We start from the raw sequence: 1,112,751 nt of genomic DNA, 5'->3' as shown, positions 1-1,112,751 counted from the left end.
GACGGATGAAAAAAATATTTCGCGAGGGCAGCGGGGGCCTACGGAGCTGGAATCCTTTGAATTTTTGATTGACAGAGCGTTGGGTTTTTTTCGAGATGAAGGAATTCAATTGAATGTGTTTTTCCTTTATCCTTGTACAAACCCACCTGTCTACCACTGGAGGAATTTCGTCGGAATCAGGAGGGCTGAGCTTTGCGGGGGGATTTCTACTGCGAAATAGCGCGGGGTATTACTACTGACGTAACATAATGATTACGGATTTCATGGGATTTTTTAAAATTCCACCCGATTCACGCGCCTTTCTTGAATATTTTTCAGACGTCTACTTCCCCATTGGATATAATTGCCGGAAAATTTCCGATTGAAGAAGACAAAATTTCCAGAAATATTCCCATTGAGAATTTATTTTACAACTCTGTCAGGGGAAAATTCTAAAGTTTAATGAGTATTCCTTATGTACATTCGTTAGCTGTGATCACTGACTTTTGCACCTCAGACAATTTCGAAACTAGAGTGAGTGTTGGCGGAAACGCAATAGACGTCTTTGATACAACAAGCAGATTCTCGTTAACGACGTCCAAACTTTGACGATCACAGTGGATGTATATAGCGAGCATTGAGAATAGAGATTCCGGAGGAAATTTGCCGCAGCTCGACTGGTAAATTTATCCGTCAATTTAATTAAGCCATTCTTGAAATTGTCAATTTGAGTCCCTGATTTTTGTCATTCTCTATGATCGATATTGGTGAATGGAACGTTCATATATTCAATGAAACCTGGCATTCTTTCTGACACAAAGGTACAATGCATATTGAATTTTCCACCTGCATTTGAAAAAAACTAACAGCATAAATAAAAAAAATCCAGAAAATATATTTCCAATTTACGACGATTTTTTTTTTATTTGGATCTCGCAGTGGAAGTCTCTGGCCATATTTTTGTCAGATAATTTTATGCTGACGATTATTTTTAGACGGGTTGTGATGAGATTATCTGTACGTCATTCACCCGATTAAAACATTATTATCGAGCAAGTTTCTAGTGGCTGCCAGAGCCCATTGGGGCCTCCCGTAGAGTTGAGAGTTTTTGACGACAAGCCCTCCTTGGAGTGTCCTAACGGAGTGAAGACTGGAGTCGAGGGGCTCGGCTAATCACAACTTTACCCGGTGCATCCCATTCTGCTTGGCGACATTCATTATAATGTGTTGTAACTTTGACGTTGGCCGGGCTGTGCAGCATTGATTTTTCTCCAGTTGCACTCGATCATCTCTTGAGAGGAATTTCCGATAATCGAGGAGAATAGTTTCATCGGCAATTTTTCAACGTACACGATCGCAATCATGGCAGGAGATAAAAAATGAAAGTGGGCAATTTTGGAATAGTGGGATCCCTTCCTCAGATTATGCGGGTTAATTTGATTTTTTACGAGGATCAAAATTTTTCTGCTCATCTGATAACTTTTGCGGGCCTGAAATGACCACAATTATTATATCTAGAGAATTCAGAAGCCTCTTGAATTTATTTGAATCCTTCTGCCGACAACTTAAGCTTCTATTTTCTATTTTATTTTCATCATTTGTGATGGAAATCGAAGGAAACTGTGATCACGAACATTCCATTTGTAAGCACAAAGGAAAGTTTCAAAGTTTTATACCATGTAAGGATAATTTGCCAGAGATAATCGAATCAGAAGAAGAAAAATTGGGAAATATTCTCATTCTTTCAGCTCTATATCCTTATTTATTCTCCTGTCCAGATTGCCATCAACATAATCCATCTCATATTCTGTTATTGCTCTCTCCCCTTCGAGTACCCTGTCCACTGATAGGGGAAATCAACTGAGCGCCCTCGAGGGGAGTCACTTGCAGACACTATTGTAACAAATCATGTCAGAAGGGAAATACAAATATGAGAGACGCAGATTTGATCCTGATACGAGTTTTATGATCTTTCAGTTTAGATGAGTGAACCATATTGGAGAATGTTTCTTACATTTTTACAACGGAAAAACGTTCGTAATATCCTGACTCCTACAACGCTAACTCAACGATATGACAACATTTTTTTACTAAAAAAAATGAAAAAATGTCTCGGAGTTTTCCTAAATTTTCTTTTCAGTTTCTAAACAAGTGCCTAATGTCTGAATGCATTTTTCCAATGTCGAAGCATTTTTATTTCAATCAGACCTTCTTCAGTGCCGCACCAATATTTTCCAACTATTAAAAATTGAGATATAAATTCAGACCCGCAATAAATAAATAATAAAATCCTTATGAAATACCCGGCTCCAATGGGGTTGAAATAAAAACTCTGATATTGGAGAATAAAAGTAGGAAAGGCTTTTGCAGGAGAAAAAAAGTATAAAGTGCTCGGATATCCATAAACTAAAAATTTAAAAAATTGAAGAACCAGAGAGCATGTTCATCTAAAAAACAGCTCTCGACACGTAAAAATGGGTAGCACCATATGACCAAAGAACTCCAACTCCCCCTAGAATACCATTCGTCGTTCGCAGACTGGCAAAACCTTCTCTCCAATAAATTTCATTGAATCTTTTTACTGCACTCGGAATAAAGACCCTCGCGTCATAGCACATCACTCAGCGAGAAATTTTACCATCATTATTCAATTTCGAAGCTTTTATTCGGGCCGAGTAAGAAAGAAGGGCGGGGGAGGGGGCGGGGGTGGAGAATCATGAAAAACATTGGGCTCCGTCTGCGGTCCGCACACGCTCAGTCTCTCTCAAGACGTGATGAACGTAAGGATGGTAGAGCGATGAACGGATGGGGTAGTGTACCGCGTCCAAGGGAGTGAAGAAGGAAAATAAATGTGCGTCCGTCCTAACGGATGTGAGAGATAGAGAGAGGGAGTGAGAGGAGCCGCGGAAGACCGGGTGTCGATGAGAAATCGCACTCCAACCTCTCCTTTTACTCCAGTGGAGCATACACGTACATGGGGAATAATATACGTAGAAATTCGAAAAGGAAATGGCTCGTCTCTCGGTGATGAAGTGAGGAGATAAATAAAGCACCGCGGCAACAACAAAGAATGAGGGGGATGGGAAAAACATAAGGAGTAAAAAAAAAATCTGGATATGTTTCTTTGAATTAACGAGGGCTCTCACCACTTTATCATAACCCGGCAGAACTGTTTTTTAATGTATTGCTCATGAATAATAATTTTTCGATGAACAATAGATAACTATTTTTTTCCCGTATGGAATACGCAATATCTATTTGAAATTCATGCACATTTTATTTCCCACTCATTGCGAATTCACTGTCCATTCGACAGAATTTTAACGGGTACAGAAAGTGAATGAAATTAATATGGAAACAATGGAATTCAATTATGTCGGTTGGATGAGCACTTCAAAAGACAGCTTTCATGTAGAATAAAACGAGCCTGTTGATTATTTTCATACATATGCTCCCCTGAAATGAATTTTCTCCTCTTTTTCTCCATTTGATTTACGATGTGTTCTATCGGCTACTTCGATGAAAGGGACTATCACCTATTGAATTCCCCCATTTTCTTTTTACCTAAGAGAATGATAAATAATTCGAAACGGGAATAATAAATCTGACAACCAGAAAATAGTATACGTGTGGTATTGCTCTCAGCCGGAGAGAGCGAATGAATACTGGGGAGAATTGTGAGTGTCGTGAGTGTTGTGTCTTCAGAGAATTTTTTTTTTCTACTCTTGTCGTGTACGGGTGAAGGGAGAAAGAACAAGGGATCTCCAGGGGAATGCCAGTGCCTAGGGGCTGGATTTACAATTTTTTATTATAATGTAATTGTATTTGTTGCCGCCGAGGTCTTTCACTGAATTTAATGGAATCAATGAATTTTATTATAGAAGAAATATTCTAACCTGGAGAATGCGGAAAAGGGAATCGATTTTGTCAGTCGAAAGTGACCGCGTGCGGAGAGTCTTCTTAGCACTAATGTCGTTTCCAACGATCTCAACGGTCCACCCAGACCTATGAGTTCGGCAACGTCGCGCCCCAAGTCAACCTACGGTCACCGCACGATGAGAATTCATTCACCTCGAGTGAACATAACCATTTATCCTCGATCAATCAATCAGTCTACCTGACCTTTCGCCATTCACTCCAATTAAAAAAATTAAATCCAATTGTATCACTATTTTTCGATAACAACTCGTTAAAAAAACCATCGAACGTATTTCTCCTAGCTCTTTTACCGCTCACTCGATCACAGCATCAATTTTTTGAAAATCAATGCTTTCAAATAAACTCACCTGTCGATAGTGATGTTCAAAACCAATGAAGAACGATATCGACGTTTACGCTGAACATAGTTTCGTTCAGAGAAAATATCGCAACCGAGAAGCCAGATGTACAACCCGTGATTACGGTACAATTATATTTATTGCCACTGAAGACTTTTACCCCTGGAATTCATTCAAATCAATGGAGTGTAATTCACATACCATAATGCCCTCCTGTGGATTGTTCCGAAGATTAAAACTTTCCCAACCAGAAACTCTATTTGCGCCGATAGAGTTCTCCCGGCGATGTTGTCAGTTTCACTAGCATCCGCCCTCCGTTTCCACCTGTAAATGTGACAACGTCGTGGCCGTCACTAAACGCGCGTTCACCGAACGATGAGAATTAATTCTCTCTGACTGAAAATAAAAGTTTATCCTCCATTAATCGATCAGTCCCATCCAATCACCCGTCGTTCACTCCAATTAAAAACTAAAATTCAATTGTATCACTGCTTTCCGATAACAACTCGTTAAAAAAAAACCTCCATCTCATCTACTTTCGCGCTTTTTCCGCTCACTCGGTGCTTCAATTTTTTGAAAATCAATGCTTTCAAATAAATTCACCGGTTGACACTGACAGTTGAAAATGTCGAAGAACGACATCGACGTTTGCTTCGAACATGGGCTCGTTTACATACGTGAAATACAACATGGAATATTTTCTGAATACCTGCCACTGTACACCTCCCATAAACCCGCCAAAAACAACCAATCGCGATTATATTTTTCCCCATAATTTTTTTTTCCTTCGTTCTATTTTCTCATTCAGCTGAATCCACGGGGGAAATAACAAGCCAATACGTGTTTACGCAAGTAATAATTCTTGGGTCGCATGAGCGGCTCTTTCGTTTGTTTTTTCGATGTCTCCTCGTTGAACACTCGAGCGATTGTTGTCTTCCAATCAGCAAGAGACACGAATTGCCGAGAATATTGGAAGAGAGATAACGGGGCTGGGGACGCGGAGAAAACGACCTCAAGTACATCAGAGAGGTTGGGTATTCCCTCCTCCCCGTCATCGCTTCCTCTTTGTCTTATTACCGATGTCTGAAAGACGCTAAATTGTCAGAAGTCAATTGGTGATTCGATGCCGAGGGGGCGCAGCGCGGATGGTCTTGAGGCGATCAATCGCCCTCATATTTTATCAGCTCATCGGCCTGTGAGTAAATACTGGGAAATAAGGGGATTTCGGAGAATTCGAGAGAGGAATATGTCTGACGGATTTAATAACTCATTGTTTGTTCTACTGCGGAAACCAAAATATTCGGCAATATTATGTTTATGTCATGCTATTATTTGTCGTGAGCCAAATGAAGGAGAAAATTTATATTTATCAAATGAACTATTAGACATTGGCCTCGGGATTTTAATTACTAAACCTTCAGTAGTATCACAATAGTATTGTAATACTTCCTCAGCTGTTCAAGACGTCTGTGCAGTCAAATTTAATATATTTCTCCGGATGTAAAAAGAGCTCTGGAGCTTTCATTCAATTTCCTTAACATAAAACACGGTGTTTTTCCAAGCGCATAAAAATTCTAAATAATGTTGAAAAGTCCGTGTAAAACTTGTGAATAGAAAAAAAACGTTTTACTCATTTGATTGAAATTCCTGCTGTCGATTTCTCACACTACCACTGAGTTCTACCGGGCAGAGGGAATAGACGGCAAGAGAAACAATGATAGAAACACAAAGTTTCGAAAAGCAATATAACGACGTCCGTCGAGCGTCCGGTGTGTAGTTGTACGCTCCTGAATTCAAGTGTCGGACACGATTTATTTCAAAACTTTGATACCCCTGTGTCTGGTACTCTGAAATCGCTACCTAACCAGTGTAATACGTACAATACCAAGATGCTCTACAGTTTTCCCGCCATATGCGTTGTTAGATACTGAAACCATCCCTGGTAGTGGTACAGAAGAAACGGTGGGATAAAAGTGTTTTTATAGGTTATTGAAGTTTGTATTTGCAGGAAACTCGAATAGCCGATGTATCGACAACGTTTTCAGCCCTAATGAAACAGATAGAATGAAGTCGAGGGATGTTTTACTGTCGTTGGAGGGAGGAGTGAAATGAAATTCCAAGTTCGATATGAAACTCGTATTTCGAGAGTGGATTGCCACTTGTGATAGCCAAGACACGCATCAAATATTTAGGAGGAAGATACGACACTTTTTTTAAGGAATCCATTTTCATTTCCCCTCGAACTCAGTGAGAATTATCTTCAAGTTAAATTATCATTCCAATATCCTCCTTTTACATTGACCATAAAATAAAAACCTCGAGACATCGAATACTCACCATAAATTACACACTCTAAAACTATGACTATCAAATAGCAACCCTCAGCAAAACAGAATTGAAGGTTAAATTTTTCAGTGCAATGCATCTTCAAATGACTCCACTCCGATGATAGTCATAATGCCGCCCTTTGTGAACCTCCTGAAAGATAAAACCTCTTCCCGCGGGCTGGGAGCAGTGGAAAAGGTTTCTACAGTCAGCAATTTCCTAATTGGTCGTAAGCGGTATGATTGCGTTGAATTCCCATCCCTTCTTTTATCCCGTACTTGATAGAATCATGGGTTGAAATGTCATGAAGTACCTTCATTATACCACCGCGAGGCTTTATGTACAATCATCAGACTGTTTCAGACTGAATTCGTAATCAATGGCGGATTTTGAGGGTGTCTTCGTGCGTGAAATTTACCAGGCGTCTTCACTCATCAGTCTTTGAATACAAATGCAACGATAATTAAACTTCCACACGTACTTTTTTTTATACTCATGTCAGACATCTTTTGTCATGATGACTTGCACACATGGCTGACTATATCATCAGCGTATCCCGGGCGGTTCCGAATCAGAAATTCCGAGTTCTTGACTTTTTCTTTTTGTTAATCATTCTCTGGCGGGAGGGCAAAGGGGGGGCAGGGGGGCGTGAGAGGAGATAGGGAACCCCTCTGGCGCGTACCTCGTTAGAAGGGAGAACAATATCTGCGTTAGTCTGGTATCCCCTCGTCTGCTGAAGTGACGGACAGCCTTTCCACGGAATTCGATGACTCCCTTTGTCGTTGAAATACGCGAAGACTCGTCAATCTCCGTTTCTATATTTCCTCCCTTATTCCCCGCCCGAGGAAGGACCATCTCTCCGTGGCTAACGAGTCCCTCGGATACTTGGGAGCTTCATTTCCGATCGACCTCTCCAATTCATCCTGCGGCCTCCTTCATGCTCGGCTTTAATCGCTAGAAATAGGAAGTAATTCTGATTCAATGGATTCACAGTTGAGGATACCATTTTCGTCTGGAGTGAAATAGACTGATTTCCGGATGAACTGAAAATAAAAATTCCAAAGACTGATGCTCTTGATAGAAAAATAAATTTTGAAAAGATGATTATCGTTTAATTATCAGTAATAATTGCCCGGATAGAGATTTATTTTTTCCGAGAAATTACTAATTTGATCAGTCGAGGGAGATTTTTTGTGTCTCATCGTATTTCTGAAAGAATCAAACTCTCATCGTAAATATATATCCCATCCGAGTCGTTTGGTATTCCGTCACTTCATCCGTAGCCCCGCCTATAACGACCATGTAATTGCTTTTCAAAATTGATTAAAAGCGATCGTCCCTTTTGCTTTTCTAGGGGAATGACGGTAACAGACGAGATAGCACACAGTGAGGTATACACCAGTGGACAGCCAACGCCCCGGTTCAGCCCAGTGTATTTTAGCGTCAACCCATCTCCACTGGCCATTCCAAAAACACCCCCCAGTGCTTTCGTTCCCTCGACTAATGCCCACCCCCTCTCCCCCTCACTGAGTAAATCCTGTCGAGAAGTATGTGACCCTTTGCCCTGGCTTTTTTTTTCACCTCTTTTCATTTTTGTCCGTCACTCCCTGGTTTTTCAACTTTTTCCCTCATGCAAACAGGAAATTGGTCGCAATCACCCTTGCTCTTCCCTGTTTTTTTTCCCGAGACTTGATTCACCACATGGCGCAGCCATCCATTGGAGTCTCTTTGTTTTCACAAATAGTGGAAGTGGAGAATTTCAGTGGAATTTTCGGGGCGAGGGATTAATTGAATTGTTTGATTATTGCCGAGAATCACGGGGCGGGGGACATCAGTCGGATAATCGATCCTGATTTTTTTCAGGATAATAAATGAATGAAAATTCATGAATAAAAATAATTTACATTGATAATAGTGTAATAGGAATTCCTCATGAATGTGGGAGATTGAAAACTGCGACTCGACTTGTACTGACGGCACACATGCCGCACATTACTCCCTATATGCCTTTGCAGTGCACCTCAGCGCTGAGGAAAATGCAGCAGATTTTGCAATAGATATTCAGCTTCATTGGAATTTCAAGTATAAAAGGAGACTGCGAGAAAGAAAATTGGAGGATAAAGGAAATGGAAGCACAAATTTCCACACAGGGAAATTTTTTTAAAATATTTAGTACCCTACCCTTTTGTAAAAGGGTATCATGAGTCATCGTTACCTCATTCTCATCCCCAAGCTAGTAAAAATTAATATATGATGATCAAATTTCTAGGTAGGTGGAAAAAATTGTATTCTGATAAAAATGGAAAGTCGGGTAAAATTTACCGAGTGTTCTACAATTTTTATTGTCATCTGCATCAAAATTACTGGACTGAATAAAAGGGAATCATCGTATATTGATTTGAGGCAATGATTTTCATGATATAAACAAATTTATAAACGAGTTGGAATAATTTCAATTACAAAATTTAACAACAAATAAATAAGTCTCACTTCAAGAGACAATTTTTGCCGTCCTCTCAATCCCCAAGAAAAATACGCTTGATATAAAGAAAAAAAACTCGAGTAAAGTGCTTTAGTTGATTGAAATGCGTCATTTCTGCGAGTGTAAATATTACTGGTAATGCTTCCGACTCATCCAATACCCCTGAGACACTTCCACCTACAATCAATGTTTGTTCTAGCCGCACTGAATTCCATCATTCATGCGGTCATCCTTCACATAACCCGGATAAATGCTCAGTCTCGTTGTCTGATCAAATATTGAATTTATCACTTGATCTTTTCGAGGGAATGAAGCAACCAGTGAATTGCATGGAACGTACACTTGCTAGTGCAAAGATAAACGCTGGTACAATGAAAAGCTGTTATTTCTTTCTTCACATTCATTCGCATACGGTTACCCAGGTAAAGAGTGTTATCATCACTTTTCAACCATTGAAATATGGCACGGAAATATTACATTTCACTGTGATCCTCTGGGATGGAAATTTTATTTCACGAGCGGAAGAAATCTGCATAGTATCAATAATAATGAATGATGGGGGAGTTGATTGGCCAACAGTATTTGGCGTCAGTGAAATGTAGATTATATTCACTGGCTGTGCTAATAATTTGCATAGACAATCACATTGTTCGTAATCAAATCCTCTTAAATGTTTCAATTTTATTTTTAATGTAGCACCGCCCACAATTTTTAATGCACCGGAAAGTTATTCGAGTAAATGTAATTTCCAATAATTAATCAAAACTCACAACAAACTTTGAGACACGATAATTGAAATGAACTTTATAACCATAAAAACGCAGAGTGACTTCGAGTGTATTTACTTCAAACTCACCCCCACGTGCTGCTTATCATCTTGATACAACAATATACGATATTTTCCTCGAATAAATGAGCTCACCATCCACTCGATTACTCAACCCATTTGATAATTTTTCCCCACCTTTTTTTCTCCCTACAGTCGTGAAGAATCGAAACACTTTTAGTGTCTCCCTAAAACATTCTCACCCCCATTGAGTCCTCCTCCCCGGTACGAGTACACCCCCCGAATAACACCTTTCCCCATATCCACACAGAGTCCCGTGAGTTATGTGCGGCAAGCATACCATAAATTTAATATGCCGGCTGAAAGGCTATCTGAATTGAACCAGCAGCGATGCCGGCTAAATTCTATTCGTTCTCGGCGCGCCTATTCCAACGGTTGCTCGTACCCCCTCACACCCCCGCCCCGTTCTTTACCCCGGCATTCCCACGAGCTTTAGCACCCCCTCGCCCCTCTCGACGAGGCTGCCCTTCTCCAGCCGTCAACAACGATGCATATGCGTTACCAAGGTGATGCATCGCAACCCATTTTCCCTAATACGAACACGGTACTGTGGCACAAGGTTATACGATGACGCTTTTCACCTCATATACCCCCTCATTGTGTCACAGCTCGGAACACCCTGGAGATACGGATCGCATGGCCTCCGGCAAATGATGCCTCGTGCGTATAAGAAAATACACATATGCGTTTTATCCCCGCAATTTTCCAAAGCATTGAGATAGTGTAGCATTGTTGTCGAGATATCGTTTATTCCTTCGTATTTTTCATGAATTTCCAACAGCTTTGTCACTCGTTCAGTCATATAAGTATATCCATACTTGTTAGGAGACTGAGGGGAGAGGATTTTTTTTCACAATTGAAATGATATAATGCACTGTGATGAATTTAAGGAATTTTCATGCAATAAACAAAAATATTTTCATTTATGGTAAACTTCTCGTTATTCAGAGAGAAAAATGGAAATTAATTTTTCATCCACTGAAGATGTAAATTTGATTTAATGAATGGGAAATACTGTGTCACCTGGTGGTTGACCTCGTTGTGAGAAGGCTCTGGCCACCCTGGAGATACGTATCACATGGCCCCTGGCAGATAATGCCTCGTGCGTATAAGAAAATACCCATATGCGTTTTTTCCCCGGGACCAATTTTCCAAGGCATTGAGATAGTGTAGCATTGTTGCCGAGATATTGTTCATTCCCCCGCATTTTGCCAGTGTCCCCAGCACTTGGATATCTCATATTTCTCAGCTGCGTATATAGAGTGAAATGAAAAGGATATAGGAATGAATATTTATCACCCAGTATCAACCTCCAACCGCCCATCCTCTCTCATGCAAATAAGAACTGTAAAAATGGTGAAAATTTTATTTCCAACGGGAATTTATTGCGTATTTTGTCGTTTGAATGAAGGGGTGGGAGGGTATTGAGAGGGTGAATTATTGAGATGCATATGGAGGAGGGTGGTGATTGGGTTGCTTCGGGGGTTCATGCTGTTGATTTGGATGGATGCGGAGATCGTGCAAATCTTGATTCTGGAGTGAAAGCGCCTGGGGGCGACTTTGAGACTCACCCGGAGCCTCTATAGGTGGCTCAAATGAATTTCAAATGGGCGAGCTGGACCTTTTGGGGGGATCTTCGACCTGGGGAAATCAGCATCTCATTTGTACTGATCAACACGGATATTTCCTGATTTATTTTCCTCTTTTATTGAAGCAGTTGCGTTAAATTATCTACGAATTTCCACGATAATTAGATTGGTTTAATAATTTGATTTATCGGGAGAGAGCAGGGAAATGTGAAAGTAACAGGCCAATAACAGGATAATTACTCAAAACTTCAATTGACAGAATAACTCGTAAAATTACAAGCGACACATTTCGTCAATTTATTACATTATATCAATATTTTTCAACGCAGAACATGTGGATCCATTCAACTCATTACCTATTCATTTGATGTATATTTCATTACAATAATGAAATGTCTCTCCCAATTGCCCAACAAATAATTGAAAAAAAAGTTATGAACTCGCTGGAATCCTCTCCAAAAACAGACTTTACCATTATATTTGTAATGAGTTCATCACGGTCCAGCAGTGGAATTAATACCACATTAAAATGATGAATCAGAATTTGAATGGTCTCTCCCATCATGCGCGATTCGATCGCGGGGTTTGATGCACGATAATGAATCAGTCCGGGACTTTAATTGAAAATTTTAATTGGACATTTAATGATCAACTGCGACGTCACCCATCATCGAACCATGATTATTGTTTCCCTTCCGGTCATGTCCAGAGTTGTCCATTATTTACATCAACCTCGGGGTGACACTTCCGGTGGATGAATACCAATGGGCACCGGAGTTCACATTGGCCTTTTCATTATTTTTTTGGTGAATGCATTCAATGAACATTTGTCAAATGTATTCCAAAAGAATTCCAATTAAATCGATAATCATTTAATTATCATTTTACAGTGTTTTCCATCCATCGTGGCACAGCGACCGCTCATTGAATGATTAAATTGCTTCATCCAATGGAGAGTCATTTTTTTTCGTCCACCAGACGTCAGAATAATTATCGCAATATTTCACGAAGCGATCCCGTTAATTAAATCATTAATTGAATATTCGAAGCCTTATCGGGGTTACGGGTGGAATCAGGTGGAGGTAAAAATAACAGATGTAGATAATACCGACACCAGATAGGAAATTCATTTCGACAGTTCATTTCATTTCGGTAGGGAAAGTTGGATCACTCGAAATGTGACAATTCAGTGGGCTTATTTCGAAATCCCCCATTTCTTTTGCTGCCCCCATTCACCCCTCTCCTCTCTCCCCCTGCCCGCACTGCTGTGCCGCCAGGGGAATCAGAGAAATGGCCGGTGGAGGGTGAAAAATCCGGTGAATGGAGCTGAGGGGATGTACATGCTGGACTACCTCTGTCCATTGCCATGATAAGTAATGGTTTTGTCATTTTATCTGTATAGAATTGAGTAAAAAACGAACATGTGTATTCCCATCGTCTCCCTTCGCCAATGTTCATTGTTATTTTATTCATTTTATTTGGGAGGGAGCCCGTGAATATCTGTACACAATGGCTATATGTTCTCATTATTGAAAGTTCGTCGTTGTAATTTCTCTTGTTTTCGTCAATATTCAGTTTGCATTTGTTCGATGGAGCGGATTTGCATTTAATAAAATTACCGGTTCGTTATTTCTTTATCCAATTAGAGCTGGAATTTTATTCGAGAAGAAATTCAATGAATTTTTTTGGTCCACAATCAGGCAAATGATTCATTTATATGAGATCCCTACGCTTTTATTCTTTTACATAAAATTAGCAAATGAAAGATAAATCGATAAAAAATACATGAGAATAATTTCTTGGAAAATAAATTGCAATAACTATTCTTCCAATTTAATTTACATTCCTTCTGTTTGCACTGCTGAGTCCATATTAAGTGAATAGATGTGCTCTCGCAACAGGCTCCACCATTCACCCCTCCCCGAGGTGCGTCGACCTCCACGCAAACATAAACAAACGTGTCCGCAAACTGTCGCGTTCCTCGACAAACAAACGTTACGCGCACGAAGTGCAATGAGCAGTCTCCGTTGTACACGTGTTAAAATTCACCCCGAAGTGTTAATTGAGTCCCAGTTGAAGACACGAGTGAGACAACCTATCTCCCAATTTGCCACCGCAATCCAATTACATTTCTGATTATTTTAAACATTCTCGGTACTACCACCCTGATATTAGGAAAATTGCAATAATTAAAGTTGAAACTAGTCCAATCAAGATCATCTCGGTAAGATGTGAAACTATCGCGAGGACTGGAATTCACTCTGATAATTGTTAGTGAAGTGAAATTTCATACTAATGCCGAGTAAATATGAACGATGTTCAAAGTTTTTGAGTGTCTGTGATTGTTAGAAATTTTCACTGGCAAGTTTCTTAATGAATTCGGAAACGATATTATGATTGAAGCTCATTGGCAGCAGTGATAATTGAATTCAAGTTGTTATAATGCATTAGACTCCATCAATTTCCTTCAATTCATAAAATTAAACTCTCAAAATTCGAAGGCAGATTCACTCGTGACGAACTCTGAAAAATCCTTTATTTGCCCATAACATAATGAGGGAAAATATCAAAGTTAAGTCAGCCAAAAAATAACAGTGTAAAGAAAATAAGTCTGCAAGTGGAAGTTGATCATTATAAACGTCTGGAAAATTATAAAAACTGAAGAATATAAAAATACTTCGTGATACAACTTTATAATGAACGGGGATGCACCGCGTGCACAAGCCACACCGAAGCAGCATCATACGCCCTTAGTTATCCTCTTTATTTTCTGTAGTCAGTACAATATTTTTTTATAATTTTTCATTGTGAAACTCTGCGAAAGACTCCCTCTACGAAAATTCATCTCTCTAAAAAAAAAATAAGGAACCAAATTGTTCCGAATAATTTAACGTTATCGTAATCTGCAGGAAACGTGTGTAAAAAATTTAATTCCCAATTTTCTTAATGAATGGAGGAAGAATATTATGATTGGCGCTCATTGGAACCGGTGTAATTGAGTTGAAACTGTTACAATGCATCAGACTCCAGCAATTTCCCTAAAATCCGAAAATTAAACTCTCTAATTTCGACGACAGATTCGTTCAGGGAGAACGTTAAAAAAACTAATTATCTCCCAATGAAGGGACGAGGAAAAACATTAAAGTTAAACCAACCAAGAAATAACACTGTAAAGAAAACAAGTCTGTAATTGGAAGTTGATAATTATAAACGTCTGGAAAAGTGTAAAAAATAAAAAATATAAAAATACTTCGTGATATAACTTTATAATGAACGGGTGTGCACCGCGTGCAGAAGGACTACGGAAGCACAATGTCCAACCCTCTCGAGTTACCCTTTTTTTTTATTTTCCGTTGTCACCTTCCTTTTTGCGGGTCCCCGGGCATTTTTCATCAGAATCCTGAAACAAGTTGAAACTGTATACAAGTTAAAAGTTCAATTTAACCATTTCGTGTGGAACAATTTACCGTCTCGATTTATCAAAATATCATAAGTACAATTTTCACAAAATAATTACCTGTCATTATTAATGCGTCCGGGGAAATTCATTTTGTGCTTGATAAATGGGGGAAAAATAAGAAGCAGAAAATGGTGAGCTGAAATAGAGGTTAACGTGAAACATCTCACCCAGAAACCCGAAATCCTTTCAAATACCCGTGGGAAAAGAAGCATACCACTGTTTTATACATGAATATCCTAGCTCATTTGCAACGACAAGAAAACTTTTCCATGGGATCATGGCCTAACCTCTGGCTCTCCAGAAAGTTGGCCATTGAACCCAGAGGCTTGTGAAAATGCCAAGCCATTGTTTCATAGACACGCCAGCGATATTCAACTCTATCTCGACCCATTCAAATCTCCGAAAAAGGAGACAAAAAAATCTCCAAAATGAAGATGAAAATTCAACCTCTAAAAATCATAACCCAGCCCTTATTTATATGTAAATTGAAATTACACTTTTACACATTTTTTTCTCTTACGTTTAATCTACGTTATCTGAAATTTTCATTCCATTCACCGCAGGAGTCTTAAAATTGCATTATACCTGCTCCCGTAGCGACAAAACCAATATTCGTCAGACGCGTTGTCTGGCTGAAGCCCCCCACATCGGTACGTGGCTTGAAACAATGTCATTATTTTGCAGCTGGAAAAAAAGAATGGTGTTGCTAATGGAAAAAATACACAGAAGTTGACAAGTTGGCTTGTACATACCTTGTAACCACTTTGCCGAGCGTATTCTTCACTGAATCTTCGTGGAAGAAATACTATAATTTACCTCTAACAACCAGTAGAGAATAAGAATATTTTTAAAAAGAATCACTTCATCGAAAGATAATGAGATGTCCTATCTTATTATTAAAATTGAAATTGTATGTGATTTCTTCGCGTGTAAATATCTAATTTTATTGATCGTTAAAATCAACACAAGTGACATTACTTATTCTCCCCAGAAGAATATTCCTCAGATGAAAAATAAGATTAAATTTTCATGTATTACAAATTGTTGGAAATCGACGTTTACCAAATGGAAGGGCGATTTTGACTAAAAAATTTTCCCCCAGTACAAACATATTGTTTCCAATCACTTTCAAACTTGTCGAACTTATCGCACGGAGCAACGAAATATAGCGGCTGCTTGATAAGTCACCCTCAATACTATCTAAAATCACAGTGGCACTGTTACGAAAGGAATGGAAAATGGCCACAGCTAGATAGAGCCTGACTTCACCCTCAGATGTGACTCTAATGCCAACGAGTTTCCTCCTGGCTGTTTCATTTTTCTGTTTTCCTTTGGCTTTCTCGGGTTTCACATGCATTCAAAGGGTATATATGCACCGTTTCACTTATCCCCGATGATAAGAAAGCCATCTACTTCCGACTCGCTTTGCACTTAGATTGTCAACCTCACTACGGAAAACCTCTTTCCAGGAGGTGCACCCTCTCCACCGCTGGGCCACCAGTTTCCTCATTCGTTGCCCCAGATTTGTTTGTTCTTTTGTGTGCGACTTTCCCCGGCCTTTCGATTCAAATTTTTCCAATCTCTGGGGATATTAGAGACACGTTAACGTACAAATTTTCTGATCCAATTATCATCTAATTTTCGTCAGAATGGAGTGGGAAAATAATTGAAATTAATACTGGCTTGGAGAGCTTGATAAACATCCAGAAGGTTTCCAATATCGATTCACCAGTAATTTTCTCCACCAGTCGACTTGTTATAGGATTGCAACAGCTGTGGGTATCTGCGGATTCTCCACCACTTGGTCCAGTGAATTCAAAAAATTGACATTCGTATCCACGCACTGGGCTTTTGTAATAGACTGGGAAAATTGTATGGATCAGCGAAAATTTTCACTGACGCTTGGAATTCAAAATACGGAGGAGCAGCCACATGTCCCGATTGGATTTGGTCTCGCTGACGACCCGATTGCGCAGGTTTTTCGCAAAAAAGGGAGTTTAGCTCGTATTAAATTTGCATTTTCAAACTTTCAACATGAACCTTTCTGCTTATCCAGTGGTCATGGGATGTTCCAAAGGTTGTGGAATGCCTACGGTGTATCGTAATGGCCGCCCCAGTTCTAAAACTTTTGACTATTTCTAGAGTCTCAAAACATGTGTGTAACTATTCAGTATTGCATCAGCCGGACTTCATTTCAATCTAAACTTTTAGCAAAGCAACCGGCCGAATTGCCAGGGCATTTGAAAATTGAAAAGCTCTGCATAGAGAAGTCTTTTGAAATATAAACGGAAACATTGCAGGAGTTGAAAACCCAGAGAGTGAAGAATGATGGTCAATGTTAAATGAATTGTGAAGACAATTATCAGCTGGACAACAATGCCATGAGGCAGAATGACCCTGGGGATCTTGGTGATAACCCAGTGGATATACTTTGAGGAACGCAAAGGAGGAAAGGCAGATATACATTTCCGACGAGTTTCAGTTCATTACGAGATAAGCCTTGGCTCCCCATGAGAGAGAGAGAGAGAGAGTCAAACGATACCCAGGAGATTGGAGATGTTGCCAGGAAGGGACACGAGGCTATCCTTCAAAGTGGGAGGAAATTGTAGAGTACAAAACTTGAAGAAGTAGATTACACGTGGTCCTTGAGAATTCTGATGGGACGAAGGCTAAACTGATCACGCAGCTTCATTTTATCTTGGTTTATCCTGGAGGGAGCGGGACTACATCCAACTGAGCTCTAAACTTTTTCAAAATAAAGAATTTTATACCATGTTTTTTTCATTTATAGATATCGATGTACTTGCCCTACATACGCGGATAATTCCAAGTGACAAGACGCAGGTTTAAAGTTCCCGATTGCACTGATTATAGACCAGCAACTGAGCAATTTCAGATAGTGGAAATCCAGGATGAAATCCTTGGTGCCGGTCGTTCTGGTAAACTTAATTACACCATCGGGCACTCTGACATTTGGCAATGTACCTCTAAATCTTTAGGATGGGATGAAACTCTTCGCTGCAATTGAGAAACTGTCGTCATTGTGTTGGTCTCTGCATTTCCGTCCATCGGTGGTGAACAATTGACGCGTTCCAATTTCTCTGATTTCAGGAGTACTATGTCTAGTGCCATTGTGAGGTCTGCAATAACTCGGGGGTTCACAAGCAGTTGGCAATAAATTTTTCAGAAATGTCAGTTTAATGTTTCACTGTAATCGATGGTGAAAACAATTTTTCCCATCAATTTCCCCCCGACTGCAAAATTTTGTTTGATGTATGCGACAAGAGGGCCCTGCAGCCCTAACCATGTGGTTGACTTTTCAACTTAAATTAAGTTTCAACACTATGGGCAGGGGCATTAAGGAGAAAGCCCACCCAGAGTTTAGCGAGAGAAAGGAAAAGACAAATTTCATACAAATTAGACATCCCCCCCTCCTCCCTCTCTCAAGGTACTTGCAAAATTTTCCCTCGTTTAGTTATTCTTGAATTGTTCTCTCTCATACCCAACAGTCACCCACTGCACAACGTACAAGTATAATCGCTTCCTCTTTGTTTTTCACACTGGTTACAATTTTACTTAGCATGTACCTCACTTTTCATTCACCCTCCACTTGAGTCTCTCCGTCTGTCTCTCTCGGCAAATTTATTCCGAATACTTCCATGAATTAAGTCCGTATTGAGGCTGAGTTAGACGAGTGGGGAGAGCCTGCGAGAGCCTCAAAGTTTAGACGTTCACTAAACGAGATGAAAGATTCAGCAGGAAATGTCCGCAGATGATTTATATTTTTCAGGTTTTTTTACCCGCTTACTTTTCCACCCCCATACTCCAGTGAGTTGCATCAATGTCGATGCCATTAGTTGGGTAATTCAATTTCTCTTTGACTCGTGTCATCACGAAGGTTTTGAGAATTAATTGATATTTAGTGATATAGCAGGAAAAGCTGGGTAATTTGAAAAAAAAAACGAGGGAATTCATTTAGGGGAAACCTACCCGGGGGTGATTCGACCTATCCCAACTCAAAGAAATTCTCAAAGTTCACTCATACATATACATAACATCCATGAGCGATATCAAGAATTTTAAGGGCGGGATTTCTACGGATTCGGAGTAATTTCCTTACAGATCAATTAGATCAACCGCTAATTTCCCATCGAATTCAGTCTTTGAATTGGTGAAGTGGTTCTCAATACGGAAACTCTCAGAGGGTGATTATTTTTTACGACAATGAATCATTACAGATCCGCACTCAAGTAGTCCTCATATTAGGGAAAAAAATCCTATGAATCGGAGTGAACTACATCAATTGTAGTTGATGAGAAATCCAAATAGGTCAAGCGCCTTAATTACGATCCAATTATTGAATGTCTACGTTGCAACTTTACCCACCGCCTCTCGTCTCATCCCGCTGCCACTCTCTTGTTGTCCCTTTCATACGATGTCTGCTATAATTATTCATCGACACAAATTGGAATTTGAACGGCACGCTAGAGAGAATCCAGAGGCATTGGTTACGTAGTAATTAAGCTGCGGAATGCTCAGTAGCCATGAATAATTCGTGATTGTTTTTTTACCGTGTGGTTAAAAAATTGGGTAATGATTTGCTTTTGAACCCCGAAGAATATAAAGTAACCACTTCAACGAAATATTACTATAGAGGATTCATTAATTAGCAATTTATTCATCGTTTAATTCTTTCAATTGATATCCCTACAAATAACGAATGATGATATTAATTTCATAATTAATTAATTCAGATGCTATAATTGGATTTTATTGAACAATTGATTAATGAGCGGTGACAGTACTGTTTAACGATTGAAATAATATCGAATTTTTCCCGGACTTAATGCGCATTTTTTAATTAAAAGCGTCAGTAACAGCCGCTTCAAAATTTAATAAATATTTATGGGCTCGTAAAAAAACCGTGTCAGTCTTGATATGTAGTTTCCAAATTTTATTAAGCCCTTAGGACAAATATCCCAACCCGTGGAAGAAGACCTTCTTCCATCTGATTAGGTACCGTCTGTTCTGGTTAACCCTCAGGTCCGTACCGTACCAAATATAATCCTCCTCAAGTGGTTTTCGCTTAATAAAGATCCCTTGTTTCACTCAGAATGTTTTCACCGATTAGCTGTTATTACATTTTTCCCCCCATCTCCATTACAGGGCTTAGAGGGCTTACAGAGCCTGTAATTTCAAGTCATCTGGAATACCGAGATCAATAGAGCGCCGATTTCGAAATAAAAGCATCTCAAATCATAATAAACGCCAAAATCTAGCTAAGAGACGGTTATTCTAATTAAAAGAATGGTGATGACGATTCGAAGTGCGTAAAATATTCCACTGAAACTACTTCGCTAAATTGGAGATAATTTAATGATGGCAATAATTAATTCCAATTACTTTAGGCTTCCGGCTATGAACGCGTATGCTAGGTGACCACAGAATTCCCATGATAATGTAAATCAACTGTCGATAATCAATTGATCGATAATGCAGATTTCCATTGCTAGAGTTGATATTGAATGCTTATCAGCACTAAAGACGACCCTCGTTACTCATTAAGATGATAACACTCTGGTTATTGCACAATCACTCTCGGAGCCATTCGATATCGATCACTCACAGATAATCACATCAGTATTTTCTTCCATCTCGATCCTCCAAAATATTAATTCTTCTAGAAGATATATCGGGCTCGATTCACGTCGTCTCGCATGAAAAAGCACGTCACAAATCTTTTGGCATGATTCTCCATACACACCTTTCTAGAGAGACCTATTCGATCTAAAAATACCGTCACGTGTTCTGACAAAGTGCAACTACCCCTACAGATCATGAATTACCCACCCGGAGAAACAAAAATTACGAAACATCAAAATAAAGAACGAAACGTTTCGTAAAAATTACGCAACTTACTGCGAATTATTCACGGAGCTTGCTGTGCTTTTTACTGGACCTTCTGTAATTTTTATTGAATTTATATTCTCATCTGCAAATTACGAACCTTCTGCGTAATTTCGCCTGAATATTTCCCTCTCTGCACATATTGAACGTGATCTGTGTGTAGAATAGGGTGAACTCACATACCAATAAATATATTATCATCGTAGAAACATGAAAATTTAATGGCATAATAAATTTATCCAACATTCTCTCGAGATGTTTGTTTTCTAATAATTTTTCTCTTATTTCTGTTCCAGGTGAGTTACGATGCCGTGAGTGAGAATGTAAATAGACTTGTTTCGGTGATTAAAGGTTCGTTGATCCATAAATAAGTTACGAGTCGTAAAAGAAAATAGGAAAAAGTATTTATGAGCGTTGAATTTTTATGGTATTTAGTAACTTCTCTTTACACCTCCCTGAACAAATTTTCCTGAAACAAAAACCCTCCAACTCGATATGTATATATTGTGTCCGAGGAAGAAATATTGTGTACAAGTTTCGTTGAAAAAAGGTATGGAGTGAAAACAAGATAAAGTCGAAGAATTCGTTTTACTGGTGTGAGACTCGGGAGAGGGTCGAGGAACCTTTGAACGTTATAGGGTGCTTAACGACTTAACGGTTCGCGGAACGTAAGTTTGTTCGAGCGAGGTAAACAAAGAGTATGGATTACTCCTGGCCTCTATTTCTTTCTACCATGGCTCGAGTACAATGAATGGCCCAGACGAATTTTCATGTCGTGTGAATCCTAAAGGATTACCTTGAATATAAAGTTCCTCAAAGTGACGATTATACTGCTGAGGTTCAAATTTTTCGTGGACTTCTGCAGATCCCAGAATAGATCATGAGAGATTCAGAGGCAAAGAGCAACTGCTGATGTGCTCGTCAAATATCCTTCAAACATCCTCGCTTAATTATGCTCCCAATGAAATGGGGAGTGCATAAAAACAAAGAATTATGGGGAGGGAGCTTGCGAGGATTTAAATTCAACGGAGGAATAAATTACCGTAGCCTGCGCTCCGATAAATTGAAGCTGATTTTTATTTTTTAGACGAACCGTCGGTGCTTGACGCACCGCTGACGCCTTTAGATGCGTCAGTCTCCCCTTTTACATATTATACATACGGGAACATGAGCCCACTCATTTCACGTCACCCTCATTTCCTCTCACCGTCTTTCTCCATTCACTTTATCACATATCGTACTATATCGTGAGTATACGTAAAACAGTGATGCCATTATCCGAAAGCATCTACGTTATGCAAGGTGGCGAGTACAATCTTCTGTCCTCAGGCACTAAACTGAATAATGTTGCTATAATCTGGAGAATTTGGATAGAGTTGGTATGTCGAGTGGATGTTGGTAATTGTGAAATCTCATCATTTGGATCTGTATCAAAATACAGCTCTTCTCTGTTGTCTTGTTTCAACTTGCTCCAATCTATGATGCAATAGTACGCATGTCTGAGGGAACGAGTTACGGTGTATACGCCCTTATTACACAAGGCCCATCAAATGGTGAATGCGTTGATGAAGTTTGCACTCAAAAAGCAATTCCCTTTTAATTGCCACACAAGTATGATAAAAATCCAATTAAATGGTCTTCTACTCATCAAAATCACTGATGCCTATTAATTTAATTTGACTAGAAACGCTCGCATCAGTTTTTTTTTCTCATCCCCCAGCACGAACACCAATTAAGTTGACTTATATTTCATGCGGATACTCTTCATCATGGTTCATATCGACCAGAATGCACCAGAATCACAACTGTCTCCATAATCTAAACATCAGTTGGAATTTTCTGGTAAGCTACATGTCGAGTCTCGTGACCCGTGAAATTCTACCAGCGAGGGGAGTCTGTATCGATTCGGTTGTACGGTGTAAGGAAACCATGAGGGCATACGAATCGAGTCCAAACTTGAGGGCAGAATCGCGTGAAATTGGTGAATTGCGCAACAGCATCATTAGGCGAAAACGTCAACGAGTTCTTCAACTATGGAATAGTAATTGACTCGTGGACTAGATGAGCCAAGAGGAGTTACACGTTGATGATGCGTATGTACCTAAACTATAAACCCAGAGAATTTCCATAGTTTTCCGCCGTTCGCAAGCACAACTTTGGCCATAAAACAAAGGCCAAATGGAGTTGGTGGAATCGACAGTGAGTGACCAATGGTTACCATGTGTAATCAGGCATCATTGAGTATCAGTGTGTGAGTAGGCATATATTCTATCGTTATACTCCATCCAATTCAGCATTTCTATGACCCATTCCCTCCATGACTATGAATGTATGCTTTACGCAGAGCGTGATGTTCACCATTGTTTGAATAGTCACTCGTTGGCAATGCTCGGTTTCCTGGTTTTCCGCTTGCTCGCAAGATACACCCGATAGCCAGGGACAAAACGCACTATACCACAAATATAGAATGGACCTTGATATGGCGAAAAAAGGAGCGTTCAGATAAAAATCGCAACCAGGGGCTTTTAATCGAACAACGAAAAAAAAAAACTTTTGTACAATTTTTTAGTTTACAACCGATAATTTTTTCGCCGTTTTTCCTCTGTTATCCGTAGAATTCGAAAACAACACAAAAGATTTCACATAGATATATTTTGATACCGAAAAAGGATGAGCAACTATTGGAGTCAGTGAGTTGTGTCAACATTTGGTATTGATTTTCAGTATCAGAATGAAACGGCTTGGATAGGTCAAATAACAGCTATTATTGTCTCACGTAACTCATGGTACGAAAGGCTAGAACTTCTGGAACAATAGTAGGGAAATCGTTGAGGCATCCAAGCCTGGAAGCTCCTGGACCCCCCCATATACATTTTACTGGAGTCGCCTTTCCGTCACCGCTGAAGGTTTCCGGCTTGTTAATGGACCAACTCAGTTCCTCTGTGTCTTGTTTTCCCAGTGTTTCGCATGTACCACCTATGACAATGCTAGCTGAACCAGGGGTGCATCAACATTGGTAAGTGGGGTTAGCAGAGTGCATCCGGTAATTGGGTCAGATGGACAGTATCCTTGAGTAGGCATGTAACGGGGATCGGTTACGATTGTTACTGCCCTGTCGTTCCCCGATCCCTCTATTCTACTTGATGTTCCCACCAGTCGAATGACTCTATCAAATATAGGATACTCATGAATGTGTCGATAGGTCGGCTACCACCTCATCGAAAATTGATTCATGGAGCCGTGCGTTCGTGATTAACCAGCGTCATTAGCGTGATGAATACTGATTAGGGGTATCACTGAATTAGTGATAAAGCTCGAGAAGAGGGCCAGGTCATCAAGAGGTTTCATTTGCTAATTTTTTATCTTGTTTTTCATCTCGTGGATGTTGATAAATCGAGGGAAGAAGCTCTTCACGAATAAATTCGGTGTCTTCGAGTACTCGATTTATAATTTGGAAATGAACGTGAGATAGCACTCGGATGTGGATGATGTTGAATACTCTAGTAATCACTCTCATATTTAATATGGATTTAATTTAATGAATAAGCTAAAAGGCGATAAATGTGTGATGAATAGAATTCATCCGGTCATTTTCCGTCTTGCTTCGCACATTTAGTCAGATTATTGGACGAATTAATCCCCCCTAATGAACATCAACCCGTGGAATGAGCTGTTCACGAGTAAATCCGGTATTTTCCAAAGTTCGACAAATATTTTGGAGATTAAAATCGACATGAAATTTCCCATTTCATCATTCTCAGATAATAGGACAAATCATGAATACAGAATGTGTTAAATACACTCACAACCGATCCTCAATTCATCTGCAAGCCTATTATTAACAAATTATTCAATGCATTAGCAGGATTCACGGATGTGTGTATAATCAATGATCGGATAATAATTCGGTGATTTGGAATTCGAGTTGTAAACGAACAGTGCTTAGGAGTAATAATCAAATGGAAATTCCCATTTGGATTTTTTGGTGCAGTTTCATCAACTAACTAACGGAACAAGTAATGCACACGTGACGCTATAACCCAATACATCTTTTTAAACCAATCACGTTACACGGAATGATATACACAAAGGCAGAGCCGTTACGCAGTCGAATTATCGCAGTGATCGGGAATTTCATTCCCCAGATTTTTTCCAACTGATCATTAAAAGCCGTTGATGGTGTGTAAAGGGTGAATGTTGAAAAGCGTATCAAAAAGCTCGGATTACACGAATCGCGACGAAAATTTATACAATAGGGAGTACGTGACTCTGAGAAAATCATCATAAATCGTACAATCACATTTAATAAACGTGATTATGGAATCTCAAGAATATTCAAATTATGTTTGCGATTCCCTGGGTACGATTGCACGGTTTGAATCATGAATTTTCATCTCTTCAAGCTGTTTGTTATCGTACTCCATGTAATTTCTCATACGGTATGTTATATCCCAGCTTAAACCTCCTTGATCATTACACGGTATTTACGGATTATCCTCTATTGCTAATGACGATATTATGATTTCCACACAGGAGGATTACTAATTCTGAACGTTCGCTTCAAATCGAATTCAATTATCCGTATGCTCAGACGTAAAATGACGGAGTGAATGGCATCTCAGTCACGTTGACAATTGAAAGATCCAGATGAATAATTAAATTGATTGATCCACTGTTGACTGATTAATCAAACTATGAAGTATGTGTTTATAACTCACGAATTATCTGAAAGGCCTCATCTGCGAGCACAACACAGTGTTGAATTAATTTATTCCGTTCTGAATGCTGTCCGAAATTTGATACACCGAAGGAGATTGTTATTATAGACATGATACTGGGCATCAGACCAATCAAGTTACGTCAGCTGGTGTTGGTGGGACGGGTGTATCAGACACTGGGTGGTGGTTAGTAGAATAACGTACTTGGGATAGCTAACCTATCCCTAGGAGGGTTAGTCGCTGTGCGATAACTCGGTAATTAATTAGTTCGCGAGATTAGTAGGCGCGTGAGTAGCTTTGTTCGTGAGGCATTCAAATTACTGAACTGTATATTATTCAGTGGTTGATTACCAATAATTTTCAATTTAAGGAGCCCTTAAAACTACCTTCAGAAGGTCTGTCGCAGACACACTCGCCATTCTCAGGCCTAATGATCCTGACTGCACATATCAGAGAGAATCAGGGCTCGCCCAAGGACATAACGACGCGGCCTGACTGAATTGGAGGTCATGAAAAATTCAGGAAGGGCTGTAAGGTCGCCAGAACACTAGCTGATACGTGACAGATGCCATCATAGATTCCTTGTAGCCTGAAACTGTTATTCAGGGGAAAAAGCTTGTAGCTGTCAGACGTCGCGATTAATCTTTCCAAATCCGCCACTGGAAATTCGTACTAGAGTGATTGAATAACCGCCAATTTTCGAGAAAGAAAAATTAATAGCTCTCATGCTTGAATAGGGCTGTATCATTGGTATTATACCTCCATCTGCATGAATAGCTCGAATCCTGATGGCTGTTAGTCTCGCTAACGAGCGTCAATTACCAGACAAACAATATTTTTTTATGAATGTTGACGGCGATGAACGGCAGTTTTTGTACTTGAATGACGAGACAGTTACGAGAATGTAGTGGTTCAACCGTTAACAATTCACGATGAAAACGTGCCAATTACCCGATAAGGGAACACCATACACTGATTCCAAATAATAGCCGACTTAATGCTCCAAGGGGAATGGCTGAACGAGGGGGATAAACATGGGAGTGTATTTTTCTCGGTGAAATATCCAACGCTTTTATCAGAATGAAATGTATAAAGTTGTCGAATCATTGTGCAACGCTGCGATGCTGGAGAGAGGAATGTTGAAGGATATCAGCCTTTTAGAGGTCGCAAATGGAGATCAACGCGGGGGTGAGAGTGGTACTTTGCCCGTGATTTTTCATTTTAGGTTGACGTACCAACATCGTTTGGCAATTTGAGAGTAAGCCGATGGAAAAGTCACACCTCCGAGAACATTCTGGGTTATGGTATTCTCAACATCACCACTGGCTTTTTAAGCATTAACTGCAAACGAAATGGGGATGAGTTAGCTCGCATGTAGCTAGTCTATCTGTCTGAATGATATATTTGACGTTGAGGGGAGGGCTGTGTTACGTAAGGCGACGAGTAGATGATGTAATGTCGCTTTGGTTGGAGAGTCGAATGAAATTGGTTGATTTAATCAGGAGACGCTGACATTGTTATTTCTCGGATGATGGATTATGTGATAGGTCGCACTGGGAGGCTCTGTCATTTTTTGCACTCCTATTTCATTGTCCATATTTTTTTCAACCCCATAAGGCCGTTGGCTGACATTTATTATTTCCCGATCCATCTTCACGAGCTTGTTTCGTCTTGCCATTGTTCGATTTGGAATTTTATCGGGTATGTATCGCCCGATTAGGGGAGGACTAAATCAAACAGCCGACGCACTAGAGCAAGATATTTAATCCGTTTAAACCATCGCAACTAAAATTCGCCTACCTCTCCCTCAAAAAAAAAAAGACAAACATGCCAGCATTAATGTCCCCCTGTCTCGTTGAGCAAAGGAGAGTCCCTCTGCTTTTCCCTGGATATTTTTTTTTTATACTCCCACGTCAGTGCTAGAAAAAACGTAGACCAGAACTTGTAAAGCTCTGGCCGCGTTTTCCAACGCAAGTAGTGCACGACGGTATTCCAAGATAGAGGCGGCAAAGTGACACGGGTGCAAGTTGTTTTGTCCCAACTGCCCTCCTCGCACTCTATATACCTTTTTCTCTACCTACCCCCTCTCACCCCTTCACTCCAGCCCCGGTAACCCCTCGTTTCACTGCTCTCGCATGTACACGTACATGTACATTTACACACGGACTCGTAGCCTTGTCATTGGACAAGAAACAAAAGCCCCAACACCACGCGACCCCCGACTCCCGATAAAATGGAAATGTACCTACACATAAAATTTCACATTTGCGGTATTTCTGTATCGTATTTGTGAGTTTCAAACTGGCTGGTATTGTTCAATTCATCCCCCCTCCCCTTCTCCACAATTCCATGTCCAATGCCAACGACAAAGCCCACAACTCTTTTCATTTCATCTCCAACTTGTTTGTGCTTCTTTTTCAATTTTTCAATTTTAAAAGATTTTTCAAGGAGTTTTACTCCAGTGGTTTATTTATTTAAACTTCATGGGGCCCCTGTGTTTCTTGTGGTTTCATGGTTATGGTGTGTGAACAACTCAATAGTAAGAGTAAACAAGATTTTCTCCAGTGAACCGCAGTGCAATTTGTGTAATAGTACGGAGTGAAACGACTGGTGGTCTATAAATCCCAGGTATCAAGACGTCCGATTGTATACAATGCATATTTCATTCGGTATAATGAATCACGACCCCTGCTTGTTTTAATTAAAATTCAACTGTAACGCAGTGAAATCAGAAAATGGCAGCATTTTCTTGTTTTTCATTCTACTTGGTCCGGTTGTTTTCATTTTCCAGACGGTGCTTTATTGTTTCTCGGTTGCAGGTGGTGAAGACAGTTCATAGAGTTTGTCGATGCGATGCTACTTTGCATCAACACATTTTCAGAGAAGCTAGAGGATAACTAGGGTGTTTAAGACGTTTCAGTTTAGGAGACACATATCGCACAATATATATTTACGTCACGATGTGCAATAAGGAGAGTTTATCGCACGCTATGCGCTGCACAATGTCCTTCAAACTCAGCTTCCCCACGATGTGACATAAAATATCCATCACTGGGGCGTAAACTTCGTTTAGAAAGAATGTGGACGTAGACTTTGTCCTCGGTACGGCCTGGAAACTTTACACAGAGAAAAAAATTTAATTAAACTTATCAGCCAAAAGCGTAAAAAATATGTTTACGAGGAATCCAGGAAATGTTGTGTCATTTTTCCCATCGCAATGGAGTCCATAAAAATTGGGGAATGTTCGAGATTGTGTCATTTCGAAGGTACAATGATTGAGGAATTTTTGGGTGAATTATAATTCTTCCAGAAAAATTGTAGTCTCGTACTACAGAGATGAAGTTATTTATCGATAACGGTATTCAATTCTCTCATCTCAATTCCCAAGTTTGCAAATTGACAAGAAAATTCTACCATCCTTTTACGCACCATTCAATTTTTCCACATAAGGATCATGGGATATAAGATGAAACAGGTCATCCAAAGGCAAATTTGATCCGCTGGAGGGCTTATACATACGTTGGATCGGGCTATCAAAGCATCCACAATATAACAGGTCACATATTCACAATAGCCTGTATCGCAAACTACCCCGTCAGTAAAAAAAAAGCATGGTGAAAGAAAATTGAAGAGGGGTGGGTCTTCGATATTGCCGAGTGGTGATCAATCATCCCGGAAAATTCCCAATGTGTATTTCATTAATTATTTTGCAATATTCTGCACCTGATTTCGCATCAATATTTCGGTCTGTTGCATGATAACCCGATCTTGCCCAGCTAGCAAACGAGAGTCTTCTAGGTCATACATGGAAAGGCATCAAGGGTTGATTCATTACCATGTTCTGCCCATAGTCCTGTCCATCAAGTTTCATAATTTGACGTTTATAAATCCAAAAGTCCCTTCATGCTAATAATAAAATTGCAAGAGAGTCTCCCGCACTGTTCAGCAAGGATCCATCATCCAGAAAAATTGCAAACATGTAGATCAATTATTTTCGGACGTTCCTCTTCAGGATTCCCTTAAAATATTTCCGTCTGCTGCATAGCAACAGGACCTCATCAAGACGCCAGACAAGACCATTACATGAACCTACTGATTTCGCTGGAATATTTCTGATCTGTTGCATGACAACAGGACCTTGCCAAGGTCGGCGACAAGTTTATTACATCAAACAAGGAACGGCACCACTGGTTGATCCATTGTCGTGTTCACTTACACAGTTCAGTCAATCATACCTGATAATACTGATTGCAGGTAACCATGGACACGAGAATCGTCAGAATGCGCTGATAATTCGACTGCTACAAAGCTAGAAACTCTGGAATACTGATATTCAACGTGCCTTGGCAATCGAGGAGCCATCACTTATGCAACACTGCATTATGCACTGCTCATCATTTCCCAGCGGACTCTCGTTGTAGTAAACCATCTGACTACCCCCCGCTCGCTCTTCACTATCCACAGTTGACTCTCTATATACTTCCACCCTCCGTTTAATACCACGTGCTGGATTACTGTGCTCGAGCCACTCACCAAGCAACTTGATGAAAATTCCATGGACTAAAACCCTTTACGAAAGGGATCACTGTTGTATAAGGGATGAGCAGTGGATCCCATCAGTTGTGTTAATGTCAGCTGTGCGCTAGCTATTTCTCATATGTTATTACAAATGGAAAATGTAATGCGTGTGTTGTTGCGCGGATTCCTAAATTTCATTTCCATTTCTTATTATGAATCTTGAATGCGGTAAACTCGTATGAAGCTATTTTCTAATTAGTTTAGTAGGGAATTCTTCATAGAAGATTCATATAGGAGTGGAACAACAGCACCATAAGGATAAGTCTTTGAGAAATTTTAGGGGGAATGTTTCAAAGATTATTCCCAAGAGCTTTTTCGGGAATCGAGAATATTTTCAGAAGACAAATCTTCTGAGAGAAAAATCCGGATAGTCCTGGAGTGTCCAGAAAAAATAAAAAAATTATTTTTCCACTCAAGAAAGTACGAGTCAATCAATTTACAATACTCTAAATACCATTGAGGATGAATCGATCAACTCTGACGATGATAGCAAAGTCAGAAAAAAAAAATTCGTTCGATTTTAAAAGTGACTACCACTCGCACGAGGTCGAATGTAACTCATGGTATTTGGTCGCGTCGTTTCTCGTTTATTCCGTCGTTTTCACAGGAACGTTGGGCGAGATCAGGGGGCCGAGAGGGGGTGAAGTGGGGAGGAGGGAGGAAGCTTATACCTCCGGTCTCACCGGATACACACGAGAAGGTAGAAAAGAGAAAGAAGCGAAATAGAAATAGAGTGAGGATATAACTCGGGGGATAGGGGAGTTCGGAAAAAAAAATTACGGAGGAAAAGGATTAGATTGGTATAAACTATACTGCTGTATGTCGAGGATATACATAGCTTATACTCAGAGCCATAGGTATATTTGGAATATTCTGCGCATAACCCAGCCACGGATACAGGGAATGGTAAAATCCTAGTTTCACGTGCAGTATTTGTGACGGTTAGTGAGGGGGTGAGGAGGAGGGTGAGCAGTGGATGAAAGCCCCGTGGGCTTTTTGTGAGTTCGATTTATTAATTTGCGTTTAAATTTTGATATATATAGGACTCTGCTACCCGTGTTTCACCAGTTTTTGTAGCTACACTGTTTGTCATCACCTACATCCTAAAAAGCTGTTCATTCGAACTGAATAAATTTTTTATTGCGTTTTTTGCCTTTTGGTAGAGAAAAATTTATAGGTACGATCGTGTGACATTTTCAGGAGGATAATGAATTATTATCATCGAATCAATTAATTGTATGTCTAATTGTACACATACAATTCACTTGAATAATATTCCTGTTCGTAAAATAACTCGAAAGTGTCCAAAAAAGGAGAAAAATACCTCATTTTCGAACACTACTTTCTCTGGTACTTAAATTCTCGAATACGAAAATTTCTACCCCTTCATCAGACTACAATAACGCCCAACCGAAAGATTACTCCATGTCCCCATTATTCTCGACCAAGGTTCTGTAAGTGTCTGAAGGGGATTGGCCTCCGGCTCAACGTTAAACTGAACATTCGTCGTTCGGGGATCACCGGGAGGATCTGAAATCCGGATTCTCAAGGATACTCTGGCTGTGACTACTTTAACTCGTATACCATCCGAATGATCCACAGTATTCTCCCGGCAGCATGCGCCTCCTGAAATTTCACACAACTCTGCATTTTTTCAAGATTCACATGTTCAAGGGTCGATCAACACACGCTGAATCCCAAATAAAAAAATACGTAATCGTAATAAAGGCCGTAATTTACATTGAGGTTTTTCAGTGGATTAAAAATTTAAGGTGATCTCCATAAAGAGCTGTTATATTTACACTCGACTACACGGCAATTTCGAATAATCCGCCAGCAACGAATAATTAATAATACCTGATGAATATTTTATCGCGATGCGTCTGCTATGAAAGCACCGTAAATATTCGAATGATGAACAACAGCTTCACGCAAGCAATTCCCCCTTAAATCCAATTTTTCATCCAAAAAAGACCTGGACGCCGATGAACTCGTACATCGTACTTTATTACACCCCCTTCCCTCCTCGCCATTCCATGTACAACATTGTATATATGTATCCCTCCGCTGGGCGTTTTGCTGAGACGAGAATCAATAATTCCCCGCACTCCAGACGTGACGTGAATTAACGAAGCCTGTAGCTGAAAGGTCAACGGGTTAAGCTTGTATCGAAATGTTGGGTAAATTCCTGTCATATTTTCCCTATTGAATTTACATAATGTTCACTTTCACAAGTCATAGAAGATAAATTAACGTGACATTAATTCTTGAAACATTGAATGATTGTTTGTTAATTATTGTAATCACTCGTGAAATGTGGATTAGCTATTGCACACTAATTAATGTTACGTGAATATGCATATTGACAGATGAAACTGACGTTTGTTGACTGTCGAGAATATTTGTATTTTTTCAAAATCCGAACTAATCGACTGACGCTGATAGCGATGATTGCCTATTTTGAATGTACAACAGACCCGACAGCCTTGATAATAATCAACCGATTAATTGTGACTACAAATTGGTAGAGCACCAGCAATTGCACTGCCATTCCTGCCAATAATATGACCTAAAATTACGACACAACGATTCTCTCAATGTTTGGAATATTACGCTAATATTGGGATACAACCATTACAGTTTGGCCAGTCTGATGTATTGACGAAAAATTTCAGTTGGCAGATATATAAATTTTGTGGTTATCGATTATTTATAGTTTCAATAATCGAGTAGATTCGGTTCATTTGAATAGCTGCAGTAATTAGTATGGGTTAATACCGATATTTGTGAATAAAAATGAATCGCAATGTAAAATATCCTATAAAATAAGAAGCACTTCGATGAAAAAATGCAGTTTCTTGTTAAAACATAGGGTCCGACAGCCTTCAGCCATTTTGTGGATTTTATTTTGAAATTAAAAGTAATTTTCCATTCATTTGATTGATTATAGTGGTTTAAATTCAGACATTACCAGTTTGCATTGGAGTTAATGTAATGGCGAAGCTACTCCGAACAATAAGAAAAAGAAGGGATGCAATAAACAAAATGGGAAAACATTTTCAACAAATGGATTGAGGTCCACTGCATTTTCAAATCAACGTTTATTCCCCAGGTTTACGGACCATTAGCCTCTCCTGGTTAGGTTTTTTCCCGGATTATAGGGGTAAAAGCCATGTGTCGATGGCCGGACCAGAGAGGGGGTATCTGTGGGGGGTTGCTGAAAAAAAATGGAAGCGAAATGAGAATATAAACGGAAATGGGAATGATTCCTGACAATCGAGGGAGTGAGACGCTGGTTTTGGTAAAAACCGCAGATGCATGAACCCTGGAATGGCATATTTTATTGTTCCAGTGTAATTCCATGGCCACGGAAATTTGCGAAATTACGAACGGATAATTAAAACCAGAATTTTTAACAGTGCATGATTGAAGAGGAAAAAAGCTTCCGCAATTTGTAATGGAGGGAAGCGGGATAGCTTAATGATGGTCCAACCATAATTAATGAAGATAATTTTTTAGGTGATAAAAATATGAATAGTTTTTATTTTAATTACCTAGAACACAGAATAATGATGTTACGGAGCGAGCTTTCTATTGAAAATTCAAAATGATTGCTATTCGATGCTCCGCCATATTAATTGAATATCTTCTGTTGTCGATACATATTGGTGAATTTAATTAAATTTTTCAATTGAATTTAATATCTGCTCTCGTGGGACTTTTAGTAACATGATATTGTTAATGAAGTAAGTCAAAGGCACCCTACGTACACCATAATTCCGATCCACTGATGTAAAATAATCTCCTCTGCTTTGTTGGCACTCAACATCCTGAATAAATACATCAGAAGCTGATGTGCAATTTCATTCTTGACATTCGTCACGTAATACCCATCATAATGACAGTATTCCGCCGGATCTGCATATTACAACCATCATTTTCCACGAAGTAGTTTGCATGAAATATCCTACATTGCACTTCCAGTTAATGCTCCTCAAATTGAAGCAATTACAATGATTTCAGTCCATTATTCACCTGTCGGGGAACTAATATCTGAATAGCATATTGCAAACAATTTGCAAATCAATGACATGTTAGTGATAAGGACTGGAGATGGGGGAAGCAAAGTCGTATTTTATCGGACGGAAATTTTTCCTCTTCTTCCTCATTCACTGATTCTTCTCGTCTGACCAATTGAAGCTTTCTACCACTGATTTATTCCAGTTCACGCCCATGATCAGATGATGCTTCATTAGCAGCATCGATCCCTCCATCGAACACTTCCGAAAACACGAAGATGAGCCGATAATCCAAATTTTCCAGGTGACAATCAGTGTCATCAACAATGATGATCCATGTAATCCATCCCAAATAAGTCATCCGTTTCCCAATACTTCAACAAATCACATCTGTTCTTCTTAATTCCTCCGATCTACAGCTACATGCTCGGGAATAGACTAATCCGTGAAGGATTGAGAAGCTTTGTCCATTAGTGTGAGGATTTACGTCCTATCGAGGATATTGAGAGGATATGATCCGTGGATTTCTTGGAAGAAGTCCGATATACGAGAATTGCCACACGTCTCTACAACATCTCTGGCATACAAAACTGGACGTTTGACTTTTTGAATATATCTTGAGGAAATTAAAATTCCATATCATCGACTTGGAAAGAAAGTACATCATTTCATCCGATAAGCCCTTGAAAGATCCGAATTCACCTCTTGTTGTCGGTAATCTACGATTTGTCCGCTGCAAACATAATCTCGTGGACATTCAGCTAATCCTGTCATAGAAGGATAGCATTCTGAAGACAAATCCTCTCTGGAAATCAACTGGGACGTCCTTGACGAGTGCTTCAGAATGACATTCGTGTAATTTCACTCATCCTTCCGCTGTTGGTCGTCCACTTCAACCCTTTTGATATCATTACGCCTGGTTCATTCATTCGGTCAGTTAACTAGATCACCGAAATTAAACAAGATATTTTATAACTCCGAGGACATACTTCACGCTGACAAATTTGCGTTAACCTGTACCCACGCGATACACCCAAAAACATTGTTACCATTTTCGTCGCACAACCTCTTTCCCAAAAAAAAAAAAATTTATATTTCCAACCCTCAACAATTTCCCAGCGTCATTGTGACCCGCATAGTTGTTCACCGATGATAAAGTGCCTTTAACCTCTAATTTACGATGAGAAAATTGACGTGCGGTAGACGGATGATCGGGTACGAGTAGTTGGATATAAATCTCCCCAGTGAATGAATACGAGATACAAACCTACGGTTAATCATCGCCGACGTGTGTGACACATGACCTGTTAGGTTGAACAGCATTTGAGAGTTTGAGTGATTTTTCCCGGGTAAACCAACGAGGGGAAAGGAAATTTCAAAGGGAAAAGCCAGTCTAGCTTTTAGAAGACGAACGTTTAATGAGGGAATACACTCAGTGCCGAGTGTCATGGGTTTGACGGTACAAATGAGGGGTCGAAGAGCAAGATTTATGGTGTCAGAGAGCTACGTATGGTCGCAGTTGACTGATCAAATTTCACCCTGAAATCTGACTAGGGGTAGTGGCAGAAAAAAAAAATCTCGTAAACTCATCGGGATGAATTTTGTCGAGGACATGGGTCGTGTGAGGGGTTGATATTTCAAAGGACTCTCAGTCACATTGTCAAGGAGTCCCGTCTGGTGGCAAAGGAAACGCGATGCAAATGAAAGAATAAAAAATCTCAATGGGGCCGGAGATCTTGTTCTCTAACCCTCCCACGACAAAATTAATGCCCAGAAAGCCCTGAAACAGGATACCCTCCCTCATTACTAGGCCACGGATGAGGAAAAACGATGTTCAACTTTTTCATTCTACCCGTGACAGTAAACTCTCGTGGCCCCTTGTCACTCAATCCTTTTTGGGATCGTCCTTCTTCCTACATTACATTTAATTTTTCTTCTCCTTTGTTTAAATTGTGAAAATGTCTACTCAAATAATGGGAATGAGGGCAATTTGTTTTTCGCTACGTGGGCGTCACAATTTTTTTTTCGGACCACGAAGAGGAAGGCATTCCTTCTGGGGTCGGCAAGAGCAAAAAATTCTGCTGTTAAAAGTGGGTGAGGTCAGAATATAATTTTCACGTACATTCGGCCTTAATTTCCTGCTGATATCCATTTGCAAATCGTTCTACGTGATGAGTGCCGCATTTACAAATCGCTGATTGATTTCCAATCAAGAACACATCCGTCAAATATATTTAAAATTGTGACCTCAATACCTCCAGACGTACTCGAGGCATTCTATCATCGGAGTGAGCATCACAATTGTCCAATGATTTCCAGATATTCGAATCCCGTTGAGGACACTCCACAATAAATTGTAGCAAGCTTATCCACTCATCCGCTCACTCGACAATCGAATTCCTCTTTCTGTTCAACTGACTGTTGCCAAGTTATTGGGACCGTCATAATTTTTATTTGAATCGAGCGACATAAATTTTCAATATTTGAAAATACCTCATTCAGTCAGGATCATCCCCGATGCCCATGTACCGTGACAAATCTGTAAAATCAGGATAAAAATGGAGAGATTTGATGTATTTTCTATTCTTTACGGATGATCCCGATCCAGTTAGATACCATTCGCTTCGGTTCCCATCGGATGTACGATGCATCCATTCGTCAAACATTCGTCATTTATTCTTCCCTCAATCTTCAATATTTACTGTTCCTGTTGATATTGGAGATATGCTCATGGATATTACGTGTGAGAGGATGAAAAACTATATCTTACTTCAATATTTACATTTTCTATGATTTGTTGGACTGCACTAGTCCATCAATAAATGTGTACCTCCACTATTATTTACAGCAATGCAAGGAGCGTATTCCGGGCGTCGCGTTCCGAGAAACACAGCTATGAATTCCCAACGCATAAACGTTATCCTCACAACGAAAGAAAAAAAAATTCACCGGTACACGCGGGGAAAACCTAGACGTAAATTACATTTTACTAAGCGTAACTTACGGCTGGCTAGACGGAATTTATACCCAATGCCCATATCATCCCTAACAACCGAGAAAAATATGTATGAGAAAGCATAAAAGACATCGCAACCGTAATTTGGGTTAAATTTTTGTGGTGTACACCATTTGACGGTCTAATGCCGGCACTCCATCAGCGAAGATCTCCTTCAATTAGACGTAATACACTGAACTATCATCAAGTCCAGAATGGAGTGCAATTACAGCTGACGCATGATTACAACATTTGTCACGACTCGTAGAGAAACTAAGAGAATGAGGGAAGAATAATGCCGGCATCTCGTGCTCTTTCCTCATCCATTCGCAACAGTGTCATTCATATTTTAATAATTCATCCGGGAAAATGACAGAGACATAATCTTTAGCTGAATGTGAAGAGTCATTGTTTTGATGTGTGCTTGCAGTATTCATACAGTACGATGATAATTACTTCATCGGTCATTATTGTTCATTGAACACATGCAAAGAATCACCAGTAATTATTCTAACGTCTGAGTGAATGAACATCTGCCGAAAGTGATAGATTCACTTGGTCATCAGTCATAATCAGAATAAAAGTAATGTTCAATAGTGAAAATCCATCCAACAACGCAACAATCCATCAGATTTTGATTGCTAAATTCTACCCCCCGAATAAAACAGTTACAGCCAGTCTTTTCCCCCTAGTTACCTCAGAATTGAATTCCAACCCCGGACGAGGAAGGGCCAACAATGAATTAGGAAGTTCCGATGGGCATACAGCTGCAACCACCAACGGGAAGTTCTCCGGCTTGTCAGGAGCAGGAAGGTTGGAGGCTTTCCTCGAATCGCAGTGTGTTCGTTGCATACTCCCTCGCAATTTACGTTTGTTGAGTTTCCCCCTTCCACGGGTCCATCCTGCTTCAAAGCCCCTCATTGAATACCGAATGCAGTCAAATCCGTACAAAATCACCTTCTGCACTTGTTTCAGGAACAACTTTGGAAAGAACATCTAATGGACCTTGTCTTTCGGTCCAATGCCCATTAATTTTACTGTAGTTCGTCAACACAGTTTGAAAACTATTAGCATTTGATATCGTGGGTCGTGGTACATTCAATCATTAAATAATGTAGTACATGAATTTCAATTGGATTAGAATACCTTCAGCACTTCTTTCACCAACAACTTACAAGAACTATCAAGATCAGGTACGTTCTGGAATATAAAATACCGTCAAATTCACCTGAAGTCACTTTTCGCTCTTGTTTCGCCGAAAACTTCTGGAAGAAAGTCTAATATACTTTATCCTTCACTCCAATTCCCATCTAAGTTGATCAAATTCATCAGCAAAGTTTGAAAATAGCAATTAATATTTGATACCTTAAACAGGGGTGCGTTCAATCGTAGAATAACAAAATGCATAATTCCCAGGAGTAACGGTACTCTTTGAAAGTCCCTTGCTGAATACAAAACGCCCTAAAATCCTCCCGAAATCACCCCCTGCTCATGTATCATGAAGAATTTCTGAAAGAAAGTCTAATGTACCTGATATTCCACTCGAATCCCCATCAACTTTGATCAAATTCATCAGCCAAGTTTGAAAACACCAATTAATATTTGATACGTCACGTAATGGCACGTTGAATTATTAAATAACGGTTGGGGGGTTGGCTGATAAAATTTTAATTAACATTGCGTGTACGTGAATCATTAACCCAACATTAAAGCGAATCGTAAACTGTATTTTCATTTCAGTCGTCATTACATAAAAGAAGGAAAAGAAAATACAAGAAAGAGAGAAGCCACCAGCTGAAAAAAACCAAAAAGGTTAACAAGGTAAAAAACTTATTCCCCTTGTCCTGTTTTGATGTTCTTATATTCCCGGTAAAAATGAGAGAAGAATAAAGAAGAGGGAAAAACTGTTGGAAATTGACGGTCTGAGAAACGAGGCGAAAAAAGCGTGGCCTCGCGTCAGCCTGCCGCATCGTCAGACAGACACGATGGTATTTTATTATTATTTTCTCTTCCCCCTACCCTCCCTTTCCACCTCAACCTCTTCCCCCGCCAGTTATTCTCTCTCCTCTCTCCGCCCTTTTTGTTTTTTCTCATTACCGAAACGAGGTACAAGAGAACGAGACACAGTCCCACCGCTCCCTAAAAGTTTGTCACTTTCGAAACTTTCACCCTCAGGATGAGACACAGTCAGACATAAAACGCAGCCTGTCGCTCGTGCCCATTGTCTAGAATCCAAGAACAGAAAGTCGTTTCGGGAGGTTAATTCACACCCAACTTGTATTATCATTAATTATTGAAAATTCTCACGATGATTGAATCCCTAACAAGAGAATTCCCTACGATCATACATTCTAATGAGCCACATCAGTCCACCAGACTGCTGATGAAGTACCGGAAAAGTTGAAAATTTTTCCGATCCCTCCGTTAATTGATTCGCAAAAAAAAGCAAAGACTCCGACAAGTTTGGGAGTTGGTGTGGTTCCATCATCAATTCGTATCACTTGGAAATCATAAAAGACCGGAAGATCCCCGTATCATCGTCACATCGGAAATATTCCTCGTCTCTCGATGACATCATAACCTCAAACTTCCTTCCACTTGCCGTCACCCTCTCATTTTTCACCCGGCATTCTCCCCGGTGCATTAATTCATCCCTTCTAGACGGAATTCGCCCTAAAAAACTGACTCTCCCATTTATATTCCCCTTTTCCGTGTCGCGCCTCAAAATGTAACCGCGAGAAAATTTACGCTCCCAGTAATAAACTCGAAAATAAGGCCAGTAATCCACTTCCTCCCAAACCATTTATGCAATAGAATTTCAAATGGTCTGGCTCTCCCCGAAGAGCACAAGTTACGAAAATTTTAATGTTACTCCTCGGTGGAAGTAGCAGGGATGCAACAGCACTAGTCGAAGGGACAAACCCACCACCGAAGTGGTTTAAATCATCCGACAGAGGGGCCCACCCTGCTAATCCCCACGTCCTTGCCCAACACTGACACAGCCAATCTGTTACCTTACTTGTGGCTACCAACGCCGACGTCCATAAATTATTACCACCCCCATCACCCCTCACCCCACCAGATTCTCTGTGGACACTGTGTCGTAGACCTCCAGCTTCGCTTGTCCACCTAACATCGCCTATTGCCAAGCCACTCCTGAATTAAACACCTGCAGGTGTACGTTACCATCTATTTTATGTTTCATCCTAATTCATGAGAATATACGACCCTAGTGTTTTATAAAAATAAAAAACGCAGAGGACATTAAATAATTTTACTCCATCCACGGCTATTCCCCGGATATGGTCTGCACATTGAAATATTCGGGTGAATACACACTAATGATTATTAATTTTAATGAAAACTATTGAATTAGCCCGGCTGAATATTTCATCTCTCTCGCATTTATACCAGAGAACCGCAAAGATCCATCGTGGTTAGCAGCGAAGCCCCGCACACCACCCGTATTAATGTCAACGACCGTACGCTAATTGATGACGTACCATAATTATTATGCACGATTATGTAGCACTGGGTTTGGCGAGGGGGCAAGGGGGGCACTCGTGAACATTCACGCACGCGAGGAACATCGAGTCACTTGACGATAAACTGCCCGGTGAGACCTCCTGTTATGCACAAACACGCTAGTTTCAAATTACGAACAACTCCACGGTATTATATTATTCGTAAATGGTAAATTTCTGTGTTAATTTGTCGTTCAAAAATCAACAGTTATTTGCAAGGCAAATTACTGTGAAATTCAATAAAGAGGGACTACTTCCGATGACGAGTGTCTATTTGAGAGGAAAACGAGGATAATAATTTCAAGCAGGTGCCCAACGCACCTGCATTTTCATCAGATTTCAATTGATAAACAAATAACGAAAATATAATCAAGACATTTTTTCTAAATCCACCCACGTGGATATTCCAGCCACTCGTAATATTTTTTTACAGCTTCACGATAAGAAGTGGCAATTGAATAGGTTCTCATTAACCCTTTATTCATTAATTATGCTTCCAACATTCGTGTCTCAAGGAACCCCCATTAAAGCTCATGAGTAAATTCATATCTGTGCCAGTCTCTGGAAGAAAATCTACTGAGATTACGGTGTAAAAGACTTTGAGTAAGAAACAACGATTCAGGTATACGATGAGCGCGTACACGACCAGCCGGAAAATTCGTCACGAAGTGCAATCTAGGTGAGCATGTCGTACGATCTTGTTACGGCAGGGAAAAGGGATTTATTCTGTCACGCTTCTGGTGTATACGATGTTGAAAGGATGGTGGGGATGAACAGGGATGGAAAATGAGTGAATTTCCCGGAGAATTGGTTCGCTTTTGTCCCAACAAAATATCACTCTAATGGTGAAAATGTTGTTATTAAATTCGGAGAATGAGAAAGCAGACGGAATGCTTTCCACCGAAGCTGTGCTTCTAAATGAGCTGGTTCTAGTGTATGAAAGTAAATATTTCAACAGCTCCAAATTAAATTCCCAGTGGAATTGAGAAGACATTGATGCGTGAATAATTTTAAAAAACTGTAATTAAACTGTTCGTTGTTTGGTCTCACGAAAAAAAGCTTCGAGCTTTCCATCACGATTAAAAACTCATCAACTCCCCATAATTACCTATCGATCTTCCCTCGTGAATGAACAAGAAAAAAAAAAAATAAAAATCGGGAGATTACGGAGCATAAGTATAACATTCAGTAACAATTCAAAATAATGTTAACATACCCTCATATCTCTTCATATTAATCCACGCACAACCACAGTTGAAGCGTCCTCCCACTGCTCAGCTGTACACACAAGTATAATGTTTGGGATAACACTCCTCGCTTGCCCTTTATTGCCAGTAGAGGTAAAAGGGCCTGTTGGCTGATCTCGTAGCTAGGTAGCCACCAACATCCGGCGCCCTGCCAGTGGTATACCCATTCATTCGGTCAGACAAAGTACTGACATCCTGCTAAATATACGAGGCCACAGAAACCCGCCTGTATACACATTCTCTGATGTATCTATATCCCCTATACCTATATATTTAACTTGCATTGAGGATACCTATGTATACCGTCCCTACGAAACGATAATTCCTTGAGAGGGTACGTACGGAGTGAGTGTAACATCCATAGACCGACTCATCCGGAGATGGTCAATAACTCGGTATTTACTGGTCTGCATGAAATTTCCCATGAAACTGATGTTAATATTTGCCTGGGGTTGGAATGCCACTTGGATTCTCTCATGTATCAAAGGACACTTTATTGAAGGGTTTTTTATTCTTATAAAAAACTCCTCGTCATTGTTGAGAGTATAAAGCAAAACAGTCCTCGTCGAGGAATGTCGAAAGGACCAAAGAGAAAGAAGCCAGACAATTGCTATTCATGAAAGGACCAGGTGAAGCGTTCAGGGAAGAATTTCAGGGAATAGATGGCCAAGAATCTAAAATATTTTATTCACACTCACCTACTTTCTGACTGAGCAACTACGATCCGGGTTCCATACAACTTCCATCGAGAAATATTTATCAACATTACAGTAACAGAATCACCCTGAAGCTCGTCAATCTTCGCGAGCCGAATACATTGAGAAATCAGGAGAATACTTTTCACTATCTCAGCGTTGGTTAAGAAGTCCACTTGGAAATCCTTTTCCCGTAATGACTCGAGACAGTCGATACATCACCCGGGTCCACTGGGAGAATTACATGTTACCCACGAGGCCCAAGGGTAATACGTGCGAAAGAGAGTGTGAAGAACAGAAAGAGACGAATGATCAGGACCATTGAACCCAGTTTTCCTCCATCTCGAGAGGGGGTGGATCTACTTTACCAGTTGTTACGCTACATTTTCGATGAGTGTGATACGTATGTTGCACACAGCGATAGAGACATTTCACAGTGTATGCAATGGATTCGTGGAAATGCAGGAGGACTAATCCATTAGTCGCAATGGGGTATGTACGTTACTCTAACAAGAACTCAATAGAAACTACTTTCTCATTCACTCCCATAGCTAGGTGTTTCAATAATTGAGTCATTGGTTAAGAGAATTTTCAATTCTAGTGAATGTACGATCAATATCTCGATAACGAAAGTATTAAATTTTCAGCTGAGTAAATTAATCCGGAAAAAAGTGGGCAAAGAGAAGGGCAGGGGGAGGGAGAGGGAGGGGTGACTCTTGCCGATGCTCTTTGGTAATGTCTGACACTTCGATACTTTTTCACCAGAGCGTGCACACCAATCCATTAGCCCCTTGGGCACTTTCCAGAAGTATTACCGAGTCAAATTGTGACTTAATTTGCCGGTATTGCTGGTCTTTTCAGGGAGCGAACTAATTGAATTGAACAGCTATAAAAAGGGATGAAAGAAACATTCATGATGGTATTGATCAGAATGCCATCTATTTTATAGCCGTATCATAAAGTGATGAATAGATCTTGTTGAAAGACACCAAGCTCGATAATTACCGACGATTCCCTTGGAGGATCGCTCTTTAATGATCCTCTTGACGAGTTAGGGATTCCCTCGAAGGGAGTTTGCTGTCAAGTTGACGCTAATAATTCTCAAATCTTCGATTCATCGGTGAGGGGATGGACGAATGAAAAGGATTTTGCTATCGAATCAGCTGTGTCCTCGTGCAGTTGTGTGGTAGGATTTTCATGGTGAAGCCATGACGTTGTCTAGCTAGTTCATCAGGTTCAGGGAGTGAATGAAATACCACAGAATAAGGTGTTGTTAATGCAAGTGGAGGGCTCCTCAAACCTATTGCACTTGTACTTCAACAGTGCTAAAGACCAACCCCACCCATTATGAGGTGTTTATCTCGGTTAACCATTGCCTCGAGGTGCCAACTACGCATCTTCTCGTTGTCAGGGGAGAAATACTACTTGCTTCAAGCATCCAACACTTGACTCGAGAATCCATACACATGTACGTGTCCAGTGTGGTACACGATGACGTGGGTTTGTTGGATTTCTTGCTTCTTTTGGCGGACTTATACTCCTACTGCATTAGGTTTTCGGTTCAGTGAGTCTGATGGTAGACATGCTCGGTCTATCGTCGAGGAAAAACTTGACGGTGGGGTAAAAACACTCCCGATGGACCAGTTTGCTATCTCTAAAACGGATTTCATGGTGCAGTTGGGTCTTGGGGGAACAAGATTTCACAATGGAACTATCCTTTCGGTTAATTGTTATTAATAGGAAGGAGGTTGAAGAGCGAAACCATTCGAATTCAGGCGGACGAATTGTGTAAAGTTTTCGAACAGATTTCCAGAAAATTGAAAAAAAATCCGTCTATCCTCATCGCTTATTCACGAGGCTGATAAGCAATTTCGTCGAGCAAATCTCTCGGAGTTGATAATTCTATTCGATACAATAACCCAATACCACGTCCCCTAACATTCAATCAACTCTGTGTCTCAGGAGACGACTGAATGGCATAACGCACGAGTTATATCCTTGTGAATCTCTAGAAGAGGGATTGCCGAGTATCGAGAAGTTCTTGAATTTAATTGGTTCACCTACAAACTCTGTTATATAAGCATATTGAAATTACCTTCAGTCTTCTTTACGTAAGCTGCTTGCAGTTTGCAAATTCTTGGCCTCTGCGAAAACATGAACTTCTGGTTTCTAATCTCTTTTCCTCGGGCTGCGATAAAAACCAATTGCCTCACTACCCAATTCCGGCGGAACAATTTGGTAATATTTCATCATCGACGATGCTAATTATGATAACTCAATGTTTACCGTCGCATCAACTCAATTATGTATCAGCACACCCAGGCAAATTGACTAACGAACTGAACTTCATCCCATCACCTTCATTTTCCACATGAGATGTGATATGCATTTTCTCGTACCTCAATAATTTTAGCCTCACTTGTCAGTCTCCTTCAGCTGTCGACTTAATAATAACACACCTGACCCACTTCTCATGTCCAGAAGAGAATCATTCAGGACACAGAACCGAGAAGGAGCTTCTCGAATTGCTTCCCTCACCACCACCATGACTCGAGGCTTTCTGGAAACATCATCTATGATTGCTCATCATGATCCTGACCCGCATCACAAGTAATCCGGAAAAAAAATGATGTTGCTCATTGATAGAAGCATCTCAACACTTCCATACAATTCTCCCCGAACAACGACACATCAAAGTCTATCAAGGGATCATCCAGGACGATAAGCAAACACGTATGCCATGGGATAGCAACATGAGTCGTGAGAGTGTTGGATGGATTGTGTCAAGCCTGGTTGGCATAGATCCTCTCGACATTGGCCTACCCTCAAATGCTTTCCCACCATCATCCCTCCCACCCCTGGTAGGATCGTCTCACTAGGCACAACGGGTACATCGTGCATGATTCACAAGCCGGCCATTCGGTACACGCACGATCGGGGGTATTAACGCCTGTTACGGTGGAGTACCAGCTTAATGCCTCACCCAGGTACATTGTAGTATGTATCAGAAACTGAGGACTATGGCTAACACAGCTGAGAACGATGTAAACTCTGAAATATGAAGAAGAATTTTTTAATTTTCGTGTAGAAAAAAATCAATGAACACTCCTATTGTTTTTTCTAATTACGTCAACTTGACACTATACATATTCTCTAATGGAAATGTTTAATCACATAGCTAAGCATAGTCCTCCCAATTCCTGGATCATTGAAACCAACCTCTTCATCCTTAAAATCCATGTGTACGAGTTGAAAAGGCCAGCAAGAAAGCCCCCGACAGCGTACGCTGAATGCGGATTAATTCGAAAACTTTCTAGAGTACCTCATCTCCGTGGGTTTCACGTGTCTGGGTTTTGCGGAGAGGGTAAAGGTAGTGGAGGTGGTGGAGGTAGATTGCGCACACACTTGCAATTATCGTGGCTAATTGAGGCGTCTCTAGTCAAGGATGAAATTGGCCGTGAAACGTGTTCGAGTTCATAGTGCTTGAAAATCCAACGGCCAAGTCAGACACTGTTCAATTTGTCCACAGTTGGAGGGGCAAGGCCATCTCGACTGGAGAAGGGTCTCAACATATACCGCAGGAGGTACGTGAATCCTAATCTCGAATAAACACAGCCCACAGTCAGACTGGAATATATTGTGACCAGGTGGATTTGTGATTAGAGCCCTCTGTCTTCCCTTAATGCTTCACTGAGTTTCTTCATCTTTTGATATGTGGTATTCTGGTTGGTTCCGTTCTTCAGCATCACCAGCACTGGAAAATCCAGTGACCTAATTGAAAGACACTAACCTCACCACTCGTTTTCTTTATCCATCAGTGAGATTCGAGTCACTGAGGGTAAAAACATTCCTCGTGATGGGTGAAAAAGAAAAATCTTCAGTGAAAAAAACAAGCCCTCTGCCAGAAGTGGAAATTCAATTTCACCGGCTACCTAGGGCTTCCTCGTCCTCCTGTTTCACTTCTTTTGACTCGACCTTTTATCACTCCTCTCATTGTACCGGGCTTTTTTTTACTTCAGCTTTGTACTTCCCCCTACCAACGTTCCCTTCACTTCGAAGCATCTTGTGAACGATTTCGTTAATTATTGGAAAAGTTCAACTGGGCAACAACTAGGTGGGTGCCTTTTAGCAGTGATCTCACGTAATTTTTTCAGCTATACTTTCTCGTTAAAGTTCGGGACTTAATCGATTCTACCGATGCATCTCGTTGCAATCTTCGGGCATTCAATTGCATAGAAAAAACATCGATGCTGTGAAGATGGTGGAGGTCTGCAGGTGATTGTAGCTCTGGTACTGCTGTAATTCTTGGAGCTGCGATCATTATTCTTCAGACAACAGGACAAACGAGAATTTTCTCAAATTTCCTTTTAACAAGCAGAAAAATTTGCTCATAGTTTCAGGACGCCGGATGAATGGCATCGACAAGAGAGCAGTTTTTCCTAAATTTTTGCGCAAAAATATGAAAAACACATCATTAAAAAAATTTGGACATGCATTCGGACGAATAAACAACGACGAAGTACTGAATGAGGAGGCGAAAAAGGTCACGAGAAATGAGGAAAGGGGAAGTGAAGTTTTATTTTCACTGGTGCTGGATGAAAAACCGTGAACCGCATGAAATTTTACACTCGTTCCCCATCTACTTCTCAGTGCTACCCTCCCTCTATTTCTGTCAACGTGTATATGTGCGAATGAACGAGCCCATTGTACGACGTCACGTTTGTTGGGTAGTGTTGTTGATGTAACAGTGGTGGAAGATGGAGGGATGAGAGCAAAAAGAGATGTAGATGCAAGAGAACATCTGACAGGGAGAGAGGCCACGAATGTTGAGGAATGGAAGGGACTGGGCATGTCAGTCCGAATTGCAAGTGCAATACCTTGATTGAGTGAAATCAAACATGTACTAGATAGAGGAAATGGAAAAAAATGCATACGTTTTCATGACGAACAAAAATCCAACGGTTTGATCATCTCTCATTTTAAAAAATTTAATTTTTTAATTTAAGACAGAATTAAGCATTCAAACAATTATATGGTGCGCCTCATTATTTGACAATAGTTAGTCTATTTCAAATTAAATAATCATTAGTGTATTTGCATATTAAACAGCTCCATGGAACGCGATTTCGTAGATAAAATGTATTCAGAATGACCGGAAGTAAAAATCCCCAGGATACCGGGGAGGTGGTAATCCCAGGAAAGCGCACACCTCTGAAGCCAGCTATAGATGAGCATATGTTGAATGCATGAGTTTTGGATGAAATCCATTATTTTCGCTAGCCAACAGGGAAACCCCGAGAAATTTCCTATTCAGACGAAACTCAAGGTTTCTCTTGCTCTCCTTGCAAGTGAAGACGCCAAATGAGAGGCTAAGTACGTTCAATATTCACTCGAAAGGTGAGGATTTTCTCCAGCTCTGGCTGGGAATCTGACGCCCGAGGATTGGCGGTTTTTCAAAGTCCCATTTTATCCTGGGGGTGTCGAGGCAATTCCAGATGGAGTCGAGTTTTCCTTGGGGTGCATCTACTTGAGATACCCTGCAAAAACAATGTGTTTCACGTTCATCTGAATTTTAGATGTCAGACAGCGAAAGATGTCTAGAGCTTAGTTGATTATTATTATTTATTACGGAATTGCAATGAGCATCCTGCTATTCTCATATTAAATATGATAATTCAATTATAGAACACGATTTAATTATAGCTAACAGTAGAATTAGAAACATGTGAGTCAAACACGACACCAATACAATACTCTCTAAAGCCAAGTCTTGTCTCGTCTCATACGCATCCCTATTCAGACCTCAGCAATTGTCCATTTATACCAATTAAAATGAATTTCCGGGTGAAACGAGCAGACATAAAAGTGCAATAGCAGTAATTCCCAGCAATTGCCTTGAAATTGTAAAATTTTCCTTCAAGAATTCTTCATTAGCCCCACAATATCTTCCCTGAAACAAGATGTAACCGTCTATCGTTCCTCGTTGAATTTGTTCCACTGTTATGAAATTACCAATCTGAATAATTTCACGCTTTCATCACTCCCAACGTCTGTTATAATTTTTAATCGTTGCAATTACTCGGGCAATTAAATTTTCCACTATCGTGATAATAAGAATTCGTCTAAGTGTCTGAATAGCAATATTTTCTACAATTCTTTTCATGGAGAATTTATTCGAACAAATTACCCAGACGTTGAGGAGCACAATCCACTAGGAATTTTACTTTTATTTATTCAAGAACTAGTTATTATCATCAAAGGAAAAATCATTCAATTGAACAATTATAAAGCTTCCATTCGACCATAAAAATTATCTCCATCTACCGCTGGGTGAAAACAGACAGTCCTGATATCGTCTTGACTCCAATCAATGACAGTGCAGAAAAGGCTAGAGATAATTTACGATAGGGATGATTACACATCCCATGTACCAATCTCAAATCTCCTCAATAGATCACAGATAATAGATGGAGTCATTGTATGCCAAGCAAAATCAATTCCATACGCTCTCACCAATAACGGTCAGACGTTATAGAGACCAGTGGAGAATCTTGAGAACCGATGGTTTCCAATTCCCTTTTCCGTCTGTGCACATTGGAATACCCGGAGGAGTCACTTCCGCTCCAACTTTTCAAGGAACACGACCATGATAAAAAAAAATGAAAAAGAAACCGAATCACCCGACATCTTCGATGGATTTCTTTTTCCTCATTTCTTTTTCCTCCTCCGCTTCTTCTTCCATCCGGTAATTATTCCCTCTCCTTTAAACCAGAATTTTCTCCACCCGCCTCCCTATTATCTCGTTCACCAAAAAGGGGACAAAAATGGGGGAAGAAAATACGATATTATATAATCCTTCGGAGAATGTGACTCAACCGGGTAAAACCATTCCACTGAATTAATCATATGATTGGACTTCCAATTCGGACGTTAATTAATTCGCTGGATTGAAAAATCCACTGACTCAGTGTTTTATTCACCTGCACTTTTTGCATCCAGAGGCTTTCGTTGATTAATTAATTAGGACAGGGGGGTGGTCTGCTTTTATTTGTTACGGCAAGTGCTAATGAGCTATCAATACCACTTAATTATGAATTCATTTCTAGACTATTAATTTTTTTTCCTTTAAAAATATTAAAACGACCACTTTCGACGTCTGAATATTGGAATTTTTTTACAATTCCATTTTTCCGCGGACAAATCCATTTATTGTGGATGTCCACTGAAATTCTTATGATCCTCTATCACTTGTCATCACTGACGGAGATTTTCCCACTGTTTATTACTTCAGTACATTTCACATCCTTTCCATAATAATATTCTCTCCAACAAATACTTTATTACGGTCGATTTCAGGAACATTGAATGCAATGTGAAGGCGGGATGAATAATGAATTTCAGATTTCATTGAAATTCAACTGAAAAATTAATGTGTCTCCTCGGAACCATAAAACGATGATGAGCGCTCCCGGGAGTGAAGCGTAAAATAGTTAAGTTAATGAGGTTATTTTCGAGAGAGACGAAACATCGAACATAACATTCACAGGATAGTGACAGACAACAAGCTAATTATTTTTGTCGTTCATTTATTCAACAGATTAAACGCTAAAGCAGGCGAGGCGTTGTACCCGTATTTTTGAGAGTTTAATATTGATAAATAACGGGGTAAAATGACGTTGATGACGCCCATGTGGAAAACGAAGTTTAAATGATTAATTGAAAGCGAACGAAGCGATTAAATCCCTCGGAATTTTTTTACAATTTTAAATTCTCATTTTACCTTTCTTGACTATTACATATGCAGCATATGTATTATACATGTGCAGCCATACTCTGGATCTTTATCGATGACCTCTTAAGGTAATCAGTCACGACTTCAGCAGCGAAATGATGAAACGGATGAAGTAATTAAACTATCGACCAGTTCTAGACGAATATCTCGGAATATACAGGAAAAATGCCATCAATATCTTTTTATAAAATGAATGGAGGAATATACAAGAGGTTTCAATTTCGAGATATTCAGCGTAAATCGGGGAAAGTCTGAATCGACTTGACCTGGGTTTTTGCCTCGCAACTGATTTCAGGTAATGAGTCTCAAAATAAAGCTGATTTTTAGAGGTACGTCAGCCTTTAGGCCATTGAGTTGGAGCGGTATTGGCTGTTGGAGCTTTTGAGAGGCATGTGAATCATTCGAAGTGGTACTCAATACGTGAAGGACCAATGGAAATTGTCAAAGTTGCAGCGGATCGCCGATGATGGCACAGGAGGGCGAACATTGAGCCGAGATTGGAGCTGCAGATGATTGACGTGAGGTTTTCGATGAACATTGATAGCCTCAGCTGGACACCCACCGCAACATCTGACTCCCATTTCGATTCATTTTTGAATAGCCAACCATTTGTTGGAATCCCATAACAAGATATGGAAACAAGAACAGGTTTCGGTTTCTCGCGTCTTCATGAAAACTTATTTGTAGTGGACGTCAAGTCCTGCGATTTTTATTCTCTTCAAGTAGGAATTTAGCAAGATAATTCATAAATATGTAGATGCCCGTCAATGGCGCCAAATTATCGATCCATCAACGACATCCTTCGTCAAATTTGCGTCCTGAATAAAAATAATGAAGAACCTTTTGTCAAAATTCAGCAAATATTTCCTCTGTGCGTGTGATCCTGCATATTCTATAAGCACCATAAATCCTGTCCCAAATGTCAAATCCTCCCATGACTTCCACTCCACAAACCATCCGGCCAATTACGATACATTCAAAGTGAAACTATATTAAAATCGGTCTCAGTAAATTATTATTTTCGCGATAAAAAAATTGACCGACAAATTACTATTTCAAGAGATTTAGCTCTCGATACTGAACCAGCAATTACCGGAGCTCAGGATATATTTTTGCTGGTACCTGTGATATCCAGGCGATTTCGCACGCGTCACAAATCGTTTCCCGAATGTGAAATCCTCTCGTCACTTCCTCCCCATAACGCACCCCTTAAATTTAATAACCTCCCTCAGCACATATACCTCGAAAGTCATACGAGTAAATTGAATCAATCACGCATTTCCCAAACTCGAATTAAGTGTCAATATTGCCGTTCTCCCTTTCCTTCAAGGCCATATACTCCCGTGGGTATCCGGTATATTCAAGCATAGGTGGTGATAAAATTTTATGATCTTACTCGACAAAATCCCTCCCTCCCTGTTCCATTCTCTCAACGCATGCGTTACGAAACGATAGATCGTAAAATAACGATAGCGTTAATACACGCAGTTGCATCATTAAATACGAAGACCCATAACTGAAATGCGTTCATAACAATAGAGGCTTACGCGTGTGTTGATCGAATCTAGGAGTATAAAAACATTTATGATTAATTTGGCTTTCGGAGGTGATGATGGATGACAACATAATTAGTCTAGGCACTAGTGAACGAGAATTTTCCCATTAAAGAAAACTTCACTCTAATATTTTTTAAAGTTCAAAATTTGGTAAATATAAAGATTTGGGAAAAATATTTGGCCGAAGAGCGAAAAGCATCGATAGGTATTTCAATTTTATGTTTTTTTTCAGATTGTGAAAAATAGTTGTTTCGATTTTTTCTCATTTCTCCTGTCAATGAAATAACAATGAGAGCGTGGGATGGGCCATAAATATCCGGCGTCCGAGCCACTACAGGAAGTTCCAGGAGCATCGTGTTGCGTGGGGAAACAACATAGCGGTAAAAAAGTGCATTAAATATTTCTTTTGTCGGGAGAAATAAAAATTGCGGCGAAGGGAAATTTCAATTCTAGGGCATTCGCAGTTTAACGGGGTTGTTAAAAGTAATGTTGGATTGATATTCAGCCTTTGGGAGATCTCATATTGAAAGTTCCAACAATCACACCCGGAAATTTTTTTTTATGAAAAAAAAAACTGACAGTTAATATTTACTTCAAAATTTCATTGGAAGTTAATATGAATTGAATGAGAAAGAAGATCTTGAAGATTAATTTAGGCTCCATCTATAATTTGGATGTGAAAATTCAATGAAGAATACATTTGTCCTTGTCTGACCTAACTGGCGTCTATTTCCCTTGTGAAAGAAGAAAAATTCTCCCTGAAAAGTGAAAGACTCTTCTATTTTTCTCCGCAACACTGGGGAATTGAACGAGGACAATTCTCAATGGTGGGAGTGGTTAGGATGGGCTCTAACCTAATTACTCTCATGGATAGTTCGAGCCACACCTCGAGGATTGAACCGGAAATAAATCTTAGATGGATTAAGTTGGTACAAATGCGAAAGCCTTACTTATCTATCAGTTGGATTGTTAACAATATTTGAAGCCCTAAGGATTCATTTCATGGGCTTTATTGCATTTTTCCACTACATCTGGCTACATGACAGGTGCGTAATACACCGTTTGCCGAGAAATTTCATTGACTGATGCTGCAAAATTGAGTAACTTCAATTATTCACATCCGTCAAACGCATAATATTTCAAGTTAATATTTAACCCAAATACCCCTTCCCATTAAATCACGAATCACAAATCCAGTCAATTGAATCAATCAGTATCAAACCGACCGTCCAAATTTTCGAAACTTACAGTTATTATTTTCCACGTTCATTAGTAAAATGCCATATATCAACTGCGTTACGACTGCAGTTGATTAAATTGTTAGCTGAATCCAACACTCGCATGATTTTAAAGCGAAATGTAAATGAAAATTATCTTTCGTTAGCAATGAATACTAATCACGTTACCGTTGCCGAATAATAATTATGGATTTTCCCCTGAAAAAAAGTGTACTCCAACCGCGGATACAAACACATGGACAAGAATTGCAAACAAATTAATTCCAGGTCGTTGAGCGTCAATGATGGGTAAATGGAATTGGACCTCTGGCTTTCCGGAAATCAAGCGCAAATTATAGTTCTGCCAATGTAATTTCATGTTTATAATTGAGAGAATAATTTTTAGACCCCCAATTTTTCAGAAGAACCTCATTAACCCTTTCATCAATCACCCGCAAACATTGTCAAGACGAGTCCGCCCTTTTCTCATGCCAATAGTGTACGTCAAGAACTTGAACATTTCTTTATCCCCGAAAAACCATTAGAAAAATTAAAAACTTTTTGATCCCGTCGTCCTCTCACGCTTAATGACAACATTATGTTAATCGAATCGAATACATGGCCGAGAGTTTCGAACAATTGAGTGTCACTGAGCGTTATCCATCGTGAAGAGCGTATTAGTTCAGTGAAACCTCTGGCTAACAGAATTGGGTTTACGTTTACCAGGATAATTTATTTAACGGTAAAGCCACCCCCCTCAACCCGCAACAGTGGCACGCACTGACGATTTCACGTTGGTCAGTGGTGAAATCGCACCGTAGTAATTCGGTAACAGCTTGTAGTGGTCCACCGGATTTCTAATGCCTAGGTTATGTTCCATGCATAGTAATATCTCGGTACCGTGTTACGCATTATCTGTTGGCTTTGCACAAATACCAAAAATCAATTATGCCGGAGAATTTTGCAGTAATCCGGTATTCGCGGATGTGATTCGATTGACTGCGGGGCTTTGGGATGCAGTAGTTTGATATTTGATTATTAATAGGAGGCCATGTATTATCGATTCCCCTGGGACGTGTGTGAATGAAGAATTCCAATGAATTCATCGATGTCATAAAAATAGAGGTCATTCCAAGGCTAGATTGGGGTCAGGAGTTCACATGAGGGTTGTATCGAGGTCATTCGTGTGATAATGGAGATCGAACGAGGGTCATGCGGGCGTCCGAAGGCCGTGGTAAGGTTAGGAAAAGACTACCGATGGATAACGTGAGGATTTTGAGATTCATGTAAAGGTCACATGAGGTTTCGCATGAGATCAAGATAAGGCCGAGGGATGTGTTCTGTTTATTTGTCAATATTTTTTCTACCACCATCAACTGGCCCAAATGCACTGACAATTGTTCATGAATATATATTGAAGATGAAGCTATCGGACTGATAATTTTCATTCTACTGGCTTCAAAGTAGTAAAATAGAGTTCAGTTCAGCCGCAATATCCCTGAAAAAAGTAGATAACTCGAGGTAATGGTCAGACTCAACTGCTCCCATCTTCTCATATTTTTCATGAAAAGATATCCGTATATTGCGATTCTTATCGGTATAGAGAGTGGGGCCTTTTGCATTACTCCCCTCTCCTCTCACCCAACTCTCCGCACCCCCCCGGGGGGGTTATACATATTCCCAAGTCGGTCTAGAATATGGAATCGTTTTTCCTTTGAGTATCAAGAGGAAGAGAGTGGAGGGACGGTGAATGGAGAGTATGTCTTTATCCCGTGCATCGTCACGTGAGAAATATTGAAATTCACGTATGGAACCGAGTGTGACGTGTTTTTGAAGTAGTAAGAAGATGCTTGAAAATGGCAACCCGAGGGCAATCCACCCGGCCTAGTAGTTTTATCCTTGCACATGGAAACTCTATTGTATATTTCTTTTTACATTTTATCTTATATTTTTCAACGCGCATGTTGAAAGGTGGAAGAACTATCGCCTCGAGCTCCTCGTCGACTTTTTAGCGACAAAGAAAACCCAAAAATTGCCAATTACATTTGATTATATCCCATTTCCATTATTTATTAGTTATAGAGTTATAGGATGAGAAACTGACGGAAAGGGCAGTCACTGAAGGATTTAACACATCAGGAATTATTAATTGGGCATTAAATTCATAATTCGGATTAACAAACCAGGGAAATGGTCGTAAATTGTGTAATATAAATATTAACTTGGCAGTTATATTAATTATTAAAGAAATGGATGGAAAGGATGGAAGAATGGAATGGAAGAAATGGATGGATATTTCACATTAATACGTAGCCCCCGGTTTTGAAGTCATTATTTTATAATTATCGTGTTACTCGTAAATAATAATTTTCAAAGTAAGCCTAGAAATACAAGAACAATTCAACATGAATAAGTGAAAAGAAAAACATTTTCATGGATTATCCCCACTGGTTTGCCCCCGGAACTCATCATTTCACAGCCTCACCCCAAAAACTTTTCACCATCTACAGAATTTATTTCGTAAAAACCACCATAAATCATGTATGATTCATTCTCACAGTACACGTGCGGAATAATTTACGTGTAACCTGACTGATAACGAAAAAATAACGCACGCAAAATATATAATGCATGGTGTGCGTGCATCTGGCTCCAACTCCACCCTCCCTCATCCCTCACCGCCACCACTTCCCTCACCCCTTCTCACCCCCTCGTCCATAGTTGCTCCACCCAGTCGCCGCTCATTTACCGAATGAGCCCCCTTCATTACAGTTTACTGAACTGACCATATTCCCCAGTGCCATTTTCGTACCACAGGAGTTTTCACGCGGTCTACTCCCCGGTATTTCCACCCCTACAATCCCCTCCCCTCGCTGGAGCCCATAGTAACCCTCAGTCCCTTCGTCAGCCCCTGCTCTTCTGCCGGTGGTACAGCACATAAGTGCATTCCATGAATAATGCATATTAATTTTTCTATATCGCAACACTGTGTGGTGGTTAGTCGGTGGACCCCAGCACGAAGTGGAGACATGGCAAGGGGCCAGGGGGGTTGGGGGTTGGAGAAGCAACGTCAGCCGCACTGTGGAATTTTAAGCGGCAATTATACAGCACAGGATAGGGTTATGGTAACAAAGAAGGGGGAATACAAAATCATTGAGGGGGGAATTGGTTTTGGGCAACTGGCCAAGATAAACAAGATAATTAAAAGATGATTAACAGATAAAAGGAAATACGTGACTGGGGTGATTCTGACGGCAGATAATTTGAAATTTTTTTTTTTGCGTCTTTGGAGACTATTGGGGGTTCGAGGGTATGACGAGGGGGTAGATTGGGGATGATGGTGGGAGGAGTGAGGATGTTGATGTCAGTTTCCAGGAGAATTGGGAATATAGTGTAGAGAAGGGTAGTCTAGAAGCTGTTGGAAAGTTAAGAGTGAATTTTTAGCAACTTTTTGAATAATTTGATTTTTAGAAATTTTAGCGTTTACAAGGGGTAATTATGATTTTAAATTATCAATCTATATTGTTGCAAGTCCGTTCGTCTTCTTCGGATTTTAGTTTTCCGTGGGAGAAAAGAAACAATCGCGACACTCTTCGGAACTAAAACTAAAACCAGTACAAAAATAGTGAAAATAAATCCGTAAAAAGAGCATTCGGAAATTGTTGATGTCGAGAATTTATCGCAGCCCGTACGTGTATGAAGAAAAACCCCAGTTGAATTCGATACAAGGGAAGATATATGTGCTTCATTTCGCTTCCGACACGCTAGAAATCAACTGGCACTGACGTTATACCTTTCATGCTTCTTCAGTTCTCTCCGAGCAGTTGGGAGTGCGAAGGGAGACCGCTGAAGGGATGAAACTTCGTGCTATTTGGAGATGAAGAAACATTGAAAAGTCGGGTGAAAAATGTCGCGGGCAGTGGTGAAGGGGTGGCACTGCACGCTCCAGTGGCCCATTGCCAGTGGTCGAACGCTCTTGTTGACCATCGGTTTTTATGTCCCAGAAACTCCTGAAATATTGATTCGATCGTATATTTATTTCAGTGGACTCCTGATTGCACTAGTCAATCACTGAGTTAGCAATTGTTTGGAGTTTCTACTACAAACACCGACTACAAAAATGTCTAGGAATATCCCTTATTCCTCAACTTCCATATTACCCAACGTTTGAACGCCTTAAAATCATTAAATAAATATTCTTTTGACTTCAAAGTCTTTGGATACATCGGCTGCCTCGCAATTCATTAAAATTCTTAATTTATTGAAAGCATATTATCATGAGGGCGTAAAACCTTAAAGGTTATTCTCGGAAAAATATGTTTCAGTACCTTGTGTAATGAAATTCACTTTATGACCCTTTTTTTACGGCTGCGAAAATTACTAGTGCATAAGTAATTAGATTTTTCCATTGCCTTAGACATAAGGCGTAAAGTATATAGTTGGAAAAGGGTTCAACACTTTTAATTTCAGTCACTAATTTGCCCAATGCGAGTGATTTAGCAAGGTACCTCACGATATACATGGGATTGCGATCAGAGTGGCATCTGAATTATACATTATTCCGGAATTTGCGGAATCGTGGAGTGAGTAAGATCACTGGATCGGGGGAATTTGAAGGAGTATGTAAACCACGAATTGTTGATGGAAATTTCGGGGCGTGGAAATGTTTTGGTGGTGGTGTTGTCATCATCCAGCCTCGGAATTTTGCACTGACGAGACGAATTTGTGTATTTTCCCATCAAAGCGCATGTCAATGTATCCTTCATCATCGATTATTGCTCGAAACGATCGTATCATATCCAACTTTATATTATAATTAATGTTAATAGCCTCGTATAAGAGTAATCGTCTCGTCTTCCCCCTTTTTACAGCCATAATAATTTTTCAATTGAAGATGAATCTATCATCATGAAACTTGCATTCTTCCCCGAGATTAATGACCTGACATTTTCATAAATTCCCCCCTCAGCCCATTCAACGTGGAACAATTAACGCTCTCTCGGCTGACATTATCCGTACGATGAATGAATGTTATCACCACAAGCAGGGACCAATACTAATTCATAATTACACCATTAAATGTTTGCCAAGTTTTGTTGTATCAGTTATTCGAAAAGAATATCCGATTAATCCGTTCAATTTCAAACGATACATGAAACATTAATGTGTTATTCCTCTGGCTTCTATTGGCCATTATCTCGAACAATTCAAAGGATGGAAAATCGTGGATATGAGGAATAATATAGCTGTTGCAATCAATGTAACTACGGTTGAAATTTCAATGTTACCACAATCAAATGTTGATTTCTGATGAATTAATTATTCTGAATTCAACATGCTTTCGTGCATGCTGAAATTCCCTTCACACCATTAAAATTAAAATGGCGCAGCGATAAATATAACCACAGGCATAAAAATTCTATGGCGCAGTGGAGTAACTATTTGGGAAAATTTATGAAGTGAATTATTTTTTCATTACATACTCTTTGACCTCCATATGCCAGTAGACCTGGCAGAACAGAATTTTAATATTATATCGGCATTTCTATTTCAACGGCAGAAGCTGGGAAAAAAATATTATTTAATATCATTCGAGGTTCGCTTGCTATCGTAGGTGAATAGAAAAAAATATATAAAAATCTCAGACCGTAATCAATCATCCATATTTCAACCCCCTCATGAACAAAATCATTTACCCGCGATTGCCAAGTACCTTCTGACTCCGCTAACGATGGGAATATACGTTTTATCAACATATGAGCCAATTCACTCATCCCTCGCTCCCCCCTCCCCCTCCCCGCCCCCCCCCCTTTATCTTCCAGTTGACTCGTCTCCAGAATTCGTAATGGCGTCTGCATTATTATTCATCCTTGGCTTTGACTGGGGAAACGCTTCCTGCCATTAAACTTCCTATGAAGATCCACACACGTGGGAAGCAAAAGCGCAGAGAGAAACCTTCGCACGGCAGGCTCCCCTTCGCCCCTTCCACCGGAGGGTGCAAGTGCCTCACGGCTGCTTGCGTCGAACCAACCACATTCCATCTTAGAATATTATATTAGGCCATACATTATATTCGTCTCACTTGCTCTGTGGCCTTTCACTATGCCCCTCTCTGTTCACCTCACCCCCAGGGAAAGGCCACGCGCACCTAACCTCTTCATCCCCCTACCACGTCCACCGCCAAACTCTCGCGTTATACTCGATGGGAGTATATCAGTGGAGCCGTTATCCAACGCGCTAGATGCACTTCTTCATACGCTTCCCTGATCCCGAATGTTGGAGATGAACGAGCTCCACTTCGATTTCCTTTTCAAGATATATCCGGAAAGCTAGCGTTCCTCGTCATTGATTTTGGCTGCTTCAGCGGTGGATGAGATTTCACTCAGCTAAAAACTTGAAAACCTGGGCATTTTTGAAAAAGTATTTTTTTTTATTTATGCGTGTCATGGGCACAAAGGGAAATTTGTCTGAGCGTTGACCCCTTCCCCTGACTGATGGTGACGTTAGAAAAAATTGGAAAACCCTCGTCCCCTTCTCGAACGCATTAGTTCTCGCATTTCATCACGAAGAATATTGCATTTCTCTCCCCTATGAAAGCGAGCCAAACATTTGAGTTTCCCTCACACATGAACTCGACAGTATTAATCCCCCCATTCACTGGGAAAGGAAAAATAACACTCTCTCGTTAGCCACTCTGACTAAAATATTCATTCACCCAGCTTAATTGTCTTTCTTCTCCCGACCACTTCCATTACCACCGATTACCCCCTGATCACCGTATATTTACAGAACTACTTCCACATTAAAACACTCGAAATTCGTAAAAAATGTTGGAGCGAGCGCCGGCGTTCACCAGTGACAATCGTCCACTGTCAAACCTTTTTCATCTTCACAGTCGGATAACAACGGTCCACCGTACTTATGGACCATGAACTAAATACTGGTAATCCAGAATGAGCACACAAACGAGTATTTTCAATGAATGCTTCTCTCCCGTTGCACATGCACTTTGTTCACTCCCACCGAATACAGGCGAAATTTTCTCATGTTCACCGGGATACACAAGCCCCCGGGAATGAGTGGTTGACGCGGTAATTCAGATTTTGTGGGTGCTGGGTACGAGAGGTGAAAAAAAAATGAGAGGGAAATTTCTGGGACAATGGAATTCCCATGTGGGATATAACTTGCTCGTTTTGTGGAAAAGGGATTGCCGGACAAACGTGACCAGGATGACAATCGTTTCCAGGGGTGGCACAGGGTAAACGGTTTGACGCATTCGCCGGAAAAGGTTTCGTGGGGATATAACCAAGAGATTTTTACCTCCTCCCCCTCCCCCGCACCTTTTTTCCCCCAGAAGAATGGAGGGAAGAATGAAGTGAAGGGAAAAAAACTGAAAATTGTGGAGAAAAGTTGGGATGGATTTCATGATGAAAATTCAAAAGTGAAAGAAAAAAATCAGACCAAGCCGTTAATTTTTTTATCACATCTCGTGGCGGTCCGAAGTCGTGAAAGTTTTACAATTCCACTATTCTTGAGCGCATTTCGGGTTATTGATTTCCCCACGTGAAAGTATTTTCAATCGTAAGTGAGACGAGAGGGTTCTATATCACTCTCAAAGAGTATCCAGTGGTTTAACCCATTCGATAAGTTTTCTCAAGTTCCAGTATAAATTCTTTAAATCCAAATTTTGAAGATTACCGAACCCCAGAAGAGATGAGGAATTTTTTTTTCACAGCCAGTGAAATGGTAGTTGCCTCAGTTGGCCGAGATGTGGAGGAGAAATTGAGTGTTTCATTATTTATTTTCAACTAGGGAAATAAACTTAAAAAGTCCCGAGAGGAGATCACCGGGGAGTCAGGAAAAAACATTTTCTTCTCCATGCATTTTAAAAAATGATGGATTAGCATGAAAAAATATTTTTAGATAATTTTGCAGCTTTAAAGCCCCCCAAGCTTACTATTCCCACCCCGCCCCTCTTGTCGCGGAAAATCGCAACGTTCTGGCTGCTTTGCCAAGCCATTAACGTTCCACATATTCTCCCGGGGGGCCAAAAAATTTCCTCCTGGCACTTCTCGTATTTCCCTGATGCACTTCATACTCGGATATCACCCTTATGCTGAAGCGGCACTAGACGACAGCGCAAGTCAAGTTTGAGAGACAAGACAACAGAATAGAACAGTCTGACGTTGTCCTCCGGTTATATGCCCTTTGCAACGAGACTAACACACCCCGTGTGGCAAAAGTTTTCCTACTCTGCATCGCCAACTTTGGTGCACTCTGTTGTGGAATAGATAATGCACAATAGAGGGTAAACCATGATGTGATAACTTCGAGTGATATGAGGCGTCGTAATTGAGGAATGTAAACGCTGACTTCGTCCGAGTGCTCGGGCGCTTTTCATCGAGGTTACGATAAAAATTAAGGGTTGTACAACGTCCTGAAGATATTGGGCTTTTAACATCTAGAAAACGATTTCCAATACGACTATAAATCCCAATAAAAATATAGGATATGCAAGAGCCAGTGCATAACCTCAGCATTGAACTCCTCCCCATTATCGATGCATAATATTCCCTGAAAACGAGAAATCGCCTTTCCACCCACCAAACTAATTCCCCGTTATCTCATATACGCATCTTCCTCTCCGGAAAACAACCCCAATACCCCGAAACGCGAGAGGAATAAAAAAGAGGGGGAAATAACGAGAATCATATTTTCCTGGTTTATATGTGGATGTGGTTGGCCAACATGGCCGAATATTCACCGCCCAGTTATTAATTTCAGAAGGTTAATTACCGGTAAATAAATCGGTCAAATGCTCCACATTATTTCCAACATGGAACGTTCTTTATCCCTAAGTACATCAAGTGTGGAGTAAAAGCGTCATAATTGGCACCCAGTATTCACGCCAACGCTCGTTGGCATGTGGAAAACTAATCACCACCAACGTATTTCCAATATGAATTAATAACTCCGAAATAAAGTATAGGAAGTTTGATCGCCAGTGCAAAACCTCAATATCGATAACTCCTCCCTATTATCGACGCATAATTCTCTTTGAAAATGGTTGACAGTTCCACATCCCCTCTCTACCCATCCAGATAAATTTATACTCTAAAAAAATCTATAAAATATACGATTAACCCAAACAATATATATTTTTTATAAATGCTTCCACCCGGACAACTACCAAACTAATTCCCTGTTATCTCATCTGCGCATCTTCCTCTCCAGAAAACAACCCCAATCCCCAGATACGCGAAAAGAATAAAAAACGAGGACGAAGGCCTCATGTGCCAGACCATGAGCCACATTCCCCTGTTTTATGTATCCATTGTTGGCCAACATAATCGCATCCCCTCCCCACACGTGAGAATTGGCCGCCGTTCGCCGATGAGCGACGAAAACCGTTGGTCTGACCGTTTTAATCTTTACTACTTGCCAACCTCGTCGATTTCCGCCTCTCAAAACATTTCATTTCTCCTCTTGTTTATTCTTGGATAATACTATTGTAAACTATCGATGCATCTCAAAAAACCATTTGAGCTTGACTCCCCTCATGTTTTATTTTTCCCTCTCTCCTCCTCACCCTCTTTCATCGTCCTGTTTACGTGGGGCTTCGGCGAATGCGACGAAATCGAGACATTGTTTTTTTTTTCGTAGAAAAAAAGGGACCGTTAGTCTTTCTAACGTGCCCGTTCTTTCCTCACACCCATTCTCACCCTCTACTTGTACGGCTTTCCCGAGGCAGATGGAGAGAGACAGAAATATAACTGAGGAAGCGGGAAGCCCTGAAGCTGTGCCCGGGGGTAATCTCAGTTGTCTTGGCTCCGACATCTTCTTATCTCCCCCATTTCGCCATGCAACATTTGTTGCTCCACATGTTCCAATAGATCCTCGCGGCAAATTACTATTCCAATGTTGTTTTCATGGGATCAGTAAGGACAATTATCGGAATATGAGATGTCAAGCCAATTATCTCGGCAGGAGTTGTAGAAACCATCACCCTCAATTTGGAATTATTCAACAATCATAATTGAACGTCAAAGGGAATTCATTTCGTACATGACAATAAGAATATGTATACATGGTATCATTTAATTACAGAATTTTCTTTTGACGGGGGAAAACATGAAAGGCCCTTTGATGCAGAATAACTTTCTCAACATTTTCATCTCAATTATTTTCCCGGAATTCGGGGGGAGGGCGGGGAAGTGGTTTTTTCATCTCAATGTTTGTTTTCATGGGTGGGCAGGGCCAGGGGCAGGGGGTGAGACCAGTCGAGGGCATGTATTTTCACAAACATTTATTTTCGCTCCATGTTCACCGGCATTTACAGAGCCAGGAATGTATTTAAAGCTCTCAGTTACGTGTGGTAGGTACGTAAGAGGTCTGAAAAGTACATAAGTAGAATCACGTATACAGTCGAGTGAGAGGAAATGGAATTCTACCCTCTGATTGCATTGACCTCAAAGTGCTGAGCCAGTACAGGCTGGCTCGAGCCTATATACCTTGATCGAATGCCATTCCCTTTTATGCCCGGATCATCCAGCGGTGAGACGGTAATTTCCGGATGATTTAATGGGTACATGAATTCCGGAGACTCAGACCGAGACACTTTGAGAATAATTCCCATTTTTTTCTCCCTTTTTCGTAGCTTTTCAAATGGTTTCATTATTTCATTGATTCCCTAGTGATATCCAAATATTTTTTGTCATTACGAATTAATTTCCCAATCAATTGCAACGACTGCTGATTTTCGCAGATTTTCGCAGATGCCGTCAATGCACTGAATAAAGAGGGAACACGCCTCTCCCACCTCCGACATTATGACACCGAAAGAAGGCGCTGTGAATAAAACTTCAGCCCCACCTGGCACCTCCTCCGCCCCCGGAAACAACCGACTCCCCGGATGTATAACCTCCCAATCCAAAACTTTCAAGACAATTAGTTGCCCCAACGCCAGGAATAGTTTAAACTTCATCTTGTCTATTGATAACCTTCATAAAGTCTGTAAACAGAATTCCGCTCTCCAAAGTACTTGAATTTCTGAAAGCATCGATGTTAATTACATCGATTCCAGAAATCGCGCAAGAGCTCGTGATTCCGAGGCTTCAAAAGACGATAAAACCGCGATACATATGCATTCATACGGGCTTTGTATAGCTCATTGCTTGCAACATCTCCTCAGACGTGTAACTCACCCCCTATTCTCCCCCATACCCCTTTGGAATTTAATAGGCTTCGCTTTGAAACTGCTCCAGTCAAATTGATCTCCCGCACCTTAGTCAATCTCCCTCTGTGTTCTGACAGTCTCCCCAGGGCACCTTGCGGCTTCCGGTCCCTCCCTCCACTGTTACCCGCACAATTTTATCCCCAAATCCCCTCCCGCATGTTTATCGATTCCCCCTGGGGATGAATATCATTTTATTTTATTTTTTTCGCTAATTGTGGTGTTAAAATCGCTGGGTAGATTTCCGAAAAACACTCGTCTGAAAAATGGGAGATTATCGGACTCGGGGTGACCTGTCCTAATTACATTTTCATTGGTGAATTTATGGTCCATCGGGCTGAAGGGGGAACGGTGTAATGGTTGAACGTGACAAATGTTTCAGGATTTAAGAATGAATTTGAATATATTATTGAAGTTGTTAACGCAGACGAGCGCTCGTGGATGAGTTTATGGAGACTTTGGCGCCGTAGACCATTGGTTCAAGTTGGAGAGACGGGATTATTGACTGAAATGAATGGAATTCGGAAGGGGGAGGGGTGCAGTAAAATGAATGATAAAAAAATTTTAAACATGAGGAAAAACATTTTTTTTTATGAAGGAGATTTTTTTTAACGATGGCTGGTGTTGCCCCTCAGTTCATTTTGCCCCCTCCCCTTTCCAACTATGTACGCCATGTATAAAGCAAACATTCAGTCCGATATTGTCATTAAAAGCTGATGATATATAAACCAAACTTTATTTGCGTTTCCGATTCATTTGGTACTGGTAACGATGCTAATTACGTGCTAATTGTGTTTTTCTCGTGAAAAAATTGTGAATCCCCGGGGCGATCCGGATTATTTATAAAGCGAATTCAACGAGGGATGAAAATTCGAAAGCCGAGAGGCGCCAGAATCGAACGATTGATGTCAAGAAATTTAGACTTTGCTATCGTATTCAATGGATTGAGCTGGACCATCGATTGATCTATTCAATATCTACTCCAATAAAGGATTTAGCCTTTTCCATGTTTCCCATTTATTTGATGAATCGTAAAAAAAATCTAAAAATTTCCAACTCGACATATTTTACCCCAATAAATCACCGAACCAACGAACACGTTGGATTATCATCCCAGTGATTGCCCCCGCAACGGGATCGAACCGAGACGACAGCCGAATCCCCTTAAGAACATCGCATCATTTGAAAAAAATTGCATCATTCACTGAATACGTTGAGACAAAAAAAAGTGTATTGTTGGCTACGAGGAAAGAAGGAACGAGCGAGAGTTTCACGGGTAATCGGGGTAATTTCCCAGAGGATAGGCCTGTACTCCAGCAACGAGTATAAAGAGTAAAGTGCACGGGGTAGGGACGCCAGGAGGGGTAGCGTTGGACTTACGCTAATTAAACCGAGGAGACAGACAGGGGTTAAAGTAGTGAGTGTAGAAAAATACACGTGGATTATGCAGGCGTGTGCTACTAAGGTAATCTAGAGAAGCCAGAAAAAGCTATGTTCGTGTCGGCGATCATGTGAACGGGTTGTTAACCATTCAATTTTTTTAATCATCCACGGAAAAAAACTCCTTATCCCTCGGTCTATTTTTACCCTCGTTACCCCGATACATTGAATTGGTTGGGATAAAAGTCACTGAGAGAAAATTAATGGAGGGAAAAAATTGAAGTGAAAAGCTACCGAAGATATGTACAAGCACCGAAAGTATCTCTTGTCATTCTGATATTTGTTTTTTGCCACCGGGAGTCAATGGAAATTCATTATTTTTTTTTTTGTTACTTGTTTTTTTTCCCCATCCAATTGTGGTAAAATTCCCAGCCGCGTGGATCATCCGGAGATTCGTATTTTTCATGTGCAATTGCCCGAAGTGACGAGTGTCGATTCAGTGAAAGAAGCGGTGAAAAACGTGAGGTTGAAATTCAAAATTGATTCGACTTGAGCTCCTATGTCGCCTGTGCACACATCAATTTTCAAAGCCATTCGTGCATTTGACGCAATTGCTTCCTCTATTCTCCCGTTAGTGTTTTTTTTTGTGTCAGGTGTCTAGGGAGAGTCAACATCACCTTTTCTCATTTCCATCCACTTCCTAATTAGGCTCTCCTGGAATTTCTCCAGCCTCAATCGGGGAAATGGGGGGGAACAATTATATTTCTTCTAATTTTGATTGAAAATAATTGATTTTGTTTTCATTTCCGGCTTCGACGGGTCTTCAACTTCAGCAGATGTCCAGATCGCTTTTCCCGTTGGAGTTGCTCGATTTTCACTTACTAAAATTTATTTATTCCTCGTAAAATACATGAATACATGGGCGAAAATCACCCCGGTACTCAATTTCCCGGTGTTAACGGCTTCGAAAGAACTAAAAACTTAATGGCAGATGAGATTTTATGTAGCTCAGCGTAAAAGAGATTAATCCAGTGTGTTGTAGTCAGTAACGTGGGCTGAGTATTTCTGGCTTGACGCACTGGGTATGTTCTAACATCAGCCTACTAAATTATTTAATTTGACACTCCCAAGAGAGAAATAAAGGTACATAATACCCAGTGTTTCCTGTGTTTCATGTGTCGTATACCGAGTACTGCTGTGTAGTAGAGTGAGCTGGAGATATACTCGACGGGGACTTAACAGGGTTGGACGTGTGGTACCTCCCTTGGCGTGTACCGTATTAAATTTATGCTACTGTACTATATTTCACCGCTCCATACTCAAGAATGAATCTCGTCGAGTGGCTGGTGCACTGCCACTGACAGCTTGATTCGTCTAATTCCCTTTCATGACGGGAGTCTGGTTGATTGAAAGACATCCACTTGAGATTGTCAAAGGGTTCTGATTGGGGAATTTGGTCCTTGGAATTTCACGTCTCATTCTCACCATGCAAATCAGCTTTCTTTATTCTTGCTGAGATTCAGTAGTGGGGGCTGGTAATTTTTTCTCTTCTGGAACGCCATTCGGAATGATGTCGCGAGAAGACAATTTATTTTCCGAAATTATTTACAAATTTGAGAGAGTCCATGTGATGAATGAATCGTCATCTCCATAAATCATTCGCCCGGTGGATTTACTACTCATTAAATTCCGTAAATTCGCTCAAATTCATTAATGGAAAATTTTGAGGACGTCCGATAGTACAGTTTCATTGACTTACTAAATCTAGATCCCCCAATAAATCCAAGCACAGAATTTTATTACTCGTCTCGTATTACATTCACGAATCGTCGCATCCACGCAGGGGTTAAACTGTTAATCCGTACGTTTCCGCCTGGTGGATCGCCCCTAAAACCGGACGCCGAGTAGAAATGGCCAGGGGGACTAAAGCACTTGCTTGTCGCCAACGTGTACTCGACGCAGCACTTCGTCCCTTTCCCTTGTCACCACCTCTGCCACCACCCGGTATTCACCCCCAGTCGCCACGCCGGTTTTGTCCCGGTGCCTCGTCGCGCGAGAATCAACAACCGGGTCGTTATCCACGTTAATGAGGTATCAGTTGTGATTCCCTCACTTCCATGTACGACACACGACAAATCTCACCATTTTACCCCAAATCGCCGGAAAAGCCCCTAACACGATTATTAAGTTGTTGTACATGTGTAACTACTACCATGAAACGATAGCAGTGAGGGTTGCTACCCCCGATTTTGGGGACTTGCGGATTTTTCTGATTTGTTGAGATTGAGTTCTGACTTGGAAACTAAAATGTGGCTCGAGACAAAACTTGATAGATTATTACAACGCTTTAAATTGTTTATAACTATTTTTACTATTTTGGGAGGGAAAAACAATTTCCAATGGACAACTCGTACTTTTTCAATCAACAACACCAGGAAATGATAATTTGGGAAATGAAATGAGTTCCACCAGAACATCTTTACGTCAGTCCCAGTTCAACATCAATGAGAAAACGAAATGGTGGATAATTGACATTGTTAGTTCGAGGGAGAGTTATCCCGACTAGGGAAGGGAAGACATAATCCAATATATCCAACGCTCGGAGATATAACTTCCAGCACTCAACGATACAGCCAATAACAAAATCTATATAGATGAGAATGAATTGCCAGCGTCTCCAGGGAAAATGCATGATCAATATTCTTGAAATAGCCTCGAGCGTTGGATATTCATCATGAAAATTATTCGAGTACTTCATTTCACGCGGAATGTTTCTCTTTAAGATCTGATGACGGAAAGATATGTCATAATTGTCGTTACTCATTGTTTTTTCATCTCTCCAGCGCTTGAAATTCAAAATATTTACTACTCGTCCTATAATTTTTCTAAATTTATCGCTCTGGTACTGGCGTAACATCAAAGAACTTGTTCATAAAAAAATACTGTTAACAAATAGAGAATATAAACCAGAACTTCGGCCTCATTTCCCCATTAAATTCAATCGGACCATACACCGTACACCGTAAAACAAAATTACGCTCGCCCCAATCTCAAAATTGCTCATTCCACGGGATTCTCGAAAGGGCTTCGTAAAACATGAGACAATAAAAATGTCAATAGCCAGAAGTTTGAGGTGATTAAGACGCCTTGAGGGGAGAAATCACCCTCGACACTTTCCCTCTCCGCTATAATAGTCCTCGAAGATGCTCGCACGTACTTGAGGGGGGGACAGTTACCTCCATCGCCAGCAAGTAGAGAAGGAAGGGCAGTGGGAAGACAAGTGAAACGATGAGCCCAATGTCTGACGCAGCATCGAACGCCCGTGGGGACTGGGCGAATGAGCTGCAAACCTTGTGGCCTGCACAAGTGGGCACTTGGAGTCGCCCTGCTTTGACTTTTACGATCATTATCTCAAATTTTAAACTTTCCTGGAACTTCCCTGAATGTCAATTTTCCCCCACTTTCGTCAGATTTTACGATTCACATTCATTCAATTATGCACGGAAAAGGTTCCTCTAATATCCTTAGAGCTCTCTATAAAATACTTCGTTAATTGGATTTTCATTTTCAACAACAATAATTAATTTGACGCTTTGAAAATGTTTCCATTCTATAAATTGCATAATTTATGAATTTCAAATGCTTTTTTTTATCTGTGAAACTGAGAAATGATATTATTTCTGACGGATAAAGTCTTTATTTCAGTGACGGAAACATTTGATTTTATTTCATGTGAATAAAAATGCAAATGTAAACTATTTTTAAGTACGAATAAAAGCTTTATTACGAGCTATTTCAATAAATCCATCCATTCGATTCAAATGAAGTCCATTTTATTCAAATAAACTGTTCGTCGGGGTGTGTCTTCCATTGTTCAAAATTTTCATTCATCTCTTGACTCCTTGTAACCGCGAAAAAATCCTCAATACAAGTACTGAAACTTGAAATACCTCGGGGGGAAAAAAAATGTGTTTGGTATATCCACACGCGGTAGGACATTGAGAAAGTTTCAACTCCTGGGCTGAAGTACCAAGGAATAAACCAGAGTATAAACTCTCGTGTGGAATATCACGAGTATAACAGGGTATACAATAGTGTTATGAAAGTCAACGGAAGAGTTTTATTCTTCCGGTTTTATATTTTTGCCTTTTCGCGGCGTGGGGCTTGGAATATTCAATGGAACGTGTATAGCTCTTCGAAACACACATTTTGAGAGGAAGGGAGGAGTCAAGTTCACTCTATTTTAGAGTGAATAGTGCATCGTGTTGAGTAATTAAAGGAGTAAAAGGGCTGAGGGAGCCTTTCTCCGAGGAGGAAAAAAATTGCGGTGAAAAAAATCCTATAATTCTCTCCAGGCACAACATGACGTTGTTACGAGAGCTTTAAGGGCCCACGTGGCACAGATATGATACCCTAGTAATGCATTTTTGACCCCACAACAGCGAACGTTGTGCGATCTAAAGCAATTCCTCCAAACTTTCATCTTTCACTGGTGGAACTTTCGTTTGGTAAATAATTCGAAAAATATCTAGACTAGCTATTTCTTGAATTCTTGCATTTCCGCTGGAGAAATTCCATCATTGGATTCGATTTCCCAAGGTACGAGAGGTCCTCCGGGAATGCTCTAAGATTAAATTGTCGGTAGTAAATTTTTTTACCTTCGTTTTCACGAGTTAAAAATAAATAAATTGAAACTCCATCATCGATCGGTGGTTACGCCAAGTGGACAAAGTTGAGAGCGCCGATCACTCGAGAAATGCAAATTCAGAGACAAGAGATTATGCGGGTATAGGGTATAGGTACAGTGAAAGAAGTATAAGCGCGTCAAATGTTCTTATTTCTCATACCTTCCTTTTTCTTTTCCTCAGCACTTTTTCCGTGCAGCAATCCGTAACTCTGAAGAGCGAAGGAATGCCGTCTCGCAACAGTTATGAAAAATTCTCGGATTCAATTTGAATGTTATCAAAGTTGCTTTACATTGCATCAATCGTTTCGATACTCCGGACGTCCGGATTTCAGGAAACTTGAATTCCATTTATTTCGCGAGGGCATTCCAATACGTGCTGTGGTATTGAACAAGTTGAGTGACTTTTCTCAGATTTATTTGATGTCGACACGGGGGAGGAAATGAGATGGATGATTTTGCATTTTTTAATTGGACGACTGAGAGGCCTCGACAACCTTCGCACGACCGGGATCTGACCCTAGACCACCTCCAGGCCCTCCACATGATTTTCATAGCTCCCTTAACTATACAGTGATGTTAAAAACATATAAACAAACGGAGGGGAAAATGGAAATAATATTTATCTGTGTAAGTAGATGTATTATCGTCTTTAGGTCTTCATGCCTTCAGAGGCCGTTATCAAAGTCGGAAAAACACACCATCCAGAATTTTTTGTATTGTTTCACCCTCACGACACTTAATCTCCCATAAAAATGAACATTTCGCCCGTATACCACGTAATCTTTGTAGTAAAACTATTCAAGACGAAGCGACAGGATTTCATTTCCCCCAAAACGCTTCATCCAAAAACCACTCAAACATCAATAAATCCCCATAAATTGAGAAATTATACTGCGTTCCCTATTCATCACCAACTTCAGGTGCTGGGTCAGCTTGTCGATAGCCACCGACACGTCGATATCGGCTTTGGCTCTCAACTTCTTGGATACAACAGGGGGTGTAACCCCATGAGCATTTCCCATCGACTGCTCGTACCAGCGCTTCTCCGATCAAACACATATTCCACGTTGTAGGAGAGACAGGGCTTACTGTGACGGAGTAGTTTGAGACTCTATGAATATGTAAACTTTCCCAAGCTTTTCCCAGATATCACTGTGTCGACTAAACACCAAACGCAGCACGTTGCTGTTTGAAGGGTTGTACCCCTTCAAATATTGACGGTGGGAGTATGATAATTTTGTCAGGGAAAATAATCGCTTGACAAAAATAGGTGGATAGACCATTCTATTCTGCTTACGAATGGAAGCACTCCGCACGGAAGCAGATGCCACGGTATTTTTTGCCTGCATTCACCCCTAAAAATTCGAGCTTTTTTCCCTGTGAATAAATCGTTTTGATATTGAAAAATCATGAGATCCACCGATTTCAATGATTCTATCTCGCGTAGAACAATATCTGTCTTCAGAATATCTTTGGAGAACCTTTGGAAGACTATTCTAAAGATTTCTGAACAAATAAAAAAATGTTTCACAGACTGATATTAAAACTACAATAAAAGTTCCGAAATCTTATCCATTTCAAGTATCAATAAACATTTTCGTTGATTATAAAAAATCATCGGGTAAGAAATATTAATAACAAAGAATAATTACAGCTTTACATTGTTCGACTTTAATATTCAGAAATTTTCCCAAAATTATCCCTCACATAGAAAGGCAGCTATCAGCCCCCGTAATTCATAATAATTAAAACCGTGCTGGAGCCCCTAGTTTGTCGAGTTACATCAATCGAGGCGCACTATGCTAATAAAGCCAGTCAAATGAGGGAGAGAGAAGAACATAATACGGCTGAACGAGCATGATGCTCATAACTCAGCGAATCACGCATCACCATTGCTGAACTGTGTGCGATATTCTCCGCTCCACAACGACCGCGGCCCATCTCCCTCTCTCTCTCTCCCTCTCTAATGTACCCACCCATTCTCCATGTAGTGACCAACGCGTGAAAACAAACCCACGACCAAAAAGCCCCCTTCCCACCCTTCTCACCCCTCCCAACAACTCGGCTACCCTGAAATGCCTGGTTTACGAGAGATTGCCAAGTGGCCCATGTACCCGTTGTACCTACTCACGTTGTACCTGGTATGACAGACGCAGGCATCACCCAAAACCGCCATTTCCCTCGTCGACTATATGCGCTTATGCATGTGTTTATATGTCAACATTTTCAACCTCACTTCGTTTCAATTCAATGGCACCACTTCGAAACTTCACTCACTGGTTTGTCACTGACAAATTGATCGTCAATGTCAAATTCTCTTTTCATTGTTTCAAGAGCATATATTATACCAGAATCGAGCATGTGTGGGGCGCCGATAGAATTCATTGTTCAAAAATAATGTCAATGTACAAATAATCATTATGATGAAAATATTTTCCTCGATAAAATCGTTTGTCAATCAGATAAATTTAATTTCGTACAAATTTTCATTGTCATACAATACGACAGAATTGACAGAATTACCTGCACCATTTACCCCTGAAATTCAATAATGCGAATGTATTTCATCGGATATTGTACATTAACTCGTCAATATTCATTATCATCGTCAGTTTAAATCTGATTTACCAAGAATAATGTTTAGCTTGTATGTGTTGAAATTAAATTCCGGCTGGGAGTATATATTTTCGCAATACAGAATTTGGATAATCACGCTGGATTAATAAACTCCATTACCCGGGGATGATGATTGCTTCAAATATTTGGTTAGACGTATTCCATTTGGCACGATTACGCCGTCCGCTCGGTGTTTGATTTTCCCTTGGAACTATTTTTTCAACTCTTAATATTTGTACAGACCATTCGGGGGAGAATGGTGGATTCAATTCTCTTAAAAAAACAATGCGGGCTATTTCATACCGCAGAATACTAGAAAGATAATTCAAATGAATTACGTTGATATTTAACAAGTACACGAAAGCCAGAATTGCGTCCTTTCCGATAGATTTATTTAAATGAATAGACTGAATAAATAAATTGTATTCCCTTTACTCAAGAAGGAAAATTAATTGCGGAACATCTGAAATTTATGGCTTGAATGAAGCAGCGGAAGCAGTTGAACAAAAAAATCCGGAAACAATTTGAAACTCAGTACTTCTTCCTTCAATCCGACAAAAAAATGACAATTGCTTTCCGCCCATTGAAATAGTAATAAACCTTCGGAGCCCCTTAATGAAGACGTTTTTTATTCAAAATTAACGCGCATAAACGCCAGTCATAAACCATCTTCCACTCTAAAACCGTTCAATCCACTTTTTTTTATTCCACTCTCCTCTTAAACCAGACACGATAGACCTGAGGAGCCATCAATCATACCGAAGGAACGACTATCATGGCGCATATTTCACCTGAAAACGTATCAGAGCCGACGACGATTCGACGGTGAATCGTTGTCGGGCGCAAAGTCTCCGGTAATCCTTTACCGAGGCGTCAAAAGTTTATGGGACGCCGTTGAAAAATGGCATTCTCCCTCTTCCCACCAACCCATCGTACCGTGTTACACGCCCGCGGGCCCCACACGGTACGAAAAAAAAAAAAATCCCCATCCCCGCGGAGCGTTGTCAGCGTTACCGATCGATCATCCATAATTTTTATCGATTTTCAGCTGGAGCTAGAGACGGCGCCAGCAGGAGGTATCCCGTGATGGTATTCGTTCATGGCGAGAGCTACGAGTGGAACAGCGGTAACCCATATGATGGCTCTGTTCTTGCCAGTTATGGGGGTGTCGTTGTGGTAACGATAAACTACAGGCTTGGGATCCTAGGTGAGTATTATATCAATTTTTATTTTCGGAGATCTAGGGGATGGGATTCATGGTGAAGTATTTTCCGCTTCCTTGGAATTTTATTCGGGAAGTGGAAGGGTCCTTTTGCTACCAAATGGAGGGGATGTGATGATTCGAATGGGAGTTCTCAATTTTTCGGGGCTGTGGTGTCGATGCCCTCTCACATGGAGAGGAAAACTCAGGGAAAATTACCTAACCAATGGAAAATTCTAGTCCTGTGAAAAAAATTGTCCAACAGTTATGGGATTTTTCCCGGGGAAGCTGTTAAAAAATTTTAATGAGCAATGTCTAACCAGTTTGGTAATTCTTGACTCCTGCATTGCACCCTTTTTTTCTATACAGATAGAAATATTTAATAAAAAAGAGGGAACTCCCTGACGATTATTTGCGGAGCCTTCTCAGTTTTTACTGGACCTTTTAGAATTTTTATTGAAATTTTCCCTTCGAGTAATACGTACATTTCAAGAATCGTTCGCAGAAGCTAGGTGACTTGAAAAGATTGTTTTACCACATCCTGCGGAAAACCGTCATTTTACGGGTCATTTTTTATTCGTGAAATAGTGGTTCACGGGGTGGTAACGCCCCCTCACCAATGAGAACACAGCATTTCACTCGGCTAGTTGTAACATATTCGGGTACCATCCACTGTACGTGAAATTTTTATTACATACAGCCGATGGTAACCGAATATTTTACGAATAGCCGATCGTAGCCGAATGACATATCGGGGCCGTATAAAGTCCACATGGCTAGGGGAAAATGGACGTTGCACATAGTTGATAGTGCCCTGAGAGGACTTTTTGGACGTTCACCAAACAGCTTGATAGTTCTCATATGCGGGTCATGGCCACTTAGATTAAAAGCTTTTTTTCCCTCCATTCAAGGAGAATAGTTCCATACTGTATGAGACATACAGTACTGTAATTGTTACCTCAATATTTCCCCCAAATTCTGCCATTTTTTTCCTCCCCGAAGTAAGACCTCTTGTCACCGTGTCACCGTAATTACCGCAGGGCTGAAGTTGGAGGGATGAAAATCAGCATCGAGTGCCCCTGGCATCCAAGGAAGCCAAATCCAATAGTAAACTCATTTCACTCAGCTCTTCCGTTTCGTCACCCCTAAACTTATAACATTTCTACTACCCCCTATTGCACGTGTCACCACGATTTGTTTTTTCCTTTTGCGCCCTCGAGTGATCCTCCACCGGTCCTCCAATTATTTTCCATCGAATGGCCGTCCCCCTGAACGATCAAATTAATGTCAATAAAGGAAACCAGTTCGCGATGTAAATAGAAAATATGCATCAAACGAATAGAAGGATATTTCATGAAAAAACAATGAAACCGAGGGAAAAATGTATTTTTTAAAATTCATGGAAACGAACAAACTATGGAATATTTTCCGGTAGACAAATAATTCACTGTATTTCACTTGAAACACCCTTCTGCCCTCCTCTGTACCCCTCACCCCTCCATGACGGTTTTACAGACCCACTGGGAAGTTTCCCACGACGCATGACAAATACAGCGGAAGCCTGCGTGTAGCCAACTGTGACAGCAACTGCCGGAAGTGAAATTTCAAACCTGACATGGAGACCAACTCTATTCTCTCATTGTTTCATTTTCCATTTATCTCGCATCGATGGCTAACAAAGAATGGAGAACAAAAAATAATGCAGATATGATTTTTTTTTCGAGTTTCGGGGATCGGGGGGGAGGAGGGAGGGATTGTCAATGTTGTGGAACGGTGGAAATAAATAAGTGAATTGAGCTTGCGGAAAGTCGTTGGAGGGGTCTTCTTTCATAGATTTTTATAACCCGTCGACGGTATCGCGGATCATTTGTCAGTGCATGTCGTAGTGGGTAAAATACACGGGGAGACATTCAATATATTTTTGTTAGAGGAAAATATACAGCTCTATTTATTTTTTTATTTGACTCACAGAGAGAAAGGCTGAAAAATAATTACCTCACGAGTGGGGAACGAGATGTGAGAACTGTCAGATAATTTTAGGGCATATTTACCAGAAAAGTCTGAGTACAATTACTAATAGTTCAAATATTGATTGCGATGTTTATGTACCATCTCGTCTTAAGTTCAGATAATTCTTTTTTGTCAGTGTGGGTCCGCATAGTCATGTATAAATGTTTCAGAAAAGCCCAAAATGGAAAAAAACTATTTTTTCCTGTGATACATTTCCATGCGGCGGAATTTTCTAATGAAGCTCACGTATCACGTGTTCGGTTGAGAATCAAAATCAACCGAGTCCCAATTGAAAATTTGCAAGTAAATGAAGTTATAAAAAACCCGAAATCTCCAAAAACCGAAATTCCAGCCAATTCGACGGATACTAGAGCAAAACGAAAAAAAAATACTCAGGATATTTCAACTCTCGTACGCTTTACGACAGCCGTAAACATTGGTTTGCTATCGATTGACCAACGAGATCTGGCCTTTTGTATGGACAAAAAACTACAAGTGAACCAGGATATCCACGCCGAGCCGTAAAGTAAATTCCCCCGGTTTATTTAAACTCATGTACATCCAAACTATCCACATTCATGATAACGTCCTCTGTCCATTGACCCCCCACCCTTTTTTAACAGTTTGTTGTTGGATTTTTTAATCTATTTATTCTCCCTGTTTTCACGTTCACGCAACACTGGAACGGCAAATAAAAAAGACAATTCTGTTTGACGTATTATTTGCAATGGAAAAAATGTTAAATTCATTTTTTGCCGTTTAAATTTTCCAATTGACCATCAAAAATTTCAGAAGCAAGTTTGCATTATGCATTGAAATTATTCGACAATATTTGTAAATACATTCCACACTAAGTTTATCGTTCTACATATGTCGAAATGAATTTCAACACCGAATGAAAGCTGTTGGCTCGGTGGGTTTTGCAGAAAAAAAATTCTGAATTCTGGTCGGCTTTGATGATATTGAAAAATAGAGAGAGTTAGTTGATTGAAGAGCGGTCGTATAGAATCTAGCTATTCCATTTTGGACAGGAAAAAAATCTATGGATTTTTTTATGGGATTATCCGAGGGACGAATTTGGTTTGAGAGAAACAGCGAAATTGTAATTAAGTTTTTGCATGAAACTTTCACATAGATATCATTTTCCCACACTAACTCTCTTTCCCATCATATCGGATATTCCTTTTCAAATAAATCATTCGTAATGGTAAAGTAATACGACCATGAAAATCCTATGGTCCCCTCTGTCAGCTGTTCAGCTTTTTCTCTCCAAAATTAGTTGGTTTGAATGTTCCAATTCCTAGGCTCATGCCCCGACGTTTTAATCAGAATTGCAATTCAGTTTCACCTAGAAAATACGCGAGGGTAGAAGGCAACTCAATGAATATGGAACAACTATGATTTCAGGTTTCCTGAATGCCAATACAGATTCTCACTTACGTTCGCCAGCGAACTACGGTCTTATGGATCAGATCGCCGCGTTGCACTGGGTCCAAGAGAACATCGCCTACTTCGGAGGTGATCCCGGAAACGTCACGCTCATTGGCCATGGGACTGGAGCTGCCTGTGTCAACTTCCTCATGACGAGTCAAGCAGTACCTGATGGTGAGTATCCTCCAAAAAAAATCTTTCGTATTCATAAAAGAATTTTCCAGTCATCAGTGACAAGGAAATATTGACGAGATTTTCCGCAAAACAAAATGGATGACGTAATTTGCGTGTCATTACTCTCAGAGAGAAATGAAGTGGATGAAATCGAGAGCACGAAGGGAAGATTACCCGATTCCATCTCATGTGCCTCATTTATCCGAGATTTCTCCACCAAAAGAGCCAAAAAACAATGGAGAAAAAAATCTCACGAGTTTCCCAGCGCTCGTGCATTTTTCCTATATTTATAAAGGTAACCCGAGGAATAATTAACGCCAGGTCACGTTGGCTCTCCTGGGTGGAATCAGGACGTTAGAAAGGCTGTGAAAAAAGTGGTAAAATGGTTGTAGGTGAAAGAAGGGGGTAAAATTGACCACGAGAATATCCGAGATTGGAGTACCTGATTTAGATGCTATGGTAGCGGGGCGAAAATGAGCTTGAAAATGGTGGAAGAAAAAACGGAGAAACCCGCAGGAAAAAAAAAGGAAAAGTGGTTGTCGAGGGAAATGGAGGTAAGGGAAAATAGAGAAATAAAAATATATGGAGGAGGAGAATGATGATAAAAAATTGTTGAATGGTGCACCACAAAAGCTGTCAACACTTGCGGGGTAAAAAACTATTTTTCGAAAGATACATTCTCAATACTTTTTTTTCCGAGCGGAAATTCTCACTGTCAAAGGCTTTTCAGGGTGGTGATGTTGAAAAATAAATGCAAAAACACAATTTCAAACAAAATTTGTGTCACCAATGAGACCACTCACTCCGTGAAAAACTCACCGTCCAAGTTTTATTGTTGTTCATCCCAGTGCGCAACTTCCGGTGTCTCTGCAGCGTGTCTCGGAAGTGAAGAAACAGGGGAGAACAATCTCGGAATCTCTCACTTCACCCTTTACTAACGACACACCTCTGTTTCCCCTTTTACAGTTCTCCCTTCTCGAAGGTTTTTCAGTCCTCAAGTTGTCGTTGGCCCGGGGGTTATCGTCGACCGGAGAAAATCGATGGACAAAAGTGCTAAAGCGTTTCCGTTGAATGTTGAATCAGACGGAGAAATAGAGAAATGAAAGAGCACGCGGAAATTGCTTTCGGTCTTTATTTTTCCTTCACCGTTGGTTTACGTTGGAAATAAGGTCATTGGGTGAGTGTGAAACTTCACTGGTCGATGGAAAAATGTGATGGTTGTGATATCATACAGCTGTCATCACGAACTATGAAATGACTCGACTAAGATTAACAACGTCTCTAGGTGACTCTACCATCTTGGAATATTCAACCGTCAACTTCAGACATCGACAATGCTCATCTCTCGAATCTCAGATACCGGGTAGTTTAAATGGGGTTAGTAGTTGAGATAGATCAAGAGTGTCAAGGGGTAGTTGAGACGATAATTCCTTCGGTAGTTCTCAAGGGAAACGTGACTAGATGTGGCTTCGGGTCAAGCGATTTCCTCGGATGTAATTTATAGTCCACCAACACTACCGTGAGACTATTATTCCTCCAGCTCCTATCACTCGCTTCACTGTATTTTCGGGTATAAACGTCCGAGGACCCGAGCTTCCCTCCTCATCCCTTAACTCCCTTTATTCCTCATCTTGCATTGCACCCAAACCCTAATATGTTGGTGGCCACCGACGGATATCCACGAGTGAGCACGAATACGAGGGCAAAATCATTTATCCTGTGTCGAACATAATTGTCTGTGGCTTAAGTCTAGAGTCCAGGGGAGGTCAGGGCTCCAGGACAAACTAAGTGAACCCACTCAGAGAAGATAAACGTAAGCATGAGAATATTATCGTCATTATAAATTCCTAGTTCATTTAGCGGGACAATTGCCTCTCCTCCGAAGACCTCGGTCTTCAACCCACGTCGAGGGGGCTGAGGGTGGAATTCCAGTGCCTGAAAAATACCTTCACAGCCAACGAGTCACGATTATAGACAACCTATAGATGATTGAACTCAACGAAGACGAAATGACTCGAAAAAATATGGTCATCTCATCAGTGGCATTACTGTTGGAGATCAGACGAGTTAATTGGGCCGGAGGTTCAACCCACCACAGGTCGACCCTCGACCAAACACTGGGAAATACCCTTCCACCACGTCCACAAGCCAAAAAGATTGGAATCTTCCGGCCAAATCACTAAACCCCCCCAACGAAAATGCAAATCCCTTCCAAATAGCCAGATTTACATGGCCCTTGGTTGAATTACACACTATTGTTGTGACAAAACCGGGCAAACGTTTCGGTTACTCGTTATATTCAACTTTGATGACCTCCGACTCTCCATCCGCCTGGCCATTGAACAACGATGAAATTGCCCGCAATGCAAATGCTAGCTGCGGTATAGATCGTTCCTAATACTGATTCTGTTTGGCTTTAGAGGAGGTTGAAGGGAGGGAGGAAGGCAGGGTCAATACCATCACGGTAACGCGGCGATGAGACAGGGGTGAGGTGGGGTGGAGGTACATCGTTCAGGTGGGTGTGTTACGAAAGGGGATTTCAGGCTGTTGATCGTCAGTTGGTGCTGTATCGGAAGGACGAGGTAGTCACGTCGAAACGTAATACTCGAATGGGGAATTAATCTCTATCGGACCATGACAAATATCCAATGTCTGAATGTGTTTGAATGCCTCCTTGATGACGAATGAAGACTGAGGATAATTGAAGGAGAGGGAATGAGCGTTTATATTGTTGGTAGTTGTGATTAATTGATTGAAGATCAGAAGCTGATTGTCGATACATGCGACAGTCCGAGAAATTTGGTTTTCCAGAGGTTGCTTCATGTCATGTCATGACAACAATGGCTGATGTGTCAATGTAAGGAGATTGTCGGAAATGTTCGATTGTAGTTAGCTTCGGAAAATTGCAGTCTCCAGGGATTTCTTGTCATGCCCAGAGAACAAAATGACTTCCTACTCACAACAGCATAATTGTCCAAAGGAAAATTAAGACTCCGTAAATGTGAGAATGAGGTCAGTGGAAGAATTGAATGAGTAATGTCGCTGTCAAAAAATTACGTCATTCCACCATTCTTTGCCAGCACAATGGGGTGACCCAAGAGGTATTCCACCAAAACTTGAGTTTATGTGAGCGATGGAGGAAACGTGTTGAGTGGCAACAAGAAAGAGGCGGTAATTGTACTGGTCTCTGTAAAATTTGCAGCCGTTGTTACCTCACATACACTACGATCCACCCCACAATTTCCAACAGCGTCGTCGTTTTCAACTGCTTGTCGTCTTAATTATTCCAAATGGCTGGGAGTTCAAGCCTGCTCATGGTACAACGGGGCGTTCAATCAACCGCGAAGAACTCCTCAGGCTTCGCACCTGTTTGTTGGATTTCAGTGCTGCCTGGGAGGCTGTGAACTGGATTTTTCATGTTTTCCAATGCATTTCCATCCCCTTTTGCAGACCTACTTCTTCATCAGGTGGTTCTCCTCTCTATCCTCTTCCAATTGTTCCAAAAAATCTGGTTCCTCGTGAGAATCAACTTGAGGTTATTTCTGGAACCCCAGAACAACCGTAAATTTTCTCAGGAATTCGATTCGACATTTTTCGGTCTTGGACCCACAAGAGCCCGACAAAATACAAATACTTTTAATGTTTTAACAGGGATTTTTTCTTGTCTTTTGCAGGTCTATTATTTCATCGGGGAATTCTCATGTCTGGAAGTGCACTCTCTCCGTGGGCACTCGTCAGAGGAGCTGCTGATTATGCTATGCAGGTTGCTAAGCATCTCAACTGCTCGTCGGTGAGTTATTGAAAGTCAAATAAATTTAATCAGCCGTAATTTACTTCATTACATTTGTTCAATCAACTCAATGGCGCGCAATAATTTTTCATCGTGAAACCACTGTAATCGGATCTGCATGGCCATGTAGTAATCGATTACCCCCTCATCACTTACTCAACCAGACGTGAGAATAGGAAATCACTTTCCCCATTTCATGTGAAAATTGCCCGACACCCCATCAAGTTCAAATTAAACGAAATTATCTCGAGATTTTACTCACCAAATCTCGCCGAACAGGCAATATTTCATCGCTCCAGGGGACGTAGGACCGCACCCTCGTAGGTGTGAAGTATCTAAATGCACGAAAATGAACTCGATTGAAACGCCGAAGAATCAATCTGGGATAACGATTGATTGACATGATTAGTTGAATGTCGAAACACGAAGGGCAGAACAGTCGAGAGAATTACTTTATTTTCAACGCAATCAGTCTGTTGTTTGAAATTTGCGAAGCCATTTCGTTTCAAAGCTCTCTGTCAGTACATGAAACGCAACAAGGGAACATAACGAATAGATGAACAAATGGGACTAACCGTTTTATCGCAGAATGGACCGGAAAAAAAGTCCTGATTTTGAAATTTTCAGAATTCTAAAAATATTGAGGGATATTTTAGGGACTGACTCTTGACTGTATCATCGATTCAAGTGTTTTCCATCATCAGGTCAATTAATTATTCTACGAATGCGGACAGAACCAGTTTTACGCACGTCAGGCGTAAAATTGACACTCCCCATGAATTCTTATTTTGTATTTTTTCTTAATCCGAATATCTGGTGAATAAAAAAAAATCACTAGCCAACAATGAATCTGGATATCTCACAACACCACGGGAGGCAGGTGGGTATGGGTGGAAGGCAATAATGAAGGGTTTGATCACGAATTTCACGGCATCGCGATAACGATAGAGATGTTTCTGGTATTCTACGGGAATACGCACAGATATTCAGAGGATTGATTCCCCCTCCCCCGTTTGCCATTCATCGGATTTTCGCGGTGCACATGAGGGACGAGGATGCAAAAGGGAATTGTGGTGGGCGAAGAAGCGAGTAGAGGGGAAAATGGAGAGGCAATAGGGAAAAAGGGTATGAGTTGAATTGCAGGGGTAGCAGCAAAATGCATACGAACGATCTCCAACTGGCGCTTAGCTTATTCAGTTCGCATTTTCGTGTTGCTGGTGAATTGGATGCTTCAATCGATATACATATATTTCAATCTGCATTCATAGTGAATTGAGAATCATATGTGATGGGTTACAATTTCACCAGAGGGGGATGAAAAAAAATTGTTTGGGGTCTCTTGAACTTACACTATCCCTGGTAATCTTCATTAATTCTGAAATTTCATGAAAACATAATCAACATCAATCATTTCCCCTCCATCAGCTTTGCAAATGTCGGGGCAAATGATTTTTTGATGAGTTGATTTTGATATTTAAAAAAATGTTTCAAGTTATTTTTGAATGGAAAAAAATAAATATGGATAATATTATTCAATTAAGACACTAAATTTGTTTTTTAATTATCAAAAAGCACGATTTTTTGCTTAACATTATCAATCTCATCAACTATAAAATGCATTACATTAATCATCTCGATATATCCCCTATAAATTCTCTTAATGCACTCACTTTATCGTGCCAGTGCATTTAAAAAGCTATTTGGGATGTTTTTCTCCCACCCCGTAAATTCTTCGCAGTGAATCCCCGGGTGGTTTAAAGCTAAATCCGATGCAAACTGCCGGAGTAATCTCATATCTCAGACGTTTTCATTCTCCATGGGATTTTATTTCTCTGCCCACAGGTTGTCCACGATCCCCAGGCACTGCTACGATGCCTGAGAGATGTATCGTTGGACAGTATAATGTCAGTGCCAGTCAAGGGCCTGGCATTTGCACCGGCATTTGGACCCAGTATTGATGGTGTTGTCATTGACCCTGGCGATCCAGAGGATCAGGACTACACACTGCAAGTCGATACTATTAATACACTCAACAATATATTGCTCAGGAAGGATGTCATAGCTAAATTATCGAGGTAAGGGCTCATTTAATTTTCCACTGCACGTGACAATAATTTATTTGAAGGAAAACTTCGTGTTATTCATGCAAATTTCGAATTCATTGAATTTATTACTCTGGGAAATTATCTCATGGGTTAATAGGGCCAGAGCCAATCACCATAGTTTAGCGGAATCTCTGGCACGCATTGATATAATTACTTCGACATCGTGTAAATGTGGTTATGAGGATGAAGATATTGATCAGGTCCTCTGGCAATGCGCTCTGTATGATAACTCCAGATAAGTTGAGTTTCGTAAACTTTCGAGACAAACATTTTTCCACCTTATCATACAACTGAATTTTTAATCAGATTAGATAAAAAGTTTCTTCCTATAAACAACGACTTTCTTCGGACACATCTCACACAAGTGAGCTGTAATTATTTCGAAATGCGTAATAACAAATAGGATACTATCATTTTTATTGAAAATATGACGGGATTAAAAATATAAAATTATGTGAGAACAAATCACATATTGAAATATTTATAAGGGATGTATTTTGATGTAATAACTTTTTATTAAATTCAAATATTTGTTGGTGGAGATTCTGTTAATTATTCCGTACTTTTATTGATTATGTTCTCCATCCAAATTTCAATCAACAAAATTACAGCATTCAACGGTCGTTTAAATAGCCCAGAGTATCGGGAAATATCCGATAATTTTGGAGCTCTTGTGGTGTTACATATGAATATTTTTCTTGGTGTGGGAAATTTTGAAATGAAGGTTCATATTCAACATTTCTATGGAATTGACTCAAGCCCTCGTGATTATTCTGTCAATACACACAGCAATGTATGAACAGACGGTACCAATTAAATCCGTTGACGAACATGTTGAAAATCATATATTATAATGGCAAACGAGTCGAATAGAGTCCTCCCGGGACCATTGTCTCGGCATTCCATGTGTTGATTGACGTGTAAATTACAGTACCTCGGTTTATAACAGCGTGATAGTTTATCCTCGTTAATTAAGTCGTTAAGATCGAGTGGTGCGGGGTCTGTTGATGGATAAACACGTGGGAGTTTACGGGAGAAGGAGATTGGAGAATTCAAGTGGTAGAGGTGGGTTTTAGTCAGACGAGCCGAGTAAAAAGGTGGTGAAATCACGGTGGAGTGTTGGAAGGAAATTGATGGAAGAAAAACAACGAGTGAATTGAAAATTAACTTACTATTCCCTATCGTTTACTTCTTCGTGATGGTTTTCAGTGAAATTGATAGTGAGAGGAAAAATTAGTTGGCTTGAAAAATTATGCCCCCCTGGAGAGATCTTTTGTCGGGCTCAATCAATTTTCCCGTCAATAAAACCGAAGGTTTCCATTAGATATTATCATTCTCGTAGTAGTAATTATTCTGATGGAATATTTAAGCCGTTGAAATGATTAGAAAAAGTTTGAGGGCAAATATCCTGCACTAAAAAAATATTGTTCATGAAATTTCGTATATGCGATATTCTTCATTGAGTAATTTCTTTGATTTTTATTATCTGCAGTATTTTTCCCTCGGATGACTGTCAAACCGGTCAAACCCTTTGGTTTTAAGCATTGGCCGATTTTCAATAAATATTTCCAAACGCAAACGAAGGCTACAAAAGGGGTTGTAACTAAAATGTCGCTATTTCCCTTAGATTCGTAGATATTCTCCGAAGACTCAGCTGTGCGAATCAACTAATTCACTTTACGTTGATGCAGTAAAACAACAAAATAAAAATGAGCTTAAAAATGAAATGACCACCGAAAACCTCATTTTGTCTCCTCAAATTTAAAAAATAATTCTTTCCCATAGAAAGATGAATTTTAAAAATTCGCCGTATTATTTTTTATCATTTACATGAAACCAATTTCGATGCACGACCCACAGATGAAACAAAAAGCAGAAACTGAAGGCAGCATGCAATGATAATAAATCAAAAGGAAGATAAAAAAAAAACCTACGAAAATAAAAATAATCCAAAAGCAAAAAATTGAAAAAAAGAAATATCCCCGGAACTGTTACGACCGAACGGCGGATGGAAACTAACAGCCATCATTTGCCGGGAAAAACAAAAACCGAAATATTGCCATAGGCCGTAACCATATCACCCGAGTGTTCTCTCCCCCATTATATATATATTTTTTTCCTCACCCGCATCGAGGGTTGTTCCGCCTTTAATGCCAAAGCCTCGACAAAAGTATCTGGAAGTATCTCGCGCTGGTTGTCGTAAAAGTTAATAAGCCCCATTACCAGAATGGTTGGAGTGCGGGTAGGGGTGAAGAGACACAGAAATGGAGAGAGTGGAAAATGTCTCTTGTGCAGCTAGAGTAAACGGAACTGAAATTAGCCGCACAGCGCACCGACGACTGAATATCCCTGGCTGTGTGGCCAAATACTCTCGAGTGGTGGTTGAAAGAAGAAAAAAAATGTTCTAAAGGGATAAAAATACTTGACTAGAATGAGTGGCTTTGATTTTTTGATGATGAATAGGAAATTCCTCAATGGAATTTCAGTGCGTGAATTTAATGACCATTTATTTTTGCCTGGGCGTCATCAATTTTTCTGCGACCCTCGGCAAACCCTTCTGGCCCTCATGCGATGTTCGACATTAATTTTGATTAAAAGCAAAGCGAGAATTTTTCGGGGGGTTTCTACTTTGAATAAATAGTACAACGAGATGATAATTGCATTCGTTTGAAAGAGAGGAATGAGTTGAAGAACATTCGATTAAAATTGAATTTTAATATTTGAATATCCAAATTAAACCGGGATATGGCAGGTGAAATGCAAATTTATTCATTCATTGAGAACGGAGACCGAAAAAATGAAGACTGGGGTTTTTGGTCAGCCCCGAGATGAAACTTTTTGGAGGTTCCACGCATCAGATTAAGACAGAAAATTGGATAAATTTCCATTTTTTCGTTGATACGGTGAAATTTCACGAGAGGTCTGGAAATTCATTGGCTATGCAGGTGTAACGAGTACATTAAACGTCTCATCTTAATTGGCATTACCATAAGAGCAGTATTTCTATACAATGCAGAGGAAGGAATTAAATAAACTGCATTAATTGAAATATAAAACAAAAAATTCCAGTGTAAAATAACCAACCAAGCGCAAACCGATCGAAGAATCTTTTCAATTTTAATTGTAATCGGATAAAATAACTGCACAAGTTGAAAAACAAATCCACAAAAAAACAATTGAATTATCAACAAAAAAAAATTGTCTATCCGCCCCCAGCCCTCCCCTCTTTCCTCATAATTCCCGTCCCAAAAATCGCCGAAATATTCCTCTTCGTGTTTTGATAAATAAACTGACTGTAAATATTAAAAATGGATGCTGAAGCCAGGGAATGAATTATTTCCCCCAGGAAAAAAAATGAAATAAAGGGCCTCAGCGAAATAACGAGATGTACGTCACACACTGGCTGGCGCGGCGACAGATGAGTTATTTTCAACGGTTTTGCGGTCAAAAAATTTAACGCCAACGTGAACATTTTTTCCCCTCCGGTCCCACACCATCCCCACATCCCCTCACCCTCCAGCCCCTCTGCTCCCCCGGGAGAATTCAACCAGGCGTACGGGCTAGAACCGAACTATGCAGACGAGAAAAAAAATATATTCAAAACTTCTCTTTCACATTTTTTTTTTTCACCTGTCGTTTGAGCGGCTCTAGCCTATTTCACGCAATACCGGAAACATGGTGCTGAATAGGTGAAAACCAAACGAGGATCTCGTTATGCGGCTAAACAGGGCGTATTAACTAACCACAGAGTTTTCAACGCAGTCTCGGAGTGAGAAAAAAAAATACTCGAGAGTGAAAAAAAATATATAACGCACAGAGGGCGAATGCACACGTGGAAAGAAGAGGGGAGGTAGACAGAGGTGGGAAGAGGGAGGGGATTGAGATGAAAAATGTAGAGGGAACCCTTGCTTTGTAAATGCTGTGATGCGAGAGTGAATGATAAATAAATAGAGAGAAACACTCCTGAATTTAATGTTGAGTATTCTCATGCTGTTTGAACGAGATAAAACCGTTTTTTCTAGGTGAAAGTGGCTCAACGTGTTTGTAAACTATGGGGGAAATAATTAGATAATTATTTTGTTTTTATCTGTGGTTATGATGTTCAGATTATGAGCAAATGTAGCGGAGGGAGAAATTCAATGGAAAAAGGCAGGAGACAATGGGGAAAAATCATCACGTGAACAAGCGGCATCGAATTGAAAACTGAATAATTTTTATTTCCAAAAAGGAGGCTTTAAATCATTTATTCATAAACAGAGGATGGAATATTTTCCTATTTATGAAATTTTAGTCATATTTCAGTTTTTAATTTCCTGTAAAAATCAGATACACGTGATGATAAGGACAATTCTATTTCCACTGACAATTCACTGTTGAATTTTCAGATCGTCATGAACTCAATAAAGTTTTCAATCGGCAATATTTAATATTTCCATCCAGGGGTTAATAAATTCCGCCTGCACGTACAAATGGAAAAACTGGAATATTTTACATCGTAATAAAAAAAACATCGACATGAGTCTGACAATGCAACAGTTATCAGTGAACCAATAAATTTCCATAGTTTATTTAGTAGGATATATTTTGACTGTTTAATTACGGGGAAAAAATGCAGTAAATAATATTCGTAATTACGCATAGTACACCCCGAGGACGTTTCCCCCTTCCTCCTCTCGGCACTTCACCCGTCCACATCCCCTCGGCTCGGGGCGGTAAACGCACGCGATTCATGAGTTTAGTAGCTGAGAGTAATTTTCCCGAAGTATGTGCACTCCACCACTCCTGTATTAATTTTGGCGTAAAAGTTTTTGAAGATTTTAATGGGATAATTGAATTCACTATGGGTTGAGAATTGAGGGATGCAATTAGGCACCCCGAGGGACTGCCTAATTTTGAATAATTGATCAACGGAATTAATTAACGTCATCTAAATATTGGATTTTCTGATTCCCCATATTTTCAACAAATCGGCCCATTCTTTCATGGATTATTCAAAAAAAAAATTAGGAATGCTGTAGAATTTTGACAATTTTCACTGGACATGTTTCCCTTCATTTATAAAATTTATTGAACAAATTCCAAAGGGACTGCATTTCACTGGACAAAATCCGTACTATTTAATCCTCGAATATTCATTGATTCCCGAAAAAATGAATATTTCGAATTTACCTGTTGAAAATGTCAATTAAAATAAATGCACTAGACCGGTTTTTATAATTCCCTCAAACTGCAGATACTGTCGCTTTATCCGAAATAAAGTATCAGTTGGATTTTACGTAGTCCATGTATTTACTTGGCAAGCAACGAGATGCCTGTTGTTTTAATGAAACCAAATGAAAGTCCAGGTTTTTTTTCTCATTTCCCCTCAGCTTTGGAATCAGTTTGTAATTTTTTTTCCCACATACACAGCATCGTAATGAATTTCGATTGTGCATCCTGAAAATACAAGCGTTGTTTGGCTCGTCAAGGCATCTCATGTCCCGACGGAATGAAACAACGAGACTATTTTAGTTTCTCCAGTGTTTTCTCAGCGTAAAAAAATCGCTCGATAAATACTATCCACCTGGTCTATTCAAGAACCTGACGCAGTCAATGGAATATCCCAGTCCGTAAAGAAACTAAATTAAAGTAATTTTACATTTACGTATATTTTAAAATATTAATTGAAAGGCTGGAAAAGCTCACGTGAAAAAGAGAAAAAAATTAAAGTTGTACTTAAATCGTAAAAAATAAATTCAAAGAGAAATCTCTAGTCCTTCAATTCTCCATTTTCAGGTACGACCTGATGGTCGGTGTAGTGCGATCAGAAGCCTACTTCTCCCTAACATCTGACGACGCCCAATATGGAATGGAAGCGGACAGAAGAACAAAAATTCTTCGTGAATTCGTCCGCAATACGTACACTTATCATCAGGCGGAAATTCTCGCCACGATAATAAACGAATACACCGACTGGGAGAGGCCGGTGCAGCATCCAGTGAACATAAGGTACAACCCCTTTCACTAATCAACTTTCAAAATATGTTCAATTTTAATTGCTCAGCGTAAACTTTTGGTACTTTATCCCAGCGGCGCTCATTTGCCAAAAGGATCCGTTTCCTGAACTTTTCTTCCCTCCTGACCTGCACCCCCCACCTCCTTCTGAGCCCTTTATCCTCATATTTTCACCTCCTCCCCAACTTCTTCGTATCCAACAATTAAAAGTCTAAAAAGTTGGGAACATTTTATTGGAGTTTATCGATCAACTTCTGAGATTTGTTCCTCTTTTTCAATTGTTCCACGAGCGTTAGTCAGTGATAGCAGAAAAATAGAAGATTGAATCGTTCATTTGTGAAAATAAAATAGGGACGAGACCCTGGAGGCACTTGGGGATGCCAATACCGTTGCACCAGCTACGAGGACTACTGATCTGCACAGCCAATCACATCGGAATTCCTATCTCTACGTTTTCGATTATCAGACGAAATTCGGGGATTACCCGCAGGTAAAGAAATCTCGTTTATTTGTTTAATGTGTTTAAGGTTTATTGACTCTTCATCCGGAGGGATATGACTATTTTATTGTTAACTATACTCTCAAAAAAAAATTGAATAATTGTTGCCATTCTTACCAACCATTTTTCTGAGTGTGCATCCCTCCTCCATTGATTTTCACTCGACTCCACCTCAAAATCCACGTACCCCTCATTTCCCGGCTAATTTCCTATGCTTCCTGTGCGATATGACCCCATTACAGTTGAGTTATAAGATTGCAATATGCCGGATGCCAGGAGTCCCCCACCGATTTCACGAGGATCTAATGCACTAAAACCGTTACTCACACTCTTATCTGATCACCAAAACTTATCCCTCGACTCCATTCCACTGTTACCTAAGCGCCAACGTCGTGATGTATCACATCACTTGGGTCTGATGCAAGCTTGGTATTTCCACTGGGGTTCGGCCATCTCGATGTACAAATTAATTAAACGTCCAGAACTCTTATCGGTGAACCGTGTTACTATCGGGCTATTTAATATCTTCATTTTTGGTACATTTATCGATACTTACCTTTGTTTACTTTTCGCCTTCAATTTATCACGAGTTTTTTTTCAATTAGTGATGGCGAGCGCTCCCTCATTGTGAATAATAATAGGGGATTTTTTAAGTCTTCATTATTTACGGGAAATTATGATTTAATTTGTAATGGAGCTGGACGCACCATTTTTTGTTATTCCGAATTAAAGGGTGGTATTCTTTAAACATTGCATTTCGATAATTTTCTCTTTTTTTTACTCGTTAAATTTGACCCGCCCCTATAACATTTCTACCAACGAATCTGTCGTGTATCAGCAACAATCCGCTCACACATTCCCCAATCCCCACAGCAGACGGATTCAATATCTCCGGAATGATCATTCGATAAAAAAGATAAATTGACCCAAAAAGAAGAGATGGAAATGAATCAATCGGTCGTGATATCGATTTTAGGTGTATTGAGTGCTTCTCAATTCGACTCGATGAACTATTCATTCGTATCATATTAATCCCCCAATTTTTTCTATTCAATTTTCTCGGTGGAAAGGGAACAAACATTCACTTCGGTAAATTGAAAAACTTACGAATTTTCCATCTCTGTTTATTTCCACTTGTCGCTTGTTTTTATTTTTCCCCCGGCGGTTCATACTCCTGTCATTTCATGGCAGGAGAGGAAGTGCCTTGGAAGAGACTTCTACCTCGTTGCCATTCGAGGATACACTGAACGGAAAACTCAGCGTGTTGGATCAAAGGAGAAGCTGAGTTTCGAGCTGCGTCGAAGGAAACTCCCGGAAATTTATCCGCGACGGGTGTTTGCGGGAATTTCTAGAAATGGCAATGGTGGTGTGGGGTTGACGGGCGGTTACATTTTGAGATATGACGTTGGCTTTGGATTATTGGCCTCGAGTGAATAACAAGCTCTTATTTTATACTGAAAGTAATAATTATTATTTTAATAAATCATGGAACTGTCGCGAAATTCCTCTGGGACCCTTTCCTTCGGGTATAAACACAAACTTAAACAGTTACAACACAATTAACCAGTAATTAAATCACAACATAACAGAATTTTTCAGTAAATTCACAATAGGTTGTCTCAAGAAATTTGTTCGGACGTATTTGAATCAACGAATACCTCCTGTCATAGGGCAACAAGATCAATGCTCCTTCGGATTAATATAAAATCACCCCCAGAGTGAAAATATTACGGAATATCATTAGCTGGAGGCATTCACACAGACACTCTCTTGATGAATTTTCTCGTAGAATGAAAAAAAGTAGTATTTTGCTCCTATTTTTTTTTGTTTAATATTCTGCATTTGATATTTAGCTTTATGAAACTCTTGAGCTCATACATATCTAATTCATGTACCAACCACGGTAGGAACCCAACGCCCCAGGGGCTGTGCCATCTACTGTCTCAACCCTGGCGCAACCCCTCCCCCAACAATCCCCAAGGTATTTCGATGTATTTACTTACTTCCTCGTGGGAGATGTGCAACATGCAACACCCGTTGAGTAATAATTTCGTCAGATATAGCTGTTCGTGGTTGGGGGAATCGGAAGACTCGACAAATATAAGTATTTTCGAATGTCAATAATTCAAGGAGAACCTTATTGCGTGATGTAGGTAATTTGGTAAATGAGACATTCTTCATCAAGTGTTCACTCAAATTTTGCGATGTCCCAAAAATCAGAAAAAAAATGATTTATTTATTATGAAAACCCGCAATAGAACAGGGACTTAATTTGACGTACGTTTTCACCAGCAAAAATTAATTAATTGAGATCAAATTTAGAAAATGCCAGGAAATCCTGCCTTCAATTTCAGGAATTATAGAGCTTTCGATAGGAAACGATATTATTTTCCGAACGACCATCACCAATTTCACAATTAAATATTTTAATTGCTCTCCTACAGAGACAAGGATGTATACATGGTGAAGAACTTCCCTATTTATTCGGTGCACCACTGATAGGTGGCCACTCCCACTGGCCAAAGAACTACACAAGAGCAGAAATAACACTCTCAGAAAGTGTTATCCTGTACTTCACAAACTTTGCTCGCACAGGGTAAGCTATTCCACGGAGTTAATTAGAAAGAAAGATATTATTCACATTTTTATTTCCTTCAGCTTACTTTATTCATTCCCATTTCATTTTCCAGAAATCCCAACGAGGGTACACCGGATCCAGGGCCCTCAGGATCACGTCCAGAGCGTACGAAACTTAAGAATACTCTCTGGACAGCTTACGAGGCAGTCCACAAGAATTATCTCAGTCTCGGTGAGTTTGAAAAAAATAAATAACAAGACAGAATTATTATTTTCCATTATCGATGCTCCATTAGTTTAAAAATAACTCCAACTTCTGAAAGAGAAGGCGAAGTTTTTCCCGAATTTAATTAAAACGATCCCAACAGTACTTTCTAATAGAATATGGCTCTGAAGTTTCTCAGAGATTGCTATCGACCTTAAGGGAAAGAATTTACTGAACTAGAATAAAAGAACCGAAAGATACACCAAATCTTTTTTCTAATCCCTAGACAGTATATCATTCTCCGTAAATTAAAAAAGAACATGATTATGGTTGAGAATAATTTTTTGTAATTCAATTGAAATCCAACCATCAGTTGGTAATATAATATAAGCCCAAGGTCTCTGCGAGACTTCTATTGGCATTGAAGAAAAAAGTCTATTGAACAAGAGTGAAAAGCCTAGAAAACTCACAAGTCCCATTCAATAATATCGTTGGAGTCTCAATAATTTGACTCCTTACGATCACTTTTTTATTCCACCTTGGTCCATTTTCTGCTCCCTATACCCTAACAATTCAATTTCTTTACTTTACTGTTCATTCAATTTACTGTACTCCATCGACAAGCGATCGAGCGACTGCCGGCTGTACCATTTCTCTCTCATTCTCTTGGATAGTCGAGACTGAGTTGCCTTACCAATACACCCACTCCTCCTTCTCTCTATTTCCATCACGAAGTCAACTTCAACACTACCTATCCCTCATTCCTTTTGGCATTTCAGCAAACGTGCCCGTCTTCTCACGCCCCAATTGCACCATTGAAATTTAATGCGAAACACCAGGATTCGTGCCACCCTCTTTCACTCTTCCTCCCAGTCCATTATCGTCTTTGCGTATTAAACTTTATCCACTCCTTCGGTAATAACATTATCATTAAATCAATATGATTCGATTTCAATCCTCGTGTTTTGTTATTTCCTAGATATTTTTTTCTATTTCGGGGAGCAATTGCTTTTGCCTGAATTTTTTTTTCATTAAGCGATAGATTTAAGTCCTCACTGGGCCCCAGAGGAAATCAATACCTAGAAAAACATAACCAGGGAAAATCCCCGACTACATTAATGCAATCATTGAATCCGTATTTTTCAGACACAAAATCAAAGCTGAAGAATCACTACCGAGCCCATCGGCTCTCTTTCTGGCTGAACTTAGTGCCGGACCTTCACAAGCCCGGCTCCGACGACGTGCCTCGTTCCCATCACCTCTTAGACGCCGAACAGGTGAGAAAAAAACCGAGACAAAGAGTTTCCCAGAAATGGAAGTTCACTTATCACAAGTTCGCACTTCTCAGGGTTTGCCATTGAATTATTTCCCTCGCGTTCCTCAAGATCTTAAATCGTTGATCATCTTCTCAAGTAATGTGATCCTCCTAATTGAAACCTAATGAAAATTATCTGAGGATAATTTGACTAACAGAAGGGTTGACTGTATCGAGTAAGTAAAAATGTATGTCAAACCTAAAATAAAAATATTTTCAGGTGCCTCCGCGCTTCATCCAACGTCTCCCAACAACAGCCAAACCGACGACCCTCGAGCTGACAACCGAGCGCATTCACAACACAACAACAGCATCCCCAAGCGAACTTGCCTTCGAAGAGACAACGAGTCAGCCCGAGGATGGTTTTGCAGCCTACTCAACAGCCCTAAGCGTGACAATAGCCATCGGCTGTAGTCTTTTAATTCTAAACGTCTTGATATTCGCCGGTGTCTACTACCAGCGAGACAAGAATCAGCATCACTGCCCGAAGAAGCGCCAGGAGAATGGCCAAATGCCAAACAACATATGCGGCGAACTAGAGACCAAAACCGCTGAACGCCATCACATACAGCACATGCCACCGCCCGATTTCTCTGATCTCCAGAATACCACGTGTCTTGTGCCAATGCCACCACCACCGCCGAAAAATACAAAACCATCGAAACCGGCTCAAGGACAAAATTTGATAATGAGCCCGAATCAGCTGCAGCAGGAGAGCATGCAGATGACGACAGTGGGTACCCTCAAGAAAGGCCACAATCACCAACAAATCATGGAAGAGCTGAGAGTCTGACTCTAGGAAAACGGCTCCTAGGGCTGTGCTCGGATTCAAGTATCGTCTATGATTATGGAAGAGACCAGTGATTTAACAGCTAGTGGACATGTTTTTCTACTGCCATAAAGCAAATCAATTTATCCCACACGGCCTTCAAAATTCATTCGCAACTGCTAGTAAGGTAGATGGGAGAGAGATGAAGTGGTCTGAGGGACGTGAAAAAAATTTTTGAGACGTGAAGACACAGACATTTCGTCAGGGGCCTGGAACTACTTGATTTAGCTTTTCTTTTTGCATTAAAAAAAATACCTATCTAATATTTTCCATCAAATTTGCGCCAATATTTTATCAAAAAAAATCGTGCGATCATGTTCTTCAACAATTACTATTTTCTAATCATGAAACTACTTCATTGACTCAGGGATCCAATAAATAAGTTGGTAAAGTGCTTTCATAGATAAAAATTAATAGTTGTGGGAGGGAATACAATTTTAAAAGTGTATATAGACACAGGGGTTCCGTTTTCTCCTGAGGACGTTTGTTGAAACGTTAAGGACGTTAACGTTGACGGACACGAAGTATCCATAAAACGTCTTTTTACGGACGGAGTGATAAAAAAGCTTCCCCCTCTCGAGGGACCGCCAATCAGATATCAGAGAGCCAACCAATGGCGGGTGCCGACCACTGGTCTCAATGAGAGCCCAGTGATCTCATTGGAGACCCCACGAACCACTATAAGTGCGGAGACCACTTTGTAGCTCCCACATCTACCCTGCGATGGCAAATCCACGTGACTCTCAATTTATGAGTGAGGAGTTCAGTGAGGTTAATCTGATGGGGAGAGGGAAATAAGTCCTACCAGGAAGAAATAACGAAACATTCACCCGGTACATTCATATTCATGGGGATAATGCAACATCTAATGACATGGGAAAAAGGATGTTGTCACTCCACTATTCAAATATATTCAAAGTCAATGAATTATTCATATGATTGATCGGAAATCGATGGTATTTTTTTCATCTGAAAACAACCGGAGAAATTTTACAAATGAAATCCCACGAGAAGTGGATTAAATGTTAATTTTTTTCCTGGAAAAAAAAATTTACTCTACTTCTCATTAACCAGCAGACTGTACATCTCCATAATTAGTATTTTTTCATTGTAAATTTTCCCCCTGACTTTCTGATGAAACAACTTCCATCCAACTCCCACGTGGAAATTCACGTGATAATCCAGCTTATTTAATCCCACATCTCGGGCCATAAAAATTCATCATCTCATTATCCCTCCCCAAGAATTTACCCACGAATTTCATTCTGCCACGATTTTAGTGGAGCGTCTAATCTCGTAATAAACAATGTATAGTGATTATCAGGATGTGTAACAATTGTGTAAAAAAAAATTGAGATGGTGGCTCTGAACGTTCAATGATAATTAGGTTACGCGTGATGGGGAGTGAATGCAATAGGGGAGTGGTGAAATGAGATAAGAAACACTTTGGGGAAGAGGAAGCATCTCCGAAGACAGAAGATGCCACCGGAGGCGTCCGAATACCCCTTCATAAACAGTTATTAACGGATTCCAGGAGAAGCTACGAAACTTGACGGTGTGACGGAAGTCAACGGTCACAAAATGCCAAGGGGTGGCGAAAATACTTCGTTGAGGATAGGTTACATATTCAAAATGAGAAATTGGGATTCCCCGGAATATTTCGGAGTGGAATGAAGATGAGAGCATTTTCATGCAGAACTTTTCTTGTAGCTTTCGTTTAGTTATTTCAGCAATTCTTATGGCAATTGTTCTACAGGGAGCTTTAATTAATTCCTGTCGTTTTTTCAAATTATTCCGGATGTCTCTTCTTCTTTAATGAAAATTTTAATTTCAAGAATTTTGAGAGATTCGTTAGCGTGCAAATACCCCATATGATTTTTAAAAATGAAAAAATTATTTTCGTTGATTCAATCCAGCGACTGAAAAATAATTTGCGGGCTCAATGTCTTCTTTAGACGTAAATATCTGAATCGATGTCTGAATAATAGACAGGCGTAATGCGGTGTACCATTGAGGTATCGATAAATCAATAAATATGGTGACCGGAATCACCAATTCGTGCTGATGTACCTCGTTTCATCACATCTCTATCGAGTGAGTCTCGGTGATTATGCGTGTGTGAGAGATGATTCAATTGTCCTATTGATTTCCACCGGTGTACATAGATATAAGTAATCAAAGAATTGAATAAATCGTAAATTCTATGGAGAACAAAAACTCGAAGAACTTTCGCTCCGCGCAACAAGGGTGAAACACGATGCTTTGTACAGTTATACGATAAATCTAGACAGTTGTTGAACTTCGTGAAGAAGTGGAGAAAAATAGGAGATTCTGTTACGATTGAATTACCACTGTTGCGCAGGGGCTATTTATCGAGTTTTTCTGGGAAATTATTGAAGGGAGAGTGCAGTGAAATTTGGAATTTCCAGGGGCCAGTCCCCCAACATCTGAAAGAAAAGGAGAAATTATTTCCACAATCTTTTTTGAACAATTAAGTGCAATAAAAAGTTCATAAAAACATTTCTGTACGTCACACTCTGTCAACAGAAAAATTTTATTATTGACTCTTTTGTATTTTTAAGAATAAAAAAATAGGTCATGTGTGTCTTTAATTTTTCATCATAATTTTCCAAATTTCACCGTGTTCTCCCTTTGAACTGAGAAAGTGATCCGAGAGCGATGAGAGAAAGTTGGAGAGAGAAGCATACATATACAAATCGAGATTTGTGAGTATTGATTTCGACGTGTTGTTTATTTTTGAGGTGTTATACTTGAATTTTTCAATGTACGGAATTGTATATATGGTCTTTGTTGATAATTGAATTAAAATTTTAATAATGGAGCTCGGGAATTGAATGTAAATGTCAAACGATTGACAGAATCTTCGAAATCATCGTGGGACGATTCGAGCATGGCGAGGGAAATGGAATTTTCATTCAATTAAAACAGCCTGAAATAATTTAAACAATTTTTGTCATCATTCTTATCAGTATATTTCCCTGTAAAACTATTCGTGCTCAATTATCAATTGTGCTTTTGTTCCGAGTAAGTTCAGCAATGAAATGAAATTAGAAAAGCTCATGGAGCAAAAAATGGAGCGCCTCGATTGTGGAGAGAAAATTCGTTTGTATTTTCAGCACTACGTGCCAATGCTCAATGCAAAGAGAGGAATTAAATGCCCTGAACAAATGCAAATACTATTCTTACGTATACCCTGTTCATCGCCCACACGAGACTTGCATTAATGCACTCGACACTGCCAATGAAATTTCAATGAATGAAAAAGAATTGAAGGAAAAAACGTAGATTCAGAAGATAAATCGAGGCGACATTGCACTTCAATATTTTTTGTCATTCAATTGCAATGGGAAGGGGATGAATTCATTGGGCTTAGACAAATGACACGGCTTCATCGAAAAAAAAATGACGAACTCATCTCCTATTTTTCGGGAAGCCACACGTCCACTTGACTGTTTTAATTCAATTTTTAGATAATTATTGTACATAGAGAGAAATGGTAAATAAATTGAAAATTGGTATAAAGATTGAACTGAACGATTCGCTAATGAACTGAGAGTGCACTTGACTAACGAGCGATGAGAATGAACGGTTGAAATATGATTAGGAGAAAATATAAAATCCAGTGTAATATACATTTAAGATCGAGGGAGGTGTGTTTAGGAAATTCAGTGAGGCAATTTTAAATTTGTATATAATTGATATTACAATAAAGTACATGAATGATTATTATCAAAATAATTTGGTTTTATTCGTCCGTATTGCGCTTCCTGAAATATTCGAAGAACAAAAAATCATTCCAAGTTTCCGTTGACGGAAAATAACAAAAGGAAATCCATTTTCCGACCGATAATTCGTTTCAGGCCCTTCATGATTTTTCTTTTTATAATATCGGATATATTGGAGGAACCGAGGTAGTGACATGATTTGTAAAATGACAATGATTTTATTTGGCAACCCTAGTGATTACAATTTGCTACAGTCCTTTACTCACGAACATCGGAAACTCATCGTTTGCGCCGCAGCTGAATCGGTGAGGTACCATCGTCCGAGATGAACACCGGGTTGTCATAGGTATGAGGATGCACCGAGGCTGTCGTGTGGTTCTGAATTTGTCCTCTGGCACCCTCTGGATCTTGGTAGATTCCGGTGGAGTTGGTGGGCTGTAACTGGGATTTCCGTTGTGCAAATATTGTCCTGCGGTGTTCGAAGGTCTTGAGGACGTGCTCTGAGACACCCATGGACGTCAGCCTGTGATTTGTCGCTGGCTCCCGCAGAGTCTGTCGGAATACAGTGTCGAAATCAGCAGCTAAAGTTGTCTTGTTTTCTTTTGCTATCAGCGCATGAACTGTATTTCGTTTGTTGGGTTGAGCAACTGGCTGAGACCCGGGAGGTGTTACCGGATGTGCGTTATTTTCAGCCAGTCGTTGAAGAGCCTTGACTATTTCATTGGCTTTGCTCTGAAGAGGTCCCTCGTCAGAATCTTTCGCCTGTGAAGAATGAAGAGATTGGTCATCGTCAAAACATTATTGATGATTTAAATAACCATAAGGCTGTACTTACTCTGCAGCAACTCTTGACTTCCAAATGAGTGTTCGCAAGCATATGACAAAAGGTGTCGAACCGATGCACCAGCATCGCCAGGAACTGAACGAACAGAATGCCCACAAAGGCAATGATGAAGAGACATCCAATGGGCTCGAGTTTGAGATACCCTTTGGCGATATGGACAGTCTGCTCGACCTCTGTAAACGTCACATTATACGTCTTACCCAGTGGCCACTCCAGATGCAGAAGATCCTTATTCAATTGCATAACAAAAACAGCTACTACAAACAGTCCATTGATCATGAAGAACTTGAAGAGAAATCCGTCACGAAGATTTTTGAGCGATTCTGCTGTTTTGGCAATCTGTGTCTTATCCTCTTCAATGGGAGAAAGATATTTCTTGATGAGTCTACCCCAGAAGACTTCCTCTTCATGTGTTAAAAATTCAACTCGACCTTTACTCAGATCCTTATCGCGAATCCACTGAGGGGAAACCAAGAAAGTACCTGATTTATCTCCAATCCCCTCTTCCTCATGACCCGAATGTCCCTTCGTCATCTCAACGTCTTTCGGCTTCTCAAAGCCCGTCTTTATCTCTTTCTCAAAGTGGATTTTTTTCTCTTCGTGTCTTCGACTGAGAGGATTCGCATTCTCACCACACTCCAGGGAGTCCAACCGCGACCCGATGTGGCGCAACGACTGGCTGATGATCTCCAGCTTCTTGTCCGTCGGGGATTTGTCGTCATGGGTGCAGAGGATACACCTGAATAATCCGGCGAACGAGAAGTCAATCATTCCACTTTCTTTAGGCTCCTCCTTCGCATCCTTTTGAGGCTTCTTCGGGTCCGTCTCACCGTCATTTTCAGCAGCCACTGGTTTCGACTCTCTCGTTCCCCAGCTGACGTTATTTAAATTGAATAATGAGTAGATTATCAGCAGCATGTACATAGAGGGCACTGTTATATAGTAGATAATTCCACAAACAAGACACATCAGCTCCTGAGGATGTAGCAGCCCAGCGACTATCAACTGCACCGCAACAATGAGGAATAGAAGTGTTGAGGGTGCAACCCACCCGTCCTCCGTGATCTGTATCATAATTCCTACGAGAACAATCACCATTACGAGACCGTAGACAGCGGAGATGATGCCGGCCACCAAGAGTTGAATTTTCTCTTTACAGAAGAAACATACAACGACAAAAATAGTTATGGGTATGAGATTGTACGAGAAGCTTGTCCAGTTATCGATATTGAACGCAGCTACAAAGGCCCCCACCAGCATCAGGAATATGGTGCCTGGACCGAGAATTGTCGACCCCATGAGAATCCACTCGTAAATAACAAACGGCAACGAGAAGTTCTCGTTGAGTTTTCTAGTTTGATTCGAGGTGCTGAGAAGGTCAAGAATATTAGCAATTGTTGAGGGAATCCATCGTCTTCTCTGATTGAAGAACTCGTTGAAGGTCTCCGGGGCGTGAGTATAAGAGTCTGACGCAGCGCAGTACTCGACTCTCCCGCCAGCCTGGAGGATGAGGGTGCAGAGCCAGCGATCCTCCCCCTGATCATATTGAACGTAGTGCCTCGCCTCGGTGGACATCGTCGCGTACTTCCTCATAACATTGTCCTGCATGAGCGTTTGAGCGCGAAAGAGGGAGAACGCTCCCGGGCTGCAAAGCACGCTACCAATGATGTGTTCTGTGGATTTCTGAAGCCAGTGGCCTATCGCGTACTCGAACATCTGATACCAGACCATTGGGCCCGAGCCCATTGGATGGATTCTCCCGCAAGCTGCTCCGAGTTCCTTGTCACGTTTCATCAAGTGAAGAAGAACGATAAGTGCGCAGGGATCGAAGTCTATGTCGCCATCCAAGGTCAGGAGGAAGGTGTTCTCAGCCATCGCGGCCTTCCGCTCGACGGAGTAGGTCGGACGATCCATCAGCCGATAGCCGAGGAGATAGTACATGTACATCACCTGACTCCATCGCTTCCTATGTCGAATTTTGTTCTTGTCCTTCAGATGAACGATCAGCGGAGTCTTACCTGGTAACATCCACTCCAGCCGGCCACCATAAGGTGCGGGATACTTTGTCGGAGGTAACGCTAGGTATCCCAACTTCGTGACAGAAGTCTCCATCGCTGCGATAAATTCCTTCACATACCAATTCACTTCAGTGTCGTTCTCACTGTGATTACATTGGCCCGATTTACATCCGTGCCTGCACTGGAAGGCGTCGTCGAAGAAGACGTGGGTCTCCAGCTCGTAATAGTCATCCATCTGTACTTTGTACCGGCTCTGGGTGAATTTGGTGGCCGATCTGTACAGATCGAGCTTAATAACACTGTTGATGAACTTCATCATCTCGTCAGCGAGCTCATGCCACATTGTCGCACAGACATATATCTTGGTCACACGGTCATTCACCTTGGTATCTTCCAACTCCAGGGGCTCCTCGCGCCTTCTGCTGAGCATGAGGGACTGATCAATCATCAGGGAATCATAGAGAGAGATTATGAATAAACGAGTTGTCTTGGCGAGCCTCTCAGATTGAGGTGTCCAGATGTGCATTGTCACCCAGGCTTGGGAGAACAACCAGGGGATCCACAACCACTGCTCCCAGTGCTCCAGCACATCTGACACTGCCCCAATGTGTTCAAATGGCAATTTGAAAAATATATAATCGGGAAGGAAGTTGTGCAATGCACATACGTCTCCTTCTCGGACCACTGACAAGACGAAGATACATACTATTGTTGAAGGAACTGTGAGACTCACTGGAATAGCCAGACCGAACTTCTGCATCAGCGATCGACTAGCGCATGTGCCTAGAACAGAGGATCCGTTGATCATTTCCTATCAGTTCAATTCATTCAATTCATTGGTATGGGTTCGTCTATTGGTACCTGCGAAATAAGTGCCGAAGGACGTAATCACATGAATAAAAAATATGAGCAGAGGTACGGAAGAGCTAACGGAAAGATATTGTACTTGTTCCGTTGGGATGTCTGATTCTTCCGAAATCACATTGCTGGATATGCGGACGAGGTAGTTTCCACTCCCAGGAAAGGTGCTGTAAAACCTGTCCAAATCAATCCCTTTGACGTGGATGATGATCATAGAGGTCACGCAAAAGACCGCTATTCTACAGAAGGCTGTTGCCCCCTGAACAATACTTCGCGATAATTCCAGACGATCTTTCATGTTCGAGAGGATTCTGATCACACCTGGAAGTGGATTAGAACGTAGCAGAATTAGAAGCGCAAAATCCAGAGGAGTTTGACTGGTGACGTACCTATTCTACTCCTCGGGGATACAAAGTTGGGCCACCACCTGCACGAAGCAAAAATTAAAACTGTGGGTAACCACCATCTTGCTGTCTCGTCGATGCTCTCAACAATGGGGAGGAGGCAGATTCCGGTCAATTGAGCGAGGACAGCGATTATGTCTCCAACTATCATCCAGACGTGGAATCGACCTGAGCTGTCACTCTTCGTTCTTGATAGGAGCCCTGAGGAACATACATTCATTGTGATGCATCTCGTATAGTGGGCGATATGAACAGAAATCGGTTACCAAGAAGAGCCGGAATGAAGCAAGTACAGCTGGTGACAGCAGCTGCCAACAATGAATTCATCCCCGGTATGACGAGCAGAAAGAGTAGAGCCATTGCTGCTGCATGAAAACTCTCAGAAACGCTGGCGAACAAGAGGTCGAGATAAGATGGGATTTTCCGCTTCTTGAATAGAAGGTGAAAGGTCGTTGTCAGGAGGGTCAGGACCTCCGGGACTAAAAATGCCAGGATCACACACCAGTACCAGTAAATCCTACCATCTTCACTTATAGTAGCGGTTTTATCCACGGTCAGAGATCCTTGGGCTGCAAGTTGAAGTTGATCATTACAGAATCGGTGTAAAATTATTTTTGGTTCAATTATTTGATACGCGCAGAGTGATTTGATTTTCTTCGAAGACTCGTGTTTTGAGTATGTCTTGGAATCCAGAGATACTCATCAAGAATTAATTTGGAGATTGACTCCTCTGCGGATAATGAAGCATTCCATAAGTAGTTCTTGGCAGAACCGACAATGAAGCCAAAGATAAAATTTGATATCAGAAATAATCTTCAAAAATGAATTCATCGATTACTTTTGATTGAAAATATCCTTTTGATAAAAATTGAATTAGATTGATTCTGTAAATAAATATTCATGAAAAATCTGGTATCTATCTAGAATATAGTTCAAACCTACTCTTAAAATCCCCTTTCGTCAACCGTTTCAATCCATAAATGTAAACCATAGATATTGAATAATTGAACATTACGTGACTTATAATCGCAGTATTTGGACGATGCTTGGTCCCCAATTTGAGCTGCTGCGAGCAATATAGCCGCTTTAGCAAGTACTCCTCCCCCAAGCACAAGTGCAAATAAAATCAAGTATGTCACCACTTTGAGTGCCTTAATAGCATTCTGGTAGAAGCTCATATCAGCATTGGATCCAGTTTTCGTTTTCGGTGGATAGTGCCTGAAGAGATCCCAGCCCCACACCTCATCCTGAGGTCTGCAAAAATTTACCGGTCAACATCACATTTCCAGCCATAAAATTATTGATAACCATCCAATTAGATATTACTCAGAGATTTTCTTCTCGGTCTCATCTTCACTCGAATCAAAATCGTCCAGCGACTCCAGGTAACTCAGCCGTCGGCCACCATTATGGGCGTTAACGCTCATGTTCTAATAACAAGAAGCTTAAGGATATTCGAGTGGTATGGGCTATAGCAAATCCCTTCAGGAATTACAGAATAGACTAAAAATATTTTGCACACCGGTACAAAAGCAGTGCTCGCACAGTAAAATGGGCTCAGATGGTTTTATCGCACCATAGAGAATCCATGGGGATTGTTGCACGTGGTCCAACATTAGTCCAATGTTAAATTACATAAAAATAAACTAATTTCGACAATATTCTAGCCAGAAATCCTCGAAACAAACAATTCAACACTGAGAGATCCGAACAAGCAAGGGACTGAGGCATTTCCAGGAAAATAGATGTACTTGAAAAACATTAACTTAAAAGAAGTTCAAGAATAAGTTTACCAGAATGTCGAGGCTGAAATGATGAAACCATTCACTCGTTGTGTTGTTTCAAATCAAACTGATAGTATGGACGACATTGATACCCCTGGTGACCATACGATCACTATCATTGCTGATAGCGGCATAGATAAGCTTTTGAGAAATTCTATTGAGACGACTGATCATCCAATTATTTCGATTGAATCTTAGATAAAGCAAGAAGAATTATATCGTGAATCACTTGCGCCAATCGCTCGATGACACCACAGCCCTGAAGACAATGGTAAATATATTCCAGTGAGCTACAAAATAATAACGATAGAAGGAATCTGTCATAACATCAATAGGTTTATTTCGATAACTTCATAGATCAGAGCTACAATCTCATCGTCAATATGTACAATCGTGCGACAGATGGGAATTTCCAGGATCATCTCATCAAGTGCCCTTTCTCGATGAGACTCACCTCGTCGATGAGGCCGATAGACAGTAGAAAGACCAGAGCAGCGCCTTGCTCGGCCCACTTCTTGTTCTTCTCCCTGTAGAAAAGACCCTTCATTAATATTCAATTCGTCAAGTTTAAATAAATTATCACAGCAGGGAGTGCACAACTCCACGTGTTTTCTCACCAAAAAGTTGAGCTATATTTCTGTCCATCGACAGTGACGATCGATCGGAACAGCTTATCTTCGCTCCACGTATCATAAACAGGCAAATCCTTCTTTTTATTATCCCTGAGCCACTTTAACAGCCTCGTCTTGGGTAATTGAGTATCGCTGCTGTAGCCATTCCTGAGAAATGCACAACGCTTAAGCGTCACATCGTCGTCTCCGTCCTCGTGCTTACGCTTAAGACAGTTATCAGTATTATCGGTATCTCTAACGGGTTCAACTTCAAATCGGCCCTGAAGCCCCTTGCTTCGTAACTCCCTCGATTTTTCCCTGCAGTAGGCGTCCATGTCGAAAACAGCGCAGATCTGCTCGAGTGATTGGGCCGCTAGGAACTGCTTGCCCATGAGGCTCTCCTGAAGTTCCCTCAGAATGTTTTGAACGCAGTATTTGGTGTTGGAGGGGGAATTGTCAAAGTCGATGGCGTACTTGAGGTAGGACTTGATGACGTCCTCTATGGGGAGGAGGCCCTCTTTCCTGAAAATTGAGCAGTTCCACTCGGCGCTTCTCGCTATCATCACACTACTGCAACCGGTTTCCTTTTTGAACTTTCCGATATCTGAGTGCTTTTCAATCTCCTTCGAACCACCATTCGCTATTACTAGGAGGAGAAGAAAGGTTGTAAAACGTTTTCAAATGAGATCTGGAGAATAAAGATTGAAAGCTTCGACGAAAGAGTGGGTCAAGGATATTCAAGTACTCGGGCTATTTTCTGTATGCGAATAGAAGCTTTGTCTATCTGTCCATCAACAACTATCGAGCTTTTTTTCAAATTTTGAACAATTGTTTTCTCATTCAGATGTTCTTCTATTGTTTGAAAAATATTTTCAAAAATGATCGGGAATATTTATGTTTATATTTTAGTAAAATTATTCTGTACTTGAATATCATTGATAGAAAAGTATTTAAAAAATTCTCTATCATACCAGGAATAGGAAGGCGCTCGGAAATAGCTCGAATCATCTCATTCCGATTGGAATGCTGAGGCCTCTCCTTGACGGTACGTCCATGCACAGCAATTGCGGAAATCCCCGTCGAGACGAGTTCGTTACACAGTTCCATGGTCTTGTCGAGGTCCTCAAAGACCCGTATCTTGCAGCTGACTGGAATGGTTAGACCCTTAACAAGGGTCTCCAGGATCTCCTTGGCTTTGTCTACTTGCGTGAGCAGGGCAGCGCCCATTCCTCCCATCAGAGAGAAGCTCTTCGGACAGCCCATGTTGATATCAATACCAGCTACATCTTGTTCAACTAGTTGGGCGACCTTCAGGGCGCGGGTGGCGTCACTGGTGCCTAGTTGAAAGACCACCCGGGAGGACTCCCGACGGGTTGTCCGGAATATTATGGTACCATCCGTGCGGTCGATGTAGTCGACTGTTCCGAGGACATCTGCGAAATATAGGAGAAAAAGTAAAATGAGATGGATTTAATTATACAGTAAATTAATTAGTTCAATAATAAAAAAATTAAAGTGAATACAATTTAATTTGTAATATCTAAATTATCATTTGTACAGACAATCTCAACATTTGTAAAAATTCTATATTTGATAAAAAATCAGTAGCTCACCATTTTCCCGCCGTATTGACCTCAACATTTTGAAATCTATCAACTCCTCCGTATACACAATATCGGCGCCGTAGTCGAGGGCAAGTAGTCGCATGGGTAACGTTCCAACCCGCACCATCGGCGCCAAAATAACTTTGTTCCCGTAGCACAATCTCTCTCGTGACTCCGTCATGACAATGTGATAATCGTCAACCTCTTCTTCGATGATAATTCGAAAAACGGAATGAATAATCGAAACTGTTCACCAGGAGCCCGTCGAAGACACATGTCACAGTGTGTCAGCTGAGCTTCGGTGAAAATTCAGTCATCCACGGAATTTAGTTCCGAGAACTTCCGCAAATGCGTGCGCAGTCTCGCGATTCATTGCGGGCTATTCAAACGTCCCTGGACCTTGCGTTCATTGGGAAATTGATAATGATCTCGAAATAAGAATATTTCTTATGTTTTTATCACGAACTATTGCATAATTTATCATTCCTTTCCATTAAAAAAATTATATGCTAAAAGCCCCACTAATTATTATTATAACACTGAGAATATACTAATTATAATAATCACAGTGGTTCTGCCACAAAAACTATGCACCCTATCCACCCCCATTCATTCAATTTTGCATGAAAAAACGTCTATTCCTCATCAATCAATAGCACCCATAAAAAATCTTTCTCCCCCTTTTAGAACCACCGAAAACAATTCCGAAACCCGCTCCTAAGTATCTAAGACCTTCCCCTCGGAAACAAAACGCCCGAGAAACTGGAGGGAGTTGGAATAAAGCCCCGAACTCCTCACAAAAAACCTCATGAAAGAACTTTTTGAGAGCCCTTTCAAAAAAAAAGCTATAGAAGCCGTAGCCAACGGTTGTCGCGGCTGTTCCGAGGTCTCTCGAACGCTTCCGAGACACTCCGAGGTCTCAGCCTCGGGGTAAAATGGCGGCTTTGGCAAAGTTTTCGCCGACAGAGTGAAGTGATCTCCGTTGTATTTATATTTACCCACGTCCCCCTGCATCTAACTACAATAAATAGCCAAATAATCTATGGACAACTGTATTTGGGACAATTTGTGATAATTTTCGTGTGAAAAGTGGTGAAACATACTCAACATTGTAAACAAGAGCGAAATTGGCAAGTTAGTGGTGTCATTGGTAATAAGGGCGGCCCGATGCACGTTTCAACGATTCCAAATGATGACTTCGATGCTGCCCAGCTTTAATCCGCCAATAGTTAAGCGGCTGCTGGGCTGGAAGAAGGCCGAGGGCGAGGACAAATGGAGTGAAAAAGCGGTTAAGAGTCTTGTCAAGAAGCTGAAGAAGTCGACCGGCCTCGAGGAATTGGAGAAGGCCATCACTACACAGAGCTGCAACACCAAGTGCATTACAATACCAAGGTAACGGATTCAATCGCCAGTCCCTCGAGAAGGGCTGAGTAAATTTTCATGATTTTTTGTCAACTTCAGGCTCTTTTTTCAAGGTTGAAAATGAGCCTTGACGTGTCAAAATCGCATCGTTGGTTTTCAGATATTTCAAGTTTGAGGGCAGAAATTTCGTGGAGCAAAATTTTCTCCCCAATTTCGCGAATTAACTTTGATCCTGAATAATTCTAAATTGGCAGAGTGAATTCCATTTCCTTTTTTCTGCATTTGAAGGCCTCTTATCAATCTTTTCAATGAGACGTGACTAGGCCCAATCGAATCATTCGGTTGGGTGATATTCACGATTGAAAAGAATTGGTTTTGCTTCACTCGTTTCGTCAGACAGATAGTGTCATCATGTCATCATGGGGTCGTTAACATCGGGCCTTTGATATCGGGGAAGTTATCCGGGGGGTGAGAACACATCACTGGTCGATGTCATTGCTTCATCAAGGATATCATCGATATCTACGTAACACATGCCAATTTTTGGCTCTGGCTTTTATTGGGTTTTGTTGAGTGTTGTTGATTTATCGATTGCACCAAGCAAAAGAAGAGGGGGATTTTCGAGGAATAACATTTGGATGGGTTTCATGCAGAATCTCTTTGTTGGGGAATGGGGGAGATGAGGTATATGGTGGGGTACATGCGCAGATGACGGCGGCGCGCAACCGAGGAACACTTGCCAAACTTCGATTAGAGATGATCATGAGTGTTGGGGGATGGGTTCTGACGTGATCAAGGGGGATGGTCGGGCAGGGGAGAGCCTGGGAGTGGGTTTGTTTGGGTTCATGTTGGGGAGGTCAAGGGATGAATAATGATGGAGTCATTTTATCGGCAATTTGGGAAATTTGTCTAAAACATTATGAGAATTCCTTCCAATACAAATCATGTGATAATAATTTTGAAATAGACTTTCCTCTGATTGTTTTGCATGTCGTGGGTGATTCATTGGTTATTTAATTTTAATTGCGGCATCTCACGTCCACAATTTGACATTTCAAGCAACTGATGTGAAAAAAGCTCTCAAAACTGAATAAAAAATCGCGGAAATTCTTCTGGCTCATCTCGAATCATTCACAATCTGCACACTGTTCATTGTATAAAGTATGTGAGCTAAAATTCCCCAGTTAACCGTACAGAATCTGAGGATTGCAAGCATCGGTAATGACACGTACAAACCATAGTATTAAATCTGGTTTGAGGGGAATACATGGAAGAGGTAGGCATTCGCGTCAGTTGCGAATAAAAAACAACAAAAAAAATAATACAACTCGACGATGCGATAATGATGGCTTTTAGATTTTATGGCCGTTGAAAATACGTCTGAAAAATATCGAGTGACTCCTGGATATTTTGCATTTAAATTTGACCGGATTTATCAAGTCTCTCCAATGAATTTATCGTCCACAGATTATTTACATTATTAAATGTTATTATTCTTACATCGTCCATGTCCTGGACATTCCGTCTGCACTCGTCTCCGGCCGTTTTAACGGTTAACTTGAATTTCTTGCGCATGTTGCATAGCAGTGAAACAACAGGAGTTGTCCAGTCAGACTGGTAGAGAACATCCCATTATTGTGCTTTGGAGAAATATGTGGGGTAACTGGCAGAGATTTGATGATGTGGTAAAGCAAAAAAGTAATTTCATTTGGAGGTAGATCAGGTCCTTGGAAAAATCTCCCGATTTAGAGGAAATGAAAAAAAAATCTTCAACCCCTTTTCATAGCTTAACTAGAGGCGTAAATGTGTCATATCACTCATCTATGACATTCACAAAACAGCGAGGAAAATAAATTAAAAAGTAATAAAGGTTGTGAAATTTTTATCAACCCCGTTTCGCTTTTTAAGTAAAAGTTGTTTCAGAATGTTTCTAAATCGAAAGGATCTCACTCCATTTTTTTTCTCTTTTCCTTCTCAAAAATGAATTTCCCTTGAAAATATTTAATTAAAAATCTTTTCAGATTTCAAAAGATCCTGTAACAACTTTTAAAGTCTCTTCAAATGCAAAATTTCTCAATCTCCACGTGAACACATAATGATTTTAACACAACACGAGGAATGAAATAGTTCCGGTTGAGATAAAGATAACGACGCATCAGGACAACCGAGGGATGACCTACCTCAACGAGTCACGCGTACAAACTCAAGTCCCGATTGATGGAATTTCCAGGGTGACGATAACTGCTCGTTTGAAAGCTCCTCGTTAATTTCATCATAAATAAATATATCATTTGAATTTCTCCAATGTGCTCACGATCACGAGGTGTTTCTTCAATGTTTCTCTTCTGTTACTCGTCTAATAGATTTGAATGTTGAATAAAGTTCTTCAGCGGCTTCTCTCACAAGTGAATGGGGCCACAGATCAGCACTCGTCGTCTCTAGTGATAAAAAAATTGAGAAATAATAATTTGAGAGTGCTCAGACGACCTCGATCAACGTCGCAATTCTGGCCCACCGCCGCTATCTCTCGTAGATTTTGCGTCTTGCGGAATAAAATCAGTTTGGTCGGGAGAAATGATATTACGTGGTTTCGGCAGGGTGAACAGGTCAATTGTTGGACGATTAAGAGGTTTCGTGTGTGGACACGTGGGAGCCGTAAAACGGAAGGGAACTTCTATTGTTACCGAGCACTGAGTCAATCGGCGAAATTTTCTAATTTTTAATTAAATCATCAATGCGAGTCGCGTTTGTAAACCTGTCGTGTGTTTTCCCGCAGGTCCATGGTCCAACCCGTACCTTTCCCATTATGTTCACTCTTATTCGAATCACGCGCTTGCGCGTGAAGGGGTAATTGCCCCGAAACTGATAATTTTCCGAATGATTTGTTTCAATAAATTATTTTATAGAGTCTCAATAAAATCGTAAAGTCATATTTGAGCAAACGTCTAGACGCCGTCTAGAAAATTCATTTTCGAGCTTATGAAATTATAATGGATCGATCGAACGCGTGAAGTAGAAACCTCAAATTTGACCGGTCACCGTGATTTTATTCTGATGCAAAAATTGTCAGAAATATCCCGACCTAATAATCCATAATTTCATATGTCATGCAAGAGTTTCATTTCCCAGCAGACAGTAATCGATTATGTTCTGTCTCGGTACGCACCTCTTCCCGGCAATAACGATTAATTGATACACTGTACAGAATATGTGCATGTGTGGCATTTGCATGCACATGGACTGAGAGTTTATGGATGCATTCATATGGTATTTAGGAATTTTTTTCATTTCGCCGTCTGTTTCAATATTCTCTGTGCAATTTTCGAGGTGTTGGGTGGAAATAGCATTCGAGTTGTACCGAGAAAGCGCGTGTAACGGCGCCCGTTACAGTATCCTCTCGCCCTCCTCTCGTCTCTGGAGGCCCTTGTACCCCCGGAGCTACTGAACGTGCCTGGGACACGGGTTTGGGTTCTCGTATTTATCGAGCACGAGATAACTGACCTACCGCGATTTTTAAACCGGTTTTTGTACATCCGATGGTCGTAGTGATCACAAAGGTTGTGGAAAGATTAATTGAGGGTTTTTCTTTTGTCAATTTATGAATTTATAAGTGGTGCACTTCTAATGAATGACGGTGATAATGACATTCAGCTACGTTGAAACCAAACAGAATTGCTTGATAAGAAATTTTAATCTTTGGAGAGGAATTGAATGTCAGTAGAATTATAGGGCACTTTGGAAAAATTCCTGAAGAAGAGGTCAGAATTACTAGAATTTTCAAAATAAATCGTTATATCATTCTCTTCCTTCCAACTTTTCTCAACTCAGCAATCTTCGGGCAATTCCAAAGTAATAATAAAATTATCGGAAATTTCACAATCATCAACTCGACCTTATCAATCCTCTCTCCCCACCCTTTCTGAAACACCCGCGTTTTCCTCAAAAAACTAAGATCGCAATAGAAAAAAAAACCTCCGCAGAGGTATTACATAACAGATATCGCATACTATCATGCGATTGCAATTGAAAGAGTATAACTCGTCTGGTTTAGCCTATGGTTTCACTCATTGTGGTACCGACTGCTCGATGTACACGGATAGACTCTAGTCCTCGTGAATTAATGGAAACGTTATATCAGTGGTTAACAACATGGAATTGAGGAAATCGAACCACAGTGCTACCCATACCGAGTAACAATTTCCTCGAGTCTTGTGTCTCGATTACAAAGTGACTGTGGATTCTCCTTGATAGTTTTTTCTCTATTTTTTTATTCAGGAGTGAGAGAACTCTGGACTGAGAAGACTCTCACTTTTATTCATTTCAATTCTCCGGCCTGTGCTCGTACAATGTTGTGAAAGAAATCTGTTGATGGATCATTAGGGCTGAATTGCAGTGGTGTGATACATCAATTGATTGTTGTGGGGGAATAAGAAAATAGTTTTTGATGAGGTGTGAGTCATCTTGGTGGGGAATAAATAATAATATCCCGTTGACGACAGTAAGTGGAGATTATTGTGATTCGAGAGTGGAATATTGAATGTGGGAAGAGTTGCGCTTTTTGAGTTGCGAATGGCCCTTGTGGCAGGAGAAATGCGGGAAAACTATGTGGGGAATTCCGCGGCCTGCGTCAAAAATTCTCTGAATTTTTTAAAGACAGCCAGTAGCGAAGAAGTGGAGAGATCTTTTCGATTTAAAATGTTAATTTGTGCAATGTTCAGTGTTCTTAAAAATCATTAATTCTCAAGGAAGGTGTGGGATTTTTTTACGAGAAAATGGTTTTTGATGACTCAATAAAAGTCTAAAAACAGAACCTATTGGTTTCCTTTTAGAAATCGTTCAAATATCTTCAAAACATGTTTCATCAGATTTTTAGATTTCTGTGAGAAATCCAGAGGATTATTCAACCCTTGACATGAGGTTCAGCAAATGTCTGTTCATCTCCAGATTTCCACTACTTTCTCTTTCTACTTTTTTACTAGAACTCTTCATTTCCCTCGCCACATTTCGATAAAAACCTTCAGGAACAAAAATCTCATGTCAGCGAAAACTCAATCGCGATAAACATCGCTCATTCGTTGATAAACACGAGTTCCTCCGAGATAAGCGGAGGAAGTCGAATATTTGCTGGAGCTAGAAGGGCTAATGCTCGATATATTTCTTTCAGGCCTAGTCCCGGTGGTGTTGGTGACAACGGTGTGCAGGGTGTGAGGGGCAAGGGATTGCCCCACGTTATTTACTGCCGTCTCTGGCGCTGGCCAGATCTGCAGTCTCACCACGAGCTGCGGGCTATCGAGCACTGCGAGTACTCGTTCACACAAAAGAGAGACGAGGTCTGCGTTAATCCTTATCATTATCAGAGAATTCAAACACCAGGTGAGGAAATGGAAAAATTGATTTAATAAGGGATCACTTCTCTCAGAATATTGTTACCTGCCGTAATTTTCGAGAATCTCATGAAAATGGGAGAATAATTACCAAAAATGACTCTCCGTCAGTATTCCCAACAAAAAAAATCATCACATTGCTCTTCCTCTTCGCGAAGAAACCTTGAACATCGGTTTTTCCAAGAGAATCCGCAACGAAGTCAGGTCCTTCCCAGATTACTCTTTTTCGTAAAAATATTCCCAAATACACCCTCAACATGTAAAAAAACTCGAATCTTACCAGTATTACCCCACATTGTACTTGTCACAAAGAATAAATAAAACCTGTTGATTAATCCTTCACGTCTTGATAATATTTTCCTCAAGTATTGCCGGCGATTCTCGTGCCCCGTCACAATTTATCGGGTGACGAGTCAGTTCTTTACAATACATCGTTGGAGGAGTTGAGTGTCAGTGTACCAGAGAACACCAGTTTCCACGCAACGCTGAATCACCGCCACAATAATCAGCAGAGTATATCACAATCACCTCAGCAACAGCAGCCAAATAATCCTTATCAGGGTATGCAGAGTATGCAAGCAACGAGTCCAGCCAGTGTAGGGAGTCTGGGCAGTGTCCAGGGCTCACCCCATCCAGCACCAGGCTCCATGGATCCACCAGCTGATACACCACCACCTGGTTACATCAGTGAGGATGGAGACAATATGGATCATAATGATAATATGTCGTTATCACGATTGTCACCTAGTCCTGTTGATGCTCAACCAGTTATGTACTGCGAACCTGCTTTCTGGTGAGCTTTCAGTGATATTTTTTAATGATTGTTGTCAACACATTGATGAAATTCTTTTTATCATCGATCTAACGAATAATTAGTGATATATATGTATGTATATCATGTATGTATGCTACAGTATGTATCAGTTCGATTAACAGCTCTCACTTTTTAGTTGCTTCTCAGACTGTCTCTCAGCTCTCACGCTCCTCGCATAGTAAAACAAAATAATGATTCATAAAGTGGGAAATAATTATTTTGATGAGGTCGATGGATAGTGTAGCTTTAATAACACAATTTCACAATCAATTGTTGGAGAACGTATCGAAAATTAAGTTGAGAAGTTAATCCATTTTCTTTGATCATTGTGTTGATTAAATCTCGACGTCTAATGAGCGGTTGTCATGCATGTGGTCTCATCGGGTACAAAGTGGACGATTCAATCCGAATGAGTCAGTAGATGTTTCGTAAGATCAAGGAAAGATCGGAAAAGTTTTGCTAGGTTTTGTTTGTATACATTTCTATATGAGATTTACCTATTTTTCTCTAGGTAAAAAATTTTCAACATTTTTCTTGGGATGTACTTAATTATTAGTTTTTCACTGAAAGTGCATGTTGAATTAATATATCTGAGTGATTTTCAGGTGTTCCATAAGTTATTACGAACTGAACACGAGGGTGGGCGAGACATTTCACGCCTCCCAGCCAAGCATAACGGTGGATGGTTTTACGGATCCAAGTAATTCCGAGCGCTTTTGTCTCGGCTTACTGTCAAACGTTAATCGAAACACCGTGGTAGAGCAGACAAGACGGCACATCGGTAAAGGTGTTAGACTGTACTACATTGGTGGTGAAGTTTTTGCCGAGTGTCAGTCAGACTCCAGCATCTTCGTACAGAGTCCAAACTGTAATCAGCGTTACGGTTGGCATCCCGCTACTGTTTGTAAAATACCACCAGGTGAGTTAATAGAGTGTTTCAGGTAATTGCCTGTTCAGGTAAGAACTCGATGGGGTATATAAAAACAATTGGGATATTGAAGTGAGAAAATGGCGAGGCTTTGTTGATTCAGTAATTACCAGCAAATTATCCCAGAGATGATTGCAGGAAAAATTTGATAATTTTTCTTGGAAGTTTGAAGATTTTCAACTTCATTTTTCATTATTTTGATACGATCAATTCTGATAAGTAACAATCTGAATGGGTAAACTATAAGATATATTCAATCATTATATATGACAAAGAGAAATATTTGCTTCAATGAAAAATGTCTCCCTAGGCTGCAATCTCAAGATCTTCAACAACCAAGAGTTTGCTGCCCTCCTCTCCCAGTCAGTCTCCCAGGGTTTCGAAGCTGTCTACCAGCTCACCAGAATGTGCACCATCAGGATGAGCTTTGTGAAGGGCTGGGGTGCTGAGTACCGCCGTCAGACAGTCACCTCAACTCCCTGTTGGATCGAGTTGCATTTAAATGGTCCCCTCCAGTGGCTCGATCGTGTCCTCACGCAAATGGGCTCACCACGTCTCCCCTGCTCCTCAATGTCCTAATCGGGAAAAAATAATTCAACTTCCCAGTCCCAAAAGAGAAGATAATGCGAATGAAAGTCAGCATTTTCGAATGCATGGAGCCACACGACGAGTGGTTCGCAATTATCCAAAAAAAAAAAATTAATAATCTCAGTTTTTCTCACAATGTGCAGCAGAGAATTTTCATTTTCCACCGGAAACATGAGAAAAGCAAGACATTTATGTACATAAAACACATCAAACTCATATATGCTTATGTATATATGTTCAACACTGGGACGATTCATGGATGAAACTCAGTCTTTTACATATTTTTATCGACGAGACGTATCATATACGCCCGAATTAACAGAACAGGTGCATAAAGGATTATTTAATCTACTTGTGAGGAGTCTTGAGTTCTCACATGTTTTATTATACATATAATATATGTGTGTGTCACCCAGGAAAATACTACATTCAGAACCTCTGTGTATTCAGTATAGTCGATGGGTAATGTTAATCAATGTAGGATCGTTTTTTTTATTGAGGAAATGAGACTCGTTACAGTGATTCGTGTAAATACAGCTCACTTTTTTAATTTTCTGACAATTGGGGTTTTGCATGCGAATTTTTTGGCATTGGATGGGAAAGTCGAATGAAAAATATCAGATACGTATTTTTTTTCAAATAAGAATATAAATATCGAATGTTTTTCATGACATTCTTGTTTTTTGATCAGGTTCTTTCATTTAACAAATCGTGCAGGAGCCCAATTGCATGTCGATGGGGCGAGGACGATGGAGATATTTGGGCAGAGGATTTTTCATGAGAAAGATTTTAGGAGAGAAGTGATAAGTCTGCTCTGCTTGATGGAATTGGGAAGTTTATACGTATTGATGGTGTCTTGTTCTTACAGGGGCTTTTTAGTGGGGTTTGGGAGGAGCTCGGTGACGTAGAGATGGGGCAGGAGTTTTTTGGGGAATATTTGGGGGCAAAGGGAGATTCTGAGATTTTTTGAGGGAGTAAATGCTGTACAGTACATGGAATCCACTGTTTCGGTTGTTGTGTGATTGAAGAGGATGCGAAAAATATCTTGATCGAGAGTATTCACTTCGAAAGATAAACAAATATTCTCCATCGAGATGATTTTTCCCTGTAATTTAATCCATTGTAGAAGGACGAACAAGAGAATAGTGAAAACTCAGAGGTAATCAGTGTCTCAATGGAATTTCATTGTTCTAGTATCTCTGAATAAACTGAGATGATCATGTGAAGCGATATCAAACCTTTACGATAAGCGATAATTTGTTACTGGAGGGAACATTTTCTCGCGCCCTCACAAGACGCAGAATTAATTGAGAGAATAGAGAACATGAGAAAGTGAGAGAGTTCTGTATACAGTGTGCGAAAAAAAATTATATTTTATTATATTTCTAAATTCACGTCGACGAGGAGCTTTTATAATTTTGTTGAAGAGGTGATACGATTATTATGCGGGAAAAATTATATGAGTCGAGCTTTGGATTTTATTGATGGGTTTGAGAGTTTTTTTCTTCTTTTATAGTGAAAATTGAGTAATAAATTGAATTATTAAAAAATATGAAAATCAGGGGGGCCAATCGCGGATTTTTAAATTATTCAAAGATTTTTTTTCATGTAATTGTCATTCATCCTCATTCATGTATATTAAAATCGACAGCTTTCAGACTTTTTGTACAATTTTTAAAATTCAGTTGTTATGTTTTATCTTTTCGCTACTGATTCCTCAAGATTTTTTCATTTCATTTTTAATTATTCTAGATCCATATACTATGAAGAAAGATTTTTCTTATTTATCGACAAATGAAAATACAAAAATTGCGCAATTCGTTTTTTCCAACACTGAAAATAATGTTTTTGTTTTTAAATTTTTAATCAGGGACTTTGAATTAATTTATTGGATGTTCATAGCTGTCACTCCCTACCAATTGATTCTGACGACGAAAGAAGTGCGAAATAGTGATAAGAGATTTTATCGACGAATTATCATGATGTTAAATGTTAGAAAATTACCTTGCTGGTCACACGGTGTTCTTTCCACGAGGAAGAGAGTCTTGCGTGTTTTTTTTCTCATCAATTTATTATTAGTTTGATTAAGCATTGAAACTATCGAGTGATGAGTTTGATCGATTTATTGATTAATTACGTTGAATTCTTTTGTAATCGACAAGTAGCTCGAATTAAGAGAACAACAAACACTTGACAGACGTTAACAATGCCATGCTGTGATAGCCACGTACTGCTTCGACGAAGATTTTTCTCGATAATTGTTGACAGATTCGAATGCTTCCGTGAATAAATGAAGGGTACTTACAGTGGAGAAGTGATAAGACTGTTCAGACTCACATATCACGTCTGAATAAGACATTAATTACCTCCTTTAGCTGTGAATCCGGAGGAAAATGTGAAGACCTACAACAACAAAGTTCTAAAGATATTTTTCTCTGAATCTATTTGTCGCAAAGATATTAGCGTATTAATATTGATTGAGTCAAATTCGGGTTTAATTTGCAATAATCTCATTAGCAAGTGCATTTAGAGAAAAATGTCGAGAGGCTTTATCACCTAAATACACTGGTTTCAGAGACATTTGCGAAATAAAGCCCCCAATCCTATTTTCTATACGAAATCCCCCAAGTTGAACTGTTTCACCTTTTCTCCACTGTATTAATCCACCATGCTTCAAGTACTTGCCAAAACTTCGTTGAAGTAGGGCAACATTTTCAAACATAACAAGAAGAATGAAGATATATCCATAAATATGTAAACCTTATATATAAATACATAAAAACAAAATATTGCAATTGTTACGATCTCTCCTTGATCTTACGAAACATCCACTGATTCATTCAGATTGAATCATCCACTTTGTACTCGATGAGACCATGTGTATTGCAAGTGCTCATTACATGTCAAGATTTAATTAAACCAATGATCGAAAAAAAAATTGATCAATTTTTAAAAATTAAGTTTCGATATATTTATCCACAAGTGATTGGGAAATTGTGTAACTAATGCGACACTATCCATCCACCTCATCAAAAATCATTATTTCTTATTCTATAAATAATCATTTTGTTTTGCTATGCGAAAGGTGTGAGAGCTGTGAGACAAATAGTCTGAGAAATAATTGAAAAGTGAGAGGAGAGCTACTAATCGAACAGATACGAAGGGAATCATGCGTGTGAGACTGTACTATAGTTACAAAATAAATGTATACGTTAAATAATCATCTTTCCCTTGGCATTATTAGCAAACAATTACAACTACCCCTGACAGGACGAGGAACTTGGTGGGTATGATTAATAAATAATGGAGAAAACCAAAAATGAAATTTATCCGTGTATATCTGCATGATGATGAAGACTTACGCTCTACCATAAAATATAATAACTATTTGATTAGAATTTGTTTTTCACGTTCAGTACAATATTATCATCATTTTGCCACTGTTGACGACTGCACGACGTTCTCTCTAGCCTCTTCAAGTCGTAGATAACGAGATAAATCATTCCCATGGGATGATTCCACTTTAATTTCAAAAATTAATAACTCACATTTGAATCAAATCGTCAGCGATATCGTGAATCACAACGAAAAATTTGACAAATAAAATTCCTACTATTGGAGACGATTCCTGGAACCTCTGAGCTCAACTCAAGAATATTCTTCAGTGTCCACGTGATTTTGGTGTAACTATCCCGCGACACGCGTCAAGTGCTGGTTTTGAATGATGAGTACAAATTGTGTTGATGGTAATGGAGATATTATGATTTCCACACGTGCTGGGGTCCTTGAATTCAGTGTGGCATCAACCGAAGATATTTCGGCACTTGTAACGCTCCATCTTCGGGGTTAGAACGAGGAAGTACGACGTACTTTGGTCTGAGGCACTTGGGATGACAGCATCTGCTTCAGGGAGAACATGCTCATGGAGAGGCCAACTGTAGCGAGCACCACTGCAGAACGAGCTGTACCGCGATCACCGATGCTTTTACGGTACACTTGAGCACTTCCACTCTGAAAGGTAATCAAGAAATATTAATTATGTTTCGGTGTCATTAGTCAATAATTTATCACAAACTCCAAAATTCACCTGATTTAACGAGAGCTTAAGAGCATAATTAGCAGTGCGAGTAAGATACATCTCGTTGTACCGAAGCTGTTGTGTTCGGTCTGTATCCTGCAAAAAAAACATGGATTAACTGTCGATTTATCGCGAATCAGTGTCAAATAAAAAAACACCGGGGCCCTAGCGACCGCTGCATCATTCTCACTGATAACGACTCAATCGAGTGTGCTTTCTCAATGAACTCATTAGATAATTAAATGTTAACAAACGCAATTCTGCTATCCCACGATTCTAATTCTAGCAGCACTTTTCCGTTCCGTGGCAGATTGCCACAGTTCACGTACGAATAACAGAAACCACCAAATCAATCCCTTCGTCAGATGATTAGCGCATTAATTAAAAATATGATCGAATGGTAATTTTTCGGAAATATCAGAATGTCGGCAATAAAAGCGGCATCTGAATAAATTAAAATTCATCAGTTTAACGTTTGGAAACGCAGTTATTTCGTTCCAACGATATAGAAAAATTAACATCACGAGTGTGCGATTGCAAAACTAGTGGCGCCGGATATTTTTACATTGATTATGTTTTTTTTAGTTTCATAATTTTGACTCGCAGCTTTCTATGCTCACATTGCATAGAAAAACAGAATATCATCAAGAGAATTCTATTCAGCGGCTAAGAAAGTGAAATGTATATAATTTTTCAAAGAATCTTTTCTATTTGTGGCGCATAAATAAAATGAGATTTAATAATTAAACAGTAAATGTGTCATGAATAGAGAAATGATATATTTGTAAAATTGAAGAGCTATGAGAGATCTTCATCATGACTTTGAGAGTCTATTTTTGGAGTGGAGCAATACACCCACAACAAAATGATCAAAACAATAACAATTCGTGGAGGGAACGTATCAATTTACTAATTAACGTAGTTGATTCTGGTAAAGTATCATTTTCAAACAACCTTGTTTTCGTCTAAATGATATTCTTCCTCTTGAAAAAAATTCTCAGTTGAACAACCATACTCGTGTGCTTAAAAATAAATCAACGTGCATAAAGAAAAATGTCAGACCGAGAGGAGAAAGTGCTTTCACTGGAAGTTCATTAAAGATGTTTGCAGAATAATAATTAATTCACAACGACATGAACAAATCGACAAATTATAGAAAATAGTTCTGAAATCTCAAATCTTCGAGTAATTTTCATAACTTCATGACTTAATACTCAGAGTAGAGGAGTAAATTCACGATTTCGGACACCCTCAACAGAATAATCAAAACAATAACAAGACGAGGGACAACTATTACCCCTTTCCTGGTCATCCGCCGAAATATGTTAATTCACAAATTAATTTACGTGATTCCATCGAGTTATCTCCTCTAGCTATTTTCCTCACGCAAGTCGGGAGTGGTGAAAATGTGACTGACAACCTAACCTCGACTACTCTCACCAAAAACAAAATTGTTTTTGTTGTAAAAAAAACCAGGCAACATCAATGAAGAAAGTTGCAGTGCAGAAGAAAAAAGTGCTTTCACTAGTAATTTATTGAAGACATTTGCTCACGAGTCCTGGAGCAATTTTCACAAATAAAAATCAGATCTTTGCTCGCGTCAGCTGCACTTGGAGATCGTTCACCGAGATTTTTTGGGAACAACGGGGGTATTTGCGTGGTGACGAGCTTTACAGTGACCGGGAGGGATTGAATTATGTAAAGATATTGAATGCAGGGGCATCCACTGACCTTTATCGCGTGAAACCTGCCGGACGAAGAGACCGCGAGTTGCGATGGAACTGTAGCCAACTGATGTTTCCCTTCCTTTCATGAGTACTTCAGTGATTATCGCTGAGGCGACACTATCGCAATTAATTTACCATTTATGCCATGGTCAATTAAATTTCTATTTTTTCTCATGAGTGATGATAACATAGACACCATCTTTTAAAGGTATGTCGGTAACACCTCTTGCAATCTTCTTCACCGACCCTGTCATCCATTTGACACCCTTTTGCCCTTTGAATGGTACGAAATTCGAAATGGTATATGTTTTGGAGAGATGCACACCACATCATCCATTTTTATGGATAAACAATCAATAATAATCCCTTGTGCTGTTATAGTCCTAATTTTTCGCGATCCTGATTCAATTTACGGGAAGTACTGCCCTAAGGTCTTACAACTCGGTGACTCAAATCAGCTCTAGTCGAGTCCGAAAATATTTTGCGTATAATAATCGCCTCCGATCTTCCACGCAAATAAATAAACTATTTTAAAAATTTCAATAAAATGTGGAGACGTGAATTTTATTGCAACAGTATCCGAAAAATGACATGAAGAAGTGAATATGACTGATTCTCGTCTAACTCCGGGTGTCTCCGTAGATCCTTCCAACAAACTGTCTCGTGATTGGATGATTGTTGAATTTAAACCTCCAAACGTCCGTTGCCAAAACACACAAGCTCTCGGTTGGAAAGTGTCGGAGCCACTCACCGGTGCATCTCGTTTGTCTCCAGCTCCGAATCTCCTCCATTCCCCAGTTTATTGCCCTAGTATTTATAATTGATTAGCTTTTATCCCTTCGTTTTGAAAACCCTCGGGGACAAGGTTTTCTACTATCTTTATTGGACTGAGAGAATATCGAGAGCACAATGTCGAAGGACGAGAAAGAGTCCATCATTCCGGACATCATCTACGACGACAAGTCCGGCAAGAGTTACATCAAGGGAAGATTCTTTGGCAAGGTATGTCTTAGGGTATTTATTAGGGTACTAAGTAACTTTTTTCATGTTGGGACTTGGATTTTTTCTGGTGAAAAATAAAGGGCTTTTTATGACTTGGAAATGTGGTTGGGGTGGAGGACAATTAGCATTTTTGAAGGGCAGCCAGCGTCTGAGGGGACAAAACGATTTACATGGATCTGAGCTCATTTTGAAGGTTATGAAATGCTCTTCAAAATGAAAAAAGAAAAAGAATTTTCACTCTGAGGATCTCGAGATATTGAGGCTTATGCATGAATAGGTTAATGATGCTCCTCTTGGAAGGAACTCCTTTTTATTTGGAGATGGAGATTAAGCTCGAGATTACGTGAATTTTCGAGTAAACGTATCTCGATGATTTATTTAGATTGTAAAATGCTCTATAAAAAATGCTTTAATATCTTCTGTAATTAGCAATTCATTTGTTTAATTCATTTCTACCCAGGGTGGATTCGCAAAATGCTACGAGATACGTGAATCCAAGAGTCAGGCAGTCTACGCTGGTAAAATTGTAAATAAAAATATAATGACTAAGAGCAGTCAACGTGAAAAGATGACTCAGGAGATTGCGATTCATCGTAGCTTAAATCACGTTAACGTCGTTGGATTTCATGGTTACTTCTACGATGTCCACAATATCTACATCATCCTTGAATTATGCAGAAAACGGGTGAGGACACAACCTGTGATATACGCTCATGATTGTCACTTCTTCCGCTGATTTATTTTTAAAAAATATTTTTCAATCAGAATGAACCATAATATCTCATATCTCATAATTTCTAAATTATGCTAATAAAATGTTCTCTTCATTTACAGTCGATGATGGAGCTCCACAAACGCAGAAAAGCCTTGACAGAATGTGAAACTCGTTACTTCATGAAGCAGATCCTCGATGGTGTCAACTACCTCCATAAAAATCGCATCATCCATCGTGACTTGAAGCTGGGCAATCTCTTCCTGAATGATGAATTACAAGTGAAAATTGGTGATTTTGGATTGGCCACTAAACTGGAGCACGATGGTGAAAGAAAAAAGTAAGTCAACTCTGCAGATTTTATAATCTTTAACAATTATTTTTCACTCAATTTAATGAACAATTGAATGAAAATTGACTGACTCATTCTCCTTCAAGTAATCCCCATAATATTTTGCATGATGCAACCTCAAGCTTCGCCATCCAAATAAACCACCTTTCCTCCATAAATTCCAGAACTCTTTGTGGCACCCCAAACTACATAGCCCCTGAGATCCTGACAAAAGTCGGTCACTCGTACGAAGTGGACGTCTGGAGTATCGGTTGCATAATGTATACCCTGCTCGTGGGTAAGCCCCCTTTTGAGACCTCTACTCTGCGCGAGACATACGCCCGAATAAAGCAGGTCCAGTACAAGACTCCCACAAATGTCAGTCCAACAGCCATCACGATGATCTCCGACACACTCCAGGGTGATCCCTCCAAGCGTCCCAGTGTGGCTAAGCTGCTGAAGGATCCCTTCATCACAACAGGCTTTCTCCCCCAGAGTCTTCCCCTGTCCTGTCTGACGATGGCCCCACGCCTGGACACCTTGGAGACGTACAACAGTCGCAAGCCCCTAACGGAGATGAATCAGAACGACGAGGTCCATGAGTCCCCCAAAATCAAAGTACCAAGCTTACCAACACGCAAACCCAAGACGGAGGTCCTGACTGAGGTACAGCAAACCAGTCGTAACATCAGACGAATGTTGTTGACCTTGAGGGAACAGGTGGGCGCTGTTCTGAGTTCGAAGCCAGCGCGCAGGGATGCATCATCAGCTGTTGAAATGACAGATCCAGCAGCCCAGCCCATAATGTGGGTGAGCAAGTGGGTGGATTATTCAGACAAGTATGGATTTGGATACCAACTCTGTGACGATGGGGTCGGGGTCATGTTCAACGATGGCACTAGGCTCATTGTCCTTGCCAATCAGTACAATATTCATTACATTAATAGAGAGGGTTACGAAGTGTACTACACCATCAAAGACTATCCACCCACCCTGGAGAAGAAGATGAAGCTTATAAATTTCTTTCTTCAGTATATGAATGAATATCTGATAAAGGCCGGAGGGTCTGTCACTGTTAAACAGAGCGACTCAATGTCCAGGATACCCTACATGCATCAGTGGTTCCGCACTCAGACTGCTGTGGTCATGCAACTAACTAACGGATCTGTTCAGGTAAGAGGGTTTTTTTAAATTTGTCGAGAGAGTATATGCATCTTGTATCTCGAAGTATACGCATATGTATCTTCCTCAATTGCAGATAAATTTCTTGGACCACACGAAGATAATCATGTGTCCCCTGATGGCAGCCGTAACTTACATCGACAACGACAGAAATTTCAGGACCTATCGCTTCGAGACGATTCAGCAGAATGGCTGCAGTGCTGGTCTAGCCGAAAATCTTGAGTATGCATATGAAAAACTCACTCTAATGATATCAAATCTTCAAGGACGATAATTCCAGGAGTTCTGTTATTCCTCTGTTTATGTCTACGTATTACAAATATTCGACCGTCCTCTCCCTAATGAGAATTAAATCGGACATGGAAAGTGAAAAAGCGGAAAGATTTTCATTCTGACTAGACCAGTGGTAAGCCAACAGCTGCGAGACTATTTAAATTTAATGTTAATTAATGCTTTCCATATCAATTACTCGTGAGAACGAGAATTTCTGCATTGCTACGTGTCTCAGTCTCACGAGCCTCAACCCCCCTCCTCCATAAATCAATGATTAATCATCGATGAGCAACTGTAAATATTAAACATGGATGATTAAATTATATTTTCGACTATGAACTATTTTTTATATGAAAATTCAAATAGATCATAGAATCAGTGGTAAGTTTGCATCATAAAAAATGGATGAATGGTGAGTATTGCATGATTGAATGATCGAAGTGGAATAGAAACTGCTGAAATGATGAAATTGTTAATGTGAATGTACTTCAGTTAATCATCATTTTTAATTTGTTCATTAATTCTCGACTGATATGTCATGTACTTGCTCTTTCTATCTTGAAGAAATAAAGATCCTTTTCGTACCTTTTAAACTACTTTCATCGTCGTCCTCTGGGAAAATACTTCAATAGAACATCTTTCTCGTTCAATAAACGATTGAAATTAATGTCCCTCTATCATAAAAATTTATCGGACACTTGAAACGGATAAGGACAACACTTTCACTCTGACTTGACGCGTATCGAGCGACAAATGCGAGACTATTCAATTTTAATGTTGATCACTACTTTCAATATCGATTACGAGCGTCATTCTCCCTGATTAAAGAGTTATAATCAACAATAAGTGATTATAACTATTAACCGTAGATCATTAACTCATATTTTTGACATAAAGCATCTTTACACAAAAAATCAAATGGATAATCGAATGTGTGAATAATCCGAAATTGAATGGAATGGAAACTTACGATAATGAACTTTATTATGCAAATGTCATTTAATCACTTATTTTAAATTTATTCATTAATTCTCGACGAAAATGTCCTGTATTTGTTCTTTTATCTGGCGAAAATAAAAATCCTTTTTGTACATTATAAAATTATTTTATCGTTGACATCGGTGACCGAAGTCTTCAGTGAACTATTTTTGCTACCCAATGTGTAATACCGATTCTACTTTTCATGGTTTACATGGTTTATGAGCGTCAGATTATCCCTTTCCTTGTAATAAATCAAATCCGACACGTGAAAAGGAAGAAGGAAAGGAATTTCGTTATCACCTGACAAATGTCGGGCAAATAGCTGTGAAATTATTCCATTTTAACCACAATCACTACTTTAATCTCAATTATGACCCTCATGCTTTTTAATTGATTTTGTGAATTCCCCACTAAATTTCAATTCACAATTTGCAGACTGACAGCACCGACTACCCACACTGAATTCTCCCCAGCTCCCCTCATCCTTTTCACCATTCGGTCTTCCTCATTGTAATCTCCCTGATCCACGCACTCGTCAGCCGTTATTTGCTGATAAAATCTTACAATCCAAGCATGATGGAGCAGATGTCCTCCACAAAATTTTCAAATATCAGCATCTCGCGTCTCGCGAAACATGCGCACGAGCACTCGCACCAGCTCGATTACTGTTCGAAAATAGCGTTGGAGGGGAGGAACGATATATCATGCTGCACGATTCAATGAGTTCAGTCCGCGAAGGTGTAGCTCATGCACTGTGTCGTCTGTCCCCTAATCTCCAGCCTATCCGTCCAATTCCAAGTGTCTTCATCAAATACCTATTAAAATAAAATTACTGGTTAATTGACAATCGACAGCCGAATGATATCGGTCGAGCGGAAACACATTCCACGCCTCCAACAAGTGACTCTGGGTGATAAATCAGTGAAGCGTTGACCAGACAAGAATTTGTTGAATAAGTGGATATCACCGGGAGGTGGACGGATCCGCGATACACGAAGTCGACGTACGTATAAATAAAAATGCCTCTCCAAGCCTGAATCCTTTTTTCTGCTGAAACTCGTGACGGTTAACTCGTGGCCTTGAACCGGCGAGTGTTATCCAATCGCTGTCAGACGTTTAACTAGCAATTAATCGGTGGTGATTAGCTCAGAGTGTGCAATGTCGGGAGTAGTGATTGCAAATGTTTTTGGGTTTTTTGTAGGTAATCCAGTTGAGGACTTGCGGAATATCCGACGAACGTGACTTACACCCTGTATTCGTCATCTTCTCGCTTGAATCATAATCATTAGACGGGAGATATTGCAAGTCATTTCGGTTGCTCCATGCAAAACGGGGTGTCTGGCTTTGGTGAAGACTGAGGTAAACATTGGGTGTTGCTGGAAGTAAATACGGAAGGTAAACCCGGTGATTACATATTAGACGTTCTTGATATTTTCGAATTTTTCAGTGTTGCGAAGATAATTAACGTTGAAAATTTTCTAAAATAATGCTACTGTTTTTCATACTCTCGGTTTGATTAACATTTTATTAGAACAATTGATAAATGACCATCGATGCTGGTGGAGAATCGTACAAGTCTTCGAGGCATTGAAATTAGAGGGATTCCCCCTAGATAGACAATAGAAAAAACGTTTAGTAGTCATTGAAATATGAGGAAATTTTCGAACAGAGCTATCATATACCGGTCAATGCCACAAAAGGTAATCGATATTTTCTTCCTCATAGTCGCATTCACAAGGAAACAATCTAATTATACCAACTCGTTCCGGTGTTTTTGGTAAACTATCGTGGTGACCTCTCACATTACTAACATATGAGATAATTTCTATCTTTGAGCGGTCGTAAAATTTTTTTCTCAATTCGATCGATTCAAATAACAATTATAAAACGCTCTGGAAAAATTATATGATCATTCCGTGAAATTCTGCACAGTCATATTTGGATGTTTCTCGTCGTGTGTTTCATTGCCTGTATGTTTGAAATTAATGAGCTATTTATAATGAAGAAACATTAGATAAGATTTAATAGGAATTGTTTCGAGCAAATATGCTTGATTTCCGATTCGATTTTTTCATGCATGAGACTTACGAGTGGAGGCACATAATGAAAACGATATGGTAACACTTGACTCTGTACTTGTGATGTAGTTTATCTTCAATTGACCCGTGTGAACTCTTTTATTACGTGGAGTTGCTGAGACAGCAATAAAAGTCATGAAGCCATACAATTGAAGAAATGGAATAGGTCACGCACGAAGAAATTTTATAGAAAAAATTCAAGCCCATTGACGGAAAATTCTGTTCGATTCCGAATGTCTGATGAAATTTAATGTCTTTCTGAACTGATATGCCCTCGTGTATTCCTCCATCATTCACCTTCGTAATCGGCTGACATACGTCAACAGTTTATTGTCAACTGTCACGGCTTGTTTCATATGTTGAAATTGGAGAGTATTTATCCAATACATGAAACTGACAATGGTAATGACAGCGGAAGATTCTTTGTTATTTATCACGTCAACATACTTCCTGATTTTTACAACTTTGTACAGATATCGAGATAAAAGTTTCATAAAAAATTTCGCGAATACGATTTTTTAAAATACCAACTCCCTAATGTTTAGAACATTTACAAAAATACAGGAAATGCATTCATCTGTTAACCGATAAAAGATACAGTTCTACTAAATTTGACAATAATAGAAGTATTATTTAACTTGCTTCGTCATGATCCCCGGTCATCATTGGCATTGGAAAACCTTGAAATTCTTATATCATCTTCCCCTCGTTTTTCCTACTAAAATCTGCGTGTCATTCTTCTTAAGAATCATGTGCATAAGAATGATTTGAATAGACTCCAGTTGCGTTGTTGATTGTAGCGGAGAAAAAAACCTCAATATCCTACGCATAATGATTTGTGCTCGGCACATTTTCCATGGATTTTAATGATTGGAATATTGATGCGTGCAAGAAATCTGTAAGTGAATGGTCAAGCGATATTTGTTTGAGTCGACTCGGTTTCCAACAGAATTTTCGAAACATATTTCCAAATCTACGAAAAAGGGGGTAATTTTTATAATCATAGTTTGAGGACCTCCTCCCCTATCATTTTAATGGAAAATCACAAATTTCAGATTCGATTTTTATGTGACCTTGTACCAAAATACTCAGCAATATAAAGACTTAATCAGTACATGCCACCATCAGATAGACGTATGCTCATATCAGTGATAAAAGTACGGAACCAATGTGACTGGCCATAAACGTGAATTCGCGATTCAAAGGGCGTGTTCTTGGTCGCCCTGATTTTTTTTTTCTGTCGGGACAAACAGAGACTTGATTTTTTTTAGTGAAAAACGCCCCGTCATGATTGTCTGCAGCGGATGACTTATGATCGTAACGCAATACACTTTTCTATGGTCCAAAGTGCGTCTACCCTTAGAAATTTATTTTTCAATAGAATTTTTCTGCTAAATGCCAAATCATGTTTAAGCACACAATCAAGTAGACTCGACTGGTGCTGGCCAGTTTGTCCGGGTTCAAGTGCCAGGTCCGGGTTTAGAGCTCCCTTCGGGTATCAACCCCGGAAATTTTATGTAGGAATTCTTCTATAATTACCATCACAAATTCTCACCAAAGCTTGATAATTACCGTTGTAGTAATTGTTCTTGTGACATATATGCCCTTCGGACAAATCCATTTGTTACATCGAGACGTATATAACATTCCTCATGTATTTATGAAGGAATTCTTGTTAACTCAATTCTTTCTTTAATACACTCTTTCTTATCTTTTCATTAAGGAAATCAAACAAAAAAAATCAAATATTGGAGCCGTAGAATTTCTACGGAAAATATATCACTAAATAGATTATAGAGGAAATTATTGTATCCTGAGAATCGGCCAAATACCAATAAATGCCTGAATTTCTGAATAACTTCGGTCACTCTCCACAACTTCCAAATTTAAAAAAATGCATCCGGAGTAAAACAAGAAATTTATCTCACTTCGAGTCTGAGATCAGATTCCAAGTAGATAACGACAGAGAAATTTTCATCACCTGCTCCAAAAATAAATATTGGATCGACAAATATTAACCCGAATCGCGACTGGAATTGTCGAATCAAAAAGAATGACGCAGCACTATTGTTATCAGATTCTCGATAAGCGTCAGCTGTTAAGCAATGAATTTCTATATTCAAAAGTACAAGAGTGGGATAACGGAATTGCCCCATTCATTAATACAACCAACTCATCAGAATTTTCTATTTCAGGGACACACGCAGTGGTGATCGCGGACAAACGTGATGCGCATAGCAGTCTCTGCCTCGTGTTAATAAACGATGGCGGCGATCACAATAATCGGATGAATTCAATGGAAGTGTGCGCATATTCTGGTGCCCCATGCGTGATAAGATACCTACATTGGACGAGAATATTATTCGAGAGTTATCAAGTGTTAATGCTATCAATAATTTAGCGGCAAATTGTGTTGAAGGGAGTTATTAGAATAATCGTTGCGCCTGAGTCTGTTAATCCGGTTGACTGGGTTTAATGAAGGAATTATTGAGATGGATGCCGGTAAACAATTCGTCCATGAAAATCCGAGAACCAAGGCGAATATATTCGCTATTTTACTCTGGACGTGAGTTGATATCAAATAAAATCATAAAACAACTCCTTGATCATCATTCTGTAATAAAAAAACCAGTGTAACATTTTTTGAAACAGACATGCATGAATATTCCCTCATAACGTGATAGACTGTGACTGATGGGATAAATTTTTTCAGATGGACCTTGAAATTCTTCAAAACGGGTTATAGAAAAGTACTGGAGCCCACGGATCTCTTCGATCCAATACAATCCGATAGATCGGGTATTCTTGGTGACAGATTGGAAAGGTATGCAATTTTTATGATTTTTTCAAAGAACCTGAGCGACTATGATTAATCGCTATTGTTATCGCAGGGAGTGGAACAAAGAACTAGAGAGATGCAAGACGCGCAAGAAGACCCCGAGCTTCCTCAGGACGATATTGCGGTGTTTTCTGTGGGAGTATTCCCTTCTCGGGATTCTCCAAATTTTCAATGAATTTTTTTTACGGTAAGTTATGGATCACTAGAGAGAGAGAAGTAGACAACTTTTAACTTAAGGAAATTCTTAATCAAACCTTCACTGCTTTCAGACTGGGCACCCCAATGCTCCTCGGAGGACTCCTCCGTTACTTCCGCGCCGATGACGCGAACCGCTCTTTCGATACAGCTCTGATGTTCGCCGCGGGAATTTGCGTGGCCACCGCCCTGAACGCAATAACAATAAACCAAGCGGTCTTCGGTGCTTTCCATATCGGTGGAAAAATCCGAATAGCTGTGTGTTCAGTAGTCTATAGAAAATCCCTCCGCCTGAGTATAACAGCCCTAGGAGAAACAGCCCCCGGAAAAGTAGTCAACCTCGTAGCCAACGACGTTAATCGCTTCGACATTGTCTCAGTATTCATTCACTACATGTGGTCAGCTCCACTATCTGCCATTATTATCGGATACTTCCTCTACGTGGAAGCCGGCTACGCTGGAGTCCTTGGGATTGCCGCCGTGTTCATAGTAGTTCCTATTCAATCCTATACCGGAAAACTTTCATCGATCTTTCGTCTCCAGACAGCCATAAAGACAGATGAACGAGTTCGTTTGATGGACGAAATAATCTCCGGAGTACAAGTGATTAAGATGTACGCCTGGGAGAAGCCGTTCTGCGCGATGATCGAATTGGCGAGACGCCTCGAGCTCCGAGTCGTCCGCAAAAGCTCATGGATTCGGGGTATCTTCATGACATTCAATCTCTTCACAACCCGAATGGCGATCTACTGCACGCTCGTTGGTATGCTCTTCTTCGGCCAGCCACTGACAGCGGAAAAGGTCTTCGTCTTCTCCTCGTACTTCGCCACTCTCTCCCAGACCATGTCCGCCATGTTTGTTCGAGGTGTTGCTGAGATTGCCGAGTGCATGGTTGCGGTCCGCCGTCTCCAGCACTTTCTCATGTACGACGAATTCCAGATCCTGGAGAATCGAACGGTTTCTTCGGACTCAGCTTCTCCTTCCAAATCGCCTAAGCCAGATGTGCCTTTTATCGATGAAGATATCGTCCAGGAGAGTCGTGAAGCCCCCGCCAAACGAAATGGTCTGGCATTGGTGGCCAGTGATCTGGTAAAGAACACCGCCAATTACGTTGCGAGCCAGAATCCAGGGCCAAAGATGAGTCATATCGCTGTCTCCCTGAAGAATCTGACAGCCAAGTGGGAGCCGGAAGTGCCTGAGAACATACTTGAAGAGTTAGATGTTGATATTGAAAGAGGGAAGTTGTACATTGTGATCGGTGCCGTTGGATCTGGCAAGTCCTCCCTCATATCAGCCATTTTGGGAGAAATGTACATAGCTGGAGGGCGCGTTGACATCAAAGGCGGTATCAGCTACGCGAGTCAAGAGGCCTGGGTGTTTGGGTCTACAGTCCGCCAGAATATTATTTTCGGACAGCCTTACGATCGTCAGAGGTACCAGAGGGTTATCAAGGCCTGCGCCCTGGTGAGTGATTTCAAACAATTCCCTCAAGGGGACCAGACAATAGTAGGGGAGCGAGGGAGTTCTCTGTCGGGAGGACAGAAAGCCAGGATAAATCTTGCCAGATCCGTCTATCGTCAGGCAGATGTCTATATTTTCGACGATCCTCTGAGTGCTGTTGATACTCACGTTGGGAAGCACCTGTTTGAGGAGTGCCTTCAGAGGTATCTAGCCGGCAAGACGAGAATTTTAGCGACTCACCAGCTGCAATTCATCAAAGGGGCTGACGCCATTCTCCTATTGGAGCACGGGAAGCTAGTCAGATTTAACAATTACATGGATCTCTTAGCTGAGAGGCCGGTGTACGCTAGTCTCCTGGCGTCTGACTCAACGTCAGAAACTGGGGATGACTCGTCTATCGAGAAATCAGGCATGAGGAGACAGGTATCGACGAGTTCCACCAGGAGTCGAACTCCGGATATGTCAGGGGGGGACACTGACGCCGAGGAAGAGGACGATGATGCAGAAGCCGAGAATGTTCTTGAAGGAACGTCCAAGGGGATCATAAAGGGTTCGATCTATGGGAAGTATTTCAGGGCCGGCGGTAACTGGTGTTTCATTGTCACCGTAGGATTTTTGTTCTTCCTGTCTCAGTTTGTAGTTACCATCAATGACCTCTTCTTCCCAAAAATGGTGGACTTTGAAGAAAATCGTCATCATGAATTCGAGTTAGCCAGGCGAAATTCCACAGGCAACTTCACTGACACCGAATATCCGATATCACCGGCTTATCCATACGTCTACATTTACACAGGACTAGTACTCTCAATTTTCGTAATCGGAATAACGAGGTCGTTCATGTTCTATGGGCTTGCGATTGGTGCGTCGCAGAAGTTACATGACAGAGCGTTTGGTGCGCTCATTAGAACCGGAATGAGGTTCTTCGATACAAATCCCAGTGGGCGAATTCTGAACAGATTTTCCAAGGACATGGGAGCAATCGATGAACTTCTACCAAAAGCTCAACTGGATGCCGGTCAGATCATCATGATGATGTTTGGAGCATTGGCCGTAGTGTGTTATGTCAACCCTATGTTCATAGCTCCCCTGGCTGTAATGGGCCTGATCTTCTACGGGATCCGCAAGATCTACCTGAAGACCAGTAAAAATATAAAGCGATTGGAGGGGATGCTTCGATCCCCGGTCTTCACGCATCTCAACGCCACTCTTCATGGCTTGTCAACAATCCGTGCGTACAATGCACAGGAAATCCTCAAGGTAGAGTTCGACAGGTTCCAGGACAGTCACAGTTCGGCTTGGTACATGTTCATCGTCACCAGCACCGCATTTGGCTTTTCCCTCGATGTCTTCTGTTTCCTCTTTACGACAATTGTGACGTTTACGTTGCTGTTAGTCAGTGGATATTCAGGATCACAGGTGGGTTTGGCTATCACGACGGTCATGTCAATGACGGGGATGATCCAATGGGGGATGCGCCAGTCTGCTGAGGTCGCCAACCAGATGATGTCGGTGGAGCGAGTCCTTGAGTATACGTTACTGCCGCCTGAGAGCAATATCTGTGACGGCGCTCCGACGAACCGAAAGAAGAAGAAGAAGGCAAAGACTGCTGAGGTTGAGGAGGCGAAGTTGCCAGTTCCGGCGCCGAAGAATTGGCCAAGTGAGGGCACCATCAGATTCAGGTATGTCTATATGAGATACGCTGACGAGGATCCGCCGGTATTAAAGGGCCTGGATATGGTGATCAAGTCCAAGGAGAAGGTGGGCATCGTGGGACGAACGGGGGCGGGAAAATCTTCCCTGATAGCCGCCCTCTTCAGACTGGCCAGGATCGACGGGATCATTGAGATCGATGGGGTAGACACTGGGAGCATATGTTTGGAGGACCTCAGACAGAGTATTTCCATTATCCCGCAGGATCCCGTACTCTTCTCCGGGACTTTGAGGAAGAATCTGGATCCCTTTAATGAGTTCAGTGATGATGCACTTTGGGCTGTTCTCGAGGAAGTGGAGCTGAAGGATGTGACTGGAGTTCATGGGCTAGATAGTAGGGTCTTTGACAGGGGAACCAATTTCAGCGCTGGACAGAGGCAACTAGTATGTCTTGCCAGGGCCATTTTGAGGAACAATAAAATACTTATGTTGGATGAGGCGACAGCTAACGTCGATCCACACACTGACGCCCTGATTCAGAGAACTATTAGGACTAAGTTCGCCGACTGCACGGTACTGACGGTGGCCCATCGGTTGAATACCATCATGGATAGTGATAAGGTCCTTGTCATGGATCATGGCCGCTTGGCGGAGTATGATCATCCACATATTTTACTCCAGAATGAACGAGGACAATTTACTTCTCTCGTTAGGGAAACGGGTCGGGCTATGTACGATCAGTTGTCCAGGGTCGCCAGGAGGGCGTATGAAGAGCGATATGGGGAGAGATTGTGAGAGCACCACGTGATTTGTCTAGGTAATTAAAATATTTATTCAGTAATGCGATAACAAATTTGTTGTTCGGGGGAAGATCGAAGACCCGATGAGAGGGCATGTTATATCGGAGACAACTTTAGTCTCTAGTCTGGCGAAATATTACTGGGAGATGTTCTTGAAGAGACATTACAGTGCTTAGAAATAATGAAGTACTTATGTTGGTCAAGACGACTGATGTCGATTGACATACTGCAGCACTCGTTCAGACGATCATTAGCACCAAGTTTGGTGAATGTATCGAGTCAACACGATCATGCATAGCATAAGGCCATTTAAATGATTTTGCTGTAAAATGAACGGAAATAGATTATTTGTCTCGTCGGAGAGACTGGCCGTGCTATGCAGGTCTCTCGAAAAGGTGCATGAAGAGCACTGGGGAGAGATTGTGAGAACTCCAGGCAGGGAATGTAGATAATTGAAATAATTGTCTGGTGATGAGGTGATAAAACACGATGATTTGGAAAAAAGTGTAAAAGACTCAATTGTATCATCGTTTTATCACGCCGTATCAGAATTATCTCAGGTGTACTTATATACCTAAGGCCTTACACTTGTCAATCAAGTATTACTTTAATGGTGCTTGAGATTAAATTTTTTATAATTAATGTACAAATAACTGAAGTGGTATAAATCAACTGCATTATTCCAATGCGCTCATGTGATTCATCAGTTTGAAATTTTTTGATATTAATTTTGTGAGCTTGGCGTACATCTTCACCAAAGCTCTCTCATAATCCGATACAGAAATACATTTCTTGGATATTTTTGTATTATAGGATGAATGTAGAGTAAGATAATTGATAGGATAGATACTGTGAGGGAGAAGAAAAAATCTTCAATTCAATGTGACTTAATTCATTTATCAACCTCATGAATATATTTTATATAATTACTTACAGGAATACTTAACTGATAGACTTGATAGTCATGTTTTGTCAATTATTGTAAATAAATACATTGAAAGAATAATTTATCCATCAGTTGATTGAAATATTAATGTGTTTAATGGCATTGAACCAATTTCTTGCTGTCCACGGGACTGAGTCAACAGATACCGTTGTGTTATCAGCTGCTTTTCATTCGTCATTTCTACTGAATACAATAAACGTTGGCGACAACTGGTCGCGGTTCGTGTAGATATTTTCCCTTCCGGGAAAATATCCGGTAGAAGGGGAAACGTTCATCAGACTCATGCACTTATTGCAGGCTAATTGGCAAACACTTATTGCAGTCTAATTGGCAATCTCGTGATGTTACGGAAATGTCAGGACTGACATTTTTTTATTCGAAATAAGAAGGTCTAGATGAAGTTTCCAAGTGGCCTCGGAATCAACAGAAGAAAATCTATCTAATGCGGATATTTTCATTACGAAGGACGAAAGGATCAAAATTTCATCGGATCTTGGAATAACATAGTCTTCTTTTTTATTTAGGATGAATGAGTCGCTGGGCTTAGCAGGTGTAGGTCATGTTTTTTGTTAAGGCTGCTACTACGATTGTTCCCACTCGCTACAGGTCTTCCCTCTCTTGTCCGCGTCATTCTGACGGAGTGGGCGACTAATCGTTATTCGAATTTCCTATAAAATTAGTTGAAGGACACATCCTGACTCGGTAAAATGAATGGAAGTCTACTGTGTGCCTTGTTTGCAGAGTATTTGAGCTGAATGCAAACATACCGAGAATTGTTTAGAAAAATTCTGGTGCTGATAGAAAAATAAATTCACCGGTTATGAATAAATGCTATGAGACGTTAAAGAATGGAGTTCCGAACCGGATAGAGACACCAATTTCTTGAATTTTTCCCCACGACTCGCGTCGTCGCGCACTTTCACAAACGAAGATTTTAAAAATTATAGAGATTCGATTGTCCAATTTTGTTGTTTTTTCCTACTTTATTTCGCAATTATTTTGCAAACTCATGACTGTGATAAAATAGTTAAGAAAAATTTAATGATTGGCTCCATGAATATAGTTAACATTGATAATCCTCAAATGTCAGATTATTTTGTCGTTAAAGGTATTGTTTTGCATAGTGATAATGAATGAATTTTTATTTTATATCACGTGGTAGGCTATCGTCCTATCGGAGACGTTGATTTTATCATTTTGCTAGTAATTCATGAACATGCAGAATTTCCTGGGGAAGATATTACTTACCATTCACGGAGGAGTCGTCTTCAAGTTGTGAGTGGCATAGCATGTTCAGTTATTGAAATCAATATATGTTATTTTCGACGTGGACACGTCTTGCGTCTCGGGTAAGGACCTTTTCCGGGGACCTACGACATGGCCCACGTGGCTTGTAAAACTGCTACTTCCTCGGTTAGATCCGACACTTGCGAGAAATCGAAATCAATCTCGGGAATTACAACAAATCAGTGTTTTTCTATAAAAATTGAACGATTAACGTTTTAAATAATATTGAAAACTACTATTTTATTGTACTAAAAAATTATCATTAGTATTATTATTTTTAATGCTTACCACTTTATAAAAATCTCTTCAAAGCCCAGTTTTCTGAAGATTCCTGCAATTGCTCGTGTACAAGATTTTCTGAGAAGAACTTTTTTTTTATAATTCAGTTTTAAGTTTCGATTTCGTCGGTCCGGATAAGAATTGTTTGAGAACTTAATTCTTTACCTGTCAGTGTTGGAAGCAGCCAGTTTCGAAAAAACTTATCAACTTCATTATCATAGAACGGATTACGACGAATAGGACCGAAATAAGTAAACACCCGGGTTTGAGCGGTGGGAAACAGAGATGTGAGTGCTAATTAGGTAAAGTGGGGATGTGTGATAAAGTGAACCCTTCTATCAGGAAGAAATAATGCAAACAGACGTGTCCACGGTAGAAACTCTACTTGATTACATCTTCGTTCAGTTTCTGTGATGATTTGTTCTGTTACAAGAGTCGATTAAAATGGCAATATCATCGAGGAGAAATCCTGTGGAGACGGCTAACTGCATCAGCAAACTCTTTTTTTGGTTTGTAACTACTTTTTCGTTCAACGTTGGGTCTAGAAGATAATGCCGTTGGATTTTTTTAATTTTAAAAGTTTCAGTAGCTACACTGAGAAACAAATATACGTCTGCTAATCAAATAGCTTTCTAACAATAATTTAAAGCGATTTTTTAATAGCAATTTCGCGCGTTTGGTTGCCCGAATGAATTTCATTAATTGCGTTTCACCAGAGCTGGGAAAATACCATTTGAATTACTGATTGAAGAATTAATGACTGATTGTTATTCAAAAGTCATCAAGTCCGAGGAACAAAACAGTATTTTAATACGCAGACCATTGAAAAAACTACTCCTAAATAATTTTGCCATCAGCTCAAAAATTTGTAGAGTTTCTTTAAACTTTCTTAAATTCTATATTCACGTGAAGAAATTTTAGTGAAAAAAAATAGCAATCCACCAGGTGTGGAAAACAATTCCCCCTTTCCCTCTATACGTGCTTCCCTTATTCCAAAAATATCTCATCCCCAATTTAATTTTTCATACCCATGTGCCATCCATTGCAGGTGGACGATTGATTTATTTAGAAGAGGTGCCAAATATGGCTTGCAACCAGAGGATATCTACGATCCACCGAGCAGCGACGAGTCCGAAAGACTAGCAAACCGTCTGGAGTCAGCATGGCTAATGGAGCTGGAAAAGCTGAAGCACATGGAGTACAAAATCGATGCCGATGGAAATAAAATAGCGACATCACCGCGACCGAGTTTGGCGAGAGCGATAATTCGAACATTCTGGCCGGGTCTGGTTCGCGACAGTTTCCTCCTGTTAATTTCCGTGGTGGTACTGAGATCCGTGCAGCCGATATTTCAGGGTCTAGTGATCAGTTATTTCGGGACTAATGCGGCGGGACCAACAAAGGATGAGACCCTCCTGTGGGCTTTAGGTCTGATCCTCACGACGGTCGGTGTGACATTCATCACTCATCACACCTCTCTCAGCACACAACGCGTTGGCATGCAGGTCAGGGTTGCCTGCTCATCCCTCATCTACCGAAAGAGCTTGAAGCTGAGTAAAGCATCGCTGAATAAAACAACACCGGGACAAGTAGTCAATATTCTAAGTAATGACGTCAGTCGCTTCGACATGCTCCCCATGTACCTTCCCCACCTGTTCATCATGCCAATACAGATTATCGTGATCGGCTCTATAATGTGGACCGGAATCGGATTATCCACGTTAGTTGGCATCGCTACCCTCCTAGTAATGACAATCCCCCTCCAAGTACTAATTTCCCAACAAGGTGGAAAATTGAGAGGAAAAATAGCCAGACTGACCGACAGACGAGTGCAACTGATGAATGAACTGATCTCCGGAATTCAAGTAATAAAAACATACGCCTGGGAAAAACCGTTCAACAAAATAGTCTCCCTCACCAGAAGGGCCGAAGTGAAGTCCATAATGTCTTCCGCATCTCTGAAAGCGTTGTACCTGGGCCTGATTGTGATAACAGAAAGAACTACTCTATTTACCTCGGTGGTGTCATTCATCCTCCTGAAGAATAGAATGTCAGCCCAAATCACGTTCCAGTTGGCGACTTATTTCAATGCCTTTCAGCTCGCCTGCGCCATATCATTTCCACAAGCCCTGATAATGGGAGACGAGGCGCTCATCTCCATACGGAGACTCGAGAAGTTCCTTCTACTGGACGAGATTGAATATCCCTCGGATGATTCTAAATCGAATCAGCAAACATTCCCCAAATCAATAAGTTCTCCAAAATCAGCAGTTACGGTTAACTTACAACACGTGTCCGCGAATTGGGAGATTGGCCAGTTGCCCCCAACGCTCTGTAACGTGTCCATGAAAATTGAGGGTGGAAAATTGTGCACATTAGTGGGACACGTCGGTTCCGGGAAATCATCTCTCTTGAATCTCCTGCTGAACGAGCTGCCAGTCGGCGCCGGGACTGTCCAATTGTCCCAGTTCGGCGAGTCTGTTGCCCCCACGAATGCCTCGTCTCGTGGATTCATCAAGGACCATTTGGATATGAAGATCTCGTTCGCCAGTCAGGACGCCTGGCTGTTCTTCGGCTCATTGAGAGAGAATATTCTCTTCGGGCAGCCGTACGATCCCCAGAGATATCAGGAAGTTACGCGAGTCTGTTCATTAGTCCGAGACTTTAAACAACTGCCAGAAGGGGACATGACAGTGGTGGGTGAGCGTGGAATGTCCCTGTCTGGTGGTCAAAGGGCCCGGATCAACCTGGCCCGAGCGATTTACCGCCAGGCTGATCTCTACCTCCTGGACGATCCCCTGAGTGCCGTTGACGCACGCGTAGCTCGCCGTCTCTTCAAAGACTGCATTGTTGGATATCTGAAGGGAAAAACTCGAATTCTTGTGACCCATCAACTGCACTTCCTCGAACAAGCGGACGTCATCGTTGTTCTGGAGAAGGGCACAGTCAAGTGTCAGGGGACGTTCGATGAACTGTCGAGTTCCAATGAAGACTTCCACGAGGTGCTGAATCAAATGCAAAAAAAAGAAGCCGAGGAGAATCCGGGAGAAGAAGAGCAGCTTGATGATCTCGATGAGGATTTTGTTGCAGCGCAAAGACTCGAGGTTCCCTTCATCAATCACATTCGGGAGGGTACCGCGGGACGGAGACGGAGAGTATCACAACTGAGTTCGGGAAAATCATCGATAAGATCCGTCGAGAGCTTCGCTTATGATAATGAGGCGGCAGCGGCGGAAGCAATGGACAAAAGAAAAGCTATAGCTGAAGTCATGGGCTCGGGTATATTGCCATGGAGTGTTTACAGTCGTTATTTTCGAGCTGGGAGTACCTTTTGTGCACTGATATTGCTCAGCCTGCTATTCATCCTGGGACAGGCCGCTACCACGAGTGTAGACTACTGGATCACCTACTGGACGAATGTAGAAATCATCAGGAATGCTCTGGAGGATGTGAATGGCGACTACTCAGCCCTCAGACCTGATTACTTGTCATATATCAATGTCTCGGTGTGGAGGGACCTATCCTGGTTGGACGATGATGGACTTCTTGTTACGGAGTACTCAATATATATCTACACCTTCTGCATTGTCTGCTGCATTGTATTCGTCATGTTGAGGAGCATTCTTTTCGTCAGAGTATGCATGAAGAGCAGCAGGCGCTTGCATGGGATGATGTTTGCTAATGTTCTTGGTGCCCCGATGGTGTTTTTCAATACAAATTCTACTGGACGTATTCTCAACCGATTTTCAAAGGACATCGGAGCCATCGACGAACTACTTCCTAAAGCTATGTTGGAATGCCTCCAAATATTTTTCGTGCTGATGAGCATCTTGATAATGATCATCATCGTCAATTACTGGATGATAATTCCAACTATTGTTGTGGCAGTACTGTTCTACTTCCTCCGGTATTATTTCATGGATTCAGCGCAAGATATCAAGAGAATTGAAGGCATCACCAAGAGCCCGGTGTTCTCTCATGTAGCTACAACCATGAACGGCCTGTCGACTATCAGAAGCCGTGGGGCAGAGGTTCAGGTGATGTTGCAGAAGGAGTTTGACAGGTATCAGGATAAACATACGGGCTCGTGGTACCTCATATTGGCAACGCAGTCTGCATTTGGACTTGTTCTTGATCTTGTATCCTGTGTATTCATCGCATGCGTGTGCTATTCACTAATTCTGATGGATCATGGGGATACCATGAGTGGATCAGTTGGTCTCGCCATTTCTCAGTCGCTAATCCTCACTGGGATGCTTCAGTATGGTGTGAGACAGAGCACGGAAGTCCAATCCCAGATGACAGCAGTCGAGCGAGTGCTAGAGTACAGTGATCTTCCTCAAGAGGAGGCCGAAGAATCCTCGAGCCCACCGCCCCCCAATTGGCCGTCCAGTGGGAGAATTCAATTCAGAAATGTTTTTATGAGTTACAAGAAGGACGATACACCTGTCCTGAAAAATCTCAACATTACAATCGAACCTGGATGGAAGGTGGGGGTCGTCGGTCGCACAGGAGCTGGAAAATCTTCACTCATTCAGGCACTCTTCCGGCTGACTGGAGAAGGTCTGCAGGGAGAGATTCTGATTGACGAGAGGGACACCAAAAACATCAGTCTCCCTCATCTTCGCTCTAATATTTCCATCATCCCACAGGAACCAGTTCTTTTCTCTGAAAGTTTGAGGTACAATCTCGATCCATTTGAGAAATACCCTGATGATGCCCTATGGCGGGTGCTCAATGAAGTTGAGCTTAATGGAGTGATGCTGGACCAGATGGTGACTGAGGGGGGCACCAATTTCAGTGTTGGACAGAGACAGCTCATCTGCTTGGCAAGGGCTATCCTCAGGAACACTCGGATTCTCGTGCTTGATGAAGCAACTGCTAATATTGATACTCGAACTGATGAAATGATTCAGCACACAATAAGAACGAAATTCTCCGAATGTACAGTGATCACGATCGCCCACCGCCTCAACACAATAATCGACAGTGATCGAGTGGTGGTGATGGAGGGAGGACGAATGGTGGAATGCTCAACTCCCTATGAGCTACTCACACAAAAGCCCCCGACTCAATTCGCAAAAATGGTAAATGAAACTGGTACCGAAATGGCGAATAAACTCCTGGGGGTGGCTTCCGCGTGCTACCACCAACGAGGCGCACTGTTCTCCCAGAGAAATCGACGTTCCAGCGATGCTGATACCATAGAGATTTAATTAGACCTGGAGAAGGAGAAGAGGAGATGGGAAAAATGGATACATGTTGTATGTAGTTATGGACACTCGTTACGAAGACTGAAAAGTCTACTTTACGATGGACACACAATCGTTTCAGTAACTGTTGAATGATTTTTGTTATCAGTAAGGAGAACTCAGTGAAAAATGCACCAATATTATATCATGAAAACGACCGGCGATCGTTAAAGTAGATAAATTTATTCATTTGGCAAACGGGGAAATTAAAATTAATGAAGACTGATTGCTCCGGTAAAAATAAATCTATTTATATTTCACTTCATGATTTAGATGCGATAATACAGTTGCTTGGGAACAGAATCCTTTGGACAAGAATAAATGTCTTTCAATTTTGATTGTTTTCATATAATTGGGAATTTATCTGTGCTACATGAATGCGTGATCATCATCTGGACTCAATGATCTATCTGGAGTCTGCTGCATCATGAAAACGCTCTGTGTCTTGTTTATGGTTGTCACCTAAAATTATAAATATGAAAGATAGTTATTTAGGACTTTAATAAAGAGATCACCAATAACTTCTAACAGGATATCAGCCCCAAATCCATTTACAATAGAATATTTGATAATCACCTGAGACATAGTTGTTGTACTAGTATGACTGCTGTTCTGCATGCAGACAACGACAAGTTTAGGTGGTGCAGTCTGTTGTGGTTTCTGTTGTATAGTGCTCTGAGTGATTTTAATCTGCTGTGGATTGGGCTGTCCCTGTGACTGAGGATTTGTCGGTGGCTGTTGCTGAGCACCCGTTGGTGTCTGTGACCTCGACTGTACAATAACGTATTTTGGACCAGTACTAACAGGACTAACGCCTGGATTCCTCGGTGCATTCACAACAATCGTACGTGGCTGGCTCGACTGGCTGGGTTGACTGGCCACTGAAATATTTTCTAATCAGAAAAATTTTAATTCGCGCCAATAAATATTATATCAATAAAAAATTTAGGGACCTCGATTTGAGTGGGAATAATTTTAGAAATCTAATGACTCAAAAATCATTTAAATGGAATCCATAAAAAGTACCATTTTGAACGATTGTCTTGGCAGTCGGTGGTTGTGTCGCTGCTAGTCCAGTCCCGCTGGTTGATGGTGAATGTGCAACAGCGGCAGGTTGAGTTCTCGCTTTAGCAACAGCAGCACAGAGTGCAGGGCCCAAATACCCATAATCCTGCTTATAATCGTCAACAAAATCGGGAGCAGATCTCATTGTCTTTAGGATAGGTGCCACTGACTTCACAAGTGTTGATTTAATATGCCCAGCAGCATTTTTGTCAACATTGGAGGGAGCTGTAGCATCTACACACCCCTCAATGCGTTCTGATACAGTTTTTATTTTTGGTATCACAATGGCCTTTATCACTTCTGCGCCTAATTCACAGAGGCCGCTAACTGCACCATAGAGTGTAGCCAACGGAGTCTGGGAACAGTTACATTAATTATTAATGACGACTCATTAATTTTGTTGATCATGGTAACAGCTCACCATTTTCAAAGTGCGGTTTTGAAGAAAATTGTAAAATAACAAATAATAAGGAGAAAATTAGGCCCACAGTTATTCTTCTTTTTCTTACTTGAGGATTCTTCGTTAACGCGTGACCGAACATCCTTGTCATACGTGTCTGGATGTTATTGGTAGATGTATTGAAGTTCCTGCAGATTTGTCCCATCAAACGCGACGCGAAGTCTCGGAGGGCCCAGTGATTGTCCATTTCTGGTCGCATACACAGTTGTTTCGAGACTATGCAGGTAGTTACTGATGGGATCAATTCGTGAAGCTGAAAAATGGAAGAATTAATTTAATTAATTAATTCATTTGCAAAGTTCGATTTTCCATTTCGCAATTCACTTACATATTTCTCCAGATAAAGACTGGGATTATCAAGTAGAGCCTTCACCATTCTCATGAGATAAATCAGCAATGCGAGATTGTTCTGGACTACGTTCACTCTCACTCCTTCGGCAATGAACGTGCACATTCTGGCAAGCATTTCATGAAGGCCAGGATCAGCTGAGAGTGACTGTAGAGCCTCAGCCCTACGAGCCTCGTCTGAGCCCACGCAGGCCTCTGTGATTTCCTTGTAATATAATTGCTGTTCAACACTCAATTCATGAGTGGCAAGTTGCTTCACATGCACTGTCTCTACATTTCGAAGTTTATGACCTTTGCCACCGCCCCCTGGCTTCCCAACATTCATGTTGGTGGATTTGTTGGTGAGTTTTGCCGTGGGATCGACACTCTCCAATTTCTGAATCTCTGCAACGAATTTCACACGATAGTAATCGAAACTCATTGTTAAAAAATATTTCCACGCATTTGCAAAAGAAAATAGGAGTTCTAGAAAAGGAATTACCTTTAGAAACTGGTGGTGGATTTTCAGGTATCGTTGGTTGGATGCCATCGATACACAGCCAGTGAGCCCTGAGGCTTATCTCTAGAGGTAATTTTGGCCATGTAGCCGTTCCAGCCATAGCTATAAGGTCACTGAGATCAACCTCCTTCTCCTCCACAAAATGTAATTCCCGCCCTCCCCCTGAGGCGAATCTGAAGGGCATGTGATCCTTGGCGAAAAAGCCATAAGTGGGCTCGATATTTTTTATTTTCAACGCGTGATCGACGTCGTGGCTTGTCAAACGCTGACGTTTCCCGTGTCTCATGAATTTAGCGGCATCCTGAACAATAGAATCGTCATAGTCGAAATAATTTGGTGTTAAAACCGAAGGCTAAAGATAACAGACAAGTGCTTTATCAAAGATCGTAAAACGCAGTCAAAGATAAAAAGAAAGAAGAAGGCTCTATGAAATTTTAATATCTCACGAGTCAATAATTCCATATATTCATTTACATCCTCATTTGAACGATCATAACAATATTCTCATCATGAACTCTGAGATATTTAATTTAATGGTCGCAACCTCGAGAAACACGATCGCGAAACGTCAATACAACTTCATTTTACCTGTATAATTTCTTTCAAACGATAACTAACATCCTCCGCAAGATCCTTGGCAGCCTCATCCGGTAAATTTCCTACACCAATGCTCTCGGCGATGACTTTCATGGATTCTTGGGATAGGGTGGTCCCATAAACAGAATCGTTTTCACTCATTTTGGAGGGCGTGTCACTGATTTTCACTCAATTCCCACTAAGCCACGTGCATTTAATGTTTCTAATTGATGCCGCAGGCAATAAAAACTCGGAAAACAATGGAATTATCAACAATTCAAACTGTCATTAACCTCATATTCTTGGGGACATCCATAGCAAGACAAATATAAACGTAAATACGGTTTATGATCGCTTTCGGCAACCTTCAGGTGGTTGAATGGCGACTCCATGCTACTAGATGATCATCTAGTAACATTGCCGCCATTTAACCTAGACATGTCGCAACATTGCAACGCCACCACAGCTAACTTCATTGATGACAACATAATCGTGTGTTCAACAATTCTGCCGAATTGGATTGTCAATAAATAAATTTAAATCGTAGATTTATCAGGAGAATTATGTCCACATACCAGGATGGGACGAATCTACATCATAATAATCGTGAGGCTTCTCTGAGGGGTAGCTCCCCAGCTGTAGCAAATAAGAAAAACCAAAAGTCTCGCTTTCTGACAGATATTGGGTCCCTTTGTTGTGAACCTGAGACCATTAGTCTGGAACCCCCAGTGCTATGGGATGGATACCATCACACGTCCGACGTGCTCCTCCAGGTGATTTTTTTTATACGATTCCGGGAATGCTAAAAGGAGAGTTGACAATCATTTGAAAATTTTTCAAAATCTGGTAACTCTTTTTTTTGATATTGTACTGATCCACGATATCCTCCAAGGTGAATGCCCCACATCACGTGGGTCTGGATCTGTCGGTCCACCCTTACAACGACTGCTTTCTCGACCAGAGAAAGCCAGTTGCTGAACAATCAAGCAAAAAACTCCCCTGGACTCCTATAACAATTCCGGCGGACTCAAACATTGGCAGCATCTTCAAGGACTTCGAATTTCTCAACTGGAACCACGAATACGATCCTCCAGCTCGTCTCCAGACGTGGACAGAGCGTTTGTTTTCCACTCATGAAAATTTATGGAATCGTTGAGAGGAAATGAAGAAGTTCCGAACCTTTCAGTGATCGGAAAAATACTATTTGACTGAATTATTATGCGCAGTGTTTATTATTATTTATACAAATAAAAAATGATTTTTTCCTAAGCCTTCAAAATGTGCCGATTGAAAAGGCCTCCTCTTACCGACGCAGTAATGACACGCACTCTAACGGTTGCTCTAGGAATCACAGTCCACCATATTGAATGTTTCAAAGCAGTTTGAATTTCCAACGTATTTGTCCATAGCGTTTTTTTTGCGACTAGGACGCTTATAGCTATTGTTTATACTTGTTTTGAGATCGGTATTTGATTTTAATTGTCATAAACAAAAATCACAAACGGATACATCGGATTTACATGTTTAATGGCAGACGACGTGAGTAATCATTTCAGTCAACTCATAATTGTGTAGTGAACAATTATCAGTGCTGTACTTCATGAAGGAGGTTGTGTTTAATATTTTTGAGTTTTCGATTATTCATCCAGGAAAGCAGCAGTGAACTTGTTGAAATTTCTGCCGAACGAGCTCGTGATATTCGTCAATTGGAGATTCTCAATAAAACACTTGGTGAATTAAAAAGCCTTCATAACCTCTTGCGTCTTCTCAGGGTTGATCTTGAAAAAATGGTGGAGAACTTTTCGTCCATAAATTGTGAGTATTTATTGCTTTATTATTATTATTGTTCGCCATTGGTACCGCTGATGATTCAGGTCGACAATCTACTATCTCAGAGAATTATTCAATTTGTTTAGAAGACCCCGGAAGTCTTCCCGCGTTTTTGGTTAGTTAATTGTCAAGGGCTCGTATTAATTGTTCCTGCGGATAGGGTTCTTCATTTTTTGCGAGGAATTTCCGAATTTATTTTTGAATGATCACTGATATCCCGGGGACGTGATGCTCCGGACCCTCTGGACTTATAAAAGAAAAATTCATTCCAAGATATCTCTCAAAAAATTATCGAAAAAGTAGAGTCATCTCCATCAGATCGATCACGTTCCTCCAAAATGACTGAGGAGCACTGGAAAATTCATTCAATGACTTTTATTCTTCTTCTCAGGATCGGAACATATTTTTGACAGACCCTGAACAAATCCCGAGAAATGGAGAAGAAATTGATTGGCCACGAGTTGGTGCAGGAGGGTCGGGAGACCCCAGGGGACATCCTTCGCCCTATTCGCCGTCGCTCCAGCATCCTACCTCGGCCTGATTCCTTGGAGCTGAACGATGACTCGGTGGAGCGTGGTCGCACTCGCCACGAATCCCCAGCAGCGTCCAGCAACGGCAGTCGTCGCTCCCTCAGCCTGGGCTCGGTCGCCCAGCTCTCGTCTCCCCAGATAGCAGCGGGTGTTGCTGAATGCATTAAACTCAACACGGAGAATAAAATCACCAAGAAAAATGCATTCAACCTAAAGATGATTGACTTCATGACATATATGATTAAAAATCGTGACGAAAATATGTTGAATCTCCAGGTGGCCAGCACTACTCTCGACGTGAGTGCTAAAATTTATGGTTTACGAGTGGATGTTCTCCATCAGGAGACGATGGACATGGTGGGTAATCTGGATCATGAGACGCAGAGTTCTGAGGCTAATGGGGAGAACCTCGATGATCACGGTGAGACGTCCGAGAAGAGTAATAAGCCACCTAAAGCGAAAAAGAAGAAACGAGCGACTCAACTTATCGCCGATGTCAAGTCTCTCTGTTGTGATCTTGAGATTATTAGCCTGGAACCTCCAATGTTGGGGGATGGAGATTATCAGACGTCAGATATGCTCCTTCAGGTGAATGCCCCCCGCCACGTGGGCCTTGGTCTGGCAATCCACGCTTACGATGACTGCTTCCTGGATCAAAGGAAGCCCGATCGAGAAGAGCCAAAAGAAAAAATCTCTTGGACTCCAATAGAGATCCCAGAGGACTCAACCATTGGTGCCATTTATAAGGACTTCGAGTTCCTCAATTGGGATGCCGAGTACAGCGACACAGCTCATATGGAGGATTGGAGTCAGCGCCTGTCCGCAGACAACGATGCACCTGTAGCCTTCGACCTGAACACCAGTCTTCCTGTGGATGAGGGGGAGGAAGACGATTCTTTTGTGCACGACGACGTCGTTGGCTTCGATGGCGATGAAAGTCGAGTAGAAGCAGCCCATGTTCAACGACAGAGGGAAAATCTTGTAGAGGTGAATGCCGATGACATAATGGCCCATGCCTCGACCGCCAGTGATTACTCTTTCTTTGATGAAAAACTTCTGGAGATTAGATGGAGGTCTGGAAGCAAGTGGACGATTAAAAAGCCCCCCAGGAACATGGCGATGAGTGTCCTGGAGGCTGAGCGTCGAGCCACTGCTAGGAAGAAGAAGGACTTCTTATACGATTTTAATGCGGAAATGGACGAACCCATAGATCAAAAATTCGTAGCGATGAAGAAAGTCAGGAGGAAGTTCAAGTCAATGGAGAATAAAATTGTTAAGCCTGAGGAGAACGAGGAGGACCAGTTGAATTTGTTCACGTTCAGTGATCGCCCCGATGACGTAAATTTGATGCCAAAAAAGGGGTTGGCACACGATGGAGAGCCATTGGGAGGTGAGGAGCGTCGACAATCAATCCACATGAACGATTATGAGAACGATGCCGACGGAGATTACAATCATGATAATTCGATGGATGACGACCATATGGATATGCCAGCGACTCAGAATGGAGCTGATCAATTTGAATATCCCAGTCAGGGAGGATTCACCGGATTAAATCTCGTCGAGGCACCGAAACTCACTGAAAAAATTAACATCCAATTCTCGCAGCGGGCGAAGAAGCTCGACATGAGGCATCTCAAGAAGTGCATTTGGAACAGTATCAACACTGGTAATGATGATAAAGAGAATGTTGCTGGGGAAGAAGACAATGACAATCAGAAAGAGGACACTCGCGAGCCAAAACCGTTCTCTGATATCTATGTTCATCTTCCTGACTTACTCAACAGGAATGATTCCAAGGAGTTGAGTTTCCCCATTGCTTTCGTGTCTCTACTGCATTTGGCGAATGAGAAGAGTCTCAAGTTGATGCCCAATGAGGATTTCTCAGACATTATTATTACCCAAGATACAGCTCTATGATTTTTCGATAATTCAATTGATACTTAGAATTATATTCTTAAAAATAATTTGAATAAACGTTGGCTATTATGATTTTTACTGAAGCTGATCGGATTGTGCTTGATAATTTATTTCGTAGTGTTCGAAGATGTATTATAGTAACACACCAGCCATCGGTAAGATCAACAACTTAAAGTCTCCATACTGACATAAAATGCGTAAGGATCTGTAGTTTCTACTATGTCGACGCTGTTCGGTGAATCCCCGCGGTTATCTCCATGCGCGGTGCCTATAGGTCCATTCAAGTTTTCATTCTAAATGTTCACCATTGGACATGTCCAATAAACATGTTCAACTATTAACTATCAATAATAACTCATTTTATTTCTTAACCGCGATTAAATGTCCCTGTGGACCCAGAAATGGAAAGAAAAAAAATCAAAGCTGATTTGCAATAAGAAACTAGAAATTTCAAAATAAAATTCAAAATCTGACTGTCTATGTACGATTAGAGAAATATTCCCTTCCTGAATGGATAGTGGTGGAGCTTCGTACCAGATTCCTATTGCCTCGATCATTTTTCAGCGGGAAAAGAGTGATTATACGGATCAATCGTACTTAAGAACCAAACGGGGATTCAGAAGTGATTATTCCCAAGTCCTACCAATAATCCTCCAGCATCTGCTGCCTGTCCATCATGCGGAGTTATGGAGAGAGAGAGAAAGGGGATGCGGGCAGTATAAATTCAAAACATTAAACTCCGATAGATCGATTAGCTCTGAATATCCATTCGATAAAATGAATATTGAATATGCTATTGGAGTGCAACGAGCGAGTCAGCTTATTTCAAACCGCTGATCCCCATTTTTCATCTCTATAGGCTCGCGTAGCCGGGGTTTACGGATTCGTGGAATTTCACCCCCTAATCTTCCTGAGGTATCTTATATAGCCTTGACTATACTATGTATAGAACCTGTAGAGGCACCGCAAAAACTGAGGCTTGAATTTCACACACATTCTCCAAATATTCGAAAAGTAATTTATACATATTTTTCTGCGATTCTTATTAAATTTTTCTGTTCGCAATTTTTTTTTCAACTTCTTTGGAAGAGTTTTAGTTCTGTTCTTATCCTGGTTTACTACTTCGCTACAGATTTTTTCTCCTCAATATAAAATCCCCAGTGAAAAGTACAAGTTACAAATTCAATTTTTACACCGAAGCGCAGAGGTTGTCATGTAAAACAATAAATCTTCAAAGAAATTCAAATAGTCAAATCTGGCACCTGGGAATTTCCGTATAAATGTCTCCAATGTAAATTTTCGCCGGTGTAAAATAGGAATTTCTGGCCGAGATATTTTTTCCACGGGTTACCCCTTGCACTTACAGTTGATCTTTTGGCATGTTAAACCAAAGGATTTTCGGGAGTAGATGGTGATAGCAGACGAATGCCGAATAAATTTCCATGTGGAATATCTGGCTGAATAAATCAATGCCAAATAGGTCCGCATAAGAGCTCACGTTGACTCCATCCGGGATTTGTGCAGCCGAACTTGTGCGCTACGAAGCCGAAGAGACGTTGTGCGACGAAGAAAAAAAAATATATATTCACCGGATGAACGAACCGGGACAATTTCGTTCGCTGGAAATCTGTTGGCCGAGAATATCCAGGGTGAAAATTATCCTCGAGGAGAATGTGCACTTCTGTGCATAAACGATTTGACCCATACGACAAGATGATATGAGGAGGATATATCATTTGGAGTGATACATCCGAGATGAGGGTGTATATTTCTCTCGTATTCCTAGACGAGACAAGACGAGGCAATAATTCTACATTAACGAGACAAGTCGAGAACGGCTTTTCTGCAGCAGAAAATTGCCATATGGAAACTGGAGGACAGACACTGAAGATTTACAATACATTATACATGCGTACAGCTTCCATACATTTCCTGTAATTTCGCTCCAGACATTTCTGATAAGAATATTGTTATGATGTTTGTTTTAGACGGATAACTATCAAGGTGAGGCTGACTGCGAGTGGCGAAGGGAGTCGAGAAAACGAGGGCATTTTGGAGAAATATTCTCGGGAGAAGATGAAATAATTTTAGAGGAATTTGAAATTAATTGGATGAGAATGGCTTGATATTATTTCACTGACAGTTGGTGGGGTGTGTTCGTTGTTTATTTGGACCCCCCGTTGGAGCCCTCACGGCCGACCTTTAATTGTTTTATCTTAATCACAGTCATATAGATTATCGCAGCCAGAAGTCGATGAGATTTTTATAATTACGCATTATAGCTAATTAAACATATATGATAATCTTAATTAAACTAGTGGCACGTTGTAAGCACTTTACAGCTGACCTGAAAAGCGAACGGTACTGGGGATCGTAAAATATCAACAAGAAAATTAAGTCGTGAGAAATTTTCCGTAGAAGTACTGAGAAAATGTTTATGTACTTTCTATTAGAATTTTAAATTTAAATGTTGATGTTTTGTTTGGTAACGAGACAACTACCCCTCGGAGAATAATTCACCACGAAGGATATTTCTGAGGCTTAGAAAAAATATGGGCGTCCAGGGGAAAACCGATGGAAGGGACTTTGCCAGTTCCAGTTTCCGAGATGTTCAATCTTTCGTCTGAGCAATTCCTGTTTGCAGAAATATTAAATGGATTGTTTTCTTCCTCTTCGGATACATAACTCCGTATCGACAAACTTCCTCTTTCCAGCCAACGGTAATAAATAGTTATTAACCAACGAGTTCAGCAGATTTTTTTTAGTCTATGTGACGATGGAGTTGGAAAATGTTTTGTTCTCAATTCTTCGCTTTCTCTCATCAGATGCGTCTTGAAACCGAGAACTTCTGTTTAATTGAGAAACCGATTGGATAAATACAATAAACAGATGAGGGAGAATTGAAGTCGAATTTCCCAGCGAATGTGTTAATTTTTTCATGAAATTCTGAGAAGTTGAGAAATTTTTCAAGATATTTTTGTACTTTGGAAAAGTCCGCCAAGTTTTTATAAAAATTCTCATGATATATTTCTTTGAAAATTTTAATGCTGCCAGGAACTATTTAATTATGAATTCTACGAATACAGAAAGGAATTTCAGTAGTATTTTCAGTTAAAACCCTAACTTCTTCATTAGCCGCTCACGTGCGAGGTCGATACATTGCATCGACCCATCCGAATGGGAATGTTTGCTTTCAGAATCGATTATTTAAAAACCAATCAAGGATAAATTGACCAGGCAAACAAAATTGGAAAAGGTAATACTGTTACTTTAATTAGATCTCAATTTTGTAATTTTCCACTCATTATAAATAATCGAATTCGATTGAGTTGCGCGTACACTGCGCTCGGTAATAAAAGGGCGCCTCGAGGGATTAAACCGTAAGTAATTTACTCATTTTTTACGATATATCTGAGTTGCAGAAATAATTATGAAATCAATTCAAAATTTCATCTAATTGTGTCCAGGTTTTTAAAAAGAGAGATTTAAAAAATGTTTTCCTTTTCCGTCAGTTGGACATCTGTTCCCTTTAGACTAGTCTCAAATCCAATAACAACTATTTAAGCCCAGATTCGAGCAAATCCAGCCAACATCCAGCGCGAAATTAAGTAGAATTAGTCAGGGAAAGCGCCAACCTCTTCATGAAATCTTGAGAAATTTCAAGCTGATGAAACACTGAGAAAATATTTATGTACCTTAAATTCTACATTGAAGTGGTGAACTACGATAATTGCAGAAATAGCAGTTTTTCCATTTTTGCAATTATCACAAGTCTCAAATATTTTTTGATTCAACGAATAAAAAAAACTCTAAAAAATTCCACTTGGCCCAGTTCACGCCTTCGCCTCGAAAAAAAAATAAAAAATGAATCGAATGGGCTTTTTTTCCCTTAATGGTTGAACACAACTTCCCCAAGAATATTCAATCCCGATCGTATAAAAAAAATAATTAATCAGAAGCCTCATGACACTTTGTCTTGACTTCCCCAAGTCGCCAGACAGTGCAAACGTTTTTTCTCCGGACTTGAGCAAAGAAACAAGGAATTAACAGTAATATCTCATCGAAAGCGTCATCAGTATCATGAAATCTCGTTTCCCCCAAGTCTGTTTTAAATATCTCCCCTCGCACATTCACGACAATCCTAGACGAGCGATGGGGATATCGCACGTCCTTCCAGGATCCTGCGCCGAACTATACGGGGAAAAAGAGGGAAGAGTAATGGGGGTTAGGTAGTGGTGATGCTCCTAGCGGCGGCGCGTCGACAGTACGGGGAACAGAGTTTCCTTGAGTACGAGAGGGGTTTGCCAATGGCGTCGCTTTTCAACCCCCTATCCTCATCATGCCCTCTCACTTCCACCTACTCACCGTTTTACCACTCACACACTCCACTACTACGAAATTCCACAGCAAAACACGACCAGACAGCCAGTCGCTTGCCGTACGTTAGCCGACGGATGCCAGAGCAACAAGGTGGGTGGTGACAGCTAAATGAATATGTGCAACCACCTTGATATCATTTCAATGATGAATTCAGTGATTCCATCTATTATTGATCGTCAAGAGCAAGTGTCGATGTTTAAGTACATGATAGTAGTGGAACAATGCAGTGTTGCTCAATAAATGTGTCAACTCGGTCTCATTGAAGACACCTGAATACACCAATTCCCCGATACGACAGTCGTATTGTAGATCAGGCCCATTCGCTCGAGATTGTCGTGTGAAAAAGCTCACCCTTTGGCAATCGATACCCAATGAATATCAGTGAGATCAGCAATGACAGCGTGGGAGCCGAAAAATCGACGTCTCATCGTGTCGCCCTGGCCTGGCATTGACAATTTTCATTCGACAAGATTTTTTTCACCAGAATTACCCTCAACCGATGATCATGAATGAACTCCCGGAAAATATGAATGAACATCACCAGCACCAGCATCACCAACGGCCGCTGGAAATTCTCCACGGGCGTTAAGTAGCTGCAATGCCGCGTGTGGAGGTGTGAGTGCATAACCGAGTCCTTGGGAGATATCATGATTCGCTATTGACCTTACAGTTGAAAAATTTCCGCTACAGGTTATGGAGACATATGACACAGGTGAGCATTTAAAATGGAGATGATTAAAGGTACGGGGACGGTAGACGGTAGCAGGTGATGGTGAAAAATCTTATCATCAACAATTCTGACTAATTTGGGGCTGTTTCCGTTGCTGGAGTAGCAAGTTGTGTGTTGGCAAGAAGTTGGTGATAATGTGAGAGGGCCGGGATTTATGATATCCCTTTGATTAATGTTGGAAGTTTACTTGGATAGAACGAAAAGATAATAGGGGCAAACAAGACTGAGGGGGAAGGCTGAAGTGATATTTGGATTTGGGGGGGGGGGTGGATTGAACTCAGGCCTAAGAGACATTTGTGATGGTGCGACAATTGTGAACATCGGGAAATTCCGCCTGATGGGTTATTATTTGGAGATACTGCGGGCTTTTGCTTAATGCATTGGTATACGGTAATTAAGGGGTTCTCAGGACTGTTCTTGAAACATAAAATGGATCGATTCTATAAGGGGCGGGTCGCGACCGCTAATGGAACATTGATCGAACCAAGGATTGCAGGAACTTACGTTAAGAATAACGGAGAACTATGATTGAGAATTGGATTTTATCGTGGCACATGGTAAGTGGTAACACTATCTGGGGATAGTGTCTATATTGTTTTACATTGTTTATTGAATGGGGAATGGGAAAGGCTTCGGGGGGATTTATAAATTAAATTGGTGATTTACATTATGCATGGGAGATTGAGAGGCCCGGGAAGCATGGCTCATCCTGTCGACTTTGTTATAACGTGCGGAGGGAAATTCTCTTTGGGAAGCGGGAAGAAATGTGGGTGAAAAATTGATGAACCTGTTGTCATCGGGGAAATACGCTGAGAGTTGGAGATGAGGTCTACTATTTTTTCAAGGGACTCGGCGCCGAAATTTTTTTGAGGATTTGGGTGGAATAATTTTTGGGGGAACACGCACTCTCCTGAGAGTATTTTTTGTACGGAATTTATCAATAAACATTTACTCGAAATCGGAGTGAATTTTTTCATACGTAGAAGTCGATCGAAAAGTTCATAATTGAAAAAAGTTGATGTAATTAGAACTTGAGGGGCTGCAGGAAACTTTGAAAGATATTTGGGCATCCGCATATGGTATTTTAATGAACAGCAAAATAATTAATTAAAATAATTCATCCAGAAAGATCAGGAATGATGAGGAAGTCGGGAAAATCCAACGAAATGTCTGAATGAGTGAAAAAGGTCGGTATAGTTTCAGACGAAAATGTTTCTGGAGAGAAAATTAATGCAGTGCGGTCATTAGGGACTTGAATAGCGAGAAGGAAGTGGAGTAGGCATTAATTTTTCAGGTGAGTCCCCGTGAAAATTAGTTAAGAACGGCAAAAAAATTTTTTAGAGAACATATTTTCCGTAAAAAATACGAGTTATTATTTTTTCCCACGTGATTGTTGAGAAACATTTGATAGAAGCAAATGATTAGGCACAATTCATTAAGAATATTATGACCAAGTCAGCAAAATTCAAAGAAATTTCCAAATCAGTGATAAAGGTCCGTATTGTTTCAGCCGCACATTCTACTTCTCGTAGGAACAAAAATAAATGTTCTTATGTCATTAGTGATTTGAATAGTGAGTAGAAAATGGAGTAGCCAGTAATTTCTCAGATGATTCAGGGTCAAAATTTATTAAGGACAGGGATGAATAAATTTTATCGACAGAACACGCGCCGTCTCTGCGAAACCGCAAGTAATAATTTTTATTCAGCCCGATGACTTTAATAGATATTTCACAGAAGAATGTTAGTGCATAGGTTAGTCCATATTTGTTCATGTGACATAAAACGTCACATAAACTCACCGAGATACACCAAAATTTCTAGATCAGTGAAAAGGGTCCGTAGTGGCTCAGACGAAAATTTCACTTCGTGTAAAACAGAATTAATGTTCTGTTGTCATTAGGGACTTGAGCAGTGAGTAGGAAACGGGGTAGCTACTAATTTCTCAGAGGATTCAGGGTCATAATTTATTAGGGACATGTATGAATAAATTTTATCGAGAGAACACGCACCTTTTCCGAGAAACACAGGGATTAATTTTTATTCCGCGGTGTGATTTAATGGACATTTGGTATAAAAATATCAGTAAATAATGCGCTTTACGCTTAACTTGAATTATTATTATTTATTAGTGAGCAGTACAATATTTAATGATAGCAACTCGTGGAGAAATTGGTAATTACGAAGAAGCCCGGAAGATCCGGTAAAATTTCTGAATCAGGGAAAACGGTCCGTGTCGTTTCAGACGAAAACTTTGCTTCGTGTAGAACATAATTAATCCGTCTTGCTATCATTGAGGACTTGAGTAGCGAGTGGGAAATGGAGGAGGCACTAATTCCTGAAATGATTCAGGGTCAAAATATATTAAGGAAGGGTATGAATAAATTTTATCGACAGAACACGCACCTTCCCCGAGAAATGCCGGCACTAATTTTTATTCCACCACGTGATTTTAATCGACATTTGATAGAAGGAAGTCAGTGGATATTGATTTTTCCATCTCACTTAAATGTTGCTATTTATCACTGAGACTTAAAATAATTAATTATGGTAATTTGTGCAGAAAGATTCGGAATCATGAGGAATCACTGAAAAAGTTTCGTCTACTATCAGGCGAAATTTCCTTTCCGGCTTGAAAAAATTAATGCCCCACTCTTAATCACGTCGCGTTCAATCATTCTCACATTTTTCCTTGATTATTACGATTACATTCCGGATGTTTCTACAGTATTTTAAGATCTAGACGGGTGCCGGACGCGGTAATGACTGAGTAGTGCCCAAATTGGAGCTTGAAAATCAATTCACCGAACGGTGAAAAAAAAATCTCTCCGCAGATGTTCCTTCCCTTCTACAATTGGATTCCCGGACTGCAATAAGAAAATACCACGAGATTAAATGAGTCAACACGAGGAAATTGTATTTTTTATCGGATGTCCAGAGATGGGGAAACTCCCGAGAAACAGCATTAGGTGTCGAGATGTTGCGCTAGCGATTTTTTGATATTTTGTTGGATGACCTGGACGAAATACCAGAGAAAAAAAATTTCAAATCTCTCTAACATATTCATGTTGGACAGATAATTTGTCAATAGATAAAAATAGTTATTAGAGATTCATTTGTATCCCCAGAATCTGAATAATGGAGGCATTAGACGATTAAACATGTTTTGGATTTTTTTTCAATGAAATAACCCCTAAATTAGCTCTGGAAAATTCAAAGGGGAGTGATCAGTCGTTAAATTTCCTCAACAAGTTGGTGAAATTATCCAAACAATCTTCGTTTAATATCCGCCCCTATTTTTGCCGATGTGAATGAAAGGGCATTTTTCATAATGCGCTCAGAGCATGTGCTTGCCCTAACCCTGGCCCATTCAGTTATATTTTTCGTTTATCAGTGCGATTATATTATACTACGGGGCTTTTTATGCCGGGGTTATACAGGGTTTCTTTATCGCAGTTTCCAGACGCGTGCCACACACATAACGACCCAATAGCGCCCGAATTGAAAGCTAGAAATCGATTCACGTAAGGGTGGGCAAAAAACCTACAGATGTTTCTCCCTTTTTAACATTGGATTCCCCAGATGCAACAAGAAGATGCCGCAGAATTGAATAAGTCAATAGAAGGAATATTGTATTTTTATTGGATGTGCATGGACGTGGGAATTTTCCGAGAAATACTCCGGAGTGTGTAAAAGTAATGCCCACAATATTTTTTTTTCTCCAGTTTTATGATTGTCGAAAAAGGTAAATATTGGACGCGAGGCCACATTTTCAGATAGTTATTCGTTGCGGTTCTTCCATCAACTCGATTTTGTGTATTCCGGACAGCGGAGTAAATACAGTTAGGAAAAAAATTGAAATTTCGCGGGCAATTGATTTGTATTTGCTCGAAAAGTGAGATTGAATTTGATTGGGATGGAAAAGGATAATAAAATTCCCGGTTTCGATCGCTGTTGAATGACCTTTTCAAAGTGCAATCGGCAAGGGCACGAGGGCTCCTTTAAATTATGTTGAATTTTGTTGGGATTTTTAGTGATAAAATTGTCTCGAATCTTCCTCTGGAAAATTTCCAATAAATTGAAAATTATAGAAAAATTTCAGACAACAGCAATTCCAGTAAAACTATCGCCTGTTATGGTGGTCCGAAAATATAATCCTAAAATTTGAAAGCCTCGATCCCCTGATCTTTGCACATTTGCATATTGGAACGTGTAACAAATAAATGAATACAATTTTCTCCCCCTCGGCATTCAATAATAATTCGCTGATTCATCACACACAAGCGTCACGCTGCTCGTTTCAGCCCCTAGTGTATTATTAATCATACAGGGAGCCTGGTGTAATGACCCAACGATAGAACGCGTGGATTGGAAAATTGCCTATTGGCAACATCCATACTTTGCTATAAATGCCTTTTCCGATGAATGTTTCTTCGAACGTTCCCCATGAAAAGCGATACGAGTCAACTTATGTGTCAACATATATTCCTGATAGTCCGGATATAGGACACATTTGACGTATAATCCAGATATTGCATATCATGTTTTCCACGTCGTATTGGTCAATCGTATTTTCTATAGGCTCAGAGGCTTGGGGAAACGTTTCCTGGGTGGTTGAATAGGCTTTAATGAAATTCCGGATTTTCTGCATTGAAGAAGAAATAAAATCTCTCTCACATCTCGACAAACCATGAAAGCTCTAAAAATTCGTTCCATAGAATACAAAAAAAAATCACACTGTATCTTTATTTAAAAACTGTATTTATTCTTCCGGATATCGATCCCGTCATTGCATTCTATTATACTCATATTATCATACGATTGATGCACCAATTTTTCATCATTTTTTCGAAGCAGCATCGAAAATTCCCTCGGAAAATTACCGGAAACGCATCGATACGTTTCCGTACGGATACGAAGACATTCGTCGATTAATACTTAACAGTTTGTCATAACATGGGTAATTCAACCGGATGTCGAACCAAATGGCTCCCGTCAAAATTTAAAACTTGTTCTCCGAAAGTCCTCTCCGATGATAAAGCGATGCGAGTGAAGTTATATTTCATAATATATTCAAAATATAGTTTGGTATATACGACACACTTGACGTATAATCCGGATATTGCATATGATGCTTTTCACGTGGAGTCGTCAACCGCACTTTCTATAGAGTCGCTTGGGAAAATATTTTCTGGATGGCTAACCAAGTTTTAATGAAATTCGGGCTTTTCTGCATTGAGAAGCAAACAAACGCTCGTTTGCAATTCTACAATGCTGGGAAACTCTGAAGAATTCAATCGTTAACATAAAAACGTTTCGTAAAATGGAACTTCAGCGATGAAAAAAACACAGAGAGCATAAAAGAAAATTTAAAATGTAAAAAGATGACCAGTGATGCATTTGCGAAATGGTAAAATGAGATAAATTGTGGGATTTTGACTAAAACATTTGTTGGAATACTTAATTCACGGCACGATAAAAGTGATAAAAAAAAGTCCTCTATCTTTCCTTGGATTTTTTTTTCAATTAACGTTAATGAGACATTTAGAAAAATCAGAGGTTCATTGATATCGATTGTTACGTTTTTTTTTGGGTAAATTATCAACCCTTCGCCTATAAAATGTCACCAGTTTGTCGTAATATGGGTAATTTCGTCAAACATCAGAACAAATGGTTTCCGTTAAAATTGTACCCATTAATTTTTTACCGTCTATGCTAAAAAGCCTTTCGCGATGGAAACGCGATACGAGTGAAATTACGTTTAACACTATAATATAGGTTAATATATTTAAATGATAGTCGGGATCTACGATACAATTAACGTATAATCTACATATTGCATATAATGCTATCCACATTAAATCGTCAACCGCATTTTCTATGGAGTCGTGAGCTTGGGGCAACTATTTTCAGAATGGTGGGATAAGCTTTAATGAAATCCGGGATTTTCTCCATTGAGATGGAAACAAAGGCTTGTTTACATGTCAACAATGCTGGAAAGCCCGGAAAAAATTAATTTTCGAAAGAAAAACGATCCGATGAACAGAACGTCAGGTATGAAATTAAAAAAAACGAGAGGCAGCGCGAAGGAATATTTAACGAATTTGCCAGAGAGTTATGCTGTGCAAATAACGTTAATGAGACATTTAAAATATTGAGGGCTTTGTTGACACTGGGGTTACAGGTTTTTTCAGGCAGATTGTGAAACTTCCGACTATAAAATACCTTGTAATTAGTCATAATATGAGTAATTCTGTGAAACATTGGAACGAATGGCGTTCGTTAAAATTTCAAAAATTAATTTTTCACTCTCTGTGATGGGAATAAAATTATATTCAGCCATATAATGAGGGTTATAATTTAATATATTTCAATTCCAGTTGGACGATGGGACACAATTGACGTATAATCCGGGTATTCCATATGATGCTTTCCACATTGAATCGTCAACCGCATTTTCTATGGAGCCGCGGGCTTGGGAAACTATTTCCTGGATGGCTGAATAAGCTTTAATGAAATTCAGGATTTTCTGCATTGAAAATGAAACAAAAGCTCGTTTACATGTCAATAATGCTGGGGAGTCGAGGGAAAATTAATTCTTGAAAAAAACCATTCGTTGAATAGAACGACAATTGGGAAAAAATAGAGGACAGGGAATGTCCATGAACTCAGGAGAGTTTTTTGCATGAACTAATGTTTGTAGAGCAAAAAAAAATTCGGGGATTTGTTGGTATTGAGGGCTCCATATTTTTCCTTGCGGACTGTAAAACATTCGTCAATAAAATAGTAGCTTGTCATAATATCGGCAATTTCACCAAATATCGGGCCAAATGGTTCCCGTCAAAAATTCAAACATCAATTTTTTATGTGACTTGCGGAATACTCATTAAAGGAGCCTGAGTGAGTGCTCGGTCAACCTGTAATTTCAATAATTGCGGACACGCATGAAAAATTTTATAGAAAAACCGTGCTATTTCGATAGAATTTTTCAATGAATTTCCAAGAATTTTTATAGAGAATATTTTAATAAACTCTATTATTTATTTAAATAGAGATAATGAGATAAAAACATTTAGTTTTCTGCTTCCATTGTCTCGTCAATGTCCTACACAATTTCTTTCCATGTATCATAAGCAGAGCAATCGTGAGGTGATGATCATATCATCGTCATTGTATATTTATTGGATTTACATATGAAGACAACATTTATCACCCACTGTACATGATTTTTTTCGCGTGAAAAATAAATCCCTCAAAGTTTCACATGCTAATTCCAGGCTCTTCCCCACCTTCCGCATCATTATTCATTTTTTCGTTGAAAGCTCGAGAAATTTCTGATTGAGATACATTTTTCAATTTCCTGCTATGAAGATTTCCCCCCTTGAATTAAATGAAATTCATCAATCTTATTCAATTGAGGAGGGGAATCTTTACAGCAGCAGATTGAGAAATGTATTCCGATGAGAAACTCCGCGGGCTATCCAATGAAAAAATGATTGAAAAGATGGGGAAAAGCTCGAAATCTGCATATGAGATCTCGAAATAATTATATTCCTAGATATTCAAAGGACAGAAATTCTAGTTGAATTATCATTTTTTAGTATTCTATTCTATGAAATTCTTAATATTTATTTTTTATGTGAAAGGTTTTCACCTAACATTTTTATCGAATAAAAGCCCAGATGAGTTGCGAAAGTTTTCAATAAAACCGGCCACGAACTAATGGAAAGTTCAATGAAAATCGTGTCATGTAAATGAAATCTTTTCGTACGTGGGGCGGAGGCAAGTAGTTAATCCATTGGGACAGGCCGCCGGGCCATCGTGTAATTGGAACGTGATTGTCTTAATAATTTTCAGATTATGCCGATACTACTGACAACTACCCCATCACCTGGGGTACGAACAAGTCAGTAGAATGTGATTAAATCAATTATCAGGTTAATCGATTTTTATCTCAACGCCTGATGACGGCCTAATTCTTTAATGTATCGGAATAACGTGCACTGTTAAATTGCTCGCGAAATTTCGAGTTAAAATTCAGACATAGTGTAATGCCTCTTGATTTATAGAATTCTCAAATTAAAAAAAAATATGAACAAAAGATATGGAAATTTATTAATCTCATGTTTTTGGCAAACGTCATAACCGTAATATTTAATTTTTCTAATGATATGAAACAGTCAAGTTACTATGGGAGTACAAATGATCGCGTGACATGAAAAATTTCTATTCTGTGAAACTCTCAATACGACTAGAGATTTAATCTTATAATTTAACCCGCAATTGAATTCAAATTTAAAACATTGAAAATTCAAATGAGACTTAACTCATTCTATATCATTTACATCTGACAAGATTGTCCTAGAGATTCACCCGAGGTTTTTTTCACTATTTCAAATACAACTATTAATAAAAACCGATTGGTTGCAAGCCCTCAGGCAATTTGTAAATGCCCTTCCAACGGACGTAGTTAAAAATAAAACTGAACAAAACCTCATGGGACTACTGTTTTTCCTCTATTTCCACCGGGATTTCTCGATATCGTGAAATTACATTCCGATATTAATAAATATCGGCTAAAATGTCCGGTAAACAACTACAAGATTGTAATCATCTGAAAGCTGACAGCTTTGGAATCACGATTAATCTTATCCTTAAAAACTAATAATTAATAATAATGTAAGTCAACCGAAGTTGTGAATTTTCACTGGTCTCCGGGAGTTTGGAAATCCGAGTTATCAGTGAAGTACAGATGATCGCTTGGCACTGAATATTTCCATTCCGTGAATCGCTCAATACGACTATAGAGACTCCGTGAACGGCTCAATCTTAAATTGAATTGAATTCAAATTCACAACATGAAAAATTCAAATCTCCCTTAAAACGCTCCATATCACGTGCATCAGACAAGATGTTCCCAGAGCTTCCACCGATGATTTTTTCCACTATTTGAGATGCGACTAATAATGAAACACGATTGGCTGAAAGCCCTCGGGCAATTAGCAAGTGTATTTCCACCCAATGCAGTTGAAAATAGAGCAGAATAAAAACTCATGGGATTATTGTATTTCGTCAATTTCCAGGGGGATTTCTCGATATCGGGAAGTTGTTTCCGCAACTCATTCAGTGGGTTACACCCACTCCAGTTCGCCCATACCAACGCACGTAAATTTGGGAGTGAGTGGAGCAGGCGGCCAACAGGACTACTATTCTCCTATCACGTTTGAGATACAGGACTCGCTGTATTGAACAACTAACGCGCTGGTAAGGTACATAACACTTTCCTAACTGATATCGGCGCATGCCATACCCCAGCACACACAGACGTTCCCTCTGATCATCGTATCCTGACATTTTAGCTGCGATAAGAAAGATGAAAAATCTCCACGACGAGCGAGTCCTCGTCCAGGATCATGACGGGGGGAAAAACAGTTTGATAGAAAAACTTTGTGTTTCTGACGGGATATTATAGTGTTTTTGGTCGATCATGCGGGGAGAAATATTCCGTGAAAATTATGGAAGTCAAGTTCACGGACCGATGACGAAGGTGACTCGGAAATTTAACATCACGAGATCGGAATTTTGTAGGGAAACTTGTGATAAAAATTATGGAACGTTGGGGGATGAGATAGGTAATTCTTATTTAATATTTCTCTGTGTATTTGTGAACATAATGTGGGGAAATTACTGGGGTGGGGGGCTTGGTAATAAGGGCCTATATATTCGGATGGATTCGGAAGAATTCACATGCCAACACTGGAATTTTTACGCTGGAAGGATTTTTCCCAGATTTACGACGAAGAATTTCGGAATTTCGCAATAAAAAATTCCAAGGGGTCATTCAGTTGTGAAATTCCTGTGTCACACAAGAATGAAATGGTATGGAGTTAGCTGAAAGTAAGGAAAATCGATGAAATCCGGAGATCATGAAATTAACGAGTCAGGGAACCCCTTTGAATCCTTTTTTGAATTATTTGATTTTTCTGGCTTCACCTGGACTCTCGCATCTGTTCGTTGTCTCTGTGGACTGTATCAGTCGATATTTTTTTGAAGGATGTATTCAGCAAAAGTGAGGTAAGTAGTAGAAGTAGAACAGAGGTGTATGAAATTTCTAATGAAATTCACCTCAAAAATGATACCTTATTTCAAAGTTCCAACTGTCCGTAAGTAGAATTTTTCAGCACCTTAATTTGAGATCGTAAAAAACCTAACGACTTCATTAAGAAATTCCAGTGATTTTTTTAGGATTTCCATAGAAAACCTCGCAGTTTCCTGAAGCGATTTTTCAGCGTTTTTCATTCTCTTGAAATTATTGCATTCCCTCTTTTTCTCATCATGCAAAAATAAAAGAGGAGAAATCACCCTCGCAAAATTCTCACTAAAAATGCAATAAAAAAACCTTCTCAAACAAATCAATATCCATAGCTGCCTTTCTCTGAACTCTTCCCCAAGACTTACGTAAAAATTGATTGTTTATCAACGGTTTACACCGTCGCCCCGAATTTTTAAAAATCACCTTGCCCCTCTCATCATTATAAAATGTTTAAAATGTTCACATGGAAATCTGTAAATATTCAGATCCCTAGTTAACATAATCTCCAGGGAAAGCCCCGGCTATAAATTAGGGGAGGATTTCCTGAATAAAAAATTGTCAAAGGTCTGGAGCATCCTAAAATCAAATTACAAAAGTAATTACTCAAAGCCCTAATCATGACTTTAACTGACTAATAGCAACCGTCTCCACGTCAGCGATCATCCCCAGTAAAGCCCGGAGTCTTTCGTGCCAGTGGACATAAACATCCGCCCAGAGATCCCAAAATTCATTCAATTTGAACTTGACCCAAGTCCAACAACTTCATTAATAATGCGCCCGGTGTCTTTATCCCCTCAAGTAATATCTCCCCCGGTCGTCCATTTGTGTTCCAGCGCTGTCTCCAGTGTCCAGGAAGGAATTGAAATATCCGGTGAAATTGTACAGTCGGACCTCCCGGTATCCACCGCACGTCTCCAAAATCCTCGTCTCTTCAGAGCCTCAAGTGAAATTACAAAATCAGGGTACACGAGACGAATTAATGTTTGACTCTTAGCGACTCCAAAAAGCCGACGAGAGCGTTGCGAGGTAAATTCTGGCGCAATGAGGACAAAGCCAAAGCTCAAACAATCCTAGACGCCGTAGTAACAGTGAATTAATATCTCGTAGATATGGAAAAGGAGATAATCAGCCGATATCCGGCTTTCGCTAATGAAAACATAACGCGAACGTACGAATTACCGTACCTAGACGAACCACCTGGTGGTGGAATCGTCGGTGGAAGGATAAGAGTTCTCTCGAGCACCGCCATCAACAACGTCACTTATCTATCCGATAACGAATTACTGAGTAATTCCAGCGTTGAATTTGAATGGTCCAACGATACCATAACAAATTCAACATTTGCAACAACAATAGCACGATTTGAATCGATAGGTAACACAACAGACGTCGACAACTACACTCTCATATCCAATCTATTTGTCTTCGATGACATCAACGAGTACATCAAAAGATTCAATTACAGTGTCTTTGTCAATCTCACAACTTACTACGACTCAGGAATAGGTCTGAATTCGACAAAAGTTAATGACACATGTGGCACTAGCAATGAAACAAGTGATGTTAATTCGGAGTGCAATGCGAGCCAAGAGAAATCATCGGTCAATAACTGGTGGGCCTTGATTCTTGTTATTGTACCGTGTTTAACGCTGTTTGGAAATGTACTTGTTATACTTGCTGTTGTGAGAGAAAGGGCCCTACAGACTGTCACTAATTATTTCATCGTCAGTTTGGCACTTGCTGATTTACTCGTTGCTGTGCTTGTCATGCCATTTGCTGTTTATGTCCTGGTGAGTAATTGTTATTTACTTTATTTTTACTCGACAGGGTTCGTGCGTTAATCTAAATGGAGGGAAAAGGTTCAATAAAAATTACGCGGAAGGCTGCTATTCGTGGGGGTGAATGAGGGGGCTATAAAAATTACGAAAGTACAGTAAAAAAATACGGATCGCTTCGTAAATAATACTCAGCCAGTTACGTAATTTTTACGTTGCATTCCGTATTTTTAACTGGACCGTACGTTATTTTTATCGGAGCTCTATTCTTACTTGCGAATTACGCAACTTTTACGTGGATTTTATCCAACTATTTTCCTCATTGCATACCGAGAAGATTATTTTTGAATATCAGCAACGTTGTAGAAATAGTAGAAAAATTATTTAATATTTTATCGGGGGTGATACTGGGACTCCATAAATTTGAAAATATTTCACAGCCGCCGAACATTTTCTTCTATTTCTTGAAGAACGCTGGAGTTTTCTTTTCTCACGAGTTCACCAAATTGTTTAGAAAACTCCCTACTCCCCCACTTGTGTGTGTTCTTAGTCCGTCCATTATTCGTCTATACCCCAAAAAATTCTGAAAGACGACAAGTTCATAGGGGGAAGAAAAATATAACCCCTACACCAATCACAATGAAGTAAATAACCGTGAAAGGATGGAATTCAGGCCTATCGATCGATGTCGGGTTTCTCGCATTAAATGCTCCCAATATCTCTCAAGAAATTGAATAAAAATGCTATTCAACACCCGGAAGAGTATTATAATTCTATTCGACCCTCGAAAAAGCATTATTATTCGCAGTGTCTCTTTTCTTTTTATGATCTTTTCCGGAGAGTGATGGAACGATTTTATAAACTTGAAAATTTCTCGGAATATCATGCAGTTATTAAATATTTTCAAAAATCTGTGTAGGAAAATTTATTTGAAAAATATCTCAGTTTGGACGATTTAAGAAAAATTATGGTAAATGTTCACCTACCCTTGTCCTCCTCCTCTTCCTCATTTTTTTTAATTCGTTCATTACCCCCAAAATTCGAAAGGAATGGTAATTCGTGGGGACAAAAAAAAATGTGACCCCTACACCAATTACACGGAAGATAACATCCGTGAAAGAATGGAATTTGGGCCTATCGATCGAGGCTGAGCTTCCGGGGGCATTAAATGTTCCCAGTCTCTCAATAAATTGAATGAAAAAGCTATTCAGCACCGGAAGTGTACCATAACTCTTTTTTTGTTGTTCCGGTCATGAAGAGTCATGAAGAGATTATTAATTGAGGTGTAATAAAATATCAAGGAGTGTAAAATATTTCGCTCATGTTGATAAACATTATCATTCCCGGTGTTTTTTTCTTTTACGAGATCAACCGCATCTTCCCATTTTTTTACGTTACACGCCGATAAAAAGTATTATCTGGCGTTTGTGATTACAATCCTCGCCTTCGGCGCGAATTATAAAGTCACATTCGTTAGATAAAACTTTTATCGCCCCATGGCATTATGTACACTTTTTCAGCCGTGACATTATACGGCATCACGGCAATTGACACCAACGATTATCGATAAAAAAGTCCTGCTAAAAAATATAGGATATTTTTTTCAACAGATACTGTTGTATAAAATGGGAGAGAACGATTTATTTAGTGAATCGTCGAGTGTAAAACAAAATGAAGAGTCCAATCATTTTTTTATTGCGTTCCATCTTCTTCTATAAAATACGCCAATATTATGTCAGCGTTGAAAATATATGGAGAGAAATTTCGGCATACGAGGCCACGTCAAGTCTTTGCCAAATCCCATTTTTCAGAATTTTTCTTAGACGAGAAGAAATATTGGATAAAAATTACGCGTCTTTTCCGGAATTCCGGGACAAAATGCGATTGTTGAAAATTGAACGGAACTGTCGCGGACTTTTTCCGGAGCATTTGGTGATTTTTATCAGAACCGACTGTGGCAAAATATCGATGCTGTCACGCAAATTTTTCGAGTCGATTTCGTAGTCAGCGAGCGAACCGCGAGTTTCATAATTTTGACTGTATATTTTTCTCGATATAGAAAATCAACAATTTGATATTTTACTCAAGCAACGCATGCCACCCGGGTGACGGAGGTGGCTGGAATATATTCTGCATCCACCTCCCTTCGCCGAGGGAAAATTCCAAGCCTCCGTATGCATAGCTCCCCCTTCCAACCCCTCGTGAAAAGCCATTTTTCGTAATTTTCGCTGTGTACGCGCCTTCTCATCTCCTCACATCGCGGCACACCGTGTTCAGTCTCACTTTTACGCTTATTCGAGATTTTCGAGATATATCGAGATCGATACCCTTTCTCGCTTTTACGATAGGATGATCCTTACCATAAACTGATGCAACGATTCCATAAACTTGCGCATATTCCGCAATCCTCAGATATTGTCCTCAATTTTTTCGATAAACCCTGTGTTTTGCGTTTACAAAAATAACCCAGATTTTCGGAAATACTCCCTTCGTTGCCCGTTCCACGTGTGCTTAATGCCTGGACACTCCAACAAATTCCACGAGTAAACAAGCTCATAAGGGGAGGAATTTAACCCCTGCAGCAATCACATTAAAGAAAACATTCCTGAAAGGATGGAATTTAGGACTATCGATCGATGTCGAGCTTCTCACAATAAATACTCTCGATAAATTGAGGAAAAATGCTGTTCGACTCCCGGAAGACTATTATAATTCTCTTCAACACTCAGAAAAGCAATACAATTCGCAGTATCTTTTTTTCTTTTTACGATCCTCATAAAATCGAAAATGTTCGACTTCTTAAACATTTTCTTAAATACCTGCCTATTAAACAAAAATCAATCAAGTAGCTTCGAACACAGGTTCATTTCCTCTATATCCCTAAAGGAATTGGTCACGTGGGGCTATAAAAAATACGATCACTGCGCCTTAACTATATTTATAACCCACACCTTATCAATTAGGAGAATATATGGAATGGGCAAAAATTACATATACTGTTTATAAATTTTTCCCCGGGGCTACATTAGGGGAAGAAGCAGTTCTACTAATTTTTTAACAGAAGAAATCCCCCAATTATCGAAAGCATCCCCCTCGTCTCCCCGTACCCTCTATTCGCACCCCAAAAAATCTGGAAAAAGCAACGTCACAAGGGAAACAAAGATAAGGTCTATTGTGCATCAGTCACGCGAGAGTCGAACAAATTCTGGCTGGGGTAAAAAAATATATACATTATTCCCCCCAAAAACCCCTCGATTCTCACCTCCAGTGAGAAATGGACATTTCGGCTAGACACAGAACATGCGTGGTAATTGCCTCAGGAGGGGGGAGGGAAAGGAGAAGCCTGCGAGGCAAAGATTGTGCAAGGGTCACCCTCTGACGTGGCATTCAGCCGCGAAAATCGGAGAATAGTTGGCCGATAGCCTCAGCCTACCGACAAGAAGCACCACAATGAGTCTTCCGGGGGTACCTGCTCCTTGACCCTAGGACATAAATTATGAACTGATTCATGATCAATTCATTTTCCAAAGGCCAGCTTCCCTACCTCTTTTGTTGGAAGAAGAATTCAGAACTTCCTTTTCATCAATATTAACCGACGTCTCCCTCATTCTTGGAAACCATCATTCTCTCAATAATGCTCACATTGTTCAGATGAGTAACCTAGTTCCATTACTAAATTACTTCTTCTGTTTATTGTAGGTGAATGGCACGTGGGCATTACCGAGCTTTGTCTGTGACTTCTATATTGCCATGGATGTTACGTGCAGCACGAGTTCAATCTTCAATTTAGTCGCTATATCAATTGACAGGTGAGAGCCGACTGTCATTCTATTATTGTTTAATGCCCCTCAGTTTTGGTGGGACTGTCGAACGGTCCTGGACAACTGGGTGTGGGTATTAATCACAGGAATTTGGGACAAATTCTTTGTGACTCTGAGCGGGAGGGATTCGCGGCCCCATGACATCGATGAGCTATTTATCTATTTTATCGGAATTTCAAATTTATGGAAAGAAAGTTTTTCAACATTACGTTCTATAAAAATAGTTTATTTGAATAAAATGAATGAGGTTATTTTAATATGTGGAGTCCAGCTTTTTCCAGCACCAGGAAGATGTAGAAAAAAAAATTACTTTTGGAGAAAGATCAGCATTGGGTGAAAATGGACAACAAATTTTCATTTTTTCAGATATATCGCAGTTACCCAACCAATAAAATATGCTAAACATAAGAACAATAGAAGAGTATGGTTAACAATTCTCGTCGTCTGGGCGATTTCCGCTGCAATCGGCAGTCCAATTGTTCTCGGCCTAAACAATACACCAAACCGGCTTCCAGATTTGTGTTTATTCTACAACTCTGACTTCATCATCTACTCAAGCCTGTCGAGTTTCTACATTCCCTGCATCATCATGGTCTTTCTGTATTGGAACATATTCAAGGTGCGTTAATCAAGTGCTCAGAGGTACTACAGGTATGATTAAGATGTTCGTTGAACTCTAGTGTTCCAAGTGCCACCGGGATAAGTTCAAGGCTCCAGTAGATAGTGCAGATTATCTCGTACAATTGATCATTAATTCACTAACATCACCGTATTTATCATGTTCACTCTGTTGAGCTAGATATTTTATTTGTGAATGATAGGCTCTGCGGAATCGGGCTGCCCGTGCGAGAGCCAATAAAAAATCCAACTTGAAGGATGTAAAACCGGGGAGTATCATGGAAAATATCGTCCACACTCAGAGGTGAGTGGACCAACATTTCTTGCTGATCCATACGTATGAAAAAATTATAGTAAAACACCGAACGGGCGCGAGAATTCCAGAAAAATATCTGGATTCTATGAATAATCCATTCTAATCGCACGAAAACATTACAGAAGGATCAAACAGATAAAACCATTCAGATTTCATTTTTCAATTCTCTTTACAAGAAAGTTCATGGAATTGTCCCAAAAAACAATAATTAATCAGGTTTTTCTATGAAAATTTTTCACACGTAAGTGTTTTGAACACATGATGTCCACGAGATTCCTCGAGAGCTTCAATTCCCTTAAAATCATATATAGTGCTTATTCTGTTGTAAGATTCGCCGAGACAGCTCTAGGTACAGCGACGCTCGTCGGTGCAGTTCATGAAGAACCAACGAATACAGCTTCAGGTAGCAACGAGGATGAGGACGAGACTCCCCTAGATCCCACCGCTTTCAGCGAGAAGGGCACGGAATGCTTTATGGCGACTGTTGTCGAAGAAGCGACGTAAGAATATGTTCCATATTTCTGAGTAAATACTATTAAGTTGCTAGGATACCCTAGATAAAAATCTACGTCGTCAGTTGATGGCGTGGGAGTTCATATCATAATCGGGGGGTCTATCGACATCTGCTGACAAATCCCCACGATTGAAGGATAGCTGATATTTTGTGGGGTTTCGTAAGTAGTTACGGTGCTTCAGAGTACGGCGAACAAAGCCGTATTTGCGGCGATTTCTCAGCGGCAGAGTTACGCATGAGAAAATTTACCAGAAAAGCCGAGCGCTTTCTCTAAGAAGTTCTATTCCATTTCTATTGGGAGTTTATGAGATTGCTTTTGAACAATTTCTCTTTACGGCTCATTTTATAGGAACTTTATCGCAGTAAAATATAGAAATATAAAAAAGTCAATCGATGATTATTTTAGAAAATGAAAAAAATTCCCCCGACGATTTTAAGGACTTTGCTGGCTTCAACGTTGCGTAACGGACAACATTTTTCGTTAATCATTTGTATTCAGTGTATTTCAGATAGCAATAGCATGAACAGCAATCAGTGAGCCAGTATTCGTACATAGTTTAACACCGTTGAGTTTGGAAAATGTGTCACGCTGATAAAGCGGCCCGTAACGAGACGTGAACTTCACGTCTTGCAATACTGGAATAAGATTTTGGCGTAAATTGTATTATCGCAGCAGTTGGTAAAATGTCGTGTCATTCTGCAATCTTCCTTAAATGAATCTGCTGCTATGCCTTTAACTGCGATTTCCGGAAAATAACGGAATGAATTTCAATGGCATTTTCACTGTTAATTAATTTAGCGGTAGTTTCCAAACACCGGTTATGAATTATTGCAGCAAACTGCATACAACAAACTGCACTGCTAAAATGCTTTTAGAATTCTTCAAATTCTAGAGATATTTTCTGAAGCTCCTGAAGCAAATTAACATTCTTTATTCGCCATATTTATTGTCTAATAAATTTGGTGAGCAGTTGGAGACATCGTAATTTCTTGGAAACTGGAATAAACATGCTTGTTCCCCTCGCTCTCTGTTTGTGAATATACACACATACAACTGTAAATAATAATATGCATAAATCATCGAGCAAATGATGTAACCCCTGTCAGTTTCTCGCTTGATGATATCGTCAAATTTTGAAATTTTCCAGAGTGGTGGCTCAGGCATTAGGAAAGAACACAGTTTACGATAACGAAACCGTTTCCGTACTTCCCCACGATTCTATAGACTTAAATTCAAGTCCAAGTCCGAATCCAAGAGTCACCTCAGCTCCGTCATCATCGACATCATCATCTCCGCCCCCTAAATGTGCCCACCAAGCAAAGAATAATGGCAATGGTCTTAACAAGCAGGAACTAAAGAGACTGAAAACGGTCAGCTCGTTTTTGCCATTGCAGTTGAAGAAAAGCCCGAGTATTCTCGCTGCGAGCAATTTGTGCAAAAAGGAAACTAAAATCGAAGGCAGTTGCTCGCGATTCACCATTTACAAAACCAACAAAGCGAGCAAGAAAAAGAGGGAAAAAAGTTCGGCAAAAAGGGAGCGCAAAGCTACTAAGACTCTAGCCATTGTACTCGGTAAGAGGATGATATAATAGCTCCATTATTATTTAATTATCCTTTCACCTGAAACTTCTCCGATAACTGAAGTATCACTCGTTCAATTTTGTTAATACAGGTGTCTTTCTCATATGCTGGGTGCCATTTTTTACCTGCAATATCATGGATGCCATTTGCACAAAATTACAAATGGATTGTTCACCAGGTGTAGCTGCCTTCATAGTGACATCTTGGTTAGGATATATGAACAGTTTCGTCAATCCTGTCATTTACACAGTGTTCAATCCTGAATTTCGGAAAGCATTTCGTAAGTTGATTAGGATCTAAGTTATTACCCCTATTACACGTATAACAGACTATCGATTAAAACGATGTATCAATCAAGTCAAATTGCGACGACAAGAATACGTATTACTGATAAAGCATATACTTGATTGAATCAATTAGCATCAAATACGTGTACAAGCATGATACGAATGGCGTATTGCCTCCAGCGTACCATCAATTGTTGATGCATTCACAGTTGATTGGAAGGACTCTCATTCTCATGTAGCCAGTTTAACAAATCTAATGCCGTCAAGATCATACTGACACTTTATCTGCGAGGAAGATAGCTTGTTATATCAAAATTATATCACTCATCTCAGAACTCTGTACAATTCCCTCTCCTCTGCAGCATTAATTTATCCATCCATGAATGCACTACTTACGCCATCAATCACAATTCACCATTCCTAGATCAATAATGACATAATTTTGATATTCTGCTATACGCATATTTGTAGATAGAAAGAAAATTGTAAATATACTATATTTAGTACTCATGCCGTAGCAGTATTACCTTATGCAATACTTAGATATATCTCCTCGAGTATAAGACATACCGTGTGATGAACGGACATATATATTCAATTTAAATTGATTCTCAACGCGACGAGATAGATGTTGTTACTGGTCAAGTCATCTATTGCAGGCCTTGGATATAGAATATGTGTTTTCTAACATGAAAATGATGGAATGTATTCTACATGTTCATTGTCATAAAGAAACGCGGACTGCGAGAAAAAAATTGTCTGCCGAGGAATAAATGGTTATGCGAAATGATGAAAATAAAAATTAAGTGACACGTCCGGAAAGTAGGACCAAAGGTAAAAGCGATGATGAGCGCTGCGCACATTCGCGCTCGCTGCACTCCACTGAAAAATTGATTAAGTCAAATTGTCGGTGGAGGACAACGTGGTTAATCTCGTCGGAACATATCATTGAAAAACTCGTAAATGAACGACGTAATTCATCATACTTTCGGAGATATCGTAGATGTAATAAAAAGGGCGGCGCTTAGATCATAGCGCAGTCACTGGAGGGTTAAGGTTCTAACGATATTGCTGCGTATTTCTTCTTCTGGACTACTTTAACGTATGACAGTCTCTTTCACAGCTCGTTATTCTTTCATGTTCCTTCTTTATATACCGAAGTGTCACTCATTTTTATATCTATTTTTTTTTCACTTCATTTCGACGTAAAAGCGTGATGAATACTCTTTTTTAATTCAAGCACTGGGGTGAAATTATCCTCCGGAAAATTTTGCGACGAAAAGGTTCGATTGGAAAAGGTTTCTTTGATGTCGAAGGAAAATTCTTCCCAAGAGTCTGAAAATTACAATTTTCTCCCAAGCCTCCAACAACATCGTCGTGTCTCCTTTTATTTCCCTTCCAACTCGCGGATATGTCACTTTTTCATATTCATTTTGCGATTTATTCAACATTAAAATCTTAATGGCACTCATTCTTAATCAAACGGCTGCCACGCAACATTAAACCCTTTACTGGAAAGTTGTCGCGCCTGTTAAAGATAATTGTAGTGCAATTTCAGTTAATAACGGAAATGATACTTCAATTATCTGTAGCCTTCAACCCAACTGCTCTCTAAAACCCCAGATGGAAATAAGCGAAAGAGAAAATTTCAAAACTATTCCTTTGAACTCGATGGAAAATTATTCTTCCTAATGACGTCCGAAACATACAATTGTCTTCTACGGCTCCAACAATATTGTTACCAATTTGTTCTATTCATCCCTCTCAGCTACCTTCATCCACGACTCTCTCATTCTCTCCCGTTTCTCTTTCACCGTCGTTTTTATTCCGCGGACGTGTCACTCGTTTTCACATTCGCTTCCATTATTTATATCGCCCTAAAAATCTATTGATGAACTATGAAGACTAACTGTTCGTCAAATGGCTTTTATTTAACACCATTTTTTCCGCGAGACTCTGACTTATTCGGCAGATTAAATTTTTCTTCCAATGCATGACCGTTGATTATGAGCGTTAAAAAGTCTATAACGGTTAATCAAAACATTTGGATCATGTAGAAATTCCTTTGTTGTATGCTTGTAATTAATGAAAAATGCACCTACAGGGTATGTGTGAATGCTGCTGATAAGTTATAAGAGAATATGATTAAGAAAAAAAAAAGTGTCATCAAGTGTAGTGAAAGTTATCGGGAGTACAAGTGACCGTTTTGGCCTAACGGTTATCAGCATGAAAACGATGGAATTGCAATTCGTAAACGTGTGGCCCTTGTTGAGGCTCCCTCGTGGGTCACAATCAATTCGATACAATCGGTAATAAATACAGATACGTCTACGATAACCGAAATAAATTCCAATCTATGTGTGTATCAAAATGGAATAACTTACAGTGATCACATTATTCTCGGAAATTGAGATGAATTGTTGATCCCTCACCGCGTCTCCTCCCTAATTGCTGTACTCGGATGAGGGAGGGATGAAGCGAGTGGGACCCTCTGGGGGTAGTAACATCAATTTCTTGATTAATCATTGTATCCAGCGTTGCCCAAAAAAAAATTGATTGCACTAGATGAAGAGTATTTTGACGCTCGGTAGTCTCCTGCATAGCACTAAATTTTGGTATGTCGTTTCTCTCGCATTCTCTTAAGGATGTTTGGGCATTATAATGAGAATCAGTGAAACACTTCCAGCATGACTGTTGTCTGTATGTATCGATATAAAATGAAATGATAAACAGTTGGAATTACAGGCTGTGTAGGAAACTTGGTTATTCCAAACTTAAATAATAACATTGTACCTAGTTTTGTAAGAAATGTTGAAAAATTGCGATATTTTGGTTGATGATGGTTGGAGATATATGAAAATTTATCAGTTGGTTAGACGTTATTGTTCGATGATCTGTATTCATGGCTTCATTAAAAAAAATTATTTCCCTGGGATCGCAAGAAATCCAGAAAAAATAATCCCACAGATATTGGTAACCTGAGACACCGGGGTATTGAAGTTTTGATTGGACTATGAATCCGAACGATGGCTAGATGGTAAATGTATGTACACAGCCCTTTTCATTGGTAGATGGGGGAGAAATACTGCCCAAACAGCCTTACACTTTAGCAGCTTCGACTTTCCGGTCCGACAATCTATTAGAATGTACAATCAGATATGAAAGTTATAACCACACCGTGATTTGGATGGGCTGTCTCTCACTGACCATTGAATATTTACTCAGATATAGCAGTTGTAATTATGGCATCTGAAAAGTGTACGTTCAACCCTCCTGAATTGGCCCGGAGCGGCGCGGGTTCTTTTCCAATTTGGCTTATTATGTACGATACTGATCATTAACCAAATGGAAACAACTACCACTGCTCAACTGAATACTCTAGAAGGGATTCAAGAAGTCATCATTCACAAAATATGCTAAAAGGCTCCGTCAGGTGATATTGCAGCGCGCCCCGCACCCGGAGAGAAGTTTTCTGGAAAAATTCGAGTCCAACTCCTGGAGAAATTGACCCAGAATTCGAGGAAAAATTCACGCTTAACCCAATACAATTTCCAGACCCAGCACTGGAAGTTTTTCCTGGCCATCACTTTGCCCCTATTCCTGTACTATCGCGAGAATTAATCTCAGAAATTTCTCTCTGCGTGCGGCAGAGCGCCGCCGCGCCGTACCACAGCGTGAATTTTCTACTGCGCGCCGACCGCATTTAGTTCCTTCCAAATTTGACTCCTTAGATTCACAAGATAATATTATCCTTCTAAGCCCATGAATGGTTCTCTCAGGGTTAACCAAGCGACAGACGAACAGTGTGCGTTGACCCCCAGTTCAGAAGAGTAAACGTACAAGACACACGAAACAAACCTCATTTTCGAACGAGAGAAAAATTAATCATTAATGATTGTGCTAGCGTGATGCCACAATGAACCTCCTGCGAAGCACACGCAATGCGTGATCATTCATATTTTTTTCCACAACTCTTGATACCGTAATGATTGTGTTTTTCTTGGTAAGGGTTTACCCCGGTAAAATGAAATGTCAAAAAATTATCGACTCACCGTCACTATCATCAAAGCTTTGAAATGACTCAAGCAGAAACTGGTTCCTGAGTTGTGGTACTTCTCTTGTTATTATTTTACGTCACCCTCCGTTAGTGTCAATGGAAAATCCGACGCTCATAGCCAAAGAGTGTTTCTGAATTTAACAAAGTAAGTTGATAAGCTGTTCAGCAACCCTATCCTTCGCTGAGGAAACTGCATACTGATGATATTAGTATATCCCCTATGATATAACATAAAAACAACATATTTTTCTAACCTGATACGTTCTCTCATTCTGTACATACATCTAGAACCATGTGAAAACTTTTGTTTCGACTAGGATTCAACCCATTGTAACGATAAATACCAATGAATAAAGATCCTTAATAATACGTACTGTCTACATATACTCTAGCTTATCGTCGTGAGTGGGTGCCCATGTAGAAATTTAAGTACCAAGTATTCCTACCAAGTTCTACTTATGTGTGTATTACCAACTAAGGAGAACTTAAAGCAACACAGTTTATACCGAAATTTCTAGAATATGATCCGTATTCTGTGAAAGATCTAGAGTTGGATTTGGGTCATATATTAATTACATGCAGATATATGTACCCTTCTATATGCAACTGATATTCATATATAGAATTTCTGATCAAATACATGTGTAAATACATATACATGTGAAATGAATCGTGCATAATGCATAGATTCGGAGTATAATTATGTATTTTTCTACGTGAGGGAGGGGGATTATTGGGGTTTTTTTTTTGCGGAGATACTTTCACACGCGAAAGCTGAGGTTTTATAGACCTCATGTGCATACTTCGATGTCCGCATCAGAGACTTCTGCTTCACATGTGGATTTTTTTTTGCCGATGAATGCCAATTTCACACATCGCTTCGCCCGTTGTCATGAAAACACAGTGGATAGTATATATCTTTGTGAATTAGTAATTCAACTTTTTATTGAACATATTGAACACTCTCAACCGCGAGAAATATTGGCAGGATGTGTTGAAATAATTTCTTGAGTGGAGAACATCGCATGCATATTCGATGGCTGGATAATCAGGCTCAGACAGGAAATCGATGCTCTTCGGGCTAAAGGAAGATGATACTGAAGGTAAAAAAATATATATTTCTCCTGGAAATTGAATGAGTTACTATCGTGAATTCTCAGTGAGGCAAGAAATCAGTTGGTGGTATTATGCCAATATTTCTTCCAGCGATACCAAGACCTTCCAGCATCGGATAGATCTTGCACTACGTCGCGATTCTGCAAGTTCTTCGGGCCGGGGTGGGCGACCCTTGACCAGAAGAAGTTACGGAGAAGAAACCCCCAAACTGTTTTCCCGCTTATCAACCAGCTTCAACTTTTGCTCCCGAAGCCCCAGGGAACTTGGAAATTGACTTTCAGGTGGAAGAACTTGAGGTGATCTACTGGAAACGTCTTTGGGGCTTCAAAAAAAATCTCCTATTTTTCTTTCCCCATTTCTTATTCTCCAGTTTCCATGTCACAGCACAGGGCAAATAAAAGTTGGCTCTCATGGTAAGTACAGAAGTCTCTTCGGGTCTGGCAATCTTATCGATTGGAATAATGGTACCCGGTGAAGTCGACGTAGGTCGCTGCAATAGCTTTATGATGGGATAAACTTGCCGAGGAATGATGCTGGCCGACAAAGTGGCACATGCGCATTATGAAATGGCCCAGTATCGAGCCAGGGCACCTAGCAGCTGGCTCGTTGATATTGCTGTGTGTAAGTTCACGGTAAACCTCACTGTACATCGTACATTTCGCGCTCTTACGTCTTAACTCGTGGTCCCACAGCGTGACATTTCATCGCGGCAGTTTGCCCATTTGGTGCAAAGCCTAACGACGTTAACGAGTCAACTCGTGCCGTCCCAACAGTGGACGAAACACGGGTGTGAGATGAGATCACGAATTGTGCTGTACAGCCGGTAATTCCGTAGTACCTGGTAAGACAGCTATAATCAATTCGCACCTCATGACCATCGTATTTTTATCATCACTTTTTAAATAGATGCTCATCTTGTGTTGATACCTGTCATTGTTGCCATTGGCGTCATTGTTGTTCATCAGCATGAGGCTGGGTTGCTAGTAGCTGCTACTAGCAGCTACTGGACAATAGCTAGTAGCTCTCAGTCACATATTCCTCACCCATTCCATCGGATTTCCAATTTTCGCCATATCCCTTTCTCTCCCACCTTTCATTGATCTCTTTCTGCTCATATCCTGCAAGCTGAAGAGGGTGGCCCAATGGGCCAGCATCGCGACCTCTTTCCACCAAAATTTTTTAAAGCGATGATTCAAGGATATTCCAGACCAAATCCCAGATCGACTGCAGGTTCTAGTTCCATTTCCAGTTGTTAAATTCAATTGAATCTGCTCCTGGACCATTCGATAAGTACATAACTATATTAATTCATGGACGAATTGCGATGCTTCGATTAAAATTTAATCTGAGTCAGGATCGGTGGGAAATAACAGATTACCAGAGTCAACAAACATTCATTTACACACTCACCTGCAACACATTGCTCTCTGTTTTTTTTACAATGTCCACAAAAAACAAAAGCAAAATATTCGTACAGCTGGAAATTTATACTCGACATCAGGGACACATCGGTCTGATGAAAATTAAATCGTTCAATGGATTCCAATCCGTAATATAATAATTGATGGACAAATGGGAGGGCCGCAATCAACGGTCAACTCCTACCGATTTTCAATCATTAAATTTCTCCATTAAATTATGAGTTAAAAATTGGAAAGAGAATCATGAATATTCATATTCATCCAAATTACATTTTACAGTGCATGAGTATTTTTTTTAACATTCATTGCTTATAAATAAATAACTGGATTGTTTAACCTTCTGGAAACCTTGTATTTCACGCATGAAATGGATTTCGGTTTAAATTTTCAATGTGAATAAATTTGTTACGATTCCAAACAAATGAATTTTATGGCAAATTGATTGCTTATAAATTATTCATTGAAAATTCTCGGAACTCTCCAATATTTCAATTTTCAAATTATGTTATCACCCTTGGTCCACAAGTTCTAAACTATTTTTAATGGGTCAGTATTAAAATTCAAATTCCGTCCTTTAAATTTACATGACAAAATCATTGTGAAATGTTGCAAACTTAAGGTCAAACAGGGCTCAAATGGACGCTGATGTTCGACTTTAAAGATAGAAAAGCACTTGTATTTGGAAGTCTTTCAAGCGTTCGACACAATAGGTTTATTCTGCTGTATCTGAGCGAGTTCCACATAAATCCTGATATCGTGAAAAGCTTCTTTCCTTATAAACCAGCATTAGTTCGGGTGAAAAATAAATTGATAATTTTTTACACTTCAGTGTTTATTGCCCTGAAGAAGACTGACATAATACAGAGAACACCTGCGCTCTTTCGTAGGTGTTCCATGTCAATTATTTCTTGACTTCCGGGTGTCCGGCGTTGTAGGCGTTGTCCCTCTTCATTTGTAGAGACATTTACCTCGGCTATATTTGTAAAGGGCTCTGTTTACCTGATTTTTTTTTATTCCGTCTAATTTGTCCGCACGCGGCAACTCCATCTGACCGATTAAACTTCTGAAATTGTTTATGTACGGGTGAACATGAATATTGTCCGTTGGAATAAATCGAATAATGGAGGGTGAACTTTCCGATGGGTACAATGAAGCACACGGATGAAGTGCCATTATGTCGCTGCCGATAATGAAGTTCAATGCTAGTCACTTCCTCAATCTACCTGAGTTATTAGCGAAACTATAATTCAGAATTAATCGTGGGCGACGAGGAAAGAGATACTGTAATTGGAGCGCGATGGGTATTTCCTCAAATTGATCCTGCTACTTCACAAATTACTGTCGCATCCTTGAACTCTGTGATTCAATAAAGACATGATAAATCGGAACTTCTCTGTAACTTACTCTCGATCAACACCAACTTCGAGTCGTTAGAATATATATTCCGATCTTCGAGAAAAATTTGAATTTCATGTCGCACCTCCAAGAAGTCTTCGATAGAATGACATTGAATTCAATTTAGGAGAGAAAGGCACAGCGATTTCAGGTGTTTTCAGGTTCAGGGGTATTCAGTTACGCAACTCCTTTGAATTTCCAATCAATTGGACGGCGTAAATATTTTTATTTCGAAATTCGGTCTGTCAAGAATAAATAGAACATATAAAAGCATTTTTATATGCTGAAGTCATCCCGGAAAAGATTTAGTGGGCACTCCTCGAAAAGTCCGCAATGTAACCTTCACCATAGAATTCTTCTCCTTGAGAATAATGATGATAATATTTATGGGAAACAATGCAATGAAAAGGAACGATCGGGGAACATTCGAATGATTCACGTCTTTTTCATTCTTCTCTTCCCTACTTTGACGTAGGAAGAAACTAAGTGCGCCTCACACGTCGGATTCGATTACACCAATTCGATAAAATCTACCTTATAGCTGTCGTCAATCAATAGGTCCATTATGTGCCGTATACCACATCAAGGGGTGTTCGACAGCCCCCGTTCTGTTGATAGTAGTTTTCGACACCCATCTGACGAAGAAACCCGAGCCCAATAGAACTCTTCTCTGTTATTAGCATTTTATTTTCAATTGATCCGGAAATTAAATACCTGACATGACAATTAGACTTTTAGTACTCCTTCAGACGACATCGAAAAATTTTATTTATTTATTCTGTCAGTCTCACAAACTTTCACGTCTCCTTAACGTGAGATGATCTCGTCGACGTCAATTCTCATCTCGTGACAGCCCTAGATTCTCATAAATCGAATCGTTCGCTACTTTCAGATCAATATAGAATCAGCTAAAACCAAATAGAAACTTCAATACCAAAGCAATCAATTTTTTTGGCTATAAAAAGGAGTTTCCAACACGTGCATGTACCACGCGCGTTCGGTTATATTCATTTCCGATCACTTTTGTTGATAGTAGTTTTCGATACCTTGTTAACGAAGAAGTGTGGGTGTTGTAGATACCCTTCCTGATACATCCCTCTCTTATTAAGGTGTTGCTGTGCTTCATCAGCAAATTGATGAACAGCTCATGCTGAAAAGATGGATGTGGGTCAAGAATTAATGTCTCTTGGTAATGATAAAATGTATGATTTTTTCGCTCACACATTTTCCCTCGATGTTGACGGAAATGGGACTGGATGTAATGAATAACGATGGCAGTGGATTAAATCAGTCAGATTGATGAACATCGAGCGAAAGCGTTCCCCATCTCCGTGTTTGGATTATAAATGGTTCAGGGTACCGAAAGCTCCAGTTCGGAGAGTGAGAGTTGTTCACGATTCAAAGAATAATATCAGAATGGAGGGAGATCTCTCACAAATGTCAAATTTATTATTTTTTCCAGACATAAATGCTAGTTTGCAACCTCAAAGTTTATTCGTCGTGAATAAATTTCTCTCACGAGTTTACCCATGTGTTTTCATTGTTTATATTTTCCAGGAATTGAAAAATACGAGACGATATATACATGTGTGTGATGAAAATATATATGTGTTCATTCAAATGCGGGTGGAGCTTCACTCGGAAAATTTAATTGTCATCATGAAGTTAGTTCGCACTGCAATATTCATCATCAAGAGCCATTCCATCGATTCCTGATTATACTCTTGTTATCGAGGCTGTCTGCTCCTCTCGTTGACATACATTCGATCATGACTGAATATCGATTTCGGAAAATATTGATATTTGATTCGGGTAGGCATATAACTGCGCAAAGTTTTCAGAACTTTGAAATTATTCCGGCATTTCAGCTCCTTTTAAAACATATGACGAAAGAAACTCTGAAGAGGATTTTTGCTGTGAAAGGAAAACTTTGGGATTGTTCAAATTTAAGTTGTAGATTTTTTTTAATGTTGCAAAATTCAATCTCCAGACTTTGTGTATGTAACAAAGTTTTTACTCAACTGTTCGCTAATGAATGGATGGAATTGAAGTTGTTCTGGCAATATCGCTATTGTTGATCCTCATCAATCGCCTTTAATTAAAAGTTAATGAATGGATTGGTTTTTTGTGTGTGATTTTTGCGCTTTTTCGATTGATTGATGACCTAAAAAATCATTGAGGTATTTGATTGAATATTTTGATCGAATTCTCGTGACCTGAAGAAAAAGTGGAAATTACATTTCGAATCATAATCCTTGAGCGAGGCAAAAATCAATAAAAACGGGAGTCGGAACTGAAATTATACAAATTGACACGTGAATTCTAGGGCTTGTTCCGTAAAAACTAACCACCTGTCGGATGATTCATCGCTGTGGGGACAACAAGTCGTTCCATAATTTTTCTTCAACGATTGAGAAATTTTACGGACGGGAACGTAGAAATATTTTACTAGCTCCATAAAAATTGTTGAACCCCTGGGAATTCTTGAATTTGGCGGCTGTAAGATTCTTCTTCTTCAGCAAGAATTACTCCCATTCATAAAAAAAATACTGACTACAGAATATGTCCATTGATCCCCCATTTTTGCGGAATATTTCGCTTTGTGAAGTTAAAAAATTGAAAAATTAAAAAAATGGACAAGGGTTGGGCGACCGGAGGGTCGGGCTCCTTTAAAATATTCCAACATCTCCTGCACTGGCTGTAATTAATTATTCAGGTGATTGATTATACGTGAATGACCAGGACCTACGGTGTAACCAACTGGGAATCAAACTCGGAGCGTTTCGCATGTCAGCCGAAAGCATGTCCCAGTGGACCAAAGCACTGATGTACCAGGGAGTTATGAAATATTCAGATGATTGGCGCCTGCTTATCGATTCCACCCAACCCATCCTATAGATTCTCATCTCCTCTTTCGTCATTCACTCATGACAACTGCATAATAATGACAATGAACATTTTTATGTTTAGCTCGGAATAAGAGGATGAATCAGCGGCCTTTTGACGTCACCAATGCTTGAAAAACCGGCATAACTCCAATAAAATTAAGAAATCTATTGAAACAAACATGACTAAAAGATTTGAATTCAATTGGCAAATGGAAGTGCCGGAGGCACTTCGCATTGGTTCTGTATGTGATCGCTGGACCGAGGAAAAGGACAACACTGAAATTGAGCTGAATTGCACGTTCAAGGTCGATGAATACGGTTTCTTCATCTATTGGCAGAGTGAGGGCAAGGTGAGATTGTCACTTGATTACTGGATACATCCACCCTTATCTCATTGTTCCGAATATTTCTCGATGTTGTTGGTCTCAAGAAGAGAAATTTTCACAGAACACATTTCTAACAAAAAATAAACGTAAATATTTACAAATAAAAAAAACATCAGATAAATTCCCCCATTCCAGACACTAGACTTCCAATACGATTATTTACTGACTCAGCAAAGTTAAAGTCAGTGTATGTCTTCCAGTTGTCGGACACACTTTAACTCAAGCTTATAATAAAACCGCAGGTTCAGTCATTACACGACTATTATCTTACTCCATTTGGTAACACCTGTCAATTTCACCTGTACACTCATCGAATTTCTTGACTTTGTACATTACCAGTCAATAGTACAATCATTCCGCTAAATCTACCGTTTGTTCCGCCCATTAGTAGGTAGTAATGAACCAATTTCAGCCACTTTTCTCCACCTGTGAATACTCAAGTCAATATCGTTGTTTGATCAATCTATTTATCACATTTTCTACTCGTTATTCACAGGATGGGGACGTTATCGAGTTATGCCAAGTGAGCGATGTGCGAGCTGGTGGTGTGCCTAAGGTGCGAAACAAATTTTATCATCTTTTGTTCATGTTTTATAACCGACATGTCAAGAAAAGCTTGATAGTATTTTTCAAAAAGAACATCTTGACTTGAATAATCTAATCGCCGGCTGGTAGTGAAGGTCGAGTCAGTTCGATATTTTTCCGCTTAAATTCAATATCGTCAATATTGCCCGCACCATTACATGTCATCTGGTGCGTACTCTATTGTATCATAAATGTTGGAGCAAATTGGAGGTGGAAAAATTGAAAAAAAAATTGAAGCCGCTCTGGTACTCTTTACAGATGCGATTATTAATTAATTATGGTTTTGTTATCACACCAATGTAGGACCCGAAGCTCTATGATAAGTTGGTCGTGAAGCATGGCGAACAGTTGGATGATAAAAGTCTGACCATATGCTCTGGAGTCGATTACACCAATATAAATTATCAGCACATTGTTTGTTCAGACGCTGCTACGGCGAAGGTAAATTACAGGTTTCCGTTTCCATTGTTAGGAGACTCAGCAGACCCCACTTATGAAGGTCAACATCAGGGTTCCTTGTACTTGAGGATATTCAAGTAACTTTGGAGACCAAATTTATCAGTCAAGTTGTATGACAAAATAAAAAATGAAGACATTTCGTGCATAATTATTGTTTTTGAACATTCGGGGTTCAAATGAGCGAATTTCCCATAATAAAACGGTTGTAAAATCGCCGAAAGCTTCGGATCCATGCGACTTACAAAATACCTGGCGCAAATTACGTGGATATCCTTAAGGGATAGCAGAAACCAGGGGCCCTGAAAATTGGCTCACGTGTCTCTCAAAAATGACTGTCAGTGGAACGTGTGATAACGTATGGCAAATGGCTCGACGAAAGCTCATAAGTTAAACTGCATGTGCCCAATCAGAAGTTGTGGAAGCGTTTCTGCCACCAAATTTTCCGTTATATCAGCGGTGGCCGGTGATTCCGCATAACTTATGAGAGGTTTCAAACTTGTGACAGAATAACTCATCGCACGTTCTACTGTATGAACTTCCCACATTTCATGGTGACTAACGGACGAATGACTAGAAAAAAACAGCCCGCAGGAACGACATACCTAAAATCACAGGCGCTGAGGCAAATATTCAGCAGAAATTCCGTAAAATTTTTATAATCACATTTCGCCTCGGAATTATGAAAAACCTGCGTAAATTCCATTGGATATTTTCCTCTATATGTGCTCCCCAAATCAAAACTTCCGGACAATCAACAATTGTCCGTAAAATTTCATTATTGGAATAATTATTATTATTTTCAGTCCTGACTCACAGCTTTTATTGAATTTTACTTTGCTGCCAGATGCTATTTCAAAACCGAATTATTAGGTTTTTTTTCCTGATGATTTTTATTGAATTTTTGTCTCGGCCCGTGACACTGCGTTTCCAAAATTAGTCAACTAATTGTTTGTTTTGACCCTTCAGGTGTGGCTGAGTGGGATTCGTCGAATTACACATAATGTAAAAGCTAATAACGTTTGCCCGTTGACATGTCTAAAAAAACAGTACGTTAAAACCTTAATAATTAAATGTGAGCAATAGTCAGTGCTTGCACAAGTTCACGATTGTTTTTCTCTTCAAAGTTGGATGAGATTGAGAATGCTAGTGGATCCCAACGGAAAAGTTCCGGTGAAGGTAGTTGCAAGGACCTTCGCATCAGGGAAAACAGAGAAGCTCGTTTATCACTGTCTCTCTGAACTTGGTTTGCCAAGCGGAAAAGTGAGTGTTAACCGTGAAATTCAGCGAGAAATGAAGAAAATCATTATCTCGAGTAGAACAACAGATTGTAAAAAGGGTTTCAAAAGCTCATGGAAACATTTTTATTTTCAGAATGATGTTATAGAGCCCGATGATTTCACCTTCGAAGCATTTTATGCACTTTACCATAAAATCTGCCCCAGAAATGATATTGAAGAATTGTTCCAATCCATGTTGGTATTTTTATCCCATCGGGATGCTTCAATTTACTTTGAATTCTGCCAATAAAATGCAGATTTTCGATTTTTTTCACTGCAATAAATTTTTCTTACTCTTCACAGCACTCAGGGTAAAGCCGATACAATCAATTTGGAACAGCTGATTACATTTTTGAACGAGAAACAGCGAGATCCAACTCTCAATGAGATACTGTATCCACTGTACGACGAGAAAAGAGCATCAGAGATTATCCATGACTACGAGCAGACTGAAGTAGCAAGAAATCAAAGTGAGATCTTGATGATATTTTTCTCCTAACATTGATTGATGTATATCAATAGACGTCTGTGATTTATGTTCTTTTACTGTCGAGCGAACTTTGAGTGGGAAAACGGTTTTTACGATGACCATTTTCGGTCGGCGGGCTGTTCCAATCCTAATCGAGTATAAGTTTGACCTCGTAAAAAAATTTAGCAACGAAACAAACTTGAACTTCGAAAGTTCGAAGGACTCGAAAAAACTGGAAGAAAATAATCCGCCGAGTACAGAAAATATGGCATTAATAACGCTCGAATGAATATCCGCGATTAAAAATAACAAAATGGGAGAAAATATAACCGAAGCAGAATGGAAAATCTGCAAACATAGTATCGAGAATAAACAACATCGAGTCGCAATAACAAGTGACTTGACACGAGTTTATAAGCATGAGGAAATTAATAACAGAACTATTCATATCAACGCCGGAACTAAATATAACAAGTGATCAGTCACTTGGAGCATAACATTCGAAGCAATCCTTCTCAAATGCTTCAGAGTAGTTCCCCTCTCCGGAAAATACCATTTCAGCGAAATAAATGAGAAACATCGATTATTCTTTTCACGAGGAAACAAAACAAAATAGATAGCAACGCTCAGAATCCCATTCACAAGCACAGATTTTCCTCATATTTCTGCAGAAGGCAGCATAACGAGGAAATTACATTGACGGACGTTTAATTTGATACGAGTTGAATCAACCGAAAGCTCATTTTTCCCAAGTTCATTTAACGGGTCTTTTTTGATGATGTTCTTCCGACCCATCTCATTCCCCGCAGCAGGCATTTCCATACCCCGAATCGGAATAATATTTTTCCACTCAAAGTTTCCTTCCCTTTTCTCTCGATCTCCTATAAAATCAATTTTATTGCTTTCCCAAAGTAGCACAGGCCGAAAATTTGATGTGCAATTCACTTGAAAAGTTTATGATACACATATTTCAGGTAGATTTATTCGAATATTGCATGATTCATCAGGGACCATCCCCCTTTCTTAATTCCCCCACCTTAAAAATTTAGTCGATCAGGTATGTATGAGCTATACATCTCCTACGAGCTTTTAGCTCTCCACCTTATTACAGAATGAGCACCAATAGTCGGTTAATGGCCTAAACATTACGGTCCTAAATCTTACGTTAGGGTTCCACGTTCGACACAAATGTGCATGCTGAAAGTCCTTATCATCCTATAGGGAGGGATAAATATACCACAATCCCGTGAGATATCCCTCTACAAATTGCGGTTCTACCCATTAACGAGGTGACATGACATGGCATCACGGAAACGTCCGCATCTGACATCATCACTTTTACGGAAGTGGGTGAACAAAAATGGCAAAGTTTATTTCATGAAATATTCCCATCGTTATCCTAATAGATTTTATTTTATTTTGATATTTCATTTATGTTCTCTATGTCTAACTCCTCCGAAAATGGTTGGAATGATCGATTGATGACAGAAGCACTTTAGAAAATTGGGACTGCATTTACTTTGTTCACATCGATCAAATATATTAAGTCAGTAAATATTAGATGTTCCTATTGTCTTCTGGGACCCTCCACTCACCAGTGACAATTTAAATTGATTAATCTCCTCCAATACAAAATTTTTAGTTCGTTCAATTAATAGGAGAACAAGGGATTGTATCGCGTATTATTTTTTTACCGTAATATTTAGGCCAAATACGCGAATTGAAAAAGGCGGATTCAAATAATTTCTCTCATTCATTGTTTGTAGAGACAATGACGAAGGACGGCTTCATAAGGTACCTTATGTCGGACGAGAATGCCCCAGTATTTCTGGATAGACTGGACGTCTACATGGACATGGATCAACCATTGTCCCATTATTACATAAATTCAAGTCATAATACCTATCTGAGTGGGCGTCAGTTCGGTGGCAAGAGTAGCGTGGAAATGTACAGACAAGTGTTGCTGGCAGGTTGCAGGTAATAAAATTGCTTTCCATTCCTACCTCGAAGATATTTGCCACAGATCATCAATTCCATTTCTCTGTCAACAGATGCGTTGAGTTGGACTGTTGGGACGGTAAAGGCGAAGACGAAGAGCCCATCATTACCCATGGGAAAGCAATGTGCACTGACATCTTATTCAAAGATGTCATTTACGCTGTCCGAGACACGGCTTTCGTCACCTCTGATTATCCAGTCATTTTGAGTTTCGAGAATCACTGTAGCAAGACTCAGCAGTACAAACTGGCGAAATATTGCGACGAGATTCTGGGTGATCTGCTGTTGAAGGAGCCCTTGAGAGATTATCCGGTCAGTTAACGATTAGTTTCATTTTTTTCATTAGGTTCATTATCAGCACTAGAATTTTTCTAAAAAAAACTTCTCTGCGTGCGACCACTGTTAATTGATCAACTGATGAATTCGTAAATTAATCAGCTGGAGCCCGGCGTCTCGCTGCCCCCACCAAGTATGCTGAAACGTAAGATTCTCATTAAGAATAAAAGACTAAAGCCAGAAGTCGAGAAGCAGGAATTGGAGCTTTTCAAGCAGGGACAATTTGTCATTGAAGACGAAGTGAAAGAAGATGCCAGTGCCCCACCAGGAGTGGCAGCAGTTGTCGAACAACAGCAGTCGGTAATCCAAATATACCTATGCAAAGAATTGTTGTAATGACAGAGCACAACACTCTTTAATCTCGTATTTATGGTACTCTAAAATACTTTTGAACCCTAGCAATCCCTTGTTACCAGGTAGACTCTGCAATTGTTGATGTCATCGTACAGCAACAGTCGCAGAATGCCAGCGGCGGCCCAGCCGGTCTAGGAGACAGCCTGGAACTGGCTGTTGTTCAGCAAGTACCTTACACTGGTAGCACCACCAATGTCCATCCCTGGCTGTCTTCTATGGTGAATTATGCTCAACCAATAAAGTTCCAAGGTTTCGACATCGCAGAACGTAAGTTTGTGCAATGGTGTCATTATAGTATGCGAAAAAGGCCCCGTTACACAAGGCAATGTTGTTCCGTTCCTTCAGAGAAGAATATCCACTACAACATGTCTTCCTTCGCCGAGAACACCGGTCTAAATCACTTGAAGACATCAGCTATTGAATTTGTCAATTATAACAAACGCCAAATGAGTCGGATCTACCCGAAAGGCACACGAGCCGACTCCTCTAATTACATGCCACAGGTAAAAATATTTCCATGCTAGAATAATCCGTTGGAAATATATTATGTCGTTGCACTTGTTTTTGTAGCCAACACATGTATTGATGAAAGACTAACGAATTTGCTTCAGGTCTTTTGGAACGCTGGGTGCCAAATGGTTTCATTGAATTTCCAAACGGCCGACCTGCCAATGCAACTCAACCAAGGTAAATTCGAATATAACGGCTCGTCGGGTTATTTATTGAAGCCAGATTTCATGAGACGTGCTGATCGAAGTTTCGATCCATTCGCTGAGAGCCCAGTTGATGGTGTGATTGCTACTCAATGCAGTGTCCAAGTAAATAGTTTGAAATTCATTGGCTCTTGTCTATACGACTTTATCCATGCAGAGTTTGTATATAAATACATTTCAGGTCATTGCTGGACAATTTTTATCAGACAAAAAAGTTGGTACATACGTGGAGGTTGAAATGTATGGCCTACCTACAGATACGATAAGGAAGGAATTTCGTACTAAAGTTATTCCGGCCAATGGCTTAAATCCAGTCTACAATGAGGAACCGTTCTTGTTCCGTAAAGTGGTGCTACCGGATTTGGCTGCACTGAGGTTTGCAGTTTACGATGAGAATGGTCGCTTACTGGGTCAGAGAATTGTTCCACTTGATGGCCTGCAGTCTGGATATCGACATATTGCTCTACGCACAGAAGCTAACTTTCCAATGTCCCTGCCAATGTTGTTCTGTAACATTGAGATTAAAATCTACGTGCCAGATGGATTTCAAGGTTCTCAGCCGAAGTTCTTCTATCAGACATTAAGAATATGCTATTATGAATTGACAATAATGGTTCATAATACTCCGATAAAAGTCTTAATATCCAGATCATAAATTCCGTCATTTATTCTGTTCATTACATCAAATGACAGGAATAGAAATGGAATTTATGGGTTTTTTAGATCATAAAATTCTACACTAATCACATCTCGACGACATTTAGAGGGAAAATAAAATACCAAGTTCTTATCGGAAGAAATGAAGAGAAATTTTCATTTTCCAATCGATTGCGCCTTCTTACAAATTTTAAGTGCTATTTGAAGTTCATGGTTATTCATGTAATTTTATCATTGCAGAGTTTATGGATGCACTGACAGCTCCTAGAGCTCCAAGAAAAACAGAAATAACATCCCAAGCGAGATTACGAGGTTTAGGAATGGATGAGGGGGACAGGTTTCCAGGTGATTCTTCGCAGTCGCGACAACTGGAAACTGCTAAACCCCGAGGTAACTACTGATCACATATATTTTTAATTCAGACAGACGAAAGAATACTAAGAATTTGATATTCTGCCAGAAATAATGGAATTCGAGCCAATCACCGTGGAGTCATTGCGCCAAGAAAAAGGATATCAGAAGCTCGTTCGTAAGCAGCAAAAAGACTTGGAATCGCTGAAGAAACGGCAGCAGAAGGAGCGAAATGCCGTGCAAAAACAGCAATGTGCAGCTATAGAAAAATTAATAAAAGGGAAAAAGTGAGTAAATAAATGGACAATATAGACATTGTACTGGAAGCGTGGTTTAATTTTGATCATTGGTTTCGGGGGGCTGAGAGAGTCTATTCTGGTGACAAAAAAATCAGTCTATTAATCCACACAACCGAGGCATTACCCATACAATTTTAATCAGTTGTCCGTTCCATTCTGTTCGTTTCATCTCACTAATCGGCTTAGTTGTGGGAAATTCTTGTGTAATCTGAAAAAAATTACAAGCTGATGTATGGCAAGGATTGATTATCAAAATTAAATCACGTGGAATTTTTAAACTCAGCAAAGCCGACTTATCGAGGGATCCAATCGTTCGTAGAGCTGTCTCTGAACAGACAGCCCAGTGGTCGCATCTTGCAGAACGCCAGAGGCGTGAGGAACGTGATTTAATACGCACTCATTTGGAGGAACGTCGTGTACAATTGCGAAAATTATGCATTGCAGCGCAATCGAGCCAAACAAAACAACTCGTTGCGAGGCACGAAAGAGAAATTAAAGAGATGAATGCTAAACAAGCTAGATCGTCCGTAGAGAGCACCCGGGAGGTGATGAATGATAAGTCACTGAAGACAAGACAGATCAAGGAGGGAAGACTTCGAGAGAAACAGCAGAACAATACCAAGAAATTTATGGAGGAACGTAAAATGGCACAAATTATCCAAAATCGGGAGAAAGAAAAATTGAAGATGATTCATAATGAGCAACTTGAGGAGTTACAAAAGGAGATGAATGGGGTAAGGCTTCCATTTACGAAAATGAAAGGGAAGACGTTGGAATTTTGCATGAGAATTCTTTAGGATCGGGTTGGAAAGCCCAAGAAAAAATATTACAGACGTATTTCTTTACCTAGAGAATTATTATGAAAAATAATTGGCTAGAACTTCTTCACTTTTGTAAAATTCTTGTCATCATGCAGTTATTTAATCGATTGTTTGAATTTTTCCAGGTGTTGGAGATGCACAAAAATGAGGAAATTGAGTATGAGCTGGGTCCAAAGAATGAGTTCTATGTGTGATTACTTGCGCCGATGCTTAGTCCATTCGCCGCATAGTCTATAGCTTAAAATATAAAAGTAATTTAAAAGAGAATCTTCAAATAATTAACTATTATCGTTGAATTATTGGAATTGGGAACAAGTAAGATCTTTGCGTTAGTACGGTCATCCTTAAGCTTGTGCTCGGTGGCCATATCACTCGGCGTCTTGAAGATTTAGAGAATGATATTGAAATAGAACCAAGAAATTTAACATTAGACATGAAACTTTAAAATGAAATGATACACGAAGGCACATATTATTACTATGAATATCTGTAAGTATTTCCTCAATATTTTTTTATAAAGGTCTCATCCCACGTGACAAACGTGTGTAGGTGAACGAGATCGAGCAGTCAATAATTGATGAAAAAAAGTGATCTAGTCGAAATCTTTTTAGTATAATTTTCGAGATATTGAAAAATGATGAATACTTGTAGACGAGTCGTCTGTATTGCGCCATCACCATCTCTTGGATTTTTAGATGCAAAAATATTGTTATTATATAATATTGAATTCTATTCATTAAAATAAATTGAAGTGAATGAAAAATAACTGGATTCTTGAATTTGTTTAGTAATCAGTGTAGTTATTGCTGCTACTAGATTAGCCATTTGCTTCTGCATGTGTTCTCTTCTCGAAATTCTTATTTCACTAGATATTTTTTTCTTCTATTTTTTCGTGTCGCGATTTAAAAGATAGTAAAATAATTGGTAATTTAAACTTTCTGTTGACAATGGAGATAATGATTCTGAATTTCAATCCTCTATTTACAAATGTTTTTTGAAGCCTTTTCTTACGGATACTATTATATATAGTATATATTCTGTTTGTACTATGCGTATATTATCTTTAAAAATATGAAAATTTACCAATGATAAGTTAATAAAAAATTCATACCAATAAAATAAATAAAAAACATCAGATCGTTATGAGTTATTTATAATTCTCAATTTCACAATCAAATTCCAATAAATGACATAATCTAGTTAATAAATCAATTAACAATTTGAAAAGTTAATTGACAGTTAATGTCATAACATCGAAGCTCGTGTATGCTATGAATTTATTTTTACAGAATTTACCTTCATATATAATTTATGATTCATAAATATGTCAACATTTTATTCATCACACGGCTGAAATGAACCTTCTGTGGTTCTCTTATACGCGAGAAAAGTTAATTTCGCTTCATGACAAAGTGTACTATCTATTCATTAAATATTAATCAACACAAAAAATAATTAATTATATGACTATGCACGAGTAATATATTTACAAGGTGGAATAATGAAAATAATTTTCATATTACGATTCCTGGAACATTTAATGGCACATAAAATCCTCCAAAAACAACACCGTCCAGAAATCGACCTGTTTACGTGACATCTCTGTTTTCAGTTTTACGGTTAATAAATTACGAATACCCCATTACGGCGAGTTGGGGCGTGTTTGAGGTTGGCTTGTCCCTTCATGCGGACGAAATTACGCGAGTGACAGGGGACACATTCATCGATATCGCTGTGCAAGTGAATCCCTTGGAAAAATTCCAACTTCGGAGTTGAATGTTTCAATGTCCTCGCTTCATAGCGATGCAGAATTGTAGCGAGTTCGTTGTTTCGTTGCTGTTCCCATCGGTTTTAATTACTTTTGTCCAGTAAAGGAAGGAACAATTGTTGATATATGTAATGACTTTCTCCTTAGGAACACCTAGTAAATGAACCCTAGGAATGGCGCAGAAAATCACCGTCCCAGGTCCAATTAATCTTAAATTAATCTCAAAGCCCACAATTACATTTAAACAACGTATTTTCGAACTCAACGACGATAGTTCTAATTAATTTTCTCACTTCCTGAATTGACATGGGATACCTCAAATTTGGATACCCTATATAAATCCGGAGGTCGAACGGCTTAGAGCTATCAGTACTACAGCGAACTCGGTATCATGAAGACCGTTTCATTGGTGATTTTTATTTGAATTCAATCAATAAATCTCCACATTTAATTTTATAAATAATTATTGTTGAAATTAAATTCGTTCATTTGTTCTTAACATTCTAGACCCAAATGGAAAATTTTAAAAATCATTATCGTTACCTGATTCATAAGGATAATTTTCCCCTGCAGGGACGAGGGGGATTCCCATTAACAGTTGTATTATTTACAGAATATTGTGCTTCTCATGTCAGCATACTTGACAGATGCTGCACGGGAAATTCAACCGGAGCAAAAGCAGAAACGCGGTGTCGATTTTTTCGGACCGCCAGGGTTCGACCACTTGGGTCTTCTCCCCGTGTACGATGCTCCCTGGGCACCGGGGAGTCCCTTCGGCCCATGGGCAGGATCACTAGCATCCGATCTTGAGTTGCGTCAAGTTCAAACACAGGCGACTCGCGATGTGGCACTCCAGGTATTTTTCCAAGTTAATAAATTTCTCTGAGTGTCGTATCTGATAACAATGAAATGCTCGTACTCAGGTTCTCCAGGACTCTGCTACGGGTACACCCAGTGTAGCGTACACACCCGAGATCGTACGAGCTATCCAGCAGGCCAAGACAGCAAATGAGAATGTTCTAGTGGCTCAACAACGAGTTGCCGAAATTAAACATGCCACTATCATACAGCAGAAGATAGCATTAGCCAAAGAAGCTGCGGCTCGTGTAGCAGCAGAAAGGTGAGAGTTCACCTGTTACATCGACATGATAGGGTACAGTGGGGTAAAATGGAACGATCCGTAGAGTAAAACTAAACTACATTTTCTAATCTTAAACTCCGTTTTTTCGCATTGAAATGAAAAAACCAAAATAATTCACGTCTTTCGTGTGGATTAGGATTTTATGACGTGTGAAGACGTGGCCCTATCTTGGTTCTTACCGAGGCCCTATTGACCTTTCATTTTGAATCTTAGTTTTTCGTCGGAACTATTACTAGATCGCACTCGTAATTCCCATAATCGTGACAAATTTGTTAACTTATTATTTCCCATCGCTGCAATTCCCTCGAATATATCGGGATAAGGACCCAGACTTGAAAAATGGCTGGACCTCACGATTCCATCCTACCGAGATTTGAACGCGGATCCTTCCGCACATGAGGCAATGACCTTATCCACTGCGCCAGGTCGTCGGGATACTGAATGATGACTCCGATTTTTCCGATTCACTGATAGGCAACTATTACACCTCATATGTTAGTCTCAAAATAAATCGGCATAATTTATGTGGGGCCTCGGCCTCTATAAATGCAATTTAACTTCCTAGATTTATCACAGGACTCAGTTACGCCGATGTTCCAGCACATCTACGAAAATTTTCCCATTTAACACTGTTCCTGGTAAAAGCAGCTTTTTTAATTTCACTTATGAGGTGTTCATATAATTCCAACGGTTAGTACAGCACTTATTTCCAAAGTATCAAGCCTCCCCAGCCTCAATTATGGGCCCGGTCCCTCCCTTCAAATTATTTACTCCACCGAGTCCAACGTAATCTTCTTGGTGATTTATATTCCCATTGTTGGTAAACGAGGAAATAATTCAGTTTCCTCGGAAAAATCTTCGCAGCAGTTAAACGTACCAATTACCGAGTTAAGTGAATTATCTTCTTGAGTAATAATGACAAGTATGGATTTTGGATGGTTGTTGAGGCTGACTGGGATGAAAGAGAGTGATTCCTTTTCTACCTTTTCTCGCATTGAACGATAATAATCGACCTCGTTTCCTTGTTAGCTCTGTTAAACGTTGCCCGATCTTTTCTATACGATTGTGGAAAATACCAGTACCACGTTCTCAATCGTAAATTTTCTTGTCATAATTGTTCATTCAGGGGCATTCAACTATTGTGTCACAGGCTCAAGGGGCCAGAGAGCCTGTAGTTTGTGACGCTTTGCGATAAGAGGAAGGGGGGTTGCTTAGGGTGTCATGTAACAGCATTTTCTTTTCACTTTTAACTTATGAAAACGTCAATTCAAGTTTTAAAACAACCCAGTGAGTGAAATAAAATATTGAAAATGTCCCAAGGGCATCACGGAAGTGTTCACTTAATTGTTGACATTTTTAAATTGGATTTTATGAAAATATGGAAGAATATGGCAACACGGGGTGAAGGGGTCGTTGAATTTGTGGTTTCTAAAAGGCGAAAAAAAATGGATGACGTAATATTTGAATGGCCCCATTCATCTGGGTGATCGATAGGTCCGAGGCCATTTCTGCCCATACACAAGCGGAAGCTAGAGCGAGTGCCCAGCAGCTCGTAGTTCTTCAACAAAAATTAGCAACGTCGAAGGACGCTGTTGCTGCAGCGCAGCGTCTTGCTGCTGCTCGGGAGGCCGCTGCAGCAGCTGCTATACAGCGAAATGCGTCGGAAACTGCTGCCCAGCTTCGCAAACAGGACGTGGATAAACAAATAAGCCAGAGCGAACGGGAAGCCAAGGTTTGTTTAAGGATGTTCGTGTTCTTAGAAGTACTAATAAATTATAAATTATTATTTTGATTGTTTCATTGTTTAGATTCGTGATATTGCTGCTGCCAAGCAACATGCAATCGCCAAAGCAGTGCACCATGCTGCCATCACAAAGCCCGTGATTAACCATCATCCCTGGGCTTAGTAAATCTAGACAAAAAAATCGGCGGAAAAAACCGCGTCGAGTTCTAACAAGTGATCGGTCCGTTTTTTTGTCAGCCGGATGTAACCCCTCAGGTACGGCGATTATACCACAGACAGCAGGAAATATTCAGTAACTATTAGCCCTTTTTTTATGGTTTGAGGTTCTCATTAGATCCTCTTTCATAATTATTTAATTATCAGTGTAATTTCCGCGTAATGTCGCCGGCCAATGAGAGCGCACAGCGCCATTTAGGCGCGGTACTTGAGGGGTTGATGGGGGTTTATTCAACTGCTATCTAGAATAAGGTGTTTAAAGCACACCTAAACATCAGGAAGTAATTATCATAACTGGTGAAGGTTTCCCATTACTATTCACGAGAATTCCCGTTCATTTTTTTCCACTTGTTGCAATAAATAATGGTGATGAAGCAGAAAGGGAAGATAAAGTAAGTCCATATTTCAACAAATTGGACTATCGTAACTAGATTTGTCATCTCCTTCATCCCCACCAACGTGTCCCGCATAAACTCCTGAGAGCAGGGCGCAACTCACTGCGCACAACACACTGGTGATCATGCCCTGTCCTCTTAATACTGTATTGACAAAAGGTCCTCTGAATAAAGAATTTTATGGAATAATATCAAGAGTTGTTTGAATGTCATTAGAAAGGAAGAAGGGATATGGCCAACGAATAAAGAAGTGCTATTGCTTTTCGAAATTGGGTTGGTAAAACCATCTGTGGTATCTCCAGTAAAAATCCAATCTCGGCATCGGCTCACTGCGGTTTTGCCGAGTGACATTAAACATTATGACGATAACCATTTTTTTATTTAACCATGTTTTTATTCAACGTTATGGCTCATATTTTACGATGGCACACGGAAAAGAAGATATATTTACACAACTCGGTGCTGTAAACAGTAATTTATGCACCTCGTGCGGAAAATGCTGCACGAAATACGTGCGGCGTAGATTTTCTGCACGGGGAGAAGTGGCTCAATGAGAAATAATTTAAAAGTGAAGGACAGGGTCGATAATAATTGTGGAACGCTCCGTAAAAAATCCCCAAATCCCGGCGAATTACCGAAATCCACGAAATTGTTTATTGAAGTTTTCCTCTCCGTATGGCTCGTATGATTATAAATCCAATCCTCACATTCGTCAAACAATTTCCGTCGCACTTGTTGCGTAATGTAGTATTTTGCCAAGGCTATGATATTTCTTATCTCTCTGATACTTTTGGCAAATGAAAATATTTCTTCGGACCGTATCCCTCCAGATTAGTCATTCCCCGTTGGTCCACAATTAATTCCAGGCTGGAGATTAATGTTTATCTACGAAATTATTTTTCAACACCTGGCTTGACCGAATTCCAACAGGGATTATTAATATGGAGAATTATTCCCCATTATTTTGCCTCAGAAAATCTGAAATTGGTCAATAGAAAAATTAATTAAAGTTGAAGAGGAGAGATACAACTATTTTGGCCCCCATGGAAGGCAACACTCGCACCACCTGCTCCAGCATTGTTTAAAGCTCAATATTTACATACTGTTGTGGAAATAATAGAAACCTCGGTGTCTGTGTAATTTAGCGGCTTCGATCAAATTGACGATGGATTTTTTTTTCACTGGGGCGATAGTGCACTCTGAATCGAGATAATTAGATGGTAATGGACTCGTTCGACAGAGAGAAGTCTGTAATTTGATTTCACATGAAAAATCAAACAATGATATTTCGAGCCCTCAATCGTAAAAGCGAAATACCACTGGAAATAAAACCGACAAGGGCTCTTTTCATGCGAACGCCCACAAATAAAAGTTCTACTCTACATCGTTTAGAGGCAGTAACTCTTCATATCACCGAATATAAATGAGTTTATAACCACTGAATCAATGCAAATGTACATATTCATAAGATAGGAATCATTCAAAGTAATGAGGGGCTGGTTATTACAAGCCATCAGAATGCTTTATGCCGTAGAACATGTGATAAGTCGCACGAAATAGCTTAACGAAATCTCATAATTTATATTGGTTTCGAGGATAATTTATGAGACGTGTTTCTGCATAACTTACGAAGGAATCATAACTTATTAGATGTTCAAGTACTTCCTCGGGATATCGGAACCAATTAATTCCCAAATTATAAGTCGATAATGTCGTGCCATGTAATTTAAATCTTATTTTTTATTGAACTATTGAATTACATGAAAAATGAGCATTTCCGGAAGAAACCGTAAAACGTGAGGCAACTAACGTTCTCGAAATCACAATCTGTGCATCGCCACAATTGATGTTTATGGGCCCAATTTAATGCCAGTCTTTACCACCAGAAGTATGACGGAATACATGTTTATGAATAGGTACATTAACTGGATATGGCTTCACTACGAGCACAGGAAATTTCTTATCCACATAAACGGAATATGGTTTCTCCCCAATGATGGGTACCTTGAATAAATCGATGGCAAGAGACTGGATCATCAAAACTGACAAACGATAAAATCATTCTTCTGGGGAAATCCAAAAAAAATTTAAATAAATTTTTCAATAAAATCATTCCTCTCGATAGCCTGGAGCACAGGAAATTTTTTCTCAAAATCACAAGTCAATACTGAATCGTCGAATACTTTCAAGAATCTTTTTTTATTAAACTATTAAATTACATAAAAAAACAAACAGTTCAGAGTGAAAACATAACAAATAAGGCGAGGCCTTCGAAATCACAATCTGCGAATTGTCACAATTGGTGGTAACGGGTAGAATTTAATGCCAGCCTTTACCACCTGAAGTGTGATGGAAAACATGTTTATAAATAGGCACATGAACTGCATATGGCTTTGCCACGGGCACAGGGAATTTCTTATCCACGTAAACAGGATATGGTTTCTCCACAATGAAAGGTACCTAAAATCGATCAATGAAAAAATAATTCGCTGAGTACAGTATCGATTATTAACATTGAAAAACTATTAAACTTACCTTCTTCTCCACAACGTAGGGCTCGTGCTTCTCTATCGGTATTTCAACATTTTTTACAACTTCGACTGGATAGGGATGAGGTATTCGGACTTGGACCTGATATGGCTTAGGAACCGGCACTTTAATCTCCTGATCCACCTTCACAGGCACTGGATGAGGTATTGGTATTGCTGGAATGTCATAAAACGAGTGAATGATAATTTCCAAAACGTCAGAATGTTCACTTTGACTCACCGTATTTTTTATAAATAGGAATTTCAACGGGTTTCGTTTTTTCTTCATACGTCGAGTGCTCGTGCTCATGGTAATCACTGGCTGTGGCTGTAGCGATGGCCGCTATCAAGCCCAAAACAATAATCTAAAAAAATGAAGAATAACAACATAAATGTCCGGGTGAACAGAGCGATTTAATCTTCTTACCAGGGAGCGCATGGTGAGATGGACTTGAGTGGATTCAGAATTCAATGATAAATGTCTCCTGGTGTATAAAACACGTGCTTATATAGTTACAACGAATCTTTCACCTTTCACTGATGAGCGAAAAATTTACTTTCACCCCTTCTCGAAGGGTATACAATTCACCACCCACACGGGAATGGACTATACTACTGTGTGCGGAAATAAAAGGGCTTCAGCCCAGGATTATCGTGATGATTTGACATCTTTTCATTACGTCAATTTTCGAAATTTGAATGCCTGGTCAATGAAATTATACCGGAATGATGTGTCTACATGAATCACTTTTCCTCGTCGTATAGGAAAGTTCTTGTGGTGAACTCCTATTTCACGGAATTAAGGCCCTGCATGTAAAGGATATCCCCTTCGATATCTTCTTATTTCCGATCAGACGGTGAAAAATGCAGCGGTGAAGGTGCTTTGGAAATTCTAATTCTTCCAATGCACCCGGAAATATTATGATTCCCGAGATTCCTCTCACATGATACATATGGGATATCAGACGCATTTCAACTACTCCCGGCGACTGAAAATAGTGAATGTTCGACGATTTATCAACAATCACTTGGATTCTTCTTATTCTTCTGTTCGGTTCTTGTAGTGATTGGAGAATGGGTGAAATAATCATAGCCCCGGAAACTTTCACCCGCAAATCCTTTTTCTTTATTAATGGGTTCCGCCTTTTTCCTCGCGACTTGTTAATAACAATGTCCTATTCGGAGCATCGCTCTCCGTATCTCAGAGTCTGATGATTTCATTGCATTTTCATGGAGCAATTGCAGTCTTGAATCGTGTTCAAGAGTTTGGAACACGCACACCTGTAATGGTTAATCCATCCAGTGATTTTGTGGGGATATGATTAATTGATGCAGATGATTAAATGGGAAGTTGATCGTTGGAAATAATTGGTTTCCAGTTTCAGGAATTTATCCACAAATAGACAGATTTTGATACGAGTGAATTTTTTTTGTTAATTCTAGGAATATTTTTCTTTTTTTTTCTCAGGGACAGTCAGCCATTCTAAATGTTTCGTCCATTTGAAATTACATATTCTTCATTTCTAACGAATGCGGAATAAATCTACGTACAAAAAAAATGACAGAAAAACCTCGTCAATTCGCGAGATATTCTTGTTGCATTTCTATTGAACTTTCTACTAGTTTTTGACTTTTCCACGAGTTTATCCCTGCCCCTTTTCTTTTCATTGAGAAAATCAAGCAACGAGATCTCAGAAAATTTCAGTCGACAACGTTCTGTCGAAATTATTTCAGTAGAATAAATCCACTTTAAAGATCGAATTCTACTGACTTTTTCGAGCGATTATTTTTATCCAAAAGTTCACTAGAAATTCATTACAGTTATCTACTTATTGATTCACCCAGTGGTTCTAGCAAATATTTCCCTGCGTGTCCCCAGGATTTCCCTTTCAGTTATTCTCATCCTCAAAGAAAGTAAAAGAGAAAATTCCCCCAGAAAAAAAAATAAAGATAAACTAGATCGTTTAGGCTGTTGGAGGAATGTCAGTGATCTCGCCGGAAATTCGAGCCAAAGGGGTTAGCCTGGCCGAGTCGAAGGCGAGGCTTCACCCATTAGTCAATATGATGTGACTGTGCCCTTCTCCCTAGAGAGCGGGCGCAGTATTTCGGTCGGCTGGGCAGAGAGGGAAAGCCAGCAGCTCGATGCAGGTGTGGCAAAAAGCTTTTTCATCAGCAAAAAAAAAATATTTTCCAACCATTCATATCTAAATTCACATGTTTATTTCAAAAAGTCGAGTATACAAAGTAATCAACAAAAATAATACTCCAACAAATAATAAAAACTTTAGTAACAAATAATAAAAACTTTAATATCACTCATTCGATGTAATCAGACTACGTTTGTAACAAGTCATCATCGTTTTCGTACATTCCATTGTACTAGGGAATTCGAATCAAATGTTACAATCTATTGCTCCTAATGGCCGTGGGATTTGGAGTGATGATGGATTGTTTTGTAAACTGGAATTCTAATGGGATATGGTTTTTCAACCGGAACCGGAATGTGTCGTTCAATTGTTATTGGCACTGGTTTTTCAATGGGAAAGGGAATGTGTTTCTCCACAGGATAGGGCACCTTCTTCTCCACCGGAACAGCTACAGTCTTGATTATCTCGATCGGCACGGGCTGCGATACTGGCATGATCACTGGATAAGGTTGAGGTACCTCCACAGCCACCGGATGAGGTATGTGAATTTTCACTGGGTGAGGCACTGGAACACCTGGAAATACACCCATAATGTTAATATTTTTAAGGGAACAAGAACAAATGATATAAATTACAATCTTCATCATGTGCCTCAAAAAAAAATTAACGAGTCCTGGAATCTCACCTATTTCTTTATAGACAGGTACCGTAATTGGTTTTGTAACTTCAACATGCTCAGATATCGGTACAGAATGTATGTGATTATCAACGTGAAAATCATGACCACCGATATCCTCGTGACCACCCGATGAAAAGTGATTAGAATCCTGCGTATCGTGGGTAAACTGTCCGTACTGGGAATAATCGTGCTGACTGTCTCCCAAGTGCCCGGTTGACGGTTCAAATCCACCTTGGGCTGATGTACCATAATCACTGCCACCGTAGTCTCCGCCTAGGGAGCTACGAGCGATTCTATTCCACTGTCCGGAGTACAAGGATGATCCATCTTGAGCATCCGAGTTACCAGTAAGAAACATTGTTACCGGTGTTGCTTCGGTGCACGATAACAAATAAATAAGGGCCACCTGACAACCAATTAATTAATTATGCACTAAAAAAAATATGCACTAAATAATTCCATCAAAAACTGTATCTCTACGACACTTTCGATTGACCTTCGCTCATTAGAGGAAAAATGCAGCCAAAAAATTAGGAAAATTTGCCAGAAAGAAATTCTATAATAAATATTCCAATGGAGTTGGTTGGATGGAAAAACAAAATTCTATTTTCCAAAATGAAAATTAATACAGAAGTCGGGAAAATTTTTTTCATATTTTTTCGTTCATATTTCTTGATACAAATGATGACGCACTCATGAAAAAATGTTTTTTTCTCAGTGTCATGTTTCTAGATTCTATAATGAATACTCTACTCACTAATCCACTGATGATATTCATTATGGGTTCGTTAGAATTAGAGGAAAGGTTGAGCTGAGCGTAGGAAGTCCTTGCTATGACTGATGTATCCATTGCCATTTCTCGAGCTGATATACTAACTCGCCTTTCACTGCCACCATGGTTTGTTTCGTTGTGTTGTTATCCGGATTGATTTGATATGTTAAGTTGTTATATTTTTCAGTCCATATTTAAGTAACTGTGGGCATTATTACACCGGTCATATACGAGGTATTGGGTGTGGGACATTTTTATTCTTGTGAAAATGGTGAATGTCTGAAAATCCTCTCTCTTTCTCGCTGAGGACCCTCTCGACTTGTTCCTAATGATCGTCACCGAACAGCACTATTGTTTGCAGTGTACATGCATTTTACTCAATCAGTTGAGAATGTAATTTTCCTCTTCCGCTAATGAAAGCCCCGGTTGTTGACAATAATAACTGTGTAACAATAACACTACGGTTTTGGGTAGTATAGTGATTCAGGGAAGGCAGAGTGTTATTACACTTTTGGAATTAAATCCTCGGAGGAATTACAGAGAGGATTACTCTCATTTTAACTCATCGTATTTCATGCGCGAATGAACTATAATTGTTTACCAATAATATCCACAGAGAGATCAAAATTTATTTTCAAAAATTTCAAAGACTTCAGCTTATAGATACTTTCATGCTGTTTTTATAAAAAAAAAACAATTAGAAAAAATGAAAAAAAAAACAAAGTCAGTTACAAAAGTGGTTTGAAAACAACGAGAATTAATAAAAATCCAATTTGTACAGTGCATTTCGTTTCATCCCTATTGGTTCAGTCCAAACAAGCTGAAAAAATCCCGCAATGTTCGAATTTCACGAGCTTTCTGGTAAAGTTTAATGACCGGAAATTGGCTGCTCACACTTTGATGCATTCCAATTTAGAATTTATCTGCACGCGTGTGTTAACCTCGACTTGAATGAACATAAAGTTTGGAAATGGCTTCTCTGCAAGGCAAACGGTCAATTCCTTCTATAAGCTGTCACTTTCAATTGTGGAAAAGTCGAGTTGCTGAAATAAAATTGGAAATAGAGAGATTCGAAAGGGAATTGGGGCTCAATTGAATCCTCCGATAGCCAGATATTATTTCTTGCACAAGAAAACTGTAACATTTCCCTCGGCTTCTGATGTATTTGAATATTGTTTGAAGCGTTATAAAACCTCTCCAATGTTAACACTTGCTTTTCCCCTAGCAGTTAGAAAAATATGGCCCTCGGGGGCTCCGTAAAATTTATTGCGCTCCTTCCCAAGGTCTTCATCAATTGCTCATCAATTATCCATCAATAGTTCTGTCCTTCAGAATCAGTGATACCGATCGATAATCACAATGCGTCAGAACTCGCAGCTCTGTAGTTTGGTTCCTTCGTCAGGGATCGGGCGAGAGTGCGGAAAGAACCTGTAGGCGAATAGTCCGACTTCCTGGGGCATTCGAGCGAGAGATGCGAAAGACGTTAGAGAAAGGACGAACGTCGAGGGGAATAATGTGATGGGGGAACTATTCCCCTCCTGTGGTAGCTCCTCTGCACTTACGAAGTTGAGCAGTTATGGAAGTTTAACTAGGTAAGGTAGGAACAAAGTCAATAACATGTTTTTCCCCCTGACTTTAATATGATACAATAGTCGGATGTTATTCCATATACATAAATAAATTAATAGCGATTCAGTCAGACGAAAGTCTCAGCAGGATCACTGTCGTTCTCCCTTACTTCAGTACGTCCTTCATGTCATGGAGAACCAATCTTCGGATAATAGAAGTTGATCTCCCTGTCGGCTAAGGGGGAAGAGGGGAGGGGGATGAGTTAATGAGAACTGTTCTTCTTGTTTGATGATGGTACAGGATTTTTTCGATTTTGTGAGTCTTTGGATTTTTGTGGAATTTCCACAGGCTCGGATTCGAGGGAAGTGAACCTTGTAGGTCGCCTCCGAGGCATTTTACGCCCGAAGGAAGGCGATTTTGGAGGTAATGCACTTTTCTTGCCGCTCTTTGAAGACTCGGTGTCGTCATCGTTCCTCACAAATGATGGAAATTCGAGACAGGACTCTGTTAATTGACCTTCCCTGTCGCGTGTCGATGGGTGATTGCGAGAAGCCTTCTTGGCCTTTGAAGATGATGCTCTCTTACGGCTTTTTGGTGAATCGTCTTCATCAAGGAGCTCCTCCGAGTGTTCAAAGTCTGGGGAGAACAAAAAAAGTTTATCAATTTTCTCTACTATTATTCTTCGGTAAATGGAAGGTAAAAATGAATAAATCGTTAAATTAAAGAGCTTTTGTTTCCCAGAGAGACAACAAAAGTATTATGTCAAATCGTTTGCAGCGACTTATCGATTCTCTTTCACTTTATTTACCAGCGCATCGATAAAACGATGGAAGGCGATTTCGACTATTCATTTTGTTTGTTAAAAATATTTGGTTAAACATTTTTGTAGCTATTGATGCGTCGTACAAAAAGGTACTGAAGAGAGCTTCGTCGTCCTTTGAAATTCGTCGATATTTCGCGAAAATCTAGCTGAAACCTAAATCGACTTGAACCATTTCACCGTTTCGCTCCTGTATTGACGTTCTGATTTACGAGGGTCGAAGGTGCGATGGGACGGGAGATGATATCGAATTCAGGCATAACACCTTTGCAAAATCAAAAAGGCGTAAAAATACTCCATCAGTATTTTTTAGCACCAATAATCTTGTAGTCTCATCTTCCTAAAATTCACCCAATTTCGCTGCATGGCCGCAACCCTCTAACGCCCGAAAAATTATGAGTCAGAGAAAGATGGACGCTATGAAAAAAACACCTCTGTATTTTTTAAAGAAAGGGAGAAAAAATCCTCGAGGCAAATTCCTAGAACGACTACAACTAATCTCTGCTTCAAGGCACATCTCTATAAAAAAATAAAAGGCGGAGTAAGAATTCCATTGAATTTTTTATGTTACTCCGTTCAAAGAGTTATTGTTGCTTTTGTCAATAGTGATAGAATGGGGAAATAACTCACGGGAATGTAATAAATTCACGAGTCTTTCAGAAATAATTTTCCCAAGCCCATAGACTAACTATACGGTGTTATTTTCTAGTGACAGTCTTGCGAATTAAAGTGATTAAAATGTCTCACTTTGAGACACTAATTTTTCTAGTTCGAGCCTCATTCCGATGTCAAATACATACCTTCGGTTGGAAGTTTTTGTTTGTACGATTCCTCGAATTCTCGTTCATAATCAAAGCCATCGTTTTTACCGTATTTATCTTCAGTATTATTTTCTTCTCTTTTTCTAGCATTTTTTCCGCGCCGTTCATTGCGCTGACTTTCACCTTCTCCCTCATCGTTATACTGTTCACGAGAAGTTGAGGTGGCTTCTTCGGATTGATACTCTGATTTTTCATCTTTCTCTTCTTTTTCTTCGTCTTTTCCGTGACTAGCGGGAGAATTCTCATACTCCTCCTCCACTGGCCCTTTTTCCCCTCCGGATGCCATCTTTGTTCCGTACTTACCGAAAGTTTTGTCATAATCATTGAATATGCTTGAAGTGGGTACTTCAAAAGAATATTCAATGTTTCTAAACGGGGGCATGGAAGGAGTGCTGGCAAAGTTACCAGCGTTGTACGGATTTGGCCTTCCGCCTGAAATAACGAAGGCCCAATGATAAATCCACGTGACCAATCACATTGTCAATACAATGAACATTTGTTATCATTAAATGACCGTGCCATGGTTTTCAAGGGGTTACCTGCCCGCATCAACTACTTTAATTAATAAATTTAATAGAATTTATTGAATTAAAGATCACCACTTCATCAAATGAGTTTCACCGCAAGCGAAATCAATGTTTATTTAATAATTTCTCGCGATTTGCTCCAGTGATGGTAATATTTATCAGATCGCAATCGAGACGAGACGCGTGAGAGCAGGAAAACATCAAGTTCTCGGGCTTTGAACCCGGGTGGATATCGAAGCCCACGACCTTTCACTAGCCGGATGAGTGGTCCTGAGCTACCTTCCCAATGCAGTCCCTCCCCACCACTACCACCACACGTCTTGTCCAGTCTTTTCCCCGTCGGAGAGTGCATGAATGGGATTCGCCTGTCACAGACGGCAATTTCACAACTCACCAGAATTTTTTTATTTTTCCGTTGTTTATTTACTTCATCCGTTATTAGGTGTTTTACGATTTTTACCGAGCCTATCGGCAGTAACATTCCGAATAGATCCGCGACAATTCAGTTCCGGAAATAAAACCTCGCAACTGCTATTGCACCTTCTGATTTTATTCGATATCCGATGGTATCATAAAGATTAAGACAATTCCGGGGGATACGATTGTTCTGTGTAACACATTTTATTGGAATATTTTATAGCGAAGGTTTTTGGATCAGATTCTCGGTTTTTTCCTGTTGCCGAAGTGGTTTTTTTTTCGAAAATTTCTGTTGTGGTGAAAGGAACCGTGGAAATTCCTCTCAGCGTGGCGCATGATAATGGTATTTTCTCTGCAAATCAATAATTGCGTAAATGAATGAATTCTCACCCTGCGTGGAGCTTCCGTGTCCCGACTGATTGATATCAAGTTCATTAGCGACGTCTCCATGACTTTTAATCCTTCCGAAGGTCTGCGAACCCGGGGGAGCTTGTTGCGTCAGATGATGATTGAAATGTAATTGCGGCTGTGCGGACAATGGTTGATACGGCTCAAGTGCTTTGCCAACTCCCTTTGTATAGAAAGTATTCATACCACTGCCACTGAAGAGTGGTACTTGACCCCTTTGATTAGGATTGGAATAGTAGGTCTGCGGCTTGAGCATGAAATTCGATGTTCCCAGGCCGAAATCCAAATTTGGACTTCGTGGTGCGCTCACCGGTGCAGTAAGTTCCGAAAACAGGGACTTGGTATGGCTGTATTTGAATGGTGGAAATGGCTCGAATTTTCCGAGATTCTGCTCCAAAGTCGGGGCGAATGTCGGGGGGATGTAATTTCCCAATGTGCTGGTGGGTGGATTGTAGGATTGGTAATGAAATTCCGGAATCATTGCTCGTGACTGTGCCTTTGTCTCTGTGATTTCGCTGTTAGCACTTGGATGCGTCACGTACGCGTCGTGATTTACGACGAGTGGATAGTTTGGATCCTGAAAGCCAGGGCTATGGGAGACCTTGAAAAATGTGGTTGCAGTGGGGTAGTGCTGATTGTCGACACCTGTTTCAGAGGACAAGTGGTGAATCTGAGACTTGGACAAGTGGTTTGCTGGTGTCGCGGTCACTGGAATACTGTGGGATGCGTAATGATGTTGGAGAGTCGGCTCGAAATACTCGTGAGGGCTGTGAACAACGGCATGACGATAGACCCCGATAGTACTTGTCGGTGATAATGTGGTGGAGAATGAAGCCAGCCGGGGAGGGCGGTCGTATTGTGGTGTCACTGTGGCATCACTGTTCGTTCCTTGCCAGCTATTTTTTTTTGTTGTGTTGAATTTTCTTGCTTGCGAGGTCTTTGAGGTTGTGGGGGAGGCGAGGGTTGTCACTTTTGACATCTGCTGCCTTGACGCTGATGATTGACTCTCCAGTATTGCTCCTATCAGAAGTGCCGCCCGCAAAATCTACAACATTACGCAGTTATAATTTCCGAGAAACAAATTATAAATTTCACGTTTGGATGGGAATACGTGTGGGAATATTTATTGTGAGTAAATGGGTCATATGTATGAATAGAACATATGTAAGTCATTGGTTTTTATTATTTTTCAGTATTTCTCCGCGGGGGCTGATGGCTATAACAAACGTAATTTTTATGAAAGATATTAAATTTTCTTTTATCATGTTGAGTAATTTCCCTCGAGTAAATCTGTTGCACTTTATCAAATATTCTCGACTGATATATATAGTTTTTCGAGCGAGTACATTTTTACTCGTAGCGCGGGATGAAAATGAGAGACAGAAAGAAATTGAAGTAAATTAAATATTCATGGTTTATTATTTTACTTTCGATGCGAAGTTTGCTCTAGTTCTATTCATATAAATAGATTCATAATAAATTTTTAATAATTCGTAGTCTATGTAGTATTGGTTTTAGATTCAAAATATCCAATGGAAAGTATTTTGCACGAAAAAGTAGTACAACTCAATTTTACTTCGCAAGTGCTTCATGGAAATTCGTCGGCACGAAATCGTGTTTTTCCACTCGTTTTTCGTATTGTTGTTAGTGGAAAAATCAACCAATAATGTTTGGAATATTTCACTCAAAGAATTTTAACCGCAGACACCTCAAGTTGAATAATGTATGTTCAGAAAAATGGAATGAATTTCAAGAGATTAATGTTGTACACCGATTAGTAATTTTTATTTCACTCTTCTCACAACTTTTCGGTAATATTCTTCTCCATCCAGACGTACCCATTTTGTCCCCATTTTCTCAGTTTGAATGATCGATTCTCACTAAGCCGACTAGAATAAAATTTTCGTCTTTTATATTGTGTTGTTCAGTGGCGCGAGTCACCGGAACGCTTGTCACTTTCATGAAAATTATCATTGAATTTTTTTTTTGTGTTATTCCATAAAATTGGTCATAGCAATGAACCGCGAAATACCTTGTTGGATCAATAGCAAGATGTATTCGATGATTTTCGCGGGAATTTATTGCCAGTGGTAGTGATTGCTTTGTCCTGCGCCTCGTATAATTATTTTTCAGACTATTATTTCTTCTTGTTCAGTCGAGACAGCCTTGGTGATGATGAGAATCGCGAGGAAAATGAAAAATTCAACGGTCCATGAAGTGTAATTTTGCAAACTTTTCATTATACTATCCGCAGAATTGGCTATTTCCGGTAAGGAAACGCTAATTAGTTCAGATAGTGAAAGGTGATTCTTACGAATCTGTCAAAGAAATAATTTTTTTGTTTAATTTCAATGCCTCCGCAGCCATACTTTCACTCCGAAAAAGTGATCTCATTTTCTTCTTTTTTTATGTGGTTAATTGTAGGTGAATAAAACATCATTCGAAGAAATCAGTTCAATAATTCTTTATAAATTACAGTGTATAGAATGTATTTACATGTTCTCCCGCAGTTATTTTGTGGAAATAACTGTGAACTCAGACAGGTAATCATCAGTCATAAAAATATCCGCTAAACTTAATATCATTAACTCAGCGAATTCACTCGATTTACCATTTGCTCAGTACTTTGGCAAGATAAAAAAAACTACCGATAAATTATTCTCCTATATCTATACCGTGCTATTATCAATCATTTCACCTTTCGAAAAAATTTATCATATTAAATTGACATCTCAGTAGCGCTTATCGATGAAGCATTACAAGCTGTGGTGAATTTAGTGTCTGAGATATATCTCCAAATGCATCTACTTTCTTCCCAAAATCTTCTGCATCATCATAAGACGGTATCTCTTCGTCTGATAAAGCCTCTCTTCCTCCGCGTTCCTTTGATCTCCTCATCTAAAAAATAATTAGCACCTCCATGGTGAGCTCGCTGTTGATTTTTCATCAGCAAATCCTTTTCGTGAGATTTATCCTAATCGCTAAACCCTTTCTATATCCTCTCAGCGAATTACTCCGACCACGAGACGGCCTTCAAAGAGAATATATCCCACGATTACTGGAAGAAGTATGTGAAGAGCGTGGCCTAGTATTTATCTTTGATTAATCAATTCGATCCCCAGGAATCCCACTAATAGCATGAATACTCGCAGAGACAAGTTGAGCGGCTGTGATGAAGCTCGTTAATTCAGCGAATTTATTCAATTTAGCAATCCCTCTATGCTTTGGCAAAATAAAAAAATTGAATATAAATTATTCTCATATATCTATAACGTGCTATTAGCAATCATTTTTCATTCGAAAAAAATTCACTGCGTTTAATCAAAACCGCGTCATTTATCGATGAAAGTTTTCAAGTTTTGGTGGATTTAGTGTGTGAGGAATATCTCCAAAGGAGTCTGACTTCTTCCGGAAATTGCCTGAATCATCATAAAACTGTCCCTCCGTCTGATAAGGCCTCTCGTCATCCGCGTACCGTTTATTCTCCTGCTCATCCAAAAAATAATTGGCACGTCCATTGCTGGGCAGCTGTTTATTCTTCATCAACAGACCAAGCAAGTTGTGCATCCTGGGATGATTGATGTCAAAATACTCCTTTCCCAGCGATTTATCATGATCACCCGAACCTCTGATTATATCGGGAAATGCCGTTGTAAGACTCGGGTAATCCTCAAGCTTCATACTTTTTTTATATCCCTTCGGCGAATTACTCCGATCATGAGATGGCCTTCGGTGAGAATATATCACATGATTACTGGCGGAAGTATCCGGAGAGACTGGCCTAGTGTTTGTCTTTGAGTGTGGTCTTGACTTAATACCCTCGTATCTTGGACCCTTGCCCGGACGCTTTTTGCTGATATTATCAACGAAGGGAGTTTTAGAAGTGTATGAACCGACTTTGGGAGGGGTCAAATAGTCACTTATCCTCGTTTTCTCCCGCCCTCGATTGTGCTTACCATCCTGGGAAGAACCTTCCAGTAGTCCGTTTATTTTAAAATCTGATTTGAACAGTTGCTCTATGACAGCTGTTGATAATCCAGAATTTTTACCCGGCTCTACTGCTCGGAACTTCGTCTCGGAGTGATGAGCCTCCAGCAAATCCTTTCCACCATTTCCACCAATCATAGCTGCCTTGAATCTACTCAAATCACTCTTCAATCTCTCCAGCTCTGCGATATCTGTATCTGTCAAATTTCTCACTCGTTTGTCTGTGTTCCACTTGTGAGTATTGTAAATTGTTCGTAAGGACTCTCTGAACATCTCCTCGGCGTACTTCTCAAGATCCGAACTGAGCTTCGGTTTGTTAATGAGGTCTACCTGGGCCACTGGCGAATGTTTGTCAAAATTGCCCCCTGGCACCACTGGAACCAGATTCAGCTGATGGGGTAGGGGCCGAGGTAGGTGTACCTTATTGTTGAGCATTGTTTGGCTCTTGATGAGGTCCCAATTTGGTATGAAATTCAGGGGATTGAAGACATTCGGTTGATTTCCCTGAGTATTCTGTGATCCGATCTGGGTCAGTGAATCAACGTAGCTCTGAATGCTGATCGATTCTGGTGTGCTTGTCATAATTGGCCGGGGGGTCAGAAAGCCAGCTGTTGTACTCAGTATGGGAATAGGAGTCGTCAGAACAGCTGTCGCATAATGATTGACGGTCTCCACTGGATTCACCATTGTCAAGTCGATAGGACTCGGTTTTATATTGATATTCGGATTTCTTATTTCCACCGTTTGGGTACCAACATTTGGTAGATGAGCTTGGTCCATGTAACCATTCCCATTTTTAACATTATTCGCTGTATTCACGTTGTTGTTAGTCGTACTGCCAAGGCTGTCAACCCCATAAACACTCTGGTACCGATTTTTATTCACATCGTTAACCTGCACCTGCTGAAGTCTCCAGTTGTTGTCAAAAATATTCGCATGCATCAGCTGATTGGAGGCTTTGGGAATCTGCGCGATGTACGCGGGTTGGACAATTGACGGCTGCGACTGATGTCCATGATTCTGAAGTAGGTCCACTCCGGAGATTCCATGGGCTGCGTGAATAATCGCCGGGACGACCTGAGCTCCCCTGATGACTGGATACAAATTTCCCTGGATCTGGGGCTTCTGGGAATTATTCGGATTCCCAACAGGTCCTCTATCCCCTACGTTACTTGACGTCTGTCGGTACCTGTCATTATCATTGTTATCATTCCTGATGTTGTTGATATTGTCGCGACTACCGCTGTCTGGGCTGACGGAGTAGCTCGCAGACGTCAGGATGTGAGCGTTTTCTCCCTGATATTGATTCCTCTTGTCGGAACTGTCGCTCCCGTACTTCAGACTGTTCGCCTGCGTCTGATCCTGACCCCGATTAACTACGAAATTATAGTTGCCGGAGTTCATGGGTGTCTGGAGCAAGGTCTGCATCGTTGATTGAGGCAGAAACACCTGCGGTCCATAGGCATTCCCCAGAGCTGTTATTTTTGGTGACTGAGTGCTGTGAACAGCACGAATAGTTGGGGAAAATTGCTGAGAGATCGTGAACATCGGTGCTACTGTGCTCCCCAGGTACTGGGGCTTCCCGTTTTGAGAGTATTTGTTCATCTGCGGTAGCAGAACCGCCTGGACTGGACTGTGGAGTGTGTTTTGTCCCACGATGACGTCCGGAACTGGAGTGGAATATCCGTAAGTCTTCACTGGATTGGGCGAGAGCTTCGGGAGGAGCATCGATGCACTTGTGCTGATCATAGGCGAAGCTGTACTACTGATGATCGGAGTGGCTGTTATCACACTTGATATACCGGCGTTAGAGACGGGGAAGTTCGAGATCGGGACTAGATTTACGTTTATCGGAACCAGGAGGTTCGGATTCTCCAGTTGATTGATTTCGTAACCGCTGGATTGAGACAGCTCTACGTTCGGGGCGACTTGATTCCAAACGTTTGGCTCATTTGTGCTCTGGGGATTTACGGGTGGGTCTGGGCTCGGCGGGTTTGGGTACGTCTTCTGGGATGTCTGATCATCTGGCAGATCGTCGCGGTGCTCGTTATCCTCGTCATGCCAATAATTGGTTTTCACACGTCCTCGGGATTTTGTCCGTCCGCTGATCTTTTTCGGTTCGTCAGTGTCGCGGTCCCTCGTGTCCACTGGTCGCCTCGAGTTCTCTGGTCTTCGTCGGCTCTTGTGGATCCGTTTAGGACGCTCGGTTATCTCCAGGTAGTCGCTGCTGTCCGAATAATCCTCTTTTCTGTCGTATCTGTCTTCGGAGGCACTCTTCTCGTACTTCGGGTGGACGTAAGGGTGTGGGGTGGATACTTCACCGATGGTCTGGTGATAGTCAGATGGTTCGGCTATCACCACTGGCTTCGAGGGCTGATGACGGTTCTTGGGGATTGTCATCTTCTTGTCATTTCTTATCATTGATGTATGAGAGTCGAAACTCAACATTCCAGGGTTCGATACTTTCGGAGGCACTGGAGGGTAACCGAACAGGCCATAGTTAGACGCTCCATATTGCGGATAATTACTCTGCACTTTCTCCGGTTCGAAGACTGACGGCTTGTTCATAACATCCACCTCCGGATTTTGCGGATAGCGACGATTGTGCGCTCTTCCGTATCGTGTGTCAAGGTCATTGTTGAAGTAGTCGTCGATGAGTCTTATGCGATCCCTCGTGCGCATGGCTGAGGGCTTGCTGATGAATTTGCTGGTGTCTTTGGTGATTGTCTGCAAATTCCGCTGAAGATTCTCGTAGAATTCGTGATAGTTCGCTATGGCGGGGGTGTCGTTGTTGACTTTCAGGATTTCGAAGTCGTTCTGGGCTTCCTGGAATGATCGTCTGTCGAGACGGGAATTGGGAAGAGTCAGGAGCAGACGAGCTTCTGGGGAGAAGACGGGATTGTTCGTCCATGGACTCTGTGATTCATTCTTCATTGGCGATTGATGAGCCGGGGATTCCATGGGGTTTGGGGAATCGTAATTGATCATCGGAATGAATCCGTTGGAGTTTTGGTAGTATACGGGGGTAAGATCGACTGATGAACTAGTTGACACTTGAATTTTTGATACGGTACCGCCGCGGGGAGGCGATCCGGACGATGTTTTCGAGGGTAATGCCAGTTGGTCAAGCATTTCCTCGGTTTTTTTCTGGAGGCCTAGCACACATGCCGGCCAACAGAGTAATATCGGAATCATCTGGAAAAAGGAAAGTTCCGTTAACAACGTTTCCGGCTTGTTTGTCCAATTAGAAGGGGAAAATTCTAATCAGAGAAAACATAATTCATGATTTAGATGTATTTGGTGAACGGATGTAGAACTGAATGCGCATGGAACCGAATCATCAGATGGATTTCTCAATAATTTTCCAGTATTAGATTCAATATTGTTTAATATTATTGATGTATGGATTGTTCTGGAATTATTCAACGATACAATATATCACTGAACATTTTTTTTCTACAAAACATTTTCTATTAATTATTTTTATTTGAAAAGCGCACGGAAAACGGCCGGAATTTCTCATGAAATCAGTGAGAAATCGATAATACTCGGAACACTCACTGATATTACACGTAAAAAATAAAAAGCCTGCTTACGTATTTCGCCAGCATCTTCGCCATAACCAATGAGTCGAAAAAAAAATCCCAACAGTCGTCAAAAATCAACGGCTCGCGCACAATTTATTGAACACATCTGATCCCAAGGAATTGTCCTCACCAGGGCACAATGTGAATTCCTGAGATCCTCCCAGCTTCAACTTTACACGAGAACTAAGCCACATAGTGGATATACGATTTTCTTTATACACTCTGGTAACCAAGTGAAAAATATCGTTCTAAATATTATCCTATAGTCCACCACCTTCGGATACTTTCATTCGTGACACGCGACTGCTGTTGTAAAAGTCTTGTCCATTATTGTTAAAAAATATTGAAGGATGTACTGGATCACTGTTATTATGGTAATCATCCACCAGAACACTTCCAACATCGATGGATAAATGCGGAGAATTGTTATGATGATTGGTTAATGGGGTTTCACTTGGTCAGATATTTTCTTTCTGCGGATGAAGGATTTATTGAAGAATTTTTTTTTATTTCTTGTTGAATTTTTATTAAAGTCCGGGAACAATGATCGAAGAAGTCAAGTGGCCGTGAAGATTTGGATTTGGACGAACGATTAATTTTTCGGGCCTGAACCTGAGGATAATTTGAAACCCACCTTGCAAACTGATCGAAATTCCTCTGACACAAACTGATCTAAATTCCTCTTGGAATTCCCCTTTCAGGTCTTTTTCACTTGCCAAGGAAACTATCCACAACTTCCATAAAACTCTACTCTACTTTATCCCACGTGTCCGTAAAAAAAATCAAACAATATTGCAAATGAAAAAATTCACGTCGAGTACTTTCCACACCCGTCAACAGCTGCTTTTTATCACACATATTTTAATAGACTGTTTTGTCGAGTGACAATTATCCTCCAGCATGGCTGTTCAGACAATAAGATATTCCACGATTTTCTACATAATTTTTATCCAACTTTTCTTTCTTGCTGGAGACTCAGCAACTCAGCAAAAACGATGAGCAAACAATCGTCGGTCATTACTTTTGCAATGGTTATATCTATTCGCTCTGAAACACACGTATTACTATTGAGCAGTGAGCACGTGGGATAGAATCTATCGTACCGTGCAACTGCAGCTATGTACTTTTCATACTAATACACATCAAACATTGGCTACACAAACATAAGTCTTTCCATTAAAATCTGGCTGGTAATTACTCGAGTGTTTTTGCGATATTCATCGGGATTTACAATGTGAAAACATAAAATTAACGCTCTAGCCGGCTATTAACTGCAGAGTTTATTTATAAAATTGTGTACGTTTTCCAATTATGAAGCAGGGAATGGATTACCCTGAGGATGTTTCGGATATTCCAATACGCGTTGTGGTTCCCTATCCGTACGAAAATATTCTGCAAAGCAGAATCATAAACTGCTCTTTTACTACGTATAGTAAAGTTATTTTAACTAATAAATTCGGAAAAACCTGAATTTTCCACCGGATTTCTGTGAGAATTTTCTTCAGCTGGTGTATTGTGATTTTTTCCAGTGATACAATTTTTTACAAAATTTCTCTCCGTTGAAGTAAATTGATTCAACACGACAAAAGATCTCTTCAAGAGACCATACAATTTTTGAACAGAAGCAATTTGTCTTTCAGTGCGTGACATCGAAATTTTTCAGAAGGAGAAAAAGAAGAAAAATAGAAGGTGGAGAAATATTCATGGAAATTCTCTACATAAAATAAAATTTTCCTATCGAATTCCCCGTGAGAAAGCGTTGAAATTTCACAGGAGTATTCATTTTTAATTTGAATCTTTCCGACTTTGATAAAAATTCACTTCGTCATTGACTGATTTTACTAGTGAAAATGAATTGCGTTGAAGATAACGTTGGGGTTATTAACTGTGAAAATGATACATTGTCGACTCGCTTCATCTTCAGAGCGTAGGAGGAGAAAATGCCTGGGTAATGAAGTAATTAAGGCACTTTAACGAATACACCATTACCAATGGAATTTATTAAAAGGAAGAAAACCGTTCGGTTTATATTGCACGTTCCCCTGTTACATTTATATACAATAATTGCATTCACATATGATTTTGATAATATTTTCATTTTATAAAAATAAAGGGTGGATCGAGGCAGCAAATAACCGCCCAGAATTCCACCCCCAAAAAACAGGTAAAAATTACTTTCCATCAGGTACACAAGAGTTTCATAAATAACTTCTTCGAAAAAAAATAGTTCTCAGCTCCAAGAATCATGAGTTCTCGATGATCTGAACACTCTTCACCTTCTGCTTCCCCCCGATTCTGACCCCATACTTGGGCTTCGAAAGCTGAGGCCTCTCCTGATTAATGGTATCATAACTGCTCTTATCATGATAGCGCGTTGACTCATAATCGAGCGGATGATTGGCGAGTTTCTGAGACGGAAAACTCGAGGAGTCGACTTCCGGCTTCTGCGAGTACCGACTGAGCACATGAGCAAGCCGAGTCAGGTCATTGACGGGGTTGTTGTAGTCAACCGATTTTCGATCTCCCGCGTACTCGTACTGAGAAGTTTGGCTCAGAGCAGCTTTGCTGGCCGCATACTGGCTCAGGTACTGCTGGAGAAGGGCCTTCAGGTTGATGCTCGGCGCGGCCTGTGGCTGCACGGGAGGCGCTCCATCCACCCTCAGAATAATGACGGGGATCAGGGAGTTTCCCGCCTGAATAAACGTCGGCTGAGCATTCAGAATCGACGACGGATCTCTGATGTACTGCGAGATCGATGGATTGTAGTTCAGGAGGTTCTCATAATTGTTGCTGGCATACTGCGCCGCCTGCGGACGTTCCTCCCTGACCTTCCCCTCCTGATTCCGCCCGAAAACCTTGGTCAGGTACTTCTGGGCCTGCGGAGTGTACTTGGACAGTAAATTCGGCGTCAGTTGTCCGCTGGGGGTCAGCAGATCTGTTGGAGTCGGCGTCGTTTCGGCGTTTGAGCTGTCAACCGCGTACTTGGGGATCGGCCTCATCTCGTACCTGGAGGCCTGGTGATTCTCCCGGGGTCTGAAGCCGTACTTCTGCTGATAGGAAAGGTCATACGGCTGTGGCTGAGATCCCCCAGGGTTGTAACTCGAGCCCGGATGCTGTTGATACCTGGAATCTTGGTCAACGGGAAACTGCGCGGGTCTCTGATTGTGAATATTGCTGATGGTCTCCTGACTATTCTGGTAGGGATTGAGGTGCTGGTACGGGAGACTCTGAGCTTCCTGGTATCGACCCTCTTGCCCTCGCTGATTCTCGAAGAAAGCCGCCTCCTGTCTGCCGTCCTGAGGCTGATGGCTCACGGGATTCCGCTGCTGATTCTGGTAATTCGCGTTCGCCTGAGGGGATGAGTACTCCGAGTAAGAGTTGACGAAGGACGACGGCGGTCCGTCGGCTATCCTTCCGTCCTGATACCTCCAGACGATCTTGTTCTCGTACTTGACTCCGTTCTCTATCGTGTACCGCGGGAGGTTGAACGCCGCCGGATCCACAGGAAGTGGTCTAGCTGTTGTCGTCTCATAGGGTCTCTCATTGTAAGCATTCTGATGGTCGTAGGATGGCGACGGTAACGGGGTCGACTGGTAGTTATCGTAAACTGATCTTGATGAGGTGTAGTCACTCAGCCCCGACGGGTACGTCTCCTGAGGCTTCGGCGTTGTGTGAGGATTCTGCAGGCTTTTGTACTCGGGACGAATGGTTGTGTAAGGGTAGCTGTTCTTCGTCGATGGGGTGAACCCCTGTGGATTATAATTGTCGGGGGGTGAGTACTTTTGCAGTCTCGTTCGCTGGCCGTAGATCGACTGGCGATTCGACATATAATTCGTGTTCTGCTGGTGCGGACGGACTTGCTTGACACTCGGCTCCTCCGTGATCGGTTTGAACGGCTCGATTATCGTTTTCGGCTCGAATGGGCTTATCGACTCCTCGATACTCACCGTTGTCCCGGTTTTACCGCCCGGAAAGTAGTAGTTGTATTTTCCATTCAACAAGTTGTTGCGGAGGTAACCGTAGCCCAGGCCGTTATCCACGGTGCGCTTGGATTTCTCATCGGAGGTGGTGGAATTGTCATCCGCGAAGTCGAGGAGAATTATTGGCGGCAATATCGGAAGATCGTTGTCTTTCGACCCTCGACCCGATTCCACGGTGGTTTCGGTGTCACCGACACCTGCCGGAGTCTTGACACTCTGGGCTCCTTTCACCCGGTCACTTGGTGTTGCTTTGGTTGCTACCGATTGATCGGCGGAGGCTACGATCACCAGCAGGGTCAGCGCAACCTGAAAATCAGCCAGGGGAATTAATAACCTCGATACATTTCATTTTTAAGATGTTTCTCAACTTTTTTTTCGTTTTCGAAGTAAAAGTTGTTGAGGCGACGCATAATTATGTGACATTCGTAATTAAATATATTTTAGTGTCTTCTACGGTCTGGTACGAACCACGCGGTAGATGCAATGATTATTAATTGTTTATAATTGACGGAGGGAGAGGGGACAGGTGGGGAATGCCTTTTAGGTAACATTTGGATTGAAAAATTGAATAACGAAGCACATGGATGTTTTTGCAGACGGCTTTCATCTCTTCGCATTCTCAATTTCACCGACTTTCTTTTTGAATTTACGCAGGAGTAATGATCCGGGAATTGAGCATCAATATTTCAGTCAGTCCCGACAACAAAATGGTAATGTCTAGGAATCTCGGAAATTCGGAATTGATTTTAATTATCCTTTAATTATAATAATTAGGATGAATATTTTTTCCGGAGGACTTTCTCCTGTCTGAGTGCATTACATTTTGGTCGTTATGATCTCAGCGGAGAATATAATAAATTTAACTCGTTATGGGGGAAAATTGCGTCGGTGAACATCACAAATGTTCTCGTTGGAATACTCTGGCATATGCTTGCACATCAAAGAGCTGATCGAATTGAAGAGCATTCCTTTGACTTTCACTACTGGTTCTTTTGAGAACACATCTGCTACGTGATGTTAAACATCTTCACGCGGCGAACTGAGGACACATTGACTCGAAGTGTTGAGAGAAATTATTATCTGACGACAGAACATATTGCAGGGGCTCTATACATATATAAAATCATAGTCAAATGCTTTATTTAATGTTTATTCGAGGGAGGGAATAATTGGTTTTCTCCAAATTATGGTAAAAATTATTCCTTCACTTTTTCATGCTAGAGAAAAATGAAATCGAAATGAAACAGTAAAATTTTGAAATTACATAAGATAAGTAATTGGCTCTTTCCGAAAAGAGAACGTCAAGATTTAAAAAATGGAAAAATTCTCGTAAAACGCCTCATAATGAACATAATTTGAGAGTTAAAAATCAACTGCCGACCGGATAATCATTGGAGGTGTCAAGAGAAATTACAGGCTGACCTCAGAAAATGTGGGGAGACTGTAATTATAATGATCGGGTACAAGACTAAATGACGCGTCTCAATTAAATACAACTCTTTATTCGACATTTCTATGATAGATAAATGGCTATATCTTCGCAATGCCATAAAATAATTAATTCATTCTTCTTAACTAAATTTCCATTTTCTGCTAATTGATGACCCTTTAAAGATATCATTTTTTCTTTCAAATTAAATTTAATCTTCCTCTTTCGTGTTAAGTTTTACGGCTATTTTTTTCAGCTGAGAATATTCTGTTAAAAATTTCCAATGAAATCAATCACATCCTTGTAATTTCCTAAAAAGCTGAGTTCAAATCAACTGCGAACGTGCTAATAGTGCTCCAATTTACCGGGCGACAACGGCACTATTCCTGATTTATTACCGCTCGAAATTGTCGAATAGTCAGACCTGCATATCCGTTATATAGCTTCTGACCGGAAATAGAAGCCGTGGGAAAGCGTTCAAATGCAGATGCCACTCCGGAATGTTTTCATGTCCGCCGAAACTTTTAATATAATTTTTTCAAGAAAATCCAACATTCCGAGTATTTCGTTATTCGCACTTCACCTCTGGGATTACAGGGCGCATTGGAATCATAATTGTTTCCAGGGACATGAAACTTTCCCCCAACAAATCACATATTCATCAGTTCTAATGGATTTCGCAGCTTTCTGTTTCAAATATTTAATGTACCTCTCCGTCAAACATGTAATAGGCCAAAATAGGCGTATAAAATACCGTATAATCTCAGCCCAGTGGTTTATACTACAATTCGTATCACAAACAATTCACATTTTTTTTGCTCAACTTCTCGCGGAGGTGCGGACAGAACGCGAAATTGCGGTGAAACTGTGAAATTTCTGTCCGGAAAACATTTAGAGTAAAAAGTAGAGGAAAAATTATCGTCGGGAAAGTATCAACTGATTTAATAAAGCTAATTGTACTTACGCAGTGCCTTAATATCTTCATATCGTTGTGATCCACGAAAACTAATGACACGGTAGACAGGTCGTGTGCGTTTGGTACTGAGAAAGTTGCCACTACAGCATCCCACCTTATATGCCCTCGCTCTTCGTTTCACTTTGGTCAGACGTTATATACTGCCTACACTGGAACTGGGAAGACATCTGCCAATAATGTGGGACCTTGCGTGGCCTCCAAAAATCCGTGTGCTACGGTCGAAACGCGACGGGATTCATTTATCGTTCATCCGCATTTTCGCACTTCACCTATTGCCATTCACAGTCACCGAGACGATTCGTTCGGTTGACGATTTGTGCACTTGATTCCACTTTCTGCTGTCAACTAAATCATTTGTGAAATATTGACAAATGTGCGGTTAATTATGCTGAACGCGACGGGAGCTCTCGCAATCACCTCATCTACTTGCGAGAAGATCCCTTTTCTTCATTCCAATTTCTCATGTATTAAATTTTATATACTCGTAAATGGGTTATAAACTTGGTTATGAAAGGAAATGACACGGAGATGAGAACTCAATCGATGATAAAATGAAGAAAAAGTTACACATTAAGAGAATGCTACAGAATACTGAATGATTTTTTTCATCTAGGAGCAAAACGACAAAATTATTCCAGTGGATTTTTACGATCGATCGGTTTTCAATGGGACATATCAACTCATTTTTGAAAAATTACTTCATGTTTAAAAAAAAAAATTTCTTTTCATTATAACATGAATATACTAACAACTGATAGCGTAGAAAAATTCACTTTGTTTTTATCAACAAGCGTAGGAGATCAATACGTCAAGTTCACATTTTTTCAAAGAATATTTTCCATGGTTTTTTTCAAAGGCTCTTTTCGGTTTTATGCTGGAAAGCATTCAACGATTCCAGAGAGATAGCTTTCAAAATCGTCCAATCTATTTTTTGCGATCAATAATTCGGCTCCTCTGGACCTCTCTGTAAATGCCAGAGGCATCATGTGAATATTTCGCTGCTTTCCGAGCGCCTGAATTGATTACATTGGGGATCGTGTGTGCATTATTCCTTTTGAGATTATTCGGAGATTGATACAATTCTATTGTGTAAAGATTATCCACTTCCAAGTTCTTCACCGAATAATAGAGATACGTACGTGAGTTCGTAAACGTACAAATCTTTCGTTTCGTTTCGACGTTGACGAATTGTTGACGTTTAAAATTTTTAGAGATATATTTTTCGAGAATTTCATCTGTCTGGTGTGTATATCAGTCTGAGCACTTGAAATGTTCTACTCGATATATCGTAGTTGAAACGTCGTCCCGTTGATGGCTGAGAACACTCAATGAATATCTTCAACTTTAAAAGAGATAGACATTTATGTGGTTACTCCTTTTTTTAAATGTCTCCATTAACTCAACAAAAAAGGGCTTTTTTGAAATTGCTGTTTTCCCTTTAAATGATGTATCAAAAAATTCGTGTTAAAAATAAATTAAAAGCATTAACTCCTTGATGAATATAATATTGCTTTCGTTTATTCGTAAATCTTCTCATCCAGTTCTGAACAAAACCCGCCCAGTTTGATCGTTGAATGTAATTCAGTTATTTAAAAATATTGTTTAATTCATGTGATACTGTGGTTCTCAACTCATGTAATTGTCAGCCCTCAGCATCGCCTCTGGCCACCAACTTCATTCTGGTGAAACTCCTGTCGCATTCGTACCGAAATATACAGTTTTTGGGTCATACAGCGCTGATATACCACATAAAATGGAAAAACGTGAATTTTAACAATTAGAAAGCTTCCATTCAGAGCCAAAAATAAAAGGCAATCATATTTTCCTTTTACAAATAAATTAGTTACCACTCCGCTGATCGCTCCATAACCGCGGCGCCCTGCGGGTACAAATCAGTACAAATCAGGCAATGAAAAAAAATTCATAAAACACCCGAAACTTACGCCTAATTTAGATCATATGCTTGAAAAAATCCCGTGATATTTTTTATGCTCTTTATGTTCATTGACAGGGGTTTTAAAGACTTAAAAATGACATATCAATTTCTTAAATATTTTTCTGAGGCTCTACTACAGTTTGTGAAGAAAAAAAAAACGTAAATTGGAGTACTCGATGGTCATAACGCGACCAGCAGAGTGGTAAACATTCGATCTATGCAGCGCAGCTATTTATTGGATTGTCCTGGTGCAGTCAAAACGTCTGCACCCCACCCCCACTGGATCCGATCAAATTTCGAGATTCAGGGGATCGTCAGTCATCTGAATGGAGCACCGAATCCGACGCGCCGGATAGAATGCTCATATTACTCACCATTCGGTACACCGTGGCAGGAGTTAATTACCGTGTTAATTTATCGCGAAATAAGATCTCTGCGCGAACGTGGGGAATTAGAAAAGTAAAAGCGTCCTCAATGGTTGGATTATTTTTTTACAAGCTCCGCTTAACCTAAGAGGGAGAAAAAATCCTTTGCCACGAATGATGATGTGGCCTGGGTAACGAGGGACTCGGAGTTTTCATTAACTCCCCAAAGTTATGAGTTTTTAAAGTCGGCAGCTGGGGGAATAAGGTTTCTCATACATTGAATACCAATTATACATGTCTAACCACTGATGATTCGTAGAAATTAAAATTCTATGGCCCTTGTCGACAATTTTTCATCTAGAGGATATTCTTAGAATGTTAAGAGTAAATTTGAGTATTTCACATCAATCGAGTTGAATTTCACATTTTTTTACGGTGAGACCGACTGAGGGATCGAAATATGGGGTAAAGGACAGGAATATAGAAAGAGACGGGGCCTTATCGATTGTTAAATATTAATTTTATTTTTACTGATTAATATATATAAAATCAAAATGGCATGAACGGCAAAAGCTATGGCTACTACATTCGGTGATTCGTCGCTGTGCTATCACTGTCAAATTAAATTATATTTTAATTAACGCAGAGTTATGTATGACTGACTCGATGGTGTTGAATATTACCTCCGGACTGGGCAACAGGATGTGCCTTAAAAAATTCATAATTGGAAGAAAATTATTGGAATGAATTCAATGAATTGTCTGAGTTATGTCGATAAATTGGTAATGATTCTCGTCGATTCCTCCGCCCTTTCCTATCAGCCCATAATCAATCACTATCAGATGCTCTGTATTGTCAAAAATAAATGCGATTCTCATAGAAATTCTCGGAGAAATAATTTTTCTATTAAATTAGTTCACGTGAGAAGTGTTTTCCACTCCACTTTTTCTCTCGTGTCATTAGAAAAAAAATAATGCCTGGAAAATTTAAACCGAGGGATTTCTATAGAAAGTATCTCAATCGAGTAAATATGTAATTCTATTGACTCTTTCCTCCGAATAGTATTTAGTATTAAAAATTAGTCTATGGAATAAAATGCTAAATAAGCTGCGAAACGCTCCATAAAATCGCCTAAAAACAAATAGAAACTTTTAAAAAAATCAATAAAATATTCTATCCAATTCTCCAGGTCATCCGTCAACTTCACTTCTCTTTTTTATTATTTGGTATATCTGCAATATATTCCTGCTGATAAAATATTGATACCGATGTTGAGATATATTGCAAGATCTAAAAGCCCTGCATCACCCGGTGTTCATACTTTCTAAATCGATAGTAGGATTGTACTTATGAATGGCCCATCGCGTTACGACGTCCTCTCATTACTCAAGATATTTTGTTTTCCGCTTTCCATAAACGTAGTAGAAATTCTTTGACGGGAGGAATCCACCCTCGAGTTTCAGGGGTCGCTCTCGATACCTCGCAGCGTCTTGCGCAGCAATTATGTGACTCGGAATGTATGAGCCTAATAATGACTTGGGTTCCGACACATGATCAATGTGCTGCTGCACATTGAGCTGATGGCCATCTCCACCGGAATGTAGATCACTCGACGAATCGGGCACTGGTGGAACTGCCAAATCCTGTCTCGGTGGATTCGATATCTGTGGAGAGACAAGATTAAGTTCAGCGAAACGGATGTGATTTGCCAAGATTATTCTGACCGTTCCTGTTCATCATCAATAAAACTCTCACTCCTCCGACGTTTACGGTCAACAGTCGCATCTTTATTGCTAAATTTTGGAGAGAAAGAGTTCAGAGAAAATAATTCTATTGATACGCTGTTAAAAAAAAATTGTCCAAATGTTTGCGAGGAACATTTGGACAAATGTTCCTCGTTAATACAAATTAAAATTCATTTGAGGGAAGAAAACTGATGGTCGTAATTATTTAACGGAACTGAGTATTTTTTGAAAATTATTTTGTGATTAAACGGAGATTGCAGAAGTTCAAGTGATGATTTAGCAATGGGAACCATTTTTTTTTCTTATACCGATTCTTCATTTTTGGTCGTATATAATCGATGTTCGATGCATAAGAAATCTCATTCCAGCCGGCTGTGACTTTTAAAACTCATAGTAATCCACCTTTAAAGATATCAAAGTTTTTCTCCAACGAAATGCTTTTCTACTTCTGCCGTCGAACATCAGAGCTTTCATCTGAACCGCGTTTGACCCGAAGTTTCCGGATATTTTACAATGATTTCACAAGTTCAACTTTTCACGTCTGAATTTCAATATGAAATAAATTTATGAATTTGCATAATTATCCAAGTTGATTTATATTGACCTTTAAATGTCGCTGCTCATCATTATGAACGCTTTGTGTCCGGTAAACTGGTTTAGTCACACGCATCCCGTACTGCAGTTTTTTCGGCTGATCGTAGTTGCTGAGGTGCCCCAATTGACCTTGTGAGTAGGAAACAGCCTGGCCTTGTCCATAGACAGGTGCACCACCATAACTTGTCGCATGATTGACTTCTGTCTGATCGCTGAACGAATTCGCTTGCTTGGAACTGATTTGTCGCAGATATTCAATTTGCGACTGAGTGAGTAATACCTGTAGGGAGAGAAATATTCAGTAAAAATTGCGGTAGAATTCACATAATCCGTAATGGAAAATCGCTTTGCCGGATTTCAGAGGGAGTGGGAGAAACTGCAGAAATTCCGTAGCGAATCGTGGAGTTTCAATTCCAACGCCCTTTCCATTGAATTTAAATTCATTCGCGGATTTCGTTTGAAATTTTATTTGAAATTTTTTTTCCTTGTAAATTTTGTTTGTAGTTTATTATTCCCATGGGGATGAGTGAGTAAGACGGATTAAAGTTTGAGTTTAGTTGTATAAATGATGATTCAGTTCGGGGGATTTTTGAATGGACAAGAACCTTCGATGGGAGAATCTCCTCTGGATGCGGGTCAATCGCTGATTGGTACCCTATGTACTTCGGCGCGCTGTGTGCAGATTGACCTGGTGCCGGTTTGTATACCGTAGCCGGGGATTTTTCAATAGCTTGTGTGCTGAAGTGCTGGAGCAAGCCTAAATTTTTTGGTAGAGCGACCTGGTTCAGCCAGAAATTTCGGGAATAGGCCAACAACTGACTCGCCGGAATATAAACGGCCTCTGAAAATTCAAGGTATTACCCAAACACATGAGAAAATTTCATAGAACTTTAACACTTCAATTATTAATTGAAGCAGAACTCAATTTTATTCCCAACGAAAGTTCCAACTACTCCAATTATTCAGCTGTAACCATAAAATGTTAAAAGATAATTCTGTGCAATGTTAGAATACTGTTCGTGACAGTGAATACACATAATTTTTAAATATTTTCCCCGCGCAATTAAACCTTCAGACTCGATGATTGAAAATCCTGGCATTTACAGCGTCACCGGTACCAAATTGTTAAAGATACTTGAATATCCTGAAATGAAATGGTCCGTCACACTGCCGAAAGCTCGTTAAACACACTCACACAGTATACATAGAGTAAATTTGAGAGCTCTAGCACGAGTCACCGAGGGTGACCGGACTAGAGTTACCGCGAAAAATTGGAATTTTAACGGGAATCGATGACAAAATTTCATTTCAGAAAAATGGAAAAAAAAATTATTACACTTCGGAAACCGATGGTTTCCACCCCTCGATGTGTTCAACCCTCATTTCCCGGGCTGTCGACCACCGAAATATTGGCTTTCGCTTGTATCTCAATCATTGAAAATATTTTTCAATTGCGTACCTCTGAGTGCCGGGACGGGATATCCACTTGTCGTGGTTTTTATCCCTCGATATTGGTCATCAGCAACAGCTCGAGACCAATCGTACAAATGATGCTGTTGATAATCAGCCTCCCCCGGCATCTTTGGCACAACTCCTATTTGCGGTGCAGAGTCACCATAGCCATCAGCCGGTTGTAATGTTGAGGGAGCAACATCCTCGGTATTCACCTGATATCTAATATCACTATCTCCATTATCTACGTTATTATAACCGTCGGTCTGGCCCTGTTCAGTTAATTTGAATACATTTAGGAATGTTTGTTATGCTCCGGTATAATAGTACCTACGTTATACTCCACGTGATTCGAGGCTATTATCGCGTATCGTCCCAATCCTGCATGATTGTTTGAATACTGGTGAGGGTATTGCACATCTCCGTTGTCAGATTCTGGTTTTAACAGCGATGAGTGAGAATGATTTTCAGTATGAAGATTATCTTTCTCGATGTCTTCCAAATTGTTTTTTTTTTCACCCAGTGACAATGGGACCAGCAAACACACGATTATTATCGCTTTCTGCAACAGTACGGGATTTATTCAACATTTTTGTGTACCACGTGGAGAAACATTTTCATTGAGAGTGAAAAAAATTCGGAAATCCAGCCAATCGAAAAAAATATGTGATTTTTCGTTAGGAAATTTCGCGATTTTTCTTGTCGCGATGTACCGTCTGGAAAATGTCACTATTTTTCAAGAATCGATATCTAATTTTGGGGAATCTATGGCCAAATGTCAGTGACATGTTCCTGAAAGAAAAAAAATCCCAAATCCCATTAAATCCCACTCAGCATTTGAATACATACCATATTTAGAGTATTCTGATTCTGATTTTTCTTCCCAATACGAAAGCCTGGTGGCTCTAGCTCTACTATAAAACTGAAATTGTTCGACTTAAGTTATAAAGCCTCTCCCCTACTCCAGAAACGTTCATATACGAAAGTACAAAAGGTCTGCTATGGTGAACGGCGTAATCCATTCTTTAGTCCTCAGCAAGCACGGGAATCTCACCCCATTAAAGAGCAATAGAGTTGTATACATTCACTTCAGCAAAAGCCGGTGTTAGACTGGGCCAATAAGAACTTTTTTGCCTGTTCCATATCGACCGGAAGGCAAAAAGGAGTGAAGGATAGCACAAGGCCACTTTCTTCGGGACGTTGAACTGTTGAGCGGCGCCTATTGAGAGAGGAAAGCATCAGGTATGTGCACAGTTTGGACAATTTAATTCAAACAGAGAAATGGAAACTGTTTATCCAAAAATTCAACCATTTCACAGAATTTTTTACATATTTATCAGGAAACGAGATTGGAAATGAGGGTTAATTTAGCTCGTCATCGTATATTAATTCGATTCTGAATTATTTTATATAATTTCATTTTATGTAAATAGGAGGTCTTTCTCACGATTTAATTATAAGGAGTTACATAGTTCATTCCTTTCGTGAGCTGAGGAATAAAATTATAGAGGAGTTATATAGAGAGCTATCAAACGGTCAGATTTAACGAATCCAGGACTTCATCTGCAATGACTCCTCTTTGTTGGAAGCGAATGAAAAATATTGACATAGTGCAGAGGGAATGCGGCAGGAAGAGTTCATTCCGTGTCAATTTGCATTTTCATTATATTTTTACGTGGAAGTGAGCAATACAATGCCTACAAAATGGATAACAATGTTGACAATGAATTGCACGGAAAGAATATAAAATTATTTTTGCTATGGGAACAGTAATTCTTAACGTGGGAAATAGAATGCAGGATCATATCCGCTATTGTGGAAAATTTACTTTACGTCATCAGGTTCAATGGTATAAAATATTGTGTGTCACACGGTGATAAAAGTATTACTCGGTTGATGCTTTATAATCATATGAGCCAGGAAATACTTTTATCGCCAGATGACATAACGTACTAATTTAATCCTTCAGTGACAGGAAAAAAATCCTTTGCCAAGAGCATTCCATTTAAATTGACCTTCACAAATGATTCTTAAGGTTTAGATCAAAATAGTTTTGTAGGGAATATCAATCATGTTATAGCAAGATAGCTTTGATTAGGAGAAACAAAGTTTAGGAGTAAAAGAGTAGAAATTTGCTGTGTCCAAGAATTAATTGATTTATGGGACATGAAAAAATACGACCTATAAAATAAAAATATGATGGAGTCCGCTGAAATAATGTAATTGAAGATAATAAAAATGGAGAGGCAGTGTAATAAAAAATGGTAGTATTAAAATTTCAATTGACACTAGCAATATTTGGAGAGTATACATGAATTTCTATTTTATTCATTAAAAAACATTGTCGAGCCCCATTTAATATCAATATTAGCAGAAGAGGACGAGGATGCCAGGTTTTCGTATGACAGCCCAAAAAACCGTATTTATTTAAACCTTTTCATACACTAACAATCCATGTGCTTTAGGTAATTGAAAACAGTTGGTAATTTATTTTTTCATCCATCCTATGTCTTCACCACACCATAAACGAATTGGACATTGCGAGCGTTCGGTCACAATAAATCAAATTTCCAGGGATTTACTTTTAGATGCCTCAAAGTAAGACTATTACTTGAACTCAATATAAAAGTTTTCATCCGCAGGCGCCCTGACAGTCTCAATTTGAAGTAATAAATTTCTAAATGCATCAACTCTTTTCGGTTGCACATAGAGACGCCAGCAATTTACCGATTGTTGTTCCTCCCCCTGTGATTTAATTTCAGATTCGTTTATGGAATTATTTGCGTGTTTCCAAGTGGTCTTCTTAATAAAACATAATACGTCTCCAGGAAATGAGAAAATTCTGATTGATGATCGCCCTACATTCTACGAATAACTACAGAATTCGTCCAACTCCTCCTACCTGATTTCAATTATTCGAATGTATCGCAACAAAGCCATGATTTCTGGGAGGGATCCATGGGGATTGTTGCGTAGACCATCGTTAGATGATTAATGATAACCAACAAGCATTGAATTTCAACTTTATATCTGCTGTCTTGATAAATCAAAACTAGTTCAACTTTCCTACCGGTGAGACGAGGATTCGCATCGAATGAGTGTGAGTACCTGTACGTTCTCTTTCAGTAGAAATCCGATGTTCTATTTTCTTGACATCTCGTCATAGTATAAAATTTTCATCATTACTCCTCATCAGCCTGATTTTTAGACACATCATAAAAGAGGGTTTCCCATTGTCACTGAGAAAATTGTGGAGATCATTTCTATTTAGGTCCACAACTCATTCGCGACTTTGCAAACGTGAACGTCTGCTCTAGTGTACAAAGAAACGGATTACTCTTCAGGGACCCCTTGCACGAAAGGTGCCGTGAGTTAAAATCACTTTCAATTTGAGAAAGGTTAAGTGGGCGAATTCTTGAAAAGATCCGATTCTGGCTAATAACATAATCCATTTAATTGGGTTCAAACTACATGGACTTCCGGCCGTAGGTCCATTCATTTTCTGGTCATTTTTTTTTCTTTTCAATTTCACTGGTAATGCGTCTCTTAGAGAGGATGCTTAATCGCTTCACTTTCTCTGGAGGTGCCGTTACTCCTCCAGACACCGTCATTTCATATCGCGCCACGCCTTTCGATAGTTCACGCTCGTTTCATGTTCACGGTCATTATCAATCGTGTCACGATGCAGAGAGAGAATTTTTTTTTTACGAATGCGTCGAAGGTTTTGTTGGGGAAAATCCTTCTGGGAAAAACGGTCTATCAGAAATCTGGACAATTGTTGCTAATTAATTGAGAGTTTACCGCGGAAGGGGTAAGATAATACTGAAAAAATTAAATGTAGAAAGATCGAACGATTTCACGGCGTCCATCTGCGAGCAAACATATTAATTTAATCAGCTCTGCTTGAAATCTTCGCCGATTGGTTATGCAAATAATTATCGAGAGAAAACTACAAGTTTTCTCTGGAACAACTGGGTGATAATTCCTGGAATTTTTTTTACTACTAACATAAAATTTTGTTAGCCAGTTTCATCTTTCGTAAGAAATCGTTATTTTCAGTTACGAGAGCAACGCTTCGTTCAGTAATAATATTGTTTCACCTCTGTTGTTGGCACATCCTTTTGTCTTTTTATCTCTGCCTCTTTGATTTAATAAACTTGTGTTTGTTTCAAGCCGCGGGCTTTTCAATATCAAAACCACATGGCAGTTTAAACGGGGAATGTATTGTAGATTCAACTACATAATGGCCTATAAACAGAATTATTCACTGTCGGAAACTAATTCAATTAATTAGTAGGTTTGGAAACTGGGGATTAGGGCAATTAGAGAAATGAGAGAATGAACAATTTCAAAGACCATAATATTTAATATATTTAGAGTCTTGTTTCGCCGCAATTTATTTATAAATCTTTCTGTTGATTTTTTATTCCGATGTAGGGGACGGATAAGGCCCAGATATTGTTTAAGGAGAGGAATGAGAAAATTTTATATGGAAAATATTTCAATGTCGTGTTTATGTACCAAGAAAGAATATTGTGTATACTATACTATCATACATTATCAGAAACTGTTGTAGGAATATATCGATGATAGAAAACGGTTACCTAAATTCCAAAGAGGATTTCACGTAAATTAACAATCACACGAACTATCCTCGGTGGAGCCATATCTGATCCCTTCGGTGGAAATAGATATAGACTGGATTTCCAATAGTTTGTAAAGTCAGGGGCTATAGGGGAATTCAATTCCACGAATTTCGCAACTTTCTGGAGGCTCCAGTCGTCCTTCGGTGCGGAGCCAACTTCTTGCAAAACTTGAAATAAAATTATTTGGCTCTCAGTGTTTACATTCAGAGGACAATAGAATGCGATAAGGTGGCCGAGGGTGGGAGCAGGGATGTCTGCAGAGGGGATTAGGGGAAGACTTCACAACTATCGAGAGTCTACTGTATCACAGAATAATCCCATTTCGTGCACGTCCTTAGATGAGATTAATCTGCACGATAATTTAGAGTATCTTTATCCTTTTTCATGGTATGTAACAGATGGTACTTTATTGGCGAGTAAACCTCAGAGACGATGACTCAGACATGTCTGGGAGGAAAATAAGAGAAAAATTATCTTGTAAATTTTGAATAATTCATGATTTCACATTGCGATAAAAATCCCCAAAGATATCCCAGCGTGAATTCCAAGTTCACTCGAATTTCCAGAGAATTTCTTCGCAGATTCCTGGGCCAAAAGTCTTAAAGATATTTTCTGAAAATTCAGGCACATTATTAAACTTGAAATATTATTTTATTTAAAGTTTTCGCTGTAAATGGACTTCAAGATTTCTTTCCGGAAAATTCAGTGGATTTTTTAAACGTCGTACCATGCTTGCATTGCAATTTTTTATTTTATATTCTGTTTCATGAATAAATCTCAAAATGAAGGTGATTTTTTCCACGCTTGAAAAAGGAAATAATCCCCCTCAGCACATCGTGTTGTCACATATTAATGTAATCAATTTATATAACAAGTTGTTGGGTGATAATTTCATAACTATATCATTATAAATGACTCAGCAATGTCCCAGCGTTTGGGCTTTTCATCGTGCCTGCCAGTGTCAGTTCCAATTTTGTTGATGAGCACTATCCATTCGTGGATAGCGACCCATAAAAACAAGAGATACCGCTTCCACCAACGAATCCAGGGACACCGGTGAGAGTGGTGACGACAAGGGGAGGGAAATAGCAGGCGCCGGTGGTAGAGCGGAAGAGAGGTGGATGGAGAAAGGAAATGGAGTGAGTAAGAACGATGGAATGAGATGGAGAGACAAACGGAAGGTGGTCAAGGGAGTGGGATATGTGGGGTAAGATGATGAAGTCGAAAATGAGAGTGAGGGGAAAAAAAACGAAAGAAGTTGAGAAAAGGGATCAACCACTCTCCCCCGCACAATCACCAGGACACGTTCGAGGTGTGGAATAATTGCAAATTGACATTGTAAGTCGGGATTTCTCGACCGGTCACTACTATATGACGTTCACTTGTCCGCAGCTTCCCCAGAAGAGGAGGAATTTAGAAAGGGGTTTGTCCGGAGTATCACTCTCTATACACTTTTAAGTAAAAGTGATGTTGTAATTTTTTTTATCATCCAGGACTCCGTTTCTCTATTTTTTTCATTGAGATAGATTCTGGTGATTATCACTGGAAGTTGCTCATGTGATTTATAATTTTCTCTTGACCAATGTGCATTGGGATTTACGTGTAGAACACGAGTCAACACAGGCCGGTCAGTAGATGTCCAATTAAGCTATTAGAAAAGCCCATCGATCTTGGAATTTCACCTTCTTTTTATTGAATATTATATTCAGAGCATGATTGGTATGAAAGTACAAACGTGAGTGGTGACAATGACAAGTAGCTTTGACTTAAATAAAATTATAAATAAAATAATATAGCAAGTGGATAAGACATTTGGTCTTTAATACTTTTCGCTAGGGCTGGAATAGGAGATGGTGTCGTATTTGGGAATTGAGTACTCATCATTATAGCCTTTCACTGGGGTGTGGCTACTCTGAACTGGACTTATATGTGAGTAAGAAGCTTGTTGTTCCGGGTGCCCGTAGGAAGATACCTGGGAGTGATTAGGATACTCGGATTGCGAATATGAAACGCTTGGTGAAGCGTAATTGATGCTAGAACTGGAGTCATCTGAGGCAGCAGTAGTGTAGGTCGAATGCAATGGCATGTAAGAACTCGGTGGTGAATAATGGACAGTTGGGGCCGATGAACTGGCGCCCGAATGGGATGTGATGATACTATTACTGGGTATCCCATAGCTGGTGCTGGGTAAGGAGTATGCTGCACTGCCTGGTGCAGCGTACGAACTGCCGGACGATGATAAAGGGGCCTGACGGTGCTTCGAGTACGATCCAAGGTCTGCGGAGTATGTGTGAGAAGAAATGGGCAATTGGTAGCTGGAGCTGTCTGATGATCCGCTGGACAATCCAATGTGATAGCTGGGTGATGAGTGACTGGAGGTGGAAGGGCTGAGGTGACTGTAGGATGAAGAACTCTGGGGATTTTCCAGGAAGACTAGTCCTCCTGAGACAGATTGCGATGATCCTGGCAAGTTGTAGGAATGACCACCAGTTGTGCTGGAGTGTTGAGAAATTCCCTGGAGTGCGGTGGTGGAGAGGTCTCCGTAGGAAGCCACTTCGACCGGTGAACTTGATCCGTGTGATCCAGAAGTATAACTCGAGAGGCCTTGGATACTGTTGGAATAGATTGGTCGAACGTAACTGGAGCCACTGTATCCTAATCCGTTTGGGTAAGCGAACATGACAGGGCCTGTCTTCGATGCTGACATTATCGAGGAAGCAGGAAGTGCGTAGACGGCTTGTCCACTGTGACCACCGAGACTGATGCTCATTGAATTCAATCCATGACCAGCCCCAACGCTTGCCGATCCTAGTAATGAGAGGGGTGAACCGTGACCTCCACTAGCCTGTTCGAAGCCATGTTGATAGCTCCCCACAGCTCGTGTCAACGAGTTACCAGCGATGGATGCCATTATAGGCTGGAAGAGGCCGGAGGGCGGACCGGACGATATATGACCCGGAACATAATCTGTACCTCTTTTATCCTTCATGGGAAATGGCCCGTATCGCCGGAATTTGTTCTCCGATCTTCTTTCTTTGGCGCAAATGGTGGAGAAGGTGAGGGCGACAAGCCCGAACAGTAACTGAAATTCGAAAAGTTGATGATTGATTCGACAGGCTTTTTTATTATCGATTATTGATGGATGAACTTACGAACGAGCGCATGTCGGGGTAATGCTTGTCGTGCTGTTTCTTCTAATCGTAATGACGGTGTGGTGAAATGCAGTATCTGATGCTATTTGTAACTCTGGGGACAGCTTTTATATCGAGATCCCCTCTTCTAGTTGTGGCGGTTGAAAGGAAGGTCTAGGTGAAGGTAAAATTCACACACGAGTGTGTATATTTTTTCTGTCTTTACCATGGAGTATTTTTATGATTTGCACATTTGCTTTGTTTTTCAGTGTCCGATCAGCTGTAACAAACGCGGAACTGCAGGGGATGCACGAGGTCGTTCTTGGCGTTGATAAGTCTTTCGGTATTTTTTTCTGCTGATTTTTTCTTGCTTTCTCGTCCATAAATGAATCCGATTAATCACTGCTTCTAACATCCATGATATGTAAACAAAATATCCTGCTATGATTTCTCACGCAGCCACGATGCCATTTTTACACACCAAAGAGTGACTCATTTGACTCGAACTCAATTAGGTACCGAAGGCAAAGGAAAATAATTGAAATAATTTTTCCATTTTTTTTAGTATTCTGCTTGAGAAGATAATCCGTGGGAATTTTTCAGGTGAAGGTAATATTCCCACTCGAGTTATGTAAAATTTTTTTCTGACTTGAGTTTTTTTGTAATTTGCATATTTGCAGCTGTAACAAGCTCGGGACTACATTTCGAGGGGATTCGCAGTGATCCCTGGCGTGGCTCAGTCTTTCGTTGTTTTGTCTGATAATTTCTCGCTTGCTTTCTCATCCGTAAATGGATTCAATTAATTTCTGCACCCTGCATCCATGATATGTAAACGAAATGTCTTGCTACAATTTTCCCGGAGGAATGATGCTATTTTTATGCATTCAAGCATTTCGTGAGACTTGGATATTAGATACTAAAAATAATTGGATAACCCAATGTGACATTTGAGCCATCGAATTAAATTTCCGGACAAATGTCATCGAACCGTTTCCGGCTGCCGTATCGACATCTATAATTATTCGCGGGAAGTTGATCGGTGGGAAGTTTTCAGGTGAACGTAAAATTCACACACTCGTAAATAGATTTTTTCTGACTTCTTTGTGAAGTTTTTTAATGATTTGCATAGCCGGATACGTTTGGCATATCCGCACACTTATAGCCGGCATTTATTTCGGGCATTGGTTATTTTGGCAGAAATGTGAGAAATATATTCGAGGTATATTTCCGGATACAAGCGGATAGATGATGTGATGTCTTCATCAATTCAATGACCAAAAGTGATGGATCAGAAGGCCATTACACTGCAGTCCAATATCCCAGCTGATCTCACCCCACAAATGTACCCCAACTCAAGAGTTATGAACATTATTAGCCAGTCCCTTGGGCCATTCTAACACAATGATCGTCACGTCAATCGACCACATCGGGAGTTTGGCGAAGTGGGAGAAAGTATGACGTCAAGAATAGAATTACAGTGACGGAAAGGGATATTCCATTCGAATGATTTTGCTCCTTTTTACGATCATTGATTTTACTTAAGGGGAAGTTCACCCCGGGAAGAATGCTGTGAAATATAGTATTTCCACTTTATTTTACCCCAGGAATCCCATTTTAGGTCGAATTAGCCTCTGAATCCTAAAAATGGAAAATTCCATTTTTTCGAATAGAAAAAACCACTTTAATAAATTCTTTAATAAATATAAGTCCAAGATTGATTTTTTAATGGAGAAATGGCTGTAAAAAAAATTTTCTTTATATCATTGGACAACCAGAACAAGTACATCTCCCTTGGACTCAAGTAAATGCATTTCCCATAATATAATTTTTTTTCTGAGCGACAGACATTTCTTATGGGGACTTACATCAACAAAGTCATCTAGAACATTTGAATCGCTCAAATATCAATTACCTCCCGAAGTTTCTCTTCCATCAGACAAAACCAGAAAGTGACAACCCAGACGAGTGTCAGGAATCCACTGCAAAGCTGTCCATGGCATCGTAGCGTTCCGCATTTATATCAATTCCCCGTAACTTTCCCTGAATTCAATGACGGGTGAATGATGAATAATGAGATCTTCATATAGCGCGAAATTTCCAAAGTATACATTAAATTCACTGCGACGCTAAATAATTATTCCATTACTCAATGTCCGGGGTTGAGGGAACTTCATTTGCATCGAGAAAAAAAATATACTCCAATCAAAAATCCAGCATGTGCCATTTTCAAACGGTAAAAGTTCTCGAACGAGTGCGTGGAAACGAAATAAAAGAAAACTGAATTAAGATCTGGGTTAGTAGCGGAAAGTGAATGGCCTCTGTCAAGATGTGGCTGATGTATATGTGGGGCCTTGAGCCTTGACTTTGTATCGCTATTGCCCCCGAGTGTCTACACGGCGTGCCACGGAGGAGACATTGACGAAGGAATTCGATGAGGGCAAATTTTAATTGATTTTTTAAAGTGAAAATTGTCGCTCCAAAATGGAAAAATGCAGTTTTTTTTAGCTTATTTATATAATTCATATATCCATTTATTAATACATATATTTATATTCTCTAATGTTCCTCTGAAATTCATTTCTATGTACAAGTTTCCGATTGTAACAAATTAGCAATCCACTTCCGAATTTTGCAATTACACATTTGCTCGCCATATCGAGACCCGCGTTCGAAGCACCTCAATTCGGCCGCTTTCACATAACTTGCCATTTCGGGGCACCAGCACGGAGAAAATTATTTCGTGAATTTTAACAACTGGTTGTTCAACAATATTAATAATATTCCAAATAATTTTTCAAAACCAATTTTCGAACTTCACAGAAGAATGTTCCCTCTGATAAAACCTGAATTTGATGGAATGACAGGAATGTAAAAATTTCCAGTGAAATTCAAACAGCATTACTATCATATCATATCGTAATTTTTTACATTTGGTTACAATTCAAAGGACAAATTGATTTGATCTCCTTGTGTGGGTCGAGAAATTCACGTGTCAGTAACAGAATTTTATTCACAATAATTTTTATGGAATTTATCCTCTCTCTCTCTCTCTCTCTCTCTCTCTCTCTCTCTCTGAAATTCTCCTTTTCTCATAACAGTCTGCTCGTTCACCACCTCTGAATTAATTAATCTAAGTCATACAGAATCCTTCTATTAATATTAACTTTCATTACTGGTTTCCTTCAGAGCTAAATTTTCAAAATGTGATTTATATTTATAGTACCTTAAGTGGTATCAGAGGAGTTGCGCACATAATGTATTTACACAAAGCGAATGAATGATATGAAAACACAATGAATGGAGCAATCATATGAACTCAATTTTCCAGTGTAAACTTCATTATTGTAACTCCATCTCGTTGCTTGCAAATAACGAAACGGTTGAACCATTTCACAGCAGTATTCCAATCACATAATTTGAACAATTGCATAACTAAATAATACCTCCATATCGTTATTCAAACAAAATATCACATTATTATTAATTATGAATTCAGCCTGACCTTAATTACATTACCAATTCAATTCGCGTCAATTTAAACATTTTGGCGTCATAATTATAGAAAAATATTTGATAATCGTGCATCAGGAGAGTTATAAAAGATGATTGCATGTCATAAATAATTACAATTTGAAAATAAATTAAATGACGAGGGAATATTGCATAGTTTCCGTTCATGAAATTCCACCAGCTATACAAATTGGAATCTTGGTAACAAAAAATCGTAACACATCTCAAATTGCCAGAAACTTCGTAAACTATTTGGAATAGATTTTTCCATATATACACAACGTATATTTTTTTCTAATTTCACCGAACTATTTCTATCTAGAAAGACACGAAGGAAAGCTGTGGAATTTTTCAATAAAACGTACGAGAAACAAATAGAAATCCAATAGAATTTCCCAGGGAATGGGATTTTCCATTAAATTTTTCTGCACGTGTCCATCTATTGACTTCCCCAGAATCCGGTGACACGCGACTCACGACGATAATCTTCAAATCGAGTAAATACCGAATATATTCATAACCCATTCACCCATCAAACAATTCACGCCAAGAAATTCACACTGTGCAAGCCCATGGTGTCTCAAGCGAAACGAAACTCCTTAATGAATTAATTCAATTTTACTTGTGATGAGAAATTGTTTTCGTCTTCAGCACAAGTACAAAGTTTCTTGACGAAAGTTTTATTTTCTCACTTCGAGAAAGTCTGCATTTGGTAAAAACTTTGTTCTTTTCACAGTGTGAACTGCACTAAGTCAATGGTATCATTCCCTACCTGCATTGTTGTTACTCATTACATCCTCTCAGTAATTTCTACCGATTGTCAAATCGATTATCCACCGGCTACCGACATTACTCCCCGAAATTGCACCGAAAATCCATAAATATTTACCTCCGTACCCATTTGATTATTACCACCGTTCGTCGTGCGCTTTCTGGGGCGGCCATTCGGCGTCGGACTCAACATTGAATTCATCACTGTATTTTAGAGAAAACAGATATCGATAGAATTAGCACACGCGAGGGCCCTCAAAAGCCTGAATTGAGGGAGGCCGTGTGTGCTCCATACCCCGGAAACGCCGAAATTCCGGAATCTTGTATCGGATTCACCGAAGGAATAATCGGGTAGACAGGTTGAATAGGTACAGGGGGTTGAATAGGAATCGACCCATGATAGTGCGACAGCCCGAAAGCTCCCGATACGCCCGTCGGAGCAGTAGGCGTTGGATGTCTTTCACTGGCAATCATTGGCAGCGGCAGTGGAAAATGCGTCGCCGGGGAATCCCCGATAGCTGCTGTTGCCGGCGAAATTCCAGAATTCACAGTCAGCCCGTAACTGGGTACATGAGTGATGAGAGGAACGAGTGCGCTGTACTGCGGATATGGAAATACAGTGGGATCTCCTTGTGACCGCAAATCAAACACGTGACTGGTCGAAATTGTTGATGTGGTAGGAATCAATGGCGAAGATATGTCACCCGGTGATGGATAATTTGTACCGGGGGTTCCCAGCTGGTGTTTCCAATCGTTCGGCGAAAATGCCGGTCCCCTGTGTGTCAATTTCACGGGTTTCAACCCATTCCGATGATCCTCACAGCATAATCTCGTCAGTTTATTTGAGTCCAATGAGCTGATGATGGCATTGGAAGTCTGGGAGGGGTTTTTCGCCCACTCTGGAGCACTTCGGAAGCTCTGGTGCGACTTGATTGCACTGACTCCAGTCGGACTTTGAAGATTCTGGAACGGCGGATGGGTCGGAGTCGCGGTGGGGGCTCCGTAGAAGCTGGACAGCACCTCCGCGTTCTTCGTCGAGAAGAACGCTCCGTCCGATGTCGGGAAATGATCATTTTTTATCTTTTCATTTCTAAACACATTGTTGCGAATGTTGTAGGGCTGATCAGACAAACGTGTCGCTCCCTGCTGCTTACTGGACTGCAATGTATTGATCAGCGATATGACGGTTGGAGTTGGGGAAGTTTTCTTCGCTTGCTCGGGGCCATTCCGGAAGCTCTGGGACGACTTGATCGCATCATTTCCATTCGGACTTTGGACATTGTCGAACGGCGGATAGTTCGTATTCGTCGCCGGAGCTCCGTAGAGTTTTGACAGGGCCTCCGCGTTCTTTATTAAGAAAAATGTCGCGTCCGATATCTGCGACTGGTAGTTTTTCATATTTTCATTCTTCAGGGCAGCATTGTGAATGGTGTAATGCTGGTTGTCTGGCAGATGCGTCGGTCCGGGACGTTGAAACACGTGGATTGACAAAGTCGGCAGTTTCTGATTTTTCGGGGGTAAGTAATTAGCGACGTTGGGCTGAAATGGCTCATTGTTCTGACTAGCAATGGGATCTTCGTCCCGGAAATCGACGTCTCGTATTGGACTTGGTACTTCCAGTTTCGCATTCCGATGTGGCTCATTATTCTTGCTCACAGGCGGCATTCTCTCGGGAGCAGGTGGATCATTAGGGTGTTTACGTGGCTGATGAGACCAGAAATTAAATTCGTTCGGGGATTGAGGCCTCGTGAATCCGGTGATAGTCGTGTGTCGCGGCGGTCCGTATCGAGTAAATGGCCTGATTTTCCGGGATTCATCGCTACCATCACGCAAATAGCCACCTTTGGCGGATCGTTTTTCGTATGTTCTCGGAATATCACTGTTTTCCGGACTGAGTTGATCAATCAAATCCACTTGGAAAGTGCTTTCAATCCCATACTGCGCTCCATCATCGGATCCACTCACGTGTAATGTTAAGCCCATTACCATCTGTAATAAAAATGCATTCACGGAGATTGGCTCTACGGATTCCACTGATATTGTACAGTTCTGTATCCGTATAGAGAGCAAAATTCAATGAAAATCACGTGTCTTTTCCGCAAATCCAGAATTAACGGTTCTGCTAATTTTTACTGAACATCTCTCACGACGGACAGGATACAATGATTTGTTTGGAATTCATTTGCAATGAGATAACGTTTATCAAGTTCTAATTGTCTCTATTTGATCTAAATATATTATTCATACATTGCAACTTGAATTCTGATTGAACAGAAATGTTTTTGGAAACGAGTAAAAGATTATAAATAAATATTTTTATTTGATACGAAAGAGTCCATTTTCCACGCGGCTGTTTGATTTCATTCCGAATAATACTACTATTTTTCAATAGGTATTGTGTCACGTATTTTATTTGTCCCTTCTCGATGAATAAATCGGCCAAACAAACAATATTAAAAAATCAGAATAAATGGGGAGAACTTTTATTCTAGTTTTCATGAAAACCAAAATTATAATACGCAACCCAATGAATTAATTGTCTTAATTGTTATTTTGGAACACAACAACAGCTTCCAATTAATTCCAATAGAAAAAATCGAATGTCGCGAATGGAATGACAATCCAATAATCAGGAAAAAGGAAAATCGTCTATTATTTTATATGAACAATGTTGAATCATATACTTTTGTTCCGGAGCGTGTGAATAGTGAGAAATTCGTAGTTTTTGAAATTTGATTCCCCTGCACTAGTTCGTATGAAGATTGGACTGTAATTGTAATTCATACCAGGGATAATCTCAGTATTTTCATTGCACTGGTGTTAATCACTGTTATTGAGGTGATGAATGTGACACTTTTCCCGGTTCTCACTTGACCACTTGAAATATTCGATATGCGATTGTTACACTCGGTGTACAGGTGTATCGTCAACTAAACCTATTGTCATGTCGTCACTAATATAAATACTCTTCGGTGAGTGACGATCCGTGCATTATAATAAACTTTCTTGTTGGCTTTCATCGAATATGCTTTGAGAAATAGTGTTACGGATCCGTCATATTTAACACGTTGACCCTTTGTACATTTTGGCTCTTGTACGTTGGAAAATTATCAAGTGGCCCGGAATGCACATCGCGATCGGAGGATTAAAGCAGCGTAACTAACGGAAATTTTACTTTAAACGAGAGAAAAAATTTACATTTTTTTTTTGCTGAATGGGCGTCATATCTTTTCGGGTAAAAATAGTGCATACGTCGATTTAAAACCTTTTATTGCTGATGATTCGGTAGAGATTCGACAAATAGTAGATTTTTTAGGGTTTTATCCGATTTCTCGCGGAAAAAAATTGATTAAAATATCGAACGTGAGTATCAGTGAATCCCTCACCTTTTTATTTTTACCCACCGATTTTTTACTAGAACGCATTAGTGATTCGCAGTCACGAAAATGTGGTAACGTCATGTTACACCGAGAAATTCAACAATGAAATTCATTCAAATGGTTACGCAATTCGAGGCACGTAGCCGTGAAAGTTTCCGAAAATATTTCAAAGCGGAAGAAGTACCTGAGTGAACTATTTGTGTTAATAAAATCTATTTATCCGTAAAAGCAAGCATATTTAAATTTTCTATAATTTTCAACATGTTCAGCGATCCTTTCCCGAATTGTTTACGAATTATTGGAAATTTCTCGGTAAATTTTCCCTGAAGGTATATATATTTCTCTGCGGATTAATCGGATTTCACGGGGAGGGGGCGGGGAAATGGAACGAGTACATCGAATGTGAATATCAGTAAAGCCCTCGCCTTTTTTCTCTTACTCACCGATTTTTCTCCTGAAGCGCATCAGTGATTTTCTGTCACGAAAATCTGGTAATGCGATGTTACACTTCGGGAGATTGAAGAATGGAATTCATTGGAATTGCGATGTTATTCGAAGCACGTAGTCGAAAAAGTTTTGGAAAATATTTGAATCCGAGGGTAGTACCTGGGTAAATTATTTGTGTTGACAGAAGTGGTTGCCTGGGAGTTGATCATGTACCATGGGAGACCTTTGGATAACTGAGGTCAGGAGGAATCAGAATGGACAGAGATCTTGAAATTTTTTGAGGGCGTAAAATTCACTCAGCTCATTCTCATTTATTTTCTTCTCAATGTTTTCCTATTGCCAGTAATAATCATCAGTGTCGATGATTTGCTATTTAATATCACGACTTAATTCTTTTTACATAAGCTATTTATCCATAAATTCAAACATATTTAGCTTTTATGTTATATTGTTCATGTTTAATGTCACTTTCAGTGTTTTCAAATTATTTTGAATTGTTCCACAAACTTCACACTGAGGATATGTACAAAATTATGAGCGATACCAAAAGACAGCTTGATGATAAAATAGGTCCTGCAGTTCCGGTTTGCATTGCTTCTGGTCGTTCACCTGCAAATGGAAAAATAATCATTGTTTCTATGTCAGGTAAATTGTAGTGAATGTGACAAGAGGAAGATTGCAGTATTCGATTACAAATTGTTGCTTCTGCTTTTATTTTTACGAGCTTCCGCAGAGTGCCCGACCGCTTAAACAAGGTCAGGCATCAATTTTACCAGAGCCCGGAGTCGCCGAAATACTGTTATGATGGCCTGACATGTGCATTTTTACCGGAGTGAAAGATTTCGAAAATGACAGGAAAATAGAGACGATTTTTCAGCCATCGGAGCTTTGAATATAAAGTTCCAACATGAGACGCCGAGTATGAAAAAAATCGAATAGAAAACTCAAGCGCATTCCCCAGGAAATTTCTCCGACATTCTGTTGAAAAATTCCCGACATTTTTTGTAGACAATTTCTTTCTTTTAACGCTAACTAATCAAATCATATTTTTTTAATTAAAATGTGAACCCTTTTTTTCAGTTCAGATATTTTTTTATTTCCGTTGCAAGTCTTGTAATTTTTTTCGGTAAAAAATTCCTCGGAAAATCGATATATTACTGAACATTCGAACTAGTAACAATTTTAAAAAATCGTAGACACAATTAGACAAGAGGATAATTGAATTTTTTATCCTCACAAAAAGTCCTGATGTTTCATTTCAAGGGACATTCCCATTCGTGAGGATAAAATCTTCTTTAATGCTTCTGGAATCCAATTAACTCAACATTGGCATTGCCAAATCAAATCATGTACGCAACACACACTCACCGTTGACAACGTGCACGCGTATGGATGCGATATTAGCGTTGCTCGGCTTACAGCTGTATTCTCCCGAGTCCGATAGCTGAGCTGACTGGATGAGCAGCCATGACGTAGTAACGTCTGTACCTTTTTCAGTTATCACCGAGACCCCGCCCCTAGGACTGTCATAACTCAGTACATTGTCAGCGTAGTACCAGAATATGAAGGCTGGAGGTTCCGAACTGAATCGAATGGCGCACGTCAGGTTGATGGTGCTACCAGTGCCGACGTATAACTCTGGCCCACCTAGTATAGTTGCTGTTGGCACTGAACGACAAAAATTTAATATTGAATCGTGATGATGGCGAAGTGATGGCTCAAAATAGCAGGAATAACTTCCAGCTCAGTCGTCGAGGGTAACGACGAGAATAAACCCAAAAAGTAGGAAAACAAAAAATTATGTGGCATTAATTTTTTTTTCCCTGAACCTTGAATTCCCTCAAAGAGATTCTAATTAATAATGTGGATAGAAAAATGATGGAAAATTATGAAACCATAGGGAAATAAACGTGAAGTTTAGTTGACATTTTGTAGGAATCGATTTCCTTTTCTGTCATACCTTTGACATTATGGAATATTAAGAATTTTATGTTTACTAACCAACGACATTCAGGTAAAATTGATGTGATTTGAGAGGTATAGTGGATATTTGGCAGTCGTAGATGCCCTCGTCGCGTTCTTGCGCCCACTTTATGCATAATGTCCATTCTGACCATTCATTATTGTGGCCATTGATTTGTCTGTGCAATGCTTGAAATCGTTGATCACTTGTATAGGTGTACGCTCCAGTTGTTAGAATATGAATGTCTCTGAGTCTTACCCACGACACCTGCGGAGTAATAAATAATAATCGGTAACAGATGCATTGAAATACTTTCTGAATGCACAGTGCATTCAGGCACCGTAAACAGGTGTTGTATGGCTTGGAAAAATCGTTACTTCCCTGTTTTCTTGTGCCGCACTTTCAAGGAAAAATTCGGATTTAGAGAGCCTTTGGGGGAGAGAGCCTGGGGAGATATTCGTCGGTTGAATCCTCTGGAGACGGGGATTATCGTATTCTTGGATAACCAGGCCAATATTTCGCGAATGGGAGGATCGGAAATGCTGTATAAAACCGTCGAATGCGCAGAATATCATCACGACTGTTGGGGGACAACTTCAGAGATACTCTACTAGGAAAAATAGTGTCTGACTCTGAAGCACCTTTTCCACTTTTCATGAGACCTGCACGACTATTGGAGTTATTCTTAGTCGCAAATGGAAACATTGGGACGTGCCACTCGTGTGAAGCGATTTATCTTCCAAGACTCATTATTATCATTAAATATTAATAATCATATTGGAATTTGCAGTAAATTTTAGGATAAAAATCAGGTCACAAGGACCAGTGATACACTTTTAGAAAACGAGAGAGGAATTTTGGCCGAAAATTTTTCTGGGTAAATGTGAGACAAAAATCTTTTGTTACTGTGAGTGCATTTCTGAATAAATATTCGATAAAAAAATACAGTCAATGTGCCCATGAAAAAATGTATATGCGGAAAATATATGCCAAATATAAGACATATGTGCAGGAGTAGGTGAAAATATGGTAAATTGGTTCATGGTTACGTATGAATTATAGATGAGAAATTACATAAGATTTCATATAAGGGGAGTACATGACTCATGCATCCAGTATATAATTTTCTATACATTTTACTGTATATAGGGATACGCGTGGAATCGTGTATAGCAATATATATTATGAGTGTATGCCATATATTCCGCTTTTGTATATGGGAAGATATTTGAGATATAGGACGTATATGAGTCATGTACTTCTACTCCTTTTCATGTATTTATTTCCATGGGGATAACCAAAGCTGGATATACGAAAATTTATCTATACTGTTTACTATATGCAAATTAAGCCTTTAAAGCCCGGCTCCTTTATCTGCCAAACGTTGCCTAGATTGCATTTTAGTCCCATTTCTATCTAGAAATTTTAGTCCGATGGCCCACACTCAGAGGCTACGAAAATTATGAATTTAGACGTAAAATAGTTTTTTTAATGTTGAACATTATGAGAGCGTGCGGCTAATTAGCAATCATTCATTCATGATTATTTCATCTAGAGTGCCTTTCAAGTGTGATTGTTATCTCGAAAGTTCAACTCGAAATTTAGAGCTGAAAAAAGTTTCTAATATTTTTTTGATGTTTTGAAAAATATTTTTCCGTCACACTTTGCGATTGAATACTATCCACTCACATCAATCTACTAAATTAGAAATTGTACTGTCCATCGCCTGTCACTTTCGTCAGACATTCCAAAAAGAGTTTCCCATTTTCAATTCTCGAAAAGAGCGACAGCTGATGGCCAATAGAGATTGACGTGAGAAATTAGATTCAATAATTAAAATGTATCGTAATGATTTTATCGCTAAATTATTATCACAAAAATGGCGCAGTAAAAAATTCAGAATCATTTTACTCTGACTCTTTACTCTTTTTTTTATGTGAATGCGCAATGTTAGTTCATTCCGGAGTGAAATCTAGCGAATGGGGCCACAATTGATGCCTCTTTGATGTCAAAGAAAACATATTGGTCTCCGTAATTGAGTACGAAAAATAAAAATTGATTCCGCACAAAAATTTGAGTCCGAACGAGAGTTAATTTTAGCACCGGAACGGGTAACTCCTCTCACAGGAGACTAACGCCGATTTTTTTTTACAATGTAGGCGATAAGCGACTTTTTTATGGCTAATATCTCAATTTGAGAGCCCACTGTTCCCAACACAAGTATTTATTTTTATGCATGGAGCGTACCGTTTTATTGCCGAGATGTCGTACTCTGCAAGTTAGATAAGCTGTTTTCCCGATGAGAGCCGTGACGTTTGTGGGCTGAGTGACGTCAAATGTCGGCTCCAGTATCGTCTTATGACTGATCGAATAATCGATCATCTGCTGTCGGGGTCTAACCTGACTTGGGTGGTGATCACCCTTCTCCATGACACCCTCACCCATGCTTAATGTATCTGTAATGGGAAATTTGAGACTCTAGAGTTGCATTGACACCGGCAGAATGGGGAGGCATACCACCGGATCATTAGACCAGTTAATTGGAGTCATTATAAATGGAAGTTCAGGGTAGTCGGGTTTTCCATGTCTGATTATCACAGAATTAAACAAGGGAAAATGAGAAATTGTTAGTGAACAGAAATCTGTAAAAAATATCTCAAATGGAATAAATTGCATTCGGAAGTTGCACATAAATTATTTTAAATCATAGCTTGAAATCTAGAAGAGATAGCCAAATTTCCGTCATCAACTTTTTTATAGCCCCAGCTTCACCCAACAAAAAAGGTTATCACCAAAATTTCGTTATCTCTCTCGAATTCGGAGGTATTTCCCGAGAACTCATCTAACGGCTGAATCGACTTGAACAGTTTCGGCTCCTCGCTGCCGAAATGAATCGATAAATTGTCGACTTCTTGTTGCTACGAAAACTCCAGTCTATTGGATTTTCAGTAAAATGTAATTTTTTTATTTTTTTCCAACACCGTAAGTGTCTCATTATAATGCAAATATATTGTTTCTTTTTATCTTATCGCACCTAGAATGAATCTGCTGCCCTTGTCGGCTGTTCACAGGAGAACTGATGAACGGATTTCAATGGGATTTTCAGGGCTACTTAGTTGGGCTCCCCGTCAGGACACGGACCGTGAATTATTGCACTTCGTTGTGTAGCGTAATATGCAAGGTTGAAAGTTTCAGAAAATTAAAGAACTTTCCCGAGATTTCCAAAAGTTCCGGAAAAATTATGGAGTGCGCTCAAGCCAACCTGAGGAAGTTATTTTTTTCTGACTAGAGAATTGACCAATAATTAAAATCAACGTGAACATTCAACCGTTTAACTAATGAATTATTACCTCATAATTATTGTATTGTTACGTGTTATTTATGAACGACTCCCTAAATCGTTCGTGTTAACAGCCTATCGTCGAATTGTACCTGGAAATCAAAACATTTTTCCCTGTGAAATTATATTATTTTCTTAGAGAAAGAAAGTGGCGGAAGGGCGAGAGTTGGAGAGCAATAATTCATGTTTCCATCCATCCACGAAATGAATGCAATACCCAGAACGTAAGACCTCCCACAGTGACCCTCCCTTTCGGTAGAAAATTTTTTTTCAGCCCTACGATCACGCGATCACAGGTGTTCGTCGCTATGAATTTAATGACTTTTCGTGAACAATGATGTAATTTCCATGATATCATATGCTGTCATCGCTCTTCAGGGAAATGAAAATTTGATCCTAGCCGCTTGTTCCACGCTTGCATGGCTTCTGGTGGCTTTCCCAGGGGTTTTCCCCGAGACGAGAAAAACTTCAACGACACGATCTCCGCCCTTGTTTTGATGGACACACACTGAAGACACGGGTATTACTGACGTCAATGCCGAAAAAGTGAGAAGCAGTCAGATCACCTTCAAAAATTTTTTTTGTACATGAAAAAATTCACCGCGTGCAGAAAAATTTTTTGGTGTTATAATTTTATAAATTCTGTAGTCGAATTAATACGAAGAGCTTTGTAAACTAAGAATAGTTTTCATGGTTTTATTGGGAACGTAAACATTAACAAAAATAAATTTTATACGCAAACGTTGCAGAACAATTTGTCCGTTAGACTGGGCTCCGACATAATTTTTCTTCAATTTTTTCCCTCGTTCACTATTCACTGTCAACTGCACTGACTCCATCGTATCATTCACGGGACGCAGTGTTAATAGTTCTCAAAAATGTCCATTTTACACTATTCAGTGTCAACTGCACTGAATGAGTATTATCATTCACTGCATGCAATTGTGCTCGTTACACTGCCTCTTTATTAACGTTAACAGCGAAGTTGTTCTACACATCAAATTTTTATTTTTCCAATCGACTCCATTATTTATTCATAAGAAAAAACCCCTTGACACAATATCAATACTGTCAAAGGTTAATTCAGTCAATACCCAGGGGATGAGATTTTTTTCCGGTTTTTTTTCGTTCCAGTTAGTTGGAAACTTGAAAAATTGAAAATATTCAAAAGGCGTGTGGTCTAGTCGGCAATGGGCTACTTTAATGTCGGAATGTGTCTTCGTTAGGCAAACTTTAACGGCCCAGGTGGTATAGAATCTCCACTAATTTAGTAATATGTATTTTTGACCCAATAAAAACTAATGTCGATTGAAAACAACTTTACGAAACTTTCCTCTTTCATAAACAGCTAAACTAGCGCTATTTATTCCAGGGTTAAGAACAATTTGTTAGACTGCCATTAGTCGAATGACATTTTGTTCAATATCAATTCGGCGATAATTTATTCACCGGCAAAAAGACTAAAAAAATCGTTAAAATATTATTGGAAATTATTTACTCGTTTGAGACTTTAAACTAAAAATAATCGCTAATGAAAGCTCTCATATTTCAACGCTCTCTATCGACGTTTTCTTTGAAGTTCTCAATTTCGGGTTCGACTTTTTCCAATTTGGATTTTTTCCCCTCGTGTCTTATTGATGAAAGAAAATTTCCGTCACTTCCGCACGGGGGATTAAATGACTCGGATGTATGAATGATTCATCATTCTTCCGGTGTGAATCACTCTCACCAGGGGATATTTTATATCAAAAGAAATAATAGAATGGAGCCTAGCGCTGACCCCACGAAATTCCATTGAATTTCTCCACGATTATTTCATCCCTCGAGCAGAAAAAAGTGAAACGCCATCGAAAAAGGTGGAAACACGCTAAACAAGGGTAAACTTTCCCTTACAATCTTTCGTGTGAGTGATCACCTCGGTTGCATGTATCACCAGTGATCAGGGGCTATTGTGATGACAATCCTCGTGGAAATAATATAAAATAACATTTTCATCATCGAAGCGATGTATTTTTAATATGAGAAATGAAAAAAAAACAGGATCCCCTGCACTCGAGATGGGATATTATGTCATCAGGACGATAAAAGTATTATCCGACGGATGTGACTTTATAATCCGTGTCTTTGGCCAGGATTAAAAAGTCCCATTCGTCAGATAATACTTTTATCGCCGTATGACGTACAATATTTTTCATCACGTGGTCGGATAAACCGCGATTCTAACCCAGATTCGCTCGGTTAGATCGCGGTTTTCGGCCCAGTGACAAAAAATTACGGTCATCATAGAAATGTGATTATTATGAAACCACATTCATCAGAGAATAAAAAAGTACCATTACGCCATTAGGCCGATAAACCCGGCATTTATCGATTAATTGATATTTAAATGAGTAAATGATATTGAAAAAAGCATTATCAATTTTACGGTAATTTTTAATTTCGTGCTATGAAGCACCGACGTACGGAAAGGGATATTAGTCTGGCGACTTAAAGCTCTCAGAGTATCAAGTGCTTATTGCATCGCGTCCAAGAATAGGGCGTCGGCTGTCGCGGAAATGATACCCATTGAGATATTGACAGGGGAACCGTGTAAACCGAGAAAATCCAAGGTGATGCAAACCGACAAGCGGCGGACGAACGAGAGGATCAAGAGCCTAGAGCACTGCCAGGGAAACTGGGGCATCTTCCTGAACGATCCCTTCTGAAGGGTCACGCAGCCAAGCACTCGTTATACATCTCGGTTGTTACTTACTAGGACTGTCGTAATCCGATAAATTGCGCTTCGGGTGAAACTGTCGAATGGGATTGAACGAGGAGTTCATTCTCGCTGGCCACCCTTAACTATTTTGACTCGTTCAATGAAATATCAAGGGAAAGCCAGTGAAACCGATCGCTTTACAGCTAATTATTGTGTGGAAATTTTGGGAATTGAACAAAATTTTCATGGAATTATTTTTTACTGAAATATAATTTATACAAATTGTATTTAAAATTTATTAGGAAAAAATTCATGAGGTGTTTCACAGTTTTTCAGTCAGTTTAATTATTTATTATTGAATGGGGAGGGTTTGAAAAATAATGATACTGTGCAGAATGTAATTTAAACAATCCTGAATATTCATGATTCCTATTCAAATTTTTCTCCCGCAATTTAATTGACAAATTTTATGATTGAAAATATTGGTTTTGTAGAAGCCAGGGAGATTAAAAAGGAACGTGCTGTATGAGCAATTGAACTTTCATTAAAACGTGTTCTCGCCTCGCGATCAGTAGAATTGAATAAAGCATGATGGAGTCACAAGAAATTCAAAGAGAGACGAATGGAAATTTTCTACAAAGATTCCACTAAAGCCATTGGAAAAAATCACAATTTCTCGCTTGTAAAAAATTCTCGTGCTGTTATGATAAAATTCCCCACTGTTTCTCCTTTAATTACATTTTTCATATTGTTTCTTCTTTAATCCAGGCTCTTTGCAATGAAATTTTCAGTGCCGGCACTGGATTTTTTTGCTGGCCAGCACTTTTCTCGTGTCAGCTCGAGAATGTGAAAAATCTGTGTACAGCAGAGCATGCGCCTGGGCCCTCGGTTAATCCTCGCAAGTTCAAGGGTTCGAATCTCTCCCGAACACCCTCCTCTTTCCCCTATCGTTCAAAAATTTTACATAATAGTGGTCCGAAGAATTATTCAACCCAATTGTTCACAGCGCCAGAATTCCCAGCGGATCGATAAATTACCATTAAAAAAATCACATTGCAATTTATATTCCATAAAATATTCTGGCTGGAGTGCATTAATCAATGGCCTAATTCAGACAGTCCTCTTCTACATGTTACATTCATAATTAAATTCATAATCTGCGTAACGCCCATAATTACAATTTGGTGTGCAGATACATCTTGAATAGGGGACGTCAATGCTGCTGATGCTGGCAAAAAAAATCTGTAAATTCTGAGATAAAATGCATATTCAGAATTTCGAAATTGCAGTCATGATCCCATTTATTCTCCAGTAATAAAAATAATAATAATACCCATGAAAAAATAAAATAAAAAGATAAGAACTGGAAGTATTAAAGTTAAAAAATATTTATACAAATATTTACCATAAAACTTAAGCAAAAGCTGACTAACATAAATGTAATTCATTTATAACATTTAGGTGCAATAATTGTATTTTACTTTGATTTCCTCGCAGTTGATATTTTTCGTTTTAGAAAAATAATAAACTGTTTAAATTATATTTACAGAGACAGATTAATAATGAACGAATTAAATATTGAACAAGATGAATACGTTACCGGAATAACAAATGAGAATTCAATTTATGATTTTAATGGAAACAGTGGTAATAATGTACCTAATTCCCAAGATTCATCTGTAATCATCACATCCCATTATGATTTCTTTCGGAGAAATAATAAATTGTTCGAATTCTATTATATCGCATAACGACTGGGCAACGATAACGAGGAGATTAAACGAAATTGAATGAAATAAATAGGTTCAATTGCTAGGGAATGGAAGCAAATTTACGTTGAAAATAGAGTTATAACAACATAACTAATTGATAAGATTTATTTGTAATAATGGTGTTCTGTGTTGGCTCGCCCTCGGAAAATGTTTTGTGTCTCAGAGAAATAATAAATTAGTCCAATTATACTGTATTTTGTAAGGGCAAAAAGAATAAACAATGGCAATGTATTCCCAGAATAGCGCTCTGGTGTAATAAAATTATGAAAATTACCTTCAGAGCACATGAAGAATATGGCGACAATGGACAACCTCGTTTGCCATCGCACAGCCATTTCCGTGTTATATTTCCCCGGTATAAGCACTAAATTTCAGGTAATCCATAAATTCCGTCCAAACGGCACATATCCCCCTTTCAAACTCGTTTTTTTTGGCCGCTAGTCGCCCCGAAAGCACAACATATAAACACCATAATTTTTCATGAACAACGACAAATCCACTAGCCATACATCACCGATGAGAAAATCAAAAGAGCCAGATAAAAATTGTAATTAATGTAATAACAAGCTCTGTCAATGTCAGTAAATGACTCCTGACACCGCCCCGCAGCCAGCATCAATATCAATTCCAGTAGATGCGCACTGATTGTTTCAGGGAATAATTCACCAGGGAGAATGTCAAGTCAACAACAAATAACAAAGCTCTCGAAGCACCGATATTCCCTATTCATTCACTTTTCAGATGCACCACCCACTCTCATCAGCCGAGCTCAATCGGGTAATCAATGTACGTCAGAAGTGATGAGAATTGGGGATTAGTGAGAGTACCCGGCGATCGTAGCCGGCAGAAATTATTAATCAATCTTCGAGTGGAATTTTTTAAAAATTCCCTCGTCTGCTTGACGACTGACGATTAACTGTTCTCCAGTTTCATTTGTATTTTCTCGTGTTCAACATTGTCCACATGGGGGAGAATCGATGGTGTTTCAAGTTGTGTGCGATGGTGACAACGCGGTGATACTGTCATGACGACACACATCAATCACTTGATTTCTGTTGCCAAGTTGTTATTTGGATGGAAATTTTATACTTATGATCTGGGCATTTTTATGAACTGTCTTGATGACACTTAATCGTGTTATTTCCATACTTCCACTTGTGACATTTCTCAGGTTATTCCGGGCTTTCTCCAGCTAATTTTGCCTTATTGGTGATCTGTCGGGTTGATCAGTTGGAAGAATTCCTTCACCGTTTGCCGCACATCCAACTGCTTCTGATGTGTATGATGGTGTCTCACATTTTGAATACCTCGGGTTGAATTTTTTCGAGAAAAAAATATTCGCGTCACGCTATATCGGAGAAACCATAACACAGAGTCTCGCCCCCGAGGCAGATTAACCCAGACTGGGGAGAATTCTGTTGGTCCGAGCATGCGCACCCGGTGCGAGGGGTGTCTTCAGAGGGGATGACTGGTATAAATTCAACCCGACCTACCACACAGACGGTTGAGACTGTGTGAAATGGCTTGCACGTTGGTGTGAGCTGGCAAGGGGGTGAAAAACCGAGACAATTCGGCATACCAAGCACGACGTGTGGACATTCGCGCAGAGGTCACGCATGTTTCTAGAGTAGCAACGACGGAAAGCTGAGGGGGTTGGAAAAAAATATGGGCGAGAGGGGTGGCGAGTGGGTAAACATAGTTGTTAATGCGATGAACGCGACTTCTGGACTGAAGCCTCTGATGTGATGGGAGACAATCGGAAACAGTGGGAGCTCGAGTTGTTGTGACTCAAAACACTGGAAATTTCCTAAATTTCCGGTATGAAAGGTGGTAACTGAGAGCTTCCGTCCGGTTGACATAGTATTTTTGAACTCGGGGGCGGATGGCTGTATTAATCATCTTTTACTCGCCGAAGCTGAAAAAATACTGGCTATCAGATTTCAAAATTTTAATTGAAACAGTAAAACGGGAGGTGCTGGATTGACAGGCTTTTTACGATCATTTTAATCACCGATATATGAAAACAGGGGTTAACTTACACGCTTCAAAATTTTGACAGAATTCCCGCTACGTGCTGGATTTTTTTTCATCAAATAAAAACATTTATTGAAATTTTTTGTCGGCTTCGTTGGAATTTTTTTCTTGCAAAAGAATAAAGTCGTTTACTTGTCTGACGCAATAGGGTTTAATTATACTGAACAATTAGCTTTATCAAGGCCTTTCTATTCAAGGAATATAATATTAATCAAGGAAATTATTTAATGAAAAACAATTATTCGGTAGCATTAAAATGGTAATTACCTTGATTTTAGTCCACTCCACTCTTGATTCAAATGAATCCCTTTCTTCCGGAGTTTTTTCCTTTATTTTACTGCCACTGAAGTGTGGAAGCGATGAGAACCATAACTTTCAGTTGAATTATTTCTGGAAAATTAGTGGTACTGAAGGGAATTCGGTGGTGAAGCGCTAATGCACTTTGAGTCCATTTTGACTATTGAATATTCATTCATTGAAAATTCAGTAACAGGTACGCAGAATTAGAAAATAGTGATGTTGGCGGAAGATTGAGTTCGCATTTGATTCTTTTCGATTTATTCAACATAAGCATGCACATTTACCTCAGCCTCTGTCTAGGCACAAGGGAAACCATTAGGGTCCCAGTTTGTGAATCTTTTATGCTCGATCCTCTTAATAAAAGAATAAAAAAAAGAAAATCCCCTCGAAGCGCCAGTTCTCTGGTTCTGTGTTCACATCATACAATTGTTTAGTGACTCTCATAGAAAAAGAAAGCTCCCCTTATGCCGGTTATTTCCCAATTATTTTTACGACTTGACAATCAATTTGGGGAACATTTTGTCATTTCAATGGAGAACAGGAATTTTAAGAGAACTATAAAATAATCATTTTGAGTTTTTCTTTACGAGAGGGTACATCGAAAATTCTGGAACAATTTAATATCTAGTGAAAGTCGTACTGAACCTCGACTCTGAGAAATTTCCATAATATCTTTCCATTTCATGGAATTCTACATCATTTTCAGGTAAAACCAGAAGATCGTCAAAATCAACGACTACAAAGCTGCCATTCCAAAGCACAAGCGGCTACATCTCATGAAAATTGTGGTGCAAAGAGTATTTCAACGTCAGGAACATGAGATACGACTGTAAGATATCAAATTCACATTTTTCTAAAGACTCCATCGTGTTGAAAAAATAATTCGATATTTAATATATCACACCTTTAATATACTTCAACCCATATTCACATGCATCATCAATACTTATTCTTCAAGCACCCAACATCGTTTGCCGAAAAAAAATTAGCCTCCTAATTAACATTTGCAATTCACAATAATTTTTCATTTCCCTCAGACGTTATTTAGCGTCGGAAAACTGTGGACAGGCCGGTATGAAATGTCGAGGTCATACCACCCCCTCATAATTACAGTTCCCCCTAATTAAAAAAATTAATCACCACAAGTCCCATAATGGCACCTCCACCAAAACAGTATTCATAAAATTGGTGAATGATACATCGATATAAATCCCCCGGAATAACTCATAAGTTACATGAGAGCTCCGACAATAAAGACGAATAGTTTTGTTTGTCAGTGAATTTCCACCGTCCCCCTTGACCCCCTCGTTTCCCACCCCATCACCCCTCACCCCTGACTAGTACTCCCAAGGAAAAGACCAAAAAGTAGATTGTGAGAGGGATAACCAAAAAGTATTCACTGCTGGCGCGCAAGTGCGAAAGATTCATGGGGTCGACTGTGGTGTATGGTCAACTTATCCCGGGGATTTTCGGCAAGAGATATATTTTCTGATACTCGTTTATGGGTCACAATCATTACATTCTTGAAAAGATAGCCCATTGAGATGTATCTAACAAGCGTATGAAATGAAGTACACTGAGGATTGATAAAATTGGGTGGATAAGTCTGCTCGGAATGTCAAGTAGTTACGGTAAAAATGAGTAAGCCCGGGTCATTCTGTGCATGTCCTCACCGAAAATACATCTCTCATTGAAGGGAGTAGGCCACCCACCCCTCCCGCCCTTTCTCTCACCCCCCCCCCCCTGAATGTGTACAGCCGTCGGTTACGGAATAGAACTGTGAGTTGGTCCGAACCGCATTGTAATTGCACTTTAATTAAGCTGTAATTTAAGGATGTACCTCACGGATGTTATGTGCGGTGAGGGGTAAAGGATCGGTGGGGTAGGGGGAGAGACATTGGAGGTGAGTACCGAATGGTATAGGAAGAGTAATTTCAACTATTTCAGGGGGAACTTCCGGCTACCTAGTCCGCTTTGGCTCTCCTTAATCGCACAAGTCTATCCTTTCGTAGAGTTGTGCCACACAACTGGGTATCTCCGTTACCCCACTCGCAGTTCTCGACATTTCCAACCTCCTTTCCGCAGGAGTCTCTGGGAGTCGGCCAATTCATATGCAAATGAAAAGCACCAACCTCGAGGCTCCTCCAGACAATGTTCGCACTGAATTTCCAGTGTCCCGACGGCTTAACTCAGTACCCCGAATTTCCGGAAAAACTCGAGTGTGGGTGGTAGCCGTGTAATTGATACTCATTCCTCTTCCCTGTGCTCGTCTTCCTTCAGTCGATGAGAATCACTAAGGGTTTTATGCTGAATGCAGGGGTCTGGGTGGAGAGTACGGTGGGCGGGGGGTGGAAGTAACTTGATTTATTTTAGACGATTTTAGTCAGCGGCAGATTTTCTTGTTGCAATCATTTCTGTAGCTCATATGCGCGTTGTTTTTTTTATGAAGATGGAATTTTTTGAGGGATCTGTCGTGATAAAAATAACTTTTTTTTACTGCGGTGCGCGCTGGTTGATGTTACATTGACTTTTTCTACTTAAATCAAACGATATTTTTTTTAATGGAATCAATGGATCAATGGAATTTTCAATTACTGTGTCTCATTAATTAGTCAACTGTCTTTCACTTCTTATAAATAACAAAATGAAGTAGATTTTGGTTTAATAGAACCGCGATATAGCTGAAAAGAAATTCACGTTGATGACGCAACAACATTTCGACATTCGCGGTCCTCATCAGAGTTTTTTTCAATTTTTCATAATAACATGATAAAAGTAAAGTAAAAATTCAGGAGAAAGAAGCCCTCATCAGTGAATGGCAGTACCCACGACTCTCCATGAATAGCAGATTGTTATTTCCCCGCGTTGAACCGATTTCAAATTAATTCCAAGAAACACCATATTAAATTTCATTGCTGAGAGAAAAAAAAACGCGTAATAAGGACGAAGGTGGCAGTCAGAGATCTGTCACTCAGGCGGCTATTAATAGGGCCACAGGGTGGAGTCTCGTAGTTACAATTTTATCGAATATATAATTCAAATACTCAATTGTAGGGAGTGCTTGTGTTGGTCTGTTTGTGAGAGGCCTCATCGCGGGAGAGCGAGGGAAGCACTCAGCTGCAATGAAATAAGGGTGTGCGAGGAGAAGAGGTGAAAAGCGCATGCCTCACCTCCACTCGTGCGAACTTCGAGCGGCTTTCTTGGGAGGTAGTGGGGAAGTGAAAAATCACAGGCTCATTCTCTGTTATTGATATGCCGGGTCCCAACTGTTATATTTATTTTGCCGTGATATGCCACGGAGATTCAACGGGAAAAAAAACGGCCGATAATTAATCACGGATGTTTTTACGATGGCCCACGCTAGAGGACATTGATGATCTTCGCTCGATCAGGTCGATAACGATTAATCAATTAATCCTATCCGGTGAGTAAGTTCGTCCAAGTTCTTTTGGCATCGAACTTCCGTTTGAGCAATCAAAACTTGGGTTAATCTTCTGTTCAACTGCAGTGCTACATGAGTTATTTCAACCGATAGTTTATCAAAGTCTCGGGTGTAGAGGGGAATGGTGGCACCGACGCCGGAGGGGTAAACCTCACCCTCGGTTCGGAGGAAGCGAGAGTAATGAGTATTGCTCATCGAAGTTGACTGAGGAGGAAAATTCACGTACGCTTGCGCAAGGGCTAACAAGAAGATGGAGCACTTCGGGGAAGGGACGAGAACGCCGCTCGAGATGGCACCACTGATTGCGGGGAGAGAACATAACTTGAGATATGTTGGACATCTGCGATAACGAAATCACCCCTCTTTTGTGTTGTTTTTTTCTGTCGGGATGAGGCGAAAAAATTGAATAGAAAAACCTAGTGAATTTGTCAGATTATTACACTGGATTTTTATTGAAATTCCTGGCAATTTGCGGCTGATTCTGGGGAAACGTTTGGAGATTTCAATTTTTTGAAATTTTAGTTTCGGGAGCAGAAAAATAGGAGAGTGAAATACTGCGCATAATGAATTGTACAGAAGAATTTCACTCTTTAGAGTCTTTCTATTCAATTTTTTCATGCGTGAGTGGATTCACATTGGAATACAATTGGATCGCGAATTCTCTACAAAATTCTATTGTATTTCGTTTGTAGGTTGCAGCAGTTTATCATCAATTTTATTGAAAAATTCGTAAATGAGTACCACCGAATATTCCGTAGAATCGACGAAAACTGGTAGAAAATTGCACGGGAATCCAATATAGAATTTAGGTCATCAAAGTCAGATGAAGAGTACTTGACTGTTTGTCATTTCATGTGCACATTTCCAACGAAGAGTTAGTTCGTTAAAACAATGTCATTTGATTTCAATACAAAAATCATACACCCAACACCGCATACTCCGCAAAAACAGCAATATTTTTCTCCGGGAATAAGCTTTTCCACTAAATTTTTTTTCGGACGTGATAAATTGAATTTTCCCTTGGATCATCATCGTGGAAGAACTCCCATCATTATCAGATAACAGCTGTAAGACTGAATGATCATCCAGAACAGCTGGTGCTATCAAATATCAAATAATAATGATAATGATCCGCTTTTGACGAACAAATCTTCTGTGTCATTGAGTTCTCGCCTCCAGCTCACAGCAATATATCAGCAATATATCAGTGAAAGAAGAGGCTGAGTGACTAGACTACCAGTGGGGCTTAGGCTGGAGATGGTTGTCCTCATTATTGGTTCTCTAGGGGGAACGAAGCAATCCTTCATAGCATCGCTCGAAATTATTTGAGTCTGGAAGCGTGATGCCTTGGTATCTGACCCGATGCACAAGCCACGCATTCCACACCCTGGGGTTAGAGCAAGCAAGGGTGGAGAGCGATTAGGAAAACTTTGTAACACTAAGTGATGACTAATTGAAAAGAACACGTGAAAAATTGTTCTCGTATCGCGCGATTTTTGGAGAGGAGTTAATTATATCTAACAAAAAATTTGTTTACTTAAATAAAAAGGTTTTTTTTTTGCGAGAACTACCATTTTCCTGGATTTTGTGAGGACAATTCGAAAGTACGTTTCAGCTGTGCATATGATATTCCCATGTGATACGCAGAAAAACATGGTTTCACTTCGCCTCAGTCTACCCTGATAATTATTGCACTTTTCTCTTGAAATATTTCTCTGTCAACTGCAATCCCATACACATAGTTTATGTTAATAATAATAAAAAAATATTTATTCAATATTTTTGGAGCCTCAAATCATCAACGGCTCAATAGAGCTTAATAAATCTAAGTTAAGCGGAAGCATTGGATGTAAATAAATATAATTTACTGGGAATAAATTATTTTTCTGGGTGTGGGGGGAAATAATGCAGTCAATGGATAATTAGAAAAATATTTTTTTTTCGTTTTCATTTTTCTCAGTCAACTTTAACAGAAGAATTTCAACCGACCACTAACTTCCTTCATCAATAATAAGTTAATTCTCATTTCTCGAGCGCAAGACTGGCGAACCCCTCTTCGATCATCAATCTCTAGAGATGAGATTCAATTTCAACAGTAGATCGTAATAGAATATGTTAATAGCCTTCATCACTGCGATCATTGCTGTTGAGAACTTGAGCGTGGAAGCCATCCTCGTCGGCTCGATATCTGACCCTTCGAATGTTGCCGTCTGGCTCCTTCACGGTGTATTCTCCAGTAACGGCTTTGCCTGCAGGAATGTCCATAATTACTTGCGACGTCAATTTTCAATTGTCGATGAAAAGTGGAGTCGAGGAATTTCCATAGAAATAACTTCATCGATTTTTTTCGATCGAACATTTCTCATTGAACATTTCTATTGGGGGAAAAAAACTCGCAGATAAACTAAGAGAAAGTTTTATAGAAATCCAATGGAATTCCCCAGCGAATGAACTAGGGTTTTTTCATAGAATTTATTCGCGTGTGGTTACAAAGGATTGGAAGAATGAAAGAATGCTCAAGATACGGTGAGAGAAAAAATTTGTTCTGTCGAAGAATTATTCGTTTCCCTGGAGAGATGTTCTGTCGTGTTTGATCCATTTATTTGGGAATCGAACGTAAACTTTTTACAAAAACAGAATAATTTTTGTTGTAGGAACTGATACCACGAGACATTTATGTGCGCAAATAAAGATGACTGGCTTGACAGAGGAATAAGTGAACAAATGTCAATAGTTTTTAAACTAAATTTTAGCTAGAAAATTAAATAAATAATGATATTCAAAATTGAAGAAATTCCCCATTCGTTAATTTCCCTCCAGGAGATGTGTTCCATTCCCTGAAATATTCTCACCCGAGACATAGAGTTGTTCAATAGAGTTAATATTTTTTCCCGGAATGTAACTAGAACCCATTACCATCATGATGCTCCTTCTGGCCATGGAGTTCTCCCGTATGAGGATCCTCAACCCCATATGCAAATTCATACTGCGGATCAGCCGTATAATCCTGATGTTGATAGCCATGTCTATCGGTCCAACTCACCTCTTTATCGTCCCCCGTAACTGGACCATGAAAATGTTGAAATGAATGGGCGTAGCCTTCTGCCCTTGCATAAACCACGCAGAGGGCGACAATACCAAGCACTTTCAGAATAATTCCCTTCATCTTTTTCACCCAACCCCCCAGTGAATTTGATACAGTAACTCTGTCAGACTCGATCGTACACTGGATCCATTGGTCACATGACAGACGTTTATATACCCGTTGACCAAATTTGTGGCCTGTCCTTTTTTGTCTCCTCGCATTGTTCCAATCGATTCCCAATTGATCCTGTTACAACACTCAATTATTCAGCTGGAAGTGAGGAAGTGAAGCAAAAAAGGGGACGCGGCTCGCTTGGGTGCGCGTTGGTCAATCGTATTATCCTCGTATTGATCTAACACTGCTTCTCGTGCTGGTTCCAATTTCTCTACATAAATGTTTAAAAAAGGAGAAATTTTTCCCAATTTCATTTGCTTTCTAATAAAAAGTCCAGGCCATGTTATTTCGTCAGGGTGCGGATTCCATCTGGAATTCTCTACGAATTTTTCCATCAGACAAGAGTGTGCATTGAAAAAAAAAACTTCTGCGAAGTGTATTTACTAGCTGCAAAAAAATTATTTGGCTTTACCATACCTTATGGAAATACTCACATACCTCAAATTGTGACGAGTAAATATAGTTTACACGAATCGTTTATTTCTGATCATGTTAAAAAATTAATTTAAATATTTTAATATTATTTTAGTGAGTACTCATCGGTCCCAGAGACAAGCGAATTTCAATTTTCAATGACATGTGAACGATTTTCAGATTTTATTCACAATTATTAATGACTCGAAAATGGGAAATTGAGTTATGCCAGCAAATTTCACTGACATTGTTGTAAATGGGAGAATTTATTGAAGGGGTGGATGGTTTTTAATGGCAGACAGAGAGAAACAAATTCATTCATGTCAAACAAAAGGCTGACTCCATCGTAATCGATACATCATTCAATTGTAACTCGATTCACACTTTGGGGGGAACGAAGGGGTCGTTCATTCATGCCAAGCAATTCAGAGCTATTATCATTAATTCCCCTAATTTCAGTGATAAAAGTCACTAACGGTCAAGGTCGTTCTATTAGGTGTCTAGTATCGCCGATGATTGATGGATTTAATATAAAGTAAATGTATAAAATGTTCATTTTTTAGAATTTTTGCGGCTTCGCTATGATTAATGGAGAAATCCGGAGAAACTATAACTCATGATGGTGCGGGTATGTCTGTTGTTTTCTTTATAATAAAAAGGAACCAATAGAAATATCTTTTACTGATCACCGGAGCCGTGTGAGCCGCGTCATTAACTTTTCCTCTCATTGCAAAAAGATATTTTTTAGTAACAATTCTAGTGCAAGTAATAAAAAATATTCCCCTGCCCCTTTTAATAAAAGTTGTTTCGAATTTCCTCTCATTCTCAAAAGTTACCAAAATATTATCATGTCTAATGTGCAAATTACATCATCATCACCATTATTCACTGAATGGAAATATTCATCAATATTGATAATATGGAAAGGACGAATATATATTCTATGAAGATGGAGAGTTTAGTTGCCTAGTACAGCTCGAAGGGTCATGAAGTACGAAAGGGTCGCCGACAAAAACTGAAACAGAAGAGAGGATATGAAAAAATCCGTAAAAACCGTATCTGTAGAATATTTTCCACTGAATATTTCACTAACACCAGCCAAAAAGTGATAGAAAGTCCACTAGAAATCCACCGGAATAGTCCAGAGGATTCGCTGGGTTTTTCTATTAATGTTTTTCGTTTGTGAAAAGTAATTAGGTATCCAAATGTCAGATCCATGCAAAAAAAACGTCTATCAAAATGCTACACTCAGTGGTTTGCAAAGATACTGTCATGCTGACTCACAGATGCATAAAACTTCAAAGTTAATGCAGGAAGAACTCCGTGAACCGCAATGACGAGTGGTCGGTGAGCTCGATGAACAACAATACTGATAGTCCTCTGCATCTCTCGTGAGCTTCCGATCCAGGGAGATGCATAACTTGACCACCCAATTCGTTCACTCTGCATGAATTTCGTCATGAGCTTTCTGATGCATCACATCGTACACGAAAATTTTTTTTCAAAGCCCTAATGACTTGATAAAAAAATTCTACTGATTTCTATCGACCTTTCGGTTAGTTTTGGGCGGATTCTGTTGACAAAAATCCTTAAATTCTAATTTTCGAAATACTAGGTTCTTGTCAGGTCTTTTGTAGCAAATTTCGTCGGTTCCACTTTTCGAAATTTTTGTAAATTCTATTTTTCTTCTCGTCTGATAAAAATCGAACAAGAACACCCAGACAATTTAAGCGGAGAACATTCTGTGGAAAATATCTCAGAAGGGTACATCCATTAATCACGCGGGAATTTTTAGAGAGAAGGGGTCTTAAACGTTATCAGCTGTATTCTTTCTGATAAAAAATTTTCCAAATGAATCATTTCATTAATGAGATTGCTCCATTGGAACCTACAAGTGATTAGATCAACTCCCTATTAGAGTCCAGTTATTAATACTTTTTTTAATAAATTATTTTTCGTTGGAAAAAATGGAGAACTAAAAAAATTCACCATTTGTTTATTTCAATTTTCGACCATTATTAAAATGCACGTAATAGCATGTAATGAAGAGAAGGAAAGGGAGAAAAAATAGGATGAAATTGGATCGCGTGATTAATGGGCGCCTCCCAGAATAAATCATACGGAAAAATCCATCTCTATTGACTTTTTTCATTGAATATGTTCTGTTGAACAGTTCAATAGAATCATCCCGGAAGTAATAGAAATGTCAATAGAAATCCAATTGAATTTGCTACCGACTTCGCTAAGTTTTTCTATTAAATCTCTTTATCTGTGATTACTATCACTGTTGGAAGGATTTCAGTGCCGGAATATAGGCTTTTTCACTATTGACATGCTTCGTGAATACTTAACGAATAGCATTAACAGGTAATACATCTTGTCAACAGTAAATAAACCAGTCCGCCTCTTCCATTTGTGCAGATATTTTCTTCATTAACATACCATCTCACGGACGTCATCCGCTGGCCAGGCACTGACGTAGAGTCGTAGACAACCCCCGATTACCATGAGGATAAATTGAGAAATAACGGGCAGAGGTTCATTCTAGAATTTTGGGGTAAATATGCGTAAAATTAAATGCCCATCTCTCTAAAAATATCTATTGATAAATTAATCTGTTATTCAGCTGTTGTTTCGTGCTTCGACTATCGTCGTCTCGTGTTTCAAATCCAAATTAAAAATAATGAAATTAAATTGAGACTGTTGCATCACATATTCATTTCATTTTCACCGAAATTGTTTATGTGAATATTAATATTATTTATTCACTGCAGCGGACACAGAGAGAAAATTGTATCCCAATAAATTTTATAAGTTTCCGAAAGACAAAGGCAAATGATAAATATCGAGAAAATTAGGCTGAGACTTTGGAGAACTAATTAATAAAATTTTTATTCCCTCCAGTAGTTCCTCTCCTAAGGATAACTACAAAATGTCATGATGAATGTTTGTTTTTTCAGCGCAAGATATTTTGCTGTATAATTTTGAACCCTCGAGTCCCTTAGCGAGTCCCCCAACGTAACGGGGATTCCCCTTATTGTCCCTAAGGTATCTTTTATAAAGCCTTGACCTTACTCCACTTAATAACTAATTCCCCATTGTCAATAAGAACTCCAATCAATCAATAGTCAATAGCTCACCTCAATGATGGGAAAAACCCCAAAAATGGCAGCCATGGCCATGGTGACAATCCCCTTAAGAATGATAAATCGAACGGCCAAGCGAAGTTCCCCTGTAAATCTATGAAATTATTATTACTCCCTCTGGTATAATTCCTACCTCGACGCAGAATATCCCACCTTATGAAATCCAGATGTTGTTTGATGCAGTCATGGAGATGTCTCCGATTTCCAACTCTTCGAAATTCAACATTCAGTGTTTGTAATCTGGCTGACAGATAGCTCAGCAGATATGCAACCATGAAATCCACGGTGATACACATACCCGTTTGTATAATAGCAACGACTTGTTGGATATAAACGAGAAAGTATACGATGGAAAATATTTCGATGGGAAATGGATACCAAGTATCGGCAGGGAGTATTGATGACATAACGAGGGGCCCGAAGGAAAATGCAATAGCAGTTTGGAGATATGATAGTCCAACGAATGTGCAAAATGGTAGGTACTGGTTGACACTTCGGTGAAATACTTCCTTTTCGTCTCCTTCAATTTTGTGGGCGTAGTTTTTCACTTCTACTAATAATTCCTGTACTCGGTCAACAGATATTCATCATTTAGGAGGGCTGATTATCCGAGCAATGAAATACTTTCGAAGGGGCTTTCTTCAAATATTTTTCAGGCTGTTCACACAGAAAAAATTGATTTTTCTTTCTCTCTTCTTTATGTCTTCTCCTCAAATAATCTTACCAACGCCCCTAGGCGAGGAGAAAAAATCAAATAATTCAATACATAAAATCAACTTAAAAAAAATATTCAGAAGCTCCCTTAATGGGTTATTACAAGCTCATAAAATTTCCTTCTCAACGATTGAATCGTATCTCGATAAAAATATAAATCGCCTTTTCTCCCCGATCGCACATAGACCTGAACTTTGAGCGATTACAAAGCTTCCATTCAGAACGAAAAGCGTCGAAAGATATATATAGACCCTGTACTTCCCCCTGAGCCCCATAAACCCCCAATACGATTTTCCTCCGATCCCCGTAACCCAATAATAATACCCACCCGTAAACGATCCCGTTGCACTCTGCACAGAATAAGATTGAACAAGACATCACCAAGAGCCGTTAACTCCGAAAGGGCCTTCATCGTGGTGGCGACGTGATGACGATTTTGATAAACACCGCACACCAGTGGCACCAGAAGTACGATGACATTTGTCATCATGAAGATAAATTGCAGATCATTTGCTAGCCTCCGCAATTTACTGTCATTATACTCCGGTGGCCACGTGCAGCTCAATCTACCGAAAAATTTCAAAATACGATAAATTCTTATCGGCGTCATGTCCCGATGTTTCGCATAACAAGATATGTTCTCCTCGCTCACTGATACGCTCGCTCCTCTCGATAGACGATAGCTTTCCACACATTTGACTCTCATCGTTAGGATGAGTAATTAAACGTGGAGGCAGTGACACGTGCTAGGAGCTGAGTTATTCCGGGAAATTGATCGTAAACGGTCTTTAATAGTGCTACCGTGTTTCACGGTGCCTTTCATCAACGCTAACAGCAATAGTGTGAATATTTTATCTGAGAATCGATAGTATTGGCTGGGACAAGTAATTGTTGGATGCCCTGGTGTTCTTCATCTATTGGATTTTTAAATACTCTCCTTTGTGAGGGCTGTTCACGTGTAATGAGGGGGAGGCTCTCTTTCACGGTGAACGCCACAATCAGGGATATTTAGCACTTTTTTTCCCCCTGGGAATGTGCAGCTGGGGATGATAGAGGGAAATATGAGGGACGAACTTTTAACACCTCCTTAACGAGAAATGAACTGCATAGTTGAGGAAATGGACTGCAATGATGGACTAAGTTTATTTTCCATTTAGCCTGGAGGAAAAGAGGATGAAGAACTGTAGAATACTCTTTTTAATTAATGAGGAAGAAATTCAGAAAAATCAAAGTCTTGTAAGTTTTTTAATTTTGTTTACAAAGAATAGATTTTTTTCAGTTCCATTATAACAAGAGATTTTTGGAGGGAATTAATAGCAATATGCGAAGTATTAGGGAAGGAATTATTGGTATCGATTTCCTTTCATTTAATTAATTTGTTAAGTACATTCAATAATGTCTGATACTAAAATCCTATGAATGTTGTGAGGCACCTAAAAATGTATAAAGAAGGTACGCTATGGTAAATAAAAATTTATACCAACAATAAGAACCCGCCCTGAACGATTTAAAAAAACAGCTCCGTCATTGGTCAGCAGTGGAACGCACGTGTTACAAGCTCATGACAACAACTGGAGAACAACAATGATATTTTGAGACATTTATTGAAGAATCGAAAGTGTAAGTACTTCACAATGATAATTTTTACGATATTTACTCTGCGAATATGATAATTTCCGCTCGAAATATCTGGGAATGGAATGAAGCTCATTAATCTGAGGTTATCCTGGTAATTCTGATTAGAGGTTAGCTTTCTACCTTGTGAAATGAGCATAACAATTGTCAAATTCCAACATTATTGCACTTGTAAGAAGATTAAAAGTTTATCTGGGTCTATTTTATTTTTCAGCACATCAAAATCATAGATTCAACAGAAAAACAATGGAAGATGGATGTAAAAGTGACTCATATTTTTCTGATGCTCTTCAAGAACTCAGGAGAATACAAAAACTCTACCCCCATGAAGTTATCAGTACGTTACAGGTGAGTAAGTATGGGTGAAATAAAAGTCTCATGACTAGGGTTCACAAGAATTACCCTGAAGAGTCTCGTGACTTTGCAAAAAGATCTCTTCGAATTTTTATTACCTTCGGGTGGATTTTATTGACGATTTTCGTTGCTGATTTTTTTTTTCACTGAAGATATTCAACGGGAGTTTATTACTGTTAAATCAGCTCTATAGGAAAATTTGTGTGAGCCACAGCACGTACTCATTGCCCTGAATTGGTATGCGCGTGTGCACAGTCCAATTACATCGAATCCTCCCTTCATTTTCAGAAAATTCTGGGCGTCTGTCAGAAACAAGCCCCAATGACCCCCTCAAACTGGCAACCGCTGGTTGTAGAGCTATTGACCCTCCTCGCATCGAAAACGTACCAAGATGAGGAGTCAATCCTATCAGGCCGGATTATCTTCTCAATTCTCACTAAAACCCAAACCTCTGAAGAGGTAACCCACCTCACCGGCCAATTACTGAAAGTAGTCCCTGATCACCTGGAGATATTTTCCCAGAAAATTCCCCTCCAGGATCCCGAAATCTTTAAACTCATGGTAATAAACAGTCACCTCTCCATCACCAAGAGTATCCACTCCCCCAGCATCTCCAACGATTTCTTCCGAATAATCCACTCGCATTGTTCCACTTACACCAAACACACATTCCTCGCATTCCGACTGTTGAAACTCTGGCTAGAATCTACCCTGGACAGTTGTTTCTGGGGGAAAGACACCAGTAAATTAGAGAAACAGCTAGAGAGCCTGATAATATCAAACTGGGACAATTGCATCGGCGACGTGGCAAAGTGGAACGCCACCGAGATATACCCCCTGTATCTCACAATAATGCAGAATGCTCACCCGAAATTCGTTGAAAAATCCTGGAGTCTGGTGGTGGATCGACTGTCGTGGCAGAACCCCACAAAATTCACAATTCTCTCGATAATATCATCAGTGAGGTCAGATGCCCCACCAATGCAGCCTGCGCACATCAAAGAGATCGTTAAAAGCCTCCCTAAAAGCCACCTGAAGCATCCCTCAACGAAGCTGTACCTCTCGCTATGGCACAAACTCCCTAAAGACGACTGGTTAAATATTTTTTACAAAACGGCCCATCCAATTGTCAAGACGTGGGAGGAGGGGAACAATTTGAATGCTCTCCAGCTGTTCTGGGACCTCTGGGTGAGGCCGACTCTCCTGAAATTCAGTCCTTCCCTCTTCTTCGAGCTCTGGGCTTATCTCTTCAAGGATGAAATGATCGTCAGCCAATCGTTCTTCGTCAAATTGGCAGCGGAGAAAAGCATCGGATTAACATCTTTGTTAGAATCTCCAATAATCGAGTCAGTTTCCGGTGCAAAAAACGTCTGGATCAACCACTCTGGATTTCCACCTGTTTTAACTGATGCACGGGAGTGTGTGAGGTTGAACGCCTTCGCAATATACTGCAGAGGAACTAAATCCAAGGAACGCGAAGTCAATGCCCAGGATTACGAAATATGCGAGAGATTTCTTTACTTCAACGCGAGAGCCGCTTCGATAGGATTCAGAAAAGGGTTGCTCGACAGTTTCAAGAAATTCATCGGGAGAATATCCAGCCGTCCTCCTAAAAAAGAAGACCTTGATTTCTCGGAACACCTTCACGACTTCATCCTGAACGGTTTCGAAGTGGGGTCTTGCTACCAGAGGAAGATCATAGCCCTGAACCTGTACTCCATTATCTCTGAAAATGCAAGGAAACACGACAAGAAGTTATGGTCGTGGACCCACAGCAGCAACAGGAGTTTCGAGGCGCTTGCGAAGTTGTGCCTAGACCCAGTGGAGGAAGTGCGAACGCAAGCCTGTGACATCCTCTGCACCTTCGACGCAAGGATTTTCACAGAAGCCGTGCAGCGCACTTTACACGAAGAGGGCATGAAGAATTGCAGGTCTTCCAAGTTCTACGAAATCTTTGGTGGCGCCAAACTTCTCAGACTAATTTCCACGAGAAAGGAAATGGACTTCTCGTGGGATCTTCTCGACGAAATGAAGAAGCAGTTGTCTGCCATGAGGGAGGACATCCTGAGAGCTACCACTGGAGCCTCCCCCTTCTACGGTGCTCTGACAGCTCTTCTGGAGACAACCGATCGCGATAGAATCGGTTTGGATGAAGAATTCCGTCACCAGCTCGTGGATATCCTGGAGGAGGCCTCGATCTTCTTCCTGGATTCCTTGTCTCCAACTCCTGGGAGCTCTGAATGTTCATCGTCCTTCGCAGAAATGGGAATAGCGATTGAAGCGATTATAACGAACAGTGGAATTATCGATGAATCAGACGAGTGGGTGTTGTCACCAGCGCATCAAACGATTCTCTCATGCATTTGGATGTCCCTCGCGACAATTTGCGAAGCGTCAGGGAGACTGACGTGCATTAATGCATTGGGGGAGGAAATCTACATGCGGCTGATAAACATAGTGGTGAGAATTCTGATGAAATGTCGACATAAGGGAGTTATCATGACCGCCGGGGGAGTCCTCGGAAGGCTGATGAATAATCAGAACCTCCGGGTGGAGTACTTCGTGGAGCATCTGGAGAAGCTTCTCAGTGTGGATTCGCGGGATGTCAATATGACGAGACAGGGGGCGGGACAGACCATCATGTTTCATAAGCTCGTATCCAATGGGAATAAACGGAGTCGGCCGCTTCTACAAGTGGCGCTGAGGAGGATGTTGAAGGGTTTGAGACAGTCGGGGAATTCCGGAGACTCGTCGATCGGGGGGAATTCTAAGGCTGACGATCCCACAGCTCGGCAGATTCATTTTCTCAGAAGCGCTGTCGCTGATAAGTCTCTTCATGAATATCTGCTTCCTTACCTGGAGGAGATCGCCTTGATTTGTCTGATGCATCTGCGATCTCCCGAGTGGCCGGTGCGTAATGCCAGTCTTCGGCTGCTGGGGGCCATCATCGCGAGACTCGTGGGACAAGCCGGTGAGGAGGCCGGCCACTCGATCGAACACTTCGTGACGCACTATCCGAAGCTCGCGGATGAACTCCTCCAGGAATTGAAGGGCACGAAGGAGAATGATGATGGGGTCATGCCTGTTCTCAGTCTCCTCTCCAAGATGACGGTTTCCGGGGAGGAGTGCCTCGATTATTCGTTGGATGGCTACAGGAGAGAAGTTATGGAGGAACTCTGGAGACTCTTTGGTCACAGAATTGCGGGGGTGAGAGGTCTCGTGGCCAAGACGTACGCAGCGATGGTACCTCCCAGGCACATCGCTAGAACGATCCTTCAGATGACCAGAGCAACTAATCGCGGCGATCGAAATCATCAGCACTGTCTTTTTGAGACTCTGGGGTACCTCCAGGTGAAGGCTGAGTATGAGTCCGTTTGTGATAATGAGGAGGACAGGGTGCAGGTGCTGGAGGCAACTGCTGAGGGGCTGGAGAGATTGGATGCTGTCCTGAGGGAATGGGCCCGGGGGCAGGGGAGAATCGATTATATCGTCGAGTCTACGTTTGTTAAGTACCTGTTGAGATCCCCGGAACTGAATAATTGTCGGTTCGAGGGCGATATCTGTTGGCGTTCGTCGATCTCGAGGGGAGTTCGAGAGGAACGGAATCGTCCTGGGTTCTGGGAGTTCCTCGACAGTTTAGCTGAAATTCATTGGACCTTTTGGGGGTTGGAAGGGTGGTTTATCGATGAGATGGACGAGGGGATTGATAGGTATAATATTTGTCTGATGAACCATGTGAAAATAGAACAAATAAAGACTCCGGACTTGGAAAAAAATCTTGTGGGGATTTTGACCTCTTTACTCAGGAAGATATCTATGATTATGGCGGGAGATAAGTCATATTTGGAGATGTACTATCCCCAGATCTTCGGATTCTTGATTAAAATGTTAGAGGACCAAAATTGCCGGAAAACCATTGAAGAAAATTGTGTAGAAATTGATGTTAAAAAAATTGTGGAGAACCTCGTTGAGAGTAAGAATGATAATCAGAAAAGATTGGGGCATATGTTGATAGCCCTCACTCTTTTCGATGATTACGATTTTCGGAGGATGACTCTGGATTTTGTTCTCCACATGATTGTCCGTGGCGACGAATCGGAAAAATTGTGGTCGTTGGATTGCCTGAGGAAGTGCCTCAGAAGCAAGGACTTTGCGGCTCTTGAAAGTGATCTCAAGTTGATGATCGTCGAGGCGCTGGTGATTCTGTTGAATGACGAAATCCCAGAGATCAGAGAGGCTGCCAACGAGACGATCACAGTCTCCCGAATACTGGCAACCTCCCGAGGGAATTTCGTGACGTCAAGTCATGCAGATGTTAATCTCCATGAGATCCTGCGACTGGCGGTTTCTTTGTGGTCATCTGATGAGGAAATAAATCGGAGTAGAAAGTTCAATTCTTTTCTCAGGAATATTCTGGGCAACAGATATTCGAGGAGGAATACTGGGGGTTTAGAGAGCCCTTTCAATTACGATGAAACTTATCGAGAAGATGGTAACCTTGTAAATATTATCACTGAACTTGTTCACGAGCATCTTCCCAGGCCTTTGCTCGAACCTTCAAGTGCTGATGAAGAACCTAGTATCATGAACAGTATCGACGTTGGTAGGGTCTATCGGGAGCAATACGTAGACTTGAACCATGTATGGCAGTCTCGCAGATTATATTTTCTGCTGAACATTCGATTTGAAGACTATGTGTCCTACAAGATAAATGTTCTGGATAAAATGGTGTCGATAAAAATATAATAAGACGTGATTAATTTTAATATATATTTTTTATTCACCTTGAATTTATCTAGATAACATACCTAGCTTATTGTAAACCGTTAATTATGATAACTCAGGAATTCTTAATGTCTAATATAATTTATCACTCTTAATCCTAAAATTTTCTACACTCAATCGTAAGTCAAATGCACCATAGCCGTCAACCAATGGTATAATTAATGCTTCTTCTCTGGCAAGTATCGTGAGAAATGTTGGCGACGTGAATGCATAGTGTGAACAAAAATAGGAAAATGTATGAAATGTGAACCAATTTTTCTCACAACTCACGCAGTGATGAAAGGATTTCCCGAATACTCGTATAATCAATGGTAATGTATGCTACCATATGCATTGATTTAATCTCTTGTCGCGTAGTTTATCGTAATATACAATAGTGCTTCAGATATTTACATTGACATTTTTTATATTCAATTTTAATATTCAAACAACTCAGTTACTGAGAAATAGTTAACCTACTCAGATGCTCAGCACACAATATCTTATCACTTATGCTAGATTTAATAACTAATTTCATTTTATCATTTTTATGCTTCTCTGGGGAAAAAAATCGATTTAATGGGAATCTTCCCTCTTAGGGGTCCATGGAAGGCTCGTAAAATAATTAAAATTATCATTGTCAATTGAATTTGGCCGAGTCTTCCAATAATGATTTGCTACAGAATAAATAATAACAACGAAAGAGGCATCTGATGCAAATAAAACTAGGTTTTCATGATTAAAATTCTGGATATTGCTACGCAATTAGTAATTTATGTCATAAGGCCTGGAAATAATTTTTCTGATGAATTTAATAATAATGCGCGCCGACGGCGAAATTGTCAGTAAAACGCTTCTCAGGGCATATGACATACATTATTTTCTGTCAGGAGGCTCAACTAATCAAGCTCTGAGCAGGCCGAAGCCTGTAAATAACACTTATCAGGCCTAGGACGGAAAAGAACGAGGTTAGGCCGAGCCAAATGACAAAAAGGGATTTTTCTCATTCACATAATTTCTTCAATGACGAAATATTCAATCTAGCAACGAATAGTGTGGGACAATCACAATATTTTTGCCAATACAAATATATATTCATATGTACAAACCGTTTGAATTGATTCATTCACATGTATTTTCTATTCTTATCAATATCTTCATGTATGACTGAATATCATCTTCCCACATGGCAAAATATATGGGTCAGCGAACGAGATTCCACTGCTGTGGAAATGTGAGTGCCAAGTGTGAAAAAAAATAGAGAAATCTATTTTTCTTTTTTATGTAATTTTACGGGAGTTTAGTTGGAAATCTATTAAACATTGTGTAATAATACAGGGCTATTTCAAATAAAGTTGCTCGTAAAAAAAATCAATGGATTTTAATTTCCTGTTCATAAATTTTTCCATTTGCTTCAGCAAAAAAAAATAATGGAAACTTCGTCCTCAGGAATTGTTATGGAGTTTGACTACAAACTTAATGAAATTTTAACCAAAAGATTTTTTCAAGCATAATTTTTTCGCGGGGATTGTCAGAAGAAGTTGCGACACGATGGTCATCGCGATTTCATTTTCATATTAAGATTCATCGAATAACATTTTTCTAAACGTGCAAATTTAAACTGCGAGGATACAATCCACGACTGTGTCACATTGCCAACGAAATTTACGGGAAAAACTTATTATCAATCTTCATTTCCCAAACCTTTAATTTGCAACTCTACGACATTGAAAATAGTTATAGTTGAGTTATAGTCAAAGAAGGAGACACATCATGAATCATATGTCTGTATTTCAGAGAGTTCGCAGGGGGTTCAGGGGGTTCTCGAATAATCTCCATGAAGTGTGTGATAAGACAGGCCATTAACATTTTCCATATTTTCTCGGATAATTCAAATGTAATTGGATCTGTACATATTGATTTTTCATTGATAAAAAGAATTGCTTTCAATTAAATTAATTTTATGAACGCGATACTCACGCTACGCTGTGTTATTTCACCGTTTGACTGACACTCACGGAAGTCTTGCTTTTTGAACTGTCGGTGGTCTCGTTACTCGTTGGCTGATCAACGTCCATCTGAAAATTGAAATGTGAAATGTAGAGCAACCGAATGAAAAATGGATCATGGGTACAAATGCCACGATAATACATAATGAAAATAAAATAAATTAATTAAATGAAGAGCTAATAAAAATAAAGTACACAATTATTAAAAATACTCTTTGGAAATCATTATAATTGAAATAAAAAAAGTGGATTAATTGTGGAGTGGAAATTTCCAGATAAAAATCAGACAAAAATCAATGTAGATAGCATACGATAGACTATGAAGCTGTCCCTGAAATGGGATTACATCTCTACTTAAGATAATTGTGTTATATTCTTGGTGAAAATTCCTTCAAGACAGCAATAGAATTTCCGGCGAGGAATTAGTCTTATCGATTGTAATTACCTTCTCCTCTTTTTCATCATCAATGAGAATAGGTCCATTTTCAGCTTCGTACTCTTTGAGCACAGCATCGAGATTGTATCTCCGTCGATAATTAACAAAGAACGAGCGCAAATGTGCTTCAGTTTTGGTTCCGATAACGTCGGCTATTGCTGAGAAATCCTTTCCGTACTTTCGCACCCCTTGAACAGCCAAAAGGAGCTCGTCGTTTGTCCAACGCGCGTTGATGCGACTGGAGACCTCCGGTGGACGCAATTCATCTATTCCATCGGCTGTTTTTCGTTTCAATGCACTCACTTGTTGCTTGTTCGTTTGAATCTGTAGATTTAACATGATTAATTTGAGGAAATTATCATGGAGGCCCCAATACAATAAAAGCATCGCAAATATAAATAAATATTCTTCTTTTCTCTCTTGATTTTTATTCCAGATAAAAGTAAGTAGCAAGTTTTTCCTTTTCTCGTATGAAGAAGACCACTTTTAGTGCAAATGATGCAAAATATGGGCCACACCTCTGTCTTAACTTTGTCACATGACGAAAAAAATGATAGTAATTTTTACACCCTTAGATGAAACCCGGAGAGCGAAATTTTAAGACGATTAAACAGCGAAAAATGTATCCACACGATTTTTTAAATTTTATTGATAACATACTTGTCGTTTGAGGCTAACAATTTCAGTGTCGATAGCTTGAAGGCTGTTGTTAGCCTGGTTGGGCTGACCAGCGAGAACAGCAAGATCGTCGTGATTAACTACCAGTCCACGCGGCGGTTTTCTTTTGTTAGAACGACCCGGCATGGAACTCAGGGGCCTCGCGACACCCGTTCGCCTAAACCATATCGAATAAATTCATAAATTTTTTTTCTTGCTTTCTGTTTTTTTGGTAAGGGCTTTTTCTTTTTTGTTTCATCCACTGACCTCCAGTGAAGATAGCAGCTATGACACGCGTGTCCCTTGGGCGTTGCACGAACACTATGACAAGCAACGCCGCAGTTGCTACATGACCCCTACAACATACAATGCCCATTTAAGTTGGAGAAACACTATTTCAAGGAAAAAATTAATCGAGGGAACTTTACTGTCGCTCGTAAATTTTTTCCTCGGAATTGTTCGAAAATACTTTATTGTTTCTTCAAATTTTTTTTTTATGAAAAGGATTGTGAGAGGTAGCTTTTGCCGAGAGTCAACTATGAATCAGAGATAGATAATACTCATTGAAGATAGGGAAAGAGAAATTTTAAGGAACAAACTCCTCTGGGACTCAAAGTCTTGTAGATTTTTTCCCTTTAGAATTACTTTAAATGATTTCGTTGTTTTTCATTTTTTTTATAAGAAAAATTATGAGAAGTAATTACTTGAATAAATGGGAGGGGGATAAAATGAGGGTTCCGAAGTTTTCGAAATCTCATTATATCTAGGGGATTTAATGAAGTTGTGGATTTAATGAAGGAGAATTTAGTGAGTGAAATTTAATGGAGAAAATTCAGCGAAGTTTTAAATTTAATGAGTGCGCAGTGAAAGATGTATTTAGAGCATATTTATGTTGTTGAAATAATTGGTTATTAGCAGATTTCACAAGTACAATGTGTCATTAAGAGTCGGGTATAAGTCATACAGAAGATCTTTCAAGATTTCGTGAAGAAACAATGTTTCCAAGGAACTTTACTATTCTTCGTGAATTAGGCCGTTTGAATTTTGAATATTATTCCAGTTTCCTCGGTTTTTGTATAAGAAGAATTATGAGGAGTAATCACTCGAATAATTGGGTGAAGATGAAATTGGAGTCTTGGAGTTCTCAAAGGCCCTTAATATCGAGGGGGTTTAACGAGATTTCAAGGGTGGCGTTCGTCGAAGTTCAATAGAATTACTTGCCTAACGTAAACTTATTTTTTCTTCCATGAATAAAATTACGTAGTCCTAAATTCTGGTATAAACTGTTTCAGAGTGATTACCCTCCAAGAAACACCAAAACATCAATAGACCCGAAAACAGTTCAGCCAGTAGTAGGTTCGCCTTAAAAGTAATGGAAGAGCCCAACGAATTCGTCAGAAAATTCTACTATATTTCTCTTGACCTTTCTATTAGTTCTCACGATTTTTTGTTCAACTTTTTCAATAAAAAACAAGAAGTGAAAGGACTGGGCAAATTTTGATGACTTTATGTATCCAAAAAGAGCACAGTGAAGTTGCTGATTTTTTTATACAATCAGTCAATGAATAACGGAATCTTTCATAGAAATACAACAGAACCCCAAAAGAAATTTCTATCCAACACTTCAGGTTCTTCTACTGATGAGAAAAAATAATTGAAACTAGCAATCTACATAGCAAGTTGTAATGTAAAATATTCTACATACGAAAAATATTTCGAAGAGTAACAGCAAAATCGCTAGAGAGTTCTATTGATCTTTCTCGTAGTTCTCGGTGGAAGAACTAATTCTATTGCAATTTTCGAAAAAGAAAATCATCGAAATTTTCGAAGTGTTTCTGCAGAAAATATTTCAATAGAGGACATTGTACGTAAACAATTCAGTCCAAAGTCACTAGACTTTTCGAGCGAATGTGCTAGACTTTCCATGAATTTTTTTCGTGCGTTTTTTATGGTGTAGCGGGCAACAATGAGAGAAAAAAGGCAAAGAACAAAAAAAGGCGGAGAAAATCTAATACAGTGTAAGCCTTCTAATATGCATGTGTCTTTCAAACGTTTGGGGTAAGGTTTAGGCTGATGTACCTGAACCTGGGGGATGTTTTCCGAGTCGGAGGTCACCTTGCCGTCGGCACCTTGGTTCCCTGGCACAGCTTGGTTTTTTCCACGTCGTATTCCGCGATGGATCGTCCATTTCTGGAACGTTCCACATTACTTTCTCTCGTCATTATACATTTTCATACACAGATAACGGCAATTTAGGGAATAAACTCTACGTTTTTATCACAAAATAGGGTGCGGTCACATCCGAATTCTGTCAATAAAGGCTTATCACGTACTGCCCCTTGTAGTGATTATCGTGACAATTTTACTCATAAAATGCCTCAAGTTGCCGTGTGGATACATTTTTTTTTCATTATTTAGAAATGATTTTTGATAGTCAATCCTGGAGACACGGGGAAGCATGCGATGGGATTTGAAGTGAAATATTTCTTACTTTTTCCTCGGATTCACTGTCGGTGTTGGAGCCAAGTTCACTTCCGTTTTCACTCCCATTCTCACCCTCTTTTCCACCGCTCGTCAGTTTACGCGCTTGCCGGTCCATCAGTGACGTCCTAGTTCGCGTTTTCTTCCAACTGTAGTAGTATTTCACTAGACTTGCAATGGATTTGTCCGGGAGCTAGATCGAGTAAGAGTACAGAATACTGTTATCGAGGGATTCAACACTCTTCTATGAGCATGTCATTTTTTAATAAAAGAAATTTGAAATTTTACCATTTGCCTGATGCGATGAAAGCTCTTTCCGTGGAACTGGAACGCCTGCTCGAAGAGGACCTTGTCCTCTACCGTCCATTCATCCGGGAATGGGGTGAAATTCGATAAATCAAGAACTGCTCTTTCCAAATTGTGCTTATGCCAGAAGAGCATACCCAGCGCTTGCTCTCCATTGTATCCATATTTCTCTTTAGCGAGGATTATATATTCATCCACTGAAATCAAGAGTCAGCATGAAAATATTTCCCTATTTAATGGGTGCGTCAACGTGTCCTGATTAGAAATATGTCTCTAAAGAAACTTCAGAAAGACTCTTCATGCTAGATTTTCAGGAGAATGTAGTAATCCCCGAAGTAATCCAGTGTCTACTGAGGTTTAATTCGCTCACAGAATAATAATATGACTAGATATTTATAGAGTCAAACCACAAGTCTATATTGGGATTATCTTGAGTGCTTGTCTGGCACCTCCAGTGTTTATAGTTTATTCATAATTGATATATCTCCATCAAAAGAGATAAATCAGGGTGTTCCTATTTCCTATCGACGAGAAAAATAATATCTGTGAAATAACTTCAGAGACAACTTTCTTCTATAGACGTTTGAATTCCCCGCGTTTATCCCTACTCCCTAGATAGATGTTGCGTTGTCAGTTCATTGGCGCGTGCGCAAAAACTCCGCTTTTTATTGGAATTTTTGTAAGTTTTGGCTGAAAATTACTCTGAATCGATATAATTGATTTGTGCAAAATTTGTATGTATCAATATGTTCCATGTGAACAAAGTTTTGTGACACTAGCTGTATTTTTACGCTCATAATATCGATTTTCTTATATTTGTCATCACAACTCGGTTTGCGTTCCTTTTCTTCTTTTCATTTTATTTGAACCATTCTCTGTTTAAAAGCTAGCTAATAAATCCATAAAATTAACATTTTTTACGTCGATTCAAACATCGTTATAAATACTAATTAAATGATGCATAATCTACTATAATAGTTTATGATAAAATATAATTTGTTTAAACGTACATTTTTGGTCTGGAATATCTGTCGTTGGTGACCACACTAGCAGAGCTCGATCCGGGCATTTATCCAGACGCCGTTCTAGAGATATAAAACGATAAGAAATCCAATATTCTTATAAAGGAAAATATATCAATGGAGACTCACCGTTGACTGGGATAAACTCCGGTACGATTACTTGATAGTCCCTGCCCACACGAATTTTTTCGGCTGGAACTATAAAATTCATAAATAATAATCGTCTCCACCTGCTAATGTAAACTATGAAGCTATCGACTATTGCAAATGTTTATTGACAAAGTTTTTTTTTGGCTAAATATGGACAATAATCGTGAAGAAGAGTTGTCTTCACTATCTCATCTATACCATGAGACTGTCCACTGCAAGAGCATGAAAAACGTCGTCAAAATTGAGGATATCCAAGAATTTCTATTATTTTAGCTTCAGCCAAATGACAGATGAAATTCAACGAAAAAATATTTTTGCAGCGATATACCATAGCGTTGCTTTCAACCCCATTCGAACTGAAGTCTCCAGGTACCTTAGCATAATTTTTGTATTCAAACTTTGTGCATTTTTTCAGAATTTCGATATTGAACCCTTAGAGATGATTTGAAATATCTTCAAACAAATGAGAACGTCGTATTTAGCACTGAAGAGATAATTGAAAGATAGTAACTTTAAAAAATTAGTTGATTTGCTATAATCAATTCATAAACATTTCCAGGAATAGATTTAATGCCAAAAAAGATTCTGAAAGTTCCACGAATTTCCATTATTGAATTACGAATAAAAAACAATTAGGAAAATGGTTCTGTACTCAATTTCATCTGAATAATGCTGAATATTCACGATTTTGTTCAAATGTTCCTCTCACAATCTAATTAACAAATTTGATGATTGAAAATGGTTGAATCTCTACTGCGGTCTGCAGCAACTCAAAAAAATCCTTGGAAATCCAGTAAACTGCATGAATCATATCAACCCCTGGAATTGCAATGCCCCCGAGTTATCAAGCACCCCAACACATTATGAAAAAATTACCTCCATCCTCCTCGCTCGAGGACTCGGTTTGACCATTGGGGCTGGGGCCCCTCGATCTCCGCCCGTTCCTAACATTCTCCGAATTTCTCTCCGCCAAAACCATCTTCAAGGAATCTCAAAATTCCGCCTTTACTCACACTCCCGTCAACTTAACTAGGTTTTTTCCGAATCAATAATTATACTTATTAACAATTTGAGAGATTAATTGGCCCTGCAGTTGAGGCGCTAGCGCAGCTTGTACACAACAGCGTATACGGGACTCTACTGAATGCTTCAAGCGAGAGACATCACAGGGACGCACAGTCGTTTCGAGTGCTTCGTGCGACCGTAGCGAAAGTAAAAATGGCGGCGCGTTAAACATTCGCTTTCGCCATTGGTCGAGGATTGACGAGTTATTCGGAAAGAGGGGCTATGCGCATTCCCTTCTGCCTCATGCCCTTTAATTTTCCGTCACAATTTCAATTCCCAAATCACGTCAGTCATTATTTCAATTATCAAAAAATCGTTGGAATTAAAATGTTTTTACATTTTTCCAGACATATATCAAGACTTGAGAATTGATGGAGTGTAGCTCGTCGGAACAGTAAATTGCTGTCATTTAGCGCAAAAAAATTAACGAGAGAATATGAAAAATTAATGTTGAACTGCTTCTAGTTATTTTTAAGCTCTCAATTCCCCTTTACGCGTGCATTTCCAAGAACAGGGAGAGCCCATGGGGAAGGACGGCTTCTCATTGGCTCATTGAAAGGGTCACGTGGGTGATATCACTCATATCCGTAATAATCTGAACATTTGGACCCTCTAAGCGACACATAAAGCTCTGCATAAGAAAATTTTATGGTAAAACAATCGAGTACAGGTAATTGGGTGGTTTTACATGGAAATTACGGTATATTCTCATGTGAATAACCAGCCGACAGTTTCTCTTGTCAGTAAACGTCACAAACAACGGTCGCACGAATAGTTGACCTGTGAGTCTCTCGCGATTTTCACTAACGCGAGATTTTTTCCTTTTCCGAGGACAGAAAATAATAATGATTGTTGATAATCATGTGAAAACATCGGGAATTTTGGGGGACGATGCGAGAATATCCCAGAAATTGGGGATAAAATCGGAGTTTTAAGGTAACCTCAATACAAACTAGTAAGTTTCACCGAGTAGTTCGGCCAATCGACACCAGGTGTCGCACATATCCGAGGCAAGTCGGCCGAATGTGTCCTCGTAGTGTGGCAGGGGTACTTTCGTCATCAATTTTAATGTAAATACCTAAAATAATTGATATACCGGCTTGTACATTCGCAGCATCGGGAAAAATAGTAAAAAAATTCAAGATTTTTACAATTTTGACATGACGAGAGTTCACGTTATCTCGGGCTTATCCGAGCAATATTAAATTAACCAATAAGTTTCAGGGAATACTGAAACCACCCTCAATGGAGACGGTTGCTCGCTTATCGATGTATTTTTATTTCGATAATTGACGGTGGGCACGAGTGATTATATCCACGTATATATTTTCAAACCGAGACATTTCGTCAAAGTGGGAAAAACATTTTAGTATCTGTGATCAAACGGTGAGACCTCTGGCATACGTGTTTCGTGATTCAGGGGCAGTAGTTTCTCGGCAACAATAAACTCGTGATCGGGTTGTACCATTTATCCTTTATATTTTTTAATTAATTTTTTGGTGAATTGTGGGAGGAAGGTGGTGGGACTTTTGTTCTGTTAATTAGCGGTTTGTATTTTTGAAGAGAATGAGTTATTTGGGATCGGATAATTTTCGGACGAACTGGGGGAAGATTTCTCGGATTCGATCATTTTTGTTGAGTTTTATTTTTACACAACAATAGGATCCAAATATATTTCGAGGAGAGTGATGTATTAATGGCCTTTGTGGTACTTGACGTTAACAATAGATTTCCTAAATCGTCGTTAATCACTTGAGTCTGGGCGAGGGAGAGGAAACGTTTTGAATTTTTTAGTCGATGTTGTGATGAAAAACCAACAGTTCAAATCCATTAAAAACTTGTGCCCTGCACTCAACTGTCAAGTCTAAAATCAAAATTACTGATTTATTTATGATTATTGGGTAGGCACTTCATGTTTAACATTGAAATGGCGTAAGATTTTCTACAGTTTTTCTACATTTTTGTAGTTCAATTACACCTCTGTTAATTGATGCCACTCCAGACGAACAACCACTATGCATTTATCAATTTTCTAAATGACAACATGCAGCCATGTTGCCATTTAAATAGAGTTCAATCAACTACTTCATTGAGCATCGATGAAAATTAAATGTCCATTTTATGCTCGTGACATTGATCGCACGATAACATTGTGTATGTCGCCAGGTACTTGTCCACCTGATAAAACCGTATTAATCCATGATGAGGGTTGTGGCACTCGTTAGTGGTGGTAAAGACTCGATATTCAACCTGATACAGTGTGTTGCTGCGGGTCATGATGTCGTGGCACTGGCTAATTTATATCCTATTGGAAAAGGTAATTAGTGCCCGAACATCTCCCTTACCTTTTTTATTTATTTGTTTGAAACATGCGATTCCGAGTGGAAAAATAAAAGGTTCCTCGAACATGCTGATAGTAAAAAAATTCATGGGAATAGCGATATGTTATCATTTTAATGATTTTTTTCTTCGATCTATCCAAAACCCTAGGCAATTATGTTGGATTCGTCTCGTTGTTTACTGTCAAGCGCGTTCCTATTTAAAAAATCAGTAAAATCCCCACCAATACGTTGATAGTAAATTTTCGAATTGATGATACATTCCAGATGAGCTGGACTCATATATGTATCAAACAGTTGGTCATCAGGGGGTTGAGTACATGGGTAAGGCCATGGGTCTGCCACTATACAGAGAGCCGACCTTCGGTAAATCATGCATGAGGGAAAAATATTATTCACCCACTCAGGACGACGAAGTGGAAGATCTGTACAGGCTTCTAGCTAAAGTCAAGGTAACACAGCTCGTGATTTATCGTTTATTCATACGTGATTATATTTATTTAAAGTATATTTTGCACTTAGGAGAAGGAAAACATCAATGCTGTTGCATCCGGTGCTATTTTGAGTGACTATCAACGAATTCGTGTTGAAAATGTGTAATTATTTGTTCATGAAGTGGATCACGTGACTCGTTAAATCGAAATAATTGTACATTTATATGTATTTCAGGTGCAGTAGATTGGGATTAGTATCACTAGCATATCTATGGCGCAGGAATCAGGACGAATTGTTGAAGGAGATGATCGCGTGCTCGCTCAATGCAGTCATTATTAAAGTCGCATGTCAAGGTCTTGAGCCCAAACATTTGGGGAAGAGCATTTCTGAGATGCAGCACAATCTCGGCATTCTTGTAAGTTTCACGACAAAAGATTTTTTTTCCTCTTAAGGGTTTAGGAACACTTGTTGGCTCTGAATTCACCGAAGAAACGTGAATTCAAAGTTGGAATATTTCCAATACTTTGAATATTCCCTTACTTCTTGCAAGTTTATTTTTGGTGATGCGCTATCAACGGCTTCTTTCTCTTGAAAAATATGTATCAGTCAAGGAATTTCTGATATTTATGCACTTCACATTGACATACAATTTTTAACCGAAGATATATCCTAGATCGTTGAAGGCAATTGAAAAACTGCCTTCGAAAAACTAAAAATCAGAATTAATAAACTTTTCCATATTCAATTAAAAAAATGCAACAACAAGTCGTAATTTACGCTGAACAATATCAAAAAAATAAATTGATACATGCAAACACGTAGAGTGGAAAACACGAAGCCTTAAATTATCATGGGTCACTCCTTTTATCTCCAGAACGATAGATACGGGGTTAACGTATGTGGAGAGGGCGGCGAGTACGAGACATTTACCCTAGACTGCCCGCTATTTATCAAAAGCATCGTCATGTGAGTCTTATCATTCCCAAGGCAAATAAAAGTACCATCTCACAGTTTGTGTGCAAGAGTGCAATTTTTTTTTTGTTATTTTTTGGCATGTTTCTTTTTGTTTTTAGTGACGAGTATGAAAGCGTGGTTCACTCTGACGATAAAATAGCACCAGTTGGATATCTCAATTTTAAGAAAATACATTTGCAAGATAAAGATGTGAGTTTATTTATCAATAATTTCGTGTTTACGCAATGCATCGATGATTATAATTTTGGGGAAATTATTTAAATAGGCAGGCTTGGAGAATCTCACACTCCACGAGAGACTCAAAAATATCCCAGTGAAGACACCCTATGATTATATTGCTGAGATTGTTGGTCCTGAAATGCAGGATGGCTGCAACTTGTCGGATAATGAGAATGATGAGACTGATGGGGATAGCAAGAGCCTCAAATCATCAAACTCTGGTGATTATTTAGACTGCTGGCCATAAGCGCTGTACTCATCGAAATATTTAGATACTATAATAATTTTTATAATTCAGGATCGTTTAGTCCGCCTAGTCCAATGGAATCGAAGTGCGATGACGAAGTTTATCCAGATATTCCAATGGCCAATAGAAGTAAGACTGGATGGCACTGGTTCGGTGGCATCATAGGAAAGAGCAGCGATACAAAAGTAGCTGTGGAAGAGGCACTCGATAAATTAAGCAGTAGGTAAACTTTACATGAATTATTATGTCTTTCTTGTCTCGCTGTGTGATAGCAAAGATCCATGACTCTTTGGGGCTAATGTTTGTCCTCAGACCTCGTGGAGGAAGAGGGCCTTGATATGACAAACCTTGTCGGTGTGACGATGTACGTCAAAGACTTGTCTCAGTTCACTACGATTAATGACATTTACACAACGAGATTACCACATATGAATCCCCCAGTTAGGGTGTGTATACAATGTCCCATTAATATACCTGTGATTATCGACGCACTGGCCTACAAGGGAATCCATCAGAATGACGATGAGAGCGTGTTGAAGAAACACACGATGCATGTACAGAGTATCAGCCATTGGTCACCTGCCAGCATCGGTCCTTATTCACAAGCTGTTCGGGTAAATTTTTTCATTGGAGGAATTCCTTTCATTTGATACGAGCTCAAGCCTCAAGTTAAAATCGTAATATTTTTTAAATTCCTCGTGGACTCTAGATTGGACATATAATAGCCGTAGCTGGACAAATACCCATGGTACCTGGTAATTTATCACTCCTTGATATGAATATCAAGAGACAGTGTCGCCTGACCCTCAGACACATAAATCGCATTGTCAATGCGATGGACTCGGCGACACAGTTGAGAGATATTGTTCAGGGGATTTGCTTCTTGACACATCACAGTTATATCGCAGATGCCAGGAAGGAGTGGGAGAAACGTACCAATAATGCCATTGTTGATTACATCGTTGTACCTCATCTGCCTCGTAATGCCCACGTCGAGTGGTGGGTATGGGCACACAGGGATAACAATAGATTTGAGTGTGAGTACTTTCTCATGTTTATTATCTCTACTCAATTATCTGGATTCACCACATTTATTCGTCTTAAAATAATACAAGGGTGCCAGTCCTGTGTGCTTTGTAAAAAGGACTGAAGTACTCATTCATGAGGATTTTTTGTTTAGATGAAGAAACTGGGAGGTGCGTTGGGAATTTCAAAGTGGCAATACGAAGACGGTGGAATTACGAGAATGATGTTTCAGCAATAGTTTGTTACTTGTCGACGAGTGAGTATTTTGGATGTATACATTGGTGGTGATGGATAAAGGAATCATGTTTCGGAATGTTAACGGACCAACGCAAGAAATAATCTTTGAATTTTGAAAGACACTGACAATGGGTATTGCCTTGTCAGAGATATTTTCATTCTCAAATGGCTTGGACCATGACGTTTAATTGAAATGCATACAAGTTCCTCCCTAACCACCAAAATAAATATTCCAAAACTTCCAATATACATCCGGAGAATGACGTAAACTAATGATAAATATCCTATGTCAACGTATTTTCCAGGGTCGTCCAATTCGACTGGAAACTTGGCAACCGAAACATCGTTAAATTCATCTGAATTAACGGATGACGAGCTGACTGAGGCCTTCGAGTATCTCCTCGCTAAATTAACTAAAGACTCGAAGAGTGAAAATCCAACCTGTAATTTACGTATTTTTTACAAAGCTGCAAACTCACCAGGGCCCAGCATGATACGAAGGGTTCTTGATAATTTTTCAAATCGCAACTTGGTTCCAACAATTATACCGACCACACATTTGCATAATTTCAGTACCTTCTTATCCGTGTGTGGGGTCAGACACGAGTAATATCGTTACTCTTTTGAGATTTTATTATTCGCGCAAAAAAAATAATAAACTGGTCAATTATTAATTATTTACACAGAGGAATTTAAATAGGAGAGATGAACCGAAAAATCGTATTCACTGTTTGTATTTTTGTTTTGTTAAAAATGCCAATTACTGCGATTATTTAGTTGTCTTGGGGTGGATTTAATCCAGTTTACACGTTCAGTCCAGGAGACTCGTCTCACCCAAGAAGATGGACAAAATTCCTCTTTCCTTCTCGACTAGTCAACAATAAAATCACGCGTGAATCAGTAAAATGTCATTTTGCTGGAACTTCGAATCGTTATTTTTGCTCAACATTTCACAATACTTTCTTCATTTTATTTTTTTATCCACGAGGACTTGAACACGAAATACTGCAAGTTCATTAATGCAAAATGGCATCCTTTGGAAATATATTTCAAGAGACGATATCAGAATCATTTATCCAGATATGATTAACTGATCGTTGTGATCATGCCATTGAAACTCACGATTAAATCGAAAGGCTTTTTTCAAGTTAAAAGATAAACATGGCAATGAACTCTCGGCAAAGAATGAATGATGAATATTCGAGTGGGATTCACGTTCGATTCAAGCTAAAAACACACCAATGCCAGAATTATAAGCATGTTGTGAGAGAAAACATTATGTGAAAATAAAACGAGATATATTTTGAAGTTGTCTGCATTATTGGCTTTCCAATTGTCAGAATTATTTATTAAATTCTTAATTCTAATGAAAAGGTATGCATGAAAGCTCTTATAAAGTAGAAAATAACTGATGTATGTTCAATGGAGGATTTGACTGATTGCAGGAAAGGTGTAAAAATGAAAGGATAAGTATAACTCAATGTGAAATCATTCGCTAGTCCGATAAATAACAATAATGGACGTCTTCAATACTAATCAAAATATCTTCAGACAGTGTGGAAAATAGATTCTAAACAATACAACAAGTAGTTGATCAACAGCCTTTGAGATACAGATAAAAACCAATCGTCGTTGCTTTTTCTGATCTTCATTTGAAAGCTTTGGATACCAAAGATTTTCCCATCTGCTGTCGGTTCAGTATGCAGTAATCACACTGGTAATTTTTCCGATTTATTATCAGATCCTTGCTCTCCAAACAGTCTGTGGAGAAATTAAATTTTTTTTCGTTTAATCTTATTTGAATAATCGCGTATAATTTCATTTACATAACAAACACAAATTTTCGGCTAGACCCTTGATAATGGTGAAAAATAGTGCACGATAACGCATACGAAAAAAATTTAATGGAATCACAATAGAATCTTTTTCGTGCGTGTTGCCTAAAAATTAAAGACAAAAATACCAATCACCTAAAATGAAAAATCATCGGGTGAGAAATAAAGCATGCATTCTAGATACACATTTGCAGTCTATTTCTGAATTCTAATGATGATGGATATAAGTATACCTAAGTGCAGATATTTGTCGCATGCACTGCAGTGCACAAGGTTTTCTTCCAGGTCGAGCCTTGGTGCAGTATGACATCGACTGCAATGAGGGCAATACCGACCCTTTCTCCACAGCCTTATTAACGTGATAAATGATTAATGAGTTAGTGAAAAGCCCTAATCATTATTATGAGCAAATCTTAGACTCCAATAAGTTTGCACATCATATTAATAAACCCAAGGAGACAACTGTCACATAATAAGGATATTCAAGTATTTTGGATATTTGTTCTCCAGTGATTTTCTTTTACTTTTGTAGTCAAAGCGCCTAATTTTTTTTATCATTCTCCTGTCCTTGATAATGGAAAAGGAATCGTTGAATTAATATTGTAATTGGTTAGGTATCGAAATATAAACGATACTTGGATATCCTTAATTTTTTAACTCCAGCATAACTCCAAAATTCTGTTAATCTCAAAAAGCAATGGAAAAAAAAGCCTTGATGACAGAATTTTTCACACCGTGATGATGATTTCACTAGTGAGGACCAACTCGCACATCAGATAATTACAAGGGATATTAATCATTAGCGATGAGGATTATTAATGTTTACTCACTTTGAGCAAGGAACACAGAGAGTAGAAACGTAAACTCTGGTATTTTTGTCTCCCTTTTTGTACTCGTGTTGCCACTGGGCCACACTGTTCCTGTCTGCACATACCATACCTCCAGGCTCTCGAGACCCACAACTCGCGCACATGGCACACTCTTGGCAGTGCCAGCGCCCTTGGGGCACTCTTCGCAGGCCCACACAGTATATATGATAGCTAGAATCCACAAAACATTGTAGATTATTACTAATGAGTCCAGAGGAGTTGCAACAATCACCCTTTGGGCACAAAAATTAAAAATACAATGAGAGAAAAAAATTATTTACCCTCTGTCACACATATCACAGAACAGCATCTTGTCCTCGTCAGCAGGATCATGGCATTGAGCGCAAGTTTTGCAGTCAGTGCACTGCCAAGCGTAGGCCTGAATATGCGGTACCATGTCAAGAGTCAGATCAATGCAGGAAGGATGAACATAACCATTGCATGTGCCACACTGTATCTGCACCTCTGCTTTGTTGAACTTGTTGAGATTTTTCAAGCACATTTTGCACTTGAGGGATTTGTCCTTCTGATTGGATAACTCAATGTCAACGTCATCCATGGTGGACTGGGATCCCTCAGTGTCCTGAGTGCCATCACTGCTGGATGAGCTTGAATCATCGGAGGAGGTGTCACTGTCGCTGTCACTCTGTGATCCCTCAGACTGGCTATCAAATTTCCTCTCGTTGGGCCTCATGGGACCATAGAGAACAGTATTGAGAGGATAGTACCTCAGCTCAGCTGGTGTATACTCCCTGTAATAATCCGTGTACTGTCCAGGAATCAATGCAACTGGGTAATGACTGATACTTGTGTTCTCCTCGACCTTCTGCTGTTTTTTGGGTACATGAATGGTGAATGTTTGGAGATCTAAACTGCACTTTCTGGACTCTTTTCTCGCCTTGTTGAAGCCAACATTCCAGGAGAGTGCTGATTGCACAGCCATCTCTGCCAGATCAATTCTATTTTTCTCAGCATTGGCAGCAGCTGTCAATTCCTTCTGCTTCTTCGAGTGCTCCTTTATCTGCTTTTCCCTCATATGCTTTCTGTACTCCTCGTACTGATCAGGAAAATCACTGCACATTATGTCAAGTACTTCGGAGCTACAGACAGCAGTCAGTCCCATATCGCACATTGACTCACTGACGAGACCGTTCTCACGCAGGTGATTTCTCTCCTCCATATCCACCATTCGTCTCTTCAAGTCTGGGTATTTTCGTTTGAAGGATTTAACTCCCAGGTACTGAGATATTTGCTCCTGAATCATGAAAGTGTCACCTTTACGATCAGTTGGCCACTCATACTCAGCTATTTTTTCAACTGTGAAGGGGCCCTCGTCTGGATCAAAACTAATCTCCATTCTTCGATTTTTCACCTTGACTTTTTCGGATTCAGTTGTTGCTGTACTCAAGACACTGCCCTGGGACTCCTCGTTGATTATTGGTTCGCCAGCTGTGAAAAATCAGGACTTTGTTTAGGGAAGTTCTGGGGGATTTAGGCTCTTAGGCTGAAGGGGACAGGTACACGAATGAGAGCCGCAGAGTAACGTGTATATCGCACGGATGAATGTTTATTTTTAGATGTCTCCGTTGGAGACCTACCAATAGGGATATGAGAGAGTCGGTGAAGTTTTAATGTCACTTGAATCGAGTTTTTCAATTATTATGGTAAGAGATGTTTCCGTGAATGAACTTATGTGATGATTACGTTTACTTTTTAGTTTTCTTATAAGAGACATGTATAGACAAATTTAGTTGGAACATGTGTGAAAAAATATTTTGTTTTGAAAAATTGTTTTCCCCATTGAAAGTTGTGGACTTTAATGGCAGCTGAACAGGGAAATCTAGTAATTTTTGTGAGAAATTCTATCGCATTGATAGAGGAGCTTTGTGTACTAGGAATTTGAGCGACGCTTCAAAAGAATTGGAAGAGATTAAATTTGAATAATAAATAGATTTAATTTAATTAAAATTTTTCAACTTTCTGATTTGGAGTTCGTCTTGTTGATGAATTATCCAGTGCAAGTCTCCAGTAACCCATTTGTCAAAACTACCCTAGATATTAAAATAAAAAGTCGTACCGTGCACCGAAATGCTCCGCGCAGGTGTCTGTGACCTCGAAAAGGACTCAGCACTCATCCTGGTCTCCTCATCGATGACTTGAACCGTAGAAATCTCGCTCCTCCCTTCCAGAATCTTCTTGGAGCTCGGTGTAAGCCAGTTTTGGCTGTCAGGAGCCCCAAAAGTCTCCTTCCCTTCCTTTCCGTCGTCCATCTTCCCCTTGCCCCCCAAACCAACCAGTCGACCTCCAGCATCCATCTCCAAACCCTCCACCTCGAGTGCCTGTCCCTTCAATGGATGACTCAAGACTTTGTAAAGTTCCGAAGAATTTTCAGAAGCTACCTCATCATCAAGATTGATCAAAGAAGTAGTTCTGCTCTCGATGAGGGTCAGATTCTGCTCGAGCCTCGGCTTCTTGGCGTTCAGATAATCCGTCCTATCGAGCTTTCTCTTCCCCCTTCCTCGTCCTCGTCCCCGCTTTGGGGGAGCGTAACTCTTCTGACGACTGCACGTCCTCTTGGGCCGCTCGTTCTCCTTCGGCTCAGCAGAACTCATTATTGGTTCGTCTAGAGCGAGAGGATCTTGAGGGACAACTTCCACCACAGGTAGACCGATTCTCCTCGGTCTCCCTCGCTTCTTCGGGACCTTGACCTCTGGAACCCTCAGCGGTGGCACCTCATCAATTATCATGACATCCTGACTCGAATTCGAATTCTCATTCACAATTATCAGTTCTGGATGTGGCTCAATAATTTCAACATCCTCAGGTTCATTTTCAACTTGATTGAAGCCCTGAGCCAGTGAGCGCACTTGAGTGATGCTAATCTCTCGTTTTATCACGTTCATCTGCTGTCTACTAATGACCGATGTTGCTAAAGACTGGGGCTTGTGCTCTCTGGGAACGACTGGCTGGATCGTCACATCTGGAAGAATGTGAGAGAGTTTGGCCTCCAATTTGAATTTTTTTACCTCAAGTGGAACCACAGCAGGTTCCTTTCGCTTGAAAGATTCGTGCTCTGGTGGTTTGTACACTACTGGTTCAATAGTCACTTCAGCAACTTCTTGGGATTCTTTGGATTTATGAGGCTCAGACTCACTGGTGATGATCGTGTGATGTCCTGTTCTTGATAATTTAATTTTCATGGATTCAATTGCTGAAGTGTCCGGTGATTTTAGCATCGACTTTCCCTCCTTTTCGAGTGGTGGCTGAATAATAGAGGCATCACCAGTCTTGGATAACTTGATCTTCACACCAATTGGGGAGTCGGTCTTGCGAGAATCCAGACCTACCTCTACGTCCTCTTTATGAATGATCGTAGCATCACCTGTCTTGGACAGCTTTATCTTCATTCCGATTGGAGAAGTGGTGGCTTCAGGGATTATAGAAGATTCCTGAGAGGCGTATGGCTTGCTCTTGTCCTGGTTGGACTCATCAACGACGTCAGGATGAATTATAGATGCGTCACCAGATTTTGAGAGCTTTATCTTCATCCCCAGTGGGGATTCTGTACGTCTTGGGGGTAGTTCTGGAATTTCCAGCTTGTCCTTAGGGTTCTCTGAAGCAGGAGGATCGAGGATTGAGGCCCCACACTTCTTAGATATCTTCATTTTCATGCCCAGGGGGGAGTCCGTACGCTTCAGCTCATCCTCGTGATCTGACGGAACTATCGAGGCATCTCCACCCTTGAGGAGCTTTATCTTAACCCCCAGAGGGGATTCCGTTCTTCTCTGAGCTTCTGGGGGTATCTCTCTGGAGTCTTCCTCTGATTTATCAACCTGTTGGATTATAGATGCGTCTCCTGTTCTCGAGAGCTTGAACTTCATCCCGAGAGGAGAGTCTGTTCGTTTTGGTGAATGTTGCATATCAATTTTATGCTTTTGCAGGTCTTTGAAGTCCGGTGGAACGATTGAAGGCGCTTCGCCTGATTTAGAGAGCTTTATTTTCATTCCTAAGGGGGAATCGAGCCTCCTTTCATCAACAGGTGCATCACCTGATTTAGAAAGTTTTATCTTCATTCCCAGTGGGGATTCAAGTCTCTTGTCCTCTGGGGGATCGAATTTTTCTGGTTGAACGATTGAAGCATCCCCGGATTTAGACAATTTAATCTTCATGCCGAGCGGTGAGAGAGAGGATCCAGCCAATGATGACTCGCCCTTCTGTACTTCATCACTTGCCTCGTTCGAGATAATCGAAGGATGTCCACTTCTTGATAATTTCATTCTGATTTTACCCAGTTTTTGCCCAGGACTGTCCTCTGGATTTGGGGAGTTTGCAGCTGAACGAATCTTTGGACTTTTGGGTGATCTGGGTTCAGCACAATCAGCTATTGCCGATTTAGCTATTTTTAGAATTATCCTGGGTGAGCCTATGTTCTCAATCTCATGTTTATCGTGGTCCTTTCTGGGTGCCTCGACCACTTTCGATTCATCACGGCACTTCGGGGAGTCCAGCATCTTACAGTTGGATTTCTGATCTCGTTGGATTAGTAAATTTGGCTTTGGGATTGTTGAGGTCTCGTTCATCCTGGGCTCTGCCATGGGAATCTCGATCTTCGGGGGCTCTCTTAAACGCTCCTCCAGGATTGATACTTTTGGAAGATTTCTTGTAGGTTTTAACAGTAACGGCTCCATTACTGGTTTTGACTCAATCTGTGGTTCCTTTCGGGGTTCATCCACCAGCTTTTCAACCTTCTCTATTTTTTCTTGTTCTTTTGGTGGAATCGCCGATGGTTTCGGGGAGATCGTTGCTTCTTCCTTCCGTTTTCTCTCACTCTCCAACTTGACAGCTTCTGATATGATCTCCGCCTCGGAAATATCTATCGAATCTGTTATTATTTCGTCCAATGCAGAGTCCATTTCCTCCGGTTCGCCCTCCGGGCGGAATGATTGCTGAGGTTCAACTGAGTTCTCGATATTATCCTTTAATGTGGGGGAGAGCACTAGAGGAGACATAGTCTCCTGCTCCTCAGACTCCTGGAGGAACTTCACAGCAGACTCTAGTTCTGATATCTCAGACTTCGATGGCGGAGAGCGGTTTCCAGGAAGACCTGCTAACAGCTCATAAGGAATATCCATTTTCTGCTGTTGGTCCAAGTTAAAGGATCTCTCCACGTGTTTCGTCGAGGATTCTATTGACCTCAGCGCTTGCTCCAGATCTTCCGCAGGCTCTGGGCTCCCTGTTATCTCAGCTGCTAGATTTTTTTCATTGATTTCCGCGGGGGCTTCCTCTGAGACGAGTTCGAGAGACTCTATAACTTCTTCGAACAAGTCTTCCTGGACCTCTGGCTCTGGAACAGGTGCCGACAACTGGATGTCTTCGTTCTTCTCGAGTTCAGGGGAGTTTACTGAGGGACTTGGAGCCTTTTGTGGTAGAGAAACATCCATAGAAGGTGACGCTGGCGAGGAATCAAGATTTTTGCCCGCCAGTTCAGGAGTTTCTTCGGTTTCTGGAGATGGCGGTGACTTCTCCGGTTGGAGCTCTTCTGGGGGTTCAGGTGGGGAGGTGGGGATGTTAGCAATATCTTCCGTAACTTCGGAAATTGCTTCGGAAATTTCTTTGGGGCTAGGAACAGCTTTGAATGTTTTTGAGATTAAGTCTTCGGTGTCAGCGGCTACAACTTCAGCTTTCTCTTCCAGAACCTCGGAATCCTTGGCCAGATCAACATCAGTAGTCGAATACTCAAGAGACTCGATTTCTAGGGCTGCTGAGAGGGATTCCTGAGGCTCTGGGAGAGATTCCTGAAGCTCTTGAAGAGCCTGATCTTTGAGAAGAGACACCTGCGTCTCTGGAAGAGACACCTGCGTCTCTGGAAGAAACTCCTGTGTCTCTGGAAGAGATTCCTGAGTCTCTGGAAGAGACTTCGGAGCTTCGGAAAGAATCTCCTGTGCTTCTGTAACTTCATTAAGATCCGGAATTTCTTTGGTGGGTTCATCTTCAAGAACTTTGGGCTCTAGGTCTTCATTCATAGACTGGATCTCAGTAGAGAGATTCTTCGAATCGTCTTTTACTTCTTCAATTACAAGAGATTCTTTCTCTTCTGCTGGCATTTCCTCTTCAATTAAGGATGGAATCGGTTCAGAGGGCGATTCATCCTCGACATTAGCTTCTTTGAGAATTACTGGACTCCTTGGGGACTCTTCATGCTGGGGATCCTCTTCAATTTCTTCTTCGTTTTTAGAAGTTGATAAAAGCAACTCCTCCACCATTCTTTCTTCCTCTTTAGGAGGTGATGGAATCGATTCCTCCGCAATTCCTTCTTCCTCTTTAGGAGGTGATGGAATCGATTCCTCCGCAACTCCTTCTTCCTCTTTAGGAGGTGATGGAATCGATTCCTGCGCAATTTCTTCTTCCTCTTTAGGAGGAGACGGAAGTAATTCCTCTCCAGTTTCCTCCTCGGCTTCGGTAGTCGATGGAACTAGTTCTTCAATTTTCTGAGGCCCTTCTTTAGGATCAGGAACCAATTCCTCTTTTTCTTCCTCAACTGACATCAGTTCTTCTGGAATTTCAGCCAGAATTTCAGCAGGCTCCTCTGTTGGCTCCTCCACCTCCATTGGTTCAGCTTCTAATTCAACACCTTGAGGTGATGTCTCTGTCTGATGCTCTCTCGACACATCGGCATTAGAATCAGTTTCCACTTCTGCCTCTACAGCTGGGATTATTTCCTGTTCAATGCTATCCTTGGAAATGCTCTCTGCTGAGGGGATGACTTCTTCGGACAACTGATCGACGAAATTCTCACTCTTGTTAGGCTCATCTTCCTCTGCAGGTCCACTAGGTGCCTCTTCTGTGATTTCCATTGGTTCAGACTCCGGTTCCGCTTCCTCGCTGTCGACATTTTCCTGAGGAGAATGTAGTTGTATGTCTTCGGTGCAGGTTTCTGGGACTTCAAGAGGAGAAGCTTCAACAAGTTCTTCTCCTTCCTCCACCTGATCATTTTCGATTGTAGTTACCTCTGTGGTGATTTCAGGCTCGATTGTTTCGAGTTCTTTAGAAGATTCGATTGGATTTTCTGATGGTATTGGGGGAGATTCTTCTTTGGATTCCTCTGCACAATTTTCATTGCTGGCTGGAAGCGGTTCAGAAGAATCTTTAGGAGACAATGCTTCTGATGCACTCTCCAGGTCCAGAGTTTCTGGTGGAATTTCATCTAGTGGGCATTCTGATATTTCTTTTGGCGAATCAGCACTGGGATTGATATCACCTCCTTGCACTACTCCTGATGAATCTACATTTTCAGGAAGAGCTTCTGTCGGTTCACCTGGCACTTCTGGTGTTGTTGGGGTGGGTTCAACGGTCTCTTCGAATTCAGTCTCATCAGACACCAATGGAGCTTGGATCAAATCCGTGGAGTCCTCCAGTGGTTGAATGCTCTGCTTGTCTACTAAAGGCTTGCAGGAGAACACGACCTTTGGCTTCTTATCCTTCTCTTCTTCGGAGACGATATCCTGAGAGTCATCAGAAATATATGCCTCTCCGATCAACTGAAGACTCTTATTGATCGTGGAGTCTTCTTTGATGTCACTGGATTGTTCATTTTTTTCTTTCGAATCACCAGAGTCCCCAAGTCGTCCCTCGACTCCCTGATCTCCTTCTTTCAAGGCATCCTTTTCTCCCTCATTTGCCCTCGACATTGTCCCCCCAGTCTCCTCCTTACCGTCTTCTCCTTCGCCCAATTCATCCTGTACTGCCACGTCCTCTTCACTCTTCGCCTCCGTCATCATCGCCGAGAGTGCAGCCATCTCTCCCTCCAGAGTCGAGTCTCCAACGGGTTCAGTCTGCACTCCAATAATATCATTGATATCCATTATGCTCAGTGCTTCAGTGTCATACGTGTCAGCATTCCTATCAACACTGTACGGCTCATAGCGCTCCGGAGAGTCCTCTTTGCTCATCTCAATACTTTTGTCTTCTTCCTTGGAGCCAAGAACCCCCATCTTAGGAGTCTCAGACATTGTGTCTATCGGCACCTAATTAATAATATTATTTTCGATTAAAATACTCGAGCACATTGTTCTCATGTCATCTCCCGATTTATTGTCCCACTACGTTCGATTTTTCAGAGCATAGCGTTCAGTTCATGAATGTCTCAATTGATCCGCTCCACCAAAACCAATCTATCTTCAATTGTTGCTCACCTATTATTCATTCAACACGGGCAGAATAATTTGTTTTCACTCCAAACGTCTCAAGAGTACGAGACATAACCAAAATATTTTCCTCACGCCTCAAAGGCTTTTTTTGGAAACTGGGTCACAGAAATTCAACACTTTGTTAACTGGCAACAGGCACTTCTCTATTTCGCATGCATTGAAACCGATAATTCAACACATTCCAAATTTTTGTAAATAACAATTACCGTAGAGTGAATAAATTATTTGCACTGACTGACGCCTTTGGTCATTGCATCTCCCCGAAACTCCCTAGCGGGGAACATTAGAGCCACCTAGGAAATAATGAGGGAAACTGGCCAGAGAAAATGGCTGCCGTAGGGGCTTTCCCCCGCTTTCTAGGAATTTTTTAGTGATTTTCAGAAATTGCTAAAATGGCGGCGGTCTTTCCATCAGTTATTATGGTTTGTCCGACGCTATTCGTTAAAAGTTGTTAGTTTCCTTGTTATTAGAACTGATTCCGGTGATCCAGGGTGTGATAATGTCGAAGACTAAAGTTCCAGCAGAGTGGAAAAAACGGGTGAAGTTGGAATATGTCAAGTTAAGAGAGAAAAAGAGAGATAAGCGTGCAGATGAGGTCAAAATCGCGTGGAATCAAAACCGGAAGGTTATGACGGGTCAGTTGAATCATTTCATTGTTTTTATTTCACATAAACAAGTACTTTTCTCAGTTTACTGCAGAGGGACCATTTATAAATAAATGATTGGAATTGTTCAAATTATTATTTCGAAAATGCCAAAGACATTTAAAGGGCATATTTATCCCTGAAGAAGCAGAAATATTTTGTTTTTGCTTTTATTTGTAAAATGTTTTGAATAATCCTCCTTCGCATAATTAAAAGAATTATTCATTATGGAAACAGAACTCCTGGTTACCGAACAAAAACGATGGGCCGATGGCAAAGCTATGTGGCTGGCAATGCAAGATGTTCCAGCTCACGTCTCATGCATGAAGAAGGGAGAAGTCACGAGCTCCGATGGAGATACCCAGAACTTCCCCGTGAAGATCATCAATGCTGTCACTCCGATTCCCACTATGTACACGTGGGCACCGATACAGCAAAATTTCATGGTTGAGGATGAGACTGTCCTGCATAATATACCATACATGGGAGATGAAATATTGGATCAGGACGGGACGTTTATTGAGGAGCTCATCAAGAATTACGATGGAAAGGTGACTTCCGTCATTTCAGATCTTCCTAAATTTTTTTGCATGAAATATTTCTTGTGCTAACATTGTTATGAATTTTTCCATGAGTTCGGCGTTTATCTTATGTCTTGTAGGTGTACATAAAAAATAAATTAAATATTTTATTTTAGGTACATGGAGACAGAGAATCTGGCTTCATGGACGACCAATTGTTCGTTGATCTCGTGAATGAGCTAGTGAAGTATGAGAAAGACGACAAGGAGAAGGAAGTACCGAGGAGAACGAGGGACGACAAGGAGAAAAAAGAAATTGACGGAAGGCCAGAGAAGCCAGAGGAAGTGAAGGATGAGAAAGATGTTGTACGTTTCCCTTCCATGCAGGTCTTCAATGTGAGTACCAAAGATATCGCCCGAGACGTTTACTACTGACGAAGTGAATTAAGTGTATAACGATTTGTTGGATTTATTGTTCAGGCTATCTCCAGTCAGTTCTCGGATAAAGGACGGCCAGAGGAGCTTCGCGAAAAGTACATCGAGCTGACAGAGAGATCTGACCCGAATGTATTGCCTCCCGAGTGCACTCCAAATATCGACGGAGTGAATGCTAAAAATGTACCCAGGGAACAGACTATGCACTCTTTCCACACTTTGTTCTGCAGGAGGTGCTTCAAATACGACTGTTTTCTACATCGTAAGTTCCTTCTTTTTTTGGATTGCATAAATTAAATATTTTTGGATGTCCCTGTCTTTGCAATCGATGAATTAAAAAGTGTTAAATTTAAAACATTGAAATTTGTAGCTTTCGGATTTTTCTCACGGTTTTTTAATAAGTGAATTGATATATTGTTTTCTCCATCTCTGAGTCCCTACAGCGGAAAAGCTTGAATTTTTAATGTGAATATCTTGATGCTGTTCATTAATAGCGATTCTATAAAAATGAATATCTTTCGAAACCAGTTGGACTTTTTATATATTTCAAGGATTATTCCATCAATTACTTGACGAATTTCAATTCTTTCCATTACATATGAACCAAAGAATCTCCAAACTTTAAATTTTAGTGTCTATTCCCTCTGTATTCCCATATTAACAGTGTCAATATTCTGATTCTTGATTTATGAAGCAGCCAGGGGAACCTCACCGCAAGGTAAAAGACTGCCTTAAAAAATGTCAAATTATTTTTTCCATAGCGCAGAGCCATCAAGGAATCATCTCCACAATCACAAATCACTCATCGTCTCATCGACTGTTCATGAATCGTTCATTTATTGTGTAATGATTTATATAGCTGTGTAACATATTTAATTTTCTACAGGGCTTCAAGTTTGCCATCCTGGACCAAATTTGCAGAAGCGGAAGGGGCCTGATCTCAAGCCCTTTTCCGATCCCTGTGGTACTGAATGTTACATGCATCTGGTGAGTGATAATTTTTTCCTTTCTATAATTTTCATGACTTAAATAAAATTAGATTGGTGCACCATAGGAAGTGAATTACTCCCTCAATTTGCAGGAAGGGATGAAAGAGAAGTTGGCCGCTCAGGCTGCCGATAACAAAGACGACGAGGGGGATGACAAACGTCCTCGTAAAGTTCGTAAACAAGCTAGTGTTGATTCTGGTAATGAGGCTAGCAGTGAAGACAGTAATGACAGCAACAAGTACAGCCAGGGTGGTAGTTGTCAAGGTGAGAATGAGAAACGATTAACAATATTTCATCTCGAAGGGGAAAAAGGTCTGAATAAACAAGAATTTTTCATTTTCATTTTCAGATTTCAAACAAAACGTGAATCAGGACTCGAAACCGGAGGAAATGGAGGAAGAGCAAGCCCAGCCTGATCACCAGAGTCCCTTCACTCTCTTGGGTCTTGACAAACGCGTGAAAACCGAGAGTGAGTACTCCTGGACAGGCTCTGAACAGAGTCTCTTCCGAATCCTCCACAAAGCATTCCCAGGGAACCCCTGCGCCCTAGCACAAATAATGTTGACTAAAACCTGCCAGGAAGTATACGAATTCGCTCAGAAAGAAGAGCACGACATTCCAGCCATCGAGAGTATGAAGGACTTCACACCACCCAGGAAGAAGAAGAAGAAGCATCGTCTCTGGTATGTAATTTTATCCGAGGAAAATTGTGATTTTTTTCTAGGCTAGTATTTGCTCTAGAAAATTCTAAAATGAATGTTTCGTGCATGTAATATTATTACAGGTCCATGCACTGTAGAAAAATTCAACTCAAGAAGGACTCAGGTGCTAATCACGTTCACAATTTTGCCCCCTGCGACCATCCAGGACGAGCATGTGACAATTCTTGTCCCTGCATTCAGGCCCAGAACTTCTGTGAAAAGTTCTGTCAATGCAGTACTGAATGCCAGAATAGATTTCCTGGATGTCGATGTAAAGCGCAATGTAATACAAAACAATGTCCCTGCTATTTGGCAGTCAGAGAATGTGATCCAGACTTGTGTCAAACTTGTGGTGCCGATCAGTTTCACATAACAAAAATTTCATGCAAAAATGTCAGTGTCCAGAGGGGACTGCATAAGCATCTGCTCATGGCACCCTCAGACGTCGCTGGATGGGGCATTTTTCTGAAGGAATCAGCTGCCAAGAATGAATTCATATCTGAGTATTGTGGCGAAATTATCAGTCAAGATGAGGCTGATAGAAGGGGAAAAGTTTACGACAAATACATGTGCAGTTTTCTGTTCAATCTTAACAATGACTTTGTCGTTGATGCCACGAGGAAGGGGAATAAAATACGATTCGCCAATCACTCCATCAATCCGAACTGTTATGCCAAGGTAATGATGGTTAATGGAGATCACAGGATCGGCATTTTTGCCAAACGGGCGATTCAACCAGGCGAGGAATTGTTTTTCGATTACAGGTGAGTTTTTTTTTTTTCATGCTAATTGGCCATTTCCGGAGTCCATTGACGTTTTAAACGATATTTGAATGCCATTATTGAGGAATTTCCATTTCGTGGGGATTAAATCAACTGCTGAGTTATGAAGAGGATTATTCATTGGAATTTTCGTCGTGGGGAGGGGGTTAATTAATTTACTTTAGTAGCGAGTTCACAGTAGTGGAATAACAAGAGATATTTTTTACTGGGGAAATTCTGTAAACGTTTGAGATGAAAACTAATGATCCGGGCCTTCACTACTCAATAGTAATCTTAAAGAAAATTGTGCGAAGTTTAACAATAGAGGAAAAGGTAGGAATGATTAAATTCTGTAATTTTCGCTTTGCACAGATGACATTTTTTTATGAAAAAATCCACTCAAATAACAGAATTACAATTTATAATGTAATATGTCTTCACATATTTCAAGTCCAAGAATTTAAAAAAGAAAGAAAAGAAAAAATTTGAGAGCTAGAGAAGTTTGCAGAAGAGCTAGACGTTTCCTACAAAAATGTGGTGCTCGTGAAGCTGACTTCAATTTCCGTATTCAAACACTTCATGTAAAAAAACTATTCTAATTACCATTGCAGATATGGACCGACGGAGCAGCTGAAGTTCGTCGGGATCGAGCGTGAGATGGAGTTCCTTTGAATGGAATAATCAAAATACACACACACATACACACTTTCATCGAATACTGTAAATACCCATAATTCACTCAATCAACGATAGCCTTCAATTACTTATTTTTCACGTCCTGAACTGCGACAGGTCAGACAACATATTTTATCTTATATTTTTTTTCATACGAGAATAAATGACAAGTGGATTACAAAAAAAACATGGTTCCTAATCTATGGAGTTCATTGGTATATTTATTTATTGTGTGTTGAGTCAACTTGTTATATAAAATATAGTCAAACACAATTATATAATTTAAAGTTTATGACGAATTTCTTGATAGAACGAACGACGAACTTTAAAAAAAATTCCGTCCTCAGTTGGATGTCTCAAAATTTTAATTCACCGAAAGACAGTCCACACCTGTCCAATAATTGCAACCTTAGATCCTACCATCTGCTCTCCCCGCCCAATTAATCAACTAATGAATTAATTAATTACTCCAGCTGTAGTGCAATAATACCCACGACACCCGACACATAGTCCGTGTCATAGAGCGTTGCAAAAGTCGATAAATGAAACAAAGATGACTAAAAAAAGGGGGTTGAAAACATTGACCATACGTGCGGCATAAATTGAGTGGAAATAATGCTGTGCATGCTCATTTTCATTAACACCCTCGGGGCCACATTTTCCCGTCAATTTTTTTTTGCCTTTATCTGTCCACCCCCTTCCTCTCTATGCCAGGCCCCCTCCCCGTCTTCCTGCCCTTCTGCGCTCAGCCTCTTTTATTTTTGCCATGAGTTACAGTGAATGCAGTATGGCTGAGCTTGAACGGAACAAGCTCTACTCCACGCAGTATCAGCCACCAGTTGCAGGCGCCGTGCGGCCGAGAGCACGCGCGCGTACAGAAGAAAATTTTAATGTTGAGATTTTGATATTTTTGAGCGGCATGAGCTCCAAGAAGGGAATCAACAGCCTTCGGGGATGATTTAATAAAATCAGTATTATTTTTGCGCCTCACGATATCATTGCAAGATGAAAAATATTTCGCGAGCCTTTTAATTAGTTCAAGGGGGCTGATTGTCAGTGAAAATGAGAAAATATGAGATGGCATATTACGATTGTGATTGCTGATGTACTCTATGAAGCTTCACTTATTTCGAGCCTCGAGAAAACTCGGTCAACTGTTCGTCGCGTGGTAAAGTACTTTCGATGAAGAGACGAATTCAGCTTGTGTAATTAAAAGTGGAATTGAAGTGATTAAATGAAGATGTTTAGTGGTGTCTTGTGTGAGTGAGTTCAGAGGTAGTTGGTGACACTGAAGAACAGACGAGAGGAAATTCAAAGGTATTCAGGAAGTTTGGGAAGTTCACGTTCACATGGATGAAGAAGGTAAGAGATTCATTCTAGAGAAGTAATTTATGTTGGAAAGTTGCGTTAAGCGCAGGGATTTGTCATTAAGGTTGGTATTGTGGTGTTTATATGGGTAGGGTAGAGAATGAATTAAAATTTTCTGAGCTCGTCCATGGGATTTTCTCTGGGAAAAACCGATAGCCCTTTCCAGCATCGTGCGGAAGGGATGCATTCCGCGTTTGATGGTTTGCATGACATGGGTAGACAGCGAGGAACAGCGTCATTTCACCCCTCCCAAGGGGCCAGCCTTGAAGGGAGGGATGAAATTTATTCCAGAGGAAGGGAAATATTGCTAGGATTTTTGGAGTGAGTGGAATATTTAGCGACGGGCATTCCAGAGGGTTTTGAGGATTTGTTTAAGGGGAGACGAAATATCTGTGTTTGTAGGAACTTGTAAAATTTAGGAGCAAGATGGGAATTTTAACGGTCACTTGTGTTCAATAAATATCTCGGGATCAAAAGAAAATAGCGAAATTTTTATTGTAAATTGTTGGGTGGAGGCAATCGAGGGCTACAACGAATGTAATCATAAAAATGTCACTGTCTTGGATGGGGACATATTGCTCCAAAATTCGACGGAGAGATAACTCGATTCGTCTCGACTCACCCCTGAGAAAATTGTGGTGCGCAAAATGAGAATTTCTCCGAATCAATCAACATGAACTCATTTTACCCAGTGTCGCAGAACTTTTTCTTGAAGTTTTTTCTCGGTGTGATTTCATAAAAAATGATTAATGATAGTAGAACACACAATTCTAAAAATTCATACAGGGTTTCGTTGCCCCTTGAGAATATGAGAGAGATTCAATTAATCTCTTAAGAGCGATGAATTTCTTTGAACATTTATCAGCTAATGAATATACCCTGGAAATATTTTGTCCGAAAACAATTCACAGAAAGACAAAGAAATTTTCAATGAAGGCTTTCATAATTAATGCTGTCTTCCCAAGCAGATCGCGAATTAGGGGGAATGGAAAAGGGTTTCCTTTGCTTGACATAAAAAAAAATCAAGCAAAAAACTCTCTAGAATATGTCTTATTAGTATACGAATATTTTTGAGGGAAAGATAAAAAAATAGGAATGGCTACTAATCCTAGAGTACCGCAACCCCTTCATAATTCAATGATCGAAATATGGCATGAGCACGTGCTCCTGTTTTATGCTCTTATCCTTCGTGACGTGCTGTTCATCAAGTCCACGCGTGTCCCACATTCAAAGACACATCCAGGCGTGACATCAACCTCTCATGAAAAACGTAGGCCTGTCACAGGGGATGACAAGTCGAATTTCCCCCTTGGTGACAGTAGGGTGATTGTCAGGGAAATTGCACAACCCCAGGGCGGTAACCATCTTGCCCAGCATTTTTTATCGCTTTGGGGAGGTTGTACTGATGGAGTAGCTGAGGGTCAATCATGAGCTCTCGTACTGACTATTTCGGAATGGGCAATCATTGTTTAGATCGAGGGATTTACTCTAATACACCTCTTCCCGAAAACACTTTATCCAACTCCAACAGAATTCTTCAACTGAAATGCTCTTACGGGGATTATTTTAGCGAAAATATAAGAAAAATAAACTGAAAAAACTCACGTCGAGGAATTTCTATGGACAATTTTCCAATAATAAAAGTTCTATTGTAGTGGTAATATCTGTACGGATTCCTCCAAGGAAAATACAAAGAAAAAATTGTACAGTAATCAGCAGCATCTGTATTGACTCAGACGGATTGAGAATTTATTGTTTACATCGAGGGATTTACTTTGATAAAAACTTTCTGAGAAATTCTATCCAATTTAAGAAAGACGTCAATATATATTTATTCTTCCGCTATTACTAAAGCTTGAAATAGTAGTCAAGGTAACTGTTTGTTTAGCATAACAAAATTATAAAATGATAAAAATAATAATTATTAAGCGCTGAAACGATATCACACCATTTTATCTCAACAAAATTTCCATTCACACTTTTAGCCTGAACAGACATGGCATGATTGACAATCATAAACAAAACATCGTACGTAAATTTATTACCGCAACATTCCCGAACAATCCCTTCACCTCAAGATTCATAAATACCATTAATAATAATCATGGCCATTTTCTGAGAATGCATCTACCCACAACTGTTTCTATTTCCATGTTCGTGGCAATTTCATATTTGAATGCGAACTATAAACAGAATTATACGAATTGTCAAGAGCTCTCGTGTGGTAAACGAACTTGAACGTCAGTTAGGAACAATTGAGCTGTGACCTTTGGTTGTAACATCTGGAATGATCGCAGAATAGACCGGATCAATTATCGGTAATGCAACTGTTCGAGAGGAAGAGAGAAACGTATCTTGAGTGTTAGTTTTATCAGGGGGAGTCGTACATTGTTACAAAGAAATTTCGGAGTTTTTTGTGTCTTGAAAGAACATTTTTGGGTGGATGAAACCATTAAATCCTCTATTCGATCAAAAACATCCTCATTTGAAACGTGCAATTTTCATTTGCAGCGAGAAAACAATTTATTTAACGTAAATGAAAGTATAATTACAGTAGTTTAAAGCCCTTTAATCAAAAAAAATTATTTCCTAAGAATAATTAGGATTAAAAAATTGGTAAAATGACCAGATAAATTATGATACAATTTTCTGGAGAAAGGGAGGGGTACTTTCTCTGTGAAATTTGTTTAGTAAGTAAATATCTACCAGCACACCATAGACTGTACGGCTAATATTGAAGTTTTTTCCCCGTCTTAACGATTTTATCTAATTATGTAATAAAGTGAAGCTAAAAAAAATCTGATACCAAACTTTTTCTCATCAGCTAGGGAATGAAAACATTAGAACACCAGTCTCTCACAGAATTTTCCCTCACCTTTGAATCACGTTTTCCCCACATCGTCTGTGATAGCTTCTCGTTTCCGTAAACCCCCTTCCCCGGAAGTTAAAATCCCCCGTTTCTGTTCCATAATCGTGGATATTACCGTTCTCCACATCCTCCACACCTACGTGAGCCATAGAATTTCCAAATAAACTCAGCGAAAATTATCGAACGAGACCTTGAGGTACCACGTGGCGATACCCAGGAGGTCCATTTATTTTTCAACCGGTCATAAAGAGTAATAATATAATTTTTCGGCGGAAGTGCCGTGAAATTGGATCACCAGTCTAATAAAAAAGTTATCGGATGATACGAGGCCTTTGAATAATAAACAATAACTGACGATTACCGATAATGATCATTGGCAAATAAATCAGAAATTGTTCTTGTCACAGCAGTCTTCAGTATTGATTTCCTTCTGATAAGTTTACCCTCGAAGGGTTTAGGGCGGTTTATTTTGTATTAAATTCAAGATTGAACTAACATTCATGGCCCGTTTTAGCGCAAAACCAATAACTTTAGCAGAGTAAATCCATGAAATTTCAAGTCTCCAATTTTATTTTCAAATTCAAAAACCGTAACGTGCAGTAAAAAATAAAATCTCATAATAAACTCCTGAAATATCATTTCCCAAACAAATAATCATTAACCCTGATTTTTCTTCCGAAATTCGAACACTTCAAATATCCAATATTATCATTTCCCCCATTCTCGAGGTGGTCTCTGGCGACGATTTTATTCTCGGCGTGGCATACTTATTTATAAAATCCCTGCGTGACAGAATCCCCGCCACCTCCACCCACTTCTTCTTTCACATTCCACTCGTCTTTTCACCTTTCATCCGTCTGAATTCACCCCCTCAACCCCACTCTATTGTCGCAGCTCGACTATATCCAAATATTCCACTTGTGCGTCGATAGCCGTATTATATCGTGCAAACCCTCCAATTATTGGGCGCGTCGAATTGTCACGTAAATCTATTATCATGGAAAATTCTGTCCCCCAGCGGCAAATAGCCGAGCACTCGTGTACATTCACTTTGATGAGTTTCATCCGCAAGTATCGAAGGTATCCAATTTGGCTTATGAGATCGACAATATCCGCTTGATTTCACCTAATTCACCGTGACGCTGAAATAATCGAGTCGATCGCTCTCTCCTCTTGCCACCCTTTGTGCCCTTGAATTTAATTAGATGCATTCAGAGTGCTCAAGCCACCGCATCACGTACAGCATATCAACCTTGTAAAGTCCCAATTTTTCTGGAAAGTTTGTCACTTTACAAAAAAAAAACGGAGGGGATTCATTGGATAAAGATCCCTTTCGTGCGTTAGAGGTAGGAGATTCATGAATAACAGGGGACAGCTGTTGCTTCTGGACGATTGCCAAAATTTTAGATAATGAATCTAATGCTCATGCAATTGCTGCAGCACAGGTTCGCGAATGGAACATGTCTCATGTTAATTGCGAATATTTCTGGGAATGATTTTGATGGTTATTTCCACTTGGTGTGAGACTAATGATATAAATAATGAGAGAATGAAAAAATATATAATCAATTAGAGATAATTATATGGTAATTATTCATCAGAATGTCGTTGGGATCTTCCAGCTCCTTCTGTTTCTCGTAAAATCCTTTACCAAATGAAACTATGAAAAAGTCGATAGATGTTGCTTTGCATTTTGATGAGCTTCTCGCACAAAAGCTCGAGTTTATACTTCACTCAAACTTCGACCCAAGTAAATAGTAAAATGTTTCTCAAACTCGTATGTCCGTTACATCAAAACATCAACTTTGTGATCTCCCTCGAAACTCATCGTTAACTTTGCATTATCCATTTATACGCTGGTCCCTCCGTGAGTTCCTAGTGAATATACTGGAATCCTGGGATGGCAAAGTTCACCGAATGCACCTTTCATTAACTCGAGGCGCCAGAAGACCATAAAAATTCGATTAATCGCAATTAATCTGCGATTGATGCCCCGAAATAAACTGTTACTCGCCTGTGAGGTCTGCATGTCTGACTATTTATCGAGTTTTTCCACTGCGCGTAATAGCATTCAGTTCCATTTCTATATTTCTACTAAAAATATTCTTTACCGAGCATTTGTATTCAAAAAAGCGAACAGACAGGCTGATATTAAACTGTCAGAAAGTTCAATAGAAAACCCGGGGAATTTCTCAGCGAATTCCCTAGAATGTCCCATTACATTTTTTTTACATGAGAAGCCAGCAACGACACTGAGAATTGCACATTAAAAAATAATGAAAAAACCTTTATTCGAAATGAAAGTTTTTACGACCCGATGGCACCTGCGGATTCTCGCATACTATCAAAGTGCTCTGGGAATGATAACTAACGGAATTGACAGGAGGAGAGATTGTGAGAGGAAATTGAGGAATTCGTTGCATATTAAAAGTTACCTCTCGTCTTTATTATTAAATTAGGAGAGACTGACTCTGTTGAATTGTTCAATATCAAAATTAATGATTTCATCGTCCTCGCACGTTTCCAGATACTTCTCTATGTTTAATTTCAATGTAATTGGGGCCTCTCTAGCCCATGAGATGAACTAATCTATACCACTTCCAACATCCCCAACTAGCATCAACACTTGAAAAAATCAGGGGGATAAAAAAAACTCGAGTTATTGGAAAAAAAATGGAAATAAAATTGTTGTGAAAAGCCTTCACTTGTGAAACCGTTGAACGGAAATTCAGAGACTTACGATGCTTTCAACGTACACTTTCATAATACGTTAAAAGTTATTCCTGGAGTTGAGTGTTAAGCTTCCATGGAATCGTGTCTTTCCCCGTTATATTTTTTTTTTCATTTTACTTTCCAACAGAGAGCCCCGGTGACAACGCCGCCGATGATGGCAGCGTCAAGGAGCTGCAGAAACTGCGGGACAGGTACGAGGGAAAAGTAACGGCATCACTATACACTGGTGCTCTCACTGTCGCCGGAGCTGCATCACTTACTGCTCTTATTGCACTCTGTGTACTTCACTTTAATGTAAGTCTATTCATGGGGATGGGGAAGATTAATGGGGGAATTTTTCGGGAAAGAATTCATTTTGCTACCCTTCCACCCTCCCCCCGGACAAATTCAGGCGAAACATCTTAAAAGCAGCTAGAAGAAAAAAAAAAGTAAAACCGAATGTACCACTTGAGTGCCACATGATACCCCGTATAAACCGATAAAAAAGGGAGTTTTTATTATGCTCCGGGAAAGTTCTGGTTCAGCTTTGTCCTTCATCCCCATCTGATCCCGATTTACGCTCTCCGGCTTTTGAATGCATCCAGCTAGCCGTATCGCTCATGCTGTCGCTCATGTGTCGACAGGGAGGGTATAACGTTGCTGGTGGTGTTCTGTTCGCGGTCACTAAAACTCACTCCATATCAAGAGTACAATATAACGCGTCAGGGGAGGTCAGATCGACTGGTACGGGGCAGGAAATAACTCCTCTTTTGTACGGAGAGATCAAAGGGGTATTAACAATGCACATGAAGGAACAATAATCACAGACATGATCTTTGTATCGTGTGCCATGTGGAAAAAGATCGTATGAACGTCATCTAGAGAATATCGAATCAGCGTGATTTGAGTTCTCTAGAGTCATTCGTTTCCGTCCAGAAGCTAAGGGTGGAAGGGCCCAGAAGATGTGCCCATTAATCAAAAGTACATTCTATAGGTTTTTATCCAATGTTCTGTAATTTAATCTTCAGTCATAACGTAAAATTTTCTGTTTCTTGATTCAATAGGATCTGACAGATGTCATTCTGGAGGCATCAATCCTGGCGGTCATGGTGGTATCATCCATGACCCTCCTCACAATCGCCCAATTCCCATCGACCCTGACCTCCAACCAAGCAAGAATATCCGTTGGTCTGACTTCATCACTAATCCTGGGAGCCGCGGTTTTGGCGCTGGCCGAACCATTACCCATATTTGCCTGCATACTGGCAACAATCGCGACACTACCTCGAATTAGGAAGCATCGACCATCGGTGGTTGGCCTCGTTATTGCTGCTGTCCACGTCGCACGGGGAATTGTTATGTACATAATGAACGAAGATGCGAGCTTCCATCAGGTAACCCACATCCCTCATTCCACCGAATGCCTGTAAATAATTTCAAAATCGAAAAGGGACCATTAAATTTGCAACGTCGACGACCTCTCCCTGATCGGAACTAAATAATTCACTAAAAAATATGAAACGATAAATGATATACGACAGAAGGTAATTATTGTTAATTATTTTCTACTTGATCTTTATTCATTTTATAGACTCATTCATTAATAGTTTGGTGGTTTTAATTGTTCGGGTAGTCCACAACTTTTTAAATAGATTCCTCTGAATTAGATTGAAGGCGTTTGTTATTAGGATTAAATTGGAAACAGTGTCATAGGACCATTCAACTGCATTAATTTAATTGGCAGTATTCATGGATTTATGCAAAAAATATCCCGCTTTTCCATTTCCCTAAAAAAATGGAGATGTAAAAAATAAAAAAAACCCACCATTCAACGAGTTGTGAAAAACAGAATAAAGTTTTATGTTCACTGACGCAGGTGACGAGCGACACGGTGCTTATGCTGTCCGCCATCGTCGCCGGAATTCACTACAGAAATTTAACAACCAGAGCACACCGACAGACATTTTCAGGCACAAAAACTGTTATTAAATCACGGGTGAAACTAGAGTGCGAGAGAGAGCAGCAGGAACAACTGTTGCTCAGCGTCATCCCAGCCTACATAGCAGCAGAGGTGATTTATGAAAGCAATCTCATAAACTCTGTTGGATAAATTATTTATTTGACTGTTATTGTCATTTCTATAATTTTCTTCAGTGACATTGCGATTCATTCATGGCATATCAATTTTCTGAGACAAATTCATTCGCGTAATTCTCATGAATGATTTCACTTGTCTGCCCTTGTCGACGGATTTTTCATAATTCCCCTGAATACTTATTACAACTCCAAGATGAATTCTCAGAGATGTAATGTGATTTCAGAGTTCTATAGTTCTTTCATGAATATATTTTGAGACAAGAAGGGGGATAAATTAGATTTTTTCAGAATAGGAATCGGATACAATTGAGGGAAAATCTTGCAAAGGTCATGAGGAAGAATTCCTTCCGAGAATGAGTGACACGGAAAAATAAAAATCTATTGTTTTTTCTGTGGTAAAAGATCGGTGACAATGGGCTATAGAAATATAATCATTTAGGGATCCATTTCATCCCCAAGAATTTCTCTTCTATCTCCCCTCATTCATCCATTCATACCACAAAGCGCGAAGACCGCGCTCTTTATCATCACATTTCTCCCTCGCCAGTACAAAAAAACACTGAGCTACAAAAGAAACTCAATCCCCCGCAGAAGTGAAAAACTACCTTCCAGATCTCTAATTACTACTCCCGACCGCCGAGATTGTCGGGCACTTAGTCACGATGAAATCCCGTATCAGTTTCCCTCATCTCGTCCTCCTACACAATGTAATCTCCACATACACCAGAAGCGAGATGTGAAAAAGAAATGATTGAGCTTGACAACTGTGAGTAAAGCTATGCCTTTCATCCGGGTTGAAAATAGATTCGTCAAGGAGTGGCTGTCGGAAACTATTTAGAAGAACGATAGTAATCACAACGAATGGTTTTTTTTCGATGGAAGACTAAATATCACGTTGTTTATTAATATTAATATTTTTTTTTATGGAATCTTTCTCTAGGTCGAACTTTTCCGGATATAGAATTCACTAGTAATTTTCTTTGTTTCTAAGAATTGCGGATTTTTCCAAAAACATTGATGGTCTCACACATGAATTCATCACTTTTTTGTTGCTTCTCGTCAAAAGCACAAGTTTTGTGGTTTTCGTCAAGAAAATTTGTTTTTTTCCATCAAATATTTTTCAGTGAACAATAATTTTTGTTGCATATTGAGTTATCGCCATTAAATTTTTCCATACATGAAAACTGTACCCCAAGACTGCTCCATATTCACGAACCAAATAAATCCCGCCCTGCATTTTCCACCATCCCCAAGGGGTAACTTTTACGATCTTATTCGAAGGCATCTGAACCTCAGCCCCGACCCATCAAGAACTTTTCTCCATCATCTTTAACCGTTTCCCAAAAAAGAGATAATGTTTTTTAGCTTCCCCCTGTGCCTCAATTAACTCACGATTGCGCGTAATCTCAACCACTTAATTAACTGAATTTGCATGGAAATGATGAGCAGGTGAAGCGCAGTATCATGCTGAAAATGGCTGATGCCTGTCAGGAGGTGAGCAAGCACAAGCAGACCCGCTTCCACGAGATGTACGTTCAACGACACAATAACGTCAGGTGAGGGGATTACAGGTATTGCTAACTATTCCGCCGATTAATTTCCACGCCTGATAGTGCGCCAACGGGGGTGTGTAATTCGAAATCAGTGTGCGAGGAATTGCGTCAGATGTTGATGGAAGTGCGGGGGTTGCTAGGGAAATTAAAACTTTCGAGGCAGACGAATGAATGAGTCTGAAAGCCTTGGCACAAAAGATCATGGATATCAAAGAAAATGTTTGCTTGTGCTTGCAGTATTCTCTATGCAGACATCGTGAACTTTACACCGCTCTCGGAGCAGCTGTCGGCCTCGGATCTTGTTAAAACTCTGAATCAACTCTTTGGGAGGTTCGATCAAATAGCACAGGTAAGAAACATATTTTTTTAGGGAATTAATATGCGTAAAAAATTATTGAAAATTATTCTCGGCTCGAAAAATTGCATTTTCATAGACTAAAATTGGCTCCATAATTCCCCGACGCGACTATCATTTTGATTCTATTGTTGCTGTATACGTACCGCAACTTAATTTCTATCATTCAATGATTTCCATTGTGCGTGAATGTTCATAAAGCGAGTTTCTCTTAGCTGTTTCACACTGAGTCACTCGAGATGAGGACAAAATGGAATTATCGAGTGAAGATACAAAGGATACGCGATTTTCCTCCCCTAAAGTGCTGAAGCCAGTATGTTTCAAATGAAATATCGATTTTCAATCGTCTGACACTCAACAGAATTCAACCGTCGACTATTCGCAATGCAATTTCAAATAATCAATGATTTTTCTGGAGTATTACCTTCAGAATAATTTTGATAACACCACAATGGTCTCGATGTGTAAAAATATCGCGAAGGGGTTGTCAGTCGTTGCTACTGAGGAACAAATTAGATTGATTCGATAATCAGTCCTAATGATGTGTAAAAGTAAAGAACTGCCTCAGCTCTGAGGAAAAAATATAATTCCTCCAGTGAACTTTGTTTGAGGCAAACGTGCGACGGAAATTTCCATACAAGAATTTTATTACAATATCTCGCGTGAAATAAATTGGATTGACTCAATTATATCTTTCCTGTGGGTTTAATATCCTTTTTTTATTGCACTCCGGATGTTTTATGTCGACCATATTGAAGCATCGGCACTACCTCGCGCCCATTTAACATGGCAAATAGAATGTCCTTGATAGAGAATACTGATGTCTCTGTTGGAATACTGATGTCATTACTGTCAGGGCATACCATCTAACTTTCAATCTACAATATCACCCATGTAAATCCACAGCTTCGTAGAGTTGGAAAGTTCCCAGCCCCTTTGCTGTGTGGACTTTCTTATCTTCATTCAAAGAATTTATTCTCCAGGTTTTCATGTCTCTACAGGGGAGAGAAATCTGATCGATGTGGACGATTAATTATTGTCCTTCAAATCGATTTTATACAAAAAATGAAGGGCGCCGGATCGTATTGCTACCCTTTAACGTTTCTACTGGCGCCTCTTAACGCGTAGAAAGTCGTTGAGGTCACATTATGATTCAGTTATTTTGAGTATTTTCTATCCTTTCGAAAAATTCAATTCAAATGAAATGAATGCAATGAATAATTCGAGATAAAAAATATATCATGTTATGCTGACAGTAATTTATTCTTATTCGCAACATTTTATGATGAGGAAGCGATTAGTTTCGGCTGAAAAGGTCTAGATTGAAGAGGGAAACCGTAACAGGATGACAAACCGTGGGGATGAACAGTCCAGGTGTCACTTTCCCTCATCTATTATAGGATTGACTAACTCATCTAATTCGGACTATTGGTTTTCCTAGTCAGCTAGTTCTCTTACTTGTCGATTCCTCCCAAGATCTATCGACGTTCAGAGTTCCTGTTGTAGAGCTGAAGCCACAAAGTCCGCAGATAGAAAATAATTGATGAACTATGCAATGTCCGAGACCATTTGGTCCCACCCCTGATTTGTGGATAATCACCGATGTACCACGAGCCCCCAATACGTGGTATCCCTCCTTAAGTCGAATCCATACTCTTACAAAGGAAAATATCGATGAGGGAGAACGAATCGCCCTGTAACTCACCCCCTGGGTATTACGTGCATGAGGAGCTTTGGAGGGATTTGTTACCAAAAGTCTCATGATCGGGTATCATAGAACCCCGAGGAAATAAATAATGGAATATTGTATTTCTATTTCAACATCTTGAGGAATAAAAGCTCAATACGTTGATTTATCTGAGGGTGAACACCCGAAGAAAAATTCGTGAAGCATTGTCGTTGAAGAACTCTGTCAACAGAATAGGAGACACTTTTATGGAGGAGCTGTAGTTATAGTTCTAGTCAGGTACAAACTATATTCATCGATAAAATCTCAGATTTTTCCGATAGAAATTACTCCCATTAAAAAACTGAAGGAAGTGAACTAAATGATTGAAGTGTCGATTTCAAATGAGATAAGTTTACTCATTTCCAAGCTGAGATTTTGATGAAAATCTCTACGAGCCTCATTTCTCCCCATTCTCATAAAAATACTCTAAAACTCATCATGAATGTGAATTGACTCATTTCATTTCTCCACTTCACAAGTAATTCCCAAAGACAATCTCGACGCTTTTGCAAATATCGACATAATCATCATTTTTTTATAAAGATAGATTTTGAATTAGTAATGACCATTGAATGCTCCAATTTAGAATTCTGCTATTGACCAACGTGATGTTATGATGTTCTGAATGACACATTACCAATTGTTTTGTTGTTTTTCTAATTTAAATGGAAATAAATTGTCCTCATACTGCGAAAAGCAATTTTTGCGTTTTGTTTCGGTCACGTTTATTGAATTTGTTTGTTTGTGTATATGCCCCGTGAAATGGCAAAGAACCGCAAAATCCAATGGCGCTCGTTCTCATAAACTTTTCAACTCCCCAATATTTCAAGAATGATTCCAATACCTTCTGAAAACATACCATTCATACCATAAGCGTCCAGAGCCCCGAGCAACCCCACTAATCCAGCAGAAATTCATGATATATCACCCCCGTATCCCTCATTATTTGCTCCAGTAATAACCATAAATAAATATGAAATTGTGCAACCGTTAATGGACAAAATGCAACACCTGGGATTAATCCAGCCCGTTTGTGTACTTTATCCCATTGGCATTAGCATATTTAATTCTCGAAAATACTCAATCGAAATGCACATCAAAGTGCTTCGATAATCAATACCACCAGACGTGGAACTATTCCAAGAGGAATAGCTTCGGTTTAAACAGACTAAATTCCATTGGTTGGAAATGGCAATAATTGTGGGCCATCACTCAGCTTTCCAAAATACGTGAAATACCGGAGTCGTTGTGCAATATCTAAATGTTTTGACAAGGACTAGCTTATTGCATTGATCTCTGAATTATTTAATAAAGAATGTTCAGTCTATCTATAATTTCCTCCTGGAATTAGCGAAAAAATCAAGCTTTTTTAAACTACAGGATTTTTCATACTAGAACAATCTTGCATGCTTAAAAAAAATATCTAATCGTGAGAAAAAATTAAAACGATCAGTTTCAGGACTTTTAATTTCCTCACCCTCCATTGATTGCGCATCCTATCCACTACCACCAGCTTTCATTTCTCCATTGACTCACTCACCACCCTCCAGGACTCGTATTAATTAGCCCGAGCACTAAGATGAAAGCGTGTCTAAGAGGGAGAGCACCTTGTGGTAAACAAGAAATTGACGGCGATGGTTACATCTTGCCTTTCACCCTGGTCTTACTTCATTAACTGCTTCAATGGATCCTCTTGACTGAAGATAAGACAGATGGGATAATTAAAAAGCAAACACGTGGGCTTATCAATTCCGTTTTTCGCGTGATAAGCGCAGAGTGGTGAAATAATACTTGATGAAGATTTCAAAGCGTTTGAACAGGGGTTTCATGACTCGCTGATGGGATATTTTTACGTCAAGTCCATTGTTTCGAGGATCTATTGAATTATCCAGTAGCTTCATTCCTCAGAGCGATACTATTCTTGCTTTAATTTAACGCTTGAATGCCTCCGGCGTTTTGTTTGGTTCGCTTTTCATTTTTATTTTGTCGTGGGAAAAATACGCTAGAGGAAACTTATTCTTTTGTAAAAATTTCAATCATTTTATTAATTAATAAGAATACTAATCAGTCGTGTCTTTTACTGTTTTCTAGGATAATCAGTGCATGAGGATAAAAATCCTGGGCGACTGTTACTACTGCGTATCTGGTCTTCCTGTGTCACGACCTAATCATGCTTACAACTGTGTCAACATGGGCCTCCAGATGATCGACACCATCAGGTATGCATGAAAGATACATTCGATACTCTGAAGTTTGATGAGACTCCTGTGTTCATACTCTGTATTAATGGCTCCAATTTTCTTCCCCGTTTTCAAAGTTCTTGGTGGGGATAAGTGAAATTTAAAGTCAACTGTCAGGAGGTAGAGTGCACATGCGTGACCCATTTTAAACTTGTGCTATAAGAATAGGAAATTCTCGGGGAGAACATTTCTGGGGAAATTGTGATGGGTGGATTCGAGGGAAAGAATGTACCGATCCAATGCAACTTTTCCTCGGGGCTTCATAAAATTTTTTAGTATCTCAGAACTTACTTGGACTTCTAGATCTTCTGGCTTTAGTCACAAGTCTATCTTCATTCATTGTTTTTTTCATGAACTGAGATTTATGGAAAAGGTCTTTTGCAATTATGTGCAGAAAAGGGAACAAGCGACACTTGAAAGATTAATGGAAGTCGAGAAGAAATCACAGAAAAAATTGAATGTGGTAGAGTTGCTAACTAAAAAATGGGGTTTTTTAGTCCGTAAAAAAATGCAAAAAATAAGTCACGATATAAAAGTCCTCTTGTTTGCGAAAAGACATCCAAACGATATTATTCCCTCTTCCCTCTGAGAGGAGAGGAGATGAAAGAAAAGTTGCTTCGTCAGATGAAAATTATGCAAAAAACCCAGCAATTTTCGCAAAATTCTGGAAATTTCTTCCCTCGGAGCCTTCACAGAGCAATCCCATTCCCTAATTTTCCTTTTTATGGAACACCGGGTGCCACAATATCAACTCCTGCATATCGTGCAGAGCAACTTCCTAATGAGTCTCCCCGGGGTATGCTCGAGAACTGGAGTTGACGAATATTCTCATCTCCACTGCAAATATCCCCGAGATTTACGCAGAGAAATGAAAAATAAATTATTAGACCACCCAGTTGGAATTTTATTTACTCTTGCTCTTTCTCTCTTCCACTTTACTTGACTGCGTTTTTCCCTGATTTTTTTTTTCGTGCGTGTCTAGCGTTATTTCATTGCAGTTGAATTTTCATTCTATTAAAAGATTCGTAAGAGAGGCAACTGGATTCAACGTAGACATGAGAATTGGAATACACACTGGGAATGTTCTCTGCGGTGTACTTGGCCTCCGAAAGTGGCAGTTTGATGTTTGGAGTGACGATGTCACTCTCGCCAATCATATGGAGAGTGGTGGATTACCTGGGTGAGCTTTAATTACACCACTTGGACACTCTTTGATCTGCCTGGTCCCTGTTCTATCATTTTTTATTCCGTTACATCGGCCCTCTACAGTCCCCTCTCGGCTGAATTTTTATCGAATTTTCGGCGATGGGGGTGAAAATCTAATTAAGGAGAATCACCACTACCGCTTTTACTCGATTTGTTCGATTTTCACACCGAATACACGATTTTATTTTAATTAAAGGATATGTATATCATTTTGCCACTGGGAATATAAAGAAGATCGCTAAATTTCTGTAAAAAATTCTTTCGTAATCCTTAATGTGCTCTAGAAGAAGTGCAACTACAAGAAAGTGTAAAATAAATTTTTGCTCCCAGTTAATAACTATCACATCCATCGTAATACTCTATCGGAACGTCCTCAGGCATCAATTAGTTCCTTCGGTAATGAACTTAACGAATCGAACAAGTTATGGTAAAAATCACTTCCTGGAACAGACCTCACAATTTCCCAAGTTATTATAACTCAATTATAAACAATCGCTCAACCGTTATTATTGATCCTCAACAGGAGAGTTCACATAACATCAGCAACGTTGGACCAACTTGGTGATCGTTTCCAGGTAGAGCCAGGAAACGGTAGCTCCCGTGAGACTTATCTGGCCGACCACAAGATCGAAACTTATCTCATAATACCACCAGAGGTGAATTTTCTTCGACAGAATAAGTTGCTAGGATTTTCTCTTTTATTCTGTGCTCTCGTTCATAGTCCCTCTAGCAAATGCTCAATGAAATATTTCTCTCGAGTACATTTCACGGTGCAATAAGCTCTCCACTTCACTAACTGAGTAAACTTTCAACCGTGTCTCTTTGTTTTACAGAACACTAAGGGCGACGTTGAAATGGAGAATGGTAAAATGCCAGGTCCAGTGCCATCCAGGTCAAGGCCCAGTAGTAAAATGACTAAATATGTTGAGTGCTGGGGGGCGGACAAGCCCTTTGCCAACATTGCTGAGTCAACATTAGCTAAAAATATTGGTTTAACCGTATGTTAATTTGATATTTAAAATTCAACTTTCATTTCTTCTTCATTATGGCTGAGGCACTGAATAATTTCATGAAAATACCCAGCAAAGTGAGGGTAATGCTTCATTTGAGGATTCCATCAATGGATTTTTGAAGATTTTATTGAAAAATTCCACAACTTCACTGCACGTTTATTTTTCATTAAATTTGTATTTTTTTATGCAATTATTTCCACTGACCCATTTCCCACAGGAATGCCTCAATATAAATTCCTCAATCGAAATTTATTTCCCAGCGACTTTCCTAATTTTTTTCGTTGTTCACAATGAATAAAAATTGATAGAAGCTATCAATCTATCCATTGAAATCGTTGGTTAATTTGTCGGTACAGCGAGGCCCCGGTTCACTAAAACTTTCATGAATTTCAGAGCATCGCGATGATTGAATCCAATCTCCTGGCAAATAACTCAAATTGCATAAACATCAAGTACGTACTGTTGCCAATCTAATTACTTAACTTTGAAAACTTTGATCAATTTAACACGTTAAACCTCATTTGATAGACAATGTTGCACTGGTAACGAGGGAATGTCGTCAACCACTTACTGGTTCAAGGATAAAATACAGGAGAGTCAGTACAGAGACCAGAGGGATGAGCAATATCCCTGGTACGTCGTTGCATCCACCGTTCTCTACGCCGCAATGTTCATTATTCAAGTTATCTACTTGCCGAGGTAATCACGATCACCTTGATTAAGAGGAGATAGTCTCGGGGTTCTGACATTCTGCAATTTCAGAATATATGCGTGCACCAAGAAATTGAGTGAATAAACTTCGCGCTTCCTTTCGAATTTCATCATAAATAAAAAAAAGAGACAATAACCAGGAGCAATAATAAGTAGGATTTTTAGGGTCAAATATTTATTGAAAACATTGTGGGATAATTATTCCATTCGTATCAATTTATGACTTGCTCCAATGCCAATAAATAACATACTATAAATTAATCCTTGACATTCACAGCAGTATAGTCGTCTACGGATGCTTCTCAGTCGGCCTAATTTCTCTGATCTCCTTCACTGGAATATCCTGGTATGCCGAGAGAATATCTGCTGGCTGTGAGGAGACAAGTCATCCGATGGTCCTGAGTCGTGGCATCAGAATAGCCGTCTACCTGATCACAGCAGTGCTCGCTGTAGCCTCCGGGCTAATTAGTAGCATCGATGTCGACGTAAATAATTCAAGAGTGGCACCAGTGAGTTCTCCATCTGTTTCAGACCAATTTCCCTGCCCCAATTAATTTAATTTCCTCGTGATATTCAAATGGCATACAAATATGATGCAGGCCTACTTGCACTCGGCGGCTCTTGGGTTGATAATTGGATGGGTTCATCTGAGAGTTGGATTCCTCCTTAAGCTCTTCGTCATGATTCTTTCCATATTTTCTTCTCTGATGGTGTTTCATTACAACCCGATGATTGGGGAGTACTACAATGGCGAGAGCGAGTGAGTTTCTGACTGATAGATTATTTTGCCTCAAAATATTTGACATTTGGCTCTGCAAAATAACAAAACACACCTTAAATGGTGTATATACTCAATAGTAATGATTAACAAAAAATATTGGGTCGTTCCACTTCTTGTGTGAAGAAAAATACTTGAGGGGTATTTCAATAAATGAAGTCAAACAATTTCAAGAAGGGGCGGCATCCCCTTAGCCGTTGGCCAAAGCCTCCCCAATAATAGAACAGGAACTGAACAATAATCTAAATTTATGATAAGCAACAATGATCTTATGTTAAATCAACTGAATAATCTATTCAATTTTTTCTGTTCTGCTAAATTCCCTAAATCCACTCCGCATTGCTTTTTCCATTCTGCAGATTCTCCGGAATACATCATCTCATACAAATTGGCTACCTTCTCTGCACCATCGCCCTCATCCTCCACGTACTCGACCGACAAATTGAATTTACAACGAGAACGGATTTTTTGTGGAAGACAAAACTCAGAGTGGAACAAGATGAAGTGGAAACAATGCGCGGTATAAATAAAATTCTACTGGAAAATATTCTTCCGGCTCACGTGGCCGACCACTTTCTCTCTACTCAAGTCACCCAGGATCTGTACCATGAGAGATACAGCAGCATCGCTGTAATGTTTGCGTCGATACCGAATTACAAGGAGTTTTACGATGAGACTGATATTAATAAACAGGGACTGGAATGTCTGAGGTTACTCAATGAGATTATTTGTGATTTCGATAAGCTTCTGCTTAAGCCGAAATTTTCGGGCATCGAGAAGATTAAGACGATTGGGAGCACGTACATGCTTGCTGCTGGGTTGAGTCCAGGAAAGGAAGATGTGAATGAGAAGGTACTCTATTCTAATTGTGGTGGCTTTCCATTTCAAAATTTTCCTTTGAAAATAATCAATAGATTGAACTACGGACTTTTCAATTGATATAACAATCTCATTTCTTTTAAATGTTAGTTTGATGAGCAGAATAATTTTATCTGCAATTAATTATCTCTAATTATTGTTGGAAATTGAATCAATCGGGTTAAACAGCATTCGCGTTGTTATTACCGAGATTTACGTGAAGTGCTGTTTTCGATTAATTACTATTACGCACCAGAGAGGCCAATAATGTATTTCCATCAAAATACCGGGAATGTAATTTCGAATGTAAAATCTGAATTAACAGCTCTGCATTCATTGTGATGATTTGTTGGGGCTCGTCGCTTTCATCAAGAGAATACTAACGATTCTATTATCTTCGTGTTTAGGACCTGATGAAACAGCAGGAGCACAATGTCATTGTTCTCGTTGAGTTTGCCATCGCCCTCATGACTATTCTCGATCAAATTAATAGGGAATCCTTTCAGAGGTTTAAATTGAGAATGGGTGAGTTGAGAACAATGTATTTAATTTCTGGTCGGATAAATTCTTTGGAGAAAATTACACTTAAGCCTCTCTATTGACCAGGTCTGAATCACGGTCCCGTGATAGCCGGTGTAGTCGGTGCCCAGAAGCCACAATATGATATCTGGGGAAACACTGTCAACGTGGCCTCAAGAATGGACAGTTGTGGCGAAATGGGACGACTCCAAGTAACCGAAGATACCGCGAAAATACTGAAAAACGCCGGTTACGAACTCATCTGCCGCGGGCCGACCTATGTCAAAGGAAAAGGTACCTTGACAACCTACTTCGTAAAAACACCTTTCGATGGTAAAGAAGATAATTACTAGGAATCTCATAATTTTGTACATATCTTAATCGTATAAGAACAGTGAAAATTATTATTGTATCTTAAAATTGTGACCGTCGGCTTATTCGTCTATCTTCTGAAAAAAACAACGAACGAAGAAGTCATTCGACAAAGGTGAGAGAATCCTAATGGGGGAGGGAGAGTGAAATTTACAATTCTCATTTATTTCTTATTATAACGGACCTCCTTATCACTTCATTTACCTCTGGAAGCAGTCTCTCTTTTCATTTTAATTTTACATGCATTGCAATTTTTTGTAATAATTTTCTGAAACATGCACTGAATCCATCAGTTCTGCCAAAAAACCCTCGAAATTATTTAGCTCTATAAATTATCCAATTTCCATCAAGAATATTGTAGATTCTTCGTGAAATCGTTGGATAATTGGGACTTCTTTTCATGTTCAAAAATCTCCCATTCAATCAACTGATATTCATCATTAAAAAAAAATGATATGTTCGTTTCTCCCACCCCCCAAAAAACTGTAAATTATATAACTCTAATGATCTCATACGTGTATTTGTGCGAATATTTTTGAATGTTGTAAATCAAATCTTGTTGTCTCATTGTTGTGAAAAAATAAATATTTTTTGTCTGGAAATTCTCTTTACCGGCGCTTTACCCTCTGCTGGATCGAACGTGAGCCATGACCCACAGATGGGGGATACGGTATCGTCCAGCGTCGCGATAGATGTCGTTTACACAGGCGCATCAACACCGTGTGGAATAAATGGAATTCAGTGTTAATGCATATGTCTGCTAAAGTGTTTGTAGTAGAACCATTATTTTATCGGAAAAAGACCGCGGAATATCTAGTCTCGATCGTTCAGTTATTTGTTGCAACGCGCATCCCTCCAGTTTTCCCATTGAGGAGATAATTATCCAGATTAAATGTAAGTAGGCAGGCCATCCATTTTGTTTGAGCATAAAAACTCCATTTCCACCGAAAAACAGCGATAAATCATGCGACCATGATATTTGGGGCGCCATTTACTTGCAGAGCGAATCTTTCAATGAATATTTATTGATTATTCAATTATTAAAAACATCACTCGACTGTGATGTTCAGCTTCACCATAAATCAACGTTTAACCTCTTAACTCTTTTTCGTTATTGATAAATTTCGACACCACTTCCAATCCCAATGGCGAATGATTTTATCTGGTTCAGTGCAAGCACTTGAATGCAGGCTCAATCTGTGAATTTGCCAAATTATTTTCACGAGCGTTTTAATTTGCGGGTTAATAATGTCACAGCCAACTGGCACTTACCCTCACACCGGAGAGGGGTTGTTTTATTAACTTCGTGTCTGCAGGAACCATGAACGAACAATACAGAATTTATTTTATCAGTTTTTGTTTGTCATTACCAGCGCAACTGAATACACTCTGTAACCCTATAACTATTATTCTGTTTCCATACTTTGTCTCTGAGAATTTTCTAACCTAACTAAATGGAAAACCAGAGAATTGTTATCGATTACTTGATGCTGCGATACCTTCTGGAATTTTTCCAGTAATTTCATTGTCGATGGACACTATTTGCTGACAATGCACAGTCCTTATTGATAGCAAAGGGGGATGTGCTGCATTTGGCAGGATTTTGAAGGATCTTAAATTTTCACGGCTCATGATTTGTGACCTGTGATTTCATTGACTCCATTGATTCACTTGACATAAAAATTCAGCCGGAAATTCGAATAATTTACCCAACACGAGCAAGAACTACCTTTTTAACTTTGCTTACAACAGTATTAATAAGATCGACGATATATGACACATCAAAAATTTACCAATAAGATTGTTTTTTGAACCCTGAATAGCGTCTGATCGAAACCGAGTGCTCCTATTACACTCTCACCATGCCGTAGCTAGTCATCATTGCTGTTTATAATTCGGAATGTAAATGTAATTGAACGAAAGAGATAAAAATATAACTGAAAAAACAATCATACCAATGCAAAACTGGAATCAATGGCAGTTATCTACTGCCACTACTGCTTCCGGGTCGATGCCACAGACACCGGCAGGGCCCGGTTATCCTGTTCCCGGGGCTGATCCAATGGCATCAATGCAGGCATACATGCAATATTATAATCAGCCAGTAAGTTTTCCATTATTGCAGATTTTACTTATAAGGCATTAACAATATTCCGATTTTCTGTTGAAAAACAAAAACCCAATTTTTTTTTCAATTCCGAGTAAATTTTTTGCTCAATGAGTGGCTCTGATTGTATTTTAACATGAGATAAAAAAATGATAGGCACCGAGTGGATATACCGCTGAGCAGTGGTCAGCTGCTCAACAGCAAAATTGGACCCAATGGCAGCAGTGGCAACAGCAGTATCAACAATGGCAGGCTCAGTATGGAGCTAAGGTACGGAAAATGGAACAGGACCTGTACTTTTCGGCAAATTCTCATTGGTCCTGAATATTTTGGTTCAATAGTAATTCGTCCATTGATAATGCTCCTCCATTTTTTTTTCGTCGTGTCCTAGTTATTACCGTCAGGTCGGGACATAAATGTCCAATTATGAGATAACTTCACGGGATGATCTACGGGAATATTCTATAAAAAGTATATTGAAACCAATCCAAAAATTTTACCATTTTATTTTAAAAATTCATTATTCAAGTAATTCTGACTATGTAAAGTTCAATTTGCATGCCAATCAATGCGATCCATGTGCCCCATTTACAAGGGTTAGCGGAAGTGCGAGGTGAACGGCCGTTTCAATATTTCCGTCTTAAGAAACATTGACGTGGAATATAATACGTTGTATCAGTTTCTGTTCATTTACTTTACCATTATTAGACTTTCATAATTGTGGAAGAAGTGCTTTTGGACGAATGGCGTCTGGACTCAAAATATCAGCTCCAATGGAACCAACACGGACGGAACTATTTCACATAACCGGATAATGCAGAAACCAACAAGAATGAATTTTTTTCTAGTATCAGGACGCGATGAAGCAGATGTCAGCAGGAGTTGGTGGTGGACTTTCATCAATGGTTCAGCCTCCTCCACTCCCCAAGGAGAATACGCATTTGAAACCTCCCTTGCCATCGGTTACCGTGAACGCGTATAATTCCTCTAATCGCGGAATTCTAGCCCCTCAGAACAATGCACCTCTCTTTCCAATGAACAATGTCGCGAATCCTCCGTTACCTCTCGGTCCACCACCTCCGTTGGCTGGCAATCCTAATAAAAGAAGCGCCAGTACTAATATCGTAACTGATAGTGCTAAAAAAATGAAGAACGAAGAAGAGGAACTTACCGAGGCCGAAAGAACATTTGACGCACAATTTAAACAGTGGGAAGAACAATTTAACAAGTGGAAACAGCAGAACGTTAATCATCCGGATAAGGTACGTTACTGTAAAATTTTTCATGTGAATATAAACGAAGAATACGTAATTTAAGGTAATACTGTAGTTCAATTTTGAGCGACTGGCCATCGTCAAAGTTTTTTAGCACTGGAAGCTGGTAAGAATCATCAGGCAATTCTTTTCAGGCCCAGTACAAGCAGTACGAAGCAAAGTGGACAACATGGCGAGAGAAGTTGATCGAGCGTCGTGATCAGATGAGGAAGAAGCGAGAAGCTCAAAGGGCGAAGCTAGAAGCCGAGAAGAAGAAGAACATGGCGGGAGGTGAAAAAATACTGAATATTCTGTCCAGCTCTGAGAATCAGGGCTTACTGAACAATCTCCTGGGAATTGGAAAGACCCTCGGATTAACAGGAAAAGACCAATCAGGAGAACTGCCTCAAGCTCCGATACTACCAACACCTGCCACGCAACCCCAGATGACGACACAAGGACAGACGGCGCCGTTGCTACCCATTATGCCCGACATGAGTCAAAGTCCCTGGCCAAATCAGTCGTGGTCGGGCCAGTACAACATGGGTAATAATGCGCCCGTGCCAGGATTTGGAAGCTTTCCACAACCTCCGCCTACATTGTCTCTGAATAATCCGCCACCAATGCTACCAACTATGACAGGATTTAATCAACCTAATGCAGTAAATACGGGTGTTAGCTTCTCGCAGCCACCGCCGGGTTTCAACCCAGGCTTTACTGGAATGAACTCCCAGATGAATCCGAATAATTCTCGGGATGGAAGTCGAGGACAAGGCAGGCATGAAGATGGACCGTCGAACTTGAATCAAGACTTGAGGGATAACAATCAACAGAATAGATTCAATGATCGAGGGCCCAATGATCAATATCGAGGATATGATCAGTTTGATCGTGATGGGCCGAGGGGTATGAACTCAGGGCGAATGAATCAAGGTGATGGACGTGGCGATTTCTCGAATGATCGCTTTGACAGGGGCGGACGGAACTTTGGGTCTGGTGGAAGAAATGACTTTAGACCGGATTCCTACGCTCCCCAAGACCGGTTTAATGATCAGAAAGCTAAGGATCAAGATCGATTTGGCAGTAATAGAGGTCCCTACGGTTCGAACTTCGATCGTGGGCCGCAGGATCGATTCGGAGGCGATGGTCGTTTTAATAGCGGAAATGATCAATTCAATAGCGGAAGTAATCGTTTTAATGATGATAAAGAACGATTTGGGGGGAATAGATCGATGTCTGATGATCGATCAATGCCTGGTGATCGACTTGGTCCCAATGGGAATCGTTTTAATTCATTGGATGGGAATGATCGAAGGGATAATTTTGGTCCTAACAGTCGGAATTTTGGAAAGAATGATCGATTCGATGCTCCTCCGGAAATATCGCCAGAGCTGAAAGCGCTAATGGAAAAGAGACGAGCGGCCCAGGATGTGTTTAAACCATCTAATAGTTTCTTGAACTCTGAAAAAACTGTGAATACCTTTGAGTCATTGGGTGAGAGCTTCCGGAAAATCACTGGCGATACACCATTTTTATCGAGAGATCGATCAGGAGATCGTGGTCGGATGTCTCCTCACGGGCCTTCATCCAGATCTGGGCCATTTGGCGGAGGATCCAACATTGGACCCGGTCAGGTTCCTTTATCAAGATCTGGACCATTTGGCGGAGGACCTAACAACAGTGGACCAGACCATGGTCTTACCTCTAGATCAGGCCCATTTGGTGGCGGGCCCAATAGTGGCCCAGATCAAGCTCCTTCATCCAGATTTGGATCATTTCCTGGAGGACCCAATAATGGATGTGGTTCATTCGGTGCAGGGCCCAATAGCGGGCCAGATCATGGCCCTCCTAACTCTGGACAATTTAGCGGAGGCCCTGATAGTGGACCAGATCACGGCGCTTCATCTAGACAAGACCACGGTCCTTTCCCTAGACCTAGTCCATTCGGTCCCGGATTCAATAGTGGACCAGAGTACGGTTTATCATCTAGACCTGGCCGATTCGGTCCAGGACCCAATAATGGACCAGACCACGGCCCTTCTTCTAGACCTGGACTATTCGGTCCAGGACCCAATACTGGACTAGACCAGAGCCCTTCCAGACCTAGCCTATTCGGCTCGGGACCCAATCGCGGATTAGACCACGGCCCCTCCTCTCGACCTGGTCTGTTTGGGGCAGGGCCCAATAGTGGACCAGATAATTGTCCTTCTTCCAGACCTGGTCTGTTTGGTCCAGGACCCAATAATGGACCAGACAATGGTCCTTCTTCCAGACCTGGTCTCTTTGGTCCAGGACCCAATAGCGGACCAGACAATTGTCCTTCTTCCAGACCTGGTCTTTTTGGTCCGGGACCCAATAGTGGACCAGATACTGTTCCTGCTTCCAGACCTGGTCTCTTTGGTGCAGAATCCAATAGTAGACCAGACCAGAGCCCATCTTCTAGATCACCGGTACTCAGCGGGGAACTGAATAGTGGATCAGATAACAAATTCCGAGATGATTTCTGCTCTCGGGGTGATGACACCTTCCGACCTCGTGAAACTGATAATGACGATGCACGAGATAGGGGTCCGGGAGAGTTTGATTCAGGAGATACGGGATCACGTCCAAAAGATTTCGGATCACAAGGAGATAATCTTGGAGCTCAAGGTGAACCTCCAGCATCACTGGCTACATCTTCCCAGGATGTACCACCTTTAGAGGTGCCTCCTTGGATAGACCCGAATATAATGAAAAGCCCCATAGAGCCAAGCGATGGAAATACAAACGTAAAAAAGACACCTGATGATTCCATTGGCCCCGATCCAAATGAACAGGATAAACCTTTCGTGAATCCTGCTGCAACATCATCACCCATTGCCGAACCACTGACGAAAAAATCAGAGGGTCTTCCATTTATGGGGGAAAATGATCCGAAGCCCGAAGATTTGAATATGGAGCCACCTCCAGAATTACCAGATCTAGGCCCCGTCAAACAAACTGATCATATGTCTAGGGACATGCCAACAGAATCAAATCCGTCTGGTAATTCATTTGATCTTCCTGGAACTTTCTTCAATGGGTCCTTCGGCGGTTCAGGTTCTTTTGGAAATCGCGGAATGAGTGGACCGGGAGGACGTCAAGGACCTGAGGAGCATCTTCGCGGACCTAATGATCCCCCTTTTGGTATGAGAAATATGGGCGATCCGAAATTTCCTTTGCGGGGTCCTCATGACAATAATTTCGGACCTCAACAAAATCCAGGAGCATTTGGGCCTGACGGCACGGATGGCCGTTTCCGTAACGAATCTGGTGACTTCGGCCCTCGCAAGTCTAATCTACCATTTGGTTCCAGAGACAATGATGGTTTTGGCCCTAAAGTCAATGCGCCATTCGACTTTGGTGGTCGCACACTTAATCCACAGTCTGGTCCTAGAGATACCGATAATTTTGGTCCTCGTGGACCTCCACCGTTTGGACCAGGAGATCGCGATAATTTCGGGCCTCGTGGACCTCCACCATTTGGACCAGGAGATCGCGAAAATTTCGGTCTTCGGGGACCCAATTCCCAGTTCGGTCCTCGTGATGGTGATTTAGGCCCTCGTAATTTGCCATTTGGATGTCGAGACGGTGATAACTTTGGCTCTCGAGGAGGAAATAATTCATTCCGGCTAGGGGACGATAGCTTTACACCACGAGGACTTAATCTGGGTCCCAGGCCTCCAGATCTTCATAATTTTGGTCTTCGTAAGCCACATGACATGCGTGATCGACCATTTGGCTCCGATAACTTTATGCCCCGACCTTTGGATAATTTCGGGCCTCCTAGGGGAGGATCTGATTCGAACTTTCAACCAACTGACAATGACCCTCGAGGGCCAGTCCCATTAATGAGTGTCAACGGCCTAATGAGCCAGGCAAGAGACAGTAGGATGGGTGCTATGAATCGTGACAGACCTTGTGATCGGTTCCGAGATGAGATGAGCCAACCGTTCAACAAATCTATGGAGAACTTGAGGCCACCTATTGGAGGGCCTATGTTGAATCCCAGGGATGTGGATATACGGCCCAACTTATCAAAACTAGAAACGGATCGTGAACCGCAAGACTCACAAGGTCCTTTGAACAGAGATGATGGGCCGTTCAGTCGATCTGGCGACATCACATCATCAGGACGACCAGCCCCTCTCGTTCAAAGAGGCTTCAATGAACCTGCACAAGACACTCCTCGCAATACATTTTCACGTCGCATAGATCAGATTCAACCTGGTAATCCTCGTGATGGTCCCATTCGTGAATTTTGTGCGGAGAAGCAATTTAATTACAATCATGGGGGCGGTGTTCCTGATCAGGTGTTCAATGAATATGTGCCATCAAAGGTCATTGATTATGGCCACATCAAGAAACCCATGCAACAAGATTATGTTACACCCGCACAGTGTTTTGATTATTCACACGGTAAGTTTAAACTCACTGCACCGGATCACGAGATATTCCCGAAATTGGATTTCAAACATTGGGTGGAGAATGACCACAATCTTCGCGAGTATGATGAGGGAATGAGGGCGTACGAGACACGGAAGAGGCATGCACGAAGGTTGAAGCAGGCTGAATCAAGATTGTCGGAGCCGAGGATGGATGACCGGTGGAAACGTGAGGAACACAGGGAGCTTGGAGGTGGCCGATATCCATCGTGGGATAGACCTAACATGGCAAGAGTTATTGGTCCAAGAGCACCAGATTACAGGGAATACCGTGATTACGATGGCTATGTGGACACGAGAGATTCACGGGATAAACGAGGGCGAGGAAGATCTTGGGAAAGAGACATAGATCATCATCGTGAAGAACGCAATCGTAGAAGCGCCAGCAAAGGTAATGTCTACGATGCATTCCTGTTTCCTCTAAATTTCTCGAGTATATGGCATACTTTTGTATTGATAAATTCAATTGATTGAAAGTATTAATTTCATTTTGTTTATTTCTCTCCATTCTCTAACAGATAGGACACGTGAAAAATACGAGAGATCTCGCATGGATATCGATTCCGAATTTAACAGAGATGATGAAAGGTAATGGGATTTAAAAATGACAATTATCCGTTTGGAATTTCATATTTCTAGTCTTTCTACTTTTTCACTGAATTTATCACTGAGTGATGCTGGAGAATTCAGATTGATCAGGAATTTTGTTATGTCATAAAATTTGGTGAAGATAGAAAAACTTATGATGATGAAAAATTAACCATCATGGAACTCTTTGAATCAATCCATATCGGTTTTACTAGATCTAAGGGGAATGTAAGCCGGCAGGAGAACCCAACAATGATTCCCAAAGACTCGTCTCCTCCCAAGGATATCAGGTATGAATTAAATATTCAAATTTTCCCAACAGTTGAATGAATTTTTCCATGAAAATGGATATTTTAAAAACCAGTACAAATATTTTTATAACGTTGAAGCAGTATTTCTGATTTCAACAGATGAAATTATTTTTCCAATACATTTCTCGTTGGGAATGACTGTAAAAATTAGTCGACATCGTTAAATTATTGCAGCGCGTTGCGCGCAAAGTCGGTATCAAATGAGGTACTAATTTTTACGGCAATTCTTACACTGCTAAATAGCAATATATGTTAAGATGAAATTTTCTTGTGGTATATCTTTTTTGAAATACCCGACGATATGCGAAAAACATCATACTCTTCTATTATTATCGCTTTATCACTTCAAATTCCTCGTGTGATTGGGAATTAGTGAAGATTTTTGTCACCCTCTCACACATTATGTACTATTAATTTATGTTTTAACTTTCTTTTCCGTTAAACGATCTTAGATCAACGCCATTCTTCTGGCAATGTCATTGTCGAATGACAACTATCTAATATTTATAAAATCTTAAACTGAAAACCTCTTCTCAATATGCGCTACATCGCACGTGTTCGTTCAATGCGAGCGGCAATAGAATAGTTCGCGACACGTTTTACGAATAATTTACTGCATTTTGAGTATTTTTATTTCGTGATATTCTTGTGGGGCTTAGTTTAATTGTATATGAAGGTATAGTATTCAGAAATTGATAATTTTGTTGCAGCCAATCAGCTGACAACAACGATGGCAGCCCACCGAAGACATTGGAGTTGGGGAAGTCACCGAATTACACCATGGTGGATGATTTATTGTGCTCCCCAGGACGGCACAATCGGCCACCTAAGATAGCAATCATCCTCAGAGGACCACCTGGTAGTGGGAAATCATATGCTGCAAAACTCATTAAGGTTAGTAGCATTTGGCCATTCGTTCCATTTCCACTTCTAAATCTCCGTCAAACGGGCCGACTGAGGTTTTTTTATTCCACTTGATTGTTTATAACAGGGACAAAAATCTCATTAACTTTGATTTCGAAATAATCGGGGGCTATTCTCCCAATTGTCTTCGATTTTTTGGTTTCGGAATGTGCCTTCTATTGCAACTGTTCATTATTTTTCCTGTGATTCCACTGTATTTAAAAACTCTTCGCCTTTACGATTAAATGCGCTCGTATTCACACTATTCCATCCGCATTCGTTTTACATTAGGACAAGGAATTGGAGCAGGGTGGATCGGCACCCCGGATCCTCAGTCTAGACGATTATTTCCTCGTCGAGAAGGATGTGGAAACTCAAGACGATAACGGAAAGAAAATCATTAATAAGGTATATTTAGTCTTTTACAATCACAATGGCATTAATTCGCTAAATATCGTTACTCATTTTACTAACAATACCGAATGGCATAGGAAATGGTGTATGAATATGAGGAAGCCATGGAGCCTAGTTACATAGCATCGCTGGTGAAGGCTTTCAAGAAAAATATCACCGACGGCTTCTTCAACTTTATCATTCTCGATGCCGTCAATGAAAAAATCTCGGATTATGAGGAGTTGTGGAGTTTTGCCAAAACAAAAGGATTCAAGGTAACATCACAGTTGTCAGCGATTACTCCTCGGCTTTCCTTGTGATATTAAGTATATCTATTGATCATTTGGGGCAATTTCAAGGTGTTCGTGGTTGAAATGGATATGGATGTTGCTGTGTGCTTGCAACGTAACATTCACAACCGCACGGAGGATGAGATTAACAGAATCATCGACTACTTCGAGCCAACACCTAGTTATCATCAGAAATTGGATGTCACCTCGTTTTTTCAGGAGGATTCAATTCAAGAGGTATATTTAGTAATAATGATTTTTAAACCCCACACAACACAATTCAATTCAGTATCCTCATCGTTTGGATAATCAATAGGTTCACTCATAATTTGTATGGTCACATTTTTAGGTTCACATGGAAGAAGCCCAATCGTCGACAATAAAGAAGCAAGGGGAGGGAAATGACGATAGTCAGGATAGTCAAGACGATGGCTCAACATCCATGGTACCATGTCTTCTTATTTGTATAACACAAGCAAGCTTAAATAGCTCTGCATGTATACGCTCAAATATAATGAACAATTGTGGTACCAACTGACCAATTATGTCTCTTTCTTTCAGGGCGTTAGTAAGTGGGAGAAAATGGAGGCAGAGGACAAATTGGGTACGAACATTGTTATCGGAATTGTCTATTTATTTATTTTTTCTTAATATTAGTCTTAATAATAGTCAAATTATCTCAATTGCCTAAAGAAAATGTCGTGACAATGATCAATCGAGACGCAAACACCTCGATGAAATTGCATTGCAAATATAACGGTGTTTCGGCCGATATGCATGTTGTCGTCGGAGTTAGTTCATTTTTTCAATCTCTTCAATCATCTTTAAATAACAAATTATGGGAGATTGTGGACAATGGTGCATTTAGACGATTAACCTTTGAATCTCGACATTAAATTCGACATATTTTCTGAGTTTTATGACAGGAGTGATTTAAATCCACAACCTGTAAATTATATGGGGGTAATGCTTTCACCAATGGCGCTATCTTGGAATATCGTATTATCGTAGTTATCTTTCACTTCAATAGAATTGCGCTATAAACATAACGGTGAGGCGCTGCGTATGCAGGTACAGTTCGGGGCTAATTCATTTTGGAGAACTTATGAACGAAAATTACAGATTTGGAGAGTCACCTGTTGAAGAGTAATAGGCAAATGTTCTGGGTAACGGGAATATCAGATGATTAATCTTGGAATGTTCATTAAATTCGGCACATTATTCCCATTCTGCGGTGGATGAATAATGATTACAAAATTATGCGGAAAACCTTTATTATTAATATTAATAGTTTGTAGATAAAGTGTACGAGAATCCCCAGAGTTTTAACTTAATTCTACGTAAATTTTAGATCGATTGGACGGTTTGAAACGCAAGAATGATGGAAAACCTCAGACAATGGAAGACTTTCTACAAGTTCCAGATTATTACAACATGGAAGATAACTCTGGAAAGAAGAGGGTAAGGCATTAAAGACATAGATCATTCATTTGTATCGCAGTACGTCCATTATTGATGGATAATATTTTTTTATCGCAGGTGAGGTGGGCTGATTTGGAGGAGCGAAAGGAGCAGGAAAAAATGCGCGCTGTGGGTTTTGTCGTGGGCCAGACAAATTGGAACAGAATGATGGATCCTACTAAGGGTGGCAGTGCACTCACACGTACCAAGTACATATGATTACAATTTAAAAATTCCCCATGGCATTAGAGCACAATTGCAAGCGTTGCAATCGATTTATTTGCGATTTGTTATCGCAGATTTAAACCTTGGTTGGCATTTTATTTCAGTTTATCGTTGAATACTCTGATCTGTTCAGAGGTTTTTTTACGAATGGAATGAAATCGTTCTCCAATTGCTCGAAATTTCAAATATCATACGCATGGAGCTGGCATTTTTTGGCTTTGGTAGTCCTGCCGTGTTCATTTTTTATTTATATACGTTGACTCAATGTACATAAGTATTGAATCCATTCATTCCAGGTTTTTCAAGTTGTCTAAATGAAATGAAATTGGGAATACTCAGATTGCTGAAAAACGTGTGTAAAGACCATGAGAAAACATAGTTAAGATTATATGCAGAATTACATATTTGAATATCGTCATATTTTGCAATTAAATATTTAGTCCTAAGTCGATTGACGAAATGTCTCTGAAATGTATGTATTAAAAATAAATGTTTAATTAAGGACAGAGGGAAAAGTAAGGTCGCAATTCATATGACAAGATGAATCGTGTGGCTTGTATTTTTGTATTTTGGATATTTTAAAGATTTGAGTGATATTTTTTACAAAGTTATGAAAATAATCACTGCTATTCAGGCAGTACCAAGTTGATGGTCCCTTTCTTGCAAGTATAATCAGGTGGACAGCGTTTTAATTCTCCATATTCAATTGCCTTGCGGAACTCTTTGATTTTTTTCATGTATTTATCATTGATGGGAGACGTCCTAAAATTAAACGAAAATTGCGTGAAGAACCTGCAACGATTTTATAAATTTTTTTTTAATGAAAAAAAATTACTGCGGGAAGATTTTCATAGCTTCCACAATCATGTCAATAGTCCCAAGATACTCTCTTGCAGTTTCTGGCACTTCACATGCCGCGCGATATAAACACGTGTCTCCAATCAAGTAGCCAAGGGCTAATGCCATTTCATCCGCTGTTACAAGGTTTTCTGAAAAAAAAAATCAAATAGATTTTTTGCAGAATTGTGATGAACTTTCACTTTACCTTCTCCAAATTTTCGACCCCGGGTACCATCAAAAGTGCCAATATATTTTGCACCAAGTGCAGCTGCTTTGAACAAAAGTAGCAAAAGTACAGCCGATAAATTTAAATTGACGATCTGAAAGATTAATTGAAAAATAATATATTGTCGTAAGTGAATACTTCATGCTTTGTTCACTTACCTGATTACCACGGGGTTTTTCAACTAACTCTTGTGTTATCTCGCTGTCAGTTACCCCCCATTTTTCTTGTTCTTCTTTCTCAAAAACAACTTTTGCATCACTTCTCACTGACGCGAAGCTGATGAATATTCCGAAGATTATAATTTTTGTGACCAATTTCATTCTAATTATGTTGATAATTAAGAAAAAAAAGGACTGAAAGTGTGAGGTAGCCGAATCAAGACTGCGTGTGTCGTGCTTTGGATGACGTTTATAAAGACAGTGAATTCGTCAAAGTGCATCGCAATATCAGTCATGTGTAAAGTTAAAATTCTCCAGTCACAATGTTCTATTTTTTCCATTGTTATAAGTGTCACATAATAATCACATATTGTTCAACTGTCAATTTGAGTATCTGACGGAAATAAAAGGTGAAAGCTTCGCACTTTTACTTTGCATAAAATAAATTACCAACAATCAGTGCATCGCAGCATGAAATATATCACAATTTAGATGAGAGCAAGTGTCATTAAGAAGAAGAGAAAAGTATGAGTCGAGTTAATTACACCAACCGAAAATTAAAAAAAAAACGGCTGACGAAATTCCGTTTTAGACTGAAGGATTGAGCAACGCTGGTGAAGAGTTTATCTAATAGTGAGTGATTGACGTTTGAGTTCCACTCACTGTGAAACCCATGAGCCGTTGAATTTTTCCAAGTCTCGACCGACGTGTGCTAAGAGACTCTGAAGACAGGTCCTCCGGGTTCCCTCGATGCAGTTGAACTGACAAGCGCTGCTCCACTGAGGGCGTCAACGATTGATTTTTCTCCAAGACCCCCCAGATTTCCACCAGGACACCTAGTTGATATAAAATGTATGCGTGATTGCTCTCAATGAGCATCGAGAAAAGTTCTGTGCGCGCTTCGTTATTCAACAAAGTGGAAAATGACACGTTCGGCAAGCTCTGTACCTGGAGAACTGTCTGGATTCCTGGAAAACCTCGGTAGAAGTGGCATTTTTCAATAACTTTTTCAACAGATCGGCGCCGTTTCCATTGAATAATAGATGCTAAGTGGTCGTGAAAAGCTCGACCGAGGGCACTGATGATTACAAATTGTCGAGCTTTGTCTTACTCCCCCTCTCGTGGTCAGGGTCACCGCTCTTTGATCCCCTCCAAGGTCGATAAAACTTTAACCATGAATCGCCCTAAGTACAAAGTGTCGTTGGTCTCTGATCCCTACCACCTCTGAGGTCAGTGGGAGGAGATCACCGAAGGTGGTGTTATTCATGCGCAAACGAATAGCTCCACGCGATAGGCTATAGTCTCCCCAACGGGTGGAGCTTTCTTATTACACGAACGATGCTAGAGCTTGCGCCCTTATGCTGCGCTCTGGTCTACTGACCCATCTATCCTTCCTCTGTCCGAAATTCTTTAGTACTTATCGCTCAATTTGGCGATGAGCTTTTCACAGAGCTTTTTTCTATGATCAATAATATTCTCTGACGTAATTATTTCATGAAAAATATTTTTTCAAGGCTAGAAGTGTAATTCATAGATCGACTTCTAGATCGAACCAGATTTTCCAGTAGATTAAATTCACTATCTTCTGGAGAATCCCTCACAAGATAAGCTTTATCTGCGAATGGACGTCTCCAAGGAGTTTCCCTCGCCAATAGCTAGCGATGCAATTATTTGTCTGCTGGCGGCGACAAAAGTGTAGAAAGCATTATCAATGCGCAACTGTCTAGACATTGAGGCGCCCACACAATAGAAATTTATTTAAATTAGTAGATAATGAGACTTCAGAGTTTTCTGCAGTTTTCTGCACCCTCAGCTGTGATCTTGATTACAGGGTGCGGATTTTACAATCTCGTTATCCTCTGTAGACACTTCGCCATTCATAAATTATGAGAACAAGCTGCATTGGCATTGGTTGCGCCCCCTCATATCCCTGATTTTCTTTTTCTTGCTATTGGAGGAATTGGGGAGGCTAACTGCCCCGCCGACGAATGCGGTGAGCGGGAAAGCTCGAGGGTGGGACGCGACTACCGGAGTAGGGATGGTGCGAACGCCTGCGCTCGTCTTACTTGACTTTGCATTCCATTGGAGCGGTTGTAGTCCACGATATGGCCTACTGACCATTTATCAATCGATTGTCAATAGCAGTTTGACATCAGCCCACAAACATTCATTTTTTCGACTGCCAGTCATTCTCCCAATTTTTTCTAGGATAGAATAATAAGCAACGATATGTTTCAACTTTTAGAATTTCCAATTAAGATCGTTTATTCAACATTTTTATAAGAATACAATATATTGTATACAATTAATGGTTTTGAACAGACAATTTGATATTCTTTTGTTATTTGTAAAGATTTGATTTATCATCAAATGATGGGGCAAAGATCTTTCAGGTTTACAGGTACTTATGGCAGAAAATTCGTTCTTACAAAATCGAGTGTTATGAATAACAAAATAATTTCTATTTTATACTATTTAAATAAATAGTTTTGCTGGGGGTACATACCACCCACCCTCCTATTTCTTTTTATGAGGTCAGAATCATTATACTTTCACCGATGGGAAGGAAACATCACATTGTAGTTCAACTGGCAGATCAGCTTCCTGCATGAGGTGACCATCAATCGCGGTTTCCTGGGGGACTCTTCAAGACAATGAGATGGGTAAGTCAACCATATCAATTGCATTACAAGGTAAGAATTTTTATTTTCCATTGTCTCATTGAATTTCTAATTTTCATCAGTACTTAGTATTCGCGACTTTGAACCGCCATCAACATTGACAAGTAACTCATTGATGTCTTCAATACCTGCGAAAATGATTGAATGTATATTTTTATAACGAATTTATTGGAAATACCCACGTTGAGGAAGAGATTGAATGATAGTACTGAAAACTTCCCAGCTGTCAATGTCAAAGGTCTGAGCTTTCTTAGACCTATCAATATCAGAGAACGAGCCTCAAGATGGGGTAGTTTGTACCATTCGCAATCGTACACCGCGTGTCCCACCAATACACTCTGAAAATTCAAATTTTCTCATTTATGATATCCATCCATATTTTCCCCTGTAAACTACCACAGCACTAGAAGTTTTCCTCAAATCTCCCCCTGAAAATTCTCACGGAGTGAATTTTGATCACCTGTGATACAAGAAACTCTCCAGCCCAACAGCAGAAGAAAAAGTGAATTGCTGTGGCGAAAACCACTGTCACTGCAAAGAGTACTTGAAAGATATTCAACGTTCCCTGAGTAAATAGCTAGAACGAAAAAGATATATAAAATTTTCGTCATGAACTATTAGTAATTTCGAAATGGTACCCTAATTATTCCATATCCTTGAAAGCAGAACATCAAAGTGCAGCCTAACAGCTGCAGAAGAAGGACGAAACTGAACGAGCCCTCAAGATCTCCAGCCAATCTGAAATAATAACCCGGATGATGACAAGTTTGCAGATTAAATTTTCTGCCAATACCTGACAAGTTTATCGTGCTTTCGGACAATCATTCGCAGTTTAGTTTGGAAGGTGATACCCTGATCATCGGTCTCATGCAAGTGACGCAGTGATATCTGGAGTTCACCGAGCTGTCCGCACAAGTGTAGGACAAGCATCACGATGAAGCTGTCAAAAATGAAGTAGAAAAGTGCTGCATATACGGAGCTGTATAACTGAAGGACGAAAGATACTGCATAATTTATTCTGTTCGTTGTATCATATGGCAACCACACTATCCAGAAGAGATTGGTCACGAGACGAGGATCGGGATTCGGTATCTGCTGTGCTTCGAGATTGTACAATTTCTGCAAATTCATCGAGTCATGGATTGACAGGCTCCACGAAGAAAGGATTGTCATCGATAATTATCACCTGAACTATAATACCAATACTGTTTGCAGCGTACGCCATTGATCCAGAGAAGATGGAAATGTTGCGACCAATTGTCGCCATTTTCAGCATAATCTTCAAATGTTCTCCAGAAAGTGGTGCTGCCCAATCGCTCTCCATTGATTCCAAGAATTCAGCTAATACTAGTGCTCTTTTTTTATTTTATGTTCGTTACAATGCAATCAGTCGATCACTAATTACCTTCTCGGCGGTAATGTAAAGTTATCAATTTAACAATGCCAATTATAAATGGCAGATATGTTCCGAGACATTGGATCAGAGCATCGACCTCATGACGAAAAAAGTACGCTCCGATTAATCGAGGTACAGTAATAATTACAAATATGATGATAGCGTGTATTAAGGCACGATTTCTGCCCAAGTATGTGGTTGTTTTTCTCGGCCACAGCCCCATAAGCTCCAGGGTGAATTTATTCCAACCACATGCATATCGAAAGCCTATTTATAAATAACTTTGGGTAGTCCAGGTCATGTCAGATATGGGCATTCACTTACCTGGATTGCTTCTCATCGATGTATCCCCGGGAATGGCCAAAGAAGTACTGGCGATTCGTCTCTAAGAGTATCGATCGATACAATATTTCCTGGAGGCATTGTCGATGCAAGAAAATTGCGCATGATTAGGGTGCAATTTTCGGATATTGTTTATGCAAATTCTCAGTATGTGAGTGGTTCGCGTTGCGCCAAGAAAAATTCACCTACAGTAAAAAAGGGACTTCACCTCGAAGCTAGAAAGGAGCTGTCATCTGTGTACACAGGAGACCAGTTGGAACCCAGTGATGAATATTCTCGAATCTCCATGAGAAATGGTAACTCTTCAGATAATCTTTTCACAAAGAATTGATAATCGTGATCACTGCCTCCAAATTTAGGTCAATATTGCAGGCAATTCTCGAAAGGACATGATAACAACAGATGATGGACATTATATCATTATATTATTTATTCAAAGCTCTATTACATAAGTTGTTAACAGGTTCTTCTGCTCTGCACCGCCAACAGCATAGATATGTAGCTCAACGACAATTTGATTACCTATTAGATTAAAATTTGGTAGTGCAAATGGGGTCTTTCTCTTCATTAACATAAGTACACTCACATTTAGAAAGAGATCAAGTGACAAAGGTGCAAATTTGCCACTTGTTATTTCCAATGGTCGAAATTTTTTGAAACCAATCAAGAGAAGATAACGAGCTGCTGAATGACGGAGTTTGTACCAACTACTGTAATAAAGGGCGTCACCCACTGCTGAGCTCTGCAAGAAAATATTAAATGTTGAACGAATTTTTACCTATTCAGTCCTTCCAATACCGTTCTTATGAGACACTCAGCTGCCCAACAGCAGAAGTAGAAATGAGCTACTGCACTGAAAGTTATAGTGACTGCAAAACCAATTTGGAAGAGATTCAGTTGTCCGGCAGCCAGTAGCTAGAACAATCGGTTATGTAATGCTCTTCAGGAGGATTATTTAGCCATTAAGAGTCACCCGTATTACTGCATATCCCTGGAAGCAGAATGTTAGCACACATCCAACCGTAACAAGAAGGAGCGAAAAATTGAAAGCAGTCTCGAGATTTCTAGCTGATCTGAGGAATAATTAGGACAGGGGCCAGAGTATCAGATTGATAAGCGCAGGAAATGTTCTCGTTTTCAAAAACTTACTGGATAAGCTTCTCATGTCTCTTCACTATACTTCTCAGCTTCACTCGTATATCTTGAATCTGGTGAATTTCCCCATCTCCACCAAATTGAGATAAGGACAATGCAACGAGATCCAATTGTCCACACAAATGAAAAATCATCATCACGATGAGACTTTCAAAAGCGAAGTAGCACAGAGAACCTGCGAAGGACGTGTAAAATTGAAGCAGAAGGGCAATCCAAAAATTGATGCTGGTCTCTGTACCAAAGGGCAGATAGACAATCCAGAAGAGATTCGTTGTTAACCGAGGATCAGGATTCTTCAGATAGAAACTCTCCAGATTGTAGAATTTCTAATTTTGGTATGTGTATACATACATGATTAATCATATTCAACAGATTGAAAATACCATAATACCTGAACTATCACACCGAAACTATTGGCACTGTAAATCATCGATCCTGAAATTATCGAAATTCTCCGAGCGATGTTTGCCATCTTCGTCATAGTGTCGTAATGCAGCTTGGGCTTGACATTTTTCCAGTCGATTTCCATGTCGTTCAAGAACTCACCCAATACTGTCACCCAAAATTTCAATTCCCTGTCTAATAACTCATCTGGTTTACGCATGGATTACCTTGTTGTTGAAAATAGAGAATAATCAGTTTCACCATTCCGATTATAAGCGGTACATGAGTAGAAAAACATTGGACCGTAGCATCTATCTGGCCCCAGAATAGAGACAGTGCTATTGATCGAGGTATCACGAGAACCAAAAAAATCACACCAGCATTTAACAAAGGCCGATATTTAGCTACACCAGTTGCATTTAATCGCGGCCAAATTCCTAGTAAATTGAAACTGAATTTGTTCCAACCACAGGCGTAGTCAAAACCTTTCAGCAAACGATCTTCATCAATCAACGAAATCTTCCTCATGATCGAAAACATGGGTATCTCCTACCTGCACTGATTGCCATAGATGTTCAGTCGTCAGAGACCCGAGAAATACTGACAGCTCATCGGCAGAGTTGTCGATCGATAGAATAACAAGCCTCACTGCAAATGATGCCTCATTTCAAAGCAATTTACCACCAATTTCTAATACACAAGTAATGTAGCGCATGGCAATTTTGTATGATAGACCTGCCACCGTAAACTCACGAGTAGTGTAATGCAAGGTTCGTGGACAAGTGCAACTTGATTGACAGAACTGATTCGAACTCAGTTAACATATTTCTTGAATTGTTTCAGACAATCGTCACTTGCTCATGCGATAATTTATATAAATATCGGAGAAACAAATATCAGAGAAAATCCATTAATTTCACGTGTAGTATTTAATATCATCTATGTCATAAAATTCTACATTCAGTGAACTAGGTGTCTGGTTGATCCGCTACCACTAGGAGCATTGATAGATAGCTGGCCGAAGCTTTCAATACCTATAATCAAGAATAAAAAAAAATTTATGTGGGTTACGTAGCGTATCATTTGATCCAGTTATTGCACCTGGACGAAGAGACTGATTGATAACGTAGAGAATTTTCCCGTAGTCAGTGTGATTGGGCGAGTCCTCTTGTGGCCAATAATCATCAGTAAACGAGCTTCAGCAGGCGGTAATTTATACCATTCAGCATCATAGAATGCATATCCAATTTCGGAACTCTATTGGAAAGATTTAATTGTACTTTCATCAATAGAGAGCTTCTCCTTCAGTAGAAGAAACTATTCTGTAAGAATTGTAAGTTACCTGTGATATGAGGTATTCACCAGCCCAACAGTTGAGGAAAAACTTTATCAGGACACAAGATACAGAGCAGATTGGAAATCCCATTTGAAAGATATTTGAATGATCTGTATGCATAAGCTGCGATAGTAGACTAAGATGAAGTAGTGGTTATTTTTCTATGAATACAAACAAAAGGTTTTATGTACCTTTTGAACAATGTATCCAAGGAAGCAGAAGGTCAGCGTACAAGTGGCCAGATCAAGGAACCACGTCAGACTGAATGATTCATCAAGATTTTTGGCAAATCTGGGGAAGTCATTATTGAAAATAATGAGGGCAATTTTGAGGATTAACGTCTTCAATCAGGGCTACTGGTAATGAAAGATTTTTTGGTGTGTACATACCGTATGACTCTTTGATGCTGCTCCATAATGCTTCCAAGCGTCATTTGCAAGTTTTTCCCTTTAGTCCGTGTGAGAGTGTCTTTCAAATTTTTTAGCGAGATTTGAATGAGTTTGAGTTGTCCGCAAATATGAAGAATAAGCATTACAACGAATCCATCGAAGATGAAATAGAAACCAGTGATGGCGGACGCAAGAAATTGAAGTGACAGTACAAGTACATATGGCATCATGGTTTCCGTGCTGAATGGAAGATATGATACCCAAAAGAAATCCAGTGATAACCGTGGATCGGGTTTTTTTATGTAAAGACTATCCAAATGATATAATTTCTAAATAGTATATATTATGAGTCACAATAAATCAGTCTAAGGGAGTTGGGTATTACCATCGCGATGACACCAGCGACGATAGTACAGTTGCTGCTGAATATTAAAAAGAGGGCAATTATCCTGCCAATCTTGGCAGTTTTGAGTACTGCTGCGTACTGTATTGTGCTCAGGTCTTTCAAACAATCCTCTTTCATTGTTGCTAGTAAATCGACCAGCGCTACTGCGACAGAGGTAGTATGAAAAAATTTCATAGGAAATGTCGTCAAAAAATTATTTCACTCAGATTCTATGTAACAATTTTTCAAGACCATTTTTTAGATTTGTATTTTTAGCCGAAAAATTATAGAATCAATTTTTTTTCTCTTTTGAGTTGTTCTCTCTAGGCCAAAGGCTATAACAATGATTTACCTGCGTTTCGAAAATGCATGACCATTAGTCTAAAAATCATGGTCATAAATATTACTTGAGTCGAAAAGCATTGGACGACTGCATCAACTTCATTCCAGAATAAACACATTGCGGCGAATCGTGGTATTATTATAACAATGAAAATGAGAGTAGCAGAGATCAGGAACCAGTTCTTCCGGAGAATATTTGAATGATATTTCGGCCAAAATCCAAACATATCCATAACCACTCGGTTACAGTCACAACTATACGCAAAATCCAGCCTCATAGTTAATTGAAATGAGTGTTACTGTTTTCTTATCTTGACGGAAAAAAAAGGTCTTCTGATGTTTTCTCCGATTGTACTTTGAGCGCGTTTGTTTGACGACTGATCGACAGTCCGCTGTTTATCGATTTCTTCCCTACATTGTTGCAATAGTAATGGATTCGTTATTTGAGAGGGCAATTTATGAACAATTTTATTGTTATCTGGAATGGCTGTTCTGAATTTTACATTATATGGCCAGTATGTATGCCGAGTATGGCTACCGCGACGATGGCGATGGTGGGAGTACAGTGAGTTGAATTAAAGTACCATTGGAAGATGATGCACGAGAGCCATAGGAGAGAATAATTGAAAGTTATTTTAGTTGATGACGGTTGTGTACAAGGGACTGATCAAAAGAAACTCGATATTTGGATTCTACATCAGTTGACAGTGAAAAATGTAGTGAATCAGGTTTGAATTTGTGAATCGCTGAAACGAAACAAGATCGAGCTCACATCGGTGTCCAAATTTATTTATCGAAACACAAACTTTTTTTCTTGCTCAATACTGGCCTTTTTTATGCGACATCAATTCAGCTATTGGTCTGGTTGATCCGTCACTACTAACAGCATCGATAAATAACTGGCTGAAGCCTTCAATATCTAAAGTCGAGAGGAAAGGGAATTTATTGTGATTTGAAGGAAGCACAAGACTCTTTACATAGGACTCCACGAACACATTAGAAGCATTGTAATATATGCTACCTGAGTAAAGAGACCGAAGGATAGAATTGAAAATTTCGCCGCTGTGAGTGTGATGGGCCGAATCTTCTTATGACCAAACATCATCAGTAAGCGAGCGTCTGTTGGCGATAGCTTATACCATTTGCTTTCATAGAATGCATATCCAATTTCCGAACTCTATCAGGGAACTTTAATTCTAAGTATCTGTTAGAGCGATTACTTAATGACATCGTAAGTTACCTGTGATATGAGATATTCACCAGCCCAACAGTTGAGGAAAAACTTCATTAGGACACTAAGCACAGCGCAGATTGGAAAACTCAGTTGGAAGATACTTGTCTGGTCTGTCTCCATAAGCTGCGATAAAAGACAAGATGAATAAGTAAGGATTTTTTCCTATGAATGTGAAAGGAGAGTCTGTTCACCTTTTGAACTGTATATCCCAGAAAGCAGAGAGTTAGGCTGCAAGTGGCCAGTTCAAGAAACCACGTCCAACTGAATGATTCTTCAATATTATGGACAAATCTGTGCGAGTAATTATTTAAAACAATAGAGGCAATATTTTGAGGACCAATTTCTTAAATGGTGCCCATTTGATGCAACAGTACATACCGTATGGCTCGTTGATGCTGCTTCATAATGTTTCCAAGCGTCATTTGCAAGTTTTTGCCTTCGGTGAGTGTGGAAGATTTTTTCAAATTTCTCAACGAAATTTGGATGAGTTCGAGTTGTCCGCAAATGTGGAGAATAAGCATTACAACGAAACCATCGAAGATGAAGTAGAAACTGGTCATTGCAGCCGCCAAAAATTGGAGTGACAGTACAAGCACATATGGAATGATAGCTTTTGTACTAAATGGAAAATACGATGCGAAGAATAAATCCAATGATAGCCGAGGATCAGGATTTTTTATGTAAAGACTATCCAAATGATACAATTTCTGAATAGTACGTATTATTAGTGACAATGAATCAGTCTAAAGGAATTGGTATTACCATCGCGATGGCACCGGCGATGACATTGCAGAAGCCGCTGAGAATTAAAAAGAGGGAAATAATCTTGCCAATCTTCGCTGTTCTAAGTACGGCTGTATATTGTATCGTACTCAGCTCTTCTAAACAATCTTCCTCCATTGTTGCCAGCAAATCAACTAACGCTACCCCAAGATAAGTAGTTTAAAAAAATCTATTCAAAACGTTCTCTAGAAAAAATTTCATCGAAAGAAAGGGTGAAATTCTATTTTTCTATACGTCTTTTTCCGTTGAGACGTTTTCGGTAAAAACTCCTCTGCAAATTTATAGAAGGACTATAACAATGATTATACCTGCATTGCGATTATGCATGACCAATAGTTTGAAGACCATGGTAATAAATACTATTTGTGTTGAGAAGCATTGAACAACTGCATCCATTTCATTCCATAATAAATACATTGCAGCGAATCGTGGCATAATTATGGCCATCAAAATCACACTAGCGGAGATCAGAAACCAGTACTTCTGAAGAAAATTTGAACGGTACTTGGGCCAAAATCCACACGTATCCATAACCAGTCGGTTGCAATCACAACAGTATGCCAAATCCAGCCTCATAGTTTATGTGAATGAATGTTAATATTTGTTATTCTTGCACAAAAAATCGCCCTTTCGAGTTACTCTCTGATAGCACTTTAAGAGCGTAGGTTTGAAGACTGAGTGACAGGGCGCTGTTTATCGATTTCTTCCCTACGTTGTTGCAATAGTAATGGGTTTGCCATTTGAGAGGACAATTTCTGAACTATTTTGTATTATTATTTCCAATGAGTACTTTACATTATATATCATGGGTATGCTCAGACCGTGGATGGAGGTGGTGGAAGTTCTGTCAGCCGGGTTGAATCACAAACGTGAGATGATGGGTCTCGAAGATATGGAAGGAAAAGTGGAGGCGATATCATTGGGTGACGGTTATGGACATGAAAAAGAAAATGTAGCGGCCTTAACGCTGCAACAAAATATCACAGGGTGGGGAAAGACGTGGTGTACAAATTAGTTGATAGTGAACACAAGCTTCTTTCTTCCTCGGTGTTGTATTTTTTCAACATTTCCCACTACATCATAATTTGCGACATTAATTGAGCTATTAGTCTGATCGATCCACCACTACTAACAACATCGATAGATAACTCACTGAAGCCTTCACTACCTAAAGCCAAGAAGAAAGGAAATTTACTTGTGGCATCAAGGAAGAGCAAGGTTTGTTACATATGATTACATCAAAACATCAAACGTATTATGTTATATATTACCTGGAGAAAGAGCCGAAAGGATAAACTTGAAAATTTCGCGGTAGTCAGGGTAATGGGCCGAGTCTTCTTGTGACCAAACATCATGAGCAAGCGAGCATGTGCCGGCGATAGCTCATACCATTCAGTTTCATAAAATGCATATCCAATTTCTGAACTCTATCAGAGAACTTTAATTCTAAGTATCTTTTAGAGCGATTACTTGATGAAATCGTAAGGTACCTGTGATATGAGGTATTCGCCAGCCCAACAGTTGAGGAAAAACTTCATTAGGACACTAAGCACAGCGCAGATTGGAAAACTCAGTTGGAAGATACTTGTCTGGTCTGTCTCCATAAGCTGCGATAAAAGACAAGATGAATAAGTAAGGATTTTTTCCTATGAATGGGAAAGGAGAGTCTGTTCACCTTTTGAACTGTATATCCCAGAAAGCAGAGTGTTAGGCTGCAAGTGGCCAGTTCAAGAAACCACATCCAACTGAATGATTCTTCAATATTATTGACAAATCTGTGTGAGTAATTATTTAGAACAATAGAGGCAATATCGCGAGAATCTATTTCTTAAATGGTGGCCATTTGATGTAACAGTACATACCGTATGACTCGTTGATGCTGCTTCAGAATGTTTCCAAGCGTCATTTGCAAGTTTTTGCCTTCGGTGAGTGTGGGCGATTTTTTCAAATTTCTCAACGAAATTTGGATGAGTTCGAGTTGTCCGCAAATGTGGAGAATAAGCATTACAACGAAACCATCGAAGATGAAGTAGAAACTGGTCATTGCAGCCGCCAAAAATTGAAGTGACAGTACAAGCACATATGGAATGATAGCTTTTGTACTAAATGGAAAATACGAAGCGAACAACAAATCCAGTGATAGCCGAGAATCAGGATTTTTTATGTAAAGACTATCCAAATGATACAATTTCTGAATAGTACGTATTATTAGTGACAATGAATCAGTCTAAATGAGTTGAGTATTACCATCGCGATGACACCGGCGATGGCAGTGCAGTGGCCGCTGAGAATTAAAAAGAGAGAAATAATCCTGCCAATCTTCGCTGTTCTAAGTACGGCTGTATATTGTATCGTACTCAGCTCTTTTAAGCAATCTTCTTCCATTGTTGCCAGCAAATCAACTAACGCTACCCCAAGACAAGTAGTTTTAAAAAATTCTATACAAAACGTCCTCTAGAAAAAATTTCATTGAAAGAAAGAGTAAAATTCCATCTTTCTATACGTCTTTTTCCATTCAGACATTTTCGGTAAAAACTCTTCCGAAAATTTATGAAGGGATTATAACAATGATTTACCTGTGTTGCGATTATGCATGACCAATAGCTTGAAGACCATGGTGATAAATGCTATTTGCGTTGAGAAGCATTGAACAACTGCATCCATTTCATTCCACAATAAATACATTGCAGCGAATCGTGGCATAATTATGGCCATCAAAATCACACTAGCGGAGATCAGAAACCAGTACTTCTGAAGAAAATTTGAACGGTACTTGGGCCAAAATCCACACATATCCATAACCAGTCGATTGCAATCACAACAGTATGCGAAATCCAGCCTCATATTTTAAACCATTGAATTTGACGGTTTCTGTGTTTTGGAGAAAAAAAAACTTCTTCCGAATTATACTTCGATTACACTTCGAGAGCGTTTGTTTGAAGTCTGAGCGATAGTCCGTTCTTTATCGATCTTTCCTCTATATTGTTGCAACATTAATGGATTCGCCAGTTGAGACAGTGATTGCGAAGCAATTTCATGTCATTATCTCCAATAATCGCTTTACATTTTTCATTGTGCATAATGTTCAGACTGTCAACGGTGATGGTAGGAGTTCAGTGAGTTGATTTGAAGCATGGTGGTAAGGTTGTGCATTCACCACATATTCTTTGTACTGTCAGGAGGGGAAAGGGGAACGCATTATATTCACAAAGGGTTGCATATGCAAAAAATAAATTATAGAGTGAAACGTAGTGAGTGTGCGAGGGAATTTTCATATATTTATCCATAAATTCCAGTAAGGTGTAAACGTTAAACTTTAATTATAATTTTGACTCATATTCTCAAAGGAAATTGTCAATGTATGCTATCATTATTGAATGCAGAATGCACCATATTTGGAATAATGTTAGAAAAGTGATAGTGCTACGTTCTTTTTTTCTCTATGATTTGGTTCTACAATGTGGTCTGATGATGTGTCTCATTGATGTGCCTGAAAGGTAGGAAAATGCGTGTTGCCTAATTTAGCTGATAATTAACATAAGTTTTATCCTCGTTTGTTATTGTGTTCTTAGCGTTTCACTGCTATATCGAAAATTAGGACAGTCATTGAACTATTAGTCAGGTTGATCCGTAACTACTAGCAGCATTGATAGGTAGCTTATTGACGCTTTCAATATCTAAGGTCAAGACCAAAGGGAATTTATTTTTTATTTAAACCAAGAGAACTTCGTGTGTATCAAATTTGTCGAAAATGTCACAGGAGTTCTAGCACATCATACCTGCATGAAGAGCTTGAAGGATAAAATTGAAAATTTCGCCGCAGTTAGTGTGAGAGGTCGAGTCTTGCTATGACCCACCATCATCAGTAAACGAGCATCTGCTGGCGATAGCTTATACCACTCAGTTTGATAGAATGCGTATCCAATTTCTGAACTCTACCAGAGAGCTTTAATTCTGAGTTCCTGTTCGAGTGACGGCTGTAAAATATAATAAATTACCTGTGATATGAGGTATTCACCAGCCCAACAGTTGAGGAAAATCTTCATGAGAAGAGCGAGGACTACGCAAATTGGAAAACACAATTGGAAGATACTGGACTGTTTCGTATGCATGAGCTGCGGCAGTAACGTAGATGAATAAGTAGCTGATTTTCATTCGAATGTAAGAGAAGGTTCTATCCACCTTTTGAACTATATATCCCAGAAAGCAGAGGATCGCTGTGCACGTGGCCACTTCAAGGAACCACGTCCAGCTGAACGATTCTTCAATATTGTTGGCAAATCTGTGGAAGGGACCATCACTAGTAAGGGTGGCAATGCTTCGAGGGTGAACTTCTTCAACTGTTCCTCAAATTTAGTAGATATTTTTGAGAATGCATAACTTTTCAACTAACAACATTTCAAGTAACAACATTCCAGCTCAGCACATTTCAACATCAGTTTAATATTGACATTTCTTTGCTTAAAATAGTTGACAATTCGTGGGTCAGAAATATCGTTATTGCAATATTGTAGTAGAAAGTTTCAATTGACCTGTCTAGCTACAAAATTATTTCCTAGAAATACATGAACATACTTGTACATACAAGTACATACCGTATGGTTCTGTGATGGTGCTCCATAATGTTTCCAAGTATCATTTTTAAAGTTTTTTGTTTAGTCAGTGTCAGAGCTTCATTCAAATTTTTCAACGAAATTTGAATGAGTTCCAGTTGTCCGCAAACATGAAGAATAAGCATTACAATGAAACCATCGAAGATGAAGAAAAAACCAGTGATAGCAGACGCATAAAATTGTAGTGACAGTACAAGCATGTATGTCATTGTAGTTTTCGTGCTGAATGGGAAATACGATACCCAAAAAAAATCCAGTGATAAGCGGGGATCAGGATTTTTTATGTAAAGACTATCCAAATGATACAATTTCTGAATAGTACGTATTATTAGTCAGAATTAATCAGCCTGAAGGAGTTAGTCTTACCATCGCGATAACACCGGCGATGACGTTACAGTTGGTGCTGAATATTAAGAATAGAGAAATTATCCTACCAATCTTGGCAGTTCTGAGTACTGCGGCGTATTGTATCGTGCTCAGGTCTCGTAAAAAATCTCCTTCCATTGTTGCCAATAAATCAACTAGTGCTATCATGACACAAATAGCTCAAATAAATTTTTTAAAAATTGTATCTTGAATTATTTCCTTGACTGTTATTTGAAGCCAAAAATTTATGGAGTCAATTGTCTCGACATTTTATTAGTTTTCTATAATTCAGAACTTATAGAAATGATTTACCTGCATTTCGAAAATGCATGACCAATAGTTTAAAAACCATGGTGATAAATATTAATTGAGTCCAAAAGCATTGGAGAACAGCATCAATTTCGTTCCAGAATAAAAACATTGCAGCGAATCGTGGTATGAGTATAACAATGGAAATCACACTAGCGGTGATAAGGGCCCAGTATTTCCGAAGAAAATTCACATGATATTTCGGCCAAAATCCACACATATCCATAACCACTCGGTTGCAATCACAACTGTACGCAAAATCTAGTCTCATAATTGATCAAACCAAATGTTCTTGTTTGTTTTTCTTGAAGATAAAAATCGGTTTTTCAAATTTCACTCTTATTGTACCTTGAGAGCGTTCGTTTGACGACTGACCGACAGTCCGTTGCTTATCGATCTCTTCCCTATGTCGTTGCAATAGTAATGGATTCGTCATTTGAGACGACGATTTCTGAACAATTTTATGTCATTATCTCCAATGACCACTTTACATTTTACATTGTGCACGGGTTCAGACTGTCAACGGTCGTGGTGGGAGCTCAGTGAGTTGAGGTAAAGCGTTATGGTCACATCATAGATTCGGGAGATGTCGAAAAAAATGAAGTGTATTTTATTTAGTGAGAGTGCAACACACCACAAAAATTCTATAGCACAGCCTGGTGAGTGTGTGAAGAAATTTGCATGTATTTCCCTTAAACTTTCCAATGAGTTCCAAACTATTATGATCACCAAACCTTTGACCTTAGACTTTGGCGAATTTTTTAGAAAATTATCGCAATATTTGTTTTTGAGTCAAGCGAAGGCCATCTCAGTGTGTCAGTGTATTCGTAGAGTACGAAAAATCGTTTGCAAACATTAGGTGATTTCGAACACAAGCCCTTCTCTTGTTCCGTATTGCATTCGTCCATTTCCCCCGCTATATAATAATTTGCGAAACTAGTTGAGCTATTTGTCTGGTTGATCCGCCACTACCAGCAGCATCGACAGGTAACTGGCTGAAGTCTTCAGTACCTGAGACCAAGAAGAAAGGAAATTGACTTTAAGGAAGAGATAAGATTGCGCGAACAGCTCACAGCGATTATAGTATACACAACCTGAACAAAGAGCCTGAAAGATAAAATTGAAAATTTTGCTGTAGTGAGTGTGATTGGCCGCATCTTCTTATGACCAAACATCATCAGTAGACGAGCATCTGCTGGCGGCAGCTTATACCAATCAGTTTCATAGAATGAACATCCAATTTCCGAACTCTAGCAGAGGGCTTTAATTCTAAGTATCTTTCAGAGCAAGTACTTAATAATATCGTAAGTTACCTGTGATATGAGGTATTCACCAGCCCAACAGTTGAGGAAAAACTTCATGAGGATACCAACTGCAGCGCAGATTGGAAACCCCATTTGGAAGATACTTGTCTGATTTGCATGCAGGAGCTGCGAAAGTGGATTAAAGGGAATGAGAATCAGGTTTTTGCTGCGAGTGCTAGAACAGCTTTTATGGACCTTTTGGATGATGTATGTCTGGAAGCAGAGGGTCAGGGTGCAACTGGTTAGCTCATAAAACCACGCCAAATTGAACGATTGTTCCAGATTCCTGGCAAATCTATGGGAGCGATTATCAAAAATAACGTAGGCAGTAATGAATGAGTCAATAATTAAAAATTTTATCATATGAAAATTTTCTCGTACGTACATACCGACAGGCTCTCTGATGCTGCTCCATAATATTTCCAAGGGTCATTCGTAAATTCCTTCCCTCCGTGAGGGTGAGAGACTCACCCAGATGTTTCAGTGATATTTGGATAAGTTTAAGTTGCCCACAAACATGAAGAATAAGCATGACAACGAAAGAATCAAAAATAAAGTAAAAACCAGAGATTGAAGATGCACACAGTTGAAGTACGAATACAGTTATATAAGGAATGAAGTCTTCGGTACTGAATGGAAGATACGTTACCCAAAAAAAATCCAGTGATAAACGAGAATCAGGATTTTTTATGTAAAGACTGTCCAAATGATACAATTTCTGCATACTATGTTTCATTAGTTACTCTCAATCAGTTTCATGTAGTATTTATTACCATTGCGATGATACCAGCGATGACATTACAGAAGGCACTGGCAATTAGGAAAATGGAAATCATTCTGCCAGTCTTGGCAGTTCCAAATACAATCGTGTACTCTATCGTTGTTAGATTTTTTGAAAAATCTTCTTCCATCACCCTCAGCAAATTAACTAGAACTACCACGGTGTAAGTTATTTTTAACAAGACATGAGTGAACAAAATTGAGTGACACAGATCATAAAATCCAAAAGATGACTCAATTTTTTTACTCCCGAAATTGCAAGACTTATCTACCTTCATTGCGAAAGTACATGACCAACAATTTAACGACAACCGAAATAAATAATAACTGAGTCGAGAAGCACTGGACAACTGCATCAATGTCATTCCAGAATAAAGTTATCGCAGCAAATCGCGGTATGATTATAACAATCAATATCACAATCGCAGTAATGAGGGCCCAATTTTTTTGGATAAAATTCGAATGATCCTTTGGCCATAAGCCACACATATCCATAACCAATCGGTTGCAGCCACAACTGTACGCGAATTCCATCCTCATAGTTCATAAAAATTAAGATCACTGTTGAGTTATCTCAGAGGAAAAAAATCTGTCTCTCGAGTTTTATCCTGATCGTGCTTTGAGAGCGTTTGTTTGAAGACTGACAGAAAGTCCGCTGTTTATCGATTTCTTCCCTATGTTATTGCAATCGTAATGAATTCGTCATTTGAGACAGCGATTTGTGAACAATTTTCTGTCGTTATCTCCAATGGCTGTTGTCTATTTTACATTGTGAGCATGCTCAGACCATCAAGGGCGACAGTGGGAGTTCAGGGAGTTGTGTTGAAGCATCATTGTGAGATGATGCATTCGGAGATATTGAAGGGAAAGGAATTGATTCATCCCATTGACCTGTGAATCCTCAACCGTCCGAGTACCGACACATTCCCGGGTCATTATCACTTTTTATGAAATACAATGAAATGATTTATTTGAGTACACGTTCGTCAATCATTGACTAACTCTAAAAATCTGTCACTATTAACAATACGGACAGATAACTCAATGAATTTTTTATCACCTGGAGAAACAGCTTGACAGATAATATGGAAAATTTCCATGCAGTTAACGTCAATGGCCGCGTTTTTTGAAAACCCATCATCATCAATGAACGCGCTTCCGCGGGGCATAACTGATACCATTTGCTATCGTAGAATGCGGAGCCAATCATTGAACTCTGATAAATAAAAAAATATTTACCTTCATATAAAACTAGACGTTTTGTCTTACCTGTGATATGAGACATTCGCCGGCCCAACAGTTCAGTAAAAACTGCGTGAGTACACCAAATGTTGAGAACATTATGAAGCTTATTTGGAAAACACCGGGTTGGTCATTATGCAGAAGCTGAAAAATAGAATTTTTACAAATTTGCAGTGCAGCTCTAGGAAAGTTTCACCAGATAAAATTTCTACTCATTACACGGCAAGAATATAATTTTTTCTCAGACTCTACGCGTCTAAAAAAAATGGCAGAATTTTCGTAATGACGTAAATGTCAATCAGGTCCACAAAAAAATGTAATAGAAATTTTTCCATCGCTCCTAGACTGCGAGATATTCATAAAAAACTGGTCAGTGACCAAAAAAGTGATTCCTCTCCTTTTCCCCTATCGCTACTGATATTAAAAAAAATCAAAGTTTGCAATTGTAATGTATATTATTACGTTCTCTCCATGTAGGAATGACAATTACCTTCAAAACATTATATCCCTGAAAACAAAACATCAGAGTACAGCTGACAAGCTCAAAAAACCACGGGAAGTTGAATAATTTTTCGAGATTTTTGACAAACCTGTACAATCACAGACCAATCATTCCCCAAAATCACAATTAAGCAGTATGTATCGAGCTCTGAATACATACTGACAGATAGATTGATGCTTTGTCACAATGTTCTCCAGCAATACCTGGAAGCTCTTCCCCTCATGATCTCCATTATCTCCCAACTGGGTTAGCGATAGCTCGATGAGCTCCAACTGCCCACAAATATGAAGTATCAGCATTACGACAAAGCTGTCCAAGATGAGATGAATGCCAGTTGACATGACAGACACGTAAAGTTGTAACGCAAATATTGTGGTGTAGGTGATGATATTGGAGGTGTCAAATGGTATGTAAGCGACGAAGAAAAAATCCACCGACAGCTGGGGATCGGGATTCCTTATGTAGAGGCTGTCCAAGTGATACAATTTCTGATGAGCCAGTTGGCATGAGTCCAGTGGCTAAACTATTCACGAGTGCATGGGAATGGATGGGAAATACTACCAGTGAGATGACACCAGTGATGACAACGCAGACAAAACTGAATGCCACAATTGTGGAAATAGTTCTGCCGAATTTGGCAGCTTTGAATACAGGTGCATATTGCTGCTTTGTCAATTCCACTGACAAGTTGGTCTTCATCGTTGATATTAATTCAACTAGAACTGATAACTGAGAGTTCAGAGGACTCGAGAAAGGACTATAGGATTATTAAAATAAACGCCCAATAAATCGGGCGAAAAAACATTCGGTTATGTCCTGAAGTGTAATTGTCATGTCACTTACCTTCATTTCCAAATTGCAATACTATTAATTTAAAGAACACTGACATGAAGGCCAATTGAGTCGTGAACGATTGAATGAATGCATCGATTTCGTTCCAGAATAAGGACATGGCAGCGAACCGGGGGATAATTATGACAATGACAACCAAGGCAGCATTTATCAAGGGCCAGTACTTTCCAATAAAAGACGATTGACATTTCGGCCAGAAACCCCCGAAATTCAGTAAGAATTTGTTCCAGCCACAGCTGTACTCAAAATCCACTCTCATAGCTCATAAGAGTATATTACTAATGATGGTACTCTCTTAATATTTTTAATTTGTTTTCAGTGATGCTATCACTCGGATGTGCGGCTTCAGACTGAGCGACTCTGCGAGGATTATCGATTATTTTTCATTCTCTCGTAGTTCTCTTGCAATAATAATGGGGGAAATTAAAAAGTTTAGGACTGAATATCTGCTAAAAGCTCGGCCTCAACGGTAATTATGAACAATGAAATGAGGGGGATTTGCAGTGGGGTGAAAGCTCAGACAAGTTTCATTAAGGTTTAGATATGAGTGATTATGCTGATGTGATAATACTTGTTGAGGATGTGAGTGATATAATGGCTGGAGGTTTTCACGGCAACTAAATTTTTTTCTCACTGGTGCTCCTATTGTTGAGAATTGATAACTCGTTTTACGATTAAATTTCGTCGGTTGTGCTGTGACACTTGGTTTATTGTACGCCACAAGTCTCGATTGCTAATCATTATTATTTATTTAAAAACCTATGAGGTGTTCGTGATTGAAAATTCGGGCATATGTTGCTCATTATTCTTCTCGAAAATCTGTCATCACTAATAGGACAGATAAATAACTGAATGAAGTTTTCATCACCTGAAATTGTCAAGATTCATCGAGATTCATTCAGATTTTTTGGGAGTATTATTTTACCTGGAGGAAAAGCCTGACGGACAGGACTGAGAATTTCCACGCAGTTAACGTCAACGGACGTTCTTTTTGGAGACCTATCATTAGTAATGAGCGAGTGGTCGATGGCTGTAATTCATACCATTTACTGCGGTAAAATGAATACCCAATTCTCGAACTCTGTGATTGATAATAAATCGTTTCCATTTTTTTCAGAATAATTTAAGAGCTGTCGAACTGGCTAATTTGGCCCAATTACCCGTAACAGAAGGCACTCGCCAGCCCAACAGTTGAGGAAAAATTGCGTAAGTATACCGGATGTCGAAAAGATGATGAACCCCAGTTGAAAAACACCGAATTGGTCAGTACGAAGCAGCTGTAAGGTAGAGCATTCAATTTTTAGAGACTCTGGGCGCACTAATTAACTGTACAATGATAATCACCTTCAGGACGTTATACCCCTGAAAACAAATAATCAAAGTACAACTGGTGAGCTCCAAAAACCAGGGTATGCTAAATAACCTTCCAAGACTCTTGACATATCTGTGAACTCCATCATTGCTAATAAATTATACAAAAAATCGAACTCTCCTTGCTATTGTTATTGTTATTTCTTCTTCACCGAGAGAAATTTCTGTCGCCAGGAAAAAATACTCGGACCATAATTTTTATAGAAAATTTCTCTCCGTATTATAAATAATTACGATCCCTTCCCTCAAATTTTCCTAGTCCAGTACATACTGACAAACCATCTGATGTTTCCTCACTATCCTCCTCAGCTGTAGCTGAACCTCTCTGTCATCCTCCATTCCATCTCCCAAGTGTGACAAGACAACAGCGATAACTTCCATTTCTCCGTAAATGTGCAGTACGAGCATCATGACAAAGCTGTCCAGGTTGAGATTAATAATAGTAGAGATGAGTGATACATAGAGCTGCAGGGAGAGTACCGTCACGTAGGTAAATATATGTGTCACATCGAATGGCAAGTAAGTTACAAAAAAAAATTCAACCGACAATCGTGGATCGGGATTCTTTATGTAGAGGCTGTCCAAATGATAGAATTTCTGGTGAATAACTCGGTGTCAGTCCGGGAATGGGTCACGAATGTATGATAATTGTGGGGAATACTACCATTGCAACAACACCAGTGATCACAACACCAACGGCACTGACGCCGACAATTATCGAGATGGTCCTGCCAAAATTGGCAAGTCTCTTGGCCGGCACGTACTGCTCATTGGTCAATTCCGCTGATAAGTTGGCTCGCATCATTGATAATAAATCGATAAGAGCTATTAAAATCAATGAGACAAGTCAGGATCCTCAATGACAAACGGATATCAGAATTCACATCACATAATTTTAATACTAAAAGCTTAATTAAGGATGAAATTGACTGGACTTGTCCCACGAATCTGCTCGTTTCTTCACATCTTACCTCGATTTCCCAGCTGAAGTACTATCAACTTGAAAAACACATTGATAAATACCAATTGAGTCGTGAAAAATTGAATGAACGCGTCAACTTCATTCCAGAATAAACACATGGCAGCAAATCGGGGTATGATTATCACCCCCAGAACCAAAATTGCGTTAATCAACGGCCAGTATTTACCGACAAAATTCGACCGAAGTTCCGGCCAGAAGCCACTCAAACTGAGTAAAAATCGGTTCCAACCGCAACTGTAAGCAAAATCTACTTTCATGGTTCATGAGGGTGTTTCAGCTCTGGTGTAATCACTAGCTATCGATCCCTATGATTTGATCCTCATGAAGCTTTCCCTTCAACATGCGGATTGTCACTGAGAAGCTCGAGAACCTCATCGATTTTTTTCCGCGCTCTCGTAATTATCTTGCAATAATAATGAGGCAGATTAAAAAGTTTAATGCAGGATTGCGTGGCAAGACCATTATACGATGATTATGAGTGAAGCGCAGTTGTATGGGGGGATTCACCGTACAATGAGTTCAGAACTTTAAAAATAATCCGCATATTCCCATTAGTCGCGCTTATGGTATGATAAAGTACTCCATATTTATTTTGAAAATTAGTGTATTCAAGACTGAGAGACATCAGATACAAATTTACGTAGCATTGAGGCACTAGGAGTCTGTTATCACCAGTAACATGGAGAGATAGCTAAATGACGCCTTCATGACCTGAAATTCATCAACACTGACATCAGCATTAAGATCGCTAGATAGGAAGGGCAATCCTACCTGGAGAAAAAGTCTCTGAGAGAGTATTGAAAACTTCCACGATGTCAATGTCAAGGGTCGTAGTCCCTGGTGGCCAATCATCATGAGTGAACGAGCATCAGAAGGGAACAGTGTGTACCATTTACTCCTGTAGTACGCGAAGCCGACCTCTGCACTCTTTGGTGAGAAATAAAGTTAAGATTCATTTAGCAGGTGGATAATACTTCCTGATGTCCAATCACCTGTGACATGAGATATTCACCGGTCCAACAATTGAGAAAAAATTGTGACAGTAGACCGAGGGTTGTGCACAGCGGGAAGCCCATTTGAAAGATACTGGAGTGATCGCTGTGAAGAAGCTATGGCCATTGATTGGTTATCGAAATTAAAAGATCCATACAATAGGTACCATAAAGTTAATATTCGTGAGGATATTTCCTGAAATTTTTTTTTCTTCTATCTCGTGAGTTACGTCTTTAATAAAAATTATCCAATTCTTTCTGCATGTTCATCTATATTATGAAGGGTCTTGTGACTGTCATTAGGTAGTGGTGCGCGATAAAGTAGCTCTAGGCAGACTCTTTGAAGTACTAATCTGACTAATGAATTCCGTTTAACTTGGCTCACTATTATTGCTAAATTAATGTATTTCTTCATAAAAAAATGACAGGAAATGGGTCGTTTGTCGGGATAAATAATTCTTTCGTGATGTCTCACCTTTTGAACAGTGTATACTTGGAAACACAATGTCAACGTACAGTTCAACAGCTCAAGAAACCACGTGAAGTTGAATAATTCATCTAAGCTCCTGGTGAACCTAAGAAATCCGGCATTTTTGCAGAAAATCCCGATGGTAAATACGGTAAAGATATTTAATTTTTATTGAATATCGTTCACTGTGTGATTTTCTTTGCGGACATACCGGCAAACTGATTGATGCTTTATCAGAACAGCTTGATAAGCGATCTTGAAATTCTCCTTCTCAAGCCCGAAAATATCCTTCACCAAATGCGTGAGGGTTTCGTGAATGACCTGGAGCTGTCCACAAATATGAAGTATAAGCATCACAACGAAGCTGTCAAGTATGAGATGAATGCCAGTAGATATCACAGAAACATAAAACTGAATTGAGAGTATTGTCGTGTAGATAACTATCGACGTTGTGTTGAAGGGTAGATATGCGACGAAAAAAAAATTCGTCGACAATCGAGAATCTGGATTCTTTATGTAGAAGCTATCCAAATGATACAATTTCTATGCAATAATTTATCATGAGTTATATATCAATCTCAACAATTTGTCAATAGATCTCAAACGTTTCATTACCAGGGAGACAATACCCGTGATGACAACGCAAATTGTACCGATTCCGATGAACATGGAAATTGTTCTAGCCATTTTTGCGGTTTTGAATACTAATGTGTATTGCTTTTCCGTTAATTCTGTTGATAGATCATTTTCCATCGTCCCCAATAAGTCAACTAGAACTGTGATGATCTAGTGATTCTCAATTCAATATGAGGCTTCATTCGAATCAATCAAAATTATTATCAGTGAAGAACTTCCCCATACAAATCCCTCCCCCTTCTTCTCGCTATAAAATTTTGGGAAAAAATATCCCTTAGTCCTCAGCCGGGATTGAAACCCACGTCTCAGTTAAAATACGAAAAATAATCAACTGAATAAATTTTTTTAATCACAACAGACGACAAATATTATTCTGAAAATACCTTATCTTCTCCCTCATTGAAGAAAGGGTCGAGAGGAATAATTCGACATGGACTACCTCACTAAATTGAAAATCATCGCAATTTCCTACCTTCATTACCAAAGTGTAAGACCATTAGTTTGAAAAACACAACTATGAAAACTAATTGCGTAGAAAATGACTGAACAACTGCATCAACTTCATTCCAGAACAAGAACATTGCTGCAAATCGTGGGATAATAATAACTATCAGCACCATCGCGGCGTTGATCAACGCCCAGTGTTTGCTGATAAAATTTGATCGAGGCTTCGGCCAAAATCCGGCCAAATCCATCAAAAATCGGTTCCAACCACAAATGTATTCAAAATCTATTTTCATTTTTCAATATTAATTGTTCCGTCTGCTCTTGACCAGTCGAATTCGACCGAGCGATACTATCACTCGAACGATCACCTACAGACTGAGGGAACCTCTACACTTCTATCGATTTTTTAATTGTAAATGTAAGAGTTCCATTTAACTCATATAATTTAATTTCTGTCTATTGGGGATAGTCAGTTCTCCATAGCTTTCAACTTGTCTAACTCGCCAGACGTTACCAGTTTGGCCAGTATTAGTGGAAAAACTTGGGAACGATGTTCGCTGATTATACCTTCATTTAATGGGCCTGGTGTAATTACGCTTCTCATTAAACATGCAAATAACGTAAAGACCAGGTGACAAGTTGAGAACTTTTTATCAGATCAGACAGTTGGTGGAGAGGGTTTCAGCTGTTGTAAAGAGAGAAGGTTTGCGAAGGGTGATGGACAGAAAACCGGTGGTGATGATCAGGGGAAAGCCAGACGGACAGAAAAATTTAACAAAAAGTACCAGAAAACAAACGGAAAAGTGACAGTTGCAGTTTTTTAATAAATTATCTGTGTACACGAAAGAGGAGAATTAATTACTCAATGAAGATGATGACTTGTACCTCTATTGTTGCCATATTTTATTCTCACATCATACGTTATTATTGTTTAACAATGTCGTTCAGGTATTAATCGATCATTCGCCGTTTGATGGTCAGCAGCATTGACAGATATCCCATAGAGGTCTTTAGAACCTGAAAAAAAATTTTAACTGCTGCGTTGATCTATGAAATTACTCATTGAAAATATTAGCTTACAATGATGAATAAGTTTCTGGAAAAGCCGCAATATTTTCCGGCCGTTATTCGCAGCGGTCTCAGTGACCGGTATCCTACGAACAGCAGGAAACGTGCCTTGGACGCTGGTAAGTTGTACCAATGACTGTCATAAGCTGAGTAGCTGATTGATGAGCTCTGCGGAGGGTCAAAGGCAGTGGGAAACATATCTTGTATGAAAAATATTATCTGGATTACCTCTACGAGGAGCTGATCGCCTATGTAACAGTACACGAAGAGATGTAAAACTGTGTAGAAGACGTAAGTGACAGAAAATGCTGTTTCCAGAAATGTTACTTTTCTGGATGAGAAACCCACGAGGCTCTAATTACAAGACTACAGTAATTAATCTATTATATAATTATAGATATAGCTTAAAAGAGACGTAAAATATTCAGTAAATGAATACTCAATTCAATAGAAAATTATTTAAATTCCATTTGAACTTTCTATTTTGTAATTGAGTAATAAAAAATATTTTAAGAATTTTTTCCAATCTTGAAAATTAAAAAATACATCTGCAGACATTCTTGAGGAGAATAATTATTTGTTTCACGATGATTTCCATAAAAATAATTATGCACTCACCGTGATAAGTGCAAACCCTTGGAAACAAAAGGTAAAAGTACAAATGAGCATTTGGGGTAAGAGAATAGAACTGAACGAATTTTCAATGACTCTGATGCAGTCATTCAGTTTCTCATGTCTTTTGATGATCGATGCCAATTTTGAGGGGAACGAATCTGAATGACTGCTGAGTTGGTCATCAGACAGATCCCTCAGTGTTATTCCTATCACTGAGAACTGTCCGCAGATGTGGAGGACCATCGCCGAAATCATGCAGTCGAAGACAGCGTAAATGGTCATTGAGAAGAATGTGCAGATGCACTGGCCAATCCACATGGGTATGAAATAGTGAATATTTCTGGTGTCGAATGGAAGCCAGGCGGGGTGCAGGAGACCCACGGCAAGCCGGGGGTCCAAATCCGTGCGTTTCATTTCTTCTAGTCCGAAATATATCTGTGGAAAAATATTTCACGTCGGATAATCCCTCACCAACTAATGCGATGAACCATTGCTTAAAATACATTAATCGAATATGAAAGAATCGATTTAAAAAAAAAATCCCGACGGCGTGATTGGATTTTTATGGAAAATATCGAGTATAGAAAAGCTGATAGTGGAAAAAATTGGAAAATTGACGATTAAAAAATGAAAATGAGATTTTTTTCTTAATATATACCTTGTAAAAAATATAAGCGACGAATAATGTGTGAGTGATAATCCCCGACCCAAGGGATATGACTCGACTCATTTTGGCGGTCCTCAACATGATCTCACGTTGCTCAGGGCTCCTCGGAGTTCTCCAGTCGTCGTTCATAAAATCAATTAGCACTCTAATCTCTTCACAAAATTCACAAACAATTTCTTCAAATCGTAACAAGTACAGGGGAACACAAATTTCTGAATCTATGAACCTTTTCGGCGATATCGGAAGAGAAGGAGTTTAGCGAAAGCTAGGAATACCGGACCGTTGACAGACAGGCACTCTATCACAGCGTCCATATTGCCCCAGTGGATAGCGACACTAGCCGATTGAGGCAGGTAAATGAGAATGATTATACCCAGAGCGAAAACTAATGATCTTTGGCGGTCAATTATTCCTGAATTGCGTCGTGGCCAGGCGCCGAGGACGTCGAGGCTGAAGCGATTCCAGCCGATCGCGTACTTGAAATCTGCACTCATGAAACAATTTCGAACATTCTCAGCGAATTCCCCGGGAAATCCTCATAATTTTCCCCGAATTTCCCACAAAGTTTTCGCTGATTTTATTGAAAAATTCAACGGCCAACGTACGACTATTTGTTTCAATAGAAATGCCTGATGGAAAAATTACTAAAATTGAATTTTTAATTATAATTCAGTCCAAACATAATGAAATTGAATTTATCAGGGCATTTTTTATTTATTAAGTGCTATAATACACCACCTTGGCAGTAGCTCATGATGAACTCACTGCGACGAATCGAGTAGTATCTAGACAGACGACTGAACCAACTATATTCTCTAATTATAGCATAATTTAATAGCTCGAGAGTAATTGCGCGTCTCGTTTCATATGCAAATTACGTAAAGACTTTCCGAGAAGTTGGGATTTTTCCCCTGAGGTGCATCAGTGGCAGGGGATCATTCCTGGGAGGTCTTTGGATGGTCTTGTTTGTCAGAAAATTTTCAAAATTAATACGTTGATAACTCGGTGATTTCCAGGAGTGAATAATTCCTTGTGCCATGAAACAAATGTATATTTTCAAATTCGCAATTGCAGGAAAAATCATATTTAAAATAAATCATTGTTATTTATGGACAAGTATCAGGTAGACCTAGTCGTCCTTGAAAGAGCTTTCGACGACTAAAGTTTTATCTGTAAATGTGACATAAAGAGATGTCTTCACACCTTCATGGCGAGGAGAACTGATAGATAACTGGCAGCTGTTTTGACAATCTGAAAAATTATTTACTGTTAGATTCTATCGGTGTTTGGACCGAAAGCTCGATTTTTCTCACTTTTGCGAAAAGGGGAAGTGACAGATCTATGAATTTTCCCCCAGTTATTTTTTGTGGCCGGGTGCATCGACTGGTAAATATGAGAACTGCTTTCACTTCGTTAGGAGCTAACTCGTACCACTGACTGTTGTATAATGAGACACCAAAATTCGAGCTCTGAAAGAAATTTAATAAGCATCATTATAATTTATATATATATATAAAACGATTGTTTTTGTGCGCATGGTGAACTGACCTCGGTCATCAATATATCTCCTGCTAGACAGTATACAAAAAAATGGCCCAAATCATAAGTGGCGCAAATGAATAGAAAAAGCATCTGGAACACTGGAAAGGTTCCTTCAGTTTGTAATAGCTGAAACAATCAGGAAAAATACACCACATGGATCCATCTATCCAATTCCTCTGTACAATTTTGTTGTTTTCTGTCTCACTTGTATAAAACAAATGCAGTTGAAAAACCCTAGAACTTTGATCGAGGAAATTGTACAGAAGCTATCTGAATCGAAATAATAGAATGCTTCAACGAATTTGCTAAGGTTTTTCAAAATAACTTTTTTCATATGCGAAATATCCCATTATTCATTACTGTGATTACTGCGAAAGTCTGCGTACAAGTGATGAAAATGCAATCTACTGCAGCAGCGAGGAAAATTTGATTGAAATTCTCCTCAATCTCCAATGTACGTCTGTAGAATGGTAAATATTCGTCAAGTGCTATCCAGTTATTATTATTTACTATCTCTCACTCATTCAACTGCTCGTGCCTCTCGACAATTTTTCCGAGTTTTTTCCAGAATTCTCGGCGATTTTCCGTGGTTTCTTTATCAACAATTCCCTCTAATCTGAGACGCAGCAATTTTAATTGGCCACATTGATGGAACACAAACATCCCTAAGAAGCCAACAGGAGAGGAATATCCGGCCATTGATATATAACTGCAGAAAAATTGGCCTATCCAGATCGGTATGAAAACAGGCAGCGATGAGGTATCGAAAGGAAATACACAAGTGTAGAGAAAACCATTTGATAATTTTGGATCAACGGTAGGATCATTTTTGAGTGCCAATGCGCTCAGCATCTAAAATGATTTAAAGATTAGGATCTTCATGGAAATAGTATACTTCATTAGGAGTGCAAAATTTTTTTTGTGAGTGAATCTCCTCACGTGCGAAAGCACGAATGCAACGAAGAGGCAAATGGTCGAGTAAAAACATATAGACGAAATCAGTCTGATGATTTTAGTCATCTTCATCATCTCCTCGTGCTCCTCAAGTGTTCTCGGCATCAACCAATCTTCAGCCATCATCTTTAATAATTTCTGAACAGCTGTTTATCATCAAAAAAATATTCTCAAATAATTTTTATCATTGAAAGAGGGTAGAATTTTTATAGAATTTTCAATACTCACTGGATCGCTGAATTCCAAGCCAAACTAGTTCAACAAGTGCCAGAGTTATAGCCAGATTGAGAGACAAATAGTCGATAACAGCATTGAAATCTCCCCAGAAAAATGGTACACTAGCCAACTGGGGTAGAACATTGAAAAGAAAAAGAGCAAGTCCATTCAAGAATATTCGATTCCTCATGAAGAAGTTATCGGTGTCCTCAGGCCAACCCCCAATCACGTGCATCATGACACGATTCCATCCGTACGAATAGACAAAATCTGAACAGAAGGAAATATTAATGTTCTGTTGATTTCAGGGGAACGCATCAATTTCAAACTCATTGTGTATTAACTGTCAATTAATATTTTCGTAACAGAAGCGGTAAAAAAAGCTTCCGTAAAAGTTGAGAAATCTTCCTCAATCTAATGAAATTTATGAAAAAATTAACGCCAAGGGACATTTTGATCGATGTCATTTACCCTTGTTCGCATACACTGATTCGTTTACTTGTGAATTTCCTCCTGTCTTCGTCATCGCGCTGAACTTTATCTTCGACTGATGCCCTCCAGTATTTTAGACCGCGTTGGGAGAACGCATGCCCTCTACTGCACATTAATTTTTGATAGACAGCAATTTTTCGAACAAGAAGTGTAGTTCATTCATTTGATATTCACTCTTCGAGTTTCGAATATTCGAGTGGAAGTGGATGCCAACACATTGCGCTAGGAAAGTTGCACATACGTATGAAAATCGGTAATGGAGTGGTCGATGAGACCATCCGGTTTCTCTAGACTTATCACAGCAGAAAATGCATCAGTGATAACCCCAGGGCCAAGGGATATGAGTCAAGTCATTCTGGCGGTCCTCAACATCATCGCACCTAATTTATTGTGCTCGGTTTTATTGTAATGAATGTAAATTGTAAAATCAACCATGACTCGTAATGGAACTGCAATTCTATCGTTCTTTCTATAATATTTCAACTACAAATATTGTGTATGTGCAGATGTGAACGCAGGGATTTGCAATTACACTTTCATGGCGAGTAGTACTGATAGATAACTGGCAGCTGTTTTGACTATCTGAAAAGTTATTGACAGTTAGGCTCCAGTAGCTTTTGCATTTTGATTTTTCTCACCTTTGCAAAAAGGGGAAGTGATAGATCTGTGAATTTTCCTCCAGTTATTTTTTGCGGTAGGATGCATCGACTTGTGAAAATGAGAACTGATTTCACTTCGTTAGGAGCTAACTTATACCACTGACTGTTGTATAATGAGACACCAAAATTCGAGCTCTGAAATAACATGCGCCATTATAATTTCTATTATTTTATTGTAGAATTTTGTAGATCGGTTGTATATTCATTATCTTTATAGGACGAGCTATAACGCGATTTTTTCGTATAGACGGTGCATTGACCTCAGTTATCAAAATATCTCCTGCCAGACAGTAGACGAAAAAGTGACCCAAATCATAAGTAGTGAAGACAAATAGAAAAAGCATCTGGAATACTGGAAAATCTCCCTCAGTTTGTAGCACCTGAAACGATGAGGAAAAATACAACACCAGATGAAGGTCCCATACATTAAAATAATTAATGAAAAATCTTCGTCAATTTGTTACACAGTTCCATTGAATTGAACGTTCAGAATAAATTGAACGACATCATTAATCAATTCCCTAGGATTTTTTTAACCAATTTTTTCCAGCGACAAATTCGATAACTCATTACCGAAATTACTGCAAAACCCTGAGTACAAGTGACGAAAATGCAATCTATTGCGGCAGCGAGAAAAATTTTATTGAAATTTTCTTCAATGGCAGAGGTACGTCTGTAAAATGGTAAATATTAATCAAGTGATATCCAGTTATTTTATTTATTTTCCCTCACTCATTCAGCTGCTCATGCCTCTCGACAATTGCTCCAAGTTTTCTCCAGAATTCCCGGCGATTCTCCGTCGTCTCCTTATCAACAATTCCCTCTAATCTGAGACGCAGTAATTTCAGTTGGCCACATTGATGGAATACGAACATACCTAGGAAACTAACAGGAGAGGAATATCCAGCCATCGATATATAAGTGCAGAAAAATTGGCCGATCCAGATCGGTATGAAAACCGACAGTGATGAGGTATCGAAAGGAAACACGCAACTGTAGAGAAAACCAATTGATAATCTTGGATCGACTGTAGGATCATTCTTGAGTGCCAATCCGGCCAGTATCTAAAATTATTCAATGGTCAAGGTCATGATCGAAATGGTATTTCACTGTCAGTGCAAAAAAAAAATCGTCGGCACGTCGAAATCAAGTGATATAATTCAACGATAAGACTGACAGTTTTTCTAATCAGTGAGACCAATTTCTTGAGTTTATTTGCTCACCTGTACAGGTACGAACACGACGAAAAGACAAATGGTCCCATAAAAACTGAGAGACGAAATGAGTCTGATGATTTTAGTCATCTTCATCATCTCCTCATGCTCCTCAGGTGTTCTCTCTATTAACCAATCTTCAGCCATCATCTTCAGTAATTTCTGAACGGCTGTTCATCATCAGAAGAATATTTTCGAATAATTTTGTTAATTGAAAGAGGAGAATTTTTGTAGAATTTTTCCACACTCACTGGGTCGCTGAATTCCAAGCCAAACTAGCTCAAGAAGTGACAAACTTATAGCCAGATTCACAGACAAACACTCGATAAAAGCATTGAGATCTCCCCAAAAGACTGGTATACTAGCTGACTGCGGTAAAATATTAAAAAGAAAAAGAGCAAGTCCATTCAAGAATATTCGATTCCTCATGAAGAAGTTATCAGTGTCCTCAGGCCAACCCCCAATCGCGTGCATCATGACACGATTCCATCCGTACGAATAAACAAAATCTGAACAGAAGAAAATATTAATGTTCTGTTTAATCAAAAAATTAACGCAAAGGGACATTTTGATCGATGTCATTTACCCTTGTTCGCATACACTGATTCATTTACTTGGGAGTTTTCTCCTGTCTTCGTCATCGTGCTGAACTTTATCATCGACTGATGCTCTCCAGTATTTTAAACCTCGGTGGGAGCACGCATGCCCACTACTGCACATTAATTTTAGATAGACAGCAATTTTTCAAACAAAAAGTGTAGTTCATTCATTTGATATTCATTCTACGAACTGAGAATATTCAAGTAGAAATGAATGCTCGGAGATATCGCTTTCAAAGTTGTTCAGACGTGTAAAAAACAGTAATAGAATGGTCGATGACATCGTCTTTTTTCACACATATCACACTCAGACTGAATATTTGAATAAAATTTTTAAAATGGTCTGGATTCTGGCGATTTTTTATTTTATTGAGACGTTTTTAAGCCCTTTAAAAATAACCACAATATATGAACAAATCTTAAAGACAAAGCCAAGACTTCTGAAATAAAAGATTAGTGGGATCTCCATGACAATTAACTATTATTTTTTTCTAAACGTAGGTGTCATCATTTAGGGAGAATTATATCGATTAGAATAATTTATCCGGTGAATAACCTAAGATTTTCATTCTATGGATTAGAAACTTCCAAGCATTTAACATGAGAATCCAGTTAGTCATTATCGGCGGCCAATAGACAATGCAAAGAGATTTATCATTAAACTTTCATGGCAAGTAGTACTGAGAGATAGCTGGCAGCTGTTTTGACAACCTGAAAGATGATTCTCTTTTAAACTGCAACAGTTCTGATAATGACAGTGTATCAATTGTTCTCACGTTTGCAAAAAGAGGTAGTGATAGAATTGTAAATTTTCCACCGGTTATTTGCTGCGGTATGACGCATCGACTGGTGAGAATGAGAATTGATTTCCGCTCATTGGGAGCTAAGTTGCACCACTGACTGTTGTACAGTGAGACACCAATACTGGAGCTCTGAAATGAAATTTGGCATGTTACAGTACCATATTGACATGTCTCAAAGATGATTAATTGACCTCAGTTATTAATATATCTCCTGCCATACAGTACATGAAAAAGTGACCCAAATCATAAGTCGTGAAGACTAGTAGAAAAATCATCTGAAGCACTGGAAAGCCTCCCTCAGTCTCTTCCAGCAACTGGAGCAATCAGAGAAGACAATCACGTCAATAATCAACAATACCCACTAATGAATATTCTCAATCATCCGTTACCGTTATAAGCGTAAATCCTTGAGTGCAAGTTGTTAAAATACAAATGAGTACAATAGCGAGAAAAACTTTGTTAAATTCCTCCTCGATCTCTGATGCTCGTCTGGAAAATTATCAATTAATGTCGATAAATGGTACTACATTCATACATACAGTCATCAAGTTTTTCTCACTCGTTCAGATGCTCGTGTCTCATCACAAGTTTTCCCAATTTTTCCCAGAATTTTCGGGGACTTCCTATCGTTTCTTCGTCAACGATTCTTTCCAATCTACGACGCAACAGTTTTAGCTGGCCACACTGATGAAATACAAACATTCCTAAGAAGCTGTCTGGTGAAGAATATCCAGCCATTGACACGTAAGTGAAGAAAAATTGGACTAGCCAGATGGGGATGAAAACAGCTAGTGAAGATGTGTCAAAGGGGAAAACACATGTGTAGAGAAAACCGATTGACAGCCTCGGGTCGACGTTGGGATCATCTCTGAGCTCAAATCCCAAGAGTATCTGGAATCACTCGATAATTAGAGCTCAGACCCCTGTGAATTTCTGAGTAATCCGTCTCAACAGAATTTACCTGCGCAGAAACGTACGCTGTGAAGAGGGCGAGAGTTCCATAAAAACTCAGGGACGAAATCAGTCTAACGAGTTTAGTCATCTTCATCATCTCCTGGTGCTCCTCAAGGGTTTTCTCCATCAACCAGTCTTCAGCCATCATTTTAAGTAAATGTTCCACAGCTGGTTGACAGAATTAAAATTATTTATCACTCAATTTTAGGGTGAACAGACGAGGGCGTATTCACTACTAGATGATTCCACTAATCAAGAACCCCTCGCCAAAAGAGCAACATAACGACATTAGAAATATTATTTACTAGAACGTTGAATCCCGATCCAGAAGATTTTCAGAAATGACACGTTAACCGCAAGATTCACTAAAAAAGCCCCGATGAAGGCGTTGAGGTCCCCCCAAAATACCGCCATACCCGCCGACTGGGGTAGAATAACAAAAAGTATAAGGGCGAGGCAATTAATAAATATTCGATTCTTCATGAAGAAGTTGTCATTCTCCTCAGGCCAACCGCCGATCGCATGCATCATGACACGATTCCATCCGTATGAATAAATAAAATCTGAATGAAAATAATAATTAATCTTCAAAGCAAATGTCTTAAAAAATATTTCTGCAGAAGTTTCGTTATATCCACCACATAATTCCGAGATTTACCCTCTTGCTCGTATATAGATCCATTTACTTGTACTTCTCCACTTTCCTTCGTCATTGCGTTGAATGTGATCATCGATTGATGCGTCTTGGGTACTTCGTACCTTCCAGAAACTACGCATGCCCCGTCGTACGCATTAATTTTCAATACGCAGCAATTTCTCAAACAAGAACTGCAATTCAGTTCAAATTCAGTCCAGGTTTCTCACATAAATATTCTAATCATGACTAATAGTCAGCAGGGAAAGAATAGATGGGATTTTTTTCCTCAGTAGGAAGTACTGTCCGTGTGGTTTTCATCACACCGTGAATTTTGTTCTTCAAGACATAATTTGAAAAACTCACGTCTTCTCTTTGTGGAAATATAGATTTTTACGAAATCAAAACTTATTAAATTTTTTTGCAGACGGATTAATGACGGAGAAGGTGATCACAAGTGCAGTTTCGCCAGATGTTCTTCAACACTGAAGTTCGACAGTCTGGGGGTAAGAATAATAACTCGATCGTTAAAAAAAATTATTTTATTTCATATGCAACTAGCCTGTTAACACTCATACACGTGAATGAATACAGATAATTAAAATTATTTAAATTAAATTCTTAGATATCTACGTAAATCGAAGGTTGAAATAAATACATGTGTACCAGGCATTCTCACAATGATTAAATAATAAAATATATCGTATGTTTAATCATAAAAGCAACATGTGCACATTGTTTTTGCAGTCCTGCGTCATTACGCTAAATTCAGGTTTGCGAGGGATTTCCATCACGCACGAAGAGATATCACGGAAAAATCTAGCGAATTTGATAAAGAAATTTATTAAACTTTCTGTCGTAGTGTTTGATCGAGTCTAGTGAATAATTATGCTATTGTCAGACATGTGTTCATCTGTTTTTCTTCTAATTATTAATTTAAAAATAAAACAAGAAGGAATGGAAAAATACGCTGCGGAATTTCGCAATCGAACGGATCGACAACTGCTAGAAAGTTCAATAGAAATCCAATAGAATCGAGTAACGAATTCACTAAATTTTTCACTGCTGTTTTTTCACATCTCCGTACCCTGTGGAAATTTGTCCCTGATGTTGAAACATTTAATGTCCCCACAATAAAAATAATTGAACATTTTTTCGCTGTTCCAGTGGCTAACCACTCGTGATACTAATCTGGAGATGCTTCTAGTCTAGATGAAGACGTCGGTGGAACGTGTCTGTGGACACTGGAATCTCGAACAGTCGTGTCTTCTGACGGCCTCCATGACCTCGTGGAAGTGACTCGACACCTGAACAGCTGCTTCGGGCTGAATCCTATGGACAACACAAAAGGTGAACAAGTGGACGTGGAGCGAAATTGCGGCGTTAGAAAGCGGTGAGAGAGTCGAGACGTTTGAGTATGAAAATGGAACAATTAGGGTATATTACGAGGCAGGTAATTACTCTCAATGCAAATAGTTGCGTAACTAATGACCGAGAGCAGCAGGTTCTTGGACGATTATGATATGTGAATTACGCACAGTTGGAAACTGTTTCATGAATATCATACGGAAATGTTATTGCAAATAGTCCGAGTCCTTGTAATACAATTTTTGAAAAACAATTTTTCAACTCTCGGTTCGAACTATCCAATTTGAGGGCCAGATTTTCCCTGTCAAGGGCTATCGTAAATTGTCCTGGTTGTCCTTCTACTCGAAATCACACTCAACAACGTCCTAAGACCTCACAAAACATGAAAGACCATAAACTCGCGCGCTCAGTGAGGAAAAAAAAATTGTTCACCGGTTGTTGAGTCTTAACGCGCCGTTTTTCCAACTTTCTTACCACACGGAAACCCCATTACCTGACATAACTCCGAAAATCTCCATTACCCATTACCCAATCAACAAATTCACCGAAACCATAAAAGACCACCAGCAGTGAAAGGTCTAATACTTGAATAATTTTTGTTTTCCACTCCTCAATCATTTATACACACACGCACGGTGAAACTGTGTTAAGAGGTAAAAGTTGAATCAGTCAGTGGGACGTGCGGTGTGTGCGGGCGAAAGCAGGAGAAGAAAGTTATCCGCGTGTGGTACAGTTGCGCCCAGTCAGACCCATAACCCACACTATCGATGGAAAAAAAAAAAATCTCACATACATTCGGCCACTGACATTCATTCAGACGATTGGAAATAATCAATGCTGTACTGTTTACGCGAGACACGAGTCAAGCGTTTCTCCCAGACATATTTTTTTTTCTCTTATCGATGGGTTAGAGGTTGTCGAGGCCATTAGTAACAGCCACATCATTCGTTAGTCATTAGTCATCATCAGTACCAGATATTGACTATTCATTTTTCATTCGAAGAGTGAGGTTTCACTAGTGGAAGACTTACAGGCGAAGAAGCGATTCCATCTTCTTCTCCATGACCATTGAGGCGTCGCCGCCATGTTGGATCATGGCATCGCAGAATATTCTCTTGGCGCAGGGGGTGTGCGTCCACTCCCCACTGATGTGCTTATCAGATGTCTCGGAGTTCTGGAGATCCTGGAGGGCATTCTCCAATTCCCTGTCATTCAGGCTCCGTCGACTTCTGGGGGCGTCAGTCAGATCGTTGTAACGAAGACGGTTGTCCTCGAGCAGGAGGATAACATCGTTCTTGTTGGACGGTATGTCAATCTCCACTATATCCACCAGATTGTCCGCCCCGGTTCTCCTCAACCTTCTGGTTCTGGTATCGTCTTCCTCACTGGGAAGGCTGAAGAGAGTACCATCGTCCAGACTCCTCCTTCGTCTTTCGTTTCTAGGATTGTGGCCTTCCTCGGGGGCGAGTGGAGCCCCTCGACGAGATTCCAGTCCGTCAGACACTCCCTGAAGGGCCCGCTGGTTCTCCAATTCCTCGCTGTCTTCATCATTCTCGCTGGATCGTTTCATCACATCAACATCCAAAAATCTTCCGACGGCGACTGCACCGATTCCCAGAGCAGCGCCAGATGCTACCAGACCCAGAGCTGGGATCAGAATAGATGAGCCCGCGGGGACCGTTCCCACTTTGTCCTGAGCGGACTGGCCCCGAGAGAGGCCCAGATTCTGGGAGATCTTCTGAGTCGCCTCCACAAGCGGATCGAAGACTGGCTTCGTAAACTGCGAAACCTTTTCAACCCCCGTTGAGAACTGGGTCTTCAGGTTCTCAGATATCTTCACCCAAAATGGCGGCTCCGAGGGCCGCTTCAGACCGTAAAATTGCTGATTAGGGTAGTAGTTCTTCGCGCTGTACGAGTCGATAACATTTTTGTCATTCAGCACGTACTTCTTCTTGTGCCTCTGCTCTGTGAAGGAGTTCTGGTTCTCCGGAAAGTTGTCCGGGCGTTTCTTCTCGATCTTCAAGATCTTTGCCGGCTGCACACCCAACTCTGGGTGGGCGTATTGGAGAACTGGGGCACGGGGTCCGGGTTTTAGGGGAAGCGGAGCGATCTTCTGGCTCTCTGGTGTGTACATCTGGGAGTTTGGATAAACCTGTGTCGATTCTGGATGGAGCATTCGCTTCTGAATGTTGGAGCGATAGTGCTCATTACCGTTTTCGTAAATGTCGGCATTTAATACCACATTTCGATGACGTGGGGGATCCCACTCGTAGTAGACGTTGCGTGGCTCCTCGTCGAAGTTTCGGCCGTACCTGCGAAGCCAGAGTTCCGGGGTTAACGCCTGTTGGTGGGTGCTGTGTTTGAAATAACGGTTTACGTCTGTCTGTCTGTCTTTGTAATTTGTTCGATTATTTACACTATTTATTGTATTTCTCTTCATTGAATTGCTGGTTGAGAATATTTGTCATTAGGAAAATTCGATGATGAAGAGGCTGACGAACACAATATGGGGAGCATTGCATTACACTGTTTTTAGTATGACATTCTTCGAGTTTGTTTCTCGATGTTTATTTCAATGAAGAGAAATTGTGTTTATGTAAAAGTACAAACCCACCTTCTATTAACATCCTGGAAGAATCTCTCGAATCTCCGTTTCTCGGAGCCGGTCTCGGAGGTTGCCTCGGCTTCCGGTGTCGTTGCGTCCGAAACTAATTTATTGTTGATGACTCGTGCATTTCTCCACGTCTGGATTTTATCAATTGGCTCATCTGGCACTCGTTTTCCGTGAATCACAGGTGTCCCATCGGCATCGATAGACATTGGCGTTCTTTTCGGAAAGCTTTTGACGTTGATCTCCGAGCGAACGGTGACCTCTGGGGGAACGTTCTTCCCGTCGCGATTTTTCGAGAGATTAGCACCGATGTTGGTTCTGGTAGGGGGACGCGGATGCGGGAGGACTGTGTAGGTCCTTCGGTCCTTCGACTCCAGAGTCCTGTCGCTTCGTTGATGAAAATTTCGAGCGAAGAGCAGACCGTAATTCGTCCGCTCCTCAGTGGTTGCTCTGGTGGAGTCTGAGGGAAGGGGCTTCCAGCTGAGGTAGGACTCTGTCGTCGGCTCGAGAGTGTTGGAGGGAGTGCTGTCCCCCAGGGGTGTCCACCTATCGTCATCGTCTTCCGGTGAGGTAGAGGGTGTCTGGGTATTCAGTCTGAAGAACGTCGGCTCGTTCCTGTTGATTTCCTCCGGTTTTCGCTCCTCTACTGACTGTGTGACGCTGTCTGGGTGATCGAGACTGTCTGATTTTTCTCGACGTTTTACGATCAGCGTCGCGATGTTTCCCTCACTCGTTCGGACCTTCAGCTCCTGGGTCTCACCGGGGAGACTTCTACCCACCTTCAGCATCGTTCTGGCGTAGCTGGGCTTCGGCACCTCCGCCCGGATCACCAGGCACGTGGCCAGTATCGCCAACAACATCATCTGGAATAAAATACGGCTCAAGGTGAAGTTCCTTCGGACTTTCCTTTCCGGTCGAGTTTCTATGATAATTAGTCGGTTATACGTGAATGGCTTCGGGTATTTGCATACTTTCGATTGAATGCATATGCATGAAAAGACCGATACATTTTGTACGTGTCTTTAATGATCAATTGGCTCGTTTGTGTCTAGTGGAGATTTCTTAATTTTTGGAAATTCTCGGATTCTAGATTTATTCAGTGTCAACATTTTTAAATGTTATCCATTGGCTAATGACTCATATTTAGATCCTCTTAAAAGTCACCCTTTCCCTCTTAATTGAATATTGAAAGAGTGATGACTAAAAATGAAGTCTTGGCGTTTTATGCGTCTACCCACCCTATTTGAATTTCATATTAGAACCATTATCACAATAAAATCGTCTGAAAATATATTTGTTGATGTATAATTGGGACATCAGATAAAAATCGACAGGTGACTGACAGACGCGCTTAAATGATATGCATTTCCACGCTGATACGCTTGTCTGTCAGTGAGGTGTCGAAATATATATCAGCGAGCCAAGTAAACGTTAAGAAAGTCAGATCACCCGTCACAAGTCGAAAGTCAAAGGAGTCGTTTGTTAAAAGTCACAAATCCCGAAGAAATTCAAAGCACCTAAGCGTTGAATAAAAAGGAAATATTGTTAGATTTTTCGTGCTTTCGACTCGTCTGCATCACCAGCTCAACTTAAATTTCACGGTGTGAAGAGAGCGACACGATTGATGTTCTCGAAATAGTCCGCGCCACAGGAATTTTCTCATTTATGATTATATTCATTCAATTACAATGTGCAATGAGGAAGAAATACGACGGACATAAAAATATGAATGAAGTATGAAATAGCAGAATCATACAACTGATGATCACGGAGAAATTTAATGGCCCCCTTGGCTATTCACCCAGTGTATTTTATTTTTTTTTTTTTTCAACGTCTGAATGATAATTTTTTCCTGCGTTATTTATGAACATTTTCGCTCATCGCCCCCCTTTTCCATCACTATTAGAAAATAATGTCGTGAATTGTACAGCTGGTCGGTTTACTTTCTACCATTGGTAGCATCCCCAATGGACATTAACTACCAACCAAGTGATCTTATTTTGTACATAAAAAAGAAAATCATTGGAATTCACAGCGCAAACGGTCATTCCCGCCACTTTCATCATTCGCTCCAATTAATCAAGTGGATGTTATTGAAACAACATCTGTGCTTTTAGATTTATTTTTTACGTCGTGGGAAAACCTGAAGTGAAGTTAAAAATCAGGACGAACTGTTGGCATTATAATTTTATATACTTTTGACGGAATGGAAGGAGAGTAATAAACAAATAAACCTGTACCGCATCGTTATAGCATAATCACGCACATTTACACACTATTTCCGCTCTACATAATTTTCGCGATAGTGATGTGTAATTGGGAAGCTATTAACATCAATCTGGGCTCTTCCGCTCAGGTTTCACAAAATTATACGATATTTTCACAAATAGTCGTTACTCTTCATGTCATTACCTTCAACGTCATTTTTTTTATTCAATTTTCCTCTCGTTTGTTTATCGACGATATTATTTATTTATTATTTCGTGTTGCTGAGCCGACCCCTGTCGATCATGGCACGTATTTAGATATTGTTTTAATGAGACACTTGAACTCGTCTAGTTTGATTTTGATTTACAAAAAAAAAATGAAGAAAATTCGTTGAATGCTTGATTGGGGCACCTGTTGACTCCCGGACAATTCTCGTACGACTGACGGGTGCCGGGTACTGCCGGTGACTCCTCATGTCGCACACACACTAACGAGTGGATTTCTCAGTGACCCACTTCGATGTCTTGCGGAGCCCTCCCAACGCGCAAGAGTTGTCTCTCGTTGAATTGTACTACACCGATATGACCCGGGATATTTAACAATAAGGATAATAGCATCGGGGATGAATTTGTTGGATGGACATTTTTATTATTGTGTAATATATGGAGGGGAACAATGACAGAACCGTTATACTTGCTGTACTTATTTTCCAGGACAATGTTGTGTCATTCAGCGGCTTATGTCAAGCATCGTCTAGTTGTTTCACGGTCATTGGAGGCCATTGTGTGATGTTTTCGGATGCATTGTCGGCAGGTTTTGTGCACGAGGTGAAAAGAATTCGGTGGAGGGGCTGGGTGAGGAAACGATGGGTGAATGTCCTGGAGCTCACGTGGTGCCGGAGTGTCTGCTTCGGCTGTTACGGGGAGGCTTTTTTTTTCCTGGGCACAGGTGCTTTTTTTCATACAATATTTTCGGATAAATTGTGAACGAATTTCGCCAGATATTTAATAATGCGGAGGAATTTTTCTTCGATAATCGATTTAAATTCCTGGGGGAGAGATGAATGCCATTGAAGAGGGAACAATCATATGGCCTCGTCAATTCGACTTACGAATGGCGTAAAAAATTGTCAACCGTCGAATTCCTGAAGTGAATGATCTACTCCAGGTGCTGCTATTTAGACGATAATGAATTCATGGGAATGGACCGATCGGTTGCAGAATTTATGGGAAAATTGTTGCACTTCGAGGGAAAGAAGACGAAAATTCCCAGAACGCGATTATTGCGGAAGGAAGTGATGATGAATTTAATTCGAAAATTGCCAGACCCCAAGAGTTCAATGCCAACGATTTCTCTGATCTGATTAATGGGAAAGTTCAGACTCTGGTTAATTTGATAATTCACGTGCGAGCATAGTCACTTCCACCACTGCTGTCTTGTCCCCCGGAAACCCTCAGATCTAGACAATCAAATCGCAGAGAGTTGTGTCAATTTTTTTTGATGACGTTTTGCATGGGCTGTAGCAAGTTCACTTGTCATGGCCGTGGCGCGTGCGAGACACACCTGTTTGGCTGACGAAGGGGTTCAGAGACCTTAAAGTGAAAGTTTGGGATTTTCGTACCGATGCGCCTTGTGATGTTGGTGACCCGATGATTGCCGGCGATATGGGAAAGACACTCCAACACGCGATATTCGGTATTAGCCCCGGGCCCTATTGTCAGACGATTTTTTTTTGTCAAGAAAAATATGATAATGGGGATAGTTATGAATGTGTTATACCTTTTGGTGAATGAAGGTAAAAAGAAAGCATGGGAAAAAGTGAGAGCGTTGGCCGGACCGTTACGTCGATGCAAATATTCGATAGCTGCGGAAATCTGTGTGAAGTTGTTATTGGAATTCGAATTTGACTGCAGATTTTTCGAGGGAGTAATATCGTCTGTGGCAGTATAAACCTCAGCGGGCTGTACGTAAACAATATTTCTATCTGTTTTTATTTTAATGGAATGTCCATCGATGCTTAAAATCCCACGGCACTTTGCCGATTTTTTCATCTCATTTTTTAATCTCCCGTATCACCGAGCAGAAGAAGAGAATGGGAAATGCCCCGGGCAGCGAATAAAAAAATGTAGAGAGCGTTTTCATTTCGACGAAAGAAAACGCGATCATCATTAACAGATCGTTGAGCGAATCAGATCAGTGGGTGAATGCTGTGGTTATTTTTATTGTTTCTGGAATTGTAAATAATTGTCTTTGTCACGGTGTTACAGTCATTTCTCTGGTATCATTAGTTCCCTCGTTAGGAAAATTACTCTCAATCCGATGAAACTAAAAATAGAGAATGAAACCGAATGATTATTGAGGAAAGGTACACGTGCGCTCAAAGAAGTCAGTTATTGTGTTGGAGAAATTTGATATCTCGCATAAAATTTCAAATGATTAAATTTTAAATGGGAATTTTTTCAAGTTTTAATTTGTCATATTTTTATTAAAAATAACTAGGCCATTTTCGGGGGGTACATTCAGTATAATCGCCGTTGCCAAATAATACCTGAGCCGAAAGTCACTCGTATTGCTCACCAGGAAGTCTCGAAATAATCATCTGCCTTTGTAGTCCTCAGAGATTAGTTCTATCTCGAACATAAACGATTGGGAGCAAAACATTGGAGGGTTAGTGCGCGACATTTACAATACGAGTGCGAAGCGGTAAAATGAGATAAGTTGACCTCACTCCAAGGTTCGACGATAAGATTCGAGTGGCTCCGAGTCACCCAGGGAGACCCAAGTCTCGTGAAGACATTTTTTTTTTATGGAGAAGTGAGAGCCAGTCACATCATTTTTCAAATCATTCCAATGATTTTTTAATTCATTGGAATGGATGGAATTACCAAAATGTCACATAATAGATGGGTGAAAGGTCACAGAAGGTAGAAGTGGAATCTGAATGTCTGACACATCGAGGACATTTTTCACTTCTCCTTTAGTATTTTATCAGTCGGACTATCAATATTTTCATTGGAATTTTCGTCATGCGTTTAAAATAACGCGGAATTAATTCTCAGAAAAATATATTCTCTCTACTCTCAAAGATCGCCGCCTAATGCGAAAATAAATACATTAATTTTTTGTAATGAAAACCTTCGGCTCCTGATATTGCCGGAAGACATTGAATTCGGGGTCGAAGGATGGGATCCTCTGTTTTCTCTCCAGGAATTCATGTCGAGGAATTTCTACGGCGAATATCTGGAGAATACGAATCTATCAATTGACCCTGTAATTTCTTAACAACATATAATATCATTAAAAATAAATTTAAAAATTTTCAAATTTTTTTTTTTGTAAACACCACGAAAACAAATATTTTTCAACTACATTCCTCCGGAGGTGTTAGTTGATTCCACACCATTGGACTTATTTGTCTTTATTAGTACATAATTGTCACGGTCGAATAACATATTTTGTACCGATCTATTTCAATATTTAAGTGGCCCAGGAGGTGTGCTCCAATGAGAAGGGCCCCATCAACTTCTGTTTGCTGTGGAAACAAATTAATCATCAAGTTACACCTGCACTCACGGAATCACAGTAGCAAGATATGCGAGATTTCCCAATGGGCCTTCTAGTGCTCACGGACGTAATGAGTGTTGCGTCATTATTTGGTATCTGTTCACGTACGGGATAATTTCAGTAGAAAATCGAGTAAATTTGCGCGGAAATTCTTCTGAATTTTCACTGCAAAGGGTTGGGCGGATTCGAACAAAAAAAACCATAAAGGAAAAATTGCAAAACCATATGTTACAATTGAATTCCTCTGTGAAACGTCTTACCAGAAAAAGTTGAGTCGAAGTATCCGGAAAAACTATATCTCCACCACCTGAACAAGTATTTGTCCGGTAATTTGTTCCCTGAAATGTTGGCTGCGAACACTCGATCGGAAAAATTGGGTGAGCGCTTGATGTGTCAAGGAAATCGCGCGCGACTTCTTGGGAGTTGAACAATAGCGTGACAAAAGGTGTTTATGTCCTTGGGTAACCATTAGAGACGTGTGTGGGATGGTGAGGACATTCTACCCATTGAATGGTGATTTTTCCTATGCATAATGTCAGGGGATATGGTGATGGCAGAATTTCTTCGCGAGTGGTTGATATTTTTGCTCATTTTTAATGGATGAGACGTGATTTATTTAGTATTATTCCCATCACCATTACCTCAAGCGCTATTTTTCATTAAAATTCAAACCTATGAATAATTGTTCGGAATAATTAATTCCTTCTCATCGATCTGCAAATATTTTTTTTTCAAATTTCAAAGTGAAATTGTCTTTATCACTAGTGCGGTGGTAAAATAATAAAAATTTTCAATTTAACTGCCCATATGTACGGTTTATTTTTAGTATTTATACTGTTCATCTTTATGCAGGAAATTAACAGTAGTTCGTTTCCGTGAATTGAACTTTCCTCGGTTCGACACTTCATAACTGCACTGTTAATGATGTGCTGATTTTTAATGCGGTTACCTCCAATCGTATGCGAGGTGAAGTTCGTCAGCATTGAAGCCGAATATTTATGAAGCTACATGCGAGATTCTTCCTGGAGTTGTCTCAGTTGACCACTTTCGCACTTTGCAACGGAATATTGCGTGGAGTTTCTAATTTATTGGGACATTCGGGGAATTCGAGGTGTTGCAAATATTTGCAGATGATCATTTAGTTGATGAGCGGAATTTTCAAATCTTATTTTTACCTGAATAAAAAATGCTAAATATTTATTAATTTATTATTTTGTATTACTTCTACGTTTATTGTTTTATTACTCAAGCATTATCATAATTGAAGACAATTAATAGAAAGAATTTCATTTGAATTCTCCCAAAAACTCTCTTTTGAAGTATTTAAGAATACCAGGAGATTAAAGACTATTTACTTTTCACTGGTTGTTTTAAGACTTTCGTTTAATTATCTTCGCAGGCCCAGGAATTTCGTCTCTTTCCACTTTTAGACCCCAAAAATCACTGATCAATTAACAAAATTCCTGCGATTCCAACAAGAAATGGACGAGCATCACTGGTTCATCTCCAAATTATTTTCTCCATGATAAATAAATCGTCCTAATAACCACATCCAAAGTGATTAATAACAGATCACCCAATGTAATTCCCATGAATCACTCTCTACGCAAAGCCACAACTCTCCAAAAAGCCGATACCAAATAAAAACACCATTGAGACTCGAGTGAAAACACCTGAAAGATGAAAACTCGTTAGGAATTTAGCTTGCACTCGACTAATCGCATTGGACCGGTTAGTGGTTAAGTGATAACTCCAATTCTTTTTCATTCCCCTTAAATCCTTTTTTCACTTATCTCCAAAGTGGGACTTTGCAACGCTTTCCAACTCGTTGCTTGTTGTGTTTCAGTTATCACCAAGATATACGACCAAAATACATAATTTCTTCCCCTGTACTCCCATCCCCCCTCCCCCATCCTACGACTCCTTAGGGGTTTAAGAAATTTATCCTTCTCATCTCCCAATTTGTGTCATTCATTATCACATCATAAAATAATTATTTTTTTGTAAACATTCTCATATAGACAATTAATTACTGTCAACTATTTTGAAAAATATTTCTCTTTTATTCGCAATAAAGAAATTGTTCACCGGACTCTCAAGAAAATGCACAGTTTTTTCATCTGAACGCATCTCATTTTGCATTTTGTCTTAGTTAATGAGATGATTCTGCAATTATTAATTAATATCGAGGATAGGAAGAGGGCAGTGGCTTCCGGTGTCTCACATCTCGATGGGAGGTCATATTGAAGATGGTATAATCGTGTGGCATTCGGCTAGTGAGAACGAAATTCTCAAGCCACCACTGGCACACAAGTCTGACCCACTTGGGACTACTTTCACTGGTATGTACCGCCGCGACGCTGTACGAATAAGGTGAAAAAGAGAGAGATGGAGAGTGATCAGTGGTTTGTGAGAGAGAGGGAGAGAGATGTCAAATGAAAATGAGTAAAATGAGTGGAAGAAATGTGTGATGCAAAAGGGCCCCAGATCTAGTCGACTTGTGGTTTCCCTTTTTTTTCCCTGTTTCACTTTTTAGTTTCATTCCCACAGATGATACTTTCTCACGATGTTTGTGATTGAGTGATTTTTATTTCTCGGGAAGGAGTGAGGATTAGAAATGTCGTTCAAGATTCGGGTAAATTCTGTATCTTGATGAGTTGCTGTTGCGTTTCTTTAACCCTAAAAGGACATGATTCATGTTTTTGTGATGATTCTGAGAAAAAAAAATTAGTTCCACCAAAAAATGATGTGTTATACAGATCAGTATTAAATGTGATAAAACAAATTGACCTGAATAGGAAAAAAATGTTGCTGATTTTGGAATTTTTTTGGCAAAAAAAAATTGTGATTGTCTTTTAGAAAATTTACTGGGCTGAGGTTTTAAATGAAAATCGGACCGAGTCTAGGGGTTCTGGTAGTATTTATTTATTTTTAATCATTTGGCGTATTTCAGCAACTCACAAAATTGCAGTCTTTCTTCCTGACAGCGGTGAATATCTCCGAGAGACCATTTCGGCGGGCCTCTTCATCTGTTGACCTTGAAAGAAGATGACTTATCAGATTTGATCGATGGAGGTTTTCTCATCTTGTTTTACAACGATTGAATGAATAATATTCTCACTTGATGGCGAAATTCCACAGAATGCTGGGAATGAGCTCAGCATCGGCGTCGCCTCCACTGAGAATAATTTCGCAAAGCGATCTGTCCTCACAAGCGTCGTCCGCGTCTCGTTTGTGCTCCAATGGCAGGTCAATGCCTCTCCACTTTGACAGCACTATACTAGGCTGCCTAAAGAGTATTGAAAGAGCGGATGAAATGTGTAATAAATCCTCCAATTATCTCATTTTATTTGTTCACTAAAAATTATCAAAAAAAAATCGCAGCCAGGTGATGATGACATGAGAATGCCTGGCCGATCACGTCATAACATTAAGTAGCGACCATGATCTATTTCGTTGAAACAGACTAGTCATATGTGAGCAGAGGAAAAAATAAATCTGAATGATTTGTACTTTTTCTAAACATTTTTTTATGTACTAAAAAACATCTGAATAAAATCAGAATTTGTCTGGGTTCCCGAAGAGAAGGTCCAGTGATCAATGATGAGTACGATAATTCTATGAAACCCACACTCACGTGGTATTGTTGTCAATCCTGACATTGGGCCTGAGTGCTGCCAGGAGCAATCCAAAGGGCAAAAAAGCTCCGAGCAGATGTATCAACTTCTTCCAAGGAGAAACTCTGAAAAACCGCAATTAACCGCAAAAACTTCAGCATCACTGTGATATATGCCATCGTCATAAAAAATAAAAATGACATAAAAATTCAGGTGGTGTCATGAAATAATCCTCACCCATTGCGCTTACCGTATGCGCTGAGTTGGGAAAGCGTGTCCTTGTTCGATGTAATGGATTGGAATGTCATCGTTTTGCTGATAATACTTGTACGGAGACTTTCGAGTTTTCATGAGTTGTGTTTCACGGTGGGATGACAGGTACAGGAGTGTTTCCGGCTTTGTGAGGGTCACTTCCGGCCGATGAATAGGAGGTAGCTGACTGCTGTAATGATAGTAATTGCTGGTCGGTGTGAGATGTTGATAGTGAATGGGTTCAAATTCGATTTTTGTCGGTTGCTGATGGAGATGATGTTGAGGCTCGACTGTCTCGAGATGTTGATGTGGTTGATGATGGTGATGATGCAGCTCGAGGGTCGGGAGATGCTGATGCTGATGAAGGGGCTGATGTTCCTCGTGATGATGGGGGTCAAGAGTCTGGAGGTGCTGGGGAGATTGAATTGCCTGGAGATGATGAACGGGTTCGTGGGGTTGAACTTCAACATTGACGTAATGATTTGGCATCTCGGATGTGTAGTACACCGGCTTTGCAGGCATCTCTACAGTGAGATATCCCTCGGCGTAAGCTGGGGAATGATAATCCTCTTGCCGGTGATCGGTATGGTAGTGATGGTGATCGATGTGCGGTCTGTAGATCCCTCTCGTGTCGCCATCCAGGCCGATAGATCCCTCGAATCGAACGTGCTGGATGTTGTTGAAGGGAATTATCGTCGATATTCGCGGCTCGGAACTGATTTCCTTTATTTCTCCGAGGTAGACACTCGGATTGAAGGCCTCACCTGATGCTCTCAGCGATTGGTCCGGGGGCTTCTCCGAGATTGATGATGATGGCAGTATTGTTGATGGTAACAGTAATGATGATGGTGATGATGATGATGGTGATGGTGATGGTGGTGATGACGATAATGTTGAAGGCGATGTTGATACAGATGATAATGATGATAAGGATGAGGATGACGTTGACGGCTCGTCGAACTCCCTCACGTCCTCGCTCACCGGAGGATTGTGATCCTCAGTGGGCGATTCAGTGATAACTCCGGCGGTTATCACAATGAGGCACACGAATATTCCTACCCTTATCTTCGTCATCGCTTAATTCGAGATTTAATTGATACAAATGGGGAGACGTCCGACGTCTTTCCACCGTTGGCTTAATCCGTGAACTAAACCGTGGCCGTTGGTGTTCCCCATTCTTATCACTTCTAGAGTGGTGTCTCTCGAATTTTTAAAAAGCGTGAAAATCTAATGCAACTCGGACAATTTGGCTTAATCGTCGTTCACTCCAATTGTCCAGGTGGCATTAATCGTCAGATGCGCAAGATATTTTGTTCCGTCAGCTTGCTGTTTTCATTCTCTTTCTTTTTGTTGCGAAACATTTTATTAAGTGCGTCTGTTGTTTTCTCTTCACATTCTGATTTTTTGAAGAAACTGGGTGGAACCAACAATTCAAATTTTTTTAATTCGTCTTCCGTCTCCCGCACAGAAAGAAATTTTGGATTCACATTAGACGAAATTTCTTTTCGATCACTTTATTAGGGAATAAACTGAACCAAAAAATGAATTTTCTATTTTATAGGGTTTTTAATGGTGCGTAAAAATCGTCATCATCGGGAAATTACAATTGTCGAATTATATTTGCGCAGAAAAAATTTTAGGGAGAAACCTCGTGAATTGAATAGACAAGAAAATTTTATTCGAAAATGTGGCTGTGGAAAAGATATTGTTACTAGTGCGTAAAGCAGTAATTTTCTTTCAACGATTAGACTCATTCATCGGGACACGATCTAAGAATAGCCCATTATAACACCTCAGGGAAAACACTTCCACGTGTTAGCGAAAGACAGAAAAAAATCGTCTAAATGCTTGTGTCCCACACTTAACTATGAATTGCAAAAAACTATTCCTTTGTTTACATTCCTGTCTCCTCACCAACGCTTCAGTAAGCAGGCCATAATAGTCATCCAAGAAAACTAAAACAAACCAGCGAAAGGAGTGAAATCATGAAAAATCCTGGAAACCACTTTCGGCACGCACTTCAAAACCACCTAACTTGACCCCACCCCTCGGCACTGATTAATTCACAGAAACGTCTTATCAGTCTTTTTAAAAATCGTCACTCGTGCACTTCCGGAAAATTCTTTTTTTGCCACCTGTCGCAGGATTTAATTCTTGTTGATCTATCGCACATCGGTTAGTGGAACAAAGTACGTGGGTTCCCCCCTGCCTCAGCACTCCCACATTCTATCGCTCAAGTCGATCATTACAAAACTAGTGCAAACAAAGAAATAGGATCGATTGCAGTGGATCACGGCCCTCTCACTCGGATTCTTCATTTTTTTTTCACCTCTCTTGGCCAAGAAATTGTACCGATTGTTTGTAATTTCCAGGAGAGAAGTACCACTTCCCTCGCGATCGGGAAAGAAAAATGGAATCGATTTCAAGAACTGCAAAAATTATTGGCTGAAAAAAGGGGAGGAAGTTTCAGTTTATGACGCACAATTCGATATTTATGGCTTATCGAGATACAGGGCATTCGAAAAATCACAGCGAAATAGTCTAGATCTAAATCCGGTCAAGTTTTTTTCTCGGAGAACAAATAATACTGAAGTATTATAAAGATAACTGAAATATTCAAGATGAAAATCTTGAATAAATTCTAAACGGAAGTTGTTATCTATAAAAACATTCTGCCTGAGATCCTGTTCAATTGGTAATCCACCATTATGGGAAACCGTTAATTAAAAAGAAGAGAAGATTGATTGGGATAATTTTGCACACAACTTTTTATTCAAGCATCAATTATTTACATATAAATAATTGAACTCTTAACGGCTATCTATTGGGTTATATTCAGCCCTATTATTTATTAATCGTTGGCGAGTTTCGTCTGGAATAAATAAATTATTGCCCAAGTGCAATATCGCTCGATCGCCAGACAATCAGCAGCTGCGATAATCTTCAGCAATTGATTTTTGGATTAATGTTTTGAATACCCTGTATTTTGTGATCTGGCATGTTTGTAGCTGGCCTACTGTAAGGCCCTAGGTAAGGGGGTCAGAGCCTCATGATTATGGCAAAAACTCATTGAAGATGAAGGAAGGGAACGACGAGTAAATGTGCATCAAACAGGCGCGAATGCTACTTTCATTGTCGGTCAGTCCACTTACTTTGACCACTGGCTCTTTTGTGGGATGATTTCCACCACTGGGTGAAATGTTTTTCCGCCTCACGAATGGCTGATTTTTTCCGTCAGAGAGGGAGCAGTGTTGTGGAGGCAGAAAGACCATCATGAGTGTGAGGAAATAAAGAGATGGAGGCAATCGGATGGAGGATAACAATGAGGGAAAAACTTTCTAGCGAAATTTAGCTGTGTTGACCCGGTTCCACTGCTCCCTTTTCATCTTCATGAGATGAAGGAGAAAAACGATGGGAATAGACGAGTTAGAATTAACGACCCAAATTGAGAATTTTTACGTTAATTATTTTATACTTTGAGAAAGTTCCTGCTTTCTGGGGAAAATGTTTGGTCAAGAGAACTCTTCATTCTTACTTTCGTTGTTCTCAGGACATGTGCGGAAAATTTTAATGAAAGGACGCAATCGATTTAGTGATCATTTTCACCAAATTTTCCAATGTTTTTCAGTTGATTTTCTTGAGAAAAAAATATCAAAATCTCTGGATCGCACCACCAGCGAGTTTCGTGAATGTTGAGGAAATTACTCTCCTCATAATTTCTGGAGACCTATAGCTGGATAAAATAATAATAATTCTCAAGAGTGCGTGAATATCCTGGAAGCTGTAAAAATTATTCGAGTCGAAGTAACGAAATCGTGTTAACAACTCAGAAATCGCCAGTTTCCCTAAAAAAAAATATACCGATAAAACTGGAGAGTGCACTCGACAGAGAAAATGAATTTACACGTGAAAGTCGAACGATTAAACTGCACCGAGTAAAACGAAAAAAAACAGCAAACCTGAGAAGAAAACAACAACGAGAAGATCTCGCGGATGACGAGAGAATACTATACGTGCAAGCACGCGGTGACCTACCTCAACGTGTATCCAACTGCGGTATATCAATTGCAAGTGATCAGAGAATCATTTCCCCTCCCCTTTCCCTGGAATAGAGTCGAGTTTCATTTTTATCCCCCGGTGATAAAACCAGTTTGAGGGCGGGTTTGAATTGTTCATCGGTGAAAGTTCAGGATTATTTGCCGTCATGTGTGCGCTGAAGATAACGAATTCTACTCACACGTTTTATTCGATAGTTCCTTCCAAAGGAAGAAAATAACTAGAGTGTTGTTTTTAAACAATTCCTCATGACGCAATACTGTATAAAATAACTATTTCATATTTATAACCTTCAACATCTAAACATTATTATTGAATATATTTTTTAAAGTTTGGTTTGTCATTTAATTTTTTACGAGTGCATTTGAATGACTTCATTGACATTATTTTATTGAAAAGAAATGAGTAGAACAACTAATTTTGTTGCCGAAGGAATTCCCCATGAATTATTAAATTTTTCTGTGAGATTTTTCGAGGCAGCATCCGGTTGAAAAACCGTGAATTAATTACTCGACATTTTTTTCTGGAGAAATTGAATTTCCCGAGCGAACCCACCAGAACTCAGCGATTCTAGAAAAATTTCTACTCTATTTTTTATGCATAATTCCACAGTCCACCCACCCTGGAATAACAATCATTCACCAACATTTCAATCAGCGATTGAAATAGCATCTCCCCTCAGTCAATTTCCCCCTAGAAAATGTTAATTTCGTTGGAGAGTGGATGGGACCCGGGGAAAGGAGACTAAAAGACACGTTGAGGACTTCAACCGAGGTTTCAGTTGCCTCCAGGACAATTAGACCGTGACGATGAAGAGTTGACGGTTTCTGCGTGTCACTTAAAATGTGGAAAAAAATAATTGCCAAAAAAAAGAATGACAAACATCTTCATCGCATCACTTCAGCATAACCCCATCGCCAAGGAGTCATTACCCCTCGGGAAAAAAAAAATACGACTAATAGCGTTTGTCCCATAAAGCCCCCCGTAATAATTGAAACATCTCGTGAAAAATCGCAACAAATTCTTAACGGATGTTTGTTTTTATTTTTGTTATTTCAGGGACACTGCATCGCAGAGACAAAGGGACGGGTGGAGAGGATGTGAGGGAGAATGGATGAGACAATTCGCTTTGCGCGCGTGAAAGGAGTGAGACGAAAAATGGACCATTCGTTCAAGGAAGTGGGGATCTGGATTAAAAGCAAACGAGGACATAGACCGAGACCCACAGCCATCTCAGACCTTGAACAGTCGAGGTCATCAGTCTAATATTCAATTTTTTTCGTATTTCTACTCGTGATTATTTTTTTTATCCCTGTGGTTGAGCTGATTGATTCATTCATGAAATTAATCACACGTGTGTGAGAACCAAAACGTGAGAATGTTGTGATTTGTGATATTTAGTTGTACATTGGTTAAGAAATTTTGCTGAGCTTTTTTTGAACGCACGAAAAAATATTGACAGAAACACTAGAGAATTCGATTCACAATTCGATTGGATTTCTAGTGAACTATCTATTATTTTATTACGTTAAATAGATTTTTTAAAAGGCCTAGAGACTCGGAATTGACGGAATTGTCTAGCTAATTAGCTACCACTTTCTAGTCAATTTTTTCCTGCGTGTCAATTTCAGGGACCTAACGCTTTCTATTAAAAAAATTCTACTGCAACTTCTTTTTTTTCCATTCGTTTATAATATTATTATTAATCCTAATTACGTCCACTGAGAACATCCATGAGTCAGACCGCAATTGCAGGAGTCCGTTTCTACTTACGAGGCCACCTCGCGAGCGGAAGGAGATACGGATTTTTTGGCCAGACAGTTTAGAGACAAATTTCGCTATCACACACCGCATCCAGACGTAGTAAAAAAAGTGCATTTGTTACATAATTATTTTCGAAATGCCAAGTGAAAAACCTTTGAATATTCAGTCACCACGAAGCTCACTCCATTTTTTTAAATTTTCACGAATGGGAAACTTTCAACGTTTTCATTTCGCCTCTACAAACCTGTCTGGCAAAAAATTCCGTATCTCCTTGCGTCCATGAGGCGCCTCCGTAAGTAGAAACCCGATTTTGAATATTCAAAAGTTCATATGGCGTGCAGCGACTAAAGATAAAAAAAATTCCACCTGTAGTTTTTTTCAAAATTCTCAAACCTTTTATTGAATACTCGACCTCGTATTAAAGGCACCAATAATTAGTAGTAAAACCCGTGGGAAAACGACCGGATTTATCTGTCAACCGCTCCGCCCGTACCTTAAGTTAACTCAGGTTTTCCAGGATGTCCTTTTATTCGAATTCAGGGCGTCCACCACATCATCAATTTCACAATGTATTGGTTTTTGCCATATCTGCAGATGGAGTTGATCAGACTTCCGTTGATTGTACTGTTGGTCCTGGCAGTAGATAAAAGCATCGGTGACACTCGCTACTACGTTAAGCTGCAGTCTGATGACCTGAAAACAGCTCAGCCACAGGTGGAAAGTGGCGAGAAGGATAAGTCGAGGGCGATTTATCGGCTCGAGGATGACGACTCACTCACCAGAGATGGCTTGAAAGTTAATCATGACCAGCGTAACTCGTTCGTCGAGAGTTCCACGTTCGATCCTGATGTGCTTAACAAATTTCTAGATGAGTATGCTAATAAGATCAGGAGCACAACGGAGAAATCATTCTACCACTCGAAGACGACGCGAGTACCTGGTCTGACTCTACTGGAGATAGACACGACGAAGAACACCGAAGCACCTGCGACCACAGAGGAAATTGTCACTGGACATGTGACGTCTTTGGATAATCTAGAGGTGATTTCGGTGGCACCACAGCATAATATATATTATGATAAATTAATAGCAAAACAATAAAACAATTCACGTGGGATTCGGATCATTGATCAGTGAATATTTCGCGAAAATTCAATTAATTTATAATCAAACTGATTACGAAGATTGAGATTATTTGATATTTATTTAGGGCCTGAATGACACTGCGAAGAGGAATAAATTCTACAGCAACGGGAATGATAACAGAGACGGCTGGGTCACCCTCGAGGCTGTTCCCTGGTCGAAGAGTAAAATTTCAAAGTGGCAGGCCAACGCAAATGTCCAGCGACCCTGGCCGGAAGCCAATAAATGGGATAAACCGAGTGCTGGAAAACCCTGGGCCAGTGATTATTCATCTCGACCCCATTACGAGAACAACAAGCCATGGTAAACAGTTGAAACATTTTTTTTTCACATCTTCTCAAAAAATTCTATGGAAAGATTTGCACGAAAAAATCTGGGCCTCTTGACTTTTTATCCCTTTCTTAACCCTCCAAATATTATTCTAAACAGGTACGACAAGCCGAAGCCCCAGTGGCCGGACTATGAGCAGCCGCAGAATCGTCCAAAACCCGTGGCTTCTCGTCCCACCTATCCCCACGATCAGTACGAGATTGTCCCAAGTCAGGCCCAGAAGTGGCCCCCAGAGCGTCCCAACTCCGCTTGGGAGGATTTTCCCTCCCACCACCGGCCCCAGAGTGACATAATAACCGACAATCGGCCCGCCAACTTTCCCATCAGCAACTGGGAAAAGTACGATCAACTGGCAAAGCCCAGCTATTCATTCCACGACAGATTTCCCACGGACCCCGAAGAGTCCGGCAACGACTGGCCCAATTATCCCAACAAATTCGATCACATCAGCGACAAACCCAACTACATGAAACCCACAAGACCATTTTACTCTCAATACAACTACAACAATAGACATCCACCGTCACATCCCTCCACTGGGGATGGACAGTGGATACTCCTCTCGACAAATCGTGGCTATCAGAAGTCACGTCAACGATCTCTCAAGTTTGAGACTGTCGATGATATCAGTCTCAAGCCTAATGGCACGAGAAAAACTGATGAGAGTGATCCTGCTATACCTGTGATGACGTCTAAACGACAGGTTGGTCTGTCCTAACGGACAAAAGATCATGAATAACACGTGGCGATTATCAGTTGGAAAGTTTGGAATAGAATGAGTTCAGGTGCGTGGAAAAATTAAATGGATAACATTACCTTCGATGGGAATTTCTATTGATTTTTTGGTTCAATGATCACTCGATGGCTTTCGTGCTCTTCAATAATGAGGGAGATATTAATTCCTCAATGAATGAAAATATTTGATGAGCTTGAATCAACACGTAAACAATTTTATTTTTCCTCCTGGACAATTTTAACGAGAATTTAAAATGAAATATTTTTTGCAGTGCAAGTCATCAACAGAATCCAATTTTCGTTTCGAATAACTGAAAATATAAAATTGCAGATTGTTAATAAAAAACGCGTTCGAGCTTTGGCAGTTTTTCCTAGAATCAGTGAAACTCTAGTGATATTCTCAACTGAGTTGAACAAAAAACAATAAAATTCCCGATCGAAATCCATTCGATAAACTTGGAATCCTCACTAGGACTCATCTAGCTTCAACTTCGATACTGATGCTCTAAGCACCTCTATCAACCCTCCTCCCCGCTTACCTCTCTCAGCTGACCCCTTTCCTGATGAAAACAAATGCTTGACCAAATGGTCCAATGGATTGCCTGTTCACGAGTTGTCATGCACGATCACCGGGGCCTGCCAATCAATTGAAATATCTAATTAATGATCGATGAAAAATTCAGGTACGTCTGACAGTTTTACCGTCGTTGAATGGAACAAATACAACGACATCACACGGTGGACTTCTAGAGGTTGAGAAGACATTTAAAACAGTGGATCAGAGCCAGAGAGAGTATGAGGCGGGCAAAGTGTCCCAGAAAGTTGCTAAGAAGAGGCCTCTCAGGACCTCGGTGGTGGGGAGGCCGATGAATTCAGCGGTTCTTGCTGCTGTTGGCGCTGGAATGCTCCCTGCCACCATGGCCATGATGATACCCATGATGCTGGGGAGGAAGAGACGATCAGCGGAGTTCAGAGCCCCTGAAAATTACCGCCAGATCACCCAGTGGAAACAGAATTTCTCGATCAGCCAGTAGTTAATTTATTCACGTAGTTAATTGACATTTTTTATTTATTGTAGATCATCTAGACCTGATCATTCGTTTGGAGATCAGGTGATGCGAGACTAGAATTCATGGGTTTCACGTTGATTTTTGCCATAGTTTTTTTTTGTTCAGAACTGGCAATTGATGAGAATTGTTTCGTGTAGAAATATTTATTCTGAATGTTCAATATTTATTTACAAGTAATAAAGTGTTTACACTATAACGTTAATTTATACGATAATTTACAATAAATTATTTTACTCTCGGAGGATTAGTCACGTCGCAGGAGTGCGGTGAAATTTTTTTCGCTTCAAATGTAAAGAGAGCTTTTGTTATACGTAAATAATTTGTCTTCTCTTTCCAAATCTCGAGAGAAGGTCTTGAGATTCCGAAAAATGTGAGAGTACAGTGCTTCATAGTGAAGATAGGATCACTATGCAACAGAGCATTCAATTTCCCTCGAAAATAAACTGAATAAACAATACAACCAACCCTTTAATGTTTAAGGTAATGTGAAAGCTCCAGGTATTTTTTTCATAAATTTGCCCTTTTCTCTTCCTCATTGGGCCTCATTGGGCCTTTTCTCTTCCTCATTATGGGCCCTTCACAAATCCCTCCGCTTTGACCAGAGCTGAGGATGATCCCTGCCTATTTCTAGTTACTTGCTTTTGATTTTTTCTGTATAACTTCGCTATTACTTTATTTTTTTACAACATAATATACAGTAAATAAATTTCACTCAATCCATCACCTCCGACGCTCTGAACTCTTTCTCACCGAACCTTCCTGGCTTTCATATTACCTTAATCCTCATCTCACCCAAACTGAACCTACTCATCCCCATTAATCCTCTTCTGGACTTGCCCGAGATACCGCGCAAAGCTCTCGGAGGCGTGTTTCAGAATCGTCAGACCCAACCTAAACTTAACCTCCGCCACCCTCTTGACAAAGTTAAAGATATTGAAGCTTTCGTGAGGCGCTTCCGTAGTCGAGGGAAACGTCTGGACATCGGGGTCTGTTCCAGCACTGGATGACTCCAAACCACTTTCCGTACTTGGAATGGTTGAAGACGAAGTCGACTCCGCCGGCGTTGTCTCGGGGGTCTTCGTCGCGGACTCCTCACCCTCAGTCCCACTGGCCTGCGATCCTTGCGTCCTGACGGTTGTTGTTAATTTCTCGTCGTCTCGATCAGTCACTCCCTTTTTCCCCTGATTCTCCTGCTTCTTTTTCATTGTCTCCACTTTCTTTTTCTCTTTCACGTCGACCATCCCTCCGGGAAATGCCGAGTCGATGATATCGAGGATCTCGTTGCTCAGAGGTTCCTCGTCCTCCAGCTCCCTCTCCTCTTTCTCAATTTCACTGCGAGACGGAATTAACTGAATAACAGACTCCCTCTTCATCCGTTTCTTACCCTCACTTAACGAGCGCGGCCCGTGCTCGACGGCAACAGCAGCCGGGGCGATCTCAATATCTTCGTAATGATCGGACTTCAATGGCTGGGCATCCGGCTGATTATAACTCTGATCAACATTTTGATTCGGTCCAAAATGGAGGCTCTGGGCTATCTGCTTCTCGAAATCCACCCCAGCTGCTTCAGTACTCGTGGAGATTCGCAATTTTTTCTTCTCCTCCGGGGAATACTCCTTCGGAATACTACCGACTACGAATTGACGATCAATATTTGCTTCGACGAAGTCCGATCCCTTTGGACGTTCGTAATAGGACGGCGTCGTCGAAGGATCGGAGTACTTGAACCCAGTGCTTCTGTATTTCAGGTCGTAAGGAAGGGGCTTTTTCTCCGGTCGGTAAACTGGGACTGAGGATGTTGGAAATCTAGGATCTGCTCTTCTCGTGGTGTCCGTGTAACCTCCATCGTACGTCTGATACCTGTAGTAATTTTTCTCGAAGTCCTTTATGCCCCCGTACTTTCCGTCATTCGGGTTCATACCCTGGAGGACCTTCGTGAAGACTTCCTCCTCGCGCTGTCCGTAATTTCCACCATATTCATCCAGATTGTACTTGTAGTTGGGCTCAACTTCGTAATTTCTTCTGGCGATGGCGCCGCCAAACGGATACAGGAAGTAAGAAGCCAATCCAAGACCTAGACCCACAAGGGACATCACTCCGACACTAGGCATTACCTCGCGACTTATGAAGTTGTAGATCTGGGTGGTGATTGGCTTCGCCACCTGCTTCTTCTTGTTCTTTGTGTTGGCATCACCGACTATTTTCGATTCTTGAAGGGAAGTGTCTGCGGTGGGGGCAGAAGACGTCTCAGGATCTTGCGATGAACTTTCTTCAGCAGGTGCTGATGTATTCGGAGAAGTTGCAATCGTGGAAGGCGTCGTAGAAGGTCGGCGGCGGCGCGTCTTATGCTTCTTTCGCTTGGACGATGATTTCGGCCGCTTGGTGGTGGTCGTCTCCGGCGAAGTCTCGGTGGTCGTCGAATCTGGGTTGAAGTCAAACTTGACGTCGATCTGGGAGTTCGGCAGGGTCACTGGCTCCAGGCTGCTGGCCTTCTCGTCTTCTGGTTCTTCCAGATCGCCGAGCTTTTCGATTGTTAAGACTGGAGCGCTGACCTTGATAGGATCGATCTGAATGGTTGTTGGGGTATCAACTGGTTTCTTCAAGTGCAACTTAAGAACGTTGTTCGGCTTTGGGGTTGACTCCACCGAGGGTGAGGACGGCTTGTTGTCTGTCTTGATTGATCCCTGGACCTTAGCACTGAAGACCGGCTTTGAGATGAATTCCACGACACTCTTCGGTGTCGTGATCATCTGGACAGGTTTGAACGTCACCTTCTCGACTTTGGAAGTTGAGTTAACCGTCTTTACTTCAGGTTTAGGGGTCGTAGTCTTGCGGGTAACTGGTAGCTTGGATGGACGTGTCTGTGGCTTGGCGACCTTCATCGTTGTTTTAGTCAGGATTGTTGTTGCTCGTACCGTTGTCGATTTCGCTTTAGTAACATTTTTCGTTGGGGCTATTTTCTTGGTCGTTGACCGTGCAGTCGTTGGGTCTTCATTGACCTTCGGGCTAGTAGAGGACGGCCCTGACGTCGGGCTAAACCTAGAGGTGATCGCCTCAAACCTGGGGGTGACGGTCTCCGAAGATGTCGTGGTCTTCTCGACTTTTTGTGTTGTCTTCTTCGGACTTTGAGGCTTCGTTGACTTCTGGGATGACGGCTTTTGTGTGGGGGAGGTTGTCTTCACGACTTGTTTTGAACTGGTTACAATGGTCTCTGCCGAAACTGATGATGATGGGGCCTTGGGAGAGGTTCCTTGAGTGGCATTGAGCTCCGTAGATTTTGGCGTGGAGGAAGAGGGGGGATTCAGCAGAATCCAGGTGGACAATCCTCCAGTTGTAGTCTGCTGGGTCTTGTAGCTCGGGTACCTTGTCGCTGATACTTCTCGCTCGAGGTCCTCGTCAGTCATCGCCATCGCTTGGCCTGGATGGCTGACCTCAAAATAATTGTATTTCGAGTTGCTGGGACGTCCCGCTGGAGTCAAGTCAGGATTCACGTCTTTCACCAACTCCATGCCATTGATATGAACTGTGGTGAAGGATTCTTGGGCTGGAGGAATCGTTCGGTCGGGTTTGCGGATCAGGAGACCAAGTTTCGGCTTGATTGAGGCGTCCTTCGGTTCGGCGGTCGCTTCGGGGACGGAAACGTTCAAGAGCTGAGTTGCCACTGTCCTCAGGGACTGGTCCATATAGTCCTTCAGCTCACGATCATTTTGGGGCTCCAGTCTGAAAGCACAGGATTAGAACCTCAGTTGTGGCCCCAGAGTTTCCTATCTTTTCTTGATTTTTTTCGATACTCACCAGATTGACTTTTTGCTTTGGGATCAGGGTTTTTTATTTGAACTTTGCGATTTACAAAAAGTCAAAGCTATGCGGAATTGTCTCACCGAAATTCTTGAAATTACTTTTTGATTGAAAAACATTTAGCATTAGCTGCAGACCACAAAGTTGTGAATTTCTTAGCTCTAACAAAATAAATTTAGAATGAAATGACACGGATTATAATTGCCAATAATTTATTATTCGTACAAAAGAAATGTCTTTCTCATTAATGCCCCTGAAACTTGGAAAAAAAAAAATTCTTTAGATCTACACTGGTCACCGAAGGAGTAGAACCTGTTCTGAAAGTCCCTCTGGGAAGTGACCAGTCTAGAATTGAAACAACATCTATAATTCTAATATTTCTACATTAACAAGCAGAACAAGACAAGACACTAATATAATCAATATATGTTAATAAATAAATAAACTTTTTGTTTCAACAGTAGCGATATATACTCGTACATACAATCTGACGTGAAAGTGAACCAAAAAACGTAAAAAGAAGAGAAAACAGTCATCGCCTGCGCTTCTTTCGTTTGCTCTTCCACTCCTGCCAATTCCTATAATCATGAATGGACTGATTGACGATGTCTTCGATATTCGGTGTAAACTTCCGAGAAATCCTATCCGCGGAGCGACCAAAGTCAAAACTCCCCGTGAACGCATAAGGAAACGACATAGCAGCTATACCGAGAATTCCAGCAGCAAGTGCAGCGAATGGTGCAGCAGTAAAACTAAATATCCCATAATTCAGAGGATTCAGGAAAGTGAAATACGCGAACAACGACGTAATACCCTCCATAATGCCGGAAGGAGAAAGATCAAAGTCATCATCGTCATCATCATCATCATCATCATCATCATCGTCATTTCCAATAGTCGATACAGCCGTGGAAGCCGGGGCCCCCAAGGCTCCAGAAGCTGGATTAACTCCAGACGCCCCGGAGGTCCCTAAAACACCACCAGCAGCATCACTGGACTGTTCTAGGGCCTCTCCAGCAGAGGCCACAGGCCTATCAACTGCAGAGGATCCAACTGAAGCCCCTTCGGTCAGGGCCTCAGACCCCGCAGAGTCAGACTGGCCTAAGGAATCAGCACTCTCTAAATTACCCGCCGCTTCGGGCTCCGCCTGATACTCAATATCCGTCTCTTGATTAATATCGTAATTCGGAGCCTCAGGCCCCGAAGAAGGGCCTTGCTCGAGGACATTCAGGTCGTTTCTGTCTGGGTCCGATGAAGGTGACCCCAGCACTGTTGAGTAATAACTCCCTGAAGGATCTGTTGCGTAGACAGTAGAGTAATCAGTCGGAGTCAGACTGTCCCCAAACTTGTCAGACCCACTCTCGTCCACCCCTCCCACCGCTGGCCCAAAATTATTGGTACTGAGCACTTGAGAATTGATGACAATGTTCAGGTCTGTGCAGCCCTCCTTACTCTGAATCGTGTTATTAACTTTGGTGATCGAGTTGATGGTGATTACGGGACAATCGGGTGACTGATCGAAGGGCAATCTCCCTGAATCCTTCAGGGACTCGTCGGTGTCATTGCTCTGGGACATGAACATTATGTGGACGTTCGGTGGTGGCTTTAGGGTGGACACATTGGATTGGCCCTCACTCACAGTGACATTGGGCTTTCTGGACATTGGGTTGATAATGTGAACAACAGTATTCTGGGAAATTTCGGAGAAGGGCCGGAAGATGGGTCTTTTTGGGACCACAGAAGGATCTGTTGGGCCCTCATTATTCAAAGGAGATTCTTCTGGGGTCGCCGGAAAAGGCGGCAATGTAGGGATTAAGGTCGATGGAATGTCAGACGGTCGAATGGTCCCCGGAAGGTGGAAATCATTGACCTCCTCGTCATAATTTTGGGCCAGTTCAGGGCTAGTCTCAGTCACTAAAGGTTGGTTTGGATTGAAAACTGGTGAGAACGTATTAGACAGAGTCTGTCCGGGTTTAACGTCCTCCAGGAGGTAACTCTGATTAACTGTGGAGGCGAACGCTGGGAGTTGAAGCCACTGAATGATCTCCTGAACATTCGGCTTCGTCGGGGGCCTGCGTGGTGGAGTCGAGACGACTGGGAGGTAGCCCGTGATCTTCGGGTTCTGAGTGGTTTTTTCAAGGTCAGTGGAAGGGAGACGGCTTGGGCCATGGGGTTTTTCGGACGGTACAACCGAATTCAAGTTGGTCGTATATTTTTCATAGTTGTAAAGGTCCTGAAGGTCTTGGGGAGGTGTATTGGGCCAGGTTTTTTGATCAGGTGTTGATAAGATAGGCTCCGGAGACGTAGCATGGAGCTTTTTCGTGGGATTGAAACCGCTGGGTCGTTTTTTCGTGGGAAATGCCGCGGGGGAGGGAAAAATCGATGGCTTTATGACCACCCGGTTCTTGGCAGCGACCGGGGTCCTTGTGGTGACCCAGCGACCTGAATTCCGGGATCTCTTCATGGGGATAAATACTCGGTCGGTAATGGGGGATGGCGGCGCGTGAGAAGGCGGAATTTTTGAATTAACGGAGACCACGCGCGTGGGTGTGGAGGTCAGGGGAATCCAGCGCTGATTGGAAAAAGACATTGATGAGACCTGCGGGATCATGCGGTTGCGCGGAAATGATTGACCGAGACTCGACAGAATACCTGGTGTAAAGCCACCGGTGTACAGCTTATTGTAAAATTCGTTTAAATTTCGGGGAACGATGTGGGACGCTCTGTACCTGCTACGTGCGTCTTCATCCGGAAGTTTCGTCACTTGAGATGTCCGGTGTTCTGCATCTATGGAAAATAATTATGAGGAATTAGTGGGGAATCATCAGGCTGCGCATTGTTCCGTGCGGGGAACGGCAATAAATAAGTAATGAGGGGTATTTCATAAATTGATTGATTTTCTTATTTCCAAACATTTTTTTCTTCTGTAATTTTTTATATCGATAGATGTTTATATCGAACGCAGATTGATATATTTGGAAATAATTGACGACTTTCTATCTTTATAGGAAATTTCTTTCAAGTTAATTATGGGTTAATTAGGACTCGGAGGATTTTGATAACTATCATTACCTGCTTGCTGAGGTCTTGAGGCGACCTGGGACACCAGCAGCGCCCAGATCACGGGAGATATCATTTTAAGTCGCATTTCTATACTGAAACAGAAAAATTATTGGATCAGTTCAATATAAAGAGACGAAATATTGAGGGAATGCGATGCATGTGACACTCGCACTTAGTGACGTGAAAGAAATACATCCATTTCGCCTGATGTGAATTTTTATCGTTTTTTTAAACTTATTCAAGGCCGATGATTTTATCAATCGTTCGTATTCGATACTCGTGGGCCCAATCTACGTCAATGTCGCTGGAACAATGAAAACTCACGATCTTTCGTCACTCGGAAGTCGAAATTTACAAAACCTTATGGGTCGTCGTTGAGTAGATTCTGTAATTTTCGACACTGATGGAAACAATTATTTTATTAGGTTTTTTTCTTGGAAACATTATTGAGCAAAAGGTGAGTACATCCCCTTGAAAAAAATTATTTCACCAACACGATCCTTCATTCTTTGACGGACGAATAACTTATTTCTGGAGCTCGAAAATTTGGTTGAATGATTTTTACCGTTCATCTTGACATGCTTTTTACCCATATTTTATTGAGAATTTTTTGTACATCATATCATCATACTTTTCTTTTTTCTTTCCAAATCGCGTCCGCTAACGGTACCGGCGTTCCTGAGCTGCGACGCTCCGTTTTGCATGTGTCGTCTCGCCGTCACGCCTTAATTCCCATGGAAAATATTGCGTCCGATGAATTGCTAAATGCAGAGCCAACGAAATCAAAATGATAACCTTCTCTTCCATTAAACGATATAATAATTCATTTAGAATTAATATGTAAAAAACCGTTTAATTTTTATTAAAACGATTCCCTAACATTGATTCCATTTAGCTGATTTATTTATTTACCTATATCTGTATTCATTATTTGACAATTTAATGATTGAATAGAATTTAGAAAATTATGGAAATAATTAAAATTGACAATTTATCACGTACTAAATTCCTCGAATGTACAGACTTGTACACTAAACTGTACATTTTAGTCGGAGTGCTCGGATATCTTTAACTAATTCCTAATAAAAAAATTATCGGTGATATTCCTATTCCCGAAACAATAATGTAAAGTGGCTCAATCGATGAATCGGAATGAATCGCAGTATTTTCCACAACGTCGAGTATTTCCCATGCATAACAGATTGTTGCTCCCATCTATATGCAATGAAAATCCCTCGGAATTGCAAATAAGATGCGGGCTCTTGCCTCGAATTATCCCAGGCACTGGCTCACTTCCAGTGCTCGCATGCTCTTAATACCGAAAAAAAGGACTGCAATCAAAACAAAAAAGGAATGATGGAGACGAGGAGAAAAACGCTGGAGATACAGTTGGATTTATAGCACTAGGTCAATACGCATCAAGTGAAAATTCGCCAGGGCATGGGTAACGAGAGGTAATTATCAACGTAGAACACCTACGTGTGTGAGGTTTATTGTAAATAAAATACACTAGATCGTAGTTAACGACCCGCAAATTATTACGGCTTCGGAGTACTCTACTTTGTTGTTTTAATACGGCGTAATAGAAAAACATGATGAATATTATTACATCATTTTCTCGGTAATAATCGCAAGAAGTGTTAAGTTGGATTGAAAAAACTTGATGAGAATTATTGAATGGAGGCATTTCATTTTAAAAACAACACGAAGAGCCTGAGAAAACCATTTCGCGATTTTTATCTGAATTCCTCGATGATGTCTCCTGTCCTAAATTTAATCCTCAGATTAAAATAACAATGAAAAAAGCATAAATTGTGCTGCTTTAAAAATTATTTCTGCATTGAAATACTTTTGTATTTTTGCTGATTAAGTATTTGCTCAATTCGCTCATTTTACATTGATTCACAATCACAAATAGTCAAAATTTTACCCCATTAAAATCCAATAATCAAAATTAGTCCATAATATTAATATTTCCCCACGTGCTGACACGTAAATCAATCTAAAAATCCCCTAGAACCTCCCGTAATCCCCTAAATTCCAAAAATGTCCTCCGAAATTAGCAATTAGAATTTAAAAAACGTTCAAAAACTCACCGAATTGAAATGAGCGAGTGAACTCGACCTCATTAACTCCACAGTCACCTAAACCACCCGAAAACCCGGCGCGAATCGAATCTACAATTCAAATGACCGGTCAAAAGACGAGAAAAAAAAATCGCAGAATCACAGAACGAACAACGCGAAATTTCAAAAAGTTGATACTGGACTGAGGGCAATGTTTCGACTGAAGATGCACGGCTGACCGAGTGTCCGTCGTCCGTATACACGCACCACTACTGGACAGAGGTTGGGAAGGTATGGGGTCCGATGAGTTTTATCCCCAAACCCGTTAGCTTCGAAGGGGCCGTCAGTCTTTATTCGAATACCGGGTTGAATAACCTTAAGTGTACGTATGCTAAGTTGTTAGAGAGATGCTCTCTTCGGTGTTACAACTGAGAGTGGATTCAATGGATTCATGGTGGGGAAAGGCGAGGGGGAAGGGAACACCAGGTGGTAGGGGAGTTCAGTGAGAGGTGTTTAGATGTTGTGGGCACCTTGAAGATGCCGGAGGGTCCTTGAACCAGTCCTCGGGATGTTGTCGTAGGGTAACTGGGTCTGACGGGGGGTTCGTCTGACAGCTGGTGCATCATGTAGGTGATACGAAGGTGAAGGAATTTCCGGGATTTCTTCCCCCCTCCCCCTCCTCCCTTTGATAGGGTTTTTTAACGAAATTTGTATTGGGAGCATTTTGGACATTTAGAGAAGATTTACGTTGCAAGTGCGGATTTTTTAATCCCAAGTCTCGCTGTAGTTCAGGATCAATGATGTGATGTCACTGGTGACATCAATGCTCGCATGCACAATACCCACATGCCCTCACGGACGTGATAAATGCCCGGGTGGGCATTTCCATCCCGTTAGAAACAAAAATACCGCGAGCGTCAGCGTCATTCAGGCATCAACTTTATTATATCTTATCATAAATCCCAAGTCCATGGTATTCAGTCTTCTCTACAAACAATGCGGGAGTCCAGATTCCTGCTTATGTTCCGAGACACTGTGATAGATCATAGAGCAGATCCGGCAATTTCTGTTTACAATCTCCCCAGCATTTCTCGTGAGAATATTCGACGAAGTGGAACTGATTTAGTTGAGGGGAATTAATTGATAGGGGAAAATTGAGGTTTACGAAGAAATTTAGATTTTTGCTATGACAATTCACCTGTCCAACGATAAAAATTTGGGGTTTTTTTTCCTGTGCCACTACCGCCAGCTAAAATAATTTATAATGAGACAAAAAATTAGAAATTTCGGATCAAGCGAGTACAGGGCAATGCGTCCGTTCATCAGGAAAAAGTGTGATAAAAAATAGGAAGAAAAATAGTGAAACAATTGGATGAGATTTATGTTCTATTAGACTTTTTTTTCGTACATGCTGACAATGGGAGCACAAGTCCCGTTGAGATGTCTTCACGAATCCCAAGAACAATAATAAAAAATGAAATAAGTTGATCGAATGGAGAGCGCTGTCGACATTTATCCTCAGCTATTTTTCCGATGAAATTCTAATTCTCCTCTGTCTCGAATGGTGAGCCATCGTTATGTGGGACATAGCGGAACTCACCCAACGTTTGATATGCTTATAAACATCTTGTGTCTTCACCGAACTACACGGGGCTGGAGTAATAATGCGTTCCAGCAGCTTATGGTGGGCTGCAGGAGATTATCATCATTCTGGCGAGTGCTCGTTTCGAACGTGTCATTTTCGGAGGAAAAATTGGAATGAAATTTACAGGGAGAGTATCAATGCCAGTGATTAACATTTTGATTGGCAAGCAGATAGTTATCATTGATGATATATTAGTGGAGAGCTCCAGGATGCAGATAACACGTTTTATTTGAATATTTTAAATTGCATTCGACGATAAATATTTCAGATTATTTTTCCCACCCAAATTTCAGCCAATAGAATTGCACCATTTGTTGATATTTTGTATAGCCTACCTCGAATATCAGCGATAATTTTTTGAATATTTTGGTAAACAAACGACACTTAACCAAATAAACCTCTTTTCATGTCATGGCACAATTCTCTTGGCCGAAATTTGGATAGGAAAAATAATCCCCTGAATACCACTCGAGCTTCAAAATTATAGAATATTTCCCTCTAGGTTCCCTGCATACAAATGAAGTCGTCAAGTTTTTCAGGAAAAATCACTCGTGCTTCGCACTCGTGATTTTTTAGCCTGAAAAACTTGACTCCTTCATTTGTTTGCAACGAATCTATCGGGAAATATTCGATAATTTTGAACCACTTGTGGTATTATATGTGAGTATTATTCGCGAGTCTTAAATTTGCATAAAAATATAAATTTCATATTTTTAAAAAATAGAAGTCTAGAAAAAAATGTCCGTCTTTAAAACTTCAACGACTTTAGCGAAAAAAATACGAATAAATATTGCTCAACCATAAACTCCTGGAATAATATTTCAATATAATTATTCAAATATGTTTTATTGGCTCTCGTGACCCAATAGACTACAAATCAAAATATTCCAGTCCTGATAATAAAACAACGAAACTAGGATACTCCATGAATATTTTATCGCGATTAAAATAATCCCATCGAAATCGTAAACGACGCGTACGAAATTCCGCCGTAAATTTTCACTTCCTTGACTTCTGCTTTCATTAAACCATAATCCAGTGTTTAACTACTCGACTCCCCCGTAATATCAGGCCATTAATCACGATAAAGCCCCTCGTGATACGCAACACGATCAGGAGAAATGTAGCGAATTAAATTAATGCCCAACAAAACGACTTTATCTCGCTCTCTGCATCAATTACCATTGAGTGTTTTTACGATAATGCATTCATCGCGTCAATCAAACAATGGAACTTTCATTGTTACAACTGGGAATGCTTTTTCATGAGAATCTGAATAACATTTGGGGAGAAAATAATGCGAGGAAAATTTTGGCGAAATATCATTCAGAGATTTTCTCTCAAAACCTTTCCAACTTTTCACACCATCTCAATATTTTTTTTTCCTTTAGATCTTTTCATTTGAAAAATGACTCTTTTTCTCGTATGACAACCAGTTAAAAAATTGATACTCCAGAGACCACGATAGAGGGACATCGGGGTACTGTGGTTCCCAAAATAAATTAAAAAAACTGCTTAAAGAATCGAACTCTCCTGATTATTGCGGTAGCATGAGGTGCACTTCTGAATTGCAGTTATCTAAGTCAATATCAGAGTATCTCTGGAGCAACTGTAAACCCACTCGAAATGCTCTTCAAGCACGGAATTCGACACGTTAGTGATATAAACGGAACTGTTCACGACTGCAACAGCCGGAAGACCTGCGAAGGCCCAGGGAATTGTCCACATTTTATCGGTCCATTCTTCTTTATTTCTGATGATTCATGGAATAACCACTGGGGGTGATTTACAAAGAAACCACCAAGTACAGTTTCCGCGTGTGCTGGTCTCCAGGAAATGGGAAAACATAGAAAACGAGGAAATGATTTTTATTCTCCAATGAGCGAAAGGAATGTTATTGAATTATTGTTCTCAGTAGCTGTTTTTTAATGTAATTGTTTTGCCATTTGTCTCTTCAAAAACTATCTCATCAGCTGTGAACGTCGCCCATACGATGAAAATATGAAAAATAAAGTGATTAACGGTCTCAAAGAAAAAAGAGAATGTTCCAGAAATGAGATCGTTAAACTCTCCAGAAGCAGCAGAAGCCCAATGGAACGCTAATAAAGCGGATAACGTGGAATAATTTTTATGATTCAATGAAAAAAAAAATCAATGAGTCATTCTACTCAGTTTTCAAGAGAATTAGAATTCGTGTTTTATGGACAATTGTTCTTCTAAGGAGTTCTACATTTATTAACGACTGAGGGAGAGTTTTTATCTAATTAAAGCCCCATTCTGATTGACCTCGTCAGAGTCTTATCCCCATTAAAATCCAAAAGCCCGAAATGTCCTTCAACAACTGGTCATTTTTTTATTCGTACAGTAATATCTTTAAATTTTTTAATTTCGATTGAAAGAGGATTTTGTCAGATAGAAAAACTATTTTTCTCTTTTTGAAATCATCCGCCTGGTCAAAAGCTCTCGCACGAGGTCTAAAGATCTTCCTAAACGTGAGAGCTGGGCAATCATCCGACGGAAATACTCAAAATATAGTGGTTAACGGTCTGAACACCAGGAAATGCTACCGTTCGAGTAGCTCCAGCCCCCTCAATTCGTGATTACAGAGTAGCAGTGTTGTGTACACACGACTGATTGGATAGTATAGTTAGTTGCATGTATGGTCATCGAGACGATCAGTCTCGTTTATGAATAAGTCAGCAGGTTGTTAATACCGCTAACCAACTGCGCTGTGTAGAGTCTAGAGTACCTACATACCCACTCAGTCTGCGTACTGGGGTCTTATCGCATGCCTCCCAGTACTTTACTGGGCCATTATCCACGTCAGCGTGACGGAGGATCACACGATCCAGCAATTTAATCGTGTGCGGAATATCGCGATGGTAATAGCTGAGTTTATTCCAGGAGACGTTTTTTGATACATTTCAAGAGTTATCGCGTATTCGATTAAACATGACAAGAAAAAAATTCACCGGAAATTAATTACGAATATGAGAATTGATAGGCATGTTAATTGACCAGATGTGGAAACATGAGAAAGGAATTTTGTTCGTACGCATCTCCTGGAGTTGCCTCCAGCTGTCACCACCACGAGCTTCGGGCAGCTCTTCAGCTCCTGCGGTCGAGAGATCAGGTTTAAGGCGTGAAGGACTAAGCATTGAGCTGTTTCACTGGGGGAAAAAAAATATACAAGTCTGGCCAGTCAATTTGTTCCAGACAAATAAATACCTGGAATATCATCATAAAATCTCCCTACAAATTGTTGTCTGGAGCATAATTGAATGGCAGAATCGTATCTTTTTTTCTGGCTCGGAATGGAGAGGAATGCAATCGCGTGCGCATTTGTTTGTAAACATTAACCGCGTCGAACCACTGTTTGAATACCGTTGTCGAATATAATATTCCATTCTTCATGCAATTTTCCTTCATTTCTCGGAATTGTAAAGCAGTTTATAGAAATGTGATACATTTCACTCCACGATTGCCTTTCGCGCCGTTAAATTTGCCACCATTTTCGGATTTTTATCAATTGTTTTGTCTCTCCGCGCCATCAAAGCGACTTCAATCACCATTCACACGGGTATTCTGTTGTCTGAACCAACCCCTCATTAAAATAAAATAGTACTCACTGTTTTCACTCATCAAAGTGCTCCCGATGCACCACATCCTCCAGTCCTGGACACCCGTCGAGATCCATCGACAACAGTCTCTTCATCCGTCGCTCCTGATCACCCCAGGTCAATGAAACAAACGAGAAGGAAAAATAAATACTCAAACGAGCCAACTGGAATCCCCACATGAAAAACCAAACATCAATGTCAATCAGAATTAATGAATCCCCAGAATTATCCCATTACCTCCAATCAATCCTTCATAGTGGCCTCCACCGACTCCTCCGTTACTCAACAGCAATTGCCACCTCGTATCCTTCACCATCCACGTCCTCTCAAGCACCCGATCTACCCCCTGTCCGTCCAACTTGACAATCGCCGTTACGAGGATCAATGCGCTAGCTCAAAGCCAGAATGACTCCGCTGATTCTTCGATTACTCGTCGATTTAATCGCTATCAGAAGAGGTCTCAATCATCTCCAGAAGCCTCAGCAGCTCTCGAAGAAACAATTCCCAGGGGATCTCCAAGATGTTCCCTTTCGCGGATGAAAATCGAATTTTCCTTAAAATGTGACTGAGCTTTTCAATTTTTATCAGAGCAAGTGGTGACGGAGGATCAATTTCGCCAGGCCTTCTTCAATTATTAAAGCTCAGCTTCGTCTTCATCGTATGACAGCAAAAATTTTTTTCTGCTCTTCTAAGCTTTTTCTGCGGATATCCTTGGATGCCTCGATGATGCTCAGTGGTTGACAGGGATAATCCCTCTGAGGAACAGTGATAGTGGATGTCTGGAATTATACTGAGGCTGGATAACCGAGAACGCCCCCGATGTGGCTCGCTTTCCCATGCCACACTTGGTACTACTTCCTTGTATTTAATAGGTGGGGGTTTTAATCCCTTCTTTCGCACTGCTCCTAGAGCATCCCGGTATCGCCCCCCTACCGGGCTGTGGTTGCCCGGGAATACGATACTCGTGGATTTGTTTTCCCACGAGACAGTGAGTGGGCTGGAGAATTTACTCGCATTGTGACGATTTCGAGTGCTCCAGGCGGATGGACTGAGTAGTATCTCATGTTGTATGGTAAAGTCTCAGGTGACAATGGACTTGGGGCTTGTGGCCTCATTCTCGGGGTTGAATGGTCATGCCGTCCTTAGTGTGATTTTTTGCCTTTTTACGGACGGTAATTATTGTCATTCGAGGGGGCCATTGTACGTGACTGGGAATTTACAATTTTTAGAAATGCAAATGTGTTTTCGGACACCGTCAATAACTAAAAAGGGGGGAAATTAGGCTGACATGTTAATACTTAGATTTGAGGGGGAAAAAATCCCTTCGATTCATTACAGAAAAATTTATATTTCTCAGTCAATAAGGTATTTATGTCCTCGGGTGCAAAATTACCACTCAAGCTGAAGGAGAGTAAAAAAGACTGAAGTCCACTTCCCATAGATTGGAAGGGTACCTTGGACGTCGTCCTCCAAGACGTTAAAAAATTTTACTTTATTCCGTCAGTTCAATTTTTCAAAATATCCATGCCCGTAGTGTAAAAAGTTTCCTTAAGTGCATTAATTATGTTGTGTCGAAAGCAATTGCCCGCTCGTTTTATTTACGACCGTCATTACTGCGCTGTAAGCAAAGACGGTGATTTTGCATCTCCATATCAATTACTCATTAGACCGTGAGTCTTCGATAATGAAAAAATTGATATAATTAAGATGTCTAACAAGTGTATTTTAATTTCCCTCCAAAGTCAAGCGATATTATTTACTGCTTGTTATTTCGTATGTCTTAGTCCGCTCTGGAATGTACCGTGTGGCAACACAAATGGCTGATTGAATCCCGTGATTAATTGTGAGCTCAAAGAAACTGATGGTTATTCATGGTGAAATTTTAGGTTGAATAGAAAAACCAACCCATTTACTCTATTCGTTCCCAATATATGGGACTCTGGGTCCCGGTGTCGGGCTGAATGGAGAGAGCGCGAGGGAGATATATGAAGATCCTGATCATCATCGATGAATAAAATGTTTTTTAGCCGCCTTTCGAGAATTACTGGACCGTGCTGACCTGTCTTTTTTTCTACTTTCTCATGATTTCATCGTCGATATCAATTTCCCCCGGAAAATTTCGGCGCTGGAGCGTTAAAAAATGACGTGACATGACATCCTAGAAAATTATTCATTAGGATATAGAGAAGGAGGTGAAGTAAACATCAATCTTCCCTAACCCGAAAGCAACTGAGAGAAACTAGATGATTTTTTTTTTAATTTGAAATTCATTTTTCTTCTTAACAAGTGTTCGTCGACTTCCTCTATGTGTAAAAAAAATTAATGTAATAAATAAATAGAATAAATAAAGTAAAAAAATAGATAGAGTGTTGTACAGTTAAAAATCTCAATACGTTTTCGATAAATTTCAAATGAAATTGAATGCGTTCGAAATTTCAATGCAGCAGCGACAGTTTCTCACGAGTAAATGACGTGATATATCATCCTGCTCCCATTTTTTGAATAATTTAAAACTCCTTTGAATGGAATTAATTCATCTTTCTGTGTCCCCCGTGGGACATTCAGATTTCCACAGTACTAAAGCCTAAATTATTAAGATCATGGCTCAGTTGTGGGTGAGTGTGGCCATGCATCAGCCAGTTAATTCCCCCTGTGAGCCTCCCACTGCAATAATTGCACGTAACAATTAGACGTACGGTAAATCTGCACGTGCATACGAACTCCTCAGAAGGTCGCTTTTTACGTCGTTGAGCGGATTAGCCGGGAATTGAGAGAGTCGAGTAAGGAAGGCAAATCTCGAGAGTGAACGACTGTTTCTTTTCAACAGAAATATGAATAAATGTCTTCATCCATCATCTCATTGTGTTTCAGTTAGCAAGAAATGAATACTCTTTTTCTTATTCCGGACTTAATTAAAGAGACATTTTAAATTATGGAGTGGTAATTCAATGGCGGTTATGATCTCTCTTCTCTCTATTCTCGCTGAGAAATGGTACCTTATTTTATTTCATTATCAACACCCACTAATCAGGAGGTGATTGATCACGTACCGAAGCAATTAATTCATTTGGATATTCTCATGATTTTTTCATGAACAAATTTAGCTAACGGGGCAATCAATTAATTGTTTTACGGATTGATTACCGGGTTCTCCAGTATTGCATGAATTAATCAATTAATCAATCGACTAGTTGACGAGAATAAGCAAAGACGTAAAAAAGAAAATGCAAACGGTTCGATAGACCTCAATGGAATCTACAGAAGAGGGGTAATTGACCGGAAATCAAGTCCTCAACTGAAGATCATTGAGGCTGCACTTCTTCTAAAAATTCCCCCATCACAGATAACTTCACATTGACTGCATAACGGACGAGGAACATAATCCTCCATGCTAATGAGACTCGTCATCTCAACTACTCTGTAACGGGTTACATTCTCAAACGGAAACCCATTGTTACAGTGATACAAATGCGGAGATTACACTTTCGTGTTTTACCGAGTCACTGTGACATATTTCGTTGATTTTTTTTGTCTCTTTTGGGGTGTCTTTTTGTGGAATACGTTACCGGTAGTTTTTTGGGAAGCATCCGGGGCTTGATAATTACACCGAGTTTCCAATTGGCTGTGCTGTGTTGTTGAAAGTGTTGAAATGATAAACTCATGATTATTCAGTGTGTGTATGGGGAGAGTTGTCGTGAATTTGAGGATTTTCGGATGGAACAGGTCCCGTAATGGCGTAGGAATCGGGAAATTGTGAGGTGTGTGTCATTGTTCAGTCTCCCAACTGAAAAAAAATGATTGAAAAATATAATTTCATCTTATTCAGTTGGAAATGATTGGGAATTAAATCGATTGATGGAAACGATTATCCATTTTACCTCAACTTCATTTATTTACACTCACAATATATTATATCACTGTTATAATTATACTCCTCAAAGATTTACACGTAACGACTACAATCGTATTCTCTCCTCTTCGTTTTCCCTCCATTAACTTTATGCCCTCTTAACGGCTAAATGCGAAAAAAATGACGTGGCAGTCAGTTAGAAAAGATTCAATGGGTGACTCGAGGAGAAAAATTAATGCATACACACTTGTGACAGTCAGATTTAATAATTGATCAACAAAAAAGAACAGGTAAATCAATGAAAACAGAAAATTAGCCCGGTAGTGGAATCCCAAGCGTAGAATTATCTCATTAATTAGCGGTGCCAGCAGAAGATAACTAAAAAAATGAGAGAGAACCACTTTTTCCGAGATATTTGGAATATGAAAATAAAAATAAAAACTTGATTTCTCCACTTCATCACAGAATAACTATATTAATTAATGAATATTGCACTGCCAAGAAAATTAGACTTCTCTCGCTCAAAATCCGACTGTCACCTCCGTGTCAGTTGTTACCCATCTTAAATTTTCATATTTTCATATTAAAAGTTTTCATCATCAGCGCCATCAATGATCAAGAATCCATACAAAATATTCAACGAATAAAATTCACCCTCGCCACGTTATCTAATCATCAAATGCATTACAAAAGTGCATCAGAACATGTGCATAAAACGAGAAGAACATTTCATTTTACCTATGAGCATAAAATGAATTCATGTCATTACAGGGTAAAAATTGAATAATAATTATTTCAATTTTTTCACTCAATGGCAAATCGCTTCTGTGGCACAATTCCAGTCTTAAATAAATGCCAGTTACTTCCCACTCCAATAATCTCGTTACCCAAATGCAGAATAAAAGACACAATGAGAGAAAAAAATAGAAAATAAAATGGAAGAAAATCCGGACGGCAATTCTTCTATTTTCTCTATTTTCATTTTTTTTTCTTTTCATTCAAAAAATTTCTTTATGGCTGATTCGTGAAAATCTATCGGGCTGACAACTATCAGAAGCGGAGAATACAATTATCGCAATCCAAATGGAATTCGATGTAACAATATTCATCAGTGAAACAAGAATTAACAAGAATTATTATTTGACAAGAAATATGATTTTAAAAAATTAATCGTCGTGACATAAAAAGATTGTAATATATACAGGGTATCAGCGACTCTTCGACGCTCCCTTTGACGGAAAACGAATCGTGAATACAAATTAATTTACTTTAATTTAATACAAATGCATTTCTTAATTCTGTACAAAAGGAATAAAAGTATGGGAATCCGCAATATTGCGTTTATTATTCGATTATCTCGTAAACTATTGATTTCAGGAACATATTTTCTCCTAGGACCACTCGCTCTCGAGATATTCACGAAATAAACTGATCATAATTTTCAATTTTTCTGTTTAAGGTGATTAATTGCGTGATGTATTGTTCCTTCTTTCCCCAATAACCGCTTCCCAAAAACTCTATCAATGATTCAAAAAAAAAACAGTAATAGTAGTGTTGGTTTCGTTATATGTATGCTTATTTACCTTTACTGTATACGTTTGCAATATCATCTTAATTTTCTTGTATTACTTTGCAATATGACTTTACGCTATTACCAGTGGCTCGTCGTCAGAGAAGCCTCGAATCACAGGACTGTCTTCTTCATCTGAAAAAAAAAATTTGGGGCTTATCACACAAATGTCCCTCAACAGATATCAAACAGACAGACCATGCCAAACTACTCAAATTATGACCGAAAAATCCAACGTAACATGACCGTAATCTGACTGTCATAAAAAACAACATAAAAAATAACGGTCATTGTCATATCCCTAGGCAGAAGTGCTTGAATTCCGGAACTAAGGATAATCGTGGGAATTATTCGCTTCATAAAGCCCATCTAGTTACAGGATTACAATAATTATCACGGTGAAAATTATGAGCAAAGTATTAAGAAAAACTTTTACAAACCGAGAGCATCCGTTGTACCCGGGAAAGTAGCCTGACCCCGTCTCGTGTCGTAATGACTGTTGGCGAATTGCGTGAAACTATTCGACAGTCTTCTGTGTCTAACAAAGAAATACGCTAGACCAGCACCTAGGGCCACTATCAGTAGACAGACTGGGATGGCGATTGGGAGTATATTCGAGGGAGTTATCGTCACTGGCCATGTTGCAACTGTAAATGATAAGTATTGTTAGCAATGAAAAATTTTTCCCTGATTTTATCATCAGCAATCTTTCTGAATCTTTCTTAATGTAAAAGAGACAGGAAAAAAAATTCCAAATCAAAATCAATGATCTTAAAAAATTAAATACTCACGTGAAGGAGTTCTAATGCTCTGTGTTTCACTCATCAAGCTGCTGTACCCGTCCTCAGTAACCAACTTAACAGCGAAAGAATATATGACATTGGCCTTGGCATCTTTGTAGATAAATGGTGGTTGCTTACACTTGTAAACTTTGGCACCAGACTCATTGACAGTGCGTGAGTCCTCACTGACAAGTACCTCGTAATGATACTCAGTATTGTTCTCCAGTGTCTCTGGTAGCTCTCTCTCCTGCCAGTAGACGATGTGTTTGCCATCATCAGGTTCAACATGAAGCTGATGAGGTGCAGGAATTGGTGGTGCTACATAAATAAATGGCTGACTGGACTTAGCATCATTGACATCAGTGGCCACACTAATTCTGTATTGGCCCCCATGTTTTATGGAATTGAAAGTGTGCTTGATGGTAGTCTCATTGCTGGCTGGAAGTGTCACTACCGTAGTCTTATTCATCATGATATCAGTGACTGTTATAGTGTAGTTGATTGGTTCATTCAGCACTGAGCAACTGGCACTCCAGGACACAATTATAGTGTCGGGTTTGCTGGAGCCTGTCGCTCGGAGATTTTTCGGGGCTGCTCTGGCATTGTAGTAAGTACGAACATTAACAGCTGGTGATAGGGGTCCAGCACCGTAAGGGCCGTACAAACCTACTGCAAAGAGATACGATTCACATGCCTCGAGATCCTTAATCGAAGCTGTGAGGTTAGTCGTAACAAATTTCGCTTCCCGGAACAAGTCATACATATTGAAAGCATAATATACTGCGTACTGCCACTTGACCTTTCTACCAGTCTTGGGGGGATCCCAGCTTACTTTAGCAGTGGTACCATCCAACTTGTAAGACATTGTTACAAACTTAGTGAGTACTGGTAAGGGCGTCCCCTTGGTCATTCCACTGATTTTTGTCTTTTTTCCTATGTATGTCCTCTTCATGGCGTTTACCTCGAAAATATACTGCACTCCAGGTGCCAAATTTGGTACGATAAAGTCATTAACGAGGGTTGAATACGGCTTTATCCTGGGGTATGGGAGGGGGGCACGAGCGATTATGTGATATCCGTCGACACCAGTGTGTTTATCCCAGGTGAGATGGGCTGAATTATTAGTTGTTTCAACAACCCTGAGACCGCTGATGTCATCGATATTAGCTGCACCATCGAATACCAGTTTAAAACTTATTGAGGGTTTGGACTCGTGCTCATGATTTTTTGCAACAACCCAGAATGAATAAGTTTCACCAGCTATATATGGCATATCGATATTGGTTGTGCTTTCCTGAACTGAGAAGTGAACCTCTGGGGGTGAAGCGTATACCTCGTATCCGGTAATAAGACCATTCGGGGAGACAGGGGGTTTCCATGAGATTTCCACTCTTGTTCCATTTCTCTGGACTGCTGTGACATTCCAAGGTTCCGAGGGAATGCCATCGGTTGTTGTTGCCATTGTATATTTGAATGAAGGAAATACTGCTGACTGGCCCTTCAATCGTACGTACAATGTAAAATTGTAGGATGTATAAGGCTCCAGATCATTGAACCTATACTCAGTGTCTTCTATCCAGCTGCTGGCATTCCCCCATTTGGAGCCAGTTTCTACCTTAGAGATAGACGGAAGGAACTCAAAGGTGATGTTGGTGGGTATAGGCATCCACCAGAATAGTAGGAGGCTCGTGGAGTTGGTAGAGCGTTCATCGACACCCAGAACCATTACATGATATACACGAGTGTTATTCTTCTCGCAGTTGCTCTCATCAAAACCGTCGAAGCAATCCGGTTTACCATCGCAGTACGAGGATGAGGGAAGGCATCTTGTCTCGTCGCAGGGGAAGAAACCAGAGTAACAGGATGGAGTGGCAGCTGGACTGGGATGTTGACTCTCATTACAACCAAGTTCATCAGATCGATCTGGGCAATCCTCCACACCATTACATATATTACCAATTGGTATACAAGATCCATCCATTCTGCACATGAACTGATCCTTCTGGCATCCAGCGTGTGTACCTTTGCAATGCAATTCATCCTCACCAAGTTTACAATCAGGTGTTCCATCGCAAACCCATGCATCATCCACGCACTTTTTATCGTAGCATTGGAATTGATGCTCTTTGCAAAGTTTGGGTATCTGGGGGGCCTCCGTTGATGGTGTCCAATCGATGACTGCCGTATGACCGCAACCAAATTCATCAGACTGATCTCCACAATCATCAACGCTATCGCACTTCCACCAGTAGGGAACGCATTTCTTATTCGCACACATAAACATCCAGTCGTTGCAGGTATTCGATGGAAGAATGGGTGGTAAGGGTGGTGCCATTGTTGTTATTGTACAATTAACCTCGTCGGAGCCGTCCTTGCAGTCTTTTTCACCATCGCAAACCCACGAACTGTAGATACACAGATGAGAATCTGCACTGATGTCGCAGGTGAATTGAAAATCTTGACATTGTTTTCCAGCGCAGTCCTTCTCATCAGAGCCGTCCTCACAGTCCTTCTCGGAATCACACATCCAAGCACGAGATATGCAGGTGTGATCAGATTCACAAGCAATTTCATCAGACTTGCAGGTACTTGGTAAAACAGGAGAAGAGCAATTGCGTTCATCAGAACCATCTCGGCAATCGTCTTCACCATCGCAATGCCATCTATAAGCAATACATCTTCCGTTATCACAAGTGAACTGTGAATCTGTGCAGTTGACATAAGTGCAGTTCATCTCATCGGTGCCATCCTTGCAGTCTGTATCCAAATCACAGAGCCAGTATTTCGGAATACACCTGTCAGTGTCGCATTCAAAATTATTAGGGCTGCAAGTTGCCCTCTTGCAAGATGCCTCATCCGAATTATCACCGCAATCATTATCATCGTCGCACTTCCAGAATTCCGGAATGCATACGCCATTCCGACAAGCGAATTGATTGGAGGCACAAGTGCTAGCCACCTTGGGACACGTTGAATTATCGTAAGGAGTGATGCCACCAGGACACATGCACTTACCTCCCACCATTTCCATTCCATCTGGACAGAGGCAAACGAAATTATCGTGCGGTGCACCCAGACAAATGTGCGAGCATGTGCTGTTCTCACACTTGTTGGTACCACTCTGAACACTGTGAGCAAAAACCTTCAGGTCCATCAGTCCCTTCAGGGTTCCCAATTTCGAGCTTATCCCCAATCCGTGCTCCTTATCAGCCATGAATATCTGCGACTGCTTCCAATCGTCCCAGTACATCGTATCCTTGAACACAGCAACAGCGAATGGATGTGACACCCTGTCATCATCTGTGAGGATTTTCTTGAAGCGTTTGCCATCGTAATCTGAGGAGCCTATATAATCCTCTCTGGCGTCCACCCAGTAAATCCTCTCGGCAATATGGTCGATGGTGATGCCATTTGGCCACTCAACCGTTGGTTTCGTAAATAATCTCTTGACATTGCTACCATCCAAGTTGGCACGTGACACCGATGCATTACCCGGTGTCCAATCCGTCCAAAACATATACCCCATCATTGGATGAACAGCAATGCCCCTTGGTTTCTGCAGATTATTCGGCCCCAGAATTGTCCTCCGCATTCTTCCCGCTGTCGTCAAGTCCGTTCTAATTATCTGTATTCTCATCTTGACACCATCAACGAAGTATAGGACCTTGGACACCCAATCGTAGGCCATTCCCTCGATAGAGCTCAAGTCTGTCTCGACTAGAATCTCCGGATAGCTCTTGCCATCCTTGAAACATTGACGACCTATCGTGTCGTTGACAATGTCAGCCCAGTAAAGACAATTGTTCTTCATATCAAATTCGATCGCAATCACGTTCTTCAGATCGTGAACCGGAAGGATTTCTCGTTTCTCGGTGCTCAAATCAATTCTCGCAATGGTCTCGCGCTGTGCCACCAGCAAAAATTCAGAGACATCATCGATTGGACAAGGAATCTCATCTGGCTCGTACTTTTTCGCATTTCCTCCCACACACTCATCATCGCTGATCTTCTTGTATCCCTTTGTTCTGTTGTAAAACTTTCCTGCTTCACAGGTAATGGGAACAGCGTAGGGATCGTACCACTTGTTCAATGTATCACGAACACACTGAACGGGATTTCCCGTTCGAACAAATCCGAAATCACAAGTGTAGTCCATAGAGTCACACGGACAAACTTGAACCTGAATGGGTCTATCGTAGTCCACACCGGTGTAACAATTAGCTACCAGTGCTCTCCTGGCAAAAGTCTCTTTCTTACCAAGAATACATGACATCCCAGGTTGATCTGAGCTCGTAGGTGTCCACATTTTGAAGTCATCCTTGGTACACTTGCGATCGAAAACTTTTCGGAGATCAACTTTTATGATGAGCCACTTGTGCTGGCCGGGTGTAGAGCCAAACATTGTGAAGACGGTTGTGTTCTCTCCGGGCTCGGTCATCAGGCCGTAAACCCTCAGCATATCCTGATTGAACTTGTAAGTCTGCCAGGTTCGACCCTCGTCTGTAGAGTACAGAATGTCCCGAGTTTCTCCTCTAGACTTGAAGTACTTAACAGCAACGAGAACACCACCATGATCTCCCATATTAAAGAAGTAATAGTCCTTGAGGACTTGTTTCCAGCTGAGACCCGCATCGCGAGAAACATAAAGAGCTGGATGACCCTTTAGGGAGTTCCCCATCACGCCAGTTGCCATTATAATACCCGGTGCCGATTTCGAGCTCATTATCGAGGCCGATCTGGTGATTGGATACAACTGGCTGAACCTCTGACTGAGATGGAGAGAGCAGTTGCTGGGACAGTGAATGTAGAATCCCTCATGACTGACAGACGGGGGTCTTATTTTGCTCCAGGTCGCGCCATGATCGAATGTTATCAATGATACTAGATTCTCAGGGCCGATGGCACCCTTTGGAATTTCTCTGACCTGAGAAACTATGTAAATACCCTTCAATCCTTCGACCTTGTACAGGTCTGTGAATGCCTCGTCTGCAACTTCACTCAACCATGTCGATTGCCATGTTGTATTAGGAAAGAAAGCAAGAACTCCCTCGAGGGAGAGGAAGAACGTCGCCATCGATTTACCCAGGCCATCAGACACATAAAGATTGGACTGAGTTGGTGAGTGAGAGACGGCGACGAATACTCGGTTATTGGAGACGTCAGCTATGTGATAACTCCTTCTATCTAACTCTGTATTGAATTTTGCGGCAACGAAGGGGGCATCCTTGTACGAAACAAAGAACTCCAGGTCCTCCGACGTTTTGTTACCATTCTGATTAACCGCTGATTTTATCGCAAACATGTACTCGCCCTTGATCTCAAAGTCCAGAACATTATCGATAATAAGTTTTGAATCACGCTGATCCTGTTTCGAGGAAGCGAGATTTACATCCACAACTGTGTTCTTGCCAAAGGGCTCAGCGCGTTCTATAAGGACGCTGTCAGGGCGCAGGGAAGACCAGAAGAAGGCCTTTACGTACTCGTGAATAATGAACCAATTTTTTCCCATATCACGGGTCATCCAGAGGTGACGCTCGGGGTCGATTTTGTCAAGGGCTAGGACAATCGAGGGACTTTTGTCATAGAAAGATATCTCACTCGGATGGAATTGGAGATCTACGCGAGTTATGTTCTTGCCATTGTCGGAAGTTATGAAGATGACTTTGTTCGCAGAGTCCGCGAAGATGCACTGCAAAGGAAAATTATGATAAAGTACTTGGGAAAATAGTTAAAGTACTCACATAGTTTCAATAACTAGAGGAAAAATTATTGGCAATTTTTTTTATGTATTGGAAGTCACATTTAGACTAGAAGAGGTTCGACGAAGCAAATTCACGTCAAATCCTCACTATTTCGATGTTATCAATGTATGACTGACACTTTTATCGCCACTTGTTTTTCAAATGATTCTATTTTCGTATGAGGGGTTTCTTCAGGAAATGGCAGATAACGATATTATTGAAATGTACGAATGAATCATGCGAATGACACTTTCGCTTAATTATAGAATGAGAAGGACCTGACTATTTAACTTACGTATTGATTGAATTTTGGATGATTGTAGAATTTATCCAGTGTAGCATAGGACGCACCCGTTCCCCCGCCAGAATGTTCAGCATCGATCTTGAAGAATTCAGTTTTATTTTCGAATGAATCGCCATAGTTGTAGCTGATGTAAACAGCACTTGGAGCTGCTTTAGTCTCTGGAGATCGTACTGTTGACGAGCTGCTGTCCCTGGCTAGGCAGATTATCACGTCAGATTTCTCACCTACCCAATGCACCATCAGCTGCTGATGAGAATCGTTCAAGACATTCACCTGTAAGGGGCCATTAATTAGTTATTGTTTATGCCACTTTTGTCATAAACCTCGAGAAAATTTTACATGGAAAATATAGCCAAGCACAAGTATTAGAATATTCACCTCATTGAGACGACGAGAAATTTCAGGAAAAGTTCTCGTATTGACACTAAAAATGTTTTTGACCCACTTGTGAATTTTTTCCTGAACTTTTAAAAATATTCCACAACTCTCCGGAAATTTAACCACAACTGCATTAAATTATTTCGCAACCGAGGGATGATTATGATTTTTTCCGGTACTCGTGCGATAATCTTTCTAAAAACTTTATATCTGCGCCGCAATTCCAATCCAAAACAAATTGCTCAATTATCATTAAAAATGTATTCACTATGATGTGACGAAATAAATTTCCCACTAACTTTGTACTTTGAGAGATAACAGAGCAGGAAGACTTTGCAATTCCCTAATATGCATAATATGATAATCCCCGTGAGTCATCTGAACTCGTTAAGTTGCATCAGCAGTCAACCACGGGGCGAGTAATAAGCCGGGTAAAACTAAGAGCTTGAAAAATGATACTGTCTAAAAACTTCACAGCTGAGATTTATGGTTAAATCGTAATTGATCCACTGAATTAAAACAGGAATTTGATCCCGGATATTCATGGATTCAGTTTTACGGGACATGATCCATTCCCGGAAGACATTTAACAAGACAGAAATACTCCTATGCTACATCTTTTTTTTAATGCAATCCAGTTATATAATTACACTTGTTATCCATTGGTTGAAGTTGTAAAAACAGTATTGAAGTAGTAAAACTGTCTAGTGTTCGTTTTTTTTATTTTCGTCCTTCACACTTATCTACTGCGTTTTTATATTCATGATGGTTCGTCGGGATGGAGCATGATAATATATAATCAGCACCAGTTTCTGCATTTATTTTTCAATACTGACCACGACTGTATTAAATATTATTAAACTATTAAAGTTCAATTCTGTATAAATATGCGGAAAGCTATTAGTCATCGTGATCTTTGGACAGATGAGTGTCTTGCGGCATATGAGTTGCCACAAAGGAAACATAGTGTCTCTAATATTCGTTGACCAATGTCATTTTCCAAGAACTGATGATGTTGAAACGATGCTTTATAAATAAGCAAATTTCTTTGAAATATGCACACCCTTCTAAACTCTTTATTTGAGAGATAATTGAGGGAAGCTTGACACTAGAATTTATTTAATATTTCAGGTCAATGGCTTATTGATTGATTAATTACTCTGATAATGAATCTTCGTCAAAAGAATGTCGGAAGAGATTTTTAAGAAGTTTCATTAGCAGATGAGCATGTCTGTTTGACACTTCATTAATTGTTATTTTATAGAATAAAAGATCAAAGGAAATTTCATCTGGAGATGGTCAAACATTGGTTTCGTGACACAAATAACTACCAGCTGATCCAACAAAAACATCATTAGGCGACATTATCAGCGATATCCCCCTGCCGACACGAATCATAAGTGGCCAACGATAATTGGAAAACATCTATTCAATTAAGCAAAACTCGGTTGACAAAACCCCTCATCGTTAGAGAAAAAAAAAATTACATTTTTTTTTAAATCCGTAACGAGAGCACTGATGGTTCATTCGATCATTATAATCAATAGTTTCCGTCCATTCTGTCGTGCCAATTATCTACGGTATATTTTTATTTGTTCATCTTTACAAGATGCAGATACCAAAGCGACCACTTGAGGAACTCTTTCTTTATCAATCAACAATCGGTCTTATTGAAAGGAACAAAAGTCGCGCATTTATACTCCCGACATAATTATACTGATAACTACATCATGTGATGCTCAACAAGGAGGTGCTTTGTTGATATTGTCATCAGAATTATTGAGTTAAGCACCGAAGTGATAAATTTCTTAATGATAAGTTTCAGTTTAAAAGTCAATGAAATTTATTTTTATTTTTGAAGATAATTGGAATTACGACGGCAAAATCATATGGTAATTTGTTCATTTTAATCGGATGAATGAATTATTCATAATGGCAATGACCGAAAGGTTGGTCGGAGAGAGAAAAATGGCAGGGGGAAGTGAGAGTCAACGAATGCCTGACGAAAGTTTAGGATCCTATCTTTCGAGAATTTCGGAGCAAATGTTGAGAATGATTTTTATCAAGCCTGACGTACCACTTTTTCAATCGAATCAACGACTTTTTAAAATTAATTCACACCTGTTAAAAGATCTGCAAAAAAAATCTTGAGACATTTTGCTTTCCCAGTCACTCATGCCTGATATGAATGCGAAATTATAAGACGTGACCAATAAAAATCTTTATAAAATTAATGCCAGGCTTTATTGATTTCTCAATCTCGATTATGTAATCTATGAATATTATTATAAAAAAATCTCAAAAGATATTTTTCCAGGAAATTTAATCTGTAACAAAGGAGTCTATATCTTTCCTCCTGGGTCTGCAATTACAAGCAGCCCAAACCTCAACTCAACACTTGACACCCTGTCTGTCCCAACAAGTCCTGGCATTCCCCTCCCCTTGTATTACAACATGACACATCCCCTCCCCCACTATGGACTCCCCTGTTCACAAATCGCCCTCTTCCCCAAAAAATTATGTAGCCAGCCTCGAATTCCCCGAAAACCCAACCCCAGGGGTAATATACCCGACTAGGTATATATCTCGCGTCACACAGCTGTGACGCTCCATTATTTACTTTCGACACAATAAAAAGTGAGGTTCAAGCTAAAAAATCTCACACTCCTCACTAAGTAAAAAAACTCTTCAAATGTGACAATAAACAGTAGCCATTAGTGACGATGGAGATGAAAAACCGCTTGTCATTGCCCCATTGTCAATTGAAGGGTAATTTGAGAGGACGGACTGTCTGTAATCGTTGATATCTTCGGATTAAATGATGCGATTTAATCATGTCACATACCATTTGAAAGCATTCCTTCTCATTCCAAATGAACAAAAAAATTAGAAAAATTCACTCAGCCCTACTCCGATTATTAATATTTAGATTATTAATACTTAAATTCCACATTCTAACAATTGATTCTTCAGTTGTATATGCCTTCGTTTGGTTTATAAATTAGTAACAATAATATTTAATATTATTCAATAACATATATTATTATTGCTTGGTGTATATACACATTGAATAATATTTTGACCTCCTTATTGACTAAAAACAAAGCGTAATTTCTCCATGGGACGGGGTTTTCCTTTTTCACTCAGCTAGTGGGCAAATTAAAGTTCAACATTCTCCCATTTTAGGGGAGGATTAAATGCGCCGTTCTCAATTATCCAAGAACCACAAGATGAAGTTCAACATTTTTACTCCTTTTTAAATCTGGTATTAAATTCTTCAAAATGAAACTCGATTTATCGTGAATCACTCAAGTTGTCGAGAGATAATAATAACGATCGAATCTCCTCATCACCTCACTCCACCGAATTATTATTTCAGATGAGCATTCACAATAACAGTCAGACCACCCCACACCCTCAGTAAATAATATCATTATTCCTCGAAGTCTGATTAATCCATCAACCTATAGATTCTTTATTTTCCAATGACCTTTATTGTGGTGAGTGAATGTGGAATTGTGTTGAAAGTTAATCTACCGAAAATAATAGCCTTTGTTTTCATGATCGTCAACCTACGTATCCTGCCCTGGCCACCGAACTTACGAGAATGAAATGTCATTACATGACTCAAGAAAGAACCCTCAAAATGAACGAAAGAAAAAGCGAAAAAATTCCTCCCCAACACTTTGGAGTTTTCATTGTCTGATTTTAGGGAACGGGTTAATACGCCCTTTCCAATAACTTAACAACCGCAGAGTGAAATTTGATAAATTTTTCTCCGTCAAAACCTATTCTGTCGCCCATCAAAATAAAACCCAGTTTATCTCAATCGCATCACCTTATCAAGATATTGATGATCTTTAAAAGTCCAAATCACCTCACCTTCACCCAATTATTTTTTCAGATGATTGCTCACAATAAAACTAACACCGTCCTCCAACCCAACAAATGATATCATGATTAACGAAAACAGTGGTTAATGACTCAACCCATTAGTTTATCATCTTTCACTTACCTTTGTTGTGATGTTGGGATTGACATAGGGCATTCCACTGGTCGAAATTTTGGCTGTATCCCTTCGACTTCGCACGAATGACGTTTCCGACACAGAATCGTCAAACTCACTCCTATCGACAATAAAACTCCTCTCCCTCGAATTCCCTTTATCCTGGTACATATGGAGTGTTCCAGCTTTATCACCAATTCGTTCCCCATAATTGTAATTGATGAGCAAAAACAGATGCAAAATAAGGGTGAAGTGGTAGAAGGCCGATGTCAGCCGGGCGGCCATCTTGTACAGACTGACTGTTATTTTTCTTTCACTTCGCGAGTTTTATGACGAACACATGGATATGGTTGTGTGTGTGAACTGTATAATGATCCGGGGGCTATTATCACGGGGGAAATTTGTTGAAGATTTATCGTTTATCACTGCCTTCACAATCGAGCAACACCAGATGCACTGAGCAACTGCAGCTCGGACGCTTGTTTGGGAGGCGTGCGCATGCGTGGTGAGAGGGAGATGGCGTCTTGAGGGGGGATAGGATTGGTGGGTGAGGGTATGAGCGTCGGAGGAATAGCCAATGGGTGACGGTGGCTCTGGGGGGGAAACGGGTCATGAGGTTTGAATACTTTTGGATAAAGGGAGAGAGGGCTTTGTGCTGCTTTAAGGGTTGGGAATTTTTAGGTGTGGAATGATATGGTTTTTGGAGTCTTTGAGAGTTGGAGAATGAGACAAGAAGGGGATTTTACGCAGGTCTAGCTCTCGAAATGGCTCTACAATGAAGCAAACTCGTTGCTTTTATTTTTGGGTGGATGGAGTTAAAGTTCGTTCGTTAATCATTCTGTATTTTTCTCTGAAATCCATTATTATGCGAACAATTCCCTTGAATAAAAAATAAAAAAGCAATCGATTGCGAGAGGATTCGATTTACGCGTATGGAACGAGAATGAGGAGAGAATTCCGGAGTGAAATAAATGGTTTCAGGATGGAGTGAGTGACTAACCGTCTCTTTTAATGACAAGTAGAGCCCCTAGATGCAATAAAAGTATATTAGATAATGGCTTCCATTTCCTGATGTCCACTGGAACGAGCAGGCTCTCTTTCGATCCCCCCTCCTCTCATCAATTCCATTTAAACATCAGCACGAACGACACTCAGTTTCAATAGCGCTGTGAACTCAACATCGGCGATTTTATTTTTCTACAATAGAGAAAAATCATTTCGTCGGATTGATTGGATTCTCAACGTATTATCATCTTTATTTGTTTGTTTTTTTTAATGAAGATTACATCCATGATGCGACATGTTTGATCATGATCATCTCCCAGCCACCTACAAACTCATAATAAACGATCAAGCAAAAATAATATCGCGGGTGAAATTTAGGTGTGGAGGGACGGAACCAGAATGAAGGAGTTGATTTAAAACTCTTTGTTAATTGTGGAATTATCGGCAGAAGCATTGGGTTGAGGGGAAAATGTCAGAATTTTTTTTCCCAGGAGATTTTTCCGGATATAAAAACGATCTGGACATGTTTTCCCCCTAAAATAACTCACGAACAATATTGCTCCTCCAAAAATGCGCTACTCCCAAGACAAGTCCACAATTATCAAAACTGTTACAACAGAAGCTCTTTGCTGCACCATTCAATCTCTCTCCTCATATTTAGCTCAACTTTCCTCCACGTAATTTCCCACCATTGTTTTGAAATTACGAATAGAAGCTGCAGGACATTGAAAGCTTCATTAACATATTCATAAAATCGATAACTAAAATCGACGCGAAAAGCCATGGACTTCGTTTCTCGCATTCACTCAGCACTCATGCACTCGTAGAAATTTTTTCCATCTTTCAATACCCATCATTTTGATAATAATTCACTCCGGGGCAGTTAAGGAAGGCCACTCCAAATCAACGAAATGAAAGTAACGACGAGAAAGCTACAAGTTTTACAATTATATATTATCTATAATATTATTTTTGTTTCTCGTATCGTCTTATAATCTATCTCAATAATCTTTATATATATTTTTCTCGTTTTATTTCGTTAAAAAAAGAATAGAAAGAACACAGTCATTGTGTCGCAAATGAATATAAAGGACTTTACGAAAATTACAAAGCTGGAGATGTTTTTTTTTTGAAAAAATCATGGAATTTGTTATTACATTAGTAATTAACAACATTTGAGAATTCCAAGATTTGTTTATAATTTTCGAAATTTTCCTTTGAATTAAAAAAATGAAGATACTTTCACGTGCATCTTGTGCTATGTACAAGTACCACGTGCAATAAGCCTCTTATTTATTCACTTAATGTGATGTTAATTGTTAATTTTTTGTAATAAATTTTTTCATCAACGATTTGGCATTAAAATTAAAATAGAAGGGCGATAGGAGTGGGAGCATCATGAGATTATGATTCATTCGCTCGACGATAATCTATTAGAAATGTCAATCAATGAGAGAAGTTTGATAATGAAGCAGATTAAAATAAAACAATCATCATAGTTTTGTCATCAGAGTAAAGAATTTTACTTAATATTTTCTTTCATCTTATGTTCCTATAAAATAAAACAGTATGCACGTGATAAATACTACAAAAGAAAGATAATTAACATTTTGAAAATATTTAGATGTAGCTCATAAGCTTTAATTGTTTTTGTTTATTTAAATCGTAAGAAAATTGCAGTGAAGAGCTTGCAATTTGTTTATTCGGAGGCTCGCGTGATACTGATTTGTTATTAAATTATGTTTGGGGGATATTGATTCGACAAATCCTTCGAGTTCGAGAGAATTAATTATTGATTAGGGGCTAGAGGGAGAAAATGTCTGCAGAGTAAAATTTAACATTTTTATTAAGATTAGTATTACCTCCGAAGGGAGTGGGTCTAAGGGAACATGTCGCCAGATATTTGTTGTAGAGAAGTTGCAAAACTACAAAATATATCTGAAGACATTTTCGCCAGAAACTACTCCCAATCGTAATAATACCAGAATCAAAACATTTGAAATCTACTCTGTTGTTGTATGCCTCATATTCCCCCCAAATTCACCCTTAAAAATCGTTTTGTATGATTTTCACATTATATACTTAATGATCGCAAGGAGGAGACAACTCTCATTATTACAATATTCAATATTTCAATTTAATTTCAATTTTTTACCACTTCAAATACGACTTTTTATGCCATCGGGCAAATAGCATTCTATAACATTCGTTAAAAGCTACTCTTTTAATATAATAAATTCCCATCCCAGGTGAGCACAATCCCTAAAATATATGGCAGTCATCAGAACGCTAACCTCGAACTTCGCACAATCAAAAGTAAATCAATAACTGAATTTATAAAATTTTTTTTTTATAAATTATGTTCAGCATTCGTAAGAAAAACAATTCAGGGTGTTTTAACCATTTTTATTCAGCCTCTCTTATTCAGGGGCTCTGGTACATGTTGTGCGTTGATTGAAAACACCCTGTGCATACCCCCTGATAAATTAATAAAATTCAAATACAAAATGTAAATTTTCAATAGCAAAACGAGTCATTACTATCGATGAATACCGATATGTCATGTGAATATCAAAACACTTTTATCCATTCGTTTATCGAAAATTCTCTTGCAATGAAAATAATCGTACCTTGTACAAGAGACAAATATCAGTTTTCAAAAATAATCATTCATTATTTAATCATGAGAACACTAATGGAGAAATCAATTAAAGGAGAATCGACAGGGCTCACCTGGGACCATTGAATGTTACATATCTCTTTTTCCTATTTTAGCGATATTGCAGACAGCCTGAAAGTCAGTGAAACGTCGGATTAATCTGTTTTCATTGGTTATCTGACGCTCGATTGATTCTCGGGACTCCTATGGCCTGAACGTTCAAGATTTCTTCTTCTTTATCGAATGCGTTTTATTAAAACAGCTTTCGTCAGATGACGAACAAAATTCTTCTTTCCTCGGTTTTAAATATCTTGTGGGTGGACCACCAGTAGGACACATTCTGGTGGATTCTTTCGCTTTTATGCGAGATTTTTTTTTTGCAGCTCCACTCCTCCAATTTAGCTAGAAATTAAAATTATCCTGTGAGTGAGTGTCTCAATTTTGGAATTGGTATTTCTTTTTCTTCTCATTATCTTCTTGAAAAATGAATGAAGAGAATTTTGGGAAAATGATTAACAATATCCTCGGATCCTCTCAGCAATCTCACAAATATGTTTGAAATATACTTTGGAAATTTGACTTTGCAAATCCTAATGATGAAATGATAAGGTTTATAATGACGGTTAATGACACAGGCGTAAGCAGAAATAAACTAAACGATGATTAAGCAGATGTGGTGAAAGTGATGAACAATGAACTAATGATGCAGACGTCTACAAAAGACAACTAGATGAATAAACAAAAAAATGAATGGCTAATTCAGGCACCTAGACTCGATCGTGACCACCACTGTCATTAGAGAGTTCATTAGTCGAACACCTCAGAAACGCCTCAATATGTCACGTCATTCCGCATTCACAATTGGAAGAACATTCCTTTTGCATCATCAGTCAACACTATTGAGAGATAATAAAGATCTAGAATTTCATTTTAATTTATTTGATTTATTTCACTATTTGTTTTTTTTTCCAATTGTTTTTTTTAATACGGCACTATATGAAAGAAATTCAATGAGAAGGTGCAACCCTTTGCTTTGAAAATTTTATTGTACTTCTATTCTTTCAATTTATTTATCACTCTGTCGTCCAGAAAAATTAAAATCGGTGGGAATTATTTACTCGACCATCTTCACAGTTTGGTGCAGACCACACTAGAGTCTCTACTCCATTTGTTTCAACTATTTTCAAACACCAAATGTGTCAATTGAATTGTGTATTCTTTTCTAATCTTTAAAAGAGTTCCACTACAAAAGTAGAAAAGCTGGAGAAAAAAATTCCAAGTAGTGAAATTTCGTTCATACGTATTTATATTCAAAAAAACTGGTAAATATTGCAGATTTTAGAAAATCTCATAAAGTTTTATAAATACTTCTGATGAATTTTTCCATACATGTTTGAGAAAAAGAATGAAATTTTGTGAAGCTAGGATAAAATTAATATTATAAACATAATCAATAAAAAATAAGATAAACAAATGACATTAAAGTGGGATTTCTTCAGCTTAATTTCGTGCATAAATACGACGATTACAAGCTAAAAACTTGTACCATATGCGACTCACCGCATGAAAATGTTGTTCCAATTGTGTTCTGAATTATTGGCTTATCGCTTTCTACTTTTTGGCTTTTCTAAAAATATATGGTTAAAGAATATGCAATGATCGAATGCGGATGCATGTGAAGATGATTTTTATATAATATGCTTTGATTTTTTGAAGATAATCCTAACTCATGATTTGCCAGTACAGTACGAAGAGTTCGCGAAATTAGCAGCAGAAAGCGAACGTCAGAGGAGTAATTCCCATTGACGTTCGATGATTCAATTTATTGACTATTCGATAAGGAGTAATGCTTACTTTTTCTTGAGAGTGAAGAAGCTGCGTCGTTTTGTCTCAGCTTGTGTAGGTGCTGGAAGGGTGTGTGCCCTGGACGTGCTAGCACCTGATGTTCCCTGGGCCGCCTGATTTAAAACTGCCACCCATTCATTCATCTCAGTGTCGTCTTTAGCTTGGAACAGGAAGTCTGATCCACCTTGTGACCTGAAACCGCAAACGAAAGGGTTAAAAATGCTTCACCAGTCATTGGATCATTATTATAAATAAGAGGGTTATCGTACATGAAAAAAAACCTCAACTTATTCAATTGGATTTTAAAATTCCTGCAATATTAAAAATAACTCGATTCTGGTAAAGTCTACAGTACTCACTTCACCCGGAAGACATGTTTCTTCTTCGTATAATCGCTGGCAACGACAATAGTAGCGCTTCGAAGATCAAAAGGCGCCTCACCCTTGTAAGTCTGGTCTGGAGATGATTTACAACTCTTCAGGTCCTTATAAGCCACCAGAGTTTGTCCTCTTATGACCATGTACACTTTATCCCATGAGCGATTTGACGCTTTCTTCGTCGTGCTCTCCCACTCGTGTTTACGTGATAATGTGCCCTCGTATTCATCATCAGATGGGCTTCTAGCTTCTGCGAAATCATCAGACAATTAAACATGGAAATACTGAGTCCTGCGCTCGATAATTCATCAAGCATCACTAAATCTAGATTCCCTAACGGAGTCATCGATGGAATAATTTTATCTAGTTTTTCCTTCTAGACAAATAATTTCAACTCAAGCAGCCTCGCCTCCTCTGATACCTGTAATACTGCACGATCAATTCATTTTTAATGACGTGACAAATTTTATTAAGCCAGTAATATTTCATAAATGGGTAATTGTGTGGTGGAATATAAAGAACTGCCATATTTAGCACAAGAACCTCTTGAAAAATCAGGCTGTTGACAATTTTACTTTGATCATCTCAATTCTACCTGTCAAATTTCTGTCTCATTAATGCTGAAAAAATCATCTCCCCACATTCCACCACATCGCCCCTCAATTAATTGTCTAATCAGCATGCTAATCAACTCAAGACAATATCGTTCACGTTCAAAGCATTACTGAGCTGACAGCAATAGCATTCGCACATTCCCTTAGGCTACTAACTTACCGTGAAAACTATGCTCATCATCGCTCACACCGCTACGATCTAAACTCGGTGATTTTGGTGATTTTTTCCATCGGAAACTTCTGAATGGCGACTTGCTGCGACTTCTCTCCTTACGTTTCAGGGTACCAGACTCCGAGCCGCTACCCTTTGGAGCTTATCAGTGGATAACACACAGTTCAATTACAATTCTACTTACAAGCCTATTTTTATAATTTTTCGGTTGACGATTTTAGTCGTGTTATCGCCGCTCCCAGAGTTTTGTTGGCATTCTATAGAGGATGTTTTTTATTTTTTTGGCGTGCTACATGCGCATGCAAATTTTTTTACAGATAAAACTAAAAGAAAACGATAAATAGTAAAGGAGAAAATCACGAAAATTGAAACAATTGAACAGCAGTGAAACCATTTATCTCTTTTTTTTTCAACGGAGAAGAATTTTTATTTTGTGATTTTATTCTTTTTGAGAATTTCTTTATTTTTTCCAATGGAAATGAGTGAATTACCATGTGAGGAGGGCTGCGAGGAGCAAGTGGTGATAAATTTCAGAAAGATTCCCCTTCTGATGAGGACAGCGCCCTTCTGGAGTGGCCCGGCAGTGCATGATACGAAAATTGTTAATCTGACGATTAGAGATTTTTCCGGAAAATATTTGGTCATGGTATTTTATCCGTCTGATTTCAGCATTGTCTGCCCGACTGAGTTGATACAATTCAGTGATAGGGCTGAAGAATTTCAAGATTTAGGTATTTTCAACAGTTTTTGATCACTGGAGCGATTCATTGAACGTAAAAATATATCGAAAACTTGTAAAATAATAAAAAAGTCGTTGAACCTCCCCAATTTTCTATCAGATGCTGAAATCATAGCAATTTCAACGGACTCTCAGTATACCCACTTGGCCTGGGTAACGATTCCCAGAAAGCAGGGTGGCATAGGAGAAATGAACATCCCGCTGTTAGCGGACAAAAACCAGAGGATCTCAAAACGCTATGGAGTCCTTGAAACGGAATTAGGGGTCTCCGCAAAAGCGGTTTTCGTAATTGACAGAGAACAGAACATCAGACATATGTCCATAACGGACATGGCGATACCCAGATCAGTGGACGAGACTCTCAGGGTGATTCAAGCCTGTCAGTTTGTTGATAAGTATGGAACCATATGCCCCATGCGGCCGCAGAAGACTGAAGCTGGGGAAATCGATCCAGAATTCGATGAGGATAAAAAGGAGTAGAATTGTTTCACCGCCTTTTGATTGTATTTCGATATTTAGGGGAGTTTTCAGTTCAAGTAAATTTTTTAGAGTAATTGACTTTCTAATCCCGCATAGAAAATTTATCTGACTAAATTTATCATGAATATAATTAATATGGCAAAAATAATATGAAATAATAAGTGATGGAATGATGTGCCAAATAACCATTTGGAAGCGTATTGCAATATGAAGAGAATATAAAATTCAAAGTCGCCATGAGAACATCAAAACGTTGATCCAATTTTTACTAAACTGCTTCTCCTAAATTCTCACAAAACTCTTTTCGTCAATCTCACAATGACCCAGATGCCGGATTTCATATTTTTTTTTAAATTCAATCCCGCTTAGCCTATCTATTTTCAGGATAAATGTAGATGGTGTGATCCTGCATTTTACTCTTCATGTGAACCATTTCTATGTTCTCACAACGACAAATAAATAATATTCTTTCCGTGTAATTAATTTGAAAAATAAATTCGCATGAGTTTCTATAATTCCATAATTAAAAATTTCTCAAATTAATCGATTAATTTATGACCAAATTTTCATTCTCAAATTGTGCACTTACTTGTTGGGGTCGACGGTACCGAGACACGGGATTTTGGAGTTGTTGGAGTAACAGATGGTCCCTTGGTCTCGCCAGGTATGGTGAGTCGTTCGGGCCGCTTATCATGCACTACACCAATACCAATACAACATTTCCATGCAAGAAAATTAAATTCAATTAACTACAGTCAGAATATAAAAACAGAAATTCAAAACAAGTTTTTATATCCAAATGCTGGGAAAATGGAAACTCAAAATCACGAATTATTATGATGACATGTATGAGAAGAGGAAACATGCGATCTTACCTTGACCTAGAAGCTCAGTTTCACTGAATATAGCCTCTCTAGTTGATAAACTAGGCGTTTACAAGCACAAAGAGTCATGCGACAATTTTTAATTGAGATGTAAAAATGTTAGTAATACAGGATCATAGAAAAAAAAATGGCATCATTGGTTCAGTGATGTCAGCGCCTGTCGGAGAATGCCAGGGAAACGTGCAAATGTTTACAGTGATTTTTACATTGAGAGGAAAAAATATTCTTAAGCGTCCTGACACTCCCTAAGAGTCATACGTCGATTATCAACTTTCAAAGATAATTTTGAAGTTTGATAATTCGAAGTATAAATTATTCTCATCAATTTTAAGGAAGAGTTAATATAAAAGATAAATATCTTTTCCACTTGATAGACACAAAAATTTATATTAGTCACGCATCGATGTTTTTCCTCCTCGTGTAAGTACAAGTGACCCAAAGATTACGAATTCAATGAATAAACATGAGTTGTTTTAACTTCACCGAACACTCACCTTCCTTGGGCTTTTCTTGGGATGGCGGTGTTCGTGTAGAAGCCTTACGCATTGCCACTGCGTTTGTGCATTTCCGTGCCGCATTTTTGGGGTGCACGAGGAATTAATGATGGATTTATCAGGATTTGAGAGAGACATGTGGAGTGATTGGAGAAACAGACGTGCGCTTAGTAGCTTTTTCATGCTATTCAGCATTTTTAGAGTTATTTACGTTAGTTCTGATTATGATTGATTGAGAGTTTCATTCTGTTTATCCCAGATACGAAAAAAAAAATTCTTTCAATGTTTAACAAAATAATTTTTAAATTAACACCTCGAAAATTTGGAAATCATTCACTCTAGAAGAGAATGTCAAACAAAACCAAATCAAATAAATTCTTTCGTTAAATATTGGCAAGAAGACTCTTGATTTTTTGTCTCTTGATATTCATATTTCTTTCAACAATTCTTTACTCAGCGTCGTACCCAGACGTGCAACTTATTGATCATTACGAACGCAGTGTTAATACTAATGAAAATGATAATGCAAGATGTCTTACCGTGATCGTCGTCTCCGCGTTCACCACTCGTCACACCGTCTGCTTCGGCTCTGCGGAAAAATAATTAATTGAATAATCATTCAGGCATTTTTTTAGTCTCAATTGTTCGCCATAAAAAAAAATAGATTGAAGAATCTCTCGTGGTTTATAGATAAGATTGATTGATTGGGAATAAGTACCGTTCACTCGTGGGTTCATCCGGACTCGTTACTGGTGTGGCTTTAGCCAATCTTGCTGCCTCAGCTGCTGCTGCTTCCTCCTTCTTGCGTCTCTCCTCCTCCTCACGTTCTTGCTCTCGTCTCTTCAATTCTTTCAGCTCGAACTAGAAGATTATTCATAGAAGTTGATGAGATTAGACGATTCAATTTGATTATTGACTATTCATCAATAATCAGATTTGGAAATTAAGAAATGCAAATCAGCAAAATGTAATTCTCATTAAATGAGCAGTGAAATAAGCGGTGGATTCCTCTTCATTTCAATATTTTTGTTCGAAATTAATGCACCACAATGCTGTAGCAAATTATGATCATCATACAGGCACAATATTTTGGTTGAAACACATAAAGCCCAGTGGAAAAACTCACCTTTTAGATTGTTTTAGGAATATGCAAAAGGAAAAAGGATCCGTCTCTTCAATAATCAAGAAAATTATCTCTAAAATCTTACTTATGTAGTACCAAAAATGTAATGAAAGTCAAATATTTATAAAAAATCAAGAAATAGGTTTTTAATACTGAAACGGTTTTTCTCGAAACTCTTCAATCAAAATCCATTCATCTTGCTGAACATCGGATTTTCATATTTACAAATTTTACTAGTTTCAATTTTCTGCACGATCTCCTCGTCAGGGCTCTCCTCAAAGACGGAATTATCATGAGATTTTATACTAACGGAGTCAGCACTGGAGAGAACAGAGTTATGTCGGCTCCAATTGGAGTCCCAGAGGAAAGATCTTGGTCGAGATTCAGAGTGATCGTTTCCCGGGAGCCTCGTCCCGGTGGACGTTGACTCTCGTCGGCGAACTCTCACCGGTGTGTAAAAACGATCCGAGCCGAGGATAATATCGTGCACGATTGCTTCAAGAGGACGGACCCTTTTCTTGGGAATGGTGAGGGTTATTTTAGAGATTGGGGGGTGAATTTTAGGAATGGTGTGATTTCGTGTCAGTTCCATCACCGGCATGCTCAGCGAGAAGTCACTACCATGCATCCTCTCGGGCTAGGACAACCGAGAGTATCACGAAGTACCAACAACATACATCAGGATTAATATTGAAGCCAATTAATTGGAGGAGGAATGAAGTGGTGGAGTTAAATAATTAATTATCTTCTCAAGTGCTGAATAGGGATTCATAGTTGTTTAGTGTTTAATATCAAAGGTCAAAAAAATCTCCCATTTCACTCCTCCCACGTTCACACTTATTAATCTATCGACCAATAAATTACACTAACTAGCGTCAAAAATCCTACTACCGAGCTGTTTTTTAAAAAACAAAGTTCCCGGACAACATTTAAATAAAACAATATTCAACTATTCAATTGAAGGATCTTTTTCAACAAGGTTTTGTCCGGGAACATGAAAAACCACAACAATGGAAAACCATCACCAAAACATCATGCACCCCATCCCTTGGATAAATACCGTGGTAAGTCGTTCCAAGGCACTGAAACGTTCCTCCTGTGCAGCTGCCGATTTCTCGAATGCCTCGTGTTTCTTGATGAGATTCTCGACTTCATCAATAGTGTGCCCCAACTCCTGACTCATGAGATACGGCTCCTGAGCAATAAGCCAGGCCTCAGCAACAGCAGCATCCCTAGCAAACTGATAGACTTCCAAAATCAACTGAAGATTCTCCCAGCGTTCCTCCCATCGATGCAACAATGCATTTCTGTGATCAGTCAGGGCTGTCAATTTTTCCTTAATCTGCGAGCTGGCATAATGATTTCTGGCCAACAAATCCTTTCCTAGATTGATGCACGTCAGCAGATTATCCTCCCTGGTATCAATTTCAGCCTTCAAACTCTGATGATTATTCATCAACAACTCAACCCCGGAAACATCTCTGGGCTTTTCCGAAGTATTCATCTGTCTGATGACATCGTCCATCCATATCATGAGTGTCCTGACCATATTAAAGAATCTAAAGAGATCCCCGGTGTCCTCAAGCTTGGCTTTTCGTCCCTCACAAAGTGCCTGGAGATTATTCCAAGCTGCTACCACCTCAGCCTCCCTGTTAGTAATCTCACTGGCCTTGTCACCAGCATAACTGGCCTGCAACTTAGACGACTCCTCTTGAATTTGCGTCACCTGATTCTGCAGTGTCGATAGATCCTGAATGAAATTTCCATGTTTACGTTGAAGTGCCGAGACAGATCCAGCATCACGTCCAAGCTCATCAGACATTGCGTTTTGCTTCTCCAAGATCCTTCCAAGAACGTCCTTACAATCATGGAAGAACTTGTGCAGTTCCCGACTGGCCGCCAGCATCTGTGTCCTTGTCTCAATGAGCTCAAGAAGATCTTGCCAGACCTCGTTGAGCCCGTCCTTCCATTCTGCAATAGTGGCAGCATCAGAGTGTCCTGTTGCAATCAGTGAATCAGCAATACCATTCACAGCAGCTACTCTCTCTGAGCCAATGGTCTCGGTATCCCTGGCAAACTCCTTGAATCTCTCCCAGAGAAGTGTCACATGGTCGTAGTCCTGGCCGAGCTCCTGGCTACCAGCCACCAGTTCTCGCTCATTGATCCACTGCTCCAAATCATCGACCTCGCGGTTCAGCATGAAGAGTTGTAGAGCTTCATCGAGTTTTGCTCGTCTCTCCCCTGCGAGGTCCTTCAGTCCAGCATATAGTTTATCAACCTGGGATTGCTTTACAGCTATCTGATCGGCCAGCGGATGCTGATCGTTGATCAATTGTCGAGCTGTCTCGCCAAGCTGCCTGATGGTCTCTGCATAGTCCTCAACAGCATGCTCCAAGGACTCGTGCTTCTTCATCAAGTTCTGGGCAGAGATCTCGTCCTTTCCACGATCCTCAACCATCATGTAAAGCTCTTGTTCACTCATCCAGGATTCAGCTTCTGTCGAATCAAAGAAGTACTGCTGGGCTTTTTCATTCTGCAACAAGTGCTTGTTGCGATCACCGATAGCTTCCTTCAGTTCACGCCACTTCTCGTTAAGCTCGGAAATGAGACGTTGGAATTCTGGAGTGGCCTCGTGACCCTCGTCTATTAATTTCTGGCCATTGTTGCAAACAGCGTTGATCCTTGGCTCGTGATTCTCAATCTCTGTTCGGAGGGACTGGTTCTTCTTCTTCAGCATGTGCACGTTGAACAGAGAATTTCCGTACTCTGTACTTGTTGCCTGTGGCATCTTCTCGGCGATCCAGAGTTTCTCATCCTCAACATCACGACGGAACTGGAAGGCTTCCTTCTTCTTCTCCAGCTGTCGTTGACGATCGACGAGGGGCTCTTTGAGCTGGGCGAATCGTTGTGCGACCTTCTCCTTCTTGAATTTGATCTCTTCCATTTTATCATCTGGAGTTGTACGTTGGAGATGCTCAGCTTGCTTATCCAATTCAGTCACTTGACGAGCCTTCACCGCCATCTGGGTCTCGATCATCTGCTGCTTCTGCATGAGAATGTTGACAGATGCAAGATCTGATCCAGTATCAGTGCTCTCAATCTGCTTCTCAAGCTCATTCATCCAGGAGTCAATGTCATCGCAGGTCTGGTGGATGAGAACTTCGCGATTAGCATCGAACAGACGTTCTCCCTTATCGTGAGTTGTTGTTTCGAGTTCCTCAAACTGATCAGCAAGTTCAGATACTTTGGGCTTGATGACGTCAGTGAGCTCGGGCTTCTGGCTGATGAGTTCTTCAGCAGCGCGTTGCAGTTGCTCCAAACGATCCTTGTTACTTGCTATTTCAGCCTCGAAGGCTTGATGGCGAGTCCACTTGCTGTGAACTGTCTTCGCACTTCTGTACGTCTCGTCCTGTGCTGTTATGTGCTTCTCCTGCACCCATTCACCAAGTTCTTCGCAGTCCTGGAGGAACATTTGTAGCTGTAGCTGATCTCTCAGCTTCTCCATCAGCTGATTAGCCTTCTCATGATTGATATTTCTCCTATCGTTGATATTCTCAGCCTTCTTCTTCACTTTATCGGCTGCAAAGTGGCCCTCATCAACGAGTCTAGCCGCAAATTGAACGACTGAGTTAATTTTCTCGTCGTTAGCGTCCATTGTGGTCATGAAGGCCTCATGACGTTTTATCATGTTCTCAGCTTGCTCGAAGTTCGAGGGGGTCTCGTCCTTGGCGAGATGATGCTCCTGCTGTGACAAGAGGACTTCAGCCTGCCTTGCGTCACGATCAAACACCTGAAGATTGAGAGAATTTGATAGTAAGTTTTGCCTGTTTGCCCACATCTGGTGCAATTCCTCCCATCCCATCTTCAGGGCATTAAGACGTTCACGAAGGAACATGTACTGAGTATCTCCATCTCCAGCCTCAGCAGTCAATCTCTCACCGTACTCCATCATCTTGGTGTAATCATCAGTATAGTTATCAATTTCCTCCTTGATGTTTTGATGCTGAGTGAGAAGTTTTTCAGCGTCAGCGAGACTGGTTGGTGTGTCCTCACTGGCGACATCAGTTTGAGTCTTGGTGAGCCAAGTCTGGAAGTGATCGAGATCACGAAGGAATCTATGAAGATCGCCAGCCTCCTCGAGCTTGGCATCACGTTCCTTGAGCATCTGAGTGAGCTCCTCCCATATGGTTTGAATTTGAGTAATTCTCTCACGAATCAAAGCAGCCTCCTCAGGATGCTCTTGCTCAATGGACTGCGCCTCTTTCTCCAGGGCATCCAGCTTTGCCTGAATGGCAGCCAAATCTCTCTCCATGCCGCTGAGTCTTCTCTGAAGGGTCATGACCCCAGTAAGATCCATCTCCAGGCTATCAGTCTGCTGAAGAATTCTCTTCTTATCTTCAATCCAGGAGACAGTCTCACGACACTCAATGTGGAATGTCTGGACACCATGTGCTGAATTAAGTGCCTCACGTTTACCCTCAGCCTTCTCTCTCAAATCGGCCCATTTCTGATTGAGCTCATTCTGACGCTTGACAATTTCCGTCGAGTTGGGATGTTCAACGTGTAGAAGCTGTCTAGCAAGTTGATTGACAACAGCAACTCTCGATGCATTAGAATTCATCTCTTTCTCAAAGCCATCATAACGATGCTTCATTATCTCCACATCCTCGATATCCTTGGCTGGTACCATTGTATCCAACATACGATTTTTCTCACCAATCCACTGCTCAACACCGTCAGACTCACTAAAGAGCTTGTATAATGACAATGCATCCAGGAGTCTCTGTTTTCGTAGTTTAGCAAGCTCCAGTAGTTCCTTGTAACGAGAATCGATAGATGCGAGTCTTTCAAGTACTTCCGGAGATTTAGCATCGTGCTCACCAAGGCCAGACGCCTGTTGATGAAGTTGTTCGATGGTTGCAGCGTAGTTCTTTAGCTCATCAGTAACATCCTTGTGCTTTTTCAAAAGTGACTGAACATTAGCCTCATCCCTACCGACATCTTCAGACGAGACAAGTCTCAATGTATCCAGCATCCAGATGTCGATGTCATCAGCATCAGCGAAAAGTTGATGGAAATCAACGGCTTCCTCCAGACGCTTACGCCTGAAGGCGGCCAAATCCAGCAGGTGATTCCACATGGAGAGAATCTCCTTGAGTCTTTCTTGAATGCTGCGTGAACCGAAGTGCTCTTGACGAACGAGCTCATCACCAATAGCAGCCACTGACATGAGTTGTGCGTCATGGGATTGTATCTCATTCTCCAATGCCTTGTGCTTGGATAACAGAAGATTAATTGTCGTGAGGTCGTGACCAATGTCTCCAGTGGAAACAATTTGCTCCTTCTCCTTAATCCAGTTCTCCTCGTCAGCCATATCCCAGTAGAATTGCCAGAGCTTTCTGGATTCCTCGAGTCTAGCTCGACGTTCAACAGCAAGACGAACTAGCTCTGAGTAAGCATCCTCAAGCTGCTGTACACGCTCAACGATTATCGCCGGATCACAGGGACGATAGTCCTCCCCTGGTTCCAGGAATCTCTGGCTCTGCTGGACGACTGCCTTCACACGTTCGCCAAGGACATTTATATCGGCTTCCACAAGTGAGTGCTTCTGCAGCAGATCCTCCACTCCCATCAAATGCTTACCATAGTCATCAGTTAAAAGTCTCTGCTTGAGTTCCTCCATGCTATCCAATATGTACAGCATCTCCTGGAAGTTCTGTTGAAGCTGAAGGGACAGTTCTAGTCTCATTCTTCTAGCTCTGAGGAGTTCGAGGAGATAATTCCAGAGACGAAGGACATTCACCTTCCTCTCATTGATCTTCAGAATATCGTGATAGTTCTCAGCTTCTAACTCTTGAGACACGGCCATGACAGCCTGAACTCGTTCTTCATAAGCAAATATATCTGTTTCAATGGCTTCGTGTTTCTTAGCAGCTGCTTCCACCGCAGCAAGGTCAAATCCAAAGTTATCCTGGGAAACAAGTCTCTGGTTCTCAGATAACCAAGTCTCCCTCATGCTCGCCTTTCTATTGAATCTCGCTGCCAACTGTTCAAGCTTCTCCTGGCGTATGAGTTCTTCACGAAGAGCAAGCTCTCGCTCGTGCTCGGCCTTCTCGAGTCTCTCCCAGGCCTTATTGATATCAGATATCATCTTTCCTTCTTTTGGTAAATAGGGCTTCTGATTGTTGGCCCTCATCTTCGACTGAAGGGTGAACAAAAGCACTTCTAGATTACCCTTTTCCACGAACTTCGGTGGCTTCTCGATTGTTCTGTAATTGGAGAACTGTGACAGCTGTGATTGAACTCCCACCAGGGAGTTAGCAAAGTTTCTATCCCCTAGGGCCTCAATGGTTCCCTCGATCCAACGCAGGAGATCACTTGTCATGCTCTCATACTCGTGAATCATCCGATCATTCTCCATTGCTATACCCACTACCTTGCCAATACGCTTACCATGAACAGTGTCCTGCTTCATCTTCGAGAAGGAGTGATAGTAGGTCACGACGTAAGTGATAATTGATTTTTCATCAGGATGATCAACGAATATGTCCTCAGCATCGAGGAGCTTTGTGAGACCAAGTTTGTCCTCAGCGACATTGAATGCATTGTTCAAGTTGTAGATTGCATTTGACCTTGATAGTCTGTCGAATTGAATCAAATCGGGACGATGTTTGTGAATAATAGCATTGAATGCCAATCCGTCTCGCCAGGAAGTCGTAAAATTTCTGACATTAACGTTGTGATAGCCAGCTGTTTTCATCTGGCACCAGAGTAACAAGGCATCCTTTGCGGATTTAGTCTCTTGATTGGGTGTTTCCTTGATGGTAATGTCTTGGATCTGGAAACGAAGGATTATTGTCCAGATGAGACCGAGGGACAACCGAGGATTTCCATCCACAATGTCGTGGGAACCCATGTTCTCCAGATGTACACGCTGCTCTCGAAGAAACTGCAGGGCTTTATCCACATTTTCAAGGCAGTGAATTCTCATTTTGCCTTTTGTTGGACGGGGGAGACGCTCACCGGAGAGAATTTCAAGGAGTTTTATCAGCATTTTTCCGTCGCGAAGGTCGACGTAAAGATCGCCTATTCGACAGGAGCAACGGACTAAATGGGAATTGACCCATTTTTGAAATGTTTTCTTTTGTACTGTTTCACGTTCACCTGGAAAAAATGGATCACGAGGTTCATTCCCTGTTTATGCGTTCTCTGATCTATTTTTTTCCTGTTTTATTAACCTCATTTGATTCAAAAGGTGTCTAAAAATCCATTTTTATAAATAAAAATTATCTAGACCAGAGTGTTCATACAGACTAAGAAACCGTGAAAAATTAATATAAGAAATAATTAATTCACCTCTCAAATCTTCAACAACTTTATCGTAATACCCCTCCAACGATTCACTCACTGAGAATCTAAAACTCATCGCAACCCTTCAACAATTTCGCCTAACGAAGAAAAATAAAAAGGATAGCAGTCTCCCGAACGTTCTCCAGACTTCTGAAAGCTCACGACAACTCCCAACAATTCCTAAAGAAATCCTATCATCGGATGTGGCCCAACTTCCCTCTTTCCATAACCAACTTTGACGTGATAAACTTACCGGCTAACGCCTTGATTCGCGATCGTTCGAATAATCTTGAACTCGAATTTCCTCCATCGTATTCGTACTCGTCGACAATCTCCTGTTGTAGCGTAGGATCCCATCCCGTACGCACCACTGAGATGTCGGTCGTCATTGTGCTAATCTGACCAACAGCTCAATCTCTTGTTGATTAAACCCTGTGAGGAAGGGCGCTCCTGAAAAGAATGAATATTTACATTTAATCTTATTAATTCTTTATCACCGTCCTTCTCTTGAATCTCTGTTATGTCATCATCTTCAATCAGTGTTTTTCATTCGTCTCGACACATGAATTATTCATATTTCTATTTTTATACCAACGGAAACCGTTTGCAGCAGAGTAATCAATTCTTTATGAGCAATTCAGGCTCAGCATTATTTTTTAAGAGGCCATAAGGGTGAAAAAAAATTGATGTAATGCAAGAAAAACTTTGTATCTTGACCTCTTAGCAGTGAAGTTGAAAAATATGAAAAATGCCTTCAATAAATTATTTCTCTTCAAGAGAAATATCTCGAAAGATCTCGAAAGTGGAAAGTCTCGAAGATGAAACTGATGAAAAAATTGCTGGTCTGGAATAAAAAAAATAAGAGTCGAATGACTTGAAAATTCTTCCTGATTTTCCACGGAATATAAAATAAAATTAGCAATTGTACGGGAAAATTTTTAACATTGTTATATTATACAGTTATTATACGGAAAGAACAGTTTTACAACGGGGCGAGGTTGTTTCGTCAAAGAAGAGTATTGAGGCACTTATAATAGCGTGGGGGGCACTCCAGTCAGCATTCTCACTAGCATCATCATCATCATTCGTGGATTACGTCACTCGTATGATATCACGAGAGATATATGGATATATATATATTTACGTGCTGGTCGGCTATTAAAAACATTCGAGCTTGGGTATTGTTCCTTGAGAATTATCGTGGAGGTACTGTTATAAATGTCTCGGTGCCAACTTTCACGTTTTAACAATCGATTTTCATGGGTCCACGAGCAGGTTCAAACACCTTGACGATTCTGTTTTCATGCTGACCTAGAATATTCCGAGTTTTGTGTGGATTTGAGGCGAGTTCAATTTAGAATGACATTATTGCTTAGAAATTTCAGTGGAAAATCTAATAAAAATTTTTAAAAGCCTCTTTATGAGATTTGTTGCACATGATAAATCCCTCAGAGAACAGATAAACATTGGAATTTTAGAAAACCAAAAGCATTTGCGGTACTGAAAGACGATAAATTTAAGCTTGTGACTTGTTTATAATAATTAGTGGCTGTGTGCAGGTTTGGAGGTATTTTTTCTGTCTTTAAATAAACTCTGACTCATTCCAATCGCCTTGATCAGGAAATATCGATGATTTAAGAAGTTTCATTCTATAACTTCCTAGACTCGATGAAGAACTAGAGCGAATTTATTTAATTGAAAAATTCCAATGACAAAACTGTGTATAATTAATTCATTAAGAGGACTTAAATTCATGTAGAACTATGTTTACCGATTTTCCCACTGTACTCTATTATTCCGAGAATTTTTAACAGCGCAGTTTGTGCTCACATCTTTCATTTTTAGATAACAAAGAACTATCAGTTCGAGTTCACCTCGTTATCATGATTTGCTGCTCTTCTGGTACTGAATGGACCTCTTGTCTCTTTCAGCCAGTCAAAATGACTCTCAAGCATTAAATGTAATTTTTCAGAGTCTCTTGGATGGCTGAATTATTTTTATTTACCAAGGAAAACTTCACTGAGGTGGATTTACTAAAAAGGAGTGAAAGATGTAGAGATCTGGGTAATTCAATGTTCCGGGATTGGTGATTGAAGTGTTCCACATATTGAAAAATTGTCCAGAAAAATCACAAATTAGATGGAAAATCTCTACATGACATTTGCTACTTGAAGTAGTGGAGACGACATCAAGGAGAAACTTGACAAAAAATTAAATCATCAATGTTCTCATGTCCTCATTTTTTTCTTAAATATAAAAAACTTCTGAAGAATTCATTAGACCGTAAATTACCATCGAATCAAATCCGATAGAATGCAATCTATAGGGACATTAAAAAACGATTCAATATTTTGGACTAAAACTACTTGCAGTGAAATTTTAGGTTTTTCATTCGAAGAACATAAATGACTACGTTTATCTAGTATTCCTATAGGATGTGTATGATTACCATTAATATTAATAGTAAATAAATAAGCGAACTCAATCATTAATAACTTGAAAAGTAAATCTGAGAAATTGTAGGAAAAGGTAGTGGATTACAAATTGCCTTTATGTACCTATTTTTCCAAGAAATACCTGAACCTTACGGGATCGACCAGTGTCATTCACATTGTAATTCATAGCGTTACGCCCTCTAGGAAGGGAACGTGTATCTCATTGTCTTAGAAAAGGAGAAGAATGCTATAAACTCCTCGGTAATCGTCATTGGACGTGAAGTGAACGAATGACCGGGTGCATTAATTTGTGACGTCACCAGTAATTGATCTAAATTCATTGCACTCATTGCGTAGGCGCGGTCTCCAAGAATTTTCATTCATGAAATAGCGGGGCCTTCATTGTTGAAAAAAAAAGAATAGCTTCAGTTGTATATCATTGCCGGTTGATAAAAAAATCTACGATGGTGGGTAATTAATCAAGGGTGTGAGTGACCCCGAGATTCTCTTTTGATAAACTACATTGATGGATAATAGAGCGTGTGGGTGTGGAGGTTTAACACCTCAGTTATAACTAGAATGATATTTGCAGAGACTAAGCTCTGTCCCTCTAACCCAGATAATGTTGTAAATATTTGTCCAGTGTTGGAACGAAATTTGTTTGAATTTTTTGCGCAATTTTTTCAGTCACGGGGAGGAGCTTTCTCATTATTCAAATATCTCGACAGAGAGTGATCACAGAAAAATTAGTGTCAAGTATTTTTTGTGGACAATTTCAACAGCTACAAACCAAGTTATGACGAAAATTTCGCTATTTCTAATACATTCCGAGATATTTAAAAAAAACAATGTCAACATCCATATTTAGAAAACCGGATGAATCGACTTTCTCTCAAGTTTCATTTTTGTTGAACATCTCTGAAAGGAATGGAGATAACGAGATTGTCACCAATAATTTTTTTGTGGGAAATTTTCTCACCTAGAAAAAGGGTCTAGGGGAAAATTTCGCTCTCTCCCCCCAATTTGAAGATATTCTCAAAAAACCAAAATATGAATTCGAAGAACATAAAAATTATGGCGATTGATAAACCTGACATCCCGACCAAAAGTCCGCTTCCTCTGTTCTGGAGTATCAAGGTGATACAAGACACACGCACACAGTTACCCACGACTATTGATTTTTCAGTGCAGTCAATGCGGCGCCGTACAACACACATAACCAGCGATGAAAAAAACCAAATCCCCCAACACTGTGTACGTATTTACCGGCATTCAAAGAGACCTCAACTTCATTCCCTGCTGTCATCACATACACCTGCCGCACACTGCTTCCGCTCGACTGTTTTTTTAAACCATTTTTAATCGTCAATGTAACGGACGGTGGAAATACTTTGGTAATGGTCTGGCTGAAGGGGCCAGAACAATGAGGAAATTCATAAATCATGACCGAAAGCACATGTCCATAAAAATTGTCACAAGGAATTATTTAGTTGAAATTAGTTAAAAAATAAAAGTGAATCCAATTTAAAGCAGGAATTGAAGTTAATGAGATCTATGAAAGTAGAAGACGAGTGAAAATTCAAGTAGAATGAATTATTTAATTGCAGACACGAATCAGAATTGATAATTAGTGGTTGGGACGTTGCGATATATATTTTTAGTGTAGATGGAGATGATGGGGCGAATTATTAACTGATTGCTGGCATGGTCATTACGTAGACGTTAAAGAGCCAGGTGGCATAGAGATTATGGTTATATGACAAACTACAATGTTCACGCAATAAAAAAAATCTCACTATGAAATTAATTTACAAAACGTCAATCAAGTAGATAGGCAATAATCATCTGAATTGTGGATTTCTCAATCACTGAGTGAAATGGTATTGGAGCACGGTTTAGGGGTCATTAACCGAATCCGTTGGCTCCTTGAACGATGAAGAAGGAGAACAAGAGGAGGGTAAAGGGTCGCCTCAGACTGAGGCATTCGGCTGACCTTCTTGGCCCAAGGCAACGCCCCCAATTACAATTTTTAACTCGATCAAAGTACACGATACGAAATTAAAGCGATACTCGAAGGAGAATGAATTTGAATGGAAAAAAAAATTGGAGAAAGAAATTAATCGTGAGGGACACAGACAAATCGCCCTTTTGTACACGTAACAGACACCTACGTCACGTCCGCATTTGCGTTAATCTAACGGCTCGGAAGTTAGTCTGCTCCAGTGGTTGTTGAGAATTAAGTGAAAATAAGAATGAACTAAATCCTGGATTAATATTGTGTCATTAACAACGAGAAATAGAACTGAATTTTATAAATGAACCGGAAGTAGAGGGTGGGGTAAGGCTTAAAAATTGTATGGAAAGTGATTAAAAAAATGGAGGAGAAATAAATGACGTTATTTTTATGATTTTTATTTTCGACCTGCGAGAAACTTGAAAATGTAACGGCCACTGTTTCGTTTTTCCGTTATCAACAACATAAATTAACCATAGGAATTAAATTAACTCGTTGCCCTCAATATTTCCCAGTGGCTCATGTCAGAGGACATTTCACCAAGACCTTGAAATAAAAAAAATCATTTGAAAGTGGAGTAATGTAATATTGCGATGAGAAACGTGACTCCTGAATACACAAAAATGCATTCATCACGTAATCGATGGCAAACCGGAAAAAGGTTTTTGTAATGAAAACTAATTAATTAAATACCAATGTCGGATGTCATCATCTATTATCCATCCGTTATCACAACGTCGTATCGTGATGGACCCTCACATGATCGCCAAGATAATTCAACAGATATCTTCATTCCGTAATGAATTACACTGATGCTTCCCTTTCTATCGTCCCTGGCACTGTGTAATTATTTAAGTTGTCTACACATGAAAGTTTTTCAGCTCACGGATAAATTAGATCGCCCTAGGGGAGGCAAAGGAGTTTTATATTTAGAAATTAGCGTTGGGGGCTGACGAATTTCCCATAAAATACTCCTCTTTCGTTTTACCCACGAGTGAAGGGGCTCTACTCATCGATTTTCGAATTTCGAGGTATAAATGTGTAGAAAAGCCCTTTTTCCCACGCATGGATAATTTTAGTAAATTAGGAGCAAAGGGAGGAAAATCCTTTTTCCTTTGAAATTGTACTTTTCGCCCTCGGACGAGGAGTTCGCAGGAAAAAATGGCCATTAAAAAAAAAGGGAAGAAAAATGTTGAAAGCCCACAAGTTCTTGAGTTAGTGATTTTTTAATTATCGTATTGACTCGCTCTGGTACATGTTTACTATAATGTTCACGGTTTCCCGAGCACACGCCCTCATTTCCTCACACGAGTACCCATCTCCCTCTTCATTTACCGTTCCACATAATATTTCCCTCAGAAAAAAAACCTGAATTGTTTATATTGTTTTGTTCGCTGAACTAAAAAATGAAATCAATGTCTAACAATAGATCAATTCATTCAAATTCGTTTTCTCTTGAACGGTATCTTCAGAACGACGAGAGAAGAAAAAATTTGTACAAATATTTTATTATAACTTTTGAAATTCTCCTCAAAAAAGTTTTTTATACAAATTTTACTGCCTCTCATGGATGTCGGGATTTTACTGGAATCTTTGAAAGTAATCTTTGAAACACTTGTAAAAGCATGTGGTGAGTCATCATTTATTTTAGTTTTTGACGAATATGTCTGACACTGGGGGAGGTAGCAAAATTTTTGTGAGAGCCAATATCGTAGTGAATGTTAAGAGCAACAGAAAGATTTGTCTTAAAAATTTCTCTATTCCTCATAAATAACGAGGTGTTTCCCAATGACGAGTCTTTAAATTACTGGTAGCTGGTGGGTTTCAACATTAGTTTTTCGCAAATATCGCATTACCTACGAGGAATATCAAAATTTGTGCGAAATAGTTTTTTGTAGCTTGTGACATTCGTTACAAAGAATGTCTCAACGTAAATTTTGCTATCTCCCATAGATAACGCGATTTCTTCCAGAAATGATAATCACAAATTTATTGTCAAGACTATCAGAAAAAAAATTGTTCCGTCTAATCTTTATGACAAAATTCAGTCGTTATCGCTGAACAAAGGCAAAGTGATTGACGAAAAATTTCGTCAGTGATCATTGAGAACGAAAGGAGCGTTAAAATACCGTTAATGATGATCCCCCTCTCTCTCTATTCATTAATTCCAGAATTGGAATAAGCAATCGAGACACGTAGCCTGACGTAATAGTAAACATCTTGACTTTCGCCCGGAAATTCTGGGATTGTGAGTAACCTCTGGGCCATGGGAGGGGCCACGTAGACATTCATCTGTCAAACACAACCGTCAGATGATAAAAACACACCATCTCCCACAAAGAAAAAACGACCAAACAGTTTTTTAATGGATTTGATCGTTTAATTAGAGCCCTCGGAGAGGGGCCAGTGATAGCCCGACCTCAAATTTCAAGGGAGAATTTATAATGTGGTTATATCATCGACAATAATAGCTCGTGATAATGTCTCATTGATGAGTGTCAAGTTCGAAATTGGCTGAGAATAATTCCTGTTTGTTGGGGACGAAATCAATAATCAACCGGGAAACGGAATGATCTCGATAATGAGTGGGTTTTGGAGGAAATATGTTCAGACCCTTTTTGTCGATCATAAAATTGCCCACAAAATGGATTTTATGATATTTTTCTCCATATCTTTAGTTATAAAGATAATTCAGAGATTAAGAAAACGTGAACCACTTCATTGGAAATTCAGATATGTAAATGGAGATATGGTAGTCCTTGATCTTCAATATTTCGTGACTAAATGATACGATTTTGATAAGTCGGAGCTCATTCTGTAGCTGAAAAAAAAACTTGGAACTGTCAAAAAATTTCGAAAATTCACTCTGCCGTTCTCCAGAATTTGTCCTTTTAGTTTTTATTAGGGCAGGCCGATAAGGCAGAAATTTTTTCTTTCCAGAAAATTCACCAATAAGACCTTATCAAGCCGGAATAAACTCAAATAAATGTCAATTCACCCTTGGAAAAGCCCTCAAAACGTTATAGATCTCCTAACTTGTTATCGGGGGATACAACAATGGTACATCAATGGAATAGAAACGGAGAATTGGGTCACCGGCGGGACAGTGCGGCTTGACAGGTGAATCGCCGCTACTTTTCCCCCATTGCAAATGATAAAATTCAGGTAATCGACTTCAATGTCAGCGGCCCTCTTATTTTTCAGGTGATTTTCCGGTTCCCCTTGTCGCGGAGTGATTTATTTTCGCCCGGAGAATGCCCAGGACCGACGACGAGCACCTCGAGAGGGATTTATGTGGAACAATTTCCGATTTTGGGGGGAGGGATTTCCGGGCTCCCAATGGTCGTTCGTTTCTCTTAATCAATCGTCGGGCGAAGAAAAAACACCAGTAAATGAAGGAACGGCCATTTTTAACGTCGCGACTCGCCGCATCCCATCCGACAATCACACGGGTTATTATCACCACAATTAGGGAGTTGTTACTTACTTTTGTGTGAGAACAGCCCAGTAATCCGTCACTTCACTGACCACATGAATATTATATCCTAGGGGTGGTTTAACTGTTCACAGGGATTTCTTGCGAGTCCGTAGATATTTTATTTCACGGATACTTTCTCACCAAACACTCTAACACCACGGATTTTTAATCCATCGCCTAGCCAACACAACTCGGCTGCTCGGGCCTTGCGCACTACTGAGATGCGTCGCAGCGTCTCACTACGCCGCGAGAAAGTAGCGCCCCAGCGGCAACTGGCGCGCGTGCGCGGATCATATCATCTCTTAAGATTTTTTTGCGGAAATTTCAAGTTGGGCGAAATTATTGATGATTGCAAAATTGTCCACTGCGTTGCTGAAAATTTGGGAAGTGATAAATTAAGAGCATTGCGGCAATGGCGAGCTAAGCGTAGGCGCATATATTAATTCTTGAGAGTGTTTTTTTAAAACATTGTTGCTTAAATCAATGATTTTGAAATTTGATTGTTGATATACTTTTCATTTAATGCCGCGAAAATGAATTTAAAAAATGTGATGGCAATATTCTCACAATTTCAATAAATTTATTATCTTGCAAAATTTGATGCAGAAAAATTACTTTTGAACGATTGTCAGTAAATCAGGGAAATATTTCGTTTGACATAATTAAACAATTTTAGTTGAGTGACGTAGGGGTGCAGGTGAATAGAATTCGTACCTGCAGAATTATATTGTGGTGTATGTCCCCCCACACTCACAATAAAGCCTGTCCGATAGAGCGGAGTGATACACAGCCTGCACCTATGACATCATCAGCCCCGTTTACACGTTTTCTGGACCGGGCACGCCCCATCCTTCATCGCTGTTTGTTATTCGTGAATTTTTATTGGCCGATTTCACCCTGAAAATTCAAAAAAATTATGACCGGGAAACCTGTCCCTCGTTAAACACCTGAATGACTCATTCTAATCGCTAGATACATCAATTAATTTGTCCATCCCACGTTAATTAAGATAACAAGGAATCCGAGAGCAAGATATTTTTGGACGAAAACTGGAAATAAACCCCGGAAGAATGGATTGAATGTTGGGGAAATTTCGGCACAGAAACCTGAATTTAAAGAGGAACACCCAGATGGCAATTTTCGTGGGTTTTTCAATAATTTTTATTCATAAAGATTCAAAAGTTATTGAGTAGCTCAGCATGTTGCCTTACAGTTATTAATTTTTTTTAGGAACTAATTTTAAGTTCCACTTCGGCATTTACGCTCTTGCCAAGAGTTAATGGAAAATCTCGTCATCGGGATAGTTCGCGAATCCCCTGGGATAGCAACATTTTTCATTGCAAATTTTTTGATAATTGATTGACCTAGAAAAAAAAGCAATCAACACAGAGGAGATAAATGAGGACAATAATGATGAGAATTACTACTGAATGTTTTTGTTAGCAATGTACGACATCTGGCGATGGGCAAATGGAAATTATGGCAGATATATGGATTAAATTTTTTTCCTAATTTTTAAATAATTTTTATTTACAAAACTTTGAAAATTATCGACTAGTGGCGAATATTACATCGCAGTTATAAATATTTTCTTTATGAAAAACCGATTATTAGGTTTTACTTCAAGATTTCCGTTCTTGACAGGAGTAGTGGACTGTCTCGCCGGTGGCATATCTTGCGAATGCGCTGGAATATTAAAAATATTGGGTTAAATCTCCTAATCACCAGCAGTCGAGCGACGGAAAAAACGTAAAGATTCTCTAGTATTAAGTCTGACCTCTGATTCCCGAATTTCTTCTTACAAACTGGACAAATATTGAACTCAGTCATCAAGACACTTTGAGACTCGTAATGCATCCTCTGCTCTTGGACCTGCAGATGCTCAGCATGGAGCAGTCCCTTTAGAACTTGTGTCCTTCTCCTCTCATTCAGTTGATTCTGCAAGGACGCTTCCAAAAAGTGCCTGATTCTCCCGATCGGCACTGTATCGGGAAGAACCTCCAGAGCTTTAATTGGGGAGATCTTCGGGGCGTACTGCTCCAAAAGTTCCAACGCTGTCTCTAAATCAGGTTGAGCAGTTTTCTGGAGCTCTGAATTCCCTGAAAAAACCCTTCAAATTCACGCCATTCAAAGCAAAAAAAATTCTCCTTCAACTTTTCTCCATTCCTCCACGTCCTTTCACTGTTCTCGGTAATTTTAACATCCACAAAAGAAGTTCCAACAACTTACCAGCCATAAAGACAGGTTCTGGCTTAAGCAGCTGTTGAATTAGGGTCACATAGACCTCATCAGCCCCATCAGTCGATTTTCCTCTATCCCCGTTCTTCTGACCTTTCAGATAATAATGAAAATGTCACCCTGAGAATGTCACTTCTTCCAAACCATCAGTATCGAGCATATAGAATATTAGCGACACGAAGAATATAAATTTAGATATCTCCTGATAATTATTACAATTAATCATCAAAAAATAAATTCGCCCATAATAATTGAATTCACTTACCGTCATAGCCCCCATAAACATTCTGACAATACTTAATAGCCCTGGGCACATCATTCAACAAATTAACATAAATAGAGATCGCCTGCTGATGGCTTCCGAGTCGCCCCAGGATGATTGCCCTCTCCTCGAATAAACAGTCTGTGGGAAACTGGGCTAGAACTATCTCCGGTGTGTAATGCATGGACTTCTCAAGAAACTGCTGCAGTTTCTGTCTGACATGTTCAGCATTTTGTCTCTCGGCAGCTGTCGCCGAGGGACTCATGCCCGCCAGGCACTTTTCCTTGTACTGATGCACCAGAATATTATGGAAGAGAGAGTTCTCGTCCTCCCAGACCCTCACCACGTATTCTAAATAGGTGATAACGAGCCCTTTGTGCTGCCTCAGGAGATAATCCAGGACCTTCGGCCTCGGCAGCTGCTCAACCTCCTGTGAAGTTCACGATATGATCAACCGAAAAAAATATAGTCATCATTTTTTCATACAACATCTCCAGTTACTACCCTACCTGCACATCTTCCATGAATATTCTGAGCCCCTGTTCAGGATCCTGCTCCAACACCCACCCGGAGAACTTGAGAATGAGCTCCACATGCTCCTTCCCCAGATGCTGAAGGTACTGAATAGTCCTCTCAGTTCCCTTCAAGCTAGAGTCACTCTGTTTGCTCTGTTTCTCCAACAATTCAAGAGCCTTCTTGTGCTGTCCCTTGGTCTGATAAAGAATAATCAACTCCGGGTACTTCTGGTACTGCAGCAGAGTCTTCTCCGCCTCAGCCAGATGGCAATGATTCAGCCGCAATAACGGCGCCACTAGTGCGTCGTTGGTCTGCAGATAACACTTGAGGAGTGTCGTATCAATGATCTTAAGCAATTGCTCAGTAGCCGCTGCAGTCATAGTCTTCTTCTCCCTCTCCTTCTTCCCTTCCTTGCCATCCGTTCCTCCCATGAGATTGTGCCTGACTTCCGTCAGGAAACCGATCAAGGCTAGCAATCCATTCTCAAGATCGCGATCCTGTAGTTTTGGCAGGCCTGTCATCGGTTCAACCTCATTACCACTAGAGTCCGAGACAAGATAAGGGAAGAGACGAATCACCTCGTAGGGGTCTGTCCCCAGCTCGTGAAATTGCTTCATCGCTTCCTGGAATTTTTTATTGCAGAACAGGTGGTGGGCATACAGAGTCTGTATCTTATATGTTCGCTTCAATTTCTCGTCTTCTGTAGCTTCCGACAAATTCGTGAGCTTCAACGCCAGCTGGAATTGATTCTGCTCCAGGAGTTTGCGAATCTGCAGTTCAACGTCAACTGAACTTACACACCAGACCTGACTAATAGAGGCCACGTAGACCTTTCCCTGTTTGCATCTGCAGAGGAGACGTGACTTGTTAAGGTCCTGCAGTGTTTGAATGTGCAGGGAACCCTCCAGAGTGTACACTTCCAAGGTATCATGAACAATTCCCAGAAGATAGGGATCGTCCCAGGCGGTAGCACTTGGTGAGTCAGTCCACTTCACTGGATTGTGCTGAATCAACTCACCAAAGGTGTCCATTATGATCGATTGAGAGTCTTTCCCCAGGGCAAAGGACGAGTCGGAGAGCTTTGTGATACTGGGCTTTGGGGGTTTGCCTGTTGGAAAGAGCTCCTTCGTTTTGCCTTCCAGGGAGATTAGGGTGTAGGAGATACCGTGAAAACCAACGATCAGGGTCTCTCCGCACCAGGCAAGCTCCTTGGGGACGTCTGGGAGGGAGAGCTCATTTCGTGACTCTGCTCCCAGATCCTTGAACTGGTTCTCACGTCCTTTCCAGTAGTAGAGCTGGAGCTTACGTTTTACAGCGACACATAGACGAACTACTGCGTTCTTTTCACCAGTTAGACTTTCGGCTTCTTGAATATCCAGTGCGAAGAGCGTGGCTCCTTTTGTTTTTGGGAGTTGGTTTATTTGCTGGATGTTTATTGAGTTCAGGTCATGTACGCAGATGATGTCGTCTGGGGGGAGAGGGGGATTTTACTAGCTATTTTTACTTTTGTAGTGCAACGAATAAAGAAATTAATTAAGATAACCTACGGCAGATAATGAACTCAGACCTTCATGGAGAAAGAAATGAGTAAATAAATTTATCTAGTGATTCTCACCTGTCAATAAAATGAGTAAATTGAATTCAGGCACCACATCCACCTGCACTATTTTTTTTTTACTAAAATTCTTGCTGTACCTCAGCAGCTCTAATTTTCCATACTCGTTGGATTTAGGTGGAACATTGTAAATCAATAAATGACCTTCTCTAGTTCCAATTAATAAATTGTCGTCTGCAATAAAACAACAGGTGTAGAACAATTGAAAACAGATATGACAACAATCGATAGAAGAAATTGTATGCTCATCAGAATTCTCGGAAAAAGCTTGTACATGTTAACAAAGCAGTTAGAGTTTTGATAAATCTTGACCAATAATTGTATTTTTAATTTTTTTAAGCACGTAGAGTTGCCAGAGATTATGAAAGCTGTACCATAGGCTGCCATAGACTCAATCTGCACCGTCAGCTTGAGAATGGGGGTTGCTTCGTAAGCGTCGTGCATTTTTGCGTCTTCTTTCACCAATATTTTGGATGAAATTAAAACGGTGACAGGCGTGGAAGGTTAGTACCAGAGAAGATCCTCTTTGGGCGGAACTCTCATATCTACAGGGACGTTTGCTAACTGGCGATATCTTGTGTGTCGCATGCCTACAAGGGTGTTTGTGGGTTAATGGTATTGATTAATGCGGAAACCGGATCGGGATTACACAACACGAATAATTATAATTCTACCACAAATAGTCTTTATTGAAAACTCTAGAAACTTAAATATACAAAAGACGCTTTGGCTGCAGCTGTGGCGTGTTAACTCTCTAGGGAATACTAACTAGTTTTCAGTGCGCGACAACTCAGTCGTCGTCGCGCCTAGGGACAAGCTTCTGCTTGCGCTGGCGGCGCTGGTGAGGCTGCGTCGGTAAAACAGCCGCCGGGCGTGCTGATGGTAACGGGGGGAACGCCACATCTACTCCCCCTCCAGTGTCCTTGCCCGAAGGGGAAGGGAACGATACTTTTTTTCGGGAATACGTTCTCGCTGGTCGGTCCATTGAGGTAGATGGTAGAGGATCAGGTACTGTAACTGGAGGTGCTGGTTGGCTGGAGGTCCGGTCTCGTCGATTTTCGTCCTCTGTAGTCGAATGAGGTACTTTTGCGACGAAGGCTGGTTTAAGACGATCGACCGAGATGTTTTTCTCGACCCCATCGACGTCGACAATAAAGTTTCGATCGTCAACTCGTTTAATCACTCGATAGGGTCCAGCGTAGGGTGGTTCCAAAGGCTTCCTGACGGCGTCGATTCGCACGAAGACGTGTGAGCAGGTGTAGAGCTCTTTCAGGATGAAGCATCTGCTCTTGACGTGGTGAGCCGTGGGGGTTGGGCGTACTTTGCGTATATGCTCCCTGAACTTCTCCAGAAAGAAGTTTGGCTCAGCTGGCATGTCTGCCGTGGTGAAAAATTCGCCTGGGATCCTGAGCTCGGTGCCGTACAGGAGTTGAGCGGGAGAGGCATTAAGGTCCTCCTTAATGCAGGTCCGTAGGCCGAGCATGACGGTCGGCAGCAGCTCTGGCCATGGTGTAGGGGCGTTGCACATAAGTGCAGCCTTAACTGTCCGGTGCCATCTCTCCAATATCCCATTTGATTGAGGGTGATACGGAGAAGTGTGGATTTTGTTGGCTCCGATCATCTGGGCGAGAGCGGTGAACAGTCTGGACTCGAACTGGCTTCCTTGGTCTGTGGTGATGGTCAGCGGAGTGCCGAACTGCGTAACCCAGTGTCCGTAAAAGGCTGTGGCAATCGTGTCAGCCTCGATGTTAGAGAGTGGAACTGCCACGGGCCACCTGGTGAACCTGTCGATGATGGTCAGACAGTAGCGCAGTCCGTTCACACGAGGGAGCTCGATAATGTCTAAATGGACGTGGTCGAAACGATTGTCGGGCACGTCAATGTGGATAGGGTCCAGCCGGTTATGTCTCTGCACCTTGGAGCGCTGACAGGGGAGACATTCGCGGGTCCAACGAATGGCGTCACGTTTGATGCCAGGCCACACGAATTTCTCTTTAAGATGTCGTGCTGTCACTCGTCCAGAGGGGTGCGCCAGGTTATGCACGACCTCGAAGGCCTGTTGACGTAAAGCCTCCGGTATGAAGGGGCGAAGTCGTCCAGTTGAGATGTCGCAATAAATTTCGAACCCTTCGAGGATCAGAGGTTGGAGCTTCAGCGCCTTGTTGAAGCTGTTGACGAGTCGTGCCAGCTCCTGGTCGTTTTGTTGGGCCTCGTAAATGATGTCTGTGCTGAGGCCTTTGGGCATGTCGATGGTGCAAACTCGCGACAGAGCATCAGCGACGATGTTGTCCTCACCCTTTACGTGGACGATGGTGGTCGTGAACTGGGAGATGAAGCTCAGTTGGTTGACTTGTCGGGGTGATGCCTTCTCGGGTCGCTGGTGGAACGCGTAGACGAGGGGCTTGTGGTCCGTTTTCACGAAGAACTCACGACCCTCGACTATGTGTTTGAAGTACTTAATACCGGAGAAGATGGCGAGTAGCTCACGGTCATAAGTACTGTAGCGTTGCTCAGTGGGGCTCAGCTTCCTCGAGAAGAAACCTAATGGTTGCCATGTGGAATCAACGAGTTGCTCCAAGGCGCCTCCGATGGCTGAATCGGAAGCGTCAGTGGAGAGAGACAGAGGGGCTGATGCTGACAGAAAAGACGCCCTGGTGGCCTTGGCCACACTCTGCTTGCAACTCTCCAGGGCTGCTTCCGATTCCGGGGTCCAAGGGACTTTGCGCTTGTCCTTTTTCTTGGCCTGCTTCAGGTGCTCGTTCAGGGGGGCCTGGATCGCTGCGGCCAGAGGGATACAGCGGCGGTAGTAGTTAACCATGCCGAGGAATCTCCGGAGGTCCTCGATGGTCTCTGGCTTGGGGTAGCTCACAATTGCTTCTACCTTGTTGGTGGGTGGACAATAGCCATGCCTGTTAAGGGTGTACCCCAGGTACAGGACCTCCTCCTGAGCGAATTGGCACTTGCCTGGGTTGATCGTCAGGTGGTTGTTAAGAAGCAGCTTGAGGATGGCTTCCACATGGCGTTGATGTTGCTCTGGAGTCGTGGAATAGATGATGATGTCATCAATGTAACACGCAGCGAATTGACAATCTCGTAGCAAATTGTCCATATGCCTTTGAAAGGTTTGTGCGGCGTTGCACAGTCCAGGCGGCATGCCGCAAAACTCAAAAAGGCCGAAGGGAGTGGTCACCGCGGTCTTGGGGATGTCCTCTTCAGCTACTGGGATCTGGTGATAGGCACGCACCAGGTCTAGGGTGGTGAAGATGCTACTACCATGACAGCGCTGGATCACGTCCTCTATGTGCGGGATGGGGTAGCGATCGGGTGTCGTTTGGCGATTGAGCTGTCTGTAATCGCCTGTTGCACGCCATGCGCCGTCTTTCTTGGCCACCATATGTATCGGGCTGGACCACTGGCTGCTGGAAGGCCTAATGACACCGAACTGTAGGAGCAGGTCGAAATTCTCCTTGGCGGACTGGAGTTTCTCGCCAGCTAAACGACGTGGGCGCTCTGCTACAGGTGGGCCTGTGGTGGGGATGTGGTGTGCGACTGGGCTGCTGAAGCTGATCGTGGGGATCGGTGCAGGCTTGGTGACATCAATATACTTTTGCAGCAGTCCCGTGTAGAATGGAGGTAACTGCCGGGCTTTATCGACTGGAGAGACGTTGAAAATTGGGGTCTCGAGCAAGGTGCCGGTGACACTGAGACTGGTCACTTTGTCGACCAGACGGCGACCTTGGATGTCGATGAGCAAACCATAGTAGGCCAGCAGGTCTGCACCGATGATCGCAGTCTTAACGTCCGCAATGGTGAAGGGCCACTTCAGGGCACGACGGAGACCGAGGTTTAGGTTGAGCACCCGCTGTCCGTACGTGTGAATGATGGTTCCGTTGGCTGCATATAATTGGAACTCTGCTGGTTTTTCGTTGTGTTCTCGCTTGTCTCGTGGAATTATAGATATGACGGATCCAGAATCCACGAGGAACCTGATTTGTGAGATTCTGTCGGTGAAGAATAGGCGGTGTTCTTTGGTGTCCGGGTTGTTGTTGTTGAAGTCGCTGTCGCCTACCGCCATGACTGACGACAGCGGTTTTAGTTTCCCCGGCTCGATAGTTGACCATAGGTGGAGGAAACGAAGTTACAAGGTTTGTGACACTTACGTGCCTCATCTCCAAACCTTGCGTGGTACATGCACATACCTCCTGGAGCTGGCGAGTTTGGTCGCGAAGTAGAGGGGTGACGTGACCTGGACCTGCCTCTGTTGACGGCATGACCTAGCCTCTCGATGGACTTGGCCATGCTCTGGTTCAGGGTGATCAGCTGGGTCATCGCTTGTCGCAGCTCAGTAAGCTCTGAGGCCACTGAGCTCGTGTGTTGCTGGATGGGTAGCCTCGCATGGCTGGAAACAGCCATGACGGTTGTTCTCGAGGACTCCTCCAGCAGATCGTCAGCGGCGACGGCCAGGTCCTTCAATGGCAACGTCTTGGTGATTTTGAGGATCCTCCTCACGTCAGCAGGCAACAGTGACAGCCATTTGACCCGTAGAGTGTCCTCTGTGGCTCTGTTGCCAGCCAGCAATTGTAGCTGACGGAGTAACTGTGAGGGCTTCTGACTCCCCAGCTGTACCTCTGACAGGGCCTTTTCTAGCTGTCGGTCGGGAGAGTCGGTGATCCGTTTCAGAAGCTCTTGTTTGAGGTATTTGTACTTATCTGTTGCTGGGGGATTTTCCAGGATGTCAGGAATCTCCTGCAGGACGTCTGGGCTGAGGTGGCTTACCACGAGGTGGAATTTGTCGACGTCACCCGTAACACGGTAGGCCTCGAAGACGGAGTCAGCCTGATAGAACCAAAGTTGTGGCTGACTCTTACTAAAAACTGGCAATTTGAAGCGGTACCCGCGTGGTGCTTCAACGTTGGCCACGTGTGTCGAAGAATCAGGTTGATTGACGCACTCGATGTTGTCGTCGAGGTCGATCAACGAATCGTTGAGGTCGCCTCTCTGTCCGAAACCCAAGGGACTGCGTCGTCTCGTAGCATCCGGAGGTGGTCGTGGCGTGCTGTACATGTCGCTCTTTTGTTCGTTGAGTTTTGAGGTTAGCGTCGCCGTGAACTGCGTATATCACGTCGGGGTCACCAATTTTGTGGGTTAATGGTATTGATTAATGCGGAAACCGGATCGGGATTACACAACACGAATAATTATAATTCTACCACAAATAGTCTTTATTGAAAACTCTAGAAACTTAAATATACAAAAGACGCTTTGGCTGCAGCTGTGGCGTGTTAACTCTCTAGGGAATACTAACTAGTTTTCAGTGCGCGACAACTCAGTCGTCGTCGCGCCTAGGGACAAGCTTCTGCTTGCGCTGGCGGCGCTGGTGAGGCTGCGTCGGTAAAACAGCCGCCGGGCGTGCTGATGGTAACGGGGGGAACGCCACATGTTTATAATAAGTGGTGACCTCTGTCCGTCACAAATGAAATCCTCATACCTACAGGCAAAGAGGATAGACCAAAGTAGAGGCTCAGTTCTGGGGGTTTGACTGACGCCAGTTTCTCCACATTACCGACATGATTTCACCCCCGAAGAGACGGACACATAGTTAGAAGGTAATTAACGAATTTTGAGATGAATCTAATCTCAATCATTTGGGAATAGTTTAGGAAAGTTTAGGAATACATTCGCATAGTTTAGGAACTAATAGTTTATTTATAATTAATGACTCTTTTATTGGCGTATAGTTAGCAGGTGGAGCAGATGATAAGTTCGAATCTTAATCGGATTTGCATAGATCGATGTAACATAATTTGGGAAGTCTAAAAAACATTAATTCAGAGTTTAGGAATTAACTGTTATTATTTAATTAATGGTTTTCTAATTGTGACTGGGGGGCAGGCTGCGCATGCGCATACGCCCTTGTGGCCGAGGGTATACAGGGTCCCCTTTAGCCTCCTGCTGGTGGTGCACCGGCATGTTTTGGGGGTAATTTTGAACCGAAAAGTCCTTTTCCACTTTTCGCTCGGACGCACCCCTATCGAGATATTGGGGTGAAAAGCACGGCCAATGGGGCGCGAGAGAGAGGGGGAAAGATATTTCTCTCTCACTCATTGGCAATTTTAAAACAATCCTTTGGAGGGGGGGGAGGTGATTAGATTAGATAATTAATGTTTAAAATCGTCGAAATAGATGTCGAAATTCCCAGGGGATGGCTCGCGATTTTCGCGGAATCCGGAGCAATAAACGTGTTTTCTTGATTATCAAGTAAACAAATGGATTTACGGCCTTTTGTCACAAGACATTTTTTGCAGAGAATCAAATTTTCTACAACAAATGTCTTCTGGTGGCATCCCGTAAATCCATTAGTTTATTTAATAATTGGATTTAAAATTTTAACCAAAATCCTCAATTTATTAATAAACTTATACATTTTCGCGATTTTTACATAAGATAGTCGTTTTCTGGGTTTCGGGGGGGGGGGTGATGATTAGACCCCCCCCCCCAAGGATTCTCTTGAAATTGCCAATGAGTGAGAGAGAAATATCTTTCCCCCTCTCTCTCGCGCCCCATTGGCCGTGCTTTTCACCCCAATGTCTCGATAGGGGTGCGTCCGAGCGAAAAGTGGAAAAGGACTTTTCGGTTCAAAATTACCCCCAAAACATGCCGGTGCACCACCAGCAGGAGGCTAAATTGGACCCTGTATACCCTCGGCCACAAGGGCGTATGCGCATGCGCAGCCTGCCCCCCAGTCACAATTAGAAAACCATTAATTAAATAATAACAGTTAATTCCTAAACTCTGAATTAATGTTTTTTAGACTTCCCAAATTATGTTACATCGATCTATGCAAATCCGATTAAGATTCGAACTTATCATCTGCTCCACCTGCTAACTATACGCCAATAAAAGAGTCATTAATTATAAATAAACTATTAGTTCCTAAACTATGCGAATGTATTCCTAAACTTTCCTAAACTATTCCCAAATGATTGAGATTAGATTCATCTCAAAATTCGTTAATTACCTTCTAACTATGTGTCCGTCCCGAAGAGACGGGGCGCCACGAATCCTACTGGGGTATCAGCATATCGGCCAAGCCGGTAACGCCTCAGTAGCAGTCCCGCTCGGGGGTGAAATCGTGTCGGTAATGTGGAGAAACTGGCGTCAGTCAAACCCCCCGAACTGAACCTCTACTTTGGTCTATCCTCTTTGCCTACAGGGTGTCCGTAAGTCGTGAGCTCTAGAGCTCTGTCTGTCATTTCTTATACAAGATTTGTGGGAAAGAGAGGTTATGTAATACTTGCAAGACAATAAACCCCCTGTTGTTTAATCAGAAAAAAAATTGTTCCAACAATTCAAGTATTTATTTCAACAATTCAACCTCGCGGAACGTGCACTAAACAGCGACAGAAGGCGGTGCGAGAACACCAATTGAAGATGCTTCACTGACAGAACTTTACAAGATGTTCTGAATGTCAGAAACCTGTGTATTTCCAAGAAAGCGGTACCTTAAATAGATTCACATATTCCTTTCTGATGAAAAAGAAAGACATTAACCGACACAGCAAAAGATCTTTTTCTTCTTTTTCCACCAACGCTGAAATTTTCCACTCTCATCATCACTACAAAGTGCAATCTTAGAGAGGCTATCACCGGATAATGAGCCCTCGACAGAAGCTGTATCACAAAAACTTGAATTCATATGCCAGTGCAGCATATCGGGTTCACCTTTGTCATAAAAATCATGGTTCTTCTGAGTTGATTTTTTCCCCTCTAAATGATAGCTGTGTGGCTCATTACGATGATTAAAAAAGCGATTCTCGTGAATGTTTATTTTTAGTTGTGTGAAGTCATCCGGAGGATTTTCCGATCGGGTAGAACCATAAGATTTCTTTGAATCCGACGGCATTCCTTCGAGTGGCAGAAGAGCAAATTTCTTTGGATACAATGGAAAGTCTACTTCTTGATAGCCAAATGGTGTCATGGGTGTTGTAATATCACTGGCATTATTTGCAAATTCCATTTTAGTTTGTGCCAAGATTTCTCCCTCCAGGAATATTCGAAAGGCTCTTTTACTTGCCTGAACGTGCTTCAAGTTAGTTCGGCGTGATTTATCAACGTAATCTTCGCAATTGATCTTGACACTTGTTTTCTTCCTTCGACCATCTTTAGACCTCGATTTCTCGAGATTGTCCAACAATAGTCCTCTTTTTGTTTCTCTAACGTGGCCAATCTCACTGGGATTCTCTGAAGTAGCTGATTCGGTTATTGGCTGTCACTTACTCACGAGGAAAGAGTGATCACTTTGCCGACGATGTTGGTACATCAATGGCGCCAATAAACTACTGTCTTTGCTCTTGTAATGTTCATTGAAGTCTAATCGCACACTCAAGAGTTGCAAAGATACATCCTCAGTCGACGCCAGCATCAAGAGGAATTTCTTCACTTGATCCTGATAAGTTTTCGACAATACCTTCAACTGTTTCGACAGAGTTGTAAGATATTTAGAGAATGCGTTCATTCTCTCGATGGCATCGGCATCCGCAGTAGTCGTTCTACCCCAAGTTTTACTCTTTTCGCTCTGAACATTGATGAATTTATTTGTCTTCATCCTAGCCTCATACTCGACTGTAGCCCGCGCTAAAAATGTTTCTTCAATACTCTGGAGACTCAAAATTGGATTGTAAACTGTACGCAACTGATCTCTCAATTCCTGAGAATTTTCATCCAAAAGTGTTCCTTTCTTAACCGAATCAACGAAATTGTCATGAGCCAAAATGATATCGTCCAATGATGTCGCTTGTTTCAGATTATTTGTAAAAACATCCCATGAGCACTCAATTACTTCGAACAGAAAATAATATTGCATTTGGTGAACTAAGTGCACCATTGAACTTGTTATCAGATGAATGAGATTTTGGATTGGCAAGACCTCTGGCATTTTTCGCAAAATTTTAGCTGTTGTAATCTCATGCTTCCAAATCGTTGAAAGAATGTATTCCATTCGCTTTGCTTTCCACAGCGAAAAGAATACCGCCTGGTACGTTCCTCTACATGGCTCCAGTATCTGTAAAGAAATGCAATGAAACCAAAAACGGATAAAAATATGTTATAGATCGAAAAATTATCGAATAAAATTTCATCTCGATGAATGAGAGTGCAAGACTTACCGTTCCAATGGGTCCATCCACATTGTAATCCAGCATGAAGACATCCCACCCAGTTTCATTCTCCGATGGAGGTAGCATTCTGATGTCCAGCCTTCTTTGGACATCGATATCCTCGATTTTCGTGCAAGTCGCCCTTATAGCAGTCTCCAACACCGACGAAATATTATGTGGATACAAGGAATTCGCTGGTTTCGCCAACTGAGGCTCCAACAAATGCATGAGATGTTGAACAAAATGGCCCTGGCCCAGCAGCAAATACCCTTTGATACCTTGCAGATGATCCATCAGTTGATACTCCTTTGTAAGTATCTCAACAACTCTGGTGGACGTCTCCTTGTACGCAGCTTCCATGATAGTTTGCAAGGGCCCGTCCGGATCCATATCAAAGAAAGCCTCGACATTACACTTTCCTGGGCCATCGCTGAATATTTCGTCATCCCTTCCATGAAGAGGCGTTGAATCTTTGCACACTTCTCTGAGAAAGTTAATACTCTTTCCTGTTCCAAGGATCTTCCTTGCCTGTGACTTGCTGATGAAACTGGGGACCATGGCATCTCTGACTAGATACTTCTCATGCCACATTCTGTCACCATTTACGTTAGGACGGGCCTCAATGAAAAATTCTTGAAATGGATCATCCAAAATGCCATCAGTGATCCATCGAATCAGCATGTTGTAGAGCGGCTCACAAACACTTTCCAGAATTCTTTTAACGAGCTTTTGGACTCTTGGATCCCCGTGATGACTGAATTCGTAGACAACTGATGCTAGGGCCCCTCCTTTCTGCTCTTGACAAGCGCGAACAATACTGGCTAGCCATTTCAGACTTTCCAGAGGATCGTACGCCCACAGGTGAAGATGGGACAAGGTAACTGGTTCGAAGCCTATGGATCCCTGTGCTCTGTTGACTTCTTCCTGCATCATCGCTATCAATCGATAGTATTCAGACAATTCTTTATGTAAGGCAGCGACGAGGCTGTCTGACACTCTCCCAGCTCCTTTTGGGGAGATCCTTTCGAGGCCACGACGAACAGCGTTGTGCAGGTAACCGAGTTCGCTGAGACGAAGAACTGCCTGTTGGTGATAGCGATTGAGCTTCGCTTGATGGCCTATTTGAAAACCATACGTTGTATCCAGCTTTAATATTCTCCCCTCAATGCCCTGGAATGAGTAGATGAGCTCCTGAACAAGAATATCTTCGGATATGCAGTCCTCATTGAATATCCTGCTGGTGCTCAGTGGCGTTCCCTGACTGCTTGAATCTGGTGTGTTGAGAGCGACTATGTGTGCTTGAGATCCTGATGAAGGGGTCTGAGCACTCGTTGATGCCACCGGTGAAGGCAATCCCAATCGCATATCGTGTAAGGAAAATCTGTCGCGCTCTCCTGACTGGCTCATGTGCAGGAGAAATACCAGGATTCCAACTCGATTTCTCAGGGGATTGTCTTTCAGATCATTCATTAATTTTTCAAGGTAAATATTTTCCCTTGTAGTAAGTTTATTTTTTATATGATTGATTACGGATATCTCGTCATCACGAAATGCCTCAACGCCCTGAGTCGATGATAAGAGGCCCAGGGAGAACCGCATGAATCGTCTTATTATCTCTAGAAATATTTATTTCTCATTTAAAATATCCAGTTGTGATGTTCGATTACACAAGTGGAGAAGGATTTCGCTGAGGAAAACTATCCAAAACCTACATAACCTCACCTGGTTTTTGTTCTCCACACATGGACGTTATCATTTGTTGAATCAAGTCGCTGACCGTTTCGGCTTCTGCTGCACTCATGATTCTCAAATATTTTTTCAATTTTCATAACAAAGAAGGATAAAAAAAGTTCTTTTAATTGTTCATCAGAGATTTCTTATGAGAGGAATGTCAAACGACGCCAAAAACCAACGTCAAATTGATCACGTGATTATTTTTTTTGAGAGGTCTCGGAAAAATCACAAGATAGCGCAACATGTGGGGGTTTGGTCGGTAAAGCTGAGAATCAATCAGATCCCAGGGGTAGTGACGGAGTTTGCCATCAGCACCAAAGACGTAAACAAACGTAAACATTTGTGTCTGAGACAAGCGTGATCAAACCCGTTTATGAAATGATTTATAAGTCAATTCCACGTAGAAGTAGTGGACAGATGAATATTCTCAAAAGGTAATGGGATTCTCTTAACTTCTTCGTTCATTTTATTCTTGTTGATTAACACAATTGGCCAAAAAATGGAACGACCGATGGGACAGTCACAACCGTTGGGAAATACTGGAAATATGATACGTAATAATTCGGCTGATTCTAGTAGTAGTCTTAAAAACAATGAAATGCCTACAAAAAAAGGGCAGACATGTGTACCGGAGATGAAGAATGCCAATGAGGAGAATCAGCAGGTGATGGTTAAGATTGAAAACTTGGGTATCCAAAATTCCAGGTACAATAAATTAATGTATCATTAAAGTTCTTTATTTATTGGTGGTGTTGAGGATGGACATTAATGTCACAGTATCGATGGATTTTTCAGTGTAACCATCAATGTCGAAGTCATTTCAGTCAGTCCAAACGGCCTGAAAAAGATTAAAAATGGAAGACATTGTTTTGCATTCACTATTCGCGATGAGACTGGAACAACAACGGCCATAGCCTGGGAAGAAGTAGCAATACCACTGTCAAAAGTTATTGCGATTGGGCAGTCCATAAAAATAATAAATGGATATGTTGAGAAAGCAAAAAATAATCCGGACCAACATCTCATAATATTGAGTCAAACAAGTTCAGTTGAAATATTCAAAGAGAATAAAAAAGTGTACCTTGTCACCAGTGAGGGATGTCAATCACTTTTAGTGCGACCAGCAGCTGAACTACAGGTAGACGAAGTTCAGCGGAAAAAAATCTGCTTATCTAGTGGAGTTCAGAAAATCGCTGATTTAACAGCTGCCCAACAATGTAGCTGTATCAAAATGGAAGTTATGACTATGATAACAAATGGCATCATTTGTAGTGCCAATGGAAAACAGTATTTGCGTTTTATTGGTCATGATGATACTGGAGAAATTTGTTGTTCCATTTTTGAGCCGCATTCTCGCACAACCGGTCATCTCATTCAGGTAATACTGATAGATCTATCATAATTTTTTGTTGATTTCCAATTAAACTAGATAAGACTCAATCTTGTCTCGGCAGGTAGGCGTTGATCTTCAATTAGAAAACATAAAAGTCAAGCCTGTCAACTCATCATACACCAGAGTCTGTAACAATGATTTTGAGATTGTTGTCTATCCTGAGAGTTGCATAAAGATTCTGGAAGACAAAACTGAAGAGACTGTAGCCCCTACAGAAAGGCCTTCAGAACTGATGGACCAGGCACTAACCTCACAGCCCATCAAAAACCCTGTGGTTGAACCAATGGAGGTCACATCAACGAGCCCTTCTGATGCAAAAGTATCATCAGCTGCTGAAGATTCGTCAACTTGTGCACAAAGAGAGAAAATCATCGAATTAAACTCTCAAAGGCAGTGTGAAAGTATCGAATTGAAAGTCTCGCAATTGGTAACAAATGGTGTAGCAGTCAGTCACGGCGGCATGAAGTACGTCCGTTTCATTGGTACTGATGACACTGGAGAAATTTGTTGTTCAATTTTCGAGCCGCTTTCTGTTTCATTGGGTCACCTTGTTCAGGTAATAATGATCTGTATCCATTAACTTAATATTTTAAGAAGGGTCGTCGTGGATTTATATCATGTTTCTAGGAGTAATTTCATTATTAAAACAGTATTAAATTTCGTCTCTCCAGGTGGGCCTTTCTGTTCAAGTAGGAAATGTAAAAGTGAAGGCTGTAAACGCTGCATACCCTAAAGTCTGTAACAACGATTTTGAAATTGTTCTCTATCGCGGGAGTCGCATGAAAATTTTGGAACCCGAACCTGGAGAGATTATAGCAGCTCCTGGAATGCCTCCAGAGCAGGAAGATAAACAAACAGCCGCAGAGTGTATCGAGGACCCCGTGGTTGAACCACAGGAGGTCATACCAAAGGAACCTTCTGATACAAACACCGCATCAACTGCTGCAGATTTGTCATCGGGCGCACAAAAGTTCAAAGTTAATGAGTTAACGGTTGACGTGCCGTGTAAATGCATCGAATTAAAAATTCTGACGATGATAACAGATGGAATACCACTCAGCCGAGGAGGTACGACTTACCTGCGTTTCATTGGGGCTGATGATACTGGAGAAATCGCCTGCACGGTTTTCGAACCGCATTCTATCGAAGCCGGTCCTCATCTTCGGGTAACTAATGAAGTAGCAACTGCGTATCAAACTATGATATCGATATTGAATTTGACTAACTTCATAATTAAATATTGTGTTCACAGAGCGGGGCTTATGTTCTATTAGAACAGCCACTAGTCCAGCCGGTTAACATTAACTTCGCTATTTGGTGCAAGAATAGTTTAGAAATACATGTTTCTCGAAACAGCAGCATCAAAGTCCTAAAGCAGGAGCTTAACGACATGCCAACAACCAATGGAACACCTCCTATGGATGAGGACCAGCAAGGGTACCCACTGCCTGTTGAGCAACCCATGATTAAAATGTTGAAGCAAGAAGAAGTTGCAGACACGACAATACTTGCCCAAATCAGCAAGACTCCGATTATTGGTGACAAGTGAGTAAAAACTGTTAATCCTCGAATTCTGTGATTCGAAACAATAGAACATTATCTAACAAATATTAACCTCTCAATGACAATATTTTCCTGATTTATTAAATTCAATGTCGAGTATTATTTAAAGAGTCTTTCCATTACTGAAGATTAGTCTTTAAAGAATCCTGAATTGATAAATTAATTCATCATTTATTTACAGTTTCCAGATAACAGAATGTATCGAACTTGAAGTGAAGTGTTTCCTATTCCCAGGTGTTCACACAGATTCAAAAAATAGAAGTTATATTATTTTCATTGGGGCAGGTACCTTGGGAGAAATTTGTTGCTCCGTTTTCAATCCTGACAGAATTATCGAGGATATTGAAGTGGGTTCATGTGTGAAGCTGCTAGACGCGCAAATTAAGACCGTAGACCCAAGATTGCCCAGATTCTGTGATAATGATTTCGAAATTTTGGTAGATGGGGGGAATAATATCCAAATTTTGAGCAAATTCTCTAGGGTAAGGGATGTTGTTAGGCTTGGTGCTTTGGCAAATGTGAAAAATCAGGAACCCTACGCTTTCGTTGATGTTCTTACTGTTCTGTGTGAGTTGGAAAATGAAGACATGTATCCGTTCAGTCCTCTTCCTAAAATAATAGTTGCCGATGAAGACGGTGGTATTGAGGTACCGATAATCTTCCCATCTGCATCCTTCGTTGATCCCTCCTTGCGTGTCAATACGGTAATCTCCTGCCGAAACCTTCAAGTGCGTATATCCCAGGGAAACTACGAACTACACTTCGTGCCGGAAAAATCAGCAATAGTGGTACACGATGTAAAGAAATTAAGGAAGAGCGGAAGGAAGGCTTAGGCACCTCTCGGAGACCATTCTGAAGACTAAAAATGAAAGAAGTTCTTGTTTATTGCCATTATTCTGATTTAAAGTGTTGAATTAGAGTAAATTCAAAGTTTTATACCTCTCATTTATAATTAAGAAGTGCATTCTATTAGTATGGACATTTATTTTGAAAAATAAAAATTGAAGAAAATCATTACGAGTTGGGTTGAACGTCGATTTGTTTATAGTCTAAACATAGAGTAATACTCATGACTAAATGGAAAGGAGGTTGCAGAGATGAAAATGTCAATAGCACGGAAACTGGGATAGACAACATTGGTTCTTTGTCTCTTCTGGAGAAAAATTTACACGAACCCAATATGGGTATTCCATCATTTATTTATTGGTAAGTAGAATTACATGTATCCACAAACATAATTATTCTTTTATCCATGATTCGTATTATTGTATTTGTCGTCCTCTTTCGAGAATGAAAGGAAAGGGGTAAGCAGCGAGAAGTAAAAAAACGATACGAATATAAATCTTTGTTCTGGAAATTCTCCTCACCGAATGTATAAAAAGATGAGAAAAATATTCGAAATGAATATTCATCAGCTCTATACTAAATTTTCAAGAGCGTTGAAAATACGAGCTAGTTAACAGGTCTAAGGGCCACCCATAAATAGTCTTTTTGAGGTGGAGGGACAGGGTAGTAACATCATATGAACCTTGTGGCCTGTATCGAGCTTGTATTCTCAACAATTATTCCTGAATCATCATCCATTCAATTTTTGAATTTGACTCTTTCTGGCGATGCCAGCTTTACCCACACCTTTACATTTTTTAGTCTATTGGGTGAAGAGAATTCAAAGATTTGTTTGTATAACGGTTCTTCCTATTCCATTCTGCCCTGGTAGAAAAATTCGTCCACATTAGCTCCAAGCTTCTTGTTATATCGAGCAATCGCCAGATAAACCAAACGAACGCAGACACAAATTGTTACTATGAGACACGTTCACTCACTCAATTCGCTAGAGTGATTATGAACGAATTATTCATCGAAAGATTTACATTTGTAAGAACAGCAATTCTATTCAAATTTAAGATTTAGAAGTCAGATACTTATGCCAATTGTCTTTTTAAATGAATTTTTGCTCTATAGAAATAGATTGAGTGAATTATTTTCCTATAGATGTGGAAATATCGAAATAATTTTCCAGGTACCGACAAAAACACGGTATATACGGTATATACGGCGGTTACTTAGTGAAAGCTTCCACGCATTCTTAATTCCTCATGTTCTCTCACAAATTGGTCAATTGCCAGCATGATATAGTGATTTTCATTCCCTCTTTGAATGTCTCAATTTGTTTCCTCATTTTCTTCGAATTCAGGTTGTTATTGTACAGTCACAAAGAATACGATTTTGACAGACCTAAATTATGAGTATATGAATGTGCGAAGAAAAACGTCGTCTAGTACACAATTGCTTAGCTTTTATTAACTCTTTTTCACTACAAGTGTAAAGGATGTAATAACAACGAAAAAAATAGTCGCCTTCTCGTTTTTTGCTTGTGACACTAAATTGAGGAAGAACTTTAGATGTCCGATAGATCACAAAAAAAGGAATAAGTTCTGTTTTTTTTTCGTAAATACAGGTGCAACCCATAACATGGTTCAATGAAATTCGCTTTAATTTGGGCCCAAAAGTGTCACCCCGTCCTCCGAATAATTTTCGACGTGTTTATTAGAATTTCCATTCCATAAATTCTTTCCTCATAAACTGTATTCACAGCATTTTATGTGTCGATTTATGCCCAAAAGATCACTTTTTCCATTTCCGCTCAATCGTGTGGTGTGAGCTAATCATTAACTGTCGATTGCTCGACCAAATACACTTGATATGAAACTGATCGAAACGTGCGGATATGAACTTGAAAAAGTGTGTCACATTCAAACTCGTAATTTCCTTCTGTCCTGACTATCAACTTCAATGCACACCTACAACGCTTTCTCACCGATCGATTGTAAAATGAATGACCCTATTATCCAGACACAGTTTACCTCACTCGTTGGATCCATACCGAGATGAAATCCGTCTTCCACTTTGACTATTTAATCCGTTCTACTAATTCCAAAATATATTCCCCAGAGGATTATCTTTTAGTAATTTCCCGAAATCGTAACGAATTTTATTGAACCGTGCAGTTATAATATCATTTCTTTTTTTCCATTTTAATCCCCTCACAATTGGGACTCCTACCGAAGGACGTATATTTCTGTTTATTATTAATCTTTCAATTTGTTATTCTCACACCTCACCTGCTTTGTAGTTTGTCTTCACTTTAAGCTAGGTTGATTATTTCCATATATAGAATTATTACCTCTTTACAAAAATCAATTTTTAAATTTACTTAGAGCGGCCCAGAACCGGGTCACAGGATCGTTACATCTAAGGATGCAGGTTACACGCACATACGCATACATTTCAGAGAGCAGGGCCAGGGGTGTTAATTTTTGTCTGTTTTCACAGGAATTAATGGTATCACAACTGATATGCTTTAATTCGCTAACGCTGAAAAATTAAATCCTACGTCAATCAATCGCAATATTCACCAGACAAGAACTTTATTGTGATGATAAATCTGTTATGAATATGCAATGACTGTTCTCACGTTTTTCATCACAGATAAAAACGAATGAAATTTTATAACGAGCGAACAAATAAACCAAATAAAAAAATTATCAAATGAACCTGTGACTCGGCGTCAGTTCCACATTTTATATGCGACAATGTGTTTTTACACAACACTACATGCTATAGGTACAATAATAAATCTGCCTTCGTAATGATATATAAATATATACGCAGATCTGTAATCCTATGTATATGTTTATGTCTATATAATTATATATCATTAGAATTTAATGTAGTACACTCTCTGTTGTGTATTGCTATATCCTTTCAGAGTATCTAAAATAATACTATATAATGGAGGTTTTCAATTGAAAATTAATTGCGCCAAATACTTTATTTTTTAGTTCAAACTCGTGGAGGGTGAGTAAGACGATTTAATCATTTCCTATACTCATGATTTTCATCGGGTTATTTCACAGCACTGCGACAATCTGGGAATGTAGGCAATCAGTACACATATCATTCATTTGAATAATTCTTTAGTTAATTTCGATGCACATATTATAAGTTAGGTATTGATTTATAGCGAATTTTGCCGCACGAAGCTCTTAAAAGCTCCCCTACCCCTTGTTACTTTTTTTGGAAGGGAATGAATGTTCACGGACTCTTCAAATTCATTTCAACGCTTCTCCATACCACATCAGCGGATATAAATTCAAATGAAATGTTCATCTCGTATATTTGGAGGTATGTTTTAAGTGTATAATGTATGCATATGCGTGTGTGTGCTCCTTCGTGCTAACGGAGCCAAAGTGCGTGTCTTCTATCTTTTCTTGATCATATACAAATATATAAGCGTTAAACGTGTAGTATATTATTCATCACCATCGTCATCATACATGCATATGCATTATTAATCTTATCCTAAGATAATTATTGTTATGAACGCGTTTGTTCTTTAATTTCAAAAAATTCATTGAATTAGAAAAAAATGTAAATCAAAACTCCAACAGCTTTGTCTTGCTCCTGATGGCATTTATTACCACGAGGGTATTTTATTTTTCGAATTCACTGTACCACTGTATAACTTTATACTCCATCTAAATAACCCCATTTTTGAAGAAAAATAGTCTTGTTCCTTTTATTCGACAGTCCCGACATGATTTATAACGACGTTGTATGCACACAAATTTCATTTGTGAGACGAAGGTTCGGTAAAATCGAACGAGCCTCTCGAATATTTTCCATTGTTAGTTTCATCACAGTGATTTTTCGTGATATTCGAAAAATAAAATTACAAAAACAAGTATAGTAGACTACTCTCTTAATTGCTATTTTTTTTATTCGAATGATAGATTAATCTATTTCTTGCTTTCACTCCAGTTTTCTTCAACTGAATATGTCAGTGCTCCTCAGTGTTTTTAAACATCTAATTATTTATGAAACTCAATAGACATTAAGTACTCAAGAATCACTGGGAAAATAAAGGGCGTAAAATCTAAAAACTATATTAAAATGGAAAAAAGTTTAGAGGTACGGTAAAATTGAATGTAAGAGGAAAACTGAATAACAAAATTACCTCAACTGACGTTCTGATATTCCAAGAGTATTTTTCATGTGATGGTATTCATGCCGCATTTTTGCTTACTTGTTCGTATTCAAAAAGCTAGTTTTTAATTTCATCAATTGTTTCTTTGTTCTGGTAGCGAGAATATTTATTTAGCTCTACAATTCGATTGCTTTCGATTATTTTCAAGCAGCGAAACTGCGAAATTTATCGAGACAATACTAATTAAATGTTATCGCTTAAAATATCAGAGCATGATTGACTAATCCAAATACTTTCGATGATTGGAATCCCAGATTTTTTGTCCATAAGTTGCGTATTTTCATTTTCATGGCACTTTTTTGCCGCTGATGGCATCTTTCTGAACTTATGTCCTGTAGACAGAATTTCATTCAACACTCCGTTCATTGCGCTCAACTTCCAAACGTCATTTAATATAAATAAAATTACCATAGAGTGCTCTAACAAATATAAATTTTTCACCGAGTTTTTCAACGAAAGCTAAAGATAAATAAATGAGTACGTAAGAATGTCGAACTAGCTAATTCAATATTATTCTTTCTCACCGGCTGATTCGCCAATATTTAACTGACGATTATGATCGCATTGAGACGACGCAGCAATTACCAGTCTGTCTTAGATTACTTTGCTTTGGATATCTCCCCATGAAGATGGATTTCCAAAAGGAAAAACTTGAAAGATGATTATTCTAGGGATGTAGAAGATGTCAAAAGCTGTTGAATTTTTTCTTGGGACGGTTAATTTATTGTTGATAACAATTCCTAAGATTGCTGCGCTGCGATCATTGATCATTGTACGGAGTGTTGATGACTAATACTATCTGATTCCAATTGGAAACATCTTCAACTAAGAAAAAAAATGACTCAATACTTCGCTATGATGACTGAAATATTGTCTACTCATGTACAGCCTGGTGATACAAACGATAGACATCAATTATAATATAGATCTCTTTCACTTACTCAATTTGACGAAAAACGAATAAACTACCGTGAGAAAACAATGAATCGGAGATACTTATTATGATTTTAAAGGGTGATAAAGTTACTCCTTGACTTCAAAATATTTATATGTTGGATTCTCGTAGCCATTTATCTGCATATTGGCTACGTGTCGTTCTTCTGGTGTTGCTGCTTGATCTACTTCAATAAAGCCCTGACTGTGAGGGCTTCGTGCATTTCGTCTTTTAAATACTGCTACGCCAACCATACCTACGGCAATCAGTGCAATGCCTGCAAATGCCACTGTGAAGTAAACTGATCGACTCTCTCTGTGATACACCTCTCGTCTTACAGAGTAACCCTGCAATGAAACGGATGATGTCGAGTTTAAAATTTGCTCACGACCCTCACCTCCAGTGGTGATGATGAAATAGAAAAACTGCTATTTCGGTATAACGAACTATCGATTAAGACCCGACACGAATTAGCACTTTACACATATCCGAACATGTGATTCAAGATAGTAAAACATGTTTTTGAAATTACCGGCTCTGAATGCGAGACGTCATGAATCATACTGTGAGCAGGCCTCACAACTCCTTCAGTATGTATCGCAGCCGCAGCAGGAGCCTGCTGTGGTTCTAGCGGCACATCCTTTTTCTCTACCACCGGATCGGTATCTTCGTGCTGCTCCTGTTCCGTACGTAACTCACCTCTTTCAGCCTTTCTCTGCTCCTTACGTTCGCGTTCCAGTTGTTTTTGATGTTCTTTTTCTGCAATGAAATACCAAAAAGTATACTTTCATTGCCTTTTGGAATTTTATCAACAGTGGTGGCATTCAGTCCAACACTAACTGCGAATGAAAGGGTCTTTACGTTCATTTTAATAAAAAAAAACTACATTAAACAAAAAACTAATTCTGCCAATCAAACAAAAATATCGTCAACCGCAACTGAAAAACTGGACATTCAAACTCGCATGTTTACCATTCTCTATTTCGCTTCGGGTGACAATTGACATGCGAGTTAGAAAAATACTATTTCCTCTCTGGGTACCCAATGTTTACTTTTGTCCTCACTGCATCATTCCACAAAAGAATAAAAGTGATGCGGCGAGGCCAGAACTATACTCCGTTTTGTAAGACTAAAAAACCTCTACAATGCCTCACGGACCATTTCATTTCTGTACTCGATGGAGAATGCACCGCCGCGGGTAAATTTGGAGACAATCTCGGGGCAGAATGCTGAGTATTACAAAACAAAAGACTACTGTCTTCAATCGGACGACACAGAGCTGGCCATAAAGAGAATGAGCGAGTCAAAACAGAAGGTCTAAATGACGACATGGTCCAATGAAAAGTATATGGAACAGAGGGATACAAAAATCACAAAAGAAGGAGCTCGAAATTTTGAAAATCACGAAGAAGAATGTTCCATCTTGGGAATTTGAATTTTTCTATATAAAATTAATTCATCAAGTTGATGGAACTAAAGAAATTTTGTAGCCTTACCTTGCTGTTTACTGGCCACATCTGCCTGATATTTGTCCAGAATAGCCGCCTCAGCTTCACGAGTCATCGCAAGCAAGAGTCCAGGTGTCTCGTCCTTGCTCCTGAGGGCCAGTACATAATCATCCATCAGCTGGCCAATTTTTGCACTCAATTCCGGATACCTAAGTATGAAAAAAAAATTGAAAAACAAAATAAAATATAAAAATGATTTCCCTACGGATGGATGTGAACGGCGTGAATCATAAAAAATATAAATTTGGTACCGTTCTAGCATAAGTAGACTCTGATTCGTAATTCTATCGATTTCTGCTAGGTGTTCCAAAGTAGCTGGTTTCTCACGTTGAGCCTGCTCAAGACTGCTGTCCAGCAAGTGCTTATAGTGAGCGATGGTATGGTGTCTATCTTTGTGAAGAGCGCGCAAAAGTTTCTGCAGGCATTTTTGAATTCGATGCATCTGGAACAGAGGAATTGGACTTTCAGTATTTGAGTTCAATTTTTGTTGGAAAAAATCAACCAATATACAATATTTACGTTTGGTGGTGTTTCATTTAATGCAGCAGTGTAACAAGACATTGCCTCTTCATTCCTTTGTTTGACAGCTTCCTACGAAAGTGAGGGACAAAAAATTAGAACACTGGATTGACAGTGACAGTCCATTTCGAATTTTTACCGAGGGAAAGTACATACTTGAACTCGTTGCTGATGCATTGCACTCAGCTGATGTTTCTCAGCTGCACCACTCGCTTCGAGTGCTGCGACAGTCTCTTGAAATCGTGCGGTCATCCATCGTTTGAATGCATCTGCAGCAACTGGATCTCTGGCCCTTATATCTTGATATCTCTCCTCAAGATCACTCCAGTCCTTCATCACCTGAAAAAGTTGGAGCAAACAGATTTCGATAATGATGATGTCATTTCACGCACATGTATTTCAAGACTGAGAGAGCCTTCTTGAAGTGAAGAATCACTTAAAAGGATGTACAATAATAGTAGAATTCAATTGAAGCTATAATTCGCACCGGGAAGTCTCTCGGGATCGAGCGTTGGTCAGGAAACGTCCATCAATATCATTGATCCAATTCAGGTTGGCATTCACACACTGACTCAAGGAAATTAGGAACGGTCTTGAGAAGCCTGACCAGCGGGGAAGGAAACGGAGAAATCAAAGGAAATCGGGATTATAAGGTGATAGAGATGGGGATAGAGGCACACACGAGGATAACAAATAGGAATATAAAAAGAGAGGGACATTAGAGCGCTCACAAATTGCAATAAAAAGCTAATCAGGTGTCAAATGACAGGGGGCCCGCCATCTCAAATTTATGCTGCCGGTAAGTGTGCGAGTATATCTGAAAATTTATATTTCACATAGATCTAAAATATTGTTTTATTTCCGAAAATATATCTAGGCTATTTATCCTATATTTCTTCCACATAAGTTAACTATAATGATCGGAAATATACTTTTTTCGTTGGTGGGGTTATCAGTGCTGAGGGGCACTGATAAACTCGGGTATTGGATGAGAAGGAGGAGCTCATGTATGATGGGAAGATAGTTCATCACTATCAGGGACCGTATAAAACCAGATCATGAGAAAGATTCGAAGAAAAGTGTGACTATTTCCCCATCGGTGATGCTCATAAAAGAAGCACTGGAGGGAAAGGAGGGCGAAAAGAAAGTGGACTAAAAGATGGGGAAGACAAGATTAGGGGAAAGGGATTGTGGAGACGATTTTTCTGTCTTTGAAGAGGTCATCAAAATGGGAAGAGACAGGTTCGGGAAAATGCTTATAATGGCAAAAGAGGATAGACGTGGATATTGAAGGGGAAAGGAAAAGTACAGTGTGTGACACGCCCGGGGAAAACACAGAATTCGAATAGGAAATGAAACAGGGAGGGGATGGAAGAACTAGACACGTAGGGGACTGTAGATAGGAGAAGGGAGATGAAGGAAACTATAAATGAGGAGATTAACTTGGCAAATTGGAAGATGAACTCCGTAAAACTGTTTGAGGGATAGTAATAGAGGTGCGACAGGGTGACGAAGTGATGGAAATCGAGGAAGAGTGACCTGTCAATAGAAGTAATAAGGAGGTCACAAGGAAGCGACGCAGTGAGCTTCTAGATTTAGAACAGGAAGAATGAAAAGGCCATTTGAGGATTTGTGGAAGAGTATAAAGGGGAGGTCCTCTTGAGGGAAGGATTCAACAAAAAGAACTGTTTGCATTGCTAAGAAAGAAGGGGATGGAACGGATAGATAAGTAGAAAATTTTTTACTCATATAATCTCATTTACTCATGACCGACATTATGATCATCGAATGTTGTTATAGCGAAAAAAATATTGTTTTGCCCAAAATATTGCGACTACGCTTGGTTTCGAATTAGGGAATAGGCAAATCCCTTAATGAATCGAGCTATATAGACCGAAATGGTAGTAGAATCTTCTAAAATTCGGTGTAGAACTCATGAAATTTGCACATTTGATTTTCGGGTTCTCCATCGCCAGAAGTTAATATAGTGAGACATATATGTGCAGAAAAGAGAATTCTTGGATCTCCACAAGGTATGTGTGAATATGTTGAGATTCTAGGCGACATTTATTGCCGCTAGAGACCCTTGGAGCGTAGCTCCAAGTTCGGTATTAGTAATACCAAAATATTAATACTGAGGAAATCAATTACCTTGGTGACTTTCTCTTTGTGCACTTCCTCAAGTCTCATCTGGGCTTGCTTATAGCTCTGATGCTCAGATCGTGGATCAAAGTGTGTTAGATATGGATCCGGTGTCCCCTGTGGCTGAGTCGGTTGCTGTGTACTCGAGCTAACTGGTACGGGCATGGCTGTAAGTTCTTGTTTACTTTTCTCCGTAGTTGGAGCAATTGTTGATGGCTTACTCCTGTAACAAAATACAATATTGTGTGCTCGGGTATTGAAAAATTTGCGGAGAATATAAGGTTCAGATATCTAGTGAGAGAAAAGAAACAAACCCAACTGTTGTCGTATCATAATCATCAAGATAAGCATCGTCTCGATCATCCTCGTAGGCTTGATCACTCAACACATCCTCGAGATCACCGTCTGAGTTATCATCATCGCTGTCAGCATCGCTGTCGTTCTCACTATCAGCATCCGAATCATCTTCATCATCCAAATCATCATCGTTTTCATCCAAATCATCGTCAACATCCTTTGGAACTGGTAAATCAATTGGCTTCTTGGGCTTGGCATTCTCTGAGGACAGTAAAATTTCCAGAGAATTATTACAAAAATTGTTGTCATTGTTAGTGAGCAAGTTCACCTGTGCAACTGCACCTAACTTTCGCCTTTCAACCCTAGTTGACCATCATACAAACCCTGCGACTTTGGTCGATTCCACAGGGATCGCCGGGCTATTTAGACCCGGGTGGGGACGAATTCACTCGACACGGTTGCCGAGACGCGTCTAATAACTTTCCGTCAACGATTGCACAACCAGCAATTTCAGTGAACATGGGGGAAAAAATTGTCGGTGTGTTCAGGTTCGAGCAAGCTCGAATAAAAAAAAAATAAATGACTTATCCTGGCCATCAATCTCGGCTGTTTGCTCCATAAATTCTAATATCCATCCGAAAGAACAACACATGTACCTGAAAAAGTATGTTTAGTGCAGTCGAAACGTTGAGCCTCGCTATATTGGGGAGCTCCGTTTTTTTCGAGATGAATATTAGAATTTATAGCGTGAATGTCTGAGAATAATGGCTGGGATAAATCAATTTAGGAGAAGAAGCTACAGTTGGAAAAGTCCTTTAACGGAAAAAAGGCGTCTTAGCAATTTCAATTGATACGTTAAAACTTCTTCGGATTGTACCGTCCAGCCTGTCAGTAATGAAAAAGAAAGAAACGGCTGAAGAGTTCCCTTCTATAGTAAGTAACCTGAACTTAAACCTCAAAGGAAAACTTCTGAAAGGCCCGATACAGAACACCAGATGTATTTAATGATATGATGGAACATTTCTTTGTCGGAGGCAATTTAAATCAAGCAAAGAATACCACATTACGAGAGCCGCTGACAGATTTTTTTCTTCCTGGCCAACCATTTAATTCTTATACTCTTCGATTCGACACAAATCTTACAAATTATTTTGAAATGCAATCTAAATTGTGCATCTCCAGTACGATAGATTTATTGGCTATAAGAATTCGGATTGTTCTATTAACTCTATGAGTATTCGTGAAAATATTATATTCTTGAACTCTGAAAAGCTCATGTAAGTTTTATAGCAAATTAAAAATACAAAAACATTTCCTCTATTGAAACTTTTAAAAACGTAATATAATAATATTTTATGTCCTACAAAAATTCTGTACAGGAAGCCTAAGACATGAATCCACGAGAGGCAGTATACATCAACAGGATAAACATCAGAGCACACAATGTAGGTTTTAAATTGTGTCAATCCATAAAACTTTCCCAGAATGAAAAAATAAAAAGAACGGAGTAGTACTCTAGTTATAGTTTCAGCCGAAAAAACATGAGGATGAGAAAGGCGATCTGACACGGAGTTTAGTTTCGTTGCGCAGTCGTCGACGTACAACCAGGCGCGTTATTGATTGTTCGCTCAGCGCACATAGCAGACGGACGGTGGGACAGAGGGTTGTATCATACTCATTTACGGCACCCTAGCACTTCACACCTACATATTCTACATTTCCATCTCTTTTACTGTGAGAGAGAACAATGGACGAAAAATTATAACCATATTTCATCGAAACCAGGTGCTATGATTCCTAAAGAACCTTATTATTCAAGCTGACTTTACAGAATTCAGCGGGAGTAAAATAGCTCTGGAAATTGCGTTAATAATCCAAGTGGAAGTAAACAACACTTAACAGTTGACTAGAATTTTAACAGCATACATGGACGAATGAAATTTTCGTAGAAATACCGGGAAAAGCTCATTTTTCTCTGATAACATTTCCAATGGCAGCAAGAGAATTTTTTCCTGTCTTTCCTTTGCCCTATCCTTCTTCAGGAAACATTTAAATATATGATAGCAATGAAATTACCCGATTTCCGCACACTACCAAATAAAGGATTCAATCTGAAATGAAATAGAACAATTAAAAGTTACTATCAGATATTGGGAGCTCGGAGGAAATATCTGGAATAGAACTGTCGGATAGCCTTGAATATGGTGTCCTAATTGCTCGAAATCAGATTGGAAGGAATAATCATGAAAAAACCGGCAGATGAAAATGTTATACTAAACGACTGGCTGAGTACCTGCCAGGCGTTTAACTCTGGCAAACTGTTAGTCAAGTCAAACCCTTATCTGAGATCAAAGAGAAATTCTTGAGCCTTCTAAAAGAGTACGACTCAAAGACCAGTATGTCATTTACTTGGATATCCTCTCATCGTCGACTAGTGGATAATAAAACTGACAAACTCCAAGGAGATACGCTAAATGACCTATCAGTTCAATCTCGTGCACTGAGATTTATGTCACAGAGGAATTGCAATAAAGGAGACTGATCAAAAATTGTTACCAAGCGTATAAAAATTGTTTAAAAGACACTAAAAAATTTCATTTCCGCTAATAAAACGGATTAACTATTGATCAATGAACCTTTGGTGAAACCGAATAGACCCAAACTCACATCTAGAATCTATTTGCTAGCAATAACTAATTCATTCACAGTAGATGACATACCTTTCAGATGCTTTGGACAACAGACGAATTCAACGCCTGAGAACAGAGATATTCCGCAGGGTAGAAGCATTGCGAAACTTCGGAGATTCATATTTCGCTCGCGACAGGTATCAGCTGCCGTTGAGTTCCACCTTAAAATGTGAGAAGAAAGTTTTTTAATGGCTCACGTATACAATCTGAATCGCAACAAAATTCGCATTGCGGTGGAAATGAGCTTTTCAGTATTTCGTGATTATTTATACGGAAAAATATTTTCATTTCTAAATCTAATTAATTTTTTTGTCGATAAACATACAAAGGGGGTGTGATGGTATTATATCAACGTCTACTCATAATGTGATCATTTTTTTTTGTAAATTACCAGTTATCAGAGATCATGAGGTAAAAAACTATCGACTAGTGCAATTTTATTCGTCGATATCTTAACAATAAAGGGAATGGTAATCATTTCCACAACTTCTCCAGCACTTTACGCATCTTTTCATTTCTTGACTTCTAAAACTTCCTCACCTCTATTCTACTTCAATAAAACTTTAGATAGAGGTGATGATATGAATACTTCTTCAGAGTCTCATCGCGTTTTCCACTCCAATAGAATAATCTTCCGCGGTTTCTATTTCTATCGAAGAAATACGAAGAGAAAACAAGTCTTCGATGACGGTTGAATCACATAACTTACTTGTGAGATTCCCAACATTTTGTATGATTATGTAGATGATCAAAAAGACAGCCTTCCGGTACTAGAAGTGCATCACTCTGGAAGGGTCCCTCTGTGGATTCCGTGTAACAGAAATATATTAGCATAATGAATAAGATCTTAGGAAGTTACGTGCAAAGGTTGAGAGATAGCTTTTTATTCTTCATGGAAAAAATATATATTCAAGTGTGTGGCTCATATACATCGCTTATATCAGCGGCAAAAAGTTGCTCGAGTCATCCCTACACCTCCGCCATTACGGTACGTCTGTGAATCATCCCTTAGTACGGTGACGTCACGGTGACTAAAGGGAAGGGAGCTCCACATTATTGAAATTTCATCCCTTCTCCCCCCCCAGAATTCCACAAATTATAGTAATTCTCTATCAACTATACAAGGTATGTAACCAGGGATTTTATTTAGTATATTAGAATGGAAATGGTCGACTCGGAGAAATACGCCCCAAAAACATAAATTCTCCTCCCCTGAAAGTAATGCCTCGACAAAAGCATTTTTTTTCTTAGTGTATACTGACTTAATCTCTTAAATCCAACAACCTTGGGTTAGCTAAGCCAAATGTCCAACGTTAAGTCTGAAAAACCACATTTCTGGGCCCTTTTATTAGCAAAAGAACTCCATGTAAATTACCTAGTCCAAAACCTACTCAACGAAGAATATTTAAGAAAAATAGTAGCATCAGTACACAAACAAAAATAACGTGGGAGATTTCCAGCGCCAAATATATTCCCCATAATGTTCTCCGACTTCATTCTATTTTTTAATCCCTCCCTGACGTCGCTCATCCGTTTCCACCAGTAATGTGTGCTTAATAGGATTGAAATTTAATTATTTCTAATGAATATCAATTAGTTCCTCATGGATCTGGAAATAGCCGATTTTTATAAACAGCAATCAATTCGCGCCGATCAATACCACGCATCCGCTTTAAACGTACAGTTTTAATTCATATCTTTGCGGTTACGATTAAAATAAAAATCAGACGTAATTGTATTCAAATAGCGCAGATGTGAGGTGCATTAAAAGAATACATTACCCAGACATCTGTATGGCTTCACCCATCTGGAAAGTTTACACTTAGTTCTTCCTGGCTTGCACCAACCGCCTACCCTGACATAATGAGATGACTCTACGATATTCGTGATGTCTCTCTTGGGATAAGCCTGAAAATAAAAAATGACATGTTAAACCGAATAAAAAACATTTTCTCCAGTCAATATTTGCGTTTTCCAACAAATCTTTGAATTATTACATCTGAAGTCTGCCATACATTAGTGAACGAACTCACCCCCGGCATTTAAGATTATCAAAGGAGTAGAGAACATGAAATTTATATATCATATTGCGACAGTGTGTTGTGTCTGTGGAAGCATATATCAACAACTGCGATAGAAGAAGTCCGGTTGAAAGCCTTCCTAACAAGATCTGCGGATCGGTTAATCAAATTCAAGAATACTAGACCGAACGGTAATTACTTGTGCCTTTTTCTGTATCCGTAACAATGCTAATCTGTATGTGCTAATCGTTTTCATTTCGCATAAATCTTCGGAAGCGAATTTACGAGTGTACTTTAAGTTCCGCTATTTGAATTATTGATTTTCCAGGGCATATGTATCTTTTATGTAGCTTTTGTTATTTATTTCTCTGCGATGTTTGTGCTGATCGATCAATCCCCAGTTATGAGTATCCACTTCAACTCCAGCTGGGAAGATAAGCCTTGCTGGAAGTCATTACACCCGGTGACACACATGGAACTTTCATAAGCGATGCATCGTTCCCTTTCAACTTCTTCTTCTTTTAATCTTGACCAGATGTCTTCATCCAATCAGATTTTCTCAATGATGATTTTATTTTGATCGGCCAAATCACGGGTAGAGCTGAGGCAGAATCAGTGAGGGACAAGACAAATCGCATTTTCAAATGCGGGTCATAATTAATTTGGAACTGATAAATATCAGGTGTTTCCATTTATATGTGACATTGACGTCAGCTATGGAGGGTTGAAAGCTCTAACAGCAAAGTAGTCAACCTTGTCGCCTTGTCTTCAGCGACTATCTGAGTACATCCATTCGGAAGCTCGACTCCATTGACTACATGTTTATTCGAAGATACGACCAACCTTGTACACTATGAAGATTAATTCGACTCCGTCACTCTCTTCAGATACAGTAATCACGGGTATTTTCACCTTCTATGAAAATATCCTCTTGGAGACCCCTATTGTTCACATGTAGATACATTCCATGTGTTCATAGCGAGTTTGTGGAAGGGGCTCAGTTTTCCTTCCCGAGAAAGGGGTTCAGTATTCCTTCAAAAGGAAGGGGTTTGATGGTCTAGGCTTTTCTGTAGCCGTGCAGCAGGTGTGCCTTTGTGCTCTGCTGAATATGCTATCTGCCCGAGACATTCCGTGAAATAGTCAAGTTTCGCTTTTTGTGCGAAATAAAACCTTTGATAATCATGCAGATGTTTAGACATTGAACAAAATATTTCCTGTTATATATTTCCCAAATTTAACCAAAACGTAAAATTCGAGCTAGAGAGGAATATGAAGAAGATAGATTTACCGTGAGGGTTATCGAGAAATTCTCGCGAAAATTGAGAGAATAAAATAGCAATATAATGAACCTCTTGAGAAAAAAATTATGTCCTTTGCGACTCGCATTACACTGACCTTTTTGCAATACTCGAGAATCTCAAGTTTATCGGACATGCAACTTTTCTGGTCGGTTGAAGAGACCCATCGCCCCTGCTCTCCCATGTGCTGTGCCAAGTACACGTCACTAGCTTCACATAGGGTTGCAACCTATAATTACAACATTATGGAGTTATCGGTCTGACGTAAAAATGCTTCAAATAAATGATCAATTATATATAATCATGAAGAGTAGCTCTCTTGGATTTAAGGAATGGGAGACGGACAGGTGGGGAATGGGTCAACTTTGAGGAAAATAATTTCTACAATTCTACTGTACCTGAGGTTCCGATCGACCACCTGCCGGTGCTAATTCCAGCCTTTCTGAAACAGCCTGAAATCATTAAAAAAGAAAGCAGTTAGTTTTTCCGTTTCGTAAACAGAACATAATATTAAAATAATGAAGTTTGATTATTTCTAAGCCAGTGGTGTCGATGACTATCGAATAATTTACAGCATTCTATTTTACGGATATTATACGCGATTATATGTTATCTCTCTCACAGATATGTGTACTATATATTATATAACGAAGCCAAAACTGATCTGACATATCGGGACCATAGCAGGAGGGAATTATTTACAGAGGAAACCTCTAATGAAATTTTTATCTCCGACGTTTTCTCTGAGTTACCGAGAAAATAAAGGACGACCAATCAGATGATATTTCCCGATAGACATCCTACTTCCTTTTTCATTTGAAGTAAGAACATGATGGTATTGAATATCCAACTGATACTAATCAATTTAAGTCATTGATATTTGATGGGAGAAAAGCCAAATGACTGTGATGGTGTCTTCAAATTGATAATACATAAATATGCATAAATAATATTTATTTAATTGACTAAGAGAAGTCGAGATGAAAATTAAGCTCATCAAAGAGAGAATCGGCAAATACGAGAACGAGCAAGATTTTTGATAAGGTCGATAAGTGCCAAAAGGAAATTCACTTTCCTCGTTTTTACGAGAAAGACAATTAAAACTGTCGACGCATAGCTGTGAGCTAGAGCTGCTTAGACATACAGAGACACTTCCTGCTGGCCTGCAAGAGGCAATAAAGTTCTCACGACTCATTCGTGAAACGTAAAGAAGATATGCTCATGCCAACTGGGCGGGGGATGAAACCAGGGTGAGAAGTTCTAAACGAACAATCCTGGGGAGTGCAGACACCGACACGACTAGGGTCCAGTTGAGCATTAAGTGTTCATTGTTTAGGGAGACAGTACATACATAATTCATATCCTTCCGGAAGATGGACATCAAAATTAACGTGACTACCACTTCAATCATGGTGATTAATTCACCATAGCTAGAACTGAGCTACTATGAAATATTAGAACAACTAATGGCAGTCGGGCATTAGCCAGGGGTCAGCGAACATCGTCAGCATGGCTATTAAAAAACAAGAGCATCATAAAGTTGGGTCTGGGAGTAGAGTTGGGCTAAGTAATATGTACATCCCGTGTTGCTGTATATGTATGCACCATCCCCAATCTAAAGTGCTTAAAAATAAGCTTGCCCCGAACAAAATGTTGTCCGACAAATCTCTTGAAATTCTACCATGAATTTGGGAAAATTCAGCTTTTATTGTTCCAGAAAATGTCGCAAAACTCGCCCATTTGAGTTTATCGCAGTTTTATGTTCGTAGTAAAAAAATAAGGTAGAAATTAGGAGGTATTTTTTAAATTAAATTTTGATGATCAAATTGTGGATACGAGGACCTAAAGCTCAATAACAATTATCGAGAGAATGAGGATCTACGATAACTATTGTACGACTGCGAATCATAACAAATAATAATTTCAGGGCAACAATTATAATTAATAAATAGTCATATACATAGAGCGTAAAACATTCCTTTGAATTTCTCGGTGACGGAACAAAGGTAAAATATTCAACGAAAAGTTCCTCCACAAGTTTTACTTCAGGGTTTACTTCAGGCTTAGTCATCCAGTTATTAATTAATGAAATTGAAAAATTAGAGTGCCGGTGGTGCAATTGCAGATCTGCATTTGAGTGGCAACTGAAAGGGAAGAGTGAAAATGGATAGAGAAGGGGAGACTAACGTCGTTGTACAGAACCCTTCAACTTAATCTAGTTTCTCTAAGTATGTCAGAAACAAGTCTCTCTTTCTTGACCTCCCCAATACTTCTTCAGAGTTATTGAATTTGAACCGATGTATAAATAATTTTTAATAAAACGTTGAGTCCACCAGAAGTGCTAATGACGTTCTGAGAAAAATAATTCCCCGGTGGCTATGCCATGATCAGTCAAGCTCAGCACCGCTCTTGTCGGTCAGCATTATTAATTAATAACTCGTTAACTCGGTCTGAGAAAGGCGAATTTTTGACGCAGTATTTCCGTCTCTTTCATTTCTGGAAAGGCTGAATGAGAGCTCGGGGACACCTGCGATAGTTTTATAAATAATTAATTAGATAAGTTGGCGCATCCATCTCAATCCAACATTTTTAATAAATATTTACTTCTCCCCTTATTTAACGGTATAATGCTGTACAAAGTCATTAGCACGAGAGGGCAACGAAAATGAAAATAAACTTCGCGAATATACGAGAAGGAAAATGGCAGCGACTATATCGCTACTCCCACCGTCTCATGATTTTAATGATGATGAACACATTTTCAATGATGACGTGTGGAAAAATCTCGGCTTAATTTAATAGCGCATTCATCCTCCTTCAGAGGGGGCAACAAGAAAAACGAAGAATTCGTAGTTTTAATTGAAGGATAAAACCACGAGAGAAAATGTTATTCCTGAAACTCCCGGGGTGAGAATGCCAGCTGAAGAACCTAAATTACCATCAAAACTGTAGAAACTGCTGACACAATTGAAGGAATCGTCGAGTGTATGGATAAAACAATTATAATATTTTCAAGCGAAATGCACTCGCCCACCTAACGAAATGACACTGATGAGACCGAGGTTTTCCCAGGTCATTGTATTTAGTTGGCATGCTGCATCTGAGCTGCAATAAAATTGGGCGTACATAAGCAAGCAATAATATTGCTCACTAATACTGTAGCAAAATAATGAGTGGGAATTATTTTATTCTATCATTGAAGATCCGTAGATTTAATGAAGATCATCAGGATTGAGAAACTGGAGAGAACTTCAATGACGAAGAACTAATTAATCATATATAAATAATCCAATATTCTTATGTGACCTAATGCTGCAAAAAGATGTTCTAATGGAAAACGTAAAAAATGTGAGACGATAAAATTAACCGGTTATTGTAGGAAAAGAAGAAGAATTGTAGAATATCATCGGAATATGCTCATTGCATAGGCAATCACTCCATAAGACATGTATCAAGACACTCCACAAGTAACCGCAGACATGACCAGATATGTCCTGTCTATCCTAGAGCTGTTGCGTTATCCCTGACTCGCAAGTGGTCGGCGACAACTCATTCTTGTGGAAATACAAATTATTCTGGTCGAACTGACTATGGACGAATGAACTTAATTACCCAACAAAATTAGCAATACAGCACCGGGAACATTGCTACTAAATTTCAATCACAAAGTTGGTAAAATTCGCCAACTACCTATCGAAATTAAGTAACTGTTTGGTAATTCGTTTTTTTCATGGAATTTTTATCGTGAATCTGAGTTAATCAAAAATACAGCCAATGTACTCATTACCACACTTTATGGAATATGAAGTTGGCGAGTGAGGAGTGTCGAATTATACTCAGAAAAACTTGAGCGTAAATTGCATTTTACTAAGCGTAATTGCACACACAAAAACATAAACGTAAATTACGACTCACTCAGCGCAGTTTCGGTTATTTTTGCTATTCATGATTTATGCTCCAGACCATTATGTTGTCTATGTCTTCTGTCGTTTTTCAGTCATGAATATCGTAATTTAGGTTTTAAAAGTGCGTATCAACGCTGGAAATAAGAATACAAATAACGTTTGAAGAAAACGTCTTCGTGGTAGAGACCACTAATTATTGTAATAGAAATGTATTTTACGATTTGCTGATGCATAAGATATCTGTAATTACGGCAAATCTAATAACTAGTAAAAATGAAATAGCTGGTTGATAAAAAATTGTTTCAGCTACTCCGTGGTTGAACCGCCAAGTAGTTCATGAAATTCATCAACTCCTAGCGAACTTCACCCGCTAATTCTTGCGATGCGCCCAATAATTAATTCCCTATTCTCCCAGAACGTCGGTGAAGACATTCCCCAGGGGTCTGTCGATGAATAACCAACACTTGGACCAGAACTGCCAGCAAAGTCTGGTCCACTGTCAACATTCCAGACTCCACCCGAAATCACCCCGTACATCAACCACCGAAAATGCGCAATGGGGGCAAAAGGGTCACATCTTCAAACTCAAACTCTTTCGATAGGGATTTTCGCCACTCGGTAATTACGATCGTGACTCTAAGTTCTTCTCGTCGAGGTGTCAACAGGCGACGAAATCCCCACGTACAAATATTGTATATGAACGTAGGATCTTCACACCCTCATTTACACGTATGCAAACCGATGGCATAATCCTATCGAATCGCTAATGCCTGGAGTGCATGTATAACCGATGCCATTCTCGAGTACGTTCAAACGATTAATTATCACGGGCTTAACAAGCCAGTTTGCCTCGTGCATTGTCGGAGGAGCTTTGAAAAGTTTCATCCTATCCCACTCCCAGAGCGCTCGCAACTTCTCGAAAGGCCCACATTCGAGCTATTATTCCCCGGGTGATTTTAATATCATTTAATCCGGAATGATCGAAAGGCCAGCCGACAATCTTCAGAAGAAAGCTTGAGAGGATTGAAAGGTTCGGCCCTTGGATGAAGAATCACTTGAAAAACCTCCATTGAATTTACTTCCTCTGTTTTCTCTTCTCGTCCTCCCCCAATTTCCGCTCTCGTCGAGTGACTTTATCATTCAACTCACATCGGACCGACCAATTTGAAATTGAAATCATCCACCAGATGGCCATCAGGCGATGGGGAGAATTGAGGGGAATTATTATTTTTTTTTTAAATCGATGTCGACTCGTTTTCTGCAACTCCTCATTCGTTTTCAATTATAGTAAAACTCAACTGCAATCGTTTTGGAAGACTTATGCGCAGATCGGATGTTATGGATGACTGAAACGTCACTGCAGAACGAACCCTAGAGTTAAAGGTCCACACGTCAATGATTGGTGTCTATATTCCCAATTCGGTGGAGAATTGTGGGAATGAGCTGATGACAGTATTGGCAATGAACAGAGCAAATATCGTCAAGAATTAACTGACAATATGTATAATTATGTTTACACCCCACCCCTCAATTCATCGCGGCAGTCAAATATGAACCTGATAGTTATTGATTTCAAACTCTCGAAAAGTTTGATGACATTTCGTCTGTCTCATTGAAAATCCGTCAATCTAATAACAACCGGACAATTCCTCCGACTCATTCTAATCAATAAACTCTATCTACTGAACATATACATTTACCAGGTGAATTAATAAAAATCTGAAACGAATTACTCACCTGCGCCTGACATGCTAGCATTCCAAATACGAATAGTAGTGCGTTGAGCATAATTGTGCCTGTCATATTCCCAATGGGCATTGAATTTTGTTTGTCACTCAATGATATTTGCCGAAAAAAAAAAATCGCAAACACGGGACACTGGAGTGCCCTTTCACTCCGGTGGGCGTTAATTCACCACTTTTTTTTTCTTATTCTCGTTGTCTCAATGAAACCTATCGGATACGATAGAAACGTCAATAACTGAGGATTAAAAAAAATCACTGAAGCACAATATAACTGGCACCGGGGGCTGTGAGAAAAAAAAATATAAATTAAATTGAATAATTTTTTTAAACTGTCTGGTGAACTGTTATTATACCTTTTTTTTTTGAATATCGAAAACGATAATCTTCTGGATCAAACAGACGACGAAGCGGGTCGCCTTAACGATCGTCGCGTTGATACTACTGGTATGGTGCTCCTCTGCATTTGCTGGGTGGGTCGCTCGATTTACAGTTCATAGATGAGGAAAGGTGAAACGCAGGGTGAGGGTGACGTTCAAGATGGCGTACACAAATCTACAGTGTGATTCGGCCGAAGCGAGTATTCTGTAGAGAGGACTCTACAGGAGCTACTTTCGCCAATGGTTGGATCTTCTGGATGATATGGCGGGGGGGTGGCTGCGTTATGCACCTGCGCAGTTTGATTAGTCGATAACATCGCGGGAAGTTTCGTCTTTTGAATAACAAAAGGATTGTTGTTTTCAGTTATTCCTTTTTAGTTCAAGATTTTCATCAATAATCAGAATTTGCTCCCCATAACTCCTCAGTGCTTCGATTTCCTGTCACCCCTCTTCATTTATTTTGTTGCAAAGTTGCTAGTCTTTAAAAAATTGTGTTATCGCACTCTTAAGATTACCCTCTACCACAGGACATGACTTCGAAAATTGGTTGTTAATTCAATACCGATCGGTGGCTCAAAAAGTTCATATCGATGTTTTTTATTGGGTAACAACTTTCGGAATGATCGAGCACGCTTCAAGTCACGAATTAAAGACGAAACTTCACTTATTGCGTGGGAGACTAGAATTAAGGGTGCGGAGTTAGAAGTCATGAAGTCATGGGTTCGAGTAGAGAAGCAGAGGAAGGTTTGACGACAACAGCATTAGCCTTCCAGCGATAATTACGTCCAGATAGGATACCTGTGATCCAACTGAAAGAACAAATTGTCCTTAAAGCTGTTAATTATTTTTGACCTGTTATTATTGATAATGATCATGACCAGTTTGACAAGCAGCCCCAGCCAATGCCATTCTCGTGTCCATCGATTTTTTTCCTCCTTGAACCTGTCACGAACGCTCAGGGGTAGAAGTCAATTATTAGTATTTCAATCACTCATATCATATTTAATTAAATAATGACGAATTGGGTTTGACGAGCGACAGGAAAAACAGTGGACCGAGGTGCGCTGCCAGGCCTTCCACCCAGGCTAACCGAATTGTCCCAAACATCGGCCCAACTCACGGTTGACCATAGTGATAGTCATAGGCGAGATGGGTCCAATGCGCAAAAAGGCCCCCACGTCTGGGGGCCGATGTTGGACCGATATATGGCTATGCTGCATATATTACCCTACCCTGATGAATCCCCAGTTCAATGGCAACAAATTATTTACGTGGAATGAAAGGGTGACAAACTGTAGACGTTTACCGCTGATGTTCCTTCTTCCTTCAGTGAAAAGCGAAGGCTTCCAATAGTCTTTTACACATTTTCATGTCCATCCATGTGCCTAAGTGTAATGAACCGGGGTTTTCACGTCGGCGCGTCGATTATTCTCGCCAAGTCATTTACACTGTGGACACCGCTTATCGTTAGTGACACCCCACGTAGGGTTTCCCGATATATGCAACACGTCCAAATACCGGGCGCCCATGGAACCCGACATAAGAATTCTTTGGAATTCACTGAGGGATTGGCCTGTTCACACATACACTCGCGTAAAGACCACCCTCGACAAGATATAATTCTAGACAAAGCTATACTGCAAAAATATATATTGGGCTTTTAGCGAACCGGTGTTATCATCGCAGGCTTGTTTGACCATTTAGCCGATCTCTCTTGCGATAATCGATATGATCAGCCGCGACCTGGGGCAGGATTTCATTTCAATCCGGTGACAATACATGGATAATGATCTCCAAATGGTAACATTATTTTTTTCCACGGGAGCTCAAGAAAAAATAGGAAATGAATTCAAAGATTGAAGGCTATCCAACAATATCATAGAAGTCTGCAATTACTTGGGGAAATAAACCATTGAAACACTTGAAAAGAAAAATATTGCAAAGCTGAAAGAGAATATACACCGGAGTAATAATCTGATTGTCTTTTATGACATGGAAAGCTGTTCTCTCACTGGTCAGATTCCGACCATGTGATTTTATATGAAGCATTCTCCTGCGAAATCCCATTAACAGAGCACACAAACCATTTGCAAATATAATTTCAATTTGTAATGCCTCAATTGTCAGATGTTATCTTCTCCTTTCTACGTCGTTCTTATAAAGAAGACCACGGGAGCCTGTCTTACCACTATCATTGACTTTATCGATTGATATACCGAAAAAAATAGAAATTGCAAAAAAAGATATTGAAAAAAAAAAGGAAGAAAAATCAGGGAATATGAAGATCGGAGAAAAACTGAGCAAAGAGAAGAATGTGAGAGAGAAAGAGTCAGTAGCCTTGGCCTGTGCGGGCTTTGCTCGTTCGTGTGTCACGCGTATAGCATAGCCACGGTTGTCCCTGGCAACGGTATCGATTTCAACCCCTGGTTATGCAGTATGATGAGTACTACCCCAGGAACGTATACCAAGCATTCCTGACAAACACACGCGTACACACATTTAAACGGAATGTTTTGCCTCAATACATGAGAATTTCAACGACACAATGAGACTTGCTGTCTATCTCTATCCAATTTCTCTTCTCATTTACAATAGAGCGAGGACAACCACATGGGATGCAACCAAAGAATGTTTCCATACCGATATGCACAATTCGGTTCCGTGGTCATGCATCTCACTTTAAATTCCAGTTATTCAGCCCTCTTTTCCTACTTCGCTCATTGCCTGGAAAGTGAAATAAAAAAAGTTAAATAAAAGCTGACGAGCTTCCTGTGAATCCAGCTTACCCGTTTATTTTCGTATCCTCTGAAGTATTGAACTCCCATCAATATTCTCCAAAGCTATACTCGTTCGAGTCAGAATCAATAAAGGCGGGACTGACGAGAATCAAAGATGCATATCGATAAGGCGCGACAATGACGATGAAATTCATCACAAGTCTTTGGTTTTCATCAGCATTCCAAGCTATTGATTGATTGGAATTGAATAACGGATGCAATGTCTACTGTCTCAACTTTCCTACTGGTCAAACTTCGGTCTAGGGTTGTCCCTCCAATCGAGTTGATTCAGCCACCCAGAGACGAACTGACGAGTTCCTCCTAATTCCAATGTCAAGGGGTTCCTAAGACGATTTACTATTCTGCTAAGGGGCTGAGAATCGCCAGAAATTAACTTCCAGATCTGCCGCAGTTTTGTTCGACTCATGGGCTTGCTAGAGCTGATATTTTGAATCACCTCGATTGTCTTCTTCGGAACTGATTGATACCTGGCAGCATCAAGCAGGGGCAACCCTCAACTTCATAATACTCCCTCCACTCATGGCATAAGCTGAAAGCTGGTATGACGATAAACCACATAGCTATCATGGTACTCAGAGCTCGTTTGCTGACGCCTTCATGGAGGCTGCCATTCACGGGTTGCCGATGCCTGCATTGGAAGTCATCATCTGGGCTTGCGCCAAGTGCCCATTGAAGTGAGGTGTCAATAGCACGCGTCTAGCTTTGTGAAAGTTTTGTTAAACGTTATTGAATGTTTCAGCGGTTATACAGGTCTTATATAGTCCAGCCTGATAACGGACGAACTTATTGATACGTTGGACAGATTGATCAATGATAATATGTAGCACCCTCCTGGGGTAGATAAGAAGTACAGGAGAATACAGAAGACAAACAGAGCCAGAGGCCATGTCAGAGAGGGTGATGTGGGGGCGTGCCCAGAAAAATGAGCCGGTAAGGTCAAATGCCAAGTAACACTAGAAGACCGCCCTATTAACAGTAATTATGCTCCAAACATGTCCGAGAAAACAATGAAAATAATTCAGGGCCATCACCTTAGCTAGAGAAGTGACCAGGACTGATCCTCAAATCCTGACCTGAAGGAAATCCGGAAGTGTTCATCACTTCGGGCGGGAAAGCAACTTTATGCCCCTAGGGACTGAAAATAGCGTATGTCCCATGGCAGTAAAAGTTTTTTCTGACTTATGTGATTACAACGTAACGTTCGCCAGAATATACTTTTACTGCCTAGGACCATAATATACTATTTCGACAGATCGTGCCATTGGCAGGTTCCAACTTCAATTATTGCAATACACCATTTTAAATTCGTACTGTCATAGCTTAATGCTGCCCTCTGCTGCCGGTAAGTTAATCTTGACTGCGAAGTCGCTGTTTGATCGACAGACAGTTTGCGGTATTCAAATTCCATTTATTCTCGCGCTTTCACATTTGCGGCCCTATGGCAACCCTTCAGTGACTTTGTTATCCCCCACTGATCGACATAACCTCCCCACTCAAATCTACCCTTATTTGCCGAAGCAGAATATACTGCAAATATTCCTAAGGTTCTGAATAAAAATCTCTGAAAAGTTGTCTCATCCCAATTAATCTCCGGGATTGCTGAGATAATTGCCGGCATATGATTCCTTCAGGTTTCCATAAAAATTTGACGTTTTCATAAACCATTATAACCCCCCACCATTGGCACTTGTGCGTACTTTTTACACGTTGCTAACTTGTCACAACGAGCACACACTATTGCTCCAGCAGAGAATATACTGAGTGCGGCTACAACGCAAAGGACCCCAAAGCGAATGAAGATTGAAGACCTTCACTTGCTACCACGAGGTGTGTGTATCAGGAATGTGTAGAGTATAGTTTATGTACATGGTACGGGTACGAGTGGAAAGGACCGCGGAAGTCATCTCAACCGATTGTTTTCGAGATTTTCCACCGTCCTCCAGTGCATGCGATCAGCAGCCAATTAATCCCAGATCAAAGTGCAGAGCAATCTCTTCACAAAAGGACAAGTGAAAGTTTTTTTTTCAATGTTTGAATTATTGGTGCTGGTCGAGTGAGTTGCGATGCAACGCCTGTGCTAGAGTGAGAGGGCTAGAAAAAAAAGCGTAAAAAACGGGGTTGAGAACTCAGTAGGCGTTGTTGCTGTCACTTGGCTTCTCTGATATTGTAAAGCCAGTGAGTATAAACATGTTGGTTCTCATCAACTTTTAGTTTGTCTGGGTTACTTGGATTGTTGATCACGATGTCACTCAAAGCCACCAGGTTCATGGAATGCGCCACAACCCCAGTTGACGTAGTCATGTGATAATACACTTGTGCAATTTCTCTTTGAAGACTACAAATAAAAAATTGCATAGATTGTGGTTGCCTCGAAAAACGAAAGATGTTCACGAAAAAGAAGAAGAAACCCCAGATTTCAACACCCACAAATTTTGAACACCGAGTCCACACGGGGTTTGATAAACGTGAGGGTAAATTTGTCGGTTTACCACTGCAATGGGCATCAATTGTTGGTAATAATCAGATACTCAAGTCATCAAATAGACCTCTACCTCTGGTTGATCCCAGCGAAATTACGCTAACTGAGATATTGGACTTGAAAACAATTGTACGGGGCCATAATGATCCAAGACTTCGAACTGGTAGAGCAGTCGTCGGCGAAAAAACAGAAAATGGTTTGCCGAAAATGAGCACCGTTGCTAGGTCCAACTCATTGAGGTCTTCTAGTCCACCTCGACTTAGACGGGATTACAGGTGATTTTTTTCGATCAATAGAGAATAAGAATATCTTGGAAACTTGAAAGATAAAAGTCGAGGAAAACGAGACTCTTGAAATATAACTAAATCCATTTGTTAACAGTAGCTAATCCTTTCTAGAAGTGTCACAATCTAGGCGTTATCAGGGTCTCAATGTTTGAGATATCTACGTCATATGTCTCGACTTAATTCGCATTTTCGCAGTCTTTCCTTTATTTTAATTCTCATTCTTTGCAGCTTTTGAGGAATGAATCATAAATGGTTCGATAAATTCATTAGTAGGTGAAATGTAAAATTGGAAGACCCAATAAAAAGTGAATCAGTACTAGAGGAAATATAGGGCGTGTTTCACACGGTCTCATTGTGTTGATGAACATTCCATTGGTTTCAAAAAGGACAAAAGCTGAATTCCACTTCATGAATTTTTTTTTTCACGATAACTATAGAAATTAGTTAAATTATGGGACGGACTCGAATACTGAGTGATTTGCCCTACACGCAATTATTTTGAGGAATTATTCATGACAGTGCTCGAACTTCTCAATTTTTCCAGAAATAATACGAATTTACCGCCATCAGTGCCTGAAGGTCACGAAATGTCTCCAAGTCCCAGTAGCTACCATCAGCTATATCCGCCATCTGATCCTGTTAAGAATCATGGAATTTCTGATAAGATCCGTCAGAATACGGAGAACGTCGGGCCTGGGCTCAATTCAAATTTGCACAGTATCATTCCTAACTTGCAGAACATGAATCCGAACATGCAGTCCTCACCGAATCTCACTCACTCCAATCTCAATGCACCTAATCTCTCAATGAACTTCCAAAATCTGAGCCCAATTCCAAATAATCAGACTTCGGGAAATAGTGTTCAACAGGGTGTGCAGGACAATGATTTCCAGAGGGTAAATCCATCATCTTCGATGAATCTACCTGGCCAATGGAATAATGGGAATAATCAGGTAAATTTTCTCTTACGAATGGAAATACCGTTAATCCGTTTGATTGGGAAGTAACGCCCCGAGAGTAAAATTGAATCAAATATTCCTATCACTCATTTTAATATTTTTTGTAACAAAACTACGAGAGCATCCTATCTATCTATCCTGTTCAGAGTCAAACACTACAATAATTGACCGGAATTCGAGCACGAAAAATAATTGACGATAATGGCCATTTCTATGGGTTTCCGTACTTTCACGACAACTTTACGGCCAGAAATTTTCACCATTTTGTTTGAAATGTTGGTGTCAGGGAAAAGCACCGTTCACGCCACTACTAGGGATTCAATCTCGGCCACTTCTTAGCCAATCCTCATCTCATTAGTCGCAAACAAAAGAGAAATCTATAGGTATACTCTAGACAGATTGAAGAACGTAACACATTCTCCCCAACATAACTGCGTTTGTTTTCACCACCTCAATGTGAAACTCACATCTTCAATTGCATTGATTTTAGGGAGGATCTACAGACATGATGCTGCATAAAATTCCTACGAAAGCTTCACCAGTCGGCTCAATCGCTTCTCAGCGTCCTTTGAGCCAACTGAGCTCGCACTACGGGAATAAACCTACCCCAGGTCCTCAAAATTCATACGGTTTGTCGGAAAATCCTACAGCATCACCAGCAACTGTTCCACCAGCTGCAAATCCATCCCAGCATGGACATTTTGGAAAACCACTGGAAACTACTCAATCACAATCAATGCATAATCTGTCCAAAGTGACGGCAGGGCCAGGAATAAGTCCTGATCAGAATCAAAATTTGAAATCAGCTGCCTCGTCCGGTAACATATCAATTGGTCAACACATGAATTCACAGAATAAACAAAATGCAGATCAAAGACTCACTCACGAGCAATTCAGAACAGCTCTGCAAATGGTGGTGAGTCGTGGGGATCCGCGAGACAATTTGGATAATTTTTTGAAAATTGGAGAAGGCAGTACTGGCACAGTTTGCATAGCAACGGATAAAAAAACAAATCGCCAAGTGGCGGTGAAGAAAATGGATCTGCGAAAACAACAGAGACGTGAATTGCTATTCAACGAAGTCGTCATAATGCGCGACTATCATCATCCTAATATTGTTGAGATGTATGACAGTTTCCTTGTTGATGACGAGCTTTGGGTCGTAATGGAGTACTTAGAAGGTGGTGCCCTGACAGATATTGTCACTCACTCACGTATGGATGAAAGCCAAATAGCAACTGTTTGCTCTCAGTGCCTAAAACCACTTGCTTATCTCCATTCCCAAGGGGTTATTCATCGGGATATAAAATCCGATTCGATACTGCTCACTGCTGATGGCAGAGTTAAATTATCAGACTTTGGATTTTGTGCTCAAGTGTCTCAAGAGCTACCGAAGCGAAAATCGTTGGTGGGTACACCGTATTGGATGAGCCCTGAAGTTATCTCGAGATTGCCTTATGGACCTGAGGTGGATATATGGTCCCTGGGAATTATGATTATTGAGATGGTCGATGGAGAGCCACCGTTTTTCAATGAACCACCGTTGCAGGCCATGAGGCGCATTCGAGATATGCCACCACCAAAATTGAAAAATTCTCATAAGGTTTGTTTTCTATTTCCATAGCTGAAATATTCTATATCAAGTCATATTCAAAGTTCACAGTCTGTCTGAATGTCTCTAAAGACGAATTCCTTTCAATATGCGAGAGCTAGAGGAGAACGAAAATATTTCCGAAGATTCAAAATTAAAAAAAAAATCCAAATCTCTGTTACCCACTGAGGAAAATCGTTGAACTACTTTAGTGTTACCAACTTTCGTTGGCTTTGATGTTTCAATTCCTACCTTGTCCACAGGTGAGTCCAAGGCTCCAAGGCTTCCTCGAGAGAATGCTGGTGCGTGATCCAGCACAACGTGCCACTGCAGCAGAATTATTACAGCATCCATTCTTGCGACAAGCACAGAATCCGACAATTCTGATACCCCTCATGCGGGGTGCTCGACATACCAACTGTTGATGCACTCGTGTTCTGCATGATAAAAGAGGAATCGATTAGGTATTCACGATTGGACAAACATCGTTCAATATTGTTGAAGGAATCGTCAGGACTACGGTGACAGCACACCACAACGATGTGCTATTTGCTCATAAACAAGTGTACAGTAACTCTAGAATTTGCACGTCCTGTTATCTGAACTCATTCAGTTATTTGAAACACATAGAGAAAAGAACAATGGAGTTCCCAAACGAGTCTTGCATACGCTGTTCTAGAGGAATTACGAATTAGAGTTGTTGGACGATTTTTGAATCATTGAGATGGGGATATGATGGTTCCCATGCCTTCAAAAATATTTTATTTGTTTGATAGAAAAAATTTGACTTCAAAATGAAACAGTCATTCAATTGAGAAATAACTCAACGCAGTCAAAACTTCTAATTTCTGAATGACTGAATTTTATTTTTTTTTAATTATTAAATGTTGATTAATAGAGAAAAAATTGATGCCATTAAAATATAAGAATAATATTATGGAATAATCAAATAATCATTACAATTTTCATTTCATTATTTCAGGAATATTTAATCAAAGTTGAAGTCGTTCAGAAAGTGACCTGTTGGCCCCAATAATGGTACACAAAAAATAAATCCTTGAGTAAAATAATGATTGCGGTATCTCAATCATGTTACTTAGGTACAAAGCATTTCGTGATAATTTTGTTTCTGTCAATTATCTGCCTCTTCAGCTGAATACTTTGTTCATGTTTGAGACTTTCAAATGCCAACGAAACTACTTCTTTTTTGTAATTTTCAACTATCCATTTTGTTGGTCCAAACAAGACTTCTTTGGGAACGTGTATGTTTTTCTCTGAGTGTAGCGCATAACCAACTCATGAAAATGTGGCCCAATATGGATTCTCACCACAACCAAATCCGTGAGATCTAACATTCCAATCATTCTCTATATTTTCTTACACTTTTTTTTCACTTCTCCTGAAGTGCAGAGCTGAATTCTCACCTTATTCGAATTCCCACATGACGAATGGGACATAAATTTAAGTTTATAAGAACGTTGCTATATTTATGATTCTTTATTTAAATTTACAAAACAAGTGCCTTGAAAGATACAGAAAAAATGTGAATATACATGCTGAAAATGCATCATCGAGCTTACTGCATGGAAGCCACTAAGAAAATATCAAATAATAAGTCCTGTTTGCAGAAATATTGGAAATTTTAGACCTACGATTAACTAGTATTTATAGACCTTAAAATAACCCGCGTTTTATTACTGTAAAAAAAAACTAATTTGTATAAACAAATTTATCAACAATATGGGCAATTGACAGCCCATAATTGACTGTTCTTCGAGTAACGTAATTTTTCTTACTGTTATACAAAACGAAAACAATGAATAATGAAGATCTTTCATTATCTTGAAAATAAAGCCGTAACATTGATTTGATAAAAATAATAATGTAGCTCCTCATTATTGCGATTCCTCATGCAATTTACAGGTACTTCAGGTTTTGATTTACATACGATAAACGGGCCTTGCAGAATTTATTGGAATATTTCCCTGACGCTGAAAACGTTGGTAATTGCGTCATGCTTATTCCAAGTGAAAAAGAGAAAAAGAAAAGATGTGGAGACACGTGCTCGAATTACTTTTCCTTTAGCATAAAACCGACTGATTGAGCGCTGTGCGTTCATTGGCTGGTGGAGTCGAGCCTCTCTACTCATTTCGACCGCAATAACCTTTCCACGACCTTCAATATTCTCTAAAGTGGGGGTAGGGAGCCACGTTGAAAAGTTAACTGGCATTCGTCTTGCAGCAAATAGTTTCTATTCATTAAAGACAAGTTTTTTCATCCCTCGACTAACATGTTTCAGAACATTATTTTCACGATTCGACACCGTAGAATCTAAAAGACATAAGTGGCGGACATAATTATCCAATTTACACCCTATTGGCTCTACGATAGCTGTAGGGCCTGGAAATATGCTGTTCTCTGAATATTTCCGTGATAATTAGTCTCCAAGCGACTCTCACCTCACCTCAGAAAATAATTGATTTTTATTTGGAATGGGACGTTGCCACCGCCTTTTAAATAGATCCCGAGTTATCTGACTATTCTTTTTAGCAAAATGTTTTTCTATTTCAGTAGCCGAACATCAGACCATAGAATCAAAGGGGGTTCTTATTTAAGCCTCATTGGACCCCAAAGTTTCGATCATTTTGTCATGATTTAATTTATCGAGGTAGACTAATGGAAAAATTGCAATTTTAATTTAAAAGTTGTCAATTTTTAACGAAAACAATATTTTTTTCAAATGATAGCAAATTTATCCATATGCACAGTATTTCTTCAACTTCATAACGTTTTTTTTTTCATGCAATTCAACTTATAAATTTAATGATTAAAAATGAATAAGAGAATTGCTATTGGCTGCAGCATGTGTCACTTTGTTCACCTGACTAAAGTTTGGCCTGTTTAAATTAATATTAATTCTTTTATCTACTACGTCACTCTTTGTACAATCTGGGTTATTTCTGGTTTAACATGCACGGGGTTATCAACGGTATCGGAGTTCGCATAATTTCATATCGACAAGGTAAGCCCTTGTCATGTGGGCGTTCGCATATTAGATAAATCATTCAGATGGAACGTTTTTGATCCATTCCAATTCTTAATGTCTTTGTTTACGGACAGAAATATAGGAATTTTAAGCTCCAGAGAAATTCCACTTTGTCCCACTTCCCATATAATAAAAGGGTTTAATACTCTCATTTCACTGGGCAATTAGTGGCTCGGCAGTTATAGACGAACGACAATTTGAACATTTTCTTGAGCAAATTGAATTACGAAAAAAAGCGATTCGATGACTGACCTAAACTTTATATAAATAGAAAATGCTTTAATCAATTATGGAGAATGATTAAGCCCTGTTCATTTGCAAGTGTCATTTGCACCAATATCCTTGACAAATTTGAATGAACGCTCGACCTTACTTGGGACTGAAAACGATCAGTGGAAAGGTCTTGCCACATTCCAACACATTAGGGTATATGAGATTTTAATAATGAGATAAGATATCCGAAAAATAGGTAATGCGCTGAGCCAACACCATTTTTTTCCAAAATATCTTTTGTGTTAACTAATTCCCGGCTTGGAGATTACCGAGGGTCCAATACTTTCAGAAAAGTATATGTCCTCATGAGTAAAGAAAAGTAATTCTTGTCTCGTGAGAGGCTTATACCACGAGCCAAATACTAATGACGTCCCACGGGGCAATGAACAATTTTCTCATAAATATTAAAACTATTTTTTCATCCCACTCTCTGTTAAGTATCTTTTCCATTCAAATATTCTAAATCGGAGGCTAAAAAATTCTCAAATGAATCCAATGCATCCAATGAAACACAAATGAATCCGATTCCCTCGGCTTTGCGAACAAATTACCACCTTGAAATCAGAGGAGAAAATCTTAATTGCATTCAACAACTAAAAAAAAAGTATCCTCATGTTTCTGACGAGAATTTTCTCCCACCCGAATTTCTGACGAAATTGTGTTCTCTGTACCTGATACTGTGCGCTTGAAAATGTTCAAGTCACGAATTTCTCAATACAAGCCAGACGTACATTCCAAAAAAACTTCGTTTTTCCCACCGAAAATTCTAAAAGTACCAAGACACTCTCCATTTGCATGTCAAATATTTCGACCCTGAAAACCATCACGACCAGAAAGAATCAATCAGCTCAACATCAATCAGTTCAATTTGAGCCGCATGAGAAGCGATGACAAACGAAAAAAAAATGTCAGTTCATATAATAGCCCATTACAATACCATGTAACCCGGATTTCCACTAGTGAACATGCGGATCTTCGGTAACAGCAAACAGGTTCGCATCGGAATGAGAACATAGCAACGGAGAAACATCGCTGGGGCAATGCTACCCATCCTGATGTTCCTTTGCCGTTCATAACGTGCATTTTAGCACGTGGGCCACTCTCGACACCATTACGGTCAATGTACATAAATCAGAGAAGTGCAAAACATTAAGCAAAGTCTGTCAAAATTAATTCTTCAGATTTTTATGCCTATCCAACAAAGCATGACGAGTGGCTGAGGTACATAGGTCTTTTCTATTGTAGACGAGGGTTTATGACGGGTAATTGGCAACTTTCCAGTATTTACCCCTCCCCCCAGGGGGAATATTCCAAGAATCTGGTGAAACCCTGATGCTAGAATGCAGCAATAAAAATAATAATAACCATAAGCCTGACATTGAAATGGGAATTCCATTCGAGATGGTCGGGCCTCCGAGTGGTGATTGGTCAAAAGAACCGTAGCGCGCGGTCGAGCCTCCACACCCATCCAATTGGATGGTGGGGATGACTGCGAGGGAAAGATGTGAAATAATAATGCAAAAAGAGATAGAACAAACTTGCTAAACAGCTACAATGACGTGACTGTTTCGCCGTTTCTCCAGAATTTTACATCAGCCTGCAATTGACCTTTGTATTCGACGTCATTCTCACATGATTGCGATCATCCCACAGACAGTAAATAAATGATATTTTTAAATGGGGGCTCGCCAGTTCAGTAGCCAACCGACAAAGTATTTCGAGGTGATTGTGACTATTAGCCACATGTCAATGAATATATTGCCTGCGGGAGATATTTTTTGGAGCTCTGAATTTTCTGATGAAAAACAAAGTCATTACGACAATTTTGTTATCTCGCGTGAATTCACGATTGTTTATAATAATGTATGAGGTACTCTCAGGCTAGAGGAAATATATAAGAACGAATTTAACAACTGAAGATTGGAAATTCAGTTCGAAATGGAGCCCTTGGAAGTGCCGTCCTTGCTCAGCTCTTTTTTATGACAGGATATTTTCAGATCAGGGAAAGGGAAATTGGCCTTCGATTGGTAGAAAATGACGGTTAATTGACTCATTAATTTTGTCAATTACATTCTTAAATACTTGTGACTTGATTTGTGACTGTCCATTTCAACCAACGGTTCAGTTAATTGTTTTCAGAAGTTTGACGCACGCTTCATGTTTATTAAAGCTGAATATTTACATTCAAAAAGTGATAATCAATCTCGTGACAGTAAAGAGCACGACCAAAGTATTTATAGTCCCATCGTGACAATCCCATCCTGATATTTTTCATATTATCCAATATTCAAATTAGAAGTCATTATTTAAGCGAAAATTTTTTTCTCGGTATTGGCAATTAAACTGGTCTAATGAAAGTCAATTTACTCACTGTCTACTGAATCAGTCCCATCCATCCTCTTAGACACTTCATGAGTTGTTAATATTTTTTACAAAATCACCAGCCTCGCTTCCACTCACCGCTCTGCACACCACAAACTTAAAGTAAATAGAAATAATTAAAGGTAAATACAGACTGAATTATTTAATAATGTTCTTAATCCTGTATTTCCAATGTCTTTTCAATTAAATCAAAATTACTGGACATACGTTGGGTAATATTTCTTAAAAAAAGGTGCGCGTATGACCATATTCATGAGGCCGTTCTTATACATATTCCATTTCATTTTCCCATTCGTTGGATGGACCATTCCTGCTGACAAAGAGGACAACGATTGTTCTGCTTCACCCACAGGGACATGCAGCAGTAGTGAAACGAGTGGTTACATTCACCCCAAACTACAACGCAGTCTTGTCGTCCGTAGAAGTCCTTCTTACTTTCAGCCTGACAGCGCAAACATGCGTCTAGAAAAATAAATGAAAAATATTCATACGAAATTAATTAGCAAATGAAAAATTTGAGTAAAATAACACAATAAAATAACCAAACGCTATTTAAAATTTATTGACATAATTTCGTGCCTGACGCCAATGACGTGGGAAAAGCAACCACTTCAGTGATCAGCGAGAGCAATAAATAAATTTTCATTTTCATATAATTTCTAAGTACATGAATCACCTCCCCAGACAGATAAGTACATATACATACTATTTCCTAATGAGAACCATTTTGCGGAAGGGGCTCGCCATGGATGTCATTATGAAATACCATAACTATGTACTTAACTGTCAAGTGATTCATAGCCTGATTGGTATCGAGAAAGTAAATTTATTTCTACCGCTCATCACTGATGGGGATCATTCCCAGCCAATTTCGTTTATTTTCATATTTGCATGGTTCGACATGGTTTTATGGAAAATCATGAATGGAATCTACTAGTGTCTGTTGGTTCTTGCAGAGCCTAGCAAAGTTTGAATTAAATGTACAGCGTTATTCTAATTAATATTTCTGGATTTATATCAACGATAACAAAAATTGAGGAAAAAAATCGAATACCATTGGAAAATAATTATTTGGGTCATGTTTTGCATAAAATATTAGTCAATGCCACAACAAAGATGCTAATGGCGGAAATGGAATTTCTTGCTTGACAAGATAGCAAATTTTCCTTACCACCAAGTTCTACCTTTGCAATAAAATCATTCATGTTCTTAAACTCCAAAGGGCCAACGCAGAATGTTGACAACTTGGTAATCATGAACGTGCGTGTTTTGTGGTAGAGGTAAAATTTGATTGAGGATATTGTTTTTATCGGTTTATAGCACCTGATAAATAAACACAAATTCCTTGAGGAGCGTTGGTAAGATACTCGCGGAGGAATGAAAATACGTGACAATTCAAGGGTGAAAATTTCAGTCCATCAATGCAATGTTTATTTTGTAATCTCGTGTTTATGACTGAATTGCACTAATAAAACCGGAATTATTAATTCCGTTGTTTTTACTTTTGGAAGAACGAAGAATCTATGAATGAAATTAGAAACAAGTTTGACTGATTCTAATTTCCTAAAAAAAAGTGGCAATATCAATGGTAATAGATGGATGGAAATAACGAGATTCGCGTTGATAGCGCATTACATTACGATACGTTATCACGAAATATACTTCTCACTCCTTTATAGCCGTATAATTAAAACCTGAATCTGTGTAAGATTATCAATATGCAGCACTTTATACCCTACTCAAATAGCATGTAAATGAATACATTAAAATCTCTTGACAGATAACTTCAATCGGATATGCACGACTAGTTGCCAGTACATTTCCACTGGTTAGTTTATCGATAAAAAACACTCAACAGCATTATCCACATGGCTGTGGAGTTATTACTCATCATCGATTCTCGGATCTTCGATCTATTTCATAATGTATGAGATTGTAATGCAATTAGCTCGATGTACTGACCTGTCTCATGACACATGAAGACATAATGCATAAAATAATTTTCTATTTTTATTTGTCTAATGTTCTAATCTAGTGACAATAAACCTTTCAACGTCATCGTTGTAAGATAAGAATTCAAACCTGAAACATCAACTGAGGAGAAGTTTTTTAAGGTGGATATGCGACTCGAGGACTTTTTTGAATGCCACAGGTTTTTAGGGAATTCGAAAAAAATTAGTTTCTAGAAATTCTTAGGGAATTCAAAGAAGCCCTAAAAAATATAACAGGACTCTAGGTTTTTCTAGAAAATTTGAGAGAATTGAAGAAAATTTGAGAAGAAGCTGTCTCGGTCGAAGGGAACCGTACTTTCCTCAAAGCACTTTGAACTCATCTTCACCAGGAGGACGATTTTTTAATGATAGAAAATGTATTTCTCAAACCAAGTGAAATCTAATTATTTCTCTTAATAGTGTTTTCAACCTCAATTCTGAAATATGTCGATACAAAAACACTGGAATTGATTTGAGAACTCATTGTCTTGATGTAACCCAATTGCCCTCATCTTTCGAACAGTTATAAAATATCTTGACGTAAGTTTTTTTTCTGTCGTCGGAGACATTGTGTAATTGGTAACTTTTGAGCCTTGATTTTTTTGTACGAGTAATAAAAAAATCAAGACTTGTCAGTGTACGCAGGGAAAAAAATTAAACTGATAATTTTTTGTCTCAGTTAATTGTGGAAAATTATCTACATATTTGTCCTTGTAAACATTGAACTTGAAAAGATGATCCGTTCACCTCCTCATTTCTGCTGATCCTTGAAGCGTAAACGGAATCGTTTCATGTTTATACGGTTTAAATAGATAATACTATAGGTTTGGTATGCAGACAGAGATTATTCAATCAAATTCATTCAGCACGTGCTACGATTGCGCGTGTGGGGCTAGGGATAATAACTAGTTGGAGACAGACAATGGAACACATTATAGGAAATATTGGGACAGTTGGACACCAAATACGTGTCAACTGAAAAATCTTTCTTCTCGAATTACAAAATCAGTCTAAGTCAATGTTGCAATGACAGTGATTCTCTCAGTGTTTATTAACATGTTATCTTGCGACTGAATTTGTCCTCCCACTTTTCTTTTGTTTGTCCTCTCTCTACGTGATGTTTCACGCTGATTGTGCGAAAGTCACTCGCCGATTCTAGTAGTAGGTTGTCAACGTCATAGGACTACATTATAAACAAATGTCAATTGAATATACGCGAAGCATTACGGTAATTGGGATGCAACCTAAACCAACGCACTCGACAGATGGGGTCTGGCTTGTCTCCAATGGAAATTTTTGTGATTGTACGGGGGTAATAGAGATACCACGTATGAATGATTATAGATCGAACGTTGAGATAATTGAAACTAAGGAGATGTGCGGATGAGAGGAATATCCCCAGTCGTATCCAATAAGGATAAATTTACTGTAAATTCATTAATCGATACTGAAAATTCAACTCCGTTTGCGTCTACGAGGGACAAAAAATTCATATAAAATCTGGCATTTTTTATTTAAATCTCAATTGACGACGAGAGGAGAGGGGGAATTTGAGGATTTTTCCACTGACTACGTAGGACTCTCTTGTTGGTCTTCACATTTGACCCGAACCATTGACTTTCATCATCATCGTTCGCATTTGAATTGTACTATAACGAAATACAATCAGTTGAAAATTTATGATTTAATTGGGTTCCAACTGGAACATTCGAGATGAGAGCACAATAACACGGGCCAGTGGAAAAAATGTTAAGTTAATCAATGAAGTAATATCCATTTCATTCATCCCAGCCCGGTTTTTTATTCACGGAAGAACGGTTCAACTCGTTTTAATTTTTAATGTTAATTATTAAGGAGAGCATTGAGATTATGAATTTGTCTGGGATCACTTCCGCTCGGCTGCTAGTCTCATCCTTCGACCAGTTACCACAGGATATTGGAAGGATTAGACTTCTTATATTTTGTATAAAAATCCTATTTAATAGCGCCTCTTTTATATTATATACCTTGAAGACATACTAAACACTTATATCTGTTTTAAAAAATGTGAATTACTGTGAAATGCGAAAAAAAATTCCGATTGTGAAATCGAAATTTATGGACTTCCCGTGAATCATAGGCGAGGCAGACTTTTGATGACGTTGACATCGTATAAAGTTTATTCCGTTCAGATTGTCCTCAAAGATTACAATCTGTTATCAAATCTGATTTAATGCCGTGTCAGGCAAATGAGCTATCACACCATGAATGAAGAAAGAGGACATGAAAAACTAACAAGAAAGCAAAGGCCCAGCTGTTTACATTCGAAAAATTGTTTCTCTTCTCAAATAAAATTGTTAATTTTCAATTATCTAGTTACTTAAATGAAAAATATGAAATGATATGGAATAATTTATTCATTTCAAATAAATGATTGTTTTTATCGCATGAATGATTCATTCACTCTAAATAAATAATAATATAAATATATATTTGATAAAAACGTAAAATTTAGGCGATTTGAACTGCCTATTCATTTTGGCACGTACAGTCGGCTCAGGGAAACCCTGAAGCCGATCTTCCCCTACCCTTCGGTCAACCTCTCTTGACCCTTAGCTCGCTCCTCCCCCTAACTGGCCTACGTGGTGTATGTACCGTCTTAAATAATTATTCCATGTTAACAAGACCAAAATTACGAATAAAAATTTTCACTCAACTTGAAAATCACCTTTATTTGGTATTATTTATTTGCTAAAAGAAAAATTACTGCGCGTCCGGCTCAAATGATGAAATTCCCTCGCTTCGGAATATTATTAGACGAAAATATTATGATTATTCCTGAAGAGATTGCAGTTGGAATGAAACACATAAGTATCAACAATTCAATTTGGAAGAGTCACGTGCGCCGGAGAGACTCCAATGAATCACAATAATCTGAATGTTAATATTGAGAATAGTCGATTGAGAGACGTCAAAGATACGGCACATTGGCGTCAAATTTTTTTCATTCAAATTAACATATGATATACAGCCGTATTGCAATGAAATACATCGAATAACCCCATCTCATCGATAGCTGCTGTTAATAGAGTCCTCAGTATCCCTCTCTCCATAAATTTTTTCAATCCAATATACTATACGCCCGCGCGATTCCCTGGTTGGTCGGTTTTCGCACCGTCCGAGATTATACGAAGGCGACCGACGTTAGGACTGGCGCCTGCAGCCCAATGATACTCTCCCCCAGGGCACTACTTGTTGGGGTATATAAAGGAACCAATTCACCGAGGATCAGATTAGCAGAGTTGTTAAACTGACTAGAAACATCCTTCGGATCTTATTCAAACAGTAAATAATTATTTTAAAATTACAACAAATTAAATGAATCGTTGCAGAGCGCACGTCATTCAAATTTGCAAATCATAATTTATATTTGTTAAAACCCTCGTGAATCGTAAATTTTTATGTTTAAAATACCTATACTATAGTTAAGGAAAAGATAATAGTATCTCTCAGACATTAAAAAAAAAAATAAATATCGCGAACGTGAAGTACGTCTTGCTCGGAACGAATATACGGCGTAGTGAGGGAAAAGGAGAGAAAGTATTTGTCTGACGGAAAGAGACAGTGCAGCATATACCCTACCTGGACACTATAGTGAGCAGACACCCTGGTGCAGAACGTCAGGAGACAATCGGCAAGTCAGACCTAACTACACACCTCCAGACAATTATTTCCATCAATCATCCACTTATCGGAAATCAAGTGACCGTGGAAATAGTTCGATAAAAACATTTTTAACACCTAAACAAGGACATTTAAATTCTTTGTAAATTTATTTTAAAAAATTGTGCAAAAGGATAAAGTGACAAAGATGTCATCCCAAAGGCGGCAGATGATGCAGCCCTGGCCTCTCTGCATCATGCCCTTCTCCAGGCAAAAGGTGAGTGATATTTGTCAATATAAATTCAATTATTTTCATTGCTAAACTATTCACCATTCAAAATACTCTCGAAAACGATACGCTTGTCGGGTCGGTACAGAAGGAAGTGTTTTACACTGCGCCGGTATTCACATTTGGAATTCAATTTTTTTTTTTAATCGTGTTGCATTCATTGTCCTTATCTTACTACCAGCGATTACTGTTATATCCAGCTTTGTTTCTCAGAGCCGGTTTGCAGGCTTCTGGAAAGTTCCGTGCGTATCCGTTTGACTACGCCACAAGCCAGGGCTCGCCTGACTTACTGGCCTCATCCACATGTCTCTCCTTCTCCCTCTCACCCTTTTTCCCTCATCTATTTTAGGCCCCACGATCGCGATGTTACATACTCTAGTAGACCCTCCGAATGAACAACTATTTTACAATGTTCTCAAATTCCTGGTCATGAACCCATCGGTAATAAAATTTGAAAATGCCTCACGATTTCAACATCAATCCTCCAAAATCCAGGCCCTAGAAAATACGGCAACTAAAATTGGCAAATCTGTGGCGAATAATCTTACTCTTCCCTGAACATAGCAGTTACGCCAGCAATAATTTACCAATTATTTATGGAGATAATGACGCGGCAAGAGCTGCGTTCGTCGTAACATATGATGCCTCATTATATATAGATATAATTATACAACTCTGCAATGTGAAATCGATTTTTCAATCAGAACGGGAGGGAAAAAAAATCTACGCGATTCATCAATCGCCAGACAAACTGATCAATATTTGTAAAATCGGTGGCTCCAAATCAATACCAATTGCGTGATTAATTAACTCGCACGAGCGTTGCGCGTCATTTTGTCGAGGAGGCGAAAGAATAATGTCCGCGTGTCAACGAAAAATTGACACAGCAATGCAACTGGATTCTGCATAGTAAGCGAGTCCTTCTGCGATTTTATTTCAAAAATTATCCGACATCTGTCATTTTTCAAAGAGAGTTAAATTATCCGCCGTTACATTGTCAATTTTTCGTGCCTATATCCCCTAATGAATGAATTGGTAACATTTGCGGCTCAAAATCTCCGAAAGTGCAACAGAGTTGCATCAAATGCTAAAATTTAACGCGGCCCCAGAAAATTTTCAACAGCAACTGTTCGATTGCCTTTATTTCACCATTGTTAATATAGCAACAACAATAAGGTGTGTGGTAGCTCGATCAATATCGTAGCATTGTAATGCCACCAGACTTCGTCTGATAATTTGAGTGAGAGCGCGCAGGTGATTCGTTTGGACACCAATTTGTCTTTAGTATTTGAAAAATATATTTTATTCCCAATGAAATTTTTTCAGGACAATATTATAAATTAGAAATGAATGGGGGCATAAATTATTGAATGGGGAAGATTGAAATGTTATCTTGACAGGGGCTTTCAGCAAAATCACTGACCGCTGTGAAGGGCAGGTAATTTGGGGCCCGTCGGGGGTTGGGTGCATTTTTGAAAGGGGCTTGACACTGTCGTGACGTGCAAACACTCACGTGTGCCAACGCCCACTGGTCTTATCAACGAAATTTATTTGCTTATCTTATCTTTTAAAATACCTTTGTATATAATAATAATAGGGAATAATAGAGAATGAATAGGCTAATTATTAGGCAGTCATAGGTGATTTCAGTTGAGTGATAGGTTGTAGATTAAACGAATCACCAAATGGGAAATTGAGGGCTTCCATAGTTTCAAGAATATTTTAAGTGAAAAAAAATTATTTAAAGTGCAAATAATCGTATTTAGTTATTGACAAATAATAGTATCAAAAGGTAAAATTATTCAAATATTTTTTTTAATCAGTTAAGGAATGTTTGGAGGAATACTAATGATTAAAACCGGACAATTGGAGATTCTTGACAACCACATGTTTCATTAGAAATATCAGTTAAATTTCGGAGTATTCAGGGAAATAGTTATATTCAAGTTTCCATTAATACCCCAATTTTTCATCCATCACTAAAATATTTATAATATTATATGAAATTCGATGAACGATTTTATGCTGAAGTGAAATTCGAAAGACATTAATTCATAATATTTCTAAAATGTCCTATCGGCGCCCCTAATCAGATAAACTTGGCAATTTTCATGGCAAATTGTCACAACAATAGGCGCAAATGAACTTGAAACATGCAATATCGGCTTTTCGCTATCAGTACATTACTGAATAGACCAGATGTTTTGTCCCTTATGTAAGGGAAAAATGAATTACTCTTTAGAAAATGGAACAGTTGAGTACAAATAATTTGATAATTTTTTCCTTGATAGGATTGTGAGAAATTAAATAAAATGAAAGACATGAGAGACTCTCCATTCCAGAATTTTGTCGTTTTCGAAAAAGTGAATAAATTAATCCAAGTCAAGATCTACAATTTTCGTTGAAGTGCGTATGGGAATAAATAATCAAAAACAGGATAGAGCAAACTAATCTTATACTGACCTTTCACCCATTAAGACTCATGATAATTACCGAGAATTATTGTTAGATAAATCCGGAAACATTAGAGAAATGACAGAAAAAAAATAGATAAATTATTGAATGATACTTTCGAAATTGGGCCAGAGCATCTCCCTTGCGCTGGAGATATGGAATCCCATTCTCAAATCGATTCGTGCAATGATTTACGTCATTTTGACGAAATTTTTTATTTTTATTGTGCAAATTCAGTCTGTAAGGTAAATTATTCAATCGTACAATTCCATCTACCCGAGATTTAACCTTGGAACCTCTCGTATTCGAGTCGACAAATTTACCCATTGTACCAGTCACGCACCCAGGGGTAATGGTTTATTTGAATTACATAAACTTTGTATATTTCAATGGAATAATGGATTTACTCAAATAGATTAACATAAATCATTCATTCGAACTCAACAAGTGACTCGGTATTCGGTTCGATGCACATCAAATCAATAATATTTCAAAGACAGATACATATTTGCCAACTGCCGATGAGGACTCTAGAGTAATTAAAAATGAAATCATTTTCAGACCGCGAAAGAATAAAATCCATTTGCAATTAATAATTATTCCTGTGAATCAACAAAATCTTTTAATTGATTCCAATCGATTCACTTGGAATCTTTCCGTCTCGGACATGAATGAACAAATTAATTAATTCGGTTAATTAAATTATATACATGCTCAGGTATCACATGATCCTAAGGAACATGACGTCTTTGTCTCCTAGAGGACTTCCTCCAATAAGAAACATTTTATTGAACATATTAAGGTGATGGAAACTTTACAGTGACAGATAAATTGTCCTCATGACAGGCTATTTATCAATATTGAGTGCTTTCGTAAATAAATTTATTTTCCATTGAAGCGAAAATTAAAAAAGATGACGACTATTTACACCAGTCATATCTGGTCTTTTCCCGCAAAAAGGTCTCTCCGGGCTAATGCAAATAATTGTCTGAGAAGACAACTCGAAAAATTATTTCCAATGAAGATAGTTCAACTAACTAGATGACAAAGAGCATCACGAAACTACGACTAATAAATTAAACTACGTCATTGCATCATCGTAAATCTGGAAACAGCCGATTTTTTCGCGAATTTTTCCTCATCAATATTTTTTATTTCTTCCTTATCCTTTCTTGAATGGGAGAGTCAACCGTAGCAAAGCTCACTGATAATGATAACTATTATCCACTCGGAGATCATGTGACAAACAAACATATTTACAGGGAGCATTTACCAAATATTACACATGCAGCTACCGAGAGTGCTCCTTTATCATGAACTATAACACGCGGTGATAGTCATTGTATGTTGAGATGTGAAATGTATTGTATATTTTCTGCAACTACGACATCTTTTCATTTTTCGTACGCGCCTTTGCATGATAAGGAGTGTGCAATTGCAATTCCAACTCCAGTTGGGAGGTAAAAATTAGAGAGCGGAGGTCGGTGGTTGTAATTAAGAGGACAATGGAGGAAAGCGATAAATTCGACATGGTAATTTATGAAAAAAAGTTTTTAACTGAAACAAAAATCTCAGCTAAACGAGTCATTGGTGAATTCAATTACTCGGAATTCTGCCATAACCGAGACAGTCGAGTAATTTTCCTCGTTAAATGTCACAAAATGCAGACTCAAGCTGACCTAGCCAGTATTTTCATAGCTAGGTATTCAGACTCGGTAGAAAACAGATCTCAAAGTTAAAGTTCAAATCTCGGGGTTATCATGACCAGGGTGAGAGCCAACACATCATTCACACTGGAATCACGCGCTCCAACAACGTATTCCTCACATTCCCATTATTCGATTGGTCACTACATGGAACCCTCTACTCCAATTCGTCTTTTATATTTCTCTTTACAATAAAATTCCGATAAAAGAGACGTATAAATACTTCATCTTTGGTGGTAGACGGCTTCAAAGTTATTATTTCACTTAGTGTTGTTCATCTACTCCAATAAAATCAACATCTTCCCGCTTGAGGACACCTTTTTAATCAGCTTAGAAAAAGTGGGTTAAGGAGAAAGTGAAAATATGGATCAATACTATTTTAAAAATCCCCAAATATTTTGAGTATTTCTATCTCCAGAGAAAAGTCAAATATCAAGGACTCAATCGAACCCCCTTGGCCCTGAGTTTCCAGACATTCAGCATTGATTATATTCTGAAAACTCTAAAGATATGAAAAATACCGTTCAGGAATATTTTTTCCCGGATTTCGTCCACTGAATTTGCGGCATAATTTATATCCACGCTTGTTTCTTTTTCAGGAGCGTTCCATCCTTCCCAAATATTACAGTCGGGTGCCATTCTTGACAAGATCATCGACAAGTTCAACGCTGACACAGGATTGTGCATCTAACACCACACTGGTGACAAATGCAAGCCCATTCAACAGTCAACAAGCTTTAATTGCAAATAAGAACCGGAACGAGATCAACAACAATCCCCCCAGTCATTACTATGCTACAAATTTGACACATGAGAACGGAGTAAAAAATTCGCGAATATACAATCCTTTGAACGAGGATCTCAAGGAATTCAAGCAATTAGAGCCTCTGGTGGCCAAAGATCAAGTGGGAACTGACAATTCCAATATAATCATGGGTTCTCCGATTCAACTGGAGGAGAATGGCAATAGACCCGTTCCTCCTCATCCGATAAAAGCTCGCAATCCAAGGATCTCAATCCTCCCTCAAGTAAGTTGTATAAAATTTTTATCATTATTGCACAGGAAGGAATAACCTCAGCTACATCCCGACTAACAATCCTTGATCCATTATGGTGGACTAAAGACACGTGCTTTTGTCGTGAAATTATCTACTCCAAGTAGAACCCTCATATGACCTCCTTTTCTCTTCAACATTTGTGCTATCCATCATCGTGTGAACCCCCGATCAATTCGATGACCTCAACGTAGTCTAACGCAGATTGACCGTTACATTTTTCTTATCTTCTCGCCCCCCCTTTAAAGTACGCAGTTGATAAAAAATTGTTTTCGAAATACTGTCAAAAAAAAAATTGTCATGTTAAAAATGTAGTTCTTAGAAAAGATCTGGCGAGAACAGATGCATCGGTTTCCATATCGATATCTAGTCATTGATTGCTTTGACATGTCGTTTAAGACCAGATTGACATACGGAAATTTTAGTAGAAACTTTTTCCGAATTCTATGAGAGTTTCGATGAATTAATAAAAGTGGAAATTTTCTCGACTGAAGATTATATTAAATTAAAGAGTAATGTAACTATTCCATTTGTGGTGAGCAGATGTGTCTTAATGCCAAGGACTGCTTCAATTGATTCAAGCGAATGTATTGCGAAAAGAAATAATTAGTATTCAGCGTCAAATTTAATTTATCTGAAATTGGTTGAAACACGTAATACTTGTTTCCAGAAATAAACATTTCAATAAAAATATTTTTTTCATCAGTGTAAATCATATCCTCTGCGCTACTCAGCACGAGCTTTTTACTAGCTGTAAATAACGATTTCCACTAATTATAATAAGCATTGAAAATTTTGCGATAAATATTTTCAACCGATGTACGTCTTTGAGTACATAATTAACGTGAGGTCTCCCCAGAAATAAAAACGTGAAAATGGAATGACGGAAACTTAACCGATTTCAAACTCATGATCCTTGCACTGGTCATAATATTTATCTAAATTTAGTGTTCGTTTTATCTATTAAAAATGTCATAAGGATCTAACAAATGAAAATTTAAAAATGCCAGGCAACAAATTTCATCGTTTCGTAATTGCACCAGATGACTAGAATTTCCGGAAACGTTTTTCAACGCTGAATTACAACGTTAAATTTCTGAATTTCTCTAGCAACTGACAATTCCCTTCTTCAACGCTAGAAGAAAAAAAAATCCGAGAATATGCGAAATGATCCACTAAATATGCTGAAGGCCAGGGGAAATTTAATATCGTGACAAATAACAGACATATCCTCATGCGCTGCACTCACATAATTTCATGAACGAACGTGTCTTCATTACATATTTTTTATCCAGATATTAAATCAAATTGCTATTTTGCAATAGTAAAACAAATGACTCATATATTGTCCTCACAAGTAAAGAAGAAACGAAGTCATGATATCTCTGAGAATGCGGAAGGCACATTTTGATACGACTGCCTGATGAGACCACATCACAGGTCTATCATCTTCCAACTTCCCTGTGACATTATACCTCAAAAAGATACCGAATGTGCAAGCACCTGGGAATCGTTGGACACATGTTTCGAATTAATTAATATTATTGTTATCACTATCCACGTATAAGAGGAAGATCATTGCGCGAAGAGCTGCAATTATGACATACGAGCAAGGACATAACGTGACAAACTATTGTGTCGGGTACAATAACTAGTCAATTTTTCACTAAAACTCAATCAAATGGTAGAAAATTTATTGTTCCATTGCATTTACCCTTTTATCAAATTCCCCAGTCAATAATTTTATTACATGCAGAATTAACACAACCAACACGTATTTGCCAGTTGTCCTCGATTTTCTAAGACCTTGAAAATTTATTCCTTGAACTTGTTTCGGTGTTGAGACTTTTATATTCAATTAGATTAGTTTATCAACTTCCGGGAAAATGGATATTCATTCCGCTTGAAGATTGGAGAATAATGAACGCGAAGATTTAAGTAATTGATCCGCAAAAATCGATGGGAACATAAATTATGGCCTCTCATCGTGGTATATTTATGGGTGTGGAAAAAAATTCTACTTTGCGGCGTACGTAGGTGGACTGAGGTCTACGAAAGAGCCTGCACGAATTATCCAGCGATACGCCGGCAAAGCAGTTGAAGGTCGCATTGTCCAGGCAAACCCCAGTCAGCAATTCGCTCTCACCGAGTTCACCGCATGCTTATCTTCCCTAATACTGAACATAAGGATTATAAAATTGCTGTCTACATTAGTTGAACGAGAAGATGTGTGACAAACAATATAAGTTTCATTAAATTGAAATTACGTGATCTACATGCCAAATTGCTGGACACTTTGGAGTATAAGTTTACAGTCATTGGTGCAGTGTCATAAGGAAGAATAAGGAAGACAATAAGAAGATGGTGCAGAAGGGAGTAGGAGTGTGAGAAGTGGGGATTCAATTGCCCCCCTTGAAGACTTTGTGTCTGACATATATAAGCGACAGGAGCAACTATCGATAACTCATATTATTCAGTGGCAAACGCCGAAAAACTTCCACTATTATTACTTGAAGATTATATTAATATTGTAACAGAGGGTGGTTCGTTAGAAGAAAGTTCGTGCTCCGCGATAATTACTCGAGTATATTACCAAAATTATCAATTTAGTTCGGAGAGTCTAGCGAGTTCTTTTGAGGTGAAAAAATACCGTTTTTGTGCAAGTTGAAGAGAAAAGGAATTCCTTCGTCAGTCACAGAAGTTTGAAACTTCCTTTGCTCCACATAAGTTTCAATTTTAATCCTCCAAAATGAAAATCCTTATGCGAGCTGACACCCATGTGAACATTGAAGTTCCGGGTAATGCTCCTGTTGCTAAATGCACGTTTAGCCAGGTATATTCCATTGTTGATAGACTCTGGCTTTGGTATAAACAATTCTAAATTTATTGGAATTTCTCATTGCAGATTCTGGCTGCACTGACAGTCTCTTTGGGCTCCATGGTTGTAGGATTCTCATGCTCCTATACATCACCAGCTTTGCCATCCATGAATGCTACAGCTCCGTTCGAATTCAATGAACAAATTGTGAGTATTATTATTTTTTTCATTCACTCGAATCCTTTGTATTTGCGTATTAAATGCCGATTAAATGTGGTCTTCGGAACCAGGGCAAATAAATTATGAGGGTCAATCAACCTATCAACAAATTTAACCCTAATCTACGTCACTGATTTTCTAAACATCGTAGATCTTACGTCTTCGGTATCTCGTGGTCAGGGGCATATCTCATTTCATTATTGATCCGCGGATTTTATTGGCCCTTTCGGTGACAAGCTGGCACGCCTTCTAGCCTACATTATTTACCTCTTTTATTGTCAAAATGAATTGTGAAAGCATGAATTGAAATGACTCGCAGACAGGCAAAGACACTCCAAGGAGTTTTTTATCACTGCTTCTCTTTTGCGCCTGTCTGGTGTCAGACTGTTTTGTACCCTATCTTCCTAATAGGCTCGATCATTCACGAAGATTTCCCATTGCGGGACAATGGTGCTTTTCGGAAGACGTTAACACCAGAATATTTAATCTCATTTTGTTCACTGAGCAACTGGATATTTTTAATTCATGAAAATTTTTGTTCTGCTCCAACAGAGCTCCTGGATCGGATCAGTGCTACCACTATCTGCTCTTTTCGGGGGGATGATCGGTGGTCCGTTGATTGAATATCTCGGAAGACGAAATACCATTCTAGCAACAGCTTTTCCCTTCATCGGAGGTGAGTGAGACTTTTGAAAAATTTTTGAAATAGCGGAGAACGTTGTTGAGCTCATATACTCAAAATCCATGTCCTTTACTGATTTTTTTAGCATATCTCTTCATCGCAAAGGCAACCAGTCACTGGCTAGTGTTAGTTGGACGTGCTCTGTGTGGTTTAAGCGTTGGTATCGCCTCCTTATCGCTGCCAGTCTACCTCGGTGAAACAATTCAACCTGAAGTTCGCGGAACTCTCGGTCTTCTTCCAACAGCCTTTGGTAACATCGGAATACTAATTTGTTACGCCGCTGGAAGATACCTTGACTGGTCTAAGCTTGCCCTCCTTGGCGCTTGTATGCCAATACCGTATCTCTTGCTCATGTTCCTCATTCCCGAAACTCCAAGGTGGTACATTTCCAAGGGCAGAGGGAAGCGTGCACACAAATCACTTCAATGGCTCCGTGGAAAACATGCTGATATTAATGAAGAGCTCGGTGGAATTGAGAAGTCACACGTGGACACTGAAAGAAATGCTGGACACAGCGTACTTAATGATTTACTGCAACCGAAAAATATGAAACCACTGGCAATTTCACTGGGTCTCATGTTCTTCCAACAACTTTCTGGAATCAATGCTGTTATTTTTTACACCGTGGAAATTTTCAAGGTTCGTATTGTATCACACAATGTGTAGATCACTCACAACAGGACATGACTTCTACGTCAAATCATTAATTTACGCGAAAATATGTCATTATTATAGAATGTCAGGTGTCCATGTTTGTTGGATATTTTTTTTCATTAGCATGTTAATATCGACATTGCGATGCTCATTCTTTCACGCACCGTCCATTCACTCATTCCATCAACAGGCGATTTACGTGGAAAAATAACGTTGAATCTATGACGGAAAATAGTTTGAAAATTGAAGTAAATTGTTAATAATCCAATTATTTACTGCGTCAGACATTCCCTTGATTTCGAGTCAAACAGCCTAATTTTTGGAGTGATTCTCACTGCTATTCGTCGAATTTCATAGGCTGGTCTTTATATGAAAAGTTAGACGGATGACGCAGGTGGCTAGCTGTAATTCGAGTACTTAATTCGATGGCTGATGATGTTGTGGTAGTTTTCTGGAGTTACCGGGCTCATTGCATAATAATTCGGTTGTAATTTTTGGAATTTAATATCAACTTTTATGGGAAAATTGCTCCAATTTTGGCCGGTAAATTTAGGAATGTTTCCTCATACTTCTCATTTTATCATCAGCTGTAGACAACATGGGTATGAAGTAACACATATCCATGGCAATAATCTCGACTGAACAATGTTTTAACAAATCTTTGTCTTTTTGTTCTTACAGAGCGCTGGCAGTACCATTGAAAGCAATCTCAGTACTATCATCGTGGGAGTTGTCAATTTTGCATCTACCTTCGTAGCAACAGCTTTGATCGATAGATTGGGCCGTAAAATCCTGCTCTACATAAGCAGCGCTGCTATGATAGTAACTCTAGCAGCACTCAGCATCTTCTTCTATTTCAAAGAAACCGGTCACGATGTAGTAGCTGTAGGATGGCTACCACTCGTTAGTTTTGTCATTTACGTGATAGGATTTTCCCTGGGTTTCGGACCAGTTCCCTGGCTGATGATGGGTGAAATTTTACCAGCTAAGATACGCGGACCCGCAGCCAGTGTTGCCACCGGTTTCAACTGGACTTGTACATTTATTGTAACAAAAACATTCAAGGACATTATCGCACTTATTGGAACAAGTGGAACGTTCCTCATATTCGCTGTTATTTGCGCTGCCGGATTAATGTTTGTCATAAGCCTTGTGCCAGAAACAAGGGGTCGATCCCTTGAGGAAATTGAGAGGAGATTGACTGGGCCAGTGAGAAGGATGAGTGCAATTGCAAATATGAAACCTGTACCAACTGGTTGCTAGTTTCAAAGATAATTCTGATTGATTTAATACTGCATTATCAATGCAATTTGCATCGAGAAAAAAAAACGCTGAATGGCCGAATGCCATTCCAGAGACGAGCTCTCTTATTCCATTATTATCATGTTTGTTTTTATCGTGTCGTGCTTGTCTGCAATGAAATCATGTGATCTAGTTCACAGCAATATTTTCCAAACACAGTTAGAGATTTGACAGTTAATAAGTAGATAGATAAGGGAAATGAGAATTGACGGTGGATACAGTTTGCTCAATTGGCAAATGGTGCTTCGGTGTGCTTGAACTTGACCAAAATATTCCATGATTCTCATGCTTTAAGACTAATAGATTGATACAGTTGTGCAACTGTTGGTACTTGCTCTCATAGTGAATGTAGTCCGTAATGGAGTGGAATGAAAGAATTTAATTTATGATGAATTTTATTTTGGAAAGTCTTCAGGAGTCTACCTCATTGCGAATGATATGTATATAACAAATTCCGAAAGGGGATGTGTAGTGTGATGAAATTAGAGTTAGAGAATATTTAATTTTTATGAGCTATTTTGCTAAGTGATTGTAAATATTGTAAGAAGGAGGTTCAAAATTAAGGTATTTGTCGTACAGTAGATAGTTGAGTGTAAATAAGTGATGATAGTTAAGAGAATATCTTATTCCGGTTGCACCAGTCTTAGTTACGTAAGTCTTCAATTGAAAATGACAGAACCGATTCTGTTTGCGCAATGATAAATTTATAAAGGGGATTTGAAACACCTAGTAGAGGTGCAGCCGCCTCGTAGTTAATGCGATTGATCGTTTAAATTTTAGGTAAATTGGTAACTACGTGCCTTACGATTTTTAAATGCTGACTAGAGCCGTAGTTTTACAAAAAACAGCTTTCAATATTATATTGTATCGGTAGAAGCAATTATTCAGAACAAGGACATTCATTCTAGTAATGAATACCCAAAGTATATTGAGATTTATTTACCAACACCTGTAGTGTACTTAAGTATTGTGCCATTTAACAAAATTTTATAGTTTTCGTCGATCAAATAATGAGTCTGCAGGATCTTAGATATTCCAATGTCGTTGACTGAAATGGTCTATCAATAAAATTTAGGGACGAAATGATCAACAAGTTTTGGCCTTGATTTCTTTCTACCCCCCAAAAATTACACATGCAAATGTAGAATATGACTGTCATATAATCGACACGAACCGCTGCATCATGGGGTACGTATGATAGCCATAAAAATTCTGCCTGATCCCCTCTAGATGGTGGACACAATTGGCAATGAAAATGACGATCATCTGTTCCTAATACCAATTATTCGGGAATAAAATTATAAATGTAGGGGAGCCAGCCCTTATTACGAAAAGAATAATTGGATATTCCACAGAAAATAAACGTGATGAATTCCAACAATCCAACAGTCGCAAAAAAAAATCATTCTTTGACTGAGCGAAGGCAAAAGCCTTAGCAATAAACTTTCAAACACCCGATTGTCGTATGATACTGATCACACAGAGGACGAATAATTGTTCGAGGTTAAACATTGGCTTACCCATAACTTGAACTCTGCATATCGCACAGGTATCACATTCAACGTCCCAACTCCACATGGCGACTGCATTCCATTTTTTCAGAGTAAATAATTTATCAGATTTACTGGTATCACCATCACTTCGTTCCGCTGTTTCTTGATCAACGTCCGCCATAACTGCAGGTTGTTATTTTATTATTTGGCGAATGAAAACAAACCGCAGTACTTGCAACACCTGCCCTCTATGCGTATTGGCGTCAATGTAATCAGCCATCTGATGGCGAATCACTGTTACTCGAGCGATTCCAAATGAACAACAGATCGTTTTGATTGAACAACAAAACAGTTATCGAGCAAATGATCTTATTGAAAGAATTAAGCAATGCATTATTGACATGTGGAATAGTCAACGAATAAAACAGAGGAGAAAAATCCTGGACAAGAATTTCTTCAACATATACGCAGTCAAAGGCAGCACTTCGGAACGTAATACGATCGATGAGAAAATAATTATGACAACTGTAATAAATGCAAATGTCTATTGGAAGAAATGGACGCGACAAAATTTATCCCGCCCATAACAGGTAATTTTAATTGATATTTAAGATTTGATACACACAGATACGAAATTTCAAGGATATAAAAGCAAGATAAATCGCTGTGATGATTTTTATTCTAATAATAGTCTCCAAAAAGCATCAATATTCTTTCCAATAATCTTGATTATCTCATACCTTAAACACTTATCCAATCTCACTCATTTTACACAATATTACAAATCTCCAATTTATCCTTCTTCTCAGCCCCATGTTGCATGTCAAATCAACCAGCCCCTCCATTTGTGCTCCACGATAATTTCAATTTTTTTTTAAACTCAATATTCGACAATTTTCAACATGTCGTTCTTATCAGGGCAATTACGCTCATATTTAGAAAATAACTGGTACATTCTTTTACTTAATATAAGTTCAGTGACTTTTGAATAGTGAAAATGATAAACAAATAATAATCACAATCAGTTCTAACACGTATTAAATCACAACGTGTCGAAAAATTATTAAACATGAATAGTCGAACATGAAGATATTTTATTTGCCTTTCTCTCCTAATTCAACGTGTACAAAATTGTAAAAAAAATGAAAATAAAAAAGAAAACCAACCACGAATTATTGCGGTAAATTATTAATCGGTAATTTCATTGAAATCTGAGGATTCTCTTGGCCAATGAAAAAATATGGAAAGCAGAAAACAAACGTTAAAAGTTTCGAATTTGTTTCTATGATTTGCCGATGGTCTGCATTAGTATTTTTCGCAATATTCTTCTCAAATTAATACATAAACAGATGTTCATCTCTCGATTTATTAATTTTCGATCTCTTAGAATTTGTCCACGTATTTCTTTCAGCTAGGAATTTCATATAATCAATTACGCGCATAGAATGAATGGATTTTTTAATCGGGGTTTTCTTGGTTGTTTATCTCTTGTTGGCTCATCGAATGTACTGAAACTTTGTCCACCTTTTTTTTCTTTGTGATCTAAGTGCAGAGAGATTAAGGGGGTTAGTATTCCTCGTCGTCAGGAGCCAAACCGTCACCTTCCAATTCCTCTGGTGGAGCAAAGCCATCCTGCGAAAATTCAAACAAATTCAAAAATTGAGTGCCAAGAGCGGAAACTGGCTGGCGAAACATTTCCATTGTGAATAGTCAAATAACATACCAATGTTTAATGAGAAAAATTGAATTATAATTTTTATCACAACTATTTTTTCGTCTTCTCGTAATACTTTACCTATATAATGTGATTAAAAAATATGGACCCATTAATAATGATTAAGAAAATAATAAATATTCGTGATGCAAATACTGGTGGAAATAATATTTGAAGAAGACAATAGAAGACAATAAAATGGATGAAGAAATTAGACGAAAGGAAGAAGAATTAATTCAAAAAGAGTAGATGTAACCAAAACCTTCATATTCTACAAAACAAAACAAACCATGAAAATCAAGATGAACAATCGTTAGAGTTTTGTTATTTTCTAGAGATAAAGCATGACAATATGTTCAATAAAAAATCTCTGAGGGTTGCATGTAAAACATCAAAAACCTAAAAAACAAATTCTTCAATTAATATCCCAATTTTTTATGACTATCTATGTTCGATTAGCACCTCTTACCCATATGCATATCCACAACCATTTTTTTGAGATTATACAACACCCACAAGACTTCACACAGCCACCAAGGAACGAGGAACTATCATTATCATTGTTACCTTGAAATCGAGCTTGATTAATGATAGATTAATAAAGTTGCTTAATAAGTATGTTCCTCGTCCTTCTGGCCATTTTCATCTTCCTGAAATCATGATAGTTTGTTTTTTTTTCTCCCTAGTAGATTTATCGTTGATATCGCAAACATTTAGTGATTTTTTCATGAGATAATTAAAGAGTAACTGCTCCAAAAAACTCTTTGATGAAGTTGTATCGACAAAGAAAGGCATTACCTGGGGCCTTCCTCGAATCTTCATATAATTATCGGACTATGTGAGACGAGATCATTATTGCTGTCTACCCATCAGTAAATCAGAAAGAATTGGAGTTGTTATACCGGCTAATTACCGTAAAAAGCTTAACAAGGAAAATAAGGAATGTGAAATTTAAGAGAAGATTATCTAACCTCAGTTGCGTAAAGTACATCCAAGATTTTCTGTACAATTGACGGCTGGTCCTCCTCAGTCTCCTGGCACATTAATTCGATGTGTCGTAGTTTACCGAAGTAGAAGTCTCTTTCTTTCTCAAGACCGTCGATCATGAGCTTGAGTTCAGCATTCTAAGAATTTGGGAAAATGAGGATTAACGCTTTGATTTTTTCGATAAGTAATAAATACTACTTTTTTCCTGTTTGCAATGGTGATTACCTGATTGTTGAGTTCTTCAACTTTGCCAGTATCACGGTTTCCCAGTGGAGCTGTCTTCGCCACAGGACGAGTTTGCTGAAGTTTATTAGGAACTGAAAATTGAATTCTTCATGAAAATCAATCTGATTCTCCATGGGAGGCACCATCAACTGTATACATTAATGCAATTAATTTACTTATTCATACTTTTGATAATTATCACAAGAAATAATACATACAGTCGATGATCCTCTTAATTCCTACAACAAGATTTCATAAAACTTGCATACAAATGTACAAAATCCAAAAAAAATACAGGAACGCCCTCGAGGAAACAAATTCCCCTTGAACGAGTGAAAAATAACGTGATAAAGAAAATAATGAGTGCATTAATATGTGAACTGAATGAAAGTATCCTGCTCACGGGAAGATGCATAATCGCGTATCCTACCAATGATAAGCTGCTTAACATGTTGACATAAATTTTTCATTTACTCCTGAGACAAGAATTGTTCAAGGATGTAGTATGCTTAGTAACTCTTGTGATGTGAAAAGTGAATAATTTTGTACCGGTACGTGCTAATGGTTTGCTCGGTGGCGCATCGCGAGGTGATGTACGTTTCGTCAACCCGCTACCTCTTGGTGCATTATTACCGCCGCTACCCATGGGTTCACCACCGCGCATCGTTAGAGCATCATAGCCCTCGTTACCAGAGTAGTTAGCATCAAAGAATTTCTTGAACCATTGTAAGAATTCGAAGTTGTCTTGAAAACGGCCTTTTGTGAGCCTATCAATTGGCACGATCTGTAAATTACGGCAAAAAAAACAAAATGTGCAAACAAAATACAAATAAAGCATGAAATCAAGTTGAAAAAAAAATGCATGAGAAAATTCAGAAGAAAATTGTAAAGCTTTTGAAGTGTAATTCTTGTAATTCGGGAGTGATGTCTATGAGAAATTACGTTATTTTGCCATGAATTTTTTTTTGTTGATGAAAAAAGCACAAGTATTAAACACAATGGTTCGATTTGACTTTTTAATTCCTATAATGTTCCCATGCTGCGAAATTTGAAGAACATCCGTATGTCCACGAGAAATCGCAGGAAAGCATTTGGAATTTCCAGCGGCTGAACAAAAATTATCTCTTGAATTTTCTACATGAATATAATCAAATTCATAAACAATAGAATTAAAAAGATGAAAAAAATGTATAAGTATGGTCCTCGCGTGGTCTTGTGATGGTGGCTGGCAGTAGATAAATTTTCTATGTGGCAGCTAGTGAAAAGAACGAATGAATAAAATGAGACCACAGAAACCATTCATGCAACAAACAATAAAATGTCATTTTTAATCCACATGTTGATGTACCCTGCTGCCTCTGGGCAATGTTCCGCTGTTGATTTTGATGCATCTGGCCTCGCGGCTGCATCTGAGGTGGTTTTGCTTGAGTTGTCAATGGTACCAATTGTGGATTGGACAAATTATGACACCCATCAACTCCAGAACCTAATGGAATTCTTCCACGTGCTTCAAATGCATCGTACTCAGTGCCATCATAATTGGCATCAAAAAATTTCTTGAACCATTGTAAAAATTCAAAGTTGTCCTGGAAACGGCCCTTTATCAATCTGTCCACTGGAATCACCTGTACCATTTTTTTGATGATCGTTCAATGCAAAAATACAAAAAACAAATGCACAAAAAATCCACAATCAATATCTAATAATTAAGGTAAATGTACCTATGCTTCTGTCTCAATACTCGTTCAAATGTCACGCGTTCACTGTCTGTCTTAAGTCTTAAGAGCGGAGTACGATTTGAGCTAGGATTAGTTGACTTTTCTTGACGTCTGGCAAACATGCATCGAGACAAATGAGCCAGCGTACGAGCGTGGAATTTTCCACGTTTAAGGATAAGTAGCAATTATGACTAATATCAGTGAATTCTGTGATGAAGTAGTCGATTAATGTAGGATACTCAATTTTTGTTAAACCCTCAGAGTAGATCTTAATATAAAGAACAAAACACTGATTACTGCCCTAGACCCTTCATTCGTGACCAGATTCCTAGATTCATGTACGTCTGCAGCTAATTCTGCAGCCGTTACTCTGATATTTGATGTAAAAAATGTCATTTTACACTCATTTAGCGTAGGACCATTTACCTTCGAATAAATTCAAGTACCAATTAATTTACCTTATCAACATTCATCTTTTTGAATCCACCCTGGAGAATTTTGAAATTTTGAATGTACTCGTGCTCCAAATTGGTCCTGAATTTGACCCTCTTCAATGGTACACTGTTGGGGAATAGCATGTCCATGAATTGGCAGTAGGCCGCACCAGTGCATAATTCCTCAATTTTCGAGAATGATGATTGCAGACAGTCATTGACCCATGCGAGCATATCATGACGGCTGAGATTGTCGGTTGTTACATTTGTAGCATAAACATTGACCGCCATTTTTCGTTGGAGATTAGTTCCTATTCACTAAAAGAAACATCATAAGAGATAAATAACTTAATGACCTGGGAAACCAGCTGCATTAATGTGCATGGGATGCTGTAAATTCTGTTTTGGAAATCCCACGTAATGTTGAGGATATGGGAGATGAAAAAAAAACCGGTTGCTAGGTTAACTTTAGCTTTAGAGAAATTCACCGTTACGTGTGGTAGAAAGTGACTACGAGGTGGTGATACAAAACTTGAGCAAATTTAAAATACACGTACGGATATCACAAAGAATTATTTTGGGTTATCTGTTGAATTGGCACAGCCCAATTGAAATGTTAGTGTAAGTGATCGTTGATTTCTCGGATTTTCGGTCGAAACTGGCCTTAGAGACTCAATTAGGTCCCGGCGAAGCTCCAAATCGCGAAAATAGGGGTAATTCAGCCTATAATATTCACTCACCGAATAGAAGTGGAAAAAATAATTCGCAGTTGCCGAAATTATGGGGTGGGTTGCTCCAACTTGTGAAGGTAAAATAAGGAAAATTGAGGGGTGTTTCGGTGTGAGTCACCCACAGACACATGAAAACGTTGTAATGAGAATAAAGCTAACGGTTCCTGCGGATTGGCGTATGCTCTAAGTTAAGTCTGGCCTCCCCCCTTGAAATTTTTAACCTTGTTGAATGCCAGTCCGATTGCTTTGTTTTAAAAATATTAGGCTATGTACGCCATCTCCCCCTTTGTACGTCGATAATTTACATACTCTAAATACTGGAGTCGAAAAATCGCAGGCGAATTGAATTGCGGGCAAAGCCGTTGAGATATTTTAGCAAAGGCTGGGGTCGAATCGATTGAAAATAAATCAAAGTTTGATCGATCTTGCACGAATGTAATTCATATCCTACCTGTCAAACCGTTCGGTCAATATTCTCTGTAGAACAACGATAAACACAATAATGTGAGAGAGCAAACGCTAACTCCTTTTACCTATTCGCCTTGGAATGGCATACCGCCTTAAGGGGAACTCTCATAGGAAAATCGTTCGCTATCCACCATTTTGTGATTTAGTTGGCCAATCAGGATGGAAGATTGTTAGTTTGAATTTTCCCTAATTTTGTGGACCGATTTTTCTTTGGACGGATTAAAAGACAATTGTCAAGAAAATTCTTCATCGTTTTCCGATTTACCAGAATGAAAACTGTTGTGAATATCTAGAGCAGTGGTCTGTATGTTCCCAAAATTAACTACAGAATTATAGTTTCAGAAAAAATCTCAAAATTTTTCTTTTTGTTATTCATAGTCCCTATGAGAGAAATAATTTATTAATATAATTGAATCCACTTCTGTTACGGATCTCTATCGTAACAGGGAGATTGTGTTAAAATACTAAGTTCAACGTATCTCGGTTTTCGTGCAAAATTAGAAAAGTTTCTTAATAAAAAAAATCAATTTTCTACCATCCAATGTTGCTGTTAAATCCCAATGAAGCTGTAGGATTGTCAAATTTTTTAAATGGATTATCAAAAAAATCTGAGAGCCATTGCGACAGTTTCCTACTGGTTTAATTATGAAGAGAGTACCACTTGTTGAATCAACCTCGAGTAGAGTAAAATAGGGAAAAATAAAAGAATTGATTTGAAAAAATTTGAATTGTATATTTGAGTTCTGAGGCCGGAAGATACAGTCAATTGTTGTTCGAATATATTATAATTCATTAAGCGTTGTCAGTGAAAAAATTTCGACAAAGCTCAGGCTGTATTGTATAAGGACATCGTATGGCACATCGAACCAGTCGCAAAAATTTTCGGCATAATATCGATTAAACACATACGATATTACAAGATTCAAAACACACCAGTTGCTTCTCTGCAGGCAGGCAATCGTGATGATGACCAATTGCAGATTTATCGAATGATTAATGAGTTTACGCATTTTTGATCGTTCTTTTTTTGGAACAATTTCGTGGACAATTGGCAAAAGTGTTAGGACAAGCAGAAGAGATTGACGGAGAATGTCATCAATTTTGCAACGACGCGATATTTCGGTTGCGAAGATGCCAAAAGGAATGACTTCCGAAACATTGGATGTGCGTTCATAGAACTCGCGAAAGCCACGTGTACCTATTAGGCCTGAGGTACTACCTGAAAAAAACCAACATTGATGCTGAATTTGTAATTCAATTGAATTATCCAAAGTGAAGAAGTATTTATGATAATGAATTCATGTGAAGAGGCCATTGTATGACGAAAATTGAGTGTTCATAGTCTTACCAAATCTGAACATGCCCAGAATTGAATGGACCAAATAAATTTGAAAAGCTCGGTGAGTAAGGCCAGATGAATTCTCATCAAAATATCCCATACATATTATGGTAGTTACGAGTTTAACAACATGGGCAAGGAAGCCACCTGGATTCGCCATTTCTGCGTATTTTTCTCATGAGTAAAAATAGGTAAAGTATCGTAAAAAATTATCCCTATTATGTCAGCCTGTCATCGTAAATTCGTATACAAATCTGCAATACATAAGGCATTAGAATGATGAGCATGGAGTTCGAAAGAGAAAGCATTCAATTTGTTTACTGACATGGATTCCAGAATAATCAGCAGTTAGTTCACATAGACACCTGTGAAAACCGATTTGCGCAGTCTTCTATATTTCATTTATGTTCAATTGCTGTAGGAATGGGAAAACACAAATGAGTATACAATCCTTTGTAAACATTTCCGAAAAACTTGGTAAGTTGTGTAAAACTAAATGTCGGTGACTAGTCTAGGCGATCTACTTATACGGTTATGGCATCTATCTAATTTTTTTATAACTAAATTATGACATTTTCGCTCGGAAATGAAAAAAATTGAACGAGGTTAGGAGGGATCTTTATACATTTGCTACGATATATGTATACTGATGTCGGCATCGTTCGCACTGCGGCTATAGCCACTCAAGTGCCCACGTCGTAAAGGTCCCCGTGTAATTACCGTCGCAAAACGATGAACTGCAGGTGAACTAAATATGTTAAATATCTTAATGTTAATGTTAAAGTTTTTAATTGGAAAAATCCAATTGAAAAAAAATCAATAGAATTTGGTTTTGCGGTAGAAGTTGATTGCAAAAATTAAAAAAATTTAAACAATACCTTTTGTTAGTTCGATACTTGAGGAATTTCGAAATTTCGAGCGCCAATTATTCGTACTGGACTACGTTGTCATGGGCAGAGGTTACAGGGGAGATTGCTGTCGCTTGTGAAGTGTCTTCAACCGCAAAACTTCGTAGCGGTGGCGCATGAACTACGGATGGTGAATGTGCCTGTCGGTAAGGCGTGGAGTACGTGGCATGCCATTCGGGGAAGCCCACTTGCGATTCTTCTAGAACTCCGGGAATACCTCAAACCCGTTTTGACGGTTTTCGCTTTTTCTCTGCTCCTGGGCCTCCTACAACCAAAAGCTTCCCAGCCCAGCTAGCCACGTTCCGTGGTAATGCTTTACCGACATGACGATCATGCTGGGCCGACAGCATGTCATGACAGGGCGGCATTCCCTAGTGATCCCTAGGGACTAGTTTAGCCAATGGTCTGCGTGCGGCCCTGGCGGCCGACTCGATCGGTAAAACTGCACGGGCGGAGCTTTTGTTTTTTTGTATATCCATCTTCGTTTTCTTGAAATTAAGACGAGGACTCGGAAATCAGTTAAAATTTCGATATTTCGATAGATTAAAATTATTTCTACACGACGAATGAATATAACTACCTGTGCATAGTATGCTCTAGGTTTAGGTCTATAGTGCGTGTTGAAAAATCTTGATGTTGGTAGCAGAGACCATGGGGGAGATCAGCAGGGCCAGTCCTGGGAGATCAACCACGAAATGTCCTAGCGGTAGCGCTGGAACTAATTTTGCAGCCGGATTTGTTGGTAAGGTACCGAACATTACGGCTGCAAAGTCGGAGCAGAGGGAAAAGTCGGTAACGGAGATAGCGTGGGGTGGGGGAATAGAAGGAAATAGGGGAAATTAAACGGCTCGGCAGGCGTTCTGGATACCCGAACGGCGTTGAGGGAAGCGTTTCCCTCATTAGGGGGGGGGGGGATTAATTTTTAGGAATACAGCATCAGTTCTCGGCGACGGCAAACGAGAATTTCCAATAAACCCTCACGATTCAAAAATTCATTTCTCCCGTTCTACTTGAGATGAAGAAATGAAACCAACGTCATTCAATTGTTCATTAAATTGTTCATTAATGACGGTAGTTTCGTTTCTTAATCCGAGTTAAGAAGGGAGGGAATAATTATGAAAAATGTAGCTTGACGCGCATCAGTTTTCGGCGGCGTCAAGCGAGAATATCAAATAACTCCCCACGATTCAAAAATTAATTTCTCCCCCTCTAGTTGTGTGCGGGGTAGTTACCGTGATGATCAACTGGAAGGAAAAATCGAGTCTTCCAGTTTGATCCTTCCCTACGGTTGTAAGTCGCAGGTATACACCTTGGTGCGGCAACACTGTCTCCTGCACTACTACTCCCCAAAAGTAATTCCCAAGCAGCGATGTTCTTGTTTATGTGAAGGGAATAAATAATCTAGTCTAATAATTAAAGATTTTCTAATTATTTGTGAACATCAATTTATGTGATTGAGATTATAGATTCCCTTCACATAAACAAGAACATCGCTGCTTGGGAATTACTTTTGGGGAGTAGTAGTGCAGGAGACAGTGTTGCCGCACCAAGGTGTATACCTGCGACTTACAACCGTAGGGAAGGATCAAACTGGAAGACTCGATTTTTCCTTCCAGTTGATCATCACGGTTACTACCCCACACACAACTAGAGGGGGAGAAATTAATTTTTGAACTCTGGGGGGTTATTGGGTATTCTCGCTTGACGCCGCTTAGAACTGATGCACGTCAAGCTGCATGTTTCAAAATTAATCCTTTCCCCCCTAATTCGGATTGAGAAACGAAACCATCGTTATTCATCAGAGATTTAATGAACCATCGAATGACGTTGGTTTTATTTCGTCATCTCAATTAGAGGGGGAGAAATGAATTTTTGAATCCTGGGGGGTTATTGGGTATTCTCGCTTGACGTCGCCGAGAACTGGTGTGCGGCAAGCTGCATTTTTGAAAATTAATGCCTCTCCCCGTAATTCGGATTAAGAAACGAAACCACCATCATTAATGAAGAATTTTACGAGCAATCGAATGGCATTGGTTTTATTTCTTCATCTCAATTAGAGGGGGAGAAATTAATTTTTGAATCGTGGGGAGTTATTTGATATTCTCGCTTGACGCCGCCGAAAACTGATGCGCGTCAAGCTACATTTTTCATAATTATTCCCTCCCTTCTTAACTCGGATTAAGAAACGAAACTACCGTCTTTAATGAACAATTGAATGACGTTGGTTTCATTTCTTCATCTCAAGTAGAACGGGAGAAAAGAATTTTTGAATCGTGGGGGTTTATTGGGAATTCTCGTTTGCCGTCGCCGAGAACTGATGCTGTATTCCTAAAAATTAATCCCCCCCCCCCCCTAATGAGGGAAACGCTTCCCTCAACGCCGTTCGGGTATCCAGAACGCCTGCCGAGCCGTTTAATTTCCCCTATTTCCTTCTATTCCCCCACCCCACGCTATCTCCGTTACCGACTTTTCCCTCTGCTCCGACTTTGCAGCCGTAATGTTCGGTACCTTACCAACAAATCCGGCTGCAAAATTAGTTCCAGCGCTACCGCTAGGGCATTTCGTGGTTGATCTCCCAGGACTGGCCCTGCTGATCTCCCCCATGATCTCTGTTGGTAGAGCTGATAATTGGCTGGTGTTAATAAAGCGCGCATGCGCACAGGCGATTGAGTTTAGGAACGCACGTTTATAAATGACGATGAATATCCGCCATTTTTGGCACTTCAGAACGCAAAACTAGATAGTTCTCGTGAAACATGACTGAGTATCAGTTCGATGTTGTAATGAAATTTTGCGTAAGGGTTGATTAAAGTATAAAAATTTATAAATATTACAGTTGATCAAGTGTTTTGAAATGAGCTCGATACATTTTGTTGTGCATCCGCTGCCAGGCACTGACGATCAGCTCAATGATAGGTAAGATATTTTAGCACACAATAGAATATGGCTCCTCTAATCGTTGGGTATCACGGGCGCAACGATGTGAGCATCCTCGTTTTTTTTTTTCGTGACTCAGTGAACATATTTCAGATTGATTCGAGATTCATGCCTACGACTCCCTCGTTTCTCTAATATTTCTCAAATGCCTCATGATAACTACCACCCATCCCTTGATTTTACATCACATCTACGAATCTCGATCGTCATTTTCATATTTTTATTCCATCGACCATCGTGCATTTCCCTATTAGATACATAATAATAACATTGATTCCTCTCCTCAATAGCATCAGTGCATGTTCAATCATTTGCATGTTACTCATCATCAGTTAATTATCAGCAATTCAGGGCTGATTAGATGATCCCTATTGTTCATTCACTATTTGACCATGTTCACTCGGTGAACCTCATGTTGATGTCCACCTATTTTTCTGAATCATCATATCTCGAGAGTTTTTCAAAGAATTGGAGTTCTGGGTAGTGATGGTAATTTCTGGATTATTTTGTGCTTCATGTTTGTTATTTATTTAATTGTAAATTGGATGGTCTTTTCAATTCATATTACATACATGTATGTAGTGTACATCACATGTTATACATTATATCCGGTGGCTTGTTTCACATTTACATAGACAAATATGGTGGGCATTTTCTTCGAAGTATATATATAGGCTTGCACGAGGTGAGGACCCACTTCAAACCCCCAAGTTTTTCGAAAAAACGTGTCTTGTCGTTGATAACTATCGTTGAATTTCCATTTTTTTTTTTTTTTCATAAAAACCAACGCATTAAACATTGGTCTTAGAATTATTGGGTTATGCCCTGCTCAAACTCCTGAAAGGGGCTGTCTCGTGGATGGTATATATAGGCGTGGATGAAACCATGAGGGCTTGGTTATGACACCTATATGCGAGTTAACACAACCATGCACATGGCTTTCCATCTCTAATTATTATCGATACGTAGTTGCTATTATAATCACGTTGATAATAAATGTTTGTGCGGTGGTAATTAAACTATTAATTCAATTAATTGTATTACAGACTCAAGGAAGTGGCGGAGAAAATCAACAAATATGGCTATGTTACACCACCAGCGTTTAGCGGACTTAAATCATCCGTTAGGCGTATTGTGGTTGGACCATCTCATATAGCACTACTGATGGACGACAATAGAATCTGTCGTGTTGCGTACACTGTTTTATCAGATCGTCTAGATCTTAATAAAAATGAACCCAACAGAAAGTAAGTTACTATGGATAATAAAATAACCTATTAATTTCTATTAATTTTTTCATTACATGACAGTTTATCAGCATGCAAGGCATTTCCGTAAAGAACACACCATAGATTCAAGTATTTAAATAATTAAATTTGTTAATTAGGTTGCATAAAAAAATATCGTGAAGATTTAGGGCCACCCCAATGACTTTTTGCAGCACGACTATTATTTTTTTAATTTACTTCTCAACTTTTAATCGGTTTTCTAATGGTTGAATAGTATAATTGAAATTCAAAACGTGAAAATAATAGAATCATAAGGAAATCACCGGAAACACAGGGTCAAACGGGGCTCGAATTGTAGCTCTGGTCTTTGCCTCCAAAGTCGAAAAGTATTTGAACAGTACAAAAAAAATTAGAAGCATTAATTCAAACTCACCGTTCCTCCTAAGTTCATACCTTTGGTTAACATTTTATTACAAAACTGTTGCTTTTATTGATTCGGATTCAACAATCGTGATGTTGGTCACTCATAAGGTACATTTGATTTATTTCTAATCTAAAATTATTTCCCCTACTAGTTGACTTATTGCATCATCACAATGTTGCATTGTTTTGAGGCTTTTTATCTATCAATCGCCTATTTATTTAAAAAATAAGTAGTTCCGAAAAGGAATGCTAAGCGACATGTTTCTTTCTGGTAGGATGAATTTTCACCAAGAATTATCCCTCTCATTACTTTTTATGAGTATTTATTATGAAGGTGATGCAATGCTTGTTAAGCCTGAACACATTGATCTGTAGTTCTTCCCACTTCTCTACTGACTCCATTTTCACACGTGAAAAGAGAAAAATGAGACATTTCTGGAATGGCAACTTCCTCCATAATTTATTACGTGTCAAATACATATCTCCAATATACATCTTTCGGTTGAACTCTTTTTTTATTAAATAAAAAATCAATGAATTTGTCAAATAAGAAAAAAAATCAATTTCCAGCTCTGGAAAGGGTCACGGCGTTGGCAGTTCAAACTCTGGACCGAGCGGCTCTGGAGGTGGAGGCGGTGGTGGTGGTGGCAGTGGAGGTGGTGGTAATGGTAGTAGGACAAGTTTATCACGGTCGAGAGCGCGATTAATGCGAAGCAGTTCAGCAATACGTGGTGGTAGTGCTGGTGGTAGCGGTTCAAGTGGAAGAATCGGACCACCTGGTGTCATCATGGGAGGTGGTACAAGTACAGGGGGTGGTAACAGTGGTGGTGGTAGTGGCAATAGTTCAAGACCAATTGTATCAGTACCAGCGCCATTTGTACCTGAGGATCTAATATCGCAGGCACAAGTTGTACTGCAGGGAAAAAGTCGTAATCTGATAATACGTGAATTGCAACGCACCAATCTGGATGTTAATCTGGCTGTCAATAATTTACTATCACGTGATGATGAGGAGGGTGATGATGCTGAAGATGCAGCTGACAGTTATGTACCAGAGGATTTGATATCACTGCTAGATGGTGGCTTTAGTAACGAACATTCAGTCATCATTGACGCTGATTCGATGTTCTCAGAGGATGTTTTTGGATATGGAGTTATGAGAAGTCGTGGAAGTTCATCGAGACGTCTTGGAGTCGAACGTGATGGGCCTCTCGAGAGAGGATCTGGAGAGCGTGATCGGGAACGAGACAGCTTTAGCAGATGGCGTGATCGTCAATACTATGGACCACGAAGATGGCTTGAAACGGCTCTCAAGGATTGTTGGGAGAAAGATCCAGAGAACAAGAAAAAAGAAATGGCTTCACAGAGTCCACTGTGGATTTCAGAAGAGCTCGAGTGGTGGCACGAACGTAGCAGTGAGCCAGCACCAAAATTTGTACAAATAGCAGCACTCTACAGTGAATTAATTGCTATATCATCAACTGGACAACTTTATCAATGGAAATGGGCTGATTCTGAGCCATACAGAAATCTTGATAATCCAAATGTACATCATCCAAAGACAGCGTATCTCGGTCTAACTGGTGAAAAAATAGTCAATATATCGGCAACAGCGATACGTTGTTCAGTTAGTACTGAGAGTGGAAAAGTTGCAACATGGTTGGACGAATTGCTTGGGCATGTTTCATCGCGTTTGGAGCATCCAGCACAAGCATTTACTGAATTTACACTCGATAGAATAGTATCTCTACACACATGCGCACTGTACACTGTCGCCAAATTGGAGAGTGGAACATTGTATTGGTGGGGTGTATTGCCATTCGCTCAGCGCAAAAAATTGTGGGAAAAATACAAGGCAAAATCTCGGAAAAATCGGCCATCTTCGTCAACATCAAATATCCTATCAGCAGCTGCTGTCGCTGCCGCTGCTGACATCACCTATGGTACCTACGTTTGCATGAAAAATAGTCCCATCTATCAGCCAGGTGCTATTGGCTTCACAATCGCCAATGGTGTACCTAAAGTTGGACAATTATTGACAGCAGCGTGGAATTTAGACTCAACGTGTCGATTTAAAATTCTACCTTCCATACCCTCAAACATCGAAAAACGTTCAGATATAGCTAGCAGTGCCGGTGCTACAACAACAACTACAACTGCAACAATTAATACAGCTGCTGGTAGTGGAACTAGTAGTATTAACAATCTCAATCAAAATAGCTGCAACAATACCTCCAGTAGTAACAATAAAAATTACAAAGAGACTGCTGATAGACTGGATATGCCACCACCACCATCACCAGCATCGAGCACATGCAGTGATACTGGGAGTATCGTTACATCAGCACCTGGTAGTCATAAACGACAGAAACGATTGACACCACGAACTCATGATGACACTGAAACTGAGAGGAAAGATGAGGAGGATTGGCACCTGAAGGATGTTGTCTTCGTTGAAGATGTTAAAACTGTTCCCATTGGGAAAGTTATCAAAGTAGATGGGTGCTATGTTGCTGTGAAATTCTTTGCTAAAGATTCCAGGGAAGGAAAGGAGAAGGATAAAGATCTACTGAGAGAGAAGGATTATCCCAATACAGTGTCGTCAGATATAAAGGATTTGACTGCTGAAGAATTGATCAAACTCCTGGATGATTTTCGATTATTGAGAAAAGATGAGTTACAAGTTGTTAAATCATCAGTTAATTCTCGGGCTCCAGATTGTTTTCAACGAACACCTCGCAGGGTGAACATTGCAGATGGTACAACAGAGAGTCTTCTGACTGTTTCCACCGATGGACAAGGAATTCATGCTATTTTAAAGAACAGCAATAGTAAACTTAGCTATGTTGTATACAATCTCAGCACAGGAAGATACGTGCAAGACTGCTACTTACCATCTGAAATTTCTTCATTCATGGGCCTCGATTCCCAAAATATAAGTTTAACCAGTGCAGGTGAAAATTCTGACTGTTCAATGCTCTTGCGCGATGGCAATAATACAATTTATCCCATTGCTAAGGACTGTGCTGATGCTATTCGTGATCCCAATTGGTTAGATTTAGTGCCAGTGACGTGCATCGGTGCAGCAACAATTCCAATTCCCAGTTGCTCAACTCTACCAACTAATTCAAACAATCTGAAGAGTCAAGTAGCTGTTATTGCATTGGTCTTTGACAATCTGTTGCTTATGCCAAAAATTCTCCGATGCGATTACGATGGAGTTAAACAAGTTCTTACAAGTCTTGAGCATGAACAACAGCAGAAAAACAACGGCGTTCAGAGTCAAATTCATGCAATTCTTCAAGAACGTTGTGATGGAAATAGAAACATCCTTCTAGCCTGTGTGAGCATGTGCTCACCCTCATCCAATAAAGACAATGATACAATCAATAATGGTGGAGGTGGTGTGGGGGGTAGTGGAGGTGTAGCAAGAGAATTGGGGACAACTTGTCAAGTTGATGGGAATTCAACACCAATTGAGGAACCAATACCACCACTGAGTTGGCCACCAGAGTTGGATAATACGTCAGGAGAAGAGGACAGCCTATTGAGTATTGGTGCAGCAAGTATTTCCATGATGAACAAAGCGACAGTGGGAAATACTGGACCAACTGGATCCAGTCCAAACAATACGAATAATCTAAACAATACAAATAATACGAACATAAGCTACATCACCGATTCAACTGAGCGCAGAAACAATGCTTTATTAATTCTGAAATATTTGTGCGAGAGTCCGGTACTAGCCCCATACATCAAGGAGCTATTAACTGGCAAAGATGCTCAAGGCCAGACACCACTCATGCTTGCTGTGTCTGTTCGTGCTTATCATGCAGCTTTAATAATTCTCGACACAATCCAAAGAGCCAGCAAAGATCCAAAGGAATGTTCTTCTATGATTTTACCAGCTGACACAAGTCCCGATCTTTCACCACTATTCGTTACATGCTGCAATGACACGTGCTCTTTTACGTGGACAGGCGCTGATCACATAAACCAAGATATTTTCGAATGTCGTACATGCGGACTAACCGGCTCCCTCTGTTGTTGCACTGAGTGTGCTCGTGTCTGTCATCGTGGTCATGATTGTAAATTGAAGAAAACATCGCCAACGGCCTATTGCGATTGCTGGGAAAAATGTAAATGCAAAGCTCTCATTGCTGGACACCAAGGGGCGCGTTATGATCTTCTTTGCCGACTTGTCACCAGTACAGATCTTGCTACCAAGATTAATTCACGTGGAGAGAGTATTCTTCTGTTTCTCGTTCAAACAGTTGGTAGACAATCGGTTGAACAACGACAATTCCGTTCAGGTCCTAGACAACGTTCAACATCAGCCAGTAGGAAGACACCATCATCCGATGGTTTAGGTGGTGCTGATTCAGAGATGCCTGATCATGATTTGGAACCACCGAGATTCAGCAGAAAAGCCCTGGAGAGACTTCTCAATGATTGGCCTGCTGTTCAATGTATGATTATGTCTGGAGTTTCTGATAATTCTCAACAAGATCAACTTTTTGGAGATGGAGCATTTACGTCCGCAACTCGTCAAAGTGGCACTGCCCTTCTTGATAAATTTACTCACACACTTTTAGTGAAAAGCACATCTGAAATGTTGGACACGTTATTAACAACGCTTATTCGAGAATTGGAGAACGATTCAATTCCAGGACGTCAGGAGGAAGCTAATATCGTAGCACGCAGATTCGTACGTTCTGTAGCAAGAATTTTCGTGATATTCACTATAGAAATGGCACCAAATACTACAAAAAATCGTAGAAGCGCAACACAAGCTACTCCACCTCTCATTAAATGTCGTCGAGTTTTCAGGGCTCTAATTAAATTAGCTGTTGAAGAGCTCTGTGAAACTGCTGACTCTTTGATTGCACCAGTCAGACTGGGCGTTGCAAGACCAACAGCACCTTTTACACTTACAAGTTCAGCAATTGAAGTGATTAATGGCTCAGAAGAGTTATTCTCTATTGAACCACTCATACCCCACAGTGCACAGACTCTCGATCCAACTCTTGATGCGGCTCACGTTCAAGCCAATGTCGTTGCTAATAATAATGTTGGAGATCGTGCTGTTATGGATGAAGGATCTGATGGCCCAAGTGGAGTTGTCATTGATGGTAGTAGAGATGGTGGTGAGCCAATGGATCTCGATGGTGACATCAGTGAACACGAGGTACCCCCAAATCAAGTGACACTTGGAGAGGTCGATAGAAATGGAATTGGACGGGTTGAACGAGTTGGTGGTATTGCTGGAAGTGAATCAGACACAGAGCTAGATCTTCTTGCTGAAGCAGAAACAGAATCTGATTCAGATGATAATCACAGCAATCAAGATGCTGCCTCAGCGCAGAGGAGTGTTCAAACTGGCGCGACAGCTGGTTCCGATGGTGGTATGGGATCAATTTTACTCTTCCCTGAGGATGAGTCTGGGGAATCGAGTCAGCAGGAAGATGATGAGAGTGAGGCAGGTGAAACTGATGAACAGGATACTGAAGAGTTTCCCATTGGCGATGAACAATTGGAAAGAAGGAGTGGATCTTCAGCTCATTTACACAGAAACAATCTAGCTCCAGTGTCCATGCAGTGGGCAATCAGAAATCGTGAATCCAATCCTCGAACAGCGGGACTCCGAGTCACTGGTGGAAGTAGTATGATTTTTATTGATCCTTCATCTATGAGACGTTCAACTGCCACATCAGCAGTTGCTGCTTCACAAGAACCAATCACAATGGGGACAACTGCAAGTTGTCTTGCTAGAGCTTTTGGAATTGTCATCAGAATGATTGCTGATTTATTGACGATGATATCGAATTATAAAATGAATGCACCTGCTTTACCGAGACTCATGGAAGTTACATATCAAGATGCTGCGAGCTTACAGGTAAGATAATGCTTCAATCGATAACTTCGTTTCCATTTTATTTCCATGAAGCGTAGAGTCACATTTGACTTTAGCGCGTAGAACGAGCCAAAAATGAAAGACTGCGAATAGAATTTTGATTCTGGATTTTTTTTTTTCATCGGCAATGGGAGAATAATTGCATTGAAATCTAGTTCCCTTCATAATTCATCAAAAAAACGTTTTATTCTTGTACTGGCAGATGTATCTTGAGGGACATTTAAAACCAACCTGGGACTGGCTTATGGTAGTGATGGACGCAACAGAGGCTCAATTACGTTTCGGTGTATCACTAACTCAAAGTGCTGATCCAACTCATCCAGAGCATCCACTCAACAATGCATCATCAGCATCAGGTGGTAATTTTAATGGATTACTCAACTCTGCGGCTCTGTCACTAACGTTACAGGGAAACACAGGTCGAAATCAACGCAGTGGTATAACCGCTGCATCCGCCATGACACCAACTCAAGGCTCAACGAGGCTCTCAGTTGGTTTTACAGGAGTTGGCGAGCCTCCCAGAAATGCACGAGAGCGTGAAGGTATTTTTTTAAGTTTATTCTGATTTTTTAAGAAGGATATATTAATCGAAAGGAAACTAGTTATTAGAATCACTCGCTAAAAGTGTAAAGTTAAGGACCTGGGTTAAGTTACTACTTATTTTATCACCAGTCCGAACAAATCGTTTTCGCTGCTCCCAGATAACGCGTCTCCCGTTCATCTCTCGTAATGGTGAGCTTTCACTTGCGAGAAAACCTTAATTGTATTTCCTCTTACGCTCGTTATCATGAATACTTTGCCCCTTTTCCTCACATATTCACACATTTAATGAATAATTCAGTAGAGGAAATCGATTCGTGTAACCGCAATATAAGTGCAATTGGATACCAGTCGCTTCGATGTTTTTCCATCAATCAATAGGGGTAACTTAACGAGCACCTTGATATACATGGATACATTACATACATTAGACTTCCGTGGAATTATTTTCTATATTTATACGATATTCCGTAACCTGTGGAATCGTCTGTCCGTCTCGATGAACTCAATGACCTTAAAGTTTGCAGTTAATAATTAAATAATCGCGTATATTTGTTCAAGGAGGCGATGCACACTGGGCCCGACGTGAGTTCCTCTCATACTGTTTATCCTTGATGCGAGCTCACAATGGAGAACATAGAGATAGTCTACCAGTCTTGGATGTATCAGCACTGCGACATGTGGCATATGTTTTTGACGCTCTTGTTTACTACATGCGGTCTCTCAACGAACCCTTGGGCCCATCACGGAGTGACAATCAGAAAGAAAATGCAGTACATTCGTATGCTACGTGGAACGATCAGGATGAAAATGACAATGAAGAAGGCGACGAAGATACTCTCCACGGTAGCAACGCAATGGAAACCGACTCAGTCGATTACCCTGATTTACTTCAAGTACCGACTTGTGGCTCGGCTAATTCCACAAATTCAGGAGCTGGAAGAGGTAGAAAACACCCATTTTTGCAGAGATCAGATTCAACTCTATGTTTAGGATGCCCTCCATTGGATCCATTTGAAGCGAATATAAGTGAGGCTCTTCCATTGGCTGATCAACCGCATTTATTACAACCACATTCGAGACGGGAGGATCTTTTTGGTGTACCTAGACAGGCTCTCGCTGGTGGTTCAGGAACAAATCAGAATCCATTCGAGGGACTCCCAACAAGGTTAGGCCTTTCAACCCGTACAGCTGATAATTCAGGAAGCTTTGGTCAAGTGATTCAGCAAGGTCCCAGCGGAAGCACGATGGCTTCATCATCATCAAGTGAGACACCACGAAGAAGTCTCGCAAGTGAGCCAGGATGTAGTAGACAAGTGCCAGCGTCAGATAAACAGAAATTGTATTATCCTCTTAATGACAGCCAGATGATGATGAATGAACAGATTGACAGAGCACCAATTATTGTCTCTCCGGGTAATCAAAGTGACATGGCACCTAAGCAAGTGAAGAGCGATTGCAAAGATTTGACAAAAACTGGTAGAAGTGTTATTGTGAGAGCTGGTGCTGCTGCAGAAACAAAAGCGCCAGAGATATTGGTTGTACCAGTGACTGATACACAGGCTGAGAATGCAGATGAGGTAGATCCAGCAACAACTAGTCAAGAGATATCAGCTCACGAGACTGTTGAAACAAGCCCCCTTGAATCGACAAGATTAACTTCAAATCCAGTTAGTACAATTGGATCCAATATATCCCACAACATTCTCCTTGGACGTTGGAGGCTGTCACTTGATCTATTTGGTCGTGTATTTATGGAGGATGTTGGACTTGAAGTTGGATCAGTTGTATCAGAATTGGGAGGTTTTCCAGTTAAAGAAGCAAAATTTCGTCGAGACATGGAGAAATTGAGGAATTCCCAGCAGAAAGATATAACACTATCGAAAATTGAACGGGATCGCACGCAATTACTGGTGCAAACAATGAAAGAACTGAATACTCAGTACAATCTTTACAACAGAAGAGCATCAAATACACCACCATTGGCAGTTAATCGTGTGAAAGTAACATTCAAAGATGAACCTGGTGAGGGCTCGGGTGTTGCTAGAAGTTTCTACACTGCTATTGCTAATGCCTTACTTGCTAACGACAAACTGCCAAATCTCGAAGCAGCCCAAGTTGGCTCCAAGTACTCGCAGTACAATGTTTTGCAAAAATTGAAGGGCCGAGGAGAGCGTGATCTTCGACGACAAAATCCACGTGCATCTGCTAAATATCGAGAGACAAGACGAGCATTGTCATTCGAAGCTCGTTCATTCCATCCGTCAACGACACTTGCTGATGGTGCTAGTGGTAGCGGTGGTAGCAGCACCAGTGCTTCATCAACTGGTGGATCTTCATCGAGTAATCATGCACTGCCTGCTGGTGGGAGCCATGGCAATCATAATCTGTCGAATAATGAGCATTTAACAACGCATCAGCAAAATCTGGGTGATCGATTGTATCCAAAAGTACATGCATTGAGACCAGCATTCTCTGAAAAAATAACTGGAATGCTGTTGGAGTTGACGCCTGCCCAGTTATTGATGCTTCTAGCCTCCGAGGAAGCATTGCAACAAAAAGTCGATGAAGCTTATGAATTGTTACACAATCATATTCAAGACGTCACGAGTGAGGCACTGTTGGATCTTGATGTTTTTAGTTTAACTGAACGATGTGCTAGTACTAATAAGAAAAAAATTGTTGATAATACAATACTTGATGACGTTGAGGATAACGCCCCATTATTTTATGCACCTGGTAAACGTGGCTTTTATACGCCAAGACAGGGACGAGCAAGTTATGAACGATTGAATGCATTCAGAAATGTGGGCAGACTTATAGGGCTTTGTCTATTACAAAATGAATTATGCCCTATATTTCTCAATCGCCATGTTATTAAATATATTCTATCAAGGCCCATACGATTTCACGATTTGGCATTTTTTGATTCTGTTATTTATGAGAGTCTTCGACAATTGGTTATCGATGCTGAGACTAAAGACAGTAACAGCCTCTTCTCAACACTCGATCTTACATTCAGTATTGATCTATGCCCTGAGGAAGGTGGTGGATCTATTGAACTTGCACCAAATGGCCGTGATATCGAAGTTACTGCCACTAATGTTTACGATTACGTACGAAGATATGCGGAAATCAGGATGATCAAAGCACAGGAGAAAGCACTTGAAGCAATGCGTGAGGGGGTTTTCGATGTACTACCAGAAGGTGCACTAGACGGCCTAACGTCTGAGGATTTCAGGTTGCTGCTTAATGGAGTTGGAGATATCAATGTCTCGGTTCTTATATCATACACATCGTTCAATGATGAATCGGGAGAATCCATGGAGAGACTCGTTAAATTCAAGAGATGGTTGTGGTCGATCGTCGAGAAGATGACTCAGTTCGAGCGTCAAGACTTGGTAAGTAACAGTGATACCCTAAGTATTTTCCATACCCAAAAGCTATCTGTCAATGTTTTTTTACATTTCTTTCTAATGAATCATACCAGAGATGATTTTTTTCTTTTTCTTATGTCAATTTGTTATTTCAGGTTTACTTCTGGACGGGTTCTCCAGCCTTGCCCGCCAGTGAGGATGGCTTTCAACCTATGCCGAGCGTCACCATCAGACCGGCCGATGACGCGCATTTACCAACGGCAAACACGTGCATCTCACGTCTCTACGTTCCATTGTACAGTTCACGCCACGTACTTCGTCACAAGATACTACTTGCTATAAAAACTAAGAACTTTGGATTCGTATGAAGTGTCAACTTGACTAGCACGTGTATGCCCGAAGTTTCATTCCCTCCCAGCCAACTATTATTCAATTATGTCTCGTCAAGCCCTCTTCAGTCCCAACTCCCCACCTCCCTCGGCCCTTTTTTTTTTGAGACCGATCGTGCATGCGCGTGGTGGTTGCTGATTTATCCGTAATTGATATATAAGGAATGAAATGAAAAGTTGTATGTTGTTATTTTTCTTTTTCCTTCCTACATAAAGAAACAAAATGAAAAAATATTTAAAAAAGCAAATTTATAACATTTATAAATTTATATGGTGTAATTATGATTTTTTTTCCTTTTTAAATGAAGTGGTCTTCAATTGTAATAAGGTTTTTGTGTTAAAGTGTCATATTTAGCTCTTATAGTACCCGAAATGAAATCGTGGATAAATAAAAAACTAAATTTAACAAATGAATTGAAAATCGATTGATATTAATTGCAAACACAAGATTTCAAGAAAATACGAAAGAACAATGTATGCTTTCTTAGATATACATATATCGGGATTATGTATTATAATGATATCCGTAAAGACTTCATTCTCGAAAAAATTAATGGAATGACGAATTATCACGTGCTCCCAATCCCAAAATTCCACAACTGGAGAATAGAAAAGTAGTAAACGACCAAGAGAATGATTTTCTTTTTGTACTGTGTTTATTATAAAAGAAAAATCCATAAGCCTTTTTAATCAATTTTTAGGTAGTGGTGGGTCAATGATGAAATTCATACGCGTGATACAATGAAAAACAAAATTTATTAGGCATATATATCATCAGATGTAAAATAAGATGCAGACTGAAAATTTGTAGATTTTTAAGATGGTTCTTCTTTTTCTGTAATACGTCATTTTACAGGAACGGGTTACGCATATGATGTTGATAATTCGGTTCTCAAATGAAGATAATATCCCAGCAATTTATCAAATTTCCCGAAGACATTGAAAGAATGGAAGAAAAATGCCGTATAATTCCTCTCTATTATGTATTTTTTTCCGTATTAGTAATAGATTGTAATTGATAGAATAACGTCATTATTGTGGCTCGAGATTCACAAATGGGTTTTTGGTGATAAATTCAAAGAAAATGACTGACAGTGTTGTTGCTTACTCGTCCCACTGGATATTTTCAGAGATTATTTTCTCCTCTCGACAGAATAGGCATATTTTTTAGTATTGAAGAAAGTTTCATACAGAAATACAAGTTGAAATATAATTTTCATATTTAATCCTTCCCCCCGTTTCAATAATTGAATGATAAACTCTTTTCCAAATTTCTTCATCCACTCCATTCTCAACTGTCTGTAAGTTTTTCTTTTCTTAGAAATAAAATATTCCGACTTCACAAGTAATAAATATATGTTCTCGTATAGGAATAAACTGAAACCGTAGAAAATAATGTATCACTATTGATTCACGTGAAAAAAAAAATTTAAAAAGCTCTGGCTTTAATTTATGTTTCATCTTTTTTTTACTTATTTTTCTGCTAATACTAATATGTATAATAATATAATAAATCTCATTATTTATAAATTTCTAAAAATCGTAAAGTTATATACAATAATTATATTATTCATTATTATGATTAATTATTTAATATAAACTTATTTACAATGTTTTTTTTTCTTTCATGTTCATTTTCATCTGATTTGACATTAGTCCCCTTATTGACCACTTGTTGAATTATTTTGGGGTAATTTATTTGACGATTGATTCAACTGCGCCAGTGTCTCAGCAGTCGCGTGCGCCTTGAGAATCGAATTTTCAGCCTCAAGTTGATTTATGCGATCCATAAGCTCAGCTATTTTTTCCTTCAATACCTCCACTTCCTCTCTAACCGCAAACATCAGATGACTTTTAACCAAGTCCTATAAATAACAAAAAACATATAATTTTATAATTGTACTTGGATGTTTTATCGATGAAAAGAGTCTTGATAATCTTACCATAGCCTGTTCAATTTTGTTGTCGATGGCAACGGCACCTGTTCCCGACATACTGTAAATACAAATATTCAACATGAAAAATCATCCAGAGAAAAATCCAACTGATATAACAACGATAGGCAAATAAAATCAAACCTTTCATTTTCTTCGAGGGTTTGGTGGTCATCAGTCGATTGTGCTACCTCAGCGAGGCACTCTAGCAAAGCAGCATCAGCAATTCCAGACACCGAGTCCTGCTCCGTGCCGTCCGGATGGAAATTCATAGTCCCGATGGCATTTTGACAATTTGCTGTCGCTTGGGGATTAACACCCGTATTATTAGCATTACTAGCACCTGGAGCTGTCGTTGCTGCTGTTGATTGTTGCGGTGGTGTCGCATTAGCAGAATGTTGACCACCAGATTGAGGAACCTGATGTATTTTTTGCATTCCTTGGATTCTTTGAATTGTAGCTATCGAATCATTGATTTGGTGCTGATTTGTCTGGGACTGCGATTGATTGGCGGATTGTGTTTGTCCCTGATTCTGAACCATAATATTAGCCTGATTAGCTGCACCTGGCAATGATTGATTTTGCCCAGCCACATTAACATAGCTATCCTCGTTGGTGTGGCTAATATTTTGTTGTGAAGTTACATTATTATTATTAGTCTGCGGTATAATGGGAATAGAGCCTTGTGGCATACTCTGTGGTTGTCCCAAATTGTTAGCATGCGTTGGTTGCAAATTAGAGGGCAATGTCGAGCCTTGGGCTGGTGGAGGGGGCTGTTGTTGAGTTCCTTGCTGTTGTTGCTGAGCTGATGAATGAAAATAGGGCTGTTGTGATAATGTGATACCGGATGCTGTTGGATTACGCTGGCAATTCTGTGACTGAAGTGAATTACTAGCGACAGTATAACCGGCAGCTTGATTGTTCGAAATACCAATTGAACCGTGCATATCTTGATGCGTAGCATGGCCATTCATATCAACAGCAACAGTTCTTTCGTCATTTGTCGATGCTGTATTCAATGGTAATATAACTCCATCGTTGACACCGTACGATATACATACTTGATTCGGATCAGTTGTCTTTCCCGTATTAATAGCATTTGTTTGATTGTTAACAGATGTATGATCTAGGTAATCCATACATGTCCATCTGCCTCTTTTGAATGGCTCAGTACTTTCAATTTTAACAACTTTGAATCGTTCATTTCTACCGTGCGATACACCGTCACGTATTGATACACCATCTGTATCTTGTTTAGTATTACTCGATAGTAAATTGATGATATTGTTGTCGGTGACTGATGCCAATTCGAGTGCATTGATGTTACTGTCATTGCTCGAATTACTGACATTACCACTTGGATCAGATGGTACAATTGCTAAACCGTATTGGGACGACGTTGGTATAACTGGTGCTGTACTCAGTGCAGCATTGCTTGCATTGAAAAAAACATCGTCTTTTGAGAATGTATCCTCTGAGTAACTTGGCGTTTCAATATCAGTATTTTCAATTCTTGAATGTTCGACAGAATTATCCTCACCGTGTGACTCATCCAAATCATCGTTCGAATCCTCACCGGCATCATTGCTCATGCGACTTCCAACCGTAACACTTGTTATTTGAAACGATGATGTTTTCTTTCTACATTGATTATTATTTGGCGTTGATGTTAAATTATTACCCGATGGTGTTATACAGTGCTGACCCAGTTGACCAATTTGACCCAATCCTTGATTTTTATCATTATCTGCGATACTACCTCCAATCCTTATTGTTTCAGATGTTGTGCGATTAACGGGAGCTGATAATTTTTTATTACCATCCGTTGTTTTGTGCGTTTTTCTGTGTACATTGTCTGCCATTATTCAACAAGCCACCCACCCCTTGAATTATACAAAATCTTCAACATTCGTAATTAAAATTCATGACAACTGTGTGTGCTCCCCTTTCTCTCGGTCGTCTTTTCTTCCTTCTATCTTCTGCACATTAGTTGTGACATCGTTGTTATTCGTTTTTATTCTTCTCTTCCTTGTCGATTGATACTGATGGATGTATATATATGTGTATAGCCTCTTTTATTTAATTCATCTCAAGTCAATTAACTTGTTATTAGGGAGCTATTAATTTTTACACTGTTGGCTACTGAGCCGTTAACCATTAGCCACGATTTTGAGGTTTGGAAAAATATCATATCCTATCTCGTCATTTTATTACATTAATGATTTCACAAGTGATGACAGTTCACCATGTCATTTTATCAAATCTTCACTTGTCCCTTCCTCACTTTAACCTTATATACCGTTCTCTCTCTGTTTGTATGCACGTTTATTAGTTCCTCTCTGTCTTCTCTTACACTGGTTTACCTCTAATACCAACTACCACCCTTTGCTCTTCTCTCTCCTCGTCGACACTTAATTCATCAAAAATAATTAAATATATGGGTATATTTTTTTTCCACTGTACCATAAGCACATATCCACGGCCAGCTGGTGACTCAGTAACCATCAAGTTATCGTTGAAATTTTTAATTCATCGTCCATGTTCTCTGCTTTTCTCTATCACTCCCTTATTCTTGTAGTACTGTAGTAGGAGGGAGGCTTAAAAGCAGGTAAGCAGTTTAAAAATGGCTGCTCAATTCATTCGTCCAATGACCACAGAATGCTTGAGTTTATACAGAGGGGTAATATTCAACACGGCATGGACGCCCGATAGACAACCTAGGGTCCCTAGGCCACCTATATTTCCCACTGACTTTACTTCACAGCCATTCAAATTCTGTACGAGATAACTTTCATAGTTTTACCCAATTCAGTTGAAATATTCTCGCGAATTGAGACCTTGGGACATACAAACTCTTTGGGTATAGAATCAAAAAATTCTCAGGGCAGTTCACAACAGCTCTGAGAATACTCAGTATCACATGTGTTAGGCCCAATGCTGGCGTCGTCAGATGAACATGTTGGTTCGATCCACCAATTGAATTTGGAACCACGACTGATCCTCTACTCCTTCGGATGGAGAGAGTTGTCAAATTTGTAATAATTTGACTGTAAATGCCAAATAAAGTGCAGTTGGAAGCCGACAACTAGTTTTCACGGTATGTTCCCTGGTCACTCAAAGTACTGTTCAACTGAGAGAAGCTAAATTCAAACTGTCTCGGTCTGGATTCGGCAGCAGTTAATATTTGACTGACAGGTCTTCGTTTACCTCCAGCAAGGATACGCAGGCAATCACTTGTTATTGGCGTCGGAGGAGGGGCGTGGGGCGTCAAGCCTTTGGAGACGAAGGGATTACGTCGGTCATTTTACAACATCTGATTGTTCCCAAACGCCGGTTTCCTGGCCTATGAGTAATCCCCTTCCCCTTATAACCGTAGATTTCAATACGAACATGAAACAGGTAATTTGGTGGTCAATGGTTATCTTCTAATGCCTCTCCCCCCTTCCCGGAAGTTTTGCTCATATTTCATTGCCTTTTTATTTTCAAAATCAATTACAAATATTTTGTAATCTGTCTAAGCCGCTGGATTGCACGAATGACTAATTATAGAGGTCTCGTTACGACTTTACCCAGCCCAGGCTGAAGTAGCCCATACTTTCTTTAATAAATCAGCTTTGCTACCGCGCAGTATATCGTACGTCACTCAAACGTTTTTTGATAATTGTTGCTGAAAAACTGGCCTTAAAATTATGTAAGGTTGGAAAAATATCACTTCAGATGTCAAGTAGACGTCATCAAGCTCGGATCGAAGAAATACTGATATTTTATTGAAATATATTCTGATTTTGAATTTTATCCGCCAAATGGTCAGTCATTTGAGACCTCACTCGGCTGCAAACCCTTTTTTCATCTGAGTTGCTCATCTGGACCCACTCACATTGTTCGTGGTGGAGTGTAGAACGCAATATATCGCACATCTACAGTGTGGTAGTATAATATATAATGAGAAAATGGCAGTTGCGCGCAATTGTCTGTTTATATTTATACTTTGTTTTTTTACGGATTATTAATTGACCTTGGAATAAGAGTGTTAAATTTTGGAACTGCGGAACAAGCCCCGAATTGACATCACTGAATAAAATCGTTTGCACTGAGAAAGTACAATACTGAAGACACTGACTCTTACAACTGATAATAAAGAATCCATGATCGAGTGTTAAAATTATTCCATCATTTTCTAATTTCTCATCGCCCGAAGTTTCAACTGTCCTGAAAGAACCACCAGAGTTTGATAAGTTCACATTTTTTCGTTGGACAAATTTGCTTTTTTGTTTCGTAACCTGTACGAAGCACAAGTTTTGGAATCTCCAACATTCAACTGTCAACCTTTGTTTGTCAACATTGTAACATCATCATGTCATGTTTCCACTGAGAATCAAGAGCAAAAGGATCAGGATTATGGCAGACGAGGTGCTGCCTGCCAGCCTAGAAAAACTTGAAATTGATCGATTGTCAACAAGTTGTTCACAGTGAGTTACTATTTTTCATATTTCTCAACCGTCATCCACATCTACGTTTCCTGAATTAGTTTAAACATTCGCAAGGAAAATTTCTAATTCTTTAATATTGTAATGAAAGATGCCTCCCTCAAAATTCCACGTTTCCCTTGACTCAAGGCATACATTCTGGATGACCTTGTGTCGAAAACGATGAGTCATCCGAGGCTGGTTATGTATACGAAACCCTAAATTACTGTTAGCAAGAAGCAAGAAGGGCAAATTGTTCATTAGGGAGAGGAATAGGCCACTTGCTGGATGATTAAAAGAAATATGCATTTCGTCGGATATTAAATTATTAATCCGTAAATTGAAGTTTGAAGATGCAAATTCTTACATAAACACCGAACGACATAATAAATAGCTCAAATATAGGGGGAATATTTTAAAAAATAATTGTAGAAATATTTCAGTCCTAAGGAGCTAATTTCTTGACCTTTTGAAACCGTAGGAGGTAGCGATGGGAGCCGAGACTTTAAGGGATATATGGGCCGGCAATTTTTATTGGGGTCTTTGGGACCACAGGGGGCAATACTGCAATTAAGAGGGTCTGGCCCGTGAGGCTGTAACTTCTCTAGAGCAGTAATTGTCAAGAAAAATCTTACAGTAAATACAAGGGGTTTGTGTAGAAATTTTCTCATGTTTATTTCCAGACAATTACGAAGAAACGGAATTCAGGGCGACTGCAGTAATGCCTAATTGTCATTTCGTATCGTTAATCCTATTAGGTCAGGGAATTAGGACCTCCAACCTACTTTACGAATATTTAACAGAAAATATGAATTTCAGAGATTAACTTTTTCTGTGAATGCTTTGCAACAATACAAATAACAACGTTTCCCCACTCTTGTTGACAATATTTCCATATTGCCTAGCATCTAACGCTTAAATATTGATTTCACATTATGAGAATGAGACACAAATAATATTAACACGAAAAAAAAATTGGTCTTTAGCAGGAGCAGGAGCAGCACTGGAAGTATGGAGGAATCCAAGTCTTCAAACCCTTTCCGTTCAATCGCCCGTGATAAAGCCCAAAACACAAATTATCTATTCAGGAGAAAATCAATGCCAAATCGACCAACACCAAGTTACATCAGTCCACGGGGTGTCAAACCAACGACGAACTTTAAACCATCAAAAAGTGATAAAATTATCGATCAGCCAAAAAAGAATAGTATAATTAGAGAAGCTGTTCTTAAACTCAATCATAATGAAAGTCCAAACGTTTTGTGTGAATCAATTACAAGTACAATGCTTCAGGAAACATGTAACATCAGTATTTGGAGTAGACGAAAGAAATATTCACGTACATTTGGCCATCGTTCGGTGACAAAAGACTTTAAAGCACTCAATATCAATAATGAACGAGTAGTTAAAGATGATACAAGTTTGAATGAAAGTTATAATTCTAATAGTTTTAAACGCGCTAGAAGCAATACTATGCCAAGTTTGAGGAGCGCTTCGGGTGGTGGTAGTAATAATAGTAATGAACCAACTTCATCAACATCTGGCCAATCGACAAGCCCAAATACATGCTCGGTGCAAGCAAGAATATCACCACCTTGTGACGTTACCATCGATGAGCTTGCCAGTTACTTTGAAGAATTCGTTCATATCCCAAAGAAAATGTCACATATGGCCGAGATGATGTATATTTAATGTACAATGTATTATGTACCACTTATTTTCATTTTTCATCATTAATTTACGTCCATTGATTATAAATTATCTACGCAAGAAAATTCAATCTCGTAATTTCTCGTTTCTCTCATGGAATTCATTTGTTCTTCCTCAAAAGAAAAAATTATTCACTATCTCACATGCACTTTTGAAATAATATCGATTGAAATCATTTTCGTCTGTGAACGGGTCGATCTTTATCGCTCTAATGTCAATGGCACGGTATCATATGTCTCCCTATCATTGAGAATTGTCTATATTTTTTAAAACCAAGAGAGCAACTCATGAAACAAAAATGAAGATTCATTTGTCCGTCATTGAAAGCCTCAATTCTATCACAATAATGATGAATTGTCAGCAAAATTGTCATGATTGGTTGAAGTATTATACATAATATATTTAAATATTTAATTTGCATAAGCATTTTACGACAATGGTAGGTAATTAATACAGCGATATACAAAGTAATCATTAAATTACTCCACAAATACAGTAATAAGCTTTGGTACATGAACAATCGTGATGAACAATCGTATTCTCTATGAATTATTTGTTTCTTTGTCAATCCATCAGGAAATATATTATGTTTATCATCGAACCGTGTGTAATGGCAAATTATGGATTGGTTCTGACGACAATTAATCCTTGAATAAAAATATTCCTTCTTTTTTTTCTACTCTTCGCTTCAGTGCGGAAAATATTCTGGTGAATCAGTAATGATGAGATCATCTGGACGTCAATGTCGTGGGGCCCGTACAATTTGAAAATTCAGTATCAAAACTTTGAGGTGTGTTTGCGCTATATCACAGATTTGGTGAAATCTTTCTTATGCCGAGCCTCACGACACTTTACAAACTTTTACTCTGTTATTATTTTTTTCATCTGTCTGCTGAGAACACTGATAAAATTACTAAATTGATATACATGCAGATTTTTCTGCATTTTCACTGAAATGTCAATTTCGGGAGAGTCACAGGGCAAACTAAAGTATGGCATGATACTGATTATCTTGGCACGCGAATCGAAAATTTTTCAGTCGAATGCAAACAAACTCAAGGATCATCATTGTTTGTCCTTCAGTCAAATTTCTCCTTCAATTCACTGACGAAACGGTAAAAAGTATCTAGCCCATTCACTTTACAAAATTTTTTTAATGGAAATTCCGTGAGCTTCGTTATATTTAGAGATATTTCTAGAAAATTCACACGGAGCTGAGTCAGCTTGAACCGTTCTACCGTCTCATTCCTGAATTTACTGCACAATCGTGTCCCTCAAACTGTCAGCACTGTCGTATTAATGGTGATTTATAATTTTGACATTTCCATCAAAATTCAGAGGTAACAACGATCAATTGTCGACATCTTGCTATCTGGGATTTATCGAGAATAGAACGGGGGGGAAAAACTCTCCTCATTTTAAATTCAATATAAGAAACTACAAATTTCTTACAATTGGATATCAGTGCGGGTCATACGTGGATAACGTTTCGGTTGGTATAAAAACTTTTATAGAAAAAAGTGGTTGGACGTACACGCTACGAACTAATTATCTTTTTAAAAAAACATGACAATGGCTACTTCACAATGTCAACGTTGGAAATTGCATTATTTTTCCCTCTATCATCGATGAAATGGAAAATATCGTTAAGATTATCTTAGTTTTCTAACAACTGTAAAATTCAAAATAAGTATTTTACCGGGAGACTTTACTGGTAAACTATCTGCTGCAGAGTCTTTCCTTTGTATATATCAAACTTGTTTCCTGTGATTTCTTATGTATTATTTCCATTCCAAAGGGAATTCTACTTACATACTATACCTCTATGAAAATTTACAATTTTCCCCTTAATCACCTGGTAGATCTAACATTTTCTTCATCTTAATTTCAAATTTATTACGTTTTTTTAAAAATTCTTTTCGTCTCTATCAGGGCTGGTTGCGCAATTATGTACTGATTATCTCAGTAGCGAAGCAGTAAAACGATTTATGTCTAGATAGCGATATCAGCTCCTAAAGATATAAACAAAGCTGTAACAAAAGTTTTTGTTTGCCACCTCTCCGGATATTAATTGAAAACTGATCAATCGTGAAATTGACTTAAATCTATTTACCACTGTACGCCTCATTTTAGGGAGGAAGGGTAGGGGGATTATTTTTATACGCAAATTGCTATAAAAAAACATGAATTATCTGCAAAATTGTAGAATAAGCTCGACAGTTGCGGGTGGAAAATTCGTATAATTGCCAAAAAATGTCTGCAATTGTTAAATTTTTCTAAAAGTGATTTAGTCAACTACGAAATGAAGCACAAGTTTCCTTCTAGGCATCAATAAAGCTCTTGTGTGGAAATATAAATGTATTTTACTGTCTACTCAAATTCTAGGCTGGGACAAACCGTGATAATGGCAACAGTTTTTAAATTTGTTCGATACAACCAGCCCTACATCTCGCACCTACGCCCTTACGGCAGTCACTTTGGATTGTTTCGAATTTCTGACATAGATTGGCTTCTTATTCGATTAATTTATCAAATATATTAGTTATTACAGTGCTGCATTCACCCCGAAAACAGAATTCGATTGTTCAGTGAACACTGAAGATTTAGGACTTCGGAAGGTCTAAGACAAAATATATTTGTGAATATGTCTGACAAAGAAATTCTAAAAGACTGTAATACGCCTTAATTTGTAGCGCAACTCATCAGAAATTGTGTATTGGCCACTTGGAATTTACGAAGATCGTTTTCGGGGTGTATACACCTCACTAACTGCCCTAAAGTAGGAAGTAGTTGACGCGATCGCTCCAGCTGGTGACGCTAGCCCACCCCTTCGAGATAGAATACCAATTCCCCCTTTTTTTTGTTTCTTTCAAAATTTTCACATCGTACGACAAACAGTGTTGGATTGAAAACGCTCTTGGTCTGATCCAAAAGGATCAATACCAACTCCAACGTACCAATAACAGCTCGCCTAAATTCGAGGGCCAGTCTAACGAGCGACTAACAACATGCCTCTACTCTTCCCTATCAAGTCAATCATCGTACAGATCGAGATATATCACCTCTAATTTTGTATGAGTTCATACATTAATATAGTATTCTCGTCTCTCAACGTTTATATATTATCGATGAATTTTAAAGATATAATGCTTGTAATGTCAGAGTGAACAGCAGCACGTCTTACCACTACGTAATCATTACCTTCTCTCAAGTATTTTCACACCTGAAACGTAAGTTCACTCTTTACTTACAAGCAGGACGTATACAAAGATAATCCCTGGAAATTACCAGAGCTGAGGTATTTACTAGATTGAAAATCAATAAGGAACTTGTGTCGAACCCTCGTAAGGTCGTGGAGGGCAAGGTATTTATTTTTTTTATCCTCAAAAAGTAAGACTTCATTTTATAACACTCAAGTGAAATGGAAACGTCAAATCAACTGCTTCTACTCAAAAAATATTATCTAAATATGTCGATTTAAAATACATGAGCTCTAATAATTTCCCAGGTTACCTTTGCATTCCCTAATACAAAAGTTATTAATATTCTTGTTCACGTGAATCTGATGGTTATTTTGGTTTTCATCTACCATAAAAATGTCCTCATGGGATATTACAAAATTGTAATGATTAAATTTTAGGTATAATCTCCACTTCTTTCCTGTGTAACCTCATATTAATCTCAAAACTCCAAAATTTTCGATTGAAGAACACGTCTTCAACAACCGACATGTGACAATCATAAAATTCCGATGATGGAATGAAAACGTGGTCATGGCACTCATTTATACATAAAAATGTGGATTCAACAGTCAAACTCACGAGAAAAGCCATTAACCCTTTGAAGCCAAGTGCGCTTTGTTGAGCGTTTTGTGACAGAGAGTTAACGACATTTAGTCTGCTACAAATTATTGGCAAAGACCTGGCAGTGTTTTTCCAAAAATTTTTTTTTTCGATATCAGAAGGAATATAAATATAATGTTTAAGAGGTCTCGGTGTAAACTCGAGGTATCAAATATTATCTATCTTCTCTTACAATATTTTCTTTGTCATCGTCCTCTCTTTTTTTTTTGTTCAACAATAAATACCGTAGAATTCCATGGCACAATTAAGATGAGCTGGATGATAATGAGCATAGTGCGGCATCATTTGTGCCGGCATCTGCGCCGTGTATCAGTCCGTTGGTGGTTCTAGGTAAGGTATTTCACTTGTCACATTGAATGACTCGAAATAATGATTGAGGAACTCGAAGGTGGGTCGCTTTTCGGGACAAGCATCCCAACATTGTAACATCAGACGATAAATGCTATCTGGCAGTGGCTGACCCGGTGGTTTTGGCATTCTGTATCCTTTGTCAACTTGCTCAATTACTTCCCGTCCATGCATACCTTCGGCAAATGAATAATTATTAGTATTCGTTAATGATAGGATAGCTGCCTTAATGTACCTCGTTCAACTACTTTACGGTAGAATTGATAAACGTCATTTACCTGGATAAGGTACTTGTCCGTAAGTAAAAAGTTCCATGAGGAGAATTCCATAAGACCAAACGTCACTCTTGATGCTAAATCTGCCATATACTATGGCCTCCGGAGCAGTCCATTTAACGGGGAATCGACTTCCCTGCTTAGGACAGTACTCGTCATCTTCAATTACCCTAGCGAGGCCAAAGTCGCAAATTTTAGCTTTATTCTTCTCTCCGATAAGGACATTTCTAGCGGCCAAATCTCGGTGAATCAATTGTTTACTCTCCAAATGTTCCATACCCGATGCAACTTGTGCAGCGATGTAAATTAAATCCTCAAACTGCATGTACTTTCCATCACCAGTTCTGAGGAAGTCTAATAAACTGCCGTTACACATATATTCTTGTACAATGTAAATAGGCTCTTCCTTGGAGCACACGGCATACAATGCGACAAGATGTCGATGTCTGAATTGTTTCATAATCGCTGCCTCCTGAAGGAAGGCTTCCGTTGACATTGTTCCTGGCCTCAGAGTTTTCACAGCTACTTCAATTTTATCTCGCCATTTACCGTAGTAAACTTCACCGAAGTTTCCATGACCGAGTTTTCGGATTAACTGAATTTGACTTCGATTAATTTCCCACTTGTCTCTGAGCTCTGGCCCGAGATCCCACATATCCGGTTGAGGCTTTGGACATGGTTTCGACAATACGTGGCATAAACCGAGAGCATTTTCTGCGAATAAATGATAATGCTTGAAAATCTCATTTTGGATTCACAAAGTAGGACTTTGGATCCACTTTCAATGAAGTAATATTAATAAAATATATACTAACTGCTGTAGGCCATTACTAGTGCTGGTAACGTCGGGAACGTTTGATTAGTAGCGATGAAAAATCCACCATTGTCCAGTGGCTTTATTTTGTAGTGTTTCACGTGGTGTCCCCTTCCCTCCTCCCAGTCTTTGACAGAAAGGCTGTAACCCCGAGGATTATGCTCGCTCGGCCTCACAAGGAAGGTTCCACGTAGATTCTCGTCGACGAGGAGCAATTTTCCTGCCTCCTTTCTCGAAACGTTTTCAAAGAACCAGCTATGCGAGAACAAGGGAAGAGAAAAAAAATTAATTACATGTTCACCATTGCTGTCATATGAGGGGCAGGAGAAAGTACGTAACTGTACAATTTTTAGGGCACACTCGATAAGTTTAAAAAATTTATGGACTATCCTGGTGAGATTTATCATGCATTAAAGATCAATAACATAGGTTTAACAATCAACAATTAGTGCAAAAAATAGTTGAGAACTTTCCATCGTTGCAATAGCAATTATAGTGTATAATAGCAATTTTTAAACCGATTTATTGCTGAAAGTAAATCTCTAGAAATATTTATATAAAGCATGTGTAAATTTCCTTGTAGTCAGTATATATATTTGACGGATGATTTTTTTTTAAAGCACCCTCCTCTTACGGAGGTTGGGGATGGAAGAAAGGGGAGACTTACTCTTCACTCTCAACAGAACGTTCCACTGCAACGAAGTTCCAGGGGATGAGGCCCTCTTGGAGGGTCCTCAGATGTAAGACTCTCCACCAGTCTGGCTCAGAGTCATCCAGGACCTCCATTTGATCGCCTTTTACAAAACTCACATCTGTACTCTCCCGCGCTGTATAATTATACAGTGCCACAACAATTTTATTTGTTCTTGGATTGTGGACTGAAACAATAAAAAAATATTCTTTTTATTTCAACCTTCGTAGACAGAATTTCTTCATCAGCACGTAGTGAATACAGGTGAAAGCAAATTTTAATCAAATAAAAATCTTCATTAGAAGTTTGAACAGTTAATGCAAAATAATATGTGAAATGAAAATTAATATAAATTCATTAAGAAACGGATTAAATTATAAACAAAAAATAAAAATACAAACTTGGTGAGACAACAACGGGTGAGGTTGAGGTAAGGGGTTGAGGTATCTTACGCGGTGTATGCCTCGGTCGTATTATATCGGCCCGCGCTTGAGCCCTACTCTGATTTGGATCAGCTGTATATCGTGAATCCATCGAGTTTCCATTGCTCTTGGAGCTGAGGGCTGCCTCAGTTTTTTTATTATAGACTGTAAAATAAAGGTGGACCATTAATCACATGGAGATTTTTCAAATGGAGAATTTTTTCCAATGAAATTAAAAAAGTTCCAGCACTTCTCCTATTTTTCCCCTCAAATATACTGGACTCCATGTAATCACAAAGGACCTTAAAATCATAATTACCTAGGGGTTGAGGATCCTGTCTCTTACTGCAACACTTTCCCATGTTTGCAAATTAAATCACTCCTCAGTAATCAGAAAGGTTCTCTCTCCTTGTAGAACTCGCTCACTTATCTAGTTGATCTTGGGATGATTTCACCCACTTTTATGTTTTATCTGCCCACTAGGATTTCACGTCCCTGCTGGGCTCCCATCGCGATAGATTTCCTCCTTCGCTGTGGAGACAAGTTATGATCTATCTCAAGACTGCTCTCATCGTCAATCTGACTGCCCTTCTAATTTGCTACTCTGCGCTGGAAAAAAAATAATAACCGTTGCATATAAATAGGAGAAACTCATGATAATTTAGACAAAATTTCGAACAAGGAAGAATAGAATCACACTACATCTGAACAGTTTATAGTCAGCAAGGAGGAGCAGGAAACTCATGTAGAGAAACGATAAGATTCTAGCGAGAGGCTGGTAACTCCACAAATTACTGGACTGCATGATTGCACATCAACGAAGAAACTAGATTTCTATAAATCATCGGAAATTAACGCATTTCCATCTCCGGTGGTAATTGTTAATAAGTTGAAAATCACTGAGTTACTCCAATTTAATTCGATGATCAGTATTATCCCCGGGCTATCGACTCGGTCAACCTTAGATGCTCTCAAGGTATAAATTTCAGGGAAAGCGAAACCACACTGTCCAACAACTTTCCGGACATCCATATAAGGAGAATAATTAAGTAATTATAACTGCATAAATTGAAGGAGATAATACTGGAAATGAACATATCACTCGGGATAATTTCTCTCACTCTCTTCCTCACTCGTTAGTAATAATGAAAGAATGTAATGCTCTTCATTTCTAAACTTCCTGTCTCTGTTACACGAGCTGGCATTAAAGACATTGATATTTTCCTGCCGATTCATTTGCAACAGTGTTTTAAGTACGTGATTCCAGAAAAAAACTTTCACTCCACTGTTTTCCCTTTCATAATGAAGCAACAGCATTGTGTCAATGCATTCGTTGATATGCTGTTACTACCAATTTTCTCGTTACAACGCTTTCAGGTGAATTTTTTGCCTTTTTTTCACATCGTTCAATGCTCTTTCAACTCTATCATTAATTATTAATTATGATTTTTATTGAGACTGAGTCGACTAGAGAAATGCGGTATTGAAGGAATGAGCAATTGGCGGAAATAATTTCTTTGCCAAAGTTTAAATTTGCGCTCAGGAGGAAATAAGTACTGGAAACCTGTGTCAGAGGAAAGAATACCAAGACCCCTGGCCTGGATGGTATTCTCAACGTCGCCCTGAAAATAGCCATCAACGCATTGTCAGCCTTACGCTCAGACAATCACCACGTCTGTCTTCAGGAAACTGATATTCATGCCAAGTCGAAGCAGAAGACTCTTCATCCTGCTCGAATGGTTTAAAATACCGAAGGAAAATCTTGAAGATCTCCTTTAATTTTTTTCGAATTTTCTTTAGAATCCCGTCTTCGTTCCTTCTAAAAAGTAGTATAATTTATTTAAAATAATTTCCTGTTGAGGTCTATCCGATTTTGCACGAATGAATCACTACATCTCTCGCAAAATTCACGAGTGGAAAAAATATTTCTACTTCACATCCGCTACCATAAACTCGTAGGTTCATCCCCTAAAAATCCAAAAATACCATGGATAATAATTAAGCAGTGACAACCATAAGAAAGAGTGGCACCCCTCCGCCTGAAACGACTAGCAGAGAGTAGTGAATTTCCGGGGATGTCTTCACAAATTTAGAATTGAGGATTCCCCAGCGTGGCCAACTCGTAAAGGAACTGAGGAGGACGCGAAACATGTGTTGTTCGTTTGTCCACAATTCGAGACGGCTCATATAAGTCGAAATATCCTTGAAGAGGAAATCTTCCCTGAAAAGCGAAAGGGCCCTGTGTTAGCAGGGTTCCTGTTGAGAAGGTGTGATTTTTCTAGAGACTGTTCTTTAGTCCGTTAGTCCCTCGGGTACGAGGTACATACGTCGTATGTCTTTGTCTTTTTTTTAAATTAAATATCAAAGACCAACATCTTTGACCTAGTTCATCATTCGCATTTTCTCGGCTCGAGGGAATAATATTCTACTCTCCGACACGAAGCAAAAATTCTAATTAAAATCATGCGCTTCCCTAATTTCTACCTGAATCGCATCTGAAAAATCACGATAACATCGCTTGAATTATCGAATTCAATTCCGCAATCATGCCGTAGCAGTTCCCTTGGAAACAATGAATATGACCTGTGGAATTCTGGAGAAGTTCAACATTTTCGACGACCCCCCTGCATATTGAGGTCATCGAATTTTTTCCTTTTATCAAACTTCAAACCAACTTGAGCCAGATCAATTTTGCAAAGGTTCATATCCAATCGATATTACTGAAAATATCCATTGTCGCCTATCAACAATCTCCCCAAATATTTTCCACCCTAAATATTTTCATCTCCAATCCTCCAACATTGTAATAATGATTTTCACATCCATGCAAATGATTCTTCTCTATCAGAATTGAGAAACTATTTTATGAGTAATAGGAAATGGACTTCCCTCATACCATTCCGGCCGGAAAGTTAATTTTCCTCATAAAAAAATTATGCAATATCGTTTTTAGTTTTGGAAAGTGCCAAATTATTCTCTAAAAAAATTATAAAGAATAATAAAAATTTCGAAGAAGTTTATTTCGCCAATTGGGTCGCTCGGGCAAAATGAAAAGGTTTCCGTATCAAATGTATTAAACAAAGACATCGGATTAAAAGTTATCCTTGTCTTACTCATCCAAGGAAAGCTGGCGATCGTGGTGCCATTACTGCGTGAACTGGCCACCGATCGACTAGCAACAAAATACTTGGTGGCGACGACTTGCCACTGTATCCGTATGTAATATGTGCGCACAAGTTTCCTCCTTCCTATCGTATATTCGAATACAGCTATAGGCGTGCATACGAAGGAGTTACCTTGATTGAATGGTGGAGAAACGGTACCTCCAGCATATCTCGGAGCAACTCTCTAGTTAATACACTTCTACCATAACCATAAGCCTCCGTTCATCCACACACATGTTTGCAATCATGCCCCTGGACTCAATAAAAATATCTGTAAAGTAGATAAATTTTAGAATTTATTCCCTTTTTTACATTCGCCTGTAATGAGAGCACAATCGAGCAGTGAAGTGTGAATTTCTGACATTGTCAGTAATAGGGTTTCAAATTACATGAATATGTGGAGGACAAAGCAATTGCCGGACGTTTATGAGAAATTCGAGTTTGATGATAGGATACAAAATAAAAAAATTAGTTAAAGGGCAATGGGATCGTTACCAGACCATTTAAAATGTTTAAAACAGCAGAAACCAACCATTTGAAGATAAAATAAGAAGGCAGAGAAATTCAATTGAGAAAGAGTTGAATCCACATTCTTTTAATATTAAATGTTGATCGTCGTAGTAGCTAAAAAAATCATCAAGATTGTCATTTGATTATTTAAGGAATATTCAATGGCTGATGAAATCCTTCAGGACTTGACGTGTTGATGAAAGAATAAATGTTTGTTAGTAAATAGCTCTAGCAGGCATTAACAATAACAAGGGGGTGGATTGGAATGACAAAAGATTCCTCTACGTGAGAAAATTCAATAGTGCTAGCGTTGATGTCACCCCATTTTCCAATTCTTTTGATTTAAAAATAGAAAAAGATTTTTTTCAATATCCAGCGTGGCGAATAGTCGAGCAGTTTCTCTCTATCGAAAAAAAAACGTGTATTGAATTTTTTATCTATAACAAGGATATAAACACAACCCGGAAGTGCTGATGTGCTTTGGGTAAGTGATTCCCGAACCAAATGATATAAAAAACACGTGAGGGATAAAAAATGAGAGGAAGAGCACTGCTCATTGTTCATTTATTCAATCAAAAAAAGACATCTCTTCACTTCGCAATCGAAATACAAGTTAATCGACTCATCACCGGAAATGCACTGCTAAGTATATCGTTTTTCGATTGGAGTGACTAATACATTACAGAAGTTTGTGATGGCTGAAGCCAATAATGGTGTATGGGACAAATGGACCTCCATTTTACCACGACATTGTTTTTTTCCCCTTTCGGCCAGTGTCTGTTACTTTCAATGCACAAATGAACATTCACCACAACATTAAAGGCAAATCCCTCTGTAGTTGTATCGAAATAAAATAAAAAAAGTAAAATTACCTCTCTTGTATTCATTTTAACATCACTCCGTTGATAATCCAGCTGAATCAGATGGCTGAATGGACTAGAAATAATCACGCACTGTATCCAAACAATCACTCCGAATATGAATCAGTTAGGGTCGAATACATCCAGTCGACTGGTCGAATGGAGATACACTTTTGGTTTGATGCACCATGAGACGATGGCCCAACTGTCAGTCACAACGGCTGATACACAGCGTGCCCACAATCACACATATTATTCCACTGATACTGAAACACACCGTGTATCCGTATTAGAAAGAAGGAAAGAATAATGACAGCTTTTAATGATGAACACAGATGCAGCGCAAGCTAAGGCTGCTCCAGCAGTGTTCCTGCGCAGCCGGCGCTGTACTATACCAGATATAAGCTATATCCACTGAGGCCTACAACCTCCCTTCTCATACTCTCGCCCCCCTCGGTCAGTCACCACTTTTAACGCCCACTAGGCATCACTAGACGCCATGCCCAGGGACTTTAACCCCCCACTTGGATGGATATGCGCAGCTACACGGTAAATCCAAGTGAATTAGAATTTCATTTCAACCCTAAATTGTCATTTACCACAGTTTCTAATTCCAGACATCCACGACATCCACGAAGATGCCACTGGGAGTTGCTGGAGATCTTTGGCTCAGTTTTTTTATGAAATTAATTATTAATACTATTTTCATGATTTTTCTTTTAGTAGTTTTGATTATTGTGGGACATTCAGTTGATGTCGGATTGTTGTTGGGAAGAACCAATTAATGGGGAAGGAATTAGGGGGTAATTTGTTGCTAGGCACGTGTGAGATTTTCTTTCTTGGAATGCTAGTCCCTCTGGTGTGAGTGAGACAGGAAAAAGCACGCTTACTGATTGGTTAATGATCAGGACCAGTGGACAGCCCCGATCTTGAAGAATGGGACTAGTCAAGGTCTATTCTGAGATACAGTCTCTCTTTCCATCGTGTTCAACCGTTACGCAAGGGGTAATGCACTGTTTGAAATATCTGTCCGAGAGTTCCTGTATCGATTTATCCTCTCATCCAATAAACGTGAAAATTAATCTAAGAGTTGGGGGGTTCACCGTGGAGTCGTCAACCAACGAGCTCGCTTTCGAATTTGGCGCTCGATTGTGGGATCACAGCGTTCTCTCCAGGGAGCCTAATAGGGAATTCGCATGGAGCTCTGCTCCGTTCTAATCATTAGAACGTGAATAACAGCTATACCCTGGGGGAGTGCGGATTCCGCCTGCGGTACACAGAGGTCCCCACTTACAGAAACCCTGTAAGCAGGAAGCAACCGTCGACATACTATTAAAGAAACGCAACGCTCAGGATTTGCATGTGGCGTCCTCCCTCTTCTGAGGTGAGGTACTACGATGCTGCTGGTGCCAGTTAAACCTGTACTTTCGCCCATCCTCTTTAATGCGGATTCTAAATAAAGATCAAAACAATTTATCGCAAATTTTCCTCGTTTGAACATATTTGTATTCAGGGTAAACCATGGGGCTTCTGACAGTGTTGAAGAAATTGAAGCAGAAGGAGAAGGAAATGAGGATTCTCATGTTGTGAGTTATATTACTAAATGTTGATTTAGTTTTGAGGTTATTAAACTGTGAAAGTAGTTATTTTATTCGATATAAAGAAATTATAAGACTTCAAGTTCATAACATTAGTACGATGAACATTTTTTCCAACAAATTACAGCAATTGCTAAAGTTCAGTCTTAAAAACAAAGGTGGGAAATATTATGACTTCATGAAATTGCAAAATATTCGAACAATTAATGTCGTATGATCATCAGGGGACTGGACAACGCAGGGAAGACAACAATTTTGAAACGAATAGTGGGCGAACCAATAGACACAATATCCCCAACCGTAGGTTTCAACATCAAGACTCTGGAGCATCAAGGGTGTAAACTCAACATTTGGGATGTCGGAGGTCAGAAATCACTGCGGTCCTACTGGAGAAACTACTTCGAGAGCACCGATGGACTTATCTGGGTGGTGGACAGTGCTGACAAACGTCGTCTTGAGGACTGCAAAGTAGAATTATACAAATTGCTCCAGGAGGAGAGACTCCAGGGAGCAAGTCTCTTGATTCTAGCTAATAAACAAGATCTGCCGGGTGCACTGTCATCGGCGGAAATAGCTGAAGTGCTGGAGCTCGCTGGCATCAAGACACATCACTGGCAGATACTCAGATGCTCTGCTGTCACTGCTGAGAATCTCGTCGAGGGAATTGACTGGATTGTGACTGACATTGCAGCGAGAATTTTCTATCTCGATTAAAATGGCAGGCAGATTTTTTCATTCCGAAAATATCACAGAAATAAGCAATGTATTCATTTTTAGAAATTAATGAGTTAGAAATTTCATTGAATGTACATTTTTAAATTATTTTTTTAATTAACGAAAATTCCAAGTTATAAGATGTTTTAATATTATTTGAATAATAAATGGTTTACATAGAAAAGACAAGACAAATTTGATGAATTGGCGTAAAAAATTCTTTTTCTAATTGCGAAAATGATAGGCGAAATGCAGGGCCAAAAAATTGTTCTGCATTTCTCTTCAAGTATCCCAATTATTTCGGGGAGACAAATCAGCATTTCTCCTCCGTCTCCATCACTCGAACCTGGAAATCAGTAAAGAAGAAATTTATATGTTAGTTGATATTAACAAAAAATAGGGGAAAATGAAATATTGAGGGAATCAATGACGAGACCTCGTGATCTTCTTCCTCTTGGACTTTGGTTTCTCCCTCTCAGGGTCTTCCTTCTCCTTGGAAATAAGCCCCTGACTCTCAGCTTTTCCCACCACCTTATGGCCCTTATTCTTCTTCTCCGACTTTGCCGGAGGAGGTGTCGTTTCCGGGTATTCTGCGAGGTAGAATGCTTTCAAGCTCGTTTGATCAATCTCGTTTTTCCCCACTTCAAATGCGTTCGTGATCTCTGTAATCAACGACTCCGTTAATTTTAATTTGTAACGCCTAATTAATTCCCGAAATTCCGTTTTTGAGATTATAGAGTCCTCCAGGGACAACACAAAATGCCCGAAATTCCGCCGCTGCTTCTTTTTCTGGGGTTTCATCGCCTCGAAGTTCGCCCTCTTCAGGAATATTTTCCTGGGGTCGGGACCCACCAGGTGGTAATTACTCAGAATACCGCCCAATTTGATAGTTAGTGAGGATCTGCTGATATTAATCTCATCCAGGAGTGGGATCACATCTTTGTTTGCCCAGATGTTCTCCAAATCGAGATGGGACAGGCAAGACGAGGGGGAGGCCGACGGGGTGAGAGATTTTATGAGGGCTAGGGCACCCTGTGGACCCATTGGATTGCCCTTGAGGGATAATTTCTTGAGGATTCCGTTTTTAGAAAGCGATGCTGATAGTTTTTTAACATCTTCGTCGTCGAATCGATTGTCTGTGAATTTTAAGGGACATTGTGAGGATAAAAAATAAATCATTGACAGATTTTAATGGCGCACTAATGAATTGAAAAATCCCTAATTAAATTTTCCAGTCTCACTTGACAGATTCAGTTCCGTAATCCCTCTTGATTTCTCAATCATCTGCATCAGAAACGGGAGGCTCTCCTTCCCCAGAGAGTTCCACGACAGGTCCAGCCTCTTCACAGTGAAATTCTTCAGAATTCCCAGCAGAAAGGTTTTCCAGAACTCCGGGGAATTCAGGGAATTCCAGGACAAATTAATTTCCTCAAGCGTCTCTGTTTGCGTTAACATGTAGTAGAACGACCAGGCGCAGGTCTCCTGGAGGCCGTTATCGGATAGATCGAGGACTTTCAGGCTGAGGCTGTTGGACGCCCCATCGCAGACAGCCGAACCCCCTTCATCCCCCAGTTGACATTTCGCCAGGTTCATATACTGCAGAACTGGGGCTCTTCCGATACCGTTCACTAGTCTCTTCGCCCCCCGGGGGCCAATTCGACATCCGGATAAATTCATAGACGTCAATACTTCGTTATTTGACAGAAGATCGTTCAAGTGGAAACAGGCGTCAGTGGTCAGACAATTTTCCTGGCAGAAAATCACAGTTATCTCCATTTTTTCGGATTTCCAGAGGAAATATTCATTCCAGCCATCTTTGCGTCAACATTGAGCCAACAGTCGGTTAACATTGGCTCAACATTGGGCCGCACTTGAACCGACTGGGCCGATATCAATCACGCAGCGAACTTCCGACGTTTTTATTTAAATTTTATGAATTTTTTATTACTGTTTTTAAGGACTCACTTGTAGATTTAAGGTTTGCACGGAAGTGTTGTTAGTGAGAGCGTCAGACAGGGCCCGGACGATCCTCGGATCAATTCCATAAAACCCCAGATCAACTTCATCGGATTTTAACATCTCGCAGACTCTCTTAAAGATGTGCGAATAATTCAAATTTTAACTTGAGACGACATTTAAATTTACCTTAATTGGCCTCAGTTTCATTCGCCCGCTGACATCCAGGAACTTCTGTACCCCGTCCTCCTTATAAGACACCTCTCTCGGGAACAGCACCCAGAACGCAGACACCAGTCCCGGATCCTCGGGTACAGGATAAATATTATAAATATTCAGGAGTTTTAGCTGTGAGTCACTGACTGCGATGTCCCTGAGACAGAGATTTCCACTGCTCTCGGTGCTGCTTCTGGAGGAGGAGGAGACTGTTTCATCAGGTGTCACTATCGTCTCCGCTGAATCACGAGCCTTTGCTTTATCCAGCTACAGGAAGTTCCATTGAATTTTTTAATCAATCTCAACGGCTTAAGGAATTGTGCATTTCATTCATTAATTTATAAATAGAAACGTTTAACAAAAATTGTTTATGAAAAGATGAATACACTGAATTGAGAACATGACGGGATTTTAATCGATTATTCATTATTAATTAGAAAAAGTACTGCATTGTCTAGACCTGGAACAGATGCGTTTAAGGTAAACATGAACATTACCCCGAGTAACTTTCGCAGTCTCTCTTTCTTCTCCGCCTCCTCCGCGGCCGCACGTCTCGCCCTCTCATCCTGCAACTTCGACGCAAACTCAGGGAATAATTCACTGATATCGGAGGCTCTCGATGCACCAGTGGAGCTCATATCAATTGTGACAGTACCCGCGTCCTCGAAGGATTCATTCCCCCAAAGATATTCGGAATCCAGGTCCTCCATTCTTCAGGAAGGGTTTAGGCAGGTTCTGGAGGATGTGAGGAAGTCTCCGCAGGAGAAAAAATAACTATTGAAATGGGGGAAATAATTTCGCACGGAGGACATCATGAAAAATCATTACAATTGTCCAATTACTGAATCATTCGATGAAACATTTTTTGCTGAATATTTTATCAGCTACAAAAAATGGTGATAACATTTTTATCTAAACTTGTCGGTTTATGAAATACTCATAGAATAGTGGGGATTAAATTTTTATAGCCAACGGCTGTCATTTCTCTCGGCCCCTTAGACTCTACAAACGTCATCATTTGACCGTTTAATTGTCTCCGGTCAAGTGCGATGGCTTTCGACCCATTGGGTGCTCACCATCGTCATTAGAAACATTAAAAATCATCCCAAGAAACGGAAGAACCATTTTTTTTTCTGTCGAATTAAATGAATCATTACTCTGTTACTTAACGCGTGTCATTAAACGAGCGGACGTTCTTCAATGCGGAAGCATTTACGGGGCTTTCATACTTACGCGTTTGGAGATAATAGATTTGTTCTTGCGGTTTTTCAGTGAGGAGAGTCACAGAGTTTATTACGGGAAGCTAATACCTGGGGGAATTGACGATAAAAATGTCGAAGGTTAGAAACACATTTCGCAATTTTTTTGTCATTACGAGCATTTTTCCAACTTCGAAAAGGTAAAAAAATGGAAAATTTTAATTTTTAATGATAAAGTGGGGACATTTTCGTCTCGGAAAACTCTTATCAAATTCCCTTATCCCCGAAGAGGTGGGGGATAATCAAAAAAATTTCGTGAAGTGAATAAAAAAACTACTTTTGTTTTTTTAATAATGAGTGACCTATTCGGGATGGAGTGCTTAGCAGTGGAAATTTCCCTGCCTGGACAGACAGTGTTTTCAGATTTTTTGAAGTATTTTTTTTTTTTTTGTCGCGATTCGCCATGGAGTCCCGTTGCAAAAGGTGAAAAATACCCGTCATCATTAAATATCTTCCGCAATGTGTCGGACTCTTGTCCTTCAACGTCTTCCGAGCAAATGGTCTTGATAAAACTGGCAAATCACGCTACATTTGAAAGGTAAATTGCGTGATTCTTCCCCTTAATCACCGAGGTATTAATCACACGTGTCCCTTAGGAATACTTGATTTTTTTTTCGACTTCATCTGTTAATCACGGGATGATATCCTGGTTGATCGGAGATGAAAGGAGACGTTCACACGAGGTGAGTGTGACTCATTTGGCTGTTCCTCGAGTGGTCTCGCTTGCTCCATTGTATTGTAATACTATGGTGAAGGGGGGAGGGGTAGGAGGAGGAGGAGGAGGGATGTTCAATTAACAATCGTGAGGACATGTTTAATGAGTGTTTAGAATTTTATTTTCACTTTGTGTTCCTCCACGAGACGATTTTTAGTCGGGACTTTCGATTAAGAGACAGCTGCGACACATGAGAATAACTCAGTTTATTTGATTAAAAAAAATAAACTTAAAAAATTATTGCTTTCTAATGGGAGTAAGATAAAATGAGTTATTTATTTATTGAATACAATAATTCAGTGGTTCGAATTATTCAGTTAAAAAATCCCAGGATTTTTGATAAAGTGACTGATTAAATGCGTATTCCCGTTTCTGGATTACACAAGCGCATCATGACGAGACAAGACCATTCCCACCCTGACCATGAATTCGTCTCTTTCAAGTACAACCATGTAACACCGCGATGTCCCCTAAGCGAGCCATTCACGTGCAATAATCCAAGTACCGCACCAACTACGTGCCCACACTTGAACCTCCGCCTTGTCTTCTTTATCCATGCACCGCTCCAACTCACCTCTATTCTCGGTTTTACTGCTGATTTTTATTTCTCCTCCTCACCCCCCCTCCCACCCGTGTCACCCGGAAATCACGTTTTCCAAGATTCCGCGATCTCTGTGATTTGAATTCAACAGCGAGTTTCATGAGCTCGACAGATTGCCGAGGGTTGAGCCCTTTTCTGGAGAATTGTCTCTGCCGACTACATTTCCGGATTTTATGAGAAAACAAAACAACTGTTGCTAATTTGTTTGAAGAAAACAGAGGGACTTGAAGTTGATATTTCACTCGCAATAAGGCAGCTTGATTTTTTCGCACAGAAAGATGATAAAAAAAATCAATAAATGAAAAAAAATTGATTAATCGTCAATGAAATTATGTTCAATATTTTCCATTGATACAAAATTGAGATAGAAATATTCAAAGAGTGAATAAGATGTTTGAAACATTGAATTTTTTATTTTGAAATACATTTTAAGAATTTAGAGAATTCATTATATGAAGGGAAGACAAAAATAAATGCGAGACTGCAAGTGATCTTCGACATTTGTAGAATTTAAAAGTTGGTCATCTACCCAGAGACTATTGTCCCCTTTCACAGATCCAAAAAAAATGAAACTAAGAATAAAAAACACGATAAAACATTTTTATATTTATTTACTTTTTATTCCTCATGTTTTAAAACATATAAGAAACATTACGAAACCTATTCACTACCAGAATTACAGAAAAATATAATAAAAGAATTGTCGACGTTTAAAACGAGGCGTTCTTCAAATTAAAAAAAAAATTGCACATTCGTTCCTTTATTTATTTTTTTTTTTCATTTTGTAAATAATTAAAAAATCGTAAATTCGAAATATTAATGAGTCTCTCATGTTTATATACAAATAAAATGGTCTCCAGCATACCGCCGTGACACATCTCTCTCAAATGGACGAATATCAAATAGCATTATCCATTTACATATATCATTTACTCCTATCATAATATATGCCTCATAATTATAATATACAGTACATATTTATTTATCATTCTCTATCCATCGCAAGTGCATTACAATAATCACCCCTTAGGCTGTAAAAAAACCTGTCGTAAATATTTTGTATTTAAATAAAGGAATTATTATTAATAAAAATACATAAAAACAAAGTACAGATATTTCCATAAAATGAAATTAGGGAAGTGGGAAAGGGGGGAGGGGGAGATGGGAGGAAAAGATGGTGAATTAAACGATACTTATACGTGTGATGTGACGTTATGATGTCTTCGTACATGATTATCACAATGTTTTGTCGCGAATAGACGCACTGTACTGCCTAAGGTCATTCATTGAAAAAAAAAAATTTTTTTCATCGTCGATAAAATTTATATTTTACTTTTGCAAACGGTTGAGGATTATTTTACGATTCATTTATCATCGCAGGCAGTATCACAATTTGTAGATACGGTACATTAGCTCTTATCTTATTCAGTATTTTTTATTTATGATAATTGGTGGTAGATTTCTCGATGAAAAAAAAAATGCACAGACATTTTTTTCACAGTGAGACCACTCGACGAACGATGGACTTGAGGAGAAAATCTTACATGACATTTTTCTCCAGATCCACTCGCTCTCGAGATAATTGACAAACCTGACGTTACAAAGATTCTGCTGTTTTTTTTTATTATGAAAAATAAAATTCAAATGATTATTTTCGCGCCTTGGGATGGAAAACACGAGGAAGACGAATGAAAAAAAAAGAATTATTAATAAGTACGCTTTATGTACATATGTACAAGAGATAACAACTTGTCATTATCATTAATTATAATCATCGTGTTATTCAATTTATTGTCACGTTTTCATAATCATCGAATTTAATTCCTCTTATTGCTCAAAAGAAAAGAATTTAACGTCCTCTCAATTGTGGAGAGTCTTTCGCATTAATTTGCAAAAAGAAAGACGCAAGACGTACTTGAGCACAAAAACGAATCCCATAAAAACCGAAATAAAGAGAGAGAAAAGAAAAAGAAACGGGATTTGTCCATGAGTCATACGTGACTCTCACCACAATGACACGAGTCCTCTCTCATTAAAGTAGAAATTGCGTTCCCTCATTTATTGTGTCCTCTCTTTCCCTAGTTTCTACCATAATTCTCATCTCTCACTCACACTTTTCTACAATATAAATTTTTTTTATGTATATATCTCTTTTAATTATAACATTTTGTATCATTTAATTTCACATGGCTATTTAAAGTCATGAACCCTGACGTTTCAGTCCCTTGACTTCAACGGCAGGCTCTCTTTATCACCCATTTGAACTCGGAATAAAAAATATTCAAACAGCGAGAGAATGTTTTGAGTGCATTTGTAGTTGAATGGAATGAAAAAAAAATTTCATAATCTCAAAATTTCAAGGTAAAACCAGTCTCACTACAAAGTTCGAAAAATTTCCGTTTCCAATCCGTAATCTCCAATTACTGGAGATCCCGTCAATGAAAAACCATTAAAAAGCAGAGTTCGGAGCTGGAAATTTTCCCACCTCTCCATTCCACTACCCGTCAAAACCACCCTCCCACCTACACATGTACAGTAAGCACCTGCCTGGGGCCGACCCCAGCACTAGTCCCAGGTTGTTGATGCGAGTACCCAGGCTCCTGTAATCTCGTCTTGGTGTAAGGTTTATGAAGGCTCTCCTCATAGCTAAAACTAGCTGTATTATTCCTAGCCTCAGCACTAGTCGGTTTATACAGCGGCGGTAGTCTGTGTCGTCCCTCCTCAGACACCATCTCAAGGCTCTCCTCGGCTCCCCCAATGCCCCCAAGACTCATTCCACTGATGGGCCTGACAACACTGACTCTCGGTTCTCCATCCTGATCCTTTAGAGGATTGGCATATCTCCTGAGATTCTCCTCATTCTGCAGATTATTTGACTTCTCATCAAGATCACTCCTGTGTCTGTGAAGAGACGTCTCACTGGTGGTAGCAGCGCTCATGCCGGCCCTCCTCCTGCTCCTGAGGTACCAAAGTCCCCCAAGAATTCCCAATAACATAACAGTGGTCACAACCCCACCCAGGGCGGCCACATAGCCCCCACTACCAGCTCCACCGCCTCCCTCGCCACCCCCTGTGAGCCTGGTGGTCTCGACCTTGACCTCAAGTACCGAGGCAAGAGCCAAGGGCCTGCTCAAGGGTCTGCTGAGGCTTTCCCCCAGATCCTTAGCAGCATCACCAGCGGCCTCTGAGAATATCGTCACCTCGATGGTATCATTATCTCCACTCTTCAGATCGCACAGCAGAACGACAGACTGCGGTCTACGTGGATCGGCCAATAGTCGTCTGAAGCTACGACAGAGAAACTCAACTGATGTTCCAGGAAGTAGTGTATCCCTCCTAAGGAGAATAGTGAGTCTAGCACAGGTGGGACCGGTCTCCGCTTGGCCTGGCCAGCAGCTTGGTGGTGCTGGTAGTGCAGGTGGTCCGACTCTTCGTCCACTCTCGATGGGCCTGCACTCTCCCCACGCTGAACAAGGAGCTGACAGGCATGATTCACCTGGCGATGGTACGCACACCTCGTGCGCCAGACAGGAAGTACCATTCAGGCAATTTCCCTGACCGCACCAGACATTGCTGCACTGATTCTTGTTATTCCGGCACTCGCAGGCATTGCAGTCATCATCCCAAGGGGGCGAGGGACACCCTGAACTCCCTGGATTGCCAATTTCACAGTGATTACCAGTCCTACCAGGTGGACAGATGCAAGAATACGAGGCAATGCCGTCGACGCAGGTTGCACCAAATAAGCATGGATCACTGGCACATTCATTCACATTGATCCGACAATCGGGACCAGTGAATCCCGCCGCGCACTCGCACCTGAACCAGTTGACACCATCAACACAGCGTCCACCATTGAGACAGGGCAGGGGTTTGCAGTCGTCGACATCGCGACGACAGTTCGGACCCTCAAATCCTTCCCTGCAGATGCACCTGTAATTTCCATCAGCTGTATTCACACAGGTCGCACCATTTTCACACGGCGACGAGGCACACGCTGGTGATGTAATGTGACATGCAGCGCCCTCCCACCCTGCCGGACAGTGGCATGTAAAACCATCCCCATGATCTTCGCATGTTCCGCCGTGACGGCAAGTCAGGGGCTCACAGTGGCCACCACGAAGGGTGCAGGTCTTGCCCTTCCAACCACCGCGGCAGGTGCAGGTAAAGTCAGCAATTGCATCGATGCAGGTGCCGTTGTTTCGACATGGAGCTTCCTGACACTCATCGACGTCCTCATCGCACAGATCACCACTCCATCCCTCCCTGCAGATGCACTGAAAGCTATTCACCAGATCAACGCAGGTGCCGCCATTCAGACAGGGATTGCCACGGCAGTCATTGATATTCTCGTGGCAGTGGGTTCCAGTGTAACCAGGATCACAGATGCATATCCCTCCTGAGCAACTACCCCGGCCACCGCAGGGTGTGCCCTCACTACCGCATCCCAGATTGCCATCCTCCAGTCGATACTGTGGATTATGAAGTGCAGGATCTGAGCAATTTTTTCCCTGCCACTGCTCAGGGCAGTGACAGTAGTAATCCGTTTGGGTGTTGAAACATGGCGCTGAATTTCTGCAGGGATTTGGACTGCAGTGATCGCGATCTATCTCGCACTGATAACCAGTGTAGCCCACTGGACAAACGCACTCGTAGGCGTTTACAAGATCACGACAATCCCCTCCATTTTGACACGGCTTTGACGCACACTCATCAATGTCGACATCGCAGTCCTTGCCGGAGTAACCTGGTGTGCAAGAGCAGTGGTAATCGTTCACCAGGTCTATACAGAGGGCACCGTGCTGGCACTGACCGACGCAATCGTTTATGTTTTTCGTGCAGTTCTTGCCGGTGAAGCCACTTCTGCATCGGCATCTGGAAAAAAAGATTAACGAGTGTAAGACGATTGTTCCGTGATGATGGGTTCAGGTGAATGGATTTTTGAGATAAGGAATTACGAGACGGAGACTCTCATGCGCAGACCCAGCTGAAATTCCATGAGGAATATTCACTGGGAAATAACTACCTCATGTTCCCTCATTCCCACGAAAACTACCGTTCTCATCTCCAATGATTTGCAAATATCTTCATAAATCTTCCACCAAGAAAAATCAATCCACCTGTCCATAATTTCAAGGCTGAATGTTTGCAACTATCAAGTGATTCAGCAATCGTATTAATTACCCATAGTCTCCAGCGAGATTGACGCAGGTTATTGAGTTCTTGCACGGTGACTCCACAAGCGCACACTCATCCACATCAAATTGACAGAGTGTACCCTGCCACGCTGAAGGACAATTGCAGGTGAATTCATTCTTGCCGTCCACGCATACACCGCCATTTTGACATGGCTGGGAGGCGCACTCGTCAACATCGGTAGCACAAAATGGCCCCGAGAAACCCGGTGCGCAGTCGCACTCGGCGGTCTCACCGATTTCCCGACAGGTCGCGCCATTCAGGCAGGGATTTGAGGCGCAGGGATTATCGACCTTCTCACAGGTTGGCCCTGAGAAGCCATCCGGACAGGTGCAGCGGTACTGATCAGGCGCTGTATTCTCACAGGTGCCGCCATTTTGACATGGCTCATGAGTGCCGCAATAATTGAGATCCTGATCGCAGAGAATTCCACCCCAATTTGTGTCGCATATGCACTGCCAACTCGAGCCATTGCAGTAGCCATGCTTGCAACCAGGGTAGGGGGTGCACTGATCGCACAATTCACCCCTCCAGCCGTGACGGCATTTGCACTCCCCGGAGACGTTGCAGTGGCCGTGAATGGGGTGACAACCCTCCTTGCATACAGCTGTAACAGAGAGAAATGATAATGTGAGGGTGCGTTACAATAATGAGATAACGGGATTGATAATGTGTTTTTTAAGGTGATTTTGAGAGGGAGAGAATAAATTGCATTGGGTACCAGGAACTATTTGATTTTTGCAATATCGACAACAAAAGTTTTCCAAGTCTTTTTGGAGCACGTAAAGTACTTGTTTTACACGCGTTGTGCGTAAAGTTCAAGGATCGTGCGTAAAATAAATTTCGAGTGCGTAAAGTGAGCACACATTATGTTTTATTCAGTTTCACCTGGTTATTTTGAAAAATTGAAAGAAACTGTTGATTTTTTTTTCGGAAATATTGGTACAAAAATATTGACAAACGAGAAAATCCCTGGTTAACGGGGTAAAATGGGTAATTACAAAGTCAGTCACATGATAATCGTTTTCATGGTGTCTAGAATGTGGGAAGGCGGTGAACAATGCCGTGTATAATTACTCCCATAATCGCAGAGGTGTAATTATTTTAAAGACGTAATTATTGTTTACATAAAATTACCATAATTCAGATGTTATCCAAGCTCAGTAAAAATTATCTCACTTCAAAAAGCATGACATTATCCATTTCAATCAGCGAAGAAGTGTAAAAATATGATTACAAAAAATAAAGAAGTACCTCAAAGCAGCACATTATGACATTCCCTTGTGGCTCACGCTATTACCCTCTGGCGAGTTAAATAAACATTTTCGCACTCGTACGAAAACACATTATTTTATCGCATGTTGCGAAAAGTAAATTTTAGCGACCGTTTAGCCTCCGTATTTTTTCCTCTCATTATTATGAGGAAAAATCGGTTAATATCCGTGAGAAAAAATATTTTTTTACGACGAATCAAAAATGGCTTTCCGCACTCGTAATAAAATATACATTTTTTTTTAATGCGACACATTTACTACAGTCTCCGGAAAAATCTCACTCACTCATCGGAAAATATCGCTATAATGATTATCAAAAGGGAAAGCCAGTCGACGCATGAATTCCGATAAAATCTCCTCTCACCAGCGATAAAACATCTCATCACTCAGAAATTTCGCAAAACCCATGAGATCAGCCGCAGAATCCTGTTTCTCTCGATAACTCGGTGGCCGTGAAACGTTAGTCATTGTAAAAAGACGTAAATATCATTAGAAGTACGAAGATAAATAAAAATAAACCACAAAATGTGATAAAACCAATTGCAAATGTTGAAGGAGGCAAGACTTTTTACCGTTACATCATTCGCCAGTTGTATGTGTGATGGCCTGCAGCATCATTTGATTAATAGCCATAGCCTGCCCCCATCGTATTTACCGTGGACAACAGACATTTACGGATATTTATACGAACGACTGGAGTGTATAACTCCAAGGCAGCCAAATGACGCCAGAGAGGAGACTGATGCCGCACACGGAGATGATGCCGCTTTTGTCCACCGGGTTATCGTTCGTTTTTTATCATTCATTCGTTTCTCAGATCTTGAATCGAGCCAATCAGGGTGATACGTATGATTTATCATGGGAATTTTGACGCTCGCATCGGTATCGAGAGACTGAGGATGACAAATGGACGACTGTTTCTCAGTTTCCTGAATATGTTTTTATATTTTCAATATTTTATCGATTTGAGCAAAGAAACAATATTTTTAAATCCGATGATTTTTTTAATTTATCACAGAAAATAAAGAGGAACAGTCTTAACATTGTTCAGCCACACGAGCATCACGATATTAATCGAACCGACTAAGCGCTCGATTAATGAAATTACCGAGTATCTCATCGTCGTTAACCACTCGAGACGGAAGTAACGATTAGTCTCAGCCCCGAAGAAAGGGATCCTCGGTCATTTTGTATTATTAAAACTCCCGCGAGACTCTATTGTAACATCGACAAGCCGGCACGATAACCAACCGGCATTGCCTATACCTTTTGTTAAAGATCGTACGACATGTACCATCTCTTATCCCCGTCCATTGAGGCGTACGCAACATCGAGATAATTCGTGTATTTTACGAGCGACCTCCGTTAAACGACCACCAGTCAACCGTTCGTCATAGTCATGAATCGAAACCATGTTTTTTAAAATTAATTTTATAATTTAACTCGCCCTTAACTTCACATTTTCACCTCTTTAAAAGCCAAAAACATTCTATCTCAAAATTAATGTTTTCACAATAATAAAAAATTAAAAAATTATGGGAAACGACCAAAAATCATTTCATTAGAAAGCCAAAGATATTTGCGATCGAACACTCAAAATGACAATAGATTCAAATCATCCACTAGTTGAGCTATAGAGGTTTATCCCCAATCTTTGAAAACAGAAATTTTACGATCTTCTGAATGCCGCGGTTCTCACCACATTTGCAATAAAAAAAAACACTATCAAACCAATGAAATGATGAAACTAAAGATTAACGATCCGGGTATTTAATTGATTATTTTATTCCCTCGCGTAACAATGTCTTTCAACGATTAATCATCGATCATGTTTTGCTTTCTAATTAATGATTTTGTCATAATGACTGGGTTACTGTGTCTCCCCTAAAAAATTATTGATTTAACCTCATGCAGCGGCAAATACGAAGTAAAAAGGTCACTCAAGGGGTATTTGAATTTTTTCTCACGCCGCGTAGATCGGGGAGAGTGCCTCTGGCTGACTACCGTTGTGCAATGTATAAATATAAGAGGTTGAGACGTCACTTGATTGCGCTCATTTAACGTCTACAAGTATTATAACGTTCACCCAGGTGAAGGACACACAGGACATTCTCTGTCATCTCAGATATCTCGGAGGATAACAAAGGTGACATCATGGCCGTGGAAATATTAGTGGAGATTATATTGATTGACATTGACAGGTTCTCAGTGGAGAATGGTCATGGCTTTTACTGAGGTTTTTTATTCATCGGATAATTTTTTACTTATCATTCATCTACTTGACAATTTTTCAGATGAATTAAATTTTTAGACGGAAATTTCAAAATTAATTGAATTTTTCGCGGCAGATGTGGCCCCCCGCGATCCTGACGACCTAATTGCAATTTTTTCAAACCCAGGGGGAACGTACCCCCCTCTTCGTTGGCTGTGCACACCAGAGGGGGGCTGTGCCCCCCTCACCCCACGAATTTTTGGACGCGATAATTTTTTTTTTATACGATAGACACGAGCCAACGCCTCAGACTATCTCATGACTCTCTCTGTTGTGTTAAAAGACCCACAAAATGTATTTAAACAGATCATCAATTTGTTTGACTTTGGAAAATTCCCTCCGACACTGCCATCACACCGTAAGAATGAATTGTAATGTAATGCAGTGAAATACGATCGTTATCTGCAATTTATAAGCCCTCTAAATGGAAACCCGGGTCTTCCTCTTCCCCCACCTGCACCAGGAGTTACTATTCCCACTGGTTATGACGGTGAAACTGCAGAAAGCATTTTGCTGCGAGGTTATATGCTCAATTTTCGAATAAGAAATGCTGGTTAAACTCGAGGGAAATATAAAGTGAAGTCTTACACAGAGTGAATTTCACCGTCGACCTTTACTACGATGACAGAGTGAAAAAAAAAAAGAAAAAAAGATTTTAAAGCCTGTTTTCTCGGCATGCAAGTTTAGTTCATGATGTATATGTGTATTGGTGAGTGGTGCATCTGATACAGGCACTCTCTTCTCGCGTGAGGATGCCTATTCCTCGTGTGGTATTAACTTGGAATTATTTCACGTGTACGAGTTTGAAAGGACACGCTGGGAAATTTCCTCCGGGCGATTAAAAAGGTCTCGATTATTTTACATGTGAAATCGGTATAAATTGAATTATCTAGGGGAAGTCGAGTGAATTTATTCCAAATAAGTAATTTTAAACGTGAGATTAATTGTATTTTCAATTCATTGAAATCAAAATTTATTTATTTTCACTCTGAAGAACTGAGTGATTTATTTTTATTTTTTAGTATTATTTTTTATCTCTAAATAGTTCATTCGCGTAACTTATGAAACACATCGAGTTGGAAAATTCCTACTGACTCTCACCGAGACTTGAAAAAAATCATGAAAAATGAAAAAAAATTTATTAAAAAACTTACCAGTTTCACAATCAGCGCCCCTCCAGCCCTGAATGCAAACTTTATCGCCATTTTCATCGCAGGTATAATGTCCAAATATATCGTCCCTGGGTCTGCAGAATTTTGTGCATGTTGCGTTGTAATAGTGATCGGCGCACTGCACCCTGACGCGATAAGCGAGATTAGCATTTTTTCCCTGATGATTGAGGGTGTGCCACGTGGGTCCAGGTAGAACAATACCACTGTAGCTAGTCTCCTCGATGACTCCTCTACTGGCTTCGTCTCTTGCCTGGAGTATCAGCGTGAATTGCCTCTGAAAATGGTAAAAAACAATTTGCCAACAATTTTTTTTTCATCACATTTATATCACTTCCAAACTCGTCCCAGTGGAATACATCCAATCGTGAAACTCGTTGTTTTATTTAGCAGGGCAATGACAAGGCAATGTGGGGACCTGGGGAGCTCCAGCTTTCCAAAAATGGTGGCAGGTCTGACGATCTAGGCTGGTGGTTTTTTTTTTTTTTTTTTCATCTCTTGTGTCTGGATGTACAATTTAATTAGAAGTGAGGTGACTTGGAATGAGGAACAAGCGGAATTGCAATGTTTCGGAGTCAGTTTTTTTTTCCATTTTTATAATTTACTTTCATTCGTTTTTTCTTGTTTTTTCTTCTGTTGAATTTCTAAATGGAAAAGTAATAATTATTATGATACGGTTATGGATCATTTACTAATGGCTGGGTTTAATTACGGCCCTTAATCTGATTATCGCACACCTCACTCCGAACCCCAGGACCTTTCTTTGATATTTTTGAGCCCTTAGTCTGACCTTGTAGTCCTTAACCCTGTGATCTTACAGCTCATCACATGTATAATTCATCATAATAAAAACGAGAATAAAATTTATAATTTTTTTTCAACCACTCGAATCCAAGAATTCCCCGATAAAAACAAAATGGTGGATTTTTCTCAACCTCATGGAACTGTTTTCCTCATTTTGTAATCTTTTCTCTGCGTCTTTTGTTAACTTTAACGACGAGACGCCGCGCAAGAACATGATTGGCTTGAGTGACGTTCGCCTGATGCAATAAATAAATACCAATCGCGTCAAGAGTCGGACATTTTCCGCGGTCTGGCATACTCTCTTACAAAAGCCCTCCCGTCCCCCATCACCACACTCCCTCTTAACCCATGATCGATCCCCTGTCTTGTATGTGTCACGTCAAGTTTAACCACTGGACACACACCGAATCGTTGAATGAAATCTTTGAGGTATAACGAGTAGAAGTTTGAATGAATGGAAGTCAATTGAGAGGAATAGAATTCTTTAAATTATTGGGAACATTTTATCGATAAATTATTCCGATAATTAATTAATAATTTGAAAATTAAATGTGAAGGCATTGAATTTCGAAGTTAAATCTCGTGAGAAGTCCTTGTCATGTTCAAAAATTATATTTCTTTAATTATTTTATATCTGGAATTTTTTCAATTGATGTTTGAAGAATCAGTATACGTTAAAAAATACGGCTGCACTAAAATTAATTAGCAATAATGTGCGGTGAATATTTCCGAAAATTATTGAGGTGTAAAAACTAACGTCGAGTAGCCAGTGGATACCCCAGAATAATTTTATTTTTATGATTATTTTTCCCACCCAAATTTCAGCCAATAGAATTGCACCATTTGTTGATATTTTGTATAGCTTACCTCGAATATCAGCGATAATTTTTTGAATATTTTGGTAAACAAACGACACCTAACCAAATAAACCTCTTTTCATGTCATGGCACAATTCTCTTGGCCGAAATTTGGATAGGAAAAATAATCCCCTGAATACCACTCGAGCTTCAAAATTATAGAATATTTCCCTCTAGGTTCCCTGCATACAAATGAAGTCGTCAAGTTTTTCAGGAAAAATCACTCGTGCTTCGCACTCGTGATTTTTTAGCCTGAAAAACTTGACTCCTTCATTTGTTTGCAACGAATCTATCGGGAAATATTCGATAATTTTGAAGCACTTGTGGTATTATATGTGATAATTTTTTTCAAGGAAAAAAAATGCGATTAAAAAATTTAGAAAGTTTATGGATCACGCGGGTTACGTCGAGAGTACAAAGGGATCTACTGTATGCGTTCAGGGTGTACCCCCCGGTATATAGAGTAGCCAGACGATACGTTAAGTCCAAGCGCAACGTCGACCCGAAGTACCTAGAGTTAGATGAGCACTAATTGGTGTTAATTGGTGGCTCGCTCGAGAGCTCTGCTTTCCCACGCCCGCGACTTTTACACTCGCATTCTTCTATTTCATTATTTTTTGTGCATTTTTAGAGCTTCTCCCCTCCGCCATTACTTTCTTTCTTATTTACGGGGATTGTATGCAAATTGGACGAAAACGAATTGAATATTTCGCTTGATAAATGACTTTAGGAATATTTTTGGGTGACTGTACTCGGAAAAATGTCCTGGGAGCCCTGTCATCGCGAAGAGTAGAAAATTACCCCCTCAAAATGCTGATCAAACCCTCGTTACGCTCAATTGATCACTGAGATAATTAAAAAATAATTTGATTAAACAAAACCGTTGTAATTTAATATCGTTAGAACTAATTAAGATAAAAGGGATTAAGACCAGCACTTGGAACCGAGAATTTTCCGATCTTGGGGAGGGGTAAAAGTAATAATTTTTCAAAAAACAAAATGGAAATTCGGAAATTCGATGTGCCTCGGTTAGTGCTTGAAATTAGCATTTAATTAGAGTCGTAAGGAGATACACTATCAGTACCTTTTGTTCTCATCCAGGAATGAGGTACTTTCGCCGGAAATATCGCAACTGAATCGATCGACTGATTATTGCGGTTCCTCCGACCGGATGAGCCTCGGGCGAATTCAATCCCCCCCACTTAGTATTCGCCTTGAGGTTTCAATAACGGAAGCGGAACGACTCGAATTTTTCACAGCCCTTCCACTGCAAGGGGGCACGGAAAACCCGAGATTTCTCCGTTAATTGTTCCATTAAAAAAAAAAAAAGAAATGTGCAATCGATCTCTCAATGACTGGCATTGGCTCATTAGTCATTATCATTAATCCTCACGTTTACATTTTTTCCCGCAGAGACCGCCCACTGACGATCATCGAGTCACTTCCGACTTTATATTAATTACTAAGGTAACTAATGAAAAAAGAATAAATCGGGGAGTACAGGGGAACAAAAAAATTATTTTAATAAACAATGAAAAAAATTGTCATTAGCTGCGGGAAGATCGGAAAATTTCCAGATTCCGATACTGGTCATAATCGTTTTAATTTCACTCGGTTCGAGAAATATTTAACCTGAAACATTTCATTTAATTGATTGATCCGTTAATTATCTCGATAATTAATTAATGAAAAGAGGTTTGTGACCACCATTCGAAGCCGGAAATTTCCCGATCTCCCCAACAAAATTCCCCACCAAATGATTTTCTCACGCTCGCTGATTAAAAAAATTAAATGGCACGAAAAATGAGGAATCGCCGGCAAAAACCTGATTATTCAATTTATCCGACAAACAATTGCAAAACATTCTGCCTCGCGCTTCGTGAAAAAATTCAATTAAATAAATTTGAATAGCATCTCAAAGTGCAACATATTCTCTATAAAAAAATTATGGCGCCATTGAAACGAGTGTGAGACACGTAAATACTCCCAATACAACTATGACCAGTAAAAACAATGAATAAAGAAGTGAATAAGACTTGCACACATTCATCGAATAGACCAGAACACACATTATCTCATTTTATTTATCCATTGATTTTTCACCTGTCCTCTCCCCTGTTCTGTCAGTCAACTTGTACTCATGGTTTCGCGGAAAGAATTGAACCAGAGACACGACACACGTGAGGACGCGTACAAAGTCCTGAAAGTCGGTGGTACCCCGACAGCTCAGTAAAACGTGCAGGAACGATGAATTGTCGAAGCTCTCGGCATTTCTCGTTCCACTACACTTTTTATTTACTTTTTATTTTGGGGGCAGTTTGCACTCGCCCAAGTGGTTTACATATTTGAATTACCAGGAATGTCCCAACAAGTGGTACAGTCCCGATATCCGTGACACTTCGTGATCTTTCAATCGCGAGAATTTTGCCGGTCTATTTGTTAATTTCAGGACTGCACTGTAAGAAATAATTTTAATAGCGAAAAGAAAAAAAAAATTAGAAACTTTACTGGTGACGAAAGGACATTAAAGTCATTTTGCTATTTTTCCTAATTGTAACTGATAATTAAATTTAATTACCAAAAATAACGAAATTATGTTATCAGTCGATCTTCATCGCTAAATTTCGTAATTAATTAAATTTTACTTCAGTTGATAAATTGAGAGATTTCTAGGAGAGATCTATGAACAATTAATTTCAATGACAAATTAAAATTAAATTGAAAATAATTTCAGGGAAATTCTCTCTTATCCCAGCTGGAATAATTTATTTATAAATAAATGAGTAGTTGAAAGACGGATTAATGGTTATGAATATTTGAGAAATAATAGCTCTGCATAATGTACATTGAATAACAAATGTTTACAGTTTCTTCCCACGCAATTTAATCGGCAAATTTGTTGATTAAAAATGATTGAATCTACAATCTCGGTAAAATGATGTCCTCAATCACCTCAAGTGCAATAATCCTGTGAATTTCCCCCGCAAAACAAAGTCCTTGGACTCCCACTAGGCCTCTCGCCACTGTCCTTGCAGCTCTCTACATTATTCACTGGTCTCGATTAAGTGAATTCTCCTATTAAAAAACTCAACGAAAAAAAAAAAGCTGAAGAAATTATTCATGCCCCGATGCGTGAGAAATCCTGAGATCTAGTTCTCCATTCTGTTCTCTCTTGATCTGTTCTGTTGTGAGTCACGCGAGCGATACGATGTCGCTTTTGATTTGGGACGTTGAGGATGAAGGATCACGGGGAAGAGCCCCCCGTAGTGGCGGACGTCGGAATGCGACATTCGTGAAGGGTTTTTATCGTAACGATATTAAATTATTTGAAATTAATTATTTCATGATTTTTATCTACGATATTTCCTTCACAATTACCCGTCCTATCAATTTATCAAGTGTTAGAAATAATGAAGGCGGAGTAATTGAATATTTTAATTCGTAAATAAAATTGACCAATAATTAATTCAAGTAACGAGGTGTTTCGACTTTTCGATACAAAATTTTTATCAAAACTTTTTTTGCAGATCTTTCTTCGTTCTCCAAAAAATGTCTGGAAAATATTTTGTTATCTCCCTTAATTTCAGAGATATTCGAAGAGCTCATTTATTGAAAAAAAAACATTTTTTATCCAGATTGAAAAATTCCGTTGATTATCCCTTGTTGAAATACCCGGAGATATGATTAATAAAAGCCCCCTAGTTCTCTCGAAAAATCCTCATTCAATTAAAAAAAAATTGTAAATTTTAAAGATGAGATAAACCGGGATCGCTCGACCCTCATCGTACCACTACAATTGCATCGACTGAGTCAAACCGCGGAGCTCTCTCATCCTCGTGGCATTCCACGGTTAGTATTAAATGCCGTGCGCATCCTTCGGTACTTGTCGGCCTCTCCAGACCCATACGATCGTCCAATAATTTTTCCCACGTGTTTCGACCTCATTGAGGCTCCCCCGCCCCTCACCAGCAGAATTTTATCGGTTCGCGAAAACTATTTTCGGAATTTTTTTTTGTAGTAATCGAGGCTAATTTTTTGCCATGAATTTTTACTGTTCAACCTCATTGTTGAATTATGCATTCAGGGAAGTACATTATTATTAATAATTCAGTTGCTTACTAATAATATTTCACTTCTCCAGAAGCATACTTCAGCAATGGATGAGAATATTTATTTATTTATTAACAAATTAAATTTTTCTGAATAAAAATTTTCTTCAAACTTGCAATATTTTCGAAAAAAGGTAATAATTAATCAATGATTAATCAGTACATCCACACAATGTAAACAGCAATTCTGATTCTACGCAAAATAGATTTTTAATGTGAAGGATTATCATTTTTTTTTTTGTTCTCAATCAACTATTTAATAGTATTACCATCCGATTCTCACGGCATAATGCCTCCTCTCCTCAACTCCCGAGGTAGAGTCGAGAGCCACTGGGCGAAGGAGAGGTGGTGAACGGCGAAAAGCCGAAAAGAAGTTTGGTATGCGGCTCGCAGAGCGAGTTCACACACGCTCGAAACGGTTAAAGAAAAAAAAAAGAATTCATGAAAAAGAGTCAAACAAGAATATAAAAGAGAAAATAAATGAGAGGGACAGAAATCACTGGCTCAAACTGCCAGGACATATTCCTTTTACTTCATTTACATATGACCATTATACACCTGTGGTCATCGGGAGATGCACATGCATGTGTACAGTACAGCATGATGATCACCATTTTTTTTTTCTCTTGGTTTATCTCATTTCCAGTTTTGCCTCTCGACTTGGCTAAGGATTTTGATGCGTCACGTGGATGAGAAAATGCACGTGCGGTTTGTGGGTAACTGTTCTGATGAATTTTCGGGTAAAAATTTTATGAAATTTGAGAGTTAATGTAAAATTTTCTGAAAAGCAATTCTAATTTTAAATTATTTGATATTTCATGAGAAGAAAAAATCGACTCCTTCGATCAATTAAAAAATACGAGTTTAGCTGCTCAAAGCTCCTTTGCCAATAGTGGACAAAAAAGAATAACAATTTCAAAACCAAATTGCGAGGAAAAACAAAGTAATTCATGAAATATTCAATAATTTAAAAAAATATAGCGGATATTTTCTAATTAGAAAAATCACAAATTCCTCTGATAGTGACACTGACGTATGCAAAGTTAGATTTATCGAGCGTGAAACGAATTAATCTTGAACTTGATAATGATTGAACTAATAAGCATGATAAATAGGTGACAGGTGGCTGTTGGCAGTGTGCCACACACGATGCACATCGAAACCGGCCACGTGGGTTTTCATTCGTGACGTCATATCATTGATAGTGGCGCCCACATTGTGTACGCACACGACCCGTACAGCTAACTGAGTTAAGTGTGCTACGAGCCCGCTGGAGATAGTGATTCTTCCGGATTTCTATTTTTATTCAGCAATAACGGATATTCGCGTTCCCGCGATAATGAAATTAATCGCTGAAAACAAAAAAAAAATCATCTATCGATGACCCGTCGAGGATATTCCGTTCGAGGAGAGCAGTTTAATTTTATCGCTCATCATTGGCTTTTTAAAAATTCAGTACGACGATTCTAGAGATTTGTAGATATTGACAGATTTTTTCATTAAAACGCTCTGATCAGCGATAAGGAATGTATCAATAAGCCTTCTCAGTCCCAAAAATCTGCCAGTCCCCAATTTAAAAGTCCCACAACCACAAAAAAATCCTTCACCAACTGTTCCCAAAATCTGCAAAAAAATTGCCTCCGGCAACTCATTAAATTGCTCCACGATTTCTCTCCCACGAGATAGTGATTACATCCACCAGATGCCAGAGCGAAAAGCGTGCCGAATCGCGAGGCTCGCATAGTTCCAACCGGGCGTACGTTTATAGACACCCCATTCCCGTTCAGACATCAGTGTAATATGCGAATGGAGGAAAAGAATTTTTCAGACGTTCTTTTTATTTTCTCCTCTTAAAAGTTGTTTTATTTTTTCCTTCCCCTCCTCTCCGGCGCTTCCTTCCAGACACTGGAGTCCCTCGGTGGTTGGTGCACCACGGGGAATGCAAGAGGTGAGAGGATATACGACTTTTGCACAATCGAGGAGTCTGCAATGGGAATAGGGGGAAGTGAAACGCCTCCAACAATCCTCACAGGCCCATTGTTAGAATTCTCATTTTGTCTATGTCCCTTTTAAACTCCCTTTCACATTTCTCTTTTTATTTTCGGCGAGGGGTTAACGAATGGAGGCTTTTCATCACCTCGTGAACTTCGAGGTGGATTGCGGCATTATCCTGGGGGGGAATTTGCAATGTGGCGAGGGTAATGGGGAATTCGAACTGGGCGATTGAGCAATTGAGGTGTGAATGGAGTGTGAAGTGATGAATTTGGGAATTTTGATTCCCTAGGAATGTTGACAACATTAATTGTCGAATAAATCATGAGAAAAATTGATTCAGATGTATTTTCAGATGTATTGAGATGTCAATATTAGTGGAGTATGAGTCCGGTAACTAAATTGATCTTAAGGAGCAGTGAAATGTTTTATAAAATATTCTTTATCAGGATGAGGAAGTCACATTTTAACCAAAGAAGGATCGTGCAAAGATTAAACTACCATGTGAGAAAAATCTGTACTTAGGTACCTAAGGAAAAATTTATGACTCTAGAGGACCAAGCGTTTCCCCAAATTTCAGCACATGTTTTAGATTAAACCGCTCTCAGGTACAAAATATAACCTACTATAAAAGACTCCTTTTTCAAAACTGCTATCCCCAGTGTGTCATAAATATTTCTTATGTGCTTTTTGTACAACAATGAAGGATCTGTGCTCAAATATTTCAACAAAGAAAATTTTATCCGTGTGTCTAACTACATCGTAGTTAAAAATTTATCGTATATTTGTCTGTACTGTCCTCCATTCTATTTCATACCCCCCAAAAACAACTCAAAGAACTTATTATAATGGCGTTAACCCGCACACACCTTCCGTGAGTGGAGATAACCGGACGCATTAAACGTTGGAATAAACATTGGGTTGTTTGGAGTGGCTCCTCACCGCTATTTGTACATTTCATAACTCGAAGGGTCTTTTCGTCCGAGTGTCCCGTCACGGACGAGCGAATGGAAAAATAGAGAACTTCTGCATCATCAAGCCACCATCAGCTCGTTTTTTTTTTTTTTCGACTCGAGTACCTCGGGACGTAAACAACGGACCCTTAAATTGCTCCTTGAATGTCTCGAATTGCCCCCACCTCGGGATCATTTAGCAACTCCGGAGCTAATTCAATTACTGGTACCCGTGCGCTTCTTTATTCTATACCAAGAAATATTGGGTATGGGATGAGCAAACAAGTGGAGTATTTTTTTTTTCTCGCTGAGAGATAGAACATCCGGATGTCGGGTATCAGTAGGCAGCGTCGACTCGCTGTATTTCCGGGTAATTTTTGTTGGAGTTCAGATGAATTTTCAAATGAAAATCGAACGTTTAACATAATTATTGATATTAACACTTAACATTGAACACCAATCGCGCTTAACGGTTTCCTGATCCGCAGCAGGACGTGAAATTATTTTTCCTTTCGATTGGGGGTCAAGTATTCGTGAAGATCAACGAAATCTTCACGACCTGGAGGGTCGAGAATTAGATAACTATTTAAAATTCGTTTGAATCTCAAGGCCGCTTGACCCGCACCCCTCAACATCTTTACATTTAGGTTATTTGGCCCTCCAACGTACCCCATAATTTCTTTTTATTTCAATTGAGGGTGAAATAGTCCGTTCAAAATCGTTCGACCTTTACTTCTCAATATCTTCAAAGACCATTTGACGATTTTTCTTATGTTCGACGCGAAAAGGTCTAGTGTTCATCAAATATTTTACTACGAAGATAATTTAAATGATAGTAAATTCACACTCACCGTCCACCTGAATGTGAAATGAAGCTGAAGTGTAACCGGCTCGGTAAGAGTAAATGTATTCTGTCCAAGCGCATGACTAGATACATTGCCAAAGGAGCATGAGCCAATGGCAGTTACATTTGACTGATATTCTTTCAAACACAGCCAGAATGCTGTTGTGCAGGGTTGTGAACACGGTGGAAAATTTCTACCCCCAGTGTCACTTCCTCCACCGCAACACCGTCCGTCAACCAGCGTGCCTCTGTTGTTTGTCAACGAGAGTATCTGCACCTCGAAGTATCCGCTACCTGTTGTCGCCTGTAATCAAATTAATCAATACATTAATTAAACAAAACTGAACAACTTGATTTTTTAAAATAAGTATAAAACAGGACTCCACATTTTTGGGTGTATCTCCGAAACCGTTGGATTTTGTGATAAATGTCCCAAGAGCATTCCCGTAGAGAATTCAATTATCTACAAATTATCTTATGTGAAAATTTTCTCTAAACTTCATCCTTCTCGAAATATTTACACTTAAATAATAATGAAGCAACGATAAATTGAATAAGTTGAAGGATTTTTCTCTTCGATTCGTTAGAATATTAAAAATCATCTTCACGTCCTCTTGAAACGTCCGAGGTGGTCTCAGATACTCGAATGTTCATTCGGTCTCGTGACAGTCCCACGTTTTCTAATTACCGGTTGAAATAACGTTCAACCGGTTAAACAATTATGGAGAAAAAAAAAACGAAAATAAAAATTTCCTTGATTAGCAAGTCATAATAACCTGTGGTTTTACGTCTAATGACGATGACAATAAGACGATATATTTATTTCCGAGTCCGAGAGAGAGGGCTTAATCCATAAAACGTTATCATGATAATAGTTTATGAAATTTTCTCATATTTTTCGTGTAATTATTCTCATTTACGAGAAAAAGAGTCAACTCCGAACTTCCTCAGTCTTTAACGCTTTATTGCGGCTCCTTTAACCCCTCATCAAATTCTTCATCTCTCACCTAAAGTTTTAGAAAATCTGGCATCCTAAACCACCCCTTTTCCTGCTCCATTCTCCCCCATTAAGTTAAAACAAACCTCCCACAGTCTCAATTACCCGTTAATCCTCATCCTCATCCAACCTAAAATGTCACTGATCGTTAAACGACTCGACATACCCATTCGCCTTATATAACCGCCAGTCATAGGCACAAGTATAAACCGCGAGGGGAAAAAATTGAAAAAAAAAAAGAATGAGAAAGAGATACCCTGTGAAGAAGGAAGGGAAACGTCGCCAACGTGCAAGTGTATAGGCCGCTGGAGCGTGGAAAGCAAAGGCCAGCAGACGATCCTTTCTGCGCTTTCTACCTTCGATCTTATACCTAATGCTGCAATTATGTAGGCTATACGTTCATGCATATTATATACGAAAAGAAACCGCATCGTTGGAGTGAGAGAGAGAAGGGAGCGAATATCGAATGGAAAAGTTAACTTGAGTATAAAATCCGATATCTCGAGAGAGTTAAACACTACTGAGGGGGAAATACGTACCTATGTACCCACATTATTACTCGCACATTAATATGTACATAACGGGATATGTACACGTGCGAGGATAATCGGAACGTCTCTAAATTTCCGGCTAAAAATTATGTGATTTTGCAGGTTTTTTTTTTTCATTCTCCTGCTGCTGATCCTCGAGACTTTAGAAAGTGCTTTCATTCTGCTCGACGAAATAGAGGATATGATTGATGGTTATGCGACAATTATAATTAAGGGGAAGATTATTTTAATGAGCTCGAGTAGTAAAATATGTGGAAAAACTCCACTGAAGTTAAATCAGTTGAGTAGTGACGAAACGAGATAAGTCACTTGTGGCGATTAACCAGTTTTTAATGAGTATCTTTGAATCTATGGAAGATAACAATAGTTTGATCATGACGTTTTTTGTAGTACGATTTGAGTACTACAACAAATGTAATCCCGAAAATTTCGATATCTCCTTTAGTTCTCCAAATTTTCAAATAAACTCCCCCTATTTTGAAAAAAATTATTTTCGTCGACATCTGTTTATCCTCGATTTCTCCTTTGGGGTTTAAAAATTCCCTTCATGCATGGGAATCCATGAATTCGGAATTTTCACCGACACAGCTATTTTATTCCCTTTAATCCACGACCATTGGTAATTCGTGAATAGCACGTGAGGTGAATACCCGGTGTACGCCAACATACTCTTCTTCATCATTGTTCATGCGTTCTGTTTACGTTTCATCACTCATTTTGGTATTCCGAGTGAACTCGATTGATTTGTTTAACGTCCATTGCCCACTCGTGTCCCTTCTTTGCGGTACCTATTAGTTTTTTTTTCTCCTCGAGAGGCCCGAAAGAAGACGCGGCACGTAGAAGCAAACATGAAATTACTTAACAATTCTGCTTTACGCAGCTGTGAAGTGGGACATTTTTGGAATGTTTTTAAAACATCAACGGAGAAATTCTACTCGACTATGATTTAGATTTAATTTGACAATGTCAATAATTGAGGAACTATCGACGTCAATGATTGTTTGATTTAAGTGTGTCACGATAAATATTTTAACGATTTATATTTAGTCGTAAGACAGAATGTTCCAGCGCAATGAGAACTAATTTTCGGATAAAATTTACTAGAAAATTTCCAATTTATTGCATCTTCAAAAGTAAAAATCCTTCAACATTCAGAAAATTTTTTAACATAATAAATATTCTCCTGGGAATTTTCCTCCTCCAATTTTCCAAAAAAAAAATTTAGTAATTTTGACTCCACTAGGACTAGAGGAGTCAAATTACTAAATTTTTTTTTTACAATTAATGTTTCCTTTTTCCTGCCAGTTTTGCAGTCAATTCGCTCGAAAAATACAATAACAGGAATAACATTCACGCTACAATTCTTCGACTTATTCCAGTAATCAAATTTTCTATCGTTGCCTCGGTAAATTATTCACATTAACATGGCCAACTCTTCCACCCCCCCCCTCCCCTCACCCCATAAATAAAACCAGGAGAATACCTCCAGCGATCTATGGCTGGATGCATTGCAGCAATGCGGAAAGAAACGAACCTTCTCTCTTCCATTGTGTATGCGACCCTCACCAACTTAGGATCCACACATCGAGACCCACCCAAGACGTTTGCATCACACTCACACGAACAGACCTTCATAGTTTCACGTGCACTTGCTGGAAAAAAAAAAAGCCTCAAGTCCGCCACTAAAATATCCATCGTAACGGCAAACTAACCGGACGATTCTCCGATTTTCTCGGACAAATCGGTGGGTAAAACGTCTCCTAGTTATGCGCTCGCGTCCGGAAATCAATCGTCAAAGTATCCGGAACGAAATGGCCGCGGGGGAATTCGTGAGAAAATCAACCGAGCGGAGGAATTTTCAGTTTGAATTTACGTTTCTTTCCCGCAATTTCCACGATATTTAAAAAATATTGATTTATAATTGGAGATATCTCAGGGATGAGTGGGTTTATTGAAAAATATCAAGAGATATTATCTGTCGAAAATGCAATGCACTACAGAAAATATCTTTTGACATTTTTCTCTAAAGTCATTTGTTCCCGAGATAATTAGGGATAAACGATTTGTCATTAGCGAAATTATTTATTTTTTCCTCAACAAACCGTGACTGGTGATGGAAAAAAATTTTTTTTTAACAATTGTGTAAATTCTTTCACGAATGGAAAAGTCAATTAACCCGCGTGAAAGTCGAATACCATCGTGTAATTGATATTTACGAGAAACAACAACAAGTTCGTTGTCTTCACGCGATTCAAAACAACGAAGAAAAAAAAATGAACTGTGAAAAGGCAGAGAAATGAGAAGGGAACGGAGGGAAATGTGAATTGTTGGGGATAACAACACGCGATTGGGAACGAAAGATTTTGAGGATAATCGCGTGAGGATGATGCCCACCTGCCCCGACAATGAGATACCCGCTGGTAGATAGAATTATAATAATCGATTTGTGATTAGTTGGTTCGCTTAGGAATTTGTGGATTTTTTCAACTTTGGAAGTTTTTCTTATTACCGACGTTCATTCAGATTTATCGCACGCAAACTTTCTCGAGTATTATCGAGACCCATTCACAACAATATGGGACTACCTGGATGATGATTGATTTGGTATCGATGAGGTTCTTACGAGAAAATTGTGAAAATTATGTAGATTTGTCTAACTTAAAAAGATAATGTGAATCTCCATCAGTTGGTCGCAATGAAAAAGCTGACAAAAATGATTAATAAATTGAAATAAATATTTATGTGGTACATTTTTTATGATTCATGAAAAATAGTTAGATTGATTGCAAAAAAATAATTAATGAATAAAAATATCAATCAATCGCAATTATCCTGAGAGAAATATGACTCCCTCGGCGTCAATAAAAACGTGACTGAGATCCTCCAATTTTTCAAACTCCAAATTTCATTTTAACCTAAAAAAATCTCAAATATCCCCCCCAAATCTGCCACCTAAATTTTCCCTTTATGACACTGAACTGCGATAAATTTCAAGCCCTCCGATTTTATTGGGCATAAAATCCTAACCGAGATGAGTAACCAAGTCCTCCCCAGTGTATTTCGCGTTGAGGTGAGACGAGTGTTTGTGGGGGGGGGGGGGGGGAGGAGGAGGGAAGAGGAACAACGCTCGTAAGTTTAATCTCCTCTCCTCTGTTCCAGACTCACAAGTAGTAATTACCAGTGGCCGCTACCTGCCAGAGTGAAATAGGCCAGAAAGGCCGCGAACGCCATTTAATTTTATACTGCAGTGGCCAACTCAAGGGAATTTCGGAATGTCCAGCCACCCTCTCCCCCCCTATCCTCTTCGCCACCCTTTGCAGACGAGGTTAAATTGTGAGACAAGTCTTAATTTGTTGCTAGCTTTATACGTTAATGAAGCATAAAAGTTTTTCTTGTCAGATTATTTTTTACGATTTTATAGTTGTAAAAATCATTAAGAAAACAAATTTCTTCTTGAAGACTATTAATATATTATTTTTGCAACATTGACCCAATGTTGGCAGTTAATAGTGCCCCAGTATTAATATTTTTTAACACTCTCTAAACATCGCTAACAAAAAAAATTTATTTTCATTAAAAAGACCATTTCAACAAAAAACATAAACAATATTTTTATAAAATAGGATATTTTTAAATTTCTCTTTGAATTTAAAAACTAATTCAGTCGGTTATAGAAAAAATCGTTTATGTCACGATCTGGAAAAAAATATTTTTACTCTTAAAAAGTTGTTTACCATTAAAATAAAAATATTCTCAGAAAAAAATATAAACAAGAGGATACCTTTAAAATTCCCTTTTCCCCTTGGATTCTAAAACTAGAAGCCTATACTTAATATTATTTGCTGGGCAATCGAGAGCTCCAGAAACCGCAGACACACCGCCCTCAAGCCATCATTACAAAGAAGCAAAATAAAAGCCACCTGAAATTGCCCAACGAAGATATAAAAAAAAATAATTAATATAAATATTTCTCGACGCGTGGGAAGCTGTCATCGTAATAAGAGGGTAAGAGATGGAGATTGATACTCGAGATTGTCGGCAAAATATACCTGTCGCCTCCGCATAAACCTAAACGACACATCTCATTAAGAGAAACGCGTGTTACTTGAAACACTGAATTATTGTTTCTTCACTCTTCACTTGGCTCCATAAATTTGTGATTTCTATTGAAATATTTGAATTTCGTCGGTGATTTTTTTCTTTCAATGCGGTCGAGGGGGACTCGATTGAAATAAATCTCGAGATAAGATCTGATGAGATTCGGGGAATTGATGATTTTTTGGGGTATTATTTGGGCGGGGAAATTGGGCAAGTGGTGATGTGAACGGTGAGTCAGACTTTAAGGTCTAGAATATCATCGACGGTATCTCAAATCATAAATGGAAAGTTTATTTATGTTATCGAAAAAACAATATCTTATCCGATGGAGTATTTTTTAATTTTTTTTCCCCTTTGAACCCCAAATCCTTCAAAACCCCATGGAATTTATCTAATTAACTAATTCCTAATTCGTGATATCCTTAAAAAAACTACTACATATATTTTTTTTCAAAAATCCCCCCCAGGATTCATTAATAATGCACTAATTATGTACTTTACATAAAAGAAACATTTCCCTTCCCGTAAAATCAACAAAAAATCGGAAATTATCCATTAAAATGAAGACAAACAAACCTCTCATCATCAATTTCCAATATTATAGCAAATAAGTACTTGCATTACTCCACTCCCTCCCTTCTCCCCCCCCCCCTAATTTAATGAACTTCTCCCGAGTACTTTATCAACAGTATAACGCATATAAGTGGCGTAATGATTCCCGTGTCCATATAATAATAAAATGTGCCGATAATGATCATCCACTTGCTCCAGATGATGCGATTAATATGTGCACGGGGTTGCGTAAATTGGAGCGTATGATTACAACGTATTCTGCCCGGAGGGAGTTGCGGATAAATTGTCCTTATAAATAAATTGAATTAGAGGATAAAAATGAAAATTGATGGTATAATTTTCAGGGATAGAGAGAGAGAGAGAGAGGGAGAGGGCGGGGAGGAGGAAGGGGGCAATGGATATTGCGTGTGTGAGATCGATAATGAGATGTTGTTTTATCGCGATTGTGTATCACACGCCCCATGATGGGAAGGACCCCTGAGGTGGTGCGAGTATGACTCGGGAATAAAATGAGATCGAGTCGAGTGATGACAGGTTTTTGTGAAGGGGGAGTACCTCGAGGACATGGGGGAATTGATTGAGTGATTTTCGAGGGCTAATGGTGGTAATGAGACGAGAAAATTGATTTATTTTTGGGAAGATTGGGGAGGAGAGGAGTAATGGGTGTGGCATTTTGGGAGGGATATTTTTTTGGGGAAAAATTAACGATACCAGAGGTCCTGAGGAGGACCTTTTTGCTGGCGAATAGAAGCCTTGTAACCGATTAAATTCGAGTTTCAATAGTTTTTGTTAGATCAACCCTTTGTGATAAAAAAAAATTGAAAAGACAATTAGAATTCCGCAGGATAAAACGGAGAATGATCCTAGATCACGTGCTTTTGTTTAAGGTTAACTGAGGGTATAAATTCTTGTGCGTCACGGCGAAGCCTGACATACTTAAATTCCGTTTTTTTATTTCTCAGTTATTTTTTTATTGAAAATTTACCGCAAATCAACCGCGACCAAGTTTCGCCGTGCACCTGCTCTCGATGCGGGCAAATGGAATGGAATCCTCGTGTTATTTCGGGTTGAATGGTTCAGTGAACAGTTAATTCTTCCAACTTCTTCTATATTTGGTTGTAAATTTATCATTAATTCATTCTCAATTCATGTATTTTTAGAATTTCCTATCAAAATATGACAAATAGAAAGAAGAATAGAAATTAATTTTTTTCTGCATTATTGAATCAATGACAGTCGAAATAAAATCAGGAAACAATTTAATAAATTCTCACTGTTTACTTTTTTTTCAACAACTTTGCAAAAAATGTATTCCCCTGAATTCTTCTACATTTTCGCAGAATGGATTGGGCATCAAAATATGTTGATCAAGCATGAAAAAAACTGAAAAAAAATTCAATTTTTTTCGTTGTGTCGGTTTAATTTAATATTCTTCCAGGAATTTCCAAACAATCGTGCAGACATTTACCATGTGTTCGCGAAAAAATAAATGAGTCTCCACCTGTGCCCATTGGTATCGTCTATTTATCCCTAGACCCTAGAGAAAGACAGAAGTGGCGTTCGGGTGAAGCAGGGAAAAGGGGGACAAAGCAACACCGAGATTCTTCAACAATGGGCTTTGCGTGACTGCCACGAGTAAACGCTCCACTTCTCCATCTCAAAGATGTACCTGGTGTGCTCCCAAATTGCTACTTTTTGCCTTCCGCATGGCTACGAGGGGAAAACGTTGAAGAACAATAGTAAACGAGATTTTCAGTGACTTTTGAAAGGGGAAATCAGATCAAGAACCGTTCGATATCGTTATTTCATGTCGATTATTTCGTCGTTCGATTTTTCTGCCAATATGACGTGAAAAAATATCAATTTTTTCTCACAAAAAAGGAAATTGTTCACGATATTATCAGGAAAAATTAACAACAAATTAATGTATCCGAAATAAAATTATTCCCAAAACATACAACGAACTCTGTAAAAATTTTCGGAATTTTCCTGTCAAAAGTTTTCATCATTATAATCAAATTTTATTGGCAAGTGCTTCACGTGACAAAAAAATTCTTCAATTCTCCTTTTGTGGTGAAATTTTTCTTTACGCACAAGAAATAAAATTGTCTTCGTCGCGACTTTAACCTCTCGACTGTCTAAAAAATGTATTTTTTCGTACGACAAGAGAATAACCGAATAACAAATAATAAATTAGTCAATTTTATTCGTCTCAATCTCCCGAATGACGCAACAGTTCTCGATGCGTGTCAATTCCACTGATAAAATAATTTCAATAATCCCCATCAATCGAAACGTCGTCCGAGGTGCGGCATTTCTTAAACAAAATTAAAGAGTCACGATGTGGGAAATATCGTCCCATTGTAACCGGGCGCGTGACGCATTGGACAGTGTTCACGTAGATGATTATATTGCACTGTTCGTCTGGTGAGCGTGTTCAAGAGTGAACGACGATTGAGGTGTGACTCACACGCAACTGAGTGTGCACAACCATTGCAAAATGACAAAATCCTGAGAACACATTGAGTGGTGGGTTTGAAGGGTGTGAGAGCGTGTAGTGTTGTTACACCCGTCGCGACCGACGGAGAGAAAAATCACGGGAGTTTTTACACTTCACTGGTAACAACAAATGCATCGCTTCTGAGAAGAATTCTCGCTTCATCAGGATAGCGGGGATGCAGGAGGAGGAGGAGTAAACGCACAGGAGATGCACGAAAGGTTCAACGAAAAAAACATTTTTTTTTATCGGTTAAAAAAGATTTGGAACCCTTCGTTCCTTTATTTTTTCGTCCCAACATTTTTTATATTTTTAAGACGTCACATGACATTTTTTATCACGCCGTACGGATAGTGGGGGTTTACGCACTCTTCGCACACTTCACATTTTTCACGGATTTTTATGAAAAATTTTGTAAGGACTTATCATAAAAGGGGTGGTTATATGGTGGGATTTTTTCTTTCATCTGCAAAAGGGATTAAGATGGGCCTTTTATTCGTCTAATAATTTAGTAGTTCCTGTAGAGAACTAGTTCGTGAAATATTCTGACTTTCAATTGAATTTAAATTGCCCAAAAATTGAAAAAAAAAATTTGCAAAAGTTCTCTCCCAAATGTAGTTCTCCTTTTGCCCGATTTTCATTATAATTGTTCATCTCTCATCATCATCCAATTGTTTTATTCTCATTCAAAAATTAATGAGTAATTTTCCATTAATTGAACGGAAATGGTATGAAAAATGACGAGAAATCAATTTGATTCTCCTCGGCAGGACGTTTTAACGGGTATATTGGAAGCGTATCTGGCAATTTCAAGCTTAATAATCGCGAATTCGTTTACCCGTGACGTGAAGACTCTCGGGGATATCTCATGGACGAGTGGAGAAGGCATCAGTGAGAATAGTTCATTCCATATCGAGTGCTCGAAGCGCGGTGAATCGCGATGCCCACGCGGTGCACCAGAGGGGAATACCCATTTCCTATTCAATTCAGAGAGCGACCACCGTAGGTCTCCTCTTTCCTGATATCCACCGTTAAATCCCTCTTAATTAAAGCTCGAAGACACGAGCCTCGGTACCCAGGAATGACTCGGTTGTTGTGTAGGTGGAAGGATTGGTGATCGTTTTTAGGTGCATTGTCTTATCGATTTATGGGGAGAGGAGGGAGACGAGCTTATGTAATGAATCAGTTGCATAAGGAAATCAGTATTTTTTTAGAATTAAAGTTTAAGTGATTCTGAGAATCTAATGATTAATTATATTCCGGGGGATTTATTTTTAATTTCGCTAATTGCTGGAGAATGGAAATAAATTTTTAACAGGCTTGAGAACACGTTGGCATTTGTCAAAAAACCGTTGTAAGATTATTTGCAAGTGTTTTTGAAAATTTTTAAACATTATATATATATTTTTTATTAAATAATTCCCACAACACCCAACAAATTTAACATTACAATTTCATCGAATATTAATTAACATTAATTGTGACACTAGTTCACATTTTCTGGGCTGAAACGAGGACAACCTTTCCACAATGTAATAAACCCCATGACCTATTTGTCCCTTTGATCAACTAATCTTAATAAGCAATTAAAAATCGTCGACAATGAATTTAGAAAAATCCCAGCTAATTGAATTCAATTTATCCACTGAACAATCAATTTAAATTACCATCCGACATCGCTAGGCCCTCAATCCCTTTATTTCCATGCGAATTCCTCGTCTCCCTGTGCCTACGCCCTTGATAAGTCTCGCAATAATCCAATGAAATCCATAAAAATCCCCAGTACATGTAATTCAGATTGTTCACCAGATTCCGGACGTTAGGAACGACCACTTGGTGTCTTGTAATTGAAAGAGGGCTTTAATAACACACGAGTTTGAAGCGTGTAACAGGCAGCTAAAGCCGCAGAGTTCCTCGAAACTCGTTTACACTCCCATAACTCCAAAAAAAGGGGCTAAACAGAGGAAGAAAAAATCCACCTCCAAATACGAGAAAAGGCACTTGCACCGGAGAAGACCGAAGACCAGAAAAATCGGGGCAATAAAAAATGAGAAATAATGGAAAAATAAACAGCCAAGTAAAACGTCGTCATTATCTCAATAGCTTCCAATAGTACTCGGTGAATCTTCAGGTGGTTTTCTTTCACATTTTTATAGCTCGTTTTTATTTTCACCGGTACGTTTGACACGGTGGGGGCACCGTCGACAGCTCGTTAATTTTATTGGCTTTGGCAATGCATCCCACGGGCCTCGCGAATGAAGAGAGAGAGAAAAAAAAAAGAAGAAAACTCCACGAAAAAGAACGGGGGAGGTGAAAGTTTTCGTGTGATGCCTGGGTAATGTAACGAGGAAGAAGCGACGAGTGGAGATACGAAGAGAGAGACTTGTGATATCGATCAATGTAATGTTTTATAAACGAGGTGGGAATTCAAATGGTAGAAATTTACGGGGCTCGGGTCAGTTTCCCACATTTTTCGATATTTTATTCCTTTCAATTTTTTCGTTCAAACATTTATGAACAATTAAAGGTTAATTAACAAATGGTAATTATTTCGGGTATTGGTCGAGCTTTTGGGGCGACTGGCGGATGATATTCAAATTTTTTATCGAGCCTTCTTGGACCCGTGAGAGCGATAATGGGATTGACCTGACAGAAATTACAGAATAGGTTTAATTATCTGTAAAATTGTTCGGAGTACGGGAATGGCTTGTGAGTTAGTCTGGAGACAGTTTCAAATAAAATAATTGAATAGGTAATTTTAAGGTTGTATTAGCTTCTTTATGAACAAAATAAAAATTTAAATATCAGAAATTTAGGAGATTCGAGTTCTTTCCCCACATTTTTTTTATTGAAATTTGAAATATTGATCGGGACTTTCGAGGTACTGAAGAGAGTTTTATGATTTTATTGGGAACTTTCGAATGCATGAGAAAAATAATTGGATTAACGGAACAGGGGTTACGAAATTCAATAATTTTTCTACGATTTCTTCGAGATCTTTTCGGGATGTCAAGATTCCTCGAAAGATTTCTACAATAAATTTCCAACGACAGGATATATTGCCTGCAATCGAACCCAATGCTTCCAGATAAAACTGACTCTTAATCATAATAATTACACCTTATTATTCACTTCATCAGCAGAAATGAGTCCAGAAAACAACTGTTTTCCGATTTTTTTTAATGCCGCACAAATTTTTTGTTCGGGAGTGAAAATTCACCTCAAAATGGCTGTCGCCAGGACTCCCTAAAAGACCAAATCAAGCTCAAACTTCACGTACGTACATTGTCGACAAAATTTGTCGAAAAAAAATTATCTGTGTAATCTGCTTTGGGAATTTTCGCCAATCAGGAAAATCCCGATATCACCTGGACATTCACCCTACTGTAAAAAGGACAGATATCGATACTTCAGTAGTATATCCCAGCCATTCCCAGCCATCTAAAGCGGTGAATTTGCCTCCAGAACTCTTTGACTTTAAAATTTTCAATCATTTTGCCCATTACATCGCGTGGTACCGGGCGTTCGGTTTCGCCTCATGAACACTTGCAAAACGTATAAAAAATTGGCATAAAGAATCACGTACCTGTATAAGATGGGCAAAGAACAGGACGTAGGCGGCGGCCGCCCTCATGGCTTCCCTCGGAGGCCCCCCCCGACTACCGCATCACCCCACAAGTTTCGCCCCCCGTAGCCTCGCCGCCGAATCCAGTGTCACAGCACCAGCCTTTACCCCAAATTAATCACCGAAATCCACATGAAAATCCTCGTCAAGCACTTCACTCTCCACTGCCCAGTTTAATCCACTCACTGTCGTCAAACTTCCTGATTCCCAAATCCCCACAGTTGACAGTGCGTCGTTCCCCGTTAACTTTCGCAGGGCAATTCTTCACATTGAATCCCACAATTGCGACGGTTCTTGTCCTGTTCCCCCGCTCGCACCTGGAACGCGATTAATTATCCCCGCACTGAGTGCCACCACTCCCGACCAATTGGCGAACAAACCGCAAAATAAATAAACAAAGGGAGAATTAAAACCAAAAGAAAAATGAGGCGTGTAATTGACGAACGTTTAAGAACACTTATTCTCTCGTTAGACAAACAACTCGCGGCAAAACAGTGTCAATTGTGTTGTACCCCGTGAGAACATGAGCATAAAAATCACTGTTTTTAATCATCAACACGTACAGTTGAAATAATTCCCTCTTAATTTAACCGTTGATTACTCCCTCACACGACTCAATAAATACGTAAGAAAAATAATAATAATAGATGATCTCTCACTGACTATTCGTCACCAGACGACGACACAATGGCCGACCACAACAAAATATTTATCAAATTCTGTTCACAATTGTCGCACCAATGATTCCCACGGCTGTTCTAGCAGCTCACTATTTCACTTAATCCTCGTGGTAATGTCAACATAATAACACATTAAAAATCAGCCATAAACCCAAATAAAATTCAACGTTAGGCCCACCTGTTTATCCCTTCCTTATTCCCTTAGCGTCCTTGCCGGAGGGACTGCGGTTATTTCCGAAACCCAATTTTCAAACAATCACATTAAAACATCTGAAATAATACAAATAATATCACTGACTTATTCATCAGCCACAAGCGCGTTTTATTCCACTTTAATCCACAAATTCGTAATAAATCCAATCGGCAAGTGTTGCAATCATTGATGAAAAAAATTCCCACGGTTCCACACAAAGATGTTCTTCACAGAATGAAAAAAAAAAAAAAATCAAATAAAATAACACACGGGACGCAGCACCTTCGGATACACGTGAGTCGGTTGCTCCGGGGATACTGAGTCGGAGCCGCAGGCCGGCCTCCAGGCCTCCCCCCCCCTCCCTCTCTCCCCCTGCCATCACACAATTTCTACTGTGCCCCGTTCTTCGGCGATTGCCCCCCACCCCACCATCGCCAACTGCCCCGCCGACCCTCCGCCGCGCGGTACTTTTTCTTCTCTCGTGTTTCGCGTTTCATCTCAGGGAAGATTGAGACGGCGGTATGGGGGGTGGGGGAGGGAGGGGCGGCGAGGGGGAGGAGGGGTGGTTGAACGGCGAGAGGGACGAAGGGTTACCTGGTGAGGCAGAAGAACGGCAGGAGACCCCAGTGGCCTCTGGGGTCTCGGGTCTCTCGTGGCTTTGCTTTCCCTCTTTCATGCGATGGGCACAGCGTTTATCGTTTGAGGGGAGGGGGCCTGGGCATGATGCGGTATCGTTAGTTTTGGTTGGGAGGGGGGTAGTTATGGGAGAGGTTCAGGTGAGCGAGGTTTTCTATTTATGTTTCGGGGTTTGGATGATGTGTGGACGGAGATGGTGGTGCGGAAAGGGGGTTTATTGAGGCAAAAATTGGGGAACACTGTCGTGGGTTAATAACATTTTGTTATTTGGGGGTAGAAAAAAATTGACTTGTGGGAAAAGTGTTTATTGACGTGGTGTGGGGTTGGGGTGAAATGGATTTTTTTTTTGCGGGGAAATATTGGGTAATTTCGAGGTTTGCGATGGGAAGAAAGAAATCACTGGCTGGTGATGATTGCCATCGGATTCCTGACTAAATTTTGTTAATTCGCATTTAAGTTATATTTCATGCAAAAAAAAATAACACGATAAGAATCTCTCAATTCTACAAATCTTAATAAAAACCGGTGGGCAGCTTATGAATAATTCAATCATCCTGTCGTATCCTTCGCAGTCACTCAATCAGGTTCTATTTCATCAGAAACCTTCCGTAATCCTTGAACGAAAAAAAAAAAGTGAAAACAGACTAATCCTACTATTTCTCAAATAAACTCGTCAATTAAAATCTTTCGCTTCATTAAATTCTCCCACATCTCTCGCTAATCTCAAAAAAAAATCTCAATCGCAAAATTACCGCGAGCAAAAAATACTAACAATTTGAATAATCACAAAATTATGACCGGACTTGTGACATTGATTTTAAAAAACCCACCCTGACCCAAAAATACAAAAAAAAAACAAAATACCGATTTCCCATTTCCATTAAAACCGCGAAAAAGCCTGACTGTCGCTAACTGGGCCAACGACGGTATCCATCGTTAGATGAAGCCTACTGTACCCATTGTCTATCGTCACCCTCTCCCACCCCCTCGCACCACCTCTCCATAACCCCCGACAAGCGATCCTGGTAACGAAATGATGTTATGGACAAGCGTTGGCTACTCTTCGCGTTCTCTGGAGCTCTCGCAGAGACTCTCAAACGCGTCAGCAGCAAACACAGGAGTAGATCGCCGGACTCCAGGCGGGAGTGAGTGGGGGGAGGGTGCCAGGCGATGGAGTTGGAGAGAAGATGGAGTAGGGGAGGATGGAGGTAGCACTGGTCTCCGGAGCAGGAGCCGGAGGAGAAGATTGCCCCGAAGAGGTTTACCCAGAGGCAAGAGAGTACAAGAGGCCCCTCTCCACCCCTCCCCGCCTTACCCCCCAAGGGTCAAGGAACTCCCTCGGGAACAGGTTCACCTCCTCCCTTGTCTCATTCCACCTTTCTCATAGCATTAAACATATCTTTCTCTTTCTCCTTCACGTCGCGGTACCGCCCCAGTGTCTCTCCTCTCTCCGGGCATGGGGGGTTGTGGGGGGGGGGGGGCTTCTGCGAGCTCTTATACCTTCGAGGGGTTTTTACTTATTTTCTCTTATTACCGCGGGACCATGCAGGCGAGTTTACCAGCGTGTACACGCGCTAGCCCGGTAGGCTGTACAAGTTGGCAACGCCGGAGGTGGCTCTCGGGGGCTCATTCGTGTTTTATGGGGGTTTTTTGAGAAATGGAAATGTCTAAGGGAGGTTTTTTCAAGCTTTTTGCCGGAGGTAGGAGGTAAACATGGGAAGAATTGTTTTTTTTACAGCCGGAGAACATATGCAGACGGTTGACTGTTGGTTCGGTGTCCATTTTTTGACGTTTCTGGGGAACTAGTAAATTGTGGAGTTATCTCGGTTAAATCTCGAGGCAGGTCTCATCAAAGTCAGATTAAACTGCGTTTAAATGTTGAGGAGATCGAGGGGTGAATGATGAATGGTTGCGCAGAAGGCGGATGTAATTTTTGGTGCCTGCTGCCGAATTCTGAAGTGAATCGACGTTTCGGTTGTAATTATCTTGATGAAAGTTCGACTGAACTGTTGGTAAAACTTGATGAATCGTAAATTAACCCGACATTCCGGCCAAATCCCTCCTAAAAGTCGATTAAACACCGACTAAATGCAACGAACTTATGGAACTTGAAAAAATCCCGAAAATGATATTTTTCTGCTGAGAAAAAAATAATCAGATAACAAAGGGGGAAAAAATTCTTTTCATTTTTCCGGAATTTTCTGTCAAATCCTTTTCCTACTCTCCCTTGGAATTCTCCATGGGTTACCGGCTGGGGTCAACAGAAATGAAAAAAAAATCGACGAACACTTGAAGGGAAAGGTAGAGGCCGTAGAGTGCGTTGTTATTTTTTATCTAAAATAAAAAGGAAGATATGCGTTACGCGGTTGAACGACGAGCTCGCGGTTTCGACAGGCTGCGCCGAGGCACATCTCACTGCTACGAGCAGATTAATGCTGGGATAAGCCGAAACAACGTTGTCCGGGAGTCACGCTCCGCTGAGTGCACACATTCGTTGGTACTGGCCACTCCGTACAAGACGGAAAATCCCGGTTTTTCCGGGGTGATGAGATACCGGACATTCTTGACATTGCACATTTCACGAGTCGATGCATCAGAAACAAAGACGACTAGTTGATTTTCTTTTTGTAAGCACATTAGCAGTGATCCTCCTGATTATTTCTCTCACCACTTACAAGTTTTTATTAATTAATTGATCCTTATTTATTCATGAATTAATTTAGTAATCGAGAGTCGTCTTTCGAGTGGATTGAATTTATAATTAAAAACGAAGATAAACATGTTATTATTTATTTTTGAAGCATTTTTCTCAGTCGAAAAATTTATTGAAATAGAAAATCGATAAGGAGGGGGGATTCTACATATTTTGAAAATTTATGGAAGATATGTAAAGTATACATGAAATATCTTTTCTCGCTATTAATTTATGAATTTCGGAGCACTATTTATTTCTTTATGTTTTTTAAATTATAAATTTTTCCGGATGGGTTGACAATTGTGGGGGCAAAATGGGCCTGCTGAAACTTTCACGTTGGAACTTTCACTGGGCTGTGGTCAGCAGTTGTCGGTATAATCGTCTCGATCGGATCCAGTGATTTTATTTGTTCGGGACTTAATTAGAAACCAAAATTTCAAGGTTCCCCTGGAGTGAGATCATTCTTGTTGTCCTGAAAAAAAAACCCGAAAAAGAAACACAAACACTCAATTTCCCAGATAAACATCACAGGTTATTCCTCAGTCTGGCAATCCGATAATTGACAGGTGACCAACATCTTTCTGGAAAAAGATACCCCAGGAGTTATCTCTCACCCTCGCTAAACGTTTTCGAGCTCCGGTAATATCCGAAAAATCATTGAGCCAGGTAAAGATGTGGTCCAGGTATAAAAGCCACCTGTTAAATGTTGTGAGGGGCCACAACCCAAAAGTCATTTTGGTGTCTGTGAGAAAACGAATGTGAATTTTTTACTCTCACACAAATACAGATCTGTTGTTGTGTCGCTCCTCGGACTCGTTAAAATCCTCGTTTGACTCCCAATAAATCAAGACGGCATCTACGGTGACATCTTGATGGTTTGATGAGAGTCAGTGAAACGGCATTTTTACTAATGGGATTTTAAATAACGATTTTTCATTGAATTATCGGTACGGAAATTGTCAAATTTTTTTAGGCGAATGATCGATTTTTCATTCGAAAGAGTAATAAAATTATGCGTGAGAGGTGAGTGATGACTTTACCGCGGTCTGCAAATAATTGTTTATGGATTTTTAAAATTTTATTTACTGCTCTTAAGACAAATTGAAACTCGACCTTAATTTCGACTGAATCTCCATCTGATCTTCATTGACTCGCAGCTGAAAATGAATCAAATCTCCGCTGAACCTCCGCCCACGTCTCTACAACAGAAAACGCGATAAAAAAAATTGCGTTTTCGAATATTTCGGACGATAATTCTGGCGATTACGCGGCTTCCCTTCGAACTAAAAAAATATTAAAATTCCTTCGGCCAACAATGACCCACCTCAGCTACAATTCCCCGTGTCGATGGAGAAAGGTAGACAGGAGACGTGAAAAAGGTGTAACGATCGTTTTCGGTTGGAAGGGAGAATCCAATTGCAAGTCGATTAGATAAGACACATTTTTTCATTTCTTTGTTCCGTCCTCACTCGAATTCTTACTTCGATCCCGTGCCAAAGGATTATTCCAGTGTAATTGCGGGGTTCTGTATCTCTGGCACGTTGTTACTATATATCTGAGGAGGGATACCTGTGGCGTGTCTTGATCCACGCACACTCCTCAACACAGCTCTTATCGCCGGAATTTTTTAGTTACCTTTTTTCCACTGACACTAATTAACCTCGTCCTATAAAACTTTACCTTATTTATGTTTTTATCGCGATAGTAATATTATTATTCCAATTATTATTATTTGGCAATTTTAACGTATGATTTTTTAAAACATTCGACCGATTTAACAGAAATATTTAAAAAATTGCCAGCTCTTTAGTGAAAATGAAAAAACATTTTACAGGTGAATTATTTGGCTACAAAACGTTTGAAGAATTATATCGTTCAGAAAATTAATGAAGAATTGAAAATGCCTTTTGTACATTTTTTATTAATTTTTGAAACTTTGTTATAGAGATTGAATAATTTTCTATAACGAATGGATAGAATCAATGATTTCAGAAGTGTCTGTCCAGTCACTTTCTATTTCATCTCACCCCTCCTCACATGCACTTGTTGCATAAAACGTATTATTTATTATCAATATTCTAAGGATTAAACGCTTGAATTTTTACCTGGAAGAACCAGCAAATCTCGATTCTTTATTAATGGCTCTCTGATACGTGAGTGGTGTATCCAAGATTTTTTCAATGATGACTCGAGGTTAGCAGGGGAGAAGGGATATATCAAGTACCAATCAAAAAGTTCCATTAAATCCCAGGAATTTCTTGCGGTGTTTCAGCAACAACCGGATTCACTCATTCGTATTAAATTTTACTGTCACTCCACGGTTTTCACGGATTTACAAAAATTACAAAGACCATTTAAGCAGAATTCAAATTCGTCGCAAAATTGATATTCATCCTTTGTCAGTTATTAACTTTCTATATTTAATTTAGATTTTTGAGAGCATGGAAAATTCCAACAAAGTCGAAGATTACATTAAACATCAGTTAAGGGGATTAAAAGGAAAAAAATAGTGTGTGAAAAAAAGGTGGAATGAAAAACAAAAAAATCAATTATAGTGTAAAAATTTAAGTCTCCTTCCGAAAAAATTAAATGATCATTTAACGGGTTCCGGCCGCAACCACAAAAAAATTCGCCGAATGAAAGAAGTGATGAAAAAAGGCTGTTAAAAATGAACAGAAAAATCCATTAATACAAAAGGGACAATGTTTGGCGCACGACGGAGACAGACATGTGTGTGGGTTTTACGACGTCCATTGAAGGTTTGTCCGAAGGAGGAAGAATCGGTTTACTACAAATAAAAGTGGTAACAGCCAGTGCGAGTGAGAGGGAGAGAGAGAAGCGCAGGGTGAGCAGGAGTATATCCCGGTGGGCCTTCTACAGGTATCAACGCAAAACGCTGCCACGTGATGGGCATTCAAGAATCGAGAGCGTTTCATTTTGCCCCCCACCATTGCATAGCAGCGCGGCGACAACCCGGTGACCAGAGGGAGACGAGAAAAATGGGAATTCGTTCGGTGATTATAATTGCTCTGCCCAAGCGCGCGGGACTTTGCAACTTCGCGGTGGTCCGATCCATATACAACTTATGAAATTTTGACGGTGATTTTGACCATCACTTTAGGGGGGTCTGACGGTAACAGGTGACGATTTGTTTCACCTTCAGGTACCAGGAGAAAAATTTAGTAAAATTACGCACGTCGTGGATCGCCGCGGGATTATCAATCGCATTCGAAAACTCACTCCCAGTTTATCACTCGATGAACGCTGCCCTAGGACTCCATACGTTTGAATTTTTTTTCATTAATCTATTGGGCGAGAAATTATGAAAAAAATTGACGCTGTTCGTCGACGTGTCCTATTAATTGTTATATTTTATAAGATAAAAATGTCCACGGAAAAGACGAGATTACTCGGTACAAATGATTTTCTTTTGCGATGCAAAAATCACGCGCCAAACAGTTCTGTCCAAAAACCATCGGAATTCGAACAATTCGATGAATAATTATTTTTTGACGTGATTAACGTATTACATTTGAATTTAATACGATTGAGAAAATCAAGACGACTTATTGACAGACATCCTTGAGACATTTGATATGCGTGATACATCTGATTTAGTGTTTCCCCTCTTTTCATTTGTAACAACTACAGTTGTTATATGCCTTCCATTGAGCGGAAGTCACCCGGTGTTTTTCTTGCCTTCACGTTCAAGCGATGGAATGCGTACACGTTTCTGCGTTCTGTCTCCACAGTAGCATAAGAAAAATCCTGGTGTATCGCGTTGTCTTACAAAGAGGGGGCGATGGGGGGGACTGAGACTGAAAGGTATTATCGTCGCGACAATCCCGAGAGTATCGATTTTATCGGGGAAAAATCAGTGATTAATGTCTGGAAAAATGAATTTTTTTTTCAATAAACAAATGATAAAAAAAGAATTTATTCAAACTTTATGTTTCTGCTCTTACAAATCAATATTTTCACTATATTAAGCCGCTAATTGAACGAAATATCGAATAGAAATCAAATAAACATTAAAAATATTTTGTTTCAATTTCGCTGAGAAAATAATGTAAAAATTGTTATTTATTCATTTCACTATTCCAATAAAAAATCGTCCAAATTAACGGAATCATGGGACGTAAAGATTTTTATTATGCTCGAATGCATCATTTATCTAGTTGCCTAGAAAAAACGAGATAATAAATAACATAAACAACAATTTTTACATCATCTCCTCAGCGAAATTGAAACAAAATAGCTGGAAAAAGCTCAGCGCTAAATAACGAAACAAACGGGAGCGTGAGAGGATAACTCAAGAGGGCTGGTAGCCACCATTGAAATTACGCGTTACAATTTTTTACCTCCGACTCGGCCTCTCCTCCCACTTTGTTTCTCTTACCCTTCTGTACATGAACAACAATTTTACGGCTCGTTTTTGTACTGAAAGGGCCACTCTTCTCGTAACTACGAACGGCTTCTGATGTACGGGAGAAAATGAGGGAGATTATTTCAAAGAAATAAAGCAAAATTGACAAAAAAGAATGTGAAAGTAAAGCGCAAAAAGAATTTTAATAACGAAATTTTTTTACCAGCTCAAATTTGCAATTTAAGAGCTGTTCACATCGTGAAAGACAAGTTTTTAGAAATGCAAATTTCATTAGAAAAATGGCGAAACAAAAAGCGTTATCGGAGAAAAAAATACAAAATTTAATAATAAACATCGTCTGGTAAATATCGTTTGTTTTTTCCACGAACTGCAGTTATTTATTTTCCGCGAATTGTAAAAATGTGAAGAAAATAATGAGCGGTTGAGACATGTGAACCGATGAAAGACACCTGGCTTCTCATTATCGTAACCGCGCCTATTCGCATGATTATTATCAATACGACAGAGTCATTGGCACGTCGTACCGAGCTCCACCTCTCCCACCCCTCTCCACCCAATAATCGATAATCACTTAATTCTTGCTTTAAAAACATTGACGACGCCCTCTAACACCAGACCGATGATTGCTGGGGATTAAATGAGTCGTTAAATGGTCTCACTGTCGGCAATAGTCAATATTCACATTGCTTTATTTATTACTGTCATTACGGAAAGTGCAGACGTGTAATTAGCCGGTTAATGCGTCGTCTGGGAAGTGGGTAATACAGGGGCTGCGAGTAGAGCAATTGAAGATGTATGAAGACAAATTTTTGCTTTTTATTGATTTATATTATTTATGTGCTTTTATTATTTACTGTTATTTATTATTCCCTATTCCATTTGGATGATTTCTTTAGTCTGTCATGATCTTAATCGTTGTTAATTTAGCGTTCGATGGAGTGGATAATTTTGGTTTTTGAATTTTCTAAAAGGGAATTAATTTGATTGAAAAATATAATTTTCCTTTTCTCTTTAATCTCAAAATTAATATTGAAGAATTTGTTTTTTGTTTCAAGATTTCTAAAAATATATAAATAAAGAAAATTCCACAGGTGTTTTTTAATACATTTTTTAATGAATGAAGAATTGAGCTTTAAGTCGTGATAATTAATAGGATTTAATGAATTTTATATTCATAAAAAAATTGCTAAAAGCTATAACTTTTCAAATCTCAACTTCAAATGTTTCTTTAAACAAACAAGGAGGACTGATTTAGCAATATTTGAATGAATTCCAGTAAAAGTCTTCGCAAGTAAGTAAAATTTCCCAGAATAAGGTGAAACCTTTTACAATAATCACCCGATAAATGCGAGAATCACTCGGTTGCGATTTCGACTCGTTAGCGATCAGTATATTTAATGCACCCCGCAGGATGGAATGACCAGTGGCACGTTTATTTACGAGTTTTCCTAGCGTTACAGCCATGGTATAAAGTAGTTTACTACCCATCGGAATAGATACATTAGAAAACCCGAGCCGACTTGGATGGAATTCACCGCAAAAAAGTTTGTAAAAAATTACTCGTGCGGTTTAATGATTGAATGCATGTGAGAAGAAAATATCATTTGCATAAATGGGGATAATTAATCGATTCACCTTACATTCTCTTCATCGCACGACTCGTGCAACCTGTTACCCCAAAAAATTCAATTAATTTAGAGCTCTTCATAAATTTCATTTCACCCCATTTCATCACAGAACTGTCATTTTCCCTGCTAATTAAAACGGAGCGAAACCTCAAATGAAAATTCAGCGGGAAATCGAAAATTCCCTTTTGAAAAATCCAAAAAGTCTGTGACGACAAACATTACCTGACCGCCTCAATTCTCCAGTAATTTCCTCTCGCAGAAAATAAACCCCTAAAAATGTTCTTTGTCCAGGTCCGTGCTATACTCACTTCGCTGGCGATTCCGGAAGTGGATGATGTCAACGCGTCGCCGCCGGGCGTGCGCACTTGTCCACCCGCGTCCCTATAATCCAAAAGGAGCACCAAGGCGAAAAAAGCCTCCGCTATTGAAAAAAAAAAGCCAAAGAAAGACTGAGAAATAAATAATAAAAGAGATCACGTCGTACATAACATCCCACGATGTTGTGTTGGCGTACATTGAGAAGTAGTTGGTGTGTAAGCGCAGTAGCAGGAGGCATATCAAGGGGGGGGGGAAGGGGGGCAGCTCTATGGAGAAGGGCCCTGGGGGCTTGCTCACACGAGCTGGCATCGTGCCTCTCTCTTCCTCGGATTTTTCAAAAGGGGCCTCTCGAACGAGGTCGCCAGGGGCCTTCCTCGGGTAAAACGAGAACTGTCCTATCCCCCTTGCGATTGCGCGTGCGCAATTGGTGACTCTCAGGCGATTTTAATGCCCCGGGATTTTATGAATGCAGTCCTCGACGCATTTATGCCCCAGTATTGCCTCGGGCACGATTATAAATAACCCGGGGCTTTGTCTGTGTGCTCTATGTGCATGCGTATGTGTGGGACTTGTGTGTGGATTCAATTATTCAACGATTACAATGACTACTGGGTAAGAGAGAGAAACTTGGACGGTTTACGTGAGATATCTTGTCGATGGTTTATGTGATGGTGGTTTATGAGTTTTTGCGACGACGGAGTCTCCGGTTTTTTTTTCCCGAAGGGATCGAGTTCCTTTGTCAAATTATTTTTTTTTCTGTCCTCAGAGGGATGGAACGAGACGTGCGCAAAGTTTCCGATTCATAGCGGACTGGAAACTTCAGGTTTTGAAATAGTTTAGGAAAAGGAGCGTCTTTACATACTCGTAATATAATATTAGGTTTTATGCCTTGTCCATCACGTGGAATTTTTCGCACGTGGAGGCACCTCGCAACGACGAAAAAGGGTTCAACGTTGATGGGTAAAGTGTCCTTCAACTTCAGTCAATATTTTTAGTCATTTCCAATCGCCTCAGAATATCGCCGCGAGGGCCTTCCTCGTCGGCGATGATTGTGGTAAGTCATTTCCCTCCGTGAGAATAAAAAATTGTCCCCCATGTGAAGACAAAAATCTATCATCAGACCCAATGAGTCGAAAATGTCAAGAGTCGAGTAAACACGAGTGAAGTGTGTTATTTCAATATACTTGGGCCTTATTTGAAGTGTAGCTCGGCTCTCAGAGCAAGTGGTGAAGTTGGCTCAGCCGTGATCTCTCATGCTGGCACGTAACCGAGGGTCTTTCTTTCTCTCTCCTCATAATACACCCTGTAACTCCTGCCCTCCCTATCCCTACCCATGTCCCTTAGTACCTCATGGCTGCCTTCGGGCGGTTTCGTTCACCCAGAGCCGCAGGCCTGCGTGATTCCGCAACGACCACCCCGACGCCACTAACATCATCATTCTTCCTTTTGGTTTTATTCATTCTTCCGTTATTTATTGCTCGTTTTTTCGGGGATTTCGTACTTGAGGCACGAGGGATGGCGAGATCGTTGCACTGCGGCGCATGCTGCTATTGATTAGTTGAATAACTTTTTTTCCAACATTAGATCTTTCCTGTCCTGCAAAATATTCGTTAAACTATTACCGGTGATTTTTTTTACTTGTTAGGAATAGGGTTTAATTAAGAATAGTTCGCATTATTTTTGGGCTTTTGTTTTAGCTGTGAATCAACCTCTTCAAGCTCAAGTTTTTCAATTTTCTCCTGGCAAATTTACAATTAAATTTGTGTGAAAAATACTGGGCGAGGGGAATGGATCATTTGACCCTGCTGTGGTCATTGGGTTAACCCTTCAGAACATTGGAAATCGGAGCTGCAGAGGACCGATTGACCCTCACTATCACCTCCTCGAAATCATTTAACCCTCAGGAAAAAAAAATTCCTGAACTGTCCCACGTAATCATTTGACCCTAATTAAAAAAAATATCTCGACACTTCTACATCATTAGATGTCAAATAAATCATTGACCTCACACTCACTGAACAATTTTCCCCACCAACCCAACTCTCTCTGCAGCAATTAATTTTCCTAAACCCCCTGAAAAAAAATCAAAACAACAGGTGTCAGTTTCCCCACACCTAGCCATCACCAAAAAACAATGGAAACCCTGAATGCCTCGCGTCACGCGTTTCAGAGGGACTTGAGCCACCTTGAGGAAGGCGGCTACCCGGTGAATTTGCGTGAAACGACTCTCGTCGGGCGGTACAAACCGTGCGATGTTATAAGAGAAGAGGATGAAGGAGAAACGAGGAGAATGAGACCCTCCGTCGTTCGGGTCCTCTCCTGGGTGCCTGCGTGAGCCTGTTGAGTGCTGGACCGATAAAGGGGGGTGGCAGAGGGGGGTGAGGGGGAGAGAACAGAACAAGCAGGTACCTCACACACGCGGACTATGTGGCAGCCTTGAGACAGTGAGACTGGTTTTCTGTTTTTGCTTCCATATAGTTTCATCCTTCGAGACTCCTCGGTAGTCCATCCTTCTTCGATCCTTTCTCACTTTGTCGCTACTCCTCATTCTGCTTTCTCGAAGTGGTAGAGGAACTCCATTGCCACCCCAACTGAAAGAGAGAGGCCCTGACTCGTTTCAACCTGACTCTTTTTTTTTTAATGTTTTGCTTTTTTAGGGATCTTCACTTTCTTTGTTTCTCATCTCGCTTACAATCTTGCATTCTGTGGTTTCTTTTAATTATTGTAATTCGGGGGAGAGGGGGGAGACGTTTTTATTTTAATGGAGGCTGGATGGGATTTTTTTGAATTTTTTTTTGCGGGAAATTAATGCGGGAGTTGGTCAGTTCATGACAATAATCAATATTTGGAGATTAATTAATGGAGTTAGTGACTTTAAAGCTGATTAGGATTTTTTTGGAGGGTTCAATCGAAAATAAAAGTTGATTGTTTGGAAGTAAATAAATACTTATTCCAGGAGTGATGAAATTTTAATTTCTCGATGTTAAAGGGCAGTTGAATTTTTTAGGTTGAAATATTCCCACTCATTCCACAAAAATTCATTATCTTGAAAATCGCAAGATCCTTTACGGCTGTTCTCCAAAACCACACGGAAACCACCGCCATAAACTCGAAACGGAAATGCCGAAAAATAATGTCACCAAATTTTTTAATTACGAATAGATTCGCGTAAAGTTCTTCCAAGAAATTTCACCCGGGCAGTAAAAATTCCACCGAAACCCCAGTTCCCCGTCGACGAAGGACACACGTCAAAGCAAGGGGTGGTGGGATGTAGGGGGACAGGAGAGGAGAGGAAACACGAGTGGCCATAAAAATTTCTTCCGGTGTTGAATTACCGAACTAGGTTTACCGGTGCAACTTCACATCCATTCCTCCTGGAGCCAATCGCCGTTTTGCATTTCAACCTCTCCATTTGCATTTTTTTTTTATTTATATTTTCTGTCACGGGGAGCTAGAGTGTCGTAAAAACCTCGGCGAATTTTCGGCACCGCCTTTGTGGCATTTTAATGGCAATAAAAACTCTCATTATGAAGGTTGACTCATTACAAAACAACAATAATAATCCGTCTTTAATGAATCGTTAACACATCAAGTTGCTTTGATATTTAAAAAATTGTAAATTATGATTGTGACAGGCGATTATTAGGACTTATCCTTTTGCATATTGAGAAGTTGAGGGATTTATGGGGGGGAAGAATGGCTGGGGTGTCTTGACTGTATTCATAGGTTACATTTTAATTATGATCGTCTTTGATGACTCTTTTACCCAACAATATTTGATTTTTATCGCGAGAGATCTTTATTTGAATTATCTGCGCCAATTTGGGTGAATAATTAACCCTCAAGATCTTCCTAGCAAAACGTTACCAATTTTTATCGTTAATCAATTATGATTACTTCCTTCTCATGGAAACTATTTCCATTTTCAATTTTTTAATTTCGTGGCAGTTCCGATGCGAACAAAAAACCGTGTACCATCAATTAATTAAGCGTTAATTGACAAATATCTTCTTGACTTCGTTGAACCCTCGATTTTTTAAATGATTATTACAATCCCATCTCATCCTCCTCCCCCCCCCCTGCCCTTTAAAAAATTACTCGTGATATTATCCGATGATACAAGCCCAAGACTGTCGAGATACCATGGGCGAGGTCGAAGCCCGAGGTAACGTTACACCTTGACCTCCAGAACCAGAGGTACAGCGAATGAACGATTTCCCTTCGGCCCTCTTTCACCATTACATACCTCCTCTCCGTCTTTAATCCTCTCCTTTCATCCCTGTTCCACCTCTCGAAACGTGAAATCGCGTGGTATTTCGCAGGTACACACGCGGTTGAACAGGTTGAAAGCCAGGAATATCCCAGAACACATTGCCCAGTGCATGGCATTCCGAGTTTCTTCGAGACATACCCCCTCTGGGAATTGGTGAAAATATCTCGTCGTGTGGGATCCACCTGTTGATTCATTCAGCGATATTTTAATGCACAGACGGTGATAAATATTTATTAAAAATTCTGGAGCTTTTCCATTTTGCTCTGAAATATTACGGATTTTTTTTTTTTCGGAGCATTTCGAAATTTCAATCCGAATATTCTGGGAATAATTACGACACCGTGAAATTTTCTTTGTCACTTTCATAACTGTGTTCTGCTAATTTTATTGGAATGTTGTTGTTGTCAGAAATTATTGAACTTTCGCGGTATTTTTAGTGAATGATTTCTCTCCGTATGAGCGAACTTGGGGTTCGTAATTTTTTATTAATAATTTCTCGCCCTGCGGAGGGGTATCTAACGATAAAATTCTAATGAATCAAAAAGATTACTGGTCTTTTGGGAGTCTCTGTTACAGAAAAAGAAATTTCGAACAAAAATGACGTATTTTGAAAATAATTTTGCAGTGGAATTTCTCCAGACCGTTCCATGAGTTTGATGTGAAAAATGAAAACATGTCAAATTTTAAAAATTAGAATATTTGAATTTTTCATTTAATATACACATTCGTGAAGACACAACTGACGTGAAACCAACATGGAATGATCTACCGATAATAATTTCGTTGAGTCACCTAATTATTATGTTTTGCTGTTTATATCGCTTTAACGATAGCAATAACTTGCAAACTATCGGCCGATGGTGAGAACATCTAGGCGATTGGTTCTAACACTTCATCAGGAGCAGTTCAATTTTGTGAGAAGACTTGTCACGATGATCGGGCACAAGCTATTGATGCTAATCCTCGCTTGGATAGCGCTGATAACCGCAGTTTGTAAGTACATTCATCAGTACTCTTCAGAACGGTAATTTTCGTAAACTAATTCCCATCTCGGTCAATTAGACTGTCAAAAGTGCGAGAGCTCCTATGACTGCGATGGAATGGCGATGGGGTGCACTGATTCGCAGGATGCTACGTGCAGAAAAAATCAATGCACTTGTGCAATTACTATATAATCTGGGGAGCATCAAGTCATCATTTTTTCTGAGCGTCTCTCTCTGAAAAGCTCCAGCGCAGCTGAAAATATTAACAATGATTAAATAAATTCAATTGGTTCCTTGACATTATAACATTATTTATACCCAAATCTTCCCACACAATTGTCGACACGGAGAGAAATATCAACTAAAAATTACGTATTCCCATTGATCCATCAATTTTAGAAGCGACGGAAGATACACTGAATTTTCAAAAATAAATATTGCTTTCTCTCTCTGCGGCCTCGATGCACCACCTAATGCGATTTAATTAGTCCGCCGAGTTAATCATACTACCATTACAACTTGTCCGACATTCCACCGAATGTCCGCCCAATTATCCCCGGCTCCCAGCCCAGTCTCCTCTATTTCATTCGTCTTCATTCTCCACTCGCTTCATCCTCTTAATTAAATTGCATTGGTTTGGATATTTTTTTTTTGTTTATCAACAAACGGATACATTTGCTCTACAACTGTTGGACTGTGAAGCGGAAGCTCAGATGGAGATGCTTCTGTTTGTACTGCTTCTAGTCGCATCCCTCTATGTCGACTTATTAGCGTCACGTGCAATTAAGTACGTGGGAGCCAGAGGAATTAAACTTGGATAGTTTTTTTTAGTTTCGATGATGGCTTTCCCCGCGATTTGGCATTCCTCGGACTATAAATGATAATTATTGGACGATTAAATTTATAGAAAAAAATATAATGAAATTCAAATAAATTCAGTTTATTTTCGTCTTTAGTCAGTAATTTTTATTTCTAAGTTCATTTGCTTTTCTTAATTAAAAAAATGTCTTTGAGAAAATCATCGAAGATTCACGTCACTGAGAAAATAGAACAGAATATAGTACGGAAAGAAAAGTGAAGACTTTTATTTTTTATGATTTTTTTATTTCATTCATTTTTAATGTTTAAAATTCTAGAAAAAAAATTGTTTTCTTTCCCGAACTCTCTGCTTCATTTGAATAATGATAATAGCCACTTAACACGGAAAGAATGTAATACACAATGAGAAATGATAAAGAATCATCGATTTGCATGAAGCAAACAAGTCCGTGAGTCCATCCACTTTGAATTCCTAATAAAACCTGCGTTTTTCCGGATTCCATAAATCCGAATGCGTTACGATGTTATGATTCAATCGTTTATAACTCACAAGTCAGCGGATGTGAAATCAGTTGTTTGTCAGATTCCTCCAGCTGAAGTTCTCTGAGTCTTTGCCGCGATGATCCCAGGATCGAGAGTGCTACTGATGTTGGCGGCCAGTGTCGCTGTGGCCAATGCTCTGAGTACGTGTTGACACCCATTTTTAATCATTAGAAATTACCTGGCATTAGACCGACGGTAACGCTCGTCTGGTCGAAAAGTTACGGATATTAACGATTTCACTTGAGTTAAAAAATATTTTTGGTTGGTAAACAACAATAATGAAATGAAATTCATATTTTAAAATCATCAAGCGACTGGAAATGTAAATGACAAATCGACTCAATTATCAGGATTTTCCTGAAACTTTCAGGCAAATTTCTCAATCGAAACACTTCTGAATGAATGAATAAATAATCAATATTCATAGGTTTTTGTCTCTACCATGCCGACTGTATGCAGGAGTGTCAAGGGATGTATGCGCCCGTCTGTTCGTTCTTCGTCTGCTCCTGTTCACCCCTGACCAACATGGGAGATCCCCAGGTGCTTGAAACAAAAAAAATTTCCCCCAGTTTCCCAGTTTTACTTTTCATTTTGATTTTTCAGAATCTCACGATTGTTTAGGACGAATGGGGATACGGCATATCAACTCTTATCATTACCAACATTTTTTACAAGCGACAATTGTAATTGTTCTTGAGATTTTAACGATCCGAGTAAGTGCGGGGTATGAAATAAAATTTAAAATAATGAAAATTTGAATATTTGTGTTTCATAAATTTTTCTCCCTGATTTGTTTACTAACCGATTAATCATCTTGCCTTTTCAATTTCCTCGAAATTCCTAGGGGATTAATTTTTTTTATTCAAATTATTCTACTGAAATAGCTTTCACATATGGACCATTTATCCGGTCATTATTAATACTAATATAATTATGATTATGAGTATTATATAATCAGACACCTAAAAATCAATAATTAACACGAAATATAAAAAGTATAATCATGATAACAACGATAATTTTAATATTGAAGGGGAATAAATATTAAATAATTATAAAAGTTTTAAAAACTTATCGATGAGACAGAAAAAAATTTACAAGTTTGCACATCAAGTTGGCGACAGTTGCGTTGGAAAATAAACGAGCAGATGTAATGACCTATAGAATTGCATGAGGCATAAAAATCCATATCTTAGTGGTTTTCCATTTTTAAGAAATACAAACCATAGTTTTTCCGAGTACTTAACGATAAATATTTAAAGATTTTTCGCTTAAAACGACTGGAGAATGTGGGAAATGGTCAGTACTCGGTCAAATTCAATACTGATAACTTTGTTGAACGAATCTTCATCATGTTTCCGGTGCAGAAGGTGCTTCTGCTTTTAATGCTCTGTGTTGCTGTGGCCCATTCGCTCAGTATGTGCATATAATTATCAACTGTATTTTACAATTAAAAAAAAATTAATAGTGACAATTTTCACGGCAAAAATGATGAACGACTACGATGGCACATCTCTTCCAGTTATTTTTCAAAAACTGGGAAACAAAAAATTAATTACGAGAAAATGAAAATTTGAAGGGATATAAATTGAATAAGGAAAATTGATAAATACATCAACAAATAAAATGCACTATTTCAGGTTCTTTTTCTATCTTCAACTTGATTGGCAAATGTTCTGACATTAAACTGTTCCAGGCTTCTGTTGGACGAAAGACAATTGCAAAGACTGCGGAGAGTCTTTGACTCCCGAATGCGATCTCTTCATTTGCACGTGCAAAGCTGTTAATAATGGCGGTGATACCTCGGTAGCGATTAAAAAATTACAATTATTTATGCGTCCTTATTATTGTCTTTTACTGAATTGAAAATATTTTTGCAGAATACAGGTGAAGCGTGACGTGGAGGCGGAGAAGTCACGACTAGGTGCATCGATCCTGGGACACCACATAATTGTTAAATATATTTACAAAGAGGGAATACATGTGGAACTTCAAGAACTTTGGAAGTGAAGTTCAAACTTTCCCAGATTAAAAGTTAATTGGAAAATGCAATAAATTTCATTTTGACCTTTGTTTAATTAACATAAATTAGTTAAAATTCTGGCCCTTTTTGGTTTATGTGATCCCTCAGGCAGAGCACTAATAAAAATTCAAGATTTAATGGTTGACTTTTATTTCGCTCGTGGAATTAATAATCTGAGATATTAAAAACAAATAGACGAACAGTAAAATCAGAAAAATTCAGGATTTGAACAGAATTTCATAAAATGAGGATTTTGTGATTAAATAAACAAGGTCTCCCTACTTTGTTTATCACTGGAAACTTTTCTACCTCTACGATAACCCTATCCGCTATTTCCAACGTCAATTTCCCTCGCGAGGTCAGCGGTAATTGCAGATGTATGACAGCAGTCGTAGATAGACCCCGAGAAGGAGGACTTGGTGAACTACGAACAGTCCAAATAGACCAGCTAAATTGTCGTGATGATCGCCCGGAAGCTAATTCTCCTGCTCCTCGTTATTATCATGTGGGTTTCGGCAAACGGTACGTGGATTCATTAATTTCCTCAGAGGGAGTGAAAAATCCACATTTGGAAAAATGTTATGTGTCTTAAGGTTTTTTTATTCAGTCGGAAAACATTATATAATGTCCATTATCACATACATATCATGTTACGTAGTCTGCAATTTTTTCTTGATATTGAAATACTCCATCATCTGAATATTATTCTTAATCAATTTTTTAAATTCTTCGTCAAAACTTTCCTAGTTCTATGGCAGATTGTCATATTATGATATATAATTAGTAGTGCATCACTTATCATTTTTTAAATTCACAATTAATCAATATTATTATCAGAAAAAATGAAATGCTTCGGTAACTATCGATGTTCAGTGATATACGTAACGAGCCATTTTTTATTTCTTAAATAGCTGCATGCACTGAGGATTCTGAATGTGATCCCTACTGTCCACTGGAAAATACTGTCGCCTCCTGTCAAGAATCCGTCTGTCACTGCGAGAAAAGTTCACAGGAAGCGGAATAGCGGAAATCGCGCAAAATTCACCAGCTTTTTTCGCAAAAGCTGAACTGTCGGCCTATGACAGCATCATCAGCCTCGGATAAATCCACTAATTATTCTGATCAATCATCACGATGTGAATAAATAAAAAAATTATGAAGCTCACAGTTGTCCGAACAATTTATCTTAGTTCAATGTTTCACTGAAAAAAAAATCTGAAAGCTGCACAAAATTGCGGAACAATAAATGTGCGATCGTTAGTTAACGTTTCGATCAAAAATATTTATTTCGTACTCATCATTTTTTTAATATCATATCCACAGGAGGGAGCTTTTAAAAAAAAAAACAAGAATTAGTATTTGGATATTGAAAGGTGCCGCATGTTTTAGAATAATCCTCTGCTTGAGTAAGAAAAATGCCAATGGAATTTGCTTCGACAACAGGTGAATTTGCCACCACTTCAGGACAGAATTGGTGAACAGGTGCAGAGGCCCAACATGCAGATAGGAACAAATGGTCCCATGCAATCTCGCATACAGTCAGTGTGGGTCAAACATAGAGCTATTCCAAAGATAAAAATTATGCCAGTTGTCCAGTTAAGCAACGAAAATAATTTCTATGAATACGTACTGATGGCATCAATCATCGCAAGACACCCCACCAACAGAAGCAGCATCTCCAAGACAGCCATCGTTCCAAAATAATGAACTGCTTCGAATAAAATCTTTCCAGCAACTGCATCAGCCCATAAACTTTGCATTACAAATGCTCCGCAGTGTGCGTGATTATTATTGAGGAAAACGATTATTCACATGGAGAATTCAGAATTGTTGACTGCGTGATTAACGGCGTTGCTTGAATATTCTGTGAAGTTTGAACAGGCGTCTCCAGAAAATACGAAGAATATTTTCCATGACATCGTCGTGATTCGCCTATCGAAGAATTGATTTTGTCAATTTTTCTGCTGTTGCCAAAAACAAATTACAGCATCTTCCCTCCCTCCCTTAATCCCGTCTATTCATTTAATAGACTTTCTATTGTCAATAAAATAATCGGAGATAGTCAATCAATATTTCATTATTCGCTGACGAGGAAATTGTCGCGATGAATTAGAAACAATTATATGATATACAAGCAGCTTGAGAATTCCTACAGTGGCTCAGTTAATACAAAATGGAAAAACTTCTAAGAGAATTAGCCAAAACATACAGAGACAAAACATTAATTATGTCAGTAAAAATTATTGGACCGGAATTGTGATATTGTCTTGTCCCCTGGGAATCTCCCTGGCCCATTTGAGCTCAAATGACGCGGCTTTGAGTTGAAAATTCTCGAAATAAAACTAATTGAAGGCTATCGTTATAGCGGATGCGTCAGTTATTATTATTTCTTGGTGAAATGAAATTAAGAGATCGTACCATCTCAGGATGTAAGGCTTATGATACTCAGGTATATGATTCGACGAGTGAGATGGCAGGCAAAAGTGCCCCGAAGGCTAACGAGGATCGGCCGACACCTTCTTATCCTTATCTCGGTGCTGGTTACCGTTATAATTCTTCGGGCAGCGCCGGGCCTGGGCGTTAATTATCGTACACTCAGGCTCAACCTAGGCATTTTTTTCACTCCACAATTCTGCAGTCGGTTGTTATTTAATTTGTCCGGACTTTCGGTTGAGGCGAGCGGATTCAGGGTTGATGTACTTGGATAATTTTGGGAAACATTGGTAGTGAAACATCGCGAAAGGGGCCACTTTAAATTGACGAGTGAGTGGTTGGATTAAAATTTAATTGGCGAGAGGACGGAATTTTCTATTTAATTAACGAAATTAATAGCTTTCAGTTCCTGCTTTTTTTTCATGTTATTTATTTTACCGCGCGGGATGAAGTACAATTTTTCTTCTAAAATGCCCAGATCGAATACCTCAAGGCCCAAATTAACCTGGATCACCCTCTCACAAATTTCCAAAATCTAAATTAAAAATAGCGAATACTAAAAAAAATGTGGATAATTACCAGAAAACCTGAAATAAATGAGTTTAACGAACTCCCGTCGCGCCCCTGCCAATTCAGATCTCCGCGATAACAAATTAACAGTTAAACCCCCCAAATTTATTAGCAATAAAGCCAAATAAATGCCTAGTAAATTCAGATCAAAGACAATTTGCGTCAGAATACGTCGAAAAAAAAAGGACAAAATGTATACCCTGACCCGAGAGATCATTTAACACTGAACCCAGTGAGATGCTGATACCGATCTCCAGTAACCCGATAGTCATTCCCATGGAAAATACGTCGAGGTGTCCAAGGAGACACAAAAATGAGGGTGAGGAGCATTGAATAGAGACAGGTCACGTTCCCTAATTGCCGCATCCCCAGAATATATTCCCGGGGTGGCAAGACCACACGAGAAAAAGAGAAATCGTTTGAGCGCTCCCATTGTACGTCTATTAAGACGATATTTCCGGGGGGCGTCACCTCCTTCCCCTTCCCCACCCCAAAAAGCCGAACTCACCCGAACAGACGGGAACATAACCTCCGCGGAGGAGCGTAAAATGTCGGTCACGCTCGGCAATGAGCAGTCGAGAGAATTTTCAGGTTCTAATTTCAATTTTTTTCTTCCCTCAGGACAACTGAAAGGCACCGATCGACTATTACGCTTCGGCCATTATCGGAACTTAATGACTGCACACCTCGGCTCGAATATATCGATTATCGGGTTACCCATAACCGGGTGTTGTAGAAGCCACGAGTTTGTTCGCTGGTAATTGACTGGGCGCACATGAATAACCATACAATGACGCGATAAATGCCCGGATTGTTGCAGTACTGCTTGCGAATTTGTTTGGATAGGATGAACAAAAAATTGGATAATTTGTTTATTAGGCGATTGCAGGATCGATTTCATTGAGGTTACGGTTTAATTGCATTTGAGACTGGAGATCTCGATTTTATATTGTGTTAAAAAGAGTGCGCGTGTCGGGCGTGTAATTATCGTAATGAGGCGTAAGCAAATGTCCAATCTGATACAACAATTGTTTACGATAAATTATTTAGATAAAAATATCGCCTCAAAACTGAAAAAAAATATTTTCTCTGCCTGCAATGACTTAAAATATAACATAATAAATCAACTACTTATATTATACATAAAAATTATACATAGGCGCATATATAATACATATATGCCTTGATTGTAACCCATTCCGAACACAACACCAATTTTTTTTTGACCAAAAAAAGAAGAGTCTGTGTCCTTCAGCTAAAATTCAGCTCCATTAATCCTCACCCCTCCCGAAAACAATGCGCTTTATCCGCATCACGATAAACCCCGTTGTTTGCAATTTTTCGAGTATCTGCGACGCATCTGTAGCGCCGGAGTGTCCACCTGTTCGCTCGAAAGCGTGAATGATCACCAGGGGGTTAACTCACCTCTCAATGGGGTGCGCAAGGTTTTTTTTTCGTCTCTATTGAACGTCATCCCGCGTGCATCTGTCACAATCACTCGACCATTGTCAGATCCGAGGGGTTGATGAATGGAAAGAGGCCACTGGGCACGTGCGTCGCCTCTGAATCCTCGAGCCGCGGATGTAACACGAGATCACTATCCATTACACGATGTGGAGCACTTTTTGGGACGACTTTTTTCATTGAGGGTTGGGTTTCACACGGCGTCAGGCTTTTCAATGAAAAATATAACAAGTGGGTTATTACGCTTTTGATGGCAGAGGATATGACCATTTTTACGAATGAATTCGCAATGTACATTATATATTATATTATCATGGATATATCATGGATTTATTGTCTGCATTGCCGACATGCGACCAATGTTGAGCCGACCTTGGGCCAACATTGAAATTTAGCTTCATACAGTCGGTTTTTTTAGGAACAAATTAGCAACATACGCCAGAATGACATTGGCGTAAAGTTGGGCCAGCATTGGCCCTTGATTTTACTGTTATTAATTGGTCAATTTAGCTGATAAGAGATGGAACCGAATGAAAGACCTGAAATTTGCGAGGTGTAACGAGAAACAATCATTGAATGAATTTTAATTTAGGTTGAGTAATTAGGTTTAATGTAGGGTACACTCGCACAGCAGGAGATCTTATCTCCACAATCGTAATTATAACGTCACGAGATATATATTGTTGGGAGTATTGCATGCGGTCATTCAATGGTGAAATTGATGGCTGCAATCGATAGTTCAATAACGCTTGGTTCAGATACAGCGATTTATTAATTTCTGGTGGCGAGTGAGGGCCAATTTCATGGACAAGTTTAATTATTATTAGTGGCTCCAAATTTTTTTTTTCATTCATCTCATCTTTGATTTCGAAATTATTTTGTCTTTAAAAAGACTCTTTTAAGTACAAAAACCTGAAAGAATTATTTTTCTTAATTGGAAAATTAAGGTGAAAAAGGTTTTTTTTAAGAAGAGAATAATATAGGGAAAAGAGAAAATGTTGTTTTTTTATGGTTCTGCTATAAATAAAGCATTACCTGACTGACATTTTCCCAGGATCCTGAGTCATTTACCTTCATTAAAAAAAAATTTCATCACCCCACCTCAATTCACAAATTTCCTGAACCCACGTGGTCCGATCAAACTGAATTAAATGGGTCCCTTGACGGGCAACCAAACGAATTTATTGCCGATATAAACCGAGAATGAGAGAACCCCCGCCATGCACCAGGGGCCAGAAAAAAATTGTCTTGCTTCCGCAGTGCTGCTCACCAAGTACCGTGACATCGTTGTACCATGCCGAAGCGCAACAAGGGGGAGGATTTGAAAAAGAAATTATTGAAGAAGAATGCATCGAGATGTGAGAGATGCCGATGGATTGAATCGAAAAAGTAAACGACGCGTGAACAGGGTAACGGAATCGAAAACTCAACATTTTTCAAGCTATTCATTAATTTTCATGAATTGGAACCTGTAAATTATCGGTTTCTATCAATTCTCGGCATTTTTGGATCCAGAATTGACACTAATTGACGGAGAAATACCTGGGGGAAGAGAAAAAGGAATTTTTGGAAAATTAATGACTTGAGAATTTTAAAAATAAAGGGAGTTAAGAAAAATTACCAGATTTTTCTTACATTCTCTTGAGAGTTAATTACATAGTGTCATGAATTTATTAGCTCACAAATAACAACAATTGAATCTTTTTTGTTTGAAAATTATTGATTTTCAACGTTAATTCGTACGATAAATCGATTTTTTCTTCTATCAACAGATGAAAATAATTCGATTAAAGGAAAAATTGCTTACAAACAGAGAAAGTTTGTAAGAAATGTATTGCGGAATTAATCAATCACTGAATTACCTCATTCATTATATGTCGAAAATTCAGAAAATTTAAAAATCTCGATAACGAAAAAATTCAAGAGGATTTTTTTTATTAAAAAATGCCTGGAGATTAACCGCCATTGATATCGAGTTGCAGACGTGTTCCTGAAGTCCTCCAACGATAACTAGGTTCTAACAAAGCTACACCGGTGAAGATTGACCGAGGGGCAGAGACGTGTACCCGGCTTTGATAGATTAATGACGAGAAGAAATCCTGACGACTAGGAGGAGATAATGCCTTGTGAGAACTGCTGTGAGCCGCTGGTCCATATCCCACTGAACACATCGATCATCTATTCATGCTGGGACGTGAAACGATACTCGGAGGTACACGTGAACATGTCGAACATGATGTATCAATGCTCTTCTAGTTGAATTAGTGATTAAGATTTCATTCTGCGATCGATTTAATTCCCATGTGTTTTTCTACATTTTTTCCTTAATTGGATTAAAATGGGCGTAATGAAAATTTTCATCTCATGTGAATTTATTTTTTATCTCGCGTTCATTAATTATAAATTATTATTATTTTTTCTTCATTTATTTAATGGCTTATTAAATCAGGATTTATTGTGCGTTAATTTGTGAATCTCAAGATATTCAAAATATCGTGGGGTTTTCATTTAAATTTTAACGATTTCGTATTAAAGAGTTAACGAAACGATCTTCTAATGAATAGATTAATTAACGAAATAATTCCATTTCAGCAGAAGCCCAACAAAAAAATCGAATAAATTAATTTTTTTAATTTAACAAACCCAAATGAATTTCGTAACACAATACAAATTTTTTTCGCCGCAAATTTCTTTCAGTAACTTTAGCAACGAGAAGAATCGCGCGACAACAATAGCAAGATCCGGGAGTCCAATTAAATCTCCTGTAAACTCCTCCCTTTTCACCAGATTCAATTCTTTTTTTGTTTCAACAAAATCTTTTTTTGTTTGAATCCCCTCAGCGGGAACAGTTCGTTCGTCTTGTCGCAGTGGGCGGGCTTATTGTGGGACTGAGGCCCGTGCCTAACTCCCCGTGGAAGCGACACGACCCCGAAAGATAGGCAACTGATTCTTGTCGGTTACCTCGGACTCGGGGTCTCTCCCCCGTCTCTCTGATGAGGCAGTTTGGCACTAGATTTTTTTTTTCATTATAATAGAGAGAAGTTGAATAAAACAAAACAATGGCGAGTGACACGGTGATTGAGACTGGAACTAATTTTTAAATACTGTGAAGTTCATTAAATTTTTTTTTCTCCTTTCAAATTTAGAAAATTAATGAAGATATTCCCGAGAAAGATTTTATTACAAGGACTTTAGTTTTTTTTCATTACACGATATTTACATTAGATGTCTATAAACAATAAAAAATATCCAATTCAATTATTACGATTACGCAAATTCTATTAATTTTTTATTATCTTTTTATTGCTAAATGGAACCTCAGGTTTTTTTTCTCATTAGCAATTTTTATTGCCTCGATGATAGGAAAATAATTACAATTTAAAAAATAAAATAATTGGGTAAAATAGTAATGTAAATAAAAATATGAGAAAATGAAAAAAACTTGAAGAGAATAAATAGACAAAATTGACCTGTCTCACCCCCTCTTCTCTCTCCCTTTTATTTTCTCCCCAAAAAAAGCAGAACGACGATTGCACGCTCAGCCTGTAGATCACTATCGATGATGAACCGCATCCTTCTATCGAACATTTCGTCTTAGAAAATCACCGGAAACATTCACCGGAAATTTCTCGTCGGCGGTCACGCTTCATCTCCAGATGAACGATGAGAAGGAGGTGGATATGTGCACGGTATGCGGGGGCAAAACCGGAGAATCAAGATGCACTTGTATATGTCCGCGTAATGATGATTTTACGTGTGAGAGGGGGTGAGAGGGTCGTGTTGGACATGCGGTGAACCGCAGGAGCGATACGCGCATCCGCAGCCGAGGGTTGGAGGCGGGGGTTGCTGATTGTTGCGCGAGCGCCATTTCCAATATTTCAATAAAAAATTATGTATGGAGCTCTCTGTTCGCTCACTGATTACGGATTCACTTGGGAAATTTTACGGGACGGTATCGTAATATTGTTCAGGCGATTCGGACTTGAAATTACGGAATGTTCAGGAAAAATTTAATTACAGTTCTGTAAAAATTACTGCGAACGCTCTTCACTGCGAAATTGTAGAAAAATACGTAATTTAAACTAAATATTTCTCGCTGTGTGTTTCCAGAAAATCTGTGTCTGTATATAAACACAAATACTAACAGAAAATTGAATAATAATTGAGAAAAAAAATACAGTTTCAACGTAGACAATTTTCTCAACATTTCCGAAATAAATTCTGGGACTAAAAAAAAATAATTTTGCTAATGAAATATTCCTCCGACAATAATTTAAAGCGGATTTTCTAATGGAAATTTCACTGGAAGTGGTCACGTTATCGGTGGTAATTCCATTGACAGCTGAGATTCCCCTGAATAATTGTAAAATCGATACCGTTACCCTGAGCATTGACTAATTGCCCCCTCGGAGCCGTCGAATTATTTATTTTCATCCGAATATAAAGAATCCTAAAGGTTCGTCGTTTGTTGATAAAGCAATATCGTTATGACGCGGCATAATATGCGCATATAATCCACGAGGTCTCCCTTCCCGAGCCTTTGATTTATCACCCAGTGTACACCAATGGGTTTATGGCAAGAGCCCTCTGAATAACAGTCAGTTTTCGAGGCGGATAAAATCCGCGTCAGCCCCACACACATGCACAGAGGGGCACACAGTCGCCTGTGTATATTCAACTTCATTCCTGCCGCGTGCCCCGTAATTCTTTTTCCACCTTACTCGAGCCAAAGAGGATCCTGTTGGATATATTCTCGGGGCTCTGTGCGCCTTCGTGACGATCACGATGTAGAGGAGAGTACGAACGAGGTCATTCGACTCTCGTGGATCGTATAAATTGCGGAAGATGAAAATGTCCCGGACAATAAATGGGCATTAGCCGAAAAAGGGTCGTTATCGCGGATTGATTCCCCGAGTCCCGGGTAGAGAAGCCCTTTCCGAAGATTTCCGAAAGGACTCGGAGAGAAAATATCGGAAACATTTGATCTCGTTCTTTCAATTGAATAAGACCACAAGGGAAAAATGTAAAATAGCTAGGGGAACGTTAATGACAGGGTAAATGACCCATTATTGGGTCTATCTGACTAAACTAAATGACTCTAAATTGTTTAATTGATTAAATACTTTGAAAAATTTATGAAATTTGTGTGGTGCTTATACTTGACATTTTTCTCTTGAATTCGGAGAAATTGTAAATTTTCGAAAATAAATTTGATGACAATTTGCTGGAAAATAAAAGGGACATTATCGCACGAGAATATTTGCGGAGAGAACTACTTTCTGAGAATTACTCGTCCCATTAGTTCAACAATTTCATTACTATTCTCATACTTAAATTTTTCCGTTCTCCGTAAACATTAAATTTCCCCAAAAAATCAATTATTTTTAATTTTCCATTCCGTTATTCTCAATTGAATGAATGAAGAGATAATGAAAAAGGTGAGAAGACACTTTTTTGACATGTGAATTGAGACTCTGAAATATTAAAAGCGATAATGACACATCATTATGGAGGATCACTAAATGTCTGACGATAGCGTTGATTGGTGTCCCTGGGTGATTAGGTGACGATAGCGTCCCTATCTCTACACCCAGCAGTTAAAGCCCTCCTTCCCGCTCCCGAAAAAGCATAAAGACTGGAATTAATCATCGAGAATAGTTCCTTATGAATTTATATTGAGAGAAACCGTTGGAATATTTCATTCACCATTTGCCGATTTATCAGCCAACCTTTTTTTTATCTCACTATTATTTTATTTCCCATTCGTGTCACTTGTAATTCAGATATCTTTATACCTAAAAATGATATGAGCAATTATTGAAAAAAATATATTGATGAAACTGCGACGATGAAAGCAGTTTCGTACGTTTTTCATTGGGAATAAAAATAAATCTTGAAGTGTCACGCGCCGTATATTCCCCTTCATTATGAATGTCTCAATCGACACCTGTGCAGTCCGTTAATCCCTAAAAATGTCCGACAGTTTTTTTTTTTCGCTGTGAGTGAAGAGCTTAAGCCGATGCCGAAAAAACCTCGGTCTCCTCAATTTTTTGACTCCCCATAAGTTGTGTCGGCTCGTTAGTCCACAAATTACACGCGAGTTCCCCTTTCCTCTCACTCGAAAATATTGTTAATACACTGTTTAAGTGAGATTATTCCCGCCGAGTCGGATTACGGGTATAATCCAAGCGGGCCAATAATTTTGGCCTTTTTGAAGTGTGGATTCTTGATTTTTTTACTGCTTCATTTGAGGCATTCTGTTCAGGTTGAAGGGGAAGTTTTTCGTAATTGGAAATAGTTCGAAGAAGAAATTTTTTCCATTTTATTTATTTCAATTACTTTTGCCAAAAAACGGAAAATCGTTTAGAATTATTATCTTTTATTAAAACATAAAGAATAAAAATATTATGACTATTCATTTAAATCATTATCCTTTAGGTAAAACCCAAAACAAACATATCGCGTTTTAAGAAACATTTTGCATTAAAAAATGTCGTTCATTGCGTTTAATTTCCCCATCTCCGACTGCTCCAGATAATTACGTGATTAATTACCCATTCTCATATTATTGATGGCGAAAATTCTCCTGTAATCGATCGCGAAGGGCCCCTTCCCCTCGCCTGGGCCTCATCAGCACTCGATCGCGAAAGGCCCCAACAACTCATGAACAACGATAGACGCACGAACGAGCGTTACAAAGAGAGATTGGATCAGAGAGAACGGTAGGTGGTCCATCGCGAGTGCTCTGGCATCCTCTGTCTGAAAAATCTCGACTCCTCTTTTCATTCTATCTGCTCTCAACCATTCTCACTCACCTCCACCTCACAGGGGGACCATTGGCATCTTCCCAACACACACACACACACACAAACATGTGAGGAACACGGAACTCGTTTACCTGTAGCTGATGGTGGGCCCCTTTCGCTCTGATTTCCAATACTGAGGGGTTTGAAGGCGCAAACGGGAGCTCAAGCACACGAGAAAACGATAGGATATCGCAACAATCGAATGGGGGAGAAGGGGGGAGGGTAAGAGAATGAGAGAAACTAAAAGGGAACATGAATGTTCAATTTGAGCAATTTTTTTCGCGGATATTCTTTGTCGGATTTGATTTTTAATGAAATTGAATGGAATCGTGATTAGGAAATTCAATAGATGATGATATCTAATATTTATTACTGTTTGTGATCAATAATATTTAATATTAATAATAATAGTATTTAAAAATAATATAATTTGATAACCAATTTAATTACTGACCTGGGATTTTGCCTTGCGAGATCCTCAAAATTAATTGAATTGATTGGAAGACGCGCTGACTGGGTTTTTTTTTTTCATTGTAAAAACGAAAAAGGGGAGAATTAAATTTTTTCTTTCAGCTGTTTTTTGAAGAAATCGATTTTTCATCGGAATAAAAAAAAATCAGTCTTCAGGGGAAGAGATTTAATTGTACAAAGAGCCTCATCATCCACCAATGAACGGTACAGGTAGTGACGATGATGGATGGAAGCAAGCGAATTATTTACTCACTAGTGTTGGTGGTGGTTCGATCATATTTTTCATGGTGGCAGTGGTCATGAATCTAACCAGCCCCTGTGGGTAATAACAATCTCAGCCTTCCACATTATCCGGCATATCGTTCGTAACGTACGATTGTCTCGTGATCGATATATCCTCGACCTCATTTTAACTCGCAATTTGATTACAGAAGCGCAATTCAAATATTGAGTCATGGGATGATCGAAATTGTCGTGAGAACTGGAAGTTTATTTATTCCCTGTATTTGAAGTTAAATTCCGGGCGATTTGAAATCGTTGAATATTATCATTTTTCGAGTAATTATTAATTACAATTCACAATTGATCAAAAAAATGTAAGTATTGAAATTAAAATATTTAATCCTATTTTTGCAATTTTATTCAGCCCAAGCAAAGCCCCCGCGACATTTTTTCGCCTCCCAATGATTTCAAAATTTAAAATAATCTCTCGTTCATTGCCGCCTCGCCCACAGGATATTTCACCACAAAAAAAAATGTATGTAAATTCCTCGACAATTTTTCTAACCATAAATTTCATCAATTCCCCAGGCAAAAAAGGAACTGCAAACTGTTGAAATCCCTCCCAAGATCTAATCTAAAAAATCTCAGAATGTAAATAAAATGTTAAAGTGTTAAAATATATCCCTTGGCACTTGGTAACACAATCGTCCAGTTACGTATGTGGTGAAAAATTTATATATTCCGATCTACCTGTTGCCCATAGAGTCATTCCCAGCAGTCGTCAAATTCCCCCGAGTCAGACGGGCGTTGAGACACGTTAAAACCGATATTCGATGGTTTTTTTAATCTCCCGAGACAGAAATCGTAGATTCTGTTTAATTTATTTTTATGTACACCGTATCCCTCTGATTTTGACCTCTCTCTTCTCATCGGCTATTTCACGTCGCGTGGATGAGAATGAATCATCGTCCAGGTGCCTGAAACATTTACTCAGACTTCCCCGCACTCCTTCATCGGTCTCTCCGTTAATTCGTGAAGGACAAAAGCCACCGGTGGTTGGGAGATGAAAGTCGTACCGATTTTTTTTTATTCTTCAAATCATTATTTCTCTCCGGTCTTGAGAATGTGATCAGGACAGAAGTATTTGGAATTAATGAAGCCACCGGGCGAGTGGTTACCGGGACGATTTCAATTGATGAATGTCAATTAATGATGGGAAAATTAATGAGGGAATCGATGGGATTATTATTAATTATTGATTATTATGAATTGTTGAGAGTTGGAAATTTCTGTCGAAACGAAGACGATGAGATGTTCTGGATTGAATACCAGAAGAAGACAAATTAAATTAATTAATTTCATTAAATATATCCGGATAAGTAGCACATCATCACGAGCTTAACAAATTTTTTTTTTCAATATCACAATAAATAAATAAATAAAGACCACAACAGAGTAAAAGTGAGGAATTCCATTAAAAAAAAGCGTGAAAAACCTAATGATCGCTTTGATTATAAATTTCTCTGGGGGTGACCTCCCCCTAGAAATTATTGAATCCACCCTCCCCCCAAAAAACCAAAGAGGCTACGGTTGTCGGCACGAGCTGCGCAGAAATCCCAGCAATTATCTTCGATCCGATTTTCTTCACGCTTCTTCATCCGCATCAGAAACGCCTCGCGTTTTTGTCAATTTTTTTTTCTCCGTCGCGCCTCCTCCCTCCCCCTTATTTTCCCACCCTCCCTCTACGTGTCCCCCTCCCCCCCATGCTCCACGATTTTTCTTTTATCATTCTTCATTATTTTTCTTTTTTCACCTCAACTTGAACCTCAATACAAGCGCATAATCTCCTCACCCAGCGCTTGGGCTTCTTCGTTTCACGTTCGTTTGTGGTCATTATACGAGTGCGTTGAACCCCCCTTCATTCCTTTCGTACCGCCCATATACTTGTGTACATGTAGAGAAGCACCAAAAGAGCGAGGATGGGATGGGAATGGAAATGTGAGAATCCGAGGATGTTAGTTATGTATATTCACCTGCAGTGACACGAGCACGTGGATGAAAAATTGTGAAGGTCTGCGGCACCGGGAGGGGTTTATCACGGTCATCGTGACTTAATGAGGGGAGTTGGAGAGAAGGGCGAGTCCTGATTGATTAGAATTATCAAGAATTTCATTTAAGAGGGGTTTAAATGACTGAATGAATTTTTTGAATTTCCCTCTGACCGAGAACTTGAATTTCGGACGGTCCATACCAACGCTCATTGATTCCCCTAGTGTCGGGGGGGCCGGCCATTTGTTGATAATGAGGTTGTTATGAAAATCTAATGGAAATACCGTTTTAAATCATTAATCACGATTAGGGAGTGAAGGGACAGGATTTTTCCGTGGAAAGTTTTCCTCCAAAAATATATTTATAAGTTAAAAATAGTCACGATTTTATTTATAATTTCTTTGAACTTCTCTCTATCTGCGACTGTTGCATTAGAATCAACAAAATAACTCCCTTAAATAGATTTATTTCTCGCGCAAATCAGTTACATCAAACATTGCCCACTAGACGCGAAGGATGAAAGGAAACAAACTAGGTTATCGATAAAGCCGATAAAACTCGCGTGACAGAGAAGAGAGGAGTCGAGACGTACATCTAGTCACGTATCCAATATCACGTGTCGCGACTTCACGAATGAGGTAAAAAAGTTGGCGGTACTATAAAAAAAAAAAAAAAAAACTGCCGATTTCTAGAGAATAACTGAAACTGCGATGCAAGATCGATTTTATTGATTGATTGATGGTTTCATTCCGCCGATTGCTTCTACTACTGAGACAGGCTCATCCTGCACCTCGGAAATCGGGTGAAGTCGAACGAAATAATGAGAGGGGGGGGAGGGGGAGAAATGCAAGGAAGGAGAAAATGACAGGCACCGGTTTGGCACCATGCAGCGATCGTTAAATGGACATCAGATTAGAAACAAAACGATTCGAATTCCGAAAGAGGTCTGGATAAGTTGTCCCTCGTGAGTTGTTGGAACGAGAGGCGAACGAACCTGTTCCACCAAAAATTCACTCCTACGCAGGGATAAAATGTTACGTTAGGTTTTCCTGAGATGATGGTTTTAATTCACGTGCAATTATTCTGATGAGTTGGAGAGTAATTGATAGGGAAATTAATTTTTCAGGTCCTTATCGGACCTATACAGCACCGGAGAGACTTCGATGTGACCCTCACGTGTCCTTACTGTAACCTTCTTAGGGCGCCACTGACCTTTTCAGGACTTTGATAAGATTTTCTCATGATCTTTACTCGTGAGAAGATCGGAAAAATGATGTGGTCTTCATGCAAATTCCACAGGACTCCATAGAACCTTCGTTTGACCCTCTTCCATCCTTCCTATGCCCTTCATACGCCTTCTTATGTTTTTCATAGACTCTTGGGAAGAACTCCAGCTGAAAATACCCTCATATCGAATTAATTTAGAACATACTTATGAAGTATTGTCAAATAGCTCATCATCCTGGATCCCTCCATATTAAATCATAGAAAAAAGATCATCAGGCTCCACATATACAAATGAAAATTTCTCCATCTTTCCCACAGTCCCTCAACCATATCCCCATGACTGATATCGATTGGACGGAAGTCACAATTATTAATAAATTCGTTCCAATGAGACAGATCATTAATTATCCCAACAAGAATATTCCCTCCGTAATGATTCCACCTGTCAATTCGCAGTGCCAATGGAGAAAAAAAATTCAAATAAACACATTAATCTATTACTCAATCACTCGACCAGTCTCTCGCGTACTCCATTGATGATTAAAAAACGATTCTCTCGGTTCGTTATGCCTGTCAAAATAATTTCATAATTACCTGGTACAGAGTGACCATTAGTTTTTCATTCCGAATAATAGGGGAGCACTGAGAATTGGTCAGGGGAATGGAATTCCAAGGATTCACGACGATTTCTCGATCGGAGTGAATTCTATCTCTCTCTCGCCCCCTACCCCTGTGCTATCCTCACATTTTGGGTGTCTGTCTGCGACGCCGATCGTTAAACAAAGATCAGATTGGAGGGCTCTTGAGACGATCTGTGGAATTCGCAAACGAGAGATACATTTTCGGGCTCTCGAGGGATATTCTCACCAATGAGGTATTGCATTTTTTAAATTGTCAAATGAGTATAAAAAAGTATGAAATCCCCAACCGCAAAAATTCAGTTGCATTTAGTTCATCAATTCGTCAGATTAACTGTAATTAGTCTTTAACAATTCGGTATAATTAATCGATAACGATAATTAAGGATTGATTTATTTCACTAAAATATGTAGCGTCAGGTAATTGTTGGATTAATTAAGACTGTCATTGTTGAGTAATAATAATTAATCGGTGGTAAGAGCTCATGGTGAATGGAATAATTAATTATTGTCGTGCTAATTACTTTTTGAAAATTTACAGCATAAAAATCGAAATTATTTTATCCACTCAAATGATCGTTTTTTAATGCAGAATTTTAATTAACATAACTCGATTCAATTTTCATTTGATAGATCGGCCGTTCGATTTAAATGAAGATTATTCAAATCGATGATAAAAAAAAACTAAACTCAATGATTTTTTTATTTCCATTCATTCGGATGTTTTACTTCTTTTTCTGACCCAAACGAATCTGAGAGTCCCGCACACCGACTCGAAACTTTTACGAGTCCAATCGTGCTTAATTATTGGGCCGCTTTAACGTTTGCCCGGTGTTGCACGAAAATACCGGTTTCTCAGTTCAACTCTCCTGGTATTCTCGAAATGGAGTCTCAATGCAGACGCGATCGTGTTTCGATTCCCACCCCCCTCCTCACCTTTCTCTTCAACTTCTTTGATTCATTTTCGCCTGGCTTTTGCTTCATACAATTTTATCTCTTTTCTGATACATTTTTTTTATTCATCTCGGGCTGACGAAATGAAAAATCGTTGGGCAATTGTCGGCAAAAATTGCAGAAGTATAAATTGTTCATTTTTTAAGTCACAATAAATACACACGAAAAAAAATATTTGAAATTTTGTTTACGTGAGAGAGAATTTGAATATCACAAGTTTTATGGTTTTCAAAAAATTAAATTTATTAGTATTTAAACGTTGTCCATTAAAATTTATTAAACTTTTTCCTTTCTTCAAGCATTCGACTCAACTTTGAAAATTATATTCATGGAAATTATGCCCATCGCTTTCCAATATTAACATTCCATATTTATAAAAAGTGTCGACTACTGAAATAAAACGCCGAATACGCAATACAGTTAATTTTCCAAAATTCAAATAAAAAAAATCCCACTCCATCATCGTAAATAATCACTTGAAAACAATTTAAAATCCCATTTTCATTTTATTTTCATGAAACGCTTCTCACCGCCGTAACAGTTTAAACAGTTTAACATACCAATAAGTCGCATAATTTCTCCATTTAAAAAACCATCGATGGAAAATACTTCGGTTCTTCTCTTTCATCTGTATTAGTCCCTGCATCGATTAATACCTGAAAAATCCGGGAGTTGACGCTTTCAACTGCGCGAGAGCGTGGGATAAATGACGGACATCTCAAGTATGTGGGCAGTTTTGTCCTTTATGTCGTTCCTCATAATTCTCTTTTTTTTTTTCAACAGTACTCGCCTTGGGTTTTATCGAGCCCCTTCCATCCACGACGCCGGTGAATCGACGGGTTACGACCTGCGATCTTTATTTCGAAATAATACCGATCAACACCGCTTAATTCCCTCCTCCCCTGCCCTTCCCTTCTCACCATTGAATATAGACACAGACACCGAGGATACGAGACGTGCCCCCTTTTCTTTCGAAATTGGTAATATAACGGGCATTTTTTTCGCGACGGGGGACTAATACACTTTCCCCTCGTGATCCACATTGTAGATATGGGGAGAATTAATTTGTCCCAATAAATTCAACTTGACGTTGACAGAAAAAAAAACACCAACAGATATTTTTTACTTGGATAATGTCCTGATTTGGACTTTATCCAATGTCTTAAGAAAAGTTCAACTGATCAAATAACAAAGTTGATAATAAATTGTACTGGAGAAATCATTAGTGATTGATAATTATTCATTCGCTTCCCTTTTGGCTTACAAAGGACTTCCGTTTCTCCCATAAAATTCCCCTCCACAGTTACTTAGCGCGATATTAACTAATTTGCATCAATAATAGTTATAATTCCTCCCTCAATCATTTGCTTGTAATTGATATTTATTTAGAGGCATGGAAAGGAAGGCATTTAAAGTAAAGTAAAGTAACAATCAATTAAACCAATAAATCCATCAAGTGATACCTAATTCCCCCTAAAATCAATTATCACATCAATTAATCCCCACCGAAGCCGCGATAATCAATAAAACCGTGCTAATAAAACCTCCGCAATAAAAAGCCCTCCCCCTCCTGAATAGCCAATAAACAGCAGGAAGTGCGCCACAACATCCCAAACATCGTCTCTGAAATATCGGGTTTCTAACCTCAATTTAAATCCTCTCTCCCTCCATTTTCCAAACCCCAAAGACGTAACCTCGATTAATAGGACATCCTCACCATTCATTAGGACTGGGGGATATTTTTACATACCATATAATTATTTCTTATGTATATACGATTTTGTTAGCGCAGTAAGAACCATCAATATGTGAAAAAAAAAATTGATAATCGATTTTTCTCATGACCGGAACAATAAAAGCCTTTTTAAAAATAATTATGTAAATTATGTCTTCCAGCGCAAGTGCGAAAAATGCCCCTTTTCCACACGTATCGAACGATTCTCTTCATTTCATGTGGTAAAAATACGCGTTTCATATCGGATGACGCAATAAATCGATTGATCGACCCTCGAAACTATCGAAAAAATCGCTGGCTTCGATTAGTCATCGATAATGTTCGATTCTTATCGAACCGTTAATATTTCCAAGTCGATCGAAAGCATCAGAACGTGGTAGCATTTTATTGTAATGCTCAGCACAGCATTCGTTTCAATTTCGATGGGACTGATGCCTCAAGTGGAAGATTGTGGGCTCTTCGAGAGCTAACGGCACCAGCCACCAATGCACAGTAAACCTCAGTGTGAAAAATAAGAATAAAACGAGAGGATGGAGTTGAAAGAGGAGTAGCGTACACTAACCGAGTATAGGGAGTAAAAATAAAGCGTAAAATAAAGCAAAATGAATGTATAAATATCCACTAATACATTGACGATAAAAAGTGAGATTATGTTGCTTCCCCCCCTGAGGCAGTAATGCCCTCTCTCGTAAGTACAGGAGCAATGGATAATTGGTATCGTAAAACTTAAATGTAACCTGGGCACAGAGTTATCTGTGAAACGGGACACTCCAGTGGCACTAGCCAACGCACCGCTCATTGGTTCCAACATCTTGAGTGAAATGAATTTCGTACGTCTATCGCTCCAGTGCTCCAGGGCACGCCATCGACTCTCCCACTCGTAGCCGCCAGCGAGGATTCCCAAGATTTTCTGGTTGAATTAATCAGCGGTATGAGACAACTGTGTGAACCTAGTTCAATATTCACATAGGGATGGGGGTGGGGGGGGTAGTAGAGATGAGAAATATTACAAAAGTTGACTGTTTTTTTTTTATTTTCGGAATTCAATGATGGAGGGTACCGTTAGAATTCCATTCGGTGAACATTATTCAGTGGCATTTGGAAATAATAGAGATTGAGACGGGGGTCATTCGGTCGGGGATCGTGGAAAATTATTGATTGATTTCGTACAATTTTCATCATGCAATGAGCGGGGAAAGGGCACTGGAGAAAATTGACGGAGATTTTTTAAAAATATAAATAACTCCAAGTAGTCGATTTCTAAAAGGTTATTATTGACAATTATTAATTTTCAAGAGCTCCTTTGTTTTTACCAGATGCGTGTGAAAGAAAATCAATCACACATGTACGTGAATCCCACCCCAATAACGTCGGGTAATTACTTGCCCCAGCGTGATGCCCCGTCTTTTTTTATTCATATAATTAAGGGTCTAATTAAAGGATCTTGGCATTTTTTTAGCTCGACATTTTCGGCATCCCGTGGGGTTATCATAACGAGGCGAGCCACGGAAACGAGAATAAAGTTTAAAACGATGGGTGGAAAAGAGGCCTTGGCCTCTTCGGGCATCTCTCGTCTTCTTCTTCTTGCACTTCTCGTCCTGCTGGTACGATTTATCTTCGGGTGAGTCGACCATCTCGCTCACCAACCGCAGCAATCCACCCGTGTATTTCTCTTGCTAACACGGGAGATACTCGGTGCTCCTTCTCATCGCAAGGCGCGGTGTACCTGTCTAGTCAGGAGTATAGGCCTCATGAAAAACCCTACTGCATATCCCACTGGTTAAAGAATCCCTTCTCCTCCTTTATCCCTCTTCACTTCTGCTGACTCCCTTGTATCTACACTAGAATCGTAAAGCGAAGCTTTACGAGCCGTCCGAGAAATTAATACACGTGTCTCGGAGGGAACAGCAACGAGAATTCGGGTAACGATGTGTAGTGGGTGATATGAGCCTCGGTGAGATTAATCTTTTTATTATTTTATCGCTTTTCAAATTGGGAATTTTATGCGATCGTTGATACTGGAAATTCACAAAGTTATAAATTAATTAATACTATTTTTAGGATCCTTGGGAATCCTCCTGTCGCTAGATTACGTCGGAAATTTAAGAGTGGTGATGAAGGCAATACGGAAAAATCTATTGACATCCATCATCTCTTTTTTGAATTAATAAAATGTTAATTGAGATGAGGGAGTCTTAATTCAGGAGTTTTGGGAATCTCCAGTTGAGAGAATACCAAGACATCCTACTCACTAGACTATATGGGAAAGTTAAAAGACTCATGGATTTTTGCAACCGGACATCGGTGTCCATTGTCTACAAATTAATTGGCCCCTCACACTGAGCATTCAGTACTTTTTCTAGTGGCTAACCACTCGCCATTTATCCATGATTTATTTTGAAATAACAAAATGAAGAATAGAGTGTAAAAATTATTTGCATATTTTATGGCACAACCGGTCGTTCATTTAATAATCATCACGTGGATGACGATGGGCACCGAGTAGTTGGGTATGCAAAAAAGTCCCCTACCGTTGGAGAAACTAAACTACATAGTCTCTAACATCTCTCGTTACTCTTCCATCGGCTGACGTACCAGTGAGACGTGGGTCATTACGCGACCTACCCAGGTTTTATTGTTCGTTATACAAGTAACGATGGCGAGTGAGGGAGACGCTTTTGCATTTCGAATTGCAGGCGATCAATTAGCTCGATGGGGCCCGCCGGTGGCCTCATGGGCATCAGAGATAAGTTATTGATGAGAAATTTTTGATCCGTTGGGAGGGAATTTTTAGGTTGAATGAAGATTGATATTTAAGCGATTGAGGTGAATTGAGATTGACTGGGTAAATTTGTGGACCTCATTAATGTCGAAATGAGTGAAACTATTTTTCTCAAGATAATTCGGGGGATATGGTGGGAATGAAAGGGTCTGGGAATTCATCCAAACCTTTTAGTAGTCTATTAAATTTTCGAAATCTTTCTGGTGATGAATTTTTCAAACCCAAGTGTTTTGGGAAACGTGACTCAAGTTTTTTAAAATTGATGAGATTTTGAGGTTGAGACGTGGAAAAATCTCAATTTAAAACTTCAAAAACATCCTCTACTTCTTCTGAGATGAATTTGTTTTTGACAAAAATTTATTTTGAGCGTTCAGAGATAAAAAAAAGAGAAAAAAACATGAGAAGAAAATTTTTTTTTAATTTTCCCCGAAAATCTAAAATTCCTTTGATCGAGACCAGCCACCCATTAAATTAAATACTCCAATCAAAATATTTAATTGCAATATTAAAAACAACAAATTGTCGAAGTGTTTTATCTTCGCTCTTCGTTCTCCCGAATGAATAAATGTTAAAATGCTCCATGTGAATTTAATGAAGGCGGCATTGCTGAAGAAACTTGAAGACGATTGGTATCGGAGTTAAGGACCCCCGCAGCGCGCCCATGATGTATCGATTCCCATACGCTCCTGAAGAATCTGCAGGCCGGTCCTCAACCCCTTCCCCCCCGACGGCCATCATCATCGGACCCCGTGAAGTCAATTCCCCCCAAGTAGGACCCAATTCTCTCCCCTCAGAAACCCGAAAATTCACACCCCGAAGGGGCCCCAATTCAACTTTAGTGATACCCTAGAATAATTTGTTATCCCGACGTGTGAACGTGATGACCACTGTGAGAGGCTGAATAAAAAAAATAAATAAATGCTCATGTGTGCCACCGCCAATTAGTCTATAAATAATTTATCTGTACATTAATTAATTTTCACGTGATAATTCATTCGATTGATTTGTTCGCTTGTCTCACACTTGGATATAATTATCTACTAAAACATAATTAATATCCAATAATTCCTTTGATTAATTATTTTCACATCGCTTCCATAATTATTTATAATGCAACGATTATGTCATCTTTCCCTTATTTCTGTTATGAATTTATGGTGTCAGTTATTCTCCAAATAAATTTGAGAAAAAAATGTCAAAATTTGAATAGACAATTTCCTTGAATACTCAAAAAATTTATTAATTAATCAATTAATACGAAAACGTACTCTTTTTTAATTCTTTTAACACACGAAAAAAAAACCCGTATCTTCACATTCCAATGGAACAACAAAAAAAAATTTTCTCATCTGTGAAACAACATCACCCGTTCCTCCATACGTTAATCCGCAACATTACGTCGCCGGAAACTCACAAATTCCCGTGGAAAATTGCAGCAAAAATTTTTCATTTTTTTCCTCCGAGCTAACTCACCTGCCGTTGGTGTTAATTAGCACGAATTATCCAGCCTCCCCACGATGCAAACAAGGGTCGTCGTCCTCAGGGCAATTGAAACTACTCATACCTTACATACAAAACTGACCCCCCCCCTCTCCCCCGCCCCGCCGTTCACCGGAGTTCTGAGTACATCGACTACCCATGTACAACATTTTGAAATACGATACTGAACAGTGAATACGTTACGCATGGCCGATTGAACTCATGTCTGGCTAATAAGGATCCGTTTCTCCTGCGTTGTTTTAATTTATCGACGATTTTCTACATGACCGTGATTTCAAAGAATTGAATTGTCATGATTGAACACTGGTAAAATCACCTCCCGGGGGGCACGAATTACTGTGTCCAATTTGACAAAGGAGAAACAATTCCGGATGAAAGGGATAAAAAAATTGTGAGAACGTGGGGCACGTGAGTAAAGGTAACCCGATGAATTTGTTACGGATTTTCGTGAGCGAAATGATTTTATTGCCGGGGTAATAAATTTCACTCTACTGTAAAAAAAATTGTCAAAGGGGATAAACACAGGACATTTCGGATTTTCCCAACAAATAATTTATCAATTCGGCTTCAACATAAAAAATCCAACGACACTGAGGATGGTACCATCAGACCAAATATCTGAAGGTGTCAACTATTGAGCTATAACTCACAATAATTTAAACATAATATTATGTAAATTAATTGATAAATTTGAAAAATTTTCACCCAACAGATGCTCGCAGTGAAGGAAAATTTTCTTTCTCACAATTGTAAAGAGGCATTCCAAATAAATTGAATGGCCAATAGTGGGCGTGAACCGTCACGAATAATCGCCGATTCGATTTCGATTAATAACCCTTCTTTCCCTCCCCTCTCCCCCTCACCCCTTTTGATAATTCACGACGCTTCCGGCGTGACCCCACTCATACCCCCCCTTCCCCCGTTGAATGTTGCAAGTAGACATCACACTGTGGAGCAGTTGAAAACAGTGGTATATCCAGCGTCGAATCACGAATCCAAGGATAGAAGAATGAGAGAAAAAGGAAAAGAGAGATAAAAGAAATAGTAAACTCTCGCGCGATGCCGCTTAGGCCATACAGCAGAAGCAAGGGCATGCGCGCGAAGCCGCCGGTTAATCGCCAGTTTTACGCTTTTTACCACTGCGCCTAGCCTTCTTTCGTTCCAAGATCATTTTCCCACAGAGCCCCGCGGGGTCTCATCGGCGATTGGCTTCGTTGAGGTATCTCTCCTGAGGCGTCCCACCTCGTTTCATCTCTCTCAGCGAGTGAATTCTTTAAATCAGTATCTCTCGGTCTTTTGCCACTAGGCCCCGTGCAACTACCACCCGTTCCGGGCATCGCCTGCCTGGATCTCGTTCCGCTTTTCGCGATTGCGCACGAAAGCCCGACGGAGGAGGCTGTACAGGCCTGCAGGGAGGTAATCGCCAGTGGCCCCTAGGTACTGATTCGGTAGTAAATTATGCTGACAGTTGTCGTGTAAAAAAATATTCACCGTGTGCTGGTTGGGCTCTTTGTTGACACTTTTGTCACAGGGAATATGTAACGGCTAAATTGTCAACAATCTTCGTCATTTGTTGTAATTGTGGCGGCAAAAGCCGATGTAAAACAAAGAAAAACGTTTGTAACATCAAAGGAAATAAATTGAATACTGAATACTCAATATTTTTAGGAGAAAATGTTCGGTTTTTAAAACTCCCGCCACTCTCAGTCTCCATCTTGATGTTGTGCTTGAACTCAAAATGGCGGATTGAAATTCCCACTATGATCTCTTCGCTGAGGGATTGACGGATCGAGCATTTAAAAAGTAGCAAAAAATTTCCGGTTTTTCATTCGCTATTTCGCCTGTGCATAAGGCCCTGAAATATCGTCTGAAAAATCTCTTTGTTGTCCGCGTTACATAAAACGTTCGGAAAGAAAGGAAAAACAAGATCTGCAAAATGCCCACGATTTTTCATCCTCGGCATTACCTCCGCTGATGCACTTAACCGCGATAATTATCAATTACCAAACCACCGATAATAATGACGCTGTATTCTCCCGCGGTCGTTAACGATGGGTCCCATATCCCGGACGTAGCCATTGATAAATTCAAAACATGCAAAAATCGTTCAACCCGCCACCAGAAATGCGTAACGAATCGCCATTATTACTCCCGTATTCCCGTGCGATCTATCGAAGCCAGTGGAATAATAGAAGCTGGGGCCTGATTGGGCCCACAGTACTATATTAAATATTTGAATAAAAAAATACACACGAAATACTGCCAGGTGTGTAAATGCAAATAAGAGTTAATCGACGTTTGACTTTGAAAATCAATTTTTCAGGCCCATTCCTATTGATGATAAAAGAATTGTTCTTTGTTATCACACGCTATAATACAATAACATTGTACATGACTGCAACGTGATGAGGCTCCGATAAAGCGAAAAAGACAGAAATAATAAAGATGAAGAGAGAGGGTCTGGGTAATCTGTCCAATTATCGTTTTGATCAGCTACGTAGAACGTAGCGCCGGGGCCCTATAACGCCGGTGTTCATATTGCAATAGCCCGCGGTCATACACTCGCGGAAGGGCAAGCACGACGCATTCAAGAAGAGCGAGAGAGGGGACGGAGGGGGCTCCAGTGGCAGAGAGGAAGAAAAACAGACCGCGGGCAGGAGAAAGAGACAAGGGGCCCACAGCCGAGGGCCAGACGGGTCCCTCAATGTTCCTTGAGGGATGCGCGCGCTCACAGATCAGAGAGAAACGTCGAGAGTTTGCCCATTGGGCATTCTCAGCAACGAGTTGAACCAGGGAGGGCCCAAGGGTGGGCCCCACTTGGGCCTTGCGCAATAATCCTTATCCCCACTCGTTGTGCGCATGCCTCCACGCGATTGCCACTTTGTGAGTGCTCTGTAATGGCGCTCGAGGCATCTCTTTCTCCCTCTCTCTCTCTGTCTCCCTTGAACGTTGGCGCGGGTGTGCCTGATGGGATTCCCGGGGAGGGGAGGCCCTTGAGGCCCTAACATAGGAATTGCCGCTGGGCCTTTCACCGTGCTCGGGCCTTCGGGCTACGGGTCACGACCCCAACGTGGTCCACTACCTCGTTTATTTTTTCGTGTTTTTTTTTTTTTTTCCAACGTTCGAGGTCTTTTATTCTTCAATAATTTTAGGGCTCTCACTCACTCCCGTCGAGTGTCTTTATGACGCTCTTTCTTCTTTTCATGGAACACTCGCGAGAGGATGGACAGACAGGCGATCACGATCCTCGTTACGGGAGGAGTACCAACGAACGGTCGAAGGCGCTTGATGGGAATTTTTAGGGGGATGTGCGTTGAGAGAATTGGGGGTAGAAGGGTGAGGAATACGATAAATAAAGCCCGGATAATATGGAAGATTGGGGTATTTTTAATCACTGAAGGTTTGAGTAATTAATCATCATACCTGTTTCATGACGAACTGTCATTAATCAATTTTTGGATGATGTTACAGTTTTTATGAAATCCAGATAGCTGTCGACTCGGGTGTAGACATCAGGTGCTCCCATGCCGCAGGCTACGGAGAAGGATACGATGCCAACTACTGTGTTGTTGTAGACCAGAGGACCCCCACTGTCTCCCTGGGGGGTCAGAAAAATTATTAGAACACATGTGGTCGTTGTGGCGGAAGATGGGCAAAATTGTTAACTGAATATTTGCGAACATCTTACCTCGCAAAAACCTGTGCCGTGGCCGTTGAATCCACAGAGTTGCTTCTCACCGATACCACTGTTCAGGGTAAGACACTCCTCATTACTGAGTATCTTGACCATTCTGTATTGCAGCACATCCATAATCCATGTATTCATTCCGGGGAATCCCCAGCCCGACAATTTACCGATCACGTTTCCGGGGGTTCGATATGTTGGCAACGCAACTGGCGATTGAAGTTTCGAGGACTTTATCGTATCCGCTAGCTGAAGTCAATGGATTTACAAATGTAAATCTCACAGTTGTTGGATAAATCGATTTTTTATATTGATTATTAGAATTAAACAAACGAAAATTTGAGGAAAAACTGCGCAATCGGCTCTCTACCTCGGGCAATGATTTCAAAATTGAAAAAATCCTTCGAACGACCAATGAATGATCACGAAAGCTTCCGATGATCACCAAGGTTCTTCAGAAATTCGTCATTAGCGAGATAGTTCTATAATTATCAGTCTAATGACTCTCGATGCGACTCATTAACGTCAAATTGACGATCGGAATGTTCATAGGCATATGTTGCCTCAACTCACGGTAACAACAGCAATGTCATTGCGCCATCTGTCCTTGCGCCCAAATTTGAATCCCCCGTGAGGTGTGACTTTCAGTACAGGATGATGCTGACCATCGTGGCGCCTATGAGTTGCACCAGTGAGCACTGTTAAGCCATCGGTGTAGGGCGGCTTGCTCATGCCGACGAAGCAGTGGGCCGCTGTGAGGATGTGCCGGTTGGTGATGATGGTACCACTGCACACATGATGATAGCTTTTGAGGACGAGGGAGACTGTGTATGGAAAAGCACCGGGGGACGCGGTAATGCCTCCAAGAATCCTTTGTTGACGATCACTGTCTGACGAGGATGATGACAATAATAGAAGCGATGTAAAAAATTGCGGTCTCACGAAGTTCTGAAGTTTTGTAATTAGACATTTTTGTTTTGTTGGATTTCAGTTTTTTTTCGAGTAAGAAATCCTAAAGAGGAAATTTTTTAATGATTTTTGTTTTGAATTGGGAGAAATCTGAATGTCTGTGAATTTTATTTGAACTTAGAGCTTGCGGGACTAAGGTCCGAAGCTGTTGAAGCTCAGAGCTTTTTTAGGTGTTGTGTACCTGCTTTTACTGATGACAACAACACGGAAGTGAGGAAAAATTTGCCGAAAACTTCCAACATTTCTTCGAAAACAAGTCCAACTGCGGAGAATACTCAGCATCGGACTCTTATATTCGCCAGCCATGACCCAATTCGAAAATTCATTTCCGCACATGTCATGTGATATCAACGATTCTCGGTATGAGGAGCAAGCGAGAGCAGATAACAGGCGACATATCAGGAGCTGTGGCACCCAAAAAGATCCATTCGGGCTGGTTTTTCGGCGTAAATTTGATCGCGGAAGTCATTTCACGTTCCAACCCGGGGCATCCAGACAGGATTGGCCGACTTCTGGCCAGGTGTCAAGAAGGACGCTCCGGACTTTTCGAAAAGAACAGCGTTCACAAAACACTTCTTTGTATTTAATCGGACCAATTGAAAATTTTTTAAATATAGTGTTCAAAATCGTCGGCCTAGAATTTTTATTCTTTATAAATTTATTAATTCGTCAACTGGTTCATTTATTTCTCATTACATTAATTGTTAATTCTCACGAATTTTCGAACATTTTACGCAAGTATTATTTAAGAGAACATTGAATTTTTCATGAACTCAATTCTTTTAACTTGAATTCTCTTTGACGAAGTCTAAATACTTGTGCACTCGAGTGTAAGTGTCTGGATATCCAATGCCGCAGGAAATGGCGAAGGAAACTATCCCCACGACTTGGTTATTGTAGACTAAAGGGCTACCACTGTCTCCCTGGAATATAAAATATATAATGAGACTCCTACAGCGAAAAATTATTTACAAATTTTCCATTTCAATTCCACACGGAACGAAAAATGGCAATTTTTTTACTCTATGATTTTCTGCAATTTCATGTTTCAAGATATTTTTACTTGAGATTTTTTCCAAGAAAATCTCTACAACATTATATTTGCATTATTTTATATATTTATATTTACGTTGCAAAATCCTGTTCCTCTCCCATCAAACCCACACATCTGAGTTTCCAAAATACTCGCGTCCTTCTTGTTGCACTCATCGTTAGTCAGGACTGTGACATTTCTTTTCTGGAGGTGATCGGCTTCCGGTCCGAATTTCGTTGCAGATCCCCAGCCACTGAGGACAGCAACCACTCCACCGGCGGTCGGAGCCGTCGGGAGCCCTAAGGTCCTCACATTTTCGCTCATTACGATTGGATTTATCAACTGAAATGAGCAGCACACCCTCAGCCTATTTTTTTATATTTTTACCCAAAAATTTCAGTGACTGAAAAATCGTTAAAAAAATTAACATTTTTCAATCCAAAATTTAAAAAAAATAGTTTTTCTGGAGGGCTCACCGTGATGACAGCAATATCATGCTTCCACCTGGTGTCGGGCCCCCTGGAAAATCCACTGTGCGGCACAACCTTTTTCGCCAAATACAGGTCGCCATCGTTCTGTCTCTTCACCGCACCAGTGGCAATAGTCAGGCCCTGTGTGTAAGGTGAATCGACTCTTCCGATGAAACAATGTGCAGCGGTTAATATGTGTTTAGACCCGATAATTGCACCACCACAGAAGTGACCGCCGTTTCTGCGGAGCGATACGACGTAGGGAAACTCTCCCCGTGCGGCGTCTACTCGTGCAGGAGCTGTCGGCAGAGGATCCGTCACTTGGGGGACAGATTTTGCTGCGCGGTGAGAAAAATCGTATTAGAATTTAATTAGAGATTGTCTTCCTCGTCCAAATAAAAAAGAATTTTTTAATGTTCACGTTAATTGTTGCTTTTAATATTTATTCATTCAAAGAGAGGAAAATTATCCAGAAAATCGCGGTCACTGGTGAACTAGACTTCCTTATGAGGGGGTCTTGGCTCTAAAGTAATTAGGGCATCATTTGTTTATAATTGGAATGACAAGAGTGTATTCACCTTCACAGAAAATCGCCAGCCCGATCAGACACAACTCGAGCTTTAAAAATCCCAACATTTTTAATGGCTAACAAAACTACACGTGCAGACACTTCGACTGGTCTTTTATGAACTACTGATATCAGTAATATTTTCCTGAGAATTCTCGGAAAGCAAAACGAGATCAAGCTCACGCAAGAGGGTCATTTTTTTGTGGTGCGCGATAACGAGCGCTTGAAAATGGAAACATAATATCAGTGCATGTGCGTCCGCAGATGAGGAATTATTCATAAATATTCCAGACTCTTGAAAAATCGAATTAATCGCTTCGAAAAGTTCATTTACAAACAAAGAAAAAGGCACATTTACCTTAAAAAAATTGACGCATACAAATTATTTCTTCAGAAAAATTTATATTTTCCAAAAATATAAAAAAAATTTTACATCGACCAAATTAATACTCAAAAAATATATAATTATTTTGATTTATTCCTTATACAACTTATTTGTTGTGATTTTCTTTATAAAATTGTTTTAAATTCTGCACTTTTTGGTACATTTTTTCTATCCGTGTCGTTCCCTCCGCGTGTCAACGACAATATTCCAATATTCCAATATTTCCAATTTTCTCGGCTTAAAAATTTGCAAAAATCCTCATGACCTATCCTCGAATAATTAGCCACTGAAATTCCCGTATAAAATCCCCACAAATCGTCACGAACATCGCACGCACAACACGAATGCCGCAAGCGACAAGTGAAACAGTTAATCCGTGAGCCGCCATTACCGGCGAAAGCTACCCAACAAAGGGGTAAAAATAATCGATGAATGAAAAATACGTATAACGAGAAAATGCTAAACACAGCACTGAAGAACAGTACCAAGTGTGTATTAACAAATAGCTGCAAGAGTTATAGGTAATTCGAATTAATGCACAAAGGGGGCGGGGGGGGGGCGGCGGCGAGAGGAGGATGAGAGGTATTTGTAGTTTACCTACTTCGATGGAACCTAGTTTTCGTACACGATGAGCCGCTACTCTCCCAGGAGATGCCTCGTTTACACCGTAATAACAAGACACGATGGAAGATCTATCGCCTGGACCATTGTACTTTACCCGTGAGTTTTACCCCACATTCACTCGGGGCAGTTTATTTACGCTCTCGATTTAATATCGTGACTTACCTTCATTAAATTCCGTGGGGGAATCGAATTGGTCTAGTGATAGTTATGAGAATTATGGGGAGTTGAGGACAATTGAGAGAGGAATTTTTTATTTTCGTTGGAAATTGAATTGTCTGTGAAGTGGGGGGAGCGAAATTGAATTTATTGAAAATACCATGTGTCCATAAACAATCGAATGGATATTGTACTGAAAATTGATTTATCCTTCTTACCCATTTATTATTGTCATTATAATTCTGAATTAATCTTTTAAAATCAAATTTTCATGCTCCATTGCTCTCATTAATTCACTCATTTTTTTCTTATATCAGTACAATTTTTTTAATTACCTGGACATTCCTAGAAATGTCCCCCAGATCGGATTATAATCGTAATTTTTCCTCTGCTCCAGCAGGAATTTTTCACGAAAATTTTTCTCCGCCATTCGCGATTCTCCAAAAAAACTACCGGAGCTCCGATCGCAACTGGACACAACCGGTCTCAGAAAATTGAAAAATAATTCGAGCGAAGACACGGAGAGGTAGATATATTTTTCGTACCTCAGGAGCACTGGTTATCCCTCTCCCCCTCCCCCTGCCCATCCTCCAGCGCTCAACCGCTGGGTAATTCACATTTCTTGCGGACGTCTTGTCGAAATCGCGGTTTTACGGAGGACGGGGTGAGCGAGGGAGAGAGAGAGAAAGAGAGAAATAGTGGGTATGAGCAAGAAACAGAGCCTTGCACGCACTCAAACCCATATTCCCCTACCTCACCCCCTGGACTCCCCCACTGCATCGCTTCATTCGTGGCTGGACTGCCTCATTAATAAGTACAGAGCAACACTGAATCGCTGTACGTACACCTTGGAATCGACCTCATCATCATTCTCGCTTCCCTTCTTCAAATTCCAGTGATGGTATACATATGCCCATCAAATACATACCAAAAAATCGCATTAAAGGATAGGACGACTGGACGTAAGAAGTAATGTAATGATGTTTGATGGGGTAGATGTGATTTTCTCGGAAATTCATTTGGGGTGATTTTTTATTTGGGTGGATGGGGAGGGGGGAGAGTTGTTGGTGCCACGAGAACAAGTACATTATTCAATATATATAATATATAATATACATGTATTACGTTTATTATATTTTATATGACGGATTGATTATGAGAAATGAATTAATTATGAAATTAAGGCACAATTTGTGGGCATAATGTAGTCGAACTTGATTGATCTATTAATTGCATTATGGACAGCTAAATTTTATCAATCATAAAAACAAGAGACTTATCAGCTGAAGGCCTTAGGATGGCCAGTTGCGAATTCTCGCGAGAACTTGCAATATATTTCGTTAAGAATCAATAAATAGGAGGCTTGTAAAAAATGTCCATTTGATATTTGAACCCGTTTGTAACTGGAATAGAAGAGACTAGGAAGCATCAGGAGGTGGCGTGTAAAGGACGAGTCATGGATGAGAGAGGTTACCCTCTCCCTCCACCTTCTGCCATTCCTCGCAGTATCAGTGCCAGTACCGCTATCGCCCTTTGACCTGACTCGGGTTCGGTGGAGAGGCCCAGTAAAACGAATACAACCGAGTGTTCTTCTTCTCCTTCTTCTACCATCTTCAAGTACAACCTTCGGATATATCGAATGGTTGTTATATACCAGTAATTTTCGTCTCTCGCGTGGCTTCCTGGTGTCGTGCCACCGGATCTGGATCGTTGCTGAAACCCAGAAACTTTCATTTCGAATTAACTTCGTTGGCCTTCAACCCCTTCTCACAATAATTTCCATGTGGAGTGGATTATTTTTAATGAATAATTCTAGTTGCTCCGTTTCGCCAGTTCAGTTGGTGCTTCTGTAGCAGTTGATGAAAAAATGATTTTGTTGGCTCTCCAGAAATTAAATAAATTATTATTAGTTTCTACGAGTCCCAGTTAATATAAATTGATTGAAGAATTTTTACCATTAAATATTGAAGCTCTAGCCTCGGAAAATTCCATTCAATAAAATAGTCACTATTCATTCGAGACAACTCGAATTAATTAATTACCAACTGCTCATTAAATTAATCTCAATCCTGATTCCAATTCATTTATTCAAATTACGGACAATTCACCTTCTTGAACGAGTCCAGTTAACATTGATGTCCTCAAGTACTCATGAGTACCATGTCTTCGAAGCTCCGTCTCTCCTTGGAAATAATGTCGTGGGATAGTTTGAGAGTACACGATCAAGGTTTTCTCCTCCTTTGCTATTATGAGACCTCTTATAACGTCCCGACTGACGACAGGAGAAAATCGCTCCGTGCGAGTCGATTCATTTGGGTCAGGGCACAAGTGGAGTCGAGCGCTTTGACATTTTCAACTTGTCATGTTGTGCAGAGAGTTTTTAACCCGAGGGGAGATTAAAAATTGTCTCAACGACTATTTTAAAATTATCATTCTACGTCTAGACAATTATTACCCAGAGAAATTGTTTCCTCAACTGGAAAAATAAATTAGAATGAATTGTCAATTGATCAATGGATCACTCTTCTGTAACTTAATTGAACTAACATGGAAATTAGTTATTGACCCTCATCAATTTTCAATCTAATCATCAATTAATTATTTACGAAATTAATTACAGATCGGGATTTCTTCAATATTTAAAAAATATTGCGAGATTTTAGACATCAGAATTACTGAGTCCTAATCGCATACAATATCGAATTCTCACCGAAAAAGTCCTCGCCTTCCTCATCTCCACACCGGAACACCGAAAAAAAACAAATTAATTAGGAGCAATTGCGATAATTCTTCGGTCTTACCTGGAGGATGAGGGAAAAAATAATTGGTGATATGCAAAAACTCATTGTAACTACTAACGCCGGCGGCGATAGACTGAAGTGTTCACCACTACAAAACCAGTCTCCGATCATCATTGTTATCATCAACAATAAATTTTACGTTTATGTTTCAAGGTGAGTTGGACGACAAATTCTCAATTACTGCGTATCTTCGAGGGCAGAATTTTATTAAGAAATCAATCACTGAACTGATTCCGTAAAAGCTACGTAATTAATCGATTAATCCTGTACGCGTAATTAATCAATTAGTCCTGTGCGGAAAATGGTATTCTATAGAAAAACCAAAAATTTTGAGAAAATAATTATAGTTGTGGGGCAATGAGATTTTGTTCAATTTAATGAAAAATATTAAAGGCATCGTTTATTGGTACAACTGTTGGGTAATTTACATATCCTCGTAGACGCAATCAAGAGTGGAATCTTCATGTGCGATGACGATGGAGGCACTGAGGACTGGATCGTCGCGTTCTGATTCCGGTGAATAAATGTCAATCGTGAGTTCGTCAACATCTCCACACGATGGACGCAGAAAACCAACGGCATATGTTACATTCATGTAAATTATCTCTGAATTTATCAGCACACGTTGCTGAAATGATATGAAAATAAAATCCAATTTTATAAACTTTATTTCCCTTTTAATTATTTTATTGGTTCACGGAATTGAGAGTATGATTTTTTGAGGAATATCTTCCAAGAAGCAATCGATTTTTGAAATAATTAGTTAAGCAAATTGTTCCCCTGAACTGATTTAATTAACTAGAGGTTGAGTAAATGGAATTATTTAGGATTAATTGAGGAGGGAAATGTCAGATAATTTTCGCGAAAATTTCTCTCCAAATATTCCTCCTCGGTTTACCTGGGGAATAGGACACCCTTCGGAGAACTTGAGAGGCAGAACTGCCATGAAGATTTGAAATGCCTGACGATGCTGCTCGTCGTCCAAAACCCAAGAACAGAATTCTACATTTTCTCCCGTCATAATTCTCTCAGATATGTAGTCTTGTTGGTCATAATCCACTCCAGTCTCCAATCGATAGTTAATCTATGAAAAATTAAAAATTCAATAACACTTACTTGGAAAATATCTATGAGAAAAATATAAGATATTAATTTTCTTAATCTCACGTTAAAAAATATTCACCATTTTTTTTAAATATCTAGGATTGGAATGGAAATTTTGTGAATATTTTGCCACTTCGTTAGACAATTTGTCAGTTCAATAAATACCCATAAGCTGTCCTCCCGCGTTATATTTCGTAATATTAATATAGAGATTCCATCCTCCGTTGTCACATATGACGAATTCCCCAGAAAAAAACTGTGGGACTTCATTCTGGCCGGAAATACCCCAATACCGGACACCTACATTTTACAATGATAATTTTATTTACTAGTTAATCACCTTAATTTTAGAGACGTCGGAAATTACTTCAAAACTGGCGCTTCTGTAATTTTTTTATATTAAAAATAAATTAAGCGCTGCAGTCTCGTCAGACATAAACAAATTAATTGTTCAGAGAATTGAAGCAAAAATTTTCGTGTTTCCGCAATGAAATTTCTTCTAAAGATTAAAAAAAGGGTACATAAAAATAATAAAAAATTCACTGCCAGCACTAGCATTTTTCTAAAAATCTAACTGCCTGCAGATAATTTTGAAGCAACTTTTTCTCCCCACAGACGCTTATTACTTCCTTGATTTCACAGTACCTGACTGACAATCTGGATGCCGTAAAATAGCAATACATGAGCAATCATCGAGCGAGTTTATGAACGATGACCGGGGTACGGGAGGACTGTTCACATGTCGACGTAATGCAGGTCGACGAGGCGAGGTTTATCGCAAAGGAAATCGCCTCATTTACAAATTACAGGTGAGTATTCCAACGTTTTCTGTCTCTGTATATGTTTTTGTCTAATACCGTGAAAATTACGAGGAGAATTATAAAATGATTGATCATAATTTATTTTTATGGAATGAAACTCAATGAAACTCAATGAACTCAATTAGCTAATTCTATACTCCAGCGCATATCGTACCATTCACTTTTTCATTAAATAGAAATAGAAAATTTGGCTTTCCTCCTTCTCCTCAAATTCCCAAAATCGTTGATTTTTTGAGCAAATCCCATTGACAAAAATTTTTCAATCAAAGATAATCGTCTCTCACTTGGCGTTATGCCAATCCCTTTGCCATTGTCCTTTTGGCCACACGCTCGAGGTCGCAGGGAATCAGGCGGGATCGGTTCGTTTTAATGGCTAATCACCAATTAACCAGAGAGTATCCCATCGTCCGAAACTCCCAGAAGCATTTTAACGAGCCGCCGTGTCGCTCGCCTCAGTTGGAATTCAACTTTGGCTGTCCAAGATGCCTCTTGCCCCCCTCCCCCTTCCTCAGCATCATCCACGGGAGGAAGGGGAAGACTCCCCGCGACTCCTAGGTCTCTCCAGGGGCATATCCATCCCCGGTGGACAAGCGTCTACCACATGAACACCTCTACCTATGTAATCCCCTCCTCGATACGAAGAAACTTCTCCGGGGAAGTTCGCTCCTGAATGACGACATCGGCGGCCTGTGGTTTTCGTGGGGCCCTTCTCTAAAAGTGTGTGTGTGTGTGTGAGTGTGTGTGAGTGGCCGAACCAATTAGTGCATATTTCGGGACAGTGTTGGAAGAACTGAGGGAGAAAGCCAGGGGGAACGACAAAAAGCGGCGGAGGGAAAAAGAAAGACTGACTTTGGGCTGGTTTTGGGTGGACGGGGGGAAGAGGGAGGTCCGGGGGTGGTTCAAGGTGACCCTGGCCTCCAGGACTATCATTCCTAGATTAGCCCTTGATTCCCTTGGGAGGAAAACCCAAGGGAGCGCGATGTTTTTCATGACTTTTCGGAAATTGGGTGATCGGATTTTTTATTAATTTGGCTCCTCCAATTAAAGTCCTCTACGCGGAGAGAAATGGGCAGAAAAAATTACGGAAGGTTCAGTAGAAGGTACCAAAGGTTGTGGGAACAGTATCCAACGAGTCACGTAAATTTTAGGGAACGTTCCGTACTGTTTATTGGGCCCTTCGTAATTTTTATTAAACGATTTATCTCGAGTATCATTTATTGGTAAAACTCAATTATTCATTTGTTACCACAAATATTGAAAACAATAATTCTGTGCTGATTTGAAGGTTCCCCCCGGAAGCTCCCCAACTTCATCAGCACCTGAAGTCCCAACCCCCAATTAAATCGATCGTCATTTCGTCTGTCACGTCTCCCCAGATAAAAAAAAATCCCACAAATGTTGAAATTCCCGTGGAAAATTCACCCCCGATGAACCACGAAACCCCACCTGATAGAAAAAATCGCATCGGAAGCAATGGAGCCCTCATCCCTTTCGAAGCAACGATTTAACGATCCCCCGTGTCCACAGAAGGCGGCAAAAAATCACTCGAATTTTTCCCCATAACGAGCGACAAAAAAAAAATGTCGTACCCCGACAGTCCTGACGATCAGCTCTACCTCCTCGAGTTGACAGTGAACTCACTGCTCCTCACCGATGAAAAACAGTACGAGTGTGACAAAAGACCGTTACTCGTAAAAATAAAATATCTCGATCTGCCAATCTTCGTTCTGTCACCGAGGGACTTTGATCAGTCGTCTCCATCAGGTAACGAGAGGAAAAACGTTAGGACAGTATTCTCATCCGGCATATCCTGTCTATTTGGTAAACGACCGAAGTCATTGGTGCGTGAAATGCAAACGACACATCTTAAAATCGGTATATTCTGCGCTGATGAGACATATCCAATTGCCGAAGGAGAATTTCAATTATCTGGTTGTCTATGTGATCAAGTGTCAATGGCAATGAATGATAAAGAGCACTTGCCAAAGCCGTTTGTCATGGGAGGTGATCGTAGACTTGTCGATCCGGGTGAAAATCCAGCCGGAAGTATTGACTTTGAGTTCAAGATGACGTCCCTCGGAAGGAACGTTATCACGCACTATCACCTGATGGATAACGCGTTTGTGTTCAGGAGTGACCGAGAGGACGGAAAGTTTTTTGTTAGGCGACTGCTTCCTGAGGATGACGAGCCTTGGAAGGGGGTGAATACCCCTCCGGAGGTCGCGGAAGAGAAGCCCGAGGAGAAGCCGGTGAAGGTTAAAAAGGAGAAGAAGGGCAAGAGGAAAAAGTAATCTCAGTGTCGTCCGGGCTTTCCGGACTACGAGGAAGAGATTCTAAAAAATCAGAATTGTCCGCTATCCGTGCGACGGGCTCGGATCGTCGACGGAATTCTGAGTGAACGGGAAGAAGAAAACGGCAAAAAAGATTGTTTAAAAAATTTTGGAAAATTTATTATATGTTAAAAAATTCACGATAAATTATACTTCACTCTCCACATTTTATTGTTCGAGTTCAAATTTACTCAAAGTTAAGCAATAAATCGAATTTTCCCTAACGATTTATGAAAGTAAATCTATATAAACGTTATACCATCCAACTTCCACGGCCCTTACCGTGAAAAGTGGGCCTTATGCTTCTATACACTTCGATAAATCATTTATCATATCGATCGATCAATGCAGATAGTCCTGTTGGCGCCCCTCGGCGTCGTATGTTCAAAGTGAGAACAGGGATGAACCCAGTCGGCAAAGAAGCGTGTCGCCATGACAATGCAATTGTTATTGTCATTGACCATAAACAAACCCCCAAAAAAATACAAAAAAATCCGAAACCCAAAATAATGAATAAATCCTAGTGGCCCTCACCTCACCTCACTTCTACTACAATAAATAAATAAATAAACATCCCATAAATTATGAGTGAAGATAATTCCCCTCATTTGGACCTGAAACCCCCGGAAATGCCCCCAGCCATAAACATGCAGAATTCGGAATTCCAAAATCTAACGTCCGCCGAGAAGCTGAACGACAGTGAGTACCGAAGTTTCATATACCGCGCCTTTCCGAACGAGCGTATCTGCGCATGCTCCATAGATCCCCACGGCAATGAAAGCGCTTCCGTCAGAAAATGTCCTGGGAGTTGCAAGAACACCTGTTGCAACAGAACTCATCCAACTGTTACAATAAACAAGAACAACTGCGGAAATCCCGAGGGTAAGAATTCCGATTCCGCCCGCAGTCAGTTCGACAACGAAGTTCGCCTGCGCGGCGGCGGTTGCGAGGATCTGTACCGGAAGTGGGAGGATCTGGACACAGGGAGGATTCCCCGAGTTCAACATCCCCCCAATTGTCCTCCCATCAACAACAACAGCTCTCCGAACTACTACTACACGACCCGCACGGCGAGTTTTCCCACTGAACCACTGGGGAATCCCCTGAATTCCTCGTTAAAATGTAAAACGGATCCGAAAAATTGCGGGGACGGACCGTGCATTGGGGCCGATTGCTTCCTCCGGACACTGAGAGAAACTCAGGAGTTCGTTGACTCACTGGGTAGAGTTCCAGGATTGGCAGGTCTTGGACTAGAGGATCCGTCGGAGAGTCCTTACTTCAGGAAAAATGAATCTCCATCAGAAGACATTGAGCCGGCGCCTGTGAAGGAGTCAAAGAAGTGTAGGAGAAATTCCCGGAGACGGAGTCACCAGAGGACCCAGAACAGCGACGATCCGGTTCTGATCAGGACGAAGCCCTTTACCCTGCCATCCTCCGGAAAGAAAGAATCGTTCCGAGGATCTCCTTTACCTTCAGTCGATCCGGACAGTCTTCGAAAGCCCGAGGAAGTCCGCGCGGACGGAATAGGACCCTGCGGTGACTTCGGCTGCAGGTCTCGGAGGAAGGCCCGACCCCCGGCCACGAGCTCCCACGAGCTCGTCAAGGTCACGGACAGGGAGAGAAGGAATTCTAAGCGAAGTTTTCAGCGGAGAAGGCTGAATCGACGGAGAAATCGTGGAGTAGTACCAGTTCACGGGGGCGAGGAGTTGCGATCCTCTCGGCGGAGGATCAAATACGTTTACTTGGCCGGAGATGGTTATCCTGGAGTGACGTTTGGCCACAAGAATTGCAACGACCCGAGGAAGAGAGTCCCCGCTAACATGGGATGGCTGTGGAACGAGTGTCAGGCCCTGGGACGGCTCAAGCCGCGTGTCGGATGGCGACCTGGCGCCATCTCGCGGACGATGAAGGAGATTATCAAGGAAACTAGGGCCGGAGCTCTGGAAGACACCAGATCGCGGTCCGCTCATTCCAGGACCAAACTGAAGACCAGGAGTCAGACTTCGGTGAAGAAGACTCAGTCGAAGAGGCTCGACGATGTGGAGGAGGAGGAACCCCCGCCCACTCTACACATTCTCAGGCGGGACGGCACCTATTATGTTACTATGTATCCTATTAAGCAGGAGGGCATAGAGGTGCCGCGGCTTGAGGTGCCGATGAAACCGCTGCAGTTTAAGATGGTTAAGGATAAGGATGAGACTGACACCGAGAGCTCCACTGCTTCCGATATTGAGATTGAGTTCTCACCACCTGCGGCGGTTAATAGGTACAAGAAGAAACCGGACGTTGTGCATGTCGATGTCCAGGTGAAGCAGCAGGAGATTCTTGATGCCTTCAAGCCTGTGGGTGAGAAGAAGAAGGGGAGAAAGGGGAAGAAATAATGGAAAGTGGCGGCAATTATAGTCATCCGCATCGGTTATCGACGCGTTTGATTAATTAATTAATTGATAACAGATAAGTTTGGCAATGGAGTTCTGCGTTTTATAAAATAGTTTTTTTGGTGTTCGTCTGCGGGAGGAGTAGCATAATTGGAGGGTTAATTGATCTATTTCTCATGAGAATGAACAGCGGACATTGATTACGAATTACTTGGACAGCTCGACGTGATTAGAGGCGGGTAATGAGATGTAACTGGAGCATGTGCATTGGCCGATTGGATTGTGTTTAATCAATTGTCTCAACCCCATTTCTCAGAGTCAATCAATCAGTTGCGATTCGAGGAACTTTTGAGGGGATTGAAAAAGGAAGATAATGAGATTCGATATTTCTAGAGCAATTCTCATTAATTACAAATAACTGAGCATAATAGATAACATTGTTAACGAAAGGTCACTTTCATAAAGTAGAAAGCAGTAAAAAACAAAGTTGATAGTTCATTTTATTTTTCAATTTGAAAATTTCCACAAAAAAATTTGAATTTGATAAGGGGGTTTTCTATGTTATCACCAGCGCGTAAAAAGTATGCCAATGAGGAAAATAACAGAACCAATGCTATAAAAAAAGGCAGACAAATATAACAAATGAATGTTGACAAGCTGGGATGGTGGTTTGTTAAATTTTCGAAAAAAATTGATTGATAAAAATTCATAGTCAGTACAGACGACTACTGTATTGCCGACAGAGTTCTGATAAAAGAAAAAAAAAATAGTCAAGTCAAAATACAAACCAGAATTCCGAGGGGATCCCGAGGAATCTAAACAATTCAGATTTACAAATTGAAATAAAATTCCTTGAGTGACATCGACCTCTGCGTTCTTGTTGTTGAGTCAGACGAGTCATGCCAGTTCAGTGAGGAAGCTCGACTGAAAGTTTGTGAGTGACGTGCTCATTTCCCTCCCAAAGATCTCAGTGAACTATCTAAAAAATCCTTGCTGTATCATGAGTGGCCAGACCCAGGAGGAGAGGAACGCTGTTGTGCGTAAGAAGATGCTGGACCTGACGAATATCAAGGTCGGACCTTTGCCAGAGGACTCGCCATGGTTGAGACCGGCGCGAATATCATTTATGCAAGATGGCAAGGCCAAGAATTGGGATGTCTCCAGGATACATGACAGCGTTGCTATTATTATTTACAACACCACGAGGAAGAAGCTCGTGTTTGTCAGGCAATTCAGGCCAGCTGCTTACTATGGAACTCTACCAGAGAAACATCAGGATGTTGACACCAAGCAGTATCCACCAGAGGCTGGCCTGACCCTTGAACTTTGCGCTGGTATTATTGATAAGAATTTGCCATTAGTTGAAATCGCCAGGGACGAACTGAAGGAGGAAGTTGGGTATGAGGCTCCTGCCTCTGCTTTTGAAAAAATTCTCACCTACACGTGAGTTTTTTTGAGGTTATTAATTGATAGTGAATAAGTGATAGTGTAATCCAAGGTCACATTGTCCAACTCAGTTGTTTATGAGGCGAAGCTGAGGACGAAGGGAATAGAAAAATCATAAAGTGCATATTTGATCAACATTTTTTTATCAAATAAATCTCTTTCACAATTTTTTTGTTGCATACAAGCATTGAAAAGATAAAGGGAGGACACACGTATTTTTCCGTCTTGTGGGTTTGTGGGTTTTATGACGCATAAGACATTTGAGACAGAACTAGAAGAAACACACATAAATATTCCATCACATTATCGAAGCATTTTAATTTTTTTCTATTTTTTTAGGGATATTGCAGCCACCACTGGTAGACACACACATTTCTATGTTGAAGTTACTGACGCCATGCACACACACCCTGGTGAGTGTCTTCTTTTATCTGTCCTCATTCCTCCTGAAGCATTCCTCAAGAGATATCTCAGGAAGCAGGAAATTTAGACCAAATTGTGACAAACATCTTTCGTAGAAAATTGAATACTTTCAAATTTTATTCTCAATATTTTTAATATTATTCAGGGGGTGGAGATGAGTCTGAAGGGGAACTGATCGAAGTCGTCGAGATGAGTATCCCCGAAGTGCTGGAATACATTTCGTCAGGGAACGTCCAGAGTCCCCCAGGTTTTCTCTTTGGCGTTATGTGGTTTTTATCCAAGAAACGTGATCGTTATGCATGAAAAAAGTGCAACGTGTTAAATCAAATTTATTTATTTACAAAAAGGAGAAAAACAAGTATGTACAATGTAGGGAGAGCATTATTCTCTCCTCTTCAAGAGAATGGGACGAGAAACTAGAGTTATTGTTCAGCTTCGTCCTTCGAGAACTGCGAACTGACCCATGCAAGGCCCCACTTGAGATTTGTGAGTAAAAATTTCAGTGCCTTGGTCCACTGTTCTTCGGAGTTGAATTGAATCCTAGAAAAAATTGTCAAGTTGTAGATAGTTAATGCAATAAAACCGGAGAGAACCAGAATAATTGTTTTTTTTTCATTTGCGTAATTACGTAAAAACAAAAAATATGTCACAATTAATTAACAATGAATTTTAAAAACAGTCACACTAAAATGATACACCACATACACCTTCTCTCACAGAATCAAAAGACATACTTAACAGAATAAGAATTGCCAGTAGCAGAATCCTCAATCTTTCCCCGATCCATCTTATAAGGTAAGCAGAATCCGCTGTCTCCCTTCTCCACCTGCTCCTTGAACTGCTGCAGACAATCGAGAAAAGCTACCATGGCAGCATCGAACTTGGTATCCCAGAGCAATTTAAATCCTCCGCTGCCATAGAGTGGCAGCTCCTTCTGCTGGTCCAGCACTTCCACATAACTGTGATTGCCAAATGGTACAAGACGAAATCGTTGAAAGGTGAGATTCATCTTCCTGGCCAGTGCTGTGAGGAGTAACGTCGTTTGTCCCCAAGCCGCATTGATTTCACTCCAGTCGACTGGAGCTGTTGGGAGCCGGCCCAGTCTGAATGAATTTATCGTGCCAAAGTGGCCTGATTGCCATATGTGAAATGTTGCATTGAATACGTTTGTTTTTTTCAGTCTTTCTAGTTGAGATGAGGCATAGGCCAGTTGACATTCCAAACTACGAGAGAAATACAAAAGAATTTTGAAAGTTTTGAAAAAATAAAAAATATTTGAAGCGAATAATTTGCAATCACCTTCGACATTCATCCTCGGCAAGGATGAGATCCCTCCTGTGCCTGGAGTATTCCTTCCAATATCTCTCCTCTTCGTGGTGCAGCCTCTCCCTCTCCAATTCTTGCTCAGCAATGGCATCTCTGGTAGCAGCCTCCTCCTTCCTCAATGCCTCCAACTCCTGGATCATCCTCTCCTCCTCTGCCTTGACGTCGGCCAACTCCTTAGCAAGATTCTCCATGTCCAACGACTCATTCCCCTGGTGCTGCTGCTGCTCCAGCTCCAACTTCTTCAGGTACTCGTTGTAGTCGGACCATTCACTCTCCGTCATTCGGAGCTGTTGGTCCATCAGCATCAGGAGACTGTCCGTACACTCGTCACAGAGGGGATGGTCTGCTGCACTGCTACTGCTGAGGACATCGAACAGGGTGGCTCGCACCTGAAAATATGATTATGACTCACGCGATGGGAAAATAAATTGATAATAAGTTCTTCGATAAAATATTTTTCCTTCAGTTAATATAACGCGATCATTCACGAATATAACTGAATGAATAATACTCTCAGAGATATTTAATATTCAATGTCTCTCGTGACTGCAATAACAATTACATTAAAAAATTACCCTTAAGTGGTGACTGAGACTCTCGGTCTCCCCGGAATCTCCAACCAGCATAAACCCATTGGTGCCATTTGCTGACTCAGTCAATCTGAATGGCGGAACCAGGTGCTCCAGGCTTCCACTCTGGGGCTCTATCTCCCCCACTACTTGTTGCTGAATTGGTACTGTTGGTGAAATAAAAAATATCCCTTCAGATCCGCTCATTCCAGAAGAGACCAATCACGTCCCATCGAAAAATTAATATTATTTATTCCCCAAAAAAATACTGCAGTGTTCAAAGCATCGCAAATACTTAATCAATTAATTTGCTTGAGTTATGACTCTGCAGATAGCATGATAATTTATTGAAAAGAGGCTCCCCAGTATTTTCATAATTAATAAAATTATCTAACAATACATCAGGTACCAAAAACAATTATGCACAATAACCTCAGATATCTGAGGAAAAAATTGATGAAAAGTACATTAAAATTGGAAAATAATTGTTTGAACGTTGCGATATCCTTGGAGAGGTGAATTGCATTAAATGTCAAAGTGTGATCACTAATCTTACTAAACCAGACAATAAGAAATTACCTACGTGATAATTCAGCGAGTGTGTGCTCCCCAAGATGATCGAAACTGGAGTCAAGTCTAAGTGGTTGAAGACACCTTTGACAGGAAAAACTGACATTGCTTTTTATGTCAACCATCTTAGCTCCAATAATATGCCAATTGAAACGACAGTAGACTCCTCGAGCCGATTTTCCTATTTTTCTTTATTTATAAATAATGACTGCGACGCTACGACTGGCGTCAGCTGATTCCAATGTTATTGTGGTGGGAGGGGATGGATGGATTCACAATGACCGATGGACGTGCGCACAGAGGTCAGGTGGGAAACTTCGTGAATTTGAAAATTTATATTTTATGTATCGTTTGGATAGATTTTTATTTGTGTTTTAACAGATCCGTATGTAGATAGCCGACAGAATGACGAGACCAATTTTTGAAAAAACGTGTATTTTGCCTGGATTGTAATTACAGATGAGGAATAAGTATTAATAACTATTTTTCAGTCGCGGAATCGATGCTCCTGGAGTATGGAGAATAATCCTGCTCCTTCAGAGGAACCTGCAAAGTAATAAAGGGTCAATAAATAATCAGAAATGATTCAAAGAAAGACTTCACTGATTTTTAAGAAAATATTCATAAATCTTTCTGGAGAGTTCGGTAAGCTTTCGATTAGATATATTTTTTTTTTTTAAGTCTCCATGAAATTTTCTGGTAAATTCACCAAACGGTTCGATTGACTAAAATTTTAACGACAATTTACCTAAACTTTAATGAAATCCCCATAGAATTTTCAGAAGTACTCCCAGAAGTTATTTATTAAATTTTGTTCTATTTGGACTCATGAAAGACTTTCGAGCTTTACTTTAGGGTGCCTCCGTTGGTACTTCAATATCAGCTGGAGACGTCTCCACCATCGCAAAGTTTTGGCGAATATTGTCCATTGATGTGAAATAGACTTCATCCTTGCGGTTCATCGCTTCAGCTAATTTTGGAAGAAGACTGTATACTGAATCCTCCTCGATGCTCTCAGAGCCGTTCTCATAGGAATAAACGACTATTTCTACTGAATCCGTCGTGATGTCGTCGTCCTCACTGATCGTTGTCTCCAACATCGGTGCCTCTGTCACATCGGAAGTTTCCTCGGTGACGACGGACTCCTCCGGCTCCAGGAATGCTGGGTGAGCCATGGTCACAGCAATGCTAGCGGCCAACAACATTACAGCGAGCTTCATCATCTAGAAAATATTTAACATAATATAACAAAAAAACACAGCGATTAAACAAAATATAATAGTTAATCAAGATAAATTTTTAGTAAATTTCGATTCCCTCCAGGTGAACAAAAAATCATTGCGCGGGTTTCTAACACATTTTCACTAACTCCTCTTTTGCCGACATTTGAAAGTCAGTTATTATGTAAATATGAATTAAAGAAAAATTACATATTTTTTAAATAATTTTATCGATGAAAAGAACTCACTTTGATTGATTATTTGTAAAATGCGATTTCCTGTCGTTCAAGATGATCAACTTCTCGTTGAAATAACTATCTGATTGACGCTATTAAACTATCTCCGAGTCTTTTATACTGATCATTTTATCTTTTGTCATAATTGGCTGCTCATCCTCAATCACTTTAGTTTTCGTGATATTCTTCATTATCGAAAATCCATTACTGAATTCCACGGAATCCATTGGATTAGATAAATAAATTAGTCATGTCTCAACTGATTGATACTTTATGAAGGTAATTTTTTTTAATGTAGAGCTTTTCTACTCCCAACAATATGGACATCCTTTTAAATATTTTCTACATTCTGCGAGGAATTTGGAGTTTTTTGAAAAAGCAAAATTTCTTTTGCACTGTATACAGACTATTCATTTTTGCTGATAAATTGTACATGTTCGTACGAATAAATATTGTCTCCGTCACCCTCCCCCCCTACCCCCGCCCTCCAATTCATTTTGAAATACGTGATTGAAATAGAGACGATATATCACGAAGGTCATCGATATGTTAATATCGTCACTGATCATTAATACGACATTAAGAAAATATTTGTGTATCGTTATGAACTCAAATTCTGCTTTTCATTCCTAAGCATTGATAAGATATTGGTAAATTGTTTATACATGACTAGAGATTCCTAAATATTACTCGAGTGATGAAAATTTCTACTTCCGCACTCGATCAACAAAACATAGTCCACTTGGTGACGCAATACGGGCCTCGATTGGCCTGTAATTAGCCCCTGTCGATCAGTTAATTATCATATAGTACCTAGTCTGTCTAATGGGTCTAAATATCATAAATATAAGATTTGGTAAATAAATAAATGACGAGAAATGTAAATTTTATTTTATTTTATTTTATTTTATATTTATACAAATTTCACCTCGGGGTCCTTGGAGTTATTCCAAATGAAATTATCATTATTTTTTAGAAAATCCAATGAAAATGACGATCATTCACGCCCACCTTCACCCTCCGCCAATAGCTCTCCCCCGATTCCTCTAAAACACCTATCAACATCATCTCCAACAGCAAAAAATCATAATGTGCAACAGGGAGATCTGTTTGAACTCAACCCTGAACTCAGCAAATTCCTCGGAAGACATTTACGACTCCAATCACGATTTTCTATCGCACGTGGGCCACTGCAAGCACAAGGTCGTGGGTTTGGTCCGTCAGCAGATGCAGAGGGTCTCCCACGAACGTAAAGTACTTTTACTAAAATTTCCAAAGAAAAGCCTTTAATTTTTTTATTCTCGTCAAGTTGAACGTCCAGCCGAACGTAAAGTACAAATACCCGGGCCACGATCCCGAGATGCATTATTCACCCCCCGAAGAAATTAGGGATGCCTCCATTGAGAAGGATAGTCAGACACGGAAAGTAGCGAAGGCCAATGTGAGGGACAACGAAACTTTAACTTCTCCGAGGCTCGAACCCTCGATTCTTCCAAATTTTCTACTCACGAGACCTAAACTACCCCAATTGGACCATGTTTACGAGTATAAAAACGTTATCGTGGCCTCTCTGGTGATGTTGGGGGTCGTTTGGATGGCTCTGGTGCTTGGGGCCCTTCTGGGGGCCTCAATCTGCGGAGATAAACATACGTGTCTCCCGATTTTTCAAATGGGATCGACAATGCGGTCCAGGCATTCATTATTTTAATCTCACATACAAAAATTCTGAGAATGAGAATTATTTTTTTTTATTTTGTGAGAATTTCGTTCTTGAAAAAAGAAATTCCGAAAGAAATCCTTTTTGTCAGACTCTGATATAATACAGCCGCAACAACTGGCTCTTAACTGTTGAAATTTCGAAAATTCACTCTGACTCACCTTTCGTTCACTGAATTAAGAACTAAATAATAATAATAATAGTGGAGGATTATTGTACTTAATTTTTGTAATAGATTTATGAAGACAAAGTATTTAGTTTTCATCTCTTTATTGAAAAAAGGGCATTCACTCATTGGTCACCAAAAACACCAATTTCTCCTTCAGCCAATGACAATTGAATTCCTCACGTAATCCTTTAGTTTTTTTGTCAGTTAAAAAACAATGTAGACAGTCCACATATGCATGAGTGATAATCTCCGTGTCGATGATGTCAGCTATACTGATATGTCTTGTTTATGCGTTGATGCGACTTCGATGGTTCATTTTATTATCAAATAATCTCTTTTATTAGAATACAAATACTTTATACGCAGCTCTCTGGACCGGGTATTGAATTGGCGATTATTATTTCTTTCATCAAGTTACGATCTGCCTTGAAGCTTATGGGCTCCCACGATTTCGTAGAAAATGGGTTCAACTGCAAGAATGGTGTAGGAAAATTAATTAGAATTAATTGAAGATGCAAGATTGTCATCGTGAAAAATGAATTTTTATAATTTGAATAAAATCAACCAGAAAATAGACAAATAAAAATTATAGACAGTCCCATAAAAAATGGCATGGAATATGTAATTCCGTATATTTAATATTGATTTCATTTCAATGAAATTAGTCGACGGGAAATGGCTTTTCCTCAGCCTTTTCCTATTCAAATATTAAAAATCATCTCGCGCTGCGATGGCATAAAATGACGAGCAACGTCTGACCCATTTGGTTCATTCCCCTACTTCCCAGAATATTTGATATAAATGTAAAATATTGAAGAGTCACGAATTCACTCAAATGAAAAAATCACTTACACTACACTTGTTTGTCTGAAGGCCTTGTTTATGTAGGTCATATGGAGCAAATAACGTATCAGGCCTCACTGGTAGGAACAGTTGGGGTTCGCGTTTCATCTTTTCTTGATCTAGAGACAGAAAAAGCACCCAATTTTTTCACATAAAAAATAGAAAATAAAACCGATGGGATATTACGCATGATTCAAAGAAATCAGGTAAAAGTGCAGATTATTCTCGGTAATTAATAGTTGGATTAATTTTTCTCTTCGACAAGAATAAATTACCTTGAGGCGATTGAATGATATCTGGCTGATTGAGCCCGTACTCCCCCACTTGTTTCAACGTGTACTCGACAAAATAAGTGTGATCACCATGCGTTACATCGAGCATGGAATTATTTCTCGAGTCAGGTGGACTGATTATCGGCTGTTTCATGTAAGGCTCGACATGAACAGGGGACGTTGTGCCCCGTCTCCTGTACATCATCAACATGACAGACAGAACTGTTATCCCCAGCGCCATGAGTGATCCGATTAGCAGAAGCACCAGGGGAACAAAGCTTACGCCAGTCTCTGCAAGTTCATAAATCATTACTGGCAGGATAATGCTCGTTATCGATAGGTGAGTTGCAGAAATTTCTAGAAAATCGAGAATTTCAAAGAAAAATTTGGTAATTAATTATTGACGAGTTGATTGATCGTGAAAATTGAGTGGATTTTTTCTTGAATAAAACGTTATTTTTATTGAGCTGAACAAATGATTCACAAATTCCATAAACAATTCCAATTAAAATTAACTTCAATTTCAAGATGATCAATGACCACCAAATAATTATCTCTCCGGAATGGAGAGACAAGTCCCCGAGCATGCTACCAAGAGTCATCAGAAACTCGCTCAACTTTCCCGAACGAATGATCCCCAAAAAATAGGGGATGGAGTGCCACGCAATGAGGAAGAGAAATGAAGCCAATTTTTTGATTAATTACCAGTCTGTTTGGCCGAGTCCTTCAGCATAATATCCTCCAGCAGTGAAACCTCGCTTCTTCCCTTGGCATTAACAGCGTAAGCGATCAGATAAAAGTGAGTTGCTGGTAGGAGATCAGCAATGGGTATGCGGAATAGGGGTGACTCGGGAGAAATGCTCGTTGTATTAACGCGAAGTATTCTGGTGCCTGCCTCCCAAGCCTCCAGGCGAAACTCCTGCTTAAGACCACCATCGTAACCAGGTACACACTCAATCTCGAGGATCTCGGAGCTCTGATTCAATGAGGCTTTTATCGTGCAGTTGTTCAGGGGACTTGGTTTAACTTTGAAAGATAATGAAATTGAAGTGTGAGAAGAATTATGAGGTCAATATTTACAGTAGCTGAGAGACAGACGAGAGAGAAAGAAAGAGAAAGAGAGAGAAAGAGAGCCTTTATTATTTTTTTGATTTAACAGGAACGACGAAATTATTGTGGATTTAAAGGAGGCGATCGTTTTATCTGAATTATTAATAACTTGGGTTCCATTTATCCTCATGATTGAGTTTATCTACCGATCAAGAGAAATCGATTCAATTAATTTGGTAAATATATCTAAAATCAACAACTACTTTAACGACAATGGTTTAGAATTCAAAGATAATGAAACGGAATTTTTCATTTTTCATTAAGAATATTTTTTACTAATGGAAATTGGGCCAAATGACTGCAATAATTACGACTAATTAAATACTGTCGAGTCCTTGCAAAAGTCATTTTCAATTTATTTGATTTACTTCGAAATATTGGAGACAATAATTAAACGAAAAATTCTGGAAATCGTTTTCCTGTATTTGTGCTTAAAAAATTATCTTATTTTCCGGACAAATGATTTATCAATAAAAAATATGTCAATACCTGCTGGAATGACCTGATAAACACACGGAATCTTCTGCTTGCCGATGATATTCCTCCCCGAACATGTGAGTGCCCCATAATCTCTCTCCGACATGGGGGTGTAAATGAATTCACTCGTGGTACCATTATTTCCATCGAACTTGGCTGGTCCGAGCTCGAAATTCTCGCCGCTGTTGTTAAATTCCCACACAAAATCAACTTCACTCGGATCAGCCTCTACTTCACATCTTATCTTCACTGATTCATCTAAAGATGCTCCGATTATCGTCACTTCTTTGGTTTTGCAGACTGGCGCGACTGCAATTAATATCCAGCGATAAAATTCCCATTAAAATTTAAAATTTCTAATAATTCTGATGAAATTTCTGGAATATTTTCATCGGAATTCGATAAAAAATCACATTTTTCATTTAAATTCGAATGACTATTATTCTGATTCTGTGCCGATTATATGATTTAACTTCTATGCCTTTAAATAGTCATCGATACACTCTAATTATGACTCACTGAGAGGTGAATTTTAGGAGAAATTATATCGATTTCAATTAATTATGTAATTTTCAAAATTAACGGAGTAAGCGACTGCACATTATTGAAAAAACTCAATCCAATTTCAAAGCCTCCAATTTACGGTTCCATTGCAAATGACGACTAAGTGGTAGGAAATTATGGTTTAAAAATTCCAACCCCCTCGCTATTCTATTCTGAAGCAAACGTCTGTCAAGATAATTCAACCACCGAAATACGATGAAATTCCGAATTCATTTGTTAAGCAATCCAATCTATTTAAATTATCCAATGTAGATCAACCCGAGGTGAAACATAATTAGTTGCATGGTATTTTCGACTATTTTATGACCAATATCATCGATTTCTTAATTAATTATAATACTATTAATTAGTACCTCTTGAATTTAGAACAATTTGAAATAGACAATGCGAGATTAATTCTCCCACACAGACAATAAAATCTAATGAAAAAAAGCTTTCCCTGAAGCCATTGATTTCTAATGTCATTTAACATTCAACGACACTCAAATCAATTGCACATCAGTTATTTATGGCTGGGGACGAGCGATGTTTGTCAATTAACGGGAATCATTACTTTATTATGTCCACACATCGATGTTCTTGGACAAGCAAACGAAGTATTTCACTTTCATCACTGACTAATAATGTCGATTGATTGCAAAACAAATTAGAAATAATTATTTTCTCCAGTACGAACATAATAGATCGATTAGATAATTCATGGTGATTTGAACATTGATCATCTTTAGTTAGAGTGTGTAGTTATCGATTATTTATTTCATAAATCAACAAAAAAAAATTAATTTATCTCGCAGCCTTGAACTTTCCATACGATACGACAATTTAACAGACAACAAAAAATCAGTATTGACATAACTGTATAGAAAAGGATCGATTAATCGCGCACCATCAATGTTTCAATGGGATATCAACTTGTCGTACAACACCCCTTACTGGCCTATTGGTAATTCTCAAAATCAATAGTCACCGTCAAAGTTCAACCCAAATTACCAGAAATGAAGCGACAATTGCTGCATAAAATTTCAAAATATTCAACTGCACATAGAAGTTCATTAATTAACGACCCCTGAATTTATAATTACTTACACTGCACTCGAAGTGGAACAACAGCTGAGCTCGTCTCACCCCTGTCATTACTAGCGAGACACGTATAATTGCCCCCATTATCACGATTTATTTTCTGCAGTACGAGATTTTGCGAGCTCATGTGAATTCCTGCTGTTGCATTTTGTATAAGAACATGTCCCTGTTTTATAACAAAAGTTGAGCTAATTTTGATTATCATTAAATCGAGACGAGGAAGTAGCAATCAATGAGAGTCTAGCATAATTGTCAGGTGACTGATCGTACCATTTCTGCGTACTAATGATTTGTGTTTTTTTTTCACTTACGTTGTGTCGCCATGTTATTCTGTGATGCTCGGGATTCGCTCGCACTTTGCACTCGAAATAAACGTCGTCCTCTTCTTTAATATTTTGAGCATTCAGGGTGTTTCCTATTTCCAGATCAACCTTTGGAGGAACTGAATAAACAGGAGTTTGATTATTCTGTACGACGAAAATCCAGTAATTTTTCTTATCACTGATTTTGCGATTAGTGAGGTCCCTAATAGGTTTAAAGGGAAAAGTCATGACAATTAAGAACAATTTTGAAAATCCTTTTTACGGCGTATTATTCCTAATGAATAAATCTAATAAATATTAGTTGAATCCATCACCAAAATGAGAATTAATTTGATTATCTCCATATGAAGACAATAAATTCCATGACAATGGCGAATCCACGATAATTAGATTTCTTAAACGTTTCCTCCGAGTCCATAAATATGAGAAACTCCGCTGAACCGAAATAACGTTGAAAGCCTATCGCTAATGAGATTTAATTTATTGACGTATTCGAATGGAAACCGCTGTTCAACTTTTATCGGAAAAATTTCATCGATGCCGGGCCAGTACATCACTCGCAGGCCAAATAATCATATAAAATAATTAATGAGTAAATCTTTGTCAATGCATGAGTGAATGTTTAATGAGGGTATAGGTCTCCAAAAATCAATCGAATAAAATAATTTACTCACAGACAACATTCAAATTAAAAATGTCCTCCATGTAGGCATCAGTCAGTACTGGATTTTCTCCTCTACACTTCACCTGCTTGGCATGATCTTCGGGCATTGGTGAAAATTTTAGTGTACTATAAACGACTGTAGCATTTCCACTCTCCTTAACACGTCCATTCGTGAATTCTGATTGGCCCTCGAGCCATATTACTTTTGGACGTGGATGAGAGCCAGCAACTTCGCAAGTTAAATTGTATGTCTTCTCAGATTCCAGGATCGTTGGTTTGGACAGTATCGTTACGTTCAGTGGTTTAACTATTAAATTTTCAATAGTTGTATAATTATCAAAGTTCAAAACAGGTAATAGTTACTGTTTTAAGATTTATCTTTAAATTATTCACTAGTAGCATTGAACTATTGGGAGATAATTACCTCATTATGTCTAGTATTGAGTATTAGTGTAATAACACACTAGTGTATTATTAGTGTAATTAACTCAGTAGGTAAATTATAGCAATAGGAATATACATTCTCTTTGACTATCATAAGTAATAGTCCTCGCAGTAAAATTTGTAATCACAGGTATTGTCTACGAGATGTACAGTGTACAAGGGAAAAGAGTCGGCAATAGTCAGCCATGAATTCGCAGTAAGACCAGAGGTCTGTCTGCCAATTAATAGTAATGATCCTATTACTTTCATTTTCTGTTATTACAACTATGCATAGTGTGGCAGTAAAATTTGTTATCGCCGATATTATCTGTCAAATTTACAGTGTAAGGCATAAGGGAAAAGACTCGTCAATAATCAGCCACAAAATTAAAATAAAATATTCTCTTCGCCAATTAATAGTACTGATCCTTTTGACAGAGGAATTTGTCATCATTGGTATTATGTACTTGACTTGCAGTGTAAAATATAATGAAAAATACTCGTCAATTAGTTTTACGGTAGAACGAAAATTTGACAGCTGATAAAATTCATAAAATAATTAATTGATGAAAAAACAAATGAGTTTGCATTGCTCAAGTGACTCACGATAAACATTCAAGAGAACAGTTTTCTCCAGTGGCTCGACAAGCTCCGTATTGGTCGCTAGACACTTGTAAGTCGTGTTCAAGTGTTCCCTCGTTAATTGCTGCACCCTGTACTTGCTAACGATGTAGAACTGTTCATTCTTCTCGACTCTTCCTTCCACTTGTTTCCCATTTACGAACCACGTTATGAGTGGGGGTGGCTTGCCTGTGAAAAAAAAAGGGGGGATGAAGGGGATAACGAGGGAAAAAGTTGAGAGTTATCTCAGCAGTTTTCGGGATGATGAGTGATAACAGAACTCACCGCCACGGACTTCACAAGATACTACGAACTCCTCGCCAACCTGATAAGGACCCACTACGCTGTCAATCTGCTGACCGGAGTTGTCGTACATCCGCAGTTGGCGGGGGGGATCTGGAACAATTGCGACAGATTTAGGGGTTCGGTTATCTGTGGATTAACGGTTTCGGGGATGAGGCAACGAGGTTTCAATGGGTTTTTCATGATTTCCCTCAGGTCAATGGAGCCACGGGAGCCGTAACCCTTACGAAGTTCTTGGCCCTCGTGACTCGTAGGACTTTTAGCGTCTCAAGTTGTGGAAAATTTTTATTCACTTTTCATTTTTTTATGGACGAGATCGTCCGCGCGTGCTACGCACGCGCCATCTTTTCCAAATCATAAGAATTGAAAACTCTAGAAAATGAATGCTCTTATTCTATCTTCGAAGTTAAAATTAAAACTCATGGAAAAAGACAATTGGGAAAATCTTAATATATTTCGATTGCTCTAAGATTGCATATACTATACAGTGCGAGGCAGCATACGGTATACAGAATCGAGAACATTTCCGCAAATTCGAGATTTAGCTATAATAGCGACAGCAATCAGTCAAGTCAGGAAGAGGGCGTTCTTAGTCTCATAATAATCTAATCTAATAATTAAAGATTTTCTAATTATTTGTGAACATCAAATTATGCGATTGAGATTATTTATTCCCTTCACATAACCAAGAACATCGCTGCTTGCGAATTTTTTTTCGTGAGTAGTAGTGCAGGAGACATTGTTGCCGCACTAAGGTGTATACCTGCGACTTACAACCGTAGGGAAGGTTCAAACTGAATGTCTGCAAAAAAATCGCGTTTTAAATTTTTATTAATGAAACCATTAACTCCAAACCTATGCCACTTGCGTTCAATAAACATTTACAGGAGTGGGACGGATTTTGAAATGAAAACAAAAATAATGTTCCAACAATTATAATTGACATTACAACATATGTTAAGAACTATGAACAAACATTAACATGAATACATCCTTTGTATCACTTATCTGTGATTCCGGAGAGCTTTATCTACTTTAATCATAAAATTAATTAGTCTTCAGTTTTCTCTGTTATATATAAAAAATACAAATGTTTAGTAATACTTTTTCTTCAAAAACAGGGCCATATATTGAAATAAATTCTGAATAAATACTAATGTTCATGAATAGATTATTATAATTCCATCTGTTTTGGTTGTTAAAGCTAAATGAGTATTAACGTTACTGCTATGAAGTTGGCAGTCTTTAAAAGTAAAAAATCAGATTCTTAAAGAGCTCAAGCTTGTCAATGTTTCATTTTTGTGTAAAAAAATAACAGTATTAAACTTGTTATAGAATTCAATTTTTGCGTAAAAAAATAACAGTGTTAAACTTGTTATAGAACTCAATTTTTGTGTGAAAAAATAACAGTTTAGAACTTGTTATAGAAAAAATTTTCAATTTTGCAATTGAACTTCCAGAGTAAATAGCCCGTCATTAAAGCTATTCAGCTTTCAGTTTCTGAAACAAAAAAGATTATCTGTTCTTAATAACTGTTTAATGAATGATTCAATGCATTTTCATTTATATTTCCATAGAAAATTTTTTTTATTAATGTTCTAATGAAAATATTATACTGAATTCTGCTTGAAACTAAGCCAACATTAGATGAAAATATTGCAATATTCTCTTGCATTGAAGGGAGAATAGTGAAAAATTAAAAGTAATTAAATTTGGATAACCATAACCATTAATAAAAAAAAGTACCTTATTCGCGACGTCCATCGCCTCTCCAGATGCAGATTCAGCTGCCCCTCGTTTGAGAATGAGAGGAGGTGCTTCGACAGCATCATCCAACTCATCTTCATTGAGGGCTACATCCTCAGTCAGGACTGCAATGTCATCCATGCTGTTAATATTCAGAACAAAACCATCCCCACGACAATCAACTCGACCTTTAATGGTCATTTTGATTCCCTCGATCAAATCTTCTCTCGGGATGTATGTTACCACATGAATGGTCATGCGATGAACCCTTGTACAAAACATGCCAGATCCATAACTCGAACCACTTACCATGGTAATGCTTCTGAATGGCTCTTTGAGCCATCCAGTGATCTGGACTGGCCCGCGAGCAGCACAAACTTTCTCCATCTCAATTTTTTATATGAGATGACCTTCGACCTTCCATTGTCAGCTCCATTCGTAATGTTAAATGTGCCAAAGATGTCGAAAGTGCTCCTACGTGCAAATTGAAATTCTTTGTCGCTCACAGTGTCCGTTGATCGCCGATACTGTGGATTGGCCGCTTTAATAATCCCTCCAGTGATTTTTATTATCTAAAAAGTAAAATTTCAAATTTTTCATATATTCTCATAGATATTCATACAGATATTCGCATAGATATTCATATAGATATTCATTTTGTTTCCAAAACAGAAAACTGACCTAGAAAACTGAACTGGGCATTTATGTTATTTATTCGTTGATATTTTTTTTCCCTCAAGGTTCCCTACAAATAAATAACGTACGTTCTTACGTTCATTTGTTTGCAACGAACCTATCGGGAAATATTCGATAATTTCGGAGCTCTTGTGGTATTATATGCGATAATTTTTTCATAATTCTGCGGGTAGGCTATATATAAAAAAAACAAACGATAACTTAACCAAATAAACCTCTCTTCATTTCATGGCACAATTCTCTTTGCCGAAATTTGGATAGGAAAAATAATCTCCTGAATACCACTCGAGCTTCAACATTATCGAGTATTTCCCTCTAGGTTCCCTACCACTCTTGTGGTATTATATGTGACAATTTCACTTTTTTTCTTTTTGAATGGAAATCACCTGTACCTGATACATCTTGATCTCATCCTTGTATTTGAGAGCATCATCCCCCGAGCAAAGTATGCGAACCCTTCTGCCATCATTGTTATTTAAAATGCACTTGTAAATCCACTTAGATGGAGACTTTGGCAACTCTCTCAGGCCTTCAATGCAGTCGACGTAGCCGATGATTTTCCTAAGAAAAAAAAAATGAAATTACTCTCCGAACACGTGTCAATGATAGGTTATGATGATTGAATGCATAATAAATTTTTGAAATATGTTCATTTTTTAAAAATAATAATAGGAATACTTACATGAGTGTAGCTGCAACATTGAAATGATCAATGGCTCTGTTGGTCGTATATTTAATAGGTGGAGATGTCATGATGTTTCACGATTATAAATTATCTCCTTTTTATAATAGGATAAAAACACTCAAACACGTTGCCAAATGTGATGGTTTTTACCGGTTCATTTGTTCCAGCCCAATGTGCGACTAATATAATCGACAGATGTCGCTTCGGTTTCTGTCTTACGCTTACGCATTTTCGAGATATTTCTTCGAGAAATATCGATATCGATCTGTACACGGGTCTCCTTTTTATAATAGGAATTATCGTGTCAACAATTTTCATGGCTTTAGTTCAACCTCATTTGTTTACTCTGATTTATTCAGTTATTATGCGGCAGCTGTTACCACTTGTTTTTCAGAACTTGAAAATAGGTTTTGAAAGAGTAGCCGCAGTCAAATTCAAATTAAAGTCGGGGGTTCTATGAGTAACTTTTCAACTTTAATCTCTAATAATTGAAACAAAAATATTCTTCAATCCAGGGGTAAAAATCTTGAGAGATTGACTGACAAAAATTATTTATTTAAATAAAAACGAATAGGTGGATCATATAGATGACATTTTTGAATGAAATTTAATTCATTTGACGAAATGTAAAGAACAGAAAATTTTTAAATCGGTAGATTTTTTTTAACTGGAGTGATCACCAAAAACTAAAGTTGTCACATAGACAAAACCCTAAAAATAGAATTGCCCTTTGAAATTGCAAAAAATCATTCAAATAAAAGGCTGTCAGTGGGAATGAAAAAACTAATGAAATCGACAAGAACTCACGTATGACAGTTAGATTGACTTGGAAATTTCTAGTCGGTGATTTTTTAAAATCTACTCGACATCGGTAGATCCCCTCGTCCTCCAGCTGTATCCCATCCAGAACGAGGGCCGCTGGCTTTTGAGTTGTTACAAAACGCGCCCGCGGTTTTACCACTTTGTCCGACCAATTTCTAGCTTCATGGAAGGATCTCCCTCTGACGTCAATACTGAAACCAGCAAATATTAGTCAGACCTTCAGTCCCTCAATCGTGATATTAAACTCAATTAATTTGAAACAATAAAAACAAGCCTCATAACATAGTTACTTCATAAACGTAGATCAATAGATTGATTGAAAACTGCTGTAATATGCTAATTAAATAAACTATTTAATTAAATAAATAGAAAAGGGCGCAAAAATATTTTTTAAAGGATATAGCGAGGGAGAAACACGAAGTTAATTGAATTGGGGAGGAAATTTTTCATGAAAAACGATTGAACAAAATTATTCTCCCTTGATATAAAAAAAAAAACGGTCTTTCGGCCACTTGAAACTTCGTGGTTCATACATTAGGGCGGAAAATGGAGCTTTCGACTGATTATGGATCCGGAAATTTTCCTGGCTTGCCGATGAATCCACTTCCATTGCCCATTTCCTAATTACTCCTCACCCTCCTGACATAATTTCCTTTCTTTCCAGTCTCGAATTATCTTGCAGTAAATAAGAGAAACAGCTGGCAGGTAATTGACGGAGAGACAGTGGGTTTTTCGTCTCATTGATTGTCGGTTCCGAAATAACATGTCTATACAATTGTTGCTGTCAATTTCATCGGGTTGAGGAGTATTCAGGGGTATCCACGAATAACCCCTGGCAGCCAAATCAATCGACAGAATGCTCTTTGTGTCGAGTGAATTAATTCCACTGTTAAACAATTTCAGGAATTTATCGTAGAGGAAAAATAACTCTTGAAATTTCATGGAAAAGTTTTTTAATTTTTAATTAATGAATCATTTACGGGGAATTTGCGTTGAAGTGTATTTCCCAGTTATTCGTTTTCGAAATGTTCAAGGATATTTGCTGTTTGAATTCCATACGGGAATAAAAATTGTTAAATAGATTATTTTAAATTGGTTAATTATTTTGTTTCTTTGAAATTTGCTTTGATGTGATATTTAATTTTTGGGGGACAAGAGCACATTACATTGAGTGAGACAACCCCTATTGATTTATTATTTAATAAATAAAAAAGATTTTAATCATTTATTAAAGTATCGATAAGAGATTAAAATATGAGAAAATATTTACTACCATAAAAAATCGCAATACAATTTCCCTTGTCAATTTTATGAGCAAAAAAAAAATTTATGACATTTTTTACAAGCAATCGTCGTTGGAATAATGAATGAAACATAAAAATTTGCTAAATATCGAGAAAAAAAATCAAAGAACATTTTTAAAAAGTTAGTGTTTGTTACGTTAACAAAATCTAACAAACTTTTTTTCCCATAAGTGTAAAACTTTTCTCGTTAAATATTGATTTCGACTAAAAATGTAAAGATGTCCTCGTTAGAAATTTTACGAGCTGCAAAAAAAAGCTGATGGCTCTTCTAAGGGACCATCGTCATAAATAAAAATTGATATTTTCCAACGCTTCGATTATTCCGTTAAGAACTGATTCAACAACAAAATATGCGAGTGGATGCAGTCTGTTATTTGAAATGAAGAAATATTTTCACAATATTTCCATTTCAATTTTGTATTCGTCATTTGTTCACTTATTTTCATTTTTTTGTGATTCGCAAACATCAGAGAAGTAAAAAAAACTGCAGGCAATTTTCTCCTAGTTCCCCTCACACCCAACAATTCCCAATCTCTCCAAAACATGAAATTGAACTTATAAAATTTCACTGCTCTCTCCAGAATCCAATCAGCTCGAATTAGCTCTAAAATTACCTGTAAATGGGTTTGACGGAATTATTACGAAACCACAGCACCATGTATACCCCGTCACCTCTGGTCTCGGGTTCGATATCGCAAGGCAGTTGTGCCGATCCACCAAGAACACCGTTGACCTCCGATGTGGGTACTAAAAAAAAAAACAAGTGAAATATTGCTCATGACTTTATATGCTACAGTTATTTTGCTAATACACGCGCAACATCGCTCCTAACGTTTATGAAATTCACATAATATTAAAAAAGTAATTCTTCAATCTATACATGAAAAATTGTCCAATTGAAGCAAAAAAGGAACTCATGAAAGACTGAGGGGAGGGACTTGGGCAAAAATTACTTTTCAACTTCAGCCGTACAAATGTAGACCCTAAAATCCCCAGATATTCCCTGGTGACCTTGAGAAAAATCCCCCTCAGCATTAGTGTGACAGCAACAAATTTAAAATTCAAATTACATCGGCGAATCCTCTGCGGAATGTTCAACCTAATTAATGAATAAAAATCAGGAATAGGCGTGGAATGAATCATCGCGAGTAAAACAGGTGTTCGAGGGATGATTTAATAATTAATTCAGCTCGAATTAATTCCGAACCGCCAGCAGAACTATAAAGTTCAAGTGAAAAACGCCTGTGATGTCCAGACGCGGATTTACCGCTTAAGTGGAAAAGGTCACTGATCAGACAATGTTGCTTTCATTTTTTATTACTTCGAGATATTTTTAATTTTTTAATGAGTTACAATCAATGCGTCGCGTGCATTTATAAACATTTATCTCTCCCCATTTCAGATGATTTTTCGAATAAATTTGACGAAATCTGGAAACAGTGTCAGGAGAAACTTACGAAGGAGGTCAGACTCTCAATAGTTTATCTCTTTAATTCATCAAAATAAAATACACGATAAATTGTACATGACAGGATAATTATGTGCCAAATAATTATTCGGAGGAATAGTTATAATTGCTGACCAAAAGTATTTCCACTTGTTTTTGATAATAATGATCGTTAACGGGCGCAGGCATTTCTGATCAGAAATCGCTTGTTTTGATAATGATCAGGGGACAATCCCCTTAATGGTCGGCCTCGTTTACTTCGGTGGAAAAAACCGAATACACGTCAGTTTACACAGAGGGAACAGTTCAACAAAAATTGCCCAAAACGTCTGATAAATCTGGAGCACAGTCTCGTGCAGAACTAAATAACCGAATGAAATTGCATTATTATTATAAAAATTTATATTATAAAAAAATGACGATCTACTTCGTCAAAATTCATGAACTTTCGTATAATTTTTCTTTAACTTGAGGGAACAATTCACGTTAATTTGATAAATATTATAATGTCAATTGACCCTCGAATGACGAAGCTTTTCGGGTAATTTTTAGAGAATATTTATTTATCTGTAAAACATGTGAAAATGTAAATAAACAATACTCACTGGGATCCTCATCCTTGTCCCAATTATCATCAGCATGAACGCACAGCAATATAACAAGGACATAAAGTCCGCATAATACAATTCTCACTGCTCCGCGGGCAAATGTCCTGTCATCAACTGCCATTCCAGTATCAGAGTATAATGATAATTGCAGTTGATTGGCCGGAGGGGTGAGAAAATCAGGAGAAAAATATTGAAGTAAAGAGGAAAAAAATACCGAAGAAATAACTTCCCAGTCCTTATCCTTTATTAAATCATCAGAGCGTCTCCATCGAGGGAGTTCACCTCCTTTATTGTCATTCCAGGGGCCTCGGGGTCATCATCCCGAGATAAAAAAAAATGTCAGAGACGAAATGGCGTTTTTTTTTTCTTGTCCCTCGCACCCACCCCCCACCCGCTGATAAGCAAAAACTCGCTGTCTTTTTTTTTTTATCTCACGGAATTTATTGTATCGTTGATGTAGACCACATCCTGCCGAGGCGACGGCTATTCAGATGGCATCTCAATGGTGGATCCATTCCCCTTCTTCGTTCAACCACTCCAATGGCAATTTTTTATATTTTCATTCACCCTCTTGTTTATTCGTAAATTATACAAAGGACAAGTTACTCAGTGTCTATACCTCTTCTTTTGAGGCCACTGTTCACATTCCTCACGTTCATGACCCCAATAACAATCCACATGTCAAGTGAGTTAAACTTTAGCCGTCCGAACTCAGTTGAGACCCTCAAACACTGATTCCACAGTCTAAAAAAAAATTATTTCACAACAAAAAATTAGTTCCCAAAAAAAAAGTCGTGTCAATTATTCTCCCACAAGGGGTGGGGGGCGATATTTCACCCGAAAAATACGACTCCAAAATCCTCCCCAAGTTCAACCATCAATTTATTAAGCTGCAGGTGAACTCACGTGAAAATCATTTTGAAAAAAATTCACAGACTGTCTGCCCTGACGATTCCCCGAACGTCTGATTTCCCACTAAAATCTCCGCTCATCCCCATTGACACTCACCCTCGCACAATTCCTCGATAAACCCTCAAATCCCCTCAATTCCCCGAAAAAATGCACATTCTCCGATGCCTATGTCCAGTGAAACCGCAATCCAGCCCTTTTTTACCCAATTCCCGTCCACTAAATATTCCTTTTTTTTTTCCTCTCTCTTTCAACGTTCCTTTGCACTCGGCGACAGGCGCACTGGGGCACGTTCATACGTGTGACTGTAGTCTACGGCTCAACCCCCTGAAACCGGCTCAACCGATCCTCTCCCCTCCCCCACTGCCAGCGTGTAAGCATTCACCCTCCCCACCCCGGCCGACCTCCCTACACCTCCCCCACACCCTCTGGATGTTCCAGTGTGTCGTTTCGGGCGTTTCCGTGAGCCTGCGTGGAGTCGATCGTTAGACGAACCAACCCCCTATAGCGCATACTCCTGTCTGACCCCCTGGCGCCACCCCTCTCGCTGTCTATTGAAGGGTGCAATGGGGAAAGGGGTGAGAGACTGCTCCCTCTTTCTCTTTTGATACTCACCCCTTTTCTGTGAAATGTGTGAGAGACGCGGAGAAGAGGGAGGGGGAGGGGTGAGAGAGGGAGAGGTTGTTTCACTGCAGGAATTCCCCTTCCTCTTCGGGAGCCACCCCTTGCCTCTGTCTGTTTGTCAACGCAAAAGAGCTTTATGTTCCTCTCTCCGGCCTGGCTTTCTCTATGAGAGCTATTGTCAATGGAAAGATATTTTTTTTATAATTTTTTTTGGGGGGGTCCTAGGAAATTGGGGGTGGAGGGGAAGGGATAATGAGCTTAAGATGGTTAATTGGGGTTTCGGGGGGTGGGCAAGCTCTTTGGGCTCTGCTATTGTAAGATGATAAGGATAAGATCATTTGGAAGGGGGTTGTAGGGTGGGGGGTTTTTGGAGGAGCCGAGGGGAGAGGGAGATTTTTATTTTTGGGGGGGTTCAACAGCAGTCTTTTGGGGGTTTTTGAGGAAGTGAGGATCACCGTTTTATGGAGTGAATGGGGGGGGGGGGGGTGAAATGTGAAGGGGTAGGGGGATTGGGTAATGAGCTCAAGATGGCTAATTGGTGATTGGGAGAATGGGCGCTAGGGGGTGGTAAAGATTCTTGAGTTGGGGATAGTGGGATGGAGAGGTGGAGAGAGGTTTGGACGGAGGGTTTTTTAAGTGTGGGGAGGGGGAGTTTTCTTATGAGGGGGGATTCTTGAGGAGATTATGGAGAGGGGCTGATGAGGGAAGCATTTGATTGCATTTTTAGGGGGTAGAGAGCTTTTTATGGAGGAGGTCTTGAAAATATTGGAGGCGATGATTTTGAAGAATTTTTTGACGGGGTTTAGGGGGTTTTAATTAGTTCATTGAGAGGCGGGGGAGAGGAGTTGAAGGGGGTAGGAAAGCTCCTTGAAATCGAGATAACGAAATGGCAAAATAGTTTGGCCAGAGTTTGTTTTTTGCCAATTTGTTAGGGAGTGAAAAAGCTTTTTTTAAGATCTTTGGAAAATTGAAAAAAAATCTTCTCACTCTCTTTTTTGGAGCTTGTGAAAAGGTTCAGAGACAAGGTCGCCGGGGTAATGAGCTTAAAATGGTTAATTGAGGTTCGAGAAGAGAAATTCAAGAGGGTGGAAAGCTCCTTGGGTTTGCCATGGGGCGATGGAGAGAGGTTTGTGATGAGGGTTTTTTTCGGGATATTTTCAGACGGGGGTGGAAGACGGCATCATTTTTATTCTATCGTTTGGGGGCACATCTTCTTCCCGATACTTTTCCCAATTTCGACACGAGGGAAATTAGTGGTTTTTTGTTCCTAACTACTTAACCATGTCCGGTATTGTTATAAAAAAATTGTCGTAGCGAAAAATACCTCCCTAAGTATTCTTAGGAAAATTCTGAAATTCGATTACCGTAATTAAATTTAATGAATGAAATAATCCTCCCAAAGGAAAGGAATAATACAATGTCCTTTTAATTTCTAAAAACACGTCATATAAAGAAAAAATTCATCCATAATAATTGAAGTAATATATCTCCACCAATACGTAATCTCATCATTCATCTTTCAAACAAATTTCAATTCTTCTCAAACCTCTCATCTCCCCGTAAAAATAGAAACGAGAATCCATCAATATCAATTTTTCAAAGTCCCCGACACACCATTTTTCCACTTCCTCTGCGCTTTCAGACAGAATTAATCCCCTCCAGATACAGAAAAACTTGCATTTACCAATTTGACTGGCCTATAAATCGAAAAATAATATTATTTTTTTATTGAATCAAATACATTACATCACTCTCTTCTTCTCCCATCCCCTCGCCTTCATTTTCATTTCAGTTCTGAATGTTTCATACTTATGCCACCATTTCGAATATCGCATTTACATTTTTATTTCTTGACGCGTTGAAATTGGATTCCAAGACGAAAGAAGGTTAAGGGATGAAAGGGAATGAAATGGGGCGGCGGCAGAGGGGGGAGGGGGGGTGGGACGTTTAATGTCGAGTGAATGCGTCTTATCTTGGAGATGATAATGGGCTTTAGACTTGTGGGATTCTTATAATGGGTTACGGCCTTTTTCCGTGGCCGCAAGAGGGGGAGTGAGTCCAGGGGGAGGGATTCCTCCTGGGGTGGTGGGTTTGAGAGAATAGGATTTAATTTACCGGTCCAGAATTGATTTGACTGTGTGGTTTTGCACAGTGAGGATAATTCTCATGAGATTTCACACTTTATTCGCGGAATTACATTCAAAGAAAATTCAATAGAAATCATTTATTGATTGACCAATTCAAAAATTAACTTAAAAGATTTTTCTCTATTTTTTCAGATCTGTTTTGTTAATTGTTTTTTAATTGAGAGATTTATTCATTCATTTATGTACCAAGATATTCCCCCCTGTCTTTGACATTATTTTATTTTTATTGTTACATGTGCTCGAATGATGAAAATTTATAAATAATTAAATCATTCGATACTGTCCGGGTATTAGAAAGTTATTAAATTATTTATGAGGCGTTTTGGGACTTGGGACTAAATGAAGAATTTTTTCATCACCGGAAAATGAACTCAGCGCATGTGGGGGTAGTTATATGTTAGATTAGGGGTAAGTGCGGGTGGGGAATTAGCCTGGGGTAGGGCGGAGGTAGATGGCGAGAGGGTAAAGGAACACAACGGTCATGTCATCTGGCACCTCGAAATTTATTAGTAAATTATTTATTGCTGAACAGGAATTCTAAAATTATATGCCATTTGGTGGCATCTTCGTTGCAAAGGATGAGAATGTGAATCAAAATGCTATGAGGATAAATTATAGGGATTATTCAGAGATGAACTTTGCCGGGATATTTTGAATTCGGGGTGATTGAAATGTTTCTGGAGCATAAACTCAATTACTTCCATGCATGTGTATTTTTAGTGATTGATATTGGGCCGAGAGTTACGTTTTCATTGCTTTCGATCCGAATTATTGAAGACCCCATTTACGCGTTATATAATAAATCTTGAATGGAAGTTGTGGAGAGGTATCGTTATCACAGAGTCACAACTCCGTTCACCAGTTAATTCACGTTTTTTTCTCGAATTGAGAATTTACAATGTAATTTGTAAAAAGTGATATCTGTGAATGAAAATTTCGGAGGGGCAAAAGGATTTTAGGTGGGACAAAATTTATTAGATTGTTTTAGTGAATTCGCGAAAAAAAAATTGATGGAATTTTAGCATATTTTAGCAATAGCATTTACACACAATTTCCCTAAAACCCTTTAACAATTCCATTTTAATTTTTTACCCATCGTTTTGTTAGTTATCCCTATTTTTTCTATTATTTTCATTACATAAACTAATCGTTAAAAACGCTTCAAAAATTATCCCCAAATTTCTAAAAATCACAGAGGCTCCTAACCCCACCCCCTCCATAAAAAAAATGAAATCAAAACCCTCCAGATCCTGAAAAAATCTCGAATCTCCTCTGAATTTTTCTTTCGAACTTTAAAAAAAAAAAACATCCCCAACAGAGATACCCCCCCGATATTCGAGAAGTAGATTTGTCGCATTGTCATAACTCACGGTATGACGTGATGAGCAAAGTTTTCATGCAGAACAAAATAAATACACGTATATCCGTGATGTCATGTATCGCGTGCATTGGAGTGTTTGGGGTATGATAGAGGAATGATATAAAGCATTCAGCCAGTCTCTTTGCAAGCGATAATACATGGAAGAGTCGAGACACTCCCTCGAAACTTTGCAGATGCAACGGTGAGATAATTTTATTGGAGTCACGATCGAGTTTCGTGGAGTCGAAAGTGGAGTTGGGAGGGAAGGGAGGGGTCTCTCTCAGTGGTATAATATCGTGTATGGGAAACGATATTGGGATTGTGTCGCCTATTGGACATGTGTACCTTCAAGTTGGCTGAACTATTTGTGGCATTGTACACCGCCGACACCTGCCCATGGATCGCAGTACATTAGCTGATGGGCACGTAGTGTCCAAGGTTTTTTGATTAAATGGGGAGCGAGATCGATGAGTCGAGATTTAATGAGCTTAAATGAGAGGGATGGAAATACTGGGGGTGAGAGGGGGCGTACGAAAATATTCGATATCGGCATGGGGCGATTTTTTTATAAATAAAGAAAATTAAAATTCATGGAAATTAGTTTTTCAACCGCTTCGATTATTATTTTAATTCATCGAACTCCTCCAGGCCATTGGGACGCCTACGGAAAAAAACTTTACATTTGTTTATTTTATTTTTGTTTTATTGAATATATTCAATTGGTTTTATTTAATAAATTTAAAGAGTAAATAAATGATGCCCCAACGAGGAAATCTCGTCGAGTATTTCATGAATATCTCGAGAAAGAAGACTTTCAGCGAAAAAAGTCAAAAATGCTTTTTTATAGAAAAATTTCTTAGCAATAAAAAACATTTTGTCACATTTTTTGATAAATCCAATAGTTTCCGAGCTATTCGTAAAATACTCCACGCAAAATTACACACCGAAAAAACTGATGATTACACTTTTATGAATATATTTTTAGGGCAAATGGTTTCTCGAAAAATCTCATTGTCTGGAGATTGCACTTGGTCGCATGCACATTCTCCTAATGGCCTTCCCCAAAATAAATCAATATTCAATTTTACTGTAATTTTCCGCCTATTATTTCTCATTAATTTCCGTCTGTTCGCGTTTCAGTGCACAATGGATGATTAGGAAGAGAATGGGAAAATCTCATGTGGTGGCTCAACGTATCGATAAATTAGGGTGACTTATGGTGCTGAAGATCTTCGATTTTTTTCACCCTTAGTCGTGTTTGTCGCTTTTTTTTCCTTCCCCTCTGGCTTTTTTGTGCGGCGAGAATAAGAAGGAAACGAGGTGGCACTTCATGTGACTTACTGCTGGTCTCGACAGTTCGCTTTACCTTCCTCTGTCAGCTCAGTGTCTCTCTTTTCCCCTTCATTCTCGTATTTTTTTGCCCAGGGGTCGGGCGCTTTGTCCCTTTTACTCTTTCAGGGGCTTCAGTAAACTTGATGAGGATTGCTGGTGAGCTGACGGTTGTATTCGCACACTCATTCTTGAGCAATTATGTTTCGTGCAATTATAGTGGGGAATTAAATTACTCGGGGCTACAATTTCATTTCAGGTGGTTTCTCAAATTTTCTGTCGTGTTTTATCGTATTTAAAAGATTACAGTAGTCGTGGCATCACGAGAGAGCATTTTTCAAACTCAAAAAATTTATTATATTTATTGGTATGGAAAAATATTTATTGGAAATGGAGTGATTTTGACAGTGAAAATAATTTCTGAGGGTCTCATATTTAGGTATGAGATTGAATGAGATAGTAGTTCCACCATTTTAATATTTAGAAAATGATGTGAGTATCAATACCCCAGTCAACCTGACGCATAACTAATAATTTTGGAAATTATTATGATTGTTAGGATTCTCTGAGACTGTCTGACATGTATTACGTGGTTTTGTGATACATCAAAAAACGCATTTACACAAAATCATGAAGATCTTGACTTCTTTTTATTCTGCCTGACGACCCCATAAATACCTTAACTCCCCTCTCCCCAAATTTATAGAGCTCCCAATCGATGAGTGCTCCCCCTCGCACTCTCGACTTCCTCTTCTTGCACCTCTGCCTCATCTGTGATACCGAGGGAGGAAGAATGAGACTGCAAATGAATGTGTGACGAAGACAGCATTCAAGATTCGTGCTCGTGCAATTTGTTGTGTTCTCTATAGTTTTGGGATTTTTTTAAGTTTGGAATAAACGCAGGAAAATGTTGACATCACCTTTTCTGAAAAATGGGGACACGTTAACTTTGAGGGAAAGGGGATAGAACACCCTTAAGAACATTCTAGTATTCAAGGGTGAACAGCATTACGATTGAACTATACTGTCTTAAATCCTGTATATTGACTGATTAAATAATTTAAACCATTGAAGTAATTTGATAAAATTGAATTATTCCGCCCTTTGCATAATTGAAAAAAATCGAATTTCAATACTCAATCGAATTCCATTAATCCCCAGTTCATACACCTCTAAAAATTACCCATTCGATTATTCATTCGCCACACAAAACTGCCTCATCAACGTTTTATTTACCCACAAAAAAAAATGATTGTGTCAATAAACCAATGAAGGCTCCACTTAGAGCATTCGAACAAATAGAACGCACGACCGAGAGGTAGAATTCCCCCGTGAGTGCTCGAATTTTATTTTCCCCCGTAACTGAATTTTTCGCTGTTGTACTCGCACAGAGCGCACTTTTTATCTCAATTCTCTTTTTATTCCATCGATAATATTTGCACCGCTCGCTAGAGAGACCGTTGAACCGTGCATTGATAAAAATTCAATTTATCGGGCATTCAAGGTCACCGAGGCCATTTCAATTTTGTTTGGAAAAGGGGAGGGTTTGTCAAATTTTTATTGTGGCATTAATCGATGTCACCAGTTGATTGAACTCCGCCGATGGTTTCAAATATTTTTTTTTTTTTGCTCGAAATTAATATCAACGGATAAAAAAATTTGACAGATTCCGAGGGATTTTTTAATGGGATTTTTATGAATAGTTCGCAAAAATTGATGGGAAATTTCACTTTATTCTGTCTGACACTGGGGAATGGAAAAATAGTAAATAAAATAGAAACTCCAGAAAAAACAGGATTAATAGTAAACCAACTCAACTTACAAGTTTTAATGATATATTTGTTTTCTTCTATTAATGTATTATAATAATGCATTATCTATGTACCTTATACATACTATATATAACTATATGTATATTTATACGTAGTGTTTCACATGTGTGAGTATATATAACCACTTCTTACACAATTGTCGTTAATTTCACGTAAACAGGATCCTGCAGAAATGAACAAATAGATTATTTACAAAATACAATTAATCACCAGTTGAAATTCATACAAATTTCCGTTATTTCTCTCCCATCGTCGTCATTAATCGTCTCAACAGGAAAATAAATGTAAATCGTGCTCAGTATGTGTTACTCCGTGTATGTGATGTCTTATTTACTTATCAAATCGATAATGTCATCGTCTACAGCAGTCAGTGATAAAAAAAAATGTAGTGAAAAAATTCGAAACAAAAATTAATAAAAATCGGAAACTATGGCAACAGTACGATAAATGGCAAGTACAGCTAGAGTACGATGAAGATGTACATTGAATCCTCTCTTCCATTTCACCGTCGGATTATTTAGTACGAAGGGGCGATGTATGACATGAACAAAAAGCAATTTCGAGGCTTTCTCTCTCTCTCTCGGGTTTTCATAATGCCTTAATTTTTTGGCAATACTATTTAAATTGTTGCAGTCTTAGTTGTTTCGTTCATTTAATTCCGTAAAAGTTATTTTTAATGTCGGGTTTTTAGGAGAAAACGTCTGTTGGGTTTCCGCGCGAATTTTCTCGGCTTCTTTCGGGAGTTTTTATTTTAGTACGGTAATATTGACGTTTCCGGAGAGACATGTTGTAATTTATCAGAAAACTTATCGATTACTTGGGAACGAGACAATCGATAAATTTGGCGGCGCGAAATATTTTGTAAATATTTTCTGAGGGACGCGTTCTAGAGGAAAATGACAAAAGCTTTTTGCTAGATAATTTCAGGGGCTATGTAAAAGTTATCTTGACTTCTTTTGGTAGAGGCAATGGTTTCCGAGGTATTCACGGAATATTCTTAAATGTTGACGAGCTGAATGCAATTTCCTATTTTTTCCTCTCGCACTGTTATAATTTTTTAATTTTTTTTAATACTGGAGAATTGTTAGTCCGGAGTGTTTGTCACTTAATTGAATGGAAATTATGTTAAATGTCAGACTTTTTGAGAAGAACGGCGGGGTTTCTGGGGTTTCATTGTTTTTCATCGTTTCATAATATTTGTTCGAAACAGAATATTTTTTCATAAATAATTCCGTGAATTTCTGAATTGATGATGACATGGCAACCAAATTTTCTCAAAAAAATGACCGCAACAAAAATAAAAATTTTCAAAAAACCACACACTCTTCCAGGTCAACAAATTCTAGAAAAAACAATCTATTTCTCATCTATTTCTCTATAACCCAGTTTTTTAAATAAAATCTCGTTTTTTTTTTCCAAACAAATTTATATTTTTCATTTGAAAAAACCTTCCTCATACGCCAGCTAAAAATCCCGAAATATGAATTCTCACTTTAAAAATATTTTGCGAGCCCCTGGATTCAGAAAAAGCCTTTAATGACTTCATCCTTTGGGTTTTAACTGGGTGTTAACCGCAAAAAAATCAAATTTCTCTCGACGATTTCTGAAACAACCACAACAAGCTTCAACCAACAGCTCTGAAAAGAGACGAAAATCAGTGGTTCCTGCAGCCCTCCACCAATTAAATCCCTACGGAAGTCCAGTTCCTCCTGATTCCCCCTAAAAATCCCACATCACCAGAGAAAGCTGCAGGAGCAGTCACCCATACAAGAAAACGCAAAAAAAATCCAAAAAGAACAAAAAAAACTGCTGACCAATTATCAGTCAATTTGAAGACATTTAATAAATTCACCTTAACTACCTAAACCTCGATTTACACTAATTGCGTCATACATTTAACTACGTGAGAACCGATGAGAACGATAGAAATAAAAAAATATAATATGCTAAAACACCTCTCACTCATCCTTACATGACAATGCTGTTAATTATCAACGCAATTAATCAAACAGATTACTCGTTTTATAATACAGAACATGAACAGAACAGATTCAACTTAAATCACACGAAAGTACGTCATCCAAGCTGCATAGGATCATAATTAATATCTAATCAACCCAATGCTTCATTCTCCATTCAATTAAGAAAATAACGCAGCATTTGTTTCTTTTTTATTTTTACGTAATATGACACTTTCGGGTACTTGGATTACGTTTGTCTGAGGTCATTTGCATACAAAATTATCTCGAAATAATCGGAAAAATTGCTCTTTACCTACATATTTAATTGTTTTTTTTTTCTTTGAATTGTTTAGAACGTTTAATGCGGCCTATTTAAATAATCCTAGTAGGCGCAACTTGGGATGTTTCTCATTCATTTTTCAAATTCAATTATTTCGAGGGATTATTCACAATTATCGACAGGTGAATAGTCATTAACCCCTGGAGACAATTATTTCATCATTTATGAATGTACATTATCGCTAAAGTAATAGTGTAAAAAAATTGAATTACCGTAGAAACTCGAGATTACATTTCTTTTCTTTATATATACCTATATTTTAATCGATTTTTTTAGCTTCAATCAATGCGATTTATACTAGTCTTTTGTAATTAATTCATTCAACAACGAAGATTCTTGATTTTTTAAAATTTTCTTCGTATCGCATTTTCACTGGTATACGTCGTCGGATAATTTAGGGAATTAGTTGTTAAAGTCTATTTTTTTTGCTTCGCTATAATTAAATTATTCCCGTCTTATTATGCACTTCGCCCTTGGGCAGTTTAGGACCATCATATTTTTTTCACGAACGAAATTATCAAAATTATCCAGGAGTCGTGATTAATTGTTTTCATTTAGATAATTTCATTCATTTTTGCGGCAAAATAGCATTTTTACACTTTTAAAAAGTTTGATAATCTCGATAACCGTTGAGTCTAGGAGGAAGTGTGTCACAATATTTTTTATTGGAAACCCAATTCTCGACAAAAAATCATTTTGACATTATATCACTAGAACCAGTTGGTAATGAGATAATTAAAAAATTTTAAACGTGATTTTTTAATAGCAGGAACAAGATAAATACGTTTTTTCAAACTAGAATATCTCTCAAATAAATCATACAGTTTTGACGAATCTATGCTCATTTTAAAGGAACAACATTTACCTTTAAAATGTGATGAGATTTACCAAATTCAAACTTGAGCTATTCTAGATCAAAAACGATTTATTTCATCTCAATTTCGCATAAAAAAAATTTCACTATTTTGCTTTTCATAATCTTGATTTCCCAATAATTTCCGCATTTTCTTACACTTCATGGCAGTGTATTTGTCACTCACATCCTGTTCAATTATCTTCGCTACTTTATACAAGAGAATTGAATTTTTACATAATAGATTATCAGATTCGACTCGCCACCTTAATTTCAGTTATTCAAAAGGAGAAAATAATAAAAAATAATTCCCTCATTAAAATGATTGAGGGAGAGTCTACTAGTCGTCGCGATGATGATAAACTAATGAAATTAATTAACAAATGGAACTATCGATTTAATAAAAAAAAATGATTAGTCTGCAACGAGTGATAATTAATTCAATTCGTTATTTTTTTTTTTATCTCCTTCAGGTTAAAAGCATTGATCGGTTAAATAAAATTGTTGTATTAGTGATGGGTCTACTTGCAATATTTATCTCGGGGACTCCGTAATGGGGGTATTTTTGATTGTTCAATTTGTTTCGAGATTAATAGATTTTTCATCAACTTGTTAAGTTAATTCCTAGTTCACCATGAGCGTATGAGACTCCATGGGGGCTGCACTGTCGTACAGTGTGTCTGTGTCTTGGGTTGGCTCACCCTGGAGTTGACACTGATTGGATAACGTTCCAGCACCGCAATCGCAGAAAAATCTGGAAAAGAGAAAATTATTGTTTAAATACAATTTTATAAAATGATCATTAATTCAAAAAAATAATTTCAGATGTCGAAAATTATGAAGACTTTTTTTAAAAACCCTTCAAAAGATAACAATCAATTTTCGTATCATACATCAAGCCGCTCTGGAGATATTTATAAAATAATTTCTGTTTTTTTTTCTCATAGCCCCAACAGTTAAAACAAGGATCGATTAAAACTGTATTTACCTATCGTGTCTAATAAACTCAACATCGTGCCCAGCGTGACATGTCCGTATGCAGTTAACACATATCGCATTTCTATCAGTTGTGTTGCAAGTCTGACAGCGATAAAAATCGTGCATTGGAAAGGACGTGTATGATGATATTTTGTAGAGACACTGGCCATTCTCCACAGCCTTCTCTACGGCATCTTGATTTTGGAAAATTTTGTTATCTAAAACATCACCAACAAGAGAAATTAACAATGGTAATGGAAAAATAACAGTTCTCTCAAAATCTTCAGATCCACTATTTAATTATTCTACTTAATTGTTAAATAAAATTCAACCCTATATTTCCCAAATTTCCTCCCAACAAAGAATGACAAATAATTCATTCATTTTCCAAACAAAATACATCACTCACCTCTCGACGTTGGTTTGACCCCAGTAGCCAAACACAATCCCCCAAATCGATTATTAAAAATCTGATTGAACTCCAACGTAGCAGTGGCATTATTTGTTATCTCAACTCCAGCAGCCAATCCATCAAAGATCCTGTTTCTCCTTAATACAGGATAGCTCTGCGTAGATATGAGTACCCCAGCCTGTGCATTTCTGAATATATCATTCTCCTCGAGCACCCCCTTGCCCCCATTGAATATACAAATTCCCCCATCTCGTCCATCAAAAATTTTATTTCTCTTGAGTGTTGGATTACTATCAGTTTTAATCCACACACCGGCCATTGCATTATCAAATATTTCGTTTTGCTCCAACAGTCCTAACCCACTATTGTAAACGAGTACACCCCCATTTTGCCCACCCCATATCTTATTACCCCTGATAACAGGATTACTGCCTGTTCTTATCTGTACACCAGAGTACAGATGATTGAATATGTCATTGTCTTCGAGTTTTCCATGACCATTGTCATAAAAATAAACTCCAACTTGTTTTCCACTGTGAATTCTATTTCTCCTAAGGATTGGAGTCGATCCAGTGGTGATCCATACCTGTGATAACAAGGAATTAACGTTATATATTTTATAGATTTTTTTCCTGAACATTTTGGGATCAGAAAAGTGATTATGACATTCAGTTTTTGAAGGGATTGTTTGAAAAAAATTATTCTTATTCCCTTCATCCCATCGATTCCCAATTAACATTAACAGTTAATCATATAAAAAAGAACATACCCCAGCTAACGTATTAGCATAAACCTCGTTCTCCTCAATGAGTCCCTGGCCTTTCTCATGGACATAGATACCCCCATGCTGTCCATGATGAATCTTATTATGTCTGACAATAGGATCAGAATTCGTCCTGATCTGAATACCAGCTAGAGCATTTCCATAGATATTATTATGCTCAATGAGTCCCCTCCCCTCGCCAAATATATAAACCCCGCCTTGATGTCCATTATAAATCTCATTTCTCCTGATTGTTGGATTAGAATTTGAAGTTATCCAAACACCAGCAAAATTATTCGAGTGTATCTTGTTGTCGATGAACTGTCCAAGGCCATTCTCATGTACATAAATTCCCCCAGTCTGTCCATGATGTATTTCGCACTGAACGACAGTGGGATTAGCACCAGCTTTAACCTCAAATCCAGCGATTCTATTGTTGTGAATATCATTTCCCTCGAAATATCCAAGACCATTGTCAAACGTAAAAATTCCCACATCTCTCCCATGGTGAATATGATTACGTCTCATTATCGGATTAGCATAGTTCTTCACCCATATTCCCGCCAGGGCATTTCTGGAGATTTCGTTATCCTCGTAGGTACCCTGGGCATAGTCTGTCACGTAGAGACCAACATTTTCACAGTCCGAGATGTCGCAATTCTTGACAATAGGGTTTGCCCCACCACCTGAGACGCATACAGCTGCTCCAACCACTGACGAACTTCGAATTATGCAGTGATCGATCGTCGGCGAACAATTTTCACCTATCTCGAGACAGTAGTGCTTGTGGTGAGGCACTGTGCTGGTCACTTCCGGGGTGAATTTCAAGGTTAGGTGACCTGAGAAGATTTTTAATTTTTTGGTATTCTGTGGTAATTGAAATGAATTTGAAGGTTCATACTACTATTAGACTATCTAAATTTCGAGGTTATGGTTCGTCGATGTTTTATCACAGCCAAATCTTTTAACACAAAACTATCACTCATGATGATCATTATCGTATCATCATATTAACTAATCACCTGATAACTTCCATCTTTTCCTCTCAGATCTTTTTTGACTCAGTACCTCGTGAAGAATTTTTCACAATTAGCTGGAGTTAACTCAGGTAGGGAGATTTTGTAATTTTTATGTCAAACAACTTGATTATGGAGCTTACTGGTGAAGATGTTATCGACATATTTGCCGAGCCATCCAATCACTGACTTATTTTACAACTTCGTCAGAGGTACAATTCAGGCAGAAAAGCTCTAACAAACGTCATGGCGAGTTCAATCATACGTAGCATAATCAAGTAAAATTCTATTGAATTAGTTCTGCCCCTAATTGGCACCAATTGCCTCAAAAGTGCATAAAACTACATTAACTGAATCTCAAAATTAATATTCGTTTACTACACATTCAATCTGTGTCCCTCTTCACCAAATTTTTCTCTCAAATTGATCAATTACAGCTGTAATTTGCCAATAATCATGACAGTATTGGCATCAAATGGTGCTCATTGTCCTGTCAATTTATCTATCGGAGTTTTCTGACAAAATGAGACCGGATTATTGATAATTATACAAACCTGCATACGCTCGTTTCGCTCCCTCCACAAACATCATAGTGGATTCAGTCTCACGTTCGAGTATAACCGATTCGGCTACATTACCCGGGGCAGCACCGATGAGAGCAACATCAGCGTCGATTATGAGAAATTCGCCGCTGTATGTGTCCTTGTGGAGGAAAACAATGGGTTGAGGAGAGTCTGGGGCATCTGGTGGGGAGGTTTGTGGATTTGTACAGGTGGAGGAATTCTGGGATGTTGAAGAGGCAGTACTAGGACTCGTCGAGCTCGTCGACGATGGAGTCGCGGGGCTGAGGGGTGTCGAGGGAGTTGAAGAATTTCTGTGCTCTTCCACATAATCCAGGGCTAACTGAATTGTATCGAAATACGAGAGATTGCGGCCCTTGAATTTCAGGTCCTGAAAACCTCGACGGACGTGGACACCGCGATACAGCTGTCGAAAGGACTCTTTCCAGGGATTTGGATAATCCGAATCTTCTGGGGAGACGAACTCGAATTTACACGGAGCTGGGTTGAATAGGGGTAAGTCATACTGGTAGACTTGCTGGTACAACGACTTCCAGAGCTCTGTATCATTGGCTATTGCCTGGAAGCGCTTGCAGACCTGCGACATTCTGCACAAATCGATCTCCAGGAAGTAGTTGAATATTGTGAGGAGTACCTCGTCGGGGAGCTCGTACAGGAGGTAGTGCGCTGCTGTATTTGTGTTTGTGCCTGAGGAGAAATTGATTTTGTTGATAGTCTGGAATTTTTGATTCTCTTCGTGAAATGCTTAGGTATTGAATTATTTAAACTCACTGCCTTATGGATAAATACAATTCTTTCTATTGGGGGAGGGTGTGGCAAGACGAATACGTGGGGTAAAATGGAGTAACGTAAAAAATGCACAGTTCAATTCCAAAAGTAAAATGTGATAGTGAAATGGCCATTCTGTGGCATATTGCTAACTTATCAGCAGAAAAATTGTACAATACCTAGAACATTACAATTAACCTAGTTATTATTATTATTACATCAATCCAATCTTCTCCCAAATAATCAATTGGCCATATTTACCATCGGTCGACATCGAACATGTTCGCCTGGGTCGTTTTCTCGCTGGGAGAGTGAATGAACCGAGTGCTGCTGCAATGCTACTGCCACCCTGGGGTGGTAACGCTGAGCTTGTCCCAGGCGCTGGGTCTGGATGTGGTGGACTCTTGCGTCTCAGGTCGTACGGAGATGAGTGAGAGTGACTTGGCGATGGGGATGGCGCTGCAACACCTGAGACACTCGGTGATGTACCACGTGCACCACCTGCCCCACCACCACCTGGTGGAATTTGATTTGATGCCGGACACAGGAGGTCGCATGGCTCTGCTGTAAATTTGATAAATTATTTCGTTAATTTATTTATTATTTAGTAAGCCTTTTTGTTGGAATAGTCGTCATCTGGAAGAAGAACCGCTTCACATTTCGATCTCGTTAGTTCTCATGAAAAAAAATTCAAATAGTGAATGTTAATTCATTGTCTGGGGCTTAATGACTGCTGAAATTCACTCGAAGTTTCCCAAACGGTGAATTTCTCCTTCATTCACGAAATTATAGACTTTAATCTCTAAATTATCTCGATAAAGCCTCCAGAACGAGTTTATTTACTTCTTCCAAGGCTGTATCCCACATTTTCTCGTAAGAAATATTCGTTCCTTGTGAATTTTTCGTTCTAGTGATCCATAACACCAGGCTAATCAAGAGAACGAGCTAAACATGAACTTAAATAACTGATGACTAGGTTTACGAGAAAATGTCAAGAGTATTTTCTGTTCCAACTTTCGCCATTTACAAGAAAAATTCCTCGACATTTTCGTGAGTCAATCTTCATAGAAATGAAGGAGAATTGAATTTTAAGTGAGTTAAAATTGTTCGAGGCATTAATGCATGCTTAACGGCCTAACTATTCCCAAATTATACCCAAAATTCCCCAAATGGCAAAATTTATGGTGAATTTACTCCTGTGACCAATAATTCTAAACTTGCCAGATTCAAATCATGAAATTCGATACCTGAATCCCGCAATAATCTCCATAATGAACGCCTCCGTAATAAGGTCCGAAAATATTTTTTCTCTCAAAAAAAAAACTCCTCAACGAAAACTGTCTGCTGACGACATCAAAATTCGACATTAACGGACAGAAGAGACCAATAAGGTCTTCCAGAGAAGCTCCCTCATGCCATATGCCTAAATTGTTAATAAATTATGATTAAGAATGACTCATGGGGATAAGGTTTCCGGAAAAAATGCAAATTCTCACCCTAACAGCCCTCTTCAGCATTCACTTTCTCTTAAGCCTACTCACTCCCAAAATAAACCCAAAAAAGCCGAGAACGTTGATTTTGAGTCAGCACATTCCATAGTTAAATTCCCAAATTATGTCATTAGTGAAGGTCCACATTTTTCATCTGAAATTTTCCTAATTTTCAGGAAAGTTTTCTCGATGTTCCTCACGTCACTCGTTCTTGATAAGATCAAAACTCCGGAACGTCAAATTCAGACGAAATTAGGACTAAGAAATTAAAATATGAGGGGAACAATTTAATTAATTGATTAAAAAAAATTCGAAATACACCCATTTAAAATTTTTTTCGAGGATTGAATTCTCCTTAAGACATACCTCTTAATGTTCGTCTAAATTAATCTCTTGTATATTTGAAATTTAAATATCTCAAAATGTTAAGTATGTCAAATTAGGCCTTTATTCTCTAAATCTTTGCTGCTCATTTTTTACTGAAAATATCCTGCTCCAAGAGGTTTTTTACTCCTCAAATTTACCAGTTTCATGATTAGTTAAGAACGTCAGGACGTTAAATTCAGTCAGGAGTGGAAGAAACCACTTGAAATTATGTGAAAAATGTCTTTGACATTTAAGAAAATGTATTTTTGGATGCCAAACCGCATTATCTATATTCATTAGAAATGCTGACCATCAACCAAAAATGACAGTGGACCAAACGGGTCAAAATTCAATAGAAAATTCGCTTGTCTCCTTTGAAGGAATGTTATGAAAAGGTTTTTTCTCATTTCAAATCATCCTCATTATTTTTCTTCCAATTCTGACGCAGTAATTACTCTGCCGAAGATCAAAACTTTCCAATAACAAATCATTCAGAATTAAGTAGCCGAATTCTGTCTCAGTACTTCACCGCCTTCAACCCTGGAATTCCTTCGATGCTGACAACCTTTCGACTAAAATCTTAGTCATCATTTTTCGCAACAGAATTGAATTCCCTGAAAAATCCTGGTGTCTGGACGTTCCCCTCCCCCACGAACCCAACACCCAACACTTCAAAATCGTCGGCCCTGTTCCAGGGTCTCTCCTCTCACTTCCAAGGCCTGGAGAAACCTTCCCCGAAGAGTCTCTCAACCCTTCACCTGAACCAAACCCAAACCCTGACAAAAGCATCGACGAGCATCATAACCGACCGAGCACAGTTCGTCGCCATGATCGCCATCACGGGCGTTTTTAGGCCATCCACCGAGACATTCCAATCAATTAATGCCCCCGATAGCTCTCCCCCTCCCCTGAAAAACCCTAAAACCCCTGGCCCTCAAAATCCCTCCGAACTCCCTCCTCGTCGCAATAACCCTTCGAAGAACAAAGAACATGAAAACGGAGAATAAAGGACAATTCTCCCTCGTTTGGAGTATCAAAAAAATTTTTTTCCCCAATCCTTGTGGCCCTCGTGACTCTGTTGAGCCCTTCCCCACGTCTAAACTCCCCGATAACTCACCAGAAGACGTCCTCGAGGGCAATGGGATCCTGTTGGTGATTTTTCTTCTGGACCTCCTGACGTAGCTCCTCGACGAGCTGAAGGGAGCACTCGGCATTTTTCAATCGTTTTTTTTTTTAAACAAAAAAAATGTCTCACAAACACTCTTCACAAAGCACCACCCACTCGGCCTTCTCCTCCCCCTCGAAGTTGCCCTCGGGGGATGAGAATAAAATTGTTCACCCACGAAATGAAAAATAATCTTTAAAGAATGGTAAAAACCAAAAAACTCGAGACACTAGTTTTTTAATATCTTAAAAATCTAAAAGATTAAACAATGGCGAACACTTGCACCCAACACTGGCGGCCATCTTCTCGTTGACAGTACTCGGTGGCACTCGGGGAATTCTGTCGGACTCCTCCGTGAGTAAGAATTATTTTTTTTTTCCAACTTTGAAAAATAATTCGAGAAAAATCTTTGCGAGCTGTTTGATGCTTCAGGATAGTTTAGGGGATGACGAGGGTTTTTTGCGGGGGTTTTATGCACGATTGTGAGGGCTAGATAGAGCTACAGTCTGTCGGAAACATCACTCGAGCCTGCGCCCCTCCCCCTGATCACTTTATCCACCACCACAGGTTATTTCCCTTTAGGAAACGCAGGCGCCTGTGGGTTTTCTTTCGAGTTTTTCAGGCTCTCGAGGGGTTATTTTCGAGTTAACAGGGACCGGGAGGGGATTTTACATGGGTGGGGGGTTGGTTCTGGGGATCACGATGTCGCGGGGGTTTCGCCACTCGCGGTGAGGGAATGAGTCTTCGGATAGTTTTTTTTCTAGTCCATTGATGCGTTTGCCTTTTGTCGAAAACCATCCAAGTGAACGAGGACTTCACGACTGAACTCGAGAGATGCGTTGGGGTCAGTTTAACCCCCACTGTCGACCCCAATCAGGGGTGCCAACGTCAGAGCAAGATGGAAATTTAAATTTCCGTTGAACATCAGTCGTGAATTACGTTTCGGTAATTAAAGCTATCTTTATAGATTTGGGATTTTTTTCGTTCTCAAGTCATAAATAGACAACAGTTTGAGGTTATGGGGAACTTGCAAACTCGTAGTTGACTTGTATGTATGTTTTTATTTAATTTCATTCGTCATTCGGTTCGTAGTTGTGGTAATACTGGAATTTAATGAATGGGCATTCCTTCGACTTGATAAAATTTTGAGTACAGTTTGGTCGGAGTTGGTCAGTCATGTCGGATTGTCTACTTACAACAAAGGCCGACGTATTTATCAGTCAATAATTGAGACTAGATATTCGTGTTAATTGCCAACAGGGATAAACGAAATTGGTCAACATTTCATCGATAAGAGGTCCGATGAAATAATGCTATCAGAAAACGATGAAAATCGTCTTAATTCTCGGCATTGAACTAGTTATACACTTCAAAGAATGTCAAGAAATTTTGAAGAAGAATGTAAACCATATTTATTCAGGTGTTATCTCATGACATTGTGATAATTCCGTGAGCATTATTCTATTAATAAATCATCTTAATAAACACTTCGATACATTAAGTATCTCCAACTGTCATGCGCCTGAGGCGACATAACCTCAAACCGATTCAATCCAAAATTTTATCAGAAATAATGCCAATTAGATTTGCTTTTTTTTCTGCAATAGACTATTGATTCTACTCAATTTCTTTGTGTTGAGAAAATAAAATTATTTCTGGTTCCCATGGCCTAACGCCGCAAGTCCTCAAAACATTTTCCGTGTTAATAAAATCATTGAATTTTTTATTTCGGTAAAAAGAAATATCATGGGAGTATTTCGAACTTTACTTTATAAGTAAAAAATTAATAGAGAAGTCCCTCATGATAATTTCTTACCAATTGTTTCCTTAGAACTAAAAGAAATTGGAATGAAAGAGCCCAATTTAATTCAACTCGCTTTATTTTCTCTTGGTATTAAAAAAGAACAAATTACATTATGTGAAGACGTGTTGTGGAGACACATACGGTTCTATGACATTGTACAGACCTTTTAAATGTAGTTGATGCTACCTCAGTTGGAAGATGAAAGACTTAACTAAACAGAGACTCGTATTCAACATTTTTAATTTTCTTCTCGCATCCTAATTTTCTTATTCATAAAATCGTATGAACAAAGTTATGAACATCGTTGATACACTTTATTCACCTCAGACCTCAAAGTTCTACCTGACCTTACAACTCGCCTCTATAAATAATAATTATTCACTAAACTAGTTCTAGTTTCTCCTAAAACATCTTCAATATGGGTAAAAAAAATTAATCAATAAGAGAAAAATCAATGAACAAAGTAAAATACAGTCATGAAAATACCACAGCTGTGCTCAAGTATAAGGAATTTCTCCCCACAAGAAAGCTCTTACCAACTAAAACTCCCAATCTAGTCACTCTTATGAAGATTACTGTGTGCAGAAAGCTCATAAGAGCTGTGAAAGATCTGCATGCAAATGGGGCACAGAAACATGTGCTCAGCCTCCTGATGCTCCCTGAGTCTCATCTCACTGTCGAATAAATTGAGAGTAGGGCAGATAGGGCATACCAATCGACTGGGAACATTGGTAATATTTCCATGCACAGCCTGTACGTGTGCCGCAAGGCCCTCATAACTGGAGAATTGACAATTCGTACAATAATTGCACTTGTACAGCTGTCCACTCTGTATAATCCCCGTTGTCAAAGGCATCATCTCACCCTGATACTGATACTGTTCATACATAGAGTTAACAGCTGTTCCCAACTGTTGACTGTAAGAAATATTACAGTTCTGAATGGTAGAGCTCAGCATTTGCTGTGAATGTGTTGAAAAATGCTTCTGGAATTCTCCTGGTGAATCAGTCTCAAAGGCCGAGCACACAAGGCACTTGTACTTGTTCTGACCCTGTAGTTGTCTCTGACCCTGCATATGATATGAGAATTTCTCATTAATCAAACTGTACACAACAGCCTGTACGTCGAGTGGTAAATTTTGATGTTGTGCTAAATGTGTGAGAAAATCATAAATTGTTTTATAAAAGTTTTGTGGACAAAGTGGACATACGTATGTGTTTTGTGTCATTCCTCCTTGATTTACTGAGCCTTGTTGTCTCCCATCAACATTGAGGGTTCCATACAATGGTGGATTCATTGGTCTATTGTAATGAGCGGTAGCAATGCCGGAATTTGAGGTTGGAATTGGTGTGACTCTATTCATTGGCTTGGCTGGGCCCCTGGATCGACAGTCCTGTCTTGTGGACAATGGTGTTGCTCTTCTGGCTTCGTTTCCCTGGACTCTCTGGGGTATATTTGGAAGAAATCTCCTTCCTGGTACGTGGGGAGAGCTCATCCCTGCTCCACCATCATCACCACCAGAATTAATTCCATTGGCTATGCTCTGGTGCTTCGTAGAACTCTTTCCCTGTTTCAAGTTGGCCATCAGATGTTCGGTCAATGTGTTACCTGTCTTACCACTAGCTCGATAGTCCTGACGATTTTTATTCTCGTCCTGAAGTTCAGAGAGATTCTTAACACGTAAAAATCCTAGGGGTTTCTTAGCTATTGTCACTGATTCACCACTCTCCGAGGATTCTTCACGATTCTGAGTTTTTTCTGATTTATCAGCTGTCCCCGTGTCACCTGATGATTTCTCAGGCTCCTCAGGAGCTGATGCCTCGGAGAGAATCTCAATGTCACTGTCTGTAGTTGTGAGAGCTAACTTCAGAAGAGACGGCTGTTTATCCTTCAGAAGAGACGGCTGTTTATTCTTCAGAAGAGACGGCTGTTTATCCTTCAGAAGAGACGGCTGAGAATTTGATAATTTCTTAGAGCATTTCTTCACCTCGACGATCTCAACGTCATCAGTATTATCCGTAGTGCCATTTTCAGGCGTATCTTCAACGTCACCATTGCTCATTCCATCTGTAGCTTTTGGAACTTCAGTATCCTCTGAAGCTTTCTCACCCTCACCACTGCTAGGACAATCGGGTGTTTGATTTTGAACAAGAGAACAGATCTCCCCACTGGAAATACTCTCTTCCTCCACTGGGGAATTCCTCTCAATGACAGAAGCCCCTGTTGCCGTTGTATCCCTCACAGTGAGTGCAATGGTCGATGAATTTAGCCCTCTGCTCATCTCCATGGTCTTGACCGAGGGCATATGAGTGACGAGAGCGGGCGAGGGGATCGATTCAGATTCATCAGCCTGAGGAAGAACAACCTGAACCGTTGGATCCTCCGGAGCTTTGCCTTTCGATGGTGACGTTTGCTCATTCTGAACGACATTTGGAATGGCAATGTTAAGAACGACAGACCCATTCACCGCCTGACTGACCCCATCATCATTATTATTCTGGGGTTGAACACCGACAACAAGCCCTGATGATTGATCACTGTCAGTGGATGAGAGTATCACAGCTGATTGTGGAGTCTTAGGAGCAATCGGTGAGAGTTTACGTGCACCATTCAGGCTCTTCGATGAGGACGGTGGCTGGATCTGATCGGCTCCTCGAGACGCCACTATCCTTCCAACAGCGTGGTAATCGACATTGTGCGTTGCCAAATCCTGGTCATTCTTAAAACCAAGACAGCACAATTTGCAAAGCGCACTTGTACGAAAGGATACTCTACACGTAGAATTCTGGTTTCTACAGCCAGCTACTATATGCCTTATGTACCCACTGATTGTATGGTATGTGTTGTTGCAGGTTGCACAGGAGTAATTCACCAGCTCATGATTGAGCCAGTGCTTATTGAGAGCTTCCAGAGATTCATATGCCTTTCGACAAATTGTGCAGGCATAGGACCTGTCCACCGTTTTGTTGAACTTCTCTAGTGCTATGGTTGCATCGAAGTGGCTGAAGGCGTGCTTCTCAACGAGAGACTGTCTCGTTCGAAACACACCTCCACAGATATCACATATCCAAGTTTTCACGTAAAAGTGTAAAATGCCCTTGAAATCAGGAGGCTTCGGGGCCAGTCGTTGGATAGTTCTAATCTGCACCCACCTTTGAGCTTGGGGACGCTGAACTAAAGCTGATTGAGGCTGAGGAGTGAGAGCTGCGGGCTTAGGTGCGATAGGTAGAGGTGCTGTGCGGGGGTTTGCAGTTGATGGAGGGACTGGTCGAGGTGGAGGATGTTTGTTGATGGCTGATCGAGAGGGAGAGGATCGTGCGACGGTTCGTCGTTGTGGAGACCCTCGAGTTGATGAAGTCATTTGGGATTTTGTTATCACGTTGAATTTTATCTTCTCGATAGGCTTCTTTGGGGGTTCTGGGGCTGGTGGAGGTGGGGTATTTTTCGGTTTCTCTTTGGGCGGTTCCTTGGCCAAACTGGATTGCTTCAATTCCATACCCTTACACTCCCTCATGTGATTCAACAGATCACCGTCTGATGAAAACTGCTGCTTACACGATCTACAGACATACTCAGCGACAAAGAAATACTGCTCATCAGGCTGTTTACCGATAGGATTTTTCCCTCTGCTTGAGACACATAATTTTGGAAATGAGTATCTACTCGCCACGAACATCGGATCCTTCTCGTGATTGAACCAGTGGGTGCAAAAAACCGTTCCCACACCAAAGAACACCACTCTGCAAATATTGCAGACAAAGGTTACGGTACCATGACGATTTATACTGACGTGTTTTTCCAAGTGCTTTCTCATATCAGAGAGATTGCTCAGAATCACTCTGCAGGTGCTGCAAAACAGGGTGGGGGATCTTCCCTTCCTTCTGTCCTTGTTACAGAGGGCATTCGACCTGTAGTGCGTCTCAAAGCACTCGCTCCTTCTGAATAAAACCCTGCAGATATCACAGAAGAGGACCATTTCAATCTGCACAGTCAGATCTGTGGGTTTTAAATCGTCCACGTGACAAGGACATATGACAACTGGTACTGCAGTCTTGTTGATTTTTCCTTTCGAGGACTTCTCATTCATGATGGCAATTCCTGGTTGATTTGACTCAACACTCTCTGATTTGCCTTCCGGATCGGCGTCCACAGAGGTCACAATCTCCGCATTATGTTCGGTTTCCTTCCCTCGTGATTGTCGTTTAGCAGCTTTGAAGGCCTCCTCGTGCTCCCTCTGCGTGTGGCTCCATAAGTGCCTCTGAAGGAGCTCAGGATCTTTAAAGGTCTGAGAACACAAGGTGCACTCAAGGCTCGTGGACTTTGGCGCCAGCTTGGCGTGCTTCTTTATTTTCATCCCTCGGTTCTTGGATTTCACTTTCTTTGGTAATGCTGGAGCACATGTGTGGCTCAGCACCCCACCCACTGTGTCAAAAGTTTCCTTGCACCCCTCACAAGACAAGGGATTTGTCAGTAGTGTCTCTGGTAGGTTAGAGTCCTCGTCGTCCACTGATGCTGCTTTCGAGCCCATTGAGGGAGTACTGGGAATTTCTACATTGTGAGAATTCCCACGAGTTTCTCTCCCATTTTCCTCTACCACATCGTCGCACGTCGTCTGTGGACTATGCTCTAAGGAAGAGCTACCGCTGCTCGAGATTCTCCTCCTATTTCTCACTCTCCTGGCGATGACGGTATTGATGAATGAATCATCATCGTCATCGTCCTCCTTCTCGTCATCCTCATCGGCGTAGCCGTACTCAATGGTACTGTTCGAGTCTAATTCCTCAGTATCAGATGACATAACGAGACAGTAAGAGTCCTCAGACTCATCCAGGGTCTTAAATCCCCTGATGATATCCAGGTGCTTGGGAGTGAGGTGTTTACGATCTGGAAAATAGTTATTGTTGTCCAGTGCTATGATTATATCCTCCAGTTTGGTCACAACAACTGTTGGCTCCTGCATGAGGCAGAGATCCATTAGCTCCTCGTCATTGTCAGACTCATTGTCATCGTCAGACGGTGCTCCATCACTGTTGCAATTATCGAACTGTGGAGTAGAAGTGATGAGTCTGTCAGCTTTATCATCATCCTTGTCATCGAACTCCTGAGATTTCACACCAGGAGCTCTGGAATAGCTGTCCTCACAGCTGTCCATTATCAGGCTAGCTGCATCGTGATAACTATCAGCATCGACTTCACTCTCATCGTCACACAAAACCCCTCGCGATGGGGCTTGGGCCCTCAGTCTCGAGACATTTATTGTCAGCTCCTTGGATGAAAAGGCTGAATCGGCGGAATTTATTGTCACTTTCGAGGTAGTTGGCTCCGCCCCACTAGAGTCTGATGACATACGTCGTTTTCTCTTGTACTTCCAGAGACAAAAGGCGGTGTCATTCTCCTGGTCAAGATCCAATTCCTTTGTCTCATCAATCCTGCTGGAGGGAATGACATTTGATATGTTGTCCTCTGGTGGCTGTACACCAGAATCCTTCAATCTTGCTCCATTTTGCTGAACATTAAATGGCGGTGCCGATAACTTTCGACTCCGAGACTTTGTGGGCTTTCTGAGGGAGCCATTTTGCCAACGATTTCTTCTCTTTTTAGTCGTTTTTCTTTGGTTTTTCCATTTTTTTATCTCGGAATTCTGAAGGGGGGTCAATACCACTGACACTTGACGACATCTTTCCAAGTCCTTTTGATCCATTTTGGAAAATCAACTTGTCATTGTTGATATTTCGTATTGTATGAGGTGGTAACACTAAAAATAAGGGCAATAAAAATTGTTATGAAGTTGTAACACATATTGTTCCTCAACTAATGTCTTTTAAGTGTTCAAACTTCAGATTAACGTAGGACAAATTCATTGGATATTCTAAGGAGATCAAAGAACAATTTTATAAATTACTTTCATAGTATTCAAAACCCCAGGGATTTTCTATCCTTTAGAAAATAGGCTTTCACCGACTATTGCATTAAGAAAATAAATAAAAGTCAAAATTGTTTAATCATCAAGAAAAAATTGTTATTATTAGCCCACCTTGACGTTCGCGTCTATAGATAACAAGCCGAAATTGTTCTTTTCATGGTTCATTTGATTTGACACCCCTTTGCCACGGTAACGACGACAAATCGTAGATTTAAAGTGCCTAAGGCCCATAAATTTTCATCCACAATGTCATATGTCTTACCTCTAATCATTAATTGACGTAGAGACAACAATCGGCGAGGAATAATCGATTTTGTTGCACAACTGCTGGAGATTCTGTTATAAAATATAGATGTGACAATTCATTATTTCCATTTGTCCCACCCTCTGCCGCTCTTTAATCCCTTCTTTCAATTATTTTAAAAATTAATACTGAAGTTAATAACTTTATTCACCTTGAGTCGTCTTTGTTGTGGATAGTATTCACTTACGAAGGACTCCAAATGGACTAGTCGCGATACCTAACCTTAAAAAATATATCCTCGCTGGATAACTAGGATTGTCTGTTCTAATTTATCGACGTGTCGCGAGTTATCGAACCTTGGTGCTGGTGCCGCCGACAAAGCCCCAGTTTTTGCGGAGAATTATCAGTGGCAAGTGGGGGAGTGGAAAATAAAAATAAAAGCCAGATTCAATTAAACAAGAGAAGGGAGGAGTTCGAAGTGAACCGTAAAGTTGAGAGTGCAGCGGTGTATTTACATGGGTCACAGCGTGCGTGAGCGTGACATGAAGGAAGTTTTGGAGTCAAAATACAGCCAGGAAGACAAGGATGAACCCCTCAACTTGTTGAACAATATGGTCGACGCGAGAGCGTGCTATAAGCCCAGCGAGAGAGTAAGACAACGCTCTCCTAATTGTCATTCAATATTTCTGTGTTATGAGAGGATTGATGATTATCGGGGATGATGTATGCCTGCTGTAGACATTCCTTCTGCTTTTATGTTGATCGTTGCGGTGTAGCTCTTCACCGGCGTTTTTCACTCCAGTAGGAGCAAAATTCAATTCAGTAATAAGATTCTAGGTATTTTATTGAAACATTTGGAAAGTTCCCTTCAATATTTTAGGCTTTTCAATTCATGCATATGTATTGTTACAGAAAAAATTTTCCAGGGATAAATTTTGTACAAGATTTTCTCATTTTGTCTGGTCATTTTTTTTCGCACGTGTCTCCCTGACATTCTTCCATGATTTTATTGTAGTCGAGGTTCATGGGATGAGTTTAATGACTCAGGAAGTGTCACAGAGTCTGGGAAACTAAGTCGAATGCTCCCAATTTGAAGTTTATTCATTCTTTGATTGACTGACCATTTTATTGCTGTACATTATGTTGTAAATATTCCATAATGGCACAATTTATGTAGCAGAGATCCCCGAGGTAATATAAACAAATATTTAAATAATAACTATCCTGTAAAAATCTCAATTGCCTTTTGGTGATCAAAATTTGTTGCTGGAAATTTAATTTAATTCATTATTTTACGACTTCAAAATCTGAAGATTGAATTCAACTTACCCACATATATATCTTATTTATTACGATTGCGAAGACCGGGGGTGCGTCGTGCTCCAAGTTTAAATCAACAATTACCTGACCGCCACTTGCAATTCGATCCTGAAGAATCGATTTTGGCCTAGTACTAAAAATACCTCCCCCACTTTAATCAGCATCACCCCTCTCTCCTTTTAATGAGTGTTCCCTGGGAATGATGAGGTACCACCAATGTGTATAATTAATCCCAACGAGAATGATAAAAAAAAATTTCACTAATTTCTGCACAGGCCATCATCAAAATTTCACCCATGCGAATATATTAATTCCTGTTTGATTTATGGAAATCCTCGGGGACATCTGGCGAAAGCTCACTCTCATATTCGTTTAGTTTCTCGCATTGGTATGACATCGCAACGAATTAGGGACACGCAGTTTCCCTCAGCCAAATGATGACTTTTTTAATCCAGTCTGTGGTTTATTCAGTCGCCGTTTGAAATTCTGGTTTTATCGGGTGTTTTCCCTGTCAGTGAAATTTAAGCATCTTCGGTTGATTGATTTCCCCATTTCTTTTATTGATTTTCTCAATGCAATACAGAGTAAAAAGTCTCGAACGAACAAGTTATTCAATGATGGTTCTCTACAGCAATTTCATTGAATTCACTCCTCTCATTTTGATTTTACTCTTCACTTCGACTGCTCGTTTTCCATGAATATCTTGAAGTCCGAGAGAGATGACAAATTTTTTGTTAATACCTTTTTTGTAGTCCTTGGTTCGCCTGACAAAAGAGGTAATTACGAAAAATTTGATATTTGGCTTAGATTCAGAGATTTTCCTGTTTTAAATACCTTGCCTGATATGTAACTCTAATTTTTTTCAATCCATTCAATAACATTAATCTTAGTACTACTATGAATTTCCGATTGTCTAAATAAAATCGCAGTATCCAGACTTGAACTACAATTAAATTAATTTATTTTTAAATCAACAATTCAATAATTTAACTCGAACTGGGATACAATATTATCTCCAAGTTCTTCATCCAATTAATAGGTCTTGCTTCCTCCCCTGGAATTAAAATTTCAAATTTACTGAATAAACTACAGTCACCGACGAATGTTTACACTTGCTCCGTTATAAGCTATACTCATACCCCGCTATCATGGAGCTAAACGGCAACGAGAAACGGTAGAAGGGAGACCGCGTTAACAGGCCTTCGTTCTTCAACCAGATGTAACTCAGTGAGTGTTGAGTGCTTGGCAAGAGTGAAGAATCCCCTCCCCACGAAATAATCGCAGTCCTCTGGATAAAAGTGCACCAAACACAATATATCAATTATTATTTTGTAGTTAGTATTCTGCATTGTTTTCGTATTATTTCAGTAACTCCAGTTGCCGGAAGCACCGGAAATTGAGAGATTCGCAGTTTTGTTTCAATTTTTGCATGGGAATTGCTTTTATTTATTTCAATAATAAAAAAAAACTACCTCCTGCACACTTGTCGAAAAGCACATGAATACGTGAGGTCATTTACACTCGGAAATTATGACCAACGATAAACAGGTGAGTGTTTTATTACTCTATCTAATCATCTTCAGTTATTGCTCATTTATTTCTATGTAATTCTTTTGGTAATAAATAGATAGATAGAAGGTACCTTGAACTGTTAATTGTTAATTACTTATTATGTAAAAAACTTGATTGTTTTTGTTGCTATTCCTGATTGCGCTAGAATCAGATTGACCTGGCACAATCAGCAAGGAACAAGGAGTTGATATTTTCTTTTGTTTTTTTGAGTAGTACGGTATCTCCGAAATGATTAGAAATTTCCTCAATAATCACTACCAGGAATTTCTAGGATAGAGTGACGACTAGTTGACGACTACCCTTTAGCCGATAATACATGCGATAGGTGCAATTGGGTCGAGGCCTGTCTATTCCCAACTTGATCGATAAAAACTACTTCCTCAGCTATCACTTTCGTATCGATTTCATTGAACTATGACAGAAATTAATATTCCTCTCATTAATCGGGCAATTGATGGTTAATTGGCATTATCAGTTAAAAGGAACATTAATTTCTACAACTTTCGATCGCTTTGTAAACTAGATACCCAGATCAAGAAAAATTCTATTACATTAGAAAATAGACATCGCGTGTTCGCGGAATTTTCCACCTGCTATGGAGTTATTGACCGTTCAAATGAATTTCAATATTTTTTAATAATTTTTTCAACGAAGATTTGGATTTTAAGACAAATTTTTGTTAAGGTTTGTTTGGAGAAGGATTTTTTCATACAATAAAATTAAAAACATGAAATATGAAAATGGTAGCTATTGACTTTCAATTACCAAAAAAATATCCTATTTTAAATTTGCATAATTTTCCCAGAATAGTTGAAGCGAAGTTCAAGAGTGTAATTTGTTCCCTAGCCAATTTCATGAAAATTCCTGGAAATGTTGTTAACAATTTTCCCCGTAACACCGGAAATTATACTAATAAAAAATTTGATAATTGCAGCTGTGGTTTCGTGGCGTGCGTAGCAGCAAATTTCGTCATGTTTATGGTGTACCAGCGAAGCGTGATAAGTGCTATGACAATATTAAAATAACGAAGAACGCCCATGACTCGCAATTCTGTGCGGTTAATCCAAAGTTTCTTGCCATTGTTACGGAAGTTGCTGGAGGTGGTGCATTTCTTGTCATCCCCCTTGACAACGTGAGTAATCTCGATCGAGAATAATCATTACCATTCATTTGTTTAATGTCGACGTAATTGCTAATCTCTACGTCATTTCTCCAACGACAAGAAAAAGTCAATTGAAAATGGGGAAAAACTAAAATTCCCTTTTAAGTGTAAAACCCCTGCAGTTGCAAAAAAAAATGGCAAGAGCAGCTTTTTGTTGAATTTCTCAAATTTAATAACGTCATTAATTTTCCACAAATAATTAAATACCCACAAAATAATCAAAAGGAGATACGGGAGATAGTTCAGCGGAAGGATATCACTTTCTGCTCGAGCAAAAATCTCATTAAGCATTTTTAATGAATTCGAGGCATGTGAGAACCTACAAAAATCATTCTCCCAATGTGTGAATTAGTCGGAATGACCTTGGTCAGCGAATTCACCTCGCGTGGCTAGAATTATTGTTAATGACGACAAGAAGAGAATAAGAAAGATGCTCCACACTTTGTTTGGCACGTACTTGACGTTGGCAATAAAAATGCACTTTCACTAGCTATTTCTCGATGCTAATCGTTACCCAGCAAATCAGTTATTCTCCTACTATTTTTCTTCATTTCGAACTCCGAAGTCTATTTACATCTGTCTACTTTCAATCTGAGTGGACTTGTCTCCCGAATTTCTTTTTTCACCTGATTTAGTCGAACGTTGACTGCCCGAACCATAAATTTCCATATTCTTCTCGGATTTAATTTTTTTCGATTAATTATTTTAAGTTACATTTTCCTCTGACATTCATAATCTAATGACTGACATCGATTCTTAGAATCAGTCACTTCTTTATCTTCAGTCGCTATTACCAATTAAATTTGAATTTTTTTCTTCATTCCAGACTGGGCGACTCGATTTCAATGCCAACAGAATTACGGGACACACTGGACCCGTTTTGGATATCAAGTGGAATCCGTTCAATGATAATGTCATTGCCTCCTGCTCGGACGACTGTACCGTAAGTCAAGTTCATTAAAATTATTTTAATTTCATGATAATCGAGAATATTCATCCTAGGTATGGAGTATTCCGTATTAAATTCGAGATGTTCAGCCTTTTACAGTTATTATCGCTATGGAAATTTGTTGATTTAATTGTAAACAGAAATTGGAAAACTATGTTCGAGTGATCAATTAATGGTTCATAAATTATTCATGAGTGAATTATTTATTAAATAATTAATTAACTGTACAAAATTACTGAATTTGTCCAGCCTCTACTCCAATATCTACTTCAAAAATATTGCAAAGCCTTTTTTTATTAAAAAAACAGGTGAAACTCTGGCACATTCCCGACGGAGGTCTATCCCGGAACCTGACGGAATGGCTAGTGGAGCTCCAAGGCCACAAACGTCGTGTGGCTTACCTGGAATGGCACCCAGTGGCCGAGAACATTCTCTTCAGCGCTGGTTTCGATCACTTGATAATCGTGTGGGATATCAACAGGGGTGAAGCGATCAACATAATCGATCGTCATCCCGACGTCATCTACAGCATGTCGTTGAACCGAGACGGAAGCCTCCTGGCCACCACCTGCAAGGACAAAAAATTGAGGGTATTCGAGCCTCGTTCAAGTATCGTTGTCTCAGAGGGTGTCTGTCACGCTGGAACAAAAGCTAGCAAAGTCGTGTTCCTCGGTGGTACTGGTCGCCTTTTGACAACTGGCTTCAGCAAACACTCGGACAGACAGTATGCTGTCTGGAGCCAACACGATTTGTCAAGCCCCTTGGCCTGCGAGACCATAGACTCGTCTAGTGGAATTGTCTTTCCCTTCTGCGATAGTGATACAAATGTAGTGTATCTCGCTGGTAAAGGGGATGGCAATATCAGGTACTACGAGTACGTTAACGAGGCACCGTGGCTCCACTATCTCAGCCAGTTTATCTCGGGAAATCCTCAGAGAGGACTGGGGATCATGCCCAAGAGAGGCATTAACACCAGCACTTGCGAAGTCTTCAGATTCTTCAAGCTCCATGCCACCAGGGGAATGTGTGAACCCATTTCTATGATTGTTCCCAGGAAGGTAATGTCAGGGGTTTTTTTTCGGTTTCATACGCTTTACGGTGGTTTTTATGGGCAACTTAAAATATACTCTGAATATGGTTTTGGAAAATTACTCTACAATTTCCCGTTTTAATCTCCATTTAAAAACGCTCGAAGAATAAAGCCAGGTTTCAATTTCAACGCTTTTTTTTTCATGAGTGTACCTATAGCCAACAGTTTTCCGAATTTTCCGATTGTTTAATTAATAATTCGTGTGCACTTTGACAATTGCATCCTATCTTTTTAATCAACAGAGTGATCAGTTCCAAGAAGATTTGTATCCAGATACAGTGGGTACCACACCCGCATTATCAGCGAAAGATTGGATCAGTGGAATCAACAGTCCACCCCTCCTGATATCCCTAAAAACAGGTGAGTGCCCCACAACCACTATTACTGCGTTCAACCACTCAACGATTTTATTAACTAATGGATTTCCCTTCATTGATCCCACAGGTGGAGGCATCACAACACATAAGCCTCAAGTGTACAAACCCCCTCAGTCAATCCCCGCTGCCGATGTAAACACAAAGAAGAAATTCGCATTTCTATCGACAGAAACGATTCCCGACTATCGGCCAATCGATCCTCTAGACATTGAGAAGAGCCAAAAAACATCGAACAATCAGAGCACGAAAATCCATCAGCTGCAACAGAGATTCGGCCACGTGACCATCCAGGTGAGTCTTCAATCGTTTGTATTTCGATATTTGTGATTTTGTTCGATGATTTTTTTTTGTTCACGGAGAGAATTTGTTCGTCAATTAACTGCAACTTTGCTCTGCTTCTGTGTGATGCTTATTTCACAATCAGAGATATTCCACAAAGTTTTTAATTTATTATTTTAGTAAACTGGATTTGTGTGTCATTTAAGCTAATGAAAAAAATTTCCTAATAAATTCATTTTATATTATTTTAAACAAAAAAAACTATCGATTCTTCAACAATTGAAGCAATTCTTCATCTCTAATAAACAATAAAAAATTACAATCATTAACCGACACACGATGAACAACGAAACAGCAAATGGAATTTGATAAGCAAATTATTCACGTAATTGTAAATGATATGTATTACTGTATTGTATTGTTTTATTGAGTTTTATCTAACACACTAACACTTTGCATGGTCCATCAAGCCAACAAGATGTAGCACCCAATTCTATGAGCTCGTTAGCAAGTTCGGGGCGTATACCAATGTTTGCAAGGTAGGTTTGTCTATTTATACCCCGAAATTAAACTAATCTAGCTTAGGACCCATTGATCATCGATATCAAATTCACGACTCTGGCCCATTAAATTTTATCAACCTAACTTAACATAATCGCTCATGTGCTCAACTAATTCAGTGATTAACACTTGGAATGATTGTCAATGTTTCACTGTTGGAGGAGGAATGTTAAAAATTCAATGACATTTTGTTGATATCCAGAACAATGCACCCCTCAACGACAACAAGATCATGGAGTCCGTGGATATACCGAACAATGAAGCTGAATTACGGCTGGCATATGCCAGACAGACTGACGAGCTCCGTTTAATTAGACGACAGCTTGCTAATAAGCAGATGAGGGTCAAGGAACTCGAAGAGCAGCTGAGAAAACTTCAGAATAATTGAGATAATTTTTTACTGTATTATTAATACCAAAATAGTTCAGTTGAGGGAAAATCATTCTGAGGCTTCACCGACTTTTCTAGGATAAAATTTTCCAGACGATATTTTTTCAAAAATGCATTCTAGATTTTTTCTTCATAATTTTTCCCTTTGTTCTTTTCATTTTGAAAAGAAAGCTGTCGTAAAAAGTGAGCTTGAAATCATTATTACCCACTTTCTTTCGTCTGGTAAATTCTATTCATGAAAAGAAGGCGAATCACCATTCTGACGAATTGGGATCGAAAATGAAATGCTATTGGTATGCTTTGTGCTGAAACTCTATAAAGAATTTGTGCCGAGAGAAACATCGCTTTGCATTCGTCGTTTGCGGTAATTATTGTATTAAAAATATGAAATGGACCTAATCATTGTTCAGTGACTTATTTGTTTTAATTTTTTAACGATTTGAGGACGACAGAATGATTTTATTTTAATTGACATTTTATTGACATTTTTAGATTAAGTCGACTCTGTGATTCACTCGTGTAATTACTTTTCTTTGTTTTTAAACCATTCCCTCTGTAATGGTTTTCTTAATGAATTTTGGAACTTATTATTCTAAAGCATATCAATTCTTCTGATCGTCTTTATTTTTGCAGCTTACGAGTATTTTGTGGTGTAGAATTTGATGTTTGTGGAGTATGTAGAATTAGGAGAACCAATCTACAACAATTACTCAGATCAATTTGTACTGATTTCTATATTACAATGTTTATATGTATTTTTAATACCTTGATGTTGTGGATTTAGCTAATTTCTTGTGTTCGCCCCCCATTCATCCCATCAATTTCATAATTCATCCGAAAAAGAACTGGTAACAATGGCCTATGAATTTTTTTAATCGCCAACAATTTTCTTAATTCAGAGAAAAGTTTCAAAAGTTTTTCTCTTCCTGGATAAAAACCGGTTGTGTCTCCATATTTCTCCCTTAATGAGAGCATGAAATTTAGCTGTGCCTTGAAATGACATTTATAAAAATGCTGCCTTTTTAATTTATTAGAATTCTATTCTGTAATGGGATCACCTTTAAACAATTTGAGGTTCTATCTCAGGACAATGGCACCCAAAACAATATTTTCTTACAAGTGTAAAAAGTAAAATTTTTAGTCATAAAAATTCTCCTTTTCAGACGAGTAAGAAAAAACTGTTTTCTGGAAATTTGCCTTAAAGGTGACCCAATCAATTAAACCACACAATTAGAACAAAATTTGTTTAAATGTATCAATAGTTCGTACCACTTGGATCAATGTGGTCTATACGAACAGGCGAAATAAACATAAAAAATATTGGAAGTTAGCCAGACGTAATCACACGTGTGTTGCCTTAAGCCTACGAAATAAAGCCACAAATGCCAAAGAGAAAGTGTCGATTCATATATTCAGAATATTTTATAATTCAACAAACGACCAGAACTGTTTCATTTAATTTTAAAAAAACACAATCACGCTAAAACACTTAGTATTTGTACGTACAAATTGATATACATTTGTAGAAATATAAATCCGAATCATTTTATAATTTGTAGGTTATGTGCAGAATAAAGAAGTCGAGTGTTCGTAATATGAAGATGCATGTTATTTTTCACATTTTCTTTCGAGTCTATAAATAATTCAAGAATTAATGGCTCGTCATCAGTGTCTAATACCCTGAAATTAATACGTTGAATGCCAACATATAGTTTACTTACATAATTATTCGTATAAAATCTTGTAAAAATTCTAGAGCAGTAAATAAACATGCTCCACTTGTCTAGTGCACGACATTTCAATGGCAACATCTCAACTAGAAGTTTTGGGTCGTCAGAATTTTTCCCCGGTCGATAATATGCTCCTGAATAAAACTCTAAAGCAAAATCCCCCTTTCAAAACGTTTGGAATGTTGCTCTTTTGAAATGACGTATCACTGACAAAAAATTGTCTTCTAATGTCTGTATCGGGACGGAATGATATTCACTTAAAATATGAGAGTCTAGGACGGATTTAAACGATTATTTTGTTCATGCTCATCTACTGAACGTGTACAGAAGTGTGACGATCGTAATCAAGGAGATTCCTGAACTTGTAACTCGATTCCCTGGATTGCAACCGTCTGAGGAACAGGTGTAGATGCAGGTCCTGTATTCCAACGAATCACCGACGTGTTCTACGTAATCGCAAAAGTTCCCCATGTGAACTGATGAGCAGTAACGTTTCGTTCCAATGCCTCCTAATTAATATTTTTTTAATCAAAATACAGTACTAGAAGAACTTTAACTAATTAACATTAAATTAAAAGCAAGAAATGATTGAGAATTCCTCTTCATGCACCAGAAGTATGTATTGCTTTATTTATCTATTTGTTTATTCATGTTAACTAATTGCCAAGTGTCCAAAGTGACCCACAACTCTTCAACTCATACTTTTGGTACTTGAATACCCATAAAGTGCAGGGAGACAGCCCAGTGTTAGTGTAACGCTAATTAAGAACCTCCATAACGTCCAGTGGTTTTAATGCAATACCGAGCATCAAATACATGATCACAGCTATCAGGTTGTTGTGCCTCCTCAGTGAGAAAGCCCTCCCCACAGGTCCATTCAGTGGCTGATGTGCACTGATAGCACTTTATGCCGAGTGCTCCATTCATTAAACCAACGACAAATTAGTAACGTTATAGCTATCGCAGCTAAAATTATTAATTAACATGCATGGTTATTAAGTGTAAGAGGTTAGCAATGCCTAATTAGTAGGAGTAAGATTAATTTTTGCCTGCAAACCCCGAAAAATTCTTTCTCAACAATGTTTTTACCCTCGAAACGTCCCACATGTTTGACACAATACTGAGCTCCGAAGACATCATCGCAGGGCTCTGGTACCATATCGATATCGTCTGATAGGAGCTCATTACACTGAAACGGGTTTTTACCGCTCGTATTCTCGCATCGGTAACACTCAATTGCTCTAGCTAACGAAGAAAGGGGAAGGAAAAACCAAATATAAAATAAACAAAATAAAGTAATTAAAAATTAAAATGTTAAGTATTACTTCATCTCTCATTGCAAAAGAAAATAAACAAACACTAGTTCAAACAATACTTCACAAGGAAAAATCCCATTCAACTTTCACTAACTTTCTCATCAGGAAAAATCAACAAAAAATAAACTCATCACGAATTAACGTCATCACACGTCTCAATTTGTCAAACAGCATCGTCCAAAAAACATTGGAATTTTCATCAATTGAAAGTGGACCGCACCCACATGAATGCGAGGAAGTTTCCAAAACACTCACCTGGTGCTAAGGAAGCAGCGAACAGGCACAGGATCAACAAATACCGACTCATCGGGTTAGAACGGTTCATCTTGGCTCACACTATTAAGAAAAACATTCGAAAATATTGAAAAACAATTTCAGGCAAACGTGGGGGCACGTAAACACGGGGAGGTGAGACATGAACTAGTGGACGTAACGCTCAATGACTGATCAAACCACAATGCGTCATGGCATGGCATCGCCCCGAAGAAAAGGTGGGAGAAGACAGCGGGGAACCTGCACGCTGCACCTGCAGCACTGTAGTCGCTGTTGTGTAAGATGTTTGATTGTAGCATAGGTTCTGGGGCCCATGTGTTTAAAAATGTTGTAACAAGATTTTTCTCTCTACTTTTTCGTCCTAAATTTGTCTCTTAACAATTCTTTGGAGTTGGATGTTTCAGGAGTATAAATAAGGAGTCAGGTCGTAGGACTCAGCCGTTGAATTATTTATTCACGCCCCTAGGACCGGAAAAGGATGATCCTAACCTCACTTTTTTCGGTTAAATGGACGCAGAACTTCATTGTACTAATTGTAATGAAAAATTTTATTCGATAATCGTGGAAAATAGTATTTCATGCTTCCAGGATAATTCGTATGTAGATAGCTGACAGGTGTACCTGGTTGTAGTGAGCTCAAAATATTTCGACAAGAAATGATCTGTCGGTTATCTACATACAAATTTTTTTGTCGTCGCCAACCGACAGCATAGACTGTGGCGCCTCCCACGCCGGTGTCACTACTAATATTGGCGTGAGCCTTTATTATAGTCTTCTTTAAGCCAAAACAGCTTGAGAAATAGAAAATATGTATGAAAACCATTTCAACGTACATTTTGTTTCATCAATTGTCAACTTGTACACGTTTAGAGCTGATTGCTGTTAGTTGAATTGACCGTGGAGGGTAACTGACATAACGACATGTCGATAACTGCTTTTGCAATCTTCTTTATCTGCCCTCTAAAAAGTGACCTCGTACAGCCAAATTGTTTGATTACAATTGTTCAATGATTAACTTTACCATTGACATCTTGTTTTAGGTGCAGGGAATTTGTCCGTTGGCATGTGAGATAAGTTTATGGTAAAATATTGGACAATTTAGTTGTTGGATGATTTTCATGTGGCGGTTGCTGGTCTCAATCATCTCATTAGTCTGTGCCTATGGTTCAGACTTGGTGATGCGCCAACAGAGGGGTTTTGCCCAGCGTCTCTCACAAATTTTTCGCATCTCACGTCAGTCGCACAGTTGTTCGACGCAGGCACGTTATAATCACTTTGCATTTTGTTGAATAACCAGTATCCGTTTATATCAATTCAATCGTCATGGCGGAGGAATATCTTTATGGTAAATATTGATTACCGGCATCGGGATATTATCTTCAACGTGTTATTTATTCATGAGTGCTTTTACTTTCGGTGAAATATACGGTGGAAGGTGATGAACGCATTGGCTACGCGACGCCGGCAGATTTTCGGCCATTGTGCTTCTTTCTTAGTGGGGACTCAAAGCCCTCGATGAATTATACAAAAATTAATTCTCATTCGAGCCTCATAAATCGAATCTATTGGCATCGGGGGCATTATGGGGAAGTCGTAACTGATGGGTGAATTTTTTATTTTTTTTTTAGGAGTCGAACTGGTGGGAGAGAAGTCCAGTGAGGTCTGGGATCCAGAACACAAAAATGACGACGCCGAAGGCGGCAACCAGCATTTTGGCGTCGACCAAAAACTCATCATCAAAATGGTATGTCGGGTCATGTAGTTTTAGCCTTGAGTTATGGTTCCAAGAAACATTTGGGGTTTGCGATCCTGACGCCGACGTTCGATATTATTTTCCCATTGTTACCTGCATTCGCCTTTTTTTGTCTCACAATTCGTCAATTTTTTCATCTTATTTTTCTTCATTGACTTGAAAATAGTGGAAGAAATTTGTAGAATATTGCTGGCATTGACTCTTCACGACGGTTATAATGCCAGCCTCGACGCCATTGTTTGAGATAAGTTTGCGCGCCAATTATTAATTACGATCGTTTGGGTGTATTTCTTCAGCCATTAATTCGTGGGATCTTTTCCTTATCGGATTTCTTAGTGGATAAAAACTTCTGGAGAAAATCCATGTTAAATTATGACTACTGGGAATAAATTTTATTTAAATCCCGTACTCGGATTTTTTTCCGAGTTCAGAGGTCAAATCGTGAGGGAATTTATTCTTTCTCTAGGGCAAATTAAGTGTTCAAGGACTTCAAAATATTGGAAATTGTAAACCATTGCTGGGTGAAATTTTCGGGATTATTGAGAGAAGTAACGCATGGGCTTTTATTTCAGGCACTTTTGGGACCGGAAGCCAAGGCTGGTGAGCTCAATGTCCTGCAAGTAGAGGCCATGGGACTCAAGGGACTTATCAAGACTCCCATTGCCCTTTTGGAACGAGGAAAGACCGAACAAATAACTCTCGATCTCAGCTTTCCCGATCCACCAGTGACTTTCACACTTATCAAGGGAAGTGGACCAGTTCACATAGTTGGACACAATCTTCTTGGTAAGTTTGTTTTTCATTCAGAATCATTGGTCTGTCCATTGCATTTTTTTGGTTATTTATTGAATCATTTACCAATCAGGAACTCACATGGAAGAATTCGATGACTTAGAAGATGAAATGGAGGAGGAGAACATTGACGACGAGGATGACGAAAAGGTAAGGAGACTCAGTCAATGCTCATATTAATTTTTATTTCATGCACGTTATCTCATCATTCTCAAGACAATTGTAATTGATTTGAGAGTTTTAAAAAATGAGAATGAAAGAAAAAAAATAAATTGGCAAATTCAGGTATTGTATATAAAATAGAAATAAATATTTCAGGCTGCACAAAAGAAACGAAAGCAAACCGCGGATGGTAAAAAAAATGGCACCAAACGCGCCAAGATGGATGAGGCTATAGACAAGTAATGCGTTTAGTGCGATACCAGCAAAATAATTCATAACCATTCATTTTGTTTAGATTTAAGTTTTTGTCTGAGGGTGATTGAAAAAAAAAAAATTAAAATACATTCTACGATCGTCATAAAATTAAAATAACGAGTAATAAAAAGTTATAATCCTGGTATTCACAATGTCCCCTTTGTGTTACTTAAAAATTCTCATCGATAAAATAAATTATTTTATTTAAAAATCTAATTTACGTGTTATTTTTCATCTCTTCGATATATCTAAGTCCTTTCACTCCATCTTGGCGAGGTTGTTTATACAAGAAAATCGATTTATTTTTATCCAAAGGTGAGATTACATTTTCTCTCATCAGTGAAACTATTAATTCATTCCTTGAGTTATCGAAAGATTAAAGTTGAATATTATTTTATGATGACAGGACACAGAGGTTGAGGACGACGAGGACGAAGAACCCAAAAAGAAGCATGCCAAATTGTCAACTCCGGCCAAAAACAAAAATCAGGCTAACAAGAACAAGAAAAAATAAAGTAACTGTCGTGTTTTGCATTGTGGCCTGTGAGAGAGAAAAAAAATCCATATTTTAGGCTAAGATATAACGCGTAAGTTCATTGACCATCATCCGTGCATTTGTACGAATTTACTAATCTTACCATCGGATTATTCGGATATTTAATGAGACAGGAATAGAGCCACCACAACTGTGCGACATTTACTATTATAGTTGACGAATTGATAAAAAAAAAAAAACAGAATTAGCCATTAAATACTTGACACTGTCATTAGACTGTACATCGTTTGAAAATCATTTTACTTTTTTGTCACTCCCAATTTTTTTAAACAAAAAAAATGTGAGAATAACTTTTATGATCATTAAATCCTAGCAGTGCTAAAGAATTATCAAAGTAATGCTCAACTTTCAAGTCGTCTTCATCGTTCATACTGTCAGCTCTTCCAGATTCAAATACAAGTTAATAAATCATTGTCATGTAATTTCTATAATTTTTTTTTCATCGAAATATTCAAAGAATAACGTCAATTGTCTGAAGACATTTCAAGTCATTCCATTTCCAACGAGTGGTTTGTACATTTATTGAGAGGTCACGAGTGTTATGTGATTTTTGTGTAAAAAAAAAACACCGAAAGCCTGTGCTTTACAAGGACATCTTAATGACTAGCCACAGGTATTTCTCGGCGATCGACTGCACACTCTGTACACCTATTTTGTACATATAAGCGATACAATAAAAAAGAACATTTCACATAAATTATTCGACCAATTATTGAGTGAGAATCGTCAGTCTTTTCTCTCTGAGGTGACCCTCGTCGTTCTGATTGCCCAATTTCTTTGATATTATTTTTTTCCCTGACTAGTTTATTTTTGACAAGTTGTATTTGATATTGGTATGAGGAACGCAAGAAGAACTGGTCACCAGACCGAAATATGTTTAAATGAAGAAGAGAATAACGAGATCCGGACAGAAAGTGACAGCTAAACTTTTCAGGTTAATTTGACAAACTTCACACTGTCCAAGGATGGCTGGCTAGGCCATGATAAATATTCATTAATTTCTTCGTCAACTGATTGTATCATTTGATAGGAGCTTTACAAAGTCATCAAAATCTTTAGAAGTACCAGCGTATGGTTCGAATGGCCCTACTCATCGTGATATGCAGAATATCTCATCGAATGTAGAAATTTCAAGAGCCCATGACTTCAATGAAATAACTCCGGATGAAATTGGTCGTCTGCGTCAGCAGGTACAAGTGACAGGCTCCACACCAACTTCAATTATTCATCTGACTGTTCTTTTAAAGGTGAAGGAATTGACAGAGAAAATCACACTAGTGGAAAATGAAAACCATCTGAAGGATCGTCAATTGGATAATCTGCGAATCGACAACGAGAGGATCATTTCTGAAGTTAAGAAGCAACAGAGATGCAATCGTAATCTAAAACGTATGGACATGGTGATAAATCAATGATGGCATTTCATAAAAAAAAGATGTCTGCTTTTATTCCAGAACAGCTGGACGATGAAAGGTTTTTTTACGAGAAAGAGAAAGAGCACTTCTGCCAGGAGATGGAGAACCACAGGATCAAGTGCATTGGTAGCACTTCCAAGCTCCATCTCCAGCAGTATAGGGAGTTGGAGAGGATGCGAGAGGCGTTGGAAGAGGAGAATAAGGAGATCAGGGATGAATTAGTGGTGAAGAATGAAACGACTTATAATTTGTGTATCAAATTTTTGAGGATGAAGGACGCGAGGGACGTGTTGAGCATGAAATTGAATGGTTTGTTGAGGGATCATCTCCATGTGATTGCTGAAATGATGGAGAAATTGGATGAGGCGAGAGAGGAGCTCAATATCATTGTTTCCGAGAAGTTTCAGGAGCCGTTGCCTATCAGCAAAGCTAAATTCCTTCAGGTTGTCTTTTTTCTTGGGCTCGACAAAATATTTTTAAAAAGACAAACTATTGCATTTTTTTTGCTGATCTCTGGTTATTGATGATTAAAGTTTATATTCAATAGGTAGTCCAAAGAAATAGCAGATTAGTGTACGAAAATGCTACCCTTAAGGTTCACATTCAACAATTAACCCTGAACATTGAAAAGCTGAAGAGCCAGTCACAGAAACCGAAGATGATCGATATAGACACCCGAACGATGGCTAAATTGAGTGCTTGCAACAGTAAAAAGAGGAATATTCTAGCTGATAAAGAATTTTCACATCTGTAAGTCTGTTCTCCTTCTCACACAATCACTTTTAAACCCAGAGATTCGTAATATTTACAGATCATGTAAAAATGAATCCTCGAAACACTCAAAAAAGCCCCAGAATTATTTCAAGAGCCTATCACAATGCCCAATAAAAACAGACCAGACATCTAGTGCTCCAGGAATTATCCAAAAATCGTGTACAAAAAAGAGAGAAGATATGTTGAGAGAAAGTGACGACTCCACAAAAACATTTGATAAATAATTCCACACAGGTTCAACATATTCAAATGTTCTCATTCATTGTCTATTTTTGAAACTAGTGCTCACTCGTGTTTTCTCAGGGTAAATTTGTCTTCTAATGGGCGAATTCTTCAATATAATATAGTTCTATCGTTATTATTGCCTTCACAATCAGAAGTGCGAATCATTCTTCATTTAATCACCAATGACATCAAAATAATAACTGAATAAAAATGAACCATAACTGGTAATTGTTGGAGAGTCAAGAGGGATGGGCATCGACGTCGTTGAATTTTATTCACCAGATAAGAGTATTTAATTGTAAATAAACTATTAGTTTCTAAATAATTCTAACTTTTTTCAGTCAGACTGAAATTGGATTAACTCGCAAGTTGATTATCTGGTATCAAAATAATTAAATGGTGGGGGTGGAATGGGGTGTGAAAGAGATAATGGACTTTCTGGCAATTATTTCGATCTCTTTATTCTTATTTTTTTTTAAATCATTTGAGCATCAGAGGATGAGGGCAGCAATCTCGTGGGCGGATACCGTGTTGCGTTAGTCTCGTCTATTGTCTTCTCAATCGCGAACAGATTGTCTATTTTTTTCCAATACACAAGAGAAAATTCACCTCTTCCACTCGTTCAATGGAAAGCAAACCTAAAAAACTGATTAATATCTCGTACATGAACTACAAGTCAAGAAGTTTTTTCGTATTTGAAATTCCTTGGCTTCGTCGATCAGAGTGTTAGTGAGAGAGGGGAGGGACAGCAATTTTATACTCCGGAACTTGTGGACTCACAACCAGTTTCATCGGGTTCATTCAGTGCATTCTATCCATCTTGAGAAGTTGTTCCCACATTGGAGGAGTAAATATGAGTGGTAGAGTAATTAATTTTGGTGCTGGACCAGCGAAACTTCCAAATGAGGTAAATAGTCCTCTAAATATTAAATTAATTTTTTAATTAATTGGTCTACTAGTGACTTCCGAAGGTTAATCAACAGGTGGTTCATCTGAACAGAAATTATTCTGTAATAAATTTCTTCTGAATCCATCTCATGTGATTAAATCAACATCAAATAAATTAAATTATTTATTTAAGTGGTAATTAACTAAATGTAAATAATTTTAATTATTTCATGAGAACATATTTGTCAGCGGAATTCAGTGATGAACTCGTTGTTGATTTATTGATGCAGTGAAATTGGAAAATTTTATTAATAATTTATCACAAATACTCGAGCGCCTTTCTTATCATGTTTTCGTAACATCGAGGGGGAATTAATCATGGAGATAGTGATTGTCGAGGAATACCCGTTCGGTGTCTGCAAGTGGCAGGCCTTCACGTGGAGATGTTTTCTTCTTTTTTTGAAATTGACTTCAACTCGTTTCGATTGATTGACGTGATCTTCGATAATTGCTTTTGATCGAAACTAACACGCTCCCACCGTAAAATGTTGCATGCAGAGGTCATTCGGTTTAATTAATTGTTTAATTCTGAAGTTTTATCATTATTTATTGCTCATTAAGCTCCGAAATAATTTGTAAATAAGACTCGACGAAAATCGCAAAAATAAGAATGGAATTCGCTTGAAAAATCGTGATTATTTTTTTACTGCGTTTGCCGTGTTGCAAAAAAATTAAACAGCAAGGAACGTTCGAAGAAAAGGGATTTGAACGAACAATATCGTAAATTAAAGACTGAATGAATATCGTTCCCAAAAGGAACGATCGTCTTGCTCGATAAAGGAATCAAAAGCACAAAGCAATGAGTAAACGAAATTGAACAATGGTTTGATCTGTGATTTTCAAGGTCCTGAAGAGTGTTCAGGAAGAATTATTATCCTTCTCGAATACGAAAGTGAGTATTTTGGAGCTCAGTCATAGATCGGGCGATTTTGCAAAAGTCAACCAAGACACTCAGGACCGCTGTCGTGAGCTCTTGAACATCCCCAGCAATTACAAAGTCCTGTTCATGCAAGGTGGAGGTACTGGACAATTCGCAGCTGTCCCCCTGAATCTCATCAGCAAGACTGGAGTCGCTGATTATTTCATCACAGGTGAACAATAATTTTTTATCCCTAGAGCACGAGCCGAAGACGATTGCTATATTGAGTGTCCACTTTACCCCAGCGGATCTTATTGAAAAAATTAAAAATCTATTGATTTCTTTTTAAATGATAATCATTTCACCTGATGGACAAATTCGCTGCTTCAGGATCTTGGTCGGCAAAGGCAGCTAAGGAGGCAGCTAAATACGGAAAAATCAATCAGGTGCTTCCGAAGACTAGTTCATACACCGAAATACCAGATCACACGGCCTGGAAACTCGATCCCAATGCGTCTTACGTATATTATTGCGCCAATGAAACGGTCCATGGTACCTGTAAATTTTTATTTTATCTCTATGCATGTCTTCCTTTACACTGAACCAGAACTATTCTTTTAGAAACAATTTGCGTCCCTGAATCGTTACTCTCCCACACATTGTCATGAAAAAATCATTCAATAGATGATAAAGATCATGCGATAATTTGTTATCTCTAGTAGATTCGGAGATATTCCTTAAAAAATCAGCTGAGATCTTGATCCACTTGAATCATTTTACGGTTTTTTCATTGAATTGTGCTAATCATGATCAATTAATTAATATCTTTACTGAATTATCTTTCTCTAGGCATAGAATTCGACTACGTCCCTGAGACTAAGGGGATTCCAATAGTTGCAGATATGTCTTCCAATATTTTGACGAGGAAACTTGATATTTCCAAGGTAAATGAAGAAAATAATCGAATATTTTCTTTTTAATTGATAGATTATTAATTACATTGCCAAGTGGTCCGAATTCGATTACCGCCTGAGCGTAATCTCTTCAATTACAGAAAAAAATCAAGAATTCATTCTTAAAAAAATTTCAAGCTGACCTAAATAACTGACTTTCCTCCTAGTTCGGAGTAATCTACGCTGGAGCCCAGAAGAACATAGGCCCCTCTGGAGTGACCCTTGTGATCGTTCGGGAAGACCTTCTGGGCAATGCTCTGCCCATTTGCCCTTCAGTTCTAGATTATACTGTCACGGCAAAAGATAACTCTCTGTACAACACGCCACCAACATTCCAGTGAGTTACTCGACGTCTCATAACTATTTCTCTTATCTTTCGTAGAAAATATTTCGTCATTGTTGTGAACGATAACCACCAGCAGACTTGTTTATCTCGCGAAAAATGTTTAGCTTTAGGAATATCGTATGCGATTGCATCACTGAATTGCATCTATCATTAGATATCATTTGATTTTCTTCAGGAGTGTTTTTATGAAAGTTTTTCTGTTCATATTTTTTAAATGTTTTTTGCTTAATGTTTTCCAGCAAACCTACCTCGTCGCTAATGAATTTCCATCATTTCCATTGCAGGATCTACGTTGTGGGACGTGTGTTTGACTGGATAAAAGAAAATGGTGGAGTCGAAGGAATGGAGAAACTCTCTTTAATCAAGAGTAAACTTGTCTACGATGTTATCGAGCAGTCCAACGGTTTCTACAATTGTCCCGTGGTATCGCACTCCAGAAGCCGAATGAATGTGCCGTTTAGAATTGGCAACAACGATGAGGAGCTGGAGAAAAAATTCCTGGTTGGCGCTGTAGAGCGTGGAATGCTCCAGCTGAAGGGACACAGATCTGTGGGGGGTATCAGAGCCTCGCTGTATAATGCAGTATCTGTTGACGATGCCCAGGAACTGGCCAACTACATGAAGGAATTCCACAAATCTCATGCCCAGTGAACACAACGATATTATTATTTTTTAAAACAATAAAAATTTGATTAGTCCGTTTCGAAGGGCTCAGCTACTTGTCAATATTTTTTCGTACTCCATTCTTTCCGATGCAAATATTTCGTCCAGAATTGCCTCCAATCTCGCATTCGTACCCCTGCAGCCATTGATTACTTGCTCTGCCCACTGAAAAATTAACACAATTGTTGCACGAATTTTAGAGGAGAATCCAATAGAATCCTGTAAATAATTTATGACCTTGAAATATTCATGAGCTCTCTCCGCAGTCCAGCCAATAGGAACTTCTGCCTGCAGATCTCTCAAATTATAAATTTTATCCGCCAATTTAACTAGTTTAGCCTCGTGGCTAATGTGAGGTGAGTGATCAATTTGCAATTGTTTTCTCTCCATTTTCGGTAATGTCTTGTCGTCTGTCACTTCAGACACCACGAGCTTGACTTCGGCACCAAATTCCTGCTCAATTTCCTCGAAGGTCGTCTCCGTGTCCTCCACTGTATCATGGAGGATTGCGGAGATGATAACGACGGGGTCGTGGACGTCCCCTTCTTCTGTGAGAATTTTTGCAACTCCTGAAAATAAGTTCATTCATATGCCCCACATTTCTTACAATTTCAAACTAATAATTTTCATACCGGGCAATTGCTTGCTGACAATAATTGACAAAATCTATTCTCAATTTGGAATTTAATTTACATTTCCATTAGTTTCAAAATTTAAATTTGTACATTCGAAAACATTTTACTGCAGAAAAAATATCCAATGTAATTGATTATTTAATCAAATATTGTTCAAAGGCAGATCAGAAGATTTCGTTTATTACCCAGAGGATGATTTATATAGGGGGTTCCTTCTCTGTTCATTCTCTTCTGTGTTTTGTGTTTTTTTGCTGCGAAGTCCGCGCATTTTATTATCAAAGACAGCAATTGTTCTTTAGATAACTCCTTGGGTGATATTGTCATCATTTCTGATTTTTTAATTTACGGGAACTAATGGAATTTATGAAACAAGACGGGGAACATAACCTCTAAAAGTATTTCCTGACGCTGCTGCTGTATTGCTGCACGAAAAGGACAGACTGAGAGGTGCGGTAGTATATCGACCATGAACTTTAAATTATAGAATAATGAACTTGAACAATTAGCACAGAAGAATAATCAATGAATAATTAGTCAGCTTGTCAATTATAATAAAAAATTGTAAAAAAAGCAACGAGAGAAGTTTAAGTAAAGAATTTTATTTAATATACTTCTTCAACATTTTTCTAATCGTATTATTAGTTCTTAATATCCACAATATATTACATAAGATATATTACAATTATTCATTGATATAAATAATTAACGTAACAATTAGCATCAATGAAGTTCTTCCATTACAGTTATCAATAAATCTACGTAGTGAATTCACTTACAAAATGAATGAACAAACGCCAAGAGTCGATATTTCATTTTCACACGATTAAGTACTCTCAATACTTTTTTGTTACTTGATGATTACATTTTAGCTGTGAAGCACTGAACAGACGAGGGCATTAGAAAATAGTCTTAAGGTTTTTCCATATAAAAATGTGATGCATTTCATGTATTAGTATTCACGCCATTTTCATCCTTCAGAGATCTTTTTAACAGTATGATTAATTCATTTATTAGCTAGTTAATTACGGGAAATTGTTGATAAAAATCAGGGATAAAGGAGTAAAACAGTTGAAGCAGATGGAATTGAATTGTGTTATACGTATTTACGGACAAAAATGATTAGTGGAGACGAGACAAAATGAAACACCACCAATAACGACTTCTTGAGATGATGTAGGGAACTTTTATTTTCTTTATTTTTTGTTAAAGATCAAGTCGTCGAAGAATGAGATGACTACCGGAATGTGGCTCCAAAATTTGTGATAATTCTCATCACATGAATAGGTCTATGATTGCAATCTAATATAAAAAACATTTTAGCAACGACATTTCTGCTGAGTGCCATCCACTTAAAGGCTAGAAAATTCCAAACTTTTCCAGGTAACTTCCGAAGATTTCAATCATTCTACCAAATGAAATATTTCTATTCAGAATGCAAGACGTTCCCAGGAAAGTCGAGAGAATTATTTTTCTCACCGTTTCATTTTGCCCAGCTCTCAGCTCAAGATCAGATAATCTCGTCAATAAATAATTCTAGAGAACATTTTCTCATATTTCACGATAAATATTCTTTAGACAATTTACCTCTTTACCCCTGATTTAACACAACTAAGTGCTATCTCTTTGATTTTGATAATTTTCATTCTCAATTTTCTTCTCGTTAATTGACTTAATAATTAGTGAATCACACATTATATTTAGTTGAGTTAATGAATCAATAGGAGAGAAATAAATTACCTAAAATGATAAACACGTCGACTAGAAAAATTGATTTTACGAAACTGGTAATTACAAAAATCTTCTGGCAGACACGACGTATTTTTACAATAAAAATGGGGGGGGGGGTAAAAAATTGTTTGGGTTTTTGGATCAAGTTGAATAACGAGACAAGTGTAATCACTTTAATCCAATAAACATTTTATGCATTTTTTGACTAATATCGATAGAATCACACAATTGGAAAATTTGATAAAACACTCATCTCTTATTCTCGATGCTCTTAATTAAAGAAATCAAGGAAACTGGAATGTTAATTGAATGTGATGTACATAAAATCACACGAATACCTAATGTGCAGTGGGCATCGAGGAATATTCATGATAAATTGGTTTTGAACCTTTGGGAAGAGCATGGAAAGACATTCAGCAGTGAATTGATGGAGTAAATCAGCCCTGACATTTTTTTTAATATCAATTTTGGTCGGAAATGAATATCTCTACAAAAATATTTTTCTGATGATATAAATTGTTAATTAACCTAAGATTTCTTTCAATCTATTTCCTCGCCGGACAGTCACGTGAAGAGATTTTTTTTCTAAAGAATTTGAAAGCCTATGAAGGAAATTCTGTCGATATAAATGTGATATATGTTCAAAATAATCGGGTTGAAAGTGGATAATGAACTCGTTTACTACCACCCGTTCACCACAGATTTAATCGTTTTATTTCATTGGTCTGAACACAGGTTTGAAACGGATATTGGGATGTTGCCTCTTCTCTCTAAATCCTCTCTCACAAAATGCACCCGCACAATTCAATTCTCAAATTTCTGATGGAACTGAAAGACAAAGATAGGATGTGACTTATGAAGAACAGTTCAGTACTGAACCGTCATCATATATTCATCTCAAGAGTAATCTATTCCTCTCTAAAATCGATAATTAATATACTCACTCAACCACCCAATGAATCTGGTCTTTTTTAAATTTCATCAATCTTTTTAGTCTGGGGGTTAATTAATCTCCAGAAGAACTTATCCCACATAGCTTCAGTACTGACTTTCTCTCTTAATTTTGTCTTTCAATTCACAAAGAAAATTTTCAATATCATAAACCGACCTTCAAACGCGCATTCAGACCGACGTTACTCAGCCAGGCATTTTTCTATTGATCATCGCACCAAGATCCTGAACAATCTGTTTGTGTTCAGGATTGAAGAGTAAAGTTCTGGCACTGAGAAACGAGAGATCGGGCAGTTGCTTGAGAACTTGAACAGTCTCTGGCTTCACAACCATCTGCCTTCCATATCTGTCCAGAACAGTATGCTCTGGATCTCTCCTCCCCAGAGATCCCTTACGATGTCCAGACTTGATATCACATTTGTTGGGTTCTAGTTTCGGGGTGGAATTCACTGGAATTGGCTTCTGCTGGACTTTCTGAAGCTTCTGAGAGGAGACTCTGGGGTCAGGCTTTAGCTCTGACATCTCTGGCTTCTTCTTCCAGTCGATTGTACTGGGTCCAGGCAGAGGTTCGATTATTCTCGATGCCTGGAGCTGTCTTGGGTGCTTGGGAGGTCCAGCCTCTGCAGGCGAGTCGATGGGAGAGTCGCCAGGATCTTGAGAGCGAATACAAATTGTTACCGATGGAAAAATTCGGTGGATAATTTTTGGGGTGTCAAGTTCATTCCTCATAAATGGCCAGAGAAATTCGTATCGAGCACCAAAGTCGAGTAAGACAAGTACAAAAATTTATTTCTATTTCTTAAAATAGATTTTTGGAACGTAAACTTTTTTAGCCTAATAAGTGAGTTAACTCAGTTATTTCCACAACCTCAATACCGAATAATCGTAACAATTACCCCCGAAATCGCTCGGAGGTCCTACGATATTTGTTAGTTAGCTGTTAATCACTTACAGTAATATATCGAGCTCCTGGTACAAGCAGCGTGATGGTGATAGGACTCGGAGTGCCCGGAACAGTGGGGAGTGGTGAGTAAAGGATCAAATGGATACAATAAGTCTAGTGGCAGAAGTGCTGACAGCCCACCACCTTGATAATAATCATTACCACCGGGTTTATGTACAGGTGAAACGATAATAATAGATAAATTAAGCCGAGGATAAGCAGGAAGGAGAAAAGTGACAAATCAATAACAGAAAATATCTTATTAGATATTGTTCTCAGTGACTGGTTTATCATTTAACTTTTATGGAATCATTTATGATACTCACTTGCGTCCAGTGGATTCACCAGGCCTGAGCTGTTCCAGTCAAATTGAGCAGCTGGTACCTCCTGCATTCGTAAGTAATAATTATAAAATTTTTCTTAATTATTCAGTGGAGGCATATATTATGCTGAGTTAATGCAATCCTCTACATAAAAATAATTTACCTCTACATTTGACGGGTTTTGGGATTTACTGGCGGATGATGTTATTGACGGATGTCCCTCAGCATTTGAGGCTTTCATGGGTTCCAAGGGAGCGTACCCCAGGTTCGCTGCGAATCTTGGAATATTAGGATTCCATCTAGGCCCGAACAACTGTAGAAATGCAAAATAATTGAATAATTTCCCTCACATTCATCGGTTTTGGTCGATATCTAGAGTAAATAGGATAAATTCTACTGATGAAATACTCACAATATTCCTCGAGTCGATTCCCAAAGCCCCTAAAAGTGCATTATTACTGGTGCTGTTACTCCATTGGTAGCTCAATGCATTCGTCTCCTCGATATTCTTGAGGGAACTCCAAATAACGTCGTCTCCTGGTATCAGGGTGGCTACATCCACCGGACTGCGCTCGGGAACCGGTGGAAACATATTCACGACTATATCCTCAATTTTGTTGGCAACCTAGGGGGCCCCAAACAATAAAAAACAGATTAATTCCCAAAATCCTCAGATGCTCACCCGAACGTCCTATTTTTTATCACAAAAACTACAGAATCTAGTGATAATCATAATTTTCAAAAGAATGTCACTTGGTATATAGGGGCGTTAGTTGGAGAAGCTTAATTCAGCTGAAGCTTATCATCTAATTTGCAGAAAAAAATTATCTACTCGTTGTCAACTAACTTAAGGCCCACGTGTACAATCATTCGAACGTAATCGTGTTTTTGAAATTTTGATCTTCCGAAATGTTTTATAATTGAACAATCAAAAAAACTTTCGAACAAACACAACATTGATAACCAATAAAAACAATCGAAAGAACGTTCGAAAGAAGGTTCACTCAAGTCTTAGTTCCTTGAAAAAAAAACGAAAAACTACACTCACATTCTGATTATCTATCCGACAGATAGACTCTCTCAAATCAAAACTAACGTGATTCTCCTCTACAGTAGTCGGGCAGGATCCAAAGTCGCCAAAGTCTCCAAATTCATCATCATCCCCCCCATCGTCACCAACCACCAGCCCAGTTCCCTGTGCATCGTTACCCCAATCACTTTGTCCTTGAGCCACAGGTTCACTGGAGAAATCCGCGAAGTCCCCAAAGTCATCGTCCCCCTGGAACTTCCACTCGGAAAACTCATCTCCATCATCACCTTCCCTCTTACCCTCTTCCGAAAGAATTCCCGAGGCCTCCTCCTCCCCTATTCTAGCACAAGTACTCTCCCCCTCTCTGAATGCCGAAAAATTCTCGAAATCGTCGTCAACCACTAAGGAACTTTCCAAAGTCTCCAAATCCCCCAGCAAATTCAACTTTTTCGTGCTGATCTCCTCACCTTCAACAATTATCTCCTCCCCACCCTCCCTCTCACCCCTATATTCACAAAAATCATCTTGGAATTCCGCTCGAACGCTCACATTACTATTTACACTCTTAACAACCTCGACTCGCTCATTCCTACAGAACTCAACATCAAATTGAGCAAATGTATCATTTGATTGGTCATCAGAATGATGAACAGGTGCCTCCAGGGTCTTGTCATGATCCCCATCGGCCTCAGATATCGTAAAATGATGGCCAAACTCATTATTTCCATGAGAATTGATGAGGTACGTCGAAAATTCTGAAGTTATGTCTGCAAAGATGTTTTCTGAGGGTTGAAGATTTCTCTTCTCGGTTTTGTAATCGTCCAGCTGACGATCATCATCCTGGGGGCTGTCTCCAGATGTTTTTAACCGATTATTTGAGTCGTAATCACACTCGAGGGAGTTGTTGAATTTGTCGTAATCATAGAAATCGTCTTCGAGGTCTGGAGGTCTAGGGTTTATCTGATATTCGGATTGATCTTGATGATCACCAGGTGCAGTGGGATCGTCTAGGACCAGGCTCAGGGGCTCAGGGTCGTCGTTAGGTTCGATATTCGTAGATGAATCACTCTTGAAACAACTATCAGCTAAACTACTGCTATTACTACTCGTAACTAATCGCAAATCAATGTCTTTCTTGTCAATATCATTGTCGGATGATTTAGCATCGAGAATGTGATCGAAGCTCCTCTTGTCGGGGCTAGAGTGGCTATTGTACGTATCACTAGGCTCGACATTGTTAGGATCGTAATCATTATCTTGTAAACTACCACTAGTTCTATTGTCTAGCTTTATACTGCTCACAGTGTCGTTAGTCTTTTCAACGGTTATTATTATGTCCTCATCGAGGTCTTTTTTGGGGTCTATTGTGACGGGCTTTGGAGATGGCGAGTAATCGGTGGTGCCATTTACCCGGGGCGATGGAGCCACTGATGATAGCGGGGTTTGAAGTGGTGTCAGAAGCTTCTGGGGGGATTCCGAGGTTGTTGAAGAGCCTGAAGAGGAAAGAGATTGTTCGAGTGAGAGCAAATAAAATACTTTTTATTCTGTTCTGGGATAAAATGATCCCGTGGGGATAAACTACTCAATATCTTTCTGAATTTGAGTCATTTATTATACCATCAAGTGCACCGGCAGCGAAATCCCCAAACTCGTCATCCTCATCGGACTCTCGGAAATTGTGATCCAACGGAGGTGGGGTGGAGCTCACCAAGGGTGGAAATGACATTGTCCCAGAATCGCCTGTTTAAACAAAATAACTGAGTGTTCTCAAAATTGCCAAAACTCTTTCAAACATTGAGAAGATGCAAAATGGTCTGCTTATCAAGTCGCGAGTGATCGTGATTCCCTCCCCCTCGTTTTGAAGAAAGTAAATAAAATAAAATATAGGGGAGGATAGAATAATATGGACACACTTTTGCGGACTGCAAAATGATGATCAAGAACAATCGTCACGTTGTTCAATATCATTTACCATAAATAATTTTTTGTTTATCCATTTTTCTTTCATCAGTATCCTTTCATTGTCTAAATAGCCAAAATTGTCTGTAATTCTCACTGTTATGTCGATCTGAAAATTGCAATTTTAATGAATCCTCAAGAACTGGACTGATTTTTCCATAGCCAAACTGATATTTCATGCGAATGGATCATTGCTAATGGTTTTACGATGTTTTATCTGAAATTTCCAGAGCAATTTTTTACTTGATATTGAAATGATTCATGGTGCCTCACCTCTCCCCTGAAACGTACTAAGTTCTTACCTGCTGCAAAATCCGATGGAACCCTGCCCAAAAGTCCACCTTGACACGTATTTTATCTCATTAGAACCACAAAGGGAAAGTATAGATAGATTTTCACAGGGTCACAAGTGACATTAATCCTACATACGTGTATTATCACCTGTCTCACTGAAACGTGTTTATCGTGGTTAACGATAAGACAATCGGTTCAACTGATAGTTATTCGACGATAATTAAGTAACAATAAGGCACCAAACATGTTCAAACAATAGTTAGTCAACAATTCACTGCATCACAATGAGATGAACGCACTTTTAAGCTGAATCTTTAGGATTTTGGGAGTTTTATAACACGATTTGATGGAATGTCATCATCTGGTAGGACTTTAGGTGAACGGTGGACAACTTGTGATCACGATCACCTGTTTTCATGCGCCATCATGTCACCTACCCACCGCCTCTGAGACTGCGTTGGTACGTTAAAATCTACATTGTCGACGGAGTGTACAGTTAATTGCAAAAATTTGCAGATATTCGGGGCGCATGCGCGACGCCATTTGCAATTATTGCCCTCCAAGTTTGAACTGTCAACGAAAAACTTGTCCTCAAGAGGAACCTCATCTTCATAATCAAAAGGACAAGTGAAATAATTCTTTTAACAAGTTCTGTCAGAATTACCAAGTCAAGAATTTTCCAATTTCGTCCTTTAAAATCCTCCACTATTTTCGAATTCTCAACAGCTGTTCCCATCTCCACGCAACTTCAGACAGCTGTCAAGTATAAATATAGTAGGTTATGTGATAATCTTCGAGTGTTGCTCCACAATTACATATCAACTAACAACCGCCACCGGTTGTCAACTATCAATCATCAACTAAGGAACAATGAGTCTCCTGAGATTATCTCACCGTCTCCTGAAGTTTCAAAGCTCATTGCTGGCTGTCCGGCCCCCGGAGGAGTGTCTCGCCCTCAGAAAAGTGTACCACCAAACCTCCTTCGATCACAAATATCGCAAACACCAGCAGGAAAAGGAGCACGAGAAGCGAATAGATGGATTAGGCTGGGCCATTCTGCTGATTCCTGTCGGGACCTTCGTACTGGGTACTTGGCAGGTCCAGAGGAGGCAGTGGAAGATGCAACTCCTCAAGGATCTACATGGCAAAGTAACATCAGAACCCATTCCCTTTCCCGAGAATCCCCAGGAGTTGGATAAAATGGAATACTGTCCAGTGACAGTGAAGGGGGAATTTTTGTACGACAAGGAAATAGTAATTGGGCCCAAGAGTCTCATTATGGACGGCTCGAGTGTTGGTGAGAAGACAGGGGGACTCATGAGCACGAGCCACTCAACTGGATACTGGATCGTCACTCCTTTTAAACTCTACGATCGTGATGTGACGATTCTGATTAATCGTGGCTGGGTGAAGGCCAGGAGGGGAAAAATACCGCAGAGGGAATTGGGACATGTGCCTGGGGTTGTCGAACTCACTGGGATCGTTCGACATAACGAGGAAAGGCCCCTGTTCATGCCCAAGAACTCAGCACAGACTAAAATGTTTGGCTATCGAGATGTCAATGCTATGGCTAAGCAGACCGACTCAGACCCTATTTTCTTGGATTTAATAGCACGCGATGGGACTCCTGGGGGTCCCATTGCTGGACAGACGAGAATTTTTATGAGAAATGAACACATGAGTTATATCATCACATGGTACGCTCTGTCGGCGTTGACTGCCATAATGTGGTACAGACTGTACATTCTCAAGTTACCTTTGTTCTAAATAAAATCTAGTGTTTATGTTGTTATTATTTGAATGGTGTGAACGGTTACATTCAATTCTCAGTGGTGGGTGAAATGAACTTTTTTGGTCAGCAATTGATTGAGATTGGCAGAGGGAAAGGAGGATTTTTCTTTTTACTTGGAAGGTATTTTTTCGAAATTTAAAGTGAAGCCTCGTCTCTTCCGATTGTGCTGAGTTTACTAGTCTATTTCATCGTGTCTTTTCCTGGTTAATTTTTTATGCATTCTAGAAATATATATTTCTTAATGAGCATATATCTGGCAAAAGTTTTCTCATACATACAGAATTCTCTGACCAGAAAAGAATCTAGACTGAATTTGAAATCATTTATTGACCTGTTTTTAAGGATCTATACACACGGAAACATACAAAATATGACAGATAACAATTTAAAGATACAAATGTAATTTCATCCTGTTAATAAAGGTAAAGTCCTGCAAGTGGCCCCGTTCGACGTGGAAAATTTTAAAGGTGACTCTTCATACGAATGTCCACATTTAATCTTCACCGTGCGATAAAATATGATTTTATTTTTATGACATCTGGATTTTTAAAAATAATGCCTTCAAAAATCTCGCTTCATACGTGACTGTTCGTTTCCCTTGGGGAATCGCCGACAATTCATCAAACACGAATGGCTGCTCACTGATCGTGGACACATCCCTACCGTATACCTCGCAATGCTCGAGAAATTGTATGCACTCCTGAATTATTGAATCCTTCAGGACAACTATTTGCTTGGCCAACTGCTCCAGAAGCGACAAGAAACATCTCTTCGCGTAGAACCAGGTGTCTGTCCCCAACTTTTTGTTGTAAGGCTCGAGGCTCTTCATCACCCTCGATATACCGAACTCATAATTCCCTTTTGAACAGTACAACGTCCCAATGACCATGTTGACGATGCACAAGTGAAACAGCTTCCTGTCTTGCTCCTCGAAGGCAACAGTTTCTTCCTCTTTTTCAATTTTTTTCATCAGTTCTTCAGCTTCGTTATTCTTTGCTGTCATGATGTAGCTGACGCAAAGATTAGCTAGTACGATAGCACTTGTATCGAGAATCTGGAGAAAATGATTAGAATTACATGAACATGCGAAAATAATTTGCAAAAAAACAAATTTAAACTTTTGTGGTGAAGGGAAAAGGCTAAAAACTCACATTGTCATATTTTTTCTTGACAATAGGCTCGTAAAATCCTGTGGCTTCCTTAAACTTATTCTCCTGCATATACAAAGTATGCGCGACGTTCAGTCTCCAGACGTCGTGATCATTACAGAAGTCAGCACTCATCCGAAATATCTTCTCGACTTGAACGTAATTCTCCAGATCCCAGTAGATTTTAGCCTGTGCCATTAGGACTGGCACGTAACGCTCCAAAACTTCGTCAAAGTCATTGACAGTTTTTTTAGTGGCATTCTCGTCGTGATTTAGTCTTGCTTCTTGGACCTGCTTCGTGGCTTTCCGCAGGGCTTCGCAGTGTTTGTTGGCTAGATCATCAAGTTTACGGTAGGCCTCTTCAGGGGCGGTTTGCTGGGTTATCAGAGCATCCAGGAAATCGTACAAATACTGAGGGCAAAACATCAAAAAGTGAAGAATTAGTTGTATTCAGAAATTGAGGGATCAAAGGGTGAGAGAAACGATAATTATCTCTTGGCCGAATGATGTGATTGCAACGAGCCTCAGCTCATTTGAAAGATCTGAAAAATACCTTTAATTGAGAGAAAAATCGTTAGATTTCACTCTGCCAATCTCGAGCTATTAATGACTGAAGAAATTCAAGTTCTTGGTATTGGATTATGAGGTAATTGCAGTGAATACTCACAGGTGTCAAATATTTCCAAGTTAAATCAGCATTTTCAGCGAGAACATCAGCAGCAAGATCATAGTACTGATATTTACAATACAATATTAATAAGTTGGCGAATGTCTCCGGGGGGAATGGATTTTGCTGGAGTAAAAACTGGAGTTTCTCGAATCCTTCAGCTGGTTTAGTATCCATATTTATGAGGGCCTGATTGTGGAGAGTCACAGCGTCCAACTCTTCCTCTGAGCGTGGAGGCATGTCTGTTAGAGCTTCTCTAGCAGCTTCAACTGCAGACATTCAATTGCCACCTGAATAAAATGTTCCCACTGGCCAAATTGCTGATAGAAAAAAAACTCACAATTCTGCAGCTGATACTCTATTGCTGCTTTCAAATTAAAAGCTTCTGTTAATGCTGTTTCGTGGAGAGTCAGAGTATTTCCCACACTTCGAACTTCAATTCCCTCAGTTCTGTCTCCAACACTCAGTTCTGGGTGTTCACGTATTCCTTGTTCAATTATATCCGCTAAATTTAAATGGCATATATCAATAAAGCTTATTGACATCTATTATATGAATACAGAAAATTTCAAAATGAAATGGAAGATCAAAAATAAATAAATACAAAATCTTAACTTCGTCAATATTTCCCTGAAATAAAATCACATGATAAAATATTTACCAATGTGCTTCAAAGAAGCTGCATACTCCTTTAACTTATAATAACAAAGAGCAACATTGTACGATAAATGAGGCTTGAAGCCAGTTATCTGAAGGGTCCCCAAGAATTTCTTCAAAGCCTTCTCATACTCCCCCTCTTTGTACGTCAAACATCCGAGATTGACTTCTGTATCGGCATCATCGGCATTGCACTGATCGATAAGACCCTTGACAGCGAGAATGTCTTCTTGTCCATATTTAATTGCTGCCTGTAATTTTTTTACTTTGGACTCGAGTTTACTGCTACTTGCGATGCTGGCACAGACGGTCCAGGCTTCCTGATACATGCAAGCTTGCTGCAAAGACTGGGCGTACCAGAGACGATAGGTGTTCTCGTCTGGACAGAGTTGGATGAGCTTTTCATAGCATTCGGCTGATGCCAGGAAGTCTTGGGTGTAGAAGTAGCAGTGAGCGAGGAGGGATAAACATGGACGTGACTGCAATTATTTTTCTCGACGATATTTAATTGTTTTAAATAATGATTGAATTTATTCATAATGTGAAGAGACAAATGAATTCCTTAATCAGTGAAATTAAAATTAAAATGTCATACTTCGGCATGTGTCACCAGGAGCTCCGACAATATCTGTATACTCTCCGCATATTTTTGCTCTTTTATCTGCAACAAACACTGTCATTAACACTCAACTAATATTTTCTCAGTTGATTACAATATACCATTGTATAAATTGTCTTGGTATATTCCCCATCTCGTATGTGAACACTCGGCACGAAAGTCGTCATTGTGACTGCCAAAATATCCTGAATGTAATTCTGTCTATTATTGATCAACAATCATAAACAAACTCTCGTGTTTGCTTCATTTTTCAAGTAATCGTCACTTCGCAGTCTTGTTGTCACAGGACGTCAGATTCGTTGTCATAGAAACCCCCTAGGCACCTCGACTCCTTAGTTCCTTTCATCGGTCCGCCAGTGGTAGTATTTGTCACTAGTGTGAAGTTGGTCGAGTACAAGTAACCTTGGTTGAGGAATAATTCATTGAAGCTTATTTGCGCTTATTTGCTCATGAGGTCCACGACGATCATCGGGTGTCAGTTGATTAACAATAGTTTTTTTACCGTTATTGTACGTCCCATAGTCAATAACAAATGTTAGATTACAAATTGAGTGCGATTTTGGTGATCATTCCAACAAGGAATTCACCGAGAAATCGATGATTTATAGGAGATATGGCAAACTCCACAGGACTGGATCACTCGCTATGAGTAACCACTTCTCCAGGGTCAGCCTCTGCGGCATTAAACAATCAACCGAGAGACAATAATAGTTATTTAGCGGGAGCAATAACACCAGTGATAACAGACCAGTAGCAGCAGTGAGAGTCATTCATTTGAAAGAAGGGGGAAAATGTCTGTTGTCGATGAGTTCGATTACCTGTGCCGTTTGTGTGCAACCAAAACTGAAATATTGGTTGGATTACCGATATTCGAGCATGGAGAGAACCTCAGGAATATTGATAAGAAGATAACAGAGTGTCTGCCGATACAAGTGAGTTCATTAAGAATTGATTAATGTGAATGTACCCGCTTTCTACAAATTTCCTGTAATAATTTGCACATAATCCTCCCTAGAATGACCAGAAACCTCAATTATAAATACCTCTTGAATTTCCCAGGTATCGGTGACCGATGATTTGCCAAAAGTAGTCTGCGAGGAGTGTGCCTATAAGTTGGACGACATAATAGATTTTCGGGAAAAATGTCGACAAACGGAGAGCCTCTTCAACGAAATGCTAAAAGGCATAAAAAACGACTCCGAGATCAACACCAACCTAGCAAATTGTCCATCAGTAATGCCTACAATTTCCCAAACACCTCACAGTCCCGTGAGCACCACCCCAGGTAGTCTACATACTATGCAGGTGATGGACGAAATGGATCTGGCTGGAGATGAACAGGTGGTTAGTCAGGAGGAAATACAGGCGCAAGAGGAGCTTGAAATAACCGAGTTAGATCCCCTCGATGTGGAGACAGTTAGAATTGTTGGAGATCACATCAGCCAGGAGGCAGTTGGAATGGTTGGAGATCAAATTTCCATGCACTTGGAGGGAGAAATGACGGTCGTTGGACACTTGGGGATCAATTACGTTACAGCAATTGGTACAGATACTCCAAATGAGGAGCAAATCGTCCACTATTGCAACAATGTCAAGTTCCAGGATGAACGATTGATGAAGGAGGACTACTTGGCCGACAGGTTGACAGTGGTAGCAGCCAACGTTACAAATGACAATTTCCCCCAGGACGAGGGTCAGGAGCTGACAAATGGAAGTATGACACCTGTCATCAGCAATAACAGTGGAGAGGCTGGTGGAAGCAACGGAGATCAGTTGAAGAATGGTATTATTAGAGAGTATACTAAACAGAAAAAGCACAATTTGCTGAGGAGTACTCTCAACAATCCCACGATCGACGATACGGGAACAAGTTGGTACGTATGCCCCTTCTGCAACGAAGCTGCCACAGAGCCCAACGATCTTGCTGAACATTTTAAGCAGCACTTTTACACCTGCAACTGTGGAGTCATGTTCATTAACGTCGACGACCTCAATGACCACAAGAAGGACTGTAAGAAGAGATCGAAGAAGGAGTCGAGTGAGAAAATGGAGGTCAAGGAGCCAGAGGAGAAAACCACAGAAGTGTCGACAGCCAATGAGGAAAGTGGCAAGAAGAGTCAGACTGTCAGGCCCAAGTGGACGCCCAAGGTGTGTGCCCAGTGCGGCAAGCAATACAGAACGAATTACAAACTCCAGGAGCACATGAGAAAACACACTGGGGAGAAACCTTTTCAATGTCTTCTCTGTGATAAAGCATTCAGAAGTAAAATTGGTCTTGCTCAGCACACAGCCACTCACACTGGCCAGTTCGATTACAGTTGCTCTACGTGTGGCAAGGGCTTTCAGTGCAAGAGCTATCTTATTGTTCATCAGAGGGTGCACTCTGATCTGAAGCCCTACCCCTGCACCACTTGTGGACAAAATTTCAAAACAAAACAATCGTTGTTGGATCACCAGAATCGACATTTGGGAGTTAAGCCTTATGTTTGTGAAATTTGTGGGAGGGGATTTATCACCAAGGGACTCTGCAAGAGCCATCAGAAAACCCATTCGGGGACTGACAATCGTCAGTATCCCTGCGAGGTCTGCAATAAAATGTTTGTTAGTAAGAGTTATCTCAATACTCATTTGAGAATTCACACGGGGGAAAAGCCATATTTGTGCGAAGTATGTGGTAAGGGCTTTCTCACACGTGTTGATCTCAAAATTCACTCGACAATGCACACAGGCGAGAAGAGCTTCAAGTGTGAAGTTTGCAACAAAGTTTTTGCCAGGAGGGCTGCACTCAGGTGTCACAGACGATCACACACTGGGGAGAGACCCTACAGGTGTGATGTTTGTGGCAAAACTTTTACACAGTTCAGCCCAATGGCTATCCACAAGAGACTTCACACGGGGGAACGTCCTTACGAGTGTGATGGCTGTGGAAAGGCGTTTGTCTCTAGGTCGACCATGATGACTCACAAGAAGAAACATCATTTGACAGCCCCAGGGGTTGATAAGAATGTCAGTGAAAGTATCAATATCGTTGTGAGAGAAACACATGAGGGCATTGCCATTGGCAATTGACTACGCGACGTGATATTGGGGTGCATTTAAACATTTTGAGGTTACTCTGCTTACTGGAACAGGCTCGTAATCAGCATACTAATTTTCCTTTTCTATGGAATTATTATGTCATAATGTTAAACATTTGTAAGATTTTGATTCATAAATTATTTGAAAATTCATGATTAGTTTTATTTTACTGGCACTTTCAAGTATCATTACTTGATGAAGGCCAAAAGTAAAATACTAGATACGTGCTTTTTATTATTTTAGTTAATACAAAATGAAAGAGTTATTGTCAATTGAGAAGGTGTGGCATTTTCTTATTGGAAAAGATTATGGAACAACTCAATTCAGTCGATTGTTCTAATCTGGAGAATATTCACCGACTCTTGCTATTTTTCCCAGAAAAACTACAGCAGATACTGGGAAGCAATAAAAATACATTCGATTAATTTTATTCATTCGTTTAATATCCATGATTGAACAGTAAAAAGGAATGATACTAGAATGAATAAATAGAAACATATTTTTGGGTCTCCAAATATTAGTGATCGCACTGGAAAAAAAATTGGATTATTATCGTGTGTGAACGAAATTCTCTGAATTAAAAATTGAAATTACGCCTCGCAATCGACGTAAATACATATTCCTCGCGTTATGTACTTTGAGAAACATCACCAATAGACTCAGCAGGGCATCCATGACAATCATAAACATCTATTTCACTCTGCGATGAATGTCTAGGGGCTGGGGGCCCCTGAAGTGACCAACGAAATAACGTAAATTTTCATTAACAACTTCAGATGATTTTGATAATACGTTGTTAAATCGTGATAATAAGTTTAATGTTGAAATAATAGTCATAATAAAGTACAAAAATCGTCCATCACAGTGACTTAAAATATAACTTTTGTCTTAATGTGAATTAATGGAGCTTTTACCCATTAAAAATGAAGTTATTATTCCAATACATGGCGCAGGGGCCCCTAATTTGATAAATCCTAATTTTTCATACGAATGAACGACATCTTACAAATAGAAAGCACCAATAAATCTGACATAATATTACTTTTATCCCAAATTTTGTGCTAAAATCGTATATCAACCATTGTTATTTCGTCATCTATGTAAATACATCAATTTTTACAAAGCCATTATTCTAAAAAGCCTACTAGAATTATTCGTTAATCCTAGACTATTGAATAATCCCCCTAAATGTCATTGTACTCTAAAACAGTTTATTTACAGATGAATCATCAATTTATCTAATGAATAATACGAGAGTTGAAGAATTCATTGATGCAATTACGAGAGGAATACCTTAATTTATATGTACATTAAATCTCCATATCCATATACAAAATAAATTCCAATAAATTCATAACTTAATTTGATATCGAGCCAGTGAAATTAAAGTCAATAATCTTGTGTTTTTGTTCATAATATAGTTCATAACTCATTGCCACTAACAGTTGCCACCCTTGATCCCAAATGATGATTCTTAACCTATCGCTATTTATAACTAACAGTGTTAAAACTTATCAGTAGTCACAGCAATTTGACAATACACCGGTGGACACGAGAATACCTATTTCACGTGATGAAGGAACGAAAAAAAAACAGTTTGTGCAATAGCTACGTGAACGAACAGCAGCGAAGGAACTCAAAAAATCCGCGAATAAACGAAAGTCCAGTGGCAATTTTCATATCAAAATACTTAAACAATTTTGGCATTTACATATTTTTATATCAACGTCTTTTAAACTCTTCAGCCTTTGATTTATTTCCACTACGTGTCATGTTTCGTGTCGTTTCGAAAAATTCGAATCGTTTAATTACAATTTGCAACAATAAAACTCTTGCTCTCCAGTATTTTTCCTCATTATGCCCCATTAATGTTCGAGCAATTGCGTCACATAAGTGACAAAACGCCCCAGTCATTTATCATCGAACGATTAATCGATGAGAAACCCCCCGAAAAATACCAGAGTGTTAATCTGCAAACACTTCGCCTTTAATAATTGAACAAACGATAAACCGACTGATTCATTTTACCCCGGGGTAGAATGAATCACTTTCGTTTCATCGAGGGCAGTTTGTAGGTGGGTAAAAATTAACTAAAAGTGGGAGTAACATTTGATGAATGGAAACTTGCAGTGCTACTTCACAGCTAATGTCTGCTTGAGATGTCGCATGAGATGGCTTCCAACGTCATGGACCTCAGGCCACTGTTGTAGGACGAATATAATGCTCAGTACGACAATTGTTGTTGTCAATATGCGCACCCTGCACATGAAACAATGAGGCTTAGTACAGCTGAAACAAAATCCGATCGTGATGAGTGAAAAGTTGAAATGAATATGAGTGATACAGAGACGTTTTAAGCGATGATTAGACGATCTCTGCTGTTAGTTTTCCGCTATTTCCCTCAATTGTTAGAATCAGTTCTGAATGAAAATATCTAGCTACTTTTTCATAACAATATATTAGTTTAGCCATCTTAGTAATTAGCAAAAATAACTGATAATGAATTCCATGGAATATCTATCTCGAACTACAAATGATTATGCAAATAGAAAAACATGTTGATGGAAATGATTTAACTATTGCCAGAGGGAATAACTACTTCATGAATACAAAAGCATCAAATTTTTTAACTGATTACCAGTACAATAAATTTAGTATGAAGAATACTATGTAGATTGAATTTTACCTGGTCCTGAGAAATGGCATCATGATACCCGCACCCGTGGCAACAAGCAATAGAATCACTTGGAGAACTGTTAAAACCACGTTTATGAGCTTTACAACGAGAGCCCGAGCATTGCTGTTGTCCAATCCCTCAAGAGTGACGTATTGTTGGTGCTGCTGTTGTTGATGTTCCATTTTCCATATTTTAGTTTGACAACTCTCGAGCATCTCGTGAATATCCCGAAGACGGTCTTCACTCTGGTATTGCACTTTTTCCTCCATGTCGGTTATCGTTTGCTTCAAATTTTCCACTTCGTTCTGGTGGAGCTCGGTCAGATCGTTTATTTGTTCTTCCAGACGTTCACATCTGAAGCGCTCCTCTTGTAGGGCATTTGAGAGGTATGTCACTTCCTGCTGGAGGGTCTGGAAACCAGAGTGTTGCCTTTTAGAGGCTCAACATGGAATAATCGAATGAATAACTTACCTTCACACCATCCAACTTCTCCCTCATCCGATCGAAATTCTCCCGGTGTTCCTGAAGTTCGGTAAAAATAGTCTTCAAACTGAAGGCGGCATTGTTACTGTGGCAGGCGTGTGCCTGTCCCCTGCTACCAGGTCCACTTTCACTGGTGACACTGGAGCACTCGGAGCCCTCCTCCGAGGGGAATTTTATAGGCCCTGGGGTCTGACTGGAGCCTAGACTACAACCACCGGGTAATGTTGCCGATCCATGATGAGTTTTTTCTTCCTCAACACTACCATTGTCACCGTTACCTGCACGTGGTTGTTCGTTTACATAAAAAGTTGAGCCATCTGCGGGTGACACAGACATGTCGTGGCATTATTACGATTATCCAATATCTCTGTGAGAACCTCGAACCCAGTAATGAAACAACTAGATTTTAAAATACATTTCTCCTACGCATTCTGAACTATTTCATTCAAATTTCGTTAATTGTTTGAGGATATCCAAGTGGTTTCCGTTCTTTCGTTTAATTAATAATCCAAATTTTCATTCGATGATTAAGAATTATTTTTACAATTTAATGAAGCAAATCATTCAAATTATTTGGATAATTATCATGGCGAGAGTGCAATCCAGATCTGCAAAGTTTAAACAATAAACCCGTTGTAAATGGAAAATCCATCCATTGGGCTCCATTGTACGCTCTCAAATTTGACTGCAGAAGTATAAAAGCATTTTACTACAGGAAAAATAGCTCAAGTACATGGATATCCTTGATGAAAACATTCTCACGATGTTTCAAGCTTTTTTTAAACAACAAAACAAACGAGAAAACATGAGGCAGAGTTTCTAGCATTAGTATTGGATAATCGGTGGGTGGGGAAGGGCTGAAGAGATATCAAAAGGACAAAACAATGACTTAAATTCTAAACACTATTCACGTTTGAAAATTGTTAACATTCAGTCAAGTCGTTTGGTACAGAAGATATGAACATTCAGCTAATGTCATTGCACAGTCTAATAGGATGCATCACTATTTTCCGTACACTATATACTTACTACTGTCAACTGTAGTGGCAGCGAAAAATAGTAAATTCAAGGTCTAACAATGATTTTCAACCTTTCGACTAATGTCGTTAGAATTTAAATAATTATTACGAGAGGGCACGGAAGGGTAGCTACGTGGATAATGTAGAATGGTTAATGTAATGGAACTTGGATTATTCGATTCGTTAACATTCATATTTTATGGCAACACTAACGGTTTTTGCAATGGGAGACGAACAGATGATATTTGCGATGTAAAATAGGATTTCATCTTTGGACAGGCTTACTTACGTGAGAGTGTGTTGATGTTATCAGCACTGCCGAATTTGTTCTTTATCAGGTGGGCGAATTCTCGCGGTTTGGACATTACACTCCTGAAATTATTTATATTTTATTATTGAGCACCAAAATTATTAGCATTTACAGCAATATATCTGTTATAGAATTAGAAATAGAATTAAAATTTCTTGAATGTCTAGAGGAATGAGATACTCACCCTGAAAACCCAGTGATGCCATCCCTGATGTTGCCACCGACATTTCTGCAATGAAGTATAGACATAATTAAGTCAATAAAGAAGTGAATATTTTTTATTTTTATTTTTTACTAAAGAGAATTGAATAAAAGTTGAAAACATCAGTTCTTTTATTTTACAATTACCTCGATAACGAATGACTCTAGAGGAAACTGTGAGAAGAAATTTTTTGTAGGAAATTAAATTTCCTGCAAAAAGTATATCGTGAAATTTCCGCTTAAAACCGCTCATTAACAAGATAATTGACTATTTAACGTCCGCCTTTGAAAAAATGAAATCAAACTCACTTCAAACCCTGGCCCATGTCTCTGAGCACCTCTCGTGGTTGTCGGTGGCTGGCCTGGGGTCCATTCATCTCGAAATTTTTTAATTTTTTCATGTAGGTGTCGAGCTTCTTCTGCAGTTGAGAAATGTTATGAGCAGACTTTTGATTTTTCTTTTCGAAGACTGTCTTAATCCTCGCCGACTGCTGCTTATCAGCGCTCGCTGCAAGCTTCAAATATTCGTTCACATTTTCTGAAACACCGGTTGATTTTTATTACTCATTATCCCCTCCATTTAAAATTAATTTGATGAACCCTCAGCAGAGAATCCAAGTTGAGTTGGATTTCTTTGCTACGTCACTTCTAACGTGTCCTGAAAATTACTCACCATCTCGTGTTTTCTGCTCGATCCTTATGAGCTCCCGCGTTTTCGTTATTTTATTCTGTATATTTTCAATAGCCTGTTTCACCCGTGAAACGCTGGAGTCTACGTCGTCACTTATCAACTCGGACGAACCGTTCGATAAGAACGATTGTGTCGGGTGATACATTTCCTATTATTATCACCAATAACTTTATTAATCAAATTAAAATGAGGAATGGAACGTGTGCAGAGTGGAGAATGCGAAAGTCTTTGCTTTCGAATAAAATGAGAATCGAAAATTCTGGCATGCAAGATGAAATATATTTTTAAATACACATAAAAAAATTCTTCATTCGCGGGTAAATCAAATTAACAATAAAACCGAATAATTCATGAATTTTTGATTCGAGGTACTGGCCTTTAGGAGTAAAAAAAACTTGTGATTCCTCAGGAGCATTGCCTTAACAAGTTTATCAGTTACCTCGCCAACAACTCCCTATTAGTCATCACTGATTTCTCAACACCCCATTTACAAGAAAAAACATTGACTGTTCTATTCGGAAGCTCAGTAATAATCGGATACAATAGGCGATAAAAATGTGGAAATTGTGCTGCGGCATAAATGGAATTGGAGAAATTATGCAAAAGATATGATCCCCAAAAATCTCCTGCTCTCAAATTGAAAATATTAAATCGTCAGATAAATAATTAGAAAACTGTCAAATCAGGACAGGAACATTCTCAATTAACCACATATCTCATGTTTTTTTCATCGTGTAATCTCCCCTCGAATCCCTCTGACGACCCTCACACATGCAAATGAAACCTCTTAATTAATGACCCCCCACGGATGCCCCCTCGACTCACCCCCTCGTCATCAGTCGGTGGATGCACATTGGATGTGAAATCCTCGCTCTCATTTCCCGTGACATTGGCCTCCTCCATGGTATCCCCAGTGCGCACCTGTGCCGCTGGTGATCTCTGTCTATTTCCCTTTATCACACCACCTCCACCACTGCTACTGCCACTTCCAGTACTGCCTTCCCCCGTTTGACTCCTGCACAAAGTACCACTTCAGCACCTTCAAATCTTACTGGAAAAAATTAAAAAATTCATTTCTCGAGTCACACTTACACGCTCGGATTACATGGTTTTGGTGCGTGCTCAAACGTTGCTGACGCTTGTCGTTGATGAGTATGACTCGGTGGATTGTTTCTGCTGGGGGATGTGCCACGAGAACTGCTTTTGCTCGATGACTGAACTGTCAAATTAGCCATTCCTCTCTCCAGTGATAGCGCTAATCTTCTATTACAATGAGTCAAGCAATTAGATGCGTCAGCAATAATATTATTCACGCTCAATGAATAAAAAGGTTGGCATAATAGAGTGCAGTTTATTGAATAATAATTGTCTTCGTGGACTTGAGGATATCCTAGATATCAACAATGTCATTCATGTAATGCTATTTAAAAAATATTCGATGAATAGGCATTCTCGGAGACGTGAATAAAAAGTCCAAAAGAAAAATCAAGAATCAGGAATGTTAATTGGTAAATCGGAATCTAAAGAAGTGAAATAAATTTTTAACATAACTTTTGTGGAGAAGCCAATTGATATTGAGACAAATAAATAGGGAACAGAAAAAATCAGAACTTTATGAACTACAGAACTATTAATTCTTATTTTTATCTATAACAATTTTTCCGTCAAAATAGCAAAAAAAAATTTAATGCACGATATCCACTCTGGCGATAATGAGTACTTTGAATTAAGTAATAATTCAGTGAACGCGATAATACACCAGACAGAAAAGATATCATTGACACAATAACATTTATGAATTACTCCAGCATTGACTCACCAGTAGTTATTGGTATCGCCAGAGCCAACGATATCCCAGAGGACATCATAGAACTGTTTTAGTTCACTCGAGAAGTGAAACTATTGTGCTGAATAGTTACGATCTCTCCAAATAATATATTCCTCACTAATGAAACTGTTTATGCAGTTGTATCCAAATGAAAGTCCATTTTTTCCGCATCCGAACGAATGGGGGGAAATATTTTTTTTTTGTGACGATGACGAGGAGAAACCGAATTACTGTCAATTATTTGACCTATACTGTCATCGAGAGGTGTGTCACACCAGTTGTTTATAGTTGTAGAAAAAACAACAGTAGTTCATTCACTGGTGGCCACAATTCCGTGATTTACTGACGAATTCAACCACTTTTTTCACTCCACTTTCAACAATTTTTATGATTTACAGTGTGACACAGTGCAAAGATGCAACTGCAGGTCGTGTAGATTGAGGAACAAAGAGTAGTGGGGATAGATTGAAAAAAATGACCGAAAAAAGTACTCAGTACAGACAATACGATAGGAAATAGGAACTGCCAAGTTGTTGGAGAGAGATCAGACAGAACATGGGATGGTAACTAGCGAACTAGGGTCCCTGGGAGGCGTCATCTTTCCTAGGGTTTCAGAGAGCGACATCAGCGCCACACACTCATATATTTTCTTTTAATACAGAGAGTGCGACACTATCTCGCGTGAAAATACATTTTGAATTATTATTTTTATTATTTATTATTTAGTTGACAATACGACAATAAAAAAATACCCCAGATGGACTATTTTTATTGGTCTCATTACGAGTAGAAAATTGGACAGTTAACCAACAATAAGTGAAATTCGACGTCAATTCTCCGAAAACTGACTCGTGTCACGACGTTTGGCGATGTCTCCTTATCATAATTAATGATGGAACATTCACCAGAGGGTAATTACCCGTAAATATCCTTAATGGCATGAGCTTGGCCGTTGAAAACATCTTATTATCGCAGATGTGTCTTCGGATTCTGAAGAGGATCACAAAAAACGCCCCGAGTCCGAGGATTTCGATGATAAAGTCTCCCCCGACAAATTTATTCTCAGTCAATCCTCTGATACTTATTTCTACGATGAAGAAGAGAGGCCAAAAGGTCAAGCACACACGTCAGATGAACAAGAAGAGGGAATTTTTGCCTTCTCATTGTCATCAGGAAAATCTCTATCAACAGAAAGTGAAGAGGAATTCTCAGACAAGTTTGATTTATACTCAGACGTCGATGTAGAAGGGAAACCCTTTCCAGAAGAATTAGTAACGACTCTACAACGAGAGGAAGACGACAGACAATTGTCAATCATTGAAGCTAGACTGTTTACTATTTCTCGATTGAAAGAATTATTGGAGGAACGGAGATCCCTGAAACTGAAGAACAACTTGCTGCACAAAAAGTGCAAGGATTACTTGGGAAGATACAAAATCATGAGTTACTTTGAGAAACCCTCGGGTGCATCGATTTACGATGATAAAAAGTGATTGATACAATTTTTAAAGATCACTAAAGTCATGAAAGCGAATTACAAGATTTTTGGTACTGATTACCATGCAAATATGTCCGGAACGAAAAGATTTAGAGGGAAATATCATAAAACTTTTTTGTGTAGAATTTAATTCTCTTCAAAAAGTTTTTATAAAATTGTTTTCTATATCTCATAGTTTTCACGGTTGTCGCGGAAAACTAAAGACCGAATTTCGTTCCTCAAAAATTCTAAATTCGCGGATCTTTCTTTTAATTCTCTTTCTGTTAGTAATGAATGAATATTTATCAGGTATGAAGATACTTTGGATACTTTTAAAAGAATACAATCAGACACACAAATTTCTGAACGACATTGTCGAAACGAACTCAGGGAATTGGAGGAGAAATATCAGGATAAACTATTCATCTTCGAAGAGATCAAGCAGAAATTCTTCCTGCAACAATCAGAACTGTCCGAGTCTCTGGAAGGAAAATTTCCCCCAAAGAAAATTCAGTTCTTGATGAGGAGGCAGGAGAAGAGGATAAAAAACCTGGTAAAAATCAGAGTTGCGTTTTTCAAGCTCAAGAATTCATTGGACAGAATTAATCATGAATGCGATCGGATGAATGATTATGGCGATGGTCGAACTGTCAATGTCTACACGAATCTTTTGGCTACGAAAAACAGTCTGGGGGAGAGGCTAGATGAACGTGAAGAGGAAGTTGGGAGGATTCGAAAGCAACTATGGACGATGGGACCAGTAAAAAATTATCACTCACAATTTCGTGAATATCTGCAAAATGGTCATATTTACAGTAAAATCTCATAAAAACATTTCTGTGGAGAATTAAATTCCACATAAAAAAGTCTCCTTGATATTTTTTCGTAAATTGGTTACCTTGGGAGATATTCACGGAGTAATTAATGAAGTCAAAATTTCAATTTATGATCATTCTTCCAGATTTTAGCTCATGTGAAAGAAACCTCTCGTGGTCTATCTCTTGAAATTGATGAATATCTATCGAAATTGAAAGAAATGGCGGGGATTGCTGACCAAAGTAGAACGCTCGTAGTTAAATGGAGGAGAAAGAAGGACTTAGTGAGAAAGAAATTTTCGAAATTGTATCAAACAGCGTTTCTTCTTGTAAATCCGAAGTTATCAAAATTTTTGTTGGATTCTGCAGAAGAGCACGAGTTCTTGAAAGAAGAAATTAAAAGTATGAAACTATTAGAGACAAATCATAAATCATGAGTTCATGAAAATATAATCATGGTAATCATCTTATTCGAAAATTCTCTAAACAGAAAATCTTGTTTTCATATTTTTATTGAATTAAAAAATAAACTACGTAAATGGGCTCAGTAATTACATGAAATTATTAGATATTAGTCCTCTTATTTATTCAAATTGCGAGAGATGATCGATTCGATTGATTGCGGTCTCGTTCTGGAATCGCAAAAATTATCTTCTTCATTCTCTTCTTCGTGGGTGGTGGCTCCAGAGTCTCGCGTATCTCAACAGCAGTCCCCTGCTCACTTGACGATCTCTTAGGAACTTTGTATACAGTAGTGATGAGCAAGCGAAAGTCAGCGGCTGTTATCACGCGCAGGGAGAGAGTTCCGAGAATTAAAAGCCAACTCCAGGCCATTATCCATGCAAATACCTAGATAATTATTTTGTTCATGCGATCAAAATTAGAAGAATAAAACCACGAGTATATTTATAACAAATAATTCAAATCAGAGGTGTCAAAAGCTTATCAAATAGCCATCGATTTTATAACATAAAGTTAGGACTTTTTTGGAAAATAATCAGCCGATGTTTTCAATACCTGAAGAGCTGTGTAAACGTAGCAAACATCGTATCTTTTGATGTTGTAAACCTCTAGGTAATATGAGACTATCTCGCAGTGGCTGCAAAATATTTGTGACCAAGTAGATCAGTTAAATCAAAATAATGACTCACCGTATTCATCAGCATTTACCAAAGGCACGATTAGACAAAGACGTTATATTGATAAAAAAATATATTAACATTTGAGGAGAAAGTTTACTTCTCAAAGCTCGATATTTCCGTTGCATTCATGTATGATGATGCCACTGTCTTCAAATTCTTCGTAAAACTCCAGTAGCCATATAAAAAATCGTGAACAACCCCGATGACAATCGGTGAAAAAATTAGATGAAATAGTAATGCAGGCGGAACAATCCTCCAAGGGGCTGTAAAACTACAGATATGTTGATTATTCACCAAATTTCAATCCGAGTTATAATCCAGGGACTTTACGACAGTGCGTAAAATGATCCTTTAATCTTAGTTTTCTTTATTTCAACGACATTTTCCAATAAAATTGAAATTCCACTCAAAAGTACTTGCACTCTCGTGTCATATCCGCCCTTTCCACACCTCCAGAACAGCATAAGCCACACAACCCCGAAGGAACACGAGCACAAACTAATATAGAAGAAAAAATTGCAGTGGAAGTCATGTTTAAACTCGATTATCAATTTTTTCCTCCAGTCGTCAGTGACAATTTCGGGGCCCTCTTCCTCAACCATCTCACTTCCCATTTCCCTGAGCCGTCTGACATGTATCGGGGACTCCAGTCTCGCCCAGATGGGACAGTTCAGTCCAAAAATGTGTTCCTAAGCAGATGAACAAGGTCAGAAATCTTTCATGGAGTGAAAAAATGGTTTGCTAGCCACTGTGGAGTATTTTGCCAAAATTTTCACCCAGAAAATGTAGAATAATGTTGAACAACCGTATCCAGAGCCTGCACAAATGAAGTGCAAAAAAATGGCGATTATTCTCCATTTTCCGGAAACCTCTTTTGAGTCTCGCTCAATAATGTTTTTATGAGATTCGATAATCTCGAGATCATTCGGGGATATTTCCCCGGGTTCCTCCATTTTTCTATTCTTCTCTTGTGAATTATGGTTTATTGAGGACGCCCAAAACAAACGAGGGACGCAAAATTTTTGGAGCACCACAAAAGCTCTTCAATTATTATCCTTTTTATTTATCAACCGAACCCTAATTTATCCACTAACAAATTAAATTACTTATTTTCTTGATAATTGTCCTTAGGGATGAATAAGTCGTAATAACTTCGTCAACTAAGACTAGAGGGTTCTCGTCATGCACAACTAATGTCTGTTATCAAAATTGGTTCAGTAGTAGAATACAGCGTAAACACACGCAACACAAAAGATCGTTTCGTTTTTAAAACTTCCATGAGCGTAGCTGTCAGCCTCAGCGTCCCATATACATCTTGTCCCCATCTTCATTCCTGCTCCTCGGGATTCCCCCAGAACGACATTCACTACGTATTTGTACTGTCGATAATGAAGTTCTGGAATGGAAAAAATTATCGAAGACTTTAGAATCATTTTTCATTCTCTCCATTATATGATGTGTTCTCCATGTAAAATTGTCTGGATTATTGTGCCCTAATGTTCCAAAATGAGGATAATTTACTGACAACTGAACTATAAAAATCTCTAAATGTCGCTATAAGGGAAGAAAAATGGAATTGATGATTTCCCTGACCTTTGACTTTAATTCTAATGGAATCAGCAATTGTCCTGCTCAACTTGTTGGCCTCCTCAATAGAGTACTTCTTGGTAGCCAAATGATCGTGGAGTACCACGTGAATCAATTCCTTCACCAGCTGAGGTTTGAATCTGCAATAAAATTTAAGGTTAAAGTTCCATCCTGAGTAGACGATAAAAAAATCATCTCCCAAAATAAAATAACAGGCCTTTTCCACAACACAATTACCAAAAAACTAGTAATTATCTCACTTGTCAGATAATTGTGGACGAATTCGATAAACTGCCTGTGACGAATCTGTCTCGACGTCGAGTGGCTCAATGTTTACGTTGGAGTTGTTTTGTTCCAGTGACACCACTGATGGATTTTTCTTTGTATCGGTGGTGGTGACCTCTTGGTCATCACTCTCAGACATGGTCCAGTCAATAAATCAGGCAAATTAAATAATAAACCGAGTGATAAACAAGAGGCCATAAATGAGAGGTGTGATTTGTTGTCAAATACTCTGTTGCTACGGGAGGTAAATACTGCGCATGCCCTATTTTTCCCGCCAATAGGGCCTTTAAAAGGCAGCGTGAATGAACTCCACGCAGTGAGATTTAATTTCATTGCCTCATTCAATTAATTTATTAATCAAAAATTACATTATCGGTTATTGGAGTAATTATTGGACTGTCATCGGGGGTTAGACCCTAACAAATTTTACAATAATGGAAACTGAAATTCTCTTTATCAAGTATTCTGTACTGATAGTTCTTGTACGTCGTGAAGTTCAGCTCTCGCATTTCATTTGCGTGGTCGTAAATTTTTTTAATCACTGGTGGAAATGATGGAACGTTTGCTGCTGTTGCTATCTCGTCGTAGTATGCCCATTGTCGATCTTTCATTTTGATGATATGTCGAGCCTAGACAACAGGTTGAATAAAAAAAAATGTCACTCAACTGACAGCTTCAACATTACTATTAATTATGATTATTAATTTACTGGAATTCCTTGATCCAAGAGCATCTGTTTCTCCCGCATAAAGTCCATCCGCATTTCTTCTGGTGAGGGGAGCTTGAGATGTCCCTCCAAGATTCTCAGGATGTACTGGGCCTGAATGTGAAACATGGGGAAGGGAATAACGATTCCGGGAAGTCCCATGAAAAATAAATTTGGCATGTCCGTGTGAATGAGATTCTTGTAGATGGGCTCCACGTGATTTTCCTCCGTCAGAAGTTCGATTTTGTCGGACAGGAATGGATACGTGAATTTATATCCTGAAAATTTACCAAAATATTTGTGCGAAGACAGACCCATGGAGATATTTTTCCTGTTTTCAGGATTTTGGGGGCCTGGGTGATGATGCGGTTGGCTCCCGGATGGAGGCAGTGTTCGGGACTAGTCTGGGAGTAGTCGTGGCAATGTCGAGGTAGACGTGGTACCATCCGAAAGCCAACCAGAGGAAATAATTTTTTTAAAGTCTGTCACCTGTGCAGTAGATGAAGTCATCAACATGTGCGCTCGTTCCATCCTTGAAGATGAAGGTATTGCCGTGGATTGAGGCAATTCCAGGCCTCAGCTCAACATTGGCCGGCATTACTGCGTCCAAAGTGTCCAGGTTGTGGCTCAAGTAAACCTTGGTAGCGAAAATAATCAAGTGGAAATGTTGGTTTCGTCGGAATATAATTAATTTACTTGCTATAACAAAAATATTAATCAAGGGAATTTTAAAAACCTTGGTGGCGTGCTTCGAGACCTCGATTGCAATATCGATTCCTGACCAGGAGGCCCCAAGGATGCAGACCTTCTTCCCGGCATATTTATCCGGAATTCTGTACTGATGGCTGTGAATACAGTCCCCAGAAAATGTATCACTCCCCTTAATCCTCGGTATAGCGCCGACAGTGTAATGCCCATTGCATAATACAACAACGTCAAAGGTCTTGGTGTACTGAACTTTGCTGATAAGGTCCTCGTGAGTGATCGTATAGATTGTCTGATCACTCAATGATGTTGATGGCTCAACGCGTGTCACCAGATTGTTGAACTGTCAACATCAGAGAATGTCAATGATCTATTTTTTCAATATTGACTAAGCGAATCAATAACACACAACAGAAAACATTATTTCCACTTTTGTATTACTTATTTTGCAAATATCTCAGAATCTATTGACTTTAGAGGGAAATGTCATAAAATAGTTTAGGTAGAAAATTAAATTCGCTAAAAAAATGTTTTATGATTTTTTTTGGTAAATCCATTTTTTATGAGGATATTAGCCGTTTTGTTATTCAAGTTATTCTCATCTCCTCACCTTAATATAAGGATAAAGATTGAAATGTTGCGTATAGTCCTCTAAATACTGCCGGATAACACTGTGATGGACAAACGAAGGCCCATTCTTCTCTTGGAATGGGAAATCCGGTATCTGCATGATTTCTTTCGGTAAATTCGTCCTAAAAACTCGCAAAATCATTAATACCATTTTCAATATTTCCTCTCAAAGATTTTTGTTCACGTGTCAACGATCAAAGTTTGATCATCAACATATCTCAGGTCTTAACGGGGCGCAAAACATGTCTCTATGAAAAAAAAATCCGTTTGTGCTAATCAGGGAGTAATATTTTAATTTCGTTGCTTCAAATGCGAAAGCTTTCGATTTCAAATCCGGTCGGGTAGAACGATGCGATAGAATCATGGCAGCGTATTCTAGATCAACCGAAATGGTATAAAGTAATGATAAAAAAAAATGCTCCCGTTACTCCTGGATTTTCAGATGTTCATCAAATATCAAGGTTGGAGATCAGGTAATTTAGCTCGTTCTGTCCCTTCACTACAAAATTATACGAACAGCCACGTAAGTTCTAGGATTTCTTACGTAAATTTTTTTTGTTATAGTTAATTGCCCGGAACTTTACAAGATTATACGGCAGAAAGAACAAACTATGTGCATAACGTAATTCAACTGATTTTTACATGAATACGGTCCTATTATATTACCTATTATTACATTTATACAGTAGCGAGGTTGTAAAATGAGTTAAGTTGACTCATCTCGGGTGAGCTTTTGAGATACGAATACCCAGACATTCATAAAAAATTATTCAATATCCCCCAAGAAATTTTCTACCGAATTTTGCTCATTTGGATTTAAAATTTTTCAAATTTTGAGACTGCCATGATTCTTTGGCCAACAATTTTCTTCGGAAAATGACAATATTTACAAAAGCCAATAGCGAATTTACGCCGAATCGCCTCACGTAATTTTTCAGATTAATAACCAATTCCTTTAATTATAAAAAATCAGGTTAATCGTCTGATATTTACCTCAAATTTTTGTACATACTGCTGTGCACCTCCAGGCCATTTTTATCTAGCTCGGTGGCGTCGGTGTAGACCCAGGTACCACCAACCCCATCAGTTTGCTCGAATAGTGTGAGATCGAACTCTTGTGGCCTCGAGGAGATGTGTCGAGCTACGACGAGACCAGCAACTCCACCACCAACGATAGCAACCCTTGTCTTGCTGCTCGGCATCTTCCTGATTTATTCCGATTAATTTCACCAAATCGACGGTTCAATTAGGCAAACGTCTAAATACTTTATTATTTTGTTTTTCGATTCTTTAAGTTTATGTTTTCTTGACTTTACTTAGATGCTTGTCTTGAGGATTTTAATGAACCAGTTGAACAGATTTTTCTATGCAATTTTATTTAATTTATGACCGTATCAACGCTGTAAACACTCGTTGGAGAATAATTATCGAATAACTCTCGAGATGTTTGAGTGGAAATGTAAATTAATGTGATGGATTCAATGTTTATTGCTCGAAGCAAATAGACCGCTTGCTGGGGGGATCGAGTTTTGATGTGGCTCGGACAGCGTTTCGATGGAGACTGAGTGGGCAGACCCTATCGCGGTGACTTCGTCGCTCTTTTCATTGCAAATAAATTTTGTCGAACATGTTTCAGTTAAGTACTATGCAACATCGCGTCGACTTTCGTGGTTTCTGAGGGCTCCCGTGGGCTTCATTGCATCAGCAATTGCCATCTGGAAGATTATCCAAGTTCCAGTTGATGCTTATGACTGCCTGGAGTGAAAAAATAACAAATATTGTTGGATTATCGTATAATTACTACGAATCGTTTAATGAGATTATGAGCCCAAAAATAAACAGTGACTTTGTGGGGTGAAAAGTCTGATAGTTCTGTGAATGACATTTTGAAATACGATTTTCTTTAAATTGGGATTCTCCAAATAACTCAGTAAATGAGCTGCGATAGGATGGAGTAGGTGAAAAACAAAATGGTAGAATTTGGAATTATTTGAAGGAAATGCCCTTAGCATATCATAAATATCATGTGTCATTCATCCCCAGCAAAATTTAAAAACGTGAGATGGAAAAATGATTTTTTTTTAAATTGTTTTTTTTTTCATTTCTCCAGATCGAATGACGAATTCCCTAATTGTCCCTTTTCCGAGTGGTATTTTAGATTTAAGAGATATTTTCCTTGTGCCATATTTGTAAAGATCAATAAAAAATAAGTTATTGCCTCTTCCATTCAATTTGTTAACTCAGAAACGATATTTATGTGAAAATTATTTTTCTTGAAATACATTTTTCGAGTAATTTCTCTTGAACTCCTCCCTCCGTTCGCTGAGAAAAGTTAATCACCACTGCAACTTTCCTACACGATTATTTAAATTATTGTGATTTTTCTCTTTGTGCTAATTAATGATGAGGAAAAAAAATAATCAGTAAAAATTATTGAACAGTTCACTTGTCGACTACAGAATTGAATCGCAGAAATTGCATCGTAATTTCTTCCAAGGGATTCACATAAACCATTCGGAACACTGAAAAAATTTTCCTGTTTATAAATAAAAATTCTGTTGTGTCGCATCAATGGACGAATGAGCGAGACTGTTAAATTATTAACTCGAGTCTTACGCTAATTGTTGATTATTGCTCCTATTATTGGCATATTTGATTTTTTTCACGACGAAGTTGAGAGTAGATGAAATGAAAGTGAATGGTTGGCCCCATTTTCACAGATTATTTTCTCCATTCAACGAATAGCATTCCACGGTACAAGCGGTTATTATGATCACGTGAAGTACTTCGGTGATTACCGGTGATTTGAAGTGGATAATTGGGTCTGATGGTCGATAAAAAACGTCCAAGACTTTGCTGGGAAGTGCAGTAATTTCTACAGACCCATTTACGCCGAGTTTTCATAAGTCAATTTACGATGGTTTAGGAATTTAACATCATTTTTATGGAAAATTTGACGACTCAGTTGAGAAGGAGAAGATAAAGGTTCTGCCGCACAGCAAATATGAAGGAGAGGATCGAGAGATAAATTGAGTAAAAATTCAAATTGAAGAACATAATAGATGAATTATTAACAAACAAAATAGGTAAACTGTTTTCGGAGAAAAAATAATTTAAATTATTCGGTGTTATAAAAAAAGGAATTTCATAGATAGTTGACCATTAATTTTTAGGATAATGGTCATAAATAGGATTTAAGACTTAAAAAGTTATAAAATTTCCAATTTCACTGACAATTCACTGCAGATGAGAATTCATTTATTTATGTAAATTTAGAATTGTCAAGATCGGTATACACATTACTCTACATTGATATAAATTTCCCCAAAAAAGGAATTCATTTTCTTATCAATTTTTTTTCTGGGTTTCAGACAAAAATCATCAGAAAAGAGCTTCCCTACACGATTATTCATATTTCAATGTACGTTGTATTATATTTTGCTCTCGCTAAATATTATGAAATTTCGCCACGCAATCGCATTTTAAAAAATCGTGACATTGTGGGAGATTAGAGATGTTTTGGGCGGGTTTGAGATTAGAGATCAAAGATCACGTTGAGTGAAGGACTGTGAAGATATGTTTTACAACAGATAAATTAATTTGTAGCAATTTTTTTGACGAATAAATCAGTAATTAGGAAATGGCCATGACTCGCTTATAAAATTATGTTGATTGTAATTTTTTCATTAGAATATTTGCCATTTGCCTCCCACTGTGAGAGACACCTCCGGAAATGCCAAATGGTCCCGCGGGTCTCTACGCACTTCGTAAACCACTTGCAGTATTGCATCAACCGGCCCAGAGGCCTGAAAGTTAAGACAAAAAAAAACAAAATTCACAGGGGAAACGACAGATTATAGTCCAGACTCCCGGCTTTTACGTCAGATTCTGGTTTCCGCGAGTTAGCTACAGTCCCAGGGTTGTTACTTAACAAAATCCATCATTTAATTGAGTCATAATTTTCTGTTTTTTTTTCAATTTTCCTATTCGCAGTCATAACCATTGTTTATTATAGTTATAATACTTTAATTACAAGTGCTATTTAAAATTGAATTTTATTGCAATATAAAAATAGCGAATGAATTTTAATGTTTTTAATAATTTAGGGATCACCACAACAGGGATTTTCAGCGATAGACTGCATTCTTGAGGAATTAAGGCATTTTTTTAGAGAATAAAAAATTATAAAGGCGACACAGAGAGAAATATTCAGTAAAAATTATGGATCCTTCAGGTAATCGATAATAAGAAATCATTTTCTGGGGATTTTTATGAGAATGCAAGGAAGGAAATCTGAAATATTAAATAAATTGTGAGGTTCATCGTCGAAAAATGTACGAAATTGTCACGTTATTTATTCTGCAGAAGAAATATTTATTGGAAAGTTCTCGATTTATTGTGCCTCCAAATTTCTGTCGGGCTTTTATTCTTGCTTGTGAATGACAGAACTTCCACGTGATTTTTCTGGAACCTTCTCTCTCCGTCCAGTCACTGAATTTTATTAACTCCGGAAATCAAACCTCACAGTATAATTATTGAGGCTGCGATCTTGGAGAGCAATCGAAGCCTTCATTTCGCCAATGATAAAACTAAACTGGGTCACATGGATTTGCAGTCGACAATGAGCGATCATTTTTTTCCTTCGATCAAGACAAATAAACGAAACTGAAACAAATGATACTTTCGAGTCCCTCCTATTTTCTACTCAATTTTATCCTCATATGAAATGTTGTTCTCATTATACCCCCTCGTGGCACCCTATTCCATCCATTTAGACAAAAGAAACAACAATTTTTGAGTTTTCGTCAAAGAGGATGACAGGGAAAAAAAGTTCGTCAATTTCCCGCAGTCCTCTTGAAAATTCTCCGGAGTGACATTCCGCAGGAGAGATTTGAATATTGACAGTGGGCATAAGACCCCACACCCCGGGATGTGCAGATCGACCGGAGTGTCCCCGTCCTTGTAGATGACCTGCAATAATTAATCGACCTTCTAAAAAATTCCAAAACATAGATTTCCATTGATAGAAATATTTTCAAACCTTCACATAAAATTTCCTCTCCAGTTCATGCAATTCAAAAATCACACTACTGGCGTAACCAGGAACGTGAGAGTCGTACACACCGAGAGTATTCAATACTGCCGCCACTTGCATTTCGTTTCCGGTGTAAAAAAATGCTTTTGGTGTTTTTTCATTATCGATTAATTTTTTTGATGCATTAAAAAATTTTTTGAGCCATACTCCCCCCCCAAGTCTCTTCATTCTACTTGTGTAAGTCTGCAGAATGTACTCCACAGCAGCGATATCTTTTAATTTTCCATCCGGAAATATCTCTCTGGTCCATGGCTCCAATTCACGTCCAACACCCATCTGAAAGATCAATTCTAGTCCTTCATAAATGTCTTCAAAGGCTCGACGATTTCAATAAATAATAGGATTTGTATTGATGCCTTTAGTTTATAAATTATTTTCTAAAATTTGGTGGAATGTCGGCAGAATGTCGGTAGAACGTTGGCACAAGTTGCAGAGGCGATACCACTGCCACAATTGCCCCCTTATTTTTTCTCATTATACGTTTTTCTATTGATTTTTTTCGTGTGCGGGGGAAAAGGGGTAAATCAATTATTTGAACAATTGCAAATTATTTTGTAAAAGTGGTAATAATAGTAAAGAGATTCAACAAACCTTGGCTGCTAGTTGAATGTATAGCAACCAGCCTTGAGTGCTACTCGTGTGATTAATACCGGTATGAAAACTCAGATGATTTCGCAGAGTCCGGATATCTGATAAGGCCGACAGCAGTCTCTCTACCTCAGCCTGCGATCTTAATCTATCGATTGCGTAATTCTCACACATTACGAATGAGTAGAACAGAGTATCCTCGAGGAGATCAGTCACGTGAATTGGCACTGGGATCCAGAGTAAATCAGGATGCCATCTGAATTTCAATGGGACTTTAGAGAAATTCGCAGGAGTTACATTTGCATATAAACTTACATTTGTGAGGACTCGGGTGGGAATAATCCTGCCGCTAATAATTGCGCTGTATTAATTGATCTCGGCAGGTCCACTGACTGGAAGTAAACAATGTCACTCCTATACTTTGGACCAAAGAAATCATTGTAGTTCTTCCTGAAGAATTGTCCTAGTTTGTAAGCTGTCAGTTTTCCTTTCTAAATAAATCACAAATTGTAATTAAAACTGATTTCGTTAATTAACTATTGAATAAGTGATGGATTCACGGGCAATTGACGTGAGACATTTAGAGAAATTCACAGTGACGTCATTGCAATAAATAATTACGAGATTTTCATCAAGTGGAGAATGTTTAATTACATTATTCAGTGCCATTGGTCCATCCGGCTCCCAGTTCTCATATTTATCAGGATCAGAAGGATAATACTTATTCAGAAATGTTCCACTGTGAGGGTTTCGATCTGCATGACGAAGCACTACTTGAATTAATTTCAATTCTGCACTGCATATAGTTGAAATAGTAAAGATATTTGCGTAAAATATCAACCACTTGCAATGAATCTTCATTCTGCCTTATTAAGTGTAGAATGATAATTGAATGAAATGAACGTGAATCTCCGAGGACAAGGAAAGCTTCCACTGGTGTGTTTCCATGAAAAAATGCTGCCTAACGCTTCCATCTTGATAACGATATTTTCTTATGAATTAATCAAGATACGCACTGATACGCATGGAACTCTTACTATAAAATTATAGTTGAACAGTTTTTCGATAATTTGTTGGATTGAAAAGAGTTCTGCTCATTAGAATAGTTCCATATAAAATCTACTTTATGTTTATATCGAGAGAATTTTTGATTTCGCATTCTGCCTTGAAGTTACTCATGTCATTAACATTGCTATGAAGGCTCAGAAAGGATTTTTTAGCTTTAATACTTCATAAAATTTCAATTGTAATTTTTATTTGAATCAGTGTTACATAGTATCCTTATGAAAATGTTTTCTGATAATTAGAATGTAGTAAAGGTTTGAGATATGTGGCCTTAAAAATTGCTCCTCACTGGGGCACGCATCTTACTCGTCAGACGGCTCTGGGATAAGCCATTCCGTGGATTCCTGTATCTCCTCATAAAATCCTTTGAATGCAGTATTTTCGTTCAGCCTGTCGTTCTCTCCTACATTTTCCGTCTCTGTTTGTTGCGACGAATCTTCCTCGGCTACCGGCACTCGCGATTCCTCTACCACTTCCACTACTAGATCCTCTTTCCATTCTCCTCCGGCTTGTCCTTCTGCATCACCTTTTTCGTAGAATCGTTCTTCTGTCCTAACTTCTATTTCACGAACTTCATCTGCATCAACTTCTCCTTTGAGATCTCCATCTTCGTCAACTGCTTCTTCTCCTTCGTAATCTTCATCAGGATCAAATTCCACTTGGGGACTTTCATTAGCAGCGAATTCTCCCTCGAGATCTATATCAACGTCAATTTCTCCTTCGGCATCTCCATCAGCACCAGATTCTCGGTCGACATCTTCTTCTCCACCAAATCTTCCTTCGGCGTGTATATCAGTGTCAACGTCTCCTTCGCCATGTCCTTCTGCGCCAACTCCTTCTTCGGCGGTTTTATCAGCGTCAACGCCCTCTTCGACATGTCCTTTCGCACCAACTTCTCCTCCAGCATGTCCTCCTGCGGCAAGTCCTCCTCCAGCAAGTCCTCCTGCGGCAAGCCCTCCTCCAGCAAGTCCTCCTGCGGCAAGTCCTCCTCCAGCATGTATTCCTGCGGCAAGTCCTCCTCCAGCAAGTCCTCCTGCGGCAAGTCCTCCTCCAGCATGTATTCCTGCAGCAAACGCTCCTCCAGCATGTCCTCCTGCGGCAAACCCCCCTCCAGCATGTCCTCCTGCACCAAACCCTCCTCCAGCATGTCTTCCTGCGGCAAACCCTCCTCCAGCATGTCCTCCTGCGGCAAGTCCTCCTCCAGCATGTACTCCTGCACCTAGTCCTCCTCCAGCATGTCCTCCTGCAGCTAGTCCTCCTCCAGCATGTAGTCCTGCAGCAAGTCCTCCTCCAGCATGTCCTCCTGCAGCTAGTCCTCCTCCAGCATGTCCTCCTGCAGCTAGTCCTCCTCCAGCATGTAGTCCTGCAGCAAGTCCTCCTCCAGCATGTCCTCCTGCAGCAAATCCTCCTCCAGCATGTCCTCCTGCAGCTAGTCCTCCTCCAGCATGTCCTCCTGCAGCTAGTCCTCCTCCAGCATGTAGTCCTGCAGCAAGTCCTCCTCCAGCATGTCCTCCTGCAGCAAATCCTCCTCCAGCATGTCCTCCTGCAGCAAATCCTCCTCCAGCATGTCCTCCTGCAGCTAGTCCTCCTCCAGCATGTCCTCCTGCAGCTAGTCCTCCTCCAGCATGTAGTCCTGCAGCAAGTCCTCCTCCAGCATGTCCTCCTGCACCAAACCCTCCTCCAGCATGTCCTCCTGCAGCAAATCCTCCTCCAGCATGTCCTCCTGCAGCTAGTCCTCCTCCAGCATGTCCTCCTGCAGCTAGTCCTCCTCCAGCATGTAGTCCTGCAGCAAGTCCTCCTCCAGCATGTCCTCCTGCAGCAAACCCTCCTCCAGCATGTCCTCCTACGCCAACTCCTCCTGCACCATGTCCTCCTGCAGCTAGTCCTCCTCCAGCATGTAGTCCTGCAGCAAGTCCTCCTCCAGCATGTCCTCCTGCAGCAAACCCTCCTCCAGCATGTCCTCCTACGCCAACTCCTCCTGCACCATGTCCTTCTGCACTTAGTTTTCCGGCTGCGCCGACTTGTCCTCTAGCGTGCCCTTCAGCGTGTGCACCTCCGGCTAATCGTCCTTCACCATGGCCACTCGCATCAAGATAGCCTTCTTTATGAACACCACCTCCAACGCGAGCCTCTTTATGAAAGCCGCCCCCAAGATAACCTTCTTTATGAAAACCACCTCCGACGTAGCCCTCTTTGTGATGCGCTCCCCTGATCTGGCCTTCTTTATGATAATCAGCCTCGAGATGGGCGTCTTTGTGATGCCCTCCCCTGATATGGCGTTCTTTATGATAATCAGCTTCGAGATGGGCGTTTTTGTGATGCCCTCCCCTGATATGGTCTTCTTTATGATAATCAGCTTCGAGATGGGCGTTTTTGTGATGCCCTCCCCTGATATGGTCTTCTTTATGATAATCAGCTTCGAGATGGGCGTCTTTGTGATGCCCTCCCCTGATATGGTCTTCTTTGTTGTATTCTCCTCCACCATGACCAGTTCTGACCGAGTCTTCTTCAGCGTGTTCTTTTCCGTGACGCCCTTTTTTAGCATGTACTAATTCATGAACCTGTCCAACATACTCCACTCCATGTTTGACTCCTCCAGCGATTGCCGATCCAGCCTCTACCGCTGCATGCTTTACCCCTCCTACGACCTCACCAGCTAATTTTGCTCCACCGTGTGCAGCTCCAGCAATTTTTGACCCAAAATTCAGTGCTCCGCCGAGTAATCCGCCCACACTCAGTCCTCCGCCCATATGAGCGGAAGCATGTCCTTCAGCACCAACTTTTCCTCCACCATGACCTTCAGCGTGCACACCTCCACCGTATCCTCCAGCAGCATGCCCACCAGCACCATATTCCCCTCCAGCATGTCCGCCAACACCATATGCTCCTCCAGCATGTCCCCCAACACCATATCCTCCTTCAGCATGTCCGCCAACACCATATGCTCCTCCAGCATGTCCGCCAATACCATATGCTCCTCCAGCATGTCCGCCAACACCATATCCTCCTTCAGCATGTCCCCCAACACCATATGCTCCTCCAGCATGTCCTCCAATACCATATGCTCCTCCAGCATGTCCCCCAACACCATATGCTCCTCCAGCATGTCCCCCAACACCATATCCTCCTCCAGCATGTCCTCCAACACCATATTCCCCTCCAGCATGTCCATCAAAACCGTGTCCTCCTCCAGCATGCCCACCAACACCATATCCTCCGCCAGCATGTCCGCCAATACCATATCCTCCTCCAGCATGTACGCCAGCGCCATATTCTCCTCCAGCATGTCCGCCAACACCATATCCTCCTCCAGCATGTACGCCAGCACCATATTCCCCTTCAGCATGTCCCCCAACGCCATATCCTCCTCCCATACCGAAATGCATTTCTTTATGAAAACCCATCTCAAGATCCACTCCACCGCCACCGTGTCCTTCTGCTTCGCCAAACTGTTGGAGAGAAAATCATAAATAGATCAATCAAAATCAATAAAATGCTGATAACCGACGTCATTACAGCATTTCTTCTTTGGAAAATGGTTTGAATGTAGCTATTGCACGTTTTCTGAAATTCTGATTGGTCCACACAATTACGGAAAAGTAATAATAAAGTCTGAAAAACATTAGAGTCGCATAGGCGGACTTGAATTTTAAAGATTAAAATATTATCAGTGTGACATCAATAAATGTTTTGGACAATTGGACCACTAATAATCTCAGCAAGTGAAATCACTGAGTTTGCTGAGGTAAGGCCGCTACATTTGGGTCCGAAGCTCATCGTGGTAAAATCAATTGGAAGGATTATCAGGAATGAATCATTTTGTTTGCTTTTTTAATTCATTTTTCCGCGATAAAGCCAACAAACTCAGTCCGATTTACGTCTCCTCTATCAAACTTGGTGTTCGTCAGAGTAATGTCATGTTATCGAATGTCATTGATTTGACTTTGGAAAGAAGTAATAAAATTTGGCATTAGGAAATGTATTTCGCAGGATTGAAATGATCCAGGAAATGAGCGAAAATATTGCACAAGCTCCGAAATAAAAATTGGATTGTATTTTCAATAAATGCATGTTAATGGCAAAACTTTATGATTTATAATAAAACTCGTACGAATGATATTTAATAATAGGGCAATACGCCATATGTGATACGCTGTGGATATTGCATTTTCGCATTCTCGACTTTAAGAGTTTGCGATAACGACGCAGAAACAGACATTTGCATTTTTCTAAGTTTTCCCCCCAATTTTGATTTTTAAATTGAGATGAATATATTTTTTAAAGCAAATATGGAATAATGATAGTTTGTTATCTTACAATATATCATGCGGGTAAAATATCTATTAAAAATTATGAATCTTTGCATTATGTGATTATGAAAAGCCCCAAAGAAGAAATTTTTTATCTATGATGATATTTACAATACAAAACTGATGATATTTAAAAAGTTTAATGAAAATTCCCATTTTGGCTTTGCATGGAAAAAGGATTTTCGGAAAATTCTGGTATCAGTCCGGAAAAAGAAGTGCAAGGAGTTGTCTGTGAGGGGAAAATTCCAGTCTTGTTGTTTCCATGAAAAGTTGCCAGAAATTCCGAGAAGTTATACCTGAACGGTACCAGAAATTTTTGAAGTTGATGGATTGTTTTTTTTTCCAGTGCTCGTACCAGAAAATATCCGAGAAATCTCGGTCTGTCCATAAATAACTCACCCCAAACAACGAACCGGATGAACAATCAACCAGTACGCCGAAAATCACCACAGGGATGAAGAATTTCGCCATGTTGATTTGTCGATCTCAGGAATAAGAACAGCAGGTGACGACTGTAGAAGCCTTCCAGTAATCCTCGCTAATAAAGCTTGACACAGGTCTATATCTTCAGAAAAGAGCACGCCATAAAATTCAGCCACAAATACACGGAAGAAACATTATCAATAAAGAAGACACGTGTAATATCAAATAGTTTTCCCTGCTATTCCAAGCATTTTTCCTATTTAAAATTTATTATTCTACGCAAAAGCCGGCCGGCCTGGAAATTTTAGTTCAATTACTCCGGCAAAATCCAAATTAGTCTCTCTTTAAATTTCGCGATCCTTTAGTTTTTCCGGGATTTCTCTAGAACTCTCTCAATTAGGAGATTGTCTCATAAATTTCCCAAATTCATTCTCTAATTGATACGTTAATTGTGAAATTCGTCAGATGTAATAAAATATTTCGCGAAAGAGATCTATAAAAATTTTGATGCGATCACCGAAAACATGAGAACCCTCCGATTTTCGAAATTTCTTCGGAATTTCCTCGGGAATAATTTCCTGTACTGAGCACAAAAAATCATTTTTTCACGAACATATGATTTCTCATATATTTTTGTAGGTACCCATATGGTAAAATATTTTGGAACGTATGCCTTCAGAGTGGACATCTCCAGGTGAACCAAATGCAGTTCCAGCGAACAAAATTATGTTGAACCACAAGATTATTATTCAGACCATTTCTTATCATTTGATTTTTCCCAGGACTTGCCAAGTTTTTATAAATAAAATCTCGTCTTTCGTCTTCTAAAATGCCACAGAATTTTTGGGCTGATAAATATGAAACAGATCTTTTATTTAGCATTCAAAATATTGTTTTGGCGAGAGCCTGCGTCTTTGTTATTGTCGAATATTCAATTTTTACGGAACGCGAAGATGCTCTGAGGAGGCAGACGCCGGGTCTTTATTTACAGCAGGAAGTCCGAAAATAGATGTGTTCTACGAGCTTTCAGGCGCTACGTGAGGTCCAGCATCAGCGGAATCTTCAGTTGGTCTACGACAACCGGTGGAGAATTGTTAGTGAGTACATGTTTTCTGGAATGAAGAAATTCACGAGAAAAAAATTATTAGAAAATAGGATCTTTCATTGAGAACTCAAAAATTTCCATCTAAAAATTTCCTACTTGTTTCAAACACAAAGAAAATTCATTCATCACAAGGATAGGATTTTCGCATATATATTAGCCATGAGTTTCTTACTAATTTTCAGAACCTTGAAGATGGAATTCGCAACTAGAAATGAAGCCATCGACTCCTTCACATCCGGAGATCAGCGAGTGTAAGAAAAATAAGAAATAAAGTCACTGCCTCGAGGGGGGTTTCGAATCAAATTCTGCTCGAATGCTAGTTGACGGACAGACATGTCGATTCTACAATCAGCAGTTTATCGAGCCCCAAACGAGGAATCTCCCAGGAAAACTACTAGTTTTCACTCTGAATCAAAATACAGCCGTTAATTTTTACTTTTTCATTTCCGCAGTGATGTCATTGGCTACGTAGAAACAATAATTGAGAAACCCCCGACGCCAATGGACAATGTTCGGGTGATGTTCACGTTGAACAATAACCGCGGCAGAACACTTCTTATATGCGTTTGGAATCAGGCGAGCAAAATTCATCCAGAATGGATCAAACCAAATGCGGTAAATTCAATAAAAAATTACCTACAGATGCGTCGAAATTTCGTATATTCTTTCAATTGAGTACAAAATATTCTCAAATTAATAAATAATAAGTGGAATGCAATAATCACTGTTAGAGGCTTATTTTTCTTGTAATGCAATAATTTTTTAGAATATCTACTGTATTTTTCCCTTAAAAATTATTGTCACGATCTCTTCTATCAGATTCTCCACATTATCAACGCCAGATGCAAAATATTCGACGTTCCTTTCGTTCGTGACAACATTAATTCGCGAATCAATGGTGAGGCCTTCGAAATTCACGTCAATCATCCCACTTCGATCATCAAAAAAATCGGTGATTTCAATCCCGAGGAGTTGCCGAAGACAGTGCCTCCTACCATCTTATGGAATCAAATTCGTGAGTCTGATGGACAGCTCGTACGTAAGTGTTACAAAAAAATATCCTATTAAATTATGATGAAGGCAATAATTGCAAAAAATTCGGTAGAATTGCCTGACTTTTCTGAAAAAAACATCATTAACAATATTGCAGGTCTCAAGGGATTTGTCAAGGGTGAATTTGCAAAACTGAAACACTGCACTTATGGATCTATCACTGATGGCCGCAAGAAACTTAACATTGTCCTGACAAACACTGATGACATTCAGCATTTCAAAATTGGTGATCTTATTGAGGTTGAGGGCACCATCAACATGAAGGGATATCGTGCCAAATGGTACGGACGTGATCCACCAGGAATTGAGTTGAACGAGGCTTCGAAAATCAAGAAGGTCGATGTGGATTTATCTCTGCTTGAGGTCCTCTCCATGGATATTACTCAATATCCTTAGAAGGTAATGAAATTTAAATTGGTTGTTTTTTCTGAAGAATGTGATCACTTGTCGTGCCCCATGAAATTGATACCAAAACAATTGTTGTGCAATTTCTGTTGGTCGTTGGTTTCAGGAGTATTTATGGAACAATATATTTTACACTGACAATGTTAAAAGATAGAATCCAAAAAAACAAAGCCTCTACTATCTCTTACCACTCGAAACAATAACTAAATAAAAAATACTCAAATACATGAATAACTAAATAAATAAATAATATAATAAATATTCATGATATTCGAAATAGATCTTGGAAAAAGCAGTCTTTGGAGTTGGATGACACATTTATTACAGATTATATTGAAAAATACTGGAGCCAGAGGCTTAAAGAGTTACGTCAAGATTTTTTTTTTCGTAGATCGTAAAATTCTCTACCAAAAGGTCTAGACAAGGATTAAGTGCGAAGGAGAATACCGGAATAGCTCTTCTCAGAGAATTTCTCTGGTTATAAAATTCTCGCGTATTGCTTTCCCTAGAATTATCCATTTCAAGTATATTTTTGAAATTTCATGCTTCACTGAATTGTTTGTTCTCTAGCCGACGGAAAACATTTCGAGGAGTAAATAATGGCTTTCACCAGGACATCTCATATGAATAACCGTTTTGAACCTGAGGATGCCTTCCTCATTTATGTCATTTTTTAAGCCCTAGATTGGTCTAGCAATTCATGAAAAACGATACGCTGCAACCGCTTCTTCATAGGATGACCAGTCTACAACTATTATTATTTTATACCGAATGAAAGTGTGTGTGAATACCTAATGAATTTAATTAATCAATAAATGTTTTGTATCAAAATATGTCGTCAATTTGTCCTTCCATCAACGAATGTCGATGATTCCCTCTCCATCAGTCCCTAGAAAACAGAATAAAAAAAAAAAATATGAATTTAGTGCAGCAAGATTTCGTTCTATCCGGTCTAGTAGTACAACCCCGCGCAAATCAGACCTGGGTAATGGGGAAAAATCTAAGACAGTAATTCTGTAATTGATTCAGACTGTTCGTCCTTTTTTATCCGAAGTCCCATTTTTGCTCATTATTTCATGACTCACGGAGTTGGAAGAAATTTTTTTTACGTTTATTTTAATTTTTAACAACAATCAGAAAACTGTAAAAAACCGCACGAAGATGAGGGCACCATCATCTTCCGAGTTATTTAATAATGACCAGACGCAAAGACATGATATTTTTTCTCATTTGTCAATACCTAATGAATTTTTTTGACAAGTAATTATTTTTGTATATGACAATAGCATTCACTTGTCCATTCCTAGTCAATCCGTATCAACGATTTCGATCAACTATGGAATGTATATTTTTTAGAATTTTTATTTCTCATTGTGTTTCGATCGTTAAAAAATATTTATGGACTTACCATAACAGGAAGGAACATTTTGTGGCCAATCGCAAACATTTATGTTCGGATTGAAAGCTGTATCGGGGCCGCAATCCATTACGAATGTACGACCGCGATCGCACTGTAAAAACTTGTAGCAGTTGTATGGGTACGGCAGGTATCCAGTGAATCCTCGAGGGCATGTCGGTTCATTCTGAAAATATCAAAGGAAAAAGCATTAGCGAGAACGATTAATGCTGATGAGGTTCGAACCCAAGTGATTCTCAACCTTTTTCAGGGCATCCTTTTTAGGCTTGCTCTGGAGATTGACAATACAATGGATATTATTATACGAAGTATTTTTAGAATTTACATCCGTAAGGAATAGATAGAAAAGCTTCGTGCTTTCTCTGAAAAATTCTCTGCGATTCGTTGATTTAAAAAAATGAAAAACTAACGAAATAAATGACAAAAATTTATTTTATTAAATAAAATGACTAATTAAATTGAGAAATAAGTTGGTACATTCCCATTTAAGAATTTTCTCCAAAATGTAAGGGCCTATTGAATTTCTTGCCCCCAAAAATTTCGCAAAAAACAGTAAACTTTGGGAATGGGAATTAAGTCAATTTATTCAGAAACTCTTCAATCTTGAGCCATTAAAAAAATTTATCTGTTGGGTGACTCGTGTCAGATTGACCGATTATGAAATTACTGTTACATTTATTACAGTAATTATTTTGATTAACATAATTAAAAGGATCTCCAACGAGAGCTCTGGAGTGATCTTAACATATCAGGTTGTCCACAGCTCGAGTCATTAATTTTGGTCATTCTTATCAGAACTGGTTTGATGTTTCTTTTTACCAACGGCTTGTTATTGCGGTAGCTTCCGAGAAGTAATATATTTATTCACAAATATGCAAAGCATGCAGCAGTAAAATTGCAGATCTATTTTCACCTTAAAAATCGTTTTTAAATAGTACGTTCTAGTATGAGGGCGTAAAATTTTGTAGAAGAATATGGACCAGGAACTTTCTGTAGAAAATATCCATTAGACTTCAATAGAACCAGTTAAAAAATTTTTTTAGCCGTGACATTCGTAATAGAATTTTCAAAATAACCAAATGATAAAACATAATCCTATCAACATCAATAAATAAAACGATAACGATGATAATTATTATTTTTACACTCGGGTGTGTGAACTTTCACTTTCTACCCGAGGGATGAACACAGGATTTTTTTTTTAATGCGAAAAATTTTTTTTTGCTCAGAGGGAGAGGCAACATGAGTCCTCTAACTCCATAAGTAAAAAAACATTTTTCTCACGAGTCTCGAAAGACTTTTTTTCATTACAGTGTACGAAAAAGTAAAGCTTCCGGTGCGCAAATTTCGTCCAAAAAACCTACTTTTCGGTACAACAGTGCGATCAAAAAATATTCTTCAATTCAAATTCAATTTTCAAGAGCAATAAAAAATCTATTCATGAGTTGCGTCATGATTGAAAATGAGACAGCGTTTAATCTCCGAAATTATATAAAATGACTTTAACATTGCAAATGACTTACTGCGATGATCGGATTGAAGAAATCAGCCGAGAGAACGCAAAAAATCGTCGACAGCACGAAAAATCCCTTCATGATGCCTTCGGGAATAGAATATTGTAACGAGTCGCGATCTCGCTCTACCCCCAAGAGCACCAGGTGACGACTGAGGCGGTCCACCCGGTATCTGACGCTAATGAAGCTCAACAAGGCCCCAGGGAATCCACGGGGAACAATGTCAGGAGTAACTTATGCAAATAATTACTGTAAAATAATTCTGCTGTCCTCATCAATGAACGAAGCAACGATCCACGAACTATTTTTTACCGATAACGCGGGAACGCACTGTTGACAATGTTCTTGTATATCTACTTGTTTATTAGACAATGAATCACGTACCAATGTCAATCCCCTTTTTGCATATTCACGCTTTGGAAGGAAAATGATTGAACCGGAAAAAAATAGTCACTCATTTTTGAAAATTTAAATACAACTTAGATTGCACTGATGGCAACGGTTGTTATCAACTCCCATGTGCTTTCCGTGCGAATATATTGATTTGATTTATTTACGGTTTTTTGTATTTATTTATTTGAGTATTTCTCGTATGAAATACTCAGTCAGGCACAAATTGCGGGAACGGTGAGGATTGCGTATTATTTAATCTCAGCCAATTGATTTGAAAAAAAAATCCTAAACCCCAAGTCCTGGATTTGATTCCAGTGAAAAATTGACTCCAAAAATAAGAAAAATAAATCAAGCAGCTGAGAGAAATAAAAGTAATCAGCTGACGTGAAAAATAAAAAGATATTGGCGATAATTCCTTCAATAATCTGTCAGCAAAAGGAAGTATGTTAACGTGAGTCCGACACTTACAGTAGAGGATGGAATAAATCATCTTCATTCTCTGCAAAGAAATATTAAGTTCCAACCATAAACTACCAATTCATCATTAATAACAATTCATTTGGGAGTTCTCCAGTTTATGTTCATAATTCATGAGTTTCAGTTGATTCGCATCACTCAGACGACTGAGTCAGGATATTGTAGACGGAATAGGACATCTTCAGGAGCTGGAATTTAATGATCATTATCGGGACTGAATAAAATTGTCACTAACACTGGTCAAAATTATTACTTACACTGCTGAATGACACTAGAGACAGACTGACAACATGTCCACTTGTGTACCTTATGGGTCTCAAGGTTCGTGCCATGATGAGCACCAAACTCTTCTGGCTATTGACGGACAGAGACGTCCAGTCCATTTTGTAGATGCCTTCGGCCATAGTTTCACTCTAAAATCCGAATAATCGTGACAGTGTCAATCGTTGATGCATGATGACTATTTACCCTGATGGTAACATCATTCGCCGCATCACAGAATATGAATATCTGCACCAACATGCAGCCGACGTACATCAGTAGAGAATTGAATTCTTTGCTCAAGGGTTTCAGCTGCGTCAGGGTGAAGACACTGACGCAGAGGACCAGGGAACTAGCGCAGTATTGAAGAAAAATTGAACCGGTGAACGTGTCATTCGTCATTTTTGAAAATCTGAATGAAAATTAATCGTAGATTTCATTGAGTGCACCATCATTGCTGTCAACCCCCAAGTGGTTCCGAAGGAAAGCGAGGGGATGGAATCGTACAAAAAATAATATCGAGGAGAAATTCAGACGATTACTTTTTCATTCAAGATGCGATAAAAATAATAATTTTAGATGAAGTTAGGAACAAGTTAGGTCGAACTTCATGAGTAAGAAGAGTTGACTGAAGGCCCTCGATCAAGGGCCAGTTGCCAGAGACCTTGCAAATAACCGCGTTAAACATAAACAAAATAAGTTGTCTGAACGTAGCTTGATATTCGGCTTTTCGTACTCTTCCGTTCTGCCCCATCCTCCCCTATTTTTTCGACAAAATACTCAACTCAAAGATGGCCAGATGATGGTTCGTATGATTCCCCAAGTACTTGGTCTCCATCTTCTCAATCTCCTCGGAATCTCCTTTGCAGCCAATTCCAGACCGCTCGTTCTCCATAACACTTGGCATCATGACAAACCGATACTTGAGAACTTCCAATTGCGCCGAGGTTGCCAGCATCAGTGCTGACACGAATGTATCGAAGGTCATGTTGACAACAGCTCCCATGTAGTGGCTGTAGAGTTGATGGATATACGAGACCCAGTAGCCGACTGATGCTGAATCATCGAAGGGATATCGTGCTTTGAAGAGCAGTTGACGACGGGGCATGTCCCGGATGAGGGAAAATAGTGTTATCAGTGTGCATGTCGCTGTTCCTAGTGTTCCGTACACGGAAGTAAATCGCCTTACATAAATTTATCATCATTGATTTCTGCTTTCGTCCTTTAACATCTCGAAAATTTGAAAATTGCATAATTCAAGGGGTGTCCGTTGCCATCGCCAAGCGACGATCAACCAACGGACGAGATTCATTTCCATTGATCCATTGATTGGCAAAGAATTGCTTCAACGTCAAGGAGAAAATTACGTAATTTTCAGCTCAGAGATTGCATGATTTTTTCTTTATTCTCTACACGGAGATAAATTTTTTATAACAATTCTAGTACGCACGCTGGACAAAGTCAAATAAATCTACTGATGGTAGCGCAAAAGGTCTCGGAATTTCTGGTAAAATTTCTGGAGGTCCTAGAAAATTTCCTAGAAATTCAGGAAAAATTTACTTTTCTGCCAATGAAATGTCCAGTGATAGCCCTGGATTGCTTTCCCGGCCACCACGTTCCGTCTTTTTTCCCGGACTAACACTAGAATTTTTCTTAAACATTTGTCTTCGTGTAATCTCGCGTTTGGGACCTGAATAATTTTTGCTATTCTGAAACGTCACATATTTCAACGAATGATTTTGTTCCTCCAAATAAGACTCGATCGCGGTTTCTCTCACTGAATGCACTGATAAACCCAACTTACTTGACAGAACGATGAAATTTTGATTTAATCACCACTTCATTCTCATCCATGGATTTGAAGGGCTCAAGATCGAATAGTTTGACCATTTTGCTGATTTCATATCGATAAACAGTCATGTTGAACATCTTTCCAGCCACTGCGATCATCGTCAACAGCATGAAGGAGGCATTGGTGAGCTCCTTAGTATCATTGAGACACGTGAGTAGCGCAAAAAATTGAGAAAGTACGAAGGTGCACATGGCTGTCACAGCAAATGCATTGTAAATTCTGTACAAAAATATTTGCCAGACTGATGAAGTATCCTCGGGGAACCAGAGCCCCAGTATTCGAAAGGAGAGAATGTTCAAGGAGAAGAAGGACATTATGAAAATGTAAAGGTCTCTCCAATGTTTCACTCGCTGCTTCTTTCCTCTCAAGCAGATGATGGGCTTCTCGATGACGTTGACGACTCTTTCGTCAGTAAAACTCCGGAGTAACGTCCAAGACCACTGGTGTCACGTAGACAGTCGAAATAAATGCAATTGGAGAGAATTTTTTTCGCAAAGTGACATTATCGCAAGCTGTTGGTTCACAACAATTTGTTCTTTCTTGCAAGACCTCTATAATCAAGAAAAAAAAACTTGAAGTTTCTGGGGGACGAAATGACCCTGTAATTTGCGAAATCTTTCCTACAATCGATGGAATAAGAGTCTCTACTGTTACCCTATAGCTGCCCTTCTGCAATTGTCGTCATGTATCAGGTGTCTTCGTACAAATTCGATGACTATTTCGAAGAGAAGAAACATTGGGTATCGATCTGCTCGTGAGGGGGGGAGTACGACGTTTGCAGAGCCAAAGTCGGTGGAAGTAATGGATTGTATGAAGGGTTGTGCTGACGGCAGGACAGAGGACCAATAGAACAATTCGTTCATAAGAAAATTTAATAGATATTACTTCACAAAAAAAGTAATTCATTGGAGAACTTCGGGAGGGAAGGCTATTATCGATGGAGTAAGTAAATCGTCCTCTTATTGAATCATCCCCGAGTAACCACTGATCGATCTATCAGGAGTAAAAAAAAATTTCGTGCAGAAAAAAATCGGCAAAAAGTACTTGAAATAATCTAAGGGGATAAGTCCGAATAAGTCACATCTTCTTATCCACAAACATTTATTATCTTCTTCAGTCCTCATCAACGAGCAGTTTGCAATTGATGACAATAGCCGTGAGATTACTTTGTACTTTCTTGGATTGATGAATCTCATTCGGACGCTTGCTTCAGGATATTGAAGATCGAGTAGGAGAGCTTCAAGAGCTGAAACTCAAATGATGATCAAATAGTAGCAGAACAATTCCCACAAACTGATTAACCCTTCGTCATATACCATTTAGGACTTCGTTCATGCAGTGAGATATCTATTGTCAAGATTAGGAAACACACATACTGATACTGGATAAATTCATTTGCTGAGAGGTGGGAAGATCCGACCCCTACGGTGGACGATTTCGATCGATCTATGACGAAGGGTCGACAACTGAGCAATTGCTTACACTGCTGAATGAAATGAGAGACAGACTGACCACGTGTCCACTCGTGTACTTTATCGGGCTCAGGGTACGCGCCATGATAATCACAAGGCTCCTCTTGCTGCTGACAGATAGGGACGTCCAGTCCATTTTGTAGACACCATCAGCCATATTTTCGCTCTAAAATGCGAATTATGTTGATACTGTCTTAAGGTTTTAGGGGCACCTAGGAGGTGAGTTAACACGAAATAAACCTCCACTAGCAAAAACATTGTGTTACCCTGATCGTAACATCATTAGCTGCATGACAGAGAATGAATATCTGCACTAGCATGCAGCCGACGTACAGCAAAAGAGAGTTGAACTCTTTGCTGAAGGGTGCCAAGTTCGTCAAGGTGAAGACACTGATGCAGAAGACAAGGGAGCTGGCGCAGTATTGGAGGAAAATTGAAACAGTAAATGTGTCATTCGTCCATTTCGAGAATCTGAATGATGAAGAATCGTTATTCATCGGGTGAATAAAATTACGTAATGATGGGGTAAAAAGCGGTAGTTGAACTTGACCCTTAGCCGAGTTCTCGAGGACTACCTCCGAATCAAAGGGCAGTAGAAAGATTCATATCTTAATGACACTCTGAGCCAATTTATATGATAATAGTTTTCGTTGATCTTCATTTACTCCACAAAAAAAGGTTTATACAGATAGTCCCTCAAGACTTAGATAAGAATTCAGTTGACTCCCCTCCCTTTACCACTCCATTACTAAATTGGAATTAATCAATCAAGTAATTAAGCAATTAATCCGTTGGTCAAATTCTTCTTTACAAAGTACTAAACTGAAAAATAGCGAGATGATGATTCGTCTGATTAGCCAGATATTTAGACTCCATCTCCACGACTTCTTCATTATTTACTTTGTGATTGGACTCCGAGCATTCCTTCTCCATTGCACTTGGCATCACGACAAATCGATACTTAAGAATATCTAGTTGTGCTGATGTGGCTAGCATCAGTGCAGCCACGAAGGTGTCAAAAGTAACGTTGAAAATAGCTCCCAAGTAGTGGCTGTAAAGCTGATGTATGTAGGAAACCCAGTAGCCAGTTGACACTGAATCGTCAAAGGGGTATTCGGCTCTGAGGAGCAACTGACGACGTGGCATATCCCTCACCAGAGAAAGCAGTGTTATTAATGTGCACGTTACAGTTGTCAGTATTCCGTAGACGGATGTGTAGAGCCTTACGAAAATTCATCACCATTGATTCCTGTATTCATCTAAATAAAGTTCCAAAACCTTGAAAACTGCATAAATTTCAAATCACAGTCTCCATCAAAGGGGATTTAGTGAGCTCTCTTTGGTTTCCATTTTGTAATTAATGCAAATGGATCTGAATGATGAACACGTGAACATGAAAATAATGCAATTGTCAACTGAGGAGAAAAAGGACTTACTTGACTGTGCGATGAAATTGCCATTGAATCGCCACTTCATAATCATCAACTGCTTTGAATGGCTCAACATCGAAGAGCTTGATCATTCTGCCGATTTCATTTCGACAAAGTGTCATGTTGAACATTTTTCCACCCACTGCGATCACTGTTACCAACAAGAATGAGGCGTTGGTTAGCTCCTTAGGGTCATGAAAGCACGTGAGTACAGCAAAAAATTGGGACAGGGCAAATGTGCATATGGATGTCACTGCGATTGCATTGTAAATTCTGTACAAAATAATTTGCCAGAGTGGTGAAGTGTCCTCGGGGAACCAGAGACCCAGGACTTGAAAGAAGAGGATGTTCAGTGAGAAGAAGGACATTATGAAAATTCGAGAGATTTCCCGATAATTTTCTTTGCGTCTCTGTCCTTCCGATTTGCAGTCGAGCTCTCGGCGATGTCGCTAACTCTTTTACCAGTGAAATGTGGGCACCCCCGGGACGGATGATGTGGCATGAGGGAAGGGGGGAATCGGAGGGGATGTTCTTCGAGGACTGACATTATCGCAAGCTGGTGGTTTACACTAATTTATACTCTAGGAACACTTGTCTATCATCAAGAAAAAGAAGCTTCGGTTTCCTTGGGGGACGATGTGACACCGTAATTTGGGAATGCTTTCGTACAATCGATGGATTGAGGTGGGGACTTCGGCGAAAAATTTAATAGAATATTGACCTGGCGGTATAGGGGAAGGATGTAAGCCGACGGTAGGGAAAAAGCCAGTAATGTGCCGAGGTTCACTCCAAATGAACGATCAATTGATTTTACTTTCGATTTTCTCAAAAATTAATTGTTGTACGATAACATCAAAACGAACGTGGGCAGCCAATTATATGCGTCTTCAAGGAATTCTATTGGAGGTCGTTTTGACCGAGTTGGAACATGAAGGTGATACCAATAAATTTTAGTTCGATTTGAGGGGTTGATGAGCCGTGAAAGAAAATGAGCAAATCGCTGGCAGATCATGTATAAATTCTTTTATGAATACTAATTACCAGTTTGTTGACACATTTTCTTTCCATTCGAATATTTAAACTCTTGATTTACAAGACCACCTCATTAAGACCAATATCTCCTCCAATTATTCTCACTCTTCAAATGTTATTCAATGAAAAAAAAAAACACTCACATTTCACTTTTTATTTTTTCATTTTTCACTGTGAAGGCATAAATAGAAAAAAATAATAACTAACATAACATAATTGCACATTTCACAATGATAACAATACTTTTCAGATTCAATTATCGTTCGTTCGGTTTTAATAGAAATAAAAGATTAAAAAAATAATTTCAGTTTTTGCGGTTTGTTTCGGAAATTATCACGTCAGCGACAACGGTTTTAATTGAAATGTTTATTTTACTTGAGTTGAAAAATCCTCAGGAAGCGAATGCAGAAAGATTCCGGATGTACATTTTTTGCTACTTAAGCTCCTTTCGTTCTTCTTTCACACTTATCACACTTAGTTTGTCTTTCGAAATTTCTTGAGGTAACCACGTCAGTGACTTATATATTACACGGCTTGGAGTTGGTCCCCTGTCGGTTGTAAAACAGGATGTAAGCATTACTGAAATCCTCTTCCTGAGGTTTTTGCCTGCTGGTGAACTCGTCATTGTAGTGATGCCAACAATTGGTGCGTGGATTTTTTGCATATGCAGTGTAATGCCCAGCAGATACCCCTGATTAATTGAACACGATTAGTTCACTGGAGTAGCAAGAGAAGGGAGCAGAGCTCTCTTGACATAAAATCATTCAATTTCATTAGATAATTAGAATTTATACCTCCAAAATGGCAGACACAACCATAGAGATCATATAAATGTCGTCCTATACTGAGTCCCGCAAGAGGAAAAGTCACTTTGTCATCTAATTTCATGCTAACACATTCGTAGAACACAAATCTGTAAAATCAATAATAATAGAAGTAGAGGAATGCTACCGAAAGTCAACGTAAAAATCACGAAAAATAGAAAATCGAATTACCGTTTGAGGTATACTATGAGGTACTTGGGGTACCGATGAACAGCGAGAGTTTTCGTCGCACACTGATTTCTCTCACACTTGGGACAAAACCAAGGATTGTGTTCATCTAATATCTCACTGAAATTTAGCAAAAACGACGGTTAATGAATATTTTGTCGAATCGCTCTTTCATTTGGATTATGAATAATTATGAAAGAAATGACAAACCTTTGAGTGAACGCTTGCAAACAGTCATAGAGAGATAAAGGATGTGGTGGACGTTGTCTGTCAATACTGAGATGATCCTTAGATCGTGGGATTTTTGGAATATTGTCTGTATATCGAATTGCTAACGTATCACTGGTCTGGAGGGATACCATTCCAGTCTCTGGAACAGGGCACCCCGTGCAATGAGTGTTATACATACACCGCGAGCAGTGGTGACCCTGGCCATCGACAAAGTGAATCGTATAGCTTTCCTCCTGTGGCACGATGCTCTTCAAAACCTCATGAAGATTTTTAGCATTAACCCTTGATGGAAGTCTCACCAGATGTGGATACCCACATAATTCGGTCTTCTTTTGATTATTTGGAGCTTCATCGTTATTCGTATCATAGCGTAGGATGACAGGTACATTAAGTATTCTCACAGCTGGTCTGGGTTTGCTTGTCTGTTGGATTTTTGTGAAGGACGAGGGCTCTACCTCGGCAGAGCACACCGGACACGTTCGTGGCTCCTTTTGGGTCTTGAAGTAGTTCTGTTGGGTAATACGCCCTGCTCTGTCAGTTTACGATCTAGCTTATTTCATAATTGTTCATCGATTCGATTCGATTGTTTCATCGATTTGGAAATTAAATCAATTTGGTTCATTCATCAATTTATTCTCACTCTATTTATCCGAATGAACGGGTCTATAAAAAACGGAAGAAAGTTCCCAACCCCCCGCGTCATTGTTACTTTCCACGTGAATTTAAATTATCTCTTTTATTTAAACAAGAATACAATGAAATTATTATATGGCTGGGGTAGATGTGAATTGATTTGGCTCAGTACTTAACAATGAGAATGTGAATAAAAAATCCCTCAGTACTTAGCAGTGTCAGATTAGTCTGAATTGAGTTCCGATTTTTGATAAATCGGCTGGCAGATTTTACTCAAATAGCGGATCGCACAAGTTTCCAATTCATCGGGTATCATCTCCACTCAGCAGAGCATCCCCGACTTAGATACCCGATAAACTTTTTCTGGTTCTTGTGCATGCTGTTACAACACTACCCGTCTAGAGTATCAATCGACCTTGTCTCAGACCTTCCCGAAGTAAAGAATGTGGCAACAGAATGTACCTGGCTTGTATACTCCAACTGCTAGATTGACACTGCTATTATCATCATTGGGATACAACAAATTTCATTCAGAGTTCAGTTTCAAAGTTTAACTTCCATTTATTTAAAAAAAATTATTTCTTCGACTTGAATAAACGTCTTAACTTGAATGTATCACTTAAATTAACTTAATTTGATAGCTAACTTGATTTGAGGGGAGTGCATTTTCATTGCCGAATGCTAGCTATAAAATTTTAAGGCTTCGAATTGGAAATTTTGAGTGAAAATATTCCAGAAGTATTGAAAAATGTGTAATTATGCTTGAAATAATTTTGATTTCCATTGTATAAATCTCGACGTGAATAGTAACAAAAGTAGCGAATTGAACTCTTCCCCACAAATACTGTTCAAAAATATTAACGAGAGGTACGAAAGAAATGCGAAAGTGCTGGAGTTGATATAACAGAGCACGGACCATGAAGACAGACATTTTCGAAATTTGGATTTGTTGGGGGGTCTAGGTCGAATGGCGTTCCTATTGGTTAGGCAGCGTGTGCTGGAACGTGTTAAAGCACAATTGGCTCCGCCTAGATCACGACAATTGGGGTTCGGGAAAATGCTCTGAATTAAAGGCGGCTGGAAAACCCCAATTAGTAGGGGCGACTACGGCCTAAAACCGAACGACAGGGTATTATGGGTGAGGTCATAAATCGGCTCCAAAATGACAACTGATTTAAATGGGGGGATTAGTGAGGATTAACAACGAGGAACGAAGATTATAATTTCTAGAATTCCGAAAATATCAACCGCAATAAAACGGGGTGGAAGAAATATTTTTCAGCTTAGTAAAACCGCTCCCCGGAGCAGGGTTCCGTCAGTCAAAAATTTTGAAACAATTTATTGGATGTTTAATCTCCCACGAAGTTCCTGAGAGTCTATGTTTCGTCGGAAGTAATGAAATAATCGATTGAATTCCTAATCGATGAATGAAAATAAAATTAAAAGAAAATGTTTCACCTCAATACAGGTTTCACACATGATGACACTGCAGTTATTGCCACCATGTTCCATTAAGTCTCCATCCAACTCCTCCAGGCATATTGTACACTGGCCAATTTCCTCTTCTGTGTTGGCTACATTCCGACAGGGCTCAGTCTGTGGTACAAGATCGTTATCACAATCGTTCGTTGATACATAAACCTCTGGAGGATCCGTCAATTCGAATGCGTATACTGACCGGCTTGTATCTTTGACGTGTTTCAATAATAAGTTATCATCCTAAAACACGAAGACAGACGTGAAAATTTCGTTTTAATTTCAATGAATACTGCATCAAATAAAGCAGCAGTAGAAATGGCAATTTCAACGATTTTGTTAGGACAACAAGAACTGTTCAAAATTGAGTGAATAAATAGGATTGATAAGGAGACGCGACAATTATGAAAAAGAAAAATATAAATCTGACAAAATACTGTTCAATGAGATGTAGCCTCGTAATCAAAACTCCATATTACGAGAATGTTCTCTCATCAAGTAATCAAAACGTTATCTAATTTTGGAGGATAGTATCGATGACAATCTAGACTACATGAAGTGTCACCTTCTTAATTCTCCAGGAAACTCGATATATATTCCATTAAATAAAACCATAAATTAATCGAATATCGACTTACAATACTTAATGGGTTTTTGATTAGTCCCTCACTAGTCCAAAATTCCAAACTACTTTGACTAATTCTATCGCCCACTTTTGGTTGGGCGTCAGCTGGATTTTCCCGGAAAATCCGACGATAAACCGGAACTGATTCATATAATGTTCTACTCGTGTAGTACTTTTTCCGATTTCTCATTTCACCCCATGTTTACGTGTCAGACAGTGATCTCTACGAAACTTCGCACGCATTTTTTTCTCTGTGTATCAATTTCCTTGAAATCACAAGCGGACACATACCTAGGGTTCCTTCTAAGTGTTCAGCATTTTACATATTCAACGAATATATTTAAAAAATCATTTAGAATCTCACCAAGATTCTTGATATGTGATTCTCCAATACCTCAGCTAATGCCAAATTACCAATGGGAATATCTTCTTTCTCCAACGTTTTAAGTAATTCTTCTTTCAATTTTCCAATATTAGATTGTTTGTTGAGGGATACAACGCATCTAAGTGGAGGTTCATTGGTCGCAGGTATATAGGTGACAGTAAGTTGTCTCTCCATTGCATGTGGAAGGGGCACTGATAGGTACATGAAGGGCTCGTATGTCACTGATACATGTTGACAGACAGCACAGACCACCTGCAAATTATTAATTAAATTGAAAATACATTAAAAATTAGACCATAGATAGCCAATAGCTCATTTTATAACAATACAATAAGGCTCATCCACTTTCAGCCCCTTTTGATAATTACATTGATAAGTATTGTCCCTGCGGAGGAGCTCTGTATCCCATAAACATTAATGAATAATAATCATTATATTCTTTACCGTGCTTTTGAACTGTCCTTGAAAAGTATCAACGATCACACTCCTGTTGGACTTGAGATGTTTAGCCCAGTGTTTATCAGCCTCAACCTCGTCCTGCGCAGCAATAGCACCATTATCACAATTTTCCATTGGACTTAATAATAAATCTCCACTAGTTCCAAGTCCATCTCTACTACGATTTTTTTCCTGATCTTCGAGTCTCATTCTTTTCACATTACACTTCTCCGATGCACTTTCACACTCTGTATCCGATCCCCCCGACAAGCAATTATTACAATTACTTTTTTGTACATTAACTTCTTTGATTCTCTTAATACTCAAATTTTTATTGTCAAAATCGTGGTTCTCGGTTAAGTTTGCGTTGTCTAGCGCCATACGTCGGAGATTATCCTTTGGAAATTTCTGGGAGTCGTAATGAATCTCATTGTTGCACTCCTGGGGAGTTACAAGGAAATTAGCATTGCTTGTCTTGGCATCTTTAACGATATCGATGTATTGATTGTAACGATTTGGTTTCTTTGCTAATTCCATCATTTCACCAAATCCGTACATTGAGTCTTCATCGCTGTGTGTTTTGTTATGAATGAAACCCGATTTTAGATTCAATAGTTCGTCCGATTCTAGGGTTTCCTCGTCATCGGGTAAAGGAGAACCTGAAGGAGAGTTCGCTGTACTATCCAAACCATCTATTGGAGAGTCGAAACCTGTGTTAAACGGAAAACTATTAATGCGTCTGTCTAATCGCACAGTTTTGAAAAAATAAAAAGTGTGAGAATGTGGCACCAGCCAGAAGCAATAATTAGTACAATGTGAATGACTGGAAAGAAGGCTGACCTCTTGGTGAGCCTGCCATTGTTACATTAGGACTATTCGGACAATCTGATGTGGGTGAATTGTCGTACGTATCCATGAGATCATCGTTACAGTTACTAGAGGCAGTGACGATAGTATCAAAAGTTGACGATAAATTGTCACGGTGACTATTCATACTAAGAGAGTCGGCAGTGATTGCAGCTGAGAGTGGCATTTGGCAACTCTTGGTAGGCTTGGCGGTATTCATTTGTTCGTGGAGAGAGTCGAGTAATAGAGCGAGGAACTCTTGACAATCATGCTGAAAAAAAAATTTCAATCACTGAATGTGATATTTGAAGAATTCGTAATAACATTCCACGCGAAAACAAAATCCATTATTGCAGTTATGTAGTAAATATTTATGAATAAATCACGCACAACATGCACTCTAATGATTCTAACTTACCTGTCTATAATCCTTGAATTGAGAATGATACGCTGCTAACGTTTGTTTGAACTCATACGGCCTCACAACACTGTACCTCCCAGACCACATTTTGCTCAACAGCGAGCTGAAATTCTCCATCAGAGATCCTGGTGGAGGGGACTTTTCATCCTCCTGCTGCATTTGCAGAAAATGTATCAAAACTGGTGGCGTTGCAGTAAGGCACTGTAGTCCAGCAGCCATGAAGCACGTGTTCCCAAGATTTCGAAGACCACACACTCCAGCGGGGTTTGTCGCTTCTACAAGAATCTAAGTATTTATATCGTCCCAGAAGACTTTTGTGAAGTCCCTGAAATATTTCAGTATTGGAATGATGACGACGGATCGGTTGAATTTATTTTAAACTGAGGTTAGACTACGATGAAAGTCTTGCATCTCAAGATGGACCGATTCACATCAGGTGAATGTTTTACGGTATTTTTTTTATCACTAATTATGATGATTTTTTTTCTCCATCGCATTAAAAACCGTGAGAGGGTACGCCTTAGTATACCAGCGTTCTCATTTTAAAGTTAAGGTGGTGTCCATAATACACATAAAGCTTGGACTATATTTCTGAAATTTTGTGAACGAGGTTTTAGGGCCAACAAACAGTTGAAAATAAATGTTTTAAACAATTTAAAGAACATAAATAAATAAAATATGATATGAGTTTATAACTTGCTAGATTCTAAATTACAAAAAATTTAATAGAATGCCATGAGAGGGAGGGAGATAGGTGCATATATACTTAGTCAGGTAGTTGTCAAAATTGGCAGAAGTCAGAGAAAGAAAATACTAATAACGCAGAAATTAACGGCAATATGGCTTCTGCCTAATAGTATTCTATGCTACTTGTTTAAAATACTAACCGGTAATTGTATCCTCCTGAATATCTGCAGAATCTGAAAACAAATTATTCAGGTTCGAGCTCGGTGGAAGGAAGGGACCGTACTCAGCACCAGCAATTTCCCCGGCTGGGTCTGCGCCTATGTCGGCGAAATCATCGAATGCCTGAGGTGGAGGAAGGGGTATTGCCATACTGACGACATCGGATCTTGAACAGTTTGCTTCAGCCCTACAAAGGGAAGGAATGATCTTAAAATACTTCGGAAAACTCCGAGGTTTTTCTTCTTTCCCTATCCCGATTTCTAATTCTCCAGACTGTTTGGATAAAATATGGTAACATTTCATACCAAATGAGCAAATTGATTAACAGTTATAACAAGTTATAGGTTATGTTTATGGAAAGAATAGATACTTGTAGTTTGTAGAATATAAAGATTGTTGCGGAAGGGTTGTGGTGTTTACATCGCATTCGAAGAGTAGATCGAAAGAATTTGTGAGACGTACGAATTTAAATGCCTGCGTTTACCGCAGGTCCAAGAATTTTACTGAAGTTTGTGAGGGACAAGGACGGAATAATATTTGTGGAATATTGGAGACATAAGGTATTTCCTTAGGTCTCCAAAAAATTTTGTATTTTTAAAAAAGAACAAAAAAGAATATGGGTATAATTTCCTTGAAATTATTTGGTTTGCTTCAATAGCCTAATCCATCATTAATCTGATATTGCGGCAGAACCAAATCAACGGAACTCATGATTGATAATTTCAGGTATTATACCAACCACGTATTTTCAATGCCCATGTTTACATCAGTATTAGATTCCTTGTCCTCTTGTATTGCCAGATGATGGTCAAGGGAATTGGCGAGTGGGCTGAGGCTCGTTGACTCTGACTCTAACAATTCTGGAATGTCACAGAACTCCGATAATCCTGACGAGTCGATCATCGAAATCCCGCCGGCTTCCAAGGTACCGACCTGATTGTCCATTCGGAGTATGGCGTTCCTGAAATATTGAGACAACCCCTCCTTGAGCCCGTAAAATGGAAAATATTTTACAACTGACAAATTATCCAATAACAGATTCTTTATTAACGATTGATTGAATACTCCTTCAACGCTCAACATCAAGATTCATATTCTTTTTAATTTTTCGCAGGAAAGGCTTCCCACATTTTTTCAAGCACAAAATTTTCAACGGAAAATCTTGCAATTTAAAAAAATAATAATAATAATGGCACAGATAAATACATACCCGGTAGTATCTTCGGCTGCAGAAACATATTTTCAAAACTAAATAACAGGCATTCAATTAATTTTTCTAATAATTGGTTTTTACTCCGCGATCTCTAACATAAGACACGTGTTGACGCGTTTCACTGAAGCTCATTGTCCCCTTCGTACATTCCCTCGTTGAAATCCCAGAAAAATTTTTCAAGATAAGGGTTAAAGGGCTCGATATCACTATTATATGCCCCAAGATAAACAGGATTATCATGTAATAGTTTCCCGCATGAAATCAATAGACTTTATCGTATCGGAATGTGAATTATACGTAGGATCACAGACGAATTTTTCAAGTTTTATGTCCGTTTCTTAATACACCCCAACAGAACAACATATTAAGTTTATTTAAAAAACCGCTTTCGAATTTAACTTGATTCTTGAATACAGAAAATTATTAACGGTTGGGAGTCTTACAGGATTTCTCTGATACTTACTCGGATTAGGTTTTTTTAACGAATGAAGAATAGTCGTCACCACCCAATCCACTTGCCGTGTACTACGCCACCATTGCGGTGAACGGCCATTGCGGGCATGGCCGGTTTTATAGTTGCAGGTAAATGGCGGCCATAAGTTACTAATTAGAAAAACGAGCCCATGCGGTCGATTGTACATCATTAGTACACGATTGTACAATAAAAATTTTTTTTTGTACATTTGTCCATTAATTTTGAAAAATTGATAAAATTTTCCTGTGATGCGAGCAAACAAAAGTGGAAAAATCAATGGATTGGCTTAAATTGAGTGTTGATTTGAAAACTGCCCTTAATCTTCTCATTATTTGTACATTATACTGCCTGTAGAGTTATTGGTGATAAAATAATTATGCATTCTTATTAGCATTCTTATGATTTTACAAATCTTTATTAACAAACGGATCCATTTAGGACACAAAATTGCATTTTCCCTCATAGCCACACGTGGTTCCACCTCTATCGGCACAACCAAGTGCATTTATCTATTGAAAATATCATTTTTCATCTGCGGAGGAGGGCTCGCTCCATCTTCGCTTATCACAAAGAGTCCTGGGATCTCAACTCTTTCATCACTTCATTTTCATTCCTCTGCATTTTCTATTTTCTTTCTGAAAATAAATAAATAATTGTTCTTTTCACCTAAACGTCATTATCACGACTTTATCTCTGGTCATTTCCATCGCTCAATAGCCTCCTGAAGCATCTTGAATTGCAACCGCCTTTGAAGTTTCTCATGAAGCTCCTCCAATCCCTCCCCAGTGGCCATAAATCCCCTCAAATTATGTAGAGTCCCATCAGCAATTCTATGATCAGTGATTCGATCCTGGCTATAATTATAAGTTCTAATTTTTTCATTCCTCATGCCCATCCCCTTCTGCTTCTTCCTCATGGATCCTACCTCTGCCATACGCTCATCTAACTGTTGTTCGTAGATTTTTATTCGCAGTTTCATCATAGCAATTTTTCTATTTTTTATCTGTGAACGATCCGTCTGTGCCTCGACGACAGTTCCAGTGGGAATATGAGTGATTCTCACAGCAGAGTCTGTTGTGTTGACGTGTTGGCCACCAGCTCCAGTCGCCTTTTTCGTATCGATCTTCAAATCTTTGTCCTTAATGACAACTTCAATGTCACTTGGCTGCGGAATAACAGCAACAGCAGCGGTGCTAGTGTGTATTCTTCCATTTTTCTCAGTGGAGGGAATCCTCTGAACTCTGTGGACACCTCCCTCGTGTCTGAGTATTTCAAATGCTCGGTCACCCGAGACGACCATACTTGCAGAACGTATGCCACCCACTGTTGTGTTAATTTCAATAGATTCTTGGGATAACCCAAGGCGGTCACAGTAGTTCTGATACATTTCCAGGAGATCAGCTGCAAATATCATCGCTTCTGAACCTCCTACTCCTGCTGTTACCTCGAACATTACATTTTTGCAACTATCTCGACCGAGGTTGCCCTGGATTACTTCTAACAGGTTGTTATCTAGTTCATTTAAATGGCTTATGTACATTTGTAGTTCCTCGAATCCGAGTTTCTTTATCTCTTCGTCTCCTGCAGCTGTGAAGCAGAAAAATGCAAAGGTATATGAGATGGTGTCATGCAATATCGTCTGTTGACTACTCTAGTAGTTCCGGCAAGAAAAAACCTTTGAAAAACATCACGGAAAATTTCAAAATGAAATCAGTTGTATAATTAAGTGATGTCTTTAATAATTAACTTACCAAGTTCATTCCATTCTGTAATATTTTCCTCAAGCTTCATCCGATTCTCCAAAATGCTTATAATTTCCCTAATTTGCACAAGATACCGAAAGTCCTCATCCTTTGTCTTACTGACATAAGCATTGGTGATAGCTCGGAGATAATTTTTAACATAATTATCGGGCATCGCTAGCTCTGCACGTATTCCATAATATTTTCTGGAATCAACTCCAGTTTTGAAATTATTCAACACTCCTTTGAACTGTTTCCGTACCTTCCCGATAGTTCTCACCCCATGCTTCCCAACGTTCATTCCTGTTAAGGAAAGCAACATTTTTCCATTCGCTGCTTTCACAGTTCTGGGTCCATTTAATTAATAATAGGTGCCCTGGAACCACGGACAATCCTTTTTGGAAATTCTACTAAAAGTGATGTAAATAGTGAAGAGGTTATAGGTTATGTACCCTTTTCTGCCATAGCTGTACCACCAAATATAGTTGTTGGTCGTGTAGGTCGGAGAGGGCTCAGCCCAATAGTGAGGACCCCGGCGATAGAAAGCGCTACTGTCTATTTTGACAACTGGCAGCGACCAAGAGCAAGACGTATATATTTTAAATAACTATTTCAATCTAATTATTTTTCTTGATCCCATACTATTCATCTAGAATTGTTTCTGTCCCTCAAATTTAATAAATAATCCATATTCGATTCTATCCGAATAAAAAATGAAGTAGCGTTTTCGATTTGTGAATTTCAGAAAATTTTCGTTTATAGCCGGCTTTATTCTCAAAATTGATTCATTGATACGCGGCAGGGGTTCAGCATTCAATCTGAAATGTTGGCATCATTGTTAGCATCCAACGGAATGGAGCAATCTTCCATTCTTTTTTATTTTGCGTACAGTATGGTATGGGAATGGAGGAGAGTGACCAAAATGACGAGTTTCTCTGTGTTTATGCCATCCTCTCGTGTTTCATCTTGTCGGTTACGTACGTGGCGAGCCTCCACGTGTGGAGCTCACCGCACAACAGGTAATTCACCGGGTTTTCCTCGTTTTTCTCCAGGAATTTAGAATATCGTGGGCTCCAGGGTGTCTGAGGGAGACTCATGGAGAGGGCTAACATGAAACGACGCCAGGTGGCCTCCCAATAATCCGGGAAAATTCAAAACCTGGAGAGTGTACTAGAAAGTTATTGTTGTCTTAAAATCGCAGAAATTAAGTTCGATTTATGCGATTCCGGAAATAAATGGCTTTAAGACAAACAAAGTAGGATCTAAAATGGAAAATTTAATTCATTCCTCCAATAACAAGTTGTTAATTTGACGTAGGGAACATCCAAGTATCATCAAAAAGAGATTCTTCAGTGTTTTCGTCATGTCACTGATCTCTCCAGCATCTCTGTACTTCGGAATGAATGCCAAAGTTTTTCAAAAGGTGAGAAACCGACAGGAAAATTTTGTCAAGTGAATTTTAACTGAAAAATATTTTTTAAGGCATCCATTTGGGAGCTACTAGGGCTGAGATGGTCTGGATTACTCCAGGCTATTTTCATTCCTCTGTTTCTGACGATGGTGCTGTTTCTGGGGCCCCTCAGTATGCAGGGACTCAACGGACTTTGGCGATTGTACGCTGGTCAGTATGCCTGTACGTACGTACGATTTTGTCAAATATTTATTTTAATGAATTCCAGATAATTACAAAAATAGCTCTCCAGAATTGTTTTTTTTATTAATTCCTGAAGATTAGAGTATCCGGCCACTTCTTAAGTATTTTTGCTTCTAAATAAAAGCTGGGTAATCATTAGAATCGGTTTCCGTCAAAAGATAAGACCTAAACCAAACCTTGATTATGAAAAAATTAATAAAATCACCTGGTAAAGTTCCATCCAATCAGGAGCAATTTCCTAATTTATTAGTAACAATGACTATAGCAATGTCTACTTATTTCAAGTTTCATTTTATTTCCAGAACCCATGTATTGGGTGGGAAGTGCAAAAACTCTCATATTCTGGAGGAATCAGGTAGTTGCACCTTTGAGTGAGGAGTGGACATTCAGGGCCTGCATGTTGCCATTACTGCTCCAGTGTTTCAGCCCAACCACTGCCATTTTTGTATGCCCATTATTTTTCGGAATGGCCCATCTTCATCATGTAGTTGAGAGGACGAAGATGGGGATGGATGTTAAACATGCCATCGTTATTTCAGGTTTAAAAAATGGCACATTCATTTAAATAAACACGTCAATCATTTGTCAACCTTCAAAATATAGGTTCAACATTGTTTCATCAATTTCAGGGTTTCAATTTGCATATACGACGTTATTTGGAGCTTATGCAGCCTTTCTATTTGCCAAAACAGGTGATTGCCCAAAATAGTTGATTTATTACTTTTATTTTATTTTTGTTTTTTGGTTATTGCTGATAGTTGGCGAAGATAGCAATTTACATAATCTGCATAATCGGTCAATTGAAGATCGAATAATTCAGATGACCAGCTATTTTTTTTTTCATTTCTTTATGAAATATCTCGTAATAATAGAAATACTCGCTTCCGAAATATCTTCCCTTCTATGTATAAAAAATTAATTGATTCCATATAATTCCAGGTCACTTTGTGGCTCCATTTGCAGCTCATTCATTCTGCAATCACATGGGTTTTCCAGATCTCGTGGAAGTGCTTGCGTGTGAAAATCGTCTGAAACGTGTTGGCTTACTAAGCGTCTTTGTTATTGGTCTAGTGGCCTGGTGTTTCCTCTTGACACCAATGACAAATCCCACTTGGTTCAATAATAATCTCTTCTGGCATAAGCATTTTCTATAATTATGCACTGGTAGACAAGAAAATAGTTCCCCAAACAGGTCTCCTTTGATACAGAAAGATCGCTAGTTGACGAGACAAATGTTATTGGCTAGGAAAATTGGACGCAGACGATAATTTTAAGATTGGGTTTCTCCGTCATCACGAAAATTTGATTATTCAGTCGTCTGGGTATTGCGATAATTAGATAGAAGCATTTCAAGTGAATTCTGGTGTCTTAATTGATTACTAATGTACATAAGATTTGTGACAAAGTTTTTAGACGAATAATAAATGATGATTTATTGATGAGTTTATTGATTTCATTGAGATCACAGAAGAAAGACAGTCGGTTATACAATCTCCTCAAATCAAGGAATTAAATCTATTAAATATATCTTTTAGATTCAACAAATTCTTCAATATTAATTAGTGGTCAAACGATTCTCAATTTGCCATTTTAATTCGAGATTCACCTAGTAAATATCAAATTCTTAAAATGTTCCCTTCATTTTGAGCAGCGAAAATAAATACAATAACTAGGGAACCAATTCGATTAAAAATCAGTATATAAAACAGAACTGGGAATTATCGTGACTTTCTTTGATCATTCCCCCATAAATACCTTAAATGAATGAAATAATACAATTGAAACAAAACACGTCTCATTTCCAAATCTAAAAAAATCCTCGAAAATAAAAAAAATCCAAAATTCATTCAGTCTATCCTAAGCGATTGCCCATTGAAAGCTGATCAACCCTCTCTCATCTTTTAAATTCATTGAAATAATTTAACAATTCTGAAGTGAAGTGGTAAGAGAAGGCAAATTCGTTTATTTCCAGTTTTGTTTCTTGACGAACATAAAATAAACTGTTTTTTTAGTTTAATTTTTGATTTGAGATATACGTCAGAAAACATGAAAGGAAATAAGTAAACTTACCTAATGTTACCACTTCACTACAGGATTTCATAATTAATCCCTACCCTTCACGATTGACTGGAACCCGCCCCGTCCGAATTAAACTGCGACTGGTTCAAGAACTGTACATTACTAGCTTTTAACCTGGGTCCTGAGGATACGACCGAGGGGCAGGGGCTAATGCAGGGAGTCGAGCAATGACTGTTGCTCAAGTCACACTGATCGAGAAGTTTCCAGAGTTCCTCAGGGGTCGGTCCCCCAGTAAAATCCCTCGTCTTCTGAGCATCATAACAGGGATCGAGAGCAGTTGTAAGATCCCACATCTGGATGGCACCGTTGGAGTGCCCGGTGAATATGAATCTCCTGGGTCTGGAGCCCATCCTGCTGGATCCCTCACACTCATGAACACAGAAGGAAGTGATAACTGAACCGTCCACTGACTGTATAACACAAACTCTCTTTCCGTTGGAGGCGAGACGAACGAATAGTTGGTCTGTCTCGGGGACGACCTTCTGGACGAACACCTGTTCATCGTACTGCTCGCCAAAGGGACCGAAGTCGTTACCAGCTGTGTAACTGACGGATGTCTCCATTGAGTCTAGTGAAACTATCTTGAAGGAGGCCTCCGGGGTCGAGCCCGGTTGGGTCGATATCATTCCGCGAAATCTAGTTACTGCCCAGGATCGCACGTGGTTGTACTCAGAACAGACTGAGACGAGGTATTTTTCAGACAGCGTCACCTGGGGATTGAGGGCATTGAGAGACGGTCATCGGTCATTTTTATTTGAACTTCGTATTTTGTTTTACCTTCGTCACACTACTCTGATGAACAGTAAACGTCTGAAATAATTGTGGACCATGTCCCACTGTCTCCGGATGCTGTACAATAACCCTGACACTTCCCGATTTAGTGCCATAGGCAATCTCAATCCAATTCCCACAGAGACCTGCTCAAAGTTACAAAAAAATTTCAAAAATTATGCAAACCATCTAACACGTCCCTCGGTATGATTATTAATGAGTTAAAGAAGTCGATTTCAATGGGGAAGTTGTAGAACATCACCCTGAGGAATGATTTCAGAAAAAAAAAGCGGGATATTTTTGCTAGGAAATTCTTCTTCAATGGGGTCATTGCCTTAAATAGTTCAAAATCCATTCTTTCAAGTTTTATTTTTTCTTGTTCGTTTAAAAACCAATTCCCGCAAGGATTTTGCGCAATTAATTAAAACGTATCCTTTCCCGTTATCACATCTTGTGCTCGTTTGAAACTTATAAAATCCATACTTGCCTTGTGCTACTTATCCAGACGTTCGGTACGTAATTCATGTAGCAAAAAATAATCATAAGTGGATTTTTTATAATTACAATGATTCTCATTAGATACTTACTTGTTTTCGGAGTGAGGTAAACAGATATTGCGGTTATTGGGTCGAGATTTGGATCCCTGTAGAGTTCAGTCACCAGGAGATCATTATCCTTCATTCTCAGAGGGAACTTTTGCATATCTACATTCAATTTCAAATCATTAACCGTCACGGCAGCGTTTAAAGAATCAGACTGACACAAAAAAATATAGAGCAAAAGTCAGACTTTTTTTTATCACATTTGAGCTCAAATTTGATGAAAAAAATTGTTTGAATTTCGTTCCACATATTTTTTTCGCATTATTCCATTTTTCAACCCCCTCCCCTGCTGAAGCCGTCATTACCAATATAATAAATCGATCCATTATTGCACCCTAGGAGTAAGAAGGATCCAGCAGTGTCAAAGGAAGAGATAGAGACGACATCCTGGATCTGCCAATGCTGAGACATGGCGTGCCAGACACCAATCTTCCCAGTTTGAGACAGAGCTACAAGCTGACTCCCAATGAAGAACAGATACTCAACCCTTACGTTCAAGTTAAATGTTCCAATATTCGTCTTGATGCCCTCCTCAGAGACACTCCACAGTCTCACTTGTGATCCATAAGCGATAGCTACCATCTTACCATCAGCTCCAGTGCCCATTTTAGCATTTATCGCTACTCTCTCGATGATTGCCTCTATGTGAGGACTAGTAAACGCGTGCTGCCATCCTGAAGAGTCTTTCAATCTGTTACAAATTCGTAAATATTCTCAATGGTGACGGAAAATAATTGCTGAAGAATTATTCCATGAAATTGGGAAATTGAGTGACATGACATGACATCTGTTACTTTTTTAATTTGAAATAAATGTTCGCTCCTACCTATAACACGTGATAAAATGAGCATAAGCAATGACGATCCAGTTGTGATGAGCCTTGATGATCTGCACCCTGAGAGGGTCGACCCACCCCGAAATCTGGTGGGGTCCAAACACTAGCCCTACTTCGTTCTTAAACAGTTTGTTCATATCTGCCGAGCTATTGCGAACGTGTCTGAGATCCAGTGAGGGATTCCTCGAGTGCTGGAGACTTCGCTGCGGTACTCGGTAATCCAAGGAGGAGTTCCTGGAATGATTGCTCAGGGAGGGTTTTTGATTCTGTCCACTAGTGCCTGAAACTGTAGCAGCAGCTGCTTGCCCTCCACCAGGACCATTCGATGTTCCTGCGACCTCTGGACGTCCTCCGGAGGACGCCCTCCCATGCACCGAGACATCAGCCACAGGAGGAACCGCCGCAGGCTCCTGAAGGGGAATACTGGGCGGTGGCAGATATCCATAGAACAGAACATCTCCACAGGACGACTGGGTTAAGTCCTCGCAGAGAATTAGTCTCTTGATCAACGGGGTAATACCGTAGTACTCTGCTTCATGTCTCAACGCCCTGATGTCAGTGTTTCGGAGGTCTATGTCCCTCGTTCGAAGGTAGTTGAGGATTATGGAGAACATTTTGGGATCTCTGTCCACGAAGAGGGCTCCAGTCTCATCCCTCCTGCTGGCGATTCTGTTGCTCAATAAAGCAGTGAAGAATGAGTCTGGGATCCAGGTGAGAGTTTGACGGGAGGTCGAGAACCTGGTGCCTCCTACGTTAAGGTGGACGATGTCAACCATGTTCAGGGAGTGAGCTAATGCCATTCTTCAGTTTTCCCTGTTTGTGGACAATTCCGCACGATTGGTAGGGATTGTTTCACAATTTTCAGGGATTTAATAGTACTTTGACACCGATGACAGCTGGGAGAATGTTATTGTGAGGTAAACAATAAGTGAAGAGAGGGTTCTGATTGGTATTTGGAAAGTTAGCGAACAGAACTTGGTGGCTTTTATGGTAGTTTCAATATTTGTTTATCTGTTGGGATTTTAATGAGTTTAAAATACCGTTAAAAAGAGTCAAACTAAGGGATTAACCAGAGAAACTGTTTATTGGAGGGAATCTAGGGGCTTCGAGAAGGCTTGAGCTCAGTCTTCATAAACAAAAATCGCTGCACAAACATAACCTCAAAATTAAAAATCAATTACTCCAAAGAATTCAAGTGAAATGAACAACTTCAAGTGACTCGGTTGTGTTATGCCTGTCCATGGGCTCCAGGAGAATATCCATCAGTTATAAAACCGACAAGTTTCCCTGAAAACACCGAGGAATTAATTGAATATTAATTTAAGTGAACGTAAATCAACCAGATTACATACGTAATTCTCTAAAAAATATAATTCCATTCATCGGGATTTTTTACTGATATCGACGAGGAAGTCGTTGAAATCGTTAGGTTAAGAGTTTTTTTAAATTTTCATTTTTTATTCTTTTGCTAAAATGAGTGAAAATCAAGAAATTATTGGAGTTGAAAACTCTGACAATGTCGCAGAGGCTGAGAAATTCAAGGAGGCAGCCAATGATTATTTCAAGAGTAAGTTTTTGCCATTTTTTGGATGTTTGTTGGCTTCTCCGGGGAGCGAGGGTGGTGATGGGGAATTGGAGAACAAGGCGGGTGGCAGTCACGTGCGCTGCGAACTAACCAAACACGGCAAATATTTATGACAATGCTGTGCATAATTGACAAATTTTCACAAATTTATTAGGATCGCCACTTGATAAGGGTTGAAGGGATACACTTGTGTGTACGATTTTGGCAATAATCCTAATCCTTATCAAGTTTAGAAAAAACACCTTTACTCCAAACCTCTTAATCCAAACCTCTTAATTTGCTAAACATGAATTCTAGCATTAGTTCTTTTGCAATAACTACGCAAATAAGACCGAATGATAATGATTTTCTACTCCTCCTACAGATCAATGTTACGAGAAAGCCATAGAATTTTACACAAAGGCTATAGAATCAAATCCAAACGTAGCAACTTATTATGCAAATCGTAGTTTTGCATACTTGAGGACCGAATGCTTTGGTTATGCTCTCACCGATGCATCTAAGGCCATTGATTTGGATAAAAATTATGTCAAAGGTTATTACCGACGTGCTGCTGCTTACATGTCCCTGAGTAAATTCAAACAGGCACTCAAAGATTTTGAAACAGTCACCAGAGCGAGACCCAATGACAAAGATGCTAAACTTAAGTATACTGAGTGTAATAAAATAGTTAAGAAGATTGCATTTGAAAAAGCTATTTCTACGGAGGAAAATCAAAACAATATTGCCGGCAGTATTGATTTGGAAGCAATGAGTGAGTAGACATAATTTCCTTTCCTTCTCAATATTTTATTTCACGTACTTGATTCAATAAATTATTTATAAATTCTTTTGTACTTTGAGATAAACATGAGTAGTTGTTATTCATTATTTACTGGAAAATAAAATGCGTTTTTCCTGCTTTCACTTCTCTAAAGACAAAAAATACATAAAATCAAATGATGATTAAAACCGATTTCTCCAGCAATCGAAGACAACTACAACGGTCCCCAGCTGGAGGATGGCAAGGTGACAGTGAAATTTATGCAGGAGCTCCTGGAATGGTACAAAGACCAGAAGAAACTCCCCAGAAAATATGCTTACAAAATTCTCCTTGATGTAAAAGCCTGGTTCATGGCTCAACCGAGCTTGATTGATGTGCCCATACCGGACGACAGCAAATTCACGATTTGTGGGGATATTCATGGACAATTCTATGATCTACTCAATATATTTGAACTCAATGGTCTGCCATCGGAGGTCAATCCTTATGTATCCTTTTACTATTTGTTTTTCATTCTTGTCGGGTAGCCTTACGCTTCATGAAGTGGTGAATTTTTTCTTAATGCCAAATACCAGTTGTTCAATGGTGATTTCGTTGATCGAGGGTCATTCTCAGTTGAATGCATCTTTACACTTTTTGGATTTAAATTATTGTATCCAAATCATTTCTTCATGTCTAGAGGTAATTATTTAATTCTTCATCTTTTGAAGTTTAAGAAAAGTATTTTATAGTTCCACTAAAGAGTGATTTCCCTTTTAAATTTGAAACTCTAGGGAATCATGAATCGGAGATGATGAACCACATGTACGGTTTTGATGGAGAAGTAAAAGCTAAGTACACAGGACAGATGGCTAAACTCTTTACGGAAGTCTATAACTGGCTACCCCTAGCTCACTGTCTCAATAATCGAGTAATGGTGATGCACGGGGGTCTCTTCTCGCGTGACAACGTTACACTGAAGGAGATTCGAGAAATAGACAGAAACAGGCAGCCTCCAGATGAAGGTGTTATGTGTGAACTCCTCTGGTCTGATCCCCAGCCACAACCTGGACGTGCGCCTAGTAAAAGAGGCGTTGGAGTACAATTTGGACCTGATGTTACTCATAAATTTTTAGAACTCAATGGACTCGATTATGTAGTCAGGAGTCATGAAGTCAAGAATGAAGGATACGAGGTCAGCCATTATGGCAAATGTATCACAGTTTTCTCAGCTCCAAATTATTGGTACGTATGATTGGGGCTCGAATGGATTGCAGGAGAGTGACACAGAGTCATTTAACACTTCATGCAATAGTCTATGCATCAGAATTATCAGATGGCTGTTTTTTTGTTAATTGTTTTTGACTATATAAAATCATTCAAATGTTTTTAAAAAACCGCAATTATTATAAGACAATTGAAATATCGATTTTGTTGCAGCGACACAATGGGTAACCAAGGTGCCTTTATAACCCTAACTGGTAAAGACATGAAACCGAACTTCACGACTTATGAAGCAGTGGTACGTCATATAGAACTATAACAGTAGAATGAAAATATGAAAAGTCCTAATCTATTAATCTTCTCTTTTCAGCCTCATCCAAATATCAGGCCAATGCAATATGCCACTAATCTACTAAAATACATGATCTAAAGCAGTGATGAAAAACCCTTAGGAACTTATTGTTAATAAATTAATAACGATTGATGAATAAGATTTTTTTCGAGTAGATTGAAAGTGTTCGTAATATATTTGATACCAACGCCGTGAAAGCGGTGATTTGTAGTGACAATTGTCGAGACCGAATCACTTTCAGAATTAATCATGGATTGAAAATTGGAGTGAAGTGAAGAGCGTAATTGATTCACACACTTTTTGTATGAAATTGATGACCGAATGTTCTCAGGTATTTACTCAACTTACATTGATTTTGCTGAGAGCTGTAGACTCAACAGTGACTATTGTTGGATGAGGAAAGTTGAAAGGAAATACAAAGAAACTGCATTGCGCTGAGAAACAAAATTTTTATAAAATACAAATTTTGTAATTAATTCAAATGGTTCATCAACTGAATAGTGGCAAAAGAAACTGATGGTATAAGACAGAAATATCGGTTTGAACTAATCCAAATATTGGATTGTATGAAATGGATTTCTTCATGGTATATTTTGTTTATTCTATCGAATTTATAAAATATATGTCTTTTGCGACACAGTGGATTTTATACATTTCAATTTCGATTTCGTTAAAACATTACTTTTATACTAGCATTTTGTTTCGCGACTATACAAGTTAATTACGATTTTGAGACAATTATAACATAATTTTTTTGACCTCCCAGTATATAGTAAATAAAATTTTCCGGTGAAAAATTAGTAGAAATTCCAAAGCTAAACTGTTTGACAGTATCAAATCCTGTGCGTTGATTGGCTGAAATCCCGTGAGAACAACGAAAATTTGACATTTCTTCCGCAAATCAATTATTAATTAAACGATTGCACCACCAATGCGTGACATCGCTCTATTATGTTTTACCTATTCACTATTCCAGTGCTCTAACAAAGAAAAAACTCAGAACAAATGTGAACGTAAAAACAAGAAGCGCTTTTTAGATTGCGTTTTAAAGCCTTATCAACACTGCATAATTTTTTAGTGATGAATATTAACGAGACAATAGAGTTAGCTCATTACAAACGAAAGCGTAATGGTCGCAATATCCAAAAAGAAATAAGTTCATTGAAAAATTATTTCTACTCGCGATTCGTCAAGAACATTAAATTATAAACATATTTCTTATATCTGATGGGATGGAGGCTTAGGAATTAATGGAACTCCATTGCTATTCGTCGCGTTATTTGCGACAGATTTTTATACAAAAATGAAAAAAAAAAATCTCCATTGATGGATTGATGGATTTACATTTGATTCGATTTTTTGTTTTTTTTTTGTTAATAAATCATGTTTATAATGCGAATGAATTTGATTATGTACCTAGTTCCTGTTCCTGTCTGCCATTAAAGCCACGAAGTTGCTGAATTTTCATTGTTCTTTTCTCGTGGAATGCGTTTATTGAAGTTTGTGATGAGATAAAGTACCAAATGCATCAGGAAAAATCAGTGTATTGTCCCATCCTCCCCTATATTAATGATGACACTAATCATTGTATCAATTATTGAATAATGTATGAATCCCTAACTAGCCCATTAATAGCTCCTAATGGAATAAATTTTTTGTCTAAAGTGGAGAACTGATCGTTAAGACTTTCAATGATTGAGCTGATTGTCAACGGGAATTTAGTTGGAATTGGCAGTGAATATTCATTCATACAATTAAGAATAATATAAAATTTTTTATTCATCATTTCTGTGTGTACATTTTTTACAAACAAAAAATAAGGGAAGAAAGTCGAATAGCATTACAAAGAGACATTGAAACATTCATTACTCTTAATTAACAAATCGTTAAATCTGCAATTACGTATTACATTAATCATGACTTATCATTAACTGTTATTATATTTCTTTCATTAATTAATAATAGATTGATCTTGTGTCAAATATATACACAAATATTGAATTACTTTTCATCTTTCTCTTTAGGTCTGAATATCAGTCTCTGCATTCCAGTGAATAAATTTTCAATTTATATCCTTATATTTTTTCAAAATGCGCAGAACTACCTGACACTTTAATTACAACAATTATGTACTCATCCTTTCATCGACCTCAAAGTTCTATCTTCACATCGTAAACTTAATTTTCATTTTGAAGTGCTAATTAAAATGAGTTATTCTCATAATCTAAACACTTTGGAGATCGAATTTCAACAATTTCCTTTAGTTATATGATAAATATCGAGCATGTATATTGTTTATTAGTGAAGCCTTTGTATTCTTGACACTACGAAAAACAAAATTAATAAATTTACGCAACAGAAGCATCAACTGAACAATTTATAAACGTGATGTTTATTTCTTATCTCAATATTGATCAAAATGATAATTATTTTAATTTTGAGTGGAAAAAATTTTGTGAGCATTAAAACAACAAAAAAATATAACAATTGAACGTACGACGAATCAATATTGAATAGCAGAGAATATCCAATGGCTGCTCACCATAATTTAATACTAGACAGGAATGAAAAATATAACAGAGACATTTCATTTTTCTGCTGTACACTTAGAGAGTACGATCACGAAATACTGAGATAGGGGGGTCAGGGGGCTATAAGAGTAGTAATTGTTATTACTAAATAAATACAATATTTATAGTGCAGTACATGCAGAGGAACGAATGAACGACAGGGGAAATGGAAAAGCTCGAAACGATTTGATAGACTATTTCAGGATTTTGTAGAGATATTAATTCTCTACAAAGAAATATTGAAATTTCTCTTTCAATCAATGAGATTCATATCTATTTACCAAATAGTCTATACAAAATTTTTCGATCCTCTATTAATAGATTATTTTAAACGTTAAAAAGGAACTACATTGAACATTTCTTTAGTTTTCTAAAATCTCTCCCCACCACTGGAACATCTTCTGGGCCGAGTATTGTATTTTATATTTTTTTCATAATTCGTCATTGACGCAGAAGAGAGTTAATGAATTTATTACTGTTTCTCATATTTTTATTATTTCCTCACGATTAACATTTTACATGACGTGAACACAGAATTGCTTGGGGAAATTATTGGCTGAGGCCAGCGACATACGCACAGATTTTATTCTTCTCAGGAAGAAAATTTTTTTTTTTTCCGGTGTCTTCTGGCCTCAGTAGGTAAATTCTTTCGTGATCCCTTGTTGTTTGCGACTTTCCATTTAATTAATGATTGTTCAGGAGATCGCACGGATTGCATTTTTCAGTTTTTTGATTGGATTAATGATGAAAAAAAATGTTTATCATTTTTCGTTTCAAGCAAGCAAGGCACAGGACCTCTACGGACTGAACGTGCGAATGCTAGGAGGCACTACTCAACAGATCCATGCTCTTAACGCCTCGTCAGCAGCAGCACCAACAAGTTACCACTGCAATGAGAATTTCTAGAGTGCTATTGTCGTTATAATGATTCAAAAAATTCGGTAGTGAAGATCGAGAATTCTGTAAGGAAGCGAGACCAACGTCTCTTCAATGGTGTTATCTGATGATTAGCTCAAAAAATACAGGAAATGGTAGAATTTTCATAATGTCTTCTAGGAAAAATAAGTTCTACCAAGAAGTCGTCATGAAAATTATTCCATTGCTTCTAGGTTTTGAGATATTTAAAAAATCCTCATTCTAAGATTTGAGAAGCTCTTCATCGCCGAATTAAACGAAAATAGAAAAGATAATCTCTCGAGAAAATTGCTCGAATATACTGAAAATTATTGTGTTATTATTGTTATCGAGTTACAGATTTATTTCGTAATGATGGAAGAAGAAAATAGTGTAGGCTGTTTCACCAAATTCAGAAGTAAACAATAATGTATGTTAAGCGAAAAAAATTACTCATTTCATTCATGAATTCTGAGATCTCTAGACCTCCATTTTCTTCTTTCAACTGAATTACATAATTATTTGAGCCAAATAAAGCCATCACCAAAACTGCAACCAACTGATTACCAACAGACAGCGAAGAAAAAATAGTATTAACATCGCGTGATATTTACCCCGTCAGAAATTGAGAAATTGTAGCAGAAAAGCAGTTTGTGATTTTTGTTGGTTTGTGAAAAGGTCGGTGGTGGAACCAGTTCGTTTTTTTTTCTAACATTTGTCTACATCTGTGGAGCATACGTCGCGCTCCCATATTGGTATCATTGTTCTTTTCGAATTTAATGAACACAATTCAATTGAATTCCATAAATGGATTAATAATTTATTACTCAATAGAGCAAATAATCAATCTCACGTTTTTGGCGATAATTACAAATCATGCAATGGACAGTTTAATGCACCCGGAGGAGTGATATATGTGGAATAAATTGATAATTGATTCATATATTTATTTGCATTGCAATAGATACTGAGAAAGTGTACCATAAAATGTCTATTCTAGTACAACCAATTTTCTGTTTTTAATTAAAATTATTTACTTGGAACAACTTATTTCTAATGATTGGTAATTTGATATTATTGCAAGACTTTTACTGAAAGTATTTTTTTAGTGAAAATGAAACCGGCGATTGTGCAATTTGATTCAAATTCGTCATCTCTGAATAGTGTACTAAAATTCAAATGAAGAATAAATTATCTCATGAATGAATGTCTGGTCCCGTTTGAGAAACCACAGGCTTTACCCTGTGAGCCAATGAACCTGAGCTTAATTGGATCATCGACATCAATTACACTCTCTGAGACGCGAATTTCGCCCACTCCTATATTCACACCAGGTTTATTCGTAGTGCATTAAACTGTCAGTTTGTCTAGTTGAAGAATATCTTACGAAAATTGTAGGAAAGACGGTTATCAAGGATCAAAGCAGTTTTTTGAGCGAAAAAACAAAAAAAAAAAATCAGAAGGTAAACTGTTGATCATCTTCAATTGAATGATAAAACGCAGCAGTCAATATTCTACGTCATTCAATCGTTAAATTAATAAGTCATTAGACTCAATATATTTTTGGCACTTGCTCCTTATTGTTTTTTCATTTTTTCGATTCCTTGGAATTTTGCAGGCAAAATAAAAACAAGTCATGCATTTAGATTAAAAAAAAATATTGCGGAAGTTATAGAAACGACGATTATCGACGATGAAAGTATTTTTTAAATTAAAATAAAAGGAAAATTCTGAGAATGAAACCTAATAATAATCTTTTGCTGAATAATAAAATCTAGCAAATTAATTTTTTATGCCTTTTTAATACCGAAATTAATAGACATTCGACTCAATAGATTTTGCTACTTTCTCCCCATTATTGGGCATTCTGTTGGCCCCTTCGAAGTTTTCGAACAATTAAGAAGCTAAAATTCATGCGAGCAAATAAACAAAAAGTCAAGATCTTTTTCGCCGAAAATTCGTGCAATTGATTCTGGCAATCAATATTCCCACAAAAATTTGATGTCTCGCTGGCACGCCGACTCTGATGTTAAGTCGAGACGTCCCCAGCAGTTTTTAAGGTCAATTACTAATTGACACCATCATCTCATTTTTAGTCACTCAATCCAACGCGTAAAGGGAAACAAAGGTCACAGGAGTCTCAAAAGTATAAAAAAATTCATTAATTGAAAAATTAACTTCTACAGGTATTCTTGGTTTATTGCGAGAATGGGTAATCGAGGTCTTATACTTCACCGGAAGCACCATCACCCCATTCACCAGGCCTGCCTCGACGAGACGTCTACGCAAGCTGGAAGAACGTGTTTTTCTCTTTTGGGTTTGATTTTTAATCTTTTAAAAATTTTGATCGAAGTAGTGAAGCGTAATAGACCGAATTTTCAAATATAAATCGTTCAATGAAGGAATTTCATCAGAACTTTTATTACAAAAGATCTACTTATAAAAAATGCGATTGTCCTTATTTATTTTTCAAATAAGCTATTATACTGTTGGATAATAAAATTATTTATGATACTTTTTCCTCTTTCTGTCCGTTAACATGACATATTTGTATACAATCTTTAGTAATTTTTTCAATCATTTTCCAATGGAATCAAAAAATTCAAAATGTCCAAAAATTGAATTTTCGATCTGTTACTTTTCACTACACAAACGGAGAATTAATAATGTTCAGGCGGAAGCGACAGAGAAGAGACTGAGGAAGTTAAGTGAGTGATGAGAAATAAGAAACTTTATGGTAAATTGATGAGTAAGAAAATTTTTATTTCTTTACGAAATATACTCTGCAAAAAGTCCAGTTATTATTTTTATTCTTTCTAGGTTCTTATAGCATTCCAATTTTTAAGCAAAAAACAAACACTTTTGTAGGGAGATCCAGTTTATTTTTCAGTCAACAGTCTTATTTTTTTCTGTCATTTTCCGTTCCAATCAATAACTTATTCTTTTTCCAAGAACTGATTACTTTGGAAATGTTTTTTAGAAACTCAATTCACTAAATATATTTCCATAAATTTTAGTAATTTAGTAATTTTGTAAATCATTGATAAATAAAATGGATTCCCTGGTGAATTAACTATATCACAATGAATAGTTACAATGTAATTGCACTGGCATGCACGGGCTCCGGTACTTGCCCAATAACAATCACCCCGCAATTTAAAAAACCAAAAACTGCAGTGAGAAAATGAAATAAAGAAAACGAAAAAAATCATCATTCCGTCATCTCTATGAAAAAAAAAAATTATTGTAAAATCTTCATATGAAGATTCGAACGTTATTAGTCTACCAAATAGGGAGCACAACGTTCAACGAACTCCAAATGTATCTCAAACTAATTAATTACCAAAGAAAATGAATAATTAATTATTAACAATAAATCTAATAAATCGTCCCTCATTCGTGTGTTTACTCGTTGCCGGGTGGCTCTACGCATCGATAAACTGTAAATTACCCACAGATATTTCATAAGAAAAATACAAAAAATTAACGAAATAAACAAGAAGAATTGAGGAAAAATATTATCAGAATAGGTAATAGAAAAATTTCTGAATAAAATTAAAAAAAAAACAAATATAAAAAAATAATATTTCGAAAAATCAACCACGTGCATTGCCGTTATGTATGGCGTTATGAATAAATTTTTGAGTATTTTTAACTGATCTTTTTTGGTCTTTGGCATGAATTTTGTGTTTTTTTTTATGATTTAAAATCAACTTTAATTCCGAGCCTACCATGTTGTGGACGCCAGTAACAGCAGGCGAGGTACAGAGCTAGGATTGTGACGAGTAGCTCGATGAACAGGAGGGAAACTCCTACACCGATGATTATTCCAATGTTCTTCTCAATTGCTTGAGAAACTGCTTCATAACAACCCTATAGAAATTACACAAGCAAATGTGGTATTTGTACTAATTATTTTGCTGCAAAACAGGCACATGAAAATACCATAATTTATTATTTGAAAATGAACGTTGGATTTTTGGCCACGAAAGGGGACTGACAAATAATCAGTAGCAACTTTTTTTATTCAAAAAAGTAATTAAAAGTGAACGAGATGAAAACTCGGATGAAATCGGCTAGAAAATCATGTTTATTGTTTTCTCCCAATAAAAAAAGCGTTTGAAAATAGAAATATTTTCATTTGCAGATTTCTATTGAAAATTCAATGAAGATTTTAACTAAGCATTTTTCCTCCCATCGGGTTTTCCTATTATCTAAAAAAAACCTGCTAGCCTATTATACTCAAAACACGTTATCTCTCTTATTCTCTTTATCTAACTGTCAACATAGTTTTACTTATTACTGACGCACTGAATCATTCAGTATAAATATGGATGTTAAGGGGTGAGAAGATAGAGATTAGATAAAAACGCATAAAACTAAAAATTCGAAACTCACAGTTTGGAAATATGAATTTGACTCGGATGGACTCAAAGGGCACGAAAGATCCTCAAGAACGCCGTCGTGGCCTCGTTTGCAGCAAGCTTCTGGAATCATTTTTCCAGTGGTCGTCCAGTCTCGATTATGCTGGAAGTCCCTGTAACTCTCGACGCCACAGCATTTTAACTGTAATGAACAACCGGTTGGGTAAATATGTAATATACACCCACCAGGTAAATATTAGATTTGCAATTTTAACTGGTTTTTATTGTTTTGATAATTGCACATGAGACGTTTGTGCTGGCCTGTAATCCATGTTTCAACAGGGACAAGGGATATCACTTGAGCTCTATTTAGAAAACTTTCTCCCGTTTTAAAAAATGATCAGCTAATCAATTAAAACACCTGTGTACGAACTAGTTCGATCATAATGGACAGCTTAAAATCCGAGAATTCAAATGTTAAATTCTTATGCGATCGATTTCTTCTTTTGAAGGATGAAAATATTCTCATAGAATTTTGTAAACACCGTTTCACATTTTTATTAGTGAATGCAGGCTTTTACGACGTTTGCATTTATGTTTTACCTGAATCATGGCTCCATCCCACGCAGCTGTCACAGCTTCGGTTTTATCTTCATTCGAATTGTAGTACTTTATCGTTGACTTGAGGAAATCTTTCGTGCTCCTCTCAGCCTTGGAAAAGTTAATTAAATTAGCTTTCATTTTTGTTCCTTTACCATCTCACTACTGAACTGTTTCTCAATTATTGTGAAACTTACGTCTCCTTTAAGACCAAATGCCAAACCGACCACCACACATTCCAGGATAAGAACGACAAGAATGAGGATTCCATACTGCGTAAAGTAACAGAGAAGTTCATAAACATTAAAAAATGATTTCTGTTATCATGTGGTAAAACGAGGTAAGTTATGAGGTAAATTATCTTCAACTTTGTTTCTGATGATTATCTAAAAAATTCCGGAAAGTATAGGAATTGCCATAATAGTCCCGACGATGTTGCACAGTAGAAACTATTGACAAAAGATATTGACCAATTAATAGAAAAGTATTTACCACACAGAGAAGACATCTAGACTCAAACATGGCACCACAATAACCCAAAAAGCTGACGATGAACGTCAGCGCACCTGCAACAATCAGGATGTAGGCGATCATCTTTATGACATCACCATCAGTTCGCGTCTGAAATGGAAAGAGGAAAAATCGATTAAAAAGTATCTAATTCGAAGGAAAGTGATTAAGTGGTATTCTACCCCTTCATGTTCTATCCAGTTTATAAAGTACAGGTGACAAGGGGAAAGGGTGAGAGGATAAGCCTATGAGAGCGATCGTTCAACACCTGTTGAGCATTTCAAAGTGGTTTTATGCCTTCAAGCGTTTGTAGAAGTGTCGTCCACTGGAATAAATCTCATTTTCAAGACAATATTGTCGCAAGTGCTTGGGAAATTATTTCAAACAATTTACAAAACATTCAACCACAATTGTTTCCTACATTCAATGAACCTTATTTATAAATTAAAATCGGATGAATAGAATTTGAAGTATTAACAAACGGATAAAATGAAAAAAATTATATTTTCTAAATTTGCCTCGCCAAAAAATTGAAAACAAATCGAGAGCCATTTTTTGAAGTCCCAAAATAGTACAGAAAGTCGCCATCAGTTTCCAAAAGAATTCGAGATTGATTCACTTGGGGTGGACAGTCCTCTATGACTTTATGAACTTTCGCTGAAAATATCTGTAAAATCAATATAAAAAGGTCAACGAAAATACTTCGATATTCATCTATTTTGAATTATCGGATAAATTTTTCAACGCCCTTTGGATGTTCCCACATCGTTTTACCGCATCCCTGGCACCGTTACCATGCACAGCATAGGTTGAACCACCTGACCTGCCCCACTGAACAACTTTACATACCACAATCGATTCCATTCGGGGAATACCCACCAACTAATTCACCTCAAGTTTGGCTTAACAATTTTAAGAAGTCAAACAATCGAGTATTTACACACAACACGCGATACAACTGTTGTAAATCAACATTGCATAAGTGTGTGGGCGATCGATTGAGCTCCACCCCCAGGGGAGTAAATGAATTCTCGTGTCTTTCGTCATTCTAGTTTCTTTTGCCATCTAACAGTGACGATAAGATCGATGCTCTTGGTGACCTCGACATGCTAAGGAAGTAGTGCAATCAGGGCATCAACAGGTGTCTTGAAAAACGTGATTTTATGCTTCTTACAGTAGTAAAAAAATAACCTAAACTTCAACTCCTAATAGTTTAATTAATTAATAGTTTAAGGAGTGATATAATTTTTTAATGATGAATCTGTATTCCCTCGTTGTACTCAACTCATTGAGATTTCTCCCAAAGATCAAGATTTTTAATTAGACATTTCCATGATTGAGGAGCTTCGTTGAATCCCAAATGATTATAAGTCAGACTGTTCGAGTATAACGTTCTAATTACCTGTCCGCAATGCCTCAATACATTTCCCCCTAGTCCGACAAGGTGGTCCATGTTTCCTGGATGATAATTAACATCCCACCAGGTGAGGAAAGAGACATTCAAGCTTCATTACACAAGGGAAACTGGTACAGACAAGTTCCAACAGTGCTTCAATATTCAAGCAACTTACATCATGTTTATTATCTCGGTGTGGTATTAAAAATGATGAAAATAGCATTTCATGGTTCACCGGGTGTTGAATATCGCCATCTCTTCAATCACCTTTCCAGAATTTTTTTTTGTTTGATGCATTATAGATCGGTAAATGTCAAGTTATAATTATTTGTGAGACGTTAATTAATTTAACAGGCATTCTATAAAAAGTTTGCTTCAAACAGACACTGGCTTGTTTTTCTTGTTATAAATAGCGAGTACAATTGAACAAGTGAGAGTGGCATGGAGAATTGTTTATTATACTAGTGTATAGAGCGCAATTCGCGTGCTTTAGTCTAGAATATAATCCACAATCACGTTCAAAATTTTATAAATTATTTTTGTAATTTTCAAGTGTACACAATAATGGATAATATATAATATATCATGTATATGTTCATGTATCATTGTACGTTGTATATTTTTTTAAAGGGACTCCAAAAAATTGCGAACAGTAAATTTTTCTCTCCGTGTAATGAACGTCAGGGTAAATTGGACCATATTTACTTATCATCAGTGGGCAGTGGTACATCGAGGCGTCGATGATTACCACCCACTGGTTTTCACTGATATTTTTATTGCCACCTATTTTCATACCCCCGTGACGTAATGCAATTTTTCCACTCATTTTTTTTAATGATTAAAATACAAGCGATCGTTAGTCATACGGCGACACGACTAATTAAGCGAACGGGCTTTTTCTAGTCGAAGGTCATCTGTGTTGGTGTCGGTTGAAGGATTCCCTGGAGGAAAATCATGCATACATCTTTTGTATCATTTTTTTTTTTTGCATTGTTGCCATTGAATGAAACTGTTTGCGTAACATTATCGTATCGATGAACAGCGCAGGTAGTGGTATTTATTACTTTTCTTGGAATTGATTTCGAGGAAACAAATTTTTGGCCCAAAATGGGTGTGCACTGTTGGACATTTTTATTTGAATGATTGAGTAAAATTATTGGAAGTGAACTGCAAAAATTAAATTGAGCTCATTATGTCCCCTGTCACAATTATTTATCTATTATATTCATCGGATAATTCCCTGGCAGTTGCTATGTGACAAATTTATTTTATAAACAAATCAGAAGCTGTAATGGAACTTTACAACTAGTAGAGCAGTAAAAAAAATTGGTGTAGACTTCCTGGTACACGAATTGATGTGGAATTAACACCGGATTTATATTTAACATTTTATGATTCAGCATAATTTTCCAACACCGCTATTTTACACCACCAACGGCACAGACTTCCTGACGGTCTGATTAGTGTCACAGACACGCCAAATTATTTGCAGTGAATTTCACCAGAATTGAACGGCTAATTACCCACAGAATAGAACATATAATTTGACAACAATAATAAAAATAAAATCGTTTACAATAATTCTCACTTTCATTGCACAAGTGGTTACGAGAATTATTAATTGAAAATGTATAGTTTTTATTGTTGACAGTAAATTGAATCAGTAGTGAAGTGGTAAAACGAGTCAAGTTGCCTTATCTCAAGCTTTGGGTTTTGATAAATCTCTATTGGAGCCATTGGAAGAATTTTTATGGATTTTTATTTTTATTGTATTAAATATGTAGTTAAAGATTGAATTAATGAAAAAAGGGCTATATTTTGATACCGTCATTGAAAATTCCCGGAAATTGAGTGATTCTTTCCGCACCTCTAACACTTCGAAATCTCGAATTTTATGATTATTTTCTGCGTGGAATCAGACTCGGAAAAATAAATACACGAGAGAAATTCCAAGCGCAATTCATCTTTGATTTTTTTTATTCAACAGTTGCGTAAGTTTACGCCTGGTGTCTGGGCTTATATAATCATCGGCTGCAGGTGATTTTTCATGTAATGTCTGGCTATTGATACTGTAACATGCGAAAGACTACATGCGACAAGAAATAGGCTCGAGAAAAGTGTTGAGTAAAATTAGGGAAATTTTTGCAATAAAGAAATTTATTCTCTTGTGAAATCGCTCACACTTCTGATAAAAAAGAAATTGATCGATTTTCTATTGCGACATTAATAGACCCATTTAATGCCGAATTCAGTGACTGATTCCCATTTGAACTTTTGTGATGAAGTAAAGAAAGTCGAGAGGATATTGTGCCGGCTTTCCGTGCCTTGAGATGAAAGTCGAGTGTTACTTTTACTTTCCGCATTTCCCCGACTTCTCCATCGGTCATGCCTGGACAGAAGCCCATCCAGCTGTGCATCAGAACAAATATACATAATGCACTCCATAATTAAGTCATTAAGATCATTAATCACTGAATTTTTCACGAAGGTGAACGATTAGATAATGATAATCAAATAATCCTGTGATGTGCTACAACAGAGTGAATAAACTCATCTCTCGTTTTATTTTTATAAATATCTGATATTATTTTTATAAATATTTCTTTATAAATACAGAGACAATGTCTGAATAAAATGAGCCAAATGGTCAATGAGTTTAAGTCATTTTTTTCCTCTGAAACTACACATTTACCTAGACTATCGTCAATTTTGAAAATTTAAAAAATATATTTAGAAAAAATTATAGATTTTTTAATGTTTTGAAATTCATCCCCCCTATGTCAGAAATAGCTTAGAGAAATCTGACTAATATATACATATACATAGCTATATAGAGAGCTGATAAAACTAATCGGAAGAAGCTGTCGTTTCTAGAATCTCTTGACAAGTTTTCCTCATCACATTGTGACCCAAAAAAAAAGACCGCCCTACGTGTCTTAATTCTAACGGTGAATCACACACAACTGTAGCCCTGAGAATAACATAATGTTGCAGCATAACCCAACGAGGCATCAAGAGAACTCGAGAGCACTCGTCATGAATCCTAATGTGTAGCTCAACTCAACTCTCATCTGTCCTCCTCTCTCGTTATGCCATGAAAACTACCGTCTTGTTTACAACCTCTGCCTATTTGCATGACCAAGTGTGCTTGGAGTATAATACACGTGGGTGTGGCCTCCTTCCCTTTCATTCGGGGGGAGGTATCATCACACGTGAGAAGACGTCATAATCATTAAAAAAAATTATTTCATCTTTTTAACACTTTGAATAGTGTCTAACACATTGTTACTAATTTTTTTTCAACTCACAGTAGCACGAAAAAATTATATAGCTTACTGAGAAAAATATATGACGAAAATTGCAACAACGTGTGAAATTGTTATTAAATTATTTTTGTCTGTCTCCCAGAAAAGAAGAGAAAAAAAACGTTTTGAAACTATCGTAGATACAGTATGCAACAAATTACCCATTGAAGGGTTTCTTTTTTTCCCGATCAACAATTTGTTGATTGACTACGCGTTTTCACGTAACACGCCAGTTCCAGCACGCACTAATATAAATTATTCATAACAAAAATTATTAAATCTCATGATGAAATCGTTTACCTGATTTTTACCCCAACTCAATTTCATGCTTTCTCGCTATTTCAAAGTAATTGAATAATAATGACACTAAATGACAATTTCACTCGGTATTTGAATTACCTGAACAGTTGAGTAACTTAGTAATTAAATTCATTTGTGATGAAAGTGAGAAAATAACAAACTTTCATCGCAATTTTTAAGTCTTCAAAATGGGAAAATGAAGATTAATTTTCAAGCGAGAATTGAAAGGCTTCACTCAACGCTAATCCAACGTATGGTGTTCTCCTCCATGAAAATCAATAATCGAAAATAGCCACAGGGGACCGATAGCCCATTCAAAGTTGCAAAAAATTTCTGCACAATGTTTGCTTTTGCAAAATCATAAATTCAATTAAAAACGTTTTTACGTCAATTTTTGAGATAAAAAATGGGAAAAAAATGAATTCCTGAGCAGCTCAAGTTACACGTAATCCCGCGCGTATTATGTCGTGCACGCGACCGGTAAGACCAGACGGTTGTCGAGGTGAAATTCAGTCAAGCACGATAAATGCAAAAATTCCAGGAGTTTTAGTTGTTTTATGTCTGAAGACAAATTTATGAATGTATTATCTATTCAAGGAAATTGGATTCTTGGAATTTTGTTTATCGAAGAAACTGATGAAATTAAAAAATGCAATGCTATGCGGATAATAACTCCTATTTCCTGGTGTTTTGCCCCGATGCCCAAATCTCCCAATAGCCTCATAGGCCTCTCGTTGGAGCTCAGATTGAGATTCAATGGAAGACAAACATGTCGACTCGGGAGATATCGAAAATTGAAGACTCCCATGGACTTGACGCAAGAAGAATTTCGTCACACCTGGCTTACACAACCCGATCACTTCCCCTTCATTCATTCGAATCCCCCCCCCCTCTCCGATGGAATCGACTTTCTTCTCATTTCCCACGAGTCAATGATATTACCACGCCCTCATTGCCCTTCTCCATCAACAATGTCTTTTCACATCATTGTTCATTCGCGATTTTGTTTATTTTTCAACTAACAACCTATTTAATTGGCTTTAGGTATCCCAAATAATATCTTCACTCGCCTTTTAATCCTGTTATTAATTCAATCTTCAATTCAATTCTCTCGAATCATAGTCAATTCTGCTTGATCATTTCAATCGTGTCAATTAAAATTGTGATAAATGAAATAAACTTCATAATGAATTTCTGATATTTACATTCTATTTCATAGATTTAGTTAGTTTGATCCGTTCATTAATTCGAATGTTTTCAGTTCAATGCCGAGGAGATGACATTATTTCCGTTTTTTCGTCCCATTAGCTAATTGAGAAGAGAAAACACTTTACAGTGTGCCGCTGATTATTTAACGTTATTAGCAAGTTTTGACAAACAATTCACGCGACCTTAATTTGAAAATAATTTCAGGGACGTAGTAATAGTGCAAAGGCAATGAGCATTTGGCTGAAAAATTTAATGAACGTTTTCAAATGAAATTGACGTAAAATTCATAATATTGAGAATTTAAAAATTAAGGGTTTTTGTGGCGATCCACTCAGAATTAATCTAGAAAATTAAATTAATTAAACTTGAATTACATTTAATCAAGGTATAATAACGCAATGTATATACTTACGCGTTGCACTACTTCTCAAAGATTAAATAGGAACACGACAGAGTAAAAAGAGGTATAACGGAGCTGGTTTAAGTTTCCAGAAGAGGAAAAATCGTGTCAGCTTAAGTGAAAGAAAATATCCAGCTTTATTATTTTTATTCACCGTGGAATTTCCCCTTAACGAGAAAATCCATCCTCTTTCGGAGAATAATGGACAAAGGAAGATGTCGAAATCGCCAATAGAAAAACCCAACTTCATAAATCAACTCAGAATCACCGTTATCAGCCATTTTTTATTGACTAGATTGAATAATAACGATTCATGTTTATGAAACGATTCTGTCAAGTGATGAATAGTGATATTGATTTTACTAGGATTGCTATTCTTGTTTAATTTCATTTTATCATTTACTTATCTAATTATTTATCTTTTAATTCCAATTATTGATATTAACACAGCATTGCAGACTAAAAACCTATTTACTGTTTTAATACCTTTGCCGTCATTTATTGTAGAAAAAAATTCTTAAGGAATTAAAATTTCTAGAAAAAAAATCCGATTCAGCATTTTAACATTAATTGCTCTGCATTTGATTTCAATTAATATTTCGTCCGTATTTTCTCGTGAAGGAAGTGAGTTCAAAGGTCAACTTCAAAATATTCTCTTCTTTATTTTTAAATAATCTTATTAATTTTTTTTCATCACCAGTCAACGCATCACTGATAATAACATGAAAGCGTTCATAATTATGCATCAGTGTTGGGCGACTGCAGGCAGTGGTGCGAAATTGCGGGAGAAAACAAAGGAGTTTTAATGGGATACTTTCATGTAGACATCGGAGTTATCAATCTCCAGGCGGTGAAATCGTCTCGACAAGTTCAAGTGCGAAATACATTACATAAGACCATGGCTGTTAAAACTACTACGCATTTTTTAATTTGATTGCAATTAATTTATCCTTTCATTTAGCGTACGCTGTTGAGAGTTTTTTTTTCACTGAAAAAAAAACAATTTCTCAGCCAATAGAATAGCCGTATTCAGCCAGTGTGTTACATATTTAATATGAAATTAACCTGATTATCTATTTTATGTTAAACATTGTTTAATCAACTTTCTTTGAAAAATCAAAAGGAAATAAGCTATTCAAGTCCAGCATCTGCAGAACAAAGTGTTCTCTATTTCTTCTTAAATAAATGAATGTAGGAAAAATTGTCTGAAGCCTCTGGAGTTCTCATTGGTTTTAATTACTCTTCTCACTTCACTGGAGAAGGAGAATTTCCAGGGGAGTGGGATGAGGAGAGAGACGACAATTGTCTCATCTTATTTATCCAATGAAGAAAGAGGTTGCAGTGTTATCTCAATTCTGAATCTCTAGAGACATTTTACACCTTTTTCCTTCCAAAAGGAAGACTTGTAATGAGTCAAAATGAATTTTTCTGTTTAAAATCCAAATAGTGGAAAAATGAAATGTTTAGACAAATGAAATAGCAGGAAAAAAGATCATTCCCAAGCACATTGCTAATTTATTAGTAATAAAGACTATACTCAACTCATTAGATAACATAATCCACTAGTTTGTTCATGTTTTTGCAAGTATTTGAGAGGGCGGAATTGAATAATGAAAAATATGGAATTGAGATAATGGAGAGCACGTGCTCTCACGAAGTATCATTATACTATTGGTCACGTAAAATAAATGTGTAATATAATGCCATTTTAGTCGGGTACAAGTGCACCGAATAAATGTCAGAGGGACTCCTACGCTAATACGAGATGTTAGACAATTATTTGAGTGCTCTTCGGCCTCGTTTTATTCGTGAATTACCGATAATTATGGGTTAACATGCCAACTAGTCAATGAGGTAAACGTTATTCTCTGACAAGAAAATTGTAAATGTCAATGAATATTTTTTCTCACGATATTGAAAATACTGTCAATGATTTTTCCAATTGTGGACAAAATAAGTGATAAATTGTTCTCGTATAGCATACGATTTAGTTATTTTTCCTGATAAATAAGCCAGTCGATTCCAATTGTTCGAAAAAAACCCAAATAATCAATTGACCCAATTTAAAAAGTGTCGTGATCGTGACTCGCGAAATAATGATTGAGGAAAAATGAAAGGAACCTTGACTTATGGATACAATGACGCGTAAATTCTGGGAAACAAGCGTGTCATTGGAAAGTTAGGGAAATTTCAGTTTCCCCAATGATGCAAAAAGATTGAATGTAAATCTTCGCAAGATTTCCAATGGGACTACCCACTTCTGAAGAGAAATGTGCAGAAATGTCTAGTAAATTGACAATCCAATAATTGAGAAAAAATAAATAAAAAAACGTTATTTTTTAAATTTTCGAATGTTCTGACCTTGACAAACCTGAAGACTTCTCTGAAGTTAATCATAAATAACAACATATATCCTTCCGCAATGCGACCGTCGGATAAGGATCACCTGACCATAAAAGTCCTTAATCTTAGATCTACGCAAATTGTGTCTTCCGGTATCTAAATCGCTGTGATGGCGTTGTCGAGAGCCAATAAAAAAATCCCAAATACAGAGGGAAGAAGGGTGGAAAATAAAAAAAAAGGGCTGAGAAACGATATGAGATATTTGGATCACCACCGAGTTGCGTAAAATTGTGCGAACATGTGGTAGAGGTGGAGAGACTTTATGGTAACTTGCCGTATGTTGAGGAGTTGGTCGGGAATTCGTCGAGTACCAGTACCTGCTGAGTTATTTAATCGTGGACTTCCCCTTTTGGGGGAAATCGGGTTTGGGAGGTTCGTGTGACAACACTACTGGTAGAATGACGATTTCATAATCTTGTTACTCACCAATATGTCTCCTCCCTCCATTTTTGCAAAGAGGTTGGTGAATGATGTCCTGTCTGCTAGGAGCCATATTCCTACTGTTAGTGCTGCACCACCAGCAAGCTAAAATAAAGAGTTATAGTTGATCACTGAGATAAATAATTCATTTGTTGGGCCAATATTTTATCGTTTAATAAATTTCGGTGGAAATGTTGTCAATGACGAATGGCCAAAATTTGTGAGCGTAACGATAAATCGTTTTCAAACTGTAACAGGAGGTCAACTGTGAAATATATCATTGTGAAGGCCTTTGATAAACTTCAGAACAGAATATAAATGATCACTCTTCATGAGAAAATTACGTTATCATGGTTCAAACATAACGTAACGTTATTAGTCTGTTAACAGTGCACTTTTAACCCTCGACTGTTCGCACAAAGAGTTTTCAGTATTTTTGCAATACCTACGACAATGTGGTGAATTATAAATCGAAAATTTTGGAACTCCTCATTGATGTGTTCTTTTAGTATCAATTATATACTAGAAAACAAATTTGTTTTTGATTAATATTCATTTATTTTAGAGAAGTACCTATTTTGTCAAAATTATATTTTTCCGGTTGAGGCATTTCCAGAAGGGTCTTATTACGTTTGAATTATGGAAATGTTATTGCCCTTGAGGATGACTACATGTTTCAAATGACCTCGAATGAAATCTGTTAATGATTAGGATTCATGATGGATCATGGTGATGACGATGCCTAGCGATCCATCGACAGTTAATAAATTTCGTTTTCAACTCCAATTAAACGAAATTTCTTATACTCACAAAGAAGACAAAGTTGAAGAAGCACAGGAAGTACTTGGCGCACCTCGACATACAACTCATTTTCTTAGCTGTTGAAAATCTGAAAAAAAAACAGGAAAAAAATCAATTAATCACAACAATCGTTAATACAAGAGCCGCTAAAACAATAAATATTCATGTTTCATTCTCCGACGTTCAAAAGGCAAATGAACGCTAGATGAACAAAACGAGAATATAGTTTGTGACAAGTGGTAAAGCCCAGGCAGAGAACTGGAGGATATTGGAGCGGATATTGACGTCGCGTGTTCAATAGTGTTGTGAGTTTGCTCGTTAGGATAGTTGCAACTACGGTTCGTTAAAATTATCCCACTGGCAGAGAAACCCGAAGTTAAACACAGTAGTTGCTTGCAGAGTGCAAAGCCTTCACGGAGTCCTTGCCAAATATTTATATTCAATGTCGGAACTGATTTCGAGTCAGCTCCTCTCAAGAATTATTCGACAGACTCAAATAATAATCCGAGTCGATTGCTACAAAATAATAATTTTAAAAAACCGAACAAATGATATTTAAATGTGTCCGTCACTCTCTCCTCCTCTTTTCATCGCTGCATAGATTATTCATAAAATTTTCTATCAATTTTTTTTAAACAATAAGGGGAAAGTTGCATTCACGGATTAAACAGCGAATCACTTCCGCGATATTATCATGGTTATTAGTTGAAAGAATAGATTGAAAGTTCAGAATGAGTGGATCCAGTGAAGAGGAATAGAAAGAGAGAGAGAAGCGAAAAAAAAAAATAGTGAGAACAATGAGAGGAAAACGAGGGTAATATTGCGCCTCCAAGGCGCACCCTCTCGACTTCCTCGTGTCCGCTTTGGCGAAACGCCAATTGTGCTTATATTTGTCACACACTCTTTCATATGTTGATGTCCCTCACGTTCAATTTTATTGACATTTTCAAGCATTTTCAAATGGCTGGAATGTGTGAGCATTCCAAAGAGGTAACATTGTTTTCACAAATTCCCTCTCGTTTATTTGGGGAAGTTGGTATATTTGTTTTCTATTGCGGTGAACAGCGATGCAGTCCCAAGCACCATAACTAACACATTTAACCAAAATTTTTCATCTCTGAAAGATGCCATCAATTTTTTTCAAAGTTTTCATCCAGAAATGTCTTTAACGTCAGATTCACGTGAATCTCAGAGGTAATTTTTAAAGCAATTTTCATTCCTCCCGAATGTAAATCTGGCAATAAATTAATTATTGTTTATGCTGCGTCGTCTCCAACTAATGAGTCACGATAATTTTTTCAAGTGCTGCGAAAACAAAGGAGAACATAAAAAAAGGGAAAGTGGGAAATTGGTGAGAGGGAGAGAGACAGTACAGAGTCTGGGGATTCGTTAATCGATGAGAGCACTCGACGACGATGTCCGTTGTTGTCTGCACCTGGATATTGACTTGGTCACATAACACACGTTTCCACATCTACCCCCATTCCTCATCTAACCATCGAATTTGTGGAGAGATAATAAAAATAATGAGTGACTTAACGAGAAAGAGAACTGGAAAATCCACTCGCAAAAGACAATCATTTCCATATCATTTGTTCTGTATTGCTTTCTGCTGTTTTCGTTTGATCTTTTGTCTTAGTTATGTATGCATTGTCTGTTGATGCAACAAATGTACGATAAGGCAATGATTGAAGGTCGAGTGCTTCACACCTTTGAATAGAGAGGCATTCTTTTCATGTCAAGAATTATTTTATTCAATTGCATTCTTGTCACGCCTTTGAATCTTTTATCCAGAGAACAGAGAGTGACCCTCGTGAAGACATTCTTTATTAAATTAAATTCTGACACTGTCAATGTCCCAGTAAGTGTCGTAATTATTTCATTTTCTGTTCCCTAAAACGGAGACAATTTTTTTCCAGTTAAAATTATCGTATCCTGGGGTGACAGTGTTGGATTAAAAAAAATGTTTTGGGTGATGAGGATTCAGAAATTTCTCCTGACAAATCCGGTTGAAAATAAAATAATAAGATATATATTGTCAACAAAGCCATAAACATCAACTTCCATATGAAATTCAACTGCAAAAAATGATGGATTCGTTGCGGAACTACTCTTTTTTCAGTACAAATTGAATTTGCTCCAGTCAATTAACGAGCAAAAAAAACGAGAAAAATCCAAATAAAACTAGAGATGTTTTTGATCAATCGTTCCAGTTCTCCAATCCCAGGGAATATAAAACAGGCGGAGGCCACAAGGGAAATCGTCGTCAACCGGAATGAGCAAAAAATAGTGAAAGAGTTACTCGATGAAACATCAGAGACATCAAGAGGGCTGCGAAGTGTATTCTCATACACATTGGTTACAGGGAATGAATGAAAAAATACCGCCGGCATCTTGTGTGAGAGGAGACACAAGATCCGGATAACGCGTTCTTGGAATTCATCCAGTCACCGAGTCGATTAGGGCAAAACTACGGCTTAACAGACGTACAAACCAGATTCTCTCAGACAATCTGGCAGGGTCGATGATCTCAATCATTGATACATGTGGAGCAAATTCATTTTCCAAAATTAAGTTTTTTTTTTTTCAAATCAGAGTGAAGAGGAATGATTTCCTTATTGAATTTTTATTGAAGTGAATTCATCAAATTCAGAGAATAAATGTTCCAATGAATTCTTGGAAATGTTTATAGACAGCATCGTCAACACGTAAAACGCGTTTTGTTTAAATTGGAGCGTCACAACTAAATACTGAATAACATAAATTAAAAAGATTTAGGAGACAACCATTGTAATCGATAAGGCCCAATTTAATAATTTTTCCCTGAATGACACTTCGCTCCAGAATTCCCGAACTTCTGGGAAGATTATTATGAAACATTTCCCTCCGTGTGACATGATGAAGGATGGAAAAAGGTAAACATTGCATTTTCCACCGCACGAATGAAAATATGATTAAAAAATCATGAAGCTACGAATAACCATAAAATATCGGCCAAGGCCGATATTCATAAATCCTGGTGGATTACTCCGTGTATCTCGCAAGCTAGTTGGCATCACACTTAGAGCACAGATATTATACCTGAAGCACAGAGGAGCGGAAGTGAATCAACGAGGCGCGACATTACGTGCCTCTAATCATCCAGCTCTGGTAGTAGGTCAGTGCCGATGGTGATGTTTTTCGTTAATTTTTTTTTTCTTTAAAAAAAAATCAAACCACTTGTTCATACGTTTAGTAAACTTTGACTAAACCCAAATAAAATAATCATAATCTTCCAAAATTTCCATTGGATAAATTAAATTTATCAATAAATAAAGCTGAATGCCAGTCCCCTCAATTGAAATAAATCATCCCAATAAACAAAAACAACTAAAGACACATCGTACTCTCTGATCGTTGTCTTCCATTCCGGAGATAACAAAACATAAAAAATTCATAGCTATAAACATTGTTTACCTGGAAGGAAAAAAACAATCAGTTATTTTCTATTGTTTCCCCTGAAAAATGCTCAGAATTTTACCCATCTTCGGCACGTGAACATACCGAGTCACTGAACTCTAGCCACACGACAGGTAGAGGCCATGGTGGGAGCTTAATCACCCCCTCTTATCAAGTACAAAATCGATATGTATATGCAGTTACGCGAAGTAGATCGCGACTGCAGTGAAACGACACGAGGCGCAAACGAAAATACTGTTTTACGTTCACTCACCCTTTTCTCTACCCCCCACCTCCTAAGGACTCTAGAGGTCATTGAACCCAACTTTAAACTCACCAATTTTCTCAAAGCTAAACCCAGCTTTTTGAATAATTTTCTAATTTTGTTTACGTTCACTCGTTCACTGTATTGTTCCCTCCCCTATGTCGAGCTTTGTTCAACTCTATAATTCGGCTTTCTTCTGACGAACACATACGTTAAAATGTTACAATTCTCACGACTGGAGAGACTTGACTTATAGTGCACACGAAGTATTACGCACCACGTGTTCCCAACTGCTCTAATCTCACGCCATAACATTGTGAGCAATATCGCGATAAGGGAAAACCAAATATTTCATTAGGGAGGTTCCACACCCTTTTCTACGAAAACGCATTTTCTTATTTTTCTGAAAAATTTACGATGCCATTTTTTGTAGTCAATGTAAAATTTATATTATTTTCTACGTTTGAAAGATCACAGTCATTTCCTAACTGATGCGCCATGGGATCGACTTAACAGCTTCCTGATTATTCGTGGCGTGTATAATGTCAGCTGATTCCCTATCGTGGACCCACGAGACAGCATTCCACCGAGGGTCGAGTGCAACAACAGAAAATTCTCTTCCCACAACAAAAGAAGAATTACTAAAATTAAAATGATAAGTGCAGATAAAATATCTCAATTGATAAGTTAAATTATCATTCAGAATTCTCGGGCAATTCATTTGTGGAATTTTTGGGGGGGAGATGACCAGGCCTGGAGCAATTAGACTGGGACTGGGCTGGGATTCACGAGGATGAAAGCAGGTGCAGTGGTGAAAGAGGAAAAGGGAGGATGGAGGAGGGGTGGGCAAAAGGGGGGTAATAAAAAGGGAATTGGAGAGCAAAGGAGTGGAGAATGGAGATGAGGGGGTTCTTGTGGCTTCAGTGTGGACTGGCTTTCTGGAATGTCGTCGTGGTGCACTCCTGTGGTATGCATATATACTTATGCACTTTGTACAATACACAATGTACGTTCGTGTTGAATAAATCAGTGGGTAGTTCAAAAAATCGACAGTTTCGACCACTAATTATTCGGTTTAATTAATTCTTAAAATTGATAGATTTAGAAAAATTTTCTACGAGATATTTTGTAGATTATTTATTTTTTTTTTTCGGATTTCGAATCAGAGGACAGCATTTGACCCCGGTTGACATTTCCGCCCCTTACTAGGCCTCAATACTCTCGCTGTCTTCGTTAGAACCCCCATTTTACCCTCCCTGTACTCGTGAAAAATATTCTCACCCCTAATCCTATCCAATAATCCTGCGATATTAATAAAAAAAATCAACTAAACTTTGTAATTTCTCTTTTACGACGACTCAATGGAGTTTCCTTGTAGCATGTCAACAGTTCAGTCTTCCGATAATAAATATATGATTGGAAAGGGGGTGAAATTCCCAGTGCCGGGGACTACAAGAAAACCCTTTTCCGGTCACGAAAACTTGAGAGAAGATAAAAGAACTCAGCAAATAAAGTTTAACCATAAGATTTTGGAACAAATCGGGCTCTCCAACTATTCGAATGAATATCACTTCATTATATCATTCCAATCTCTAGAACGAATGAGAGAAATAAAGATAAATAGAAGAATCTTAATCACTCTATTATTAACTTCAGCCCGACAAAAGGAAAATTCTAATAAAGAATTTCATCGTTTCCAACATCTGGGAAACGCCCCACTTCATCCATAAATTCCAGTATCCCAGCAATCTCAGAGAAAAATCCAGACACGATGAAATTTCAATGGAACCCAAGTATAAATTTCAACAGGACGAGGAACAGGTTTTTCCCCCAAGGTGAACTGAGGAAATAGCTAAAGGACAATAGCAGCTTGACAAAACAAAGAGAAATAATCGCCGAGATTGCTAACTAGTGATGATATGGAATTTATATGTGGCATGTGCCACTTACCCGGAGAGGAAAATTCAATTAAAATTACCAGATAAAAATCGTTAAAATTATGTTTCGAAAAATGTTCTGCGAACGAAGTGAACCTTTTTCCCCCACCAAGAATGAAAAAGGAATATTCAGGGGATAACCAATGACCCTAATAATTCCCTCAACTGTCCAGACTGATTGCTACTCAATCAAAAATTAATTAACAACAGTGATAACAATGAAACACTTGAGTCTATGGCCGATATCAATGAAAATGTCAACAACTCTGGGACATATGGCAAATGTAAAGCAAATAAATTGGAATTATTTCCGACATTAATAACACCTCAGTCCATTAAATGCACCGTAGACATCCCCTCGCCATTCTCTTTCGTCCTCAATAACTCATCGATTTCAATCGTTCATGTATTTTTTGTTCTTTCCTCAGTTCTTTAAACCTCTTGCCTGTTTCTTCTTTCTTCCATTACACGTCTCTCGGAGTTTTTCATCGTTATTATACGTACTATGCTGAAGAGAACATAGAGAAAACTCCTTGAAGGCAGTATCTTCGAGTTGAAACGATTCGGCCGATTTAACGGTACTTTCTCATCGGTAGGACGAGCACGATGCTTTCGACGAAACACACACTTTGGGTTCATTATTTTTCAATGCACCGACAAAAGGTACCGTGCTATTTGCATTTTATGGAGAGTGATTATTGTTTATGTCAACGAATTATCTTGTATTTTTTAAATGAAAAATAAAAGAAATTCATATTTTTTAGTTGACGATATTTATATCTTTCAAAAAATGGAATTGAAATTTTATTACGTGTCTTGTGAATGGTGGAAAAATTATTTAAATATGGAAACAATTGAGATTTTCCATTTTGGATTTTTTTTTTCAATTGAGTCATCCCTAGGAGGTCGTAATTAGGTTTCAATTATCATAATCTTATTGCTTTTGAGACTACATTGGATATTACCTGGAATGAACTCCGTTAATGATTATTCATTTTTTTATCCAACAATTCCTTCAAATAATTGACATATCGAGCCTGTAATTTTTGAAACTTCCTTTTTCTGAAATAACTCAATGTCTTGAGACATAAGGCTACAGACTTTAAATCACAATAGAAAAAGAAGACATTTTTCATCAAAAAAACCTCGTGGCTATTGAAATATTTATACCCTTTACTCCCTTCTGAATGCACTCTAATGGATGAGAGAGACAGAGAGGAAAAATATGAAAAGAGTGAAAATCGGAGAGACCGGGAAAGTGGAGCAGAGAAATGGGTCAAGGCGGTGCCCAGGTAGGAAAAAACGAATGGGCCAACCTTGGTACAAGCACGGCCGCCGAGCTGCCGTAGCTCGGCACCCGGGCTCCAGCCAAACTCGCGCCGAACTTGGCTAGACCCTGGGATGATAACACGGGGCCAGGCCTGGGACCGAACTTTGGCCAGACTTCGGTCGCCGTACTTTGGCCGCACTCTGGGCTTACCATTCGGCCCGAAATTGGCCCAGGCCTGTTGCCGAACTTTGGCCGCACTCTGGGCTTACCATTCGGCCCGAAATTGGCCCAGACCTATTGCCGAACTTTGGCCGCATTCTGGGCTGACCATTCGGCCCGAAATTGGCCCAGATTTACGACCAGAGCTGTGGCCAGGCTCCAACCGTTGCCTGTATTGGGTTCAGAATCACCAATAAATATATGAACGGTATATCTGATAAGCAGACATGTATTTATTACCTTCAACATTATACAGAAAACAGTTTTATTATGTGACAAAACTTATATTTAAATTTATTAAATCTATTGACAAAAAAACTCAGCCAATCAAAAACTTTTTTCCTCCTATCGACATAGTACATGTTTTCATCCGATTTTGGTTGAACAGTTAAAGATATGCAGTGTTTGTATCTCCAATTTTCATGAAAGATAATCACAACTATGAGATTTTTCCGCGAACAGAATATGAAAACTCAAAAAAATGATTGCAGGTATAAATTGTAGAAAAATCTTTTGTGGATTATTTTCATCCGCTTTTAAAATAAATAATCTACGTAGATCATTTGAATCCGAAATTTAATACGACATACCATATTAAGTCTTAATAAACTCTCTCTTACAATCTAATAATATTAGCAGTCAGTCTTCAGAATTCGAAGATTGTATTAACAAAATATCCAACAAAATAACGCACCAATGTTATTTTTTAAATTAGTAGTTTAGAATTGATAAATTATCGTGCTTCAATTCAAGCATGAAAACAGTCATTATAATAGCAATATTATGGATAATTTATTCCGCTATGGATGATAAGAATTAATTCTTATATCCATAGACAATTGCTGATACGAATTATCCTGATAAGAATTATTTTTTCATCTCGGAAAGACGTCCTTTTTTTACAATAATGTCTTCTCCATCTGCAACTCCGGAACACAGAATGATATTTAGTTGCATTGATTGTGTGCTAGTTCTATATAATATTGCTTATTATATTCACTCTTTCAAACAAACTTAGAAATATAAAAAAGTCTTGGATAGGATTACATATAACTAATTAATTTCAACCCTTAAATTTGAAATCTTTGGGGAATATGGACGCAGTCCGATTGTGAAACTTCAACCTTATAAATATTATTTGACTTGAATCACCAAATACTGAAAACAGCTCTCAATGGCTGAAATTACTTTCATTAGAATTTTTCTTAAAAATTAAAAATCCACTTATTATTTTTCCCTTTAAACTTTTGGACATAATATTTAATCCCTGAACCAACAACGGATATTTATTCCCGTGATCTAACTTATGAGGAAATGACATAGAAAATACTTTATTATGCTAAGATACATCACATTTTCCAATTGTTATTTCCATCTTCTGGATTTCCGACCTCGCCAGGAGAAATATAATAAATATAATTAATACTTCAATGACAGCCGAATACTAAACAATATTCATATATTAATATATATTCTGCCCAATGAAACGCCTCGCGATAAAAATATATTGATAATATAAACTTTTCCTATTAATCGTACCTTTTATCAAGAATATCACAACTAATACAATTACGAAAATGAACTAATGGAGTCATATTAACACAGTGATTTTACAATTCCATTTATCCCGGAAAAATGAAGTATTATCAACTATAAACCCCCAAGAATTGGTTCATCCCTGTCTCCAACGCTGCTATTGGATTCACTGATGCAATCATTAAGATGCTTATACGAGCCACAATCACCATCACCACCCGACCAACTATCACCACAAGCACTAGCATTATCATCGAGATGTCGAACATCGACATCTCCACTAATTTGATCCACAATAGATCCACTACGGATAGTTATTTCATTGGCTGTTGGCAAACTAACCTCTTCCTCATCGGCATTATTGCGTTCACTGTAATCCGGAGTTTTTTCTTTAGCGCCTTCTACGTTTACAGATTCTTTTTTCTTCAGTTGATGAAAATGTCTGTATTTTTTAACCCGTGAATATGAACTCTGAGACATATTACAATAGTAAAAGAGTAATATTAAAATAATAAATTGCCGCACACGACACTCATGTCTACTGCCACAATCAGACTACTCAACACGCCATCTTACGGGCTGTTGTCATAGAATGTGTGGTATACGGTGATATCCACGCATATTTTCCCCTGAAATAGTATGTTCAGAAGAAATAATGGTACCTTCGGAAGAAGGAGAATCAAAGGACGAAAAATTTAGTGAAGGAACATTCCCCATGAGAATTCAATTTTTGGAATGCTGTTCCATATGGGACCCAAGCCTGGCAAACCATGCCCCTTGTCTGCCTGGCCATGTCTCGGGGCAAGCTTGGTGACCCAAGCCTGGCAAGCCATGCTCTTTACCAGTCTGGCCATACCTCGGGTCAAGCGTGGTTGCCCAAGCCCGGCAAACCGTGCTCTTTGCCAGTCTGGCCATACCACGGGCCAAGCTTAGTGACCCAAGCCTGGCAAGCCATGCTCTTTGCCGGTCTGGCCATGCCTCGGGCCAAGCTTGGTGGCCCAGATCTGGCAAGCCAGTCTCGTGCCAGACCTGGCCCGTTTCGTGGACATTGGCATTTCCTACCTGGGTGGCTGGGTTCTATAATTCCAGGGTTGAATGCAGAGTCACGTGGATCCCGGATCCAATTCGCGAAACTTTACGCTGTGCATAGGATATACGAAAAAGGAGTCAGTGTTTTTTCACCCATTCTTTCATACTCTCGAAGTTTACTCGCACGACTTTCTTCGGGGTTTCGATTTAGATCGCAATATCCGATTAAAATTTTGTGAAGATTTTGATAAAGAAGTGCACATATTGCAAAACCTCATGTTCAGAATTTTAAGATATTCAGGGTAGAGAAGTTGCAAAAGTTTGACTAAACTTAACGTAATATTTTCACATTTCCTGAAATTCCTCGACATTTCCAGAGATAATTACGAAATGAGAGAAAAATATGAACGAAAAGAATGCAAATGTACAAAAGCCCTTATTTATCAAACTGAAATTATCGTTCATAGCGATTGAAGTCTCATGCTATGCACATGTCTGCAAAAAAATGACACGTAGGCGACCGGAAAGTGCATTGTCATAGCGTAGGTGTTACCTCCGAAAATATAAACACAATATTTAAACAGTACAAAGTGAATGAAATGAACGAATTGAATTAATGAATTAATCGAGGTCACCCTGGATTGATCGCGTTGCTTCGTTAACCCCCCCCCCCGCCCCCACCCCCTGTACCCCACCCAATGCTTTGAAATTCCACTTGATATTTCGGAATGTCAACAATGCAACGCGGTACAATTGTAAATTATACATTTGGAATACGGAAATTATCCTCCCTCGTATGAACAATAGTTAAATCACTCATTAAGTCTCGTCCCGCGTGCCACCGGGTCGAGTCATGTAATTCGTCATTCTTCCGGATGTACCTAATCTCGCAATCCTAATGCGCGATACAGAGAAAAAAAAAAACATTTTAAAGTAGCATTAAGTGTACAATCGGTCAAATAAATTCATCGGAGGCTTGACATTGACTGAAATTAAAAAACGAAATTACAGTTAATGGTTTCATTTGTTCGATTGTACAAATAATAAATTTTGTAAATCAGTGTTTACAATTGATTAAATTAATGTATATAATGTATGTGCATGTATACATATCGATGAAATTATTCAGAACGATAACTAAAGTATTTTCAGTGATTGTGTCCACAGAAAAATTTACTTCAAACGATTGCTCCCCTCCAACGTAATTGATTAAAAAAAATTTGATGATGGTTAGATGAAAAAAAAAATCCTTCGAGGATATAAAATTGAAGGGCGCACAGAGTGCCCAGGGGGGCTGGTGGACAAAGGAATAGGGAGGCAAGTTTTTTTTTTTTGTGATGGCCCCCAGTGTTTCCATAACGACAACACTCGTGTGAGCATGGGCCAGTGGCATTGCCCTCACTCCAGCACATTACGTGTCCACCACCCTCAGCAGCCCCCTCAAACCAACAATGGGATACTCGAAAGATACTTAATTCCATCCGAGGGAATCAAAATAAGGCATTTGGAGAAAAAAATATTGCTTTCCCGCATTTTTCATACTGTATCACAGAGAAAATTTTACTTAATTAATTCAAGGATTGTATTGAAAATTGTTAAATAAAAAATCTGACATTTCATGGATACTCAGTTATTAATTTTTAGGACGTCGGAATGAATACGATTTAGACGAAAAAAAACAATATGAAATGTCAAATTTCATTAAAGATTCAATAAAATTAATGGTTTCATGGAAAAGTTGTAGAGTTTAAGGGCGCATTCTCACCCACCCATTCATTCTATTAAAATATTCATCGAAAATGTCCATTACATTGATAAATGTCACTCCTCGAGTATTCAGACACCGATAACTATCAGTGATTCATCCGAGCGCAATACACCCCAGGTAATGACCGTGAGTAAATTCACTATAAGGGTTCATCGTCCTTTACCGCCACCTCAATCCCATGTTTCTATTTACCCAGTGTTATAAACCACCTACGTGCTGCACTCCACTGTTCTACCCTGTTTTATATCTCATTTTGTTTTCAATGCCCCCCCCCCTCCATCCCCTTCCCCTCCCCTTTCCCGGGCATTCCCTTCCCGCTGGGCTCGTATGATCGACTGTACAGGAAAGAAGCAGTGCAAAACTTCTGGCCGTTCTCTTCTCTACTTCACGAGATATTTATTCCGGGAGGGCGCCCTTCGGCGCGATCTTTCTCACGGCATAAAACCCGAGCGAAAGTATAATGCTTCCGCAAATTGTCTCGAGGGAATCGGGAATGCACCACGCCTACCGCAATCTCTGATGATGGGTTTTTTCAATTTTGAAAAGTCAAGGTTTTTAGGTAATATTTGAATTTTTTTTTTTTTATTCGGTAAAAGAACATTTATGATTATTCAAGAGTAACTGAAATAGATATTAATCTATATTAATCGGATACAATGGTTCATCTCCGATTAAGATCATTAGCTTTTTGAAAGTGAATGTCGGCGCAATGTCGGCTGAGTGTCGGCACAATTGTGACTCATTTTTTATGAAATACGAATCAAATGGCTCCACTCGCAAGTATAGTGCTGATTCATTAATAAAGAAATTTATGGTAAAACCAAAAGCAATATTTCAGTTGTATGATCCGTCTAGAGGTCATAAGACCGATTACTTTGGAATTTACGATATTAAGCCTGTAGATGAGACTGGAAAAAGATTGAGCTCAATCGAGAGTGAAAGAGGATTTCAGCAATGGTTCAGTGAAAACAGAACGGAATAGGTCTAATTTTATTCAATTCGGAAGATGAAAGTAGAAAACAAGAAAATAAAATTATTTGAATGAGACTAATGTAGCTGCGCGTCCGTCGCTACTTCAATATTAATAAGTTCAAAATAGAATGAATATAACTTGAATTTTAAATATTGAAATCGGAAATAAATTGCAAATGAAAGTTAATACGATACAGAAGTCCTAATGAAAAAATTAAGATAATGGAAAAACCAATGTTTCACGCTAAATGGGTATTTAATCATCCACTGAATCACTAAACAAATTATTTAACATCGCTGATTGAATTATCTTCCGTATGGAAATCGCGCGCAACTAATTCAGGTTATAACTATGGCTTGAAAGGGAAATGAGGAAAATTACTGAAAAAACTATTCAGAAGTTGGATACGCTGTTTATTCTAATTAGAACGTTCGTTGTAAAAGTTTTAATTGCACATTGGGGATTTTCTCGTATTCTCCTCGGACATACGATTACGTTAATCAATAGGCGAGGGGGCTATAGATTGTCCACCGAGGGTGCGCTCTGTTATTCATTACTATTATTTACTAAAGATATACCTGTAATCTCGCGAATACCACAACTTCTGATTATTTTACGTCAAATATTTTGAACCAAAAAACAACGTAAAGAATTCGGGTGGAAATTCTCCCAATTCCCTGAGATGATAATAATACTCTCATACATTTTTTTGCACATCAAAACACATTTAACGAGTTTGCACTGAAAATTTAATGAACTAGAATTTTTTTTTATCCTCACATATTTCGAGGGAACTCGAGGTTCGTTAGCGCGACTCACCAGACTGTATTACAAGCTTGTGTATGAATTCATCCAAGAATGAAACCGTCAATTTATCCGGCAAATGGAGAACTCGGATGAACAGCTTGGCCAAGTACATAGAAAACTTTACAATCTCTTTTCGTTTTTTTCCCCCTAATTTTTCCATGTGTTCAGACGAGTCGAAGCTTTTGGAAATATTTGTCAATGTACGGTATTTTATTGTGTGTCAATGTCTGACCTAAATCAACTTCAGTCATTTTTGCATATTCATTAAAATTTTAAAACCCCCGTTAATTGGATACAATTCAGAAAAAAATCATTTCAAAATCGAATTCAATAATTTGCTACTTATTCGACACTTCGATTTTTTAATACACAATAATGTATTTTTATTTCGTTTGCTCGCATAAATCATTGCATAGCATAATGCAGGGTACATCTGCAGCACTACATTGAATGATTCTCTGTCACGGAGTCAGCCACATGTGGTGCGTTTTTACTGGTTAAAAAAAAACAAAGAAGAATAAATGACAGAGAGAAATGGCAATATGCATTTACTCCACCACGACATCAGTTTACACGGCCACTTTGCACCGGACGGCGATATACTTCTGACGTGTTGCGTGACAACGCCGACGTTATGGGCTCGCTCCCGATCATTTTCGATAAATGGTTGTTGTCGAATGAATTTCCGTTCCTTAATTTGTAATGAAGAACTCGGGAGAAAAGCAACTCCATCATGGGGACATAATGGAAAAAAAAGTGTGAAATTGTGCAAATCGTTTAATTTTCAGGTCAACGGAAAGAAAAATAAAATAAACTATCATTTCTCGGTGGAAACCGATAGATCTAGACTCCAAAGTAAAGAGAAAGTTGGATCTATCCTGTATCTATTGCCACAGGAGGAAGTCATGCTCATGCGCTTGTATGAAACCCAGAGCATTGTATCCTCATCATGTAGCCATTCTACGCGTAATCGAGATTGTAATTTCCCTCCCTCCAACAGCCACATCTCCACCAAATGGAAAGTAAAATTTGATATGCAGTATTTTTTAGTTTATTTAATATTTCAAGTTTCATTCGGAACCAGTCACCGATACCTATTGAAAGAAAAACTTTCCTCAGGTATAGATTGTTAATTTATTAGTCCTTTTCTAGAAAAAATATACCTTTCAAATCAATACCTATCGACATCTCGACAGTCTGTCATTTTTATGTCTCATTGGCTAACATGAATCTCAGCTGGTTAATTTGAATTTACATTTCATTACATTCTCAAATTTTCAATCATGTTTTTGATGATAATTATTCAAATAATCTCCATAGCAATGTCCACTCGTTTGCTACCAGATCTTGTCAAATAAAACTGGATAATCTCACAGTTAAATAAATTTATGTATCGGCATTGATAAAAGCCGTACAATTTAAAGAAACTTATCCTGATTTTGGGTAGAATTGAACAGACCCGAAGGTCTGATGTTAATCTGCCTCGTGGCTCATTCTTCAGGTGATGATATTTTTTTTTGTGTCTCCCAAAAGCTGTAGATGTGACCGATAATTTTACGGGTAATTTTATCTGTCGTCGATTGGGCCATCCATACTGGCGTATCCAAATCCCCGAAAAAATAAGCGACTGCAAAAGCACCGAAAGACTATGGGGAGGAAAGGTCCTTTCGACTTGGTTTCTCCATTCCTCCACTATTTCCAGAACTGGAGCCATTAATCCTCTTGGGATTAGCTCAATGAGAGTTGTGGGCGAAAGATCCTCGACTCGTCCAGTGGAATTGGGTTTTACGTAAGTTGGAACGATCATTGGGTGAGTTGTTTCCAATTTTCTCCATAATCGTTGGTGTTATGGTCTGTTTTATTTAAATGTAGAAAGTGCAAGAGTGGGTTGATATAATGGGCAACAGCAGGTGAATTTTTCACCGACGAACGAATGATTTTAAAGTTCAAGAGATGCGTTATATCATATGTGAAAGCAGAGAAAGACAAAGTTTAGAAAAATTGTCAGGTCTTCTAGGTAGAATTCCAGAATGATTTTTTTTCATTTTCCTTTTCTTGGAAATTGGCAAAACTACAAATGAAGATATCGAGAAAATTTGAAAAATTCGAAAATCCATTCCTGCTCTTCACTGCCCATTTACCCCTCATCTACCCCCATTAATTATTCTTATAATTTTGCATATTTTATATTTCCAAGGCGAGAGTTCCACGTCTCCTTGAAATGTAGAAACTGGAACCTTGCGAACGGTTATCTCAATATTTATGAAATTTTCTAGGAATTATGTCGTCATTTACAGCTAATCCTGAGCAGGAATTTATCCATGAACTGACAAATGCTTAAACGTTTTCTAAACACTCAAGGAAACGGAGTTTCCTGGAGCCAATTAAAAATAAATAAGTAGAAATTGAACAGGATAATTTGTGAACTTCCCCGGAAATTCAATTCGAACAATTGAACACAGAAAAACGACTTCTGTGAATTTAATTTTTAGGTACATTGAAATAGCCGGAAATAAGGATTCACTCGACCTTGAAACTCATCTCGACGTTTTCATATAAACCTAATTGGTTTGAAACATAAACGAGTTACCAGTAGAAATAATTGTTAAGATTGAGATGATGATTTATATTCGAAATAAATCAATCATTAAAGCATTCTCGTTGACCTAAAGACAACTTCATTTCAATTTTCATAAAAAATCCTATTAAAGTGTACGAACAATTTTATTCAAATCAACTGTTCGCTTCAGTAAGTGCAGCATGACTTCATCAGCCCATAATGACAATGTCCCATCAAAAAGGAAAACAACTTTTAAATCATCAAAATTCCATTTATCACGAATCGCCTGAAGCATTAATTTTTTTCCCTGTACTATTCTCAACATTTACAATTATCACCCCAATTTTCCTACGATTTTCGACATAATTTTTCCAACATCAGTCGAACATTGCCAGCTGCGTAATCATGATGCCACTTACATCTCACCGATAAAAATAAACATAAATGTCTCAACGTTTGTTAGTCATCAGCCAGCAACAAGTGGTGTTTACTCTATGCAATCAAGGCCCCTCTGAGAATTGACGGCTACGAATTTCCTCGCAAAACGTTCCCTCACCCCTTCGGGAATAAAATGAAAAAAAAAAAAAAAAAAATTCTGCGAATGCCTCCAAAACAAGGGACAATCGAAGGAACAAAGATCCGATAATGGCTGCCATGAGCAACATCTCATCTCTCAATTCCCAAAATAAACAAACATCAGAGAGCTGCTCGTTTGCTTTTCTTTCTCCCATTTTCAGTGACAAATCCCAACGCAACATCATTTGTAATACTTGTACTTAGTCTCATAAAATAAATGTACTCACCGGCAGCTTCAAAATTATGAGATGAATGAAAATTATCCTGCAATTTAATTCACTCGATAAAACGCACGAAAACTTCCCACCACAACGAAAATTCACTTATTTTTATCCGAAAACATGAGACATTTATCACTCGCGATGATTCTTTACACTTCACGGGACGTTTTATAATTTCTTAATGATATATATCTCAGACAATTTTTCGATCGTGAAGGACGAGTTGAAGACTGCGAATTTATAACTATCGGATTGCGAAGTTAGACTACTCGGCGGCGGTCTCCGCGCGTCTGATTTGGCGTCTGTGTTCCGTCTCGACGGGAACCCATCAGTTGAGGCATTCTGCCACCTGTAGTTCATGGCGCATTCGCATGAACGGCATTTCCTTTTTGGCGTGAATTATTGAGATAATTTGAAATTTTAAAAAGCATATTTATGCGCATGGAGAATATGAAGGATTGGAAGAAGAAAATAATTATGTTTTTAATTTTTCGTACGACACACGTGCAGTATGGATTTTCTGACTCGTGAGATTAGAAACATTAGTTGCGGTTAGTTATTAAAAAACTGATATTCAGGTTTAAAGAAGGATCAGGTAAATTTTACGGATTTTATAATTTTATTCCCCTTAGATTACATTCACGTACAATCGGTCAATGTGTCAGCATTGTATATACAACGGGACAAAAAATATGGATACATTATCAACAATGTCCCTTGCATATGCATTATTATCATTCATAATTACATAAAACACAATCGTATATTCGCTGAACGAGTCGAAGGATAATAGCGGTAATATCCCTCGAAATTAATTAATTATGGATAGTTAATTGGATAAATACTGTTAATTATATTTAATTATCCTTGCACAGAAAACGAGATAAACGATAAGAGGGCACGAGAGTGGCAAGGAAGATAAGGTAAATTATTTGAAGATAAGCAAAGAAATGGGATCGATATTCATAATTTTACAGGGAGATGTCAAAGTCGCATGAAATTCCATTTTTACAATAGACCCAACGGTTTAGCAACGAGTATGCAAAAAATCGATAATATGTCTATCAAACTTCTGATGAAAGGTTTGATACAACATACTGAGAAATTATTTTACCATTAAATTTACAAATTCATCCTCTCGATTTCTCATGCAAAACAGGAGACAAATGCAGTGGAAAAATCGTGGCGATTTTCCCAAGAGAATAATTTTTTTAGGATTCCCAAGATCTATTCGTTTGTCTGGAAAATCCAGGCTATCAAACATTCCCGTTAATCAATAGAAGTTTAACAGGTAATTATAAGAAATTCATCAGGTCTTTTTTATGAAATAATTTCATGCACATTCCAACTGGAATCTTCACTTATCACCAACAATGATATTCGTCTTAGTTATCTCCTGAATTTTACTATTACCATCATCACCAGTGTAAAGAACTACAGTGAGATCATCGCTTCCCTTGAAATCAGTGATATCAATGGAGTTGCGTTTCTTATCGTTCGTTACTTTGAGAGAAGTCTCAGGGCCATGTGACAGCTTCTCCATCATCACTGGCTCCTGCATCAGGACAGCATCCAAATCGTATATGAAATCTTTATCAATGACTTTGGATCTATTTCTCGTTGGTCTTTGTACTTTGTCCTCATTCTTGGGTGATTCAATGGTCTTCGGTGAGGGATTTCCGGCTTCGATAGACGTTGGACTGGATGAAGCACTCCTCTCAATGCTTATTCCACGTTCTAGGGCTTTCGGTGTCGCTGAACTATTGAAAGACTGTTCACTTGAGGATGAGGAGCCTTCTGATGATCCAAAAATCACTTCCATCACCATTCTGCGGAGCTCTGGGTCTTCGTCTAGTTTTGCTCGTTTCGATCGCTCTGATGAGTCTTCTGAACGATTTTCAGAATTTGGTGAAGAGGCTGCTTTATCCCCATGTACGTCACCTGTGATGTAATATTTTATTTAAAAGCTCGTACGGAATATTAATTTATACTTGAGTTATCTTATCAATTTTGTAGCAAAGGGATAAAATCAGGTTAGTTAACTTATCACCAACTTTAGTTGGAGAAAAGAGATTAATTTACCGTTCTGTATGCAGTCAATTTCCTCATTAGCATTGGCAATATCATCAAACGTGGTTTTAGGTTTGGTAACATCGATAACTTCAAGATCCATAGCTTCCTTGGTCTGTCCCTGTTGTTTTTTCAACAGACTTCGACCAGCAGCATTAGCATTATTGTCATCAGGTTGAATCTCAGCCATCATTCCAGCAATAGCTGATCGATTGTTCTTCGCATCGTGAGCCATATTGCAGTGGGCCACACAGTCCACTTTCTCATAGCACTTGAATCCACATAAGTTACAGCGATATCTGTTCCAGGTAATATGGATCGCCATGTGCCTACGCAAGTGGGCCATACTCGAGAATTTTTTGTTGCAGGGAAGACACCGTAGTTTCGGCAGGTCTGCGATTGTTGCAATTCTACGTTCTATCGCTTTTACACGACTGGAAACAGGACGAGTCGTCTCTGGAGGTGCAGATCGGCCTTTTAGGGATGGAGTTTTACTGCGTTTTAATAATGCTAAAACAATAGAAAAATGATATTTAAGATTATCCCCATCGTTTCGCATTGGCTTTCAACATTAATTTTGTTCATTCATTTTTACAATCTTCAATTAAAAAGAATAACGTCAGAGTGTTTTTGAAAATTTCAATAAAGACAATCAAAACATTATTCATGAACCAAAGCTAATTTTGTGAATGCAAACATCGCCCTCCTGGCTCGGACAACTGGCAGTTCTATCAAAATTAAAAAGTAATTAAAAAACTCACAAGAATTAGAATTCTGCTGTCTGTCCCCCCTCGCCGCAGACTTTCTCTTCTTGCTGTCCACATTATCCACAGGTGTCTCCTGATTCTTCTCAATCTTCGTAAAAATGATTTCGGGATCGTCATCCATCTCGACATCCCCCTGTACCCCATTCATCTCAAGCACTTCAGCATTCCCTAGTGCTTCTCCAACAGTTTCCTCCACCGCACGTCCATCATTTCCAATTTTATCCCAAGCGTCCTTGCTCAAGCTGCTGACCCCCTCAACCCTGATTCCGATATCCGAGTCCTGCCCGAGCCTGGTAAGAGTAACAGCTGATGAGAGATTGGGAAGCCTGATGACCTCATCTTTCTGGTCCTTAACGACCTTAGGAATGATGTCCTTCACAGAGACACTCCCCTCAGATACAGGGAGCCTTCCAGAAGTGATGGGAGCCGAGATAGACGTTTCCAAAATAATCTCCGAGGCCTTTTGTTGCCTCCTGGCTCTGGCAGCCCCATCACTGCAAGCTGCAATCCTCTTTTGGCATATCTGTGAATGAGACAACAGGGCAGCCTTCCTGTCGAACCTCTTGCCACACCCTCCACACCTCTGGAGCTCTCCATCCCTCTCCAAATGAGCCATCCACTCCTCCGTCTCGTTGATTGTTACCTCATGATTATTATTTAATTTACTGTTGGCGCAGTCTTTTTCAATGTCCTGGGCTCGTGTTGCTTCAGTTCTGTAGGCCTTTTCTTGGATTTGAGGGCGTAGTTTCCTCACTTGATCGTTGCTCTTCCTGTGAATCTTATAGAGATGTCGGTAGACACCCCAGGGATTCGTGAAGAGGCTCTCGCAGCAGGGACAGGGGTAGACCATCCTGTGAGGAGTGTGCAGAGATTTCATGTGGAAAGTCAATGTCTTCTTGGTCGCAAATTTAGCATCACACACAGAGCAAACGAGATTGGTATCTCCTGATGACGTGGAGGACAGTGAATCCTCGGGATGATCATGAAATTGCAGGGGACTGTCGGGTTTCTCCAGGTGATTCACCTCGATGAGTTGTCCATCGGGACCGAGGACAGCTGTATTTCGACTCAGAATACTTTGTACTTCGTTTGCTTGAGCTTTCATCAGATCTGTGGAGTCTATGTGACTGTGCGTTGGTTCGAGGACCGTTTGATAAGCGACTTTATTGGATTCCAAGACCTCCAGGAGGACTTGCTCAGTGTCGGCGACGATGCGGAGCGGTGAGGGAGGGCGTCGGTGGGGGTCCGTCTCTGCTTGCTTTTGTTGGAGCATTGCCACGACCGAGGTGAGGTCCTTGCGTGAAAAGGTGTCCAGGGGATTACCCTTGGAACGCTCGGCTTTGCAGTTCTCCTTGGACTCCGTGTCCGAGGATGGCGGAGGCGTTATGTTGGGGATGAGAATTGGCTAAAATAGCGATTTTTAGGGAGGAGTTAGATCATTATTATTTATTTGGTTGCAAAGATCAATTTTAATTGTTTAATAAGATCACAAATTTAGCCCACTCGCATATGTACATAACCATTAACTAGTTTTTTACATTATTTCTGCCTTTGCGTTTTTGGGTAATGCCACTGGATAGTCTATCAATCAATTAACCAACAAATACTTCATTTATCAATTTATATTTTCCCAAAGTTTTGTTGATGATAATCGATGGAGAAATAAAAAATTGTAAATTTTCTGTAATAGTCAACCTTCTAACCTGAGAGAAAAGATGAAACTCTACAAAAAATAACGGCACATCAGTAAGAAAGAACAGAAATCGGTACTAAATTTGGAAATTATTCTAATGAAAGACTGGCTATTCTTTGAAAAAAAATGAAAAAACAACCCTGTAAACTCATAACGAATAAATAATAATTGTGGAAAGTATCCTTACCATTCCAAGTGGATCGATGGCGCTCCTATCCATAGAAATATCGAACTTAGCTGTGCAATAAACCCTCTTGTGTGATATAAAATTGGCCAAACTCCTGAATAAACTCCTACAAATCCTACACTCATAAATGACCTCACACTCATAGTCGAGAATAGATGTAACTTCATGATTTCCATTATCAAAAAGCTTTGCAACTTGTCGTAAACTCGACAAACTTGTGGTGATGGGCTTACGTAAACTGGACAGATCAATGCCGTCGTCATTGCTGGGTGATTCCTCCTTCGGATTGATCTTCAACCTACTAAATTTACGGACACTTCTCTTACTCTTACTCTTGGCCTTCATCCCGCCGTTCGTCCAGCTGCAATCAGACAAAATCAACAAATGACACCCCTGAGCAGCAAACACTATGATTGGGTCGAGCAGTACTAGAGGGTCATGGGCTTCCGTTATCCTCACGCGGCACTAGGGACCACGTGCTCATGAGTCGGAAACGAAAAACCTTAGAACTCTCGAAAATCAAAGGGAAATGATTCAATGTAAAATATTACAATTGTTGAAATCACAAATTGAAAAATGTTTACAAATAAAATCAATAAAATTAACCCTATTGCGTCAAATAATTTCTGATACACTAAGACAAACAATTCCCCTGATTGTTTAATCCTTGAATTCTTGATGCAGATACTTAGAAATACTCAAAGTATTGCAACAGTTTCAATTAATTCATTAATCCTCAGCATCAGTGCTCAGAATAAAGATAATATGTCTCCTCCTTTTATTATCAGGTGGTAATGAGGTTGAGATGATTACATTTGTCAAAATGTAGAATAAAGGAATATCAAGCATCAATTAGTATTTAATAACATCATCTCAGTAAATACCTCAGATTTATCTCATTTCCATTGCCGTCAAACATTTTAATTATCTGTAGACATCAATGACTCTAGTAACCACGAGTTAACAACTAATAAACTAAACCTTAAAACCGTCGAAAAGTAAGGGACAAATAGTTATTCGAGAAACTACCACAACTCTTGAAATCGGTGGATAAAAAGACCCTGTAAATAAAATCAAAGAAATTAAGTCAATTGTGACAATTAACAAACGACCTACTAATAATAATTTCAATGTGCTTGGTGTAGGTACTCAAAAGTACCCAAAATATGCTCCAATTTTTTTTCTTCAAAATTCTTAATAATATGGTCTGAGGCTGAAAATAATATTTCTAATTTATTTATAACATATTGTTGAGGTTGTGGAGCTGATTTCAGACATTCAGATGATGATTATATGTTTATGAAGATGTAGAGAGGACCAATATGAAGTGGTGGGCCATCGCACCGAGGTGAATCGAATGGGGATATGCAAGGCCAAGTCTCTCCTCGATTTTACGAATTATCAGGTGGATTCAGAGAGTTGATGAGTATATTGATAAATAAATAAGCGATTGTACTTACCGTTCGTGATGATTAGAAGCTGGCCGACGAGAATTTATTAGGTGAAAATGATAACTGAAATGTGGTTGAATCAGTGTATTCAGGCCCCACTCAAGACCACCGGGTGTCCTCCATGTTTTTTTGTTTCGATGAGTAAGTTCAAGCGTTCGCCGTTTGGTGGAAAATGAAATCTTACGTTCTAGTGGCTTTCTGAATGGGCTTGATGCTGATGGAGAAAGTGCAAAATTTTTAGTGGAGAAACGTGCCTTGTAGAATTTGTCAACGTTGAAACGAGGTAATTTTTGAGATTAGCCTGTTCGGGCCTGACGGGAGCTGTAAGGATGAGCTGGGTACAGAGGTTGTCATCGGCTAGGGTGAGTTTTTTCGAGGTTGGGGAAGCTTAGCTTTAACCTGTGAGGTCATTGGTAATTTTGACGATTTGTGCTATGCTTTATTCATTCAGAGATGACACCTAAGAGATATCTACATAAAAAAATTCTACATTTTTTAATGTAAAAATTGTACAACATGTATGTGATATTTAGATAATTTCTATACATAATTGCTTATATACAAAATTCTGTACAATTTCGGACTTAAATAATTTTTAGTATGTCCTAGATATCTATTTTTTAAACAACATATTCTAGATTGGCACCTTCTCCATTTGATCAAATGACATCCGTATGAAGTACGAATGTCCAGTTGCTCAGAATAAAAAATTACTGACATGCTCACTGCATCATAACAATTTGTTCACGTCGCCAGGTTCTAGCCCGATGTTTGGGATCCAGACCAGAGTTCGGAACAAATATTGGAGCCCTTTGCAAATGCCAGATTGGTGAGTTCTCTGGATCGCCCTTAGGGCAGATCAAAGAATTCAGCACGTCACCTGTACCTCTTTCTGCTTCCACTCTCGCCACTGAGCAAGGAGTTGTCTCGAGGAATTGGGAAAAAATGAAATTCCATTTATACAAGAAGTATGTAAGTATGTGCCGTCAACTTCTTTCATTTAAAAAATAACATGTAAATCCCATAAGAATAATTCCATTTGTTGCACCTGGATTCGCAAGTGATAATGATCTTTCTTTTCTTAATTTTTTAGAAACTGAGACCTCAGGCATGGTTGCTCTACAGAGATTGTGTCGATGGAATTGATTATCTAGGGCTTTTCAAAGGTGAGAGTACACAATTTATCCCTCTTTTCACCAGACCATTAGGCAATTAAATTAATATTCACATTTTTTTATAAAAGTATGACAGATTGCAACATTGAAACAAGCAACAAACATGAAGCTTTCAAGATCTGACGAAAATAGTCATTGGAAAATTTCCAAACACTACTTTATTAAGACGGAGTAAGCAGTATTCTGCTTTGACGAACTCCTGGGATTTATTTTTAATAATTATGCATAATTGAGAATGCTTATGGATCGATATGATTATAGAATCTAGCGTTAAAGGAAGTTTTACTGTGACAACACCAGGTCTTTTGACAACCGAAGGATTGAACTTTTTTTCTATATTCGTATAAAATCGTCGATCATATACCCCTATAATAATAATATTGATTTATATATATTTTTAGAGTTTCGAATGGCAGATACATTCTTCTCTTGGTTCCTGGTAACAGAACTTCACGTGTGGATGCTCCTGGTAAAACTAATGAATAACGAGCTACTTGGTTTAGAGTTGAGGAAAAATGTCGTGGAAGCCATGTGGCAAGATGCGCACATGAGAAAAAAACAACTTGGTGTAAGAAAACATTTTCTCAATTTATGAATTTTGACCAAAATTTTCATTCGTGATTACGAGCTTTCACAAAATTTAATCAATTTAGTCAATTGAAATTAATTAAGTGTCACAATCAAGTGACAGCAAAAAAAATCAAATCATACTAATAAGTAATTGAAAACTGTCTCGAAGAGAATGTTGATATTTATTTAAATGATTCTCGAATTGTCTCTTCTTGTTCGCAGAGTGTTAAAGAATCAGTCGTGAAAGAACACATGACGCAGTTAGGACAGCAATTCAATGCCTCGATTTTAGGATATGATGAGGGTCTCCTATCAAATGACAAAGTCCTAGCTGGTGCTGTTTGGCGAAGATTTTTACAATCTGAGTGCAATGATCCTGAAGTTGTCGAAAAGCTAGTAATTTACATCCGCAAAACGGTAAAGTACTGTCATAATAAATAGGGGCGATAGGAACATGTGGGGGTACAATGGACATATGACATGAAAAATATGAAACAAATATAAATATAAATAATTTTGTTGCAGATGATTATGCTCGATAAAATCCCACACCAGGATCTGATAAAAATAAGAAAGGTTCAGTGGTTGAACTACAAAAATTTACTGTAGTAATTAATTAGTTTGTAATGTTCCTTGGACAGATGATTGAGTCTCCTTGTAAATACGACTTATTATTGTGGTTAATAATACAGTGGAAAATATAGTTGATATTTTTCAATCAATTTATTGCTGATCAATATTCTACATCAATGAGGAGAAAATTCTTTGAATGGCCAATTCATTCAACTTAAGTCATGGCGTGATATAATATTTATCTTTGTCCTTCAGGGGTTCATTCGTTTGATGTATTTGCAGTCAGTATCGTTGTTGTTGATACTAGTGACTATCCTGCATGCATTTTTTATTGCACATTTTTTATTGCATGTTTTGGTTTGAGCATCCTTCGAAATATGCCTGGAAAGGGAGCATCGAACGGTTAATTTATTAATTTAAGTTTCAAGAATTGATAGTGTATTTTTGCACCTGTTGTAAGCACTCGCTTTGGGGCCTTCCTTCGACAGTTCGAGGACCAAATCACGTAAACTATTCATCGACAGATCTTTGAGTCCGTACTCCTCTCTGAAGGAGTACGATTTTACCCAATTTGGACGTTTTTTAGGAGTCAAATTAGCTTCTGTCATATTGTACATCCAATTATATGAGTCTTCCACTTCCTAATTGTTCAGAAAGATATGAGAAGTCATTATTAACGTACATAGATTACACGGTGTAATAAAATGGGGACGGAAACGAAATTTGCAATAGTGTCTGGAAGGACTAGCAGGAAGCTCTAAGTACTTACAAAAGTTTTTCCATTGACTGTGTAAATTCTGTAATTCGGGTTGACATATGACCAGGTTGTCACACTGCCACCATTCCAGGCAACGTTGATGACTCTGGAGAAGTCCTGAGGATCGTAGAAAATGTTGAACTCGTCGCTGTGGGTGTGCCCATTAAATTGTCCAGTGATTATATGGGCAAATCGATTGATAATCTTTCGGTACTCTCGACTCCAGGTGTTTTGTTGGTCATGGTTGCCGGAGGGCACGTGAGCCAGTATGTGTACAAATTCCTCATTTTTCTCAGCATCTAGCAGAGTTTTTGCCAGCCATTTTAGTTGACCTCCTAGGTCGTTGGGTTCGTAGATCAGCCACCTGAAAGCGATTGATGGACAGGACAGCGGGTAAGAATAAAATATTCGTAGAAATTAAATTATAATTTCTTTGCCAAAGACCTCCAAAATAGCGTCTTCTGTTGCTAGTTCGTTGGAGATCATATACATAGAAGTATGTATATATATTTATCCGCTTTTGACCTTTTGTCTACCAACATAGAATCCTAAAAATCTAATTCTCACCAATTATAAGTATACGCGACGTTATTATTAAGTGCAATTATCCGGAAGCCTTTTCTGGGAGTGACTGTGTAGAATCCACCTTGGAGGATATCCTTCCTGGTGGATTCCGGAAGCCATCCTGAATTTATCCATATATCAGCTAATAATTCGTACAGCCACTTAGTGGACACCTCATCGTTGTCAACTTTTGAAGAAGCGAATCTAAAAAATTGCCGATCTCTCATAAAAATACTCGGAGTTTTATCAATTATTTGTGACTGATTCAATCTAAGAAACGATCGATCAATCAATCGCCGGTACATTCTTAGATTGAGACGTCAATGCAGAAAGTAAAAATATCTTACATATTCAGAGGATTCGCCTCGTGATTGCCGATGATAGGAAACACTGGTGTCTTTCCAAAGGTCTTCTTTATCTTATTGTAAACCTCCAGTATAATTTTTTTATTTCCCTCTCGCGTTGTTTCCCATTCACCGTGATCAACGATATCGCCAGTGTAGTAAATATATTCTACGTTCTACGCATAATTACGCATGATTACGGGAATTTTTCATAATTATTGTAGTTACCTACAGTTCCGCGAATTTGACAAGATTATTAATAAATATTAGTACTCCATTCGAATTTGTCAAAGAATGGTAATTTCCACGAAATCAGCATTACGTTCTGAATCACTATTATTGTTACAACATTTTCATAGAATTTTCCTTTTAATTTTAGATGGGTCTCCATTTGGAGAAATATGGAATAAGTAATAATACTCTTATAATTACCGAATGAGTAGTGTTCACATGGTCCAAAGCATCGACAACCGCATGCCAGGGAGTATCGCATACGCGATAATCACCCCAGTACCCGGCAGGTGCAACCCCAGGAGCTGAGGGTCCCTGTCCCTTCCTGCAGCAGTTGGGTTGGCCGCATCTAGCATTACCATGAGGCTCATAAAGTGGATCATAATGAATATCCGATAGGTGAACTATTTTTAAATGTTCGTGGGATGGTGTTGCATCGAGTATTTTAGGTGGGTGGCGATCAATCTCCACAGTCCACTCGAATTTCGCAGGTGCAGGGGCGCAATGGGAGTTCTGCAGGGAGAGTGCGCAGTAGTCATCCGCTGTGACTGTTGGATCATTATCAATGATCCAAAAGAACACCGGCTGTGAATATATTTTTCATTTTTAATAGCCCTTTTCCCTGATCCCTCAATTATTTATAATTTCCAATATTTTCCCGGAGAAATCAAATATTATTTTATCGGAGAAGCATCGTAAGTGGTCTGTGAACATATTTAAGGGAAAACAGAATTCATGTGTCATTGATTTGGGAGCCTTTAGCCGCCCGTAAACCGTCCTCCTTGGGGTACCCTGGAGGTGATCAAATATATTCAGACTTTACCGCATTTAATTTGACGGATCCACGACAGACAATGTCCGTGTGAAGATGCAATCGAATACAGGATTTAATGAGGGCATCTTGAATAGCTTCCTTGGAAGTTCCTCCACGTCTCAACTTGATGATACTTTTAGCAAAAGCCTTGCATGTCTTGCAAGTCGCTCGTGGACGCACCTCGTCAATGGCAATGCGAGGATCGTTGTACCAATTTTTAGGAAGTGCTAGTCTGTCTATTATTGCCTCCAACTGGGGAGAATATTCTCCAGTCGTCGCTAACTTCGAAAATTCCTCCGAAAAAATTTCCACTTCATCTGCAAGTGTTGGAGATTTTTTTTCTTTGATTTTTGGAAAGTAATTTGTTGCTCCTGTATACATTTAATGGATCACTACTCATTGATATAGGATGTTTTAATTTTCCTCGAAATTTCATGACAATTTAATATTCTGATTTCTGCTGTTACTGATCGATTACCTTCGATCCTGTCACTACCGCTGAAGCCAAAGAAAGCTACCAGTGCAACAACTGAAACCACAGAACTCCTCATTGTATCCGATTCGCTGCAGTTACTGGACTTTCCGAGGGAAATCTGTAAATATATTGACATCGATGCGTATCTATGCTGATGCCCTGAGTGCAAATGACAATCAACGATAAATTCTAACCGATAAATTGGTTTTAAGATGATCAATGATCCGGATGAGGTATCAATATTTGTTTCAACAATCTGGAGAAGTTTGTCACTTCATGTGGAAGATGACTTAATCATGCAGTTGAATCGTTGAATATAACGAAGAAAAATTCATTTAGAATAGCAAAAAAATGATTGAAGAGCTGTAGTCTTGACGAAAGTGACGAAATATCATTTTTATATTTAAGAAATCAATTGCTATAATTTTTAAAAAATTTTTTCCCGTTTGACGAAATTATTGCAAAAGGTTTTCTAGTTGTAGAGCCCATGTCGATGCACGTGCTGGTTCTTGGGAACTGAAGGTGAATTGATTATCTTCAATTTTGAAGGCAGTTGTACGAGTGCCAAAATTAAACCCGTCATTTAGCTATCAGTTTCCTTTGTCTGTCTGCGGCCTCAGATTATCATTCTCTGTGACCACGTATGCAACGCAGCCGATTAGCTTATTACTCCGATACAATATTAATACAGATAAAGCATTACAATTAATGAACACAGAGAGAGGTAGTTCGCTGGATATTATGCAATGGAATTCGGGTAGTAAATCATTGAAGTTTTACGATTGAGTAGATGTGATAGAGATCTATAAGACGTAAGCACTTCAACGATACAATTGAGGACTTCCCGTTGGTAATCCCAGTAGGAATCTCCATCTCCATACTCTTGATTTTTTTATGATTATAGCCTTTGCAACGAGCAATTAGAAAAAATGCACATGGTCCTGTTACATAGATGTACTAAACAGTCATATGCGACGATAATAATGTATCTTGCGCGCAAAACCATTGCTCTGGAACCAAATTAATGTCCTAAAGGTTTCCTGTCCTCTTCACTTTGATATCTGATGTGAATTCCTGAGAGACAACGCAGGGATTACAAACGAACTCCTACAGATTGATTGGTATTTATTTCATTTATTCAGTTATATATATAGTCACCGTGGAATTGCTATTGATTGCTATGAGTTGGCTGATGAAAAAAATGTGAAAAAAATTTCTGAATTCTAAGGCAGTCCCTATTTCCGGAAATTAAGATTCTGTCAGGAAAGAAAGCTCATTGTAATTGACTGTTTCGTTAATTCCTTGGAATCATTAATTTCCTTTGCTAAATTATTGGTTCTTTCAGGTGTCATAACAACACTTGAATGACTCACTCTAATCAATCTATGAATTTTCTTAGACGTATTAATGACTTCGTAGAGCAGGTCGTACTGAAGTAATAAACCAAGGTCTATACGGAGAGAAATCTTCTATAAAACTTCTATTACGACTATTGAAAAAAATTACAATTCGTTGGTTGTGAAAAAATCAAGTGTTGTTAAGGCAAAATTGTTCGAGATTTTGTGTGTAATTTCGAGTGATTTTAATAGAATAAAAAAAATCCAGCCCAGAAATTGCTCTCCATCTAATTTTTTGCATAAATATTTTTGGTGAACAATGTAAAATAATCAACACATGCATAATTCCCCACAAATTGGTGTTACCTAGGCTTGATTATCGCGATCAGATCTGATAAATCAATACCACTCAGACGTTCAAAATTGAAACGTTATCCATAGAACGCGGGGGAGCCCCGCGAGGTGATTTTACCCAGAAAAAGAGGAAGACAAAAATCAATCATCTGTCATTCGTAAACAATCGTGAATAAGGAAAACCCCGGGTTATCACGAGCACCTCTTCAAGACGTGGCCCTGTTGTAATCCACGGTTCATCCAGTTAGCGTCAATGGCCATCTCAGGATACTGATTTTAATTCAAATAGTTCAGAAGCAGCTCATTTTGTTTATTTTCTGCATTAGAAATAAACGAAACGAAAACGAAATCAGACAACAGTTTGGTAGATCGTGGGGCAGATTAATTACGCTGATAGCGTGAAGTGTAATGGATGGGAGTGCGAAGAATCAGTGACATAATTTAATTATCCCATCGGTATTTTTACCCATTTTTTAATTAATTAAAAATATACCAACACCAACTGTGCCGTATTATCAAGAAATTTATTTTCTTAACTTAACAAAATAATATTTGTGAAATGACGGTGGAACAACAATCTGGAGGTGAGTCATCGGGAACTAGTTATTAGATACAAAAATGATTTATTGAAAAGGCTATTTTCAACATTTTCAACATTTTATCGTAATTTATATTAATTTCGTTAGGTCTTTCGACCGGTGAAGGCACCATTGACGCCGCTATTGGATTGGCCGGTAATTAATTGATTAGTCTTTCTTAGGGCCCAACCTTTGGGACTAACGTTATTTTGACCGTTTGAAGAAAATTACCGTACCGCTCAGTAATGTCGTACACTTGAAAAATAAATTACTTATAAAAAGTTTGAGATTAAACTCTTGATCTCGGCGCTGGGCGTATCAGTACGGTAATTTTTGCTGGAAAATTTCTCCCCGCTTAATGCATTATTTCATTCCTCAGGAATTGGAAAGTTTACTTGGAAAATAGTGGCGATAAATTCACTGATTCTGGTTAATGCGGGATTTACGACCAACAGCATAAGCTTAATTTTTCCAGCATCTGCTTGTGATTTTAATTTAACTTCTATGGATCAGGGAGTTATGACAGCAACTCCATTTTTAGGTAATTAGAGCAATTACTGCACGGAGAGGTGGAAGAAAACAAGGTTTTCGTGAAAAAAAATTTTTTGGTACTTTACAAATTTATCATTCTGTTTATTATTCTGAAAATAATTACGTATCTTCAGGTATGATCGTTGGCTCTTACTTCTGGGGATGTCTCGCCGATTTACACGGAAGAAAATATGCACTAGTGATAGCGCTAGCCTCTCAGGGATTATTCGAATTAGTTTCATCCCTTGTTTCCAACTTCTGGGGCTATATATTCTTCAAATTTCTCAGCGGATTTTCGTAAGTCTGTTTCGTAAGTCAGGATAACATCTCTTTAATTAGTAAATTTAATGTGACAGGTTGATTGCTCAAAATGCAATAGTGTACCCGTTCGTTGGAGAGTTTCAACCCCTGACTCTCAGAAAAAAAGTTCTCTGCGCTTTGGAAATTGCATGGGTGATGGGCACAATTGCATTGCCTGGTAAGTTCTTTGAAATTAATTGTTAATAAATTGATAATTTAACTGAATAATTGTCCGCTGAACGGAACGGAATTCATTAGAAAATTTTTTTCAGTTCTTGGATGGTTAATTATTCCTCTCAATGTCTCGTACACGACCAACTACTTCTTCTTCCATTCTTGGAACCTCTTTGTCTTCCTGTACTCGTTGTTGGCGCCGACATTAGCCCTATGGCTTATGACCTTTCCCGAGAGTCCCAAATACCTGGCAGAACAAGGGGAAGATGGAGAACTCGCCAAAGCCTTCGAAATTATGCATTCAGAGAATACAGGAGAGTCTTTTGACGCTTTTCTTGTGAGTTATTTTCGAAAATAATCGTGATTGGTATTTGTCTTATCAGTTTAATTAGATAATACTATTATGACGATTGCCAAAGGTCAATACAGGAACAGATGCCTAATTTTGGAACCCGGGAAAACCTTCATCGATAGAATCGATTAAGTCGAATAAATTGAACAAATTAGCAGATTAGTGGAAATTAATTCAATTAAATTGTCCGAAATTCCAGACAAAATTAACGGATAATGGATTACATGATCTCCGCATGCGTCTGGAGCTGAAGGAAAGTCGAAGTGCCAAAGGAAATATATCGAAACGAGAAAGAGCTCAGAAACTATTCAAAGATGTGATAAGAAATACAGGAACGTTATTTAGAAGTCCCTTTCTCACACAAACCTTGCTCATCTGCATACTCTGGTATTGCGTCGCTTCGACGTTCTTCTCCTTCACCATGTGGTTTCCAGAATTAGTCAGAAGGCTTGAAACCTTTGAAGCGATGTTCCCGGGCGAAGATGCCTGGGTCTGCAGTGCAGTTCCTGCAAAAAACTCGACTATTGTTGTAAGTTCTTTCAATAGTACGCCTTTAAAAAAATTTGCCTGAATTTTTGTGATTTTAAATTCGGAAGGATCACAAAGGATAACGTACAGTTACGAAGGTCAAAGGAAGGTATATAGGACTTCGGCGAGATTTGTATTTTTATCAACAATTTTCGATTTTATTTTCAGGCTAGCAACAGCAAATGCTCACCGAATATTCCCAACGAGGTGTATCAACATACATTGATACTGGGAGCTGCTTGTTTACCCACCAACATCTTGGTGCCATTATTTGTACATAAATTAGGATATAAATTTTTTTTAGGTAATTACTCATCAGTCGATTATGTAATTATATAGATTTTCCAATACCATTTCGATCGAGTATCCGCTGCTTTCTTTTTTTTTAATGAAAAAAAAATTCCCACCATCCGCCTTTACTCGTTAGGAATTCGAAATTTTAAAATGGTTTGAAAAACGAATGCAAAAAATCATCCTGTAATTATTATTTTTTGCAGTGATGTCGTCCGGTGTCGCAATGATCGTGACAATCGGATTATTCTTCGTGCAATCCTCGACACAAAATCTCATCCTTTCGTCGACCTACGAAGGATTTTTATCAATTAGTTCCGCTCTAGTTCTAGTAGTTATAACCGAATTGTATCCGACGCAAATCAGGTAAATATATCTTTTGGTCTCATATGCCACGAAGGAGATGTGATTATTCAATAATTTTCTTTCAGAGCGACAGCCTCATCGCTTGGAGTGTTGATAGGAAGAATTGGATCTGTCGTTGGTAATTTACTGATGGGCCATTTGATCGATAACCACTGCGTGACTTTCATCGCGAGCAATATAGTTCAACTCATAAGTAAGTTATCCCTTATCTCCCCTTAAGTTAGTTATCCCTTGTCGTTATTTTATTAGATGTGGGGTGGCTCCGGTGCAAACTAGTCATTTTTTCCGCTCTTTTTCAGTCTGCGTCATAGTGTCCCTGATCCTGCCCCTGAAGAGGAAAGGGGAGAGACCTGTTTCCACCTCCGTAGTTACTTTAGTTACTAATGAAAAAAATTAAACCACTCAGTATTGACCGATAAGATTTTTGTAAATTATCTGCTGCATTCTTGTGGATGAAAATGAAAATAAACTATTTTTATAATAATTGCCTGTGAGTCTCATTTCATATCGAATGTGGAAGATTAGAATTTTAACAAAAATAAAGAAGTGCTGAGCCTTTGCCATTTATTTTCCATACAAAATAAATCTTAATGAAGACAGATGAATTTGAGAAGAGACTCTCACGAAAAAATTGTTCCACACTCATGAGAAAAGTAATTTATGGCTCGTATGAGTGCCTTTTCTGCCTTCATATCGACATATAGTTGTTTATTTTATTTTTATCATAATATTTTTGGAATACGAGGAACAGAGGGAATTATTGGCACTTGAGGTATGGAAAGTTGTCGACGCGGTTCATATTCATCCATCAAAAGTGCGCATTCACTTTTGTCATCGCTGCTGCTGGTTACAATAGCACATACATGCTTCTGCATACATTCTGCATTGCACTTCTTCTCGAGTTGAGGGGCAGCATGTTTATAGAAATTTCTGAAAGTGTTTTGAAATGGCATTAATGACAATCACACTCCTCCTGCCTTTGCCTTTTCTTAATGCCACCCTGAGAGAAAGCATTTTTAGGAGAATAGAACCTCTGCCTCTCTTTTCCTCATGTATGTTTACCATAATTTTTCTTTTCACTGGAGGTACATAATTTCTTACTTGTGATAAATTTCCAGGCTTTTTCCACCTTTAGCCATATCAGCGATCAAACCATGAAGGCTCTCCTTTGATAAATCATCTAGACCATATTCTTCTCTGAATGAATACATTTTATGCCAACGTGGTCGTTGATTCGGTGTTAAATTAGCTTCTGTCAAATTGTAGAGCCAGGTATTTGCATTTTCCACTTGCTGTTGATGAATAATAAAAATAATAAAAGCAGATTAATTAAAAAATTGGAGAATGGCAAAATGAAAATGAATGCAATGAAATGAACGAATAAAAATACTCACATAGGTTTTGGCGTTAGCCTGATAAATCTTGTAATTAGGATTGAGATTCGCGTATGGAGTAATACTCCCACCATTCCAAGCAATATTAACAACTCTTGATTTATTATCAGGATGATAAAATAAATTGAACTCGTCGTTGTGGGTATGTCCGTTGAACTGTGCTGCAATAATGTGGGCAAATCTATTGACAATCTTTCGATACTCTCGACTCCATGTATGTTGAAAATGGTGGGAACCCCCGGGCATGTGTCCAAGAATGTGAACAATTTCATGATTTCGTTCAGCCTGAAGTAGAGTATCGGCTAGCCACTTCAATTGACCGTTCAGGTCGGTTGGTTTGTACAGAAGCCACCTGTGAATTCAACAAGAAAAGAAGACTCTTGACTTCGAAACGAACATTTTGTCATTTCCAAGTTTTCCATGAATTTTTTCGAGGTCTCGAATTTTTTTTATCCGAAAAAATTCGCAAAGGTAATTTCTGAGAGCTCGATGTTGACTCATGGGGCGAGGAATGATTATTCAGATAATTAGCAACTGCTCACCAATTGTATATGTACGCCACATTGTTATTAATTGCAATAATTCGGAAACCCTTCCTCGGAGTAACTGTGTAGAATCCTCCCTGGAGGATGGTGCTCCTGGTGGACTCAGGCAGCCAACCAGCATCGATCCACATATTTGCTAATAATTTGTAGAGCCATTTAGTTGATAAGCTGTCCTCATCAACATCCCCTGGAGCAAATCTAGGGAAAATTCACAGATAAGGGAACCGCTGCAAGATTCACTAGGAAATGAGAAATATTTGTGACAGTTCAATGAACATGAATTTTATTACTGGTTCAGCGGATGGGGCTCGTGATTTCCAAATATAGGATAGATTGGCCTATCCCTGAAGGTCTCCTTCATCTTCTTGAAAATTTTATGAAGACTTCTACTATTGGCAGTGCGAGATGTCTCCCACACCCCGTGATCTATGATATCACCAGTGAAATAAATTAAATCAGCATCCTGGAACATTGAAAGAAAAAAATTGATTGAAAAAAAAATCAAGGAAAGGAACAATGTGAAAAATTATCAACTCCATTGTGAGAGAAAAATTCAAAGAATCCGAATTCCATGATTGATCCAAAGGTTGATCGATCGAACAGAAGTATCGATTTAACCAGAAGATAGACGATACGGTACCAATGGATATAGACGGTCTTGAAAAATATATCGTTTAATGCTTTTCCTCGTATACGTGAGGTTTTTATCTTTTTCTTGTCCTGAATTATAGTAATTCATTATGACGCATTACAATTAATAGTCATTAACACTTTTTCCGCCATCAACACAGCACGAGACGTGTGTACGTTATCTAATCCTCGTAGTTCTTCACAACTATTTTATCATTCTGTTACGAAGATGTTTCTAATCGCAGTAAATTCAGAATTTCATAATTGTAAACTAGAGTTTATATTGAAAATCAAATGAATTAATGGACAATGGAATAGTTTACCCCATGTCTGGTATTCATCTCATCGAGAGCATCGAGGACCGCGTGCCAGGGAACATCGCAATGATTGAAATCCCCCCAGAATCCGGCAGATTTTTTATTTCCTCCGGTGTTGTTCTGTCCACGTCTGCAGCACGTAGGCTCATTGCAATCAGCATTGCCACCGGGTTCGTAGAGAGGATCGTAATGTATATCAGTTATCTGAAGAATCTTCAGGCTCTCTGTCGACCGCTCTACTTCAAAATGCAAAGGTGGACCATTATCAATTTCAACTGTCCAGTTATACCTCGGAGACGGTGGAACGCATCGCTGATTCTGGAGGATTAGCCCGCATATATCCGTGAACTGTATCGATGGATCGGCGTCCACAATGTGTATGATTAGGGGCTGTAAAAATCGAAATAAAAATCGTCGAAACATTCACGAGTTTCATTGCAAATTATTTTTAACTGGCAGATTAAGAAACCGGTACGTCATTTTTCAAGAAATTTTCTCTCTCTCGCTCTCGAGATAAAGAGAAGTTTCTGAGAAAAATTTTACTGCGGAAAGAATCGCAGATCTTCAGAAGATAATTTCTGTTCGGATCTACAATGAGAAGAGAGTTTCGGCAGAATTTTTCAGAGAAAAATAGAAGAGATCTCCTGAAAAAAATGATCCTCCGAAGATCTTCACAAGAGCGACTTTCATACGATTTTCTAATGATTCTTCTAAGAATTTCTCAAAAATCTTCAGCAGACAAAAATTTTCCTACCGAGGAAAACTTGAAGAAGTTGGTCATGGACAATTCTTTTTCAAAGTGATATCAAAACTATCGAAGCCCTCAATTGATAATGATGAAATGATTAGTATGATGATTTAGTGGTACTCGACTAGTGCTCAACCGAGAGATCCACTAGTTATCTCATTTCTCATCGAAAAATCCCGAAAATTCAATAACAGATAACACCAGTTCAACACGTTGACATGAATTTATCACAAGGGTGGCACGATTTCACGTCAATATATCTGCATGACCAGTCGAAAGAGTGAGATCTACAGATAAAGAAAAAGTTTATTGATCAATGAATCGCGTGAAGATATGAAACTCACGGCATTCAATCTGACAACTCCATAGCAGACATTTCTGGTTTGAAGATTCAGATGTGTGCAGAGATTCGCTATCGTCTGTTGGATAGTTTCTGCCGGCATTCCTGATCGTCTGAGGGCCAGGACAGCTTGTGAAATTGCTTTGCAGATCGTGCACATGATGCTGGCTTTGAAGCCACTGAAACCTGCCCAATCGAGCCGATGCCATTCTGTTGGAATGACATATGACTTTAGAATATTGGTGAAGCCTCCAGGTAATGCACCTTCCCTGACCACATGCTCTATCCGAGCAGCCAGGAAACCTGCTCTCAAGTCGTCAAGTTCTGCGGTAACCACTGGAAATAGTAAAATTTTACTTTTCAAGCTACTGTCAAGCTTTTCCGACGACTTTCCACTCTGCCATGAAATTTTTTACTTTACTATTTGACTTTGTACTTCAAAATATTTAATGTTATACTTTATAATCAGCGATACACCCATTCAGAGTGTTTTCTGGCGGTGCCTGAATGTAAAAGAAAAATCCGAAAATGAAAAGCGAAACAGAAATTGAGATTTTGGAATTTTGGAAACTCAATGGAATCAGCACATCATTAATTTATGCAGACAAGGAAAATAAATACCTAAACGGCCAGTACAGTCACTGAATCGAACGGAAATCGTCAGCAGGACGACGAATATCCCGTTGACACGCATAATCGGACCTCCGAAAGAATACTAATTGTATTTCACGAATTCAATCGCTATATATTAACGTTCAGGGTCTTATCTTGGAAGAGATTCTTTTCATAATAAGCTCATCTCCAACCCCACTATAATATTTTCTATCAAATACAGCAATTGACGTAAGAATTCCTCGAAAGGAATTTTTATATATTTTTTCACCATATTTTTCTCCTCTTTTAATTGAATAAAATCGACAAAATAATGAGGCAATTACACCATTTTTTTTTCTGATAAATTGGCAACATAATGAATCAATGGTCCTTTCATTTTATTAAAACAACTAAGATTTATTTTCTACTAATTTCATCGAATTTCTAACTTAATTCGATGTTGTCATCATCGTTATTCTTATCATCACCCGTTTTTCTCATATAATCAAAAGCTTTTTTTATGATTCTATTTCTCCTCTCCGCAAGTCAATAAATAAAAATTTGAAAATCATCCTAAAGATCAAGTCAAAGGTTACAATTGCGGAAATACTATTCGATTGATTGGAACCTCAGCCTATCGTTGATATTGTTTTTGAAAAGAAGCTGTCCATTGGTCGCTACGGCGCCGGACGTGCCCGTCGGCATGTGGGTTCCGTCCGTGGCGTACAATCACTATTTACATTATTGATTTAAAAATAAATGAAAAATTAATGAGCAATTTTAAACACAGTGCAAACGGGGACAAGTCTAGTACAAACGTTGGAATTAGTTCGTTTTGCCCCGAGACATCACCTATCCGCCGTCTGAATCCGAATCCTTTTTGTGGCTCCCAGGCGCCATAATCGACGGTGGCGCCTCTCATCGCCGAGGTCATTAGCTGAGCAAAGAGAGTTGCCTTAATTGATCCTGAGTCCATCCCTCTCTGCCAATGATCTCGTTGGTCGGACGAGTCACGTGATGTTAGTAATGATCCCCCCGGGGAGAGGCGCTACAGTCGATTTTGGTGTCTGGCTGTGACAAAAAACTCGGCTGTACGCTGTAGTGTGAATAGTGAACTCGGTGTGCCATGTGCGTAACCTCATCTCCGAAGGCATGACACGCTTAGTTGCACAAATTGATTATCAATAATCGCTCATATCTGCAAGGCAACCAGATAAGATACTTCCCAGATGAATACAATCAATTGGAATGCGTAATTCCTACGTGTAAGTGCGCGTGTGTGTGGGAGAAACAGCTGCGCCGTGTTGCTTGCTGCGCAGGTTGTCCCAAATGTTTACATTCGTTTCTCATCGAATGTGGTTTTCCATTGTATGTAACCACTTCCTCTCGACCAACATTGACAAAAAAATTCCAACCCCACAATGACGATAGCCTGAAAATATTGCTACAACAAGATATCAGTCAGGAAGATCAACAACTCCAGTGAGTTGGTGACCATTTACTCAGTTTAGTGCTCAGAAAACATTGAAAAAAATGGGTGGTTATGTGAGTAAAATTGCATGGATGTCAAATGCAGCAGTGAATTCAGTAGTTCGTGGACGAAAGCGAAAATGTATCGAGGAGGATGATTGTGATTCGGATTCTGACTTTATTGATAAAACACTACAGACACCAAAAAGGTAAAAATAAGTTAATATTCGTGACAAGCCATCTGTCCTTGGTCCTCATCAGTTTTGGTTGATTTTTTTCATTTGTTTTGTCTACGATCGGTGCTTCATTATCAGTAGACTGGTCATTAAATCTTCTTCAATAACGAGTGTTCGGCATTCATAAATCAATGCTCGATATGGGCGATTAATTGCTCAATTAGCGAATTAATAAATCGCTGATAATTGCACTGCCTCTTCGCTATTTGTGAGGCATAATTATAATTTCATAATAGCGCAGTGATAATACTGTGGTTGGGAGTATTTATAGACATCAGAATGAGCCAGTTCTTTTTCTGCGATGATGATGTCATCAGACAGCACTACAGAGCATCCGTGTCGTGGCTCCTGGAGATCTCGCGATTTACTTAGTCATGATTTTATGAAATTGGGGACTTGCATGAGAATTTTTTATCATTGAATATGAAAGTTGAATAAAAAATATTAGATACGTAATTTTTTATTTTTGTAAATAATGAAAAAGGGGCGATTAAGAACATCTGACATCTGATCGCCACAGAAACCATCAACAGTTTCCTGGAGAGAGATTTCTCGCGTTTTAGGTGACATAAAATCGTAAATTTCCACCAATTCCATCCGTCTTCTGAATCCAAGACAGTCATTTGTTGAGATTTATGAGTTTATGTCACATAAAACACGCAGAATCTCTTTCAAGGTATAACTCTTTGATTTTTGATATTCTTGAGCTCTGTTCGTTCTCCCTCCGTTAATGATGAGACTATTTGGTCGAGATACGTCCAGAAATAAGTATCATAATCTTATCAAAAAACTATCTTTTATGTTCAGGAAAAAATTATTAACAACTGCCCAGTACATTTACAAAACTCTGTTCCAAGAGGAAAAGGCTAGTGACATAACAGTTTGTATATTGGGAAAGGCATGGAAGTTGCACAAAGTTTACATAAGTCAGGTAGGTATTGCTCGTCAATTATTTTATTACAATAATCTGACGCATGAAGAATTCTTCACTTGAGTTATTCAAGCTGAATTTGATAAGTTTCATATATAATTATTCTTTGGATTCAAAACATTTGGCAAGTTTCTGCGACGCTAAGAAAATTTCTGCTGGAAGACAGGATTTTTTAAAGTTTTCCCATTAAAAGATGCCAGAGAGTTTTTAAGTGACAGAAATTTGTGAAAGATTTGGAATGTAAAGAGTTATCAATAATTTAATGTTTTTCAGAGTCCTTACTTTGCAAGCATGTTCTCCGGCGCTTGGAAGGAGGCAAATCAAAAAATTGTGAACGTGGAGATCGCCGATCCTAATATAACCTTAGAATGTGAGTAATTGCAAAGAACATTTCAGTAATGAAAGAAAACAAGTAGGGAATTACTACTGCAGAGGAGTTTCTCAGTTGAGTGGTGCTTCTGTAACATTGAAAAGTGAAAGTGATTCTCTTCTGGGATTCACAGCAACTTGTAAATGATTAACCTACTTATTCGCATTTAGTCACCACTTTTTAAGAGGATGATTGAGAAGGATGAATAATAAAATATTTTATTTGGTTGCGGTTCGCAGCCTTGGCCTCTAATTAATTAGTCCACTGAGAGAAAAATATCGTATCGTTTTACAGTGCGAATATGGATTTTTCGTGGTAACTGTTGAGACGATATTGTAATTTGTCAATTTTATTTCAGCTCTATCGGTCGTATTAGGCTCATTTTATCAGGACGAGGTCAGCCTCGAGCCAAAAGATGTAATTCCGATTTTAGCAACGTCAACAATGTTCCAATTACAAGGCTTGATCGATCAGTGCACCGAGATAATGATCGAAACAACAAATATAAAGACTGTGGTACCTTACTATAATGCAGCTGTATCTTACGGTGTCCCAGCAGCTAAGAGGGCAGCGAAAAAATGGTTGGAAGTTAATCTTCTTGGATATGGTTGGAGATTTCCTTCATTTTTGAAAGAATTAACACCTGATGTGATGGTCGAATTGGTCGAGAGTCCTGAATTGGTTGCTTGGCAGACGGAGTTTTGTATTTACATGATGTTAAGAGAATGGTAAAAAGTTATTAAATTATACTTTTCATTCAGTTGACAATAATTATGCAACATAATGAATCAATTCTTCTCGTTGTTTTTAGGCTCTTTGTACAGATGGAGGATAAATACCAGTCCCTCCAAGTTGACGATTACTTTAAAAACCACTCGTGGACAGAACCCCTGCTCTCCACTGAAGAAGGAAATAAATATTCCGGCCCTTTTAGAGCATTGAGGATGAAAAATCTTCTGTTACATGACCAAGATGTCAAAATACTATATAATGATAATTTAATACCAGCTGATTGGTTGCATGATGCTTACAGGGAACAATGGTTACATTTGTTGCGAATCGACGCCAATATTGATCGCGGGTGAGTGATGGATTCGTCAGGAATCACCTTGGAATCGATATTTCACCATCAATTCTGAATTTCTCCATCTTAGATTCCTGAAGCACTTTATCAACGCTATCACCTTATTTTTGGTACCGATACTCTCGGGGTACAATCCTTTCTCCTCTCCTTATTCTCCCTTCAATCAATATTGTAGCGAAGTGGTATTGAGAGGTTATTTTTTCGATAAAATTTTCAACGAACACGACCCTTCTCTGCTCTCCTCCGAAAAATCATAGCCATCCTAATTAAAATGAATCAATATCTGTCGTAATTATGTGTCAATGTTGACATCGTCATGAACATGTGGTCTAATGTCTTATTTTCTAATTCCGGTGGTCTCGGAATAATTTATTGGTGCATCTAGGTTTTTTTTACGTTTCCATTTCATCACTTCGTTACAGAATTGTTTATTCTGAACATAAGACTTTTTATTGAATAATGTTGATGTGTGATTTCTCTGTAGGCCTAAGGATATGACTGAGGCGGAATTCTTGAAGGAGTGCTTCAGGTGCGGGAGGTGTGTAGAAAAACCAGGTGAACATATCTGGAGGTGGACGGCCTTCCATTTTGGATTGGATCTCGTTGTTTATTTAGATACAACATCATTGAGGATACGAAGGAATCATCGATTGGATACAGATCATGTTACTATAAATCAGAGGAAGAGGAATATTATCATCAAGTAAGAATGAAAATGTTTGCGATTTTTGTAAATCTTATTTAAAATTTTTATTCCATTTCAGAGTTTGTTTAATATCTCTCGATGAACAACGTCAGATAAAACACTTTCAGGATACTGGAATTCTCCGAATTTCCCTTCACAAGAATGAAGAGGTAACAGTAATATTTTTTTATTATAGATTATAGAATTGATAATGCGTTATAGTTTTTGCTTTAATTATATCAAATACATGAAAATTTTTTTTTGAGTGGATGCATTACAGTGGGCACTTCAGAATGAATCATAAAGGACAAAAATTCTATCTTTTAGGGCCTACTCACTCCTTTGATGAAATTGATTATTTTAAAACAGAAATAATTCTACCAAGTTTATTCGATTAATTTTTTATTTCAGAAGCAAATTATTGTTCTGGACAAGCAGCTGACATACCCCCTCTATATATCCGTAAATATGCAAGTGGCAACACCCTTTGCAGCATCAACCGAGGAAAAAATCTCCAATGTAATAACATTAGACACCTAGTTAACTTGATTAATTCCTGTAAAATTCTACATAATCAGGGTATGTAATATTGCTAAAACGATGGTGCTGAAAATACGTATTCCATATCGTCGGTATGAAGTGAAAGCGACGGCGATGTTGTTTATAATCGGCAAATTTTTATACCTTTTACGGCCAAGATATAATTCCCTGACCTATTCTAGTCCATATACGTCACACAAGTGCTCTTAGGAGGGACGAACACGTGCCAAGATCCGACACTAGTAAAGAGTTGAGACTAACTAGCATAAAAACGTTTGGTGAGAAACGTCAATAAGTTTTTCTCCTTTTATTCCAATGTGTCCGAATTGTGTGTTAATATTTATATTAATTTGATACTTTTTGTATATCAATTGCGATAAATTTTTCTTTCTACTGTGTATTTATGATGGGAGAAAACATCCTCATAAATTTCTTTTCTTTCATTGGATTCTCAACTTATACTTTAGCTAACTACATTGAATCATTATTTCACATTGATTTAATTTATATGAGAATCACAATTACTAACAAATTTGGTAGCACAGCGACAAGGAATCCAATTGAATGATGTTTGTCGAGGGACGGTGGAATATATTGATTTGGATGGGATTATTATTGAATTTATCTTAATGAAAAATATGATTTTTTTTTACTTTGAAAATTGCTTCTTTCTAATTAACTCTGTTAAATGGATATTGTATTTCATTCCATCAAGGTTATGGTATTATTAATGTTAGATAATGTTGGAAATTATTAGTTTCATCAGTAATTGCAGAGCGGTGTAAAGGGATTTCTCGATATTCTCGTATAAATCACCTTGAATTTGACCGGAGTAGGATTAATCCAAACCAATAATTTTTCTAGATACGTTCATACACAATCAGGAATAAGATACATTGAAAAATTCACAAAATGTTAGCAACGTCTTGTTAATATTGAAGCATTCCAATAACCATGATTATGAGACCCCAATCACTGACAGGATAATGAACGTACAACCGTTCGAGTGCCTTAAATATGAACACACTTAGAATATAGTTTTATTTGAGATAAAAAATAATGAGAGAAATGTTGACTCCAAATTAGGTGAAGGTGAATTATAATGATAATTTTCAGTTTCTAATACGCTTCCACTTCACATTTCTTGTAGTTTGTATATAAGTTGCCATCACGTAGGTTACACGGGTCAGAGATATCGATATTTTTTAATTTTTTATGTTTTTTTCCTCATAAATACTATGAAAAGGATGAAATAATATATCTATTGATGGTTTGATGGGATTCGTTCCTTTTCTTCTTCTTCAACAGCCCATTAATGATACAGTGCACTTAATTGAAGCTTCCGCAAGGCTGTGAACTTTTGTATTTTGTAACTGTACCTAATATAACATTTAATTTATTCTTTTATAATAAAGACACAAGATGATGGATATTTTCTATGGTAATCGAAAATAATTTACATGTAATAAACGTTACGTAATAATATTGAGTAGACAGTGACATGTATTTCTTCAATTGTTGATTTATGTCGTTAGAGTCAGAAAGCAAATGTCGGCATTTGGCGGTCAGGTGATGATTCTTAATAATTTAAAGTGCTAATTCATTGAGGAAATCACAAAAAATGGAGGAGTATTAATCAATAGTTTCGTAATCATTCAATACTTTATTTATTTTCAGGATTTTCTATACAAGGTTTTAGATTTATTCTTTGTGTAAATTAGTTTATCTCTATTTTCCCGTTGGAAAAGAATTATGAACGAAAGAGATCGGTAAATTGATAAAATCAAATATTTTCGAAGTCGAATTTATAACCCTAATTAGGATCATATAAAAATTAGATATCATTCGTTGTCTTCATAACTCTTTCACCACTGGGAAAATTACAAATAAATTATGCCGATTATTAGCATTCTTTTGATACGAAAATTATCAATAAAAACAATGAAATGTTTCACAGAACAAACCAAAATTTTTATTTCTGGAGAAAATTTAATTTTAGTACTATTTCATTGGTTGGCTCAATTGATTTGATAAAATTGATTCTTCATATCAAAAGACCTTTAATTAATCGAAGTATTGATCAACAAACATTGTCAAAATTCATATATTTTTCAACTATAATCTCACGGTCATGTCTTTCATTCAGATTCGTTCTAATTAGCGTGAATCTGACTTACTTGAATATTACTCTTCATTAAATATAATTCTGTTCAATCTTACGACCTAATTTCTTGTAAGGCATATGCGTCTGTTTCAACAAGAAACAAATTGAGATTTTTTACTACTATTTAGTTTTTTCGGGAGTTCGCGGGACCGTCGTGAACTCAAAAAATTCGGACACTTATATAATCTTACTGAAAGCGAAATTACATGTCTATTACGCATTCAATTGATTTCATAGCCTATCTTCAATTCATCTCACGAATAATTTATAATTATCACGGTTCAAGCTTGAGTGTTTCCACTTTATATATTTCTTTTTTAGTAAATTATATCTATAATTATTTTTTAGTTCTTGCCTCCGATGACTCAGAATTGATTCCGTAGAAAGATGATTACGTTGGCTCTTTTTCGAAAATTTCGCATGACTCCTCTTATCAATTATCTGTTGAATCAATCCGTTAAAATCAAAGACAATTCCCAGGCAACATTGTCTCTTCTTGAGTGAGGTACTATGCTTAGCATAAACTAATCAATTCAACGCATTAATTCATTAATTCTCGTGGACGAACGACAAAGGACGTTAGTATTTATGGCTAACTTAAGACTATTTAAATTTTGCATGATTTTCGAAATTCTTAAGTAATATTTCCGTTCAATTTTTTTGAATAATCATTTTTTATTTGTGGTTTTCGACGCCATGAGATTCATTATTCTGGCAGTTTCCTTCAATTTTTCATCAGAATTGATAATCGATATGAAATGTAGGGGTCATGTGGATAAAAAAAATTACATTGTTCGCGATCATTCGTAATTTACAATTAGGTAACATCGATTGGACATTGAAAACAGTGTAAAAATTATTTCATTTATCATTTCCAATGCCTTTGAAGGGGATTTCTGTCATTCAGGACAAATATGTCGATTTTGATATGTTAGGTATTCTAAAAAAATATGGAAATATTCTCTATCCATTGACTTTCTCACGATAACGACGAGGATCATGGAAGCAATTTTTAAGAAAAAAAAGACTCGAGAAAGTGATAAAATCAGTAAATTTTCTGATTTTTTCGCGTGTACTTTGACATTGGATATGCGCAGGACTCGTCGATTTTTCAGAGGATATGTAAAGAGTGGAATAAAATTGTATGAAAGTTTGTTCATCACTTCAATTATCGGTTAATACTATACTATAATCTTTAACCAGGGAAAAACCATGAAACAAATCTAGAACAATGAGTGAATAAGTGAATCACTTTTCTCGTTTAGTGATCGATGATAATGGAGGAGCTATTTCTGTCACAATTTCAACCTAGTCAGTTGAATTAAATATCGAGAAAATGAATAAAGAAGATGTACTAGATGCACAGTTTTTTATTCGCTGCGGTATTTGATTTTTTAGCTTTTGTCGTACTCATTGCAGCGTTTACAGCTCTACCCTTTTAGTAAATCCAAAAATCATGGAACACTACACGAAATTTATATGTTCAAGAGAATATTAATGCCCTCCGAAATTTAATTTGATATATCGTTCCCCGTTTTACAAATTTTCCATTTCATTTTTTCAATTTTCCCTTGAGGCTCCAGTTTTATGATACAATCGAAATAATTGAATTTCTAGTACCGTCACAGGATGGAAAATATACCATAAAAATTAAACGAGTGTCAGTTCTAGGTAATTTCTGTATGAACCGAAGAGAATAATTTTGAAACTGTCACTAATTTTTTTTTCTCTCTCTCCCTTCTACATGTAGTGCTGGGGATTCATTTGAAACCTGGTGCCATCGCAGTATACCATTAGGAAATTTCGATACCGATTCGCCGAGATATACGCACACTCTTCTTTTCCCATCGCAAAATTTCCATAATCAAATTTTCGGTAATCAATAATTTTATGTGAAAAACTACCGACAGAAATCGATGACTTTTTCTTTCTTTTTCTAAACAGAAAAAATCCCGGTGTTTTTTTATTCAGGAAACTGCACAGGATTCGTATTAATTGATCATCAAGGCCAGAGCAATTGCGAGAACACAGAAAATATTGAACTGAGGTATATTGGTAGGTGCAGAGTTGCACAAGTCAGTTGTGCAGCCACAGTACCAGGCGAAAACCTCGTGGGTACCTGCTCTCCTCACACAGGCAGCATTATCCCTTTCGTCTGTTAGATAACCGCAGGATCGAACAACTCGAATTTTCCCATACACTGGAATTTAGTTATTATAAATAATTTTTTCCATTTGTCCGATACTATTTCAATCCTCAGATAACTTGTCCAACCGCAGTTCATTGACTCCATCAATTCAATATTTTATTTACCTTTTTGAGAAATTTTTCTGCATACAGTTGGTTCCAGAGAACTCATGTGTTCCAGCCGGGGCTGGAGGCTGCAATTGACAATTCCAAGGCCATAAGGATCAAAGGGATCACCGCATCTGGGATCAAATCTACTGTTACACTCGTAACAAATCACGGCCTCTCCTGGAACGAAAATATTTTTTCATGTCCATCTGATTAATGATTCCCAGAAATTTACAAAAAACATGAAAAATGAGAAGTTCTCGGCAGTAACTCTTTAGTCGCAGTGAAACGTCGGTTTTGATTGCCTTTTTTTCATTCTCTCGATTAAATAGAACGAGTTGTTCCAGAGATATTCGAATATAAATTATAAGAAGAATCAATAATGCGTAATTACAGACAGAACAATTAAAATTACAAATAATCTTTCATTAAAATGATGGGCCAAATTCTAAACACCCGAATGACGGTGCTACATGCAAATGTCTTTTCCTTCCTCAATGGCAATATTTGTCTATAAACTGATATGGGCCGGGATCCTCGATTGAAGATGAGTCCCGCAGACTGCTTGACGGAAACTGGGGCAGAAATGCACTGTGACGTCATTAAGTTCCCTATCGACCCGGGTGGGCTATCCCAATCCCTCTGTATCTGCTCTGCGACCCTCACTGACATATTTACATTATTTTCAAGATCAAACCACATTATGTTGGATCAATCGTCTGATTGAGAAAAAAATCTATGGGTCATCTACAAGGAGCGACATTTTTTTCAATCTCTAAATCATTAAATGATGACGAAAATCATTCAAAAATTGACGCAGTCGAATCCCTTATCAGTGAGCGAAATGCGAGTTCCGTAATTTTGCCTGAATATTTTTCCTTCTGTTGCTTGATTTTTGACAGAGTTATCAATTTTTCTGAATGTCATTGATAAATCCGGGATTAGGGATGACAATAACTTTATGCTACAAAACATTTAATAATCTCGCTGCACGAAGAGAACTCGTTCAATAAAAATTATGCAAAAGTTCCGCAATTCTGTGCACTCTGTACAAAGCATTAGGAATTTTTTATTCGATCTTTGGTAATTACTCTCGGATGTTTATTATCGCTTACGAATTATGGAACGCCTGCATAATTTGTACTGAATATTTCTTTCTGTAGAAATTAAAAACCTGAAAAAATAATGCAACTGAAAAATCGACAGTATCTTATAATTTGAAAATAATTTTTCACGGGGTTCATGGAAGATTCAATTTTATATGTGGGTTATCAATTTTCTAAGGAGAAATATATTGACATGATCCAGATTGAAATTACAACAATAGCATTCTCCACACCACAGTCCAAGAAGCATAACAACTGCTCGCCAGTGTTCTACGACTTCAGTACAACTACCCTCTATGCTAAGCCATCTTTTTCCATCCCTGTCCTTATTTTTTATCACTGCACCCCACTGAAAGGTCTTTACTACTCATCCAAAGTCATTTCTAGGTATTACCCAGGTAATTATCGAAAGAATTCGATGCTAATGATTTTTGTTATCTAAAAAAACGATTCTTCGTTTTCTAGTAGAAGTGCTTGTTCTCCAGATGCTCAAGTGAATATGTTACAAATTAATGTAAATCATCAAAATGGGTTAATCGCATCAGTATTGAGCTGCGATAAGAATTTATCGGAAAACTTTTTTTTCTGTAGTAAAGTACATTTTCTTCCGACGTTTCTCTTTCTCTTTCAGTTGAGACTTTTACTCACGGAAAGATTGATATTTAATTTGTGCTTTCGCAGTGAGATCAATTATTCACTTGTAATTGTTGCTAATAAATTAGCAAAAATATGAGAATTTTTATCTAGGAAAGGATCGAATCAACCGCCATAAAAGACCGATAAACCTCGTCAAATAACAGTTGAACGAAAATTAATAAATTCACCGGGTAAATTCGAGTTTTCGACTCCAGTTTGATTACATTTCCGTCATTTCAGCATCAACATAATTGAATTAGAAATTCAACATCATATTTCATGCCTTGTGAGCATTACATAATCGTGTGAGTGTAGCTCACTCGCGATTCTTACTTTCTTCAAATTCTGTATTGGAAAATAATCAAGATGGGTTGTGACAAAAATATTACTGCCATTGTAAATAAATTTCTCCAAACGTTTTTCTGTAATCATTAGCTTCTCATCAATTTGATTGTGTTTATTACAACAAATATAAATTAAAATATCTAAAAGACTTACCGCAGGAAATGTATAAGGTGAACCCTAGAGCAAGTGTAAAAATCGGTGCAATTTCACTGGTGAAAATCATTATATCGTGGAAGTGGTGAAGAAATAAATGAAAAATAAGTTAATTAAAAATTTACATTAACAGCAAATAGCAAATATAATGTCTGCATTCACTTGCACTGTTCAACCGAATCACTTCAATGTTATGCCGACCTCCTATTTCAATTGTTGAGGATTTTGTTTATTGGTTTTTTGAGCTCTTAAGTAATTGATAATTTTGCATTACTTGTTCGCGTTTTCCAATGGATCAATAGATATAGCAGAGTTTATGTGTGAGAAGGATAAATCAACGAAAAGAAGAAGAGCAACGTTTTATTGATGATGCAAGCCATACGAGGGTCATGGTACGGGTTCCTCAGAGGGATCCGCGGATGCACTGAACCTCGAGAATTCGCGGGAGCTTCTAGGAGATCTGGTGAATACCGGGAGGACTGTTTCACCTACCACGCGCTCTATGCGGTTGCACAGGCGCACTCAAATCGGACTTTTCCATGTATCAAATTCGACTTGACCATTTTTTAAAGTAAGAATTACCATATTAGTAATTTTTCTTGTCATTAATATATGTAATATCGTTCAGAGGACTCAAGTGAAATTAATTTTACTAATTTTTCCTCTCTATGTATCCGTACTAGGGCTCCTACACATATAGTGGAATAAAATAATTTAGTAATTGACAAAACACAACATAATTATAAAATGAAAATCTTCTTAATTACACATGTGAAATTTGAAGTATCATTGCATAAATAAACTATCATACGTTTATGTACAAAGTTAAACTGAGAAAGTAAATGCAACAGTAATAGAAAAATCTTTGTTCCCCCGATGCTGAATTATCGGGTGAATTTGTCATCAGGAGAACACATATACATAGGAACCGGAGCACCATCGCCTCCGTAGTATCCATAGATGGGTTGTGGTGGTGTACCATGCATCGAATGAACAACGTGCATTGGTTGTACAAATGGCATCATCTGCACGGGTGTCACACTGCCGTTGCCACCATGTCCCAAAGTGGATCCATTATAGGAACCAACGAATGCATCATGATTCATTTTTCCGGAATAAACACTTGCAGGCCTCATAACAGTTGCATCATGAATGCTGGAGGCCATGGCAGCCATCCTGGCGTCATTAGTTTGACCGGACCACCTCATTCTGCAGATACAAATAATGATGATGACAATGGCTATGAATGCAACAACTCCACCAACGATGCCAATAATGAGAGTATCATCGGTGCTCGATGAACTCGATGTTCCTACATCGGGATAATTTTTATTTCTGGTTTCACCAGACGTCGGAGCAACAGTCCAAATGATTTCTGGCTCAGACGAGAGAGTAATCCTTGTTGATGGAATTGTCTCTGTTGTCTGGGCCTTCATGGAAGTTGTTTTCTCACACGATAACATCTCCTCTGTTAAATCTATCAGGAATCTACCCACCAGATGCTCAGGAGCCGAACATCTGCCACTGAATTCATCGATAGACATTCGCAACCATCTCCACAAATGCTTAGCCCCACAATCGCAAACAATGGGATTCGACTCTAAACCTTTGATTTTTACCATTCCACTTCGCTCGTCCAATGCTGCCAGCAGCGCTGGTGATATCGTTGTAAATTTGCTTCCAGAAATGTCTAAATTCACTTGGGTCAACCTGGGCACTGGGAATAACAGCGCAGTTGGCAGATTGTCAATCGAAGTGTTCTTGAGTCCAAGATTTAGGTACGATGATCTGACTCCCACAAGAGCACTCGATTGTACGTTCTTCAATCGATCTCCTCGCAGCGTTAATTCACGCAGACGAGGATGGGAACGAATAGACAAGAGGTCATTTCCAACCGACGAATCCTTAATCTCAATGTCTAAGATTTCAAGATTTTGCATATCCTTGAGAACTCCCTGGACATCGAAGTACCCAAGACGCGGATAATCATAGGCTGATAGAGTGCGAAGTTTACCCAGTGACTTGAAGGCGGTTTTTTCGATCCTCGTGACTTGGAGTAGAGAGGACATCTTTAATGATCGAAGACGTTCAAGTCCATTGAACGACGTCTCGTTGATATTTATCGGTTTATTTCCCGAGACATCAAGATGCCGGAGGGCAGGAAGTGTCCTGTACGTCACAGCAAGACTCGCAAAGTCCTCTAGATCATTGTGAGAGAGATCCAAGCTTTCGAGCAGCGTTGCTCTTTCCAATACCGAGGGTTTGATTTCTCTTATTTCATTTCCAGATAAATTCAGAGATTTCAGAAATGGCATCTCCAAGCGCGTTACATTCCTGACGCCTGTGTAAGCAAGATTCAATGTCCGGAGGATCTTAGCTTCGCCCAGGATTCCCCGAATAGCGTTTTCGCTCAGGGAATTGTGGGATAAATCCAGGTCTTTCAGTGTATTTATTAATTCTTGAGTAAAAACCTCAGCCAGTTTGTTCCTGGACATGTTCAAGTGGCTCAACGAGTTGGATTGTCGTTGAAGACTCTTGATCGGTATCTCGTGAAATTTATTTTCCGATAAATCAATCCTCTCGACACTCTTTATTCTCGTGGGATCGAAGATCGTTTCAGGAAGAGTCTTTAGTCTGTTATTTCGCAGATTAAGATGTTCCAATCTCAGAAGTCCTTCCATTGTTCTCTCACTCATCATCTCCAACACATTTTCCGATAAATCAATCACTTGGAGCTGGGTAGAGTTGTGGAAGGCCAGTTCGTCGATAGATTCAATCCGATTTCGCGACAGATCCAACTCTCGAAGTCTTCCAATTTGCGAGAAAGCGAATTCTCCAACGTTCCTCAAAGAATTCCCTGACAAGTCCATAAGCTCAAGGAACTGGAGATTTTTAATGAATTCACTGGGAAATCGGTTGAAGCGATTTCCACTCAAGCGAAGTTCCCTCAGCCTCGGGTGAATGATGAAAGTTGTAGGAGATAAATACGTAATCGCATTGTCGGAGAGATCAATGATCTCGAGGCCAGTTCCGGTGTCGAAGAACTCACCGGCAAATGAAGCTAGACGATTGCCTTTTAGATTGAGCTCGTAAAGATTGATCAGGCCAACAAAAGCTGCATTTTCCATACGCTCGATGACGTTGTAGGAGAGATCTATGGTTGTGAGGTTGTAGAGATGCTGGAAGGTCCTCTCACCGAGTTCCTGAAGATGATTGTGCGACAGGATGACTCGGCTGAGAGCAGCGAGTTTGTCGAGGAGTATTGGTGGGAGGATCTTCAGGCCTGTCCTGGAGGCGTCCAGAGTCACGAGGGAAGGAGGGAATACCGGTGGGAAAGCACTATGAAGAGGATTGTTGCTGATGTTCAGGTACTTCAATTTCGGCAACGATCCTAAGGTCTCGGCTGACAGGTGCTTGAGATGATTTGAGGCCAGATTCAGTGACAGAAGATTGCGCAGTGATAATCGTGCCACTGAGACGAGTCTATTATTCGAGAGGTCGAGATTCAGGAGTGTATCCTCACGACCGGCGAATGTCTGTTGTGTGACTGAGGATAGCATATTACCGGAGAGTTCGATGTTGATGAGTTTCTCGAAATTGAGGAACATTCGTGGGGGAATTTCCCGGACGAGATTACGGGTGACAGAGAGAGACACGAGGCTGGGTGCGACGGATCTCAAAAGGTCATTTGAAAGAGCTGCAATGCGATTGAATTCTACGTGGAGGTGACTCAAAGACGGTAGGTGACCCACTGCGGACGTTGGGACCAGAAGAATATTGTTGTCCTGGAGAGACAGCCATTTCAGGTTGACTAGACCCTCAAATGCGGATTCTTCGATCTGTAATGGAAGTAAAGATGTTGAAAAATAAGGGGTAAAAGTAGAAAGTCCTTAAAACAAATTCTATATATATATATATCAATTAAAAAGTCTCGTATTTTCCAATTGTTCGCTGCAACGAGTGCTATCATTTACCGTTCTGAGGGCATTTAACGACAAATCCAGCCGTGTGAGAGAGGTCAAATTGGAAAATGTGTTCATTCCAAGTCGTCCTATATTGTTCTTGCTCACATCCAACACTTGCAGCTCGGTCAGGCCAGACAAGTGATTCCTCTCGATGCCCTGTATGAAATCACCCACTAATAAATACAAGGTAATAGTATCATCTTTTCATCTTATGTAAATAATTTAATTCTCGTGCGTAACTGGGAGCCAACATGTGTTGCCTTTGGACCCTACCACCGACACGTCGGCGTCGTCAGTCCTGGGTAACGCAACCATCAGTTCATTTAACAAAACTATGTCTGAACAGAATTATTCCTCCGGAAAAGAATGTGGGTACAAAAAACTATAGCTCAAATGACGTGGGAAAACTAATCGGAGGTGAGGAGATTTTTCTTCACATTCACCGATTCCAATGTAACTGTTGATGGGTCTTAACGGTATCACGCTTAATCTCGGTCTTCAAAAAGTAGTTCCTTATGCGTTTACAACTTAATATACTATTTTTTACATCGCATATTCCTTGAAATAATTTTATATTAAATTTTAATGGTAGATAAGAAATAATAAATTCCATTTAAACAGGAGAAAAGGGCGGATCGTTCTTGTCTTGGCTTCTCTCTACGCATTTGTTGAAAATTAATATAATAAAAAAGTTGCCAAAATCTCGTTCGATGAAAAATATAAGAACATGTACGTACAGTGATCAAGTTGTTGGAAATATTCAGAAACTTCAATCTCTCTAGATATCTCAACGCATCACTTGGAAATTCCTGGAGAAAGTTCATAGACAGATCCAACTGCAACAAGTTGTAAGCACCTGCAAACATGTTAATATTATAATTCCACTGGGATTGAATGGATAGTAAAAAATTTTGAGTCACGTAGCTGTGCACGTGTTCAATAATTAAATATAGAGGAGTCACAAACGTTTTCGAAACTATGTGGGATCTTATTGACAAGATAATCACGTTTCATTACCGAGAGAAAGTGGTCAACTAGCTGAAACGGAATGAATCAATCGAGCTACAAATATATTTTTTCAATCTCGAACTCGTAATTTTACAAGTACAATGTAATTAGTAGTAGTATTGTTCTCTGGGAGATTATTTCCATAGTTAGGGGAATGGAGTGTCTGCCATTCACCTAGAAATTTCACTGCAAACACAATAGCACTGCTAATTAGCATAATTATCATCAAAGTGAAATGTTGTGCTGGAATGATGGGATTAAATCGCCGGATTCCAACTCTGATGCAAAAACATTCAGAGGTCAGGAGACTCACTGATGACGGGGGTAGATTTTAGGTTCAAGAGGTAGTTTTAGTGCCAATAGATTTTGAAATGCAGCGAAGGGGCTATTGCCGGGGTCTTTACACTTTTAAAAAATTTTTTATAAATTTCGGAGAGCCAGTTGATAAAATTGATGTGAAAAAATATATCGTTTTTCTATTCTATTATTATTCAATGGCCCACAAAGTTTCATCGCCTTGAAAAAATCAAGTGAAGTTTTGCCTGATTTTTGAAATCTCAAAAAATGCGAAATTCAACTGCAACTAAAAAACTACATCCATTTTGCACCCGAAAAACACCGAGCAACATTCAATTTTCAAGTAACGGGAATTGTAGTCGAGAAATGTAAAGTCTGCACAACTCCAGATAATAAAACAGGGAGGCATTCCTAACATCTAAGAGTCCTGTGGGAAAATCAGGCCTTCATCTATGTGAAAAAAAAAACACACGAACGAAGAAATTGATGTTATTGTAATGAAGACAAAAAACAGCCACATTGTTACGTTCGCGGCCGACGTTTTACGTGACACCCAGGTTCACGATGGTTCTCACGATATGCGAATGTTCCCCTTTCCCATAAAAATAGCATTGTTGGATATTTCATAATCGAAAAAAAACTAGTGAGAAAATTGTCAGAAAATTACCCTTGAAGACGTCACTGTTGAAACGAGTGAGATCGTTGCTGGAGAGATTGAAGAAAAGCATATGGTGTAAACCGATGAGTGCATTGTCTTCCATGTGGGAGAGCTCATTGCGACTCAAATCAACTCGAATAAGTGACTCTCCGAGGGTGCCAAAGGCACCTCTTGATAAAGATCCTGAAAATAATAAGATTAGTCAGACTATACCGAGTCGTATTCAATCACAACTAGAAAATCGACACAATTGAATTTCAAGGACGTCCATTCAGAGGCGAACAATCAGAGCAACAGAGGCTCACAAAAAGCATTAGATGCTTTCTTTTAAAAGGGATTAATTGCGTGTTGGGAAAAGATAACTCATGCTCACAATAAAACCATATTTATTTGTGAATAAACAACCAAATGATGATTGGACAACGTAAAATTCTCTGACAATAATTTTTTTATCGTTGTGCGTGTGCAATGAATGGCAAATAGGCAGGCTTACTCACCAATGTTGTTCCCCGACAGTGAAAGGATTCGCATAGCTCTGGGGCCTTTCAAGGAGTTCGCTGGGACAGACACTAAGTTATTATCATCTAAGTACAGCTCCTCGAGTTCCAGGCATCCTTTAAAAATTCCCTCTTCAATACTCATGAGTCCATTCCCATGGAGATCAAGCAATCTCAATTCTTTCAGCTCTCTAAACTCATTACTAGAAAATATCGGATTCAAATTATTTCCCAGGTGATTCTCGCCAAGCAGCAACTCCTTGAGACCAATTTGCGCCTTCAAGTGTCGATCCATCAATCGATGGATCGAATTACCGGTGAGATCCAGGCGCTCGAGTTCCAGACCTGAATTCAAAAGATCCTCAGGTAATTTGTGGTAGCCCACGTTCCTTCGTGTGATTGATATTATTGGCTGATCTCGGAGTAGATCGAGATTTTCTCGTGTGAAGATCACTCGATCGCAGTTCATCCTGAGGTAGCGGGGACGATCTGGAGATGGTGAACATTTGCAGGGAAGTTGAATGTCTCGGTGTAGCTCTACACAGGGCCGCCATTGTGCTTTACTGGTGGTTGTTATAATCACTAAGAGTGAGATGATGTGGAAGAGTCTGAAAAATAAAAAATTGACATGAATTGAGCTTCACGAGATTGTGCAAATGTATTTTCATCAACTTTTTTACTCAGCGGATAATCGACAATTGGAGAAATGTTAAAAAAAAAATTTGGGCCAATGTCAATAATTTTTATTTATTTAAAGTGATCATTTCTATTTGTAGAAGAAGTAGAAGTTTATAATTTCATGTTTTCAAAACCTGACTCGTGTGAAATCGAGCTGCCAGCGGCAAACTTTTTCCACCTTCTGTCAAGAAAGGAAAAAAGGAAAGAGGAAGGACATAATGGAGATGGGAATAGGCCAGGTAGGTTCAAGAATCGGGTTGGGCCGCATCTTGTATTTGCTTTCTACTCAACTATTATACTTTCTGCCATATACAGCGGAACTAACGACTTCCACTGCTTCTCCCCTAATTCCAAACTGAAAAACTGTTAGCATTAATTTGAAAAAAAAAATACTAAGAAAAAATAATCCACTGTCTGACGAGGGTAGCAGGTTCGATTCTCGAGCGGTGCGTTAATTTTCTGGCGTTCCGAATTCGCCGGTGATAATCGTATTTGGTAAAAGGTTTTCCGCTGAGGGGGAGGTTCTTCTCGGGCTCCTGACGAATGCAGTACAGGGGTGAGTGGAATTCCAATTGGACTAATAATAAATAAATGAATGGAATTCAATAGCAGTGGTAAAGCGAGATAAGTTGACTTATCTCATAGTCGAGTTTTTCAGCAATATCTCCGAATCTAACAGAGATAGTGCATTTTTTGTAATGACATTTGTTGTAGTACTCAATTCGCTCCACAAAAAAGGTTCTGATAAAAATTTCCCTATCTCCCCTTGATTTCGAGATAGCTATCAAACACTGGTGAGCGATCAAACGAGGCTTATCTCACTTTACCGCTTCGCCACTGAATTGGAATGTCCTCCTTTGTCGCGCCCCCAAAAAAATTGATTAAATGTTCTAAATTATTCAATTGCTCCGCATTTGCTACTAGTGAGATATTGCAAAACGAATTCTGCCCATTTTTTAACAGAAATTCCTAATTCCACGGCCTCAAAACTCAAAGTTTGAATTAAATTAAGAATAATAACCATATTTTTCCAATTATCAATTCAGGTTCGAACACCAGAATATTTTCGTCATTCAGAATGGATCACGTGATTATAGCAGAACATTAAGAGACCGGAAAATTTTGACGACCGAAATACTTTCGTTAACTGGCGATAATCTCGTTAAGTACTGGAAAAAAATTAATTTTATGAATTTTTTCCCAATGAAAAATAAACTCTCTCATTGAAAGTACCATTGTTCCAGATACATTCTTCAATTTAGTGTTGTCGTTTTCTTCTTGAAATTACTGAAAAGTTGAAAAGTACAACCTGTAGAGGAATTACCCGGAGGCTAGAGGCACCTGTATGGCATTGATGTCTCCACATGAGACGAGAACTTTCTCGTAACTCTTCCAAGGTTTTAAACATTCCTCATAAGATATGATGCTCAGAGAATAAAAGTACCAGAAAAAACTTAAAATATGAAGGTAATAACCATAATCATTCAATTTCATCGCGATTTCCTTTGACTACAAGGTCATTATATAGAGAGAATTTACGCAGATTTGCACTATCATTGTAGAAAGTAACATTCATCGGGTTCAGTTGTAAATTATGTGTCCAGCGAGAGGAATCATTGTGCAGGAGAAATTTTAACGCAGAAACATAAACGAAGACAAATTAATTTCACTATCTAACTCAACAAGTGGAAACGGAAGTGGAATTGTTTGTTTATCATTTCAAACGTAAGTGATTCCGATAATACCACTAAATTTGGAAGTAAAAAACTGAATGGTTTACATTAATAAATCCTTTTTTTGTTCATTAAAATTTATTGGGTCGATATCTTATGCTCAAGGACGAAAATATCATTTTTATCTGAGCGAATCATTTCCAAGGAGCACATTTATTTATTTTTTTCAGGCAAATAGACATTTTTTATGTTTATCTACGATAATAAATACGAAGATCGTTTCTACTATCGAAAGTGCACTCAACAGACTGCTCTTACGTAATAAAACCCGTGATAATTTCAATTGATTATAAATATTTCCCAATCATTCTCTACTATTTGTCTTGATGTATATCGTCCTGTGACAATACGACACAATAATTCATTCATGATACGCATTCGCTTTTGCATATCGTTCGTTCTACTTCACGCATTATAAAAGACTCGCGAAATGTGAAAGGTCAAGGAATTTGAAGTAGAAACACAGTCCCACATTGAGTCTAGACGCTCCAGCATTTCAATAGTTCAACAAGAATGAATACTTATTCAATTATGGTATAAGAACATCATCTTATAAAAATGAATAATTATCCACAATTATTCATTCTCATTAAATTTCTTATTGTCCCCCCCGAGAATTTCGATAATTGTTTCAATGTCCGGAGTTCATCATTATCAAAGAAGTTCACTCAAGGTTCTAACATACATGATCATCTTCTAGAACAATGTAATTGACGTAATTGAAGCCTAATGAGAATCGTTTCTCAATGACTCCACTGAAGGAATAGACTGTTGAAGAAAAAATAAACACATCTCTTACCTCAGTGAATGAATATTTTACAAAAATATTTTTTTTAATTGAGTGTACTGACCGATAATTGCATTGCATTTAGGCAAAAATGATTAACCAGTCGGACAAGTTGACTGTGCGGTTAGATAATGTTTCTCGAACGGTTAAATAAATTTTACCGAAAAATTTCAGTCAAAAAATATTGCTGAGCTCCAACTTTCATGACATGATCAAAATATAACACATTATTAAACAGTTAGGTAATTTTCACTGAATTTTTTTCCTGGAAAAGAGAAAGAGTTGTTTGTTTCGTTAGCCCTGTAAACGGTCTTTTCCGGTAATCCTTCCGTTTATAATCATCCGTGCTAGGTTTAATATACACCTTGGGTTTGATGCTTCTCAAGAGAGCAATTTAGTTCCAACTCCGTAACGGTTCTTCCCCGTTGTATCATCGCTAGCAGATGGGAAGAAAAAAAATTAAAATGAGAAAGATTGCAGAGTTAAGGTCCAATGACTTTGATAAATAGTAACGGAAGAAAATTGGCTTTCATTTTCATTAAAGATACACTTAAACAAAAATTTAGTAAAATGGAACGATGATTTTTTGACTCAACCACTCTGTCTTGTTTAATAAGGCCAACGAAATAATTCATTGATATAGCGAAATGTGATTGAACTCTAGGCTTCGATCGTTGATTCTGAGGGCTCCAAACATGAATTTTATGATTCGATCAAATGAAGGTTCGAATCTATCGTATATTGACTCGTATTCCGTGAATATTTTATAGAACTTTAACGGTTATTTAAATGTATCGCCTTTCGTTGATCTGAAAACTTAGTGAAGGCGATATCAACGGAATCGCATGCAATGAGATATTCTTAATGGAATAATGACCCATTTTCAATGGAATACTTCATGTCCTACGCTCTATGGAAGTGAAAAAAGAATTAAAACGTTGAAACATCAGAATTCTATTCTGATACGAAAGAATATCGATCCAACAAAATATATTTCATTAAATCTACGATATTTGTCTCAGTATAGGTGAAGCCTAGAGAGAATCAACGAACTGTGGAATAAATTAAAAAATATTGAGTCCAATTTTTAATTGAACTTGAATATTCAACGTAATTAACAATCACAATGCAATCGTTGTACTAGATTAGAAGCACTGTAACACGAAATATTGAAATTGATTTAATCTAAAGTACAGTCGAAAAAATCCCTAATTTTTCAGTGTCAAGTGGAACGGAATTTACAATTGAAAAAATTATGATTTGAAAATAATATGCGTTCGTATACAAAAAAATATTCATCGAAATGTTTGGACTTCAATGTTTATCCGCCGACACCTACCTTGAGAATATATTATGTTCATTGATGTAAATGGAAAGAAGGAGAGAATGTGGGTGTCAATTCCATTTTACCACATAATAATAACAATTGAGCCAAGTTCAGGCAGGAATTCTCAAGAATGTTATCCTACTCAACCTGTTGTTCAACGACAATAAGAAGGAAACCCGTTTCCAGTCTAAAATCTACATTTCTTTACTGTCTCATAAACTTAAAAAAAGCCAAACGAAATATTTTTTTTTTCAATATAAAATTTGGTCTATATTTCCAAGGAATAATGTCCTCAGAATAAATTATTTCTATGTAAGTGAAAATACCTCATTATTTTGCAGATTCAATTGGTCAAGAAAATCCACTGGAATTGTCACTTCACAATCATAAACTCGTGGCTAACGCCACACACATATTGTTAACAGCAAACAGTGTGTGGAATTTATTAAATAAAAATATATTGGGAATTACAGATAATTCACTAGAATTACTTAGGCAAAGCATGAGTCAAGTTCTTTAATGGCAATTGTTTGTTTGTACAATAATTTTATGCCTCTCGTGTCTACAGAAGAAGGACTACTGGCGCCGAGATTGTGCTTCAGCGTGATCAACGTCAGCCAGGAGCCAAGAAGGTGAAATAACCTGCGAGTGGAGAGGGGGAGAAGGTGAAAAAGAAGAGAGGAAAACCAGCTCGCATAGTCGAAAGCAAGTCCACTCCATGAGGAAGGGCCTTTAGCACATAACGGCGAATGCATTCTGGGAAGTACATCGACGCGAATAAGGCCTACCGAGGATATACGAATAATGGTGCAGGAAAATAGGTTTTCAATTTTTCTTTTATTTTTGAAGAAATTTTTTTTGGTAATTTGTAGGAAGTAGTTCTACTCAATTCAAAGCACAGCGAAGAAAAGTAGTGAGATTACTTTCATGAGTAATATTCAGAAAAAAAACATGAGTTCATTTGCTCCAGTTTCTTTCATCTCCAGAAAAGGAACGATCATGACACCATACAGTCAATAGCGAATTCACTTCATAGGGATGAAAAATCCCTTAATCCTCGATTTATGCCGAGAGATTCTGGCAATTACATCGAGACGTAAAAGGCTCACCTCAAACTAAATGAACAGGTACTACGTTGTTGTGGAAAAATGTTTTTTATTCAACGATCGGCCTTACTCATGATAATATTTCATCTGAAATAAAATGTGGGAACGGCATTTGGAAATTTTCATAATTAATAGAATTTGAGAGACACATATACATGAAACTAATAGTCATATCCGTATCTGTGTACATTCATTCATAACGATCGTAGTGAATAGCTCGCAGAGCCACGTTCGTAGCAGTGAAAGAGATCGTTTAACTCAAACCAATTATGTTTTGATATTTCTGTCGTAAATTAAAAATTCTATATGATCTTTACTATCATTTAACTAGCGTACAAAATTATGATTAAATCTAGAATTAATTAACTAGACAATGTTTGGACGGAATTTGTAGTAACAAAATTATAAAAACCGTTAACAGTCAATAGACTGTTTCATATTTCTATCTATAGTATAAAATATTTCTCGAGTCGTTGATGCACAATGTGCAATGAGAATACAAAAATGGATATTAAATCTCATGAGATTCATATAAATAATTTTTTCATTTGTCGATTCTGGGTATAACGTACGGTAGGAGATATATTCTTTATCCTCGGAAGGCTGAGACACAAACAAACATGTGTTTTTATCTTCAATTATATATACGTTGCGCTTGTGCCAGGACTGTCAGATGGACCTAATTGATTTTTTGGGCCATACTCTCCAATAAATGATCCATCTTCTGTGAAACGACCTATAAAGAGAAAAATCTGGTATTAGAAGGTTGAAGAGTAATTAGAGGAAAGATACTTGGCCTAACAGATGGAATTAATAGGATATTGATTGAGCCATCTATCAATATCAACTGTTGTGACTACACAACTCACACAATCATTATGCTGCGCCACTGGAATATAATGATATATTTTGTATATTTAGAGTTCAGTGTGCTGTACTATGCGGCTGCTGATTTCAGAATAATTGAAGCAATTTAACATGAAAAGAATAAACTCAAATAATTTAACTGCCCATCATACCTTCCTTAAACCACGGTAGCAAAGGCCTTAGGATTGGGCTCCGCCTTTTTTCGTCCGTACTGACCAATGAATGACCCATCTTCGTTCATACCCTCTGCTTTTCGAAACGTAACAAAAAAGAACATAAATCAACAAAAGAAATAATGTTAAGCATAAAAAATATAACACAAAAAATTGCTATTTGTTTGAGGAAACACAGTAACTGTCGAAACATAGTAAGCAGTCACTATCGACAAACCTCTCAATTTTATCATATTAAAAATGTGAAAATTTAAAGAATAAAAGGGCAACTTACCAGTATTCCCCTCCTGATATTCGGTCATAGAATCCTCATCAGAGTCATGATGTCTTCCATCATGATGAGACGATGAAGCAGCAGAAGTTCGACCCCCAGCGGATTTGGTGTCTAGGGGTTGTGAATATTCACTGAATCCATCTGGGTATTCGTTTCTCCCTCCCGTCAAGTCTCGTTCCAGGACTCCATATTTCCCTCCACGATTACGTCTTACCATACAGACAAGTACCAGTAATAGAATAAGGAGTAGTATTGCTAGTAGCAAGCCAATAAACCATCCAGTAATAAAGAAACCCTCAACTGGCTCGACGATAGGCCCATCAGTGGTTGTCCACACCAACTGTGGTTCACTCTTGGTCAAGTACTTTCCATCGACTGCTACCACTGTTATCTCATAGGTCTGGCCAGCCTGTAGTCCCCTAATATTGATCTCGTTACCCTGGAACTCGGGATCAGTCTGCAGTTGATGGGGATGATGATACAGCCTATAGATAACGAAGAAGTGACTGCCAGGGTACCCTTGATTATTCGGCAACCATATGATTTTCACAGTGGAATAACCATTGTAAGTTGGAACATTCTCCCATCTGAATGTCGGAACGTCTGGTTTACGAGAAGCTTTCGTGGTCTCCTCAATATAGTAGTTTACACCTTCACCAGCGTTTGTAGTAGCCTTGATATGAACCCTATACTTAGTTTCAGGTTTCAAACTGGCTAATTTAGTGGCAGTCGCCTGAGGATCCAGCACATGGGGTTGACGTTCCAATAGTGCTCCTAGCCGTGTTCCGTTGACCATCTGATAATAAATCCTGTAGCCAGTCAGTCTACCATTCGGCTCAGCTGGCTTAGTCCACCTCAGCCATAAGGCACAACATCCCAATGGATAGGCATCAAGACTTAGGACAGTTCCAGGTACTCCTTCAGAAGTTTCAAAGCTCAATATTTCCGAAGGAGGACCATTGAATCGTCCATTGAACGCAAAGATTCTCACATAATTCTTGTTAAACGGGACGAATTTATTAATGACTGCACTAGTGCTGTCAGTACCTGCTATCGTAATCTCCCTCATACCATCCTCACCATCTCTCTCAGTCCATGTCTGTACTTTGTAACCCCTCAATTCTCCTCTAACTGTGTCTAAAGGAACTCCAGTCCACGTAAGCATTGCAGTGGTACTTGACAAAGCCTTCACTCGAAAATTGCCAGGAGCAGCTGTCGGCTGATCCTCACCAGAATGTCCAATAACGATATCAGGCACAACTCTCGACTCTCCAATTTCATTGATCGCAGTTACTTTAATTTGATAACGCTGATATGTTGGTTGATTATCCACTACAAACGTATTCGTTCTCCAATTATGAATATCGTCTCTCATCCAATCCTGTCCAGGTATATCTCTCCTGTAATAAACTCTGTACATAAATCTAGGTGCATTATGCTCAATCTGAGGCATCACAGTCCAACTTATGACGAGATTCTGGGGTGTTGTTCCATTGCCCATAACATTGGAGGGATTTTTGTATGGCACATCCGACTGAGTTGTGCAAACTGTTGAATGTGGAGATGGAATTGAGGGTCCTATTTTATTCCAAGCAATAACGCGATAAGTATAATTGGCCCAAGGGGACATATCGACCAAATATGTCTGCTCAGCAGCTGAAATAGAAGGCAGAGCGATTTCCCAGGAATCAGGAGTAAATGATGTGTTGTATTGAATGGCGTAACGAAGAATTGGCGCACGATTGTCGCCCATTGGCTGCCAGGAGACTCTCGCCTGTTTCTGAAGACATTTTGTTTCTTTGAGAATAGGAGCATTGGGCACGTCCTGAACAATTAATGTTGCTTGTGCTTTTCTCGTATCAAGCTCGGTGGTAGCCAAACAAGTGTAAACGCCCGAGTCTAATTCAGTGGTTTTGGTCACCGATAGGGAATAATCACTAGTTATGATAAATCTGGGCTCTGTCTCTGTATCCAAAATTTCATCGTTTCTTAACCAATCGATTTGAAGTGTTAAATTCGAGTCGGCAACTGCATTACATCGGAATGTGGCTGTTTCACCTGCAACCACTTCGTAATCCTCAGGGGTTTCAATGATTCTCGTACGTTCTTTTACTACAAGGACTGCTGACGCTTCAACTTGACCGAATTTATTGGCTGCGTGACAAGTATAAGATCCTGCATCACCGAAATTAATATTTGTTATCTCGAGATCACCCGTTTCTAGAGTCTTGTAACGACCTCCAGTGAGTTCTAAACCATTTCTTATCCATTTTACTTCAGGTTTTGGAGCACCAAAAACTTTGCAAATCATTATTATAGTCTCTCCATCAATTGTCGCTTTGTTCTCTGGTGGTTGAGTGATTTCAGGCTCAAGGGCGCGGACGTTTACATAAACGTCCTTGTAAATATAACCCAAAGAATTAGTGGCGTTACAGCCATAATTTCCAGTGTCTTTTTTAGTCAATTTTTCAATGATAATTCTGTTAGCAGTGACTTTCCTTCGAGGATTTGGGGGAGCCTCAGCAATTGGTTTACCATTGTGAATCCATTGTATCTCTGGCTCGGGAATTCCACTGGCCTCACATCGGAATTCTACGGTTTCGTCTTCTGCGGCTGTTTGAATCTCTGGTTCTATCGTAAAGTATGGAATTGCCATAACTTTCAGATCCATCGAGTGTGTTGCAGCTTTTCCAACACCATTGGAGGCCTCACAAGTGTAAGTTCCTTCATCTTCAAAATTTGTTTGTTTTATTATTAACGATTTACCATAATTTCCGTGAGTTACGCGCTCGTTCGATTTTATTCTCATCCCGTTCTTCATCCAAACTATTTCAGGCAGCGGTGTACCTCCAAATATGCAGTACAACTCGATTTTTTTACCTCGTAAAGCCACTTGATTTTTCCTAGAGAGATATTGACGTTTCGGCTCGTACTTATTTCGTGAAGCTGATGATCCTGATGATATGACATCCAAAGAGATACGATTTCCCATTTTAAATTCCTTTCTGTAAAGGGAGGTTGCTGCACAGGCATAATAGAAACCATCAGACGCATCATTCCGGGTAACATTCGAGAACCAAAGATTTCCCTCAGGATCTAGAGTCATCCTAGAATTGTTGATGGATTTTATTATGCCCCCCAGATCTTGAATAAGCCAATAAACGTGGGGCTTGGGCCAACCATCTGGTGGCTGACAAGTCATGCTAAAAGGATCGCCTTCATTCGCTGCCACTGTCACTGGATCTTCATCTTTAAAAGAGTTGAGCTCTGCTTTTCTGACAAAGACTGAATTCGAAGTGGCGATCCCCCACTCGTTCTCGGCAAAACACTGATATTGCCCGAGATCTTCGTCTCGCGGACGAGAAATAACGAGAGTACCTCGACCTGGTTGCTGGGAAATACGATCGTCGTACGCCGGCCATTCAAATTTTTTGCCATTTTTTATCCAGTGGTATCTGGAATTGAAAATGGCAACTTATTATGATTTATTATTACTATGACTTATTATGAATAATTTTTATTGAACTTTACTCTCCGTCTATTGGCTACAACTTATAATATTATTTTTTGTGTCCCGTCATTAAGGGATCAAATGGCTGAAGGTTAAATGAGGTCATCTAATTGATTAAACTCAGTGAGCTTTCACTCCCTCGCCCAACTCATGGCGATTGAACGTTTCAACAACTCCAGTCCAGCAAAAATTCGTCATCAGAATGACTCAATGAATGACTCGAAATATAAACGTAATAAACTCACTCTGGTGCAGGCTCTGCTTCCGCCTCGCACTCGATCACAAAAGGCTTGTCATTTTCATTCAGATTCGTTTGGGCTACCTGGAAGAGCAGCTCATCTGTCGGTGGTTGTTTTATAATCTGTGGTGGATATTGAACTGTAACATATAATTGATTATAACTTTCGTTCCTGGGGGTATAATATTTATGTTTGAAAATTGCATTACTTGAGGCAGACGTATAAAGCGCTGAGGCGACGACAATAAACAAACAACACCTCATGGTTCTTCAACGATACTTTACCTGCAACAAAAAATACATTCGAATATGAGGGACACTAAACAAAAAATATAAGGGTAATATGGACACCTTGGGTGAAATGGACAGGCACTAGAAAATTAATTGTAATTTTTCTGTGTTAAATATATTTACAAGATAAAGACTGAGCAAATTCTTTCATCCTGATTATCCCCATTGCCTTCGATGTACATTCAAAATCATACGGAATATGAATCATAATAGTGTTGGTAATGATACTCGCGCCCTCACCAATACTCATTAGAACAGGTAGTCCCCGATGATCTCACCGCCCTTGATTTCTCATAAATAAATAACAATTACAACAACTAAAATACTCCGACTTTTATTGACTGCCCATTGAATAACCTAAAAAATATCTTTTTCAATCCACAAAGTTTGGGAATAAATTGAACATGTGAACACATTACGAAAATACAACGAATGCATTGTACACTGGGTAAACGGTCACACCCGAAAGAGTGACTAGTTGATCACGACAAACGGCTGTCATTTATTCTTGACAACAGAAAAAAAATCAAAGGAAAAAACGAATGGCCCGTTTATTTATACACTCACCCTGCTTTAGTAATTAATCCGTTGTAGAAAAATAATGTATTTCAATATTCAACTAGTGCCAAACATTCTTAGGATAACAATCTCTCTTTCTGCCATCCACATTCACTACTGTATGTTATGTATGTTACTAACACACATCACATTATACATTTCTACCTGTGTGTGCCCGATTCGTGTGGTGCCCTCAACGCTTTCCACGCTTACTACAAAGAGCTGGCGATTGGTGGATACAACACCGCCATTACTCAATTCAAGGAGCAGTGATAGAGATATTTGTTACTGTGAAAACTCAACACACCCGAACAGGCGAAACAATGCAGTTGCATCGAACAACGACCGTTCTCAACAGCTCCCATGATTCCTTAATTAATAATAAATCGAGCCACCTTTGGTACAACCAGTGCTGGTCAGGATTAGTTATTACAACGAATGGATTCAGGTTATAGGTTAGGGCCCCTTTGGTTGTATCAAACGTTCATTCGTTAACAGTTAATGAATTTCGTTTGGAATAATTGCATCGTTCTATCAGTGAGTACATAAAGAACATGAATAAATTGAATTATTTTGTGTTTTTTGAACCAAATCCAAAATACTCCTAAAGCGAAATACTTCAATAAAAATTACATGAATTTTTCGATTCTAAGATATGGCCCGAAAACTGGGTCCAAAGATAAGTCGATTTATCAAGAGTCCTTTTAGGATTTCGCTGCTGAATTCAATACGTCGAAAAGTTACGGAAAATCCCCAATAGTTTTAGTTACTGATCATAATGCCCTAAAATAATTACAAGATATTTCCAGTAGGAGAAGTCCCAAATTTTCTGAAATCAGCGTTTCTTATCTGGTATCACACGCACGAACGTATCAGAATAGAATAAAAAATATTCAATAAATTTCTAAAATATCCCATACCTGGTTCACCGTGAGCTTGAGAAAATATCCAATTCATTTTGGAGCTAAGGAAGATGAAACAAAAAATCTACCTGCTGGCGCAGAATGCCGGGAAAAGTCCTCAATCATTTTGTCAAGAAAAAACAACAATAAAAAATTTTCCTTTCACCTTTCCATAGAAAACTTCGAGAAAACATTCCTCTTCCTCACCACGAGATTCTCCATTAACTCCTCGTCCATCAACGGAACAATATAAACTCTGAAAAGTCAACCGTCAGACAATATAATTTCGGTTTTTTGTTGTTGGAGATTAACGAGGCGCTTACAGGGTTTCCACGTGTTGATATACATATTCTTGGGATCAATCAACGGTGGTGTTGGCACCGAAGGTATACGACAGGGTGAACCAGACCCCCTGCGGTCCGTTCGCGCAGGAGGACCTCGTTATTGTCCTCCTCCTCCCATATACCTTCATTTTATCTTTTTTACCTCTCTTCACCCTTCCCTCTCTCTTTCTCTCTCGTCTCCTTTTCAAGAACAAGAAGGCCCGGTTGGGAACGGGTCCGTAGGAGTCTGGACAGAAGTCGTGCGAGATCTGACCGATAATGTAATTATGCAGGACAGGTTTTTTGTGGCCACTCTGCACAACTCTCTTGCTCTCACGGTTACATTTTTCAAAAGAAAAATGCCAATGTGTGGACATAGAAATAAAAACAAAACCTGATACGATTAACCATGGTAATTTTCCATTTTTTCTATGACAAATTGATCGAACTATTTGAATCAATTCTAATTTGATTAAGTCTCGAATTGCCGATTAATTTTTATCATTGTATCTACTATTAAAATGCGGTGGGTTTCCAGTGGCTGATCTATGACTATTAATTCAATCTAATATCCACGTAGACCCAACAAAAAATAAACACGACTTAAAAAATTTGCCGACTGAAAAACTTGCAAATGCAAATGATAAAAAATATACTAAACTTATTTGTAAATATTATAATGGGTAGTGAAACCTTGTCGCGGAATTGTTCCTGAACGTTTCCAGAAAATGAAGATATACTGTCACGTAAAGTTTTGCAGTCGACTACGTAATCGGTGAACGAGTTCCGTAATTTTTACTGATTATTTATCTTCGTGTGGCACAAGACCGATCCGTCACAATTACTTTTCCAGATTTGGATTGCAGATTAAAGAACACTTTTCTCACCAGTAATAAAATCATTTCTAGGTTGCTAAGCCCGAAAATCGCTTTTTAACAGGCAGCGAGCTGACAAAATGTTGCGTGTCAACAGGCGGTAAAATTGTTATCCGAACCGTGCAATTATAATTGACGTCTTCATTTCGAATTGCAAAGTCGCATGCGTTAGATAATACAGTAAACTCTCCGATACCTAAGGGATTGTCCGGGAGTGAGAAACCATTGGGAATTGGATATTCCCATGTGAGATAGTTCATTAGCAACGGTTTAAGTGATTAAGACGTTATTGCCGATATGTTAAAGCCTCAATGTTCCCCGTAAAAAATTGAAACTCAAGTATATCTATCTAACTAATTTAATTCAGCCATTAAACGTTTTTTTGCACATTAAGTACTGTCTTTATCAACAATTTTGTCCCTCTTCATTCTCCCTCTCGTTGTAATTCTCGCTCAAGAACAAAGTGGCATTCATCAACGAAGGACATCATAAAAACATCAAATCATGATCATTTCTTCCAGCCGCTTATCGTGGCAAAGCCAAAGGAGAATTCTGTATGCAGATTCATGGAGAAATGAAAATAATTGAATGGATAAAATGAAGGAGAGACCAGGAAAGAAGGAGGAACAAGAAACAATGGCTCATTTGTTAAGTAGTCAATCCCTCTTGACACCGTCGGAACGCACAATGAAACACTATTATCAACTATTTATCAACGAATTAGAGTCCAAAATTTTCTATAGTTAGAGTCATATTTTTTTATGTAATAGAGATAAATCATAGTGTTGGATAAGCAAACCATGAGCAAAAGAAATAATACCATACCCCAATCGAAAATGATTGGTCTTCACTAAATAGGGGCTACCTCCCACCCAATCTTTTTCAAGACATGATCAAGTGGAAACAAGGTCGTATGAGCCGTGGGCACGAGTTAATTCTCTCTCTCTTTTTACATCCTTGTGAGTAAAATGAAAAGGAGAGAGGATCCCCCTCATTGTGTGCGAAGAGCACCAAAGGGGACGAAAGGAAGGTGACGTTAAAAACTGGTTCTCCATTGCCTCAATCCTTCTGTTCGTATGCCTTCGATAGGAGGATATGAGCATCCGCAACAACTGCAAAATCACGCAATTTTTGAATTTTTATGATTTTTTTTTCGGCAAGTAGTTCAAATCTTTTGCGTTCATTGATTCGACATCATCTAAATCAATTGAATGATACCTCGATTTTACATCTTTGCAGAAACAGGACAGAAGAAGAACTTTTCCACGATAGGAAAGAAAAAGTTGTCCCATTCCAACAAAGTCACTGACTTTTCTATAATTTTTTTAATATTACATAAAAATTTAAGTTTTTTTGTTTGGTAATTTCTTGAATAACACTTCGCTCCAGAATTACCAAACTTTGTGGATCATAGTGATTGAACTATTTTGAACATTCATAGCATTATGCGTACGGGCCTTGTGTGCACGGAGACAACTACTCAGGAAAAATTATGGGCCTCGCAGTTCGCTCACCGATTACGTAGTAGTCATTAAATTGTATCAGTAGATTAAACTTTAAAAAGTAGACGCCACAATGTTATTAGATAAAGGATGTATGCATACATTTCTAAAAAGGTATTAATACATTGTCAAAAGAAAATTAACTTCTGGTGAATGACAGATAACAACCACAGGTGTCTTAACAAACCTCTGCAGTGTATAAATGGGGACCTAATTCGACGCAACAGAAAATATACACAAGCAAGTACATATGAGCGAACCATTGACGATTATTTAGCTACTAAACAATACAATTGTGATTACGATCACAGCTCGCTGAGAAAGAAATACAATTTGGTCAATCATATTTGCTCCGCATTCAAACAAGGCAAACAAACTCCTCAAACTTCCTCTTGTAAATTACCTGCCTCGAACTATCTACCCATTTCTTCTATTACATTTGTGGCCAGCTGCATCTGAAAATTAACCATATTAAATTGACAACGTTTCAACAATTGATCTTTTAGTTCGTAATATCGTAATATTGGATATCACCTGTAGCAATAATTCCATATGATAAGCATCGGAACCAGGCATATCAAACATCAAATAGAGCCCAATAAACTTCTACTTCACATCGATTAAAATTTACTTACTTACATGATATTTTGAATGATGTTTTGGTTAGTCATATTATTAATGACTAATATTACTCCCAGCAATAATCAGATGGGATAGCCATCTGGCCCAGGCATATGAAAAATCAAGTAGGTCCCAATGAACTGTTACTTCACATCACTTAAATTTTAGTCGTACTTATCCCACATGAATAACTTTGAATTAACAATTATTCTCATCTCGCATATGTATCCGCAACCAGTGTGCACACACTCTTAACCCGGTGTTGGGACTGGGTAAGATAGGGATCTCTGGTGCGTTGCGAGAGACTCGAGCCTGCAGGCTTTTTCTTATTGAGTCAGTCGTCAGTCAGTCAGTTACTTAGCCACTGCTACGGTCTTCGCAACAGCTCAACGTTTAATCTGTTCCGTATTTTAATAATCAATTTGGCAACAAACTCCAAAAAAAATAAATAAGAAGAAAATCATATATTGGGAGAATAATTCGATTTATCTATTGAATAGAGAAGTCTTTATTCGGTCGATTGAGTCAAAAGGATAAAAAGTCATTTAAAGGATCCGTAAAATTGTTAATTTCACGGTTGTTACACGGGGACTGCTGGGCGGTATACCATAAGGAAAGGGTATTGAGTTGGACTGGAAAGCATCATCCTGGTGCCGCCGCGAAAGACAAGCACCTGCCAACGACGATGCCGTGGGCCTCGTCCATCATATTTACTATATTCCTTCTTCAAATTGGCCAGGTTATTACTAGACATCATCGATCAGGAAATTCACATAAACCAGAAGGTGATATATCGCTGTGGATTGATCGACAACAAATTAAAATGTTCAGTGGTGAGTTGTAGTAATAAATTTGTGATCCATTTTTGTTTGACAATTATCGAATTAGAATATGGGGGAAAAATGTAAAATAGTGTAACGTTAATGAGGGTGTGAATACATCAGTTTAAATAAACAAAAAAGTCACTCATTGCTTAATAGGATTTTTGAACGCAAAGCTTTTCATCGCGAAGTACAGCAAGTTTTTGCATGAAATAATTCTTCGAGTGCGGGATGAATTCTCCAATTAGTGGTGATGATCGTGTAAAGAATTTTCTATAAAACAAGGAGGCGTTCGAACCTGTCCAGAAAGGCTTGTGACCGTTACTTTTTGCACTATTGTTACACATGCTACAGGGTGTCTTCAGGAAAATATTCAATCTTTTAATAGAATAGCTACTGCTCCACTGATTCCCATCAATCTGATCACCAACTCTGAATATTGTAATACGATAGATCAATATGTCATCTTCAATTCCGAAAATATTAAAACAGAAGTACAAAAATATTCGGAGAATAGGATGAAATCGGATGGAACGATGGAATCGAAATCGATGGAGAATGCAATTCTTTTGAACCTGCAAATATGTAGATAATGTTTTTTTTGCTTCAGGATTAGAGATGGAGATCTATGCAATAAGCGAGGGGAGAGTGCTATCGTATTTACTCGATCCAGAATTCGAGATTAAACTTCCAATAATACCTAGTGAGGTCTCTTACGTAAATTTAACGTGGAAGTCTGGCGTTAAAAGGTACACCTACAATTTCTATCAACTACAGTCACTAGATGAATCCATTTTGAAAACTCCGTCAATTACGATTAAATCCAAGGGGCGAGTACCAAGAAAGCCAAAAGGTATATATTTTTTTCTTTTCAATGGTTGATATTTCCGTGAAACTACGATTAATATTCCACATATACTCAGTGCAGAACTGCGTTTATTGTTCATAGTGATCTTATACAGACGATCCCGCAGAAAGGTGAATTCTAGTTAGACTCATTATTGCCATAATGAGAATGTTTACCAAAGGAATAGTTAAAACACTAACCAGAACCGCAGTAATTAGTGTCATGCATCAATAAAAGCGGATATATATGACGTTTTGAGCGACGGCCCAATGTTTACGATTTCTCCATTTTGAAAATTTATCTCATACCCCTTCCACTTCTAATTTATTCATTTTTTTTTGCTGCACCTTTCCAATTAATTTCGTTTTACAAGAAAATTCCTAAAAACGCATTGCGCCTTAACTTTATATTTTGCCAGGTAATTGTTCCAGTATTTATTCCCCCGCATTGGTTTTGCCATCGTAGCAATTTAAAGACCGTTCACCTGACGATTATCTCAATGAATTTCTTCTTCCAGAGTTCAGTATTAATTTACCATGCTCTGGAAATAATTCCGGCATAGTACAATTTGGAATTGGTCTCATGATTGAAACGCGCAAGCATAAACCACTCAACGGAACACCTCTTCATTTCAGCCTGAGAAAAGAATGTACCGTGCGCGGTGAGTGCGTCAGTCGCGCCCAAGATCACCACTTCTCCACTCACACAGACAGTTCTGTATCACCAGTAATAAAAAATAAAGAACAAAAAAAAAATGCATGCTAAATTTTTTTTCATATACACGTGAAGCTTTGAGCGAGACAATGCAGTGCATTAATCGATCATTAAAAAACTAAAGAAGTATTACACACGAGATTATTTCTGCAACTAATTCAAATAAATCGCGATTATGAATGGCTTGAAACATTTTTTATTACCTCATTAACAAATGAATATAAATTTAAAATATATTAATATTATTCCAATTGACTACTAATTCTAAATTATTCATAACATCCTACAAAGTATTTATTTGAATTTTTAATGCTTCAATTATTGTTTTGGGGTTTTCATTCCAACGTACAATAAAAAACAAATACAAATAATCTAATCTACTTATTCGATTTTTCAGAACCAAATCCTGGCCCATGTCCAGACGGTTACTTAGGACCTCCACATTGCAAAAAAGCTCTGTGTTATCCAGCCTGCATGAATGGGGGTAATTGCACTGCACCAGGAGTTTGTTCCTGCCCTCCAGGCTTTCAAGGTCCCAACTGCGAAGGAGGTAATACTTCACCACGTTTTTACCCCTGGCGTCTTTCCACAAAAAATCTTGAATCACCCTTCACGCGCTAAAGAGACTGACCCGCTTCAATTAATGCAATCAATTGTTGCATTATTTCAGTGATAGAATAAATTATGAACAAATCTCTTTGATGTAAAATAGTGCTCCCATGAAAAAGACAATTTAGTACTGTTTCCTTCCCTGACAAGAATTGAATACTCTACTAATGATTTATTTTCTTCTCTCAAATAACTTTGGATATGGCAATGGCTGTTTTGCATCCCACTTTAATAACATTCGTCAATGCATCGTAAAAAGGTGCTTGCTGAGCTCCATGATCCAGTCCCACATCATGGTGCTCTTGCTCCTCATCCCTAAATTTTCGTATAGTCTCCATTAATTCTTCATTCACCTCAGCACTCTCCATCAATACTCTTAATTGTTCATTGTAGTGATCCACGATTACAGTTTCAACTGCTACAGTACATGCCATTGCTGCTTTCTCACCGAGAAGAGCTGTCCCAGCGCCGAGAACAAATCCAGCGGCATTCCACAGGGGTAGCATTGCTGTTGGACGGACTCGATGTTTTTTTATCAATTCTTCAAATTTTTCACGGTGCCTTTTTTCTTGCTCCCACATGTGCGAAATTGTTTTACCGGCTGGAGTCTGTCCTGTTGAGTTTAATTTGATTTAATTGGTTTAATTGGTTGAATTAATTGGATTTGATGAACGGAGAAAAAAAGAAATATGGAATTTTTTTTTTTCGTCTGCAACTTGGCGGGTTGTTAGTCGACTTTAACGAATCATATTCAGTAAATACAAGTTCAGGTACAAGAGTGACGGTTTTTTAACAAATTTCGTTCTTCCCTGATTGTTAACTAATAAAAACACTTCCCCATATTCACTCGGTTTACCTAAGACAGCCATTTGTCCCGCATAAATTCTATCAGCACCCAGTTCCCCAGCATGATTCACTCTGATTATTTCATCCAATAACTTTTCTGCTTTTGAATCGGCCGTTGGAGCAGACTGACTCATATAGCGCACTCCACTTCGTCCCAACCGAAGCATTGTGTCTGAAAAAAAATGAAAGAAAATTTTTTATTCCAGGAATATGCACGGAAAAATGCTTGAATGGGGGTAAATGCATACAGAAGGATACTTGCGAGTGTCCGAAAGGATATTTCGGTCTACGTTGTGAATTTTGTAAGTACGAACTCCGGTATTCAGATAAAAATTAAAAAATACCGATGTTCTCATTTTTTCAAATCTCTGATTCTTCAAAATCCTTTTATTCATTAAATTCGTTATGAAAATTAGTTTTGTGTTATTTTTTCCTACTATTAATTCGGAGTATTACACCCGAAAGATATCCCCATATGGATTCAATGCTCTAATGTGCTTCCGGGCTTTTTTGTTTTCAAAGCGAAATGTGTCATTCCGTGTTTAAACGGTGGAAAGTGTAAGGGCAACAACATATGCAGATGTCCAACTGGCTTCAAAGGTGATCATTGTGAAATTGGTAGACGTTCACCCCAAAGATCAGCGTGCACTCGTGCCTGCAGAAATGGTACCTGCCAACCTGACAACACATGCTTATGCGACCCTGGCTGGTTTGGAAAGTTGTGCAACAAGAATAAACCATGGGCTTAAGCACGGACGGAGGATAGAAAACGAGGAACAACAAAAAGAACGAAACTAAATGCTTCTCAATGACTTCAGTATTTCACTTTTTTTTCTACTGTCGTACATATACGTATTTCTTAGTATTAATCATTATAGGCTATATTCTTAATTTAAAATGCGTTGGAAAATTGACTCAGTGACGTTTGGGATTGACGAGAGATGAGAGGTGAATCCTGAATCAGATTGTGATATGTAAAGCTGCTTTACAAAATGATCGATATTTTTTTTATTGTTAAAGACGAAACAATTGTACATTAATAAAGTATTTTTACGATTCTCAATTCTATTTCTGTTCATCGAGGAAGAATGAGTGAAGCAAAATCCTCAATTCGCTTGACAAAAAATATTATAATAAAAATTTGGCCATTTTCCCCAGATCTTGAGATATTCATAAAAAACTGGTGAATCGTCAAAAGCGATTTATTTCGTTTTACCACTTCGCGTGAATTATTTTGCAAGAATTATCAACAAGGCTGAACAACCGGCAATTCAACATATGAAAATCCATGAAAACAAAAACAAATACATGTCAAATACATACATATAGTAGAGTATTGCACCGAATGTCTTAAGAAAAGATGACAACCTCGAGTTGTTAGCCAAATTTTACGCACCACCAAAAACACTCTTATTTATTTATTTACTCAAACTAGAATATTGATTGGTGTTATTACCTGTGGATTTTTTATTCGCAAAGGTGCTTGGATGAATAAAAAAAAGCGTTCGTTCTTTGCGAGCGGCGAAGTAACGTGTATTTGCGCTGGGTTAGGGTTGTTATTACACACACGTCTACGTCACTCTGGGGCGGCAAATTCCAATGGTTAGCAATAGGTAGGATCTAGCGTTTTTTACACGTGGGAAACTCAAGAAAAAGGGGTTTTCTGTTCATTCTCAAGAAGAAATAGAACGGAAATGAAGTGACCCCAGGGTAAAGCCAGATAAGTTGCTTTTGACGATTAACCAATTTTTGGTAAATATGAATGAATAGCAACAGTGAGATTAAATATTGACAAAAAAACATTGTCTAGGTAGCACTGATACCACAACATCAGCCTCAAAATTCGTTGGCAATTCTGATTGCCCTAGATCGCCATCTAGTGTAATACTTTTCCTACAGAAATCAATATTCAAATAAACACTTCCGCATAGAAATCTCACACTTCATATGCACAAAATGAAGGAACCAAATTCATAAGCTAATTAATTATTTAATAAATAATCCATTGTATCACTATCTCCAAGTATTATCTTACGAAGGGCAAAAATTAAGAATACATCATTTTCGAGCCACCATTTGACAAAAAAAAATGCATCCTGACACCCCAAAATGCCGATGAAAAGCTCATCCATGTTTTCACGTAGATATTTCCCTCGTCGAATATATCCAATAATTAAAGGTTACCTTCCAGCTTTATACCAATTCCCAACATATTCCCCAATGTTATCATTTACCACCAGAGTCACGTGTCTATCCATTGAATTGAGCCTCCAATATCTTCCCCCACTCTGATCCACCGTCCGCCATGATGGCGTACCCCGTTTCATCCATCGTCCAATGAGATTATTCCAGGCCCGTATACATGTATATGGTGTTGTGTCTTACCTCAGTAGCTCTTGAAAAATCACCTCGAAAAAGCTCTAAAAATCGTAAGTAAATGAATAAATATTATTGAATCTAATTAATCAAAAAAATACGTTCAACAATCCAAATAATAAAGTGTTAATAGTGGTATGCGCACAGTGGTGTAAGTCAATTTCATATCATCGTGATTGTATTCAACGCGCAGACTCGCTCAAAATGGCGTATGCGCTGAAATGGGATATATAAGAGCCTTGTGAGTTTTGTTGTGGTAGAAATGGATAGAAGGCATCCTCGGTTTGTTAGTAACCGATCGATAAACGTGCTGCTACCCTGGCGCTCTTTATCCCACCACCCCTTAAAACTCTCCTACCAAAGGGGGGAACAACGTTGACTGTGTTTCATTACCTCTTGCGTAGAACACGAACAAAAATTTTTCCCATGGTGTACCATGGAGTCTGTTGTGCGGTTCGTTGTGGCGGGACGCCAAAATAATCACGTTAAATTATATCGGTGAGAGGGGGTGGGTGGGGGGGTTCTAAATATCTCACCTCAGTGTGTCCACATCAATGGCCAATAATTTTGTTCGAAATAAAAATTTTTGTTGAGTGCTTGAGGGGTGGAAACTAGATTTTGTGGAGAAGCAATAGACGCAATCCGGTGTTATAATGAACATTACGTGGACGTAGGTGCAAAGGGGCGTGGTGTAAGCAATATTTTTCTTAATAAATTTTCAAACTCAATTTTTTTTCCAAGATATGTGTAAATTTGGAGTAAAAACGTGGTGAGTACTGATTGTCACTTGTAACCACTGGGTTATGCCGCCTCGGCGACGACGGGCCATCTCCGCAGACGCAAGACCCCCCGTGCTAGAGTCTATGACCACTCACGTACCACACAAGGTGCGTACGCAACTAAATTTCTATCACTGGGCCTGCTCCGATGACCCAAGGATCTACTGAGTAAACTCCAGGCACATGCGGCATCATCGTGGAGGGATTGTCTTGGGGGGATTTGTTATTCGTGGGAGATTTTTTAAATATTTTCCGTGAGCATTGGCCTGCGCTTTGGTGTCGATGAAGCTCACATGGCCGGTTGACAAGCGCAAGAGAGCCAAGATATTGCGCGAGTTGATGTGGGCTTGAATAGCTTGGAGTTTCATGAGGAGTACCTCGTGGAGAGCATGAACAATTTGTTGTCTTTTTCGAGGACAGTATCAATGGAGATGAAGTGGCCAGTAACTTGGCCTGGGACTTCACTCCTCCTGTTGAGAAAATCCTCTTCCAGGAGGATCTTCTGATTCATCTTCATTCCTTTGATCAAGTGGTAGAATACTTTGGTCTTCTGAAACGCTTGAGAAATTCATTGAAATTCTAGTGTGAATTGTTATATCCACCCATGAGATGATCCAATTGAACTTGGGACTGGGATTCCGGAGGGCAATAAATAATAAAAGGACTGCTCGTCAACTGTCCTTTTGATCTTCCTTCTATCATCTGGATCAGGAAGGAGAAGAATCCATTGTCTGTACTCCCTTTTCTCACTATAAACTGTCCGCCCCTTTCATTTATGAATTACGTTTCCACCTATATTATTTATCAGAACGTAACAATATATTGATTCCATCAGCTCCAGCTTTCCAATGAGCAATGGAACTTCGTATCTATCTGCAGCATTTAAAAACACAATTCTAAGGGATCTAAGGTACGGATCACTTCCTCCTGATTCAATACCGTTCCCCTATCCATGGTATCAACCCTCATTTCCTCCCCAGCTACACTGACGGCGTCTTTTCACTTCAGTTCAGACATGCTAGACGATCCCTCATCCCTATGCTCATTCCAACTCCCGTCACTCTTTGCTAGATGTCCCTTTGTACATCTTCTGTGTTCCAATTCAGTATAAATATAGTTATACATCAGTTGTACTTCACTGAGCTTCGAAGGGAGAAAAAAATATCACAATTTCATGGAGTGAAGCAAAATATTTTTTCGTAGAAAAAAATCAATCCTTCAACATTTCTCTGACAAACCTTTGGTAAAAGAAAGGTACATTATATTCTGATGGCTAGAAACCATATGTATCATATTAATCATATTTCGTCTTTAGGGTAACGTGAATTGAATGAATGCGTAGGGTCGAGTATTTAAATCGAGAAAAATATAAAAAATAATATACCCCCTCCCCCTTTTAATGTCAACAACACAAAGTGGCCTCGTGGGGTTCTATCAACCCTGACATATGCTAGAGTAGTACAGGACAGAGGGGTGGGGCAAGGGGGAGAGAAGGGGTGTACAAAATATGACTCAGTGAAACCATATCGTGATGAATTGCCATCACTCGGTCGTTTTAATCGATCATCACATCTAAGTATCGATTTTACGTTTCTTACGAATAAATACTGATTATGTTTTCAATTATATTTACATTGACAAAATTTTAATGAACTTTTACTGTCGTAATAGATAATTTGAAAGGATTACTTAAGGAAAGCATTTACTGAAATATGGAAATTATTTGATATCATAAAAAATCTAATTGTCTGATCGCTAAAACTTTGGTATTGAGTATTGATCGATAAATTTGTGAAGTATTTTTCAATAATTCAATTTTGATTGAGATAAGATGATCTAACTTGGGAAATTTTTTGTTTCTTTTGCAGACGGAAGGGATGTAGATTCATCAAACCATTCGATCAAGGTGAAAATAATTTTTTGGTAGACTTGTTGTAAAATTAAAAAAACGAAACTGGATACGCAGGAGAGTGACAAAATTGAGGAGGACGTAAAAATGGTGTCCTTACCCAGCACAGAATCTGGGAATATGGACAGAATGGATCGTTTATCCGATGATGATGATGATGAGCCAAGTAGTGGATCAGAGACATACGAAGAGGGTGATCTACTGTCAGCTGCCATGGATGATGACGTGACGGCCCAGCTCGCCGCTGCAGGTTGGCAAATCAAATGCGCTAATGGTGATTTCCCATTTTTTTGCTTTTTCACCTTTTTTCTCAATTTTTTCTTTCAATTTCTTCTGTCTCTAATAATTTCCTGTTATTTCAATTTTTCTGCAATCCTAGAGACTCAACTCATTGATACAGAAAATGAAATTTCGGTAATAAGATGAGAATGAGAATTTAAGAAATCTTTAGTTTTTTGAAGTTTAAAATTTTTTTTGTCCCAAAATAACATCGCGAGCAGTAAGTACGAAATCAAAAAAATGTGAATTGATTTTTGTCGTTAATTCGTTATGTAATAATTTTATTAGTCAATATGCAGAACGTTTAGGATTGTAACCTTATAATATGTGTGTGTTTTTTTTTCTATTAACTTGATTCTTACTTTTGTCGACTGTTCTATTTACTTTATTTATTGATTATTAATTTAGAATGTGAAGCCATTCAGTTTTTATTTATTTTTATTGAGTTTTCAAAGTGAATTTAATTAGCGAGCTTTGGTGAATAGTTGATTATTACATTTTGAGTATTTTTTTTTGTTTAATTAATTTTTTCATGTATTGAATAATCTGAGAGTACGTTTGTGTCACATAATTCACTGCCAGAGAGTTATTTAGAGAGTACTCTTGAATTTATGCACGTCAGCATTAATGTTGCTTTGCCTCATGTTCCATGATTTTTAGTTTTTGATTGTTATGCAAGTGATAATTTTTATTTTTACTAAAAAATCCTGATTGGTCACGTTTAGGACCCGTTGGTGTTGCTGCGGCTGCAGCAATCGTCTCAGCAAAGAAACGAAAACGGCCACACAGTTTTGAAACGAATCCTAGTATCAGGAAGAGACAACAAAATAGGCTTTTGAGAAAACTCAGGGTAAGTTGGAGTCTATTTATCACTCCATTGTGTTAATTTATATTAATCATAACATGAATAATATTACAAGATGTTTTCGTTGAATCAGATTATCATCTACTGTTTCCACCGATATGAGTAATTCGATGCAATATAAAATTAATAAATATTTAATTCTATTATTATAGCAAACGATAGATGAATTTGCGACAAGAGTTGGCCAGCAAGCAGTAGTATTAGTAGCAACACCAGGAAAACCAAATAGTAGTTACAAAGTTTTTGGGGCAAAGCCACTGGAAGACGTAGTAAAAAATTTAAAAACAATGATAATGGAGGAACTTGAAAGTGCATTAGCACAACAAGCACCACCACCCGTTCAAGATGATCCATCACTGTATGAATTACCACCACTGATTATTGATGGTATACCAACACCCGTTGAGAAAATGACCCAAGCACAGCTTAGAGCATTTATTCCATTAATGCTTAAGTATTCGACGGGTCGAGGAAAACCTGGCTGGGGTCGTGAAAGTACTCGGCCGCCTTGGTGGCCAAAAGAGTTACCCTGGGCTAATGTACGAATGGACGCACGTTCTGAAGACGAAAAGCAAAAGGTTTTAACTTTATTTATCTTGCTCTTCCTATCGATAGATTAATCAAATTGAAAGGACTCCCAGATTTTTGTAGCAGAAAACAATTATTTTTTGTGAAATATTTTTTTTCAGTTGTCTACGATAATTATTTCTTAGAGGATCGATTCCCAGGACATTTGTCTTTGGAAATTAATTTTTTTTAATGATGATTCGCTTCATTTCAGATTTCATGGACACACGCATTGAGACAAATAGTCATAAATTGTTACAAATTTCATGGAAGGGAAGATCTATTACCAGCATTCAGTGAAGACGATGATAAGTCAAATGTTTTGATACAACAGCAGCCAACACCTCACTCATCGCATACGTCCTCGAATCAGGGTCAGAGTGGACAGGCCCAGCAACAGACGGTGGGAGTCGTTCGTCTAAGCACAACAGGCTCAACTAAGGGAAACTCATCGCCACCGCAAATCATTGCTGCATCGCCTACGACTCTTGCCACTGCCACTCAGGTAGTGGTTGGTGGACAGAGCTCTAGCATGCCCAAAATTATTATTTCATTCGATTTTTTTTCACATCAATTTGAAATTTTTTTCTCAGTTCATTATTCTTTTTCGCGTTTGGTGTTTAGTTTCCCTCATTTGATTGGTATTCTCTTCAATTCATTTTTTGGACCGGAGCCTTCCATTTTAATCTTAAACATGCCGATTTGTGATGTCTGCTGGAGTCAGCACTAATGTAGAGTATTTTCAAAGTACTCCATGAATTTCTTCGATGAAAATGTCAGAGCTTTTTATAAATTTTAGAGTTTATTGCTCAGTGCACTGGACTATCTACTTCACTGTAGATTAGCAATCAATGCTTTCTTTCATTAATATGCCAGAGTAACAATCTTGAATCATTGTTTTTCTTATCTATTTCTTCTTAAAGAATTTCATTTAATTCCTAATTATTTTACAATGAGTCGATAATTTTGAAAATTTTCCCTGTTATACAGAAAAAAGTAGATTGAGTTGATATAACATAAGGACAACTACACTTCAATGACTAACGAGTAGAACCATCGAACTAGATATGCAATTCAATTAAACGCATGTGCATTTTGTCGTGGAACCTTAAAACGCTCTGATTTGATTCGTTAACAACTATTTGCTCATGAAATTCGGAGAATAAATCACTCAGATGATCGGTAGATGACGAAACAATTTACGAGCGCTTTTCTTCACGTTACACCACTCGTTTATACTATTTTGACTCAACCTATGACTTGAATATGCTGTAAGACCCAGTTGTAACAATATCCATCTAATTTTTTCAGATGACAGCCCAGTATCCAACAACAGTTCTCCAAACAATAACGAATCCAGACGGCACTGTGTCCATAATTCAAGTAGACCCAAGTAATCCCATAATAACTCTACCAGACGGCACCACCGCTCAAGTACAAGGGGTTGCGACTGTAAGTGCCATTTGCTCCACAGAAAATGCGGCGTACTTTTGTGATCTGAAAGAAGAAATTTATTAGTTGTTACGCTGGCGGATCGTACACCCGTCAAAATTACGAGGCTGTGTAAACAAAGCGAGTACTGTACTCAGATTTTGTTGATTTTATTCAGCTAATTTCTTAATTCATTAGGAGGGCGATTTTTATGTCCTTGTTTTCTACAATTTATAATAAGCAGAACGTTGCATATATCAGGAACTAATTCATTATAAGGGCAATGCTAATCGAGTTCAAACATGAAAATTTAATCACTGATTAAACAAAGAAACTAAATAACAACCTTATTAAAAAATTACCACGCATAAAAAATGTCGGGAAAAATTGTTACTTTTAATACAAATTTCTATCAGATTTTTTTTCGATATTCAGTCTACGGATTTAAAATTCTTCGCATAAAATATCTCAAATATTAATAAACCAAATGTTAATTTTTAAGTCACCGTAAACATTAAAAAATCCGTTAATTTCATAAATCTACACGATAAATTCCTTCAATTTAAATCGACATTCATCTTATATTTCCATGCCGTACATTATAATAACTGGAGATTAACCAAATTACTCACGAATTCATCATACTCGCCCACATCATCATTCTACAGGAAAAACTTGTCGTCATCAGCTGTGTATTTACAACAACACCAAGATTAGATATCACATGAGTCAAGAATTTCTCAGAATCATCAGCACTATAATTGTCAACACTTTTCACTTCGATGAACCAAATTATGATTTACAAAATTGTTCGGGAAATTTTCTTTTCGGAAAAATTTCGTCAGGGATCAAAAGCTTCGTTTTTCCTACTGTCTATTAGGGACCTAAAGATAAAACATTAATTAAATTATTCATAATAATTTTAAAAAATTTATCTTCCCCTCGTTTAAGCTTTCGCTGAAGTCTCCCAAGTCGCCGTCACTTGGAAAATCAAGCCCTCAGTTTCGGAATTATGTTCGTAAGACTAAGCATAAGAATGAAATCCCAAAAAAATAACGTGAAAAAAATTGTTATGTTAAGATACACACGAGTCAGGGTGAAGTGCAAACACTGGCAGAAGTGGGTGGTGCTGATGGTACGAGTGTAGCTGTCGATTTGAATAGCGTGACCGAAGCAACACTTGGCCAGGATGGACAAATCATTCTAACTGGAGAAGATGGACACGGTAAACCTGTTTTCTATAGGCTCTGCACCGTTGCCGGCCAGGAACTACTCGAACAGTGATTCCATTTTAATTAACTGGCCCACCTCCCTTATTTACCTTTCAAAAGCCACATTTGATTTTTGCATGTTGCCTGCGGCGCTCCAGTTCAGATTTGAGAAGATCAATTTTTTTTTGTTTTCCTGTTATTAAAAAATATTCGTTCAAAGAGCGAAAAAAAAATCTGCTGGTTATTCTGAATTTTTCTTTTTTTTTGTAGTCAACGTTTTTTTTTGTTTCCGTATTGTAAATATTAATCATTAATATTAGTGGAAGTAGACGTATTATTGTTCCATTTGAGAATCCATTGGCAGCGTTAATCCACTAGCCAAATGGTCGATAATTTATATAGCATACTTATTAGTTCCTGGACTATAATTTTGAACTATTTTTAGCTGGGTAAAATCGATCTTTCTCGTTTAATTCCTGAAAATTTTTGGCAATTATAGGACTCATTATAATGTGTACATAATCTCAATGGAGCAATGAATATTTTATCACGTCGTATACGAAGTACAAAATAATGACAGGGCTGTGGATAGATCAATGGATTCTTAATGATAATAAAACATGAAAGAACGTTTTATTTTTGATCAATAAATGAATTGAATGAGTAAGGAACGTAACAACATGGCAGACAGTCTATAATTTTCTCTCCCTTTTACGGATACAATCTCACTAATACTTTTTTTTCATTATGACTTACGATGATCAACGAAAATAAAAACTGCTGTAAATAGATTATATTTTATTTTGATGTTTTATTTGATAGTGGTTTATTTTTTTTGTCTGGCGATCAATCGGATAATTTTTCTCTCCTGAGTCGATACCAAAGAGTGATCAAGGCAATAAATAATCATATTCCCCAATTGTCAGTTAGTTTAAATGAATGATAGACCAAAGATACATTTGGCCTGCGCGTTAATAATTTTACGTTTGTGATTATTTAGTTTAGTCAAAATGTACTAGAAAAAATATGATAAAAAGAAAGAAATCAATTTGTAAGTACGTTTTTATTTAATTTTGCCATTATTCTGTCGCTTAATGTTAATCATTTTTTCATAAAGTTGATTAGGTGTGAATCAGAGCATGTGATTTCCTTAAATCGATGTCAATGTTAATTGTTTCTAGGATGTAGTTAGATTCACAGTGGTGTCTATATTTTCTAATGATTCATATGTTTCAAAATTTCACAACTTTTTACACCGAGATAATTCTAACGAACACTGCACTCCGCTCCGCCGCAGCGCGTGATGAAGAATATACCCTTTAAATCGATAATTACATACCTCGAAAGTCTTTCACACTTATTATTTATTTGCTCGCAGCCCTCTTAGGCGCCTAATTCAAATGCAGAATTCATTTAATTTAGAGATTTTCCATTATGATTTTTCTAATTCTACGGCGCACTGTGGCATAGTTCGGTCCCGTGATAATAACAAAAGTGGTAAACAGTATATTGTATCACAAGTCCATCAAGTTGCACTTTTCCCCGGGCACATAGAGCACGTACTATATTTTGTGATGTTTGATGAACTCAAGGTCATACTCTTATGATAAAATAAAAAGATCTCGGGACGAAAAATTTGATTGATAGTTATATTGTCAATCAGCTGTCACTTTGAACGATTCCTCTGGGAAACAAGTGTCAATATGGTAGTACGCTGACATTACTTTAAAATTATCTCTCACGTTGGTTTTATGGAAAAGTTGAAAAAAATAACGCAATTCAACTAATCGAATTGCATGGTGTTTAATTGAAGAAACTGATGAAGTATAAAAAATTTATGAAAAATATCAGATACATATTTAAATAAAAAAAATTAAAAAGTCACAATGCTTCGTATAAAGCGTTTTAACGTGATGTCATACGTCAGACATTTTGAAAAGCCAATAACTCACTCATTCATTTCATTCATTCATGTTTCATTATTATCATTGTACATTATTAATTATTTTTAAGGATAAAAAATACGTATCTAATGTTTTTCATTTGTCTTTCAAACGCAATACTAAATTCTCTTGCAGGTGTCCCATACCTTGCAGGCAATTTTTTTTGTCACCCAGCTATTCCCAACATAAGTTGGAAATTAATTTTATAAATCGATAAAACGCTGCACACGTTCTCTGTACTTCGAAAAATGAGAAATCGTTTGATTTGAATTTTTTCATCATAATAGAAATTTTTCTTCCAATGGTTTAGAAATTATTAATTTTTTTTACAACTGGTTAAACGTTTTTAAGGCATGAGCCGCTTTGGTATTTGTCATTGGACGAATAAATAGTCGAATATTTGGAGTATCGCCGGTGACGGACAAATCGGACGGATATTTGCGTGTTTCAGGATATCCAGTATCGGTGTCGGGTGTTATCACAGTACCGGTATCCGCCAGTATGTATCAAACAATGGTGGCTAATATACAGAGTGATGGAACAATGCAAGTTGTAACACCAATGCAAGTACAAGTACCTAAAGTTGAGCCTGGTAATGGAGAAACAAGTATCGAAGCTGTTACCATTCAGGGCCATCCAATGACAATGATCAATGCTAATGGAGAGCATCAGGTGCTACAAGTGATATCACTGAAAGACGCTAATGCACTGACCAAGGCAATGCAGGGTGAGCTCGTCAAAGACGAGGATAGCCAGCATCAACAGACTGTTTCTAGCCCTGAGTAAATCTAATTTGTCATTGTTTGAGATTTTTTGAAGGAGAGAGAATGCTTTTGGGAATGTTTCTTTTTTTTATTAAAAAAAACAATTGGAGTTACCATCTGGAAATTTTTGTAAAAAAAAAACAATAATTTTGATTGAAAATTGAATGAAAATTTCAACTCTTGAATGAACTTTTTAATTTTTTTTTTAGTTGAAGAGAAACTTTTTTGAATATATATCTTTGATTTTATATATTTTTAGGCTGTTTATCACAAGTGCACTCTGTTGAGTTTTATGTACAGAATTTTCCAGCATCCAATTTTCGTATTACACGCCATTTGAAGAGCACATATTGTTTTTTTAGACGAACTAAGTTTATTTTTCAATACAATGTTCTGCGACTGTTTTGCATGCTTGTACATTTTCAGATTTACCCACGAGTTTTACATATCCAATTTTACACAATCGCGTGTTACACGATTATAATGTATACGCCATGCACAATGTTCCGTACGGAGGAGAATTACAAGCAAAATGAAGGAAGATTTTCATGCGTACGCGTTTCAATTACACTGATGGATTACACAGTTTTCAATTCATATATGAATGGATTAGTCCATTCACAGAATTACGCATGAATGAGAGGCACATTTGGGGAAAAAGTAATCAGAATAATTAAAATTTGTGGTGATCAGAATATGCAACATATTTGCGTGTAAGGCGTCACTCTACAGAATATTTTGAGTTGAAAATATTTTTGTTCGGGTAGAAAAGAACAATGCCCATTTACAAAACGCATGTAACATAAAGATATAGGAAATTGAATGTATAAGACTCTCGTATGTAAATCCGAAAATTTCGTGTGTGACGATAAAGCAGTCATATTAATGGTAAAAATAGTTTTTTTGTTGTATCGTGAATGACTTAATAAATTATAATATAAACATATGTTTTTTACAGATATTATTCACTCAAGATAATGGAAAATTCGAATTAACGTTTGAATATCGTCATTTAAAAATCATCGATGAATGTTAATTTAAAAAGGAAAAATAGCAGTTTACATGGATTCAAGTGTTAAAGTTAATTTATTCAATTCTTCAAATGAGATTAATTGATTCCTCGGGTAAAAAAAAACATCTCTCAGTTAATTTTTTCTCTACGTGATTTGGAGAATAGTTTCTTCCTTCTTATTGTTCACTCCCATCAAAAATTGATGGAACTCGAGGTGATATACACTGTTTGTGTTACTGTGTTTAGGAGAAAAATAATCAACTTGAAATTTATATAATGCAAGCAAAAATGAAAAGCGAATGAACTGTTAAAACGAGTGTGTACGTTACCGTGTGGTAGATTTGCTGAACCCAATATAAACCATTAGAAGATGTATTTATGTGTTTAAACGGAAGAACCATATGGAATCGACTAATAAGTTGAAGGAAAAATCAATTATTACAATTTTTTTTGTCAAAAATTGATGCAATCAAAAATACGATGATTTTGTTTTTTTTTATAAAATTTTTGTTAACGAGTCATTTGAAACATCTTTTTAGATATGACTAAAACGTTCCCAGGACCAAACATAAATAGGTACCATTATTTAACTCTAGTCATAATTAAATGAGTTCCGGGGAACGTTAATATCAATGATTTTCTGAATAACATAAGATATATTCAATTAAAATATAGATATATCAATTCAGTCGTGGGAGTAATCAGCTAATTGATTGATTATTTTATGAATCAATAAATTATCTTGATTTTTTTCTCTCTTTTCATAACGAACATCTTCATTCTAATGAAGATAATATCAGCATGAAAACATCGCGCCGGGGAAGCAATGTTATAATTTCATTTTGTTTTAATTAATTTATTCCTTTATCTACTATGATAGGTAATTCCAATTCAAATAGTAAATAATGAAGTTATTTATAGAAAATATCTAGTGCGAAGAATTTTAATTAAAAAACTGATAGGAAAAGATCATATATACAATACTGTAACTGAAAAAAAAAACCATTTCGTAATCTGTTTTATAGCACCGATTAGGAAGACTAAGCATTTCTGACGGGTACAAATAGGTTTAAGAGTATTTAAACAATTTTTGGAAATGTGAGAATTTGAAAAAAAGAAGAAATACAAAAAAAAACCTTGGGTGCACATCATTATGTTGCTAAACTTTAGGATGTAATTAGTTTTATATATAACAGGGGCGTTGATGAATTTCCATTATTCTGAAATAACGAAGGAAAATTGAATAAACACGTTAAAATTGGAAGTACTGATGAAAATCTACTCGAGCCGAGAAATTCAAATTGCTATGAACTTTTGTGTATTGAAAGAGAATAAAAAGCAATTAATTAGAAAAGTTATTAATCAAATTCTGATTTTTTTATATCGAAGAAAAACATTGAGGACATAATGATGATATTGGGGATATCCAAGTGAATTAGTCGTTGTAATTAAATCAATTTTTGGAATATTGTTCATAACAAATAAGTGGACATTGTTGTGGATCTTATTGTAATATAGCCATTGTTGCTATTGAATTCGTACTCTGCTCCTGATGATGGATGCATTTTTCTTCAATTAATATTGACGAATAGAGTTTGTTTATCCGCAAGGAAATTTCGAAACCTGAAAGGTGAACTAGGAAGGAGTTTGGGAATAACCATTTAAAAAAAAGGCACATACAGATGTATATGCGCGTGCAGGCGTACATACAGACATATATGTACATGCATACATACCTCAAGATGCTTTTGAAATATACGTCTGGTGTTTCCAGACAATGTAAAGGGGCGCCAAGACAAACAACTAAAAATTTTTATTGTAACCAGAAAGATTGCAAAAATACTGTACAGTAACGTGAAAACTCAAAAGACGATTTCGTTCAAATTTTGATAGAATCGAGAGGCTATCATCAGCAAAATTTTTATTCATCTCAGTTTCACAGCATACTGTATCGTTTGTATATCCCCAATTTCTGAAAAGTAACCATTATTGTATGCGATTTTATTTCATCCCGAAAGCCACGAAATTTTTATGAAGCTAAAAAAGATCAATAAAATAAAAATATTACTTCTTGTTAATTGAATTTTTTAAGTAGATGTCAAAATGTACATTCTCATAGTAAAATATTACCTGCAGACTATTGTATCGTTCATGAAAATCTATAAATCATAATATAAACATACGTGTATATGACTATTAACTGTGTAACATGTAATGTACTTTGTAAATATTCAGTGTGACCCTTCCGCTTTTGTTATTTTCGGTGTGAAAAAGTAAAAAAAAAAACATCAACAGCATTCAGATCTTACAGAGGACATAAGGAAATTAATGAACATAAAAAAAATTATGAAAGCTTGTTTTATTTATCAGCCCTTCCAAAAAAACATTCAAATCATGGGTTCAATGTCTCAATCTCCTCTTTTATTCATTAATAATAAATTGTTTCAACAAGGGAAAAATGTACACACGTTTATCGTTTTATGTTCATTATTTTGGGCATTTCCTTTCATTCCATTATTGAAAATGATCGCGAAAATCGAACAGACCCCTAGGACATTAAGACTAGCTTTCCTCTTCATTTGAACATATTGAATCTAGTAATCATAGACCGGTTTGAGTGCCAATTCCGGTTTATCGTAGCCAAGCTCTTCTGGTGTGTTGATTCCTAGCTCGTCAAGGGTTGGACGAATTTCCTGTACGATATAGGGCCAAGTGAGATGGGCTTCGGTGCCACCTTTGAATTTCACGGTCTCCAGAAATCTGATTGCGAGGGCAAAGTCATTGAGTCTTCGGCACGCTTTTAGAGCAGCTATGACGATTTTTGGCTCTGGCACAAGATCCATACCTGGAATACATAGTTGAAATCCGGGTTTTAGATAATGTCAACTATGGAACTGTCTTTTAATTCCTTGAAAAGTAAATTAGAATATATTATAACGTCACTATCTTCATCTTCAAAGAGACATGGTTTCGCACATGGCTCGAATTGGGGTACGTCCCAGTATTATCCAATATGACTATCATATAAATGGAAAGGAAGATAACAACAAATTATGAGACACAAGTCTATGGAGCAGGTAATTAGGCCAAAAAAATACTTCATGGATTTTAGATCGTTCCATAATACAAGCGAATGGGGAGAATATACTTAATACAGAAAAATAATTTTGTTACCTTTCAAAATTTAACCTTTTTTATAAACATTGGCATAAAACCGGACATAACCTCAACATCACTGAACTATGAAAATCACTTATCTTTATATGGAAAATCAGTTCTCTAATTAAATGTCAGAAGATTAGTGAAAGATTCATTTCTACTGGTGCCCCAAAGACACTGAGTCAGTTTTGTATCAGGACAAACATTAACAACTATCATTTTTTTGTTCAAAATGAAAAAAGAATTGACGCAATTAATTGACTAAAATACTCGTCGAATTATGACATTTACCAGCAAGATCATTCATGGCTTTGCGGATTTCCCAGTGATCGATGTCAGGGCGATTGAAGAAGGCCTCATATCTTGCATCGAACTCCTCGTCAGTCTCCTGAACTCCATGTGATGATCTTGTTGACTGTATCCCAACAGCAGTTGCCCTGGGGATCACCATTCCTCGAGCCGCATTAATCGCACGTCCAGCCACAAATCTCAGCATATTGCTGATTTTTTTCTATTGAATTTACAGATGAAAATTTAAGAACAGTGAATTCACGATTACCCCGATCACCAGTCAGCTATTGCGTAAACGAATAGCGAAAAGGGAATAGTGTGAAGTTGGCTGTGTCAGTCATACCAACCACTCATTGCTAGATTTTTATTCGTATCTACTTTTCGTAAAATTAACTAGTTCTATCGTTTGTAGTAGGTGAGTTTATATTTCGTTAGTCTCCCATTTATTTTTAAATAAATAATTAAAACATCTAATGTAAGTAGTGGTCTCTGTGTGCTGCAGATCGAACCTTCATATTTACAGTGCATGTTTTATCTTTCTTCTTGGGACTGAAACCTCATTTGATCAAAGCAAGAGGTTCATATTTGGAGCCCTCAGTATTAACGATTGATGCATGAATAGGACTTAGGCAGTCCTCTAAAAGTGCCGATATATTTCGTTACAAAAACTAATCATTTTGAGTCAGGAAATACTTCATTTCCTAGAAGCACAATATCGTATTCGTATTACCGTGGAGTCTATGATAGGGTGGGTAATTGGAAGAAAGTTATTACACATTTTCTGCAACATTGTACATTATTTATTTTCAGTATCAAAATATTCATTACAAAGTAATCATTTCCTCCTAACGCCATAAAACCTTACACAATATATTACAGCTTTTTACAGTAGAGGTAAAATTTCCAGCTTATTAATTAGAATAATAAAATAGTGTATAGCTTAATTGATTAAATTAAGCAATTTTAATTCTTTCACAATAGAAAAATACGACATAAATAAATTGAGTATTTTTTAGCATTATTTTACAAGCCACCATATGGAAAATGATTGTACAAAACCTTTACTCATTCAACGTTTTAAATACGGAATAACAGTTTTGGAGGGGCAAAGGGAAGTAATTAGTAACTTAAATAAATAATAAATAAAATTTGAGATTCCCGTAATCGCACAATCAATCACACACACAGCACACACTCTTCATAAAATTGACATTTTCATATCGAAAACTAATGAATCAAAACTTGATTATGAATAATCAGATTTTTTTTTCTTGCTGTTGAATTGAAAATAATCCATTAAGTTTTTTGAAAAGTAATTCTTCACAGGAGAATGAAAAAAATTTCGATATGTCCAGGGCATTCTTTTAAAAAGTGTAAAACAAATTTCTTCTCACGTGACTAATGAACCATTTCAAAGGCTTCGCAATTCACAAAAAAGCCAATAATTCACTTGGTAACGAATTTAACTAGTCTTTTTTAATGAACTCAATTTTTTTTGTTCATATTTCCCGCTCATCTTAACAATTAAAACAATACTATATACAATCATTCGTCTTATAAAATTCATTAAGAGACACAATACAAAACATTTTAATCAATACATTAATTCCCGTATACATTTGATGCTCTTTACCTAATCAAATGTCTCTGATTATTTCGAGTCAATATAAAAAAAGTCCATTTACATATTTTCACGTGCACTTTTGATAATTGTCACCAAATGTGCGTCATAGAATGCATAAAATACATTTCGTTGTCTAAGTACAAAAGAAGATAATTTTACAGTCATTTGTGAAATACCAGGGAAAAAAATCCCCAAAAATACTTGCACTGTAGTTTCTTAAAAAATATGACATTTCATATCAAATGTTTTTCCACCGTCATAATTATTCTCCAATAATACAACGAATAATATAATACAAATTTTCAATTACCCAAGTAAAGTGAACGATCAAAAGAACCGCTCACATTAGCCTGTCAAATTTTTGGAGGGTAAAAAAAAAGAGAAGTAGAGAAATTACATTTGAAAATTAACCTAGTCAGCCTTCTGTATTTTCCCGCTTCGCGTGGTACTTGAGCAGTAGCTGCCGGTCGCCCCGGTATACATTATTGTCAGTGTTTGGCATTGACATTGTCAGTATCCGGCTCAGAGCTCGAACTCGATGACTCTGACGTATTAATGTTTGCACTACACCGTGATGAGCGTCTGCTACTTGAGGACGAATGTCGGCATTTTTCACCACGATCCATTCCACCTGAAATCATTCATTAAACAATCAGAAAAATAATTAATTAATAAGAATAAATATGCTCACAGGGACAGAAGAAAGAATGACGATTGAACGATTAATTATTCATCCTTATACAAATAAATCATATCACCAATAAATCATATAAATATTTGAGTTGCAAGGGTCGATATACTTAAATAAGCGCACAACGTTATAAACAAATAGAAGTCCTTCCCAATGTGAGAGAAAAAAAAAAACTTACTTGTGGGTGCGGTGTGAACTTGCACAGTGACAAGATCACTGTCCAATGTGACTCTGTCACTATCGAAATGAACACTCCATGTGTGATGCGACCGATGATGTGATGTGGACGGCACTGGTGATGTTCGACTAGAACTGCTCGTATCAGAACCGCCACAGTTCTGTTAGTAAAAAAAAAATAAACACTGGTTAGCCATGCGTTAATGCACAAATATCGGAAAATTGATTCCAAGAATGTAGAGGTGAAGTGATGATTAATTGTGGAAAACAATTCAATGACAAAACAATTATTTCTCCCAACCAACCTGATTTCCACGTGTCGTGGTAGCTTCAACCTTCACCTCGGGCTGACCACTACACGAATCCTGCGTACTGTTGAGTGAATTTGGTTCCTCAGAAATTGTAGTTAAAGAAGGTTTTGATTGAATTCTTGAACTATCTATTTTATGAGGTCTTCTGGGTGGTGCAGGAGGCTTTGATCGTCTGACAACAGGCGAGGCCGGTGGGGTGGGTGTCGAAATTCGATCAGGATGCTCATTAGGAATTACTTCCGGCGATGGTCCCACCAATGACAATAGAATGGGAAAAAAGAATAGTCCATTGGCGGTTCCAATTCCAATCAAACAAATCAGAATCAGGAAAAAGTATCTGACGATGAATTCGAAGTCAGAAAAGGCCAGCATCATCACTGTTAGGGCTGTAGTTAAGGCACTGTGAACTATTGGGGCGAACATGTGCTCGAGGGCAAGACGTACTCGACGATCTCTGCTACCAACACTTGTTATAAAACTCTGTAACAAAAAAAAATAAAATTCAATGTCGAATGAATTTATTGAAAGAAAATTATGTGCTTGCAAAACATATATATATTTTTTTTAATTAATCTGTTGATGAGGGGATCTTTGATAACTTTTATCACTGATTGTAAATGTAAAAATCGACCTCCTCACCTTGAAAAAAATTGTTGAACTTTCAAAGGAATATATTTTCGAAAAAAATCTAAGACACTTGTCAGGTGATTTCTACAAATGAATTTTGTTAATGACACTAGACTTACCAAACAAATGTGAACACTGAAGTGAACAGCAATTCCCACACTGATAACAAGTAAAACTGCAGGTACAGCATTGAGTTTCATTCCCATTAATCTCATTATTCCTGCCAATTGCAATACAACTCCAGCAAGGGAAGTTCCAACGAGGAGTGCTGCCCACAGATTCAAGAGAAGAACAGCCATCACAACGACACTAACACCGAGTGCAGAAATAAGAGCAATTCCCAAGCATCTTCTCAAATCCATATACTCCCAAAAGATGAAAGGAATGCCGGATGGAAAATTTGGGAGTCCCTTTTCTTCAAATCTCTTGCAAATACCCCTGATACTCTTGATGACTTCAGTAATGGCATTGGTGTCCGTTAACTTATGCAGATAAAAAGGCATTTGTGCGTAAGTGAGAGGAATACTCTTCGGAATCTTGAGATCTTCATCGTCTCTGGCAAATATCCAAATCCTCGGTTGAGGCCGAAGATTAGCTTGACTGCTCTCATAAGCCAGAATATCATTATGCACCCAAGCACTCAAGTAATTATAAAATGCTCTTGGATTGATAATTCCATCAGAGTCCACGAATTTTACCTGTGTCAGAAGGGTCTTATCAACAGGATTATCAGCATGTCCAGTTTGTACAAGTAATTTGTACGCCAAAATGCCCTCATCACTGGCATTTTTGTACCATCTTTCCTGAGTAATACATCCATTTCTGTAATCCTTGTCAAAGGCACTCTGCAAATTTCTCAACCAATCCCTGAAGTACTCCAGCCAAAATTTCGGCAAACCGCCATCATCATTCTTTATTATTCTGTTGACTCTCATAAATGCATCGTGATACTCATGCAACAATTTTTGATTATTGGGATAATCAAAGTCTCGTCCTGTAATAGCCCACATGTTATAAAATCCAAAGTACTTGGTCTGAGCTGTTAAAAATGAGTGTTCATCGGAGCCTTGGGGAACCAGATCAGTCAAGTCTAAGCCATCTTCGACCTTGATAGCCTGCCAAACACTTCCCGATAGGACAACAGCCAATATTAAAATTCCAAAGACTTTTGTCGTCGGTTTAGTGACAAATGGGGCGTAATGTTTAGCTGCAAACTGAGTCAATGAGAACGTTAGACATTCATCTTGAGTGCAACCAGTTAATGTATCTTCTTCAGAACTGTATTTATCATTATCACAATTCTCCAGAGTACTTCCTCCAACCCATGATTCATTTCTATCGTTTCTTTTTGGAAGAATGTCCGTGTGAATGTCCTTCTTGTTCGATCTCACCACGGAAGATCGATGATGAATCGGTAGATTCCTATCATCCGGGTGAGTCGGCACGTAACAGCAAAATATATCAAATCTTCCGTACCTTCGTCTTCTCAAATCTATGCTGATCATGGCGGGGAAGACAAGAAGCATGGCGGCCAAGTTGAATAGAAGAAGAACGCCAGCTTGTAGAGAAAATGTTCTCAAGGCAGGAATTGGTATGATCGAGGCTGCGAAAAATGCAGCGACATTGCTCAATCCCTTCAGAAGTACCGACAATCCAGTTCTTTTCAGTACCACACCTGTTTGTTGATTAATGGGAACTTCCTTCGGTGTTAATTCGGCGTATGTGTGGGTTAGGAGAAAAATGTCGTGAACCCCAAGGCCCAGGGCAAGGAATGGAACAATTTGAGTTGTAATGGCGTTAAAGGGAATTCCCAAAATGGCACAAAAGCCCAGACCTGCAGCAACTGTTGCACACACAAGAAGGACACCGGCAATAGCGATTCCAGCTTGAGAGTAAACTGGATCCTTCCATCTCAAGAGAACAATTGATGAGTAGAGGAGAATCAGGCCACAGCCAATTGCAATATTCGTCATCGAAAATTGACTATATTTTCCCAAAATATCGTTCATCGTTATTGTGCTGAATGTATACGAATTGTAAAGGGCAGAGGCGCCGGATGAATTTAAATGTCGTTTCACTTGATCACTGAATGCACGTTGCCAGCTTTCCATAATGAGAGATGCTTTGTCCACTGTCCATTCGATCCGCTCTGTTTTCATATGATTTCTGTAGTAATTGTAGAATTCATGTTCACCCATCAACTGAACAACCGATTGAAGAGCTGCAGCTCGCCTCAAGTAACCATTTTCATTGTGCTCACCACCACCGACGACGAGTTCTTCTGGCCAATGCATGTAATTTGCGGCGTAACCGTAGCACCCACCTGTCAGTTCATACCCGATGTCTGGGAGCTGCAATGAAAAATCAGTTGTTAAAAAATTAACGTATGGAAAATTAAATCGAAGAATTGATTCATGGGAATATATAAGATGACTGTCTCATTCAAGTTCAGACACATTGATAATGGAACACAGAAACTAGAAAGTAGGAAGTTCATTTCGTTAAGATCTTCACAACCTTATGCTCTTTAAAAAAAATGAAATGTCATCATTTTTGGGAAGAAATCATTACTTATGGAAAAGAAATTGGCAATTCAATACTCGAATGAGTTATCAGGACATTTACTTTACTATCAATATTTATCGGGGGTAATTAAAGTAACCCCGTAAGCTGTGCTTGCGGAACTATGTCAGATACGTCAATTTAACTCTATGATGACAATATTTAACAACTAGCAGCTGTTGAAAGACTTCGTTCGCTCTCCCAATAACAGGAGAGACAAGCGGCAGGTGTGCGGGACTAATGTCCAAAGAATTCGGCTTCTCAGTTCCCTCTTCATCCCATTCTCTTTGTACCCTGCAGTGAATATTGTCCAGGCGCTCAGAAAAGGAAATGATCGATCCACTCGATAAATTTACGAGGTTTTTTTTTGCTGTAGCCTCGGGATACAAGAACGAAAGTATAAAAAAAAAATGGAGAATATGAAAAGGGAGAAGTATGCAGAGTGCTCTGGCCCATTAAGTGCAATTACCTTAACTACGGACAGGAGTACATGGGATGGTGGGCAAAAAGACAGGGGAGGAAGGGTAGAAACGGCGAGGGAGAGGCTAAAGTGGAATGAAATACATAAATTGATTGAATAATCTATTACAGGGAATTAATTAATACAAATTTATTCACTTATTTGTTGATTTCAATGATGCAATTTCTCACCCAAGAATTTTCAATCAATTGATTTCCCAGGGTAAATTGTGGATTTCATCTTATCATATAAATTTCTTTTACCACAATCCCGTATCATTTGTAATGTATATCAATAAATAATTCAAGCATGTGTTCATGCAATTAATTCTGCCTCATGTGCCCTAAAGAAAAGGGATAATAAGTAAGTCTACACTCCACGTTAAACATAAGTATTTACCGATGCATCATGAGCGTCTGGAATAGCGGTAATCATGTTGAAAGAGAAAGAGCACAAATGTTTCTTGTACACACATTCGTGGAAAAAATGGAAAAAAAAATTGCAATAAAATAATAAAAAAACAGTGGAGGAAAAGAAGAGGTTGAATGGAGTGATGGGAGGGAGAGGGAGACGAGACACTGAGGCACCGTGTATGTTAATAATGCCAGTGAAATGATGGGTGGGTAATAGCCGGCGGTGTTTAAGCTGTCTCTCTCTCCGTCTTTTACTCGAGAAAATCTACGGTCGACCACCGGCGTTGCACAATAATGACACACATCTTGCGATTTTATTATTTTAATACTACCCGTCCATCCACGCGACTTGCATACCCATAGCCTTATTTTTTAGTCTACCATTTTCTTACTGGGGATGTTCATCATGTGAGTTGATTTTCGTCATCATGACATGTTCTCGGTATTTTACTCATGTTTTTTCGTATTGCTGGGAGATCAGAATTGTAATTGAAATGAGAAACATTTTTCATTTCAATGGTTTCATCAGAAAGATTCAAAAAATTACAGGTACTGTAGGTAGAATCTACGCGATACAAATAAAGAAGCTCAACTAGTTGTTTTTTTTCTTAAAACTTGTTAACAATATGGTAATAATGATTGGTAACTCATCGAATTCACTAGTCGATTGTACGAAAATCAAATAAATTTATAAAGGAAAATGCGAAAACCCCAAATGACCAAACTGTGATTTTAATTAATTATTTAATGTTCAACTCAAACAGATTTATCGATAATTATTAATAACAATCGACGGTTCAAGTTAAAAGGAGTTCCAATCGGATTTAATTGATCTTTTTAATGTCCGCCTTTCAGTGCCACCACTAGGCTTAACTGATCGGAAACTGCAGCAGTTACCTTACTTGGAATAATTTATGAATAATTAACGTATGCAGTTTTTTTCCATGCAATACAGGGCGTCAAATGGGTATAAATGAAAGACATCCACGAGATATGAAAGATATTACAAACCACTTGGCGTATTCAGAATGCTAAACTCAACGAATTTGTATTCCTCGATGCATCCCTCGTTTACGACTGAGGAATACAATCGGCAACATTGTTTCATTCAAGAGAAGCAGAACAGCCACTCATTATTATCATCACGTGTATAACGATTCCATTGAATTTCTGAGATTTTAGTGACAAGAGAATTGAAATTAAGAAGTGACAAAAAAAAAACTCGTTTTCGTTTTTACCTGGCGTGAATTCTTGTTTGGCGCGGTACTCGGACACTCAGGATCGTACGGATCAAGGCAGGGTTTACTTTGATAGCCATTCGTTATTCCAGCTCGCTTCATGTAGTCCTCGAGGGTTTTGAATGGAAAGGTGATATGAAACTCCTTCATCTGCTCCAAGAGAGCGGATGGGTTGAGACTAGTCCACTCGAGTGGCTTCGAATTGTATCTGTAGTGGATCATAAAATAATGTCAAACTTGTATTCATCGATTCGAATGAATAGAAAGATCCAGCAATATTATGCAATCCATCGAATATTTCACAAATTGATTTGACAAAAATTATCTATACGACTTACGGAATATGAACAGTGTTATCCATGAGTTTGCTCCCTTCCCAAAAGCAGTCCAGCGGCGTAATAATGGCACAGGGTATAATTTTCTCAAAAATCTAAAACAAAAAAAATGAAAAGCATTGAAACCTCACAAAATTAAATTCCCATTATCGTAAGTCCCTGAAATCCTCGAACGCTGCTCATAAAATCGTCATTCTAAGAAACTGAAATACAACTCTCCCATTTTGCAAAATCCCATTAGAATTTTTCTCATATTTCCAAAGTATCTCATCCAATATCCAGAAACTAATTGCGAACAGAATGAAGCAGAATGCTAAATACTTTCTCCTCTTTTTTTTCTTAATGCGGAGATAAAATCCATTTTTTGTATATTTGGTGAGGATCCCCTCGGGTGAGTCATTAAGAACTCTTGCACAGAGATGGGAAACATGTGTAATGTACAACTTTACCATGATAAACATTGATACGTAAATTATCAAAAGAGAGAAAATGTACACGCAACTGTAATCATCTCTTTTATATACCTGGTTAATGCTGTTTTCAAGATCAAGATTCGGTATACTTGGTCCATGACACAATTCCTTGAGACCCCACGTGCTGTAACAAAAAAATATGAGTCATTAACCGAAAATCAGTATTTATTTACGAAAAAAACATTTATTGATGAGATTTAAACCGATTCAATGATAGTACTCAAACTACACGGGTAGAAATATTCAGTAATAATTACGTACAACTTCCGCATTCTCCAGTGAGAATAAAGGTCCGATAAAAATGACAAAGGGTCTAATAAAAAATACGGCACGCTCCGCAAATAGTACACAGTGAATTACATAATGTTTAGGGAGCGTTTCGTGCTCTTAATTGGACCCTTCGTAATTCTTATCAGACCTTTGTTTTCACTCGGGAATTACGGAGAAGAATCATGATTCAACGATTTTGTCTTCAGCTAAAAAAATTGAATGAAAACACGATTGATTTGGTACTTACGTTTCATACATATCGATAGTAACCTGCGTTGCACTCTTCAACATTGCTAAGTGGTCCTTCAGCGCAGCTGAATGCAACATCTTTCCCCCGGAGTGCCGCGGCGTTTGTATTACGAGCTGATTGAGCTGATGAATAGAGATTGCTGATTCACCGAGAGCCTCTGATACGTATGTCAGTTCTTTCTGCAGTCTCCCTCCATCTGTAAACAAATAAGATAAATATTATTTTCTTCAGCTATTTCTTTCAAACGATAAAATAAATTTTAACCAATCTTCATTTTCTTTTTCATTTGCAATAATTCAACTCCGCTCACACGGAGAGAAAAATTCTTTAAAAATTACGTACCTGTTCCATAATCTACCAATCAAAACAATATTCGGTAAAAATGACGGAACAGTTACGCACTTTTTCAGTGAACGTTTCGGAAAAAGTGCATAACATTCCCGAAAAAGTAGGGAACGTTTAGTAAAAAAATGCGTACCAGTTCCGAAATATTTACTGAATACTGTTTTTACTGATAGATTACAGAACCTGCACGTAATTTTTATTGAATATTTTTCTCCGTGCAAGCAATGAACATTTTCAAAGCCTTTCACTCCACAAGAAAATAATATTTTCAACATTCTCAACCGCAATAGTTGAAATCTACCTGTAAATTCGATGATGTGAACAAAATATCTATACGTCATACCGCATCAAAATTCCTTTGCACCTCTCAACTACCGTAAAAAAAAAATCGAAAAATCTCGATAGAGATAGTAATCCCGTCAATTGGCAACGAGCCCGTTGTATCCCACCTAGTCGGATTTCACCGTCAAAAATGCCGACGGCGTATTTGCTCGTTCCGCCACGGCGCGGCCCCGAGGACCACCCGTGCAGCACCGCGTCACCAGTAGTGCTCAATCGAAAAAAAAAATTCCCTCCATATTTCCGTAACATTTATCCACCCAATTCAAACGAGTTGAGCACCACTGAGTGAGTCTGCGGGTGGTCCAGAGGACCGATATCTCCAGATATGTATCCTCGAGGCCGAGTGCCCGGGATTTACACGGGAAAGGTATGAGTTTTCTATTGTCGAGTGCGTCTTTGGGAAAACGACTAAAAAAATCGAGGGAAGAAGAACCGAAGCTATTAAATTAGTCCCTAATTTTATTCTCTGCATTCGTGAAAGGAAAGGATTGAATTCTAATGAATACAATTTATTCACTCAACCTAATTTAAAGAAATTTTTTTTTTTTCAAAAGAAAGCCCTGGATGGATAACGAGGGCTGAATGATGCAAAAATATTATAATCATTTCGCAAAATCGCAATAAATATTTGTCAGTTTTTTTATTCAATAGATCAATAGAAAATGGTGGATGATGTAATTAGGGGATGTCTTCAAGGAAAGATTTTTGGAAAAGACAGGAGGGGGGATTATTGCGATATTGGGGGCTTAAAGGCCCAAAGGTTCAGGGAATATTAGGTGCTTATTAACAACATTTATACGGAACGAGATTTTGGATAAAAATTAGACTTCTGGAGGATGAAACGTGGGGCGAAATAACAATCAACCACTATCTAGGTGAAGCTGTGGAAAGTTTTTGGAAAAATTAGACTCGGGAGACTAATTGAAATATAGTGGGCATACACCAGTGATTGCGGTGGTTATCGCACAAATGATAAGAAAAAATATTATCCTATTTATATATATAAAAATAATAAAACCGTAAACGTAAACTCATCCACGTGCTTCCTACTGGTCTTGATGCCCTGCAAAATAACGCCGGATGAATCAGCCGGTAGAATGCGGGCGCCTTGGCGTCCCCGTCTCGTAATAAAGACAGTACAGGGCAAGAAAGATGAATGCCAGGAGGCACTTGGAATAAAGGAGTCAACGTGTACGCCCGACCAAAGGGTACAACGAGAGAGAGGAGTATTACGGTTTTATAGGTAGAGGGAGAAAATTTCTTGATTTATCGACGGGGCGTCTCTGTAATTATTTATCCGTCTCTGTCCGCTATTTGTATCGAGTTATGTTACAGTGGGATAAGACTAAGGCTTGAGAGGAGAAGACGGGGAGGCTGAGTTTGTACCCTTCCGGCTACTGTAATTGTAGCCACCAGGAGTTTGGCCGTTTATCTAGTGCTATGGCTCCTATCATGCACACCGCCCTACTTCAATTACTAACTGCTAGTTACTTCATTCTAGGCCACATTATTTTGTATTATCGATTACAATTATTCATCATTTTATCAATTTTCTAAATACGATGTATATTCTCTTATTTTTTGACACATTTCTAAAAAACCATTGATAGTCACAAGGAGAGGAATATTAAATAAAAAATTACGGAACTCAAGTTCGCTTACCGATTACGGAAGTGCAGAGGAGGATTTAAGCGATGGTATCGTAAATTTTTCTAGAAAATTCAGATAAAAATTACGAAACGTCCAAATAAATTCTGTAAGAGTTCCATAAAAATTTTTTTTATTCATATTTCGCACCGGAATTATGGAGAAGATACATATTTTTTATTGAATATATTTCTCTCCGTGTAACTTGATAAAATATACAATTTTTGAGTTATACTATTTTTACTACTTTTAATAATGATAAAGCCTATCCATGGTATCATTTTTTCATACCCATCCGATCGATGGTTTCCCGAAATTTTACAAAAAATAAAGAATAAGATATGATGGACAATAACTCCTTAAATTGACCGGAAATCTCATGGAAAATCTCGATTGAATAAAAATTGTTGGGCACTTTTGGGGTCTTTTTTGCGACGACAATAGACGATATTCTCATATTACATTTTCCTGTACGTCCCCCTCTCGAGTATTCACTTCCGTATTATGCATATTCAAGCCATGTAACATATTTGGTTCATCCACACCCAGTGTCGGCAGTTTGAGAAATGAAGAAAAGCTACGAGGAAACATATGTGGAGAGTTTAACGGCGTGTTAAAATAAATGCCACGTGTGCTTATTGAATATACAGTCCTCATTCGCCGATTCATCCCGCCATCTGACAATTTTCCCATAGAAAAAATCCCGATGAAATGGGTCGATATTATTATTTCAACTTTTCCCAGTCAGTGGAAAAGAAAAACAATAAAATTGGGGGAAAGCTTTCATGAACTCATCAAGCGAGGCATCGATACTTATGTTTCAACGGCCGACTCCTAACCCAGGAAGGGGCGTTGAAACTCCGATGGAACCTGAGATTTCCGAAGTAAAAATATTTTTTTTTCTTAAAGCATCAGTGAACTTCACAAAGAGCGATGAAAAATAGTTTTCAACAGGTCTTTAATATTTGTTCACAATATGGAACATTTATCTCAATCAATTTATTAAAGGGGATCGGAGCTTAGACCTGATATTGAGATTGAAGACACACTGAGGATAGTGCAAACTTCATTACATGTGTTTGATACTGTTGGATGCAAACTTAAACCTAACGTTCAAAGTCCAGGCCTCCCATAAGTGCCAAAACTAGTAACCCGAATATTCAGAAGAAATGAAATTTCTTCAATGATAAAAATTTGGAAATGATGGTCACTGAAAAAAGAGCACCCAACTGGGTCTTCACTCATAACTATACGGACAGTTCTCCCATAAAAGAACGGAAAAAAGCCAAGAGAGAAAAAGTTCTTTAGTCTTCCTTTGGTCTGTAGTCACCACGGTTGTATACTAGCACGCAGGGGCCCCACTGCTGGATGCTCGGCTGACTGTTCCGACTCTGTGGCGCACCATGGAGCTCCAAGCTTGGGGCCCACCCACAGCGACCATTCACCGGAACCGAGGCCCCATCCAATGCCCGGTGGTGCTCAAATGCTCTAACTTTTCAAAACTCTCAGCCCTCTGCTCCTTCTCCTCTTCTCACCATCGCCCCCAAAATTCCATCTTTTACTTATTTATTTTTTCCTATCGCATCATTATCAATCGCACTCTCATTTTCACCGCCAACGAGACACCCCAATAGATCTCACCCTTATAGATAAATCAATTGTTGAATTCTTAAAACTCTCACCACAAAATTCGTAAAACAACTCTGAAAATTATTCTGTCAAATTTAACTTTACAACCGAACATTTTTTTTTCTCATTCATCTGATCAACTCATTTGAAATAAAAATCAAAACTACCGGGAGGAATAAAAACGGAGGGAGGAATATAAGCGCATAAAAAAATGAAGAGTTTTTTTTATGAAGAAAAAAAATATGGTAAACATAATGGTAATAATAAAGAGAAGATGAGATCCTCTGTTTATGGGACCGTCCGTCGGCTCTTGGTGCAACAACAACAGATTCCCGGTGGGTCTTTGGACAACGCTCGCTTTCTGACTCTTATCCCCGCTGGGGTTCTTACAAAAGCCAACCCTGTAGTTTTCCTTCTTGCACACTCAAACTTAAAGCATTTATCCCTCTTACTTTCTCATTCACTGTCTCATATTTTTTCCCCCCCTCCTGATTTTTCTGTTTTGTTCTTTCTTTTATTGTAGTATAGTATGGTCTCACTCAGTTTCACCGGTGCCATGAGGGCCTAATGAAGATGTAAGCAGTCGCTCTCGTCCCGCTTCACTCCTCTTTCCACATGGTACCGTGACTCCTTTTCTCTCCTCCTTTATCTTTTTTCGTCCTTGTTTAATTCACGGTAGAGGTGAAGGGCAAACGTGTCTTCTCACTCTTTCTTTTGCGGTACCCCACCCCGTCACCTCTTTTCCACTGTTTTGCGCACACGTTCAATGTGTATATACAGGGCCCATCCGCAAAAGGAAGGGCCGAGGTTGATCGGCGCGCGCGACGCCAAGATGTTCATGACCCCCTTGGGCTTCACTATTTTTTTCCCTCAAATTTTATAATTTTTCTTCAACACTGAGCACAACAATATTTTTGCCAATTTTCAATCACTCGAGAAACTATGTTTTTTTAAATTTTATTTTTCCGATTAGAATATTCCCAGAAGTGTCTAATTAGATTTTAATTATGGGAATACACGATAAATAATAAATTCATCCATCAGCCAAAGGCTTTCAGCCAAACGATCATTAATTTTTTTCTAAATTTTAAGGAAAAGAGTTGATGAATTTTTTCGATAAATAATTTACATAATTCGAAGACTCAATTGGGGAATGCGATATTTAAATAATAAATATTTCACTGAAGTAAATGAGGATTTGGAAAAAATATACCAACTTTCGCAGACGGCGACATCAATGTGTTTTTTTTATTTTTCTTTAACCCTTAATAATGTAATTTCGGTGCAATTGAATGCAGCTGCATTCAGAAGAATTGGCTCGAGGGATCGATTACAAAAAGTAATTCAATCAATTATCGACAAACGGAAGGCAGACTGCCGCAGCTGCAAGAGACATCCGGAAGCATTAATCACGGCTTTGTTCTCTTTAATCCACTCCTCTTCTTCATTTTCACGTTTTTCAAATGTCAAAATTCAGATAAGACTCAATCAACCGCACGAGAATTTTTATTTCTCTCAAACATAAAAATTCCATTTATACCGAAAATGTCGGTTGGAGGTGAACTACAAAGAACAGAGGTCTGGGTGTAAACCATCTTGTGTCTTCGAAGGCGGGACAACAGATTCTTGGAAAAGCCTTTACACAGGTGGGATGAACCAATGATTTGAAATGAAATAAGTTTTCACAATTTTCTCGTTGTCTCGATCTTTTTTCCTTTAACGCAAGTAATTTGTAAGAATTACAATTTTTCCAATTTATGCATTTTATGTAATTATTCTTCGAAAACAAAACGGACAATTTCTATTCATGAAATTATCGAACCGTTGATTTTTCAACAATTTTACTCCGTATCGCTCAATTTAAACATGTAAAGGAATACCGACATTTGAAAAATTTCTTTCCTATGGTCAAAACGGACAATCTCAAACCAAAAGTAATTATTTTGCAGGTGATTTTTAGAACTATTCACCATAATAATTTGAACAAAACGTATCACAGAGTATCACAGTATCTAAGTAGATGGTTATCATATGACACTGATCACTACGACTAAAATTCTAACGACGAGAAAAATAACAGAATTTAGAATGTGACGTCATCCTAAATTCCTGCTCCAGAGTCAATTTTCGTTACAACATCTATTCGATCCAAAATCCATGAAATACCCGGAAAAGGCAAGAATTTGTGATAACATCTCCATTATAACGCACTTATCAAGAATTGACTTGTGCTGAAATAATTACACTCCTCTCGTTTCATCACATTTCCCTAAAATATGACCAGGTAAAAAAATGAAAAAAAAATAGACAAAATTCTTACCTTGAATCCAAAGTTGTTCTACTTTGCTATGCACTTGAATGGACTTGAGTGCAATGCAAAATGTCGCCAACAATAATACTGCTACAAATAGTACTTTGCCGGAGTGCCTCTGAGTAAAATATCCCAATTGATTCAACTCGTCCTGCAGCTTGCCACGTATCCAAACGGATGCCCTTTGACCCTCAGCCTTCCCCTGAAAGTAAATCATCATCCATAAAATTTCAGTCTTCCCCACATCGTGGACGGAAGTGACGTTCTTGGTGAAAGCATGCGGGTGTCAGGGAGCTATCAAGAGGTAGGTATGTACAAATACAATATTTTCTTGTTGAATATGCGTCTATACCCAGAATCTCTATAACAACATTCAACTTATTTAACAGATGGTTCGGATAAAAGAGACTTCCTGAATGATGAAAAATTGGGAGGTTGAAGAAGAAATGACTGTCGGGAGAAAAAAAAAATTGTCAGGTATTTTTCAAGGAATTTCATGGGAGTCTATTGGAATTCTTCATGGATTTGACTTTACTTGCTTGGGGTTAGATTGTGGGAGTGGTTCATCAGATAAACAGTTCACTAGGAATGTACATGTATCGGTGAAGAAAGATATAATCCATTGATAAATTGGGTCTGAATGCGAGTCGTGATTTCCATGTGGTTTTTAATTCTCATTCTGCCAATTAGAATGGAGCATTAAATGCCATTCAGTAATCGTGAGGTATTTGTTCCACACGATGAGGAATTATATACCTAATTCACTGGAGGAGTTTACGGGGTTATTACGGATATCTTCTCATTTTTCAAGTTTTTATTGCAAATTTCTGAAAAACGGTCAATAAAATTGACGTAAAAACTGAACCCCTTTAATATTACAGTAGTATTTAATTTTTATTATTATTTAACGGCCCTCGAAGTTTCCTCATCGTGGAAGAATTTTCCTCTCTCAATAAACATTAGCAAATATTCACACAACTTATTATCACACAAATATTTACGTCTAGACTGGGTCAGTGTATTGTGCTCCAGTTAATTAGTTTCATATTCACGGCAACTATTGTTCATCATGATACTGCATTACTACGAAAGTCGGCCCCCACACTGAGCCCGAGATCCCAGAGATCTCCAAATTTAGTAAGAGATGTCTGCTTTGTCCACAGTAGGTTGGAGCCAATTCTTAAATTAGTTCTTAAATGAAAAGATTTACTAAAATATTTATCCAATGGAAATTTTTGCTGGAGGACATTTTCTACCGGTAATTTCCTTGGGCCCAACAAACTTCCTTCAGCTGAACGTCTATCCTTTCAACAGAACAATTTTGCTGTCTCTCAGTGAAGTACTATTCTATTTTCCATCAACCTACTCGATATTTTCCACCAAAAATACTTCAAAGTTTCTCCACCAAATAAAACCCAACAAAAAGTAGTTACGATGTCCCATGTTGCACATAAAATTCAGAAGTACACACAAGATGTGGGGGAGGAGGGATACCTCAGCAACATTGCGCGAGTGGCAACGTTGCATACTACCTGGTGGCCATTCTGACAATGTACCTTGTGGACCACCCACAACAATACCTATCTTTCCTGTCCCTGTGGAGTGAGGAAGAAAAAGGAGTCGTCGAGGTAGAATGGAAAGGATATAGGCGCACGCCCATCCTACTATCTCCTCGTTCGATACTAAAACTAAGGGAGGGAAGGAGGACAAGGAGAAGAGTTACTTTTACAGTTACACTCGCTGGAGCGATTCTACCCCGGTATTTAGAAAAAAATGGAAGGAAAAAAAGCAAAAACTGTAAAAGGTAGACGGATAGATTGTGATTAAAAGGAAAAAAAAAAGGATTACAAAGCGGTTTTGCATATCCACCTACAGTAGCCGAGTATCAAGTGGCAAAAGGCGTTTTTCCATTCAATTAAACATGAAGAGTGTAGAGAAACTGTGGATGCCCTTTCCCAAACTAGAAATCTAGGGTTTCGGGTAACATTATATCCTTCAAACATTTTGGAGTAACAGGTAAATCCCGGTTGCCACATGGAATCATGTTTTTTTTTTAGTCACCGTAAAATCACGGGCGATAGAGTAGAAACACATTGATTAATTCATGCAAGTGACGAGAATCTCTGGAATTCCATTCAAACAATGAAAAATAAAATGATATAACAAAATCTTGCTACAAAAATGATTTTTGTTTCACATATTTCATGAAAATTTTCTAGAGAATGACCCGAACCCATTGTTTACTCACTGGAAAATATTTCGAGTCATATTCCAGTGTAAGAGTATCAAGTGTCAGTCCGGGTGGTCCCTGAATCAAGTCACAAAGCATGTAGATAACTTTTACGATGACTACGAGTGAGTTTAAAATCAAGATTTGTTGTTTTTTTTTTTTACTTTTAGTGACTTCAGGCGAAGGGATACGGTGGTATAATAACAGTAGCTGGATTTTTGGCTCTTTCAGGACCTGGATGAAGTCGTCAACGACTGCGGTGGTCGAATAAAACGCGTTTGGGACTTTTGGTGGAGTGGGAAGACGAGGGGAGAGGAATATGGTCAGGTTTTAGCTCCAGGTACACAGAAAGGAAGAAAAAAAGAAGAAAAGAATATTTTCACTTTGCCATTTGATTTTCGAAAATTTGGAAACTTTTCGACTACTTTCATGGACATTTTCGCAAAGTGAAGAGGGATCTAATCGACTTTCTTCTGATCTCCATAATTTTTTTAGACAACCGACATAAACATTCCATAGACATTGACAATTGACATCACCTGGATTCTTCCAGTACCAATGTATCAGACAGATAGAAATTATGGAATTTGACCCTATCCCTTTATTTACGAAAGCTGATAAAATGAGAAAACGTAATGGTGCAAATTGTAAATGTAATGGAGTGAAGATCATTTCATTAAAAATTATGATGTCCGCCCTATCAACAAGCCCTACACTTCTGTGACTCCTTTACAATTCACATTCATATAATTATAACCCAAAAAATGTAATTCTGATTTATCCTTGCAAATCACGTCATCACAGTGGCAATCTAAATTATGGAAAACTCATAACCAGATTATCAAGAGATTACAATTGCTATCGAGATTATAAAGAAGTTGAAAATTCACAATGCATGCCCGCCCTCCACCCATTTCCTGCTTCTCACTTCTTACACGAGCCAAGGATAAAAAGATTATTCCAGGAATCGTCTTCAAGGGATCCTTTGGTGCTTCACCGACCGTTTGAAAGATCGTTTTCGGCTTCACGTATAAACTCAAAACCCCTCCCCAATCATCGCCGAGCATTCTCCTTTCACATATTAAAAAAAATCCACTTATTTCTTAGAAATGAAAATTTTCTCATGAAGAATGCAATGTCCTTTCCATCAAATACTCTATCTGTTTTTTTTTTTATCGGAAAAAAACCGTCTGGACCACCCACGTGTGTGAAAGCTAACAGCCCCTCTCGAATAGCTAACCACTCCCGAGTACAATCTCATCGCAATTAATTAAATAATTCCAAAGATAATAATTATAAAGAAAAAAAATACACATGAAAGGGAAAAATAAATAAATTGGCGGTGACACCGACGACAGCACAGAACGTACTTCAGTGAGTTCAGTGGCCAATGCAGAATGTAAACAATGCAATGCAACCAAAGAAATTAATGATAAATGAAAAACAAACCTTAAGGATTTGATCCAATGCAATTTCTGCATCAGCCCAACTCGGTCTGACATATAAATCAGACTCGTGTCTACGTCTATCATCATCATCGATTGTTCGATTATTTTGTGAATCGTGAGTGCCATTTTGCTGCTGTGACTGTGCCGTTGATGCAGTAGGGCGTCCCGCTAGGATCCCTGTAGGGCCGGACGCAGTGACCATGATCCGTCATGCATTTGCCCCGTCACACACTCACTGTGAAATTATTATTAATATTCTCAGCTTTCCCCAACCCCTCACTTTGCTTGTCAACAAAATCATTAAATAAAAGCACTTGTTGGGCACACTTGGATATCCTAGGGGGACCTGAGGACCCGGAATCACGCGTAACCCTCACCTACTGCCTTTCTTTTTTGATTTCCCGAAGATTATTCGATGATTTTGGGACTAATTTTATTGATCTTCCCAAGTTGTATTGGGCACTGACACTGTTACACTGCTAACACCACATGGATACGTCGATTTTGGGATTAAAAAATCCTCTGGAACGATGGGAAAACAGAGACAGGACGAATAAAGGGGATACACAGCGTTTTTAAGGTTATGTTTCACTTCAACAGGAAATAACACTATTTCATGAGGATATATTTTTTTTCTATCGAGCAGTATTCCCGGCTACGAACAACACTCGGTGCCGTCTAAATTGATACTAAGGCAAGTGTCGGGGCCACATTTCTTTCATGGTCTGCCCACCAGAGCACGGCCATAGTTGATCCTACCTATCCCCACTACTGGCATGGATGAAGCTGAGGGATACGAGTTTGGCTTCGTGTATTCTCGAAAGTGGTAGAAAGAGGAACCGAGTCTCGATGGTCTGCGCAAACATCCAGGTGCGTAATTTTTTTCGGGCGCCAAATGAAAATGGTGAAATTTTTTTCATTTAGCTGTAAGTTAAATTAAGTTTGTGAAAAATTTAGAAAAATAGCCCCACGATTAGGGAAATTTTTGAGTTCTTGAGTAACGATAAAACCTAAGAATGATATGTTTTTTCACGTCCATCTGATTTCTGATTTTCCAAAATTTAAGGAAATATCTCCGATAATTCCTCAAAAAATTGGGCCTTGTCGGCTTTTGTAAAAGACAAAACGGGTTCTGATTCCAATATTTCTCTTCACACACGCCAATATAACTTCTATGAATTTCTCGGAGAAAAGCAATCCAGCTCATTAATAATGTATCACAGATTTAGTTTTAAGAAGTTCACCAGCTTGTGCAATACAATTAGTGAGATCAATCGCCATTAATTTTCGATTTCTGAGACACCCATCCTAGCGATTGAATTATCCCCAGTTCAAAATTGAGTGAAGGAAAGGTTGATGATTTTTAAGATTACGTGACTGCTGCTACCGATGACGTCAGAGCCGAGGATTAACGATGTTAACCGAAGTGTACAGAGTTGTGTGACGATTGGTGGAAAGTGTCCAGCGTCCTGGGTTGCTAGGATACGCCAGATGATCCACGAGTGACGATGGTCGGAGTAAAGGTAGACAGCCGGTGCGGGGGTACCGGGGTGAAACAACACCGGGGACCACACACGCGGTACCATTTCCCCTCGAGCAAAAACACTACCCACACGCGCACGACCCGGCTTTTATTCTTTTTCTTCTTCGTCTTCTTCTCTTCTTCTTTGAATTATTGTTGTTATTATTGTATATAAATTCAGAAGTTATTTACGCGAATTCACAAAGAATTTATTCTTATGGCAATTGTTGGACAGACAATTTTAATTTAAGAAGTTTAATGAAAAGGGTTCAAACAGGAGAAATGTGAAGGGCATTCTATTAGTCAGCTATGTAATAGTAGCAAAATTTTCTTTTTGCTATTAGACGGAGCAGTCGGGGGTCCCCTTCCCCCTCCATTAATTTTAATGAACTTTATAAAGTCTTAATTTTTTTAATTTTTCTATTCTATTTTCTGTGTGCACAAAAAAAATACTTTCGTATGGGATTTTAATGAGTGCAGAAGCCAATTTTTTTTACTTTTCTAATAGACTATTTCAACTATTACTGTAGGCTGAAATTACCGCAATCACATTCAACGTTCATGAAATTGCAGTATTAATTATCCTCCTCTCCTCAACTCAGATAATGCCGATCATTCAAACTGGCTGAATTTTCATCGTTCCAGGAATGTCAAAATGAATGAAAACATCAAACTCGTCTCACTCCGATAATGAGGAAGGAGAAGAGGTCCGGCAGAATTAAAATGAACCCGATGGAAATAAAAAAGAATGGAATATCAAAACTTTTTCCCTCTCTTGGAAGAATCCAAATCGATTAACTTATTATCCTGTCGTAACGTTTCCGTAACGATACGACTTCATTGAAATATCCACCGAGGGCCCACCATTAACTGAATTCCGAAAAAGACGGCTTGGAATCGGAGAAAGTGCCTCTGGAGAAAAAGAGCGGCCAGGGGGATGGGAGAGAGACAACTTCTTTGCAGTTTTACACGGTAAATTTTTCAATGAACTCGAAGAATTGAATCATTTATTTTTTCCTTTTGAATTTTTACATCTTCACACTTCAACTTCAATAACATCGCAAATTTCATAATTTCTGATTGAATAAATGCCAATGAACACGTTAATGCCCTGCTTTTGGGCTCGAAATACAACCGGCCGTAGAAGAGTCCCAAAATTTTCCTGACATAAATATTTGTCGAGTGGTTTTATACAACAGGAAAGGGTCTGTCCTCTAATATTCAATCAGCGGAAAATTACCGCACCGTGCAATAAAATTTGTCGACTCTTCAGTAACAGTTATCTAGCTGTTCAATAAAAATTAATTGAGCCTTAGTCATCTTTTTCAAACGGTCAAGTGATTTTTACTTACCAGTCGACAAATTTTCCTGACCAGTGCGATAATTTTTCCTCAACGGCCCTGTTGTATCCCCACTATTTTAGGGTATTCAGTTAGTGCTTATAAAATGAGCTCCCCACCATCTGTTGGAGCATTGCCAACCATTCCTGAGAACCCTCAACCCTCTCGACCATTTTGTCTATTTCCAAAATCCCTCCAAATCGTTCCATTACACAGCAATCCTCATAAAAATACTTTCTACGGTCCCGGTAATCCCTCGGACCCCTAATTAGGAACTTCTGCCAATCCTCCCTCTCCAACTCCTAGACAAACCCCTCTTGACATTGATGAGGTCAACCTCTGGAGGTCATACTCACCCAGTCGCCCACCTTGGGTCCTTCTCCGACCACCCCCATTTACGAATATTGTGCGAACATACCACGATTACCAGACGGTACGGTAATTTCTACTGATTTTTTCTCTCCGTGCAGTTCTCAACATATTCATGTACTTTTACTTCGACCCTTATGCGCATTAGGATCGCGTCCTTGGGGGCTAAACGGAGATCTGGGAACTGGCGAGGATTTTATGCGCCACGTGAATCGGTGGTTTTTCCAAAAAAATCCGGCAGAAGTAAGAGTTCCCTGAAATGCTCCATGACGTCCCTCGGGCCCACTTTGACACGCTAGAAGTTTTGGGACGTTTAGTGAATGTACGATGCAATAGCCCTAATGCTGAAAAAAATAGGGGAGATCCATCACAATGAAAGGCATTGTAACATAAAGCTGCACTTGCATTATTACATCGTGACGCAAGAGAGCGGTAGTTTTTTTTTTGAAGTTCAAGCGTGACAATTAAATTGTGAAAGCCGTAAAATCGGAACAAGCTACCGCTCTCATCGGTACTGAAAATTCTCAAAAATGAGGAGTAAAAATTGTGAATTTTCTAGAAAGTGGATGAATTGAAAATCCGTCCATTATGTATTATTCCAGGGTGTGTAGAATTGTTAAAGATGTCAACGTATGGAGACTGATATTTTTGCTTCCGCAAGATTCTCGCCACAGTTTCACGTATTTTATCAGGTAGAAATCTGGGGTGAATGAATTATTGCACCCTGAACATTGGATTTTGTTTCGCACCTTTGCGGTCAGATGTTTTCAAAGCGTTAGAAGTAAACATAGAAAAACGACGATGGGATTTTTCCCCCGGGGGAGAATAGTCTCCGTGGAAACACTTCGGGTAGCTGAGCCTTTTCTTTTTCTGCTCGCTGACATTTAAATAGAAATTTGAAAAAATAGAGATGAAGATATACGAAAAATCCGAGAAGTCAGTAAATTTTACCGCAACTACCTGTTCATCTGTATCACCCTGTTTGCGTAGGACGGGACCACCCAAGTTGTTCGACGCCTCTGTTATCTGCCTTGGAAGTGACTTATGTTAGTGGAATTCTCAGAATGTATGAATTCGTATTAAATATTTTGAAAAGTTAGACTGTAACAATGACTAGAGATTGATCCGAACGATTATAAATGATAATGATGTTCCTTCCGAAACAGTACTCCCCTCTCATCCTCAGCGAATCACAACGAGTTACCAAAAAATTGCTGGATGACACCGCAAAAAAGGCCCAATAAAATAAACTGACCCAGATAGGAATTTTCGAAAGATTTCTATCAATTTTTTATTAAACCTCAAATAAAAAATGATAGACCGTCAAATTTTATAGTACCGTTTAATAAATTTTACGAAGCCACATATAATTAATTACACAATTTCCGGTAATGATAGGAATTTTTATGTGTGAGTACTTGGTGTGCCAGGCACCTGGCCCGGTACAGTAATTTTTCAGACTTTTCCCGCTGAATTCAAAAAAATTCCTGGAGCCCCTCAATTCAGATGAAAACCGCAAATTTGTTTTCTTGACTATATATTCAATGCATATTCTTCCTTTTCCTTATTACCTCATCGTCCCTAATCTCACGACACCAGTGCGAGAAACGTGCTTTACACTTAGTGCCACACGATTGTACTCGTGTGCGCCACAAACGCGTGTAAAACAGCCCGAGAACTCTTCGACCACCCAAGTTGTAACCGCGTAAGTCTCCTCTCCACCCCCTTCTTCCTCGTTCTTCGTTTCTCCAATATACCGTCTCATATTCACGTACACGTGAATATCTTTAACCCGTTCAAATATGTGATGCCAGTAATGGTCTACACGTTTGCAATCGAGAGAGAACGACTTCGACTGTCGTTCACATAAAAAAATAATAAAATTACCATCCAGTGTCAACTCCATGCACGTATACATATTACCTTATCGTGTTTCTCCGACAGTTTAGTTTGCCTCATCTTTTCAAAAAATATATTCAACATTTTTTTTGTGAAACATTTGTTGTGTACGATTTTTTTGACATGGGGGTGAATTAAAGAGAGGGTGAAAGGCGCATTGTCAAGTGGATACGGCCCCTTAGTAGCGTAAACTTGTTGGGTGGTCTCAGCTCTCACCGTGGGCGGTCACTCACTAACACCGTTTTGGTATTAAATAGTCCTCACAGTTGAAGAGAGAGACAGATGCACCATTTCCTCTTCGCTCGACTGATTTTCGAGTGACCAATAAAGTTTCCCTGAATCGTAACTAACGAGAAATTTTTACTGACAACTAAAATCACAAGTCAATGGGTTATGTGCTTATATGGGGGGTAAATGGGTATATATTATCATTCCTATGTGCAATAGAATAATAGTTTTGTACAGGAAAATTCTTCATCGAAAAAATTCAGCAGAAATTATCCAACTCCTGGGTTGGTTGATTTTTCAACAAACACAGCACGTTGTAGACCTCTCAGGGACTAACGGAGAACACTCGGGTTGTTTATGACCCAAACAGCCCATCACCTGGACAACCCCATAGACAGAAGGGCCTTGTCGCTGGGGCAGAGCTCTCACCCTGGACGAACCGAGGACGAGGGACACTCCGAAACGGTCGCTGGAGCAAGCCACACCGGCTTATCAACCTAACTAGGACCCTCCCCGGGAAGAGTTGGGATAATTCATCATCCGAGTTGCCCATGTGGATCTGGAGTTCAAGATGTAGACCACATTCTATGGAACTATCAAAAAAACCGTCAACAACCGCCAGAACTTTAAAAAAAACTGTTAAAAACGTAGCTCATAAAAAAACCGTGAATTACAAATCTAACAAATTATGTACTACAGGGAAAATAAATATATACCGAAAATCACTGTAATAGAATGACAGTGTAAATACCCCGCATTATAGGTTCCATCACCACAAATAAATAAATTAAAAAACCGAGTAGACGTGAAACTACATGGAAGGAGATAATTATTTACAACATTTCCCAAACAAAAACCGTCCCCCAGGTTTTCTTTCGACAACCCCTTCTCTCTATGTGGCCAATGTTAACCGAACGATGAAAATAAAAAAATGCGGTTGAATTAGGGGTGTGTGTGTGTGAGGTATCATTGAAGGGATAGAATATAGGTCCCAGGCAGTGTCCATGTGCGTGTCGAACCGTTGAGCTCTGGCATTCATGGAAAATAAGGTAGCGCGCAGGCGTATAAGGTACAACGACTACGAGAGGCTTCAATGTGGGTGGTCACAAGCTGAGATTTGCCTTCCGCTAAATATCGCCTTTGCGCACCACAACGTGGGTGGTCCCCCACCTTACTTTAACCCCCACTATACTTTTCTCTGTCTTGCGCGATGCAAACTTACACGCGTATATACAGGGTGTCCAAAAATGAAATGTCATCCTTGTGAATGTACACTGTTACATAGCGAAAAAATTGCGGTGAAAATTGCCCTTCCCCTTCGTAAATGTAGTTTGCAAATTTTTTGATAAATGAAAATCAGATCTAGTGGATGAATTAGGGCTGCGCCAGTTGCATTGGCTGTCGGCTTAATCGTACTTTGGCATTTGGCGCAGAAGGGGCGCCTTAAGGAGGTAAGGGGCGGCTAAGGCGAGTGATCGCAACGCGTGTGGTCCTCGTGTGCCACAATCAAGGCGAATGGAGAGACGAGCCGACATCGTCGATCGATCGATCAACGCTATCATCGGATATTTATTTTTATATGAAATGCACTGGCGAGATAGAGGGAATTCTTTGGCAATTAATTAGAAAGGTGAGGGTAATAAGAATGCGGAACGAGAGCGGCACGGGGTGGAGGGTTGGTTGGATAGGTGAACAGGAAGTGAATGTTAATGAGTGTGGGATGGAGGCGCGGTAAATTGCTTCGACAAATCTACGGAGAATGTCAGTTAAACCTGAAAATTTAGTTATTGTTGAACGAAATTCGTATACGGAGAGAAATTTTCTATAAAAATTTTAATACAAGTTCTGGAAAAGTCGCGTTTTTTGCGGTTATGCAGAAATGTAATCCTGATAACGTCAAAATTCACGGACCTTCGGGTAATATTTATGGAAATATTCAGGGAAAATTGATGATTTTTTTTATTTTTCTGACAATTTACCGGTTCACGTGTTTTTCTACAACGTTTTGATTTTTTATAAACGTTTAAAAAAAATCAGAAAGATGTTGCTACTACCTTTAAACTTCGTGAGTCCTTAAATAATGACAAAACGTAAAAACTTGATTATAGCATTCCCGAAGGGTTTAACGCACGGAATTTCGTTGCGAAATGTATCTCAATCGTTGCGGCCCAAAAAGACGTGAGGGAAATTATACAATAAATTTGGAGGATTATTTTTGTGTTCTGATTTCGGTAAATCAGAGTACGTTGTCCAGGGTTACGTGGTCCCTAGCGCGAAAAATAATCCTTTCGTTTTACTAAATTTTTCGCTGAGCGTAGTAATGCCTTAATCTGACACCACGATGCATTAATTCGTTGCTCATTGTGACAGGGAAAAGATGAAAATAATTTTCTCGACGAAGATGAATAATTGAAATGTGCAAGAATTATAGCAGATCTGATGCATTAATTTTTCCGTGAGACTCCTTAGAATCTTCCATGTAACCGTGTGATGCTAATGCAACTGTCATTAGCAAGTAGCGAATCGAATGTAAAGTCAGACAGGCAGGTTATATACCCGCACAAACGTCCACGGCTGGGACCACACAGGAAGAGGTTCTTCTCTCCACGACTTCTATGCTGTATGTGTTGGTCTGTCTATACGGGACCCAGCAGATGCAGTGGCCCATAAACAGCCAGAGACCCTGGACCACCCAACGCGTTAGTCCGTTCACTCGAATTCGTTACCTTAATAACCAACGATACAGTCAAACGGCCAACGTTTACCCCCACTCCCATACGTTTAACGGATAATTCTAATGTTAGAAAGTATTGAACTGTCTCATACTCTCATTTTGTTTATTTCATTCAATTTAAATTTAAAAAATTGATGGATGAGTCTTAACTTTAGAATTTTCCAGGTGCGCTTCGTGCCAATTTGTTTTAGATCTTCATAAGTTGGATTCTAAACTGGCAGACTGCGCATTAGATAAAATACATCGAACAATTTCGAATTAAAAAAAAAACAGTCAATACAAATGACTAGAAGACAGATTTTTTGAAGAATTTTTTTTCTATCAAAATAATCTGATTAGATTGTAAGATTGAAGGGGTTGGGCTCTTATTCAATACAAGAACACCCTCTAGAATTGAAACCCAAGGGCCTACTTTATGGTATACTATATGTGTACATAGTCATAGTATATTTGATAAGTTAATAGTAAGAGTAGGAATAAATTCAACTTATGTAATAAAAATCACTCACTTGCATAACAATTTCGTAGTGATTTATTATGTTACTGTATCAACATATGTCAATGGGGCACGCTAGTTTAGAAGAAAAAAAATGATTTCAGTGTTGCTTTGAGAAAAAGATCTTTAAACGAGAAGAAAAAGCTATTTATTTTTGAGGTGGGATTCATCTTACACATGTGGATGATTGATTACTTCAAAAAGCAGGGGTAGTCTCAACATCCTGGCCGAGGTAGTTTTTCCGGTAGTTACCGTGAGGATCGTATTTGTTTTCTAGGCGCATCCAATCGTCAATTCTGTTGTCGATCAAGTGATGGTAAAATTTTTCAGCCATTGTCTTTTGGGCCTCACTACAACTAGCACAGCCTGTTTCTAATGCATCAGGTAAATTTCCTGTTGACAAACGATACACATTGTAACTGTTTTTATTTTTTGTTGGTGAATGGAGACGTTGCAATTGTTCAAAACTAACTTGCCAAATTTTTGCACTAGGAAAATGAAAATATTTCTAAAAAAATTTAGTATGCGACATTGAGATGGTGTCTGGTGGTGTATGGATCTGTGTGTGTGGACTTTTGTGTATTACCGTTGTTGAAATTTGTGTTAGTGAAGTGTATAATTAAATACATTTCATCCCAGAGTATTAGAAGACAGATAACCCTCGCCAGGGTGCGACATTGGCTTTCGGGCCGACGGGGAAATTATTTTTTGTGTCATGGGACCTACGGAACCACATTTTCGTGGCCCGCAGAGATAGTAGAATTTCATTAATTTTCCCATAGACGTTAATAGGGTCTATTTATCGAGTCTCATTAACGGTGAGCTTAACGGTTAAGAAAAAGATTAAAATCTATAAAAATGAAAAATATACAAAATTAGAGAAAAATTGATGCTTAGTACACGAATATGTTCAACAGTCAATTTTTTAGTAACAAATAATTCAGGAATGAGGAGGCAAAATTAGATGATTCACTTTGATCGGATTGAGTTTCACAACAAATGTCATTAAAAATTCCCTTATCTTGGATAAAATATTTTTCTGATAGTATTTGGATACGAAAAATAAGATGTCAGCGTTTCTCTACATTTCGAATATGAAAAATTGACGCTTTCATTCATCCATAACGTTATTCCAATATTTTTGGGACTCTCAACGATTACTCCCACCAAAAACTCCCAATAACCATTTTGAACTTCTCATAAAAATATCTAACGATCAATCAAGCAACAAAAGACATTGATGAATATGACAATTAATTCACCTCCTCTCAGTGATGTACCGAAATCGCCTTAAAAAATTCCAACGGTTATGCGAAGCTCCCAAAAATTAATGACGAACAATTTATAAATGAAAGGTCGAAAATGAGTTCTTGGGATTTGAAGAAAGGATATTGATGAAATTCCTGTGTCATGACGCCAGTCAAATCCCCACCCTTATCATCGTTAAACTTACTTTTTAACTCATTCCCTTCAGGTGTGCACGGCTTTTCATCCATCAGGCAGCCAATGTAATTCTTGACTAGTCTATCGTTCTTGATGATCGAGTCTATATCCAATTTATCGTATTTCGTTGTATACATTAACTTTTCCTCCGCAACAGCGACGGCGATTAACAATAAAAATACCAGGGGTCTCATCGTTGTTAGTTTACTAGTGATTTTCAACTTCTGAATCACTCAGACCCTCCAGGTACACTTTATATCTTCAAAGAATCCTCATTACGTGCACGATATGGTAATCACTGAAATAAAAAATTCAATTTCATGTGATTACGAAATTCAACTGATTTATTTACTAGTCATACTCTATATTCTACACGGAGAGAAATATTCAGTAAATATTAAGACGTACAAGAACAAATATCCATCAATAAAAAGTACAGAAAGCTCCGTAAAAAATTTTGTAACTCACTACGGAATATTTACCGAACGTACCGTATTTTCATTGGACCCTTCGTGATTTTTACCGCACCTTTATTTCGACTCTTGAATTACGGACCCTTCACGTAATGTTCATCGAACCATTTGCATCCATTCAAATAACATTCGTTGAGGACATTCGTCTGTCTCTACTCCTCCCTATGTAGTGAACAAATTTGCAAATGAACAGACTCTAAGTATAGAAATAATTTGTCAACATTTAGAGGAATGTATATGTACAGATTGTGTGCATGAACCCTCACCTGTTCACTCCACCTGTGTATCATAATCCCCCTCATCGTCGCTCTCCCCTGGCATGCATGCCAAGCAAATTTCTCCCACATCCCTCCAGCATTCCCAACAATGAATAAATTCACAGCCTGGAGTCTCGCATCTCCTAAAGGTTTCCTTCCTACCTTCCGGTTCACCGCATATCAAACACTTCAATCTTGCAAAAGCAAAAAATCGGAGCCATCCAAACCACGTTGGCGACCTCAGCCTCAGCGCTATCCATGGATCCATATCCTTCTCCAGTAAACTAGCTCGCACTAATGCTCTCACCCTGACTTTCATAAACCGGAAGTAACCCAATCGTCGTCTCAACGTCTCATTATAAAGATATAAAACACGTCTTTTCTCACGCTTTCTATAGAAAAATGAACATATCAATCTCCTCAAGCGTTGGGTGTAAGCGGCGAGGAAGAGCATGAGCCAAATGGCTGTGTAGGTTCCATAAATTTTCAAGTGAATAAAACTCGGTAGTTCAGTGGGACGAGGAAGACAAGCGGCATTGGACACCACCATTTTTATTCTTTTTTTCACATTAAACCCCTTCACAATACTTCTTATCAGCGACGCGATAACTCCAGTGCCCTTTACATCGATATTGAGATCATGATGACCTGACTGAGTGTACTCCATATGCCCGTGTCTCCGAATAAGATCCAGGGTCTCGAAGAAGAGACGATCCAGTAGAACAAAAGTTGTGGCAGTCACCATCTCCAGGATAAGCTTAACCGTTTGGCCAATCAAATTTTTTTTCTCTATTTTTCCTTGCTTCAGCCGATAAGGGTCAACGAACTTTTCAAGCTCGACCTTCCTCAAGGGCAATATGACAGCGCTACCACGGTGCTTGCGACGGGCGTCAATTTTACGGAAGTAAGTTGTCACGTAGTGGTTGTCATGCTCAATGTCAGTGAGATAACGGTCATGGTAGTCTTGCGCACTGAGGATGATTTTGAGGAAGACAAAGGCTAGGCAGCGCTTGAGGAGGGTCATTAGAGAATCAAAGAAATGCCGGCGGATGTTGAAGTCATGAAAAACAGCTTTGGCGGTATCTCCAGCATCGCGGACATCCAGAATTAGAGGTGCGTTTTTGAGTTTGTATTGGAGACGAGCGTCCTTGAATCCAGAACTGAGGGCATCTCGGGCGTCTGGAAAAGGGTTGAAATCATTGATACGGAATTGATCGATCGTGTTTCACGGGGGAAAATCCAGGTCCTTTGAATTCTCCACATTTAGAACATCAACAGGAAACGGTTTTTTACGTTTCAGACTTGCGTAACCTTCGCCGATTCCAGCATCAATTTTTCCTTCGGGATTGCAGATACTGGAGCCACCGAGGGCTTGAACTATATTGCAGACAAAAGTCAGTTTCATCGGCCAACATAACAACCAGGCAGCCAACCACGTCACCGTAGAACGGCACTTGCTGTAAGCATCACGAAATCCTTCCCTAGAAGATAAAAAAATATTCAAATTTAAAAAAATAGTAAAAACAGCAAAATTTAATATTATGCGAATATAATGGACAGTCGCCGCATCGTTCTGTACTCAGTTTGGTGAAGGATCCAAGATCTTCATGTTTATGCAGAGAAGATTAAAAAGAGAAGTACAAGGGCCGAATTTGACACGTCATGTGAAACCAATAAATTTAAAGTCATTGGGTTCGTGAGGCGATTCGCCATTTTCCTAGGGCTCTGGGAATATTCACTTATCGATGATAATACCTGCAACGTTCAGAACCTCTGCTTAGCTGTTCTTCACACCTAGCTTCTATTTTCTCCCGGTACTTGGCCTCATAAACTTGTCCTTGACTCTCAGCATTTTCGATTTCCTTCTCATGTTTTTGCTCAATCTCTTCACTTCTTTTGGTGTCTCCTTGCAGCTCGTCGAGATAATCATTCTCCTCCTTAAGTCTTTTCATTTCTTCTTCGCCTTCTATTTCCTCCACGATTGGTCCCATCAGGTCCCTGACAGACGCAAGTGTGTCCTTTACTTCGTTCACGTTATCTTTCATGCTTAATATTGCCTGTCGACAAAATCAGATATGAACATTTTACGGGACCTGAGTATTGACAGACTGGAGATAGGGCTGATGGACAAAATTTTCTGTAAAATGAGTTTGTTTTACTCTGACAAAGTAAACTGGTAGACCTTGTCGCAGACTGCTGAACAATTTATTCTAGCCTGTCCTATTTCAACCTACACACGCTAATTGCAATGCTCACCGCATTGTAAGACTATTTACATAAATTTATACAAACAAGGCCTCTCTGTTTATGCGAAACAGGAGAATTTTGCAATTGCTTTTGGTACTGAACCTGCTGGACGGGTTTGAACATCAGATCAAAGCGAGTCTTAGTTAGATTGTAGGTAAGCTGAGTGGTACAAGCGAAGGTCCGAACCACTTCTTTTCCATTGTAGGTCAAGTTAAAAATTGGGCCTGCTATTACGTAACCCAGGACCAGGGCTTTCAACATGCTTCGACCCGCTCGACCGAAAAAAGCTGGAATCGTCAGGACACACACACATCTCACCTATTTTAATTATAGTAAATATGTATATACGGGGTAATATGTGCAATTTTATAATTGTAGTCTAGTGAGAGAGTCCACGAACAATTAGGAAAAATACGCACAGAGAAAAGTTCAATAAAAATAACTCAAGATTTTGGGCAATTCTTCTCGTGCGAGAAAGGAAGAGAGGGGAAAAGACAGTAATTTACATGTTGGGTATAATAGATCCTCATGATAGCAATCACGATAAGCAGCGATTTAATCGAGTGATACGAGTTGTATTCGACTATGATATTTCGACCAATATTTTTTCGGAGGTAATTAATGGCAGTATACCTGTATTGATGAGGCACAACCAGCCGACAGCATAATAATGACAATTAATCCAAGTCCAAGAGTGGTGTAAGGGTCAAAAGCGAGATCGAGTATAATCGTTACATAGAATAGAACACCCAGAGTCAATCCGAGAAAAAATCCTATTAATGCTCTGGCCTTTGTGTGTGTCCCAATCGGATCAAAGCACACGTGGTATAAAGATGGGCAGCATTTCAAATACGAAATCAATATTGCTTCGTGTCGTTTCTCGATAAATTGACCAAGACGATTCATGCGCTCCAATCCTACCATTTTGGTGATAAAAAGTTTTTAAGGCAATCACTGAATTTGTGTAATATGAACTCTGCTACTTCTGAGGACGATCAGTGATTCAATTAAAGACAGTCATTATAAATCGTTCATGAGCTGTAGAATATATTATGTAGATTATAAACATACTGATTTTCATTTCCGTATGTTTTTGTTTTTCAGATTCTGTCGAGGTTCAATTCAGTAAGCTTTTTAATTCTTCCAAAAAGCTGTTTTTTCTCTAGTTGTTAATTTCTACTAGTTCACCTAGACTACTATGACCCTTAATTCTGATTATACCTCCCAATCGCAATTCCTAGTCCTCGTTCAAGATGACCATGTCGATTATAACTGATCAGTAATGGATTTTTTGAAAGAAAAGCATAGCAAACAATTCTGAGATTGACTCATAAGTGGATAATGAAAAATTAAGAGAAACACTAGGGGATGCCTGAGATGTCAATTTATTTCTTTATCTACTTAATTGTTCAGTACTGAGCATCAGTTCCATATATGATGAGTAAAATGTATTCTAGAGTAGTTTTTCGAAATATTTTAACCCCGGATCTCTATTCCCTCAGCTTTCGCTTGATCTTCGTATTTTCCCCGGTACTTCTTGTCTGCATCGTATTTCTCCATTAATTTTTCCCACAGGTCCGGCTTGTTTCGCACTAAAAATTTGATTATTCTCTTTGAACCATCCTTTTGTTTTTGACTGCATTTTGTGCACTCGGTTTCTAAAGCGTCTGGAAGGACACCTGAAAAATAATCACATAGATAAATCGTTCAGAAAGAGAAAAGCACTTTGTTATATTTTCTCATGACATGTGGATCCCAGCGTAAAAATTGTCATTGCAAACATCTTAGATTTATTATTAAATCACCATTAAATCACCAAATGAAAAAATATCGATTTATTTATTGTGGAAAAGCGGGTTTTGATATTGACTAATAATTACTACATACTCTTGAGTTCTCTTCCATCAGGAGTACAGTTTCCCTTTTCCAACAAGCAGTTGACGTAATTGTTCAAGATTCGATCATTGTTTAGAATTTGATTAATATCAATGTTATCCCATTTTGTGGTATAGCTCTCAGGTCTAGCCGATATTACCGCCACCAGACAAGAAAGTAGCACAAACATTGCGATTTTCATGATTGTAACTCGACTGGAATAGCCAAAATCAGAAAATTAAAAACGCGAAAATCTTCTCCAATTGTCGCACCTCGCAACTCACAATTTCACCTGCGTACAGATCACGTTAATGTGCAAGATCTAGTGACTAAAATGTCATACCACCTCTTATATACATAGTGTAGCGAGGACGTTGATTGCGTAAGGATCCTGAGAAGATCTAATACGGAGGTGGGAAAAATCTGATAGAGTGCTCACCACCTTCACCTTTGGAACCATCACATATTTATCCACTTGGAGAAGTACAAAATCATTACATGGAAAAAAAAATTGCAAATCGATAATTCGTGACGTAATTACTATCATTTTCTGTAGCCAATTCGTTGTTTATTGATTGCGGAAGTGGCCTGATGTACAAAACTCGATGAATCTTTGATTGAAATTTAATTATAATTCGTTTTCATTCTCTCATTGACTTCAATTTCCTTCGAGAAAATTTTTTGGTTTATAGCAATTATAATTGGTAATTATATTGTTGTTGTTGCCAATGCAGTTGACCTTTTACTATATGTGTAGTTCTCGAGAAAAGTCGGATAATGACGCCTGAGGCTGAGTCATCTACGTGGAAAACATGAATAATTCAGCAAATGATTCATTAGTTCTTTTACCTATTAATTTTTCAATGTCAATATTGTCTATACTTCGTCGGGAATTTACAATTTTTCACACGTGTCACGCGGTATTGGAGAGAACCGACGTGAAAAACCGTTCTTTCCCCGACCTTGTGCTGAAAAAAATCCTCCGGTACTCCTGCACTGGTATCCAAACATATATCATGGTTGAGGGATTCAACTAATTAATCATATTTTTTGCAAAAATGAAAAATACTACGGTCAAATGACACATGTCGATTTTATTTCAATCATTCTATACAACAAGTTAATTTGGTTCACAATTTCCAATCAATCTTACAGCAAGTAAGACAAATCGGCCATCAATTTGTGTTATTATAATTAGAATTTCTGAATCCATTTAATGTGTTTATACATCTGATTGTTGGCTGAAAGTGTCATTCTCAGATCGATCAAAATAGATGATACATGATTTTTTTTCCCTTTTTGTTCTAACATTAAATATTATGAACACCCTTCCCTCATTCAGGTACTGTCGCGATTGCAACATCATGACATTCATTATTCTTCTACCGCTTGAATACATACAAGCTTACTTTAATTACCAGTCTCAGAACAATGAAAATTTGAGGGACCAAAAATAGCTAAAAACCATTGATTAATTACACAATAATGGATTTGGAAAAATTCTGATTCAATTAACATCGAGAAGATTCTCATTCCATCGCTGAATTACCCCAAACATTTACACATGAATTTTATAAACGAATTTCATAAAAGTATTTGGGGAATTCTTACAATTAAAATTTATACTAGCAATTAGAACTAATATTTCATTGTACAATTTATATACAATCTTGACGTCGAGTGGCTGTACACAATGACTATCGTCATCACTACTTATTTGTAAATCTATTGGCATTTGAATTTCAATAGAATATAAAATCAATTCATCACGAAATTTTTTTTGTTTCTACTTAGTTTGTATTTAAATATTTAATAAGCGTGAGTTTTTTTAGGGGTCATTTCCTTGTTGCAATCCATCATCCATCATCTCCATTGGAGTACAGAGGGAAAAAAGAGTACCAGAAATCGATCTTATTTCGTATCGATGGTACTCGAGAAAAATATAAAAAGCCTTCACTTTGTTTGCCTCCACCGCAGAATTGAAATCACAACTTTGTTTTTCTCCTTTATTTGTCTCCTTATTATCCTTAATCACAATCCCGGACGTATCTTATTGAAGTTTCGAACTCTTCTCTACCCATTTTTTACTCCTACCTCAGTTATGTTTTTTTTGAAAATCTGCTGCAGAGGAAAATTCAAATTAATTGTTCTTATGATTTAATTACTGTAGCTCATCAAGCTGATATTGGTCTCACTTAGAGGTAAGGATTACTCGGCTTGAGGTGGGTGACGTATGAGTGAAATTAATTGGCTGCAATCCAACCGTTCGTTACGAGGTAATGAAGAATCCTGTTTTCCGGCTCTGACTGAGGAATTATTGCAGATTTTCGATTACCATTCAGATATTCCTGTTAAAAAAACAACAATTAAATTTTCACTTATAATACTATGTAACACTTCGTTTGTTTTCGATGATAATTCCATTCTTGTGATTACAATATTAATTACAAAATGCAGAGAAATGAAAATACAATGTTACAAGTTTTCAAAAATATTAGAAGTGGAAGATAATGTTCTATGGAAATTCCCTGGCTCTGCAATTATAGTATTGTTGACCTTTAACTCGCAGATGTTCAACAACAATTTGTGGTCAGTCGATGCTGTGCCAACTTCTAACGCGAGGAATCTGGTGTTGTGTATTAATTGCGTGAAAAACATTACGCTTTTACGTCATGTCGATTATTTTGAATTCCACGGAAAAAAATTCCACAAAGTAATTGATAAATGGTAGAATATTAAATACTTCGATATTACCGATGAAAATGTTATAGAGTGCACTTACTTGCAACAACAAGGTTTTTTGCGTTAAATACTGCGTGGGCTTGAGATCAAGCTGAAGACACAAGGACTTTTCCTGTTTGGTAAGCAGATGAGCTGCAGCCTCCACCTCTATGTCCCTTTTGTCTGACGTTTTGGTTGATAATGAGCCACCAGATTTTTGTACTAAATAATTCGATGTGCTATCCAGCTCCACCGGCTGATTGGCTTGAGTCGTCGTCCGACTGTGATTGACTATTTTGGAGCTGCTGGCTGATTCTTTTGACATGTACTTTCGGTCGATGGAAGAGTGATTTTTTTCTTCGTCTCTGTGAAACATATAATTATCGGACCACACCGCCAAAATCAGGAATAATTTAATATTTTTCATTTGGGTATCGTTTGATTGATTGATTTATGGGACGGAGATTGTTACCTACCAAAAACGTTGAGGTGTTTTAATAGTTTATTGAGAATAACAATGGAGCTTGTGGAATATTCTCTATGCTATTTTGGTATGCTTTCACTAAAAAGTATTTGATGGAAAAATTATTGAGTTGCACCTGCGTAAGAGAATAACCCCTCTGTAGAATACTACTCTTGATTTATCTAGAATAATTAGAATTCACAAAAATTCTACGTTTCATCAATTCTTCTGAAATAAGTTAGATAAAAATGATCAATGAACACCAAAATGAGACAAATCTTCGGCTCTCAAAATGTCTTTTTATCATTTTTTTCTTAATTTCTCAGACATTTGGCAGTTGATAAACTCAATCTATATTTTTTTAATGTAGCTTTCTTTAAGGACAGAAAATTTAGAATTTTGTAATATTTATCCAGTATGATGGTTCTGCAAGAGCTATTAGCCAATTTAATGTCGGCTGATGATGGTTGTGTATGAATTTTTCGTGCTCCGATCGATAAAATTGATGAAATAGAGTCTGTGATCAATCGATACTGAATGTCAATATTATTAGGATTACCTGGTATGACAAGCAAAACAAAATTAAACATCTTACCTTCTTTTTGAGGTGTGGCGGAGTGTTGGTGTGGACGGCCCACTGCTGCCCTAAGTGAAATGCAAACTGATACAATCTGTTCACAAACGCCTGGCAACACGTATCACAAATAATAGAATTAGTGAACAGAAGCATGTTTGTGAGAAAAGTTTATGTTAGTAACTGTTTTTTCAAAATAAAAAAATTCATTTCAAAGTAGTCAATTAATTTTTCTACTACCACAATTGAGGAGGTTCATTAATTTGTTAATTTCTTTAGTTCAACGAGTTGCCATGTTGTCGGAAGCTGATGATGAAAAAGCAAAATAATAAATTGAGGGGATTTATTATTTTATGATTTGCAATTAGAATTTAAGGACCATAAGTAATTCATTGGGCTTGAATAAGAAAATAAGTTGTGTTACAATGCGCTCAGTTGATGATGAAGAGGTAAACTACAGAGAAAAATGATCTCTACGGACTCTCTTCTATTTAATTTCTTTCTATTTTTTCAACATATTATTTAACGTGTTTCAAAGAGCATCCGTTAAGTTCATTCTTCCATTTTAGAATATTTGAAACAGTAGTGCATTCCCGCTCAATTTTATCAGAAACATCTACTTACAGATTTCTTGTCACTCCAGTGATCTCCTGTTTCTGTTGAGCCCTGTGTTTGCACCATTACTTGTTCGAAGTGTGTGCACTCTTCATGTCTTGTTATTCCATTTTCCCGGTAACGATAAAGTTCAGAGAGTCGTAATCTTAGTTCACGCTCCCGTTCCAAGTTTGCTAAAAATTGCTCATACTCTTGGGCTGTGTAAAACTGAGCAAATACACGCAGACGTTCTCTAAAATCTCTGGAAAAATTTTTCAATATTCAATCAAGATTTCTCACGTATCACTATTTCTCAGGATAGTTCCATATCGTTCGCTGAGAGATTCTTTTAATAATATACAGTATTATACATAAGTATTCTTACTTTTCTTCTCTACTCTGCCTCTTTTTAATGCCCTTTTCCTTCCTCGAAGAGGCAAAAAATTGCGATACTAGTTGATAATCACGAATTACACGTTTTCTTCTTGCTCGTTCTCGCAAATTATTTGTGTACATGTCAACGTGGGCCAATTTGAGAGCAATATCAAGGTCATCATCTTCGGCTGGATTTAAGAACAGTGAAGAAACTAGTGACTCTGCCTCATGATTATAATCCTACAAAATGGAAAGGAACAGTTTATAATTATCTGTCACAGCAATTTTATATTTAATGGATGATAAAACTTTATAACATAATTCACCTATATTTGAGATCATTGAAAATATTAACCATTGCAGTTTGACTTTGTTGAAGTTTAAACAAGGTAAAAATTGGAAGTCTTCGGTTCTTGGGAATAGCTATTGAGCTACTCTTGAAATTAATGGAGACCCTAAAAAATGGAGAAAAAGTTTAGCTGAGCCCATTTTGTTCTGTACATCGAAGACGTCATTTCCCACCTTTTTGGTGTAAAATGATTTGCATGCCATAATTTGCAGCTCATTAATTTTTTTTACAGGCAAGTATTACAAAAAAAGAATGTGCTTTTTTTTATATCTCAAATATATCGTGAAATTTGCTTTTTGTTCAATTCGTAGTTCTTTCGTTTTTGCATTCCGCATAGAAAGTTTTTTTCAAAGACTCAGTTTCATCAACCTTTGCTCTTTCAGTGGTGAATACCTTTTATTTGCAGTTGCAGTATTCGCCTACTTCAAAATAATGATGTATATGGATGTAATGCAAAAACGAGAAAATGAGTATAATGAGTAGAAAAATCATTTCAACATGATTTGGACGGTGATGCAAATGAATGTATAATAAAATAATTGGGATAGAAATTATGTGTAGAGGCAACACTTTCGGCAGTTCTAAAATGCAACAAATAACATTTAACAAAAGACACAAGGATAAATTTCAGTAGTGTCATATTGAAATGGATTTTATAAACTTCAACGCCACCTCCGGCAGCTCTTTACAATATGGCCCCCCTGATTGAAAAAATATAATGCTTTCAACATTGAAATAATGTCCGGTGAGAATTCGAGATGAATAAATATTTTGGACGTGTGATTATAGTCCGTTTGCCAGAGGGGTTACATGACCAAATTGACTATCATTACTGTACGTCAGCATTTGAGTTTCATGAAAACAAGAATATTTTATGTGTAATTAGACAAGCCAATTAGATCACGTTACACCTCTGGAAGACCCCTTAGTTCATTTAACCCCGAAACCAAAAAACATTGCCTAGACAACCTCAACGTAAGGACTTGTTCATGTTTCCTTCGAAAATGAGGGTACGCCTGAAGGTGGTGCCTACTGCATCGAGCTTTGTACAATGTACCTAATGCGTTCATCCTACTACAAAAATACAGATTGCAAAAACATATTTACTCTTTCAAAATCATCTCTCTGAGGCATATATCCCAATTGTGCAGCTTCTTCGGGCGTTATATCCAAGGGAGGGAGTCTAGATGTCAGATCAGGTGACAGTGGTCCATGATCAGAGCTTGTTTGATCCGTGAGATTTGGTTTATAAGTTTCTGTTGGTGGCCAGGTGTGTTTACCGATGTTTCCATCTAGGTATCTCGCCATGTACTCCTCCTTGGCTTCTTCGGGAGTACGTGTTTCGATATGTTTGCTTATGTCTTCCCAGTTACCAAAGCCAAATTGTTCAATTGCGTCCAGTAATCGGAGGTGCTCTCGTGCTGTCCAATTTCCTCGTCCACTGAATATACTGATGGTGCCAGAGTCCTGTAAAAACAATAAATATAATTATAAAATATAAGATGGTGAACCGGGCGTATTTTTCTATTTCAGTTGTTATATATTTACCATAAATTGGTACGAATGGTTGTTCTTGTGTTGCCCAATTTCGGCGCCAGCAGAAAAACACTAAAAAACATGTAAATTGTAAAATCTCAGGTAATATTTATTATTTCATTTCTTTTGAATAATTGAATTTTTGAATAGATTGAGAGAAATTGCAAACATCCTATCAAGAAGGAGGAAAAATATGAGGAGAGGGGATTGGGCGTGAGTGTCATGTGACTATCGTGTCATATGGCGTTGTTTAAACTCACCTGTAAGCAGAGATCGAATTCTTGGCATTCGACGCATTTTACACGCAAGCCCGTAATGTCCTCTTGACAGTACGTGCAATTGTATTTCGCGTACAATTCTAAAAGAAAAGCCATAAGGTAATAATTGCTATGAACAAATTCCATAAATCTATAAATATGGTAAATTTTTTTTGCATAAAGGAAAAATTTTTCAGAAAAAATTGCAAATGGCTTCTGCCTCGGTTCACGAGTATACACGTACCCGCCATTATCGTTCCACAGCGTTCGTTCAGATTAGTCTATGAGTGACGTCACCGCATGCTAGAGTCACGTAATCCTGGGAATAAAGACGATTAATGGAGACAATTCAATGGAATTTGAATAATTTACATGGATATTGTATTTATGGAATAAGTTAGGGCCATTTACCTTTCAACGAGATAATCCAATGGTGATTGTGGATTCGATTGAAACAAAAATGTTTATGAGTGCAGTGTTAGGATTGCACTACGCATGCGCAGGCCAACCGCCCTTAGGGATTTTACACTTCGTACAGTCCCGTAAACGCCAAACAACTAGAGACAACGTAAAGTTACTAGTTTGGAATTGGGGGATTTTATTTTCTGGAATGTTCTCGTCGTGTTTGTGATGTCGATTGTCGTTATTCACCAGGAATGGGCGCCAACAATCCAATTAAAACTGTTGATGGAAAGTCATGCGCTTTACGTCTGTGGTCCATTAGAGTCCCCTAACCGCCTCTTACGACCCTTAACCTTCACCTTAGTGACCCTCCCCTAAACAACCCTCATGATGTGTGACTCTCCCCTAACCGATTCTCCCTAGTACCGACGAAGAGATAACGGTGCCCTCCCTTGTCATGGAGGCGCACCTCCTCTAGTCTGGGGTCACTCGAGCCCCCAGAACTGAGGCTCTTTGATATGCCGCATTCAGTGGTCTCTTACGCATATGCACTCGGTCATACCAGGATACTATTCTTTAATTAATTAATATGCCATAGATAATGATTGATATATATTACCTGCAAACTTTTTTGAAGCAATGGACCCGGTTTATTTTGACCTTCTATTGAAAAATAAAAAATGGTGGACTAACTTTCTCTGAATAGTTAAAAATCCAACATAAGTAGTGACCTCTGTGCACCACAGGCGGACGCCTCGCGCTCACCGCTTCATTGGTAAGTCGGGGACTCCCTTGGCCGACGACGACTATCAAAAGCCGGCGACGCCATTACATTGACCTTCGTTGTCCTCAGATCGAAGCAGTCGCTGTCAGTTACTCCTACGTCGGCATCTTGTTCACTTCATATTGGTAGTACAACTTATTCGTTCCAGTTTCCGAATTTCTGCAACTAATCAACGATTTGTAAAGGTAAATTATGAACAATAATCACCGGTTGGGCCCGCGACAGCTCCAGTAGATCACCGATACCAACAATTTCTCCTTCATCTCTAATTAATTATTTTTATTCTTGTCATTCTGACTTCTTTTTCGCTTCCGGCGATGGGAGTCGTTGCATTTACATTTGTCCTCTATTTTTTTTTATTGCCCATTGTTATTTTTCTCGTTGCGATAATCGATAGCGTAACCGTTAAGGTTTCGCACGAGCTTAATCGGCTTTTGCCAAGCCCTCGGTGAGTCGCAAAACTAGCTCATGGAGTGAGATAATCTGGTTTATGGGTGGAGAGGTGCAAAGACTATTTTTTTTCGTGGAAAAAAATTGATAAATTGTCACGGAGTTCAGACGTGCCCGGGCAGTGATGGTAATGGTTGTTTCACGTGCTAACGCGCACGCCCGCACCGCTGAACATCCGACATTCCGCTGCATCCGTAATCTACCTCAAACAGTCACTTTTTTGTCGGTATTGTTACTACGGTTTATCTATTTATTCAGTAATATCCACATGGAGATAGTTAATGAATGGTTTTTGCAATATAAAATGTGGGGAAGAAACAAGAGATTCAAAATTTTCTCAACAACAATAATATAATAAATCTTCTTGGCTCCTCAGGGCAACATGTGTATTTTCATCCAGATGATTTAAAAAAAATATAAAAATATTCTGACGTCTAACTCATTTCGGGTCATAAACCTGCGTCAGGACGTTAATTTGAGATTATTTGGTATTAATTGTTCATGTCCAGTCCAGAATATAACTGCGAGTGGAGAAATAATAATAAAAAAATCAAGATAATGGGAGTGAAGAGAACACTATTGTGGGAAATAGACAATAAATTAAATAGAAGGGTGGATTTATTTATTTAAGTAGTACAGGACAAGCTGGGTCTTTCTCCTTGGGATTTGAAGGTACATTGAATAACAAAAAGCAAATGCATTCATTTATTTCATGACAAGAAAAGAACATTGATAAATTAACCATTCGGCCACGTTACACTATCTGGATGAGTGAAATATGGAAAATAGATCGGTAAATGAAAAGAAGTATTCCAAAAGCATTCTGCTGATAGAATAGGAATTGTCACAAGGGACTAACCGTTTGCTAGCGATTGTTTACGTGTTATTTTTATATATTTTTTCACATGCATGACAATCGGATCTATTGTCTGATACAATTTTTATTACATAGCAAATGATACTGTAGTGATTAATGAATTGTGATCATTATTTGGTTATATGTTTTTTATGATTTTATTTTCATTTTTATGAATTCATCAATTTTATGCTACTAGATTCTTAGTCCATTAAATTACCCTCGTTAACGGTTTTGGAAAAGAATTTTAAGTGGAAACCTCGCTCGTGGAAAAATCCTACCATCATCGATCGTTTTAAATAAATTGCATTTTAATTGATAATGGATAAAATTCAATAGATACCCTTGTGGAAAATAAGGAAATACAAAGACCCACAAGATTACAATGGTACTGATATCTAAGATCGTTTCTTTCGGAGATAAATCTATAATCAAAACATTGTAATGCAATTGAACCGTTATCTCTTTCTAAAAATATGAAAAATTCATATCCTTGACTTTTCATTACCATCTACTCAATGATGATAAACCCAAATTGAAGGTCATTCGATTAACCCATAGTAACCTCCCGATATTAGAAGCGCTCGATATGCCGATTCATAAGACACTATCACTGACTAGATAAACCGAGAGCTCATAACAAATTATTTGAAAAACTGTTGATATCGTACGTCATAATCGCGCCATTGATTTTGTGGCCTTCAAGGCTCGCTTCTAGTGTCATATGCCTGTGTCACAAGTTTCACAAAAGTCGCTGCACTCTAACCATCTAGTCCATCGGTGCTTCTTCCCTTGAACTATTACATAATTTCCTCAATTTCACACTTCGCAAATTTTTTCAACCAGTCAAATGAAATTTATCGAATTGTGGATTTCATTCGATTGGATGAGATACTTGAGAATTTTGTTTTGTGTTTCTTAGCACGTTAAATCGACGGGCTCTTAATTGAAATTAAGGATATCCAAGTACTTTCACTATTTTATTTCCGGTCAAATTTCTACGACTACTTTTTAAACAATACAATTTTCAGTTGTTCATTTAGGCACAACAATTTAAATGACACCGAATAAGTATAATTTTTTTTCTCAATTTTTCGTATGTTTGAACTGATTGAATTACCAATGATCTCTACAAAAATGTTGAATGCCTTGGATATTCTTCATTCGACGGTTTTTAATTCATCTTGAATAATGGCTTAATCGGATAAATAACAGCACCCTGCATTGACCGATCACCTAATCTTACTCCCAAATAATAGTTTCACCTGCAAAGTATCCCCCGAACATTGGAATCCTTAGAAAAATAATAAAAAGTGAAAGTATTAATAATAAATATTATGTCATGGTCGTCACTTATTTTTTCTCCATAAACAATGCTCATTGAGATCGAGGTGATGAATATATGTTATTAGTATATTTAGAGGTACCAAGGTCTCAGACTAGCGTTGGACCTGCGACGACGCAGTCGAAGTACGAACAATTCGAATGATAAGACTCTTAAATCCTTCTGTAAATAAAATATTACGTTTGAAAAATATCTCTTCACTCAATATAAATAAATTCAATAATGCAATAAAAATTATAAATTCTGATAACGCGTCACTAATTCGTATTTTTTCCCCTTTATTCACGCAGCCCAACAAAATGGTCTGGATTACAGTCGACGATAAGGTATCAGTCTAACGAAAGAAACAAAAATTTTATTTAAAAGAATTCAACTTTTTCTACTTTTGTTGCTTTTTGTAGCCATAAGAAAAATTTCTTAATTTTGTTTTCGTTCTTCGGTTCATTGTTATTGTGCAGTTGCTATTGATTTTGCTATTTAATTGCCAGTCTTGTAAAGTAGTTTATTATTTTGGATTTAGTTGAGCAGCTTGTCTTTTATTGATTTGTGAGAGTGATGCGGTAAGAAAACATTTTTGAGCTCCTATGGTTCTATTTTTGTTTCACCTAGGCGATACCTCCTGGCGTTGGACTAGCGGTCTATTTTTAATTTATTTAATTTTCCCTCAAGTAATCATTTTTTTCCTTATGTAATTGCTTGCGATTCCTTTGGTGTTATCAAATAGCTTGTAGACCTTTCCAATTATCTAATCGTTTCATTTGTTAAGTATAATGACGCGGATATCTCCGAAACTATGAGATCTGAGGAAAAATGTTTAATGACATTTTTGATGACAACTTTTTGATCTACAAAAAAGCTGTCCTCACATTTTTTAATGAAATCAATAGTTTTGGAGATATCTGCGAAAGTGTGATTGCAGAGTGCTTGAATTTCATGCTTGTTGAATTATTCATTGACTGATAGCTAATGAACCGATAAATACGGACCCAAATAATCCTCTTGTCAGGAGAAATCCTCTTGCTGTGTGGTGTGACGAAATGAGCAGTTGAATTTTTCCGGTTTGCGCCAGATTTAATACAGACAGTTTAGAGGAAGGCCATGGCAGTGACAATAACGGATGTATTTAATGCAGTCCCAGAGTCGTGGAAGGGAGTGAATCCAAATAATATTTTTAGATTGTTTTGAACGTGACAAACCTTTTGACGTTTCCGCCCAAATGTAGAAGACCTCTTTCTGTCATATCTAGTTCATTGACATTTCAATATTTGAGGGAGAATTTTCAATTTATTTTTGTAAATATATCTGAAAAGAAGTCAACTCTAAGGCTGGCCTTCAAATATGTGATTTATTGCAAATAATCATGAAACTTACTGCAACAATCCATTTTGTAAATTGGACTCGACTATTGAGTTTCATCGATCCTTTCCTGCCAAACAAATCGTCATATTGTTGACGTTTTCGAATGCCAGTAGCTACAGATATATTTCCAAACAATTAACAGAAACTAAATAGCTCTCAATATTTATCTTCAAAATCACTCGTTCCAAAAAAATGTATTCAAAATAGTCTCCATCAATCGTTTGGATTTGTCTCCTGCCACGGAATCAATGAATAATTCAATCGATTTATGGCCAAGAGCTTTGCTTTTTCCCACAGCTCACGTAGGTATTGCAGACAAATTAATCAAAATGAAAAGTTTTTCCCTCTCAACATGACTCACTCCCCATCGTTCTCTCCTCTCACTAATTATTACTATTAAGTGAATTTCAATTCAACAAGTACAACTTTGTGTCGACGTTAGATTTATCACGGCCCATCCCAGACTAATCCTCCAATCATTGCAGATGGCAGCAGGACAATCTCCAAGAGCTCAGACTGAGCAAAGTCATCTCGACCACATGTGCGCCCTTGACAGTGACTCTCGTGCGGCCTTCTACCGTCTCTCTGGCATTATCTGCACCATTGGACCGGCCTCAAGGTCCGTGGAGATGCTCGAGAAGATGATAGAGACCGGCATGAACATCGCTAGAATGAACTTCTCTCATGGTTCTCATGAATATCATGCTGAGACTATTGCTAATGTGAGACAGGCGCAGAAGAATCTCTCCGAGAGGAACAAGGTCAATGTTCCTGTTGCTATTGCACTTGATACGAAGGGGCCGGAAATTCGTACTGGTCTTTTGGAAGGTGTAAGTGTATTTTTTCACCAGATTTTCAAAGCATCTTTTCCTATCTTAATTCTTCTTTGGGTTTTGGACACTTTTATCAATTGAATAATGCTTCAGCCGCAAAAATGAATTCACCATAAAAAAATCATCATCTACGAAATTAATTCAGAAAGAATACAATATGGAAAAAAATAACATGTCTTACGGTCTTGTTCAGGGTGGATCAGCCGAAGTTGAGCTGGTGAAGGGTCAGACCTTCAAGTTATCGACAGACAAAGCCTACTCTGAAAAAGGCAATGGCGATACCGTCTGGGTGGACTACGAAAATATCTCCAAAGTTTTGAAAGTGGGCAATCGAGTCTTTGTGGATGACGGCCTGATCTCCCTGATTGTGACAGCAGTGGCGCCCACACAGATCACCACTACTGTGGAGAACGGTGGCACTCTGGGCTCCCGAAAGGGCGTTAATCTCCCTGGAGTTCCAGTGGATTTGCCAGCAGTCTCCGAGAAGGACAAGTCCGACCTTCAGTTCGGTGTTGAACAGGAGGTGGACATGATCTTTGCCTCCTTCATCAGGAATGCAGCTGCCTTAACTGAGATCAGGGGAATTCTCGGTGACAAGGGAAAGAATATCAAGATCATATCGAAGATTGAGAATCAGCAGGGAATGACCAATCTCGACGAGATCATAGAGGCATCCGACGGTATAATGGTGGCTCGTGGTGATCTTGGAATTGAAATTCCCCCGGAGAAGGTATTCCTAGCGCAGAAGTGCATGATCTCCCGTTGCAACAAGGTCGGAAAGCCTGTTATCTGCGCCACCCAGATGCTGGAGTCAATGGTGAAGAAGCCAAGGGCAACGAGGGCCGAGTCATCAGATGTTGCCAATGCCATTCTCGATGGTGCTGATTGTGTTATGCTCTCTGGTGAGACTGCCAAGGGTGACTATCCCCTCGAGTGTGTTCGCACTATGGCCAATATATGCAAGGAGGCCGAGGCTGCCATATGGCATCGACAACTATTCAACGATCTCGAGAGCAAGGCCATTCCTCCTATTGACGCTACTCATGCTGTTGCCATTGCTGCTGTTGAGGCCTCCGCCAAGTGTTGCGCCACAGCTATCATCGTTATCACGACTTCTGGCAGATCTGCTCATCTCATTTCCAAGTACAGGCCACGCTGTCCTATCGTCGCTGTCACTAGGTTCCATCAGGTCGCCAGGCAGGCACATCTCTATCGTGGAATATTGCCCCTTCATTATACTGAACCACCAGTCGCTGATTGGCTGAAGGACGTTGACCTGCGTGTCCAGTATGGCCTCAATTTCGGAAAAAATCGTGGCTTCTTGAAGACTGGAGACACTGTTGTGGTGGTGACTGGATGGAAGCAGGGTTCTGGCTTCACAAACACTCTTCGTGTTGTGTACGTAGAGGATGAGCTTGCTATTGATCAGTCTGTGTGTACGCTCTCTAGTGAAGAGGACTCTTTTGACGATCTCATCTGAGGGAACTCTGAATAAATATCAGAGACTCTTCGCAATTAATCTTTAGTTACAACTAACAACTTCTCATCACCTTTGCATGTGTTATTCTTCTTTTATTATCCGCGCAAAATTCGTATCTGCCATCTGTTCTAAATAGCTTGCATTCGTTTCCGAATAAAATTGTATGTTTTGGAGTATCTATTAGCTGTAGAATTTTTTTATGTTGATGTAATCGGTTAATTATTCTTTAATTATTGTAGTTGTAGTTTTTAATTGGCGACGTAGGACAAGGGTTGGCGGTGATCATTTCCAATGTTTAGTGATTGATTAAATTACATAGTGGCAATTTTCAGTGCTCTAATATTCTATAACTGCATTTTCCTTCTGCCTCATAGTGATTAACTAATTAATAAATGAAACAACTGCTGGTGTCGTTATTTCTGCATGGTCATGACATTTTTTCTATTCTAATACAGAGCCTCGAATAAACGCCTCTCCTCTGGCTATTTTTACACTAATAAACTAGGTAATGAGTGGAAATTTTGCTTGAAAAAATTCTAGGACCGTCGACTAAGGCCGATACACTAGCTGGAGTGTTGCTGAGTGTAAGGACACATTAGGGAGCAACAATGAGCCCATCAAGAGGAACGCAGTGAATACTCTACGTTCAATACGCTACAGAGAACAATAAATAATTATATTACGTTGTTTCAATTCATAGGCATTCAAAAACTGGAATATCCAAAACTGTCTAACATTAGTTTCAGTATTATGTCACTGTTATAGGGCTTGCGGATGATAATAAGAGAATATACATTGAGATCTGTAACTGATGGTTGGTGATATTATAATTAAATAAATTATTGAATCACAGAAGAAATAGTATAGATTCCTTTATTTTTACCAATTCCATTGGTGATAGGGCCATCACGTTAACGACGAGCCCAGAAACGTCCTTTTAATAAATGTATATATTATATTTTGAATTTAAACAATATTATACTTGGATAATTGAAGATATTCTCATAAGCTAAGGTATGCGGGTAACATTGCTAAAACGTCAACATCTTTTTGTAATTACGGTTTCAGTTTTTGCCACCAAGCTCAAATGATGACCGAATTAATCGTCAACTTTTCTCTTAAACACATGAGACTCTTCAAGAATCTGCAGCATCGGGTTGTAGAGGATCTCCTCGACATCTTTCGCAGCGACATAATCCCCGTGGGTGAATTTTTTATGACTAATGAGTTCATAACGTAATTCAAGATCCGGAGGAAGTTGTGTAAGTAAATATTCCGCATTTCCTTGGGGAACTAGGTGATCATTTTGTGCTTCGAAAATAATCATGGGTACTCTGATGTTTTTCAGGTTGTACTCCAAGTCTGCCCCGTCATGCCCTTCTTTGTAATGTGCAAACTTTCCTGTAATATAATTCCCAAGTTACTTTTCCGGGGGGCGTGATGTAAATGTGGTTTTTCACGTTATTTACGTTCAAAATATTCTGTCAGAGGGATGTTTATGAAGTTCTTCCAGAATATTTGGATTAAAAAAAAATTCATCGCAGTTAAGGTCAAACTTCTCGGAATTTCTGGTAAAATTTTTGAAGCTTCCCAGAAAATTGTGATAGAAATTCACGTTCATGTCGACTAATTTTTCAGCGTCAGCACTAGCTTTATGTTCTGCCTGCTACGTAACACTCCTTTTATCGTACTAGCAGTAGAATTTTTCTTATAAATCTATCTCTATTCTCTATACATTTTACATTTCCAAGCAAAAGTAGAGACATTATACGATTACCCGATTGAACGTGCTGTCCGTAATGGAATAGTACCTTCGCTGAATGACCAGCAGGATAGTAGAGGGCTATGTATGCTACGACTTCACTCTGTAAGGAAACTCAAACTGACAATTGACCCTCAATCAAACTTATCACAAGAAAATTGTGTATATTTTGGAATATTTCTATGGCTCCTTACGACATCTATTTGTTCGCGATCCTCCCCCAGCACGAACTCCACTGGAATCACACATATTCTGATTGTCAAGGGGTTTAACAAACAGATATAATGAATAATGGCCGCTGGAAGAATGGTCGGAGTTGGAAATTCAGTTGCAGTTGGTAGGAAAGGTTTCGCGAATGAAGTCGTCAGTGCTAGAAAAACTCTGGTGGGATTCCATGTTTTCCAGTAAGACACTGGAGCATATAGGATGGCAAGTGTTAATTTAGAATTGTATTCTGGTTTATCAGCGAGCAGTATTAGAATAATTGTGGTGCCGAGGGAGTGGCCGAGGTAGGACAATTGTGTCTCTCCTGTGGTGGCAAGTATGTAATCGAGTATTGCTGGTAAATCCCGAAGTGCATAGTCATCCATACTGTCAACAGAAACGATCATCATTCACTCATAAAGTGATGTAATTTATCTATTTGGAATACCTAAAGTCCCAGAAGACCGAATCGTCGGTTGAATATTTTTTATGTCTGCGACCGTAGTGAGTTCCTCGCAAATTACCGACCCAAACATCGTATCCAGCGTCAGATAACGAATAAGCTGAGGGGAAAGTTGTAAAAATCAGTGAGGACGAAAGGTGTTTGTAGACTACTTTGTAATTATCCTCGTAAGAAAAAGCCTCAGAGAAATTTATTGATAGACCTCTCTTTTTTGACATTGCTCATCGAGCCTACTAGCTTCAGAACTATTGTAGACTACTAAATATGAAAGTCGGTTAGAGGATAGAAACTTTACCGAGACTTCTGCCTGGACCAAGTAAAATATAAATATCAGCACAAGCGCCCATCCCATGTTGCAGATAAAATGTACGACCTTTTACTGTTTCATTGACATGCGAAGAATTCGGTAGGAGTCTGAATAACGAAAGGATGTATCCATCTTCAGTGGTAACATTGTGCCACTCTGCTTTGCGTCCATGCTTCTCGACCAGGCCCAGCTATTCAAAATAAATTCCATGAATTTTCAATCAACTCTGCGATTATTATTTAATTTCCCTAGTTAACGTACAAAGTCGAGGGCGTAGAACTTGGTCCCCTTGGCCTCCTCGTCACTCCGAAAGTACTTAGTTCGAAGATCAAATGCTGCTGCTGGTAGGAGCACAAATAAAATTGGAATAATTATCTGGGAGCATTTAAACATTGTTAAATTTTAAGAATATTCAAGTTTGCGCAAAATGTACGATATACATCCACTTTATACGTAACAAGGACACCGTTATTGTCTACGGTTTGACATTGCTACTGAAGACATTTCTATAAATTGGTTTACGTTTAGGCATTTATGTTATCACAATGGCAGTAATTATTTTTGTAAAGTAAACAATGCTTATCACTAGGAAAAGCCCTGAGGACAGATCGTAAATTTCAATGTAAAATTATTTAAAATTAAGAAGAAACTTTCTTAGTGAATTTAAAGTCATTCCTACTGAAAACTTATGGCAACGTTACTGAAACGTCAACATGTTTGCTCAATATCATTTTTATTTAATGTAATAAACCCCAAACAATGACAGAATGAATTCTCGATTAGGTTTTCACAGCCACGAGACTCTTGAAGGATCTTGAGCAGCGGCTTGTACCGGATGTCCGCTACATCTCTCACGCGGCCAAATCCCTATGGTTGATTTGCGTTATTGCTAATCATTTCACAATGTAATTTAAGATCTGGGGAATGTTTTTGGATCAAATTCTCAGTATTTTCTAGGGTAGCATGGGGAGGGTAAACTGCATGGGGCAGTTTGAGGCATGAAATCATAAAGAAAGGAAACGCAATGAGCTGCAGTGATGAGTGGAATGACGAAGACTTGGCATTTTTTACAACAAACTGACATCATTATCATGTAAATAATGTCATCTCTGGCAGAATGGATTTTTTGTTTTATCTATTTTTCGAGAACCAAAACCTCTTCAAACAAAGTTCTCATCTGCATCCCAATTATTTTTCAAAATATTCCGGACTCCCGAAAAAACCAGACTCACGACCTTGGCTATCAATGTGAATGAAATATCGATCTTTTCAATAACTTGTTTATTTAAATTATCGAGATACTGCGCCTATGGAAAAATTTAATGGAATTGAGAAATACACTGAGAAAGTTCGACGAAAAGTCCGCAGTTGCTTATCAAGACTAACATTAACAACAATGAGTATGTTTTCATTTATCTAGTTATTTATTTTTCATCGGGTTATTATTTGTTAATATCAGGAAAGGAAAATGAACTCGCCAATATTCGAAAAATATTAATAATATTTCAAAAGAAAACATATATTTTTATGAGTTCTCTATTAAAAGTTATTTTCCATAAATAAAATAAACATATATTAATTATAGAAAACTGCCAACCACTGACTTTCAGTAAATGACACAATCATAGACCAAAATGTGGCCTTGAGCATAACCCGTTCAACCAAATGATTGAGATAGTGACAAGTGTCCTCGGTTGGAAATTAACTATCGCACAAATATTCAAAAATATTTTAATCGAAGAAGGCAGACGACATTTTAAAGCATCGCGAGACCCAGTCCTCAGAGAAGCTCCGCAGCCAACACATCCCCAGTGTATCATAAACTCTGTAAACATTCCCCCAAAATTTGCAAATACTTGAAAACTCGTCTTCGGAATATTTAAAAGCCCCTATTTATCAGCCCACCTTCATCTGCACGATATTGGCATATAGAAAGTATATTGTAGATAATACCTCTCAGTTTCTATCCGTCAGTCTGGGTAGAAAGTACATAATAGCACATACATAAGCAAATTTCCGGGTAATAGCCACAATGTTCAGTGATACTGAGTGAAGGATCTGTCTATTATTTCTGAATTCCTGTATTTTCATTTTGAGGAAACTATTTTTTCAGTTATTCAGGAGTGTATACTTCAGAAATTATGGGAATTTTACCCAGTAAAACAATTATGCTCTTTGGCGCCTTTCAGTTCATGCTGTTGTGGTTCGATTTTCGAATTAAACAATTTCGAACGTACGATGAGGCCATCAGCACAGAATTCTACGCTCTTGATTTTGTGAGTTATATGAATGTGTTGTAGGATTGCCGAACGCTGGTATCACGCGTAGAAAAATATTTGTCTTTGGAATATACTTGGGAAATTCTGAAAAGAATTTTCCAAAGAAAATAAATTCTTCCTGAAACACGTCATGTTATAGATCTTAGAGACCATTTTTCTCTAATATTTTTAAAGCCCTTTTTCAAGTGAGGATCTTTGAAAAATATCAGGTATCAATTGAACTATAGTTAATTGTATATTACATATCGACATGTACATATTAATGAAAAAATTAAGAACTAAAGAAATGGAATTACTTCAATTCAATTAAATTTTTTATATTCTGACGCAACTCCAAATACGTAACAGAAAACGTTGAATTATTTTTGTAATGGAAGAAAGACATGAAATTTCTTCTTGAAGATGTTGATTGTTTAATCATGAGCTTCTTTATCTAAGAAAATATGTTCCACTCAAAAAGCTCTCCATCAGTGCGTGCATTTTTCAAATACCGTAGATCGGAATGGCGAACATCCAAGGATACCAGGCAGAGTGGCACAACGTCACCACAGACGATGGATACCATCTGACGTTGTTCAGAATATTGCCAAATCCCATATCTCGCAATGCCACTGAAAAAAGACGGGTAGTTTACATGGCCCATGGATTGGGGGCTACAGCAGATATTTTTGTGATATTCGGACGCGGCAGGAGCATAGGTACAACTTTCTAAAGTCCTAGTTTCTTTCTTCATATTTTTCATTAATATTTGTCCAGCTTATTCTTTCGCGGATGCTGGGTACGACGTGTGGATCGGAAATTTTCGTGGGAATTCTTACAGTCGCAAACATGAGACTTTGTCACCCGAGGATGAAGAATTCTGGAATTTTAGGTATGAGCTTTCAATTTCAGTTGTAGAATTTTTGTAAAATTTTTTTAGCCTTTTTTCAGGACTATGGCTTCACTGAAGTTTCAGGTATTTCAGAGAATTAATTATATAGAATTAATTAATATTAGAATTAATTTTCTCCTGCGTGTTCCATGAAACATTGCCCATTTAATTTATTGAATTAAAAGGACTATCTTCTCGATAGTATGGACGAATATGCACTCATGGATCTTCCAGTGCTGCTGGACTACGTATTCGAAGCGACAAAACAACCCAGAATAACATTTCTGGGTCACTCCCTGGGCACCACAACTGGCCTGATGCTCCTCTCAGCGAAGCCAGAGTACAACGCCAAATTGGACACACTGATCCTGCTTGCCCCAGTGTCCTACTGGACCAGTCACAACCCCACGAGGACCTTCATCTCCAGTTTGGCTCACTCCCTGAGGATGATGTCGCCCCGCGGAGCATACGAGTTTCAACCACAGGCTGTTGTCCTCCCCAGAATCATCAAGCATTTCTGTCTGATCAATGATTTCACGAGGGATCTGTGCTACATCCCTTATGATCTCATTCTTGGACCGAGTCGTCAGTTCAGAGTCGTAAGTGCAATTCATCAGAAAATTAATTGACAATGGAAAAGTATTTCGCGAATTTGTTGGATGTCTCTCCCCTCCTCCTCTACTTATTTGCCATAAATGGAGAACTATTCTTTGCAGGATACTGAACCGGAATTCTTCTGCTACTATCCAGCTGGGATATCTGCGAAAACTTATTATCATTATATCCAGCATGTGGATACTGGTAATTTAGTTTAGTAATTGTTGTTGAATAATTATTCCTATTATCAATATTCAGTTTAATGAGAGGCACTCATAAGTCTTCATTAATTGAATTATACTGATGAGTCATGATGAATATCTAGCAAAACTTGAATTCAATTCTAATGGGGTGTAACTTAATTTTTTAATTTTAAATTCTTAATGAATTTTTTAATGAAATATGGTCACTGAGATTCATATTCCTCGCGTATTTCAGGCACCTTTCGAAGATACAAACACGAAACTGAGGCCTTAAATCTCAATGTTTACGGAAGTGAAGAACCACCCGATTACAACGTGACGAACATCGTCACTCCAACCGTGATTTTCCACGCCCCAAATGATCCACTGTCGACAGCGGATGATGTCGAGACCCTAATCAGTAGACTACCTAGTGATACTCCATTGGTTTACGAGAGAGTTGACAGCGATGAGTTCAATCACGGTGACTTCATGCTCGCCAAGAACGCCGACAAGCTCGTGTACTCGAAATTACTGAAAATTTTGTCTCAGGCGGGATTCAGTAAACTGTGATCGCAATTTTATTTTATTTAACTTAGTGCATGCTTATGTATGTTTTAAGAAATGCTCAGAGAGCAGTGATAGAAGAGGTGAAATGGTAGTTTTAATGTTTCTACTTATATTAATGCTGTTGAACGATGTTCATGTGATCCAAGAGTGTCAGTGATAATTTTTTAAAAATAAAATTGCACATTTTTTTGAAAGTTTTTGCCGAATTGAAAACTGAAATGAAATCTCAAAAAATTATGAAAGACAGGATGATTAACGTGATAATCATATTTTTATTCCATTCATCGACATTATCATTTGATCTTCGAACGAAGTACTTTCGGAGTGACAATGAGGCCAATGGGACCAGGTTCTACGCCCTCGACTTTGTACGTTAACTAGGGAAATTAAATAATAATCGCAGAGTTGGTTGACAATTCATGGAATTTATTTTGAATAGTTGGGCCTGATTGAGAAGCATGGACGCAAGGTAGAATGGCATAATGTTACCACTGAAGATGGATACATCCTTTCGTTATTTCGAATCCCACCGAATCCTTCGCATCTCAATGAAACAGTAAAAAGTCGTGCATTTTATCTGCAACCTGGTCTGGGCGCTACTGCTGATATTTATATTTTATTTGGTCCAGGCAGAAGTCTCGGTAAAGTTTCTATCCTCTAACCGACTTTCATATTTAATAGTCTACAATATTTCTGAAGCTAGTAGGCTCGATGAGCAATGTCAAAAGAGAGAGGTCTATCAATGAATTTCTCCGAGTCTTTTTCTTACGAGGATAATTACAAAGTAGTCTACAAACACCTTTCGTCCTCACTGATTTTTACAACTTTCCCCTCAGCTTATTCGTTATCTGACGCTGGATACGATGTTTGGATCGGTAATGTGCGAGGGACTCACTACAGTCGCAGACATAAAAAATATTCAACCGATGATTCGGTCTTCTGGGACTTTAGGTATTCCAAATAGATAAATTACATCACTTTATGAGTGAATGATGATCGTTTCTGTTGACAGTATGGATGACTATGCACTTCGGGATTTACCAGCAATGTTCGATTACATAATTGCCACCACAGGACAGCCACAATTGTCCTACATCGGTCACTCCCTCGGTTCCACCCTTATTCTAATACTGCTCGCTGATAAACCAGAGTACAATTCTAAGTTAACAGTTGTCATCCATTTTGCTCCAGTCTCTTACTGGAAGACATGGAATCTCACCAGACTTCTTCTCGCAATCGTGGCTTCACTCGTGAAAATTTTGCTACCAAGAGCAAGTGAATTTCCAATTCAGAGCATTATTCCGGCCGCCATTATTCATTATTTCTGTTTGATAAACCCCATAACAATGAGAATATGTGCAATTCCATTTGAGATACTGCTGGGGGAGGATCGCGAACAATTTGACGTCGTAAGCAGCCATAGAAATATTCCAAAATATACACAATTTTCTTGTGATAAGTTTGATTGAGGGTCAATTGCCAATTTAAGTTTCCTTCCAGAACGAAGAGGCAGTATACCTATTCTGTCACTATCCAGCAGGTACTTCGGCGAAGGTAATACAACATTATGGACAGCACGTTCTATTGGGTAATCGAACAATATCTTTAATTAGGCTTGGAAAAAATTCTGACATTTCACCGAATTCCAAGTCATGAGAACAAAGTCCGTGTTGAATTTAAGCCCGATCAATCAGGCTCTATAACTTAATAACTTTGGAAGATTGACTTTATAAAAATAACTTCGACAAAAAATTATGAACGGAAATAACTTGAAACACCAAATTTACATCGCGCTACTCGAAAAATTAACTTGGAAATTATGTTACAGGGAACTTTGGACATTATAAACAGTGGGCAATAGGCTCAAATCGCGGAGCTTTCGATGAAACGGATGCTGCGGAGTACAACTTGAGCAATGTGAGAGCACCCACGATCATTTTCGAGGCACCGAACGATCCGATAGCTACTCTCGAAAATGCCGAAAATTTGATCAAAAAACTTCCTCTGGATCTCGAATTACGTTATGAAATTATTAGCTATAAAAAATTCAATCACAGGGATTTTTCCAGTGCTAGAAATGTCGAGGAAATCCTCTACAAACCCATGATAACAATTCTCGAAGAACCTCGTGGGTTTGGGAAACGAGTTGAAGATTAACTCTGTCACTGTTCAGGGTTCAAAGTATTAATGAAGATGACATTTGGATGCAACCTCCCTTTGTTCATTGAACTTATAATTGTAATTCAATTTCCTGAAAACAATACTTGCAATAATTTCAATAAAAAAGATAAACCAAACACTTCGGTTAATTAAGTAAACAATATGTTGTTTTATTGTTATAATTAACAACTAAGGCACTTTGTTACCAATATAAAAATGTACGTGACAATTAAATCCGGCCAATGAGCATATTCAAATACTGGTATAGAAAACTAACTGATTTATCACGAATAGAAAAAAAAATGAAAAAAAAAGAAAATGTTATTACACATTAATCATTAATCTCTCGAGTGTTATGTACCGTGCGTGTTGTATCTAAGGAATTAATCCATAATCGTCGTGAAGACTCTTACAATGACGTCTTTCATAACATTACGGCGATCCTAAAAAAAAAATAAACACGATTGTGTCACAACGAGAAATTATACTCATCCCCGTTGTGTTCGCCGAAAATAGTTTCGTCGTCTTGAATGAATAAAAAAAAGCGAAAATAATGATAAACAATCGAACATATAATTGAAGCAATACATTACACAAAATCCAACGAATTAATATCGAAAGTGAAGAAAAAAAAGAAAAAATTACAGAACTCGACCAAATTCATCGAGTACCTGTAATTTAATTCGAATAAACACATAAATTTTCGATGAAATATTTCCACATAATCAATCTCGTGAGTAACAACATAAATATAACATACAGTTAATGGTCTACAGCAATAATAAGGCACGTCATAGATAACGAAGATTTAGTTATCAATAGAAGTATAAAAAAAACTTCGTATCGCTCGTGTAAGGGCACATTATTTTCACGCATCTCTACCAACTTTTCATTATCAATGTCTACCGAAAAGAGGTGAGAGCCTATTGCAAAGTTAATTTTACAGTACACTTAATCGTTAGTCTCTAATCAACAAAAAGAAACGAGCAAATTATTATTCAAGAAGAGAACAAATCCTCGATTGATCACTCGTTTCTTCTTACTGCTTTCAATGAGCTGCCAACTTAACATACAAAAATTCTCGTCGATTCTGTCGAGTGAAGCAAATAAAATAGATGCTGTCAATTTTTCATAACAATTTCATCGATTTTCATTCATTTCATTGACGTGAAGAATTTTAATGTCATCTGCATCGATGTAAATTAACAAATTTTATCGTGTTCACCAATGCAATGACAATAATGGAGACAAGAGCAGCAGACAATTCCATTAATTACTTCAACTTTCATTGCCTCACTAGGCAAAAATTTCAACTATTCAATTGTCCACGTCTCCAATAGCGAGAGAAATAATTATTTCATGTCATATAAAATGTATCGAAACATTACAATCTAACAAGGCATTTTGTATAACTAACTCGTAACAATTATAGACTTTATATATAAAAAAAATATAATATTTGTATGGATATATTTACTATTTATTTCGTACGTTCACTCGACGCTTCAGACGAAAAAAAGAGAAAAAAAATGCTCGAGTTTCTTATTCAATTCAACGTCGTTTATGTAAAACAAATAAAGACGTTATTTTCGTTAGCATTAAATGGTTCTTATGGACGGTTACTGCTTATTGTTTAAAAAATGATGACTATCATCACTGAGTTTTAATCAAAAGGCGCTTAATCAAGGCATCTCTTTATTCTGCCTGTCTTTCATCACTTCAATTTAATTTTTTTTACCTTATTAATCATTAACTCTTACTCCACTCACCTGGCTCATGATTTTACTGTCTTGTAACATTGATTATTAATTGCACATTCGATTCAACGTGACTCGTGAGTCCATGAACGATTAATCTGATACGTCATGATACCAGACTTGAGCTACACTTCAATACTATATGTTCATCGTTCGACTATGATTTATTGATTATAAATTTGTGGATTTTTTTTTCAACGTGTCTCGGACTCTTTACATTTATTATTGTCATATGAGATGATTATTTACACCCTCGAAGAGAAGTTCTAAAATATATGGATCACGTTTTGTAGAAAAAATTTCGTTCTCTCGATCATTGTTTTCATTATTTTTTTAAGGCACTTGGTAATTATTTCGATTTCTTTCGAGGCTTAATACGAATTGAATGGGAATTTATGCTGTCTTGTTTGAATTGCATGCTTCAACTTGTGGAAAAGGCATTCAGTGTCGATGCCACTTAACTCGAGTGGGATGGGATCGAATTGTTGGACCATTGGGCTCGTACTACAGCCACGTCAGGACGTTCTCCGGTTTCGTGCTGCTCGGATTTATCAGGGATTGCACGTCGTCCAGGATATCACTCGATAGTTCTTCACTAAACTGGGACAAATTAGAATTACTGGATTAAAATTAAATATTGAAGTTCCTGGAGAAGAAAGAAAATTATTTTTGTATCGACTTCAATTTTAATGATAGACGGAAATGATTATTTTAATTTACGTGAATTTCTAATTTTTTTTTATGTGAGTCTTCTTCACTGAACTCAGACAAATGAAAATTACTGTAGTAAATTTAAAAATTCAAGTTCAATTCCCAAGCTCTACGTTATGAAAAATATTAAAAGACCTTCTTCGTAGAGAATGAAATTTTTCCAAAGATATTCTGTTGTCATTTATCAATCAAAATGATTGCAACAAATCAACCGACTCGATCCCCTGAAAAATGCTATCAATAAAATACCTGCAGGGTAGGCACGAGATCATCGGTAGAATCGATGTTATCGCTCAGAGTTGATATATCTGGAGTTTCCATAGGTGCCCCACCATCTGAGAAAGAAAATTAAACCACTTTTTTATCCCCACATCACGATAATAAAAATCTACACCGATACATCTGTCTATTTGCCATCCTTCACTAATAAATTTTCTTTCCAAAAGAAATACGGATTCCGTAAGGTTAATTTCATTCAAATTGAATTGAACTTCGATTGAAATTTTACTCTTAACGATTTAGTGTTTTTTTGACGTGAATTATTTCAGGAAAAAAATCCTACATGTTTTTTGTCGCGAATTTTATGTTCTACGAACAAGATCTTTTGCTATTTCATTATATTCTTTGCAAAGTGTATCGATAGTAATGATGTAAAATCAACTGCAATTTCAAATGAATATTCATTACCATTTTATATTCACCTTAAGAACGAGATTTCAGAAAATATTATTATGTAAACAGTTTAACACTCTTTATGTATGATATTCTCTTACCACTCGTGGCATCCATGTTGTCATCAATATTCGACAAAAAATCCTCAGGCGTATGTGGGAGTGAATAAGCCGAGCCGAGACCGAGACCAGAGTCAGCACTCTCCTGACGTGCGTGTTGTTCACTCATACCGGACAAAAATGGATCCATCGAGGCATCTGTGTTGCTTTGTCTCAACACCAATTCTTGCTGCAGATTAAATCATTGAAATTAGATAGAACATAAAATATGTAGAACGTATGATAAATGATGGGGCCAGACATTTGCGCTGCAATTTCAATGAAATAATGTAAAAGGAAATTATTTCAAAATAAAAAATTTGGAAATTGAGTTGGTTCTTTGCATGATTACTTTTGCTAATAAATTTAAAATATCCTTCTCAGCGATGCCTTTGTACATCACTTGCTGCTGTCATTCATGATTCAAAGTATTAAAAGCAAAGTATTAAAAAATTTCCATTTTTGAGATCTGGATTTTCAAAGTCATGATAGCATCATGCAGTCCCAAAAATTCTTGAAACTTTTCCTGACGATTTTCTCATTCAATTGAGAGGGGTATTCGAGTTATAAATGTCTAATATTTGGAACTCCTGAATTTATCTTCCCCAAGGATTCAACGGATATAAATCAAAATGCTCATGAAAATACAAACCTGTCTCATAATCTCAGCTTGCCTCTGCTTGAGCCGCTCTCGTTCCATTTGCAACGACTGAAGTCGCAATTTCTGTTGACACACCTGAATAGTTTGATTGCTCTGTAGACCAGTGGCACCAGGTGGTTGAATCCAGTTTGTGGGTAACATGGCACCGGATGTTGGTGCTCTCTGAAGATGCGTTGCTAAATAAAAAAAATGAAGGAAATTATCATTATCATATGTCCTTATCGGTCATTACCCACGAATGTGAATCGATGCTATTTCAATGATACTTTAACGTCCTTGAATTTAATTTGCGATTGAGAATGGCAAGGAAATTATTCTTGAACGCAGGTATTTATTGACTCTGTGTTAGAGAGATAAATCTTCATGGTGAAAGAGAAAAAACAAGCAAGCCGGAGCGCGTTCGATCATTTCGATTCCTCTTCATGTGCACTTTTTCTCAATGATTTCTAAATGTTTATTCTGCTCATTTTACATGGGAATATTCACTATCGATTTAGATTTAATTTTTTTTTGATTGAACATTTGACAATATATTTGTAGAAATTTTGCTGTTTTGTATTCTATCACATAAACTTACTGAACTGATTTTTTGTGTCAAGTTGCAAATTTTTGTTAAGTTACCCCAAAATTATTGTAAGAATCGTTGATAGATTTTCTAAAATCTACTTTAGACCATCACCACAAGAGAGATTATAACCACAAATACTCAGATTGCATTTCAAAAGAAAGAACAAAGAAGTGAATGAAATTTAAACGTGACTCGTTGATGAAATCTTAAAGGAAGTGAGTATTTTCCTGGACATAAACATCCGTTCGGATACTTACGAATTCTCGGATCGAACCAAGACGTCGTTCGTGTCTGATGATTGATGAAGTAAATCTCACCCTCGGGTGTGCGTGCCTGTTCCCAACCCTCGGGGAGTGGACCAAGGGCATTTGCACCAGCTCCAGTTGGTGATTTGCCATTCTCAGCCGCTGCTATTGTCGTTACATTGGCCGCCGCTGCTGTCTTACGCGGATCCTCCCATGTTGTCGTTCGTGTCAAGTGACTGAAAGACATTAAATAATTATATTTATTTTTTATATCAATTCATAATTTTTCTCATTCTTTAAGAAAAAAAAAAAAGAGTTTTATACTACTGCTAGAGGCGAATAAAGTTAATGTACAACAAAAATGGGATTTTTCAAATCACTTTTTAATCCACATCTTATTTTTTCACCAGAAAGCAATGACTTCTCAACAAAAATTTTCTCCTATCAGTGAAGACACCCTTCAGCATCGTCACTCCTGTCCTCTCATTAATACCCACATTAACAAAATCATCATCTCCCCCAGAAACAGAATCCCTGTCCCAGCATGTGGACGCATTTTGCCCGATATAGTTATAGCAATGCTGAAAATAGTTTCCATTCAAAAAGCTTTTCAGCCAAAGTGAAAGAGAAGTGAAAGAGGAACAAGTGTGAACCGCCTACGATGTTTCTTCATCAAGAGGATCAGGGGAATTTGCTACATCTGCTTTTTTTTCAGTCTTCGGAGTCAGTGGAGGGATGTGTCTGCGATCAACAACTGATTTCATATTTTTGGATCCGTGGGGATTGACAATGATCCATCCAACGGGATGAGGAGAAGAGACAGGTGGTTGAGATAAAGATGTTGATCAAGAGAAAGGAAAAAGAACGATATTCTGAGAATTGAATAAACCTTGGAGATAATGACGATAAGTTCTGCCAAATCGTTAACTAATGACCTCATCAAAAACAGGAACTTAACAATCATTTAGAGCTCATTGCAGCCTCGAAAAGTCGCAAACGTGTCTGATAGTATTAACTGAAAGAGCATTACAGGGTTTAATGAATTGTTTTTCACGTATTCTCATTCGTTTATGACGTCACACGGGGGAAGATACAAACATTCGGTTTTAGAATGACGAAGAGTGGCGCCAAACGTTATTGATGATGTCATGTGGATGTAGACAGCAGGAAAAATTTTCGGTTTAGCTTTTCAGATTTTCGTGGGGGAAATCGATTATTTTCCGGTGCTTGAGCAGTCGTTTGGATCACAAAGTCCTTCGTAATTATGTCATTAACGTGGTAATTAGGGGTTCTACGAGGAAATGTGAGAAAACATTTTTTGTAGAGAATTCAATTTCCATAAAAAATGCCTCCAGGCATTTTCTTCTCAAATTACTTATTTTCGGGGTAATTACGGTAATAACTGCACTAGCGTCGCTTATCTTTTCAACATTTGAGTGGAGGCAATATATACATTCGGAAATATACAATTAAGGCAATTATGCGGTCATATTTTCTCACTCTTGATATAAAAATGATAAGAAAAATTAATTTACGATTGCTCTCATCAATTTTTTGCGAAAGACACATTGATTTGCATTGTTCAGCGATTGGATGAATCACAAAGTCTTTGTTAATTGTGTGATTATTCTGGTAACGAGTAGTTTCACGAAAAAAATTCAGATTTCTTTTGGTAGACAATTAAATCCCCCATGAAAATTTCTTGGAAGATTTTCGTGTAAAATCTCTGATTTTTGAGGTAACAACACTCGTATCTAGACTCGGGCTCATCTACTACACACCACCTGCAATGGGCTACCCAACTCTCCTCAAGTTCAATGTAAAAATAATGATAAAAATTAATCATCTTCATTTCTCGACGGATATTACGTGCACGAGAGTTCATTCATCTCGAATTTCGGACCGACATGAAAAAAAAACACAGGAAATTTTTTTTTAGTGAACAAATGAAAACATCAGTGACTCCCCGCCGACGCTAGACCCGACGATGATCCATACGTCTTTTGGTCGTGACGGTGTTGTTTCTCGTCGTATACCCAAAGCATGCGTGTAGAGTTATCCCGCAATTTAGAGAGACGTTTGCCCCGTGAGTCTATTTACGAGTTGTTCGGCGCCGTGATGTCCGGAGTAAAAATACATTGGGATTTTAAAGTCCCTCTTTCTCTCACACTCTTCATTGCGTGGATCACGGATAAAATGGTCTATGTATTCGCCCCTTTTGCTGGTCTCACAAACCGCACGCTGATGTTAATGGAAACGGGAGAAACGTGAAAACCGCACCCTTAAATTTTTTCAAGAATTCTTCACAATGTTCAAATAAAATACCGTTTCTGTGCATTTATCTCGAAAACTGTGGAGTTTACGAGAAAATGTCAAAAGAAATTTTCTGTGGAGAATTGAATTCTCAACAAAAAATGATTCGTGACATTTTTTGATAGAATCACTTGATCCTGAGATAATTCCAAGAGACATATCAGGTTTTTTCGGGCGAAATTCGCATATCTTAATGGTGAAATTTATTAGATTATTCATTCAGGTTCTGAGGATTAATTAGATGTCGTGAGGAAGCCCTAAAATTCGTGACCCTACAGTGATAATACCGACGTCTTCTCGTCGGCATATTCTGTATTTACTTGGCTACTCGCAATCTGACGTTCTTTGGACGACTGCCAGACGACGAGACGCGGCCCCGACACAGCACTCCCGGACAAATCGACGAAAGGAGGCTCGTCGAACGACGTGATCTTCCTGAATTTTTAATTTCCCCGATTTTTTTTATAACCGAATGAATGATATTACCAGAGTGACGCACTGACTAATTGCACTCTTGGGGAATTAATTCGTTAATTTGGAGAAGTCGGGGAGTGGAACTGAGATGGAGGGGTTCAAGAGGTCTAGCAATTCATAGATCTCGGGTATTTTTAGACGAGAGTTTATGTGAATTATTTTAAAGAGTAATGAGAGTTGAACATTTCAGTGTAGTCTTGCGGGAGAACTGGGCTTTTTCTTACGATTTTCTCTGTGCTTTTTCGTCCATAATATTTATAATATTTGTTCAATTTTGAAAAAAAATACAATATAGCTTGGGAACCAACAAATAACGAAATGGAGCTTGACGAGAAAATTTTTGGACGATTTCAAAGATTGAAAATAATTTAAAGAGATTCTTTAAAAATAATTCTAGAGCTATAGAGCCATTTCTTAGTAGAATCCACTCGTTGATTTCTTAAAAGCAAAACCTGCTCTACATCTAGAAAACATTTTTAGACTATCATTCGAAAATATCGAAAAAAAATCCGATTACGGTAGGGTAAAGTTCCTCCGGATTTCTGGACAATTTTCACAAAATTCCAGGAAAAATTCACATTTAATTTGTCCCCGAATATCTCCCCACAATTAGTGAACCAATGTCTCATTCGATTGATTAATGAACATGAAACATCAATCATTAAACGAGCAATTAATTATTCAACTAGCTGATGACTAAATTATGTAATTCAAACAGTTATTGCCTTCATACGTGGACTGAATAAATTACTTCAAATTTTTTTCGATAATTCCTAGACTGACTTTACGGTGGCATTGTCTTGAGACATACTTGACAATAATTTCGCTACCAAAGCGATTATTCGCCCGATTAAAGAATAATCTCACCATCGCCCCGATAAAATAACCAATCAGATCACCATCGGGAGGTACAGGGGCTCATGTAAGCACAGATAAGGCCCACCGGAAATTGTACAACACTTATTTACCCGCCCCATTAAATTCATGTAGACTGAAAAACCTTGTGATGTCGTGAATGACAGTCAGTTCGCTGTGTACACAATTCATAAGAGAGAAATAAAAATACTAGTGGCCTTAAGCACTCGCTTGTACGTGTGTAGTCACGTAGGGCTTATCTCACAGGGGGTGAGAGGGGGGAGCAAGATAGCTATGAATTTTCCAGGCAGGTTTTAAAATCCGTACCGTTACGCCAAAGTGGGACTTTGATATTTTACCTCTCGAAGTATAAAAGCCATTAGCAATTCGTAAATTATTTTTTTTTTTATCCAAGAATTCCAAGAGATTATTCCTCGGGTTTGCTTTTTAATTTTTGAATTAAAAATTATATTTTTCGTAATTAACAAGTAGTTTTATGAATGCAAAATTCAATCACATTTGCATACTCCAGTAAGATGTTTTTTTCTGCATAATTGAAGAATAATTTTTTTATTTTCTGCTTTACTTTTCTACTCGAATGAATGACGTTATTAATGTGACGCCCTGAGTAATTGCACTCTCGGGCATTAATCCGTTAATTCGGAGGGGCCGGGGGAGGAAGGCGAGTTGGAGAGGTTCAAGAGGTCTAGCGATTCATAGATCTGAGATATTTTTAGACGAGAGTTTATGTGAATTATTTTTAAAACAAATAAGAATTATAAAATTAGCGGAAAATTATTCTATGGAAAGTGGGTCTTCTTATGTATAAACTGTCTTGAGTATTGTTATTTCCGGAATGTCCACTAGATTGACAGTGGGGCTCCTTACATATGACAAATTAATCAATAAATGTATTCATGACAAACAAAATCTATGAGAATTAAAATTAAAAATCATTGTAAGAGAAATAAAAAATACGAATATTCCATTTATCGCACTTCACCGCGGAATTTTTTCCTCGTCGAATTCCACCGATCAAACTGTCAAAGAAGAGTCATTTTACTCATTGTTTAATGGAAAGATAAACCTGTTGAGTGATTACTTGTGCCTGTCGTTTACATAGTTACCGTAACAAAATTGAAAATTTTCCATTAGAATTGTTTCCCCACAAAACAAAATTGACTTTAACTTGTGGCAGCTTCAGTGTGGAATTTCTCCCGTCGTTTCTCAGGTTCTAAATTTCGAGACATCAGCATATAATTAAAGCCATCTAATCTCCACGATTAGACGTGAAAATACGTTTTTACGACGTGCACGCCAATTCCCGCAATAATATTCATTTATTGAAGTTTTTTTCCATTAGGAATTCACTTGAATTTTTCTCGGGTTTTGGAAAATATTCTTTAGGAAATTAATAAACTCATATTTATTCCAAGGAAATGGGCTTTACAACGCGCAGTTAATAATTCATTATTCCCCAGAAGCTTCAGGAAATGATTACACCTGCTGTTAAAAAAACGAACATTAGGAAATAATTGAAAAATTATGAATATTTTTCACGAGTCAAACGTAGCGATATGGTTTTACAACGTACGCGTCATTCTAGATAATAATATTTTTATCTATAATTGTATGCTCACTTACTTGTATAGACATTATATTTTATATTTATATTATATATTTTTTTAATTGGACATTCTTTATTTGCATTTCCCGGAATATTTTTTGACTAATCATTGAATTGGTATTTATATCAATAAAATTCATCTTACTAAATTAGAAAGACAGAATATTTTTTACAATAATTCATTATCTTTCGCTCATCATTAATTTTATTTCTCAATTTGAAAATTTTTATTTGATTATTTGCTACTTTATTCACGAATATTATGGTAGAAGTGAATGAGTTCATGGTTATTAGAATAATTTAATGATAATGAATGAGTTAATGATTTTTGAAAAGTCGGAAGAAAGTTGACAAAAAAAATTGAAAAAATGTGAATATTTCTTACGACAACACGTTAAGATACGTTTTTACAAATGCACGTCACAAAAAAAAATTAAATAGTGGTCATATATTTATTTATTTAGTTTGTAAAAATTTTTAGGTGCAAAACTGGTGTGACAAAGTCCACTAAGAATTTTTTCCTCCGCCGTAAGAAATTGTGTCGTTGAGTGCGAATACCTGAGTGGTAATTTTCCAATAACTGATAATTCCTCTCCCTCATTTTTTTCATAATTCATCAGTGAAGTGGTAGAACGTGTTCTCCAGTGAATTCTTTAACCACTCATTCCCATATTTTTATTTTGCTTCATTTTATAATGAATATTTTATGAATAAATTCCTTCGCTGGGTAAAAAAATGCATATCGAAGAAAATATCAATATTTTAGACGGATAAACATCGTCGTATGTAAAATAGATTTACCAATATATCAGGCTGAAAAATATCGATTTAAAAAAATCAATCATCGAACCACGGTGGATCGATCTCTCGAAATATCGATGTCATATTCAAAATTCTTATCGCATCGGCCTTTTCGCCGCATCCTTTCCCCAAAATTAATAATCATCAATTGTCAATGGCATTATATTTATTCTCTTTTAACAGTTACATGCCTAGCCGGAAGTTAACTGCAAAGAATAGTGTAGGAAGGAAGTTGCGTGCCTGCTGAGCGCAACGAGCCGGCACGAGACTCTTTCAATTCAGTACAAAAGCTACAAGAACTCACGAAACAACAAAACCCTCGTGATCAACGTGAAAATCGCAATTATTCCCCTAAAAACCTGTGAAAACAAATGGTAACATACTTATTTTCACGTAAAAATTTTCATTTAAGCTTCATGTGACCGTAAATTTGTCACTACATTTAATTCACAAATTTTATACTCGAGAATCAATAACAGCCATTTTAAAAAATAATGCATGAATTGAATTTAAATTTGTCTTGACAAATAGGACGCAGCATAACATCATAATTTCCCGATCTCTATAAAACCAACGCTAGCATTGATAACACGAGAACAATTGCCCTCGAGCAGTAACAAAACCACCAATGGTTTTTCAACATCAAAAAAATAAATTTTTCTCTCTTCTTTTTCATTGGGAAAACGACATAAAAATAAAACTGGAAACGACCGGTAATGTGAGTAATTAACACGAAGACTATGAATATTCATGGTCCACTTCTCTGGCTGGCTTATCGTCCAGCATAACTGTTAAGACTAAGAACCAGAGTCGATTGGCAATTCCGCTGCGAGTTGTATATATTTTTTTTTTCAAAATTCTCTCAACTACATCATTCATTTCGATCAAACATTACGGAGAATTCGAAGTGCCACTTCAGCATGAAAGAACGCCTGTTAGTCTGGCAATTTGGTCACTGTAAAGGGACAAATATCGAATACGGAAATGCATTTTTTAAATAAAATTCGATGAAGTTGATAGACAGCCATTCGCGATTTTTCGAAGGACGTTTGAGTGAAAGTATCCAGTGCGAAATAGCCATTCGGCTCGGTTGGTAACGAATTCCGAAGTGATATTGTGTCGTTTCTAAAGGAAAAATTTTTGATGTCGTGGAAAAAATAACGCGTTTATAATATATTTCCTTACGAGTGCGGAAAAAACTGATTTGACGCGTGGGAAAGTTATAGCACGAGCAGACGCGAAATGAGATAATCCGAGGAGCCAAAAATTTTATTGGGAGGTTTATAGCACCAACTGAAGACGAGTGATATAATCCCACGGCCCAAAAAATATCTCCCAGGGACTTGCTTTCTCGTATAGCTTGACAAAGTCGTCCATTTCGTTACGAGTGCGAAAAGGACTCGAAACGGAGGGGGCTTTACGATGCCAAAATGCATGAAAATGTCGTGGAAATTTCGTGATTATCAAAAATTTACATATTTTCAACTGCGATTTTTCCAAATAATTTTCTGCCAATGTATCATCGATAAAAAAAACCCGTCGGGACGTTCACCTCATGCCCCAAAAAATTAATTCCCGTGGAAAAGTCATTGAAACGAATTCCCATGCTCTATCACTTCTGGTCCTGCGCACGAAAGCCGTTACTCATTTTTCTGAGAACAGAAATTTGGAAAATTCGTGGGATCCAAGGGAAGAGAGTGCGCCTCGTCGGATAAAAAAAAAACGAGGATGAAACTCAAAAACTCCCACAGAATAATAGAAGTGAAACGAAAAAAATCCTTCGAGACAACCCTCACCACTCTCACGCTTTCAGTTCCAGGTATAGAGTCCTTGGGGCCTCAGGTGGAAAAGAAAAAAAAACAAGGACACGAGATTCAAAAGAGATGCAGGCCGGAGAGAAACGGCTTCCAGTGCTCTGCTTCGTTTCGAGTTAGAAGAAAAAATAAATAAAATGGTTGACGAGTGGGGGAGGGAGTTAACCTGTACAATATCTCTCTTCTTTTATCTTATTTGCTCTTCGTCGGTTACGTGGTGGGTCTTCTCAAGGTTGTGTCAGGTGAACACGAGTGGATTTTTCGTCTCCATTCAGGAAAATAAAATATTCCATTGAAAATTCATTGAGACTTCACTTTTCAAAGAATACCGAGGCTTCCCAAAAACACCACAGCTATTTTAACTGGAGAGCCCGGAACATTTCTGTTTCAAAACCACTGACCACATCTTAGTTTTTAATTTGACAGCGACTATTCACACTGGATTGTAAATTTTAATTAATTGACAATTGAAATTTACACCCTCAGCCGAGCGAAATTTCTGAGAAAAATTCTATTATCACAATTCTATTATCATTTGCTCCACTGTAATCATTTTTCGAATTGTAGTAAAAAGTATATTCTCATTGTTTCCAGAGCTCGTCCTAGAATTTTATTAAAAAATTTCTCTCTATAAACCACTTAAAATTCTAGAATGTTCCTGAATCTCCAATGAACCCTGAAATTTCATTTCACCGCCCCGACCATTAATACTCAACTATCAATGAAATCTCATTTGTTTCCTACAGTAAACCATAATTAATTACGATACATCACAACTGCTGACTTATGATTATCATAATGAGTAATTCTGTTCCCGTACTCGCACTAGATTTTCTCGCAAATATCTCCACCTGAATGGGCAATATTTATCAATTAATCCACGTCTCCAAGAAATTGAAGAATTAAATTTCTCGATCCAAAGGCGCGATTTACAAACATCGGAAGTTCCCGTGGGTGTCGTATTTCCCGTTGAATCACAGTCTCGACGTGTGAGGAGAAGGAGGGCGGGGGGGAGGTCTTCACCGAAAGAAGCAGCAAAGCTTGAAAAAAAAAAGGAACGAAGGCATCAGGTGGGTGTACATAATGTACAATGCATTTGGGGTTGTACGTGTAAGCACTGAGAGGGGAAGGAACTCGTCGTGGGTTTCCCACGACAGGTGACACGTGGGAATAAAACCTGGCGTGGGGCGCCACACACAGGTGAATCTCTGACTAAACTGTAGGGAAATCACCGGTGAGAATGAGGGGGAGAAGAAGATCCTGTAAAGAAGCCCCGTACCCTCTCAACATTGACGATTGAATTGTGGTGGTGTGTGTACGAGAGAGACAGCACGTTTTGTGGTGCTTTGAACGGGCCGGGGTGAGGAGGGGAGGCGGCGTCGGTAGTCAGGTGGAAGGGGCACCCTGAGTTTAAGATGGTGTCTTTGGGGCGACTACGTCACACCTGATGCTACTCACCATCTTCTTCTGGCGAGGGACATGGGTGTTGAGAAAATTTGAATGATTTTTTTCTTCAAAATTTTTGAGGAAAAAATTACCGGAAAACAGCGGAGACATTTTTCCTTCTGTCCATTGGGGGAAAAAAGTTTTTCCTCGTGTAATGTACAAGGGTGGGGCAAAATGAAGTCATCATTTTTCATGAAATTCTAATGACTCCGTAAATTTGTGATGAAATAGATTATGTCAAGTTTGGAAAGTAGAATTCTTACAGTTTGTAATGATTGTACGCTGTACGCAAGTGATTTATGTCTTCTTGAGTCCCAGATATTAAAATTACCAGCCCATTATGCCCCACAATAGTCCTCAAAAAAGGAGCAGACCCTTCTTCAGATGATGTACTACAAAATTGAAGAACTGCGAAACCATAAGCAGCAAGGGCTTTGTTATTATTCCGTTAATAATTTTGTGTAATATTTAATAAATTAAATATTCATTTTGAGAAGAGACTATCGGAAATGCTGTAATTCAGCACAATTTCTAAGATTTTCAATCCATTCCGTTTATTCTCCAGTTTTAAAGGAATATCCCTGCAATCCCAGCAGATATCGAAATATTTATAAATCTTCTTTGAAAGCCCTAGATTTTCCCTATAGAAAATATTTTGCCGATGCTTTTGTTGTCCCTCTCAGACTGGCATTGCCGTCCTCATGAACACACTCACCGCTCCTCGACTGAAATGCCAAAAAGAAAATGATAAAAAGAAAAACTCACTTGAGAAAATAAACCTGTCCCTCAGGTGTGCGTGCCTGCTCCCATCCATGTGGCAGTGGTCCCAAATCATCAACAGTGCTAATAACATCGTAACTCCTCTGCTTCTGATGATGCACATGTCTCGCATGAGGCTGTGGTGCATGCTGGGTTGCCTGTTGTGCAGCAGCATAAGTCTGCTGCAACGATGCTGGACTACTGTGGGCCCTTGGATGTGCAACAGTGAGTCCTGCTGGTACACTAGTCTGATTAGCTGTACTATTGCCATTACTATTACCACTCGGTGTTGTATTACCAGGACCACTGTTGCTTATTATCGTACCAAATGCCGAGTCCGCTGAATTTTCACGTGAATGCGATATAGATGGGCTTTTACTTCCGGTTGACGGTGGATTGAAAAATGAATCAGGTAGATTGCGCATGCGAAGTGGCACCTGAAGTGGACGCTTTGAATCCGGCTTCAAAACACTGTCGAAGAGAGCCTGAAGATCAGACTCGGAATTCTGATCAATTCTCACCACCAAATTGCCCTTCGACAGCTGATCAACGTCTGGATTAAGCGCCATTTTCCCACGTTATATTATTTATTGCTCCTCCTCCAATTGTCCAATAATTGTCGATTATTTAATCCCAAAATGTGGCCAAATGAATCGACGAATATCCCTCAGTAACGGTAATATTGTCGGGGAAAAATGACGAAATTTTGATGAACGATTAACCGATTACTTCCAAAACTACAAGTCGACAAGTCTAGTAAACTCGTAATTTACGTTTTGCGATCGTACTTACTGTACACCGGGCACTCACTCGTATTGTACCATGTGGTACGTAAATATACGTACCTCAGCGACTCTACAGTCTTATCCACTCTCTCAATTCCCTCGTTTTTACAATAAATAAACCCGTCTCAGTTGCACCCGCTTGTATACGGCATTCAGTGTCTCTCGGACAGACTGGTCTTCACTGTCTCACTCTTATTATTTTTCTTTTTTCTTCCAACTGGTGGTGCTGCCCAGTCGCGTCACTAGCCCCACGATACACCTCCCGTAACTCTTTTATCGCTCTCTCTCTCTCCTCTCCCTCGCTCTTGTATTTTCCTTTTGTTTGTATTTTTCCGAGTCCGCAATTTCAACTTTACGTCTTCTCCCTGGCATTCACTAGTCAACTTAGTTATTCGCCCAATCAATTGTTCGTTAAGTCTACCAATAGTTAAATTTTAATCTTACGTTTCAATCATTTCTCCAGTGACCATCACTTCAGGGGTAGTTGAAAATTATCATTCCTATTTAGTTGATAATTTTATATTGTTATTGGCAATGGTATTTCACCTCCCCCACCATCACACCCGAGTGTGTACGGTTTTCCGGGTCTTGCAGCACACCTCGTAGTTATGATACCACTTTGAAATGTTAGAGTAGGGGAGAGCCAGGGGGGGGGGCTTATTTTCTCTCCCCCCACTTGAGTTATTATACGTGTCAACCACTTTCAAGAACCACTCCTCGGGGTGCAATGATAATTCACTGATTTTTCACGTTAGCAGTCATCATTCATCCGCATTTGTTTGTAATGTTTTTTTTTTTAATCTCCGGATTCTTGAGTTGCGTACTGACACTGCCGAGAGGCCGGACGTTGGAAAAAAAAAAAACTCACTTCGTAGAAGTCCGGAGAACGGGCGGAGAGAAGAGCCTCCACTGCCACTTTATTTTCTTTTCTCTCGTCTATTGAAATGACTCCTCATTCGCTATTCGTTCATTCGTTTATAATTTTGTTTATTTATTTAATTCTAATTAAATTGACTATGTGGGGGGTTGTTAAACTTTCGGTGGAGCTTTTTTATAAGGGAAGCTGGTGTGTTGTTTTTTTTTTTAATGAGACAGACACTTGGACTGGACGGAGAGTTGATGAGAAAAAGACAAGAGGGACTGTTGCCGGAGTGGGCTCCCTAATACCACGCAGGCACCCAAGGCACCGAGCAAGCCACTGGCGGCGATCGGCAAGACGGCTTAACCACACCGCACCGCTCTTCGGCTCTTGCCCGTAGTTGTACCGCACCGTTCTTAGTTTTCCCCCCCGTTAACCCCCACCGGCCCCTCCCACGGTCAACCAACCAACCGACAACAACTCCATGCATGCTTCTACTTGTTTTATTCTCCATCTTTTTCGCTTTGTGAAACACCAAAAGGTGAGGCTGGTTGGTGGCCTGTTGCTCTTGGAGTGGAGGGGGACCGCGGCGTGGGGGACAGGGACCGATGGTTTCGCGGGGGGCAAAGTAGAGTTTTGGCGGTTTGAGAGGGTCAAGGCGAGTTTACAAATGGAGATAACACTGATTGAATTTTGATTTAAAATTTTTTTTTGTAATGAAGTGAAGATTTAGCACAGGCCACTTTGCGTGTTTTGTCATTAGGACGGTAAACCGCGGTTTTCAGGCCCAGTAACATAAAATAGCGTATGTTGGAGTCACAGGGGATTCTTTGGTTATACTCATGTGGTTAAGACATATTCGTGAGGTGATAGTTTTATAGCCTGATGAGATAATGTACTATTTTTTGAATGATTTTTCTGATTACATTTTTAGGGGTATCAGGGACTTTATGGGGAGCGAGAGGAGGATAACGTTAATCAGGATTATGCTGATAGGGAATATAAACTGGGGTTAATTATAAAAATGGAGATTGATTGGAATCAGGGGGAGAAATTGACTGAGAGTTAATTATGGTTAATTCAAGCAACGAACTGCATTCTAACCTTAATGACAATCGAGACCTGATCCTAGTAAAATAAACCAAAGGCTGATCATGAAATATAAACTTATCTACTAATTTAAGAATTTTTTCAACTCTATTTTTGATTTTTCCATTTTTTTATACCATCGTAAGACATAAAAACCGGCAATGATAAAATCACTTGCTTGAAATAGACAAAAAGACTCTACTCTTTAATTGATCCTATTCATTAATGTAAAAATTACTTCCAAATTGTATGAAAAATTTTCTTTTATCAACGACTGGATAAACCGATTTTCAAATCCGATTGTAAACTCATCTTTACCTCGACAACAATGACGATGCGCATGCGCGACTGGACGTGGAATGCAAAGAGGATAGACCAAAGTAGAGGCTCAGTTCTGGGGGTTTGACTGACGCCAGTTTCTCCACGTTACCGACACGATTTCACCCCCGAGGAGACGGGGCGCCACGAGTCCTACTGGGGTATCTGCATATCGGCCAAGCGGGGGGGCTCCGTTCGTACTTGTTCAACTGTACAAATGATCAACTGTACACAGAATTTTCAAACGGTGAGAACACCGTTTAAAAATTCTAAATTCTAAAAAGCTAGACTGTACATGTGGCGCTGGGTCCACATGTACAGCCTAGCTTTGTTTCTCGACAGTTGAATCCCTACACAGTAGTGCTCTCACCGTCTGAAAATTCTGTGTACAGTTGATCGTTTGTACAGTTGAATAAGTACAAACGGAGCCCCCCCGCTTGGCCGATATGCAGATACCCCAGTAGGACTCGTGGCGCCCCGTCTCCTCGGGGGTGAAATCATGTCGGTAACGTGGAGAAACTGGCGTCAGTCAAACCCCCAGAACTGAGCCTCTACTTTGGTCTATCCTCTTTGGTGGAATGGATGGAGAACAAAACGAATAGGACACAAAATCGCGAGATGCCATCTACAATGGACTCGATGGTCGATGTTTTCAATATTTCAGTTTTTTGGTTACATTGAAATTCAATATTTTTTTTTCAATTTGAAAAAATGATTTATCAGCCATGTTATGAGGAGATAATGTGATACTAACGTCAATGACCAGTTGATTTATGATTTAATTGGTGATTGCAATTTTTCGTGACAGTGCTCTACGTTTTGTGATTATTTTCCCCACGTCGGCTTGTAAATACGGGGAATTGTGGTTTATTTTTTTATTAATTTTTTTTTTATCACCATCAGGGTATCAACGTGATTGAAATAGAGGAAGATGTCTTCCAAAAGGTACCTTTGATGTTATAATTGAGTTTTGCAGGAGGTGCATTTAATTATCAGTTTGGAGTAAAATTGGGAATTTTTTGGAGCTCAACGCTCAGCCAAATCATCTGGTTTATCGTTGTCTTTGTTAACCTTCTGTCGAATAGTCATTTCATTCCAAATCCAATCATTTCTGTCTGAACAATTCTCCTGTCGTTAATGATAAATCAATAACAAAAATTGCTCCAAAATGACAACTGAAATTCGTTCAGATTTTTCTATTTAATATTAATTTTGGTGGTAAATATTGACCATTATGTGACTGGAAACACTCGCTATTTGGGTGAAACAAAAAAATTTCAACCAAATTACCTCGTGCTGATATTAAAATAAGAGAAAAATTATTATTAACTAAAAATATGCCCTCGAAAGCTCTTCAAAATTTCCTGCCTCAGTATTTTCCTCATTTTCAACTCTGAAAAACTATTGAGATTCCTCCCAATGAATAACAGAATGCATGAGAAGACGATTAAACCATGAGTGAATGAGCCAAGATGCCCACAAACTCCTAACGATCTCCATTAATTAATTCTGATGACTTCCCGCAGTGAATTGAAGAAACTATCGGAGGAGAGCCTGACTCGTCAGCCGGAGGAGGTCTTCGACATAATTTGCAAGCTGGGAGAGGGGTAATCATTTGCATTCCGTTGACTCAGAAAAAAAACTCGTGTGATAACAGTGGCAACTCATCATTGATGATATTTTTAGATCCTATGGATCCGTTTACAAAGCACTTCACAAGGAGAGTGGACAGGTACTTGCTATTAAACAAGTGCCTGTTGATACTGATCTTCAGGAAATCATCAAGGAAATATCGATCATGCAGCAATGTGATTCCCCCTACGTCGTTAAATATTACGGGAGTTACTTCAAAAATACGGATCTTTGGGTAAAAAAACTTCACATATTTAAATGAATCGAGTTGGGTATTAAAGTTTAAATTATAATAGCTTCCGGGTAGATAGATAGAAAGAAATGATTAAACAAATAAATAATTGTCGTTTTTTAAAATTAAAGATTGTTATGGAATACTGTGGAGCCGGTTCAGTGAGTGACATCATGAGATTAAGGAAGAAAACTCTCCAGGAGGATGAGATAGCGACAATTCTCTGCGATACACTGAAGGGCCTCGAGTACCTCCATTTGAGGCGCAAAATTCACAGAGATATCAAGGCTGGAAATATTTTGCTCAATAACGAGGGACATGCTAAGTTGGCGGATTTCGGTGTTGCTGGCCAGCTCACAGTAAGTATCAATTCTTGGCGGAAAAAAACTTTTTAAGGAAAATTTTCCGGAGATGAAGTTTCCGGGAAGCGGATTTAATAAATTGAACCCTTGTCTTGCACCTTCCAAGGACACCATGGCAAAACGAAACACTGTGATTGGGACTCCCTTCTGGATGGCCCCCGAGGTGATCCAAGAAATCGGCTACGATTGCGTGGCGGATATCTGGTCCCTGGGAATAACTGCTCTGGAGATGGCGGAGGGTAAGCCACCCTATGGTGATATTCACCCAATGCGAGCGATTTTCATGATTCCCACAAAGCCACCGCCGAGCTTTCGTGAGCCGGACCAATGGAGTCCCGAGTTCATCGACTTCGTCAGTGGTTGTCTGGTGAAAAATCCCGAGGAGCGAGCAACAGCCACTGATCTCCTCAACCATGAGTTCATCGGCGCTGCCAAGCAGCCCAACATCCTCAGCATGATGATCGCCGAGGCACACGACATAAGGGAGAAACAAAGTGCCCATCGTACCCACATCATCAACAATGTCGCCATCAAGGGGCAGACCAATGCTGATGACTCGGACGATGACGACTGCAGTGGAACAATGAAACCATTACCTGAGGATCCAGGTACTCTCGTCCCCAGTCACGATCTGCCAGACACTGGAACACTTGTCTCTGGAATTCTGGACCTGGGGACAATGGTGATCAATAGTGACACTGACACCGAGGCCACCATGAAGAGGCACAACACTGGGTCGGTCGAGTCTGGAAAGAAATATCGACCGCTGTTTCTTGATCATTTTGATAAAAAGGAAGCACCTGAGATTGTCAAGGGTAATGGACAGATTGTTCACACTGAGGATGGTAACAAAGTCGAGCAGATACCCACCACTGAGGCCCAGAGGTTTCAGAGCCATCTCCAACTACAACTCAATCAGATCTCACATCCTGTTCCTGAACAACAGCATAACAACATATCCAAGTTTCAGAATGCCTTTACTGAACGGGATTTTGATTTTGTGAGTCGAAATTTACAAGTATTACAGTTTTATTGTCTTTTCAATTTAGTTTGCAAAAACCATTCATTCCTATCTATCGTCCATCGCCCTTAAGAGTACCTATACTGAGCAAAAAAAATACTGAGAAATGAAAATTCCATTTGTCGCCATATTTTCCAGTTGAAGTTCCTGTCCTACGAGGAACTCCAACAACGCATGGCAAGCCTTGACGCTGAGATGGAACGAGAGATCGATGAATTGCGCAGGAGGTATCAAACAAAGAGACAACCAATTCTCGATGCAATGGATACAAAGAGAAAACGCCAGCAGAATTTCTAACACTGTGGTTATTTTTTGTGATAGAACGACAAACCGAGAGATACAAACGGGGGTGTACAGTTGTATGATATTGAATAGGTTTTTAACTCAGTAATGCTTTTTTCCCCTCGAATTTCTCGGATAACGAGGGGTTCATGGGGTCAAATGGACACTTCCAAGTTTCTTTGATCTATCAATAGTTCCTGAAATCTTCAATGAAAAGAGATATTTGTTTTCACAGACCAACCAAGTATTTCCCTTGGTGACAAGCCTAGATTTCTACTCAAGAAATTATTCTTGAGTTTACAGCATTTGACAAAAGCCAAAAGGGTTCACTTTACCCCCCCCCCCTCCCATACCCTGATCTTGTCCGAATATTCTTCCTCTACTTCTGGGCTTCTACTTAGTGTTTCTTCATGGAGCCTATTCAGGAAATTCGAGGGGGAGAAATATTCCGATACTAGCCAATAGCCTCACATCGCGAGTGTAAATTATTTTACAGGATTATTGATGTTGTTAATTGAAGTGAGGAGACAATTTAATTAACAAAAAAATTCGGAAGATTCTCTTGCTTGAAGAAAAAATTGCTTGAAATGAACTGAAACCATTCACAGAGGAATTTATATCATCGTGTTGCCAAACAGGAGAATATTTCAAATAACATTACTCTCAATTCATGCAAGGGAACATTTATGTCCAACTTTTTTTATCAATAAAATAAAATAAATCGAAATTGCACCTTTCAAGGTAATAATCTGAAGTCTCCTCCATTTCTATTAATAACATGCAAATGAACAAAAACGAAGGAGACAACAACCATACTCAATTCTTTTTTATGTTCATTAAATGTAGTTATTGTTGAATACACTATTCTTATAGAGTTATACAGTGAATATAGAATGAGAAAAAATGTTTAGAAGGTAATGAGGACGAGTGGGAGTTTAACAACTGATAGTTCAAATTTTTTGGGCTGATTTTTAATGATTTTTTTATTACTAACATACTAGTCTTCTTTCACGCCATTTTTTCGTAAATCGTTGCATATTATTTGCTTCTGCCGTGTCGCAATTCTAGGAGATATGACTAAAAGGGATTCACTCGATATAAGTGTCGGTCGAGCTCACGATTTCCGTTTGATTAAGTCAATTTTTAAATTTTTCGATCGATTTCGAGTGAATTTTCGTTTTTGCTGGGCCAGATTCTTTTTTATTTGCATTACTTGAACATAGGTGTAATAAGATTTTTAGTTACATTGAAAATTGATCGTCTGAGCGATTATTTATATTTTTTTTATCGGATATTTGAACTATCTTTGATAAATTCAATTCATTTTTTTTTCAAAGGCACGTGTATGATTACATTGGATCGTAATTAATCGATTTTTGAAAATATATATCCGTTGATAAAGTCACTGATTGGAAGATGAAATTGTGGAAATTTATTAATTAACTAGGACATAGTCTTCCCATTAACTGCGCATATGCTTCATAGTCGTCGAACAATTTATCGAGAGCGATTTTTCAAGTTTAGGTGTGATTAGGAATGTTTTGAGAACTATTCAGATTTTTTTATATATACTCAGGAAGAAAAGGTGGAGAGGAAGTACGTTTGATGCAAATCATGTTTTGCTTGATGGTTTCTTTCGAGATTATTTTCTATTTGTGAACTGGACGCTTTGTTGATAACAAATAACAAAACAGCCGTCTTTTTAAGTGCTCATTTACGTCTGGTTTGAACTTCAATCCATTTTATGATAGTTTTTATAATTCACAAGATTTTTTAATAGAAAAAAAATTCCCGTAAAGCGGAAGGCAAATTCAATTCCTAAGAAAAAAAGGAGAGTAAGTTTGAGTTTCCTAAAAAGTTTTACCACTTTGCAAAACATTTATAATTCGATTCCTTTGGCTATTCCACATTTTCCAATTGTAATTATTCAACTATCCTAGAAAAGACAAATAGCCAGAACTGATCGTTAGAATTTCTTCAACAGTATGAGACGAGAAATAAGTATAAAAATCTCGTATATTATGAAGATTTTGGCATTAATATTCGAAATTCAAGAATATAAACAGAAAAGTAGTCGTACAGAATGAGTGACAACATATTTTTGATATAGAGACTAAGAAAGGAACGCAGACACAATAGAAGATCTGAATTTACAAAGGAAAAATAGTTATAACCAAGAGGAATGAAATTTTGTAACCACCAGTGGATAAACGGGACTAATAGAATGGACCCCATTCTCATGTCAGTTGAAAATTCTTTAAATTTATTTATTAATCTCATGTCAGGAATCATGTATCTGCGCAATTTTTGTTATTATACAAAATACATCACTTATTTATTTGCAATACAAACGTATAAATTCATTTTTCATAGTTAACATGCATTAATGAGCAGATGATTTGAATTAATAGCAAGAAGTAAAGAATTAAACTTTATTAAAATTATTCAATCTCATGAGAAATATCATAAATTTCATTTAGTCCATTATTCTTGTCCTGTACCGAACGCACTACGAATTGTAAGATTTTGTAACTAAAAAAATATTAGCCATTAAAAAACAGAGTTGGCAATAGTCCACTGACTGAGCAACAATTGAAGTGGAAAAATTAACAATTATTCATTCACAATAATAAACAATTAATGAAAAACCTTCGGGCTAAACCGAATGTTAACGAAAAATTCTAAACAATAGACAAATACAAGATGTGATTTCCCGAAGGGTTTTCACCCAAAAAAACATTAAATACATTAAAAAAATATATAGTGAACACTAATCGAACAAACAAATGCACAATCTTTATAAAGGGGCCTTGTCTTTATACAAATGATAATGAGTGGATTCTTACCAACCCTGAGCGTAAAAAGCATTTAATTATTGAAATAAAAACAATTTCTTGCGATATTGAAGAGATGGATGAATTTCTTGACATCTTCGTTAATTCCTACCTACTGAATACTTTTATCAATAATTTGTCACCTAATTTTGGCACTTAATTACGTTGGAATTGTGACTTTTTGCAAGTTGAAGTGAAAATGATGATGAATTTTTGGGAAAGTGATAGGATTTTTCACTAAGTATTTTGCTGTAGAGAATTCAATTCTCTGCAATGGATTCATCTATTCAATGGAGAAAAATACATGGCATTGTATTTTCCCTCTTTCTTTTCATTAAATAATTAAAGTGGGTTGAAAATAATCAATGCAGATATTATCAACCTTATAACTAGAGGTGATTCATAAGTATCTCGTTTTTACCCATTAAATTAGCGTTATATTTTTCAATTTTCGAGACGTAGTGATTTTGTAGTTAAATATTCATATTCCTCTATTCTGCATTTCATTGAACTTTCATTTCGATTCCCAGGAATTATTGGATATGTTCGGTTGTATTGTGCACTAATGTTAGACGTTGTCGTTTCAATCGCACGCCAAATTCAGTATTAAATTATTTATTTATTCGAGCGATAAATTTCATGAAATGTGTGGACGGTTCAGATCTAAAATGATAGACAAATGTCTGTCTCGACACGAACAACAAAAACTCGTGCGAAAAAATAGCGAATTCCACTGGATTTCTACGGGAAAATAGAACATTTTCCTACCGAATAAAAATCTATTCGTTGATGTAAAATTTCTCTTGTTTCCATGCACAGCACTTTTGGCACCAGTAATCATCACCTCAGAACTTGTGAAGCTAAAAGTTACATATTTCGCATTTCAAGTTAATACAAGTGAATTAGCTCGGTGAATACAATCCCCTAAAAACCAACATAATTTCAACACAAAACCTCTAGAGAATTTTCCATCGACATCATCAACTCCTGATTCTCCCCTCAGCCCCCCCTTGCGTTCCACCGTCAACCCTCCTCCTCACAAGTCATCATCGCCAATCATATGAAAAGCGTTATTCTCAGTAATATCACAGTGTTCCCCCCTTATCCCCCTTGCAACCCTTTTAACCTCCTCCCTCCCTCTCCTCCCATCCTTCACCGTTCCCGAGATTCCCTCCTCCTTGTCCTGCCCACCGATCCTAATTTTATTGACTCCATCTCTCAGCACATAACTCCAGCTCTTCTCACTGCCAACCTCACCCCTTCCCTCAGTTCCCTTCATGAGAAGTTCATCAATCATTCCCTGGAGTGATACAGACATGAGAATCGCCTGTTCCGAGACAATGGTGATCCACTGGAGCTGATTTTTGGCGACTAAATACTCAAATGATAGCTCCAAAGTGTAATCAGTGCCATCAGACCTGTCCATTCCATTGTGAAGTGTCGTTATTCTCCAACACCTCATCCTGGTAACCTTGAAGACAGCCTCATGCTCCTGATTGTCATCCAAGAGCATTCGAAGATTGAGCTCATTCCTTCCGATGGAGACAATGACTCGAGTATCAGGCTGGGGATAATCGCAGAGACATGAAGCAAACTGAGTAAATCCATAGTACTTGCAGCTTCTGATGAGCTTGAGGTACTCTCGCTTGTCCTCGATGAATTTGGGATGTTTCAGGTGATCGAGATTACTCGGCACCAGAATCCATCCCCTGTTGACTTCGGCCACCGCTTGGTAATAGAGTAGATCCAATGACACCGAGTCCTGAATAAGTTTGAGATCGTTTTCAGGATCCCAATAGCTCTTTCCAATCATCAGTTTAACTGCCGGGAAATTTATATTCCCCAGTGTGAGGACTGGTGATTCAAAGTCCTGGAGGCGACGGAGAATGTTGGCATTGCTCTCTCCCTCGATTATCGCGAAGAGTGCAAAGTAGCGGTCAAGGTACTCGGGAAGACTGATATGTCTCAGGAGCTTCTTGAGGACCCGGGAGGTGCTCTCGTTGGTGCCGACTTTCAAGGAAATTCTACGATTATTCTGAAGAAAAATATCGAGACTCTCGATGGTCGACATCTTGGAGGATGTCTCCTGTTGAGCGTGGAGAAGGAACGTGGTGAGCAGGGGAGACGTGTTGAGAGACGAGGTTTGACCGATTGTTTGGATGTACTTCTCCAGGGACTGACGACGCTCCTCTTGCTGCGTTGTCGTCAGGGGGAAGAGCTTCTTGGGGGGAAAGGGAGGCAGTGGAAGAGATGTCTCCTTTGTCAGGTGCTCGTGGAGGTGGAGGAGCTGCTTGTAGCGGACTGTACAGTGGAAGAGACCGTTTATGTGGATGTTGTAACTCTAAAAAATTTAATTAAGAATTTTTCTTTAAGGTTTTCTAGAATTTACGATTGCGGTAAAAGTTTTGAACAACATTGCAAATTATGGGCCTCTGCCGCAATTTAACGCAAAAATAAATGGAATATATAAGGCATATTTCCATAAATTATTAATCATCATTAATTATCATGGGTTAATTTTACGATTATTTATTTTGGAAATATTATTCTGTTACTTACCAGATATGAGTTTCCACTGTTATCAATAAACTCCTGAGTATCAGGAATTGAAAAATGCATTGTGGTAAATTAATTTTCAGATGAGTTTTTGCAATCTCTTATTATCCCCACTCCACCCCTATAAAAAGTGCAAAAAATAATGCGAAAATATTGATAAAAATAGGGAAATACATCCAAGTATTTTCATTAATTCGTCAAAATATGGAAATAACCTCCTTACAATATTGTCCTCTGGAAACCCACTGCTGAGTCCCATGTAATCCATGTATCGAGGTGAATTAAATAATCAGCACTGCACTCGTTCTATTAATGTAAATTAATAGCTCACTGGCACATATATGTATTGAAATCACTGAGAAATTCAGGCGACACTGGGAAATTCCTTTTTTTGACAGATGCGCTGTTCGTACACCCACTGAACACGCTGACGCGATTCTGTATTTTACGCGGTCTCTCTCTCTCTCTCTCTCTCTCTCTTTCTCCCTCCGTCTTTCTCTCCATATTTAGAAACAACTTTCAATCGGAGCTGTATCGATGAGAACCGCTCCTGTATTCGTGAATCACACGAATAGTTCATGTTTCAACAGGAAAAAAATTTAATTGGAAAATTCCCACGGAAACCTCGTCGAATCTCTACCCAATTTTTTTATGTTAATTTTTAACTGAATTGAGAAAGTAAGACTGAATAAGATACTCTATAGACAAAAAATCTACACAATTTTCAACTGGATTTTCTAATGAATAAGAGAAGAAAAATGAAGTGGAGAAAACCTTGGGAAATTCCTAGTGAAAATATTCCAATAGAAAAAGTTGAATAGAAAGATGAACTCCAGTTTTTTTTGATAAGATATTTTTTACTGGAGAAGTTTATCAACAAACTCCTCCAATTCTTATAGAAATGCAATAGAAGCCGATTTATCAGTTCTTTAGGGGATACGTTAAGTCGGTAATCAATTGGTCAACTCAAAATAAAAAACTAAAAAAGAATCCACGAATTCTTTACGAAAATTTATAACGCCCCTATATTGTTCTTTTTCTGCTCTTGGATCAACAAGTGAGGGCTATCTCCACTGATGTCTTATCGCCTATCTATCATCGCGATAGGGAACTCTTTTTAATCATCGCTGTCCCTTAGATGAAACAACATCGGTAGTGTGAAACATTGTCGACCAATCAAACTCCAGTGCAATGCAAAAATCCTGGCTGTGGGTCCTGATTTTTGTGCTCGTGGTGCAAAAGATTTCAGCACAGAGTAAGAAAATGTTATCTCCTTACGAAAATTGCGTTTTAATTATAAAAGAATTGGATTTGAACTATTATCCATTAATCAGAAAAAGTGGAAAATTGATAAATTGATTCTTTGGAATTATTTATATCGTATAGTACTGAACTTCTCAGAATTATGGGTTTTATGAAATTATCTGAAAAAATTACGCCTAACACTACAAGAATATGCTCACTTGTAAGTTTTTTAAAATTGTGTGACCATGTGGCGGAGCAGATGAACGATTGCCGATGAGAAAATAAAATAAAATTCAGAAAAAACCTAGTACTCAAAATAGAATTAAAAATAATTTTATGTTCAATTCATTTCTAAAAAATTACTCTCATTTGGTCGTTTTGAAGATTGTGTACTAAAGTGGGAGAACGGGACAACCATCGCAGATGATTTTTCATTTTCCATCGTATTACCGGAGATCGAGGACACCGAACAACCAGGAAAGATCCTGCTCACTCTGATCAGTGATAATATTCAAGAAATTGTTGAAATCACCACTACTTCAAACGAGAAATTACGGTACATGAATGCTACCATTGATGGGACATCAATAATAGTGAACCTCACTGAGCATTTTATCGATTATGAAAAGTACGAGGTAAGTAACTAGCTAGTCTGATCAACTCCTTGATATTAGCATGAAGAGCAGAAGATATGTCAAAGAATCCTTTGTTGTTATTTTTATCGATTATTCAGCTTAATTCACGAACATCCGATAATTTATCGGTTTGGATGAAAATGTACTTATCAGAGTTATTTTTTACTCGAACCACAGTTACTAAGTAATTAAAGTTAATCATCAGTTTTGATCGTTATCAAGATTTTGTGAGTCACATAGACTTTATTTATGGATTGCTGCGGGTTTCGCAAAAATTCATATTTTGTGTCTCATTTACGCTACTTGGCATTAGTTTTAACGTCATCACAGGTTACCTGGACATATTATTATTGGCTTTATTCTGTTTTTAATTTTTCGGGCGACCTACCTCTTTAAATAGTAATAAATAATTTGATTTTGCTCAATTTTTGAGTGGCAATTTCATTCCTGCATCAGCAAAAATAATATCATATTCTCATTTTTTCATGCCACCAATAGACGAAGAAGGTGATTTACATCGCAGTCGTTTTCAAATGCGCAGATGAAGGCCAAAGAACGCTCGTGAGTATAAACAATAGTCGACCTAAGAATGGAACGAAAAAAAATATAGAAAATCGATCATATAAAGAAAATAAAGAATAAAAAAAATATTTACAAAAATCACAAATTTTTTATGGAATCTTTCCTCTCTAAATTCGAATGACATTGGCAGTTGCGACTTACGCGGAGTTACGATTTTAAAATTTCAGGAAATCAGACAACCCATCACGGACACGAACAACCACGACCCTGAATTCGAGAACACTCCCTACGTCTACAAGCTCCCCATGCCCTTCCCCAGCGGCGTAAAACTGGAGCTTCTACAAAGGATATCCGCTGTAGATCTCGATCTCACCCTCACCAAAATGAATTTCTTCCTCGATTCCCAGGACGCCGTCAGCGAGGCCTTTTCCATATCCCGGTTGGCACTCCCCGATGATAGTAATCCCAAGCGTCAGTTTGCTAGTTTACAGACCAAAGGTGTTCTGAATCTGCTGACCGACACCACCTTCTACATTTATGCAAACGTACCTTATCAATTTATTTACTTATTTATTGGTATTATGTCCAGTAGTACTGGAAATGCCAGACAATCAGAATAAAATTGAAAACGAATATCCCCCTCATCTAGGATTCTATGGAGCCTGTCAGGACCGGAAGGACAGCGGTGATAATCCAGGTGGACAAAGATAATTCAGCTTTAAGTTTTGCCAAACCCCTATATTCTGCTAATTGTTCTGATCTTTCGCCTGGAGAGGTAGGTCACCTTTTATGGCTAAAATTCGACTCACATTATTATGCTTCAAATGTTATTCTGAACTTCATAAACTTGTTTAGCGAATTCGGTAATTTTTTTCTAACTCTTTGAAACGTGTTTTTCACTTTCACGTTTATTGTAGGCGGACGGATTTACCCCGAAGTTTGTTGAAGGGGACATATCCCTCGGGGGTGGTACTAATGACACCGAATGGACTATCGAAGATGTATCCAAGAGTGAGTTAATTCCATTAGAAACCGAAAAACACGATCAACATATCATCCCTTCAATTTAATTTCCAGAATATGCTGATAATTTCAAGATAAACATCTCTCAAAACTTGGAAAATATAGAGATTACCCTAGTGAAACCACCAGCCTCATTTTTCCAGGAATCTTTTGTCGCATTGATTCTGAGTGTGAGTTTAAACTATTCTATTTTCCTTTATCATAGAGTTGATGGGAGTATTTTTTAAACACTTCAATTATCAAAGTCCACGTTGTTAAAATTTTTCCGATCAACCAATGTATCGGAATTCATGAAAATCTACGTGTTGAGGTGATTGCCTCATAGGGTAACCAATATAGAATCAAGTAAAATGAAGAGATGGCAGGCTAAAGCTCGGGGTATGAAGTTTTTGGTAATTCTAGGCTGTTGCCTATTATATACCACAATGACAAACATCATAAGATTGAATTTAGAAAGTAGAAAGATACCAACGTATTTATCCACTGTACACAGGCAAGGAAAGTAGGTGGTGCAGCAGCTAGCACAGTCATTCACCTGACTCTCCCAGGGAGACAATCGCATGACATCCCTGATGCTGTCCCTAAAAATGAGGACGACAGCGAAGATTTAACTCCTGTTGTAATCACACTTGCTGTACTGTTAGCTATCGTTTCAGCTGCTCTCATTGCCACCATTGTTCTCCTCAGGAGGTAAACAACTCGGGAATTCGTATCATTTTCTCATTAATCATCATTCTCTGTTGGGCATATCAATGATAACCGAATGCATTCATTTCACAGACCAGGGAGAGGAACTAAGCCAGCAGAGAAGAGCAATGGAGCAGTCCAACCGCGAGGAGAAATGAGAGAAGTTGAAAGGTAGTTCGGATTCAAAAAGAATTTTTTCTATAAGTTAAAACAATGTTTATAAAATCTAATTAAGAAGCATTTCAGCAAAATGGTTCTCGTTGATTTGGTGAAAAAAATAAAAAGAAGATCTCGGAAAATCAGGAAAATATCAGAATTGTCGTAGGGCTCTTTTTTGTAACTTCTGAATTGTTCTAAAAAAAAGTTTTAACGAAAATTTCAGTAGATTCGTTCGTATATCGTCGAAAACGTTGCTCAATCTTGCTGACTACGAAATTCTCGATAAAAAAATCATGTGCTATTTTTTTTAACGTGTGATTTTCTCGGATGCATGTTCAAAATATCTACACGAGTGCAAACAAAATCTTTCATTCCTATTATCAACGAACCAAAATTAATCGTGATCTACATGTGATGTTAGTCCCCAAGTTACTCAATCCAAGGTACAAACTCAAGGCTAGAAATCATGAAATCCTTGCATATCATCACGTGCGATCACTGACAGTTATCTTCAACTCTTCGCGCATTAAAAATAATCATCAGTAAAGTTGGACACCCGTCCTTGTGTTTTCCTCGGTTGCACAGCCCGGAATTACCATGAATTATCTTAAATTATAATTGGAGATGATATTTGTTAATAAATCATGTGCAAAATCAATTCACTTGATGATTATTCTGCAGATTGGATAGTGATCCGATCTCAAATGGACTACAGAGACGATCAGTGGCGTTCAACGACACTGTTGAGGAAATAAAAGTCGCCAGACTGTGATGCCATAAATACCTGACTACAGATTGAAACGGAAATCCGTTGGAAACTGTTCGTTTATGTCGAACTTCCGGAAATTCATCGTTAAAAAAAAATATTACGTACGACGAGTCGGCAGTAATGAAAAGCAACTATTAACGCTGAACACTTCAGTTTAATTTGACACAATTTCATTTATCTTAATTGAAATTTAACTTTTTACGGAAAAATATCCCTGAAATCTTCTGGTACTATTCCTTCAGTAATAGTTCATTTCGATACAACTGCAGGAAAGGGTTTTAGGGCTCGTGAAAATTTTATAGGATGAGCCGAAGATGAGTTCTATGATCCTACGACTGTAAACCCACTTGCTCCGTAAATATCGGACACGATTGTTTGACAAAATATCTAGGAAATGGGATTTTGCGCACACAATACATTTCTTTCAAAATGAAAAAAGTTAATTAACTGAATAAAATATTCCTAGTCACGTTTAAATAAATTATGTAATTTATGTATTAAAATAAAGTTTGATAAGTCAATCACCGATTCAATATACGCCACTTATTTTCGTTCCCCTTCGATATAAAAAAAATAGACGCAGTTATTAAAATTGATTAAAATTGCGAAACAGTGTTTATAAATGTAATCCTCGTACAAGAATGCATCACTCGAGGGCAGTGGTGCATTCCTGGGTGTCGCTGCATGGAAAGTGGAGGACACATCGAGTCTTCTGCGCAGATAAGCTAATTAAATCTTATTTTTAACGTTTAATTTGCTTCCGGAGAAGAAATAGGGAGTCTCGAGTTAAACCCTAAAAATTCTGTTCATTTAAGTTCATAAAAAACTCACAAATCTCCCAAAATCATTCTGCAGATTCAAGTACCTCCAGAAGACTTGTTTAAGGAGATAGCCACAGAAAAAATTGGTCGCTTTAATCTTTTACCCTCATTAAAATATGATTTATCAATGATAAACAATTTGTTTTCTTAGAAATTTCAAATTTATCTTTTCTCAAAGTGTTCTCGTACTTCTTAGGGCGATTCAAGACATAAATAAAAAACTGGCCAGGTAAAAATAATCAAAACAAACAGTCGTAAATTGATATCGCTACGGCCCTGAAATCACAGTTCACTCCCATTCTCCGGGCATCCCACCTTCCTCTACTATTCTACACGACCTTGTATTTTCAGTTACACGGGTGTTATCCCAACAGAACAGATACACGCAGCTGGAGTCTTCGGCCTCAGTACCGAGGCAGTAAAACCCCTCAAGTCATTTAAACCCTCACGAAAGTTTTCACGAAATATCTCCGAAACCGAGGGAGATAGCGAAATTTTCATCATGACCGTTTTTGGAGTCCTAAATTACCCCAACCAGAAAACTACTGAAGAAAATTTTCTCTCTCCTCTAGATTCCGAGATATTTATTGAAAACCAGTCGACAATCCAGATCGACGTGGACTATTTTGTCGCTTCGCTACTGAATCCGCTGAAAACCCTCCAAAAATTCCCGATCCCCCCCGTCAGTGGTGAAGTGGCACAACGAGATAAGTCACTACTGATCAGTTTTGGATGAATATCTCAGAATCTATGGAAAACAGCAAAATATTTACCAGAATCTTTTTCAGGGAGCAAAATGAGTACTACAACAAATGTCATTACAAAAATTTTGCCATCTCCCTTAGATTTGGAGTTATCGTTCAAAAACAAAGTCAGAGATAAATCAACTCATCTCGTTTTAGCACTTCGCTCCTGAAATCATCTTTGAAATGCCATTTCAAGGCCTTTTTTATTCGCAGTAAATGAAAAACACCGGAAATGCCCTGGAAATTGATTGAAAAAATAATTTTGGAGCCGGAGTAGCGCATCTCAATGCGTATTTACTCGATGAGGCTTACATTCATGCACATAAGTAGCAAGCAAGTACTCATATTGGCCCCCTCCACAGGTCTAACGGACTTCTTATAAAGGGAACCCACGCCTGGCCTGGCATACCAGCCGAGTGCCTCGAACGACATTCATTACTCGGCTGTCATTTAATTTCTCAACAATTTTATCACCCAAGTTATTCGAGAACTAGTACTCCGGGCAATTGTTTCATGTTCCTCTGGCTTGTGAGGTGATCACGAAGTGTAAATAATGTTGCCAAGTGTCTTCAGGTGTTGAGTAATGAGTTAACCCCGAGGAAAACCAGTTTATTCTATAATTCAGAGGCATACCTGAACGATACGTAAGTGCAATCAATCTATCGATCTATTCTGTGACAGTGGAGCCAAGTGGATTTATTATTTAACGGTAATTTTTTTCGCCTGTGGCGGTGGACAAGTGACGGAGGTTCATTGGGCAACTATCATTAGAGGGTAATTACTGGGCTGATGGGCTCACTGGTGGTGATAGAATGGTGGAGTGTTGGACAGCATAGGGCACACGAAAAAATTTAACAAAACGCAGTTGCATGACTGTTAAATAGCTGATTTTTGTACCTAAAATAATCATAATAAAATACTTAAATAATTATGTTTTTGATCTTGATGACAGCGCAACGCATCATCAGCGAAAATATCTCGATTAAAGACGATAAACTATTTAATATATCCAGTGTTTATAGCTTTCCATGACGTTTAAGACAGAATTTTTTGATGACGTTCATCGATTTTGGGATGATAAATTTCAAGAACACAGGACAGTGGGGCAAAACGGAACGTTATCAATCGTTAATTACTTGGGATCGTTAGAGTGAAGTTCGGCGATTCTTTACTCATCTGGTTCAGTCAGTATAAGAGAATTTTTTCGAGATAATTATACACGTGCGGTTTTTATTGAAGTCAGGGAGTGGAACGTTGTGGTATCATTATTTACACCAACGTTTCGAGACGTAATTCTCGAGCCCAAAGGCCTTCCGACAATTTTAATCAATTCACTAACCAAAAATCTTATTCAAATTTCCCCAAAATCCTAAAAACACTACAAACACACAAGATGTTTACAAAAACATCTTCAGAGACATCTCTTATCGACTTACCTTGCAATGACACCGAAATCCAACTGTCCTGACACATGTTTTTCTTGTAACACCAAAACCCTAGAAAAAGCGATGAAAAAAAAATTAGCAGCTTTTTAAAGAATACTTCCTGGTGTGAATTAAGTGAATTCCCAATTACCTACACTGATATGATAAACTCCGAATGAACCATCAAAATCACCAGATCAGAACGGAAATCAATCCCTCTGACCTTGAATGTCGTTCTTTCTCCATACGATCAATATTCCATTACTTTTTCATATTGATTGATACAATTGTATTCTCCATTGACTCACAACACTTTATCACCCTTCACTTTATCACTCAACAGTTATTAGGCACTTATTCATTGAAATAAACATTTTAACACGGGGTCGAAGACTTTTAACCTTCAAACTGCCCTCCCATCTCTCAAAATGATCAAACGACACTAGATTTCTCATATTTTCGTGACGACACTCATACCTCACTGATGTCCCCTGTTTACTGCCTTTTTACTCAGCAGTTTTCGAGCTATTTCAACATTTCACTGGCCACCCGGTGTCTGTTATTGTCTTCCACGCGTAGAAACCCCCTTTTCCTCTTCTGGTGACTCTCATTGTTTACCTCACTCTCTGACCTTGTTGCCCCTCCCTTGTTCCACGAAACGATAAAAATTCGATGATTTATCTAGGTTAGCTGGGTAACTTGATTCTCCATGAACTCAAAATTTTTCATCATAATTCACTCAATAGTTTTTGAACACTTAATTATCGAAATCAATGGTCGAACAGCGAGACAACGGCAGTCAACCTCCAAAACTACCCCTCATATTCCCAAATGATTCGAGTTAATAACTTTTTGATATTTTCATCAGAAAACTCTTTGCTCACTGACATCTAATATTTACCGCCCTTTCACTCAACACTTTCCCGCTAATTACATCGTTGTTGTGTCCACTCGGCGTCTGCTGTTGCCTGGCGCCCGTGAAACCGCCATTTTCCCCCTCCCGTGAAGCCTCTTCTTGTTGTCTTTCCCTCCACTAAAACTCTTTTCGTGCAATTTCGCAGAGGAAAAATAGTAGTCTGATGTCACGTTGCGTTTATCAGTGGAGATAAGCACTGAAATCGCGATAAAAGGCTCTCCCAGTTTCGACTAAAGTCGGGCAAAATGGCTTTGGCCAGGATCAAGAGTTTCCTTGACAATGGTCTGAAGAGTGTTTCGGCTCCCATGGACCGGACAGCCGCTCTTGAGCCAGAGATCGGAATTAGAATTGTTCATTCACCGAATGATAAGGAACTAAGAGTCACTGTTATTGGGGCCAGACATTTACCACAGAACTTTGGCTTCACCAGGGTCAACAGTTACATTGTCAGGGTAAGAAACAAGTGAAGATAAAAAGGAGAAGGGAATTTTCTGAATAATTTCTAGGGTTTTTGGTCGTATTTTATTTATAGAGAATACAGAATGAAGTTGTATCTCTCAATAGGATTTTTCGATTGAGGTGTTTCATAGGGAAAGTCGTAAACATCAATTGTTAATTTTTTGTTCTGTCTTTTTTTTCTACTCTTCTAAAAAATGAAAAAACATGAAAATTTGGGGAACTGAATTTCTACAGAGAATTTTTTCTATTAAATATTTTCATTGGGGAATATTTCAATGCAATAAATTGTTCAGAAGAATAAATTTCTGGAGAATCCTCTAATGGATTTGCAATGTTTATTTATAAAATTTCTCAATCAATTGTCCTCTAACAACTTTCCTCGATTTCTCCAAAGATAAAACTCTTCCCTGGAAAAGATAAATTCGAGACCACGACGAAGAATGAATCATGGCCCCAATGGAACGAGGAATTCGTGTTTCCCCTCCGCAAAGAGACAAAAGTACGATTTGGAAAGTCAAAAGTTACGGAGGAAGAGATTGACGGATCGAAGCTGATAATAGCGACTCTCTACGCCATTCTGGAGGACAAGCCATTGCTGGCGACTGAGAAGAAGGAGGCAGACAAGGAGAATGCGAAGAAAAGTCAGGAGAAGGACTCGAAGAAGAAGGATGGCTCCACATCCGGGGCCTCTGGTTCTCAGGAGAGTAAACCCAATAAATTGCTCAGTCAATTTTTCAATAAAAGCCAGGATAAGGAGGAAAAGGCCGCTCCGGAGAGGAGGCGGATAGACCAGAGGAGGACTGTGGGAGCCACGACGATTCCTCTGGACCCCAAGAATTTTGGAACGAAACCAACCAGACCGAAACATCCCAATGATGTGTCTACTGGAGAACTCTGGAAGCCCTTGAGGCCTATTGCTAGTGGAATCTCCGGAGCTGAGGACAGGGTAATTATGATTTCTTTCAGTATTTTTAGTTTCGTAGAGAAGGGTGGCGCAGAATGGAACTATACAAAAAAATGAGTATAGAGTGATAGAAATTTGAGGTAAAAAATGATGAATAATTCTTAAAAAAATGGAACTTGATGAGCAAAATGAATTTTTATGCGATTTTTTTATTTCATTCAGAGGGAAAATAAGAAAGGGCAAGTGGAGATGATCCTGATCCAAGAAAAGAGTGACAAAAAAGACGTGAGCGAAGGGAAACTCGTCCTCAGTTTATCTCGACTGAGATGCTCCCTCCAGACGATGCACGAGCAGGAGTCGATGAAGGGACAGTTGTACATAAAAATATCGGTGGTGGAGGGAGGGCGGGTCACTCACTTCTGGAAAAGTGATCGGTTCAATCCCACGGTTTCCATGAAGTTTGCACAGGATCAGGCCCAAGTCATTGCTGATAATCCATACGAGGGGGCTCTCAAGGACGTCAGCTTCGTTATTAAATTTGTATCGAAAAATAAAATGGGTAAGAAGAATTATTAGAATATCCAAATACTTTGAATATTTTCTCTAGTGATTAAATAAGAAATTGAACTCATTCTTTAGCAAACCTCATTGCACCATTGAGGAAATTGTCTTCAATTGATGGACAAAATTTAATGTCTCATTACAGGAAAGAAAACGACTATTGGACATTTTGTGATCGGTCCAGATGTGGGTGGACAGTACAGTGATCAGTGGAAGCAGGCCATGTCAAAGCCTGGACAGGCGATAACCAAGTGGCAAGCCTTTGAGTGATTGAAAGAAAATTCTATTAAACACTTGGATTAAGGTGTCATAAACACGTTGTACATAGACTTCACAAAGCAACCGTCCTTGGGATTTCTTATTGGAGAATATCCAGTATTGCCTTGATAAGCACGATTACAAAACCGTTCAGTGATGAGTTAATTTTAAAGAAGTTAAGACTAATGCTATCTATTCTGAAAATATTAACAAAGTCATTTGGAAATTTACACTCATTTTGCCAAATTTATGATAAGAAAAATAATCTTCAGATTATGACTTCACTATCACTGACAGAAACAATTAATTCACTGGAGATATTTTTCTTTAGAAACTAGTATTATCCCGCAATGTTTTGTATGTAACAATCTTCATCTCCTCCATTCACGCGATGGAAAATATTCACTAAAAATGAATCATTACAGATATTTTTTTCAGAGAACTGTTAGATTTCTAATTTTTACTGAATATTTCTCTCCGTGCAGTTGAAAAATTATCTCAATTCGGTTGTGAATAAGAAAAAAATAATTTATCTAATGTAACATCTCCTAGGCGTGTAGAATAACTTCGAGATTCATTAATGCCACTTAGAATTGACCGTATTTAATTGCCTACGTCATGATCCCATGAATCAGGCAGAGGGACATAACGAGTGGGTGTGTCGCCTCTAGAATTGGGACTGAATTTCTCGCTCAAATCGCATCGAGAGGATGAAAATTCAATTAACATCCAAGTGCCATTAACAGTAATTCATAAAAATTGAGGCTTCATTGTGAGATCTACCACTTTGTATTAGTATTACTTGTCAACTGTATTTTTATTTTCTTTTTACAGTAAAAAACCATTTGCACGCAATTTTTGTCTTTTTTTTTTCAATCATTTCAACCATTGAATTATTAAGTGGAAAATAAATCCACTGAGGACAGTGAAATATTTTATGTCATAATTTTCCACCGCACAATGTGCATTCTACAAAAATCTTTTAAGTCAGGTTAATTAATTATTAAAAATATGTGGATGGTCATCCACGTAAAAAATATATAAATTTTTATAAAAATGAAATAATTACATTTAAGGTATTTTGGACGGTATGGAGGCTGTCTCATTCGAACGAATGATTCAGTGTTAAAAGTACATGGTGATAGTGGATGGCTAAATGATATTTTTGTTGTTAATTTCACTTGAGATTCATTCATTTCTGGGATGAATATCTGGGACTTCTTTACAAGTCCAAATATTCTTCGAAAACTCATTCACAAGTGAAATTATCTCCTTCACTTTTAAAAATGTAATATAAAATTAGTTGTTTTGAATCGTTTGAGAAAATATCTCGTGTAACAGCGTCTAAATCTTACAAAATTCCATGAAAAAATTCAATTACCACCTCAAGTTCAGAGATGTCTATCAATCATGGATGTAAATGTGGAACTGAGTGATTTACTCGTTAACCTAATCTAGAACTAGACTTTCCGATAAATATCGTTTGATTTTATCCCCGAAATTCTGAGATATTATCCACATACCCTGGCTACTTCATCACCTCACTATCTTCCCTGCTATGTAAACCTATTTTTTCTATACAACATTGAGATTAATCTGATGGCCGCCAGCGTGAGAGTCTCGGTTTTTCTCTTGAGTTAAGGCACCTCCAATTGTCTCAGGAAATTCTTTATCTCTAAGGCAGTTTGATTCCCCTGATCTGTCCCCAGCTCATTATTCGATCGATGTGGCGATGATTCGGTCGGTGTTAGGAGTCTTAAATCGTCGTTCCGAAAAGACTGTAGCTCATCACCAAGGCCCCAGTGACTACTGAGGTAATCCACGAAATACTGAAGGTAGTGCCTGAATTGCAACCATCCTTGGTGTTGCATGTGCAGTACTCCATGAAAATATTGTACGAGCCAGTCCTCATCAGGCAGAATCGCTCGTCCCGAGCGAGCCCAGGTTCACCAAGGAATGCACAGCTTCTGAAGTACGTCCAGACCCCGTTAACTGGAGGATAAGAATTGATCGATTAAACAACGATTGAATGAAGAAATATCTATTTATGTCTTATACTTTTGCTCATATTAAAAATAATTCACAAAAGTATGAGACATGAATAATTCTGGAATTGCATTCACTTCAGAATGTTCCTCTTTTCTTCCTTCTTTGTTTTTTCTTCGGGATATTTTTACGTTTCTGAACTGTAGCTGTAAGGACAAACCTTTCTGACGAATTTTCCGACACATGGTAGGCTTGATTCCCGGCAAGTGTTCCAACGTCTGTCCATTGCAATCTGAAATAGGTACAGTAGTGTTGTCGAAGGGATCCGCGCATTTCGGGTCACGATCTGATCTGCACACCCAGCACTTTATCGAGAATCCTGTGGAAATATGGGGAACAGTGCAATAGTGCTAAGTAAATGATAATGAGTTCCACGATGTCATAAAAGTAATTAGAAACAATTCACCTCTGGACTGAAGGTGTAAAACTCGATGAGTTGAAAAAATGAAATATCTCTTAGCCAATTCATCAGTAAAATTGCATAATCTTCGACACAAATTTACTAAATAATTGAATAATCAATAGAATTTTTCAAAGAAACTCAGGTTTCTTGCCCAAATTAATTCCACGTGATTGGAGTAAGGGAAAAGCAACTTCTATGGACAAACCCTCAAGCAAAAGCACATTTAGTCCAGAAAATCCCATATTCACAGCAACGACAAATTGAAATTCCCAAAAATCTTTAGAAAAATGAATTCCCCTAATTCCCAGTAAACATTCATCAACAAATGACGATGACGCGCAGGCCCAACCCACCCACAAGTCTTCGAACATTTAAAACTTTTTGAAAATCACTGGAAATTAAGAACATTTACCTTGTTCAATAAAGCACATGAGCAGCACGATTGCCACCAGTCCCTTCGTACTTCCAATACCGTTCCTCATGCTGATTGACTGGATCAATTAACGTGTCAATGATATCAACAAACAAGATCGTTCACCGCAAAACACTGCACGATGCACTCTTCGACCAACTGTTGCGGGTATTTATTATTCTCCAGTTTATATCTCCACCATTAATGGTCTTAGTTAAATTATTTTGCCGAAGGTAGTTGTGATTTCTTCAGAGTTTTTTAGGTATTTTTCGTCGATTTTTCAAGATAATGACAGGATACACGCATTGGTCATCCACGCCTAGTAATTTGTATGCACCGTCGCCATTACTCATATCCTCGGGGGAATTCGAGAGACTCCGAGTCACGTGATCGATGTGGGAGGGGGTGGACCGCACCCCAACTATTTTTTAAAATAAATGTTGAGTTTGGAGTTTATTTGAATTCTAATTGAAGTAAAAAAGTGGCTGAAGAGTTAAAACGCGATAAGGTGGAGTGACGGTGTCAAATTCGCTAAAATCTATGAGGTCACTCTTCTGGAAATACCCCTCTCTATTAAATGCCATACCTTGGCAAATTTTTCGACACCAATAAGACATTCAATTGCATTTCTTCCTGCCCAGGATTTAATCACAATATAAATGAGAACTCTGGGTATTCGCTAGAGGAATAAGTTGATATGCCAACGATTGTTACGCAGCTATTTATTAATCAATGTACAGTTGAACAGTAAATATAAAAGTATAAAAATGAAAACATCGTTTAGAGACTCGTAATCACTTGGTATCTGACCGTCTTCCCGGATCGAAGCTCATGGATTCTCTTGCAGTGTCTCAAGACTGTCATGAGATTCAATTTCGTTTTATCTAATTTCAGCTTGGTTTCTCTCAGATAATCATCAGCAGAGAAGAAATAAATTTTCTCTGAAAGAAAAGCACCATCAATTCATATTCCGGTAAACATTTCGAGAACTGCTTTGAAATTAATGAGCTATTTAACGTATTTACGGCGTGATCAGGGATGACTTTCTCCAAATACGTTGGTCCTGATCACTGAAAATATTTATAATTATATTTTAATTACTCACCACTTGAAGTTCCTTTTACATCACTCTCCTCCTTCTTAAACTGCAAATACAGATCCAATTCTCCCTTTTTTCTCGCACCAGTTTTACCCAGACTGAGGAGACTGTACTTGGCCTTCATGATCTGGTTGATAGTCCCCACAAAGGCATTCACGTTTACCAGAGTCTGTCTGCCAATCATGTACTTAGGAATTTTCGAGAACTCGTCCTCAGTGAGGGCATCAATGCTGTACAAATCGTCAGCCTCTCTGAAGAGGGCTTTCCTGCAGTCTTTCACCTCCTCCGTGTTCATATCGTTGACCACGAGGTGAGCCTTCGTTTCCAGGGTGTTATGGTCCTTCTTCGAGGCCTCTGAGACTGTAGTTATTGGCGCCTTACTCCCCTGGGTCTGGGCCTTGGCCAACAGCTCCAATAAACTCTCAGGAACGTTGTTACTCATCCGGACGATTTTCTTGTCGAGACTCAACAAGTTGGAGCTCAACGTCTGGTAGGTGAGATGACGAAATTAACAGCTTTAAAATGATTGATGCCATGCATGAAAAAATTATTAAAAAACAAAACAAATTCGTTAAATAATTCTCTTTCATTTCTGTGGAGCTTCCTATTAATTTGTAGTGGATTCCATGGGAACATTCTGTAGGCGCTATTCGCCTCTAAAAAAGTAACCATTTATCTGGAGTTTTGAATGTTTACCTTACACAATTCGTTCTGATTCCTCATCTTCTCCAAAATTTGCACCTGACCGAAAAGGCCCTTCTTGATTAACTCGATGTCCTGCTTTGCATCGAGTAAGACATCTTTTAGTTCCTCTTTATCTGAAATAATAAATAATTAATACTCCAGAACGTAGAAAGTTTGAATTGCGAGGTTTATTGGGGAGATAGTAATCTTCCGTACTTTGCAGGAATGCAGTAGCCATTTGCAGCTGAGTGATCCTCTGCACCTGCTTGTTAATGACATCCTCTAGACTTTGTATCGACGTCATGATGCTAGATCTCAATGAATCCTAATTCTGGAAACACACAGCAATAATTAAAAAACACAATGTCTTCCAAAAGAAATTATCTCCAAATAAGTGAATTTTGCAACAAACAACAAGTTTCGCCTGAAAAATTTAAATTCCACTACCAATAGACATAAACTAATAAATTTATGATGACCTCTCAATTAACCGGTAATTCTTGAGGTTATGTCACCCCTCAGAGTGCAGATTGTCCTCAAACCCTCAAAGAATTCCCTCCAGCGATTGAAAAAGCAATGAGAAATGTCTCTTAGACATTTTAGACTCTGGAAATTGAGAAAAAAGAAACAAAATACATTACTCACCTTCTTAATTAGTTTTGGAGTAAAACTGTTGTCTTCATATGATTACCGTTTGAATTCAAATTATTCAACCAATTTTCCGATTCCTCGGTCCTCCAGAAGATGGATCTGTCGTTACATACCCCATTCGCGTTAATAATGTCTAGTCTGTCCGCAGTCTGCCAACTCAGCCGACTTTTTCCATATCGGTCTGATCCACCTGGGGGATGTGTACATATTCTCTCACATACGTGTCCTTATCACCCAGGAGCTAATACAATTATTTATAAATTAAAAAAAGAAGAATAATAGAATTAATTAGAAGATAGTTGTTCTCGTTGGAGATCGTTCAATCTCCTGGACTATTTGTGAATAACGGGAGCAAAATGAACTCGTTGACGTGCGGTATAGTGACATGCCTGGTGATGATGATCGTCGATGTCCAGGGTATCATGTTCCACTTGGAGCCAAATGGACGTAAATGCCTGAGTGAGCAGTTGCAGGCACAGACTCTTCTCACTGGAGAGTACCAGGTGTCCGATGTACCTGGACAGAGGGTCGACTACGCGGTGAGTTCTGCATTGATGACGTTTGCAGGTTTGGGATGTAGGTTAGACGGTGGAGAATTTATGGGGACGAGAAACTCCCAAACCAATTCAATGTTTTTTTTGTTTTTTTTCTTAACGACAGATGTGGAATATATGAATTGAAAAATGTGAAGCTTTTCTCCAAAAATTCTTGTGATTTTCTATTGGCAAATTGTTAGAGGAAGAAATTATTTCGTCTAATTCATTCCACAAAGACTCTTTTACTGTACTTTCCGAGATTTTCCCTCAGTATGCAATTGATAATAACGGAAATAACAACGATTGAATTAATATGCCTCGAGCTTTGAACAATACAATATAAAATTCTGCTGTAATTGTGTTGAACTCGACCATTTTCAATAAAAATCAGGATGGAATCACCCCTGAAGAAAATACCATAGCACGTTCGAATATCATCTAATGCAATTTTTATATTAATTTTCACAGATCAAAGATTCCAAGGGGAGTATTCTGTCCCAGAAGGATGAAATTCCCCATGGAAGAACCTGGAAATTCTCCTTCATCACTGATACTCCCGATACCTTCGCAATCTGCTTCATCTCGCACGTCCCACAGCGTAAGTTTAACCTAAATTGAACCATCATCTTGAAATTATTCTTCATGGATTTCAATTATGTCCCTTTGTATCCTGGAAGCCTCCAATATTCTCATCGAGAATATCTTATTAACTTTGTTCAATAACAGAACAACGAGGAATGAAGCAGGAAATTTCCCTGAAGTTGAAGCACGGAGTGGAAGCCAAGAGCTACGAGGCTGTAAGTACCTCTCACCCACAACTATTTCTCACCTCGTCATTTTATTTATTTTTTTTACTCATGAATTCTATACTTTAGTCTAGTCTGCAATGATCACTGAACATCCAATTTAACGAATATTTTTTTATTTCATATTTTATGTGAACTTGTTTGGGCGAGACAGATGGTAAATCTTAATTATCAATTAATTTTGATTGTTTCACGTTGAGTTTTATCCCACACATTGTTGTTCAACGGTTTTATGTGACAGCTCATGTTGTTTTGAAAGACTCGTTGATGATCTCTATTATTGGTGGTTTGCGATGTCTAGAGACAACTTGCAAGGTTGATGAGGATGAACTGATAGAGAAATTTCATGATAAACACCTCATCTCACTAATTACTTTTTTCATCAGAGCCAATTTTCATCATCAATTTTCATCAAGAGATCACTTCTCAGTTTTGTTGGAAATTTCATTCTCCACGAATAATATTTTCAAGACGAATCTTATTTTTTTTTACATCTTGACTCATAAGTTTCGCATGATTTGCTGTTTTATAAACAACTGCGTAGATAAATACTAAATAATAAATTGAATTCAATTAGTATGAGATTTTTGAATGACTGGGAATTGAAAATGTCTCTTGACATGTTTTTAAAACCACTTAATCCTCTCACGTTGATTGCTTTGAATATTTAAACGCTAATTGTTTCTTAACCAGGTTCACCCATCCTTTGGTTGATTAAACGAGTAATGAACTCTAGAAGTTGCTAGAAATGTTTTCGTTATTAATACATCAGAATAATAGTGTTCGAATTAACAATTTTCGATAGATTGGAGAGGCCGCAAAACTGAAGCCCATCGAAGTTGAGTTGAAACGCTTGGAAGATTTGTCCCAAGCAATCGTCCAAGATTTCGCAAGAATGCGCCAGAATGAGGAACAAATGAGGGATACGAACGGTGAGCGCTCAACCGAATTCAAAGTGTATAAAAAAAATTAGAAATGCCTCATTAATATTTTACAAATCATCTTCCCTTGCATTTGATTTTTAATTCTCCTAATCTTCATTTTTTCCGATTGATTTTCTCAACAAGAAGACAGTAAAAAGAGTAACACGTTCATTTCAAGGAAACCAAAGATACCTCGGAATCTAGAGAAGATGTAAATCTCTCTTAGATTAGAAATTATTACTGAAAAATTTAACCACGGAGCAAGTTAACTTTTCTCGTTTTACCACATTACTATTTACATAAGCCTCGAGAATTCCCCCCTAACTAAAACAACATAAATTTTTTTAGAAACCACAAATGCGCGTGTCCTCTACTTCAGCATATTCTCAATGTGTTGTTTGCTGGGTCTAGCCACATGGCAAGTGTTCTACCTGAGACGTTTCTTCAGAGCTAAAAAACTGATCGAGTGAACGAGAGTACAGCTCTTCCAAGTGTACATGTGGGTTTGTGTGTGCCTGTGGTAAACAAAAGAACATTGATAACGATCACAAAGTGTATAATAATTCAAAAAAATATTTTTGCCAGAATGGGAACCATGAAGGTGTCGAGTTTGTTCGTACGAAGGTGTTATTTTAATTCCACTTGAAATTTTTCATGTCATCTCTTTTTTTAAATGTGAAATAAAAAACAATATGTCATACAATGGATTTTTTGAATTGTAACTACAATCATTGTATTTAATTCATGAGAATGAGAGGTCATAATAATGCAGTTGAATCGCTTGAACTGTGAAAAATAGTGTTAATAAAAAATTTGTTCAATCTTTCAATGTTCGTTATTTTACTGAACGATGATCATCATCAGATTGGTGGGTTGAAAATAATAAAAAGACAACTTTAATGTATGAAGAGTAAAATAAGTTTAATAATTAATACGCATATGGTTTTATCTCAACATGTCCTCCTGACCAAATATTAATCACCTGTACAATTATTCACCTCCCATCGAGTTCTTTAAAATCCATCACAGCATCACCGTGAAGCAATAAAAACCAATGCAGTAACGAATTAATAAAATGATCGAAAACGACTGAGTTTCAGCCGAAGTTTGAACCATATCTCCGAAACCAATCACGATAGGGAAATTTTTATACTTTCCTTTTTTGTAGAGCGAATCACGAACTACAAAAGAGGTTTCGACTAAATTTCGGTATCTGCTCTAGATGTGGAGATATTCATTGAAATTTTCGCTGGCCAAAGTCGATTTGAATCATTTTCATGTCTTCGTTACTGAATGAATCTCCACAAAAAAAGGATTCAGTGTCAATAGTACAATAATTTGATTCAGTACAACAGCAAAATCATTTGGAACGTGTGTAAACTTGCTCACGAAATTATTTACGGATTGACCACAGTGGATCAAGTTGACTCAGGGGATCTACTGGTTTAACTCTATCAGTCTTATCCTCTGTATCAGATGTTGTTTTCGGTTTACTTTGCATCTGGCTTGTTGTATCGTCATTCTGTTGTCTTGATATACCACCGACTCCTAAATTATGAAGAAAATCATCAGAGGGATGACAGTGCTTAACGTTTTTTCCTTTACCCTTTAAACTGTCAAATCCATCGAATGTCGATCTCGTCGATGATAAAATTCCTCCTGGAAGCAGCGTAAAGAAGAGAACAAAATTTAGGTGTAGTGAATGTTTCATCGATTACCATGCATCAATGCAACTGAACAAAATTTTCTAAAAAATGGAAATCCTATAATTGATCCAAATTCTTGACGACTGCCATTAACTATCCTTTCAAAGGTAAGCCTCTCAATAGGATAAAAATAACTTACGCTTCATGAGGCTGTCCTGTGCATAATAAAGTACCATTCGATACCCAAAGAGTAGTGAATCCCTATCAATGAGGCACTTTCGGTACTTGGCAAGTGTGGATAAAACAAGAGGCACATCAATGATTCCATGACCAGCGCGTACATGACAGACAGTAGCAGCAGCAAGTACAAAGAGTCCACTGAGCGGTCCCCCATTCATGCAGTGAACGATAATAGGTCTGGGGCAGTGCCTCAACGCCTGTTCCGACATAATATCAGTGGCAAATGAAAGGAAGCTTCCAGGACTGCTGGGGAAGCCCCCGACAGGCCAAGATGAGTACTGCATATGCACAACGAGTTTCTCCGTCCTCTCCTTGGAATTAAAAACGGCGATGACTCGTCTAACATAACTGGAATGATTCGTCAGTGTCTTCAATTGAAGATTAAATGCCCCAATCGACAGAGATCCACCTTCACTGGGCCAGTACACGTCCTGATTACTAATCTGTTCATCGCTGCAGACGCATGCAACTACCTCGCTCCCCTGCTCCCAGATCATTCCCCAGAACGCCTCACTAGTAGCAGTGGAGATCGGCGCTTGAGTAACAATGAATATGGGTGTCCACTGAGTCAAATCCTTGACATGCGAAGCATTTATATAATCCGAATTGCCTTCCCCCAGCTTCACCCTGGTCGAGTCATAAGGAACCCAATCAGGCGACCTGTTTTCCCCCACATGTGCCAATGCCGCAGTGTAGGTCTGCCTCTTCGACTCTCTCTCCTCGAACTCACGAATCTCCCTCCACTTGATTTCCAAATTTGTCGATCCACTCAGAGTCTTGACAGTCAAGCTGTCAACAAATTTCTCGTATTTCTCTATATCAGTTATAAATTTTTGGAGAACAGCGGGATCACCAAGAGGATCCCTTTTCGGCTGAACGTCGTTGTACCACGTGTCCCAGACGATCTGGAGATTCTCATGTTTATCGTCCAACTGAAAAGGACGCTCTTCCCGGGTAGTACTGACTTCATCCTCATTCAGGTCATTTATCTTGTCATCTTTCACTGGCTTCGGTATTTCTGATGTCTGAATTTCCGGCACGAGGGGTGCATGATTGATGGTTATATCGAGATCAGCCAGAAGATCGAGATTTGATTTCTTTGTTGTTTGGGGTGGGTCAACATGGGGTCTTTTTGTTCCGTCAGTCACTCTTGGCTGTACAAATACCTGAGATGTCTGATCAGGTGGAGCGCCAGGTGGTACTTGATTATTTATCGTGATGCTGTGATGCGCCTGATTAGGCACTGCATTTTGAGATGTCTGATCAGGTAAATACGAATGCTGTGCCTGATTATATATATGTTGTTGGCTCTGTGGAACATTCGACGTTACGTCTGATATTTGATTAGGCACTGCACCTGGATGCACCTGTTGAGCTAGGCTAGTCATCTGATTTGGCACGGGATGTACCTGATTGGGTACAGCCTGTTGACCTGGATTCGTAATCTGATTGGCAACATGATTAGGTACAGGTGGATGTGCCTGATTCGTCACTTGATTAGGAAGAACCTGCTGCACTTGATTATTCAGCCCTCCACTTTGTGACATTCCACCCCCATAATTCTGACCAACCTGATTGTCAACCTGAACACCCTGTACTTGATAATAATCCTTATCCCCTCCATTTTGTTGATAGCTCGCCCCTGTGGAATAGGGGGATGAAGTTAAATTAGTAACAGCTGCATTATTGGCACTCGTATAACGTGAATTATTTGATCGATTCAGGGAGCCATCAGTGACCTGCATTTGCTGTTGCTGCATTTGTGAATAACCTGAACTGTACTGATACATTCCTGACGTTGGATCGAATGAGTATCCCGGATGTCCCTGATAGGAGTCAGTTTGTCCCTGCCAATTGCCCCCAGCATTGTACCCCTGTGAGTAATTCAGGTATGGCTGAACCGAGCTGCGATGTCCCTGAATGGAGTAATTCTGATAATTTTGATTTGGTATATAGGCACCAGTTGACTTCGTGTGACTCTGAATTATCGTGTCAGAGGGCTTCGAGTAGCTGGCAGGTACATTTGTCGTGCCTACTTGATTGTAAACCTGACCATAATTCGAGTAATTCGAATCTTGTTGAGTTACTTGAGGCATTTGACTCGTTACAGGCATCATTTGCTTGTAGTATCCCATTTGCATTTGTTGCTGATCCCCCGAGGCCCCTCCCCCTATACCTGAATTACCATAATGACCCGAGGCGCCGGAGACAGGCACACTTGAGTAGCCCTGGTAATTACTCGGTGAATTAACTTGTGGATAGCTATATCCCTCTCTGTTGTCAGGCACTGTTGGGTGCACCTGGGCCTGAGGAATAACAGGAGTCGGTTGAACATGAGCCTGGGGCGTCACTGGTATCGGTTGCACTTGCACCTGAGGAGTAACAGCAACCTCGGGTCTGTTGGGTAAAGTGGCATGCCCAGGCGATTGATTGACTGTTGTCACTGGTTTTGAATCGACTGCGGATGCTCCTGCACCTGGCTGTACCTGATAATAACTCTGATAATCTTGACTAGTCTTACCACTGGTATAATCAGGATAGGAGTAATTATGACTGTTCACAGGTTGGTGATGTGTTGCAGGTGGATAATTCTGCACCTGAGGTACCTGGTAATCCCCATTGGATTTGAAATTGGGATAACCAGCGTACAAAGTACTCTCACTAGCTGTTTCAGTGGGTGTTGTTCCAGCCTGACGATACATATTATCAGAATTAGTTGTTATCGATCTTGGCAATCCTTGACTTGAGTCAAAGCCCATCGAATACGGAGGATATGCATTCACCTGAGGATTAACTTGAGCTGCAGCTTGAGGATTCACTTGATAATAGCCCTGATTGGGATAATAGTAGCCTTGGTTAAACCCTTGCTCCTGATACTTTGCAGAATCCGCACCTAAATTAGGCACAGAGGTGCCTGAGGACAGGGTATGAGTATTGGGCTGTACGGAGACAACAGGAATCTGTTGTTTACCTTCAGTGTACTGATAATAATTATTCGGACTTATTGGGTTCGTCTTCATACGATTGATGAGATGATCCCGCAGCTTCATCCCTGATCCTGACGGCTTTTTCTCCCCAACGTTAACAGACGTCACGTTCTCGTCTGCTTGGTAGATGTGAGGCTTCTCATTCTTTGCGATTATCTGCTCTCGTTCTTCCTCCTGGACTCGGCAAGTGCTCTTCACTCTCTGGAGAAGCTTCGTGACGTTGACCTCCAGCTTTCGGTAGAATTCAAGACCCTTCGACGATTTGGACATCAGGTCCTCGTAGGCATCGTAGGAGGCGATGAGGGAGGACATCATCATCTCTCGACGCTTCAGTACCTCATCAACAGACTTTCTCGTCTCCGCGGTTCTGGCGTATGCGTCGGTCAACGCTGTCAAGATGTTATCCTGAGCCGTCAGATTCTGGTTTATGAGATCAACTAGGGACTGATGCTTCTCCAGTTGCTCAGAGAATAAAGCGCCCAGGGGAACTGATTCTGCTGTTGCCGTCACCAAGAGTCTCGTCAAATTATCCTGAGCTATGGAATCCCTCAGCTTCGAGTGCAGATCACTTCTCTGTCTCTGCATCTCCTCGACCTTTCCTAGAATTCTCTTCAGCTCTCTGACATTATGTTTGTCAGCTTCGCTCGTCGACAGTACAGTGCCATCTTTCTGCTTTATTGAAGGTATCTTCAAGGAGAGATCGCTCAACGGTTGCGACAACAGCTGCAGATTATTCAAGTGAAGGGTCATCGCTCGGTGAAGGGCTTGGTTACTTTCCGAGGCCTTTGCGTGCGCCTCCTCGTACTTTTTGGCCTCTCGAGTGAGATCTGTCGCCACGATCGAGGGAGGCCGCTTGCCTATCGCCTCCTGGTACTGCCTCTCCTTTAGTTCCTCCTCTTTTAGCAGCTTGTCAATGTCTTTCAACATGGTCTCCACGTCTCCATACGTGATCGACAGCTTACTCATCATGTCTTCCAAATCTTTGATCGCATTTGGCCTAGCGTTAAGAGCTGCACACCGCTCCACCAGTTCTTCGGGAAGTGTCAGAAGCTCTTCAGAGCTCGTTGGAATGTCGGGATCCCAGAGAGTTAAATGTTGGAGTTTCAGACTCGACAAATAAGTCTCCAAGATTTGGTCTTTCTCCTCGATCTTTCCCCCCACAGATCGCAGGATCTTCGCTTTTTCCTCGGAGTAGAGAGAGCTAGCCTCGTGGACTTGCATGGGGACCAATCGAGCGAATATGTCTGGGCCGGATATCTCAGGGTCGTTGACATTGAAGGAGATTCCCTTCACCAACGATGCTCCATTCACTGTTGGTAGCATATCCTTCTCAGGAACTTCCTCGTGGTAGATGAATTCGTTCTCGTTCTTAGCTGCCTTTCGTTTGCCCTCGATCACGTCGTTCGTGAACACTAGCGCCTCCTCAATGGCATCTTTCTCAGTGGGAATCCCTGTAATTCCTCCTGTTCCCTTCGCCGACGTATGCAGACCTCGAGCAGTGTTCAAGGATACCAGGGCTGCATTGTAGAATGCCACACGTTCCCCCATTTTCTGCTGCTCCTCAGCGGCCAGACCCTGGTATAGGTACGTCACTGACATATGATATGATCGTTTGAATTTCACGTAGTTCTTCCATGATTTGTAAATTTTTGAACCAACTATATCGCCTATTGGGCTCTCGTCATTGTTGTTGGGCTCCAGGGTGCGCAAGGCTAGGCCGTAGTAATCCACAATTTGCTTAGCAACTTTAGCCACTATCGTTGGCTTTCGATTGTCGAGCATGCTCTTCTCGAGAATGCATTCCTGTGCCTGGGCGAGCGACAACTGCTCCATGAACTTTATTAGGTCTGGACAGATGTCAATGCCGGGAATCGGGGGATAACCGCTCAGCACGTGCTCGAACGCCCAGGCTGCGCATTGAAAGTGGGAGCATGCCAGTTTCATACCGTCCGCTGACGTTCGTTCGGTTTTACTACCCAGTTGACTGTGTATTGCACCGATGTTGTAGAGGATTGACATTAACTCGAAGCGAATGTTAGAGAGGGTAAACACCATGGTCGTGTAGGGGTCTTTCCTGCAAGAGATGACATATAATTTCGTGGGGGGTTTGATGGAGAACATGTTAGAAGGTAACACCAGCAACCTCAGATGTTGCCAGATGTTGGGGAGATGTGATTTGGATAAAAATCAATGTTCGCGTCTACACAGCAGACTCTTAGCGAGAAAGAAATAAAATATTCTCATTATTACGAAAAATTATAGGAATCGCATCTTTACAGAAGTTGAATTTCCTCGAAGTTAAATGTATCCCAGGGAAAGCTGACTGATATGCAGTCCAAAATGTCGTTCCTTTAAAAACTAGCACCCAAGGATGATTATTTGTTTGAATGAAAATCTCTTGAAAAAAGAGCATTTTTCTGTCAGTGAGGAATTCAACGTGATGATATGTTATATGTTAATTACCAAGAAAATGAAACTGCTGCTGGCTCATCTGGCCGCATCGGGAACCTCGACTGCACAAAGTGCAATTGGCAGTAGTACTTCTTCAAGACTGAGCAACCAGTGACAGCTATTGGTGGGCGGGATGCCATTCCCCGGAGATGCTCTAGCTGGTGGATTTCGTTGGAGTAGGACTCCGGATCTTCATTGTAGAAGTCTCGAATATACTGGAAGGAGAAGACATAATGAGCGTTTCTGTCTTGAAGTTGTTTATGCCACATCATAAAAAAATGTCGAATACAAAGTGTCAAAGAGATTGTGCCCTTCCACAACGCGAATAACCTCTCCAATGGTTTTCTCTCACAAATTAAATTAAACTTCTTCAATCGATAAAACATGCAAATTCCCAATTACCTGTTTCAATTTTGCATAAGACGTGGCCTCAGGACTAACTTTGAGTTGGAACGATAGCATGGGCAGCCTCGGTACAGCCTCCATTATTCTTTGTATTTTATTTCACTTTTACCTGAAAAAAACAACTGGATCCTTCCCACGAAATAACTCCTCACTTAATCCTTTTTATTCTCTAGAATTACATGGAAACAGGGCAGAGTGACAATTGTTATTGCAATTGCATCACTGACATTTCGCCACTGAAATGACGCGAAACTTATAAACACTGGAATCACGATGAGGTTAGGACTTTATGGGGAGTTTCAGGAGACATATTCGATAATAAATTACTTCAATTATAGAACGATTTTTTTTAGATTTGCTTGAAACGTATAAATGACGGTGGAACTTCCGAAATTCATCATTCCGCTGCCTTACAATATTCTGAAGTCATCAGCGAATCAATCCTGATTATTCCGAGGAATTTAATCACTTCTACCAACATTCAGAAGCGAAAATATATATTTTGAAAATCGAACAAAATTATAGATTTTTAAATGCTCATAAGCAAACAATATTAAATGCACATAAATTACCGTAAAATAATTAGCACTCCACCTGATACGTTTATTTATAGAAATCAAACATTAAGTCGGCTAATCAAATGTGAATATGCACATGAGTTTGCTCCTGTCTATCATTTTTTCTAGGGTCGACCTTGAAGGTAAGTAGCGTTCTTTGTGTGCCACAGACGGAACCCTCTTACCTACAAGGTATCTGTAAGTAGTGACCTCTGTATCCCCCATTTTCTTCTACCTAATAATTGGGCAAATCAATTATTGCACAACAAACTACTCTCACTAATGAACCAATGGAATTGTCGAATCAATTTCTGGCTTTACGTACCGGCGAACATTGAACTTGTCGCTGGACCAGTTGAGGGTAGGTTTCCTGATGATCGTGATCAGCTGTTAGTTGATCACTTTAATAATATTAACCTCACTTTCAGTGAAAATCTGAACTCTACCCAGCGATATTTTGCTTCTCACTTTGATTCTAGTATTATATTGAACGGTAAAGATATGAGGAGTCGTGTAGTGAGGACGTGAAAATGACTCTCAGGCTATTTCGAACATTCACTTTGCAAGTAATACACAAGAGATTTTATAACCAGTCACCTGTGAGGGTGAGGTTCGCTCCAAGCCCAACAGGTAAGGAATTTCCACCAATTTATTTGTCGATGTGAATTCAATGCAGATGTTTCAATTTATTTGATCGTAGGACAACTACACCTTGGGGGGCTGCGAACAGCTTTGTACAATTATTTATTCGCACGTCAGAATGGTGGATCCTTCATATTACGAATTGAAGATACAGATCAGCTGAGAGTGGAAGTTGGAGCAATGGAGAAGCTTCAAGAAGATCTGTTGTGGTCAGGAATTATTCCGGACGAGGGGCCAATGACAGGGGGACCTAAGGGCCCATATGTTCAATCAAAACGACTGGATCTTTATCGGTATGTCGTTGTGGGATTGTTATATGAGATATTCCACGTCCAATGAGCTAACGGCTCGCTGATAGCCTCTTGGAAATTGATCTCGACTTTTCCTACATTTGGGGGGCTAGAAAAATAATTCTTACCTTTATTTTTTGTGGATGAACCCCAGTGAACAAATTGAAAAGCTCTTGGAAAATGGTTCAGCCTATTATTGCTTTTGCTCAGAACGTAGATTGGAAATGCTGAGGAAAGAAGCTATGAAAGCAGGAGAAGTTCCGAAGTACGATAATCGATGTCGTCACCTGGAGAAAGAGGTTATTGCAAGTAAACTCAGTAGACAAGATCCCCATTGTATTAGGTTTAAGGTAAGAGGTTTATCAATTCATCTTAGTTCATTGATGTTACAAATGTTTTCTTCGTTTTACATCGACGCCCGGCCATCCCTCTGTTTCTCCTCTTCGTATTTACAGTCTATTCAATTACATTTCGTATATTTATCTATCAGTTACATTTAGTACTTTGTTTCTACTTTCCCTGACGAGGTTTTTTGTTGCGCGGCCCGAATTTCGGCACTTTTCGATATTTAGATTATGTCAGATTAGAATAACATACAAGTCTCAGATAATCTAACTGTCCGCCTTCAATTACTATTCATAATACCGGTCTTCAACAGCTTACAGACAAACCAAAGCCTTTTCACGATCTAGTTTATGGTGATGTATCAATAAGCCAGGGAGAAGGTGACCCAGTGGTTATTAAATCCGATGGTTTTCCCACCTATCATTTTGCAAATGTTGTTGATGATCATTTCATGGAAATATCACATGTTTTGCGAGGTATTGAATGGCAGATATCGACACCAAAACACTTGGAAATGTACCAGTGAGTAAAGAATCGAAAGCCATACGTTTAGAAAAATTTAATTTTTGAAGGAACAAAGTGCGTTATTGTGAAAATTGGTTCACAATTTTTCCACTTTGCTTCTTAGTCACATTTCGAAATGAATTCTAGGGCGTTTGGTTGGACACCTCCTCAATTTGGGCACTTACCCCTCATTTTGAATGCCGATGGAACGAAATTGTCGAAGAGACAGGGTGATATAAAAGTCGAATCATTTCGGAAAGATGGAATTTTTCCATTGGCTTTATTAAATTATATTACATATGCCGGAGGAGGGTTCAGACGAACAGAAGGTTTCCAAGATGTATGTCATACATACGCGAATCTCATAAAACAGGTAATGTTTAAATTTGAAATTCGAGGAAGGGGTAAAAAGGATAGAGGATAACTGATGATTATTCTGCAGTTTGACATTAGTAAAATCAACACGAGTTCTTCCAAACTCCACCATGACAAGTTGATGGAATTCAACAAATTAGAACTCTCTAATTTACTCGATGACACAAATAACATGGGATTTTTGGTACGAAAACTACAAGATATGGTTTTGGAAGCGTTCCCAGACAGGTAAGTTAGCCATTAACTTCTTCTGAATTAATACATATCGCTTAGCAATGTCCGATCCTTTCAAAAAGTAAATAAATCATCTACTGTTTTAAAAAATGACAAGTTTTCCTTGCATGAATATATTTTTTCATTTCAGGCGAAACGATGGCAGCTTACAACTCGATGACCATCACATGATCACAATATTGGAGTGGGCTAGGGATAGGATAACCAAACTGACTGATTTGATATCGAAAGATCTAGCTTTCTTATGGGTTGCTCCAAGATTATCGAAGGCCATTGAAGATCCTGAAATTCTAGGTAAAATTTGATGAGACGTCATTGAAAGATCCGAAATTATGACGAAAACATTATCTTGAATCTGAAAATAATCTTTTGGTCTCTGTACAGCATCACTGCGGACGCTATATACTGAATTACAAAATTGGGAGAGAAGTAATTTCGAGAGGCATCAACTGAATGACTACTTAAAAAAATTCGCGAACGACAATGGATTGAAATTTCCTGCATTTATGAAATCATTGCGAACGGTTCTCAGCGGACTACAGGTAATCACCAGCTTTGAAAAATCATTGGAGTAAATTATTCCGTATAAATTAACAGAGTCCTTTTTGCAGCATGGTCCAAGTGTGGCTGAAATGATGGAGATACTGGGAAAAGATAAAACATTAGATCGTTTGAAACATTGTCACAGTCACTGACTATAGTCAATAAACATCTGTTTTCAAAGAGTCAATTTATTTAATAATTAACATTTTTTCCTTTGCCATTTTCTAAAATTAGTAGAGTGCGTCAGTGATTTAATTGTTTGATTATCTTATCAATGTTAAATAGATCGCAATGATCATAATTCGAGCAACAATGGGATAGAACGAAGCACGAAAATTAACCAAACAATTGAATTCAATTGAGTACATACCCCCCTTATCTTTCTCCAAACGAAAACAAAATGGAATACTAAGAATAATATTGATTATCACAGAATTCCCAAATTTAAATCATCGCTCCGAGAGAATCTTGTCAGTCTAATATATGGTGAGAGTCTAACTCTGAAATACCTATTATTTATTCATCTCACATTAGTTTTTTGTTTACTGTTTAATGCTCTGTTCATTAATTTTTGGCTACCTTTCTATACGGATTTTTTTATAATCATTTTGAGACCTAGAAAACGGAAATTCAGGTTCACTACATAATCGTCACGAAGAGGTGTATCCTAGAGTTTGCAGTTATACAATTTTTTTTTTCTAAACAATCGTCAATCGTAATGTGAACACAATTTATGTTGAAAAAATTTCATTGCATTCATTAGTGTCCAAAATGTTCTATGGGCTTTCTCAAATTTATATGCTATTCAGTCAAATAAATCCACTATGTAGTAGAGAACGTGAAATGTTCAATTATATTTTATAAGTGCTAATTCAATAGTTCAATCAATCTATCAACTTAAAAACACATCTCACATCAACTTGGTGAGAGCTCACACACTAAAAATTACAAGAATCGAAAATTCGTTGATGGAAAAAATCTATAACTAGTAACAATTTTATGAGGAGGAAGAGGTATAATTGTCAACGCATAGTCACCAGATTCACTATAAGATGATACACGAGATAATAAAACAAATGGCTGTGTGTGCCGTTGGAATGAAACTTCCGCATTTTCTAATGAAATTACAATGTAGCAATGATCACCGGTGATTTGAGGCTCATTCATCAAAAAACTAGTGACTTTCGTCATTCTGTTTTTTTTCGTTTGTTTTTCTTGAAAATGTAACAGTTGGAACATTCCATAACAGTTATCAAGGTATTAGAGAAAAATATATGTACAAACATTTTTGCCAGCTCTTTTTCTGATTTCAGGAGCTGTTTAATTTTGATTCTAATGACCACTCTAATTCACGAATACGAGGGAACTTGTATATTTCTTTCTCGTACATTTTTTTAATCTGAGATAGTTCGTTGTGGAAGAAAATTGGAAAACATTGTAGTCACACGGTTCAGCAATAGTCGGTCGTATGTTGGGGGGGAATTGACAGATTTGAGTAACAACAAAATGTAGAAATGAATACGCAAGTTCCCGATTAATGGAAAAGGCAAGAAACGCCGCATATAGCGACTCCGACAAAATGACATTTTTTCTTAGACATCTTGAATTATTACACCAGTATTCGACAGAAAAATGCAGTTATTCTCTACATTTGTTACTTCCATTAATTTTTCATGGGACTGCAATAATATTTATTTGTATACCATCACCGAAAGTATCATTTTATGAACTCTTTTTGATTTTGTGGCCTATTAAGGTACCCGTTGAACGAAACTCTACGCAATTAATTGTTAAATCATTAATTCTTGTAGAATTTTCTTCTTTGTAATAGTTGTCTGGAAAGCTCATCTTTCAGGGCGGTTTAGTGAATGGAAAACTTTCTTTTCGGGAGGAGGTACAAAGGTGTACAGATTTTACAAATCGCCAAAATAATGTAGAAAAATACATTTGAAAAAATAATTCTAATGAAATAATTTTGTCAAAAATAAAACATGTGAAATAACAAATCCTTCGAATCGGAAATTACGATAATAGGAACATCCTCGAAATGAAATTGTTGTTTCAAGGTATTTTGTCCCGGAGTCCATCAAGTGGTCAGCACTTAAAACTGAAGACTGCTCCACTACACGCCCCAAAAGTGACCTGGTCACGTATTACAAAAAATAGAGGATATCCCAATATATTATTTCGTATTGCGTTCTGTTAAAAGACCCGTAATTATAGCAGCGTTTATCGTCTGCGTGTTTGTCATTCGTTGGCCAATTTTTCTTATGTGTTCCATTGAACATAGATATTGTTAAGTTTAAATGATCTTATTTATTCTTGAGTCCCGCGAGATACTTCATTTAATTCGTTTGATAATATCCGTTTCATGGTTTCATTGTACGTTTAATAGGTAATGATCTATTTTCAATTTTCTTGATGGGAGGATTTTCAATATTATTTCCCGCTTTGTCAATCTCTTGCGATGCAAATGGATAAATGGGTAGTTAGAACTTTACCGGGAATTTTCCCAATGACAATATTTCGTCTGTGACGACATCAAGGACACTTCAAAGTGGTTGAAGAATGAGTTGGAAGGTGTTTGGATTAATGAAATTGCATCGAGAGAGGAATTGTACTTGACTTTGATAATCATCAAAGTTCCACAACTGCATGCATTCGTTGTTCTCCCGTATTCGTCGATCTTACAGTTATTAAGTACTCGTGAGGAATTGATCATAAGTAAAACAAGTGAATTGACTAATCTACAGTAGAGTTTCAATACACGAGCATGCGCCCGTATGCATTCACTTAAAAAAATATGAAATCCCCCTTCGTATTCAGTTTATTTTTCTGCATTCGATTTCGAACTTTAGTATTATTATTTAGGAGAAAATTGTGTTTTTTAGAAGTAGATTGTGTTTTTGCAATGTCTCTATGATTGAATTTTCCATCCGAATTATGATAAAAGGAATGTAGATTCAAATATTTTCAGAAGAGACAAATGAATTTGCAATGAATTATGTTAAATTCAACTGGGAAAATGCATATGCTTGCAATTTTACTTCAAAAGATATTGTAGATGATAAACTATAACTTATATCAGATTAATTTATCACAGGATTTGTTCAGCAATAACAGGATATTCCCCGATAAAAATGTCTTTATTGTGATGGGATTTTAATATGTCGTAAAAACCGAAATTATATTTCTGTCTCGCGTGAATTTCTACCTCATCGAATAACATTCAGTATCGCATTTTCCATTTTTCAGAATTGCGGATGGAAAAACGATTTTTTAAAAGTTTCCGTGTCCACGAAAGAATAGGACGAGTTTGGAGGTCTTAGGGTATTTGTACAGAGAATTACCCGACTAGAGATTCGTAAAAAAAGACTAAAGTCTATAACAACTGTTCTGCAACAGGATCGCTTCCATTTCTTTCCGTTGTATATTTATGGAAAAATGAAAGTAACCACCTCGCAGAACCTACAGTAGTATTTTACACACAACATAAATTATCAAATATCACTTTTTCGTAAATGTGAAAAATTGAAGTGATTTGATAGAATTAGGGAGCAAATAGAAAACAGTAGATCGCAAATAGTCAAAAGAGAGATGAAAAAAGTCTTCAAAAGACCATCTACTAATTAGAGAGTATTTTTTTTTAATACTTATTTAGATATTATGATTTTGCTGTGCAAAAAAATTCTATATAGATATAATAGAAGATATTCAAGAGAATGTCAATTGAACAAGAAATAATTAATGTTCCCGTCCAAATGGGATCACTAGCCCTCTAACACTCATAAGACATGACTCCTTTGGCATTGCACAGTGTTCCGTGGCTTATTGACGTTAGAAGATTGAATAAAAATTGAAATACATCAAACAGTAAAGGGATGTATACCTATCTCACTCAAGGCCGTTTTTAAATATGACTACCAATGAAAAGTTCATAGTCGTTGACAAAAGTGTCTAATACTGTTCCTGGTTCTCATTGGAGACATGACCTCCTTCGAGTTTGTAATTATGGTAACGAAAAATATTGGAAAACTTTGAATTCCACTATTTTTCATCTTTGAAAGTTCCAACACAGCCTTGATCTTGCATATTCTGTTCGAATTCGTTATTCGAATATTAATTAAAACATTGAAGAGAGCAATGAGTGAAAAAGTATTAAATTTAGTTATTCAGGTCGTTGATAGCTTGAAGTATACGTTTGACGTGACCAATTTTGATAATTCCAAGTTCCTTGAGGTCTCGCCGGGCAAGAGATAGTAATTCCCTTCCACGTATGTCATGAGATATGAATTGTTCGGTGTACTCGCCAAGTTGGAGGTTCTCCAACCAAATACATACATCCTGCACACTCCATGCTGTCACTTGATCCCGGGCTGGATGACTTCCACCACTATTGCCACCCGAACGGCGGAACTTCAACCAAAACAAACCTCGATGACGATTCTTTCTATCACCCTGTGAATTTTACATATCCATTTTGTTAATTTTCTTTAGACAGGAATATATCGTATTCGGGCCCAAGCTCATCAATGATCAATTGGGACAAGAACTGAGTAATCAAATGAAATAAAAAGATACGGGGAAAATTTGTCGCAATGATTGGGTTGAATGATCATTATTTAAGATGAAATACCACACGCTTTCCAAATTCCTATACAATATTAATTTTGTTAATACAATAATGTGTATATTACAAGTGCAGTACTCAATTGTGATGATGCGTGTGCAATGTATCGACTTGAGAAGCGTGTATGTGCAATACCGTGATTAATGTAATGGAATAATTGGGGGAATTCATTAAATTATGACATCGATTCACTATTCAATATGTTAATCATCTATACAATAAAGATATTGTGCCACTCTGTCATCGGCGAACCTATTGATAAATTGATGAACGGGCAGATTGAAGCACAGGTGCATTCAATGACCCCTTTCATTTCCAGGGGAGGACGGGACAAAATGAGACATATTCGATAGTCAATCACTAGGAGTCTGGACTTCTTATGGTTATTTAATATCTAGAATATATTTTTAACGAAAAACATTGGTACTACTCGTTCCAAAGAGCCCCAATAATATTGCCTGATGTCAAAGATGATTCGACATAGACGTAGCCAGATTCGAAAGGAAAATACGAGGAATACAGAGGCTCAAGGATATCAGGACAACGTTCTGGTTCGACAATAAGCGACGCAGTCATTCGCCACATTCCCATGCGCAACATATTGAAGTGTACGAAATTATCCCAACGATGTGGGTCAAGTCAACATATATCAGAACTCCCTATGTGAATCATCACGAAAAATCGAAAATATCAGTTCTGCCTCGAATATTTCTATAAATCGTTACATTCAGAGGGAAGCAATGTATAATAGTGAAGTAATGGGTACGAAGGTAAGAAGGAAGAACTTTCTCCAACCAACCCCTGATTACTGTGATCCTTCACGTACCGGATGAATCAGCGAGCGATAAAATGGTGAGTACTTCCCCAAACATCATCACAGAATGTTAAAGACCATCTGCAATTTATCGCGCAAGCTGTATCGTCTACTTGAAGATTTTTTTCCACCAGAGTATTACCTAGTATATAACACGATGATGGAGAAAGATGACTTGAATATAAACTATGCCTCGGTTGCGACACTTTTCCGATTATTCTCCTGCTAGAGCTGCAAACAGTCCACGTTCTATTGATTCATCAAATGACCAATAAAATTCCCAGCGCCTCATTTTTTTCTATAGATAGAGTTTTATGTTTAGATGAACTTTTCCTGGTGACATTTCGTGCTCTGAATAGTGCGTCTATGAACTAAATAGAAAATAAACATGTTTTATGATATTTCTTGAAATTATCATCGAAACGATCACTTCTATTGAAATACCTAGACCTAAGTTTTGTCGAAAAACGGAATTTATTAAGTTACCTTAAAATCCGCGAAATTGTATCAGTTCTCTTCCACCAATTATTCAATTTTAATTTTTTTTAATTTGATAGAAAATATTATAAATGTCACAGGGATCATTACGTGCAAGGGTCAAAGGTAGGAACCGTTGAAAGGGAAGTAATCTCAAGGTCCAACGACATTGAGCACAAACGCAAATGCAGGAATAAGGGCAATTACAAGGTTCCCACGATTATGGGCCAAACTAAAAGTTAGGGAGAAAACGTAAATACCGAGGCTACACATATGAACCAATAAAATATGCGATGTAAATTACTTTAGATCATACAAATAAATCTAAATTTCTGAAAAACAGGGCAAGTCAAAAACAGAAAACGGCAAATATCTGCGGGCAGTTAAGACCTGCAAATAAAGTTTTACCTTGGGTAGTGATGATCGTTTCGTTGATAATCATCAAAAAATCAATAACACATGCTTCTGTTCATATTTTATTCACACACCCCCGGCGCAAAACGCAAAATTTTATCTAGAATATCGGATTTATACTGAAAACCCTGTGAATAAAAAGATATTGGTCATCAGGATTTAAATTGGTCAATGAACCAGTTTCCCAACAACTATGTGGGGGCTATTTACAGCAATATGGTGGAAAAATCGTCTAGTTACTGTTGCAAATTCATTGCTATCGGTGGGAATTAACGGGAGACATTCAGAAAATGTATTGAAAATTTCGGGATATCGTGGAAAAATAAAAATGGACAAATTGCAAGGTTTGAACTGAACAACTTTACCTTCAACCTAGCCTTATGACCGTTCCAAGTAATGCAATACTCGTATCAATTTGTGGATGATGAAATCCAGCGATTTCCAGATGCAGCAGAAATTTGAAAAACACGTATATAGGGTTGTCTCACCAACAGGGTTTGAAATAATTCTGCGAGGTATTGAAGCCTCAGAAGTAGGAAGGTTTTCAATATTGATCATTGGGCCTCCAACGATAGCTGACTTCTTCAGGGACTATCTTCAGAAGTCATCCCCAGAAATTGCATTTCGATCATGGAGTGACTCTCAAAATACTGCGAGTTTTTTTAGGACACACAAACACAAAGACAGAAAATCAGGAAACGATTTAAATTGTCAGTGGTAGCCAAGATCTACGATGTACATAGGGACCAATGAATCTCTCAGTCAAAGTGATTATCCAAAGGGTCTGGTAATAAATCGCTGGGATAAATCCTGAATGGAGCGATTTTTTTCAAAATAAAAATGCCGTGAATCCAGTGTCATCCTCTTTACGAGGATCTCAATACTTGGTAGCCTCGCACTTCGCTCATGTCATGTGCGAATTGGATATACATGAATATATCGTGTACATGGGGAAGCCTGGGAACAAGGATATGACATATTCAATGTGTCTTCGAATGAGCTCCCCCGTCACACCAAATGTCTCTTAATAATTTGCACGAGCAATTTAATCAGTTTTGTAAAGCCGCTTTTCACTCACACAGAACGTGGTGTGACCGAAAGTTCTTGTCAGAATGTTGTTCAAGCTTTGTCACACCATTTAACTACTCAATTCATACATTAACACCCATAAACATGCTCGTCTGGGGGGTCATAATAAATTATTTTCTCGTAAAAATACTAATTTTCTCTCAGATGAGGTTTTTTGCGACATTCAGCGATTCTGTGTAGGGAGCAGGGGAAATCCTTGAAAGGGACAATATCAACGCAACTTTTCATCAACTTGTCGGACAATACAAAATGCGGTTGGACTCTCTAGGGCGTGCTAGCTACGCAATTAAGACTTTTGAGGGATGACTTGAAATGACGAAAGGGTGGGGCCGCTATACCTAGAACTATTATTCTCTATTGCTACAAAGCATTCTGATTTGTTAGAGCGTATTACCGGTGGTAGGATTGAGTACTCAGTTAATCCAATCAAATTCCAGGGCATAGAACAATTTGTATTAATTATATCATTGATTCAATGGGAATTATATTTGTTTCTAAGGCGAATGGGTGTTAAAAAATGCGAATGCTCTATTAATCGCTGATAATATATTGTCATAATTATCACTTTAGAAATTTTGCTTGGATGGAATTAATTTGACGAGAATATTTTTTCTGCATACTAGGATGATTGAGTTAATTAGATGCGATTTTAGTGCTCTAACCATCTACTTGGATATTCGTACAAATAAACATCATAATGGGATCGGACCCCTTTTTACTTCAAATATAAAAATATCCATAAAATCTCAATGTAAGAATTTAAAAATCTTCCAAAACCTCTAAATCAAAAAGATAATGTACCTGATCATCTGATGGAATATTTTGGAGGTACACCATACCCGTGCCAGCCTCATCGAATACGCACTTGCGCAATTCATGTTCCATCATTGCTAATGCCTGTGACAACTTGTTCTCCAGATCCTCGCGTAACCTCTGCAATGGTAAAGGAATTTCGGTTACATATTGCAATTCCCCATAGAACAAAATATTTATGGCTCTCAATTGATTTACCAGTTTGTGGGCTTTATCTCGTAGTAGCTCACACGATTCTTCATATAATTGTCGCGCATTGGATACCACTTCCGTGACGACTGGTCTTAAACTTGGCTGTTAATGAAGAAACGTTAATTAATCGTTTGAATTCCCTCAGATATCTCTTCAAATACTCACCCCCTCAAGAATTTTTCCATCAGGATGGACTTTCTCTAAACTATGAGCAGTTCTGTCAGCAATTTGATAAAGATCGGGCTCCAGACTCGGATGAGAAATTATCAACAATTTTACCCATTTTACCAGTGTAGTGACAACCTCAATGAATCCAAGGAGAATGTTGAATTCCTCTTCGTACAATTGTATCGGTTTACTGTCTATTGTCAGTCGACGTGAATTGGAACGAGACCTCGATGGGTTACTCAGAGTTGACGTTGATTGTGATGCTGTTGTTGTATTATTACTCCTCTGTTTTTCCTCCCACGTTTTCAAGGACGTCTCAAGTGCACGATTCCTATACAGCATCTGCATACGATTCTTATGAATAATTCTGATGATACCAGGTTGTTGAATCCACGCCTCCCCATCGACCTGAATTGGAACTCCCTCATCTCCTAAAATATTAATTTGCACAGTTTGGCATTGTGCTATACGGTGATGTTGTAAATTAATGAGCCTGGAGGCAGCCATTTGGACTGATCCAAACACAGCAACAACCTCAAGAATTCTATCGTCAAATGAGGGAGCCAAAAACAAATCCCCTTCTTTTGTGCCACCCCAAAAATTCGTTCCACCCATAAAGCTAGGAATATTTAGGACAACAATGCCCTGCAATGAGGGCAAAGGAATTCGTTGTCCATCACACTCAAGTTGTACTCTTTGTTCAAGATTTTTATACGTCTTCTGAAGCCATTGTTTTGATCCAAGTACACCATACCACATATAATTTTTCGCCCTAGATCTGCACTTTTCGGGATGCTCTTCTCGTTTCTGATGGAAATCTAGACTGATCTTTGCATCGATGCCAATACCAAAATAGTTGTTCATAACGCAACGTTCAAAATAGCCCTCCATTAGGGTCTCATCCGGATCCATTAAGGGTGAAACAGCCGCACAAAGAGCATCAGCATTCGCCAGAAGGGCTTGACTTATTAATCCAGCTCCACCACTCACATTCGGCCACATTGGAAGTCTCACGAGGGGATTTATTATTGGCAATTTCTTCACGTCTTCGGTTTTATCTACTGATGACGCTCGATCATGACGGAGACTCATACTTGATCCACCAAACCTGGACGCTGTAGCTGCTAATGAAACAACCTCAGAAGCTTTTAATAAGCTTCCGCTACTTATTCGACGTGTCGCTTGTGGGGAGAAACCGAGTTCTGGTAATTCTACACTCAAACGCTCCATACTACATCTGCTGAGTCTTCGCAATTTGGAAGGATGATCTTCAGCGTGACTTTCAATTGACATGGATGGGCTTGGTGGATCAACTATAACGCTTATTGCTGGAGGAAAGTTTGGAGAGGATTTCTCGGGCGGTCCCGAGTCTGAGGTCACTTTGAAGCAACACACTGGGCTCAATAAATCTGTCTTCCCATCCAATAATTGCTCACTACCTTTCTGATCCTAAAAATCAATGATTGGAATGAATAGTTCATGCTTTTATTTGTTTAATTCAGTGATGAAGTTGTGAAAAAGGTCAAGTCGCCTCGGCTTTTAGTCTCGGATGCGGGGACTTGAATTCTTTTCTAACTTCATTACTAAATTGAATAGTCACATTTCTCACTTACGTCCTTCACTAACGAGGAAACATAACGACAAGGCCTTTTGAAGGATCTTCTCGCAATATCATTGCCCTCAACAAATTGTGCCAAGCTGCAATATTTCTTTGGCTTATCAGCAACGGTCTCGATACATTCCCGAACTGAATCATACTTTTCACCCAACATTGTGCTCATTAAATCCTGTCCCAGGGAACTGAGATCATCGATTATACTTTCCGAATTTTGTAGCTCCGAAAGCTCCGGTGAATCAATATGTCCCATATCAGGACTCTCCGAGAGTTTTGTTGAATCCAATATATCACTGTCTATGTGTCCTGAAAAGTGTCAGACAAATTATCCGCATACACAAAATTTTCCAAAAACTACGAATACGTTACTACTGAAGATTGAGATGAATCATTTCCTCACCAATTTCACTTTCACTGTGTTTAACGGTGAAGCTCTTTGAGTCTAGTGTATCAGAAACAATACTGTCTGAACTGGCAATACTATTGCTACCACTGCTTTTTGAATTTTCAGTTCTAGTTGCATGATCAGTTCTATGGATTAATGACATGTTTGTAGAATTGGGAGAATCCGAATCTGGTGATATCACTACATCTTGAATTGTAGTGTCATCGGATTTGGAAGTTGTATCTAATGTTGTGCTTGTTACGGTTATTTGATTATCTGTAGGAGTTTCTAACTGTGACTGTTCGGACTGTTGCTCTGCTACCACTTCCATGGCACGTTGAACCGTGATAATATCCGCTGGTGTTGAGAACTGAAAAACCCTGAAATCACAATTATTTTTTATACGATGAATAGTGATCAAAATGTATTACTCCAAATTAAAGATCCGCAATAATCTCAACTTAAGGGTAAGAATAAATTATCGTTAATATCATAAACTTAATTGAAATGTTTGACTGGATCTTACCCTGGACTGGTATTGGAACTATTTCGTCGGCTATCGGCAAATCCATCCGGTGCCGGTAATGTCACCATATCTTCAACTTGCGAATCTCTCCGCAAATCCGGCATAGGACTGAGAGAAACTAAATTTCGCATAGGACTCGTACAGGGAGAAACGTCACTACTTTCAGATGATATAGGTGTTGGTATAAGAAACATGCTGCTATCACTTGGAGTGCATTTGGACTCCAAGTAATCGGGCTCCATTCTGATTGTAGGGGTGTTATCCTCGGAAATTGCTGTCATATTACCATGTTTATTAAATACTTTGATAGATGAATTCTTCTGCTCATCAATAAACAATTCGGCGTGCTCAGCTAGTTGTCGTATCGCTCGTTTCAGGCTATTTACTTTTGACAATATTCGATCTTGCTCGAACGTATCGCGAATCTTTCTCACACGCTTTAAATTCGTCATATCTTTCTCTGGCTTCTCAAGTGAGCCTTTCTCAAACTCGCCCATTGGTGAGAATGGATCCGATCCGAGGATTCTATCATCTCGCTCTTCATCGTTGTTGGCTGACATATTTTCATTATTAATTATTTGAAGCAATTGATCCATCTCATGCTCAAGTATTCGGCATTTTTCGCACAATATCTGGTCGCCCATTTGAAGATTAGCTTCCAGCAATTTGGTAGCAAAATCTTTCACGGTTTCACGGAGTACACTGCAAAATAATGCAGTTACAAATATGTATAATTAAAGCGGATCTGGGATATTAGCTCCAGAACGGTGGTAGACAATAGAAATAAATTAATTTTCTTCTTCAAAGCGCAAATTATTCTTCAGGTCTAACGATCAAAATTACATTTTGCCATATCGATTTTTTCTCAATTAATCTACTGTCCTAGATCTGTAAATGCAGATTCCCATGTTCATTTAATTACTTCTATTAAGAAAATTCCTGTGTAATCTATCGTACTAAAAAAAGTACAAGCATATAAATTAAGTCAGCCCCATAGGCCACTTCATGCGTAATATTTTTCCCTCATTGGTCAATGTATTCGATGCAGGGAATTCAAATACGACGCGCGACTCATGCGAACAGTCTCATTATACTTAATCGAAGGGAACTTACTTGGCGCTGGATATCATTATCGTGTCCTGATTAGACTGTATCATATTTGTTAAATGTGATATGACATTATTCTCATACTGATGAACTATTGAGACGCTCAATACTGGTTTAGACTGATTAGGTGACATTTTCTGACACGGAAGGGAAATACTTCGTTGAAAGCTCATAATACTCCATCGATCCAACATTTTAGTGCCTGCTTTTTCATACTTTTCTAATAACTGTGGTAGATGGGTGTCATCATCGCAAGATGCTCCCCAACCGAGAACTCTGGCGAGATCATTTCCCGTACCCAACGGAAGTACACCCACTTGACACTGTTTCTGTTGGGAAAATAATGCCGATATCAACGTTATGGGCAGAGAAATGTGAGCGTCACAGTGTGATAAAAGATACTGCCATATGAGAAAGGCAATGAAATAAAGATAACGAAAGTCATCCACCTGAATTATTTACTGAAATTATATTCATGCGAAATAAGAATGTACATAACAGCCAGAGGTAGAAAATGTATCTCCACTAGCTGAATAACATTTTGGCAGAGAGCAGGAATAACCAGGGCAGGGCAGTTTTACAAATATGCTAATTAGGAGCGTTGAGCAATAATAATGAACCTGATTTTATTCGATCCCAACTGACTGGGAAATTGCGATAAAGTTACACAATTAACGATATTATTATTGATGATTCATCCGGTCGACTGTGACATTAAAGGTGTGCATCAACCGAGAAAATTATCTGTCCAAAGATTAGTCACAATCAGAACACCATGCATGATAGAAATTAGGGAGAGGGGGTTAGAGAACAGCGAAGATTTCAGCGAACAGCGTGTTAAGGAAGAAGAAGAGAAGACTAAAAGAGAATTGCATGGTGAAAAAATAATGGAAGTCAAGGGATTAAACGATGCGGAATTACTACAGTTACTCACGTGCATTCCTAACCGATCGATCTCCGAAAGGACCCAACCAACAGACCCATCTCCACTGCAGACCAGAATCCGGAACGGGTCGAAATGCCGAAAGAGTCTTAGCCTGTTCATTATATTCCACTTAATGTTATGTAATAAACACAACATACGCAATTCGATAAACAATTGTAACATTCAATGAGAGGGATTTTCTCCATCATTAGTTAAGGAATGATTGGGAATTGCCGCAAATGGGGAGGGGTTAATATTGGGGCCTGCATGCACGTTGATAAAGCTCCCCTGTTATCCAATAGCAATTGTATAAAAGGACTGGAGTGACGGACAATTTGTAGGATTACTTAGAAATGTGTAAAATTCTCCTATCGAGTCACTAGGTTTCGCACCATTGGTGATTACGTTTGCTGCCGATGAAAATGAATTGAAACATCATGCTTTAGGGAATATTCTATGCGGCGAGAAAAGGGGAAGATGTCAAAGGGCGTGTCTAGCTTACCCCGATCCCGGTCCTCCTTTAATCAAATCGAAAACTTGCGCAGGATTCAATAATTGCTTGAATCGCCTTAAAAATTTCATTCCTTGATTGTCACCCGATTTACTGTTGACGAATACTAATAATGGACTACATCCTACTGGTCTAACCGCTTCCCAAGCCTCATCACTACCTATTAAGGAATAACGGGATGTAAATAGAATGAAGCATTGAAACTTATGGCTTTCACGGTCTCTCGGCTTACCAATACTGTGCAATGCCGTTGGAGGTACAACACTGAGCTTCGAAGGACCCAACGGACATTCGGGATAAAATAATGGCCGACACGCTGTGTGAACCGTTGCTCTGCACCATAAACATCTCCAATCTTGTAGTCTAAGGAATTTTTCCAGAGTTCAGTAATGCGGGCAATCATTTTTCATATTTCACGATTATTAAATATATGCGAAGCTAGGGGTGCAGATGAGAAATAGAGGAGATGTCATTTAGAAGAGATCGTCCGGCTCGACAGTGCTAAGAATGTTTATGTTGTTGTCGACCGAGGCGATCTAAATGAAAAATCTTCCTAAATGAAGTCTCGTTTAAATCTCGTGTGCACAGCTGCGCAGTTATTTCTCACCTGAGAACGGAACCGCATGTTTTATCACACACGGAACACTTGGAAGATACTGGTAAATTTCCTTCCAGCCACTGGTGAGGCATTTGAATATTCTGCGTTCGAAAATGAAGGGAGAATATCAATCATTGGATATTCGGGGGGGCTTAGGGAAAACCAAAAATCATCCCCCTAATTGTTCAATATTTCAATTCAGCTTTCTTAGTTAACTTACGGTATCCAAATATTAATATTAATATTTTCATGAATTTTTAAGTATTCGGAATCTCCACTAAGGAGCTTTTAACTCCCCTTTTGCTGTTATAATACAGATATCAAACTTTGAAGCTCGTAAGCTTCTGAACGTGAAACTCAAGAGTTCACTCTCTCATAGAACAAATTTATGCAAATGTTTTCTTTTCTTATTATGAATGATAAAGCACTCTTCAGTGGTGTTTAAAATCCTCTTCATTAACTAAAATAATGACTGGTATTATATTGAATTTTAGAGGCAGCTAAAAGGATTAAAATATAAACGATGAATGAATATTTTGTTTGATAAATACAAACCCCATCGTGATCTTCTATGATGTCTTTTCCTATTGATGCTAGGGTGGTCCACTTGCAGTTATTAATTGCTTTGGTACTGCATCTCTTGTGTACTTTATATTTACACACCTCACAACTGAGTCCATGCGAAGTAACACCTACACTCAAAAGTAAACCAGTTAAAAGTTGACTCTTATGAGTGAAAACTGACACGATATAAATCTGGTTTCTCTCACCATAGAGTGCATCTCGGCATACATTGCAGTAGGTGGGCCTGGCATGAGTTGTAGCATACCAGTGATGTTCACCACTGAGAAATTCAGTTGTTCCTTGCTCACCTTTTGCCCTACCTTCCCCTCCAGTTCTCGGGGCATTTAACCATTCCTCCATATCTTGTATCTTCTAACCACAAATAACAAACGAGGGATATGGTTTTATCACCTGCAAGGTCAAAACAAGGTACTCGAGAATTGTTAACAAATCGTGAGTCATATTGAACGTAACGCAAAGCCCTTTGAATTGTACAACCTAACCTATATCTCAAAATTTTTCATACATTCTTAAGTCATAGTGATCATTGATTTGACTACCTGGAATCGTGATCGTGGGCTCGATTCTTCAGGGAGGATCTGCGATGCCAGACCACCATTGTTTAATATATTAAATAGATCAACGTAATACATTCTATTTACTATGGTAATATTTTTTCCAGTGCAAGTCAACACAAATGAACTCAAATATAAGGCTCCACACGGTTGTAGGCTTCACTACGGGAGGGCCACGCTTCACTTGTATTGTTTATATAGGTAAGTATACGTTAATATCCGTTGACAAATACTTCAGTGACAATATATAGTAGCAAACAGATGGGATCAACTAATAATTGAATACCTCAGTGGCCACCAAATGCTGATGAATTATTAATCAGCATGATGTATTGCTAACACCAGGATAATATGGGACCTGGAGCAAGGGCAATAGATACTCGGTTTTTATGAAAACATAGGGTTGCTAATAATTTCTCAAATTTATACTGAATAAATAAGTTTTTTATGCTCTATGTTTTGTCATGAGGAAGTTCAATATGAGGATGCATTAGTTAATTCCCTTCAGATGTGTGGCCTTTGTGAAACAACAATTATTATGAAATAACGAGGAAGTGAGTAATACAAGTGAAAGGGTTTGAGGAGTCTCTGAAGCATTTCGAAAGAAAGTAGATGTGGAAAAATTTCAATACCTCTGAAAACGCAAAAAATTAAAAACTTAATTCGCCTCTTTAGCTCAGTGGTAGAGCACTGGTCTCGTAAACCAGGGGTCGTGAGTTCAAACCTCACAGGAGGCAGATGTTTTTTTCCATTTCGTTTAGATGGAGAAAAAAATATTGATTAAGTCACGTAGTGATTTTAGAATTTTGCTTCAATGATGATTATTCATTACTTTTATTTAGATTTCACAGGAAGAACTGAGAACGGAGCATCGAAAATATTTTGATAAAAAATAAAATTAAAAGGAAGAAAAAATTTTCAATCATCGTGAGGATTTTAGTGTCCCCTCAGTGATGGGATTTACTGCGAGGGTAGTTTGAGGTCATTTGGAAACCACAAGTTTAATAAAACTCGTATCTCTGAAGCTTTACTGCCGACTTATCAATCAACAAAGGACATTATATCCCCTTTTCTCTTTAATCCGAGGGTGATTTATGACTCACTTCAGTTTATTGATTGATAAGGTATTAACAACGCATGGGAGACTGATATTTTATCGGAATTTTCGTTTCCAAATAACTGTCTTGTATGTCTACTCCGCAGTTGGACACCGTCTCTATGAATGGCTGAGTTATTTCATGTCAAGTCGGTCAACCCTTGACCTTCCCATTCCTAAATTTAAACAGGTATTATTTAAATGATTGAGGAGTTTGACCAAGTATTTTTCGATTTTATCTTCAGGGCGTTCTACACCTATACATCATTTTTTTTAATAGTTCCCCTGCGATTTTTTAGGCTTTAAACTAAAATTGTTGTTTTTATTCCTTTTTACTAGACCGAAGAGTATCTGGCATTTATTTGGAAGCTGGCTACCCCTATGGAATTACTAGAAATAGCACATTTCTACCCTACGGAAGTAAAATCAAGGAATCGTGCGCACGTGCGGAATTATCACCCGAGCTGAAGACAAGGGTAGTAAGCACGTGGGTAAGGGTTCTTTATCCTATTTCCACTGGTTAGAACGATATTTTTTGCCAGGGCGTAGGCACAAGGCAGGAAACCGCACTGAAAATCAGCGTCAGTGCTGTATCCATTCTATGGTCCGAATGAAATTGAATCTGGGAAAAGAAATAACTGCCAGAAAATCGTTACAATAATAATAAAAATAATTTTTACAACATTAAATTTTCGTGGGCAATCACATTATTATGACATCAAACTGCTCCGCCCGTTATAATAAAGATCGATAAACCGTTCGCTCGTTTCCTGCGATTAAATTCAGCCATTCAGATTAAAATTAAAAATTTTGTTGTCCCCGTGAAAAAAATAGCTATTGCATTATTATCTCCGGTATCATCTAGTATTTAAGTGAGTAAACACCACTGTTTACATATGTTGAAACAGAATGGTAAAAAAAATACAATAATACCGAGGATTATAAAGCTTATTCTATATCTTTCGGAAATTTCAGGATCTTTTTCATTTATGTCGATCCTATTGCTTACTCTCCACGTCATACTCTCCATCACTTTTCCATTACACTCAATTTGGGATGGATAGGGATAAGAACGAAATCCAATCAAGCCCACAAATACCGTGTGCAATATTGACTAGCGTTAGGCACATGATAGCCCACCGACCCTAACGCAATTATCTTGATCCGTGGAGATTTCCTTGTCAATAACCGGCTAACACACACAATCCCTTTCTCTCACATATGCATAGAGCGGAAGAGCTGTTCCCCTAAATGTCTTCCAATAAATTAATGATTTTATTGAGGGATTTCTTTAAGCTGACTTTGCGCTTATGTTGGGGCGAAAAATTGTATTTACCACGAGAGGTAAAATATAAGACCCTTACTCATGAAGTGACCACCCTTACTTTGGTCATTCTTGTAGGCGAGCACGACTCTATTATTTCTCCCCAGATTAAAAGTTCACTATTCTCTATGTGCAGAACATTGACTTTGATGCTGTCTCAACGGAAAACATGTTTAGTCCATTTAAATGACTTATTACTCTTACTAGTTACTTGAAAGAAGAATTTTGGAGAGAGTTCCCTAATTAATTTAAATTTCTGCTAATAGATGTTCAGCGTTCAGATACATTAAGAGCTCTGCGAAATCGGAAATTTCATTATGCCCTCTGAATCGCATTAACCCTCACTCTCCTCAAAATTCAACAATATATTAGAATTTCTTATATATACACAGAGATGATTTATTCGCTGAAGAATTTCGTAGATGCCAGAGGGAATATTTTCCTTCTTTTTTTTCTATGCCATTCACGTGTCACTGATGGATTAAACGATATAAAAGTGGCCCTTCGCTGATAACCCAACAAAAAAACCCTCTGAATCTTCCTAAAGGACACGAGGACAAGCGTAGAGGAGTGAGATTTTTCTCGTCATCATGATGATGCAACCAATTTCCAACATATCAAGATAGAACAAAGTGTGTCCATTTAAAAGACCTACTCAATCCTCCCTTGTCAGATATGTGATCTTGACTTCTCCGAGGCTTGTGTCATTTTAAAAAAGAACGACGATGCAAAGAATAAAAGGCCGCTATCATGATAAAAGACATGTAATACATAAATTTTCAACTCACCACAAACTTCTTATATCCTACGAGGACAAAACGTTGTAGACATAAACAACTTCAAACAGCACTTGTACTTTTTAACTCTAACAAGGTATTACGAATGTATCTGGGAAATTCTATATTAAGTGATTGTCGAATGTGGAACTTTTTGAATAATGTACTTCCTAATACTCCTTTCCTCAATATCAATTAGTCTAATTGTTTGGAAATAGATGAGTCAGGGTATATTGGGATGTTATCAACCGCAACCTAGTTTCCCTTAGTCATTCATAAAACAAATGAAAAAAAAATCCATCAAAGATAACGAACTTGTGCATAAACTTTCTGTTAATTACGACGAAGTATTTGAATGCACCGGGAGAACCCATAGAACCATGTGACGTATACGTCTTTCATTTGGGTCATGATTCGCCCGTGTGTGACCCAGACTCCCGCTGTCGTCATGAGGCCCACCAATGCGCACTCTCGTGACCCCGTGATTTTTACAAATCAAAATACTTCAAACTGATCGAAATTTATGTCTGACCAAACGCAATCGTAACTACTGATTTACATATATGTCTTTATCTATTTGTATTCTTGAAAACTGACGACCGCGCGTGTTACCCGATTAAATACTATCGTTAATTACAATATAATAATCCTACTAATAGAGAAAAAATTTAATAACTAGCTTTATCAAATAGACTTTTTAAAACAATCTCTAGTTGCCTGAGCCAATCAATTTTCTTCCGTTGAAAAATCTTTGATGTTTAATCTGTTATTCTGTTATCAGTGAAACAAACACTCGACGGACGAACCGCCTTGTCGAGCGGCTCCTGTGCGACTAGTGGATGCGTATCAGGACGTGAGCTAGTCAGCTTTGCTCCTGCTCCCCATTCCTCCCTCTTGCCCCGGTCGTCCCGTATCCCGTCCTTGTTATCATCGAGTTGGGCCACGAGGCAACTTCCAGAGGAGGATACTCTCGATAACTCTCGCACACCATCGGTGAACTTCGTAAGGCTAAACCGCAGTTGTATCGCTATACGTGAATTCCACCCCTTCTTTTCCATTACGGAATTCTATCTTTTTTTTTCCTCAGGCTCTTTCTTTTTTATAGGAAATCCGCCTTTCACCACCCTCTTCATCTTCCTCCCTTTGACTTTCTTCACGGATCGTATGAGCTCACGTATGGCTGGTGTTTTACACTGTTACACGGTACCCGTAGATGTCATCGTATTTTTTCTTCAACGGAAATCATTTTTATTTACTCTTATTTTATCTGGATTTTATTCCCCCCATAGCTGGAGGAGAAAATAAGACCACCATCGCCTACAAATCAGCTATTTATGTTCTCCTTCATCTTTCTATGCATATTTGCTTTTGTGACAGCTGGTATATATTGATTTTTTCTTGTTGCATAAACTTAAGCGAAAGCCATGAGTGTGTATTGTTATGTTAAACAATAAAAGCCTGTTGTACAAAAGGGAGGAAAAAGTCACTCCTTCGTGCACAGGATGGACATGCGCATTCATCGGGGTTTTAATCGATAGAATAAAGATTTCATTGTTCAGACGGTATATTTCTTTTCATACCACTCATTTCTATGGACAATTGTTGTTAATGATCAGGTGTAATTTTGTCGAGCATGTGATATAGCTACGCACGCAATGACGGATATTCATGAGTTTTTTCGAGCTCGCGGAGAAATGATTGGCTCATACATTGGTATTTTATTTATACTTAATTGGAAGGCAAATGTTAGGATGTTTAATTAACCAGGGAAAAAAGCTCTTTGGGGAGATTTGCGGGAATCGATGTCAAATACTATATAAAATGAAAATTTTCTGAAGAATTTTACTTTTCCGAGATAAAATACGGGACCATTTGGGATTTTTATTTCGGTGATGAACCTGAGAATTCGCTCGGCGTCTCGAATTTCCTTCCTTTATTCTTATAAATGGCGAATTAACTATTGCAATAAACTATTTAAAAGCAGCTCACTATTGCCAAAAATTGTAATTTACAAGTGGTTCATTGGTATATTATAATCTACTAAAGTCTTCCCTTTTTTCTATGTTTTCCACCCAAATTAACTGCAATCCACTAATTTTCTATCGTCTAGTCATAATTGAAATTTCCGCGCCAAGAATTGGTGTCGGACATGGCTGCCCCCTGAATGCGCACCAGTGAATTACGTGAATTGTGAGCAAAGAGGATAGACCAAAGTAGAGGCTCAGTTCTGGGGGTTTGACTGACGCCAGTTTCTCCACGTTACCGACACGATTTCACCCCCGAGGAGACGGGGCGCCACGAGTCCTACTGGGGTATCTGCATATCGGCCAAGCGGGGGGGCTCCGTTCGTACTTGTTCAACTGTACAAATGATCAACTGTACACAGAATTTTCAGACGGTGAGAGCACCGTTTAAAAATTCTAAAATTCTAAAAAGCTAGACTGTACATGTGACACTGGGTCCACATGTACAGCCTAGCTTTGTCTCTCGACAGTTGAATCCCTACACAGTGGTGCTCTCACCGTCTGAAAATTCTGTGTACAGTTGATCATTTGTACAGTTGAATAAGTACAAACGGAACCCCCCCCCGCTTGGCCGATATGCAGATACCCCAGTAGGACTCGTGGCGCCCCGTCTCCTCGGGGGTGAAATCGTGTCGGTAACGTGGAGAAACTGGCGTCAGTCAAACCCCCAGAACTGAGCCTCTACTTTGGTCTATCCTCTTTGATTGTGAGATTTCAGGTTTCTTGTAACAGTCGAAAATTTGGTGCGGTCTGTGATCGCCGAAGAAATCGTTGATGGCTTTATAATTCTGACGATTTCTCATAATAGGTTCAATACAACTGTTATTTATTAAAAATTCATTCATCAACATTAAATTGACAATATTTAATTATGACTAGGTGAGTGTTGACTGTTTGGATTATTTTGAGGTTAACATTTTCCTTTTCGTCTCGAGCATTAAAAATATTTTTATTCTTCAATATCGACGTCATTTTTGTCGAAATGAATATCCTGCTCATTAACTTCAGTTTCGTAAATCAGTGCTGAACAATTAATAATGACTCCATAATTAGACGCGCGAAGACTTCATTCTAACCTCCTATCTTCACGTTTTCCTTTCATTGTCATGATTATCTTTGATTCTACAGAACCGATTTATTTACAGGGCAAAAATTGAGTTGGGGGACGTAACACCGCACAATATAAAGCAATTGAAGCTTCTCAATCAAGTTGTGTTCCCAGTTTCCTACAATGAGAAATTTTACAAAGATGTTTTAGAAGCTGGGGAGCTAGCCAAGCTGGCCTATTACAATGACATTGTGGTAATATTCCCCTTTGAATGAATTATAGATTAAGTCTATTTTAGTGATAAGTTGCCCCTCAGGTCACCTTTTAAGGCAAGTAGGGCAAGCAGCCCAATTATTGGACGGTTGCGAGACTGCTATGAGTTTCAAAAGTAGCTAGCTATTTGAATAGGATTTCTCAAGGTTCCCTGCATCCACACAAATTCGCCAAATTTTTCAGGAACATTTTTTAACTTTCTGTTCACTGCTTTATTGGAAAACAGGTTGGTGCTGTTTGCTGTCGTGTAGACACTTCTGAGAATGCACGCCGATTATACATAATGACTCTAGGCTGTTTGTCCCCCTACAGAAGACTTGGTATCGGCACTGTGATGGTTCAACACGTATTAAATTATGTTAAAAAAGACGAAAACTTCGATTCCATATTTTTGTGAGTAAATGAAACATTTTCTTGTACACTTTAAACTTTCTTTATTGTAATTTTATATCACCCATCAATTAATTTTTTTTTTGCATAGACACGTTCAAGTCAACAATGAGGGAGCTATTGACTTTTATAAAAAGTTCGGCTTCGAAATTGTAGCAACGAAGCAACAATATTACAAGAGAATTGAACCTGCAGACGCACATGTACTACAAAAAACAGTGCATCCACAATCAGATACAAACCGACAAACATCCAGTCAGTAAATGAATGAAATTACATGCTAGCATTTCTCTCTCTTCCTTCATTATTTTTTAATTCAATTCCCACCTTTCGTCCTCATTTTCTTCCGTTTTACTTTGATCGTATCAATTTACTGCTGTACAAAATGTCAATAAAATTTTCTTGTATTTCTACATTGGTTTTACCTTGCCATTAATTTATATATTCCTTTGGTCATATCTCCCGTTCTATTATTTCTTTACTTTCTTCTACTCAATATCATCTTGACAACAATATATGATCTGGTGATAATTAACGTTGGGTATAAAAAATATCAATAAATTCGTTGTAAGCAACAAAAAAACATTTATATCCATCAATTCTGTAGGTTCAATAAATAGAAGAAATTACTCGGTGCTATTAAAACTATTGATTCTGAGGGAATCATGTATTTTATGACATTCCCGAGTACTTGACGCCAGCGTTAGATAGCACTCGACTGAAACTAATACGTTCAAGTCCAAACCTTCAAATTCTTGAAGCATTGATTGCGTAAAACCCCCCGCATTCGCAAAATATATGTCCGTTTCAACTAGATAATTTTTTTATAGTTTACTTACTCGATTCAGCAAGGTAACTGGATGTATTTTATATGAAGAGTTTTTGCTTAAATGTAGTTTCGTCAAATAATTTATATGCAATCAATTTTCTCCCATAAAAATCATTTCTCCGGAACCGTAACAAATTTATTCACTTTCAGAGTAATCCCAGAAATCGCTTGCACACCTAAAGCAAAAAGATTTACAAAATTTGACACGATTTCAATGAGTTTTTTATAAGCACCCAACGTAAGAAAATAATTCTGCACAGAATGTAATTTGAATCATACACAACTTGACCGTCAAATTTAATGATTGGAAGTAATTAAATATACCATGTAGACAGTGCCACACGGAAATATATTCGCATATTCTGAAGAGGTATCAGAACCCCTGTGTCCATGCAGACTTTTAGAATCGTGTTCGCCTAAAATTATTAATTTTCCTCTATGATACTATTTTGTTGACTGAATTATTGCATTGTTAAGTAAATAGTATGGTTTCATGATTAAAAATAATAATTGCTAATGGAGAAGGCACAATTCTAAAAGTTGACCTTAAGAGGTCAGTCACCTAAAATGGTGAAAAAATTTGCAGTGAGCTAGAAATACCTTTTTCACTTGCCATTTATTTTAAACATCTTTTTTAACGTCCCCGTCAACAAATTATCCAAATTCGGTAAGCCAGCTCATTGCAAAATTATTCAGAAGTACAGATCCCTAAAAAAGCCTCCAATACGAATCGACCATACGGCATGTCATATTGTCACTCCCAGGTTGCAAATATCACCATAATAAATATGCAAAAGTTTAAAAAAATGGATAAAAATATTGAAACGCAAATATTGCCACAATTTACCCTATGTCTAATCACAGAAAAAGAAAAACGCCAATCGACTACTTCATTGGAGCGCTCCCATGATTTTTGAGTTTTAGATAATAAAATATTCAATATTTTTTCTGGTGGAATAGAGTTACATATCGATCAATTCCTGTATCCTTTTGACGCAGCGTTCGGAAGCATCGGCTGCTTCTTTAGATGCCTAAAAGTAAAGTAAAAAAATTATATCTTATTTAAATCTATAATTCCATTGATGAACGTGAGCTATGTTCAAAGATAATGAAGGTTTGAATAATTTAATACTGACCACTGTCATATTCAAGAAGCCGTGGGGTAGGCCGGTAAAAACATCCAATGTAACATTATTCCCGAGGGCTCTCAATTTTCTACCAAACATCACGCAGTCGTCGAGACAAGGATCCAAATCAGAAGTCTGCAAGTATAAATTTAAGCAAAACAATCTTCAAATATTTATTTCAGCGTTCAAATTAGCTAATAAATCGAGTATAAAAAAATCAAGTTCCAGAGAAATTGAACACTGAATAGACTGCATAGAAAAAAGCGATAGACACCAAAGATTTATACTCACGATTATTTTGCATGGCGGTAATTGTCTAAGTACTTCATCAGTATGTCGATAGGGACTCAAGTAAGGATCCTTTGGAACAGTAAAGACAAATTCTTCAGTAGGACTTTTTGAACAAGTAGTATCGAGCTCCCTAATTCTGCTTCCACTCCTGGGAACCGGAAATCCAAAGAAATTTGAAGTTTCTTTTCCATCGGAAATATCAAAATCATTAGCAGTCTGCTCAACTACAGATGTGCTTGACCTTTTGAAGCTCATATTCTTATAAAGATCTAAAAATTTTCGAATATACTCCTGAGAAGTGGTCTCACTTTTGTCTTCGCTTTTGGTAAGTTCAACTCCATGCGTATTGTCAACTTCAGCTAAACTAACAGAGTTCAGTGTCGAATCAGACGGTAATGAAGCCAATTGGCTCTCGTCAGCCTTATCTCCATGTGGACTGAGTGCAATTGCGATCAAATCACTCTCTGAAACTTCAGCAAATGATTCAGTATCTGATTTTGAGAATTCTCCACTGCCATTGTCCTTGTCCTTCTTATCCAACGTCGTGTCCCCAAGGACATAAGCCCGCAAACATCTCATCATGAATCCAAACGGTAATAATGGATCAGTAAGACCAAGCATTCTCGAAGGAGACGGTACAAATTCGACAAGAACAGGACAATAGGCCATGAAAATACCATCGGGTTTTTTGATATTAAGTTGTAAACATTTAGCAGCCAATCCAAGATTTAAATTAGCACCAGCAGAATCACCAATGAGTATCACTTTTTTGGCATTAGTTCCAAGGAGGGAATTGGCATGTTTCAGAGCCCAGGCATAAGTGTACACTAGTTCTTCGAGAGCACGTGGATAAGGTGCTTCCGGCGATAGACTATAGTCAATGCTGATTATTGGCACATCCAGAGCAACCACCCAACTTGCGAGGTAAGTTTCGTGGGATTTTGGGCTGTCTGCAACGAATCCCCCACCATGACAATGAAACACAAGTACATCAGATGGTCCATACAGTTCTCCACCGGCCCTTGCTGATCCCACCATTCCTATTCTACGCTTTGAACTCCATAGTTTGACATGAATTGGTTTCTTTCCAACATGACTGACTGGAATTGGTATTTGAACATCTGGACCACCACTTATCGAAGGTATAGACAGTGGTTCAGGTGGGATGGAGATCACTTGGTTGATAGCCAAACTTGGAATCATCATAACTCGTACAAAGTGAAGTAAATGAGTATCATGTAAATACCAAAATGATTTGCAGAAATAAACGTCTGCCCTCTGTGACACATTAACAATACGACGTGCACGTGCTTCTGGATCAATCACGTATTTCACTGAGTTAGTACATCTGCCGAGAAATGATCCATTCGTGTAATAAGCCTCACTAAACGAGGCCATAGATACTAGTACTGTTTTCATGAGGTATTTTATGCTGTCCTTGAATTGAAAACCCAAACACCTCCCATAAAAACAGTATTGATCAATATTCCCGGCCTGATCCAATAATTCCTGTGAACTGTGCTCCTCTGATGGAAACAGGGAGGGTCTGTTGTCCATTCCTAATTCACTCCAACTATGAAGGACCTTCAGATGATGCAAAAAGGTGCTCAAGGAGGCTATGAGCTGGGAGCACGCCTCAATTTCCCTATTTTTCAATGAGAAAACAATCCAGTTAGAGTTTAGGCGAGAAAACCCCAATGAAAATTAATTCAATTAAATTACCTCATATAATTTGTTTTTCTGAAAAGTACAGATTCCCTGAGATTGTAGATTTGTTGGCAAATTCCCTCACAATGTAAAATAGATTTATCGACGAGAGAAATAAAACTTCTGTAGCCATTACCAGGTGTATTCTCATCAAAGTCATATTGAGGAGCAATTGCTGCTATTTCTTCGCACAATGGACGTAATTCTTTCACTATATCGAGTACTACGATGTGTGCAGTACAAATTCTCAATCCACATTCATCTTGATGTGGGGAGAAAAATTCTTTATTGGCATTTGCCAATTGACACAGGGTATCCCAATGAGAATTTTGAGGGTTCTCACTTGCTTGATTAACTTCATTTTCGAAAGACATTGGAATTCACTCACAGCCTGATAAACAAATCTTCGGAAATCGCCTTTTGTCTACTCCAGGAAATAATCCCTGAACCTTTATATTATTTACTGATAGAACAACGGTTCCATTGTATCGAAAATACCAGCTAATTGGGGGAACGTTGTAGGTTATAATTTTCTAACGAGAGTGAGAAAACTTTTGAGATATGAGGGACTTCTATTATTTCAACTCTCACGCGATTGTAAATTGCGAAATAAGAAAATATAACTGATTATTGGGCTATTGTTACGCTTCTCAAAGTCTGACAGTTTGAGGTTAAGTGTGTTGTATGTATGATACATGACTTGTAATCAAACAGTGAACTTCAGCCTTGTACCCCCACCTAGGAACGTTGGATTACTTCACTACAGTTGGCGTCAGACTCACCAAGCGTTCGACATTTGAAGTACACAATTTGAAAAGTGGCGGAATTAATCCAAAACCAAATTGCTCTACGATAAATTGTTTAGTTGTTACACTGGAGCGAAGCACAGTTAACAACTTAAAGGAGAGGTTATTGGAATTAACGAAAAAAATAACAACTAATACTAATAACTATACCAATACTATACGATCTTTTTTATTATTTTATTGCCCATATGTGTACCCTCTGGGGTTTTTAAATTTCGTTTGCCTTCTGTCTCACCCCTTTCAGTACATGTCTCGTTACATAGAATTACAATCAATAGAAATGCAATATTCACCTTATCCCATGACGCAAACTAATGTTATAAATTTTTATTCAAAGTGCCCTTGAGACAAAAATAAAAATAATGGAAATGACATTGGCTAAATTCGTATTTTACATAAATATTTTCTGTCTAAGTATTTTCGTACAAAGACAAATCACTCATTTCTATAAGTGTACGATATTTCAATGGAATTATTAAACAGAGTAATCTTGCAAAAATAGTTATTTAGATTCTATCGATCGCCAAACACAAAACGACGTACAAAAAAAATCAGCTCAAAGGAATTTTGAAGGTGTGACTAAAAGAAAAATTCATTTTTTTTTGTTCTCGGTGAAGAACCGAAGTTTGAAAATTTCGGGACGGACACATTCGGCGTACACGTGTGGGGAAAACAAAATGTTCGTCCTTCTCATTTTCCTCAAATCCTTTGAATTTATGACTCGACCGTAATAAAAGGAGGGAATTTTCAAGAGGCTTCTCCATTCCAAAGGATCTATCCCGTCACGAGAAGAGAAGGGACCGACAGCCCGAAACATGACCCTCAGTGTTTAGGGCTACTCTTCAATAAACCCAAGAACACCAACGGAAACATTGATACCCAGTCGGGTCATAAGTAGATAAACATATGCCCAAGGATAGATCCTTTGTGTCTGTCCTCATCCAGGCTTTTCGTGGCGTAGTGCATATGAATTTTATTCTTTACTGTCTCTATTGAACTATTCAATTCTCGAAAATATATTCGAAACTCCGGACGAATCAATTTGAGACCAAAAATCCTCTTTGGACGATATAATCCGGATCCTGGATAAATTGTTAAAAAGTCGGATAACTTCATTTATTCAAAGCTTCGTGGAACTCATAGTAGAGGAGTCCGCAGTGTCATCACTCACATAAGACAGGTACTCACCCCGGTAACTGATGAACGAGACCGCTCTGAAATGTTCTGATCGAATTCCGTAATCGGTAAGTGAATTATGAGTTCCGTAATGTTTACTGAACACTCCTCTTCATCTGGAGGTCCCTAAAAAACCGATTGTTCCCTGCAACTACAACAAAATAAATTCTTCAATAAGTTTGCAAGTATAAAAATGTGGTAGACACGCCTGCAATCAAACATCCAATCCCCGAGTTAAAACCAACAGTTAAAGAATCCGCGCTGTTTGTACTGTTGGTGAGGAATCACGCGATTTTCATGAATATCATTTCAACTTTTATTATTTGGCACATTGCAGAAAAACATGTTCCGCGGTATTACAGCTGTGGAAGAATAATTGGCAGAAGAAGCTGGAGAGTAATAATTTAAATTCCCTCAGCCTTTTCTAAACAGTCTTGGGGTCATCAAACCCGTTCATTATTAAACAAAAAAACCTAAACACAAGGTTAAAATACACCTTAAACAATTTTCAATGTGCTGAATCTGGAAAAATCTGAAATCCCTGACTCACCCTGGCCAATATCAACCGGCATATTCTGTTGATCCTTGATTGCACTATTATTGAATACCTGGATCTTCCGGTGAACGTACCGAGACGATACGTACATATACATTTTCCTCTGATTCCGAATGTCAAAGGCCACGATGCCTCGGCGCGTAACTTGAATTCATCCTGCTCATTCTTTCTGTTCCAGGGCTCGACAAGGAAGTCCCCGTCATCCCTTCTTGCCTTCTCGCAGCCCATGCAGTCACGTTTATCTCGATTTTTCCCCCTTGAATAACTATAATCGAATAATGGATGTATTGAAAATAGTGAATAGGAAGAAGGAACTCTCGAAATCGGAGAGAGAAGATCCGTGCCACTCGGTCATTGGTGAATGTACCGGTGTACCTTACCGTTTCGTTCCGTACATTGCCATCGTCCAGGTACACATCCTTACTACCCTACCAACTATCACCCACATGATAGGCTAAAGCAACATCGCCATTAGCTGCTATATGGCCCACCTACCTTTGAGGACCTTGTACAATTGCTATCTGAAAAAAAACCAACATCGTCTGCAAATTAACGCATATCGGAAAATGCCAGTGCCGATGTGTCCGTAACTTTTGTCCCTCACACACTTGTACATTTGCAGTGAGAAAGCCACACAGATTGTTAAATCGTTTGCATATTACTACCTGCATTCTTATTAGAGTGGAAGTCCCTCCAACATCTTCCGTATACATATACCTGATAGTTGTCTACACCGCTGAGCGTTGATTACTTCTTGGTTTTTAGTTTCTGTATTATAGGGTACCGTTCACCCAGGGAGGGTGACCTCTGTTGCATATCACACTTTTTTTTCTCCTCATTCTCCGCAACTCCTAGTCACCTGAATTAAAAATAATCGATGTCGATGGTTGTAATTATTCCCGGCGTTTAATCATCCACGGAATTGCACTCTTTGTCACAGTAATTTCCATACAGGTGAGGAAGAATGTGGAAGTAGTTACGGACTACGACGAAAGGCATAAAATATATGATACCGTGATTCACAGGGGATAATGGACCGGACAGATCCGGCGCTTCCACTGATGATACGCAGTTAAAAAAAAAAAACAACGGGCTCCTATCTCCCACAGGCACTCTCTCGGGCTCATTGGAACACTTGCCCGTATAATATCCACATGGGATAGAGTCGTGGGAATCGATCGGATTGCATCCGGCAATTAATTTTTCCGCTACGCCCTGATTAGGATGCAGAACAGTTTAGGCGAGTTTCGGTGGCCCTTCCTTTTTCCGCTTCAATTCAATTCGTCATATGTATCATTGGTGGCGATTTATTGGGAAAATATCGAGTTTCTCCGGTGAGTGGAGACTTGTGAGGAGAGTACGGGGATGATGCCAATGGCATTTATTCTCTTATACAGCTTGAGCTCCCTTGATACTTGTTACACAGAGTACCATTACATATTGTGGAAGAGAATAAGGAGAAAAATGAGGGAGAGCGAGAGAGAAAGAGAGAGGGTGGATTGTGCTGGGAGAGGCGATACACGGGAGTTGGAAAGAGACAAGACGAGGATGATCATATGATGAGGACGTAAACTTTGCTCAGCATCTACGCTTCACCGGAGGGCAAGTGAAAGTCCCTCTAAACGACGTGCATATACCGCCAGCAAGTATGCACACGGAGAAGAGGCCTCTTACTTCTCTACCCTGGGTCGTCTCTCACTGCATGCCGTGGAATATCGGATACGTGTATGTACAGCATCTCATACGCGATGATGATGATAATATCGTCTAGATATGCAACTGGAGGTATTGGCTACGCAATTGACGTTTTTCAATGTTTTATGAGAAAAATGAAAGGAAATTTATGAAAATTACCGGCTCATGGGATGGCCCGTCGTCAAATTGACGGCGATAAAAGGTGTACGGACATTTTGTCGTTGAGAATGTTGAATTGAATGTACTTGACTTGGAGGAATTAATAGAATTAATTCGTCTTCAAGTTTAACAAACACGAGGTGAATTGAGTCACGCGATGGGTGAACGGTAGTGTTACACTTGGAGTTATTTATCTTGATTTAACATCAGACCATCGTCATTAAGTGACGCCATCATACCCATAATGATGTAATTTATGCATGTGAAGGGAGATATCGAGAAACACGTCCTGCTGTTCTTTTTGATTTTTCTTTTGTACTCATTAACCTTTCCCGAAAAAACGCCGTAATTTTTAACCCAAGTTTTTGATATACTGCATAATGTAATCCATGCGGTTTTAGCCGTGAGAAAAGACCCCGGCGGAATGGATCCATGTGAAGATTGAGCAGTTTGTGTTCGTATGAGAGCAGGAGTACGAGAATACAGCGTTTAAGGATATCCAAGTAGGATGCTTAAGTGGCCCACTTTTTCCGATGTTTCCGATATTGAGGAAATTATGGCCGTAACCACAATTTTTGAATTTTTTCAGTACTGAATAATTTAATATTTATTTTCTGTGGGGAGATCGAGCGCTCAGGGAACGTCGCGACATTTCGACAAAAATCGAAAATTTTCTTCCGCCTGGTGTATCGAGGTTTATGTTGGCATTAAATTTCAACGGTTATCATGGTAGACTGTGGAAAAGTCGATAAATCCCTTTAAATTATTGGGAGGAATAATTTTAAAGCAATATTTTTGGGGGCATGGAACATGTCCAAAACTAACAAGACGCATTCCAATTATATTCGCTAGAGTAATTTTTGCAGAGTGTTCGATGCAACGCATGCCCCTTCCAAAATTAGATGTCAAAAAGACAGTAATAATGACAGATTTTCCGTAATTTGTTACTGCGAAACGGGACACGTTCGGTCAGTATCGTTGGGCTTGAGAGCTTAGCACCTGAACTGAATATTCAGCATTTTCTCTCCATCTAATCAGAATTTTTTTTCTCATTATTCTCTAGCCATGGTAATTTCATCTATGATTACTGCATAATGTCCGGGCAGTCCTTCATTTCCACATGAGAGTTTACAACAAGTTGGCGGCGTCATGCTGCCGCGTCGCTTGTTATTCACTTCGCAAGGCTCATGTAGTTAATTCGCGGGGATAGCAGACAATGCAGCAGTCATTAAAATTCAAAGAGTCAAAAAATGAATATGACCAAGCCAAAACTTTGGAGGTGTCAAATTAATTGTGGGAATGAAAAAAAAAGGCACAAATTTTCACTTATCTCATCATTATTAATCGCTCACTTGTTCATTTCTCCCAACTTCATCTATATTGACAATTGCTTATCTATTTACACAACGTAATATTAATAATACAATAAATTGATAATGAAAATTCATAATTATTTCTTAAGTTATAATATAATTGTCTTAAAAGCTATTACAATCTTCTCAAGCCGCGATAATACAGTTATGATATTATCAATCATTTCAAATATACAGATTTCTTATGCTCATCCAGTAATTGTAAGATTATAATGAGTTACGGGTTATTATTCGAAATTTATACAAAAAATTTCTGGGAAAAATTGTTCACATACAGGATATTTTTCAGTCGCACGTTTCAATTAATTACACTTTCCCAGTGAAGTGTTACTATCGGAAATATTCCCTCGGAGCGCAATCGAATTTATTCAAATGTAAGTGTAAGTTGCATTAAACCTGCTAGTACGTATCACGGTGATTGTATAAACGTTAAGTCGGTAAGAGATAAAAAATTTCCGCGGTTTTTTACATTACTTTATCGCGAAGAGCATATATTTAATGAGAAATACTTCAAAATTGTGCAATGTATAAGTACAAAAAATTTGGAATTGACAGTCGTTCATTGAAATTATGATATTTGCATCACAGTAAACATGTTACTTTTTCACTTTATCATTAATAAGAGGCTGAAGGTACACGAAGGAAGGTCGGAATACATTCCTCAATGAGTGAGGGAACAGATATCTATATGAGAATATTTTTTTCTAATACGTCATTGTCCAAATATTCTACAGGAATTTGATTATTGGACAGAATCAAGAACAAATCGGTAGGAAAACTGAGATAATTTGGAACTACTCCGCCAATATTTCGTTTCCTTGTTGTCTCCAATAATTCGTTCGCTGACAAAAAAAAAAGTAAATGTTCAAATTCTCCTCAAACTCATGGATTGTCACACAGGTCTATAAAAAAAAATGTCGTCATGATTGATAATTTTATTTTATTTCTCATTTTTTAATGTCACTTTTACGGCATTATCACTCAATGCTGTACGCTTGTAAATAAATCAGTTCCACAAAATAAATAATCATACATTAAATCGCGCGATAACAAACACATAATTATCCACAATATTTTTCATCCAATCAATGTATAATGACGCTCTTACTTCTTGTAATTATCATATTTTTCCAAGTGGAAATATGATGTATGTCTTGATGATTTACACGTTATTCTGTGTCAAAAATAGGTACAGAAGAATGAACAAAACGTCTCATAAGAAACAAAAAAAGTAAACAAAATATAAGAAAAACTCTATAAAATTTGTAATCTCATCAAGAATGACGTACTCATCATCATATATTCCACTAGAAACGTACAAATGCCCGTGAGTCACGTAGTTTGCGCGCGGTCTTGCAGTAATTTCTATTTCAAGTATCTCACAACTCCTTCAACTTCTGCTGATCATTCAATAGCATGCTTCGATCGAACATATATAATTTCGTCTTAAATTTATGAATTTTCATAGCTCCAGCATTCGTCAAAGAACAGCGATGCCTCCAGAAGAGTCACTGGTGGTATCCCCTCTTTTAGTATCATACAACGAGACGACACTAAAAGAGGGGCGGGGGGCGTCGCTGTATTTCTTTTTTATACGTTACAAATTATTTTTGGAAACAACCAGACAGTCACATTTTGCCGTTCCCTGTCGAAAGCGACAGATATTTTTTTTCTTACATGAACCAGTTGTTGTTCTAATGTCTGCATTCAGGAGAAAAAAATGAAATAAACCCTAGCATAAAGAAAATCGTAAAGTCTTTCGGAATTTCCTGAATGATATCTGCTTGCAATCAGGAAATAGTTTCGGGATTGAATAATGAGGAGTGTGGTTCCATGTTAGGATCAGGGAGAGGGTAGAGGTGCCCGACAGTACCATTCCTTGATTGCAAGGATCGTAGTGAATGATGATGACTTAACATATCACGAAATTCCGTCAACTTCTTTTAATATGAAGTTACACGACTTGTCATGTTTCCAATGACTTGAAAAGGGATGGATTTAATTACCAGAGCCACTGTACGAATTGAGTTTTTGTTGAATTTCAAAGTTCACATGAGATCTTATTCATGACTTTTAAAGACCACGCGCATTAAAAAACCGGGTCATGAAAAAAAAAGTTGCCGAGAGCAGAAATACACAATTTTTACGAAATTCAGATGTATATATAAAGTCAGACGGTTCCCGTATTTGACGCAAACAAAATACAAAAAAAAGATAAAGGACTATATACAATGTACTCTCTCTCTCACTCACATACACATTCACTTAATACGAACGTTTTACAATTCTTATCATTTGCCGCATTAGCTCACCCTTTTCACAAAAAGGACACAATCTTTTCATAATTTACTGGAACAATGATAATGCATATATATTATTGTTATTATCAATGATAAAGCAATCGATATTACATTTTCATTACCTCAACAAAGTAATATCAACAGCACGCACAGAGGAACATCCACTAATAATAATAGATAACAATTATAATAAATTAATTCTGTACAGAGTTTCTTGCTTCGAGCATAATAATTATTAAATATCTACTGGGAAGGGGCGGGAGGGCATACGAGGACAAGGGAGTAGAGGGGTATTATCGCGGAGTTGGCTTTGCATTTGAGCATTGCCGACACAGCATCTCTCACTGTTATCTTCGTCTCTCTATTTCTATTTCATTTTCCATAGCCTTGAACACGAAATAATCCAGTTATTCGTGTATACCTTGTCGGCATATTTTATTTATAAATTAAGGGTGAAAAACGGAAAAAGAATGTTATATGAATATTTTTCGTCTATGGAATTCCGAGAAATAGTACAAACGTTACTTAGACAGGAATGGCAATTGCCGACTGAATCAAGGAGGACATGAATAGAAAGATGTTAAAATCATTGATTAATAACATTCGAGAGAACGAAAATTCATAGTAGTCTTTTTTTTTGTTCAGAGTTTATCTGCTTCATCGAATCCTTACTTAATAAATAGTGTTTAAAATTGACAACTACACTTCGGTGGCAAGCGTGGCAGCTAATGCAGCATCATGTCTATAATGATCGTCTATAACATAAACACCACAGTTACCCTCACTGGCACAACCACCCCCACCTCCACCGCCACCACTGTCCGTAAGCGTTGGCCTCTTCAATAATGAAGGGTCGCTGCTTGCGCAACAACTATCCAATGTATTACTCGAGAAGAGTGACGTCCTCTTAGCATCGAGTACACCAACACTAGCACAAATATCTTTTTCTTTTTGAAAATGATGTGATGCACGATGAGCCGCTGCTTCTGTATTCAATTGTTTTGGAGTTCTTGATCTACCATCTGGCATAACAGGCTCAGGTTTGTAACCACCGCACGATATATCAAGACCACTTTCAGTTTGAAAAGACGAGTCAAGATCGTCCCTCGTTACCGTTGCATTGTTAACACTCTTATTTGCTGTCCACGTATTTTTAATCATGTGAGAATCACCGGTACCTAGTGAACAAACACTAGTACCTGTACCCCCAAGTCCACTACTACATCCAGCACCATTCTGAAATACACTGCCTGGTCCAACCATACTGACACCATTAGCATTACCACCACCACATCCAGTGGATGCACTACGTTTACTCAAACTGCTGTGTACAGCATTTCTCTCATTTTGCAGTCTCGCCTCTTCATCCGCTCTTGCCTGCTCACGTTTCTGTCTCCTCTTCATACACATAACGGCAAGCGCAGCAACAAGAACAAATGCTGGTACTGCTGTTGATAATGTTGCAATGACAACAACGTGCTCAGTCGTTAATCCAGCATCTCTGGCTTCAGCTGAGGGCCGGGACAGATTGCCAGACCAGTAGCTTGCACCAGACGGTGGTACACCAGCATTATTACCCGATGATGTTACTGGACGCCCAATGCCAATGGCAATGTCAGGCTCACTGCATGTACCACCACGCCAGCCTTTTTTACATTCACACAAAAATTCATTTACACGATTTGTGCATATACCACCATTTTGACACGGTGCACTCTTGCATTCATCAACTTCAATACTGCAATCTTTATTTGTGAAACCCGGCTTACATATGCATGTATAGTCATTGGTGCCGGATATACATTTACCACCATTGGCACATGGTTTAGCACGGCAATAATCAACTTTATCTTGGCACACGGATCCGGTGAAACCAGGTATACAATGGCATCGGTATTCACCAATCTTGTCTACGCAAGTACCACCATTTAAGCATGGATCACTTTCACACTCATTAATATCAATCTCACATCGTGAGCCGGTGAATCCAGTTCTACAGGTGCAACGGTATCCATTGACAACGTCCGAGCATGTGCCATTATTTAAACAAGGATTTGGTGCACATTCGTTTATTTGAGCTTCACAATCAGTACCAGTATAACCGGACGGGCAGTGGCACGTGTAACCTTTTAACGAATCATCAACGCATGTTGCACCATGAAGACAGGGCGAATCTCGGCATGATCTTGAACTTATTTCACAGTGACGTCCACTCCATCCTGGTGGACATGTGCAACGATAGGCTATTGGTCTTAAGGCAACATCAGTGATATTGGTGTTTGTCGTTGTCTGAGATCTCGTAGTAATTCGTCGTTCTTGATGTTGTTGTTGTTGTTGCTGCTGCTGCTGCTGCGTGCTATTGTTTATCATGCTGCATGCACCACCATTGAGACAGGGCTTGGAGTGACAATCCATGAGGGGTTTTTCACAGTCAGTACCATTGAAGCCGGGCGCACATGAGCAGGTGTATGAACCCTGGCCGGTGTTGAAGCAGGTGCCACCATTAAGGCATGGTTTGTGATTCGTACAGTAGTTTAGATCCTGGTTACAGAATAAACCGCCCCATCCTTCATTGCATAGACACTCCCATGGTTTTTGACAGGTACCGTGTAGGCATCCTGGATACCTCATACATTGATCGCAAAATGCTCCAGTCCAGCCCTTACTACATCTGTTCAAACAGACAAAAAAAAAACGTACTTCTTTAGTTTTTATTATTCCCTATCATCACATTGTGCTGAAAGCTAAGATGTGATAGCTGTTGTAGGTAGATATCTACAGTGAGAGAGAAAGAGAATAAACGGAAGGAAGAACGATACATAAAGCTGGAATGAAGGAGCCCTCCTCCATGGTATAAGAAAGAAGAGGATGTAGTGGTCGGCCATTACGTCGTACCATACAAGACGAAGGGATCGCGAGATGAAAGGGCGTCCGGGTGGGTGAAAGATAGAGAGACAGGAGGTAGAAGAGGAGGGAGGGGGGGGGGAGAGAGAAAAATGAGAAAATAAAATGGTAAAAACAAAAAGAAGGAAAAACCAAGGCGTCGAGATGGTGGTAGTAGTGCTGGTGGAGGTGAACGGCAAAAAGATATGAAGGAGTAAAAGAGAGGAGGCATCGTGGCTGTTGAAACAGGGATGCCGGACAAGAATGGTGTCCGAGTGGGGATGAGTCGGCGAGTAGTGTTCCCACGGTTCGAGCCACAGCACAGCCGTTCAGTATGCGGGTCAAGGAAAGGTTACAGACCCCCTCCCCCTTGCATATGTGTATGAAACCCGATGTACGTGTATATGTTTTATAAGGTATAGTCACTCCCCCCCCTCTCCCTCCCTCCCTCCCCCTCACCCCTTCCAACACCATTTCCAATTTATACGTGTATGTGTGTGCGCACACGGGGCGCCCGTTTCCCTCAGCTCTTCTGGTCTCTCTCACCAATACAATAATCCTGAAGAGTGACGTATATGTGTGTGCACGATGTTGCTGCCGTCGCGGTATGACTATACCATCAAATCTCGTATACCTACTCCTCGGTCCATGGGTAAGATCGACTGAGGGGAGAAGGAAAGGTGGCTGATGCCGAACTCAACTGAGACTAACCGGGCCCTCAAAGACCTGGGGAAACTGACGTAAAAACGGAAGATGAAGAAGAATAAAGTGGATATGAAGAGAAAAAAAAAAAGAGTGGCTGTATATCCCTGATTTTACACCCGGCCAACCGGGGCCATCCATACGCTGAACTCAATTTAAACTCGTGTGCATGAACGAATAGAGAGTTCCTCTTTTTGCGGGGGGAATCGTAATGATAAATTCAAGTAGAAATCGTGAATTCTGTCAAATATACATATTAACTTTATCATGTGTTTGACGTCACAATTTGGAGTACTGAAGAATTTTGGCATGAAACTTGCTATTAGGTGCATCGTGTTGACTGGATATAAAGTCAATCAGTATTCAGCTCTCACCACTATCCAAGAAATGTTCTCTCTCCCTTCTCCTCGTCCCTCCCCCTATCGAGTGAAATAGAACTCTCCAAAAATTTCAATCGCAAGACTGTCCTGCAATTCTTTCACGTAATACAACATGAATATAACCGATCCCCCGTATTCAGTATATATACATAACCGAAGAGAGAGACTGGCCTCGGTGTTTCTCCCACGATCTCCGCCTTCTATCGTATTACAGGTTAAACGGCCAACGACGAATTTACGGCAAATACGTCTTCCGCGAATCGTCAGGGAGCGTCGACTCCCATTTTCGCACAGTTCAATTTTCCATTATTCATCGTCTCTCAATTTTTATTCATTTTTCCATTCATCCCATTGTACAATTATACTCACTCATTGTGCGAGAATTTGTCTTGTTGCAGTGAGACGTAACAATTAACCCCACGATCAGCAGAGTAATTAGATGATCGAGTTAACTCGTAAGCCCGGGTTAAACTCCATCAGACGAGATTCATTTATTTGTCAGCGTTTTGCCAGTGTCATTCATTAGATTTCTCTTTGTCTCCTTTTTTTTTTATCATCTGCAGCCTCTTTCATTTTCATTTCTCTCATGTTCTCAGGATTAGACGCCTTTCTCTATGTACAATGCATGTATACCCGTGTACGTGTATAACTCGTGAAACGTGTCATTTTCATATACCCACCCCACACACATTGAAAAATCCACGAGGATGAAACGAATGTACATAAAGTTTTATATAGATGAGGAAAGAGAGGTGGCTTAGGATAGGTTACGAAATACCGGAGTAGTGTGCACACGTTATGAAGTCGGCGTTTTGCTTTCCGTGGGTCGTATTACCATGTTAATAAAATGTTACATACTGAGAAAATGATTTTTCAAGGATTTTAATAAAGAGTTGGATATTGGAAATGACTAAGACCAAATGCTATTATAGAGATTCAATCATGATGTGCTGTCATTGCTAAACTTACTTGCACTCGTTGGGTGCTGTGCAGTGTCCATGCTGCTCATCGCATCCAGGCAGACAGCGAGCTGTAACGTAACAAGAAGATGAATTTGAGTTAATAAATTTCATTGATAAAATGTAAAATTATATTGAAAAATTGGCACAATAGGAGAATCACCAATGACAATTGTGTCACATGTGACTTTGACTGAACGTGAAAGGGCGTTTGTCCAGTCCGGAAATATCTGAAGAGGCCCGACGCGTTTGGCTCGGAGCCACAGGGCAAGCAGTAGCGGTCGGTTCTCGTGTGTTTGTGTTATCCTCCTCACTCACCCACCCCCCTTCCCTCCCACTTCCACTCATTTTTTTTTTTTAAACATTAGTACCTATATATACACGTGCAAGAAAGAAACACAGAAGAAGGAGAAGAGGAGGCAGAAAAGTTTTAACCCGTAGTGCAAGCAACGCGCCGGATCCGCTCGCTTACAGAGGATTGCTGGAGTGAAGGCATTCCTGTATCTTTTTTCCCCTCCCTCCCACTCTTCATCTATCTCACTCGTGTTCATCTTATTCACCTTTTTCTCTCCTTTACTTTCTTCGCTGGACTTAAATTAATCGACGACGTATGCCCGCGGGGAATTTTATAGTCGTTCTTGGGTCCAGGTAAAGGACGATACGATCTACTGGAATAGGGGGTTGGATGGAGGTGTGCTTTACCGTTCCCTACCATTTTTAAACGCTTTGAAGGAGAAATAAAATAAAGATTGAATGATGCACCTGAGCATTTTAAAGGATTTTCACCTATGTCTGAATTTTTATTTATCCTTTGTTTTCAAAATATGCAGACGATGGTGTAGGGACAGAGTCAAATGATTTTTCCGAAAAATTTTAAGACCCTAACAAATGCCCTCCCTCCTCCATTTATCTGTCTCTCTTTCTCTTGCACTTCTCCACGGAGAACTCACGTCGTGCGCGAATAAGCGACGAGGTATTTATAGTCTCTGACTCCCTGGATCGACGCCGAAAGGAATGGCCGAATCGCAGGGATTCCACCGATCCTGATACCGCGCTGAGACAGAGATACGCCGAGTGTGGAGAGAAAGAGGACAACAGTACCCGAGCAGAATTCAGTGATTTTGCATTGGCGAATGAGGAAAAATGTGTAGCGAAAAAATCATCAAATGAATGATTGAATAAAGTATATACATATGAAAAATGAATTAACAAATACTGCGACTGGATACATATTTATTCATTCCTCCTGTCATCATTAATTTTTTCATGTGATTTTTAACTCTTTTTTTCCAGTAAATGAACGAGTTGTAATGGATTTTAATGGAAAAATTCTTCAACGGAATTTCCGGCATCGGCATACCTGACCTCGACATGCACATGCATCCTTTTAAATATTCCCCCCATTGACTGGTTTTAACGGTCATATTCTATCGATTTTCCATCGTCACTTTACGCGCAGGGGCATCCAAATGTCGCTTTCTACTTTGTCCTACAGGTCCCTCTGAATTGTGGCATTGGCGAGGGTGTATACGACCCTTCACAGAATCGGCTAATAATAAATGGTACGACGCTTTACCTGCCCATTCAGTACCGGTAAAGTATGAAGTGAAAAAAAGAAGAAACCAAGGCTAAAGAAGCATAGGTTTGCAGGTATACAATTCTAGAAAAAAAGCAGGTACCAATGATGTAGGTATGTCTTCTCATATAGTAAAGAAAAATAAGGACAGATGGATATGAAGGAGAAGTAGTGGAGAAGCAAAGTCGGGCGCAGCTGTTTGGTTAAAGCACCCGAACCAGAGGCAGCTGTCGATGCCAAGCCCTGGGCCCAGGGCCCTGGGCTCGCGCGTCGCAGCTGCTTTTGGCCTTTGCCTCTTCCCCTTCTCCACACTCTACCCTACCATCATACACCGAAATAATCCCGAGAAAAAGAATAAACCACGCTACACCCCCGATTTCACTTTCAACCCTTCGTCTACTGATATTTCAAACAATTGGTGTTACATCGCCCCATGCAAGTGCATCCAACGATCCTTCTCCACCCCTCCAATTAAACACAAAGTGTTTAACAGAATGGACTGTTGCCGTTGAGAGCGAGTGGAAAGGATTCAATTAATTGTTGATTGTTCCTTTTAATAGGAAAACTGCAGTTCTAAAATGATGACTGTGTAGAAAAAAAATTTGATAAAAAAAACCAAGAAATGCTCGAAATACGGAGAAGTCATGTCCTATCAGTATTACCCCCTGTTATCTTAATTTTAAATGAGCGGGTGAATGAGGAAGAATAACACGAGATTGAACCTGATCAGGGGATAAATATTCTGCACCGATTTGCTATTGAAAAATGCAAAAAAAATATGAATTCAATACTCACGAGTAGCACAGTAGTCGCCTTTCCATCCAGACAAACACACACGCTCTCCCGTTGGACTGCAACTGTAATGTCCGAAGATATCGTCCCGGGGATTACATATTTTTTCACAACCCTTGCCATAATTATGTGGCTTACAAGTGACCCTGAATGCAAAGGTTACTCGTGTACCACCATCAGCATACTCAGCTGCTGTCCAATCAGTGCCAACATCCAACCATCGTTGATCCATGTATCTCCTTATCAACACTTTTTCTGAAACAAATAAAAGTTACCAGTGTTATTGATGACGATGATACATTGAATAAGATGATGTTGCTGTACAGCTCCGATGATCGAAGTGCATCGGCCTCAACCGTGGCCAGACCGGACGCTCGTCCGCTATTGCTACTCCACCGACGGTACGCATCCGGCAGAAAGAAGAGTATATACACTGAGAGTGGGTACATTACGTAGACTCTGGGAAAGAAACATTCTTCCATCCCTTTTTACCTTATCGTAGCTTTTTTTTTTTATTTTTCATCATTTTATGTTATGTATCTACTTCACCTTATTTCTCCATCTTTTTAACCGTCATTTCTCGTCTCATTTTATGGCCGTAGGGAGCAGGTAAAGAGAGGGTCCGTTATGTACTTCCACCCGCGGAAAGTAAAAGGATCATTTTTTCACACCAGTTTTGAGAAATATTGGGGCGGTGAAACAAAAAAAAAAACACTCACTCACACAGAGCCACTTGTGTGAAGTGGAAATCAAGAGACAATGCGACAGTAGCACTGGAAATAATTGTCCCCTGTTACCCCGTGAAATATCATCGAGAAGGAAAAATCAGAGGAGAGAAGAGTGTGGAAGTGTGGGGCTAAAGATCAGTAGTGGGCAGTTTTCGTCCGGATAGCGTGCCCGAAGATACTTAAAGTCTTCTCTCTTTCTTGAACGCTCAAGCCAATCCTCCTTGCGTATTTTTGTTCCCAGAAGGGAAGTGGCATGGCCTACGAAAACGGCAGTCTGTGCGTAAAAGGGGTAAAGGGGTATGAGTGGGGCCGCAGGGGGTGGAGGAGGGGAGGAGAGCGCCACTCAAGAGTTATACCGGCATCGGCAGATGATGCGCCTGGCGCTACTTGATTTGGCTCTCACGGCCGTCTCGACGCGGTTTCAAGAAGAGTATCAGTAAGACGCCCGTTCGAGGTGAATGATCGTATAAAAGTGAAGAATATTCAGAAGTTAATTTTCAAGTGCGTTTAAACTACAGGGTATGTTTCGAAAATTTTATTCGACTTGAAATTTTTCACTTGAGGAATAAACAAGATAAATGACGGTGTTCCAGAGACATTTATTAACCGGACTTTCACCACTATTTTTTTGCATGATGTTGAGCCTCTTATTTCGCACAATAAAGCAAAATTAAAGTCTCTTTCACAGAACATCGATTCATTGGGAGAATTACTCATTGATCAATGACAGTGAGGATTGTCAGATTAATCAAAGGAATTTGGAACACATCTGATCGGTCAGGAATGGGCCACCTCATCTGCCCGCCTGAACCGGTGTGATTTCAGAAGTCCAGAAAAAATCTGGAAAAAAACTTTGGGAGGAGATAATTTTTATCGCGTGATTCTACCACTCTATTAATTCTCAAAAGCCAAACTAATACCAAAAATAGGAGAATTTTTTTTCAACCTTTGGGTTTCGCAGGTGTGTAGTACAAAACGCAGGTAGTAAATAAAAAAAAAAACGTAGCAAAAGAGATAAAAGAAACCCGGTGGGGATGAAGAAGAGAAATGGGTCTGAAAACGATTGTGAGAAAGGAAGCGAGCCAGCATCTGAACAGTAAGCCCAGCAATGAAGGGCCTCGTTTCGTGGTGATGGTTGCGTGCCAGTATTTTTGTTCTTTTTATTTTTCTTCTTCTTATTCTACACGTAAAAACCCTACCGAAACGTTCTCCTAGAAACCCGGTTATATGTATATTGCCCTGGATATTCTACGGAAGCACTTGAGAAACCGTTTTGTTTTTTTTTCTTCTCCGCAAAAAGTTGGGTAAAAAAAATTACGACAATGGGTAGACGATTAAACCATCAAAAGAACATGGCAATTCCTTAAATTGTCACCTGTAGACCGGTGCTATGGGTTTCATATGTGCCATTAAAAAATACATTGAATTTACACATAGCAGGTTGAAAAGCAAAAAAAAAAACCGAATTCTCTTGTCGTAGAAAAATAGTACAAAGCTTTGACATGCATATTCTCGTATATACATGTGGACATCCATACATCCAATGGGGTTGAGTGTCACATTACCCTCTCAGTGCGTGAGGTAGATACTATACGGTTACACAGGAAGGAAACACTAGTGGCTTGAAGAGTACCCACTCCGTCCTGCTTCATTCACACTTGTCATTTTCACCATCCCCTATCTTCTTCCTGCAACATGCTTATTTTAATCTACAGAAGGATGGTTCCGTTGGTGTGCACTTGGACGAGTTTGAATACAGGTCGAATGCGTCGTAAGGCGATACGCGTTAAGCAATGAGGAGTGAGAAAGGTTGTAGAAATAGCAACGCAGGAGACTAAGCTAGACACAACGAAATAACGGAAAATGAAAAACAACTCCAAAGGTGACGATGATAACAAGGCCCAATGTACCGGAGTTTTTTTTTTTTATTATTTTTTTTTAACACATAGAGGTATCTGGTAAATGTCGCACACGACCGGAAGTGGCTTCTTGGTTGGTCTTTGTCTTGTCTGCCTCCCCCTACCCATATACCGCATTTTAACATATAATCCAGCTGGCCCGCACATGCCCCCAGGGTAAATCCCCGGCGTGAGTCCCTTTTACCAAGTATCATATACCTTGCATGCAGGAATTAATCACTTGTACTTATATTATCACGATCAAATTTTCATTCCCGGTTGTACTTCACTTTCAATGATCATATAAAGGTCGAGAAGTCAACCCAACCCCTGAGAGCATCCACTCTAATCCAAAAACAGTTCTCCATTTAATAATAACAACTTTAACTTACCAGGCGAATGGCCGGTGATGTTTTCAACCTCGTGATAGGCCTCGACAATCAGTGAGAATGTGCCCTGTTGATGAGAGAAAAATTCATTGAGTTGTGAATCAATATCGTTGATAGCTAAATAATTAAATAATTAATTGAACAATTTCAATGTGTATCTTATGGCATCTGGTATGGTCATGTGCACTGGAATTGCGCAATTAATGGCAAACATAAACGACGCCACAACAGTTTGCTCTATCCACCACTGTCACGACAGTAGAATAGGGATATTAAACGTACGTGCACCTGGTGTATGCGTCAGTGAAGGGGTGAAAAGAGGGCTGGGGTAGGTATTGTAAAGTCTACATTGGGCAGAACGTGTTCACCGCCTAGAGTTGTGATAATTACTTTGAAATAATGAATCTATAAAAATGGCATTAAAGGTAAGGGCAACGGAAATGGACGAATACAGAGTCTGGATTGCGTTGAACAGCAACTTCCGTAACGCATCACATAAATCATCGCTGTGGTGGGTATAGGGAAAAAAAAAAAGACAGATAAGGGGGAGGTTAGACGACGCGTGCTATGGACATACACACGTGTTACACTCGTTAAGAAGAACTCCAGGCATCAACGGGTTACCTTGAGAAAAAAAAACAGTTCCTTCACAATGTTATTCTGATAAATGACAGCGAAGAAAGCTGGAGAAATTATCGAAAATTTGAGCATGAATAACATAGTACCATAATTCCTTTGACAGTTCTAACACCACTAGAAAAAAATCATGTACAACTATTTTATGATTTTTTTTTTCATTTTTTTTCTGCTTGTATTCAATTATTAAAACGTCAACGACATGCATACACACGGCCCCGTTACGTATGCTGAATAATTAATGTTTATATCCGCTGGTGGGTCTGGAGGCACGAAAAATTGCATGCATGTGATGACAACAAATGGGGAAGTGTAATGGAGTTATTTTGTTCCTGCTATTGGCCAGGCAAAATTCAACAAATCGTGGCAAATAATGTTTTTTTTTTTCTTTCCAGGACCCATGGAGAGAGGCCGCTGAAAAAGTGTCTATAAATAAATATCGCATGTGAATTATTTTTCTTATTCCTTTGGAGAGATTTGAAGAAAAAAAAAATGTAAGATGAATTACCAAGGAAGAGATAAATGCCACCGTGATCGTCCTCCGCAAAATTTACAACCGAGATTGGAATTGAAGCCGACAAACAGAAAAATAAAAGAAAGAGGCAAATGAAATGGGCGAATAAAAGTAGAATTTAAAAAAAAATACCAAACACCCATCGAAATGGTAAAAACCGTAGACCGACATTTCACAAGGGAAACAATGTTGGGTGCGTTTCGGCAATCCTTCTCACTTGTATCCTTTAACCATCACATATATACATGTGTGTAGGCACTTTATGTACATACATAGGATGTACATGTACACACGAACACATATACATATGTGTATATATATATATATATAGAACGCTTTTATATAAACTCTCTTTGTTTAATGGAAACGAGCGGACGTTGGAAGTTTTATATTGGAATGAACCCGAGAGAAAAAGTGAAAGAAGAGGGAAAAAGAGGAGGCGGGGTTGGTAGAAGAACTATGGGGGTTAGAGCGTCGACGAAACGAATGAAAAGTAAAAGAGGAGGCAGGGAAGGAGCATAGGAATGAAATACGAACGTTGGAGAGATAAAGAGGTAAGAAAAGAAGAAAGCAAGCAAGTAGAAGAGAAGGAAAGCGATGGAGAACAAGAGAGTGAGAGGGAGCACCGTAGCTCACTCAGGAGTCGGTTCCCACGGGTTGTGGCCGGCATACCTCCACCTTCTCTGGCTGTCTTGCTCTCGTCCTCAACTCCCTCTTTTCTTCGCTCAACAACACACATACATAAGACTACGTAACATGAATACATGGTCAGCATCTGCAAACCTCTGCCTCATGCTTTTATACATACATATGCACGATTGTATTAATCCACGCGAAACGGTCAACCGAGACCCAGACGAGTACGAAATATTGATGGTATGGTAAGGTGGAAACGAGTAGTTCAAGTAAAAGTTCTTACAGTGACCTATCACATGGTTTCCTTCTCCTTCCAGATATTTTCTCCTCAGTCTGTAGATATTCTCCAGTAATGTATGAATAAACATACTGCTAGTAGATGAAATATACAGATTTAGTGACCTTGAGATGTGGCCTTTGCATCACTGGAATAATAAGGTACATTTCAAGGATAATAAAACAGAAACAGATGAAAAGGCAGAAGAAATGTTTGGGTGAATTTTGCGGCTCGGAGGTTTGGAGGCTCTAAAAATACATGGGCACGCGGTCTACCCGATAATTTATGCTAAGTGCTTTGCGAACAGAGTCACAAGACTCCTCCACGTCGGCCATTCATCCGTTTGTATGAAAGAAAAAAAAAAAATAAGAGAAATACATGGGTATCCCCCTGAAATCCCTGTCTCACTTGTTCAATTTTTTTTATTATTTCTCTTGCATTTCACCTGATTAACCCGTGAGAGCCAAAACTGCGTTACACAGAAAAGAAAAATGAGAGATGAGGACGGAGGAGAACCTCAATGGGAGGAAGTATTTGTTAAAAAATTATGGACTCATTATTATTTTCGCGTCTGAAGACCCGATTTTTGGAATATGGAGGAGAAACAAAGGAACGAAATAAAAAAAATCTGGCGAAACACCTATGAAAATGGCAAGATAATCTGTTTTCTCGTTCACTATATAATCTCGTCGAGTGTATACACTCTGGGAGAAGCAGGTTTCCTCACGAATAACACCATCGCACACGTTATATATCCCTCTTTCTCGAATGCTACTTCATCCCAAGCGAAACCAAACTGAAAAGACCATGTGGCGCAGGATTTTCTAGTCTACTCAACATCGCTTCCGAGAAGGAGTCCGTAGTAGTCTCCATCATCTCCCTCCTCCATCCATCTTTTTTTTTTTGTACCCATCAACTCTGTCTCGTTTCACATCGAAAAATTTTTCGTCTATATTTTTTTCACCAACTTGAAATATCAAACTGAAGAAGGAGAACGAGAGAAGATAGTTCTTGGTAAACGCTGTCTATAATATCAGATAAACGAAGGGGGAATAAAGCAAAAACCTAATGCAGACAATCATTCAGACCTATGAACAAAATAGCACCATATGGGTTGAGTTAATTTGACTGGGTTTCTGCTGAAATAATGGAAGATAGATAGGGGAAGTGGGTGTGACGGGTGAAGAAAAGTGAGAGCGAAATCTATTCCAACCGTAGCTGTCCTACAAAAGGAGCGACCCATCTGCCACTCCATCGACGACATCATGTGCATTATTGTTCCAATCAAAAACAAGTGATTTGACATTTAACTTATCACTGACCACACCATTTGCCATGCGAGCAGTTGTCTGCTCTCAAAAATTTGAGGAAAAAAATCAAACGTAATTACATAAATGTGACGTCTGTCAGTGATTACAAATAACATTAACTCACCGGCCAGGAGAAGTTGAATGGAAATCTGATGGGATTGGTGAAGCTCGGCAGAGCTATATCCGGACTGAGATTCACAACATTACCACCCAGTACCGGTGTTACAACATCACCATAAGTACACGGCGATGTTGTATCAATTTTCGCTTGATACTGTTTTAAACACACTCGGAATCTTGTCTTGCAGACACCGGTACACTCTCCGGTTTTCGATTTACTACCGGAGCAACACTCGCCAGTATTATCCTTGCCATATTCATTGGCAAATGACTTTAGTCGTAGTTCAAAAACACCGGAGGCATTCACCTGTAAATAAAACATTGCAATAATCCATTAGTACTCATTGAAATTAATGCGTTGTAGTCATAATTACAATGAATTTCATTCATTCACAAATGGTTATCACACACGTGGTATGTAAACAGGCACGATCCTGCACGCACTCATCCGCTTTCGTCATCTTGGCCATGATCCACTACAGCTACAGATGTGCTGGCGCGGGCGCGGGTGAACTCATACACTTTGCTAATTTTTCAGTTGAATGAGAGGAAAAAAAAAATTCATTGGATTTCTGCACGGCGGGAGTCTTTTTTACCCCTTCATGCACGTGCTCTTGTTTTCGGTGCCCCCCCGTCAAGTCTTCACTTCAATTCACTATTGAAATATTAATTCTTCGCTCGAAAGAACAATAAACGAAATAGGTGATGATGAAAATTCTACTATCCAATTTTACGTGGAACCCGTGATTGCTATTGGACTTGGACACGACAGATACTCAATAAAAAAAATCCATCATTCATTTTCACATTTGCTAGCTCACCCAAATAGGAGGGAATAAAAAAAAATGTGTGTCCATGCAATAAACACGTCACGCAAGCAACGACGAGACGAGACGGAGGAAATATTTCTAACGGCTGTTTATACATCCCCCAAGAGAACGACTTGGTTTCATCTATATACATTGTTGTCTTGTCTCCAGGGTCCGAGCGATAACCTTACATCGATCGCTTTTAAATCTTCTTTTTAACCTCCCCCGGATTTCTTTTTTTTTTCATTCCTTTTCGTCTTCATGTGCTTTCCTCGACTTTTATCCAACGTATATAGATGTAACTGACGTAAAATTATGACTATCTTTCGCGGAAATTCGTAGTAGAACTCACGGGTTTGTTGAAAGAAAAAGAAAGAACGTGGAAGTGAGAAAGCCTGAGAGCTAAGGGTAACCGATAAACTGGAAAATCGAAGCGCTGCACGAAATCTCAACGAAGATCACGATATCCTTCTTTGCCAAGTTTTACTGGAACTGGCAGATAGTCTGGAGATATGTATAACTGCCGGCTTTGAAAGCAAAAAAAAGAGTCTGTTCATGACTCCCGGCAAAAGTACTATGAACTCTTAATCGTATTTAAAAGGCTGAATTACTCAGACTATCAATGAGAAGTACTCAGTTAAAGCACTTGATATTGCTCCTTGCGGCCCTACCTATGTATTTCTTTGTGTACGCGCCTTTCAGGAGAATTCAGCCTTCCAATGTACTTCGATCTATTTCTGGACATCCAATGGCTCCCGCGTATTTATGGACGTGCCTTATGCTATGCTACTTATTTTATTTTTTTTCCAACTTTGTTTCTACATCCTCCGTACTTAATTTTCAACTGCACTTATCATTCGTCCAATTCCTCATTCATCCCGAGAATAATCTTGCATTCTGAATGAAGAAAAAATTATCTCACTAGTGCGAGTGAATATGCTAATTGTGTATAATCAGATGTGTAAAAGTCATTTTGAAGAAACAACAAAGTAAGACTGTGCTTTCAAAAGAGTGGCATCCAGATTTAGAAGTGCTTTACACCGCTTTGTCTTTCTTTCTTGTCTCCCAGGAAGAATCGCTCGGAGGCTTCTCTGAGGGTACACATCAGTCAGTAAAAGCCCATGTAAACTACAAAATGGAATAAAATGGATCGAGCTTTTCAGAATATCAAATGACATTAACACAGACAGAGGGACAAGTCTAAGAATAATATATCCAATGTGAAAAAATCGAAATGCATGAGATCGTTCATTTGAAAAGCCAATTGCAAATTTACTCTCGAACACGTTTGTATGCTACCCCCGCTCAAAAAAAAAAAAATACACAACCGTGTATGTGTGACAGCTCGGGAACCGTCTAGCCGACTGACTAAACTCGAGTTCCTTTCACGGATTATTCGTGGAAGTCGAATTAAACACCTACAAAAACATCGAAACTCTTCGAATCAGCCAGTCACACAGTAATGAAAATTATTTGATAATAAAAAGTGTTAGCTCACCGTACGCAATGACGGAAGAAGCACAACGGCCATCGTCCACACCAGCATCGTGGTCCACATGTTTGTTGACAGATTTTTTTTTTTTGGAAGAAATGAAAAAGCTCCCAACTCTGGAGCCTCTTTTCCTCCAATTTTTTTTATTCAATCCACTGCGATGCTAATAACTCAATGCTGTTGATAGTTGATTCTCCTCTTACCCACTTAATGGGTTACCTCCTCGAGGCGAAAACACAAAGTACTCGGTGCACAGCCATAAGGGCCCCCCTTCAGCTATCCTTGGGGTCGAAGTATTTTTTATTTGTTATTTATCAACCGAACAAGCACACGACAAACACTTGGTTGCAGTAGAATATATATAGATATATAAACGTGAGATTTCACACTGTATTCAACACTCTGAACCACTTGGGATATTCCATTTAATCCGTGTATGAATAATCCACTTTCGATGAATCCAAAGTGTACATTGATAAATCACACCGGTTTCATTCAGTTGGCTGTCGTCGCTCCTTCTCACTTTTTCATTTAATCCTTGAGTGTTGTCAGGACGTTGAAATAACAGTGAAATTTTGAATAAAAAAAATTTCACTCGCGTTTCTCGAACAAACGATCAAAATTCGTCGTCAATTTGTTTCTAAGAATGTACCCAATGGGTAGTGATGAAATTTTTGCGTTCTAATTCAAAACAACTGGATGAACACGCGTGATAGCTCGACAGTTTAATTCCATGTGTAGTGAATAAATATTTATCTTGAAATTCTCATTCACACTACTGTTATAACACTCCGAAGATTCACTAGACGGCTGACGTATTTGTGGGTGAAAACCGTGTAAGTTTCCCCAGTATATGGCCTTTTTTATATATAAAAAAAAATAATCTATCTTGCGTAGCCCCTGCGGAGAGATGTGACTCGAACGCCGCCGCCGTCGGTCTGCCGCCTGGTTGAAGCTGCTGCTGCTGCTGGTACTGTTGGTATCCGAATGAGTGTGTCCCTCGCAACTGTGTGCGTGCCCAAACGCCGAAGAGGGGGAAAAGCGTTTCAAAGAGGAGGCGACGTAGGAGTAGAGGAAAATATGTCTTCGTTTCCCCGAGGATACGCCGCTAGTCCGTCCACCTCACGTTGTCCTTATCCTGACTAATTCACCCAACTCCACAATACACTCAATGAATTTTTGGAGGGAAAAATGGCAGTTGAGAGTTATCCAACGCTCTACACTGAAGAAATGTAAATGGCTTCAAAATGCCTCTGCACCACTTAAAAGTTCAACTACTGGCGTTTTATCGAATGCCAGTTGATAGTCCTCTCCTATCCCAATTCTTCTGTCACTATTTCTTTGATATTCTTTACACACTCGTCCACTTTTTGTCAATTCACTTTGTCTTCTCGGCGTTTCCCACCAAATTAATTCCTTTGAACCACTGGCAATCGCCAATTGGCGCCACACTGCGGTCACTCTCAGCACTAGCGTATAATCCCTTGTTACCACCAATAAACTCGCGTATCCAAACGCACGCTCCGATGATAAAGTCCAGTATCCACAAAATTCAAATGTTAAAAAAAATTAAACACACTGCTGCACCCGTTCCACATCAACAAAACGTTAAAAAAAAATTCAATAAATAATTCCCAGCACATTGAGTTAATTTCACTTCTTTGATAATTTATCCGTAGATTCAATCAGTCTCGAATTTACGTATAAACAAGAAATGACAATTGTCTATTACTCTGTTTCTCCTACGGCTCTTCACAACTGTAATGTGTGAGACGCGTGTAAGTTTGTTTATCAAGTAAAATATACACGCGTTACATACTCAACGTGTGCAAGTTCAACCCTCGACTGGAGGTAGTGGCTGTGTTGTACCCCTACTTATAATAGTGGTCCCGGCGGGCCCCGCAGGGAACCAGCCAGCGGGAAAAAGGGAGAAGAAGCCAACACTGGTGGGAGGGGGTAGTGAAAAAGAGAACGAAGAGCATCAGGGGTAGTGGCACGCCACACTGACGATGGGGGAAATCAGTCAGAATAATGAGAAAGAGAGAGGAAGAGTGTGTGGTAGTGGTGCAGGGAGGGGAGAAAATAAGGCAGCTGCAGGCCGGCTGCACGCGTTGACCATCCCCCACCATCATTCCACTCTTCTCCATACCTCAACCACCCCAAAAGTACGCACATGTACGTATTTTGTCGCACACGCGTGTCTTTATTCCGAGTACATGGCGAATCACAGTCTCTCATTATTTTACGGTGCAACGTGCAACATTTGGGAAATTGAGACTAATATGCAGCACCACCGACCATTCCATAGCTACGAAAAAATTTTCACCAACACCCCCTTCAACCCCCCACCTCCCCCCTTTTCGACCCCAACGTATTGGTGGGATTTTACTCGCGCTAGGCACGCGCCGCATGCCACCTTTCTTCACGACTTATGTGACGTCACGAACATATGTTATTCACTATGCATATGTGTATATGTGCAGTGGATACATAGTTATTCCCTCGATTTTGTTCGTTGCATACTGAGCTCAGGGGGTCGCCTTCATTCGAGAGTATCGCAATTTTATAAATCGGAATTTATTGGGTGAAAAGCCTAAAAGAAAAATGTCAAAGGTGCGACCCGAAGTATTTTGCAGAGTGAATTATGGGGTAATGTCGGATTATGCATATTATATCAGCCGATAATCGGTTTTGGCAGGGGGTAGCAATGCGCTGCACACAGCACAGCAGGCACTGCTGATGGGTGCGTTGAACAGACGTGTCCAATTGCAGTCTGGAGCAAAGGGGTGAATTCGAGAGGTGGGGGAGAAATTAAACGGAAAATACAAGTCGGTTGGGGGTATGGAATAGTGGAGGATATTGTACATAGAATACATGCGCAATACTGCTTTTGGGTATTGCATTGGATGGAGTACAATGCCACGATAATTTCCTTCCTTGGTGGACTCAATTGTCTACCCTGTCTACCCCAGGGGGCATCTTTCGTTATTAAGACTGTTCCTCTATTATAGTACTTTATTTTAAGTCAAAAATAACATAATGTCTTTCTTTCAATTTTTCCAGGTTTCTCAGACACTTTTTTGTCGTAATAGAGAAATAGATTTAGAATTGGTAATTTATTGTACAATTTATTTTAATAATATGCTGAAGTTTATTTGAAATATCGTCGTTATCGTCCGATCACCGTTCGGGTGATAATTGGCGTTATTCTAGTTAATTAATAGAGCTGCTCAATGGAATAATTGTTCTGGTTGAGTGAGATAATTCGTTGGAATTTAATGATCAACTCGTGGAATTTCCAATTAAAAAAATATTAATACTTCCATTTCACTCAATGGAGTGAGGGAGTACAAAGCGAATGGAACGTAATCGTATGCGGATAATTGAATATGTCCCGCTCATCCCAATACTGTAAACTGCACAGGTAATATTATTTTAAAACGTATTGTATGATAATTCAGCGCAGCCCTCACGCATAAAATGAACGTAAATAAGAAGTAATACAACTGAATGAATAAGCCGACGTTCAATAAATTTTTCCCACCTTTTAATAACGAAATTACTAACGCTTTGAAACGTTTGAAGTTATTTATTTGATCTCGTAGATGATTTTGCAGTTTTACCACAAAAAAAACGAAATTGCATAATAATTCCCCGTAATTCACAAAGTGTTCAGATGTGGACCCTCTTTTTAATTGATTGGGGCGATTTATCAGTTTGTGATCCCTTGATGGACCTCAAATTTTCCTCAATCGTCTATGTAATGATCCGGTTACCCTGGTTATTACGAAAAAATTTATTTCTATATGAGTTGGAGAAATGTGAGGGAATGGGACGTACGAGGCAGCTGGTGCAACAAAAATCATTGCAACAGTGGCGACGGGGTTGGGGTAGCAGGGGGGAACCCTACGATGCTGACACACAGCGTTGGTCGTAATCGAGGTAAACAAGTGTGGCATTGAACACCTTGGCGATAAAAAGCCACAGCAAAAAAGGAAGCCATTGTTGACGTCTCTCTTATTTTTTCTTTAGTCTCCATTCGATTTTGAACTCAATAGGGGAAGCTCACATGAGGATGTGTGGTATACGGTAAAGAGTATACGTGTGCCCATGTGGACGAGCTGAGAGTGAATACGGTGTAAAGTATACTTCCGGTCATGAGGTGGTTCAACAGGTCAGATCAACGGGAGGAGCCAGATGGAACCACTTCCGCTGAACGACACACTCACGATTCATCAATTACCAAATATGTATTCGCTACCAAAATATAGATTGGTTCATTGGAAAAAAAAAATCACAGCACGTGGAGACATTGTTTGGGGTGAATGCAATTTAGGATTGACCGTGCATTAGGGGTAGTCAAGTATTTTTGACAGTTTCTGAACTCACACTTTGATGAGCTATTTTTAATTTTTTTTTAATCATAAATTTTGTCGATACAATTGAGCGAAGGAAACTTGTCAAAAATTATTCAGAACTTTCGTTGGTTAACGATAATCGCGTAAAATTTATATTTCGTGTGCATTGGGATACCTCCCACGGAGACTTGATGAATTCTGCCCGACGTGATGCCGCCTCTGACTTAACTGTGATTCACACTTCTGGACGGCACCTTGGAACCACGTACATGAAATAGTGTTCAGAGATGTACGTTTATCGCTTAACGGGAATAAAAATTCAGGAGTGTTATTCACTTCTTTGTCCGTCTAATTACAATAGATTATCATTAGGGAGGCGGGGGCTTTGTGCGGGACTTTCTAATTCTAAAGGAAACGACTGGCACGTGGCGGGGCTTTTCACTATAAGTATGGATCCTGTATATTAAAAATGTAGTTCACAAACTTATTATGTCATTGAATAAATTTGTCGCTTAAAAAAATCAATATTTGAATATGAAAATCATTGGAAGGGAAGTATTCCATGATCACCGGTTAACCCAGACGGTTGTCAAGATCGTAAATTATTCATTCAATTATCCATTACAATTTCAAATTTCCAACGTCTATTTTTTTTTGCAGTGTTACGTGCTGCCGAATTTGTCCTGTAGCTTAGAAAGATTACGTGCGTAAGTAAATGAATAAAATCTGTGAGTGACAAATGGTCGTATTTCGTGTCACTGAATTACATTAGAAGATCACAACCATTAGATTGTATGGGGAATATTGGCAATTGGATTTCCTGAAACATTTCTCTCGATATAATTTAAAAAGTTATGATACATTGAAAAAGAAGGCTTCGGTTCAGTTGGGATAGACATTTATATAATCGCAAGAAATGGAGGGAGAGGGAAGGCGCGTGCGCCACGCGACCGATCGCTTCCGAATTGTCGAGCCGAACTGGGCCGAACAAGAAAAAGCGCCAATATTTCCTCACTGAGCCGACTGTTTTTTTTTTTCATCTTTTTTTCTCTTTCATGGCCTCGTTGGTTTATATTCCGGCGTCCTCAGCGTTTTAAGAAGACCACCGTATGCTTCACCATCCGTTTCTCTACCCGATCTGTATCGAGTGTTGCAGCTGCTGTTCCTTTCCTCCCCGTTGCGCCCAATGACGCCCGAACGACACTGCTTTTCCCCACGTCTTTCCTTCATTATTTCGTGAACTTCAGGTTTTGCATCCGATGTCCTTCCCATCTCTCTCCATCATGTCATTTTCACATGGTGAACCGGCATTGAAACTGATATCGACTGTTGTACAGTTGCTGATTTTAATTCGAACGACCGCAAACATTTCCAGTCGACTGGGAACGATTGCTTGAACATATGATGGGGAAAGCAACAGGAACTACCTGCGGAATTACAAGACCGAAGTGGTTGAGGGAACGCGCACATCTGGTCCTTCGGTAATGCGGGAAAAACGATAACCGTGGAAATGAAAATCTGGCTTTAGGGAGATTTTTTTTTCCGATAAGGCCACATTTTTTTTTTTTTCATCCTCAGAGCAGTCTGCTGACTCGATTGACGAAGGTCTCGATCCACCCTTACAAATTTTTTTTTCACTTGAAAAATTATTTTCCGGATTTTTTTTTCCTCCTTCCCATGCTTATGTCAAACTAAAATAAACTCAATTTGTATGCCAACATCCGTGGTATTCTCGTGGAGTTGGCGGAGGCATAGGGAAGTTGAGATGTTATGTAGCTATGTAGTGCAAATTTATTTGTTTGTCACTGCGGAAATTAGGTTGCTGTGTGAAAATATTTTTTCCGTCAACAAGACTGTTATGAGGGCCATTTATTCGGTCGTTGTCTGCCTCTCCTTAGCGCATTATGAGCTGATGTATTATTTCAGAACTTGAAGAAAATCGGATGATATTCGGCAACAGATGCTGCAAAAAATATTGTCCTCCGCGTGTACATGAATAGATGAAATTCACGGTTGATATACCGATATAATCTTGAAGGAGACGTCGACTTGAGCACGTTCGCGACAAAACACGACGATTGTCTCCCAGAAAACGAAAGAAAAGAGGTGCTTTCAGAATATTACCGAGTGTTACAGGTGGCTACACCATGCAAAGAAGAAAAGTTGGCATTATTCAAGAATTTTCAAGCCCAATGTCTTGAAGAAGAAGGCGGAGCATGTACGTGCATCATCGAGCCTTCTCCTCCCATTAACGCGATAAATTCGGCTCACGTACATGGGCCATCTACTTGTGTATGGAACCACCCGGTGGTCACGAATCACTGAGAAGGAAATACCCACAACGTGCCATTGTCATGATAACGAATCACAGTGCTACTGTCTATTTCAACTATCATTCTTTCCCCCAAATTTGAATGCAACGAAAAAAAAAAAATAACCACCAACGATGCAGTCACTCTTTTATCTTCGGTTTAATGCTCCAGGATTTTTCATTCGGCTTTCGGGGGCCTCTGAAAATTTTCAGAGATCCTTTTGAAGCGGCAGGTGGTCACGATAAATTTTCCGACCCTAGTCGTTGCCGGTGAATATTTTAACTTAAGTGAAATGGTGTATGCATATGCGATGGGGTGTATTTTCGCGACGGAGCGTTTGCATTAAGACACCGGAGCATGTGAGGTGGACCAGTTCATTCAAATTAGACGTCGATTAATATTCAGCAAACTATGTTTTCCTCGTAATCTCACCCACGTGATAATGTATGAGGTGTTTTGTACAAAACGAGACAATGAGAATAACAAAAAAATTTTTCAATAAACATTCACCGCACGGAGAACAAAAATTATTTTCGCCAAATATCCATTTACTTCAGAGAAGTATTTTTTTTTCAAATTCCAGTCAAGTTTAAATTATGATAATCAATGAACTCTAAAGTTCTGATTGTCATGAGGGAAGAATTTCTGTGAATTATTTAATACTCATAATTATTGCAAGAGCTCACTCAACGTTATAATTAACATAATCATGTTCTAGAACAATATAAGTAAGAGATCGAAAAATCCATAATTTTCTCAAGTAAATGGACATTTGACAAAAATAATTGTTTTTTTAGTGCAGTTTCAAATCAGTGCTCAGAAATGCGGTTCATTTAATTGAATGATAACAAGATCTCTCATTCTCCTGGGATGAATAGCTTGAGATCAGCACCAGCATAACAGGTGGTTATAATATAATAACTCTTCCACATTCATGTGAGGTACATACCATAAAGTGAAAAATATATACTCAAAAATTTCAAGAGGAAGTTAGGAAGTGGGAGGCGGAGGGGAGGGGGTTCGTATTTTTAGCCTGTCTACCACTTGTGTGAGGCAAATCTGTATACTGATGTTCAGTTAGAAAAAAAATTTCTTAACGCTATTCCATTTGTATAGTCATATCCGGAAGAAGCGAGAGGAGATGTATAAGGCGAGAATCGGTCTCAGGGGAACACGTGTGCAAGACACCACTAAAGGAGAAAGCCAAGTAAGAGAGAAACAGAAAAGGAAGAAGGTGGTAGTGGTCGTGTTTCGGGGTTCTCAATATAGCGGAAGCGAAGGTGGTCGCAATCTCCCCGTACGGGCCACTTCCGTCTGTCTTTTTCAAGGCCTTTTCTTCGCATCCTCTTAAACGATGGAGGTGAAAAAAATCTAGAAATATGTCAATAACAACATCTGTGCTTTTATTTTCAGCCGATAATGTAAAAGAAAAGAGGAACTCATCGCTGTCGATGAGGACGTAGAATTCTCGAATAAACAAATTGTGGAAAAATTTATTGCAAAAGCACAAAATTGTGTAATCGAGGAGGGGAGAGAAAAAAAATTGATGGACAACGGTAAATCGTGAAGTTGATGAAGATTCACTTCAAGATGAATGTTTTGTTGTCATCTTCATGGACATCAAGCTGTGAATCAGAGAGACCAACAAAAGGGACAACTGCCGTATGAGCATGTTTGTTTGTCCCCTGAGGTGAACGTGATCTATCTATCTGTTATTTATTTTCTCTCCAACAAAGAGTAATGTGTATCCAGGTATGATTATTTCGTCACAGTAGCACTATTCTTGACTTATGTGATGGCAGAGTGGCGATGGTCCTGGGTCTAGGCTGGAGACAGAAAACTGAGGGGCGGCACCAAGAACTCAATCCCTGATGGAGCTGGCAGGAAGCACAAATACACCAACGTAAAATACATAGAGGGATGAATGAATGAGTGGAAGTTCCACGGGATGCGGAGGGACGATGGTAAATATCCACAGACGACATCCTGTCCCTTACCAACGAATAATTCTATAGCATAGCATAGCATAGCCTCATCCAGTTCTTCATTACTTCAGAATCTCGCCTTATTATTAATTGTTCGGGTTCCTGTTCAAACGGTGGGATTCAAAAAATTTCCAGGCTACCCAATTTGCCTCCCTCACACGCTGTCACACTCAGCTTTTTCATTCTTAATTTCACGGAGAACAAATTAAGATAAAGAATGGGAATAGGATAAAGGGAGAGTGAAGCATAAACGCTTTGAAAATTATTTTGCTGCGAAGTGGTAAAACGAGGTGAGTTAACTTATCTCCGGTTAAAAAAAGGAAAATTCTTGAAAGTATCCGTATCCTCTCTCCTGGTCGTGATGTGGAGGGAATTTTATCTCGTCCGTTCCCTCCTTTTTGCTATTTTTTAACGTATGCGGGACCGAGACCGAGACCGAAACCGAGATTAAACATAAAAAGTCGGAAAAAGGGGAGTCTGCGAGGAAGCTAATTATCTCAATGTCATAACCAGAGGAGGAGATAGTAGGCTTTTTCAGAGTGAGACATTAGTCCCAAAAAAAAATCCACGGTTTTTTAGAGCGAGACGATCTCTTTAACTGAAGTGGAATCTGGTTCTGGGAGCAACTCCCGATAGCGGATCCATAATCATGTCTAAATTTCTTGAATCAAGAAGTGTGGCTTCAAGACTAGTACATTCATATGCTAATAAGGTAGTGCCAGTAGGGGAAAAAATTACGGACCATCCCTTATCTGTATAAAAATTATCAGACTGAAAGGGACAATCTTTATTGTCCGACAGGGTAAAATTTTCGGATCGTCTTTTAATTTCCCCTGAATTTCAATATAGAGGTGGGGAAAATCTCCACTGTCTCCTTTGAAATAAAAAAATAGACAATCATAGCTCGCCAGTCGCGCGGAAAAAATCATCAAATGGGTCTCCCCATTTTCGAAATGACATAATACAAGAAAAAAGACCAGAAAAAACCTGGATTTTTTTGTTTGATTCGGTGAACGTTGATCGATATGATGGACCATCTGTACAGAGACTCGATATGAGAATGGTAGGTGGTCATGAAATGTGTTGTGAGTGGTATAGGTCGATTTGCAATGGAGAAACATTGGATATATATCCTACGGGCGAGAGGAAGAACCAGCAGCCGTCTCTTTTTGGAGAGACGCGAAGCGTTTTCGCCCGCTCTCAGCTGCCGTAGCTTCCCACGCTGCTAACACACTGCCGGTTCCTTGGGGCCTATATTGTTGCACCGGCCCACCTTACTACCTGACTCGTACATGTATATATATACATACATATACTCATAAGCCGCTCCGTCCTCTACACACCACTGTCCCAAAAAGATAAAAAAAAAAAATCATGGAAATAAAAAAAAATGAAACGACAATTGAGAGGAGGACTTTCGTGCTTTTTTCTTTCTAGGCACATGCCATTTTACATTCAGCCGTCTATAAGCAGGTGTGTCCATCTGCATTTTTGCAAATCGTAATGGTTCGCTTCACTCTCGACCAGACTTCCTTGAGCTATTGTAGGATTTACTTGTCTCCTAAAGTGAAGCAGAAGTTTACGGTACTTTTTTTCTCTGACTTATTTACTTATTCTTCATTGATTCGGTTTTCTTTCGTTTATTGCGAAGTGGGAACTGACTGAAGTGTCAATTACGAAAAGATTTAACTAATTTAATCGGTGAGGGGATTGATTAGCTGATTAGTTTTTGTTTCTCCGAAGATACATTTTTTTTAATTGAGTAGGCCCCAGGGGGCCCAACTAGGTTTCAATTATAGTAATCGTACCCTCTTGGAAGTGACTATATGATACATGACGGTAAATGAACCCGGTTAATTATTATCCATTTTTTCAAAATTTCTCATTTTCCAGAGCAACGAAAATTCTATCAATTTTTTCAGGTTCATAATTAGTGAGCTGCTTCTCTCAAGATTGTAACACCGTCTAGAACAACATAATTGAAGCCTAATGAACATTGCCTACTGTGCATGACTTCACTGGGAGGATGTGGTATTGAAAAAGTAAATATTTCTCCGGAGTAAATAGATATTTGGAAAAAATAATTTTTTTCTTCGTGTACCATGTGTTCAGGGCCTTTCAGGCACCGATACCTCGGACAATTCCCTCGGATATTCCACAATTAGTCAATTCGCAAACCACTGATCAATGAAACTAGTAAAAATGAAAACAATGGGAGGAGATTTGAATGCACCGATGGAGCCTTGTTTTTTCCTGCCTATTGACATGAATGAAAACAAAACATGTTATTCATTTATTTTGCTCTCGACTCACGGAAGGAACTCACGCCAGATTGTGGAGAAGAGGAATAAGGTAAGAAGGAAGAAGAGGAAGACGAAGTTTTGAGAAAAGGAAAAGGGTTGCGTGGCCGCAGGGTGGAGGATCACAGCTGCCGTTCGGGGCGCGGGCCAGACCTTCTTCCCAATATGCACACTTTTACCTTATGTTCTCCCACGCTCATGTACTCATGGCCCTTTCTTCTCCGTGTGTTTTGACCTCTGGCATATCTCTCGAAAATTTACCGTGGGATATAATACCATACACCGATCACTTTCGTCCCTGTTGTTTTCGTCCTGAGACTAGAAAAAAACGAGCAGACATTTGGTCGTTTATAACTGGCAGTGGATCGTGTGTGGAATTTGTCACCTGTGCTTATCACTATCTTCCGTGAATTTTCATGAATTCATTCACGACGAGAAAAATTCAATAAAAATTATCCGAAATATTTGGTAAAAAATCGTCTGCTCGCACAGGACTGAGAAAAAAATTGTGCAGGAATTTTCAATTTTCTGGAATAATTATCTTCAGAAACGTTCATCAGTCTTGATCGTTCATCAGTCTAACAGCAACAAATACTCGGAAAATTTTTCTGAGTATTTGTTTGCATGGAATGAAGAAATGGCAGAGGCAGTAATTGAGAGTGTGTGCACCGAACCGCAACGGCGATATGAAGTATTTTTTCGCGTAACGAATCGTAATTGATGGCGTTACTGCGAGATTTCGGGAAAGTTTTCCTTCTCATTCTTTCACATTCCTCGTGTACTACGCACTTTTAATTGAAAACCGGGAATTTTCTGGCGGAATTCCATCCGCGAGTCACTCACTCACTTTCTCACCACGTAACTCCTCTCATTCATTAGTTTAAATAGACTATCACAGAATTATTACCTAAAAATTTTAAAGATAAACGTTTTATCAACTTCTGTTTACTGTGCACATGTTATCAAGACCGACCGTACCTCCGGATGCACCTCGGGATGGAGAGGCCACGTTGAAAGCCGACAAAAAGCCCATCGACATTTCATATTGTCGTATTCTTTCCGAATAAATGGTGGAAACTCTGTTATGTGCCACAATCTCCCGCACTTTTTCAGGGTGCGATAAAATGGCCGAACATCAGGTCGAAATAGCTCCCTATGTACCCGATAATCGGCTGCGGGCTTCGGCCGATGATTTCCCCTTCCGTAGGGCACGTTATCTCGTGCCATTAACGCCGTCGATGTCTGACCAAAGCTCGTGTTTATCTACCGCGCATCGCTTTAGCAAATTATACTATTGTTTATACATATTTTTAAAAATGCTTTCGGACTGCCCGATCCCCCCTCTCCCCTCCCTCCCTCCCTCCCTCCCTCTTCCCATTAATGTCACCGAATAATTTGATTTTTTTACCACACGCGGGGTACGTTTTTCTCGAATTCAACCGGAAAAAATTCAAGTGTTTCAGCGAAATAATAATGACAGTAATTTTGAAGAGTCAATGATAAATAGGATAAAAATGATAGCACGAGATTCGCGGAGTAATAGGCCTGGGGGAAAAGGTTTAGAGTGCAGATGGTGGAAATCTCAGGAATAAAGCAAGTAGGAGGAGCAGGAGAGGTATGTAGAAGGTTTTTTTTTCTCCCCCTCAAGGAAGAGGGGTGAAAGACACGGAAGGTGGGTAGCACCTGGATGGTGGTGCTGGTTGGGTCCCAAAAGCAACAGATGCTTTTCTTCATTTTTCTTGGGATCGTCTTCGTCATCATTCCTCCAACATGTGCTACGGTTTAGGGAACGCGCGTGATCCGACGAATTGAAGCTGTCTCTTGTCTTTCAGTAAATGCCGAGTATTTAATCGCTCCGTAAAAAAGGGGTAGGGAATAAATGAACCGTCCCATCATTTTTATGAATATCATTTACTTTTGTCTTGCTAGAGGAATACAGCGTTTAAGAAAACCGTCATGTCGAGAGGACAAAAAAACGATTACAGTGTTTACGGGGTTTTTTATTAAAGCGGTTAACATTTACTCCAGTATTATTAGAACATATGCGACCATAATTAACAACTGCGTCGTCTTTCAGAAAAATGAACATCTTCACTGTCATGATGTTGCTGCTTTGAAGAAGTTTAAATAATGGAATAATGACGTAAAAATTGTCTTGACAATTATTGCTGTTCTTTTGAGGTAATAAATGACGTTCAACGGCTAGAACAGGCCCAAAACGACGATGCGGTATTCTGAGTCCTATAGATTTCTATTCCTCATGCTCATCAACTTTCTGGAATGTCTGATTATTTGAAAAATCGGGAGGTGAAGAAATAGGAAATTTCGTCATTGAACGGCTAAAGTATTTGCTGACGAACGTGAGTTTATTATTCGAGCCCCAAAGCGAAGATTATAATCGCACTCCTTCGGAAATACTTCAGGAATCGTGTGATATACACATTGATATGATGTTCCATTTATGCCAAACGAGCATGGCGAAGTATTTCCGAGTGCTGCAGTTGTTTGTAAACCAATAATAGTTAACGAATGCTTCAGTTGAAAGGTGAAAGTGGAATCAAATATTTTACCTCCCCCGTTTCCTTCGAGATGGCCGGAAAATTAACCGACAAATGAAGTCGGAGATTTACCGCTGCTGGACTCCCTGAGGGCCAATCGATTGCCTCGATTAGACCTCTTGAATGATGAAAGGGAAATAATTACTATCTCCAGGTCGTTTTGAGGCTCATAAACATTTCTACGATGTCCAGATCTCACAGTAGCCTCGCAGGTATCTCATTGGAACTCAGTTTGAGGTCTAATCGAAGACAAGTATGTCCACTCGGACGAGCATCTAGACAAATTGCCTGCTCAGCCGCCTGGCGGTATTGGCAGTTCGTTCGCTTGGCGACTGACTCCTTTGGATCTTTTCGATGCCAGAAGGCAATCTCACCACCCCACTTGCCGAGTTTGAAGAAGAATAAAAAGAAAAATATAATCCTGAAAGGAACAGACATGATTTTGGAATTTGACGTCGAAAATTTTTAAGACTTATTGGGGAACTCCCTTTTCCTCTCTCTGCACCATGTGGCATCCCCAAGAAACGAGATGGGTGTTCTCGATTGAAAAGAAAATCCTTCCACATTATTTATCAGTCAAAGGAAAGAAACTATTTTCATAACGGTTAATGGGGTGACACAACCCTATGGCTGCATAACTTTCCCTGTCATTATGATCAACTCTATTTTTATTTCGACCCCGTGTACGAAGCATGAAGCTCCACGTGAGCGTAACTAACGAGGTCACCGTGATGTGCAAGTACTAGTGATAGAACAAATTGGTATTTGTGATGATGATCTTGATTAGAAGGTGTTCGCCAATCCGCTGAATAAGGGGTAATAGTGATCCAGTGTCGTTGTCTAGTAGGAAGCTAGTCGATGGGGTGGAGCAACCACCACTGGGGGGATGAAACTGCTCCCCAGTTTTTCAAAATCACAGGCATATTTCGTAGAAAGCCAGACGTCGATTAAAAATCAATAAAGCAGGGAATTGCGATCGATATTTCATCCTGGATTTTCTTATATCTCGAAGCATTCAACCTGGGCCCTCAAGAAAAAAAAAGGAACAAGGGAAGGGAGTTTAAGGCAACAACAGCTGCAGGACACCCTAAAAAACCAAGGGAGAGAATCTTTTGAATCATGACCAAGAGTTTTATCTCTCTGTCTTTTCCATCTGTCTCCTTGATACTCAAGGTTTTCGTGACCGAAAAACTATTCTCTTCCTCACACGTTCAACTTCGAGAATTTCAATATCTTTAGAAGTTGTGCTATAGAATAAAGATTCGTCAGCGCTAAAGTCTATGCTTCAACGGCCAATTTCAAGCGCAAATAATAGAGATAGGTCAGGATACCGAGTTTCCCAGATAATAAACGCTTCCCCAGTCATCGTCGAGCTTACGATTTTTAACTTCCCTACCTAGGGGGAGGATTTTATTGTCATTATTTTATTTGTGTTTAACACCATGACGAAAATCTTCAAGCCAAATATTGGGAAAACTCTCATTCACAGATTAGTGAGACAAGACGAAAAATCGCACAGTTCTGTGTACACAGTCTAGGGAGAATGACAAAAGAAAGGTTGTTGATTTTTTTTTATCACATCGTGTGGGGAAAATATAACAATGCTGAGAGCCCAGCAGTTGACAACTTTTCAATAATAAATTTTTGAAAGCAGAAGTAGAGCTGCGCCTGTCAGTTATTCCCCAATGTGAGGAAATAGGGCAAGAACAGGATTTTTAATCAACTTGATAATTTTTCATCTCACTCGCAATGCAAACTCAGGAAAATCCTTGTAAATGCATAAACAATTACGTGAACACGTAATTGTTATAGATTCACATTCAATTATGAGAAATTATCTCACTGTAAACAGATGATAAATATAAAGATCCGAATGGAATATTCACCAACTGGTCTTCACTTTGATAATTGCCGGCAATAATCGTAAACCTATCCCTTGACCCTGAATACTCCACTCCAACTGGCCATAATCATAATGCAAGAGATAATCCTAGGAGCACCCCTCGACCTTCAGAATCATCTGGACATTTCCCTTAATTTTCTGTACACCTCATTTCAAAAATATTTTTCCAACATTTTGCACACATTTTTCTATCAACTTGACGGCCTTAAATTACATGACTTTTTTTATAGATTTCCACGCTTAATTAAAGAACAGAGAAATTTGTTCACAAAGCTACAATTGGAAAGGAAAAAGAGAACGTTTTTCACGGGAAATTTAATCGCTCTGCTAATCGTTTTTTACCCAGTTGTGATCCTGCCAGCGACAGAATGGCCTTTGTCTGGTGCCTCCACCCTATCTAATCCTCACATGAATTCTCATCCCCTATCGTTCACATCCAAGCCCATTCTCCAGTTACAGGCAATATATCAGGATTTTTTATTCGATATGAAAAAAAAATGGAGAATACAGAGCACTTTTTTTACTACCAACTTTTTACTAACCCAATAAAACCCATCGATTATTCCGTCTTTGTCTACTAGACCAAATTCTGCTGGAAAATCATCACATGTTCCATTATTATATATTTTTCTTCTGAAATATATTGGCCAGAGACAATTCCTTGATTTTCATTTGTGGATTTATTTGGGGGAGTAGCTCATGGCAGGACATTTCGCTGGTGAGACAAAAAAACCGGAAAACCCTCGGCTTCGTTTTGGACCATCAGCTCACGTTCGCCAGAAGTTTTTTCCGTCTGACGACAAAAAGTACTATTTCGACCGTGCCTTACGGCCCGAATGACAAAAAACCCTTTCTATTAACTTCCACCTACTTCCTCCACGAAGGGAAAACTCGGATGACATCTGCTCAGGTTCTCTTCAAAAAGCAGAAAAAACTGGAGCCCAGGGGGGAAGAAACATCAAGTAGACGAGAAGAAGGGTTGGATGAACATTAAGGCGAGACGTGGGGAGGTAGGGGAATACTGGGGGAGAAATTCACCCTCGTGAACTCGTTTTTGTCATAGAGGCTACGAAACTAAGGGATAATGCGTCTATACGACTGTGAGCAGTCCCATATTCCACTGCTAAAGTCTAGTGCAGATTCATTTTTCTCACATTAAGTCCCAAAATCATGTTTTAGTTCCAGTGAGTAGCTTTCACGTGAAATAATTATCCGTTGGATTGAGCAATCCCATCAAGTTCGTTGGACTTTTCGGTTGAAAGTCTCACCATCCCTGACGTCGGGCCAACGATCATTCTCTTCTACTGTGTCACTCTGTCGATCGTTGTTTAAGGACAGAAAATTCTGGGAATTCCGAGCTATTTTATTAGTAAGAAAAATTTTCGACCGAGACAGATAAACAGACAGCCATGGGTAACAACAATGAAAAGAATTTTTTCAATGAGGGAGACCAACACAGTGCAACCTTGCCAACGATGTCTGGTCAACATATGTATGTACTACTCTGGGCTGGACCCACTATACACTATAGCTTTATGGTTGAAACAGAGACAAACGTGTTCCAGGTAGATTGTAAAATGCTTCAGGAAAATTGAGCATTCACAAACAGAAACTTATTCCTAGAAAATTCCTCAAGATGTATGCAGCTCCAGGCATAAAAAATATATAGATTTCTTATTTAAATTATAAGTTCAGGGAAGCACTTCGAGAGATTAACAAAAATTCCTCCCAACATCTTGATAAAAATTGTGAAGCAAGAGTGAACAAAGCGTTTCATTAGGTAACATTTGTGTTGAATCTCCAACTCATTCTGGAACATCACAACAAACCCCGTGGTCATGAGGACGAAAGCTATCCGAACGGTTTGTCTACGGTTGTTGGTGAAGTACACAGGTACCCGCAGTGGGCCCTTGTCATTCAGTGTCCCCACTGTGAAAAGGTGGTGGATTTCATTCTGCTGAATTTTTCACCCGACCACCAGTCAAGTGAAGAGTTGGCCTAACGATAAAGGTATATTTGGGCCTTGGTTTGCAATGTGGTGACCGTGAAACCACCAGATGTTGGGATTCACCTTGCTTTCACCTTTCATAAACCATTTTTCATTATTTTTTGCATTCAAGGGAAGGTATGGTAGTCGTCAAAGCCGAGATTTCAAGGATCTGGTTTAATAATATGAGGAAATATATGGAATAACCGGAACAGTAAGAAAATCTGAGAATATTAAATGAATTTGCGATGCGATTTATCTCTCTCATGGATATTATAGCAATTTTTTCCCTGTAACCGCTGCTTCTAATTCTTCATATTTTTTTCTGTTCGAAATTTCTCCGACCAGAACCGCACGCGCAATATTAGCAGCACTCCCCTCACTAATTTTACTTTTTTATGATTTTTTCTTTCTTTCATATTGCTTCTGATCACCTGCGCGGTAGTGGCAAATGAAGTAAAGATGAGCTCGCGCTTCCGTGCGAAATCTGATTCTCAAACAAGTCCTGTAATATGTTGGAAAGACATCTGCCTTATTTTTGAGACCTTCTGTGGGGACCTGGCAGTCTTGGAATATATTTTTCTCCTGCATGGAATCTCCCGATTGAATCCTTGAAGAGTTAAACCAAGATGGATTCAACTCAGCAGTCTTTTATTTATTATTTATCAACGATCAAGAGCATCGCGATTTTATCCCTTACTTATATTCAGTTTAAAATAATCTCAACAAATGTTTGCTGAAAATTGCTGTAATTTTAAATTAGTACATGAACCGCTGAAGTACCTTGCTAATCTTCCATGCATCAAAATAACTTTAACGAATCCCCAGGAGGAGCAGGTGAGAAGGATCCTGAGTATATCATGTTATATTAGAAAAACGAAGGAAATTTTCAATCGAATCAATTTGGGAAAAAATCAAGATCAGTCAAGTCATTCATGAACAATTTCACCCCCAAAACATATCATTTCTCAATTTCTCTAACGATTTCACCCTCAAAACTATCAAGAACTCATCCGAAAATGTCATCAAATTCAAAATTCAAGATGTCACGTAAAGAATCCTGTCAGAATCTCCAGAAAATTTTGCTCCATGAAACCAACACCGAATTTTGAACAGAATTTTTCCTTTAAAAACACCATTCAGAAGTTCGCGATTTCCATCCCCTGGAGGATTATAGACGCGCTCTTCCAGATAATAAATCATGACAATGAGTATTGAACTCAATTGGGAACAATTTTGAAGAAGTAAGAAAGAGAAAAAAAAAAGATGAAAAGAGAGGAACAAGACATCTGTGAAAATTCGGCTGATGCACGTGGTGGGGGGTGTTGTGCTCCTTTGGCGTGAAAGAAAGGTGCAGATCGGGCTGGTATGGTATACACAAGAGCGGGGCCGGGGTGAAAGGGGGGAAGAAGGCGAAAAGATACGAAATAAGAAACTGGCACTGGGAGTCGGTGGTTCGTCTCTTGGGTGAGCCCGGGGAGTACAGCGGCAGATGTTCAGAGTTGGTGGCGCGTGCCCGCTGCCACACTTGGCTGCGATGCCGAGCCATCTGCCCCTACTCCACCCGCTTTTCTTCTTCTTATTCTTCCTCCACCTCCTCCTCTTCTAACTAAAAGAAGAACTGTGTATTGACGCTTGAAAACCCCATTCAATGGTACATACACACTCTCCTGGCATTTTTTTTCCCTGAGGCGATTTTTTTGTATCATTGGATGGTGGCAATAAATCAACGTGAATTAGATCCTGAGTGCCCCGATGATCAACAGTCCCATTGAGTAACCATGCTGACTCGAGTACAATTAATTTTCCATTAAACATCCCAGCGTAATTGAGTCTTATGGGACTAATTGAAACAAGAGACACGCTTCCCATTATTTTTCATACACTGTGAGTAATTTCTTCCTTAAATTGCGGAAGCACATGTCACGTTTAGTGCTATGAAAATATAATTTATATTTTTCTCAATGGTGTTATTACCTCATTACAGAGAACCATTTTCGCTCCGTCAAACATATTTTTCTGCAGATTATTATGAATCTCATTGAAAAAAAATTTATCTCTTCTTTAAGTGAATTACGAAGAAACATTATCCGTAATTACTCGTGATTATATCTACCCGATTTATCTTCAGGTGAGGCTCTCCCATCATCAATGAAATTATCTATCACATTATCAAGCGATCCTTCTACCTGAACTTTACTGCAATGCAGAAACAATTTTGAAATTCTTCTCTCGTTGTGCGAGGAGCGCGTGATAGTCGATCCCCTGGAATTCACTTCAAGCTCGTGGTTGACCGTCTGTCGCTGGGTGCAGATGAACCAGTGGCATCGGATCTCAATATATTCATCAAGGCGGACAAAAATGTATTTCAAAAATATGTGCCCAAGAAAACGCGTGCCACCTGCCTTGTGTCTATACGCCCCTCCAGCATCCCGTCCTTTCCGCGCCTTCGACATCAGAGGACGAGTGCATGATCTGGTTCAAAAAGAGGAGACAAAAAAATGGGAAAAAAAAAAGAAAGGAAGCTGCAAAAAAAGTGTCCCAGTGGTGTATTCTCAAATCCATGTACATATGCGAGGGACTTCCTGCGGTTGTAAATTGAGAGAAAGAATGAGAATATAAAAAGAGGGACCATACGCGTCAAAACGCTTCCGCACATCGACTTAAATGAAAATGTCAGAGGAAGCAACAGATGGTCGCGAGTTTTGGGCACGGATGCTGCAGCCTGGGGGCCTTCGTCTTCTCCATTTCCAACTCCACTCTATACCACCAGCTTTTCTGTCTCTTTGTGCCCGTATGGCACGTGCCACACTCTGGGCGCGTGCTCTCGGCTTATTTTGTGAAGCGAATCAGGCTCCTGTACCTCAGTTCAAGGTGTCTCGTACCCCTGACCCTTCTTACTGTTCCTACGGATTTTACCGCCAAAAAAATCCAATGGCGAGGATGAAAATGCCCTTTGAACTTATGATATTCATTGAAGGCAAATATTATGGAGAAAAAACCGACGCCGACCGAAAAAGTGGAACGATCCGGTTGTACTAGACGAGGATTCTTAACTGTTACCATGATTCGTTAACTATTGACCAATACACGGAGAGAAAAATTCTTGAATAATTACGTGCCTGTTCTGCAATCCGCCAGTCAAAACAGTACTCACTAAAAATTACAGCAGCTGTTGTTCCGTAATTTTGAGCGAATCGATTTTTAATGTAATTTAAAAAAAAAATTTCTCTTCGTGTGGAAGTAATAGTGAGGAAGCCACATGTGGTGGAAAATGAAAAATTCAATTATTTGGGAAATGACTCGAGGCTCATATCGAAGGAGGGGCCTGAATCAGGTCGCTCTCAGGTACGCTGAATAAATTGTGCGACCAACAGACGTAAAAAATGGTCTATACATCCGTCAATACTCCAACTAAATGAAATGCTCACCTGAGGGCCGAATCTGACACTGTTGAAGAAGGCGTCGACAATTTCTGAATGCATTCTAATATGTCTATATGCCCAGGGACCCACCTACCGCGCACTCCAGTGTGCGCTCTGAAGTATGTATGGTGTTATGCCGGCAGTTAGTATGAGCACAGTGGTATAGCACGTGCACAAAAAATCATAGCAGCTGCTCTAAGAAAGCAACGAGTAGGGAAGAGTCGTAGGTGAAGTGAAGTGAAAAGGGAATGAAAAGGGAGGGGAGTAGTGAGAGACAGGAAGGATATTCGCCCTCGACCCTCAGCCACTTCCTTTCCAATCCCCTCAACGCGTCCTGTTTCTATCGAAGCAAAACCCCGAAAAATACCAAGTAACCGAATCTCTGCACCACCTTCTGGAGTCACCTGCAAACTCCCACTGAAGCTCCATTAATTCATTTTTGTATACAGCTCATTTTTTGGCATGTGCATATTTTTTTTTTTTCACTCAAAAAAAAAATGGTTATCGCCAGGTGAGAGTATATATGTATACACGCCCTATCTCAGGTAGTTTGCTCACCTTTTGCTTCCATACTTCGTCTTTATTTGTCCGACGGTTTATCAAAAATTTGCCACAGCTGTTCTGATAATTCTACCCGAGAAAAAAATTGATATTAATACGAGGCGGAAGAGATTTTATTGTGAATCTGTTGCCCAACAATTACCATCTGTGTTTCTAGTAAAAAATAAATTTATTTGCACTGCGCGGAACGATATGATGGCCCACATCCCTGATTTTTTAAAATCTCTCAAAGTCATCATTATGAGGGTTTATTTATATATTGAACCTCCAGAGGCACACCGCATTCAGTATATACAATCACGGTCCCAAGCGCCGGGCCCAATACCGGCCTAACCCACAGAACGTAATTTCTGGAGATGTCTGATCATCAACCCTGAGACCCCCGGATCCTTGGACCTTTTTCAAGATACAAATCTCCAGCCCCTAGAACAGTCCGCCCCCGGAGTTTATAACAACACTGTCTATCCCAAAATAGTGAAATTAATTTTTTAATTACAAAGGGCGGGGTTAAGCGATTGTCTTCACTGACCTCCTCCGATTCCCGATATCTTTATTTTCAAACAAACATGGAGATTTCACGATTTGGCTCAGTGGGACTCCCCTAGATTCCTACATTTATCTATTTGTAGAGGAACGACCTCGGAATTTCCCAAATTAATCACCAATTTTCCTGGAGAAGAAAAAAAAGTGCAGAAGCTCAAAGGAAAAATTCCAAATTTCGAGCGACATTATCATATCATATAAACCCTAAGATCTAATTAAAGAGACTAGAAAAAATTACGGAATTTTCATAATCAATTTTTAATCATTGTTTCTAATTCCTCAACGCAAGCCACCACCATTTAAACCAGTCCACCCCCTTTGAGTAATCAGTACCGATTACTCTCCGATGATAATTTTATCGGTTCCTCATATCAGACGCCACGAGCAGGTTCTAAATTTAGAAAAAAAAAATCATTTGATGGAGTAATGTCCTTGATTTATTCACGTGGTTCTGTAATACCTGCTGGACGAAGTGGGGGCCATGCAGCCTCCCCAAAGAACGAAGAGGAAAAGCCAGTGAACCCCAGATCTAAACGCATGAGAAGAAAGAGCCCCGAAAACACCACTGGTTACCTTGTCGGCCCTCACGGGTCTCTCTGGGATGGAAGATCCCGGGGACAGCTGCTGCTCGATTCGGTACCATCTGGCAGTATCCGATACTTACTGCCACGCGCCACTTAAGGCCACCATACACGAGAGAATTTTCGACGCACGGGGTGCGCGAACAAGCTGAAATGGAGTCTCTCTCACAGAGACCAAACTCGTGTGCAGAGCTACCCTGGTAGGGCATGAAGAGTGGCCGACCAATGCTGGCCGATCCCCGGCCGACTGTCGGCCAGTTTTCATCTTTAGGTGCGGCCGGACCAATGCAACGTACGTGCTCCTTCGCGACTCCTCGAAAACTCCGTCCGTCGGCTCCCCAGTTCCCAGCCAATTCCATCCGTGTATGGTGACACCGGACGCGGTGCACCAGTTCATAAACACTTACACATACATGTGCCATACATGTCTGCATTTAAAAAAAACAGTAATAAAATGTGAAAAGCATTATTTTTTATTTTGTCCATGACTACAAGGGAGTCTGGGGACTTGGGGGCAAAACGGAAATTGAATGAAATTTTTTTCATGGTTTAATCCCAATTACGTGCAACGAATACTCAATTTTCGTCTGGAAATCTAAGGAAATGATTGTAGTGGCGTATTAGGGGTTTGGAGGCCCGTAAGAGGATACGCGAAATGGGGTGGAAAGGTAATTCGAGACCGCAACCAATCAAGGGAGCAGATCGGGGCAGGTTTTCGGTGGTAGGGCATCCTACAGATTTTTTGAGAAATTCGATTACGAATCGCAAAACTTTTTCACAAATTGAATTCCACTGACTCGCACCCTGACGATTTAAATCTCAGGATAAATATTCTATATGTTGATAAAGTGACTGATATTCTTGTCCCCAGTTTCGTTTCATCGTTTATTACTCTTCCGGCTTTTCCTTTCACGCTGTTCCACCGAAGAACCAGAAATTTCATCGGTAATTAAATAATAACAGTATACATCCACTGATCGGTGCAGCGATAACTGTCTCAGGTGGATTAAAAAATTGGTATATACAATCAGACGAAAGTCGTTGCCCGACAATATTCGGCTGTACAAAAGCCACGAAAGTGCACACACATAAAATTTATAATAGTGTTTGTTGGGCATAAACACGGGAGGAATATTTCCGAGGACTCGGTGTAGCATGCAACAGCAGAGGGAAAGTCGTAACTCGGGTCATTAAGCCGGCGACGACGTCCTGGCGGGGTTAACGCAGTCGGACAGCTTTGAATTGCATTTTTTTCTCTTCCATCCCAATTTGTACCCTTAATTCAACAATACTTTAATGAAAATTATCATCATTACGTGAGTAGTGGCCGAGATGAATTTAATCAATGAATGAAATTTTATTCAGTTACATCCTGAAATAATTTTTCGTCCTCCACCGTCAGCTTTTTCATCAAAGTAAAAAGAAAAAAAAATAGTAAAAAAGAAGATTAAGAAATTCTGGGACTACGTGCATTGTCGAAAAATGTCATCAGATGTCGAATAACATATGGCCCATCCCATTGTAGTTGCAAGAAGCTACGAAGAGACAGTCAAAGAAGACAACAAAATAATACGTTATTCACAAAATGTGATACAGAAGGAGCACATCTATTTACTAGATACTCATGTATTATGTTGTCCTTGAGGTGGTTGCGCTTGGCAAGCACGAGAAAGAAGGAGGCTGGTTGCTTTCAACTTGCCCTCTCGTCCCCTCTATATATATCTATATATATATATATATATTTGCCCTTCTACATTGGTTGTGTCCAACTGCATGGGGTGGGTGAAACGACTCAGACGAACTAGAGTTGGAGCGCGAACTGCCACCGAGACGGTAGATACGCGTAAGGAAGCGTAACGCCGTGTAGAGCCGAGCCTCTGACTCGCGACTTCCGGTCAACGCAGGAAGTACGCTCGGTGGCGCCGACGCCGACGACGCTTGAGACGCTGACGACGTCGATTCGTAGTAGAAAAAAAAAAAACTGAGAATAGTTGTACCTGATGCCTTCAAGTTCACGTTGTCTCTTTCGTAATATATTTCCGCGATGGAATGAAGAGCATTCTCCACTCGTTCCTTTTTTTCCAATTTTCAGGGAGATATTCAAATACTTGAATAACGAAGGAAACCAACATGAAATGTTCACGCTAGAGTACATCAAGTTTATTACCCCCCGAAGGAGTTTACCGACCCCTTAAGCTCATTTATTTATTCATTAGGCACGTGCGAGCATACCGGACGCACTAATTACTTATGTATTTTCTTATGGTCATGTAATGCCAGTAGGTCGTACGACGTTGATCACCACAAGTTGATCAACCCGAGATCATGGAACCTGCATTGCCCCGAAAATTTGATACTTCAGCTGTGAATATTGATGCGGTCAGTTTCGTAAATGGAAGAGAAAAGAGAACCACTTCATTTTCTGTATGCAGACTTCATGATTGCTTCACCATTTTGAAGCCGATGGGCAGGTGTATCCTCTCAGTTTAACTGTATG

The 1,112,751-nt window shown here is 39.0% G+C and overlaps 142 protein-coding genes, 11 long non-coding RNA genes and 1 other non-coding gene across 304 annotated transcripts in view; 59 read left to right on the top strand and 95 right to left on the bottom strand.

Annotated features, from left to right (window-relative positions):
- LOC135163147 (neuroligin-4, X-linked-like) overlaps positions 1-98,647 on the top strand; it is a 128,273-nt gene extending 29,626 nt beyond the window's left edge. Inside the window, exons 2-12 of one of the 2 annotated variants that reach the window (XM_064122374.1) lie at positions 21,163-21,217; positions 74,172-74,330; positions 77,742-77,939; positions 81,614-81,729; positions 83,572-83,804; positions 89,610-89,822; positions 90,180-90,318; positions 92,772-92,923; positions 93,018-93,136; positions 94,256-94,386; positions 94,645-98,647. In XM_064122374.1, the coding sequence (XP_063978444.1) occupies positions 74,210-74,330; positions 77,742-77,939; positions 81,614-81,729; positions 83,572-83,804; positions 89,610-89,822; positions 90,180-90,318; positions 92,772-92,923; positions 93,018-93,136; positions 94,256-94,386; positions 94,645-95,217 (1,995 nt within the window). In that variant the 5' untranslated portion in view covers positions 21,163-21,217; positions 74,172-74,209 and the 3' untranslated portion in view covers positions 95,218-98,647. The remainder of the gene's footprint in view (positions 1-21,162; positions 21,218-74,171; positions 74,331-77,741; positions 77,940-81,613; positions 81,730-83,571; positions 83,805-89,609; positions 89,823-90,179; positions 90,319-92,771; positions 92,924-93,017; positions 93,137-94,255; positions 94,387-94,644) is intronic. The other variant, XM_064122373.1, reaches the window with a different exon arrangement.
- A 425-nt stretch (positions 98,648-99,072) lies between these two features.
- On the bottom strand, positions 99,073-105,002 carry LOC135163146 (chitin synthase chs-2-like). Its single transcript, XM_064122369.1, has 8 exons — positions 104,920-105,002; positions 104,453-104,556; positions 104,142-104,380; positions 103,393-103,695; positions 103,112-103,327; positions 102,723-103,043; positions 99,835-102,644; positions 99,073-99,761 (listed from the first exon to the last, which is right to left on the bottom strand). Exons 2-8 carry the CDS (start codon positions 104,551-104,553, stop codon positions 99,279-99,281), a joined length of 4,473 nt encoding a protein of 1,490 aa, XP_063978439.1. The 5' UTR covers positions 104,554-104,556; positions 104,920-105,002; the 3' UTR covers positions 99,073-99,278.
- Positions 105,003-105,223: 221 nt separating this feature from the next.
- Positions 105,224-107,493, bottom strand: LOC135162748 (tRNA-dihydrouridine(20) synthase [NAD(P)+]-like). Its single transcript, XM_064121543.1, has 4 exons — positions 107,135-107,493; positions 106,493-106,954; positions 105,528-106,167; positions 105,224-105,437 (listed from the first exon to the last, which is right to left on the bottom strand). Exons 1-4 carry the CDS (start codon positions 107,304-107,306, stop codon positions 105,329-105,331), a joined length of 1,383 nt encoding a protein of 460 aa, XP_063977613.1. The 5' UTR covers positions 107,307-107,493; the 3' UTR covers positions 105,224-105,328.
- A 550-nt stretch (positions 107,494-108,043) lies between these two features.
- LOC135162747 (mothers against decapentaplegic homolog 3) lies at positions 108,044-118,996 on the top strand. The gene is made up of 5 exons (XM_064121542.1): positions 108,044-108,517; positions 113,652-113,860; positions 114,238-114,664; positions 115,291-115,604; positions 115,924-118,996. Exons 1-5 carry the CDS (start codon positions 108,315-108,317, stop codon positions 116,190-116,192), a joined length of 1,422 nt encoding a protein of 473 aa, XP_063977612.1. The 5' UTR covers positions 108,044-108,314; the 3' UTR covers positions 116,193-118,996.
- A 525-nt stretch (positions 118,997-119,521) lies between these two features.
- On the bottom strand, positions 119,522-121,606 carry LOC135162750 (uncharacterized). The gene is made up of 3 exons (XM_064121545.1): positions 121,577-121,606; positions 120,289-120,375; positions 119,522-120,212 (listed from the first exon to the last, which is right to left on the bottom strand). Exons 1-3 carry the CDS (start codon positions 121,589-121,591, stop codon positions 120,048-120,050), a joined length of 267 nt encoding a protein of 88 aa, XP_063977615.1. The 5' UTR covers positions 121,592-121,606; the 3' UTR covers positions 119,522-120,047.
- A 1,055-nt stretch (positions 121,607-122,661) lies between these two features.
- Positions 122,662-126,607, top strand: LOC135162746 (serine/threonine-protein kinase polo). Its single transcript, XM_064121540.1, has 5 exons — positions 122,662-123,008; positions 123,469-123,693; positions 123,843-124,060; positions 124,237-125,224; positions 125,310-126,607. The coding sequence occupies exons 1-5, from the start codon at positions 122,916-122,918 to the stop codon at positions 125,505-125,507; spliced, it is 1,722 nt and encodes a 573-aa protein (XP_063977610.1). The 5' UTR covers positions 122,662-122,915; the 3' UTR covers positions 125,508-126,607.
- Positions 126,608-127,207: 600 nt separating this feature from the next.
- Positions 127,208-136,538, top strand: LOC135162742 (ATP-binding cassette sub-family C member 4-like). 3 transcript variants are annotated; one of them, XM_064121533.1, is made up of 6 exons: positions 127,208-127,490; positions 127,689-127,846; positions 130,761-131,131; positions 131,279-131,389; positions 131,457-131,591; positions 131,674-136,538. In XM_064121533.1, exons 3-6 carry the CDS (start codon positions 131,058-131,060, stop codon positions 135,503-135,505), a joined length of 4,152 nt encoding a protein of 1,383 aa, XP_063977603.1. In that variant the 5' UTR covers positions 127,208-127,490; positions 127,689-127,846; positions 130,761-131,057; the 3' UTR covers positions 135,506-136,538. The 3 variants fall into 3 exon arrangements, with proteins under 3 accessions (XP_063977603.1, XP_063977602.1, XP_063977604.1); XM_064121532.1 differs by having other exon boundaries at positions 127,689-127,882; XM_064121534.1 differs by lacking the exon at positions 127,689-127,846.
- A 1,124-nt stretch (positions 136,539-137,662) lies between these two features.
- On the top strand, positions 137,663-143,612 carry LOC135162741 (ATP-binding cassette sub-family C member 4-like). Of its 3 annotated transcripts, none has more exons than XM_064121530.1 (3): positions 137,663-137,731; positions 138,456-138,531; positions 139,071-143,612. In XM_064121530.1, exons 2-3 carry the CDS (start codon positions 138,467-138,469, stop codon positions 143,236-143,238), a joined length of 4,233 nt encoding a protein of 1,410 aa, XP_063977600.1. In that variant the 5' UTR covers positions 137,663-137,731; positions 138,456-138,466; the 3' UTR covers positions 143,239-143,612. The 3 variants fall into 3 exon arrangements, with proteins under 3 accessions (XP_063977600.1, XP_063977599.1, XP_063977601.1); XM_064121529.1 differs by lacking the exon at positions 137,663-137,731 and adding an exon at positions 137,758-137,805 and having other exon boundaries at positions 138,244-138,531; XM_064121531.1 differs by lacking the exon at positions 137,663-137,731 and adding an exon at positions 137,787-137,805.
- Positions 143,505-146,613, bottom strand: LOC135162744 (transcription initiation factor TFIID subunit 6-like). Of its 4 annotated transcripts, none has more exons than XM_064121536.1 (7): positions 146,235-146,613; positions 145,629-145,998; positions 145,128-145,531; positions 144,849-145,052; positions 144,301-144,694; positions 143,851-144,167; positions 143,505-143,736 (listed from the first exon to the last, which is right to left on the bottom strand). In XM_064121536.1, the coding sequence occupies exons 1-7, from the start codon at positions 146,382-146,384 to the stop codon at positions 143,644-143,646; spliced, it is 1,932 nt and encodes a 643-aa protein (XP_063977606.1). In that variant the 5' UTR covers positions 146,385-146,613; the 3' UTR covers positions 143,505-143,643. The 4 variants fall into 4 exon arrangements, with proteins under 4 accessions (XP_063977606.1, XP_063977607.1, XP_063977608.1 ...); XM_064121537.1 differs by having other exon boundaries at positions 143,851-144,155; XM_064121538.1 differs by having other exon boundaries at positions 145,629-145,947.
- A 65-nt stretch (positions 146,614-146,678) lies between these two features.
- Positions 146,679-147,501, top strand: LOC135162749 (uncharacterized). The gene is made up of 2 exons (XM_064121544.1): positions 146,679-146,995; positions 147,115-147,501. Exons 1-2 carry the CDS (start codon positions 146,786-146,788, stop codon positions 147,376-147,378), a joined length of 474 nt encoding a protein of 157 aa, XP_063977614.1. The 5' UTR covers positions 146,679-146,785; the 3' UTR covers positions 147,379-147,501.
- A 107-nt stretch (positions 147,502-147,608) lies between these two features.
- Positions 147,609-150,585, top strand: LOC135162743 (condensin complex subunit 2). The gene is made up of 3 exons (XM_064121535.1): positions 147,609-147,761; positions 147,872-148,037; positions 148,444-150,585. The coding sequence occupies exon 3, from the start codon at positions 148,487-148,489 to the stop codon at positions 150,500-150,502; it is 2,016 nt and encodes a 671-aa protein (XP_063977605.1). The 5' UTR covers positions 147,609-147,761; positions 147,872-148,037; positions 148,444-148,486; the 3' UTR covers positions 150,503-150,585.
- A 4,348-nt stretch (positions 150,586-154,933) lies between these two features.
- Dop2r (Dopamine 2-like receptor) lies at positions 154,934-179,043 on the top strand. Of its 6 annotated transcripts, none has more exons than XM_064122060.1 (10): positions 154,934-156,169; positions 164,695-164,875; positions 166,538-166,730; positions 166,812-167,494; positions 171,179-171,288; positions 171,667-171,919; positions 172,122-172,222; positions 172,546-172,734; positions 173,897-174,321; positions 174,422-179,043. In XM_064122060.1, exons 4-10 carry the CDS (start codon positions 166,814-166,816, stop codon positions 174,628-174,630), a joined length of 1,968 nt encoding a protein of 655 aa, XP_063978130.1. In that variant the 5' UTR covers positions 154,934-156,169; positions 164,695-164,875; positions 166,538-166,730; positions 166,812-166,813; the 3' UTR covers positions 174,631-179,043. The 6 variants fall into 6 exon arrangements, with proteins under 6 accessions (XP_063978130.1, XP_063978129.1, XP_063978133.1 ...); XM_064122061.1 differs by having other exon boundaries at positions 154,959-154,972; positions 155,367-156,169; positions 166,538-167,494; XM_064122059.1 differs by having other exon boundaries at positions 154,934-155,594; positions 166,538-167,494.
- A 1,327-nt stretch (positions 179,044-180,370) lies between these two features.
- LOC135162998 (1-phosphatidylinositol 4,5-bisphosphate phosphodiesterase-like) lies at positions 180,371-195,336 on the top strand. 2 transcript variants are annotated; one of them, XM_064122057.1, is made up of 19 exons: positions 180,371-180,631; positions 185,577-185,844; positions 186,377-186,436; positions 186,769-186,906; positions 187,891-187,970; positions 188,049-188,184; positions 188,296-188,396; positions 188,505-188,671; positions 190,437-190,647; positions 190,722-190,980; positions 191,107-191,304; positions 191,421-191,625; positions 191,704-191,861; positions 191,970-192,176; positions 192,253-192,622; positions 192,969-193,118; positions 193,189-193,366; positions 193,698-194,112; positions 194,325-195,336. In XM_064122057.1, the coding sequence occupies exons 2-19, from the start codon at positions 185,674-185,676 to the stop codon at positions 194,391-194,393; spliced, it is 3,273 nt and encodes a 1,090-aa protein (XP_063978127.1). In that variant the 5' UTR covers positions 180,371-180,631; positions 185,577-185,673; the 3' UTR covers positions 194,394-195,336. The 2 variants fall into 2 exon arrangements, with proteins under 2 accessions (XP_063978127.1, XP_063978126.1); XM_064122056.1 differs by having other exon boundaries at positions 193,662-194,112.
- LOC135163001 (uncharacterized) lies at positions 183,387-184,003 on the bottom strand. Its single transcript, XR_010299051.1, has 3 exons — positions 183,828-184,003; positions 183,653-183,756; positions 183,387-183,514 (listed from the first exon to the last, which is right to left on the bottom strand). It is a non-coding gene; the product is annotated as an uncharacterized LOC135163001 (long non-coding RNA).
- A 142-nt stretch (positions 195,337-195,478) lies between the features above and the next one.
- Positions 195,479-199,619, top strand: LOC135163000 (uncharacterized). Its single transcript, XM_064122065.1, has 5 exons — positions 195,479-196,376; positions 196,581-196,823; positions 196,891-197,087; positions 198,603-198,840; positions 198,917-199,619. The coding sequence occupies exons 1-5, from the start codon at positions 196,359-196,361 to the stop codon at positions 199,013-199,015; spliced, it is 795 nt and encodes a 264-aa protein (XP_063978135.1). The 5' UTR covers positions 195,479-196,358; the 3' UTR covers positions 199,016-199,619.
- A 2,024-nt stretch (positions 199,620-201,643) lies between these two features.
- LOC135162997 (MAGE-like protein 2) lies at positions 201,644-202,533 on the bottom strand. Its single transcript, XM_064122055.1, has 4 exons — positions 202,419-202,533; positions 202,233-202,356; positions 201,999-202,168; positions 201,644-201,923 (listed from the first exon to the last, which is right to left on the bottom strand). The coding sequence occupies exons 1-4, from the start codon at positions 202,428-202,430 to the stop codon at positions 201,783-201,785; spliced, it is 447 nt and encodes a 148-aa protein (XP_063978125.1). The 5' UTR covers positions 202,431-202,533; the 3' UTR covers positions 201,644-201,782.
- A 1,655-nt stretch (positions 202,534-204,188) lies between these two features.
- On the bottom strand, positions 204,189-205,682 carry LOC135162176 (E3 ubiquitin-protein ligase RNF12-B-like). Its single transcript, XM_064120364.1, has 3 exons — positions 205,575-205,682; positions 204,824-205,223; positions 204,189-204,712 (listed from the first exon to the last, which is right to left on the bottom strand). The coding sequence occupies exons 1-3, from the start codon at positions 205,671-205,673 to the stop codon at positions 204,408-204,410; spliced, it is 804 nt and encodes a 267-aa protein (XP_063976434.1). The 5' UTR covers positions 205,674-205,682; the 3' UTR covers positions 204,189-204,407.
- Positions 205,683-207,228: 1,546 nt separating this feature from the next.
- LOC135162264 (uncharacterized) lies at positions 207,229-212,516 on the bottom strand. The gene is made up of 4 exons (XM_064120505.1): positions 211,990-212,516; positions 210,134-211,196; positions 208,779-209,231; positions 207,229-207,794 (listed from the first exon to the last, which is right to left on the bottom strand). Exons 1-4 carry the CDS (start codon positions 212,002-212,004, stop codon positions 207,421-207,423), a joined length of 1,905 nt encoding a protein of 634 aa, XP_063976575.1. The 5' UTR covers positions 212,005-212,516; the 3' UTR covers positions 207,229-207,420.
- An 808-nt stretch (positions 212,517-213,324) lies between these two features.
- Positions 213,325-217,900, bottom strand: LOC135162263 (uncharacterized). The gene is made up of 2 exons (XM_064120504.1): positions 217,735-217,900; positions 213,325-217,333 (listed from the first exon to the last, which is right to left on the bottom strand). Exons 1-2 carry the CDS (start codon positions 217,756-217,758, stop codon positions 213,488-213,490), a joined length of 3,870 nt encoding a protein of 1,289 aa, XP_063976574.1. The 5' UTR covers positions 217,759-217,900; the 3' UTR covers positions 213,325-213,487.
- A 1,794-nt stretch (positions 217,901-219,694) lies between these two features.
- LOC135163190 (uncharacterized) lies at positions 219,695-224,225 on the bottom strand. Its single transcript, XM_064122450.1, has 2 exons — positions 224,099-224,225; positions 219,695-222,011 (listed from the first exon to the last, which is right to left on the bottom strand). The coding sequence occupies exons 1-2, from the start codon at positions 224,117-224,119 to the stop codon at positions 219,969-219,971; spliced, it is 2,064 nt and encodes a 687-aa protein (XP_063978520.1). The 5' UTR covers positions 224,120-224,225; the 3' UTR covers positions 219,695-219,968.
- Positions 224,226-226,909: 2,684 nt separating this feature from the next.
- LOC135162636 (uncharacterized) lies at positions 226,910-231,843 on the bottom strand. The gene is made up of 8 exons (XM_064121287.1): positions 231,750-231,843; positions 231,291-231,421; positions 231,052-231,138; positions 230,537-230,764; positions 230,210-230,474; positions 229,356-229,591; positions 228,761-229,030; positions 226,910-228,075 (listed from the first exon to the last, which is right to left on the bottom strand). Exons 1-8 carry the CDS (start codon positions 231,841-231,843, stop codon positions 227,794-227,796), a joined length of 1,593 nt encoding a protein of 530 aa, XP_063977357.1. The 3' UTR covers positions 226,910-227,793.
- Positions 231,844-236,518: 4,675 nt separating this feature from the next.
- On the bottom strand, positions 236,519-238,137 carry LOC135162010 (mucin-12-like). The gene is made up of 2 exons (XM_064120053.1): positions 238,001-238,137; positions 236,519-237,930 (listed from the first exon to the last, which is right to left on the bottom strand). Exons 1-2 carry the CDS (start codon positions 238,010-238,012, stop codon positions 236,668-236,670), a joined length of 1,275 nt encoding a protein of 424 aa, XP_063976123.1. The 5' UTR covers positions 238,013-238,137; the 3' UTR covers positions 236,519-236,667.
- Positions 238,138-241,039: 2,902 nt separating this feature from the next.
- On the bottom strand, positions 241,040-245,632 carry LOC135162460 (uncharacterized). Its single transcript, XM_064120942.1, has 2 exons — positions 245,047-245,632; positions 241,040-244,249 (listed from the first exon to the last, which is right to left on the bottom strand). The coding sequence occupies exons 1-2, from the start codon at positions 245,068-245,070 to the stop codon at positions 242,516-242,518; spliced, it is 1,758 nt and encodes a 585-aa protein (XP_063977012.1). The 5' UTR covers positions 245,071-245,632; the 3' UTR covers positions 241,040-242,515.
- Positions 245,633-246,353: 721 nt separating this feature from the next.
- Positions 246,354-257,271, bottom strand: LOC135162217 (zwei Ig domain protein zig-8-like). Its single transcript, XM_064120427.1, has 5 exons — positions 256,135-257,271; positions 250,298-250,506; positions 248,089-248,317; positions 247,456-247,755; positions 246,354-246,696 (listed from the first exon to the last, which is right to left on the bottom strand). The coding sequence occupies exons 1-5, from the start codon at positions 256,193-256,195 to the stop codon at positions 246,596-246,598; spliced, it is 900 nt and encodes a 299-aa protein (XP_063976497.1). The 5' UTR covers positions 256,196-257,271; the 3' UTR covers positions 246,354-246,595.
- Positions 257,272-264,825: 7,554 nt separating this feature from the next.
- LOC135163102 (odorant receptor 67c-like) lies at positions 264,826-269,890 on the bottom strand. Its single transcript, XM_064122293.1, has 6 exons — positions 269,498-269,890; positions 268,609-269,018; positions 268,450-268,549; positions 267,752-267,853; positions 266,594-266,752; positions 264,826-266,324 (listed from the first exon to the last, which is right to left on the bottom strand). The coding sequence occupies exons 1-6, from the start codon at positions 269,873-269,875 to the stop codon at positions 266,268-266,270; spliced, it is 1,206 nt and encodes a 401-aa protein (XP_063978363.1). The 5' UTR covers positions 269,876-269,890; the 3' UTR covers positions 264,826-266,267.
- Positions 269,891-270,483: 593 nt separating this feature from the next.
- LOC135163089 (uncharacterized) lies at positions 270,484-275,924 on the top strand. Of its 2 annotated transcripts, none has more exons than XM_064122258.1 (4): positions 270,484-270,621; positions 270,689-270,789; positions 271,019-271,152; positions 271,447-275,924. In XM_064122258.1, exons 3-4 carry the CDS (start codon positions 271,051-271,053, stop codon positions 275,902-275,904), a joined length of 4,560 nt encoding a protein of 1,519 aa, XP_063978328.1. In that variant the 5' UTR covers positions 270,484-270,621; positions 270,689-270,789; positions 271,019-271,050; the 3' UTR covers positions 275,905-275,924. The 2 variants fall into 2 exon arrangements, with proteins under 2 accessions (XP_063978328.1, XP_063978329.1); XM_064122259.1 differs by having other exon boundaries at positions 270,578-270,621; positions 270,705-270,789.
- On the bottom strand, positions 275,915-284,156 carry Corest (CoRest). 3 transcript variants are annotated; one of them, XM_064122285.1, is made up of 11 exons: positions 283,860-284,156; positions 282,963-283,031; positions 282,822-282,896; positions 281,794-282,008; positions 281,516-281,698; positions 281,104-281,214; positions 279,292-279,380; positions 279,028-279,202; positions 278,377-278,691; positions 277,903-278,000; positions 275,915-277,829 (listed from the first exon to the last, which is right to left on the bottom strand). In XM_064122285.1, exons 1-10 carry the CDS (start codon positions 283,960-283,962, stop codon positions 277,914-277,916), a joined length of 1,422 nt encoding a protein of 473 aa, XP_063978355.1. In that variant the 5' UTR covers positions 283,963-284,156; the 3' UTR covers positions 275,915-277,829; positions 277,903-277,913. The 3 variants fall into 3 exon arrangements, with proteins under 3 accessions (XP_063978355.1, XP_063978354.1, XP_063978357.1); XM_064122284.1 differs by having other exon boundaries at positions 275,915-278,000; XM_064122287.1 differs by lacking the exon at positions 281,104-281,214 and having other exon boundaries at positions 275,915-278,000; positions 283,860-284,155.
- Positions 284,157-284,793: 637 nt separating this feature from the next.
- LOC135163095 (uncharacterized) lies at positions 284,794-290,834 on the top strand. 5 transcript variants are annotated; one of them, XM_064122278.1, is made up of 13 exons: positions 284,794-284,984; positions 286,215-286,365; positions 286,655-286,839; positions 286,910-286,983; positions 287,057-287,237; positions 287,697-287,788; positions 287,896-287,986; positions 288,063-288,237; positions 288,315-288,482; positions 288,576-288,877; positions 288,973-289,300; positions 289,444-289,545; positions 289,832-290,834. In XM_064122278.1, exons 2-13 carry the CDS (start codon positions 286,248-286,250, stop codon positions 290,134-290,136), a joined length of 2,121 nt encoding a protein of 706 aa, XP_063978348.1. In that variant the 5' UTR covers positions 284,794-284,984; positions 286,215-286,247; the 3' UTR covers positions 290,137-290,834. The 5 variants fall into 5 exon arrangements, with proteins under 5 accessions (XP_063978348.1, XP_063978344.1, XP_063978347.1 ...); XM_064122274.1 differs by having other exon boundaries at positions 284,980-285,118; XM_064122277.1 differs by lacking the exon at positions 284,794-284,984 and adding an exon at positions 285,141-285,343.
- On the bottom strand, positions 290,828-300,697 carry E(y)3 (enhancer of yellow 3). Of its 2 annotated transcripts, XM_064122240.1 has the most exons (6): positions 300,423-300,697; positions 294,308-300,254; positions 292,512-293,679; positions 292,192-292,401; positions 291,595-291,710; positions 290,828-291,287 (listed from the first exon to the last, which is right to left on the bottom strand). In XM_064122240.1, exons 2-6 carry the CDS (start codon positions 300,237-300,239, stop codon positions 291,175-291,177), a joined length of 7,539 nt encoding a protein of 2,512 aa, XP_063978310.1. In that variant the 5' UTR covers positions 300,240-300,254; positions 300,423-300,697; the 3' UTR covers positions 290,828-291,174. The 2 variants fall into 2 exon arrangements, with proteins under 2 accessions (XP_063978310.1, XP_063978311.1); XM_064122241.1 differs by lacking the exon at positions 291,595-291,710 and having other exon boundaries at positions 294,308-300,697.
- A 140-nt stretch (positions 300,698-300,837) lies between these two features.
- On the top strand, positions 300,838-305,349 carry LOC135163093 (histone-lysine N-methyltransferase E(z)). Of its 5 annotated transcripts, none has more exons than XM_064122269.1 (10): positions 300,838-301,072; positions 301,319-301,632; positions 301,779-301,997; positions 302,082-302,298; positions 302,734-302,754; positions 302,923-303,023; positions 303,091-303,289; positions 303,375-303,708; positions 303,810-304,490; positions 305,099-305,349. In XM_064122269.1, the coding sequence occupies exons 1-10, from the start codon at positions 300,937-300,939 to the stop codon at positions 305,157-305,159; spliced, it is 2,283 nt and encodes a 760-aa protein (XP_063978339.1). In that variant the 5' UTR covers positions 300,838-300,936; the 3' UTR covers positions 305,160-305,349. The 5 variants fall into 5 exon arrangements, with proteins under 5 accessions (XP_063978339.1, XP_063978341.1, XP_063978338.1 ...); XM_064122271.1 differs by having other exon boundaries at positions 302,731-302,754; positions 303,118-303,289; XM_064122268.1 differs by having other exon boundaries at positions 302,731-302,754.
- Positions 305,350-305,496: 147 nt separating this feature from the next.
- On the top strand, positions 305,497-326,161 carry LOC135163090 (adenylate cyclase type 2). 2 transcript variants are annotated; one of them, XM_064122261.1, is made up of 17 exons: positions 305,497-306,524; positions 312,260-312,426; positions 313,176-313,505; positions 313,988-314,182; positions 315,658-315,764; positions 315,999-316,110; positions 319,937-320,064; positions 321,107-321,265; positions 321,815-321,947; positions 322,125-322,289; positions 322,698-322,756; positions 322,833-323,003; positions 323,296-323,524; positions 323,615-323,775; positions 324,153-324,645; positions 325,059-325,176; positions 325,258-326,161. In XM_064122261.1, exons 1-17 carry the CDS (start codon positions 306,512-306,514, stop codon positions 325,521-325,523), a joined length of 3,006 nt encoding a protein of 1,001 aa, XP_063978331.1. In that variant the 5' UTR covers positions 305,497-306,511; the 3' UTR covers positions 325,524-326,161. The 2 variants fall into 2 exon arrangements, with proteins under 2 accessions (XP_063978331.1, XP_063978330.1); XM_064122260.1 differs by having other exon boundaries at positions 323,293-323,524.
- LOC135163111 (uncharacterized) lies at positions 323,687-327,029 on the bottom strand. Its single transcript, XR_010299065.1, has 3 exons — positions 326,815-327,029; positions 326,155-326,739; positions 323,687-323,827 (listed from the first exon to the last, which is right to left on the bottom strand). It is a non-coding gene; the product is annotated as an uncharacterized LOC135163111 (long non-coding RNA).
- On the top strand, positions 326,295-338,042 carry LOC135163087 (uncharacterized). Of its 3 annotated transcripts, XM_064122254.1 has the most exons (16): positions 326,295-326,436; positions 327,366-327,646; positions 327,806-327,919; positions 328,498-328,911; positions 329,058-333,756; positions 333,884-333,953; positions 334,169-334,243; positions 334,975-335,158; positions 335,459-335,575; positions 335,659-335,835; positions 335,920-336,087; positions 336,200-336,295; positions 336,412-336,454; positions 337,202-337,311; positions 337,390-337,520; positions 337,833-338,042. In XM_064122254.1, exons 2-16 carry the CDS (start codon positions 327,500-327,502, stop codon positions 337,852-337,854), a joined length of 6,567 nt encoding a protein of 2,188 aa, XP_063978324.1. In that variant the 5' UTR covers positions 326,295-326,436; positions 327,366-327,499; the 3' UTR covers positions 337,855-338,042. The 3 variants fall into 3 exon arrangements, with proteins under 3 accessions (XP_063978324.1, XP_063978326.1, XP_063978325.1); XM_064122256.1 differs by lacking the exon at positions 334,169-334,243; XM_064122255.1 differs by lacking the exon at positions 326,295-326,436 and having other exon boundaries at positions 327,524-327,646.
- A 117-nt stretch (positions 338,043-338,159) lies between these two features.
- Positions 338,160-340,027, bottom strand: LOC135162635 (uncharacterized). Its single transcript, XM_064121286.1, has 7 exons — positions 339,934-340,027; positions 339,464-339,806; positions 339,312-339,422; positions 338,761-338,878; positions 338,582-338,696; positions 338,372-338,525; positions 338,160-338,298 (listed from the first exon to the last, which is right to left on the bottom strand). Exons 1-7 carry the CDS (start codon positions 340,025-340,027, stop codon positions 338,163-338,165), a joined length of 1,071 nt encoding a protein of 356 aa, XP_063977356.1. The 3' UTR covers positions 338,160-338,162.
- Positions 340,028-340,992: 965 nt separating this feature from the next.
- Positions 340,993-342,956, bottom strand: LOC135163108 (odorant receptor 4-like). 2 transcript variants are annotated; one of them, XM_064122304.1, is made up of 7 exons: positions 342,847-342,956; positions 342,628-342,788; positions 342,235-342,560; positions 342,080-342,179; positions 341,902-342,018; positions 341,624-341,779; positions 340,993-341,569 (listed from the first exon to the last, which is right to left on the bottom strand). In XM_064122304.1, the coding sequence occupies exons 2-7, from the start codon at positions 342,763-342,765 to the stop codon at positions 341,507-341,509; spliced, it is 900 nt and encodes a 299-aa protein (XP_063978374.1). In that variant the 5' UTR covers positions 342,766-342,788; positions 342,847-342,956; the 3' UTR covers positions 340,993-341,506. The 2 variants fall into 2 exon arrangements, with proteins under 2 accessions (XP_063978374.1, XP_063978375.1); XM_064122305.1 differs by having other exon boundaries at positions 342,628-342,782; positions 342,847-342,951.
- A 532-nt stretch (positions 342,957-343,488) lies between these two features.
- On the bottom strand, positions 343,489-352,031 carry LOC135162634 (uncharacterized). Its single transcript, XM_064121285.1, has 26 exons — positions 351,764-352,031; positions 351,435-351,595; positions 351,050-351,378; positions 350,863-350,962; positions 350,678-350,794; positions 350,440-350,614; positions 350,341-350,355; positions 350,009-350,154; positions 349,802-349,947; positions 349,496-349,758; positions 349,167-349,327; positions 348,783-349,111; positions 348,596-348,695; positions 348,411-348,527; positions 348,164-348,347; positions 348,000-348,089; positions 347,773-347,833; positions 347,526-347,662; positions 345,272-345,366; positions 344,946-345,033; positions 344,726-344,886; positions 344,329-344,660; positions 344,153-344,252; positions 343,978-344,094; positions 343,766-343,921; positions 343,489-343,701 (listed from the first exon to the last, which is right to left on the bottom strand). The coding sequence occupies exons 1-26, from the start codon at positions 352,029-352,031 to the stop codon at positions 343,636-343,638; spliced, it is 4,014 nt and encodes a 1,337-aa protein (XP_063977355.1). The 3' UTR covers positions 343,489-343,635.
- Positions 345,619-348,129, bottom strand: LOC135163103 (odorant receptor 22c-like). Of its 3 annotated transcripts, none has more exons than XM_064122294.1 (7): positions 347,181-348,129; positions 346,829-346,992; positions 346,444-346,772; positions 346,246-346,345; positions 346,061-346,177; positions 345,820-345,975; positions 345,619-345,752 (listed from the first exon to the last, which is right to left on the bottom strand). In XM_064122294.1, the coding sequence occupies exons 1-7, from the start codon at positions 347,446-347,448 to the stop codon at positions 345,687-345,689; spliced, it is 1,200 nt and encodes a 399-aa protein (XP_063978364.1). In that variant the 5' UTR covers positions 347,449-348,129; the 3' UTR covers positions 345,619-345,686. The 3 variants fall into 3 exon arrangements, with proteins under 3 accessions (XP_063978364.1, XP_063978366.1, XP_063978367.1); XM_064122296.1 differs by having other exon boundaries at positions 346,829-346,989; XM_064122297.1 differs by lacking the exon at positions 345,619-345,752 and having other exon boundaries at positions 345,836-345,975; positions 346,061-346,190.
- Positions 351,946-354,869, bottom strand: LOC135163105 (odorant receptor 4-like). 2 transcript variants are annotated; one of them, XM_064122301.1, is made up of 7 exons: positions 354,479-354,869; positions 354,167-354,327; positions 353,783-354,111; positions 353,370-353,469; positions 353,186-353,302; positions 352,967-353,122; positions 351,946-352,058 (listed from the first exon to the last, which is right to left on the bottom strand). In XM_064122301.1, the coding sequence occupies exons 1-7, from the start codon at positions 354,744-354,746 to the stop codon at positions 352,035-352,037; spliced, it is 1,155 nt and encodes a 384-aa protein (XP_063978371.1). In that variant the 5' UTR covers positions 354,747-354,869; the 3' UTR covers positions 351,946-352,034. The 2 variants fall into 2 exon arrangements, with proteins under 2 accessions (XP_063978371.1, XP_063978370.1); XM_064122300.1 differs by lacking the exon at positions 351,946-352,058 and adding an exon at positions 352,725-352,864.
- A 316-nt stretch (positions 354,870-355,185) lies between these two features.
- LOC135163104 (odorant receptor 4-like) lies at positions 355,186-357,100 on the bottom strand. 2 transcript variants are annotated; one of them, XM_064122298.1, is made up of 7 exons: positions 356,832-357,100; positions 356,553-356,713; positions 356,169-356,497; positions 355,975-356,074; positions 355,789-355,905; positions 355,570-355,725; positions 355,186-355,486 (listed from the first exon to the last, which is right to left on the bottom strand). In XM_064122298.1, the coding sequence occupies exons 1-7, from the start codon at positions 357,097-357,099 to the stop codon at positions 355,421-355,423; spliced, it is 1,197 nt and encodes a 398-aa protein (XP_063978368.1). In that variant the 5' UTR covers position 357,100; the 3' UTR covers positions 355,186-355,420. The 2 variants fall into 2 exon arrangements, with proteins under 2 accessions (XP_063978368.1, XP_063978369.1); XM_064122299.1 differs by having other exon boundaries at positions 356,553-356,707.
- Positions 357,101-357,554: 454 nt separating this feature from the next.
- On the bottom strand, positions 357,555-367,175 carry LOC135162633 (uncharacterized). The gene is made up of 19 exons (XM_064121284.1): positions 367,141-367,175; positions 366,629-366,886; positions 366,394-366,554; positions 365,739-366,170; positions 365,133-365,474; positions 365,006-365,069; positions 364,717-364,884; positions 364,553-364,634; positions 362,016-362,122; positions 361,498-361,755; positions 361,191-361,351; positions 360,798-361,123; positions 360,500-360,617; positions 360,316-360,432; positions 360,081-360,236; positions 358,463-358,575; positions 358,292-358,391; positions 357,829-357,945; positions 357,555-357,775 (listed from the first exon to the last, which is right to left on the bottom strand). The coding sequence occupies exons 1-19, from the start codon at positions 367,154-367,156 to the stop codon at positions 357,563-357,565; spliced, it is 3,309 nt and encodes a 1,102-aa protein (XP_063977354.1). The 5' UTR covers positions 367,157-367,175; the 3' UTR covers positions 357,555-357,562.
- LOC135163110 (uncharacterized) lies at positions 358,675-359,468 on the bottom strand. Its single transcript, XM_064122308.1, has 2 exons — positions 359,147-359,468; positions 358,675-359,025 (listed from the first exon to the last, which is right to left on the bottom strand). Exons 1-2 carry the CDS (start codon positions 359,412-359,414, stop codon positions 358,703-358,705), a joined length of 591 nt encoding a protein of 196 aa, XP_063978378.1. The 5' UTR covers positions 359,415-359,468; the 3' UTR covers positions 358,675-358,702.
- Positions 361,814-364,754, bottom strand: LOC135163106 (odorant receptor 4-like). 4 transcript variants are annotated; one of them, XR_010299063.1, is made up of 7 exons: positions 364,078-364,754; positions 363,585-363,745; positions 363,181-363,512; positions 362,976-363,075; positions 362,521-362,606; positions 362,280-362,435; positions 361,814-362,219 (listed from the first exon to the last, which is right to left on the bottom strand). XR_010299063.1 is itself a non-coding variant. In XM_064122302.1 (7 exons), exons 1-7 carry the CDS (start codon positions 364,343-364,345, stop codon positions 362,163-362,165), a joined length of 1,191 nt encoding a protein of 396 aa, XP_063978372.1. In that variant the 5' UTR covers positions 364,346-364,753; the 3' UTR covers positions 361,814-362,162. The 4 variants fall into 4 exon arrangements, 2 of the variants coding, with proteins under 2 accessions (XP_063978372.1, XP_063978373.1); XR_010299064.1 differs by having other exon boundaries at positions 362,521-362,617; positions 364,078-364,753; XM_064122302.1 differs by having other exon boundaries at positions 362,501-362,617; positions 364,078-364,753.
- Positions 367,176-367,231: 56 nt separating the features above from the next.
- Positions 367,232-369,724, bottom strand: LOC135163099 (odorant receptor 47a-like). 2 transcript variants are annotated; one of them, XM_064122288.1, is made up of 9 exons: positions 369,586-369,724; positions 369,127-369,384; positions 368,884-369,044; positions 368,465-368,796; positions 368,305-368,404; positions 367,951-368,070; positions 367,716-367,871; positions 367,606-367,653; positions 367,232-367,431 (listed from the first exon to the last, which is right to left on the bottom strand). In XM_064122288.1, the coding sequence occupies exons 1-9, from the start codon at positions 369,638-369,640 to the stop codon at positions 367,372-367,374; spliced, it is 1,290 nt and encodes a 429-aa protein (XP_063978358.1). In that variant the 5' UTR covers positions 369,641-369,724; the 3' UTR covers positions 367,232-367,371. The 2 variants fall into 2 exon arrangements, with proteins under 2 accessions (XP_063978358.1, XP_063978359.1); XM_064122289.1 differs by having other exon boundaries at positions 369,459-369,594.
- A 325-nt stretch (positions 369,725-370,049) lies between these two features.
- LOC135163101 (odorant receptor 13a-like) lies at positions 370,050-372,147 on the bottom strand. The gene is made up of 8 exons (XM_064122292.1): positions 372,066-372,147; positions 371,731-371,988; positions 371,489-371,649; positions 370,998-371,329; positions 370,839-370,938; positions 370,526-370,645; positions 370,245-370,400; positions 370,050-370,188 (listed from the first exon to the last, which is right to left on the bottom strand). The coding sequence occupies exons 1-8, from the start codon at positions 372,136-372,138 to the stop codon at positions 370,135-370,137; spliced, it is 1,254 nt and encodes a 417-aa protein (XP_063978362.1). The 5' UTR covers positions 372,139-372,147; the 3' UTR covers positions 370,050-370,134.
- A 273-nt stretch (positions 372,148-372,420) lies between these two features.
- Positions 372,421-374,702, bottom strand: LOC135163100 (uncharacterized). Of its 2 annotated transcripts, none has more exons than XR_010299062.1 (8): positions 374,494-374,702; positions 374,141-374,398; positions 373,843-374,003; positions 373,441-373,772; positions 373,271-373,370; positions 373,107-373,195; positions 372,855-373,010; positions 372,421-372,789 (listed from the first exon to the last, which is right to left on the bottom strand). XR_010299062.1 is itself a non-coding variant. In XM_064122290.1 (8 exons), the coding sequence occupies exons 1-8, from the start codon at positions 374,564-374,566 to the stop codon at positions 372,736-372,738; spliced, it is 1,257 nt and encodes a 418-aa protein (XP_063978360.1). In that variant the 5' UTR covers positions 374,567-374,702; the 3' UTR covers positions 372,421-372,735. The 2 variants fall into 2 exon arrangements, 1 of the variants encoding a protein (XP_063978360.1); XM_064122290.1 differs by having other exon boundaries at positions 373,073-373,195.
- A 293-nt stretch (positions 374,703-374,995) lies between these two features.
- Positions 374,996-381,142, bottom strand: LOC135163092 (uncharacterized). 2 transcript variants are annotated; one of them, XM_064122266.1, is made up of 4 exons: positions 380,861-381,142; positions 378,452-379,311; positions 376,869-378,191; positions 374,996-375,801 (listed from the first exon to the last, which is right to left on the bottom strand). In XM_064122266.1, exons 1-4 carry the CDS (start codon positions 380,870-380,872, stop codon positions 375,678-375,680), a joined length of 2,319 nt encoding a protein of 772 aa, XP_063978336.1. In that variant the 5' UTR covers positions 380,873-381,142; the 3' UTR covers positions 374,996-375,677. The 2 variants fall into 2 exon arrangements, with proteins under 2 accessions (XP_063978336.1, XP_063978337.1); XM_064122267.1 differs by having other exon boundaries at positions 376,869-378,149; positions 380,861-381,136.
- On the top strand, positions 375,682-397,389 carry LOC135163096 (uncharacterized). 4 transcript variants are annotated; one of them, XM_064122279.1, is made up of 6 exons: positions 375,682-375,819; positions 393,205-393,517; positions 394,504-394,950; positions 395,120-395,355; positions 395,482-396,085; positions 396,801-397,389. In XM_064122279.1, the coding sequence occupies exons 3-6, from the start codon at positions 394,504-394,506 to the stop codon at positions 397,149-397,151; spliced, it is 1,638 nt and encodes a 545-aa protein (XP_063978349.1). In that variant the 5' UTR covers positions 375,682-375,819; positions 393,205-393,517; the 3' UTR covers positions 397,152-397,389. The 4 variants fall into 4 exon arrangements, with proteins under 4 accessions (XP_063978349.1, XP_063978350.1, XP_063978352.1 ...); XM_064122280.1 differs by having other exon boundaries at positions 375,729-375,862; XM_064122282.1 differs by having other exon boundaries at positions 375,785-375,922; positions 393,205-393,398.
- On the bottom strand, positions 385,379-391,347 carry LOC135163097 (uncharacterized). Its single transcript, XM_064122283.1, has 5 exons — positions 388,088-391,347; positions 387,858-387,962; positions 387,342-387,509; positions 387,182-387,257; positions 385,379-385,893 (listed from the first exon to the last, which is right to left on the bottom strand). Exons 1-5 carry the CDS (start codon positions 389,161-389,163, stop codon positions 385,816-385,818), a joined length of 1,503 nt encoding a protein of 500 aa, XP_063978353.1. The 5' UTR covers positions 389,164-391,347; the 3' UTR covers positions 385,379-385,815.
- Positions 397,390-397,789: 400 nt separating the features above from the next.
- LOC135162632 (uncharacterized) lies at positions 397,790-415,110 on the bottom strand. The gene is made up of 7 exons (XM_064121283.1): positions 411,617-415,110; positions 411,389-411,483; positions 404,058-404,135; positions 401,521-403,772; positions 401,284-401,330; positions 401,087-401,146; positions 397,790-400,907 (listed from the first exon to the last, which is right to left on the bottom strand). The coding sequence occupies exons 2-7, from the start codon at positions 411,423-411,425 to the stop codon at positions 397,991-397,993; spliced, it is 5,391 nt and encodes a 1,796-aa protein (XP_063977353.1). The 5' UTR covers positions 411,426-411,483; positions 411,617-415,110; the 3' UTR covers positions 397,790-397,990.
- Positions 415,111-415,244: 134 nt separating this feature from the next.
- On the bottom strand, positions 415,245-428,497 carry LOC135163088 (sortilin-related receptor-like). Its single transcript, XM_064122257.1, has 5 exons — positions 428,020-428,497; positions 423,618-423,899; positions 417,591-423,270; positions 417,240-417,446; positions 415,245-416,934 (listed from the first exon to the last, which is right to left on the bottom strand). The coding sequence occupies exons 1-5, from the start codon at positions 428,293-428,295 to the stop codon at positions 416,873-416,875; spliced, it is 6,507 nt and encodes a 2,168-aa protein (XP_063978327.1). The 5' UTR covers positions 428,296-428,497; the 3' UTR covers positions 415,245-416,872.
- A 2,014-nt stretch (positions 428,498-430,511) lies between these two features.
- On the bottom strand, positions 430,512-453,914 carry Beta-spec (beta Spectrin). 12 transcript variants are annotated; one of them, XM_064122242.1, is made up of 11 exons: positions 453,689-453,911; positions 446,006-446,202; positions 439,463-445,566; positions 437,998-438,140; positions 437,819-437,868; positions 437,280-437,336; positions 436,491-436,598; positions 434,671-434,823; positions 433,879-434,146; positions 433,529-433,711; positions 430,512-432,076 (listed from the first exon to the last, which is right to left on the bottom strand). In XM_064122242.1, exons 2-11 carry the CDS (start codon positions 446,139-446,141, stop codon positions 432,073-432,075), a joined length of 7,206 nt encoding a protein of 2,401 aa, XP_063978312.1. In that variant the 5' UTR covers positions 446,142-446,202; positions 453,689-453,911; the 3' UTR covers positions 430,512-432,072. The 12 variants fall into 12 exon arrangements, 11 of the variants coding, with proteins under 11 accessions (XP_063978312.1, XP_063978314.1, XP_063978313.1 ...); XM_064122244.1 differs by lacking the exon at positions 434,671-434,823; XM_064122243.1 differs by lacking the exon at positions 437,280-437,336 and having other exon boundaries at positions 453,689-453,910.
- On the top strand, positions 434,841-436,401 carry LOC135163109 (peroxiredoxin 2-like). The gene is made up of 2 exons (XM_064122306.1): positions 434,841-435,413; positions 435,522-436,401. The coding sequence occupies exons 1-2, from the start codon at positions 435,155-435,157 to the stop codon at positions 435,899-435,901; spliced, it is 639 nt and encodes a 212-aa protein (XP_063978376.1). The 5' UTR covers positions 434,841-435,154; the 3' UTR covers positions 435,902-436,401.
- LOC135163112 (uncharacterized) lies at positions 446,707-450,764 on the top strand. 2 transcript variants are annotated; one of them, XR_010299066.1, is made up of 3 exons: positions 446,707-447,095; positions 447,598-447,654; positions 447,725-450,764. It is a non-coding gene; the product is annotated as an uncharacterized LOC135163112 (long non-coding RNA). The 2 variants fall into 2 exon arrangements; XR_010299067.1 differs by having other exon boundaries at positions 446,707-447,319.
- Positions 453,915-454,888: 974 nt separating the features above from the next.
- LOC135163091 (vam6/Vps39-like protein) lies at positions 454,889-458,840 on the bottom strand. 3 transcript variants are annotated; one of them, XM_064122263.1, is made up of 7 exons: positions 458,685-458,840; positions 458,311-458,484; positions 456,689-458,163; positions 456,183-456,609; positions 455,909-456,010; positions 455,457-455,778; positions 454,889-455,365 (listed from the first exon to the last, which is right to left on the bottom strand). In XM_064122263.1, the coding sequence occupies exons 1-7, from the start codon at positions 458,752-458,754 to the stop codon at positions 455,302-455,304; spliced, it is 2,634 nt and encodes an 877-aa protein (XP_063978333.1). In that variant the 5' UTR covers positions 458,755-458,840; the 3' UTR covers positions 454,889-455,301. The 3 variants fall into 3 exon arrangements, with proteins under 3 accessions (XP_063978333.1, XP_063978334.1, XP_063978335.1); XM_064122264.1 differs by lacking the exons at positions 454,889-455,365; positions 455,457-455,778 and having other exon boundaries at positions 455,912-456,052; XM_064122265.1 differs by lacking the exons at positions 454,889-455,365; positions 455,457-455,778 and having other exon boundaries at positions 455,996-456,119.
- A 3,562-nt stretch (positions 458,841-462,402) lies between these two features.
- LOC135162631 (uncharacterized) lies at positions 462,403-463,374 on the bottom strand. Its single transcript, XM_064121281.1, has one exon. The coding sequence runs from the start codon at positions 463,372-463,374 to the stop codon at positions 462,403-462,405; it is 972 nt and encodes a 323-aa protein (XP_063977351.1).
- A 2,272-nt stretch (positions 463,375-465,646) lies between these two features.
- LOC135162681 (gamma-tubulin complex component 3) lies at positions 465,647-469,399 on the bottom strand. Its single transcript, XM_064121414.1, has 3 exons — positions 469,188-469,399; positions 467,475-469,081; positions 465,647-467,371 (listed from the first exon to the last, which is right to left on the bottom strand). Exons 1-3 carry the CDS (start codon positions 469,264-469,266, stop codon positions 466,580-466,582), a joined length of 2,478 nt encoding a protein of 825 aa, XP_063977484.1. The 5' UTR covers positions 469,267-469,399; the 3' UTR covers positions 465,647-466,579.
- A 31-nt stretch (positions 469,400-469,430) lies between these two features.
- LOC135162680 (uncharacterized) lies at positions 469,431-473,172 on the top strand. Its single transcript, XM_064121413.1, has 6 exons — positions 469,431-469,904; positions 469,995-470,577; positions 470,654-471,148; positions 471,264-471,758; positions 471,845-472,137; positions 472,337-473,172. Exons 1-6 carry the CDS (start codon positions 469,699-469,701, stop codon positions 472,986-472,988), a joined length of 2,724 nt encoding a protein of 907 aa, XP_063977483.1. The 5' UTR covers positions 469,431-469,698; the 3' UTR covers positions 472,989-473,172.
- A 162-nt stretch (positions 473,173-473,334) lies between these two features.
- LOC135162682 (amyloid-beta-like protein) lies at positions 473,335-494,746 on the bottom strand. 2 transcript variants are annotated; one of them, XM_064121415.1, is made up of 15 exons: positions 494,615-494,746; positions 494,254-494,545; positions 489,010-489,063; positions 488,709-488,840; positions 487,074-487,200; positions 486,002-486,092; positions 485,323-485,453; positions 482,620-482,863; positions 482,315-482,528; positions 480,320-480,502; positions 480,164-480,235; positions 479,896-480,086; positions 479,633-479,793; positions 478,669-478,895; positions 473,335-478,483 (listed from the first exon to the last, which is right to left on the bottom strand). In XM_064121415.1, the coding sequence occupies exons 2-15, from the start codon at positions 494,332-494,334 to the stop codon at positions 478,226-478,228; spliced, it is 2,166 nt and encodes a 721-aa protein (XP_063977485.1). In that variant the 5' UTR covers positions 494,335-494,545; positions 494,615-494,746; the 3' UTR covers positions 473,335-478,225. The 2 variants fall into 2 exon arrangements, with proteins under 2 accessions (XP_063977485.1, XP_063977486.1); XM_064121416.1 differs by lacking the exon at positions 494,615-494,746 and having other exon boundaries at positions 480,320-480,493; positions 494,254-494,597.
- A 4,142-nt stretch (positions 494,747-498,888) lies between these two features.
- LOC135162683 (serine/threonine-protein kinase PAK mbt) lies at positions 498,889-504,635 on the top strand. The gene is made up of 5 exons (XM_064121418.1): positions 498,889-499,611; positions 499,692-500,190; positions 500,747-501,155; positions 501,652-502,764; positions 503,016-504,635. The coding sequence occupies exons 2-5, from the start codon at positions 499,820-499,822 to the stop codon at positions 503,175-503,177; spliced, it is 2,055 nt and encodes a 684-aa protein (XP_063977488.1). The 5' UTR covers positions 498,889-499,611; positions 499,692-499,819; the 3' UTR covers positions 503,178-504,635.
- Positions 504,636-508,213: 3,578 nt separating this feature from the next.
- On the bottom strand, positions 508,214-526,997 carry Roc2 (Regulator of cullins 2). Of its 2 annotated transcripts, XR_010298995.1 has the most exons (3): positions 526,786-526,997; positions 508,661-508,915; positions 508,214-508,549 (listed from the first exon to the last, which is right to left on the bottom strand). XR_010298995.1 is itself a non-coding variant. In XM_064121428.1 (2 exons), the coding sequence occupies exons 1-2, from the start codon at positions 526,937-526,939 to the stop codon at positions 508,734-508,736; spliced, it is 336 nt and encodes a 111-aa protein (XP_063977498.1). In that variant the 5' UTR covers positions 526,940-526,996; the 3' UTR covers positions 508,592-508,733. The 2 variants fall into 2 exon arrangements, 1 of the variants encoding a protein (XP_063977498.1); XM_064121428.1 differs by lacking the exon at positions 508,214-508,549 and having other exon boundaries at positions 508,592-508,915; positions 526,786-526,996.
- Positions 513,720-526,358, top strand: LOC135162684 (facilitated trehalose transporter Tret1-like). Of its 3 annotated transcripts, none has more exons than XM_064121419.1 (6): positions 513,720-514,363; positions 519,135-519,563; positions 522,496-522,615; positions 523,180-523,303; positions 523,395-523,948; positions 524,645-526,358. In XM_064121419.1, exons 1-6 carry the CDS (start codon positions 514,295-514,297, stop codon positions 525,224-525,226), a joined length of 1,878 nt encoding a protein of 625 aa, XP_063977489.1. In that variant the 5' UTR covers positions 513,720-514,294; the 3' UTR covers positions 525,227-526,358. The 3 variants fall into 3 exon arrangements, with proteins under 3 accessions (XP_063977489.1, XP_063977490.1, XP_063977491.1); XM_064121420.1 differs by lacking the exon at positions 513,720-514,363 and adding an exon at positions 518,320-518,361; XM_064121421.1 differs by lacking the exons at positions 513,720-514,363; positions 519,135-519,563 and adding an exon at positions 521,824-522,423.
- Positions 526,998-527,419: 422 nt separating the features above from the next.
- On the bottom strand, positions 527,420-533,176 carry LOC135162685 (microtubule-associated protein RP/EB family member 1). 6 transcript variants are annotated; one of them, XM_064121425.1, is made up of 7 exons: positions 533,019-533,176; positions 531,861-532,154; positions 531,033-531,309; positions 529,685-529,776; positions 529,444-529,596; positions 529,040-529,122; positions 527,420-528,390 (listed from the first exon to the last, which is right to left on the bottom strand). In XM_064121425.1, the coding sequence occupies exons 2-6, from the start codon at positions 532,125-532,127 to the stop codon at positions 529,081-529,083; spliced, it is 831 nt and encodes a 276-aa protein (XP_063977495.1). In that variant the 5' UTR covers positions 532,128-532,154; positions 533,019-533,176; the 3' UTR covers positions 527,420-528,390; positions 529,040-529,080. The 6 variants fall into 6 exon arrangements, with proteins under 6 accessions (XP_063977495.1, XP_063977492.1, XP_063977493.1 ...); XM_064121422.1 differs by lacking the exon at positions 529,040-529,122; XM_064121423.1 differs by lacking the exons at positions 529,040-529,122; positions 533,019-533,176 and adding an exon at positions 532,577-532,799.
- A 571-nt stretch (positions 533,177-533,747) lies between these two features.
- On the bottom strand, positions 533,748-535,606 carry LOC135162810 (uncharacterized). The gene is made up of 4 exons (XM_064121678.1): positions 535,253-535,606; positions 534,700-534,789; positions 534,384-534,628; positions 533,748-534,254 (listed from the first exon to the last, which is right to left on the bottom strand). The coding sequence occupies exons 3-4, from the start codon at positions 534,532-534,534 to the stop codon at positions 533,818-533,820; spliced, it is 588 nt and encodes a 195-aa protein (XP_063977748.1). The 5' UTR covers positions 534,535-534,628; positions 534,700-534,789; positions 535,253-535,606; the 3' UTR covers positions 533,748-533,817.
- A 2,388-nt stretch (positions 535,607-537,994) lies between these two features.
- LOC135162805 (E3 ubiquitin-protein ligase UBR5) lies at positions 537,995-550,512 on the top strand. Of its 4 annotated transcripts, none has more exons than XM_064121671.1 (7): positions 537,995-538,198; positions 539,266-539,466; positions 540,442-545,767; positions 545,988-546,141; positions 546,205-546,327; positions 546,890-549,726; positions 549,858-550,512. In XM_064121671.1, exons 1-7 carry the CDS (start codon positions 538,137-538,139, stop codon positions 550,068-550,070), a joined length of 8,916 nt encoding a protein of 2,971 aa, XP_063977741.1. In that variant the 5' UTR covers positions 537,995-538,136; the 3' UTR covers positions 550,071-550,512. The 4 variants fall into 4 exon arrangements, with proteins under 4 accessions (XP_063977741.1, XP_063977740.1, XP_063977739.1 ...); XM_064121670.1 differs by having other exon boundaries at positions 546,887-549,726; XM_064121669.1 differs by having other exon boundaries at positions 545,988-546,327.
- Positions 550,513-550,828: 316 nt separating this feature from the next.
- Positions 550,829-555,422, bottom strand: Bun (bunched). Its single transcript, XM_064121672.1, has 3 exons — positions 552,170-555,422; positions 552,035-552,086; positions 550,829-551,956 (listed from the first exon to the last, which is right to left on the bottom strand). Exons 1-3 carry the CDS (start codon positions 553,885-553,887, stop codon positions 551,753-551,755), a joined length of 1,974 nt encoding a protein of 657 aa, XP_063977742.1. The 5' UTR covers positions 553,888-555,422; the 3' UTR covers positions 550,829-551,752.
- Positions 555,423-555,914: 492 nt separating this feature from the next.
- LOC135162808 (uncharacterized) lies at positions 555,915-558,802 on the top strand. Of its 2 annotated transcripts, none has more exons than XM_064121677.1 (2): positions 555,915-556,494; positions 557,481-558,802. In XM_064121677.1, the coding sequence occupies exons 1-2, from the start codon at positions 556,385-556,387 to the stop codon at positions 558,181-558,183; spliced, it is 813 nt and encodes a 270-aa protein (XP_063977747.1). In that variant the 5' UTR covers positions 555,915-556,384; the 3' UTR covers positions 558,184-558,802. The 2 variants fall into 2 exon arrangements, with proteins under 2 accessions (XP_063977747.1, XP_063977746.1); XM_064121676.1 differs by having other exon boundaries at positions 555,920-556,494; positions 557,478-558,802.
- Src64b (Src oncogene at 64B) lies at positions 558,577-569,512 on the bottom strand. 3 transcript variants are annotated; one of them, XM_064121675.1, is made up of 8 exons: positions 569,161-569,512; positions 567,911-568,049; positions 564,934-565,223; positions 564,645-564,779; positions 564,169-564,379; positions 563,503-563,756; positions 562,691-563,401; positions 558,577-562,588 (listed from the first exon to the last, which is right to left on the bottom strand). In XM_064121675.1, exons 3-8 carry the CDS (start codon positions 564,974-564,976, stop codon positions 562,374-562,376), a joined length of 1,569 nt encoding a protein of 522 aa, XP_063977745.1. In that variant the 5' UTR covers positions 564,977-565,223; positions 567,911-568,049; positions 569,161-569,512; the 3' UTR covers positions 558,577-562,373. The 3 variants fall into 3 exon arrangements, with proteins under 3 accessions (XP_063977745.1, XP_063977743.1, XP_063977744.1); XM_064121673.1 differs by having other exon boundaries at positions 564,594-564,779; positions 569,161-569,511; XM_064121674.1 differs by lacking the exon at positions 567,911-568,049 and having other exon boundaries at positions 564,594-564,779; positions 569,161-569,511.
- Positions 569,513-570,546: 1,034 nt separating this feature from the next.
- Positions 570,547-571,660, top strand: LOC135162206 (ADP-ribosylation factor-like protein 2). Of its 2 annotated transcripts, none has more exons than XM_064120414.1 (2): positions 570,547-570,734; positions 570,971-571,660. In XM_064120414.1, the coding sequence occupies exons 1-2, from the start codon at positions 570,670-570,672 to the stop codon at positions 571,458-571,460; spliced, it is 555 nt and encodes a 184-aa protein (XP_063976484.1). In that variant the 5' UTR covers positions 570,547-570,669; the 3' UTR covers positions 571,461-571,660. The 2 variants fall into 2 exon arrangements, with proteins under 2 accessions (XP_063976484.1, XP_063976486.1); XM_064120416.1 differs by having other exon boundaries at positions 570,569-570,734; positions 570,874-571,660.
- LOC135162208 (leucine-rich repeat-containing protein AAC1) lies at positions 570,970-575,137 on the bottom strand. The gene is made up of 7 exons (XM_064120418.1): positions 574,866-575,137; positions 574,130-574,406; positions 573,606-573,899; positions 573,426-573,551; positions 572,702-573,209; positions 571,897-572,596; positions 570,970-571,806 (listed from the first exon to the last, which is right to left on the bottom strand). The coding sequence occupies exons 2-7, from the start codon at positions 574,340-574,342 to the stop codon at positions 571,797-571,799; spliced, it is 1,851 nt and encodes a 616-aa protein (XP_063976488.1). The 5' UTR covers positions 574,343-574,406; positions 574,866-575,137; the 3' UTR covers positions 570,970-571,796.
- A 1,656-nt stretch (positions 575,138-576,793) lies between these two features.
- LOC135161992 (protein jagged-1) lies at positions 576,794-609,192 on the bottom strand. Its single transcript, XM_064120030.1, has 5 exons — positions 607,980-609,192; positions 595,685-595,981; positions 586,104-586,395; positions 581,392-582,010; positions 576,794-581,082 (listed from the first exon to the last, which is right to left on the bottom strand). Exons 1-5 carry the CDS (start codon positions 608,025-608,027, stop codon positions 578,730-578,732), a joined length of 3,609 nt encoding a protein of 1,202 aa, XP_063976100.1. The 5' UTR covers positions 608,028-609,192; the 3' UTR covers positions 576,794-578,729.
- Positions 609,193-619,868: 10,676 nt separating this feature from the next.
- LOC135162207 (uncharacterized) lies at positions 619,869-623,542 on the bottom strand. Its single transcript, XM_064120417.1, has 3 exons — positions 622,802-623,542; positions 620,965-621,146; positions 619,869-620,151 (listed from the first exon to the last, which is right to left on the bottom strand). Exons 1-2 carry the CDS (start codon positions 623,020-623,022, stop codon positions 620,966-620,968), a joined length of 402 nt encoding a protein of 133 aa, XP_063976487.1. The 5' UTR covers positions 623,023-623,542; the 3' UTR covers positions 619,869-620,151; position 620,965.
- Positions 623,543-625,155: 1,613 nt separating this feature from the next.
- Positions 625,156-628,478, top strand: LOC135162247 (uncharacterized). Its single transcript, XR_010298922.1, has 6 exons — positions 625,156-625,313; positions 625,601-625,713; positions 625,777-626,589; positions 626,870-626,979; positions 627,054-627,718; positions 628,108-628,478. It is a non-coding gene; the product is annotated as an uncharacterized LOC135162247 (long non-coding RNA).
- LOC135162248 (uncharacterized) lies at positions 628,458-629,185 on the bottom strand. Its single transcript, XR_010298923.1, has 2 exons — positions 628,827-629,185; positions 628,458-628,757 (listed from the first exon to the last, which is right to left on the bottom strand). It is a non-coding gene; the product is annotated as an uncharacterized LOC135162248 (long non-coding RNA).
- A 17,173-nt stretch (positions 629,186-646,358) lies between these two features.
- Positions 646,359-656,941, bottom strand: LOC135162630 (salivary plasminogen activator beta-like). The gene is made up of 8 exons (XM_064121280.1): positions 656,783-656,941; positions 656,211-656,542; positions 655,831-656,076; positions 655,489-655,624; positions 654,306-654,721; positions 653,736-653,981; positions 653,471-653,645; positions 646,359-646,675 (listed from the first exon to the last, which is right to left on the bottom strand). The coding sequence occupies exons 1-7, from the start codon at positions 656,838-656,840 to the stop codon at positions 653,496-653,498; spliced, it is 1,584 nt and encodes a 527-aa protein (XP_063977350.1). The 5' UTR covers positions 656,841-656,941; the 3' UTR covers positions 646,359-646,675; positions 653,471-653,495.
- Positions 656,942-659,077: 2,136 nt separating this feature from the next.
- Positions 659,078-660,783, bottom strand: LOC135162179 (uncharacterized). The gene is made up of 3 exons (XM_064120366.1): positions 660,648-660,783; positions 660,046-660,413; positions 659,078-659,650 (listed from the first exon to the last, which is right to left on the bottom strand). The coding sequence occupies exons 2-3, from the start codon at positions 660,068-660,070 to the stop codon at positions 659,217-659,219; spliced, it is 459 nt and encodes a 152-aa protein (XP_063976436.1). The 5' UTR covers positions 660,071-660,413; positions 660,648-660,783; the 3' UTR covers positions 659,078-659,216.
- A 334-nt stretch (positions 660,784-661,117) lies between these two features.
- LOC135162177 (uncharacterized) lies at positions 661,118-662,609 on the bottom strand. Its single transcript, XM_064120365.1, has 4 exons — positions 662,488-662,609; positions 662,008-662,142; positions 661,637-661,822; positions 661,118-661,366 (listed from the first exon to the last, which is right to left on the bottom strand). The coding sequence occupies exons 1-4, from the start codon at positions 662,533-662,535 to the stop codon at positions 661,163-661,165; spliced, it is 573 nt and encodes a 190-aa protein (XP_063976435.1). The 5' UTR covers positions 662,536-662,609; the 3' UTR covers positions 661,118-661,162.
- A 1,365-nt stretch (positions 662,610-663,974) lies between these two features.
- LOC135162017 (uncharacterized) lies at positions 663,975-665,217 on the top strand. Its single transcript, XM_064120064.1, has one exon. The coding sequence runs from the start codon at positions 664,244-664,246 to the stop codon at positions 664,952-664,954; it is 711 nt and encodes a 236-aa protein (XP_063976134.1). The 5' UTR covers positions 663,975-664,243; the 3' UTR covers positions 664,955-665,217.
- A 129-nt stretch (positions 665,218-665,346) lies between these two features.
- Positions 665,347-667,967, top strand: LOC135162015 (uncharacterized). The gene has a single exon (XM_064120061.1). The coding sequence runs from the start codon at positions 665,578-665,580 to the stop codon at positions 667,372-667,374; it is 1,797 nt and encodes a 598-aa protein (XP_063976131.1). The 5' UTR covers positions 665,347-665,577; the 3' UTR covers positions 667,375-667,967.
- Positions 667,968-668,158: 191 nt separating this feature from the next.
- Positions 668,159-669,841, top strand: LOC135162018 (uridine diphosphate glucose pyrophosphatase NUDT14-like). The gene is made up of 3 exons (XM_064120065.1): positions 668,159-668,814; positions 669,157-669,230; positions 669,386-669,841. Exons 1-3 carry the CDS (start codon positions 668,372-668,374, stop codon positions 669,541-669,543), a joined length of 675 nt encoding a protein of 224 aa, XP_063976135.1. The 5' UTR covers positions 668,159-668,371; the 3' UTR covers positions 669,544-669,841.
- On the bottom strand, positions 669,559-671,942 carry Atg6 (Autophagy-related 6). Of its 2 annotated transcripts, none has more exons than XM_064120063.1 (5): positions 671,715-671,942; positions 671,142-671,302; positions 670,540-670,955; positions 669,975-670,463; positions 669,559-669,780 (listed from the first exon to the last, which is right to left on the bottom strand). In XM_064120063.1, exons 1-5 carry the CDS (start codon positions 671,809-671,811, stop codon positions 669,663-669,665), a joined length of 1,281 nt encoding a protein of 426 aa, XP_063976133.1. In that variant the 5' UTR covers positions 671,812-671,942; the 3' UTR covers positions 669,559-669,662. The 2 variants fall into 2 exon arrangements, with proteins under 2 accessions (XP_063976133.1, XP_063976132.1); XM_064120062.1 differs by having other exon boundaries at positions 671,719-671,942.
- Positions 671,943-672,136: 194 nt separating this feature from the next.
- Positions 672,137-673,262, bottom strand: LOC135162688 (uncharacterized). Its single transcript, XM_064121429.1, has 3 exons — positions 673,174-673,262; positions 672,556-672,928; positions 672,137-672,251 (listed from the first exon to the last, which is right to left on the bottom strand). The coding sequence occupies exon 2, from the start codon at positions 672,926-672,928 to the stop codon at positions 672,557-672,559; it is 372 nt and encodes a 123-aa protein (XP_063977499.1). The 5' UTR covers positions 673,174-673,262; the 3' UTR covers positions 672,137-672,251; position 672,556.
- A 762-nt stretch (positions 673,263-674,024) lies between these two features.
- On the top strand, positions 674,025-675,109 carry LOC135162000 (uncharacterized). Of its 2 annotated transcripts, none has more exons than XR_010298892.1 (2): positions 674,025-674,410; positions 674,471-675,109. XR_010298892.1 is itself a non-coding variant. In XM_064120039.1 (2 exons), exons 1-2 carry the CDS (start codon positions 674,251-674,253, stop codon positions 674,867-674,869), a joined length of 564 nt encoding a protein of 187 aa, XP_063976109.1. In that variant the 5' UTR covers positions 674,025-674,250; the 3' UTR covers positions 674,870-674,983. The 2 variants fall into 2 exon arrangements, 1 of the variants encoding a protein (XP_063976109.1); XM_064120039.1 differs by having other exon boundaries at positions 674,025-674,415; positions 674,471-674,983.
- Positions 675,110-675,131: 22 nt separating this feature from the next.
- On the bottom strand, positions 675,132-690,251 carry LOC135161999 (nephrin-like). Its single transcript, XM_064120038.1, has 13 exons — positions 689,033-690,251; positions 687,595-687,727; positions 685,662-685,867; positions 681,710-681,820; positions 681,410-681,613; positions 680,391-680,687; positions 679,705-679,835; positions 679,400-679,559; positions 677,762-678,058; positions 676,868-677,188; positions 676,166-676,453; positions 675,900-676,009; positions 675,132-675,517 (listed from the first exon to the last, which is right to left on the bottom strand). The coding sequence occupies exons 1-13, from the start codon at positions 689,154-689,156 to the stop codon at positions 675,404-675,406; spliced, it is 2,496 nt and encodes an 831-aa protein (XP_063976108.1). The 5' UTR covers positions 689,157-690,251; the 3' UTR covers positions 675,132-675,403.
- Positions 682,050-685,155, bottom strand: LOC135162001 (uncharacterized). 2 transcript variants are annotated; one of them, XM_064120040.1, is made up of 5 exons: positions 684,852-685,155; positions 684,562-684,730; positions 683,783-684,045; positions 683,474-683,598; positions 682,050-683,227 (listed from the first exon to the last, which is right to left on the bottom strand). In XM_064120040.1, exons 1-4 carry the CDS (start codon positions 684,920-684,922, stop codon positions 683,589-683,591), a joined length of 513 nt encoding a protein of 170 aa, XP_063976110.1. In that variant the 5' UTR covers positions 684,923-685,155; the 3' UTR covers positions 682,050-683,227; positions 683,474-683,588. The 2 variants fall into 2 exon arrangements, with proteins under 2 accessions (XP_063976110.1, XP_063976111.1); XM_064120041.1 differs by lacking the exons at positions 682,050-683,227; positions 683,474-683,598 and adding an exon at positions 684,155-684,218 and having other exon boundaries at positions 683,870-684,045.
- Positions 690,252-699,053: 8,802 nt separating the features above from the next.
- On the bottom strand, positions 699,054-708,767 carry LOC135163050 (F-box only protein 11). Of its 2 annotated transcripts, XM_064122183.1 has the most exons (7): positions 707,882-708,767; positions 705,170-705,472; positions 704,114-704,827; positions 702,550-703,382; positions 701,778-702,366; positions 701,379-701,586; positions 699,054-701,144 (listed from the first exon to the last, which is right to left on the bottom strand). In XM_064122183.1, the coding sequence occupies exons 1-7, from the start codon at positions 707,976-707,978 to the stop codon at positions 701,015-701,017; spliced, it is 2,874 nt and encodes a 957-aa protein (XP_063978253.1). In that variant the 5' UTR covers positions 707,979-708,767; the 3' UTR covers positions 699,054-701,014. The 2 variants fall into 2 exon arrangements, with proteins under 2 accessions (XP_063978253.1, XP_063978254.1); XM_064122184.1 differs by lacking the exons at positions 705,170-705,472; positions 707,882-708,767 and adding an exon at positions 704,912-705,063.
- A 1,024-nt stretch (positions 708,768-709,791) lies between these two features.
- On the bottom strand, positions 709,792-716,231 carry LOC135163046 (uncharacterized). 2 transcript variants are annotated; one of them, XM_064122174.1, is made up of 3 exons: positions 716,112-716,231; positions 715,919-715,992; positions 709,792-715,488 (listed from the first exon to the last, which is right to left on the bottom strand). In XM_064122174.1, exon 3 carries the CDS (start codon positions 715,432-715,434, stop codon positions 710,287-710,289), a length of 5,148 nt encoding a protein of 1,715 aa, XP_063978244.1. In that variant the 5' UTR covers positions 715,435-715,488; positions 715,919-715,992; positions 716,112-716,231; the 3' UTR covers positions 709,792-710,286. The 2 variants fall into 2 exon arrangements, with proteins under 2 accessions (XP_063978244.1, XP_063978245.1); XM_064122175.1 differs by having other exon boundaries at positions 709,792-710,802; positions 710,944-715,488; positions 715,919-716,115.
- Positions 716,232-716,275: 44 nt separating this feature from the next.
- On the top strand, positions 716,276-725,194 carry LOC135163058 (coronin-2B-like). 4 transcript variants are annotated; one of them, XM_064122199.1, is made up of 9 exons: positions 716,409-716,550; positions 718,589-718,768; positions 719,727-719,924; positions 720,781-720,897; positions 721,212-721,961; positions 722,236-722,353; positions 722,438-722,661; positions 723,120-723,188; positions 723,413-725,194. In XM_064122199.1, the coding sequence occupies exons 2-9, from the start codon at positions 718,751-718,753 to the stop codon at positions 723,596-723,598; spliced, it is 1,680 nt and encodes a 559-aa protein (XP_063978269.1). In that variant the 5' UTR covers positions 716,409-716,550; positions 718,589-718,750; the 3' UTR covers positions 723,599-725,194. The 4 variants fall into 4 exon arrangements, with proteins under 4 accessions (XP_063978267.1, XP_063978268.1, XP_063978269.1 ...); XM_064122200.1 differs by lacking the exon at positions 716,409-716,550 and adding an exon at positions 718,267-718,447; XM_064122197.1 differs by lacking the exon at positions 718,589-718,768 and having other exon boundaries at positions 716,276-716,550.
- Positions 718,146-719,408, bottom strand: LOC135163081 (uncharacterized). The gene is made up of 3 exons (XR_010299059.1): positions 718,863-719,408; positions 718,360-718,508; positions 718,146-718,274 (listed from the first exon to the last, which is right to left on the bottom strand). It is a non-coding gene; the product is annotated as an uncharacterized LOC135163081 (long non-coding RNA).
- Bou (boudin) lies at positions 724,993-727,503 on the bottom strand. The gene is made up of 4 exons (XM_064122238.1): positions 726,902-727,503; positions 726,420-726,575; positions 726,101-726,247; positions 724,993-725,839 (listed from the first exon to the last, which is right to left on the bottom strand). The coding sequence occupies exons 1-4, from the start codon at positions 726,969-726,971 to the stop codon at positions 725,637-725,639; spliced, it is 576 nt and encodes a 191-aa protein (XP_063978308.1). The 5' UTR covers positions 726,972-727,503; the 3' UTR covers positions 724,993-725,636.
- A 601-nt stretch (positions 727,504-728,104) lies between these two features.
- Positions 728,105-731,134, top strand: LOC135163078 (nucleoplasmin-like protein). Of its 4 annotated transcripts, none has more exons than XM_064122234.1 (5): positions 728,105-728,264; positions 728,548-728,663; positions 729,245-729,458; positions 729,553-729,614; positions 730,288-731,134. In XM_064122234.1, exons 1-5 carry the CDS (start codon positions 728,243-728,245, stop codon positions 730,393-730,395), a joined length of 522 nt encoding a protein of 173 aa, XP_063978304.1. In that variant the 5' UTR covers positions 728,105-728,242; the 3' UTR covers positions 730,396-731,134. The 4 variants fall into 4 exon arrangements, with proteins under 4 accessions (XP_063978304.1, XP_063978303.1, XP_063978306.1 ...); XM_064122233.1 differs by having other exon boundaries at positions 729,538-729,614; XM_064122236.1 differs by lacking the exon at positions 730,288-731,134 and adding an exon at positions 729,783-730,097.
- Positions 731,135-731,205: 71 nt separating this feature from the next.
- On the top strand, positions 731,206-733,328 carry LOC135163064 (coiled-coil domain-containing protein 18-like). 3 transcript variants are annotated; one of them, XM_064122211.1, is made up of 6 exons: positions 731,206-731,371; positions 731,468-731,627; positions 731,685-731,826; positions 731,892-732,295; positions 732,400-732,602; positions 732,664-733,328. In XM_064122211.1, exons 1-6 carry the CDS (start codon positions 731,319-731,321, stop codon positions 732,848-732,850), a joined length of 1,149 nt encoding a protein of 382 aa, XP_063978281.1. In that variant the 5' UTR covers positions 731,206-731,318; the 3' UTR covers positions 732,851-733,328. The 3 variants fall into 3 exon arrangements, with proteins under 3 accessions (XP_063978281.1, XP_063978282.1, XP_063978279.1); XM_064122212.1 differs by having other exon boundaries at positions 731,497-731,826; XM_064122209.1 differs by having other exon boundaries at positions 731,468-731,826.
- Positions 733,329-733,557: 229 nt separating this feature from the next.
- Positions 733,558-736,685, top strand: LOC135163068 (probable phosphoserine aminotransferase). Of its 2 annotated transcripts, none has more exons than XM_064122218.1 (6): positions 733,558-733,758; positions 734,644-734,890; positions 735,049-735,210; positions 735,508-735,602; positions 735,779-735,948; positions 736,242-736,685. In XM_064122218.1, exons 1-6 carry the CDS (start codon positions 733,705-733,707, stop codon positions 736,606-736,608), a joined length of 1,095 nt encoding a protein of 364 aa, XP_063978288.1. In that variant the 5' UTR covers positions 733,558-733,704; the 3' UTR covers positions 736,609-736,685. The 2 variants fall into 2 exon arrangements, with proteins under 2 accessions (XP_063978288.1, XP_063978287.1); XM_064122217.1 differs by having other exon boundaries at positions 735,049-735,216.
- Positions 736,601-737,703, bottom strand: LOC135163077 (guanosine-3',5'-bis(diphosphate) 3'-pyrophosphohydrolase MESH1). Its single transcript, XM_064122232.1, has 3 exons — positions 737,441-737,703; positions 736,858-737,189; positions 736,601-736,785 (listed from the first exon to the last, which is right to left on the bottom strand). The coding sequence occupies exons 1-3, from the start codon at positions 737,580-737,582 to the stop codon at positions 736,669-736,671; spliced, it is 591 nt and encodes a 196-aa protein (XP_063978302.1). The 5' UTR covers positions 737,583-737,703; the 3' UTR covers positions 736,601-736,668.
- Positions 737,704-737,838: 135 nt separating this feature from the next.
- On the bottom strand, positions 737,839-744,918 carry LOC135163051 (aftiphilin). Of its 4 annotated transcripts, XM_064122186.1 has the most exons (10): positions 744,619-744,918; positions 744,492-744,530; positions 744,203-744,406; positions 743,848-743,970; positions 742,249-743,723; positions 741,613-741,825; positions 741,364-741,513; positions 741,204-741,264; positions 740,887-741,021; positions 737,839-740,587 (listed from the first exon to the last, which is right to left on the bottom strand). In XM_064122186.1, the coding sequence occupies exons 3-10, from the start codon at positions 744,225-744,227 to the stop codon at positions 740,121-740,123; spliced, it is 2,649 nt and encodes an 882-aa protein (XP_063978256.1). In that variant the 5' UTR covers positions 744,228-744,406; positions 744,492-744,530; positions 744,619-744,918; the 3' UTR covers positions 737,839-740,120. The 4 variants fall into 4 exon arrangements, with proteins under 4 accessions (XP_063978256.1, XP_063978255.1, XP_063978257.1 ...); XM_064122185.1 differs by having other exon boundaries at positions 744,492-744,918; XM_064122187.1 differs by lacking the exon at positions 744,203-744,406.
- LOC135163082 (uncharacterized) lies at positions 740,571-741,267 on the top strand. The gene is made up of 3 exons (XR_010299060.1): positions 740,571-740,701; positions 740,889-740,960; positions 741,058-741,267. It is a non-coding gene; the product is annotated as an uncharacterized LOC135163082 (long non-coding RNA).
- Positions 744,919-745,062: 144 nt separating the features above from the next.
- On the top strand, positions 745,063-746,278 carry LOC135163072 (surfeit locus protein 1). The gene has a single exon (XM_064122222.1). The coding sequence runs from the start codon at positions 745,354-745,356 to the stop codon at positions 746,248-746,250; it is 897 nt and encodes a 298-aa protein (XP_063978292.1). The 5' UTR covers positions 745,063-745,353; the 3' UTR covers positions 746,251-746,278.
- A 305-nt stretch (positions 746,279-746,583) lies between these two features.
- LOC135163055 (intraflagellar transport protein 70A) lies at positions 746,584-749,609 on the bottom strand. The gene is made up of 7 exons (XM_064122192.1): positions 749,468-749,609; positions 749,343-749,408; positions 748,752-749,226; positions 748,431-748,595; positions 748,091-748,359; positions 747,427-747,834; positions 746,584-747,329 (listed from the first exon to the last, which is right to left on the bottom strand). The coding sequence occupies exons 1-7, from the start codon at positions 749,531-749,533 to the stop codon at positions 746,805-746,807; spliced, it is 1,974 nt and encodes a 657-aa protein (XP_063978262.1). The 5' UTR covers positions 749,534-749,609; the 3' UTR covers positions 746,584-746,804.
- Positions 749,610-750,155: 546 nt separating this feature from the next.
- LOC135163053 (zinc finger protein 431-like) lies at positions 750,156-752,594 on the top strand. Its single transcript, XM_064122189.1, has 2 exons — positions 750,156-750,298; positions 750,426-752,594. Exons 1-2 carry the CDS (start codon positions 750,158-750,160, stop codon positions 752,433-752,435), a joined length of 2,151 nt encoding a protein of 716 aa, XP_063978259.1. The 5' UTR covers positions 750,156-750,157; the 3' UTR covers positions 752,436-752,594.
- Positions 752,595-752,865: 271 nt separating this feature from the next.
- Positions 752,866-759,060, bottom strand: LOC135163059 (transmembrane and coiled-coil domains protein 2). 3 transcript variants are annotated; one of them, XM_064122201.1, is made up of 9 exons: positions 758,918-759,060; positions 758,651-758,840; positions 757,808-757,973; positions 757,444-757,672; positions 757,118-757,162; positions 756,913-756,995; positions 755,593-755,921; positions 755,131-755,531; positions 752,866-754,733 (listed from the first exon to the last, which is right to left on the bottom strand). In XM_064122201.1, exons 1-9 carry the CDS (start codon positions 759,058-759,060, stop codon positions 754,577-754,579), a joined length of 1,743 nt encoding a protein of 580 aa, XP_063978271.1. In that variant the 3' UTR covers positions 752,866-754,576. The 3 variants fall into 3 exon arrangements, with proteins under 3 accessions (XP_063978271.1, XP_063978273.1, XP_063978274.1); XM_064122203.1 differs by having other exon boundaries at positions 752,866-754,703; XM_064122204.1 differs by having other exon boundaries at positions 755,593-755,882.
- A 1,266-nt stretch (positions 759,061-760,326) lies between these two features.
- On the top strand, positions 760,327-762,496 carry LOC135163063 (uncharacterized). Its single transcript, XM_064122208.1, has 4 exons — positions 760,327-760,564; positions 760,629-761,142; positions 761,440-761,890; positions 762,092-762,496. The coding sequence occupies exons 1-4, from the start codon at positions 760,543-760,545 to the stop codon at positions 762,380-762,382; spliced, it is 1,278 nt and encodes a 425-aa protein (XP_063978278.1). The 5' UTR covers positions 760,327-760,542; the 3' UTR covers positions 762,383-762,496.
- A 37-nt stretch (positions 762,497-762,533) lies between these two features.
- On the bottom strand, positions 762,534-764,330 carry LOC135163071 (uncharacterized). 2 transcript variants are annotated; one of them, XM_064122221.1, is made up of 5 exons: positions 764,194-764,330; positions 763,508-763,776; positions 763,185-763,358; positions 762,963-763,044; positions 762,534-762,794 (listed from the first exon to the last, which is right to left on the bottom strand). In XM_064122221.1, exons 2-5 carry the CDS (start codon positions 763,699-763,701, stop codon positions 762,534-762,536), a joined length of 711 nt encoding a protein of 236 aa, XP_063978291.1. In that variant the 5' UTR covers positions 763,702-763,776; positions 764,194-764,330. The 2 variants fall into 2 exon arrangements, with proteins under 2 accessions (XP_063978291.1, XP_063978290.1); XM_064122220.1 differs by lacking the exon at positions 764,194-764,330 and adding an exon at positions 763,864-764,044.
- LOC135163079 (dynein light chain Tctex-type protein 2B-like) lies at positions 764,107-765,248 on the bottom strand. The gene is made up of 3 exons (XM_064122237.1): positions 764,935-765,248; positions 764,681-764,814; positions 764,107-764,483 (listed from the first exon to the last, which is right to left on the bottom strand). Exons 1-3 carry the CDS (start codon positions 765,096-765,098, stop codon positions 764,302-764,304), a joined length of 480 nt encoding a protein of 159 aa, XP_063978307.1. The 5' UTR covers positions 765,099-765,248; the 3' UTR covers positions 764,107-764,301.
- A 33-nt stretch (positions 765,249-765,281) lies between these two features.
- On the bottom strand, positions 765,282-768,618 carry LOC135163062 (uncharacterized). The gene is made up of 6 exons (XM_064122207.1): positions 767,994-768,618; positions 766,981-767,122; positions 766,402-766,713; positions 766,155-766,302; positions 765,669-765,943; positions 765,282-765,588 (listed from the first exon to the last, which is right to left on the bottom strand). Exons 1-6 carry the CDS (start codon positions 768,200-768,202, stop codon positions 765,376-765,378), a joined length of 1,299 nt encoding a protein of 432 aa, XP_063978277.1. The 5' UTR covers positions 768,203-768,618; the 3' UTR covers positions 765,282-765,375.
- Positions 768,619-770,959: 2,341 nt separating this feature from the next.
- On the bottom strand, positions 770,960-773,771 carry LOC135163065 (venom acid phosphatase Acph-1-like). Of its 2 annotated transcripts, XM_064122214.1 has the most exons (6): positions 773,338-773,771; positions 772,999-773,174; positions 772,687-772,939; positions 772,042-772,371; positions 771,745-771,971; positions 770,960-771,665 (listed from the first exon to the last, which is right to left on the bottom strand). In XM_064122214.1, exons 1-5 carry the CDS (start codon positions 773,542-773,544, stop codon positions 771,759-771,761), a joined length of 1,179 nt encoding a protein of 392 aa, XP_063978284.1. In that variant the 5' UTR covers positions 773,545-773,771; the 3' UTR covers positions 770,960-771,665; positions 771,745-771,758. The 2 variants fall into 2 exon arrangements, with proteins under 2 accessions (XP_063978284.1, XP_063978283.1); XM_064122213.1 differs by having other exon boundaries at positions 770,960-771,971.
- Positions 773,772-773,916: 145 nt separating this feature from the next.
- On the bottom strand, positions 773,917-778,616 carry LOC135163048 (fibroin heavy chain-like). The gene is made up of 2 exons (XM_064122179.1): positions 778,458-778,616; positions 773,917-777,197 (listed from the first exon to the last, which is right to left on the bottom strand). Exons 1-2 carry the CDS (start codon positions 778,527-778,529, stop codon positions 774,051-774,053), a joined length of 3,219 nt encoding a protein of 1,072 aa, XP_063978249.1. The 5' UTR covers positions 778,530-778,616; the 3' UTR covers positions 773,917-774,050.
- A 731-nt stretch (positions 778,617-779,347) lies between these two features.
- On the top strand, positions 779,348-781,875 carry LOC135163076 (uncharacterized). The gene is made up of 6 exons (XM_064122230.1): positions 779,348-779,578; positions 779,769-779,837; positions 780,039-780,201; positions 780,406-780,625; positions 780,737-781,038; positions 781,615-781,875. The coding sequence occupies exons 2-5, from the start codon at positions 779,779-779,781 to the stop codon at positions 781,033-781,035; spliced, it is 741 nt and encodes a 246-aa protein (XP_063978300.1). The 5' UTR covers positions 779,348-779,578; positions 779,769-779,778; the 3' UTR covers positions 781,036-781,038; positions 781,615-781,875.
- Positions 781,876-784,863: 2,988 nt separating this feature from the next.
- LOC135163066 (odorant receptor 46a-like) lies at positions 784,864-787,415 on the bottom strand. The gene is made up of 5 exons (XM_064122215.1): positions 786,911-787,415; positions 785,892-786,290; positions 785,314-785,518; positions 785,103-785,258; positions 784,864-785,033 (listed from the first exon to the last, which is right to left on the bottom strand). Exons 1-5 carry the CDS (start codon positions 787,270-787,272, stop codon positions 784,980-784,982), a joined length of 1,176 nt encoding a protein of 391 aa, XP_063978285.1. The 5' UTR covers positions 787,273-787,415; the 3' UTR covers positions 784,864-784,979.
- A 478-nt stretch (positions 787,416-787,893) lies between these two features.
- LOC135163067 (odorant receptor 46a-like) lies at positions 787,894-790,897 on the bottom strand. Its single transcript, XM_064122216.1, has 5 exons — positions 789,867-790,897; positions 789,254-789,652; positions 788,697-788,901; positions 788,441-788,596; positions 787,894-788,204 (listed from the first exon to the last, which is right to left on the bottom strand). Exons 1-5 carry the CDS (start codon positions 790,226-790,228, stop codon positions 788,151-788,153), a joined length of 1,176 nt encoding a protein of 391 aa, XP_063978286.1. The 5' UTR covers positions 790,229-790,897; the 3' UTR covers positions 787,894-788,150.
- A 134-nt stretch (positions 790,898-791,031) lies between these two features.
- On the bottom strand, positions 791,032-799,774 carry LOC135163047 (uncharacterized). Of its 3 annotated transcripts, none has more exons than XM_064122176.1 (13): positions 799,522-799,774; positions 799,056-799,071; positions 798,585-798,806; positions 797,827-798,032; positions 796,937-797,214; positions 796,513-796,789; positions 795,679-796,382; positions 795,214-795,486; positions 794,207-794,467; positions 792,095-792,624; positions 791,888-792,004; positions 791,687-791,805; positions 791,032-791,583 (listed from the first exon to the last, which is right to left on the bottom strand). In XM_064122176.1, the coding sequence occupies exons 1-13, from the start codon at positions 799,739-799,741 to the stop codon at positions 791,411-791,413; spliced, it is 3,396 nt and encodes a 1,131-aa protein (XP_063978246.1). In that variant the 5' UTR covers positions 799,742-799,774; the 3' UTR covers positions 791,032-791,410. The 3 variants fall into 3 exon arrangements, with proteins under 3 accessions (XP_063978246.1, XP_063978248.1, XP_063978247.1); XM_064122178.1 differs by having other exon boundaries at positions 799,056-799,093; positions 799,522-799,603; XM_064122177.1 differs by lacking the exon at positions 799,056-799,071 and having other exon boundaries at positions 799,522-799,658.
- On the top strand, positions 798,005-804,366 carry LOC135163073 (CAAX prenyl protease 2). 2 transcript variants are annotated; one of them, XM_064122225.1, is made up of 6 exons: positions 798,005-798,136; positions 802,593-802,698; positions 802,758-802,896; positions 803,232-803,468; positions 803,559-803,621; positions 803,869-804,366. In XM_064122225.1, exons 1-6 carry the CDS (start codon positions 798,048-798,050, stop codon positions 804,081-804,083), a joined length of 849 nt encoding a protein of 282 aa, XP_063978295.1. In that variant the 5' UTR covers positions 798,005-798,047; the 3' UTR covers positions 804,084-804,366. The 2 variants fall into 2 exon arrangements, with proteins under 2 accessions (XP_063978295.1, XP_063978294.1); XM_064122224.1 differs by lacking the exon at positions 798,005-798,136 and adding an exon at positions 802,038-802,294.
- LOC135163070 (peptide chain release factor 1-like, mitochondrial) lies at positions 799,915-801,450 on the bottom strand. Its single transcript, XM_064122219.1, has 2 exons — positions 801,285-801,450; positions 799,915-801,120 (listed from the first exon to the last, which is right to left on the bottom strand). The coding sequence occupies exons 1-2, from the start codon at positions 801,448-801,450 to the stop codon at positions 800,231-800,233; spliced, it is 1,056 nt and encodes a 351-aa protein (XP_063978289.1). The 3' UTR covers positions 799,915-800,230.
- LOC135163054 (BTB/POZ domain-containing protein KCTD3) lies at positions 804,355-808,329 on the bottom strand. 2 transcript variants are annotated; one of them, XM_064122190.1, is made up of 5 exons: positions 807,208-808,329; positions 806,687-807,072; positions 806,367-806,483; positions 805,786-805,928; positions 804,355-805,718 (listed from the first exon to the last, which is right to left on the bottom strand). In XM_064122190.1, the coding sequence occupies exons 1-5, from the start codon at positions 808,014-808,016 to the stop codon at positions 805,047-805,049; spliced, it is 2,127 nt and encodes a 708-aa protein (XP_063978260.1). In that variant the 5' UTR covers positions 808,017-808,329; the 3' UTR covers positions 804,355-805,046. The 2 variants fall into 2 exon arrangements, with proteins under 2 accessions (XP_063978260.1, XP_063978261.1); XM_064122191.1 differs by having other exon boundaries at positions 805,786-805,925.
- Positions 808,330-808,414: 85 nt separating this feature from the next.
- On the top strand, positions 808,415-812,522 carry LOC135163061 (serine/threonine-protein phosphatase 5). Its single transcript, XM_064122206.1, has 7 exons — positions 808,415-808,783; positions 809,166-809,555; positions 809,766-810,052; positions 810,140-810,245; positions 810,338-810,788; positions 810,984-811,065; positions 811,138-812,522. The coding sequence occupies exons 1-7, from the start codon at positions 808,690-808,692 to the stop codon at positions 811,195-811,197; spliced, it is 1,470 nt and encodes a 489-aa protein (XP_063978276.1). The 5' UTR covers positions 808,415-808,689; the 3' UTR covers positions 811,198-812,522.
- A 351-nt stretch (positions 812,523-812,873) lies between these two features.
- On the bottom strand, positions 812,874-847,198 carry LOC135163074 (tetraspanin-18). 3 transcript variants are annotated; one of them, XM_064122226.1, is made up of 9 exons: positions 846,897-847,198; positions 830,301-830,379; positions 829,497-829,595; positions 820,040-820,168; positions 819,745-819,819; positions 819,551-819,658; positions 818,982-819,149; positions 818,315-818,456; positions 812,874-816,873 (listed from the first exon to the last, which is right to left on the bottom strand). In XM_064122226.1, the coding sequence occupies exons 2-9, from the start codon at positions 830,358-830,360 to the stop codon at positions 816,839-816,841; spliced, it is 816 nt and encodes a 271-aa protein (XP_063978296.1). In that variant the 5' UTR covers positions 830,361-830,379; positions 846,897-847,198; the 3' UTR covers positions 812,874-816,838. The 3 variants fall into 3 exon arrangements, with proteins under 3 accessions (XP_063978296.1, XP_063978298.1, XP_063978297.1); XM_064122228.1 differs by having other exon boundaries at positions 812,874-814,576; positions 846,897-847,197; XM_064122227.1 differs by lacking the exon at positions 812,874-816,873 and adding an exon at positions 817,372-818,023.
- A 288-nt stretch (positions 847,199-847,486) lies between these two features.
- Positions 847,487-853,218, bottom strand: LOC135163049 (zinc finger protein 800). Of its 2 annotated transcripts, none has more exons than XM_064122182.1 (5): positions 853,068-853,218; positions 851,608-851,968; positions 849,722-851,132; positions 848,973-849,470; positions 847,487-848,831 (listed from the first exon to the last, which is right to left on the bottom strand). In XM_064122182.1, the coding sequence occupies exons 2-5, from the start codon at positions 851,950-851,952 to the stop codon at positions 848,248-848,250; spliced, it is 2,838 nt and encodes a 945-aa protein (XP_063978252.1). In that variant the 5' UTR covers positions 851,953-851,968; positions 853,068-853,218; the 3' UTR covers positions 847,487-848,247. The 2 variants fall into 2 exon arrangements, with proteins under 2 accessions (XP_063978252.1, XP_063978251.1); XM_064122181.1 differs by lacking the exon at positions 853,068-853,218 and adding an exon at positions 852,492-853,019.
- A 29-nt stretch (positions 853,219-853,247) lies between these two features.
- LOC135163075 (ubiquinol-cytochrome-c reductase complex assembly factor 1) lies at positions 853,248-855,525 on the top strand. The gene is made up of 6 exons (XM_064122229.1): positions 853,248-853,420; positions 853,815-854,030; positions 854,152-854,224; positions 854,635-854,801; positions 855,026-855,220; positions 855,329-855,525. Exons 1-6 carry the CDS (start codon positions 853,388-853,390, stop codon positions 855,410-855,412), a joined length of 768 nt encoding a protein of 255 aa, XP_063978299.1. The 5' UTR covers positions 853,248-853,387; the 3' UTR covers positions 855,413-855,525.
- On the bottom strand, positions 855,503-859,046 carry LOC135163057 (sphingomyelin phosphodiesterase-like). 2 transcript variants are annotated; one of them, XM_064122195.1, is made up of 9 exons: positions 858,756-859,046; positions 858,565-858,679; positions 858,096-858,457; positions 857,474-857,857; positions 857,045-857,217; positions 856,701-856,901; positions 856,146-856,497; positions 855,827-856,017; positions 855,503-855,757 (listed from the first exon to the last, which is right to left on the bottom strand). In XM_064122195.1, the coding sequence occupies exons 2-9, from the start codon at positions 858,635-858,637 to the stop codon at positions 855,628-855,630; spliced, it is 1,866 nt and encodes a 621-aa protein (XP_063978265.1). In that variant the 5' UTR covers positions 858,638-858,679; positions 858,756-859,046; the 3' UTR covers positions 855,503-855,627. The 2 variants fall into 2 exon arrangements, with proteins under 2 accessions (XP_063978265.1, XP_063978266.1); XM_064122196.1 differs by having other exon boundaries at positions 858,096-858,403; positions 858,756-859,039.
- Positions 859,047-860,399: 1,353 nt separating this feature from the next.
- LOC135163060 (synaptic vesicle glycoprotein 2B-like) lies at positions 860,400-863,856 on the top strand. The gene is made up of 11 exons (XM_064122205.1): positions 860,400-860,836; positions 860,939-860,986; positions 861,210-861,371; positions 861,496-861,658; positions 861,718-861,839; positions 861,934-862,172; positions 862,387-862,716; positions 862,884-863,019; positions 863,213-863,372; positions 863,438-863,565; positions 863,672-863,856. The coding sequence occupies exons 1-11, from the start codon at positions 860,812-860,814 to the stop codon at positions 863,767-863,769; spliced, it is 1,611 nt and encodes a 536-aa protein (XP_063978275.1). The 5' UTR covers positions 860,400-860,811; the 3' UTR covers positions 863,770-863,856.
- A 63-nt stretch (positions 863,857-863,919) lies between these two features.
- Positions 863,920-868,124, bottom strand: LOC135163056 (sphingomyelin phosphodiesterase-like). The gene is made up of 8 exons (XM_064122194.1): positions 867,968-868,124; positions 867,351-867,682; positions 866,265-866,648; positions 865,602-865,774; positions 865,309-865,509; positions 864,767-865,118; positions 864,474-864,664; positions 863,920-864,302 (listed from the first exon to the last, which is right to left on the bottom strand). The coding sequence occupies exons 1-8, from the start codon at positions 868,038-868,040 to the stop codon at positions 864,095-864,097; spliced, it is 1,914 nt and encodes a 637-aa protein (XP_063978264.1). The 5' UTR covers positions 868,041-868,124; the 3' UTR covers positions 863,920-864,094.
- An 874-nt stretch (positions 868,125-868,998) lies between these two features.
- LOC135162428 (protein germ cell-less) lies at positions 868,999-874,748 on the top strand. Its single transcript, XM_064120884.1, has 8 exons — positions 868,999-869,619; positions 870,454-870,577; positions 870,851-870,947; positions 871,306-871,675; positions 871,759-872,028; positions 872,516-872,734; positions 872,796-872,886; positions 873,128-874,748. The coding sequence occupies exons 1-8, from the start codon at positions 869,474-869,476 to the stop codon at positions 873,254-873,256; spliced, it is 1,446 nt and encodes a 481-aa protein (XP_063976954.1). The 5' UTR covers positions 868,999-869,473; the 3' UTR covers positions 873,257-874,748.
- Positions 874,749-874,899: 151 nt separating this feature from the next.
- On the bottom strand, positions 874,900-880,555 carry LOC135162433 (uncharacterized). The gene is made up of 3 exons (XM_064120892.1): positions 879,956-880,555; positions 877,734-877,895; positions 874,900-877,620 (listed from the first exon to the last, which is right to left on the bottom strand). The coding sequence occupies exons 1-3, from the start codon at positions 880,023-880,025 to the stop codon at positions 877,412-877,414; spliced, it is 441 nt and encodes a 146-aa protein (XP_063976962.1). The 5' UTR covers positions 880,026-880,555; the 3' UTR covers positions 874,900-877,411.
- A 137-nt stretch (positions 880,556-880,692) lies between these two features.
- On the bottom strand, positions 880,693-891,485 carry LOC135162420 (protein artichoke). Its single transcript, XM_064120854.1, has 6 exons — positions 891,232-891,485; positions 886,381-886,988; positions 885,893-886,066; positions 884,658-884,776; positions 883,930-884,076; positions 880,693-883,794 (listed from the first exon to the last, which is right to left on the bottom strand). The coding sequence occupies exons 1-6, from the start codon at positions 891,234-891,236 to the stop codon at positions 880,840-880,842; spliced, it is 4,008 nt and encodes a 1,335-aa protein (XP_063976924.1). The 5' UTR covers positions 891,237-891,485; the 3' UTR covers positions 880,693-880,839.
- LOC135162436 (uncharacterized) lies at positions 886,453-892,748 on the top strand. The gene is made up of 5 exons (XR_010298961.1): positions 886,453-887,297; positions 887,486-887,614; positions 888,105-888,525; positions 888,621-888,783; positions 891,474-892,748. It is a non-coding gene; the product is annotated as an uncharacterized LOC135162436 (long non-coding RNA).
- On the bottom strand, positions 892,309-899,286 carry LOC135162422 (neuroglian-like). 5 transcript variants are annotated; one of them, XM_064120861.1, is made up of 7 exons: positions 899,149-899,286; positions 898,992-899,081; positions 897,284-897,359; positions 897,082-897,214; positions 893,326-896,780; positions 893,031-893,127; positions 892,309-892,747 (listed from the first exon to the last, which is right to left on the bottom strand). In XM_064120861.1, exons 3-6 carry the CDS (start codon positions 897,336-897,338, stop codon positions 893,036-893,038), a joined length of 3,735 nt encoding a protein of 1,244 aa, XP_063976931.1. In that variant the 5' UTR covers positions 897,339-897,359; positions 898,992-899,081; positions 899,149-899,286; the 3' UTR covers positions 892,309-892,747; positions 893,031-893,035. The 5 variants fall into 5 exon arrangements, with proteins under 5 accessions (XP_063976931.1, XP_063976932.1, XP_063976930.1 ...); XM_064120862.1 differs by lacking the exons at positions 898,992-899,081; positions 899,149-899,286 and adding an exon at positions 898,844-898,864; XM_064120860.1 differs by lacking the exons at positions 898,992-899,081; positions 899,149-899,286 and adding an exon at positions 897,933-898,064.
- A 248-nt stretch (positions 899,287-899,534) lies between these two features.
- LOC135162430 (protein shifted) lies at positions 899,535-907,046 on the top strand. Of its 2 annotated transcripts, none has more exons than XM_064120887.1 (6): positions 899,535-902,979; positions 903,578-903,820; positions 904,332-904,475; positions 904,926-905,078; positions 906,190-906,285; positions 906,506-907,046. In XM_064120887.1, the coding sequence occupies exons 1-6, from the start codon at positions 902,832-902,834 to the stop codon at positions 906,730-906,732; spliced, it is 1,011 nt and encodes a 336-aa protein (XP_063976957.1). In that variant the 5' UTR covers positions 899,535-902,831; the 3' UTR covers positions 906,733-907,046. The 2 variants fall into 2 exon arrangements, with proteins under 2 accessions (XP_063976957.1, XP_063976956.1); XM_064120886.1 differs by having other exon boundaries at positions 904,332-904,526.
- LOC135162431 (5-demethoxyubiquinone hydroxylase, mitochondrial) lies at positions 904,709-908,158 on the bottom strand. Of its 2 annotated transcripts, none has more exons than XM_064120888.1 (3): positions 907,440-908,158; positions 905,994-906,155; positions 904,709-905,750 (listed from the first exon to the last, which is right to left on the bottom strand). In XM_064120888.1, the coding sequence occupies exons 2-3, from the start codon at positions 906,148-906,150 to the stop codon at positions 905,323-905,325; spliced, it is 585 nt and encodes a 194-aa protein (XP_063976958.1). In that variant the 5' UTR covers positions 906,151-906,155; positions 907,440-908,158; the 3' UTR covers positions 904,709-905,322. The 2 variants fall into 2 exon arrangements, with proteins under 2 accessions (XP_063976958.1, XP_063976959.1); XM_064120889.1 differs by lacking the exon at positions 907,440-908,158 and adding an exon at positions 907,307-907,433.
- Positions 908,159-908,285: 127 nt separating this feature from the next.
- On the top strand, positions 908,286-921,692 carry LOC135162424 (DNA-binding protein P3A2). Of its 7 annotated transcripts, none has more exons than XM_064120869.1 (10): positions 908,286-908,412; positions 911,007-911,044; positions 911,105-911,297; positions 912,052-912,176; positions 912,344-912,769; positions 912,973-913,266; positions 914,070-914,210; positions 915,270-915,414; positions 917,795-918,125; positions 919,066-921,692. In XM_064120869.1, exons 1-10 carry the CDS (start codon positions 908,346-908,348, stop codon positions 919,100-919,102), a joined length of 1,797 nt encoding a protein of 598 aa, XP_063976939.1. In that variant the 5' UTR covers positions 908,286-908,345; the 3' UTR covers positions 919,103-921,692. The 7 variants fall into 7 exon arrangements, with proteins under 7 accessions (XP_063976939.1, XP_063976935.1, XP_063976936.1 ...); XM_064120865.1 differs by having other exon boundaries at positions 908,287-908,412; positions 911,105-911,321; XM_064120866.1 differs by having other exon boundaries at positions 908,288-908,412; positions 911,105-911,321; positions 912,973-913,263.
- LOC135162432 (cytochrome c oxidase subunit 5A, mitochondrial) lies at positions 921,519-922,883 on the bottom strand. Its single transcript, XM_064120890.1, has 2 exons — positions 922,570-922,883; positions 921,519-921,964 (listed from the first exon to the last, which is right to left on the bottom strand). The coding sequence occupies exons 1-2, from the start codon at positions 922,772-922,774 to the stop codon at positions 921,714-921,716; spliced, it is 456 nt and encodes a 151-aa protein (XP_063976960.1). The 5' UTR covers positions 922,775-922,883; the 3' UTR covers positions 921,519-921,713.
- Positions 922,884-923,346: 463 nt separating this feature from the next.
- Positions 923,347-942,171, bottom strand: LOC135162421 (protein patched). 2 transcript variants are annotated; one of them, XM_064120855.1, is made up of 10 exons: positions 941,954-942,171; positions 938,284-938,476; positions 931,998-932,196; positions 931,532-931,604; positions 931,011-931,102; positions 930,673-930,880; positions 926,119-928,350; positions 925,367-925,852; positions 925,063-925,222; positions 923,347-924,824 (listed from the first exon to the last, which is right to left on the bottom strand). In XM_064120855.1, the coding sequence occupies exons 1-10, from the start codon at positions 942,152-942,154 to the stop codon at positions 924,682-924,684; spliced, it is 3,987 nt and encodes a 1,328-aa protein (XP_063976925.1). In that variant the 5' UTR covers positions 942,155-942,171; the 3' UTR covers positions 923,347-924,681. The 2 variants fall into 2 exon arrangements, with proteins under 2 accessions (XP_063976925.1, XP_063976926.1); XM_064120856.1 differs by lacking the exon at positions 938,284-938,476 and having other exon boundaries at positions 941,954-942,093.
- On the top strand, positions 939,344-941,612 carry LOC135162434 (uncharacterized). 2 transcript variants are annotated; one of them, XR_010298957.1, is made up of 3 exons: positions 939,344-940,290; positions 940,494-940,629; positions 940,715-941,612. It is a non-coding gene; the product is annotated as an uncharacterized LOC135162434 (long non-coding RNA). The 2 variants fall into 2 exon arrangements; XR_010298956.1 differs by having other exon boundaries at positions 939,547-940,290; positions 940,736-941,603.
- Positions 942,172-942,698: 527 nt separating the features above from the next.
- LOC135162435 (uncharacterized) lies at positions 942,699-948,995 on the top strand. Of its 3 annotated transcripts, XR_010298960.1 has the most exons (4): positions 942,699-942,822; positions 943,321-943,475; positions 944,120-944,446; positions 947,538-948,995. It is a non-coding gene; the product is annotated as an uncharacterized LOC135162435 (long non-coding RNA). The 3 variants fall into 3 exon arrangements; XR_010298958.1 differs by having other exon boundaries at positions 944,120-948,995; XR_010298959.1 differs by having other exon boundaries at positions 943,321-943,531; positions 944,120-948,995.
- A 1,437-nt stretch (positions 948,996-950,432) lies between these two features.
- Positions 950,433-957,037, bottom strand: LOC135162629 (uncharacterized). Its single transcript, XM_064121279.1, has 4 exons — positions 956,848-957,037; positions 956,440-956,639; positions 951,994-952,207; positions 950,433-950,933 (listed from the first exon to the last, which is right to left on the bottom strand). Exons 1-4 carry the CDS (start codon positions 957,035-957,037, stop codon positions 950,737-950,739), a joined length of 801 nt encoding a protein of 266 aa, XP_063977349.1. The 3' UTR covers positions 950,433-950,736.
- On the bottom strand, positions 952,475-956,440 carry Snky (sneaky). 2 transcript variants are annotated; one of them, XM_064120863.1, is made up of 6 exons: positions 955,594-956,440; positions 955,063-955,278; positions 954,469-954,770; positions 954,007-954,194; positions 952,723-953,892; positions 952,475-952,618 (listed from the first exon to the last, which is right to left on the bottom strand). In XM_064120863.1, exons 1-5 carry the CDS (start codon positions 955,882-955,884, stop codon positions 952,727-952,729), a joined length of 2,163 nt encoding a protein of 720 aa, XP_063976933.1. In that variant the 5' UTR covers positions 955,885-956,440; the 3' UTR covers positions 952,475-952,618; positions 952,723-952,726. The 2 variants fall into 2 exon arrangements, with proteins under 2 accessions (XP_063976933.1, XP_063976934.1); XM_064120864.1 differs by lacking the exon at positions 955,063-955,278.
- An 872-nt stretch (positions 957,038-957,909) lies between the features above and the next one.
- Positions 957,910-964,871, bottom strand: LOC135162426 (transcriptional adapter 2B). 7 transcript variants are annotated; one of them, XM_064120879.1, is made up of 11 exons: positions 964,726-964,871; positions 964,116-964,261; positions 963,949-964,023; positions 963,708-963,805; positions 963,460-963,519; positions 963,019-963,378; positions 961,573-961,802; positions 961,218-961,449; positions 960,615-960,664; positions 959,618-959,921; positions 957,910-959,183 (listed from the first exon to the last, which is right to left on the bottom strand). In XM_064120879.1, the coding sequence occupies exons 3-11, from the start codon at positions 963,953-963,955 to the stop codon at positions 959,079-959,081; spliced, it is 1,446 nt and encodes a 481-aa protein (XP_063976949.1). In that variant the 5' UTR covers positions 963,956-964,023; positions 964,116-964,261; positions 964,726-964,871; the 3' UTR covers positions 957,910-959,078. The 7 variants fall into 7 exon arrangements, with proteins under 7 accessions (XP_063976949.1, XP_063976947.1, XP_063976948.1 ...); XM_064120877.1 differs by lacking the exons at positions 963,949-964,023; positions 964,116-964,261; positions 964,726-964,871 and having other exon boundaries at positions 957,910-958,956; positions 959,031-959,183; positions 963,708-963,821; XM_064120878.1 differs by lacking the exons at positions 963,949-964,023; positions 964,116-964,261; positions 964,726-964,871 and having other exon boundaries at positions 957,910-958,953; positions 959,031-959,183; positions 963,708-963,821.
- A 69-nt stretch (positions 964,872-964,940) lies between these two features.
- On the top strand, positions 964,941-972,072 carry LOC135162425 (pyruvate kinase-like). Of its 2 annotated transcripts, XM_064120874.1 has the most exons (5): positions 964,954-965,075; positions 967,832-967,867; positions 969,386-969,730; positions 969,927-971,131; positions 971,754-972,072. In XM_064120874.1, exons 2-5 carry the CDS (start codon positions 967,841-967,843, stop codon positions 971,764-971,766), a joined length of 1,590 nt encoding a protein of 529 aa, XP_063976944.1. In that variant the 5' UTR covers positions 964,954-965,075; positions 967,832-967,840; the 3' UTR covers positions 971,767-972,072. The 2 variants fall into 2 exon arrangements, with proteins under 2 accessions (XP_063976945.1, XP_063976944.1); XM_064120875.1 differs by lacking the exon at positions 967,832-967,867 and having other exon boundaries at positions 964,941-965,075.
- LOC135162429 (lipase 3-like) lies at positions 972,073-974,450 on the bottom strand. The gene is made up of 6 exons (XM_064120885.1): positions 974,211-974,450; positions 973,938-974,139; positions 973,628-973,742; positions 973,170-973,566; positions 972,991-973,078; positions 972,073-972,614 (listed from the first exon to the last, which is right to left on the bottom strand). The coding sequence occupies exons 1-6, from the start codon at positions 974,340-974,342 to the stop codon at positions 972,313-972,315; spliced, it is 1,236 nt and encodes a 411-aa protein (XP_063976955.1). The 5' UTR covers positions 974,343-974,450; the 3' UTR covers positions 972,073-972,312.
- A 996-nt stretch (positions 974,451-975,446) lies between these two features.
- Positions 975,447-981,067, top strand: LOC135162518 (lipase 3-like). 3 transcript variants are annotated; one of them, XM_064121105.1, is made up of 8 exons: positions 975,447-975,884; positions 976,063-976,225; positions 976,725-976,926; positions 976,985-977,099; positions 977,302-977,698; positions 977,816-977,900; positions 978,135-978,816; positions 978,888-979,023. In XM_064121105.1, exons 2-7 carry the CDS (start codon positions 976,091-976,093, stop codon positions 978,449-978,451), a joined length of 1,251 nt encoding a protein of 416 aa, XP_063977175.1. In that variant the 5' UTR covers positions 975,447-975,884; positions 976,063-976,090; the 3' UTR covers positions 978,452-978,816; positions 978,888-979,023. The 3 variants fall into 3 exon arrangements, with proteins under 3 accessions (XP_063977175.1, XP_063977174.1, XP_063977173.1); XM_064121104.1 differs by having other exon boundaries at positions 975,884-975,969; XM_064121103.1 differs by lacking the exons at positions 975,447-975,884; positions 976,063-976,225; positions 976,725-976,926; ... (1 more) ...; positions 977,302-977,698; positions 977,816-977,900 and adding exons at positions 979,285-979,399; positions 979,461-979,857; positions 979,949-980,036; positions 980,277-981,067 and having other exon boundaries at positions 978,448-978,816; positions 978,888-979,089.
- Positions 981,068-981,159: 92 nt separating this feature from the next.
- LOC135162516 (transcriptional coactivator YAP1-A) lies at positions 981,160-997,443 on the bottom strand. 4 transcript variants are annotated; one of them, XM_064121099.1, is made up of 6 exons: positions 995,416-997,443; positions 985,333-985,556; positions 984,499-984,683; positions 983,850-984,036; positions 983,326-983,411; positions 981,160-982,984 (listed from the first exon to the last, which is right to left on the bottom strand). In XM_064121099.1, the coding sequence occupies exons 1-6, from the start codon at positions 995,976-995,978 to the stop codon at positions 982,982-982,984; spliced, it is 1,248 nt and encodes a 415-aa protein (XP_063977169.1). In that variant the 5' UTR covers positions 995,979-997,443; the 3' UTR covers positions 981,160-982,981. The 4 variants fall into 4 exon arrangements, with proteins under 4 accessions (XP_063977169.1, XP_063977168.1, XP_063977167.1 ...); XM_064121098.1 differs by having other exon boundaries at positions 981,160-982,960; XM_064121097.1 differs by having other exon boundaries at positions 981,160-982,965; positions 995,416-997,442.
- On the top strand, positions 991,087-993,507 carry LOC135162544 (uncharacterized). The gene is made up of 3 exons (XR_010298984.1): positions 991,087-991,154; positions 991,574-991,764; positions 993,204-993,507. It is a non-coding gene; the product is annotated as an uncharacterized LOC135162544 (long non-coding RNA).
- Positions 997,444-999,055: 1,612 nt separating the features above from the next.
- Hpo (hippo) lies at positions 999,056-1,004,896 on the top strand. The gene is made up of 7 exons (XM_064121080.1): positions 999,056-999,245; positions 999,364-999,405; positions 999,987-1,000,067; positions 1,000,147-1,000,327; positions 1,000,456-1,000,683; positions 1,000,793-1,001,686; positions 1,001,846-1,004,896. Exons 2-7 carry the CDS (start codon positions 999,392-999,394, stop codon positions 1,002,002-1,002,004), a joined length of 1,557 nt encoding a protein of 518 aa, XP_063977150.1. The 5' UTR covers positions 999,056-999,245; positions 999,364-999,391; the 3' UTR covers positions 1,002,005-1,004,896.
- LOC135162515 (sorting nexin-17) lies at positions 1,004,232-1,008,056 on the bottom strand. Of its 2 annotated transcripts, none has more exons than XM_064121096.1 (3): positions 1,007,595-1,008,056; positions 1,007,383-1,007,500; positions 1,004,232-1,007,164 (listed from the first exon to the last, which is right to left on the bottom strand). In XM_064121096.1, the coding sequence occupies exons 2-3, from the start codon at positions 1,007,440-1,007,442 to the stop codon at positions 1,005,860-1,005,862; spliced, it is 1,365 nt and encodes a 454-aa protein (XP_063977166.1). In that variant the 5' UTR covers positions 1,007,443-1,007,500; positions 1,007,595-1,008,056; the 3' UTR covers positions 1,004,232-1,005,859. The 2 variants fall into 2 exon arrangements, with proteins under 2 accessions (XP_063977166.1, XP_063977165.1); XM_064121095.1 differs by having other exon boundaries at positions 1,007,603-1,008,055.
- A 373-nt stretch (positions 1,008,057-1,008,429) lies between these two features.
- On the top strand, positions 1,008,430-1,012,952 carry LOC135162511 (uncharacterized). The gene is made up of 10 exons (XM_064121090.1): positions 1,008,430-1,008,634; positions 1,009,009-1,009,259; positions 1,009,758-1,009,820; positions 1,010,009-1,010,326; positions 1,010,431-1,010,556; positions 1,010,699-1,010,792; positions 1,010,859-1,010,974; positions 1,011,298-1,011,494; positions 1,011,585-1,011,662; positions 1,012,332-1,012,952. The coding sequence occupies exons 1-10, from the start codon at positions 1,008,571-1,008,573 to the stop codon at positions 1,012,420-1,012,422; spliced, it is 1,398 nt and encodes a 465-aa protein (XP_063977160.1). The 5' UTR covers positions 1,008,430-1,008,570; the 3' UTR covers positions 1,012,423-1,012,952.
- A 1,429-nt stretch (positions 1,012,953-1,014,381) lies between these two features.
- LOC135162523 (uncharacterized) lies at positions 1,014,382-1,019,363 on the top strand. The gene is made up of 5 exons (XM_064121112.1): positions 1,014,382-1,014,630; positions 1,016,472-1,016,778; positions 1,017,180-1,017,731; positions 1,017,912-1,018,248; positions 1,018,396-1,019,363. The coding sequence occupies exons 2-5, from the start codon at positions 1,016,572-1,016,574 to the stop codon at positions 1,018,518-1,018,520; spliced, it is 1,221 nt and encodes a 406-aa protein (XP_063977182.1). The 5' UTR covers positions 1,014,382-1,014,630; positions 1,016,472-1,016,571; the 3' UTR covers positions 1,018,521-1,019,363.
- Positions 1,019,295-1,021,733, bottom strand: LOC135162542 (uncharacterized). Its single transcript, XM_064121144.1, has 3 exons — positions 1,021,370-1,021,733; positions 1,020,715-1,020,873; positions 1,019,295-1,020,500 (listed from the first exon to the last, which is right to left on the bottom strand). The coding sequence occupies exons 1-3, from the start codon at positions 1,021,437-1,021,439 to the stop codon at positions 1,020,265-1,020,267; spliced, it is 465 nt and encodes a 154-aa protein (XP_063977214.1). The 5' UTR covers positions 1,021,440-1,021,733; the 3' UTR covers positions 1,019,295-1,020,264.
- Positions 1,021,734-1,022,057: 324 nt separating this feature from the next.
- Positions 1,022,058-1,023,983, bottom strand: LOC135162529 (spindle and kinetochore-associated protein 1-like). Of its 2 annotated transcripts, XM_064121125.1 has the most exons (6): positions 1,023,844-1,023,983; positions 1,023,632-1,023,758; positions 1,023,369-1,023,483; positions 1,023,165-1,023,286; positions 1,022,475-1,022,955; positions 1,022,058-1,022,310 (listed from the first exon to the last, which is right to left on the bottom strand). In XM_064121125.1, the coding sequence occupies exons 3-6, from the start codon at positions 1,023,454-1,023,456 to the stop codon at positions 1,022,150-1,022,152; spliced, it is 852 nt and encodes a 283-aa protein (XP_063977195.1). In that variant the 5' UTR covers positions 1,023,457-1,023,483; positions 1,023,632-1,023,758; positions 1,023,844-1,023,983; the 3' UTR covers positions 1,022,058-1,022,149. The 2 variants fall into 2 exon arrangements, with proteins under 2 accessions (XP_063977195.1, XP_063977194.1); XM_064121124.1 differs by lacking the exon at positions 1,023,632-1,023,758 and having other exon boundaries at positions 1,023,798-1,023,936.
- Positions 1,023,984-1,024,159: 176 nt separating this feature from the next.
- On the top strand, positions 1,024,160-1,026,775 carry Bai (baiser). 2 transcript variants are annotated; one of them, XM_064121132.1, is made up of 6 exons: positions 1,024,160-1,024,342; positions 1,024,808-1,024,937; positions 1,025,066-1,025,136; positions 1,025,951-1,026,077; positions 1,026,216-1,026,328; positions 1,026,417-1,026,775. In XM_064121132.1, the coding sequence occupies exons 1-5, from the start codon at positions 1,024,160-1,024,162 to the stop codon at positions 1,026,281-1,026,283; spliced, it is 579 nt and encodes a 192-aa protein (XP_063977202.1). In that variant the 3' UTR covers positions 1,026,284-1,026,328; positions 1,026,417-1,026,775. The 2 variants fall into 2 exon arrangements, with proteins under 2 accessions (XP_063977202.1, XP_063977201.1); XM_064121131.1 differs by lacking the exon at positions 1,026,216-1,026,328.
- Positions 1,026,776-1,026,963: 188 nt separating this feature from the next.
- On the bottom strand, positions 1,026,964-1,034,809 carry LOC135162489 (tyrosine-protein phosphatase non-receptor type 23). Of its 5 annotated transcripts, none has more exons than XM_064121036.1 (5): positions 1,034,680-1,034,809; positions 1,033,795-1,034,033; positions 1,033,405-1,033,607; positions 1,027,914-1,033,015; positions 1,026,964-1,027,727 (listed from the first exon to the last, which is right to left on the bottom strand). In XM_064121036.1, exons 2-5 carry the CDS (start codon positions 1,033,876-1,033,878, stop codon positions 1,027,462-1,027,464), a joined length of 5,655 nt encoding a protein of 1,884 aa, XP_063977106.1. In that variant the 5' UTR covers positions 1,033,879-1,034,033; positions 1,034,680-1,034,809; the 3' UTR covers positions 1,026,964-1,027,461. The 5 variants fall into 5 exon arrangements, with proteins under 5 accessions (XP_063977106.1, XP_063977108.1, XP_063977109.1 ...); XM_064121038.1 differs by lacking the exon at positions 1,034,680-1,034,809 and having other exon boundaries at positions 1,026,964-1,027,616; positions 1,027,674-1,027,727; positions 1,033,795-1,034,257; XM_064121039.1 differs by lacking the exon at positions 1,034,680-1,034,809 and having other exon boundaries at positions 1,027,914-1,030,644; positions 1,030,738-1,033,015; positions 1,033,795-1,034,256.
- A 33-nt stretch (positions 1,034,810-1,034,842) lies between these two features.
- On the top strand, positions 1,034,843-1,037,474 carry LOC135162505 (nondiscriminating glutamyl-tRNA synthetase EARS2, mitochondrial). Its single transcript, XM_064121081.1, has 9 exons — positions 1,034,843-1,034,984; positions 1,035,055-1,035,289; positions 1,035,441-1,035,636; positions 1,035,945-1,036,153; positions 1,036,283-1,036,508; positions 1,036,578-1,036,738; positions 1,036,875-1,037,038; positions 1,037,129-1,037,286; positions 1,037,356-1,037,474. Exons 1-9 carry the CDS (start codon positions 1,034,885-1,034,887, stop codon positions 1,037,437-1,037,439), a joined length of 1,533 nt encoding a protein of 510 aa, XP_063977151.1. The 5' UTR covers positions 1,034,843-1,034,884; the 3' UTR covers positions 1,037,440-1,037,474.
- Positions 1,037,456-1,056,034, bottom strand: LOC135162492 (uncharacterized protein). 7 transcript variants are annotated; one of them, XR_010298972.1, is made up of 16 exons: positions 1,052,322-1,052,503; positions 1,052,107-1,052,243; positions 1,051,561-1,051,652; positions 1,051,186-1,051,316; positions 1,050,945-1,051,113; positions 1,050,452-1,050,554; positions 1,049,524-1,049,846; positions 1,048,411-1,049,112; positions 1,047,900-1,048,264; positions 1,047,498-1,047,805; positions 1,045,882-1,047,333; positions 1,045,723-1,045,818; positions 1,045,513-1,045,644; positions 1,042,874-1,042,962; positions 1,042,744-1,042,812; positions 1,041,665-1,041,745 (listed from the first exon to the last, which is right to left on the bottom strand). XR_010298972.1 is itself a non-coding variant. In XM_064121045.1 (15 exons), the coding sequence occupies exons 2-15, from the start codon at positions 1,052,473-1,052,475 to the stop codon at positions 1,041,452-1,041,454; spliced, it is 4,458 nt and encodes a 1,485-aa protein (XP_063977115.1). In that variant the 5' UTR covers positions 1,052,476-1,052,526; positions 1,055,899-1,056,034; the 3' UTR covers positions 1,037,456-1,041,451. The 7 variants fall into 7 exon arrangements, 5 of the variants coding, with proteins under 5 accessions (XP_063977115.1, XP_063977119.1, XP_063977118.1 ...); XM_064121045.1 differs by lacking the exons at positions 1,042,744-1,042,812; positions 1,042,874-1,042,962 and adding an exon at positions 1,055,899-1,056,034 and having other exon boundaries at positions 1,037,456-1,041,745; positions 1,052,322-1,052,526; XM_064121049.1 differs by lacking the exons at positions 1,042,744-1,042,812; positions 1,042,874-1,042,962 and adding an exon at positions 1,055,899-1,056,034 and having other exon boundaries at positions 1,037,456-1,041,745; positions 1,049,524-1,049,840; positions 1,052,322-1,052,526.
- LOC135162538 (uncharacterized) lies at positions 1,052,279-1,058,075 on the top strand. Of its 6 annotated transcripts, none has more exons than XR_010298981.1 (5): positions 1,052,279-1,052,544; positions 1,052,798-1,052,891; positions 1,053,533-1,053,976; positions 1,054,126-1,056,888; positions 1,056,992-1,058,075. XR_010298981.1 is itself a non-coding variant. In XM_064121137.1 (3 exons), the coding sequence occupies exons 2-3, from the start codon at positions 1,052,813-1,052,815 to the stop codon at positions 1,057,189-1,057,191; spliced, it is 603 nt and encodes a 200-aa protein (XP_063977207.1). In that variant the 5' UTR covers positions 1,052,290-1,052,544; positions 1,052,798-1,052,812; the 3' UTR covers positions 1,057,192-1,058,075. The 6 variants fall into 6 exon arrangements, 2 of the variants coding, with proteins under 2 accessions (XP_063977207.1, XP_063977208.1); XR_010298982.1 differs by having other exon boundaries at positions 1,052,798-1,053,814; positions 1,053,894-1,053,976; XR_010298983.1 differs by lacking the exon at positions 1,053,533-1,053,976.
- Trnat-cgu (transfer RNA threonine (anticodon CGU)) lies at positions 1,053,356-1,053,427 on the top strand. Its single transcript has one exon. It is a non-coding gene; the product is annotated as a tRNA-Thr (tRNA).
- Positions 1,058,076-1,058,603: 528 nt separating the features above from the next.
- Positions 1,058,604-1,060,034, top strand: LOC135162539 (probable N-acetyltransferase san). The gene is made up of 4 exons (XM_064121140.1): positions 1,058,604-1,058,789; positions 1,059,056-1,059,212; positions 1,059,458-1,059,624; positions 1,059,713-1,060,034. The coding sequence occupies exons 1-4, from the start codon at positions 1,058,782-1,058,784 to the stop codon at positions 1,059,882-1,059,884; spliced, it is 504 nt and encodes a 167-aa protein (XP_063977210.1). The 5' UTR covers positions 1,058,604-1,058,781; the 3' UTR covers positions 1,059,885-1,060,034.
- LOC135162499 (hormone-sensitive lipase) lies at positions 1,059,713-1,064,299 on the bottom strand. The gene is made up of 4 exons (XM_064121064.1): positions 1,063,591-1,064,299; positions 1,061,869-1,063,513; positions 1,061,587-1,061,712; positions 1,059,713-1,061,481 (listed from the first exon to the last, which is right to left on the bottom strand). Exons 1-4 carry the CDS (start codon positions 1,063,947-1,063,949, stop codon positions 1,061,413-1,061,415), a joined length of 2,199 nt encoding a protein of 732 aa, XP_063977134.1. The 5' UTR covers positions 1,063,950-1,064,299; the 3' UTR covers positions 1,059,713-1,061,412.
- A 5,291-nt stretch (positions 1,064,300-1,069,590) lies between these two features.
- Positions 1,069,591-1,088,730, bottom strand: LOC135162497 (neurogenic locus protein delta). 2 transcript variants are annotated; one of them, XM_064121061.1, is made up of 6 exons: positions 1,087,748-1,088,730; positions 1,085,445-1,085,747; positions 1,081,951-1,082,014; positions 1,078,936-1,079,187; positions 1,076,575-1,076,635; positions 1,069,591-1,074,311 (listed from the first exon to the last, which is right to left on the bottom strand). In XM_064121061.1, the coding sequence occupies exons 1-6, from the start codon at positions 1,087,805-1,087,807 to the stop codon at positions 1,072,340-1,072,342; spliced, it is 2,712 nt and encodes a 903-aa protein (XP_063977131.1). In that variant the 5' UTR covers positions 1,087,808-1,088,730; the 3' UTR covers positions 1,069,591-1,072,339. The 2 variants fall into 2 exon arrangements, with proteins under 2 accessions (XP_063977131.1, XP_063977132.1); XM_064121062.1 differs by lacking the exons at positions 1,085,445-1,085,747; positions 1,087,748-1,088,730 and adding an exon at positions 1,084,017-1,084,090.
- Between the last annotated feature and the right edge of the window lie 24,021 nt (positions 1,088,731-1,112,751).

Source organism: Diachasmimorpha longicaudata, chromosome 5, assembly GCF_034640455.1.
Source record: "Diachasmimorpha longicaudata isolate KC_UGA_2023 chromosome 5, iyDiaLong2, whole genome shotgun sequence".
Classification (NCBI taxonomy): Eukaryota; Metazoa; Arthropoda; class Insecta; order Hymenoptera; family Braconidae; genus Diachasmimorpha; species Diachasmimorpha longicaudata.
The sequence above is the reverse complement of the archived record's forward strand: the minus strand, read 5'-3'. Positions and strand labels throughout refer to the sequence as shown.

Bases quoted from the DNA above. Each gene is read 5' to 3' on its own strand.
- LOC135163146 (XM_064122369.1), bottom strand. From the start codon at position 104,553: ATGAGCGTTAACGCCCATAATGGTGGCCGACGGCTGAGTTACCTGGAG. The intron at 103,696-104,141 runs GTAATGTTCAAT...TTCAACTTGCAG, and splicing joins ATACTGCGATTATAAGTCAC to CCCAAGGATCTCTGACCGTG. The intron at 103,044-103,111 runs GTACGTCACCAG...ATCCACTTCCAG, and splicing joins ATCCCCGAGGAGTAGAATAG to GTGTGATCAGAATCCTCTCG.
- LOC135162748 (XM_064121543.1), bottom strand. From the start codon at position 107,306: ATGACGGAGTCACGAGAGAGATTGTGCTACGGGAACAAAGTTATTTTG. The intron at 106,955-107,134 runs GTGAGCTACTGA...TATATTTCGCAG, and splicing joins GTCAATACGGCGGGAAAATG to ATGTCCTCGGAACAGTCGAC. The intron at 106,168-106,492 runs GTATGATAGAGA...TTCTCCTCCTAG, and splicing joins CGAGCGCCTTCCTATTCCTG to TAATAGCGAATGGTGGTTCG.
- LOC135162747 (XM_064121542.1), top strand. From the start codon at position 108,315: ATGATGACTTCGATGCTGCCCAGCTTTAATCCGCCAATAGTTAAGCGG. The intron at 108,518-113,651 runs GTAACGGATTCA...TATTTCTTTCAG, and splicing joins AAGTGCATTACAATACCAAG to GCCTAGTCCCGGTGGTGTTG. The intron at 113,861-114,237 runs GTGAGGAAATGG...ATTTTCCTCAAG, and splicing joins TCAGAGAATTCAAACACCAG to TATTGCCGGCGATTCTCGTG.
- LOC135162750 (XM_064121545.1), bottom strand. The intron at 120,213-120,288 runs GTGAATTTTGGA...ATTACCTTTCAG, and splicing joins TTAAGCTCTCGTTAAATCAG to AGTGGAAGTGCTCAAGTGTA.
- LOC135162746 (XM_064121540.1), top strand. From the start codon at position 122,916: ATGTCGAAGGACGAGAAAGAGTCCATCATTCCGGACATCATCTACGAC. The intron at 123,009-123,468 runs GTATGTCTTAGG...ATTTCTACCCAG, and splicing joins AGGGAAGATTCTTTGGCAAG to GGTGGATTCGCAAAATGCTA. The intron at 124,061-124,236 runs GTAAGTCAACTC...CATAAATTCCAG, and splicing joins CACGATGGTGAAAGAAAAAA to AACTCTTTGTGGCACCCCAA.
- LOC135162742 (XM_064121534.1), top strand. From the start codon at position 131,058: ATGGATGCCGGTAAACAATTCGTCCATGAAAATCCGAGAACCAAGGCG. The intron at 131,132-131,278 runs GTGAGTTGATAT...AAATTTTTTCAG, and splicing joins TTCGCTATTTTACTCTGGAC to ATGGACCTTGAAATTCTTCA. The intron at 131,390-131,456 runs GTATGCAATTTT...TTGTTATCGCAG, and splicing joins CTTGGTGACAGATTGGAAAG to GGAGTGGAACAAAGAACTAG.
- LOC135162741 (XM_064121530.1), top strand. From the start codon at position 138,467: ATGGCAATATCATCGAGGAGAAATCCTGTGGAGACGGCTAACTGCATC. The intron at 138,532-139,070 runs GTTTGTAACTAC...CATCCATTGCAG, and splicing joins ATCAGCAAACTCTTTTTTTG to GTGGACGATTGATTTATTTA.
- LOC135162744 (XM_064121536.1), bottom strand. From the start codon at position 146,384: ATGAGTGAAAACGATTCTGTTTATGGGACCACCCTATCCCAAGAATCC. The intron at 145,053-145,127 runs GTAAGTGAATTG...TCCATTTTTCAG, and splicing joins GTCTTTATCTGGAGAAATAT to CTTCACGAATTGATCCCATC. The intron at 143,737-143,850 runs GTGATTATCAAA...TTATAATTTTAG, and splicing joins GTACAACAACTATGTCTCAG to GTGACAACCATAAACAAGAC.
- LOC135162749 (XM_064121544.1), top strand. From the start codon at position 146,786: ATGTCCACATACCAGGATGGGACGAATCTACATCATAATAATCGTGAG. The intron at 146,996-147,114 runs GTGATTTTTTTT...ATATCCTCCAAG, and splicing joins CGTCCGACGTGCTCCTCCAG to GTGAATGCCCCACATCACGT.
- LOC135162743 (XM_064121535.1), top strand. From the start codon at position 148,487: ATGGAGAAGAAATTGATTGGCCACGAGTTGGTGCAGGAGGGTCGGGAG.
- Dop2r (XM_064122059.1), top strand. From the start codon at position 166,814: ATGGAAAAGGAGATAATCAGCCGATATCCGGCTTTCGCTAATGAAAAC. The intron at 167,495-171,178 runs GTGAGTAATTGT...TGTTTATTGTAG, and splicing joins CATTTGCTGTTTATGTCCTG to GTGAATGGCACGTGGGCATT. The intron at 171,289-171,666 runs GTGAGAGCCGAC...TCATTTTTTCAG, and splicing joins GTCGCTATATCAATTGACAG to ATATATCGCAGTTACCCAAC.
- LOC135162998 (XM_064122056.1), top strand. From the start codon at position 185,674: ATGACTAAAAGATTTGAATTCAATTGGCAAATGGAAGTGCCGGAGGCA. The intron at 185,845-186,376 runs GTGAGATTGTCA...CGTTATTCACAG, and splicing joins ATTGGCAGAGTGAGGGCAAG to GATGGGGACGTTATCGAGTT. The intron at 194,113-194,324 runs GTAAGGCTTCCA...GAATTTTTCCAG, and splicing joins TACAAAAGGAGATGAATGGG to GTGTTGGAGATGCACAAAAA.
- LOC135163000 (XM_064122065.1), top strand. The intron at 196,824-196,890 runs GTATTTTTCCAA...GCTCGTACTCAG, and splicing joins CTCGCGATGTGGCACTCCAG to GTTCTCCAGGACTCTGCTAC. The intron at 197,088-198,602 runs GTGAGAGTTCAC...GGTGATCGATAG, and splicing joins GCTCGTGTAGCAGCAGAAAG to GTCCGAGGCCATTTCTGCCC.
- LOC135162997 (XM_064122055.1), bottom strand. The intron at 202,169-202,232 runs GTGAGTCAAAGT...ATGACATTCCAG, and splicing joins TCCTATTTATAAAAAATACG to CAATACCAATACCTCATCCA. The intron at 201,924-201,998 runs GTAAGTTTAATA...GATCGATTTTAG, and splicing joins CCTACGTTGTGGAGAAGAAG to GTACCTTTCATTGTGGAGAA.
- LOC135162176 (XM_064120364.1), bottom strand. From the start codon at position 205,673: ATGGCAATGGATACATCAGTCATAGCAAGGACTTCCTACGCTCAGCTC. The intron at 205,224-205,574 runs GTGAGTAGAGTA...ATTGGTTGTCAG, and splicing joins TGAATATCATCAGTGGATTA to GTGGCCCTTATTTATTTGTT. The intron at 204,713-204,823 runs GTGAGATTCCAG...GTGTATTTCCAG, and splicing joins ACCTGTCTATAAAGAAATAG to GTGTTCCAGTGCCTCACCCA.
- LOC135162264 (XM_064120505.1), bottom strand. The intron at 209,232-210,133 runs GTGAGAATTCAT...TCGTTATTTCAG, and splicing joins ACACGGAAGCTCCACGCAGG to GCGGAAGGCCAAATCCGTAC. The intron at 207,795-208,778 runs GTATGTATTTGA...TGTTCTCCCCAG, and splicing joins ACAAAAACTTCCAACCGAAG to ACTTTGAACACTCGGAGGAG.
- LOC135162263 (XM_064120504.1), bottom strand. From the start codon at position 217,758: ATGGCGAAGATGCTGGCGAAATAC. The intron at 217,334-217,734 runs GTAAGCAGGCTT...TCCTTTTTCCAG, and splicing joins CGAAGATGCTGGCGAAATAC to ATGATTCCGATATTACTCTG.
- LOC135163190 (XM_064122450.1), bottom strand. From the start codon at position 224,119: ATGAAGATATTAAGGCACTGC. The intron at 222,012-224,098 runs GTAAGTACAATT...GCTGATTTTCAG, and splicing joins TGAAGATATTAAGGCACTGC to GTTGCGCTGACCCTGCTGGT.
- LOC135162636 (XM_064121287.1), bottom strand. From the start codon at position 231,843: ATGAACTCTTCCTGCCGCATTCCCTCTGCACTATGTCAATATTTTTCA. The intron at 229,592-230,209 runs GTACGCAATTGA...TTGAATTTTCAG, and splicing joins TCCCGTCCCGGCACTCAGAG to AGGCCGTTTATATTCCGGCG. The intron at 228,076-228,760 runs GTCAATATAAAT...GTCTCTCCACAG, and splicing joins ATGAGCAGCGACATTTAAAG to ATATCGAATCCACCGAGACA.
- LOC135162460 (XM_064120942.1), bottom strand. From the start codon at position 245,070: ATGAAAATACTGAGATTATCCCTG. The intron at 244,250-245,046 runs GTATGAATTACA...TTTTTATTACAG, and splicing joins AAATACTGAGATTATCCCTG to ATGGTAATGGGCTTAACATT.
- LOC135162217 (XM_064120427.1), bottom strand. From the start codon at position 256,195: ATGGCTGTGCGATGGCAAACGAGGTTGTCCATTGTCGCCATATTCTTC. The intron at 250,507-256,134 runs GTAATTTTCATA...TTCCCATTACAG, and splicing joins ATTCTTCATGTGCTCTGAAG to ATACATTAAGCATGGGTGAG. The intron at 247,756-248,088 runs GTTAGTAAACAT...TTTGTCGTTCAG, and splicing joins ATTTTACCTGAATGTCGTTG to TGCCAACAGCAACTATACTA.
- LOC135163102 (XM_064122293.1), bottom strand. From the start codon at position 269,875: ATGAGAGTCAAATGTGTGGAAAGCTATCGTCTATCGAGAGGAGCGAGC. The intron at 268,550-268,608 runs GTGGGATATTCT...ATAATTTCATAG, and splicing joins CAACATCTGGATTTCATAAG to ATTTACAGGGGAACTTCGCT. The intron at 266,753-267,751 runs GTATGTTAATGA...AAATTCATGCAG, and splicing joins CGGATGACGTCCGTGAGATG to AGTGAACGAATTGGGTGGTC.
- LOC135163089 (XM_064122258.1), top strand. From the start codon at position 271,051: ATGGAAGATGGATGTAAAAGTGACTCATATTTTTCTGATGCTCTTCAA. The intron at 271,153-271,446 runs GTGAGTAAGTAT...CTTCATTTTCAG, and splicing joins AAGTTATCAGTACGTTACAG to AAAATTCTGGGCGTCTGTCA.
- Corest (XM_064122284.1), bottom strand. From the start codon at position 283,962: ATGGTTTTGGCGGAGAGAAATTCGGAGAATGTTAGGAACGGGCGGAGA. The intron at 281,215-281,515 runs GTAAGAAATATT...GGAACGTTCCAG, and splicing joins ACAGTGAATCCGAGGAAAAA to AAATGGACGATCCATCGCGG. The intron at 279,381-281,103 runs GTACATCAGCCT...TGTATGTTGTAG, and splicing joins AAAACATCCCCCAGGTTCAG to GGGTCATGTAGCAACTGCGG.
- LOC135163095 (XM_064122278.1), top strand. From the start codon at position 286,248: ATGATGAGGGTTGTGGCACTCGTTAGTGGTGGTAAAGACTCGATATTC. The intron at 287,789-287,895 runs GTGAGTCTTATC...TTTTGTTTTTAG, and splicing joins TTTATCAAAAGCATCGTCAT to TGACGAGTATGAAAGCGTGG. The intron at 288,238-288,314 runs GTGATTATTTAG...TTTATAATTCAG, and splicing joins CCTCAAATCATCAAACTCTG to GATCGTTTAGTCCGCCTAGT.
- LOC135163093 (XM_064122268.1), top strand. From the start codon at position 300,937: ATGTCGAAGACTAAAGTTCCAGCAGAGTGGAAAAAACGGGTGAAGTTG. The intron at 301,998-302,081 runs GTGAGTACCAAA...TTTATTGTTCAG, and splicing joins CTTCCATGCAGGTCTTCAAT to GCTATCTCCAGTCAGTTCTC. The intron at 302,755-302,922 runs GTAAAAGACTGC...AATTTTCTACAG, and splicing joins CAGGGGAACCTCACCGCAAG to GGCTTCAAGTTTGCCATCCT.
- LOC135163090 (XM_064122260.1), top strand. The intron at 314,183-315,657 runs GTGATTTATGAA...AATGATGAGCAG, and splicing joins CAGCCTACATAGCAGCAGAG to GTGAAGCGCAGTATCATGCT. The intron at 321,948-322,124 runs GTGAATTTTCTT...TTTGTTTTACAG, and splicing joins ATCTCATAATACCACCAGAG to AACACTAAGGGCGACGTTGA.
- LOC135163087 (XM_064122254.1), top strand. From the start codon at position 327,500: ATGCAAAACTGGAATCAATGGCAGTTATCTACTGCCACTACTGCTTCC. The intron at 327,647-327,805 runs GTAAGTTTTCCA...AAAAAATGATAG, and splicing joins TGCAATATTATAATCAGCCA to GCACCGAGTGGATATACCGC. The intron at 327,920-328,497 runs GTACGGAAAATG...ATTTTTTTCTAG, and splicing joins AGGCTCAGTATGGAGCTAAG to TATCAGGACGCGATGAAGCA.
- LOC135162635 (XM_064121286.1), bottom strand. From the start codon at position 340,027: ATGAATAACACCACCTTCGGTGATCTCCTCCCACTGACCTCAGAGGTG. The intron at 338,697-338,760 runs GTAAGTGAACAA...TTAATCTTTCAG, and splicing joins AAAAACCCCGTGGTAATCAG to ATCGTCAATTTAAATTTATC. The intron at 338,526-338,581 runs GTAAAGTGAAAG...TTTTTTTTTCAG, and splicing joins GGGTCGAAAATTTGGAGAAG to AAAACCTTGTAACAGCGGAT.
- LOC135163108 (XM_064122304.1), bottom strand. From the start codon at position 342,765: ATGGAGAGCGATTGGGCAGCACCACTTTCTGGAGAACATTTGAAGATT. The intron at 342,561-342,627 runs GTGATAATTATC...ATGAATTTGCAG, and splicing joins GTATTGGTATTATAGTTCAG to AAATTGTACAATCTCGAAGC. The intron at 341,780-341,901 runs GTGATCAAAATT...TTGAATTTTCAG, and splicing joins GAGAGTTTCTTGTATCACAG to AGTGTATTGGTGGGACACGC.
- LOC135163103 (XM_064122294.1), bottom strand. From the start codon at position 347,448: ATGAGGCTGGATTTTGCGTATAGTTGTGACTGTAACCGAGTGGTTATG. The intron at 346,178-346,245 runs GTACATAAAACC...CTACTATCGCAG, and splicing joins TTGGATACATTGTTCAAAAG to CTTATGCATACAGATCATTC. The intron at 345,976-346,060 runs GTAACTTACAAT...TCTTTCCAATAG, and splicing joins GTGAATACCTCATATCACAG to AGTTCCGAAATTGGATATGC.
- LOC135162634 (XM_064121285.1), bottom strand. From the start codon at position 352,031: ATGAGGCTGGATTTCGCATACTGTTGTGATTGCAATCGACTGGTTATG. The intron at 349,948-350,008 runs GTCTGAGCATAC...AATACAAAATAG, and splicing joins TTCCACCACCTCCATCCACG to TTCAGAAATTGTCCTCTCAA. The intron at 348,696-348,782 runs GTATGTACTGTT...TTACTCGCACAG, and splicing joins CAGCATCAACGAGCCATACG to ATTTGTCCATAATATTGAAG.
- LOC135163105 (XM_064122300.1), bottom strand. From the start codon at position 354,746: ATGAGACTAGATTTTGCGTACAGTTGTGATTGCAACCGAGTGGTTATG. The intron at 353,303-353,369 runs GTGGATAGAACC...TTACTGCCGCAG, and splicing joins TGGGATATATAGTTCAAAAG to CTCATGCATACGAAACAGTC. The intron at 352,865-352,966 runs GTATGATGTGCT...TCTTGACCTTAG, and splicing joins CCTTCAAGCTCTTCATGCAG to ATATTGAAAGCGTCAATAAG.
- LOC135163104 (XM_064122298.1), bottom strand. From the start codon at position 357,099: ATGAGGATGGAATTCGCGTACAGTTGTGGCTGCAACCGATTGGTTATG. The intron at 355,726-355,788 runs GTAACTTACGAT...GCCCTCTGCTAG, and splicing joins GTGAATACCTCATATCACAG to AGTTCGGAAATTGGATGTTC. The intron at 355,487-355,569 runs GTTGTGTATACT...TCTTGGTCTCAG, and splicing joins CTTTCAGGCTCTTTGTTCAG to GTACTGAAGACTTCAGCCAG.
- LOC135163110 (XM_064122308.1), bottom strand. From the start codon at position 359,414: ATGAGAGTGGATTTTGAGTACAGCTGTGGCTGGAACAAATTCTTACTG. The intron at 359,026-359,146 runs GTAAGTGACATG...CTCAGTTATCAG, and splicing joins ATTGCAATTTGGAAATGAAG to TTCTAGTTGAATTAATATCA.
- LOC135163106 (XM_064122302.1), bottom strand. From the start codon at position 364,345: ATGAAAATAGATTTTGAATACATTTGTGGTTGGAACCGATTTTTGATG. The intron at 363,076-363,180 runs GTATGTCCGCAA...CGGATTTCTTAG, and splicing joins AAGCATCAATCAGTTTGCCG to GTTCACCAGGAGCTTAGATG. The intron at 362,618-362,975 runs GTGAGACATCAC...CAATGGCCATAG, and splicing joins AAGTATACACTGTTCAAAAG to CTTCTTCACAGCGATCACTC.
- LOC135162633 (XM_064121284.1), bottom strand. The intron at 364,885-365,005 runs AATACCTGAACG...TCGTGTACACAG, and splicing joins CAAACGGCGAATGATCGATT to ATAATTTATTAAAAAACTGC. The intron at 360,618-360,797 runs GTATGTACTGGA...ATAATTTATTAG, and splicing joins AAACATCAGATGGTTTGTCA to CAATGATGGAGTTCACAGAT.
- LOC135163099 (XM_064122288.1), bottom strand. From the start codon at position 369,640: ATGACGAAGACAGGAGGAAATTCACAAGTAAACGAATCAGTGTATGCG. The intron at 369,045-369,126 runs GTGAGTATTGAA...GATGATAAACAG, and splicing joins GCTTGGAATTCAGCGATCCA to CTGTTCAGAAATTATTAAAG. The intron at 368,405-368,464 runs GTGAGAGATAGT...ACCATTCTACAG, and splicing joins AGGCACGAGCAGTTGAATGA to ACGTACATTGGAGATTGAGG.
- LOC135163101 (XM_064122292.1), bottom strand. From the start codon at position 372,138: ATGATAAAGTTCAGCACGATGACGAAGACAGGAGAAAACTCCCAAGTA. The intron at 370,401-370,525 runs GTCAATGCACCG...ATGTTATTTCAG, and splicing joins GAGATATTTTGATAACTGAG to AGCTCGAATTTTGGTGTCTC. The intron at 370,189-370,244 runs GTGAGAAAAATC...ATAACTTTTCAG, and splicing joins CACTTCCCCTTTTTGCAAAG to ATAGTCAAAACAGCTGCCAG.
- LOC135163100 (XM_064122290.1), bottom strand. From the start codon at position 374,566: ATGATCACATTCAACGCAATGACGAAGGAAAGTGGAGAAGTACAAGTA. The intron at 374,399-374,493 runs GTAAATCTCGGA...ATTTTCATTCAG, and splicing joins ATCTATATACGAGCAAGAGG to ATTTTATTTATTCATACGGA. The intron at 373,773-373,842 runs GTAAATTCTGTT...GAGTGATTCCAG, and splicing joins CAGCGTACGTTTCTGCGCAG to ATACTCTTGGGATTTGAGCT.
- LOC135163092 (XM_064122266.1), bottom strand. The intron at 378,192-378,451 runs GTGGGTTTGTAC...TTTCAAACACAG, and splicing joins TTCCAGGATGTTAATAGAAG to CACCCACCAACAGGCGTTAA. The intron at 375,802-376,868 runs GTAAGTCTTCCA...TGTTGTCCATAG, and splicing joins ATGGAATCGCTTCTTCGCCT to GATTCAGCCCGAAGCAGCTG.
- LOC135163097 (XM_064122283.1), bottom strand. From the start codon at position 389,163: ATGACGAAGATAAGGGTAGGAATATTCGTGTGCCTCATTGTGATAACC. The intron at 387,510-387,857 runs GTGAGTGTGGGT...AATACTCTTTAG, and splicing joins AGGATTGACAACAATACCAC to GCAGCCTAGTATAGTGCTGT. The intron at 385,894-387,181 runs GTGAGTTGCTGA...TTCATCTTTCAG, and splicing joins GGAAGAAAGACTGCAATTTT to GTGTTTTCACTCGAGTCTCA.
- LOC135163096 (XM_064122279.1), top strand. From the start codon at position 394,504: ATGGAGTTGATCAGACTTCCGTTGATTGTACTGTTGGTCCTGGCAGTA. The intron at 395,356-395,481 runs GTAAACAGTTGA...TATTCTAAACAG, and splicing joins TACGAGAACAACAAGCCATG to GTACGACAAGCCGAAGCCCC. The intron at 396,086-396,800 runs GTTGGTCTGTCC...TGAAAAATTCAG, and splicing joins TGATGACGTCTAAACGACAG to GTACGTCTGACAGTTTTACC.
- LOC135162632 (XM_064121283.1), bottom strand. From the start codon at position 411,425: ATGTGGTGCATCGGGAGCACTTTGATGAGTGAAAACA. The intron at 403,773-404,057 runs GTAATGATAGTT...TATTTTCCATAG, and splicing joins CTCAAGACCTCAGCAAGCAG to ATGCAGAACACCGGACATCT. The intron at 401,331-401,520 runs TGACTGTTTTCT...TTTCAATTCTAG, and splicing joins AACGAAAGAAGCGCAGGCGA to ACTGGTCACTTCCCAGAGGG.
- LOC135163088 (XM_064122257.1), bottom strand. From the start codon at position 428,295: ATGGCCGCCCGGCTGACATCGGCCTTCTACCACTTCACCCTTATTTTG. The intron at 423,900-428,019 runs GTAAGTGAAAGA...GGCCCCTTACAG, and splicing joins ATCCCAACATCACAACAAAG to GTGAATGTCTTGAACGATTC. The intron at 417,447-417,590 runs GTGAGTATTTAA...TATCATTTACAG, and splicing joins GAGCATTAGAACTCCTTCAC to TTGCAACATGGCCAGTGACG.
- LOC135163109 (XM_064122306.1), top strand. From the start codon at position 435,155: ATGGAAATGAGTGAATTACCATGTGAGGAGGGCTGCGAGGAGCAAGTG. The intron at 435,414-435,521 runs GTATTTTCAACA...ATTTTCTATCAG, and splicing joins TGAAGAATTTCAAGATTTAG to ATGCTGAAATCATAGCAATT.
- Beta-spec (XM_064122242.1), bottom strand. From the start codon at position 446,141: ATGACGACCGACATCTCAGTGGTGCGTACGGGATGGGATCCTACGCTA. The intron at 445,567-446,005 runs GTAAGTTTATCA...CATTTTTTCCAG, and splicing joins GCGAATCAAGGCGTTAGCCG to GTGAACGTGAAACAGTACAA. The intron at 437,869-437,997 runs GTACTTATTCCC...ATTTTTCCGCAG, and splicing joins GATGAACCCACGAGTGAACG to AGCCGAAGCAGACGGTGTGA.
- LOC135163091 (XM_064122263.1), bottom strand. From the start codon at position 458,754: ATGCACGACGCTTACGAAGCAACCCCCATTCTCAAGCTGACGGTGCAG. The intron at 458,164-458,310 runs GTGAGAATCACT...CTCTCCCCCCAG, and splicing joins TTTACTCATTTTATTGACAG to ACGACATCATCTGCGTACAT. The intron at 455,779-455,908 runs GTAAGTTGTTGG...GGGTTTTTTCAG, and splicing joins AGAACCTGTCTTTATGGCTG to GGAATTCAGAGCTCCAGAAA.
- LOC135162631 (XM_064121281.1), bottom strand. From the start codon at position 463,374: ATGTACAGCACGCCACGACCACCTCCGGATGCTACGAGACGACGCAGT.
- LOC135162681 (XM_064121414.1), bottom strand. From the start codon at position 469,266: ATGAGTGCAGCAGAAGCCGAAACGGTCAGCGACTTGATTCAACAAATG. The intron at 469,082-469,187 runs GTGAGGTTATGT...AAATATTTCTAG, and splicing joins GTGTGGAGAACAAAAACCAG to AGATAATAAGACGATTCATG. The intron at 467,372-467,474 runs GTAAGTCTTGCA...ATTTCTTTACAG, and splicing joins TGGATGGACCCATTGGAACG to ATACTGGAGCCATGTAGAGG.
- LOC135162680 (XM_064121413.1), top strand. From the start codon at position 469,699: ATGGAACGACCGATGGGACAGTCACAACCGTTGGGAAATACTGGAAAT. The intron at 471,149-471,263 runs GTAATAATGATC...TCGTCTCTCCAG, and splicing joins CATTGGGTCACCTTGTTCAG to GTGGGCCTTTCTGTTCAAGT. The intron at 472,138-472,336 runs GTGAGTAAAAAC...ATTTATTTACAG, and splicing joins ACTCCGATTATTGGTGACAA to TTTCCAGATAACAGAATGTA.
- LOC135162682 (XM_064121415.1), bottom strand. From the start codon at position 494,334: ATGCCCATTGGGAATATGACAGGCACAATTATGCTCAACGCACTACTA. The intron at 480,236-480,319 runs GTATGTACTTTC...TCACTTTCGTAG, and splicing joins TGCATCAGCAACGAGTTCAA to GAAGCTGTCAAACAAAGGAA. The intron at 478,484-478,668 runs GTAATTTCAAAA...GTTTCATTGCAG, and splicing joins ACGTCTCGCATTCAGAGCCG to GGTTACTCTGTAAGACGAGA.
- LOC135162683 (XM_064121418.1), top strand. From the start codon at position 499,820: ATGTTCACGAAAAAGAAGAAGAAACCCCAGATTTCAACACCCACAAAT. The intron at 501,156-501,651 runs GTAAATTTTCTC...CATTGATTTTAG, and splicing joins GGAATAATGGGAATAATCAG to GGAGGATCTACAGACATGAT. The intron at 502,765-503,015 runs GTTTGTTTTCTA...CCTTGTCCACAG, and splicing joins AATTGAAAAATTCTCATAAG to GTGAGTCCAAGGCTCCAAGG.
- LOC135162684 (XM_064121419.1), top strand. From the start codon at position 514,295: ATGTCATCCCAAAGGCGGCAGATGATGCAGCCCTGGCCTCTCTGCATC. The intron at 519,564-522,495 runs GTAAGTTGTATA...TTCTCATTGCAG, and splicing joins GGATCTCAATCCTCCCTCAA to ATTCTGGCTGCACTGACAGT. The intron at 523,304-523,394 runs GTGAGTGAGACT...TGATTTTTTTAG, and splicing joins AGCTTTTCCCTTCATCGGAG to CATATCTCTTCATCGCAAAG.
- Roc2 (XM_064121428.1), bottom strand. From the start codon at position 526,939: ATGGCGGACGTTGATCAAGAAACAGCGGAACGAAGTGATGGTGATACC. The intron at 508,916-526,785 runs GTAAGCCAATGT...TTATTTTTCTAG, and splicing joins ATGCAGAGTTCAAGTTATGG to ACGCATGTTTGCGCTGTCAG.
- LOC135162685 (XM_064121422.1), bottom strand. From the start codon at position 532,127: ATGGCGGTCAATGTTTATGCTACAAATGTAACAACCGACAATCTCAGC. The intron at 529,777-531,032 runs GTACATCAACAT...TTCAATTTTCAG, and splicing joins CATTGCCCAGAGGCAGCAGG to TTCCTAATAAACTTCAGCAA. The intron at 528,391-529,443 runs GTTAGATAATCT...GAATTTTCGCAG, and splicing joins ATGTACTTTACGCAACTGAG to GATGGCTTTGCTCCACCAGA.
- LOC135162810 (XM_064121678.1), bottom strand. From the start codon at position 534,534: ATGGCGAATCCAGGTGGCTTCCTTGCCCATGTTGTTAAACTCGTAACT. The intron at 534,255-534,383 runs GTAAGACTATGA...GGTTTTTTTCAG, and splicing joins TCTGGGCATGTTCAGATTTG to GTAGTACCTCAGGCCTAATA.
- LOC135162805 (XM_064121668.1), top strand. From the start codon at position 538,137: ATGAGCTCGATACATTTTGTTGTGCATCCGCTGCCAGGCACTGACGAT. The intron at 545,768-545,987 runs GTAAGATAATGC...TTGTACTGGCAG, and splicing joins AAGATGCTGCGAGCTTACAG to ATGTATCTTGAGGGACATTT. The intron at 546,328-546,886 runs GTATTTTTTTAA...TATTTGTTCAAG, and splicing joins AAATGCACGAGAGCGTGAAG to GAGGCGATGCACACTGGGCC.
- Bun (XM_064121672.1), bottom strand. From the start codon at position 553,887: ATGGCAGACAATGTACACAGAAAAACGCACAAAACAACGGATGGTAAT. The intron at 552,087-552,169 runs GTTTGATTTTAT...TTGTATTTACAG, and splicing joins ACCCTCGAAGAAAATGAAAG to TATGTCGGGAACAGGTGCCG. The intron at 551,957-552,034 runs GTAAGATTATCA...TGTTATTTATAG, and splicing joins ACAAAATTGAACAGGCTATG to GACTTGGTTAAAAGTCATCT.
- LOC135162808 (XM_064121676.1), top strand. From the start codon at position 556,385: ATGTTTCCACTGAGAATCAAGAGCAAAAGGATCAGGATTATGGCAGAC. The intron at 556,495-557,477 runs GTGAGTTACTAT...ATTGGTCTTTAG, and splicing joins TTGTCAACAAGTTGTTCACA to CAGGAGCAGGAGCAGCACTG.
- Src64b (XM_064121673.1), bottom strand. From the start codon at position 564,976: ATGGGAAAGTGTTGCAGTAAGAGACAGGATCCTCAACCCCTAG. The intron at 564,380-564,593 runs GTTTGTATTTTT...TTATTGTTTCAG, and splicing joins ACCCGTTGTTGTCTCACCAA to TCCACAATCCAAGAACAAAT. The intron at 562,589-562,690 runs GTAAATGACGTT...CATTTGCCGAAG, and splicing joins CGGACAAGTACCTTATCCAG to GTATGCATGGACGGGAAGTA.
- LOC135162206 (XM_064120414.1), top strand. From the start codon at position 570,670: ATGGGGCTTCTGACAGTGTTGAAGAAATTGAAGCAGAAGGAGAAGGAA. The intron at 570,735-570,970 runs GTGAGTTATATT...TATGATCATCAG, and splicing joins GAAATGAGGATTCTCATGTT to GGGACTGGACAACGCAGGGA.
- LOC135162208 (XM_064120418.1), bottom strand. From the start codon at position 574,342: ATGGAGGACCTGGATTCCGAATATCTTTGGGGGAATGAATCCTTCGAG. The intron at 573,210-573,425 runs GTGAGTCCTTAA...ATTTTCTGCCAG, and splicing joins TGCAAACCTTAAATCTACAA to GAAAATTGTCTGACCACTGA. The intron at 572,597-572,701 runs GTGAGACTGGAA...TAAAATTCACAG, and splicing joins TACGGAACTGAATCTGTCAA to ACAATCGATTCGACGACGAA.
- LOC135161992 (XM_064120030.1), bottom strand. From the start codon at position 608,027: ATGAGGGCGGCCGCCGCCTACGTCCTGTTCTTTGCCCATCTTATACAG. The intron at 586,396-595,684 runs GTGAGTGTGAAT...TACCATTTTCAG, and splicing joins ATTTCACATTCAGGTGGACG to AGGCAATTCACGCTGATACT. The intron at 581,083-581,391 runs GTAATTAATACG...CTTTTTTTCCAG, and splicing joins AATCTCGCTGGAGACTATGG to ATGCCGATGCAGAAGTGGCT.
- LOC135162207 (XM_064120417.1), bottom strand. From the start codon at position 623,022: ATGAATCAACAGGTGGATCCCACACGACGAGATATTTTCACCAATTCC. The intron at 621,147-622,801 runs GTATGTAATGGT...TCTCTCTTTCAG, and splicing joins GGATTAAAGACGGAGAGGAG to TTGGGGTGGCAATGGAGTTC.
- LOC135162630 (XM_064121280.1), bottom strand. From the start codon at position 656,840: ATGTTGGGATTTTTAAAGCTCGAGTTGTGTCTGATCGGGCTGGCGATT. The intron at 654,722-655,488 runs GTTAAAAGAATT...CGAAAAAAAACT, and splicing joins CTTCGTCAAAGAGAATTCAA to GAAATCCAACAAAACAAAAA. The intron at 653,646-653,735 runs GTAAGATGTTCG...CTGACCCCCCAG, and splicing joins ACGGCACAGGTTTTTGCGAG to GGAGACAGTGGGGGTCCTCT.
- LOC135162179 (XM_064120366.1), bottom strand. From the start codon at position 660,070: ATGTTAACTGGACTCGTTCAAGAAG. The intron at 659,651-660,045 runs GTGAATTGTCCG...TCTGGGTTTCAG, and splicing joins AACTGGACTCGTTCAAGAAG to CAACGATCCAGATCCGGTGG.
- LOC135162177 (XM_064120365.1), bottom strand. From the start codon at position 662,535: ATGATTGCTCATGTATTGCTATTTTACGGCATCCAGATTGTCAGTCAG. The intron at 662,143-662,487 runs GTACTGTGAAAT...TGTAAAATGTAG, and splicing joins GCATCCAGATTGTCAGTCAG to GTGTCCGGTATTGGGGTATT. The intron at 661,367-661,636 runs GTAAACCGAGGA...ATATCATTTCAG, and splicing joins AAGGGTGTCCTATTCCCCAG to CAACGTGTGCTGATAAATTC.
- LOC135162017 (XM_064120064.1), top strand. From the start codon at position 664,244: ATGTCGTACCCCGACAGTCCTGACGATCAGCTCTACCTCCTCGAGTTG.
- LOC135162015 (XM_064120061.1), top strand. From the start codon at position 665,578: ATGAGTGAAGATAATTCCCCTCATTTGGACCTGAAACCCCCGGAAATG.
- LOC135162018 (XM_064120065.1), top strand. From the start codon at position 668,372: ATGAGTGGCCAGACCCAGGAGGAGAGGAACGCTGTTGTGCGTAAGAAG. The intron at 668,815-669,156 runs GTGAGTTTTTTT...CTATTTTTTTAG, and splicing joins GAAAAAATTCTCACCTACAC to GGATATTGCAGCCACCACTG. The intron at 669,231-669,385 runs GTGAGTGTCTTC...AATATTATTCAG, and splicing joins CGCCATGCACACACACCCTG to GGGGTGGAGATGAGTCTGAA.
- Atg6 (XM_064120062.1), bottom strand. From the start codon at position 671,830: ATGGTTGACATAAAAAGCAATGTCAGTTTTTCCTGTCAAAGGTGTCTT. The intron at 670,956-671,141 runs GTAATTTTTTAA...TCATATTTTCAG, and splicing joins GTCTCAGTCACCACTTAAGG to GTGCGAGCCACCCTGTTCGA. The intron at 669,781-669,974 runs GTATGTCTTTTG...AATTTTTTCTAG, and splicing joins GGCAATTCTTATTCTGTTAA to GATTCAATTCAACTCCGAAG.
- LOC135162688 (XM_064121429.1), bottom strand. From the start codon at position 672,928: ATGATGAAGCTCGCTGTAATGTTGTTGGCCGCTAGCATTGCTGTGACC.
- LOC135162000 (XM_064120039.1), top strand. From the start codon at position 674,251: ATGTGCAACAGGGAGATCTGTTTGAACTCAACCCTGAACTCAGCAAAT. The intron at 674,416-674,470 runs GTACTTTTACTA...ATTCTCGTCAAG, and splicing joins GGGTCTCCCACGAACGTAAA to TTGAACGTCCAGCCGAACGT.
- LOC135162001 (XM_064120040.1), bottom strand. From the start codon at position 684,922: ATGACATCTCCACCTATTAAATATACGACCAACAGAGCCATTGATCAT. The intron at 684,731-684,851 runs GTAAGTATTCCT...TTTTTTTCTTAG, and splicing joins AATGTTGCAGCTACACTCAT to GAAAATCATCGGCTACGTCG. The intron at 684,046-684,561 runs GTACAGGTGATT...TTTACTTTTTAG, and splicing joins ATGAGATCAAGATGTATCAG to ATAATAAAAATCACTGGAGG.
- LOC135161999 (XM_064120038.1), bottom strand. From the start codon at position 689,156: ATGGCAGTTGATGACAGGACATTTGCCCGCGGAGCAGTGAGAATTGTA. The intron at 676,454-676,867 runs GTAATTAATCAA...ATGAACTTGCAG, and splicing joins GGACTCGGCCAAACAGACTG to AGACTGGCGTAAGCTTTGTT. The intron at 675,518-675,899 runs GTAAGTGATTTT...CCATTCTTGCAG, and splicing joins TTCAGACAAACAAGTGTAGT to TTGAACCCATTTTCTACGAA.
- LOC135163050 (XM_064122183.1), bottom strand. From the start codon at position 707,978: ATGCCGAGTGCTCCCTTCAGCTCGTCGAGGAGCTACGTCAGGAGGTCC. The intron at 702,367-702,549 runs GTATGTTCTTTT...TTGTTATCACAG, and splicing joins ATGCTAATACGTTAGCTGGG to GTATGGATCACCACTGGATC. The intron at 701,145-701,378 runs GTAAATACAGTT...TCTCTTTTCCAG, and splicing joins GAGTTTATTAGACACGATAG to ATTTTTCTGCGATTGCGGTG.
- LOC135163046 (XM_064122174.1), bottom strand. From the start codon at position 715,434: ATGGATCAAAAGGACTTGGAAAGATGTCGTCAAGTGTCAGTGGTATTG.
- LOC135163058 (XM_064122197.1), top strand. From the start codon at position 716,416: ATGGGTCACAGCGTGCGTGAGCGTGACATGAAGGAAGTTTTGGAGTCA. The intron at 719,925-720,780 runs GTGAGTAATCTC...TCTTCATTCCAG, and splicing joins TTGTCATCCCCCTTGACAAC to ACTGGGCGACTCGATTTCAA. The intron at 721,962-722,235 runs GTAATGTCAGGG...TTTAATCAACAG, and splicing joins CTATGATTGTTCCCAGGAAG to AGTGATCAGTTCCAAGAAGA.
- Bou (XM_064122238.1), bottom strand. From the start codon at position 726,971: ATGAACCGTTCTAACCCGATGAGTCGGTATTTGTTGATCCTGTGCCTG. The intron at 726,576-726,901 runs GTGAGTGTTTTG...TTTCTTCGTTAG, and splicing joins CGCTGCTTCCTTAGCACCAG to CTAGAGCAATTGAGTGTTAC. The intron at 725,840-726,100 runs GTTCTTAATTAG...AATATTAATTAG, and splicing joins AACCACTGGACGTTATGGAG to GAGGCATTGGAACGAAACGT.
- LOC135163078 (XM_064122233.1), top strand. From the start codon at position 728,243: ATGGCGGAGGAATATCTTTATG. The intron at 728,265-728,547 runs GTAAATATTGAT...TTTTTTTTTTAG, and splicing joins GGCGGAGGAATATCTTTATG to GAGTCGAACTGGTGGGAGAG. The intron at 729,459-729,537 runs GTAAGTTTGTTT...TTTACCAATCAG, and splicing joins AGTTGGACACAATCTTCTTG to GAACTCACATGGAAGAATTC.
- LOC135163064 (XM_064122209.1), top strand. From the start codon at position 731,319: ATGAAGAAGAGAATAACGAGATCCGGACAGAAAGTGACAGCTAAACTT. The intron at 731,827-731,891 runs GTATGGACATGG...CTTTTATTCCAG, and splicing joins ATGCAATCGTAATCTAAAAC to AACAGCTGGACGATGAAAGG. The intron at 732,603-732,663 runs GTAAGTCTGTTC...TAATATTTACAG, and splicing joins GATAAAGAATTTTCACATCT to ATCATGTAAAAATGAATCCT.
- LOC135163068 (XM_064122217.1), top strand. From the start codon at position 733,705: ATGAGTGGTAGAGTAATTAATTTTGGTGCTGGACCAGCGAAACTTCCA. The intron at 734,891-735,048 runs GTGAACAATAAT...TCGCTGCTTCAG, and splicing joins CGCTGATTATTTCATCACAG to GATCTTGGTCGGCAAAGGCA. The intron at 735,603-735,778 runs GTAAATGAAGAA...CTTTCCTCCTAG, and splicing joins GGAAACTTGATATTTCCAAG to TTCGGAGTAATCTACGCTGG.
- LOC135163077 (XM_064122232.1), bottom strand. From the start codon at position 737,582: ATGATGACAATATCACCCAAGGAGTTATCTAAAGAACAATTGCTGTCT. The intron at 737,190-737,440 runs GTAATAAACGAA...ACTTATTTTCAG, and splicing joins CTATATAAATCATCCTCTGG to GAGTTGCAAAAATTCTCACA. The intron at 736,786-736,857 runs GTCATAAATTAT...TTAATTTTTCAG, and splicing joins GAGCTCATGAATATTTCAAG to TGGGCAGAGCAAGTAATCAA.
- LOC135163051 (XM_064122185.1), bottom strand. From the start codon at position 744,227: ATGGATAAACAAAAAATTATTTATG. The intron at 741,265-741,363 runs GTAAATTATTTT...TTACGAATGCAG, and splicing joins AAAACCCGTCAAATGTAGAG to GAGGTACCAGCTGCTCAATT. The intron at 741,022-741,203 runs GTGAGTATCATA...ATTATTATCAAG, and splicing joins GGTGAATCCACTGGACGCAA to GTGGTGGGCTGTCAGCACTT.
- LOC135163072 (XM_064122222.1), top strand. From the start codon at position 745,354: ATGAGTCTCCTGAGATTATCTCACCGTCTCCTGAAGTTTCAAAGCTCA.
- LOC135163055 (XM_064122192.1), bottom strand. From the start codon at position 749,533: ATGACGACTTTCGTGCCGAGTGTTCACATACGAGATGGGGAATATACC. The intron at 749,227-749,342 runs GTATGACATTTT...AAATAATTGCAG, and splicing joins TCCTGGTGACACATGCCGAA to TCACGTCCATGTTTATCCCT. The intron at 748,596-748,751 runs GTAAATATTTTA...ATTTAAATTTAG, and splicing joins AGCTTCTTTGAAGCACATTG to CGGATATAATTGAACAAGGA.
- LOC135163053 (XM_064122189.1), top strand. From the start codon at position 750,158: ATGTCTGTTGTCGATGAGTTCGATTACCTGTGCCGTTTGTGTGCAACC. The intron at 750,299-750,425 runs GTGAGTTCATTA...TGAATTTCCCAG, and splicing joins CAGAGTGTCTGCCGATACAA to GTATCGGTGACCGATGATTT.
- LOC135163059 (XM_064122201.1), bottom strand. From the start codon at position 759,060: ATGGCTAATTTGACAGTTCAGTCATCGAGCAAAAGCAGTTCTCGTGGC. The intron at 756,996-757,117 runs GTGAGTATCTCA...AAATAATTTCAG, and splicing joins GGCATCACTGGGTTTTCAGG to GAGTGTAATGTCCAAACCGC. The intron at 755,532-755,592 runs GTAAGTTATTCA...TCTGGTTTCCAG, and splicing joins AGAAGTTGGATGGTGTGAAG to ACCCTCCAGCAGGAAGTGAC.
- LOC135163063 (XM_064122208.1), top strand. From the start codon at position 760,543: ATGATGGAACATTCACCAGAGG. The intron at 760,565-760,628 runs GTAATTACCCGT...TTATTATCGCAG, and splicing joins GATGGAACATTCACCAGAGG to ATGTGTCTTCGGATTCTGAA. The intron at 761,143-761,439 runs GTGATTGATACA...AATATTTATCAG, and splicing joins TCGATTTACGATGATAAAAA to GTATGAAGATACTTTGGATA.
- LOC135163071 (XM_064122220.1), bottom strand. From the start codon at position 764,040: ATGGAGGAACCCGGGGAAATATCCCCGAATGATCTCGAGATTATCGAA. The intron at 763,045-763,184 runs GTAAACTTTCTC...AATATTTTGCAG, and splicing joins GAAATATCGAGCTTTGAGAA to CCACTGCGAGATAGTCTCAT. The intron at 762,795-762,962 runs GTATTGAAAACA...ATAATTATCTAG, and splicing joins ACGTTTACACAGCTCTTCAG to GTATTTGCATGGATAATGGC.
- LOC135163079 (XM_064122237.1), bottom strand. From the start codon at position 765,098: ATGTCTGAGAGTGATGACCAAGAGGTCACCACCACCGATACAAAGAAA. The intron at 764,815-764,934 runs GTGAGATAATTA...ATTTTATTGCAG, and splicing joins CGTCCACAATTATCTGACAA to ATTCAAACCTCAGCTGGTGA. The intron at 764,484-764,680 runs GTCAGGGAAATC...TTTCCATTCCAG, and splicing joins CATTAGAATTAAAGTCAAAG to AACTTCATTATCGACAGTAC.
- LOC135163062 (XM_064122207.1), bottom strand. From the start codon at position 768,202: ATGCCGAGCAGCAAGACAAGGGTTGCTATCGTTGGTGGTGGAGTTGCT. The intron at 766,303-766,401 runs GTTTTTAAAATT...TTCGCTACCAAG, and splicing joins TCTCGAAGCACGCCACCAAG to GTTTACTTGAGCCACAACCT. The intron at 765,944-766,154 runs GTGACAGACTTT...GTAAATTTTCAG, and splicing joins TGACTTCATCTACTGCACAG to GATATAAATTCACGTATCCA.
- LOC135163065 (XM_064122213.1), bottom strand. From the start codon at position 773,544: ATGAAGATTCATTGCAAGTGGTTGATATTTTACGCAAATATCTTTACT. The intron at 772,372-772,686 runs GTTTGTTGAATC...TTGATCTTTCAG, and splicing joins ACATTCAACTAGCAGCCAAG to ATGGGTGTTGGACGTGAATT. The intron at 771,972-772,041 runs GTTTGAAAATAT...TAATTATTGCAG, and splicing joins AGAGGAAATTTTATGTGAAG to GTCATCTACAAGGACGGGGA.
- LOC135163048 (XM_064122179.1), bottom strand. From the start codon at position 778,529: ATGGCGAAATTCTTCATCCCTGTGGTGATTTTCGGCGTACTGGTTGAT. The intron at 777,198-778,457 runs GTGAGTTATTTA...TCTCTCCAACAG, and splicing joins CATCCGGTTCGTTGTTTGGG to TTTGGCGAAGCAGAAGGACA.
- LOC135163076 (XM_064122230.1), top strand. From the start codon at position 779,779: ATGGAATTCGCAACTAGAAATGAAGCCATCGACTCCTTCACATCCGGA. The intron at 780,202-780,405 runs GTAAATTCAATA...CTCTTCTATCAG, and splicing joins AATGGATCAAACCAAATGCG to ATTCTCCACATTATCAACGC. The intron at 780,626-780,736 runs GTAAGTGTTACA...ACAATATTGCAG, and splicing joins GTCTGATGGACAGCTCGTAC to GTCTCAAGGGATTTGTCAAG.
- LOC135163066 (XM_064122215.1), bottom strand. From the start codon at position 787,272: ATGTCCTTCTTCTCCTTGAACATTCTCTCCTTTCGAATACTGGGGCTC. The intron at 785,519-785,891 runs GTTGAGTATTTT...ATTTTCATTCAG, and splicing joins CATCATCTGGCCATCTTTGA to ATTTTCAAAAATGACGAATG. The intron at 785,259-785,313 runs GTAAATAGTCAT...TTCGGATTTTAG, and splicing joins CGAATGATGTTACCATCAGG to AGTGAAACTATGGCCGAAGG.
- LOC135163067 (XM_064122216.1), bottom strand. From the start codon at position 790,228: ATGTCCTTCTTCTCACTGAACATCCTCTTCTTTCAAGTCCTGGGTCTC. The intron at 788,902-789,253 runs GTTTAGTACTTT...TTCATCATTCAG, and splicing joins CATCATCTCGCTATTTTTCA to ATTCTCGAAATGGACGAATG. The intron at 788,597-788,696 runs GTAACACAATGT...TTCGCATTTTAG, and splicing joins CTAATGATGTTACGATCAGG to AGCGAAAATATGGCTGATGG.
- LOC135163047 (XM_064122176.1), bottom strand. From the start codon at position 799,741: ATGTACAAAAAAAAATTTTTATTGTACAATCGTGTACTAATGATGTAC. The intron at 797,215-797,826 runs GTTAGTATTTTA...AGATTCTTGTAG, and splicing joins TCAGGAGGATACAATTACCG to AAGCGACAAACCCCGCTGGA. The intron at 792,005-792,094 runs GTTTGTCATTTC...GCTAAATTTCAG, and splicing joins TTGCAAGCGTTCACTCAAAG to TGAGATATTAGATGAACACA.
- LOC135163070 (XM_064122219.1), bottom strand. From the start codon at position 801,450: ATGCCCGATAATTATGTTAAAAATTATCTCCGAGCTATCACCAATGCT. The intron at 801,121-801,284 runs GTAAGTTAATTA...TCTGCTTCACAG, and splicing joins TACAGAATGGAATGAACTTG to CTGCAGGAGACGAAGAGATA.
- LOC135163073 (XM_064122224.1), top strand. From the start codon at position 802,173: ATGGGAATGGAGGAGAGTGACCAAAATGACGAGTTTCTCTGTGTTTAT. The intron at 802,295-802,592 runs GTAATTCACCGG...AATTTGACGTAG, and splicing joins TGGAGCTCACCGCACAACAG to GGAACATCCAAGTATCATCA. The intron at 803,469-803,558 runs GTTTAAAAAATG...CATCAATTTCAG, and splicing joins ACATGCCATCGTTATTTCAG to GGTTTCAATTTGCATATACG.
- LOC135163054 (XM_064122190.1), bottom strand. From the start codon at position 808,016: ATGGCATTAGCTCACTCCCTGAACATGGTTGACATCGTCCACCTTAAC. The intron at 807,073-807,207 runs GTAGGAGCGAAC...AATTTGTAACAG, and splicing joins CATTTTATCACGTGTTATAG to ATTGAAAGACTCTTCAGGAT. The intron at 805,929-806,366 runs GTAAGTATCTAA...TGTAACTTTGAG, and splicing joins TTACCTCACTCCGAAAACAA to CAGGTCTCTGTGGGAATTGG.
- LOC135163061 (XM_064122206.1), top strand. From the start codon at position 808,690: ATGAGTGAAAATCAAGAAATTATTGGAGTTGAAAACTCTGACAATGTC. The intron at 808,784-809,165 runs GTAAGTTTTTGC...CTCCTCCTACAG, and splicing joins AGCCAATGATTATTTCAAGA to ATCAATGTTACGAGAAAGCC. The intron at 811,066-811,137 runs GTACGTCATATA...TTCTCTTTTCAG, and splicing joins TCACGACTTATGAAGCAGTG to CCTCATCCAAATATCAGGCC.
- LOC135163074 (XM_064122226.1), bottom strand. From the start codon at position 830,360: ATGAGTTGTATGTCGAGGTGCGCCAAGTACTTCCTGTGCTTCTTCAAC. The intron at 819,820-820,039 runs GTAAATACTTTT...TACTTTACGCAG, and splicing joins CTAGATGTCTTCTCTGTGTG to TATGGAATCCTCATTCTTGT. The intron at 819,150-819,550 runs GTAAAACATAAA...TGTTCATTACAG, and splicing joins GGGATGGAGCCATGATTCAG to TTAAAATGCTGTGGCGTCGA.
- LOC135163049 (XM_064122181.1), bottom strand. From the start codon at position 852,526: ATGTTTGACGGCAATGGAAATGAGATAAATCTGAG. The intron at 851,133-851,607 runs GTAAGGATACTT...TCGCTATTTTAG, and splicing joins CCATCGATCCACTTGGAATG to CCAATTCTCATCCCCAACAT. The intron at 849,471-849,721 runs GTGAGTTTTTTA...CTATTGTTTTAG, and splicing joins ACAGCAGAATTCTAATTCTT to CATTATTAAAACGCAGTAAA.
- LOC135163075 (XM_064122229.1), top strand. From the start codon at position 853,388: ATGAGCTGGGTACAGAGGTTGTCATCGGCTAGG. The intron at 854,225-854,634 runs GTGAGAGTACAC...ATATATTTTTAG, and splicing joins TTATCTAGGGCTTTTCAAAG to AGTTTCGAATGGCAGATACA. The intron at 854,802-855,025 runs GTAAGAAAACAT...TCTTGTTCGCAG, and splicing joins TGAGAAAAAAACAACTTGGT to AGTGTTAAAGAATCAGTCGT.
- LOC135163057 (XM_064122195.1), bottom strand. From the start codon at position 858,637: ATGAGGAGTTCTGTGGTTTCAGTTGTTGCACTGGTAGCTTTCTTTGGC. The intron at 858,458-858,564 runs GTAATCGATCAG...AAATGTATACAG, and splicing joins CGGTAGTGACAGGATCGAAG to GAGCAACAAATTACTTTCCA. The intron at 857,218-857,473 runs GTAATTATAAGA...AATTATGCGTAG, and splicing joins ATGTGAACACTACTCATTCG to AACGTAGAATATATTTACTA.
- LOC135163060 (XM_064122205.1), top strand. From the start codon at position 860,812: ATGACGGTGGAACAACAATCTGGAG. The intron at 860,837-860,938 runs GTGAGTCATCGG...TAATTTCGTTAG, and splicing joins GGTGGAACAACAATCTGGAG to GTCTTTCGACCGGTGAAGGC. The intron at 863,373-863,437 runs GTAAATATATCT...ATTTTCTTTCAG, and splicing joins TTGTATCCGACGCAAATCAG to AGCGACAGCCTCATCGCTTG.
- LOC135163056 (XM_064122194.1), bottom strand. From the start codon at position 868,040: ATGCGTGTCAACGGGATATTCGTCGTCCTGCTGACGATTTCCGTTCGA. The intron at 867,683-867,967 runs GTATTTATTTTC...TACTATTTCCAG, and splicing joins TGACTGTACTGGCCGTTTAG to TGGTTACCGCAGAACTTGAC. The intron at 865,119-865,308 runs GTGAGCAGTTGC...TTGAATTCACAG, and splicing joins GTGGCGTACATATACAATTG to GTGGCTTCTGTACAAACCAA.
- LOC135162428 (XM_064120884.1), top strand. From the start codon at position 869,474: ATGGGTGGTTATGTGAGTAAAATTGCATGGATGTCAAATGCAGCAGTG. The intron at 872,029-872,515 runs GTGAGTGATGGA...ATTTCTCTGTAG, and splicing joins GACGCCAATATTGATCGCGG to GCCTAAGGATATGACTGAGG. The intron at 872,735-872,795 runs GTAAGAATGAAA...ATTCCATTTCAG, and splicing joins AAGAGGAATATTATCATCAA to AGTTTGTTTAATATCTCTCG.
- LOC135162433 (XM_064120892.1), bottom strand. From the start codon at position 880,025: ATGATTTTCACCAGTGAAATTGCACCGATTTTTACACTTGCTCTAGGG. The intron at 877,896-879,955 runs GTAAGTCTTTTA...TTTTCGTTCCAG, and splicing joins CACCTTATACATTTCCTGCG to GAGAGGCCGTGATTTGTTAC. The intron at 877,621-877,733 runs GTAAATAAAATA...ACTAAATTCCAG, and splicing joins CAGAAAAATTTCTCAAAAAG to TGTATGGGAAAATTCGAGTT.
- LOC135162420 (XM_064120854.1), bottom strand. The intron at 886,067-886,380 runs GTGAGTAAGCCT...TATTATTTTCAG, and splicing joins ACTGTCGGGGAACAACATTG to GATCTTTATCAAGAGGTGCC. The intron at 884,777-885,892 runs GTAATTTTCTGA...ACATGTTTGCAG, and splicing joins CAACAGTGACGTCTTCAAGG to GTGCTTACAACTTGTTGCAG.
- LOC135162422 (XM_064120858.1), bottom strand. From the start codon at position 897,338: ATGAGGTGTTGTTTGTTTATTGTCGTCGCCTCAGCGCTTTATACGTCT. The intron at 896,781-897,081 runs GTGAGTTTATTA...TTTCAATTCCAG, and splicing joins GAAGCAGAGCCTGCACCAGA to ATACCACTGGATAAAAAATG. The intron at 893,128-893,325 runs GTAAGTTGCCCT...CGTTTCGAAAAG, and splicing joins ATATCAGGAGGGGAATACTG to CAGAGGGTATGAACGAAGAT.
- LOC135162430 (XM_064120886.1), top strand. From the start codon at position 902,832: ATGCCGTGGGCCTCGTCCATCATATTTACTATATTCCTTCTTCAAATT. The intron at 903,821-904,331 runs GTATATATTTTT...TTCTTCTTCCAG, and splicing joins AGTACCAAGAAAGCCAAAAG to AGTTCAGTATTAATTTACCA. The intron at 905,079-906,189 runs GTAATACTTCAC...TTTTTATTCCAG, and splicing joins AGGTCCCAACTGCGAAGGAG to GAATATGCACGGAAAAATGC.
- LOC135162431 (XM_064120888.1), bottom strand. From the start codon at position 906,150: ATGCTTCGGTTGGGACGAAGTGGAGTGCGCTATATGAGTCAGTCTGCT. The intron at 905,751-905,993 runs GTAAACCGAGTG...TAAACTCAACAG, and splicing joins GGGACAAATGGCTGTCTTAG to GACAGACTCCAGCCGGTAAA.
- LOC135162424 (XM_064120865.1), top strand. From the start codon at position 908,346: ATGTATATGGTGTTGTGTCTTACCTCAGTAGCTCTTGAAAAATCACCT. The intron at 911,045-911,104 runs GTGAAAATAATT...CTGGATACGCAG, and splicing joins CATCAAACCATTCGATCAAG to GAGAGTGACAAAATTGAGGA. The intron at 918,126-919,065 runs GTAAATCTAATT...TGTTTTTTACAG, and splicing joins CAGACTGTTTCTAGCCCTGA to ATATTATTCACTCAAGATAA.
- LOC135162432 (XM_064120890.1), bottom strand. From the start codon at position 922,774: ATGCTGAGATTTGTGGCTGGACGTGCGATTAATGCGGCTCGAGGAATG. The intron at 921,965-922,569 runs GTAAATGTCATA...TATGTATTCCAG, and splicing joins AGCCATGAATGATCTTGCTG to GTATGGATCTTGTGCCAGAG.
- LOC135162421 (XM_064120855.1), bottom strand. From the start codon at position 942,154: ATGGTCACTGCGTCCGGCCCTACAGGGATCCTAGCGGGACGCCCTACT. The intron at 938,477-941,953 runs GTTTGTTTTTCA...ATTTACTTTCAG, and splicing joins CATTGGATCAAATCCTTAAG to GGGAAGGCTGAGGGTCAAAG. The intron at 928,351-930,672 runs GTAAAAACGAAA...TTTTCATTGCAG, and splicing joins CAAACAAGAATTCACGCCAG to CTCCCAGACATCGGGTATGA.
- Snky (XM_064120863.1), bottom strand. From the start codon at position 955,884: ATGGTAGGATTGGAGCGCATGAATCGTCTTGGTCAATTTATCGAGAAA. The intron at 955,279-955,593 runs GTATACTGCCAT...TAATTAAAATAG, and splicing joins GTTGTGCCTCATCAATACAG to GTGAGATGTGTGTGTGTCCT. The intron at 954,195-954,468 runs GTATTATCATCG...TTTATCTTCTAG, and splicing joins AGAGGTTCTGAACGTTGCAG to GGAAGGATTTCGTGATGCTT.
- LOC135162629 (XM_064121279.1), bottom strand. From the start codon at position 957,037: ATGAAAATCGCAATGTTTGTGCTACTTTCTTGTCTGGTGGCGGTAATA. The intron at 952,208-956,439 runs TAAAATATTTCG...TGAGTGATTCAG, and splicing joins AGGGAATAGAGATCCGGGGT to AAGTTGAAAATCACTAGTAA. The intron at 950,934-951,993 runs GTAAGTTTAACG...GTTTGTCAACAG, and splicing joins TGAAGGGAATGAGTTAAAAA to GAAATTTACCTGATGCATTA.
- LOC135162426 (XM_064120876.1), bottom strand. From the start codon at position 963,821: ATGGCTTTTCTTTTAGAATTGTACGCGAAATACAATTGCACGTACTGT. The intron at 961,803-963,018 runs GTAAATATGTTT...TCCATTTTGTAG, and splicing joins AGAGAGATGATTTTGAAAGA to GATTATAATCATGAGGCAGA. The intron at 959,922-960,614 runs GTAAGATGTTTA...TATGTTTCACAG, and splicing joins CGCCACACCTCAAAAAGAAG to AGACGAAGAAAAAAATCACT.
- LOC135162425 (XM_064120874.1), top strand. From the start codon at position 967,841: ATGGTCTGGATTACAGTCGACGATAAG. The intron at 967,868-969,385 runs GTATCAGTCTAA...CAATCATTGCAG, and splicing joins GGATTACAGTCGACGATAAG to ATGGCAGCAGGACAATCTCC. The intron at 969,731-969,926 runs GTAAGTGTATTT...GGTCTTGTTCAG, and splicing joins GTACTGGTCTTTTGGAAGGT to GGTGGATCAGCCGAAGTTGA.
- LOC135162429 (XM_064120885.1), bottom strand. From the start codon at position 974,342: ATGTTTAAATGCTCCCAGATAATTATTCCAATTTTATTTGTGCTCCTA. The intron at 973,743-973,937 runs GTAAAGTTTCTA...CTTTCCCCTCAG, and splicing joins TGGTCCAGGCAGAAGTCTCG to CTTATTCGTTATCTGACGCT. The intron at 973,567-973,627 runs GTATTCCAAATA...TTCTGTTGACAG, and splicing joins TCGGTCTTCTGGGACTTTAG to TATGGATGACTATGCACTTC.
- LOC135162518 (XM_064121103.1), top strand. From the start codon at position 978,667: ATGAAATCTCAAAAAATTATGAAAGACAGGATGATTAACGTGATAATC. The intron at 978,817-978,887 runs GTACGTTAACTA...TATTTTGAATAG, and splicing joins GGTTCTACGCCCTCGACTTT to TTGGGCCTGATTGAGAAGCA. The intron at 979,090-979,284 runs GTAAAGTTTCTA...CTTTCCCCTCAG, and splicing joins TGGTCCAGGCAGAAGTCTCG to CTTATTCGTTATCTGACGCT.
- LOC135162516 (XM_064121097.1), bottom strand. From the start codon at position 995,978: ATGGCGCTTAATCCAGACGTTGATCAGCTGTCGAAGGGCAATTTGGTG. The intron at 985,557-995,415 runs GTGAGTTTTTCT...AATGTCTTTCAG, and splicing joins GGACAGGTTTATTTTCTCAA to TCACTTGACACGAACGACAA. The intron at 983,412-983,849 runs GTAAGAGAATAT...TTTCTTTCTCAG, and splicing joins CAACATGGATGCCACGAGTG to ATGGTGGGGCACCTATGGAA.
- Hpo (XM_064121080.1), top strand. The intron at 1,000,068-1,000,146 runs GTAATCATTTGC...TGATATTTTTAG, and splicing joins ATTTGCAAGCTGGGAGAGGG to ATCCTATGGATCCGTTTACA. The intron at 1,000,684-1,000,792 runs GTAAGTATCAAT...GCACCTTCCAAG, and splicing joins GTGTTGCTGGCCAGCTCACA to GACACCATGGCAAAACGAAA.
- LOC135162515 (XM_064121096.1), bottom strand. From the start codon at position 1,007,442: ATGCATTTTTCAATTCCTGATACTCAGGAGTTTATTGATAACAGTGGA. The intron at 1,007,165-1,007,382 runs GTAAGTAACAGA...TAAATTTTTTAG, and splicing joins ACAGTGGAAACTCATATCTG to AGTTACAACATCCACATAAA.
- LOC135162511 (XM_064121090.1), top strand. From the start codon at position 1,008,571: ATGCAAAAATCCTGGCTGTGGGTCCTGATTTTTGTGCTCGTGGTGCAA. The intron at 1,010,793-1,010,858 runs GTGAGTTAATTC...TTTAATTTCCAG, and splicing joins TATCGAAGATGTATCCAAGA to AATATGCTGATAATTTCAAG. The intron at 1,011,663-1,012,331 runs GTAGTTCGGATT...ATTATTCTGCAG, and splicing joins GAAATGAGAGAAGTTGAAAG to ATTGGATAGTGATCCGATCT.
- LOC135162523 (XM_064121112.1), top strand. From the start codon at position 1,016,572: ATGGCTTTGGCCAGGATCAAGAGTTTCCTTGACAATGGTCTGAAGAGT. The intron at 1,016,779-1,017,179 runs GTAAGAAACAAG...ATTTCTCCAAAG, and splicing joins TCAACAGTTACATTGTCAGG to ATAAAACTCTTCCCTGGAAA. The intron at 1,018,249-1,018,395 runs GTAAGAAGAATT...GTCTCATTACAG, and splicing joins TGTATCGAAAAATAAAATGG to GAAAGAAAACGACTATTGGA.
- LOC135162542 (XM_064121144.1), bottom strand. From the start codon at position 1,021,439: ATGAGGAACGGTATTGGAAGTACGAAGGGACTGGTGGCAATCGTGCTG. The intron at 1,020,874-1,021,369 runs GTAAATGTTCTT...ATATTTCCACAG, and splicing joins CATGTGCTTTATTGAACAAG to GATTCTCGATAAAGTGCTGG. The intron at 1,020,501-1,020,714 runs GTTTGTCCTTAC...CTTATCCTCCAG, and splicing joins TCGGAAAATTCGTCAGAAAG to TTAACGGGGTCTGGACGTAC.
- LOC135162529 (XM_064121125.1), bottom strand. From the start codon at position 1,023,456: ATGACGTCGATACAAAGTCTAGAGGATGTCATTAACAAGCAGGTGCAG. The intron at 1,022,956-1,023,164 runs GTAAACATTCAA...CTCACCTACCAG, and splicing joins ATCAGAACGAATTGTGTAAG to ACGTTGAGCTCCAACTTGTT. The intron at 1,022,311-1,022,474 runs GTGAGTAATTAA...CTTTTCTTTCAG, and splicing joins TGTAAAAGGAACTTCAAGTG to AGAAAATTTATTTCTTCTCT.
- Bai (XM_064121131.1), top strand. From the start codon at position 1,024,160: ATGAACTCGTTGACGTGCGGTATAGTGACATGCCTGGTGATGATGATC. The intron at 1,024,343-1,024,807 runs GTGAGTTCTGCA...TAATTTTCACAG, and splicing joins GACAGAGGGTCGACTACGCG to ATCAAAGATTCCAAGGGGAG. The intron at 1,024,938-1,025,065 runs GTAAGTTTAACC...GTTCAATAACAG, and splicing joins CATCTCGCACGTCCCACAGC to AACAACGAGGAATGAAGCAG.
- LOC135162489 (XM_064121036.1), bottom strand. From the start codon at position 1,033,878: ATGGAGGCTGTACCGAGGCTGCCCATGCTATCGTTCCAACTCAAAGTT. The intron at 1,033,608-1,033,794 runs GTAATTGGGAAT...TTCTCCTTCCAG, and splicing joins CTTATGCAAAATTGAAACAG to TATATTCGAGACTTCTACAA. The intron at 1,027,728-1,027,913 runs GTAAGTTATTTT...CGCTGCTTCCAG, and splicing joins ACAGGACAGCCTCATGAAGC to GAGGAATTTTATCATCGACG.
- LOC135162505 (XM_064121081.1), top strand. From the start codon at position 1,034,885: ATGACTCTCAGGCTATTTCGAACATTCACTTTGCAAGTAATACACAAG. The intron at 1,034,985-1,035,054 runs GTAAGGAATTTC...ATTTGATCGTAG, and splicing joins GTTCGCTCCAAGCCCAACAG to GACAACTACACCTTGGGGGG. The intron at 1,035,637-1,035,944 runs GTAAGAGGTTTA...GGTCTTCAACAG, and splicing joins CCCATTGTATTAGGTTTAAG to CTTACAGACAAACCAAAGCC.
- LOC135162492 (XM_064121045.1), bottom strand. From the start codon at position 1,052,475: ATGGAGGAATGGTTAAATGCCCCGAGAACTGGAGGGGAAGGTAGGGCA. The intron at 1,045,819-1,045,881 runs GTGAGTATTTGA...CTTCATTAACAG, and splicing joins ATGGAAAAATTCTTGAGGGG to CCAAGTTTAAGACCAGTCGT. The intron at 1,041,746-1,045,512 runs GTACATTATCTT...TAAAATTCACAG, and splicing joins ATATTCCATCAGATGATCAG to GGTGATAGAAAGAATCGTCA.
- LOC135162538 (XM_064121137.1), top strand. From the start codon at position 1,052,813: ATGAACTCAAATATAAGGCTCCACACGGTTGTAGGCTTCACTACGGGA. The intron at 1,052,892-1,056,667 runs GTAAGTATACGT...TTCTGTTATCAG, and splicing joins CACTTGTATTGTTTATATAG to TGAAACAAACACTCGACGGA.
- LOC135162539 (XM_064121140.1), top strand. The intron at 1,059,213-1,059,457 runs GTAATATTCCCC...ATTGGAAAACAG, and splicing joins CCTATTACAATGACATTGTG to GTTGGTGCTGTTTGCTGTCG. The intron at 1,059,625-1,059,712 runs GTGAGTAAATGA...TTTTTTGCATAG, and splicing joins AACTTCGATTCCATATTTTT to ACACGTTCAAGTCAACAATG.
- LOC135162499 (XM_064121064.1), bottom strand. From the start codon at position 1,063,949: ATGTCTTTCGAAAATGAAGTTAATCAAGCAAGTGAGAACCCTCAAAAT. The intron at 1,063,514-1,063,590 runs GTAATTTAATTG...ATTGAAAAATAG, and splicing joins AGAAAAACAAATTATATGAG to GGAAATTGAGGCGTGCTCCC. The intron at 1,061,482-1,061,586 runs GTCAGTATTAAA...CTTTACTTTTAG, and splicing joins GCTTCTTGAATATGACAGTG to GCATCTAAAGAAGCAGCCGA.
- LOC135162497 (XM_064121061.1), bottom strand. From the start codon at position 1,087,807: ATGTGGACCACGATGCTGGTGTGGACGATGGCCGTTGTGCTTCTTCCG. The intron at 1,085,748-1,087,747 runs GTGAGCTAACAC...TTTTATTTACAG, and splicing joins TTCTTCCGTCATTGCGTACG to GTGAATGCCTCCGGTGTTTT. The intron at 1,074,312-1,076,574 runs GTAAGTTTAGCA...CTGTTTGAACAG, and splicing joins ACAGCACCCAACGAGTGCAA to ATGTAGTAAGGGCTGGACTG.